We start from the raw sequence: 1,145,890 nt of genomic DNA, 5'->3' as shown, positions 1-1,145,890 counted from the left end.
GCCAACCCTAGGGACCCTGGAGGGGATGGACCGAAGACAGTGACCAAGCCATTTGTCTCGTGCCTTCCCTCTCCAGCCTTCCACAAACCTTGGGCAGGGACACTACTCCTACCCCCTGGCTAAGACCACTCCATGGACCCAACCTCCATGACTTGATCTCACTTCCCTTTAAACTCTATTCTAGTTGTAGCCTTCACAGCCTCCTGCAGCAAGGAGTTCCGCAGGTTAACTATTTGCTTTGGGAAGAAGAACAACTTTCTCTTACTAGTTTGAAGCCTGCTACCCATTCCTTTCCTTTGGTGTCCTCTAGTCCTTCTTTATGGGAACTCAGGAAGAACTTTTCTGAATGCACCCTCTCCACCCAACCCCTGCTTTTAGAGACCTCTATCCTGTCCCCCCTCTGTCTCCTCTTTTCTAAGCTGAACAGTCCCAGTCTCTGTAGCCTTTCTTCATCTGGGACCTGTTCCCAACCCCTGATCATGTTAGTTGCCCTCCCTTCTCCCAGCCTTTCTCTTCCCCTCTCCCACCTCCTTTTCCCAGTCTCCCCCAGTTTTTTTCAATAAAGACAGAGTCAATGTTGGAAGAAACGTTATCTTTATTTTGTACATCAATAAGAAGGGGGGCTAGGGAAGGGTAAGTGGAAGGAGGTGAGGGAGGAATGGGGTACGAGCCCCCGATGGGGAGGACTGGGCTGGCTCTGCGGGCTTCTGGGGGTGGAAGCTCTCCTGCAGCCCCCCGATTGCCCCCTCTCCCCAGATGGCAGCCTGCGGCAAGTGCAGCCGGGCTGATGGTCGAGTGGTGTGATGTGCCCAGTGTGGGTACTACGGGCACTCCAAGCCAGAACTTCTTTGCAAGCGGGGCACCCCTTAAAACTGTGTGTCCGGGGTGGGGGTCGGGACCCTTTAAGCGCAGCCCGCAGCTAGCCTGAGACAGCATCTCCATGCTCTAAGTCCTCCTCTTATGCCCTGCCGGCACTGCTTCCGGCCATCCTTAAGCCCTGTTCAGGGTCCACTCAATGTGGACTTGCTAGTTCGAATTAGCAAAATGCTAATTCGAACTAGTTTTTAGTTCTAGACGCGTTAGTTCGAATTAGCTTAGTTCGAATTAACTAATTCGAACTAAGTTAGTTCGAACTAACTTTGTAGTGTAGACGTACCCTGTTATACAGACAAAGAAAAGCATATATAGCTTTTTCGGCAAGTCATGCTAGAATAAATAATAAATAAAATAATAATAATAATAATTAATAATAGGTAACACTAGAGAAAGCATACTGCAACTGCCCACAAAACGTTGCTGACACAAGCTTCTCAAGTAGTAACAACACTTCTGACTGTCTCATCAAACATATTCTTGGTTTCAACCTTTCTTGTTGACTTGAATTCTGCTGAAGTAATTCTATTCTGTCTTGACCCTGCACTACACCAGTGGTTCTCAATTGCTGGGCTGCGGCCTGCTGCCAGGCTGCGGACCTCTAGCTGTTGGCCATGATGATGGGGGCCAAGGCAGGGATACACCATACACCGCATCTCCTCTCCCACTGCAGCTGTTGAGAGAGGCATGTCCTGCCCTGTCTCTCAGCCAACCAGTGCTGGGCAGAGGCGAGGTCTCCTCAAGGGCATGGAAGAGCAATTCTCTGCGTGGTAGAGGGATGCATGGAACCTGGCATAGCAGCCTTAGAGCAGCCGCGACCTGGGCAGAAGCACTCAGTTGATGGCTGGGAAGCAATACAGGGCTAGGTGAGGGGGGCAGGTCAGGCACCCAGGACTCGGGAGGCAGGGTTAGTGCTGGGGACTCCGGGGGTAGAGGGATCTAAGAGGCAAGGGGCTGACGCTGGGGGCTTCTGCGGGAGGGGCTAGTACTGAGGAGCTCTAAGGGATGGGGGGGCTCTAAGAGGTGGTGGGGTGACACTGGGGAACACTGGGGTGTCTGGGGTGGGGAGCTGGCACTGTGGGTTTCTAGGGGCAGGACTAGAAGTTGGGGGCTATGTGGGCAAGGTTAGCACTGGGGAGCTCTGGGGATGGGGCAAATATTGGGGGCTGGCACTGAGGAGGACTCTTGGGGAGTTGGGTGAAGTGGGGCTCTGGAAACAGGAGGCTGGCAATTGGGGGTCTGATGTGGGATAATGGAGGGCTAAAGGGATAGGGTTTAAGGCTGGCACTGGGGGTCTCTGGTGGCCAGGGCTTTTGGCGGACCAGCAACATTTTATTTGCATATTCGCATGTGCATTATTTGCATAACAAATATGAAATATGAAAATAAAATATTACACATCCACCACAAGTTTGTGAATGGGTTTGCGAGCCCCTAGTGTAAAAAAGAGAACCACTGCACTATACAATGGAATGGACACTTGAACTGCAGCTTTGTATATACAGTGCTACATATGCTGGAGGACTGCCCAAATAACACATTCAGAGTCCCTAAGGTCACATTGTGATGAAATTTCGTTGTGATTTACCTGATTTTATACCTTAGACATAAGCAAAATAGCTAAATAAGATCTATTTGTACAAAGCAGTTTAGATGAGGGCAAAAATATCTTCTGCGGAAATTTGAGCTGATGTACTATAACTGAGAGAATTTGTATAAAAACAACTTACTAGGCTAGAGATAATGTTCTTACTTTGTTGAAACATGCTAGAATCATACAGGCGTACACTTTCTAAATTATGCGTGCTGCCTGAATATTTCCTGTGCATAACCTGGTCGTGAGCCCTGACAGTCTTTTCCTGCAATGCCAGAAGCCTGATATTAATACATTTCAACTAGTAATTGTAACTCCACAGAAAATGTAAAACTATCCCCAATGTAATACAGATTGTACCTCCCTGTTCTGGCACTCTTGGAACCTCACAGGTCCTGGATCAGAGATTTTGCTGGACCAGGGGAGGTCATTTCTGGCCCCCCTGACACTGACCTCCTGCAGCCCTGGCCCAATTACTGGCTTCCCAGCCAGCTTTGCTCCCCTTGCTTGCCTCACTGCCCTGTAAGCCAATGCTTAAGTGACCGATTGCCCCGCCGCCTCTGCGTGTACAAGCTCTCACTGCAGTTCCCAGAAGCCCCACCACTTCAGTGCGCACCAAGCTCCCATTGCAGTGCCCAGCTCCCGCTGCTCTGCTAGGAAGCCCCATTGCTGCACATTGGTCTCCCGCTGCCTTGCCAGCCTGCAGGGCTTCCATGAGCTAACTCTCCACTGGGACTCTCTGGTCCTGTAACATCCATGTTCCTTCTGGACCATAAATGTTGCTGGACTAGAGAATCCCGGTTAAGAGAGTTTCAACCTGTAGTACGAGAGCTGTAAATTTTAGTTCCAATTGCCATAGAAATGGGAGCCTAGCTTTGTACAAAACAGCCGAGGGAGACTGGGAAAGTACATTAGAGCCTTTCTGAATTAATCAGAAAAGAGATTTTATTCTAGAAGAGTAGGGGTTGGGGACAGGGAACCCAATGGTTAGGCAGATCGTCAGTAGATTTTCAACAATCCAAAGGACTCAGAGAAAGCCTCTAAATCAATCTCTGTGGCACTAAAGAGAGAAGTACTGTCAAGTAGATTTGGTGGCTGAGAGAAAGGATCCATATTCTCTTTCAATTGCTGAGAAAAAATCAAGGAAAGCTGTAAGCCAAAGTCAAGACAAATACGCTTATTAGGAAAAAAGAATTGTCTCATCCTGTTCTTCTGAAAAATGTCAGGAAGAAGGAAATCCTGAGAAACTGAATATCATTTGTCAGAAATCCAGTGAGAGCCTGTTGGGGTGCATCTACACTGCACCGTAGGTCAAAATAAGATATGCAATTTGAGCTATGCAAATTGCGTGTCTTATTTCAATGTTATTTTAAAATAGTTTATTTTGGAATTTGGTGCTGTCTACACAGCGCTTCTTTTGAAATAACCTGCTATTCAGAAACATCCCTTACCCCTTGTGGAATGAGCTTTACAGGGACATCAGAATAGCGAGCCAGTTATATTTCAAAATAACAGGCACATTCCAAAGATGCAGAATAGCTATTTTGGGATACCTACAGCATCCCAAAATAGAACTGCAGTGCTGAAGTAGCCTTGTTGTTTTTTGTTCATTCTCTTCAACACCATCACTGTCGCCTCGTTTGTGGTAATTCCCTGCACTGTCCAGAAACTAGGACACATATGTGTACTTAAGAATTAGGATTTTGCCACTGAGTATTCAGCATTCTGAGCTATCCCATAAAGTATGCTGAGAGTTAGCCCTGGAATAAAGAAAAATCATTCATTGAAGGGCCTTGGGAGAATCTGTTAAGTCCATCTACGCTGCTTTTCTTTATCTAGCCTTTTACTACAATCTCCTATTTCAGTTTACCCTATTGCCTTGTTAGTTCAAATAAAAGCATTCCAGGGTGGATGGCCCACCCCCTGTGTTTTGACTATCCAGTTTTGAGTATTCATTATTTCCTGTATAAGCATTGCTCTGATTAATGCTTAACTGGTAGCACATTACTGTGCTCTGGGTTTCTCTGTAAAGTTTTCTTGGGGTGAGGAAGTAAAGCCTATGTACATGGTAAGGAGGCAGCTTCCCCTGGTGGAGGCACTGAACATTCTAAAACCTGATATTAGATTTATCCTCCAAGGGAATCGATCCTAGTAAAACATGTCTCCTGCTAAAAGCCGTGTCCCAGGTGACACAACCCTGGCCAAGAGGAAACTAAATGGAGTCCTTCTGAGTGGGCTCTACAATAGAGGCTCAGACTACATGCATACAGCAAATAAATGAATAATACATAATAACAAATAAATTAATTATAGCAATAATGAAAATAAAACCAGTAGAAGGAACAGCAATTGCTACCATGGGTAAAGAGCAGAGTAAAAGGTAGTTAGAGGCAAAACGGCACTGTATAAAAGTTGAAAGTCAAATACTAGTTAGGAAAATAGAAAGGGGTATAAACTCCTTTAAGCCATGGGCAAAAGTATAATAATGCAAACCAAGAAAGAATCTGAAGAGCATATAATTAAAGAAAAAGAAACTGAGAGAAAACAGTTTTATGTTCATCAGTGTTGTGGAGTTGAAGTCTGAACCTGGCAGCATCACTCAGTTGTGAGAGTCAATGGCTGGGGGTAACGGAACTTGAGCCCACCCTGTTCCTCCAGATATCAACCCAGGATGCTGTGAATAATAGCTCAAACAGGCCTTCTGTATGTTCCCTGGGACACTTCCTACTATGGTTTTTGCTTCACCAGTGTTGCCCCTAATCTGTTTCTGGATTCCCCCTGGAGTTCTCTCTGATTATGCCCTGGAGGGTCTTCCTCTGTCAGCAGAAAATGTTTTTTATGGGGTGACGGGATCAAGGTGGTTGGCAATGAGGCTTGGTGTCAGCCATTTTATAACTTTGCTGAAAGAGCTGGCAGCACACAACTGCTCTCCTTCTCTGTCTACCCAGGGTGTGCTGAGCTGTTCTCTTTTGAGCCATGCTTCCAAAGTGATTAGACCCAGCAGGTGTGGGTGGATGGTCTTTCTGGACTCAGATATGTTCTTTAATATTAGCATGGGGCTCATACACCCCAACACAATCAGAAGCAGAAAGACTGCTATTCAGTGGAGCCACTAGATAATCAGTGTTCTAAAGGAGCACTCAAGGCAGACAAGAGCATTGTGGAGAAATTAAATTAATTTGCTTCATCTTCATGCCAGAAGATGTGGGGAAGTATTGCATGCATGAGCCATTCTATTTAGGTGAGAGATTTAAGAAACTGTCCAAGACTGATGTGTCAATACTGGTAGTAACCAATGCTCCCTCTAAGCTGCGTAGCAGCACAGTTTCACAAATGATTAAACAGACCTGCCCAGTCAGAGGCTCAGGGCTCTGTGCATGGAGATGTGCATGGATGTGCTGCAGCACATCTTAAAGGGAGTACTGATAGTAACCCAAGAGTTCTGAAGGAATTCAAATGGGAGGTTACAGAACTACTGTGGGAGGTTACAGAACAACCTATCATTTAAATCAGCTTCTGTAGCAGATAACTAGAAGGTAATGAACATAATGCCGATTAAAAAAAAAAAAGACTTCAGGGGCAATCCTGGCAGTTACAGGTCAATAAGCCTAACTTCAGAACGAAGCAAACTGGTTGAAACTATAGCAAATAACAAAATTATAAGACACATAGACATTAAAGGTTGGGGACAGATCATCACTGTTTTTGTAAATGGAAATCATGCTTCAACAACCTATTAGAATTTTTTGAGGGTGTCATCAAGCATGTGGACAAGGCTTATCCAATGGTTATAATTTACTTAGACTTCCGGAAAGTCTTTGACAAGGTCCCTCATACAAAGGCTCAGTAACTGCTTAAAAGAAAGAATAGGAACAAATTGTCTGTTTTTACAATGGAGGGAGATATATCAACATATTCATAAACTGATATGGGAAAAGAGGTTGAACAGTGAAGTGGCAACATTTGCAGATGATACAAATTTATTCAAAATAGTTGTATCCAAAGATGCATGAGAAGAGTCACGAAGGTTTTCGTAAAATGGAGTGACAGTCCAACACAATGGCATATTAAATTCAATGTTAATAAGTGCAAAATGATGTACATTGGAAAAAATAGTTCCAACTATGCAGACAAAATGATAGGGTCTAAATTAACTGTTTATAATGTTTGATAAAATCATCCAGTTCCTGTTGCCACTGCTAACAGTGTATCAAGGCCTAGTGGAAAGGGTAAAAATTCCTAGTAAGTAAGAAAATAACATAGGCATTAAATTTCTTTATGAAATCCAGAAAAATGTTCCTTTCTCTGATTGTTACTTGTATATGCTTATTAATGAGGCTCAAGCTATCTCCATTTGTAAAGAACTTCCAAACTGATGAAGTTTTCCTGGTGTGTTTTCTTTAAAGGTAACATTTACTCCCAACCGATCCTGATTCTCTACTCACAAGAGTAAGGAATACCATGGTGTTGGAAGTTCTCCAAAATATGCACTAGGGCCTGAAGATAATGAATCTTGCATAAAGAAATAAAATAAAGAGGCCAGGGGAGGGAGAAGGATAACAAAGGTAAATAGGAGTAAAACTCCCTGAAAATGGAAGACATGCAAGTAAGCACTTTACTGCACTCTGTGGAGCCTCTGTTTCACTGGAGAATTTAATGTGTGCCTATGGACTCTTCCATTGCCCCACTGACCTGGATTTAAGTTTTTTTTGTATCCTTGCTAAAAAAGTAAGGCCAAAACTAAACCAGGTAGAAGGGATGTACCAGCTAGAATGGGGAAGGTTACTAACCATTATTTGCCTTATTTCGGCCTATTAATATGATATTCGCTTTAGTTAAATAATAGTTTTTATGTTATCCTTATTTTTCTTTAATATAGATTTGAACCTTACCCGGAATGTATGGTATAAATCTGCTAACATGACAGTTATGAACGTTTCAATCTCTTTGTGCAATCTCAAGCAAAGGGAGATTTTTTAGACCACAGTTTCTGTACAGCTTCCCACCCTTTCTGTGTGGTATAGGAACAGCATCCAAAAAGTCATCAGGCACCCATAATGAATATTCATAAGATACCCAAAGATTTCTTCCAATCAAAGATGGTATCCTCAGAAATCTTAGGGTGTTAGGCCCAGTTATGGAAAAGGTGTGGTATATCCGGAATGCTTTAGCGCCCAAAAGGGGTATTTAGGCCTCGTGATTTGGGAGATCGAGGCTGCAAATCTGGCGCATAGCTGAAGAAGCAGACTGTCCTGGGGTGTGTGTGTATAAAGTCAGAGAAAACTTAGGACTTATCTCTATTTCTCTCTTTTGTAACGGCTTGTTTTTCCTTTCTTGCTTAAGTCTGCTTTTAGGAATCCTACTAACATTTACTCCCAGGTCTTCCAGGAGAAGGGAAGCCACCCTTCTCCATCCAACCTTGGGATCCTTGTATGCGTAGGAATTACTATTACTATTGTTATTATTATTATTATTACTCTTTGTACACTTAGATAAGTTTGGAGTTAATTATGTTAATGACATCTTGGGAAGGAATTCAAGGATTTGCATTCTTTCTATTATTTCTTCTGCAGTGATCCTGATCATTATTCCATTATCAATAAAACTGTTTTCCATTTCATTTCCTAAATTAAAGTGTGATTGCTGTCCGTTGCCTGTTGACCCTCAAGAGGGGGAGCCTTGTGGTTTCACGGAACGGTAATCTGGGATAGAGGACGAACTTAGATCTTTTTTGATCAGATTGGCGAGCCTTACCCATCCAAATTTTACAAAACGCCTTCCCAGGCTACAATGTCTCAATCTATAATTTGGGAAATACATTCACATCACATTCAAACTGAGCACAAAGGTCAGACAAACCTGACACCATTCCATCTGCTCAAAAGGGTGATGAGTTTTAGAGGCTATTGTAGCAAGATGAGGTCCTAAAAACAGAAGCCCATACATCACAGGCCTGGTGTGAGGCCTGAAGCCTAGTTAATAATGGTCAAGACTTTGTTAATATAAAGCAAAATTAAGCAATGAGGCAGAGGAAGGCCCTGCTGATTGAACTTAGAGAGAACAGGGCACATATTGCAGAAACGCTTATACCTAAGAGGTTCTAGGACACAGGCACAGCCATAAACACATTCCAAAGGGATGGTAACAGAACAAGTGTTAAGAAATATCTTGGTACCAACAAGCTCTCCACAGATAACAGAGATGTAATGACACAGGTTCAAGACAGGGTCTAAAATGACAGCATGATGGATAGTGATATTTCGATGGAACCCCCTTGTATCAAAATATTACCATCTATCATGCTGTCATTTTAAACCCTGTCCTGAATCTGTGTCAGTAACATCAGAGGGTGGTAACTTGATATATCAGAAGTGATGTGTAACTTGTCCCAGGGAGGTTAAGATAGTACTTTGTTTGTCAATAAACCTGGCCTGATGCCTTTTTCCCTTATCTATATTGTGGTCTTTGGAGGTTCTCTTGGAATCTGCTGACACATCTGTAAAAATTGGGAAAACCCTTTGAAATATGTTCTCTGCTGATCCAAACAAGTACAGATCCATTGACTTTAATGGCATTTCACATATTTATATCTGCAAAACATGTATTCCATTGGTTCAAAAGGGGTGATAAAGCTGAATGTGGCAATAAAGAAATCAAAGGTAAGTTATCATTTTTCATAACTATTGTGATGTCTATAGCACTCTGAAGCAAAAAGGTGAGTGAGACACTGAATTACAAGTGTAACAACCAAAAATGTTGTCACATTTTATCTTGATCTGTTGGCAGGAACAAAACGTTTTCACAGTGAACAATATGTTTACATTAAAAGAAATTTTGTACCAGTTGAATGTGCTTGTAGCAAGATGTCTTTTAATGTTCTTAATAAAACAATTGCTCAATTAAGTTCAAAATCTTTTACTCTTACTCATGCAGAATACTTTGCTCCCTGAGTAGTTCCACTAAAATCAACAGTGAAGTCAATGGGATTCATCACAAATTATTTCTAGTCAATGTGAGTAAGGGTGGCAGAATCTGATCCATAGTGCACATATATAAAAGTTGATGTGGGTCAGAATTTTTTTGCTGTAACAGAGAAAGAATGGACTCAATGTTTTTGCATTCCAGAAAGCCATTCTATACTAGCACCAGGAGATCTACAAAGCCAATTAGAAGGAAAGCACCTTATTGCAATACTAGATGAGAAAGATATCGGTAAGTGAAACTGGGTGAGCAAACATATCTGCTATGTACATGTAAAATTCCAGGAGGGCATGAGTGGTTTTTCAGATTACCATTTCAGATTAAACCAGTGAGTGAAATATTTTAGAAAAAGAATAATGAGACACATGGTGATATTCTGGGAGAAGATATAATTGATGAGATGTAATTGATGATAGGATTATTGTTGCAGCTGATGAGGCTGAGCATCATAACAATTTGAGAAAGGTAATGCAGAGAGCAAGCGATTAAAAAGTTAATCTTAACAAATACAAAATACAGTAGATAAAAGGGGAGATAAATATGTGAGTCCTATATTGACTTTAGTGTGATTAGACCTGATATAGCAAAAGTCACCATGATATATTGAGGGAGTGCATTATGAGGTGTAAGAGAGGTTCTTACAAAGAAATATTTAGTGTAGAACACAATAATCTTCGTGGAATAGACAGGAAATATTGCACTATAACTTTTGGAAATAAGGAATGCAATGTTTGCCATCTGGAGAACCTCTCAAGTGTTCCCTGGTGCAGATAATTTAATGTCCTCTATTGCTCAGAGCGGCAGTTAGTTTACCTTTTGAGTTCCATGTAAAATGCTTGGATTCTGAAAAATGCTATTCCTTTACTCACAAAGTAAAAACAACATTGCTGTTTGTGCTGCTTGCATGCTGTAGTTGATACTTAACTCTGACTTCAGGGACATACAGTTTTGAGTTCAGTTCCCTATAAACTTCAACTCACACTTGATAATGCTCTTCATTTCAGTACTATTGGTGCTACATTGCTTGAGAGACTATTGTTCAGGAAAGAGGTCCCTTACAGCATGTCTACACTGCAGCGTTATTTCAAAATAACTAATGTTATTTCAAAATAATAATGTGAGCATCTACACAGAAAGCCCATTACTGAGAAATAATTTCAAAATAACAGGCTTCTTATTCTGGAATAATAAAACCTAATTTTATGAGGAATAACACCTATTCTGAAATAATTATTTTGAAATAGGGTGTGTAGATAGCGCAGCTGTGGTTATTTCAAATAAGTGGCCTCCACAGCTGCCCTGGTGGCCACTCTGTCCATACCCATCAGAACTCGATAGTTTCCCTTCCCCTGCAGCCTTTAAAAGTGCAGCTACAGGGGAAACTGTGTGTGATATGATGCGAGCCCTGCTAATACTGTGCTACACTGCAGTGCCCTGCACTGCATTCCCTGCTGTCATGACAGACCCCAGCACTCCCACTGAGTCCCCCAAGGCTGCAAGTGATCCAGCAGCCAGCTCCCAAGCCCCTGCCAAGAGACGGAAGAGGAGAGCGCCATCCTGGTCTGGGGTGGAGATCCTAGATCTCATTGAGATTTGGGGAGAGGTGGCAAACCTCCAGGATCTCCACACCAGGTTCAGGAATGTGGACATCTTTGGCTGGATGGCTGACAGCCTGGATCAGAAGGGCCACAGAAGCACCCAGGAGCAGGTGTGCATGTAAGTCAGGGAGATGAGGCAGGCCAATACCAAGACCAGGGAGCAGAGCTCCCACTTTGAAGCAGCACCCCCAGTCATGCCAGTATTATGAACAGCTCCACTGCATCCTGGGAGGGGAGTCAGTCCCTTCCCACCCTTGTTCTGGACTCTGGGCTGGAGACACCCATCGTCAGCCTCCTGGAGAGTAGAGCCATGGGCTACGAAGATGAGGAGGTAGAGGAGGAGGCCAGCACTGACACCATGCCTGCCAGTGAGGAGCTGGTCCTCAGCCTGGAGCTGGAACCCCACTCCCAGAATGTAACCCAGGGGTCGAATAAGGCTGGGGAAGGCCCACCAGGTGAGTTCCATTACTCTCCCTAGGCACACATGGGGGCCGGTGGCAGGCAGCGAGGGGCTGCACACTCTTTGCCTGGCCTTCTTGGCCTGGGGATTGCACATCAGCCTGAGCACGCAGGTGCACATGGACCTCCAGTCCAGAGCACACAGCCACAATGAGGCTGCCACATAGGAACTGTGAGCTCCTGCTGACAGGGTTCCTTCACAGGCCTACCTTATTCCCTTCCCCATGGTGGGACACCTTCCCACTACAAGCCACCACTAAGGAGGATGGGGTCATGGACACACAGCACAGGCTTGTGCCCACACTCCTGGGGCAGCATCTGCTCCTGGGAAAATACAGCGAGGCAGAGGACACTGAGCCCCTGCCAGGGAAGTCTGCCTGGATCAAGGAAAGGGAGGGGACCCCAGTACTATCCTCCCTGGCGAGTGACATCTGCCACTTACACATATATTCCCCAACATCCTCCCCACACTTTTCTCCAGAGGACAGGGATATAAGGCATCTCCGTGTGGGACGCCAGTGCCAGACATGGTGTGAGAGTGGTATGGAGGGAAGCCGAGCCGTCCCATCACCTCCATCCCACTCACAGGCTCCTGGCCTGACCAACAGCTTCTCAGGCCTGCTTGTCCCTGGGATGATGGGGTAGTAATGCTCCCCTGGGACGTCCATGCCCCTGCAGGACAGTGTGTGCTGTCTAGGCCATGGATGGTCTCGCTCGAGGCACATCACCATTGTCTGAACCAACCTTTGTGAGGCTAGTGTGGAAGGTAGTGGATGCACCTCATTCACTGCTGATATGTGTGGCTTCACTGGCCCTCCCCGCAGTTGGGGAATCCAGTGGCAGCAGAGCCAGCAATGATGGGGTCTGTGTTGCCCAGGATGACAACCCTGCACAGCAGGATGGCGTTGATGGTCCTTACCACCTGTGACAGGATACAAACACAGAGGGTTGCCAGAGCCCTCCGGAGTTCTCTGAGCCCACGCCGCTTCCCACAGTAGGAGCAACCCCAACTTATTTCATCCCCGGCAGGGCTTTGTGAGGGAAGGAATGCAAAATCTCCAGGGTGGGAGAGTCCATCCCACCCTTCCCTAGGGAATTCCATTCCAGTACTTCATCACCCTCCTAGGGCAATAGCACAAGAGCGCCAAACCTGCAGGAGCACGGTGTCCAGCTCCTGGAGGGAGATAGAGTGGGTGTCCCATTGCTGGAGGGCAGGAGGAGCCACTTGTACAGCTCCAGGAAGGTGTCCTTCTGCATGCAGAAGTTCTGGAGCTGCTGCTAGTCTCCCCACTGCTCTATGACAATTCAGTCCCACTAGTCTGTATTGGTGTCCTGTCATAGTGTGCAGAGAAAGACGAGAGGGATTGTGCTGTATGAGCAGCACATGGAGAGAGGTAAGGAGCTGCAGCTCCTGTTCCTGCAGTGCCACATGGGCAGCCTGCAGTAATTGCACCAGGAGGTGCAGCAGGAGGCCTAAGAGCCAGCAAGTGCTTTGCAGTAGGTCTGGCTCCATGACAGAAGTGCTGTGGTCAGGGCCGGCCCTACCATGAGGCAAACTGAGGCGGCCGCCTCAGGTGCCAGACTGGGGGGGGGGGGGGAATACCACAAGGACCCAGAGTGTATAAAATTCTGTCTGCTGCTGTTGCATATGTATTCTCTCTGCTCTAGATGCACAGAGATGGTGGAGTGCTGTGCTGGAGGAAGGAGGGCACAAGGGACCTTTCAAAGTTCTGGCCCGAGAGAGGGGGCATGGGAGCATCATTTGAGCTCCCTTCCTCAGGTGCCAAAATGTTGTGGGCCGGCCCTGGCTGTGATGTCTGCAAGGGCAACCAGAGCACATGGTGAGATATGTTTGCTGTCTCTCGAGGAGGTAGGCAAAGGTGAAGAGCCTGAGACATAGGTGTAGAGGACAACCCCTTTAATCACAAGTCTTAGATAATCTCAGGCAGCAGCTACAGAAAGTGACTGCTATACTGATTCCCTTCCCAAAGTGCTTCGGGGGGCTTTAAATGTGAACCAGCTTCCAATCAGTGTGGACATGGTATTTCGATAGGGATCTGTAGTGTGGATGCGCTATTTCAAAATAGCTATTTCAGGAGTTTTTATTCTGAAATAACTTATTTTCAAAGAAGTGCATAGTGTAGATGTACCCATAGAGCAATCTACACTACCACTGTTTATTCAGTACTATGCAAAAGATTTTGTGATATCAGAGTATGAAAATACCATGTGTTAGATCACCACTAGCTTAACATGCCCACACAAAGGCTATGGGGTCCACAGGTCCTCCCTTACTGTCCTGTATGAGCTTTCTAATGCCACAGGTTACTGGATGGGAGAGCAGACTTCACAGACATGTTACTTCTGCCTACAATGCAGGTCAGGGTTGGGGAGGGGACACAATATAATACTAGATTCTGTTCAAACAAAAAGAAATCCTGTAAGACTTAAAATTGTGTTACTAAACTGTGCTATCTCAGAGATCTTTTCTATTTCCATTTAAAGTATTGTTTTACTTTGCTTTATTCATAAACACACTCTGAAATTCTGTTTAAGTTATATACGTTTTCTGCATAGTTTTAATACATTTTCCTATTAATCTGTGACAAAGCATGAAATTTAATATTTTCACCATGACAAACCCATGAAATTTATCAGCCTAGCCTGTGCTCTGCATGGAGAACATTTTATAATCTATGGCTGTTAGAAGCAAAGGAATCAAAAATAAATAAACAAACATGCAGAATTTTCCTCTCCAGGGTGTTTTATTAATCACTTTTGTGGAATGTAAGCTTTACATTATTCACAAAGCCATCATAGGCTGTAACCACAGTCTTTGTCATGCTACTGTATAGAGTTAGTATTCACCTTAATAGTGAGCAACTAATTCTGAATGACAATTCAGGAATTAAAGAGAAATAATTCTTTGATTATTTTATGTTACATAGAGTCAGCATGGAAGTCTTCACCACCCAGACCATTCTGATTGTTAAGTTGCCATAAGAACTGTAATGCTACTTTTGACCAGCAACATTATATTATGACCTAGCCTCTTACTCATAGAATCATTTTTTTCCAGCTTTGAACATTCAAAAATAATGAACCAAGCTAGAAAAATCACAAGATTGACTTAAAATCATGAGACTTTTAAAATTAAATTAAAAATTAGTATTATTTATTTTATTTGCCTTCTGGGATTTGAGATTCTAGGGGACAATATGGTCAAGTTTGTTTCACTTGAAAGTTGCAATTTTCGATTAAACACTTCAAGATTGGGAGTGTTAAGGGATGGAGAAGTAACTTATGTTGTAGTATCTAGAGTTCCTTAAGAAATATGAACTTGTGGCTAGGTAAGTGATGTAGAGTGGATGGTTTTGGTTTGTGGAACATCAGGGTACTTTCTATAGGGAACAGGAAAGGAGGCTATATATTTTGGATGTAGAACCAATCTCCTCTATGAAAGGCTGTCTATTGTAGTCAGGAGGGAGTTAAACTAATTACAAAAGGGAAGGGTGAAATATGGGAAGATATGAGCACTCCTCACAAAATAGAAATGTTGAAAACAAAATAATTTAAGGAACCAAAGGACATGAAGAGAAGAAACTCTGTAGCCCCCTATACATCAATGATAGGAGCATGGGTTAAAAAGAGGAGAAATTACAATTGCTCATTTATGAGCATAAATTTGATCCAGTTGGTATTACTGAAACATAGTAGGATGATTTTCATGAGTGGAAAGTTAAAATCAATGGTTATAACCTATTTAGGAATAATCAAGTGGGCAAAAGAGGAAGTAAAGTAGCATTCAAAATGACTTTATTTCCTCCCAGTCACTGATACATCAGAAAACAATTATTCTGAATGCTAATGGATGTGTATCCCAACAGGTAAAGCACAAGATGAGATGTTAGTTGTGGTATGCTATACGCTACCAAATCATGCTTAGGAGAAGGATGCCTATCTATATTGTGGGGGATAAAAAACTGCTTATCATGGGGGACTACAATTTGAATAACAAAACTGGAGGTGTCATTTAGCCAGTAATAAAGCATTCCTGGTGTTTTTAAATACTATAAATGAAAATGTCTTAAGTCAAAATGTGTTGCATCCAGCACTGTATTAGATGTTATTTTGACAGATAAAAGAAAACTGATCACAGTACTAAAAATAATAGTAATTCAGATACAAATGATCTTGACTTGATCATGTTTATAATCTTCAGAGGGGTAGCTGAGTTACAGGAAAAACTTTAAAAAACAACAAATAGTCTAGTAGCTCCTTAAAGACTAACAAAACATGTAGATGGTTTTGTGGACAAAATCCATTTCTTCAGATAACATGTTTATAATGTGCAAAAAGAATAAGGTGCAGAGCAATACGCTCTCTCTCTCTCTCTCTCTCTCTCTCTCTCTCTCTCTCTCTCTCACACACACACACACACACACACATGAAATGGGTGGTTTAAACGATCCATTTTCAGAAACAGTCATGACTATATAATTATAAAGTATGTAAATGATACCAAGATGGGAGAAGTTGCAAGTTCTTTGGAGGACAGGGTCAAAATTCAAAATGATCTGGACAAACTAGAGAAATGGTCTGAAGTAAACAGGATGAAGGTTAATAAAGACAAATGCAAAGTACTTCACTTAGGAAGGAACAATCAGTTTTGTACATACAGAATGGGAAGTCATTGTCTAGAAAGGAATATTGCTGAAAGGGATTTAGGGGTCATATTGGACCACAAGTTAAACACGAGTCAACAGTGTGACAATGTTGCAAAAAAGTAAACATGATTCTGGGATGCATTAATAGGCATGTTGTGAGCAAGACACAAGAAGTCATTCTTCCGCTCTACTCTGCACTGATTAGGACTCAATTGGTGTATTGTGTCCAGTTCTGGGCACCGCATTTCAAGAAAGATGAGGAGAAATTGGAGACGCTCCAGAGAAGAGCAACAAGAATGTTTAAAGGTCTAGAAAATATGAGCTATGAGGGAAGACTGAAAGAACTGGGATTGTTTAGTTTAGAAAAGAGAAAACAGAGGAGACGTGATAGCAGTTTTCAAGTATCTAAAAGGGGGTTATAAGAAGGAGTGAGAAAAATTGTTCTTCTTGGCCTCTGAGGATAGGACAAGAAGCAATGGGTTTAAATTGCAGCAAGGGAGGTTTAGGTTAGACACCAGGAAAATCTTCCTAACTGTCATGGTGGTTAAATACTGAAATAAATTGCTTTGGGGAGGGGGAGGGGGGGCATTGTGGAATCTCCATCACTGGAGATATTTAAGAGCAGGTTGGATAGATGTGTCTCAGGGATGATCTAGACATTACTTGGTCCTGCCGTGAGGGCAGGGGACTGGACAAAATGACTTGTTGAGGTTCCTTCCAAATCTAGAGTTCCATGATAAGCAATGGAAGAAAGGGGAAGCTGATCATCTTGAATATAAATCAGAAGCGAGGCACTGTAGAAGATTGATAAGAGAAAAAAAAGCATGCAAGGATAAATTTATTGCAAATTTGGTTGACAAAAGCAATAGTGTTAACCATGCCCCCATTCCACCCTTTTCCTCAAGCCCTTCCATCACCACGCTCTTCCCTCCCCCTGCTATGCCCCTCCCTGCCTCTTTTCACCCTTGCTATGCTGTGCCCCACCGCTATACCTCCCCCCCCCCCCAAGTCTCCTTCCCCAAGTGATGGGGCCTAGAGGACTAGTAAGGTGCCTGGCACCAGCAGCAAGGAGTGGGCCCTCCTGCACTCACTAGCGGTGACAGGATGTAGAACATCCCAGCTCTAGCAGACTTTGTTCTCCTGGCTCATCAATCCACATCAATCCACTTCCAACTGCCAGTGAGAACAGGGGGGGCAGATCCAACCATTTTTCTGAGCCCCTTTCCTGAGCCCAGGAATCCTGCTGCCAGCACCAGGCCTCCCTTAATGCTCTGGACCATATTGTTTGGGGGAGGGGACTTGGAGGAAGGGATGGGACTGCTCCCCCACTCACTGGGAGCCAGCGCAGTGGAGCAGGCTGGGGCTGGGGCTAGGTCTAGGTCATTTTGTTTCCTGCCACTGCTGATGAGTGTGGAGGCAGGCCTGACCCCTGTTGTCGACATCAGGACCCCACTAATTCCACAGGCTGTGTTGCTGAGGGGAGGGGGATTAAGGAAAAGGGCAGAATAGGAGTGGGGAGGAGTTGATCAGAGGTAGGACAGATATAGGGCCTGGGATGGGTGTGGGGGAGGTTGTCCCGAGTCCCACATCCCTTAGGGATAGCCCTGCCCTTGGAAGAGATGGGTGCTTGGAGCCTTCTTCCATTGCTCGCTCCATGGAGGCATCCAAAGCAGCTGACTGCACCAGCATGTAATGCTTTGTTGTGGCATATATCAAGCCCTGCCTCACAACCTTGCAGATGTGAGTGATAGGGACATCCCTTAGGGATGCTATTGAGGTTGCCCTGACTCTCATGTGTGTGCTCTCACATGCTGTCAAGTGTGACTTTGTTCAGCTTACAGCAAAGTATTATGCAGCCTGAAATTCACTGTGACAGCCTCTGACTGGAGATGTCCTTACCCTTTTTATGCTTTCCACAAATGAGACAAACAGTCTTGGTGACATCTGGACTAGCCTAGTACAATATCTCTTAACCTTTCCAGAATACTATACCCTTACAGGAGTCTGATATGTCTTAAATCCCCCCAAGTTTCACCTCACTTAAAAACTACTTGCCTACAAAATCAGCCATAAAAATACAGAAGTATCACAGCACACTATTACTGACAAATTGCTTCCTTTCTCACTTTCACCATATAATTATAAAATAAATCAATTGGAATATAAATATTGTACTTACAGTTCAGTGAACAGTATCTCAGCAGTATAAACAAGTATGAATGAAAGGCTGTATGAAATGTTTGTTTGCACAGACTTTGCTAGTTCTTCTTATGTAGCCCATTGTAAAACCAGATAACTATCTAGGGGTATGTCTACACTACAAAGTTAATTTGAACGAACAGCCGTTAGTTTGAATTAACTTAAATAGGCGCTACACATAGAAACCGCTAGTTCAAACTTAATTTGAACTAGCGGAGCGCTTAATTCGAACTAGGTAAACCTCATTCTATGAGGACTAACTCCTAGTTTGAATTAAGTAGTTCAAATTAAGGGCTGTGTAGCCACTTAATTCAAACTAGTGGGAGGCTAGCCCTTTCCAGCTTTGCCCTGGTGGCCACTTGGGGCACAACCAGGGAAATTCTTCTGCCCCCCTCCCGGCCCCGGAGCCCTTAAAGGGGCATGGTCTGGCTACAGTGCCCGTGCCAGGTACAAGCCTTCCAGCACCCAGCCAGCAGACCCTGCACCTGGCATGGCATGAGCCAGACACCCGCTACCACCCAGCCCTCCGCCTCTTCCTGGGACCAGGTTGGCGGCTACCAGGAGCCTGCCTGGGGCCACAAGAGGTGGGCACCCGCCTGGTCTAGTGCAGAGATTGTGGACCTCATCCAGGTTTGGGGGGAGGCCTCCAACGTCCACGACCTCTGCACTAGGCACAGGAAAGTGGCTGTCTAGGGCAGGATAGCTGCCAGCCTGGCCACCAAAAGCCACATGCAAAGCCAGGAGCAGGTTTGAATGAAAATCAAGGTGGTCCAGTGAGACCCCCGACCCTGAGCCCTGAGCTTAGAACATAAGAACATAAGAATGGCCGTACTGGGTCAGGCCAAAGATCCATCTAGCCCAGTAGCCTGTCTGCTGATAGCGGCCAACACTAGGTACCCTGGAGAGGATGGACCAAAGACACTGACCAAGCCATTTGTCTCGTGCCATCCATCTCCAGCCTTCCACAAACAGAGGCCAGGGACACCATTCCAACCCCCTGGCTAATACCACTCCATGGACCCAACCTCCATGACTTTATCTAACTTCTCTTTAAACTCTGTTATAGTTCTAGCCTTCACAGCCTCCTGTGGCAAGGAGTTCCACAGTTTGACTATTTGCTTTGTGAAGAAGAACTTTCTTTTATTAGTTTGAAGCCTGCTACCCATTCATTTCATTTGGTGTCCTCTAGTCCTTATATTATGGGAACTAATGAAGAACTGTTCTTTATGCACCCTCTCCATACCACTCATGATTTTATAGACCTCTATCATATCCCCCTCAGTCTCCTCTTTTCTAAGCTGAAAAGTCCCAGTCTCTTTAGCCTGTCTTCATATGGGACCTGTTCCAAACCCCTGATCATTTTAGTCGCCCTTTTTGGAACCCTTTCCAAGGCCAAAACATCTTTTCTGGGGTGAGGAGATCACATCTGTACACAGTACTGAAGATATGGCGTACCATAGTTTGATACTTCCCCTCCTCCTTCTTCCCCTGGCTTCCCCCTTCCACCTCCCTCCTCCCAGGTTTCCCCCTCCCCTCTCCCACCTCCTTCTCCCAGTCTCCCCAGAGGCTAATCCCCTCCCCCCACCCTCCAGTTTTGTTAAATAAAGAGAGTTTCCATTTTTGAACATGTGTCCTTTAGTTTGTACATCAGGAAGGGGGGCTAGGGAGCGGTAAGTGGAAGAAGGTGAGGGAGGAATGGGGTACGAGCCCCCGATGGGGAGGACTGGGGTGGCTCTGCGGGCTCCTTGGGGTGGAAGCACTCCTGCAGCCCCCCGATTAACCCCCTTGGATGGCAGCCTGCGGCAAGTGCAGCCGGTCTGATGGCCGAGTGCTGTGATGTGCTGAGTGTGGGCACTCAGGGCCCTCCAAGCCAGGACTGCTTTGCTGTCCCTCATCGAGGTAGACAAGAAAGCGGGGAACCCTGAGAACTGTCTGACCGTGATGGGGGTCAGGTCCCTTTAAGCACAGCCCTCGGTTAGCCTGAGACAGCAGCTCCACGCTCTAAGTCCTAACCTGGTGCCCTGCCGGCACTGCTTCCGGCCAGCTTTAACTTCGGTTCAGGGTCCACTCAATGTGGACATGCTTGTTCAAATTAGCAAAACGTTAATTCGAACTAGTTTTTAGGTCTAGATGCACTAGTTCGAATTACCTTAGTTCGAATTAACTAATTCAAATTAAGTTAGTTTGAATTAGTTCTGTAGTGTAGACATACCCACAGTGAGTTGATGCACCCCCTGGAAGACCGTTGCATACCCCCAGAAGTGGAAAGTGAAAACCACATTCCCAGTACTCTGCAAGTAGGAGGTGATGACATCTCAACTGTTCAGAATGGCCAGAGTATCCACTGAGGAAGACCTTTCTAGATCTGACGTCCACCCAAATACCATACTGTCGGGTACAGTGTGGATGGCTCAGGATGACAAGTCTTCCCCTCCTCAGTCAGGAAGTTGCAGGAGAGGTCAGGAGCAAGGAGGCTGGGCCAGCACGGGGTACCAGAAAGTCAAAGTCTTCCAGGCATTATGAGACTAACCTGTGCCCCATCCTGCTTGATCTTTCTCAGGACTCTTGGAAACTCAAGGATGGGGAGGACCACACATCTCAAGGCTCTCAACCATCAAATCAGGAAAACATGCTCCCATGTACTGGGAATCAACCCAGCCTAGGGACAGAATGCCTGCCAACTTTTCTTCACATTTGAAGCAAAAACATCTGTGGTTGGGTGACCCCAATTCCAAAACATCACCACTTGCATGGTTAGGCTATGAAGCTTCCACTCATAATCCCCAGAGAAGCACCCACTGAAGAATTGACCAGGGTAGGTGTATGGCAGTCATGGCAACCTACCAGTGGGTAGGAAGTGCACCAGTTTCAGGAGGTGATGGCAGCCATGCAGAACTACAAGGACCTCACTCCCCCTGCCTATTGATATAAACCTGCTTGCTTGGAAAATGGGGGTATAGCAACTGATACCTGCCAGATTATACAGACTGGTTTGAGGACAGCCTCATTAACTGTCAGCACTTTATTCATGATCATACTGTGTAGGATGGCCAGCAGTTTAGTCAGGGCTTCCTGGACCTCTTCCAGGGGCAATAAGTCAGCACTGCTCTTCATCTTCCTCAGATGAGGTAGTGATTCCAGATTATCATCATTCTCTGATGACCTTTCATGACATACTGAAAGGGTGGCATAGGCCCACCACATTCCCCTGCAAGAGGTTCAGAGGACAGTACTGGGTGTTGACTTGTTGTCAAGTACAGACTTCCAGATAGCCCGGTATTATTCCGTTCCAGAACCTAGTGCCAAATAGTAGGCTGGTACTTGAGTGGGAAGACTACACAGTGCTTCTTTCCTCACCGTCTGGGCAGCCAGTACTACCTGGATGATTACTGATCATGCTGACTTCAGCAGGGCTTCAGGAGGTGCTGAAATGCTGCCTCTAGTCCCAGAGGTCATCAAGCTCTTGTCCTTACCTGATATCCCAGAACTTCTTTCTTTAGTGTAACCCAGACTCACCGCCTCCTTTCGCCCTGCAAGGTTGGAGCACCAGCAATGGCTTCCTGCTGAGGCAGAGGGAGGGCCTCATGGGCTATCTCCAGCTTGAGAAGAAAGGAAGCAGCTCCTCACACTGCTGCTGCTCCTCTCTCCATCTGGGAGAAGGGCAGTGCAGGAAATTTCTCACCTGGCGGCTTTCTCCGCTGCTCCCATTGGCCAGAATCACAGCCAATGGGAGCAGCGATGGGCAGTACCTGGGAATTGTGAGATGCACAGAGCCATATGAGTGACCCCCATGCCCAGACCCCACATCTCCATCCCCGTCATGCATCCCCTTCCTGCTGAGATCCCTCCACTCCTTCACTCCTGCATCTTTCCTCCTTCATCCCAGACCACCCATACCCAGCCCGCTGTTACACTAAGAATCTAAATGGTTAACCAGTTAGCCTCACCCTAGATGGTGAGGCCTACAGGATCTGGTTCAATGGTAGGGGCTGGAGGCCCTCCCGCCACAGCAGGTTACATACTGGCTCCCTGGCAGCAGGGCCTGCAGGGACTTCTGGACTTGCTCCCGGAGAGCCATCTGCAGAGCCCACAGTGAAGCCTCCTCTGGAGTGGGCCCAGTAACCCTTTCCAGCCCCACTCCAAAGGAGGCTTTGCTGGAGGCTCTGCAGTATAAAGCAGAGCCTCCAGCTAAGATTTTTAGCAATTACATGGTTACATTTTTAAACAAATGTTTACATCCCTATCCTGTATACAACTTCCCAGACAGACCCCCACACCCAGACTACTTTTGCAACCTATTACCTGGCCAGACCTTGCACCCCCACCCTCTACTGCACCCTTTCTGTCATCATAGGTGGTTGGCTGTGATCCGTGAAAAGATCTGTGTTGAGAGTGTGGTCTGCAAGCCACTGACTTATTCCTTCAGGGCAGAGCATAAGGAGCAATTGGGAAGATATTCCTAAGAAGAAATTATTTTATCTCAGTGGCATAGAGTGCATTCACAACCTGAAATGGACTACATGTGCACAGGGACAAGCACACAAAACAGAAAGTCCAAGTACTCTGAGATTCATAAAAATCACAAGAGTTGACAACACTATCATATTTTAAATATGTTATAAACCGGCATTTTAAAAAAATCTTTACACTGCAACAACCTCTCTCTGTATGGTGATGATCTTGGACCTCGATTTCTACACTGACATCTATATTAGCCTTCCAAAATCCTTGTTTCAGCTACTGAAACCATGTAATTTCACTAATATTTGCTTTTGATTGCTATTAATTTTATCTCTGATCAGTTTTTTGTGCTGATTCTTCCTACATTTCCCTTTTCATTGCTCCCTTACTTCCTAAAAATGCATGTAAATCTGTGAAAGATGATTTGAGCCAAGATCTCAGTTTCTGGAATTTGTTTACAATTTGAGCTATGACCATCTTTAGGGTTGCATGGCCAGTAAAGGATGCAAAAAGCAGACTGGGTGTGGGGGTCAGGATAAATATATTTAAAAAGAAATTTGTACAACTATGTCTGTTGAGGTAAAGATTTTTTTTCTGTAGAGGAAACACTAATATTTCTTTATTTCAACATATTATTTTACAGTGTTGCAATTTCTTATGTTTATTAATTGAATATAAGCAGAGTTAAATGGAAAACGGAGAAAAATATTTGAAAGTGATTCATAGACAGATAGACAGACAGACAGACTGAAGGCATATGGTTACTATAGTTTCCAAGTATTTGATAAAGCAAACCACTTGCTCATATAATTCACTTTAAGGTCAATGAGACTTTAACATGTGCTAAAGTGTTTTGCTCAGTAGGGGTAGGATAATTTACATGCTTAAATTTAAACATGTACTTAAGTGCTTTACTGAATCAGGGACTAAAAAGGATGTAAAAAAAGAGAATGATGACGAGCTACAGTGATTCCAAATTACAGAACACGGATATGATTTCTTCATGTAGTTATCTATTTAGTCCTGTAAAAGCAATCTTGTGTATTTAACCTGGCAATGCTGCTATTACTCTGTCAAGTGCTGTAGAAATTATGTCTACAACATTGATCTGAACCACATTTTTCAAGGCACAGCTAAATGTAATCCAATTGAAGAACAATTCTACCAAGCAAAAAACTAAAACTGTATAAAAAGACATGACCTTGACTTGCCTCGTTAGCAGTCACTCCAAGAGTAGATCTGTATTGTAGAAGTTTAAAATACTTGTGGTTGATGTTAGTCAGGAAGAAACATATGTTAAATAATCAAAATTTTATTAGAGTATTGTTTAAATTTGTTTTAAGATGGGAGAATGCATATTATTTAAGGGTATGTCTACACTACAGCGTTATTTCAAAATAAGCTATTTCAAAATAGTTAATTCGAAATAGCATATTTCAAAATAACGCGTCTATACACAAAATGCATTTCGAAATAGCGTTTTGCTATTTTGAAATAGTGTGTCCACACAGAGTGGACGCTGAGTCGCATTTAAGGCCGGCCAGAACCAGGTCCGGCAGGGTATCAGGTCAGGAGTTACTTTGTGTGGCTTCTTCCTGAGGCTATCTGAGGCCTGTGCTTAAAGGGACCACCCCTGGACAGCCAGTTCTCAGGTTTCTCTGCTCACTTGCCTACCTCAATGAAGGACAGCAAAGCATTTTGTCTCTGCGTGCTCTGATTGTCCTCACTCGGGACACCACAGCACTCTGCAACATGGAGCCAGAGCAGCCGTTTGGCACTCTGGTGCTTCTTGTGGATGTGTTGCTGAGAGCCTGGGGTTACTGCAAAGGCTGGTCCACAGCCTGGAGCACTGGGTGCAGGAAGACCTCCAGCTACGGCGGGAGAGCTTGCGAGAGCTGCATGACCAGGCCATGCCATCTGCAACCACCTGCAGACCCTGGTGCAGAGATTGCTGCCTGCTGCCACTCCAGCCCCTGCTGCTGCTCCAGCCCTCGTGGCTGCCCCAGCTATTGCACCACCTCTCACTCCTGCTCCACCTCCTGCTTCTTTCTCCCCTTTGTCCCCCCTCCATACGTGCTCCCCCCGGGGGACGCCAAGGCCCCCGCACACGAAGTGCTGGGAGGCAGGTGGGCTGGCAAGACCCCCAACACTGAGCTTCTCCTCTCCCTTCCTCCCCTTGCCTCCCCCTTCCAGCTCCCTGCTCCCAGTTTTCCCCCTCCCCTCTCCCACCCTCATCCCCCCCATCCCAGTTATGGTCAGTAAAAAAAGGATTTTTTTTGCAACACGTGTTTTTATTTGTCATCAGAAAGGGGGGTTAGGGAGGGGAAAGTGGAAGGACATGAGGGTGGCATAAGGCACAAGGTCTCAATGGGGCACACCAGGGAGACTTCACTCCTCCGTCTGGAAGCTATCCCACAGGGCCTCCCAGATGCCGGTAGCCCCCCCGATGGGCCTCCCAGCTGGCAGCTATGTGGAGCCGCATGTACAGGCCAACCAAGCGGTCGGCCTTTACCATCCAGCCTGGCAGGAAAGCCTCCCCCTTCCGCTCACACAAATTGTGCAGCACACTGCCACCACATTCGGAATATTCCTCTTGGAGAGGTCGAGGCAGGTGAGGAGGCATCTAAATCGGGCCTTTAGCTGGCTAAACACCCCCTCCACCAGAATGCGGGCCCTGCTGAGCCTAGCATTAAAGGGCTGCTGGCAGGCTTTGAGGTGTCCCGTGTAGGGCTTCACGAGCCAGAGTTGTAGTGGGGAGGGCACATACCCCACCAGGCACACAGGCATGTCCACGTTCCCAACCCTGATGTGGCAGTCGGGGAAGAAAGTCCCGGTGTGCAGCCTCTGGCACATGGAGGAGTTGCAGTAAACCTATGCATTGTGTGCTTTGTCGGACCAGCCCATGTTAATGTCCACGAACTGGCCCCAGTGGTCAGACACAGCCTGCAGGATGACCAAGAAGTATCCCTTCTGGTTGATGTACAGGGAGGCCTGGTGTTCTGGGACACGGATGGGGATGTGCGTCCCATCGATTGCCCCCCTGAAGTTGGGGAAGCCCAGGGCACCAAACCCCCGATGACTGCTTCCACCTCAGTGAGGCGGATGACTCTGCGGAGCAACACTCTGTTGATGGTCTTGAACACCTGCAGAGGGACACACAAAACCACCAATAGTCACTGGGGTGCCAGGGTGGCTGAGAGAGCTCCTTCCCCGCCACTGCCCCATGCCCCCTCCCCAGGAGCAACCCCCCCTGCAATCCTGGCCACCGTGGGCAGTCTGCAATGCGGCTGGGACAGAACAAACCCTCCCGTGGAGGGGACTTGCACCACCTCCCCCTCTTTCCCCTAGGGCAGCCCATCCCCTCCTCGTACCCCCTACCCCCGCCATAGTGGCCGGAAACTGCCATACTTGCATGAGTACTGCTCTGATGGTAGATTTCCCCATGCCAAACTGGTTCGCCACGGATCAGTAGCTATCCGGCGTGGAGACCTTCCAGAGGGCGATGGCCACATGCTTCTGGAGGGTAATGGTGGGCTTCATGTGCATGTCCCGTCACTGCAGAGCAGGGGTGAGCCACTCACAGAGCTCGAGGAAAGTGTCCTTCTTCATCCTGAAGTTCTGAGTCCACTGTTGTTCTCCCCAATGCTCCAGGACAATGTGATCCCACCAGTCGCTGCTGGTGTCCAGACACCAGATGCAGCAGGGCACGCTGGCGTCCAGCCGCTGCTCTTCAATGGCCCCCAGGGGGGTCCAGAAGAGGACCTGGGGGATGGGCTGCCACAGAAGTTGACAGGAAGTCTCCAGCACTTGCTGCCAGGCTTGCAGCAAGATATCCAAAATGAGCACCAGAGTGCCCAGAGGCACTCCATGGTGCCGAATGCTGTGGTATTCCTAGTCAGGGCAACCAATACAATAAGAGGGGAAAAAATGCTTTGCTGTCCCTCAGCAAGGTAGGCAAGCAAGCAGGAAAACCTGAGAACCACCTGTCCGGGGGGGGGGGGGTCCCTTTAAGCACAAGCCTCACACAGCAGCCACGCAAAGCAACTATTGACCTGATGCCCTGCTGGAACTGCTTTCAGCTGTCCTTAAATGCGATTCAGCGTCCAATCAGTGTGTATGCACTATTTTGAAATAGCAAAATTGACTATTTCAAAATAATGCTGTAGTGTAGGTTATACTAACCTTAGGTAATGCTCCTAAAGAATTCAGAGGGAAGTTTTCCTGGTCAAGAATCAGGCTCTTAAATGATTTCAAAGGGACTTACTTAAGTTGATAAGAAAAACATTCACAAAGAAGAGCAGATTCTGCAAAATCTTATGACTATGCTTAACTCCTATTGGCGTTAGTGGAAATAGTCACATGCTTAAAGTAAAATTAAGCATGTGCATAAATCTCTGCAGGATTAGAGATAAAAGTGAGGCAGGATGAAATATTTAAAGACATTTAGTTGTTGCTCTCTGCTCAGTGTTGAAGTGCCTCACAGACACAGATCCTTAAATGTGTTTATATGCCTAATTCCCCTGGGAAAATCTTTAAGGATCCACACTAAAGTGACATAGATGTCTATATCCCGTTTTCAAAAATGTCTTAGACAATTAGGAGCCTAAGTCAATTAAGGCTGGCAATGATGAAAGTAGCAATACCTAAATACCTTTAAAAATCTGAGTTTTGGTTTTTATTCTGCATAGTGCAAAGGTTTTCCAACTGCACCACAGTTTGCATACACACATCATTGACATGGGTAATATTCAGCTCAGGTGAGTCATCTGGTTATCAGTGAGGTTCTGCTTGAACCTAATTTTCCAGCTGGGAGGAGGCATAAAAAGTCTACTGATTTACCCAAGGTCACACATTGTATTGGTTGGTCAGAATCAACTGGAATAGAACCCTCTTGGGATTTTACAGGTCTTTTCTATTACCGCTGGAGTGCCAAACTTGGCGGGCAATAAACACAGGACAACAAACTAAAAATTTAATATGAACATTTCTTTAGACCTCGTAATGTTAAAGAAAATTTAATATGTATTTTTCTTTATCTTAAATGGACCATATAAACAAATCTGAAAGGGTATGTCTACATTACAAAGTTAATTCGAACTAACAGCCGTTAGTTTGAATTAACTTTCATACACATACAACTTTCATACACATACAAACTGCTAGTTTGAACTTAATTCGAACTAGCGGAGCGCTTAATTTGAACTAGGTAAACCTCATTCTACGACGATGAATCCCTAGTTCGAATTAAGTAGTTCGAATTAAGGGCTGTGTACCACTCTGGGCCAACCCAGGGAAACTCTTCTGCCCCCCTCCTGGCCCTGAGCTTAGAACATAAGAACATAAGAATGGCCGTACTGGGTCAGACCAAAGGTCCATCTAACCCAGTAGTCTGTCTGCCGACAGTGGCCAACACCAGCTACCCCGGAGAGGATGGACCGAAGATAATAACCAAGCCATTTATCTCGTGCCATCCATCTCCAGCCTTCTACAAACAGAGGCCAGGGACACCATTCCAACCCCCTGGCAAATACCACTCCATGGACCCAACCTCCATGACTTTATCTAACTTCTCTTTAAACTCTGTTATAGTTCTAGCCTTCACAGCCTCCTGCGGCAAGGAGTTCCACAGGTTGACTATTTGCTTTGTGAAGAAGAACTTTCTTTTATTAGTTTGAAGCCTGCTACCCATTCATTTCATTTGGTGTCCTCTAGTTCTTATATTATGGGAACTAATGAAGAACTTTTCTTTATGCACCCTCTCCATACCACTCATGATTTTATAGACCTCTATCATATCCCCCCCTTAGCTGAAAAGTCCCAGTCTCTTTAGCCTCTCTTCATATGGGACCTGTTCCAAACCCCTAATCATTTTAGTTGCCCTTTTTGGAACCCTTTTCAATGCCAAATCATCCTTTTGTGAGGTGAGGAGACCACATCCGTACACAGTACTGAAGTACTGAACATACCATAGTTTTATACTTCCCCTCCTCCTCCTTCTTCCCCTGGCTTCTTCCTTCCAGCTCCCTCCTCCCAGGTTTCCCCCTCCCCTCTCCCACACTCTCTCTTCCCCTCTCCCACCTCCTTTTCCCAGTCTCCCCAGAGGTTAATCCCTCCCACCCCCAGTTTTGTTAAATAAAGAGTTTCTATTTTTGAACACGTGTCCTTTATTTTTTACATCAGGAAGGGGGGATAGAGAGGGGTAAATGGAAGGTGGTGAGGGAGGAATGAGGTACGAGCCCCCGATGGGTGGGACTGGGGTGGCTCTGCGGGCTCCTCGGGGTGGAAGCACTCCTGCAGCCCCCCCGATTGACCCCCTTGGATGGCAGCCTGCGGCAAGTGCAGCCAGGGTGATGGCCGAGTGCTGTGATGTGCTGAGTGTAGGCACTCAGGGCACTGCAAGACAGAACTGTTTTTCTGTCCCTCACTGAGGAAGACAAGCAAACGGGGAACCCTGAGAACTGTCTGTCCGGGGTGGGGGTCGGGTCCCTTTAAGCACAGCCCTCGGCTAGCCTGAGGCAGCAGCTCCATACTCTAAATCCTAACCTGATGCCCTGCCAGCACTGGTTCTGGCCAGCCTTAATTTCGGTTCAGGGTCCACTCAATGTGGACATGCTAGTTCGAATTAGCAAAACACTAATTCGAATTAGTTTTTAGGTCTAGAAGCACTAGTTCGAATTAGCTTAGTTCAAATTAACTAATTCAAATTAAGTTAGTTCTAATTATTGCTGTAGTGTAGACATACCCAAAAGGACCATATAAACAAATTCCTCTCAAATTATAATAAGATATTAATAATACATACCTACCAAGTGTTATGTATTTTTCATCTCGAGAAATCCTGAAATTTCTTACTGATAAAGAATTGAAATGCAAATTGCATAAGGATGAGTGAGGTGCCTCTGGGGTTAAATCCAGCAGGTGTTTATAACTGCAGAGTCAAACTACATTATATATTAAGATAGGAAATGGAGGGCACTTAATTTTTATTATTTTTGAGAATGATCAAAGTGTTAGAACTGGACCAAAGACTTTCAGCTAGCATATAAAAATTAGAATAGATTCATTATTCCAAAGGAGCTAGACTGGTTTACATGAGCTGAGAATCAACTCTATGGTCTCTACCCCAAGATACTAATAATTTTAGAGCCTGTTCCTCCATAATGCTAAGTCCCCACATTTACTCCACTCTGTTCTCCTCCCACTAATGACCTTTTATCAAGTGTTTCTACAGCACCATCAGTACACTTGGTCTATTATTGTAAGCACTGAGCTTTAAGAAAATATTCTGGACACAGACCTCTTGAATAACAAGGCTCATTAAAAAGAAGCAGCTTTGTTGCTAGGAGACTATAACCACAGGGTATCAGGATATTAGGTTCTCATTTTAAATAAGCAATGTTGATTAATTAACATACTTTTGAACACACTGTTTAAATATCAAAGAACTAAGGTCAATGACCAGGTAAAATTGTATGTTGAGATTTCAGTGCTATGAGTAACAATTTTTAAGACAAACCCAACCAAATTATGTCACAAAAACTAAATGACCACAAAGGCTATTAAATGGTCTTGTTTAGAAATACATGAACTCATAGATCAGAAATACACAAGTTATTCCAGCTTCATGGCTAAAGAAGATATAAACAGTCAATGTCACAAAGATTAAAGTTTTAAGTAGCATTTTTGAGGTACTGAGACAAGCTAAGGCTACTGGACAGCTGACTATTCCTGTTACTTTTATATTGCTACATAATGACCTGATCAAATAGTTGATTAAGCCCCAAACCAATGTGGAGAGATTTTATATAAGGACCAGGAAATTTCAACATTGACAACTCTATAGAATAATGATGTCACTGCCAAAAATTTTAGTCTGAGAAGGAACACAGAGCTTGGCAAATTAGTCAAAGAGGATGTAACTATGCAAACAGAGGGGCCTTACCCAAGTTTTGCAAATGCAATTTGACCATGCATTTTTCAAAGCAGGGAATCCCATAAAAGGATTTTCAAAACAGATGCCTATTGGTTGCTGAAACCACAGAAAATTGGAAAGGAGAGCAAACATGGTCCAAGATATGCTCAGTTATGTATGAATCTGAGTATCTTGGAACATCGCAGTACCGATGTGCAGTTACAAAAAGGAAATTTTAAAAGCATAAAAATAAGACCACACAGTCTCTTATATATATAGTAGCCCAATGTCTGTGACTCTGTAATGCTGAAACACTGGCTGTTCCCTCTGGGGGGCACTGTTGCCTTCCGCCGTGGTGCTCAGTTGACTTCTGCACCACTCAGCCGGGCCGCTGAGTAGAAGCAAGTGGCACAAGCGGCCGTTTGGGCCTGATGCTCCCCATGGAGCACCCCCATGCAGACTCCAAATGGCCACTTGTGCCACTTGCTCCTGTGCGGTGGTCTGGCTGAGCAGCGCAGAAGTCAGCTGAGCGCCACAGCGAGAGGCAACAGTGCTGCCCAGAGGGAACAGCCAGGGGGTGGGGCCTGTACGAGTATGTGTCTCTGATGTCAGGCCCCACCGGATTCAAAAGGAGGAAAGCAGAGCAGACACATATGACGTGGAGGAGACAGAGAGGAGAACAGAGGAGGCGGAGGACAGCGAGAGAGAGAGAGAGTGAGAGAGATGCAGCAGGAGGAGGAGAAGAGAATCACAGAGTGAGAGGAGGGAGAGGGAGAAGAGAAAGAGAGAGAGAAGGAGAGAGAGGCCGAAGGCAGACAAGATCTGAGAGAGAGAGAGAGAGAGAGAGGGCGAGGCCGTAGGAGGAGAAGAGAGAGAGAGGCCATTTGCACCGCTTGCTCCCGCGCAGCAGCCCGGCTGAGAGGTTCAGAAGTCAGCCAAGCACCATGGTGGGAGGCAAAGGGGGGCAGGGCAGTGACGTACAGGCCCAGGGGGTGGAGCCTGGATGAGCGTGCATCCCTGACAGAGACAGAGGAGAGTGGAGAGAGAGTGAAAGACAGGAGGGGGAGAAGAGAGAGAGAGGGAGCGGAGAGAGAGTGAGAGGCAGGAGGGGGAGAAGAGAAAGAGAGAGATGGAGAAAGAGGCAGAAGGCAGAGGAGAGTTGAGAGAGAGGGGGAGGCAGTAGGAGGAGGAGAGAGAGACACGGAGCAAGAGACCGGAGGCTCAGGAGAGAAGACCGACATGGAGAAGAGACCTGAAAATCCCTTCTTATGGCAGGCTAATTGGCTAGTTGGACTATAAAAATATGGTTCATTATATACAACTCATAGTTTGATTGGCCAATATCAGCTTTTGAAAAAGGAATCAGTCGGCATACTGCTATTAAAATCTGAACAATATCCCTATTTTCCCAAAGAAAAAATAACAACAAACCCCTTCAGAGAGCATAACTGGAGCGGTTGAGAGAAGGACTGTTGGAGCTATTATTTGGCTGCTAATAACAACAAATGAACATTTTACCAATTCTCTGTTTTTAAGACCCCAAAGAAAAGATCATAGCAGCAGACTATGGCTTAAATAACACCTCAATCTGATCTCAAGTTCCTATCTATCTTAAGAAATCAGACCATGTGAAACTGTGCTAAAGAATGTACATACTCATAAATAATCAGCAAAGTCAAATTTATATACATGTACTTTCTTACTCAAGTAAAAAATGGCTAGTTAATTACTTCTCAGGCTGGCCATACCTGATTGAAAAGGCCAGACAATGGTTCAGTTACATACAATTTATATTTGTTTTTTCACTAACAAGTTTCACCTCAGCTGTCTAGAAATAATGCAGTAATTAAGTGGCTAAAATCATGGAAACTGTACTTTTTATTCCTCTAGTTCAGCATATCTAGGCACTGTATGAACGTAGACTGTCATTGCCTCAAAGACCTCAGGGTCTAAGTAATATGAAGCATATGAAGCTGTGCTTACATGCAACAAAAAGACAATTGATAAGCATGCACACATAAGACGCCTCTACACTGCAGGGCTTACCTCAAAATAAGCTACATAAATTGAGCTACATCAATTACATAGCTTATTTCTAAATATCTTATTTTGAAATAGAGTACTCTTCCTCTTTTCCCATACTTCTTGTACAAGAGGGTTACAGAACTCAAAATAAGAAGTCCTCCAGGATTTTGACACTATTTTGAAAGAATTGCCTGCTGTGTAAACATGGAATAATTTATTTTGGAATAGCACTAGTTATTTCAAAATAGCGTTGCAGTGTAGATGTACCCTTAGGGCTTGTCTAGACTATGCGGAAGATTCGAAAGAGGATATTCTTCTTCTGATCTTACTTTCGAAAGTGGAACTTTTGAAAGTGAAAGTAGTCAGGACGTGGCTTTTTCAGCAACACCCCTTTTTCAAAAAGCCGCATAAAACTCATTTTTTGAGGAAAAGTAGCTTTTCGAAAAAGGGGGAGGAGGATTGCTGAAAGAGCCACGTCCCAACTACTTTCACTTGAGATTGGAAGAAGATATGCAATTCCTGCAGAATTTGCATATCCTCTTTCGAATCTTCCATGTAGTCTAGACATAGTCTATGTGTACATCAAACTATAGATGTTTCGAATAACATATGATTTATCATGTCACTTGAAACTAACAGATTCTTAAAAAAAGAGAGATGCCTGAGAGTGAATTTTCATTATAAGTTAAAAAGTCTTTTCTTGTTTATATATTTAAGCTATCATAAGGCACATAGTAAAGTAAGAGTAAAGTTACAATAAATTATTCCATCGGGTACAGATGCCTTATTGTTCTTTATCTGTCAGATGGTTTCTTCACCTTGCCAATGTTGGATGGCAAGGAATTAAGGATCTCATATAGCCTTTATGATATTGTCCTGATATCTATTCTCCCATCAGAGAGTGGAACTGAATCTGGAACTCTCACATCTTAGGTGAGTGCTTCAGCTACTCCATTAGAGGTTATAAGGAAGGCCATACCAATGATACCACCTCCTCTGACTGGGCTCCAGTCTGGTAGGCAACTTCAAGGCATGTGCACTTGTGATAGGTATCTGGATGCCTAGAATGAGGCATTGTGTGTATGCTCAGAGACAGAAACTTAGATGCCTAGAGAACATTTATAGCAACATTTTAGAGCTGAGTGAGTTTAAGAATATACGGAGTTAGATGATTTGTGGTGATTTTGTGGATTTCAGTGGTGTCTAAGGGCAAGGTTACATTTTAAATGCTGCAGGGATGCATCTATGGTGCCTTAACAAAAATGCTACTGTGCCAGCAGGAAAGCCTCTTCTCTCCCATGTGTATAGTCATTCCACAGGAGAAGCTCTCCTGCCAAAATAGCACTGTCCACACCCAGAGTTAACTCAGTATAACTATATTACTCAGGGGTGTGACATAAGTGTACCAATGTAAATCTGGGATATAGATGCCTATGTCCTTTTATGGATCTGGGCTAATAATACTTACCTTCTTTCTACAATGCTTTGAGCTGAATCCATGAAAAGTGCTATATGAGAGCTAAGTATCATTACTATTATTATTACTATAGGAATTAAATATTTATATCTCTAACTTTCAAGTTATATTTGATTGAACTGTTAGTTACAGCCCCATTCTCTCAATGGGTATAAAATTTGATTAGCAAATTGATTGGGAGGTGTATTAAGGATCCAAAATTCCATGCTGGTAATACCTCCCAATAAGAGAGTTAGAATCAGTGTATTATGGTGTGAAATGACCTTGATTTATTTCTTGTTAAAAAGAATAAAACACATAATATCTTTTGTTCAATTCCTTCATTTAAACTTTATGAATATTATATATAACAGACTGATGGCCAAAATCTGACACCCAGGTCTCCTTGCTCTGAAGAAGTCAACTAATCCAAACCTACTATCCATGAAACATTTATTAATTTCCTGCCATGGAAGCACAGATATTGTGACCAATATTATTTTGGGAGAGACAGAGCCCAGATTTTACTCAGTCCCCATCCCATCCCACCAACCTGCAAAAAGAGAAGAAGTAATAGCTCCAAACTTGCTTCATCATCTTTGCTGCAAACTAATATGGGTAGCCTATACCAAAGACCAATGGTCTCTTATTCCCTGAAGGATGTAAGAGACTGATGACAATCCTATGTATTTTATATTTGTCTCCATACATGGTCTCATGTAATCAAGCAGAACTTGACTTTTGATGTCATGTATTCATGTGTTCATTAATCATTGTTATTCAGGTATCAACAGTGGGTTCGACACAACAAAAAGCATATGATAACATGTACTTTTTGCTAATAAATTGGACATGCTGTGGGTGATGACATCTGGCTGAATAATGATAAAGAATAAAATATGGCCATTAAAGTACTACTGATTTGAGGCCTAGTGTGCAATCAGGACAATAGTGAAGGACAGCAGAACAAAAATAATTTACACTGAATAAGAAGGGAACAAAGTAAAGCAAGTTCCACAAAGACACTATGCAAATTGCCTCATTACTATAAAACTAAAAAGGAAGGAGCAGAAATGCCTGAAACTTGTAAAGAACTAACAATAAAGTTAAGTGATGCAGAACAATCAGACAAAGTGAAAATTTTATTAGGACTCTTTAATATGAATATTCATATAGAATGAGAATTATATGTTATTTTATTAACAGTCTAGATCATTTTAGACAGCTATCAGCAGCCCACTCTGAATGTCAGGTGGGTAATAAAAGCAAAATAATGTATGTATTCCAAATTTTGGATTTTAGAGATCTCACTGATCAAAGGTGAATATTAAAATAAAACCATAACAATAAATAATCATAATAAATTATTTGTATTAAAGTAACACCTAATAGCTCTATTTGTATTTGACTCTCATTGTGCTAGGCACTGTATAGAACAGTGATATTCAGACCGCAGTGGTTCAAATGCCTAATTAGCAAGCAACATTAGCCAAAAAAGTCATAGTAGAGTGAATTCATTGTTTCTTTTATTTTCTCTCTATATATATTGGTCTCACACCAAAATGACTAACCAAGTATTATTATTTTGTCAATGACAACTGATGAACAACATAATAAAAGCATCTTGATTGGTCAATAACTTAGAATGGTTAATAATTAAATCACTCAATGTTTTAATACCATGTGCTGCAAAGAGCTGCAGGAGCACATTTGCTGTTCGCAAGCCTCAGCTTGAGTTTCAGAGAAGTAGATTGTGGGTATCAAGAGACAGTTCTTGCCCCAAAGAGCTTACAGACAAAATAGAGAAGAGAGAAAAGAAACTGAAGGGGAAATAGAGGTGAAGGCCCAGATCCTCAAAGGCATGTAGGCAAAAAAGTGCTTGTCTAAATGGGTTAAAGAGCATACTCATGAAAGGATCCAAGATTTTACAAACATTAATTAAAACTCACAGGTTCCCTGCAAAGTAGTTAACCAATCACCACAAATAAACAAGAGTGAATAATCAAATGAAATGGCTTACAAACAAATTACCAGCTGAAATACATTCTGGTGTTATATATAGTTTTCAATAAACATTAAAACAATGAGCAAATGTGCAGAAATCAAACAGTGTTCACAGAATATTTGTGAAACCTCCCCTTCCTAAAAATTATGCATACATATCAAAATAAATTATTAACTGTAAATGATTCATAATCTACAGGGAACATTTTGGTCTTTGGAGAATATTCTGGTAGTTGAGATTTTGATTTTTGGCTATTTCAATGGCACTATGAAGTTCCCTTTTCAAAAACTAAAAAGACTCAAAAATTAAAAGGACATTGATTGCCAGAACTGAGCCATATACCACCTAGTTTTGTACTTTATAAAAAGAGTCAGGGAATGTTGGAAATTGTGAGTAGCTAATTAGGATTATATTTTATGAACTAAATTGACAATGCTGTAAAAATCCCAAAACACTGGAATATTTTATATTCCTGAAATATATTTATTCAATTGTTTCTGAAATTTATTTAGTCATTTTGGGGGCTTTTATCCCATTGTGCATCTCCTGTTATAACTTGTCTGAACATTTAAATAATCCTCTCCTGAAGAGCTTGCTTTATGTGTAAGCAAAGTGCTCTTTAATATAAAAAATTGCATTGTTTACAGATGACCACTAATGAGAAGAAGCAGTTGCAGAACACAGAAATAAACAAAAAAGTGAATTAACTTTCAAATGAAAAAGAGCTAAAGCTGAATATGTATTTCAGGCCCTTGTGAATGCAGGCTCCCCCACCCTCCACGTAAAGGAATTCTGTGCGCTATGGCAGGAAGCATAAATAAGAAATAGAAGAGCAGGAATATGGAAAAGGAAAATAATGATGTATGGAGGAACAGGGAGAGAGAAAAAAACAAAATGGCACAAAAGCAGAGACAGAAAAAATGACTAATAAGAACAGACACTAGAATACATTAAAATAAAAGTGACAAGCAAATGGACATCAATGGCTCATTTCACCATTATGTTACTCCAATGTTATGACAGGATAACCACATTGATTTCAGTGGAGATTCAACTATGCCCATCTGCAGAAATGAAATAGTGATTCAGGTCCTAAAAATCAGAAAGCAGCAGAAAGAGCACTAGAGATGAAAAAAATACATCAAGGGTAAGATGTGAAAAGGAAACAGAATAAAGAAGAGGAGGAGGGACAAGAAACAAATACAGGGAGAGAAGGATCAAATTCTGTTTTCCTTAGATTCACATATCACACCAGTCCCTATGATATTTGAGCACAGTCCAGAGGTGCATTGAGGAATGTGACTAGCATCTGTTGCATCTGGTTCTCTTTCTTTATTGCTCTTATCTAGGGGAAACCGTGTATGGATTTTTAAAAATTAATTTTAGCAAAACAGACAGTACTACCTATTCTTTGTTAGTGAATTAACAATGCAGAAGTGTGTCTGGGTCATGGAAGAGAAATAGGGGAATTGTGTTTTTTCTTAGATCATGCAGAAATTCATTACACTCTCCTGAGCTGCCTTTCAAGAAACTTCTGTCAGTTGTGTTAGTTTCACTATGCCAGAGAAGACCTCTTTTTCGTGCAGTACCCCCTGACATGAAGTGGTTTTATAGGATTTACAGTTTGGATCAGTGGCAGTAAGCAACCTCACTATAGAAATTGCTCCAGCACACCTTGTATTCCATGTTTGAATCTTTAAGGGCCAGGGACTCCAAAAGACTTATATACCTGAAAGCTGAAAAGGAGTTTGGTGGTGTTATGCACAACACCACCTCACCTAACATTTAGGCTTCTGTAAAGATCAATGAAATCCAGAAAATCTAAGTTAGATGCCTAAGCTTGTATAGAATGAACAGGGAGAAATACTTGTTGGACTGAGACCTATAAAATACATCATTCTAGGCAGGAAGCTGCTTGAGCTAGCCAATGGGAGATGCTAAGCACTACATCTTTTACAGAGATATTCAACTAAATGTCTGAGAGTTAGGAGGTGCTTAGTTCTGCTCATCATTTTGAAGCCTTTTTGAAGTTAGGCATTTTATGTCATTTTTCAAGGAAGAGTAAATGATGCTGTTTTAGTCTGTTGGCTAGAGCACTTGCCTGAGATGCGGAAGACCACATTTTAATTCCCCTTCTCTACCCAAGATAGAATCATGATTTGAAGAAGGGTCACCCAGCTCTCAGGAAAGAGCTGTAACCACTGAGCTATGGGACATTTTGATGTGGGGTTCTCTCTAAGGCTAGGTTTACACTACACTCTTTTATCAGAAAAATCTATGCAAATTGTGCTCCACAATTTGCGTAGCTTTTTCTGATTGCTTTAACAGAAGAGGCTTTTTGGCCATTTGGCCCCATCCTTGTAGAAAGAAGTAATAGGGCTCCCCAAAAGAGCATGTTTGCTCTTCCACACAAAAAAAAAAAAAAAAAAAAAAGCGGAAGAACAAACACATTCCCTGCACGTGGCTGAGTTTTTCCAGGATACCAGAGGTATCCTGGAAAAAAACACCAGTCTAGATGTATCGTAAGAGTCATGTCAAAGCTATTCCACTGTTAGTGAATAACAAGAGTGGTTGGAACATGTGGACTAGACCCTGGTTATCCCACTTCCTGGATGGATGCTATAACCACTGGGTTAGAAAGTCATTCTCTTAGGGTATGTCTACACTAGCCCCCTAGTTCGATCTAGGGAGGCTAATGAGGGTGACCGAAATTGCAAATGAAGCATGGGATTTAAATATCCCGTGCTTCATTAGCATGTTCCCGGCCGGTCGCCATTTTAGAAATTGACTAGCCCGAAGTAACTACCCGCGTCTGCACGTGGCAGTGAAACGGGATTCCAAATTAAAGCCCTAACTCGAATTAGCTGGTAAACCTAATTGCAGGAGGAATACCAGCTAATTCGAGTTAGGGATTTATTTAGGAATCCTGTTTCACTGCCGCGTGTAGATGCGGGCAGTTACTTCGGGCTAGTCAATTTCTAAAATGGCGACTGGCTGGGAACATGCAAATCAAGCATGGGATATTTAAAGATTGCATGTGCCCTTTTTTTCACATAGCATTGAGCTGGAAGCTTATGTTAAGTTGCTTCACTATTATCACCTATAAATAATTTACATTGTTTTCTAGAGTGCAGTTTCCAAACCTTCAAGCATGACCTGCAATTTTTTCCTTTCCAGTATGGCCTTGCATTTGATTGTATTAAAACAAATTTGATTGAATGGGATTACCTTATTAAAAGACCTAGATCACTCTATATGGATGTCCAGCCTTCATCTTTAGTTATAATTCTCCACCAATATTAATGTTATCAATACATGTTGTCAATAGTTATTTTTATTTACTTCATGACCATTGATGAAAATGTTGAATAGCATCAGGAATGCTACTGGAAACACTTCCATTTAATGATATTTCCCCACTGAGGGATACTTTTTCAGATCTGTCAGTTAGCCTCATTTTCATCCATTTAATATGTCCTCTATTGATTTGGCATAGTGCTAATTTTTAAAATAAGAATGTTGTGCAGTTCTAAGTCAACTGCCTGAGAAAAGTCTAAGTATATTACGTCTGTGCAGTTACCCTTATCAACCTAATTTATAATCTCCTGAAAGAATGAAATCAAGTTTTGTTTTATGAGACCTATTTTTCATAAAACCTTATTGACAGGCATTAAATATCCTTTAATTATTAATTGAATCCCATAGCCGCTGTTCTACTATTTTGCCTAGAATTTATAGCAAACTAAGGGTATGTGGTACTTTAAAGACTAAGGGTATGTCTACACTAGCCCCCTAGTTCAAAGTAGGGTGACTAATGTAGGCATTCGAAGTTGCAAATGAAGCCCGGGATTTAAATATCCCGGGCTTTATTTGCATCTTCCCGTCCGGGCGCCATTTTTAAATTCCCTTAGTCCAAACTAACTGCCTGCGGCTACACACGGCAGTTAAAAGGTAATTCCAACTAAGTCCTTAGTTTGAATTACCTATTACTCCTCCTAGAATGAGGTGTAACAGGTAATTCAACCTAAGGACTTAGTTCAGATTAACTTCTGACTGCTGCGTGTAGCCGCGGGCAGTTAGTTCGGACTAAGGGGATTTAAAAATGGCTCCCGGATGGGAAGATGCAAATAAAGCCCAGGATATTTAAATCCCGGGCTTCATTTGCAACTTTGAATGTCTACATTAGCCTCCCTAGTTCGAACTAGGGTGGTAGGCTGTGTCTAGACTGCAGGCTTCTTTCGAAAGAGCCTCTTTCGAAAGCATCTTTCGAAAGAGGCTCTTTCGAAAGAGCGCGTCTAGACTACAATGCGCGGATCGAAAGATCGATCCGCTATTTCGAAAAAGAGCGTCCAGACTGCCGGACGCTCTTTCGAAATTGAAAGCCACCCGGAACTGCTTCTGCCAGGGCATGGGGGCAGCATTTCCTTCCGGGTGCTGCCTGCCTGCCCTTTGCAGAGTCGCGTGGTGAGAGGGACACTCCTGAACACCCGTTGCTCTGCTCCTGCAGCTGCCTTTGCTGTCCCTTGAGGAATTTTGCAAGGCATTGCAGTGCTGCTTTGGAGTGCTCAGCTTCCTGGGACACCCCAGCAGCTTTTTTCTTTTGAGGTTTTTCTGCTTGCAGACCCTTATTTGTGGCATGGAGCCAGAGCTGCCCCTGGGCAGGCGAGGGCCCCACACCACCATACTGCAGCTGTTGCTGCATCTTCGTGAGACAATCATGAGGCTCCTTCCCGAGCTGGACCCAGACCAGAGGGACGAGGGGTTCCCCCGTCCGGCAGCCACACTGCCCTTGCCTCCGAACTTTTTCGTGGACAGGCGTGTTTGGAGGTTTGACACCAGCTCTGAATGGTGGGACCGGCTCGTGATGGAGATCTGGGATGACCAAGACTGGCTACGGAACTTCCGCATGAGAAAGACCACTTTCCAGGAGCTCTGTACCTGGCTTGCCCCTGCTCTGCAACGGCAAGACACCCACCTGCGGCCCGCCATCCCCCTGGAAAAGAGGGTCGCCATTGCCCTCTGGAAGCTGGCAACCCCCGACAGCTACCGCTCCGTGGGACACCAATTTGGCGTGGGGAGATCTACTGTCGGGGCCGTCTTGATGGAGGTAAGTCATTGTCTGGGGACAGTCACAGTTTGGGGTGGGGGGAAGGGAGACTGTCAGGAAGGGCCAAGTGGAGTGGGAGTGGGAGTGGGAGGGAGCTCCTCCACTCACCCTGAATTGGGGGGCGGGGGGGGGGTTCTGAGGAGGGGATTCCCGGGCTGTTTGTTTGAGAGGGAAGGTGGGCGGTGGGTTCTCCTCCTAAGACATAAGGCACCCCTTCTAACACTTTGTTGTCTGTCTCGTTCTGCAGGTGGTGAGGGCCATCAATTCGGAGCTGCTCAACAGGCTCATCTGTCTACCGGATCTGGACAGCGTCATGGCCGGCTTTGCTGCCCTCGGCTTCCCCAATTGCGGAGGAGCGCTCGATGGGACACACATTGCCATCCGTGCACCGCCCCATCGAGCAGCCCAATTCATCAATCGAAAGGGCTACTTTTCTATGGTCCTCCAGGCCCTGGTCGACCATCGTGGACAGTTTTCAGACATTTGTGTTGGGTGGTCAGGGCGGGCACACGATGCCCGCATCTTCAGGAACTCGTACCTGTACCGGAGGCTTCAGGCAGGAACTTTTTTCCCCCATCGCCAGTTTGCGGTTGGGGATGTGCACATGCCGGTGTGCATAGTGGCTGATGCCGCCTATCCCCTGATGCCGTGGCTGATGAAGCCCTACACCGGCCAGGTGGATGCGAGCAAGGAGCAGTTTAATGCTCGCCTTAACCGGGCTCGCAACCAGGTGGAATGTGCGTTTGGCCGTTTAAAGGGCAGATTCCGGTGCTTGCTCACACTCCTCGACATGGGGGAGACCAACATCCCCGAGGTGGTGGCCGCGTGTTGCGTCCTCCATAACCTCGTGGAGAGGAAAGGGGAGGCCTTCCTACCAGGGTGGGGGAGAGCTGCTGATGCCCAGGAGAGGCTCTTTGCCCAGCCCCGGACAGCTGCCATCCGCCAGGCTCACCGGTCTGCAGTTGGCATCCGGGAGGCCCTCCGGGACCAATTCTCCAGTGGAGGCCACTGAGTGCACTGAGGGGCTTCTGCCTGGGGACTGGGCCCTGGCCCCCAATAGAAGCTTCACTGCACAACCCATCTCCTGACCCAGTTTGGACACATCACTTACACCAGGGTGTGTTTCAAAATAAAATGTTCTCTTTACTTATTTATAATTTTGTACATATAATCCAACAATGTGGCAAAATAACAAAAATTTTCTTCATTTTTGTTGTTGCCAAACTATATACAATAAACAAACAGTGCCTTTAACCCTTTGTTTGTGCTTTAACTGGGGTGATGGGGGTGATTGAAACCTGGAGGGGGGAAGGGGATCAGGTTGAACGGGGCTTGGCAGATTTCCCTTTCCTGGCTGGGCCTCGTGTTTGGGGTGCTCCCCGGCTACGGGATCGGGTGATGCACCTGTCGGTTGGCTGGCTGCTGGGGGGCTCTTGGGACGTGGAAGCCTGGGGGAGAGGAGGGCCAGGGGGAGAGAGGGGCTGGGGAGCTGGGGGGGCTGGGGGAGAGGGAGGTCCAAGGGGGGAAAGGGCTGCTGTTGTGGAAGGGGGGTTTGGTGGGGTGGGGTCATGGGGTGCTGGAGGAGCAGGACCAGGCACAGCAGCAGGCAAGCCGCTGACCTCCCTCAGGGTGGCGTACAGCACCGTGCGCTGCAGGACCAGCTCATTCATGAGCTGATCACGCCACCTCTCCTCTGCCTCCGCCCTCTGGAGCAGGATGGCGTTCTGCTGCTGCACAGCCTCGACGTGCTGCCGGAGGATGTCGGCGTAGACACGCCTGTGTCTGCGGCTCCCATGTCTCCGAGGTGGAGATGGAGATGGAGGTGGGGCTGGGGTGCTGCGGCCCTCTTCCACGGCTGGTCCGGCTGTGGAGGAAAAGAAGAAGACACAATCAGTCCTATAAACTGGACTCTGTAGCACTTACAATACTAACAGGATGGTTTATTAGGGGATGAGCTTTCCAGGGCCAGACCCACTTCCTCAGATCAGAGTAACACGGCTACATTTCTATCACAATCAGTCATGTGTGCAACAGCTGTCCAAAAGGGCATGCCCTCTCCCTTGAGACAGGGGAAGCAGACATTCTGAAGGTCACACTGTGTGTGTGTGTGTGTGTGTGTGTGTGTGTGTGTGTGTGTGTGTGAGAGACCTGGGCATCAGCATGAGCATGACAGGTTTCCCTTGTGCATCACCCACTGTGCACCCACCCACCTACCTTCCCCTCCCCCCCCCGGGTGTGACACAAACTCACTGTACTCACCTGCTGCTTCCTCTCCCGTGCCAGATGACGCCTGGGAGGCCTCAGAGGTCTGGGTGACTGGCTCCAGGGTGAGGGTCGCCGTCTCCTCGGTGTCCTCCTCCTCTGGGCCCATGTCCCCGTCTCCAGACTGCTGTAGCTCCCGCTCTGGAGCGTCCACCACGGGGTCTGCCAATCCAGACTGGACGAACAGCCGTGGTGTGCGTGCTTCTGCACTGCCACCCAGGATCTGGTCCAGCTCTGAGTAGTAGGGGCAGTAGTGGGGGGCTGCCCCAGACCGGGAGCTCTCCTCCCTGGCTTTGGCGTAGCCCTGCCGCAGCTCCTTCACTTTGGAGTGCACCTGGTCCTGTGTGCGGGGGTAGTGGCCCTTCTGGGCCAGGGCTTCAGCCATGCGGCCATAAATTTCGGCATTTCGCCGCCGGCTTTTGAGGGCCTGTAAGGCCTCCTCCTCTCCCCACAGCTCCAGCAGGCTCTTTATCTCTGCGCCGGACCAGGATGGTGCCCGGCGCTTGGAGCCCTTGGCTGGGTCCCCAGAAGGCTCGGAGGAAGGGCCAGGACGCTCTTGGGGCTGTGACATGCTGCAGCAAGGTCGCCGTGTGCTCTGGCTCCTTGTCTGCAACAAGTGGCTGTGAGGGTGCGCCTGTCCCTTTAAGGAATGGCTGCAGCCAGGAACCACAGACGTGCAACCCATGGCCCAGATTGTCCACCAGGGCTTGTTCCTGGAGGCCAATAATTTCGAAAGAAAGGGCTCCCCCCGTCCAGACTCACGTTCTTTCGACGGATCTCCCTCGAAAAAGGCGTTCTTCCTCGTGAAACGAGGTTTACCGCCGTCGAAAGAAAAGCCGCGTTCTTTCGATTTAATTTCGAAAGAACGCGGCTTGAGTCTGGACGCAGGGGAAGTTCTTTCAAAAAAAGGCTACTTTTTTCGAAAGAACCCCTGAGTGTGGACACGGCCGTAATGTAGGCAACCGGAGTTGCAAATGAAGCCCGGGATTTGAATTTCCCGGGCTTCATTTGCATCTTGCCGGGCGCAGCCATTTTTAAATGTCCGCTAGTGTGGACTCCGTGCCGCGCAGCTACACGTGGCATGGACTAGGTAGTCCGGACTAGGCTTCCTATTCCGAACTACCATTACTCCTTGTGAAATGTGGAGTAACAGTAGTTCGGAATAGGAAGCCCAGTCTGAACTACCTAGTCCGTGCCGCGTGTAGATGCACGGCACGGAGTCCACACTAGCGGACATTTAAAAATGGCGGCACCCGGCAAGATGCAAATGAAGCCCAGGAAATTCAAATCCCGGGCTTCATTTGCAACTCCGGTTGCCTACATTACCACCCTAGTTCGAACTAAGGGGGTAGTGTAGACATACCCATAGATTTATTTAGGCATAAACTTTTGTGGGTAAAAACCAATTTGGTATTAGGATTTTCCTCCATGTTAATTTTGTTCATCATTTTCCTCAGCTTTGGGAAATCAGCCATTGTAATCCACCAATTATATGTATTATTGGTTAGGACAGTCATCTTTTTTCCCCATACTGAATGTATACAAGGTATGATAACCAGTCTTTAGGCAACCATCACCTTCTAATCCAGTGGTCACCAACCAGGGATCTACCAGTACATCTTGGAGCTTCTGACAGGTGAGCCTGACTGGTTTGGCCAGGAAGCTATCAAGTGCTGGCACTTCAGTTACCCTGCCACCCACTGTCATACTGCTCCTGCCCTCTGCCTTGGAGCTGCACCCCTTAGAGCCTCCTGCTTGCTGTGCAGAGTGTGGTAGGGAGAAGGGGGAAGGGTGCCAGGGTGTCCCTCCTCCCCCTACTCCTGTACATTATCTCCACACAGAGAGAAGGGGATGGCGGGAGCTTGGCAATGCAAATCTCTGTCACTCTCACATACTGTGTGTCTCTGTCATTCTCACAAACACATGCTGACCTTCCCTCTCATCTCGCGACCCAACACATATGGGAGGAAGGTTGTTGTTGTTACTTCTTTTAACTGCTTGCAACGTGTGTTATTATTTGGTTTTTGACTGTCTGTGCACTTCAGAATGTTCATTTTTCTCTTATGCTTAAATTTAATTCTTTGAGTAGTGAGTTCTAAAATGCCTAACCTGTTGTGGCTGGAGTAATTTTCCCTCTGGTAATTGCTGTTCCTGGACATGGTTGGCATGTCTCCACAGCCCCTGAGAAAGGCAGAGCAGGGGGTCTCTACACACTGTACTTGCCTGCTGACACCACTCCTGCAGCTCCCATTGATCAATAATGAGGAACTGTGGCCAGTAGAAGCTGTGGGGTCAGTGCCAGTAAATGAGGGACAGCAAATGGAGCCATTGCTGTACATGTCAGCTGCTTTCAGGAGTGGTGCAGGGTTGGGGCAGAAGTAAGTCTGCCTTAACCCCACTGCTCCACCACCCAGAAGCCGTCTCAGTTAAACGGTGCCCAGCCAGAACCCCTGAACCCCTGTCCCAGCCCTGAACCTCCTATATCCAATCTCCAGACCCAGACATGAGTCCCCCTGCACCCAAACTCCTTCCCAGAGCTTGCACCCTGAAACCCCTCCTGGACCCCAATCCTCCACCCTGGGCTAAGCCCAGAGCCCCTCCCACACTCTAAACCCTTGGCCTAAGACCAGAACCTGCACCACAACTCGTACCCCATTTTGGTGAAAGTCAGTGAGGATGGGGGAGGAAGGGGGATGGAGTGAGCAGGGTGATGCCTTGGAGAAGGGGTGGAGCAAGGTGGGGCCTCAGAGAAGGGGTGGGAAGAAAGTGGGGCAAGGGTATTTGGGTCTGAGATAGATCTTACATTGCACTTGAATTGAAAAACTGATCTTGTGCTTAAAAAGATTGGAGACCACTGTTCTAATCCAATGGTTAATTCATAATATGTAGCAGGATCCATGACTCTGAGTGACATTACCAATGTTTTCTACAGGTCCTTTTGCAGTAGTGCCTCCAACACAAGCTTGTACCTTTCTGTCCTTAAATGGGTATTTCCTGTGTTGCCAAATTCTGTGTTCCAGGAATAATAAAATACACTGTATATAATATATATACTGTATTTAATATATACACTGTATATAATATATTTTGCTATCAATTTCATAGGTAAATTATTCTATGTATGTTCTCTTCCTAGGATCTTGGAAGGTAGCTTAATTTCTATATGGCTTCAAACATAGACAGCATAAGTTGTGAGAAGTCTTGAATATGCTTTAACGAACAAAAAATATTTCTAGTTAGTTATTCAGATTATTACAAATACACAGTATAGTGTTATACAATTTCATAAGCACTTAGTGTGTGTATGTGTATATAGGATTCCTACAAATTATATTTCACCTGCTATTGTTCCATACACATGGTATATACCTTACATGCATAGATTGGTTTCTGAGGGTATACCTATACTGCAATTAGACACCCATTCCTGGCCCATTCTATTCTACTCAGGTTTGCAGAGCAATATTCAGGTGGCTACACCACAACTAAACAGCCCCTTAGCCAGAGCTCTATGAGCCCGAGTCAGCTGGCTTGGGGCAGCTGTGGGTGTTTAATTACAATATTGGCATACCCCTAGAAAATATTATCTAAGAAAATCCCCTTGCTGTGAAATAGAATTATTGGACAGTGGTAATGTTGTCTCCTTCCCCAGCAAAGGTTTTGATCTGCAGCTGATTCCCTTTCCTTCACACAACATCAACCAATCTTCTGTGTTTAAGGGATTGAATTCACAGGGAGACCCAAGCTGTTGTAGCAAAGCTTAGGGGTTACCTTGAGCAACATGTTATGAAGGGCTCATTAGACCTCAAAATAGCTGCTGTCCTTAATGAGTATTCAAAATTGTGTGGGCTCCATAAGTATAAATTCACTGATTAAACTGAAAACATGCTAGGATGTTCTGTATTTGAGCACTGTAGGAAGGGAAAGCTGATTACACCTTGGGGTTGCTGTTGCTTTCCCCAAAATGTTTGCCTCCATCCTCACTGACTGCTTTGCTTTTCAAAAAGAGTATGAGATAAAGTGCTATCTGAACAGTAATTAGTACAGCTGGAAATGATTGCACAGGTAATTACAGGGCTCCCAGCAAAAGCCAGTGTTCTCAAAGGCATAATATGGATGAAAAAAATTGGGAAAATGTTTACAGTCTTTACCATTATTTACAAATTCTTACTACAGTATTTGGGGAGATACAAAACACAAAATGAGCCTCCCTTATGCTAAAACTTTGACAATGTCCTGTTTACATCAACAGGAAAAAAACAATGGAATGTTTGTTATGAAATAGGATTTGACTGTACTCTCCAGAAGTCTTCTGATTCTTTCATGGAATAAGATGCCTTAAATTGCCTTTGAATGCCAGTCGGTCTTGGAGTTGCTTTTTTGTTTTAGAATTGCTTTCCCTCCTGTTATGTATTGAAACTTGTCTCAACACAGTGTAGGTCAATATAGTGCTATATTTTTTTCCCCCTCAGAACACACTCTACTCCCTGGGAAGAGAGGTGAGGCAAAGTGTAGGCACTGGTATTGATGCTGATGTTGGTCTTTGCTGCAAAAAGGGACATGCAGAGCTGTTAAAGCTGGTATAGATGTCATTAATTCCCTACAGGCCACCAGGAATCTGCTAGTTTTATGGGGACAGTCCTTGAAGCCTTTTCATGAGGGCGATAAGTCTATCTTGGGCAGTTATCTATGGTGTCATCATTATGGATATTTCCTCCTTCTGCCCTTTTACTTAGGAATGGGTAAAATCTGGGTCATGCTGATTTTATATATATATTACTGTTTTTTTCCCAATGCCAGAGATGAAATAATCTCAGTATACATGTACACTACTCATTTCAAGAGGGATAATGTAACCTAATATTTACATTCAACATTACTCAGACATTAGCATCTGGGAATATAGTCAGCCAGCATTCATTTTCTCTTTGAAATCCAGCAAAAATGCTAATATGGTTTTTCAGTTCTACATCTGTCTACATTTGTCCCTTTAAATATCTATCTATCTGTTTTGATGATGTGAATACCAATTCAATAAATGCCCTTAGCTATTTAGTCATAGTCATGGACCAGAGAAATATGAGCTCTCAGAATCATCACACAGCTAGTCTGTTTACTCCATTCAATTAGACACAATAACAGAAAATTGGTTATGCTTGAAATCTGAGAGCAAGAAAATAAATAACTAATTATCATAGCAATGTTTTTTCTTAGATAGCTAACACATACACCTCTAATGTGTTTCATTTTAAACAGGTCATTTTTATACAGTGCACCACTGAAACTTGTCTCTTATGAATTATTAACTTTTGTGTAAACATAGTTACAAAGAAAGCTGCTGAGAACAGACTTTTTTTAGCATATGCACATCTACACACACTGTATGCTACCATCCTCAAGGGATGTTAAGAATGACCAGGGTTATTGCATCCCTGTTGAAGGCCACTAGCTAATCAACCCATATTAACACAGAAGGTAATTGAGTTCCCTGTGTTCAGAGACAGCTCCTTGCACAAACACATTAGTCACGGAGGTGTCATCAATAATGAAATTTAGACACAGGATGAAAGCCTTCAAATTAGAAGTGTGTCACATAGGACCTCCAGACTATTTTTATAGCTTCCCTCCAGGAGCTCATCTTACTTTCTGTAATCAGCACCAGAACTATTCACTTGTTCCCTCTTAAGCTTTATCTCTACAAAGTGAAGGTGACAATGAAACACTCTTTTGTGAGATCCTTTTGGCAGCATTCCCACAATACCTGCTGGACTGTTTTGATCCCTTTCCATATGTCCACAATTTAAGCAGCACTACAACTCTCTCTCTCTCTCTGAATTGTATCAGACTGCACTGCAGGGCACAATCCTATGTCACCTGAGTTTGGAAGTAATCTTTTCAGGCTATTTCAATTTTCACATTAAAGAGCCTGCTGCCTGAAACTTGATGATTACAGGTTTGTAAGGACAGGATCAAACAGAAGACGATGCTAGCAGGGAGTCCAAGTGAGAACATTATTCCGCAGAGATAGCTGGTTTCTTTAAATAAATTCAGAGTCATCTGCAGCAACATTGATCTAAGTATGGCCTTGCAGTTAAATATTACTGCAGATCCATTCCAGCCAATTTCTTGTGTGTAACTACACACTGGAAAATAATTTATGAGACTGCTATTTTTATCATTATCTCTTTGTACCTTTTGATTATTAAGTACAGAAGTTGAAGAGTTAAGAAAAGCTTTGCAATGTATAAACAGTTACCTCTATAATAACGTAAGCAACACAACTACCAATTATTTTGTCTGTTGATTAAATACTATAAACATTGATTTAGTAGTTCCAAGAATCAATTGCTCTTTCAAAGCAATTAATTTTTATAAACAGATAACAACTGCCTTTTTGCCTGAAATCTGTCAAATGTTCTTTGCTCACATTACATCTTAGCTCACATTACTAGTTGCTAATACAGTAATTCATTAGCAATGAAACACTCTGTCACATCAGCACACATCCAAACCAGATAGTAAAGATGAACTCTTTTGTGCATTGATTTGCTGTTCACTGAAAAAATAATATACTTAAAGCACCATTATTAATACCTCCAACATATTAATAAATAGGGTTTGTGACATACAAATATGAAATGCATTAAAATGTGATATTTGCCTTATGAAGAGTGGGCAGGCTTATATTCCTTAATTCTCAAAGGGTATGTCTACACTACAGCCTTATTTCGAAATATCTTATTTCAAAATAGTTATTTCTAAATAGCTTATTTCAAAATAATGCATCTACACACAAAATGCATTTCAAAATAGCATTTTGCTATTTCGACATAGAGCGTCCACACTGAGTGGACTCTGAATCGCATTTAAGGCTGGCCGGAACCAATTCCGGCAGGACACCGGGTCAGGACTTACTGTCTGAGGCTGCTGCCTGAGGCTAACTGAGGTCTGTACTTAAAGGGTCCCCCTACCCCCCGGACAGCCAGTTCTCAGGTTTCTCTGCTTGCTTGTCTACCTCGATGAGGGACAGCAAAGCATTTGTGTCTCTGCGTGCTCTGGTTGCCCTCACTTGGGACACCACAACACTCTGCAACATGGAGCCAGAGCTTCCCCGGGCACTCTGGTGCTTCTCTTGGATGCGTTGCTGAGAGCCTGGCTGCACTTGCTGCAGGCTGCCATCTGGGAGGTCCATCGGGAGACTGTCAGTATCCAGGAGGCCCTGCAAGAGAGCTTCCACCCTGAGAAGCACTAAGAGCCACCCTGGTCTGCCCCACTGGGGGCTTGTGCCTCATTCTTCCCTCATATCCTTCTACTTACCCCTCCCTAGCCCCCCTTCCTGATGTAAAATAAAACGCACGTATTTTCATAATCACAAACTCTATTTAACAAAACCGGGGGTGGGGGAGGGAATGAAACTCTAGTGAGACTGGGGAAAGGAGGCAGGAGAGAAGAGGCGAGAGGGTGGGAGAGAGGAGAGGGAAACCTGGGAGGAGGGAGCTGGAAGGGGGAAGCAAGGGGGAGAAGAGGGAGGGTAAATTCAGGACCTAGGGTTGGGGGTCTCGCCAGGCCAACTTGATTTTCATGTGAACCTGCTCCTGGGTTCACATGTGGCCTTTGGTGGCCAGGCTGGCAGCTATCCTGCCATACATGGCCGCGTTCCTCCATCTAGTGCAGAGATCATGGATGTTGAGGGAATCCCCCCCCAAACCTGAATAAGGTCCATGATTTCCACCCTGGACCAGGAAGGCGCCCACCTTCTCCAGGATCTGGCAGGCTCCTGGGAGCTGGAAGACTGCTTCTAGGGAGTGGTGGAGGGCTGGCTGCCAATGGCTTGCTGGCTAATGTTTTGGAGCCACTGAATCAGGGAAAGTGACTGCTGGCTCTGGACTGGCAGGCTTGGAGCTGGCACAGGTACTGTGGCCAGAGTCTACCCCTTTAAGGGCTCTGGAGAGAAGGGAGGAGGTAGAGAGAGTGGCTACTATGGCACCCTGGGAAGGCTGTAGGCCCCCTATTTCAAAATAAGTTTCTGCACAGCACTTATTTTGAATTAGCTATTTCTAATTTAGTGTTATTCCTCGTAGAATGAGGTTTACCAAATTTAAAATAAGCACTCCCCTATTTTGAATTAATTTCAAAATAGCGGTTTGGCTGTGTAGACACTAGAAAAGTTATTTCAAAATAATGGCAGCACCAGAAATATTTAAGGATGCCAATGCTAAAGTCAAATATGCAACTGTTTTAGAACCAGTTTGTATCCCTGGCAATATGGCTATGTGGGGTGCGGTAAGGAAGTAGAACACCATATACCTCATTTCCATTTGTTGTCTTCCTGGGCCTTTTGATAAGTGGGAATTATACACTTGCTACTCCTCCCCTTAAAACAGCTGGGCAAGAAGAGGCGTGGAGCGGGCAGAGCCTGGGCTCACTAACATGTCAGCTAAAACAGGTGTACGGGCACATGGGGAAAGTAAGAAGGGCCAATAGTATATTGCTATCCTCTCCTTGGGAGTAAGGAAGTGTTGGAGCACCAAAAGAATCATGCCGCTCCAACACTCCTCATATGGGATTGAATTACAGTCTAAACCTTAGTTATGAAGAGTAAGATTCTGACATACTTTCTATTCTGCTCTGTTCAATGTATGTTCCTTTACTACCCTCACCTCTATAAAAGCTGATCCCATTCCAGCAGTACATTCAGTAATGTGACTAACATCTGTCACATATTTATTCTCTTGTCCATAGGACTGAAGGATTTGAATTAGCCAGTGATGCTAAAGGGAAATACAGGCGTGCTCTGTAACAGTTCATCTTTTCTGAATGCTGATGGCTTCATGCTTAGGCTTATCGCATTGCTGTAAACCAGCTGTGGCCATGATCCGCAACTTCAGCTACAGGTTGGACCTCTCTGTTTTGGCACCCTTGGGACCTAACTGGACCCAGATGAGGGATTTTGCCGGACCAGGGGAGGTATTTCTGAACCCTCTGCTATAGCTCCTCCCAGTGCTAGACTAGTCGCAGGCCTTGCTGCCCTGCCGGTCCCTGCCCCTTATGTGCCATGCAAGGCAACCCCGCTTACAGCACGCCGGGGTCCCGCCTCACCGAGCAGCCCAGCTGGGGCACACTGAGCAACATAGCTGAGTAGTTCTGCTGCGGTGCACCACTTTTGGCCCCTCCAGGAAGCTCTGCTGCGGCATGCCTGGGGCTTGCTGAGCAACCCTGTTGTGGTGTGCTGGGCTCCCAACCCCACCAGGCAGCCCTGTTGGGGCACGCTGGCTTCTCAGCTGTGGAGATCTAAGCCCCTGACCTTGCTGGCAGCAAGCTGCCAGCAGCCTGCAACCCTGCCAGTCTGCAGTAGGCACCAGCACTCCACTGGGATTCTCATGTCCTGGAACATCCATGGTTCAGTTCCGGGTCACAGAGGTTCAACCTATACAAAAACTGCGTAGCTGGAGTTGATGTACCCTAAATCAAATTTCTTCAGTGTTCCCACAATTGGAGGTCAATAGCAGAAATTCTCCCATCAACTCCCCTTACTCCTTGCAACACCATGAAGTACCAGGGTTGAGAGGGACACCATCAGAGTTAATTTAGGAAGTCCATCAATTTAGGAGGTCCTTACTAGACCCATTAAATCAAATCCTGGAAGATCACTTTCCAGAGCTTTGATCTTCCCATAAGTATAAACCAGGCCTGAGAAGTGAAAAAGGAGTGAGTAACTGAGGACAGGTGCACAGAATGGAATGGTGTCTACCTGTTAACTGGAGATGGCAGAGCATGTAACTTGAAGATGCTGCTTTGTGAGAGCTTAGTGTCAAAGGAATCCAGAAGCAATCCCAAACTACTGACTGCACTGACCAATTGTAAGCATAGATCTTCAACAAAAGGAGACTATGCTATGTATGCAAACTTATCAAAAAGCTTTCCACTGCTCACCAACACCACCTGTGTCTTGTTAAGCTCCAGCTTAATCACTCCTGAATAATCCCACTAATTTCTCAGTGTCAGTAAAGAAGGCTAAAACGGCCATAAATAATTATGAAGGAAAAAGTTATCACTTGACCTTAGGCAAATGGGCAAGAACCCACTCCACTGCCCTCACAGATCACAGGTATGGGCTGTTGTCTGTCGGGGAAAGCAGACTGCAAAACAGTGCTGCTCCCCTAATAAGCAGTAGCAGAGAAAGGAGATGTCAGTGGGCAGAGCCATATTTCAGATTGCCCAAGGGACTGACCAGCACAGCTGAACTGTCCTGAGTGGGACCATATGCTGCAATATTTACAGGATTGCAGCAACTTAATTTCCATTAGATGTCAGGGGAGACCAGAGAAGGAATAATGCATCTCTGATCCATGATCTCTTCACAGAGCTGCTGCTGGAGAAGAATAGTTACAAGACACCAAATGCACAGGGTTGAAATTTGGACTTATTGTGCCCCTATTATGGGGATACTGTATTTTTTTATTACATAGATTCTGCTGATCAACATTAAAGAAATAGCCACTCTTTAGCAAAGATGACTAGATGGAGTCTGGGACTTGCCAGCCACCTCCTGGGAGCCATGCAGAGTTAGGGCAGGTAAGGAGTATCCGTCTGCCCTAGCTCCAGGTCCCCAATGCACCACCAACCAAACATTTAACAGTCGGCCAGTGGTGCTGACTGCAGTCACCAGAATCCCTTTCTAGCCAGGCATTCCAGTCAAAATCCAGATGCTTGGCTACCCCAGTCCTTCCTATGATAGCTATGTGACCTTGGAGGAAAACTGCAGAGAGGAATCAGCCCGAGATTCTACTTTCAAAGGGCAGAAGCAGCCAAAGAAGAGACTTTTAGGTACTCAGAGAACTTTCTATAGTTTCAACTGGACTCTCTGTGCCCTGCAGCAAATGGCTTTATGCTGCAACCCTTCCTTTCTCTCTTTCCCCTCAAGGTCTCGGATTCCTTCCCTTTTTTTTTCAATTTACCTTACCCGCTACTGACTAACCCTCTGTCCCCCAAAAAATAATGGAACTAGCATCACATTTGCTGCCATCACATTTTTCATTTTAATAGTGTTTCAGGGCAGTTCTTATGTATTATTCTGTGCTTGTAGAGCATCTAGTACAATGGAGGCCCATTCTTGATTAATCCTTAGACTATAGAGCAATTAGCACGATTAATAGGAATAATGTATTAAGTTTGTATTACAGATAGTTAAGGTTACCCACTTCCCATTGTAAGGCTGTGTTTTCAGTTGCTTATGAATTTACAACATTTAAATGGTTCAGGCTGAAATTTTCAAAATTGGGCATCTACCTCACAATAAATTAATTTTGAATTTTTCAGAAGAAATGGTTCAGCTGTTTCTAAGAATGAAATGGGGAAAATACATTGTTTTTCTCATGTTGAGAAATTAATCATATGGATTTTTGTAGTATGTCTAGCATTGCCATACTCTGGAGGACGGACTTGAAATTTCACTAGGGGGCACTTTGGCATCAGCCTAAATTTGATAAAGTTACAATCTTTTCAAAAATTCATTTAATTCATGCTAAGTTAGATACTTGTTAGCATTTGGCAGCTAAATTCTGCAATGATTCCATCTGAATAGAACAATTATATCAAAGTATCAGCTATATCAGCACCTATTATACATTTAAGATCTGCAATTTATGTGAAGATTCAGGATTCAAACTAGGAAAGTGAAAGTTTCATAGTTTATTGTGAGTCTACTTGAGGTCAAAGACACGTATGTTCTGTAGGCATAGGCCTTACTCAGAAAAAAAAATATTGGACCAGTTCCCTGCAAGCATTTGGGTAAGATACGTGGCATGATATTGCTGTGCAAAGACTATGGTCTCTAAATATTAAAATTGTCCACAGAGGATTTAAGGCTGGTCAGATGCTCAGGTTAAACCGAGCCCAAAAGGCCTCTATTTCAGTGAGTCTAGAAGCAAGACGTTATCTCAGACTAGATAGATGCAAGTAGGCAGTGATCACACCTACTTCAACACTTGATGAGGTAGCACACTGCACACTTAATCTGTAATATTGTTTGATGTTGGCTTTGGCCTTCTTCTACTGGTTTCCCTTCCTTCCTTTTTGTTTTTGTTTTGGTATCTTATATCTTATTTGATCACTTCTGGAGTACTTTTATCAGATCAGTTTTGCTTTGTTGCATCCCTCTTTAAAATGATTTAAATTTGAATTATGATGGATTAGAAACAATAAGACTGTGGGGTTTTATATGCCTACCATTAGCTGCCATTCCATGACCTTCTTTTACCAGATTTTCTAAGGGATCACATCTGCTCACTGTGGAGGTGATAAAGATGAAAAAGACATCAAAATCTCCTGACTCCAACTGTTTACAGAAGGCATAAAAAGCTGAAATATTTGGACTAAGCATTCCTGTCATGTCTTGCTCTTCTATTCTCAAATAGAGATGATCCAAAGACTGTGATATTAGGAACAGGATCAGCAGATTGGCAAAAAACAATGAGAAAAGACAGAATCTAATGGCAGCTGGATGACAGAGGTGGAGGTGTCTTGTGAAGACCCCAGGGAAGAAGTAGAATTTGATCCAGAATATTTGTTTCCTGTGGAGTCCATGTGCATGCCATTCCACCATGCAGCAGGTATAGAAAACTCAAAGCTACAGCATGACGGATCTGATTAGTAGATATTAGGGAGACATGCAGTGAAATGTGTTGATCTGCATGTAACATAGCTTGGCAGAAAACTTTGAAATATTTTATAGCACATTTTTATTGTAGTCTAGTACTACTACTATCCCAGCAGGCCCCTTTGATCACATATCATGCAGGACAGAGCTGTCACTTTGTAAATGTAGGAAAAAAAGAAAATCTGCTTGTACTACTGTTACTTTAGGATTTGTTCCAGATTATTTCCCCATAATATATTACTTATCACAAGATCAACAATTGTTCAAATACAGCAGTCTTCACAGCTCCTTCAGTGGCCAAATGAATTTCTATCTTTTATGGTTTAAGATTATATTGATTGCAAAGCCACCTACATTCTTTTTTTTCTGAGCAGAATAAAATAAATGTATGACTCTATTGATCTATCAAGTAGCTCCTTTTAATGTGTTTATTATTATTATATTTAGATCATATGAAATATTTCTTTGCAGTACAAAATAAATATTTTCCTAGGATACAAGTTATATTGTAAACATGTTAAATATTGCCATTGATGAATCCAATTTTTGTAAATAAGTAAATATGTGGAAGTATTAGTTTTCATAATTTTATAAATGAAAATAGATATTTAAAGTCAATAATTTCCTTCATTTCTTATGGGGAACATTTCTATATCTACAAAAGTGACGAGGAGTCCTGTGGCACCTTATAGACTAACTGAAGTGTAGGAGCATAAGCTTTCGTGGGCAAAGACCCACTTCGTCAGATGCATGTAGTGGAAATTTCCAGAGGCAGGAATAAATATGCAGGCCAGGATCAGGCTGGAGATGACCTGGTCATCTCCAGCCTGATCCTGGCCTGCATATTTATTCCTGCCTCTGGAAATTTCCACTACATGCATCTGACGAAGTGGGTCTTTGCCCACGAAAGCTTATGCTCCTACACTTCAGTTAGTCTATAAGGTGCCACAGGACTCCTCGTCACTTTTGCAGATTCAGACTAACACGGCTACCCCTCTGATATTTCTATATCTAGAGGTGAAAGGTAATGTAATATGAGAGGATTTCCACAATTCAAAACCTGACAATTCCACGAACTGTGAGGACTTAATTAAGAAAATGAGGCAAACAATTATGGAATGAAAATATATACAAAAGTTGTATGCAGTCTTCCTGGAACACACTTTATCCATTCCAGTTTGCTAGAACTGGATGAAGTATTTGTACAAAATGTTCCATTTTTAGTTTCTCTGAAAAATGTAGAAGGTCAACCAAAACATTTTGCTAACTTGTATCAATGTGATTGAATTGTTTTGGTCAAAGCCAAATAAACAAAAGAAACTATTCTGAAAAAGTCAAAATGTTTTTATTGAAGTGCTCACTGTGGGAGCTCAAAAAGAGGATTAGAAAAATGGTTCTGGTGGTACTTTCATTCAGCAAGGAGGAAAAGGAGCCCTGAGGTAAGGGTGAAAAGAAAGAGGCTACATGGGAAAAGTCCAGTGAAAGCAGGAGCAAATTGAAGGAAACAATAGGTGTCTGATGTGTGTAGGATCGCTGGGCGGAAGCTCTTTGTAGACACTACTGAAAAATACTAAATACTATTACCAAATGACAATTCGCCCTTATTGTCAATCCTGTTATGGTTACTCCTGATCTTTTGTATTGCACATAGTGTCTCTCATCCCACCTAGTCTGAATCTGATGCTGCATTCTACCATCTTTGTATGTTAGAAAGCCAGATTCTTACTGTTGTAACCCAATTCCATCCCACTCATTTGAACTGGATTGCTCTATTTCTGTATAAGTCAAATTTACATAATTAGACCTGTGAATTTTACTTAATAGAAGCTCTAAATTCTTACCCAAATCCACTACAGGATCTCTGGGGACGTTACTTTGGTAAAAGGGAAATTGTTTGAAATGTATTCCTTAAAAGAATTCTTCCAGCTCTTATCGAGATGTTATACATGTATTAGACACAAGAAATTCACTTAGCCATTCACAACGAATACATGCATAGATTCTTGGGGTTACTTTTGGAAGACTCAACTTATATTTTGTTGTAAACTATGATGAAACAATGATAGCAAATTCAGCTATAGATTTATAAAAGTACCAAATACCTTTTCATATTCTTCACTATTAGAACAGATTCTTTTTTACTATAAAAGTTGTACATTTGAAAGCATACATTTGTTGTTCTGTTTGAACCTCAAATCCTTTTAAATCTGTAAACTTTCACAATCTAGGTAGAAGTCATTTCACTATGACTGTGTCTAGACTGCAGGGTTTTTTTAAAAAATGGCCTTTTTTGAAAAAACTATACCTGCATCTAGACTACCACCATGTTCTGTTGACAGTAAATTGAAAGAACACAGTGGTTTTGTTGACAGTGGTAAACCTCGTTTTACAAGGAATAACACCGTTTTCAACAGAGATCTGTCAAAAAAAGGCGTGTGTGGATGCAGGGAGCTAGTTGAAAAAAAAAAGGCCTCCAGGAAGAAACCCTGGTGGACAGTCTAGCCTTTACATGTTGAGCACCTCTGTGGTTCCTGGCCGCAGCCTCTTAAAGGCACAGGCACCCAGAGAGGCATTGCCGTCAGGAAGCCAGCCAGAGCACCTGTGCTGGCCATGCTAGCCATGTCCCCGCCTCAAGGCCCCCTTGGCCCTTCTCAGAACAGAGAGGAGAACTCACCCAGGGGCACCAAAAGGTGGGCACCAGCCTGGTCTGGCCCAGAAATAAAAAACCTCCTGGAGCTCTGGTCCCATTAAGAGGCCCTGCAGTCGTGCCACAGAGGATAAGGGATCTTTCGGAAAAGGCTTTATTTTCTGAAAGATCCGCGTCTAGACAGGCACTTTTTTCTGGCAAAGCTCCATGCCGAAAGCAGCAGCCATTTTTATGCTAATGAAGCGGGGGAGATTTAAATCCCCGCTTCATTAGCAATTGCGATATGTCTAATTTGCATCCCTTTTACGAAAAAAGGGGATGAAATCTAGACGTAGCCAGTGAAAAGAAAAAAAACAGAAAATAAACGGCTGTGGTGTCCGAGGAAGCAGGGCAACCAGAGCAAGCACGGCAGCAGCTTTGCTTTCCCTCTAGGAGGTAGGCAAGCCAGAAGCAGGAGTAGAGCAACGGCTATCCAGGGGGATTCTTTTAAGCACACGTCTCTGCAAAGGGCAGGCATCAGTACCTGGAAATAAAGGCTGCCCCCATGTCCTGCCAGAAGCATTTCGGGGTGCCTTTGTTTTTGAAAGAGCGTCCAGCAGTCTGGATGCTCTTTTTCAAAAAAGTGGATCAATTTTTCGATCCGCGTAATGCAATCTAGACGTTCTTTTCCGACAGAGGCTTTTCCGAAAGATACTTTTGAAAAAGCCTCTGTCGAAAAAGGCGTGCAGTCTAGACGTAGCCTATGAGAAATATAGATATAGATATACACACAAACTTGTTAGCATTTATACTTAGAGATCTAACAAAGCTACTCCTATAAATTGTGGGGGGGGGGGGGTATTTTTTCCATTAATATTAGTAAGCAAGAAAATGAGCTAGAGCAAAATTTAGTTTTAAAGGAGGCACAATGCAGCCTGTAGACAGGAAGTAATTCTGAGTTGTGAAGTGGTTTTTGTTACCATTACTGTTGTCATGCTAAAAAGCAAAGTGAGGTCGTAAGTGACTCTACCAGTATAGGAGTCCAACATGATTGTACAAATATATCTTTATCCAGGTGTATATACTAATTAAGAACTTTACTGTGTAAATATTAATGTTTAATGAAAAATGGTCAATGTTCTTCATTAAACAGCCTACTCCTTATTTCAGATCTGTGATCTTATTTCAGATCTGTGATCTCAGCACATCTTTTGATAATATCAAATGGTATTTAGAACACCTCCGGCTGTGTCTAGACTGGCAATTTTTTCCGCAAAAGCAGCTGCTTTTGTGGAAAAACTTGCCAGCTGTCTACACTGTCTGCTTGAATTTCCGCAAGAACACTCACAATCTCATGTAAGCTTGTCAGTGTTCTTGCGGAAATACTATGCTGCTCCTGTTTGGGCAAAAGCTCTCTTGCGCAAATGTTTTTGCGCAAGAGGGCCAGTATAGACAACGCGGTATTGTTTTGCGCAAAAAAGCCCCGATCGTGAAAATGGCGATCGGGGCTTTCTTGTGCAAAACCGCGTCTAGATTGGCACGGACGCTTTTCCGTGCCAATCTAGACGCTCTTTTCCTCGAATGCTTTTAACGGAAAAACTTTTCTGTTAAAAGCCTTTGCGGAAAATCATGCCAGTCTAGATGTAGCCCCTCAAGTAAATGCTAGTAGTTCCAGCACACTCTGTTCTCCTTTTTCCTATCCCAGCTTTTTGAGGCATTTGCCAGGTTCTGGCAGCATCATAATTCTCCACTATTAAATGATCAAAGACTGAACTCCTACTGCTGGTGGTTGTAGTACTGATTTATCCATTCTAACTAGCCTTCCGCTTACCTGAGATCATAACTTGACTCCCAAGATCAGGATGGTCTCCCCTACACTAACCTCTTTTTCCCCCCTTCCTATCTCCTTTCTTCATCTAGGACATAATTGCTTTAGTTTAACTTCATGACCAATTTTAATTACTAAAATTCCTTTCTGTACTGTCTTCCATCAAATGACCATTCTTTGTATTTTGAGAGATCCACAATGTTTTGTTCCTGCATAAATTGTTGTAATAACTATGTACAGTGTTTTGTTTCACATTATATAGACTTCCGATAATCCAGAACCTTTGGGACCTAGGTAGTGCCAGTTTATTGGATATGCCGGACTATCAGAAGGTACTATAAGATGGTTATATATCTATCTATATATATATATACTGTATATATACTGTATATAAAGTGTTCTTAACGCTTTTTATTGTAGCACAAGCACTGTCCAGCATCACACAATGCCAGTGGTAGACTGACTCAGTCCTTTCCAGTTTCGCTCAGTTCAGCTGCTACCGCTGCTGCCTTGTGACTAGACTACGTGGAACAATATTCTTCTGATAGCACCATGGCTTAGCAACCAAGTAAAAGAAGTAGTGATAGATAAAAAGACATCTTTTAAACAGGGGAAGTCAAATCCTAGTGAGGAAAATAGAAAGGAGCATAAACCTAGTCAAATTAAATGTAAAAATATAATAAGAAAAAACAAAAAGGAGTCTGAAGAACAGCTAGCCAAAAACTCAAAAAGTAATAGCAAAATATTTTTTAAGTACATCAGAAGCAGGAGGCCTCCTAAACAACGAGTGAGGCCCTTGGATGATTGAGATGCTAAAAGAGCACTCAAAGATGATTAAGTCATTGTGGAGAAGCTAAATGAATTCTTTGCTTCTGTCTTCATGACTAAGGATATTGGGCAGATTCCCAAACCTGAGCCATTCTTTTTGGGTGACAAATCTGAGGAATTGTCCCAGACTGGGGTATCAGAGAAGGATTTGGAATACATTTGTAAACTTAGCAGTAACAAGTCACCTGGACCAGATGGCATTCACCCAAGAGTTCTGACAGAACTCAACTGTGAAATTGTGGAACTATTAAGCGTGGTTTATAAGCTGATGCCAATATTTAAAAAGAGCTCTAGAGGTTATCCTGGCAATTACAGACCGGTAAATTTAACATTGAGTGTCTTTATCTCACTGTAAGTTTGGCTTGCCAAAACTTGAGTAGTAGTTGTCATTTTATGTCAGAATGCTTTGTGATTTGTCATCAACTGGTGGCCATCTCGTGAGGCTGTATTCCAGTAATGGTCTCACTAGTGCCATATACATATAGGGGTATACAACATCTCCTTACTTCTACGTATGATTCCCTTTCTTATTAATCCAATGACCACATTTACAGTCTTAACCTCTATATCACACTATGAACTCACAGAAATGTGGTGACTAACATTGATTTTTGTCCATAATAGAGGATGATTTTGGCCAAAATTCACGTTGGCTATAACTGCATATCTCCATTAGATGCTTTCAAATACACAGTAGTCAATCAAAGAACATATCAGTTTTAAAATTAGCCTTTATGAGAAAGAAAACGAGAAAGAAAGCAAGAAAGAAAGCAAGAAAGAAGGAAGTTTTTTATTTAAAATATTTTAGACTGATAAATAGATTTAACACATTAAAGGCTAGTGCAGATTATTATGAAGATTTTTTTTAAAGCACTAATTGAAAACAGATGAGACATAATACTTCTGACTTTCTCATTATAAAAAAATTAATTCTGGCTTCATTTTACCATATTCAGCTATATTGGTTACATAATGACAATGAACTTCTGGGGGTGGCTTAATGAGTCAGATTTCTATCAGGGAAACATTGAATTAAAACATGATTAATGGCAATTTCAACATATCTCACAAAGATACTGAGACAGTCCTGTAATTTTGTCTGTGCTTACTGAAATTTAGGAACATCATTTTACTTTACAACATGAATCTCTGTAATAGGGCAGCTGCCCTGTACTGGCCCTTTAAGAGTCAAACCCCAGCCTGGAGCAGGCCCGGGGAGTTCAGCCCAGCTGGGCGGCATTGGCCAATTAAGGCCCAGCTGGGAGCCATAAAAGGGGAGGGCTGCTTCAGAGAAGGGAGTGTGGGCCTGGCTGCTGGGGGAGCAGGATGCTCCCTGGAGCTAGGGCAGGGCTAGAGAGTCAAGGCTGGGCCAGGGGCGCTCGGACAGACAAACTGCCAGCCTGCTAGGCCTGAAGTAAGGCCTGCCGGAGAGACACCAACCCCCGGAAGGGGGGGGGGGGCTCAGAGCGAGTGACTTGGGCACTGCCGGAGGGCAGTGTGGCGAAGAGAGCGATGTGACTGGAGGATTCCAGAGTTGAAACCCCACGTGAGCGGAGGCCCCGTGCGGGCGGAATGGACTGATTCTGGGGACAGACGACGGACCCCCGCTATGGTGGTGAGTGACCCCCTCACAATCTCCTTAACTAATTAATATTAGGAGACAGGATTTCCTACAAAGACGAACAAGACATGCCAACTACTGCCTGCATCATTGGGTTGGATGTTACTTGTAATACAAAAATATTTCCACTTTACCTATTTTGTCTTATGTTGTTCCTGCAAAAGATGAGTCTCCTTAGTCCCATAAAAGTAAAGTGCTTGTCCATGGGCCTCCCATGTCAAGCCAGATCCATTTGCTATTTCTACATTTTAACTTGGTGGCCTTTGGAAGTTCAGTCTTAGACAAAGATTGCCCCTGGCTGTCTCTAAACCAGCAAACTCCTAAATTAAACTATTACCCAGATGTGATCTCCTTCTCTTTGCTTCCACTAGTGCTTCAATGTTCACCTCATGTGAAGACCTGATATGTGAATTATGAAATCCAGAACAGCCATGAAACCCAATACGCACAATGTGGTACAAGATCTAGCCCTAACTAGACCCAATACAAAATTGTTTTTTAAGAAATAACTAGATAACAAAGGCCTTTTTTCAGGTTCTATTTCTTTCGCTAAAACAAGAAAGACGCTAAATTAAACACGATATGACAATTTATGCTACATTTTCCTTTCATTTTGTACAGACATACTAATGTTAGCAGCTTCATTCAAATGCTATAAGCCCAATTCTGTATTTGTGTCAACCAAATCAGTAACATATGCATAATTGTTACTTACAGTTCTGTGTGTTAAAGTGATTTGACTGTCTGCTTGTATTTGCGATATTGCTCCCATTCAGCTTTGGCATGTTCTGTTACTAAGTCTTCCACAGGCACTTGAGGTATGCCCAGCTTCTCAGCAAACTGGTTAGCACCTCTTCCAGTGAGCATCACATGAGGTGTCTAAAATAAATCAGAGAATGAAACAGAATAATAAAAATAACCTTTGCTGATATTAACTGCATGATATATAAACTTATTGTTACATTTAAAGTATCTGTTCCTTTCATGCACAGAGGACCTAATTAGAATCACAGTCCCATTTTGGTAGGTGTTATGTAAACATATTTCAAGAGACAGACCATCATGTAAAGAGTTTATAATCTAATCAAAGTTCTGAATGTTTAAAAAGATTCGTAGGCTGATGTCTTGAAAGTTGCCTCAGGAGTTTGGATTTCCAGGAATAAATGTATCTCAGTGTTAAGGATTGAAATACTGTCTAATTTGTTTTGGGGCCTACAACAAGGCAAATTTTAATCACCCACTTAATTTCCTCTATGATAAATTATACATGATATCAATGATAAAGAAACAATAATTTCAGTCCACCACTTTTTATTTCTCCCCTTTCCCATTTGAATCTCATTGTCTAAATTTCCCCATTTCTATTTACAAATTTTCCTTGTCTTCATTTTTTTTGTTTCTTCTCTCATTTTTTTTCTTCTTGTCCTTAAGTGCAGGGTCAGTATGATAAGTATCATGGTTTTAATTACTACTCTCATTATTAAATTGTGCTTGCTGCATTTCTGAGAACAAAGGATATAGCATTCCTACTCTCTATTTGTATAAAGTGTTTCTCCATAGAATACAAGAGAAAGCTGTTAAAACCCCCTTTTTAAAATATGGAAGGAAATCCCATCTTCTCAATGGCCTTCTGCAGAACTAGTGTTATTCTACTCACTAGTGCTGGGTAATGGAGCAGGATGTGGGTACCCTACACAGAGGGTCCACATTCCAGGTGCATTACAGATCCAATCTCTGTGGTGACTTTCTGCATGTCCTATACATCAGGGATATGAGCAAGAAGACTGAAAGGGTACAACTACAGCAGTATTTCTCAGACTGTGGGTTGGAATGCCAAAGTGGGTCAGAAACCTATTTTAATGGGGTCACCATAGCTGGCAATGCAAAGACATAGCCGCACCACCTGGCACCAAAAGTCAAAGCCTAAGGGCATTAGTATTAGGCAGCAGGGCTCAGGTTACAGTCCCTGTGCCTGGGACTGAAGCCCTTGGGTTTCAGTTATGAACTGCCCTCCCCCACAGTGATGGGAGTCAGACAAGCTCAGGTGTAAGTCCCCCTGCTGGGATCATGTAGTAATTTTTGTTGCCAGAAGGGGATCATGATGCAAAGAAGTTGGAGAACTCCTGATGTACAGCAATTTGTTCTAACTAACTAGGCTGTAATAAAGCCGAGAAGGCACGAAGCATTTTCCAAACTCAAAGGAAAGATAGGCATGGTCCCTTGTGGGGAGTGACTCCACTTTTAATGGCTAACCTGAGGAAAAATGGAGAATTTGAGCCTGAAGGAGGAGCAGGAAGAATCTGAACTATTATTTGCGTAAGTTAGGTCAGAAGAGACATACAAAAAGTCAAGTTGCAATGTGCTGCAAGTGATGACAATGCAATTGTAACAGCTGTACCTTGGGATTTCCTTAATGTGGTCCTTTATATTAGTAGTAATGTTTTTACATTGGAGTCAGTATCATTACTCTAAAGATAAAGATATTTGTGCCTCTCCATCACCGGCATCCTTTATTTGGATCTGAAGACAATTCATTAGGGCAGATGGTTCCTGTACCAGGGAAAAATGTTTTCCATTTCAATTCATGTTTTGTCATGTCATTTCTCTTGTATTTTATTTTCATATTTATTTCACAAGGAATAATTCCAAAGAATCTCTTTACTATCTTGTGATAGACAGATTCATTTTTGTTGGAGAAGTAAAAGCATTAGAGTTCCGCTAACAAACCCTATGTTTGATAGCATCAGTTCTGCTAACAAATCCAATATTTTGACAGGGTTTTTTAAAAGTCCTTTATATTATTGCAATATAAAAGTATAGTATTTAGACTTCAGGGCTGTGTCTACATTGGCACCCTTTTCCGGAAAAGGATGCTAATGAGACAAGTCAGAATTGCAAATGCCGCGGGGGGATTTAAATATCCCCCGCAGCATTTGCATGAACATTGCTGCCGCTTTTTTCTGGCTCAGGGCTTTGACGGAGAAAAGCGCTAGACTAGACGGGATCTTTCGGAAAATAAAGCCTTTTCCGGAAGATCCCTTATTCCTCTTAAAATCAGGAATAAGGGATCTTCCGGAAAAGGCTTTATTTTCTGAAAGATCCTGTCTAGACTGGCGCTTTTCTCCGTCAAAGCCCCAAGCCGGAAAAAAGCGGCAGCCATGTTCATGCAAATGCCGCGGGGAAAATTTAAATCCCCGGGGCATTTGCAATTCCGACTGGTCTCATTAGCATCCCTTTTCCGGAAAAGGGTGCCAATGTAGACACAGCCCAGGAGTTTCTTCCACTATACTATGGCTCAATAACATTAACTTTATATTTATATAAACTAATTGTATTCTGAATACTTAGATTACATCAAGGCATGTCTAGATGATATCAACATATGCAAGGGTCACTTCTTATGACAAAACAACACCCCAATATGTTACCATGTACAGCATACACTACAGATACACAATAATTAGAACTAGGACCTCTGGTCATAAGAATATAAGAATGGCTGTTCTGGGTCAGACCAAAGGTCCATCTATCCCACTATCTTGTCTTCCAACAGTGGGCAATGCCAGATGCTTCAGAAGGAATGAACAGAACATGTCATCATCAAGTGATCCATCCTGTCACATATTCCTAGCACTGACAAACAGAGACAAGGGGCACCATCCCTACCCATCCTGGCTGTTAGCCACTGATGGACCTTTCATCCATCGATTTATTTATTTCTTTATTTTGGAGGATGGGGATTGGGCGATGTGAAAGTAAGTGAAATCTGCAAGGCACAGATTAACTCTACACAATACTATGTAAAAATCACTACCTTAGAAGTAAAAAACAAATCTACCACAATGTGAAATTGATCTAGACACTAACTATTTGCAATGAAAGTATTATGTATGTGAAGGAAAATCTGCCTATATGTTTGTACTAGTGTACCTGCACAGAAATCAACAGGTGTACTAATATAGTGGGGAACAGAATGTGACTCACAGAGAATGCTAATGAACACTGTATATTTATCATATTGTAGTGGAATGTAGTATTACTGTTGAAAGGTTCATCTTTGTTCAAGATATATGAAAATGGAAAGAATGGAATTGTAATCCTAGGAGTAGGGAACTGTGTGAAGAAGAGAGGGATTTGTGGTGAGTTATTCCCAATTGTGGAACATAAATGTGTTTTTATGTCAAGAGCATTTAGATAATATAGGTGGGAACCCTTATTTAGCATTTATGTAACTATAAAGGAATTCCTACTGATATTACTGGATATGTTCTTGTTAGGTTCACTGACCACTTATACATGAATGGTGAATATAAGAGCCAGCCTGCAACCTTTGGAGTATGCCACCAAATGGCTCCTGGTCCATTGTGCTGCTGTGCTCTACCCTGAGGACCTGTTCATCCTCTTCCCTCTGAGGCCCCACCCTCACTTCACCTCTTCCCATCTCTGGTCCACCTACATGGGGGGCCTCATGAGAAGGGCATAGTCAGCTTCAGTGAAGGGGGCCAAGCAAGGCTGATGGTGGACATGGGCGGGGATTCAGTGGGAGAATGCTGAGTGGGACTAGGCCTTTGGGTGAGGCCACGGTCCAGGCACTCCAATTTTTCCAAATGGAGGAGTCATGTGACACTGCTGCACTTATATAAGAGTGGTGATGCTTGTCCTAGCCACAAGTGTTGAAGTATTAGAATTAGTTTAATTAAAATTCATTTTGGTTGGAAATATGAATGAAGAACATTGTTCCACAATATCAGTTTTTCTTGTTTCTCAGTTCATTCCATAAAATATATATTTTAATTGAAGAAATATTTTGCAAGAGGTTTGCAGGTTTAGATAGGAAAATGAAATCTGTAAATATTAAAAGAAGCAAACAAAAAGTATCATTGTTCTGTGTTGATAAAAAGCTAAATTTTAGTGAATATACATGTTCAATTGATTCCAATATTAGAGGACAAGTCTTATTTAACTTCAGAAGAGATGATGTTAAAAAAAAGTATACTTTAATGCTATACTATTGATCAGTCTAAAAGATACTGTTTCTGACTTGTGTCTATCCTATAAAATAATTGCATAACAAGCTACTCATATTTTGTAAAATCCTGCTGGAGGAACGCTAACATCCATTATGATAAAGGCCCCAAATGTCATTCTTAACACAAATGTATTAGAGATTTGACATGTAGCACCACAGCCCCAATATGCTAACCAATGAGCCTGACAGAGAAGTGATTAACGACCTCAACCCACCTATTATACAACACAATCCATAACCTCTGAGCCAAATCCATGTTTAAACTTGTGTATGTAGAACTATACATGAATTTTCTTACTCAAACAACTTCCCATGAGAGTATGCATCAGATTTAATATAAGTTGCAGAACTTACTTATCAAAACCACTCAGTCTAATATTTATAAGACTTTTGCTGATGTAGGTTCAAAGGTACTATGGATTTTTAACAGTCTGCTTTAGAAATACAAGCTCATATTTCTTGGAAATATGCTTGAATATTTCTTGTACAAAAATAATATGTAAAAGTAAAATGCAGTTAGTATTATAAAATAATCATGCAGTACAATGGAAATCCTCTTTTTTGTTACATGACATGAACCTGGACATTTTACTGTATGTTTATACTCAAAGAAAAAGCATGAATGTTCAAACATTTAATTCAAATTTCATTTAAACGGAATGATCTCTCAACTGTCCATAGATGCTAAAATTGGAAGACCATTGGAAGACTCCTAAAGCATCCAGACCATCTCCTGCCAATTTTCCAGTGTTTTATTCAAAGTGTTAAGGTTTCTCTTGGCTCAGGGAATATTCTACAGCCTAATGCATCTCGCTGAAAGAAAGATGCTCTAGTATTAGTATTAGTATAATTTTCCACTACAGTAGCAAATAGGAAGGCACATTACTTATAGAAGAAAATGACAGTGCCTGCCCAGAAGAGCTTACAATCTAAGGACAGGAATAAAAAACTCTCTATGACAGGTAATAGGACCTCTCTTGTTTTTGTGAATCCTAATACTCATACTGAATTAAATGTGTCATTGAGGTGCCCAAGAAATTCAGGCAATGGTCTTGCTAGAACATTATGGAATGTTAAACAAATATGTCTACAAAGCAAAACTATGTACATTTATTATACAAAAATTATACTTGTTATGCATTTTTAAATCCTATATTTTATCAGTATCAGAAATGAGTTAACATGCTAAAATTACTAAAATAACTACTTTCATACACTATCATCATCAATAAAAATAATATGCTTTGATATTAATATAATTAGAGCAAAGTTCATGAATAATAAAATATGGTAATGCAATAAATAGAGCTTTCAGGAAATGTTGACATTGCTTTACATGGTTTAGAGCTTTGCTATGTTTCAGGAACTATTTTAATTTCTCTCCTAGGACAGAAGTAGAATGGCAATGAGAAGAGTAACACAGCAACCTTGTTGTTCTGGATGTTCATGCTGTGTCACCAAGTTGGATCCATTTCAAACAGACACTCTATTGCTGTTTGAGGAATGTATATTGCTCTGCAACACAGAGGATTGTGTTAATGCTCAAGCATAAATTTTAACATTTTGGGCATATTTTATATAGTACTCACATTTCACAGTTCTGAAATGTATATTTGATGTCAAAGGGTTTGTTTTAGCCATGGTTTGCTTTTTCAAATGTATGCTGGTACTATTTTCCAATACAAGGCAGCCAATTCCATCTGACATTAATTATTAGGCAATGAGTTTGTGCCTAGACAATGTAAAGCATATTGGTTTTGCAGGTAAGTGTTCGCAGATGTCCTACATCGTGTGCTGCCCAGACAGAGTATGATAGGGTGTCTTCTCTTTGCATATTCCTTTCACTTCATATCACAGAACAACTAGGGCATATGAAGGGCAGCGAGTGAAGATAATTGGGGTGAAATTTGCATAATTCATAGCCTTGTCATGTTAAATACTCTACAGCAGCTATTTTCCAGTAACACCTGCTTCAGTTTAGAAGCTTCAGCTGTGTGCATCACATGAACAGTTAGGAAAGGAACACTGTGAGTGCAGGGGGCCAATGAGAACATAGATGAAGAATGGTAGAACAATACCACGGTTAGCTCTGGATGGGTACACAGGCACAGCCAATCAGGACATATATCCAACAGGGGTCAGAATATATCCAACAGGGGTCAGAAGAAAGAAACTATTCTGCCAATGAAAAGCTAACTCATTGATAATCTAACTAGCATTAAGATAACTTGAGAGAATGTCAGAGAATCCAGACACATTCTAAGCAACAGACCGCTCCATAAACTACAAAATTAAGGGATGATACATAACACCCACAGACTGAAGTTTAAAGGCAGCAGAATAAACTGAGTTGTATCCCTAGGAAGATCACAAAAAACACAATGGGGGTAACCATACTAGAACTCTCTGCTATACAATACAATAACCCTCAAGTGGTTGGTCATTTGTAGGCTCTTTTCATAACCTATGATTGTGGACAGTGACTGTCTAAAGCCTTGATCGTTTTTTGTTGTTGTTGTTATACCACCGCTATGCGTTGATACTCAGTGATGCATAGCTATGATCTGTTCCTCAGGGATTCAAAGAAATCATTTAAGTAAATAAATGAATGAAAAAATATGCATGTGGGAGGAAAAAATCCCCTATTTCCCCTACCCCCATTTCACATAGTGACTATAAGGATTTATCATTTCTAAATATGAGTATGCCTTTGCATCTGAAGTTTGAAATTCTTTCCAGCCTTCCTCCCTCAATAAGTTTCCCTTCTGCACCCCATTTCCTTTTTCTCATTCTCTACTTTGAAATCCTACCATTGGAGATATGTTGATACTGCAGAGTTTTCCGGAAAAACAGAACATAGGGGTTTTTCTGACAGTGGTAAACCTCTTTCTATGAGGAAGAAGCCTTTTTCCAAAAGAGCTCTTTTAGATAAAGGCATGTATGGACGGGGAAGAAATTTTTTTTTTAAAGAAGAAGCCTCCAGGAAAAAGCACAGGTACCCTAGTAGTCATTCCGTCCATAGTAATCACAACTTAAATGCAAAATAGCGTCCAATGAATGCGGACACTAGCTTTCAAAAAAGCAGATCGCTTTTTTGATGCACTTTTTTTGCTGTGTGGATGGCTCTCTTTTGAAAGAACTATTTCTGGAAGACTTTTCCGAAAAAGCTTCTTCCTAAAGAAGCCTGCAGTCTAGACATAGCCAAGCTAAATTACTATTACAGAATAGAAAGAAGCAATGGGTAGTGGAGAAAAAATGAAAGAGATATTAGAAACAGCCAGGGGCTCATTGATTTGTGTTCCTAGAGTTCAAAACCAGATAGGAACATTGAATCATCAAGTCTGACCTCTTCTATATCACCAGCCAGAAAGGCACCCAGTCTTGATCTGAAAACATCAAGAGATGGAGAATCCACCACTCGTCTTGGTAGTTGGTTCCAATGGTTAATCACTCTCTGTTCAAAATCAGTGCCTAATTTCAATTTTTTATTTGTCTGCCTTCAGCTTCCCAAACTTTAGTGATGGTATGCCTTTTTTATGCAAGATTAAAGAGCCATTAATACCTAGTATATTATCCCTGTGAAGGTACTTGTACACTATACAAAACACCTCTCATTCTAACCTTTGATATACTAAACTGTTAGGATATGTAAAAACTAATAGGGACCTGGGATAGTGGTAAGGAGTTCAGCCACAGTAGGTATTATCCTTGAACATGCTCATTCCCTTTGTTTTTGCAGCCTGGAAAAATAGATAAATATGAAGCTGCTCTTCTCAATACCCTCACTGGTTCTGTGTAAATATTTCAGGGTTACATCTCTTGTAATCTCTGTAACCTGATGATTCAGAAAGTTTGTAGCACAGAAAAGTGTTGATTTAATTAGAAATTTGCTGAAGAGTAATTAGGGGAGGGTAGAATAATATTCATCACCTGCTTATTAATATTCATTTTATGAGAGTTAACATTACTAAATAAGGTTTTAGGAAAAGTAGTGATAGGCATGTGCATTAACATACTAAAATAGATAAAAGGGTTTAATTGGTGCCAATTATGTTGCCATCCGGATGTTGTATTGAATGTCTGAGGTAAATGTGCGTGGGTAATAAAGCAGGTCCGTTTACCCCATCTGCTCCTGGGTCACCTGTTTCCTCTCTAACATAAACTGATTAAGCTCTTTAAATTTTCCACTGTCAGACCATTTCTCCAGCCCTCAATTGATTTTTTTCTACACCTTCTCCAATTTTTCCACATGCTTTTCAAAATATGGATACCAGAATTATAGGCAGCTAAGCAGCATCCCAATGACACCTAATACTGGTCCATCAGGAACACAAGAAACATCCCCACTCAATGATTCCCCCAATGAGAATTACTGTTGGAGAGTGCATGTACAACACTGATATTGTAGAATGCTAATTTTTTAAATCAGAATTTCATGCAGTACTAAGTCAAACTCTTTACAAAAGTATAAATTGTAATGCAGATAAGTGATTCCAACTACACAGATGACCTGAGTAATTCTACAAATGAATAGAAGGGCTAGTGGTATAGTAAGGAATACAAAGAAAGAGCTGAACATAATGCTCAATAGACACAATATTACTGTTTAGGCTTAAACACAACTATCATGTTCTGTTTAAGTGTGCATGATAGGTTCTCACTGCCTGGCTCTTATGAAAATAAAGTTCATAAGTAGCTGCACAGGGGGAAAATGGTAAGTGTACAGCTGGTAATAGATACTTGCAAGGCTCTGTAATGTCTTGCAATTACAATGCATGTACTATATTAACTCAGTGTCCATATGTCTTTGTAAATGTTATTTTGGTATTCCATGGGAATTACTCAAAATGAAGAAAAGCAGAAATGTAAAGCAGCAATATTTGTGTCTGGGTCATTAATACTGTAAAGCAGCCAAGATGCAGTGTGTTAGCAGCCTTTTGTAATTGATGTAACATAAAACAAACACCATATGTTCATGACACCAGAGTCTATGTTTCTTTTATATAATGGATACATTCCATGAGGCAGCCTGATAGTTAATTCCAAAGAAGGTAATGAACTAGCAATGCCACTAATGTTTCTAGATGAAGTTGCCACACAACAAACTAAGCACTCAGGTGACATAGGGTATGTTTACACTTCCTCTCTAGTCTGAACTAGGGATACAAATGTAGCATACCAAAGTTGCTAATGAAGCGCATGATTTTAATATCCCACGCTTGATTAGCATATTCGCGTCTGGATGCCATTTTAAAAATCCACTAGTCCGAATTAACTTGCCGCATGTAGACGCGGTATTCCAAAAGAAACCCCTTCCCTCAGATTAACTGTTACTCCTCATTGCTTCAATCCTTATCTGCTTCCTTTTAACTATCCAATCTTCAGATGCTTATAGATTGCCAGTTCTGCCTACTTGTTTTTCCCTTTGATATTTTCATGCCCTCTGCTCTTTGTTTCCCACCCCCTCTTTTCTTTTCCTTCCCGCCTCTCCCTTCTCCCCTATTTATTTTGTGTCTGCACATCCTAATCTCAAAACTCCAGTCATCTGAAGAAGTGGGCTGTGCCCATGAAAGCTCATGATACCATCTACATGATATGTTAGTCTATAAAATGCTACCAGACCATATGTTGTTTTTAAGTTAATTCAAAAGATAGTCGCCAAACAAATGCAGTTTACAATTTGACATAGATTTCTAATTTCCTTCATAAAATAAACTGTAGAGTTTTAGCCAGTAATTTCTCAATCAAAGCTGGAATCTTATTGTATTTTTCTTAGCCATTAATTAAGCTCACTAAAAATGTAGAATGTAATTTCTCGCCTGAATTTGTCTAGTTTTATCTTACAGCCACTGGATCTCATTACGTCTTTGTCTGATAGATTAAAAAAATCATCTGCTGCAATTTTCTTCTTGTGTAGGTACTTATTAACTATGAGCAACTAACATCTTAACCTTCTCTCTGATAAGGTACATAAGAGCTTCTTAAGTCTTTCACTGTAAGATAGGTTTTCCACGCCTGTCAATAATAGCATTCTTGTGACTCTCTATTCAAAGGATATGAACAATTGGAATGAGGACACCAGATCTGGACACAGTATAACAGGAGTGATCTCACCAATGTGATATGTGGAGATAATACTTTTTTCCTACTTCTGTTTCATATTCCTCTTTTTATATATCCAAGGATTACATTATTCTTCTTACATGCAGCTTCACAGTTGAGCTCCTGTTTACTTGATTATCCATGACGACCCCTAAGGCCATTCCAGAGTCATTGCTTTCCAAAATACAGTCTTTCTTCCTATGTGACCTACATTTTTTGTTTCTAGATGTGAAAGTTGAAATTTTTCTGTATTAAAACAAATACTTATTTGTGTGTGCTCAACTTACTAAGCTATAAGAACATAAGAATGGCCATACTGGGTCAGACCAAAGGTCCATCTAGCCCAGTATCCTGTCTGCTGACAGTGGGCAGTGCCAGGTGCCCCAGAGGGGGTGGACAGAAGACAATGATCGAGCAATTTGTCTCCTGCCATCCTTCTCCAGCTTTTGACAAACAGAGGCCAGGGGCACCATTCCTAATCCCCTGGCTAATAGCCTTTTATGGACCTAACCTCCATGAATTTATCTAGCTCTTTTTAAAATGCTGTTATAGTCCTAACCATCACAGCCTCCTCTGGCAAGGAGTTCCACAGGTTGACTGTGTGCTGTGTGAAAAAGAACTTTCTTTTATTAGTTTTAAACCTGCTACCCATTACTTTTATTTGGTGTTCTCTAGTTCTTATACTATGGGAACAAGTAAATAACTTTTCTTTATTCACCCTCTCCACACCACTCATGATTTTATATACCTCTATCATATCCCCCCTCAGTCTCCTCTTTCTAAACTGAAAAGACCCAGTGTCTTTAGCCTCTCCTCATATGGGACCCATTCCAAACCCCTAATCATTTTAGTTGCTCTTTTATGAACCTTTTCTAATGCCAAAATATCATTTTTGAGGTGAGGAGACCACATCTGTACACAGTATTCAAAAATGTAGGTATACTATAGTTTTATATACAGGCAGTAAGATATTCTATGTCTTATTTTCTATCCCATTTTTAATAATCCCTAGCATCCTATTTGCTTTTTTGACTGCCTCTGCACACTGTGTGGATGTTTTCAGAGAACTATCCACGATAACTCCAAGATCTCTTTCCTGATTAGTTGTAGCTAAATTAGCCCCCATCATATGTGAGAGTACAAGCTGTGATGTGAGTGTGTGTGTGCTTGACTGTTTGAATTTTACAGTTTGAAGTGTGAATTGAGAGTCTGATTCCAGGTGAGTGCTAGCAGTTTCAGTTTCAGCTTCTGTGGCAGTTGGAACTGAGAGCCTGCCATTGTTCCTTTGATTGCCTCTGATTAGCCTCAGGCTCAGCCTTCCCCTGTGTGACTCAGAAGGGGGCAGGCCTGACCTAGGCAAGCAGGCTTTAAAAAGCCAGAGCAGTGCGACCAGGGGACTGCAGACAGGGGAGTTGAAGAGGGAGTTGAGCAGAGGGAGTGACTGATGGTGATGAAGACCCGAAGCGCTTGTGCCAGTACTTCTCCTGTCTCCTCCACCTGTGCCTGTATCCAGATAGAGAACCTGAGCATGGATGCCTCTACCCAGGTCCTGGTGTGGTCTTGCAGTATTTGTGGCTTGCAATTCCCACTGACTGATATCCAGGCTGGGGGAGACAACCATTGTGAAAGGTGCCTGCTGGTGGTATCTCTCAGGCAGCAGGTGGGAGAGCTACAGGAGGAGGTGGCCAGGCTGAGGAGCAGGAAGAACTGGAATTCCTAACAAATAAATACAACTATGACATCATTGGTATTACAGAAACCTGGTGGGATGGGACGCATGATTGGAATGTTGGTATGGAAGGGTACGGCTTGCTCAGGAAGGACAGACAGGGAAAAAAGGGAGGAGGGGTTGCCTTGTATATTTAAAATGTACACACTTGGACTGAAGTGGAGATGAACGTAGGACATAGCTGTGTAGAGAGTCTCTGGGTTAAGCTAAAAGGGGTAAAAAATGAGGGTGATGTCATGTTAGGAGTCTACTACAGGCCACCTAGCCAGGTGGAAGAGGTGGATGAGGCCTTTTTTAAACAATTAACAATACTATCCAAAGCCCAAGATTTGGTGATGATGGGGGACTTCAACTATCCAGACATATGTTGGGAAACTAACACAGCGGGGCACAGGCTATCCAATAAGTTTCTGGACTGCATTGGAGACAACTTTCTGTTTCAGAAGGTTGAAAAAGCTACCAGAGGAGAAGCTGTTCTGGATTTGATTTTAACAAATAGGGAGGAACTAGTTGAGAACTTGAAAGTGGAAGACAGTATGGGGGACAGTGATCATGAAATAATAGAGTTCATGATCTTAAGGAAAGGTAGAAGGGAGACCAGCACAATTGAGGTAATGGATTTCAGGAAGGCAGATTTTGATAAGCTCAGAGAACTTGTAGGTAAGGTCCCATGGGAAGCAAGACTGAAGGGAAAAACAACTGAGGAGAGTTGGAAGTATTTCAAAGGGAAATTGTTAAGGGCCCAAAAGCAAACAATTCCGCTGTGTAGGAAAGATAGAAAATACGGCAAAAGACCAGCTTGGCTTAACAAGGAAATCTTGCATGATCTCAAAATAAAAAAGGAGTCCTATAAAAAATGGAAACTAGGACAAATAACAAAGGATGAATATAGGCAAGCAACACGGGAATGCAGGGGCAAGATTAGAAAGGCAAAGGCACAAAAAGAGATCAAACTAGCTACAGGCATAAAGGGAAAAAAAGAAGACCTTTTATAAATACATTAGAAGCAAGAGGAAGACCAAGGACAGGGTAGGCCCACTGCTCAGTGAGGAGGGAGAAGCAGTAACAGGAAACTTGGAAATGGCGGAGATGCTCAATGACTTCCTTGTTTCGGTCTTCACTGAGAAGTCTGGAGGTGTGCCTAACATAGTGAATACAAGCAAAAAGAGGGTAAATTTAGAAGATAGGATACACAAAGAACAAGTTAAAAATCATTTAGGAAAGTTAGATGTCAGCAAGTCACCAGGTCCTGATGAAATGCATCCCAGGATACTCAAGGAGCTGATAGAGGAGGTATCTGAGCCTTTAGCTATGATCTTTGAAAAATCATGGAAGACAGGGGAGATTCCAGAAGACTGGAAAAGGGCAAATATTGTGCCCATCTATAAAAAGGGGAATAAAAACAACCCAGGAAACTACAGACCGGTCAGTTTAACGTCTGTCCCAGGGAAGATAATGGAGCAGGTAATTAAGGAAATCATATGCAAACACTTGGAAGGTAATAAAGTGATAGGGAATAGCCAGCATGGGTTTGTGAAGAACAAGTCATGCCAAACTAATCTGATAGCTTTCTTTGATAGGATAACGAGCCTTGTGGATAAGGGAGAAGCGGTGGATATCATATACCTAGACTTTAGTAAGGCATTTGATACGGTATCTCATGATATTCTTATTGATAAACTAGGCAAACTTAACTTAGATAGGGCCACGATAAGGTGGATGTATAATTGGCTGGATAACCGTAGTCAGAGAGTTGTTGTTAACGGTGCTAAATCCTGCTGGAAAGGGATAACAAGTGGAGTTCCGCAAGGGTCTGTTTTGGGACCCATACTGTTCAATATCTTCATCAATGATGTAGATATTGGGATAGAGAGTACACTTATTAAGTTTGCAGATGATACCAAACTGGGTGGGGTTGCAACTTCTTTGGAGGATAGGGACATAATTCAAAATGACCTTAGCAAGTTAGAGAAATGGTCAGAGGTAAACAGGATGAAGTTTAATAAAGAGAAATGCAAAGTGCTCCACTTAGGAAGGAACAATCAGTTCCATACATACAAGATGGGAAGCGACTGTCTAGGAAGGAGCATGGCGGAAAGGAATCTAGGGGTCATAGTGGACCACAAGTTGAATATGAGTCAACAGTGTGATGCTGCTGCAAAAAAAGCAAATATGATTCTAGGTTGTATCAACAGGTGTGTTGTAAGCAAAACTCGTGAAGTCATTCTGCCGCTCTACTCTGCACTAGTTAGGCCTCAGCTGGAGTACTGTGTCCAGTTCTGGGCGCCACATTTCAAGAAAGATGTGGAGAAATTGGAAAGGGTACAGAGAAGAGCGACAAGAATGATTAAAGGTCTAGAGAACATGACCTATGAAGCCAGGCTTCATGAACTGGGCTTGTTTAGTTTGGAAAAAAGAAGATTAAGGGGGGACATGATAGCGGTTTTCAAATATCTAAAAGGGTGTCACAAGGAGGAAGGAGAAAATTTGTTCCTCTTGGTTTCTGAGGACAGGACAAGGAGTAATGGGCTTAAAGTGCAGCAAGGGAGGTTTAGATTGGACATTAGGAAAAAAATTCCTAACTGTCAGGGTGGTCAAATATTGGAATAAATTGCCAAGGGAGGTGGTGGAATCTCCCTCTGTGGAGATATTTAAGAACAGGTTAGATAGACATCTGTCAGGGATGGTGTAGACAGAGCTTAGTCCTGCCTTGAGGGTGGGGGGCTGGACTCGATGACCTCTTGAGGTTCCTTCCAGTCCTATGATTCTATGATATTGTATGTATAGTTGGGGTTATTTTTTCCAATGTGCATTACTTTACACTTATCCACATTAAATTTCATTTGCCATTTTGTTGCCCAATCACTCAGTTTGGTGAGATCTTTTTGAAGTTCTTTACAGTCTGCTTTGGTCTTGACTATCTTGAACAGTTTAGTATTGTCCGCAAACTTTGCCACCTCACTACTTGCCCCTTTCTCTAGATCATTTATGAATAAGTTGATTAGGATTGGTCCTAGGACTAACCCTTGGGGAACGCCACTAGTTACACCTCTCCATTCTGAAAATTTACCATTTATTCCTACCCTTTGTCTCCTGTCTTTTAACCAGTTTTCAATCCATGAAAGGATCTACCCTCTTATCCCATGACAGCCTAATTTACATAGGAGCCTTTGGTGAGGGACCTTGTCAAAGGCTTTTTGTAAATCTAAGTACACTATATCTACTGGATCCCCCTTGTCCACATGTTTGTTAACCCCTTCAAAGAGCTTGAATAGATTATAAAACATGATTTGCTTTTACAGAAACCATGTTGACTTTTGCCCAACAAATTATGTTCTTCTACGTGCCTAACAATTTTATTCTAACTATTGCTTCAACTAATTTGCCTGGTACTGATGTCTGACTTACTGGTCTGTAATTGCCAGGGTTGCCTCTAGAGCCCTTTTTAAATATTAGCGTTACGTTAGCTGTCTTCCAGTCCTTGGGTACAGAAGCTGATTTAAAGGATAGGTTACAAATCATAGTTAATAGTTCCTCAATTTCACATTTGAGTTCTTTCAGAACCTTTGAGTGAATGCCATCCGATCCCAGTGATGTGTTACCGTTAAGTTTTTCATTTTTTTCCAAATCTCCTCCAATGACACTTCAATCTGGGACAGTTCCTCAGAATCATCACCCATAAAAAATGGTGCAGGTTTGGGAATCTCCCTAACATCCTCAGCCGTGAAGACTGAAGCAAAGAAATAACTTAGTCTCTCCACAATGGCTTTATCGTCCTTGCTCCTTTTGTATCTTGATGTTCCAGGGGCCCCATTGTTTTTTTAGCAGGTTTCCTGCTTCTAATGTACTTAAAAACATTTTGCTATTACTTTTTGAGTTTTTGGCTACCTGTTCCCCAAAATCTTTTTTGGCTTTTCTTATTACATTTTTACACTTAATTTGGCAGTGTTTATGTTCGCTTTTTATTAATCTCACTAGGATTAGACTTCCACTTTTTATATCTCACTGCTTCTTTTACATGGTTGTTAAGCCATGGTGTCTCTTTTTTAGGTCTCTTGCTATGTTTTTTAATTTGGGGTATACATTTAAGTTGGGCCTCTATTGTGGTGTCTTTAAAAAGTTTCCATTCAGCTTGCAGGGATTTTACTCTAGTCACTGTACCTTTTAATTTCTGTTTAACTAACCTTCTCATTTTTGCATAATTCCCCCTTTTGAAATTAAATGCCAGAGTGTTGGACTGCAGGTATTCTTCCTACCACAGTAATGTTAAATGTTATTATATTATGGTCACTATTCCCAAGAGGTCATGTAATAGTTACCTCCTGGACCAGATCCTGCGCTCCACTCAGTACTAAATTGAGAATTGTCTCTCCCCTTGTGGGTTCCTGCACCAGCTGCTCCAAGAAGCAGTCATTTAAGGCATCGAGAAATTTTCTCTCTGTATCTCATCCTGAGGTGACATGTACCCAGTCAATATGGGGATAATTGAAATCCCCCATTATTATTGAGTTTTTTATTTTGATAGCCTCTCTAATCTAATCTAATAAAGAGAAGCTAAATAATTTCATGGAGGTTAGGTCCATAAAAGGCTATTAGCCAGGGGATAGAAATGGTGTCAAATATAAACTCCTTTTTGGATTAAGCTACTATAATTACAACGCCATGAAACTTTATATTTAAAATGCTGAAATCATGACATTCATTTTTTAAAATCCTATAACCATGAAACTGACCAAAATGGATTGTGAATTTGGTAGGGTCCTAATTATAAGGGAGTAAAATGATATGCTAGTTAAACAACATCCATGAATTCCTGCCTTTTTTCTGGTATGGACAGAAAATAATTGTTCTCCAACTCCAACTTCTTTCCCTGTTGAGATTTAAGTTCTACTCTAGGAAGATATTTTTTAATTAATTATTTAAATAATTAATAAAATGGTCTGCAAATATTTAGAATTATGTTGAAATTTTGGCAACATATAACTGAGTGTCCTAAGGGAGAAAACAAAACTCTAAAATGAGCAGGTGTGAGATGAGGTGTAATAAATATACATTTAATACTAACATTATATATGGGTATTAATCTTAATAGCATTAAAGAAGTCTGCAGCAGCCCAGTAAGAGTGCTAACTATTAATGCTATATGGAGGCAATAGGGAATTTACAGCATCTATGTTTTAGAAACAGAAAATTTCTGACCTAATGATTTCCACAGGCATTACTCCAATTTATGAAGCTTGGTTTATCCAGTCAGACAACTGAAACCATAATGAGTGGCCTAACACGTGACAAATCACAAAAACCAATTACCAAATTTGGAATACTCACTACCAATAATTCACAAAAATCCACAATTGTAAAAATTATTCAGCTCAGAACTACACATAACAAAAACATTGATAAAAATCATGATTGATTCACAATTAATGAATGTTAGAGGGCCAAATCTGCCAGACTGTTCACAAGGTATAATCTGACCAGCTTTTCTAGAAACAGTATTACATCTCAGGAAGCAAGTATTGTTCCCTTCCTAACATTTACTGAACGCACAGTATAAACACTTTAGTATGTTCATTCACCATCTAATTCAAGATTCTGCAGGCTATAATCAGAAACAAAACCAACCAAACAAATAAAATAAACCAACCAATCAAACACCTAACAGTGTCTAGCTTTCTGCCATTATCTTTAGGGAAATCTGTCTGGTGCACACTCTATACTCTAATATAAAATTATTATTGGTTCCTGTCAGGATCTTAGCAACTCAGTGAGTTCCACACTGCTGTGCCTGCAAGAAACTGTACATTCAACTGATAGGATCCATCCATCCATCTAATATTCTACACAGCATCTGAGGCTAAGATATGAAGCATTATAATAGAAAGATTAAAATACCAGTTCTCACAAATGTTCCATATTAAAAAGACTCTAATATCTTGTGATTCTACACTATAGCAAGGTGCAAGGCTGCATTAGATCAGTAATTTAACAAAACACTAAAATTCAATGACAGAGAAATTACTTTCTGACCATTACTCTTAATTATGTCTCTAACTATCAATTTAAATGACAGCTACTAATGTATCATTTAAAACTAACAGCTGAGCCAGTGTTTCTCAATTATTCTAGAGATTAATATTTCCTATGGGCACTACCAATAAGGGAAAAAAACCTTATTCTCAATATCTTAGTAGTAGAGTTGAAAGAATAATCAGACCAAACAATTATGAAGACAAAAGCTTGGCATATCTTTATTATGTCAATAAAACATTCAATGCCTCTAATCTTTGTCTTTCAGTACTTTAGCATGTAAGCCAATTACTAGAAAAACAATTGCAACTAAGATATTAACACACAGGTGTCCCACACTAGAACTGATCTTCTCTTTGAAATAAATCACAAGAGATACGGTCTCACTTACATACTGTCTCAGTATTGCTTAACATCTTCATTAATGACCTGGATGTAGGAATAGCAAGCAGATTGATCAAATATGCAATTGAACCAAAGCTGGAGGAGCTGGAATTGAAAACACTTTGGAAGACACTTAAAATTCAAAGGGATCTTTATAAATTGGAGAACTGGGCTATAGATGACAAACTGAAATTCAGCAAAGAAAAATTTAAGATGCTACGCTTACAGAAGAAACAAATATACAAATGCAGAATGGGGGATAACTGGCTTGGCAGCAGAATTGCTGAGAAGGCTCTGGGAGTTGTGGTGTAATGCAACCTTCATATGAGCCAGCAATGCAATGTGGTTGCAAAAACATGTAGGCTATGTCTACATTGGTGCTCCTTGCGCAAGAACTTCTTGCACAGGGTTCTTGTGCAAGGAGTCCTGCACAAGAACACATCCACACTGCCATGTGTGAGATGTGCTTTTGCGCAAGCGCGCCCATAGCAGTGTGGATGCATGCCAGGGATTCTTGTGCAATAAAACTCTATAGCTAAAATAGCTTTCTTGCACAAGAGAGCATCCACACTTGTGCTTCTTGCACAAGAGCTACGCTCTTTTCTTACAAGTGGAAGCTGTCTTGGCAAGAGCTCTTCCTTAAGAGTGCTTACACTTGTAAGAAAAGAGCGTAGTTCTTGCGCAAGGAGCCGTCTCTTACCACGCCATACTGTACATCTTCTTGCGCAGGAGCAGGTGGGCAGTGTGGATGCACTATGGATTATTGTGCAAGAACAGCCGTTCTTGCGCAAGAAGCCGCAAGTGTAGACATAGCCGTAGAGAAACTAGAAAGTGGCAAGCGACAAAGATGATCAAAGGGATGAAATGCAATCCTATGAGCAAAGACTGATGGAACTAAGTACATTTATCTTGGAAAAGAGGAAATTCGGTGGGGTATGATAGTGACCTTCAAATACTGGAAAGGCTTCCATAAAAAGATGGAGAAATTTTATTTCCTTTGGCACAAAGGGCAAGGGTTTGTCTACACAGCACCCTAAACTTAAAATAAGATATGCAATCTGCGCTATGCAAATTGCGTATTTTATCTCAAATCAATTTATAAATAGCTTATTTTGAAATTTGCTGTGTTTACATAACATTTTATTTTGAAATTTGGTGCTATTTCAAGCAATTCCTTAGTCCTCAGGCAACAAGGTTTTCTGGGATGGAGAAATAGAGCACCTGTTAATTCAAAAAATATTTTGAAATAATGGGTGGCTTGTGTAGATGCAGGGTAGCTATTTTGGGATACCAGAGGTATCCTGAAATAACCAGGCAGAATAGACGTATCCCAGGACAAGAGGCAATGGGTTCAAAATACAGCATAGCTGATTTAGGAAGCTATAATCTTCTTAGAATGATATAATTCAGTGTAATAAAAATATAAAAGAGAAAATATGCGAATATCATTCATTTTGTGGGAGAAAATATGGATGTAACATTTCACTTTAAAATTATATTTGCAGCAGATTTGTGTTATGAATAAAAAGTGTTAGCGCTCCCAAAACAATGAAACAAAATATAATTTAAAAACTCTACATTGTTATATGAGTAAGAGCATGATACAATCTCTAAAGGTGTGGTTCAGCAAAAATTAGTTATGCCTTTCCAGGTCAAGCAAACTGAAAAAAGCAGATGCTATCTATGCAGGAAGTCAACAAACTAGGGCTAGCTATTTGGAAGGACAAAAAAATTATTAAAATCCCAGAAGGCATGGTAGAGACCTATAAAGTAGCTGGAAGAAGGAATGTGAAAGAGGATATATAAAGAGAGATGCTTGTTTCACTGATACTCAAGGCAGTTTTGCTAACAGTATCAGGCTATATAAGGGTGCGTCTACACAGCAGTGCTAGTTTGAAATAAACTACACAAGTTGAGCTATGCAAATTGCATAGCTTTTTCAAGCTTATTTTGAGATATTCTATTATGAAATTTGGTCTAATTTCAAAATAGACCGCTATTCTGACAAGTCCCTTAATCCTCGTGGAATGAGGTTTACTGAGAAGTCGGAATAGGAAGCCTGTTATTTTGATTACATTTTGAAATAACAGGCATGCTATTAAGATGCCTAAAACATTATTTCAGGATACCAGACCCTGAAATAGCACGTACCCTGTCTAGACATACCCTAACAGAGCTCATTCTGAAAAAATATTCCCAAATTTCACAGGATGTTAAACTTATATCCTGATTCTTGAATACTTATTCGTGCTCAGAGCCCCATTGACTTTACTGGACTATCACGACAGGGTTTTAGAACCAAGTTCTTAGTAAATCAGGACAAATATAATGACATATGTGGAAAAATTTAGAAAAATATTTTGCCTTTAGACTTCTGGGGTGTGTCTAGACTACAGGGTTTTGCCTACAAAAGTTGGCATTTGTCGACAAAACCATACCTGCATCTACACTACCGCCAAGTTGACAGAACATGGAAGTTTTGTTGACAGCGGTAAACCTCGTTTTATGAAGAACAACGCCTTTGCCGACAGAGATCTGTCAACAAAAGGATGTGTGTGGATGCAGGGTGCCAGTTCTGTCGAAAAAAAAGGCCTCCAGGAAGAAGCGATGATGGACACGCCTGCCAGAGCTTTCAACTCTATTGTTCCTGCCTGAACCCATCTTTAAAAGGCACAGGCACCCAGGAGTAGCCTTGTGGCAGCAAGCCAGCTCCAACCAGGACCCTGACTACTTAGCTCTTCCTGGTAGAGCCATTCAGAGCCATTTTCCAGGGACAAGCCCCCCCGAGACCTCCTTGGCCCTTCCAGGGACACATCACCTCAGCAAGCCAGGGGTACCAAACACCAGGAACCCTCCTGGTCTGGGCCCGAGATCAAAGCCCTCTTGGAGCTCTGGTCTAAGGAGGAGTCTCTTCAGGCCCCACAATCCAGGAGGAGGAACGTGAACATTTATGCCAGACTGGCTGATGGCCTTGCAAAGCAAGACCACCCCCATCTTGCACATTTGACCAGATCAGAGCCAAGGTGAAGGATTGCGGCAGGGGTATGTTAAGGCCCATGATTGCAGCTCCTGCTCTGGGGAAACAGCACATGATTGTGCCTATTATGAGGACCTGGACCGGATCCTGGGGGCAGAGGAACCCCTGCCTCCTGAGAGGGTTGTGGAGTCTGGGTTGGAGACCCCTGTGCAGCAGCTGCCGCAACTCCAGGGTGAGATCCCAGAGGACCAGCAGCTCCAAGAGAAGGAGGAGGAGGACACCAGCACAGTGACCCTGACACAGGAGCCTGATACCCAGACACAGGAGGCTCCCAGACAACTTCGGACACCGGGGAGGGAACATCAGGTGAGTGCTGTGAGAGTCCAATACACACAGAGCAGGACAGGTGGGAGCAAAGTGGATGGTGCAATGCTGACCACAGCCGAGGGGGTACACACATGGCTGGCTTCAAGGAGGGCTGTCCTACCCGTGCACCTGCATGGCTGTGAGGCACCACCTGCTCCTGATGCCAGGTGCAGACATGGGTTGGGGATGCTGGGATTGACACACAGCTACAGGCCTCTCAGCAACCTGTGGGAAGCCCATCTGTGGCCTGACATTTGTCTGTGCTGCTTGACCAAGGGTTGTGTGTGAGGGGGGGCAGGATGGTAGCCTGCACACCTTCTGGGCTCCAGGGAGGCCGTGGCTTCTGGCCAGGCCACACCAATTCTTACTGACACCCACATGAGCATCTCCTCATGTGAGCATGCATGATTGATGACTTTTCCTTCTTGTCCTCCCTAGCTGGACCAGCTGACCAGCAGGGTAGCGCCACACCTTTCCCACAACCCAGATGGCTGCAGGGAACCCATTGGCACTGGTACACATATTTGGACCTGCTTCGTCAGCACATCTAGGTCCTGCAAGGGATGCAGGATGCAATGAACCAAAGGATGCAGGCAGAGGCAGAGTGGCACAGGCGCTTGCTGGTCAAGTTAGTCCAGCAGCGCACTGATATTTGCACTGGTATCCGGGAGGCCATGACCTTCCCTGGTCCTGTGCCTGGTCCTGCTCCTCCTGCTCAGCCTGCCCCTTCTCATCCCCTGCCCCCCCCCAGGAACGTGGAACGAGGTGTACAGATAGATCGGAATGGCTACGTAGTTCGAACTATCTAGCCCGTGCCGCGTGTAGCCGCGCAGCACGGGGTTCGCACTAGCCGGCTTTTAAAAATGGCGGAGCCGGCTTTATGCTAATGAAGCCCGGGAAATTCAAATCCCGGGCTTCATTAGCAAGTTCGGTATGCATATATTACCCCGCTAGTTCGAACTAGCGGGGTAGTGTAGACATACCCAATGTGAGCCTGGGGAGGGGGGCGGGGTTGGGGAGGAAGGCACTGGGGACATGGGGAAATCCTACATTTGGAAGGCCCTGGGAAAACTCATCGGCCTCCTTGAGAGAATTACTCCCTGAGGACTTCCCGAAACCCCAGCAGGTGGGCTTGCCAGATGGCAGCTTTCCAGGGCTGCTCAATGTGCCTCCCCTCCACATCAGCCCGTGTTCCCCACGCTGAGAGGAAGGCCTCCCCTTTTCTCTCCACTAGGTTGTGCAGCACACAGCATGCAGCAACCACATGGGGATGTTGTGTTCCCCCATGTCCAGCCGAGTGAGCAGGCATCTAAATCTGCCCTTCAGACGACCAAAGGCGCACTCCACCTGGAAGCGAGCCTGATTCAGGCAGAATTTAAAGAGTTCCTTGCTCACTTGCAGGTGTCTTGTGAATGGCTTCATGAGCTAGGGCATAAGGGGGTACGCTGAGTGGGCCATGATGCATGTAGGCATCCCTGACTGCATAGTTTAGCTGCGGGAAGAGTGCCCCAGCCTGCAACCTGTGGTACAGGTGGAATAGGCGGACATCGTGTGCCCAGCCTGACCACCGGACACAAATGTCTGTGAATTGTCCCCTGTGGTCAACCAGGGCCTGCAGCACCATCGAAAAGTAGCCTCTTCTCTTAATATACTGTGCTGCTCGATGGGGTGGTTTACAGATCGGGATGTGAGTCCCATCGAGTGCTCCATCGCAGTTCGGAAAACCCAGCCCCGCAAATCCAGCCAAGATGGTATCCAGGTCTTTGAAGCGGACAGTCCTGTGAAGCAGCTCTGAGCTGATGGCCGTCATCACCTGCAGAAAGGGACAAATACGAACACACATAACATGATATTAGAGGAGATGTGTGAGCTGATGAGAGGTGCTCCTCCTCCCCTCCCAGGCCCAAGAGCCACCTCTCAGGTGACCCCCCCTGTGCCCTCCGTACCACTGCAGGGTGAGGCCAAGCAGGCTTCTACCTCTCCTACCTCAACCCCCATACCCTGTGCCCAGTCCTGACCATCCCCCTTATCCGCCTGCCCCTGTCCCCATGGACTGTCTCCCAAGAGTGGCTTACCTCCATCAAGACAGCCCTGACAGTAGACCTTCCCACACCAAACCGATGTCCCATGGAGCAGTAGTTGTCAGGGGTGGCCAACTTCCACAGAGCAATAGCGATGTGCTTCTCCAGGGGGATGACGTGCCGCAAGCGGATATCCTGGCATTGCAGGTCAGGGGTGAGCCAGGCACAGAGCTCCTGAAAGGTGGACTTCTGTATCCAGAAGTTTTGGAGCCACTGGTCGTAGTCTCACTGCTCCATAACAAGCCAGTCCAACCAGTCTGAACTGATGTCCAGCCTCCAAACTCACCTCTCCAGGAATAAGTTCAGTGGCAAGGGAAGTGGGGCTGCAGCCCAAGTGAGGATCTCAAAGCTGGGCTCTGAATCCAGCTCTGCCACAACCATCATGATGATCTTATGAAGATGCAGCAGAACTTCCATCATCACAGTATGGTGCCATCACCTACCCAGGGGCAGCTCAGGCTCCATGGCCAAAATCACAGTGAAAAGCACAAAAACAAACCTGAAAACAAAGTTCTGTGGTGTCTAAGGAAGCAGGGCAACTAGAGCAAGAACTGCAGCAGCTTTGCTTTCCCTCTAGGTGGTAGGCAAGCCAGAAGCAGGAGCAGAGGAACGGTTGTCCAGGGGGATCCCTTTAAACACGAGTCTCTGCAAAGGGCAGGCAGCAACACCTGGAAATAAAGGCTGCACCCATGCCCTGCCAGAGGCACTTCGAGGTGCCTTCTTTTTTCAACAGAGCATCCAGCAGTCTGGATGCTCTTTTTCAAAAAAGCAGATCTATTTTTTGATCCACAGAATGTAATCTAGATGCTCTTTTTCGACAGAGGCTTTGTTGACAGTATCTGTCGAAAAAGGCATGCGGTCTAGGCATACCCCTGGATTTTTCAAATCTGAAAATGATGATTTTACAGACAAATGCATTACAAAAAGCACATTTCTGTTGAAATTATGTTTTGACAATTTTCTGACCAACCCTATTATTTCACTTTTTTCAATTGTTCCAAATGTTCTTGGAACATCATAGAAACAAAAGATGTGTCTTTGCTCTATGGCCATTATGATGAATAGAAGGGGTAATGCCCTTTTCTGGACATTCCAGACATTGAGTTAACTAAAGTATTTTCACAGTGCTTAACTCTTGAAAGCTAAATCTAATTTTCTTGCCTGTCAGGGTTAACTCCATAAAGAATAGGTGCTAGAGAGTCTCCAGGAACAGCTAAACACCCTAATTTTTTATGTATAGTTGGGATTATGTTTTTCAAAAATCAATTACTTTGAATTTATCAATATTAAAATTAACCTGTCATTTTGTTACCCAGTCACCTAGTTTTGTGATAATTCTGGGGAAGCAGAAAGTAGATTGGCATGATACCAGGAGAAGCCATGGAAACAGTGTCAGTTTTTTAATTGGATGCAGTCACCTTCATTTTCTTATCTTTGTGTGAGCAGAAGAGAGCCTAGGAGACATGAGTTAAGCCAGAAAACAGACATGGAGGTTTCAGCAACGTCCATGCCTAGGGAAAGTCTAAATCTTGAAAGTACAGATGTGTGAGTAGAACAGGGAATGTTTCATCAAACACAATCAAGTTATTTTCTTTATTTTGGGTTTGTTTAACTTCTCTGTGCTAGAACATGTAACTACCTACCCCTTTGTGATAGGTTGCACTCCCTCCGCACTGAACAGGAGGGGGTTAACTCCATCTTGGGTGCAGAGGAGACCACACCTCCTTTAACTATTGGGCATGCTCAGGCTGCACTGCTATAAAAGAGAGCAGCTTGGCTCAGTTGGGGCTGGCAGCCAGAGGGCGAGGACATGCCTGGCCAGCTTCCTACAAGTCCCACCAACGGCCCAAATGCTAAGACGCTACCATGCAGGACGGAGACCCGATGCATCTAGAGACCATGAGGGTTCAGAAGCAGGGGGAATTAACCAGATCCCAGAGGAAGATGGGGAGACAGAGATCCACCAGTGCAGAGAGTCATTGGAAGCAAGAAGTAGCCCAAGGATGGCAACGGCCACAGAGTGAATGAGACACCATCGGAGAGTCAGTGTATTGAGGCAGGAATTTCCCCACTGACTCAGGGTATGTCTACACTACAACGCTAATTCGAACTAACTTAGTTCGAATTAGTTAATTCGAACTAAGCTAATTTGAACTAACGCATCTGGAACTAAAAACTAGTTCGAATTAGCGTTTTGCTAATTCGAACTAGCTCGTCCACATTAAGTGGACCCTGAACCGGGGTTAAGGATGGCTGGAAGCAGTGCCGGCAGGGCATCAGAGGAGGACTTAGAGCGTGGAGATGCTGTCTCAGGCTAGCGGAGGGCTGTGCTTAAAGGGTCCCGACCCCCACCCCAGACAGACAGTTCTCAGACAGCACATCACAACACTCGGCCATCAGACCGGCTGCACTTGCCGCAGGCTGCCATTTGGGGAGAGGGAGCAATTGGGGGGCTGCAGGAGAGCTTCCACCCCCAGAAGCCCGCAGAGCCAGCCCAGTCCTCCCCATCAGGGGCGCGTATCCCATTCCTCCCTCACCTCCTTCCATTTACCCTTCCCTAGCCCCTCTTCTTGATGTACAAAATAAAGGACAATTGTGTTCAAAAATGGAATCTGTCTTTATTGAACAAAACTGGGGGAGACTGGGAAAAGGAGGTGGGAGAGGGGAAGAGAGAGGCTGGGAGAGGGGAGGGCAACTACAATGATCAGGGGTTGGGAACAGGTCCCATATGAAGAGAGGCTAAAGAAACTGGGACTTTTCAGCTTAGAAAAGAGGAGACGGAAGGGGGACAGGATAGAGGTCTCTAAAAGCAGGAGTTGGGTGGAGAGGGTGCATACAGAAAAGTTCTTCATTAGTTCCCATAAAGAAGGACTAGAGGACACCAAAGGAATGGAATGGGTAGCAGGCTTCAAACTAGTAACAGAAAGTTGTTCTTCACAAAGCAAAGAGTCAACCTGTGGAACTCCTTGCTGCAGGAGGCTGTGAAGGCTACAACTAGAACAGAGTTTAAAGGGAAGTGAGATCAAGTCATGGAGGTTGGGTCCATGGAGTGCTATTAGCCAGGGGGTAGGAGTGGTGTCCCTGCCCAAGGTTTGTGGAAGGCTGGAGAGGGATGGCACGAGACAAATGGCTTGGTCACTGTCTTCGGTCCATCCCCTCCAGGGTCCCTAGGGTTGGCCGCTGTTGGCAGACAGGCTACTGGGCTAGATGGACCTTTGGTCTGACCCAGGCCGGCCATTGTAAGCTCAGGGCTCAGGGTCTGTGGTCTCAGTGGACCACTTTGATTTTCATGCACACTTGCTCCTGGGGGGCCAGGCTGGCAGCTCTCCTGCCCTAGCCGGCCACTTTCCTGTGCCTAGTGCGGTGGTCGTGTATGAGGTCCACGATGTCCGCACTAGCCCAGGCGGGTGCCCGCCTCTTGCGGTCCCGGGCAAGCTCCCAGGAGCCGCCAGCCTGGTCCCGGGAAGAGGGGGAGGGCTGGGGGGCATCGGGTGGGTGGCTCGATCCGTGCCAGGTGCAGGGTCTGCTGGCTGGGTGCTGGCAGGCTTGCACCTGGCACGGGCACCGTAGCCAGCCCGTGCCCCTTTAAGGGGTCCGGGGCCGGGAGGGGGGCATACGAGTTTCCCTGGTGTTGGCCAGAGTGGCCACCAGGGAAACCTGGGGAGGGCTAGCCTCCCACTAGTTCGAATTAAGGGGCTACACACCCCTTAATTCGAACTAGCTAGTTCGAACTAGGCTTAATCCTCGTGGAATGAGGATTACCTAGTTTGAACTAAGCGCTCCGTTAGTTCGAATTAAATTCGAACTAACGGAGCGCTAGTGTAGCGCCTATGAAAGTTAGTTTGAACTAACGTCCGTTAGTTCGAACTAACTTTATAGTGTAGACATACCCTCAGTGGCTAGAGCGAGCCACTAACAGGGCCCTGGGCTGGGGTCCAGTGGAGTGGGAGGGCCTGGATCCCCCTGCCAGGGGATGTAAAACTTTCCTCCAATGTATTATCCCTTAAAACAGACTTGGACCATTGGGTCATATTAGGACTATGGACTAATGCTGCCTTTCTAATAGGGGTGGGTTATATCCCTTGGCCATTGGGTCATATTGAGACTACTGAACTGTGCTGTCCTGCTAATTGAGGCAATTTACAGACTTCGACCATTGGGTCAAGTTGGGAATACTGAATTGGGCTGCCCTGTCAATAAGGGTTAGATGTAGATTGGGACCCAGGGGCTAGAGGACAAGAGTAATCAGACTCAGGTGTGCAAGATTGGAGGCACCAGCTGGGGGAAAAAAGGAGTGAATGCAGGCATGACAAGGGTGAGGTGGACACACACCCCAACTTGGATGAGGGCCTTACCTCAGTTGTGTGACACCCTTATACTGTAACTTCTAAACTGAATGCCGGGAAGCAATTCTCTGTATTTTAATCCTTTTTTTCTTAGTTGCTCTGTAACATCTGTAATCAAGTAATGTTTCACCAAGTGTGTTTTCTTTTTTTGCTAATAAAGATCACCCTTTTTAAAAGTATGTTCTGATTCCAGTGTCCTTTAAGGCAGGAAGTTCTGTATGGACATGCCTACAACTGCAAGCCAACTATTAAAAGTAATTACAGTTTTTCAGGTTCTCTCCAAAGGGAGGGTTAAAGAGCTTGAGGGTAGCCAAGAAGAAGGAATTCCTAAATGCACCTTCCTGGGTTCTCATGTGGGTTTTTTGCATTTAGATTGTGGCAGAAATACCATCCATGATCAGGTAATCTGTGACCTTAGGGAGTTTTTAAACACAAGGCTTTAGTGGCAAGGTAATTTAATGTCTCTTGCAGGCTCCCCACCTTCTGGACACAGAGTGCCGGAGTTGGGAATAGCCTTGAAAACTCTTTTTTTGCTTTTTTTCTCTAATATGTCTCTCAATTAAGACAGGTTGCTGGACCATACATGAAAGAGGTACAGAAACTTGCCCCAAAACTATGCAATGACCGATTTGATTAAAAAAAAATCTTGTGAAAGTATCCACTTATTTATGTTTCCTGAAAACAAAATATCATATTTCTATGAACTAAATATTTAAAGTTACTATATTTTCAATCATAATTCCCATTTAGATCAGATGACCAGCAGTTGGTCAAATGTACATTCCTAACAGTGGTCTTTGTTGCATTCCTAAACTGACCAAGAAATGAGTGACTATGAAACACTTCTTCCACAGTAACTCCATTTAACTTATTGCATTTCTAACTGGCTCCTGTTTCCCTGAATGTTTAATCCAAATAATAGGATTCTGCCAAAAAAAAAAAAAAAAAAAAAACGGAAAAATGAAAGCTGCCCTTAAACTACAAATGTAACATTTTAAATTAAAACTTAATTTTTCACTCCAGTAGGTTAGGTAGAGAAACATTGTTTCCTCTGGGAATGGATGGTTTCCTAGGCAAAGCTTCTACAACTGAATCAGTTTTGGGAACAAAGCTCCAACACTTGATTTCTCTCCTTTTATATATGGTTTCCCATACTTGTTTTTCCAGACCAGGAAGAACTACTAAAGTGTGGTTTGTTCTTAGTATGTCAGGGTATGTCTACACTAGAAAGTTAGTTCGAACTAACGGACGTTAGTTCGAACTAACTTTCCTATGCGCTACACTAGCGCTCCGCTAGTTCGAATTTGAATCGAACTAGCGGAGCGCTTAGTTCGAACTAGGTAAACCTCATTTTACGAGGACTAACGCCTAGTTCGAACTAGCTAGTTCGAACTAAGGGCTGTGTAGCCCTTTAGTTCGAACTAGTGGGAGGCTAGCCCTCCCCAGGTTTCCCTGGTGGCCACTCTGGCCAACACCAGGGAAACTCTATGCCCCCCTCCCGGCCCCGGACCCCTTAAAGGGGCACGGGCTGGCTACGGTGCCCGTGCCAGGTGCAAGCCTGCCAGCACCCAGCTAGCAGACCCTGCACCTGGCACGGCACAGAGCCACCCACCCGATGCCCCCCAGCCCACCCCCTCTTGCCGGGACCAGGCTGGCGGCTCCCGGGAGCTTGCCCTGGACCGCAAGAGGCGGGCACCTTCCTGGGCTAGTGCGGACATCGTGGACCTCGTCCACGATCTCCGCACTAGGCACAGGAAAGTGGCTGTCTAGGGCAGGAGAGCTGCCAGCCTGGCCACCCAGGACCAGGTGTGCATGAAAATCAAGGGGGTCCACTGAGACCCCCGACACTGAGCCCTGAGCTTACAATGGCCGTCCTGGGTCAGACCAAAGGTCCATCTAGCCCAGTAGCCTGTCTGCCCACAGCGGCCAACCCTAGGGACCCTGGAGGGGATGGACCGAAGACAATGACCAAGCCATTTGTCTCGTGCCATCCCTCTCCAGCCTTCCACAAACTTTGGGCAGGGACACCACTCCTACCCTCTGGCTAATAGGACTCCATGGACCCAACCTCCATGACTTGATCTCACTTCCCTTTAAACTCTGTTCTAGTTGTAGCCTTCACAGCCTCCTGCAGCAAGGAGTTCCACAGGTTAACTATTTGCTTTGTCAAGAACAACTTTCTCTTACTAGTTTCAAGCCTGCTACCCATTCCTTTCCTTTGGTGTCCTCTAGTCCTTCTTTATGGGAACTCAGGAAGAACTTTTCTGAATGCACCCTCTCCACCCAACCCCTGCTTTTAGAGACCTCTATCCTGTCCCCCCTCCGTCTCCTCTTTTCTAAGCTGAACAGTCCCAGTCTCTGTAGCCTCTCTTCATCTGGGACCTGTTCCCAACCCCTGATCATGTTAGTTGCCCTCCCCTCTCCCAGCCTTTCTCTTCCCCTCTCCCACCTCCTTTTCCCAGTCTCCCCCAGTTTTGTTCAATAAAGACAGAGTCAATGTTGGAAGAAACGTTATCTTTATTTTGTACATCAATAAGAAGGGGGGCTAGGGAAGGGCAAGTGGAAGGAGGTGAGGGAGGAATGGGGTACGAGCCCCCGATGGGGAGGACTGGGCTGGCTCTGCGGGCTTCTGGGGGTGGAAGCTCTCCTGCAGCCCCCCAATTACTCCCTCTCCCCAGATGGCAGCCTGCGGCAAGTGCAGCCGGGCTGATGGCCGAGTGGTGTGATGTGCCCAGTGTGGGCACTCAGGGCACTCCAAGCCAGAACTTCTTTGCAAGCGGGGCACCCCTTAGAACTGTGTGTCCGGGGTGGGGGTCGGGACCCTTTAAGCGCAGCCCTCGGCTAGCCTGAGACAGTATCTCCATGCTCTAAGTCCTCCTTTTATGCCCTGCCGGCACTGCTTCCGGCCATCATTAAGCCCTGTTCAGAGTCCACTCAATGTGGACTTACTAGTTCGAACTAGCAAAACGCTAGTTCGAACTAGTTTTTAGTTCTAGATGCGTTAGTTCGAACTAGCTTAGTTCGAATTAACTAATTCGAACTAAGTTAGTTCGAACTAGCGCTGTAGTGTAGACGTACCCTCACAAACAAAATTTATTAACTTTTCTAGATTTTAAGGTGTCAGAAGTAAAACCTGAACACCCAATTTATTAGAGAGTTATGCTATCAGAAGGGAATGATTTTAGGGATGACTCTTCAAAGGAAGAAAATTAACACTTTCCTCCTTCATTCTAGGAGAAGAAAATAGAATTTGTGTGTTTTTGTTTTCTTTGCTTGTACCTCATTGGGCTTGAATTAGACAAATGCTCGCTGTGTTCATGTACATCAGAGGGCATAAGCAATGAATCTAGTATGTGAGAAAGGAAGGGCTCTTGGGAATTACTTTGGGCTAGTCTCTACCTAAAACTTAGGTTGACCTAGTTACATCACTCAGGAGTGTGAAAACTTCACACCAAGGATGCGTCTACACTGCACCCTTACCTCAAAAAAAGCTATGCAATTTGCACTATGCAAATTGTGTAGCTTATTTTGAGGTAATTTCAAAATAAAACACTATTCTGAAACATCCCTTAATCGTCATGGAATGAGGTTTACAGAGACATCAGAATATTTCACAATAACAGGTGCACTCAAAAGACCTGGAATAACTATTTCAGGAATATTCTGGTAGCCCGAAATAGCACCACAGTGTAGACATTGACTGGGAATCATATTTCAGCCAAAGTAAAGCCCAGAGTTGACTCTGCTATGTCAATGGAAGAATTTTTCCATCAAACTAGCTACCACTCTTGGAGGGGTGGATTAGCTACAAGAATGGAAAAACTCCTTTCATTGCTGCAGCAAGTATCTACACTATGATGCTTCAGTGGCACAGTTGCAGCAACACAGCTGTGCCTCTGGATTGCAGACACAGCCTTTGAGAACAAGCATCAGCCACAACTTCTTAAAACAAAGTTTTAAGTCCCATGAGTAGCCCTATGGAAGGATAGGGACTGAATCTAAAAATGGAGCCACCCTTTCCTAGAGTTTCCTACATTTTCTGATTTGATCCTTGCTTCAAACCAGCTACATTTCACTTGCTCTTTCCATCACAAAATATACAATATGCTGTGAGTAATCTTACGTCTGTGAGTAATTGTCTTTGTCTGTGCTGCCAATCAGTACAAAACCCGCTGTTGATTAAAAAGAACACCAAAGAGCAAGTTAAGCACTTCTTTCTGTTTTTCTTTATTTAAGTTTTCCGTGACATTATCCTTATGAGTGAAAACTCACACAGGACAGAGAGGTCATCTAGATTTTGTCTAAGAAGAATGCAATCTAGAGTGTTAGGTGTGAAGGACAAACTGAGCTTTTGATTGGCAGGAATCTACAGCTTTTGTAATTGGTCCATTTACCAATTGTCACTCACCTAGCAGGATGAAAATTCTATTAGTGTGGATTACTGTAGCTATATAAGCATAGACAGCTAAAGTAACTTCTAGATTAGAATGGGGTTATCATGGATTTGTGGGGGTTTTTTATTGCTAGAGTCTTAGAGGGAAAAATGAATGTCAAATTCTGGCAGGTGCTAATGGTGGATCCCTGAAAACACAAGAGCACTGGCAAGAGCGCAGTGGAAAGTCAGTTATCCCTATCATGGCACATGAAAATAATGTAGGCTATATCTACACAGCAAGCAGTTATTTCCTCATAAAGTCAAAATGATGTTGAGATTAAGACTTCTTACTCCGACTCTGGTAACCCCCATTTTATGAGGAGTAAAGGAAGTCAGAGAAAGAGTGCTCTTTCTCAGGCTTCATGCTATATAGACAGTGCTAAATGCCGAATTAAACTATTTTGACTTTAGCTACACAATTGATGTAGCTCAAGTTGCGTAGCTTATTTTGGCTTTAGCCCTGCTGTGTAGACGTGCCCCTAGAGAGTTTACAAAAGTTTGGGGGTATGGACTAGAAGCAAGGAAGCATAGTCCACATCCTTATTTATTTATGCTCCCTGTTTTGGTGTTAGTCTTTATGTAAATGACCCTGCACTGATTATCCTTACTTTTCATAATGGCCTGCTTGTATATATGCGTTTAGTGGGGTGAAGAAGTTCGGATGAATCATTAATCATTTCAGCATCAAAGCACTCCTATTAGCTTTTTCTCAGGATAACACTATTTATGCTTCTTTGGTTGTGACTGGTGTTTCCTTTTTCATCTTCTCTGCTGGTTTTTCTCACAAACTCAGTTCTAATCCAATTAGACCACTGTTTGATCCACCAGCCCTAGGGAAACCCTTGGGTCACACAGTTCAGCTTCTACTCAAGCCTTGACATGTCTCTGCATTTTGGATAGTACTCCTATTAGTTCAACTACCTGGATACACAAAAGAACTTAATGACTTCTTTACATTTACCCTTCATGTGAGAGATTTTTATACCCACCAACTTCAATGAAGTTTGGTCCAACCTGTAACAAAAATGCTCTAAAGTTTTATGGGACCAGTCTTTTCAATGTAACATTGACCAAAAAACAGTGGTCAAAACTTCTTTGGGGCATGTCTGCACAGAATTTTAGAACCCACTGGAGCGAGCCTCCCAGCCTGGAATGATAGTAAGGTGGGGAGCTCATATTAGCGCTCTGAAAATATCTGTATAGACAGTGCTTTCAAGCTGCAGCTCAAGCTAGAGCTCAGATTCTGAAACATAGGGAGGATTTGGGGATTAGAGCCACAGTTCCAGCCTAAATGTCAATGTCAAAGCACTGTCCATACAGCTCCAAAATGCTATGCAGACAGACCCTGTCAAGATAAAACAAGTATTTCAGAGAAATTACATTAGACCTCTGCACATTGAAACGTTTGTGGATTTCACAGATTTTTCTGTGTGTGTGACTAGCTAGGGATATGGTTTTCCATATTTATCTTCTATGTCAAATATAACAAGTAACTTTCCCCTATGTGTTTACTGTGGTTTTTCTCAAGTGGCTACACATCAGAAAATACTCAAGGTATTTATTTCAGCAATAAATTATAGCCAATAAATTGGTTCCTGGCATTCATCCTTCAGATATCAGAACTTCAGCCTCACTGTCCAACATTAAACCATCTATCATTATTATTGAGTCAAGTAAAGGCAGGATTCTGTAACTTCAATATTCTGTAACAGATTGTGGATATTAACAGCATTATAGAAATATGTAATTCATATTAGTTTGTTCCATTTTATTGGAAATAGGCCACACATTGGAATAATGAATCCATACCTACCCTTCCTATCTCGAGGACACATTCTGTAAATCAACTCCAGTTCTGCTTTTCATGGAGTTGCCACACTGAAGAGAGGTGAAATATAATCACAGAGATCGGTACTATTTGGATAATGGAATATCGGCAATTCTGCTCATAAGGTTTGGTGTGCCCCTCAAACAAATAATTTCTTCAAAATCTTGGATATCGAGAGAGTGGCTCTGAGGTCAGAATTAAGGTTTAAGACCAGCTGCTAAAGTACGGTGTTTATGCAACACATGGTCACAGATTTTGTCTACAAAATCAGTTGAATGATTATTTCACCAGAAAATAGTTTTTTTTTCTAATTTTCCTCTCCCCCATTTGCTGTTTTTAGGTGTACAAGCACACAAAGAAACCAGAAGATGGAGAGTTCATGCTGTCACAGAGTCTTCAGCTAAATTTTTAATTCCTGCTGCAGCTGTTACAAGTTTGTTTTGCAAAATGAATTTCTCTGGAAGATTCCAGGCTTTCCACTGGATAATTCTGGTGTGACTCGGGAGTGGAAACAGCAATTTTTTCCCCACCAAGCCCATTTACCCTCTGTACATTGTGCCTTGCATCAGAGCTGGAGTATGTACCTCCTGTGCATCTAGAAACCTGCACTACTTCCCTTAGACAGTGCAAATGCACAGGTGTGTGTGCCAGTGGAGCCTCCACAACAAGAGATGATGGGGCAAAATTTGTCCTTTAATACACATTAAACTTTAAAGCAAGAATTCTTGCTTAAAGTTCAGCTCAAGCAAATGATGGCCCCTATATGTGCAATCAGTTAGGTATCGACACAATCACTTATGGTCTCAATATTAAGTTTCTCAGAGAAGTTATCTTAGATCTTAAAAAGCAACAGGATGTGAGTAAATAAACTTCTTTTTCATTCTTATGTCAGACTTCTTCACCAGAATGCAGATTTTATCAAAACACAATCTTTCGTGTTGGCAGCTGTCTCTAAAGAGTCAGCACAGTAGCCTTCCACTAATGTTACCATTTCCTTCTGGAATGGGTTTCTTGTGGATTCATGATCAGTACTTCAATGAGAACTAGATAAGACCAGCACAGATAGGACCTGTCAAGTAGCCAGAGAAAGCCAGCACTCTGAAAAGACACTGTGGATATTGTAAAGGAGAGGCTCTTCATAACAACCAGTTCAGCACTGAAGGCCAGAGGGAGGGATGAGTGGGAGAACCACAATATGCCAAAGTCTGTGCTCCAGAGATGTGCTGATTTCTTAAATTATTTTTAGCTATTTGAGTTAGAGTGAAGCTTCATGGCTACAGATGCACAAAGGCTGAGGAGATTTTACAGATCAGCAGTTGGGGAACTGAATTTTTAATTAATGAAAGCTCTATTTTCTTTTTTCTCCTCCATTTGTTCAATTTTAGTACTTAAAGGGAGGAAAGGCAGAATTATTCAATAAAGTGACTAACTGGCTACAAGACAGAGCTGGAGTCTGACTGTATAATGTGGCAATGAGATCTGTCTTTGCTGTTTTGAGAGAAAGCAGCATACCTATGTAAATTGCCAGTACCCTCCTAATACCCCATGCAAAATCCAAATGTTTATCTTTCGATCAGCCCTTGTACATATAAACAGAATTTCCTAGTGTCCATATATAATTCGCAAGCTAAAATCATATTTCAGAATCTCACTATGTAACAACATATTTTAACTGCATTTGGGAAGAGAAAGCAGAATGGGTATCAATTTTTAAAGAGAAAAGATAAAAAATAAAGGAAACAAACTGACTATACAAAGGCTGCATGAAAAGCACTTGAAGACAATTCACACCCAGTTCTGATCTTCTGGGTTCACTTTTTCAGAAAGTTAAGATGGAGCACTCAAAATTATTTATGGTGGGCAATTTGTGAAATTTATTTGGGAAATAATTATTTTGCCCTTCATGCAAATTAAATAAAACCACTATGTTTTTGTTCAAAAGCTGAATTATAATTAAAAAAAAAACTCAGGGGAATTTTTAAGATGAAATGAGCAAACAAAATATAATCTCAGCAGTGCAGTTTGTACTTTTTAATTACACTTCAAAAAATGTATAACAAGGCTCTTAGTCTTTGCTAGCAGTAGTTGTACAATAAGACCAATTCGTTCAACATATTTTTAAATCTAAAATTTGATGACATATTTTTAGAAAATAATATTTTAGTGATGATTTGCCATTTTGGCAAGTGGAAAATGGTGTCCAAATCTGAATTATTAGTAGGACAATGAAACTTTACATATTAAAGTGCTTATTAATACTATTTTTCTTTGTCAGAACAGGCTAGCTTCAGATTACTATTACAGAGTATAGGGGCAATAAAGTCTGATAGGGTAATTGATCAGAAGCTGATGAATTTTTAATCTAAATCAATCTATTTTATCTATCAGTCCATTGATAGGCCAAGGTCTTCCATTGTAGGCTACACAGGTGCCTCTAGTAATACATCCTTATTTCAGTTTTCAGGTTTAACATGTCCAGGATGAATATAGCATGACATGCTCTGAAGTACTCTAGCTTTTTCTTTAGTTCCCTACACAGCAGATAAGCTGCAAAATTATCCACATTAATTTCTTGGTAATAGCTTGGCAATTAGATTTTTAAGCTTCAGCACTACATGAACAATCAAACAGAACATTCTGTATTAAAACTGAATGCCACATTGCCAAATAAAGGAAACAAAAGCCTCTTAAGATTTATGAAATATTACTCTATGTTAATGTGTCTGGGAGAGAAAGTGCACACATTTCTTAAAATGAAAACAGAAACAACTGGTAAAAGACCATTCACCAAAATTATATTTTAAAAATCTAGGCTAGATCCCAAGTTTGTATAAATTCTCATACTCCACACAAAGAACTCCAAGAAGATACCAGTTTACACAAGTCATGGTTCTGACCCCCTCTATGTTATTTGAAGTTTCAAATTAATAAGTCCCTTAGAGTAAATGCATAAACTATTTGGCCTTATTGCTGTTATTTTATACTATGTAGATTGATTCTTCACTGCTATTCAATGTGTTGAAGCTTAGATCAACTTTGTTACATTAAAATCTATTTTTCTATATTTAAACAATAACAAAATGTATACAAGTTTCAGTGATTAGTAATACATCTCACTTGTCCTTTACGTGGCTTGTAAATAACTGATCTTATTGCTATAATTCTTTTCAAAGAATACAGAGTTTCATAATGTTATGGGAAATAACAGGCTTTTAATATCTTTTTGTTTTCTAATTACTCCCACAATGTTTACTCACTGATTTTTTTCTACTCACTGAATGGTCCATTAGAGGAACACCTACATTAAAAGAGAGGACTGTAATTTTTCCCGGTGTTTCCAGAAACATTTTTCTACCTCACTCGCCTTCCATTCACTTTTTTCTCATTCTTCGGGGCTATATCCTTCTTGACAAAAAAAACAAAAAACAAAAAACAAAAAAAAACCACCAGATTTGAGCCCAGAGAGTTGAAAATGTTCTCCTGTATTCATGAATCCTGTAGGTTTTCATTAAACTTTGAGCCTTGTATGTTTTCTTAAAAATATACATCCAGGGTTCAATTTTGGCTTTGCATCCCAACCAAAGATAAGGGTTGTACAACACCTTGGACCAGTCTAACTTGTGACTTCAACTTAAAATATCTCTCTGTTTCTTTCTGCTTCTTCCAGCTGTAAGTATACTGTACCTGGTCTTCACCCAGCACAGTATACTTTCCCCAGAATGCTAATGCAGCAGTGGTGGTTGGTATTCTATCAAATGGAATAAAAAGCTCCACCCATTCTCCACCTTCTTCTTTCCATCTGTATAAGGAGGACCACACAGAGGTTCCCAGAGCCTGCTTCTACTACAATGCTGATAACTCTTATGTCCCACAGACAGACAATCACCTACAGGATCTTTACATAGCATTCCTAAAACTGAAATACCCACCTGGAGAAGTGAAAAAACAAATTGAAAGAGACAAAGAAGTACCCAGACATGAACTACTTCAAGACAGACCCAAAAGAGAAAATAACAGAACTCCACTTGTTATTACCTATAGTCCACAACTCAGACCCCTCCAGCACATTATACACAAACTACAACATGATTCCTCACTCTCAGAGGCCTTGGGAGAAAAGCCCATTTTTGCTTACAGACAACCCCCCAACCTGAAATGAATTCTTTCCGGTAACCATGCCACTCAACCACATCATAAGCATCCAGGAACCCGGCCCTGCAATCAAACGCGATGTCAACTCTGCCCACTTATCTATACTAGCGAATTCATCACTGGAGCCAACAATATAAGCTACCAAATCAAAAGGTCATTTGACTGCACATCCAGTAATTTGATCTATGCCATCAAATGCCAGCAATGCCCCACTGCTATATATATTGGACAAACTGGACAGTCTCTGCAGGAAAGAATCAATGGACACAAATCCGATATACATAAATGAAACATACAGAAACCTATTGGAGAACACTTTAACCTTCCTAATACCTGTTTAAAAGATCTTCAAGTAGCTGTCTTGTCACAAACCAGTTCTACTAGCCAGATATACAGAGAAACATTGGAATTAGCGTTCATCTGCAAATTCAATTCACATGCTAATGGACTCAGTTGTGATGAAGTTTGGTTGGGGCACTACAAACTGAACAGCCGATGAAAGTGCAAACAGCTCTTTGTGTAGACTCCTATGTCAGGAAGGATACTGTCAATTGATTTTCATTCTTATCTGCTTCATTTTAACTACTCAATCTTCAGATACTTAAACAAAATACAGGACTATGTAGCACTTTAAAGACTAACAAGATGGTTTATTAGATGATGAGCTTTCGTGGGTCTGGTCCACGAAAGCTCATCATCTAATAAACCATCTTTTTAGTCTTTAAAGTGCTACATAGTCCTGTATTTTGTTTCAGCTACACTAGACTAACACGGCTACATTTCTATCACTATTCAGATACTTACTGATTCCCTCTAGCTCCTTGTCTCCCTCCCACCTTCCCTTCCCCGCTCCTATTTATTTTGGGTCTGCACATCCTAAGCACATAACTCTGGTCATCTGAAGAAGTGGGCTGTGCCCACGAAAGCTCATGATATCATCTACATGTTTTGTTAGTCTATAAAGTGCTACCAGACCATTTGTTGTTGTTTTTTCTGTACAGACTAACTCGGCTACCACCTGAAACTCTTATGTAGATAGCCATCTTTAGGTGGAATATAATTTGGCTTATAACTAGGAGTTCTATACTGGGCAGAGGGAAAGACTGTATTTGAGCTAATATGCTTGAAATGTAAGCCTTTTACATGTCTTTAAAATTTCCAAGAATTGTTGTCACAGAAAGGATGGCTGCCAGGGAACCTGAAGAGTTAACTTCGGTTTGCCAGTCTCAATACCAGCCAAGGTTCTGCTGAAATGATGTCCTAGACAAACAGAAGGATGAAATATGAAGGACTTAAGACTATCAAACATATGAAATTTAACTAAATATTCTCCCTTTTTCTCACTGTCTTTCACCTCTTATATTTATCTCCTTTAGCTTAACCCCAGAATGAATCACTGTTAATAGTTGATGATAAATGGTTTGAATGATCCAAGGGTTTTCTAGCAAAATTATGATAGGGTTTAGAGAGAGAGAGAGAGAGAGAGTTGGGTTGTAAGTTTCCCAGAGTGGGTAAAAATCTGATTTTTTTAACATCAGAATAACAGATTTATAGGTTCCAAAGTCAGAAGGGGCCACTATGATCATCCACTCACCTCCCCTTGTCTCCCCCCAAAATATTCCTAGAGCCTAGAAAAAGCAGCACATAAGTTTACAGACAGTTTCTGTGGTTTTGACCTTGTAAGATTTCCATCACAGGAGCAAAAGACTTCCTCAGCAGAAACCTATGGACTTCAATAGGGCATCTTATTGCACGTGGGGTCACCCACTTAGGACAGCTTGCAGGATTGAGGCCACTATCTAATTTATATTGTAAAATGTGTCCACTTAACATGTTAGAGAAGATAAAAATGTCCTCATGGGGGAGGATGGCAAATCCTGTTCAAAAGCGAAGGGTCACTCTGCCTAGCAGCAACAACCCGATGTTGAACATTTGAGGAGGAGGGATAAGGGGCCACCACATTTTTTTCAGAGAAGAACAGATGCTAGTTGTGGCAATGACCTTTACCCTAACTTCTATGATGGGGGTGGGGGAACTCCAGTATGACAGGGGCTTTTTTCAGCATTTTCGGGACAACATTGGTTCTTTAGAGGGGGTAGTTCTGAAATCACTGGTGCATTGTTGGAGGCCAGAATCAGAACTCGCAGATTGCTGCTAGAATTAGTCTCTTCCAGTGTGAGAGAGGTTCAGGTGATTTGGTGGTACTTGCACTTTTTCTGCATCTCGAGGACAGGTCACATGGGGCATGCTGGAAAGCAATTTGCTTGTTATAGGCTTTCTTGACATGTTTGCTGAGAGCACGGAGCAGAGGAGACCAAAAAGGATTGCATACTGGGGATAGATATATTTTTCTTCCCTTTATACTTCCTCTGTTGCTTGGACCTGTTATACCTGTGGACTCTGGGTGGTTTCATAAGATCTGTAAAAGTAGCCTGGACAGGCATCTAGCAAAGTGTAGTAGGTTCTCTTCTGAGCAGCCTTCTTCTGAGCAACAGGGTGACTGGTAAGATCTTTTTATATTTTGAAAACTAATAAGAAAAACCTGTACAAATTTAAAAGGATGGGAGGAAATGGGAGACATTTTTACTTTTTGATCATCAATGTGTAAAGAATCTGATGTGTTTTCTTCAAACTTTATTTTATGAAAATAAGATTTTTTCTTCTGATCTGTTCTATGCCAGATTATGACCAGACCATTTTTTTTGTAGACTATGAAAACAGAGGTATTTAATGAAAATGCTGGCAGCCCTTTAACTACAGAGATGCAAATGGTACTCTGTAATTATAATTATGGTTGCTTTTTTTATAAGCTACTTTTATGGAAAGCTGAATTAAAATTAAAAATAATGTCCTTAAGTATCATATTTTACTTGCACTTGAGCTATAACAATATACTTTCCAAACTTAGAAATAGAACAGCCACCAGAACTACACTCATTTTATTTGAGCAGTGATACTAGTTTCATTTATTTCTAGTAAAAACCTTTCTTTGTTTATTTTATAATTGTTTTTATCTTTTAAGTGTATGAACAATATTTTCTCTTAAATACCATCTCTAACTATCTCATTTAAAAGGAAAGTTAAAGAAAATTGTCTATCAAATCATTCTACAATAATGTTTATATCTGATGTGTGAGCTATGACATTAGCTTATGGAGTCACTCAAAAGAAGCAAATTGTTATCCAAAGTGCTTTCTTTGTGCAGTGTTACAAGTAATTCTGGGTAATTAGTACAGTAATGAACAACTTTAATTATAATTATAAAAAATGTCTGGGGAACTATATTACTTGAGGGTTGGGGTGAGGCTGCAGCACACGGTATTTTGAAGCAAGTCTTTGTATAGGTAGCTTTCTTTTACATCAACTACCTCATATGTATTTTTCTATAAATAAATTATTATAAAAGACATTATATAAATAATTCCTTTCCCATTATGGCACTTCTGTTTTTTAATGTTTCCCTATTCCTCTCACTGTGTAATAAATCAATCCTTCATATTATCTTATTTTTTAGATTACTCACAATCTACAGGTATATATTTTCCAATATTTACCAATACAGTAATTCATATAAAAGATACAGTATGTAATCTGAAATAAGAAAAATTAATTTCAATAACTCAGTATACTATAGAATGAAACCTCTGAGAACACACAGGATTATTATCTTACGATAGTAATGGGAGGTTAAGATCCTTTGTGACATCCTTATACAAAACCTAGGCTTTTTGAAAGAAACAAATTAGAGAGGGAAACGTAAGAATCAAATTTCAATTTAAAAATTATATCTAGCAGGTAGGAAAGGAAAATAAATAGAAGATGCTTTATGAACACACACAGGGACATGATTCTTTCCCCAAAGCACTTTCAGTCTAAACTGAAATTGTTAAAATAAAGTGTGACCAACAAAGAGGAAAGAAAGGTAGAAGTGAGGATGAGGAAAATGAAAACAGGACCATGTGACTGCATTGGTTTGCTATTAAACATTTGATCATCATCACGGCCTCAGTTTTGGAGCAAGCTAAAAGCTGGTGCTGTCACTTATCTAATGTAGTTCCTCAGGATACCAGGATGTTGACAGGGGACAGGGTTCAAGCATTTGCCTAGGATCTCCACATTAACATTAGAGTCATTCATCATCTTCCACTTGGATCATATGGTCATCATTCTTTGCCACACCAGCTCCCTTTCTTTTACTTGGAAGTCAGTGCCTGGAGGGAATTGTTCTAAAGGAACTGGGTTTTCAAGATCATTGGGCTTTTTCCCCGTCATTTTGCTACTATGTAGCCTTCCACAAAGGTATTTTGAGGTAAAGGATATTCAGAGACAAAGTTCTTTCTGGACTTCAGCATCTTGAGTGGTGGCATGTGTCCATGAAGTAGATATCCTGGATCATTCACTTATTTTTGTTTCTCCTTGTACTGAAGGATTCAACCCCTGCAGGGATAGTGATGCAACCCCTACAAGGCAGTAAGCGGCTGTATGGGAGTCAGTTTCAAAGATCCCAAGAAGAACTTACAGGTTGTATTGAATTCAATATCAATTAAATGGGAATGGCTTGAGCTAGGACATACTAGAACATGCTAGTACACAGTTGAGTATCAAGGGTGAGACTGATTGCTCGAAGTGTTCCAGGGTCAACCCTCATTTTATGTGGGCTAGGTTCTAGCATACACAATTCCTGGAATTCACTTTTGTCAGCTTCTTTATGTGCTCTTTGAGGGTGTGTCTAGACTACAGGGTTTTGTTGACAAAAGTGGACTTTTGTTGACAAAACTATACCTGCGTCCACACTGCCTTTGAGTTATGTCGACATAAGAGTTCTGTCGATAGAAGGCATTATTGCATCTACACTGTCCTTTGCGTCCACACTGTTATGTCGACAAAGCAGCTTGCTTTGTCAACAGAACTGGATGTATTCTAGACACTCTTTGTCGACAGAAGCTTTGTCGACAGTATCTGTCGACAAAACTTCTGTCGAAAAAACCCTGTAGTCTAGACATACCCTGAATGTCAGCATTCAGCCTAATGTGAACTCAAGGTAAACCTGATCTTAATAGTTCTCAGGGATTGTATCATCTTATGATATCTGGAATTTTCACTTGGCCTGATGGTGTTTCAGGTGAAAGGCATGCTCGTGTTTTTTTCTAGAAATTTTATTCTGGAACCACATGCGATGATGTTTTCCAAGTATTTTCAGGGAACCACTTAGAATGCACTTAATGTGCTCAGATCTTTCTGACTAGATGGTGCTGTAAAGGTCATCTGCATAAATGAATCTTCATACATCAGGGAATTCTAGCTGATCATTTTTGTAGACATTAAATAACAAGTGTGATAACACTGAACCTTGTTTATAGAATCTGTGACTGCTGTGACCTCTGTGACTACATTGTAGCCTTAGTCATAAGCAGCTGGTAGATCAACAAAGACAGCCTCTATCATTTTGCAGATAGAGAAACTTTGATGTTTTGAGATGGTTTTATAACTCAGCATCAGAATGAATGGGAAGGACCAAAATAGGGTTGGTCATCAGTCAGTTGCTCTTCCGCTACTGGTTCTAGTCTACACATGATCTGCTCACATAACTTGTATGTTGAGAAAAGGATGTTGGATGGTAAGTCTTTGGAGAATTATGGTTTTTATACTGTCTGAGAAGTGAAACTACTTTGGCCTGTCTCCATAGCCTGGTAGTCTGTGTTGTCTCTATGTAAGAAGTAAAGATGTTAAAGAGACAATTCTGCTCTTGTGAGAAAATGCAGTAATCATTCACCCTTTAATTCAGTTGCTTTTCCACATTTCAGAATTTTCATGGTTATTGTCATGTTTCTCAGAGTTAAGTTGTTCATTGTGCATTTTGCTATGTGAGAAGTAGACAACATTCCTGTTTAACTTGTGTCACTTCCCATTTTGCTTTGTGACTGATTTGCCATTTAGGGTAATTGGTGTCCAGTTTGGCTCTGTGAGATTACAGCAATGAGTTTGGGGTTTTGTCCCTCTGGGTTCAGCTTGCAAACGTTAGTTCATGATTTAGTTTGCTATTACAACACAGGTCTGGTGTTTCCGCATCTCCCTCCAATGGCCACAATTCTCCTTTTCAGTTTCTCTCATAAGTATTTTCCTGACTGCAATGGTTTCTTCACAAAAAAGATCCATCTCAAACATTTCTGAACTTTTTTTAGATTATTGGCTGGTGTGTTCTGAAAGTATATATAATTTCCTATGGGACTCTGGAATATACTTTGGGATAGAGTTCCCTGCTAGGGAGACAAATTCACCTTAGACAGAGTAAGTTTATAGGTGATTAATATAATTCAGAGGTAAAGCCTTCCTAGTCAGCTTTTTAAAAATTTAGTCTTAGCAGATTTTTTTCCCCTTGGCCTGTATTATAATTTCCAATGGCACTTGCATTGGTCTATGCTTTGACCTTGGAATTGCTGCCATGACCTCCTTTCTTGAAGTTGCCTATATTTTGAAGGATAACAAAGTCTAGCTTGGGATTCTACTCTTTGTTCATTGTGTGCTTTGGAAGGTGTTTGGGTTATTGAAGTCATAGAGCAAAATCAAGTTGTTTGTTCCTGCCCACTTCTCAGATTCTTCCTTATTGTTGTCATTGTTAGAGGTATCCCAGATGGTATTGTGACCACTGAAGTCTCTAAGACAAAGCATTGTTTTTTTCTGACAGGAGAAAGTTGGATGGCCCTGCACATTGTTCAGCTGGTGGCGTGTCAATGAAAACTATTATATGATTAAATTCAAGATCCATTGTACTAGTGTGTTGCGTAGCAATGTTTTTCACCAATCTTTTCTCTTGGATCGCCGAATTACGTGGATCCAACTTATGTCGGATCCGTACTTACGAACGGGGCTTTTCTTGCCCCGGAGGATGCGGTCGGTGGGACCGCCCAGACGCACCACGGTCCTGCCACCCACGTCCTCTGGGGCAAGAAAAGCTGCTCCGCGTTTCTCTGGTCTGCTGCCTCCCCTCCCCCCAGCAGACCAAGGAGACGCGGAGCAAAGCCGCGGAGGACCCAGGCGGCGGGACCACCCAGACACACCGTGGTTCCGCTGCCCGCATCCTCCGGGGTGAGAAAAGCTGCTCTGCGTCTCCCTGGTCTGCTGGGCCCCCCCCCCCCAGCAGACTGGGGAGACGCGGAGCAAAGCCGCGGAGGACGCGGGCGGCGGGACCGCCCAGATGCCCCCAGCAGACCAGGGAGACGCGGAGCAAAGCTGCGGAGGACGTGGGCGGCGGAAACGCGGCGCGTCTCGGTCCCGCCGCCTGCATTTCATTGGTCTGCTGGGGGGGTGCAGCTAGTGACCCCCCCCCAGCAGACCAGGATTTTATTGTGAATTCCTGTGGTAGAGCAGCTGGGGCGCTGCCGGTTGGTCCCGCAGCACTGCTCCTCGGCACTTCTGGACCAACCCGGCAGCACCCCAGCTGCTCTGCCCCAGGCTTCCTGATTCAGCCACTGCTGGTCAGTTTCAGCAGCGACTGAATCAGGACGCCTGGGGCAGAGTAGCTGGGGTGCTGCTGGGTTGGTCCAGTAGTGCCGCTCCTTGGCACTACTGGACCAACCCAGCAGCACCCCAGCTGCTCTGCCCCAGGCATCCCCAAGTCAGCCGCTGCTGAAACTGACCAACGGCTGACTACTAGAAGCCCAAGGCAGACTTGCTCTGCCCCGGGCTTCCTGGAAGCAGCTGCTGATCAGTTTCAGCAGCAGCTGACTTGGGGACACCTGGGGTAGAGCAGCTGGGGTGCTGCTGGATTGGTCCCCACAGCGCAGAGGTACGGTGCTGCGGGGACCTACCCAGCAGCGCCCCAGCTGCTCTGTCCCAGGCGTCCAGATTCAGCTGCTGTTGAAACTGATCAGCGGCTGATTCCAGGAAGCCCGGGGCAGAGAAACTCTGCCTCGGGCTTCCTGTAGTCAGCCGCTGGTCACTTTCAGCAGCGGCTGAATCTGGACACCAGTTCTGACTTATGTACAAATTCAACTTAAGAACAAACCTACAGTCCCTATCTTGTATGTAACCCGGGGACTGTCTGTACTGTGTTGACACAAAAGTTGCTGTTTATGTTCACAAAAATGTATATGCCAGGGATGTTTGGGCCTGCTTTCTCTGTGTCTCTTGTAAGCATGATATATTCTTTCATGCAAGACAGAACATTAGCCTTCTTCTCTGCAAAGAATCCTTCATGTTGAAAGTGATTATTTTAGGTGCCCTTTATGATGACTTCTACTTCTATTGCTATCACAGTCTTATTTGGTCTCCCATCATTAGCTGTAATGGAGAATTAACAAGGAGCATGAAGTGATCGTATCTGACACAATTATTTGATGTAGGCAGATAGGTAATTTCCTTAACTGTTGCACAACTTAGTCATGAGCTGGCTGATTTTGTAGTTTTCACTGCAAAAGTGAGTCTGCCGGAGGAATTTGAAGGAAATACAAGTAATGTCTTGAATGGATTACTTCCATAAATAAGGGGCACTATGGAAGAGAGCATTAATAGTGCTCATTTGGTAATATTAACAAATCAAAAAAGAAAAATTTCACGGAAGGCCAAGCCTGATCCCACTGAGGTCAACAGAAAATTTTCCATTGACCTCAGTGGGCTCAAGATTCGGCCTTTAATTGGTGTAAAAGTCATTTAAAAATGAAATTATTAATGTTAAAATAATATAACTTTCATAAGAAACACCTTACACATTTCACTAATTTGTCTTGGTGGCAAATGACAGACAATAGATGTGATTAAGTTGTTTATTCAACTTAACATTTTTCTCCCTGATCTCTTTAAATTTTCTGGATCATTTTTAACAATCATGTAATCTTTTTTGTCCCCTTGTCAAGAAACATTAGCACTAAAACCACACAGAGGAAGAAAATAAAAGTCCCTTACCTTTTCCAAGACTGAACAAGCAAATGTCACTGGATTAGAAATGTTCCTGATGCAGGAGACTGCGCCAGCAGCGAGAGTTTTTCCATTCATGATGATTGCATCAAGTTCCACATAACCATCAGCATTCAGTACAGCACCATGACCTGCAGGAAACCATTCCATTTGTAAAAGGTCAAACATTTGTAGCCTTAAGCTTCTGAAATGAAGCAGAGAAAACAATTTCAGAGCTATTTACTACCCTGTTCTCTGACAGCTTTTGTCCTGCCTTCCTGTAAGAGATATTTGCTTTTATAGTCACAATCCTTTAAGTAAATATGATGCTTGTGGCTACAAAAAAAGCATTTGATTGTTTTCTTTGAGTCATAAAGCTTTTATCTTGTTTCTAAAATCATAAAGCCTGCTAGGCATTGCATTTTTTCCCCAGTGCTACTGACTGATGTCTCTTCTCAACTTTTCAGGTAGGCAGATAAGAGTATACATGATCATAAAGTAACTCTAATGTAGGAAGAGATTTGTAATATTGAGGGAAACATGATTATTTTACAGACAAAGCAACACTGATTGCTATTGTTAAGTTTCAACATTTTGCATTTCTAATATATTTGTAAGCTATCTGCTTTGCGGCATTTGAAAGAGAGTACATTCAGAGCCCCTTCAGCATTGTTTAAACACAGAATGAAACACAGAACTACACATAATCATTAGCATTCTCAAACAGACTATTATGGGTGTAAATAATTCTATCTCGATAGGAAAAATAAGGATTCAAAGTCTGTGAAAAGCAAAATGAATAGTAAAATGGTGCCTTAGTAAAATTCCCACATAGATATGATTAGTAAATGAAGAAATTCTGAGAAGTGAGGATTGGTTTAGAAAGATTATCATTTTCAATTGAGCTATAACCATTAACATGTATAGAGATTTTGATCAACCTAAATGAAGCAATGGGCATTTTTTCCCATTTTGGAAAACCATGAAACAATTGTTAATCTTTGCTTATGGCAAACCTGGATTGGAATATCAAGGGGTTTTTTTATTCAAAAGACAAGATGGTAGAGTTAATATCTTTCACAAGACCAATTTCTGTTGGTGAGAGATACAATCTTTGAAACATACCGAGAACTCTTCTTCAAGCCTGGGAAGAGTATATACACTTTCCCAGTATATTTGTGTCTCTCACCAACAGAAGTTCGTCCAATGAAAGATATTAACTCACCTGCCTTCTCTTCTTAATATCCAGTGCCTGATATAGCTACAACAAAAAAATGTCAGAACTGAGTAGTCGTGGCAGGATGTGCTAGCAATGCTTGCAGAGAAGATACAAAAAATATGCTATGTGCCTACACTATAAGTCACTAGCTTAAGTAGTCAAATTCACCCCCAAAATTATTACAATTCTGAAGCAACTTCTAGATTATCCAGCAACACTTTTCTTGCAAACATTTCCACTAATGTTTCTCATTGCTCTTCTTTGAAAGCGTCCCTAAAGCACCATCAGTTTTATGACTCTATAAATCTGTGAAAAGGCTTACAGTGAAATAACGGTCATCTGCTTCTAAATTAAAATACTATCATAACACAGGGGCTACTATCTATAAACTTGTAACTCCTATAAGTAAAACATTAAATGGAGAAACAAATCCTTCCCAGACTTGATATATATGGCATAGCTGTGCAGCTACAAAAGGACTTCAATGTAACTACAAAACAAAAATAAAACACAAAAGTTAAGGACAAAGTACAACTGATGCTGTTTATTTGGGTTATTGTTATTCTATGTATGTTCACGATAGCCTAGCGCATTACAGGCATTAAAATCAGCAACTGTTTCTAGCAATTAGCACAAACCAGGCACCTATCTCAGTGATGGGATACCCTAAGTGTAAGGATAAAAATTACAAAAAAAAAACAAAGGAAACAAATGTAACTTGACTTGTATTTGTGTCCTTAAAAACAATATTCACCAAACTTGGACTTGGGTATTAGGGAGGAAATTCCAGGACTCAAGTTGCTCCAATGAGAACTCTTTAATCCCTAATCCGGGATTGCAGCACCAAGGACAGAGCAAGAACTTCAAGATGTCATGAAACTCTCACATTGGAAAGAAATGAACTCTCGAGCCCTAATTCAAAAGACAATACTCATGCTAAGTAGTGCTTTAAGAATCCAATCATTATGGGTAAAAATTGAGGAAGGGACTGAAAATAGCTGAGACTGAGAGTCTGTTTAAACATCTGAATGCTAACACACCTTGATTAGAGCTAGTCAAGAATTTTCCAACAGAACAGTTTTGTGTAGGAAAATTCTAATTTGCTGAATCAAAGCTTTCCATTCTTTAGATCCTGTCTAAACCTTTGGTGGAATCCAGCAGATAGACTAGTCTGTTTCCTGCTGCTCTCCCAGCTCCTTGCCTGGCAGTTCTCCAGAGTACTAAGTTCCCCAGACTACCCAAGAAGCTGGGCATCTGGCTACCTTACTGGACAGTTCCTCAGCTGTCTGTCTTAAGATGGGTGGGATGCCTAACCTAGTCAGAGGTGGATAGTTTCATAGATGGGCAGAATCCCTACGTAGCAGGCTACTTAGGTAACACTTACTCAGCTTGCCAACTTCCTGGGCCTTCTGGCTTCCCAGGTTCCCTGGCTTCTCAAGAAATAGGATCCCTGGGCTGCTTGCTTAACAAGCAGGCAAGGTACATGCCAGGACTCATCAGATGGTGAGCTGTCCAGGTAGCCAAGTTGGCTATTGATACAGAAAATGTTGAAAAATTATATTTCAGTTCTTCTGAAACTAATTTTTTTCAAACATGTCATTCCATGGGAAAAATATATATTTCTTAGTTTTCTTTCCAATATGGAAAGACAAACATGCAAAATTTTCACTGGAGAAAAATTCTGCTTCATATATAATTCTAATAATGTGCTGCCGTTGGATACAAATTGTTGTCTTGTATCCCTAACTATGAATGTACACGAGCGTGGATTCACAAAGATCTCCAAAACTCATGTCAGAGTTTTGACTATTCCAGGTGCTCTTACATCTTCCCATTTCTTTTACCACATTCACTTTGGTTGATGTAGATACTTCTTTTTTTTATCTTGGTGAATAATGATCACATGGAATGGAAGAAATTGGGGAGAGGCTCGTCGCCATGGTTAAAAAAAAGCATAGGGCCAACTCTCCATTCAAATGAAGCCACTTTGGTGATTTCTATGCTGCACTGTAAACCCAGGTCTGTGGGGTCAGGACTTGAGAATTCAATGTTTCTAAACACACACCTGAATATCTATGCTGCATTGCAAATCTGGACTTTCATTTCCTGGATTCAGCTCTCTTTCTGACTCAGGTATGCAGCTACAACTGTGTCCATGCTGCACAATTATAAGATTTATATTCAAGTCACAGAGGGATTTGGGCTCTGAACTATCCTCCAAGCATGGTCCCAACACCTGGTCCTGCATGCAAGCTGATTGAAATCAGACTTGTGTGTGTGTGGATGAAGGGGGATTTGAGATCAAACCTGAATCAGAACCTGAGCTTAAAGTGCAGTGTAGACATACCCTTTAAGACACAGAGCCAGTGCAAAGTGGGCATACTCTGTCACCAGCAAAGACTTCTCCCTGAATAGATGAACTCTGCACTGGACAGTGGAAGAGCTGCTTCCTGCACTAGACCTTCAGCTGCTCTAACTATTGTCACAGCTATGTGGTACCATTTTGTGGAGATATGCTCTCCCCCCACCCTCCATTCCCATATTGCTGAGCAGAGCTCTGAATTTAGGACAAATTCATCCTCACGGAAAGGTAAGAAAAAAGGCTGGTGGACAACCACAAAGAGAAGGACATGAACCAGAGTTCAAAGGTTGCTGGAGAAAGAAATTCAGTAGCTTCATTTTGTTTTAATATATGGGATTTTTCTAACCTTTTCCTTGTCCCTGTAATGGTGATTGGAAATTAAATTAAAACCTGGTTATCCAGAATATCTAGAACTTTTTATGATGGCAAATGGAAATCTTTACAGTGAGGACCAAATTATTGCATTAAAACAAGTAAGAGGTTTGGAAGAAATGTATGAAAGTGCATGTAGGTTTTGCAGTTTACATATAGAAAAGGAATTTAGCAATTCATTGTACAGCGTTTGATCTTGTACACGTGTGCTTTAGATGAGTGTGCATTTTTATCATGTTTGTGGATGTCTCAAGCATAGGAAAATACCCACTAGTTTTGCTTATCTCTGCAGTTCCCTCATAGTATGATCTTGGAAAATATTATATTCTTGTATCTCTAACCCTTTTCTAAGCCAGCTTCTTTGATTGCTTCCTCCCTTTCCAAAATACTGAAATTGTTCTTCTATGCATAGTAAATTGCCTTTTTGGCTTTCCTACCTCAGATGCCTCCTTTTCATCCATCCTGGCCTTGGTGTGACCTTGCTTTTAAAACAGTTAAGCAGGACATTCCTAACCTGGCACTGTTTACTGAATTTTTCAGGAATTTCTGTGTTCTGGTTTCATTTTTGTATCTCCAGTCATTGTTGTTGGTGGGGTTTTGTGTGTGTGTGTGTGTGTGTGTGTGTGTGTGTGTGTGTGTGTGATTGTTATTAAATATTCCTCTGTCATGTTACAATAGTGCCTCAAGTGTTTATTCTTTGGTAATTTCTTCTTCTCCACTTCTCTGTATGAAATCTAAGGATGTAGCATTTCATACAATCTCCTTTAGATACCAAACACCATGTATCAGAGTGGATCAATTCTGATTATTTCAGAAAGAACCGAAATCATGAACCATCAAGACGTATGTGCCTAATTTACACAATCAGGTTATTTTGTTGTCCATTTTGTGTTTCTCCTCCTGCTCCCAATTTTATCTGCTAAGACACTGCAGCAATACCTTAGTCAAACACATGCTCTTTTGGCTTGTGACCATGTCTTTACTTGTCTGGCAGGCATCCAGAAGATTTCTGGCGATTTGAAAAGACAAAAAATAATAGTAATCTTGGAAGACATATATAATTTGAACCACAGCTCCTAGAATATAAGGAAACTATTCCATTTCAAGAGAAGTTGCTGAGGCTGGATCAGTTTTCAGTGCCTGGACTCAAATGAGCATGTGCGATAGATGCTCTATTTAGATTAGTTGGAGAGCTGACTCTAGTTGTACCTGTGTCTCCACGAGAGCTTCCAATTAACACATGTTAACACCTGCGATTAACGCAGGGCAGAATTAACGTATTAAAAAATTAATGCATGATAATCACTGGCATTTTACGAGGAGCCCGGGATCAGCTGTGCAGCACTGTCCCTTTGAAACATCACCATGGCATTTCAAAGGGGCAGCGCTGCCGAAGCACAGGATCAGCTGTTCGGCGCTGCCCCTTTGAAATGCTGCGGTGGCATTTCAAAGGGGCAGCATTGCACAGCTGATCCTGGGCTCACTGTGGCATTTCAAAGGGACAGTGCCACAGGAAGCCTGGGATCAGCTGTGCGGCACTGCCCCTTTGAAACGCCACCGCAGCATTTCAAAGGGGCAGTACAATGCGGAGTCTGGGGTCAGCAGGGGTCCCCAGCTGACCCCAGCCTCAGTACAGTGATGCACCTTTGAAACTGCCACGGTGTTTCAAAGTGGCAGCTCTGCGTGGAGCCTGAGATCAGCACTATATACCTTGCATTCTGTGTTGTAATTGAAATCAATATGTTTGAAGATGTAGAAAACATCTTAAATATTTAAATAGATAGTATTCTTATTATTGTTTAACAGTGCGATTAATCGTGATTAATTTTTTTAATCGCTTGACAGCTCTAGTGTCCAATTCTGAATTTCAGTTGATCCAAACCCAAAATGTCTTGTTGTCAGAACAAGGAAAAAAATCTTCTTTCAAAGGCAAATTTAGAAATGGTGTGAGCAGTACAGTTAAACTCTGGTCAACAGGCTTGCACCCATTTATACAAGGTCTGAACATGGTCTCCAGTGAATAAGATTTTCCTTTGATTCACCCTCTAGTTTTCTGACCTTATCTGTTTTTATTTTCCAGATTGCTCTGTGTACTCTCCCAAAAACATGCTTCTTTCTGTTTTCCCTTCTCAGCTCCTCTCAGTTGGTGGTATGTTCTTCTTTTATGCTGCTTTATCATCTGGAACAGCCTCTCTGTGCTTAATTAACTCCCTGACTTTTTCAAAATCCTATTTCAAGACATCTCCTCTCTGGCCTCTAACATCTGACCTTTGCAATAAAAATCAAACTTAGTCCCTGAGCCTCTGAGTTTCCTTGTGTTCGATCACTCTCCTTGAATGTATCCAGTGCATTCCTCTATTTTCTTACATTTGGAAATTTTGCTCAGCTGTATAGTGTGGCTATATGTAATATACATTGTTTTTTGATACATTCATAGACTGCATTGAGATATAAAACTAACATTATCTATGGATAGTGTTACGCAAAGATAAAGTTCATTTTATATTATGACATGTCATATTATATCAAATTTGCAACTATTATTCTATTCTGATGGTTCAAAACTTATTCCTTATTTTCATTTAGAAAGTGTGCCATGTTTTCTTCTATATTTTTGATAATTAAATTGAACAGCACCAAACTCTGAAAGAAAATATTATATTTGTCAAGATGATCTATCAAATAGAAATATTCTGTAAGATTTTCAAATAGAACATCTGTTTCCAAATACAAGACCCCACCAAACTGCTTAATTATCTATATATTTGACACTTGTTCAGAGAAAATGAAGGGAGTTGGTTTTTTACCATATTTTGAAGCTTCATACTGGCTCTGTCAAATCCCTTTTTGAGAAGAACTATATATTCTGAGTAATAATTCCCAGATATTCTTGTTGTATTGAATATATTTTCTGAAAAGATTACTTTTCACCTATCACCATTTTAATACTGCCTCACAACAAATCATGCAACAACAAAATAGAAAGATTAATATATATTTTTATCACAAACTCTTTTAATAACAAGTATTGCATGACTGCTCCCATGATCCCTGTGTCCATATTACTTGTTACAATGGATTTATCACCTTGTATATTTTTCGATTAATACAGTACAAGTAGAATATACAAGCTCAAATCTAAAATTCACTGGAAACTGACACAAATCTCTCAGTGCCATCTAAATCCCATTTGTTTAGACAGAAAAGAAATCATCCATTTTTTTTTGTACTGTGCCATTCCCTGAAAAACATGTCTATGGATTAAAATTGGAAAGAGAATCTATGGAATTGAAAGTCACAAAATTCAAATCCAGACTTCAAAATACCTCCAATACCACTTTTGTTTTGAGTTTTTAGTTCATGTGGACATCAGGATTAAGGTTTTTTTTAATATCGAGGAGGAAAATTTAAAGGTGGAATTAATAAAATGGAAAAAAGTTAGTTTGCTTACTCTGATTAACTAGTAGCCATATACAGTAATTATTAAGATATGATTTTAACTACCAATTCTATAATAATATAGGGTGAATCAGGATTACTCTTTTTTCAATTGTCTACATATTCTTTAGTTATTTCTAAAATGATAGGCTTCATATTTTAAAGTGAATAATGGAACTACAATAGGCATTACATTAAAGGACTGATCACAAAACAATTTCCAAAATTTTCATGTAACATTTTACAAAATCACTGGGAACTACCAAAAATGCTTTATGCCAAGAAACATGATCAAACTCTTTCCCCTTCCCATCAGATTGTTCTTAAAGTTCCTACAAATCAAGCTTACTACTGTGCTTCACTGCTCAGTGTGGCTTCAGATTAATCTGCAGTGTGTCAATAAATCATAAACTCTTTTATTCATGCTCAAAGTGCATTCAATCAATTTTACCCACTGCTGAGCTTCTGGTGTTATCAAATGTCTGATCTATCTTTGTGAATTTACTAAATAATTTAGGAAGATGATATTGACTGATTAGACATTAGTTTGAAGTTCACAGAATCTATAGTGATATTAAAATATTTCTAGTTGACAAAACTCCTTCAATTGTTAGAATTATATGACTCACGCTTCATTTGCTTTTCTGTAGTATAAAAGTTTCTTCTTAACTGAAACATTTTCCTTCCATGGAAAACCACTTTGCTAACAGCATGTCTTGGTGATATAGCTAACCTTTAGTCATTCTGTTTTCCTATGGAAACAGTACTTGATCCTCTGGTAAAAAGAGGCAGACATTTCTTCTCTGGGGTTTATTACTCTGTTACAGACATGATGCTTGTTGAAACATAGATCACCAGGTTACCCATGATAAGCTGGTACAGGAAGTCAGGGATACACATAAATATAGATATAAAAGACAGTGAACTAGTTCAAAGGCAGGTGATGATCTACCTAATTATACTCAGGGGCTGTGTCTAGACTGGCAAGTTTTTCCGCAAAAGCAAGTGCTTTTGCAGAAAAACTTGCCAGCTGTCTACACTGGCCGCTTGAATTTCTGCAATAACAATGACTTCCTACTGTCTGAAATCAGTGCTTCTTGCGGAAATACTATGCTGCTCCCGTTCGGGCAAACGGGCCAGTGTAGACAGCTCAGATTTGTTTTGCGCAAAAAAGCCCCAATCATGAAAATGGCTATTGGGGCTTTTTTGCGCAAAAGTGCGTCTAGATTGGCACGGATGCTTTTTCGCAAAAAGTGCTTTTGCGGAAAAGCATCCATGCCAATCTAGATGCTCTTTTCCACAAATGCTTTTAACGGAAAACTTTTCCATTAAAAGCATTTGCGGAAAATCATGCCAGTCTAGACGTAGCCAGGATGTAAAATCCCATTTAATTAGTTAACTGTTTAAACATGGTCTAGCTCCCACTGGTTAATTATAACCATTAATATCCCTAATCTATACTTACCGAAGATTCTATGCTACATAGATTCTTTAACAAACATCATAGTAAATATCTGAGCACCTTCCAGGCATCCATTAAGCAATGAGACTAACATCTGTCACATTCATCCTCTTATCAAGGGAGATACATTATTTTCCTTATAGTATTTGGTTAAGATAGCAATGTATTTTAATTTATGTTCAGGGTGTTATGTGTTTATGCTAGAGAAGGCTAGGGTGAGGATATGTGTCTGGCATTTGAAAATGGAAGGAGAGGTTTGTGATGGTCCTTAATTCTTCTTGGAGTACATTGAATAGTCTCAGACTGGCTTTGAGAAAACTCTGTTTACTGAACAGATAATCTTTATCTTTATCCTTGTTGTACAAAGTTCTAATGTGTCCAAAAAACAGAATTGCCAACCATATTTCCTGATCCTAGAGCTTTGGGGAATCTTTTAGATAGGTTGGACCAGGCTATTGAACACTTCAAAGATAAAGACTGGGATCTTGAACTTGATTCTGCATTCTATGAAAATCAGAATAGAGAATAGAGGACAAATCTGATGTGCTTACAGTAGCTTGTGTTGATTAGAAAACCAACTAGTACAGTCCACAGCAGTGTGAGTTTCCAAAGGCTCCATACTGGGGGTGTATAGCACTGATACTATAGCACTGATGTAATCCAAAGAGGAAATGACAAAGGTGCATATAACTGAGGTCTGGTTAGATCAGCGCTGTGCAAAATATGGCCCACGGGCCAGATCCAACCTGTCAAGCCACCATATCTGGCCTGTGGACATAGTGGAGAACCCCAGGCAGGGTATCTGCTCGCCCCACCCACACGTTGCTCAGAAAAGAGGCTTCTGGGTCATTTTTCTTTCACAACTGTGATCCTGAAAGGGAAGGGGGGACATTGACTTCATGAGCTGCCCCCACCCTCAGTGCAGTCCCATTGGCCGGTAGTTATTCACACATGCACATGGCCCTTATAACCTCTGCAAAGGCAGGGCAGGCAGGAAGGCTGCCTCAGAAACTTGCTTGGCTGGTGGCTGGGAGTCACCCAGGTAAGTCTTTCAGCCAGAGCCTGCCTCTGACACTCTAGCCCCTGAACCATTCAGGATTGGACAAAAAATTGGAAAAATCGTTCAACATAAAGCAGCCTCCTCCCTTGCAAGGAGGAAAGACACTGACAAGAGAGAGTTCCCCAGATTGGAAAGCTAATCAGGTGTTTAGCCAAAGGTGTTCAGGTGAAGGAAACTGGCAAAAGTCTTGCAGCTGCCTTTTCCAGTGCAAGAAGTCTGAGAAACAAATACCAGTTTCAGGAAGAAGGCTAAGCGGAAGGCTTTCTCCTGCTTGAAGGGAGAAAGTCAGGCTATTCAAAGACAAGGCCTGAGACATAAATCCAGCCCGAGCGAGAGATCTGAATGGCAACTTCTATTTGGAGAAGGGAGATATCAGTGGATCTAAAGGTAAAGAACATAGGGAATGCTCACAGTACAATCCCAACTGGTAGAGAAATGTGGTATAAGTGATCTGAGACAATGCAGCTTCATAGCTGGCCATGATGCATGCCACAGAGTCAAATGAGTCCAGGCCACCTTAGAGGAAGATCCCTGACACCATCTTGCCTTCCTTAAGCACTATGAACTCAAGACATTCTTGGAATTTAGCTAACAAATGCCATTGAATTAAAGACCTATTGGTTGAGCACTGCTTGTTAATTAGTAATGTAAAGCTAGAGCTCTCTGGTCAAGTAGATTTTTCAGCTGAAAGGGTCCAGCTTGTTAGCCTGCCTTGACTTTGGGACAGGACCTGACTGACCTTGCCACTACTTGTAGTTCACTGCATCCATAACTAATGTTCCTGGCTGAAGTTGTGTAAAATGGTGTTTGCACTCTTTCTGTGGCACAAAATATCTCCTTTCCACACTTTTGGCCATGGCAGATATGGAGGCTGGGGTCTTCCATAACATCTCTGTGGTGTTTCATATGATCTTTAAAAGGGACACAGTCACCCTGGAAGGACCCTCCATGTCAAGAATGTCCACCATTGGGTCTGAATCTTCTGTCACCTCCTCAGACTAGAGATGTAAGTTTTGTGCCACCCTCTTATAAAGGTTCTGGTGTACCCTATTGTCCATCACTGAGAGTGTAGTGATGGAGGATGTCCGGGCCACCACCTCATCAGATGAAGACGACAATGAGAGCCTTGGAACTGAGTTCTCCTGCTCTTCAGGCCACCTGAGGATGGTTTGGATATGTCTGCTCTATGCAGGGCAGACTTTGACATTGGCACCACATGGGTTGCTGGGTCAAGAGCTGCACCCACTTGTGCAGACCCAGGCTTCTTGTCATGTGGGAGGTTTTCTAGTGCTCTAAGAGAATGACATGACTTAAGGAGCAACATGAGGTGCAGCTGCATCCTTGAAACCTTGCCCTTGAACCTGATCATAGGTCCAAAGGGTCTAAAAAGGTCACTGGACCAGCCCCTGACAAAGCAGAGGTTTGTATACCACTATTGCTAGCACATCCCATGATCTGCAGTACCAGGACTAGTGGCAAGACCAAGACCAGTACCGACTACATGAAGAGATTGACAACTGATCACTGAAGTTCCATGAGTAGTGTGAGCCAGACCATGGAGGAGCAGAGCTCAACAGTGCCAAGGAATAGATGATGGACTGCGGTGATGGGCAGTGATGCCATAGCATCATTAGCTTGCCCCAGCTCTGAAGTTCAGGTGACATAGTGAGGCCTTGTGTTGTCACCTGGGCTGTGTCCAGACTCCATGCCTCCGTCGACGGAGGCATGTAGATTAGCCAGCTCGGAAGAGGGAAATGAAGCCGCGATTAAAATAATCGCGGCTTCATTTAAATTTAAATGGCTGCCCCGATCTGCCGATCAGCTGTTTGTCGGCAGATCGGGAGAGTCTGGACGCGATGCCCCGACAAAGAAGCCTTTCTTCATCGACACAGGTAAACCTGGTTTCACGAGGCTTACCTGTGTCGATGAAGAAAGGCTTCTTTGTCGGGGCATCGCGTCCAGACTCTCCCGATCTGCCGACAAACAGCTGATCGGCAGATCGGGGCAGCCATTTAAATTTAAATGAAGCCGCGATTATTTTAATCGCGGCTTCATTTCCCTCTTCCGATCTGGCTAATCTACATGCCTCCGTCGACGGAGGCATGGAGTCTGGACACAGCCTTGGACTGCTCCTGGTTCTTGTGCCTGGCAGGCCAGGGACTGTGCCATCATGGCAACTAGTTCTGTGCAGCCTCAAAGGTATCAGGCATGAGGAGCAGGTCATTTTTATCTTCCAGTTCCTGCCGAGTCAGGGAGTCCACAGGCACTGTACTCAACAGAGCCCCTGGTAGGGCTGGTGTTAATAGTACCAGGATCCGAGGGCTAGGTTATGTGTGTCCTAGCATAGGATGTATCCTGCTCATATCCCTGTGTGGTTTCCTGATGGGGGACCAATCCCTGTCCACCTTCTTTTTCTTATGTGGGACTGTGAATGATGCTGCATGCCCAAACCAGTTTGTGAGCCAAGAAGTGGTGTTGGTGTTTTCTGGAGGAGTCTTTCTTTGGTGTCAAGATATCTCACAAGGAAGCTGGTGCACTGAACACTTCTCTCACCAGTGCTGCCTCTGGTGCCGAATGAAGGCAAAGAGCTGCCTTCATTAAAAGGATTTTGAGGCAATAATTCTGCTCCTTCTTAACCCTCTTGCAAATGAGGGTGTTTAACTGTTTTATGGCCATCTCCCAGGCTCTTAAGGCATGAAACATGTGGATTGCCCTTGGGCATAGTCTTCCTGCAGCATGCTCAGAACTTAAACCCTTGAGACTGAGGCATACCCCATTCAGGGAAGCTTGAGGGAACTTCCTCAATGTGACAACTATTACTATAACTATGCTACAACTTTAAGAACTATTTACAACTGACAGTAAGAAGGAACTAAGCAGACCATTGGTCTGCAATCCTATATATACCACCATGAAGATGCCACTCAAGGGGTACTACAGTTGATATGTACTACTAGGAGAAATGCCTTGAAATGACAGTGCACACAGCACACACACACCTATTAGAAACAACACAATCAAGCACGGAAAGAAGTTATGTGTCTCTTTATGAGATAAAGAGCCAGGGAGTGACTTTTTTCTGCTGCAGACTAGGTCATAATGGTGGCAATCCCACCCACAGTTAACTGGAAGAGAGGAGCTTTTGCCTTGACCAGGTAGAGAAGCACCCACAAGTGATGAAATTCTGGGTTTGGTCAGGATCTGTGATGAACACACTGCTAATCGCTTCTTTCCTGGGAAGCTAACAAGGAATTTTTCCCTCATTGCCAGATTTTTCTAAGGCAAAGTGTGGTTTATTTTCATCTTTGCTTACAGCAGATTTGGGAGGAGCTATGCAAAAGTGGGGTAGATATCCATTTCAGGTAGTGAGGGGATAGAGTTATCAGATAATATGTCTTGATAAAGGATTTAAAAGAGTAGAAATAGGAGGGTGGATTTGGGGCCTCCTTTGACTGCTGTGGCAGGGAGCCAATTCTACACTTAACCTTCATTTGAGGTGTGGGATGGTGAAGAACCAACAGCAGGATGGCTGGGAACCAAAACTGGTAAAGGACAGAGTTAACAGAAGTGTGCCTGTACTGTACTCTTTTAGCTGTGAGGTACTCCCAGACATTGAAAAATAAAGTTGTGGCCTAATAAAAGCACATTCAGTGTCTCCAGTCCTCCTTCCTACATAGCCAGACAAAGAGGAGTTGGTAGATAGGTTAGGAGAGAGAAAAGGGGAGTGAAATGATTTATTTTGAACTGGGAAAACATCAGTGCAGTCAAATACAGAGGGAAAAAGTCAAAGGAAAGCGATAACAGAGAAAGGATGAGTAGAGAGCAAATGAAGTTAGGGGGCATGTGGAGGAAGTTGTTCACATAAAGAAATGGTAGAGTCTCTCCTCAACATCAATTTAATAGCAGGATACGGTAATGAGTTTTTATAATTCTAAGACTTCATTACTATTTCAAGACATACTAAAGAACATTTCTTAGTGTAATATGAAGTATCATAAATAATGTAAACTAAACTAGTTTTTTAGATTAAAAGTTTGGTTGATAACAGTAATAGTGTTGCTAAATATATTTAACCTTCTTTAAGGCATTTAACTTTATAGTGCATAACACTTTGATTAAAAAAATAGAAAGATTTAAAATTAACGTGGCGTGTATTTGATGGATTAAAAATGATAAATAGGTATCAAATATAATTGTAAGAACATAAGAACATAAGAACGGCCATACTGGGTCAGACCAAAGGTCGATCTAGTCTAGTATGCTATCTGCCAACAGTGGTCAATACCTCATAGGGAGGGAACACAACAGGTAATCCTCACATGATCCCTCTCCTGTCACCCATTTCCAGACAAACAGAAGCTAGGGACACCATTCCTACCCATCCTGGCTAAAAGCCATTGATGGACCTAATCTCCATCAATCTATCTAGCTCTTTTTTGAACCCTGTTAAAGTATTGGTCTTCACCATATCCTCCGGCAAGAAGTTCCACTCCTTGTAAATGGGGAATCATCATTGAATGGCTTGTTTCTAGTAAGGTCCCATAGGGACCAGTTCTTGGCCCTATATTATTTATCATTTTCATTAATGACCTGGAAGAAAACATAAAATCATCGCTAAAAGTATGCAGATAATACAATAAAATAGGGAAGTGGTATATTATGAAAAGGACTGTTCAATGATACAGAGCTATTGCTTAGTAAACTGGGCATGAGCACAAAATATGAATGTTAATATGGCTAAATGTAAACGAATGCCTTGGGAACAAACATACTTCCAGGCATGGGCGGCCCGTGAGCATAGGCCAACTCAGCCGTCGCCTAGGGTGCCATCTTCAACGGGGCGTCCAGGGCGCTCAATGATGATGTCATGGCCATTGACGGCCGTGCAGATGGGGGTGCCGATTGCACGTTCCGCATGGGGCACCAGCTGCCTCAGCCCGCCTCAGGCCGCCACTGCTTCCAGGATAGGAGGGTCATTCTGGGAAGCAGCAGTACTGAAAATATTTGGAGGTTATACTGAATAAGCCACTGACCATGTGGACAAAAGAGATAATACAATCCTTGAATGCATATACAAGAAAATCTCAACTAGGAGTAGAGAGGTTACTTTATCTCTATTTGACATTGATGAGACCACTGCTATAATACCATGTCTGGATCTAGAGTCCTCAGTTCAACAAGATGTTGATCAATTACAGAGGGTGCAGAGAAGAGCCACGAAAATGATTAAAGGATTAGAAAGCTGCCTTATAGTGATAGCTGTAAGAAGCTCAATCTATTTATCTTAACAAAGACAAGAATAAGGGTGATTTGATTATAGTCAGTAAGTACCTTCATGAGGAACAAATATTTAGTATTTAGCTCTTCAGTCTACAGAGAAGAGTATAACAAAATTCATTGGGTGGAAATTGAAGCTATATAAATTCATTCTGGCATTTTTAACTGTGATTATAATGAATCATTTAAACAATTTTAAAATGTTGTGGTGGATTCTCCACAACTGGCAATTTTTAAATCAAGACTGGATTAATCTTGGAGAAGCTTAATGGCCAGTGCTAGATACGTTAGGCTAGATGGTCACAACGGTCTCTTTAGGCCTTGGAATCTATGAATACACTTCAAACAAATGAACAAAGTATGTCCTGCAATTAACTATCCTTGCTATTTCTTGTGCTTCTTTAGTTTCCCAGAAGTTTATAAGTTTCAGTAGTTTTCCATGTATATTCTAGTCACTACTAGGAATCCAAAGAGAATGTGTTCAAAGTTGTTAAAAGAAAGAGGGAGAAAAATTAATCTCCTTAACATCTGAGGACAGGAAAAGAAGCTTAAATTGTAGCATGGGTGGTTTAGGTTGGACATTAGGAAAAAGCTTCCTGTCAGGGTGGTTAACTACTGGAATAAATTGCTTAGAGAGTCTGTGGAATTTCCATTACTGGAAAATTTTAAGAACAGGTTTGACAAACACCCATCAGGGATAGTCTAGATAATACTCAGTCCTGCTATTAGGGCACTGGACTAAATGACCTCTCAAGGTCTTTTCCAGTCTTAGGATTCTCTAAAGGCTAATCCTCATTCAGCACTATGCTGGGGCATTTCTACAGTACCAACTCAGCGAAAGAGTGCCACCTACTGATCCACCAAAAGTGCTTTCTTTAAAGCTTTGTGTTTTTCTTGGAGGTCTCTCCTTCTGCTATTACCCCAGCCTGACAAGAACAAGTGACATTCATAGTGCTGAGTTTAATATTAAATTGTAAATAATTCTGATCAGTTGAGTATCTCACTTGAAAATCTCCAAATGGGGAAAAATTAAGAAGAAGCTACAAAGTAATATGGTCAGAATGAATGGACTGGCTCATCTTCATAAAAGTGATGATCATTAAAATGTATAAAAATTATTTGATAAGCAAGCAAAAGCAAAGTAAAACTCTCTTCTCCCCTTATTCACATTCACATCCCATGCTCATGTATGATTATACTAATCTCAACTGTATTTTATTGTCATTAGACTTAGAAAGCCATTTGAACTAAATGAGTTGCCTTCAGCAGAAAGATGGTATGAGAAGAGTGGTGAGTAATTGGGATGTTAGATAGCATGTAATTGAATAGTTGTGTAACTGCATGAAATTTTAGTGGTTACACGACTACTAGATAGTCGAAAGAGTGCGGTCGGCAGCCAGTGCACTCCTGGTTCCACTCCTGGGGAGCCTCCTGACACCCTGCACTGCTTCCTCTCTATGAGGGGAGTCAGTTTAAAAAGGAGAGCTCGGACCCTCCTAGGGACAGGGGCTGCTGCCACACAGCCTCTGTTCATGGGGAGCTCAAGCTCATGGAGGAGGGGGGAAGGAGGTATAGCTCAGTGGTTTGACCCTTGGCCTGCTAAACCCAGGGTTGTGAGTCAATCCTTGTGGAGGCCATTACGGGTATGTCTACACTGCCACCCTAGTTAGAACTAGGGTGGCTAATGTAGGCATTTGAAGTTGCAAATGAAGCCTGGGATTTAAATATCCCGGGCTTCATTTGCATCTTGCTGGGTGCCGCCATTTTTAAATCCCCCTTAGTGAGGACTCTGTGCCTGTGGCTACACACGGCATGGAGTAGGTAGTTCGAATTAAGGTTCAAATTAGGCTCTCTAATTTGAACTACCAGTACACCTCGTTCCATTAAGACCAGGCTTATCAGGCTTAGTCATCTACATGTTGACATCCCTACCTAGCAAGCATGTATCATGTGCGCACACTCTCCATCCTGATGTAACCCCCAAGGAGATTACCTAGATTCCTGGGGTTCTGCCTGCTGGCAGCTCAGGAAGAAGCACACTGTCCCTGGTAGGGAGGAAGAGCCAAGGCAAACTCAGAGTCTGCCCAGCAATCAATAGGGAGTGAGATGCACCTCCCGGGGAGTTCAGGAGAGGGGAGAAGCCATTTTTTAGAGTGAGTCTGGAGCTAGCCAAGACAAGGGCAGAGCTGGCTGTGTGGGTAGCTGGTAAACCCCAGGTCTGCATGCAGGGTTTCTCCTGAGAACTGGCCTCTAGGGACCCAAAAGCAAGATCCCTCAGCTGGGCTTTTCCTTTCTCCACTCCTGATTCCCAGTTTGTAGAGTCTGCTGGGGAACTTCCGCAGCCAGGCTGAGTTAGCCCTCCAGCTCCCTAGGTGAGACCAGTCACCACATGGTCAGCTTTGCTCTGTCTGCTAGTTCAGGGCTTCTGCCTGCTCTGTGTATGTCTGGACACTGGGCTAGGAGACTACAGTTTGGATTTCAGTACAGTTGTGTAATCTGCACCTTGAGCCTTACACCCCTTTGTGGTGAGGGGAATTCCTGAGACCAAAGCAGCCTGATTCCTGCCTGAAGAGGATTCTTGCTAGCAGAGATCAGCCCCTCTGCAGTGACTGAGGAGTCCAGAGTCATCTCTGAACCTGAGGATCATTCATGGAGTTTGTGAGTGCACGATCTCTTAGTTAGTCAGTCAGGAAATTTGTTTTGGGGACCCCTACTCCCTGAACTGTGCCCTCAAGCCAGAGAGTAAGGGTTTGGGGATTTTATAACCTGCTGCATATTAAACCTGTGGAGGGATTTACCACCATATCCTGCTTGTGAGTCCTTTGGGCTGTACTGAACCCAGTCAACCACACTGCTAAACCACTGCAGAGAAGAGTTTTGTGGTCATAGGTCATCAAGGGCCCCAACAAAGTACGCGTACCAAGAGGACACTAATCTTACATTTTCTACATCAAGTCACGTGACTGGGGCAAGTCAAACATATTAGCAGCGTGGGCACCGGTGAACCTAAAAATAGTGTTTTACTCTGTTATGTTATATTTGTCTCCTGTTTAATATAATTATTATGTTGAATATATTGTATGTGTTTGTGTTATTTCTTGGAAGTCTCCAACTATCTGGCAAGTAAGTGGGGATTACCCTGTGGTTAGAATTTTCCTCCCAAGTAGCCCTGGTGACCCTGCCAGGAAGGAATGTGGAGGGGGTGGGGGTGGAGGCACTGCCAAATTAATTCACAGGAAAAAATAAAGAGGATACACCCTGCGAGTGGGTGGCGGGATCCAGAAGAACCCAGACCTGTATATCAAAACCTGTAAGTAGATTGGCATTAGAGAAGGTAACCGGGTGCAGAGGGGCGCTACACTGATAACCAAACTGGTTCAGCAAATCTCCAATTTAGTTCACAGTACCAATCAATTTGTTCCTTTCTGATTTTTCTTAACAAAGAACTACCTACTGATGGATTTTTCATTCACTGAATATAAATCTGCCATATTTTTTACTATTGCATTTTGGCAAGGAACACAGCATGAATTGTTCATTGACTAAGAGCAATGTTTTGTCTCAGAGTACAATACAATCCTATATTGTTACCCTCAGTACAGTAGCTTCATCATTCCAATCAGCTCTTTCACTCCTATAAATCCCCACTTCTAAGACAAACACATCCACACCTTGGTTGACTGTTTTGTACAGGTTCATTTCCATCACTGTACCATTTATGTTATGAAAATTTCTCTTGTCTACCATTATGGACACAAAGGTTCAGACAAGATACTTATTTTGCCTGCTAAAAACATTGTTGAATAAACTATTCAAAGAGCATGTCCCAAATCCAACACTAACTCGGGAATTTACAGTATCTAAGGATATATATTTGATTTACTTACTGTTGCTCATGTCCTTCAGGGCAGGGCCTGAAGACATGGGGGGTGCAGGAGTCATGGCAGGGGTTTGGGGATGTGGGAAGTTTGGTGCTGGGAGTGTGGTGGTGCAGGAGTCAAGGATTTGAGGATGTGGGGGGTGCCGGAGCCAGCAGGGGCTGAGCTGCCTGGGCAGCAGTTCCCCAGGGCTGGCCACATTGGGGACCACAGTGGCCAGGTATCAGCTTCCTCTGGTTGGCTATGGCAGGGGCTGCTGTGCCTGGGAGGTGGCTTCCCAGAGCTGGCAATGATGGAGACCATGCTGGCTGGGGAGTAGGTGCCTGGAGCTGGCCGCTGAAATGGCCAGGCTGGCTTCTGTCCCTCCCCACTTCCTGCCCAATCAAACCCTGACCTTGTTTTAAGTTATGCTAGAAGGAAGTTGTATACAGAATTTGGTGGTCCTGGGTATTACTGATTAGTAGGAGTTCTTGAACAAACAGACAGACAGACAGGCCCACTCGCTCGCTCACTCACCGACAAACTTTCTCAAATAAACAGTAGACTAAAAAAGAAAAAATCCTATTTATTCCAGTACTTAAAATTACCATTGTTTCTACTATTATATTCCACCAGAAAGTTTACCTGACGTTGTTCAGGTCCTTAACTCAAATGTTTGTTTTTCTTCATTTAAAACATTGCTCTGAGGTGGGGTTGGAGAGGAGAGGTTCAGTATGCAGGCTGTCCCGGGGATAAAGGACTACCCCAGACCTCTCTCACTGCAGCAGGTGGAGCGAGGTAAGAAGTACCTGTCCATAGCTCCAGTGGGCACAGCCAGGAGAGCGGTGCATATCCCCTAGCTGGGGCAGGTCTAGGTCCCTCTGCCTCCAGTGCTCCCAAGCCATTTTCCCCTTGCTCCCAGATGAAGGGGACAGCCAGCAGTGTTCTCATATGAATTTGGAGGGGGGGGAGCTTCACCTCACTACCCTACCTAAAAGGTGCACAAGGGGTGGGAAATATGCAGGCTTTCCTGGGGAGAGAGGACTACCCCAGTCCCCTCTTACTGCAGGAGCTTGGGGCCTGGTGAGAAGTTCCTCTCCATGAATGCTGCAGCTCTAGCAGGCACAGCAAGGGAGAGGTACTTGTCCCCTGGCTGGGGCAGGTCCAAATTCATCTTCCCCCTGCACTCTCCAGCCAGAGTGAGGAATGAAGCAAACTGTGCACCTTCCCTTCACTCCCTGATGAAGGGAAACAGCCTGCAATGTTCCCATATGATTCAGGGAAGTGGACTTCAGCCCCTCCTGCAAACCTGCCTTGGAGCCTCAGGACTGGGCAGTCCTGGATGGTCCCTTTCACTTTCCTGGTGATTCTGTCTCTTTTCTGTATGGTTTTATGACAATTCATCCCATTCCAGGCACATTCCCTTTTCCTGGCACAACCGACCACTGGCCTTGCCGCTAATTGAACTAATTGGCCTCTGGGAGGCCTCCCGCATCTCTGCAAAGTGCATCCTGGGGCTCTGAATCAGAGGAAGGCTCCATTAATGTGGATGCACTACCACAGGCTACATTTGATTCTTCCTGATAGGGCGTGTCTAGACTACATGGCTCCATCAATGGAGCCATGTAAATGAGTGTACTTGGCAAAGGGAAATGAAGCAGCGATTTATGCCTCATGAAACGAGGCTTACAGGATCTGATGACAAATGGTTCTGGGGTCGGCTGATCCCTGTCTAGACTACCGCGCTGTGCCGACAAACAGCTGATTAGCACAGTGCGGCGGCTATTTTTATGTAAATGAAACAGCGATTATTTAAATCACTGCTTCATTTCCCTTTGCTGAGTACAGTCATCTACATGGAGCCATCGACAGAGCCATGTAGTCTAGACACACCCATGGTGAGGACACAGAACTTTGAATTTGTAAAATCGGATGTCCAGAAGTCAAACTAAGTAAATTTGAAATAATTGCCTAGTGTAGACATGGAGTAACTAAAGCAATCAGGCAGGCACTAAAAAGCTCTGAAGTTTGATTTTATGTATGTATTTATGTTTTATATATGTATTTAGGGACACGAGAGCAGCTTTCAGACTTAATTAAAGGTCCAGTAAAATCTGTTCTACAAAAATGATGGTTATCTGCATGTGTTCCACAAATGTGTTGAAAAAATATCTAGAAGGAGAGTGGTTTGAACAAAAACAGTTAAAATCATGGAGAAAGGAAATAAATGCTATCAACAGAAAAAAACATGATATTGGGGAATATTTAGAGTATAAATAAAATATCAAGCTTTGTAGTATTATCATGTGCTCTTAAGTAGCTGAAGCTATGTTGTTATTAAAGTGTTGTCCACTCTGATGTGTTTTTACACATGTCAAATCAGAGATCTAAAAGAACAACATCATGTGGATTTCTGACATTCTCTGAATAAGTTTGGATCTACGAACCACTGAATGGATTATGAAGAGATATAAAAAGTTTATCTTCACTGACAATATTTTAATCCAATATTGATTGTTATTTAAAGGAAAATTGTATTCATTTTCTGCAGACCAGAATCTTGACATTTAAGATGGAAAGAAACTTTTCAATGCATGAAAATAAAGAAATTCCTGGCAATTAATTGTGCATATTCTCTAAATTTTCCGGGATAATAAATTGGATGCCAATTAAAAAAATTGCATGTGAGGAAAGAAACAAATTACTTATCCAGTTCTAGAAAGGGTTGCATCATTTTGTAGCATGGACCAATCCTATAAGGGTATGTCTACACTGCAAAGTTATTTTGAAATAACAGCCCTTATTTCAAAATAACTTTCCCAGCATATATACAGCCAAACTGCTATTTTGAAATAAATTATTCGGAGTGCTTATTTTGAATTTGGTAAACCTCATTCTATGAGGAATAATGCCAAATTCAAAATAGCTATTTTGAAATAAGTGCTGTGTAGACACTTATTTCAAAATAGGGGTCCTCCAGCCTTCCCAGGGAGCCCTAGTGGCCACTCCAGAATCAACCAAGAACACTCTTTTCTCTCCTCCTCCCTGGAGCCCTTAAAGGGATAGACTCTGGCCACAGTGACTGTGCCAGATCCAAGCCTGCCAGCCCAGAGCCAGCAGTCACTGCCCTGACCCAGTGGCCCCACAACATGAGCCAGTAAGCCACTGGCAGCCAGCCCTCTGACACTCCACAGGAGCAGTCTGCCAGTTCCCAGGAGCCTGCCAGGGCCCAGAGAAGGCAGGCGCCTTCCTGGTCCAGGGTGGAGATCATTGACTTTATTCGGTTTGGGGGGTATGCCCCCAACATCCATGATCTCCACACTAGATGGAGCAATGCAGCTCTCTATGGCAGGATAGCAGCCAGCCTGGCCACTAAAGGCTACATGTGAACTCAGGAGCAGGTTTGCATAAAAATCAAGTTGGTCCAGCGAGACCTCCACCCCCGAGGCCTGAGCTTCTCCTCCCCCTTCTTCCCCTTGCTTTCCCCTTCCAGCTAACTCCTCCCAGGTTTCCCCCTCACTTCTCCCACCCTCTCTTCTCCCCTCTCCCACCTCCTTTCACCAGTCTCACCAGAGTTTCATTCTCCCCTCCCCCAGTTTTGTTAAATAAAGAGAGTTTGTGTTCATGAAAATACATGCATTTTATTTTACATCAGGAAGGGGGGGTTTGGGAGGGTGTAAGTGGAAGGACATGAGGGAGGAATGAGGCACAAGCCCCCAGTGGGGCAGAACAGGATGGCTCTTAGTGCTCCTCAGGGTGGAAGCTCTCCCGCAGGGCCTCCTGGATACTGACAGCCCCCTGATGGACCTCCTAGATGGCAGCCTGCAGAAAGTGCAGCCAGGCTCACAGCAACATGTCCAAGAGAAGCACCAGAGTGCTCAGGGGGCAGCTCTGGCTCCATGTTGCCGAGTGCTGTGGTGTCCCAAGTGAGGGCAACCAGAGCACGCAGAGACAAAATGCTTTGCTGTCCCTCATCAAGGTAGACAAGCAAGCAAGGAAACCTGAGAACTGGCTCTCCGGGAGGGTCCCTTTAAGCACAGACCTCAGATAGCTTCAGGCAGCAGCCCCACACAGTAAGTCCTGACTTGGTGCCCTACTGGAACTGGTTCCGGCCAGCCTTAAATGCGATTCACAGTCCACTCAGTGGGGACGCACTATTTCAAAATAGCAAAATGAAATAAGGTATTTTGAAATAACGCTGTAGTGTAGACATACCCTAAGATTCAATGAAAGGCAGCTCACATATCTTCACATATCTCACATATCTGGTTGTGGTACTGTATGATTCCTAAAATTGGCATCTTGCAATAAATCACTTCACTTAATTGATTAAAGGCACTAATGAGCAGGAATTCCACGTTTCTGTGATAAAATCCCAAAAAATATTCAAATAAAAAACCAACATTTTTTATTGTTTATGATTAAAATTAAATATGACAGGAGATCCCATATCTGTCGGCTGCCAACTGGAGCCCCATCTACTTGGGACTGAAGCATTAATATCCCATATTCCTGTGTGCACACTGGAGACACAGGGTTCTACCTTATATGATGATATATTTTACAAAATGTAAAAATTAAAGATTCTCTGTAAAAGCACAAATTCTATGTTTGTCTGCAGCAAAAGTTTTTCTAGGATGCCTGCTTATGACACATGTACCAAACATACATTAGTTTAAAATGCAATTGTCTGGCTAATCATATAGTCAATACAATTTGTCGATAATCACTGTTGTGCAGGGCTGCAGAAGAGGTAGCTCTAGGAGCTGGCTCCAGAGCCACCCACACTGCTGCTCTGCATTTTAAATGCAGTAAGAGCTGCTGGGATTTTACTACAAGTTGGGTCAGCGCAGTCCTGAGGCTGAGAGATGCACATAGTCAAAATGCAAAATCTCGATATAGTGGATATTCTGCCATCCTTTCAATAGGCAAGCTTCTGCAAAGACATCACTAATTTTCACAATATACAAATACATCACTATTTTTTCCCCAAAAGGATAGCATCTACCGGTAAATAGAATGTGTTTCGATGTAACAAGCTATGAAATTAGAAAAAACAGAAGTGGTGAAGGACAGGAGGATTGTTTATAAATTGAAGAATTTTCAAAATTTTTCCATGAGACTCAAGAACTTTTTAACCCATTCTTGATTAAATTTGTATCCAGTTTCCATTCATTGCTATTTTTTCCAAATGCACAAACATTTTTTTCCTTTTGCACACCTTAATCAAATATTTGATCACAAGAAATATGCATTTTAAGAACTATTTCCCAGGAAATTAACTATAATTCTTCTAAGTCCTGTGGGAGAAAAATGCAACAGTTTACAATGTAATTAAATCCTAGAACAGGATTTTATTTAAAGTGCTATGCTAATCTGAAATGACCCTGAAGAACACTGCATGTTCTTTTTAATCAGATCTGCAGTCTGCGAATATCCAATTATTCCTGCTTATTTAGAAAAAATGGTTTTACTCCTTTTTATTGCCTTTACCTGTCATTTAAAAAGGACTGAGCTTATTCTATTCTTTTCTTTCACATCATCATCCTTTTTTTTACATTGTTTCTAATTTTTTAATACCGGGTCAATCAGTGTTTGCATTCACTAAATGCAGTAAGAAAGCATAGGTTACATAATGACAAGAAAATGATGTAAGAAAAGGCATAAACTGGCTTCTGTTCCTTTATTAAACATAGAATGATAGAATACTAGAAGTGGAAAGAACCTCGAGAGGTCATCAAGCCCACAGCAGGACCAGCACCATCTAGATCATCCCTGATAGATGTCTATCCAACCTGCACTTAAATATCTACAGTGATAGAGATTCTACAACTTCCTCAGGCAATTTATTCCAGGGTTTAGGAAGTTTTTCCTAATGTCCAGCTTAAACCTCCTTTGCCACAATTTAAGCCCATTGCTTCTTGTCCTATCATCAGAGGCCAACGAGTACACTTTTTCTCCTTTCTCCTTGTAACACCCTTTCAGATACTCGAAAACTGCTATCATGTTCCCTCTCAGGCCACGTCTACACTACAGGCTTTTTGCACAAGAAGATTTTTGTGGAAGAGACCTTCTGCAAAAACTTCTTGTGCAAAAGCACGTCCACACCTCAAAAGAACATCGCACAAAAGAGCATCCACACTGCATAGATACTCTTGATCAAGAAAGCTCTAATTGCCACTAACCGAATGGCTATCAGAGCACCTGTTGAGCATTCACACACACTTTTTTGCGCAAGTACTCTTGAGCAAAAAGGAGTTAATCCTCATATAAAGAGGTATATCTATATTGCAAAAAGTCCTCTGTTCTGCCATTCTACTGTAAATTTTCTTGCACAAAAATGCACTTGAGGTGTGGACACTCCGTGGGTTTTTGCGAAAAATGGTCATTTTTGCACAAAAACCCTTTAGCTTAGACATAGCCTCAGTCTTCTTCTTTCCAAACTAAACAAGCCCAATTCTTTCAGTCTTCCTTCGTAGCTCGTTCTCTAGACTTTTAATCATTCTTGTTGCTCTTCTCTGGATCCTCTCCAGTTTCTAACACATCTTTCTTGAAACGTGGTGCCCAGAACTGGACACCATACTCCAACTGAAGCCTAATCAGGCAGAACAGAGTGGAAGAATGACTTGTGTCTTGCTCACAACACTCCTGTTAATGCATCTCAGAATCACGTTTGCTTTTTTTGCAACAGTGTCACACTGTTGACACATTTATCTTGTGGTCCACTATGACCCCTAGGTCCCTTCCTAGACCCTTTGTATGTATGAAACTGATTGTTCCTTCCTAAGTGGAGTACTTTGCATTTTTCCTTATTAAGCTTCATCCCATTTACCTCAGACCATTTTTCCAGTTTGTCCAGATCATTTTGAATTATGACCCTATCCTCCAAAGCATTTGCAACTCCTCCCAACTTGGTATCATCTGAAAACTTAATAAGCGTACCTCTGTGGAACTCTACTTATTATGCCCTTCCAGCATGATTGTGAACCGTTAATAACTACTCTCTGAGAATGATTATCCAGCCAGTTATGCACGTACTTTATAGTAGTCCCATCTAGGTTGCATTTCCCTAGCTCTTTCAAAATTACCTCAAAATAAGCTATGCAATTTGCATAGCACAAATTGTATAGCTTATTTTGAGATAAGAGTGCAGTGTAGATACACCCTTAGAGTAATACATATGACATCCATCAGTTTTTCACCATCATCTCTGTTCTCCTGCCCACTTACTAAATTCGCCTGGAGATGACTAGTCCCATTTTCACAATATACACCAAATATTCATATAGCTCTTAAATTTCATGAATACAGGCAGTCCCTGGGTTACATGGATCCGACTTACATCGGATCCCTACTTACAAACGGGGTGAGGCAACCCCGCACTAGCTGCTTCTCCCCAGCAGACCAGGGAGACGCGAAGCTAGCGCCCCCCCCTCCACCCCGCGGAGACCAGGGAGATGCAGAGCGGCTTTTCTCAGCAGACACCTCAGCTTGAGAATAAAGGACTGAGGGAAGTGAGGTGTGGGAGAATAAAACTGAGCTCTGGAGAAATGTTTGGCTAGAGTTTCCCCTACAATATGTACCAGTACCGACTTACATACAAATTCAACTTAAGAACAAACCTACAGTCCCTATCTTGTACGTAACCCGGGGACTGCCCGTATGCCATTAAGCAATGTTAGACAGTGACTGTCATTTATTTTGGACTTGTTCTTAATACAAAGAGTTTCCACGTGTAAAGTGAGTTTTGAGTAATTAAATTAGTTATCTGAAGTCTCTTATAAAGCAGCACTATGGTTACAGTTGTGTTGACACTTGTTTCTCAACCCCTATTTTCCATTTATTAAACTTTCTCAAAAATATTTGTAAGTGTGAAAGTGCCCAAGAGAAGTGTTAGCCTCTTCACAAGACAGCCTGAAAGACAATATGCATTTATTTTTATTGTTATTGTTGAAATAGCTCTTCAAAGTTAACATCTTTATCTTTAGTAGCAGAGTTGATTCCTCCTAGTTCAGAAGTGATGCTATTTTGAGGCACTAGTATAAAGAGCTTGTAGAACATTTATTCAGCTATTTTGGAGGACCACATACTTAGTGAAGTTTGGTACACTGTCTAGCAAAAGATTTTTTATTTTTATTTTCCTTCAATTTGCTTCAGAATCATGTGTTTCAAAACATGAAATAAAAGTTCTATGTTAATATTAAGTCTGGGAAATTAAATCTAAATAAGTTAGAAAATTCTAACTTAAGGGTCCAGATTAATCAGTAATGTAAATCCATTTATTTAGGTACTTTTACTCCAGGGATGAATTTATCCCAAGTTCTTTCTACTGTGTTTTCTTGCTCATTAGTATGTATAGTTATCTGGATCATTGATATGCAGTGAGATGTATCTCTTAATATGGAAATTAATTATGTAAGTTCATGGCACTTTGGTCCATCAATAGCTATTAGCCAAGATAATTAGGGATGTAACCCCAAACTCTGGGTGTTCTTCAGCCTCTGATCACAAGTTACTGGTATGGAAATAGGGGAAGGATCACTTGATAATTGCGCTGATCTGTTCATTCTCTCTGCAGCACGTGGTACCAGCTAGTGTTGGGAGAAAAGATACTGGCCTAGATGGATCATTGGGCTAAGCCAGTATAACCATTCTCAGATATTTACTGTAGCATAGTTAAAAATGTTTTGGGAATTTTAAACACAAGCCAGAAGTTTCAAAAGTTAAATTTGTACAACCTCAACATTAGTTTCCTTTGCTTAATAACCTTAAGGTGCTAGACCCCAATCCAAAGTCCATTGAAGGCAATGGAAGGAATCTCATTGACGCTAAAGGGATTTAGATCTACCACTATTCCAAAAAAAAAGAGAGAGAGAAAGACAAAAATAGGAAAAGAAATGCTAAACAATGAACTCCTTAGATGAATGCACCTGCTGCATCCCCATAGAGACTTTTCCATTTGCATATTAGCTTTTTTATACAAATATCATACATATTTTATTTTAGTCACAAAAAACATATTCTGACCTTGAATGGTGGTAAATTACTTCCACTGAAGATGGCAGGAGTAGCACATGCAAGTGTGAGGATGAAATTTGGCCCTAAGTATCAATTTCAATTCCTTAATTTTATTCTTGTCTTTGTGCATTACCTTAGGAGCCATACCACTAAATTTAATATTTGAGTAAAATATATGGCAATATATTCCTTTTCCTCTTAATGTTTTATATTTCATTAAGTGTGTTATTAAATGTGACCTCCCAGCTTTATTTAGGGGCTTTTTTCCTATTTTTTTAATAACTGTATCCCATTTTTATTCCACAAAGAAATGGAATGTTTTTATTACTGTCCTTTTGTAAGCAGATGACTTAGAATATTTTAATAGCTGAACCTATAACTACATTCAGCATCTTTATATAAATGAATCAAAATCATTGCATAAATGTTTGTGACTATCTTAGCATTTAATGTCCTATAAAAAAGAACTAGTTACTTTTCCTGAATTTCATCTTAAACTATGGCCTTCGTTTAACATTTCACACTTAATTTGAAGCATTGGTTTAAAGTGACATTATTTAGAGGCCAAATATGACCTATTTTAATACTGTGATACTCTGCTCTGATTGGCAGTATCATCTGGAGTTTCAATTTCCACTTAAAAGAAGTCCCTCATGGCATTACAAACACATTAAAATAATCAAAAGCCAACAGTTACCACGGTGATGTGACACAGAACATAATTTAGATGTTTCTTTAACTGCTCCACAGCAACATGTCTCTAACCCCCAGACTGAATACAGTTCTCCTGACATCAGTGGTCATGCTTTCACCTAGACAGTTAATTAAATAGAAGTGAGACATTTTAAAAGAAGTGCCAAATCATTGGAGTTTGAAATGGTATACAGATTTTTCAAGGCTGGTAGATGCAGTCTCGGAGGTTGGTGCTCAGGTGTCCAAAAAAAAAAAAAACCACCCCAAAACAACAACCTGAGACCAGGAGACATTTAAAAAGGATGGGGCAAAATTCTACTCTCTCCCAGTCAGCCTAGACAGAAGTTAGGGTCATGAGGCCCACCTTTGAGGCTAGAATGGTTAGATGACTGGGTGAGTGAAGATCGGATCGGCTAGGTGAATCAAAAAGCAGGTTACAAGCCCACTTAAGAAGTGCACACTGAAAGGAAGAATTCACTCCCAAAAGGGGGACTGTGAAATCCTGAATATAAGGGGAGAGTTGGCCTGCCAGGGAAGTCAGACCATGAACTGATAAGGTGAGCTGACAGACTCACCTGGTCCTTGGGCAAGGTGGAGGGGATGGCTTCAAGTCTCCAAAAGGGACCAGATCTCAACACTGCTCGGATGATGTTACCCTCCTCCCAGTCCTCAGGACTAACAGGTGTACATTGCACCTACTAAAGCCAATCCTCAGTACTGCCTGGAGCATACCACGTAAGGCTCTGACAGCAATTTAAAGGATGGGGTGGCAGTGGCTGAGAGCCCTGGACTCTTTAGAATTGTCAGATGCCATGGCAGTTGTCCCCTTTGTCCCCCATCAGCGTGAATACACTACATAGGGATAGGAGAAGCAAGAGTGGAAAAGAGAGTCAGGTTATCCAAGTGGAAGCTCATGCTATAGCTATTTCCACCATTCATGGGATGCTTTGTGGAAGCTCAGCTTAGCTAAGAGAGAGTCCTGTGTGTCCAGCAGAAGTAAAGTGGGATTGTTGATTCAAAATCATCACTCTCAGTGGCATGCTCCCCTCTCATGGTATAACCCATGCTTACTGAGTGTGACCCTCAGACTCCCACTAGTGGTTGAAGCACACAGAGGTTGATGAGCGTGCAGCTTTTCAGGTAGCAGAGCTGGGTCTGTCAGCTCAGGCAGCAAAAGCCCATGCTTTAAGATCCACGGTTCTCTGGTTTCAACCTCACTAATGACTTACAAGGAGCACACATATGGGGTTTTGGGAGGATGCCCATACAGACACAATATGGATCACTGCGCCATATTGAACATCATGCACTCTGACTTCTGAACCACAAAGTGATGAGTTTTATAGTTTAGCAAAAAAAAATTAAAAACTCCTAGATCCAGTCTCTACTACCAAAGACCAACTCAAGGTATCAGATTCCAAACATATTGAAATATATGAACCAATGTCATTGTAAAGTACTGCAGAGCTAAACTAGATAAGCAATAATTCAAAATCCAGTTTTCACTTCTATCTTCTGATCGATTAATCAACCAGTTGTTAGATAATCTGAAAATGGGCCTCTTTTCCTGGAAATTTTTGCTAAAGTTTTGCAAACGTTCAGAGAAAATGCAGACAAGTTTTTCTAGTGAAACTCTCCAAGTCCTAATAGCTTTTAAATCAAACATATAAAAACATATATTCACCATAAAATATTGATTATTTTAATAATTAAAAGAGTCATTAATTAAAAACAGAGAAGTTAAAGAGAGGTAATGAAAATAAATCACAACATAAAATAAACTTTTGTATGCAATCATGCTGAACAAATACTCTGAGATCTGCAGATTTAGCTCAATCACAGCAATGATTTATGCATACTGGCCTAACAAGTGTTTGTTCATTTGACTCTAATAAAGATATCCAGATCAATATCCTGTAATGCAAAAGTTCTTAGATGCATGGTTTACCTCAGATATTTGGAGTCTTAGATTTGTGATAGCTTATAAAAAAGGCAATGATGCCTAGACACAAATTAATTGAAATAGTGATTTAGGAAGTGTTTAGTCTGATACAGTACAATATTTGCATGTTAAAAGAAAAATAGATCTACGCTTCTTTGCAAAAATTGGGTACATTAATTCATTCTCAACCTAAACAAAAATGAGATCCTTTATTTGACTGAGCTAGATTCAAAAGGAGGAGGGGCTTATCTCTATTATCAGCTCTTCTGTAGTGCAGAAGGCATCATATCAGATTTTGGTAGTGGGGCCAATCTGTGCATCCCATAATGGGGGGCGGCGGCAGGAAGAAAAGAGTGAGAGCATGGGGGGGAGGAGGGTGGACTGAGGACTAAGGATATTAAGTAACAATTAACTGACTAGGCAATAGGCACTTCCACATTCCTCCTTTGAAATGTACAAGAGCCCACACACTGGAGATCTTGTACATTTCAAAGGAGGAATGCAGAACTCAGTGGGCAACCCAGGGTCAGCGGGAAGTCCCACTGACTCTGGGCTGCATGTGGTGTGCCAGCTTTGAAATGTACAAGAGTCCCTAGCAGGAGCACATTTCAAAGCAGCAGCACGGCATGTAGCCCGTGGTCAGTGGGGGATTCCCCCGCCGACCGTGGCTTCCACACAGCATTTCCCCAGAACCTGGGGTCAGTTGGGGACTCCCCAGCTGATCCCAGTTCCTTGGAAATGCCACACTGGAGACCAGGATCAGCTGGGGAGTCCCCAGCTAACCCTTGGTTTCATGCGTGGCAGTGCCGCACAGCTGAGCCACGGATCAGCTGTGCAGCGCTGCCCCTTTGAATGACGCCTTGGCATTTCAAAGGGACAGCTGCACAGCTGATACCTGGCTCAGCTGTGTGGCGCTGTCCCTTTCAAATGCCAAGGAGACATTTCAAAGGGGTAGTGCCACACAGCTGATCCCGGGCTCTGCTGTGCGGTGCTGCCACTTTGAAGTACCCTCTCCCCCCCAAAATTTGCTGCCTCTATCTGATAGATTAGAGGCAGCAAGGGGGGAAATTGACTAGTCGACTAGCCGATAAGCATTTGCTTATTGGATAGTTGACTATTCAACTAGTCCTTAACATCCCTACTGAGGACAGAGGCTTCAGCAGTGTTACTGTGTATGTTCAGTACAAACCAAGCACCAAGTGGAGGAAGGAATCAATCCCATCTTTCTACCCACTCCCTCGCCCAACACACATATCACCTCTATCCAGTGGCTACTAAGACACTGGAAAACTCTACTTTTTTTGGCCGACAACTTAGCAGTTAGCTTACAGGAGCACTGTATCTAATTCCTATATAAAATAAATAAAATTAAATAAATATTTGATCCATACAGCTCTAATACTAATGTATTCTGTCGCCTTGTGGCAAGTCACTTAAAGGACACTGGTTAGCCTTAAAATTGGAATGTATATTCGTACTTTGTTACTAACTCTGTGGAGAGACACAGACCTCATCAGGACTCCTGAAATCTATCTCAGCTCTCAAAGTAGAGTGGCGTCTGCTGGGTTATAGCAAGGGAGCAGATACATTTCAACTCTATAGAAGAACATTAGAAAGCCCATCCTTGGTCAGACTAGTGGACCTTCCAATAGTGGCCAATGCCTGGTGCTTCAGAAGTAATAAACAGAAAAGGCAATCATCATGATCCATCTTCTGTCACCCATTCCCAGCTTCTGCCAAACAGAGGCTAGAGACACCATTCTTGCTCATTCTAGCTAGTAGCCATTGATGCCCTATCTTCCTCAGGGCTGCCTGTTACTATAGGCGGACTTGGCCGCCGCCTAGGGTGCCGCCTTCAACGGGGTGCCCGGGGTGCCCGATGATGACGTCAGTCCATTGACGGCCTTGCAGGTGGGGGCGCCGATCCCGCATTCTGTCGGGGGCGCCAGCTGCCACAGCCCGCCTCAGACCACTCCTGATCTTCTTTGACCTTATTTTGTTCTTATTGGAACCCTAATATGGTTTGGGCCTTTCCATCATCTCCTGGCAAAGAGTTCCACAAGTTGACTGTGAAAAAAATAATTTAGTTATTTTTAAATCTGCTACCTGCACATTTAATTGGGTCAGCTTCATGTGTTATGTTAGTGAAGGAATGAATAACATTTCCTTATTCTATTTTTCCATACCATTCATGATTTTCTAGACCTCTAACATATCCCCCTGTCCTTTAGTCATTACTTTCCAAGATGAAAAGTCTTAGCCTTTTAAATCTCTCCTCATATGGAAGCTTTTCCTTACTACTAATCATTTCTGTTGCTCTTTCTGTATCTTTTCCAAATCCAATATATATTCCTTTCATAATGATTCTGAATATTCTGTTAGCTTTTTAGTTTTTAGACCTCATCATTTTTGTATCTATAGTTAGGATTATATTTTTCTATGTGCATTATTTTACACTTATCAACACTGAATTCCAGCAGTGACCCAAATGTAAATCCCAGCAGCACATCACTCATTCCTATTCTCCCCCCCCCCCATCTTTTAAGTGGAGTACCTAGCAATGTTTTCATGATGATGTAATGATCCTTTAATTATTGGAAAGCCCAGCCTTTTGTTATTCTTAATCATCCTACCTCCCTCTTTTTGTAACAAACTCCCTGCCCAAAAGGCAAAGCTGCAAGCAGCTCAAACTCTGTTGAAGTTAAGACCTGCCTCTGGAGTCAAGGCATGCAACCTTAAACAGACCTCAAGTATGAAATCCAGGGGTTTAATCTTTGGGAGATGGCGGGGGCACGGCTACTCCTCCAGCCCTCCATAAATGGCACCTTTGCTGTAATGCTAGTTTTTTATTATGTTATAATGGACCATAGTGGAGAAGTTTATGAATGGTTTCACTTAGGGTTTACAGGAAGTCTCCCTGATTTTTTGAAAATTGAACATTTCAGAGGGTTCTGATCTGCTTTTTATTCATTGCAACTTTTAAAATGTTTTGATGTATCAGATGTTTGAGTATGAGGCAATAATTTAAGTCTTATTAGGGACTTGAAATAACATATTGGGGACCACATCTTCCAGTTGGTATTATGTATGTAGATTTTATGTCTCTAGATTATACAATTTGCAACAGAGCACGGATAAAACGTTTGGCATGTAAATAATTTGTATGTAAAAATTTGTTCCTGGAACTGAATATCTACTGAATCTCTGCTGTTTGCCAAAGCACAAAGTTAGCCAAGGAATGAAATGTGAACTGCATTGTATAATTTCAGATAGAATAACCGGAAGTATGTGTGCCCTTCATACCCAGCCACTGTTGCAAAACAAGCCAAAAAATGAAGCCAGTCCCATTTCAAACCAAGCCCAAAATGAGTTCCATCCATTTTTGCTTGGTAATGCCTGGCAACAAACCAGGATCCAGCCAATAAGAGTACAGAGCCAGAGCTTGGGGCAGAGGCAGCCTATGGAGCTGAACTTGCTGCTGGCCACTTCCAGGGTGCACTACAATTCACTGTGCCAGGACAGGCAGGAAACCTGCCCTACCATGCCACTGTATCACTGACCAGGAGCTGCCAGAGGTAAGCCTGTGCCCCAAAAATCTCCCTCTCCACCCTAAGCCCCCCAACCCAGAAACCCCTCTTGCACCCCAACTTCCTCATCCCTGTTCCTGTCCCATAGTCTTAACTCTCAAATAGAGCCTTTACCCCCATACCCAACTCCTATGCCCAAGCCCAGAGTCCTTGCCCACATACTGAACCCCTTTGTTCCCTTTCCCCACCAGCCTGCACTCCAAACCCCTCATCTTCCACCCCAGAGCCCACATCCCCAGGCAGTCTTCTCCCCCACACCTTCAACCCTTCTTCCCTGCGGCTCCATCCTGGAGCCTGCACTTTAGTCAAAAGATAAAAGTATGCAGGGTCATGGTCATCACCAGTTTTCTGCAACTGAGTCTCAAGAAAAAAAGTGGACTTTGTGCAGTGCGTTATATATTTGCTATTCTCTTTAGGGTCTTGTTCCTGCTTTCATTGAAGTAAATGTTTGCTATTCAACAGAACTGGCCTGAGACTAAAGTTTGTATATCTAAGGATGGATGAAATATATATATATATATATATATATATATATGGTGTATATAGCTAACTATTTCTATGCTAAACTGCTAGTGCTTAGTGCATCAGAATTTTACCTACCATGAAGAGAAACTGTGAGAGCCACCTACAGTGTTGCATGAGGTCCAGTGAGAGCCCTGAACTTTCCAACTGTTTATTTCCCTTCTTTCTCCTATCCCCAGAATACCTACTTAACTTGTTTACACTCATATGGTTCTATGCAATCTTCCCCACAGCCTCCCTGAGAGCATACATCTATGAAAATGACTAGTCTTCCAAAGTCATCTGGAAACCCTTTCTATTCAGACAAATCTTCCTATTGCTCTCTGTGGGACTTCTGGCTGCTGTCCCCTCTCTCAGCACAGCAGACCTTTTTTGACACCTTCAAAACTTCTGGCCTCACTAATATTTTGTGACAATGAGTTTCACAGGTTAGTTAGCTAGTGTATTAGTTTTATCACTTTCTATAATTCTATAAATTCATTAATGTAAATAATCTATAGGCTGATGTGGCCTCATAAAAATAAATCTTCTTCCTGTAGGATGTGGTGAATATGGCAAACATTTTTAAATGTGTTCAACCAAACTCATTCCAGCTGTGTTCAAATCTCTTTTCTGATCCATTATGTAGCTATTCTAGCTAATTCTGTTACTATCAGGCATCTTCACCAAAATAGCTACTTTTAAGTGACTACTGAGGAGTATCTATGGAAAACTAATTCAAAATTGTGAGCACATATGCTGAAAAGCTGATTACATATGCATTCACTTTCTTTTATGTAACCTATATTATATTATTGTTTGGTATAAATTACTAAGCAAACTAAACGAAACAAAGTGCCTGTGAGCAAGCTATAACAAATTACAGCTGGAATAATGAACAGCCTCCATGAGGCAAATACTCTCTGCTTTTGTAGGTAATTTTGTGGTGAAAATGAATGATATCTCTTGAAATGAGATTCAATTGACTTCATAGGTTTTAAATTTGGCACTTAAATGGCCTAGTAACTATGACACTTATGACAGGAATGGATCTTTTTGAGAAATCTGAATTTCCTATATATTCTAAAATGTTTGCACATGCAAGTAGTCTCTATTTTTGTGTCATTTTATTTAATGCCTTATTGGGGTTAACATTTCACGGACAGTTGAGCTCTAATGTGATACCTAGCATGTTTTAATTTCAAATTTAAATTCAATTTAATTTAAATGTAAAGATTTTTAAATTTCACCGCATCTTCACTTAGGTCATCATGTATCTGGTTTTCTGCAATTAGGGCATCATTGAGATACGTGATCATCTATTCCCTCCAATTTGTTTGCTTCCTTCTTGTGGAACGCTTTTTCTGGGACAAAAAAGAGGAACAGTATGACTTCCTTTACTTAGAGATACATACTGAGGAAAAAAACAATGTGTCTAAAAGGCTAAGGTTTTAGTTCCAACAATCATCTATTTATTTATTTCAGAGTTGGGAATAGAAAGTATTCTCATTATCCAGTTCCTTTTATAACTAGGTATAATCTCAGAGAATCATTTATTTTTCTTCTGCCACCTTTGGCTGCACAAATCACCATGCATTATAGCTTCTGCAGAACTCAATCTCTGGATACCAAGAGAATTTTCCTGGCTGGAGTAATAAATGGGGTTACCTCGGGGTTTGAACAAATGTGATGTGTGTCCTTAATGCAACCAATTTAATCAAACACATGATTGAGTTCTTCCAGTATATTATTTTCATTTAGCTCACGAGTCTCCATTATACGTTTGATCAGTTTTAATTCTTCACAAACTTTAATCCATAATAGAGGCTGAGGCTCCACATTCACCATCACAAAATAAAATAATTTCATGGCACATTTGTTCACAGAGCCCTTAAAATCATACCAGACTTACTAACTATTACCACAATACCTGAAATATTTCCTTAAGCTTCCCTCTACATATCAGAGGAAACGCTTTGGATGTTGCAAATTCTTAGTTGTCTAAATCAAAAACACAGAGTTGCCACTGTCCACTCCATTGTGCCCCAGCTTCTAATAATCTCTTTCTAAAAATTAGCTAACTTTACATGTAATAATCTATTTATTTCTGATTTTCTGGTATACTCCTTGGCAGTATATGGGCTTGGGATCACATGTCAAGTATAATGGACAGGATCTCCATTCAGTAAGCAAGAAACTTAACATTTACAGTTGAAGATCTAGATTTCTACCCCAGAGTTCTGTTTTGTAGTTTACTGAATCAAGAAGGTTGAAGTGAATTTACAGACAACATTCTAATTTTGAGTTCACTTAATTTTTAAAAGAGCTGTTCTCCTTTCCATCCAGCTCAACTGACAGCAGCTTAGGACAATTGGTTTAATTATGTTCACTTAAAAATTAACAATAACTGAGGCACTAAAAATGGGATTTGTTCTGGGGGCAAGAGCAACACCTGAAGCCTTCTTTTTCTCCCCTCTGGGAGTACAGTTTTGAAAGAGAAACAGCCTGGCAGCCACTTTTCTGAGGGTGTGTCTAGACTACATGGTTTTGTCAACAAAAGTGGACTTTTGTCGACAAAACTAAACCTGCGTCTACACTACCGCTGAGTTCTGTCGACATAATGTCGACAGAACTTAGCAGTTTTGTCGACGCTGGTAAACCTCATTTTACGAGGAATAGCGCCTTTTGTCCACAGAGTTCTGTTGACAGAAGGCGTTATTGCATCTAAACTGTCCTTTGGCGTCTACACAGCTATGTCGACAAAGCAGTTTGCTTTGTCGACAGAACTGAATGTAGTCTAGACGCTCTTTGTCGACAGAAGCTTTGTCAACAGTATCTGTCAACAAAAGCCTGTAGTCTAGACGTACTCTGAGTGGTGTGCGAGGCTGTGGGACAAGCAGAGGAGCCAGCCTGGGGCTCTCTGCTGCATCTGCAGGCTGTATTCCAGTGGCTTGGTGGGCCAGATGCAGCAAGCAGGCCATATTTTGCCCAGGGCTGGACTAGAGGGTCCATATTTTGCCTTTGGTAGAGGGTCCCCTCCGTGGTTCCTTGAATCCAAAACCTTGTGAGTAAAATCACTCTATAGCAGAGCTGGGCAAGAGCCTGTCAGCAGGCCAAATCCAACCCACCTAGCTCTTTTATCCAGCCCACAAACCAGTAATCAATTATAACAACCCCCTCTTCTCCACAACTAGAAATTTAGTTTATACAAAAAGACTGTATTCCACTCTGATCATTTGTGCAACTGACACCCAAGTATCACCCATTTTGCCCAGTGGGAGATCCACTGGAGACTGGGATTTATGTGGTTCTAAATTCATACCCTTATTACTGAGACAAATAATTATTCTTTTCTTTGAATAAGAAAACCCCTTCTATCTTTCTGAGAGGATATGAACTATGACTATCCAGGGGGGATAAATCCAGATCAGCATCCCTAAAAACCTCATTTTATGAGGAAGAAGGGATGTTCCAAAAAAGGGTTTTTTTTCCCAACATTTGGCCCAGTGTAGACAGGCCAAATGTCAGAAAATCCTCTTCCGAAAAAAGAAGCAGAAAAAACTACGCATAGCTTTTTCTGGAAGAGCAGTGCAGTGTAAACATAGCCTGAGACAAGTAACTCTGGGTATGTCTACACTACCACCCTAGTTTGAACTAGGGTGGTTAATGTAGTCAACCGAAGTTGTAAATGAAGCGCGTGATTTAAATATCCCGGGCTTCATTTGTATCTTGCCGGGCGCCGCCCTTTTTAAATCCCCGGTAGTTCAGACTCCGTGCCCGCGGTTACACGCGGCACGGAGTAGGTGGTTTGAATTAGGCTTTCTAATTCGAACTACCGTTACTCCTTGTGGAATGAGGTGTAATGGTAGTTCGAATTAGAAATCCTAATTCGAACTACCTACTCAGTGCCGCGTGTAGCCACTGGCACGGAGTCCGAACTACCAGGGATTTAAAAATGGCGGTGCCTGGCAAGATGCAAATGAAGCTCGGGATATTTGAATCCCGGGCTTCATTTGCAACTTTGGTTGACTACATTAACCACCCTAGTTCGAACTAGGGTGGTAGTGTAGACATACCCTATGTAAGTAACAGACAATGAGAGTATATAGGACAAACTAGAGGAGCAGCTGAATGTTATAGGAGCACAGAAGTGCCAAATATCTGTAAAGTCTAGGAAATGAACTAAGAAACTGTGAAAGCACCGAACTGTCCCTAATTAGACTACTAAATCTATTGTGCCAAATATCACCTTCAAAGATGCTGTTGGCAGTGCTGTACCCTGTTTAAATTCACTCAAAATATTTCTTGGTTTTCCTTTTTATATTTAAGTATATAGTTGGATCTCTTGACAAGAAATTACTCAATTGAAAAGCTGACTACAAAATAAAGATATTTACTTTCAGTAAGACGGCTGATATTGTATTGCTTTCTATGAAAGAGCAGAATTCTAGATATAGTATGGCATTTATTTTTTTCAGTCTCCAAAGTTAACCTCAAGCCATTCTCCCAATGACAATTTCCTACCTACAAAGTGAACTAAGTGATAAAAGAAGAAACAGTAATTTAACAGAGCAATAAAAGAAATAGCTTACTGATTTTAGAGGGTATGTCAAAACATGCATGATGTATTATCTTCAAAACCTGATCTCAGTTGCCAATCAATTACTTAAAGTATTATTTCTGCTAATCAAATTGGTTCTTGCCCTGTTTCAACTAAATGTAAGGAAAAGAGAAGGAAGTGCTGATTCTAGATACCAGCCTTAACAACTAAAGATATGTCTATTCTGTGAGCTAAAGTCAAGTTAAGCTATGCAACCTCAGCTACTTTAATTGTATAGCTGAAGTCGAAATAGCTTAATTTGGCTTTTGGCGCTGTCTCCACAGCAGGAAGTTGAAGGAAGAATAGTCTTCCTTCGACTTCACTTATTCCTCATGAAATAAGAATTAGAGAAATCGGAGTAAAAAGCTTGCTGTGTAGGGTCACAATCTGTTATTTTGAAATAACATGAGTTATTTTTAAATAAGTGTGCAATGTAGACATAGCCTAAGTGTTCAGTATTCAGTGTACATATTCTTAAAAAGTCAGCACGTTTTAAACAAATAAATTTTGCATCCAAGCATTAATTCACATTTATCATGTGAATTATACCACACATTCAAACATATTCATACCATACTTTATGAAAACCAGCTTCATACAAGACTTGAAGTAAAAAGTAAACCTATGCATGATCTGCATTAATATGTGCTGTAGTTAGCAACTCACAAAAAAAATACTCTTTTGAACCATTGCTGCAAAAATTTCATATGGAGAATCCCAAATCTTCAGAACTTCAATTCTTCAGCTCAGACACAGTGTTTATCGGCACTACCCCCAGAGCCACCACTTCAGTAGGGCAAATCAGGAAACCTCTCTGAGCCCTGTGCTTTGGGGGAGGCCCAAGCATCAACATCATGGTGTTGGATGTGATATTTAGCACACACCAATCAGGGTGTATGTGTGTCGCTCGGGGATTTGGGGATCCTGTGGGCTAATTGCAGCTGGAGGATTCCAAGGACCAGTGGAAATCCATGGGGATCCTGGCAATGGTTCTTGGGTTCACCCGACAGCATTGGAGGCAGCAGTGATTGTCCCTGAGTGGGTTCCATGGCTGGTTGTCCCACAAGTCAGAGGGGATTCCTGAGTAGTTGCAGGATCAATGGCAGGAGGTGGCACCGGGATAGAGTGGGAGAATCCCATTGGCTGGGACCTCCCAATCCCACCTCACAGAGATCAGTGCTGTGACCCAACCCACTAGCAGCAAGGTTGCTGGAAGGCTCCCCCACTCTGAGGGTATGTCTACACTACCCCGCTAGTTCGAACTAGCGGGGTAATGTATGCATACCGCACTTGCTAATGAAGCCCGGGATTTGAATTTCCCGGGCTTCATTAGCATAAGCGGGGAGCCGCCATTTCTAAATCCCCACTGCTTCGAACCCCGTGCAGCGCGGCTACACGGGGCTCGAACTAGGTAGTTCGGACTAGGTGCCTATTCCGAACTACCGTTACTCCTCGTGAAACGAGGTGTACCGGTAGTTCGGAGTAGGCACCCTAGTCCGAACTACTTAGTTCGAGCCCCGTGTAGCCGCGCTGCACGGGGTTCGAAGCAGCGGGGATTTAAAAATGGCGGCTTCCCGCTTATGCTAATGAAGCCCGGGAAATTCAAATCCCGGGCTTCATTAGCAAGTGCGGTATGCATACATTACCCTCCTAGTTCGAACTAGGAGGGTAGTGTAGACATACCCTGAGAGCTTGTGAGAGGCCTCTTTGCAGCTGGTTATTTCTGTGTTGAGCAGCTAGTTGGTCCAATCCCACAGGCATGAAGAACAGCTTGGACATCAGCCCCAATCTAGAGAGTCCATGCACAGCTCTGTCCTGGGGCGCGGCTTTCCCACAGTGAGTTTTTTAATAACTGAACTTTGTTATAATTTTACATAAGAACTACAATGTAATATAACTACATTGTAATCAGCTGGGCACTATCAATATTTATGCTGCTGATGCCGTGGAATTCACTATACTCAGATTTCACCTGTATAAAAAAATTAAGGTGGACCCATACAAGCTGGTTTGTTCAAGGGTCCCTTCTCCAGGGATGACCTATATCATCTGAGAACAATCAACACTTTCCAAAATCAAGCTGATCAAAACAGGGCTTTCTAAAAAACTAAATTAGCTATTATAAGACACAGAAGTTGACAGTTTTCAGATACTTTTAAAAAAATTGGAACATATTTTTTGAGATCGAACAAGAGAGAGGTTGGCGAGGGGAGAGAGACGATTACAAAAGGGAAACAAAGGAAAGAAAAAGTATGAATAGCAGAAATGGAGCCAAAATGTCAAAGAAAGATGACAGAATAAGGAGACATGCAGAAACACTGGACAAAATGGTAAGAGTGGACAAAATCTGGGTGAGGGAAGAAAAAGCAAACAGCACTGACAACCCTAAACATTCTAAACCAGGGGTAAGGTTCTAGTTCACCATGACAGTGTCTTAAAAAACATCATGAACATTTTGTACTTGCATTTGGGTTTTGAGCCTTTAGGACAGAGTTTCTCAAAGTGGGCCATGGGCTCACTCTGAGAAAGCTGCTAACAGGCTGCTCCAGGTTGTTTACTTACCAGCTCCACAGCTATGAGCCTTGTGGCTCCCGTTGGCTGTGGTTCACCATTTGCAGCCACGGGGAGTGGTGGGAAGCAGCAGCCCAGGCCATATCACTTCCCACATTTCCCCTTGGCTGCAAATGGTAAACCAGAGCCAATGGGTGTGTCTAGACTACATGGCTCCGTCGACAGAGCCATGTAAAGTAGTTTACTCATAGTCAGTGAAGCGGGGATTTAAATAATCCCCGCTTCATTAAAATAAAAATGGCGACTGCGCTGTGCTGACAATCAGCTGATCCAGCACATCACGGCAGTCTAGATGCGGCGCAGTCCACAAGGGAAGCCTTTGTCGACCACTCCTGTAAGCCTCGTGAAAGACTTCCCTTGTTGACCGTGTCGCATCTAGACTACTGCGCTGTGCCAGATCAGCTGATTGTCGGCACAGTGTAGCGGCCATTTTTATTTTAATGAAGTGGGGATCATTTAAATCCCCGATTCACTGACTATGTCAAGTAAACTACTTTACATGGCTCCGTCGATGGAGCCATGTAGTCTAGACACATCCAGTAGGAGCTGCAAAGCTGCGGAGCTGGTAATTAAACAAACCGGAGCATCCTGTTAGCAGCTTTCTCAAAATGGGCCAAACATCGCTTTAGGGTTTACATCTCTGAGCTTTTCTCTACCACCATGTTCTCTAGAAACTTTCTTAAAAAGAAAGGATTAAAGCTGATATTTTCACATACTAACATGACTCCAAGATCTAGTGCTTTCAGAAAAAAAAATATCACTATCTATTTTGACTTTATTACAATTTTCAATATAAAGGAAGGTATAGATAGAAATAAATGGAGAATAATGGCAAGAAAGATGGAATGAATAATTTGAAAAGACATGCTCCCAGAAATTAAGATGTGTGTCTACTTTATTCACACAGAGTTTAATTAATTGGGGCCCAGGGACCTCTGGGTTCAAGCTTGCACAGAAGGGTGCAGAAGAGTTCCTGATATCCCCTGGATTCGGTATTTGTAAACTAGTTCCAGGTGTCTAATGGATGTCTTTCACACGTCTCATCATAATCACTATGACATGTATGTATGGAGAATAACTGAACACTATGTTCTTAGGGTTTGTGACTTGGGGCTGGTCACCAGAAGACGATAAACAAGTTTCTGCCAGGCACAAGATGTTTATCAGTCTATCTATGTGTAAAATGAGCATGGTCCATGGGTAAAGGTAGAGCTGAGGGAGACAAGTCCACAACCCTCCCAGCACTGCCCCTTCTGCCCAGGCTCTACCCCCATCATGGGGAGATGAGGCAGCACATGGCCTGACCCTCCCCAGCCTGAAGCATGAGGAGAGCAGGTGGCGCATGGCCTCAGCCTTCCCAGCCCCAGAGCACAGGGAAGGTGGGGATGGGGGATGGAACTGAATATTGTATGTTTCACAATGAATGTCTAGTTACAGTCTGAGTAAAACACCGATAGAGTGTTTGCAAAGTCTTTAGGGGAGATTCTAGACAGGAAAACAAGCAGAAATTACCTTTTTTGCAAGGGAAGACTATGGCTTTTTGGACTATAACTTAGGGAAAGAGACAAACTCTAGATCTTTCTATTGAGGAAGCAAGAAGACAAGTTCAGCTTGTCTCTTGAATAGAAAACACAGCCAGTTGTGGCTGTAATACCCGGGATGGCTTTTATATGAGCTTTCACTCTATATGACATGGCAATGACTTGGTAGTAGTGAAGGTTCTAATATTCATGCTAGGTTTCAGTTTGATATGTAGCTCTTTCTTTCCAATTTTTCTGCTTGCTATCATTTGAATCTCTGTTGTCTGTTAAATAAACCTAGATTTATTTGTAGAGAAAGCAAGTATAAGTGCTGTGTGTTAAACAGAGCTGTGTATTCCAGCATAACTGGTAAACTGTGCTGTTTTGTTCTTTTGGAAACAAAGGAGCTGGGAATTCTGTGAGTGTCCAGCACATCAGGGGGTAGGCATGCCAAGATTTGAAAGACTTGGGCGGAGTAAGGAGGGGTGTTGATGTGTGACTACCGTTCATCTGTAAAAATAAAACAGTGCCTGTGGAAGCCTGGAAGGCAGAGCTTATGTTTCCGGGGAACTGACCTACAAGAAGCTCAGACAAGTAGTCCCCTGCATGGATACAAAATTGTTATGTGTGGATGCAGATATGCACAGATATAAAACTAATATTCACGGAGCTCCAGGACTCTACTTAAAGTACTGCAGCAATGAAAGCAGCAGCATGTCAGGCTGCTTGCTCTCAGGAGCCAGACCCCAGTCAGGGCGGCTCCTCTGGGGTGGCTGTACTATCCCCATCCCCTCTCACTGGGATGGGAACTAGGCTTCTCAGCAGCTCTTCTTGGTCACGTTAGGGAAGGGCCAGAGTGGTACAACCACATCAGAGGAGCTGCCCTGGCTCAGCACTTATTCCTGAGAACAGCAGCATGACTTGCTGTGGCTTTCGCCCCAGGGTTCTTGGTATAGGCCTGCAGCTGCATGAATATCTGTTTTATATCTTCGGATAGACATTTTGTATCTGCACCAGGCTCCATGGGCTAGGGATGTGAAAGTGTAACTGTGTATGTGGATAACCAAGGAGCCTGGGATCCTTGGTTAACATTCAGGCTGTGTCTAGACTACATGCCTCTGTCGTCAGAGGCATGTAGATTAGACACATAGGCAAAGGTAAATGAAGCCGTGATTTAAATGATCGTGGCTTCATTTACATTTACATGGCTGCCGTGCTGAGCCGACAAACAGCTGATCAGCTGTTTGTCCACTCAGCGCGCTAGTCTGGACGCTCCCCTGCCGACATCAAAGCCCTTTGTCGGCAGCCCCGTTATTCCTCGTGGGATGAGGTTTACCGGGGCTGCCAACAAAGGGCTTTGATATCGGCAGGGGAGCGTTCAGACTAGTGCGCTGAGTGGACAAACAGCTGATCAGCTGTTTGTCGGCTCAGCGCGGCAGCCATGTAAATGTAAATGAAGCCGCGATCATTTAAATCGTGGCTTCATTTGCCTTTGCCAAAACAACAAATCTACATGGCTCCGTCGACAGAAGCATGTAGTTTAGACGTACCCTCATAGTTACACGCAGGCTCCCAGTACAAACAGCTTAAAAGCTGGCTCCCAGTATACACCAGCTCCTCTGATATGGGATGGTGGGCTGGTGGGAGCCAGTGCACAAGGCTCCTGGGAAGCCAACTGCTGCTCCATGTGTTACCGTGTAACCGATTAAATTTTCAATAGTTACACAGTTATTTAATTACATGCATTTTGACATCCCTACTACAGACAAGGGTCCCTCACACTAAAAGCAGGTGGTAGTGTGGTGCCTCAGAACCCTGCATCCCCCTGGGAAGCACCACAGTAATGGGAGTTGTTTAAAGATTTACTAACCTGTACGGTTTCTTGTTTTGTGGGCTGATGTTATTAAGAACTCTGATTCAATAGATGAAATCTTGAAATTGAATTGTAAAATAATCAATCAGAAAAAACACCAAGAAGCCTCAAATATTTTTCAGTGCCCTTGCTAAAAATCAAGAGGCTATCTGGTAAAGTGAAACCTTACCTATAGATCTCACAACCACCCACACGAGAGTAAATATTTGTTTTTTAAAATAGCAATTACTGAACAGCATGAAGAAGAAACATAGCAACCAGCACTGAATCAGCTCCATGGGAAACCTGTGTAAATAAGGATCTTTGGTGGGCAGCTGGAATAACACTTAAGAAGTAGCATAAAAGATAAACACAAAGTAGAACTCTTGGGGAAACCTTGTAGAAATATGTAAACCAAGATGATTTAAAGTATTTTTAAAGCCAATGGACCCAGCTTGTCAGTAGGTAGGGGTGAACCTGTAATGAGAGAGCTATGTACCTGTAATGAATGATCTAGAAACCAACTGTCTCTTAGCTAAGGCCATAGAACAGACTTCGCTCTCCTTCATCAGTGGTCTCCTGTCTGCTGGGTCACATATCTAAGAGTTTACTACTAATTTATAAAAAGTTACTACAAACCTGCATCAAACACGGTATCATTTTCTAAGGCTTTCACTGCAATTTCTACAGCCTTCACTGAACTTCCTCCTCTTTCTAGTAGTGCAAAGCCACTCTTCACTGCATTTTTCACTCCCAGAATGCTTCGTTCAGCAAAATCATCTGGTATTGCCCAAGCTCCACCATGGACTACAAGAACAGGTTTTGTTCCCATCTTATCAGATTGCCAAAGATGATGTATCTGTTGAAACAAGTGGATCAGTTTCAATTTAATGTTAATGTTGCACATCAGAAAAACATTCAGGAACCTTAACAAATTAATCTGTTAGGTCTCAAATCCTGCTTTCTCTGTATGGCTACGTCTAGACTGCAAGCCTCTTTTAAAAGAGGCTTTTTTGAAAGATACTTTTGAAAAAGCCTCTTTTGAAAAAGAACGTCTAGACTGCAACCAGTACTTTTGAAAAAGCAAGCCACTTTTTCAAAAGAGAGCACCTAGGCAGTCTGGATGCTCTCTTTCGAAAAAGCAGTTTGCATTACATAGCGCCTTTTTTTGAAAGAACACTTTTGAAAAACGTGTTCTTCCTTGTAAAACAAGGTTTTTAATGGTAAAAAACCCTGCAGTGTTCTTTTGATTTACTTTCGAAAGAACGTGGCACCAGTCTAGATATAGGGGAAGTTTTTTTTTTTTGTTTTTCGAAAAAAGGCCACTTTTTTTCAAAAAAACCTTGTAGTCTAGACACACCCACTGTGTTCACATGGATGTAGAGTTCGACCCTCAAGGATCTACTTACAGAATCAGGCATAGTTTCTGAACAGTTCCTTGTAGTATTACTATATATTTTATAAATGTACATCTGTCTATCTGTCTGTGCAGCTCTAAGTGTAAGTCCTTTTCTTCAAGAACTCCTCTTAAATAATAAGAGCTAGGGCCACCACATTTGGTATACAGCATCCTCTTATCATAAATTAAAGCAAGGTAAGGGTTTGGTTTTGCTAGGATAATGGGATGCTTATGGAATTAAATTATTTCTCATAAAATGGAAAGGGAGGAGTCTGGTAAGAGGGACTTATACTGAAGCATGACCACAGGGGGGCAGCAAGGGGCCAGAGTTCGGGACAAGGACAATTATAAACCATTGTGCCAGCAGGAGGCAGTGGTGAAGAAAGGGACAACTATATACTATATATTTCAGAGAGTTTGCGTGTCTGTCTGTCACTCAACTGGGAGAGCTGCACTCCTCTCTCGGCAGGGCCCATCATCAGTCACTTCTCACTTGGCCCCAAGCTTCTGTGGTGAGAGAGGGTTGGGTTTGTTCTCTCTCCCCAGGGCAGCCTGCATTTTGAACACCTCATCCCCACCTCCACCCCAGAACAATGATTTAAATGAAGAAAAACAAAACTTATTTGAGTGAAGGACCCAAGCAATGCTGGATAAATATTCTAGTATATGTATAAAATCTTAATGTTTATCTCCCCACCCCTACCCCACTTCTTCTGTTTTTAGGCTATTAAATAGATTTCACAGAAAGCTCTGAGTAAGCAGACCCTTTCTTTGAGGGTGGGAGAGGCTCCTTAGAGGATTAAGGCTAACATAATTACAGAATTATTAACATATTAAACTATCTTTCTGTGATCAAACTTCTGTTGACAGGCAAAATTGGAACAAGCATGCCTTTGAAATTCAAATACAAGGTTTCACATAATTTTAATATTAACAGAGATTTTTTTAAAAGAATTACATAATAAAAACCCAAGACAAAATTTCATGTGAAATACATCTCCATTTTTCAATAGAGGAAATTCTAACACAATCTTTGAAAATATTACTTTATTGGCTAAGCTGAAAGCTCTGGTTAAGAGCTGAATCCCTTTGGTTAAGAACTTAACACTTTCCATTATAAACTCCTGATCTCAGTTGAACTTTGCCATAATTTAACTCTTTAGACCCATGTTTTCTATCATTGCTTTCTGCTTAATGTTGGATTCTTTTGGTGCTTCAGTGAAGACATGGCAGATATTTCTGATAAAGAGCTTAGAGGGAAATAAGTAGTTTTCCCAACACTAAGTATGTTCCTAAATATTTCTTTGAAGAATTCTATTTCCTGCAGGCTTTTGAATAGAAATTAGAAATTTTGATGGGGCTACACAGGTCAAAATGTTGCCTTATGTTATCCCCATGAAAATCCACACATATTTGAATTATAAACCTCTACAAACTGCTATTTCACATACACAGGCAAACTTAACCCTGGCATTACCTAAATTTTGAAGGCTTGTCCTTGCAAGCCTAACATTCTTGTAACGTTGTCTGGCAGTCAGATGAGGAAGTGAGGGTACGTCTACACTACAGCGCTAATTTGAACTAACTTAGTTCGAATTAGTTAATTCAAACTAAGCTAATTCGAACTAACGCGTCTAGAACTAAAAACTAGTTCGAATTAGCGTTTTCCTAATTCGAACTAGCATGTCCACATTGAGTGGACCCTGAACAGGGCTTAAGGATGGCCGGAAGCAGTGCCGGCAGGGCATCAGAGGAGGACTTAGAGCGTGGAGATGCTGTCTCAGGCTAGCCGAGGGCTGCGCTAAAAGGGACCCGACCCCCACCCCGGACAGACAGTTCTCAGGGGTGCCCCGCTTGAAAACCAGTCCTGGCTTGGAGTGCCCTGAGTGCCCACACTGGGCACATCACACCACTCGGCCATCAGCCCGGCTGCACTTGCCGCAGGCTGCCATCTGGGGAGAGAGGGCAATTGAGGGGCTGCAGGAGAGCTTCCACCCCCAGAAGCCCACAGAGCCAGCCCAGTCCTCCCCATCGGGGGCTCATACCCCATTCCCCCCTCACCTCCTTCCACTTACCCTTCCCTAGCCCCTTTTCTTGATGTACAAAATAAAGGACAATTGTGTTCAAAAATTGAATTTGTCTTTATTGAACAAAACTGGGGGAGACTGGGAAAAGGAGGTGGGAGAGGGGAAGAGAAAGGCTGGGAGAAGGGAGGTCAACTAACATGATCAGGGGTTGGGAACAGGTCCCAGATGAAGAGAGGCTACAGAGACTGGGACTTCTCAGCTTAGAAAAGAGGAGATGGAGGGGGGACAGGATAGAGGTCTCTAAAAGCAGGGGTTGGGTGGAGAGGGTGCATACAGAAAAGTTCTTCATGAGTTCCCATAAAGGAGGACTAGAGGACACCAAAGGAAAGGAATGGGTAGCAGGCTTCAAACTAGTAAGAGAAAGTTGTTCTTCTTCCCAAAGCAAATAGTTAACCTGTGGAACTCCTTGCTGCAGGAGGCTGTGAAGGCTACAACTAGAACAGAGTTTAAAGGGAAGTGAGATCAAGTCATGGAGGTTGGGTCCATGGAGTGGTATTAGCCAGGGGGTAGGAGTGGTGTCCCTGCCCAAGGACTGTGGAAGGCTGGAGAGGGATGGCACGAGACAAATGGCTTGGTCACTGTCTCCGGTCCATCCCCTCCAGGGTCCCTAGGGTTGGCCGCTGTCAGCAGACAGTCTACTGGGCTAGATGGACCTGTGCTCTGACCCAGGACGGCCATTGTAAGCTCAGGGCTCAGGGTCGGGGGTCTCAGTGGACCCCCTTGATTTTCATGCACACCTGCTCCTGGGTGGCCAGGCTAGCAGTTCTCCTGCCCTAGACGGCCATTTTCCTGTGCCTAGTGAGGAGATCGTGGACAAGGTCCACGATGTCCGCACTAGCCCAGGAAGGTGCCCGCCTCTTGCGGTCCAGGGCAAGCTCCCGGGAGCCGCCAGCCTGGTCCCGGGAAGAGGGGGTGGGCTGGGGGACATCGGGTGGGTGGCTCTGTGCCGTGCCAGGTGCAGGGTCTGCTGGCTGGGTGCTGGCAGGCTTGCACCTGGCACGGGCACCGTAGCCAGCCCGTGCCCCTTTAAGGGGTCCGGGGCCGGGAGGGGGGCATACGAGTTTCCCTGGTGTTGGCCAAAGTGGCCACCAGGGAAACCTGGGGAGGGCTAGCCTCCCACTAGTTCGAATTAAGGGGCTACACACCCCTTAATTCGAACTAGCTAGTTCGAACTAGGCTTAATCCTCGTAAAATGAGGTTTTCCTAGTTCGAACTAAGCGCTCCGCTAGTTCGATTTAAATTCGAACTAGCAGAGCGCTAGTGTAGCGCCTATGAAAGTTAGTTCGAACTAACGTCTGTTAGTTCGAACTAACATTGTAGTGTAGACATACCCTAACAGAGACAAGCTAGCCTCGCTGGAGTCTGTTAAAACTAGTCGGCAAATTGAATATTCCTGGCCACATAACAACATTGAGTTTATTAGAGAGACAACTTGCTTTAGCAGCCTGTATACCTTGCCTTGGGATCACATGGTTGGGTCCTTACCTGTGGGCTGAACTCTGGTTAAATAGTGTAGTACAAAGCTAGGAGGTCATTGGCTCTGATGTTTTATCACACTTGCTAGCTCCCAGGTAATTCTGTGATAACTCATACAAGTGTTTTAGTCCAGTGTTTCCCAACCTTTTTGATACCGGAGACCAGCAAACCCATTCACAAACTTTTGGAGGAACAGCAACATTTTATTTGCATAGTCATCCTGCAAAGAATGAATATGTAAATATGCAAATGAAACATTACCAGTATGCTAAAAGCCCAGTTCCCAATCACTGGGCCCCAGAGCTCCCAGAGCCAGCCCTAACCCCTAAAGCCCTCCACTCTTCCACTATCCCCCAGCGCTAGTCAGTGACCCCAGAGTCCCCTGTGCCCAACTCCCACAGTCCAGCCTCCCACCCTCAGAGCACCCCAGTGCCAGCCCCCTGCCCCTTAGAGACCTCCCAACACCAGATGTCCAGTACCAGGCTCCTGTTTCCAGTTGGGAGTCCCACTGTACCCAATACCTCCAGAGCTTCCCCCAGTGCCATCACCCAAAATTAGTCCCATCCCTCGAGCCTCCCAGTGCCAGCCCTGCCCCCTGAACCCATCCCCCCACTACTAGCTCAGCCTCCACAGCCCCCCCGGCACTAGCCTCACCCCTGGAGCCCCCAGTGTTGCCCCGCTCCCCTCACCTAGTCCTGCATGTGTCACAGTGGCTGTAGAGGCCAGGGTTAGGGTACACCACCCAGTCCCTCCCCTCCCACTGTGGCTGTTGGGAGAGGTGTGTTCTGCCCCTGCCTGTCAGCCAACCAGCACCAAGCAGGAGCAATGTCTCCTCCAGTTGCAGAAGAGCAGTTCCCTGTGCAGCAGGAAGGCTGAGCAGTACGGGGTCTCCTCCTGCTTCCCTGCATGGAAGGAATTCCTTACTGCACTGCTGAAAGGCGGGGTAGGACATACCTCTCCCACCAGCCTTGGTGAGAAAGGTGTACCCCAACCCGCAGAGCACTCTCTGCAGCCAGAGGTCCTGGCCTGGCAGTGGGCCATGGCCCAGTGATTGGGAACTGCTATTTTAGAGCACTTAGAAGAGTCCAGTTTTAAACAGAAAGCTGGTCTTAATTCTAAACTACGAGGCTGTGTCTAGACTACATCCCTTTGTCTGCAGAGGGATGCAAATTAGACACTTTGAAAGTGCAAATGAAGTGGGGATTTAAATATCCCGTGCTTCAATTACATAATAGCATCATGGTGCTTTTTTGAACAAGTGCCATTTTGAAAGTAAAACTGCGATCTAGATGTGGTTCTTTCGAAAATGGCAGGCTTTTTCAAAAGATCACGTACTTCTCATTTTTTGAGGAGTACAGGATCTTTTGAAAAAGCCTGATGTTTTCAAAATAACTGTGTTTAGACCACGGTTTTACTTTTTAAATGGTGCTTGTTCAAAAGAGCACCATGACGCAATTATGCAAGTGAAGTGCGGGATATTTAAATCCCCGCTTCATATGCACTTTTGAAGTGCCTTATTTACCCTACTGGTGCATCTATACTTCACAGCAGGTCACACAGTATGCATATCTTATTTCAATGCTTATTTTGAAGTTTGGCGCTGTCTACACAGCACTTATTTCAAAATAAATTGCTATTCCAAAATGTCCCTTACTCCTCATGGAATAAGGTTTACAGGGACATCAGAATAGAGAGCTCATATTTTGAAATAACGGATGCACTCAAGAGTCGTGGAATACTTCCAATATCCTGAAATAGCACTGCATTATAGATGTAGCCTAACAAAACTGGCAGGCAAGCCACTATTATTTAAGTATTTAAATTTATTTCATCACCATCATACTGGCATGTTTTCATAGAATATAATGAAGCTCAATAATAACAGGAAATACTACTGATTAATTAGATGGTACTTCCATTTAACAGAATGGCATGCTGGTAATTAAATAGTATATTTGGTTTTGAGGACCATTAAAACTAGTAGTGCTTTGTTCTTTCTTAGAAGGCCCTTGCCGATGCCTGTTTTCCTGGCTCTTTACCTGCCTTTACTGATACTTCAACTGTTTCCTAACTTTCAATATGACAAGGTTTCATAGCAACTTGGAGAAGCAACTGTATTTCTCAATTGCATTTTAGCTCAATGGGGGAAAGTAATTTTCAACTTTTTTGTTCATGAAACACTTTTGTTTCCTTTAACTCTTTAGGATCCTGTTCAGTATTCCTTACACACTATTTATTGTTGATTTTAATGGGAATTTTGGGTGATAAACCAAGCACTTTTTAGTGAGCCAGCAAGTAAAGAAAATGAAATAGTTATAATATTAAATATAAAATGGCATCTTTTAAATTATAGTGAATTATGCTAAATCAGTTTGAAAAAAAAATGTGTTCTATTTAAGTGTATCCTACATTGGTTTTAAAACATGTTTACAACCCTTTAAAATAGAGTTTCCAACAACAAAGCTTAGGTAAATTACAGTTATCACAATGTTCCACAATATTTAGAAGGCTTGAAGAGAAGAAGAATTTTAAAAGAACAGCTAATGTTTGTAGTGGAAGTGGGACACAGTCATCACAGCACAATATTTATTAGCGGCATGAAAAATGGAATGGAGAAAGAAGTGATTATAGAGTTGGCACTTCTATTTACATAGATGTGGTTACAACCCTTTAATTATATTTATTTCCAAGCAATTTATGTCAAATGCTTTACAACAGAGAAGATCTTTTTTTTTTTCTCTGCAGTACAGCTGTACCTTTCATATGAGGGCCAGACAAAGTGAGTCAAAACTTTCTTTAGGAAAAATTTAGTCACTTTTAATGTATTTCAGAAATGGATCTTAGATGTAGTTGATAGCTATGATTACATCTTCAATTTTGTTACTAACCTGATGTGTTAAAATGCTGGACCAGCCACTTCAGCAGTTGTCTACTTTCTTTGGCTTTTACAAGTGTTACATCATAATTGTAGTGCATGAACTAAATTAGACATCCTCCCTGGAGCCCTAATCCATCCACACTTGTAAGTGCATGCTTAACTTCAAGCATATAAATAGTCCAACTGATGTTGAAAATTAATCATATAATTTTAAATGGTTTGCTGAATCAGGACCTTTTTAGGATACTATGAAAAGTTTCCCTTATTTTCATTACATCCAAATCAAAGCTTACTGAATTCCCCTAAAGCAGAGAATTCCCCTATAGCAATACCACTTCTTATAGCCAAATCAATTTCAATATAGCAGTCTGAGAAGAAAAAGCAGTCAGTACTAGTTTTATCTCTTACAAAAGTTTTACAATTAAAATACTATGCAAGCAGGGGCTGAATTACTGCTTGCTATCAGCCAGCTAAAAGGAGAGAGCTGCCCTGCGGGGTGGGTATGCTCACTCCAAGGCTATGTCTACACTGGCGGGTTGTTGCGCCAGAGATATGCAAATGAGGCTAAGCGTGGAATATCGCCAAGCCTCATTTGCATACCTAATGAGCTGCCATTTTTGTGGAAGAGGCTCTTGCGCTATAAGGAGCTGTCTACACTGCCCCTTCTTGCACAAGAAAAACCCTCTTGCGCAATGTGTTATTCCTGAAAATAATCAGCATAGCGGCATTGCGCAAGAGGGTTTTTCTTGCGCAAGAAGGGGCAGTGTAGACAGCTCCTTCTGGCGCAAGAGCCTCTTCTGCAAAAATGGTGGCTCATTAGGAATGCAAATGAGGCTCAGCGATATTCTGTGCTTAGTCTCATTTGCATATCTTTGGCGCAAGATCGCGCCAGTGTAGACATAGCCGAATTGTTTAGCTCTGCAAGATAATTAACTGTTAACTGTTGATATGTAAATACAGCTCATGCCAGGAGGGGGAAGGAATCCAAGGTGTGGTTATGTAAATCCAATTTAGCCAGGGCTGATGGAGGATCAGTGTTGGGATGGAATGTGATGTATTGTAACTAATTTGAGGCTATTGTGGGGGAGTCACAAATCATGCTACCCCTAAAGGTGGGAACTGTAAAATATGACACCAGTGCTTGCAGGAGAGACACCATCATTGTAAGAGGTCTCAGGGGAACAAGCCTCGCCCTTTCCAGAGTTGAGTGAACTGAGCTGGGGGGAAGGGTTTAAAGGCTTGAGTCAGCCTCCTTCACACCTGCCAGGCGTGAGCTATAAGACTGGCTTGACCTGCTTCTTTCCCCCTTGTTTTAAGGCTAGACCTAAAGCAGACTCCATCATGAGGAGTCTTTTTGCTAGTCCAGTGGAAGCTGGAATCTTTTGCCAACCTAAGTGGTGGCTCAAGAGTTGAAATCACTAAGGGTATGTCTACACTACCCCGCTAGTTCGAACTAGCGGGGTAATGTATGCATACCGCACTTGCTAATGAAGCCCGGGATTTGAATTTCCCGGGCTTCATTAGCATAAGCGGGGAGCCGCCATTTTTAAATCCCCGCTGCTTCGAACCCCGTGTAGCGCGGCTACACGGGGCTCGAACTAGGTAGTTCGGACTAGGGTGCCTATTCCGAACTACCGGTACACCTCGTTTCACGAGGAGTACCGGTAGTTCGGAATAGGACCCTAGTCCGAACTACCTAGTTCGAGCCCCGTGTAGCCGCGCTACACGGGGTTCGAAGCAGCGGGGATTTAAAAATGGCGGCTCCCCGCTTATGCTAATGAAGCCCGGGAAATTCAAATCCCGGGCTTCATTAGCAAGTGCGGTATGCATACATTACCCCGCTAGTTCGAACTAGCGGGGTAGTGTAGACATACCCTAAGAGCTGAAGTCACTGATTTGGTCTGGAGCCAGACCCATTGCACCTGGCGGGATTAACCAGCGGGTGGCCAGTAGGAGCAGTGCAAGTGGGCAGCGGAGAGGCTGGCGGGAGCAACTGGCAGGTGGCCAGCAAAGTGGCTGGCGGGATCGACCGGTGGGCAGCCAGGGCAACACATAGGTGGCATCACATCAGGCTCTATGAAGGCAGTCATCAGGATGATGTGTCTGGGTCCGCACTGACTGGACAGAGCTGTAAGTGGGGCGTTTGAAGTGGGGTACAGTGAAAGTTTGGGTAAGTGAATAGAACCCTTATCTGGTTGGATTAGTGAGCCTGAGAGGAAAAATACATTGCTCAGTCCATTTGAGCTGGGACGGTTACTCGTGGGAAATTATGAACTCTGTTCATGGTATTTCCCCAAGTTAATGCCATGTCACTTCTCTCTCTCTCTTTCATAAAAAGTGTCTTTTCTACATTCAGACTCTGTGCTTGCGAGTGGGGAAGCATTGCCTGTCAGAGGCACCCAGGGGTGTGTGAATTTCCCAGGCTACTGGGTGGGAGCTCAAGCTAGTTCTTTGTGAGATGGACCCCTAGGGTGTGTCTAGACTACAGAGTTTTGTTGACAAAAGTGGACTTTTGTCGACAAAACTATACCTGCGTCCACACTACCGCTGGGTTCTGTCGACATAACGTCGACAGAACTCAGCAGTTTTGTCAACGTATGTAAACCTCATTTTACGAGGCATAACACCTTCTGTCGACAGAGTTTCTGTCGACAGAAGGTGTTATTGAATGGAAACTGTTCTTTGCGTCCAGACTACCATGTCGACAAAAGCAGCTTGCTTTGTCGACAGAACTCAATGTAGTCTGGACGCGCTTTGTCGACAGAAGTTTTGTCGACAGTATCTGTCGACAAAACTTCTGTCGACAGAAGCCTGTAGTCTAGACGTACCCCTAGATATTGAACCTGGCCTTGGTTGCTGTTGGCCCTATCTGGCAGAAGGGTTACACATATTTTTAAGGAGCATTTGGTATATACAGTATCGTAATTTACTATGTTTATAAACTTCACAGCATATGGCTAACGTGCAGAAAGAATCAAGCAACACTCAGGAGCTTGTGATCTATTATGTACACACACGAAGCAATATGAACTAGGCACAGTATGGAAGACTAAACAGGACATTAGACACAGAGAAGTAAGGCTTCTAAAAGTGCTAAGAAGTTGCTTGTTTTCCCTCTGTTCTGGGAGCATCACACTTCACACAGCCCAGGCTCCAGCCTGAGCCTGAATGTCTACACCACAGTTAAATAGCTCTATAGCCCAATGTCTGGGAGCCTGAATTAGTGGGCAGTGCAGACATATCCTTAGAGGCATGGAAGGAAGAATAAAGCAGGAAGAGCAAGAAGAGAATATAATTAGCAATAGTGCAGGGCCCGAGAAGAAAGTGCTAGAAGAATAATGACAAGATGTAGGTAGGGACCCAGGTCTGTAATCTAAAAACTATATATTCTATTAGTCTAACTATTATTCTGACTCTTACTTTGATAAATTGAAACAGCTTCCCTTTTGTTGGGGTTACCAACTCTTGAAAGATGGCATTGCAATCTAAATGATTCACTCTAGATCTACAAGAAGCCTTCCTATTAGGACAACCATTCACAACCCAAATTTGGAGGAAACCTCTATTTCCTTAAAGAGAAAAGTAGAAATTTCTAATATGAATTTCAGAACCCCACTTTTATGGATCTAATCCCAGCCCATAAATTTCAGAGGGCATGTTGTATTCTGAGTTATGCTGCTAGAGAAAACACAAATTTTGATTTGATAGTCAAATGAAGGATCATATATTTAAATGCTGTCATCACAATGGTGAATATATGATTAGAATGTATATTTATACAGAATTTTGTGCACTTTATAATTCATAGCATGTGACATAACAGACAGAGCAGTGGTCATAACAGGATTTTTACTTGACTGCTGGTCCTTTTCTGATGTATTTTATCACATCATATATTTATGATAGCCATTGGGTGATGACTTTTCTACTGAGTCCTATATATATGTTTCAAATTTTGCATGATCTGTGAAGTTAAATGCACCCAAAAATCCAAAACACCAGACCAAATGAAATTTGTACTGCATAAACAGTCTCACTTTTTTATTCAAATTATATTAAAAACTACATAAAAAGAACATTAAGGTTGCAAAATCAAGCATTAAAAAGCAAGGGAATGCTAGGATTGAGGCAATCTTAATTCATCCTTCCTTTCTGAAAATTCATCATGATACAGCCTTTTATGACATGATCGTATACTATTTTTTCCATAGTACTTCATTCAACATACAGGACACAGTATGATCGGAGAATGAATGAAAGAAAGTGGCGTTTTTTGAATCAGAACAATTGAAATTTGGGAAAGTTATAAGAAACTGAAAACAGATGCTTATAATGTGAAGAGTTGGACAATCTTAAATTTAGGTGGCATTGCCAATTCTGCTTGGAATAAACTCTCAGGAGTTTCATATGCAGAAAATGGAAAGGCAGACAAACCAGTCTGTACAGACTTCTTGCATTCAGATCATCAATAGTAACATGCTGAAGCCTACTTACACCCACCATATGTCTTTCTATTGATCTTTGCGTGAGTTGCAGCTTTAATTCTTCTGTTAGTGTCGTGTTCCAGGTTTCACAGCCATAGAACTCTGGGCCCAATTCATGAATGAAAATTTTCTGTAAGATGTAACAGTGGGATCTACCCATTTAAGGACCAGGAGACTGGGAAGCATCCAATCCTATCCTAAAGAGGAGTCCAGCAGGCTAGGAATCACCTGACCTAGCTAGGCAAAATGTGTTTGGGTCTGATGATATTAGTTAGGAGTATAGAGGAGAACATTCCTCTCGAAACACAACCGAGAACTATATAGTGGACACACATACGGTGAATAGAGATTTGGCCAAGAAGGTTCTGAAGAACTAGAGGCACAACTGAGTATGAGAATGATATTATTGTCCTATGTTGTCTCTGTATAGTTTCTTTCTGCGATAATAAACAGAGAGCCCTAGAACAAAGGCTATGAATGGATTTGTGTATATCTAATTATCTTTCCTAGGCTGTGATGGAGTCCACCTTTCTACCCAGGTGTTATACTTGTCATCAAACACCTGCCAATACTTGTCAATTTACAATCACAATTTCCTGTTTTTAAAATATTTGGTATCACATTACTGTGGGAAAAACACAAATAAATGGGGAAAGTGGATTAAACTCCCAATCTTGCAGTCTATAAGAGTAGTAATTACTTCAACTGGGTGTAAACTTCCAGTTGAATGTGCAGAGGAAGAAGACACAAAGCACAATTATCCGAACAAACAAATGGAGAAGGAGAACAAAAAAGTGTTTTTTTTCTGATATTTTTGATATTGCTTTTAGTTTTGATAATAGTTTTATTTATACTAATAGGAGATAACCAGTATTATTTCTGTTTTTTAAAGGTTAAATATATTCTAAACTGATGATGGCAGCAGGTGCACAGCTAATACTGATGGGATTTTTATAACCACAGTTGGCAATGTTATAAAGGATTTATATTTTATATTTTTAAGTAGTGTTAGACTTTGAATTTCCGCTAAATATCAGCCATATTTGGCTGATAGTTTCATAGAGTTTTACAGCATGCTAGGAGTTACTTGCATTGTGTTACCTGCATACTTTTCAGCTTAAATTACTTTTCTTTATTTTGAGATGGAGAAAAGTTTTTATCTCTAGGCCTTTGAACTGATAGAAAATTAACAATGCATAAGAGAATTTGTGCATGGCCAGCTATTGCAGTCTATCACTATCTTCCCATTCGCTTGCACCAATGCATCATTCCAAACTATCTGATTCTTCTGTATACTCATGTAGGAAAGAGCGAGTGAGCTTGGAGCACTGGGCATGATATAAGAGCTGAGGCCTGAACCATACTTAACAAAGTCAGGTGATAGCATGAATCAAAGTCAAGCCATGTATTAAAGAAGATGTTTACAAGCTTTACTGTCAAATATATGAACTTGGCAAGGGTACTGCTAGTGTTGCTATCACACAGGTACTCGTAAGAAGGAACAGGGTAGATGTGTGAACACACACCTGCCCTATCACACCATATAAGTGGGTTTGACAGAAGTGACGATCGGGAATGTTTCTCCTGAGACACCTGGAGCAAGATAGAAGGGACACTAACAAGCAGATGCAATGGAACATGTAAGTAGTTTGTCTCAGTCTATAAATGTTGGTGTATCTAACACTTTGTGTGGCCTACGGGACAGCAGAGACTTCTGATTGCTCACTGAGCCACTTCTTGCCACTGGATACTTATGTAGCAGCATACCTGTAACCACAGATCCAGAGAATGGGGACTATGCTTGAAGGGCAATAAACCTAGCCCAGGGCATTTGTCACTGAAGAGTGCCTGTGGTCTTCTTTTTCCTGGGTAGCACACGAGGCACTCTACACCTCATGCATGTTGAAAAGTAATAGAGAGGTAGCCGTGTTAGTCTGATCTTGGTAAAACAAAAGAAAAAAATATGTAGCACTTTAAAGACTAACAAGATAGTTTATTAGGTGACGAGCTTTCGTGGGGCAGACCCACTTCCTCAGATCATATTGGTCATGCCAATTCACTTTCAGATTATGATCTGAGGAAGTGGGTCTGCCCCACGAAAACTCATCACCTAATAAACTATCTTGTTAGTCTTTAAAGTGCTACATATTTTTTCCTTTTGTTCTACACCCCATATTCAACATGGCTGTATATTTGGTATGTTTGTACAAAGTATACCTTTGAAGGTACCATTCTAAAAGTTTTAATTTGTTGTTTTCTTAACATCCTGTTAAGCTGTATATGCTAAGATCGTACAAGAAGTTATTAAGTTATGCTATGTACCGCCTACTGAAATATGCTGTCAGGTTAGCAATGCCCACATATAGCCTTCAAGGCAGAGGGATAGCTCAGTAGCTTGAGCAGTAGCTTGCTAAACCCAGGTTTGTGAGTTTAATCCTTAAGAGGGCCGTTTAGGGATCTGGGACAAATCAGTCAGGAATGGTACTTGAGGGCAGGGGACTGGACTAGATGACCTCTCAAGGTCCCTTCTAGCTCTATCAGTTACGTGTCTATATGAAGGTACAACAGTAAAAAGGCCAAACAATGTTGTTGACCTATTGAGGATATGCACATGTTCACAAGAATTACCCCAGGATACAACAGAAACCTCTGAGGCAGCCCTGCACAAGTGGGGACTCTTTGGCTGTGTCTACACTGGTACGATCTTGTGCAAAATCTTGCTGCCTGTCTACACTGTTCTTGTGCAAGTAAACTGACATTTTAATGTATAAAATCAGGGCTTCTTGTGCCAGAACTCTGATGCTCTGACTCAGGAATAAGCCCTCTTGTGCAAGAGCTCCTCACAGAAGAGGCCAGTGTAGACAGGCAACATGAATTTATTGCACAAGAAAGCCCTATGTTAAAATAGCCATCTGAGCTTTCTTGCGCAAGAGAGCATCTACACTGGCATGGATGCTCTTGCGCAAAAGCACATGCCAGTGTAGATGCTCTCTTCTGGAAGAGTTTTTGCAGAAAAACTCTTCTGCAAAAAAGTTTTTGTGTGAGAACGCGACAGTGTAGACATAGCCTTTGACTTGGGTCACAGCAAATTATCGTTCTAGCAGGTTAGAAAAATACACAAAATAGGAAAGTGAGATCATGGCAGGGCCTCTGATCTAGTATGTAAGACTTAGATTGTGATTTTGTTTATTTCTTAAGTAACCTTTTATCTGATTGCTGTTACTTATGATCACTTCAAATCTACCTTTCCATAGTTAGTAAACCTTTTTTATATTTTTTACCAAAAAGAGGAGGATTTGCTTGAAGTTTATGAGGAGTCTACTCTATTGGACTATCCTCTCCACATCAACATTTTTAAGCATAAAAACCGCCTTTTTTACACTAATGTCTTATGCCTGGCCTTAAATTGCAGGTTTTCAGGACAGACTACATTTATGTTTGTACCATCCTAATTATGAGATCAATAATTTCAGGCCAATATACTTACGAAAAATCTATAACCTACAACAACATGTTGTAATGAACACTTGCTGTGCAGTGATTAGTCCAACTTGAATTACCTGAAGTCCCATGGTGGGAGGGGAACAGCAGGGCCAACAGCCACCATAGGCCTGGAGGCAAAGTGCAGTGTAGGGGCTGGCTTCGTGCTCTTGGAAGGGCAGGGCCTCAGGCAGTCAGCCCTTAGCAGTATCCAGACTGCTTCGCTCCCCTCACACCATTCAGCTCGTGGAGCTATGCAAAGCGTCCAATGCAGCACTTTGGTGACAATACAAAGGGACTCAGAGCTCCAACCACTGTCCCTGCCACAATAGCAGCTGGGAGCTCCAGGCCCCTTTGAATTGCTTGGACCTGGGACAACTGCCCCTTTTGTTCCTTCTGTTGATGGGCTTGGAGGGAACAGAGGAAATACAAGGGAGAAGCCCAGATCCATTATCTTAGTTAATACTGCAAATGAGGGCTGCATCATAACACCCTGATCCCAAGGGTAGATTGGAGGAGAGCTACCCTCTGTGACTTACCTGGGGTCAGGAACCCCAAGGGTGAGTAGCAGGTGGTGCAGCTGTTGTTCAGCCCGGCTGTAGCAGAGGACCAAGAGAAAGCTGCCTGTTCGCTGGCAGTGCTCAGGGGCACAGAACTAAGAGTGACTAAGGGGAGAAGCTCAGTTATAAGTAACACTGCAGCTGCAATAAAAGAAGCAGTGGGCAATGAGCCAACCAAAGCCGGTAACGGCTGCTGCAAATCTGGGAAAAGAGCCTAGAGGAGGAGTGTTGTATGTTAAAGGAGTGGATGAGCTCACCAGAACCAATGAGACAGCAGCACAGCACAAAAGGCAGCTACAGGCTCCAGCCACAGCTCAGAAAAGCTTCTTGCCCATTTCTAGGCTAACAGCTCAAAGAATTACAATAAGAAATGCTCTCTGTGAACCACTTAAAGAGATAGAAATCCATACAAGACTGCTACCACCATGGATACTAGAAATCCATCTCTAGTGTTGGTATTGCAGATATGTATGACATAGTACACAAAAATAATATAACCCCTGGACTATTCTCTCAGGAAGGTGCTTTGCATAAAATAGCACTGATAAAAGGGCAAAGGACCCAGCTCAGGCAAGAAGTAATCACAAGCAGAGGAGAAAGCTAATATTATTTCCTCCAAGTCTATTTTTTTCTCTGACTATAATCACCAAATAAATTTTGATATACAAGCTAGAGGAACAGGCGTGAGCTAATGTGATAGAAAAGACATATCCCTGATTATATAATACAAAATGATAATACTTTTCAAAAGCACACTTACCTTCAAGTCACAGAATCAGCACTAACTCATACAGTCCTTAATAGACTCCTGAACACAAGAAATGTGAGTAAAATGCAGTAAGGATAAATTTTAATCCAAGACTTCCAAATCCAAAGCTGAACACTATCCTTTCTCCATGTATTTCTGAACTATTATCAAAGCTTGGTAAATGTATAACTACAGCTCAGACAATTAAAATTAAGTTGTCTAAGTTGTCCGCCTCTGAGTTAAAAGTCCTCAAAGAACTTTCATGACATTAATTATTAACATTGCTTATTTACAAAATGCTGCAGACAGTCAACTTTTAGAAACAGCAAGTCTCTGCAGACCATTAGAATACCACAATTCCTATAACTAAATGAAAATGGCTGTCCTATTTATTCTTAGTATTTCCAGGATAGGTTTAATTGCCAGAACTCTACATTGAGGGAGAACAGAAGGAGCCTTATCGATCTTGTCTAACCTGCTCCTGCCTGTTTCCTTATCCTTTCCTTGATGCATTTCCCATAAGGTTACCAGTTTAGTTTGGGTATAACCTGGAATTTTCATCTAGGACATAATCTCTAATTAAAGGTTAATCTTTAATTCCTGGAGATTACAGAAAAATCCGGTAGGACCCTCATCCCCCAACAACCTCGAAATCCTTACTTCTTACAGCAGGATTCTACTACTTCTCTCCACTGCTGGGTCTTCATGGGCGGTTTGGGATGGATTTATTTAAATACAAATTGTAATGATCTTTGGGTTCATTAAAAACAAACCAATGAATGAGTAAGGAATAAAATTTTAATAAAACAAGCTGGAGAGTGTCTCTGGTGAACGGCAGCATAGAGCTCTATGGTGTTCTCAACCCCCATCTCCAGGGCAAATCTACAAATTCCTATTTTCATAATACTGTCTTGTATAAGGGAACATCTCCAAATTATAATCTTCTACAAATTTATCTCTACATTTTCCATCTTAAAGAAAAACAAATTAACATATACAGGCAGTCCCCGGGTTACGTACAAGATAGGGACTGTAGGTTTGTTCTTAAGTTGAATTTGTATGTAAGTCGGAACTGGTACATATTATAAGGGAAACTCTAGCCAAACATTTCTCCAGAGCTCAGTTTTATTCTCCCACACCTCACTTCCCTCAGTCCTTTATTCTCAAGCTAAGCTGTCTGCTGAGAAAAGCCGCTCCACGTCTCCCTGGTCTGCTGGGAGGGGGGCGCTAGCTTCGCGTCTCCCTGGTCTGCTGGGGGGAAGCAGCTAGTGCGGGGTTGCCTCACCCCGTTTGTAAGTAGGGATCCGATGTAAGTCGGATCCATGTAACCTGGGGACTGCCTGTACGTACGACTAACACCTATCTACTGACACATGCAATACCTTCTCTACCCATGAAGCACATCACTCTTGAGTGAGTCTTTGTCATTCACTTTTTTCAGATACCCTTTCTCCAGACATAATACCAACTCTCTCTGAGGTTTAATCTGCTCAGGAGGTTTAATCTGCTCCTCTGATCTTCTCAACCTTGCATTAGTATCTGAGTTGTTCTCTTGTTCCTTGATAATTTCTCCTTTGAGTGTTGATAATAAATGATCAGTCAGTTGGAAATTGCCAGACATGTCTACTGTCAATGTGTTAGAACTTTTGGGGATTACACATAGATGCCTTCCATTACATCAAAATATGTCACCTTAGTCTGTGTGGACTACTTAAGCCCTTGGCTGCAGCTGTTTTTTAATGGTCCTCTTGGACTTCAGTATTAGAGGTATGATTCCTCCAGCACGCTCTATCATCCTAAGAGATGGGAGATCACACATCCTTTTGTCAAAATAATATTTCTGCTTCTGCTGATTTTTTTCTTTTATATGGTTGCATTGTTGTAAGATTTCAGCAGGTTATTAGAAATTGGTGAATTAAACCTGTACCTTCTTCTCATTACCAGCTGAGCTTCAGAAAAGCCATTTTCTGGAAGTGAACTATAGTACACCAATAAACGTTTATATAAATAACCTCCAGTGTCAAAAGTATTTCATAAGGTTCTTTACTGTCCATATATGCCTTTCCACAAATCCATCTGATTGGAGGTAATTTGGTCTTGATGTTTTATGATTAAAATCTCAACCTTTAGCAGATTGCCTAAAATCTACACTGGAACATTGCAGCCCATTATTGTTAAAGACTTCATCTGGGATTTCATGTTTGGAGAAGATTCCGTTCCTGCCAATTATCATTGACTTACTACTAGCACTGTACAATGTGCAAATTTCTGGATACAGAGAATAGCACAGTGTGACTACTAAACATTCCATTGATTGCCAGGCAAATAAGTCAGTGCCTACCTTTTCATAAGGCCTTTGTAGAACTGGGTGATGACTTTTCCTGTTGGCATGGCTTATATTTCAAGCATGAAAAACAGTTTTGATCTGCAGCCAGTAAGTACCTCTCATGCTTATTGTTTGCACTTCTCAATTCCTAAATGACCCTCATGGATCTTCTGTAGCATTTCTTTTCAGAGGCTCATTGGAATTACAACCTTACTTGAAAATCACCCCATCTATCATAGTAAGTTCATGTCTGAACTTCCAATAGCTCTTATACTTCGATAGAAACTCCTTATTTTTTTAGGTCACCCTTTAATTACTACTTCTTTAAGGATTTCCAATGATTCATCTTTCTCCATTTCCTAGCCCCACCTAGCCCCAACCCCAGCCCTGCCCCACCCCCACTACGGATGTTCCGTCCCGTACAGAAGCCAAGCCATCTCCCCATTCCCCCACACCTTGGGGAGGCAAAGCAGTGTGCCCCACGCACCTCCCACCAACATGGGCAATGGAGGAGGGTGCACACACCCCAGCCTCCCCAGCCCTGGAGCATGGGAAGAGCAGGTGGCTTGTGGCGCCAGCCTCCCCAGCCCTGGAGCACAAGGAGGGAGGGCAGCGCGTGGCTTCAGCCTCCCCAGCCAGAAGCAACACTTCACCCCCAGAATGCCAGGTTGATGAATTGGGAAGGCTATTTACCCCCACCTATTATACCAGATGCCCTTTCATTTCCTCTCTTATTTGTTGCAGTTTCCTGTTTGCTATAGGAATTGACTTAATAATCAGAGCTACATCGACTTGCATTTCTGTCTCTAAAGCAGGGCTGGGGAACCTTTTTTTTGGGGGGGGGGCAGGGGCCACTGGCACACAGAAAAATCAGTGGGGGGCTGACAAGCAACCCCCCCAAAACACAAAAATCAAACAAAAACCCCCTCGCTGATGTGACCCTTCACACACCAGAGCCTGGGGGGGACCCAGGCTAGATTTTGTGTGCTCCAGCCATGTGGTAGGATAGTGGGGAGGCTGGAGCACCAGTGTGATCTCCCAAATGCTGGGTCGGGGACCCCTGAGCCTCAATGGCTGGATCGAGGCAAGCTGGGGGCTGCAACCAGCCCCTCAAGCCTTAGGTTCCCCGCCCCTGCTCTAAAGTCTTTTTGGTTTCATGGAAGCCAATGCACTGGAAAGTGCATCAGCAATGAACATGAATTTATTGGGCATGTAGGTGACAAACAAATCACAGTTTTGCAGTTTTATTGTATTTTTTTAAATCTTTAAGATACAGTCATTTAAGCAGTTTGCTAAATAACTCTATCTGAGGTCTGTAATCTGTATTAACTTTCACTATCTGTCCATAAATGTACTGATTGAATATCTCCTAGGCAGATATTATTCCTAAAAGCTTCTTCTCAAGTTATGTGTATCTGGTGGCCTCCATCAGTGATTTGTATGGATTTATATACTAGTGGTTGCCAACAATCCTCATGCTTCTGTAAGATCACTGTACCTAACACAAAAGTATCTACTGAAACTTTAATAGGACTTTCTGGTACATTGAATGTTATTGCTAGTTCTTGGATCAGTTGTTGTTTTAAACCTTAGACTCATAGAATCCTAGGGATGGATGAGACCTCAGCAGGTCATCGAGTCCAACCCCTTGCCCAAAGCAGGACGAACCCTAATTAAATTATCCCAGCCAGGGCTTTGTCAAGATGGGACTTAAAATCTTCTAGGATAGAGATTCCACCACCTCCGTAGGTAATCCATTCCAGTGCTTCACCACTCTCCTAGTGACATAGATTTGCTGCAACTTGAGTCCATTCCTTCTCATTCTGTCTTCTGTCACTACTGAGAATATCCTCTCTCCATCCTCTTTGGAACCTTCCTTCTGGTAAAGGGTGCTTTCAAATCCCCCCTTACTCCTCTCTTTTGTAGGCTAAATAAGCCCAAATCCCTCATCCGCTCCTCATAAGTCATGTGCTCCAGACCCCTAATAATTTTTGTTGTCCTCTGCTGGACTTTCTACAATCTGTCCACATCCTTTCTATAATGCGGGGCCCAGAATTGGATGCAATTCTACAGATTTTTTCTTATGATTCCTCCTGTTCTGCACCCCAAAACCATACATATTTAATCTTTGAGTTCTCAAAAATGCTATTTTGGTACATAGATTAGTATGTTTTTTTCAAGATAATTAACCATTCCTTTACACCTTTCTTGGAAATCATGTCCACAACAAAAGTCAACTCTGTAACCCATAAAACACATTTCACCATACAGGTTGGACATTCCTGGTCCAACACTCTTGGGACCTGAGCAGCCCCACATGAAGGAATTTGCTGGTGGTACGCAAGCTCCCATTGGTTTTCCTTACTCCTTGTGCTGGAGGGAGATGCCCTCAGCATTTGATTTATGGGTCTATAATAAACCCGCTAAATTGCACACCAGAAGATCGACCTCCAGAGCATCAGTCTTCCAGTAAATATAGATGTGCCCAAATATTTTCTTTTGAATGATCTTTTCTTGTGTTTAAGCTAAAATGCGAGTAACCTCTGCCTCCAGATTTGTCCATTCTGAGTTTGTGGCAAATAAAGTACATGAATGCATGCACACAAAATTGTATAAGATGTCTATACTTTGACAACAATGAAAACATGCGCTCTTATATTTTGAATTTGCTGTGCAGCTCTGTAGGTGGATTATGCTAATAAAATCCTGATGTTCAAAAACTTGCATTTCAAAAGGATTAGAAAATAATTTATAGTAGTGTTCCTGATTGGCTGTTCAGTTACTATAAAATACAGCTGAGCACATGTTGTAACTGGTAAATCTCTAGATTGACTGGTTATAAAGCAAAGCAGAAAATAAACCTGTCTTATTAAAACTATGGTTTCATTCATATGTATGTATTTACCTTAAAGTCTGAATAGTCTACATTTTTGCTGTTCAGTATAATGAACCACTTCATATAACCTCTGCAGACTGATGAGCTGCTTTTATGAAAGACTGGGCCAATTAACTAAACCATCATAGTCATAATTATTATCACAGGCACAGTAGAGAACCATTAACTTCACGAAGTCAGAGTAACACCCCAACACTCATTCCTACAGCCCACAAAAGACAAAGATCCAAAATATAGTATTTTCTCTATATAGACCAAGCAAGAATACGTCTTAGCAGAACATTAATTATGATTAACCAAGACTATAAACTACACAGGTTTCATGGTTATATAAAACGTTCAAAATGCAAAACAAACCTGCATTTCTTTCAGATATTATCTTCCATAAACTTTAAGGCACACATAGTTAATGTCCTTTCATTAGCACTGCTCCTATGGTACATTCTGCATCCTAATATCTTCTGCACCAGTCTGTCCGGAACAGATTATAGTACAGTGATAATGTTCTAACATTTAACCTTAACTGTTACTTGGCTGTATGGATGTTTTCATATGACTAGATTTGAATCAGATGTAAATGCAACAATTCCATCTGTAACAGACACCCCATAATCTTGTTCCAATAAAGTTAATATTATTTGAATGCCAATTTCATTCATTTTCACTGGAAAAGTTCTAAAGATTATCAATTCTCAGAAATAATAATCAATCATGTATATGATAAAATTAATCTTACATCCTTTGAAACTGCAGAAGTCTTAGGTGAATAAAGTGGTGCATTTATATTAATTGATTTTGAACATCATAAATGAGCAAACAAGAAAACGGAAATTGCTTATACAATCATAGGACTGGAAGAAACCTTGACAGGTCATCTAACTCAATCTCCTAAACTCATGGAAGGATCAAGTATTATCTATATCTTCCCTGACAGGTACATCCCTTAGTCTAACCTGCCCTTAAAAATCTCCTGAACTTTTCTTAATGTCCAGACTAAACTTCCAACTTTTCTATTCTCTCTTTGTGTAGAACGTTACATATTTCTAATCATTTTATATTGTCTTGAGTTCATACTCTGAAAAAATAGTATGTTATCACACAATTAAGTCAATATTATAATACATAATTCATTAGGGGATGGCCCAGAGCAGTAGTTTCAGCTTACTGGAAAGCTGTAATATGATCATCTGCCACCAGTCCCAACAGAAAAAAAATGAGTAAAAAACCCTTTTCTGCATCAGAATAGTTATCTAAAGCCTGCTGTGATGCGTTGAATTAAGTCAGTGATTGCAGGATGAGTTCTCTACATTGAGAATGCTACTGGACAAAATATGTTGACAACTTTATTGGCAATGTCAGTTCTGACTACTGTGCTTCCATATACAATTTTCTTATTATGTTGTGTTGGCCAAGCTTTATGATGTGATATTTCTATCAAATGTTTTCTCAGATAATCTCTGGTAGAAATTACCCTGGGGTTACACTTTGTGACATTTGTGTGTGAGTGTGTGTGTGTGTGTGTGGGAGGGTAGGTTCAGCATGAAGGAAAAATGTGTTTCAGATAATACAGATATTCCTTCTACTTAAGACATCGATAAGTGTGTTTTTCATATAACAGAATTACTAGCAAGAAAGGTCTATATTTTGAAGCCAGAATAGGCCCTTTGAATTAATACTGAAAAAATAAACACACTAAATCTAACACATATATGGGACTAGCTGTTGTTTGAACACTGACAATGTCTTTCTCAAGTGCTGATGTATAAACCTCAGTTGAAGCCATATTCGCAAACAAAGTCTAGCCAAAACAAAGGTTATAATCTGGTAGAGTGTCTGCTGACCTAACAGTGTGCAGAGATCTGCCAGTTTGGGGATTTTCTTTTCTTAAAGGGCAGCATCTGGATGATCCAAACTATGGATTTTAAAATAGGAAAATTTCAGGAGGCCAGCCTTCCAAGTGGGTAAATATTCCCCTTACTAGATATACTGTTAAAAGGTAACTATTTAATGGTATTGTAGGAATTCTCCTACACAAAAAATAAATAAACAAATAGCTAATGACACTATAAAAACAAAAAAGAACCAAAGAAATATTTCTTCCCTTGTGACCTACAGACTGAAATGTAAGTCTTTCTAGCACAAGTGAACTGAACATTGATATTTTTCAGTAAAATGTACACATAATAATAATATTGCTGTTTCTTTAAATAAATGTTGACTTAATAACAGCTTAATTTGGAAAAGGGGCTGTATATAAAAACTTAAAGGCAGGAAAGAAAATGCTTAGAAATTAAAAAGGAATAATATGAGTTACTAACTAATCTTCCTGGGATATTTTATGTCCAAAACCAGGTTATTTCTAGACTACAATGATCTATCAGGAAAAGGTATGCAAAATGTGCTCCACAATTTGTGAACCTTTTTCAGTTAATTTTGTCAGAAGAGGCTTTTCCAAAATTTGGCCCATATACATTGGGCCAAATTTTGGAAAATCCTCCTGTTTTGGAAGAGCCCTTCTTCCTCGTGGAAGGAGGAAGACAGGGCTTCCAAAAGAATGCATCTGCTTTTCCGCAAAAAAAAGCAGAAGAGCAGACACTTTCCCTGAACGTGGCGGAGTTTTTCCAGGAAACCCTGTAGTCTAGACGTAGTCCCAATGAGGTTACACCTTTAAGAATGATACATTTGGTCTATGGTTTTTATTTTTTGATGATAGTTCATTACAGTACAACAAATTTCAAATAAGGATTTTATGGACACAGGCAGCTTAAACAAATTCTTTGTTAGCTCCTTTCATGCTAAGCAAATCACATACTCTGTTTAATAATAATTGCATAGAGTGTAAAATGAATATCAACACTTTTAATGAAGGTAGATTAGAAAATATAATGGAAGACCAGATATACTCTTGCTAGAAGCAGTCACTATATATTTTAAGAGGATCTCAAGCAAAGTTGTGCACTTGGATACAAAAATCACTCAACTGTTAACTGTCAGAAATGCCAGTACTATCTTAAAATTATCTTATTTGAAGAAAAGAGACACAAGGAAAGTAGCTTGGGACTGCAGCAGTCATTACATAAAACCTTATCACAGGATGTGGTCCAGAGATAAACAAGGTCAGACTAACATACCATCTGCTCACCAAACATCATATTGATGCTTTATTCTGTGTCTTTTACAATTATTTTGTTTCATGTTATTAAAACAGCAGAAAAAAGCCATTAGAAAACATGTTTGCTTGCTTAATTGTTACATTAAATAATAAAACTGAAAAAGTGCAAATATATTATGCTCTGTGCACAACAATTCAAATTTAAATTGTTTTTACAGCTGTGTTACCCCACACGTCAGTTATGTGCTCTTTAAATGACAATGAATAATGGTTTTGCTGCACTTGTTTGGAAATAACCATTCTGAACATGGTTACCTTGTTGACTTTGGCTGAGGACTGTGGAATTACCTTGGAGAGATGGACTATTATGGTTTTCTGCCAAACCTGTAAAACACTGTAATTGAAGTAGTTGAAGCTACAGAGAGTTTAGTAGAACTCTCTATTTGAGACCATTCTGTGAAGAGGCATCGTTTGGTTAAAAATCATGGCTTGTGTCTCATTACACTAAAGTGCTTTTCACAATTAAGGCCTAGTCTACCTTACAAACATACTCCCATCAATCTAACATATGCAACTTCAGCTATGCTATTAGCATAGCTGACCTCAACGTATTTACTGCAGTATCTTCCACTCCGTAAGGTCTTCCACTTCTCATCTGGGTGGAGTACCTGAGTCAATGGGAGAGCACTCAGAGGTTGATGTATTGCATTTAATCAGATTAGTGGATTGATTGTTACAATGTTGATACGCTGTATAGTGTAGACAAGCCCACAGGCAGTGTTAAGGGTCCCTAAAATGGATGTAAATAGTATTTAGTATACAGGAGAATCAACTCCTCTTTTAAATGGATGAATTCTATTATATCTTAGCATATTAAATCAAATAATTTAAAAAATCCAATTTGCACTTTCCAAGTTAGCTCTAATTCTGCCTTCACTGAAAAGATTCCAGCTCTTATTGATTTAACTGGGAGTCACCATGGATAGGGAAGGCAGAATTAGATCTAATTAGAATTAAAATAAGAGCTGCAGTCTTTTCCGCAAAGGAAGAATTAGACCCATCAAGTCCAGTCCCCTGCACTCATGGCAGGACCAAGCAACAGCTAGACTATCCTTGACAGCTGATATAACCTGCTCTTCAAAAATTTCAAATGAAGGAGATTCCACATCCTTCCTAGGCAATTTATTCCAGTGGTTAACCACTCTGACAGTTAGAAACTTTTTATGCGATATGGTGTTGCGTTACATATCAAATTTATTCTGCTTTAAAAATGATTTTTTTCTTTTTAAACTGACAGTCACCAACTCTCTTATTCACCCTTCCCCCACTCCTATAGAGTAGAATGGCTCTATCTCGAATGGCAGCTATCTAGAATGAAATTAGGAAGTAACTGAGAATTTTGGCATTAGCTTCGACTGAGAGAAAATTTCACCCTGTGCCTTTATATAATGTCAGTGGTATTTGTACAAGAATCACATTCTAAAGATAATAGTTCTCATTCTCCATACACATTCAACTTTAAAACACTAAAGTCAATTTACATGATTAAAGTTATACACGTGATAAGGTACCTTGACAAATCAGCACCCAGATCATGAGTAACTCAGTTAAAACCTGTGGCATTACATCCATCAAAAAAAAAAGTAAGTGAAAGGAAAATTATATCGTCTCTGATAGCCGAAAAGTGCTTGCTGATTCTCTATTGTAGGAGATAGAAATCCCCAACTTGACTTTCAGAAACCAAGGTAAGGCTGAAGATCTGTCAGACAGAAGAAGCATCTTTTTATGTGTGCATGATGTAAGCGTAGTGTAGAAATAAAAAAGAGATGAATAGAAAAGCCTTCAACATCATTTTTACAAAGCTCATTTTAAGGTAAAGTCATTCTTAAAGCTGATTATTGAAGTTGGTCCTGTGTATTAGGCAGAATTCTCCAAGGCAGCATCCTTTCCGACTATTAGGAGGAATCGATACCCATAAATTTAGCTTGCTTGTTTCTATTACAAAGTGCTACTCATTCCACTGTCACCAGACTCATTGAGAGTAGAGTTCATTTTTGGGTGAATTTAGGACTCCTATCATTGGGAAACTGGGTATTTGGTGATGAATAGAACTCTATCTAACCAAAGGATTTCAGATACCAAGACACATTGCTTAGGCCTGCAGTTACACCTTGGAAAAGAGAAACAAAATGGCCTGTATATTTTCCTTCAAGAAATTACAGATTACTGGCAATCCCATTGCATGTCATACAAATTAAAATCTGCTGCCTTGCAGTACCAGCATTTGTGAAACCTAGCTGCTCTAGACTTGAAACATTTATACAGAGGCCAGTTTATCATTTAAAGGACTTTTTTGTGAATCAACCTTAATCCCAAATCTCATGAGCTGTGCTGTATATTGAAACAAATCTGATTCCACTGAATACTGGTAAGGACATTGAGAGCTCTAGTTCCCACTTCCTTATAAAATGGTCAGTACTGGTAGCCAGTTTGCCTGATAGGTAGGAATAAATGCTGCTAACAGCTTTAGACAGTAACATTTTCAGAAAGCCCCAAGGGTTGAGTGGTCCCGTGCTGCAAATACATCCAAACGTGTTGCAGAGCATGCCCAAATTGAAGGTATTGCATTTCTTCTTTGATCTAGTAGGAGAGTTTCCCTCAGTCAAGGAAAGGATATCAAGGAATTATTTTCCATTTATGAATTATCTCAAAATCCCTTATTTTAGTTTAATTTTTAGAACACTGCTGTGGGCAACTGAATTTTTGGAGCTAGACCAAATTGAAATCTGAGTATACAAACAGCCAACATTTAAAGTGTAGCAACTACCTGATACTAGGTTTTTCTAGTAGACAAAACAGTTACAGATTTCTCCTTAGACTATTACTTTTATGTTCCTAGGAAAGAGCACTCCCAAGTATTTGATATCCATCTCTTCTAGTGAAAGGTGTTATCTAAAGGTGCATCTATACTGCACTCTTAGTTCAAAAGAAGCTACTCAATTTGAGCTACGCAAAAAAATGGCAGTGTAGACATAGCCTGAGAGCCAAGCTGTATTTCAACTGAGCATAAAATTCAGTTGGATAGCAAGTTAGGGCCAAAGTCTTAACCATTTTCATCTTGCCTAGTCATCATTTCAAAGCTGTTTAATAAGGAATCAAGCCACATTTATTCTCTTCCACTAGTTGAGGAAGTTGCAGGGTTTGGTTGAATTCCTCAAGTAATTGATCATCGGGGTGTCTTTCTCTAAATATAAGCACTTGTAAATGTTGGAGAATTGTTCACTAATACTTTTATGATCATTAAGTATCTGACCTTAAGTAGCGGGAACGGAGGAAATTTTAGCTTTTGTGAGTTCATTCTAAGTCTCGGTGCTATTTTTTCCCATCGTTAAAGATGAATTCCCAGTGTGTCTTGTTTAGTCTAAACAAAGAAAATTCAGCCTGTGCTGAAGTTACTTTATTAATTTCATATCTTAAGACTTTATCTAAAGATGGTGAATCAGTATAGCTGAGGTCCTGTTCTTGAGCTTTTGCATTAGATTCATCAGCTCAGCCTGCTTGGCTCTCCTTTTTTGAGAAGAATACGATATTATCCTGCCCCTTAATTATTCCTGGAAAGTGTCCCATCTATTAACTTGGGATAGCAACAGAAACTCAAACAAAAATTTTATTTCTTTTTCCACAAACTTTTTAAATTGTGCATCTTACAGTGAATAATTTAATCTCCATTTTATGTTAGTTTCCCATTTTTGAGAAAGTGAGAGCTTTAATACCAGTCACTTATTTTGTAAACCACATAGCTCACCAAACTACCAGCTATTCTTGGATCAGTTCTTTTATGGTATGTTGAATGCAGGGATGAGAAAAGATTGTAGTTTCTACTTATAGGATCCTTTTAAACCCAGTTCCTCCCATAGTGATCTGTTTAGTGGACAATTGACATCCATTGGGCATGTTTGATCTATCCAAAAGCAGTTCTAACAGCTGGTTGAAGTCCCCCAGTATAATCAAAATTTCCAGGGAGGAGTCAGTTAATTTAGAAAATAATTGATTGTAAAAGGATTGTAAATACAGCCTCTCCCCGACTTATGAACTGGTTACGGACCAAACAGTTGGTTTGTAACTCGGTTTGTTCGTAAGTCGGACCCCATAGAGTTACATGTGATTGTGCTGTTTGTAAGCATGGATCGCGTTCGTAACTCAGGGTCCGCCATTTATGACAGCTTCGGTCGTAAATGCGAACGGTCATAAGACGACCGTTCGCAACTCGGGGACCGGCTATACTCAGTTTTGCTCAGAGCCTGGAAGCGTACAAGAGTGTATGTAATATATTGATTATATAACTTTAAGAAATAGCAATCTTCCCACTGTGTCTTTATCAATTGACAGAATTCGTGTGTTTGTTTTTTATTGAACAGGATTGTTGGCCAAGTAATTACTAAAATCATCATCAATCCAGTCTTTTTTAAGCTTTCCAGCCTCAGACTTAATGAGATGTATTTCCTGTAGGATATTGTATCAGCTTTCAGCTTAATGGAGATTCATGTTTTCCATTTTTACAAAATTACCAATTCCTTTTATATTCCAGAAAACAACTGTAAGTATCACAGGCACTCACGGGGTTGACATTCCAACAAGCATCTCCTGCTGGACCTGCTGAGACCCAAGGATATGGGTAGGATGAGGAGTCTAGGCTCACTCTCTGGATCATCATCTTGTCATGATGAGTGCATGTGCATTCCAATGAAACTGAGAGCAGTGCCATAGGGAGTCTTGTACTTCCGGTAGGGTCACCCATGGCAGCAAGGTCAAGAGGGAGGGATTTTAGGAAGAATGATTGTAAAAGTCCTCAACGGCAGAACAGGTGGAGGACAGCAAGGGTAATGCTACAACAACTGTGAAGGAAGATGAAGGCTGTAGTGACAGGAGACTCCTAATTGTTGTAGATTCCATGGCATTAGACCCGGGCCCTCTATCTGCCAAGGATCATGTGGTGGCTGCAGTGCAACATTCCCCTCATGTTAAAAGAAGTCATGCACAAGCATCTTCCTATGCACTATTCTCTTAAGCTTATGCCCTATGGCGAATGGCGATGGGAGCAGCATTGTGAAATCCGGAAGCTTTTAGTCATGGACCAGCATGTAGGTGGTGGACATGTGTATCAGTTGTTCCGTTTTAAGGTCCAAGGTGGTGGAAAGGTCTCGCAGCTGCATCCATGACTGAGCAACCCTATTTAGGATCTCCTCTGCTCACCCAGTATCAGGCAAGAGCTAGAAAAGGTACTAGCACCTGCACCTTCTGCGATAAGATCTGTGGCTCCAGCATCAGACTGGTCAGCCAACTACAGATCCACAAATAGGAGGGTAACAGGAAGAGGTCATACTTGTTATTGAGTGTCTGCTGAGAGGAGTCCAGGTTAATGGGCATGTAGTGGAATTAATAAAGAGTTAGTACTTAACCTATTGTCATTCTAAGGGCATGTCTACACAGCAGCATTATTTAGGAATAATGTCCATTATTCCAAAATAACTTTATAGGTGTGTACACAGCAAGCCTGTTATTCAAAATAATTTTGAAATAATGGGTGTCTTATTACGGATTCTGCCACTCTAATTCTATGTTGAATAACGGCTATTCCAGAATAGCTATTTCTGAATATGGCATGGTTAGACAGGGCAGCTGTAGTTATCTTGAAATAAAGGGCCTCCAGGAAATCCCACAGGTGCCCAGCTGGCTCTCTCTTGGCTCAGAGATGAGGGCAAAGCTTAGAATCATAGAATCATAGAATAATAGGACTGGAAGGGACCTCGAGAGGTCATCGAGTCCAGCCCCCCGCCCTCAAGGCAGGACCAAGCTCCGTCTACACCATCCCTGACAGTGTCTCCAGGGTTAACTGACCTTTTCTTTGTGCTACACAGCGGAACCAGCTGCGAGAGGGGTGCACTCAACACCTCTCCTGGCTGCCTCCTGACCCCATGTGACCCATCGGCAAGGAGACCACACAAGGACCTCCAGAGGGAGCATATAGCCACCCTGTGAGCCCTGCAGTGCTGTGTGGAGCAGCACAACTGCAGAATGGAGGAGGACCAGTAGTTGCTCCATGAGACCTGGCAGGAGAAGAGGGAGCAGGGACGGATCATTTATGCTGCTCTACAGGCAGTGATTGCCACCAAGGTGCCCACTCCTGGTGCCACTCCCATGCCAGCTCCTTCCTCAGCTCCTGCCCTTCCTATTTCTTCCCCAGCCCATCCCCTTGGCCACCTAGGGCCTTGCACCTGAGGCAGTGTTTCCATCAGAGCCAGGTGCCACTCCCAGCCCCAGCCCTGAGCCTCTTCACTCTCCTCTTCCCCCTTCCAACTTTCTCCAAGGTTCTTTCCTCAGTCCCTCCCCAGTTACACTGACCCCAATTAAAAACAGTTTATTTTTTTGAAAACAAACAGTGTAGTATATTGTCTCTGCAGGGGAGGGGGATGGAGTGAAGGGAGGGATTTGGGAGAACAAGCAATGCACAGGCCCCTTGTGGGGAGGCCCAGGGGACAGTGTTTCTGGTGTGCTTGTGTTAAACTTTCCCTCAAGGCCTCCTGGATGTGCACAGCCCCCCGACTGGCCTACAGGATGGTAGCCGTGCATGGCTTCTCAAAGAGCCTGCAGATCCGGTCAGCCTCTGCCCCCAGCCCTGGGAGGAATATCTCCCCACTGCTTTCACAAATATGGTGAAGGACACAACACAGTGCCACTACTGGGGGATGTTCCACTCCCCGACATGCAGGTAGCTGAGTCAATGGAACCTCCCCTTCAGACATCCAAAAGTGCCCTTCACCACAATGTGGGCCCTGCTGAGCCTGGAATTAAAGCACTCCTTGCTTTGGTCCAGGCATCCAGTGTAGGGCTTCATTAGCCAGGGCAGCAAAGGGTAGACTGTGTCCCCTATAATACAGACCAGCATGTTCATATTCTTCATCCTGATGGTGCAGTTATGGAAAAAACTGCCAGCGTGCAGCTTCTGGAAGAGGCTGGAATGGCAGAAGATGAGGACGTCATGTGCCTTCCCCAATCACCCGATGTAGATGTACAAGAACTGCCCGTGGCTGTCCATGACAGCCTGCAGGTTGATATATTTGGCTGCCCAGTGGTCAGTGGCCTGGATGTGGATGTGGGTGCCATCAATAGCCCCCTCCACAGTTGGGGAATCCCATGGCAACAAAGCCAGCCATGATGGGGTCCACATCTCCCAGGTTGATGATACTGTATTGCAGAATGGTGTTGATGGCCTGCACCATCTGTGGAAGGAGACAAACAAACAGAGTCACAGGGGTGTCAGGGCCCTCAAGAGGTTCATAAGCTTCCCCCCTCCCCACCCCACACACACCAGGAGCAACCTTCTACTTACCCCATCCTTCATCAGGGCTTTGTGAAGCCAGGACTGAAAAAACTTCTCAGGGAAGGGACTTCCTCCACCACCACTTGTTCCCTAAGGAATCCCATTCCAGAAGTTCTCCCCCCTCCTGAAACAAGAGCCTGAGATTGCCATATCTGCATGAGCATGACCCTGATGGCCAATCTCCTCATGCTGAACTGGTTCCTAACAGACTGGTAGGTGTCCAGTGTGGGGAGCTTCCAGCTCCAGAATGGTGTCCTTCCACATGTGGAAATTCTTGAGCCACTGCTGGTAGCTCCAAAGCTTTATGACAAGCGGTTCCACCACTTGGAACTGGTGTCCAGATGCCAGAAGCAGCAGTACACAATGTACACAGAAAGGTGGGTGAGGTTGTACTGCATGAGCAGTGCCCACAGAGAAAGGAGGAAGTTCCCCGCTATGAGCTGGAAGTTGCGTTCCTGCAGGGCCTGGAAGGCTCCTTTCACAAAATGTTGCAGGAGGTGCAGCACAATCTGTAAAAGCAATTGACTGCTGGGAAGATGGTCCGGCTCCATGGCTAGAAAGCTGAGATGTCCTCAAGGGCATGATAGAAGACCCTAGACCTGGGAGCTGATTGACTGAATGCTGGGGGACCTGATTCATTCACAAATTCTATTCAAACCAGGGCTGGGCAAAATGAAGCCCCGGGACCGGATGTGGCCTGCCTAACACTTTGATCTGGGCTGCAGACTGCAGCTGGCTCCTTTTTATATCTAGCTGCCTGTGCCACCAAACTTCCAGGATACTATTTAAATGGCTCCTGGCTCCCAGTCATGGCATTACTCCAGAAGAGATTGGAGCTGTGAGCCCTTTAATAGCTGCAGCAACCACAGGTGGCTGCCAGGCAACATGGTAGTGGTGGGCCTGGGAGCTGAGAGCCTTTTGATATGTTTTTAATTCAAAGCCTCAGACCCCAGACAATTCTGGGGGATGCTAGTACCTTGCTCCGCCCCAGGCCCTGCTGCTTCCAGAGCCATGTACCAAAATTCATTTAGTGGGTCTCCTGAAAAAATTATTGCCCACCCCTGAATTAAACCTAGCACAGGGCAGGTCAGTAAGTTGTTTATCATTGTGTTAACAATGCTTAGGACTGCATCCTTTGAGACCTTGCCAGTCTCCTGATATCCAGTTTGTCCTCCAGCTTATCTTGGACTCTGCTCTACCAATAACCTGACCCATCATGCCTCTGGACACCAGACTATCAGTTTTGTCCTGTGGCCTGTCATGGATTCTGACCTGAGCTGGCCTGACCCCTGCTCTGACCACTAGATCAGACTGCCCTTGTCCTGGCCACAACAATATGGTCCTCTGCCAGCCATCTGTTTAAAGGCCCATAAGAACTGAAACATTCCCCTGAGCATGTCCCCTGATATTTATTCTCCACAACTAAAATGGAATATATTAAAGTCACTGTAAGTAAGGCAATGAGACAGCAAACTAATTATTCAAAAAATAAATCAATGACCATCATTAGAAAGGGACTCAGAAAATGGAGACTGAGAGATGACCAACCCCAGTTCATATAGCTTGTTAGGCAAATCAGTCATGTACCCCCTTCCCTGCTATTCAAGTGAAAAGATAGAATGTAGTCACAGTCTTCTCTGAAGCCAGGCTGATCTGGGTTCTTGATCAGAGGGATGTGGTGTATGGATTTAAGACTGTGAATAGCTAATAATTCCATTTGGATTTAAATACTTAGCAAGAAAATTTAAAAAAACGGACTTGGATTTCAATATTCTCAGGGAGCTCTCATTAGGAACAGCATATGTTACAGCAGAGTCTTGCACGCTTAAGTGGGGTCAACCTGTGAACACAGAACCACTGCTACAGTGTTCAGTAACAGTTCTATTAGATAAAGGGAGATCCCCCGGGCAACTAACCAACCTGATGGGACTTCCTGCATAGTGGGAGGATTGCAATGAGTGTTAAGTGTTAAGTCCCAAGTTTATGATGGAATTTCAACAGAAACAAATGGTAGGAGATGACGGAGAACCACGTGATCCCCATTAAGCAAGATGGTTAAATTGGAGGTGTGCAAAGCTGAGGTGGTACAGCTCCCTTCCTTTATCTCCAGTGACAACAACTCAGCAAAATAATTGTTCAATATAGAGGCAAAAAAGTTTGCAGACGCTAAGGAGGTGGGCAGCCTGTTTGACTGTAAAAAATAGCTGGGAAGGCTATAAAGTATGCCAGTCCATTCTCCTTGTTCAACTTCCTTGCCATTTTGAACAGGCTTTTTAAAAAAAAATCAGCTTCATTCTCATTATACTTGAGAAATATCAGTATTGTATGCCCATTCCTGCTCATGTTTCATTTTTGTAATATTTTAAAAAAGACAGATTCACTCATTTTTGTGGGCTTGGGCATTAGCTGACATTCTTAAACACAACATGTACCAGCCTGCCAGTTGCTCAGGAACCTGACCATTCCCAGATTATTTCTCTTAGGCAGGCCTTTCATATCATTGATCTTTTCTTGGATCAGACTCTATTTCTGGTCTTCAGTGATCCTAACGAAACCCATATATGGTAGATATTCTAATTTCTGCCTTCCAAGTCCTGGAAGATATCGCCTGCAAACTGACTGGATATACAGCAGCCATATAGGCAATTACAATAATATCCTCTGTTTTCTTATTCAGGACTTTCTCCTTTGGTATCTGTTTTATAGACCTGCTCCAGGCCAGTCAGGGCCTTCTCCTGGGGTGGTACCTGGCACAGGACTACATTTTCATAGCATGTGGAGAGTCTGGGGGGAAGCAGTATGTGTCCATAGAATCATAAAATCCTAGGGTTGGAATCAGAAAATCCTAGGATCCTCAGGAAGTCATCGAGGTCAGCCCCTTGCTCAAAGCAGGACAACAGCAGGTCTAAAATCAGCTCCATCTGCTCCTACTAAGATGTCAAAGGGCATGATGAAACACCCAGAGATTTAAAACAAACAAACAAACAAACAAACAAAAACAAAACAAAGGCCTTAATATAGTGGAAGTGGGTGGATTTTAGTGGAGCTAAGCAGGAGCTGTAAGGCTAGGCTGACATCTACCAATGCTGGCTCAGGGAATTCCAGAGGGGAGGGTATTTTGAGGGTGAGAGTACAGCAACAGAGTGACGAGTGGAGAGGAAGAAAAAAGATATTACTGATCTGTGGGCTATTTTTAGCAATAACAGGAAGGGAGTGAAGGAGATGATGTCTGAGGTCTGGCTGGAGGGAGGCAAAGCTATGAGTTCCTGGAGAAGGAAATGCATGATATCTTCAGGAGTAATAGTCAAGAAAGGTGGTCTCGCAGCACTTAAACTATGAATGAAGGCAGTAGTTGCCAGTGCTTCAAATGGTCTGAAGAATGTATGTGTGTGGGAGCATCTCCCATCCTCCATTATCATTTATTTCCTCGAATCAGGCCTGCTGCCCTGGTTTCACCTGTGCTCTGTCTGAAGCTTCTAGGCCTCTTCTCCCCTTTCCTGTAGCAGGGTCCCAGCTAGGGATGTAATAGTATAGCCAGTTAACTGATAAGCAAAAGCGTATAGGTTAATGGTATAGATTACACGCATTTTCCCGCTTGCCTCTGCCAGTTAATTTTTTAGCAGGATGGCCATCAGCCTGAATCAATCCTGGCTTGCTCTGGATCTAGGACCTACCCCCTGCTTCTGCTCTTCATTTAAACTGCATTAGGAGCCAGGTGGTTAGGCAGCATAGCTCAGTTCTGGCTTGTGCCGGGTCTGGGAGCTCAGATCTCACCTGGACATGGGCTGCTGCCACCCTGCACTGCTGCCTATCACAGGCAGCAACACAGGATGACAGGCAGCTGGTTCACAAGAGGATCTGTTTTTTAAACTGGCTCCCCTTGTGGACCAGCTCCTGCCTGGAACTCTGTGCTTCTGTCTCTGATATAATGGCAGGGGGCTTCTTGGGAGTGGGGCCAGAGCTCGATGCCTCAGGAACTATAGAATAGTTGACTAACCAATAAGAATTCATGAGGTGACTCGAATATTCAATTAACCAATATTTAACCTAGTCTCCAGAGAAGGGAAGGAGCATAATTACATAAGAGCAATCCTATTGCTCATGGGGGAGAGCAAATTGAATATCTCTGACTTCGTGAACTCTCTCTGGGTATGTATGTCTACACTACAAAGTTAATTCGAACTAAAGGACGTTAGTTCGAATTGACTTTGATAGTCGCTACACTAGCACTCCGCTAGTTTGAACTTAAATCGAACTAGCGGAGCGCTTAGTTCGAACTAGGTAAACCTTATTCTACGAGGACTAAGCCTAGTTCGAACTTACTAGTTCAAATTAAGGGGTGTGTAGCCCCTTAATTCGAACTAGTGGGAGGCTAGCCCTCCCCAGCTTGCCCTGGTGGCCACTCTGGGCACCTCCAGGGAAACTCTATTGCCCCCCTCCCGGCCCCGGACCCCTTAAAGGGGCACGGGCTGGCTACTGTGCCCGTGCCAGGTGCAAGCCTGCCAGCACCCAGCTACCAGACCCTGCACCTGGCACGGCTCGAGCCAGCCACCTGATGCCCCCCAGCCCTCCCCCTCTTCCCAGGACCAGGCTCGCGGCTCCCGGGAGCATGCCCGGAACCACAAGAGGCGGGCACCCACTTGGTCTAGTGCGGACATCATGGACCTCATCCACGACCTCCGCACTAGGTACAGGAAAGTGGCCATCTAGGGCAGGAGAGCTGCCAGCCTCGCCACCCAGGAGTAGGTGTGCATGAAAATCAAGGTGGTCCACTGAGACCCCCGACCCTGAGCCCTGAGCTTAGAATGGCCGTACTGGGTCAGACCAAAGGTCCATCTAGCCCAGTAGCCTGTCTGCCGACAGCGGCCAACCTAGGGACCCTGGAGGGGATGGACCGAAGACAGTGACCAAGCCATTTGTCTTGTGCCATCCCTCTCCAGCCTGCCACAAACTTTGGGCAGGGACACCACTCCTACCCCCTGGCTAATACCACTCCATGGACCCAACGTCCATGAATTGATCTCACTTCTCTTTAAACTCTGTTCTAGTTCTAGCCTTCACAGCCTCCTGCAGAAAGGAGTTCCACAGGTTGACTCTTTGCTTTGTGAAGAACAACTTTCTGTTACTAGTTTGAAGCCTGCTACCCATTCCTTTCCTTTGGTTTCCTCTAGTCCTTCTATTATGGGAACTAATGAAGAACTTTTCTTTATGCACCCTCTCCACCCCACTCATGCTTTTATAGACTTCTATCCTATCCCCGATCAGTCTCCTCTTTTCTAAACTGAAAAGTTCCAGTCACTTTAGCCTCTCTTCATATGGGACCTGTTCCAAACCTCTGATCATTTTAGTTGCCCTCCCCTCTCCCACCCTCTCTCTTTCCCTCTCCCACCTCCTTTTCCCAGTCTCCCCGAGTTTTGTTCAATAAAGAGAGATTCTATTTTTGACCACACGTTTTCTTTATTTTGTACATCAGGAAGGGGGCCTAGGGAAGGGTAAGTGGAAGGAGGTGAGGGAGGAATGGGGTACGAACCCCCGATGGGGAGGACTGGGCTGGCTCTGTGGGCTTCTGGGGTTGGAAGCTCTCCTGCAGCCCCCCGATTGACCTCCCCCCGGATGGCAGCCTGTGGCAAGTGCAGCCGGGCTGATGGCCGAGTGCTGTGATGTGCCGTGTGTGGGCATTCAGGGCACTCCAAGCCAGGACTGCTTTGCAAGCGGGGAACCCCTGAGAACTGTCTGTCCAGGATGGGGGTCGGGTCCCTTTAAGCACAGTTCTCGGCTATTCTGAGACACCAGCTCCATGCTCTAAGTCCTAATCTGATGCCCTGCTTCCGGTCATTCTTAACCTCGGTTCAGGGTCCACTCAATGTGGACATGCTAGTTCAAATTAGCAAAATGCTAATTCAAACTAGTTTTTAGGTCTAGATGCACTAGTTCGAATTATCTTAATTCAAATTAACTAATTTGAATTAAGTTAGTTCGAATTAGTGCTGTAGTGTAGACATACCCTAAAGGAACATTACTTAGGTTGCAAAGTGCTCAGAGCACTGAGAAGTTAAAACATGGCAAAATTAAGTCTGTGCTACCTTAATTCAGCTCCCTGTGTATATGTCATATAATACTGTCTTTAATGATGCAGCAGTATTTTTTCCACAGTAGCATGCATCACTAGTGCACAGAATAGTTGCACAAGTGGGCAAATTAAAAGTTGTACAGGCAGCTGTAAATCTGTCATTTCCTAACTTTTGAGTGCTTGATTCAGAAGCCTATATATTTTTCTTTTAATATTGGGGAGATTATGTATGTGCATGTGTGCGTGTGTGCATTTGATGGGTCAGGACCCTCTTCGATCCCACTAAGCTTGCTTCCACTAATAGCCTGGGCACCCTTGTAACACTACCTTGTTGAGCCCAGCTCTCCAGCCTGCTTCAACTGAGATACATGGACAGTCATGCCCCCAAGGCTGTAGACACAAGCAGGACAATGTGAGAGATCTCTTCCCACTTCTCAAATACATGGCCCCTCTGTGAGCTGAATTCTGCATTCATTCTATGATTTATAGAGATCTATGTATTATAAGCTCATGAAATTTGCCCTCTTTCTCAATGCAAAGAGAGATTTGCAAAGGCTCTTTTCTCCACCAAGTAGTAGTTACTGGGAGTATTACTAACCAAAAGTACATAAGATACAATTTAAGTGGTCATAAAAAGACTGCACAAAGAACAAAGTAGGTTACTAAACAAAATAGAATGCACGAGCTAAGCCTGAAGAAACTAGCTATATGTAACATCATACCCTAAAAGTTGTTCTAATAATCATCTTCACAGACCAGACATCCTTCCAACTTGGGCCCAGTCCCTTTCCCCAGTTCAGTCTTAGTTGTTTCCAGATGTCATCTTGGTTGGAGTAGCAAGGGAGAACTGATTACTAGGATTACCTCATTCCCCTTCCTTAAATAGGATTTGCATAAGGTAGGAATTCTTTGTCTTCCAGTTATGGTATATTCCCATCACAATGTATATGTGATATAAATAAATAGAGATCTTGACTTGGATTGTGTGAAATATCTCAAATTTAGCTTGGGGAGCTCAGTCACTATCTCTTTATATTTACTTAGGAGTTGAGAAGTTGTGCAAACTGCAAAAGCAATTAGCAAATTTCACTGAACACACTCCTTTAGCAGGCTCCAAGACTACTTGCTTCCTGCTGCCCGTTGCAAGTTTTCTGGAAGAAATGAGGTGTTAGACCAAGCCTACTCTCATTATGAGATCCTGGTGTGAGTTGCCCCAGACTACAGCAAATGGAACTAAGAGATAGCTTAGGGCAATAGCAGCTATGACATCTTCTCAATTATCTATCCACTAGAAGGGAGAGATTATTACACACTAAGTAATTCCAAGTTTCTAGTGACTAAACAAGCTAATAGAGTTTTGATCTGGAAGGTGCATGTCCTATTCTCAATTCATGCATGAGGTTAAGGAAAATTTTTCAGCTGGTAATATATGGCAGAATTTACCTGTCAGGTAATCATATATACATTTCTGAATAATATATAAAGGCAGAAAAGTAGCTTCAGATAATCAATGATTTAATACATAAATACAGACGTAAATTCCTCTGTTTGTTTTGATTATAATCTTTTGTCCTACATTATTTATACTGTTAATACATACCTATTAGCCTTAGTTTTTGAAATATTCTCTCATTTTAATCAGTCTTTTTCTGCTATTTTTTTTTTGTCTTGTGAATTTTTGAATCCACCTATTTTGGTTGATTCTGTCCATGCCTGAGATTATATTCTTGTTACTTCAAAATCTTATACTTCTGTTAAATTCTGCTTTCCAATGCAGATTTCAAGTCCCACTTTAAGTGAATTCCTAGCCTGGCAGTTTCTTCTGTCGTACTTATTTCTTATTCTCTTTGCCTCCCATATGTCCTCAGATCTTGCCCCATTATACTGTATAGTTAGTTCTTGTGACTATTTACTGGTGTTTAACTCTCAGACTTGCTGCACATTTGTTTAGAAGAAGGTAGTCAATCTTTCCCATGGCATCTATTTCTACAGCATAGAAGCGTTTAAAACAGATCCCCTACCAAGTGTTATCTTAATCAGAAAGGTAGCACTGCAGGGATTGCTTTCAGCTAACAGGTCCCACTGTGGAGCATGTCACTTTGAGTCTTTAATGTATTGCTCCTAATTTTACAGAAATCTAAAAGTTGGGAGATTAACTAATCATTTCAAATGTTAGAAATTTCAGATTTTTGATAATTTTATGAGTATTGTACTGTATACATTTCAAATACTGAAAAAAAATTATGCTGTTTAACTGCATTCAGGTATGGAAATTAATTAAGGGTTACTGTTAATGTCAACAATTGCAAAACGACAGTCCATGTAATGTGAAAATGATGGCAAGTTTATGTAAAACTTGTACTTTCTTGAAATATATAAACAGAAACTTCCTGAAAAGTGAAAGTAACATGACATCATTTCCATTTAATAGGATGGATGAGTGGAAAATATCCATGAAATGTTACCTGAGTAAATAGCCCATCTAACTTCCCAGTATTTATACTCTAGTGTTTAATACATGTTTAAAGTAGAGCTAGTTGACATTTTTTATTAATATGTCCACTGGAAAATACCATTTCATCAAAATAATTTTTGATTATATTCATTTGCAAATTTCTTGTGAACTTTCAAAACAAAAAATATCATTTTGGAAAAAAATTGAAATTGTGTTTAAAAGTATTAATTTTATGACTTCATGGCACATTAGTACAAAGAATAGTATTGGATTCATTAAACAAATTTAGTCATGTTGATGTACACTGTGTCTCTATGTCTAATTTTTAAGATCTTCAAATCCACGTGATTCATGAAACCTGAATTCAGTACCTAGATTCTCTGGACAATTAGAGCATCACAGAAGGAAATTCCCAAAAGCTGTCATAGCTGATAGGGAAGTATCAAAGAGGGAGGGGGGCTTAAATTATGTCCCTCTCAGGGAGTTCAGTGTCTCCAAGCAGCCTGGACTGATTTAGAATCCTAATCAGAGCTTAGCAGCAAGCTCTTTCTTGGAGTTAGGCACCTGTACTTTAAATGAGGTGTGGTGGGAGGAGAATGGATCTCTTTCATAAGTTTTAGCCCAAATTTAGCCCAAATTTTTAGCCCAAGGGTTAGGATTCTGAGAGAGATCCCAGTTTCAAGTGCCCTATCCACCAAATGGGAGAAGAGATTTCAACCAAGATATGCCACATCTCAAATGAGTGATGTAACCACAGCAGGGATGGGCAAAATATAATCTGTGGGCTGCATCCAGTCTATCACACCACTGGATCAGGCCAGTGAGAGCTTCAGCTAGCACCCTGCCTGTCCCGCCTCTGATCGGCGCTCAGTGAATATAGCTGCTGTGGGGCCATGTGCATCTCTGAATTCTGAGAGTGTTGGGAGGGGGCATAGGCATCTCACGCTGTTCCCACCCCCAGTAGCTCCCATTGGCTGGTTTCCTGCCAATAGCACCTGCCTGTTTGCAAAACAAGCAGTATGAAAAGTGCCCTCCTCCCTCATTCTCCGGGTTCATGGTGTTTGTAGTAGCAAATATGGACGCTGTTGTGAACAGCTACAGGGGGTATGGAAGGCAGGGACCCGAGTTAAGGAACCTTGTGGGCTGCAACCCAGGTAAGGACTCTCAGCCTCTGGCACCCCAGCCCCTCCCTCTCCCTACCTTCTGCCCCTCTCTTGGATCCCTACCCCATGTAACCCAAACTTTCTGCACCCCTGCTCCAGCCCACATACATCTCCCCAGACATTGCATCCTGCAATGAGGAGTAATGGTAGTCTGAATTAGGGGCTTTAGTTCAAACTACCTCGCCCATGTAGCCATGTGCAGGGAGTCCAAACTACCGGGCATTTAAAAATGGCGGTGCCCAGGAACATGCAAATAATGCCCGGGATATTTTAATCCTGGGCTTCATTTGCAAGTTTGAATGACTACATTAGCCATCCTAGTTCGAACTAGAGTGCTCTTGGAGTGCTCCTCCACCCCCTTGGAGTGCTCCCCCACCCCCACACCAAAAATTATTTCCTATTCCTGAACTACAGAGTATAGGATATTTGGATGTGTGTCTTCCTCACTCTCTTTGGTTGAAATTTCTCTGTTAATTATGAAAGAGTCGTTGGGGAAAAGAGAAAGAGAGAGCGCACACAGGTATGATAGTGAACCTGTAAACTGGTGTTTTGTGCACTTATCTGGGAACTGACAGACCCAGAATACAGTGCTATGTTTTTAACATTATGTATCCACTGTGAATCCTAACGTCTTTTCTACAGTGTCACCACACACAAGTTTCTTCGTGGATATAACCTTTGGTGTCCTATAATCTATTATGTCCTATTAAAATGTATAAAATATGTGACATGGCTACCACTGGCATGTCATAACAATGTAAAATTACAATGAAATTACAAAGAATATTAAAAAAACAGGTTTTTTAAAAATTTGATTTTTTTTCAAAATAAAAATCTAATTGTGAAATTTCCATTTTTTGGGAAAATTTGAACATATTTGTTTCAGAATAAAAACAAAATGTTGACCTGTCCCACGAAACAAATTCTTAGCTTAGAAAGCAACGGACATAAGAATGAGGGTTAGCAACAAATCTAGAGAAAAGCATCTTGTGACAGATGAAAAAGCAAAGTACAGAACTGAAAAGCAAAACTGAGGCTTGATTTTGCTCCCATTAAATGCAATGGAATCTTTTATTTTGATTTTAGTGAGTGTACAACCATTGTTTTCGTATGAATATAAAGTAGTGTAATTGTTCTGGCATTGATTAGTCTATTTTATGTTTGCTATGATACTTTTTAGAGCAAACTTAAAAATGAGTTCATCTCTTGTTCAAGTAAAATAATTTCATGTAGGAATGTTTTTAAAAAATCAACAAACATTGAATGATAAGCCTGAAAATGATATGTTTTGTTGGAATCTTGTCTAGATCACACCATGACACAGTGATTTCATACAAATATTTTGTCTTTTGAAAAACGCAAGTATTCTAATGAAACAGGAAAATGATCCAGCCAGTTCTTCAGTGATGTATCACCCCATTCATCACTCGCTTTCTCCTTGCATGATGTATGATGCCACCTAATATTAATGCTGCTTCTTTCTTTACTTCTATAGTGGAAATATAAAATTAGACTGAGGAACACTGAAAAATGTATATATTGTTTGTTAAAATATGTAGTGAAGACTTCAAGGGGATGTAGTCTTAATAATGCATTAAGTCAGTATACCTGAGTACTAGGACACCTCATAGTGCTGAGATGCACTCTTTTCATAAATAGAACTGGAATACTTAATTTGTGTAGCGTTATGAAATATGTTGCTTATGTGGTAGTTAAATAAAAGGAAAATAGCATCTTTAAATATGGATGGCTACTACCAGTTCATGATACTCTGTCACACCAAGTACCTTCTGCTCAGCCAATATTCCAGAAATAAAAAAAAACACAATTTCATATTTTTATTTTTCCCTAGTAACAAAGTTTGAAGCACAAATGTTTATTGACATGCACAAAGAAAATTTTGTAGCAGCGGCATTTGGATTCCAGACAAATAATTGTATGATTTCCTTAATAACGTGTAAGTTAATGGTGCTGTTTATTTAATATTTTGAAAACACATAAAACCCATTTGGGAGGAAAAAAAGGAAACTGCAGCTGGCAAGACCTCTGCCTGCTACTATTCATTAAGGGTATGTCTACACTACAAAGTTAATTCGAACTAACAGACGTTAGTTCGAATTAACTTTCATAGTTCGAATTAACTTTCATAGGCGCTAAACAGGCAAACCACTAGTTCGAACTTAATTCGAACTAGTGGAGCACTTAATTCGAACTAGGTAAACTTAATTCTAGGAGGACTAATGCCTAGTTCGAATTAAGCAGTTCAAATTAAGGGCTGTGTAGCCACATAATTCGAACTAGTGGGAGGCTAGCCCTTCCCAGCTTGCCCTGGTGGAAACTCTGGGCACCACCAGGGAAACTTGTCTGCCCCCTCCTGGCCCCGGAGCCCTTAAAGGGGCACGGTCTGGCTACGGTGCCTGTGCCAGGTGCAAGCCTGCCAGCACCCAGCCGGCAAACCCTGCACCTGGCACGGCACGAACCAGCCACCCGCTGCCACCCAGCCCTCTGCTTCTTCCCGGGACCAGGCTGGCGGCGGGCGCCCACCAGGTCTAGTGCGGAGATTGTGGACCTCATCCACGACCTCCACACTAGGCACAGGAAAGTGGCCGTCTAGGGCAGGAGAACTGCTAGCCTGGCCACCCAGGAGCAGGTTTGCATGAAAATCAGGGTGGTCCAGTGAGACCCCCGACTCTGAGCCCTGAGCTTAGAATGGCCATATTGGGTCAGACCAAAGGTCCATCTAGCCCAGTAGCCTGTCTGCCGACAGCGGCCAACACTAGGGACCCTGGAGGGGTTGGACCGAAACAATGACCAAGCCATTTGTCTCATGCCATCCATCTCCAGCCTTCCACAAACAGAGGCCAGGGACACCATTTCTACCCCCTGGCTAATAGCACTCCATGGACCCAACCTCCATGACTTTATCTAACTTCTCTTTAAACTCTGTTCTAGTTCTAGCCTTCACCGCCTACTGCAGCAAGGAGTTCCACAGGTTGACTATTTGCTTTGTGAAGAAGAACTTTCTGGTATTAGTTTGAAGCCTGCTACCCATTCATTTCATTTGGTGTCCTCTAGTCCTTCTATTATGGGAACTAATAAAGAACTTTTCTTTATGCACCCTCTCCACACCATTCATGTTTTTATAGACCTCTATCATATCCCCCCTTCGTCTCCTCTTTTCTAAGCTGAGAAGTCCCAGTCTCTTTAGCCTCTCTTCATATGGGACCTGTTCCAAACCCCTGATCATTTTAGTTGCCCTCCCCTTTCCCAACCTCTCTCTTTCCCTCTCCCATCTCCTTTTTCCAGTCTCCCCGAGTTTTGTTCAATAAAGAGAGTTTCTATTTTTGAACACACGTGTCCTTTATTTTGTACATCAGGAAGGGGGGCTAGGGAAGGATAAGTGGAAGGGGGTGAGGGAGGAATGGGGTACGAGCCCCCAATGGGGAGGACTGGGGTGGCTCTGTGGGCTCCTCGGGGTGGAAGCTCCTCTGTAGCCCCCCCGATTAGCCCCCCTACCCGGATGGCAACCTGCGGCAAGTGCAGCTGGGCTGATGGCCGAGTCCTGTGATATGCCGAGTATGGGCATTCAGGGCACTCCAAGCCACGACTGCTTTGCTGTCCCTCATCAAGTTAGACAAGAGAGCGGGGAACCCCTGAGAACTGTCTGTCCGGGGTGGGGGACAGTTAAGCACAGCCCTCGGCTAGCCTGAGACAGCAGCTCCACGCTCTAAGTCCTATTCTGATGCCCTGCCGGCACTGCTTCCGGTCATCCTTAACCTCGGTTCAGGGTCCACTCAATGTGGACATGCTAGTTCGAATTAGCAAAACGCTAATTCGAACTAATTTTTAGGTCTAGATGCACTAGTTCGAATTAGCTTGGTTCGAATTAACTAATTCGAATTAAGTTAGTTCGAATTAGTGCTGTAGTGTAGACATACCCTGAGGGAGTAGAAATGAGGACAAAGTTTGAGTCTGTACTAAAATGCAGTTTACCTAGGCTGTGATGCTGAAGCTGAATTGCAGCAATTTAGTTACTGCAAGCCTTTGATTCTGTAGTTTTGGTTGGTTAATCCATGAACAAATATATAGTATTCAGTAATTACTATTTATATCTATTACAATTGCTTCAGGAGCCTGCAGTGATCAATAACCTTCTAACCTGCACCTTTTTAAGTAAATATTCCTTTCAACTCTTGTAAAAATAATGTAAGTAATAGGTAGATGAAGGAGGGCTTGAAAGCCAAAATCAGTACTAAATAAAAATATTAAACAGAAGGCATTTAGGATATCAAATCTGATAAATTATCTTGTTTCTATCCATGTTATAATACATTCATTTTCTATTTATTTGTAGGGGGTTTATAAAAATACCACAAAGCACACTTAGTCATAAGCTCCATGTGCCCTTTACACATCACAGATAATACCCCAATTTAACTGGAGTGAAGTAGCACAACTGAGTATAATCCTTCAGGCAGTGTAAAGCTCTAATCCCCTTCCTCTCCCATAATGAGCCATTAACAAAGTATATTCAACCTGTATTGATCAAAAATTATTCTTTTTCAGTGCACAATAGTATAGCTGAATATTTCCTTTTCTAAATTGCAGGGTTATAGTGTATGAGGTTGGTTGGTGTCATAGTAGATATGCCATTTTGCTACGAAGACCTAGGTCACATTTGCAATAATAATGAGCACTTAGTACTAAGTTTCATTACTTAGGTTCTTAGTCCCTTATCTTTTGAAAATGATACTTAAGCTCCTATATTACTTGGGTGCTTCTGAAAATTTTACTTTCCATTTTTAAAAAGAATTGAAGAAGTGGTAATTATGGGGCCAAATGATGCCAGTAGATACACCATGTATCTCTGTGTAAGTCAGTGAGATTTATATTCCTAGGTTTAAATTTAAGCTAATGATATTTAGATAGCCAAGGGTAATGATTCATTTACATTAACTTTGTAGTACAGTTTAACAATCTCCAAAGAGGGGCTCTGGTACAGAAACATCCGTGGGCCGGCACGGATGTTACAGGACCAGAGAGTCCTGGTGAAGGGCCAATATCAGAGAGCTCTGCAGGGATGGCAGGGTAGCCCGCTGTCAAAGAGAGCTACCAGTGAAGCTGCTCAGTGTGCAGCAGCAGAGCTGGGAGACTCAGTGCATGGCTGTCTGGTGGATCTGCAAGCAACAGCAGTGGCAGAACTGGCGGCAGTGGCCCAGTGGGGCCTAGAGCCACAGCACATAGCTGCCCAATTGGGCTGGAAGACCCAGTGCATGGCTGTATGCCTGGAGCTGCAATAGCAGTGATTGCCAAGCAGGACTGGCAGGGCAGCAGGTTGGCAACAGATAGAGAGTGAGCTGGGAGGCCGATGGGTCAGGCCAGAGCTGGGGGGTGGCAGCATTGCAGGGGGCCCAGAAATGACCTCCCTTGGTCTCACAAAATCCCTCATCCAGGACCAGTCAGGTCCCAAGGGTGCGGGACCAGGGAGGTCCAACCCGTATTTTAAATGTACTTGCTTTATTTAAAAGATTTTTTAAAAGGCTCTAAAATGTGAAATGTCTCCTTTTGTCACAGCAGGCCAGTCTACAAAAGCATATATAGATCCCAATTCATGAGTAACCTTATATATTTGTACTCAACGGGACTACTCACACTTATATAGTTATGCATGTCCATTTGACGGACTGAAGGGATAGTTTCCACACTGTTTATTGAAACCATTATTTCCAGAGTTCAGATAAGATTCTCTTTGATAATGTTAGCACTCAACGATGCTTTAAAATTAATAAAAAGGGCTATGTATTAAAATTGTGTAAATCAACTTTGATCTGCCCCCCAAAACCTCAACTTCAAATATATTAGCCCTGGAAGAGATACAAAAACTGACCATAATCCAAAAGTAGGCATTTCTTAACAAAGAAAGCAAACCTCCAAATCTAACTGTACAAATTGTATGATTATTTTAATCCATTTAGTTCTTAACAATGTATAGCACAGGGTCAGCCTATATTCAGTTGTTTAACAGCTATATAGAGCCTTTATTGTACATATGCTATTTCCTTTGACAGAGTTGTTTGCAGATTAAGGGCAGCATATGACCCAAAGAACTAATATTAATGATCTTGGAATAGTCTTTTCTCTTTTGAATATCTTTAGCTCTAAATAATACTTTTCGCTGTCATTTTGTAACCAAATCTATAATATGATTTACAGCTTACCTAAAATCAGATAATGCTATAATTATCTAATCTTGCTTAGTCAAAACCAAAATATTTAGATTTTTTGTGATGGGTGTGGGGGGAGGGAGAGAGAAATTCTGAGTATTCAACAATGCTAAAACCCAAAAGGCATATGTAACTCTGGAAACCTGTACATCTGGAATACATTTTTTAGTTACTGACAGATACATGACATTAATTATTTTCAGTCCTGCTAAATCAAGTATAGGAGGAAGGATGGAAATGCAAATTGATCAAGTTGCAAAGTATTTCATATTTTTTAAAAAAATCAACCTTTGTCATTTCTCCATTCTGTGTCTCCCACCCAGTGAATCAAATCCAATGTATTTTAGGTGTTTAGGTATTTTTTCCTCTGAAATATTGTGCTTGAATAGAACTTAAACAATTAGAAATGTCACTTTGTACAGGTGGAACCTTGTTAATCAATAGATCTTTCTGCTCCTTTTTATTCCATTTAACAGTGTGGAGCCAACCCAACTAAGAAAGTCTTAGCTCTGTATGTTTCTCCCTTATGCACTGATGCATTCATTTACTAAGGAACAGATTGTCACAATCCTTATTTGGGCCATGCAGGAGATGTGGAGGAGTAAAATTAGTTCTCTGCCCCAGACTGCTTAGTTTGTGAGAGGAGAGCAGAAGTTCTTTGCTGGAGTCTCTCAGTTGTGAAGCAATGGCCAGAGAGAGTGTGGAATCTGGGGATAATTGAGCCCCGGTTCCCTTTTCCTTCTATTTGATAGCTAGCTTAACTGGCTGGGAGTAAGCTGCTCTGTGGAAAGAAATGAAACAACTTACTCCCGGTCACAGAACATGAGGTGAACAGGTGAAATGTAATCCTATGAGTCACAATTTGTTCTCTGGTCTACTCCTGAGGCAGTGCAGCTATGTGCTGTCCCTTATATTAAGGTTGATTGTAACTCTACTGTCTAAATCTAAATTGTTGGTTGCCCTTTCATAGATTTTTATAGGGTTACACTGATGTCACTGAGAGCATAATTTGGCCTGCAGAACCATCATTGTAACAATGAGACAAAGAAACCAGATTTACTCTGAGGTTCCAGGTTGAGTTTTCAGGGCTGGCAGCAATACGAACTCTCTTATTCATTGTAAACAACACATTCAATACAGATTCTCTTGCAAGCAATACACCCAGAATCTCCCCTCCCCCATGTTATATTTAAAGGACCTTTACAAAGCTGAGGCATGTGTTAACATGCTGGATTCTGAGAGAGGTGTAACTTTCAGCTACTGGTGTAATAATCCTTTTATACTCTAAATATTTCATACTGATTAATGGGCAAACACTTATCTTGGACAAGCTAAACTTGGGCATATTCTCGGTGTAGCCTTGATCAAGTGCTGACAAGCTTGGAGAAGGCAAATATTAATGTGAATTCAGTAATTTAATGGCTGCTAAGGTTTTCCATCGAATTTTTGGCACTGTTTATAACAAGAGGTACTTTATGCATAATGAGAAGTTCTATTGAACTAATACCATTTCAACAGTTTTTTTTTAAAGGAACATGGAAATATGTCATGAAAAGGTGTCATAGCACTGGTTATAGTGGTGTTTTTTTCTCTTTTCAAAAGATGAAAAGCTGAATGTCAGAAGGATCAATAGAACTACTTACATAATTGTTTGCAGGAAACATTTATTAAGTTTCTTGAACAGCAGGAGAAACAAATTATATTTCTAAAATCCAAGATTTCTTCTACTCTTGCTCTAGCTCCACTGGTAACTTTCTTATGTTATAACAATTATTCTGATAATCTGGCTTCTTTGTTATTCATGAAAACCATCATCTGGTGTGTTTTTATTTTACAATATGAGCAGATGATCATATCCCTGGGAAATTTGTCATAGGCAGCAAGATGGAACAAAACAGTGCACTCCATGCTTTCCACCTACTGTTCTCTAGAAGCTTTGGAAATAGAGCATTGCAGTTATACTGAGCTTCAGGAAAGATGCTACAGAAGATTATTATATGTTAAGGTCCTAGGGGACTCAAGTAAAAATTTGTAGTGCAGAAAATCTGCTTCACAATTATGTTCTTGTTACTATTTTAATTTGTTGGACTGTGACTTAACACAATTAACCTGATGAATGACTGGATGGTCTGATTTTTTTTAATTGGCATTAAGCACACTCAGAAACTTTGAAAGTCAGTCCCTAGGAATCTCATGTTGGCCATTCAGAAATTATGGTACAGTACTCAGAATTAGTGGCCCCCTACTGGAAATGTTGACCTTAACATTTCTGATAAGTATCAAATTATTAACTAAAAATATGATACTGGTTCATAGGATAGTTGTGAGGCCATGTAATATTTGACTCCTAATATAAAAGGAACCATGCAACTCCCATAAAAAGCACTATGTAAGTGTAAAGTATTACAACTGCTTAATCTAAAAACATTGAAGGCACCAATCCTGTGAACTGCTACACATGGGCAGACCTTACACCAATGCTGAACATTCTAAAGAATCCGATCAGAAGTTCAGAGTTCAAATTGTGTGACCGTAACCTTTAATTTGTTTTTCAAGTCCTATCGTCAATGTGCCACCAAAACAATAATTAAATAAAGCTCCAGTACACTTTTTTTCAGGTTTGATTGTGGCTATCTTGTGATCACTAAAATCAATAGTACTGTGATCACCATGAACGTGAGTTTTATAAGCATTTCAGTGGATTTTAGGATATTATAACAGTCAGCAGTAAAAAAAAAAATTGATATAAAAACCATCCACAAGAAGAAATGAAAACATCTATTGCTCACTAATCACATTGCTATTTAGTGCTGCAGACTAGAAAGATAATTTCTAATGTATCATGTTGCTAAAATGAAATGGTGGCATACTTAGATACATATGTGTGTGTGTAGAGATCTATTTAAGATATGTAATGAGTGATTGAGATATTCTTAACTTAATGAGGTAAAAATAGAACCATTATTTTCAGCAAACAGGAAAGTAAGTTTGGGCATGACTACACTAGAACATTATTATAAAATAATTTATTTTGAAATAATAACTCCAGAAATAATGATTTCAAAAGAGCAAGAGGCAGGCCCCTGAACATGGCACAAACAGGGCTGAGTGCAAAACACTAATTGGGAATAGGCTCAAGTGCAGAACAATAATTGGTACCGGTCATAAGTTGAAATCACATGGTACCACCAGCTCATTAAAAAAGACTTTGGTACCCCCTCCTCACAGAGACAGACCCAGGTTTGGGAAAGGGTCTAAAATGACAGCATGATGGATAGAGATGATCTAATCAAACCATGAGGACAGGATGATGGGTGGTAACTCAGTAGCGTCAGAGGTGGTGTCCTGACAACGTCAGAGGGTGGCAACTGATACATGAGCAGTAAGGTGTGATTTGTTTGTACCTGTCTATAAAGTTTGTTCTGAGAAGTAGTAAATAACTTTCATTTATTTTCTCCACACCTGTCACTATTATGTGGACCTTGATCATATCCCTCCAAAGGGGGCAGTGGAAATTTCCCAGTGTTTGAGTCATTCCATTGTGGAAGTACATGTGCGTAGTGGTTCGGTAGAGTCTACTGACAACTGTTACTGTTCTTTGCTTAACAATAAACCTGGTCTGGCGCCTTCGATCCTTATCTGGTTTGTGATCTTTGGGGGCTCTCTCAGGGTCTGCTGTGGTCATTGGGCCCACATCATCGAGCACACACATAAGCAGCCTTCTGGTTATCATCATCAACAGAGCCAGAGACATGTGAGGACACCATGGCAGTAAATCCTCCTAACTACACGTGCTACCTTGACTAAAAGCCCCAGGAAGCATGGGGAAGTAATTACTTTGAATGTCTCTGGGGAGTAGTTATTTCGAAATAGCAGCAATGGAGCATCCATACTACCTTTATTTTGAAATAATTATTTTGAAATAAGTGTTATTTCTCGTGGAAAGCAGGAGTTATTATTTTGAAATAACCAGCCCATTATTTCAAAATAACAGACTTGGTAGTGTAGATGCTCTGCTTGTTGTTTCAAAATAAGGGAAGTTATTCGAAATAACTCCCCTGTGTAGACCAGGTCTTTGGTATCTACTATTTTAATATTAGATCATATTTGACTTTGGAATAGAATATGATCATTTAAAAATACTGATTAACACTATCCAGTAGGAGATGATACAAGACATAAGGTCAATTAGAAAAATAGTGCAACCTTATAATTTATGTAGCTATGTTCATTAACTAAAACAAACTTTAAAAATCTGGTGTTAAAACTTCAATGTGAAAAATTAACGGAAAGAATCTTACAAGTACTAAAATTGTTATTTTTCTCACAATTTCAGAAGATAACATCTGTTAATATGCAACTGATTATTAATAAGAAATAAACTAAAGAGAAAGCTAAATATGTTATTAGTATGTTATAAGTCAATAATATATTGAAAATGGATAAGAATTACAGTAAGAGACACTGAAAGCAAGCAAACTAAAATGACCACATTAGCATTCTGCTGGCACTAATAAATTGGCGACATTATCCATAAACACTCAATACTGGTTAAAGTTGTGGAATGAGATTCTGAAAGATAACTCTACTTTCATAAATTTTTATGGTGTCATGAAACAATGATATCATTCTAGCTCAAAACCCTTGCTTTAAAGGGGATTTATTTCTGTGGAGAATGGAGATGACCTTGATATTTTCTGCAAGATTTTGTGATGGTTAAACTGTTTTTCCTGTCTACATATGTAGTCTCATGGAAAATGACAAAAGTAGAAAACATGAGGCAGCTAAAGACTAAATGAGGCTTATTTATAGGATATAGCATGGCCTTTTCCATCAGTAGGTTTTAGATGGATGTAGAAATGTTGTCGGGTTTCCTTGAACAGATTCTTGGCAATGTATAAAAACATATTATTCATTGTAGTAAAGCTATGTATCTGGACTGTAACTGTCTCAGAGTTGGATTTGCTGCTGACTTTCATAGTAATTTCCCCAGGTGCAGAAAGGATGTGAAATACTGGCAAATAAGAATGTTGGCATTGTTCATCCAGTTTGAACAAATATAGATGAGTACTCGAGAGGCAAGTAGTAAAGAATGAGGTCTTCTACATAGATTACAGACCCCGCCCCACAAACCCCAAAGTTTTAACACTCATTCAGCGCAGCTAATGACAGTTCTACACATGGAATTATTCAGGAATAATTAATCAGACATCAGTATTCCTGAATAACTTCACGGGAGGACATGCTATTCTGGACATAAGAAAACACTCTTACCACATGGTGAGTTATTCAGGAATATCTTTAAATCCACAAAATATCTTAGGGTACGTCTAGACTACAGGGTTTTGTCGACAGAAGTTTTGTTGACAGATACTGTCGACAAAGCTTCTGTCGACAAAGAGCGTCTACACTACATTCAGTTCTGTTGACAAAGCAAACTGCTTTGTCGACATAACAGTGTGGACGCAAAGGACAGTTTAGATGCAATAATGCCTTCTGTCGACAGAACTCTGTCGACAAAAGGTGTTATTCCTCATAAAATTAGGTTTATCAGCGTCGACAAAACTGCTGAGTTCTGTCGACATTATGTCGACAGAACTCAGCGGTAGTGTAGACGCAGGTTTAGTTTTGTCGACAAAAGTCCACTTTTATCGACAAAACCCTGTAGTCTAGACACACCCTTAATGTGAATTAACTTTTGAGTTTAGACATCTAGACCCATTTTTAACATAAACTTACTTTTCTGGCAGCTTTAAATAAAACTCTGGTAAAAATTGTTCCAGTTCCTAGAGTCTTGTCTATGCTGGGCACCCTCAACGTTTAACACCAGTTCATTTGAATTGTTGTGGAAATTATGAATAAATTTCCTCAGTGCAGGCACAAGGGCAGCTCCTCAGCTGCTGTAAAGTGTCATAGCTCCAGTGACTTCAGTGGCTTCTAAGCCTCAAATTCTCATACGCTCTGGTCCTGCAAAGAACTATAGCTATGTTTAATTTTACACACAAGTAGTCTTCTAATGGGACTTCCATTCATAATTAAGCAGACTCATTACTGTGTGCAGGATCGAAACCTTAGCTTTCCTCTCTCTCTCTTTCAAATAGATGTAATGTATTCCTTCTGCAAACCTTTGTTTCCACTACAACAAAGAGAAACTTGTCTTTATATCTGGTAATAAATAATGAGCAATATAGAAGGATATGTTAGAGATGCATACAGTAAGAATGCTGTAATGTGGTTGAGCAAGACATTCCTTGTAAGCTACTCATTTCATGAACGTAAAACTTTTTTCAAAGACTCATCCCTGGGTTCTTGTTTATTCCGAGGCCAAAGACACACTTTATTTTATTTAACATTTAGCAAGTTTCTCTTCTTAACTGTAAGAATGTGAGAGGAACCTGTGATGTCCTTCATAAAGTAATTTTTCACATTCATTTTATACTATGTGGATAATTCAAAATAATTTAAAAAAATCAGAAAAGTTTGTCTTGTTTGGTGTCATTTAGTTTAGAAATACAGTTAAGTAGCTGTAAACCTGTTCCAGGCATGCACAACTCATGCAATTTAACTAAAACTAATGATATGCCAGGGCACAGATATCCAGATTTAGACATATTTGTGTCTGTAGCTATACAAAGTGAAGCTAATGCATGTGCATTCATTTAAGTAGTTATGCAAATAACAAATATTAATAATGTGTGATTTGTGATACACATGTGAGAACACTCATATATATGCAATCTTTTTCTGAATGTTTGTTCAATCATAATTCCTAAATTATCTTCTTTTTTTAATCCAAGAAATGAAATGGGAAGGGGGAAAAGGAAGAATGGGGAAAGCAGTAATGTGACTATTATCCGAAATGCATAGGAATTAAATAGCTCAAAGAAAAGGTTCTTCTGGCAGCTATAACTTGTTTATTTAATGAGTAGTCCTATGGAACCTTAGCCTTGATAACTTCCTTATTTCACAATAACAAGTGGAGCATCCACACAACCAAGCCTGTTATTTCAAAATAACAGGCTGCTTATTTGGAAATAATAATTCCTGCTTTCCATGAGGAATAATGCTTATTTCAAAAAAGTTATTTCAAAATAGTAGTCATGTGGATGCTCCACTGGTGCTATTTAGAAATAACTACTCCCCAGAGTTATTCAAAGTAATTGCTCCTCAGTGTTCCTGGTGCTCTAAGTCAACGTAGCATGTCCACATTAAGGCAGCCTGCCTTGGACTAATTTAAAGACTTCCCTGTAGTGTGGACACATTATTTCAAAATAGCTATTTTGGGAGTTATTCTTTTGAAATAATCTGTCGGCAGTAAAAAAAAAATATACAGAATCATGAGCTTTCATGGGCAATACCCACTTTTTTAGAAGTGTCTCCAACTTCCAGTTCATCTGAAGAAGTATGTTTTGCCCACAAAATCTCATGATACTAGATAAATAGATATTTGTTAGTCTCTAAGGGCATGTCAACACTAGGAAATTATTTTGAAATAAGTTATTACTACTTGTAGCTGCTTCATGAGGCTAGTTGAGACTTGTGCTTAAAAGGGCTCCTCTGTACAGTCGCATCTCCCACGCAACTTCTCCACTTCCTACCCCCTTGTGCAACACCACACTCACGCTGTGTGCTCTGGTTGCCCTTGTGGATACCACAGCACTGACAACATGGAGCTGGAGCTGCTGCAAAGCAGTGCCAGGCTCATGGGCCTCATGCTGCACCTCATGGTGCACTTAATCCAGACTGCCCATGTGGTGCTTCAGGACTACAACAAGCAGCCCAGACCTGGGAACATCTTCACCAAGGACCTAGCATTCATGATGCACTAAATTCACCTCCATCCCCTGCACATCATCGAACATCGCTTCTGGCAGAGGGAGACAAGTTCCAACTGGTGAAATGACCAGCAGTGACTCCAGAACTTCCGCGTGTGGAAAGCCACCTTCCTGGAGCTCTGAAAGTGGCTATCCCCTGCCGTCAGGTGACAGGACACCTGCATGTCATTTGCCATCTTCCCCTGGAAGCTCAGCATGCTGGATAGCTACTGCTCCAGGGGGAACCAATTTGGCATGGGGAGATTGACCATCAGGGCTGTGCTCATGCAGGTTTGACTATTTTACTTTTTCCCTCATTTTTTTTAAAGTTACAGACTAACATGGCTATCCCTCTGAGATGAATGAATCAAAGTTAGCATTCTGCATTGTAGTACAAGATAATGTATTTGCATAAAGAAACTGGTTCACGTTGTATAATAAGGTGCATAATACAGTATACTGATCCTTTATGGAAGATTGTAGGTGAAACAAACCCTGTTCCTGGATTTAGACTAGTCACAGATTTCTGGAAGTTGTCATACGCAGATCTGACAAGAACGATAGGCCTCAACAAAGAATTTTGGGAAGGGAAATTGTATTTAAATCACCCCCTGCCTTAGAGCGCGTATAGCTTCAGGGGTCTTTAATGGAAACTATTTTTTTATTTTGTTTTTTACCTTTTATATAAATTATCAACCAGACTAGAAGTCTGTTGTTTATGTATGGAAAACAGCAGGAATGGTAGGATAAAGTCTCTAAAAACATTCTGCAAAAAATGCTTTTTCTCAACCCGTTCTTTGAAATATTTTCATATGGATTGGGAGGGATGATGTCTCTTTCTTGGATGCTTTGTTCCCACCCTCTGTCACTGATGGACAGAGCTGAAAGTCAGCACTAATTGAAATCCCTGGAAAAAAAATAGACGGAAGAATTAGTCCTCTACCCCCTGATAAGTCATTTGAAGTTAAAAACAAGCATCTGAGGGCAGATCGTAATAAAAGTGTTGGGTCAATTCTACAAACATTCATGTACCTGGATTTTATTTGTTTTATATCAAAATTTGATCCATTCCCATTTTAGGAGAATTCAGGGGTTCAAGGAAAATAATTGCACAGTTTTTAATTGCTTCAATAGCAAAACAAAATAAAGGTTTTATGAACAAGAAATAGAGTATTACATTTCATATATCTTTAGGTCCATTAAAAATACTTGCATAGTCCTTTATTATGCTTAAAAGAAACACACAGGATCTTTTTCAGGGGGATAAGGCAACACACCACATTTATTGATAATATAACAAAGTAGCATATGCATTTACACACACATGCACACACACACATTACTGATGGAATAGTTACCAGTCTGTTGCTTGGCCCAACCTATTGGCCAGATAGATCGGGTGTGAAGAGGAGCCGGGTTCTTGTCAGTCCAGACTAATGCTCCACTTGGCAGGATAAAGAACCATACAACACACCCCATCCTTTATAGGATTTTCCTTCCATGCATTTTGCCTTGTCCAGCCTTAATCAGTCACTCAGCATCACAATCAATCTTCCTACAATATATGCTTATTGGGAACAAGTTGATCTCACAGTCATTTGATATCCATATGTTGATGACCCCTCGGGGGTGTTGTCCTTCTGGCAAAAGTTGTTATTGGTTCCCTATCAAGGGGTGTTTGCCATTAGCTTCGGGGATTTCAATCTGCCCCAGTCCAATCTCTATCTTCAAAGTGTTTAGCTTAATTGATGACTGATTTCCTGGCTCCTCCGCTGACCATTTGGGCATGCAATAACCTTCACACTTATCTCTTCTCAAACATTCTTTCTCTCATTCACACAAGCAATATATTTAACATAAATGTAGCATGGGACAGAAGAGGGTCCTTCTAGTCACCTTTAACAAGGTTACAAGGTTTTTCAACATGCGAACATCCTTCTCTCTATTACAAGGTTTTATGTAACACTAACATCACTATGCATTACAATGTTCCATCTCTTCACTTCAATATGCTAACATCAAACAGAGCTGGAGCTAAGTTAACAAAGCTGCCTGGTCCGTTTGAGACCTACATTTTATATGTAGGTTAAGTTTAATCTAAACCTTTGGCTATAACATACATTCATTATAACTAACTGACTTATTATTTACAAAATTCGAGGGCTACATTGTCCCCCCTTTTGACCCCTCAAGAACAATTATTGAGTGGTCACATTCTTAAATATTTTGTAACTGTTTCATGGCAATATATTAAGACAGTGCATAAGCTTGTGGTTTCAATTTAACATACATTCTTTTGATCCAACAACACATATAACACATAATGATAAACATAGTCACCTAGAATATATAAGCACCTAGAATAAGAAGAAAGATGTTGTGCTATGAACAAGTACTTATTGGTAGAACCGTGCACAGATACAAAATATGTATCCATATCTGTATCTGCAAAAATGAGCTGCAGATATCTGCATCCATATTTGTGGATGTGGATTCTGGCAGATATAAAGCAGATATCCATGGATTTTCAGGGCTCTAGGTATTGGTGCAAACTGTACTGCCTTAGAAATGTTATCTGAAATACAGTGTACTTCACTGATAATCTCTTACATACCACTCTAGAGTACAACACCCCATATTGGAGCCAAGAGGCTGTTCTTCTGGAAGCAATTGTACCTGATAAGTTTGGCTTCTCCTTTCAACCTCATAAATGTGTTTTTGAAAGGCATCTATAACTGTAGTGTCTAGGCAACAAACATGTCAGCTCATTAACATAAAATTCTTTGTTTGATTTTATGTCTCCATCTTCACCCCATGTGGTGGAATTCAATGCATACCACTGATGCACTCTACATAAAAGCTCCACATGTTGTGAAGTATGTGGCATAATCTTAAGGCTGCTTGCATCTTGACAATGTGAGGCTCTATGATCTTAACAAGTAGTTATTTCAGCTACCTGTCAAGCTCATCAAAATATATTCCTGTAAGATGTTACCACAATGAGTAACTGATACAAAGGAAGCATTATTTTCTGAGACTAAGTAGAGGAAGGGATTTTTATTTCTCATTTAATTCAAGATTCTACAGTCACAGGAAGCTTAATAAGGAACAGATTGAAGGGATATCCACTGTTCTAACCACAGCTGCTGTTATACCATGATACATATTGCATCAGAAATGAAAATGCTCTCAATTTCTGCTGTTCATGTTTGACGAAAGTGCCTCCTTTGATATATCTGTCATAGTCTTATTTTTATGGTCACATGTCTTATTAGTCCAATCACCTTTGGACTTTACAGGACAAACAAGGCTGTTTACAAGTTAAATTGATCACCCAGTTGTTAAGGCTTCCCAGCGAGAGTAATAGCTCTCTTTATCACATTTAAAACCATAAACAGTCTCATACTTTGTATTTTTAACCATACATACAAGATTGATACATGCAACAAAATAAGGGTCAACATGTTCAGCAGATTGTAATATTAAAATTGATTGGTTACATGTGTATTTTGTTTAAAGCTTCTTTGAGTTATGCATATTTATATTATAAGTCAAACTTCATAAAGCATGAGGGAAAACCTCACAAACGTATTTAAAACCCCATTCCCATTACACCCTCCCCCCGCAATGGCATACTAAATGAAGCCAGTTTTAAGAGTTCATGTACAGAATAGTGTATTCTGCTTTGCTTATTTAACTTTCATGTTTAAGAAATGACTTTTATGTCTAGCAATATTTGAAATGGCACTTTGGTATATTTGTGGTATAATTCACACATTGGGTGCTGCTTTATATTTTTCCCCACTCTGATTGTGTCCCTGTGTGCCTGTGCCTAACCTCCTCATGGTCTCTCTTCTTCACCACAAACCACTTTTTTATATTTCTTTTTCATTTAGAGAAAGAGACAGAGAAATCTAATCTTTGAATATTTGGCCTCTATTGATATTGAACAGGCCTCCAATGGTGAAGTGCCTCTTACTTTTCAATGTGGGTCTGCTCTAACCAATGCTAAGTTAGGTTTACCTATTGTTGTACATGCCGAAGGATAAAAATTGGAAGAAGGGAGGAGTAGGACACTGGAGAGTTTTCAGAACTGAGTCACATCACAAAGTACCCCTTTCCGAAATTTCTTTTAATAAAAGATTTCAGTCTTTCTGATGCATATTGTCATCCCTATGAGGGGAGGATGAGGTATTTGAGCTTAGTTAGTCTGCAGGGCTGTCTCTACACTGGGCCACTTATTCTGGAAAAGCAGCCGCTTTTTAAAAAGCCATTTGAAAAAGCGCCATTTAAAAAGCTATTTTTAAAGCAGCTGCTTTTCCGGAATAACTTGCCAGCTGTCTACACTGGCCGCTTGCTTTTCCGGAAAAGCAATGACCATCTACTGTAAAATTGTCAGTGTTTTTCCGGAAAAACTATGCTGCTCCCGTTCGGGCAAAAGTCCTTTTCCAGAAAAACAGTTCTGGAAAAGGGCCAGTGTAGACAGCACAGTAGTCTTTTCCGCAAAAAAGCCCCGATCGCGAAAATGACGATCGGGGCTTTTTTCCGGAGAAGCATCGGACGCCCACAGACGTTTTTCTGGAAAAAGTGCTTTTCCGGAAAAGCATCCTGCCAATGTAGACGCGCATTTTCCGGAAATACAAATAACGGAAAACTGTTCCGTTTTAAGCATTTCCGGAAAAGGGTGCCAGTGTAGATGTAGCCCAGAAGTGAAGAGTGAGTGAGATTTGATAGCAGTCTTCAAACTTCCTGAAGGGAGGTTCCATAGAGGATGGAGAGAGACTGTTCTCAATAATGACGGATGGCGGAACAAGGAGCAATGGTCTCAAGTTACAGTGGGGGAGGTCTAGGTTGGGGTATGACTACACTGCCATCCTAGTTCGAACTAGGGTGGCTAATGTAGTGATGGAAATGTAGCTGTGTTAGTCTGGTGTAGCTGAAACAAAATACAGGACTATGTAGCACTTTAAAGACTAACAAGATGGTTTATTAGATTATGAGCTTTCATGGGCCAGACCACGAAAGCTCGTCATCTAATAAACCATCTTGTTAGTCTTTAAAGTGCTACATAGTCCTGTATTTTGGTGGCTAATGTAGGCATTCAAAGTTGCAAATGAAGCCCGGGATTTAAGTATCCCGGGCTTCATTTGCATCTTGCCGGGTGCCGCCATTTTTAAATCCCCCTTAGTGCGGACTCCGTGCCCGTGGCTACATGCGGCACCAAGTAGGTAGTTTGAATTAAGATCTCTAATTCGAACTACCGTTACTCCTTGTGAATCCCAGGCTTCATTTGCAACTTCGAATGCCTACATTAGCCACCCTAGTTCGAACTAGGGTGGCAGTATAGACATACCCTTGGATATTAGGAAAAACAATTTCGCTAGGAGGGTGGTGAAGTACAGGCAGTCCCCGGATTACGTACTACATAGGGACTGTAGGTTTGTTCTTAAGTTGAATCTGTATGTAAGTCGGAACTGGTGTCCAGATTCAGCCACTGCTGAAACTGACCGCCAGTTCTGACTTACGTACAGATTCAACTTAAGAACCCCAAGTCAGCTGCTACTGAAACTGATCAGCTGCTGATTCCAGGAAGCCCGGGGCAGAGCAACTGTGCCTCGGGCTTCCTGTAGTCAGCGCTGGTCAGTTTCAGCAACGGCTGACTTGGGGACGCCTGGGGCAGAGCAGCTGGGATGCTGCTGGGTTGCTCCAGTAGCGCCGCTCCTCGGCGCTACTGGACCAACCCAGCAGCATCCCAGCTGCTCTGCCCCAGACGTCCTGATTCAGCCACTGCTGAAACTGACCAGCAGCGGCTGAATCAGGACAACTGGGGCAGAGCAGCTGGGGTGCTGCCGGGTTGGTCCAGTAGTGCCCAGAGCGGCGCTGCGGGACTAACCGGCAGCGCCCCAGCTGCTCTGCCCCATGGTCCACAACAAAAGCCAGGTCTGCTGGGGGGGGGGGGCACACTAGCTGCGCCCCCCCCACCAGCAGACCAGGGACACGGGGAGCAAAGCCGCAGCAGCGGGGTGCCTCGCCACTGAGGCTTTGCTCTGGCGCGGGACCCACCGCCGCCGCGGCTTTGCTCCCGGTGCCCCTGGTCTGCTGGAGATGGTCCCCAGAAGACCAGGGGCACCAGGAGCAAATCCGCAGCCATGGCGGGGTTCCACACTTCTGAGGCTTTGCCAGAGCAAAGCCTCAGAAGCGGGGGAACCCGCCGCTGCTGCGGCTTTGCTCACAGTGCCCCTGGACTGCTGGAGACGGTCCCCAGCAGACCAGGGGCACCGGGAGCAGCTTTTCTCGCCCCGGAGGTCAAGGTGGCTGACCGCTGCCTTCGAGTTCCGGGGCAAGAAAGCCCCGTTCGTAAGTGCGGATCCGACATAAGTCGGATCCGCATAAGTCGGGGACTGCCTGTACTGGAATGGGTTATCTAGAGAGGTGGTAGAGTCTCCATCCCTAGAGGTTTTAAGTCTGAGCTTGACAAAGCCCTGTTTGGGATGTTTAATTAGGTTTGGTCCTGCTTTGGGCAGGGGGCTGGATTTGATGATCTCCTGAGGTTTCTTCCAGCCCCATGATTCTATGATTCTAAAAGAATTGTCTTTGTGTCTTAACAGAAACTAAGTTGATAAATATATTTATTTTATAATATGGATTACTGTGACAGGCCGGTCAAAGGAGAAATGGATTCTACAAGCCTAAGTGGAGTATAAATACCTCTGAGCTACATTATTTGAAAATTGAAGTATGAATAACTTCCCACCCTTTTAAGAAAGAGACACCAGATAATTGGAGATGATGATCTGTAAATCATTTACTTAATTTTCTTTCTTACAAAGCTGTTCTAAAAAGATGCTAATTTCTAAGCAATATTGAAGCCGTGGTACATGGAATTATTTTTCTGTGAAATCACTATATTGGCTGGACAACAACAAATGGAGACTACTGTCAGTGAGATTTTTCCTCTCTACACAACAAAGGAAAAAATGTAATTCTTCTGGAACTAAATTATTGTTTTTCCTATAATTAAAATCTCCAAAAGTGTCGCCTTCTTGTATCTTCCAACAGAACCATGAGTTTGGGTTTTGTTACTTCCTTAACTGAGTGGCAATATGTCCAGATCCATATACATTCAGGATGCGTCTAGACCACAAGGTTTTTTCGAAAAAAGTGGCCTTTTTTCTAAAAAACTTCCCCTGCATCTAGACTGCTGCCACGTTCTTTCAAAAGTAAATTGAAAGAATGTGGCCGCTTTTTCGACTGTGGAAAACCTCATTTTATGAGGAAGAACGCCTTTTTTCAAAAGTGCTCTTTCAAAAAAAGGCACTATACACTAACTGTACTTTTTCGAAGGAGAGCATCCAGACTGCCTGGTTGCTCTCTTTTGGAAAAGTGGCTTGCTTTTTTGAAAGTAATGGTTGTAGTCTACTTACTATTTTTTGAAAGAGGCTTGCAGTCTTGACGAAGCCACCTAGAAAATGGAATTATTCATCTGAAAATTACAAGAAACTGCTTGATAACAATGAGAAAACAGTTAAAAGTACTCTATTCCCCACTCACAAACACAGAATAACAAGGTCCAATTGCATATGTAAATACATGGATCAGTTAGTAATTATACAGGAGTAAAGGCTCAATTTAAACATAATAATTTGGCTATGTAGATAAACATATAGATGTAAGATTCTGTGATAATTCATATAGCAAATAGTTTAACTTCAGAGCAATTACAATATAGCTACCATGTATTTAATGTGCCAGAATTGTAAATATATTAAGTATGAGACTAAAGAATAATTACTTAATTCAGGCATTAAATTAAGCTTCTGGTTATTTGATTATCAGTAATTACACATAAAAAATTAGAATGGCACTGCATCTATGCTGTAATATATCTTTATCACTTAGAAATGACAAGTGAAAAAAATTAATACATTTACTCCTCTTGAGAAATGCTTCGTTGAGTGAGAAGTAGGCTAAAGTGGTAAGAACACAAAAGGCAGATCATCTGTCTCACCCACAGACAGGTCATGGATAGAGGCACATTGACAATTCTGATTGCAAATGATCATGAGATAAAGTCAAGAATGCCTAAGTAGATAACAGATGCATTTCCTCTCTATGTTTGATCAGTTAACTTGTATTTCAGAGTCATGAAGCACCGGCGTGCATAGGGAATGTTTAATTTTTATTTAAACTACAGGAAAAGAATCCAGAGAAAGCCATGTAACAGTGAAATCTGCTTGGCATGCAGCATATATTTCCTGCAGCTCTCTCAAGCTGGGCTTTTGCACAATTCAGTCTCTAGCCTGATAAAACAGATGTAGAATAGACTATTAGTAGCAACAATGTGCCAATTTAAATTGTTCCAGACATTTCTAGCCAATAAGATCACAGCAAATTACATGGATGACATCCTATTTCATGGATAGATACTGAGATAACTAATCCTTTACTGGATTAGAGAGATGCTTTGCATAATTTTTTAACAAGCCTCATGGAAATCTGTCTGTTTTCAATTCTGTCTCATTGACACTATTCTCTTGTAATGTGTCAAATGGACACTGGAGAAAATTATGCATCTTATTTGTTGGATTTGTCCAATTAAAGTTTAAGTAGAAAGAGGATATGTTAAAAATTTGGCTTCGAAATCACTCAGCAGTCGTCAAAACCAAGGAAACTCAGTCATGCACCACAAATCAAATGTAGGGCTTTGCTTAATTAAATCCTAATGTATTAATGTTTAGCAGCCTGTTGGTTTATTACAGGATAAAAATCTATATTCAAAAACTAGTATTTTCCAAGGCATTTTTAATTTTTTTTTCTAAAAAACCATCTTGTTGATACAGTTTTAAAAGCAAAAAGAAATATGCTTGTACTGTGCTGCTGTTCAAGTAGCAATGCATAAATGGGGAAAATGTACTTAACTGAATGCGGTGTTGTATTATTTATTACTATCATTGTAGTAATTGTGACTGCCCCTTAAGAGAACTATATGGCACCACTTTGTATTCTACTACCTAGTAGTGATGTCTGTAGTCATATACATCACTATGCAGCAGAGTGTTATATTGTTGCAAACTGTTCTATGCAAGGCAGAAAATAAGTGTGTGTAATCTTAAAAGAATGCACTATTGTGTAACTTCTAAAAACAGCTTCTTTACTGGACTTTGGAAAAACCAATCTCTCTGCTAGCCTCTTCACCATCTGCCTAGTGCTCCCACCTTTCTGGTCACTGCTTGCCTCCTCATCCTCATCCCTGCCCACCTGCAGCTCTCCTCCTCACCCCCTCCCACCTGCCACTCACTTCGGGTATGTCTACACTAGCCCACTAGATCGATCAAGGGAGGCTAATGAGGGTGACCAGAATTGTAAATCAAGCCTGGAATTTAAATATCCCATGCTTGATTTGCATGTTCCCGGCCAGTTGCCATTTTAGAAATTGACTAGCCTGAAGTAACTGCCCGCGTCTACATGCAGCAGTGAAATGGGCTTCCGATTTAAAGCCCTAAATTGAATTAGGTGGTATTCCTCCTGCAATGAGCTTGGCATGTGACACTTGCTGATAGCAGTTGGAGTTTTGTATGTGTAAGGTGTCAAAGGGTGTTAGAATGAAGGTCTTCTATATGGATTTTTATCATAGGGTATGTGTACACAGCAACATTATTTCAAAATAACTAGCATTATTTTGAAATAACTTAGTCAACATCTATACAGCAGGCAGTTATTTTGAAATAATGTAAAAATACTGTCAAGCTGGAGGGCTTCTTACTCCGACTCCTGTAACCCTCATTGTACAAGGAGTAAGGGAAGTCAGAGGAAGAGTGCTCTATTTTGAAATAAGTGCTGTGTAGATGCTCCCATTTGAAATAAGCTATTTCAAAATAAGCTACAGTGGTTCTCAAACTTTGTGATACCACGACCCCCCTCCAAGTCCCGGGAGGTTTGGACCCACAGTTTGAGAAACGTGGAGCTACACAATTGACATTGCTCAATTTGCGTATCATATTTCAAGTTAAGCCCTTCTGTGTAGACGCACCCTTGGAGAAGACTGTCATAAATTACTGGGTTCTAGATGCAAAGATTTAAGATCTATTTTGAACAAACTTTGATTTGTCCTTTCTAAATCAGAGCTAGGTTAGTCAGTAATCATTTGGATAATTCAGCTTCAAAGTTTTGTATTTTTGGTCATTTTGTACAGATTGAACCACACTAGTACTGCACACTCTGGTCCAGCAACACCTGTGATCCAGCATGATTTTAGTTAGCTGGATGTCCACTTATCATGGGTGTGACCAAGTTTCCCATAGTCCCATGAAGTTTGTTTACAGCCATTAGTCCTAGCTCTCAGTGCTCTGTGCAGTTGTTTAGCTGTAATATACCCCTAAATGTCTTATAAGAGCCCAGCAAGCAGTGGGAGTGTTGGCAATGCAGCTAGACAATATTGACTTCCCGTGGTTTGGCAAATTCTCTGGTTCAGCACCAGTCCAGGTCCCGACGATGCCAGCCTAGAGAGGTTCAACTTTTAATCATTTCTTAGACCCTGATCTTGCATTGACTCTTGTGCACACAGACCCTTAAAAGGCAGTGAAACCCCACTGAGGAGATTGTGGTCACGTACAAACGCAGGAATCCACCTGAGGTAAGCTCATTGCAGATCTAGGGAAACCAAATCTCTGTATTCACAAAAATGCTAACAGAACCATAGAGTTTTACATTTTATTTTTCTCTTTTCCCTAAATGAAATGCTTAGTTTTCTTCTAGTACATTTAAATTTGACTAAGTTGAAGGTGAACTTTCAGGTACAAGCTCCACAAGCAATATTTCTGGAGCAGCACAGTGTAGTTACAAGTGTGTGCAAGGAATCTGTGCATTTTTACTCTAGACATCACCCAGAGTGAAGGATAACTTTAAGATATGGAAAGATAATGCTAGGTTTTGTATTTAACACTATTTAAACCCAAAAATCAGGAAGAGTGCAAAATTTTAAAAACATTTTTCAGCTCCAAAAATTAAGCCTTATTTCTTCTTGTAGTTTTAGTGTGTCCTAGTTCTCTTTCATGCAAACTATCATTTGACCATCTTTAACAAAAGGTAGCCATGTTTGTTCATAAAGGTTAAAAATGAGGGAGTTTTCATGTCCTTGGATGTAAGATTATTGCTGTTGTGGGTTGAATTTGATTATGTAACACGGTGTTTATGCCTCATAAACCAACTTTTATTTTGACATAATGTGCCTGGAATTTGTCAGTGGATGCACTTTAAAAAGAACTGTCTTAATCAATGAGTTTAAACCTCCCCTAAGACCTTCATACCACCTTAGAACTGTCACATAGCTTCTTTTTTTTCAGAGTTATAGAATAGCTGCAGGCCATTTTTTAGCTTTCACGGTAATTTCTGTGTTTTGCAAGTTGGTGATTTTGATGCAGTCAACTTTGAATCTTGCTCTGTTTTCATTAATTCTTTCAAGTGTGTTGATGCCATCAAGTCACAGCATAGTGTTATTTACCATTCTATTGTTAATATACATTTCTTATGCTGCAGTCCTTGAAATTTTATTGCAGTTTTGTCATGAGTTACTGGCAGGCAGGACAGTGAGTCAGGAGGGATCATATTATTCTGAAGGTTCCACAGTTAAAGTAGCATTTTACCCTGGGTGTTAAAATGGGTTCGCATTCTGTCAAAAGAATGGTGGAAAAAAAGACAGGCAGACATTACATTATTTTTTTACCTAATCATGAATTACAGAAATAAGGCACTTCAGGGCCTTCATTACTGTCCTCTGTTCATATAACCTCATTTATACTGTGAAACAAAAGGCTGAAGGCCATTCATGCAAGATGTGCAAATTATAGAACATTACTGCATACACTGGAATGCATTTTTGCTATTATAGAATGATTCTATATTGTTTTACAGCAAGTAGGAAATACACTGACAAAAATCTGTTAAAAATTCGAAGTCAATATTCTGCCAGCTAGGGTTATGATGAGGTCATACCTATGGGAAGGCAGTATTTCAGTCACACAACTGTGATTCACTATCAGCAAATCAGATTACTTACCTCCTAATTCCATTTTATAGTAAGACTTAATAGTACATTCTGCAAATGAACATCTTGGAGGCATTATAAGTAGGTTTTTTTCTGTCTCCAAACAGCAAAGATATATATCAATGGACCAATAAAACATACTTTGGTGTTTGTTTGTTCACCAATTTTAGTGAACCTAAAAGAACATTCTAAATTTGCTTACTTGATTCATGTTTTTTCTTCTTCAGATAACATCTTTAACAGATGTAGAATAGAATATTAGAGGAAACAAAAGGCCAGCTTTAGTTTTTCCTTTTAAAAAAACAAAAAGAAACTGAGATTTTCAAAAACTGTCCAATGCTCCTTACATTTGTGAATGTGTGATATTATATACTTTAATGCATGTTGATATTATGCATATGGATGTGATGTCTAGAGAACATCACAAAAAAACCCTACTTTCTCCAAATCATATGATTTATAGCCCAGAAAAAAATGGATTTGTTTCTCAGTTTAAAAATAAAACTGGAAATTCATTCTTTGCTTCTGAAAGAGTTTTTAACTTAAATATGACCATATTTTATCTTAATTAACCACTAAAATTGCTCTGTTCATTGCCTGTCTGTGTACAGAACTCTGTTGACCTGTCATACTCTGGGATACTCACATAAAATGGCCTGTCTACAGTTAAACTTGCTCATAGTATTTCAAATCACTCTAACTGCACAGTGTCTGCCTATCTCCCCCGAGAAATCTTTGTAGTAGCAGAACCAGAAAAAAACAAAAAAACCCAGAAAACCAAAAAAATGCCCACGTTTTCCAAAGAGGTGTCTGTGATTTGGATTTGCTCCAGAGTTGGCCAAGAGATTTTTGACATGAATTCACTTTGACTACTTTTCTATTTATAACAATCTAAGAATGCGAGAGAACATTACATACAGATTGTATCTTTATGTTCCTATTCTGTGTCCTATGACTAATTTACTTATTTAGCTATTTTGTTGCTATATCTATATTTTTTGAGAAAAGAGCAAATGTATGTTTTGTGTGGATATACATTGCTCCCCAGTTAAAAATCCTGATGTGAAAGCTTGGCTTCAGTGAAGTCAATGGAAATCACTTCTGCTGTCTGCAATGGATTTGTTCTGCCACCAAATACAATGCACTATAATTACAGTGTTTCTATGAGCTACATATGCTCTTTGTATGAAAGACTTCAGCAGTGTTACTTTGGGACATGATTAAGGCCCTTTACTCCAGCATTAGACATAGAAGCAGTAAACTGCAGTCTTCTAACTTTATCATTCATGTTTATAAAAATTTTGGATTCAATTAGAAAAATTCTTAGAAGTTTAAATCTGTGATGTTTACCATGAGCTCCTTGTTAGGAGCTAGCTGATGCCTAGCCCTTGAACAACCACAGGGGAAAGTAAAGATATCCCTGTTATTTGGGGCATATAGTCCAGCCCCAATTACAGCCCTGGATGTTTCCTTCTGATAGCTATTAGATGTGGATAGCTCAAGTGTCTTATGCAGACCACTGAGGTGGGTTCCATGTTCATGAAACTGTGCATGAAAGTATGTTGTTCCACATAAAAGAATGTCACAACCCCCCATCCATCCACCTAATTCTGAAGCTCAGTGACTCCTGGTCCTTTCCATAGCCCTCTGGACAATATATCTGTTCACCACTCCTGAAGTGTGCATGCAGATAACATGACTTAGCCTTAGGATAGGCCAAATAAATGCATTTTGTTTTACATTTCTGTAGATTATAGGGATCTACTCTTGCACTTTTTATTCTGTTGAAATTCAATGTGATTTTCCTTACATATGGACTGTAGCATCTGGGCCCAAATTATTTCAGACTCCATTTTGCCAACCTTTCCTGCTTGGAAAATAACTATATCCTACCAGCAGGACCCACTGGAGCTTTCAGCTGTTCGTACTATGCAACAATCATCTATTTAGTCTTGGTGACTGTGGCCTTCTAAACTGTGATTGTATTTTCTGCCATCAGAGTAATTTCCTCATTTTAACTCTTCTTTGTTATAAAAGTGATCTGTGAGGCACAATAGTAGCTGTACCTATTTTTGTGGTTTGTTTTGTTTTATCTCGCTGCAGCATTAACAGTTTTATTTTTTGTGCAGTATTATCATTCCAGACACAATTGTTTGAAAATGTTGAACATGAAACATTAAAATTGTTGGGTATTTTTTTTCTAAAATTCCACCCCTTATAGGGGAAGATAATAATTTTGCAAATGTTCTGTAGCACTCCTATTTTTCTGTAATTTTGCATCCTGGCTGTGTAACTATGCTTTTAAAATATTTATAAGCATTCTTCAGTGGAATATGACTGGGAAAAGAAAGGAGCTATAAGGCAGTGGTGAGGATAAGCTATACTTGTACTTTCATTTGTATATTTTAAAAGAAATAAAGAAATGGTGTGAAGTGTATGTTTATATCTTCTTCATTTTGGATGAATAGTAGGGTATTTTTGTGTCTGAAATTAGCTCACAGGGACACAATTGAAATATTGAGCCAGACTTTATTCAAGGGACACTTTTTAGTAGTCTTTATTTTTTACTCTTGAATGCGACTATTCCTATTCACAAATGCTTTTTTGTTAAGATGTGGGTACATCAATGAATATGAAGAGTAGAAAGAATTTGTTGTCTGTCACAGTCTCAGTGCACATAGATTATGGCTTAAATATCTCTGTTTTGAGATGCTATTTTTAACCTTCTCTTTATTTGAATTAATGTTTCTGTGTTAAGCTACAATGGGCTCAGCTCCTGTTGCTACAATTTCTAAATCAATAGGATGAAAGTTACCTTTTATGATCCTCTCAGATTGGGAGACTCTTAGGGGTACGTGAAAAATATACACAGTGACCAGAAACACTTTTACAAGTAAACAGTCTTGTTTCTATTAAATATATATATTACCCTCACCCACATATCTCCCAAGCTGAGAGAACAAAGCAATAGCCAATACTCACATTTATTCATACTCACATCTCCAAAGGTATTCTAGAGATTGGTGGATTGTACAACAGGTGAGCTCTCTTGTGGGAGGCCTGGGGGGAGTTGCCTGCTGAGGTCTTCCCACTTCTACCCAACCAAAGAAACATTTTTATGTTGTTATTCTGACCACACCTAATACCTCATCATAATTGTAAGGATTCCATCCCCTTTTTTCCTAATTTGTATTTCTGCACCCAATACATTTTGGTGTGGCACATTTTCTATAGATTGTTCATCTTCTCTTAGTTTCCCTTCTCCTTATTAGCATCTTATCAACATTTGTGTCACTCTACTTCCAGGGTAACCTGTGGTCAGAACAGACTCTTCTATGATATTAGAATCAATTGTTTTGTAGTCTATTGTCATGTATATTTCCATAAAATTGCCTATTGGCACATCTTTTGCAGTAATCTCATGGTGTTGTTGCCATAGGGTCAGTGTGAGATCATTGACTCTTATCAAGTCTTCTTAAGCCTGCAGCCTAATATGACTAAGCTATGTGGAGGACTCAGTTTGTTGGCCTTACATTACTGTCTTTTTTTTTTTTGCATTTGTAATATTGCTATACTTCCATCCTACTTTTCTATTAATCACACATTGATTACATGTAAATTAACATGTGAGTTAACTACAACAACTGAATGATCAAATGAACTAATTTGCTACAAAGTACAACTTTTACATACACCACGGTAATAAAATTGGGGAGTAGACTCCAGATCAGAGACCATACACAAACTAAAAATACTACTGGTTTTCCATAGGACTATCTACATAAGTGTTCAACAGTGTATATAAGGGATCTGCATTCTAGCCCTATGTGAATGCTATTGGAGCTGAGGTCTGATAGCAGCATTGCATATTGTGACAGATGCAGACCAGTTGGCTGCTGTACATGAATGGAGGGCAAGTATGCTAGGCTCTGTGTAAACAGTTATCTCTTCCCTGAGTATAATGCAGCATAATCAGGCTGGCACCTGAGTCCAATTAAGAGCTTGTCTTATTCCCTATCCTTTTTTTTTATGATTCCTAACATTACTTTTTTTGACCGATACTGCACACTGAGTGGATGTTTTCAGAGAAGTATCCACGACTCCAAGAACTCTCTCTTGAGTGGTAATAGCTATTTTAGTCCCCACCATTTTGTACATATAGTTGGGATTATGTTTTCCAACATGCATTGCTTTGCATTTGTCAAAATTGAAATTCATCTGTCATTTTGTTGCCCAGTCACCTAGTTCTGTGAGATCTTTTTGAAGCTCTTCACAATCTGCTTTGAACGAAACTATCTAGAGCAATTTAGTATCATCTGCACATTTTGCTGCCTCTCTGTTTACCCCATTTTCCAGATTATTTATGAATATGTTGAATAGAACTGGTATCAGTACATACCCCTGCAGAAGACCACTAGTTACCTCTCTCCTCTGAAAACTGACCATTTATTCCTATCTTTTGTTTCCTATTTTTAACCAGTTATCAGTTTGAAAACACCTTTCCTCTTAATTCATGACAGCTTACTTTGCTTGTTATAGTTACCTGTCTGTAGCTCACACCAATCTAATGATCAGTTAGATTGGGCCTGAGTGGAGGAGCTGGTTTCTGTCGGTTCCATGGCAAAACACTTCATCTCTCTAGTACAGTTGTCTCCAACCTTTTTAAGCACGAGATCACTTTTTGAATTAAAGTGCAATCCAAGATCTACCTCAAATATAAATATCCTTGTCCAGCCTCCTTCCCGCCCCTTCTCTAAGACCCTGCCCCAACTCACTCCATCCTCCCTCTTTCGCCCATTCTCACTCACTTTCATCAGGCTGGGGCAGAGGGCTAGGGTTCAGGCTCTGGTCTTAGATTAAGTGATTTGGAGTGTGAGAGGGGATCTGAGATGAGCCTGTGGCAGGTAGTTGGGATGTCAAAGGGAGTTCAAGGTGTAGGCTCTGGGATGGCATTTGGACACAGAGGGCTTGGGTTACAGGAGGGAGTTCATGACTGGTGTAGGAGTTAGGGATGTGGGCTCCAGCTGGGCACTGTTTACCTCAGTGGTAAACAGTGGCTCCTGAATGGTGGTGCAGTGGCCTAAGCCAGGCTCACCTGTGTACTGGCCGTAGACCATTCCCTAAAGCAGCCAGCAAACTCCATCCCAAGTCTGGTTCTGCCCCCTCTCTGCTTTGTGGAGAAAAGATACATAGTGAGAGGAGGCACCTTGACATCAGCCCTACTCTCCCTCCCCTGCCCTGTACAGAAAGCAAAGACTCCCTAGGGAGAAAGGCACTCCAAGGCTAAGTGCAGGAGGTGAGCAGCAGTGGGGGGAGAGACAGCTGAAATGCTGGCACTTGCGAGCCTCTTGGCCAAACCAGTCAGGATCACCTGTCTGAGGTTCCAAGATCTACCAGTAGATTCCTATGCACTGGTTGGTGACCACTGTTCTAGTATTTCATAGCCATTCAAGTATATGGTTCTTGCTGTGTCATGCTGCAATCAATTATTGCTTGATGAGTTTTAACTTAAGGTTGTTTCCATCATCATTCTTCATCAGCATTTCAGATGACTGTCTCTGAGAGCTGCTTCAGACAGGTTTTGGTGAGGTTTGTTGTTTGTCCTTAGGGAGTGTCTGTGATAACTTCAGTGTCATCAGTTTGCCCCTTGTTCAGCATCAGGTAAAAGGGATACATCTGATAATCATGTGGTGCCTCCAAGTCTCTCGCTCCTTCCTTGACCATCTGGATGTAGTGATGGCCTTCATATTTATCTCTTATCGTGCATTCATTCTTCACTCACACAAACAAGAACCACACCACTTCATTATAACACTAGAAGGACAGGACAGTACATGAGTATGAGATAAGTACTACTGGATTCCTACATCACCCAAAAGGAAACAAATTAGTAACCTAGAAACACACAGAGAGACCATAATATGTCAAGAATTTTTCCGGTCTTTTCCTGCCTCAACACTGAGTGTGCATTGGTAGCTTACCCAATGCAAGTCTACCAACTGCACTAGGCCATACCTTTCTACTAATCACAAAGGGTGGCTGGCAGCAGGGTCATCCCTACTGGCACTTGTACCTGGTGCTGCCCACTATCAGTACCGACTCTGGCGAGGAGCTGAAACTGGGGGGGAAAGGAGTTGCCAACTATCCCAGACCAAACAGACCATCTGGCCCAGGAAAGTTGGCAACCTGGAGCAGGGCAGGGAGGGAGGAGGGGCCAGAGGAATAGCATGCATCCATGCAGCCAGCCAGAGAGAAATGGTACTTTTAAGAAAGAAATGCTACTTCTCTCTAGCTACCCACAATGTGGCTGTCCCCTGCTCAGTCCTCCAACCCATGAGTGCCATTGACTTCTGCCTGATGAGTGGGGGCTGGATACTGAGCCCGGGGTGAGGGGATGTGGATGAGGTGCGGGGAAGCCAGAGAATAGAACATGGGCAGTTCAGCAAGCACTGATGGGGGCTGGGCAGCCATGGGCTGGGGCTGGAGACAGCTGGAGCCCATAGTCAGCATTTCGCTGCTGAGGGAGCCATGGAATTTGAGGGAAATCTGGTCTCCCAAATTCTGAGGTGCACTACCCAGCTGCATGTTTTGCCTATTGGTAGAGATGGCCCTGATTGGCAGGATACAATAAGGCACATTACATAGTACTTATTAACTTCATTGTACTTATTCTATTCTTATACAAGAATTAAAATACTACAATTTGGCTGCAAATTGTTGAGGGGAGAAGAAGCCTTAGGATCAAGAGCTGAACTTCGTAAGGAGACAGGGAAGGTATTGGGGGTGGGTCTGGTTGGGGGAGACATGGGGCTGCTTTGGGGAGTAGAGGGAAGTGGTTCAGAAGGATAGAGGCTGATTTGAGAGGTGGGGACTCTGGTGGGAAGGCAGGCTAAGATATGGAGTAGCTTGGGGGGAAGGGAAATTTTGGAGTGGAGTGAGCCATTGCAGTCTGTAGGGTAACAGGGGGAGAAGATATGGGATGTAGATATTGGGTGGTTCGAAAGTAAAAAAAAACTAGTAGAAACACTGTGAAAGCTCCTTTCTGTCTTCTAAACGCAACTAGAGGGGTGAGCTCCCTTCATGTGTATTTGAGATAGAAGCTGAGTCTTGATGGCTCAGGCTTCAGGAAAAAGTAAAATCTCTACTGTCTCCTAATCCTCCCTCCCTTTACCTTGTGGTCTCCCTTCTTCCGCCATTGATTGTATGTGGCCCATGATTGATTATTTCTGTAGGTCGATGGCCATAGGGATTGAGAAGCAACAAAGCTTCCCCACACCTGCCCTAGAGATTTCAAATACAGGGATTAGAGGAGTTGCTTCTAAAGGGTGATAGTTTTGTTGACCTTGCAAGGACTCAAAGGCATTCTGTCTTTGGCTTAAAGAGTTCAGTTGGAATTTTTGAGCAAGGAAACTGCCTGTGTGCTGTCCATTCCTACTTCTTCTCAAGGAAACAGAACTTTCTGTGCACTTTTGTGTGTGTGTGGGGGGGAACCCAAGTCTATATCAAGAATATATTACCAGTGTCAACAATTCCTCATCCACACAACTACTAGCCCACAAGGCCTTGGACTGTGGATTTCTGTTTGGCTCAAAGTGCAAAATTTCCCTTTAAAGATGGTCAGAAAAATCAGGCTAGGTTTTCTCAAATGATGTGAAGCCTGGTGCTAAGCATGCTGTCTCTACATGAGTGGCAGACATTGATCATGTTGGCTCAAGACGGCATTGGCAGTAAGGTCTGAGGGTATGTCTACACTACAAAATTAATTCGAACTAACGGACGTTAGTTCAAATTAACTTTGATAGGTGCTCCGCTAGTGCTCCACTAGTTCGAACTTAATTAGAACTAGCGGAGCGCTTAGTTCGAACTAGGTAAACCTCATTGTACGAGGACTAACGCCTAGTTCGAAATTAATAGTTCGAATTAAGGGCTGTGTAGCCCCTTAATTAAAACTAGTGGGAGGCTAGCCCTCCCCAGCTTTCCCTAGTGGCCACTCTGGCAAACACCAGGGAAACTCTATTGCCCCCCTCCCGGCCCCGGACCCCTTAAAGGGGCACGGGCTGACTATGATGTCCGTGCCAGGTGCAAGCCTGCCAGCACCCAGCTAGCAGACCCTGCACCTGGCATGGCTCGAGCCAGCCACCCGATGCCCCCTAGCTCTCCCCCTCTTCCTGGGCCCAGGCTGGAGGCTCCTGGGAGCTTCCCCAGGACCGCAAGAGGCGGGCACCCATCTGGTCTAGTTCAGACATTGTGGACCTCGTCCATGACCTCCTCACTAGGCACAGGAAAGTGGCCGTCTAGGGCAGGAGAGCTGCCAGCCTGGCCACCCAGGAGCAGGTTTGCATGAAAATCAAGGTGGTCCACTGAGACCCCCGACCCTGAGCCCTGAGCTTAGAATGGCCGTACTGGGTCAGACCAAAGGTCCATCTAGCCCAGTAGCCTGTCTGCCGACAGCGGCCAACCCTAGGGACCCTGGAGGGGATGGACCGAAGACAGTGACCAAGCCATTTGTCTCGTGCCATCCCTCTCCAGCCTTCCACAAACTTTGGGCAGGGACACCACTCCTACCCCCTGGCTAATACCACTCCATGGACCTAACTTCCATGAATTGATCTCACTTCTCTTTAACCTCTGTTCTAGTTCTAGCCTTCACAGCCTCCTGCAGCAAGGAGTTCCACAGGTTGACTCTTTGCTTTGTGAAGAAGAACTTTCTGTTGTTAGTTTGAAGCCTGCTACCCATTCCTTTCCTTTGGTGTCCTATAGTCCTTCTATTATGGGAACTAATGAAGAACTTTTCTGGATGCACCCTCTCCACCCCACTCATGCTTTTAGAGACCTCTATCATATCCCCCCTCCATCTCCTCTTTTCTAAGCTGAAAAGTCCCAGTCTCTTTAGCCTCTCTTCATATGGGACCTGTTCCAAACCCCTGATCATTGTAGTTACCCTCCCCTCTCCCACCCTCTCTCTTCCCCTCTCCCACCTCCTTTTCCCAGTCTCCCCCAGTTTTGTTCAATAAAGAGAGATTCTATTTTTGAACACAATTGTCCTTTATTTTGTACATCAGGAAGGGGGTCTAGGGAGGAGTAAGTGGAAGGAGGTGAGGGAGGAATGGGGTACGATCCCCCGATGGGGAGAACTGGGCTGGCTCTGAGGGCTCCTTGGGGTGGAAACTCTCCTGAAGCTCCTTGATTGACCCCCCCACTCCGGATGGCAGCCTGCGGCAAGTGCAGCCGGTCTGATGGCCGAGTGCTGTGATGTGCCCAGTGTGGGTACTCCAGGCAATCCAAGCCAGGACTGCTTTGCAAGCGGGACACCCCTGAGAACTGTCTCTCCGGGGTCTGGGTTGGGTCCCTTTAAGCACAGCCCTCAGCTAGCCTGAGGCAGCAGATCCACGCTCTAAGTCCTCATCTGATGCCCTGCCGGCACTGCTTCCGGCCATCCTTAACCCCGGTTCAGGGTCCACTTAATATGGACATGCTAGTTCGAATTAGCAAAACACTAATTCTAACTAGTTTTTTAGTCTGGATCCATTAGTTTGAATTAGCTTAGTTTGAATTAACTAAGCTAACTCGGCTAACCTTGTGAGGAGGGCTTTAAACTAGGTTTGTCGGGGGCAGGTGAGCAAAGCCCACAGGTAAGTGCTGCATGTGCGGGACTGGGAGATGGGTTGGAAATGGGGGGGACTACAGCCTATAATGGCAAGGAGAAAGGAGGGTCAGGGCACAACAGGGAGGCAAGATCAAATCAGTATCTTAGATGCCTATATACAAATGCGAGAAGTATGGGTAATAAGCAGGAAGAACTGGAATTGCTAACCAATAAATACAACTATGATATCATTGGTATTACAGAAACCTGGTGGGATGGGACGCATGATTGGAATGTTGGTATGGAAGGGTACGGCTTGCTCAGGAAGGACAGACAGGGAAAAAAGGGAGGAGGGGTTGCCTTGTATATTAAAAATGTACACACTTGGACTGAAGTGGAGATGAATGTAGGAGATAGCTGTGTAGAGAGTCTCTGGGTTAAGCTAAAAGGGGTAAAAAACGAGGGTGATATCATGCTAGGAGTCTACTACAGGCCACCTAGCCAGGTGGAAGAAGTGGATGAGGCCTTTTTTAAACAATTAACAAAACTATCCAAAGCCCAAGATTTGGTGGTGATGGGGGACTTCAACTATCCAGACATATGTTGGGAAACTAACACAGCGAGGCACAGGCTATCCAATAAGTTTCTGGACTGCATTGGAGACAACTTTCTGTTTCAGAAGGTTGAAAAAGCTACCAGAGGAGAAGCTGTTCTGGATTTGGTTTTAACAAATAGGGAGGAACTAGTTGAGAACTTGAAAGTGGAAGACAGTATAGGGGACAGTGATCACGAAATAATAGAGTTCATGATCTTAAGGAAAGGTAGAAGGGAGACCAGCACAATTGAGGTAATGGATTTCAGGAAGGCAGATTTTGATAAGCTCAGAGAACTTGTAGGTAAGGTCTCATGGGAAGCAAGACTGAAGGGAAAAACAACTGAGGAGAGTTGGAAGTATTTCAAAGGGACGTTGTTAAGGGCCCAAAAGCAAACAATTCCGCTGTGTAGGAAAGATAGAAAATACGGCAAAAGACCAACTTGGCTTAACAAGGAGATCTTGCACGATCTCAAAATAAAAAAGGAGTCCTATAAAAAATGGAAACTAGGACAACTAACAAAGGATGAATATAGGCAAGCAACACGGGAATGCAGGGGCAAGATTAGAAAGGCAAAGGCACAAAATGAGATCAAACTAGCTACAGGCATAAAGGGAAACAAGAAGACCTTTTATAAATACATTAAAAGCAAGAGGAAGACCAAGGACAGGGTAGGTCCACTGCTTAGTGAGGAGGGAGAAGCAGTAACAGGAAACTTGGAAATGGCGGAGATGCTCAATGACTTCTTTGTTTCGGTCTTCACCAAGAAGTCTGGAGATGTGCCTAACGTAGTGAATACAAGCAGAGAGAGGGTAAGTTTAGAAGATAGGATACACAAAGAACAAGTTAAAAATCACTTAGGAAAGTTAGATGTCAGCAAGTCACCAGGTCCTGATGAAATGCATCCCAGGATACTCAAGGAGCTGATAGAGGAGGTATCTGAGCCTTTATCTATGGTCTTTGAAAAATCATGGCAGACAGGGGAGATTCCAGAAGACTGGAAAAGGGCAAATATTGTGCCCATCTATAAAAAGGGGAATAAGAACAACCCAGGAAACTATAGACCGGTCAGTTTAATGTCTGTCCCAGGGAAGATAATGGAGCAGGTAATTAAGGAAATCATATGCAAACACTTGGAAGGTAATAAAGTGATAGGGAATAGCCAGCATGGGTTTGTGAAGAACAAGTCATGCCAAACTAATCTGATAGCTTTCTTTGATAAGATAACGAGCCTTGTGGATAAGGGAGAAGCGGTGGATGTCATATACCTAGACTTTAGTAAGGCATTTGATACGGTCTCGCATTATATTCTTATTGATAAACTAGGCAAAGATAACTTAGATAGGGCCACGATAAGGTGGGTGCATAATTGGCTGGATAACCATAGTCAGAGAGTTGTTGTTAACGGTTCTAAATCCTGCTGGAAAGGGATAACAAGTGGAGTTCCTCAAGGGTCTGTTTTGGGACCCGTACTGTTCAATATCTTCATCAATGATGTAGATATTGGGATAGAGAGTACGCTTATTAAGTTTGCAGATGATACCAAACTGGGTGGGGTTGCAACTTCTTTGGAGGATAGGGACATAATTCAAAATGACCTTAGCAAGTTAGAGAAATGGTCAGAGATAAACAGGATGAGGTTTAATAAAGAGAAATGCAAAGTGCTCCACTTAGGAAGGAACAATCAGTTCCATACATACAAGATGGGAAGCGACTGTCTAGGAAGGAGCATGGCAGAAAGGGATCTAGGGGTCATAGTGGACCACAAGTTGAATATGAGTCAACAGTGTGATGCTGTTGCAAAAAAAGCAAATATGCTTCTAGGTTGTATCAACAGCTGTGTTGTAAGCAAAACTAGTGAAGTCATTCTGCCGCTCTACCCTGCACTAGTTAGGCCTCTGCTGGAGTACTGTGTCCAGTTCTGGGCGCCACGTTTCAAGAAAGATGTGGAGAAATTGGAAAGGGTACAGAGAAGAGCGACAAGAATGATTAAAGGTCTAGAGAACATGACCTATGAAGCCAGGCTTCATTAACTGGGCTTGTTTAGTTTGGAAAAAAGAAGATTAAGGGGGGACATGATAGCGGTTTTCAAATATGTAAAAGGGTGTCACAAGGAGGAAGGAGAAAATTTGTTCATCTTGGTTTCTGAGGACAGGACAAGGAGTAATGGGCTTAAAGTGCAGCAGGGGAGGTTTAGATTGGACATTAGGAAAAAATTCCTAACTGTCAGGGTGGTCAAATATTGGAATAAATTGCCAAGGGAGGTGGTGGAATCTCCCTCTCTGGAGATATTTAAGAACAGGTTAGATAGACATCTGTCAGGGATGGTGTAGATGGAGCTTGGTCCTGCCTTGAGGGCGGGGGACTGGACTCGATGACCTCTTGAGGTCCCTTCCAGTCCTATGAGTCTATGATTCTATGAATTAGCGCTGTAGTGTAGACATGCCCTGAGATCTTTGCATAATAGCTCAGTACTCTGCATTCAATTATCATCTTGCAGTTTGTACAGACTTAAAATGGAATGGAGCAGGCCAATATTTTAGCATGTTTAGGCTTCATTTGGCATGAGTTGTTTTGACCAGTTAAGCAGCAGCCCATAGCTAACTGATTTTTTAATGAACATAACTTACTCTGGTTTTGGAAAGGTCATGAAAAGGGGCAAATTAAACTTATAGTACAAAGTGGTGAAGGGGTGTAAAGATATAAAGCTATACTCTTTGGCATGCTGCTATTCTGAATCACTGCTCTTTTGAGTCTGATATTTGTAGTTTATTGCCAGAAAACAGTCAAAAATAGTCTTGCACTTCTTGGGAGTTCTTTGTGTTTATGAAAATAAGGGAATTCAAGATTTAACTTGGCTACTGTTGGAATCATTTAATATTCTGTAGTTGCGTCCAAACTGTTAAATTTTTTCTAGTGGTTTCAAAAGATCATGCAATAGTCCATTCTTTCTATTATATAAACATTAAATAACATGCATTTCTTTACTAGAATGGTTTCATGAAACTTATTTGTTTCATACCCACTCATTTTCCACCTCTTATTCAACAGGAATTATAATGCCAAATTTTGCTTAGAACAAAGAAACCTAGCAAAATTAGAAACAAGAATCACATTCTGTTCTGATATAATTCTATCAAAGCCAATGTAGTTATTCCAATAGAGAATTTGACCCATGGAAACACCATAATAAATACGGAGTCAACATTGCAAATACAGTCTCTTAAATCTCAGAAGAGGAAAAGCATATTTATAAATGAGAGGGAAAAAGCTGGAAAATAATAGAAACATTGTTAGATAATGGACAGCAGTTGGTGACACTGGACAGCAAATATACTCTTAGGCTACGTCTACACTGGCCCCTTTTCCGGAAGGGGCATGTAAATTTCACCAGTCGTCGTAGGGAAATCCGCGGGGGATTTAAATATCCCCCGCGGCATTTAAATAAAAATGTCCGCCGCTTTTTTCCGGCTTTTAAAAAAGCCGGAAAAGAGCGTCTACACTGGCCCCGATCCTCTGGAAAAAGTGCCCTCCAGAAAAGGGCACTTTTTCCGGAGGATCGGGGCCAGTGTAGACGCTCTTTTCCGGCTTTTTTAAAAGCCGGAAAAAAGCGGCGGACATTTTTATTTAAATGCCGCGGGGGATATTTAAATCCCCCGCGGATTTCCCTACGACGACTGCTGAAATTTACATGCCCCTTCCGGAAAAGGGGCCAGTGTAGACGTAGCCCTATTGTCTGATGAAATGTGGTTGTAGAAAAGACCAAGACCAGTTTAAGGCTACACATGCATGAGTATCAAGAAATGATACAGGAAAATAACCTCTCATCTGTACAATTCAAGTGCTACCACATCTAGATTACTGAGATAAGGGAAGTGGTGTTTGCTCTAGATATCTGTGTCATTTCCATGCTTACCCATTCTTCTTACCCATAAATAAAAAACATTAAGCAAGAAGCAAATTAAATATGTAGGTATTAAATTAGGAGGAATTGCACAAACCAGACAAGCCAGAATTCATATCAAGTTTCTTGAGAGATTAGAAAATTGGCAGATTGTAAAACTCAGATTCATATTGGAAACATACCAGCTAACACAGCAACTTAATGCAATGGAAATATCTGAAAATAAGTAGACATGTAGGGGTTTAGCAAATCAGATAGAGCAGAAACAATATCCAACAGCATTTTGGCCTTCTGGCAGAAAGAAGTAACTGGTTTGGGGTTTTCTCTAGTAAGTAGTACAGTAGTATCAAAGAACTTCTCTAGTAAATGAAATCTGCCTGACAGCATGCCTGGAATTAAGACTCTTCCTTTATTTAGGCATAGTGCAACCACATCTGGAATAATGAATTCAGTTCTGGAAAATATGTTACCATAAATGGCAACAAACTGGAAGGAAGTCAGAGGAAAACAACTAAAACAGTTGGTAGAAAGACTGCATTTATTTATTACAGGCAGCTATCTGTTTCCTATTGCCACGCTACCTATGCATACTTCATAGTTCTGAGAGTAAAAAAGAAAGAATATGGTCCTAGTCTGTCAGAATTTATGCACTGTGTGTTGTCAGCCCCGGTGAAGTCAGTATGTAAACTTTAACATGTGCATGTCTTGACTGCATCAGGACAGAAGAAAGCTGAGCATCTCCATTTAGGTCACAGATGTTTATGGTGGGTGGAAGCAGTAGTATCTTAGCAGTTCAAATGTAATTGACAAGATATTAACACTAATGAGGGAAGAGAATAATTTAGGCTAGTACCAAGGGACACACATAGTAATATTAAAATGAAATTAAGAAATGAACAATTTAAACCTAATATCAGGAAGCCAACCCTGGATGCGAGATATATTAGGCTGTAAAATAGTCACCCCAAAAAGTTGCAGGAGTTTGTGAACTTAAAAATTATCCTAATATCAAAAAACAGAGATAAGCATTTCTTCATTTACATGAATACAATCTACTACCTAGGGCAGATGCTAACATTATTACATAATTAATTTGTTGGTTTAAAAAAACCTAGATCAATACACACAAATAGTAAATATAATAATGTATAATCATAGTTCTCTTTTCTTTGCTACTTATTGAGTTTTCTGGTGCATAGGTAAAAGCAATAAAATAATGCCTAATGATGCATTCAAATTGTTAATGCATTTTAATGCACTGCCTAAATACAGATTTATCTACATAGTAGAGCCATGCTCACTATCCAGGGGCTTGTCTTTAATGAACAAATTTATCTGGATGATGATCTGCAATGATATGTTTGACTACTCAAGTAACTCTTTGAATGTTTCTTCTCAGTTTGCATTTCAAACATGATCAGTTATGACGCATCCCTCTGCAGAGCACAGGATCTCTGTGCTGTTTTATACCAACTGGTTGTTACAGAGAAGTCAGCTATATGGCCCTATGCAGTACTCATTTGGGGTATGTCTACACTACAGCACTAATTCAAACTAACTTTAATTCGAATTAGTTAATTCGAACGAAGCTAATTCGAATTAGCGCATCTAGACTTAAAAACTAATTCGAATTAGTGTTTTGCTAATTCGAACTAGGACGTCCACACTGATTGGACACTGGGTCACATTTAAGGGCAGCTGAAACCGGTTCCGGCAGGGCATCAGGTCAGTAATTGCTTTCTGTGGCTGCTGTCTGAGGCTATCTGAGGCTTTTGCTTAAAGGGACCCCCCTGGACAGCCGGTTCTCAGCTTTTCTGCTTGCTTGCCTACCTTGCAGAGGGACAGCAAAGTGTTTTTCTCTCCGCCTGCCTGTGTCAGTGCTTCCCACTGCGGACGCTGCTGCAGTTGGCAACATGGAGCCAGAGCTCACCATGAGCATGCCTCTGGCACATGGAGGAGTTCCGGAACATCCTGGCGTCGTGTGCCTTGCCGGACCAGCCCACATTAATGTCGGTGAACTGGTCCCAGTGGTCACACACGGCCTGCAGGAGGATGGAGAAGTACCCCTGGCAGTATCTCCTGCACAGCTTTCCGGATCCGAACGGCCCCCCGCTGGGCCTCCCGGATGGCGGCAGTGCGGGGCTGTGCGTACTGGCTAGCCATGCGGTCAGCCTCAGCCATCCAGGCTGGCAGGAAAGCCTCCCCCTTCCGCTCACACAAATTGTGCAGCACACAACGTGCTGCCACCACGGGAGGGATATTGTGTTTGGCGAGGTCAAGGCGGGTGAGGAAGCACCTAAATCTGGCTTTCTGGTGTCCGAAGGCCCCCTCGACCACGATGAGGGTCCTGGTGAGCCTGGCATTGAAGGCCTTGTGGAGGGGTTGAGATGCCTTGTGTACGGCTTCATCAGCAAGGGCTGTAGGAAATAGGCCGCATCTCCCACCAGGCACACGAGCATGTCCACGTCCCTGACCCTGATGTGGCAGTTGGGGAAGAAGGTCCAGGGCCCCTGCATGACACCCAGCTGCTGCCCCATGGTGGGCAAGGCCCAGGCGCATGGTACCTGGGCTCCCTCTCCCTCCACGCCCCACATACACATAAGGGGAGCATGATGGCACTCATATGTGGAGCCCTCCCCAGCCTTGGATGACGCAGCCGATGTGCTCTGTGGGGTTCCTCAGGGGTCCTGGGTCCTGGGCAGGCTCCCTGCAGGCTCCTGGCTCTCAGCGTCCTCCTTCTCCGTGTCCAGGACGGATCCCTCTGCCCCAGGGTTGACCACCACCTGGGGGGCATGGACGGCGTGAGCACCCAGGATGCGGTCCAGGGCCTCAAAGTGGGGGCAGGCCTCCGGGTTGGCCCTTGGCTGGGAGGCCCTAGAGTAGGACTGCTGCAGGTCCTTGACCATACAGCGGACCTGCTTCCGGGTTTGCATGTGTCCTCTGGTGGCCAGGCTGTCAGCCATGCGGCTGTAGATGGCCGCGTTCCTGTGGCTAGTGCGGAGATTGTGGACATTGGAGGCTTCCCTCTAAACCTCGATGAAGTCCACAATCTCCACACTAAACCAGGCGGGCGCCCGCCTCTTGCAGCCCCGGGCAGGCTCCTGTGAGCCGCCAGCCTGGTCCTGGGAAGAGTGGGAGGGCTGGGTGGCAGGGGGTGGCTGGCTCATCCCGTGCCAGGTGCAGGGTCTGCTGGCTGGGTGCTGGCAGGCTTGCAACTGGCACAAGCAGTGTAGCCAGACCGTGGCCCTTTAAGGGCACCAAGGCCGGGAGGGGGGCAGAAGAGTTTCCCTGGTTATGCCCAGAGTGGCCACCAGGGCAAGCTGGGAAGGGCTAGCCTCCAACTAGTTCGAATTAAGTGTCTACACAGCCCTTAGTCCAAACTACTTAATTCGAACTAGGCATTAGTCCTCGTAGAATGAGGTTTACCTAGTTTGAATTAAGCGCTCCGCTAGTTTGAATTAAGTTCGAACTAGCGATTTGCATGTATAGACGCTATTAAAGTTAATTCAGACTAATGGCTGTTAGTTCAAATTAACTTTGTAGGGTAGACATACCTTTGTTGACATATTAGTTTAGCAGGAATTAATTGCTTGCATAAGGCTGTTGAGTAAGTTGTGCACGCTCATTATGGCAATTGTGGCCTATTTTAACATCACTATAGAAAAGGTGAATGTGATCCTCTGCTCAGAGAAACCCTTGGGAAGACAAAGGGAGTCAAGTCTCTAGAAAGGTTTAGGATGAAAGCTTAAATTAAAGAGTATCTTCTGTCTGAGTTATGGATACAGCCAAAGCCTAGTACGAAGGGATAGGTATGACCTTATCTCACAGGGCAGGTTATCACTGGCCCTAATAGACTTCAATAAGATCTACCCCCATCCCAGGCCCCTGTGTGGATGCAGTAGGGATCTGTTACAATGAAGCACTGAAGCATGTACTTAATGTTTAATCACTCAGGGTATGTCTACACTACCACCCTAGTTCGAACTAGGGTGGTAATGTAGGCAACCGGAGTTGCAAATGAAGCCCGGGATTTGAATTTCCTGGGCTTCATTTGCATAAAGCCGGGCGCCACCATTTTTAAATGTCCTTTGACTTCCCTTACTCCTTGTGAAATGAGGGTTACCATGAGTCAGAGTCAGAAGCCCTCCAGCTCGACATTCTTTCAAAATAAAAGCTTGTAGCGTAGTATAGACATGTACTATGTTATTTCAGAATAACATCATTTATTCTGAAATAATGCTACTGTGTAGACATAGCCTATGTAGTCCCACTGGAGTCAGTGGATAACTTACATAGAATCACAGATATGTGAAGCTGGAAGGGACCTTGAGAGGTCATTTATTCCATCCTCCTGCACTGAGGCAGAACCCATACATGCTTAAAATGGAGCACCTGCTAAAATACTTTGCTATAATAGGACTTCAAGCTTCGAGCATCCCAAATCCTGGTGTGAGAAGGCAAGCAGGGGCTACATGCTTGACACTCTGTGATATGCTCCAGGGTACATCTAGATATTGAACAGCTGTGTCCCCTCACTTTCCCAACCTGAGGTGCCTTTTACTGTGATGAGAGAGCAACCACTCCTGGTCTGAGCACACAAAGCCTCTAGAATATAAGGGCTCCCAGCTATAATGTATGGCTGTGTCTAGACTGGCAAGTTTTTCCGGAAGATCATCTGCTTTTCTGGAAAAACTTGCCAGCTGTCTACACTGGCCGCTTGAATTTCCGGAAAAGCACTGACGATCTACTGTAAAATCATCAGTACTTTTCCGGAAAAACTATGCTGCTCCCGTTCAGGCAAAAGACTTTTTCCGAAAGCCTTTGCGCAAAAGGGCCTGTGTAGACAGCATAGTAATGTTTTCTGCAAAAAAGCCCCAAACGCGAAAATGGCGATCGGGGCTTTTTTGCGGAAAAGCACGTCTAGATTGGCCACGGACGCTTTTCCGCAAAAAGCGCTTTTCCGGAAAAGCATCCTGCCAATCTAGACGTGCTTTTCCAAAAATGCTTTTAATAGAAAAGTTTTCCGTTAAAAGCATTTCCAGAAAATCATGCCAGTGTAGACGTAGCCCACGAGTTCTATGGCCATCCACTCTTGAATTATGCGGCAACAACATCAACAAATTCCTAATCAAAGGCTTCCTCCACCCCAGAAGTACGCATCTGGTACTGCACAGCTGTCTCCTAGAAAATAAAAGTTAATATAAAATCTATCATTTTATTAATAAAAAATGATATCATACAAATAGCTTCCCAAACACTTCAAGTATGCTGGTCTAGATAAAACAATGAAACCAGAATTACTTTTTTACACCAAACAAGATTTTTTAAATGATCACAATTAACGAGGCAAAAAAAGTCAGAACTGACTACAAAGAAATACAAGGTACAACACAATTAACACCTAACTTGATAAGCCTCATGAATTCAAAGCAAAAGTAGCTCTCACCAGAGACAGGTTTGCTGGAGCTTTACTAGATATCATTTCCTTAAACATCTCCAATCACTGAGCTATCAAAAAAAAAAATCTCTGGCTGATGCAAGCCCTTACTTTGTCTTACAGTCACTGACTGAATTCTTTTCAAACAAGATTCTCCCATGGTCCAATGCTCCATTCAGCTGCGGTTCAAGAGAGAGGAAGTCTGTAGGAAACATGTTGCTGTTTCTTTGCCAAAATGTAAATTTCTCACTCTCACTCTATTTCCTGCCAAAGAATGGCCATTTAAACAGGGCTTTGGACTGTTGATTTCATTGGAACCCAGCTGAGGCATGATGTGGCATTTTGGCCCTGAGGAATTGGTATGGGGCTACTTGCTGAGATTTAGAATGTCTTAATACCATAATATAGTAGAATCTTATAACTTTATATACAATATTGACACAGATTTCAGCAGAACAATAAAGGTGAATAAATCATTAGTTATCAGATGATAACTTTACAAGTCACAATTTGTACAAAATGTATCATAGTCTGGAAAAGGGGATCAACATAGGAATACAGATTGTCATACACTTCCCCCTCTCCTTCAATTTGCAAGTGGGAGTGCTATGAAAAGGAACAAAGACTGTGTTGAGCTTTGTCTTGGACATGCCCAACATGCTGGTCCATGAGTTCACCTGGCACAAAGAAAATGTCACCCTTTTCTAGGCTTCAATAGCTCTCTTCATCCTTATGTAAGTAGGGATCGGGGAAGAACTGTGGCTGTCCTGTGTTCAGGACCGTATGGATCAGTCTAACTCAATGTGTGTTCCTTATTTGTGCAAGCAGGGGCTGACCTGATGCTTGCTACCAGCCAGCTAAAAGAAAAGAGCTGTCCTGGGCGTGGGTGTGCCCACTACAATTGTTTAGCTCTGCAAGATAATTAACTGTTAACTGTTGATATGTAAATACAGCTCATGCCAGGAGGGGGAGGGGATATGAGGTGTGGCTATGTAAATCCAATTCAGCCTGGGCTGATGGAGGATCGGTGTTGGAATGGAATGTGATGTATTGTAAATAATTTGGGGCTGTTGTGGGGGTCACTAATCATGCTACCCCTATATGTGGCAACTGTAAAACATGACACCAGTGCTTGCACGAGAGACTCCATCATTGTAAGAGGTCTCTGAGGAAAAAGCCTCCCTCCTTCCAGCGTTGAGTGAACTAAGCTGGGGAGAAGTGTTAAAGGGCTTGAGTTAGCATGCTTCCCACCTGCTAAGTGTGAGCTGTAAGACTGGCCCAACCTGCCCTTTTCCCCTTTTCTTTAGGTCTGTCCTTAAAGCAGACTCCATGAGAAGTCTTTTTTGCTAGTCCAGTGGAAGCTGGAATCCTTTACCAGTCTAGGTGGTGGCTAAAGAGTTTAAATTACTGGTTTGGCTGGGAGCCAGACCCATTGCAGCCAGCAAAGTGGTGTAGCCTGTCCGGAAGGAGCAGCGGCATGCGACCAGCAGCACGGTGTGGCTGGTAGGAGTGACAGCAGGGGAGGAGTGGAGGCAGGTGACCAGCAGCACGGTGCGGCTGGTAGGAGTAGCAGCAGGCGACCAGCTGCGTGGTGCGGCTGGTAGGAGCAGTGATAGGCAACCAGTGGCATGGTGCAGCTGGTAGGAGCGGCAGCAGGCGACCAGCGGAGCGTCCGGTGGAGTGGAACGAGACAGCTGGTGGAGCGTGGTGGAGTGGCTCACGTTAAAGACTGCAGCAGAACCCTACGGAGAGGTGGGGCCGTCGGCCTCAGACCGTGTAAGGTGCCCCCTATCTATCCCCCTGCCCCCAGTTCTACCCAGGTTGAGAGGTAAAACCCAGCTGGTAAACTTTTGGACTCTGGGCAGCACTGAACAGGGACAGACTTTTGGGGTGTCAGACTTTGGGACTTTGGGTGATTCTTGGCTGGGGTGGTGGGGGCTTTACTCATGTTTGGGCTATGAATTCTGTTTGTGATTTTTTCCCATGTTAATGCCGTATGACTTCTCTCTCTGTTTCATTAAATGTTTCTTTCCTATACTCAGACTCTGTGCTTGCAAGTGGGGAAGCATTGCCTCTCAGAGGTACCCAGGGGAAGCATTGCCTCTCAGAAGTAACCTGTGAATTTCCCAGGTTACTGGGTGGAGGCTCGAGCCGGTTCTGTGTGAGATGGACCCCTAGATATTGAACTCGGCCCTAGTTGCTGCCAGGCCTACCTGGCAGAAGGGTTGCATTTGGAGCAAGGTGGGAATGCTATCCTCTTCAAGACTTTCAATGGAAACGTGAACAATTGTCAGTCATGACAGGTAATTGATCTAGACACATGGACTTAGCTGGCAGATATGCTTTAAGACAAATTAAGTACTATTTTACTTTCAAACATTGGTATCCTTTCCTCCCTTATTTGTTTAAGGATTATTTTTACCTCTTTCATCTGTCTGCAAAAACATTTTATTCTATTTCTTAGTAAATAATTTATTCTCTTTCATTGTGATCAGATCTCTTTGGCCAATTGCGAAGAGTAAGTGGGGTTTTTTTTTTATAAAAGTACTTTTCAACTTTAAAATGTTTCTTTAATAGTCAAGACTACAGTAAAAACATCCTAGTTAGAGAAGTAGCACTGGCAGTCCTCATTGAAAGTTAATGTCCTTGCTTGGTGTAAAAAAAGTGGTTTTGATTTAAATATGTTTACAGCAGTTGGGGAAAAAACTGTCTAATGAGCAATGGCCTTCCTGTTCATTTTAATTTCACATAGGAGAAATGACTCTTATTTGTTACTTCTAGTCACTTTAACTGAGCACTACTTAATAACAATCCATATATAATTTAGTGTAGCTTGGATGTCTCAAGATGTTAATAAAGGAGCCACAACTTTTCAGTTACAGGTGCTTATTTCACATCCTACCCAGGTATTTCTGATGGAAATTGGGCAAGCCACATGAAATGTGGTGGTGTTGTTTTGAGCCCAGTTCTGGGTAGACAGTGTCAAAGAATGCTCATCATATTCATCATTCTTCATGACACTCTGAAAGAAGTTAAGGATGGGCTAGTGTCTTACTTAAGAGGCTGGGCCAGCCAGACTCTGCTCTCAGGTTCGGAGGGTAACCAAGAAGACACAAATCGCTTAATGTGAATAAATGCAAAGTTTATTAGATATTACAGGTATTATAAAAAAGTAAAGGCAAGAGAAGGCCTACAACATTCCTTTGGCTTGCTGGGGACTCTGACGCAGAAAAGGATGGACTCCTGAGCCAGGTCCAAAAGGCACCTCTGTAGTTTCAGGTCCTTTGGGAAGTCCAAAGGGCATTGCCAACATTAAACAATATAAAGCCTGGACGCAAAATTCTAGAAGCAGCAACTAACTATGTGCAGAGGGAAAAAATCAAAAACAAACACCTGCCTCTGTAAGAAGATTCCCACAGATAGGCTTGCTTACCCCGAAGCTTATCTAAACTATGTGGTAAGCTCAGCTACACTGGGGCATGGCCTATCTTTCTAACAAGCTAGCTAGCTGGGAATATTCCTTGTTAACAGCAGGCCAAAGCCTGTTTTCTAGTTTGTAGACATGAGAACTGTGAAGATTTTCTAACTCCTCGAAATACAATGGTCTTCCAGTTTTCCTACCACAACAGCTAGGAATAAAGAACAAACTATGTCTAGAGAGATGCTTTTTAGGAAGGATGAGTGATATGTATGGCTCAGTCCTGAAAGCATTCAGGGAAATACTCAACTCTAAGCACATGTACATAGGTCACTCCTGATACAGTAGTACTGGAAAAATGCACCACCCGCTTCTACCAATTTCTACCAAAATTGTAATGGCTAAACAGGGTGACTCCACAGGTCTCTTGCCCTCTGATTGGCCTTCCTTGTACTCTCCTCCCTCAGCAGGCACCAGTCACCCCTGCATGTGTATTTTCCCACTGAAGTCAAAGTTAAATACCTACTTAAATTGCTTGCTGGATCAAAGCCACAGTGTTCTATGCCCTGCAGAATAAATCCAGATTAAGAAGATAAAAGCTACAATAAAAAAAAGGATTTAAAAAAGGATTTTCAGTCACCTGAGAGCATAATAAAAATATCCATAGGATGCTCCTGGCAGCACTGCAAATACATTTGGCATGAATTCCCAACAATGAGTCACTCTCATACCGATACATGACAAATATGAAATATTATTTTGCTTTTAAATATCCCTGACATCTAAAGTCCTCAGAGTGTTAAAAAAACACTAAGCCTCACACTTCATTATTCACATTTTACAGATGAGGAAACTGAGATGCAGAGGTTAAGTACCTTGTCTATGTTAGTTGTAGAGGAACAAATCATACAGGTATCCTGATTCCCAGTCCAGTAGTTTATCTATTAGATCTCACTCCCTCCTCCTAAAGATAGCCAAAAACATTCTGTGCTTTCCTTCTAGAATAAAGACTCCATTGTCGTATCTATATATAGTTTTCATATGTTTGGGGTATATTATAAATGTAGATAAACTGATCATTTTGAATAGATATTGAAAATATGCATGCATGTTTTACCTTTGGTGTGTCAATGAAGGACCAACCATTTTTTAAAATATAGTTTTTTTCCTGAATTTTCCTTCAGGACATTTTAAACTGGGTCATTTCGGAAACCTGCTCAGATTCTGAGCCAGAAGATTCCTGGAGAGAGAGAATGGTTTCTCAAAGACTTTGTATATAGTAGCTCCCCTGCAGTGATTAATATCTGAAGTTTATAGAAGTATTATTTCAATTTTCCCCTTAAAATGCGTATCGAGCATTTTTGCCAGCACATATTCTTCTTTGTCAAACATTTCACTTATTGTAGGCTTTGCAGACAGCTTGAGAGCTATGTCTCTTGCCAGCATTTGTGCAGCGGTGTGCTTTTGATCATCAGAAGGGGGCTGGATTTGCTCCAGCGCAATGCAAAGATCCTGTGTACTTTACCTGATTTGTAACATTATGTAGTGAAGTTAAAAGATACATCCTATGAGGCCAAAAGGACAAGAGAAACAACCAAAATTCCAGAACTAGTGATTAATATAATATCCCTGTGACCTCTTTTTTTTATTTGGCAAGTTCCTCAGGGTATGTCTACACTACAAAGTTAGTTTGAACTAACGTCCATTAGTTCGAACTAACTTTAATAGGCGCTACACTAGAGTTCCGTTAGTTCGAATTTAATTCGAACTAACGGAGCGCTTAGTTCGAACTAGGTAATCCTCATTCCACGAGGATTAAGCCTAGTTCGAACTTGCTAGTTCAAATTAAGGGCTGTGTAGACCCTTAATTCGAACTAGTGAGAGGCTAGCCCTTCCCAGCTTGCCCTGGTGGCCACTCTGGCCAACACTAGGGAAACTCTACTGCCCCCCTTCCGGCCCCGGAGCCCTTAAAGGGCCATGGGCTGGCTACACAGTTTGTGCCAGTTGCAAGGCTGCCAGCACCTGTGCCAGCAAACCCAGCAGCTGACACCCCATGAGCCAGCTACCCGATGACACCCAGCCCTTCCCCTCTTCCCGGGACCAGCCTGGCGGCTCCCAGGACCCTGCCCGGGGACGCAAGAGGCGGGCGCCCGCGTGGTCTAGTGCAGAGATCGTGGACCTCATCGAGGTTTGGGGGGAAGCCTCCAATGTCCACGATCTCCGCACTAGCCACAGGAACGTGGCAGTCTACGGCCCCATGGCTGCCAGCCTGGCTGCCAGGGGCCACCAGCGCAGCCGGAAGCAGGTGCGCTGGAAAATCAAGGGCCTGCGGCAGTCCTACTCCCGGGCCTGCCTGCCAGGGGCCGACCCGGAGGCGTGCCCCCACTTCCAGGCTCTGGACCGCCTCCTGGGGGCTCATGCCGTCCCTGTCCCCCGGGACGTGATAGACCCCGGGGCAGAGGGACCGCTCCCAGAGACGGAGGAGGAGGAGGAGGAGGAGAAGGAGGAGGGACCCGAGAGCCAGGAGCCTGCCAGCAGCCTGCCCAGGACCCGGGACTCCCGAGGCACCCCACAGAGCTGCTCGCCTGTGTCATCCGAGGCCGGGGAGGCGTCCACCTGTGAGTACCATCATGCTCCCCTTATGTGTACAGGGGGCTGGGGCGAGAGGGAGCCCAGGGACCGTGCGCCTGGGCCTTGCCCACCACGGAGCAGCAGCTGGGGATCCTGCAGGGGCCCTGGCCTTGCAGAGGGGAGCTGGGTTTCACACACCTGGGCCCCTGGGGTAATTGACCGCTGTTCTTGTTTCACCACAGCCGCAGCACCTGGGACTGTAGGGCGCACCACCCCGCCTGCAGCAGCCGCCCGCGCCCAGGCCAGCAGGAGAGCCAGGAACCAGGAGGAGTACCAGAGGCGGCACCTCCGGTTCCTGGAGCAACAGCTCCGCATCCAGGAGCATTGGGTCCAGGAGGACCTGAGGCTGCGCCGGAGGAGCTTGGAGGCACTGGAGGAGCAGGGCTGTGCCCTGCAAGGCCACCTCCAGAGCCTGCTCGACCGCTTCCCAATTCCTCCTGCTCCCTCTGCTCCTGCTCCTGCTCCCCCTGCTTCCCCTGCTCCCTCTCCTGCTCTCCCTGCTCCCCCTCATACTCCTCCTGCTCCCGCTCCCGCTTTCTCCACACCCCCCATCCCTCCTGCCCCACTCTCCACAACCATTCCCCACCGACACCCCCAGACCCACAGTGTTGCGAGACAGGAGAGGCAGCCAGACCCCCACCCCTGAGCTTTCCTTTCCCTTCCCCCCTTTTCTCCCCTTCCAGCTCCCTCGTCCCAGGTTTCCCCCTCCCCTCTCCTACTCTCCTTCCTCCCTCCCTCCCCCCACCCCAGTTATGTTAAATAAAAAGACATTTTTGTTTGAAAAACAGGTGTCTTTATTTGACAGTAGGTAGGGAGGGGAAAGCGGAAGGGCATAGGGTGGAAGAAGGCCCCAGTGGGGCATGCAGGGAGAGGTCAGTCCTCCTCCTCCACCAGGAAGTTGTCTCACAGGGCTTCCCGGATCCGGACGGCCCCCCGCTGGGCTTCCCGGACGGCGGCGGTGCGGGGCTGACCGTAGTGTCCAGCCATGCGGTCAGCCTCAGCCATCCAGGCTGGCAGGAAAGCCTTCCCCTTTCTCTCACATAAATTGTGGAACACACAACTTGCTGCCACCACGGGAGGGATGTTGTGCTCGGCCAGGTCCAGACGGATGAGGAGGCATCGAAAGTGGGCTTTCAGTTGCCCGAAGGCCCCCTCAACCACAATGTGGGCCCTGGTCACCCTGGCATTGAAGGCCTGGCGGGAGGGATTGAGGTGCCCCGTGTAGGGCTTCATAAGCCATGGCTGAAGTGGGTAGGCGGCATCCCCCACCAGGCACACGGGCATGTCCACGTCCCCGACCCTGAAGTGGCGGTCGGGGAAGAAGGTCCCGTCCTGCAGCTGCTGGCACACAGAGGAGTTGCGGTACACCCGGGCGTCGTGTGCTTTGCCGGACCAGCCCACATTAATGTCCGTGAACTGTCCCCGGTGGTCACACACGGCCTGTAGGAGGATGGAGAAGTTCCGCTTGTGGTTCATGTAACGGGACCCCTGGTGTTCCGGGGCACGGATGGGGATGTGCGTCCCGTCGATGGCCCCCTCCCCGCAGTTGGGGAAGCCGAGGGCGCCGAATCCCCGGATGACGGCGTCTGGGTCAGCGAGGCGGACCACCCTGCGAAGCAGCACCCGGTTGATGGCCTTGACCACCTGCGGAGAGGGACACAGCAAAGCGCCAATCAGTGGGGCGCCCGGGTAGCTGGGAGCATTCGTACCCTGGCAGTGCCCCGCACCCCACTCCCGGAAGCAACCCCCCCTGGCAGCGTGTAGTATGGCCGGGACAGACCGACCCCTCCGGTGTGGGGCGCTTTCGCCTCCTCCCTCCCCCCCTTTGTCCCTGGGGCGGCCCATCCCCTCCTTGCAGCCCCTCTCCCCCACCGGCACAGTGGCCGACGAGTGCCATACCTGCATGAGCACTGCTCCGACGGTGGATCTCCCCATGCTTAACTGGTTCCCGACGGATCGGTAGCTGTCCGGCGTGGAGAGCTTCCAGAGGGCGATGGCCACCCACTTCTGGAGGGGGATGGCGGGCCTCATGCGAGTGTCCCTTCTACGCAGGGCAGGGGCGAGCCACTCGCGGAGCTCCAGGAAGGTGTCCCTCCTCATCCTGAAGTTCTGGGTCCACTGTTGGTCTTCGCAGCGCTCCAGGACGATGCGGTCCCACCAGTCGGTGCTGGTGTCCAGACGCCAGATACGGCGGGGCACGCCGGTGCCGGAGAGCCGCCGCGGCTCCTCCACGGCTCCCAGGGCAGCCAGGTGGAGAGGGGCTGACGTGCACCAGGAGGTGCCAGGCAGCCTCGATCCATTGCTGGCAGGCTTGCAGCAGCAAGTCCAGAACGTGCACCAGAAGGTGCAGGGCGAGCTCTGGCTCCATGTTGCCACCTGCGGCGGCGTCCCTGAAGGGAAGCACCGACACACACGGGCGCAGAGACCAATGCTTTGCTGTCCCTCGGCGAGGTTGGCAAGCAAGCAGGAAAAGCTGAGAACCGGCTGTCCGGGGGGGTCCCTTTAAGCACGAGCCTCAGATAGCCTCAGACAGCTGCCACACAATGCAACTACTGACCTGATGCCCTGCCAGAACCGGTTTCAGCCGCCCTTAAATGCGCCCCTGCGTCCAATCAGTGTGGACGCGCTAGTTCGAATTAGCAAAATGCTAATTCGAACTAGTTTTTAGTTCTAGATGCGTTAGTTCGAATTAGCTCAATTCGAATTAACTAATTCGAACTAAGTTAGTTAGAATTAGTGCTGTAGTGTAGATGTACCCTCAGTGCTTGGTCTACCGTGACAATTTTCAGGATACCCTGGATTGTGAGTCAAAGAATGTTTGTCATATTCATAATTTTTCATGACAGTCTGAAAGAAGTTAAGAATGGGCTAGGAATAAAGAGCAAACCATGTCAAGGAGGGATGAATGATATGTATGACTCAATCCTGCAAGCAGTTAACAAATACTCAACTTTAAGCACATGTACATAAGGCTATGGATTTAGATTAAGGGTGGGGAACCTCAGGCCTGGAGCCCGATCTGGCCCCTGGCTTGCTCTGGGCTCCCCCACAGGCATTGGGAGCCCATGCTGGTGCTCCAATCCCTGCTGCCACAGAGTTGGAGCACATAAATTCTACTGGCCTGGGCTTCCCTAGGCTCTGCTGTGGGATATGAATGTGAAGAGTGTCTTCCTTCTTTTCAGTCAAGAGCCATGTCAGTGAGGGTTTGTTTGTTTTGTTTTGTTTTGTTTTGTTTTGTTTCTCACTTGTGTGTGGCCCCTGACTGATTTTTCTGTGGGTCAGCAAACCCCAACCCAAAAAAGGTTCTCCACCCCAATCTAGATGGTGCTTGGTCCTGCCATAAGGGCAGGGGACTGGACTTGATGACCTCTTGAGGTCTTTTCCAGTTCTAGACGTCTATACAGGCAGTCCCCGGGTTACGTACAAGATAGGGACTGTAGGTTCGTTCTTAAGTTGAATTTGTATGTAAGTTGGAACTGGTACATATTGTAGGGGAAACTCTAGCCAAACATTTCTCCAGAGCTCAGTTTTATTCTCCCACACCTCACTTCCCTCAGTCCTTTATTCTCAAGCTGAGGTGTCTGCTGAGAAAAGCCGCTCCGCGTCTCCCTGGTCTGCTGGGGGGGGGGGGGGTGCTAGCTTCGCGTCTCCCTGGTCTGCTGGGGGGAAGCAGCTAGTGAGGGGTTGCCTCACCCCATTTGTAGGTAGGGATCTGATGTAAGTCGGATCCATGTAACCCGGGGACTGCCTGTAATATGATTTTATGATTGTTACTCCCAACCTCCCAACTCCAGAGAGAGACAAGATTTTCTGGTGTTTAACTGGGTATCAGTTCCCTGATACCTCCAGTCATTGAGCTACCCAAAAAATCTCCTCTGCATGATGCAAACCTTTATTTTCACTTGCAGATTAACAATAGGTCCCAGTCCCTGAGACTCTAAAGAATTTCCCCGCTGTTGTAACCCATTATACACTGAACGCTTATGGCAATGTCAAATGTTGTCCCCAAAGGAATAGTTTACACATCAGCTTGAATGATTCAGCTCCTTGTACAATGCCACAGCACCAAGATATATTTATAGTGAAGATAATCAGAAGTTAATTAACAGATATCAAGATTCAAGAAACAGAGTAAGGATAATGAAAACAGAAGGGTTACATTAATAAATGAAATTAATACATTTACTATAGGAGGCTAAAATCAACAAGTTAACTTCCTGTCCACAGCAGTCTTATCTCACCCAAAGGCTTTTTCAGCATTTCTAGCCAAGGCTGGTTGTAATCCCATTTTCGTAAGTGCAGTATCCATTAACTTTCTAGGTACGGGATAACAGGTGCTTTCCTTGTCCCCCACTTATAATTCACTGAATATTTGAAGTGCACTTCCAGATAAGCCTTTTTATTCACTAATGTTCTTCTCTTCCTGTTAAATTTCACAATACTTATCTATGCTTAGCTTACACTGTTGAATGTGAATGAGATAATACTCAAAATACACTTCAACAGATGGCTAAACATCTCTGGTCTGGCAGGAAACCAATTTTTCACTCCTGCTGCTGGGCATTTTCACCTTGATACAAAACCATGAGACCATATTTCCAGTCTCTACACACATATCTTTATACAATAGCAGTACATACATTTTCCAGCAATGTTCAAAACCAGCATGATATCAGCTTTCCTTGATAACCTTGCATGACAATCTTGTGTGAATCAGGATATTATCCAGAACCAGGATATTATAACCGTCACCTTCCAGTTGGCAATGGGTATGTGCATGTGCATGTGCATAAGCTCACAGAACAGTTAGCATCATAAATCACAAGAGGAACCTCAATGTATTTATATGTAATGAATTAAACATAAGAGCATGAAAATTCAGAGAACCATCTAGAACTGGTTGTATGTATCTTGCTAATAAGGAAAATTGTTTCATGCCCCCACCACCGCAAGTTAAAAAAGCTCACCACACTGAGGAACGGTGAAAGGCATTAAGAGTTCAAATTCAGCTTGCTGCGTTATTTTATGGTGTTTTAATGACACCTTGGTGATTAGTAGTGCAAAACACTTTGTGGACTGTACTGGGTTGGAGAAGAGGGAGAAGGAGCTGAACAACCTGGAAATAACAGCAGCAACATATTAGGCAATGTTTGTCTCTGTAGCAATAGAGCATAAGAAAACTAATCTGCTGTTTCTGAGTGTCATTAAATGGAAAGAGAGTACACAAAGAACATCTGTTCTTAGAAGCCACTTGATAAAATAACCTCACACTTGTTTGAGAGAAAAATTTGCATAGCTAACAGGCCATAAGCAATGTAATATGAGGAAGGAAGTGGGAGGGACTATGTAAGCAATACTGAGAGTAAATCATAAACAAGGTATATACTCTATTGAGTATCCTAATATCTAATCTCAGAGGGGTAGGTGTGTTAGTCTGTATCTGTAAAAACAACAAGGGATCCTGTGGCAACTTAAAGACTAACAGATTTATTTGAACATAAGCCCATATGTATGGGCATGTCCATGCACCTGACAACATGGTTTTTACCCATGAAAGCTTATGCCCAAATAATCCCTGAGGGTATGTCTACACTACAATGTTAGTTCGAACTAACGGACGTTAGTTCGAACTAACATTCATAGCCGCTACACTAGCGCTCCGCTAGTTCAAATTTGAATCGAACTAGCGGAGCGCTTAGTTCGAACTAGGAAAACCTCATTTTACGAGGATTAAGCCTAGTTCGAACTTACGGTTCGAATTAAGGGGTGTGTAGCCCCTTAATTCGAACTAGTGGGAGGCTAGCCCTCTAATTCGCTAATTCGAACTAGTTTTTAGTTCTAGACGCGTTAGTTCGAATTAGCTAAGTTATTTCGAATTAGCGCTGTAGTGTAGACATACCCTGAGTCTTTAAGGTGCCACAGGACCCATTGGTGTTTCAACATACAATGTTCCTTTGCTGTATACAGCAGCAAAGGCAAGATGGTATGCAGACAGAGTTCCCTGTTGAACTTGCATGAGACTATTATAGAGATATTTAAAAGAGCAGCAAAAGCAGGTAGAAACATTTTTTAGCTTGGACTCATTTGTAGAGGGTTTCTTGGAATTCATAAAAAATGCATAGCACACTGTCTTTTCTACCAAGGGAGATGCATAATTTTAAAACCCTTGGTCACAATCGCTTATAGAATGAAACAGATGCATCTTACCACTTACATGTGGATGGATGAATGCATGTGCTTTACTATACATTATCATGTTTCTATTCATCTCAGGAAAGGCAATAATTCCTTTTCTAGTGATTATAGTCTATTAATATTTGCGTAAAGTTCTCAGATTCCTTGTTAGAAGGTACTACAGAAATGCTAAGTGGTTTTTTTTGGGAACAAATACTTAGTTCTGCATTTAAAAAAAAATCTCACTTAGCAATGCATTGTATATTTTGCAGAAGTTTCATGTGGAAATCACTGAATGTCATATTAAATTTTCTTTCACTTGTATTTATTTGAAGGGAAGGGGATTAATCAATTTTGTGTTTTGTAATGGGCCAAATGTGTTGCATATACTCACCAAGATTAATGCGTACCAATTTGCCATATATTGGACTTTTGATTGTATTCTTTATGATGATTTCATAAAAAAAAAATCTGAAAAACATGTAGGCCATGCAAATCATGATCATTTCAATCACTTTTTTTTTTATTCTGCAGGAATGTCAGGTAAACAATACAAAATAAGCAGACACAAGATGAGAACTTCAAAGTTAATATATTTGCTTTTGACCCCATTAATACCTGTTTTCATTAAATACTGACTAATATTAGTATTTTAAGCATGTCACTTGATATTATTCATATTACTTTAAGATTAACGTGGGGCTTGCATTATAAAACCATTTCCTTATTGAAATAACTTTCGGGGAAAAAATTCTCATATAGGACTGAAAATTTCAATGCATGATCTCCACATAGAAATTGTTTTGTTCATGTGTGTCTTTTTTTTTGTTTGTTTGTTATTTCTTTACAATTTAGAACATTTCTTTCAGCTGTTTGAATTACAAAATGCATTCCCTTTCAACACAATGACATTTTTTCTGCAATCCAATAACAAAAATGACCTAGCCCTCAATAAGTTTCCAAACCTTAGTGAAGAAATATTTGCTAGCTTTGGAGATAAGGGAGGGAATTAAAAATCAGAAAGTGTAAGTAATTACTAAATCCATTTTGAACCCCATCACTTTTCTGATAATCCAGTGTCTCAGTTGCAGGTTAGATAAGTTACATTTGCTGATATTTCACTGAAATACTCCTTGTAATTCGCCAAAAACTGGAAATCACATATCAATTTATCTTTTGTTACTTCCCTCATATATTGCTTTTCCATCAGCGCTGTATCCAAGATGTATTCAGTAGAGACTTTAAGACCTTTTGAGAGGGGCACTGAACAGAAGTAAGAGGTGAGAGGACAAAGGTGTTAGCTAGATTGTGCCTCTGATTTTCTGGCCTTTTTTTAAAAAAGGTTAGTTCAGTAACTTAGTTTGTTGGAACTGGGTCATTTCAGGAACTTGCTTAGATTTTAAAACCCCACTTGAGTTGTCCTGGGAAGTGACATGCTTTGCTCAAGGGGAAATGTAGTAGTTGAAAGAGCATTTTAAAGTGAGTCTTAATGATACTGAAGTGCATTTGTTGTTTGTATATGATAGGTGTAAATCAGCATCCACAATACTGTTGTGGACTGCTTATCTTCTGCAGAACTATTAATTGTGTGTGGGGGGGGGGAATTGCTATTATGTATCTGTGTGCATAAAAATATATCCTGTGGCAATTGTTTGTACATAATGATTTTAAGCACTTAATTGGTGTGACTAGAGGAGCTCAGGGCCTTCCGATCAAAACCTGAGTTACCGTATGGAAGTTACCGTATGGGGAAACCTGCGAAGTGAAAGTAAGGGTTCTGCCAGAATGCACTCCCTCTCTCTTAAAGAGACAGCCTTTTTCTTTTCTTTGCTTGACAAGTTTTACCCTGGGAACCCTAGGGGTTCCTTAAATTTTTTTTAAGCTGAAAAGGGTTCCATGACCAAATAAAATTGGGAAACACTGCAATATGGGTTCCACACACCAGAGAACAAATTAAGGTAACAGTGCTGGACTTTCAAGCAATCATAACAGTGCCCATTTGCTGTTTGTTTTGAAATCCTAGATTCAAGGTCACCATACTTACTTTACTCCCAGTGTGTGCATCTGCGTTCATATGCAACAGACAGACATCCTTTCAGATAAAGTTGCCAGTTTAATCAAAGATTTTTAGTAAGAAGGCTGATAATATCCCCATCTAGCAACATCTGTTCCTGTTACTTATCCTTTATTTATGTAGCTCAAAGCATGAAAAGATCCCTCTTCATAAACATCAGAAAAAAAAAGTAGTTTTATTCTCATACTAAGCACTATAAGCTACGCCAACACTGTAGCCTTCTTCTGGAAAAGATTATGCAAATGAGGAAGAACGGCTCTTGCCCAAGAGGGGAGTTTTGCGCAAAAAAGGAGCTGTCTACACATCTCCTTTTTGTGCAAAAGCCTCTTGCACAAAAGTGGCTGCTAATTAATTATGCAAATGAAGCACAGCAATATTCCACACCATGCTTTATCTGCATAAGCTTTTTCCAGAAGAAGGCTACAGTGTAGCCATAGCCTAAGAGACCAAAATGCAGTCAGAAATCAAAAACTACTGCCCTCGGTGTGCTTCTATTAGTATGATTTAATCAGTTCAATTTGACTAATTAATCCTCTACAAAATTGAAAAACAATGAATAGTCTAGCAGCACCTCAAAAACTAACAAAACATGTAGATGGTATCATGAGCTTTGTGGATACATTAACATTGTAGAACCCCGGAAATTATGGTTCACTTGGGAAAATTCCTTTTTTATAATCCCACTTTTCTAATTTTTAACTCTGTTTTTCTTTGGATTTTTCCCTCTTTTATGAATCACCCCACTTGGATTATAATAATTAAGTGTAAATGTGGTGAGATTTGCCCAGAAATATATGAAGGAAAATTAACTGCTGTGAATGGTAGAGGAACAAGGATATGAATTATCATCCATATTCCCTGAAATATTATTGCATCACCAAAAAGCTTGATTAAAAAGAAAAAGAAAGAGTTCAAAAGGCTTGAAATGAAAGTAATTCAGTGAGTAACAGGTCAAAAAATGAATATTTGGCCAGCAACCAATTGCATGTGAATATTTATTACAGCCAAGTAAAGGACTCCGCAGCATATCCGAAATCCGCAAGGGAGCCACATTATCTGTTTTGGCCAACTCAGCATGTAATTGCAGCCTGATATGCTTTGTATTTGGTGATTCCCCTCCTCCCCATGCATGGAAGCAATTTGCATTTGTCTCCTGCTGAAAGTAAATCCATTATTGCTTAATGCGATATATATCTATTATTAAGAATAATTATTTAAGATCCTTTTTATTAAGATATTTATCTTATTATCTTAAATATCCTGTTACATTTTGAAAGTATAATACAGTTCTTAAAAAGGTATCTGATACATGCCCAAAGCTCTTTAAGCAAGAGCCTTAGTTATCCTGAATAACATGTTGCAATTTTTCTTTAGTGTGAATTTATAATTATCCACATTTGTACAGAGGTGCCTGAAGGGCCAATCAAGAAAGGGGCCTGGTATGCTCAGCACTGTTCAAACAAATACTAGCAGGCAGTCCCTGCCCTGAACAGTTTACAGTCTAAATAGGCAGGACAGACACAGTAAGGAATTATCTGACTTCTGCCAATGCAAAAATTACCTTGGTAGGTCTTGGAATAATTTTACAAATGTGTATGAATAGGTGTAAGATGCCAATGACAACCCATACTCTGTAGCTGTGCTCCACATATCTCATCACTCTGTGGAGCTCTGTCGCTCCTGAGTGCCAGAGCAGGACAGCATTGAGGTACAGGATTCTTGTTTTTCAGTGCAAACAGAAAGGCAGCTCAAGAGGTAACAGTTTGCTGGTTTTGTGCCAGTTTGTAAATTATTTAGCCTAGCTGGTCTCGGCATGGGTATGTACCACAACAGTCAGCACCAGTGGCGATAATGGCATTACACAAAACTCCCACTGCTGCCTTTGTCCCCAAGGAAATTGCTCTGTGGCTTTCCTCCTGATAACTGCAACAAAGAACTGGTACAGCAAGTAAAGTACACTGTCTGATTTCAGTGATATTATCAGTGGTCTGCTGGAATTCCCAGCCACGGTGGCTAGGCTTTTTAGAACTATGATAAATTTCACATCTACTAGAATATGGATCCTATGAGTCTGGCTCTTTTCAACTCCTCATTGAATGTAGGAACATCAGAATGGCCATCCTGGGTCATACTCAAGGTCTATCTAGCCCAGCATCATGTCTTTGCCCCTGAGGGGAAAGTTATGGATCATTCACTGACGCTTTCACTTTTGCTTATACCTCTGGAACACCTTCACCTTTCCATGCCCATCCATGCCTTGGATATTCAATGCTCTAATTAAGTAAAGTTAAATCTTCCTCACTTTAATCTGCCTCTGATGGACTAATTGCTGCTCACTTTTCTCTGCTCAGTCCCTGTCTGCCACCAATTCCTCAAGGTCATTCCAAATGCCTCCTTTCACACGTCTTGCCTCGCAAAAGAATTGCTCTCTCTCGCAAGTGTAAGTGGTGCATGTGGTGTTTCTTAGCCACTCTGGCATAGATATGTGGTGACTCAGAGGCTTAGATGCTGACTGGAGACCTGGGGCCAGATTCCCTGATCTGCCATAAAAGGTCTCAGCGTGCCAGCAAGGGAATGGTTTTGTGCCACCTGGCTGTCCCCTGTTTCTGAAGTCTGCCAGTGGTCCAGGAGACACTTTGCTGGACAATTTCCCCAGAACTGCAGATGTTCCATCCTTGCCCACCCTCTCTAGTTTGCTTTGGAATGTTCTCTGTATTGTGTTGAGGGTTGGGAGAAAGGGAGAAAGCTGAGTCTCCATTAAACAAAGGTAATCTTCTGCTGCTGACTTAAGGCTACTAAATGCCCCTCTGTGCTGTGCCAGCTGTACAGAGAGGATTTTTGAGTAGTTGAGGAACTGATCCATTCTCAATATGCGACTGCCAGTATCACTCCAAGACTGTATGACCCAAGCTGGCCTAATCATGCTCCCTTTAATTCTAAAAAATCAGTGATATGAGTTCAGTTGCGTACCCATCAACTATTTGTAGAGCCCTATGCAATGCACTTTTATCTTATTTTGAAATTATTTCAAAATAACTTATTTTAAAATTTGGCGTGTCTACACATTTCAAAATAATGCACTCTTTCGTGCCATCCCTTATCCCTCGTGCAACGAGGTTTACCGTGATGGCGAAATAACATGCCCATTATTTCAAAAAATATTTCAAAATAACGGGCAGCTTGTGTAGACATGGGGTAGCTATTTTGGGATGCTTCTGGTATCCCAAAATAGCCATGCAGTATAGATGTACCCTTACTTCAGTATAAAATAAATATACCTTAATTTAGAGAGCAATCTATTAGATACATTTTTAAAACTTAAGAGATGCACAATAGGAGATATTGAGAGTTAGTAGTCTGAGCAAACAAATTAATAGAATGCTACTTTTAGAATGCTAATTTTAGAATGCTAATTTTATACATTCTTATTTCAAGACAGATTTATTTACAGGCTAGCAAAGCAACATAGCCTGTAAACTGCAAACTCTTGGCTTTAGGATGTGGTTCATTCAGCCGATCCCAAAGAGACCACTCTCTATCCAATTTCACTCCAAATGCTTACATTTACTCCAAGTGCTAAACTTCCAAGTAATCATGAGATGCCTAATTTAGAAATAATGGGCTACACATTACAATAATTCAGTGACATTTGTGCTAGTTGAATTCTAAATTGGACTAATGGAATTATTTATTTGTATGAAAAATGATAGTGTGAATTTCTAATTGTAAAATAAAGATTTAAAATGTAATATTTTAATTACTTTTCATTTCCCACAACATGCAGCGGATCTAACTTATTTGTATGGCCCTAACATCCTCTACACCTTACTGAAAGTTAGATGGAATTTTATCTGTTTGTATTAAGTTCATAATCTGACTTCAGTTTTAAGCACTAAGTTCAGAACTTCCTCTTTTATCATACTTCCTTCCCCCTCCATTATCTTATTATAATGTAGAAAGATTAGAAAGATCCAACTCTGAAGTAAACTTTTCAAACTTGTCAAGCTCCAGTGTGATGCAGAAGGCAGGGAGGATAAACATTCCTCTCCTTCTCTTGCCTTCAGGACCCATTCTGGCAGGTGTGCTCGGAGCATGCTTGCTGAATTAGGTCTCACTAAAAAAATACAGCTGGAGGAGGCAATATGCCCCCTATAAGTTTTATTTCAGTGTTTAGAGAACTCATCTTGGAAACCTGCATACAATTCAGTCCCCTGCCACCTTCCCTGCCTTCTGCCTGTTGTTGTTGTTCGTCCATCGTATTTGAAGAGGACCTTGACATCTAACGGGTTGTGGACTGTCCACGGTGTGTCCGCAAATGGCTGATAAGGCCGATACGGGCATGGAATGTTCTGCCACATGTCGGGCTGACATGTGTGGGCACCATCTTGGAAACCTGCATACAATTCAGTCCCCTGCCACCTTCCCTGCCTTCTGCCTGTAGGGGAGAAAGACATGGTTAAAGAACTCTCCCGAGAGGTGAGAAATCCCTGCTCAAATCCTAAATCCCTTCATAGGTCCAAGCTTGAGAGGCATGATATTTTTAATGTCCCATTTCATGTGTGTGAATGGCACTTTATAGACAAGGGCCCGTATCATCAGAGGTATTTAGCCACCGAGCTCGCATTGATTCCATTGATCTGTAAGGATCCAGACCAAGATCCCGGCTGCAAGATTATATGCAAATTTAAATTGATTAGCTAATGGAGGGATTATCAGATGGTGAAGAGAGGATGAAAAGGAAGAACCAAAACAATGAATAAGAAAATATGCCCCATGAAAACATGTATTTATGGAAGTCTGATAGTATGTGTATTTTCAGAGCTCCTACTATAAGATGGGCATGAGTGTGCATGTGTGCACATGCCAATATCGTTAGACTATTAAGATAATATATTAATTTTCAATATCTTCTATCTAGCATTCTTTTCTGAGTTTAGACTTCTTACTGTATTTTTAAACTAACCCAAGCAGCAGATGTGTCAAATCAAGTAGTGAAATACAATTGGATGAAATTGATACAGTAAAACCTAAAATCTATTACTGGTGTATTTTCTTTTAGATGTTTTCTGCATTATCCTTTCTGTGAGAATGCAACAGCAATTGTGAAGGGTGGCTGAAGACTAGATTCATTCCTAACCTTAGTTAGAACCATTGACCTAATCTTTTTCTAGTATTCTTTCTTTCACTGTCATTTTCAAACATAAGACATAGATCAGGGCATTAGGTCAGACACTTATATAGAAGAGAGAAGTCTTTTCAGCATCTCCTTTTTGAGCTAACCATAATTGTAATAGGAATATCCAATAATTCTTAAATAGTTCCCATTACCATTTGGGAGGGCTACAAACTTCATTTAAAAATATATCTTAATTCACATCAATTTTCACTGTTTTTTCTTGGGACCCAAACTGTTTATTAGTAAAACTACTTCTAAAAATATGGCCTGGCTAAATACTATGGTACAGTTCTTCAACTGAGCTCTGATAATCATAAAGATATTTAAATACTATTTTAAAAGATTAAATAAAAAATGAGTTGTGAAAAATTCTTGTGCCTTTAGATATCCATATATTAACAAATATTTGCTCAGGGGTAGTGATGCTCAGATTAAAAGCCCAAGATTGCATGAGTCCTGCATGTTCTGAATTGTCTGCTGTAAGTAAAACTTTGAAAATATATTATGAGCTCTGATATTTTTATGTAAGAGACAGCAAGATCATCTTGATCTGTATTAATGATCCAGTCCTTAATAAATGAAGATAAACAACTACATACTTGAAATTGTTTCTGTGTAAAATCTCAGGGTTTTGTTGTTGTTTTTTTGAAAAAAATAGTGTGTTAATAGTTTAATTAAGGGATGATGCATTTGCCTAATTCTCTTGCCAGGAACGACTACTTCCAATAAAAAGGTTTCTTATCTATTTTAAACATAGTGGTGTTCCAAATTGTTGCATTTTTTATTTGTTCAGTCTCCTACACTTGATGTCGATGTTTTAGCACTGGGGTGAGGAACCTTTTTTGGATCCGGGGCCACTGACCCACAGACAAATCAGTTGGCGGCCACACACAAGTGAGAAGCAAAAGAAAATAAAAAACAAACCCTCATTGACATGGCCCCCAACTGAGAAGGAGAAACATACCCTCTACAGTCTCCTTGCATACTAGAGCCTAGGATCAGAGCATTAGCACAGGCTTTCTAATGCTGGGAGCTGGATCCAGGCAAGCAGGGGGACACATTTGCCCCCCCAGGCTGTTGGTTCCCCTCTACTGTTCTAGCACCTCAGGCAATCAGCAGCTCAATAGAACTTATAAGATTCTAATACGTTTTGTGGTTGCATGAATAATGAGGCTTTTATGCTGACAAAACTTACCAACAACTTCGTAGTTTCACTTTGCTGCCACCTGCAGTCACGCATGGGCCACAGAAAGCTCCCTACTGGTCACTGACAAATGCATATTTTCAAACCATTGGGAAGTACTTCTGAAAACTGAAGCTACTCATTCTACCAGACACTTTACCTTTCTGTTACTTAATCTTGATGCTCTTGTGCTTCCGCTTACTGATAAAGGAATTGACTTTCAGAGTTTAATGAGGTCTACTAACCTTCTGGCTCCTGTGGATGTAGGAGACTAAACTGGTCAGAAAACCTTCACATTCCAGATTGGATAGGCAAAGGCTAAATTAGCAGAGCAGGAAATACATTAAGCCTGTTACCTTGCTGGAGCACAAAAGAAGTACAAGCCAATTGTGAGAGGCTGCAGTGGCAGTACAGTGGCTAGAATGGAGAAAGCCTCATCCAATGGGATACTTTTCACCTTACTTTAATCCTACTTGACCTAGAAACCATGCTTTTGATGGTCACTTTGTGTAAAGGACTTTCAGTTCCCTCTAAAGGAAGAAAGGGTTCAAAAACTTTTTTAAAAAACTTGTTGCTCTTTCTTTGTCAGGGGCAAAAGAAGAAAAGTAATTTTCCTCAGTATGGAGCAAGGAGGAAGTAGTCTCAGGGGGTACGTCTACACTACAACGTTAATTCGAACTAACTTAGTTCGAATTAGTTAATTCGAACTAAGCTAATTCAAACTAACGGATCCAGACTAAAAAACTAGTTCGAATTAGCGTTTTGCTAATTCGAACTAGCATGTCCACATTAAGTGGACCCTGAACCAGGCTTAAGGATGGCCAGAAGCAGTGCCGGCAGGGCATCAGAGGAGGACTTAGAGCGTGGAGATGCTGTCTCAGGCTAGCCGAGGGCTGTGCTTAAAGGGTCCCGTACCCCACCCTGGACAGACAGTTCTCAGGGGTGCCCCGCTTGCAAAGCAGTCCTGGCTTGGATTGTCCGAAGTACCCACATTGGGCACATCACAGCACTCGGCCATCATCCCGGCTGCACTTACCGCAGGCTGCCATCTGGGGAGAGGGGGCAATTGGGGGGCTGCAGGAGAGCTTCCACCCCAAGAAGCCCGCAGAGCCAGCCCAGTCCTCCCCATCGCGGGCGCGTACCCCATTCCTCCCTCACCTCCTTCCATTTACTCTTCCCTAGCCCCTCTTCTTGATGTACAAAACAAAGGACAATTGTGTTCAAAAATGGAATCTGTCTTTATTGAACAAAGCTGGGGGAGACTGGGAAAAGGAAGTGTGAGAGGGGAAGAGAGGCTGGGAGAAGGGAGGGCAACTAAAATGATCAGGGGTTGGGAACAGGTCCCATATGAAGAGAGGCTAAAGAGACTGGGACTTTTCAGCTTAGAAAAGAGGAGACGGAGGGGGGATATGATAGAGGTCTCTAAAAGCAGGAGTTGGGTGGAGAGGGTGCATACAGAAAAGTTCTTCATTAGTTCCCATAAAGAAGGACTAGAGGACACCAAAGGAAAGGAATGGGTAGCAGGCTTCAAACTAGTAACAGAAAGTTGTTCTTCACAAAGCAAAGAGTCAACCTGTGGAACTCCTTGCTGCAGGAGGCTGTGAAGGCTAGAACTAGAACAGAGTTTAAAGGGAAGTGAGATCAAGTCATGGAGGTTGGGTCCATGGAGTGGTATTAGCCAGGGGGTAGGAGTGGTGTCCCTGCCCGAGGTTTGTGGAAGGCTGGAGAGGGATGGCATGAAACAAATGGCGTGGTCACTGTCTTCGGTCCATCCCCTCCAGGGTCCCTAGGGTTGGCCGCTATCGGCAGACAGGCTACTGGGCTAGATGGACCTTTGGTCTGACCCAGGATGGCCATTGTAAGCTCAGGGCTCAGGGTCGGGGGTCTCAGTGGACCACCTTGATTTTCATGCACACCTGCTCCTGGGTGGCCAAGCTGGCAGCTCTCCTGCCCTAGCCGGCCACTTTCCTGTGCCTAGTGCAGAGGTTGTGGACGAGGTCCACGATGTCCGCACTAGCCCAGGCGGGTGCCCGCCTCTTGCGGTCCCGGGCAAGCTCCCGGGAGCCACCAGCCTGGTCCTGGGAAGACGGGGAGGGCTGGGGGGCATCGGGTGGGTGGCTCGATCCGTGCCAGGTGCAGGGTCTGCTGGCTGGGTGCTGGCAGGCTTGCACCTGGCAAGGGCACCGTAGCCAGCCCGTGCCCCTTTAACGGGTCCGGGGCCGGGAGGGGGGCAGTAGAGTTTCCCTGGTGTTGGCCAGAGTGGTTCGAACTAACTTTGTAGTGAAGACATACTCAGAAAGTCTAGAGAGTCTGTAGAAAGAACCCAGACGGTTGTTGTGGTATCAGGGCCTGACACTGGAAGAATATGGTTGGTTTCCCTTTTCCAATCCCTTATGTGCTGTAGTACTGTAACAATGGGAGATCACCTGAGGACACAGCTGTTCTGAGTATCTCCAGTGCCTACTGATTTCATTTGTGTTCTTCTTCTTCAGTTATTTGTCCCCCCTGTAACTTACTCTTGCATCCTATTCCAACCAAAGTGGGGTTTTTTATAACATCCCCAGCTTCACAGGTAGCTTATTTATGGCATAGGATTTCCTAGGAGCTCCCTTCCTCTGAGGGGCTGCAGTTTACAAGGGGCCTTATCTTGTGCTAAGAGGTACTCCCTGGCATAGGCAGAACAAATGAAGTGTTTCTTGTTCCTCTGCTTATTGTCACTGAGTGAAAGGGGAGCAGTGCGTGCCAATCATCTTCTCCCTTAAACTCCTCCTCCTGCATTGTGGTCCCAGCTGATTAGCAGGGGTGCTGCTGAGCAACTTCAGCAGGGAAAGAGATGGAAGAGCTGCTGGAAAGAGCACTTCTGAATCAGATACTAGCGGCAGACAAAACAGTGACTGGCGAAGTGGCACCTCATGCGGCTTCCCTTAAGCAACAGATTTGGCTGGGGGTCTTTTAGACAGATAGTAGCTATTGAGTAGGAGCACTTCAAAATTTAAACAGTGATTACTGCAGTACAGTGATTACTGGCTCAGTGTGGGAACTTAATCCATGCCTGTGCTCCCAGTAATAGCAATAAATTAATGAAGAAGAGTACCATGGAATTGAGGCATTCTGGTGCAAGATACAATACAGTAGGATTTAGATTTTAAATGTGTTTTTTGTTATTATTGTTATTGGTACCAATGTAAACTGCAGGTTTAGATCAGAATGAATTATCTTGCATATGGAAATTTGGACTTCTGGGCCAGGTAGTTCTTGGCTATTTATGATTGGATGGGTATAGGGCCCTCATTTCAGTCCAGCAAATCTTACAAAATGTGTCTAACCTCTTCCCCAAAGATTATTATAGATAGTTGATGTGTGACAATCTAAAATAAAGTGAAACTTGAGCTGTGTCATTGCATTATATACTGTGTCTTGTTCATAGGCCTGTTTTTAGTAGCTAGATTACTTAGTAAACCAATGGAAAAACTGTTCAGTTGTACTTAGTATTGGACCATAGGGCCTGAGAGGGCTATAAGAAATCACTAGCCTATTGGGCACATTTTTATTGGAATGATAAAAGAGAATTAAGTTGCTATTTCACCATTATAAAATGAATTTTTTAAAAAGGGACACAGTTTTGAATAGACCATGGTGAACAGAATCTCATTCATCTCTATTACTCCTTAATCTAACAGAGAAAATCATGTTGGTGTCTTGGTTGTACTAGCAGCCATATCTATTAGCATCTAGTCAGTGAGTCAGAACAGTGAAAGTTAGGCCCCAAGGTTCCAAAGTGTTTAATGTACGGTAACAAGAGAAATGTAGTCGTTTTTCCTGAAGCAAAATCATTTTGGTGTGTTAAACATGCACTCCCACTCATCTCCACTGAATGCCTTCTAGGCATTAGGAGACAAAGCACCCACAGAAGTGGCGGAAATGGCATCAAACTAGGTGATTTTTGCAGAGTCCTGAAATTAACTGTCCCTAATCTGGCTTTTTAGAACCTTACTTGCTAATGGGGTGTCGAATCTGGAGTTACATGCTCATGACTCATGCTAAGCTGTTTGGTATGATAGTACCAAAATTATCATCTTTGACAAGTCTAGAAAGCCTTACTTCCACAAACTCCCTTTTGACTTGAGAATATGATTCTATTCACAACAGAAGTGATTCCATAAGTCTCACAAAAATTGGATCATTGTGATTTTGCTCATAACATTAAGTCCCCCAGATATTTACTGTTTTTTTACTGATAATTTACTTTGGAAGAGATAAAAAATAAGACACAATTAGACACGTGTATTTGATGTAAAGTTCAAATGTAAGTGACATCAGAGTCTGGAGGTTCCCCCTTTCCCAGCCCCCATATTGGCCTGATCTTGCACCCAGTGAAGATGAGAGCAACACTTCCATTATCTTCAATAGTTGTACAACTGGAGTTTGTAATTGTTCCAATGTTACCGTTTCTTCATTTGTGACCTGCTGATCTACTTACAGTCTTTAGTTCATTTAACGCTGGCCTAAAGAAATGTTTTCACTTTTTCTATGTAAAATAATGACTAGTCCTGCATGCACTTATTACTAAGCATGGAAACTATTTTTTTACAAGCAGTTTCACTTAAATCAATAGGAACAATCACAAAAATAAGCCATGCACAGTATTGTGTTTGCAGGATAGTGTCCATATTTTATGTATTCTATCTAGGGAAGATTTTTTCAGTGCTGTCTGTAGATTAGAGGAACAAATTCAATCAACAATAGGAGGAGTCATCTCTTTTGATGCATAATTCATTGTATAAATTATTGTGTTGATTATGTATTACAAAAAAGAGTTAGAGAATAAGACAGAGAATATCTTATTGCATCTAAATAAAATCATGGTACCCCCACATCTTGAATACTGCATACAGATGTGGTCACCTCATCTCAAAAAAAAGATACATTAGCATTGGAAAAGGTTTGGAGAAAGGCAACAAAAATAATATGGGGTTTGGAACAGGACCCATATGAAGAGAGATTAAGAAGACTTGGACTTTTTAGCTTAGAAAAGAGGAGACTAAGGGAGGATATGATAGCGTTCTATACAATCATGTCTGGTGTGGAAAAAGTGAATACGGAAAAGTTATTTACTTCTTCCCATAATAAAAGAACTAGGGGTCACCAAATGAAATTAATAGGTAGCAGGTTTAAAACAAATAAAAGGAAGGTTGTCTTCATGCAGCACACAGTCAACCTGTGGAACTACTTACCAGAGCATGTTGTGAAGACTAGGGCTATAACAGAGTTAAAGAGCTGGATAGATTAATGGAGGTTAGGGCCATCAATGGCTATTAGCCAGGATGGGTAAGAGTGGTGTCCTTAGCCTCTGTTTATCTGGACATGGATAACAGGAGAGTGATCATTGCTGTGTTCACTCCCTCTGGGGCATCTGGCATTGGCCACTGTTGGCAGACAGAACACTGGGCTGGAGGGACCTTTGGTCTGATCCAGTATGGTCCATGTTCTTATGTGTACTTTTTCAGTGTCACACAGTAGCAAATAAAACCAGAGGCTTTTTATAGAATACCTTTTAAAGAGAAATTTAAATGTTGACCAGAAAAAAAGTATTTGTAAGATGTCAACAAAAAATTCACAAAGGTTTGGATGGCTGTAATCTTTATTTTAAATACATATTTTCAGTAGGATTACAGGAATCAGTAAGGGAGAGAAAGCATAGCACAATAATTGATGACAATGCTGCCAGCACTGCCTTACCTGAAAATTGTGGTCCACAGTAAAAAAAAATAACAGAGTATCACACTGAATGTGTTGGCCTGGCACCCCCTTGACAGGTATGATGTAGGAATATAACTGCTGAATGTACCTGCTTCCAGCTAATAGCAAATCACCATAGCAACTATAGTCCTAGGAATTTTGTCGTAACACTAGCTGTTCAAATTGACTTGCAAGGTATTTTTAAAAGAAATATATCTTATAAACATGAGTTGTTTGTCAGTGCAGGCTGTGTTAGATCTTAATTTATATTTTCCCTTTAGGATATTTAGAGAAACTGGTCACCAAAGTGAGAAATGTGATTTCATACTTCTATTCTGTATTCTATTCATCAGGTATATATTTCATTAGTTGACAGCAGTCTACACTTTGGGTTGACATGACTATCAGCTTTAGCATCTGCTGTGCACTTGCTGTGCCTATGACTATTAGATGCAATGGAATAATTTAGTTTCATTGTTTCCATTGGAGTACGTGGCTTGTGTTCAACGAAAATGGATCTTAATCAACATTTCTGATCCACAGTTTATTCCACCTTCTCATGATAATATAACTAATATATAGCTAAAATGGAATCAAATGATTGCACTACAGTTTAAAACACTGTAAAACTGGTGAAGAGGTTCACTGATATCAGAAGAACATTTTGGTAATATTTCTATAGAAGTATTGGATGTGTTATATTGGAAGTGTGGGAGAAGAGGTCATTTTTTATACCAATGGCTTCATTAACACTCTAATGAAAGACTGTTTTGGAACTATGAGCAAATGCATTAGCAATGTGTAATGTTGAAATTAATGTAAGTGTGCAATCACCCAATCACAGAAATGTAGGACTGAAAACAATATTGAGTCATCAGGTCCAGTTCCTGGCACTCATGCAGGACAATGTAAACCTAGACTATTGCGGACACGTGTTTGGAGCCTTTGAGAAATGATAGGATAATAGGTTTCACAAGCTCCCTTGGAAACCTATTCCAATGTTTCACTACCTTCAAGGTTAAAAATATTTTCCTAATACCTTACCTAAATCTCCCTCACAACAAATTATTCCCTTTATTTTTATCCTGACTTCAGTGGATGCAAGAATGCAGTCCTCTTATAGCAGTCCTTAACAAATTTAAAGACTGTTATCAGGTCTCCCCTCTTGTCCTCTTTTCTCGAAACTGAACATATCCACTTTTTAAATCTTTCAAGTCATGATTTCTAAAACTGTCATCATTTTTGTTGCTCTGCACTGGACTCTCTCTATTTTGACGGCATCTTTCCTAACCTGTAGTGCCCAAAACTAGACAAAATACTGAGGCTTCACCAGTGTCGAATAGAATGAGACAATTTCCTCCTGTGTCATACATACAGCACTCCCATTGATACATTCCAGAATATGAACGTTTCTCACAACTGATGGCTACTGATGGCTTCTGTTGAACTGGCCATCCATTATAACCACTAGATACTTAACCAGGAGTGCTATTATCTCACCAATTAGTCCCCATTTGGTAGATATTTATTTGATTTTTCCTTCCTTGATTTTTTCTACTCTAGTCTCTACTGAATTTTTATCTCCATTGAAATGATTTCAGACCAATTCTCCAATTTGTCAAGATCATATTGAATTCTAGTCCTGACCTCCAAAGTGCTTAGAACCAGTTCAGAGTTATCTGCAAATTTTATAAACATATTCTCTATTTGATTATGCCTTCACAGTTTGAAAGGAACTATTGATAAATACTCTTTTGTAAAGTATTGCAACAAGTAAAATAACTTCATCTAGATTGCATTTTTCTAATTTTGTCATGACACTATCATGTGGCAGTACATCAGAAACATATTAAAATTAAGATACCTCACCTGCTGTTCACTGTTATCCACTGGCTAGTAACCCTGCCCAAGAAGAAACTTAAGTTTGTTTGTCATGATTTATTCTTGACAAATCCATGCTGCCTTTTAGATGATTACAAACTGATTGTTCAAAAATTTGTTCTCTTATCTCCCACATATTTGAAGTAAGTCTCACTGATATATAATTTGCAGGGTTCTCTTCCTCCTCCCCCCGTTTCCTAAGACAGGTATATTTGCTTTTCTCCTATCTTTTAGGACCTTACCTGGATTCCATGAGTTTCAAAGATAATTGCTAACTGTTGAAAGCTTCTGGCAGTTAATTTCTTACATACCCGGATATGAATGTCATTAGGCCCAGCTGGTCTGAGTAGATCTAAATATTCTTTAACCTGTTCTTTTCCTAATTTGACTTGTTCTTTCCTATTGCTGTTAATTGTGTTAAGTATGTGGTCACTATAGTTCTTTTAAGTGAAGACTAAAGCAAAATGGTCATTAAACATCTCAGGTTTCTTCACATAATAAGTTATTAGCTCTCCTGCTAATAACTTACCATATATTGTAAATCACAACTAGCATAAGTAACTCTTGTTTTCATAAAACCTTAAGGTGCTCTAAGTCTTTGTCTACACTTGTGTGTGGTGCAACGCAGGGCTGGAGAGTGAGGAGGGAGTAACTATGCTTCCAGCCCCATTAGCCCCAGACCAGTTCCACTTCCAATACCATTCAGCCCCCAGTCCTGCCCTGCCTCCAGGCTCTTCTTTGCTCTCTCACATTTTCCCTGTCCCCAGCCACTGTTGTACTCCACATCCTGCCTCTTCTCCTATTGATCTCTGTCCTCATTCCGTCTCTGACCCCAGATTAGCTCTGCATTTTCTAGTCCCAGCTTCTCCCCCACCCCAGTTCCACCCACAGCTTCTCCTTCAGCCCAGGTTCAGCTGCTGAGTATTTGGAAAACCATGGGAGGGTGGGCGGGCAAAGCCCGCCCACCTTCTAAAAGCCCCTCCCCAGCCTCAGCTGCTGAGTAAACCTTAGCTGCATAGTAATGCAGACAGATTCTATTATTGGGATTAATGGGAGGGGCATGACAGAAAAAACCCCCAAGTACTATTGCCATTGGTAACAAATCACATTTCTAATTTTCACCACACAAAAGATTTTTCAACGTGTTAAAACTATTGTATTGTTACAACTGCTTGATATGTTGTTTTCAGCTTTCTTTTTTTAAAGGAACTCTTTAAAGCACACTATTTAACCACAACATATTTCATATCATTGCATTTGTCAATCACAATTTGATTGGTATGCATAAAGTAATTATACCTCTCATCATAATGGATATTGTGCAGCTCCTTTATGATTTTTTTTTTTGCACAAAACCCTGCACTTTAAAGGAGTTTTCAAATGTACATATTACTTAAATTGCATGGCTTTTTGTTCAGTTGCAGTTTTGAAATGAATGCAAGCAAAGAATGCACACAATGTCCTTGCAATAGTGAATGTGCAGTACTAGCTGTCTAGGAAAGGGCATTTTAATATACAAATCTTCATGTAATGTATAATTCCTTCAGTTTGTTCTCTGTTGCTGCATGTACCAGTTGTGCAGGTCAGGGTAGGAAGGTACCACAGTACTTATAATTCTCCACTATTTTTCTTTCACCTTCCTAAAATTGTGCAAGCATTGTTACTTTTCAGATAATAAGCACAATTGAAATTCTTACTGCATATTGGGCTAAACTGATAGCTGGCTATTAGCCATGTTCTAGTAGTTTCCATTTGTTCTACTGACATCATAGTTGAAAAGCAAGCTGCATGTTTCTTTTAGAACACTTTGTTTCAATAAAGCGGCTCTGCTAACAAATGAGTGTGAAAATCAGGGCTAACTCTGATAATTTGTTCTGTTTTGAAGCTTTGCTCCCTTTCTACAGTAGATGGGAGAACAAATTGAGCTGTTAATTGCAATAGTAAGATTGGTGTATGATGTACATAGTGTATCAGATCTCCTAATTTCTCTGAGTAGCTATGTTCACTAAATGACGGGTGATTGTCTCAGTTATTCAGATACTAGTTAGATAATAACTATTTTATTAAAGTGTTTTATTTGTAAGTGCCAAAATCTTGAGTTTCATTCACATGGAGAGTTTAGGGGGAAAAGAAAAAGTGACATACTTCAGGACAGAAATTAAGTTGCAAAGATCACAACATGACAAGCACTAAGAATAGCTTATAAATATTGGAGGGAAAAGGAGAGATTCTTTTACATTTAACATTTAGATGTTCTGCAATACTGTCATGAATATTGTTAGCGTGAAGCATAGGGAAATTGTACTGGTCATATAATAAAAGTCTGATTGGGTGTCATCTCTGCAGTAGAAAGGAATCTTTGTAATGCTTATTTCATTGTGTAAATACTAACTACTCTGATCAGCAGGATACAAATACCTAGACCAAGGGTCTGTATCCTATGGCTCTCGAGCCAAATATGGCACAATATTGGAACCATACTTTTGTCACTCCCAAAATGCATGCAACTTTTTTAATTAAAATGAAAAATTAATTCAAAATTTTAGAAATGCATAATTACTCATGTTGCTTGAATGCATGCATAAAGATGAATTTGAACAGTTATGATGTAAACCCTCGAAGAAATATGCAAAAAGATGCAGCAGCAGAAGTCCATTAAATAAGTTTTGTGAGTACAATGTTTCATTTATGCTATTATTAATCATCCTGTCAATTATCAATATTATTAAGTTATATATTTTCAGTCATGCAAATGGGCATTCTTATACAGCTTTTTGTTGGCCACTTGTTCTGAAATGTAATATAATTTTGCTTTTCTGTTTGAAAAGGCTGCTGACCCCTGACCTAGATAGACCAATTACATAAACATGACAACAATATTCTTGTTAAGGGCTCAGTTCATAAGGGGGACTTAACTACCTATGTTCAATATTTAGATGTCAATGACATTCACAAAACGCAGCTCAGATGTGGCCTAACTCTGTAGCTAAGTTTCTGCTGGTGAACACATGCAAAACCACCTACGTCCTAACACCAGTGACCTGCTTAGCACAAGCACCCACCAAAGCGCTGGTAGGATTCACAAAATAGTTGTTTCCTTACATAGCTTGTCAGTGGGGCCCAGTGTAGTGAGCATGTTCTGATTGTGCCCTCCTCCAAAAGACAGTGGAGGAGGAGGTTTGCTTAACCTAAATAGTGTGATTTAAACTATCAGTTTGTAAGTGGAGCATAATAGGGAATATAAGGAACAGCCAGTATTGATTTGACAAGACCAGTTCATGACAAGCCAATCTTAAAAATGCACAGTCAAACAAATATCTGTGACCAAGGACTTTCACACAATCTAGTCACAAATTTTTAATTTAGAAAACTAGATTATTGTGAAATGTATGAAATATGCTACCCCTATTCTGCGCAAGGCCCTGTCTGTGCCAGGAATACTGAGCCAGCCCCTCCCTACCTTACTCAAGGGCCTGGCAATTCTGTCACTCCCCCTGAGCATAGTTGTCCTGAGTACTAAACAATCTAGACTCCATGAGTATGTACTGAAAAGCAGCTAGCAGGTGCTGCTGCTCACTGCTGCCTATGCTACTGAGGCTACACTAGTGATTTTAGCACAATAGCTTGATGAGAGCTAGCACAAATGTAGTTCCCTTATTAAAAGGGCCTCTGACTTTTTCAGGGAGGATCTTTTGTGCTGCAATCTAGCCCAAGAGACTACAACTCCCATGAGCCATTGAGGAAAAATGAGGAAGTGGGGCTTGTCCACGCATGTTGGGAGAGGAGCTCTCCATTTTGGGACAGAAGAGCCAGGCTGCTATGGAGGAGCCTTTGTCCAGTCCAGGAGCTGTTGTTTTGCAGCCAAAGCCTGGGACTGAGTGCCTGTGGGGCTTGGATCTATCAGACTGCTTCAGAAGCTGCTGATTGCCTCTACAGGGGAAAGACTCTGGCTGTGCCTGTGGCTGAGAAGAAACCCTGCACACAGGTGAAAGCTGTAAGTAACTCACTGGGCTCTTTGGGAAAGTGCTGTCTGGTACAGACCTCAGAGATATAGATTAATTCTGGGTCCAAAGAGGGGCAGAGTGACCAGCCCAGTGAACCAGTGCTGCTGGCATTTGGTGGAGCCTGTTCCAGTGGCAGAGAGATTTTGCAGATGGCTGTTCAGCTTGGACTAACACACACAGGACCTGCACAGTGCTGTCTCCACTCCAGCTACAGACCTTCAAGAGCGCCCCCGCAAGCAAATGCCTAGAACTCTGACCCCAGATTGGTCAGAGTCCTAGGCACACTCTGGGGTGGTATAAATGGTGGCAGTGCAAATGCCAGATAGATAAGTTCCTATTATTTCTGTGTACTTTAATTGATTTTCTCCACTGTTAACCTGTTTCTTTAAGTTAAGTGAAGGTGTATTAATTCTGTGTTATCAATTGAATGTATATTATTTATAATTGTTGTTCTGGGGTTAGAGCCAGATTACTGCTGGAATAACTTATTCCTGGAGGCTCCCAAAGCACACCATTAAGTGTGTACAAGGCCAGCCAGGTAGAGCCACCACCATTGTATATTCTTAGGGAGCATGGGACTGCAGCAAGGGGGTGGGCAGGGAATCCCCAACTAAACAACATCACCATTGGGATACTCAGGATATACTTTTATGTTAAAAACATCAGATGCCCAGGCACATGTGAGTGTGACCTGCTCCCACGTAACCCAGGGAGGTAAAAGGAGGCTACACAAGTATATCTGCTTGAGCTGGGAATCACACATCTGGCTCCAAGGGTAGACTTAGGGTATGTCTAGACTAAAGAGGTATCCTGGAAAAGGTCTGCCATGTCCAAGGAACGTGTTTGATTTTCCGAAAAAAAATCGTTAAAGTGGATACGTTTTGTCAGCATTCTTGTAAACCTCATTTCATGAGGAAGAGGGGATGTTCCAAAAGAGGTTTTTTTTCTGACATTTGGCCCCTTGTAGACGGGCCAAATTTCGGAAAAGCCTTTCTGAAGAAAAGCTGAGAAAGATATGCAAATTGCTTTTTCCGACGTTTCTGTGTAGTGTAAACATAGCCTTAGACTTAACATGCATTTGAGGGAAAATTGTATATAGTCAGTTTTGGTATAGTGTTTTCCCTGTACAATCATTTTTCCCAGTTCTGCAGAGTGAGGCCAACAGCAAGACCTTTCTTCCTGTGTGGAATTGTATTGATTTAACAGAAATTCTGAATAAATACAAAGGTCCATCTGCAGGCAGAACTCTGCTGTGTAAGAGCCATAGATTCCTATTCTGGAAGCAATGGCCTATATGCTGAACTTTTATAAGCTAGTAGTCTCAATGAATTCAGCTTTCAAGTATAACGTATGAATGAAGTTAAGAATGCATATGAGAGTTTGCAAGGTTAGAACTTTATTCAGTTATCTCTTTCTGGAAGAATGACAGCAAATAGCAATAGTAACAAAAGAACCATTTTATGAAACAGTAAAATGTGATTGTAAAAGCCACAAATATTGTCAGAGAGACTCAGAGCTGCTGGAGTCCCTGAAACTAATAATCTTTTTAATTGACTAGATGTCAAATGTATGGTGTCCTTTCAGTATATGCAATATATCAAGTATATATTATATACATTGATCGGCTTGGTGGGCAATAAGATATATTTGAGAGAGGTTGATACATTTCTTGAAGCCAAAGCTTCGGAGCAATACATATAATTAAAGGAACCAATTTTATCAGAAGGCATTTTTGGTTGGTTTACTATTACTGTACTGTTGGCATTCAGAAGTTGTGGGAAGTGGTTAATTACCCTTGATTACTGCTTTTGGCCTCAGCTCAGCCATTGGGAAGAGAGTTCTTGGAGAAAACCAGACACAAGGATTTTTTTCTCACATGGTACAGGTAGTTCTCTTGGATGAAGGGAGATGCACCACAAGGAGTCCCCTTCTTTCCTTCCTTATCTCCCCAGCTCCTGCTCTTTCAACTCCTTGTTATCCCAAGACTTTCTTCCCAAGTTCCTTCTCAGTGCAAGAGTAACGCATTTTTGTTGCCATTTAGCCACAAGGTTAAAGCAAACTTAAAGCAAAAGTAGCTCTTTGCTAAATTGATTAATTTTTTTTCTGGGCTTTTCATTATATTTTCTAATGGAGAAAATAAATTAAAATGCAGCATTATATAAGCTTGTACACTCAACAGTCTGTCAACCCCAAAATTAAGGTTGAATACATTTTTCAAATGCATTATGATAACCTGTGATCACCTAATAAAAGACTATCCCAGTATAATACATGCAAAATGGCAGAGTGAAGATTGTATGCTCAACTCTGACATTCATATTTTGTGGCTTTTCATTGCTTATCTGTTTCAACTTTGACATTGCATTAGTTTTGGACTTGATACCTTTCAGATTTGGTCTATTGGACAAGAAGCTGTGTCAAAGCAATTAGGTGTTTCTGTGTTTAAGTATCGATGAGGTGTGTGCCTAATCATGAATTAAGTGGTTAATGGAAAAATGGTGCAGAGTTGTATTCTGTATATGGTTTGTCTTCCTTCTTCTCTTAATGTTTGAGGACTGCATAAGCACTCCCCAAAATGGGTAGGCTTATCCAAATCTTAGATACTGCAAAAGTAGGCTCTTTCAAAAATATCCGGTACTTTTGTTTGGGCCAGAATTAAACAAAAGGGAAAATCTGTTCCAATCAGGCTATTTCAGTCCCAGTAGAAAATTAAAACCACATCACAGGAAAAGTTACAAATACTGATTTTGGAAAAGAGAGAAATTAACTGAATAGGTACACTCGGGACTGGTAAGGTGATCAGGGGAATGGAAAGCCTATCTTACTGGAGGAGAGTCGGTGCGTCTACACTACATGCTTATTTCAAAATAAGCTCTTCCGGAAAAGTTATTTTGAAATAGCACATCTACACTACAGGGAAGGCTTAAAATTAATCCGAGTCAGGTCTGATCCAAAACTCACTGAAAAGTCCATAGGAAGCCTTGAATGCAGTTTGGATCTGGACCTTGGTTAGGAGAAATTAATGAGTTCAACCTATTTAAGCTAGTTTAAAACATTTCATAACACTTTTGTTGCAGATAAAAGAACATTTTTATTTAATCATGGGATCTTTTGATTCCTGGCATTTATTGTTATTAATTCAGATTTTTCCACCCTACCGCCTACCATCTCCTACTGATCAGACAACATTTTGTTGTGACAAACAACAGTGCCACATATTCAAAAGCAGCATGGCATAATGGAGCAAGAACAATTATTTATGTATCTTCCACTGAAATGAAAGGGGCATCTGTACAGTCTTCATAGTCTTTGGCCTCTGACTCTTTCTCGGAGGTGGCAGTGTAAGGGTCTGTGCGATAGATTGCAATTCATGGTGTATGTTCATGTATAAGTGTTGTAGGTACTTTATTTTATCCCGTGCTATCAATGTATGATCTGTGTACCTATGTGGGAATATCTTTACCTGTGAATAACAATGATGGGGAAATAGAGTATATAGTTTGACTTCTGTAATAGTAGGAACATATAATAATTTAAAACTAAAACATTGTTCTGTGATTGAAAATGTGGTTAATATTACTTGATTACTGGTCTCAGTTGTAGAACAAGATGACTATGGATATTAGGGTAATTGCAAAATTAGGAGGTTATACATTCAAGGCACATCTACATAACAGGACAAAAGTTGAATTAAGCTACGCAACTTCAGTTATGTCAATTTCATAGCTGAAATCAAAATAGCTTAATTGGGCTTTTGGCACTGTCTACGCAGCAGGAAGTCTAAGAAAGAAGACTCTTCCTTTGACTTCCCTTACTCCTCGTGAAATGAGGGTTACAGGGGTCAGAGTAAGAAGATCTCTAGCTTTCCATTATTTCAAAATAATGGCTTTCTATGTAGACATGGCCTCAGAGTGCTTGAGAATCACGTCTATCACATTTCTCTCTTTTCCAAAATCTGTACAGGTAAACAGGGCTTGCATTCTAAAAACTGCAAATCTGGATATTCTGATCTCTGATAATTAGTTTAATGGGAATATTAGTGAACGAACTCTGTATATTTAGAAATTAAGATCATTATGTGCAACCCCTTTATTCGGCATTGGTGAGGCCACATCTGGAGTATTGTGTCCAGTTTTGGGGCCCCCACCACAGAAAGGATGTGGATCCTTTAGAAAGAGTCCAGTGGAGGGCAACCAAAATGATTAGGGGGCTGAAGCACATCACCTATGAGGAGCGGCTGAGGGATTTGGGCTTATTTAGTCTGCAGAAGAAAAGAGTGAAGGGAAATTTGATAGCAGCCTTCAACTTCCTGAAGGGAGGTTCCAAAGATGATGGAGAGAGGCTGTTCTCAGTAGCGACAGATGGCAGAACAAGGAGCACTGGTCTCAAGTTACAGTGGGGGAGGTCTGGGCTGGATATAAGGAAAAACTATTTCACTAGGAGGGTGGTGAAGTACTGGAATGGGTTACCTACGGAGGTGGTGGAATCTCCCTCCCTAGAGGTTTTTAAGTCTTGGCTTGACAAAGCCCTGGCTGGGATGATTTATTTGGGATTGGTCGTGCCTTGTGCAGGGGGCTGGACTTGATGACCTCCTGAGGTCTCTTCTAGCCCTATGATTCTATCTGCAGTCAATGGTCAGGAAGGGATTCCTTTTCCTTCTTCTCCCAACGTGTACCGGGTTTTTGTCTGTTGTTGTTGTTGTTTTTGCTAACTCCTTCCTCTGAAGCACAAGAGATAGCCACAGATAGAGATGGGACATTGCATGGATTCTTTCTCTCAGGTGGTTGGCCAACTGTTTCTTGCTGTCATCTGAGGGCCTAATTAATTACCATATGTGGGCTGGGAAGAAATTTCCCCTGGTTAGATTGGCAGTGAGCTTGTTTTTTTTCTCTCCCTTCTACATCATGGAGTGTGACTCATTAGCAAAATCATTGTTACACAATTCAATGAATGAATTCCTTGCTACTGGACATTGGTGCTCCTCGGTTTCCTCCCATTCTCTACATGTGGTACATAATAATGTTGTCCATTATGGGCTGCAGTATTTTGGTTTAATTTCAGCTTTTGGGGTTAGTGTGGCCTGTTATATACAAAAGGTCAGACTAGATGATCTGGTGCTAATACCTCATGATTCTCTGTACGCTTTGCTGCTATGGAACATGTAGGAAAACAAATTAGTCTGTGCTATTATTTAAGATTTCTTGTGTGAATTGATTAAATAAAATAAAAATGAAATAAAAAGACATATTTTGCTAACAGAATTATCCACTGACTTTGGTGGGAATTTTATGTGCTTATGTGAAGTAGAATTTGGCCCAGAAGCTGAATGTTTATTATTTTAGAGCTGTCCAAGAGTAAATCTAAATTTCATATCTATTTGTGTGGAAATTGGTGTGTTGGGAGAAGGACAGCTGGTTGGTTTACTTTTTATTCTGTTTTGGAAGAGAAATTTAGAAGCTTGCCGCCTTTCTTCACTGATGTGTACCTTAGTTGTGTTTTCTGAGCTGTATGTACAGTCATATCTACTTAATTCAAGTTTGATGTACAATATTTCTGAAAAGTTAGAAACTTTCATATTTTCAATTAAACTCTGTCAAAACCACACACAAGTCTCTGAAAATCACTCACATTATAAAAAAGGCTGAGATACATACTGGGTGAATAATAACAAACTAGGACTGTTTTGTTTTGTTTCATGAGAGTTTGAAGAGCAACATATATATATATATATATATATATATATATATCTTCTAATCTCAGAGGCTATGTCTAGACAGCAGAGTTATATCGGGGAAAAAATATGTAAATTGCGAACCTCAATATGTGTATCTTTTTCTGCATGGGGCCAAATTTTGGAAAAACCTCCTCTTTCAGAACATTCCTTATACCATGAGGAGTAGAGGGGTGCCAAAAGAACGCGTCCGTTTTTTCAGAAACTGTTCTGAAAAAGTGGACGCATTCCTTGGATGTGGTATAGCTTTTGGGATACCGGCTCTGTGTGTGTGTGTGTGTGTGTGTGTGTGTGTGTGTGTGTGTGTGTGTGTACCGCCCTCCGACTCCCCCAGCCCCAGGCTGTGTGTATCCCGGAAAAGCTCTGCATTGTAGACATAGCCAGACACAGATATGCATTTTCCATAGACTCCAATGTGAGTTATACAAGAGCTTCTAAGGGCCCAGTTTACCTCATAGACTCCGTTGTTAATGGACTAATGCAGTTTCTGGGAATCCAGAACAGCTGCTTGTTTCACTGGCAATGGTGGGAGCTAGAGAAGCTGGTGCAGAATGGAGCTCTAATTTTACAATTAGAAATTATTCTATCCTGAGATACAGATGTGCCATTTTCATCCCTCTCATGTTGAATAAAATACGCAGAGCTTGAGTTTTGGAAATCTCTCTCTCTATAAGGTTTGCAATACCAGTCTTGAGTGTGTGAAGCTTTTTCTCCTGGGACCCATTGAAATTAATGGAACTTGCAAGTGTGCAATTGACAGGATGATCAGGCCCTTGTAATTTAAACCTATAGCCTCTTCCACCCTAAGGGGAATCATTTTTAAAAGCCTTTCTAGCTAAAAGGAAACCTGTGCTATCTATCAGGCATAGAAGAACTTAGCTATTCCAGCACAACTGGGATGCTGTGTATACAGTAATTATATTACATTCATTTTTAATTAGAAGTCTTCTTGCAGCCTTCTGCTCCTTGAAAAATTATACTTTCCCCCTGCCTTTTCTGCCTGCTGCCTGACACACTTCCTCCCCTGACTCCCATCACTTTTTTCTTACTGTCTCCTGAACACAATGTGAACCCTATAATATTAGGGGTCTTCCCTTATGTCCTTGTCAGTGCAGTCATGAATGGCTGTAGAATGTAGATTTTTAAATCCTTAACAGAGGGATCATGTTTTAAAGCAAAGTCTAAAACAAGTATAGTAAGCACTATACTTTTATATACTAGCTTATGCTGTCTCTGGGGGGTAAAAATCAATCCTAAATTTCTTTAGGAAGAACTACAGAAATGTAAATTACTGAGATCTAATTTGCTCCCATTACCTTAGTTCAGTTCTAACACTTAGAATATATAGCTTCTAGAACTAATTAGTACTGGATGATTTACATATTCAGAAGATAACCCATACTACTCTTTTTCACTCAATTAATACAAAATAAATGATCCTGAAGATATTTAAATAAGGTTCTGGATTTGAAATTTTTGCCCTCTTTAAATATTTATAATGTGATCTAGGGAGTAAGACATACCATTTTCTCTTTACTCAGTAATAAATATTTATAGAAATATCAATATCTAAAAAAACCTGGAGTAATTAAAACATAATAAAGTTTGATATAAAGGTTCTACTCTAATAAAATTTGCAAGATTCAGTTTTATGTTACAACAAGAAATAAATGTGTATATGCAAAATTATCATTCTCCATTATGGGGGGGGGGGGGGGCATTTGAAAACAGCTAAGACAAGACTAGAAATGTAAACTAGTTAAGAAGAAAAATATTGTCCCTTTTATATTAATTATATTAGTTATCAATCCAGCAAAGTGCTTAAGCACATGCTTAATATTAAGCACTTTTGTCTGCTTTAAATTTTCACAGTCATCTTGTTCATGGGGCAGAATATAAATTGTAAATTTGGTAGTTTATAATAAATACTGAATCATATAGAAATACTGAGTAATTATAAGCTCAATATTGAAGTACTCTTAATAATGATTTAATGCAAATATAAGGGAGATGCTATAGTTGTACAGCATATAAAATAATGAAGAGAACTCTCAGGCATTTCTGTTTATTCTTCCTATTTAATGATGTCAAGACTTAAATTTAATAAACTTAAAAGGGTTGAGAGAAGAGGGTACATACTTGAATTTTCACTGATAGATAAGAGTAATGAAATAGGTATCTGACATTAAAAAATCTTTGGTCTCTGAAATGGAAGATGTCTTTACTACAGTTGCCATGTTTTTTGACATGCTGAATATGCATACCATCCTACAATTAGCTAAGTAATGGCATGCCTACACAGCAGAGCTAAAGCTGAAATAAGCTACTCAACTTGAGCTATGTCAATTGCATAGTTTGTCAAAATAACGTATCTCAGCTTTTGGCGTTGTCTACACAGCAGGAAGTCTGAGGAAGAGCACTCTTCCTCAGACTTCTCTTACTCATCGTAAAATGAGGGTTACAGGAGTTGGGGTAAAAAGTCCTCCAGCTCAACATTATTTTGACATTGTTGAAATACCTGCTTGTAGTGTAGATACAGACTATTATTTTGGAATAACATCAGTTCTGTGTAGATGTACCCTAATTTAGAGATATCACTTCTGCTTTGCTAGTGGACATGTAGCTAGATATCATCAAAGTAATTTCTGAAAATATAAGTACACATAATCACTTTTTGTGCTCATTTGATCTCTTATTTTTTTAAAAAATATATTTTTCCAAATGTTGGGTAATACAGATTGAACCTCTTTAATCTGGTGAGCTCTGCTCTGACAACATCTGTGGTCTGATGTGATTTTGGGTTAGATGTCCATGAGTGTAGCCAAGTTTCCCATGGTCCCATAAAGTTTGGTTGCAACCACCAGTCCTTATTCTCAGTGTTCTGTGCTGTTATTTAGCCCTAATTTATCTGTAAATGTATTCCAAGAGCTCACTGAAAAAAATGTAATGTAAAACCATTCATATTTGTATTCACAAAAGTGACAGAATAATCTGAGATGTAAAATCAAAGAAATGTTTTATATTTATTGTACAGTAGAACTTACCTAACACTAATTTGTAATAAATTAACTTAGTTTTTTATTGCTTATCTTACTGTGCTATAGAAGTCTTATTGCTGTGTATTGAAGGATTGCTAGAAAAACAAGCAAGATAAGATTTCTCCCTTTATCTGATTGTCAGAGAGAGAGAGAATCAGAAGTATCCAAAATAAAATATTTTTCTCCTTCACTGAAAATCTTAATAATTTTAAAAGGGGATATTATTTCATTTAATCATTTTAATACTAATCTGAAATAACAAATCATTCTCCTTAGTATAGATTTCTACCACTTAGTCATTTTCTCACCTCCACTATGCTGCAAAGCAGATGGCTATTTGTAAAATTCATATAGAGTGAGCAAAAATAGTGGTGATTTAAGTATTTCTGTGTTCCCACATATTGTACTATTCTACAGTTTCATTAGCCAAAGTCAGGAAAGATATAATTTGTTATAGTAAGTTGCATCAAAGGGGTGTTATTAATTACCTTAAATTTTCATTTGGTGAAAAAAGGACCAATTATGGTCTCTGTCAGAAATATAGAAAAAAGAATCAGATGAGCCATTCTACAACCTACATATTACTGACAGCAAGATTATTGCAGGTGGTGTAATATGTGCATTTTTACACACAGAAATAAAAGTGTCTGCTTGTCTCTCAAAGGTCACTTGACTAAAGAAGGGTTTTGGCTAAAGGGCCAGACAGGAACCCCCTGCCACATCTATCTTGTTTGCCCCTCTAAAATGCCTCAGAGTACACAGGGCACAGAGAGCAATAAAATCAGCATATCCTTTGATGCCTTGACAGATGTCCCGGATATGCTGGTCATCGTGACCCTGGACAACTGTAAACATAGATAAGAGGGCTATCAAGTCAGTCGTTGACCAAAAGGCTGCAGACACTGCCCTTGGCTAGCACCGATATTGATTCGATATTGAACCGTCCCGGGAGAGGAATCTCCCACTGAGTAAAGAATGTCCAGTACTCCCAATTTAGTTATCTCTCTCTTACAAGTGTAAATTACGTTCACAACTCCCTTGTAAAAACTGGCGTCACAAAGACGAACCAGCACAATTTGGCACCTTAGATAAGAAAGAGAATATGTGACCCTATGTGGGTATAAGGATGGGCCTAGCAGCACACTCATTTTGAGCATCAATCTACCATCTACCTGCTGGTCGGGTTATGTGATTGACTCCCGAGGTCCACACGGGGACACCCAGCCTCATCTTCGTTTTTCCGAGGAATTGAGTGACTGATCCTGGCCTGACACGGTGGAATCGAGAGACGCCCAAGGTGGTAAAAATTGTACCTGTATGTGTCCTTTTGTCTTAGTGCACACATAGAATTAGAGCTCTATAAAGATTAAGCTGTCCCTTGGTACCGTTATTTTATCTTCTTTTTTCTTTGTAACTATTTTAAAACCTGTATTTGCTAGCAGTTAAGAAGTAGAACAATAGCCACTGTAATTGTATGTTTTATAGGTTTCTTAATAAACTTGTAACTGTTTAAGCTTTAACCTGTCTCCTTCTGTTGCTGTAACAGAACCAGACACAATTAAAAGAATCACAGCCGGTCAGGGGTAAACACAGTAAGAGCTAAGTGTCGAGTCATGTCGCCTCCACGGAGAAAACGCTTGGAGCACCCATCAGCCTCTCTGGCTGCCCGCTACGAAGGGACTTTTGTCCTAGCAGTCAAAGACTCGGGTGTATTACGGCTCACAGACCACTTGCTAGCCCAGCCACCAACTGACAATTTGATATTAGAGTTTATGGTAACAGATATATCTCATGTTGATATTTAAGTTAGAATATATTATTAAGACTGCATTAATAATATCTCTCTTCTGTTTTGTGATGAGTAAATAAAGATGTATTGCCAGCTTTTAAAAAAATATTTAGGCACCTCAAGATGCAGATATGTGTCTAGTTGGGTTTTCAAAAAAAGATCTGAAATCAATGGGAGTTAGGTACTTAAACACTTTTGAAAATATCACTAGGTTTCTATCTTTAAAAATCAGACATTTTTCTAATAATTGGCCCAGCAAATTTACTGTAATTGTGAAGACAACTATGTAAAGTGAATGAAAGTTCATAAAATGTCTCCAAAACCTATCATACAAACGTTGATGGAAAAAGTGTCAAAAAGGAGAAGAGAAAGATTGAATTAATATGAACAAATAGGATTTTACAATATCACTGGAGGACTGTGTTATGATTATGATTGGTAAAGAAGAAAAGTGGTTTACTGTCAAACTGGTAGGGGGTATCTCAAAATGGTCTGCAGGAGTTAATTTTTGATATTCAATACTTTCATTAATGACTTGGATAATGGAGTGGAGAATATGTCTATAAAATTTGCAGATGACAACAAGCTGACAGGGATTGCAAGTATTTTAGTGGACAGTATAATAATTCAAAACCAATCTGACAAACTGGAGAATTGGTCTGAATTCAAAATGGTGAATTTCAATAAAGATGAGTACTTCACTTAGGAAGGAGACATCAAATATACAGCTGCAAAATGGGGACTTACTGGCTAGATGGTTTTATTGTCAAAAAGTACCTGGCGGCCATAGCAGATCATAAATTGAATATGAGTCCACAATATAATGAAGTTACAAGAAGGCTAATATTCTATGGTATGTTTGTAGGGCTGCAGCATAAAATCACCCTTTTAATAAACTATATCTACAAATATGACAGTATGCATGTAACCTCATGAATTGTGGCCCAATTTTTATGAATGGGATTTGAAATAATTTGTTGGTAATCTTTTCAGAATTTTGTTTGGTGAATCTGTTTTTACAACTTTTTAAACCTTTTTTTAATACATTGTAACTGAAACCCCATTTTAAACTTTGTATTGCCTTAACTCTCTTTAAAGTTAAGTGCATGTATATGTAAAAGTATAAATGCACATATATGTAAAGGAATCAATCCCTGAAGCCAGCCTGTCTGGTGGCCAGCTGCCAGCACCACTTTGATGGCTGAAGAACAATGCTAGTGAGCCCTGCAAGAGAACCCACCCAAGAAAGAGAAAAACAAAAAACAAAAACTTCATCAAGAAAAAAAGATCCATGTCCCATCATGGTCACATGGTGTCCTGGGGCAGAGGGACAGTACAAGATCTATGAACTAAAACATGTAAAAAGATGGGTACAAAGCTATAGAATTGGGTCTTGTCAACATCAGAGCAGCTGATGTTAGGTCTTGTCAACATCAGACCAACAGAAGCCTGGCTTCTTACTTCCCCCATCTAACTCACATAGCCAGTGAGTTAATGGGAGCAACAAATTGGTAACTAAGTAATGACAAGACAGAGTGTGTGGTGTGTGTGTGTATGAGTACATGAGTATAGTATATATAATAGTGTATTACCAATAAATGTGGTGTTTTGCCTTATCCCCCTTGAGAAAATCCTGTGCAATTCTTTAAAGTACAACATATTAACAAGAGTATTGTATGTAAGACATAGGAGGTAATTGTTCCATTCTGCTCTGCATTTATGAGGCCTCAGCAGGACTACCAAGTCCAATTTTTGTCTCTATACTTTTGGAAAGATTTAGATAATTTTGAGATATTTCAGAGAAGAGCAACAAAAAATGATAAAAGGTTTAGAAAATCTGACCTTGAAGGAAAAGTTAAAAACTGGGGATGGGAACCTGTTAACAGATTTAAAATATAGTGATGATAGTTATAAAGATAACAGTGATCATTTTTGCATGTCCATTTAAGGTAGGACTATGAGTGACTTAATTTGCAGTCCATGTGCAGATGGAAATTTCTTAGATATTAGGAAAATAGAATGATAATAGTAACTAAACTCTGTAATGGGCTTCCAAAAGAAGCTGTGGAATTCTAATCATTAGAGGCTGGTGAGAACAGTTTCAATAAATACCAGAACGGGATAGTCTAGGACAGGGGTGGCCAACCCATTACAGAAGAAGAGCTCCAAAATAATGGTGGATACAACGCAAAGAGCTGAAGGGAAAAAAGTTGTTGAGCAAAAAAAAAAAAAAAAATATCCGGACGCTGCCCTTTTGCCCTTTTAAGAGCAGGGCAGGCATTGCCCTTTTAACAGTGGCCATTTTGCGTGGCCATTTTGAAGGATGCACAGGATGCCCCGGTGAGCCACGGGATGGCTAAATTTATTTAGTCCTGTCTCAGTGAAGGAGACTGGACTTGATGACTTTATTACCCAAGGTTTTCAAAAAACCCAACTTAAATAATTCACTCCTGGCAGTGTAAAGAATAAATCAACAGAAACTCAGGCTATGTCTACACTACAAAGGTTTTTTTGGAAAAACAGCCATTTCTCCGAAAAACTTCACTGATGTCCACACTGCAATCGCTTTCTTTCAAAAAAAAAATTGAAAGAACCGAGGGTTTTTTCTGACATTGATAAACCTCTTTCTACAAGGAAGAAGCCTTTTTCCAAAAGAGCTCTTACAGAAAAAGGCATGTGTGGATGGGGAAGAGGGAGTTCTGAGGAAAGAGGAAAATGCACAGGTCCTCTGGTGGCCACTCCATCCATAGTAATCACAGCTTAAATGCGAGATAGCATCCACACTGAATGGATGGTATCTTTCGAAAAAGCAGATTGCTTTTTTGATGTGCTTTGTCAGTGTGGACACTGTCTTTTGGAAGAAGGTCTTTTTGGAAGATCTCTTCCAGAAAAGCTTCTTCCAAAAGAAGCCTGCAGTCTAGATGTAGCCTCAGTGATTTTTCTCTGATCTAGGATCAAATGCAAGTAAGCATGCTCTTAACTAATGCTACAGTTTATTAGATTTAAGCGCACATAGACATAAGCAGCACTAGTTTTTAAAACATTCCAGATAGTGACCTAAACCATGGAATGGTATTGAGTAATTAACACCAGATTTGCAGAGCCTAGTTGTTCACCTCCTGGGGAGAAAAGTTGTCAGGAAAAACATCTCTCAAAATGCCTTCAGAGGACTGCTACAAAGTACACTTCATTACTTAATCTTTTATAACTCACTTCTATAAAACACACAGGACGTAATGACTCCTACTGGATCATCACTTTCTAATTTTCAGTAAACTTGTAATATCAGTGGAAGCTAGATTCAAGTTTTTCCAACCACCAAGATGTTAAGTCTCAATTGTTTTCTGATCTGTCACTTCTCCCATTCTGATTAGCAGAAACTGCCAGCTAGATATGACTTGTCTTCTGAAAGCCTGTCTCCAAATTAATTTAACTTAACTTAATCATAACTATGTAGTGTACCAGTTTGTTAGTTCAGATTGCAATTAACTTGATCACATTCTGGGCTATACACACCTCTTAAGTCCAGGGCAACTCCCTGAGGTCCCTTTCAGACCAACATTTCGATAAATGTCTAAGGGGAAATATTAGCCAACAACTGCTTGGTGTGTCATCTATTTCTTTCATTACCATTTTCTTCAGCACTGGGGGAAAATACAGAGAACTCACGGATCTGCCAGAGAACTGAGACTGAATTTTGCCCCAACAATTCATTAAACCTGCATTTCTGAAACTGTGGATCCCGACCCCTCAGGAGGTTGTGAGCAACTTAGAGGGGGGTCGCAATATCACAAAGTTTGAGAAGCCCTGCATTAGACAATGCAACTGGCTTTCTATCATATTTAACGAATAAGACTGATCAGCAGAGATGCAGGCCTGCTTTTTCCAGGCAGCAGGTGGATGTTCCACAAAAGAGAATGCAAGAAAATCTTTCTGGTAAGAAGGATTATAGTTCAGGGCATAGTTGTGTGATGATCCTTAATTCTTGCCATGGGCCTGGTATCTGTAGAACTGGCAGGTGGGTTTGCATAAATATGTATAAACAATTTCAGTAAACGATAATAATGTTTCATTGCTTTCTTGGAAGAATCATGGCACAAAAGATTAACACATCCCGAGTGTACAGAGCAAAAATACATGAAATAAGATGTAACCCAAAACACGTTTCAGAACTGGTGAGTTGCTATTTGAGTGGAATAAAATATGGGTATGGCTATAGCTAGTATTCTACTACCTGCCTTTAGGTATAAAGTTTATACTACAGGGATTTTGGAAAAATGAATGACAAGAATGTCTGAAGAAAATGTAACTTATTTACATTTGTCCTGGGTTTGCCTCAGCAGCTGCTGTCTGTTGCTTTAGCAGCTTGGTTTCATCTAAGTGACAGGCTGTCAGAAATCAAGTTTATTTCTACTGGCTTTTTATTTCTTTGTTCTTCCATTTGTGGCTTACCATTTTAAGGAGAGGAGTACTTATATTTCTTTGCCAGAAGTTATTGTAACAAGATAGCTTGAGTCTAGCTCCTTGATATGTCTAAACTGCAAGATTCTTTCGCAAGAAGCTTCTCCGGAAGAGATCTTCCGGAAAGCTTATTTTGAAAGAGAGCCTCCACACAGCAAAAGCTCAATGAAAAAGTGATGCACTTTTTCAAAAGATAGCCTCCACATTGATTGGACGCTATCTTGCATTTAAGTTGTGATTGGTATGGACGGAGTGACCACCAGGGCACAAGTGTTATTTTCTGGAGGCCTCTTCTTTAGAAAGAACTTCCTCTTCTGCATCCACACACACCTTTTTCTTAAAAAGTTTTTTTAGAAAAAGGCTTCTACCTCATTGAAATAGGTTTATTGCTGTTGGAAAAAAACCCTCCATTATTTTGACTTTCTGTTTAAAAAATGCAATAGCATTGTGGACGTAAGTATTGTTTTTTCCAGAAAAAACGGCCATTTTCTTGGAAAAATGTTACAGTATAGACATACCCTCAATCCCCATGTCTAGTCAAGGTGTTTCTAGTTCCACCAATGAAGAAAATGAGACAGCACCTGGAGGCTACAAAGGATCCTGGAGGCAGGAGATGGGAGCTACCAGAGATAAAGGGTGATTCCTGGGAGAAGGTTGGAGGCAGGAGAGCAAAAAGAGGGGTTTGCTAATGTGAAGAGAGTGAAGGCTGAAAGCAACACTGGGAGGCACCTGCTGGTACTAAGCTGGTTAGCAAGATCCAAGGTTCAGAGAGGGTTGAGGAAAGGAAAGAGCAATGGAGGGGCTTAAATACTAATTTCTCCTTGCTGGAGAGCTGCACACTTGGAGGATGCTTCCACCAGAAAGGCTATGGGAGTTCTTTCTAGGCAGAGTGGAATTGAATCCTAGAAGCATGGGTAGCACATGGAAGACGATGGGAAAGGGTAAGGCTCCAAAAAAGGCTGGTCATGCAGGGGGTAAATTGCATGGATGAAAACCAGGTCACTTCCCTATGCAGGTACATCAGCACACCACCTTTGGAGTGTCAATGCTCCCTACAAGCACAGGTGCCATTTGTGCCCAGACCCTGGTTCTGGCCTGAGGTCCCACCCCTTCATGGAATATACAGATGGAAACAGAATTGAGGTACAACTTGCAGGGTGACCCTGCAGCCATGAGAGGAGCCTTGGAGGAGGACACTTGTTTACTGTTCTCATTTAAGGTTGGGTTTGTTTATTTAGGACAAAAATCTGTCATAAAGTAATCAAAATGCCTGGACATCTCTGCTTCTCTGTTCCCAATCTATTACCTGTCAGAGAGTGCATGGATTTATTGGAGAAGTGAGGGGGAAAGTGAGATTTTCTTGGAGTGTTTAGGGGAAATACTTTGGTATAAAGATGTATTTGTTGGGTCTTTTTACCTGACATTAGGACACTGGTAGGCTACGTCTAGACTAGCATGATTTTCCGCAAATGCTTTTAACTGAAAAGTTTTTCCATTAAAAGCATTTGCGGAAAAGGGCGTCTAGATTGGCACGGATACTTTTCCGCAAAAGCACTTTTTGTGGAAAAGCGTCCGTGCCAATCTAAACGCGGTTTTGCGCAAGAAAGCCCCGATCGCCATTTTCACGATTGGGGCTTTTTTGCACAAAACAGTTTTTAGCTGCCTACATGGCCCTCTTGTGCAAAAACATTTCCGGAAAAGGGCTTTTGCCCAAACGGGAACGTCAAAGCATTTGTGCAAGAAGCACTGATTTTGGACAGTAGAATGTCAGTGCTTTTGCGCAAAATCAAGTGGCCGGTGTAGATAGCTGGCAAGTTTTTGCACAAAAGTGGCCGCTTTTGCGGAAAAACTTGCCAGTTTAGACGCAGCCGTACTGTAAGTATAATCTGTTCTGCAAGCTGTCTTCAAGAGTCACCCAAAGTAACTGAACTGCTAGCCCATCTATGTGGTTTGGCAGGGGCCAATAGAGCTGCATTAGTTGATTTTTACATTTAATTTGGACAAATCCCAAAGGATTTGCTTCCCTCTGACAGCACGTAGCAAACGGTGTTACCTTAACATGACCTCCCTCGTGGCTAGATATTGCACTGTACATCTTTTTTTCTCATTTCCCCCACTATCCTTTAGCCTCTTCCAGCAATTGCAATGGCTGGATCCGACAGTCAGACCATTCTTTAGAGTCCAGCCTTTTCCAGAGTTACAGGGTCCTTTACCAAAGTCCTACAGTAATATATATACAAATACCAAACTTTCAGCCTAGCCAGTCAGCTCTTCCTCAAAGGCACACCTTGACTACTGCAGTCTTTCCCACACCTCATCCATAGCTCCTGTATCCCCAAGAGCCCAACCATCAAGGTGCTAGCACATGGCTCCCCTCATTCAGGGTATGTCTACACTGTCATCCTACTTCGAACTGCAAGGAAGTTTAATGGTAATTTGAATTAGGAGCTTTAATTTGAACTACCTAGTCTGTGCCGCGTGTAGCCGCGGGCAGGTAGTTCAAACTATGGGGCATTTAAAAATGGCAGCGCCTGGGAACATGCAAATGAAGCCCAGGATATTTAAATCCTGGGCTTCATTTGCAAGTTCGAATGCCTACATTAGCCACCCTAGTTCGAACTAGGGTGGCAGTGTAGACATACCCTTAGAGGCTCAGACTGCAGCTCATCAAGTTTCCTGCCTCCGGTCAGGCTTCCAGCTCCACCTAAGAGTAATCTGTCTGCTTCCCAGAGAAAAAGCAAGAGCCCTTCCTGTCTCCCTCACTGATTAACTTACTCAGCTCTTTATGAAAATCTTTTACCTCTTCCCCAGCAGGGTCTGATAACCAAGGCCCTGTCTATACACTGAGCAAGGATTGTGATTTTTCCACCCCTGCCCGAGTATGCATATGTCACTAGTTCTCACCGAGCTAGCATGAGTATAATTAGTGGAGCAATCATGATAGCTCCAGCAGAGGCTGAGCTGAGCTGTGAAGAGTATAAGCGCACCTGAAACCAACTCAGATATGCCTCTAATGCTGCTACCATAGCTACTCTGCTATTTATATTCATGCTAGCTTGATGAGCCGGGAATCATGCCTCTCCCTAATAATGTAGATGTAGCTCCAAATTGAGCAACCTGATCTGCAGCTGATCAAGAACAGTTGGGAAAGGGTAACTGATCTGCCATAGATTGAACCCTTAAAGACCAGCCAGCATTGATACAACCCTTATGTAGAGTCCTACAGACATCAGTTCCATCTCTCTCTCCCTTTATTCAATGTCCGTGTTGGACAACCAGGGGGAATTGTGAGATGCTATTGGTTTAAGTTGCATAGCTACTGTATACATTTACTTTTTTTCAGATTCAGGAAGTGCCATCATCCAGCTGGTAAAGTATCTGAAAGGAATAAATACTTGGATGAAAAAAACCAGTTGACCTGGGCAAAATGCAGGAAAGCTTGAGAAGTCTCTGTTAGAGGGAACAAGATAGCAATGATTACCTGCCTTTGGGCTGTTAAAATGGAGGACAGTCTCAAAGTCCTACTTGACTTCTTGCTACTATTGGATGATAGAATAGCAGTGGTTCCCAGAGGTGATTTCTATACCTCCCCCCACCAAATATTTTCACACCATAAAAACTGTCCCTTCTCTTTCTAGACACAAGCATCCCCATAACAGAGTGTGGGTATGTCTAGACTACAGGCTTCTGTTGACAAAGAGTGTCTAGACTGCATTACGCGGATTGAAAAAGCAATCCGTTTTGTCGACAAAGAGCGTCCCGACTGCCGGACACTCTCTCGACAAAAGAAGGCACCCGGAAGCATTTCTGGCAGGGCCTGGGGGCAGCATGTACTTCTTGGTGCTCCTGCCTGCCCTTTGCAGAGACGCGTGCTTAAAGGGACCCCCTGGACAGCGGTTGGTCTGCTTCTGCAGCTGCCTTGGTTACCTTCTAGAGGGACAGCAAAGGTTTTGCAGTGCCAGCTGTGAATGCCCTGCTTCCTGGGACACCACAGCAGTTTGGGGTTTTTTTTGGAGGTTTTTCTGATTTAGATTCCTTTTTTTTTGCCATGGAGCCAGAGCTGCCCCTGGGCAGGCGATAGCCCCACTCCATATTGCTTCAAGTGCTGCTGCAACTCCATGAGACCTTCATGCTGTTAATGCCCGGTCCGGATTCTGAACCCAGCCTGGAGCCCCTCCTTCAGGATGCAGCAACACTGTTCTTGCCACTGAACTTTTTCCATGAGAGGTGATTTTGGAGGCTGGAGACAAGTACAAACTGGTGCTCATAATGGAGCAGTGGGATAACCAGGCTTGGCTCCAAAACTTCAGGATGCGAAAGTCCGCTTTCCAGGAGCTCTGTACCTCGATTCCCCCACCCTGCAACCATAGGACACCCACCTGCACCCTGCCATCCCACTGGAGAAGAGGGTATCTATTGCCCTCTGGAAGCTGGCCACTCCTGACAGCTACCAGTCAGTGGGACACCAGTTTGGTATGGGGAGATCTAGTGTTGGTGCCGTGTTTGATGGAAGTAAGTCCCTCTGCGGGGGGTAGCGACAATCCATGAGGGGTAAGGGGACTGTAAAGGGTGGAGGGGCAATGGAGGGGAGGTGGTGGAGGGCTCCTGGTCTCACTCTACCCTACTGCTGGGAGCAATTGCTGGGGGATCTTGGGGGGGAAGCAGAGGGGGGTACCTCCCAAGGACTTGGGCAACCCCTCTAACTTCCTATTCTGTGTGTTTGTATGTGTCTATTTCTGCAGGTGGTGAGGGCCATCAACTCGGAGCTGCTCAACAGGAATGTCCGCCTCGGAGACCTAGACACCATAATGGCCCCCCAAACTGCGGGGGAGCGCTCGATATAACTCACGTTCCCATCCATGCACCCCCCCATCAAGCAGCCCATTATATTAACAGAAAAGGGTACTTCTCTATTGTGCTGCAGTCCCTGGTTTACCACCGTGGACTATTCACAAACATTTGTGTGGGGTCAGGCACATAATGCTTGGATCTTCCTCAATTCACTCTTTTACTAAAGGCTGCAGGCTGGAACCTTCTTCCCCCAATGAAACTTTGCTGTTAGGAACGTGGAAATGCTAGTCTGCATTGTGGCCAATGCAGCGTACACCCTCATGCCCTGGCTCATGAAGCTATACACTGGGCATCTGAATACTGGGCATCTGAACCTGAGCAGGGAACTCATTAATCCTCACCTGACACAGGCGCGTTTACAGGTGGAATGTGCATTTGGCTGGCTGAAGGGAAGGTTTAGGTGCCTGTTCACTCGCCTCAACATGGGGGAATGCTACATCCTCCACAACCTGGTGGAGAGCAAAGGGGAGGTCTTCCTCCCAGGCTGGGGGGCAGTGGCTGAAGTGGAGGGGAGGCGGTTTGTGCAGCCTTGGACAGCTGCCGTTCGCCAAGCCCATCAGGCGGGAGTTCGCATCCGGGAGGCTCTGAGTAAACGCTTCTCAGCTGGAGCCCAATGACTTTCCCCAAGGTCTCCCCAATGGGGCCAGTGGGCCTGGGCCCCCTCATCCCAAAACCTTTCCTCCCACAAGCCATCCCTGCACCAGCCTCCAGCCAGTTAAGACACACACACCATGTTAAATCTCAAAAATATGTTTATTAACAATTAACATTTAAATAAATAACTGTTTGTAAAAAATAGAACTGTTCAACATGTAATCAAAAATAAACTGTTTTGTAAACTCTTCAACTGTTTTTAAAACTGGGGGAGAAAGAGGGATGTCAACCTGGAGGGGGGAGGGAGGGCAGGCTGCTTACATATGATGGTGGTATCGCCTGGGCCGCAAACTTTTGCCAACTTGGGACCATGGACCCTGCCGTCCTCGGGGTCAAGTTGGGGCTGTGCCAGTGGGGGGGGGGGGAGGGGAGAGGCTGCAGATGGCTCTGGGGGGAGGGAGGGCAGGGGCTGAGGGACAGGAAGGGGGGGTACAGGGGGCCGGAGCTGGATGAGCAAGAGGAGTCCCCAGGGGGAGAGGACCTGGAACTAACAGGGGCTCTCAGACAGTGGCACACATAGCGCTCCACTGGGGGAGGAAATTCTCCAGGAGACGATTGTGCCACTGAGCCTCCTCCCTTGTCTTTTCTGCCATGTTGTCCTCCATTCTCTCCATGGCCTCAACATATCTCCTCAGGAGGTCGTCGTAGACCCGCCAATGCCTGAGGGTGCCGTGGGACCGGGTGGGTGGTGGCACGGATGTTGCCTGGCCATCAGCAGCAGCAGGTCCGGCTGTGGAGGAGAAGAGGGAGAACTGATCAGTGTCAGAAATTCACACATTGTCCCTGCTTGGGCTCAGTGAATAAGTCCTTACAACAAGGGATGGGAATGTTGCTACTGCAAGGTCATGTCTGGCCCTGCCAGCTGCCCCAGCCTCACAGGGGCCCCATTGTGGCGAGGGCACCATCCGCTTCCACTCCCTACATCTTCCCCCTCCACCATAGCCGTACAGACCAAGGAAGTGTGCAGCCACAGTGGGTCACAAGACATAGGACAGGGGCCTGGAGCACCTTGGGTCTCCCAGGGCCCCCATCCACATACCCTCTGCCTGCCCACCTGCTTGCACATACACAGAGAGATGCAAGCTGTCCAGGAAAACCAAGACGTGCAGATTGCTCTGCAACCTCTCTGCTCCCACCTCCCCCATTCTGTGTCTGTGACCCTGACTGCACTCATCTGATGTTCCCTTGTCAGCATCAGAGGATGCCTGCAATCCCTCTTCAGTCTGAGGGACAGGCTGCAGGATCAGGGTCACTGTGGTTTCAGTGGTCTCTTCCTCGTCTTTTCCTGGAACCAGCTCCTCTGTGTCTGGTGTCCCCTTCTGGCAGTGATGCACCGGTGTGTGCAAGCCCGTCTGCACTAGCACTGGGGCAGACAGTGGTTCCCGGCCACCCGGGATGTAGCTGAGCTCCTGATAATAGGCGCAGTGCACTGGTGCTGCACCTGAGGTGGAGATGCGCTCATGGGTCTTGACGTAGACCTGCCTGAGCTCCTTTACTTTGGCCCAGACTTGCTGTAATGTCCTGGGTGGTGCCCTTTTTGTGCCAGCCTCTGAGCCATGCAGCCATATATGTCCGCATTTCTGTACCGGGTGTGCAGGGTCTGGAGAGCTTCCTCCTCCACCCAAAGTTTGAGCAGGGTCAGGACCTCTGACCCTGACCAGGCTGGAGGTCTCTTTTTTCCTTGAGAGGGCACCTTTGATGGCTCCTTCGAAGGTCCTTGGGGGCCTCGGGGATCTTGGGCTTTGCACATGGCCACGTGGCAGGGAGGCAGAGAGATCTGCGAGCTGACAGTCTTGGTCTGTGTCCAGTTTCCTGTCAGAATGGCTTTCCAGGGTGTCTGTGCCTTTAAAACATGGCTACAGACAGGAACAATAGAGGTTTTTCCTGAAGATGGACTGTCCAGCAGGGGTTTTCCTTGGAGGTCTTTTTTTGTTGACCAAAAAAAAAAAAAAACCCACCTGTGTCCACACTGCCCTTTTGTCAACAGAACTCTGTTGACAAAAGTGGTATTCCTCATAAAATTAGATTTACCGCTGTCAACAAAACTGCCGCATGCTGTTAACTTACTGTCGACAGAACGCGGCCGTAGTGTAGACGCAGGTATAGTTTTGTCAAAACCCTGTAGTCTAGACTCACCCATTATGTCTGTCTCCTCCAGACATGACAACTGCATTTACTCAAACAGGAGTTCTGTGGAGGTCATGAGGAAATGCCAGCTGGTCCAATGTGCAGGAACTTCTCTCCAGTAACAGATGAGCTCGTATGACAACAGTATTCCATGATGCACTGAATTGAAGATTGGCTCTGGGGTACTGTACCTCATCTTCAGAGATCAGCTACTCTCTCCAAACCACACCATAAATCCTATCATTATCAGGTTCTTTAGCACAGCAGGCATAGTTCTTGGGTGCTAAAAACAGTTTTGAGTGGATGGTGTGTGGTTTTTGGCCCTTTCCTACCACTGAAGCTCATGATAAATTTGTTTTTTGTCTTCTCATTTGAGTCTGTTTAGGTTTTGGTACCATACCCATTCCTTAGGTATCTGAATACTTCTTCCATTTCAAAATCAAGACATGCATCTAGCTGTGAAAAGGAATCTTTTTTCCTCATTTATATATCTTCCACCTCTAATAACACATGGGAATATGACCCAAGCAAAAGAGAATCAGCCAATAATCAAATAGCAGTTATATTTCTACCTCTTCAATTTGGTGCTTTTATGACAGGTACATTAAGGCAATGTAGATAGGGACAGAATGTAATGTGAACTGCTACAAAGTCACCTTTACAGATACATTTCCTTGTATAAAAGTACTTTAGTGCCTTTATGTTTGGGGATTTTGTGATGTCAGTTATAAATTAAATGAAATGAAACAAAAAATAGGCTGACTACTAATACAAAAAATCCAAAATGCTTTAGGAGCTATTAGATTTTGTAAGTCTCCCAAAGGGAGGCATAGAAGCACGGTTACTTTAGACACTTAAAAGTAGACATTACAAAATGCTAAAAAATTTATTGTATAAAAGAACACGTCCCCTTCCCTGCTTGGTATAAAAATGGACTAGATTACCTATTAGGTTTTTTCCCCATTTTTATTGCTTGTGATTTATCTCATATAATTTTTTGGCTAAAGGAAATGAGGGTTATGTAAAGCTCACTGTAATTAAGTTGCTCTGAACTGGTGAACTAGTTCATCAAGAGATAAAATAACCACAAAATAAAATGCATTCAGCTCCAAAGTACTTTAGCTATGTTATAAAGTAGAGCAAGAATGCTGTTAAATTAAAATATTTCCTTGAATAAATTTTATCTGTGTGCATACAGTCTGATACTGTTCATTTTGATATCCTTCATTCAGCCTTGTGGCCATTCCTTCTTTTTTTTTAATCTCTTTACTGTCGATTGTCATTTTTTACTTTTGGCGCTGCATTTATGAAGAATGGCCACTAGAGTGCTTCAGGTATCCATTCAAGTACCTTCAGTCACTTTATCAGCTGTAGAGAAACAGTCATACATTGTGTATAGGAAGCTGATTTCCTCCTAACTATATATGTATATACAAATAGTTTATGACAGCTGAGTATTAGTTAAGCTAGATAATACCTGAAATCAGTGGGAATGGGAGAGGGGAGGGAGGAGAAGCGGGATTGGTCACTTCATTCACTGGGATGGCTGGAAACTATAGTGAATTAGAAGAAGGATAAAAGACATCATCATGCCATTGTGATGAATCAAGATTGAGAAATAAGCATTTTGTAATCGCTATGTGCTCTCTATAACTATTGATACACTTATAAATATTTTATGTTAAGTGTTTTATTTGTTAGCTACTGTCAAGGCATGGAAGACTGTGCAAATAATGGGGCAGCAATACTGAATGGCCATTCAGAGATGACTCATGTAATATGTTCCTTGTTTTGAAATGAAATGTTAGGCACTTAGATACCATGACTGTTAGCCCATCATCCATTTCTGAATAAGTAAAAATAAAACACACTGTAGAACCTTACCAAATAGTCTGCCCACATGAAAATCCTGTTCCTCTTGAAGACAGTCATAAATCTTGCACTCACTTCTGAGGGGCAGATTTCCAGGTGTTTAGTTTAAGGGGAATAAATCCATAATATGATGTGGCTGTGCAATGTGTTAAACCAGAGGAGGTGATATACAGGTTTCCAGAAGTAGTCCCAAGTTGACTCCGCACTGAACAGTGGCTAACCTTTGGAACAAGAAAACTTATGGTGTATCTTCCTTCCCTGTGCACGTCCCTCTTTCCTTTGTAAAGAACATACCTGGTTCACAGCTAGAAAAAGACACCAAATTCCTTTCACCTTGAAGGCAGCTTTAGGGGTGTCTTTCTGAGAGCAGTGAGCTTTACTATATCTCCGTATCTCATTAGAAATAGGGAGGAGGCAGAACTGGTTAGTAATCCTATGTCAAGACCAAACAAATGCTGTGGAAAAGTGAAGATGTGGTACTATGCTTCCTCATTCTGTTGGAGTTTATCTCCTGCATTGTCTTGTCCCACTGCTCATTGCAGTGCAAATTTCATGAGAAAAGGTAGGCTGGGACAGAGATGGGTTGTAAGGCAAGTGACAAAGATGTTCCTGTCACCAGTTTGCCTGGGCTGTGTCCAGACTCAGGGGTTTTTTCGAAAAAAGTAGCCTTTTTTCGAAAAAAATTCACCTGCGTCTAGACTGCAGCCGCGTTCTTTCGAAATTAAATCGAAAGAATGCGGCTTTTCTTTCGACGGTGGTAAACCTAATTCCACGAGGAAGAACGCCTTCTTTCGAAAGTGCTCTTTCAAAAGAAGGCGTTCTTGACAGCAAACAGGCTTTTTAGAAAGAGAGCATCCAGACTCACTGGGTGCTTTCTTTCGAAAAAGTGGCTTGCTTTTTCGAAATTCCGCCTGCAGTCTAGACGCAATCTTTCGAAAGAGGCTCTTTCGAAAGAGGCTTGCAGTCTAGACATAGCCCTGGTTTGAATGACTGTACAAGAGCTATTTTTTTAAAATCTCTAGCTAACTTAAGACAAGGCAAGGATGCTACTGAAGGGGGAACAGAGAGGAGACCCAGGGAAGCTTTGTAACACTGGAACTATTGCTGTGGTGAAGAGAAAAAGGTAACTGCTCCAAGTTTGTTTGGGGGATTCTATCAGTTACAGCACTTCAAAAGGAAAAGCAGGAGGGAAAAACAGTCCTTTCACCATTTCTTAACCTAACTCGGTGAGAAGAGCTGGCATTGCAAAGCATCTCTGCAAAAGTAAACGGAAATCCTTGTAAGCTCCTTGTAAGATGAGGAGGCTCAAGGTTACTGTAGCTGAGACTATCTGCAAACAGAAAAGAGGAAAAGAAAAGGAAACTGAAACAACAACAATCTCCAACATGCACATGCCGCCTTTGCAGCCAGGAAAAAAGAAAAGAGTCAGAAAGGAGAGAGAGCCATTTCAGTGCAGGTATGGAAAGTCTGTGATTGTGTTGCCATTCTACTTGGTCTGCTGTTAAATTCCTTTCTAGTTCACACCTCTGTATCCTATGTTAGCAGTGTCAAACTGGGTTGTAAAGTTAATGAAGAATGTGGTTTTAAGGTATTTGATCTTTAACATATCTTCTAAGGATCTTTATGTGCCAGGAATTCTGAATCAAATTGATATGTCTTTTATCAAACTTTCAATCTTTTACAACCTTTGACACTTTTACAAAGCTGAGTGTGTATGCCAAAATCAAGGACAACTCTTGGAAAGTTCTAGAATTCATGAATTAATACAGGATTTACCTCATCTCCCACCTGGAATTAATCCATGGAGACCTGAGAAATGTTGGCACACAAAGTAAACCAGATTATCAAATTCTCTCTCAGATAGATGTTGTGAAGGAGTGAGGGCCTGCTCCCTTGTTTCTTGCAACCACACTGGGCCACACGGCCTCCCAGCCGTCCTCTTATAGGGTTTTTCTTTTACTTTAAGGTTCTCTAACCTACCAAGGTCCAAATCAGTATCTGTGTCATGGGCTTTACACCCGCCAGTAGTAGCCAGGGTAAGGGGACCTGGACCTGCCCACTCTCACAAGTCTCAGGCCAGGGCCCTAAGGACAGGTTCAGTTAGGCTCCTGTCTGGCTGGCGGGGCTTCCTGCCATAACACACCAGCGCATGGGCTGCTAGAGAGAAAGCCCCACCATGGACTACTTCTTACCCCAGTGTAAGTGCACAACAGGGTGGGTCGTTACTTCCTCACCGCTGCCATGTTTGACCAGGCAGTCAACGGGCTGCTTCTACCCGGTTTCTTCCCTCACGCTATACCACCACCTCTCCTTCTTTCACCTCTCTGTCCCCTCTTCCCTTGCTCCCAGTGCCACCTCTCTTCGTTCCCCCTGCGTTCCTTTCCCCTTCTCGCCATCCCCTTTTGTATTTCCCGCCGGCCTGCCGGCGCCGGCCCCTCCCTGCCATGCACGTCCAGCATGTCCCCAAGGCCCCGCCCCCCTACATCATGCTTGGCACGCCGTTGATGCAGCCGAGGTGCATACTTCCCTGCCACAGTACCGCTCAGCCCTCCCACTTTGTAAGAACACGCCGCACAGGTGGCAAGATGCTGTGCACCACGGTACCCATGAAACACGCAGATTGGGGTGTGCTGGGTGTCGGGAGAGTCCATTCTGCCTCCATAGGGTGAGTCTGCCCATCATCCCCGGGGAACGAGGTGTGCAGAGTGCGGGGAGAGTCCGCCTCGTGCCGGCGGGGTGGGTTAGCCCCATCACAGATGTATTCAAAACAATTGTCTACTTAAATATCACAGTAACAACCGACTCAAATATTTACTATTAGAATTTGGTGAGTGGTTAGTTCCATATTTCTGGGCAGAAAAAAAAACCCATTATTGACAAATCACTTAACATCCTAGGGAGCTGGCTCAGGCCCCGAACCTTGTCATGGTATGTGCACAGGTGGATGTCTTATGTACAGACAATCATTCTGAAGTCGGTATAGGGATCTGGGTCTATGGATTCCATTGCAGGGCGAGGGTTTAAATGAGGGCCAACTCACTGATTGTTTCATTGAATAAAGTTTGGCTAACGTGGCTAATTGAAATTCTATTCCATATTGTTGTATGCCTCTGCCCTAAACTCTAATCAATCCTCCCAATGGGAAGACTCCTTTGTTAGGCAACCTGAAAATCAGAGCTGTACGACTACAAAGTTAGAAAAGGCAGGCGGGAGGGGGGAGAGGGAGAATAGAGTAGCAAGAATGTTCAGAGTACAGTCTCATTTAAAAAAATAAAACACCACACCTCAACCAGGACCAGGCTTCACTGAATTTGTATTCTGTACACTGGACAAGGAAATGTGAGTTCAACCATTCACGAAAAATATTTACTTTTGTGAAATGTCATATTATGCAAATATATGGCTTTGCCCGGCTATCGCTTTAAGCTCCTGGCCAATCTGCTGTCCTGAAGGATGGAGCAGTATTCAGAGAAATCTATTTGTCCTCAGTTAAACATTTAAACTGTGCTATGCCCATGTTAGTGGACTGGGCAAGCTTATACTGAAGTATTATGGGAGGGAGAACTGAAAAGTGCAGGGCTTAGCCATCAGCAGTTTGGATTGTAACTTCATGCATTTTTTAAATCAAATGCCTTTTAAATGCCTTGGCACAAAACTGCAGGTTAAACTTTTCTTGTCCAGCACTCTCTGGTCTGGCATTATCCGTGGCATGATATTAGTTAGCTAGATGTCCACTTACCATGGGTGTGGCTAAGTTTCCTATAGTCCCATAAAGTTTATTTATAGCTACCAGTTCTGGCTCTCAATGTTCTGTGCTGTTATTTAGCCAGGGCGGTTGGTAATGTAGGCAAGGGAAAGTACAGCCTTCTCAAAACTGATTACATGCTTGACTGCCTAAGGCTGGAGCTGCCACCGCAGAAGGCTAGGGATGTGGTGTGGCAGCCAGCTTCCCCCAGCCGCTGGGAAAGGCTGGGGCCATGGCCTGGCAGCCTGGCTTCCCCTGGCTCCAGGGGAGGGATGGGGTTACGTCATGGAAGCCTGATTTCCCTGGGCTGCAGGGGAGGGATGGGGCTGCATCATGGAAGCCTGATTTCCCTGGGCTGCCAGGGAGAGATGGGTCCAGGGCTGCAGCATGGCAGCCCTAGCTCTCCATGTGACCAGGGAGAATAGGACTAGGGGTGGGTGGAGCTTTGCTCCAGGTATAGGGCCTCAGGTGGAAGGGGAAGGTCAGAGACTTGACTTCTCCAACTGGACTTTCATCCGCTGCCTAAGTATTTAGCTGTAATTTACCCTTAAATGTCTTCAAAGAGCCCAGTAAGCAGTGGAAGTGTTGGCAATGCTGCTAGACAATATTGACCTCCCGTGGTTTGGCAAATTCTCTGATTCAGCACCAGTAAGGTCCAAGGGTGCTGAATTAGAGAGGTTCAACCTGTATTTTCCTCTGTGCGTTTGGAAGAGTTTGGATTTGAGATTCGTAGCCCCCTGAAAAAAGCAGAATCTAGCTCAGATTTGTTTACTTTTAATGGTATCTGTTTGAGCAAGCTTCTGGTTATATGTATTGGGCAAGATAAAGCTAACCCTGAAGAGTAACAGATAGCTTATTTGTTACCTTACTCCGAATAGGAGAAAAAACAACTTCCTCAGCAAAGGTGAAATTCTCCCCTGTGCAGAGGCCTCTGCACTACTTAAGCTCTCAAAATAGGGCTCATGTGGTGCACTGAGCTTGTGACTGACTCTCTACACAGGAAAAAAATTTCCCCTAATCACAGTAGCACAATATTTGCAGAAGGAATTGCAAGGAGGCAAACTGTTGCATGAACTGAGAAGGTGCCTTGCAAAAAGAGAAATACCATGAGGCAGTTTTGAATTGTGAGATGGCTGGATATAAGACATCCAAATGAGAACTGGCAGGTATTAGAGTCAAAACTGAAATGGAACTTATGGGGCTACAATTCTGGGGCATTTTTTTCCTGAAGAGGCAGGAGGAGAAGGTAATTGAAAAATCAGCAATCACCCTCATACTGATGAGTCACAAATCAGCCCCTCTATTCCAGAACTCAGATTTTTGTCTAAACTAAAATCTTAGCCACTCATAGATGTTTAACCATCAGCTCAGGATCAACCTGGCTATAACAGAGCTCTCAATCTTTCCCCCAACCCCTCCCCACTCCTCTTTTCTCAAGCCTGATGGACAGACCACCTTCCTGCCTGTCATTCCAGGCCTGTAAACTGGGCATCATCTTCATCTTGGACATGTCTCTCTTGGTTTCACATCCAGGCTATGTGTGAAATTGCAAGATTCTTTCCACATAACATGTCTTAGGCATGGCCATTCCTATCTTCTATACAGCTAATACTTTTGTCCATCTTATGTCTCAGTTAATGCAACATCTTTTTCTCTGCTCTTGACAAATACATTCAAGCTCTGTTCTTACCCATTCAAAATGCTGCTAAAAAGATAATTTTTGTAGTCCACTGCTTGACCATGGCTGTACTCTGTCTATCTCTATTGGTTTTCCTCATTTCTAGTGCATCAAACATAAGCTGCTTGTCTTCGCTTTCCCCACAGTGGCTACCATTTTCCATTCATCATTGAAATGTAATTTCCTGCCTTCAATCAGGTGGTGATGCCAACTTCCTTCACTCCTTGTTAAGTTTCAGGAAGACCTCCTCATGCTTGGGAGGAACTCCCTGTAAACATTCACAAAGCTACCACATTATCCATCTTCAAGTCTCTCCTTAAAACTTTCCTTTGCTGTGATGCCTACAAAAAGTAAAACATAAAAATGATACTACTGGTGTGCTGAGACCACTGCCTGTCTTGCTGCCCAGTAATGTCTCATTGTCTTTTTGTACAAATAATAAAGAGTAATGAGCATAATATCTGTATGTGCAGATATAACTATATTTTCTGGGCAAAGAAATGGTCAGTTTCTGAGACCAAAAATGCGCAATTAAGCATTAGCATGGTGAATACAAAACTACATTGGCTTTGAAAAATGTGCATCATTCATCAAGTTAAATAATACCAGCTATGCCGTCAGCTTGGCAGAGCTAATACTTCACCCCATGTGGTGGTGAGATACATACAATGATGTCATCTTTGGATGCCAAAAGTGTTGAGTAATTTGTATCAGGGGAGTATATTGAGCCTAAAAGAGTTTGTTTTTTAAACTAATGGGGTTCAACATTGTGTGGTCCTGAAGATGTAAGTGTGATGATTAGCTGCTACAACAGCAGGTTCATCTTTTGTTTTTATTCTAGACTATGAAAGAAACAAGAGCCAGGATTCTGTCAAACATCGATAGCTGTAATACAGTAATTACAGAGAAGGCCTATTAGAGCATTCACCAGCATCTAGCCTGTTAGCATCTTGTACACAAATAATTGATTTGGTCATGGGTTGGCTCCCATTGAAGCCAGCTCAGCTGGGGAAGGATTTTAGTATTTGTCTCATGTGGGTGATTGGAGTGAGCTATTTTGTTTATTCATTTGGGAAGAGGCAGATTTGTATGCACACAGATGCCCCAAATGAGGAGGAAAATATTTTCCATAACTTTTAAAAATATATAAACAAAACACTGAATGAATAATCAGGACACCATGAGAAAAGAATTAAGAGTGAGGTAAAATCTAAGTACTGAAAGCCTTCAGGTATTAGAATAGCTTATTGTGGGAGATGGCCTTTTCTTTTTTGTCAGTTTTCCTATTGGTTTTTAATGAGATTAAATTTGTAGACCTAGGCCAAGAGTTTAACTAAAGTTACTTTATTCTATGAACATTGATCATTTATACTCCAGTCATATGGGAAGAAACATTCAGTTGGAGTCTTCTCGCAGACTCTGTACTTTATTCTACAACCAAATATGTCAATTTAAAAAGTATTTTTAGCACTTCTCATTGTGGAGATTAGCCTTTACCATGGGAAATAATGCATAGTACAACCTGAGGACCCCCATTTTGATTTAAAAATGTTCAGGGATCCCCCATCCTGCCACTTCCTCAAGAACTCACCCTGCCTGAACCCTTCTCAGAGGCCATGCCTCCACTTGCTCTATCCCTCCTCCTTCTATTGCTCACTTTCCCCCAGCCTCTGTCACTCTCGTGAGGCTGGGACAGGAAGTTAGGGTGCAGAACTGGAGTGGAGACTTTGACTGTGGTTGTAGTCTCTGGGAGGAGAATGGGGATGCAGGAGATGTTTGGAATGCAGGAGGACTCTAGGCTAGGACAAGAGATTGGGGTGTTGGGGAAGGGTGTGAGCTCCAGGAGGGAGTTTGGGTGAAAGATGGGACTCTGGGCTGGGAAAGTTGGAGTACAGGAAGGGGTTAGCACCACTAGGTCCCTGCAGCTCCTAGGCATGTGGGCAGCCACTGAGGCTCGGTGTGCTATCCTTCCACCTGCAGGTATCATCGGACAGCTCCTATTAGCTGCAGTTCCAGTCAATGGGAGCTGCAGAACCAGCACTCAGGCAGGACAGTGTACAAAGCTTCCCTGGCTACTCATGTGCCAAGTGACTCCAGGTGCCATGTGAACCAGGGCAGATAGGGGACTTGCCTTAGCCCTGGGCTCCTGCTGCTCTGTCAGGGTTCATCTACACTGCACCATAGCTCAAAATAAGGTATGCAATTTGAGCTACATAAATTGCATATCTTATTTCTAACTTATTTCAAAATAACCCGCTATTCTGAAACATTCCTTACTCCTCGTGGAATGAGATTTACAGGGATGTCAGAACAGCGAGCCCAAAATAACGGGCTTGCTGTTAAAAAACAGGATAGCTATTTTGAGATACTCCGGTGTCCCAAAATAACATTGCTATGTAGACAAAGCCTCAAAAATTGGACACCTAGAATCTCTACCAGTGCCTCTACTTTCCTTCATTCAAAATGATGATCCACCTGACATTATTATATATGTCATGTCTCATCTCAGTGTAAAGATTGTTTAAGAAGTTTAGTAGCACTCAGATGAGTTTTTTAATTTTAACTTTTGGGGTTTTTTTAAGTTTTCAAATGAAAATATGATTGTAATCTAGCCAATAAAGTGTTCATTGTTGTGCTGTCTTGAATGTGGATTTCCTGCTTAGAAAGGCACAAGATTGAATGACGATATCCTGAACTAAACTCTGATCCATCCTTAGCCTTTTCCGGCTTCCATCTAGTCCCTCACTATTTTTCTATCATCCTGCTCCTAGAGTTGTTACTGTACCAACAGGCCTCATCTAATTTTAACAAGTTCAACATCCTCCAATTATTTTCCATGATTTCATTCCTGAACTAATTATATTTGATACAGCCTGTTTGATTTTATACTGCCCCCATTTCCATAATATTCCACGAGGAGTAACGGTAGTTCGGAATAGGAAGCCTAGTCCGAACTACCTAGTTCATGCTGCGTGTAGCCGAGGGGCATGGAGTCCGAACTAGCGGACAATTTAAAATGGCGGCACCCGGCAACATGCAAATGAAGCCCGGGAAATTCAAATCCCAGGCTTCATTTGCAACTCTGGTTGACTACATTAACCACCCTAGTTCGAACTAGGGTGGTAGTGTAGACACACCCTAGGAGTTTTAAAAGTCTGCCTTAGGTCACTAGACCATTTATGTTGATTTTCAATAAATTGTGAACACTTCAGAAGTTCCAAAAACATAAGAACATAAGAATGGCCATACTGGGTCAGACCAATCCAGCCCAGTATCCTGTCTGCCAACAGTGGAGACAGTAATGTTAATACAAATCAACAAGGTCTTTGGAAAATGGATCTTACCAAGCTAACTTTCTTAAGCTATTTTGTAATCTCATCAGAAAAGTAAAGATAATAGCACTGATTAAGTATATTTAGACTTGTGTAATCTTTTTGACTTGATTCCATATGATGTTTTGATTAAAAAACTAGAGTGATATAAAATTAACATGGCAACGTCTACACTGGCCCATTTTTCGGAAGGGGCATGCTAATTTTGAAAGTGGGAATAGGGAAATCCGCGGGGGATTTAAATATCCCCCGTGGATTTAAATAAACATGTCTGCCGCTTTTTTTCCGGCTTGGGGAAAAGCCGGAAAAAAAGCGTCTAGACTGGCCCGATCCTCCGGAATAAAGCCCTATTCCGGAGGATCTCTTATTCCTACTTTGAATAAGAATAAGAGATCCTCCGGAATAGGGCTTTATTCCGGAGGATCGGGCCAGTCTAGATGCTTTTTTTCCGGCTTTTCCCCAAGCCGGAAAAAAAGCGGCGGACATGTTTATTTAAATCCGCGGGGGATATTTAAATCCCCCGTGGATTTCCATATTCCCACTTTCAAAATTAGCATGCCCCTTCCGAAAAAGGGGCCAGTGTAGACGTAGCCTTAATGTATTAAAAACTGGCTAACAGGTTTCAAAATGTAACTGTAAATGAGGAATTATCACTGAGTAAATTTGATTCCAAGGCGGTCTTGCAGGGATCATGTCTTGGTTCTATTCTATTAAACATTTCTATCAATGACTATAGTGGGGTACCTGGTCCCACACCGTTCGACCCTGGGGTTGAGACCTCCACCCACAGGCCCTGAGGCCTAGTCTTTTCCAAACAGGCCCTGAGGCCTAGTCACTCATGCACAGGACCTGAGGCCTAGTCCTTTAAGAACAGGCCCTGAGGCCTAGTCTCTCACATGATCTGCTCCTAGTCCGGGATCTGGGAAGAAGGGGTAGGGAGGCCTGACCCCCCCTCTCCACCGGGCCCCACCCCAGGGCCCTATCACCCACCACTGGCTCGGCGGGGAGTTCTCCCCAAACCGCACTGAGCCTGCCAGGGCTTTTCCTGCTCCCCGCCCTGGGTTGCTTCCTACCTCATCCCCCTGGCTGGTGGAGGGCCCACCTGTAGACGCGGGGTTGGTGGCAGTAGCAGCGTTGGCAGACCCAGTGTCTGGTGGAGCAGCAACTGGTGAGGCAACCTTGTCTAGGGGGCTGCACGTCGTAGCCGGTGGTGTAGTCAAGCTCGACCTGGGGATGGTAGTGGCAGGGTCAACTGGTCCGATGCCTCTCGTTCCAGCTGCTGTGGTTGTAGCTCTGGTGGTTGGGCAGTAGCTCCTTTTCCTCTGGAGGTCAGTCTCAACTGGGCTGCTCTGCAGGCTTTTATACCAGGGCTGCACTAGGATCATGCCCAGCAGGGCTGTGGGGGAGGGGCGTAGTCCACCTAATAGGCAGGCTCCCCTCCTCGTTGTTCAGTGCAGGGTTGGCAGGCCCCATCACAATGACCTAGAAGAACACCTAAAATAATAATGCATAAAGTTGCATATGACACAAATATTGCGGGAGTGGTAATTAATGACAGGTCACTGACATGAAGAAATCTATAAACTAGACTCAGGCAAACAATATGCATTTTAATGTCACTAAAAGTAATTATATACCCCCACGAAGCAGGAATGTAGGCAGTTAGGGATGAGGCACTCTATCTTGGGAAACAGCGACTCTGGGGAAAAAAAAGATTTGGGGGTTGTGTTGAATAATCAACTGAACTTTGATCGTTATGCTTAAACGAAGCACACAAGATCTTTTATGGGGAAAAAGCAGTACACCGCATTTATTGAGAATACAACAGTTGCATATGCTTTTCAATCACTCATACAAACAAACATCATGCATACACAGTCCCGCCACGATGTTATAGTTACCAGTCCAGTCTGTATCAATCTAGTGGCCATCCAGATAGATCACAGAGGGAGAACCAGGCTCTGTCGGTCGATTGATCCAATGCTCCTGAAGTTATTGGCAAGACGAACCAAAAGTTCCACATCAACGCATCCTGCTTTTATAATCCTTTTCTCTGTTGAAATCAATGTATTCGCGGTATCATTCTGTGACCGGAGTGTTATCTTGTTGATGTCAATCATTCCCAAACATCTCTTGAAGGCTCATCCTGTCCTGGATTGTTAATCAGTTGTTTTTAGGGGTGCCCGCCTTCCACCTTTAGAGCCATCCAATCTGATCCATTCTTGACTGTGTGTATGCACTGACGGTTTCTCTGCTCTCCGCAGTCTCTTTTACAGTTTGTCTTCACCCCACATTCTCCCCCTTCTCTCTTGACCATCTGGCTCTAATGATGACCTTCACACCGTATCTCATTCATACAAACAGTCTCTCATACAGAATCCTTCAAAGGTAAACAATACTGTTTTATATTAAGAAGAAGCAAAATCAAAACAATTCATATCGAAGGTCCGGGCCTTCGATATTTCTAATCTCATTAACATAGACACAATATGAGATCCTGTCTCTTTACTTATCAAGTATCAGAGGGGTAGCCGTGTTAGTCTGAATCTGCAAAAGCGGTGAGGAGTCCTGTGGCACCTTATAGACTAACCGAAGTGTTGGAGCATAAGCTTTCGTGGGCAAAGATCCACTTTGTCAGATGTGAGTCTCTTTACTCACTAAAACTTTAGAACAAGGAAATATATACTTTACTAAAGGATTTGACTTACTACAGTCTTAAATATGTTTATATGTGATCTTACATTACTACATTATTAAACCTAAAATACAAATATAAAAAAGAATAAAACTTTCAATCCTAAAAATCTCCCAGGATAATTCTATGGCCAGAAAAGTTAATGGGAGTCTGGGATATTCAAGATTCTCCTATTAGTGTGAGAGCAGAATGGTTATATCTCACGAGACGTTGGGATTGCTGCAAGCGCTGCTGGAATACTGTGTCCAAGTCAGGTGTCCACAACTCAAGAAGGATTTTGATAAACTGGATGGGTTTTAGAGAAGAGCTACAAGAATGATTAAAAGATGAGAATACATGCCTTCCTGTGATAGAACTCCCTGAGGAATAATTTAGGTGGGATCACTCCTGCTTTGAGCAGGGGGTTGGACTAGATGATTTCCTTAGGTCTCTTCCAACCCTAATCTTCTATGATTCTACCTAAATTGTGTAAAGAAAAGTTTACATGAATTGTGACTTAATTACAGTATTTATGTACCTACACTGGGAACAAATATTTAATAAAGGGAACTTCAATTTAGTAAAGAAAGATATAACAAAATCCAGTGCTTGGACATTGAAACTAGACAAATTTAGCCTGGAAACAGGCATACATTTTAATGTTAAGAGTAATTAACCAATTTACTAAGGGTTGTAATGAATTCTTCTTTATTGGCCATTTCATTTCAAACTTTGTAGGTTTTGTAAAATCTATGTTTTAAGGAATTACTTTAGGAAAGCTCTATGGGCTCTGTTGTTCAGGGGGTCACATTGGATTAACATAATGGTCCCTTCTGCCCTTGGAATGTATGAAGTTATTTCACAACAGTACCGGTAATAAAAATTGGAAAAAGAATGACATCAGCATAGTCTTCAATTGCCATTGCAGCTTCCTACCTCTGAAAGGTAGTTGGTGATCCTGGTCCCAAGAGAGCAATACATTTAATTACCTTCTTAATGCTTACTTCTAATCATGTGCTTAAAAACTTTGTGATCCTGGGACCTACAGAAAAAAAGGATTGCAAATAGAACAACTGCAATATTTTTGTCCTGTTGTTGGATATGTGATCTTTCCCCATTCTGAGACATGCTAAGAAGCTCTTTGCTCCAAAGAAGAAATAGATTTCCATTATCTCTTACATTTGAACTATCTCACCCATTACCAAGATAGTTTCCCCAATTATCACCTCTAATACCATTAACTCACAAACATCCCACTCTCCCTACCTCTAATATCATCAATTCACAGACACTTACCTTCCTTCCCCCCCCCCCCGCATCCCCCTCCTGTTCTGCAATGTGATTTGTCCTTTTCATATTTGTTCATTTTTTTTAATTGTGTCCTTTGGTATATATGGTTGTGACTACTTTCTTCCACTATTTGATCTGAGGAAGTGGGTCTGGCCCACGAAAGCTCATCATCTAATAAACCATCTTGTTAGTCTTTAAAGTGCTACATTGTCCTGCATTTTGCTTCAGCTACCCCAGACTAACACGGCTACATCTCTATCACTCTTCTGACCTAGTGAGTGGAAATGAGGTGTTTCAGCTACTCCCTAGAGATGTTACCCACACAACTTTCTCTATCCTTTTCACACTTCAGGGACACACACCTTTACCCAATTCCTAGGGCTCAAGGTACAACTCTATTAATTTGAACAACCAGCCCTACCCAATTCCTAGGGCTCAGAACGTAACTTTCTGTGTGTCTGCAGGATCTTTTGCTACACAGTAATATTCTTTATTTATTGACAATTACCAGGCAAGTAGAATATCCATGCTAAGTATAGACTGTCATGCTCACCAAGCCTGCTAAAGAAAAGCAGACTTCCCGTGTTGGCCAGGCAAGATAAATCTCTCTAGGTCTTAGCTGCTGTATATCGTGGTCACACAGAGGAGCTCTGGCAGCTCTGGTTTTAGGCTGTGTCTTAGAAGTGAGTTCTTCCTCCAGGTCTTCCCTCCTTCTTCTAGATGTTCTTTTCTTCCTTTTCTTCTTCCCTTTTTCTGCTGGTCGTCTTCTTGGACCCCAGTTTATATAATGAAATTTGAGTCCTGCTTAGCTATACCTGAACCAATTATTTTAGTATAATTTTACTAACCAATCATAGCATACTGTAATAAAATTACCTAACCAATCATACCCACTAAATGACTCTAAACACGGTAATCATTAGTCAATTGCTTTCTAATAGATATTATGGTAGAAGTGGATCTTTAGAGATATCAGTGAAGAAAGAGAAATCTACTGAGTGAATCACAAGCAGGTGACTAATATGCCATGCATTTGCTTATGTAATTTAGAATGTATGTATGAAGACTGAAATTCTGTAGCACTAATCTCGGTAACGGAGAATGTTATGCTAGCAGTGTTTTAATGATAATAAAATGCTGATCTGCTGAATAAAAAAATGGCTAGAGAACAATAAGTTTCTTTTCAGATGTGTCTGACATAAATAAGTTTCATTGAACTGCAAACTTTGCAGCCTCCTTTTATTCAATTTATTCCTGGGACCAGCTGGAGGCAACGCATCTTTGTGGAATTTTGTAAAACTAGTTACTGCACTTGCAAATGCAGTCACTGTTTCTACAAGTGATGTATGTTTATTTGACATCAGGACCATTCTCCTAACAGGCTACTGTTGTAAGTGTATGATGAAATATTTCTAAATAATTAAATAATTAATCATCATAATTAATCATTTACAATATTTTAGACTATGATTTGATGGGGTATTTGGGGTATTTGACAGAATGTGGTGTTTTATATATATATATATATATATATATATATATATATATATATATATATATATATATATATATATATATATATTCAAAATCAGTTCAATTAGCGTAGTTTGGTGTTGGTTACCCCCACTAACAAAGGGTATGTAGATACAAATGGTCCTGCACAATTCCAGCACTTTCTGTATAACTTAAGCTTTCTGCAACACATGTGTTTCAATGAAACTTTGAATTGAGTTATCAAATTAGAGGTTTTTTATTCATGTATTAATAGAGCTAATAATCTTTTTTTTAACTCATGGCCCATGGGCCATCTACAGCCGGAGAATTTTCCTAATCTGGCTTGGGAGTCCTGGCAGCTCAGGAGGTGTTCATTTGCATCTTGCTGGGCGCTGCCATTTTTAAATGTCCTCTGGTTCGGACTCCGTGCCCGCGGCTACACGCAGCACGGACTAGGTAATTCGGATTAGGCTTCCTATTCTGAACTACCATTACTCCTCATGGAAATTCAAATCCCGGGCTTCATTTGCAACTTCGGTTACCTACATTAACCACCCTAGTTCGAACTAGGGTGGTAGTGTAGCCATACCCATACAGAGTAAGAATACCCCCCCCCCCATGGGTGCAGCAGTGATATGGCTGCTCCCCTCAAAATCCAGTAACGTGACACTTGCTCCATTATTTTTCCTGGCACCGAAGTTAAACTGACTGGTCTGTAGTTCGTGGGTTGTTCTTATTTCCCTTTATATAGATGGGCACTATATTTGCCCTTTTCCCGTGTTCTGGAATCTCTCCTGTTTTCCATCATTTTCCAAAGACGATACCTCGTCTAATAGCTCCCTGATTAAATGCATTCTAGGATGCATTTCATCAGGCCCTGGTGACTTGCGGACATCTAACTTTTGTAGGTGATTTTTTCCTTTTTCCTTTTTTATTTTATCTTCTAAATCTACCCCCTTTCTATTAACATTCACTATGTTAAGCATTCCTTCATCAGACTTCTCGGTGAAGACCGAAACAAAGAAGTCTTTAAGCATCTCTGCCATTTTCAAGTTTCTTGTTACTGTTTCCCCCTCCTCACTGAGCAATGTCCTTGGTCTTCCTCTTGCTTCTAATATATTTATAGAATGTCTTCTTGTTTCCCTCTATTCCTGTAGCTAGTTTGAGCTCATTTTGCGCCTTTGCCTTTCTAATCTTGCCCCTGCATTCTTGTATCATTTGCCTATATTCATCCTTTGTAATTTGTCCTAGTTTCCATTTTTTATATGACTCCTTTTTTATTTTTAGATCATGCAAGATCTCGTGGTTAAGCCAAGTCGATCTTTTGCCATATTTTCTATCTTTCCTGTGCAGTGGAATAGCTCTCTTTTGGGCCCTTAATAATGTCCCTTTGAAAAACTGCCAACTCTCTTCAGTTGTTTTACCCATCAGTCTTGCCTCCCATGGGATCTTACCTACCAGCTCTCTGAGCTTACCAGAATCTGCTTTCCTGAAATCCATTGCCTCTAATTTGCTGTTCTACAAATGAAAATTAATGGGTAGCAGGTTTAAAACTAATAAAATAAAGTTCTTCTTCACACAGCATGTAGTCAACCTGTGGAACTCCTTGCCAGAAGAGGCTGTGAAGGCTAGGACTATAAGGGTATGTCTACACTACCCCGCTAGTTCAAACTAGCGGGGTAATGTAGGCATACCGCACTTGCAAATGAAGCCCGGGATTTGAATTTCCCAGGCTTCATTTGCATAAGCGGGGAGCCGCCATTTTTAAAACCCCGCTGGTTTGAACCCCATGCAGCGCGGCTACATGGGGCACGAACTAGGTAGTTCGAACTAGGCTTCCTAGTTCAAACTACCTAGTTCGTGCCCTGTGTAGCAGCGCTGCACGGGGTTCGAACCAGCGGGGTTTTAAAAATGGTGGCGCCCGGCTTATGCAAATGAAGCCCGGGAAATTCAAATCCCGGGCTTCATTTGCAAGTGCGGTATGCCTACATTACCCTCCTAGTTCGAACTAGGAGGGTAGTGTAGACATACCCTAACAGAGTTTAAAAAGAGCCTAGATAATTTCATGGAGGTTAGGTCCATAAAAGGCTATTAGCCAGGGGATAAAATGGTGTCCTTGGCCCTTGTTTGTCAGAGGCTGGAGAGAGATGGAAGGAGACAAATTGCTTGATCATTGTCTTCGGTCCACCGTCTCGGGGGCACCTGGTGCTGGCCACTGTCGGTAGACAGGATACTGGGCTAGAAGGACCTTTGGCCTGACCCAGTACGGCCGTTCTTATGTTCTTATGTTCCCTTCTATCATACCTTAGAATCACAAACTCTATGATTTCATGATCACTTTCACCCAAGCTGCCTTCCACTGAGAACTGGAAAGATATAAATAGAGACTGAGAACTGTGTGAAAGATTACCCCACAAGGTGTGTGTCTCATTTTTAATATCTTGGACTGTGGAGAAGTGAAAACTGATGCAGGGCTGCTGGAGAACCATCCCATGCTGTGAGGAGGAACACAGTTATAGGGCTTTAGTTTCACTGGTTTGGGGTTCTCAGTATTCAAGCATCACTCAGGGCTCATGGAACTTTGCCTCCATAATGCACAATTATTATTGAAATAGAGGGCACTCAGAACCTATTTTTTGGAGATAAAAGTTCCCTTTTCACCTCTGTTTCTGTTTCTGTGCTCATATCCTTGACACCTATCTCACAGTTGTGCCCCAAAGCATTTAGCAAACAAAGCAAAGGTAGGTGTTTGGCTGCCTAAGTGGCATGTGGGGCTTGAACTGGCAGGCATTCTCAGAGGCTGCCTATTGGACTGAGACCATAAGAACCTGAGAACAGCCAAACTGGGTCAGACCTAAGGTCCATCTAGCCCAGTATCCTGTCTGCCAACTGTGGCCAATTCCAGATGCCCCAGAGGGAAGGAACACAATAGGTAATCCGCACTGATTCCTCTCCTCCCACCCATGTAGAGACAAAGACCTGTTAAAAATCTGTCAGGAGGAGGAAGTGTTCTGCTCTTTATCTTAGAAATCTTTGTGGCTGGAGCCCTCCCCTGAGGTATGAAAGATATGGGTTCAATTTCCCTTTCCTTCCCTGACTGAGTTAGAAGAAGGGCACTCAAATCCTGCCTCCTCAGAGAGGACTCTGACCATGGAGCTCTGGGATATTCCATAGTGCTGCCTCAGTCTCTTTCATTATTTATTGAGTGGAACGGCTTCAACGGGGGAGTAGTTGGAGTAGGGGTCTGGCCCATCTGAGAGATGAGTTGTTCTAATCACTACACTACAGGGTTATTGTCTTTCTGGCTCGATGACTGTATATAATTACTTAAATAGTCATTGGGCCATGGAGCAGTGGGGCAGGGGTGGATCTTAGGCATCTTATCCCTTCCTAGCTTGCTGGCTTACATGGATTATGTTCTAAGGCACTTCTTTCTCCCCATTCATTGTAGAGAGCCCCTATCTTGGCTTTGTTGATTGCTGTGTTATTCCTTTGATTTTTCTAGGCAACTAAAAGGTACATGCCATGACACACAACATTCCAATGCCTAAGTCCTTTTGCAGATCTTTAAGTGACTGCCCAAGACCATGCAGGAAGTTTATGGTAGAGTAGAAAGTTGAGCCAAGATCTGCCATGTCGTAAGCTAGTTTCTTAGCCGCCAATCCGTCCATCCTCTCTTGCACTGTGGAATACAAGGGTTGGAGAGCTCATTTATCTATGAAATTCACCCCATGCAGACTTTCAGCGCAAAGCTGATGTTCCACATAATTCTCACTTAAGTCCTGTTTAAAAGCTTTAAGTGAAACTTACATAGTCTATTTGGCCTTCTGCCTGACTCTGCCGAGGGTTGAAGTTTCTTATATGAAAGCACTGGTCTTCTTACTCTTCTACTCTGGCTGTACATATCTTAATTTTATGCAGTTTTCTGTTTTACCTTCCATATCTCAATGATCTTTCTTCCCTTGCTGGTTAGGGCTGGCAATACCTGCCCGACTAAGATTTGTGAAGCTCAGATAACTAAAAAAATGTATGGCAGTGTTATGGCTTGTTCTGTAACTATTACATATTCTGCAGACAGTGGAAAAGAAGAGAAAACTTATCTGGTTGGCACATTCAGGCTTGCATATCTTGCTTGTAATTCAGACCTATGAATTCCTGCTAAAACACTCTATACTTGTTTACAGCATTTTCTGTATGATGCTAGCTAATTGGTATCATCAGTAAGGCACATAACAATTACTTACAGTTTCTGTCTGTTGATTTCAGTGGAAACAGAAGCTGTTCATGCTGAGGTTTTACTGTTGGTTGTCAAAATATAGCACATTATTAAAAGAAAGAAGGTTAATTATGCATTCTTTTGAATCAGGTGCTTAGAATAGTTAGACCTGTAGTTTGCAGACATAGTCCAATAAAAGTAATATTATATCACAGTAGGAAATTACCTTGTAAAGTTCCTTGTTATTTTTGTTTTTTATGTAAGTCTGATGCCAGTCTAAGAAATTACCAAATAATAAAATGATTGAATTTACAGACTTGAAACTGGTTTTCCGCTTCTAACAATTAAAATTGAAATGTTTAGGAAAAAAGATGAATGTCCATCAGCTCTGTTTTGTGGGGTATATTCAATAGCATCCCACCCTAGAATAAGGAAGTAATTTTCTCTCTTTTTCTACTTTTCTAATGGAACATCATGTAGAATATGCATTCAGTACTGAACCTTGAAATAACAGAAAAATGTACATCCAGGGGAGGAGATTAAAAAATGGATGTATAAAGAGAACATTAAGGCTACGTCTACACTGGCCCCTTTTCCGGAAGGGGCATGTAAATTTCATGAGTCGTAGTAGGGAAATCCGCGGGGGATTTAAATATCCCCCGCGGCATTTAAATAAAAATGTCCGCCGCTTTTTTCCGGCTTTTAAAAAAGCCGGAAAAGAGCGTCTACACTGGCCCCGATCCTCCGGAAAAAGCGCCCTTTTCCGGAGGCTCTTATTCCTACTTCAAAGTAGGAAATTTACATGCCCCTTCCGGAAAAGGGGCCAGTGTAGACGTAGCCTAAAAGTTAGAAATAAGTATATCAGTGGCTTGGATAATTTATGATTAATGCTAAAACCCTTGGATACTCAAAATATCATGGATTTTGAATAGCAACTGTGCCAGAATAGGGACTGCAGGATTACTGAGGAAAACAGGAGTCTATTTTCACCCCCCAAATCCAGCAGAAGTTTCTGGGAAGTGCAGTTTCCAGGAACTCTGAAAAACAGGCCTTAAATTTCTAATGTTTGAAGGTGGTAAATATTGTGGCAGAAAGGAATTGTTAACTAACTTGGATCATAACTAGGAGTAACAGGACTAAAGTAAAACAAGCCAAATTTGACATGGAATGTCAAAAAATAACAGTCTAACAGTACTGTAGTCTGCCTATAGTAATATTCAAGGGAATGATTGCTATTCCTTTTCGTAACTTGCCATTTTTTCACCTGCCTTTAGTCTTGCCAATCTTTTACAAGACTAGATTGTAAACACTAGAGAACATATTGTAAAGAACAACTCTGAGCTGACAAAAATGGGCAAGATGATTTGTAAATCCCCAGATGTGTAAGATATTCTGTATAGTAACCTGCTCTTCTTGTGTGAAGTCCCATCAAAGTCCAGCCATGTATAGGATCAGAGCTTTAATTTATTCTCTGCCTAACTTTGATGATGCTCTGAATTACAGTTAAAGGACCTGAGGCTGCATACTGTATGTTCTGTTGTCTGTGTCATCAGATTCTTCTCTCGTTTGTTACTTGGGGCAAACTCTCCCTCATCTGATTGGTGGTTTACTTCCCACGAAAGCTCATCATCTAATAAACCATCTTGTTAGTCTTTAAAGTGCTACATAGACCTGTATTTTATTTTGAAATAGTTAATTCAAAATAAGATATTTTGAAATAACACGTCTACACACAAAATGCATTTTGAAATAGCGCTTTGATATTTCAAAATAGCACATCCACACTGATTGGATGCTGAATCGCATTTAAGGGCAGCTGAAACTGGTTTCAGCAGGGCATCAGGTCAGCAGTTGCTTTGTGGTTTCTTGCTCCGCTGTAGGGGGTATCCACACCCCTCCCACCCAGTCGGTACCATTGTTACTGATGGGCGGTGAGGGATCCCACCACGTCACAGGCCTGAATACGGGGGGATCAATGATGTGCGTCCAATACAAATGTGCTGTCGCAGTATGCACACAGAAACCACTCCACAGGAACCACAAAAATGCAGTGGTGACCGTCATGGGTTTGTCGCTATGGATCGGCAGCAGTCCCTTCATTCTTGAGTTGAATCTCTTGCGCTGATGGCTTACCAATCCTGGCTGGCTTAACAAATTGCACAGGAAGCCAATAGGGACCTGAGGGAAGAGAAACACATGCATACCCACGTCCCCACGTGATTAATGGTACGGGACCTTGCCACTGTCCGGATTCCAGGTGTCTGTAGTAAACTTGTGGCCGCTCAGGCCATGCAGAGTCTTGCCCAAAGTAGCGCTGTGCTGCCGTGAAAGACAAATCAGAAAGATTTAAAAAGTTTAACATATACATAGCTTTGTCCAAATGCTCCTGTGGGGTCATTCCCACTGGACTCCCCCTTTTTTGTTTATCAAGAAGGGTCTTGAGAGTGCGGTGCGTGCGTTCAACAATCGCCTGGCCCGTGGGGGAGTGTGGAATGCCTGTGGTGTGGCTTACACCCCAATCCTGCAAAAAGGACTGAACTTTGTGGGAGATATAAGCGGGACCATTATCAGTTTTAACAGAAACTGGAACACCCATAACAGCAAAACAATGTAACCAATGCCGAACAACATCACGAGCCTTTTCTCCCACATGGGCAGTAGCAACAATAAGGTGGGAAAAGGTATCAACAGTAACATGTACATAGCGCAATCTGCCAAATTCGGAAAAATGGGTCACATCAGACCGCCAAAGTTCATTGGCCCGTAGGCCTCGCGGGTTAACACCGCTAGGTACCAGAATGGCGGATAGACGCTGGCAATCCGGACAGGCGCGAACTATATCTTGCGCCTGCTGTTTAGTAAGGGAAAATTGCTGAGCTAATGATCTAGCATTCTGGTGAAAAAAATCATGTGAAAGTCGTGCTTATCATAACACATTTGAACCATATAGGTTATAACTGCTAGATATTAAAAACAAGATTAAGCATAAGCGCAACATGAATTGTTTGTCTAGCCTCATGCTGGCTGTTCTTCAGGACTTCGTAGTTTGCTTCACCTATCGCTGGCAGGTTTTTCTGGGCTGCAGCTGGTACCTTGGCCTTGGTCTCTCAGGTTTGTCTGCTTTTGGGCCTGGATTGCCGGTACCAAGCCTGCGTTGATCTCTGTCTACTTCTGGACCTGGGTCTCCGGTACCAGGTCTGCAGTGATCCTTGTTGGGGCAAACCTCTGTAGGCGCTGGAACCAGTTGGCAGTGAGAGGCATGAATCCAAGTGGGCAATCCCTTGCACTTTACAGCAGTATGTGTGGTCAGAAGGAAGTGGTAGGGACCCTTTCACCTGGGTTCCAGGGCAGTCTTTCATTGGTGAACTTTCACGCAAACCCAGTCTCCTGGTTGTAGTTTATGGCGCGGCTCAGTCGGGTCCTCCTGGAAGGCGTCCTTAACCTGTGAATGATAAGACTATACACACCTCATAAGTTCCTGACAATACTTGACTAGGCTTCTTTTAACAAGTATGGCATCAGCCAGGTTAATTTTGGGTTGCTTAACAATTTCATAGGTCGGCCACATGCAATTTCATGTGGACTGAGTCCAGTTTTCCGATTAGGAGTGGCTCTCATGCTCATTAGGGCAATCGGGAGTGCTTCTACCCATGTGTCAGCTGATGGTCAGGGCAGTGTGTTTGTGTGTGCTGAGAAAAGGTTTAACGTCCGTGACTTTACTGGTAGGACCGGGGTCCCATCGCAGAGGGCATCCAGAGTGCACACAGGCCAGAGTTCTGACATATTTTAGCAAGTTTGTTCTCTAAAATCCTGTTTCATCTTTTTACTGCTTCTGCGCTCTCCAGGTGTTGCGCACAGTGCAGTGCTTGTCTGGTAGAGTAGTGCTTTGCCAGTTTTTGAACAATTTGTCCAGTAAAGTAGGTACCTTTATCACTGGAGATCACAAGACGTATTCCCCATGATGGGATGTAATGATTTAGAAGTTTCTTTGCCACTGTGATGGCATGTTTTCCTGCAGGGATAAGCTTCTACTCATCTCAAAAACAAGCAAACAATCACCAGCACATTATTTTAAAAAAATGACATTTAGGCAATTGAATAAAGTCCATTTGTAAATTCAGAAATGGTCCCAAAGGCGGAGGTCTGGTTGCCGGGACTGTCTTTACAGGTTTACCCACATTGTAGGCTTGGCAGACAGGGCAAGCCAAACAGTAATCTTTGACTGCTTGGGAGAATTTGGGAGCAAACCAATTTTGTTTTATGTTTGCCAACATGCGATAATCCAGGGAGCACGGAGGCAAGGTGAGGTAGCAAGACCACTGGGGCAACAATGTGGCCAACAGAGCTGCACCAGTAGTGCTCTGGGTGCAAAGTGCACCCTGCCAGTCTCCACTCCTGCTTTCCCGATTCTGGGGCTTGGTCTTGCAGGAGGGCCAGTTCCGAAAGAGATGGCAAAGGAGCTGGCGATCGTAGGAGAGAAGGGAAAAACAGCAGGTAGAGGAGCAGATTTCACTACATTCCAGACAGTACAAACTGCATAGCCTGCTATTAAAACTCCACTAGAATTATAAAAGCAAAAAAACCATCTATGTAAAGCACAAAGTTAAGATTATTCAAGGGACTTAAATTATTCTTTCATTAAAACAACAATATTGTACACACAACGTTTGAAATACATATATCACAAACAAGACACACAAGACAAATCTGGACAGAACACAGAACACAAACTTATTATGTCATGACACAGAACCATGGTTTTTTGTTGTTGTTGTTTTTCTTCAGCTGGCACCAGCGCTTTCTGATGATCTGAAAGACAAGAAAACATTTCTACCCACATTGGGGTGGTGCATTATATTTTAGAACACTTTTTCTTTACAGATTTTTGCTACTTTTTGATCAGCCTGCTGTTACCCAATGGTATGCTTTTATTTTGAACACCAGCTTGAGAGGGTTTGAATAAATTACTTTATTGTTTAATTATTAAGTTAAAGGTGGCATGCCTCAGTTTCCCTCTTGTACTGCAGACCAGGCTTTTTTTACTGCCACAGAAACTCTCTTAGAACAAGGTGCTTGCTAATTACTATTCCAGCAAGCAAAAAGGTTTTCTTTTCCTGAAAAGAATCACATGCAATGTCACAGGCTTACTTATGGGGGACAGTGCCTCCCCCCTTCCAGAACAGACAGGCAGTTTGCAGACACACACAACCTTGGGTCTGAAAGCAAGCCAAGAGTGCTATCAACTCAGCCTTGAAAAGAAACACAGTGAAGTTTCAGAGTTTGGATTCTTAAAACAATAATTAGTTTCCTTGGAAGACACATTTAACCCTTAGGGTTCAGGTTTTACAAATTTATCAATTCTGAAAGAGTATTTGCCTTGTTACGCAGGGGGTCCAAAGCCTTCCTGCAGTCTATATTAGCGTTTTCAATAGCCAATTGAAACAGCAACAGGTACTGAACCTCCTCTGAGTCTACTTATCGTTGTATGGCGGTTTGGAGCCTATCCAAAAATTACACGGCCCTGGCGGACCGTAGCAAAAGATGTGTCCCTTTGGCCCGCATCAGGGACCTGTCATAAGGCTCGAAGGGTCAGCGATGTGGCTTGCGTAAATACCAAGCGATTCATCTGAGCCTGAGCATGGGGAGTAGCATATTGGCCCTGCCCTATGCGTTCATCTATGCCAACGTTTACCCCATTGGTAATATTATCCATAACTTGCGACATAACATCGTCACAATACTCGGTGTCCCAAACTGCATACTGCGCCGGGCTAAGTAGCAGGCGTAATAGCGTGCGACAATCATGCAGGGCCATAACACATGACTCCGAAATAGCCACAACCAAATTCATCGTATAAGAAGGCTGTAATCCATAATCCTTCACAGATTTGCACAACTCTTTTACAAGTTCATATGGCAAAGCCTCATGTCGGGCGGGCCGTTGGGGCGCATATACAATTGGAAAAGCCTGTAGAAGCTGCACATCTTCTCGCCGAAGAGCCTCACGTCGGCATTCAGATAAAACCCCTGCCTGTTCATTATGCGAGGGTGCCGCCAAGGGGGGCCCATATGGAGTGACCGTGTGGCTTGCGGACCTGTATGAAGAAGCGGGAGCTAATGCTGGGGCAAAAGGCGGAGGGGCTACAATCGAGGACTGAGAAACAGCTTGTAGCCTCTGAGTCTGTAAAATTTGCTCCGCCATCGGTGCAGATGCCGCCAGGGCCTTGACGGGCTCAAGCAGCGGGTACGAGTCAGACCCTACGCCGACCGCCGCTGTCCCTGTGTCAAAGGAGTCCTCGGGCCCACCGTCCTCAGATTCACTGTCCTCAGGGCTGAGGCACAAGTCATCAGGCTCCGGGGAGACCGGGACCGTGGCGTACACTGGCTCACAATCCTCCCCGGGGGGTTTTGGGGGAGGGGACGAGGGATCCTCTGGGTCCTGATATAGCCTGGGATCAAGTGTTGCTGACGCTTCCTTCAGGACCCGCTCGGTGGGATGCAATGCCCGTATGGCTGTATAAACAGTTCGCCACATTACTATGATCCCTTTTGGGAGGGATAATGCAAGATGTTCAGAGGTTCTCAATTCCTTGCCCACCTTCTCCCAGAAGGTCAAATCATAAGAACCCCCTTCTGGGAACCACGGGCAATGGTCTCGTATCCAAACCAACAGCTGAACCAGCTGTACAGGGGGAACCTTAAACCCCTGTTCCTTCACAATGCGCTGCAAGATCTCAAGCTGCAGTTTTTGCTCTTTCGTGGCAGACTGCCCCATTCTGTTACTCTGTCCGCGGCTGCTCACCTGTTCGTCCTGCGAATGGTGATGTCAGTAATTTCGGGAGCTCCTCTCAACAACTTATCCTCCGTCCAGCCGCGGGTACACCACCGGTTTGAATCACTCATTCAGTTCAAGCCCTGTATCGGGCGCCATTTGTGGTGTATGAAGGCACGGACTCCGGCCGGTGCAAGCACGAAATCATTTTATTGCAAGATCACAACTACCTTTATACTCTTAAAAGTTTACAAACTGCTTTTTCCCAGTCCCAAACACAGCACTCTCGAAGGTCATTGACTCAGGCAGATGTTGTTATTGTTGGCTCAGGACTCTTGCTTGGTTTCGTCCTTGGGACGCTCTGTCATGCGGCCAAAGCACTATGCTTGCTGATTCTCTACATTAGTTAATTCGAACTAAGCTAATTCGAACTAACGCATCTAGAACTAAAAGCTAGTTCGAATTAGCATTTTGCTAATTCGAACTAGCATGTCCACATTAAGTGGACCCTGAACCGGGATTAAGGATGGCCGGAAGCAGTGCCAGCAGGGCATCAGATGAGGATTTAGAGTGTGGAGATACTGCCTCAGGCTAGCTGAGGTCTGTGCTTAAAGGGACCCGACCCCCACCCCGGACAGACAGTTCTCAGGGGTGCCCCGCTTGCAAAGCAGTCCTGGCTTGGAGTGCCCTGAGTGCCCACACTGGGCACATCACAGAGCTCGGCCATCAGACCGACTGTACTTGCCGCAGGCTGCCATCTAGGGAGAGAGGGCAATTGGAGGGCTGCAGGAGAGCTTCCACCCCCAGAAGCCCGCAGAGCCAGCCCAGTCCTCCCCATCGGGGGCTCGTACCCCATTCCTCCCTCACCTCCTTCCACTTACCCTTCCCTAGCCCCCCTTCCTGATGTACAAAAAAAAGAAAACGTGTGGTCAAAAATGGAATCTGTCTTTATTGAACAAAACTGGGGGAGACTGGGAAAAGGAGGTGGGAGAGGGGAAGAGAGAGGCTGGGAGAGGGGAGGGCAACTACAATGATCAGAGGTTTGGAACAGGTCCCATATGAAGAGAGGCTAAAGAGACTGGGACTTTTCAGTTTAGAAAAGAGGAGACTGAGGGGGGATAGGATAGAGGTCTATAAAAGCATGAGTGGGGTGGAGAGGGTACATCAAGAAAATTTCTTCATTAGTTCCCATAATAGAAGAACTAGAGGACACCAAAGGAAAGGAATGGGTAGCAGGCTTCAAACTAGTAACAGAAAGTTGTTCTTCACACAGCAAAGAGTCAACCTGTGGAACTCCTTGCAGCAGGAGGCTGTGAAGGCTACAACTACAACAGAGTTTACAGGGACGTGAGATCAAGTCATGGAGTTTGGGTCCATGGAGTGGTATTAGCCAGGGGGTAGGAGTGGTGTCCCTGCCCAAGGTTTGTGGAAGGTTGGAGAGGGATGGCATGAGACAAATGGCTTGGTCACTGTCGTCGGTCAATCCCCTCCAGGGTCCCTAGAGTTGGCTGCTGTCGGCAGACAGTCTACAGGGCTAGATGGACCTTTGGTCTGACCCAGGACGGCCATTGTAAGCTCAGGGTCGGGGGGTCTCAGTGGACCACCTTGATTTTCATGCACACCTCATAGACTCATAGACTCGTAGGGTATGTCTACACTACCCGGCTAGTTCGAACTAGCGGGGTAAGGTAGGCATACCGCACTTGCAAATGAAGCCCGGGATTTGAATTTCCCGGGCTTCATTTGCATAAGCGGGGCTCCGCCATTTTTAAACCCCCGCTCGTTCGAACCCTGTGCCGCGCGGCTACACGGGGCATGAACTAGGTAGTTCGAACTAGGCTTCCTAGTTCGAACTACCATTACTCCTCGTGGAATGAGGAGTAACGGTAGTTCGAACTAGGAAGCCTAGTTCGAACTACCTAGTTCGTGCCCCGTGTAGCCGCGCGGCACAGTGTTCGAACGAGCGGGGTTTTAAAAATGGCAGAGCCCCGCTTATGCAAATGAAGCCCAGGAAATTCAAATCCCGGGCTTCATTTGTAAGTGCGGTATGCCTACATTACCCTCCTAGTTCGAACTAGGAGGGTAGTGTAGACATACCCATAGACTTTAAGGTCAGAAGGGACCATTATGATCATCTAGCCTGATCCCCTGCACAGTGCATGCCACAAAATCTCACCCACCCCTCCTAGAATAATCCTCTCACCTATATCTCAGATATTGAAGCCTTCAAATACTTTGAAGACCCCAAGATGTAGAGAATCCTCTAGCTGTGATCTGTACCCCATGCTACAGAGGAAGGCGAAAAACCTCCAGGGCCTCTGCCAATCTACCCTGGAGGAAAATTCCTTCCCAACCCCAAATATGGCGATCAGCTAAACCCTGAGCATGTGGGCAAGACTCATCAGCCAGACACCCAGAAAGTTCTCTATAGTAACTCCTATCATCCCTCCATTGACCTATTTCCCACTGATAATGAATGGTCAATTAGTTACCAAGATCATGTTATCTCATCAAACCATCCCCTTCATAAACCCATCTAGTTTAATCTTGAAACCAGATAGATCTTTTGCCCCCACTACTTCCCTTGGAAGGCCGTTCCAGAACTTCATTCCTCTAATGGTTAGAAACCTTCATCTAATCTCAAGTCTAAACTTCCTACTAGGCAGCTTATATCCATTTGTTCTTGTGTCCACATTGGTATTAAACTTAAATAATTCCTCTCCCTCCCTGGTATTTATCCCTCTAATATATTTAAAAAGTGCAATCATGTCCCCCCTCAGCCTTCTTTAGGTTAAAGTAAACAAGCCAAGCTCCTTGAGTCTCCTTTCATAAGTCAGGTTTTCCATTCCTCGGATCATCCCAGTGGCCCTTCTTTGTACCTGTTCCAGTTTGAATTCATCCTTCTTAAACATGGGAGATGAGAACTGCACACAGTATTCCAAACGGGGTCTCACCAATGCCTTGTATAATGGCACTAACACCTCCTTATCCCTACTGGAAATACCTCGCCTAATACATCCCAAGATCATATTAGCCTTTTTCACGGCCATGTCACAATGGCGGCTCATAGTCATTCTATAATCAACCAGGACTCCGAGGTCCTTCTCCTCCTCCGTTACTTCCAACTGATGTGTCCCCAGCTTATAACTAAAATTCTTGTTATTAATCCCTAAATGCATAACCTTACACTTCTCACTATTAAATTTCATCCTATTGCTATCACTCCAATTTACAAGATCATCCAGATCTTCCTGTATGATATCCCGATCCTTTTCTGAATTGGCAATAGCTCCCAACTTTGTGTCATCTGCAAATTTTATTAGGACACTTCCAGTTTTGGTGCCAAGATCAGCAATAAAAAGATTAAATAAAATTGGCCCCAAAACTGATCCCTGAGGAACTCTGCTAGTAACCTTCCTCCAACCTGACAGTTTACCTTTCAGTATGACTCGCTGTAGTCTCCCCTTTAACCAGTTGCTTATCCACCTCTCAACTTTCATATTAATCCCTATCTTTTCCAATTTAACCAATAAATCCCCATGTGGTACTGTATCAAATGCTTTACTAAAGTCGAGGTAGATTAGATCCACTGCATTTCCTTTATCTAAAAAATCTGTTACTTTCTCAAAAAAGGAGATCGGGTTGGTTTGGCACGATCTACCTTTTGTAAAACCATTTTGTAATTTGTCCCAATTGCCATTAGCCTCAATGGTCTCTAACAACTTTCTCCTTCAAAATTTTTTCCAGGATCTTACATACTACAGATGTCAAACTAACAGGCCTATAGTTACCCGGGTCGCTTTTTTTCCCTTTATTAAAAATCGGAACTATATTAGCAATTCTCCAGTCAAAGGGTACAACCCCTGAGTTTAGAGATTTATTAAAAATTTTTGCGAATGGACTTGCAAGTTCATGTCCCAGTTCCTTTAATATTCTTGGATGAAGACCATCTGGGCCCCCCGATTTACTCCCATTAAGCGGTTCAAGTTTGGCTTTCACCTCGGATATGGTAATATATACCTCCTTATCTTCAGTCCCATTTGTTAACTTACCTGCCCTAGACGGCCACTTTCCTGTGCCTAGTGCGGAGGTCGTGGACGAGGTCCACAATGTCCGCACTAGACCAGACGGGTGCCCGCCTCTTGCGGTCCCAGGCAAGCTCCCGGGAGCCGCCAGCCTGGTCCCGGGAAGAGGGAGAGGGCTGGGGGGCATCGGGTGGGTGGCTCGAGCCATGCCAGGTGCAGGGTCTGCTGGCTGGGTGCTGGCAGGCTTGCACCTGGCACGGGCACCGTAGCCAGCCCGTGCCCCTTTAAGGAGTCTGGGGCCGGGAGGGGGGCAATAGAGTTTCCCTGGTGTTGGCCAGAGTGGCCACCAGGGAAAGCTGGGGAGGGCTAGCCTCCCGCTAGTTCAAATTAAGGGGCTACACACCCCTTAATTCGAACTAGTAAATTCGAACTAGGATTAGTCCTCGTAGAATGAGGTTTACCTAGTTCGAACTAAGCGCTCTGCTAGTTCGAATTAAGTTCGAACTAGCGGAGCGCTAGTGTAGCACCTATCAAAATTAATTCGAACTAACATCCATTAGTTCGAATTAACTTTGTAGTGTAGACATACCCTTAGTTATATGGTTGACATGCCTGTATAAAAGAAACATGAAAAGGAGCATTAAAGATGCAAATTAGGATATATAATAGTTCCTTCAATAATACAATAGTCTAACATTGTCATTCTATATGAGATTCTCGTGAAAATAAAAAGAATTTGTTCTATAATATAAAATATGGACATCTTACAATTGCTCAATATAACACGATTAAACATTTTATTTGATAAAATGAGTGCTCTCTAAAGGGATACTTCAAAAGTAGCAACTAACTAAGAAGCACTTCACAAGAAATCAATCAAAGTTTATTCATTCTATTGCAAATGTTCATATGGATAAATCATACAAGGAGTTAAGTAAAGCAAAGTGGTTGAAAGTTTAAATGGTCTCAGCTTAAAATTGCAGGTCCCACCTAACTTTCTTCCAGAAGTTCTCAACAATTAAGTGCATTTGAGAATGTTGAATTGTTTGTACAGGCAGGATCTCCCCTAGTCTGGCATCCCGGGGACGTGAGTGGTCCCGATTCATGGAGTTTGCCAGATTGTGGAAGTAAAGGCTCGCCTTCTGGCTGTAGTCCTGCTACCCACCAGCCCCGCTGCCTCCAGCCCTACTGGGGCTGTGCTCCTCGCCTGGGTCTGGGGCCACAATCCTGGCTACTCTTCCACCTGTGTCAGTCCCCAGACTATGCTCCCTAGCTGAGCTAGTCCCTGGCTGTGTTCCCTGCTCTGCCATCCCAGCCACTGGCCCAGGCCACTTTGTTGGTCCCCACCGGCCAGAGCTGTGCCAGCCCTGCTCCCTCTGCCCTGGGTGGGGTTGCATTCTCTTCTGTGCTCCCTCCCACCAGCACCACTGTGTCAGCCTCGCTACCACTGGGCCTACAATTCTCATCACCAGCTGAACCCCTGAACTTAGCCTGTTGGGGCTCTCTGGTCCAGCAATATGCATTGTCCTGCCAGTCCACAGATGTTGCTAGACCAGAGAGTCCCAGATTTTAGAGGGTAGTATAATATCTGAGCATACTTTTTGTGTAAGAGAAAGTAAGGCCCTTAATGAAATGAACTTCCCATTTTCCCCCTTGAATCATCTTATTTCCTAACTGAAGCTCAATTCACTTAGGGTATGTCTACACTACAAAGTTAGTTCGAACTAACGGATGTTAGTTCGAACTAACTTTCCTAGGCGCTACACTAGCGCTCCGTTAGTTCGAACTTAATTCGAACTAATGGAGCACTTAGTTCGAACTAGGTAAACCTCATTTTACGAGGACTAACGCCTAGTTCGAACTAGCTAGTTCGAACTAAGGGCTGTGTAGCCCTTTAGTTCGAACTAGTGGGAGGCTAAGGCTTCCCAGGTTTCCCTGGTGGCCACTCTGGCCAACACCAGGGAAACTCTATTGCCCCCCTCCCGGCCCCGGAGCCCTTAAAGGGCCACGGGCTAGCTACTCACTTTGTGCCAGTTGCAAGGCTGCAAGCACCCGTGCCTGCACAGCCTGCACCTGCCACAGGATGAGCCAGCCATCCGAGGGCTCCCAGCCCTCCACTGCTCTCCAGGACCAGCCTGGCGGCTCCCGGGAGCCTACCCGGGGGCGCAAAAGGCAGGCGCCCGCCTGGTCAAGTGCGGAGATCGTGGACCTCATCGAGGTTTGGGGGGAAGCCTCCAATGTCCACGATCTCCGCACTAGCCACTGGAACGCGGCCGTCTACGGACACATGGCTGCCAGCCTGGCCGCCAGGGGCCACCAGTGCAGCCGGGAGCAGGTGCGCTGCAAAATAAAGGACTTGCGGCAGTCCTACTCCCGGGCTTGCCTGCCAGGGGCCGACCCGGAGGCCTGCCCCCACTTCCATGCCCTGGACCGCATCCTGGGGCCTCATGCCGTCCCTGCCCCCCGGGACGTGATTGACCCCGGGGCAGAGGGACCGCTCCTGGAGACGGAGGAGGAGGAAGAGGGCTCTGAGAGCCAGGAGCCTGCCGCCAGCCTGCCCAGGACCCGGGACCCCCGAGGCACGCCACAGACCCGCTTGCCTGCATCGTCAGAGGCCGGGGAGGCGTCCACCTGTGAGTACCCTCGTGTTCCCCTTATGTGTACGGGGGGCTGGGGCGAGAGGGAGCCCCGGGACCATGCGCCTGGGCCTTGCCCACCACGGAGCAGCAGCTAGGGATCCTGCAGGGGCCCTGGCCTTGCAGAGGGGAGCTGGGTTTCACACACCTGGGCCCCTGGGGAAATTGACCGCTGGTCTTCTTGCACCACAGCTGCAGCACCTGGGCCTGCAGGGCGCACCACACCGCCTGCAGCAGCCGCCCGCGCCCAGGCAAGCAGGACAGCCAGGAACCAGGAGGACTACCAGAGGCGGCACCTCCGGTTCCTGGACCGACAGCTCCGTCTCCAGGACCACTGGGTCCAGGAGGACCTCAGGCTGCGCCGGAGGAGTCTGGAGGCCCTGGAGGAGCAGGGCCATGCCCTGCGGGGCCACCTCCAGAGCCTGCTGGACCGCTTTCCATTTCCTCCTCCCCCTGCTCCTCCTCTTGCTCCCCCTCTTGCTCCCCCTGCTCCCCCTGCTTCCCCTGCTCCCCCTGCTTCCCCTGCTTCCGCTCCTGCTTCTTCCACACCCCCTGTCCCCTCTGCCCCCCCCTCCACAACCATTCCCCACCGACGCCCCCGGACCCGCAGTGTGGCGAGACGGGAGAGGCAGCCGGACTCCCACCTCTGAGCTTTCCTTTCCCTTCCTCCCTTCCCTCCCCTCCCCTTCCAGCTCCCTCGTCCCAGGTTTCCCCCTCCCTTCTCCCACCTTCATTCCTCCCTCCCCCCACCCCAGTTCTGTGAAATAAACAGATGTTTATGTTTGAATAACAGGTGTCTTTATTTGACAGTAGGTAGGGAGGGGAAAGGGGAAGGGGGGGGTAGAGTGGAAGAAGGCCCCGGTGGGGCATGCAGGGAGAGGTCAGTCCTCCTCCTCCTCCACCTGGAAGCTCTCCCGCAGGGCTTCCCGGATCCAGATGGCCCCCCGCTGGGCTTCCCGGACGGCGGCGGTGCGGGGCTGACCGTAGTGTCCAGCCATGCGGTCAGCCTCAGCCATCCAGGCTAGCAGGAAAGCCTCCCCCTTCCGCTCACACAAATTGTGGAGCACACAACATGCCGCCACCACGGCTCGGTGGCCGACGAGCGCCGTACCTGCATGAGCACTGCTCCGACGGTGGATCTCCCCACGCCGAACTGGTTCCCGATGGATCGGTAGCTGTCCGGCGTGGAGAGCTTCCATAGGGCGATGGCCACCCGCTTCTGGAGGGGGATGGCGGGTCTCATGCGAGTGTCCCTTCTTTGCAGGGCAGGGGCGAGCCACTCGCAGAGCTCCAGGAAGGTGTCCCTCCTCATCCTAAAGTTCTGGGTCCACTGTCGGTCCTCCCAGAGCTCCAGGACGATGCGGTCCCACCAGTCGCTGCTGGTGTCCAGATGCCAGACGCGGCGGGGCACGCCGGTGCTGGGGCACCGCCACGGCTCCTCCACGGCCCCCAGGGCGGCCAGGCGGAGAGGCAGGGGGCTGACGTGCACCAGGTGGTGCCAGGCAGCCTCGAGCCATTGCTGGCAGGCTTGCAGCAGCAAGTCCAGAACGTGCACCAGAAGGTGCAGGGCAAGCCGTGGCTCCATATTGCCACCTGCGGCGGTCCCCCCCGAAGGGAAGCACCGACACAGACGGGCACAGAGACCGACGCTTTGCTGTCCCTCGGTGAGGTTGGCAAGCAAGCAGGAAAAGCTGAGAACCGGCTGTCCAGGGGGGTCCCTTTAAGCACGAGCCTCAGATAGCCTCAGACAGCAGCCACACAAAGCAACTGCTGACCTGATGCCCTGCCAGAACCGGTTTCAGCTGCCCTTAAATGCCCCCTTGCGTCCAATCAGTGTGGACGCGCTAGTTCGAACTAGCAAAACGCTAGTTCGAACTAGTTTTTAGTTCTAGATGCGTTAGTTCGAATTAGCTTAGTTCGAATTAACTAATTCGAACTAAGTTAGTTCGAACTAGCGCTGTAGTGTAGACGTACCCTTATGTAGGGAGAGTGACCGTATGGCCCCATTAGAGACAATGTGAGTGTTGTCATTGGCTTCAATGGTATCAGGATTTCACCAGCAGTGAGTGGTTTATAGAATAGGCTTAAGCATCAATTAGGTCTCCTTTAGGGTTTGTTAATAGAGATTTCCCTTGATATTTCAGAGGCAGCTTTAACAATCTTTACATGAATGTAATTTGCTGTCTAATGTCTAAGGGTATGTCTACACCAATACCACAAGAGTAGCACAGCTGCAACTGTGCTACTGAAGTCTAGACTCAACAGTATGGGAGTTCTTCCACTACAGTAGTAAATCCACCTCTCTCAAGACAGTACCAAACTGAAGAATTCTTCTGCCTGTCTAGCAGTGTCTACACTAGGTTTAGGCCAATTTAACAACTTCTCTATCAAGAAAGTGAACTGTTCACACCCCTAAGTAGTACTTGCTTAAGCAACCTTTGTAATGTAGACCAGTGCTATGTACACTAGAGGTATCTAATGGGTGGAATGCCGCCTTCTGGTGATTGATCCACAAAGCTATAAACATTATGCAAATAAAAAAGCTTCCTTGTTAGCTCACCAAGTGGAAACAAAGGCATGGGCTACATTAAAAAATTAGGTCAACCCAACTATGTCACTCAATGTATGAAAAAGCCCACTTCCCCTAAACACTGTTAAACCAATCTAATCTCATTATAGCCAGGACGACATCAAAAGAATACTTCTTCCATCAAACTTGTATACATGTCTTAAGGAGGTGAAGAACCTATGTCAGTGGGAGAACTCCTCCCATCACTGTAGTTTCTATGCTGAAGAATTACAGGGGTACATTTGCAGCTGTTCTGCTATAGCATTTGAAGTGTAGACAAGCCCAGAGTCAGTGTCAATAAATTTTAGCAGCCCTATAAAAGACTCTGTAAATGCTAAACTCCAGGGGTTGAAGGGTGCGAGGGGGGTTGTATAGAAGCAGTAGGCAGATCAAGTTCAGTCTTTCATTCCTAAAGAAGCCTTCAGGGAATCAAATTTGTATGTGTATTTGGTTCAATACTAAAGCCAGACGTAATTTTTCTATTTGTTATTAAAAGAATAGAATGTTTCTCATTTCCTTTTCCACACTGTTTACAACTAACTTCAAAAGTTTCATGTGACTGGGTTTCATATATATTATATTAAGTTTGGGACAAGATGGTAATTATTTGATTCATATACTAATTCAAAGTAGGCAGCTCACTATGAAGTTAATCTTCCAAGGTACAGATTAATCCTGGGTTTTGTGACACACCTGGGAGTATAGTATGACTGCTATCTATATTTCTGTATTTCTGCATTTCTGCTTGAATTGTAAGAGTATATTCATATTGATTTGCAACAGTCAAAACCATGGTAACATATCAGTGTTCACTCTTTTGTATGAAACAATTACATTTAGAAATAATCTTTTGAGAAAACTAGAAGGCATTCGGTTGAATTCATCTGAGTGTAATGTGCTGTGCTAATGAAAAAAAGAGCTAGAGTCACAAAGGAACTTAAGCGTGGTGATGCTAAGCATTGCTACGCAGAACTTTCCTGCATCACAAAAAGGCTGGGATTTGCAAAGCCTAAATTTCGAGCTTAGGCCTGGATACCCTGAATGGTGGAGATAGGTACCTCAGAATAGGATGTACAAAAGGCAGCATGCTAGGGGGTGCTTCACCTAAAGTTGCCAATGGGAGATTGGTAGGAGAGGATTTCTCTTAAGCCATGTCCCTCTCAAGAGTCTGGTACTTCCCTGCAGTCCAGAATCTGCTTGAGTTTTCAGCTGCAAACCTTTTCTGAATTAGATGCCTACATGGAGGGGGGAAGCCAGTGGGGGAAGGAGCTCCCTCTTAACTTTTAGTCCAATGGCTAGGCTACTAACCTGGGATGTGAGATACTTTCCTGCTTCAAAGCCCCTCCCCCGCACCTGACGGAGAGATAAAACTGTCTCTCAGGTGAGTGCTCTAACCACTAGACTTTGGGATATTATCTCTCATTGAAGGTGTTATACTATGGATTAATGAATCATTGGAATCTTCATTGTCACAGGTAGATCTTCTGAGGAAAAATCTAACAATCTCTTTTCTTATTGCTCTACTTGTGCTTTCGAGCCACAAAAATATAGGAGGATACTTCTTGTCAAAAGAATGTCCCTATCACAGCTGACAAAAACTAGATCATTATAGGTTTCAGTTATGACCTAGAAAATCTTTATTGTGTGTGTTACATCATTTTATATTGCATACCCAGCATTTCACATAATCTGGCTGAACCTAAATAACCCTTAATGCTTCAGGGCTGTCATTTAGCCCCATTTCCAGACTAAATGACTGATCAAATAAATGGCATATCGGGAAATACCCACTAAGTTCCCAGAGACTTAGGATGCCATTTCCTGTACATACTTACTGTATTATCGTACAGAATTCAACATAGAACAAGTTATATTGTTATCGCTAAGAAACAAGAGCTCAGATCACAGAGAGATTTGATTTGCATTCCCAAAGCTACAGCAATTTCCAAAGCCTTTCTCCTAAGAAACCAACATAAATCATTTAGCAAAGAGTGTGAACTTTAATAAGCAAATTTTAAGTCTTCATAAATACCATAACTGAATTTCAAAATGGCAAAGATTTGATTTTAGTCACACAAATTTTATGGTTGCATCCCCATTACCATATTGGAGTGCCTTGCCTTGCAGGAGTATATGGGTTGAGAATTAAAACAAATCTTTTCTTTCTACCCTTGAGATAGCTATGCTCAGTCATTTTATTGTTCTTTTCATACTGGATATATTACTTGTGGCTAAAGTTATGCCATGGGTTTGTCAGTGGTAGTCAGTGGCTGATTGCCTAGTCTTCCAAGTTTTTCATGGGACTTGAACTTCAAATAGCCAAGATTATTCTATTCACATCTCTGTCTGCAATGCTGCTTCAATATGAAGAGTCTCATGGCCCTTAGAGATTTATTAGGGCATAAGCTTTCAGGTTGGGGGGCTCTCTGTTTCATCAGCAGCCACACACCACACTGGAGAAACACGTATCCAGGAACCTATCCCTGCAACAAACCCTGTTACCAACTCTGTCCACGCGACACCATCACAGCACCTACCCACATAAGCCACACTACCAGGGGGCGCATCCACCTTCACATACAGTCACATGATATACATCAAGGGCCAGCAATGCCCCTCTGGCATGTGTATTGGCCAAATCAGACAGTCTCTGTGCCAAAGGATAAATGGTCACAAATGAGACATCAAGAAAAGTAATATATTTAAACCTAAAGGGGAACAATTTAACCTCCCTGGACATTCAGTAACGGATTTAAAAGTAGCCATCCTTCTGTAAAAAAAATTTAGAACTCTATTATAAAGGAAAATAGCTGAATTGCAATTCATTTGCAAATTCAATCCAATCCAATTAGACTTGAATAAAGATTGAAATTGGTTAACGTACTACATAGGAAACTTACCCTACCTCGAAATTCACATCTCTCCATCAGCTGTAGTGAATGAGCCACATCAACACTGACTTGATTAGCCCAATTAAAATTGGTCCTACACTTGATTAGTAACTTCTTTCTTTTGCTGTACATATATATATTCATAATCACACAAATTCAGCTGATGATTTGGTTTTACTCCCAAAAGCATATGCCTTAATAAATCTGTCAGTCTCTAAGGTGCCACAGGACTCCCTGTTGTATTTGCAGACACAAAGTAATAAGGATACTTCTCTGAGACTCAATACCATTAGTTCAGCTTAAAATCTTTACTAGATATTTTAATTTGTACATATTTGAGGAACATCAATGTAAACCTAGGTAGATATTGATATCCCTCAAGTATGTATAGGTAAACTAAAACTTTTAAAATATTTAAGTTGACTTAATTATCTACCATGTATACAACTTTTTATGGATTTTATTCTTCATATATACTTTTACGTGCATTAAATGGATTTGAAAGACTTAGCTTTAACAGCCCTGACATCTAAAGTCTCTAGTCATAAACAATGGAAAGATTTACAGGTGTCTTCCACTGCACCATCTGTGTGTCTCAACCACGAAAGAAGGATAAGCAGCAGTATTCAATCTCCTTGATCATTTGGCGGACAGATTTTTCTAAAGCTATGTAGGCAATCATGCAGATGTACACCTAGTGGATGCTCAAACGCTGGTTTTCAAGTCCCTTTAGTCACATAGTTGCATCCTTAGATGCCTAAATATTTTTTTTTAAATCTGATCCTAAATCCTATATCACTCTACTGTGAAAGTCATATAAGGACAAGATAACAATTAATGCTAACTGTATTATTCTTTAGTGTGAACATCTGTACATTTGGAAGTGTGAATCACTAATCCCAGAAGCTACTCCAGTCTCCAGTAATGCAGTTGAAAGCTTGGATGTGATGAAAAAAAGGTGAAGGCCCAAGGTCGCACAATGATTTAAATAATTTTTGCAGGTATATATAGCTTCTTTTGCTATCTCTGTTATAACTGCAAGGTGTATAATAAATGGCAATGAGTTGATAGAAAAATGTAAAAATCTGAGGCCCCTTTTTCTCCTGAGGCCCGAGCCAAACGGCCCTTCTGCCCACCTCCCCCAATACGGTCTGGTGCACTCTGCATCTTCTAGGTGGATACACATCATTAACCACCACCAATGGCATCTTTGATTATTTGTTAATTTCAGCAGAGAAGCCATAAATTGTAATGCTACTGTCTAATTTTCTGAACAGTCAGAGGCAATTTGTATTCCATAGATGGATTATTTTCTTTTTGGTGCTCCAATTCAACAGAATTCAGTATTGACATTAATGGTATCAGGCTGACTTGCATCAGTTGAGGTCTCACTTATGTTCAAATTTAAAATAATCAAAAAGAACCAAATGCATGTCAATACCTTCATAGTTTTTAGCAAACCACTGAGGCTTCAATGCACACAAAGTAAGGGTATTGAAAATACTATCATACTTTATAAGTCCTTGTACAGTCCTTCATATTATGTACATAATACAGATGCAGTTGTTGCCGGTGTATTACAGGAGAATTTTCCCTGAAGCATGTTGGTCATTCTTCGATACTTCTACCCCAAAATTTCACTCTCAGTCATTGGTGATAGTTCAGAGAGGAATCCGGATAATTTATGCAGAAAAAGTAAAGTCAATTTAAATCTTATTGCTATAGGTCATAGTTCCTACTCAAAGGCTAGAATAACATGCATGACTACTATATTGTTTTATAGCTGAATCATCACTCGTAGCTTGATTGTGTGAATTATATCTATTTTTTCCGTTCTTCTTCTACTTATAATCATGTATCTTTGCCATAGTATTCTTTAACAGGGACTGGCTGGCTGAGATTAGTGTTGTTTTATTGCAATGTGCAGTGAAACATTTGCAGTAAGTTAAAAAACCAGCAAAGTACTGATATGTCCCAAGGCAAATGAATACATAAAGTATTTTATAAACATATAGCACTTCTCTCTTGAGGCAGATAGGATTTTCATACAAACGATGTATGTGTTCTTTTTAATTACCATACCCTAAATCTTCACAGATTGCTCCATTAACTATTCCCTGCCCCAAACACTTCATTAATAGTGAGGTAAGATTAACTGACACCTTTCCAGAACATTGTGTGAACTAACTAAACCTCTAAAAAATAAGAAATGAAGGGAGTGGAGGGAGTCTCAGACTCTGTACTCAGACAGCTAGAGGAGAGAGACAGAGCAGTAAAGAAAGGTTTGAAGCCAAAATTTGAGGTGGCCCATTCCTCTCAAAGGTATGGTTTCTGACTACTCAAATGCTCCATAAAGATGATGAATGTAGTATGATACAATAATTGTGAAGGGATGAATTAATCCATCCCTCTCCATGGACCTCAGCCCACTGTGGAATACTAATTTTCAATACAATCACACTATCTATATGAGTTTTTAGAGCAAACTGAATATTGCAATCAGCTTCTTGTTTGGGGGTAATCTGAAGAATCCCTTGGCTATAGGATTTCAAATTATCATCAAGAAATATCCCTAAGCACTTGTTTTGGCATGCCAATATTCAAGAGGATCTCACTATCTATATGCATTTTAAAGCACTTTGAAGATTAAAATTAACTCACAAACGGGTAGGGTACAAAGATCATGAACTGCTTACATAAATTACCCCACATTTGCAACACAAACTATCCTAACCCCTCTTTTGGCACACTAGTTTCAAAGCAATCTCCCTGTGCCTATTAATTACTAAATATCTCCTTATTGGAAGTCCAGGGTCTGATGGACTCTTTCACCAAATGCCTCCACCTTGCCCCACTAAATCAATCGCTGACCCTAATGTGGCACAGCACCATTATGCCATCATTACAGTCAGAGTTTCCCCATGATTCTCATTTAACAGGGTAAAAATGGTTGGTAAATTTTGTCTTTTAGATTACAGAATAATTTTAAAATGTTTATAAGAGGATTTTTGAGGGGGAAATCATTTGAGTTATTATGAGCCTTTAAAAATATCACATGGTTAATTTGCCTAATGTTATATTTCTTCTGTCTCCTTTTTCTAAGTAAACACTTCACTTTGTGGAATGATAAGTAATTAGTCCTGGGATAGAAAGAAGGTCCTCACACAGATAATATAAGAGAAAAAAGGGGGAAAATGGTCAGTTTTCACAATGGACCAAGGGAAATTGAAGGCTGCCCATAGAATCTGTCCTGCAAACGATGCTGTTGAATAAATTATGTGGAAAAGGTAGTGAACAGTGAGACAGCAAAAATTGCAGATAAATGCAAGATAGTTTAGTCCAAAACAAATTGCAAATAGTTACAAAATGATCTCTCAAAACTGGGGTGAGCAACAAAATAATAAATATAATTCAGAGTTGATAAATGCAAAGTAATGCATATTAGAAAATTAAATCCAAACTCAACATATAAAATGATGGGGTCTAAATTAGCTATTACCACTCAAGACAGAGGTATTGGAATAATTGTTGCTAGTTCTCCGTAAACATTCGCTGAATGTTTAGTGGCAATCAAAAAAGTTAACTATGTTACAAAAGGGATAGATGAAAATACACAAAATATCATATTACAACTATATAAACACATGGTATCCCCACACATTAAATACTGTGTGCACTTCTGGTCACTCCATCTAAAAAAAGATACATTAGAAGTGGAAAAGATACAAGAATTGGAGAAAGACATTGAAAACAAACAGCAGATGCAACAACTTACACGTGAGGAAGCAATTCAAAAGACTGGGACTGTTCAACTTAGAAAAGAGATGACTTAGATGGTGTATAAAATCACAAATTATGTGGAGAATGGGAATACGGAAGTGTTATTTACCTCTTCACACAACGTAAGAACTAAGGGTGCATCTATACAGCACCTTAAAATCAAAATAAGATATGCAATTTGCACTATGCAAATTGTGTATCTTACCTAGAATCTATTTTGAAATCTTTAGCTTAGATATGAGAAACGTTGTTTCAAAGTGAATGAAGAAGCCAAAACAATCCCCCCAAGAGAGAGGATGGAAAAAGAGAAAGAATTTCTGGAAATAAGAGGCTCAGGGACAGAAAGAACATGGGGTTGCCTTCCTGGCCATCTTGACTCATGATGATGGTACAGAGTACACTTATTGGCTGCGTCTAGACTGGCAAGTTTTTCCGCAAAAGCAGCTGCTTTTGCAGAAAAACTTACCAGCTGTCTACACTGGCCGCTTGAGTTTGTGCAAGAACACTGACGATCTAATGTAAGATTGTCAGTGTTCTTGCGCAAATACTATGCTGCTCCTGTTCAGGAAAAAGCCCTCTTGCGCAAATGTATTTGCGCAAGAGGGCCAGTGTAGACAGCTAAAAAGTGTTTTGCGCAAAAAAGTCCCGATGGCAAAAATGGCAATCGGGACTTTCTTGCGCAAAACCGCATCTAGATTGGCATGGACACTTTTTCGCAAAAAGTGCTTTTGCGCAAAAGCATTCGTGCCAATCTAGACGCTCTTTTCCGCAAATGCTTTTAACGGAAAAGTTTTTCCGTTAAAAGCATTTGTGGAAAATCATGCCAGTCTAAGACGCAACCATTATGTTTGCAGATGATGCCAACTCTGAGGGGTTACAAGTGCTTTGGAGGACAGGGTCAAAATTCAAAATCATCTGGACAAACTGGAGAAATAGTCCGAGGTAAATAGGACAAAGCTTAAGGACAAATGCAAATTACTCCACTTAGGAAGAGACAATCAGTTTCACACATACAGAGTGGGAAGCAATTGTCTAGTAAGGATATTGCAGAAAGCGATCTAGGGGTCATAGTGGACCTCAAGCTAAATACGTGTCAACAGTGTGCCAATGTTGCACAAAAAGCAAACTTGTTTCTGGAATGTATTAACAATAGTGTTGTGAGTACGACATAAGAAGTCATTCTTCTGCTCTACTCTGTGCTGATTAGGCCTCAGTTGGAGCATTGTGTCCAGTTCTGAGTACCACTTTTCAAGAAAAATGTGGAAAAATTGGAAAAGGTCCAGAGAAGAGCAACAAAAATGATTAAAGGTCTAGAAAACATGACCTATGAGGGAAGACTAAAAGAACTGGGCTTGTTTAGTTTAGAAAAGAGAAGACTTAGAGGAGACATGATAGCAGTTTTCAAGGATCTAAAAGGGTCTTACATGGAGAAAGGAGAAAAATTGTTCAATTTAGCCTCTGAAGATAGGACAAGAAGCAATGGACTTAAACTGCAGCAAGGGAGGTTTAGGTTGAACATTAGGAAAAACTTCCTAACTGTCAGAGTGGCTAAACATTGTAATAAATTGTCTTTGGGGGTTGTGGAAATCACTAGAGATATTTAAGAACAGGTTAGACATACACCTGTAAGGGATGAGGTATATAGTGCTGGTCCTGCCATGAGGGCAGGGGACGGGACTCGATGACCTCTCGAGGTCTCTTCCAGTTCTAGTGTTCTATGATTCTATGATAGCTTGGCATTGCTGTGCAACCCAGCCTACTGAGTCCATGCATGTGTAAGGGGTTATCTTTTGAGTGCTGATTAACTGATCCTCTCAGATGTGCTTAGGTAGTGGGTATGTTCATCTGATTCTAGGGTGGGAAGAACCCACTCCTAAGAAACCTAGATCCTGAAGGATAGCTTCATTGGGAGGGAATTTGCAGAAGGCAGGAGTGAAGCTCCATATGAGAACACAAGTAACACAAACAGCACACGGATAGAATTATCAACCTCCTTCTAAAAGAGTAACCCTAAAAAATGAACACACTCCAAAATAGTGGGAAAATCTGGTAACTGTGCGTGCAAAAAACAAACTGTAAGAACAGTCACATTTTATTACTTTTAATACATATCTACACTACCTGCTGGATTCATGGGCAACAATCAATAGAGCAGCGTTTGAATTATCATGTCTAGTACAGACACAATAGCTTGGCCATGAAGCGCTTTCCCATTGACCAGAATGAGAAACATAGACAGAGTCAATAGGAAAGTATTTGCCATCAACTCACCATGATGAAGACACCATGGTAGATAGAACTAAGTTCATCGACCTCAGCTACGCTATTCATGGAGTTGAAGCTGCATTACTTAGATTGATGGTCACTGTAATGTAGATTAGGCCTTATTTTCCATATCTCAGCTATCCCAACTCAAATAACTTCAAATTTACACCACTGACTCTATCGCAGATCCCTGTGAATTAATGCAAATTTCAAGAGAGTCTGAGTAAGCATATGGTTTTTAGCATACTTAAAGTATTGGCTATTGAACAGGGAGCTTTGGTCTCAAATTTAACTATTAGTACTGTCCCACTATAATCTAAATGTAAATATAAACAGAAATATCTCCTCAAATCAGACTCTTGTGAAATTTAGGCAGAAGTGACCTCAATGGCAATAGTTAATGTTGCTCTGTTTATATGTTCCAGTATAAAACACTATTTTCAGTTGCTTATAATTTTTTCATTCAAACAATTTGGATTATAATTATTTCCACTGGGTATCTGACTACAGCTGAATTTTTTGAAAATTGCAGGAAAAGCAGTTCAGCCATTGCCAAAAATTAGATGAGGTAAAAGACATTGTACAGGCTTCCCCTGACTTGTGATGCGATCAGTTCCTGGCATAGTGTTGCAAGTTGTGGGAGTTGTAACTCAAACCCGCATTTATGATAGTCATAAATGTGGGCGGGGGACATAAGTTGCATGGTTTCGGCCCCTTCCCCACTTTAAAAAGTGGCTGTAAGTGAGAGGGGTCGCAACTCGGGCTGTCGTAAGGTGGTTGTTTGCTGTATTACCAATGCTAATAAATCCATAGAATCATTTTTCTTAAAGGTCTAACACTTTCACATTTTGGAGCAGTGATTTGAAATTTGACAGTGGTACTCCTAACATTAATGGCTATCATTATGAAAATCCATCCTTGTATGGCCAGGGTACTAAACAGTTATAAGGTTGCACAAGCAACCTTAATTCTGAAATTTTGTAATTTTGAGTACTTATTTTGCCCCCATAACAAATTACAATAATAGAAATTTATGTAATATAATAAAGAAGACTTTCCCAAAATAAATATGAATTCAATGGTTTTTTTACATCCCTCCGATGCCAATATCAGGACATGTTCTTTCTTCCATTCTTCATTTGTGTTTTCTATCTGCTGTGTTGAGCTCAAATATTCTGCCCTCTCTAGTAAAGGTTCTTCAAAAGGTTTCTTCTGGACTCCCTCATTTCCTTACATTAGCTGGCTTTTACTTGACAGCTTCATGTGAGAATCTGTCTCTTGGCATAAAGCATACCTGTTCTACATATGTTCAGTGCTTTCTTCCAAGTCTAGTGGAGATTAGTTGGTGTGGAAGCATTTCCAACCAACAGATCTTTCAAGGGTATTTGTTTTAGAATATATCTATTTTTCTGTCTAACTCTCAGTTCTTTCAGGCGTAATTTAGCACTGAAATTATTTGAATTGAAAAATTCCATTTTGCTTGTTCTTGGATGGTGAATCTTTGATTTTCATGCATTGTTGAATTAAATGAATATAGTGTATGCCTTTTCTGTCCTTTGTCACATTCTTCTTGAGATCTTTCTTCATCAATATGGGTGTGTCTAAACTACATGGCTCCATCGATGGAGCCATGTAGATTAGGCTGATCGGCAAAGGGAAATGAAGCCGCAATTTAAATAATTGTGGCTTCATTTAAATTTAAATGGCTGCCGCGCTGAGCTGACAAACAGCTGATCAGCTGTTTGTCGGCTCAGCGCGCTAGTCTGGATGCTCCCGCACTGACCTGAAAGCCCTTTATCAACCTCCGCATGATGCCTCGTAGGATGAGATTTACCGGGGAGGTCAATAAAGGGCTTTCATGTCGGCAGGGGAGCTTCCAGACTGCCCCGATCTGCCGATAGACAGCTGATCGGCAGAGCAGGGCAGCCATTTAAATTTAAATGAAGCCGCGATTATTTAAATCGCGGCTTCATTTCCCTTTGCCAATCAGCCCCATCTACATGGCTCCATTGATGGAGCCATGTAGTCTAGACGTACCCTATGATATGCACTTATTAGATCAACCTCATTCAGGGCCAATTTCTTCCCTCCATGTGCAGTCCAAATTCCTGCTGAAGTTGGTGGAAATGTTGCCTGTGTGGGATGTATGTGATGTGGAGTATTGTGTATGTTTAATTTTGCATCTTACTATACTGTTTTCACCTAACTACTTAGGCCACATTCCTTCAATGATTATGGGCTCTGCTCAATGAAGCTCATTACAGAACTGGTGACTTTGTGTGTTCCTTACAGCAGGAACCTGTTAATTTTTGTACAGATTTCCCACTGTTCAGACCCAGATACACTTACATTACTAAAATAATTATAGTGGCACAAAGTCTACTCTGAAATTGGGAAATTTTTTCAGTGGAGTCACTTTGAATGAAGAGAAGAATTTGGCCCAGTGTAATTACTATGCAGGTATTTAAAATTATATAACTAATACCAATATTTGACATTTCAAAGTAATTTTGAGAACAAAAAAAAATAGCTAAAATAGCTTTTCTGGTTTTAATTTTTACCAGTTACAAAATTAGAAAATCCAACATTTTATTTCCTTTAATCCTCATCCAACTTTTTGTCTTTCAAAAAAGCCCACAAACTTCATTGATACCACATAGGAGGAAAGAAAGTGGGACCTTTAGGCTATGTCTAGACTGCAGGCTTCTTTCAGAAGAAGCTTTTCCGGAAAAGATCTTCTGAAAAAACTTCTTCCAAAAGAAAGTGTCTACACAGAAAAAGCGCATCGAAAAAGTGATCAGCCTTTTTGAAAGATCACGTCCAGATTGAATGGACGCTATCTCACATTTAAGCTGTGATTACTATGAATGGAGTGGCCAACCAGGGCACCTGTGCTTTTTTCTCTTTCTTCTTCTTTTGAAAGAACTCCCTCTTCCCCATCCACACACACCTTTTTCTGAAGAGCTCTTTTGGAAAAAGGCTTCTTCCTCATAAAAATATTGCAAAAATCCCTCTATTCTTTCAGTTTTCTTTTGAAATAATGGATTGCAATGTGGATGTAATTGAGTTTTCTGAAAAACTGCCTTTTTTTTCCCAAAAAACTGTACTGTAGACATACCCCTCATTAGGGATGGGCATTTGTTTTTGTTCATACAGTAGAAGATCACATTTTCTCAGAAGACCTTTGATACTGAAGTCAATGAGTTTACTCAGGTTGATTAAGCAAGTTCTAAAGTATATTGCTGAATTAGAACCTCTAGGAGGCACAAAATCACAACCTATATTATCACTCATTGAAAAACTGGTGCTAAATTGGTAAACCTCTTGGTTGCATGGGATCAGAGATTCTAATTGTTCATGAAACCCAGATTATACATGAACCCAGAATTTCTGAGTTTTTTAAAATATTTCTGTATTATGTCCCCAAAGCAATCTATTTCAATTTTTCATTCATTACACATTTTAGAAATGCTGCAGTTAATCTAATCCATTTTTTCTAAAGTGATTTATAGTGTACCCCATGCAGAGAAACTAATGTTTTGCTGACTCATAAGATTCCCAGAAAGAGATTTTTCCCCTTTAGAACAACAATTCAAGTCTAGCAAAGTCCACAAGTGTCACATTAGTCCTGACTTGGTGATGGCTACATGCAATTTACAAAACTGAAAAAGAGCAGAAGAACTGAGGAGTGAAGCTAATCTGAATAATGCAGTTTCTCTCATCTTCAGAAGTATTTGCATGGGTCATTGAACACACTATATTAAAATAACATACACTGCAGCTGATTTTACTGTAATTAACTGAAAGGCACATAGTTTTAAGTCCAAGGTATGTGGAGATATTCTCTGAACTTTTGCATGCCCAATAGACCAATTCCATTTTGGTAGTATCAGCTGATTAAAGTTGAGGAGAGGGCATATTTTTATTTCAGAATTGTGTGTGTGTGTGTGTGTGTGTGTGTGTGTGTTTGTGTTTGTGTTTGTATTCTTTTCAAATAAATACATACATGCATATTTAGTATATAATTAATTCATCCATGAGAATAGTAAAATGTTTTATGACATTTGTAAATACCACTTGTGGTTCAAAAATATAAATAACTAGGATAATAATGTTAGGTTAAAATGATACACCAGAAATATTCATGACATAACTAAACTCAGTACGGAAATGTATTTGATTGAACCTGTAAAGGAAAAGACTCTGAAATAAATCCTGTCACCAATTAAAAGACAAGCTTTCCTTTTGTATTGTCCAGACAGACTGTCACCATGTTCTAATCAATCTTGGTTAGTCAAAGCATACAACAAAACTATTGATTTGTATTCATTCTCCTACAAATAGTGTCTAGATTCCAGCATTAATAGATAGTTCTGTTGCATGCTTTTGACTGATTACTGTGAAAAGTAAGAATATTTAACACTAAGATACAGAATATTTTATTGTATCTGCAGTTAACCAGGCATAAAAATAAAAAAGGTCCATGTTATGGTATACTGATTCGTTAATGTGATTATTATATTCTTTTACACATTACTAATTAGCGTTCAGAGTACCTCATTTGAAAGCAACATGCATGGAAAGACTTCTAACACCATTATATGTCACTGCTAATTTATCTAAAATGACTGAGGATTTTTTACACTATATTTTATTTAAATAAAGAAAATTTAGTTTTAACTAAACCACAGATTAAAAGAACTTTGAAAACAGAGTAGCTAGATTAGGTGTTTCACTAGTTGAGCTTTTGCTGTAACATCCACTCAACATCTACACAACATGTTTCTACACACAATGACACACTTCCATAAGAAACTCCCTTCTGCCCCCTACACTTAAAGAGATACACCACCTTCAACAGCCGAATCTCTCCCACTGTATAACCCAGACTTTAGCTTTGTGGTTGCCTAACTTCAGGATCACTAGTAAATATTGAAGCATGCACAAATGTTATGTGTGTGGCATGTTATGTGTTTGTGAAGGAAGTAGGAGGTCATAATTAAGGTTTTGCTTGCACTGAAAGGAAGACTAATGTGTTGCAACTGTATGGGGTTCAGAAGTAAAACCACAGTCTTTCATAGCTATCATAATTCACCTAAAATACTAAAAGCCATTTAGGAGTCTGGAGACAATATTCAACCTATTTAAGCAGTGTCTCAGGACAATTTTTTCTGTTTGGTATAATAGGGCTAATCAAAGGCAAAAAAATGAGAGTTTTCATTGCTCATCCATATCAATATATATATCTCCTCTTCTGGAAACTGTTGGCTTTCAACCCAGGCAACATAGGTGATCTATGAGGCCACACACAATCTTAAATAAGAAGCAAACAATAAGAATATTCAGGACCAATAGCTCTAGACATTTTCTTCTATAACAACCTATTCAAAGGCTGTTAGGCATATTCTTCTGTTCTTTTTATGGTGCTTCTAAACATTCCAATTTTTAAGATTTGCTTCTAAAATAATCTTTTCATACCTCCTGAAGATTCAAAGTTTCATCTTTAGAATAAAAACATCTCTATCACGCTGGAATCTGCTGTATTACTAGTTGCAGAAAAAATGCTGTTAATATGAAAGAAATTAAAAGCATGTAGGCATGGGGATGGGAAATTAATAATTAAATTGAACGAACAAGCTATGCATATTACTAAACAATGTAGGGTTCATTTGTTATTTACATGTAATGGGGTTTACTTCTTAAAGAGACAAAATACTTCACCAATGATTATATCTGTTGTGCTTTGACCAATAAGATATGAAAATCCAGGTTTATTAGTCACTCATACATCTACTGTGCAATAATACTGTCAGTTTAATACAAATGATCATTGCCAAAGGGGAGAAAGGAGCTAGCCACAAGTCTGTCTGGGGCTATGTCTATACTACCAAGTTATTTCAAAATACGTAATTTCAAAATAATAACTCCCGAAATAACTATTTCAAAATAAGCTTATACTTCTTCACAAAAAGGAGTTATTATTTTGAAATAGCAAGCTCATTATTTCAAAATAACTGGCTTCCAAGCATGGACACTTGCCTTGTTATTTTGAAATAAGGGGAGTTATTTCAAAATAACTCCCCAGTGTAGATATGCCCACCAAATGCTTCAAAACAGTAATTGTACCAGCACTCTGGTCACTGGATTAAAAATTATATCACTCTGGAGTAACCTTGAGGGGTAGATCTGTTCCCAACTGATATATATTGGATATGGGTGGGAGAAAACATCAAGGCCATTAGCCCAGAAAGTTGAAAGGTCACAAGAAGGAAGTGCTTTGGGGGAAATAGAGAGATTGGTAACATAGTAGATAAATTGCTGAAGTTCCTCAACCACAAAATAAGTCTCTATGAAGTTTATGACTAGAAAAGAGATGGTAGTGAGGCAGTCTCCAGTCACACAATCCCTTTCTACAAGGTAGCATTCCTATGAGGTGCTTAGCACCTTAAACTCCCATTGAGATTGAAATCAGTAGGAGTTGAGCATGCTAATTACTTTTCATGAGTCACCCAATACCTTGCATAAATGGGCCACTGCAAAAAAGATGTTGGAGCTTCTTACTTGAAATATTCCATAAGAACAAAATGATTGCCTTCCAAGCAGAATGAAATGAGAAGGGGAAGAATCATCAAATAAATCAAGTGAGTCATTAACAACTCACAGAAAGACAGTTTAAGTAATGTCTTGAACTTCCTATAGATGGAACATTAGGTCTAATTTTTTAAATGTCTAGCAGGGATGGGGAACCTTTTTTCTACCAGGGGCCACTGACCATTGAAAAATCAGTTGCAGGCCACACACAGCCTCATGAGGGGCACAGAGACTTGGGGCTTCCCCTACACCGGGGGGGGGGGGAGGGGCAGAGAAGAAATTAGGGGTTCAGAATGTGGGAGGAACTCTGGATTGTGGGATATAGCTGAAGGGTTTGGCGCTTGGAAGGGGCTCAAAGCCAGGGCAGGTGGCTGGGGTGCAGGTCCAAGATCTGGGAGGGAGTTAAGGTGTGCGAATGGGTTCTGAGGTGTAGAATGGGGTGCAAGGATTTGGGATGCAGGATGGGGTTCAGTGTACAGACTCCATCTAGGTGGCTCTTACCTTCGGAGACTCTTGGGTGGCAGTGCAGTGGTGCTACGGCAGGCTCTCTGCCTGTTGTTGCTCCACATTGCTCCCTGAAGCAACTGGCATGTCTAACTCTCAGGTGGAGGCATTACCAGTTAGCTCTGAATGGTGCATGTTGCCAGTGCCCATAGGTACCAGCCCCACAGCTTTGGCCATAGTTCCTGGTCAATGGGAGCTGCAAACCTAACACTAGGGGGGAAAGGCACTACACAGAGCTTCCCTGATCATCCTTGCATCTAGGGGCCACAGGAACAAGCTCTGGGGTTCCATCCCACAGCGCAGAGACTTTCCAGATGAAATAACTCACCAGTTGGATCTGGCCCACAGGCGGTAGGTTCTTTACTTCTGTCTTATGGAGTACAAATTCCAATGAGCATGTGGCTTGATTATCACATATGTGTACATGTACAAATAAGCTTTTTGTAATTCAGAGGATGTGAACATGTATCAGAATTCAAGTGTGCTTACACTTTGGCACAAATTGAAAATCTCTCAATTTCTGGCCTACAAATGTCCCAATTTACCAAGTATACCTGCCAGTATTAATATTTTATTTCCTTGGGTGTCTCAGTCATAGTGTGAGTTGTGGTTTAGACACCTTTGTTTCCTTTTTATCCCCCCATCCCCTCATTAGGTAGCAATCCTAGCTTCCTCCAGCATCTCAAGGGAGGAACCACGTTTCAACCAGTGTAGAATTGAAGATTCTGGGTAGCAAAGCCTCTTATTTTCCAATCATGGCAACATGTTAGGCCTCCAATTGTCTTTGGCACTTGTGACAGCAGCTAATTAATGTGACTCAAAATGAAGCATTATTTATCCATTCATTCTCCCAAAAGTACACAGAAATCTGAGTCAAGGAGAAAAGTAGTGAAGAACTAGTTGTATATTTTCTTTCAAGGTTTGGTAAATTCCCTTCAGTCTACTTACCCCCATATCTAATCTGTGGGAAACTGACAGCCTTGCTGTATTCTCTTCTTCCTGTCCTGTCATCTCAGCAGCTTCGACTTGGACAGCTGCTCATACCCAGTGCCCCTTCTTCCTTGAGCCAACATCTTTAAGGTTTTAGTATCTGCTTTGATCCTGGGTTTGGGTCTAGGAAGAATTAAACATAGTCAATCTCACTGGATCAAGACAGGTGTGATTTCTCAATTAATAGCTTCTGTATGATATTCTCAAGGACATATGCTATCCTCTTGACTGTACCTTATCTCTGTCATTGTTTCATTTCCTGTTTGCTTCCCCTGGAACAGTCTTCTTTGATTTAACTCCTTGCAGTCAGGCAGGTTTATTGCAAATAAGCAAAATGAGATTCACTTGATATAAAAATAATGAATCCCTTCTTTCTCCACAATATCTTAACCTATGTCTCTACTGCTGCTTTTTATGGGAAAAATGTATGCAAATTGCACTCCGCAATTTGCATACTTTTTCTGAAAGTTTTGTCAGAAGAGACTTTTCCGAAATTTAGCCTATCTACACTACGCCAAATTTCAGAAAAACCTCCTCTTTCAGAAGAGCCCTTCTTCCCTGTGGTAAGAGGAAGACAGGGCTTCCAAAAGACCACGTCTGCTTTTCTGCAAAAAATGTTGGAAGAGCAGACACATTCCCTGGATGTGGCAGAGTTTTTCCGGGATATCTCCAGTATCGTGAAAAAAACTCTGTAGTCTTGACATAGCCTTAGACACATAATATTATGGGTAAAATCTTGGCTCCCATTGACTTCAATAGGGATAGGATTTAACTGTAGTGGTTGTGAGAAAGGGTTTAAATACACTAAGAGCATGGACATTCCTATTTAACATATGGAGGAATTATTTTTATTTAAAACAAAAAGAATCAGAGTGTGTGGAATCATCCTGTTAACTCAAAGTTCCACTAGTTCTGTTGGAGGAAATGTTATAATTTCCACCTGATTACTCTTTCCATTTTACACATATAAGTAGTCCCAGAAATGTAATTTCCACATTAGAGATCAGGAATGTGATTAACAATCATTAAGTAAAAAAAAAAAACCCACCTAAATTACATTTATAGCTAAACACAAATTATAGTTTTATTTAGAACATGATAGGTGACAATCTTTTTAGGAATAACTTAATTACTGAATTAGAGCACAACACTATCAAGAGATACATTTTAATTACACAGACATCTATCAAGGGGTTCTTTAAAACAATCTGATTATTAACAGGCCAAGCAAGTGAGTATGCATTAACTGTAGCCTTTTTGTTGGTCAAAGAAAAGAAAGTATAATAGAGAAGTAGATAAAGGGGTAATTTTCTCATGAGAACAACAAAATCAGAATTAACAGAAGTATATTAAATTATTTTAAATAAAGTAGAAAAAGGAAAAAAGAATAGATGCTTGTCGTTTTCCCGTTAAATTATAGTTTTCAGACTTCTACAACTTACAAATCTTTTTATGATGCATCTGAACCCAATGAAAATGAATTTCAAGCAAGGAAATTGTGGGAAACAAATTACTTCATCATCTTCCTGTACCATAATTTTCTGCCATTGCAAGTTATTTTGGATGACAGTAAGATCCAAAGGTATCAGGTGAGGTTGAGGAAATATGGATTTGGTGATAACCCATTAAGAACTTAATTTTTGCTTTCTCTGCAGTGGAAACTCCTCTTCAAATTCTCACTCTTTAGAGATTGTGAATACATGGGCTGTGTCTAGACTGGCCAGTTTTTCCGCAAAAGCAGCCGCTTTTCCGGAAAAAACTTGCTAGCTGTCTACACTGGCCACTTGAATTTCCACAAAAGCACTGACTTCCTACTGTAAGAAATCAGTGCTTTTTGCGGAAATACTATGCTGCTCCCTTTCGGGCAAAAGTCCTTTTGCACAAAACTTTTGCACAAATGGGCCAGTGTAGACAGCTCAGATTTGTTTTCTGCAAAAAAGCCTCGATCGCGAAAATGGCGATCAGGACTTTTTTGCGGAAAAGCGTGTCTAGATTGGCACGGATGCAAAGTGCTTTTGAGGAAAAGCGTCCGTGCCAATCGAGACGCTCTTTTCTGAAAATGCTTTTAACGGAAAACTTTTCCGTTAAAAGCATTTTCGGAAAATCATGCCAGTCTAGATGTAGCCATGGTGTTTTAGATAAGATAACACTAAATAGTGTGACATTTGAGTCTAAATATTAAGAGAATGGCCACGTGATCCTTACTCATATGATAGTTCAATTGAGGTCTATGTAATCACAAGAATAAGGAAGAACTAACCAGCATATATGTATCTCATCCATCCTTCCCACTAGCCCCTTCAGTCCAGTAAAATCTCCCCACAAGCATGAGCAATGTTTGCACAGGTGAACATAATGCTTCAAGTATAGATAGATAACAAGCAAGGCTACAATCCTACAAAGATTGAAGCACAAGTTAACTTTGTTTGCATAAATAGCATTCATGGTTCTTCACTTCCAATTATCTACTCATGTAAACAAAGTGAGCCTTGATACTACACATGCCACAACTTATAAAAATAGGGAAGACTAATTGGAAATGCAAAAACTTATAGAAGTAACTTTTCTCAGTCAGAATGAGTCTTCAAGCCCACAGAATTGTGATAAATCCTTTCTACAATACGCAGAAAATGTCTTCACTTTTACATTTCTAGAAAAGCACTCAGATGGAACCAGACTTCACTACATACTTTTGTAAGGCCCCAATGTTTACTCCTTTGTTTAAAATGACATCAAGTCTCTGATGTGTTGACACTTAAGACACTTCATTTTGGTCCCTTTATTTTTTTCTCCAAAAGTTACTTTCATTTTAATTTGACTATTTTTGTATGTATCTCATCCATCCTTCCCACCACAACTTATAGCCCTATAGATCTCTATTTCGAGGGGATAGGCTTATTATTTTGTTTTGTATTCCAAGTACCTTAATGGGGGAGAGAAGACTTCATAAGGCTTAGAAGATTTTTATTAGAAACATTTTATAAAGATGTAAGCAGGGGCTGAACTGCTGCTTACTATCAGCCAGCTAAAAGGAGAGAGCTGCCCTGGGGTGAGTGTGCCCACTACAATTGTTTAGCTCTGCAAGATAATTAACTGTTAACTGTTGATATGTAAATATAGCTCATGCCAGGATGGGGAGGAAATACGAGGTATAGCTATGTAAATCCCATTTAGCCAGGGCTGATGGAGTATCAGTGTTGGAATGCAATGTGGTATATTGTAAATAATTTGGCGCTGTTGTGGGGTCACAAATCATGCTACCTCAAAATGTGGGAATTGTAAAACATGTCACCAGTGCTTGCAGGAGAGACACCACCATTATTGTAAAAGGTGTCTGAGGAACAAGCCTCCCTGCTTCCAGAGTTGAGTGAGCTGAGCTGGGGGGAAGAGTTAAAGGGCTTGAGTCAGCCTGCTTCACACCTGCCAGGTGTGAGCTGTAAGACTGGCCCAACCTGTCCCTTTCCCCCTTTGTTTTAAGGACAGAGCTAAAGCAGACTCCATGAGGAGTCTTTTTGCTAGTCCAGTGGAAGCTGGACTCCTTTGCCAGTCCAGGTGGTGGCTGAAGAGTTGAAATCACTGGTTTGGCTGGGAGTGAGACACATAGCAGCCAGCGAAGCGGCGGTGGCCAGTAAAGTGGCTGGTGGGAATCAATGGCTGGTGGCGTGGCATGGCTGGTAGGAGCGGCGGCAGGTGAGGAGCGATGACCAGTGGCGTGGAGCGGCGACCAGCAGTGTGGAGTGGTGGTAGGCAAGGAGCAGCAGCAGGTGAGGAGCAGCGACCAGTGGTGTGAAGTGGTGGTAGGCGAGGAGGGGTGACCAGCAGCATGGAGCGGTGACCAGCGGCACGATGCAGCTGATAGGAGTGGTGGCAGGCGACCCATGGAGCATCCGGTGGCGTGGAATGAGGCAGCTGGTGAAGCATAATGGAGTGGCTCGTAAGGTGACCCCAATCTATTCCTCCATCCCCGTTTCTACCCAGGTTGGGAGGTAAAACCCTGCGGGTGAACTTTTGGACTCTGGGTGACACTGACCAGGGACAGAGATTTTTGGGGTGTTGGACTTTGGGACTTCAGGTGATTCTTGGCTGGGGGGGGCCTAGCTCATGTTTGGGCTATGAACTCTGTGGTATTTTCCCAAGTTAATGCCGTATGATGTCTCTCTCTGTTTCATTAAATGTTTCTTTCCTACACTCAGACTCAGAGTGGGGAATCATTACCTCTCAGAGGCACCCAGGGGTGTGTGAATTTCCCAGGTTACTGGGTGAGAGCTCAAGCCTGTTCTGTGTGAGATGGACCCCAAGATATTGAACCTGGCCCTGGTTGCTGCCAGGCCTACCCGGCAGAAAGGTTACAAAATACAACAATAATTCTATTGCACATTGTCTATGTGTTTGCAAAACTTAATTAAAAACATACCCATTGGGATAGCAAATGTTCTTCTACATTAAATACAACCACATATATCTATTTTATATTTCCTTTTATTTTGTGTCAGTCTAGTGTGCCAAAATGGATCAAGTCAAATATAACGCAAGCCAGCTTGGTCAAAACTTCCCTACACAACTTATTTGGCCAATTATATTTTTTGTGACAAGATTCTCAGCTGGTGTTAAACCCATGAATCCATGCTTATTTATGTCAGATGAGGGGCTGGTGTCTATTCTTGCAGAAGCTAATTATTTCGATATGTGTGGTGTTTTAGTAATAATGACCTCTGTCCACCATGAAAAGAATGAAAATTTGTGCATTATGCTATGAAGGGAAGAGGTGGATTCACCACTTCTTGTTGTCTTTGGATCAAGATTGGTGATCTTTCTAGTTGGTATGCTTCAGTCAAACACTAGTTACTGTGCTCAGTATATGGGTAACTGGATGAAATTCTTTGGCCTGTGTTGTACAGGAAGTCAGATTAGGTAACATAAAGATCCACATTGGCCTCAAAATCAGTGACACTGAAAATTAGTCTATCAAAACTGCTCATTTATTACTAACTTATTTAAAAAGGAAATGTGTAATATTTCTGCTTTTCACAGAAAATTATTTTTAAACCGCTTATAGTAACTGTCAAAAAAAGAGGAGGTGAATAATGGAAACACTGGTACTTTGCATCAGTGAACATCCTTTAAAAATACAAAAAAGTGAGAAGCCAGTTCTAAGCACTACTAATTTACCACCTATGCTCCACAGACGGACTTCAATTTACAAGGGGTCAAGGTGATATAACCTTATTCCTCTTGCAATTAAAGATTATAGGATATACATACTTAATATGTGGAAATTATTTCAGGTCACAACATATTTGGAACAAATTTAATAAATGCAAATTATCTGAATATTTGAAACCTTCCAAATGTTGACCTCAATGTAACTAGATCAATAGTATTCAAGGGGAGGCCATCACTCTGTTTTGCCTCTAGGCCAGATTTTTCATTTCTTGCCAGTTCAGAATCTGTCAATCAGTACAGGGTTTGGCCTTAATAGAGCTACCTTGATGAAGGTGTAAACAAGAATAAATGGTAACATTACTTAAATGTATAGGAAATGTTCTCATAGCCCTTCACAACTATCTGTACTTCATTTATAGACATCTTTTGAATAACTTAGGGCATGTCTAGACTACATGGCTCCGTCGATGGAGCCATGTAGATTAGGGTTGTAGGCAAAGGGAAATGAAGCGGTGATTTAAATAATTGCTGCTGCATTTAAATTAAAATGGCTGCTGTGCTGTGCCGATCAGCTGTTTGGTGGCATAGCTTCCTCACTTTATAACTAAACCCAGTCACTTCAGCTCCACAGGAGTAAATAATCTAATGATTTAACATAGGTGAAAAATCTTTGTTAACTTCAGATTTTGATAGGTTCTGTAAAGAAATTTGTGATACCACATATGAAGTGTACTGTATAAGCACAGGAAAAACAAGTGGGAATATCTTTTGATGTATTCTTTCTGGGATTTCCCCGTTTAATTTGAATAAAAATGAGTTTGAGATAAAAGGAGACTATTGTAGCCTTTAATATAACGGACTATTTTTGGTTGGTTACAACTACATGGTAAATTTTTATTTAAAAATTAAATGGGTTAGCATGGGTTCAGGACATAAAATCAAAATGAGATTGTATTAGATGAAGGGAAAGGAATGAGAAAAAGAATTAGAGAATCAAATCAAAGAGATTCTTGTGATTTTCCTCTTTTTATACCCATCAGGCTAACAAAGAAAACTTGGATTTGGACACTGGAGCCATTTAGACTTATAGAGAAACTGTAAGCATCTTTTTTTTCCATCTGTACATTTCTGCAAAATGTCCAGGAAAAAAAGAGTTAAGTGGTGTTAAAGTTAGACAAATGGAACCTGGTAGGCCACAGGCTCACTTTGGGAAAGTTGCTAGAGGGCTTGCACCACTTTTTTTTTGCCTTTAGCCATGAAGCCTTGCAGCTCCCATTGGCTCTGGTTCGCTGTTTCAAGCCAAGGAGAGCCATGGAAAGCTTTCCCTTGTCTGGAAAATGCAAACTGGAGCCAATGGAAGCTACGAGGTTTTGTGGCTATGGACTCTTTAGGTAAACAAGGTAGCATGGGCCCTCTAGCAACTTTCCCAAATTTGGCCCCAGGCCCACTTGAGAAACAATGAGCTAGACCTTAAACTGGAGGTGGAGCAAAGGGAACACAGATAAGAGGGCATGATTTGGGGCCCATCCAGGTCTTATATTCCACTGCATATGTCTGGAGATGTCTGGTACATGTTTTCAAACTGCCTGAAGTTTTTATAGAATGGTGGGGTGAGGAGGCACTTCTGGAAACAGTTTAAGAATTTATGATATGAGACCATCAGGTAATGCCTGGTCTAAAGCCCCAGTCATAGAATCATAGAATACTAGAAGTGGAAGGGATCTTGAGAAGTCATCAAGTCAAGTCCCCTGTCCTCACAGCAGGACCAAGCACTGTCTAGACCATCCCTGATAGATGTTTATCTAACCTGCTAATACATATCTTCAATGATGGAGATCCCACAATGTTCCTAGGCAATTTATTCTAGTGCTTAACCACCCTGACAGTTAGGAAGTTTTTCCTAATGTCCAACCAATCCTCCGTTGCTGCAATTTAAGCCCATTGCTTCTTGACCTATCATCAAAATTAAGGAGAGTAATTTTTCTCCTTCCAACTTGTAACACCATTTTAGGTATTTGAAAGCTGCTATCATGTCCATTCTCAGTCTTCTCTTTTTGAAACTCAGTTCTTTCAATCATCCCTCATAGATCATGTTTTCTAGAACTTTAATTATTTTTGTTGCTTGTCTCTGGAGCCTCTCCAATTTCTTCATCTTTTCTGAAATGTGTTGCCCAGAACTGGACATACTCCATCTGAGGCTAATCAGTGCACAGTAGAGTGGAAAAATGACTTTTTGTCCTTGCTCACAACATTCCTTTTAATGCATCCCAGACTGATTTTTTTTCAACAGTGTCTAGAAATATATTTTGACTAATGTATTTGTTGACTAATATTTACCTTGTGGTCCACTATGATCCCTAGATCCCTTTCTGTAGTACTCCTTCCTATACAGTCACTTCCCATTTTGTATGCATAAGACTGATTGTTCCTTCCTAAATGGAGTACTTTGCATTTGTCCTTATTGAACTTCATCCTATCTACCTCAAACATTTCTCCAGTTTGTCCAGATCATTTTGAGTTATGACCCTATCCTTCAAAACACTTCCAACTCTTCCTGGCTTGTTATCATCTGCAAACTTTATAAGCATATCCTCTATACCATTATATAGATTGTTGATGAAGATATTGAACAAAACCAGTTCCCAAACTGATCCCTGAAGAATTCCACTTGAAATGCTCTTCCTGTATGACTGTGAACCATTGGCTTATGAACTCACTTTATAGTAGTCCCATTTAGGTTTTTTCCTCCATTTATTGATAAGGTCAATGCTTTTCTAAAGTACAGATATACCTCATCTAATGATTTCCCCATATCCACAGGCTTGTTATTCCATCAAAAAAAGCTATGGGTATGTCTACACTAGCCCCCTAGTTTGAACTAGGGAGGCTAATGTAGGCATTCGAAGTTGCAAATCAAGCCCGGGATTTAAATATCCCATGCTTGGTTTGTATCTTCCCAGCCGGTTGCCATTGTTGAAATTTACAAGTCTGGACTAACGGCCCACGTCTATACGTGGCAGGGACCCGGCAGTTCAAAATAAAGCCCTAGTTCCAACTACCTGTTATTCCTCCTGGAATGAGGTTTAACAGGTAGTTCGAACTAGGGCTTTATTTCGAACTACTGGGTCCCTGCCATGTGTAGACGTGGGCAGTTAGTTTGGACTTGTAAATTTCAAAAATGGCAACCGGCCAGGAAGATGCAAATAAAGAATGGGATATTTAAATCCCGGGCTTGATTTGCAACTTCGAATGCCTACATTAGCCTCCCTAGTTTGAACTAGGGGGCTAGTGTAGACATACCCTACCAGATTAGTTTGATATGATTCTTCTTCACAGGTCCATGCTGACTGTTATATATCACCATATTAACTTCCAGAGGTTTGCAGATGGATTCCTTAATTATTTGCTCCATTATCTTTCTTGGCATAGAAGTTAAGCTGACTGATCTGTAGTTTCCTGGGTTGTCCTTATTTCCCTTTTTATAGATGGGCACTATATTTGCCCTTTCCCTTCTGCTATCTCTCCTGTCTTACATGACTTTTTAAAGATGATAGCTAATGATGCTGATATCTCTTCAATTAGCTCTTTTAGTATTTCAGGATGCATTTCATCAGGCCCTGGTGACTTGAAGACATAAGAACATAAGAACACAAGAACGGCCGTACTGGGCCAGACCAAAGGTCCATCTAGCCCAGTATCCTGTCTGCCAACAGTGGCCAGCACCAGGTGCCCCAGAGAGGGTGGACCGAAGACAATGATCAAGCGATTTGTCTCCTGCCATCCCTTTCCAGCCTCTGACAGACAGAGGCCAAGGACACCGTTTTATCCCCTGGTTAATAGCCTTTTATGGACCTAACCTCCATGAAATTATCTAGCTTCTCTTTAAACTCTATTATAGTCCTAGCCTTCACAGCCTCCTCTGGCAAGGAGTTCCACAGGTTGACTACACGCTGTGTGAAGAAGAACTTTCTTTTATTAATTTTAAACCTGCTCCCCCTTAATTTCATTTAGTGTCCTCTAGTTCTTCTATTTAGGGAACTAATAAATAACTTTTCTTTATCGGCCCTCTCCACACCACTCATGATTTTATATACCTCTATCATATCCCTCCTCAGTTTCCTCTTTTCTAAACTGAAAAGTCTCAGTCACTTTAACCTCTCTTCATATGGGACCCGTTCCAAACCCCTAAACATTTTAGTTGCCCTTTTCTGAACCCTTTCCAAGGCCAAAATATCTTTTTTGAGGTGAGGAGACCACATCTGTACACAGTATTCAAGATGTGGGCGTACCATAGTTTTATACAGGGGCAGTAAGATATTCTGGGTCTTATTTTCTATCCCTTTCCTAATAATTCCTAGCATCTTATTTGCCTTTTTGACCGCCGCTGCACACTGTGTGGAAGTTTTCAGAGAACTGTCCACAATAACTCCAAGATCTCTTTCCTGATTTAGAAAAGACACCTAACTTTTCTAAGTAATTTTATCATGTTCTTTTCCTATTTTAACTCTGAACCTTCCCCCTTTTCACTAGTATTCACTAGTTAGAAATCCAGTCATCACCAACCTTCTTGGTAAAAAATGAAAAAAAAAATGCATTGAGCACCTGTGCCATTTCCATATTTTCTGTTACTGTTTGTACTAAAAGTTTGCTTGGATAAGGTGACATTTAAGATAAAAAGTACCAATATTTTGATATTTTAAAGTGTATATATATACACTTTTGACATTTATTTTAATGAAGCCTTTCAAAAATATTTTGGAAAAGCTGAAAAGTTGTAAGTGGCACTGTTAGTGTGGTGAGCAGAATGCATCCATGTGTTTGTGGACGTGGACCAATTAATTCAAAAGTGCTAAATAGATGAAGTTCACTGCATTTATAAATAAATACCTCAAGTTGATGTCATGGACAGATAGCATAACTACAATATAATACAATAAGAGATGAACAAAGAAAACTTTAATAGTAGAATACACAAAAGTATGTTGGCATAATCCTTCATAACTAACAAACCTATTATATTTTAAAATCCATCAAATCTTGTATTTTTGTATGTCTGAAAAGCAAATGAAATTGTGAACTTTTAATTACAATTAAGTATCTGATGTTATTGTTACCCTGGGAAGTATCATTACTCTGTAGACTTCCCACAACAATTAATTTACACTTCCTATGCATATATAATCTCTATTTTATCTCAATCGGCCCTTGAAAGGTAAATTTTTGCAAGATACTTACTACAATTACTATTTCCAACAAGGGGGAAATTCATCTTCTGTACTTAAGGAACTAGTAGAAGCAATATCTAAACTATTAGCATTTATCTTTGAGGACTCATGAAGGATACACGAGGTCCTAGAGATCTGGATAAATGCAAGCATAACTGCCTATTTTTAGGAAAAAAAGAACAAAGATAATATGTGGAAATGTAGTCCAGTCAGCTTAATTTTGATATCTGAAATGATACTTGAACCAATTATTAAACAATCAGTTTAGATGCATCTAGAGGATAATAAGCTTATATTGACAGTCAATATGGAGTGGACAAGAAAACATCATGCCAAATCAAATTAATTATTTAACATCAAAACTTGTATAGAGGATAGAGGGCAGACTGTAGATATGATATATCTTGATTTTAGTAAGGCTTTTCACATAGCCCCATATTGCATTCTTGTAAGCAAACTAAGGTAACATGGTCTATATGAAATTACTATGGAGTAGGTACCGAATTGGTTGAAAGATCATAATCCGAATATTAATAATTTGATGTCAAACTGGAACATATTATCTGAGATTTGTCCTGCTCATCAATATTTTCATTAATGACTTGTATAATGTAAAGCTGGTATGTGGGAGGACGGGATTAGAATTAATATTTGGAAAATTGTTCTGAAATCAACATATTAAATTCTTTAAAGTACAAAACACTGAAGAAGGAAAAATCAAGTGCACAGCTATAAAATGGGGAAGTACTGCTGTAAAGGATCAGAGGGTTATAATGGAATCAAGCTGAACACGAATCAAGTATGTGATGCAGCAGCAAAAAAAGGCAGATATGAGTTTGGGGTTTATTAACATTAAGAGTGTCCCATAAGTGAGGTATGGGAAGCAACTGTTCTTTTCTACATGGCACTGGTGAGACTTCATAAGAAGCACTGTGTGGCCACCATACTTTAGGGAAAAATGTGGAGAAATTGGAGAGCATCCAGAAGAGAGAAACAAAAAAGATAGAAGACTTAAGAGTACCTGATCTGTGAGGAAAGATTTACTTGCCTATAGTTAGTCTTGAGGGGAAAAAAAACTGATGGGGACCCTGATAACAGTCTTCAAATATGTTAAGGGCTCTTATAAAGAGGCACGGATCAGTTGTTCTCATCTCCACTGAAAGTAGGTCAAGAAGAAATGGTCCTAATCTGAATCAATGGAGAATTCATTCTGATAAGTGGCTTTCAATCTTTTCAGACTTCTACATCTCTTTTCAAGAGTCTGATTTGTTTTGTGTAGCCCCAAATTTCACCTAATTTAAAAGCTACTTGCTTACAAAATTTAACATAAACATATGAAAATGTCACAGCATATTATTACTGAAATATTGCTTACTTTCTTTTTTTACCATATAATTATAAAAAAATCAATTGCAATATAAAATTGTACTTACATTTCAGTGTATGGCTTATAGAGCAGTATAAATATTTCATTGTATTAAATGTTAGTTTGTACTGACTTCTAGTGTTTTTTATGTAATCTGTTGTAAAACTAGGCAAATATCTTGGGGCATGCCTACACTGCATGCTTATTTTAGAATAAGCTAATTCGGAGAAAATACTCCAAAATGGCTTATTTTGAAATAGCACGTCTACTCAGTAAGGCTATGTCTAGACTACAAGCCTCTTTCGAAAGAGAGTGTCTAGACTGCAACCACTTCTTTTGAAAAAGCAAGCCACTTTTTCGAAAGAGAGCCCCCAGGCAGTCTGGATGCTCTCTTTTGAAAAAGCCCTGTTTGCATTCAAGAAAGCCTTTTTTTGAAAGAACACTTTTGAAAAAGGTGTTCTTTCTTGTAAAATGAGGTTTACCATGGTTGAAAAAATGCCATATTCTTTTGATTTAATTTCAAAAGAACTTAGCGGCAGTCTAGACACAGGGGATTTTTTTTAGAAAAAAAACAATTAAAAAAACCTGATAGTATAGACATACCCTAAATGACAATCAAAATAGCACCAAGTTATTTTGAAACAGAGCATCCACACTCCTTGTGTGTGAATCATATTTAGGGACACCCAGAAGCACTTCAGGCAGGGCATCAGGACAGCGCTCTCTTCCTGAATTTGCTGCCTGAGGTTATCTGAGGCTGGAGCTTGAAGGAACTCCCTTGTACAGCTGTGTCTCAGGCTCTTCTCCTTTGCCCCCTCCTGGAGGGACAGCAAAGCCTTTGCTTTGCCTGCTGTCATTGCTCTTGTGGACACCTTAGCACTCTAGCTATGGAGCTGGGCCTGCCTTCCAACCGTTGACAGCTCTTATATACCTTAGTGGACTTTCTGCATCAATATCTGCGGGCTGCCTTCGTGGCCCTGCAGGAACAAGACTCCCAGCTCATTGTGAGGCAATTCCTCATCTCTCTCTGGGCACCACTCATGCAGCTCAACTCCACCTGCCCTCCCTTGCACATTGTGCACTGCCACTTCTGGTGACTGGACTCCAGACATACTGGTGGGACCAGCTCATCCTGGAGTGGTGGGATGACCAACAGTGGCTCCGGAATTTCCGTATGTGGAAGGACACTTTCTGGAGCTCTGAGAGTGGCACGCCCCTGCCCTCCACCGATGGGACAGCCACATGAGACCTGCCATTCTGCTCCAAAAATGGGTTGCCATTGCAATCTGGAAGCTCACCACGCCACACAGCTACCAATCCATCAGGAACCAATTCAGCATGGGAAGATTGACCGTAGGGTCTGTAGTCATGCAGGTATGGTGCTCTCATGCTATTGTCCCAGGAGGGTGGTGAACTGAACTGCTGGAGTGGGGTTCTGTAGGCAAAGGGGGGTAGAGGTGGGGGGGGGGGGTGGAAGCCCCCTCCAGGGGAGGTTTTTCAGTCACAACTTCACAAAGCCCTGATGGGGATTGGGGCAAGTCGGGGTTGTTCCTGGTGTGTTGGGGGCAAAGAGAGGGGACTCAGAGGGGACTCAGGGACTTCTCAAAGGCCCTGGCAACCCTGTGATTCTCTGTCTCCTTCTAAAGGTGGTGAGGGCCATCAAAACCATCCTGCTGCACAGAGTCATTAACCTGGGCGAAATCATCATCATTGCCCTTCATGCCCACTGCCATCTAGGGCAGCAACAAAGGTTGCTTCTATCTGTCTCTGGCCAGCCTTTCAATAGTGTCCCAAGTGTGATTCATGCTCTTCATTTCTACTTTAGCAGTCTGGTGCCATGTTGTCTTCGGTCATCCTTGTTTTCGCTTCCCTTCAGGAGTCCAGTGCACATCAATCTTTGTGATGGAGTTTCCATCTTTCCTGAACACATGCCTAATCCATCTCCAGAGTCTTCTCATAGTAATGGTAGCCATGTCATCTTGTTTGCACCATGCACGCAGGTCCTGATTTGAAATTATTCTTGGCCAAAAAATACAGAGGATCCTCCGTGGCCAGTTTACCAACATCGGGTGGTCAGAAAAGGTGCATGACACATGTATTTTCCAAAACTCCAGCCTGTTCCAGAAGCTGCACACTGGCACTCTTTTCCCTGACCGCATCATCAGGGTTGATGATGTGGACATGCTGTTCTGTATTGTAGGGGACACAGTCTATCCTCTGCTCCCCTGGCTCATGAAGCCCTACATCAGACACATTGACCCCACCAAGGAACGTTATAATGCCAAGCTCAGCAGGGCCCATTCTGTTGCTGAGGATGCCTTGAGCATCTTAAGGGGAGGTTCCATTACCTTCTCACCCAGCTATAGTTCAGCTAAAGAAATGTCACCAAAGTGATGGTGGCTTGTTGTGTCCTTCACAATATTTGTGAAAGCAAGGGGGAAATGTTCCTGCCAGGGTAGAGAGCAAATGCTGACTGGATTGTCAGTGCCTTTAAGCAGCCATACATGGCTGCTATGCAGCAGGCCCATCAGAGGGCTGTGCATATATGGAAGGCCCTAAGGGAGTTTCACATGAGGACCCCAGTAACACTCTCCCCTGGACCTCCCCAAAAGGGGCCTGTGCATTGCAGCTCTTTAACTTTCCTCCCACATGCCTCCCTTCCCTTTCCCCCCTCTCTTTTCCCATCTCCTCCCCTGAACAGACAATAAACCACACTTTTTTTGGAAACAATAGACTCTTTTTTTATTGGGGGTAAATGTAACTGGGGAGGGAATGGGAAAAGAACCTTGGGGTGGAGAGGAGGGAAGTGGAAGGGGGAGAGGAGGAAGAGGGAGATGGGAGAGGAAAGAGGGGACAGGAGAAGCTCAGAGCTGGGCTGGGAGTGGTGCCTGCTTTGGGTGGTGTCACCTCCTTGTGTGCTGGACCCTGCAGGGGACTAGGGGGAGAAGCTGGAGGGATAGGAGCTGGTGCAGGAGCTGCCACGAGGTGGTCAATGACCATATAGAAGACCACGAAGATGGATTGGCCCTGCTGCAGCAGCTCCCACCACATGTTGCAGTGTAGCTGGAGGTCCTCCTCCAGTCTCTGGTTCTGTTGGTCCATGGAGTGCTGCAGGGCTTGCAGAGCACAATATGCTCCCCCTAGAGGTCCTCATGAGCTCTTCCATGATGGCAGGTCATGTAGGGTCAGGAGCATGGCTCAGGAGATCTCAACCGCTCCCCTCTTGCAGCTGGTTCAGTTGTGGAGAACAAAGAGAATGGCAGTCATCCTGGGAAACACCATGCATGAAGTCTAGCCCTCATCTCTGAGCTGAGACTTAAAAGGCCTTGGGTCTGATGAAGGCCATGTGCTTTGAGCAAGGTCACCTGAGGCCTAAGCAGTTGCCCCTTTCCTGCAGGGGCACATGTCCGAGCAGGGAGCCTCACTACCCACACATCCTGGGGACAGGCATGTATGGGAAGGTGCTGGCCAGATAGGAGTCTGCGGGCAGGAGGGGGGCTACGGGGTGGCTTTTTCTTTTTGACATCCACAACATTTTTCCATTGTATCTAACATCTGTAAAACAAAGCCCAGATTATAATATTACTACTCAACAAGCAGTTGACCTTAGTGAGACAACTCATTGTGTACAAAATTTTTCAACATGAAAAATAGTGTCTAAATCTGGCCCTAAATTTTAACCCTGCCCCCATCCAAATCTGTTATCATGGAGTTCAAAGCACTGTAGAATTATTTCCAATAAACAACTGTAAGATATTGTACTTAATTCCCTTACCAGAAAAACTAATGGCCCAACATTCCTACCACCATGTGGTTGTTGAAACTGTAATTCAACACACCTCTCAGAATAAAACAAATGTATTCGCTCTGCCTTGGTCTACACTAGGGAATTATTTCAGAATAACCCCCTTTATTTTGAAATAACAAGCAAAGCGGCCACACTACCAAGTCCATTATTTTGAAATAATGTGCTGGTGATTTTGAAATTCATACTCCTGCTTTGCTTGGGGAATAACACTTATTTCAAAATTGTTATTTTGAAATAATGTTAGTGTGGCTGCTCCTGTGCTGCTAATTTAAAATAACTGGCCTCCAAAGGACTCTCACAACTGCACTTTTGGCTACTCTAGCCATACTTGCCAACTCCACTGCTCCCCTTCTGCAGAGTTTTTAAAGCAGGAAGCTGCAGAAAAAGGTCTTGTGGTACAAGGAGAGCTATTTTGATTTTGTTATTTGGGAAGTAATTTTGATTTTATTTATTTCAAAATTATTTCCTAAAGGAGACATGCCCTCTGATACAAATGAAAAGCTACTAGATGACTTAAAATCACAGTGATGTCAATTTACTAAAAATACCTTGTTTGCGTTGTTGTCTGACCAAAGATGGAAACCTAATTAATTAATTGAATGGAAGAGGCAACTGAATTGATCCAATCCCCACTATATCTCTGTTGAAACAACCTTCTACTTCATGCCACAAGGAAAATGTTATCTCTAACACCCAACCTCCTTAGCGCAAAATATTTCAAATGCTATTGTACAAGCTATATGAGAATGTGACATCAGATAGGAAATAACGGACTCATACAGGACTGTTATTCCCAGAAATAACTAAAACACAACTGTAGTCTTTTTTTATGTCAGGGCAGTCAGCAAAAAATTGTGCCTAGCCCACACAGGAATTCTGTACAGCTTCACAATTCATTTTGCAAAATTGGTTGTAGGCTATGTGATAAAACCATTGAAATAGATATTGAAATTGGAATTAATCTAATTGTAAAATAGAATCTCTGATTTTACTTTTAGATGGTTGTTCTTGGATAAAATAGGTGACTAAAGCTTGGTAATCATGGAAAGTTATATTTGAGAGACCTGAGAGACAAGTGCTAAAAATCTCATTCTCACTAGATAAAAGTGATTATCTTGAATGTAACACACTGCTTCAATCAATATTTTGGGAGTTTTAAAATGCTAATACAATCTCTCTTTTCTCCAGCAAATAAACCTCAGTATTATGAGTATATTTAACAACATTTGCTGAGTTTTTTAATATCTTTATTGCTTTATTTATTGTTTAAGTTGGTCAGATAATATCTTTTCACAAACTTTCTAAAACTTTTGTTTGTCTTTCTTTGAAATTTCCCAAGCATCTCAGTTTGTTATGCACATCTCTAAGGCTATGTCTACACTCACGGCTTCTTGCGTGAGAAATATGCAAATGAGGCTAAGCGTGGAATATCGCCAAGCCTCATTTGCATATGGAATGAGCCTCCATTTTTGCAGAAGAGGATCTTGTGCCAGAAGGAGCTGTCTACACTGCCCATTCTTGCACAAGAAAAATCCTCTTGCGCAATGCCGTTACACTGATTACTTTTCAGGAAGAACGGCATTGTTCAAGAGGGTTTTTCTTGCATAAGAAGGGGCAGTGTAAATAGCTCCTTCTGGTGCAAGAGCCTCTTCTGCAAAAATGGTGGCTCATTAGGTATGCAAATGAGGCTTGGCAATATTCCACGCTTAGCCTCATTTGCAGATTTCTCACACAAGAAGCCATGAGTGTAGACATAGTTTCAGGGTGCATCTACACAGCACCCTTAGCTCGAAATTAGCTACTCAATTTGTGCTATACAAATTGCATAGCTTATCTCTAGTGTATTTCAAAATAGCTTATTTTGTAATTCGCCAAATTTCAAAGTAATTTGCTATTCCAAAATGCCCCTTAACCCTTGTGGAACAAGGGTTACCGGGACATCAGAATAAGCCACCTATTATTTCAAAATCTATTTAGAAATAACAGGCTGCTTCAATAGACGTGGAATAGCTATTTCAGGATAGTTCTGGTATCCCGAAATAGCTCCACAGTGTAGACACACCCTAAGAAGCCTATCATCATAATACAGTATGTAGCCACCACTGAATATTAGTTATACAGAATCAAATTCCTAAGAAAATTTAGCAACTTGTCTGTGTCTGGCAGGGAGGAGGGAAGTGAATGTTTTCTGAAAGTTTTAATACTACTTTTAATCTGAAAGATGAAAGATCAGGTGAGGGTCCTTTTCAGAAAATACTGAGCCAGTTGTCCTCTGAACGTGTAACTTGATCTTCATCAGCTATAATGTTTCTACCAAATATTATTGTCAAAGAACAGGACAGATAAATCAGTTTAATCAGCTAGGTAGGGCCTACCCATTTTGGGCTTTGAAGAAAAGGATCAGGAACTTGAACTGAAGCCAGATTTGCAAGTAGTAACTATTATAACCATAAAGAAGTGGCGTGATGCGCTACTGTCAGTCTATTCCATTTAGTACTTTGAAGTAGGAATAAGAGATCCTCCGGAATAGGGCTTTATTCCAGAGGATCGGGCCAGTCTAGATGCTTTTTTCCGGCTTTTCCCAAAGCCGGAAAAAAAGCGGCGGCCATGTTTATTTAAATCCCGCGGGGGATATTTAAATCCCCCGCGGATTTCCCTATTCCCACTTTCAAAATTAGCATGCCACTTCCGAAGAAGGGGCCAGTGTAGACGTAGCCGAAGGCAGTGGAATACTTTAGGTTGACTGTAGTTGAGACACAAATCTGTACGCTTTTATCAGTTTTGTTCAACATGGTACCTGAAACAATAAGTGCTTTAGCACTAATAGTTGAAATGGGATAAGTCAAGTTATGTTGTGAGTGCATCACTTTAGATTCATGGACAATATTGACTAAGGAGGATTGACAAAAGTATGAGCAACAAGGTAGACCAGGAAAGAAAAAAATATTCAAGAAAAAGATCAGCATGGAAAATACAAAAATTATGGCAAGGATAAGAAAAAGAAGTAAAGATTAAGCTATAAGAGAAAGAACTATACGAAATAGAAAAGTGTATCTTGGAGAACTAGTATAGAATAATAGGAATTGTTAAGATGACAAAGAAGAATCAGACTAGCTGCTACCGCATTCAGAAAACTCTGCAAGATCTGGAAGGCTAAAGACATTTTGATAAAAAGAAAAGTCAGTGTATATGAGACAACTGCTATGACACTACTGTTCTATGGGTCAGGACGCTGGAGTATGAAGAAAGATGATGAACAAAAGATTTTGACTGCAGAAACGAACTGGCAGAGGGAAATACTGAGATTTCAAGATTATAGAAAAGAAAAAATGAAGAGATAAAACAGCTTAGGCAAAAAATAACTAGAAGACTGCAATGGTTTGAACACCTGTCAAGAATGCATCTGGAAAGGATAGCTCACATAGTGCTATACAACAAGTGCAAACAACCAGAAACAACAGAAGACCAAAGAATGACAGAACAGAAAGCACTGAAGATAAACACAGCCATGAAGCTGGTACAAGATAGAAAGCAAGTGGTAGAAAGACTTCATTTGGACCCTTTGTCACTGATGAGCTGACAGATGGAAGTTGAAGACAGGAAGAAGATGGTTGGGACAGAGGGCTAGAACTCAAAAAACTGAAATAACTTCTATTCTGATTCATCTTCTGTCTTGCTGTTGAATGATTTTTTTATCCCTCTTTTAGGGATGAAGCTTAATTACCTTGGAATAGTTGTTGTAGATTTCTAGCGAAAAGAAAATAATTAGGAAATAGTATTCTTTCCAGAGTTCTTCCTTGCACAGAAGGCTCTCTCTCTCTCTCTCTCTCTCTCTCTCTCTCTCTCTCTCTCACACACACACACACACACACACCTGCTCAAATCCATTACCCTCTGTCTGACCAACGTGATTATTATCACTATTTCCTGGTCATAATTCTAATCTCTCTATGCCTTAACTTTAGAGGTGTACTTAAGTCACATGAGTCAAAGTGTATCAGGATGGCTTTGCCTTTTTGGGATGGAAGGCTGAGGCTATTCAACCCAGTTTTACTTAAGAAGCAAAACTGGGGTGAATGAAAGGATTGCTTTATAAAGAGGAAGCTTTAGGGTGTGAGTGACAGGAGAAGAAAATTAGGGCTAAAAGAACATCAACTAGAAAGTGTTGTAACTGATGGCTTTGTGAGGAGCAGATTAGGACAGAAGAAAACTTTGCATATCAGAGGAATTAGTTGACTGTTGTGGAAGAGACTTTATTTTGTAGACTGCGAGGACTGTCTGAATCTTTTTTTTAAACTAGATGTGGGTGGGCATGCTGTTAGCTGCAAGAAAGAAAGTGGGGCCTGCAAGAGGAGTCTAATGGAATAGGGTGTCTGTAAAGAAGCCCCAGCTGCCCATAAAGAAGTGCTCACAAAAATGACTTGCACAACACAAACATACCTGCCAGAAAAAGATCAAACTCCATCTTCTAGAGTTATGATGTTTCTTAATTAATAGCTAGAATTAAATAGCTAAAACAAAACCCAAAAACCAACCCCCCCCCAAAAAAACCCAGCTGCACACTATGATCTTCCACCCCAAAACTCTCAAATGTTTCATTAGTAAACAGATATGAATAAATATACAAATCTCTTTATAGAAACCATTTTATATACCCACCCTGTGAAGTATGCAGTTTAAAGCTAAACAGTAGACAGGCACATAAAGCATTGAGTATCCAAACGATGCCACTGTGCTCATAACAGCAAGGAATATGGCATTATGTAGGTTTAAATAGTTAGATAATAGGACTTAATTTGGGATTATGACTGTCATTCTCCCTTTGCAGTAGTTTGCAGAGGATCAGGTGGAAATGCTAGAAACCAGGAAAAAGCTACTTCAAGGATGAACAAACAAGGAACATGATTTGGTGACCCCTGTTCGTGGTGCGAAATAGAGAGAATTGTGTCAAAAATTAGATTGGCATCCTGTAAAGAAGACAATGGTGGAATCATCAGTGTGATGAAGAAAAAAAGAATGGACATTCATGATTGTTGTGTTTTTTCTGTGTTTTTAGCCTTTCTATTTTGTGGTCTAATTAATTTTGTTGAAGGATTTGTCTACCCTCTAATGGTGACTTACCATTTGGCTTTTGGGTTTTAAATATCAAAACTCGTTTGGTTTCATTTATGTTATGGATTGTTGCTTTTATGTGCCTTGCAGTGAAGTTATATTTCCATTAATTATGCCTATGATGGGTCATCCATTCAGTTATTTCAACATATTAAGCATTATAAATGTTAAATAGACTTGTACTGTAGATAATTTCATTTGATGCATGTTTTGGTATACTGGGAACTTGTGACATAGATCATATAAAATAAGTAACATTTATGTGATCCTGCATTCTTGTTCACATCTGGAACTTCCATTGAATTTCACTGGAGCTTTGGGCACACAAGAAATATAACAAATGTGAGAAGGCAATATATGTAGCACCCTTGTCACTGAGCTCTAGCACTGTGCAGAGAACAGGTTTAAGCGAAGGCAATCAACTTATTTTAGGGATTACTGATGCTTGGGTGGAGATTGTTGGATTAACGGGGAAACTGGTTCAGTGACTGAGAAGAAATAAAAGGGAGAAACTGGATGGAAGGAAAAAGTTCAGAGGATGAGCCGTGGGCTGAGCCATGAAGGCCATGTGGAAGTTGCTTTGTATTGACTGAGGTGCCCTGTGACATCAAGGAATATGGCATTAGTTGGTGTGGTGAGATCAGAAAAGTACCAAATAATGATGCACTTTTTAATGAGGGTGTTTTAGATCTGTGGTTTCATTGTTTAAGAAAATTAGGAGCAGATCCAAAGTCCACTGAAAACTATCGGTGTCCTTACAATGAATTCATTGGGTTTCAAATCAGGCCCTCTATAAACAAAGAGAGCAGATCCTGGTCTGGATTATATGAACCATTATTGAAGAATCAGGTTGGAGGCAGGGAGGATAAGCAAGGCACTTTACTCCTAACTATATTACAGTCCCACACCACCATATACAGTAAATGATCCAAATCTAGGAACAAAAAACGGAGGCAATGATTACAGGATGGGAGATTCTACAGAGGAGGCGGTGCTTCTGAAAACATATTGGGGTCATTGTTAGGGCCCTACCAAATGTATATGTCACTACCATGAAATCATCCCCTCCTCTATTCCCCCATAAAATCAGGTCTTTTTGTGTTTTTACCTTATACTATACAGATTTTATGCAGGAAACCAGCATTTCTCAATTTGGGTGTCCTGACCCAAAAGGGAGCTCTGGGGGGATACAATGTTACTTCACAGAGGTTGTGGTATTGCTACCCTTACTTCTGCACTGCCTTCAGAACTGGGTGACTGGAAAGCAGCAGCTGTAGGCCCGGAGTCTTGCTTTGAAGACAGCACCACAGAAGTAAGAGTGGCAGTACTGCAACCTCTCTAAAACAATCTTGCAACCATCTCCACAACTTTTTTGTGGATCAGGATTCAATTACAATGCTATGAAATTTCAGGTTTAAATTGCTGAAATCATGAAATTTACTATTTTTAAAATCCTTTGACCATGTAATGGACTGTAGAGCCCTAATCATGATAGATAATCATGAGCTCCCACTATAAAACAATGGTCAAAAGAGTTAAAGCAATCCTATGATGCATAAATGGGGGAATTTTGAATGTGAGCAGAGAAGTTATGTGTAGTTTTGTATTTGGCACTAGTGTGACTACTGATGGAGTACTGAGTCCATTTCTGGTGCCCACAATTCAAAAGGAATGTTGATAAATTTGGTAGGGTTCAGAGTAGAGACAAAAGAATGATTAAATAATTAGAATTCATCCCCTACAGTGGTAGATTAATCAGAATCAATTGTTTATTTTAACAAACAGAAGTTTAAGGGGAGATGTGATCACAGTCTTTAAGCACCTACATACGGAACAAATATTTAATCTATTTCTTTGATTTATTATAGCTCTTTAGTCAAGTAGAGAAAGGTATGACAAGACCCAGTGGCAGGAATTAGAAATTAGACAAATTCAGATTGGAAACAAGGTGTACATTTTAACTATAAGAATAACTAACCATCAGAACATTTTTTAAAGGTTCATAGTGGATTCTACATCACTGATCATTTTTAAATCTGGATTAAAATGTTGTCTAAAATATGTGATCTAGGAATTATTTTGGAAAAGAGGGTGAAGATTCACACAGCTGATGGGACATACCTAAAATCTCCCCCAATCTACAGTCAGCTCAGGAACCTGGGAAACAGACTATGGTCAATGGAAGTCTCAGTGTGGAATATCTCTAAGGGTATGTCTACACTACAATGTTAGTTCGAACTAACGGACGTTAGTTCGAACTAACATTCATAGGCGCTACACTAGCGCTCCGCTAGTTCGAATTTAAATCGAACTAGCGGAGCGTTTAGTTCGAACTAGGAAAACCTCATTTTACGAGGATTAAGCCTAGTTCGAACTTACTAGTTCGAATTAAGGGGTGTGTAGCCCCTTAATTCGAACTAGTGGGAGGCTAGCCCTCCCCAGGTTTCCCTGGTGGCCACTCTGGCCAACACCAGGGAAACTCGTCTGCCCCCCTCCCGGCCCCGGACCCCTTAAAGGGGCACGGGCTGGCTACGGTACCCGTGCCAGGTGCAAGCCTGCCAGCACCCAGCCAGCAGACCCTGCACCTGACACGGCACAGAGCCAGCCACCCGATGTCCCCCAGCCCACCCCCTCTTCCCGGGACCAGGTTGGTGGCTCCCGGGAGCTTGCCTGGTACCGCAAGAGGCGGGCACCTTCCTGGGCTAGTGCAGACATCGTGGACCTCGTCCACGATCTCCACACTAGGCACAGGAAAGTGGCCGGCTAGGGCAGGACAGCTGCCAGCCTGGCCACCCAGGAGCAGGTATGCATGAAAATCATGGGGGTCCACTGAGACCCCCGACCCTGAGCCCTGAGCTTACAATGGCCGTACTGGGTTATACCAAAGGTCCATCTAGCCCAGTAGCCTGTCTGCCGACAGCAGCCAACACTAGGGACCCTGGAGGGGATGGAACGAATACAGTGACCATGCCTTTTGTCTCGTGCCATCCCTCTCCAGTCTTCCACAAACTTTGGGCAGGGACACCACTCCTACCCCTGGCTAAGACTACTCCATGGATCCAACCTCCATGACTTGATCTCACTTCCCTTTAAACTCTGTTCTAGTTGTAGCCTTCACAGCCTCCTGCAGCAAGGAGTTCCACAGGTTAACTATTTGCTTTGTGAAGAACAACAACTTTCTCTTACTAGTTTCAAGCCTGCTACCCAGTCCTTTCCTTTGGTGTCCTCTACTCCTTCTTTATGGGAACTCAGGAAGAACTTTTCTGAATGCACCCTCTCCACCCAACCCCTGCTTTTAGAGACCTCTATCCTGTCCCTGCTCCATCTCCTCTTTTCTAAGCTGAACAGTCCCAGTCTCTGTAGCCTCTCTTCATATGGGACCTGTTCCCAACCCCTGATCATGTTAGTTGCCCTCCCCTCTCCCAGCCTTTCTCTTCCCCTCTCCCACCTCCTTTTCGCAGTCTCCCCCAGTTTTGTTCAATAAAGACAGAGTCAATGTTGGAAGAAACATTATCTTTATTTTGTACATCAGGAAGGGGGGCTAGGAAAAGGTAAGTGGAAGGAGGTGAGGGAGGAATGGGGTACGAGCCCCCGATGGAGAGGACTGGGCTGGCTCTGCGGGCTTCTGGGGGTGGAAGCTCTCCTGCAGCCCCCCAATTGCCCCCTCTTTCCCAGATGGCAGCCTGCTGCAAGTGCAGCCGGGCTGATGGCCGAGTGCTGTGATGTGCCCAGTGTGGGCACTCCGGGCACTCCAAGCCAGGACTGGTTTTCAAGCGGGGCACCCCTGAGAACTGTCTGTCCGGGGTGGGGGTCGGGTCCCTTTAAGCGCAGCCCTCGGCTAGCCTGAGACAGCATCTCCACGCTCTAAGTCCTCCTCTGATGCCCTGCCGGCACTGCTTCCGGCCATCTTTAAGCCCTGTTCAGGGTCCACTCAATGTGGACATGCTAGTTCGAATTAGCAAAACGCTAATTCGAACTAGTTTTTAGTTCTAGACGCGTTAGTTCGAACTAGCTTAGTTTGAATTAACTAATTCGAATTAAGTTAGTTCGAACTAACTCTGTAGTGTAGACATACCCTCACATACTTGTTCTTAAGTATCTAAGGTCCCAATCCTACTAATATGTCCATATACCTAGTAACCTAAATAGTCATACTGACTTTAATGTGAATAGAGACAAGGTGGGTGAGGTAACATCTTTTATTGAACCGACTTCTGATAGTGAGAAAAGTAATGTAACTACTCAGGCAAAAAACCTGTCTGCATAACTAGCCCATACATTTTCTGAAATGCGTAAGTGAGTGTACATTTTGTCCCTTAAAATTTGAAACCCAGAAATGGTGGCCATTGATTAAAAACTCTTTTTTTCTAATAATAATCAAATTCAGTAGCTAATGCTACTGCATATTCTCAGTGGACTTCTAGGATATTATTTATAATTATTAAAGTATGTAACCAGAAGCTTACAAGATATACAGATATATATACACCCACACCACTTTTTGGCTGCGTCTAGACTGGCATGTTTTTCCACAAAAGCAACTGCTTTTGTGGAAAAACTTGCCAGCTGTCTATACTGGCCGCTTGAATTTCCACAAGAACACTGATGATCTCATGTAAGATTGTCAGTGTTCTTGTGGAAATACTATGCTGCTCCCATTCAGGCAAAAGCCCTCTTGCGCAAATTCTTTTGTGCAAGAGGGCCAGTGTAGACAACACAGTATTGTTTTGCGCAAAAAAGCCCTGATTGCGAAAATAGCGATCGGGGCTTTCTTGCGCAAAACCGCCTCTAGATTGGCATGGACGCTTTTCCGCAAAAAGTGCTTTTGTGGAAAAGCTTCTGTGCCAATCTAGACGCTCTTTTCTGCAAATGCTTTTAACGGAAAAACTTTTCCGTTAAAATCATTTGCGGAAAATCATGCCAGTCTAGATGTAGCCTTTGAGTTCAAGACTTAAGGCAGTTGGCTAGGAAACCGAATAGAGAGGTATATGTGCCAAGGATCAATTTGTGTAATCACAGTTTTACTTTGGAGTAATGCTACTTGCTAAGAGTAAGTAGAAATATTTATTTCTCACCTTAATCATTAAAATTATTCTCTTTTTATACAGTTTCTTGCCATTCAGCTGCAAGTAGAAATTCCTCTTTTTACATATCTTTTTTACATTTTTTATATGAGAGTGTATAAAGAATTCACAATACTGACCCCTTATTGACCTCCCCACTCAAAAAAAAAAAGAAAAAGAAAAAACCCAAACAAACAAACAAAAAAACCAGGAGGGAAGATGGACACTTTTATGATTTAAATATATATTTTTTACATGTCTGCCACTGATAGGATATTATAACAATTTCCCAAGTGTGGATGGTATTTTAACATACCCTCCAGGACATTTTTGGAGAATGTTGGGGATAATTTCTTGGTACAAGTGTTCAAGGAACCGACCAGGGGCCGTGAGCAGCTTGACCTGATGCTCTCAAACAGGGAGGAGCTAGTAGGGGAAGTAGATGTGGGTGGCAACCTGGGTAGCCTCATTTTAGTTTTACAGGATTTTTCAAAAAAGCACCCTATTTTCAAAAGAACCACATCTAGACTGTGGTTTCAATTTTGAAATAGCAATTTTTTGAAAGAGTGCCATTATGTGATTATGCAAATGAAGCAAGTGATATTTAAATCTTGGCTTCATTTGCACTCTCGAAGTGCTTCATTTACATCCCTCTGTGCATAAAGGGATGTAGTCTAGACGTAGCCTTAGTGACAGATGACGTGGGAAAAGCTGAAGTACTCAATGCTTCTTTTGCCTCTGTCTTCACAGACAAGGTCAGATTCCAGACTACTTCACTATGCAACGTAGTATGAGAAGGAGGTGGGCACCCCTCGGTGGAGAAAAAACAGGTTAATAATTATTTAGAAAAGCTAGACATACACATATCCATGAGTCCAGATTTAATAAATTCAAGGGTACTGAGGGAGCTAGCAGATGTCATTGCAGAGCCTTTGGCCATTATCTTTGAAAACTTGTGGTGATTGGGAGAGGTCCCGGATGATTGGAAAAAAGCAAATGTAGTGCCCATCTTTAAAAAAGGGAAGAACGACAATCCAGTGAACTACAGACTCGTCAGCCATTTCTCAGTCCCTGGAAAAATCATGGAGGAGATCCTCAAGGAAACCATTTTGAAGCACTTGGAAGAGGAGAAGTGATCAGGAATAGTCAACATGGATTCTCTAAGGGCAAGTCATTCCTGATCAATCTGATTAGCTTCTACGATGAGATAACTGGCTCTATGCACACGTGGAAGTCAGTGGATGTGATATACCTTGATTTTAGCAAGGCTTTTGATACAGTCTCCCACAATATTCTTACCAGCAAGTTAAGGAAGTATGGATTGGATAAATAGATGGTAAGGTGGATAGAAAGCTGGCTAGACTGTCGGGCCCAACGAGTAGTGATCAATGGCTTGATGTGAGATCGGCGGTCAGTTTCAAGTGGAGTGCCCCAAGGATCGGTTCCAGGACTGGTTTTGTTCAACATCTTTATTATTGACCTGGATGATGGGATGGATTGCACCCTCAGCAAGTTTGCAGAGGACACTAAGCTAGGGGGAGAGGTAGATACATTGAAGGGCAGGGATAGGGTCCAGAGTGACCCTATACAAATTGGAGGATAGGTCCAAAAGAAATCTGATGAGATTCAACAAGGACAAGTGTAGAGTCCTTCATTTGGAATGGAAGAATCCCAAGCATTGTTACAGGCTGGGAACTGAGGGTATGTCTACACTACCCTGCTAGTTCGAACTAGCGGGGTAATGTATGCATACCGAACGTGCAAATGAAGCCCGGGATTTGAATTTCCCGGGCCTCATTTGCATAAGCCGGACGGCGCCATTTTTAAATGCCGGCTTGTTCGAACCCCGTGCCGCGCGGCTACACGCGGCACGGGGTTCGAACAAGCCGGCGTTTAAAAATGGCGCCGGCCGGCTTATGCAAATGAAGCCCGGGAAATTCAAATCCCGGGCTTCATTTGCACGTTCGATATGCATACATTACCCCGCTAGTTCGAACTAGCGGGGTAGTGTAGACATACCCTGAATGTCTAAGTAGCAGTTCTGCAAAAAAGGACCTGGGGATTACAGTGGATGAGAAGCTGGATTTGAGGCAACAGTGTGCTTTTGTAGCCACGAAGGCTAATGGCGTATTAGGGTCCATTAGAAGGAGCATTTCCAGCAGATCTAGAGAAGTGATTATTCCCCTTTATTCTGCACTGGTGGGGCCACATCTGCAGTGCTGTGTCCAGTTCTGCCCCCCCTTCCACTACAGAAAGAATATGGGTCCAGTGGAGGACAACCAAAATGATTAGGGGGCTGGAGCACAAGACCTATGAGGAGAGGCTGAGGGATTTTAGTTTATTTAGTCTGAAGAAGAGAAGAGTGAGGGGGGATTTGATAGAAGCCTTCAACTTCCTGAAGAGAGTTTCCAAAGAGGCTGGAGAGATGCCGTTCTCAGTAATGACGGATGGCAGAGCAAAGATCAATGGTCTCAAGTTACAGTGAGGAAGGTCTAGGATGGATATTAGGAAAAACTATTTCACTTGCAGGATGGTGAAGCACTGGAGTGGATTACCTAGGGAGGTGGTGGAATCTCCATCCCTGGTGGTTTTTAAGTCCCGACTTGCCAAAGCCCTGGCTGGGATGATTTAGTTAGGTTTCAACCTGTTTGGGCAGGGGGCTAGACTCAATGACCTCCTGAGGTCTCTTTCAGCCCTATGATTCTGTGATTCATCAATACAGGAGAGCAATAAGGTAGTAAATTGGTGCACTGGTGTTCAAATTATTAAACTATTGTCACTGATCTTTTAGAGCCCCTGCTTCTTTCATAGCTGTTTTGTTGTGATCTGTCCTTTATTAGACTTATTAAAAATAAAACAGAAAAATGCTTTGCCTGTTCTGAAACATCAAACCAAATACATGTAAAATATATGTTTTTATTTTAGTGGATATAGCAAACACTCAAGCTCCTAACTAGATAAGCAGTCATAACTCATGATTAAAATATCATCTGAAAAATGTATTTAATATCTGACAGACTTTCATGAAATATGTTTTAAATGAGATTTACTCTAAAATTTCCAGAAGACCCCAAGTGATTTAGCAGCTTAAGTATCATTGAAAGTTAATGTGACTTAAGCTGTCACATGCTTAAGTCACTTTTGAAAATGAAACGATGGATCATCTTATGCCTGGCCACTTTGCTGCAGAGAAATATGTATATAACCCTTTTCTGTACTCCCTATATGCAAGTGTTCTATGAATACAGTTCTTTCTATTGCACAAGTTCCTTAAATATATATACTCAAGTTTATTTTTTTGAAAATTGAAATTGTATTCAGAGAGGTATAAAAGTTCAAATGGTAACCATATCTAAGCTTTGGTTACCCTTCCATAAATTACATGTAAAAGGTAAAAATGGATGGCCAGCAAAACACAGCTAATCAGACTCCCAACAAAATTTACTCTGAAACAGCCCACTACCTATGTCACTCCTGCAGTGTGTCCTGAATACCAAATGACCAGGACTATTTCAGAGTGGGAAGAATTTAGGTTAGTGCTGAGTTCCCCTCTTTTACTATTCCTCCTTCTCTCTTGAACCAGAAGAATCCAGCATTAGCTTTTCCAGTGAATGTAGAGGTAACAGTGTGGCAGGAGTAGAAACATGGTCTCTCAGTAGGATAGGTCTAAGCCAACGTTAGTTAATTATATTTTGTTAAGGTCCAGACACCAGAGAAAAGAATAAAAACGATAATGATAATAAACGCAGGATTCATTCAAAAGCCTCTGGTATTATGGGTTTGGCCTGTGCTCCATCTATTTATCCTATTCTAAGCCATTTAAGGTCTTATATCTATATATATTGTGTGCCTTCATAGTTCAAATTTCTCGGTCATGGTTATTACAATGGCTCCTGAATCTGCTGGGATATGCTAATAGATTTACAGTTGTACTTTTACATTTGTGTCCTCTCTCACACCAAAACAGGATTAGTAGGTCCCTGGTGTTTGCCCACTTGATTGATAAAATATTCAAATGATAAAGCAAAAATAGAGAGCTATACCTAGAAACTGAACAAAAGAAGCAGGGCATAGCTAGGGGTGGAACTGAATGTGCTGTGGCCTGCCCGCCTGCTCCCCTGGCACTCTGTCCAAGGAGCAGCCAAGACTTACCCTTCCTGCTCGCTGCCCCCCATTCGTGACCACCCACCCGAAGTGAGGGTTCATCCAGGTGGGCCCTTCTGGCTGCTCTACTGAAAAGAAGATAGAAGAGAGCTGAGAAAATGTTCTTACAATGTAACCCCGGTTCAAATTGCCCCGGGAATCTTTGTCCATAAGTGAACATGCTTTGTCTGTAAGATCCATGGGCGTGGGGAAGGGAGGAGTGGGTAACTATAAACTCTAGACACTGTTTCCTGGAAATTCAACTCTCCTGGGAACAAAGCCCATTGTATTAGGCCTGTTGCAGCCCCTCTAACCGCATGGGAGCTTTAATTGTCGAAGGAGGAAGCTTCAAGCGCCGCTCTCAATGTAGCGTGGTCTTTTCCTTCCTCAGTGCGCCGCGGGACGTCTGCGGAGCCTCGGGCCGCTGTGCTCAGATGCCGCGGCCGTCCCGGCTCTGCCCATATTGCGCCGGCAGTCTCCGGGCAACTGCTCCGCCGTCACCTAGTCCCTCCCGCTCCGGGGCTCTGGCCAGTCCAAGCTGGCCCAGGCGAAGTAGCTCCTTGGCACCTGCAAAAAGTTCCTGGGAGAGGAGGGCGGCCGGGGGCAACCAATGGCTCAGTCAAATTTCCCGCCTCTCCTGTGACTCCACACCCCACCCCCTCCCGGGGTGCGGCTAAAGGGCAGGCACAGGGCTGCCGTACATCCTCTCTCCTCCCCCCTGCTGAGGTTGGCAGCCTTCCCCTGGCTCCCGCAGAGGCGCCCCGCCTACCCCGGCGGGCAGTGCCTACTCCGGACTTCAAGGGTGCGGGCTGAAGGGTGTGAGGGTGGCTCAGGGAGTCTCGCTCCTCCCAGCCCCCGCCCCCTTAGCCCCCGCTTCTGGCTGCTGCTGCCCCGGCGCCTGGCCCAGGCTGCTCCATCCTCCCGCTGCTTCAGCACCTCGGCCAGCGAGCGGAGCCCGCGCACCCCTCCCGCCGCCTCTGCCAGCTCCGTGCCCCGCCAGTCAGCGGGCGAGCTGGGGGGCCGGAGCCAGCAGCAGCTCACCGCCGCCTTGCGGGTCTCCGCCCTCCAGCGCGCAGCCACCAATGAGCGAGGTGGGGAGGTGGGGGGCCCCTTCTTCCCGCCTCTCTAGTTAAGGCCGCGGGGACCGGGCTGTAGCTCAGTAGAAGGGGCAGAGGCAGGCGCGGAGCCAGCGGGGGCTGAGGGGCAGCACAGGGCAGGGCACCTCCGCTGGAGTTGGGGCCAGCCGCCTGCCAGCGGAGCGGAGGGAGCCCAGGTGCGCGGAGCGGGGGCGGGAATTAGACCACAGCCAGAGGCGGCCAAGCCACCACGCCACTGCAGCCAAGCAGCACCTAGGACAGCGGCGGCCGGTCCCAAGTGCAGAGCGGCAGCGGTACTATGGAGCAGGAGAAATATTTGCCCGAGCTGATGGCAGAGAAGGACAGCCTGGACCCGTCCTTTGTTCATGCAATGCGCCTCCTGGCTGAAGGTAAGACTTCGCTCCTCCTGCCGGGTGTCTTGCCTCTTGAACGCTGCCTTGCTGTGCGCTTAGCTAGGGGACGTGTGCTGCCACGGACAAGCAGCCGGGATCCTTGCACCCAGGCAAGGCATTCCGCACCTTAGCACAGGCATGCAGATGGTCCTCCCCCTCCCCTTTCGGAGGGACCCCCAACCTGCCTGATGGGAGAGATGCCAGCAGAGATTCCTGAGATCTGCCATAGGGATGAGGAATGACTAATCGGCTCAGGCATCGCAGGCAGTGCCATGAGCAAGAAAGTGCGGCGTCCACAGAACTGTCCACTTCTGAAGTGGGAGAGCTGGGGAGGGAGGGTTCAAGTCAAATGTGATCCTCGAGAGCGAGTGTGTAAGAGCTATAGTCTGTATTTCGGCAGCCTTTCTCGAGTGCAGAGTTGCCCTATGAACTGGCCATTCACAGGTTTCTGTGGAAATGTTGAATACTAAAGAGGCAATCCGAATCTCATCGCTGACGATGAAACACTGTGGAAGATGTTATTCCCTCTCGTGTCTACTGTATAGGAAAATTATCAATGATCAGTTGCTTTGCAAAGTATGGATTGTGTTTTATATGTTTGTTGTATTAAGGCAGAGAACACAGTTAAATAGGGAGATGCATATTCCTCCCCCCCCCCCCCCCATTAACAATAGTTCTTGGAGCTTGTTCTCCAATAGCTCCTACTAGCCACTGTTTGGAGTAACTTACCAAATGTATTTATCAAATATCACTTATGCTAATTATATTTATATGTAGTAAATGTCTATATTTTATTTTTCATTGCTGGAAATGTCTGTCTTCTTATGATTTTTCACTAAAAGGATTTATTTCATTGAACAAACGGAATTGGATAGATTTTTTTTAGGTAGGGCTTTCATGGTTCCTGATTTTATTTACACAAAGACAGATGCTAGATTCTCGTTATGGTCATTACCTCTTGTTTTCCATCTTTAAGTATTATGTTTGGCTTTAGATGATAACAGCCAAATCTCCTACTATATCTATAATGCAGCATTTTGTCCTTTTCTGTTTTGTACATTCACTGGATAGGGCATATCAGTTTCATGACATCATTTCATTAGGGACTTGATGCATTTTTCTTATGATTGTACAGTAATATAAAGAATTGTCTTCATACAAATTTATTCTTCATATATCATTAGTGCTTGTGATATAACTACATTTTATGCATTTTGAGGCAGATATACTACTTAAGAAGGAAGTCTTCAAAAACTTTATCTTTCTTACAGCACTATGTAGTTATTGACTATAGGCCTTATTGTGCGGGACTTCTAGTACAGAAGAAGTACAATTAGATATACCCCCTTCTTGCTTTCTGTTGCTTTTTCTCACATATTTTGTTGATTCTTTAAAATATTGTCTAAATTGAATACAAATGAAAATGAAAATAGTGATAATGAAGCATAAATCAAGATTCTATATTAAAATCTGAAATGAAACTAAGACAAAAGCTTGTATTGAAATCATTGCAATATTCAAAATATATACTACTCTACAATCTAAGTGAATAATTTTCTAAAGTTTCATGTGCCTTTATGCACATTCATAAGAATTTAAAACTTTTTATGCTAGTACTTAAAGCAACCCTTAGCTCAGCAGCCTTCATATTGTCTTTCTTAAATACATGTTTTATTGATTGAGAATAAAGTTACTGAGTCTAGATTTTCACAGAGTGCTTCTGTCCGATAATGGGAAGTCCAGCATAAAAAGTGACACACATTTAATATACTTATAATACCTATCATACTGCTCTCACAAACAATCACAGTAGTTTTTACAGCAGGCATACTTACTAATTTGCAGATGATGAACCAAAATTCCTTATTGCTGAAAGGGGCATATTTATTGCACTCTGCAATTTGATCTTTTCCCAGCAGGGGGAAGTATCTACTGAAAGAGTGTGTGTGAGAGCTATCATACAAAGTAAATTACTGAAAGTGCGCCAAGTATAGTCAAATAAAGAAATGTAAGTGTTATTTCGGGGTCCGTAGTTCACGCAAACATCACATTTCAGCCAATTGGTGAGACTGACTAAATTAATAGTTAATTGGTTTCTTTTGAGTATAGCTGGGGTTAAGTCTATCTGAATATTTTAAAAGATAAAGCTAAGCTATCTCTGAAATTTTTAAAGAATGCTAATGTAGGATTCACACCAGATACCTGATATGAACCTTCAAAACACCATCTGTTTAGTTTTTTAGAGAGGTATTTTAGATTTTTGTATAAATGATTTGAAAAAATTTAAAGTATGTGTGCAACTAGTTAAAGCAGCAGAAATAAATGTATTTATTATCACTGGGTATAAATAAAAGTGTCATTGATTTTTCCTTTAGAAGGGAAGTGACTATAAAAGACACAAATTCTATCTGGATGCCTCACAGCTAGAACAACTTTAGATCATAGTAAAAGATTTTTTACACCACAGAGTTTCTATGGGATGTGTGTACTAGAGTTTTGGAATCAGATGCTGGATTTGGCTGTGTGAAAAATAATATAGAAAGCAACTACTATTTTTAAACACTAGTTATCATGCCTGTTGATTGGCAATAGATTTCAATTAAATATGCAGTACTGCTATATTCTCTTTTTTTTTCCTTCATAGTTGAGAACCGATGTCATTCACTCTGATTTGAAAGCACTGTGATTTTTTTTATGTCACTTGCTAAAACCTGGATGAGAGTAGACAAGCTTCTGTGGACTCCTTTGAAAGGCATATAAGAGATAAACATTCAATCTATGTAATTTCAGTTTAGAATAACTTATTGCATAATAAAGATAATTTTGTTTCTTCAAAAACTTTTCTAAAGAACACTATACATTTTTTCCAATGTTTATAATGTATATAAAATGTGACTATATGTTTCCCCTTAAGCTGTGTCTAGACTGCAGGGTTTTTTGAAAAAAGTAGCCTTTTTTTGAAAAAACTTCACCTGTGTCTAGACTACAGCCATGTTCTTTCGAAATTAAATCGAAAGAACACGGCTTTTCTTTCGACTGCAATACTCCTCATTTCACGAGGAAGAACACCTTTTTTTAAAAGTTCTCTTTCGAAAAAAGGCGTTCTTGAATGCAAACAGGGCTTTTTTAAAAGAGAGCATCCAGACTGCTTGGGTGCTCTCTTTCGAAAAAGCGGCTCACTTTTTTGAAAGAAGAGGTTGCAGTCTAGATGCTCTTTTTTGAAAGAAGCTTTTTCAAAAGTATCTTTCAAAAAAGCCTCTTTCAAAAGAGGCTTGCAGTCTAGATGTAGCCTTACTGTTTTGTGCCATAGGTAGGGAATGGGTTAATGTGTATGTAGTTAATCTCTAGGGATTGGCTAGGGTCAGTGCTAAAATAGAACTGCTTTTAACTTAGCAAGAATTGAGTGTAATCAGCAGCTAGTGAAAGTACAGAGCACTATTATTATACCGTTGGAATCCCAAACATTGTGGCAGGCACTGAAATTGTAAGAGACAATCCATGCATTAAATAATTGATATTATTTGGAGACAAAAGAAGTATTATCGTAGTTTTGGAGCTGTGACACAGGGGGTATATCTACACTACCACCCTAGTTCGAACTAAGGTGGTAATGTAGGCAACCGGAGTTGCAAATGAAGCCCAGGATTTGAATTTCCCAGGCTTCATTTGCATAAAGCCGGACGCCGCCATTTTTAAATGTCCACTAGGTAGTTCAGACTAAGCTTCCTAGTTTCACGAGGAGTCCGAACTACCTAGTCCATGCCGCGTGTAGCCGCGCGGCACGGAGTCCGCACTAGCGGACATTTAAAAATGGCGGCACCCGGCTTCATGCAAATGAAGCCCAGGAAATTCAAATCCCAGGCTTCATTTGCAACTCCGGTTGCCTATATTACCACTCTAGTTCGAACTCGGGTGGTAGTGTAGACATACCCAAAGCTATTAATAGACTTGCCCAAAATTACACAGGAAATATATAGCATAGTGCAGAATAGAACCAAGGTGCACTAATGCCCAGTTCAGTACTTCCACCAGAACACAATCCTCTCCTAGGATCAGTATTCTGCTCCTGTAGAGATGACTCCTGTATCAGACAATAAGGCATGCCTTATTTTAATTAATTAGCCATACCTACAAGAAGAGCAAATATTTAATAGTGGGTCCTTCACGTTCACAGAGAAAGGCATAACATGATTCAGTGTCTGGAAATTGAATCTAGGCAAATTCAGATTGAAAGTCAGGTGTACATTTTCAATAGTGAGAATAATTGACCATCAAAACAATTTTTCAGGGTCATTGTGGATTTCCCATCACTATCAGCTTTTAAATCAAGATTGGATGTTTGTGTAAAATATATGCATAAAGAGTTATTTGGGGGCCATTCTATGACTCATGAGCAAGAGGGTCAAAATAGTTGATCACAATAGTCTAGTCTAGCCTTGGAATATATGTATCATTATCACACTGTTTATGACAGTGAAACAATTAAAAATGTTTTATTAGAAAAATGAATGAAATATGAATATTCAGTTCTATTATAGTTTATTTAATATATTTTCCCAAATTCAAACATTTTATTAAAATATAATCTAATTAGTTTTAAATACAATGAAACCTATGCTAATTGTGGCTCCTTACCCTGATCTATCAGCCCCTGAAATCCTGAGAGAGTTTTCTTTATTAATTACCCTTGATTATTAGCCACCTATTATAAAAGTCAAGATGATAACAGCCTTTTTCATGGCTATTATTGATATATTGCACTGTAAATTGGTTGAAGTTTGCCTTTTTTACTGTTAAATAAGATACTACTGCTTCTAGTAATGCAATATTTTCCATTAGTATATAAGAATAATTAATACTTGTTTTTAACAAAGATCACCTTACTTACCAATAAAACAGTAAAAAAACCTGAGCTGCACGCTGCACCTTCCGTATACTATATTTGAATGAAAGTAGCAACAGGGTGTCATTGTGACAGGTGCTGCACAGACTCCAGAAACCTTCAGAGGGATAGTTGAGTTAGTCTGTAACTAGAAAAACTTAAAAAACAACTAATAGTCTAGCAGCACCTTAAACACTCACAAAACATGGAGATAGTATCATGAGCTTTCATGGTTATTTTGAAATAAGGGGCTTGAAAAGTCAAAATAATAACTCTTGCTTGTGAAGAGGAATGAGCTTAGTTTGAAATAGTTATTTGTGAGTTGTTATTTTGATTAACTTGCTTTGAATTTACCTGGTAGTGTAAACAAAGCCAAATTGAGCATATGATATAATTTACTGTATCGCTATGTCTATACTGTGCTGTTTTGCGCAAGAAATATGCAAATAAGGTGAAGCGTGGAATATTTTTGCACCTCATTTGCATACTTAATGAGTGGCCGCTTTTTGCACAAGAGGCTTTTGTGCAAAAAGGAGCTGTCTACACAGCTCCTTTCTGCGCAAAACCCCCCTCTTGCGCAAGAGCCATTCTTCCTGAAAAAAATGCAGAACGGCTCTTGCTCAAGAGGAGGTTTTTGCTCAAAAGCCTCTTGCGCAAAAAGTGGCCGCTCATTAGTTACACAAAGGAGACACAACTATATTCCATGCTTTGCCTCATTTGCATATTTCTTATGCAAAACAGCACAGTATAGACATAGCCTATGTGTTTTTTAAAAACTTTTGAGAATATGTATGAAAACACGTTTGTGTGAGTCATGATGTGTAAATGTAAGTGTCCTATAGGAACTTACAAGCTACTAACATTCCTTTTGCTTTTTTAAAAAACTTCTGGTTTACAACAGTATTACTATTTTTAGTAAGAGAGTGTCAGCAACTGGATGCTCAGATCATCAGTGTAGAGACAAATAAATACTGTCTGCAGATAACTCAAATATTGATTACTCTATGTATGTATGATTGTGAAAATGACTTACAAGATGTGATGTAAAAGACAGTTGCATGCTCACTTCTAACACAAAGAGCACAGAGACCCAAGGGAAGAAAATCTGGTCAAATAAAATATGCCTATCCCCAATGGACATTTCTAAATGATATAGTGAATATAGAATGATAATCCATGACAGTAAAGTTAGCTTCAGATTTTCAACTGACACCATGAAGTCAGTGTGGATAGAACAATACCCACTATATTAGTATCTGGCCATGATGCTTCTCAGGGTTATCCAGAGCTGTGAGGCACTTCACCGCCACCTTCCCTTAGTCGGAGGAAGCCTTGTCTTTGTCTGCTGTAGGTCATTTCTCTGAGGACATGTTTACACAGCAGCATTATTTTGGAATAACGTTAGTGCATGTCTACACAGCAAGCCTGTTATTTAAAAATAAATTCAAAATAATGGGCTACTTACACTGACTTTTGTAAAACACATTGTATGAGGAGTAAGGGAAGGTGGGGGAAGAGTGCTTCAAAATAAGTGCTGTGTAGACAACCACAAAAGTTGAAATAAGTTATTTCAACTTAAGCTGCGCAATTATCTTAGCTCAAGTTGAGTATCTTATTTCGAGTTTAGCTCTGCTTGGTAGACATGCCCTGACTTCACTGGCCATGAGCAACACTGTCTCTCAGCCTATCCAAGACTCACTTCTGCATAGATTAGTAATAGGCATATTCTGTCCCTCCAAACATCTCTCGGCTCTGGAGTATTCAATGACTGTTCCATTGGATGCTCACAGTTTTGCTGCTCCCAAAGAAACTGTGCACTCCAGATTATCAGTTCAACCTCACATTATTTATCTGATTAACACTTAGCACTAAGATATGTTACAGTGAAAATAAGCAACCGTTTATTTAACCAAGTAGAGAGAATAAAATGATAGCAAGTAGAAATGATTACTTATGGAATAAAATCAGAACCTGTGTTCTAGAAACTAGACTTAGTTGCCGATATGTTAACTGTATGCCTTGTAGAATGAAGCTCATCCCAGAACCCTTCCAGCATTTTTCTGTCAAGCCTAGCTCTAATCTATTTTTTTCATGAGTCAAAAGATTTTGCCAACTTGTTCTCTAGGTGCACAATCCTATTTGTCTCTTTGGAACCCTGGAAATAGCTACACAGTCCTTCTGTTCTTATTCATAAACCTTCCTGTGTTTCTACCTGTAGATTTCATGATCTCTTGTTGATTTTGCCATTTTTTTATCTAGTGACTCCATGTGCAAATAGACTTAGTTTGTGAGACACACAATACACAATGACCAATAAGAAATATAAATGTAGTATCTGCTACCCTCCTCTACACTGGCTGAATGGGGCTTGACACAGGTATGTCACTTACTGGTGACATGTCTTTAAGGTCAAAGTTTTAAAAAAATTGTTTGCAGTATAGATATGTAACTTCTTAAATATGATCTATCCATACATTGTACAATGCTTATGATGACCAGTGGGCTACTGTCTTTAGAGACCTTACATGCTAACTTTGGGTTAATTATTGTGCATATTGGTAATGCAGGGGATACTTGTAAAACTCTATGCCTCCTGTCCTCTCTGCCAGTTGGTGCAAAGAGGTCTCTGAGTTACATTGACCTCCATATAAATCTTGACTTAGGCAGATCTTAACTTTGCCCTGTAGCCCATTCAGATAAATTGGGCTCCATATGAGCTCACTCTCATTAAGCTGTTCAGAAGACCAGGACCATCCGTTCATCAAGTATGAAGTCACTCAATCATTCCACATCCCTTGAACCTCACTGCTATCATTGACACAAGCCTGTGGTAATTGCTGTAGCCACTGTCACAATTACTGACTCAGTGTATTTATATTTTGCCTTCTGCCAGATTAATGTACTATGTCGACTGTACAAGTAACCGTATTTTATTTTTGGACCCCTGGAAATTAATTTCCTTTTATATAACAAGGTGGTTTTGGATCATTAATATATATTTCTGATATGAATATTGGAGCAACAGTAAGGTCTATGCATGCAAATTACTTTCCCTTGTAATGTCTAATGATGTGAAGATCATATCCTCATCCAAGATGTGAAAGATTATCAGTTAATTCTGTGATTTACTTTAGTCAGGCCTTAGACACTTTTTTAATTCTTATTTAGTATTGTATAATAAACTATTAGCCTAATGATATCTGCAGTCATAGTAGCAATGATAATTTATTACCTAAAATTCGCTAAGTATAGTTTTAAATTAAGATGAGATCAATCTAAATGTTAAAGCAAACTCATACATTACTATAATATATAGTCACTTTTTCTGTTATTATGCTCCTTTTTCGTGTGTTTGTTATTTTGCTGATGTTTACATCAGGTGATAGGAGAACTGAGTTGACAGAGAAGGAAGTTTGTACTAATCCTCATTTGATTTGTTTTCCCTGGAAATACAGAATAAATAATTAGAAGATTGACTTAAGAAACTGTGTCAATTTTCCTTAGTATTCTAAAAGTTTTGTGTTCATTGCAAACAATGATTTTAGGTCTGTTTTTAACATTTTGACTCAGTTCATGACTGATCTAGGGTTTTTTTATTATTATTTCATTAAATGAAAAGAAAAAATAGAGGTAGTGCAAGCTGTAGACTAATATTATGTATTATTTCTAAAATGTAGCAATGTGCTAAGTGTTTTGGAACTAATTCTAAGTCTGTTGAAATCAGTGGGAGTTTTTCCTTCCTAACCTTTAATGGGATATGATCCAATCCCTATACAAATATCCTATGCTATTAGCTGAGGAAATTAATTATAATGGTTAGAATAATAAACACAGGAAGTATTTTATACTATAATATGGTTATTTTTAAGGGGATATATCCATTGGACTGCACAGCTATTAAAAACAGGAAGAACATTACCAAACATTGTATGCTTAGAAATGTAATGGTCTCAGAAAGCATTTTTGTCTTTTGCTGAACAATGCAAAGAGTGACCTAAACACTGTTGTTTTAGGGAGTACTAAGCAGTCTAAAACCCTTAAAGAACAACCCAGATGAAGGATTTATATGACTGAAAGGATTTATGACTCTGAAAAAGTTGTTAGGCCAATTTTTATGGTGATATTTAAAAAGAGAAAAAAATTGACCAAAACCGTTCTCTTTGAGGTCAAAAGCAGTTTTGAATTATATGATCTCTCATGTAAGAACATGTGTACTTTGAAACACAGTAAACTGTCTTTACAGAGAGGGGGAAATGTAGGCATAATATCTGAAGGCTTGATTCTAATACTCTTACATGAAGTAGTGCTTGATTTTGTGAGTGGTTTTATTTGAAATGAGTAATACCAACTAAAAGAATGAGGTGCCACTGAACTAGAGGAAGGTGATCAGAATCTGTTCTCATTGATTAAAAAGAAAAGGCATTTTCCATGCCATAGGCTTATCTGGACAGCCTCAATATCATGAGTGCTGACAGGTTTTCGGAATGAGACTGTTTCCCTTGGAATAAGAAAAATACTTTCATTTGCTGTGGAGGTTGTTTGAGTAAATTTTTTCCATACTGTGAATTTCTCCAGTACATTTATAGTACGAGCAGTTGCAAAGACCTTCCATTTCTCCTCCTTCAAATCATTATATAGGGTTGTTTTGGGGTTTTGCTTGTTGTATTTTGGGTGCATGTTAGAATGCCATCACAAGTTAGCATCAAATGCAAAAGAGAAAAACAGACTACAGAGTACAAAACCTAAAATAATTCTTCATTTCTAAGCTATTTAAAACCTGCATGATATTTAGAAATAGATCACTCTTGACCTGGAAGTGGCATATAACCAATGTATATCTCTGCAGTTATAGATCTCTTGTGCCTTTTGAGGGAAGGACCATCATTGTTCAACAGAAAGATCAATTTCTTGAATTGTGTATGTGTGATGAAAAGGTATATGTGTGTGTGTGTGTGTGGGGGGGGGGCTAACACTCACATTCCAGCCATTCAGTTAACTAACATATTTTTACAGTGGTTAACTTTTGAGACCTCACCTTAATGGTCTTGCCTGTAAGGGTTAAAACCATACAAAATGGGTCCTAGAGAATCCCCAGGAATAGTAGAGAAGTGAAAAGTGAGTTGGCAGGAGGCTAGGACAGTCAATGGAAACAGTGTGACTTTAGACTTGGTAGCAGTTACCTTCCTGTACCTGTTGTGTAACCAGTTCAGAGCTGGGATGACATGAAATAAGCATTAAGACAGGGAGAAAGGCACAGAATCCAATGACATCCATATCTAGGAAAGAACTAAATCCTGAAACTACAGATATGTAAGTCTAACAGAGAATATTTAGTCAGATGAAATCAGGTTATTTTCTTTATTTTTGGGTTTGTTGGACTTCTCTGTGTTGAGCTCATATAACTACCCTCTTACAGTCTAACTTTCCCAACTGAATCCCGGGGAAGCAATTCTGTGTGGTTTAATCCTTTTTTTCCCCAGTTGTTCTGAAAAACATAGCAACCAAGTAATGTTTCACTAAATATGTTTTCTTTTTTGTTGTTAATAAAAATCACACTTTTAAGTCCATGATGCTCCATGTGTCCTAGAAGGTGGGAGGTTCTGTGTTTATGTGCCTAAGACTGCAAAGCAAAACTAATAAAAAAACCTAGTTACAGTTTTCAAGCTCTCTTCAGAAGGAGAATTAAAAGAGCTTGAGGGTACTCCACAGGAAAGAATTCCCCAATTTAACTTTCTAGGTTCTCAAATGGGTTTTGCATTTGGGTTGTAGCAACGATATCAGTACAATGCCAGAGAATCTGTCACCTTGGGAAATTTTAATCTAAGTCTTTAGTGTCAAGGTATTTTAAAAGTCTCTTGCAAGGCTCCCCATTTTCTGCACTTGCAGTGCCAGAGTGGGGAACAGTCTTGACAACATTCATTCTTCCTTTAGGCAAAATATATCCTTCATCTATCAGATTTCAGAATCTCTTCTACCAAATGAGTCCATTCACTGGTCCATATATTTTGGCATTTCACCTCTAGCAGTGAACAACACTTGCTCCTGGGGAAGTCCGGGACATGCATGCGTAAGATAACGTACTTATCCTTCCTGACACCTGAGGAAATAAATTTAGGACTTGAGGCAAAGGATATGCTGATTTTTATGTTATAATCCATAAATGTGATGTTGTTGGATAATTTCACAACTAATCTTCATTAAAACACAAACACAGAATTTGTGATTTCTGCCCTACACTGAGCATACTGACTGGGTACCATACTACTTTTTAGAAAAATATAACATCTATTATATTAAAATGAAATTATCCCACCCAGTCCTCATGCTGAAGTCTAGGGAAAGACTTAGGCCTACGAATTTTGTCAACAAAACTTATATCAATACTCAAAAGTCAACAAAACAAAAATCACCAATGGAAGAGTGTTCACACTTGCTCCCTCTCGTTAATGGATCATGTACCTATTAGGATCATGAACACCATCATCAAAAGTGTGAACAATTCACTGTATGTGTGTGTATCCCACAGTGCAATGTTGTGGGAAGGCAGAGCTGATCCCGGTAGATCTTGAGGTTCCCCTCGAGTTCTCTCACAGCCTCCCCAGGTGCTGATAGTGGCATCATGAATAGCTCTGTGAGCAATCTGTGCTGAAGAATGTTCAAGCAACACACCAATCTGTCCCCCAGTCCGTGCAGCAGCAGTCTGCCTGCTGCAGTGTTCCTAGTGCAGGGCAGAACAGGAGCATTCCAATCATTTGCTCTTTGTTCCCCAAAGGGAGCAGCATGTTCAGATGTCAGATTCTTCCCAGATATTTGAAAGGGGAGGGTCACATATATGCAAGGCAGCAGAGATCAAAACACTGATAAAAGCGACCAGAGCAGGCATTGTGGGATACTGGGGGAAGCCAGTTCTGTGAATAGAACAGACAGCAGTGTCTACACTGTTTTTTTGTTGACAATAAATGGAAGTGAAAAAAAAAAGGATTTTCATAGATGTGGAAGTTTTTTGATGAGAAACCTGGGCACTTTTACTGTCAAAGGTCACATCGCAGAATTTATGCTCACTGTTTTGTAGCCAAAAGGCAGTTTTTGTTGACCAAAGTTGGAATTGTAGACAACGCCTTAATCTTCCAAACAAAGTGAGTGATTTTAACTCTAACAATTTTCAAAGCTCATTCCCTCTCTGGGGGTATGTCTACACTACCCCGCTAGTTCGAACTAGCGGGGTAATGTATGCATACCGCACTTGCTAATGAAGCCCGGGATTTGAATTTCCCGGGCTTCATTAGCATAAGCGGGGAGCCGCCATTTTTAAATCCCCGCTGCTTCGAACCCCGTGTAGCGCGGCTACACGGGGCTCGCACTAGGTAGTTCGGACTAGGGTCCTATTCCGAACTACCGTTACTCCTCGTGAAACGAGGAGTACCGGTAGTTCGGAATAGGCACCCTAGTCCGAACTACCTAGTGCGAGCCCCGTGTAGCCGCGCTACACGGGGTTCGAAGCAGCGGGGATTTAAAAATGGCGGCTCCCCGCTTATGCTAATGAAGCCCGGGAAATTCAAATCCCGGGCTTCATTAGCAAGTGCGGTATGCCTACATTACCCTCCTAGTTCGAACTAGGAGGGTAGTGTAGACATACCCTGGGTATGTCTACACTACCCTCCTAGTTCGAACTAGGAGGGTAATGTAGGCATACCGCACTTGCAAATGAAGCCCGGGAAATTCAAATCCCGGGCTTCATTTGCAAGTGCGGTATGCTTACATTACCCCGCTAGTTCAAACTAGCGGGGTAGTGTAGACATACCCTCTCTTAGTAAGAGCACCAATGGAGGAAGAGTTTACTGGATTCCCAAGGGCCCCTTCATCTACTCACTGATTCTATAGAGACATGAAAGTAAAAACATTTTTGAATGAAGAAAAAGGCACGGGGGAGAGTTACAAAAGTGTGTATAAGTAACATATGTATGTATCACAAAGACAAATCATGCTTAACATTGGAATTGAAAGGAGAGAAAGGAGACACATTTGAGTATATACATTCATCATTCTACCTTGTCCCTGATCTCTTTTTATGTCTTGGATTGGGCATATCCCATGGACACTACTGGACCATATAAGAGTAAGTAAGGAGGTAGCTAGCTTTCAGGCCTAAGGGTGAGGAATATATTGTAGCTGCCAGGGAACAGAACTGATTCTAGAATGCACACTTCAGGAGGTTGAATAAATCATGGCACTCCGTTGTCTAGCCAGAAAAATGGTAGCATGAGGTAAAATTTGAGCTGCAGAGCATAGGTAGAGGCCTTGACTGTATCCTTCATAATATGAAACACCTGGTCAAATGCTTTAACTCTTCTGCTATAAATTCCAGTCATAATAATCCTAGCTATTATGTCAATCATAGAATGATAAGACTGGAAGGGACCTTGAGAAGTCTTCTAGTCCACTCTCCTTCAGGACTAAGTATTTTCTAGACCATCTCTGACAGGCATTTGTCTAACTTGCTCTTAAAAATCTCCAATGATAGAGATTCCACAGCCTAACTATGCAATTTATTCCAGTCCTTAACCACCTTGATAGTTTGGAAGTTTCTTCCTAAAGTTCAACCTAAACTATCCTTGCTACAATTTAAGCTCTTATCTTATCCTCAGAAGTTAAAAAGAACAATTTTTCTCCCTCCTCCTTGAAATAAATGTTTATGTACTTGAAACTGTTATCATGTCCCCTATGTCTTTTCTTCTCTAGACTAAAGAAACCCATTTTTTCAATCTTTTCTCATAGGTCTTATCTCCTATATCTTTAATCATTTTTTTTTCTTTTCCATAACTCTCAATGGCTAATAGACAAAATGATCAGGATTCACAACCTGGGGCTGGATTGACTCTTCTGAGGGCCTGGGGCTACTAGATTTTGTGAGGCCCCTTTGGCTCTGGAGTGGGCTTAAAATTAGGGGATCGGTGTGTGGGAGAGGGCTGCGGGTTGAGGAAGCAGTGTGGCTGTGATTGCAGAAGCGGTGAGGGCTCCAATGGGGGGTGTAGTTTGGGAATGAGGCATTTAGCATACAAGGGTGGGGGGTGTCCAAGGTGCAGTCAAGAGATTTGGATTGTAGGAGGGGGCTAAGGGCAGGAGGTTGAGGTGGAGATGCAAGGTCTGGGCAGGAGTTTGCATGAGGAAGGGGGTTGGAAGTGCAAGATATGGGAGGGAGATAGAGTGTGGAAGGTGGGTGGGGCAGGGAGTTGCTGTATGAGGTTTTATCTGGGGCAGATTCTGTTTCATGGGGAGAACAGGTAGCTCGGTGAGGTCTGCACTCACCTGCAGACACCTTCCTATGCAGCTTCCATTGGCTGGGAATTGCAGCCAATGAGAGCTGCAGGGGGCAAAGCCTGCAGGTGAGGACAGCACCAGGACAGCTTTGCGGTGTGGTGATTGTCACAGAAATGAGGCTTCAGGACATGGGAGGGAGGAGTAACAGCGCGTGTGAAGCTGCCTCTATCCCACCAGGAAGAGGCCCTAAAGCCCCTTTCTTAATCTGGCCCTGAAGCAACCCCATGCTCTGTGTATCTCTATACCTCTGACAGCCAGATGCTGGAATTGGACCACAGGTAATGGATCATGTGATAACTGCCATGTTCTGTTAATGATCTTGAAAGCATTTGGCATTGGTCACTGTCAGAAGACACGATACTGGCCTAGATAAACCATTGGCCTGACCCAGTGTAACCATTCTTACCATTCTTACCATTCTTACCAGTGTAACCATTCTTACATTCCTAAGAAATTTGGAGCACCAAACTATATGAAATAAGTTGTATTTCTGCATTCCCTTTTGGTATTTTGGGTGCTAAATAAATTATGATAAAAGCTAAGAATAATTTTAACAGGCATTCCTCCATTTCAGTCTTCCTACTTCTTTTCAGCATAAAAAAGAAGGAATAATGTTGAATGTATAATATTTATTTTTCTGATGTAAGTGAAGCACATGAGAACTGACAAGCAATTTAGGCTCCCCCAGAGTATACACAATTATCTCTGTAATGTTGGTATTTTAAATTATTAAGGGTGATGAAATGACATTTTTAAAATTGGAAGGCTCATCCACCAAGTGGTTTGATCTGGATTTAGGTACAGATGCACAATGTGTACACATATGTTCATATATGTGCAATGTGTACTCGTCTCCCTTTTTCTGTTCAAAGGCTCTTGAAAGTTACTTTTATCCTGTGGTCAGGAGGCAATTTTTTTCCTACTCCTCCCCACTCACATTGTTTTCACTGTAGCATTTCACTGGTATTCAAATAGGCTGTTATTGATGACAAGTGACCTGGGTTTTGAATTTTTTAAATTTTGTTTTGTGTTGCTTCTTCTGAATTATTGTAAATATTACTGTTCGCAGGTTATTTTGCTATCCTCTGTCACCATGTATAAATCCAAATTGGGAGCAATTTGCAGAAACAGTCTGTGAGGAAAAAGTTAATGATCTATGGGGAAAGAATAAGGAGCCCTGAAAGTTATAATGTCAATAAGGATATTGGACAAAGAGGCAGGCAGGGTATACTTTGTGTCCCTAATTCTTATTCCAGAAGAATTGGTAAATGGACCATCGTATGGTAGTGTGTATACCCAATACCAATCTATGGAAGTATAAACCATCTCTTGCACAGTTAAAAACACTGTTGGTGCTTAAAAACTATGAATCATCCAAAATAATATATTTGAAGTAAGAAAACATTAACAGCAGAAGAGTGAGATTGTGACTGTTCTTTCATTTTCCCCCAAGTTATGACAGAGCATATTTCTAGTTAACTATTTGTTCCATTAACTCAAGTAGAGAGTTCCTGTAGTAAGAGAGGAAAGAGAAGTCTAATTAGAGAAAAAGCAGAGAGGAATGAGTTTGAAATACACCACAGACATTGAATTTAATAGAGTTCTGTAGCTATATCAAACCCAACAAATCTAGAGCTGGAGATGGAAATAGTTACAAACTAGCAGCAGTGCTCCATGTTTTTTTCCTCCTTCTTGGTCCATTCCCCTCCCTATTTCTCATAAACTTTAGTTATTTGGAAGATATTTTAGTAGGCATCAATGATAAATATTTTTAAAAGGGAGGTGTGTGTGAAAAGGAACAGAAAAATGAAAGAGAAGGAAAATAAAAAGTGAAGGAGAATGCAAGGGTGGGAGAAAAGGAATTAATATAAAAAAGAGGATGCAGATAATGACTCAAAGAAGAAGATAGAGTGAAATTTAACAGAGAATTGAATAAGAAATACAGGGAATTAGAGAAATATAAGAGGTGTAATAGATTCATTCACCCCCAGCTCAGGAAACTGGTGAAAGTCAGAAATTTTCAATCTTTCCATTATTTTACTTTAAAAGTTTAATAGGGAGTTCTGAAAACTTACAGTTAAGTCTTGATAATTAAAATAAATAGATAAAAGCAGCTGCTGATCATTTAAAATGAAATGCATTTATTTTAATATAAAATAAGGAAAGGTTCAAAGGCCTATTCCAACCTTCTGTAAACTTTCCATGAACAATTATGACTATGACATAGTATATTCGGCCGTGGATTAGGGGACATGTTATAGGTATCTGTACTATGCATATATATACCTATAATTAAACAATAATTACTTACACATACACCTTCCCACATAAAGATGCTGTTAAATCTGTGAAAATCAGACACACAAATCTTTCTGTTGCAGCAGAAATTATAAACCTTTTGAAATGGGTATGGTTAAACAAGTGACACTCACTGTATATGGATATTATATTTTAAAAGCTATTATGGTGATTTGCTTTATTCCTTAAATTCCTTTAATGTGTAAATTAGAATTCTTTAACCTTCACTGTAGCTTTTAGTTTCACAGTTTGAGATTGCGTCTTTTTTCCCTTAATGAACCCTTTCAATTTTTCATGAGAATATATTGGTATTATGAACAAATAGACCTGGGAAGGGACTTGTTCATTTATTGATATCAATAATCTTCATAACAAAGATCAAAAGTAGGGATGTAAACCAGTTAACCAGTAAGCCTCACCCTTAAGGTTGTGGGCCCAGCCCAGGCACATTGCAGGCTGGGGTTCTCTAACCCGCACCCCTCAGCAGCTTCAAGATTCACTCCTGGCACAGGAAGAGCTTAAATGAGCCCAAGGGAATGAGCTTGGGAGTACTGGAAGCGTCCAGAAGTGCAACTGGTGTTTGAAGTTGCAAGGGGATCAACCAGGATGAAAGCAACTTCAATTACTTACAGGTACTGTTGTATTGCAATTCCCCTTGGAGGTGTGTGGGAGTCTCAGGACAGGGAGTTGGGTTGGGGTGCAGGGTACAGGAGTCAGAGCAAGGGATTGGAGTATGTGTGTAGGGAGAATGCTGGGAGGGGAGTCTTGGGGATGGGGAAGTCATGGTCAGGGGCTTCAGGGATGGGGCAGTCCTAGTTACAGTTGGTGACCCCTGCCCTACACCTATCCTGTCCCCAGACAAAGGGAGCTGTGGCTATGGAGGCACTGCATGCAGACAACAACAGTGCTGTGCAAAGACCCCCTGATGTTCTCTTTCCCTTCCTCTCACGGGCTACATGCTGCAGGAATGGCACATGCCTGAGCTGCAGCCAGCCAGCATAGTGAGGGGACAGAAGAATAGACTGGAAATCCCACTGGGCACCCCTCTAGGTGCACCTCCACCTACAAAGCCCCAGGCTGGCCCCTTTCATGCCATGCATATGCCTGCTGCTTCCAGCTGTTATGGTGTGAGGCCAGCAGGACAGGCTGGGAGCCATCAGGAGCCCATCTGGGATTTTGCACCTCCACCTGCCGCAGAATGTCACCAGTGCTGGCTTCTTTCTTACCAGTGCAGTGCACCAGTATACATCAGTCTACATTCACCTTTGGGAGTGACCATAGTATTCCTAAGGCTATTATGAAAGCAGTGATAGAGATTCCTCATAACCTATTCTGACATATGTTTGAGAATTGGAACCTCACAAGAGACTATAAAGAATCCAACACTGTTCTACTGACAGACTAAGTGGATACTCGTTAGCCTGTGGCCACACCTGAAATTAAAGAGCCAAAGTAAAAAGTGGCCTGGGGGCAGTATAACTTGGGGTGGACCACAAGAAGTCCTGATGCCTCTCCAGGATACTGTGTCGGGGCATGATGGAGTGGGAAGACCTGAGTTTCCCTACCTTGTTCCCCTTTAACTCCTCCATGATAAAATCCAAAAAAGCGTGGAAGAGAGACTCAGGAGGAATTGGAGGCTGACACATATGACTTGGTCAAAGTCCAGAATGATCTTGGTCCAGAATGATCAGGCCAGAAAGAGCTGTGAAGTCACTGCTGGACAGCTGGCTATCAGCTCCCTAATGCACTGTATCACATATTATACTTCTCTTCTTCTCCTTCAAAACTCTCAATTCTTCTCCTTCACAACTCCTAAACATGGACCTTTCTTCCCATGTCCTTTTCAATCCTACAGTTCCACCAAATTATGCTAGTCTTGATGCCATCTCAGTTTTCTCTTCTCTTTCTTACCTCAAGTGTACTTTCCCTTGCTGCTCTGTTCATATGAATTACCATCCCAGTTTTCAAAATCTTCACAAGTCCTTAAAAATATGCACTTCTCATTACACCTTCAAGTAATTAGTTTTATGTTCATTTCTGGATTTCTTAGGCTATGTCTAAACTGCAGGCTTCTTTCAGAAGAAACTTTTCTGGAAGAGATCTGGCTAAGCAGATCAAAAAAGCAATCTGATTTTTCGAAAGAGTGTCCAGACTGATTGGACGGTACCTTGCATAAAAGGCCATCCGGAACCACTTCAGGCAGGGCTTTAGGTCATCAGTTGCTTCTGAGGGCTGGTGCCAGAGCCTAGCAGAGACACATGCTTAAAGGGACTTTAGTTTGGCATGGGAAAGTCCACCGTCAGGGCTCTCTTCATGGAGATAAGGTACTCTTGGGCTACAGTCCCTGCAGGGGGGGCAGCCCTTGAAAATGGTGACCCTTGGGAAAGGGAGGTAGAGAGAGGGGATGTGAGGGGTGGAGTGAGGGTTGGGGGGAAGCCTCATACTGGGCGGGTTGTGCCATCTTGCAGATGCCATTGTGCATCACTGGGGACGCAGTCTACGCCCTGCTGCTGTGGCTAATGAAACCAGCCACCTGGACTCCAACGGGGACCAATTTAATGCCCACCTGAACCAGGCCAGGATCCAGGTGGAGTGCACCTTTTGCCGCCTGAAGGCACGGTTCAGGTGCCTCCTGAAACTGAATGGACTTGGGGGAGCACAACATCCCCAAGATGGTGTTGGCATGTTGTGTCCTCCACAACATTGTGGAGAGGAAGGGGCAGGCCTTCCTCCTGGGGTGGGTGGCAGATGCCAGCTGCAAGGGGAGACCCTTCTCACAGCTGCAGACAGCTGCCATTCACCAGGCCCATCAAGCCAGGGTGTGCATCTGGGAGCACCCCAGTAATTCTCAGGGCCTCTCCTCTAGGGGCCTCTGGCTTGCTGCACTATCGCTTTCCCACCACAACCTCTCCATTCCTTAACCCCTTCATAATGACACCTGTTCGGTTTTAAACAAAATGAACTGTGTATTGATCTTTCAATAAAAAAAAGCTGGGGAGGGGGATTTGGGGCTCAAAACCTGGAGGGGAAGAGGGTTCATAACATGGTGGGGGAAGGGGGCTGGGAGTTGCATGGGGGGTTGTGCCACTTTGGGTGTGTTGGACTCGTTGGACTTGGGGTTGGGTGGGTCCTGGGACCACAGGGTGGTAGTCAGGAGGGGGGCTGCAGCAGAGTCAGGGATGGCAGGGGGAAGGGGCATGGGCATTGCTTGGAGAGGGGGCATGTGTATTACGTGGGGGGCAGGGGGAGGGGGAATGGGCATAGCAGAGGGGAAGGAGGGTGACAGGCGGGAGCAGTGACAGCAGCCAGGTGTGCCAACATATTGTGTATGATGGCACACATGCTATTGCACCGCTGCATGAGCTTGTCCCACACGCAGTTCCACCATCCTCTTTCATCCCAGATCTTTTGCACCAAGGTCTGCTGCATGTCGCACAGAACGCTGACATGCTGGCGCATAGAGTCTTCCTGGACCCTGGCATGTATTTGGGTCCCCCAGACTCTGGTGGCTGGCTGTGGTCGTGTGGCTCACCCCTCAGTCCCGGCTGGTCCGGCTGTGGAGAACAGAAAGAGGGACAAGCAGTTAGTCATCCATGCAGACACTGTCCCTGAGGCCATGCCCTCCTCTGTGAGCAGCAATCAAGAGTCCTCGGGGCAGAGGAGGGTGATGTCCATGTGTGGGCTGTACAGCAGGACCTTCCTCACCGGGGCCCTGAGGTGCCCAGGGGACCATGCTGCCTGCTCCCTTCCTTCCCCCCTGCCCCAGGGCACCTGTGTTATTTCCTGGAGACCTCTTCTTTAGAAAGAAAACCCTCTTCCCTGTCCACAGATGCCTTTTTCCAAAAGAGCTCTGTCAGAAAAAGGCTTCTTCCTTGTAGAAAGAGGATTACCAATGCCGGAAAAACCACTCTGGCCTTTCAATATTCTTTTGAAAGAACACGATTTAAGTGTGGACATAAATTAAGTTTTTTCAGAAAAGTGTAGTGTAAACATACCCAGAGTGTGTCTCATCTTCTACAGGTCTAAACTAAACTTGTTGGGGAAAGCATTCATATTCTATCTTTTTCTGTAGTACCAAGAACACTGTAGCTGTATCAATTTAATCCTGGTTTATTATTATTATTATAATTATAATTATAATTATTATTATTATTACTATTATTATTATTATTATATAAAACAAAAACAGAAATTTATTGTTCTTGTATATAGGCAAGATGTATCTGGACAAATAACTGAGTTTTAGCTATTAGCAGATTTGAATTGCAGTTATATGATTAATTTGTTGTAGACTTTATAAAACTTGTGTTGTGTTGTTAGAAGGATTTAAAACACCGTTAGAATAGAATTTCATACTTGTCTAGCTCAGTGCTTCCTGAACTGGTTGTGGACCTTTTATGGTCCATGTAATACTTGTGCTCTTCATTTCACCTTCATCAATAGATGCTTAGGGTCCTTTTTGTAAAGATTTGCTACAGGAAGTCCATTAATTAAATGGCAAATGGGAAGGCTGAAGATCATCAAAACTATCTCTCTAATAAGGCATGGTATGCACTATGGAAAAGCTGGTCACCTCTGCTGGTTATACCTTTTGTCCATAATCATATCTCTAAAGTGGAACACAATGATTTCATGTAGCAGAGTTTATACTATATTAAAATAGAATATAAATGGATCTGTCCCAAAGGCCTGATTCACTGCCTGAATTGTATAGTATATTGGTGGGAATGTGTGCCATCTAAGCTGATCCTTCGTCAGTACTTAGTGAACTTTGCACCTCCTATGACCACGAGAATGGCACCGATTAGGTCTTTGAACATCGTGCCTTTTGGTAAATGTAAGCCCTTATAAACATTTATATCTTTCTTCTGAATTGGAGTTATTGTTCTAACTAAAGCACAAACTACCACCACAATTAGAACTACATTTCTGACAGTCACCTTAGAGAGTTCAAGGAGTGAATGAAGTTGAAAATTCAACCTGTGGTATAAGGGCCTTGCCAACTCTCTTCAGTTGTTTCTCCTCTGCACTAGAAAGCAGAAAAAAAGAATGAAGGAAATGGAGTATGAAATATTGTTTAGGATTTTATTTTTTCTTTTGTTGATAGTCTAATATTGAATCTGAGAATTACAGAAAGAGAATGAGGCTTATGGATAGACTATTGTAATTCCACTATGAAAGCATCTGAAAAGAGAAAAAACTAACAATACTACTATGAACACAAAGCTAATCACAAGGGGAAACATGATGGTGCAATATATAGCTATTTGAATAATAATGGTTTCACTGAAGATGCACCATGCATTATTAAAATTAACTTTGCAATATCTATATTATCCTTTATTTTTGAAGGTTAAATTTATTACTCCAATGTTTACATGAACTGCATTATGACAAGGGTTGTCTCCAAATGCTTAGATTCCAAGGAAGGGAATTAAAAAAAAAGAATGAAGAGAGGAAATGACTGATGTATTTTCCCCCAAGGTATTCCTTTTTACTATTTATAGAAAAGTGACATGCTTTCTTCAGCATTCACTAAAGATCTCTTCCTAACTCTATTTAATTTCTGTGCAAAGCATTATGGGTATGTCTACACTACCACCCTAGTTCGAACTAGTGGACATTTAAAAATGGCGGTGCCCGGCGAGATGCAAATGAAGCCCGGGAAATTCAAATCCCGGGCTTCATTTGCAACTCCGGTTGCCTACATTACTACCCTAGTTCGAATTAGGATGGTAGTGTAGACATACCCTTAGCTAGCCTAGATTCTTAGGCTCAGTCAGGAGATGGAGACAGAAAGCATTGAAATGTTAACCCCCCATCTTTCATACTTAAAATGATTTGCCAGAGCCCACAGTGAACTCCTCTTCAAAATGTTATTTCCAAATATGTTTTTATATTTATATGAAAACTCGAATCTAGAAAGATTCCTAAATGTTGAAACACATGTTATGCATATTAGAGTTTTTGTTTAGCAGCTATGTTATGCGTAGGACAGGAGATAGAAATGGCAAGGGGCATTTAAATGATCAGACTATTACCAACCAAATACACTCTGAGCAGCCTGCTTAAGCTAACATTGAAGAGCTTTGAGAATTTAAATGGCTACCCATGGGTCTTATATCCTGGGTCTTAAAATTCAACCAAAAGGTGAAATTTCCAGCAGCAGTTTCTCCAGTTTTGTTCATTAGTTCATGAGTACTGACTCAAGGGAACTCAATCACTGAGTCAACAATGCAACCTCCTGTATTATCCTAGATTTTCATAACTAGCTCTGGTCCTATTAGAAGTGACGAGTTCATAGCACAAGAAGGAATAGTTGCAGGCTTCTTAAGGCATAAATTGATTCCAAGGCCAGAAAGGATCAGTGTGATCATCCAATCTTACTCAGGCCATAGAATTTCCCCACAATAATTCCTAAAGCAAATCTTTTAGAAACACATGCAATCTTGATTTAAAAGCTAGCAGTGAGGGAGAACCATGGGCCTTGGTACATTTTTCCAATGGGTAATTACAGTCATTATGGTTATTTCCAGTTTGAATTTATTTAGTTCCAACTTCTGATCATTGTATTGTGTTATACTTTTCTGTTTCCCCTGTTGATACTTTGCCCTGCTTCAGATGTAGGATAAAACCTGTTGAACCTATGAGAACCCAATCGTACTTGTGTATCTGAGTCATTATGTAGGCTTTAAATTAGCCTCAGGAAGATATCTCGAATGCCTTATGAAGCAGTGATTTTCCGGTGCTTCATAGGGCCTTCCACAGAGCCTCTCAGGCAACAGAATTGAAGGGTACAGTCTAAATATGCTCCTTTCAAAAGACAATTAAATTTGTAATGGGTCTCAAATAAAAGATGAAGAGCAAGTGCAGCATCCAGTGTAAATCACTCAGCAGTAAGGCCTGATTGTCCTGGGTGTTTCACAAGGAGAGGCTAGAGCTAAGGGCGTAGGACACATATAAAAACTTTTCTTGGAACAGAAAGCAGTAGCTGTGGTACTCAGTGTGTGGCCTTTCACCTTATAAAGTAGAATGCTGATTCCTTTATCCACTTTGCTGGTACCTTCTTGGTAGCCCAAGCCAAGTAGAGAAGACTATCATCTGTATTTAATTATGTAAACCAGACTGACTACCTACAGTTTTAATACCTAATAATTAAAATAGCCATTAATTTTAAAAGTAAATGCATAGATTAAAGGGAAAACAACTAGATGTACATCAAATTTGAATATTTTAATGTTAATGAATATTAATAGGTAATGATATTTTATTAGTCAAATTAGAATACTTGATTAACATCCTTTTTCCATTGTAATTTCCATTTCTTTCTTGCATGTATATAGAGAAAATGTTATAAATATATACAGGGCATTTTTTTGCTTACATATTTCCCTAATGCACCCCTTGATCTTGCTGACAAAAAACATTCTGACAGTTAATCCTTCATGTGAATGCTGAGCAGCGTGAATGTCCCGGACAGGTCCCTGATCTCTAAAAACTAAAACCTTTCTGATATTCAATTGTTTGAAGATTTGTAACCTTAAGGCACATCGATAGAAAAAATATGCTGGTTCAGGGACTCATCATGGTATTGTCCAGGTAGTGGTCTTATCTTGAATTTTGTATTTATCTCAAACATGGTATCAGAATTACCCCCACAAAGATTTCTCTAGGCCCATACCAGTGCATGAATGCTAATGAACCAATATTGTGATTAGGAGGCTGGAAATGCAAATTACTAAGTACTCTGAGGAGTAGAGCCACAAAGGGATTTAGATGTTGCAATGCCCATCTTTTAAGCCTGTTGCCTCCATGTGGAATCCAGAGCTCTGAGTAATTTATTAATTATTACTTATTATTTTTAATACCCTTGTACCTTGGAATTTCACTCATGGCCCACAGGATAGGTGCTATGCAACCACAGAACAAAAAAGACAGTCACTGCTCCAAAGAGCTTACAGTCTAAGTATTTGACAGGAGACAACCGATGGTTACAGACAGATCTGGAAATATAGTACTGTCTAATAAGACAGACAGAGGGTGGGGGAATGAGTATAACACAAAAACAGAGTAAACAATGTGGTGGTGGCAAGCATCAGTAATTATTGTGGCAAAATGGAAAGGAAAGGGCCAAGGGAGGCAGAGGCGGCAGGTTTGTATAATTTTTGATGGTGCCCCATTAGCCATGTCCCTTGACCCCCATTAACCAGGCCTCTGGAGGTAACACACTCGGGGCAAAATGGACACATGACCAGAAGTAAAAGGTGTCATGTCACCCCTCTCGAAGGACTTTTCCCACCATCCTCCTACCAACAGGGATTAGTTTGGCCCCTACCAAACCCCCCTCATGCAACTATCCTGCAATTGCATTAACCCAATGTGTGTGACATTAACTCGGGGGCAGAGAGACTGGGGGAAGTGTTCCCTCTAAGGCTACATCTACACTCGGAGCTTCTTGTGCAAGTACAGCTGTTCTTGCACAAGAACCCACAGAGTATCCACACGGTCCACCTCCTCTTGCGCAAGGAAATTTTCAGTACTGAGTGGTAAGAGAGGGTGTCTTGTGCAAGAGCTACGTTCTTTTCTAACAGGTGCTAGCTCTCTTGCGCAAGAGGGCAGTATGGATGCTCGCCAGGGATTTCTTGTGCAAGAAACCCCTATGGCTAAAATGGCCATCAGAGCTTTCTTGCACAAGAGAGCATCCATACTGCCATGGCTGCTCTTGAGCAAAAGCACAGCTTGCTCATGGCAGTGTGGATGTGTTCTTGCACAAGACTTTAGTGTAGACATAGCCTAAGAGTTTCTTCCCATGAGCAGAATGAATTTTGTGTTGTGCACCAGTACTGAATTCATGTGGCTTATTTGGATGTGCCACTATGACACCCAAGTTATTAATAAATATTTTATAAACCTTTACCTTTTCTCTCTGCTGCCATGTCTTCTCCCTTTGCTCCATCAGCTCCCCTGGTGCCTGCTGCCCCCAGCTCCTCACCCTCCTCTGCTGTCCTGACTCCTTCCCTTCTCACTGCCTTCAGCCCTCCTGCGACCTGACCCCTCCACCAGCCCTTTTATGCCCCCTGTGCCCACTCCTCCAGTAGCCCCACTCTGATCAGGTAAGCTACCCCTCCTCATCCCCTCTCCTAACACCTCCCTCTTCACACCTTCCCTGCCTCTCTCTGGTGCTGGTCCCTCCCCTGCAGGTGTCTGCCCTTCTGCTTCATCTCCAGAATCCTCTGGCACCTGCATCTTTCCTTACCCCTCCACCCTCCTGGTGCCTCCCCTTCCCTTACTGCCCCTGCCCCCTTTGCCCTCTTTTCCCCTGATGCCCCCCCTCACCACTCTCTGCCCCCATTCCCCTCCTGACCCTCTGTGCCCTCACACATGACTTGCTCCATCCCCACCTTTCTCATGCCCACCCCTTCTTTCAAGCCTTCTCCCAGTACCTCTCTCTCCTGCCCCCAATGCCCTTACCCTCTCCTCTCCCAGCATCACCCTGTTCCCTCCCACTGACCCCTCCCCCTCCGCACAAGCCCCTTCCTCTCCCACCCCTTCCCCTATTTCCCCCTCCCCTTCTGACCAAGCCCCTTCTTCTCTCACCACTTTCCCTTAGTTTCCCCCTTCCCCCCTCCCTTTTCTTCCCCTCCCACCCCTTCCTCCTAGTTTCCCCCTTCCCCACCTTACTTTACCTTCTGCCTTCCACTTTGTGGGGCCAGAGTCTGCGCTCAGGCCCCAGAAGTCCCCGGACTCCAAAGCCAGACCTAGGCTGCATGGCGCAATGCCACGCTGAGCAGTTTTAAAGTCCTGGGCTGTGACATCACATCACGCCCAGGCATCTCCCCACTCACCTGTAAACACTGCGCATGGCAGCAGCAGCCAGAAGCACGTGCCAGCAAGGGGGAGCTGGACTGAAAGCTGTGCAAGGCAGGGACAGTCTGGGACTGGGGGGGACACTCGGGAGCTGGGGTGGGAGGACGCACGGGGGGGGGGGGGCTGGCAGGTAGGGGCTGGGGCCTGCTCCAGGCAGAGCCGGGGGAGAGATCCAGCTCCAAATATTGGTGGAACAGGGCCCTGAATATTGCTGGAGCATGGGCACCACAAGCCCATATAACTCGCCGCCCATAGAGGGAGGAGGAGGGCAAGGTGGTAGGTGAAGAGTGAAGCTGAGGTGAAGAGATTGTGAGGGAAGGGAAGGATTGGAGCAAACAGTCAATCATCACGGGGTAGAAAAAAAATCATATAACATGCACCAGCATCCATTGGAATGTCCAGAGATTCCACATGTTTCTAGTCCTATCACCGTGGTCTTTGGCTGACGGCTCTCAAGTTCTCCCCTGAGAACTATGTGGCAAGAAGAGGGAAAGTACCCTCTGAACTAGTCCCCCCCGTGTCTGTGTGTCTTTTTCTGTACAGTTTTGGGATAGGGAGTGTTGGAGAGAGATCTCGCTACACTGTGAACTGGAGGAGCTGGACACCAAATAATATACTCCACAAAATCAGCACGCTGAGAGGGGATCTGCCTAAACTAATCAGTAGAAAGTGCTGAGGAGAGAAGTGTGCAGCCACCCTTTGCAGGAAGTTAGGCACAAAAGGTCTAAGGTGGAGATACCTCTCTCTGCTTGGGATACTTAGGGTGCGTCTAGACAGGACTCATCTGTCGAAATAAGCTATGCAATTTGTTCTCTGCAAATTGCGTAGCTTAATCCAAGTCTAGGTTGAAAGACCTTATTTTGCATAGCTTATTCCAAGCCTAGGTCAAAAGAGCCGTGTAGACAGTGCCAGATTTCAAAATAAGGCAGTATTCGGACAAATCCCTTAACCCTCATTGAATGAGGGTTACAGGGACACCAGAACAATGTGCCCGCTATTTTGGGACACAACGGGAGCATTTAAAGATGCAGCATTGCTATTTTGAGATACTTCCGGTAATGCATTTTCACCACATTTTTCCGAGAAATACAGAGAGAAGCCTTCCTAACTGCACAGATTTTACCATAATATTATGTTTTAGAGCGATAAGTCTGACAAATAGAGATGAAACAAGACTTTTTGTATCTGGTTGGATACAGTGTTAAAGGAATATTGGGGGGGGCTGCTTGCTATGCTCTCCAACACCTCTCTCTCTGGGGGAGCCCCAGCTTTCCCCCCAGCCACCAGGGAGGGCCAGACTCTCCCCACCCCTGCCATCCTGAGGCTAGGCCAGTCCCGGTTCTCTCCTCTCAGCTGCTGAGGAGGGCCAGGCTCCCCCTGCCACCCATCCAGAAGCTAGGCTAGCCCCAGCTCTCTCCCCCTGGCTGCCAAGGGAGGGCGGAGACCAAGCCCATGCCAGCCCTGGTTCTCCCCCACATCTCCCTCTGGCCATAGCAGAGGGCCTCTACCCCTTTTCCCCCTTACCCTGGCTGCACCAGCCCTGGCTCTCCCCAACCCTAGCCTGTGCCAGCCCTGGCTCTCTTTCCCCAGCCACTGAAGTGATGGGGGGGAAGGGGAGGAGGCTGGGCTGAGGTCTCATCAGGTCCTGCACTCTCCCCCTCGCCTCAGCTTCCAGGTAGGGGGAGAGGAGCAGGAAGAGGCTTCTCTAGGCCCTGTGCTCTCCTCCCCAGCTACTGGGGGAGGAGGGTTGGGCTTAGGCCTTGCCATCCCTGGCTCTCTCTGTCTGGCCTCTGGGCAAGGGGGGAAAGCCGTGGTGCATCAGCCCCCCCCCCCCCACCCAATAGGGGCTATTCTACTCTCTGAGAAGTTTGGGGAACATATTCATGCATTCTATTTATCATTGCCAATTGGGAATTATTACACCACTGGATATATCAAGATCAAATTTGGCTCCAGGTGCATGTATATTTTTCCTAGACTTTATCTTAGTCTTGTCCATTAATAATTAATGATTATGGCAATACTAATTAATGATTATGGCCAATGATTATGCATCAGTGTCTGTTTATGCCTTTTACTGATAATAAATCTGCTTTTTTTTAACCTCTGGTGAAATCATGTCACCGTCACGTTTTTGTAAGAAAACCTAATACCACTGGTAATCAACTTATGCATCTCAAAGCAGCTCATAATCTTTCCTGGGTTGATACTATATGGTCTAATGCTAATAATTTTTCTACCATCATCACTACCAACCTTTGCATCCATATCTCCCATTATCAGTATCATAGCGTGATTAGGAATCTCATATACAATGCTCTGCAACTGTTCTCTTTCTCGTCTGCTGCTTCTGTTGGCATGTAGCACCAGATCACAGTTATACATGCCTTATTTTTGGCAGAAGGAATCCTTGCCATGAAAATCTGCTCAGACTCCGCCAGTTTCTAGCTGTTCATTGAAGTAATTGGTCTTCTATAGTAATAGTTCTTTGAAAGCAACTGTGTTAAATTAAACAGACATCAGAAAACTGGAGGCAGTAATGATGAGAGTTCTTTGAAAAATAGCTGAAGTAAAGTAGAATGATTTTATGACAAATTAAGAGATTTGAAGAAGAGTACGATTTGAAATCAGCATTGGCTACAAAAACATTACAGCAGCAACACTTCAGAAGGCAAACGGATAATAGGATGCTAAAGAAAATAATTCAAACACATCAAAAATCAGTCCTGCCTAGAGGCAGAACTAGCAGTTGGATGGATGGATGTTGTATTCAGGACATGACCAGGGTGGACTTAATAGATGGACAAGCTGTGGACAGGAATGAATGGTGATGCTGTGCTGTTCCCTTTGTCTGCAAAGATGCTTCAGGATGGATAGAAGACATAGTTAAAAGGGGAGGAAGGATACAATTTGTACACTGTTCTGTGCATAGGGAATATTTTTATGGAAACCTTTACAAGGGCTCCACAGAGGGTGATTTTTTGTGTGTCACTTTTATGTTCTCTCAACCCTTTCCACCTGTGTGGTATAATGGTTAAGGCATCAGCCTCTGGATCCTGACATTGTGGGGTCAAGTCATGGTTTTAACCATGAATACTGGTGCTTGAGGGAAGACAGGTTTCATTACAGGAGTATGAGGAGGCAGGTGGAGATTCTGAAGGGGATGGTTGGTCATTCTCCAGCTGTTACACACACCTCTTCCCAAATGAGCTTTGTGCAGTCCCCTGGGGTTAGCCCCATCCTAATGTCACCCTGGGGAGTGCAGTGTGGTGGGTTCAAGTCCCACCCACCCTGGGAGTAGCCAGACAACCAACACAGATTGCCCCAGGGATGGAACTAGCTCCTGCATTAGGAAGGCAGGATAAGGGAGCCACTGAAGGTAGGGAGGTGGAGTGGGATCTACGGTGAACTCAGGGACAAGACAGGGATTTGCCTAAGGAGTGCAGGACAGTGGGTTTGATTCCTACCCACCCAGGCTGTGGTTAGACAGGTAACACCAGCTGCCCCTAAAAATAATACTTTATGATATTTTAAAACCATACTATCAGGGAATCATTGTATACGTGATGAAGTTTACAATGATTACAACTGAATCACACAAAATATGGTTACGAAACCATCTGCCTTTCGATTGTTACTTATACAACTGAGGGTATGTCTACACTACAGAGTTAGTTCAAACTAACTTTCATAGGCACTACACTAGCGCTCCGCTAGTTCGAATTTAATGCGAACTAACGGAGCGCTTAGTTCGAACAAGGTAAACCTCATTCCACAAGATTTAAGCCTAGTTCGAACATACTAGTTCGAATTAAGGGGTGTGTAGCCCCTTAATTCGAACTAGTGGGAGGCTAGCCCTCCCCGGCTTTCCCTGGTGGCCACTCTGGCCAACACCAGGGAAACTCGTCTGCCCCCCTCCCGGCCCCGAACCCCTTAAAGGGGCACGGGCTGGCTACGGTGCCCGTGCCAGGTGCAAGCCTGCCAGCACCCAGCCAGCACCCAGCCTGCACCTGTCACGGATCGAGCCACCCACCTGATGCCCCCCAGCCCTCCCCCTCTTCCCGGGACAAGGCTGGCGGCTCCCGGGAGCTTGCCCGGGACCGCAAGAGGCGGGCACCTTCCTGGGCTACTGCGGACATCGTGGACCTCGTCCATGATCTCTGCACTAGGCACAGAAAAGTGGCCGGCTAGGGCAGGAGAGCTGCCAGCCTGGCCACCCAGGAGCAGGTGTGCAAGAGAATCAAGGGGGTCCACTGAGACCCCCGACCCTGAGCCCTGAGCTTACAATGGACGTACTGGGTCAGATCAAAGGTCCATCTAGCCCAGTAGCCTGTCTGCCGACAGCAGCCAACCCTAGGGACCCTGGAGGGGATGGACCGAAGACAGTGACCAAGCCATTTGTCTCGTGCCATCCCTCTCCAGCCTTCCACAAACCTTGGGCAGGGACACCACTCCTACCCCCTGGCTAATAACACTCCATGGACCCAGCCTCCATGACTTGATCTCACTTCTCTTTAAACTCTGTTCTAGTTCTAGCCTTCACAGCCTCCTGCAGCAAGGAGTTCCACAGGTTGACTCTTGCTTTGTGAAGAACAACTTTCTCTTACTAGTTTGAAGCCTGCTACCCATTCCTTTCATTTGGTGTCCTCTAGTCCTTCTTTATGGGAACTAATGAAGAACTTTTCTGTATGCACCTTCTCCACCCCACTCATGCTTTTAGAGACCTCTATCCTGTCCCCCCTCCGTCTCCTCTTTTCTAAGCTGAAAAGTCCCAGTCTCTTTAGCCTCTCTTCATATGGGACCTGTTCCCAACCCCTCATCATTGTAGTTGCCCTCCCCTCTCCCACCCTCTCTCTCCCCCTCTCCCACCTCCTTTTCCCAGTCTCCCCCAGTTTTGTTCAATAAAGACAGATTCCATTTTGGAAGACACGTTATCTTTATTATGTATATCAAGAAGAGGGGCTAGAGAAGGGTAAGTGGAAGGAGGTGAGGGAGGAATGGGGCACGAGCCCCCGATGGGGAGGACTGGGCTGGCTCTGCGGGCTTCTGGGGGTGGAAGCTCTCCTGCATCCCCCCAATTACCTCCTCTCCCCAGATGGCAGCCTGTGTCAAGTGCAGCCGGGCTGATGGCCGAGTGCTGTGATGTACCCAGTGTGGGTAGTCCGGGCAATCCAAGCCAGGACTGCTTTGCAAGCGGGGCACCCCTGAGAACTGTCTGTCCAGGGTGGGGGTCGGGACCCTTTAAGCACAGCCCTCGGCTAGCCTGAGACAGCATCTCCACACTCTAAGTCCTCCTCTGATGCCCTGCCGGCACTGCTTCTGGCCATCCTTAACCCCAGTTCACTTAATGTGGACATGCTAGTTCGAACTAGTTTTTTAGTCTGAATCCGTTAGTTCGAACTAGTTTAGTTTGAATTGTAGTGTAGACATACCCTGAGAGAAGTATATTTCAACTTAAGTCAGCTGGAACCACTGGATTTAAACTCAGCTTTACTATAATGACTCAGCTTTGCCTTAGGGCTTTTAATTGTCTGTATTTATCCTGGCATTCGGAATACTATGATATTATCTGGAAGAAGGGTCACAATTATTAGATAGTTTCCCTTTGCCCTTTCCCAAGACTTGCATTCTCCTCAACAGTAGAGAGGCTATCAGACTTGAGAAGGGATGGCTCTACTGTGTCCCAAAAAGTCTCATCTATTTACCTCTTTGTCTTCCTTAGCTCCTTCAATTCAGCCACTCTGGTCTCAAGAGCCCATAAATGGTCTCTGAGAGGCCATGAATTATGCACCAGATTTACACAGTGTCATGTAGACTTGTATAGTCCCTGTTTTCTTAGGGTTTGTCTAGACTACACCTCTCTGTCAACAGAGAGATATATATAAGGCACTTTGAAATTGCTAATGAAGCAGGGATTTAGAAACATGACCGCCGCTTTTTTTCAAAACGGAGTAAGGGTTATTTTGAGGGAAGGATTTTATCTCTAAATAACCCATTTTTCTCTCGAAATAGTGCTATTCCACAGTAATTCCATAATGCAATTATGCAAATGAAACATGGGATATCTCAATCTCCACTTCATTTGCAATTTCAGGTGTCTGCATTTGCATTCCTCTCTCTTGAGAGTAATGAAGTGTAGACATACTGAGTGTCCTAAACCTGGTCTGTATCATCCAGTCCTAGCCAGAAGCTAGAACTGGATGATAGAGGATGTATCCACTTCATAAGCAACCTTGTTCTGTTCTCTCCAACTATAGTGGCATTGGACACTGTCAGAAGACAGGATACTTGGCTAGATGGACCACTGGTCTTACCCAGTGTGGCTGTTCTTATGTCAGATCCATACTCTATGTGTAACACCTTTTCTGGATTCTCATAACTTATTTCTACTTGCTCTTTCAGTGGACAGAGATGAGGTGAAGGGATATTTTCCTTACGACATTCAATAGCATTGCTGATTTTTCTAAGGTTATTCTGTAAGGGTATGTCTACACTGCACACTTATTTCAAAATAAACTATTCCAGAATAGTTATTCCAAAATAACTTATTTTGAAATAGCATGTCTATACTGCGGGGAAGCCTCAAAATTAATCCAAGGCATGCTTCCCTAATGTAAACATGCTATCTCGATTTAGATGCCCAGGAGACACGGGGCACGAATAACTTAGAATGGTCCTTGTGAGGGGCTATTTCAAAATAGCAGCAGTGGAGAGCATATGCATGCCTTTTTTCGCAATAGCTATTTCAGAATAGACATTATTCCTCATAGGGTGAGGTTTACAGATTTCGGAATAATCCATCCATTATTTCAAAATTATTTTGAAATAATGGAATGGCTGATAGATGCGTACATTGTTATTTCAAAATAACGCTAGTTATCATGAAATAATGGTGCAGTGTAGACACAGTCTAAGACATAGTGTTGTTTTAATAGAAAATGTCTTGTTGACACTGAAGTTAGGAGCAAGATAGTAGCAACAATATTGCAACTCTAAACTGGAGCTTTGTTTAGTTTCATAGAGCATACAGAGAGCTATTAGAATAGGGGCCATTTTAGTTGCTGGAACCATTAACTTCTCTCTTGGGATCTTCCTTTTTTATTGTGTATGACACTGAATTTTCTCCTAGATTTGTACTGTGCAATAGTAAAATGAAGAGAGACATGACATATATTGAGAGCACATACACATTGTGCGATAAGAATAGGAAACACTAAGCCATGTTTCTGATTTATGATGCAGTAAAATAAAATCCTTCACTACAATAAAATGTAATATTGTTTGCTGAGCTATAACATCCTTATTTCATAGACTTCAAGAACAGACAGTGTCAGTGATCTGAAGAAATCTTAAGGGATGTCTATGGTTGGTTGGGAGGAATGAAGGTCTGCTATCCCATCTTATGCAAATCCTTGCCTGGAGCAAAATTTTCCTTCTTCTTCTGACCCCCTTTCTTTCTCTGTCTAACCTCCCACTATTGCCAGTCCTTGCTTCAGTCAATGAAATAATAGGGGTTGGATATCTGAGAGATGCACCAGTTGCTGCAAACAAAGCAAAACAGTTATGGAGCCAAAAAGTAGGTCTCTGATTAGCCATGATGGGTAGGAATGGTGTCCCTAGCCTTGGTTTGCAAAGGCTGGAAATGGGTGACAGGCATGGGCAGTCGGTGAAGATTGGTGAAGCCATACCCCTTCCATTGAGGCCTCACCCCTCCACGGGAGCCAAGCTGCCTCCCTGCTCCTATCATCATGGCACCTGCTCCAGCCTCCTTGGCCTGGAGAACAGGGAGGATGGAAGGTGCAATTCTCCAGCCTCCCCAGCCCTGGAGCACAGGGAGTGGGGTGGGTTTGTGGCCCCAACCTCCATGGCCTGGCTCCGGCAGCTCCAGACTCTTAGGTCCCCCGGTGGCAGAGGAGGGGAGGGCCGGCAGTCCTGCCAGCATTGACCTTTTGCCCCCCCCCCCTCTCTGGCCACTGGGACAGGGAGGGCTGGCAGTCATATCCTCAACCTGTCTCAGCCTCTTGGCCCCCCACCTGTCCAGCGACTGAGGCCATACCAGTCCCTGGGAGTAGGTAAGCCCGTCTCTCTCCCCAGTTGCGGGAAGAGCTGGGGCCACACCAGACCTGGTCTTTCCTCTCCAACCCCAGCTGCTGGGGAGGGAAGGGCTTTGGGCCATGCCAGACTTCGCTGCTGGGGAGGGCTGGGGGCTATGCCAGCCCTGGCCTCTCAGATATGCCTCTTGGGTCCCTCACCCCATTCCTGATCACAAACAGACCTAGCCTCCCTACCTCTCAACCCCCTCCACCATCGCATATCTGGTCCCTTGGTACCCCTCCATCCTGGCCCAGGCCTCTCGCCCCTCCCCCCCATGTCCAGCCACAGCCAGCTCTGGCCTTCCCCCTTGGCCTCTCAGCCCTCCTTTCCCCAGTCACAGTCAGCCCCAGCCTCCAGGGCCCCTTGCTCCCACCCCAGTTGCAGCCAACCCTGGCCTCTCAGCTGCACTCCAGTCACTGCAGGAAGGCCAAGGTTAGCCCAGGGGATGAGGGCAGCTGCTCTTTGCTGTGCTCAGGGCCCTGACACTCCAGGGCACAGCAAGGAATTGCTGCCTCCAGCTGCCTTGGGCCAGGGCCAGGGCCAGGGCCAGGGCCAGGAGTTTCTGCCTACCTAGTGCTCCGGCCTTGGCTCTCCTCCCCCTGCAAGATAAGTGCACCAGCACCGGCTTTTTGTGGGTGAGGGGGAAGAGGAGAAAGTCCTGAGACTTGTCCCGGCGTGGAGTCGTGGGTCTTTCTCTCTTCTTCCCCCTCCTCCGCATTAAGCTGGTGCTGGTGTGCTAATCTTGCAGTGGGAGTGGGGGGAATCAAGGCGGGAGTGCTAGGCAAGCAGTGGCCTGAGCATTCCTGGCCCTGGTGCAAAGCAGCCGGAGGCAGCAGTTCCCCACTAAGTACTGAAGTGTCAGGGCCCCAAGTTCAGCAAGAAGCCACTGCCACTGCCTCCTGGCTCTCCTGCAGGGAGATGGAATCTGCCCAGGCTGGGCTGCCAGGTGGCTTTTCCATCCCGGAACATTGTCTGGGGCAGGGAGGCCATGCGAGGTGGAGCCTGTGGGATACTACAGTGACTTGATGACATCACTCTATCATCCCACAGGAAAAACGTTGTAGTTATATGTAGATAGATATCACCCTGAGAGATAACCCAATTTTAGTCAAAACATACAATCCTCCAATTCTGAGACTTTATCCTTCCTTCCTTCCCTGCCTGCCTCCTGAGAGTAGAATACTTTATTTGGCTGCTGACAAGAGCCAGGTTCTTTAAGTATATCTCTGCACCAGTAGGTCCTTCTCCAGATTTAGCTTAAAAATAGCTTTACGTTAAAATTAATACAGCCTGGAGCTGTATTAATCTCCAGCAATGATCACATTTACCAGCTGGGTGCTTGTTCCTGCTTGGCATAAGTGCCCTTCATATTCAGTATGTATTTTCCCCCAACAATATCTCTACTCCTGTATGTTGGAGTTCTTTCCCTGCAGGAAAGAGGCCAGCATTTCATCTCTAGAGTTTCATTTTAAAAATGTATTATATCTTTTAAGGCATGATGGGCTGCAGGCAGTGATTAAACTGCCACTCGCCAAGTCACATTTTGCTAATCATTTATACATTTAGGTCAGATCATAAAATTGCTACTGGAACTGCTTGCAGTTGGCAAAGGAAAGAAAATCAAATGCAATTATCTCTGTGACACCAATAAATATGGGCTCATGAACCTGAGCTTTCAAAGCATACCAACCATAAGCCCAAATTCATAGCAGTTGAGAAGATAATTGCATTTGAACAACAGTCAAAATGTCTGTTCTACTGTATTACAACCTGCAGTGATAAAGATTTGTTTGATCTGCAGTCTTTAAATGGCCAAAGCCTCCATACAAAAAATCAGCATTAAGTCTTCCAGGTAATGGAAAATTATAATTAGAAGATGAAATTGCAGGGAAAAAATTGAAATATGATTTTAAAACATGGCAGTTTTTAAAAATCTTAATAAAAATGGCACTTTTCTTTTGTAACCTCTCAGGTTCAATTTAAATAAAACATAACTTAAGAAAAATTGTTATTCTTCTAAGACATTTTTATAACTATTATCTAAATGCTGCATGTGCACTTAATTTAATCTTTAGTTCTGGTATATTCTTGACAGACCACTTATTTTAAGCAAAGTAATTAGATCACTGGGTTTATACATACATTGCATAATTTGTTTCCTTAGTGTCTTGTACTGAGTTCTATCCTATTACTTCACTTTAACTAAACTGATACACGAATTTTATCAATAGTTAAAAATAGCTTAGACTAATAGGCTCAATAGAATACATATGCCTTGTGACATCTAGTCAGAGATCCCTTTGCACTGACTGTGCACATTTAAACCAAGACATTTTCAAACAACTTTGATATTGTATACTAGGTAGAGAAGTACGTTGTTCATCTTAGGTATACTTTTTATTATTAAAAAGTGGAATATTTTTCAATGGGATTTGGAGAGTTGAAAATGTAAGTTAAATTTAAAATGTGTACTGTATGTTATAAAAACATAATTTTAAACAGTTTAGCTTACATATTTGATCTAAGTGAAAGTAAACCATATAATAGGCTGAGAAACTTAATTTTAGTACTGTGTGAAATTCTATAATTCTAGCTTTAACTGTATATGTTTGTATTATTAATCTTAAAGATCAATAAAGATAGATTGATTTGTTTGGGGAGCCCAGATGTCCTTTGAAAATGTGTCGTCCTGTAGCACCTTAGAGCCATATATATAATGAGCTTTCATGGGCAAAACACAACCCTTTTCTTCAGATGAGATTATCTAAAGAAATGTCTTTTGATTATGAAATTTCAAGTTTTGTTAGTCTCTAAGGTTCCATAAGACTACTCTGTATTTTTAGTGCTTAATGAGTGAGAGGTACCTAATATTGCAAGAAAGGTTCATCAGTCCTTCTAGCATGATGTCAGCATAAAATACAATTGCAGGAGCAGGCTTTAAGTCAAGAGTGGTCAAACTCACTTTTCCTTCAAGCCATATATGATTATTTTCTGAAGGCTGAGAGCCAGACATGTCTGCCAGGGTTCAGGGCTTCAGCCCTGCACTACTCTTGCTCTTGCTCTGCAGCAGATTGGTGGCACTAAAGAATTCTGCCCCATGGAAGGCACCTGCTGGGGCTTCAGCCACAAGTGCCAGTGCCTCCCATGGTGCTAGATTTCTGAAACCCCACAAATCTTGTTGGGCAGAAGACTTGAGCTCCCCCAAGTCTGATAGGCAGACAATAAGGGGGGGGAGCAATGGAGGGATCTATGACCAGCACTTTTATAGTTAAAGAGCTTAATGAAGCTCCTGCTTTAAGTAATTTGGCCACCCCTGCTTTAAGCATTTTTCTCTTGAACTGGTCATAATAAGACACAACATTTCCCCACCCTCACATAATAACATTAATACAAATTACAGCATAGCAGCTATGCCCGGGGCTTCCTGGAATCAGCCGCTGATCTGTTTCAGCAGCGGCTGACTTGGGGACCCCTGGGGCAGAGCAGCTGGGGTCCTGCCGGGTTGGTACCGCAGCGCTGAGGGGCGGTGCTGCGAGACCAACCCCACAGCACCCCAGCTGCTTTGCCCCAAGCATCTGTATTCAGCCTGCTGGTGAAACGGACGCTGCTGGTCAGTTTCAGCAGCGGCTGAATCCCGACGCCTAGAGCAGAGCAGCTGGGGTGCTGCCGGGTTGGTCCCGTAGCGCCGCCCCTCAGCGCTGCGGGACCAACCTGGCAGCACCCCAGCTGCTCTGCCCCAGGGGTCCCCAAGTCAGCTGCTGCTGAAACAGATCAGCGGCTGATTCCAGGAAGCCCGGGGCAGATCAGCTCTGCCCCAGGCTTCCTGGAATCAGCCGCTGATCTGTTTTAGCAGCAGCTGAATCGGGGACCCCTGGGGCAGAGCAGCTGGGGTCCTGCCAGGTTGGTCCCGCAGCACTGTCCTTTGGCACTGTGGGACCAACCCAGCACTCCAGCTGCTCTGCCCCAGGCATCCCCAAGAGCAGCTGGGGTGCTGCCGGGTTGGTCCCGTAGCCCCGAGGGGCAGCGCTACGAGACCAGCCCAGCAGCACCCCAGCTGCTCTGCTCCCTGCTTCCCCGATTCAGCTGCTGGTCAGTTTCAGCAGCAGCTGAATGGGGGAAGCCTGTCCAGCTGCCCCAGCACTTCCGGGTTCCTGATGGTGCCGGACCATCAGGAGTCCCGGAGCATTGGATGCCGGACTAATGGAGTTTTACTGTACATTGAACCAAATTCACTAGAGGGCTATCTGTGTACAGATTTCACATAGGCTTTGGTGGTAGTCCCAATGCAGTTTTTTCTGCTTAATTGGTAGTCCCAAAGTGGAATAATCATTTCCTCTTCCAGTTGAAATAATTTATACCCTAGTTCTGGTACTATGTGGAAACTAAAAGAAGGAAACAAAAAAACAAAGCAAAGCAAAACAAAACAAACAAAAAACAGGCAAATATTATAACTAAACAAGGATAAGTGCATGAATTAAACTAGCTCTCCTAAATACAGTGGTGTAGATACTGTAAATTGACATAGACTCTGACCACTATGCATAAAAGTAGACACAGAGGACTCCCCAAACTATGGACTTTAGAGTATATAAGCATTCAAAATATTGCATAGTTATAAAGGTGCTGCAGTTTTTGTACCCACACAGTCTGTCCCCAACCGTCTCACTATGGCTATGTCTACACTACATGCTTCCTGCACAAGAAGCCCTTTGCACAAGAGGTTTTGCACAACAGCTTCTTGAGCAAGAGCACGTCCACACCTCAAAGTACATCGCAAAAGCGATGTGCTTTTGCTCAAGAGAGCTTCCACACTGCATGGATGCTCTTGCGCAAGAAAGAGCCATCAGAGCACCTATGCTTTTTCCCACTCTGGAGCATCCACACTTGCCTTCTTGGACAATAGCTGTAGTGCTAAAAGCAGTTATGCCTCAGAAAAGGAGGTTTACCTATGGTGGAAAAAGCACTTTGTTCCGCTGTTTAACTGCCCATTTAATTGAGCAAGAGCTCATTTGATGTGTGGACGCGCCCCCGGTTTTTGTGCAAAAACCTTATAGTGTAGACATAGCCTATCTGTTTAGTTTTCCTGAAGGTTTGACAGTTGGCTTGTGACTTCCTCAAATGCCTTTGGTGGATTGCAGCTCATTTTCCCCATTATGTTTTCAGGGATTATTGCTAAACCGGGCTATGCATGGCTCCATGATGATAGTTAGTGGAGTCAGTAGACCTGCCTCCAACACATTCTCTGTCTTTCCTTCCTCACCTCCAAATACCTCACTTCCAAATCCTTTACTCACTAGTGAGCATAAGAGACTCCTTTGACAAACCAAATCAAAATGTTTCCGTTCCTCCAGAAAACCAGAAAAAATAGTGTCGCATTCGCCATGTAATCATCTAATCAATCCCATAGTCACTTATATTTGAACAGTACCACTAAAAACTGCCTTTAAATCTTAGTGTAAAAATTTCTGTGACTTGTTTTGACTGCACATTTTACTGACATGAAAAATTTCATATGAAACATTGTGTGTTTGCAAACTATAACAAAGGCACATTGTAAGTGTTTTTTATTATGGTTTAAATATTCAAAAATCTTAAAGATACAATTTTTTCCTATTTTGGAAAAGTTTTTCAAGATATATTCATGTAGCTTAGTGGTTGGGTTTATAATACTGACTAATTTCACAAATTTTACATCCAGTCTTTCATCATACCAAAGTAGAAATGTCTTCCTCAAACTAAAAAAAAAAAAGAGTAGCCCGGGGGCATCTTAGGGTATGTCTTCTATGGTATCCCCAAATAGCTACCCTGCATATATGAAAGCTGCCACTTATTTTGAAATATTTTTTTAAATAATGGGAGTGCTATTTCTGTATCCTGGTAAACTTTGTTGGCTCGAAATAGCAAGTTATTTTGAAATTTGGCACTATGTAGACATGCCAAATTTCAAAATAGCCTATTTCAAAATAGATTCAAAATATAATATGCAATTTGCATAGCACAATTTGTGTATCTTATTTCAAGTTTAGGGTGCTGTATAGATGCACCCATGGGGGTGTGTCTACACAGCAAAGTTATTTCAGAATAATGACTGTTATTCCAAAAGAAATATGCGAGCATCTACACAGCAATTCTGCTATTTCAAAATAGTTTTGAAATAACGGACAGCTTATTCCAACTATTGTAAACCTCATTCTACAAAGAATAACACCTATTCTGAAATATCTATTTAGAAAAAAGGCATATGTAGACGCTCCGTTGCTGCTATTACAAAATAGCCCCTCACCAGGGCCATCCTAAGTTATTCCTCCTGGAGCGCTAAATCAAGATAGCACGTCTGCATTAAGGAAGTCTGCATCGGATTAATTTGGAGGCTTTCCTGCAGTATAGACGTGTTATTTTGAAATAAGCTATTTCAGAATAACTATTCAGGAATAGCTTATTCCAAAATAACAGTAGCCCCATAGAGACTAATAAAATATATGGCATCATGAGCTTTCATGGGTATACCCCTCTTCATCAGATGAGCTGGAGTGGAAGTCTGGAAGTGCCCCGTTCTTAGCTTTAGATGTAAAAATGCAGTTCAAAAATGTATTCTTTTGATCTTTGGTTGAAGTCCGTATCTTATACACCTACAAACATCAGATTGAAAAGAATAAAAATCAGTTGTGGGGCCACATGCAAGTGAGAAGCAAAAAAAACCAAACCAAACCAAAACCAAAACCAAAAAACCCTCACAGATGTGGCCCCCAACTGATAAGCATAAAAAAGACACCTCACTCATGCAACTCAGGGGGTTCCTCTTCCCCATTTTGGGGTGGAGGAGTGGCAAGACTCATGGCTTTCCCTCAGGGCTGGATTAACCTTTCTGAGGTCCCAGGGATAGTAGATTTCAGGCACCCCCAGGCTCCAAGACAGGACCAAAAATGAGGGCTTCAGTGTGTGGGAGCAGGCTGCCAGGAAGTAGGCTGAGCCTTGGGATATAGGGTCTGAGCAGGAGGTAGGGTGTATGAGCAGGCTGGTGGTGCAGTGTTTGGGCAGGAGGGAAGGTACAGTAAGGGGCTGGGGTGGAGGGGCGGGGTGGGAGAGAGAGTGCAGGGGGAATTAGGGGTACAGGGTTTTGGCAAGAGGGTGCAGGAGTGGTTTGCAGGAAGGTGAAGGAGGGTGCAGGAGTGGGGTACGGCTGAGCTGGAGGAGGCATAGGATGGGATGCTTACATGCCTCAGCTTCTGCCAGGAGGGCACAAGTGGCTCCTCCTCACCATGCATGAATGGTGCAATGGGAGCAATTGGGGAGGTGGGGGTGGAGGGCAGGGAGACGGGGGAATGATGCCTGCAAGCAGCACAGGAGATAAGAGCTTCTTTACATGGCTATATCTGGTGCAAAGCTGCTTTCTTCCCTTTCCCACCCCCCGCCAGGCAGAGCCTGCAGGGAAGATGCTTAACGTGGCTTGCCTGGATCTGGCTTGTGAGGGTGAGGGCTTCCCTGTTCCATGAAGCAGAGTTAGCCACTGCTTGCACTACAGCCATGCAGGTGTGTGTGGGGGGAGGGGATAGGAGTGGAGGGGGCAGTCAGCTGCTCGGCTGGAGTGCCAGTGCCAGCTCTCCCCACTGTGGAAGAAGAGGGGAGACGCGAGCCTCACAGCCTGGATCAAGGCAGTTCCCATGGGCCATAGATTCCTCACCACTGGTTTAAATCATACAAAATAGTTGGCTACTCAGTCTCCTTTTGAAAATCTGCCATGAAAAAGCTTCAACAACCTCCCTAGGCAGTCTGTTCCATTGTCTTGCTGTTTTTGCAATTAAGGAAGTATTTCCTGAGATTTAATGTAAATCTGCTTTGCTGGCATTTGAATCTATTGCATCTTGTCCTGCTTCTGTGGTAAAAGAGAATAACACTGCTCCATATTTTTGTGGCAGCCTTTCAAGTATCTGAAGACCACTATCATATTCCCACTAATCTCCTCTTTTTCGAATATATCCAATTTCTTCAGCTTTTGCTTATATGGCTTGCCTTTAATCCCTTTGATCGTCTTTGTTATTCACCTCTGGGACTTTTCCATTTTTTCTACATGCCTTCTATTCCTTGGTGACCAAATCAGACACAGTGCTCCAACTGATACCTAACCAGCATAGAGTGGAGTAATATTATTGCCTCTCATTACCTGCATGCTATGCCTCTGTTGATGCAATCTAAAATTGCATTTGCTTTTTTTGTGTAATACCATCCATCGCTGGCTCATGTTGAAGCTTTGATCCACTACAACTCCTAGATCTTTTTCAGCAATGCTGCTGCCAATGTAGTCCCCTCCCCAATTCTGTATTTGTGCTTTTGGTTTTTCTTCTCTGCATGCTGCACTTTACATTCAACTTTTTTTTTGTTTCATATCATTCTCTGTAGCCCACCTCTCGAGTGTGTCAAGAGCCCTTTAAATTTTAGCTCTGTCCTCCAACATGTGGGCAGTACTCCTTAGATTTATGTCATTTGCAAACTTCGTAAGTATGCTTTCTTTACCTACATCTTAATAAAGATGTTAAACATCATTGGTCCCAGAACAGATTCCTGTAGAACCCCATTTGAGACCTTTCTTCAATCTGAAATCATTCCATTAATAGTTATTCTTTGCTTGTGGTTATTAACCAGTTCTGTAGACATTTAATTGTAGTTCTGTGAAGCCTACATTTCTCCAGCTTACTTATCAGACTTTCATGTGGGACTGTGTCAAAAGCCTTTCTGAAGTCCAGGTTTACTATGTTCACTGCATTCCCCCATTCACCAAATAAATTACCCTGTCAAAAAAGGAAATCAAGCTGGTTTGGTATGAACATATCTTCCTTAATGACATCTCATCGTTTCTTCAAAGGCCAGCTTGTCTGTCTTTTTTTTCCTCAATTTTGATCTGTTGGATTCTTATCCATATAGTTTTCAGTATGCATTTGATACGACCAACCATCTGAGTCCACAATCTTTGCTTCTTCTTGTTTGTCTGTTTCTTTGAGCATGGGGTCTTCCTAATGCTTCTATCACTCATTCATCTCACATTTGCTCATGGCTTTTTCTATATTGTCCAATACTCAATGTCATACGTTAAAAATGGCCAGACAATTATTTTACAGATTTTCCTTTTTAATTATAGTGGTTTCTTTCTGTCACATGCTACACTACATAGCTCTCTCCATTTGAGCTAAGCATTTATTATTCTAGCTCTAATTTTTTCCTCCATTTTCATGTATTCTGTAATTCAGATATTTTAAACTGCATTTTTTATATTGTTTGCCCTTTAGTTTCAAAGATACATCTTCGGAACTCACATCATTGAAATTATGTATCATAAACTTTGTTTTTCCTCTGCTTATTTTAAGTGTATAACTCTCCAAAACACATGTCCATTATCACAATCCTCTTTTAGACTATGTTTCTTTTCACTGCATAGAATTTACGCATTACTGACATCTACAAAATCCTTACTCAGCTCCAGCCTAAATCCCTAGGCACCTAAAATTCATAAGGTTTTTCCCACACTGAAATTAAACTGGTCAGTTGACCCAGCTTTGTGGGGCTTAGCCAATGGGACTTTTTATTGCAGGTTAGATGTTTGGGCTCAGCCTAGAGTAGTACTGGGCAATCCAGTGAGTGGGCTGCATGAGTGGTTGTCCTTCCTGTTAGGCGGCCATAAGATAGTCATAACTAAGACTGTCTCCCAGGACAAGGTAATTTTGTTAACTTTGCTTGAGTACCAAGAATTTGAGGAGGGGAGGGGTATCAATTGAACTATAGCAGCACTTTGATTGGATGCCGAGAGAGTTCATGGCTCTCACAGTCAATACTGCGTACAATGAACATGCACCTCACGTCATGTGTCTTTGCTTTATGTGCTTGTCAATTTAGTAATACTGGTAGCAGTAGAAAAAAATTATGTGGATGAAACCAGAGGAATCTGCTACTCTGTGGGGACCCGTCTAGACAAGATACTTTGTTTACTGTTGCTCACTGTGAGGGGGTCACTCACCACCGTAGCGGGGGTCCGTCATCTGTCCCCGGAATCAGTCCATTCTGCCCGCACAGGCCTCCGCTCACGTGGCGTTTCCCCTCTGGAATCTTCTAGTCGCGTTGCTCTCTTCGCCACACTGCCCTCCGGCAGTGCCCAAGTCACTCGCTCTGAGCCCCCCTTCCGGGGGATTGGTGTCTCCAGCAGGCCTGTCCGCAGGCCTAGCAGGCTGGCCGGCTGGCTGTCCGAGCGCCCTGGCCCAGCCTAACTCTCTAGCCCTGCCCTAGCTCCAGAGAGCGTCCTGCTCCCTCGGCAGCCAGGCTCACAGCCCTGCCGCAGGCCTAGCAGGCTGGCCGGTTGGCTGTCCAAGCATCCTGGCCCAGCCTGACTCTCTAGCCCTGCCCTAGCTCCAGAGAGCATCCTGCTCCCTCAGCAGCCAGGCTCACCCTGCCTTGGCTGAAGCAGCCCTGCCCTTTTATAGCCCCCAGCTGGGCCTTAATTGGCCAACGCCGCCCAGCTGGGCTGAACTCCCCGGGCCTGCTCCAGGCTGGGGTTTGGCTCTTAAGGGGCCAGTACAGGGCAGCTGCCCTGTTACACTCACCCAGAGTGTGCCGAATTTGCATATCTTCTTTCAAAAGCTGCAGGCAGTCTAGACATGCCCTGGGTGAGGAACAGTAAACAAAATATCTTGCAGGTCACACACAGGACCCCACTTGCCACCACTAGCCTAAAGACCAGGCACTGAAATCCAGTGAACAGGGAGAGGATAAAACTGACCTGGTGAAGGTGCATAATTCCAGCATATGACCCTGTGACTCCTAAATGGAGATAGGGGCCTCTCTCTGGCTGGGGCTTAGGTGCTTAAATCCCTTTGAGGAATGGGGGTTAGGCTGCACCCCTCAGAGCATTTCTTACTGGATTTCTTAGGAGGGTTGCCTGCACAGCATGCTGGCTTCTATGAACCCCATTCTTTGATGTCTAGGGTTGTGAAATCCACTTGGCAGTAAGGCATCTTGAAGTTAGATGCTGCAAAGCTTGGAATTATGGAATCTGATTCTCTCTTGTCAACCCCTTCATGCACCTTTAGGCTGTGTCTACATTGGTGCCATCTTGCTTCAAAGCGGCCGCTTTTATGCAAAAACATGCTGCCTGTCTACACTGACGGGGAGTTCTTGTGCAAGAATACTGACATTCTAAGTGTGAAATCAGTGCTTCTTGAACAATAAGTATGATGCTCAGGAATAAGCCCTCTTGCGCAACTGTTCTTGCTCAAGAGGCAGTGTAGACAGGCAAAATAATTTCTTCCGCAAGAAAGCCTGATGGTTAAAATGGCCATCAGAGCTTTCTTGCTCAAGACAGCGTCTACACTGGTACGGATGCTCTTGTGAAAAATCACATCTCTTGCACAAAGGCACATGCCAGTGTAGACGCTCTTTTGCGCAAATACTTTAACGCAAGAACTCTTGTGTTAAAGAGTATTTACGCAAGATCATGCCAATGTGGACGTAGCCTTAGAGCAGGGGTCTCCAAACTTTTCAGCCCGAGGGCCGCATTAACTATCAAACAGCAGTTCGGGGGCCGACTACACACTTGAGGTCCAAATAAAAAACAATCAAAACATGGATGTTGTTTTTAATTATTTATTTAATATTATTTTATTCAGTTATTATTTAATAACACATTCATACACTACACATGAACACCTGTATTAGTGTGAATGGTGAAATTGTTTCCTGGATGCCAAAATAGCAGACATTTCTGGCTTTAGATTTGTTGTCCCTAACATCAACAGTGACCTGAGATTATCATCGGACAAGTTTGTTCTCAAATTGTTCTTCACGTATTTCATTCTTGAAAATGTTTGTTCACACAGGTATGTTGTTCCAAAGATTGAAAGGTACCTTGATGCAAAAGTTTTGACATTAGGAAAGTCTTCCTTGGGCAAAAACTGGTAAAAACCCACCAGTCCTATTTTGAACTTGTCCCTAAGGAGGTCATTTGCTTGCAACTCAATGACTTCCAGCTGCAGTTCATCTGGGCAACTGGCCACATCTGCTTCAAATGGGTTTTGAAACAATCTCACTTCTTCTGCCTTTGAATCCAAAAAGGTCTCCACGGGCCGGATGAGAAGGCCTCGCGGGCCGCATCCGGCCCCCGGGCCGTAGTTTGGAGACCCCTGCCTTAGAGTATGATGGGAATATGTGACAGAGTAAAGGGTGCAAACTGGTGAGACTGGACTCTAATCATTCAGATATTAGTTCCACTTGAGCAGGTTTACAGGAGTTCTTGAGAAGGCTGACAGGCTGGCTGGCTGGCTGGAATACGGAGCCAATTGACCCAAAGCTGATAAAAAAGGAGAAAGGAAGTGCCGGGGAGAGAGCAGGGCTACTCGAGCTCAATTAAAAGGAGGCCTGAGGAAGGGAGCCCAACTGATCTGAGAGAGAGGGACAAAAAAAAATGTTGGTGCCTGAAACTAGATTGTTGCAAAAATAATAGAGGGAATGAAAAGAATATAGCAAAGGCACAACCACAAGACTCCATGCTGTTTCTGTGGAGAGAAGACAGGGAAAGAGCCATGCGCTGTGACAAAATATAAATCAATCTGAACAAAATAATTATAAAATGGCAAAAGTACTAATGCAAAATATACTATCTTTTAAAAAGAAGCAATTATTCCAAAACATAACATAATGCCTTTCTAACAAAAGAAGTCAAAGGAAATCCTAGGAATTACAGACAAGGGTGCTTCACCATTTAAGGGAAATTGATTGAAACTCTAATTAGAGACAGAATGGTAGACCGCTTGGATAAATATAATCTGATAGGGTCAAAGCGGCACAGTTTCTGTAAGAGAAAATTGTGTCTCTTCAGCATGTCAGAGTTCTTCTTTAAAAGTTAATAAAAGTAGATAAGGATGACCACTGGACATAATGTACTTGGATTTTCATAAAGCTTCTGATAAGCTTTCTCATATTAGACTACAAAGAAAATGAATAACCGCAGAGTAAGGGGCAAATTATAGATATGGGTTACCTTGATAGAAATCCGTCAGAGTGAATGTCTGCTTCTCTAAGTGGAAAGGCCAGCACTGGGGCCAGCATTATTTAACTATAAGGATTCTGAGGAGGAAGTTGGTAATGCTTTGTCAAAACTTTCTAATGTTTTAAATTGTAACTATTAAAAGCTGTGAAGATGGTGAGAAATATGGCAGGGCTGACACATAAGAATATTTGCAAAAACAATGATTTATTCATCTTAGGGAGAAGAAGATTAAGGATGTGCTCAGTTCAGATGTGATAGCTGTTAGATGCCTTTTAGCTCTCTCAAATGCACCTTTTAAAGGCGTGTCTACACAGCAATGCTTAACTTGAAATAAGCTACCCAAATTGAGCTACATCAATTGCATATCTTATTTCAAAATAGCTTATTTCAAAATTGGGAGTGTCTACACAGCACTTATTTTGAAATAGAGGACTCTTTCTCCAAGTTCCCTTATTCCTTATACAATGAGGGTTACAAAAGTCGGAGTAAGAAGTCCTCCAGCTTGATAGTATTTTGACATTATTTTGAAATAACTGCCAGCTATGTAGACGTGTACTAAGTTATTTTGAAATAATGTTTCTGTGTAGACATACCCTAAGTGACCAACATAATTTCCCATACCTCATCCAGGGTGCATCCATGTAACAAGGCTTAACTTGAAATAAGCTACACAAATTGAGCTACATCAATTGCATAGCTTATTTTGAAATAACTTATTTTGAAATTGGGAACGTCTACACAGCACTTATTTCGAAATAGAGCACTCTTCCTCCGACTTCCCATACTCCTTGTACAATGAGGGTTACAGGAGTCAGAGTGAGAAGTCCTCCAGCTTGTCAGTATTTTGACAATTTTTTGAAATAATGTTGCTGTGTAGACATACTCCCAGGGTGCAGTCACATGCGCTAGTCACTATCAGAATGGATATCTGGACTGCAAGGTCTCTTGTTTCCCACCCTTTCTAATAACAAAAGCCCTACTCAGTTTGGGCACCTGTAAAAATTTCCCTTCAGGATCCTGTGACAGCATGTTTGTAGTAAGCCAGAAACCACAGCTAGAAGCAAAACATTATTTATTCATTCTTCAGAGTTACAAAGCATGTAGCACAAAGGCTAAAACCAGTAAAAGGCCTATTCACATAGGTATTCCTTATTCCTTTGAACATTTTCAGAATTGATCTCTAAAACCTGAATTTGTGGATGCCAAACTTTGGATATCTAATTAAGATACCTGAATCCATATATAGATATCTAGCTTTTTGAAAAATAGCACCTAAAGTTCACTGTCTGCTAGGTTCTGCCAACATTTGAAAGACTGTGGCAAAAAGGTTTATTTTTATATCTTGAAATGGAATTTAGATTTTAAAGATCTTGGGAGGAAAATTGAGAAGAGTGCTTGTGTTTGTTTTCTGTACATAGTACTGATGGAATTTTATCACCACAATCTGTGATTCTGGTGACACACCACAAAGTTGGTCTCAATTGAGATATAGTTATAAGGTGAAAATATTATGTGCAAAATACTCTGAGGCCAATAACCTTGCTGTTCTGGAGACAGATCAGCAGAGGCTGCACAAAACTAGTGTTGTTGTGGCCATCATCCATTCATGGTATTATTGTGTAAGTCCAAAACACAAAATGAAGACTGACTCTGCTTTGAGGATCTTGCAAGCTAAAGCACAGACATAGAAAAGACCACATGAGCTAGAAAACCAATAGAAGAAACAATGGGAGAAGGAGAGGTGTTAGGTGATTTATTTAAAAAGCTTTTATGATGATGATGATGATGATGATGATGATGATGATGAGTAACATTGAAGAAATGAGATTTTAGGAAAGACTGAAATAAGGATAGGATTTGGCAATTTGGAGAGGTACTCCATATAAGAGGCAGCCTCAAAAAAGACTGTGGTAAGAGTAACAGGTAAATGGACAAAGGATTGTTTTTAGGGGAATGGACTTTGATGCGAAATGAAGCCTCACAAGATAGGGTTGTGAAGGGAGTTTAGAAAAAGAAGATGAAGTTTAAAGTTCACATAGATGTAACTTAGATGCATTATACTACAGCATTTGGCTTTACTTCTCCCAGAGAAAGGATGAGAAACAGTGGAGAGGAGAGATAGATTTTAGTTGCATATTCTGTCTCTGCACACATGCATAGTGCAGGACAGGGGTATTTAACTGCAAGGGCCCAGAAACATTCAGAAACGAGATATAGCTATTAGTAAATGTGTACAGTAGTACACATTTCTGTAACTATACAGGAAGTGGCCATTGTGGACAATACCTGGGCAAATCATCCCTAGTCACCCTCTGATAGCTGAGCCAATCAGAGCACATTAGGAAGATTGATAATACAGGAGTTAAAGATGGTCCTCCCAGCTCAGGAGCTGAATTATGAAGGACCAGGAGATATGTTTGTTGTAAGGGCTGGGTGTCAATCCATTTACCATTCAGAATACAGATCAGTGCCATTCCAGCTTTACTTACCAGGGAAGGCCTCCATTAGGATCATTGGACCCAAAGAGAGTATGTGGGGGTATGTCTACACTACAATGTTAGTTCGAACTAACGGACGTTAGTTCGAACTAACATTCATAGCCGCTACACTAGCGCTCCGCTAGTTCGAACTAGGAAAACCTCATTTTACGAGGATTAAGCCTAGTTTGAACTTACTAGTTCGAATTAAGGGGTGTGTAGCCCCTTAATTCGAACTAGTGGGAGGCTAGCCCTCCCCAGGTTTCCCTGGTGGCCACTCTGGCCAACACCAGGGAAACTCTATGCCCCCCTCCCGGCCAGGGACCCCTTAAAGGTGCAGACCCTGCACCTGGCACGGCACAGAGTCACCCACCCAATGTCCCCCAGCCCACCCTCTCTTCCCGGGACCAGGCTGGCGGCTCCCGGGAGCTTGCCCTGGACCGCAAGAGGCGGGCACCTTCCTGGGCTAGTGCGGACATCGTGGACTTCGTCCACGATCTCCGCACTAGGCACAGGAAAGTGGCCGGCTAGGGCAGGAGAGCTGCCAGCCTGGCCACACAGGAGCAGGTGTGCATGAAAATCAAGGGGATCCACTGAGACTCCCGACCCTGAGCCCTGAGCTTACAATGGCCGTCCTGGGTCAGACCAAAGGTCCATCTAGCCCAGTAGCCTGTCTGCCGACAGCGGCCAACCCTAGGGACCCTGGAGGGGATGGACCGAAGACAGTGACCAAGCCATTTGTCTCGTGCCATCCCTCTCCAGCCTTCCACAAACTTTGGGCAGGGACAGCACTCCTACCCCCTGGCTAAGACTACTCCATGGATCCAACCTCCATGACTTGATCTCACTTCCCTTTAAACTCTGTTCTAGTTGTAGCCTTCACAGCCTCCTGCAGCAAGGAGTTCCACAGGTTAACTATTTGCTTTCTCAAGAACAACAACTTTCTCTTACTAGTTTCAAGCCTGCTACCCAGTCCTTTCCTTTGGTGTCCTCTACTCCTTCTTTATGGGAACTCAGGAAGAACTTTTCTGAATGCACCCTCTCCACCCAACCCCTGCTTTTAGAGACCTCTATCCTGTCCCTGCTCCATCTCCTCTTTTCTAAGCTGAACAGTCCCAGTCTCTGTAGCCTCTCTTCATCTGGGACCTGTTCCCAACCCCTGATCATGTTAGTTGCCCTCCCCTCTCCCAGCCTTTCTCTTCCCCTCTCCCACCTCCTTTTCCCAGTCTCCCCCAGTTTTGTTCAATAAAGACAGAGTCAATGTTGGAAGAAACGTTATCTTTATTTTGTACATCAATAAGAAGGGGGGCTAGAGAAGGGTAAGTGGAAGGAGGTGAGGGAGGAATGGGGTACGAGCCCCCGATGGGGAGGACTGGGCTGGCTCTGCAGGCTTCTGGGGGTTGAAGCTCTCCTGCAGCCCCCCGATTGCCCCCTCTCCCCAGATGGCAGCCTGCGGCTAGTGCAGCCGGGCTGATGGCCGAGTGCTGTGATGTGCCCAGTGTGGGTACTCCGGGCAATCCAAGCCAGGACTGCTTTGCAAGCGGGGCACCCCTTAGAACTGTCTGTCCGGGGTGGGGGTCGGGACCCTTTAAGCGCAGCCCTTGGCTAGCCTGAGACAGCATCTCCACACTCTAAGTCCTCCTCTGATGCCCTTCCGGCACTGCTTCCAGCCATCCTTAAGCCCTGTTCAGGGTCCACTCAATGTGGACTTGCTAGTTCGAATTAGCAAAACGCTAATTCGAACTAGTTTTTAGTTCTAGACACATTAGTTCGAATTAGCTTAGTTCGAATTAACTAATTCGAACTAAGTTAGTTCGAATTAGCGCTGTAGTGTAGACATACCCTGGGAGAGGTAACTGGATGGAGAGGGGGAAGAGCAATTGTTATTCCTAGGGACTATAGAGCCTGTGCAACATACATTTAGCTATCAGCTAACTTTAGCTATCAGCACACGTCCATCATAATCATCCAGGAACCCACCCCTGCAATCAGCCCCAGTGCCAACTCTGTTCACACATCTACACAAGTGATTTAATCACTGGACCCAATCACATCAGCCACTACTAATGTGATCTATGTCATCAAATCCCAGATATCCAAAAAGCTAACTATACCAATTTCAGTTTGCTGCAGAAGTCACGCAAGAGCTGTTTCATGTACAATGTTCTATATAATATGAAAGGATTCCATGTTGATAACGCTAAGTTTTTATTAGAAGAACTGTTTGCAGAAAGGCTGCATCTGCAACTAGCATTACAGCCACTCTCAATTTGGCCTTCATGCCTGGTCAGTAGATATGCTCCCTGAGCTCATTTCATGCATGTCTCTATCCCCAGGTGTTAAGCATTTATCTGTTTCATGGTGTCAGTTCTTAAAACTGCTGGGATTACTGTCCGATATAAACATAATCACATCTTGTGCAATCATTTCATCCCTAAACTGATGCTTGGGGAGTATGGAGAACAACCTATAATAACTTGCTCTTTATAATCTGGCAGACCTGGAGTACAAATTGTTTTACTGAATGTACCAACACAATCCTGCCTGGTACTTCATTGGATTGCCCGGAGCTCCTACCAGAGATGTGAAAGTATTATTGTGTATGGGTAGACTCTTTTGCCTGTTCCACAGAATCACCTGGGAGAGATGTCTGCTCAGTGTATCTGCCATATGTTGCAACTTACCTTATCCTCATGTTAGAGTTTTGGAATTTTGGTAATATTGATTATAGTCATTTGGGCTCACTCAGCAATCGTTTCTTCATATTGCTTTCTAATGGCTTCTGATGAATTGGCATATCTACCTTGTGCCCAAAGGTGAAGTGATGGAATAAGTGAATTCCAAAGAGCAAAGCCAGTAACTCCTCTTATGTTTAAGTCTTCTGCAACTGCCTGAGCTCTACTAGTAAATGCTACTGACTTTGCATCAGTGCCACTTGCAGGCTGCCTTCAGAGACCTCACACTGTAGCACTAGAATGTCTGCAATGCTCAGCACTTTAGGACTGGTGCCTTTTCTTTCTCTTTCAGATGCCTATTTTTAGGTCTCTGCCCATTCCCACAATGCATTATGGAGTGCTCTGTTCAGTGGTTTTAAGATATCCTCAGTTTACCCAAGGGTTTTCTCACCAGTGTACTGCTGCTGACCCATTCGGTATGTCTAGACTGCATCCTTCTGTCGGCAGAGGGATTGCAAATGAGGCAGGGATTTAAATATCCTGGGCCTAATTTGCATTAAAATGGCTGTCACGTTTTGCCAACTCAGCACTTTGTTGGCAAAAAGCACTAGTCTAGAGGGGGATCTGTCAAGAAAGAAAGCCTTTTTCGACAGATCCTGTAAACCTTCTGCAGGAGGCATAAGAGATCTATTGGAAAAGGCTTTCTTTCTCAACAGATCCCCCTCTAGACTGCCACTTTTTGCTGACAAAGTGCTGAGTCAGCAAAACGCGGTGACCATTTTAATGCAAATGAGGCCCAGGATATTTAAATCCTTGCCTCATTTGCAATGTCAACCTGCCTAATCTGCATCCCTCTGCTGACAGAGGGATGCAGTCTAGACATACCCATTCTGTGCCCTATGGATGTAATGATGCCTCTTTGCAGGATGGCCAGTTCCTTCTTTAGTGGCCCTAGGAGAGCTGTTGTAGCTCTGTGTTTTGGTAGTTTCATGCTGTTGGGGTTCTATTTCCAACTTCAGTTTTCTCTCTAGGTGTTTCTCCTTGACCCATATTCTTTTTTCCATTAGAATGCTGGGCAGGGACAACTATGACTGTTCGCAATCTTTCATGCTGAGGATATTCTAATCCATGGCTTCCACTGCCCTGCTTCCTAGCAGTGAGTAGTGCTGCTTTCCATCAGCTACTATAATATCAAACTAGAAACATCTCTCATTTAATGGCTTTCTTATCAAGAGCCTTTATTTCTCTACTGGCCTCAGGCTGGTTATATTGCACAGCTTCAGCACCTGGACACATTTCTACAGTATAGTGTGGAGGCTTAACACTCTTGCAGGGATTATATTGCAACTAGATCCACAATCCATCTGGAATCAAATTGCTTAATGATCTAATATCATAATTGAAACTATGACAGGTTGGCTGGCAGCCTTCTTGTCTGAATATACCTTTTTGGATCTGCTAAAGTCACTCCTCAAATGTTTTTCTCTTCATTTAGAAGTCTCTGTGTCCTCAATAATTGCATATATTGCTGATTTTTTTTATTTCTCTTGAACTAGTACTCTTATTAAAAAGGCAGTCCTCTCAAGTTACTACTCATAATACAATATATAAAAGAGGGTGGTTGTGGTCAGGTAGATGAAGCTTTGGGACATACAGTGCTTCTTTTCCCCACATCTGTTTCCACTGTTGCCCAATGACAAGACATTTCTGCCCTTTGTGTTACTTTCCAGTGTGTGCATTGGACTGTGATGCTTGCATTCGTAGCCAGTCTTTTGTCTTGATTACTGGATTCTTTTGGCTTGAGCCTGTGCACTTACTCTGCCTTAATGATTGTCATTGTTTGATTCTTTTCCTGGACAGGTCATCTGTCCTGGATATTTGGAGGTGTTTCTCTAAGGTTAGATATGCTTCTTTCAAAAACCTTTCCTATAAAAAGGAATCCTGTCTCTAATACAGGAATCTTTAATTGTCTCCAGAATTGCATATAGTTGCCAGAGTTCTCAGCTCTGGAAAGTAAATACTTATTCTCCCTTCTGCTTCTTAGTTTCAAGGGGGAAAATCAATATAGTTTTAGTGTCTTTCTGTCTGGGGTCACAGTACTCAGCAGACACCTAAATCAGCTGTTCCAATATTTTAGACATTATGCATGGCAACCATGTCTGTCATGTCTGTCTCATAGCTAACCCTTTCCCCCCAGTGAAATAATGAAAATCTTTACCATCATTTTCTCATCTTTACACAACTGGCCATGCGGGAAATATAGACTCAATTTTTGCTTCCATCTGTATAGAAAAATCAGTCTTCTTATCTGTGTAGAAATTCAGCATTCCTTATGGCCTGAATTCCTTCATGGCACTTGTTTGTTATGTTTCTTGGTGCTACTTTGTTTGCCTGTTAATCACACATACTTTCTTTGTTATGGGTTTTAGTAACAATCAACCTATTTCATGTAATTTAGTCTGAGTAGTAACTTGAGAGGACTCTATGCTTGTAAAACTAAACTGCCTTTCTAATAACATTACTAGTTCAAGAGATCCTGCAACTTGCAAGGAACATTTTATATAGACGAAGTTCCTGTTATCATCTCCAAATTCTTTCTTTCTGGTCCTTCCCCCAAGTTTCATGCAGGTTGCTGTACAAACAGATATTTGATTCTTTGTTGCAAACAGAATAGATGGGGATGGGGAGAGGGAAGCATCTCTAGGATATCTTGAAGAGTCTAAAAAGCTGAAGCCATAAATAATTTTTTCTTGCTTAAGAGTACCTGAATGTACAATAATAAAAAAGAGTACTAAAAAGTCCCCAAAGAATCTAAACAGGCAACTGAAAGAACTCAATGGTATTATGCCAGAAAGGAATTTGGCATCTTGTGTTTATTCGTCATATCCTCGAGGAAGATTAATTGAGAGGAGAAAGCTCTCTAATGTTACTATCCTTGATTTTAGCTACCAGTAATGCAGAGATACATGGATGATAACCATGTATGGATAACCTCTTGACTACGTACCAGTCAAGAGGGATTATTTGGTTGTGGTGTAATTCATTAAATTTTCCATCTAAAAGACTACATTAAACTCCCTTGTTTGTGGTTGGCTTTTGGGGCAGCAAGAGCCTGCAATGACAAATTTTGGATCTGTGATAAGAAGCACTGCACAGATTTGTCTTGGTTACAATGCCGATTTGTGGTTTTCTCACATACTTGAAGGCTCCATAGATTTTCAAGACCTCCTCATAACACTCACATTGATATAACATTTACTGAAAAGGTATGTGTGGATTGAATTAAAGAGTAATATATGTCTCACTAATAATTACTGTATTATGATGAAGTTTGTGAAAATGAAAACGGTCTCTTAAGGAAAAGTGAACCTTATTCTGAGCCCTAGTAACAGTTGCTTCACAGGCTCTGAAAATATGGAAATTTTAGGTTGCTGAGTGAGTATATCTGTATACCAGTGCCGTAATTAGCTAATTTTGTGTCTGAGGCAAGAATGTGTATATATTCAAAGTAGTTATATTGTAGAAAAGGGGAAAATACATTAGTAGTAGTAGTAGTAGTAGTAGTAGTAGTAGTATTAATAATAATAATACAATGTTTATTTATTATAGTTATGAGATCTGCATATACAATCAATTAATACATATATATATATATATATAATTATGAAATATCACCACGTCAGGTACAATTAGGTATTTGTTTATAATTGTACTTTGCACACTTTTAATGAGGTAAATTCATCAATAACTGCATTAAAATTAATATTATTCACTACCTTGTGTTCTATTGATAAGATGGACACATTTGATAATCTCTCCTGACCTGTGGATGCTCAAAAGTAGTTCTTAATTAATTTTAGTTTACTAAAACTTCTTTCACAAGAAGTCACAGTCACTGCCTTGTCCCCTTGGTTTGTGTAGCACATTCAAAGCACTTGGCACAGGCAGCTCAGCAGCATGGGCTCCAGTTTTTGAAGGGGAAACCATGACTCCAACAGGCTAAGGGCCTGGACCCCGACCCATAGAACCCAGGGATCATAGCTCCCAGTCCCCCATCTCTAATCACATGCCTCTAAGATCTAGAGCCACTCCCCTGGCAGAGGTGAGACAAGACCCAGGAGTTCTGGCTCCCAGCCTGACACCCCCAGCTCACCCCCTGCACCCGCAGCTCACCCCCTGTGCAGGGCAATAGGAACCCCTTCTTCCCCAGCTCTGCACCCCATGCCTGGGAACTGTGCTAGGGCACCTTAAGGCAGCGCTTGGTGCCGCTGAGCTGGTGCCCAGCAACCTGCACCGCTCGGAAGCAGCTGACATGCTGGGCATTCACCAGGGCTGGTAACTATTGGATCGCAGAGAGGTAACGTGCAGCCTGACATGTAAACTACGGGTCAGCTGATGCTAATGGGCATAGGAGGGAAGCGGCGCTGTCTTAAAATAAGTAGCCGTCTTAAAATAATTAGTTTTCTATATTATTTTTCTGCGCCCCCTCAGCTATCCACCTGAGGTAAGTGCCTCACTCTCTTCGCCCTTGTTAGGGCCCTGCTGGACACACACACAGGCCTATCAGTGTTAAAGTCTGAAACGAAATGCTCGTGATGATCAAGAGAATCATCTCAATTATGGATACACCCTGGAGGAGATTTTCTCAAATATTTGTATGGAAATCAAATTGTCATCTTGTGAAAGAGACATTCTCACTCCAATATATTCCACATAAAATTTAAATACCAATGATCCTCAGATCAATATGCAAATGCAGCAGATAAAAATGACTGTACTCTCTCTCTCTTATTGACTCAGAGAGCTAAATGGAGACAGAAATCTGGCAACGTCTACACTGCCATGTTATTTCAAAATAAGTTATTTCAAAATAATAACTCCCAAAATAACTATTTTGAAATAATCTTATTCCTCTTCACAAGCAGGAGTTATTATATCAAAATAAGAAGCCCATTATTTTGAAATAATAGGCTTGGTAGAGTGGACATTTGCTTTGTTATTTTGAAATAACTCCCCAGTATAGACATGCCCTCTGTAAGCAGCCACTAATGTCAGTATGTAGGAACGTGGCAAAATACATATGCAGAGGCAGAAACATGGATGTCTACAGAACTTCTACTGAAAAAAAAATGTAAGTGCTGAGTGAGTTTAGGCACCTAGAAGAGATGCGTGCATTTCCCCTGGAATCTAAGACTGGGATTTAAGCATCTAACTTCTTTTGTGCATCAGCACCTTCATGTCTCAATTCTCCACCTGAAAAGTGGGGCTGCAAATACAGTTTCTATCATGTTTATTTAATTCTCTCATTACTTATCTGTAGGGCATCTATTACAATGAGGAGCTACTTTGATATATATAATAAATAATTATAACATTAATAGCATAACTGACATTAAATAAATAATATTGGTCAGTCCATGCCAGTGAAGATTCATATTGTAAAACTATTTGCAATGGGCTAGACTGAAATGGTAAAATAAAGGGGAACAGGTGCTGCTCAGTATTTCCAAGCAATGTATTTAGTCTCCTCTCATCTGTTCATTTTCTTTCACCTAACTGTTTTTATATCCTCTGTTGTTTATACAGACAATTTAGTACTGAATCTTATTTTGCATCTAGAAACTGAATTAATAAATTTGGTTACCAGCTTTTTAATGTGTTCTTTCACTTAGAATCTACGTGAAGACATAATGCATGTTTCACAAAATAAAATATTTGAAAATTTAGTGCCATTTTCATATTTATGAATTGTACGAAGTGTATATTTTATTCAAAACATAATGCTTACTTGCTACTAATATAAAATCATACATATGGCCAGATATTCACATGGTGCAAATTGCATAGCTCTATTGACCAGCTGAGGAACTGTCCCATCTACATTTCTTTGTTTTTATAATAAATTGCTATTGATGCCTGCTTTCAGTTTTTTATTAGCAGTGGCTTTAACATAAAATTTCAATGTTATAACTGAAATCTCTACCTGAAATATATATGCAGTTCACAGGTAAGCACAATTATTATGAAGAAGTTTAGTTTAGGAGAACCACAAGACTTCTTAACACTAAAGCACAAGAAGCATCTTTCTCATCACAAAGATCAAAATGATACCACATAATGCCTGGATGTATAATTTGAATAACTAAGATTAATATTTCTGAACTTGAAGATTATTTCTACTTTCTTCTATGCTGTTCCATAGAACTGAATTAATCTATATTCAGTATAGATTCTAGCAACAGATCTTTTAAAACCAGTTATATTTTCACTAATAGCAATGTACTACTAGTGATTAATGAAGATAAGAACTCTTACATAGAACTCTGTTTAAGAAAATGTTGGAACTATTCTCATTATATCCTACCTCAACATTTGTTGAAACTTTAGAATTATCCCATCTTTTATAATGGCACATTGAAAAATGAAAACATGAACCTATGGTTTGGTTCAGGGTTTGCTATTATGAGAATATGGCATCAGCTGGGCTTATAAACCTCATTTTTTGAGGAATAAGGGATCTTGCGCAAAAGGGTTTTTTTTTTCCAGCAAATGGCCCCGTCTACATGGGGCTTTTTAGTGGAAAAACCTCTTCTGCAAAAGGATTGGCAGAAAATATGCAAAGGAGAGTGCAATTTGCATATCTTCTACTGCAAAAAAATGGCAGCATAGACGTAGCCCAATAAAATAAACAAAACAATCACATTAACTCAGCTAGACAGAACTTTAGTGCTGTTATTGTGTTGCTGTAATTCTCATTCCTCCAACCCCATTTCTTCAATACCGTGTTTCACTATTTAATAGTCATATTGCGTTATGTCAGAAACTTCGATATGTAATTTCCTTGTGGGAAGAATAATATTTTTATTATGTTCTCGGAAGTATCCACCATAAAATCGTAGAATAGTTCATGCACTAGATCAGCAATGATCTGTATCCATTAGGACAGCTACGAAGGAAGGGACACTTGCGGTGTGTTTATACAGCAGCACTATTTTGGGATACTTCCAGTAACCCAAAATAGCTATTCTGTGTCTTTTAAACCAGTGTTTCTGAAAGTGTACTGCGGAAACACTTTCAGAAACACTTTAACTGTCTACCCCGGTTTCTTTCTGTACCGGCGCCGCGGTCATTGGCTCCGTTTTGTCCTTTTCAGCCAAAGGGAGCTTCCTGCAGCTCCCCTTGGCTGCAAAGGATGAAATGGAGCCAATGGGAGCCATGAGGCTCAGTGGTCACAGTGCCGGTACGTAAACAAACCAGGGTGGCCAGTTAAAATGTTTCTGAAAGTGTTTCTGTAGTACACTTTCAGAAAGGCTGGTTTAAACAAGTCTGTTATTTCAAAATAGTTTTTGAAATAATGCACTCACTCTTCCAATGTCCCTGTGAGCCTCATTCCATGAGGATTAAAAGAAGTTTTGGAATAATGCTCTATTTAGAAATTTGGTGCTATGTAAACAGTGCCAGATTTTGAAATAAGCTAGGGTATGTCTACACTAGCCCCCTAGTTCAAACTAGGGAGGCTAATCTAGGCATTCGAAGTTGCAAATGAAGCCGTGATTTAAATACATGAGGTGTAACAGTTAACTCGAACTAAGGACTTATTTCGAGTTAACGTTTGACTGCCACGTGTAGCCGCGGGCAGTTAGTTCGGACTAAGGGGATTTAAAAATGGTGCCCGGACAGGAAGATGCAAATAAAGCCCGGGATATTTAAATCCCGGTTTTCATTTGCAACTTCAAATGCCTACATTAGCCTCCCTAGTTTGAACTAGGGGGCTAGTGTAGACATACCCCTATTTTGAAATACACTCGAAATAAGCTACATAATTTGTGTAGCTCTAATTGCATATCTTATTTCAAGCTATGGGTGCAGTGTAGACACGTGCTTGGATATGAGAATGTCACTTTTCTTATTTGTAGTATCCAGGAGATATGTCAAAAAGAGAGGACAGAACCATCAGAGTGCCATAGTCTGGAATTTGTGTAATTGAACTAAAATGTAATATTGTACTAAGTGGCCGTGTGCATTTGGATGCAATATCAGGGCATCAGGCACGTGCATATGCTATGTCTGACTGCAACTCCTTGCAGTGATTAAGTAGCTCTTCAGCACTGGATAATGCTGTTTTTGATGTGTATTACCTGAGATTTAAAACAAAACAAAACAAAAACAAAAGCAAAACAAACAAACAAACCAGCAGTTTTTATTCATTCTGTCCCCTCAAGAAACTATAGCAAAAGATTTACTGTATATCACACTTTTTATTCTAAAAGCTTAACAAGAAAATGTTACAGTTTTTAATATATTATAATTTTTTAAATACAATTATAATTAGCAATGGATAAGCCTTATTGAAATTCATAGCCAGATCTAATTATTTTTAATTGAAATATGTGTAGAGATTAAAGTAAAATTTTTATGTTCTACACCCATTAGGGAACTATGAAATAATTTTGAAATAAGTAAATTCAAAATAATAACAAAATTGAAATAGCATGTCCCCACTATGGGGGAACATCAAAATTAGTCAGAATTATTTCAAAATAGTTCACCCACACTAACTAGAGCCTACCTTGGACTTAGAGGCCCCAGAAGCATTCTGGGGAGGGCATCAGAAGAGTAGACACTTCTTGTGGCTGTTTTGTCAGGCAAGCTGTGGCACTTACTTTTAGGGGCTCCTCTCTATGGCTCTGTCTCATATGCTACTCCTCCACTGCCTCCCCCCTCGTAGGACACAAAATAGATGCAGGTTCATGGGCCTCGTGCTGTGCCTCATGGCATAGTACTTCCACACTTCCCGCATGCTGCTCCAGCAGGATGAGGACCAGACCAGAGTACAGGCCCTCATGACTCAGGTTCTGGCACTCCTCCTGCTGCAAATGTCCCTCAATGCCCTGGACACCATGGCAGTGGTATGTCCTTCTCGTAGTGGGACACCAGTTTGGACTGGTGGGATCACACCATCCTGCAGCTATGGGATGACCAGCAGTGGCTCCAGAACTTCTGCATGCAGAAGACCACCTTTCTAGAGCTCTGTGAGTGGCTTGCCCCTGACTTCAGGCAACAGGACACCCAACTGAGACCCGCCATCCCCATGCAGAAGTATGTCACCATCTCCCTGTGAAAGCTTGCCTCACCAGACAGCAAATGCTCCACTGGAAACCAGTTCAGCGTGGGGAAATCCAGAGTCAGGGACATTCTCATACAAGTAGTGAAGGCCATCAACCAAGGCATGCTGCTATGGAAGGTCATCACTGTGAGCAATGTGGACACCATCGTGGACAGCTTTGCTACCATGGGCCCCAACTATGGGGAGGCCATAGATAGCACTCACATCCCCATCCTGGCTCCCAGACATTGCTTCATATTACATAAACAGAAAGGGTACTACTCCATGGTGATGCATGTCCTCTTAGATCACAAGGGGTGTTTCAAGGACATCAATATAAGATGGTCAGGGAAGGCGCATGATGCCCACATCTTCCAAAACTTGTGCCTGTTCCAAAAGACGCATGCCAGCACTTTTTTCCCTGACTGCATAATCTGAGACAATGAGGTGGACATGCCCAGCTGCATCCTGGGTGACACAGCCTAGTCCTTGCTCCTCTGGCTTATGAAGCCCTACAGAGGCATCCTGGATCCCACCAAAAATCACTTCAACGCCAGGCTGAACAGGTGCCACATGGTTGTGGAATGTGCATTTGGCCATTTAAAGGGGAAGTTTGGGAGTCTCTTCACCTGTCTGTACCACGGTGAGCTCAACATCCCCTTTGTTGCCTGATCTAAGATTATGTTTTAATTTCTAATGACCACCTTTAGGGTTGACAAGTTCTTTGTCCCAGGATCAGGCCCAGTATTCAATTATTCTATGTTTGGTAGGGTGATGTGAACAGTTGCAATACTTACGCTATAGAAACTCTTGTATATTTACAAATATAGTTTATTAATATAGTTAACACAGTCACAAACAGCCTGATTTCATAAGATAGGGAATGTACATCCATATATCCATACCATATACTTACATCATTCCTTCTAGAACAATCTTAGGTGTTAGCCCATCATCGTTCTCATTATCTTCACGTTCCCCATCATCACCAGGGGCCAACATTCTGGCCCTTCCAAGGACTACATCTTCTTCTCCCTATCTCCCCTAAGCTGGGGTCCCACTTTTATACTATGTGACGCTGATGCTGACATGTTTGATGCACATTCTATAGGAGATGTTTCTAGTGTTGAAGTGTCCTTTTCCTATAGGTCATGTATCATTGCTCTCAACTTCTTATCATATATGTCAATTTGTTACCATGGGCCTTTGTGGTCATCTATCACATCCTGTGTCCTGATTACTCAGCTCAGCCTGAACCAGTAATTTTGGGAAAAGCCCCATTTTGAAAAAAAAGTGGCGGTCGCCACTATGCAAATAAAGCATGGGATATTTAAATCCAGGCTTCATTTTCACTTTCAATACATCTAATTTATATCCCTCTGCTGATAGAGGGGTGTAATTTAGACGCACCCTTTGTTACAATCTAGAACAGCCTCCCCTAAGAAGTTTTCTCTACCTTCTGAAAAAAAAAGTAAACTTTTTAATTGCCATCACTCATTTTTACACTTTTCCATATAATAAATTGGCCTAAGGATTGCAAAGTTCCTTACAATTATACATCAATCAACAGCAATCTGTGGTAAGCAGTTTTCCCCCATTTTAGTCAAGAGGAAAATGAACACTCAAATGAATTGCCCATACAATCAGTTAGGGTATGTCTACACTACAGTGCTAATTCGAACTAACTTAGTTTGAATTAGTTAATTCGAACTAAGCTAATTCGAACTAACGCATCTAGAACTAAAAACTAGTTCGAATTAGCATTTTGCTAATTCGAACTAGCATGTCCACATTAAGTGGACCCTGAACCGGGCTTAAGGATGGCCGGAAGCAGTGCCGGCAGGGCATCAGAGGAGGACTTAGAGCGTGGAAATGCTGTGTCAGGCTACCCGAGGGCTGCGCTTAAAGGGTCCCGACCCCCACCCCGGACAGACAGTTCTAAGGGGTGCCCCGCTTGCAAAGCAGTCCTGGCTTGGATTGCCCGGAGTACCCACACTGGGCACATCACACCACTCGGCCATCAGCCCGGCTGCACTTGCCGCAGGCTGCCATCTGGGGAGAGGCGGCAATTGGGGGGCTGCAGGAGAGCTTCCACGCCCAGAAGCCCACAGAGCCAGCCCAGTCCTCCCCATTGGGGGCTCGTACCCCATTCCTCCCTCACATCCTTCCACTTACCCTTCCCTAGCCCCTCTTCTTGATGTACAAAATAAAGGACAATTGTGTTCAAAAATGGAATCTGTCTTTATTGAACAAAACTGGGGGAGATTGGGAAAAGGAGGTGAGAGAGGGGAAGAGAGAGGCTGGGAGAGGGGAGGGCAACTACAATGATCAGGGGTTGGGAACAGGTCCCATATGAAGAGAGGCTAAAGAGACTGGGACTTCTCAGCTTAGAAAAGAGGAGACGGAGGGGGGACAGGATAGAGGTCTCTAAAAGCAGGGGTTGGCTGGAGAGGGTGCATACAGAAAAGTTCTTCATGAGTTCCCATAAAGAAGGACTAGAGGACACCAAAGGAAAGGAATGGGTAGCAGGCTTCAAACTAGTAAGAGAAAGTTGTTCTTCACAAAGCAAAAAGTCAACCTGTGGAACTCCTTGCTGCAGGAGGTTGTGAAGGCTCGAACTGGAACAGAATTTAAAGGGACGTGAGATCAAGTCATGGAGGTTGGGTCCATGGAGTGCTATTAGCTAGGGGGTAGGAGTGGTGTCCCTGCCCAAGGTTTGTGGAAGGCTGGAGAGGGATGGCACGAGACAAATGGCTTGGTCACTGTCTTCAGTACATCCCCTCCACGGTCTCTAGGGTTGGCTGCTGTTGGCAGACAGGCTACTGGGCTAGATAGACCTTTGGTCTGACCCAGTACGGCCATTGTAAGCTCAGGGCTCAGGGTCGGGGGTCTCAGAGGACCCCCTTGATTTTCATGCACACCTGCTCCTGAGTGGCCAGGCTGGCAGCTCTCCTGCCCTAGCCGGCCACTTTCCTGTGCCTAGTGTGGAGATCGTGGACGAAGTCCACGATCTTCGCACTAGCCCAGGTGGGTGCCCGCCTCTTGCGGTCCTGAGCAAGCTCCCGGGAGCCGCCAACCTGGTCCCGGGAAGAGGGGGAGGGCTGGGGGGCATCGGGTGACTGGCTCGAGCCGTGCCAGGTGCAGGGTCTGCTGGCTGGGTGCTGGCAGGCTTTCACCTGGCACTGGCACCGTAGCCAGCCCGTGCCCCTTTAAGGGGTCCGGAGCCGGGAGGGGGGCAGACGAGTTTCCCTGGTGTTGGCCAGAGTGGCCACCAGGGAAACCTGGGGAGGGCTAGCCTCCCACTAGTTCGAATTAAGGGGCTACACACCCCTTAATTCGAACTAGCTAGTTCGAACTAGGCTTAATCCTCGTAAAATGAGGTTTTCCTAGTTCGAACGAAGCACTCCGCTAGTTCGAATTAAATTCGAACTAGCGGAGCGCTAGTGTAGCGCCTATTAAAGTTAGTTCGAACTAACGTCCATTAGTTCGAACTAACTTTGTAGTGTAGACATACCCTTACTGATAATGATGAGAGGAGAATCCAGATCACAGGAGTCCTGTGCTCAACCACTAAGACTTACTCCCTATATTGGGCCTATAAGCAACATCTTTTGCTAGTGAGCAGTCACCAGGTATATCATTCTGACATGCAATGTTGCATTTCCAAATACATCTTTAAATGTGCAGTGATTTTTCTTTAGTTTTCATTTAGACTTCCTTGTCATATCACTGAAATAGTAGCTCAGATTTACTTTATCTATGAAACTGTCACTCAAGGCAATGCTACATGCTTCAATTAAATCTCTTCTAAATCCTATTAGTGCCAAGAGGAAGTGTCTAGAGAAATCTGTTTTTTTAAATGCAAACAAAATGCAAGCAACCTATTCCAGAACAAATTACCCTGTGAAGTTTGATCATTGCAAAGATTGATCATGGGAAAGGTGTAATTTTTCAGAGTTTTATGAGGAGAAGGGGAGAGAGTAATCTTCAAAACTGTAGCATGAGATTAACCTTTTATCCTCCATTTACATCTTTTTAAGAGTCACTGCTTTGGGAGAAATATTATAGAGCTGATCCTTCATAAGAGAAATTAATAGGCGTTTAATCAAAGAACTAACTAGTTATCATAGATTTCAGTCAGAGGATTAGACTTTTAATACTACACAGGAAACATGTACAATGAACTCTACTCCCAGCACCATTGTGCTTTTCTTTATAGAGACAGTAAATACTAATATTATCTCTCTATATAACTTCATATTTATTACACATTAATTTTGCAGAATATAAACTTTGTCCATTACATAACCTATAACTAGCATAATATGAACATAAAAGCTGAATTTTTTACTCTGTCATATTCAGTTCCTTTTTCTAATACACTTAAATTTAGGCATTGAAAGAAGCAGTGTTCTGGAGGTACTCTGCAGTGTGCTGTTGCTATAGCTCACAGAGGACTATGGCATCTAAATTTAGTGCTGCACAACCTTGAAGCTTCCACTTTAAGAATGCAGCTACAGTAAGAAACACTTTAGTCCCAAACACTTGATATTTGAATATGGCCTTTTCTTTCTCCTTTTCATAGATTTGCTGTTTTTAAAGAATTGCCTACACAGTTAAATTATCTCAGGTTATTTACTTTGTTGTTTAAACTTTGGGGTTGTGGTTTTTTCCCGAGATGTGTACTTTTTAGAAGATTTTTGTTAATATTTTAATGGCATTGTATATCATACACATATAGTATCTCAAAAATTTATAAAATTTCATGCGTTCAGGTTTGCAGAAGTTTCTATACCAAACCTGTGAACTATTAGCATTCTGTTGACTTTCAAAACCTGTGAGTGCTCAGATATGTATGTGAGCTGAGTTTGGAAGGCAGATCTTAGCAAAACAAATACACTTTTCTTATTTTGTTTGCTCATCAAGTTGACTATGGAGCTAATTTAGGCCCTAGTCTTCAAAGATCAAGGTACAAGTTTAGCTTTCTGCATGGGAGTAATCCTGTTGATTTCACATACTACATGTATTATTTGATTGGCACTATTGAGGCATATACTTATATACTTTGATGAATTACTCTATCCATCTCACACTTAGTTTTCTAGTTCGTCAGGCTATATATCCATGAAAGCTTCACATGATTCTGAGGTGATATTTCCCTGGCATTAGGGAATTTCAAATGTCAAAAACTGTACTGCACGTCTGCCCATGCCTAACACTTCTCCAGGAAAGGAGTTACAGGTTCTTGCCGTCAGAATTGACACACAAGAAAGATATTAGTCTGATTTATAGGAAATGAATTTTTGGGTGTAACCTACCAAAAGGGAGCAGTTAATCCTTGACTGATGGACAATTGGAAAGAAAATCTAAAAATGTCTCTTGACCCTAACAGAAACTATCCCGGACAGACTCCTCTGTTATAGAATTTAATTAAGGAAAGCCAAACCAGGCTGCAGATTATCTATGATCAGTAATGATTAGTGCACACTGGTTCTCCCTGTAATGAGAGGAATTTGCATTTTATTTCAGAAAAGTTACCCTCTCTTGCCTTTCTCCCCACTCTATTGATGTTAGCATCAGAAGTCAGTTGCCTCATTCCATTTACTCCTCCTTTCCTCTTAAAGACAGATTGTATTTTTCAATATAAAAGAGTTGTAGGGGCTCATCACATCCTGATGATCTGAGGTCCTCTTAAGCTGTAGAAAGGTGTAATGTTGGTGGAGAACAGATTAACATAAAGATTCCCTATTCCTGAGTGACTGTAGCATTGAAATGATTTTTGTTTCCATTTTGTAGTTTCCATTCTGTAGTGATCAGCCTTCTTTTCACTCATTTGCAAACACGGGGGGACTTGGCTGGCCCTGAAAGCCCTGGATTTTTGGGTTTTTTTGACTGTCTAGGGATTTTTTGCATAGAATATATTTACTCTCTAGGGGTATGTCTACACTACCACCCTAGTTCGAACTAGGGTGGTTAATGTAGTCATACGAACTTGCAAATGAAGCCCGGGATTTGAATTTCCCGGGCTTCATTTGCATGTTGCCGGGCGCCGCCATTTTTAAATGTCCGCTAGTGCGGACTCCGTGCACGCAGCTACACGCGGCACGAACTAGATAGTTCGGACTAGGCTTCCTATTCCAAATTATCTGTACACCTCATTCCAGGGCCCTAGTCCATGAGGTGTACAGATAGTTCGGAATAGGAAGCCTAGTCCGAACTATCTAGTTCGTGCCGCATGTAGCCGCGGGCACGGAGTCCGCACTAGCGGACATTTAAAAATGGCAGCGCCCGGCAACATGCAAATGAAGCCCGGGAAAATCAAATCTCGGGCTTCATTTGCAAGTTTGTATGACTACATTAACCACCCTTGTTCGAAGTAGGGTGTTAGTGTAGACATACCCTAGAGTATCTTCAGATGTGAGTCCAGTAGGAAGCTGTGTAGGGTTTACACATTTTAACTAAATAATATATCTAATAATTAGGAGTATAGGTGCACATGTTTGGCAGTCCTTGGAGGTTGTAAGGTGTAGAAATCAGTTACTGGACTGTGATAAATGTGCTGTATTTTTAGCACCTATGATGGCAATTGTGTATTTATATTGATAATGAAATTAATAATTTTACTCTGATGTTTCTCAATATTAAGTATAGAATGGAAGAAAATGGCATATACTCTTGTGAGAAGAAACTGAAGTATTTTGTGATAACTCAGAAAGATATGTGCTGTATTGCTGAGGATTTGGTTACAGTCAAGGCTGACATTTATCATGACATTTATTGTACTGAGAGACATGCTATGAAATTTTGCAACCCCAGTGCAAATTGTTGTCTTATTGCTAAGATACAGCTATACTGTAGTATTTGTAGAGGTAGACAGATATTGTGATTGTGATGGCATAGATTTAAACAATTATTAAATAAACTGGCTGCTGTTGTTTATTCCTCATACCAGGAGCAGTTATGCCAGTGGCCTCCTTTATGAAAGAAATCCCAGGTAAACCCATACTGGAAAGGATAGATGTACATATACAGGTTAAACATAGGTTGTGTATGATTGAAATATAAAACACACATCTGCTGAAATCAGAAATGTAATTTGTTTTTTCTGGTGATGAACAATGAAACAATGCTTCACTCATAAATTGCATATAAATCTTTAAAAGGGTAGACTTTCTCTCTGAGCTTGTTGCAGGAAATGGTGTTATTTTACCTAGAATTACTGTCTCTGTGGGTGGAAAAGTGAAACTCTAGACAGATCTAATTTTCACAAATTCAAATCAGGGCTGATGGTCAAGAATAGCTAGCATATTCCTCATATGGATAATTTCAAATCATATGTTACAGTTTTTTTTATCAATTGTGTGTTTAAGAAATAATATATCCTCTGGTCTGGTCTGCTGTCCCAGTAAGATATTTATAGCTGGTATAGTGTACCAGAAAGACTGGAGCAGCTCTATCACTTCCAGTCCTTACAGGCAGACTCTCCTACACCTGTGTAGCAGCTCCACCAGAAGGCAGAGCTGGTGATATAGCTGCGCTGAAAGAGCTGCTAGCAGTCTGCTCCTTTTCCTGCTATGTTTCCTGGCAAAATAATAGAGTCCATCCTCTCCTTAAGTAAGAGGGGTGTATCATGGGGAAATGATGGGGAGAAGATGGGGGTACCTGACTGGGTGCATAGCAGGAAGGACTCACATGGAGGGTCATGTGCAAAGGACACATGGCCACGGACTAATAATAAAGGGTATGTCTACACAACAAAGTTAATTCGACCTAATGGACGTTAGTTCAAATTAACTTTGATTGGCGCTACACAAGCGCTCCGGTAGTTCGAACTTAATTCGAACTAGCGGAGCGCTTAGTTTGAACTAGGTAAACCTCATTCCACGAGGACTAAGCCTAGTTCGAACTTACTAGTTCGAATTAAGGGCTGTGTAGACCCTTAATTCAAACTAGTGGGAGGCTAGCCCTCCCCAGCTTTCCCTGGTGGCCACTCAGACCAACACCAGGGAAACTCTACTGCCCCCCTCCTGGCCCCAGACCCCTTAAAGGGGCACGGGCTGGCTACGGTACCCGTGCCAGGTGCAAGCCTGCCAACACCCAGCTAGCGGACCCTGCATCTGGCACGGCTCGAGCCAGCCACCCGATGCCCCCCAGCCCTCCCCCTCTTCCCGGGACCAGGCTGGCGGCTCCCGGGAGCTTGCCCGGGACCGCAAGAGGCGGGCACCCGCCTGGTCTAGTGCAGAAATCGAGGACCTCGTCCCCGACCTCCGCACTAGGCACAGGAAAGTGGCACGAGAGCTGCCAGCCTGGCCACCCAGGAGCAGGTGTGCATGAAAATCAAGGTGGTCCACTGAGACCCCCGACCCTGAGCCCTGAGCTTACAATGGCCGTACTGGGTCAGACCAAAGGTCCATCTAGCCCTGTAGCCTGTCTACCGATAGCGGCCAACCCTAGGGACCCTGGAGGGGATGGACCGAAGACAGTGACCAAGCCATTTGTCTCGTGCCATCCCTCTCCAGCCTTCCACAAACTTTGGGAAAGAACACCACTCCTACCCCCCGGCTAATACCACTCCATGGACCCAACCGCCATCACTTGATCTCACTTCCCTTTAAACTCAGTTCTAGTTCTAGCCTTCACAGCCTCCTGCAGCAAGGAGTTCCATAGGTTGACTCTTTGCTTTGTGAAGAACAACTTTCTGTTACCAGTTTGAAGCCTGCTACCCATTCCTTTCCTTTGGTGTCCTCTAGTCCTTCTATTATGGGAACTAATGAAGAACTTTTCTGTATGCACCCTCTCCACCCCACTCATGCTTTTATAGACCTCTATCCTATCCCCCCTCCATCTCCTCTTTTCTAAGCTGAAGAGTCCCAGTCTCTTTAGCCTCTCTTCATATGGGACCTGTTCCAAACCCCTCAGCATTGTAGTTGCCCTCCCCTCTCCCACCCTCTCTCTTCCCCTCTCCCACCTCCTTTTCCCAGTCTCCCCCAGTTTTGTTCAATAAAGAGAGATTCTATTTTTGACCACACGTTTTCTTTATTTTGTACATCAGGAAAGGGATTAGGGAAGGGTAAGTGGAAGGAGGTGGGGGAGGAATGGGGTACGAGCCCCTGATGGGGAGGACTGGGCTGGCTCTGCGGGCTTCTGGGGGTGGAAGCTCTCCTGCAGCCCCCCAATTGCCCCCTGTCCCCAGATGGCAGCCTGCAGCAAGTGCAGCCGGTCTGATGGCCGAGTGCTGTGATGTGCCCAGTGTGGGTACTCCGTGCAATCCAAGCCAGGACTGCTTTGCAAGTGGGGAACCCTGAGAACTGTCTGTCCGGGGTGGGGGTCTGGTCCCTTTAAGCACAGCCCTCGGCTAGACTGAGACAGCAGCTCCACGCTCTAAGTCCTCATCTGATTCCCTGTCGGCACTGCTTCCGGCCATCCTTAAGCCCGGTTCAGGGTCCACTTAATGTGGACATGCTAGTTCGAATTAGCAAAATGCTAATTCGAACCAGTTTTTTAGTCTGGAACCGTTAGTTCGAATTAGCTTAGTTCGAATTAACTAATTTGTACTAAGTTACTTCGAATTATCGCTGTAGTGTAGACATACCCAAATTGATTCCACTTGCACCACTGTGACTCATGCGTCGCTGGGGAATATGTGTAGTGGATTAATTGTTATAGGGACAGAAGTAAATTTTTGTACAGGGATTATACACGATAAGTTTAATATTTTTGTTTCCAACATAGAATAAATGTGCTCTGGTTTTCTAATAGCTATGAGAGACAGTGAGAAGCAGCTTGTTCCTGGCATTTTATGGATTTTTTGGCTCTACTTGACCAATATTTCTTATTCCTTATTCTGTGTTTTACCTAGTTTATTATAAAGAAAAGTGCTTTGGAGAAAAGTCCCTGCCTCATTAGCATTCACAAATCTCAGAAAGAACTTACTTTTTTAGCTTTTTTCCTAACAATAAATTGAATATCATAGTCTATATGAATCTCTAAGGGTATGTCTACACTACCCTCCTAGTTCGAACTAGGAGGGTAATGTAGGCATACCGCACTTGCAAATGAAGCCCGGGATTTGAATTTCCCGGGCTTCATTTGCATAAGCGGGGCGCCGCCATTTTTAAAACCCCGCTGGTTCGAACCCCGTGCAGCGCGGCTACACGGGGCACGAACTAGGTAGTTCGAACTAGGTAGTTCGAACTAGCCGCGCTGCACGGGGTTCGGACCAGCGGGGTTTTAAAAATGGCGGCGCCCCGCTTATGCAAATGAAGCCCGGGAAATTCAAATCCCGGGCTTCATTTGCAAGTGCGGTATGCCTACATTACCCTCCTAGTTCGAACTAGCGGGGTAGTGTAGACATACCCTAACAGTTTTGAAAAAATGACTGTAGAAATATTATTAGTTCATACATAGCAGAAAATACACATAATGGCTAATTTACCCAGTGAAACTTAGGGTATGTCCACACAGCAACATTATTTTGGAATAACAGACATTATTCCAAAATAACTTTGCGAGTATCTACACAGCAAGCCTGTTATTTTGAAATAATTTTGAAATAACAGATGGCTTATGTCAGATTCTGTAAACCATATTCTACAAGGAATAACGCCTATACTGAAATAGCTATTTCAGAATACGGCATGTGTAGACAGGGCGGCTGGAGTTATTTTGAAATAATTGGCCTTCTGCCCTTCCAATAGGCGCCCTGCTGGCTCCTCTGCCTACCATAATGAAAACTCCTCCTTGCCCTGGATCTCTTAAAGCTGCAACCACAAGGAAAAGGGCTTGTGGCAGACAGCAGGCCCAGTTTTTCCTCTGCCACATTGCAGCAGCCTGCATGGCTGTCACTGCTATGATGAGTCACCCTCGAACTCCTTCTGAGCCCTCCACGAGTCCAGCTGAGCAGGCAGCAGGCTCCTAGGATCCTGCCAGGGGACAGAAGAGATGCGTGCCTTCCTGGTCTGGTGCAGAGATCTTGGCCCTCCTTGAAGTCTGGGGCAAGGAGGCAAACTCCGGGATCTCTGCACTAGACGCAGGAATGCCAGCATCTATGGCTGGATGGCCGAGAATCTGGGGACCAAGGTCTACAACTGCACCCAAGAGCAGGTGCGAATGAAGGTGAAGAAGCTCCTTCAGGCCTATGCCCAGGCCAGGGAGTGCAGCTCCCACTCAAGGGTTGAACTCCACATCTGCCCCTACTATTGAGACCTGCACTCCATCTTAGTGGGAAAGTCAATCCCTTGCCTCCCGCCCCGGTAGTAAACTCAGGCTGGAGATGCCAGTCATCACCCTCCCCAGGGACATATATGCAGAGGAGGAGGAGAAAGAGGAGGTGGACGACGCCAGTGCCATCACCATGCTCACTCTGATGCTGGCACCCCATGCTCTGGATGTCTCCCAGGCATCATCTGAGACCTGGAAAAGCACAGGTGAGTGCCATTACCTGTCCTAGACACACAGGATGGAGATGGCAGGTGGCAAAGGGCTGGGGTGCACTCCTCACTCAGCCTTCTCGGCCTGGGGATCATGTAGCAGCCTGTGCATGTGGGTGCACATGGAGCACCAGTCTGGGGCTCACAGCCCCAGGAAGCTGCACCAGAGAATGCTTGTGCTATTGCTCACGGGATCTTGGGAGGCCTACCATACTCCTGACACTTGGGTAGGAATCCTGACACTAGAGTGGGACACCCTCCGGACACCCTCCCTACACAAGCCACCACTAACACGAAGCTGCTGACATGGACGCGCGCACACACACACACACACACACACACACACACACACAGAGGAGTGCTGCACATGGCACATGGGCATGCCAGCACACTTGGGGCAGCACCCACTTCTGGGGACAGCATGGTGAGGCACAGAAGCATCTGCCACTCACACATACCTCTCCCCCCCCAACACCCTGTCCCCCTCTCCTCCAGAGGGCAGGAATATAAGTCCTCCTCAGGGGACACTGCAACTGCTGGACCTGGTGTGTGTGTGGCACAGGGGGAAGCCCAGCCATCCCATGGTCTCCCTCCCACCCACAGGATCCTGGTCTGGCTGGCACCTTCCCATGCTTGCTTGTCCCTAGGACATGGGGGTAGTGAGGCTCCCCCTGGACATCTCGGCCCCTGTAGGAAAGAGCCAACTGCCTAGGCCACAGAGGGCCTTGCTCCAAGCACATCGCCCTCGTCTGATCTGAGTCCTTTCAGTCCCAGCTCACAGATGAGGGCAAGGCTTCAGGCACAGGGTCTCCAGGAATGACTGACCATATATCTGTTCTCCACAGCCAAGCGAGCTGTGAGAGGGGGACAATCAACATCACCCGGGGCAGCCTCCTGTCTCAGGGGGTATGTCTACACTACCCCACTAGTTCGAACTAGTGGGGTAATGTCTGCATACCGAACTTGCTAATGAAGCCCGGGATTTGAATTTCCCGGGCTTCATTAGCATAAAGCTGGCACCGCCATTTTTAAAAGCCGGCTAGTGCGAACCCCGTGCCGCGCGGCTACACGCGGCACGGGCTAGATAGTTCGAACTACATAGCCATTCCGAACTATCTATACGCCTCGTGGAACGAGGTGTACAGATAGTTCAGAATGGCTATGTAGGTCGAACTATCTAGCCCGTGCCGCGTGTAGCCGCGCGGCACGGGGTTCGCACTAGCCGGCTTTTAAAAATGGCGGTGCCAGCTTTATGCTAATGAAGCCCGGGAAATTCAAATCCCGGGCTTCATTAGCAAGTTCGGTATGCATACATTACCCCGCTAGGTCGAACTAGCGGGGTAGTGTAGACATACCCTGAGTGACCCTCTGGCACAGGAGAATCCAGGAGGTGTTCCAGTGGGAGCACATCTCTGTACTGTGAGTGCTGCAGCACACGCTTGACTAAGGAATGGAGAAGGACATCCAGCTGTGGCGAGAGACCTGGTGAGAGATGCTGGATCAAGGCTGCAGCATTTGTGCAGCTGTACAAGCACGTATCACTGGCATGGTGCTTGCTCCCACTGCCGCTCCTACCCCTGCTCCTGTCCCTCCTGCTTCTTCCCCTGGCCTCACCCTCATGTGGCTGCCGAGGTCCCTGCACTTGAGGGACCATGAGAGCCAGGTGCCACTCCCAGCCTCAGCCCTTAGCCTCTTCTCTTCCTTACCCCACTTTTCCCTCTACCCCCCCCCTCCAAGGTTCTTTCCCCAGTCGCTTCCCAAGTTACTTCTACCCCAAATTTAAAAAAGAGTTTCTTTTTTTCCAAAACAAAAAGTGTTGTTTATTGTTTTTACAGGAAGGGGGGAAGAGAGAGGTGTGGGAGAAAAAGCACAGAGTAGCAATTCACAGGCCCCTAGTGGGGAGGTCCAAGGGAGAGTGTCACTGGGGTCCTTGTGAGAAGCTCTCCCTCAGGGCCTCCTGGATGCGCACAGCCCCCCGATGGGCCTACTGGATGCATCCGTGCACAGCTGCTGGAAGGCCCTGCTGATCCAGAGGCTCTGCCTCCCACCCTAGCAGGAACATCTCCTCCTTTCACAAAAATTGTGAAGGACACAGCATGTGGCCACCAGCTGTGAGATGTTTCGTTCCCTGACATCTTGCCGGCTGAGAAGGCAATGGAACCACACCTTCAGATGCCTAAAGGCACCTTCTAACACCATGCGAGCCCTGCTGAGCCTGGCATTAAAGCATTACCTGGTGTGGTCAAGGTGTCTAGTGTAGGATTTCATTAGCCAGGGCTACAGACAGTAGGCTGCATCCCCTACAATGCACATTGGCATGTCCATGTCCCCGACCCAGATGGTATGGCCAGGGAAAAAAGTGCTAGTATGCGGCTTCTGGAAGATGTTGGAGTTGTGGAAGATGTGGGCATCATGCACCTTCCCTGATCCTGTGATATAGATGTCTGTGAACTGGCCATGGTCATCCATGACAGCCTGCAGGACAACCAAATACCCCTTCAGGTTGATGTATACAGATGTCCAGTGGTCTAGGGACTGGATGAGGATGCGGGTGCCGTCAATAGCACCCTTCAAGTTGGGGAAGCCCATGTCAGCAATGCTGGTGATGATGGAGTCCATGTTGCCAAGGTTGATGACCCTGTACAGCAGGATGCTGTTGATGGCCCTCACCACCTGTAGAAGAAGACAAACAAACAGAGAATCACAGGGTTGCCAGAGCCTCTGGGAGGTCCCTGAGCCCTACCAACTTTCCCGCACACACCAGGAGCAACCCTCTACTTACCCCATCCCCCAGCAGTGCTTTGTGAGGGTGGGACTGAAAAACTTCCTAGGGAGGTGGCTTCCACCGCCACCAACCCCACATTCCCTAGGGCTATGTCTAGACTGCAAGCCTCTTTCGAAAAAGAGCGTCTAGACTGCAAGCGGAACTTTCGAAAAAGCAAGCCGCTTTTTCGAAAGAGAGCACCCAGGCAGTCTGAATGCTCTCTTTCAAAAAAACCCTGTTTGCATTCAAGAAAGCCTTTTTTCGAAAGAGCACTTTCAAAAAAAGGCGTTCTTCCTCGTGAAATTAGGTTTACCGCCATCGAAAGACAAGCCGCGTTCTTTCGATTTAAATTCGAAAGAACGCGGCTGCAGTCTAGACGCAGGTGAAGTTTTTTCGAAAAAAAGGCTACTTTTTTTAAAAAAAAAACCCTGAGTCTGGACACAGCCTAGGTGTACCCCTTTCTAGTGCTTCACCATCCTTCTGGGACAATAGCCGAGAGCACCATACCTACATGACCAGAGCCCCAACAGTCGATCTCCCCCCACTAAACTGGTTCCTGATGGATCATTAGCTGTCTGGCATGGCAAGCTTCCAGATGGCAATGGTGACCCACTACTTGAGGGGGGAATGGTGGGTCACATGTGAGTGTCCCATCACCTGAGGGCAGGGGGTGAGCCACTTACACAGCTCCAGGAAGGTGTTCTTCCCCATACAGAAATTCTGGAGCCACTGCTGGTTGTCCCACAGCTCCTTAGCAATCCGGTCCCACCAGTTGGAACTGGTGTCCAGACACCAGAAGCGGTGGTTCATGGTGGGGTCCTGCTGCATGAGCTGTGCCCACCAAGAGATGATGAGGTTCTCGGCGATGAGCAGGGGGTTGTGTTCATGAAGGGCAAGGAAGGCAATCTGTAGATACTGAAGGAGGTAGGCAAAAGAGAGGAGCCTGAGATGTGGCTGTACGGAGGGTCCCCTTAAGTCCAAGCCTCAGATAGCCTCAGACAGCAGCTCCGGGAAGTGAGTTCTGTCCTGTTGCCCTGCCTGAAATACTTCTGGGTATCCTTACATGCAATTCAGTGTCCAGTGAAAGTGGATGCTCTATTTTAAAATAGCTCCGTGCTATTTCTAAGGGCATTTGCTGTGTAGACGTGCTATTTCAAAATAAACTATTTCCGAGTACTTCTTCTCGAAAAGCTTATTAAATAAGCATATAGTGTAGATGTACCCATAGAAATTAATATGTACCATATTCTTGACTTAGTAACTCATTAATTAATCAATGCCAGTTCTTGAAATCTCAGTACTTAATTGCAAAGTGTGTGTAGAAGATCATCACTGTGACTTTTAGTAATTTGCATTTAATGGGTGGCTTATTCTCTTCTGAGAGCACAGGTCACTCTCTTCGTCAAGGTGTAGAACTTCAGAAATACTAACTTCAGGGCATCATTTTGTGCTAGTTTTACTTTTGACTTAGAATACAGTAGTAATCAGAAAAAAACTGCTAATGCTTATAAAACCTGCGGCAAAGCTGCATTCTAGGTTTTAGTCAGAACATTATCAAAGCCTGAAGTGCTTATGTGGCCTACCTCTGGATTTATCCAGTACAACTAAATGGAGTAAAATGGAGTGATGGTATGAGGTTTTTTCTGACTATACGTCTAAGGAAAAACTAACAAATATCATCTTTAGAAACAACATTTTTTTAAAAGGAAAACAGTAGATTAACTTGAGTCTAAAATTCACTAGACATTTATGCTACTTAAAGCTATCAGACATATTGAACTTTAATACATGTTTCATGCTTGCTATTACGAAAATTAGTTTAGCTAATTAAAATATTTTTGTGATGAAATAATATGTTTCCTCATAGTTCATCTTGTCCTCATATTTGATGTTGTAGTGATGACCTAATGCTGAACTGTTGATGTTGTAGTGATGACCTAATGCTGAACATCTTAATAATTTCTTTAATGAAGAACCGTGTGATGTTGGAGTGTGAATTTAGGAATATTTTTATGACCTTTCCAAGCTACATTTATACATACAGTTTTAATGCAAATGTTAAATGTAATTGCAATATTAAATATTCACTTTGGGAGGTATCAACTGGCAACTCAAGGGAAAAAAATCTAATACTTAAATTTTAAAGAAAACTTATTTGAACATTTCTCATCATAGCCTCCCTTTGTAATTGCGTAAACGACATGATGAGCTTAATACCTAGGACCTTTAATTTTTATGCTGTAGTAACAGTCAAACATTGAAAAGATTATCAATGTGGAAGAAGGCACAGTAATTTTTTAAAGGTTTTAATGCTATTTTGGTCTGGAAATTAGTTTCTAATCTATTTGATATTTCAGTGCCTCTTATACTGAGTTATAATAAATGCCAGTCCTTGCTTTCCTCCTCTCTTCGATATGAAGTACCAAAAAGATTTGACATTTTTCCCACTTACTATTTGTTCTGATTCTAGAACTTATGGAAATGTTTCTTAAAAAGTATCAGAGTATTTGTGGATCATCACAAAACTGAAGATGGCTGAAAACAAAAACAACCTAGTTAGTAAAAATAATACTTATTCATTGTACAACTCTGTTGCTCTTTTCCAAGAATCACGTTTGTTTTGACAGTTTTCCAGGCTTTAGAACACAATTTTGGGCAGATTGGGGCTGTGTTCTCCCTGGAATATAAAATTAGATGGTTATCTTTGTTACCTCACTTTCCATTTAAGAAAGAAACACATAAAGGGTTTACTTGCTACTATCTGGATCTCAAAATAATTCCATCATTTAAGTGGGCATACTATATAGTATGAATGCTGTGGTCAGGCTATTAGGGTATGTCTACACTAGCCCCCTAGTTTGAATTAGGGAGGCTAATGAGGGTGACCAAAATTGCAAATGAAGCACGGGATTTAAATATCCCACGCTTCATTAGCATGTTCCCGGGCGGTCGCCATTTTGAAAATTGACTAGCCCAGAATAACTGCCTGCGTCTACACGTGGCAGGGAAAAGGGAGTTCGAAGTAAAGCTCTAACTCAAATTAGCTGTTATTCCTCCTGGAATGAGGTTTAACAGCTAATTTGAATTAAGGGCTTTACATATGTTTTTATGTGTTACTAAGACACTTTCGGAAGCTTGAAATATTTACCAACTTCTATATTTTTCCAGTGTAAAAGCAATGGTCTTTACCATGCATATGGAGTTAGAAATTGCCTATTTTATAAATATCATTTTATGTGTACACAATTATTAATCAATGGTGTTGGAATAACTCTGGGGAAAACACTATTTAGTATGTGTTGCTGCTGCAAAACCAGTTGAATGCACCTAAGATAAAAAGAACATCATATTATATTTGAGTAGGTCTGACATAACCTTGTCTATTTAAAAATGTCTAATAGCATCAAATTACATAATAGAACCCCCTTGATGGGATTATTGCTATCTTTAAAGTTTGGCACATTATTCAAGATCATTGTGAATCACAGCCATGTTTAGGATTCAGTGATCTCTAACTTTAAACTTTAAAACAAATCACATTTGGAGCTAAACAAAGTAGTTGTGTGTGGTTTTCTTTTTTAATTTCAGCTATAATTGCACTATTTTCCTGTTGAACAATCAGATCTGATTTGTTTGAAGGAAAATTTTAGGCATGTTGGATTTGCTGATTGATTTGTTAAAAACTAAATTAAAACAATACTATTATTGCACATTTTAAACCAATTAACATTTTCTCCTTCATAGTTTTCTGGTGTTAATTTTATGAAATCACATGATTATGAATAAATTATTGGATAAATAAGCAAACAATATGCATGAATAATATATATTTTGTGTAACTGGAACTGTCTGGTTTTCCAATACTGACTGACTGGCACCTTCCTGTCCACTGGTTTCTGTATTTTCATCCCCCGAAGATGCAGCCTCCTGCTTCTTCCTACCCTTGTGAGTACCTGAAACTTCTCACTCCCTTCTACGGGATGCATTGCAAAGCATTCTCTCCTTTTTCCCTTAAATGAGTGGTTACTTCTTTATCCTGCCTGTTGCTGCCTCACACACCATCCCTTTGAGTAAGCATTTATCATTTCTTACCCAGTGCTGCCCAACTGTTTTCCTATAGCTAGAAGGGGGAGCACCTATTTCCTGCCAGTTGGCAAAAGGGAGAGTAAAGCCCCATTAATCCCACATTCTGGAGCAAGCCACCTAATTTTTATGCCATCTTGTGGCCAGGTCCCTGGCAGCTGTGTAGCCTGGAGGCTAGGTTGCTGAGTGAACAGGTGAAAGAAGGGGCACTAGCTGGAGCTTCTCAATAGGTTTTCCCCTTTTTTCCCAGAGGGATGGGGTTGAGCCCCTTCTTGCTCCTCAGGCTGCTGAGTGGAAAGGCTCTGGCTTGTACCCTGAGGCTACTGAGCCAGGCTTCTACCTCTTTGCTAGTCGTCTCCCAAACTGAGCCAGGCTCTTTTATTTTCTCCTCTCTCCAGGCCTGGCAGCGGTTGCAGGTAAAGCGAGACAGGCCTAATTGGGCCTGAAGCTTTCTTTAATCCTAGGGATGCCCTAACACATGTCAATATTTAATCCAGCAGAAATTTAGAAATTAGTCATCATCCAACCCTTCTCAACCTGACTAAATCTTCCATTCCAGTCATGTGCACCTGAGTTTGCATGTTCTTGTAAAGAGAATGTATGTAGTTAGACCTGTGGGAGGATGCTACCATTAATAATGTTTCCTTATCATGTGTTACTTCCTCACCAGTTTCTCTTGATCTCCACACCTTTGATTCCTTGTCTGATCCATGTTCCCTCACAGTACAAAGTGGAGGACAGGAGCCTGAGATTCTATTCTCCAAAGCTTGCACTAATTAAAGTCTAACTCAGGTGAAACATTATTCCACCTCTTGGTGGGATAACTGATGCGTTTTTCTTGGCTGTGTAGTCATTAACCAGATGGTTGAATGCACATACTGTCATGCATACTTTTACTAATGAAAATGTCCCATTGCAAACACTGTCAATCAAGAAAATTATGTGGAACTGAGACACTCTTGGGAGAATTTTAATTCCATAAAATAAATTGGTATTTTGTGATGTATATAATCCCACTCCCATATGTTTCAAGCAAGAGATACAGTACACATTTTGCTCCAACCAGCATACTAAAATTTCAATTACTTTTAGCATGAGCAAATTCAAATATGCTGGGTATAAAAATTAATTTTAACAACAACCTTTACAAATTCTAAAATGAGCCAAATGACTAAAATCTTATACTACTTTTGATAATCACACAAGCTTTGAAATGGAGTTGTAACATTTTGTAAAATGTGTCTATGACAATATAACATGCCTTTGGCCAGTCCTGGGGGTACAGGTACCCTGACACCACCTATTCAAATAAAACCCACTCAGAGCAGGCTATCATGAGACAAAGTGTTCCAGAGGCCTAGGAGGGTCAAGAGGAAATATTGACAAAGTGAGAGCCATCAGTCTAGGTAAGAAGGCATGTCTACTTCTACCCCAGGTGCAGAGTTGGATGAGACTGGTAAGGAGGAGAAGCTGTTTCTCAGAGGTAGTCCAGAGTCCAGGGCTGCCTTGCATTCTAGCATGCTAATCAAGTGCTTGAGGTTGGAGTTTTGTTTGTTTAAAGACAATACGTTCAGGTATACAAAGCCAACACTTGGCAAGAAGGGGTTAAGGAATTATTTTGGGCCCAGCCAACTGCTCCACCACTTGTATCATAAGAGTTAACTGATTGCCCCCTCCTGTTTGTCATTTGGGAAGTCGTGCAATCTTCTACTGGGGCCTCCCCATTTAAGCTGTCAGAAGGGAGATGACCCTGAGTAATCCTTGACCTGATCCAGGAGATGCGGGAATTAAAACCTTGACGATCTGAGAGTGTCCTGCTATAGGCCAGGTGATCAGGTACTCCTTCTTCTCCCAAGTACAGAGTCTAAACTGCTGGCCAAGTGGCAGAGGCATTATGAAATTGTGCATCAAGTGGGGCCAGTCAATTATGAGTTTAGACAGACCTACAAATGGAAACTCATCCAAATCTATCACATCAAACTGCTGAAGGCATGGAAAGAACAAGAAAGCCTATTCAGTACACAGTATCTCCCTGAACCAGAACTGGGGTCCCAAGTGCCTTATTCCCTGTCTTCAGATGCTATATATTTGCTGGAACAACTAAAGCCTTGGTGAGGAGCCTCATGAAAGCCTTCTCAGTGGTATTCTCCTCCCAACCAGAAAGGACCCATCTTATGAGCCATCACCTTCAGACCAAGCCTGGACAGCTTGTTTGGGAGAACCCCTCTCCACTTTCCATGAGTCTGTAAAACATGTATTCTGGAACATGTTGGAGCCTGGTGTCAGTTAGGAATCCCACAATGCGTGGCAAAGCACTATCATATTAGTCCCAAAGCCATATGACATTGTCTGATTTTTGCATTGATTTCAGGAAATCAATGCAATCTCAATATTTGACACCTGCACCATTACCTACATGGATGAACTAATAGATTGGCTGGGTGATGCTCAGTATGAAACCATATTAAACTTCATGAAGGATTATTGGCAAATTTCACTCACACCAAACTCAGAAGAAGAAAACAACTATACCATTCCATTCAGCCTCTGCCAATCTTGAGTTATGCTCTTTGGACTCTATGGAGCATTCATGACATCCCAACACATTACTTTTCACTTTTTTCAGCCACATAACCGATATACTGTATAACCTACATGCTGTGACATATTTAGATGATGTAGTCATCTACAGCCCAACATGGAAAGAACATCTGGCAAAAAACATTGTCCAATCCCTATGGCAGGCTGGACTAACAGTGAACCCTGCAAAATGTAAAATAGGGAGAAAAGAAACCACCTAGCTATGATACATTTTTGGGGTAAGGCCTGATATGATCCCTTAAGGTATGTCTACACTAGCCCCCTAGTTCGAACTAGGGAGGCTAATATAGGCATTCAAAGTTGCAAATCAAGCCCACACTTGATTTATTTAAATATCCTGCACGTGATTTCCATCTCCTGGCCGGTCACCATTTTTGAAATGTACAAGTCCAGACTAACTGCCCACATCTACATGCGGCAGGGACCCGGTATTTTGAATTAAAGCCCCTAAATTGAACTACCTGTTAAACCTCCTTGCAGGCTTTGAATAGAAGCCTCCTTCAAAATGGCTTGGGACATAGCTAAATCAAAAAGACCTTTTATCGAAGGTGAATTGATGAAGCAGTGTTTCTTGAACTGCAGTGAATCACTTTTTTCAGAATTTAAAAACAAAGAGGATATAATTAATATCAAAACTGCAAGGCTGCATCTAGACTGGCATGATTTTGCAGAAATACTTTTAACAGAAAAGTTTTTCTGTTAAAAGTATTTCCTCAAAAGAGTGTCTAGATTGGCATGGATGCTTTTGCGCAAAAAGTGCTTTTGCGCAAAAGCATCCGTGCCCAGTATAGATGTGCTTTTGCTCAAGAAAGCTCTGACGGCCATTTTAGCCATCAGGCTTTCTTGCACAAAAAATTAAGGTGCCTGTCTACATTGGCCCTCTTGCGCAAGTATTCTTGAGCAAGAGGGCTTATCCCTGAGCGGGAGCGTCAAAGTATTTGCACAAAAAGCACTGAATTCTTACATTAGAACAAAATTTAATGTGGATAAGTGTAAAGTAATGCACATCGGGAAAAATAACCCCAACTATACTTACAGTATGATGGGGGCTAATTTGGCTACAAGAAATCAAGAAAAAGATCTTAGAGTTTTCATGTACAGTTCTCTGAAAACTTCCACACAGTGTGCAGCGGCAGTCAAAAAGGGAAATAGGATGCTAGGAATTATTAAGACAGGGAGAAAAAAAATAAGACCCAGAATATCTTACTGCCCCTGTATAAAACTATGGTACGCCCACATCTTGAATACTGTGTACAGATGTGGTCTCCTCACCTCAAAAAAGATATTTTGGCCTTGGAAAGGGTTCAGAAAAGGGCAACTAAAATGATTAGGGGTTTGGAACGGGTCCCATATGAAGAGAGGTTAAAGCGACTGAGACTTTTCAGTTTAGAAAAGAGGAAACTGAGGAGGGATATGATAGAGGTATATAAAATCATGAGTGGTGTAGAGAGGGCCGATAAAGAAAAGTTATTTATTAGTTCCCTAAATAGAAGAACTAGAGGACACCAAATGAAATTAATGGGGAGCAGGTTTAAAACTAATAAAAGAAAGTTCTTCTTCACACACCGTGTAGTCAACCTGTGGAACTCCTTGCCAGAGGAGGCTGTGAAGACTAGGACTATAATAGAGTTTAAAGAGAAACTAGATAATTTCATGGAGGTTAGGTCCATAAAAGGCTATTAGCCAGGGGATAAAATGGTGTCCTTGGCCTCTGTTTGTCAGAGGCTGGAGAGGAATGGCAGGAGACAAATCGCTTGATCCTTGTCTTCGGTCCACCCTCTCTGGGGCACCTGGTGCTGGCCACTGTCGGCAGACAGGCTACTGGGCTAGATGGACGTTTGGTCTGACCCAGTACGGCCGTTCTCATGTTCTTAGTGCTTTTGCACAAATTCAAGCAGCCAGTGTAGACAGCTGGCAAGTTTTTGCACAAAAGCGGCCACTTTTGCGCAAAATATTGCCAGTCTAGACGCCCCCCAAGTGTCTGATTCAAATGTAGTAAGATGAATTGAAAGCATTTCAGGGAATCAGTTTTCTAAATTGCTAAGACATTGAAAGCACTGAGTATTTCTGTCTAGCAATGTACACATCTACTGATCATTCAGACATATCTCGCCTCATAATCTAGGTGCATTTTTTCAATAGCAAAAAGTATGTCAAAGAAATGCTTACTCTGCTACCTTTGATGGGTCAAACTAGGGGAGAGGTCCAGGAAAAATGCATTGATTTGAAGAAGTTTCCTTTGGTAACAACAGATGGTTCTTCCTCCATGGTTGGAAAAGAGAAGGGGCTAATTCCTTTGCTAAAGAAAAATCCACAATTTCCAGATTTCTTTTCATACCATTGCATTCTCCACCAAGAACAGTTATGCAGCAAACTGAAGAGAGGATTTCTCAAGAGCACAATGGATAGAGTCAAAAAATTATCACCTTCATTGTTGCAAATGCCTTGAAACATAGAGAATTTTGAGCTTTAGTTGAGGAGTATGAAAAACAGTGTGGTGACTTAGCAGTGCTTGCAGAAGTTGGATCTCTGAGTTGAGACAAAGTATTATATTGGTTTATGGATCTACTGCCTGCTGTACGAGTATTTTTGGAGCAAAGGATCACCAGGATTTACTTAAAAAACAACAAATAGTAGCACCTTAAAAACTAACAAAACATGTAGATGGTATCATGAGCTTTCGTGAGTACAACCCACTTCTTCAGATGACCGGAGTGTTGGAAGTCCAGATCCAAGAATAACTAACAGAAGAAGGAAGCGGGGGAGAACAAAAAAAAAAGAGGGGAGGAAGAAAAAAGAGACAGTGAGTAGATAAGCTTCAGAGGGATAGCAGAGTTAGTCTATAATAGGAAAGACTTAAAAAACAACAAATCATCTTGTAGCACCTTAAAGATTAGTTACAAGAGGCTGATAAGAACCACTAGTTTGCACTTGGAAAGGAAGATGACCAACACCAGATTCTACACAGACATCAAGAACCATTAGTACCTTCATTGTTTGTTTGGTTGATAATGTGTGAGCCATCCAATATCATGATTTGTACCATTTGCATAAGATTTAAATTTGTGAATGAAGTTAAGTTCCAATCCTTCTCTATGTATTTGGCTTGTAAAATTGGTCTGAAACAAATCAGTGACTTGGAGATCCATGAATGAGTGCCCAGGAAGATTAAAGTGTCCTCCAACAGGTTTTTGTGTGTTACCTTTTCAAATATCTGATTTGTGTCCATTAATTCTTTCCGATAGAGATTGTCCAGTTTGGCCAATATACATTGCAATGGGGCATTGCTGGGATTTGATGGCATAGATCACATTAGTAGATTTGTAGTTAAATGAGCCTTTGATTTGGTGGCTGATGGCCTTGGGTCCAATGATGAAGTCACTGGTATAGATGTGTCTGCAGAGGTGGCACCGGGGCTGATTGCAGGGGTGGGTTCCTGGACGATTAGGTGTGTTGCATGGTTACTGGAAAGAAAGTGTTTGAGGTTAGGGGGTTGTCTGTAAGTGAGAATTTGGCTTTCCCCCAACGCCTTTGAGAGGGCGGGGTCATTTTCTAGGATAGGTTGTAGATTGTTGATAATGTGTTGGAGTGGTTAAAGTTGAAGACTGTAGGTGATGATAGTTGGAATTCTGTTGTTTTCTCTTCTGGGGTGGTCTTGAAGTAGTTCATGTCTGGGTACATTTTTGGCTCTGTCAATCTGTTTTTTCACTTAACCAGTTGGGTGTTTCAGTTTTAAGAATGTGCTATATAGATTGTTGTAGGTGTTTGTCTCCGTCTGTGGGATTGGAGCAAATCCAGGTGTATCTTAGGGCTTGGCTGTATACAATAGATTGGGAAATGTGTCTGGGATGGAAGCTAAAGGCATAAAGGTAAGTGTAGTCATCGGTAGGTTTCCAGTATATGGTGGTGCAAATTTGTCCATCATATATATAGTAGCCCATTGTCTGTGAGTCTGTAACGCTGACGTACACAGCCACGCCCCCTGGCTGTGTATGTCAGCACCCCGCCCCCCTTCCTCTCCCTCTGTGGTGGTTCGGTCAGCCCCACGGCCCCCTGGACATGCCTGCCACCAGCGCTGCTTCCCTTCCCGCTTCCTCCGCCCCCCCATCCTCCCCTCCAGCCCCACAGCCCCTATTCCTCCCCCAGCTCTGCTTCCCAACACCCTTCCGGCCAGCCCTGCCCCCTTCCCCTCCCTGCTTGGCGCCCGCCCCCCTTCCCCTCCCTCGGTGGCGCACTGTGGTGCTCTCACCATGCCCAGCTGAGCAGTGCTCAGCTGGGCCCCAGCGGGGGAGCAGGCGGCCCTTTGAGGTCTGCGCTCCTCACGCATGGGGAGCGCAGACCCCAAACGGCCACTTGCCGCCCTGGGCCCAGCTGAGCGGCGTTCAGCTGGACCCCAGCGGGGAAGCAAGCGGTGGCAAGCGGCCCCAAAGGGGCCACACAGCGCGCCACGGAAGGAGGGGAAGGGGGGCAGGGCACCACACAGGGAGGGGAAGGGGGCGGGACTGGCTGGAATGGGGGTGGGAAGCAGAGCTGGGAGGTGGATCGGGGGCTGTGGGGCTGGATGGGAGGAGGGGGCGGGAAGCAGACCTGGTGAGGGGGGTTCAGCACGGACCTCAAAAGGCCGCTTGCTGCCGCTTGTTCCCCCAGCGGGAGCAACGCTCAACAGGGCCCGGGGCGGTAAGCAGCTGCCACTCAGCTGGGCCTGGCGGGAGCGCCACTTAGCTGGGCCCAGCTGAGTGGCGCAGCATGCCATGGGGAGGAGGGAAGGGGGGCAGGGCGCCACGCAGGGAGGGGAAGGGGGGCAGAGCTGACCGCAGGTGGGGTGGGAAGCAGAGCTGGGGGGGATCGGGGTCTGTGGGGCTGGAGGGGTGAATGGGAGGGCCCAGAGGAAGGGGGGAGGGAAGCGGCACTGTTGAGAGGGTGGTGGGGGATGTCCGGGAGGGCTGTGGGGCTGGCCGGCAGGAAGAGGGGGCGGGAAGCAGAGCTGGGGGGCATCAGGGGCTATGGGGCTGGACAGGAGGAGGGGGCGGGAAGCAGACTTGGCGAGGGGGGCGTGTAGCCACTGGTCGCAGCCAGACCCCAAACGGACGCTTGCCGCCACTTGCTCCCCGGCTACGGCTCAGCAGAGTGGTGCTGGCACTGCGCCGCTCAGCTGAGCCCCAGTGGGACAGGAAGGGGGGCGGGGCAGTGATGTACACGGACAAGGGGCGGGGCCGTGTACATCATGGCCTCCCATTCCTCCTCCCGCCGTGGCTCTGAGTGACATGCCCCTCAGCCAGGCCGCCACGGGAAGGGAGGGGGGAGGTGATGTAGACATCCCCACCCCCTGGCCGTGTACGGCATCGCCCCACCTCTCCTCCCCCACAGTGGCCCAGCTGAGCACGCAACACTCGTCCGAGCCACCACGGAGGGAGGGGAAGGGGGCGGGGCGGTGACATACACGGCCAGGGGGTGGGGCCGTGTACGTCACCATCCTCTTCCCCTCCCACTGTGGCACTCAGCTGTGTGCTGCGCCCCTGAGCAGGGCTGCCGGAGAAGCCAGCAGCGCAAGGGGCTGTTTGGGCTCCCCTGGGGTGGGAGGGGAAGGGAGGGAAGTGATGTACACTGCTCCACCCCCTGGCTATGTTCGTCACCGCCCTGTCCCCCTCCCTCGTGGCAGCCCGGCTGAGCAGGCAGCACTCAACCAAGCGCCACGGCGGGAGGGAAGGGGAAGGGGGGCAATGAGAGACGGAGGGGAGAGAGAGGCAGGAGGAGGAGGAGAAGAGAAAGGGAGAATGAGAGGCAGGAGGGGGAGAAGAGAAAGAAAGAGATAGAGAGAGAGGCAGGAGGTGGAGGAGAGCTGGGGGGGGAGGCAGTAGGAGGAGAGAGAGCTCAGGAAGGAAGACCTGAAAATCCTGTCTTATGACAGGCTAATTGGCTAATCATTTCATAGTACTATAGCAGTGGTCCCCAATGGGCAACCATGGCGCCCGCCGGGGGATTTCTGTGCGCCCGCTGAAACATCTGGCCTGGCCCTGCCCCCGGCACGCGGCACATGCATGGTGCCAGCTCCAGGCATGGGACGCATGGGTAGCCCCTCCCCTGGGCGTGCGGCACATGCGCAGGGCCGGCCCGGGGCGTGTGGGCGGCCCCACCCCCAGCCCCAGGGCACATGTGCGGTGCCGGCCTGGGGCGCGTGGCTCGTGGGTGGCCCCGGGCGCGTGGCCCATGCGCGGTGCCAGCCTGGGGTGCGTTGCCGGCCCCTGCTCCGGGCGCACGGCACATGCGCAGTGCCGACCCCAGGCGCATGGCTTGTGGGTGGCCCCGCCCCCGGGTGCGCAACGCATGCGTGGCCCCGCCCCCGTGCGCCCGGCACTTGAGTGGCTCTGCCCCTGGGCGCCCGGCAGCCATGCAACGTTGGGGACCACTGTACTATAGTGTCAAGGAAGTGGATTTCTCGTGTGGACTGATCCAGGCTGAGGTTGATGGTGGTGTTTATTGTTGTGTTTAGATGAAGAGACATTCCTACTAAACATGGCTTTTCTCACTGATATGTCATGCCACTTAAATGCATTCAATCTGAAACTTCAAGGCAAAGAAAAAAACCTGCCTTCTCTGATGTGCAATGTTTCTGCATTTGAAGCAAAACTGGCCCTTTCTGCAGATGAGTTTCATGAGAAAGACTTAACTTACTTTCCCTTCCTCAACTTGCAAGTGACACAGTTGAGTGCACATGCATCTATCTATTTTGCCTGATTTTTTTACAGAGTACAATCTTATTTTCTTCTCGTTTTCTCGATGTCAAATCCCTGAAGACAGTTCTTGAATTTACTGAAAATCTATTTTCAGTTCAGATAAAGGCAGTCTCACCTTCAGCAGTGAGATTTGGTGTTGAGGAGGAATTTGAAGAAGAGATGACAGAACTGTAAAACAATAGTATTCTAAAAGCTAGGCATAAGGAAGATGACAGTGAAACATTTTGAAAGACCTATGTATAGGAAGACATGTACCCTATATTACTGAAATGTGCCCCAAAAAAGTGCTAATTTGCTTTGGGTCTACATATGTCTGTGTAAGTTCATTCTCCTCCATGGGAATCATCAAGGCAAAACTGCACACCTCTCTTACTGACGGACATCTGAACAACAGTCTCTGTGCAGTTACAGTGGAATATAAACCTGATGTGAAACAGCTGGTGAAAAGTTTGCAGACACAATCTTCACACTAATTGTACCTATACTCCAGTAAATTCCAGTACTGTATTGGCAGTTTTTGTTTGATTTGTTAAAATTGTGAAGTCAAAACAAAAAAGTAGTCAATATAATGGTTTTCTGCTGATATGCATTTTGATAGTTAAATTCCTGCATTGGCATTGTTCATTAAAAGTGCTGTTATATGCTTAGAAATCGGGTAAATATTGCCTTTTATTAACATCAGCAGAACTGACTTAAATGGGGCCTACGTGTTGTGTAGTCTTGCCTTAATCTTTGTATCCATGCCCATTAGTGTGAAAGAAGCTATTTGCATATATTTGCATGTATATGCAACCACGCTTAAGTTGCAGCCCCTGGCGTGTTCTGAGAGCATCATTGTGGCTCCCAAAGTTGAGTAGCCGTGGCATAGAGTATGCTTATTAAGTCTGCAGATGATGCCAAGCTGGGAGGGGTTGCAAGTGCTTTGGAGGATAGGGTCATAATTCAAAATGACCTGGACAAACTAGAAAAATAGTCTGAGATAAATAGGATGAACTTTAATGAGAACAAAAGTAAAGTATTCCACTTAGGAAGGAATAATCAGTTTCACACATCAAGATGGGAAGTGACTGTCTAGAAAGGAGCACTGAAGAAAGGAATCTAGGGGTCATTGTGGACCACAAGCTAAATATGAGTCAACAGTGTGACACAGCAAAAGCGACAAGGAGTCCCATAGCACCTTATAGATTAACAGATGTATTGGAGCATAGGCTTTCATGGGCAAAGATCCACTGTTGGAGTATGTCTACACATCAATGTTAATTCGAAATAACAGCCGTTATTTTGAATTAAAAGCCAAACCGCTATTTCGAAATAAATTTGAAATAGTGGAGCACTTATTTCAAATTTGGTAAACCTCATTCTACAAGAAATAATGCCAAATTTGAAATAGCTAATTCGAAATAAGTGCTGTGTAGACCCTTATTTCAAAATAGGGGGCCTCCAGCCTTCCCAGGGTGCCCTGGTGGCCACTCCAGCCTCAAACAAGAACACTCCTCTACCTCCCCTCCCTCTCCGGAGCCCTTAAATAGGTTGACTGTGGCCACACTGCCTGTGCCAGCTTCAAGCCTGCTGGCCCAGAGCCAGCAGCCACTGCCCCTGACCCAGTGGCCCCAAAACATGAGCCAGCAAGCCACTGGCAGCCAGCCCTCCACCACTCCCCAGGAGCAGTCTGCCAGCTCCCAGGAGCCTGCCAGTGCCTGGAGAAGGCTGGCATCTTCCTAGTCCAGGGTGGAGATCAGCGTGAACCTTACTTAGGCTTGGGGGGCATGCCCCCAATGTCCATGATTGCCACACTAGAGGGAGGAACGTGGCCATCTATGGCAGGATAGCTGCCAGCCTGGCCACCAAAGGCCACATGCGAACCCAGGAGCAGGTTAGCATGAAAATCAAGTTGGTCCAGCAAGAACCCACCCCTGAGCCCTGAGCTTCCCCTCCCCCTTCTTCCCCTTGATTCCCCCTTCCACCTCCCTCCTCCCAGGTTTCCCCCTCACCTCTCCCACCCTCTTTCCTCCCCTCTCCCACCTCCTTTCTCCAGTCTCACCAGTTTCATCTTCTCTCCTCCCCATTTTGTTAAATAAAGAGTTGTGTTCATGAAAATATGTATATTTTATTTGACATCAGGAAGGGGGGCTGGGAGGGTAAGTGGAACGATGTGGGGGAGGAATGAAACACAAGCCCCCAGTGGGGCAAACCAGGGAGGCTGTTAGTACTCCTCAGGGTGAAAGCTCTCCCACAGGGCCTCCTGAATACTGATAGCCCCCCCGATTGGCCTCCTGGATGGCAGCCTGCAAAAAGTGCAGCCAGGCTCACATCAACGCATTCACGAGAAGCACCAGAGTGCCCAGGGGCAGCTCCGGCTCCATGTTGCAGAATACTGTGATGTCCCAAGTACGGGCAACCAGAGCACACAGAGACACGAATGCTTTGCTGTCCCTCATCGAGGTAGGCAAGCAAACGGGGAAAGCTGAGACCCGGCTACCTGGGGTCTGGGTCCCTTTAAGCACAAGCCTCAGATATCCTCAATCAGAAGCCACACAAATAAACTCCTGACCTGATGCCCTACTGGACCTGGTTCCAGCCAGCCTTCAAGGTGATTCAGTGTCCACTCAGTGTGGATGCGCTATTTTGAAATAGCAAAATGCTATTTCGAAATGCATTTTATGTATAGATGTGTTATTCTGAAATAAGCTATTTCAAATTAACTATTTTGAAATAAGATATTTCGAAATAAGATATTTCGAAATAACACTGTAGTGTAGACATACCTTTGCAAAAAAAGCATACATGAGCATACTAGGATTAATCAATAGGAGTGTTGTGAGCAAGACATGAGAAATAATTCTTCCAATCTACTCTGCACTAATTAGGCCTCAGTTGGAGTACTGTGTCCAGTTCTGGGTGCCACATTTCAAGAAAGATGTGGCGAAATTGGAGGTCCAGAGAAAAGCAATAAAAATGATTAAAGGCCTATAAAAATGATCAATGAGGGAAGACTGAAAGAATTGGATTTGTTTAGTTTTAGAAAAGAGAAGACTGTGAGGGGACATGATATCAGTTTTCAAGTTATCTAAAAGGATGTTATAAGGAGGAGGGAGAAAAAATGTTATCCTTGACCTCTGATGATAGAACAAAAAGAAATGGACTTAAACTGCAGCAAAGGAGGTTTAGGTTTGACATTAGGGAAAACTGCCTAACCGTCAGGGTGGTTAAACATGGGAATTAGTTGCCTAAGGAGGTTGTGGAATCACCATCACTGGAGATATTTAAGAGGAGTTTGGATATACATCTATCAGGGATGATCTAGAGCAGTGTTTCTCAACCAGTGGTATGAGTACCCTCGGGGTACTCGAGAGAAGTCAGGGGGTATATCAACAACTGAAATTTGGAGAAAATTGAATTTTTGTTTTAAGTTATACAGCACTTTATTATTTTTATACTTTTTACACCCAAAAATTTCATCGCCCGCCTGGCTATGATTAAGTTGTTTAAACAAATGTGTTGCAATGATAGAAACAATTTTTGTGTGTCTTAAAAGTGTAGGTAGTGGGGGTACTTATAATTTTTTTAAAGAGGTACTTTATAAAAAAAGGTAGAGAAACACTGATCTAGATGGTGCTTGGTCCTGCCATGAGGTCAGGACACTGGAATTTATGACCTCTCAAGGTCCATTCCAGTTCTCATATTCTATGATTCCATAAAGCAGGAGGATTGCCTCATGCTTTATCTGAGCCTCCAATTGTTCCCATGAGCATGGGCCTACTCTATCATAGAAGGAGGGCTGGAACTAAAATGGCCCATATGCTTGTTCTAGTATTATGTCTACAACAATGACCCGTCTTCTCCTCTACCCAATTTTTATGTCATTTCCAAACTCTATCAGTCATAATTCCAAGTTTGCTTCTAGCTCATTGACAAAAAAGTTAAATAGTTAACAGTCAAGAACTGATCACAGCAGGAAACATATCTGCTAGATGATTCCCCATTAAAATTGCAATATGAAACCTCTCAGGTTTACGTTTTTTACTATGTACCATATTAATTTTATATCATTTTAGTTTTTTAATCAAAATGTCATGCAATATCAGTCTAAGTATATTACATCAGCCAAACTGTAATCTCAATAAAAAAGATATCAGGTTAGGTTGGAATGATATATTTTCCATAGACTTATGTCTAATCATCTGCATTAATTATATTTCCTTCATTTCATAAAGAATTAATCAAATCTGGTATCAACTGCTCCATTATCTTTCCAGGATTGATAACAGATTTATAGACTTATAATTACATGAATCCTCATATTTACCCTTTGTAAATGTTAGTCCTATGTTAGCTTTCTTTCAGCTTTCAGCAACTTTTCCAATGACCAAGGACTTACTGAAAATTAACATTAATGGTCCAGCCAGCTCCTTTGCCAGCCCTTTGAAAACTCCTGAATGCAAGTGTAACCCACAGAAATAGTGTGGTTCACTGTCCTATGCAGTGGCACTTAGACCACTTACAGCAAGGCTATGTCTACACTGCCCCTCTCTTGCGCAAAAACATATGCAAATGAGGCAAAGCGTGAACTATCGCCGCACCTCATTTACATAATTAATAAGGCTCCATTTTTGCACAAGAGGCTTTTGTGCAAAAAAGGAGCCATTTACACATCTCCTTTTTGTGCAAAAAAACATCTTGCACAAGAGCCGTTCTTCCACATTTTTTCCAGACAAACGGCTCTTGTGCAAGAGGGGGTGTTTGCACAAAAAGGAGCTGTGTAGATGGCTCCTTTTTGCGCAAAAGCCTCTTGTACAAAAACGGAGCCTCATTAATTATGCAAATGAGGCACAGCGATATTCCACATTTCACCTCAGTTGCATATGTTTTTGCGGAAAAGGCTATAGTGTAGACATAGCCCAAGAGATAAGAACAAAAGAGCTCTAAAGCCTAACCTGAGAGGGAGCTGGCTTTTTAGCTCAAGCGGTAGCGGCTCCTACACTAAGCTCTAGAGGTCCCAGGTTCAAATCCATCCAGTGGTGATTACACAGGTTATCCAGACCTGCTAATTTTAAAAGTATCTAACTTTAGTAGCTGCTGATTAATGTTCTCCTGAGAGAATAATGGAAATAAAAAATTGTTATCATATGATCTGACATGTTACCATATCATATGATAACATCATTTGTTTTCCCAAATGCAGAACAGAAATATTTATTGAATAACACTGCTTTTTCTAAAGTATTAATTCTAATTTTATCATTTTCATGTAGTAATGGAACCGTACCAGTCTTAGAATTCTTTTTGTTCATAATATACTGTAAAAAACTTCTTCTTGTCCCTAAGTCTGCTTGCTATAGATTTCACTTTCTGTCCGTTTGCTTCCCTTATCTATTTTCAACAGATTCTGGCTTCTAAGATATATATTCATTACTATCGACTTCCCATTCTTCCATGTTATATCTATATATCTGCCTTCACTTTGCCCCCTTAACCAGGTTAGGATTGTCATCAATGTAGACTTTTTCATCTATTGTATGAGAATGTCTTTTTGGTGTATAATAAAATGTGCATGAATAATTCCCAACTATCATTCACACTTTGCCAGTTACATTCTTCTTCCCAACTGATTTGACTCACGATTCTTTTCAGCTTCCTGAAGGTGACCATTTTAAAGCACCAAGGGAATGTATAGAAATGCATTTGTGCACACATGTACACATGAACACATGTGCGCGCACGCGCACACACACACACACACACCTTCAATGTTTCTGCCCTTAATTTCACCTATGTCTCTCTACTACTTTTGTTAGCAGTCAAGGTGGCATATCCAATGACCACTGAAAAAGAGTTCTTTGACATTCTTTTCCATTTTGTGCCTTATTTGCTATAGTCCATAAAGCATTACATCTTGTTTTACACATGCCTTTTTGTGTCTGGACCTCTACATGACAGTGAATGTATGTTGCCAGCAAATCAAGCAATAAATCTTGTGACCTTCATCTTTTTGTCTTTTTTGTTAAAGCACTGGACTGCAAGTATTAGTGAACCAGATATTGTTTCTATTTCTGCCACACATTTCCTCTATGACTGGAGGAAAGCTATTTAATCTCTCTCTGTGTGTCTGTCTGTCTCTCTCTCTCTCTTTCATTCTGAAGTCCCCATTTGTAAAATGGAGATATGTGCTTTTCCCTGCACCTTGTCTGTATTCAATTTAGCCCTGTCTAGACTGCATTGCTTTTCCGAGATATCTCCGGGTTGCTTTTCTGGGATACCTTCTGCTTTTCTGAAAAAATGTTTGAAAAAGCAGACATACTCTTTCGCCATCCCTGTAAACCTCATTCTATGAGGCATAAGGGATTTGTCAAAAGAGCACTTTTTTCTGAAATTTTGGAAAAGCCTCTTTCGAAAGTAAATCAGAAAAAGACACGCAATTTGACTACTGAAAATTGCATATCTTTTTCCGATTTATTACTGCAGTCTAGATGTAGCCTGAGATTGTAAGTCCTTTAAGGAAGGAACTCCTTGGTTACTAAAAAATGTAATATGCATAGTGCAATAGACTCTCAATATCTGATGGGGCCTCTAAGCATTAACATAACACAAAATCTTGGAAATGTTGGAAATAACTCATCCACAGTGAAGCAGTCATCCTGTTTTGAGTCTGATCTTCCCATTCAAATATAAATGTGCTTCATATAAAATTATTCATAGATATGCCATTATTCAGTATAAATTCAGACAAGATTAATTGAACAAATTCTGAAGTTGGCAGCTGAAACAAAGAGCACTGCACTAACATGTACATGTATATGACAAGTGATCATACAGAGAATCATGCAAGAGCCAGACTGCCAAAGTTTGCCTTAGCACTGAATATAAGATTTCCACTGCTCAGGTTGACTATGAAGAAAAGTACACAGATATTTGGGAGAGCTGCTAATGGATCACATCATTAGAGTGTCTTAGCTCAGAGGTTCTCAAACTAGGGGGTGAACCTTCAGAGAGGGAATGGAATGTATTGGATGTGGGGGTGAGAAGCCTTGTGGTGGGGACTTACTGTACATATTTTACCCACAGCAATAACTAACTAGCAATGACAATTCCTCTAGACATAACAGGTCCTCAGAAGGCACTGTGCATTTTGACAGATTTCTGTTAATCTTATGTAAAATAAGACAGTGTTGTTACTATCTGTATGTTAATCCATTTGCTATGACATAGTGTGCCCATTTAATTGTAAGTATGGATCACAATCACAGGTTTGCTTTTGCTTATTACAGTAGATCATTGGCTCCGTTTGAATCAATTCTGTACAGTATTAACTATTTTTTGAGCGTTTCATGTTGATTTTTTTTAAAAATCAGTATATGCAACTGTGTATGTGTATGTGGGGGGAAACTAAGACACAACAAATAAGGGGTGCAATCAAGTAAGTTTGTGATTCACTGTCTTAACACGTGTCAGAATACCGGACACATTAAAGCTGTTTTTCAGTTTATGGCTGGCTAAAGAATCACGTACTGCATTGTAAGTCTAACTAACCTCCACCATTTATGTTTAAATTATAGAGTTATATAATATTATGGAGTTGCCAGTCACAACTCTATGATTAAGGTCAAATTTTGAACTCAGCTTCTTTGTGATGTACGGTGAATTCACTGTACCATCTCCATTACAGCATGTACTCTTTGGGCACTGAATGAATTGTCTGAGAATAAAAAGCAAATCATCTGATTGGTTTGCTGTCTAAACTTAATTTAAAATGGACACATTTGGAAATTTAGCTTTGGTGTAAGAGCCTCTTCTCTGTCCTCACAAAAGATTTTAATAATGGAATAAAGCAGACTCTTCAAGCACTCTGTATGGTTAAAACTTATTGAAAGAAGGAAGAAATTATTAATGTAAATTGTTAACAACAGTTGTACACCACTATTGTTGTTATACTGAATATAGAGGTTAAAAGCCAAAGTCATTCTTCAGTAGAAGCATTTTAACATCAGATATAACTTAGCCAATTATTAGTCTTTGACATTCTCACATCCACACTAACTCCTATGCCCTCCTCAGATATGGCCACTTCCTTTGGTTCCCACTTTGCTGCTTTCTGGTGTCAGGACAGCTAAGGAGAAAGTAAGTAGGGGAGAGGGAGACCGAGGAGAAAGGGGATGTGGTAGGGATCATGGAAAGAGACTATAGATGAGGGAGAAGCAGAGGAAAGTTATGCCCATTGAAGGGGTCAGGTTAGAGACATTAGTGCTGTGCAAATAGATCTGAGTACAAAAACAGTCCCAGAGTGATGATGTCTCTGTGCTTTTTAAGAACTTTCCCCTGAGATCTGCCTCATCTTGCCAGATTTGCTGTTTCAGTAGCATGATGAGCTTTCAAGCACCGATGGCTTGCCCAGTGAAATTGAACTGTCCAACACAAAATGGTGTCTGTTGAAGAGATGCAGTCTCTCTAGCATAAAACTTTCTTTTCTCAATCCATTCCTGTTCACACATCCTGACCCTCTCACATAACTCCCTTCCCAAGCATCTCAAGCCTATACCACTCACACAGCCCTTCCTTTGTTTCTCATTTTTCCCTCTCCCTCTGACCATCCTGCTGCCCAGGGTACCTTCAGGGTTTCATAGACAGAGTTAAATTTATTATGTAGTGATACAAGGAGAAGATGTATGAAAACAAATGTGTTAAAAAAGAAAAATAATTTGGGTGGATAAGCCTTTAAAATTCCTTAATCATTAAATCATATAGCTATTACATGATATCGTTAAATGTCAGAGGCAAGTTTGTATTAGTGCCCTAACATGGCGTTTCCAGTTTCCAAACTGTGTGGACTACTTCTAATTTTAGCTTTCATTCTGACATTCTAGATTTTTTAAATGCTTGTTTTGCATGATGATTATAAAATTCTTATCACTTTTGTTACCCTTAAGTTACTCGAAACTGCTAAAAAAACATTTTTGGGACTAATGTCCACTGATTTTCATTATGTTTTATTATATTTACCATCAATCAAAATAAATTATTATTTTAATTGTGGAATGTATTTACATTTAATTTGATTTATTTAGTTAGCTCCTGTCATTTTTTCTGTGTGTATATAATTTGTATGTATAATTACATGATGATACAACTTTAAAAATAATTTTAAATAAGGTAAAAGAAAACATTTCTTTCTATTTCTTAACTGTATAGACCTGAGGTCATCCTACCCTTATTTTTCCAGACAAAGAATAAAACATACCCAACATTTAGTATCCTTGGCCTATGGTTCATCAATTGGTCATATTCGACAGGAAAAATATTTCAAAACATATTAATCTGTTCAACACTGCATTTATTCATTTTAAAAATGACACATTAATGTTTATAAGAAATATTTATGACATTCCACTGTAAAGAATTCATCAGAAGGCAATCAAGACAGATTAGTGGCTCAGAGGTACATTAAAATAGCTATGTAATTTATTTCAACCTTATCACTTATAAATATGAGTAAATGCATTTTTAATAAAACAGAAGACCTGCTGCCATTTAGAAAGAGAAACACATACAGTTGCTAAATTACATTCATAGAGGTTGCTCAATCTGATTGTCAGAACTGAGAAGAAAATTAAGAAGTGATCAAAGTTGTTGATTCTATGTTACAAAGCTAGCATAGACACTTCATTAATGATTTCTGTTTCTTATTATTTTGCAGACGGTATAGTTGAAATGCTTGCGAGATATGCATAATTTATAAACTAAGATGAAGTGGGCTTTGTCACTGATTTGACATTTCTTGCTAATACTTTGATACTAGATTTTAGTCTTAAAGAAACTGTTTCATATGAACCAAATAGATTTGTATTAAACTTGAGGTTTTAAAAATTGTATTTCATTTTATTAGAGTCTAGATACACAGGAAGACTCAATAGAAAGATCACATGGCACCTGAACCCCATAATCCCCATGATCCTAAGAACGGCCAGGAGACAAAGAAGCCTCCTGTGTAAGTAGAGTAGCCTAAGGACAGGTTCCAACTTGAACCAATCTTTATGGTCTACTACACTTTGAAGAAACACCTGAGCTTTGCTCCTAAGCATGTCTCTTTGGTCTAATATGCGCCGCACATGCCTAGATGGTTAAAGGGGAACATAAGAATGGCCATAGTGGATCACACCAAAGGTCCATTTAGCCCAATATCCTGTCTTCTCACTGACCAATTCCAGGTGCCTCAGAGAGAATTAACAGAACAGGTAATCATCAAGTGGTCCATTCCCTGTCACCCATTCCCAGCTTCTGTCAAACAGAGGCCAGGGACACCTTTCTTACCCATCCTGGCTAATAGCCATTGATGGACCTAGCCTCCATGTATTTATCCATCTCTTTTTAAAACCGTATTAAAGACATGGCCTTCACAGCATCCTCTGGCAAGGAGTTCACAGTCTGACCGTGCATTTCATTATGTGAAGAAATACTTCATTTTGTTTATTTTAAACCTGCTGTGTATTAGTTTAATGTGGTAACCTCTAGTTCTTGTGTTATGAGAGCAAGTAAATAATTTTTCCTTATTTAGTTTCTCCACACCGCACATGATTTTATAAACTTCTATTATATCCTCCCTTAGGGTACGTCTAGACTGCAAACTTTTTCCAAAAGAAGCTTTTTCGGAAGAGATCTTCCAAAAAAATCTTCTTTCAAAAAAGAGTGTCCACACTTCAAAAGCAGATTGAAAAAATAATCTGCTTTTTTGAAAGAGAGCGTCCACACTCATTGGATGCTCTCTCACATAAAAGGTCACCCAGAATCACTTCTGGCAGGGCATTAGGTCAGCAGTTACATCCAGGTGCTGTTGCCTAAGGCTATCTGAGATGGGTGCTTAAAGGGACTCCCCTAGACAGCTGTTTCTCAGGTTCTGCTGCTTACTTGCCTACCTCTGTGAGGGACAGCAAAGCTTTTGCAGTGTGTGCTTTGGTTGCCCAGCTTTCTTGGATGCCACAGTATTTTCTCTCTTTTTGTCATGGATCTAGAGCTGCCCTATTGCAGGCGATGGCCCCATACTGCCATGCTGCAGCTTCTGCAGCACTTTCAGCAGACCATCATGATGGTCTTGCCCCAGCTCGACTCAGAGCTCATCATTGAGAACCTCTGTCTGGATGTGGGAGCTATGCCCTTGCTCCCCTACCCCATGGTTGAAAGGCGATTTTGGAGGCTGGACACCAGTTCCAGCTGGTGGGACCGCCTCGTCATGAAGTGGTGGGATGACCAGCAGTGGCTCCAACACTTCCACATGCGGAAGGCCACCTTCCTGGAGCTGTGTGCCTGGCTTGTCCCTACCCACCAACAACAGGACACCCACCTGCGGCTCGCCATTCCTCTGGAGAAGAGGGTCGCAATTGCCATGTGGAAGTTCACCAGCCTGACAGCTACTCCTCGGTGGGGCACAAGTCGGGGTCGTCTTTATGCAGGTAAGGCACTCTCGGGGTACAGTCCCTGTGGGGGGGTGATGTCTGGAAAAGAGGTACCCTTGGAAAAGGGGAGTGGGACTGGGAGGTGGAGTCGGAATGGGGACAAGGTGGCCCTGGGGGGTGGGTTGTGCTGTTCCACCCTCACACAACCCTGCTGCTGGGGGGGCGGCCTCATGGAGGGGCCTCCTGGGGTCTTTGGGGGGGAGGGAAGGGGACGGGCACCTCCCAAGGGCACAGGCACCACCTCTCATTCTCTGTTTTGTGTGTTTCTATGTCTCCTTCTTCAGGGGGTGAGGGCCATCAACTATGTGCAGGATCATCCACCTCAGAGACCTGGACCCCATCATGGCGATTTTTGCTGCCCTTGGATTCCCGAACTGTGGACGAACAATCAATGGGACCCACATCCCAATCCACACACCACACCATCAAACGGCCCAGTTTATAAACAGGAAGAGCTACTTCTCCATAGTGCTGCAGGCCCTGGTCAACCACCAGGGACAGTCTTCAGACATTTTTGTAGGGTGGTCAGGCCAGGCACATGATGCCTGCATATTTAGGAATTCTAGTCTCTACCACAGGCTGGAACATTCTTCCCCCAGCGGGACTTTGCAGTTAGGGACATGCAGATGCCGACTTGTATTGTGGGTGACATGGCCTAAGCACATCCTGCCATGGCTCAAGTGCCTGATGACATGCCTTGATGTGGGGGAGCGCAACATCCCCGAGGTGGTCTCTGTATGTTGCGTGCTCCACAACCTGGTGGAGAACATAGAGGAGGCCTTGTTCCCGGGGTGGGAGACATAGGCTGGTGGTGAGGGGAGGCTGTTTGAACAGCACCGGACAGCTGCCATCAACCAGGCCCATCAGGCTGGGATGCGCATCCTGGAGGCCCTGAGGGAGAGGTTTGCTGAAGGAGCCCAGTAACTCTCCTCAAGGTGTCCCCACTAGGGGCTTGTGCCTTGCTCTCCCAATACCTTCCTTCATTCCCTGGACAATTAATAAAGACTCCAGTTTTTATTTCAAAATAAACTTTGTTTTTAGTTCTTTAAAATCAAAGTAAGAGCAGAGAGGGGCTCAGATCCTGGAGGGAGATGGGGGGCTTAGAACCTGGAGGGGGGCTGAGAACAAGGAGGGGGGTTCAGGGCTGGGAGTGTCGCATGGAGCACCTGCAAGTGCCACCTTGGGTCCGGGGACCTTGACAGACTTGGGGTTGGGTGTGTCCTGGGACAACAGGGGGCTGGGCAGGAGAGGGGAGGCTGCAGCATTGTCAGGGATGGCAGGGGGAGCAGGGGCAAAGGGACAGAGGTGAGGGGAGCAGGGGTGGAGGAAGGGATGGAGGGAGCAGGACCCGGGTATGCCATCACCTCCCGGATGGTGGCACACATGTTTTGCCCTGCTGCACCAGCTGGTCTCACACGTGATTGTGTCACTTGGCATCATTGCAGACCTTTTGGGTGAGTGTTCGCTGCATGTCTCTCAGTAGTGTGATGTGCTGCCGCATGAGGTCATGGTGGATCCGCCAGTGCTTGCGGCTCCCCCGGCTTCGGTCAGCTGTCTGGGCTGGTGTGGCTTGTCCATCAGCAATGGCTGGTCCAGCTATGGAGGACAAGAGGGAGAGGTGGTCAATCATCCCTGCAGACACTGTCCCTGAGGGCATGCTCTCCTCTGTGAGCAGCTAGCAACTGCTCTTGGAACAGGGGATGATGATGTCCCAAAAGCAAGGCCATGGCCCAGCCTCACAGGGGCCCTGAGGTGCCCTTGTGAGGGGACCATCCTACCCACTTTTCCCACCACCCATGGACAAGCAGGCTAGGGAAGTGTCCAGACAGAGTGGGCTCCCATGTGCAGGAGAGGGGCCTGGAGTGGCCTGGCCCTCCCTGGAGCCCACACACACACACACCTGTACCTGCCATTGCTGTCTGTGGGAGTGGGTGGTGCCTCGTGTGTGCACACATGGCCGTGTGTTATGTGCGACATTTGTCAGTCTCTGTGAGGTCATGCGTGCACCCTTGTGTCCAGTCTGCTTCCAGCAGTATATGACATGTGTGGGGCCTACCCCCAGTCTGTGAGCAGCAGTCCATGTGTGCTCCAGGACTGGCTCCTGAGACCACATGTTGCACATTGCCACTGCACATGCACGGCCAGCTGTACGCTGTCCAGGCTGAGCATGTTGCACCCTATCCCCTGTACTCCTGCCTCCCCCGCTCTGTATGTGTGCCAACCTGACAGTACTCACCTGATGTTCCCTCCCCGGTGTCAGATGCCTGAGAGATGTCCGGGGCCTGGAGTATCGACTTTAGGCTGAGGGTAACCACACTACTGGTGTCCTCGTTGTCCTGCAGCTGCTGCTGGTTATTGTTCTCCTCCTCCAGGAGCTCTGACCGGGTGACCATGGGTGTCTCCAACCCTGAGTCCACCAGTATGTGTGGGGAAAGGGCTTGCCCACCACCCAGAATCTGGTGGAGCTCGGTGTAATGAGGGAGGAGTGTGTCCTGCCCCAGAGCAGGAGCGCTCCCTGGCCCATGCATACCCTTATAGCAGCTCCTTGAACTTGCTGCTCACTTGGTCAAGCGTGCGGGGGTGGTGTCCTCTCTGAAGGAGAGCCTCGGCCATCCAGCCATAAATGTCCACATTTCTGCAGCGCAACTGGAGTTTCTAGAGGGACTCCTGCTAGCCCCAGAGCTCCAGGAGTGCCCGTATCTCAGCACCCAACCAGAATTTGGTGCCCCTGAGTGGGTCATGGGACCCCCCGGGCTGGCTCCCTGGAAAGGCCAGGGTGGGCTTGGGGGACTTGTGGCTGTGCCATGGCTGATTCTTGCTATGGCAGGGAGAGCTGCGTGGTCAGGGTGCTGCTCTGAGGCCGGTTTCCTGCCATAAGGCTTGCCACGGGTGCTTGCAGTTTCAAGACTTGGCTGGAGACAGAAATTATGGAGCTATAATTAGTGTGGGTGGAGTGTCCATCAGGGCCTCCTGGAGGCCTCTTTTTTCGAAAGAACTGCCTCTTCCATGTCCACCTGCACTTTTTTCTGAAAGAGCTCTTTCGGAAAAGGCATTATTCCTCATAAATTGAGGTTTACCAAATGATGGAAAAAACCCTACATTCTATTTTCTTTCGAAAGAATGCAGTTGCAGTGTGGATGTAGGTGACGTTTTTTCAAAAAAAGGTTGTTTTTCCGGAAAAACCCTGTAGTCTAGACACACCCCAAGTCTCCTCTTTTCTAAGGTGAAAAGTCCCTGTTTTATTAATCTCTCTTTATTTGGCACATGTTCCACACCCTTAATCAGTTTTATTATCCTTTTTGAACTTTTTCCAATGCCAAGCTATCTTTTTTGAGATAAGGCAACTACATCTGCATGCAGTGTTCAAGATGTGGGCATACCATGGATTTATATAAAGGTATTAAATATTCCCTGTCTTATTCGCTATCCCTTTTTAACAATTCATAACATTCTGCTTGTTTTTTGACTGTTGCTGCACATTGAGTGCATATTTTCAGAGAACTATCCACACTGACTCCAAGATCTCTCTCTTTAGTGATAAAACCTAATTTAGTCCCAACATTTTATATGTATAGTTGGGATTATTTTTTCCAATGTACATTACTTTAGAGTTATCAGCATTAAAATTAATCTGCCATTTTGTTGCCCAGTTACCTAGTAGATACCTTTGAAGTTCTTTATAGTCTGCTTTGGACTTAACTATCGTGAGCAATTTAGTATCACCTGCAAATTTTGCCACCTAACTGATTAACCCTTTCTTCAGATAATTTATGAATATGTTGAATAGGTTTGGCCCCAGGACACCTTTCTCCATTCTGAAAATCGATAATTTATTCCTAACCTTTGTTTCCTGTCTTTTAACCAGGTACAAACCCATGAGAGGACATGGACCTCCCTCTTATCACATGGTAACTTACTTTCCTTAAAAGTCTTTGGTGAGAGTCCTTGTCAAAGGCTTTCTGGAAATCTAAGTATACTATATCAGCAGTTCCCTATCACTGATCCACAGACTGGTGGTGGGCCGAAAATGGCACACTGCCAGGCCATGCCCCCAGCTGCTAATTATCTCTGCCTGCTGGGGAGCTCCGTTCTCTATAAGGTGCACACCTGTGCATGCACTAAAAATTCTCTTCCCATGGTGAGTGGTGCTGCAGGCTTCCCCATGTGCCTTGGCGGGAGCTGAGCTGCGGTGGGGCTTTTCCTGCTAGGGCAGCCTCATCATGGCTCTGGTTCCAGCTCTGGTACCAGCCACGCAGCCCAGCCAGCCAGGCTGTGTGGCAGGCACCTGTCACATGTCCTATCCATTGTAGGAAGTGTGTTTGGGACTAAGGAATGGAGCATGCTGGCCTTTATCGATATTACCAAAAAGGATCAGGTTGGAGGGCCTGAGAAGCCATGCTGGGTGTCTGTAATTTTCGCCCCTCTTCCGTCAGGGCCCAGCTTCCCCAGTGGGGTCTTCCCTGCCAGTTCCAGCCCTCATTATGTGTCTGGACTCTTTCCAAAATCCCAGGTCGCCGCAGCTGGCAGCATCGGTTGAAGTTATATAGGGGGAGCTGGTATCCTTGACTCAAATCAATGGGTGGCAGGGGGGCTAGTACCACCAGGATTTTGGGTGGGTGCCACGATCCTGAGACATGCGTGGGCTGAGTGACCCTACTCCTATAAGCCCCAACTGTTAAAGGGCTGGGGAGGAACTCTCGAGCCACCAGAAACATGCTCCTGCCCCTGTTGGTTGTGTGGCAGACACCTCTGATCTTGGACATGTATTGGGGGCTGGGCTATCACCAGGCCTGGCAGGGAAGGGGTGGGGTCTCCTCCCAGACATGGCTGCATGGTGGAAGGGCTGTGCGGAGTTTGGCATGGCAGCCTTAAAACAGCCATGACCCAGGCAGCAGCGCTCAGCTGGTAGCTGGGAGGCAGTGCAGGACTAGGTGAAGGGGATGGGGCAGGCAATGAGGGTTCTGTAGGTGGGGCTAGTGCTTAGGTGCTCTAAGGGTGCGGGGCTCTGAGAGTGGGGTACTGGCAATGCTTTGGAGGTGGAGTTAGGAGGGGGGCTATGAAAGCAGACACTGGCACTGGGGGGCTCGGGATGGGGATGATATTGGAGATGTGGGATTGGCTGCAGTGGGGGTTTGGAAACTGAAGGCTGACATTGGGTGGGGGTGGTTGGCTCTAAGGGGTCGGGGGCTGACACTGGAGGGCCTCTGAGTGCAGGAGGCTGGCACTAGGGGTGCAGAGGACTCTGGGGTCAGTGGCTGGTGCTGGGTATAGTGGGGCAGTGGGGGCTTTAGGGGTTAGGACTGGAACCTGGGGACTCTGGAGACTGGGACTTTTGGCAAACCGGTAACATTTCTTTGCATAATGAATATGCAAATATGAAAATAAAATGTTACCTGTCTGCCAAAAGCTTATGAATGGGTTTACCAGTCTCTGGTATTGAAAAGGTTGGGAACCACTGTACTATATTCACTGGATCCCCCTTGACCACATGCTTATTGATCCCCTTAAAGAATTCTATTAGATTTGTGAGACATGCTTTCCCTTTACAGAAACCATGTTGACTCATCCCCAATCATTTAAGTTCATCTATGTGTCTAACAATGCTGTTTTTAATGATAGTTTCAGCCTGGTATTGAGGTTAGACTTACTGGTCTGTAATTATGAGCTTTCATGGGCACAGCCCACTTCTTCAGATGACCAGAGTTTGACTGCCGTCATCTGAAGAAGTGGGCTGTGCCCACAAAAGCTCATGATACCATCTACATGTTTTGTTAGTCTATAAAGTGCTACCAGACCATTTGTTGTTTTTTAAGTTTAACCTGTACAGACTAACTCGGCTTCCCCCTGCAGCTTTTGGTCTGTAATTGTAAGGATTACCTCTAGAGACCTTTCGAAAAATTGGTGTCACATTAGCTATCCAATCATTTAGTACAGAAATTGATTTAAAGGATAGGTTACAAATTAATTAATAGTTCTGCAATTTCACATTTGAGTTCTTTCAGAACACTTGGGCACATGCCATCTGGTCCTGGTGACTTGTTAATGTTTAGTTTATCAATTTGTTCCAAAACTTCCTCTAATGATACCTCAATCTGAGACACTTCCTCAGATTTGTCACGTAAAAAGAATGGCTCATGTTTGGGAAGCTCCCTAACATCTTCAACCATTAAACTGATGAAAAAAAATCCATTTAGCTTCTCCTCAATGACCTTATTGTCTTTGAGTGCTCCTTTGGCATGTTGATAGTCCAACATGTTTGTTTAGCAGGCTCACTGCCTCTGATGTACTTTAAAAGATTGCTATTACTTATTGAGATTTTGGCTAGCTGTTCTTTAAAATAATTTTGGCCTTCCTAGTTATATTTTACACTTCATTTGACAGAGTGTATGCTTATTTCTATTTTCCTCAGTAGGTTTTAATTTCCACTATTTAAATGATGCCTTTTTAATCTTCCACTGCTTCTTTTGACTGGTTGTTAAGTCACAGTGGTTTTGCTGGGGTTTTTTTGGTTCTCCTAGGCTATGTCTACACTACACTGTAAAATCAAAATAAGATAAGCAATTTGTGTTGTGCAAATTGTGTTGTTTATTTCAAAATAAAGTGCTATTTCGAGGCATCTCATAACCCTCATAGAACTAGGATTACCAGGATGCCGAAATAGCATGTCCACTATATTTCATGCAGACGTGTTCAAAAGACACGGGGTAGCTATTTTGAGATACCTCTAGTATAGCAAAATAGCTTTGATGTGTAGGCATAGCCCTACTGTTTTTTAATTTAGGGTATATATTTAAGTTTAGCCTATATCACAGATTATGAAAAGTTCCCATGCATCTTTCAGGGATTTTACTTTTGGCACTGTACCTTTTAATATCTATTTAATTTTTGTGTAGTTCCCCTTTCTGAAATTAAGTGCCATAGGGTTGGGCTGCTGTGAAGTTTTTCCTGCTACAGGGATGTTAAATTTAATTATATTATTGCTAGTATTTCCAAGTAGTCAATCTTTATCTTGTCATCCCATCCTGAGGTGACATGTACCCAGTAGATATGGGGTTAGTTGTAATCCCTCATTATTATTGCTTTTTGTATTTTTACATCCTTTCTAATCTGCCTTAGCCTTTCACAGTCACTATCACCATCCTGCTATATTAATATTATTAGAGCATGGAATTACTAACTGTAAAGATTCTATGGAATAGTTTGGTTCATTTGATTCTATGCTTTTTCACATATAGTGCCATTTCCTCATCAGCAAAACCTGTTCTGTCCTTCCGATTTATTTTATACTCTGGTATTGCTGTGTCCTATTGATTATCCTCATTATACATAGTTTCTGTGATGCCTATTATATCAATATCCTCATTCAATACAAGGTAATCTAGTTAACCTATCTTATTATTTAGACTTCCAACATTTGTATTTAAACACTTTAAAAACTTGTTGCCATTTAGCTGTCTGACATTACAGGATGATTGAAGGGATTATTTTTCATTTGACTGCTTCTCAGTAGATCTTGCCCATCCTCTCCTATTTACTAGGACATGGAGAATCTCTATTAATACACAAGCGCCTTTAAGGGATGTCTCTTTCTGATCCATGTGCTCCTCCACACCTGTTGGTTTTTTCCCAACCCTTAATTTAAAAATGACTTTTTAAATTTTAAGTGCCATCAATCCGGTTCCATTTTGATTGAGGTAGAGCCCATTCTTCTTATATAGGCTCCTGTTTTCCCTAATGTTTGTCCATAAACTTTTCCTAATAAATCTACACTACTTCTGTCTACACCATCATCTCATCCATATATTGAGACCCCATAGTTCTGCCTATCTACCTGGCCCTGCACATGGACCTGGATGGTATAGCTGTAAACCAGCTGAAATCCCTTCATGAAGAAGAAATATTCAGCTGCCCATTTAAATCAGCTTTAAGACCACTTTGCATTGAAGCTAAGACACTTAATGCCTGCTGCAAATGGACTCTGTTGTGCACTCAGATCTGGTGCCAATATTCTGGCAGTAGATATTTGAGGTTTTCAGCCCTTTCTGAAAACCCCATATCTACTGGTTTGTTTGTCTGTTTGTTTGTGTTTGGTTTCTTTATCTGCTTTTGCCTGAAAGCAAAAGACTGATCAAGATGCTGAATGTAATTGTTGATCCATTTAATATTTAGCCCATTGCTTACAGGTATCTTAAAAAGACAGATTCTAATGATGGTTTTTGAAAGAGAAAGTCTGCCAGATACTTTAAAAATTGTCTTTGTAGTGACAGAATCAATACGGAAAAAATAGCATCATCCAGATTTTGAAGTCATTGCAGATAAATTCAAGTGATATAGCACACATATTGAATGGATGTGTCAGAACCAGTAACATCATCACAGTACTGCCCTTAGGAGTAGTCATAGTGCCAACTGGCAACTCTGGAAATTGAATCTTATTCAGTAGAAGGGTCCTGTTTATTTCAACAGCCTTAGTATGTAATAAAGCTACTACAAGGGAAGTAATTAACTTAACTACATTAAAGATTTGACTTAAGAAAATGTGGTTAACAGTAAGAGCACTTGTATGTCTATATATATCCATCAAATTTTATGTCACATATTCACACCAGGAAAAATCAGATTCAGTATAATATTTGTCTATCTTAACAGAATGCATAAATGAAGCTGGCAGCACTGGAGAAATGTATTTCCTGAATGTACTCACAGGAAATATTTTTGCCTAGCTGCATCCTCACATTTCATTGATTTCTACTGATGTTCTTTTGTAATTATTTGAAAATGGCTGTGCAAAAGAATAGGAAGTGAAAATTTAATAAATGTAGTAGGAATATCTTTAATCTCAAATGAAATTTAAGCATAATGTTCACGAACAGTTCGTCCACTTTTGAAATTTCATTATATGTTTATTCAAAAGAAAGCTGCCTTTATTGTACTATGAACAATCATCAACAGAGCATTAGGACTGCAATGTCAAACACTCAGGAAAAGTTCCTCTGTGCTTCTCTGAAGGCCAGGTATTTTATTACATATATTAAAAAATAACAAACCCACATCTAGCTGGTGTAAATCCGTGTAGGTCTATTGAAATCAATGGGGTTATGCTGATTTTCATTAGCCGAGGATCTTGCCCAGTAAGTCAAGGCTAAACTTTAATGAGAAAAGAGGAATTAAAAATACTAGGCAAGTATGCCATGGCTGATGTTTTCATATTTTATTTCTACTGCTTTTTTTTAAGTGAAGGAAAGGAAAGATCAAATTATTTAGCTTTTTCAATTTACAATTCTGCTACAGAGCTTCTTTAAGTTACATGCTATGGCACTAATGAGCCAAAATGCCCTTGTAAAGCTCCTTAGTCAAAAGATAAGTGACTTGATGACCTTGCAAGATTCATGTCTTGCTCTGAAGTTGTTATCCTTTCAGAAGTTACTCTTGCTGTAGCAGATGAGCTTGTAAACTCCTGTAACCAAACATCTGCACAGTTAACCACCTGTGCAGCACATCAGTCTTTAAGTGAGAAGTTAAATTTTTCATTTGCCTATGTTCCATTCTGCATTTTTCAAACTCAAAATGACTTAAATGTAAAACCATATTTTCCATTTTCCACAAAGCATATACTGTTTGTTATGGCCTATCTACATTTCTAATATAAATAAGAAGGTACAAAGTTCAGCTCTTTGAATTATCACTATGGAAAATGCAGTGAAGTGTTTGTTTTTCCTAATGGACAAAAAGGCATTGTTCTTCTAACTCTTGTAATAATTGAAGAGATTTTTGGCAGTCTTTCCAGAACATTTTGTCTTCAGCAATGAACAAGCATGGAAAAGTTCAGCCCTAAAAGACAACTTTCTATAAAGTTGTTAGCATGTTAAAATATGTATTAAAAAAACAAACCCTTTTTCTGCAACCTCCACTGTAGAGGTCACAGCTGGTACAACTGATGTAATTAACAGGTTATGAATGTTTGTATACTTGTCCTTAAAAAGAGCCCAATTCTTCTACTGAAGGATGTGACTGGCTTTAATTAACTTATACAGGAATTACTTGTATTCTGTAAAAAAGTTTCAGTGGCAGCCATGTTCATCTGTATCTGCAAAACTGACTCCTAACAGACTAATAGATTAATTAGTGGGGGAATACACTTCAAAATACTAGTTTTTCATGTAAATGTTACTGACTAGACAGAGAACGCTTTTTCTTATACAATGATTGCAACAAGGACAAGATGTTCTGTGCCAAATGCTACCTTGAAATAGATATTTTCAGTTTCAGTTGATTTAAATAGGAATCAGTACATATGTACCTGGGGACAGAATTTTACACTGTTGTAGCAATATCTTAAAAAGAGCTGAATAGCGTGAAGATCAGTGAGTAATGACAATTCAAAATTGGTAGCTCAAAAATGGTTACTCTTAATTGCCCCTTTTGTATATTAGTATAAATTAGTTGGATTTAGCTGAATGTACATTACAAAGACATGTTCATAATCTACAGTGAACTTGGCCTCATTTCAAATTGATAGGCGAAGTTTTAGTTCTAACAAATTAACTACATTAAAATGGTAAATATTAGATGATGGTATTATTTCCTACAAAAAATCAGACACGGTATGAAAAAGAGCTACCAGGAATAAAGAATGGACATAAACTTGGAGATGAAGGTATGATTCTCAGCCCAAGGAGAATATACTCTCACTAACTCTCATCAAACTAGCAAGCTAGCAATATAACGTAGCCATAGTAGCAAAAGCAGCTGGATTAGAACTTGTTCCCATCAGAGTCCCTAAGCACATATTTGGAAAAGCTAGCCCATACTTCTACTCAGGCTATGCAAGACTGTAGAGTTTTTCAGGGGTATCCCTGAAAAACTCTGCTGAGTCCAGGGAACGCATCTGCTTTTTCAGAATAGTTTCCAAAAAAGCAGGAACATTCTTTCGGTATCCCTATATTCCTCATTTTATGAGGAATAAGGGATGTTCTGAAAGAGGAGATTTTTCCAACATTTGGCGCCGTATAGATGGCCCAAATGTTGGAAAAGCCTTTTCTGTAAACTCAAAAAGATGGCAGTGTAGACATAGTGTCAAACTGCTGCAGCTAAATCCTGTTCTTAGTGTGCTAGTTTGATGAGAACTAGCATGTGTATGTCTCCTCAAGCTGTGAGACACCTGCTCAACTCCAGATGAAGCCATACATGTAGGTAGAGCTTTCTGTACAATGAAGAGGAGGTAAAGCCAAAATATATTGAGAAGTCTGGTAGATTATTAAGAAAAACCCTACAGTATTTCACTGCAAACTTTTGCTGGATTTTCATTACTTGATTGAGATATGATTGCCATTTTATTGTATACAGATTATTATATGGCTCCCATCACTGTGCTATCTGAGAGCCTTCTAGACAGGCAATTTAGTGATGGGACTAACTTTCTTGTGAGGTATTTCCCTTCTTCCTTCTTTTATCATGATTTCTCAGTGATTTTTCCCACAACTGATGACAAGTTTATTCCCGAATAATTCATTGCTACATCCAACGTCTGACAGCTGCAGTGTTCATGTTGATTTCATAGCTTATTTGTCTCTCAAAAGTAATTATTACAATAACTATTAAAATGTATACTAATCCTTCTTTCAAGTGACTCCTTTACATTTACATTTAAAACACAGCTACTGTAAATAGATAAAAAAAATCTTAGAGGGGTAGCCTTGTTAGTCTTTAACTTTAAAAACAAGTAGTCCTGTGGCACCTCAGGGCACATCTACATAGCAACATTCTTTTGAAATAACTCACATTATTTTGCAGTAACAAAGGGTACGTCTACACTACAACATTAATTAGAACTAACTTAGTTCGAATTAGTTAATTCGAACTAAGCTAATTCGAACTAACGGATCCAGACTAAAAAACTAGTTCGAATTAGCGTTTTGCTAATTCGAACTAGCATGTCCACATTAAGTGGACCCTGAACCAGGCTTAAGGATGGCCGGAAGCAGTGCCGGCAGGGCATCAGAGGAGGACTTAGAGCGTGGAGATGCTGTCTCAGGCTAGCCGAGGGCTATGCATAAAGGGTCCAGACCCCCACCCCGGACAGACAGTTCTCAGGGGTGTCCCGCTTGCAAAGCAGTCCTGGCTTGGATTGCCCGGAGTACCCACACTGGGCACATCACAGCACTCGTCCATCAGACCGGCTGCACTTGCCGCAGGCTGCCATCTGGGGAGAGGGGATAATTGGGGGGGCCGCAGGAGAGCTTCCACCCCCAGAAGCCCGCAGAGCCAGCCCAGTCCTCCCCATCAGGGGCGCATACCACATTCCTCCCTCACCTCCTTCCACTTACCCTTCCCTAGCCTCTCTTCTTGATGTACAAAATAAAGGACAATTGTGTTCAAAAATGGAATCTGTCTTTATTGAACAAAACTGGGGGAGACTGGGAAAAGGAGGTGGGAGAGGGGAAGAGAGAGGGTGGGAGAGGGGAGGGCAACTACAATGATGAGGGGTTGGGAACAGGTCCCATATGAAGAGAGGCTAAAGATACTGGGACTTTTCAGCTTAGAAAAGAGGAGACGGAGGGGGGACAGGATAGAGGTCTCTAAAAGCAGGAGTTGGGTGGAGAGGGTGCATACAGAAAAGTTCTTCATTAGTTCCCATAAAGAAGGACTAGAGGACACGAAAGGAAAGGAATGGGTAGCAGGCTTCAAACTAGTATCAGAAAGTTGTTCTTCACAAAGCAAAGAGTCAACCTGTGGAACTCCTTGCTGCAGGAGGCTGTGAAGGCTAGAACTAGAACAGAGTTTAAAGGGAAGTGAGATCAAGTCATGGAGGTTGGGTCCATGGAGTGCTATTAGCCAGGGGGTAGGAGTGGTGTCCCTGCCCAAGGTTTGTGGAAGGCTGGAGAGGGATGGCACGAGACAAATGGCTTGGTCACTGTCTTCGGTCCATCCCCTCCAGGGTTCCTAGGGTTGTCCGCTGTCGGCAGACAGGCTACTGGGCTATATGGACCTTTGGTCTGACCCAGGACAGCCATTGTAAGCTCAGGGCTCAGAGTCGGGGGTCTCAGTGGACCACCTTGATTTTCATGCACACCTGCTCCTGGATGGCCAGGCTGGCAGCTCTCCTGCTCTAACCGGCCACTTTCCTGTGCCTAGTGTGGAGGTCGTAGACGAGGTCCACGATGTCCGCACTAGCCCAGGCGGGTGCCCTCCTCTTGCGGTCCTGGTCAAGCTCCCGGGAGCCGCCAGCCTGGTCCCGGGAAGAGGGGAAGGGCTGAGGGGCATCGGGTGGGTGGCTCGATCCGTGCCAGGTGCAGGGTCTGCTGGCTGGGTGCTGGCAGGCTTGCACCTGGCACGGGCACTGTAGCCAGCCCGTGCTCCTTTAAGGGGTTCGGGGCCGGGAGGGGGGCAGACAAGTTTCCCTGGTGTTGGCCAGAGTGGCCACCAGGGAAAGCTGGGGAGGGCTAGCCTCCCACTAGTTCGAATTAAGGGGCTACACACCCCTTAATTCGAACTAGCTAGTTCGAACTAGGCTTAATCCTCGTAAAATGATGTTTTCCTAGTTCTAACTAAGCGCTCCGCTAGTTCGAATTAAATTCGAACTAGCGGAGCGCTAGTGTAGCGCCTATTAAAGTTAGTTCGAACTAACGTCTGTTAGTTCAAACTAACTTTGTAGTGTAGACATACCCAAAGTGAGCATCATAATTTTGAAATAATGGGTATCTTATTCCAACTTCTGCAACCCTCATTTTATGAGGAATAATGCCTATTCAAAATAGTTATTTTGAAATAGGACATGTGTAGACGGGGCAGCTGTGGTTATTTTGGAATAGGTAGTCTCTAGGGCTTCTCACAGGTGCTCTGGTGGCCACTCTGTCCACACTCCTCAGAACTCTATAGTTCCCCTTCCCCTGCAGCCCTTAAAGCCATAACCACAGGGGAAAGGCTTGTGGCACAAAGCAGACCCTGCTAGCACCGTTCCACACAGAAACATCAAACTCTGCCTTCCCTCCTGCCATGGCAGACCCCAGCATGCCTTCTGAGCCCTCCATGGAAGCCAGCAATGCTGCAAGCAGCTCCCAAGCCTCTGCCTGGGGGGCAGAGGAGGTGGGCCTCATTCTGGACTAATGTGGAGATCCTGGATCTCGTTGAGATCTGAGGAGATGAGGCTAACCTCCAGGATCTCTGCACCAGGTGTAGGAATGCCAGGATCAATGGCCAGATGGCTGACAGCCTGCACCATAGGGGCCACATGTACATCCAGGAGCAGGTGTGCATGAAAGTCAAGGAGGTTAGGCAGGCTTATACTAAGGCCAGGGGGCAGTACCCCAGATCTGACCAATGCATCATATCCTGGGAAGGAAGTCAGTTCTCCGGTTGTGTACTCTGGGCTGGAGATACTCATTGTCACCCTCCCAGAGGGTAGACCTGTGGCCAAGGAAGAAGAGGAGAAGGAGGAGGAGGAGGAACAGGTGAGTGAAGCCACAATAACTGCCAGCGCAGAGCTTAGCCAATTCCCGGAGCCAGTACCACTCTCCCAAGATAGCTCCCATGGATCAGATGAAGAAAGGGAAGACCCGTGAGGTGAGTTCCATTGCTTTCCCATGACACACACAGTGGGCGGTGGTGGGCAGTGAGGGGCTGTGCGCTCCTTGCTCAGCCTTCTTGGCCTGGGGATGGTGCAGCAGCCTGTGCACATGGGTGCATGTGGAACACCAGTCCAAAGCACTAAGCTGCAATGAAGCTGCCTCAGAGGACCCTTGTGCTCCTGCTCACAGGGTTTCTGGAGAGGCTTCCTTTACTCCCATCTCTGTGGTGGGACACGCTCTCACCACAAGCTACTACTAAGGCAGATGGGCTTAGGGACACACACACACACACACACTGCTCACTTCACACGGACATGCCCTCTCTTTCAGTGCAGCATGCATTCCCAAGCACGCATGGTGAAGCAGAGTACACCAAGCCCCTGCTAGGAGAGCCTTCTGGGAGGGGAAGAAAGTGGAGGAGACCCCAGTAACACCCTCCTCGGCAAGCAATGTGTGCCATTCACACACATCTCCCCCCAACAGCTTCCCACCCCCAGCTGTCAGAGATACAAGTCCTCTACCTGCAGGACGCTGCCGCTGCCAGAACCAGTATGTGTGAGTCATGGAGGGAAGCCAAGCTTCCCCATAGCCTCCCTCCTGCCCACAGGTTCCCAGCCTGGCTGGCACATTCCCATGTCTGCTTGTCCCTGGGATGTTGTGGCATCAGGGCTCTCCCCTAGGACATCTGTTCCCTGCTGAGTAGGCCACAGATGGCCTTGGTCCAAGCATGTCACCTTCGTCTGACCCGAGACCTTTTGGTGTTGTCTCAGAGATGAGGGCTAGGCTTCATGCACCCTGTCTCCTGGGATGACTGCCCTTCTCTTTGTTCTTCACAGCTGGACCAGCTGCAAGTGAGGTACCCCCAACGTCTTCTGCACCAACCTCCCATCCCTGGGGGAGTTGCCGCTGCAGATGAGCCTGTGAGGACCTGGAGTGGGAACACATTGCCTGCCTGCATGGCCTCCAGTGGTCTCTGGAGTGGCAGGATCAATGGTGGGAAGTGGACCAGGAGCTGCACCACAGCACCTGTTGGGAGATGGCCCTAGAGACCTGCAGCACATGTGCAACATACACAGCCACCATCGAGTGTGTGCTCACTGCCATTGAGTGATTCAGCAGCCACTCCCTGCTCCTGCTCCAGTTCCCACTCCTGCTCCCACTTCTGCTCCAGATTCCACTCCTGCTCCTGCCCCTGTGGCTTCTCCCCATAGCCTCCCCTCCCCCCATGGCTACCAAGGGCCCTGTAAAAGAGGCAGTGGAACCACTCAAAGCAGGTGCCAGTCCCAGCCCCATCCATGAGCCTCTCCTCCCCCTTCCTCCCTTTTTCCTGAGGGTAGGGGCAAGCAACTCACACAGCTCCAAGGTGTCCACATACAGAAAATTCTGGACCCACTACTGGTTGTCCCAATCCTCCATGATGATCTGGTGTTCAGTCACCAGAAGCGGCAGTGCACGGTGTAAAGCTGATAGAGGAGGTATCTGAACCTTTAGCTATGATCTTTGAAAAATCATGGCAGACAGGGGAGATTCCAGAAGACTGGAAAAGGGCAAATATTGTGCCCATCTATAAAAAGGGGAATAAGAACAACCCAGGAAACTATAGACCGGTCAGTTTAACGTCTGTCCCAGGGAAGATAATGGAGCAGGTAATTAAGGAAATCATATGCAAACACTTGGAAGGTAATAAAGTGATAGGGAATAGCCAGCATGGGTTTGTGAAGAACAAGTCATGCCAAACTAATCTGATAGCTTTCTTTGATAGGATAACGAGCCTTGTGGATAAGGGAGAAGCGGTGGATGTCATATACCTAGACTTTAGTAAGGCATTTGATACGGTCTCGCATGATATTCTTATTGATAAACTAGGCAAATCTAACTTAGATAGGGCCACGATAAGGTGGGTGCATAATTGGCTGGATAACCGTAGTCAGAGAGTTGTTGTTAACGGTTCTAAATCCTGCTGGAAAGGGATAACAAGAGGAGTTCCTCAAGGGTCTGTTTTGGGACCCGTACTGTTCAATATCTTCATCAATGATGTAGATATTGGGATAGAGAGTACGCTTATTAAGTTTGCAGATGATACCAAACTGGGTGGGGTTGCGACTTCTTTGGAGGATAGGGACATAATTCAAAATGACCTTAGCAAGTTAGAGAAATGGTCAGAGGTAAACAGGATGAGGTTTAATAAAGAGAAATGCAAAGTGCTCCACTTAGGAAGGAACAATCAGTTCCATACATACAAGATGGGAAGCGACTGTCTAGGAAGGAGCATGGCAGAAAGGGATCTAGAGGTCATAGTGGACCACAAGTTGAATATGAGTCAATAGTGTGATGCTGTTGCAAAAAAAGCAAATATGATTCTAGGTTGTATCAACAGGTGTGTTGTAAGCAAAACTCGTGAAGTCATTCTGCCGCTCTACTCTGCACTAGTTAGGCCTCAGCTGGAGTACTGTGTCCAGTTCTGGGCGCCACATTTCAAGAAAGATGTGGAGAAATTGGAAAGGGTACAGAGAAGAGCGATAAGAATGATTAAAGGTCTAGAGAACATGACCTATGAAGCCAGGCTTCATGAACTGGGCTTGTTTAGTTTGAAAAAAAGAAGATTAAGGGGGGACATGATAGTGGTTTTCAAATATCTAAAAGGGTGTCACAAGGAGGAAGGAGAAAATTTGTTCCTCTTGGTTTCTGAGGACAGGACAAGAAGCAATGGGCTTAAAGTGCAGCAGGGGAGGTTTAGATTGGACATTAGGAAAAAATTCCTAACTGTCAGGGCGGTCAAATATTGGAATAAATTGCCAAGGGAGGTGGTGGAATCTCCCTCTGTGGAGATATTTAAGAACAGGTTAGATAGACATCTGTCAGGGATGGTGTAGATGGAGCTTGGTCCTGCCTTGAGGGCGGGGGGCTGGACACGATGACCTCTCGAGGTCCCTTCCAGTCCTATTATTCTATGATTCTATGATTCTATGAAAGGGGAGAGTGGTAGGGGATGTGTTGCATGAGCAGCATGTGGAGAGAGGTGAGGAGGTGCCCTACAGGGAGCTGTGGGTCCAGATTCTGCAGTGCCACAAGGGTAGTCTGCAAAAACTGCACCAGAGGGTGCATCATGAGATTCAGGAGTTGGAAATTCTTTGGCAGGAGGCCCAGTTTCCTGGCAGAAGTGCTGAGGTGTCCGCAAGGGCAATCAGAGCAGGCAGTGAAAAGGTATGCAAAGGAGAGGAGCCTGAGTCATGATTACGGGGGGAGTGGTTCCTTTAAGCACAAGCCTCAGAGCCTCAGGAAGCAGCTCCAGGAAGTGACTGCTGTCCTGATACCCTGCCTGAAGTGCGTCCAGAGGGCTTTAAATGCAATTGAAGTTCCGATCAGTGTAGAAGCTCTATTTCAAAATAGCTCACCGCTATTAGCCAGGATAGGTAGGAATGGTGTCCCTAGCTTCTGTTTCTCTGGAGATAGTTCACAGGGGAGGGATCACATGAAGATTACCTGTTATGATCCCTCCCTCTGGGGCATCTGGCATTGGCCACTTTCAGCAGACAGGATACTCGACTAGATGGACCTTTGGTCTGACTCAGTATGGCCATTCTTATGTTCTCATTTCAATGGACATTTGTAGTGTAAATGCGCTATTTTGAAATAAGCTATTGTGCAATTTTTATTCCGAAATAGCTTATTCTGAAATAACACTACTATGTAGACAGACCCATAAAGACTAACCAAAATATACAGAATCATGAGCTTTTGTGGGCAAAATCCACTTCATCAGATCAATTCCACTCCAATTAAAGTGGATTTACCCACAAAAGCTCCTAATTCTATATATTTTGGTTAGCCACAGGGCCACTCATTGTTTGCAAATAGAAAACTTACTATTAGACAGAGGTTTCTCTGCTGCCACTAGTCCAAGAGATTATTATCTATTTAAATGTGCTATATTCTTGAATTTCCACTAAAGTTTATATGAACATGTATCATTCAGTATTCTGCTATAGTTCAATATGAATTCATAGTCATTTGTACTCAGTGAGAAATTCACATTCATCAACAGTCTCTGAGCAAAAATGCAAATTTTGACAATGACCCTAGGGCATGGTCTTCTCTGATGAAATGGTAAAAATGTATCAGAACATTCATGATCTATTCAAGAACATTTGCTATTATTCTCAAAGTCAGAAATTCTATTGCACCTGGGTGACCTTTTCTGTTTAAAATTCTCCCCAAACATGCACAGAAGGGAGTATATGCTGATGACATATTGGGTGTTAATGTGCCTTTTTTTTCTACTTCTTGTTCCCAACTATTCTGAAAGCACATTGTCTTATACACATTCATGATATACAACAAAGTTTTTAATGTATCATGCTTTCATAGCTGAAGGTTCTGAACATCATTGTTAATCATGTGTCAGAGCTATTTTTAGCCCATTATGTTGCCAGATTGAAGGAAGCAGGGGTGTTTATTAATAAATAAATAAATAAATACATCCTGGATCTAGATCATACTTAATCACTTATTTTGCCATAAGCATAGAGAAACAAGGAGAGTGAGATAATATCTTTTATTGTACCATCCTCTATTGGTGAGAGAAACAAGCTTTTAAGACACTAAGAACTCTTCTTCAGGTCTGGGGAAAATACTTTGAGCATCACAATTAAGTGAAAGGTGGAACATATTGTTTAGGGTAAGTAGATAGTACATAATACTAAGGGACCATTCAAGGTAGAAGAACTCATTAATCCTCTGCCTTTGTAAGACAAATGGAGAGGGTTAGTGAGTTAACGTTTGGTGAAAAAAATGATAAAATCAGTGCACTTGTTTAGTCCATGGTTTCTAGTGTGTGGCAGAATTATGAATTTAAGTTTCCAGGTTCATCTTTTGAAAGTGTTTCACAGGTTTCCCTTGAGGATGAGGTCTGATAAAGAGTGATTACTTTGGGAAAAGCATTCACCCACAGGTGGTAAAATGTTTTTGTCTGTTACCATTTTCCTGTGTGAATTGATATTGTATTATATTAAGATTACAGCAGATATACAAATATTCTAGAGGAAGGAAACAAAATATGAAAATAAAATGTGTGTAAAACATGAACAAAACCGAGTAACTATTATCTGTTTGAACTTGTCCATTTAAACTATTGTTGTCAGAAGGTGTGATTTTGTAGCCTTCCATATTTGAAACTTCAATTGAAAGATGGGAGAAAAATGATCTTCTCAGCAGCATTCTGAATGGAACATGTGACAGTGGCAGGCAATGAGTATTGCAATGCAACATTAATGTTTATCGGTTGGTAATGTTACTGAGACCTGATCCAGTGTGCACTGAATTCAATGGATAGCCTCCCATTAACTTTGATGGATTTTGTATCAGGCCTAGATGAATGTATAGTGTCACTACCTTGACCCCAAATGAATTGGGAGTAAGCACTGGCACAACTTCCCTCTCCCCTAGCACTGGAGGTCAGGAGAGAACTTTAAAACTGATCTTTTTTATCCATCACTATAGCAAAAACTCTCATTCAAATGTTCATCATCTCAAGTTTTGATTACAGCAATTAATGTCCTTCTCTCCTGTCCTTGACAAATATAATCCTGCTCTGCACATATCCACAAAGCATGCTGCTGCAAAAATAATTTTTCTTGCCATTACTTTGACAATGGCACCCCTCTCTTTGTTTCCCTCCATTATCTCCCTTTCTCTATTAGAAATCTAAGAGGCTTATCTTCACTTTTAAGTCCAAGTGAAGCCCTCAGCCTTCAGGATGCATGCCTGTGTATGCTTAGGTAAACAAAGCATCTGGCAACCCACTAGCGGCTAACCCTGATTAACCACGTCCTGCTGGTGCACCCAGAGGTTCCCCATCCCTGTTTAAGTCCCATCACAACCTATACCCAAATTCCCCCCCATCTATCATTTCTCAGACATTAGCTATACCTAACAGTTTAAAGCACAGCTGTGGTGCCGGGGCAATGTTTTAAAGTGTGAAAGTGTAGCCACGGCTTGAGCACTGGGAGAGAGTTCTCCCAGCACACTATGTAAACTGCCTTAGAGAGGGGAGTAGTTAACAGTGCTGGGAGTGTAACTTCCAGTACTGTAGCCTGGTTCACACTGATGCTTTACTTGCTGCATTCAGAGGGGTGTTTGTCCATGCCCCTGGGCCAGAAAGTTTCAGTGCTATGAAGTGCCAGTGTAGACTAGGTCTCAGTCAGCTCCTGCTCTGATTAGCACATGCCAGTTCTTTTGCCCACTTGTTTAATTTTCAAACAATCACCATCATGTTTTCATCCTTGCTGCTACCCCTCACACTTGAGAAGTATTCCTTGTTAACATCTGCAAAACTAACTCATTTTCCTCCATCAGATCCCTCCTTAGAACTGTCTTTTGCTGTGATGCCTGCAAAAAAGCCTTTAGGTTTCTGGTGTACTGAGACAATAACCTATCATTGCTTCCTTGTACTTCCCTATCTAATTGTATCTAGCTGTCTATCATACTACATATTTTAGAAATGTGTATGTGTCTGTCCAGCTGTCTCTCTGGAGTCCATTTTTTCAAGAACTTCTACTAAACAGTAAAAGTTATGCCCACCCAATTTGATATGTAGCTTCCTCTTATCATAACTTAAAGATCAATGTCTATCAGGGATGGTCTAGACAGTATTTGGTCCTGCCATGAGGGCAGGTGACTGGACTTGATGACCTCTCGAGGTTCCTTCCAGTCCTAGTATTCTATGATTCTATGATTCTATCAGGGTTTTTTTGTGCCAAGGCACTGAGATGTGTCTGGAATTTGATTGTTTCTTATAAAATGGAAAGGAAGGGGTCTGGTAGGAGGGAGTTATACTATAGAATAACCACAGGAGGCAGCAAGGGGCCAGAGATGAGAACCAAGACAGCTATACCGCCATTAGGTCAGCAGGAGGCAGTATAGAGAAAGGGATAGGTATCTACTGTATACAGGCAGTCCCCGGGTTACGTACAAGATAGGGACTGTAGGTTTGTTCTTAAGTTGAATTTGTATGTAAGTCAGAACTGGTACATATTGTACCCCAGGTGTCCCCGATTCAGCCGCTGCTGAAACTGACCAGCGGCTGACTACAGGAAGCCCGAGGCAGAACTGCTTTGCCCTGGGCTTCCTGGAATCAGCCGCTGATCAGTTTCAGCAGCAGCTGACTTGGGGACACCTGGGGTAGAGCAGCTGAGGTGCTGCCAGGTTGGTCCCCGCAGCACCGAGGTGCGGCGCTGTGGGGACCAACCTGGCAGCGCCCCAGCTGCTCTGTCCCAGGCGTCCAGATTCAGTGACCAGGGAGACGCGGAGCAGCTTTTCTCGCCACGGAGGACGCGGGCGGCAGGACCGCTGCAGTGCGTCTCGGCTGTCTGCTGGGGGGGGGGGGCGCAGCTAGTGCGGAGTTCCCTCACCCCGTTCGTAAGTAGGAATCCGACGTAAGTCGGATCCACGTAACCTGGGGACTGCCAGTATTTCAGAGAGTTTGTTTGTTTGTATGTCTGTATGACTATGTCTAGACTGCATTGCTTTTTCTGGATACTGGAGGTATCTGGAAAAAGCAACGCGACGTCCAAAAAACATGTCTGCTTTTTCAAAAAAAAAATTCAGAAGAACAGACATACTCTTTCACCATCCCTGTAAACCTCATTCTATGAGGAATAAGGGATGTCTCAAAAGAGCACTTTTTCCTAAATTTGGTGCCATGTAGATGCACCAAATTATGAAAAAGCTTTTTCACCAGCTGGGGGATATGCACCCCTGCCCCAGCTGTGCCTGCTGAAGCTGCAGCAGCCATGGACAGGCAATTATCACCTGGCTCCAAGTTGCTGCTGTAAGAGAGAGTAAGGGTTGTCCTCTCAATATGGGGCAGCTTGAACACTGAACTCCCTCATCCAAGGACCCATCCCAGAATAATGATTTAAATGAAAAAGAAAGCAAAACTTATTTGAGTTAAGGACCTGAGCAATACCAGGTAAATCTTCTAGATATCTTATAATTAAATAGTATGCCTTTGGTGAAGGGATATATTTTTTATTTTGTTGTTCTGTCTTTGTGTTTTGTTCTGTACTCCTGCTCCACAACTATGTCTTCTAGGTGTTATAGAATCATAGAACACTAGAACTAGAAGGGACCCTGAGAGGTCATTGACTCCAGTCCCCTGCCCTCATGGCAGGACCCAGTACCATCTAGACCATCCCTGATAGTATCTATCTAACTGCTCTTAAATATCTCCAGAGTAAAGTAATACAAATAATAAAAGCAACTGCTTCACAGAAAGCAGGTACAGAAAGAAGAGTGTCTTTGAGATAATGGGGATAAGGGGGCTGCTTATCCAGGGCCATAGCACCTCACTAAAAACTAAGTTCTGTTTACCCTTTTTACTTAAGAATAGCAAAGTAAGTTTAACATATTACAAATGTTGCTGATAATGACTGTTCTGTACATCCATTTCACCAGTATCCATTGCATCTGTATATAACCAGTGCTGGTAACAATACAAAAATTGTTCAAATATGCAATAAAAACTTTTATTTCTTATTCGTGCTAGCATTTAAAAACAGACACTAAAACAGAAACTTAAATTAAATTTTATAATGTTGAAAGGTCGATTGCATTTATAATTCAAAAGCAACACTGGAAAAGCTAAAATTAAAATAATGTACATATATTATTTACATAATTTGTTAGTATGGGAATTACACACACACACACACCCTCTATGTCTTATAATTAAATGGTATGCCTTTGGTGAAGGGATATATTTTTTGTTGTTGTTCTGTCTTTTTGTTTTGTTCTGTACTCCTGCTCCACAACTAGGTCTTCTAGGTTATAGAATCATAGAATCATAGAACACAAGAACTGATCTGAGTCTAAAACTCTTCATCACTGTGAATATTCTACTGTATATCACCTAAACGGAAAATTAGATACACATTGTGTGTGTGTGTATCTTACTATATATATTTTAGAAATGTGTATATGTGTATCACAGGCTATGTCTACACTATAGCCTTCTTCCACAAAAGCTTATGCAAATGAAGTGCAGAGTATAATATCGCTGCGCTTCATTTGCATAATTGAGTATTTTTTCAGGAAGAATGGCTCTTGCACCTGAGTGGGGTTTTGCACAACTAGGAGCCATCTACAGAGCTCCTTTTTGCGCAAAAGCCTCTTGTGCAAAAGTGGCTGCTAATTAATTATGCAAATGAAGCACAGTGATATTCCACTCCCCACATTATTTGAAAAAGCTTTTGCAGAAGAAGGCTACAGTGTAGATGTAGCCTAACATTTCCAACTTAGGGAATATTCTCACTGGTGAAGAGTTTTATACCCAGGTCATACATATGATTATGCTCATACAGGCTTACACTTGGATAAACTACACTGTCAGATCCACAACAAACTTAAGTTGTAAAGAAAGGATGATTCCAAATGAATCAGCTGTCCTATAAAGATCCACAGGTAATTGAAAGATTCATATATATCACCTAAAGAAATTTAACTTTTATTGAATAAACCTTGTATACATTTTTATTGCATAGAGAATGACATAACAGTTTATCCTGGAAATGAGCCTATCTGGTCCACATTGAGTTGGCATGAGACAGCGTGGGGAAACTTGGATTGCTGGTGTTATTATAGTTGTTGTTCAGTGGACAAAACTGTTTAGTTTCAAGAGCAGTCCATTGGGCACCATTCATAAAGACAATTTTTTTTCCATAAACAAAGTAGTTTTAGAATATCTCTAACTGATGCTTAGCCAGCAGTAAACCATTTTATACTACTCTTTAATTTAGGACTTTCATGGTAGGTGTTATCATGAAACTCCATGTGGAATGTGTTTGCTTGAAGAACTTTTGTCATATCACTATACACTTCTCCCACTGAATGCTGCCTTCTTTACAGTTTCATTCGTTTAACCATTCTGCATTGTTGATGTTTGACTGTGTTTTAGGAATTCCTCATTGCTGCCTCTTCAGAGTGTTGATACTTTAATAAAAGCAATATTCTGTATTACACAACATTTCTTTTGAGATCCTTAGTATTTGGGTTTTTTAACAGTCTCTATGCATTTCAGAAGAGAAGGATTCATGAAAGAAAATACCCCAAATACAGTATGTAATATAAAGAGATATCTGTTTAATTTCTATTACTTGACGGATATCCAACCTGTACACATTTCATATAGAGCCTTTTTTGAAGCAGTGGTGCTTAAGATATAGTCTGTAAGTTCATGGCATTATTTTTAGAACCTTCTTTGTCATTCATCACCAGTGTAAAGTGTGATGGGTCCTTTCTGTTTAGTTCTCCACTTGGCAGCTGTCTTGCAATATCTCCCTTTTAAAATCCTTGTCTTCATGCTTCCCAACTTTTTTAATTTCTCCAGATGGCTCATCTAACATGCATATTTTTCATTACAATATATGCCAGGGCAAGTTGTGTCCTGTGGAACATTTTCTCCACAGATTTGCTTCCTTTTTCCCTCCAATATATTAGAATTATTTGTAGGAGTCCATAAAAGAGGCTATGTCTACACTGCAGAGAAAATTGCAAACCAGAATTTGCGTATCTTTTCTGCTTTTCTTCTAAAAGAGGTTTATCTGACATTTGGTCCATCTATACGGGGCCAAATGTCAGAAAAAAAACCCTCTTTCGGAGCATTCCTTCTTCCTTATAGAACGCGGTTTACACAGATGCTGAAAAAAACACATCTGCTTTTCCAATTTTTTTTTTTTTTTGTTTGTAAAAGCAGACATGTTCCTTGGATGTGGCAGAGTTTTTCTGGGATAACTCTGGTATCCCAGAAAAGCTCTGCAGAGTAGACATAGCCAGTATGTTAAAGGAGACAAATGATAGCTATCAGGTTTTCCTTCCTGTATTTGGGCTTTCACCTGTAATGACCATAAAAAAATCCTTCACAAAAAGCTGGTAAGGAATGTATGTAATCGAGAAATGAGAGACCAAGTTATAACTAAGAAACAGAAAACAAATATTAGGACTATATCCTACTAATCAACTCTCATGAGAGGTGTTTAATGCATCCCTAAACTTCTATGCCAGCACTGGTGATTTCTTAATGAGTCCATTACTGTTGGACTCATTAAGAATAACCCCATAACCCCATTCCCTATCTCTTCCAAACTTCCAATATCCATGTCCCTACTTTCCAACTTCACACTGAATCTCATCTTGTACAGTAATTCCTTAGGATGAATCATGAGAAGTGGAATTCCTTGGGATGAATCATGAATCATGAGAAGTGGGTTTGTGAGTTTGTATATATGAATGTATAATATCCCTAATTCACATCATCTGTAGATATCTTGCTAGCTCTCAAAGTGCTTCACTTTCCTTTCTATGGCCAGCATTAAAAAAAAATGCCTCCACTAATAAAGAATAAGCAACACTTCAGATATTAGAGGACTGGAACAGGCCTGAAGAAAATAAATGCACAGAAGATTTCATTCCTCTTGCAAAGTACAAGTGTCCTTTCTTTTTTCTGATGTATTGTCCTTTTAATTATTTAGCTATTTTTCACTTACAGCCCTATTTTTCTTTCTACTTGTTCCGCTGCTTTAACAAAGCTATACTCCTCTCCAGGAGCCTCCTTTCAAGCGACTGCTGCTAACATGGATATTAATATTGATCTCAGACATTCAGATGGGGAGTCATTCAGATGTCCTGCATCTATAGGAAATAACACTCTCAGCCCTTGTCTACACTAAGGCGTTATTTCATAATAACCCCCTTAGGTCGAATTAATAAGTAGTGTCCACACTACCAAGCCCATTATTTCAAAATAACCAGCTGATTATTTTAAAATCTGTACTCCTGCTTTCCTCAGGGACTAACGCTAATTTTGAAATTGTTATTTCAAAATAGCATTAGTGTGGATGCTCTGCTGCTGCTAATTTGAAATAATTAACCTTCAGAGACCTCTCACAGCTGCTGTTCTGCCTGCTCTGGCCACACCCAGCATCTCCACTGCTCTCGTCCTCCTGCAGAACTTAAAATCAAAGCAGCAGGAAAAGACCTTTGCAAGCCCTGTGCCACATAGCAGCATTGAAGGGAGCCATAAGTGAAACCAGTGCTCCCTCAGAGTCTCTCATGGCTGCCAGCTTCTCCCTCGGCTGCCATTGGCTCGACTGGTGTGGAGATCTTTGACCTCATTTAGGTCTGGAGTGAGGAGACCAAGCTCCAGGATCTCCTCATCAGGAAGTGAACTGCAGATGTCTATGGACAGACCGCCACCAAACTGTCTGACAAAGGCCACAACTGGACCCCAGACCAAGTATGAATGATGGTCAAGGAGCTCTGACAGGCCTACAACTAAGCCAGGGGTCAGAGCAGATGCTCCAGGATGGCACTGCATACCTGCTGCTACTTCAAGCATCTTGATGCCACCCTGGAAGGGGGGCCAATCACCTCCTGCCCACCCCCTCATCATCATGGAGTCTCACCAGGACACACCCTGCATCAGCCACCAGGAGGGTGGAGTTGCTGATGAGGAAGAGCAGGAGGAAGAGGAGGCCAGCAAGGCGACTATGCCCACTAGCCAAGACCAGCTCCTCACCTTAGAGCCTGTCTCCTTCTCCCAGGATATCTTCCAAGCTTTGGACAAACCCAGGGAAGGCACTTCACATGAGTTCTATAACTTTCCTTATATATACATGGGGGCTGGTGGTGGGCTGCAAGGGACTGCACACTCCTTTTTCAGCCTCCTCACCCTGGGACCACAAAACAATCTGTCTGGAGCATTCAGTATGACGTTCTCACACAGGAACCCCTCGATCCTTCTCAGAAGGTTCCTGGAGAGGCCTGCCTTACTCTGGCCTCTGTGTTGGGACACCTTCCCACAACAAGCCACCACAAAGGAGTCTGGCGTCATGGAACCACACAGCAGTGCCACACATGGCACAGAGTCATGCCCGCACTCAAGCAGCATCTGCTACTGGTCAAGTGTGGCGAAGCGGAGGAGACTGATCCCATTCATGGGAACTTGATGGGGGAGTAAATAGGGGGTACCCAGTAATACTCTCTGGCAAGTGGCTTCTGTCACTCACACACATCTCCCCCAACACCCTCTCCCTCCTCCTCCAGTGGGCAGGGAAAGGAGTTCTTTGTCTGTGGGATGCTACCAATGCTGGACCTGGTATGTGTGAAACACATTAGGAAGCCAAGCCATCCCATTCCCTCTCCTAGCAACAGGCCCTTGGCCTGGCTGGCACCTTCCTCATGCAATGGGTGTAGCAATGCTGCCCTGGGATGTCTGTGCCCCTGCAGGAAAGTGCCTGCTGTCTAGGCAACAGATGGCCTTGTTCAAAGCACATTGCCATCATCTGAACTGAGACCTTTGGTGTCAGCTCAGAAATTTGGGCTAAGTTTTATACACAGTGGCTAAGTCTACACTGCAGGGTTTTTGCACAAGAAGTCTTTTGGGGAAGAATTCTTACGCAAAAGCTTCTTGCACAAAAGTGTGTCCAGACCTCAAAGCTCAACGCTTTTGCAATGTGTTTTTGCACAAGAGAACATCCACGCTGCATGGATGCTCTTGCACAAGAAAGCTCTGATAGCCATTCACAGAATGGCCATCAAAGCACCTGTATTTTTTTGGATAGTCTCTTTTAGCACAAGAAACCCCTGTGGAGCGTCCACACATGCCTTTTTGCGCAAGAGCTGTAGAGCAAAAAAGAGTTATGCCTCATAGAAAGAGGTATACCTACATCGCAAAAAGCTCTCTGTTCTGTTGATTGACTGTAGATTTTCTTGTGCAAAAACATGCTTGAAGTGTGGATGCTCTACAGGTTTTGCACAAAAACAGCTGTCTTTGCACAAAAACCTTGTTGTGTAGACATAGCCAGAGTCTCCTGAGATGACTGCCCTTTAAACTTTTTTTCACAGCTGGACCAGCTGTGAGCTTGGCACATTCCCCAGCTCCCATGCCATCTGCACAGCTCCATGGGATCCGATGCATGAGCAGATGGCCTGCCTGTAATCCCTCATATGGGGGCTTGAAGATGAGCACCTGGAGTGGGCCACTGACCGGGAGCAGAGTGGGACTAGCTGGCATGCCAGCATGAAACCACGCGCTCCTCCCTCATGTCAGTGATGGAGCGCATCACCTGAGTCCCCCTCCCTCCTCATCCTCTTTCCCTCATTACGGGTTCTTTCCCCAGTCCCTCTCCTGTGTATTTTCTGCCAATAAACAGTCCTGTTGTTTCAGAAAAAAAAGGCTTTATTATTTGCTCTGCAGGGAAGGATGGAAATTGGGAAGGGAGGGCAGGGGCAGGGAGCAGTGGGGGAGTAAAGGCACACAGAAGGAATGCATAGGCCCCTTGATTGGTCTTGGCTGCAACTGTTCCTCAAGGCTTCCCCGATGAGCACAGACCCTTGATGTGCTTTCCTGATGGCATTGGTGTCTGGATACTCATATTTTCTGGTCAGCAGTTCAGCTTCTGCCCCCCACCCTGGCAGAACAGTCACCCCCTTGCCCCTCAGGTTATGTAGCACATAACAAGCTGCCACCACAAAGGGGATGTGTCACTTACTGAGGTGCAGAGGGACGAGGAGACTCCAGAACCTCCCCTTTAATTGGCCAAACGCACACTCCACCACCATTCTGCACTTGCTGAGCCTGGCGTTGAAGTACTCCTTGGTGGCATCCAGGATGCCCGTGTAGGGGCTTCATGAGCCAGGGGAGCAAAGGGTAGTCTGTGTCACCCAGGATGTTGATGGGCATGTCCACCTTCCTGACTCTGATAGTGTGGTCAGGGTAAAAATGGTGGCGTGCATCTTTCAGAAAAGACAGGAGTGCCAAAAAATGCAGGCATTGTGCTCCTTCCCCAACCAGTAATTTCAAAATAATTCTGACTAATTTTGATGCTTCCTGATAGTGGGGACATGCTATTTTGATTTTGTAAAATTGATTGTTGATTTTACTTGTTTTGAAATAATTTCCTAATTTAAACATGCCCTCACAATGGTGACTGAAAATTTGACTTCTAACGGATTGAGATTGCTGGCTTTTTCCCAGAAAACTAATACTCTGGGCTTCTATCTTTGTAACTCTGTAGAAACTAAAAGATTAATCTGTATATTCTGCCAACTGTTTTCTGTGAGATGTGTATACAGAGAAACCTTTGTTATCCTGCACTCTGTTATCCAGAAAATTTTGTTAACCGGGATTGTCCCCAGTCATAATACTGTCACATCTTCAGGTGCACAGGGCTTGCTTGATAGTGATAGAAATGTAGCCGTGTTAGTCTGGGGTAGTTGAAGCAAAATGCAGGACAATGTAGCACTTTAAAGACTAACAAGATGGTTTATTAGATGATGAGCTTTCGTGGGCCAGACCCACTTCCTCAGATCAAATAGTGGAAGAAAGTAGTCACAACCATATATACCAAAGGATACAATTAAAAAAAATGAACAAATATGAAAAGGACAAATCACATTGCAGAACAGAAGGCGGATGCGGGGGGGCGGGAAGGGGGAGGAAGGAAGGTAAGTGTCTGTGAATTGCTGATATTAAAGGTAGGGAGAGTGGGATGTTGCTTGGTTTATCATGATTGGCTTAACAATTTTTTATTTAAGAAGTACTAATCATCTTTAACTCAAAATAGAAATGTGAGACCAACTGCCTCACATTACAAAACTACCAATATTAAAAACCTGAGTTTTTTAATTTTAATTGTTCAATAACTGGAATGCCCTAATACCCAAGCATGCTGGATAACACAGGTTTTACTGTATACAGTACTGTAGTTTTTATTTGCATATCTAAAATACCTGTTTATTTATCAAACTGTAAAGAACAAGTGTATTTTAGGGGAAAACATAGTTTGTTGAAAGGACTTTTTATTTAGTTTAGCATCAGATTAAAGTTCTTCTGTGGACTAGAACTAGAAATGATTGACTTGAAAAATAGAACTCTCCTGGAAATTTTTTCCTTCTTTAGAAATGAGCCTTTAGCATTCTCTAAGCCAAAGTGCTAATCTACCCATCTGAGAAATTTTTCAGTGTGTTTCAATCAATATAGGTTTGCCCAAGTTCCCTTTCTGCTCTGAACATTGTTAGAAACAGATTGACAGATGTTACTTTTGACCAGCTGCTAAGATTTGCAGAGACAGATGTGTAAGCAGATGAAAGGTAGTGAGTTTGAGAAATAAAATGCAGGCAATCTGAAAAATTTGTTTCAACATTTTCATTAGGGCTGTGTCCAGACTCAGGGTCTTTTTCGAAAAAAGTAGCCTTTTTTTGAAAAAACTTCACCTGCGTCTAGACTGCAGCCGCGTTCTTTCGAAATTAAATCGAAAGAACGCGGCTTTTCTTTCGACGGCGGTAAACCTCATTGCACGAGGAAGAACGCCTTTTTCGACGGAGATCCGTCGAAAATAAGTGTGTGGGGACGTGGGGAGGCCATTTTTTCGAAAATACTGGCCTCCAGGAAGAAGCCCTGGTGGACAATCTGGGGCATGGGTTGCATGTCTCTGGTTGCTGTCTGCAGCCATTTCTTAAAGGGACAGGAACCCTCACAGCCACTTGTTGCAGCAAAGGAACCAGAGCACACGGCTACTTAGGTGCAGCATGTCCCAGCCCCAAGACCCTCCTGGCCCTTCCAGAGAGTCTTCTGGGGACCCAGCCAGGGGCTCCAAATGCCGGGCACCATCATGGTCTGGGCCAGAGATCAAGACCCTTCTCGAGCTCTGGGGAGAGGAGGAGGCCTTACAAGCCCTCAAAAGCAGGCGGCGAAATGCGGACATTTATGGCTGCATGGCAGAGGCCCTGGCCCAGAAGGGACACTACCTCCGCACCCAGGACCAGGTGCGCTCCAAAGTTAAAGAGCTGCGCCAAGGATATGTCAAGGCCAGGGAGGAGAGCTCCCATTCTGGTGCAGCCTCCTACTACTGCCCTTACTACAGTGAGCTGGACCAGATCCTGGGTGGTGGTGGTGAAGCACGCACACCACGGCGTTTCGTCCAGTCAGGCTTGGCAGACCCTGTGGCGGACGCGCCAGAGCAGGACCCAGAGCACTCAGGAGACGGGGACATGGTGCCAGAGGAGGACAATGAGGAGACGGCGACCCTCACCCTGGAGCCAGTCACCCAGACCCCAGAGGCCTCCCAGGTGTCATCTGGCGCAGGAGATGAAGCAGCAGGTGAGTGCAGTGAGGTTGTGAAACACCGGGGGGGGGGGAGGTAGGTGGGTGCACAGTGGGTGATGCACAAGGGAAACCTGTCATGCTCAGGCTGATGCCCAGGTCACACACAGTGTTACCTTCAGAATGTCTGATTCCCCTGTCTCAAGGAGAGGGCATGCCCTTTTGGACAGCTGTTGCACACATGACTGATTGTGATAGAAACGTAGCCGTGTTACTCTGATCTGAGGAAGTGGGTCTGGCCCACGAAAGCTCATCCCCTAATAAACCATCCTGTTAGTATTTTAAGTGCTACAGAGTCCAGTTTTTTAGGACTGATTGTGTCTTCTTCTTTTCCTCCACAGCCGGACCAGCCGTGCAAGAGGGCCGCAGCACCCCAGCCCCACCTCCATCTCCATTTCGGGGACATGGGAGCCGCAGACACAGGCGTGTGTATGCGGACATCCTGAGGCAGCATGTGGAGGCCGTGCAGGAGCTCAACTCCATCCTGAGAGAGAGGGCGGAGGCAGAGGATCGGTGGCGTGACCGGCTGATGGAGGAGCTGGTCCAGCAGCGCACGTCCCTGAATGCCACTCTCAGGGAGGTCTGCGGCTTGCCTGCTCCTGTGCCTGGTCCTGCTCCTCCAGCACCCCATGACCCCGCCCCACCAAACCCCCCTTCCACAACAGCATCCCTTTCCCCCCTTGGACCTCCCTCTCCCCCAGCCCCCTCCAGTTCCCCAGCCCCTCTCTCCCCCTGGCCCTCCTCTCCCCCAGGCCTCCCCGTCCCAAGAGCACCCTATCCAGCCAACCGACAGGTGCACCACCCGATCCCGTGGCCATGGTGGACCCCGAACATGAGGCCCAGGCAGGAGACTGAGATCAGGCAAGCACCGTGCAACCTGATCCCCTTCCCCCCTCCAGGTTTCAAGTCCCCTTCCCCCCTCCAGGTTTCAAGCACCCCCATCACCCCAGTTAAATGACAAAGAAAGTGTTCAACAAAATGTTTATTGTACATAGTTTTTTCTACATTAAAAATGAACAAAAGCTTTTTTATGTTTGCAACAGTTATACTATTTTTGAGTGATATTTAAAAAAATAAAAAGGAACTTATTATTTTGAGACAAACCCTGGTGTTAATGATTTCTCCAAACAGGGTCAGCAGATGGGTTGTGGAGGGAAGCTTCTTTTGGGCCAGGGCCCAGTCCCCAGGCAGAAGCCCCTCAGTAGAGTCAGTGGCCTCCACTTGAGAATTGCTCCCGTAGGGCCTCCCGTATGCAAACAGCAGACCGGTGAGCCTGGCGGATGGCAGCTGTCCGGGACTGGGCAAAGTGCCTCTCCTGGCCATCAGCACCTCTACCCCACCCTGGTAGGAAGGCCTCCCCTTTCCTTTCCACCAGGTTATGGAGAACGCAACACGCAGCCACCACCTCAGGGATGTTGCTCTCCCCCATGTCTAGGCGTGTGAGCAAGCACCGGAATCTGCCTTTTAAACGTCCGAACACACATTCCACCTGGTTGCGAGCCCGGTTAAGGTGAGCATTAAACTGCTCCTTGCTCGCATCCAGGTGGCCGGTGTAGGGCTTCATCAGCCACGGCATCAGGGGGTAGGCCGCATCAGCCACTATGCACACCGGCATGTGCACATCCCCAACTGCAAAGTCGTGATGCGGGAAAAATGTTCCTGCCTGCAGCCTCCGGTAGAGGTACGAGTTCCTGAAGATGCGGGCATCATGTGCCCGCCCTGACTACCCAACACAAATGTCAGAAAACTGGCCACGATGGTCGACCAGGGCCTGGAGGACCATAGAAAAGTAGCCTTTTCTGTTAATGAATTGGGCTGCTCGATGGGGCGGTGCACGGATTGGAATGTGTGTCCCATCGAGCGCTCCTCCACAATTCGGGAAGCCGAGGGCAGCAAAGCCGGCCATGACGCTGTCCAGATCCGGTAGACAGATGAGCCTGTTGAGCAGCTCAGAATTGATGGCCCTCACCACCTGCAGAACGAGACAGACAACAAAGTGTTAGAAGGGGTGCCTTATGTCTTAGAGGAGAACCCACCACCCACCTTCCCTCTCAAACACCCCGGGAATCCCCTCCTCAGAACCCCCCCCCCAACAATTCAGGGTGAGTGGAGGAGCTCCCTCCCACTCCCACTCCACTATGCCCTTCTTGACAGTCTCCCTTCCCCCCACCCCAAACTGTGACTGTCCCCAGACAATGACTTAACTCCATCAGGATGGATCCAACAGTAGACCTGCCCACTCCAAATTGGTGTCCCACGGAGCGGTAGCTGTCAGGGGTTGCCAGCTTCCAGAGGGCAATGGCGACCCTCTTTTCCAGGGGGATAGCGGGCCGCAGGTGGGTGTCTTGCCGTTGCAGAGCAGGGGCGAGCCAGGTACACTGCTCCTGGAAAGTGGTCTTTCGCATACGGAAGTTGCGTAGCCACTCTTGGTCATCTCAGAGCTCCATCACGAGCCGGTCCCACCAGTCAGAGCTGGTGTCAAGCCTCCAAACACGCCTGTCCACAAAGAAGTTTGGAGGCAAGGGCAGTGCGGCTGCTTGATGGACGATCCCTTCGTACCTCTGGTCTGGGTCCAGATGGGGAAGTAGCCTCATGACTGTGTCATGCAGATGCAGCAACACTTGCAGTATGATGGCGTGGGGCCATCGCCTGCCCAGGGGCAGCTCTGGCTCCATGCCAAAAAAATGGGTCTAAAACAGAAAAACCTCCAAACAAAAATCCTGCTGGGGTGTCCCAGGAAGCTGAGAACTCCAAACCAGCACTGCAATGCCTTGCTTACCTCCTAGAGGGACAGCAAAGGCAGCTGCAGAAGCAGAGCAACGGGTGTTCAGGAGTGTCCCTTTAACCACGCCGCATCTCTGCAAAGGGCAGGCAGGCAGCAGCACCCGGAAGGAAATGCTGCCCCCATGCCCTGGAAGAAGTGGTTCCGGGTGGCTTTTAGTTTCGAAAGAGCATCCAGCAGTCAGGATGCTCTTTTTCGAAAAAGTGGATCGATTTTCCGATCCGCGTATTGTAGTCTAGACGTGCTCTTTCGAAAGAGGCTCTTTCGAAAGATACTTTCGAAAGAGCCTCTTTCGAAAGAGGCTTGCAGTCTAGACATAGCCTATGAGTTATATATTTTCTTGGTTATTAAATATTTCATGACATATAAGCTATTGTAATGTAAGCATTTTCATCGGGACATGGTTAATTGGGATGTTGATTTTCAAAGATGGCATTTCTCAAATCTGGGCAGCCTTACATATAATACTGCTGCTTCACCTGGGATGCTGGAAATAATGGATTGTTTGTTTTTCCAGACTCATTATTTAGCCTTAATGGTCAGGTTACTTATAATGATGAGGTATGAAAGCATGGAGCAAAGAGATAAAGGTATAGATGAAGTCCTCAGTGTTAACCTGCATCAAGTATAAAGATATTTTTCTTTGCTTTATAATTTCATGTAAGACAACAATTCCTTCTAAGATTTAAAATCAACAATTTATCTCCTGATAAACCCTGGTAGGGTAAAAAAAATCAAAATATGTTTGTAAGGCTGACCATTGTGTGTTCCAGTTTTGTGTGGTTATGTGGCTGCTTTATAGGTAAAAGTGTACAATTATAAAACTGATGAGAAATTGCTCTTGTAATCTTTCTCCATGTGCATGTGTATGTGTGTGTGTATATATATATATGTTATAATATATACAGTAGACTTCCGATAATCCAGCACTTTTGGGACCCAGGGGGTGCTGGATTATCGGATATGCTGGAGTATCAGGAGGGACTCCGGCAAGGGGGCTGTGATGGGTCTGGTGGGGTGGAGGTTGGTGGGGAATGGTGTTGCGTGGGGCGAACCCTCTGCCATTTTTGCAGGGAGAGGGGGGAAGCCCCACGCAGCCACCAGCGACAAGCCAGCTGGGGCTGCAAGCGGCAGCGGCAACTTGGGGAAGCCACGGGCAGAGCAGCTGGGGTGCTGCCTGGTTGGTCCCGCAGCGCCGCCCCTCATGCCACTGCTCAGCACCCGGCAGCACCCCAACTACTCTGCTCTGCAGCTTCCCCAAGTCTGCCGCTCATCAGTTTCAGCAGCAGCAGCAGTGGACTTTGGGAAGCAGTGCGGAGCAGAGCAGCTGGGCAATTGGAGCTGCTCCACGCCGCTTCCCCAAGTCTGCCGCTGGTCAGTTTCTGCAGCGGCAGCAGCGGACTTGAGGAAGCGGCGCGGAGCAGCTCCAATTGTCCGGCTGGCTGGAGCACTTCCAGGTTCCATTTGGTGCCAGGCTTATAGGGAGTGCCGGACCCACTGGATGCTGGACAATTGGAGTTTTCTGTATATATATGTATGAAAATTTAGTTTCTTATTCGTATTAAATAATTTTCTGTACTTTAAATTATCTTCCCTATGTTAAATAGATTTCTGTAATCCATTAGGACAAGGAATTGAAGTAGGGTGTTCAGCAAAACAGGACGACAATCTCCTTGCCATCAATACTTTTTAATTAAGCAGCCTAACCTCTGTAATAAAATCAAGTACTTCTAATGTAAGGTGCTCAACTGCAAAATAGCAAACGCCTATTAACAAACATGCAGGTATCTAAAAGGGTGTCATAAGGAGGAGGGAGAGAACTTATTCATCTTGGCCTCTGAGGATAGAACAAGAAGCAATGGGCTTAAACTCATAGGCTACGTCAACATTGGCCCCTATTCCGTAATAGGGATGCTAATGTAGCACTTGGGAACTTGCAAGTAGGAATAAGAGATCCTCCGGAATAGGGCTTTATTCCGGAGGATCGCGTCAGTCTGGACGCTTTTCTCCGGCTTATCTCCAAGCCGGAAAAAAGCGGCGGCCATGAAAATGCAAATGCCGCGGGGGATATTTAAATCCCCCACGGATTTGCCTATTCCCAAGTGCTACATTAGCATGCCTATTTCGTAATAGGCGGCCAGTGTAGACACAGCCATAGGGTAGTTAATGTAGGCAACCGAAGTTGCAAATGAAGCCCAGGATTTAAATATCCCAGGCTTCATTTGCATCTTGCCGGGCACCACCATTTTTAAGCCCCGGTAGTTTGGACTCCGTGCCCGCAGTTACAAAGGTTAGAAAGCCTAATTCGAACTACCTACTCTGTGCCGCGTGTAGCGAGGTGTACAGATAGTTAGGATTAGGAAGCCTAATCCGAACTATCTAGTCCGTGCCGCATGTAGCCACGCGGCACGGGGTTCACATTAGCCGGCTTTGAAAAATGGCGGCGCTGGCTTTATGCTAATGAAGCCCGGGAAATTCAAATCCCGGGCTTCATTAGCAAGTTCAGTATGCATACATTACCCCCCTAGTTCGAACTAGGGGGGTAGTGTAGACATACCCTAAGTGGCTTAGGAGGTTAAGTCCCATCCTTAAAATTTACTTAGGTGCTTAAGACCAGATTTGTAAATGTATTTAAAATGTATATTGAAATTATTGGGAGTTAGCCACCTAAATACCTTTCTTCAGGGTTTTGGAATCCTATGTCACACTGACTTTAAGAGAGACTTGGGTACAGCACTGCTTAAGTGCATATGAGTTTAATAGATTGTGTATAGAACTCATAGGTTGTGTCTACACTGGGCCACTTATTCCGGAAAATCAGCCGCTTTTCCGGAATAAGCTGCGAGCTGTCTACACTGGCCCTTGAATTTCCGGAAAAGCAACGATGCTCTACTGTACAAAATCAGCCACTATTCCAGAAAAACTATTCTGCTCCCATTCGGGCATAAGTCCTTATTCCGGAACACTGTTCCGGAAAAGGACCAGTGTAGACAGCCCAGTAGTCTTTTCCGGAAAAAAGCCCCAGTCGCGAAAATGGCGATCGGGGCTCTTTTCCGGAAAAGCGCGTCTACATTGGCCACAGACGCTTTTCCAGGAAAAGGGCTTTTCCGGAAAAGCAGCCTGCCAATGTAGACGCTCCTTTTCCGGAAAAACTGAAAACGGAATAGTATTCCATTTTAAGCATTTCCGGAAATTCATGCCAGTGTAGACACAGCCATAGGCTACATCTACACTGCACGGTTATTTCGGAATAAGCTATTCCAGAATAGTTATTCTGAAATAGCTTATTTCAAAATAGAACGTCTACACTGCAAGGAAGACTCAATATTAGTTTCCCTAATGGGCTACGTCTAGACTGGCCCCAAATTCCGGAAAAGGGATGCAAAGCAGGTAAGTCAGCATAGGGAAATCCGCGGGGGATATTTAAATATCCCCCGCGGATTTAAATAAACCTGTCCGCCGCTTTTTTTCCGGCTTGGGGAAAAGCCGGAAAAAAGCATCTAGACTGGCCCGATCATCCGGAATAAAGCCCTATTCCGGAGGATCTCTTATTCCTACTTCAAAGTAGGACAGGTTTATTTAAATCCGAGGGGATATTTAAATATCCCCCGCGGATTTCCCTATGCTGACTTACCTGCTTTGCATCCCTTTTCCGGAATTTGGAGCCAGTCTAGACGTAGCCATGTAGATGTGCTATTTTAATTTAGAGCCCCGGGAGGAATAACTTAGATTGGCTCTGGTGAGGGGCTATTTCAAAATAGCAATGGTGGAGTATCTTACAAATGCCTTATTTTGAAATAGCTATTTCAGAATAGGCATTATTCTTTGTAGAATGAGGTTTACAGAAGTCAGAATAAGCCATCCATTACTTTGAAATAATTTCAAAATAATGGAATTGCTGTGTACCTGCTCGCATAGTCATCCATTTTCTTAGATTGCATTAATTATTGAATATCCTTAATAGACACAAGCAAAGTGATGATTAACTTACCTTTTAAACCTTTTTAAATTTTGGTGCCCTAATGTTATACGTCAACATGTGTGATTATAGCAAAGTTGTAATTAACGAGAAGAAAGTGTGTGTGCATGTCAGGGGAAAATATGAAATTCATCATTTTCCATGAAAACCCTGCAAAAAAAGTATCTGAGGGTATGACTACACTGCAAAGTTAATTTGGAATAACAACCATTATTTTGAATTAACTTTAATAGTGTCTATACATGCAAACCGCTATTTTGAAATTAATTCGAAATAGCGGAGCACTTAATTTCAATCTGGTAAACCTCATTCTACAAGGAGTAATGCCAAATTCGTAATAGCTATTTTGAATTAAGTGCTGTGTAGACACTTAATTCGAAATAGGGGGCCTCCAGCCCTCCCCAGGGAGCCCTGGTGGCCATTCTGGGCACAACCAGGAAAACTTACTCTCCTCTCCCCCAGCCCCAGAGCCATTAAAGGGGTAGACTCTGGCCACAGTGCCTGTGCCAGCTTCAAGCCTGACAACCTAGAGCCAGCAGTGGCTCCAAAACATGAGCCAGCAAGCCACTGGCAGCCAGCCGTCTACCACTCCCAGGAGCAGTCTGCCAGCTCCCAGGAGCTTGACAGGGACTGGAGAAGGCAGGCACCTTTCTGGTCCAGGGTGGAGATCATGAACTTTATTCAGGTTTGGGGGGGATGCCCCCAACGTCCATGATCTCCACACTAGATGGAGGAATGTGGCTGTCTATAGCAGGATAGCTACCAGCCTGGCCACCAAAGGCCACATGCGAACCCAGGAGCAGGTTTGCATGAAAATCACGTTGGTCCGACGATACCCCCAACTCTGGACCCTGAGTTTCCCCTCCTCCTTCTTCACCTTGCTTCCCCCTTCCAGCTCTCTCTTCCCAGGTTTCCCCCTCCCCTCTCCCACTCTCTCTCTTCCCACCTCCTTTTCTCGGCCTCCCCAGAGGTTCACACCCCCCCCCATTTTGTTCAATAAACACAGTTTCTATTTTTGAACATACGTGTCTTTTCTTTGACATCAGGAAGGGGGGTTAGGGAGGGGTAAGTAGAAGGACGTGAGGGAGGAATGGGGCATGAGCCCCCAATGGGGAGAACCAGGGTGGCTCTGAGGGCTCCTTGGGATGGACGCTCTCCCGCAAGGCCTCCTGGATCTTGATAGCCCCCAATGGACCTCCTGGATGGCAGCCTGCAGCAAGTGCAGCCAGGCTGATGGCAACCCCACCACATGGGGAGGACCAGGGTGGCTCTGAGGGCTCCTTGGGATGGACGCTCTCCCGCAAGGCCTCCTGGATCTTGATAGCCCCCCAATGGACCTCCTGGATGGCAGCCTGCAGCAAGTGCAGCCAGGCTGATGGCAACCCCACCACATGAGATGCACTAGCATGCCCAGAGGCAGCTCTAGCTCCATGTGGCCGAGTGCTGTGGTGTCTCGAGTGTGGGCATGGAGGGCACTCCAAGACAGGACTGCTTTGCTGTCCCTCATTGACATAGACAAGCAAGCGGGGAACCCTGAGAACAGTCTGTCCGGGGGTAAGTGTAGGGTCCCTTTAAGAATGAAGCTCAGTTAGCCTCAGGTAGAAGCCCCACACACTAAGTCCTAACCTGATGCCCGGCTGGCACTGGTTCCGGCCAGCCTTCACTTCAGTTCAGGGTTCACTCAGTATGGAAGTGCTATTTCGAAATATCAAAATGCTATTTTGAAATAGGTTTTGTATGTAGCTGCATTAATTTGAATGAGCTTAAGTTAACTCAAATTAACGCTGTAGTGTAGACATACCCTGAGAGTATGTGAAATTATCTGTGTAGAAAGTCAATAGGCTATTGAATATTTTAGTCTATTTTAACTCCCCGGGACTCCTGTTGCCTTCTGTATTCATCACACATTCAAAAAACAGACAGACAAACAAACCCAAAATTTGAAACAAACCTAGGCTTGTGTAGCCACTTAAACAAAATATCTTGTATTACTTATGTTTTCATACAGTTTAGAAATCAGTATAGAAACTATGGGAGTATGCACCATGGATCTGATCCTGCAAGGTTCCTTCTTCATGGAGTTCATTAGCACTGGAGTTTATGTGTGTTTTTTAATGGAATTTATAAATGTTGACCTTAAGTTCTTTCTAATGTAAAGTGTTTATTTACTCCTTAAATTAAAATATTAATTTACCCAGAGGCAATTATCTGATTCCTCATATTCTAAGTAATATTTACACATCTAAAAAACTAGTAAATTAAAACATGCAACAACAATAACTACAATAATAATAACAACATATAAAATGTATGAATCTTCCAATATACACATTAATAATCTTTCATTATAATGAAAAATTATGTAATCTTTTGGCTGAATAATGAATTCCGTGTGTACTTTTCCAGTGATCCACTTCAAACTATGAGACCTGTATTTTACCACAATAAAGCCTAATGTGTATGTTGGTGATATATACATTAATAACAAGTGCAGTGAATGCTGAGAAATCAAGGTTGTTTAGAATGCTTACTAAACAATAAATCACTGTCTTACTAGGGTGGAAGAATTTATTCAATGAAGCAGTGAGAAGAGATAGGATACATTCAGTGCTATAAACAATGTAAATTCTTTTAGAAATATTGGCGCATTTCTAGATTTTGGCTTGAATTAATATTTCTGAGATTCTTGGACATAAATTAAAACTACTTCAAGTGCTCTTGGAAGCAGCATTTCCATGTGAAGAATTCTTTAGTGTGAATAAACAATAACTGTTTACCAGATCACTTCATATGAAATCTTTTAATGGAATTGTACAAATGGATATTGCAGCATTATGGATACCGCAGCATTATGGATATCATAATGTGGCTTCTTTAAAGCAAGTTATTGTTTTTTGCACTTTGTTTCAACTAAAAGGTAATTTGTTCATGCAATTTATTGGGTAATATGTCAGAATTATTCTTCCACATGCCTGGGGTAGATATTTACTTTACTTTATTTTAATATGAGCCATACTTCCATTAGTGTTATCTACTTGAACAATCACTTAATGAGAAACTTTCTCTGAAAACTAGCAAGTTAACATCCACCATTATCATTTTACAAGAAGCATTTTTACTTTCCATTTGGATCAATGCAAGGGCTGAATGCAGTACAGGGATTTTGGAGAAAAGGGTATAGTTTAGTAAACCACAATGTAGTGAAAAATAATATAAAAAAGAATGATTTCATGAGAGCTAAGTCGTATACTGGTACTATACTTTTTGCTTTTCTTCCCCTTTTGAAGATTGCTCACCAGTAAGGTTAATGATTTAATCATGAGATTTGTAGTTAAAGTTATGGACAGGTAATGGGCATTAAACAAAAATTCACTGCAATGAATTATACTAAAAATATGTGATTAGATCTTTGGAGGGAGCACACTGGAGACTGTGTAGGAAGCCACTGCCGGAAGATGTTGCGGGACACCGCTAGGGGAGCGCCCAGGTCCATCAGTACCAACTGTGGGGGTATGGACTATGACTGCTTTGGCTGGCTGCCCAAGGACTACTGCCTTGAATACAGACCAAGACTGCTCTAGCCAACCTGGTCCCTTGACAGGGAGGGGGGCACCAGAATAGAGGCAGGTGTGACTGTTCTGCAGGCCACTTAAGCATCTGGCCGCAGCTCCTTGGACAGCCTTGGGGTTAGCCACACTGATCACTGCAGAGGTCACAGAGGTCATGGAAAGTTATAGAATGTGTGACATCTGCAACCTCTCTGACAGACATGAAGCCCTACTCACCAGGCATGCTTAATTTTTTACAGACTACTGTCAGCCGATGGTCAGGGCAGTGCGTGTGTGTGTGTTATACACCCGAGTCTTCAACTGCTAGGACACGAGGTCCTGTTGCAGCGGGCAGCCTTAGGGGAGGTCGACGGGCACCCTAAGAAGTTTTACGTCCGTGTCTTTGACCACTAGTACTGGGGTTCCTTCGCAGCAGGCAGCCAACGGGAAGGCTGAGAGGACAGACACCCCAGAGTTTACAGGGAGAGCTTATTACACCTCAGATTTTTACTGCTAGGATATATGATCCCTTTGCAGCGGGCAGCCTAGGGAAGGCTGAGAGGTGCCCCTACGGATCTGCCCCCTGGAAGTGACATGATCCAAATGCCCAGCTCTGCCTGTATCTGTCCCTTATGACCGACTGGAGTTCTTTTAAATTGTGCTTGGTCCTGTTACAGCAACTGAAGGAGTCAAGTTCAAGCTAAAACAGTTACAGGTTTATTAAAGAAGCTTATAAATCATATGGTTACAATGGCTATTGCTCTATTTCTTAACTGCTAGCAAATATAGATCTTAAAAATGGTTACAAAGAAAATAAAGATAGAAAATAGAAATAATGGTACCAAGTGACAGCTTAATCTTTAAAGAGCTCTAAGTCTATGTGTACACTTAAGACAAAGGACACATCCAGGTATAATTTTTACCCCCTTCTGTGCCTCTCGACTCCAGCGTATCAGGCCAGGGCCAGTCCTTCAATTCCTAGGAAAGACGAATACGCGGTGGGCGTCCCCGTGGAACCTCGGGAGGCCAATCACCTAACCCAACCATCAGATAGATCCATGGTCACCAACCAGTAGATCTCAGGGGCTCCAAGAGTTGCTCTTGAGCCCCCTCTGAACTGCGCACCTGTGCAGTACATTTACATTACATTTCCTCATGTAATGTAGGCAGGGCTTCAAGGAAGGGGCGGGACAGTAGATCTTCTCCTGTTCTGAGACTTAAAAAGTGATCTTGGGTGTAAAAAGGTTGGAGACCACTGAGATAGATGGTAGATTGACACTCAGAGGAAGTGTGCTGCTGGACCTATCTTTATACCCGTAGGGGCCTGTATCCTCTTTCTTATCTAAAATGCCAAATTGTATTGGTCCGTCTTTGTGATGCTAGTTCTTACAAGGGAGTTTCAACTTAATTTACACTTGCAAGAGGGATAACTAAATTGTGAGTACTGGACATTCTTTACTGGGCAGGAGATTCCTCCCGCGGACAAGCGTGTCATCATATCAATATAGATGCCAGCCAAGGCAGTTCTCGCAGCCTCGAGGTCAACAATTGGAGTATCTCTGTTTACAGCCATCCAGGGTCACTGTGAGTTAGCATATCTGGGCCTCCTGTCAAGGCTTCAAAGACTATGCTGATTTTACTGCTCTGTGTGTGCCCTGTGTGCTCCAGGCATCTAAGAGGTGCAAGCAAACATGTTACAGGGGGGTTCCTATCTGGCTAAAACTACCTAGTATATTCTTGTCCATATGCTGCTCAGCACTTAAATTATGTAAATGATAGCAAACCTACATTAGAAGCAAAGGTCCTAATTCTGAGAGGAGATGGATGTCCTCAGCTCCCAGTGATTCCCCACAACTATCTGGTGTTATGGATGGGATATGGTCTATCATTAGCTTCTCCCTGCTGAGGTATATCTTGCCATCACGTTTCCAAATATGGCATACTTTTTGAGTTCAGGAACTGAAAAGAATCCAAGAGAGCACTTTTTAAGTATTTGTAGACTTCATTCACAGACTTTGAGAATAGATTTTTGATCAGATACCTGTAGCTTTCTTATGTGATAGCTAACTAAAAAACCCCAAATCTGCAATCCAAGCAAAACTTCACAATCATTCTTAGCCTCAGCATCTCATCATAGGCTCCATCATAGGAAATGTGAATACCATTTTCATTCTATAACATCTAAGCAAAGCTGGAAGCAGCAGAGCAAGTATTCATAAAGAAGGACCATAAAAAAAGAATAAATAGGAGCATCAAACTCTATTCCCACCCAGTCAGTTCCTCCCATCTCCTGCTCTGAGGAGTAAAATAGCAGACATCTTTGAATCAGCCTACTGATTCTAGCCATGGGGATGAATGAGCAGCTGCAAGGGAATGGCAAGGATTCCATTTTTTTAAAGGAATGTAATCTTACATTTGTGTTTCCAATTAATGACTTAAAAATAAAGAAAAAAAAACAAATTAAACTCAATCCTCATAGATAATGTAATTTAATTTAATTTAATTTAATTTAATAGAGTGTTGTAAGTGACACAATAAATGAAAAAATAAAAATGTTACATAGTATAAAATAGATAGGTAAACGGGCTTTAAAGACAGCCATAGACTCTATTTGTACTCACAGTTCAAATGAAATGATGTATTTATAGTTGATCAGTGCCAAATGAGGAGAATTAGAATAATTCATTCTCCAACTGTCCCTTGAGCATGGATGTGAGAACCTAGTCTAAAATTAGATTTTTATAATCAATTATAATAATACACATTAATTAATATAAAATCCATCTTGTTACCATTATTTCCTCTTTTTCATTGGCTATTTAACATTAAACATTAATTAGCATCAAATATTAATATTATATCTATCAAAATATTACCAATAACTATCAAAATATTAATATTATATCTAAAATACTTGTAAAAACCAGTTAGGACCAAAAGAGGTTCACAACATGACGTGTTTATGCCCAAATTTATCTCCAACTTACTACTGAATGATCTAACTTCATTTTACTTCACATTCCCACAATAATACATAAACATTTGCTTTTGTAATACATCAGGTTCCTAAAACATTTAAGCATAATTCAATAAGGTTTGTCAAGACTATTTTTAGGAAGTAGATTTTTGGGCCTATTTACATTTCAATAAAACATAAACCATGTAAATATAAACAAGCATAAACTCTATATGCTTTAGTACACGAGAATGTCCATACTGAGTGTGATTAATTGTCTATGTAATCTAGTATGCTGTCCTCTGGAAACCATTGCTAGTGCTTCCAAGAGAATGAACAGGTAGTCATCAAGTTTCAGGGGGTAACCGAGTTAGTCTGTTAGGTTGTGTTTAGACTACAGGGTTTTGTCGACAAAAGTGGACTTTTGTTGACAAAACTATACCTGCGTCTACACTGCCACTGAGTTCTGGCGACATAATGTCAGAACTCAGCAGTGTTGTCAATGGCTGTAAACCTCATTCTACAAGGAATAACGCCTTTTGTCAACAGAGTTCTGTCGACAGAAGGCATTATTGCATCTACACTGTCCTTTGCGTCTACATTGTCATGTCGACAGAACTGGATGTAGTCTAGATGCTCTTTGTTGACAGAAGCTTTGTTGACAGTATCTGTCGACAAAACTTTTGTCAACAAAAGCCTGTAGTCTAGATGTACCCTTATAGAAAAAAACAACAAATGGTCCGGTAGCACTTTATAGACTAACAAAACATGTAGATGGTATCGTGAGCTTCCGTGGACACAGCACACTTCTTCAGATGACCGGAGTTATGAGTTTGGGATGTGAACACTGTAAATCAATAGGAGAGGGGAAGGGGGGGACAATAAGAGAGGGGGGTGGGAGATAGAGAATCAGTAATTATCTGGAGAATGGGTACTTAAACCTAAGCAGATAAAAATAAAAGTCAATAGATAGATCCCCATTGCAGGAAGGATACTACTCAGAGAGCTGTTAGCACCTTCAATGCTTGTTAAATTGGTAATGTCCTAACCAACCTTCATCACAATTGAGTCAATTAGCATGTGAATTGAATTTGCGGATGAACTCTAATTCCAAGGCTTCGCTGTGGATCTGGCTTGTAGAGCTGTTTTGTGACAAGAAAGCTACTTGGAGTTATGTCATAGTATGATTTGGAAGGTTAAAATGTTCATCAATTTCTGTACATTTCCATTACATATATCTGATTTGTGTCCATTGATTCTTTTCCGCAGAGACTGTCCAGTTTGTCCAATATATCAGTGGGGCACTGCTGGCATTTGATGGCATAGATCAAATTACTGGATGTGCAGTCAAATGACCTTTTGATTTTTTGTCTTATGTTGTTTGTTCCAGTGATGAATTCGCCAGTATAGATATGTGGGCAGAGTTGGCATCTCTTTTGGTTGCATGGCTGTGTTCCTGGAGGCTTATGATATGGTTGTGTGGCCTCTGAGAGTGAGGGATCATTTTCCAAGATGTGTTGTAGTTTGTGTATAATGAGTTGGAGGAGTCTGAGTTGTGGACTGTAGGTTACAAGAAGAGGAGTTCTGTTATTTTCTATTTTGGGTCTGTCTTGAAGTAGTTCATGTCTGGGTACTATTTTGGCTCTGTCAATTTGTTTTTTCACTTTTAGTTTTAGGAATGCTCTGTAAAGATCCTGTAGATGATTGTCTCTGTCTGTGGGGTCGGAGCAAATCCGGTTGTATGGTAGGGCTTGGCTGTATACAGTCACCTGAGATATGTGTCTGGGATGGAAGCTGAAAGCATGAAGGTAAGTGTAGCAGTTGGTGGGTTTCCGATATAGGATGGTGGAAATTTGTCCATTATTTAACTGTACTGTAGTGTCCAGGAAGTGGATTTCTTGTGTGGACTGATCCAGGCTGAAGTTGATAGTAGGGTGGAAGTAATTGAAATCCTTGTGGAATGCTTCAAGAGTCTCTTTTCTGTGGGTCCATATGATGAAGATGTCATCGATGTAGCATAAGTAAAGCTGGGGTGTTAAGGGGCGAGAGCTGAGTCTTTATGGCTGATCTTGAACAATATTTCCTCAGCACCCATTCTCCAAATACTTACTGATGTTCTGTCTCCCACCCCCCTCCTTTATCGTTCCCATTCCCCTCTCCTATTTATTTTGAGTGTTCACATCCCAAACTCATAACTCCGGTCATCTGAAGAAGTGGGCTGTGCCCACGAAAGCTCATGATACCATTTACATGTTTTGTTAGTCTATAAAGTGCTACCAGACCATTTGTTATTTTTTAAAGTAGTCATCAAGTGAGCCTTCATGAGTATAATTTTGCATTCCTACTTTATTATGGTCTTGGCCTTCCAGCATTCTCTGGCAAAATTCCACAGTTTGACTCTGCGTTGTGTGAAGAAATACTTCCTTCTGTTTGTTTTGTTTGTATATTTGAAGCCTGCTGCCTATTCATTTCATTTTGATGACCCCCAGTTCTTGTGATATGAGTAGGAATAAACACTTGCTACTTTACTGTCTCCACACCAGGGCTACCTCTACACTGGCCCCTTCTTCAGAAGGGGCATGCTAATTTTGAAAGTGGGAATAGGGAAATCCACAAGGGATTTAAATATCCCCCGCGGGATTTAAATAAACATGTCCGCCACTTTTTTCCCGGCTTGGGAAAAGCCAGAAAAAAGCGTCTAGACTGGCCCGATCCTTCAAAATAAAGCCCTACTTCAAAGTAGGAATAAGAGATCCTCCGGAATAGGGCTTTATTCTGGAGGATCGGGCCAGTCTAGACGCTTTTTTCTGGCTTTTCCCCAAGCCGGAAAAAAAGTGGCAGACATGTTTATTTAAATCCCGCGGGGGATATTTAAATCTCCCGTGGATTTCCCTATTCCCACTTTCAAAATTAGCATGCCCCTTCCGAAGAAGGGGCCAGTGTAGACATAGCCCCAGTAGTGTTATAGACTTCTATCATGTCCCTCCTCTTCCCAAGCAGAAAAGTCTCAGTATTATTAATCTCTCCTAATAAGGAAGATGTTCCGTATCTCTAATAATTTTTGTTGCCCTTTTTTGTATCTTTTCCAATTCCAATATATATCTCTATATATATTTTAGGTGATGTGATTCCTAATATTCATAGAATCATAGAATCATAGGGTTGGAAGAGACTTGAGGAGGTCATTGAGGTCCAATCCCTATTAACTTGGGGTATGTCTACACTGCCACCCTAGTTCGAACTAGGGTGGCTAATTTAGGTATTCGAACTTGCAAATGAAGCCAAGGATTTAAACATCCCAGGCTTCATTTGCATGTTCCCGGGCGCCGCCATTTTTAAATGCCCCATAGTTCGAACTCCCTGCCTGTGGCTACATGTGTGGATACCTAGTCCATGCTGCTTGTAGCCACGGGCTGGTAGTTCAAACTACGGGGCATTTAAAAATGGCGGCGCCCGGGAACATGCAAATGAAGCCTGGGATATTTAAATCTCAGGCTTCATTTGCAAGTTCGAATGCCTACATTAGCCTCCTTAGTTCAAACTAGGGTGGCAGTGTAGACATACCCTTGTTTGACTGTTGCTGCACAATGAGTGAACATTTTCACAGGACTACCATACTGAATCTAAGCTCATTTTCTTGAGTGGTTACAGCTAATTTAGACACCATCATTTTTTATTTATAGTTGGGATTTTGTTTTCCAATATGTATTACTTTATATTTATCAACAGTGAATTTCATCTGCCATTTTGTTGCCTAGTCACGCAGCATGGTGAGACCCCCTTTTAACTCTTCAAAGTCTGCTTTGGACTTTTCTTGAATAGTTTTTTATCATCCACAAATTTGGCTACCTCACATGTTACCAAATTTACCTGTTACTTCAGGGTATGCTCATTTATTAAAATTATTCTTCTGAGTCTGGGGAGGCAGGGTAGTTGATAATTCTTTCCCTCCCAATGGAGCTATCCTTCAGGATCTAAGTTCCCCAGGATTGGATTCTTTCTACCCTAGAACTGGATGGATACACTCACAGCCATTACCAGAGCACCTATAAGAGGACCAGGTTAATCAACACTCACAAGCTGACCCCTTATATGTGCCTGGATTCAGTAGTCTGGGTTGCACAGGAATGTGAGGCTGTGAACTTCTTGTGCCCTTAGACTGAGTGGGCTGAATTAAACAGCACTTTAAGATGCCACCCTAATATACCCTCAAGTTTAGCACCTCCCTATCCCCACTTTTACACCACAACTATTCTTCTAGTAATCCATTTGATGAGCACTCTTCAGAGGATTTTTGGGAGCTACAGGGGTCTTTAGATTAGGTACAAGGAGTGTTGTTGCAGAATGTATGAGGCTAAAACAATATCCCCAAGGGCGGTGCCGGGCAGGGCAGCAGTGATAAAAAAAAAGAGAGAAAAGCAATCAGTTTCACCTTGAAAGTTAGTTATATCTAGGTAGTAATCATATAAAGGGAGCCAAACAAAATAAACAGATACAATATTAAATCTAACTTAAATCTGATTCAAACATTAGGGCTAGCAAAACATAACTGATTAAATGATTACATAGGGCAAAGTCAGGAGGCTATGCTGAGAGAGATCTCACCAGCCCATGAAGCTTTAATTGATTGAGGTTCTCAGCTGGTGGTGGTAGTTGCGGGTCCAGAATATTAGCATCAGGCTGAGCAGAGCCCCCAGCATGATCTGTGAAGAGAAGATGAAGTCCTAATGGAATGGATGCAGAATTTAGATCCAGCATCATAACATCATAACACTTTACTTGAGTGTAGATAGAGGTTTTGAAGGGAAATGATTCAAGAGGAACACTAGGTTGGTTTATAGGTAAACAGATGTTTCCAGAGAGTTTTCCAAAGTTTTGTTTAGGCTAGGCAATATAAATTGATCATTCCTGGCGTGGTGTTCCTTCCAGGTAGTTTATAATGCAATTAAGCAGTTTCAGTATTTTGGATACAAATAAAGGATTTATTACTAAGATTGGTCTGATAATTACTGATCAGGGTGTAGGCATCGGGAGCAAAGATTTCCCATTAAGCAATGCTTTCCTGCTTTCTATGACACTGAGTTCAGTGGGCTTCTTGCTTTAGAATCTCTTTTCTCCATTCTATATGCTAATGGAGATATCTTTCTTTCCCGTCTTTTATGCAAATGAGGCTAGGGATGTTTCCTTAATTGTATCACCCTTGTCTGAATTGTATCACCCTTCCCCTGCCTTATCATTGATTGTTTTATCAGTAGTGATTCAAGCAAAGGCTGGGAGGGGAGAGTCTTGCTGATCCAGGAGATGACCTCCCCTCTTATCCCATGGCAGCTTACTTTGCGTAAGAGCATTTGGTGAGAGATCTTGTGAAAAGCTTTCTGAAAATCTAAGTACACTAAATCCACTGCATCACTCTTGTCCACATGCTTGTTGACTCTTTCAAGGAGTCTGGTGAAGAATGATTTCTCTTGACAAATACCATGTTGACTCTTTCCTGACAAATTATTTTCATCCATGTCTCCAAAAATTCTGTCCTTTACTATCATTTCAACCCGTTTGTTTGATGTTCAAGTTTGGTTTACCAGCCTGAAATTGCTAAGATTCCTTCTGGAGACTTTATTATTTTTTTTTTTTAAGAAAAAACATTTGGTGTTGGATTAGCTATTCTCCAGTCATGTGGTGCAAAAGCTGATCTAAATAACAGATTACATGTCACAATTAGCAGTTCTGCAATTTCAAATTTGAGTTCCTTCAAAACTTTTGAATGAATCCCTGGTTCTTGTGACTTATTCCTGTTTAATTGATCAGTTTGTTCCAAAACTTCCTCTAATGATATCTCAACTTGGCACTGTTCCTCTGATTTAGCACCTAAAAAGTATGGCTCATATTTGGGAATCTCCCTCACCTCTTCTTCCACCATGAAGACTGATGCAAAGAATTCATTTAGTTTCTCCGTAATGGACTTATTTTCCTGGAGTGCTTCTTTAGCATCTCAATTATCTAGTCGTCCCACTAGTTATTTAGTAGGCTTCCTGCTTCCTGATTTTTGTTTTACTTTTAGAGGTTTTGGCTTGTGGTTCTCCAACTTCTTTTTCAGCTTTCCTAACTCTATTTTTTACATTTCATTTGCCGGAGTTTATGCTCATTTCTATTTTCCACAATAGGGTTTAACTGGGAGGGAGAGGCTGCTCTTGCACCCTCCCTGGATCGCTTCCTAGCAGTTCTGCTGGGGCATCGTCCCACATAGCAACTGGGTTTCCTGGTTCCCCGATGGTGGCTTCTCCCTGGGGCTCTGGTGGGGCCAGGTGTCAGCAGTCTCCTGAACCTTCAGTTCCTGCTGTCAGGGTCACTGGCTGTTGCAGCTCTGGAGCTCTGGCTAGAGGACCTTCCCCATTGCTAGTTAGTCCAGAATGAGCTGCTCTCTTGCCTTTTATGCTGCCCCAGCACTTGGAGCATGCCCAGTCTGTTTGAAGGAATGGGACTTCCTCAGCCCATTGGGTTTTTACCCCTCCTGCTCTAGTGCAGGACATGCCTTTTTGCCTCAAACCGATTCCTTTACATTGTTGTTTAGCCACGGTGGCAAATTTTTATCCTCTTACTATTTTTTTTACATTTTTTAAAATTTATCTAGTATTATATAGTCCTTTAAATGTGTCCATGCAGCTTGTGCAGATTTTACTTTGGTACTTTGTAGGGCTGTCAATTGACCTATGTTAACGTTTGTAATTAATGAAAGACAGGATTAATGCGTTATTTTTTTAAATCACAGGCATTTATGCTGCATTGCCCCTTTGAAATGCCAAATGATCCCTGGCTCCACTGTTGCAAAGCCCTTTTGAAGCACCGGAGTCCCCAGCTGATCCCCGGCTCTTAATGTGCTGCCCCTTTAAAGCGCCAAAACAGCACTTCAAAGGGGCAGCGCGAATATAGCCGGTGATCAGCTGGAGTGCCCAGATGATCCCCTGCTCTGGGTTGCAGAGCCCCTTCGAAGCACTGCTCTGGTGCTTCAAAGGAGTTTTTCAATAGTGGAATGAGGGATCAGTTGGAGTCCCCAGCTGATCCCAGGCTCCTAATGTGCTGCCCCTTGGAAACACCACCACGGCGCTTCTAAGGGGCAGCACTGTATGGATTCCAGGGTCAGCGGGGGACTCCAACTGATCCCGGGCTCCATGCAGCGCTGCCCTGTTAAAATGCCACTGCAGTGTTTCAAAGGGGAGACACATGTGATTAATCACGTGATTAATTGCAATTATATTTTTAATTGCTTGACAGCCCTAGTACCTTGTTTTTAATTTTTTAAAACAAACTTCTTCATTTTTAAGTAATCTTCCTTTCTGAAATTAAATGCTACTGTGGAGGCATCTTTGATTCTCTCCCTCCACTCCTATATTCACCTCTTGGGCTCCACCCAAGAAAGGCAATGCATGAGAAGCCTGACAGTGGGTGCCTTTGCTGGACCATAAATGGGTGTACAGGTGCAATTGTCCTGAACTGTGGCACACATGAGCGAGTTGCCAAAGAGGTGCTCTGACGGACTTTAGAGCATCCTATTAAGAAACTCAGTACTCTCCTCTACTTTTCAGCATCTGGGAAAGAGCACTGGATACTTCTCCAAGGCACTATCTATGGGCTTTATTTGTTTCACCCTCTCAAATCTTGATCTTTCATATTTAGCAATGCAATTGTTAGTAGGTGTATGCCTCTGGTAAGGGAAGATCTAGTAAACTTTTTAAGCACTGTATTTCTTTTTATATGTCCAGATGCAAAATATCTTCCTGTTTTCTGCATATCTCTTTATGCTAGAAGCATGACAAGCATACCAAAATGCAAATAGAACTAAACAAAATGGAAAGTATTGTATCCATTGTAAGTAGATCTTAGATATCATAAAGATTACAATGTTCAGCTTCAGTATTTTCATTACAGCCTAATCTAGCCAGACACTTAAGATTATGTTTAAGTTTCTTGCTGTATCAAACTTAGGGCTGTGGATGGTAGAGGAATTCCAGTTGACAATGAACTCTTTTTTCCCTCAATCATCAGATTCAAAGTTGTCCAAGCCTAGAGAGAACTGGGGAAACATTTACACAAGATAAATACATCCTTGTCAGATAAAAGAAACATTGAATTGAATATAATAAATATTAGCATCTTTCAAACTTGCCTTTTATCTAGCTGGAAGCATATTCATGAAGCTTTCTAAGATGCTCTAGAGGGATTCATTAAAGTCCATCTGGCTAGTAAACAATAAAATACAATTCTGCCAATACAACAGTTGTGACATTAAGCCTTCATCGTAGTCCATGCAGAATTTCTCCCCAATAAGGGATATGTACAACTTCAAAGACACTTTACAAGAATGTCAGTCTTTAAAATTTTACCCTGTGGCTCTCTTTGGAAGAATGTCATGAAAGGCATATTTAATGTATGATATAAATTCTCAGACTTTTTATAGCAACATTCTCCCAAAAACAATCAAGATTTTTAATATCTTTTAGTTAGCATTACTATGAATCCTTGACTAACTCAAGGAGCAGCAATAGAAATGTAGCCGTGTTAGTCTGGTGTAGCTGAAGCAAAATACAGGACTATGTAGCACTTTAAAGACTACAACCATCTTGTCCTGTATTTTGCTTCAAGGAGCAGCATTTTACTGGGTCACCACTCCCACTTGCTATCAATTCCAAATCTTTTCTGTATATTTCAAACTCTAGTGCTGTAATCAAATGAATGTTATTATTATTAACTAGGTGACAAAGGCCCCATCAATGTCTTTCACTTATCCTTTGACTAACTTAATCACAAGCTGCCATTATTTCAGATGGCCATATTTAGCATAAATCTATGAAATATGGAATAGTTTATTGTGAATCTTGTGGGCAAATTTATGTCCGGGAAGCATAGTCTTTGAGGTGGTGATGATATTCTTAAATGTAACAAGGATAGCTCTTTCTACTTGTAACTATCTCTAGTTATTTAACATTATTAATATCCCCAAAAAGAATTGAATCTACCACTGATCTAACTATAAATTGAGATTAAAGACTCACATAAAAACTATTATAATCTGAAGGTAATATAGCTTCTTGATCCCAGCACTAAGAGACTCAATTGATGTTAACACTGTGACATTCAATTCCTTATTATAATGATTTTATAATATTACAATATTAACATGTTGGTGCATGCTTACTTGTTTGTTTAGCTCCCCCGCCCCTCCCAAGATTGTGATTCACCATTTTGAGGAATTCATTGATTTATTCCCTGGTTGTTCTTATTTTCTTCCTCTGCTAGAACCACCTTGCTTCCTTAATAATCTTCACCAGCATTTATTGAATTTGGAATCTGAATATTCTTCAGGGTGTTTGTATCTTCCCCTCTTTATGTCTTTTTTTCTGCTTTCTTTTTCTTTTAATGAGCTTCTATCTTAAACTCTTTAAAGTAGGTAGCAGCGGTTTGTCTGTATAGTTTAAATTTTGTTTGATTTCAAAACAATGGCTAAAATATTTTCCTTACGGTTATCTAATATTGCTCTGGGAAGTAATTGAATGAAGTTTGAAGTGCTTCAAATGAGTCATGCACTATTTATTCAGAGTTCAGACAGCCTTTTCGTTTTGCTCTTTCTTAGAGAGCATATTTCATTTTCATTTGGAAGCTAATTGGTTTTAAGGACAGACTTGTCAGGGCCATTTGCCTGTATCCTATATAACTCAGCATCAATTTTTATTTTTTTTCAGTGTGAATGGATCAGCTAATACATCATTCGCACCACAATAAATATATCTAATAAGCAAGCAATGAAACACAATCTGAGTTTTTCCCTATTTGTATCCTTTTTTGTGCATCTGGAAAAAAACCTAAGATTTTCCATGTGTCTTACAGTTTTTTGGTCTACGATGAGGTTAAGTTACCCAAATGTGACTCTTGTGTGGTAAGCTCTGTTATGAACTTTAATGTACAAATATATAAACTTAAAAAACAACAAATACTCTGGTAGCACTTTGTAGACTTTGTTAGTCTACAAAGTGCTACCAGACTATTTGTTGTTTTTAAGTTTATCCTATACAGACTAACGCGACTACCCCTGAAACTTCCGGTCAAATATATGTTACTGATAAACTAAAGGCCAGATGATAGCCACCTTAGACATGTTTAATCAGTAGAGTCATTTGCAATGTAAAGCACCACTCAGTGTGAGAGAGTGTGGCACAGATTAGCTGATAGTCTTTTGTCTTATGTAAATGAATGTCAAATATTATTCCTTACAAAATGCTGTTAAATTGTAACACTTACTTAAGGAACAGCTTTCTTACACTGAGTCATTTTGAGTCTTCTGATTCTCTAATTCTATGTTAAATACAAAGCTATTTGGTTTCATTTTTCAGGTTTACTTTTGCATATTTTATAATAGATTTTATACATTTCAATCTTACGATATCAAGTAAATGTTACAGTTTTCTTATTGGAAATGTAATGTTTGTAATTGTTTAGAACTTTTCTATTTCTGTGTAAATAAGAGTGTATTATAAATTTTGCTAAGGATACAGAAATTGTTACATTGTGTTGCTTTTTATTATTCAGGGTATATCTTTGACTGTTTGAGAAAGCAAACTTGTATGATGAATGACTCAAGTATAATTATTTAACTGTTTAGAATGTCAGATAATTCAAAATAAGCATATTTTTTATGAACTTAAGTATCTTGGAATTTAGAATGATAATCTGCATGTTTTAATAATCATCACTATTGATGTATAAACATGTCCTTACATATTATATTATATTATATTATATTATATTATATTATATTATATTATATTATATTATATTATATTATATTATATTAGAACCCCAATTTTGCAGTTGAATTTGTATGAGCAGACCCTTCTATCACCACAGGGCTACAATGATCGATGAGGGTAGTCTATACTGCACACTTATTTCAGAATAAGATATTTCAAAATAGCTTATTTCAGAATAATGTGTCTACACAGGAAATGCCCATCAAAATAGCACCGAGATATTTCAAAATAAAGCATCCACACTCATTGGATGTTGAATCACTCAGAAGCACTTTGGACATTGATTAATTCACGACAATTACTAAGCCCAGAATATGGTACATATTTATTCCTATGGGTACATCTACACTGCACATTTATTTTAGAATAAGCTATTCTGGAAGAAGTACTCAGAAATAGTTTATTTTGAAATAGCACGTCTACGCAGCAAATGCCCATAGATATAGCACTGAACTATTTTGAAATAGAGCATCCACATTCATTGGACACTGAATCGCATTTAAGGCCACCCAGAAGCACTTCAGGCAGGGCATCAGGACAGCACTCTCTTCCTGGAGCTGCTGCCTGAGGCTCGAGCTTAAAGGGACCCTGTACATCATGTCTCAGGCTCCTCTCCTTTGCCAACCTCTTTGAGGGACAGCAGAACCTTCTCACTGCCTGTAGTGGTTACCCTTGCGGACACCACAGCATTCCCAGCATGGATCTAATTCCAAGCAGTCAACGGCTCTTTGACCCCCATGCCACACCTCCTGCTGCAGTTTCTGCAGGAACAGGACCCCCAGCTCATAGTGGGGCACCTTCTCTCCCCTCTCCACCTCCTCTTCTCTCTCTTCCATGACCCCTCCTGCCCTTCCCTGCACACCATGCACCACTGCTGGTGGCGACTGGACACCTGCTCCAACTGGTGGGACCAGATCATCATGGAGTGGTGGGACAACCGGCAGTGGCTCCAGAATTTCTGCATGAAGAAAGACACTTTCATGGAGCTCTACAGTGGCTTGCTCCTGCTCTCATGTGATGAGACACACACACGCAACCCACCATTCCCCTCCTGAAGCAGGTCACCATTGTTATCTGGAAGTTCACCATTCTGGACAGCGACTGCTCCATCAGGAGCCACTTTGGCATAGGGAGATTGACTTTTGTGGTCATGCCGGTATGGTACTCTTGTGCTATTGTCCTAGGAGGGTGGGGAACTGCTTGAATGGGGTTCCCTAGGGAAGGCTGGGGGAGTGGTGGAGACTGCTTTCCTGGAAGGGTTTTCAGTCCTGCCTTCACAAAGCCCATGTGGGAGATGGGATAAGTAGGGGGTTAGTTCTGGTGTGTACATGGGGGTAAGGGGAGGGTTGAGGTTGGGGACCTCCCAAGGGCAGTGGAAACCCTGTGATTCTCTGTCTCCTTTTACAGGTAGTGATGGCCATCAACACCATCCTGCTGCACTGGCTTGTCATCCTGGGTGATGTGGATCCCATTGTCACCAGATTTCCCACCAAGGGCTTCCCCAACTGTAGGGTGACCATTGACAGCACTCACACGCTATCTGGGCCCCTGACCACTGGGCATCCAAATACATCAATCAGAAGGGGTATTTTTACATGGTCCTGCAGGCCATCATGGACCAACGTGGCCACTTCATGAATATCTAAGTCAGGTGGTCAGAGAAGGCACATAATGCCCATATCTTCTGTAACTCCAGCCTCTACAAAAAGATGCACACAAGTACTTTTTTCTTCATCCACTCCATGAGGGTTGGAGACATGGACAAGCTGACGTGCATAGTGGAGGATGCAGCATACCCTTTGCTCCTCTGGCTGGTGAAGCTCTACACTGGACACTTAGACCAAAGCAAAGAACATTTCAATGCCAGGCTCAGCGGGACCCAAATGGTAGTAGAGTGTGTCTTTGGACATCTGAAAAGGAGTTTCTGTTGTCTCTTCACCTGCCTTGACCTCAATGAGCAAAATGTCCCCCAAGAGTTGGCTGCCTGTTGTGTCCTGAACAATATATGTGAAAATAAGGGGGAGATGTTCCTGCCAGGGTGGGGGTAGAGGGGTGAAGGCCAAGCAGCTCGAAAGGGCCTTTGAGCAGTCTGCCATCCGGCAAGCCCATCAGGGGTCTGTGTGCATGCAAAAGGCCCTGAGGAAGAGTATCACAGAAGGAGCTCAGTGACACTCTCCCCTAGGCCTCCCCACAAGGGGCCTGTGCATTGCCCCAGTGTGCATTTTCTCCCCCACCCCTCCCTTCCTCGACCATCCCTTCTCACTCTTTGGCTGTTGACACAATAAAGCAGAACTTTTGTTTTTGAACCAAAAAACTCTATTTTTTGTTTAATTAGGGGTAATTGTAACTAGTGAAAGAACATGGAAGGAGGAAGGAGGGGAAAAGAAGGGGGAGGAGGGGAGAGACTCAGAGATAGGGCTAGGACTGGCACCTGCCTCAGGTAGTGCCACCATCTCATGTGCAGGGCCCTCAGAAGCCACAAGGTATAGGAGGAGAAGATGGAGGGGCAGAAGCTGGAGCAGGAGTGGCCAGTAGGCTGTCCATGGCAGTGGTGTAAGTCGCACACAAGGTCTGCACCTGTTGCAAGATCTGCTACCAAGTGGTATGATGCAGTTCCATATCCGCCTTCAAAGACCATTGCATACAGGGCAGCAATGTGCTCCCATTCCAAGTCCTCTTGGGTTCGTCTGTGACGGCAGGTCCCATGGGTTTGGGAGGTTGGTGTGTGAGGGGTAGCAGGCACCTCACTGTCCAACTGTGAAGGACAAAGAGATGGGCAGTCATCCCACAAGACAGGGTGCCTGAAGCCTAACTCTTCTCTCAGAGCTGACATCATAAGGTCTTGGGTTAGACAAAGGTGATGTGCTTGGAGCAAGGCTGCCAGTGGCCTAGAGAGCAGGCCCCTTCTACAGGGGCATGGACATCCTGAGGGGAGCCTTGTTACCCCCATGTCCTGGGGACAAAGCACTCATGGAAATGTGTTGGTCCGTCCAGGAGCCTGCAGGCGGGAGAGGGACCATGCAGCACCTCAGCTTGCCTTTGTGCCATGCACACTTCAGGATTGGCAGTGGTAGCATCCCAGAGGGAAAGGTCTTGTACCCCTGCCTGCTTTAGGAGGCAGGTGAGGGTATGGGGGAACTGTTTGTGAGCAGCAGATGCTGCTTGCCAGGAAGGGTGCTGCCCCCTCCCCTGTCCTCCTGATAGGGTCCCCTGGCAAGGGACTGGTGTCTTCTGTCTCACCATGCTGGCCAATGAGTGCATGCTGCCCCGGGGGTGCAGACATGCCCATGTGCCATGTGCGGCACTGCTGTGTGTGTATATGTGACCCCATCCTTCCTAGTGGTGGTGTGTGGTGGGAAGGTGTTTCACCATGGGGTTCAGAGGAAGGCAAGCCTCTACAGAACCCCTGTGTGCAGGAGCTCAAGATTCCTGAGAGACTGCCTCAATGCGGCTGTCTGCTCTGGACTGCTGCTCCATGTGCAGCGATGTGCACAGGCTGCTATCTGATCTCAAGGCTGAGAAGGCCGGGCTAGGAGTGTGCAGCCCCTCACCACCCACCGTCCAGGGAAAGTAATGGAACTCTCCTGATGGTCCTTCCTCAGCCTGTTCTGCAGCTTTAAGGGCTGCAGGGGAAGGGGGACTAGAGAGTTCTGATGAGTGTGGACGGAGTAGCCAGCAGAGCACCTGTGGGAAGCCCTGGAAGCCACTTATTTAAAAATAACCATAACTGTGCAGTCTACACACACCCTATTTTGAAATAACTGTTTCAGAATAGGCATTATTCTTCATAAAATGAGGATTACTGATGTCAAAATAAGGTACCCATAATTTTAAAATTATTTTGAAATAACAGGCTTGCTGTGTAGACACTCACTTTGTTATTTTGAAATAATGCTGCTGTGTAGACATGCCCTGAGAAAGTACATTGGCACATGAGATTACTTGCATAAAGTCAGTTACAGAATTTGGGGCAATGTACTCAGCACTGTGCAAGATAAAAAGATAAAGTCGGTCTCAGGTTTTAAGAGATTATAATGTAAAAAGATGGATAGGATGTGCCAGACATCAACACATACATAAAAAGCCTGACCAAAATTCTGTACTCGTGTGTTTCCATACACAAACTTTTGGATGCTAAGTTCCTTTTAAAATATACTTCTAAAAAGACCAAAGAGAATAAATTTGACTTTTTAAATATATTTTAGAGGATTATAATCATTACAAACCCTTTGTCTTTGCATATATGATATATAGTTTCCTCACTAACCGTTTCCATTAAGTGTTTGCCTATTTTTTAACCAGATCCTTCCATTTTAGTCATTAGTGAAGTGTTCCTGTGCATCAGTTCATTTAAGAGATATGTGGTACATTTAAGCTGTGTTTTCTTGGCTGTTGTGATCTTTCAGTTCTGGTGGCATTGAACCAGAATTACGCATATCTTTTGTTTATTCCAGATTGGATTGTTATGATATATTCTCTATAGAGTTACATTTGAAGATTACTACGGGGAAACTGTATCTAGTGTAGAATGCAGTGGAACAGCTGCTTGCGGGGGTACATTTGCGGAGAGCGCATGAAACCTCTGCTTCATTTGCACTGGTTTCAAGTTCTTTTTTGAGTGTAATTCAACTGTCCCACTTACCTAAAAGTTTTATATGTAGAACACCAGAAAAAGGTCTTCTAACACTAGATACACATTGCTATTTGTATTACTAGATGCATGCAAGAACGGGGGGAGGAGGGGTGAAGTACTGTTCACAGAAGAAATGAAAATTTATCCCATTTGGAAATAGGCCATTCTTGAAAATAGCCTCATTACTTATGAGCAAGCTATGGTTTTTTTTTTTAATGAAGAAATGCCACCACTTTCAATTCCATATAAGAAACTGAAAATCTAGTTCTCCAAGAAGAAGCAAGGTAAGTGCTCACATAATTCCTCTAAATAGGAAGCAAATGGTGACAGCTCAGGGAGGTGTTTGTAGATTCCATTTTATGGTATGTTGGACAGGCTGACAAGAAGAACATTATTTTTTGATGAGTTTTGACATGACTCTAAGTATAGCAAGGGGATGTTTTTACTGTGGGATGCCTAATTTTAATAGAAAAACTATATTCATGACACAAGTTTTGTAATAGATGTCAAGTACAGTAAAGTGAACTATAATTAACATCATTTTATTGGCACTGTAAAAGTAAAGCAGATAGTTTAAAGAGAAAGAGCAAGAACCACTTTCTCTCTCAGGTGTATTTTTTTCCCATTCTGCAATGTATCAATCAGATAAAGGAGGAAGGTAATTTCCTCCCCTGTGAAATTCATTGAGGGGAGGAGGTATGTGCCATAGAATTTTATATCTTGATGCTTTCTCATATATGATTATACATATATAATTTCTCTTTGAAAAAATATGCCTTCTAAAAATGTAAAGGATTTCTCTAATACAGTAACTCTTCTTTGGTTTTGATCTGACCCCTGATGTGACTGTGATGTGTGTTCTCTCTTCCAATTAAGAGAGATAAGATAAATGTGTTTTATACAGAAGGAAAGTGTAAGGGAACTATATGTGTAGCTGATGAAAGGCAAGAATGAAGTGTGCTTGAAGAGTGACAGGTACTGTAGGAGGTAATTGAAAAGCTATCTGTCTTCTTGCTTTAATTTAGTTAGCTTGGAGGAAAAGTGTGTGGAAAATGTGTAAAGTTCACCTCAAGAGCTGCTTTCTTTCCTTTTTTCCCTTTCTTATAGGATCAGTGTTGGTGAAAACGTTCCACTGAATTACTCATTTTTCTTCTTATTGGATCAATAGTGATGCTCATTGACCTGTCCTCTTAGCTCTTCTCAAATCCCATAGTACCTCTGGCTTTTAGGAATATAAATTCTAATGGTTGTTCTGATAAAAAAAAATTAAAAAATTGTTTTAAAAATTAAAGTTGTGGAGTTTATTTTCATAACGTATATTGCACTAAAGGCGGCGTTTCTGTTGTTAATGGGTTTTCTGGGTTTGATAGGAAATGTGCATTAGAGAGGGATTTTTTTTAAGTGAGTGAGCACAAAAGTTTGTGCTGCTTTCTTCCCTCCATTTTACATTATGTTTTAGTTGAAACATGAATATATTACATCTACTCTGAGCACTAGCATATTTTCTCCTTCTTTATTCTAATTCCAGTATTCTCAACATTTTAGTAGCCCTCCACAGTGTCAAGCAGTTGCTCATAAAAGGTCTGATACAGTGCCAATGGGAGTCTCTCCACTGACTCCAGTGTTTGAAAATTTTTCTAAGTGCTTATGCCTAATTCCTAAGTGGTCCGTAGGCTTTATGTTGGCTATCTGCTTTTGGCTAAATTTCACCATAAAGAAAGGATATTTCACAGCCAACTGTGAGGTCTAGTATCAGGGATTTAGCTGACATAAGAGGACAAAAGTGATTTCGGGATCCAAACCTAATCACTGGGTACAACAGCATAATCTGCCCTTTAGTGAAGGGACAAAATGCAACCCTTTGAGCTCTGTGACTCGTCCTTCTAGCTACATAAAAGGCACTAGTGGGCCCTTTGCAGTGGTGGAAAATTAAAGAGTACTGGGGAATTTCATAAAATGTTCTGATAAACCCCTAAAATAAGTAATGGGCATGGGAAAAAAGTTTTTTTAAGTAATTGTTTAAATTTACATACTACTGTACATAATACAGTGTACAGAAAAAGAGATTTCTCTACTAAATAGTGTGTAGGGTGTGTTTGGTCTTTTGTGTAAACCAAAATACACCAGAATTCCCTATTCAGTGAACCAGGACAGAAGGAAAGCCATATCTATAATAAAGAATATTTTGTAAAAAATCTCTGATACTTTATATTCTTGAATTTTTACAGACCTGAGGTTGAAATCCAGGCCCCATTGAAATGAAGGGAGTTTTGTCATTAGCCTCAATGGGAGCAGGATTTCACACTGGTATTGATGGTTATAAATGAACCAAAATGTTCCATAGAATCTCTATGGATAGTAGTTCCATGTTCCAATAATATAAATATAGCATTTGGGATACATTCTCGACCACCTGATCAGGACAGTGATAGTGACTATGAAATGCTAAGGGAGATTAGAGAGGCTATCAAATTAAAAAAGCCTCAATAATAGTGGGGGATTTCAACTATCCCCATAGTGACTGGGTATACATCACCTCAGTATGGGATGCAGAGATAAAATTTCTTGACACCTTAAATGACTGCCTCTTGGAGCAGCTGGTTCTGGAATCCACAAGGGGAGAGGCAGTTCTTGATTTAGTCCTAAGTAGAGCACAAAATCTGGTTTTAGAGGTAAATATAGCTGGACCACTTGGAAATAGTGACCATAATATAATAAAATTTTAACATCCCTGTGGTGGGAAAACCCCTTAGCAGCCTAGCACTGTTTCATTTAATTTCAGAAAGGGGGACTACACAAAAATGAGAAAGCTAGTTAACAAGAAATTAAAAGGTACAGTGACAAAAATAAAATCTCTGCAAGCTGCCTGGAAACTTTTCAAAGACACAGTAATAGAGGCTGAACTTAAATGTATACCCCAAATTAGAAAACACAGTAAGAGAACCAAAAAAAGTACCACTGTGGCTTAACAACCAGGTAAGCAAAGTAGTGACAGATAAAAAGGTATCTTTTAAAAAGAGGAAGTCAAATCCTAGTGAGGAAAATAAAAAGCACCATAAACTTTGTCAAATAAGTATAAAAATATAATAAGAAAAGCCAAAAAGGAGTTTGAAGAACAGCTAGCCAAAAACTCAAAAAATAATAGCAAAATGTTTTTTAAGTACATCAGAAGCAGGAAGCCAGCTAAACAACAAGTGGGACCCTTGGACGATTGATATGCTAAAGGAGCACTCAAAGATGATAAAGTCATTGTGGAGAAGCTAAATGAATTCTTTACTTCGGTCTTCATGGCTGAGGATATTGGGAAGATTCCCAACCTGAGCCATTCTTTTTGGGTGACAAATCTGAGGAATTGTTCCAGATTGAGGTGTCATTAGAGGAGGTTTTGGAAAAAATTGCTAAACTTAACAGTAGCAAGACACTGGGACCAGATGGCATTCACCCAAGAGTTCTGAAAGAATTCAAATGTGAAATTGCGGAACTATTAACTGTGGTTTGTAACCTATCCTTTAAATCAGCTTCCATACCTATTGATTGGAAGATAGCTAACAAGAGGACAATATTTTAAAAGGGCTCTAGAGGTCATCCTGGCAATTATAGACTGTAAGTCTAACATCAGTACTGGGCAACTTAGTTGAATCTAAAGTGAAGAATAAAATTGTCAGACACACGGATGAATATAATTTGTTGGGGGAAAGTCAACATGGTTTCTGTAAAAAGAAATCATGCCATTACTAATCTGCTAGAGTTCTTTGATGGTGACGACAAACAGGTGGATAAGGGGGATACAGTGGATATAGTATACTTAGATTTTCAGAAAGCCTTTGACAAGGTCCCTCACCAAAAGCTCTTAAGTAAAGTAAGTTGTCATGGAATAAGAGCGAAGGTCATTTTTTGGATTAATAACAGGAAACAAAGGCTAGAAATAAATGGAAATTTTTCCAGGTGGAGAGAGGTAAGCAGTGGGACCCCCCAAGGGTCTGTCTTGGGACCCATCCTATTAAACTTATTTATAAATGATCTGGAGAAAGGGGTAAAGAAGGAGCTGGCAAAATTTGCAGATGATACCAAACTGCTCAAAATAGTTAAGACCAAAGAAGACTGTGAAGAGCTTCAAAAAGATCTCACCAAATTTAGTGATTGGGCAACAAAATGGCAAATGAAATTTAATGTTGCTAAATGTAAAGTAATGCACACTGGAAAAAATAATCCCAACTATATACACAATATGATGGGGACTAATTTGGCTACAACTACACAAGAGAGAGATCTTGGAATCATTGTGGATAGTTCTCTGAAAACACCCACTCAGTGTGCAGCGGCAGTCAAAAAAGCAAATAGAATGTTAGAAGTCATTAAATAAAGTGATAGAGATGCAGCTGTGTTAGTCTGGTCTAGCTGAAACAAAAGACAGAACTATGTAGCACTTTAAAGACTAACAAGATGGTTTATTAGGTGATGAGCATTACAAAGATAGCTTCCCCAGTTATCACCCCTAATGTCATTACCTCACAGACACTAACCTTCCCCTCTCACCCCCATTCTGTTCTAAAATTTGATTTGTTAATTTCACATGCGTTCATTTTTTTGATTGTATCACTTTGGTATATATGGTTGTGCTGATTTTCTTCCACATATTGATCTGAGGAAGTGGGTCTGGCCCATGAAAACTCATCACTTAATAAACCATCTTGTTAGTCTTTAAAGTGCTACATACTTCTGTCTTTTGTTTCATTAAAAAAAGGATAGAGAATAAGTCTAAGGTCTGACACTGGGTTCCCAAAGTACAAAATACGCCACACAGGTATCTGTCAAACACAAAGTGGTTTATTTCCTGACAGCTAACAGCTGTGCCCCATAACTGGAAGAACAACATAACAAAGAAACAGCATTTCTTACGTCCCTTCCTGCAAGCCTGGGACCCTGGGTAGGCTGCGGACAAAGTGGGAGGTTGTCTCAGCTTCTGAGGCGCTAGTACCCAAAGACCATCGGTGAGGTTTGATTTGCTAGAATCTGAGGCAGCCTTAAATACAGTTTTCCTGCCTTGTTTGGCAGTTTGGAAATTTCCAGGGGTTACTCATTACATGCTGATGTAGGGCTTAGCTGTTAGTTATTGATCTGGTTCTGTTCTGGATCTACTTGTGATTTGGCCCTGTGTATGTGATCACTATGTTAGGGGAAACTGAATTGTTTATGTGTTCTCGCCCTTATCTATAATTCATTCTTGCTACAATGGCATATGTTCCCAAAGACTTGCTTCTGGCTCATCAGATATAGGGAAAAGGGAAAAGGGGGCGGGGGGGGGGGGGAGAATGCAGGCCTCACCACCACTAAACTAGCACGTACAAAGTTCTTCTGCAATTGACCACTACATTCCACCCCTGGGTGGTGTGGTATGCATTCTACCCCAATATATCCCTTGTAGGGTGTCAGTTGTTCCAGGATGACCTGGTGTTTTACTTGCTGAGCCAGTAGTGTCATACGGAAAGCCAGATGCCTAACATAACAGGCTAACATACTAGTAATAATACAAATAGCTACAAAATCCAATAATACCATAACAATAGGCTGGATGAGATTATATGGAGACTGGATGCTTTTTCATTAGCAAGGGCTCCCTCATAAAGTTGCTTGGTCCAAGGTCCCGACTGAGTACTGGCAGCAAGTTTAAAACAAACAAAAGGAAGTTTTTCTTTACTCAGCACACAGTCTGTCCCACCCCAATGGCCCCCTCCCTCAAAGGGTCCTCCTGGGGAGGCAAGTCAACATTGTATATTGCTAACGCTGTTGAAAGCATTGCAGGGCATTTTGGGAAGTGTCAAAGGTGTGAGCGTGGAATGAACGAAGGATTCCTTTGCAGGTTGTGAGAGGCCAAAGACGGGGAAGACAAAGAGAGCAGAGAATTAGTTAACTCCACACTCTGACTAGGCCCAAAGATAAGATGCTGCCTCCAGCCAGCTCAAGGCCACAGCACACATCTGACTCTCGGCTGCCAGCCATAACAAAGACAGATTCAACAGAACAAATCTGTAGAGCCAGCCCATAACAAGCAAGAAAAGCTAAGGCCAGGACAGAGGAAAGCAAAGAGAACAACAGAGTCTAGCTTGTGTGTTTGGGAAAGTCAAGGAGACCACAGAAAGCAGTTTGGACTGGCACAAAGAGCACCAGGAACAGAGGTCATGGAATGGAACACTCCCAAAGGAGCCCAGGACTTAAAACCCTCCTGAGATCTGGAGCAATTTGGAGATCACAGCAGACCCTGGACAACCTGTGCACACAGGACCGAACTCCTGTCCACCCTTCCCTCTCTTCTTCTGCCGTTACACTCAGGCCTGGCCAGCCTTAGGTAGTGTGTGTCTGAGTATGAAAGTGGGCTAGGATTCGGGGCACTAACGCTTTCTTCCTTCCTCTGAGTGACATGGGAAGCACCCATCACTCTCCACTGTTATTTTATTATTTTATCAATAAAGCTTTAAAACTTAGACACTTGGTGTGTTCCATCATCTCCTCCCTTAACAATCCTGTGGCTTCAGCCTGATCACCTGACACCTCAGGCAGATTGGTAACAAAGATCTGTCACAGTTTTGGTGGCAAATACGGGAGGGAGGGAGCTCTGTGGAGTGCACCAACTGTTCTGCCCTTGGTATTTCATGTTTGCTCTGTCCAGCACTGTTAGCATTTCCTGTTGAGGATTTTCTGATTACAGGTGTGCCCCACCCTCAGTCGTAGCATGGCTGAGAACTGGAGAGGGGTTTAGCATTCCTTTCTCCACCCCGGTTGACAAGGGAAGGGTGCAGGTGGGATGACCCCCCGGTCATAGGAGCGCTGGGCAATAGGAGGTGGGCTTAGAGACCCTCACTCCACGCAAGAGATATCCTCGGTGCATGCACCCACAGTTGTAGTAACGCTGAGCACAAAAGAAGAACTTAGGGTTTCTCGCTCTGCCCCGGGAGGGGTTTTGTATTTGGTGTATGAACTCTCGGTGGTAGTAGGCCGAGTAATATAGAGGGAGGCTTAGCATCTCTCCCTCTGGCCCAGTGGGGTAACTGTGGAAGCCCCGATGCAGGCATGAGCTACGTGAAATTTCAACTGATTAAAAGATCTTAAGAGTTGTACTAAGGGATCATGACATCATGTTCAGGAAACAGAAGGATACAGCTGCAGACTCGGGAATCCTGCAGTCGTGGGCAATGGCATCAATGACAGGTTCCAGACCGGACATACGGGAATTAGGGAGCATGGACATGGTAATCCGGCTGCCCGGTCAGCTGGCATCACGAGAGGCCGGTGAACCTGATGCCCGAGCCATGGAGGAGTCAGCAAAGAGGGACGGGACGCTGCTGCCTCTTTCAAAGGGGAGTGAAGACCTCTCCTGGCTGGAAAGGCCTCTCACCAAGGCAGGATACAATCCCTGGGGTTCTATGGCAGAGCTTCAGAAAAGAGTGCAGACTTGGCAGGATTTTTTAGACCTGTATGCCGAGTATGAAAAGCTGAAGGGTAAAAACCTAAGGGCAGCTGTGGGATTAATTTGGACTGCAGCGGCCATGTTGTATCAAATGTTGTTGATACAGAAAGAGGAGTTGGGGAGAAGGGATGAGGTGTGTACCCGACAGTTAGTGGAATTTGAGCAACTGAAAGCACAAATTACTAACCAGGCAGCAACCCAAGCCTATACCCAGGACAAGTTGCAGGCCCTGAGACAGGACTTTTAGGTGAAAAAAGTGGAACACACCCGCCTGGAAGCACTAGCTAAGCAAGTGCCGGTCCTTCAGAGACTCGTCAAAGATTTGACCATCTGTGTTCAGCGTACACCACAACGGCAGTGTACTCACCATGAAAAGGAAATTGAGCAGTTAAAATGACCGTATGTTCGGTCCACGTGGAGGATGATTCGGGTGACCCATATGAGGGCTTTGATTTCTCCTTTTGCAAGGATCCCAAAGGTGTGTGGATTCCTGTTGCATGCCCATAGTGGCCCTCGTTAAGAGGTCCACTGAACCACTTCAGGAGGGGGCCTGGGTCCAGACTCAGCATGTTACAGCCAGAATTCAGAGTCCACAGGGCCCGGAGGACATCTTTATGCTAGCTCGCAAGCTTGGCCCCTTCAAAACGGAAAAGGCCATCACCTAGCTCCTTTCCCTCTGGATCCTAACCGTTGTGATTTAATTATTGAGAACCCACGGCAAAAGTTAGAGTTCGCCAATAAGCAAGTGGCTGCAGTTGCTTCTGGGGAGTGGGACAACATCCCTGAGTAGGAAAATGATCCAGAGGAAATTTAAAAGGGGATAAACGTAAAGAGGCTAGAATTTACAAGTAATATAACATGACTAAAACAGCATTCCACAATACTAGATTCCTAAATAAATAAAAGAAACAGAAAAATAGAGGAAACAACATAGACTGTCAAGCACTAGATAGTTGCTCTGCAGGCAGAGTAACAGGCTGTCCAGGCATATGATTTGCCCCCTTGAACAAGTAAAGGAGGAAAATGGGAAATTAAACAAGAAAACTGTTAAAAACCTGGAAAAGAAATGAAGAACTGTCCCCTGTTGTAAACAACAGCCTGCAAGCACTTTTACAGTGTGCCTGAAAAGTGCGGACAGAAATAAAAAGGTGGCCTTGGCAAATTTAAAAGATTAAATGGGGTCCACTGCATTGCAACCACAATCATAGAAAGATCAAGCCCAAAAGAATTAATGTTAGTGTTTCTGTTCTTCTGTCTTATAAAATCTTAAAAGTAATGACAAATAAGACTACAATTGCTAGTAAAACAAACTGGGCACATTGGTGCAAAAATTCAGGAAAAACCCTTTATGAAAAGGAGAAAAGGTACACTATATCTTTGGAACAAATATTGCAAAAGTTTAAGCACAGCCCATGGTCCAACAATACTTAGTATATTATGCAGACCTTTTAAGCAAATTGGTGAAATATTTATTGGTTTACAAACCCTTAATCTTAATAAAATGTTTTATATATACTGCGGTTGTTTGGCTGTTATGAAAAATCTGTACTGAGGAGTTTAAAAATGTTTATTTATCTGACTGCAGAAATAAACATTTGAACTTACCCAATGAAAGGAACCAGAAGATGTGGAGGCTAACTGAAAAGTCCACCCTTCTTACTAAATTAGTAATGGACAAATCTGTGCCCCTGGGAAGGAGCCATTTAGCAGGAAAAGTGGAATCATATACAGACAGATAAGAAGGGGAGAAAAAAAGCATGTGAAAGTGTGTAAGGAGTTTGGGGCCCTGTGTGGGCATAATAGAAGGAATAAGGGAAAGCAGTAATACAGGCATTGGAAAGTTAAATTACTGGGAATGAGGGAAGTTTTCATTTAAAGAACAAAGCAAGTAATTAAGGGTATGCAAGATGAAAAGTTAACTCTGTGAGGTGTATAAGGAATTAAGCAATCATTGTAATGTGTTAGAAGAAAAACTGCTTTAAAACTCCTTGTCTCTTTGAGGCCTCTTTCCAAAGCAATGTGTAAAGAATCAATCTAATTTAAATAGGGAAAAATAAGGAATTCTACTGAAACCTAATTGGTTAAATGCATAAAAGGAAATAAAATCTATGCATTGTAAATTTGTAAATCTGTTTTGTAGGTTTCAAATATATTAATTTGGTTTTGTTTTAAATAATTCCCTTTCATTTAAAGTTTCAAACTGACAAGACATTTTTTTGTCAGACAGATAACTGGTGTTGCTTGTCTTCTGGCATTTAACCCTTCAGGTAGCTCAATGCTTTTTAAGGTTCAAAGTCTTGTTACAGGCCAAGTTGCAGCTAATATTTGGGACAGTAAAAACTCCAAAATGAGGATAGATTCTGGATTTCTGATGGCTGGCAGCCAAGAGACAGATGTGTGCTGTGGCATTGAGCTGTCTGGAGGCAGTGTCTTATCTTTGGGCCTAGTCAGAGTATGGAGTTAACTCGTTCTCTGCTCTCTTTGTCTTCCCCCCTTTTGGTCTTTCACAACCTGCAAAGGAATCCTTCATTCATTCCACACTCACACCTTTGACCCTTCCCAAAATGCCCTGCAATGCTTGCAACAGTGTTAGCAATATACAATGCTGACCTGCTTTCCCAGGGGGACCCTTTGAGGAAAGGTGCCATTGAGGTGTCACAGTCCCCCCCCTTGGCCCCGAATCAACATTGCAACATCTCTTGAAAGTAGGAATAAGAGATCCTCCGGAAAAGGGCTTTATTCCAGAGGATCGCGCCAGTCTAGACGCTCTTTTCCGGCTTTTCCCCAAGCCGGAAAAAAAGCGGTGGCCATGTTTATTTAAATCCCGCGGGGGATATTTAAATCCCCTGCGGATTTCCCTATTCTGACTTGCCTGCTTTGCATGCCTCTTCCGTAGAAGGGGCCAGTCTAGACGTAGCCCACATGTTTAACTCTTTTAGTTTTTTCTTATATATTGATTCTTCCAGACCTTACCCCTCCTCCCCCCATCCTCCTAAATCCTCTCAGGAGTTTGTGTATCGTTATGGTAATGAAAAATCCTCAAATTGAATATTCCTTGTATGGTTGCATTAGAACTATGTATAAAAAGACCTATTTACCAACCCACTCTAGAATTCATTGGCTGTTTTGGTTACCATACATTGCTGTGTAAACTCATGCCTAATTAACTGTCCACTATCATTCATACTGTGTCAGCCATGCAGCTTTCATGAGTTCTCCCTCCCATTTAATATTGAGTATCACATTTGTTTCCCCTAGGCATATTAGGTTGCATTTTTTTTCAAATTGGAACTCATTTTATTTCTTTTGGTATAGACTAAATTAATCTCTCCAAGTCAATTTCCACTATTTCCTTGTCTTGAGTAATTTGTGTAATTTGTGTGTTTCAAATTTAGTATCATCTGAAAAATTAAATTACTACTGTTTCCTTTCCTTCCTATTTTAGTTCTGTTCTATGCTGGTTTTTCTAAAGTACCTATCTCTGTGACATTTAAGTGCTGATCAGTAATGAACATTTTAAGTAAGGCTGGACCTAGAGTAGTCAATGTTAAAAGATAAACATTTATCCACAGTCACTGAAAATTTGTGATATCTTTAGACACTCATCTGTCCAGCTGCTTGCAAAATTGTTTTATGTACATTTCTAATTATTGTACCCTTTCCACTGATCTCTGCTTGTCTGCCTCTGCTATGTGATAACAAGGTTCCCAGATTCAAGGATTGCCTCTTCTGTAATACTTGCTTTGAAAGCACCAGTAAGGCATCTAGGGTGTTACATTAACAACTATAATAATTATATTGTTAGAAGTATTGAATTTGTAATTGTGACCTTTGATATCAGTGAGCTCTGTCACTAGATTTATCCCCTAAAAATTATGCATTTCAGTTTATCATTAACCATTGCTGAGAGTGTTACAAGTGATGAACCAGAGGTTCAAAGATTGTCTAGGGGTGGCTTTTTTGTGGCAAAGGACTGGGGCTGCGAAGGAGGAAAGCCCGAGACCTATATGTACTTAACCAATTACAAACTTTATTGACTACAATTTGATTATATTATGTCTTTGATTTGTTTAAGACAACATAGCATGCAAATAAACCATATATTAAAGAATATTAGTTTGCCTATTCACTTAACAACCCCTCAATTCTACTCCTAGTCCTTATTTAGATCTAAGTGTGGTACCATTATACAATATGGTTAATACAATACAACTAACTATTGCTAAGCTGACAAATAATATATTAAGCAATACTTACAAGCCCAGTAACAATTATGATGCACAGACACAAAACAACACGTAGCATGCTCTGGATTCGTATACCCTTTCATGATTTGGTAGGTGGAAGGCGGCCTTGTGTGATCAACCCCTCAGCCAGGCTGAATGATACGTGCCTTCTATCTTGATACAGAACCTCCCCGAGCTTAGGGCTCAGGGTGCTTTATACTATAATTTTGACATCCGGTGCCATATTAGGGTTCAGCTTTAGTTGATACTATGATTTGATATCCGGTACCATGTTAGGGTTCCTTCCTGTTTGATATGACGTCTGCCTCAAGGCATTGTGGTCAGTGCCTGATGCAGACATGACTGGCACACATGAAAGCTAGCTATGTTTTTTCTTTTCCTGTTCCAGATGCTTGTTAACTGGTGTTTTATGACAGCTCATTTCCCTTATTCCTATCTTGTCCTGTTTTTAGTGCTCATTAACCTAACTTTTTTCCCTACTCTTATCTTCCTGGCTTGAGTGCTTGCCAAGTTCAATTCCGTTTACTGATAACTGTGCTGAGCACCCGAGGGAATTCAAGCTCTGTCTCTGTATCCGCCTCAGTGGCCTGTGTTTTTCTTGTGAGGGGCTTTTGTGTGGCAGTATGGGCAATACGCGCGAGGCCGTGGTCAAAAGGACTTGCTACATGACAACAAGTTCTGAATATATGTGACACTGTTCATAACTAAGGGTACATCTACACAGCAGGGCTAAAGTTGAATTAAGCTATGCAACTTTAGCTATATCAATAGCGTAGCTTAAGTCGAAATAGCTTAACTCGGCTTTTGGCACTATCTACACAGCAGGAAGTTGAAGGAAGAACACTCTTCCTTCAACTTCCCTTACTCCTCATGAAATGAGGGTTACAGGAGTCAGAGTAAGAAGTCCTTCAGCTCGCCATTATTTCAAAATAATGGCTTGCTATGTCGAAACACTCTTTGTTATTTCAGAACAACGTTAGTTATTTTGAAATAATGCTGCTGTGTAGTGTAAGTGAATTTGAATACGTTTTGAAGATGATTTTGTCAAACTCTTATGGTATGTCTACACTAACCCCCTAGTTCGAACTAGGGTAGCTAATGTAGGCATTCGAGCTTGCAAATGAAGCCCAGGATTTAAATATCCCGGGCTTCATTTGCATGTTCCCGGGCAGGCACTATTTTTAAATCCCCTTAGTTTGAACTGACTGCCCACAGCTACACGCGGCAGCAGAAGTTAATCTGAACTAAGTCCTTGGTTTGTATTAACTGTTACACCTCATTACAGGAGGAGTAATTCATTTGAAAGTTTGAATACCTACATTAGCCACCCTATTTCGAACTAGGAGGCTAGTTTAGACATACCCTTATATACTTCTAAATGTAATTATTTCCTGGTATACTGAACGATGTCACCTAACAGCCCTGATCTTAATTCAGACTAGATATTATAGAGTGTAACATTATATAGTGTAACAGTTGGACCTGTTACTTGATTTAATTTTTTCTATCAAATAAATAAAGAAGGAGACGGGGAATCAATCAATTTTTGCTTGAAAATAGTTTAAGAAGCCTTTTTAGTGAAAAATAATTGTTGGTCTTGAACTGCTAACTGCTAACCACAGTAAAATAATATGTAGCTAATTAACCCCAATTTTCAAGAGATCTAAATTAAAAAGCAAACAGAATGTTTTATAATGGCATGATCATGATCTATTCAAACTATTTGTTTTAACAGCAGCCACTTTACAAAGATCTATTCAATCATGATCTATTCAAACTATTTGTTTTAACAGCAGCCACTTTACAAAAATATACATGGACAAATGTATGCAAACAGACATAAGAAAGTGATTTCATTTGGAAAAGTGACCTAAGCTTCATTTATGACCAGCATGAAAATGAGACTTGCATAGGAAGTATCAGTAGAATAATGACAAAACAGTTCTTTCATTCTTGAATGTTTTCACTTTAGGGTAAAGAATTGCAAACTGAATCTTACTGACTTTGGTAGGTCACATTTACATAGGTCCTTTAAGCACAGCCAAAGTGTTTTTCTTCTCAAATTTGGTCTACTAAATGGAATCTTTAGTAAAGGTTTAAAGGTGGGGTTTTCATAAATGTTCAATATTGTCCTATTTCAGCCCCACATTGAAAAAACTGCCCTGTATCTTCAAGTATGTGTGCGGGGAAATGGTTTTTTTGGGTGGGGACATGAAAACTGCTGCAAAAAGGGGCAGCATGGTCACTGAAAGTGCTTTTGCGGAAAAGCGTCCTTGCCAATCTAGATGCTCTTTTCCGCAAATGCTTTTAATGGAAAACTTTTCCGTTAAAAGCATTTGCGGAAAATCATGCCAGTCTAGACGTAGCCTAGGGGTATGTCTAGACTGCAGGGTTTTTTGGAAAAAAGTGGCCTTTTTTCAAAAAAACTTCCCCTGAATCTAGACTGCTGCTGCATTCTTTCGTAAATTGAAAGAACGTGGCAGTTTTTCTCAACTGCAGAAAACCTCATTTTATGTGGAAGAACGCATTTTTTTGAAAGTGTTCTTTCAAAAAAAGGCGCTATGTAATGTAAACTGTGCTTTTTCAAAAGAGAACATCCAGACTGCCTGGGTGCTCTTTCAAAAAAGCGGCTTGCTTTTTTGAAAGTAGTGGTCGTAGTCTAGAAGCTCTTTTTCAAAAGAGGCTTTTTCAAAAGCCTCTTTCAAAATAGCCTCTTTCAAAAGAGGCTTGTAGTCTAGATTTAGTCTTGCTGTGGACATTACTCTACCATCACCTATTTTATGGGAACTGGGGAAGAATTGTTCCCTTACCACCAATATGGCTTGGATACAGTTGGGGATTTGTTCACATACAGTGAGTTCAGGAATGGTGTTATTCATTCTTGGCATGGTGGACAGGAGGCCATTTGTCACAACTCATTATTTAAATTAAGGGCAGATGTCCAATGCAGATACTCCATAGGAAAGCTATACAGTGATTGAATAAGTGTCTTGGAAAATTATTTTTTAAAAGATGTTAATTAAAGGAATGAATGGGGAGCAGTTAGAGTCTTCTATCCTTGGAAAAACAGGAATTCAAGCTCCCATTCTTATTGACCACATTAACTCTTCTATGAGGGGGAGCGGTGAGTGGAAGGTCCCGACAATGGATTTGCTGAAGAAACTTGGATGTGAATTGATGGGGATCTGGTAAAAGCTACCCTGATAATTATGGAATAAACAGTGGGTTACCTGTTGTCTGCCAGGTAGTCCACGACATCTAATAATAAAATTGCAGCATGATTTATCCCAGTGTTTCTCAATCGTTTTTTATAAAGTACCTCTTTTTCAAAAAAAATTTAGAAGTACCCCCCTTTTTTTTAAAAAAAAATATTAGAAGTAGCCCCAGTACCTACAGTTTGCAGACACACACAGTTGTTTTCTACCATTGCAAAACATTTGTTTAAACAACTTAATTGTAGCCGGGTGGGCAATAAATTTTTTGGGTGTAAAAAGTACAAAAATAATAAAACATTGTAAAAATTAATACAAAAATTCAGTTTGCTCCAAATTTCAGTTGTGTTGATGTACCCCCCCAGACTTCTCTCAAGCACCCCTAAGGATACTTGTACCACTGGTTGAGAAACACTGATTTAGCCCATGCCAAATGTCTTCTATCCTTCCTTTAGCATAGCCAGATAATCAGTCCAATTATATTATATATTATTATGTCAAGTAGAGTTGCTGAAGATGACAAATATATTTTTGTTAATTTTTTTTCAGAAATTGAAAAATTTCAGGGTTCTGATGGAAAAAAGGAAGATGAAGAAAAGAAATACCTTGATGTCATCAGCAACAAAAACATAAAGCTGTCAGAAAGAGTACTGATCCCTGTTAAACAGTATCCCAAGGTACTGTAACTATAATTTAATATACCACTATTGTGTAGACAGGAGGGAGAGTTCAGTGGTTTGAGCATTGGCCTACTAAACGCAGGATTGTAAGTTCAATCCTTGTGGAGGCCATTTGGGGCAAAAATTTGTCAGGAATGATATTTGATCCTGCTGCAAAGGCAGGAGACTGGACTTCATGACCTTGCAAGGTCCCTTCCAGTTCTAGGAGCTAAGCAATCTCCTTAAATTTATACTGTTAGACTATGTCTAGACTACATCCCTTTTTCATAAAAGGGATGTAAATTAGACGTATCACAATTGCTAATGAAGCGGGGATTTAAATCTCCCCACTTCATTAGCATAAAAATGGCTGCCGCTTTTTTCGGCAAGGAAAATAAAGCCTTTTCCGAAAGATCCCTTATCCCTTAGAGGGATAAGGGATCTTTCGGAAAAGGCTTTATTTTCCGCAAGATCAGCGTCTAGACTGGTGCTTTTTTCCAGCAAAGCTCCTTGCTGAAAAAAAGCGGCAGCCATTTTTATGCTAATGAAGCAGGGGAGATTTAAATCCCCGCTTCATTAGCAATTGCGATACGTCTAATTTACATCCCTTTTATGAAAAAGGGATGTAGTCTAGACATAGCCTTAGTTTTTCACAGCAGAGAAGTGGAAAAATCACGCGCTTAATTATTTTGTTCCTTGACTTTAGAAAAAATATGTGTGGCTTCAGGATACTTAAACATCAGGGTGACAATTTCATTCCTATATTTTCCTGAATTAGCCAGTCTTGTTCAAACTTTAACTTGTGGCCGTAATCAAAGCCATTGAAATCAGCTGAAGGCTTTGGATCAGGACCTTAATGACACAAAAGTTTTATTCATTTGCCATGCAAGTTTCTCCTTAATAAAGACTGCAGGATTTGTCCTTCTTGTTGTATAAACTTAATGACCTAATTAAGAATAGAATATTATTTCACAGCAAGAACATAAAGGCATGCCCAATAATTGTGAAAAGTCAGCTCAAGTGCACTGCAGTTTCTCAGTTTGTTATATTACTAATGGAATAATTGTTAGATAACTATGGAAAGAATATACGTGCTTTCCTGAAAATGCAATTGTCTTTGGCCACAGCTTCTTCTCATTTAATGGTTGGGTCTCTTTGCCATTACATGTCACGATAAATGAAAATTTATGTCATGAAAATCCCACAGCTATTGTGAGTCATAAGTGAAGGTTCATAAATGCCTCTCCATAGCTCTGTATAATAAAGATCCAAGACACATTGTTGTATTTTTACATAAAATAAGAGAATTTAGTTTTCTTTGTATAGCTTTATATTTTACATAAACAGTTGTTCTATCAGTATTCAACCTGAAATGGTAAACATCTCAATTTGTCTCTAGAGCATTTTTTCTTGCTAATTTATTATCACGTGGCATTTGGTTCAACATTAGCCTTGATTACACTCTCAGTTTCTTAGTTTTATATTTTCATCAGTAATAGCAATAAATTACAATGGGTAAAAAGCCTATCAAACAAAATGGAACATGTAAAAAAAAATTGAGATTCAATGATTCAAGATGACATTTACCTCCTAAATAGTGAATATAAAACTGAGATAATGTAATCATTCAAATGGTAAAGACCTTAGAAATACACACAGTGGTATAAAGAACTACTTTTTTGCTTCATAGCCTGGGGCACTTTGCCTAGATTTGTAACATTTTTTTAAATGCTGTAGGTCACCTGAAATTTTTAATAAGAATATAGTAATGCTGTATCTCCATAAAAGCTATTTGCTGATATTCTGATTATTCAGAATACTATTTAATGGGGATGGAAGAATGGAAGACAAACTATTTAATAGATAAATGCAATAATCTATTCAAATACAGTACCTAGGTATGATTATATTAACCTTCATTTGCTTTAATTAGCTTGTTATATTAGTGAGAAATGTAAGTCATAAAACATTTCTGAATGCTTTGAACAGTAAAACAAATTATCTGTACTGTCTGTAAGGAATTTTATTTCATTAATATAAAATGAACTCAAGAAAATTTCTTCTATTGATTTCTGCCAACATTAACTTTGTAATGCATAGTTTCATCTTCATATATTTTGCTTCTGTCTGTTATTCTCTTCCTAGAAATGTAAGATTTGCCATTTTGGATTAGACTATTGGTCAGTTTGATTCAGTGTCCTTTCTTTGATGGTAACCATCATCAATTACATTTGGGAAAAGTGAAACTTTTCCAGTGGTTGACAGCCAGTCTCTAATGATGTACATGGAGAGTGGAAGATATTTTTTTCAGACACCCAGACTAGATTTCAGTCTACAAAATGAAACTTTAGAATTGATTACATAACAAGAATTTGGAATGATATCCACAGCAGAAGCCAAGAAATTTCAAGATGCTTTGGGAAGAACCAAGTATGCATTAAACCGGTCAATTTTTCAGAACTAGGGGGCACCAAATGAAATTAACAGGTAGCATATTTAAAACAAACAAATGGAAGTTTGTCTTCATGCAGCGCATGGTTGGCCTCTGGAACTCCTTACCAGAGGGTGTTGTGAAGAACAGGACTTTAACAGGGTTCAAAAATGAATTAGATAAATTCATGGAGGTTAAGTCCATCAATGACTATTAGCCACGCTGGAAGGAATGGTGTCCCTAATCTCTGTTTGTTAGAGGCTGAAAATGAATGATAGGAGAGGGCTCACTTGATGATTACCTATTTCTGTTCACTTCTGCTGGGACATCTGGCATTGGCCACTGTTGGAAGACAGGATACTGGACCAGATGGACCTTTGGTTTAACCCAGTATGGCCGTTCTTATACTCTTATGCTTCAGGGGGTAGCCAAGTTAGCCATCCTTAACTTCGGTTCAGGGTCCACTCAATGTGGACATGCTAGTTCAAATTAGCGAAACGCTATTTCGAACTAGTTTTTACATCTAGATGCACTAGTTCAAATTTGCTTAGTTCGAATTAACTAATTCGAACTAAGTTAGTTCGAATTAGTGCTGTAGTGTAGACATACCCTTACTCTTCCCATCTGCAGGCACACACACACAACTCCCTGTCCTCCTAGTAATAAAACTGTGACAATTTGCCAGAGTTAGCTCTCGGTGGGCCGCTATATTCACCTGCACCTCTACAGGTACCAGCCATTGCAGATCCTATTGACTGGAAACAGCGATCCACAGCCAACAGGAGCTGTGTTCCCCTTACTTGTGGAGGTACTGGTAAATACAGACACAGCCATGTGGGGGCCTGTCAGAGAGTAACCCTGGCAGACTGGATCTGGAATGGGCCAGTATTTGTCCACCCCGGTCCTAGAATGTAGGTGTTGTGACAAGCTAAGAGGAAGATGCCATTTGGCCTCTTTGCTCTAGCTGTCTATATAATTGTTATAAGATGTGGTAGTTCAGTACCTATGTTTTATTCTTAAAACAGAGGCAATACATAGTCAAAGCACACAAGTCTTTATATGAATTATACTTCAATTCTTTATTTTTATTGTACAAATAAGTCTCACCAATATATATGTACTGGAAAGACCAGGTTTATTTGATACCATTGGCCAAGTGTTCTCAAACCATTTTGCAATATAGACCATATTTATTACAGACATTATCCCCATGGCTACATGCACATATGTTTAATAGAATAAGGGATTAAAGCAGAGATAGTCCCTTTGGGTACAAGAATGTTTTCCCCTAACTTCCATTTGTATGCATTTTCTTCAAATACATTACAGATCCAGTTTCCCATACATAAGCAATCATTTCTTTTTATGCTTTATTTGTAAGAAAGACAAAAACTTCCATTTGAAATAACAAAAAATTCATCTCACTGTGCAATTTTTCTAATTAGTATATTACTGCAATTGCTTTGTTAAATGAAGCACATCACATAAATCTACTCTGTCCATAATACAGATTTTTTTTCCCATTCAGTAGCAGTTAATTTTTATGTCAATTCCTTTTTCCCATTTTGCTATAGCTTACATATTAGAAGTATAGCATTTGAGCCTTGCTTTGTACCATATAAGATTTGAAAATTTGGCCATGTACATAGTGCACAGTATCAACCACAAGATTGTTCAATTTGTGAAAGTTCCAGGCCCCATTCGAGAGAGTAGAATTTTTTTCCATTCACTTCAGTAATCCTAGATTTCATCCTTCTGTGGAAACTGGATTTTTTCATTGCTTTTGTTTTGTGCAAGCAGTGATTTATAAAATGTGTGAACAAGCTAGTGGAAAATGTATGGTAAGTATAAACAATTTCTTGCCTTTAATATTACATTTATTGTGTATTCTTTCACTATACTAAATAATGTTTGCATTTCTCACATTTCATAAACCCATACATTCACAGTCACTCACCAGAGCAATAACATTTATTCTGAAGGCTGGGGTTCCCTGCCCCTGTTCTGTCACAACTCCACTAGAGAATATGGTGGACTTTTTTATTTCCTTGGCATCCTCTTTCTTTTCTATGTTAATCCCCTGGGATCCTGACCAGCTTTCACTGCAATTTTTGTCATGTTAATTATCTTCAGATGATTTGCATGTTTGGAACCCTTTTTAAGTTAGTGAGTTAAGGGAGCAATAGGCAGTGATTGGTTGTTTGTGAAAGGATATTAGAATTGCAAAGGAAACAGAGTGTGAGGTAGAAATATTGCTGTAACCAAAAAAGAACTGAGGCCTTTGTTGACATACATGGCAGCATGAGAGTTTGGAATGTCTCTCAAGCAAGGAAAAGTGCCCAGAGAATGGATGAAGATTTACATTTGTTATAAAAGAGAAGCTAAAAAGCTATTATAGAATGGGGACTTCAACTTTTACCTTTTAAGGAGTAAAAAGTTTACACATTTTGAAAAATATTGGAAATTAGGCAATTGCCAACATGGATCTGAAGAAAAGGTCTTGTTTAGCTAAACTGAGTTTTTCAGAAACATAGTCCAATATGAAAGAGGGGACAGTGGTATATTTAGTTCCACTGTGTTTCATTACAATGGGGGTGCTGACTAAATTATTTCAATAAAAGTTTCTTTATTATATACCCAAAAGATTTGAATTCATACTATTTATTGATAGTGGGAGTTTCTGAATTGGCAACTTTTTCATACAGGTCTCATTTTTAGTTTTGTTTTAGTTTACTTTCATATTCACTTTAATATTTACTTAGCACCTTTGGCATGAATCACAGCATAAATATTAGGAAAAAAAATCAGTGTGGTCAGCTTTTTAATTTTTTTTCATAAAGCTCTAGCTGATGAATTCATGTGATTGCATGAGAATTTCAGCTTTCATTTTAAAAAATGGTCCTTGTGACTACAAAGAAAAGCCTGGAAATATGACCCCAAAGGCTATCGTATCATGGAACATTTGAGAAGCTTTATACTGTATTTTTTTAAAAGAGAGGCAGAGTGGCTAGACTCAAGATTATTGAATGCTTAAGTTTGAATGCTTAACTGAAAGGCACTGAAATTCTATCCCAAGTGGACATATGTTTAATACACTCGTTCTTAGGAAGGACTCGGAAGGAAAGGAGAGGGGTGGGACTGTTGAGTTAGATAACATAAAGGATGTTGCCTTATCACTTTTCTCTCTCACTATACTTAGACACTTGATTTTGGTCTTACAAGTTACTTGGACACCCCCTATCTTGGGAAAGATATTTAAAGGACTACCAAAATAATCAATGGAAAAAGAATCCATAATGCAGAGAAAAAACAACAGAGTATTCAGAGGTCTGCCAATTTTTTTTAAAGTAAGCTAATCAGAAAATGCAGATGTACATGACATTAAAAAAGAAATGAAATTTCACAATTAAAATTATGATTATTAATAATAATTTTATTTTCTGACAAGGTCTGTTAAGATCTTATCTTTCACTATTAATATTAATGGTAGCTCTAAAATTGCTAATGCACCACCATGTGTCCAATTATTATGACTCAAAATTATCAAATGGTTTCCATGATAGCATTATTTAGCTCCTTCCTTCCCACAATCAGCTGCAGGCTCAGGGACTTTTGCTCAGTGTCTGGAGAAGTTAATTAGACTGTTTAGGTTTTTAACATTTTTAACAGCATTTCTTTTTAAAATCAACTCCCATTGTACTAGCCAGCTTCTTTGGGGTGCTAACATTTTATTCTTTGCAGGTTCCTTTTAGAAATATACTTTAATCAAATTGTTCCTCATTGCAAAGAATGACAATGACTTCCAGATGAAGTTTTAGATCTATGATTCCCTTCGTTCCATTTTATTATGCAGAGCTGTATAAATCTTCAGCAGTGTAAGTTAAAAGACAGTCACATAATTAAAGTCTGGTAGAACAAAACCAGGCCCATCATTAGAGGGTTTTTTCTTGATGACAACATCATGCAAAAATTCTTCTTACAATAGTATAGATTTATTTTTTATATATATGCCTTCACCTCCACCTTTTATATCATGTTCCTCAAACTCATCTTCTTTACAATTACAAACTGGGGAGTTGAATTATAGTCAATTGATTCATAATGATATTCTATTTTTATGAATTTAGAATTTACCGCTACATTTCAAGACACACTTTAACAAGAATAACCGCTATTTCAAATTTTGTTGTGTCAGCACCAAAAGGCTCAAACTAAGTAGGGTCCTGTTGCACTGGCAACTGTACAAACATATAATAAACAACAGTCTCTGCTCCAACAAAAAAAATCATAGTTGGTGAATGAGACAAATAAGAAGGTTGGGTGGAAAAGACTCAACAGCAAATATAATAAATCATGCATAATTCTAGCTATTCCTGTATGAAGGTAATAGCTTTTCAGCATAATGGAAATTAAAATATCAATATCAAGAAAATTGCTATTTTCCTAAAGAAAATGAATGGACCTTTTCAGTACATCTGTGTTAATTCAGCTACCTTAAGAACATAAGAACATAAGAATGGCTATGACCAAAGTCCATCTTGCCTAGTATCCTGTCTTCCGACAGTGGCCAGTGCCAGGTGCTCCAGGGGGAATGAACATAACAGGTAATCATCAATGATCCATACACTGTCACCCATTCCCAGATTCTGACAAACAGAGAGAAGGGACACCTTTCCTGCCCATCCTGGCTAATAGCCATTGATGGACCTATCCTCTATGAATTTTGAACTCTGTTAAAGTTGTAGTCTTTGCAATGTCCTCTGGCAAGGAGTTCCACAGGTTGATTGTGCATTGTGTGAAGAAATACTTCCTTTTGTTTGTTTTAAACCTACTACCTATTAATTTCATTTGGTGACTCCTAGTTTTTGTGTTATAGGAACATATAAATAACTTTTCCTTATTTACTTTCTCTGCATCAGTCATGATTTTATAGATCTCTATCATATCCGCCCTTAGTCTCCTCTTTTTTAAGCTGAAAAGTCCCAGATTTATTTTCTGATCAGCTTAGTACAATAACACAAATGTGAGATTTTCTATATTTACCATAATAATGACTGTTATAAAGTCTAATGCATGCTCACATACACACAAATTCATCGTTTTATTTCAAACTGTGTTTTGAACAGAGGGGAAAAGGCCTCCACAAATAGGAAAACCTTGACAGGCATATTTCACTTTGCTCTTGTCCACATTTTCCCCAGCACAAAAAGACTGCCTTACATAGTCAATATAATGTTACATGTGAATTCTGATAGTTTAAAATATTGCGGTAATTTCTTGTAAAAGTTTATTCTAGCTACAAGCTAGGATATACTTCTGGGAAAATAGTATTAACTCAAAACAGTATTTCTGCCAAACAATATGCTGCCTAGCTAAGTAGTAGAAATATTAGACACCTTATGTTTAGCAACAGCGAATTGCACAATTGACCCTTTGAGATTCTCAGGAGGGAATGGGGGAGGGGGAGAGGCGGAAGAGATTACCATAATTTCTAACATAACCATTCTGGTATTGGTGCTGTTCCAGCAACTAAGATTATAAAGGAATCCTGATGTTTCTACATCTAGTCTTAGATAGAAATTTTAAATATATAGCCCCACAAATAATTTGGTATTACACAGAAAAATAATTTTGAGGTATGTGAATTCCAACTGTGGACTAAAGTGCTGCATTATTGGGAAAAGAGACTGTATAAATGGCATCACAGGGTTCCCTGTTTGTGTCCCAATGATTTCCATGTCAATGTGCTTGGTTTACAAATAAAATCGTATTGTTATTGTTGATATTTTTCTAATTATAACCCTGAATATTCATCCTGTGTTCTTAAGGTCAGGATTTTTATTTTATTTTATTTCATTTAACAACGAGGAAGGACATGTCTCATATCCTTTTCAAGAAAATTAAAAGGTATTAGCAAAATGTAGCCACAATTTTTGCAGCATTAAATTATTTTAAACTAGGAAAAACAACTCAGTACATTTTAAGGTACATTCACCTTCTTACATGATTGATTCATATCTAAAAGAAAGAAACAAGCTCTATAAACAGGTATATAAAAATAAGTACAAAAGTCCATTATCATTACACAGATAATGAGACAATAATGTATCTTTGATATGGAAGAGGCTTTTTCTTGTAAGGTAGCTTACTCATTTTTAGAACAGCAACTGAGAGATCATATTGTTTTTTAATGACATGTGAGTATGTTTTGCATAAAGACATACAGCAAAATATTTATTAAAGGAGGTATAATGCAGTTGAAGTAGGCTTTTACATTTGAAATTCTGCCAACATATAGAGTAAGAGATCTGTTCTTTCTTCTAAGCGTGGGGGAATTGCATGTATAACTTCCATTAATGATAATGTATTCTAATTGGGAAGTTTGAAATGGCACAGAAGCTTCAGACAATAATATAGAAGTTTTTATTCCAATTATTTCATAATGGAATACATTTCCTCTACAATATACAACCTTCATATTTGGGGGATTAGCAGAATACTAAAGAATATTATACTAATCTTCTCAGGAAGCTAAGTGGTTATATTCTATGTCTCATTGTGAGAAACTATACGGAACAGATATGCCATCAGCTTATGTGGATCTAGAATTTTTAGTAGCCTTTTATTAATTTGTTTTTAATGCCCAGACTCTAGTAATTGTAAAGCAAAACAGGTAGATACAGCATCTTTTCTCAATCATTAAGATTTACTTTTAATCCATATCAAATATGTTAAAATGAAGATGTGGTGCAGGACCATATATATTTGGAAATACAATTTAAAATTAAATTTTCAAAAAATATACCAAATGGGGGAGAATGTTCCAACCTTATGGATTATATTGTGCACTGCCATTGATGTCATGAGGCAATGAATATGATGTACTTAGGTCACAGCCTTTAAAAGCAAGTTGGATTATAGAAATGAATCCTATGATGTTCTAGTCTAGAATGGTCAAATGTACTACTAATTCATCTGAATGAGCTGATAATTTCCTGACAGTAATCTAGATATTGTACTTGTCACAAAACTATATTCAATTTTTTTCAAACTGAACGGACTTTTTCCTCCTTTGACATCTCAGAACAAAATCTGTTTTTTCCTTATATATGAGCCTGAAATTGACTACACAATAGTCATGTGTCCTTTTGGTCTGAGACCTATGTCATTTTGGTTTATCCAGCTTTGGCAGGGGGATATTATAAATTCTGAAAGTCAGTCATCAAATCAAATATTAACACATTTGCCAAGGCTCAATGTTGATCTCATTCTTTTAGTCCTAATTATTGCAACACATGACATAACACAACACATCACACTGTAATGTGAGACTTCAAGAGTACTTAAGCAAAAAGGATAAATCAAGGACATAGGCTTAAATGTACTCCTGTCAGTGTGAAATAGAAGAAAAGAGGGCTTGGTAGTCAGATCACTCTGAAAATGTCATCTTGAACAATTCAGAACTCATGCTTCATATGGGGGAAAGGTTTGAAACTGTGCACTAGGGGCAATGACATAGATATCAGATTGCAGAGTGAAAGCAACTGTGAAGAAAAACAGAGTATAATTCTGAGGAAACCCTGAATTGACCATAACACCAAATAGCACAATGATGAATGTGCGATAAAATCAACCAATTAACTAGTGATCACCTCGGCATATCTGATTTAGGCCTCATATTCTGCAGTTCTGTTCCCACTGTGATAGTGGTGGTCAGTAACCAAACACAGTCTCTTTAACACTGTTATTTATTTAGAAGAAAAGAATTTAAGAAAAAAAAATCTTAAAAAAATAAACCAGACCATAATCATTACCAGATGTGTAGCCATCTTCCACAAGGGAGCCTGGAAGAAATAGGTCCCTAGAGACTCTTTCACAGAATTTCCCTCTGTGTCAGGATGATTTCTTGTCAGAGCTCACTGATGCTTCCTGGGATGTCCCTGGCAAATCATCCCCCTTCACAAAAACCAAGTCACCATTTAACTATTGAAAGCCCTTTGATCAGATAACTCTGGGCACTGGCACAACAAGGTTTACAACAGGAAGGAGAGGGTGTCCTTGAAACCAATAGCTTGCATCAATTTTCCCTCACTGCTCTGGTAACATATAGTGAGCTTGCTATTCATTACTACAGATTATTAAATGGCAGTTCCACTTCTGGCTTAATGGTTGTGTCCCCTCTGGTGGGTGAAGATGCTGCATATCTGAGTCCTCTCCTAACCCCTTTTATCAAGCTAAGAATTCAAGCATATATAAAGCAAAATTTGGAAACTTCTCTACTCTGCAAAAACTACCCACAGCAGTGAGTCTGAGAGCCCTAATTTGCTGACTTGACCTTATGGACTCACATTGCAGCAATAAAAATAACTTTGTAGACATTCCTTATCAGGCTCCAAAGCCCAGAGAAGGCAAGTGTGTCTGCACTGCATTGTAAATCTGGGTCTATGGGATTTGTGAACTTGATGTTTCCAAACTCTCAAGTGTCCACCACTTACAATTGCTGAACCCAAGTCTTATAGAAATATAACTGCATTATACAGATCTTCTGACTCAGATCTGCAGCTTGAGCTTGGTCCACATACTGGAGCTGTAACCAAGTCACAGCAGGTCTCAGTTAGACCCATCCAAGTCCTCAGTGTTGTCTGATTTGTGCTAATGAAGGGGACTTGAACACAGACCTCAATGACAGCCTGGTCTTAATATAAGGTGTAGACATATACGTATGGTTCTGTTTCATCACAGATTCCTGTATGTGTGTCTACACATGGATAAAGGATTTGCAGTTGGCTCAAGTCATCTGACTTGGGCTATCCGGGTTTGAGGCTGAAAAATTGAGGTTTAGACCATCAGGCTTGGCTGCAATCCTAGATTGAAGTCTACAGAGCAATTTTTAGCCCTGTTGCCCAAGTTTGCAAGCCCAAGTCAACTGACTTAAGCTGGCTACAGCCACGATGTGGGTCTTTTATCCCCTTATGTAGATATGTTCTATGATGTTAACTTTTTACTTTGTTCTTAAGACTCCCCCACCCACACCCCAGCAGAGTAAAGTACTTAGAAAAGTGAGCTATAAAATTTCAAACTAAAAGTCAAGCTACTGTTTAAAAAATAGCAAATGTGTATGCAATCCCATAAAAATAGCCAAACTATGTAGAGTAGCATTATAAACCCTTCAAAGTGGGGTTTCATAATGTAAATGCTGACACAAACAGAATTCTAGAGGGGGGGTGTAATTATAATTAAGTTAGAGATAGTACAGATCATGTTTTAGTATTCCCTTAGGTTCATCAAGAGGAGATGATATATTTCTTTTAGGCATAACAACAATCTCCTTTTTTGAGCTTACAAGAGTCATATTAGCATAAAAAGGCAACATGACTTCCAGAGCACTTAACGTCATGTTTTTCATAATATTGTTAGAGAGAAGATGGGGGAGAGTGGAAGACACTGCTTTTAGTCTTCAAGTCTTTTTCTGGCCCTCCTAAGGAGTCATAGTTGGGGAGATCTCCACCTCCAGTGAAAACGCCTGGAGAATGGGACATAGAGAGTAGGAAATCTCCCTCGAGGTATTTCTTCGAGATTATTCTCTCATGGAAGGAGAGGCTTGACCCAATGTGGAACAGAAAGTTTGGCTCACATAATCACATTTTCTGCAAACAGGGTCATCTGCATGTTGATTTTGTTCTTGTGCACTGACCCTGCTGCATTTCCTCCACGTACCTACCTGGAATTCCCCTTTAAGGTGCTTTCTCCAGTGAATGGGGGCTCCACACAAAACTTATTATGACCTAGTGTTGCATGTTACATTCACTTTTTCATATCTGCAGTCTACCAAGGAGGAGGATGTACCTGACTGTCCGCTTGCTTGCAGGATTTGGATGTAGGAATTAAAGAAGAAATTCTGCTGAAGAGGTAGATGATCACTGTGTCACTGTACTGTAAGGAGAAAGTTTCCATGTGGAGGGTCTCCTATGTATGCTGATGTTGGTAGATTGCTCTTCCTCATTGAGACTTAGGTTATGTGTAGACTGCAGAGCTTTTCCAGGAGTTTTTCCAAGGAATGCATCTGCTTTTTCTGAACAGTTTCCAAAAAAGCGGGTACACTCTTTCAGCATCCCTGTATTCCTCTCAGTGAGAGGAATAAGGGATGTTCTGAAAGAGGAGGGTTTTCTGAAATTCGGCTCTGTGTAGGCTCCTGCATATCTTTTTCCGAAACCCCCCCCCCTCCAGTCTAGATGTAGCCTTAGAGATGAGTGACAAACTGCTGAAATTTTTATGGAAGCAAAATAAATTCCCACTGACTTCACTGAAAATTTTGCTTAGTAAAGGACTATGAATTTGGCATACAAAGACCTTTTAATATCAACTTATCCATTGCACGTATGTCCAAATTATTACCTCTATTATATATTCCAAGCTTTGCCTAGTTCATTATTAAATGAGGCAGATGGTGGGAATTCTTTTTTTCCTTCCTTTCTGAGGATGAATCCATAGACTATTGAAAGATATATTTGCTCCTAGATAATAACAATATAAACTATTATAGTTATAAGTGTGATGTGGTCTATTATAGTAATCAATATAGACCATAGTTTACTGAGTTTGTAATGCAAGTTTGCTGTTCACAATACACTGTGTACCGGGCTTCTTTCTAATTTTAATAAACAAGAAAGAAAAATAATAATTGGAAAGTTTTGTAAATTTGCTATATTTCATTTTTTAGTATTTTATGAAATATTTCAAAGGTCTGTAACAATCAGTTTATTCCTTGATGGAGCTTAACTTCAAGAGTCTATATTTCAGCAAAAATTCCCATATTAGTAACATTTGAAAATCTTCCAAATGGACCTATGCTATTTCAAGAACATGAGCACTTTTCAGAAAAATATCATTCTTGATTTTTGAAAATAATAAGCGTGTGGACAAATGACATGCACAATCAAATCTATCCCAACCAATGCAAATTTAACTTATACTCCAATAGGAGTAACTGATAAAAATAAAACATAACTAAACATAGCATAGAAGCAGACATTCAGTAATGATAAAATAACATTTTTGTAACATTTTCAACATTTCAGATACCCAAACATTTTGTTAGTTTGCCTCCCTTGTTTCAGTACTCACTCTTTTAATGGCTGATGCAAAACTCTACCGGAAAAAAAATGCCCACCAACTTTAAAGGGCTTTGTATCTGGACTAAAATTAAAGCAATACTCTCCTGCAGCAAAATTATGCTGTAAATAACCTCAGCCTAACTTTTGGTAAACATTTCATTGACAGTGGCTTGGTTACTTTCATATTACAGCTAGCAAGAAAGAAACTCCAAACAAACCACCTTTCATGGCATATATTCACTTCAAAGAGGTAACAAGAATATCTTTAAATAATGTATGACTTTTCTATGCTACTGCTATATAATGAGTACTGAAAATATCTATTTAGTTAGATGAGAAAGTGAATACTAATAATACAAAGTGTGTATGCAAGGCTTACTACAAAAAACAGAATGTATTAATTTGAGCTATGTTGAGGGGAAGGAGATTCCACATTTATTTTGGTGCTATCAGTTTGACTCTAAAATAGGACTGTATTTATTGAATAAAACTACTACAATTCTAAATACTGTAATCTATAATTATTAAAAAATAACTGATCACAAAGGAAGAACTTGAATTTCAAGTCCAACATGACATATGATAAAATTAGTATATGCCATATAGTTTTGTTATTTTAAAGACTAAAGACTCATTTATGCCACAAAGGCATAGCTCTGACTAAGGGCATGAGTGATGTTATAATGCTATAGAATGAATTGTGACTAAGGGTGTGTCTAGACTACATGCCTCCTTCGACGGAGGCATGTAGATTAGCCAGATCGGAAGAGGGAAATGAAGCCGCGATTAAAATAATCGCGGCTACATTTAAATTTAAATGGCTGCCCCGATCTGCCGATCAGCTGTTTGTCGGCAGATCGGGAGAGTCTGGACGCGATGCCCCGACAAAGAAGCCTTTCTTCATCGACACAGGTAAACCTGGTTTCACGAGGCTTACCTGTGTCGATGAAGAAAGGCTTCTTTGTCGGGGCATCGCGTCCAGACTCTCCCGATCTGCCGACAAACAGCTGATCGGCAGATCGGGGCAGCCATTTAAATTTAAATGAAGCCGCGATTATTTTAATCGCGGCTTCATTTCCCTCTTCCGAGCTGGCTAATCTACATGCCTCCGTCGAAGGAGGCATGTAGTCTAGACACACCCTTAGTGAATGTCCTTCCTGATGCTTCCTCATATGCTAGGACAGCACATTTTCCTAAATACAACAGTCTTGTCATTAGCTAGACAGTAATGATTATACTAGTCAAACAGTTAGGAAATCTGGGATCAATTGTATTTCATAGCTTTTTTTAATGATGATGTTAGGAAGACACTGAAGCCCTAAACCTCATTTATTAAGGGTACGTCTACACTGCATGGCTATTTTGGGATACTGGAGATATCCCAAAATAGGTACCTCATGTCTTCACAAGTCGCCTACTATTTCAAAATATATTTTGAAATAATGGGAATGTTATTTCAGCATCCCAGTAACCCTCATTCCACAAGGGTTAAGGAATGTCTCAAAATAGTGTTTTATTTTGAAATTTGGTGCTGTGTAGACATGCCAAATTTCAAAATAGCCTATTTCAAAATTCAATCAAAATAAGATATGCAATTTGCATAGCGCAAATCAAATATCTTATTTTTAGTTTAGGGTGCTGTGTAGATGCACTTTTATAACTCAAACTCCCCATATCAGTTGGAGATAGATACCTAAATAATGTTGAGAATCTGGACCTTAATTTCTTTATTCCTTAGAATGCCATCTGGTAAAGCACTTAATGGCACTTCCCAAATTTCATCCCAGTGTTCTGAGGATAAATATATTAAATACTAGGAGGTGCTCAAATAACACAATAATATAATAATAGAAGCTAGGAGTTGATCAGTATACAGTAGCACAGTATAACAAATGGAAAATCTTCCGTGATTCCACTGGATATCTTGAAGGTACTGCACTATTGGACCTAGTCATATCCTGCCCCTTTTAGTCTATACCTACATTTGGGGCTGATGGGTGTGTTTTCCAGCTTGCGCTAACTCATGTTAAAACTATGTATGTTAAAAATAGAAGGTAGACACTTCTTATTATCAGCAATCATGCATAGCTGGCTAAGTACCCATCGAGTATAGGAGGGTTCATATGCAGGGCAGTTATTTTTAGGATGCTATCTCAATTAGAGCTAGTGTGAGTATATCTCCGTGAATTACAAACCACACTGCTAACTCTGGTTGTAGATATAGGGGAGCAGAGGGATTATTCAACCCCTTTCGAGGGACAATACTAAAGGAGCAGCTTTCTTTCTAGACTTCTGTAAGATTTAAGGAAACTACATACATAATATTAATATGGATTTTAGTGTGTCCCAGAAAACAGATGCTGACGGAGATCAGAGCACCTTCTTTGAGTGCACTTTGCAAGGGTATAAAGTGTTGAGTCACATCTAGTTTTTTCTCTACCACTTGTGGTATATGTTGGGGAAACTTTATTTAGAACATACCTCCAATTCCGCGATTATTGGTTTGTTAGCATTTCAATTTAGCTATTTAATTAGTCTTGGGGAAAAGTTACATTAGCATGTAAATGGTCTATCTATCTCCCTGAGGTGAAGAATGTAAAAACACATACTTCTGTGACAAGCATATGTAGTTGCTTCATATGAAAATCCTTCAGGACATCTCCCAGCTTTGGGAAAATCCCCACAGAGACCTTTTGTGACAGCAATGAACAATACATGTCTAACATTTAACTTTTGCTCATAGGGAGCCCACAGTCCTAGATCTCTGAGGGCATACCTACATTGCATGGCTATTTCAGGATACCAGAGGTATCCTGAAATAGCTACCCCACGTCTATGCAAGCCGCATGTTATTTTGAAATATTTTTCGAAATAATGGGCATGCTATTTCACCATCCTAGTAAACCTTGTTGCAGGAAAGTTAAGGGATGGCTCAAAATAGCTCATTATTTCAAAATTTGAAACTGTGTAGATGCACCAAATTTCAAAATAAGCTATTTTGAAATAGATTTGAAATAAGACATACAATTTGTGTAGCACGAATTGTATATATTATTTTGAGTTTAGGGCGCTGTGTAGAAACACCCTCAGATGCCTTTCTCCTTCAAGGGATGGTTGGGCTGTTGAGTGCATTTGATTCATCCCTCCTGCTGCCCAAGATTCTGTGAAAGATGAAGTGGAACAAAGCCTGGTATGGCCAAGCAAACATGGTTCAGGAATCTTCATGATCTCTCTTTAGTTCTGTGAATCTCCTTACTCCAGATCTTTGATATTCTGTGATGGTTTTACACTTAATCCTGAATTCCCCCCACCCACCGGTGTGGATGTCTGCTGGTTGACATCGGTAGAGTTGGTCTGTTGTTGAGATATTCAGTAAATTCTTATTAGTAGCAAGAAAAAATCCACTATGTCTCTATATTTCCTATATGGGCATAACAGTGCTGAATTTTTTCCATGTATTTGAGAATTCAGGAGATCCTGGAGTACCCGCTGCATCAGAAGCACTGAGCTTACTTAGGGTTTGCCTAGCAGTCATTTATATGGTCCACACACCAACTGATCAATTCTTGATCTTCTCTCACTCCATGACAATAAGGCTCCCGGCAGAGGTCTTCAGATTTTATCTATTCATCAGAGATCTGGTCCTAGCATAGGACCTTATTCTGGTCCTGGCAAAACTGATGAATGCTCCCTTTGCAACTATGACTCTTTGCCTTAACTCTGGACATTATCAAAACCATTTGTTCTCCATAGACAGGACAAGGCATTTCCAGAAATTTCCCAGGCCACTTCTAGATTACACAGCAAATTGAAGGACAAGCTGTGTATGTGCAAAGAATATCAAATTGCACAATTCATCAGGTCATATCACAGGCTAATAGACAGGAAACACCCTAGAAAAGAACAAGTGCAGTGCACCTTGTTGACTTCTGTAGTGAACCTGGCAATCCAGGATATTTGCAGAGTAGTGACCTGGTTGTCCTCATACACACATTCACAAAGCATTACATGCTAATGCAAGGGGCCAAGGATTGTGCAAAATGTGGATGTTGTGGGTTAAAATTCATATTTGCACAGATTCTCTGTACTTGTCCCCAGTGGAGACTTCTGCTTAGGAGTCTCCAACTATGGAATACATACACAGACTACTACACAAAGAAGAAAATTAGGTTATTCCTCTATAATAATGGATGAGGTTTGAGATGCATAGTCCATATATATGTTACGCAACCCACCTGCTATCCTTGCTACTCTGGAGTCCTAATGTCATGGCCTATCATGAAGGTAAAGTAATGCCGTGTTGGAGCAGCATCAATTTTTTTGCTCTGGCAAAGTGCACCAGGAAAGGAAGGGCATATGAACCACTCCAGTGATACAGTTGACTAGAAAATTCTCCAATGCATGCTCACTAGATGTGCACTCACCAACTGCAGAACATGTAAATGGAATGAAAGAACATTACTTACCTACATAGGTGAGAAACTGTTTCTTCAAAAACAAAGCAGAAGTTTATACACCATCCCATGCTTCATATGGATTTATTTAAGAGTAGACTTTATAACATCTTCCCTGTTCCAATACCCAATGAAATCAGCAATTGTCATGAGCTTCAGGATAGGACCCTCAATTGATCAGCATTAAAGAAATTCTCTATTTTTTTCATGAAGCAGCTGAGCCATCTGTCATGTCTTAAACAAAAGACTCCCACACTCCCAGACTGTGCAGTCTCAATCAGCATGTACCTACAACAAGTGATTTACATCCTTATTACAGTGGTTGTTACTAAAATGTCAATTTTGATGTAGTTAAATGGATAAGATAGCCTTAACATTTGGCATTCTCCCACTGTAGGGCATTCTTAAGGATCACTGCAAACAATCAGGTTTCCATGTTTTTTTATCAAAGGCAACTGACATCATAGTTATCAAATTAAAAATATAATGCCAATGAAGTGGTAACACACTAAAATATTATTAACAAATATTTTAATTGAAAAATCATTCTAACAATAATAAAACATTTGTAATGAAACTGATTTTTCTTTGTACCCTAATTATCCAAATAAATTGGAGTAATTTGTAAACTATAATATAGACAATTACATTTTATTTGCAAAACAAAGCATGCAATTAAAAATCTGATCATTCTTAAACAATTTTGATTCCCGTACATTTTGTTTTCGCGTTGCTCTGTTCCTCTCTGTTCTGTTATTCTTGTTCCTTTTCTGATTCATCCAAAACAAAAATGGTAAAAATAATCTATTATAGGTTGTAGTAATAACAAATATATATTGATAGTATAAACATGCTACAAATACCTCCATATGAAATCATTACCCACTAACAGGTTTTAAGACTCTGCAGTTCATTTCAGATAACCATCAAAATGACTGTTAAATTATTCAGCCTTTCAGTCTGTAAAATTAAGGCTGGAAAACCTTCAAGGAACATTGTCTAAAGAGATTTCCCATACTTCAAGCTGGAGATACCCTGAGAACAGCCTCTCCTGCTGTCTTTTGGCTTTTCACTTCTGGTTGGAAGGCAGAGAGCTGTAAAAATGAAAGAATTTAACATGTTAAACAATATTTTAAAATGTCAATGTTCATTTCAGTTTTGGTGTTTTTTCTTCTTTTTGTTAGTTTAGTGTGCATCCTTAATACTAAGCAGTTGAAACAACAGACTGTGTGTGTCTTTTCTCTACAGAAAAAAAGACCCCAAGAGAACTAGTAATACCACCTTTAGTAAGACCACCTGGCTTCTTCTTGCTTATGTTAAAGTGAAACAGTGAGTCTTGAGATGGTGGTCTAGATATAGAGACTTTGAAGACTTGGCATATGCATGGCACCTCTTCTTCATTCCCTCCTACCTCTTCCTCATGATATGATGCATTGAAAACTTCACCATATGCAGGGTTGGATTAATAGTCTCAAAGGCCAAAGGGGGCTATTTGATCATCTAATCTGACTTTCTGGATAACAGGAGTCAAAAATGTTCCCCGGTCACTCATGTATTGAGCCTAATAATTTGTGTCTGACTAAAGCATGTCTCCCCAAAAAGAATTCCAGCCTTGAACTGAAGACAAGAACTGGCAAGTGCACCACTTCCTTTAGTAGTTTGTTTCAATGGCTGTTCATTCTCACTTTGGGTATGTCTACAGTAGCCCCCTAGTTCGAACTAGGGTGGCTAATGTAGGCATTCGAACTTGCAAATGAAGCCTGGGATTTAAATATCCCAGGCTTCATTTGCATGTTCCCGGGTGGGCGCCATTTTTAAATCCCCTTAGTTTGAACTGACTGCCCACGGCTACACGTGACATTCAGAAGTTAATCCAAAGGACTTAGTTCGGATTAACTTCTGACTGCCGCATGTAGCCATAGGCAGTCAACTCAAACTAAGGGAATTTAAAAATGTTGCCCGTCCGGGAACATGCAAATGAAGCCCGGGATATTTAAATCCCGGGCTTCATTTGCAAGTTTGAATGCCTACATTAGCCACCCTAGTTCGAATTAGGGGGCTAGTGTAGACATACCCTTTTACTTTATCCCTACCCCATTTCTGATTTGATTTGATTTGATTTGGGCTTTTTTTTAATATATAGCCATCTGTTCTTGTTATGCTTTTGTCTGCTAGATTAAAGCAATTAAGTATCCACTATTTTCTCCTCAACACATACACCCAGTGAAGTAAGTGTTGAAATTTCTTCTTAATAAATTAAATAGACTGAGATCTTTAAATCTCACTGTGAGGCTGTCTGCAGTGGTGACATCTGAAATCCCAGTTTCTAAATCCTGCTTGGTGCCAAGAGTCCCCAACTCTCCTGAGTTTAATGTACTGTCAATTGAAGGTACTCAGAAATTTACAGGACACCCATAGGCTCAGGCCCTGTTCTCCAAAGACCCACAGGGAAAAAGATCTGCAGATCACTGGATGATCCCAAAAAACTTATTAAACACACAGAATTATTCTAGACGCTCTTTTCCGCAAATGCTTTTAACGGAAAAACTTTTCCATTAAAAGCATTTGCGGAAAATCATGCCAGTCTAGACATAGCCAAATGGCTTGACTGTAGCTCTCCAATCCATCGTGACAAAGGGGCAGCATTGACACCAGATTGTAACTGTCAGAGTTTCCTGCTTCTCTTACTGCACAGGTAAACTAATCCATGATATGATGTGAAAAGCTCTTTTGCTAAAGTGAGTTACTTTCCACTCTGTGGCAATACTCATGTACTATTGATTGTCGCCAAGACTTTGTCTAGAGGAATGACAACACATGAACTGCTGCTCTCTCTACCTTGATTTCAATGATGCAGGTTGCCTGTGCCAAGGAACTCTTTGTTTCCATTTACTCTTTTGTTTAAGTGCACAAGAGGTCTTGTGATTGAGCCCAAAATTATTATCCTCATTCACTTTTTTCATGTGTGTTCTGCTACATTAAACATTTGTTTTGATTCTGTGCAAGAGGGACAGAAGCCTGATGTGCAGTAAAAATTCTAGAATGATTGTATTGTGACAGATGAATGGTCCATCTAGGTCTGTATCCTATCTGTGACAATGTCCAATGCCAGATGCTTCAGAGGGAATGAACAGAATAAGTAAATTCTGAATGTTTCAAACCATCAGTCATTCCCAACTTCTGGCAATTGGAGATTTAGGGACATCCAATACATGGGGTTATGTCTGTAACCATCTTGGTTCATAGCCATCTTGGTTCATAGCCATATCATCTATGAACTCATTTAATTTTTTAATTCGATTATACTTTTGGCCTTCACAACATCCCTTGCTAACTAATTCCACAGGCTGGCATTATGTGAAGTACTTCCTTCTGTTTGTTTTAAACCTTCTAGCTATTAATTGTATTTGATCCCTAGTTTTGTGTTATTTGAAGAGGTAAATAACCCCTATTTACTTTCTAATCACCATTAATGATTTTGAACATCCTCTTTGGAACCTGTTAATTACATAAAGGGGGGTTCCAAAGAGGAAAGAGACAAGCTGTTCAGAGTGGTAGCAGATCACAGAACAAGAAGCAATAGTCTCAAGTTGCAGTACAGGAGATCTAGGTCGTATAGCATGAAAAACTATTTCACTAGGGCTACATCTATTCTGTGGAGCTCTTTCAAGATACTTCCGGTATCCCACAATAGCTATTTTGAACAAGCCTTTATTTCAAAATATAATGGGCTCACTATTCTGACGTCCCTGTAAACCTCATTCCATGAAGAATAAGGGACATTTTGGAATAGTGCTCTATTTCAAAATTAACTTAAAATAAGCCACGCAATATGCGCTAGAATGGATTGTTTAGGGTTGTGGTGAAATATCCATCTTTATACCTTGTCTTTTTAAGGCAAGGCTTGACAAAGCCCTGGTTGGAATGATTTAGTTGTGGTTTGTCCTGCTTTGAGCAAGGGAGTTGGACTAGATGACCTGCTGAGGTCTCTTCCAACCCTAATCTTTTATGATTCTTATGATTTAAGATTCCTCTGCAGTATCCTCCCTTTGGTCATCTTTTAACTAATGTGAACAGTCTCAGGCTACGTCTAGACTGGCCACAAATTCCAGAAAAGGGATGCAAATCAGGTAAGTCAGCACAGGGAAATCTGCGGGGGATTTAAATATCCCCGCGGATTTAAATAAACATGTCCGCCGCTTTTTTTCCGGCTTGGGGAAAAGCCGAAAAAAAGCGTCTAGACTGGCGCGATCCTACGGAATAAAGCCCTTTTCCGGACAATCTCTTATTCCTACTTTCAAGAACTTTCAAGTAGGAATAAGAGATCCTCCGGAAAAGGGCTTTATTCCGGAGGATCGCGCCAGTCTAGACGCTTTTTTTCCAACTTTTCCCCAAGCCGGAAAAAAGCGGCGGACATGTTTATTTAAATCCATGGGGGATATTTAAATCCCCCGCGGATTTCCCTATGCTGACTTACCTGATTTGCATCCCTTTTCCGGAATTTGTGGCCAGTCTGGATGTAGCCTCAGTGTTTTGACACTGTACATATGGAAGCTGTCTCATATTACTAATAATTTTTGTTGTCCTCTGAACATTTTCAAACTAATATATTTGAGATGGGGCAATCAAAATAGCACACATTATTCAATTTATATAGTGGCACCAGATAAGTCTGGTGTTCAGCAAGGTTGTCTTCTGTCCCCCTTCTTTTTTCTTCTGGCTGTTGATTGGATTATGAGTGAAGTAAAAAGTAATGAGAGGAATGGAATCCAGTCAACCCTGTTTAAACAGCTAGAAAACCATGATTTTGCTGATGACCTAGCTCTTCTGTCACATAATCAACTTCAAATGCAAAATGAGGTTGAAAACAGTGAAGCTGGACAAGATTTCACAGCAGATGGAACTGAAGATCCACGAGGGGAAGACCAAGATCATGAAAGTGAATGCAGCAAATAACAGCAGTCTGAGAGGAACGACACTGGAGGAAGTTGATACCTTTACTTATTTAGGTAGTATTGTAAATAAAGTGGGAGGTACTGACAAAGATATTAAGAATACAGAAGGCAAGATTTTCTTTAATTATTTTGAGGAACATATGGAATTCAAAAGAGATCAAGCTACAGACCAAAATAAAGAACTTCAGCTCAAATGTAAAATCAGTACTTCTATATGACTCAGAATCATGGCGAACAAGGACAAACATAAAATGATTGCAGACTTTTATTAATAAATGCTTGCATAAGATCCTTGGCCTGAAGTGGTCTGACAAGGTTACAAACATTAGCTTATGGGAAAGAGCAGGGCAATGCCCAGTAGAGTAAGAGATTTTAAGAAGAAGATGGCATTGGATTGGCCATACACTGAGGAAGCCACCAACTAGCATTACCAGACAATCTCTATCCTGGAACCCACAGGGAAAAAGGGGAAGAGGAAGGCCAAAGAATAGTTGGAGAAGAGACCTGGATGTGAATGTGAGGAAAATGGGCAAAAGCTGGAGAGAATTAAAAAGGTGGCACAAGACAGAGAGGCTTGGAAAGAAATTGTTCATGGCCTATGCTCCCATAGGAGCTAAGGGCAAAGAAGAAGATGATATTTTCTGTTTTTATTATCTACCCCTTTCCTGTTAGTTCTTAACTTTCTGTTAGTTTTTTTTTTTTTTTGCTCCACACTGAGCAGATGTTTTCCACAGTGTTTCCAAGATCTATTTCTTGTGTGGTAACAGCTAATTTGGACTCCATCATTTTGTGAGTATAGTTGGGATTATTTGTTCCATGTGCATTACTTTGTACTTATCATCATTGAATTTTATCTGCCATTTTGGTACCTAGTCACCCAGTGTAATGACACCCCTTTATAACTCTTTGCAGTCAGCTATGGATTTATCTATTTTGTATTACATGAAAATATTGCAACCACAGTGATGACCCTATTTTCCAGATCATTTATGAATATGTTGAACACTGCTGATCCCTGTATGGATGCTTGGGGGACCGTATTTACCTCTCTCCATTGAGAAAACTTATGCCTATCCTTTGCTTCCTATCTTTTAAATACTGATCTATGAGAGGGCTTACCCTCTTTCCCCATGACTGCCTACTCTGCTTAACAGCCTTTGGTGTAGGACTTCATCTGGGACTTTTTAACAGTTGAAGTACACTATATCTATTGAATCACCATTGCCCTTGTTGACTCCTTCAAAATATTCTAATAGATTAGTGAGGCATGATTTCCTTTTACAAAAGTCATGTTGACTTATCCCCAATTATCTTGTTTATCTATGTGTCTGTTAATTTTGTTTTTCATTATATTTTTAATTTAATTTGCCTGTTACAGAAGTTAGGCTTCCTAGCTAGTAATTGTTAGGATCATCTCTGGAGCCTTTCATTTTTATAAAATTAACTTTACATTAGGCATCCTCCAGTCATCTGGTAAGATACTGATTTAAGTAATAAGTTGGAAAACAATTTCATATTTGAGTTTCTTCAAAACTCAGGTGAATACCATCTGGACCTGGTTACTTATTACAGTTTAATTGATCAGTTATTACCAAAATGTCCTCTACTGACATCTCAATCTGGGACTGTGGAAATCATCATCATATGCTTTGCACCTCAAAGATGGCCCCACTGCCTGTTTGAAAGGGGTTCCTGACTCTGATGTCCTTATTCTGTCTTTAATGTGAATTTTTGTGTCCTTATCTAGTTGCTCTTAAAATTATTTCTTGGCCTTCCTAATTCTACGTTTGTACCTGACTTCCAGATTTTATGCTCTTTTCTATTTTCTTCACTATGATTTGAACTTCCAAATTTTAAAGAGTGCCTTTTTTTCCTCTAACCACCTATTTTACGCCACTGTTCAGTTTGGATGACACTTTTTTAGTCCTCTTACAATTTTGATGAAGAAGAAGAAATAATTATTTGGAATACATATTTATTTTGAGCCTTGATTGTGATGCGTTTTTTTTTTAATCTTTGCAGCTTGCTGGTATTTCACTCTTTTTGAATGATTCATTTGATTTCTCTTCAAATAACTTCCACATATTTGTTTAGTTCTCCTTTTTTATGTGAAATGCCTTTGTGGCTAGTTTTTCTGGCACTTTTTCCCTCCAAGGATGCTAAATTTATGTACATTATGGCTGCTATCATGGGGTATTTCATCTATATTCACCTTTTGGATTAGAACTTATGCTCTGCTTAGAATTAAATCAAGAAATGTCTCTCCCCTTGTGGGTTCAAGAATGTGCTGCACCAAGAAGCATGTCAAGTGGTCAGTAGCATACTTCTGCTGTTACATTCTTTTTATTCCATTCATAGGGATCACGTGGTAGAATTAGATTTTTACTATATTTGACGCTATATATATATATATATATTTTTTACACATTTTGACAGTCTCCCACTAGCATGGTCAGTTCCATCATTCTCACTTAGGGTATGTCTGCACTGCCACTCTAGTTCAAACTAGGGTGGCTAATGTAGGCATTCAAAGTTGCAAATGAAGCCCGGGATTTAAATATCCCGGGCTTCATTTGCATCTTGCCGGGAGCCGCCATTTTTAAATCCCCGTTAGTGCAGACTCCGTGCCCACGGCTACACGCGGCACGGAATAAGTAGTTCAAATTAGGCTCCTAATTCGAACTACCGGTACACCTCTACGAGGAGTAACGGTAGTTCGAATTCTACGAGGAGTAATGGTACTCCGAATTAGAGAGCATAATTTGAACTACCTACTCCATGCCACGTGTAGCTGCGGGCACAGAGTCCGCACTAACGGGGATTTAAAAATGGTGGCGCCCGGAAAGATCCAAATGAAGCCCGGGATATTTAAATCCCGGGCTTCATTTGCAACTTCGAATGCCTACATTAGCCACCCTAGTTCGAACTAGGGTGGCAGTGTAGACATACCCTTATTTTGTACTCTCGTATTATCATGTCCCATTGATAACCCTTATTCCACCAAGTTTCTGTAATGCATATTATATCCATATCCTCCTTCAAGACTAGGAACTTTAGTTCACTCATCTAGTATTTAAATGTCTAGCATTTATACATAAGCACTTTCATATTTTGTAAATAATCAGTTCCTTACTCTTATGTGTTATATTTCAATGGAGCTGATTTATTTTTGACTGTTCCTCACTAGCTTTTACTTATACTTCACCAAACCTATCCTCTCCTCTTTGCTGAGATATAGGGTGTGTCTAGACTACAGGGTTTTGTCGACAAAGCAGTTTGCTTTGTTGACAGAACTGAATGTAGTCTAGACGCTCTTTGTCGACAGAAGCTTTGTCGACAGTATCTGTCGACAAAACTTCTGTCGACAAAACCTTGGAGTCTAGACGTACCCATAGAGTCCCCACTTTAGTAATTTCATCCATAAGGAAGATCTCTGCTCAAACCATGTACTCCTCACCATCTGTTGGTTTTCTCTCAGCTCTTAGTTTAAAATATCTTCTACAATCTTATTCTAAATTTTACATGGCAGCAATCTGGTTCCACTTTGATTTAGGCAGAACCTATACTTCTCCATCAAGAGACGTCCCTGGGGTGCTCCACATCAGGTATAGAGCATCCCAGTGCCTCTGGATGGAGTTTTGCTAGCAGTGCCTCAGTGGGGGCCGAATGGTGAAGTGAGAGAAAGCCCAACACTGACAAAGGTATATTGCTTTTGTGAGGCTGTGTATCATTTGGAGTTTTTACATATATCTTCTTGTGACTACTTATTTGTGAACAAGATCTTGTTACCATAATGCATTCAAAATTCCAGTTGATTGCACAAGACATTCCAGGTATGGAATGGCATGCAATATGCAATAAAGTTATTCACTTGAGACCAGACAGAAACAATGGGCTCTACGGAAATATCAGATACAGAATTCCATTACACTTGATTCTCAGTTGTAAGCAAATTTTGTTTTTATAAGTACCTTTGGGGTATTAAACAATTTCAAAACAACTACAATGACAGTTTAATTATGATACAAAATGATGAAAATCTACAGATATATGTACGTGAGAAGTAGAGCTGTTCTCTTTAACATTTTTCTTGTGAAGTTTTTTGAGATATGTTAAACTATTTGGCCTCAGTTAAGCAAATCCCTTAACTAGATGCTTAAGGGCTTTACTGATTAGAGATGAGATTATTCATGTGCTTAATCTAAACATGTTTAAAAGCTTTGCTCTGTTGAGGCCTTATTATATTATGGGTCTGATCCTGTTCCCAGTGAAATCAATGGGGAAAAAAAGCTTTCATTGACTCCAAGAGGAGCAGGATTGCACCTGAGACTGAAAGGGAGTGTGTGTCTGAAGCTCCAGACAGAGCTACAGCAAATGACTTCAGTCAGGGTGTGTCTAAACTACATGGCTCCATCGATGGAGCCATGTAGATTAGGCTGGTCAGCAAAGGGAAATGAAGCCACGATTTAAATAATCGTGGCTTCGTTTAAATTTAAATGGCTGCCGCGCTAGCCGACAAACAGCTAATCAGCTGTTTGTCGGCTCAGCGCGCAAGTCTGGACGCTTCCGCACCGACCTGAAAGCCCTTTATCAACCTCCCCATTATGCCTCATAGGATGAGGTTTACCAGGGAGGTCGATAAAGGGCTTTCATGTTGGCGCGATTATTTAAATCACAGCTTCATTTCCCTTTGCCAAACAAACAAATCTACATGGCTCCATTGACAGAGCCATGTAGTTTAGATATACCCTCAGTGAAAGAAGCAGTGGAGAACTTGCCTGAAACCTGGAAGGGAGAGCAGTCAAGACAGAAGCCTCAAGACAGAAGCCAGATGGAGAACTGTGCCAGGGAGGAATCATTGGAGAATGACAAACCAGAGCTGAGCCTAATACCACTATCCCAGAGCTGTGTGAAGCTGCAAGTACTGAAGCTTTTGTTTTCACATTGGGAATAAGGAAGGAGGATGTAGCTAGCTAAGTGGGGAGGTTGTTGCTCTGTGGAGGTTGCAGAGAGTAGCAGCAGAAGGTACTGGAGGGGTTTGTTGGGGAAAGCTTACTGGCACTGAAGACAATCAGGGTATGTCTACACTACCACCCTAGTTCGAACTAGGTGGTTAATGTAGGCAACCGGAGTTGCAAATGAAGCCCAGGATTTGAATTTCCCGGGCTTCATTTGCATCTCGCCGGGCGCCGTCATTTTTAAAGCCCTGCTAGTTCGGACTCCGTGCCCGCGGCTACACGCGGCACAGAGTAGGTAGTTTGGATTAGGCTTCCTATTCCGAACTACCGTTACTCCTCGTGGAACGAGGTGTACCGGTAGTTCGGAATAGGAAGCCTAATCCGAACTACCTACTCCATGCCGCATGTAGCCGCGGGCACGGAGTCCAAACTAGCGGGGCTTTAAAAAAGGCGGCGCCAGGCAAGATGCAAATGAAGCCCGGAAAATTCAAATCCTGGGCTTCATTTGCAACTTCGGTTGCCTACATTAACCACCCTAGTTCGAACTAGGGTGGTAGTGTAGACATACCCTCAGAAACACATATGACTCACTCCCAGACTGGAACTTTGCCCATGACTCCTGACCACTGAGTGCAGATGTAATTAGACTATGTACCAATAAGACTTTGGGGCCTTGTATTGAATGTAATACATATTTACCTTTCCTATATTCCTTATATTATTCTGGTGTGTGCGCATGTTCATTCCAGGGGATTATAAGAGGTGTCCCTCAGGTGAAAGGGACTTTCATTGACCCATTCCTCTATGTGCCTTTTATTTACCAGAGTTGCCTACAGAGCAGACTACATCTTGTTCAAGAGAGTGCAAAAGTGACAAACTGAATAGGGACCTTAATTGATAACACAGAATCATAGAACTAGAATCAGAGACCTCAGCAGGTCATCAAGTCCAGCCCCCCTGCCCAAAGCAGGACCAATCCCAGCTAAATCAACCTAGCCAGGGATTTGTCAAGCTGAGACTTAAAAACCTCTAGGGAGGGATATTCCACCACCACCCTAGGTAATCCATTCCAGTATTTCACCACCCTCCTAGTGAAATAGTTTTTCCTAATATCCAACCTAGATCTCCCCCACTGTAACTTGAGATCATTGCTCCTAGTTCTGCCATCTGTCACTACTGAGAACAGCATCTTTCTATCCTCTTTGGAGCCTCCCTTCAGGAAGTTAAAGGCTGCTATCAAATCTCCCCTCACTCTTGTCTTCTGCAGACTAAATAAACCAAATCCCTCAGCCTCTCCTCAGAGGTCATGTGCTTCAGTCCCCTAATCACTTTGGTTGCCCTCCGCTGGATCCTCTCCAATGCGTCCACATCCTTTCTGTAGTGGGGAGCCCAGAACTGCATGCAATACTCCAGATGTGGCCCCTCTAGTATTGAATAAGGGGAATAATCACTTTTCTAGATCTTTGGCAATGCCCCTCTTAGTGCAAACTAATATTCCATTCACCTACTTGGTTACAAGTGCACTCTGTTGACTCATATCTAGTTTCTCATCCACTGTAATCCTCAGGTCCTTTTCTGCTAAACTGCTACCTAGACAGTCAGTCCCGAGCCTGTAACAATGCTTGGGATTCTTCAGTCCCAAGTGCAGGACTCTATATTTGTCCTTGAACCTACCCATTGGGCCCGAAAGTCTAGCCAGCTTTCTATCCACCTTACCATCTATTTATCCAATCCATACTTCCTTAACTTGCTGGCAAGAATATTGTGGGAGACCGTATCAAAAGCTTTGCTAAAGTCAAGGTATATCATCACATCCACCAAATTTCCCATATCCACATAGCCAGTTACGTCATCATAGAAGCTAATCATATTGGTCAGGCATGACCAGCCCTTGGTGAATCCATGTTGACTGTTCCTGATCACTTTCTCCTCTTCCAAGTGCTTCAAAATGGATTCCTGTAGGACCCCCTCCATGATTTTTCCAGGGACTGAGGTAGGGCTGACTGGTCTGTAGTTCCCTGTATTGTCCTTCTTCCCTTTTTTAAAGATGGGCACTACATTTGCCTTTTTCCTATAATCTGGGATCGCTCAAGATCACCATGAGTTTTCAAAGATAATGGCCAAAGACTCTGCAATGACATTTGCCAACTCCTTCAGTACCCTTGGATGCATTAAATCAGGACCAATGGATTTGTGTATGTCTAGATTTTCTAAATAGTTCTTAACCTGTTCTTTCTCCACCAAGGGCTGCCTACCTCCTTCCCATACTGTGTTGCATAGTGTAGTAGTCTGGGAGCTGACCTTGTCTGTGAAGACAGAGGCAAAGAAAGCACTGAATACTTCAGCTTTTCCCACATCATCTGTCACTTAGTTATCTCCCTGATTCAGTAAGGGCCCCACACTCTCTCTGGTCACCCTCTGATGGCTAACATGCCTGTAGAAACCTTTCTTGTTACCCTTCACATCCCCTGCTAGCTGCAATTCCAATTGAGCTTTTGCCTTCCTCATTTCTCCCCTGCATTCTCGAGAAATATATGTATACTCCTCTCTAGTCATCTGTCCAAGTTTCCACTTCCTGTAAGCTTCTTTTTTGTGCTTAAGCTCACCAAGGATTTCCCCGGTAAGCCAGTCTGGTCACCTACCAAATTTGTTTTTCTTACTGCGCATTGGGATAGTTTCTTCCTGTGCCTTTAATAAGGCTTCTTTAAAATACTGCTAGCTCTCCTGGACTCCTTTCCCCTTCATGTTAGCATCCCAAGGGATCCTGCCCATCAGTTGTCTGAGGGAGTCAAAGTCTGCTCTTCTGAACTCCAGGGTGTGTATTTTGCTACTCTTCTTTCTTCCTATTGTCGGGACAACAAGCTCTGTCCAAAATCAGATACTAAGTTTTCTGATATTCCAGTTTCAGACACATCATCTGAACAGACTTACTTTTTGTCTGTCAGAGAACAATAAAGTATTTTCCCATCAGTCCAGTCATAGTATTCATGCAGTATTTGATCTATAGATAATTTCACTTTTGCAGAGTACTGCAGCAGATATAAAAAGCAACCGCATATTTTGCATAAAACTTTTAAAGTACCGCATGTTGAAAAGTATGTTTTATAGTATAAAACAAACTGTGTCCCTTTATCCCTTTATTCTGTCACCCACTGAATGATTCTTTCTGTGCCAAGACAAAGATTTAATTTAATAATAAATTGTAGACCCATTGCTGGAAATTCTGAAAATTCTTTAAAAAACAACAAATGGTCTGGTAGCACTTTATAGACTAACAAAACATGTAGATGGTATCATGAGCTTTCGTGGGCACAGCCCACTTCTTCAGATGACCGGAATTATGAGGGGGATATGAAAACTCGAAATAAATAGGAGAGTGAAAGGGGAGGGGAAAGGAAAGAATAAAGAAGGGGGGTGGGAGACAGAGCATCAGTAAGTATCTGGAGAATGGGTACTTAAACCTAAGCAGATAAAAATCAAAGTCAATAGATAGATTGCTAAGATTGCTAAGGTTAACTTGGCTACTCCCTGAAGCTCCTGAAAAGTCTTTAATATTGGAAAAGAGAGCAAAATAATTCAATGAGTCTAAAAAAGAAGAATTAAATTGAAATGTCTCCCCCTTCAGGTATTGAAGGTATAGGTTAGATATTGCAATTTTATATGCAAAAAATATAATTACCGTTGATTAAAACAGCCAGAAGTGCTTAAATGCTTTGGTTATCACTTTCTAAAATGACGCTCTTCCCTATCTCCTTGAAAATAAAAGCATTCTCATCACATTGTGACATTTTAACATACTTTTGGGCTAGTTTTGATTCAGAAATATCATACCTTTCCATCTGGGTTCTGGATGGCAGAAATACATGGGACCTGATTCACCCTAGTTTTATGCTCATTGGTATCCATTGAGTTCATGGTCTGTGGATTCAAACATGATTGATGTTACTGCAGAAGTTGATTTAGATAAAGCTATGGATTCATCAAACAGTCTATTGTCTTTAAAAGCAAGTACGGATTGAGTAAAAATTATGTAAAGCATAATCTCTTAGCATTTACTAATTATCCCTTAGGTCTTGTGAGAAGTTTTTCAATTGAGCATTTTTCTAATTGTGCTCCTTTCTTCTTCTTCTCGTATGAAGATACTAAGGTCAAAACTTTCAAAAGTGGCTTCTGTTTTTGGAAAATATTTTTTAAACAAAAATGACCTTTCTTTCCTTAGGTCAAAATCAATTTAAAGAATCACTCATTGATCTAGAAAAATATTTTAGAATTTTTCTAAAGAGACACATGTCTCTACAAGCCATGTTGAGTCAGCATTAATATAACCTTCCTAACAATTATTTTCACGCAAGATATAGAAATACAGTATGTCTTAAAAAGAAGTATTGTGTAGGTCTTAAAAATAAACCAAATGTAACTAGGAGAAGAAAAAAGGAGAGAAAGTATATCCAGGAAACACAAAAGCATCATACAGCAGCAGTAGTATGCAGTCCCAGGAGTCATTTCCTGTGGGCAGGATTTAGAATGTTAGCCCTGAGCACAAAAAATGCCAATGTTTATAATTTTGAAGCTTCAAGGATTTATTCTTTCAGGAGTGTGGTTTGGAAACTATGGAAGACTTCACATGAATCATTTATAATGAATTATTCTGGAAGCCACTTTGATTGGCAATTTTTAAATGAAATTTCCAACACAGAAAGTTTAAGGTCATCATTTGACATACATTCTGTTTTAATCCATAAAACAGTGAAATGTGGTTGTTATTGTATCCCATCTATAGGAATGTAGAGTGATTTTACCAGGCTTTGGAATAAATACATTTAAGATGATACACATTTTTCAGTCGAGTCTGACATCTAACTTCATGAATAAAAAAGACCCTATTAATCATGGGTGATAGAGTCAAATACATTGTATTTATCATTCTTGTAAGAGAATGAGTTGTCTCCTGTTAATGTTTTGAGATACAGCATAGTAATTACACAGTACAAATAAGTCAAAGCAGTAACGTACTGTGTTGTGCAATATGTAGTTACCTAGTGTACAAACTTCAACTTTTTTTTCTATTTTTATATTGATTTTTTACATTGGGTGGCATTTAGGTAGTAAATGTCACACTGATATTGTGTATGCAAATACAGTTCATTGTGTAGTATATAAGCAAACCAAGCTGAATAGATCTTTAACACTTACTGGTCAGCATGGTGCTTATTCATTTGTATTATTTACAAAATACAAAGAATGCAAGGTTTATGTGCCAAGGACATATTATACTTGAATTATCTAAACCAGTCATCAACAATTCACTTACAACATCATATTATTTATGCCAAAAGAAACAGTTAATAGTAATTTGGCATGTATAGCTGCCTGTATTTCATATGAATGAGTTTATTATCACTTAGTTGATAGCACAGTATTAAGGGTGTGTGATTGCTAAAGTGTTTAAGTATTGCAGAGATTGAATGCTTTAAACAGGACTACAGAGACTTTCACTTCCAGGTCACAGGTTTGAAAACGAACCTAGCAAAAAAGGTGACTGAAAGTCATTACCGCCTGGCAGCTGTTCAGTGGCCTATGTGAAATGATTTGATAGTTTTAGTCCATTTCCTAATGGGAAAATGTCTTTATCACAAAAACCAATGAAATAGAAATAGCAGGCATAATAAAATCCTTGGCAAGTGAATGAAATATTGTGAATGACAGTATGCTAGGTAAAGATTTAGCAAATGATTCTGTTGCCTAATCTTTAGATTGTGCATAATGATATAGATTACTTATGAATTTCCAGTTACAATTTTGAGGGTTGGTAGCTCCTTGTCCTAAGATTAGACCCACTATTTAAATTATTCCTTGGTTGGGTATGCAGATGTGTATAGTTGCAACACTCACACTATAGGAACTCTTATATATTTGCAAATATCTTTTATTAATACCTTTAGGACAATCACAAACACCCCAACTTAACATGATGGATAGGGAATATATATCTATATTTCATATATTCACACTATTCCTTTTAGAACTACCTGAAGTGTTATCCATCATCATCCTCATCACCATTACCTTCCGAATCATCACCAATGGCCATCATTCTGGCACCTCCCAGGAACTACATGTCCTTCTCCTACTGCCCTTAGATTGGTATTCCACTTTTATATGTTACATTGATGTTGTTATATATGATGCATATGCAGTTGGGGATGTTTCCCTTTCTCCTGATTTGTATTTTCTCCCCTTACTAATAGTGAAGTGTCTTTTTCCTATAGGTCTGTACATCATTGATCTCAACTTATCATAAAAGTCCATTTGTTTCCATGGCTCCTTTTGTGGTTAAATATCATAATTGTTATTTCTGTCCTACCTGGTTATTCAGTCTGGTCTTAACTGGTTATTTCGGGTTTTATCAAGTTATAATGTGCCTGTTAAGTTGGAAGTTATTCTTGGGAGCCCCCTATCCCATTAAATGTTGCTATATTATACCACTATCTATCTAGGTGAAAGTTCCTGAATATGTAAGCCAACTTTGCCTTAGCTCAATATACAGGATGTGGCCAGTAGGTTCTTTGCATTACAACTTATTTTAATATAAACCTATTTTAATCTATCATAATAATCTCATAATCAAACTATAAGAAAATGTAGGCAAAAAGGCAGGTTAGTCCTAAAGGTCACAAACATCAGGCAAAAAGAAGGCTCTTTTTGAATCTCTAAGTGTTCACTGTTCACTATAGAGCCACTGCCAGCAGCAGTGCAGAAGTAAGGATAGTGTGATATGCTGTTATCGCACTTTTGTACTACTACCAGCAGAGCTGGGCCCTCAGTCTGTAGCCACCACTCTCCATCAACCCAGATCTCAAGACAGCAGCACAGAAGTAAGAGTGGCATGGTATGGTATTGCCACCTTTACTTCTGCACCTCCATTGACAGCGTGCTACTTTCAGAGCTGAATGCTTGGTCAACAGCCACCATTTTCCACCTGCCCAACTCCGAAGGCAGTGCAGAATTAAGGGTGGCATTACTGTGACCTCCCTAAATTAACATTGTGACCATCCTGCAACTCCCTTTTGGAGCAGTGCCTCCAATTTACGAAACAATGGTCTCCCCGCACCTTTGAAATCTGTATGGTATAGGATAAAAGCACACAAAAGAGCAGATTCCACAGTCTGTAACAAGTTTTTGCATGACTGTGAATTTGGTAGGGCTCTAACTATAAAATACCCATGTTACTTTTATTATCATAAAACAGTGTTGGCCTCAAAAGCTCAGTTGTGGCCAGATAGTAGTAGTGGCTGTTCTTTTCCTTATTGTCCTTCTCTTCCAATGTTATTTGTATCAGTTGTGTTTTAGTTTGCTATCTCATACCTAGTGATTGCACTCCACACACTTTGGGGGAGTATGTACATAGATATACCAATCTGGAGTCCCTAGACATTTCATGTAGCTCTTTACCTTTCTTCCAGAAACAAGGCCCTGAATGTCACAGGGCACATCTGACATCTGGGTAATTTTTTTCTGGAAAGTTTAAAAACAATAATAAAATATGTCTTACAATTATGGTCACAGATCCTGTGCCCTGCTATGACCCCTTTGCACTATGCCTCCAGTTTATAGTGATTTTAATTCTACTAGAGCTATCAACAGTGGGGTAGCTCTCACACCACAATTACTTCCACCACATCTGGCTTGCATAGAAGACAGGGCCAATCTGTTCCTATCCCTGCTGATGTTTAGTTCAATGTAAGCCTCTGAACTCCATTGGCAACTGAAGCAAGTTAGAGGAACCCTCAGGCTTCTCTAACTTAACATAAGAACATAACATAAGAACATAAGAACGGCCATACTGGGTCAGACCAAAGGTCCATCTAGCCCAGTATCCTGTCTACCGACAGTGGCCAGCATCAGGTGCCCCAGAGAGGGTGGACCGAAGACAATGATCAAGCGATTTGTCTACTGCCATCCCTCTCCAGCCTCTGACAAACAGAGGCCAAGGACACCATTTTATCCCCTGGCTAATAGCCTTTTATGGACCTAACCTCCATGAATTTATCCAGCTTCTCTTTAAACTCTATTATAGTCCTAGCCTTCACAGCCTCCTCTGGCAAGGAGTTCCACAGGTTGACAACACGCTGTGTGAAGAAGAACTTTCTTTTATTAGTTTTAATTTGTGTACAAGCACTTTAAAAATTTGCCACTGGTTATTTGTCTGCCCTTCCCTGATGCATTGGATTCCTTTGTATGCGGTTGTTTGTCAGCTCTGGCCAATGGTTTGCCCTTTCCCCTCCTCTCTTTCCGACTACAGCTTAGAGAATCTCTATCAACGGATTCTCCTATAAGAGAAGTCTCTCTCCGATTTACGTGCATCTCCGCACCAATCGGCTTTCCCCCATCTCTTAGTTTAAAAACTGCTCTACGGCCTTATTAATGTTTAGTACCAGCAGTCTGGTTCCACCCTGGTTTAGGTGGAGCCCATCCTTCCTGTATAGGCTCCCCCTCTCCCAAAACTTACAGATGTTGACTAATTGATTTCACAGCCTACCCAAGATCAGGGGTTAGGAAAAGTGGCTTAATTAATCTTGTGTAGCCTCATGAACTATTCTATGCTTAGTTTAAAAATATTCTCATTGATTGCAGTGGACTTTAGATCTGTCTCTAAGGACCTCATTCAGCAAAGTATTTAAATGTATACTTAAGTCCATCCCTATTCAGAAAATCATTTAACTATGTACTTAAACACATTAAAATTAGACACTTGCATATAAGTTTTACTGAATAGGGATAGACTGCTGAACTTGGGCTTAAGGCCACTCTCTCTTAGGGTGTGTCTAGACTACTGAGTTTAGTCGACAAAAGTGGACTTTTGTTGACAAAACTATACCTGCGTCTACACTACCGCTGAGTTCTGTCGACATAACGTTGACGGAACTCAGCAGTTTTGTCGATGCTGGTAAACCTCATTTTACGAGGCATAACACCTTCTGTCGACAGAGTTCTGTCGACAGAAGGTGTTATTGCCTGTAGGGTTGCGTCTAGACTACAAGGTTTTGTCGACAAAGCAGCTTGCTTTGTCGACAGAACTGAGTGTGTCTAGAAGCGCTATGTCGACAGAAGTTTTGTCGACAGTATCTGTCGACAAAACCTCCGTCGACAAAACCCTGTAGTCTAGACGTACCCTTAGATTGCACCAACACTACAATGTTATTCATGCTGGCTTTCATCAAGCTAGCCTGCTAAAAACAGTATTGTAGCCGTGTTAGAATGGGCAATAGCAGTGACAGCACAGTAGAGTAGTCCTGAGTATATACATGTCTGAATGTTGCACTTACATACTGAAGATGGCTAGCTCAGGATGGTGCTGCTGATGTTACTGTGGCTACACTTCTGTTTTCAGTGTGAAGACCTGTGTGAGAGCTGTAAATTAGCCCCCTAGCTCATAGAATAGATGTAACCAAAGAAGAATGCTTTTCCATTTACTGGGTTAGCCCATTCTTTGGTAAGTTTTTGTATTGGGACATTCATTGATTGATTGGTTAGTTGGTAAGTTGGTTGATTGATTGGTTAGTTGACTGGTTGGTTGGTGCTTTGGCAGTATACAAAGTATTTGCCAAAAAGAACATTTTAAAAGTGAACAACTCTTTTTAATAATACCAGAGATGATCAATGATAAACTTGTATTTTTAAAAGCCTGCTGACACTGTCAATTTAGCAACCTCATGTTCTGCTGGATTAGGTCTTCTGGAAGCACCACTTTTTCTCAATAAGTGACAGAAACTCTATATCCATAACAAGATGAAGGAAGAATCATAGCATTGCCTGGATTAAAATTACACATAAAAACACAAGTTTAGAAAGTCTAAATTCCATTTGTTTAGGGCAATGGGGTGGGGAATTTGCTACTGCAGCAGTCAAACTGATATAGTTGATGGACTGAAGCTCTCTATTTGCCCTCAAGTTGTCCCCTGTAAAATTAATGCCCATGTTATTGTGCTCTGAAGAAGAACAGTGGTTATACTTTAATTCCATGCCATGTTCTTTTTCTGGGTCCTTAAAGGCACCCAAGCATGTCGGTGTCTTTTTCTTTTCTCTCACATTTGTAACAGGGCCCTCTGAAGCTGCAGCCTGTAAATCTGTGCTTTAAACTTTCTGGATAACAAGATATGCAAATATCAAAAGCTTTTGCTCTTTCCGTGGTCATTATTTTAAACTAGCTGTAAGGAAGACTTAGTCATGGGTTATGGAAACAGTCCTTCCTGACCCCAGCTTTACACCACTGTACACTACAACCTGCAGCAATCAATATGCATGGCAATAGGGCAGCTGTAAATGCAGAACTGAAAACAGTTAAACTTTGAAATATACTCAGAGATTTAGAAAGAAATGGATAGCTCAAATGTGACTCTTGAGCCACTGCATGTAGTGCAGAGGTGTTTATATGACTTTCTGTATAGTCCCAATCTGTACCTTTCCTCAATTTGATTAGTTTTGTGGTTTTACACAATCTTTTTTTCCCTGTTGAAGATATTAAAATTCTTTTTATGTTTTACTTTTTGCTCAACACTGAATCTGGAAAAATCACTGCCTGCCATCTCTCCACCCCAACCACAGCCAGACGAACAACTGAGATGTGGTCTGGCATGAACTCTCATCTCTTTTCACAAAGAGGAAGTGGCCTCAAAATACTACATATCACGCAATGACATTTCTGCATCTCCATGGAAACAGTGGCACCTGCGTATCTTCAGATGGCCATTGTTAAATAAGGCCATTGTATTTGATAAAATACAAAATGCTGAACAACAACAAAAATGGGGGCCGTAAGCTAGAATTTGTGATGTATACATATTTGAGCTCTTTTTTAAGTACCCATTGTGAGTTGAGTTTGTTTGGAACATACTCAGGCTTTCAAAATATACACACTGATTTTTACCTTATTTTTATAGGGTATGTCTACACAGCAAAGTTATTTCGAAATAAGAGCTGTTATTTTGAAATAACTTTACCAGCGTCTACACAGCCAAACCGCTATTTTGAAATTAAATTGAAATAGTGGAGGGCTTATTTCAAAATTGGTGAACCTCATTCCACAAGGAATAGCACCAATTTTGAAATTGCTATTTTGAAATAAGCGTTGTGAAGATACTTATTTCGGAATAGGGTGCCTCCAGCCCTTCCCAGGGTGCTCTGGTAGCCACTTTGGGAACAACCACAAAAACTCTTCTTCCTCCCCCTCTCCCCAGAGCCCTTAAAGGAGTAGACTGGGCCCACAGTGCCTGTGCCAACTCCAAGCCTGCCAGCCCAGAGCCAGCAGTCGCTGCACCTGACCCAGTGGCCCCAGCATGAGCCAGGCAGCCAGTGCCAGCCAGCCCTCCACCGCTCCCCAGGACCAGTCTGCCAGCTCCCAGGAACCTGCCAGGGGCCAGAAAAAGCGGGCGCCTGCCTGGTCCAGTGCAGAGATCAGGGACCTAATTCAGGTTTGGGGGGATGCCTCCAACGTCCATGATCTCCACACTAAATGGAGGAACACAACCGTCTATAGGCGGATGGCTGCCAGCCTGGCCACCAAAGGCCACATGAGGAGGAGGTTCGCATGAAGATAAAGGAGCTGCGGCAGGCGTATACCAGGGCCACAGGGGGCAGCTCCCAACCAGGGGCAGACCCAGACCCCTGACCCTGTTTTGATGCTGTGAACCACATCCTGGGGGTCAGGACAGTCCGTGCCCCCCAGGTGGTCATCAACCCTGGGGCAGAGCTTGCTGCCTCCTGCTGCTACAGCCCCTGCTGCCTCCCCAACTACCACTCCTCCTCCTACTCCTTTTCCCCTTCCCGCTTCTTCCTCTCCACCCTCCCCACACCCCCAGGGATGCTGAGACCCCTGCACCAATGGTGCTGGGAGACAGTTGGGCCAGCAAGACCTCCAACCCTGAGCCCTGAGCTTCTCCTTCTCCTTCCTCTCCTTGCCTCCACCTGCCAGCTCCCTCCTCCCAGGTTTCCCCCTCCCCTCTCCCACCCTCCCCTCTCCCACTTTCTTTCACCAGTGTCACCTCAGTTTCATACCCTCCACCCCAGTTTTGTTCAATAAAGAGGCTTTGTTATAATGAACACCTGTGTCTTTTATTGTACAGAGGGAAGGGGGGTTAGGGAAGGGTAAGTGGAAGGATGTGAGGGAGAAATGAGGCACAAGCCCCTGTGGGGCACAGCAGGGAGACTGTTACTACATGTAGAATGTGTTGCCAGAATCGCAGCAACACGTCCAGGAGAAGCACCAGAGTGCCCAGGGGCGGCTCCAGCTCCATGCTGCAGAATGCTGTGGTGTCCTGAGTGAGAGCAACCAGAGCACGCACAGAAAAAATGTTTTGCTGTCCTTTTGCGAGGTAGGCAAGCAAGCAAAGAAACCTTAGAATCAGCTGTCGGGTACGTGGAGGGGTCCCTTTAAGCACAGATCTCAGATAGCCTCAGGCAGCAGCCACACAAACTAACTCCTGACCTGATGTCCTGCCGGACCTGGTTCTGGCCAGCCTTAAATGCGATTCAGCATCCACTCAGTGTGGACATACTATTTTGAAATAGCAAAATGCTATTTTGAAATGCATTTTGCGTGTAGACACGTTATTTCAAAATAAGCTATTTCAGAATAACTATTTTGAAATTGGATATTTCAAAATAATGGTGTAGTGTAGACATACCCATACAGAATACATGAGCATTAATAAGACCAGGTCTAGCAATTTCTCATCTGCTAGTCCTTGAAATGATGTTGCCCAGGACTTCACAGACTAGTTTATTTTGTACTTTGTAATGTTATTGTTCTTCTTCAAGTGATTGCTCATGTGCATTCCAATTTAGGTGTGTGCATGCCATGTGCACAGTTGATGGGAAGATTTTCCCTAACTGGACACTGTAGGTCAGTTGGGGAGACCCCTAGAGTAGCACCAGTATGACTAGGGATATAGCACGCTGCTGATTACCCCCTCCCTCAGCTCCTCTTACTATCCATGACAGTTGTTGGAGCTAGAGTCTCTTGCCTCCAGCAAGCATGCTTTCCCTAATGACACTTGTAGTTGGCTTTTCTGAAGTGTTAAGTAGTGGTTAAGCTCATAGCAGGGACTCTGGTTTTGTTCTTCCCCCATGGGAGCAAGGGCATGCCTCAGCTCCCTGGCTTCAAGCAATGCAGACAGTGCATGAAGCTTATGCCTATGGGCAATCTGCATGACTCCTGCCCAAAGTGTTTGGGAGTGGCCCATTTTGCAGACAAGTGTAAGATCTGTAGAGCCTTTACATCAAGAACTAGAAGAGACAGAGAGTTCCCCATCCAGCATCACTGACTATGGGACCAGAATCTTTGGCCTCACTGAAGAGTTTGCCTTTGGCAAAAGGACTTTTGCCTGAACGGGAGCAGCATAGTATTTCTGCAAGAAACACTGATTTCTTACAGTAGGAAGTCAGTGCTTTTGCGGAAATTCAAGTGGCCAGTGTAGATAGCTGGCAAGATTTTCCAGAGAAGCGGCTGATTTTCCAGAAAAACTGGCCAGCCTAGACACAGCCATTACGAATTAGTGAAGGTGCCTCATCTGTCTGCCCATTCGACTCAGGTGTAGGCCTTATCAACAGCCTTTCTGGCACATGTTCCCATCCAAGACATTTGTCTAGTGGCCACATGGTCCTCTGTGTATGCATTTTCTTTCTACTATGCCATCCAATATCATGCTAGAGAGGATGCTGTATTTGGAAGGGCAGTGTTACATGCTGCAAATCAGTGATCTCTGACCCCTCCGCTGGATAGCTGCTTGGAAATCACCTAATTTGGAATGCACATGAGCAATGACTCCAAGAAGAAAAGACAGTTACATTTCATAATTGGTGTTCGAGATGTGTTACTCATGTCCATTCCAAAACCCTCCCACTCCCCTCTGTCAGAGTCACTTCCAGTAAGAAGGAACTGAGGGAGAGGGTGGTTGGCAGGGTGCTATATACCTAACCATACTGGTGCCACTCTAGGGAGTCTTCCCTGCCAACCTACGGTATCCAGCTAGGGAAAATCTTCCCTGCAACTGTGCACATGGCACGCTCATACCCAAGTTGAAATGGACATGAACAACACATCTTGAAGAACACTAGTTATGAATGGTAACTGTCTTTTGTTTCCATTGATTTTATCCATGGGACACATTTTAAAGGCATTTAGGCACCTGAAGTTGTGGATGGGTGTCTAGTGGGATTTTCAGAACCACTGAAGCAGGATAAGTAGCTAACTCACTTAGGCACACCAGAAAAATCGAGTTAGCTGCCCAGTTTAGTACTCTGCCCCTAAGCACCTATCTGTACCCTTAAACACTTCAATACCTTTGGAAATTGGCCCTATAGGCTTAAACCTACACCTTAAATATGCAGAAGCGGATCCTTAGCTGATACTAATTGGTGTAGCTCTACACAATTCAGAGGCCTATTTTAGACACATGATCAAATTTCACCCTGTTAGCCCATTGCCAATTACAAAGCTTCATAGAAACAAAACTGCCTAACTGATGTTGTCTTAGTCCTTGGCTACATCTACATTGGCATGATCTTGTGCAAGAACTCTTTTGTAGAAGAGTTCTTGTGCAAAAACTCTTCCAGAAGAGAGCGTCTACACTGGTATGTGCTTTTGCGCAAGAGCTGTGCTTTTGCGCAAGAGCATCCATGCCAGTGTAGATACACTCTTGCTCAAGAAAGCTCTGATGGCCATTTTAACCATAGGGTTTTCTTGCTCAAGAAATTCATGTTGCCTGTCTACACTGGCCTCTTGCACATGAACAGTTGCACAAGAGGGCTTATTCCTGAGTGGGAGCCTCAGAGTTCTTGTGCAAGAAGCCCTGATTTCATACATTAGAACATCAGTGTACTTGCACAAGAACTCACGGCCAGTGTAGACAGGTAGCAAGTTTTTGCACAAAAGTGGCTGCTTTGCGCAAGATCGCACCAATGTAGACACAGCCCTTTTGTACACATTATATAGTCTGCACAGGGTATGTATTTGCTGTCTGGCTCCCTCTAGCATTCTGTGATTCCCCCCTCCTCTGCCAAATGTGATGGGTTTGTGCTAGACCATTTTGTATTTTCTTAAGTGCCCTACTTTGTCTTTATTTATTTCTCCAGCTTTGAATAGCATGGTTTCCTGTCCAAGCAGTGTGAATCTTTGGAATCCATGCCTTCCATGAAGGTATTGTCGCAAGAGCTCCTCTAGCTCTTGGCTAGAAGGGCTTCAGACAAAACATTTCCCATCTTCCATGTCAGGGCAGTCAGCCTTCTCTTCAGACATGGGTTAGCCTGGTAGCCTGTCGGGGGGGGGGGGGGGGGGGGGGGGGGGGGGGGGAAGGAAAGAGCCCAGCCTCTCCTTCTAGAGTGCCTTACACCCATTCTGTTTCTTGCTCTGTAACTATGAATTTGGCGCTCTGCTCTGCTCTGCTCTGCTCTGCTTTCTTCCTCCCTCCACCTAACAGGGGAGACTTTTAACAGGTCTCTAGCAGGCCTGAAGTGGAGTCAGCTTGCCCTAACTGATCCAAATAAGCCCTGTCTCAGCTGATCCCTGAGACAGCTCCTTGTCAGCTGCTCCTAATTAGTCCACTCCTTGTTAACAAAGGAGTTGGCTTTTTCCCCCTCTTAGGGCTGCCTTTCTCCCACTCTATTACAGCCCTCTGACCTGACTTTGTCACAGTAAGTACATACAGATACTAATTCTGAATTTAACCATGATTCAGGTGTTATCTACTTTCATCCTTTCTAGTGCCACTTTTCTTGCCTGCATGTTTTCCTCAACAAAGGTGGAAGAATCTGGTTCTTCATTTTATTTTTCAGTAATATACTTTAAAGGGAGAAGGATGTGGATATTTAGTCTTTGATCTGGTAGTTTTTTGCATCTGGGTTCATAGATCTGTCCTCATGTAACCTGTTGAAGGCTCAAGACATGTATTTGTATACTAATAGATCTGTATAAGTTTATTCATATATATGTACACTACTTCTGCCAGCTCAAGCCAGCAGCAGCTAGGGCTGGGTCCAATATCTAGGGGTTCCTCTCCATGCATCTGTAGCCCAAGGTCCAGAGTGTTTCAGCAGCAGCCCTGGGAACTACAAGTTGTGGACTACAAACTGCAGCATGTTGGGAGAACTTCCTGGTTCCTGCCAGGTTGTGCCCTCTGCCCCCAGCAGGGTCTCAGCAAGGACTGTGCTAGAAGCAGCACACAGGCTGCATGCTGAGAGAAGGGGCTGCTGAACTGTTTTCCTGTTCTATGTTTTTTACAGAATAGAGCCTGTTCCTGGTGATTTGTCGGAGTGGGTCTGGTCTGAGGTGCACTCACACATACACAACACAGAGCACACCAAGCAGTCTCAGGCCTAGCCCTCCCCCCACAGTGGTGTAAGAAGTCACAAGCTTCCCTTATGCTGAATAACCTCCCACTGGGCTAGCCAACAGGAGGGGTTACACATCCAACACAGAACTGGCTCAAATCCCCACCCAGTAACTTGAAAAATTCATACACCACACCTGGGCAATGCTTCCCCACTTGCACAGAGATTGAGTGTAGAAAAGAAACTTGATAAAAATGGGATGGAAGTGACTTGGCATTAATTTGGGAAAACATCACAGAGTTCATAACCAAACCCATGAATAAAAGTTCCACCTAAAGTAGGTTGGGCAATGTCTTTTTCCTCTCTGGTTCTGAAGTCCAACAATGAAAATGTCCCCTTCACATGCTCAACCTTTCTTTGCACCCCACATATAGTTGCTGCCCTTAGTTAGGGCAGACCAAAATTCACAGGTGCATCTGCAGAGTTCACCTCCTATCCTGAGTGGGGGGGAAATATAGAAGCATCTTACTCAATCTGCTGGTCACCTGCCATCTGCCTGCTCACTGCTCTTAGCCTTCATCCTGCTGACCACTCATTATGCTTCTCTATTGCTGCCCCATTGCCTCCTCATCATGCAGCTACCAGTCTGCTGGCCCTCATCATGCCACCACTATTATGTTAAATGTTTGTGACATCTCTCTATCACCCACCTGTTGCCTCTCGGTCACCATCAGCTTCCATTCACTACTTGGCTGTAGCTTCCACCCATCAGTCTCAAATGATTTCAGCTCCCAGTGATTTCTACTCCCAGCAAGCAGAGTAGAAAAACACAACTCCAACACAATTAACATAAGAAGAGAGGCACCTAATGATGCCTGTTTAGCTCTGTTCTTTGAACAGTGGTGGTAGGGGGAACAGGCCAAACTAGTCTAAGCTGGGGAAGCTATATAGCCCTCCGACCAGAATAACTTTCCCTTACCTTCTTAAAGCTCTGAAAAGTCAAGCCTCTGCATTTGCAGGATTCTGTCTGCTAACTGATCCTCTTCATTTGGAACAATATAGCCCAGTCCTATTTTTCTGTATTCCCACAAAATTACAAACATTTGGTAATCATATCTTAGCTGTCCCTGCATTTAATACAAACATAGCTGGTGCTGGGTCATGAATTAAGTTGATTACAATGGGAAAAATACCACTTCATTGGCTAAATATCTAACACATTTAAGCAAAGCAGGAACAAATTGAATTCATATAGACACACCCAGGGCTCGTCTACACTGGCCCCTTTTCCGGAAGGGGCATGTAAATTTCATGAGTCGTCGTAGGGAAATCCGCGGGGGATTTAAATATCCCCCGCGGCATTTAAATAAAAATGTCCGCCGCTTTTTTCCGGCTTTTAAAAAAGCCGGAAAAGAGCGTCTAGACTGGCCCCGATCCTCCGGAAAAAGCGCCCTTTTCCGGAGGCTCTTATTCCTATTTCAAAGTAGGAATAAGAGCCTCCGGAAAAGGGCGCTTTTTCCGGAGGATCGGGGCCAGTCTAGACGCTCTTTTCCGGCTTTCTTAAAAGCCGGAAAAAAGCGGCGGACATTTTTATTTAAATGCCGCGGGGGATATTTAAATCCCCCACGGATTTCCCTACGACGACTCATGAAATTTACATGCCCCTTCCGGAAAAGGGGCCAGTGTAGACGTAGCCCCAAGGTTTATCTCCCATTCCCGCATGCTGCGATGGAAGCATTCCTTGAGATCCTTCTTAAATCCCTTTTGTCTTACTGAGCTGAGTTCAGGTGGTTTGTATTACATTAATATTTCATACATTCTCTGTTAGGAAACTATATCCTGCATTTTCTGATGCCTAGTCCCTTGGAGCTCATCCTTCAAATATATATGTTGTATGAATACTAGTGTGTGCGCGCACACACACACAAAGATTTACGCGGCATTGCCTCAGTTCCTTAACTCAATTACATTTTGGTTTTTTTTTTTCATTTAAATAAGCAGGGCTGGCCTTACCATGAGGCAAACTGAGGCGACTGCCAGATTGTGGCAGGTGTCAGACTTTCGGGGGTGAGAAGGTGCCACTAGGACCCAGAGTGTAGAAAATTGTGTCTCCTACTGGTACATCTGTATTCTCCCTGCTTTAGATGCACAGAGATGGTGGAGTGATGTGCTGGAGGAAGGAGGGCACAAGAGACATAACAGACAGGCAGGAGAAAAGGTGAGGGAGAATAACAGAAAGCTGCAGGGAGAGAGAGGAGGAGGAGCCTCTTATGTACCTCTCTAGCACTCCCAGGAGCCTGGACTGATTAACAACAGCTTCTCAAGGAGCTTCCTGTTTCCTGCTGCTTCCCTGAACCATTGACTGCCTGTTCTCCTCAAGTGGGAAGTAGTACAAACCAGTTGGGTCCTTAAGACACTGATATCTTCCCTCACTCAGGCCCTGCTACCAGCCTGCTTATTTGTCCCCTTCAACTGAGTGTTGAGAGCCTCTATAGCTGGCACAGAACAGCAGTCATGAATGAAAGAAGAAAACCCCCCTCTGGGGAAGCACTCAGAAAAAGAGAGAAAGCAAAAGAAGCTTTCCTATCTAAGCAGGAAGGAGCTCTCCTGAGATACATAGACACAAATGTTCACGGTGAGTCTTCTGGACCCAGTGAGGATGTGAGTGGTGAGGAGATGCCTGATCTTCCAGTTAGTCAAAGTGCAGGAGACCTAACAGATATTTAAATCCTGGGCTTCATTTGCAACTCCGGTTGCCCTCATTTGCCTACCTAGCTCGAACTACTGAGCTAGTGTAGACATACCTCAATAGACTCCAAGGTGTTGACCTTGATATATCTGGAGCAATGGAACAACTGAACAAAGCAAAGTCATACCTACAGTCTTACCGGTCAGATGAGGGATTTCAAAATGTTCTGAAGAGTGCACAGAAGTTGGCAGAGGAACTTCACACTGAAGCTATTTTCCCACCCATTCAAGAATACAAGAGTCACCAAAAAAGAAGACATTTTGATTATAAGGCACATGATAATCCCAAAAGAGACCCCAAACAACAATGCAAAGTTGAATTCTTTAACCAGGTGCTAGATTGTGCAATACAGTCAGTTGAAAAATGTTTCATGCAGCTCAAGGAACATAGCAGTATATTTGGGATATTGTATGATATTACAAAACTCCTCACTATACTTGAAGACCTACACCAGCAATGCAGGGCAACAGAGACGGTGTTGACACATGATGACATGCACAATATTGGTGCGAGTGGTTTAGATGATGATCTGAAAGCATTTCAAGATGCATTTCAGCAGGATCAACTCCAAAGGCTGTTCTGGAATATATGCACAAAAATAAGATGACCACCCTCTTTCCAAATGCTTTTGTTGTTCTGCACATACTTCTAACACTTCCTGTAACAGTTACCAGTGGAGAATGAAGCTTTTTCAAGCTGAAGTTAATAAAAATACATGTACGCTCCACAATGACACAGGAGAGGCTGGTTGGCCTTGCAACCATCTCAAAAAAGCATGAGCTGGCCCAGACTGTGGACCTTCAGGAAGCAGTTCAAATCTTTGCAACCAAGAAGGCATGGAAAGCACTTTGACTAATCAAATAGATAAAAATGCCAGTGTTTACTATGCAGAAAAGAAAGTTACATTTGCTGCTCAGGCGTTTGAAAGTTAAGTGTTACTTAAAATTTTTGAACAAGGCATTTTAAGATGTTAGTTCTCCTTTATTGGGGCAGGTAGCAGAGCAGTACCATGAGAGGAGTGGAACAGTAAGAAGGCAGAATTGAGATCTTTCAGAGTTTTGGCCCAAGCGAGGGAGATGGGGGCATCATTTGAGCTCCCCACCTCAGGTGCCAAAATGTTGTGAGCTGGCCCTGTAAATAAGAACGTAAGAATGATCATACTGAGTCAGACCAAAGGTCCATTTAGCCAAGTATCCTGTCTTCTGACTGGCCAATGCCAGATGCCCCAGATGGAGTGAGCAGAACAGATAATCATTAAATGATCTCTCTCCTGTCATCCATTTCCAGCCTCTGAGGAGGCTAGGGACACCAGTTGCTCTGGTGTGAGGCTGTGAATGAGTGGTTCAATATGCAGTAGGCAGGCTGCCTCAGAAAGAGAGGACTACTCGAGTCCTCTCTCACTGCAGCAGCTTGGGTCCAGTTGAGACACATGTCTCCATAGCCACTGCACCTCTGGGAAAAATGGATGGTGGAGCGGTGCATGTCCCTAACCCTAACTCTGACAAAGGGGAAATGGCCAGCAATGTTCCCGTATAAATGGGGGAAAGGATGTATATCTTGTCAGTGGAGGTCGCTGGGAGCGCAGTGGTCTACTCACACTCATGAACTTTGCAAAATCAAAACCTGTGTTATAGCTATCTAGTTTCAAAGCTCTGGCTCATTTTTCTTTACGTAAATATCTATCACCACTAAATTAATTAAAACCCTGCTTTTTATTCAGCGAGGGTACCTCTACACATTAGTGCATAGCTCAAAATAAGCTACACAATTTGAGCTATGCAAATTGCCTGGCTTATTTCGAGAGAGCCAACTTTGAAATTTGGTGTTCTAAATAGTGCAAATTTCAAAATAGACCACTGTTCAGATGAGTCCCTTTATTCTCGTGCAATGACGTTTATAGGACGTCAGGGAAAAAAAAGCCTGTTATTTCAAATATATTTTGAAATAACGGGCTTGCTGTTAAGACATGCAGGATGCTATTTTGGGATAATAGATGTTATCCTGAAACAGTGTCACGGTGTAGATACACCATGACAGAATAAACTGTGTAAATGTGAAATGAAAGTTAAGTATTCACTGTCAAAATGTCATTTTGTCTAGGAGTATTTTTAATTAAAGTTTCTTAAAAATATTAATAAAATTTAGTAAACTTAACTCTTGGAAAGATGGCAATTTGCAGTCATCCGGCCTAATATTTAGGTAGATATATAATTAGATGGCCGCTCTAGCCGGTAATGAGTGCTGTTGTTAAGGGTGCCATTTGATCTATATCAGTGTTTCTTAAATTATGTTCCATGGCACACCGGTGTGCCATGAGGCAGTCGGAGGTGTGCCACAGAGAACAACGGAGTTCAAAATGGCCACCCTTAAAGGGGCAGGCAACCTTTTTTGTTCAATAACTTTCGCCACAACTTTTTTTTTTTTCTCAACAAATCCTTGGTGTTCCTCATTTTAAAAAAAAATTATTTGGTGTTCCTCGGTCTTAAAAATTTTAAGAAACACTGATCTATATTGTAGCCTTGTTTTCACTTAGTCATTTTCTGTTCTTGAGAGGGGCTATTTTCTTCTCCTGGTTTTCGAATAATTCTTTAGTCCCTCTCCAAGGTGCATTAGAAGATTGCACAGAAGTCATGTGATTCTTTTATCCAAGTGAAGAAGTTCTTGTTAACAATGGTCCAGTGCCTTTAAGTGTGTATTACCTAAAGCTTACATATACTAATGGTCATGTTAAAATAGTGGATATTTCATAGAGGCGCTAGTATAGGATCTACAAGAAAACATATTTGTGGTTTCCAAATTGACCATTCATTCATTCATTCATACAGAAGTTTGGAAAATAGTGATTGATGTTCTCTCCTGCAAAGACTCATGCTTGTGCTTAACTTTTTGGCTATTTGTTGTTTTTTTAAATTTTTTATGGCCATGATTAGTCTTATTACATAAGACTTTCTTGGAGCAAATAATATATTTATGTAATGTTCTATTTGCATAGTTAATATTACAAAAATGTTGAAATGTAAAGGATGAAGTGACTCATAGGACATGCAAGCATACAAGCCTATAAGAAGATATTTTACATGTAATGTCTTTTTAAAAAAAATATGTTGCATAACGCTCACTATTTGTATTGTTACAGAATACATGCCAGATACACACAAAAAGACACCGTTAAAAAACAACCCTCTCCCCCTCCACAGAGATAATACATAGAATGAATAAATTAATATTGTAGTGGTCATTTATCTTCTTTTTATTGTTATCTTTAATGTTGCAGTCATATATGTAACTAGGCACACATTTTGCCTGTGTGCATCTCTCCCTCTATTATTTTTATAGTCTCTAAAATTAATTCAAAAAAGCTGTCAGGCTACGGAATAATATGCTGTTTCTTCTTATGTTATATGTTGAGAGGTTTATTCTGCTCTCTATACAATATGTTTCATAATTTCTGTCAGTGTATATATGAGCTAGGCACTCAGAGGAAGAAAGAACTAGACATCTATGCTGTTACAATATAATACCACTTACAGTCTGATTGCTGAACAGGAATTGTTGTTTTGAAACCTGAGTAAATTCTATTAAAGCAGTTTGCCTAAGGACATCCGTTTAAAAAAAGGGATTTATTTTAGAAAATTAGTGTGTGAGAGCAGGATTTATAACAAAATAAATAGGGGGGAGAGGGAGCAGAAATTGGAAACACATCATGCCAAATCATGAAGGAAGGATTGCTGTGGGGTTGCTTACTCTGATTTATTTTTTCACTAGTTAATCAGTATGGATTTACGGTTTTTTTTAACATAATTCCATGATGATTTAAAAAAAAAAAAAGTATGTTGTTTGTCAGAAATACTACATTCTCTGAGGACAAACAGTCAACTTCTGTTTGCTTGTATGTAAGGGATTATCTGGGGAAAAAAGCCTCAGAGAACTTAAAAGATTACAAGAATTCTTGGAAAGAGAAAATGTTACACTACTTGAGCAGGAGGTAATTTGTGAGAAGATATAAAGACAATTATATGTACATTTTAATACTGTCAGATCTTATTTATTTGTATATAAGATACATATATTTACACTGTTAAATAAGTGACAGATTTTCAAAACTTTTAATTATAACAAGATTTGTTATTACAGTGGACATAATAAGGGCCATATACTGCTCTTGAGCCACACCTGCAGTACACACTGATGTTTGCACAGGATGCGCTTCAATGGATTGAATATATGAAGACCTCCAGGGCTGTTGTCAGCTAAATATCACCTGCCCAGCTTTCTGGCCCACGGCAGAGGAAAAGGAAATATATGGTTATAGTGCGTGAGTAGAGAGGAGCTCATTTACATGAATTGCTCATTCACTGAACTTGTAGTCCTGGAGCTTTTTATTCATTTATATTAGGCCTATGAAGGAACAAAGGCTTGTTTGTTTGTTTGTTTGTTTGTTTGTTGGATTATTTTTCAAGATAGATTAGGCTACTGGGCAGAATCATATGAGGCTTTCATTCTAGAGACCTCTGTGAATTTAGCCTATTTTTGTTCCTTTCTTGATTAAATCAAAGAAAATATAAATAGTATTTTACATTGGTAAAAATCTTCTGGCTTTAAGCTTCAGTGTTAATCTGATGCTTTGGTTTAGAAATTTTTCTTGAACCTGTGTAATACTCTAATTTTAAAACTGGGACAATACCATTTTGATTTATTCACAAATTATTCGTTTGTAGACAATGAGTAGGCATGCTGTCATTCCTTTGGAAATTTTATCATGTATACTATTTGTTAATAAAGGATAACAAACAGCAGTAGAAGGATAGTTCTCTGCAATACTTAAGTATATCAATTTCCAGTGTCTTTTTCACTTAGATTATTTCCACTTCTTTTCCTGTCCCATTTGAGTTCCATAGGTCTGCCTTCCTTCAGGGAGAGGGGTTTCTGTTTGAATGGGTATTCTAATGGAGAGAAACTAAACAAACCCCCATCCCTGTTATGCTTTAAGGCGAGAAAACCACTTATGCAAGTTTCACTCCAGTTTTGGTCACTGAAGCATTTTACTGGTTCTGATTAGTCCCATAGAGTGAGAGCATCATCATCTTGTCAGTTCAGAAGAGTCATTAAAATGTGTGTAAGCTGTGGTGATGCATGAGCTAGGGATATGTAAATTCCCTGTTAGTGAGTGCATTCTTCATCCTGTCAATTTTCTGCTACCTACTGTTAACTCTGTAGGTAACTCATTGCAGCTGATGAAAATATATAAAACAGACTGCTTATAAAGGAGTACCACATGCAAGTGTTTATCGCTCACAATTAGGTTTCTTTATAAGACCTGATGTAAAACTGATTCCTCTCATTCTTGGGGGAGAACAAAGATAGAATGTAACTATCAAATTTGTGTGAAGCAGGTCTTCACCATCCTGTAATGTTCTGCAGAAATGGAGTCAGAAGAGCCTACACAATGATTCTTGAATAGGTGAATAGTCTGGTTTCCAAGTAATGCCACTTCTGTGCTGCTTTTGTTTGAGCAGCTGGTGTTCACTGAAAGTGGTTCCTAATCCAAGGTGACACTGGCCTGCACAATATTAGAGGGATGACTTTCACATACATTTGAACTACTCTTGAACAATAAATCCACTCTCACTGGCACAAACAGACTGCTGTAATTTCTACTACAAGCTGTCTTTTTCTTTGAACAAACATATTTACTATGGTAAATGCAGGACAAAACAATTCTTCATTTACATTCACTTCAGTTCCACAAGGACTTTCTGTCAGTATTCCAGGAAGTGGTACGTTCCACTAAAACTCAGCAGCAAAGGTTGGTTATGTGTAAAAATGTCTGACCACACTAAGCCTTGAACATTTAATTTTACCAACAATTAGCTCAGGCAGTATTCAGTGATTAGTTGCGTGATGTTGAAGTCCAAATCACTTTTTCCACATTGAATTATTTAATGTACCTCTCATTTTGCACACGAAGATGTTAATTGTGTATACTGTGAATACCGTAACTGATATTGTGGCAACTTTGCAATATTGTTTAAACTGTAAAATACCCACACACCAGCCTTCTACCTCTGCCTGATAAAAGTTAAGTCCCTTTGGTTATATTTTATCTCTATAAATTGCTGCTTTCACTGATGTCTTTGAAGTTATGGTTCATTCCCTGTCTGTGTGGACACTGGCAGAATGGATTAATCAAAGGGCTTTAGGAGCCATGGCCAGGGCCTTGGGCTAAAGGAGCCCTATTAAAAATATCTCCCAATAGCCCAAAATACAGTTATTTTTGAGGGGCCCCTTAGCCCAGGGTCCTGGGCTGTAGCCATTAAAACCCCTGTGTTCAGCCCTGCTTGGCAGGGGATGGCAATTGACCTTTGTGCACTGCCATTCCCCCTGCCCTGATAACCCAGGGCTGGAGACATGTCACTGTGAGCACTGGCAACCTATGCCCCTGCATTGTCCTCACCCCCAAAGCTCCCACTAGCTGGAAATCATGAAAATTGGGAGATGTGGGGTGCAGTGCCTACAGTGAAGGCAGCACTGATCCTGTGGTATCCCCTGCTTCCCTCACCAAAGGGGAGTTGCTCCAGGAAAGCTCCCTGAACTCCAACTCCTGCCCCTGCCCTGATCTTTCTTCTACACCGAAGCTCCCTCCCAGATACCCTGAGCCACCTAACTCCCACCCAGACCCTGCACCCAACCTCTTGCTCCAGCCCTGAGTCTCCCTGTACTCTAACTCCCACTCAGACTCCACCCCCACTCCCAATCTCCTGCCCTGAACCCCCTCCTGTTCCATAACTCCCTCCCAGACTTCACACATTAGCCCAGCTTCCTGTCCTGAGCCCTTTCCTGTACCCTAATTCTCTACCAGATCCTCCATCCCCACTCCTGAGCCCCTCCCTTTCCCAGACTCCATGCACCAACCCTGAGCCTCACCCCTCACTCCTCGGCACCCTAACTCCCACCTATACCTCCCATATTCCCATCTCCATCCCAACTTCCTGCTTTGAACCCCTATTCCTGTACACCAAACCTCTTGGCTCAACCTGGTACCTCCTCCTGCTCCCCAACTCATCTCTATTTCCACCCCAGTACCCACATCCCCAGTCAGAGCTCTCACTCTCTCTTGCACCCACCCTCCTGCCTCAACCTGCAGCCCCTTCCCACACACTGAATCCTTCATTTTTGCCCCATCCTTGAGCTTTGGGAGTTTCACAAAACCTAATAGTCCAGGGACCCTATAAGAATTAATCTGGCCCTGGACAGTGGTCTCAGATTCTGGACAATCTAACAGAAAGAAAAGTCTTTGTATCTTAACAAATAACGCTGCAACTTCCAATATATCATGCTCTGAAGTTTCCCATCCCTTCTCATCTACAAGCACAAGGAGTCCTTATTTCTTCTTGCTCCTGGATCTCACTTCCCAAGGAAGACTTCATGGAGTTTTAGAAACAGCTTGTTTTCTACTGCAGGCATTACATTCCATACTTTTGAACCCAGTGACAATCTATCCATATAGGATCTGCTCCAGGGTTCCTGCTTCAGTTGTGCAACCAGTTTTGAAGAAGGAAATAGATTGTGTGTGGTACTAGATAAGGCTAAATAAAAAAATTCTAGGTCATGGCACTGATTTTAGGCTTATTACTATTGAAAACAGGTTTTATTATCTAATTGTTTTCCTGTAGCAGTTCAGATAGTGGGGAGAGTCTATATGATCCTAGACTGAGACAAAACCCTCTGAATGATCAGCAATAACATTTCCCAAAGAATTTTGGAAATGGTAAATGAGGTCATTTTTCTTTACCTCAGGGATCAGTCCTTCTGCCTTTGTGGTCATTGGGGATATGTCTACACAGCAGTGTTATTTCGGAATAACTGACATTATTCCAAAATAACATAGTCTGTGTCTACAAGGCTAGCTGTTATTTCTACATAATGTCAAAATAATGTCAAGCTGGAGGACATCTTACTCTGACTCCTGTAACCCTCATTTTACATGGAGTAAGGGAAGTCAGAGGAAGAGTGCTCTTTCTTGGACTTCATGCTGTGTAGACAGTGCCAAAAGATGAAATAAGCTATTTCAATTTAAGCTACTCAGTTGACATAGAACAAGTTGCATAGCTTATTTTGGCTTTTGCCCTGCTACGTAGATGTGCCTTAGGAGTTTTCTAAATTAATACAGTCTTTAATAATGGAACAGGTCTTTAATAATGAGCATCTGTACATAACTCAAAGATGCTTTGAGCAAATAATCTCATGTAACCTATCAATCTTCATTTCATAATCCACCAAATATTATTTTGTTGTATCTATCGTTCTTGTGTCTAAAATTAGACTTATGAAGTATGATGATTTTAAATGTGTAAATGAAAGCCATCAAGAGTGATTCCACTGCTGGGAGGTCTCAGTGTCTGGGCAATCAAATGCAAATAGTCTTTTGTCTGTAAGTCTTAGCAGTGGCTGGTAGGGACTAGCCAGATGATTTCCCATGCAAAAAGGGAATCTTTAAAAACAATAGGAAAGTGGAATGCGGGGTCTTTGGCTAGCACACCCAGAGAAATGAACCAAAGGCTTCATAGAAAAGGAGACTTCCCTGGTTTGAAGGCTTATCAGGAAAATAAACAGTTTTAGGGTAAGTTTGTAATAAATTTGTACTGTGGAATAAGTGCTAGAAGAAGCGAAGCGTTTTCTGTTACTTTTAATTTGTACTCTACTTTGCTCTGCCTGTTCTCACTTATAACCACTTAAATCCGACCACTTGTACTTAATAAAATCACTTTTATTTTCTATCAAGCCAATTGTAAATAACTGTTACCTGGGGAGGCAATCAGTATGTACATTCCCCCTTTTGTTGCTAAAGGGGGCTTACCTAAATAAATAATTTGGGGTTCTGATCCCATTTTGGGAGTGGTATCCCAGGAAGCTGGGCCCTAAACTGCACTTTCCTTGGACCTGAAGAGATTCAGTGTCTGCACTGCTTCACAGGAGTGGTGGGGGAGGGGTGGGACATTGATCTCAGCTTGGTGCCTTGACTGGGAAAGACCAGTGGAGCTGGCCCAGCAGGAGTGGGTGGTGAGAAGCCCCAGAGAGCAGAAAGGCAAATGGCAGTGGCTTTGTCAGTACTCCAGGAGGCATCCTCAAGGGGTCTTCTGTGACTGCACCCCATCATAGTGGTGCAGCAAGTAGGGTCGAAAACTGTGCAGGATGCTCTGGTCATAATGTTCTCTCACTGAAAAGCTGAATGTCAGCCCTGTTTATATTTTAAATTCTGTATTTCATAATTAGGCTCAAATCACCACTGTGAATTCCTGGAAATATGTTCCTAAGTGTTATGTGATTCCCAGAAAGGACATCTTCATTAAAGTCAGTTTACACTGATATTGTCTCATTACACTCTAAATCAGAGGGATTTCCTAAGCTATTTTGCAGAAAAGAGTAGGTGTCCAGAGTTTGTATACTGCTGTTATTGCTTCCCTCCAAAAGAAGCAATTCAGGGTGAATTAAGCACTCAGACCCCTGAGTGGAGTGTGGAAACAGTGCTTATGATTCACTTAAATCCCACTTTACCTCAGCATAGGCCTTGTGCTAGCCCTTTACACCAACACTATTTCCCTCTAAGCTTGATGCAAGGGAATGTTGAGCACATGGGCTATTTCGTGTGTGGTTACTTAAAAAATGAATTGAAGTGCAGTAATGCAAGTAAACAACAAAAGGGGAAGGCACACCAGCTATGGGTGGGAGGGATGTGACTGACCTCCCCACATGCCTCCTGATGTAACTCCGCCCTGCTCCCAGCCCAGGACCCACCCTCTCTTCACCTCCTCAGCCCACTTCCCTGTGCTGTATGCAGAGATGCAGCATCTCAGTGGAAGTCCTGGGGGTTGCTGGCAAGAAGTCTTTCCAGTACACCATATTGGGTAAAATTAATTTGCTGGTGTGGCATACCACATTGGACAGGCCCACCTGCACCATGGCTGAAGTGTATCCTGTGAGTCCATACTTCCAAATTAAATCCTTAGCCCAGAAGCCCAGGAGGTTATGGTTTTTGTTTCTTTAGTCTCCAAATGCCTACGTTAGCGTGTCTGTCATTCACTCCTATGAAAAGTGTGTATCCTTCATGGATACGTATATCCAATACAAATTATTGTACCCAGTATATGAGAACAATAACAATTAATTTCTTCTTATTAATTTGGCCAATTAGTTTGGTTTCTCTGAATTTTTTTCATGTCTAAAAGTCAACTCCAGATAGGCACTTAAGGCTGTTAGTTTGGGGATCTTATGGGTTTTGCAGTTTGTTTATTATTATACTGAAGGTTTTCAAATGAAGATACTGAGCTAAGTAGCTCTCTGTATATAAAGAGTTGTTATACAAATTATGTTGCCTGTCTCTGTTGTTTAATCACTAAGAGTATGTCTACATTGCATTCCTCCTTAAAGAGAATAATGCAAATGCAGACAAGCAAAATTGCAAAAGAAGTGCGGATTTGAACTTCCTGTGCTTAATCTGCATAATCGCGGACTGCCACTTTTTCGAAATAGTGTCTTTTGAGAGAATAAATGCGGTCCCCATGGGGTTGTTTTGAGAAAAAAACCCTTCCTTCAAATAACCCTCAAAAAAATGAGGTCTAGGTCTAGACTACACCCTTTGTCGGTAGAGGGATATAATAAAGCACATTGAAAGTGCAAGTAAAGTGGGGATTAAAATATCCTGCACTTCATTTGCATAATCACGTTCTGGTGCTATTTCGAGCAAGCACCATTTCGAAACTGAAACCACGGTAGAGACGCGGTTCTGCTAATAATGGGGCGATTTTTGGAAAGATCCTGTATTCCTCATTTTTTTGGAGTACAGGATCTTTCAAAAATCACCCTGTTGTCAGCAGAACCTTGTCTAAACTGCCGTTTCAGTTTCAAAATGGCACTTGTTTGAAACAGCGCCAGAACGTGATTATTTAAATCCCTGCTTGATTTGCACTTTTGATGTGCTTTATTTACATCCTTCTGCTGACAGATGGTGGCAGTGTAGATCTAGCTGAGGAGTAAGGGTTATATCGAAGGAAGGGTTTTTTCTGGAAATAACCCCACGGGGACCACGTTTGTTTTCTTGAAAGACGGTATTTCAGCGAAGCAGTGGTTCACAATTATGAAACTGGAAATTCAAATCCATGCTTCATTTTCAATTTCACTTGTCTGCATTTGCATTACTCTCTCGAAGGAGGAATGCAATGTAGACATACCCTAAGAATCTGTATCCAAATATCTAATGATCTGTTCTGAAACAAGAATAAACCACAAGGTGTTGGCAGTTAGAAATGCACATGTCTTGCTTTAACATATTAAGGCACAAACAGATAATAAGTTAGAATTGTTCCATATATTTTCTTTAAAGATTATTACTTTTGAATATATTACTTAAAATTGTAGGATAGTCTTTCACATCTAATCTGTTGTCCAGTTTCATAAAGCTATTGCCATTGTAGAGTAGTGACCTGCTATACAAGTAATTTGTTTTCTAGGACTATGAAAATTGGTTTTCCTCTTATCCAAAATGATCCCCATGCACAAGTGTGTAGTATTACCAATGGCAGAGACTGGGCAATTAGCAGCTTTTTGACCATCTGCGTAATGAGATTATGTCAAAGTAATTCACCCATCATTATAACACCCTTTATTTTCTGTGTAATATGCTGATGGAACTAGTGTTTTTGTCCCTGAGTACTATACATTCTGTTACCATTTATTTGTTGCAGATTCCTCATGTTGTTAAACAAAAATAAATAAGTAATCATATATGCCTTTATTTTTATAAAGATATTATCGTTTTAATACTCCTTAAATGTTGAAAAATACAGCACATAAGTCATACTGATAAGTGTCTTCCTACCAGTATTTAATATTGTTCAGTCTAAGGAGATCCTCTGCAAAATAATAAGCACAGGCATGATGAGAATATGTAAAGAGTCATTTTAATGACAAATATATTCTGTGGGGTTTTGCCTCTGCTTGAATACTAATTTAATATAGCATAAGTGTTTAATTTCCAATTGTTTTGCTTAAAGACACCATTATATCATGTCACGTTATTTCACTGAATGTTTCATTTATTGCAGTCAGTCAGTATATTCTTCCCCATTTACAGGAAAATATAAACCTTTCCCAAAACATTTATGCTCTAAAGCCTTGATCCTATATTGTTAACCCATGATGGAACATATCTGCTCCTAATCAGAACTCCACTGATTCCATTGTGACTGCACATATGGCTAAGATTTAGCCCTGTGTATATTAGATTGCAGGAACAGGGGCTAAATCAGATACAGAAAATACTATTTACAAACATAATGCATTGTTTATTCTAACCTTTTAAAACAATAGCAGTTTTATATCAAGGACAGAGTTTACAGTTAAACAATAAAACAAAAAAATGGTCTTCTGCATGCCTTTCTATTCTCCCTCCCTCCCTCCCACATATTCGCTCACCCACTCAGAAAGAGAGAGGAAAAATATGGAAACTGTATGAACTATAAAACAAGAATTATAGACAGACGTGGTTGATACACCTATAGCTGAGGTTAACTAGCACCTCACAGTAGGAAAACCTGTTTCTAGTTGCGCACAATTTGGCAAAGTTGAATTCTTCCATTTCCCTGTCTTCCTTTGGCTCAATTATGAATGTTGCTGCTAAAAGTATTCAGCCATTTCCAAGCATGAAACTAGAGAAAAATAAAGTGTTTTGTTCATGTTAAAAATTCTCAGAACCGTTTCACTGAGAAATCTAATACTGTCATTAATTTTGGAGAAAATTCAAATTTATATTAGGTGTGGGAAGCTTGTTGCCCACGTCATGAAATCCTCCCAAATTTGGCCAAGCTATAAGCCTCTGAAAATATCAGTTTGTACCTGATAATAGAAGTTTCTTGAAGGTTGGCAGGACCATAATCTCTTCAGATTCCATCTACAATGAATATCTCTTCAGAGCTGCTACATGTCAGTGAAGCTGAACATACTCAATCCAAGTGTTCCTGGGGGCTGAGCAGGATATTTCCTGAGCTCTCAGTGACTCCCCCTCTAACATCCAGGCAATATGCAGGAGTCAATTTAACTTGAAGGCAGAGGGTTACTGAGGTAGGATTAAGAACATGGGAAGTGGAGAGAGGTACTGTGCAGTAAAGAGTAAGATAGGTCCAGGAAACAGAACGGTTTATAACCACTATGGAACTGTGCCTTCCAGAACATGGATATTTCTGTGCTATCTAGCAAATAGCTTTCAGACTGGCAATATGTGTGTTTTTTATCACCATCAAGTGGCTGGAACACATACGGTGGCAGAATGTGATTGCTGGTACACTATCAGCTCTAGTGGTGATCCACTATTTAAAAAGGATGTTGGTAAATTGGACAGAGTGATTTAAGGGTAAGAAATTATGGTATGCCTTATAGTGATAAAATCATAGAATCGTAGGGACCTGAAAGGGCCCTTGAGATTATCTAGTCCAATACTCTGCACTCATCGCAGGGCTAACTATTATCTAGACCATCCCTGAAATGTATTTGTCAAAAATGCTTTCAAAAATATCCAGTGATTGAGATTCCATAACCTCCCCAGGCAATTTATTCCTGTGCTTAACCACCTGCCAGTTAGGAATTTTGTCCTAATGGCCAACCTAAAATTACATTAGGCAGGAGGAGCTACAACTTAGGCCCTTTGCTCTTTGTCTTCTCCTCAGAAGTTAAGAACAATGTTTCTCCCTCCTCCTTGTAACAAACTTTTATGTTATAAGTGCCTACATAGGAATAAATAATTGAGGGTATGTCTACACTACCCCGCTAGTTCGAACTAGCGAGGTAGTGTAGACATACCGCATTTGCAAATGAAGCCCGGGATTTGAATTTCCCGGGCTTCATTTACATAAGCGGGGAGCCGCCATTTTTAAAACCCCGCTGGTTTGAACCCCGTGCAGCGCGGCTACACGGGGCATGAACTAGGTAGTTCGAACTAGGCTTCCTAGTTCGAACTACCGTTACTCCTCGTGAAATGAGGAGTAACCGTAGTTCGAACTAGGAAGCCTAGTTCGAACTACTTAGTTCATGCCCCGTGTAGCCGCGCTGCACGGGGTTCGAACCAGCGGGGTTTTAAAAATGGCGGCTCCCCGCTTATGCAAATGAAGCCCAGGAAATTCAAATCCCGGGCATCATTTGCAAGTGCGGTATGCCTACATTACCCTCCTAGTTCGAACTAGGAGGGTAGTGTAGACATACCCTGATAGCGGTCTCTTCAAGTTAGCAGACAAATGTATAAGATCCAACTGCTGGATGTTGAAGCTAGACAAATTGAATAAGGTGCACATTTTTTTTTCAGGAAATATAATTATCCTTTGGAACAATTTACCAAATGTTGTGGTAGATTCTCAATTCCAGACCACTTTTAAATCAAGTTTGGATATTTTTTAAAAGCTGTGTTATAGTTCAAACAAAAATTATATTGTGGAATTCCTATTGCCAGTGGTAGGCAGGAATTTGGATTAGGTAATCACAGAGGTCCTTTCTGGCCTTACAATCTATAACTCTAAAGATCCCAATTATCCTGGTAACTCATGTGGGAGAAGGTTATGGTGTCAGCCTAGACCAGATCTGTTTTCAAATCCCTTTACATGACTTGGGTTCATTAGGCCAGAAAGAGAGAAACTGGCTGTATAGTCCAAATATTCAAGATGAAGGAAAAGACAGGCTCAAGTTCCTCTTACATTCAATATATTTTTGGTGTTTACACACAGTGGAAGAGTATGAACTGGAGACATCTGAGAGAGTTCGACTTGAGGGTGCATTTACACTGCACCATTATTTAGAGATAACTAGTGTTATTCTGAAATAACTATGCGAGCATTTACACAGACGTTCTGTATTTTCGTAATGATTTTGAAATAAAGGATGGCTTATTCCAAAATCTGTAAACCTCATTCTATGAGGAATAAAGCCTATTCCAAAATAGCTATTTTGGAATAAAGTGTATGTAGATCTTCCACTGCTGCTATTTTGAAATAGAATGGCCCTGGTAAAAGGCTAAGTTCTTCCTCCCCAGTGCCTCCTGAGAGGTCTAAACTGAGATAGCATGCCTACATTAGGGAAGCCTGCCTCAGTCTAATTTTGAGGCTTCCCTGCAGTGTAGATGTGCTATTTCAGAATAAGCTATTTCTGAATAACTATTCCAGAATAGCTTATTTCAAAATAAGCATGCAGTGTAGATGTACCCTTAGAAAAGCAATTGGCTGGTAGTTGTACTCACATCTCTCCTATACCAGATGAGTGTTCTAAGTCACTACCCCAAATCAAGCAGAGTAGGGATTCAATCTGGGCCTCCTACATTCTGAATGAGCACCCTAGTTACTGGGCTTAGTCATTCCAGGACTTTCAGGAACACCAGCCAGGCCCTAAAATTTCCAACCTGTTTGTCCCCCACTATCCGTTGTGCAGGGTAGATATGCTAAGTTCATACCTAATGGATCAGGTCCTCACTTGAAAGAAGTCAGTAAATGTGTAGTTTGAGAGTTCAACTAAGACTTAGAAATGAGTTGTAATATAACAGGTGGTCTCAGGCTTCCACTATGTTGGTCAAATCAAGGCAAACTGCTTAGAAATTGTACTGCTCAAGACTGGGGTTCCTCCTCTATAAGGTACAAACAAGTCATACAGAGCACTTCAGCTGCCAATCTGTCCAGCTAGAACTCTCACATGGAATTGCCTTAAATACTCCGTCTTTACCTGTGCTACAACCAGCACCACATCTTACACAGATGAGAGGTTATGAAAACCAATCTCACCAAATCTGAAGAGATTGCCCCAATCCCAAAGGATCAGCTACAGTCACAGGTCAATTTATACCTCAGATTTTACCCTTCCACCTGAGGCCTCACCCCTTCTGGGGTTGTCTAGTGCCACTTCAAATATTTCTGAAGTGGCTCCCGGTCAAAAATTATTGCCCACCCCTGCTATAGCTGCTTATCCTGTCCTTGTCTTTTTGCCTAGTGATGCAGAATGTGTTGTTGCTATTGCAGCCTTAAGGATGTAGTAACTGCTCTGGAGCAGTTATTCTACTTTCTGGTCTCCAGTGAGGAATGTTTTTCTCATCCATAAATCACCTGCCCCATCCCCAACAGATCACCCCATCAGCTTCATATCCAGGATCCAATCTGGTAGATGTGCTTGTAGGCAATTGTTTGAAAATTCCTTTATGTAATGATTTACAACCTGCAAAGGTAGTAACAGGCAGTACCTCAGTCACCCTCCTTCATGAAGGCTTCCTACTCAGTAATGTAATTGAACTGGGAGAATAAGAGGACTCAGTTTACTTTGATGATCAGTATTAACCAAAATATAGCATCTTCCTTTTGGCCCAAGTATCCTCCTGAACTATAAAAGTATTAGAAAGTGCTGTTATGAGGGGCGGAGTAACCATGACAGACAGGTTGAATACACAGAAGGAAAGCAACAGCTATGATTTGTTTGGTTTGGTTTTATTAACAAGAAATTGTCCTGTAGCAGTTTTACAGCCCAGGTTGTTTGTTTTCAGTGTATTTTATTCTCTCAAGTGACATTTGGAATGTTTCCCCTGTAGTGTTCACAAGGCAGGTACTCTGTGTAACTGTGAAATAATCTGAACAAAGTGGAGCAGCCTCTGCAAAATGATTTATATATTCACACCATTGTCATTAAGAAATAACCATAAAGTGTTTGTGCAAATTATTCTGCTGTGATTGGCTAATAATGGATGTCAACAATCACTGTTAAGGGATTTGCACACAATAGTTATCAGGGAAAGATCTGTATAGAGAATATGCAGATCAGCTCTTCTCAGACAATTAGTGCAAGGATTTTTACATATATGGGGAAAATTCTACAGTTACACATCAATAACTGTACAGTGTCTCTGTGACCTTATTGGCTGAGACAATTCCATTTTACTATAACCAGAAAAAGGAGTTCATAATGGAAATGTCAAACAGTTCTACAGTGCCATTATAATTAAACTGAAAACCTGCTCCTACTGCATGGAAACAGTTTCCTCCTTTACTGAATTTCTATGGATGGATAAATATTTTTTTTTTCAAAGAAGATTGATTTTATAGTATACTATAAAATCATTCTCTCATAAATCCTGAAACCTGGTATTACCTGAAGAGCAGTAACCTTTATTTCACAATTTTATAACAGTGGGATATATGATTATTTTAATATGGACAACATGTTCATCATTCAGTAAATACCTAAACCAGTTGTGGTGAACCTCAGGCCCAGGGGTCGGATGTGGCCCTCGGCTTTCCTGGATCCAGCTGCTGAGGCTCCGTTCCCCCCCCCCAGTATTGGGGAGCCTGTGCGGGTGCTCCAGTCCCCCTGCTGCCTCCCTGTTGGGCTGGAGCAGACAAAATCTATTAGACTGGGGCCCCCTAGGCTCTGCTATGCAAGAGGAATGTGAAGAGTATCTTTCTCCTCATTCAGCGGCTAAAATGAGAGTATTTTTTCCACTTCTTACTTGTGTGCAGCCCGCCCCCCCCCCCACTGATCTTTCTTTGGGTCAGCAGCCCCCAACACAAAAACATTTTCCCCACCCCTGCTCTAGACTAATATTTTGGTCACCAAAAAGCAGTATAAAGGCTTCTGCAGCAATCCACTGTACAGTATTTCCTGCTTAATTTTTGAAGAATTAATCATAATCATAGCCGTAAAAATACAATTATACCACTGGATGGATTTTCATATGGTTAGGTGTCAATTTGTAAGAGTAACAAAAAATCAAAATATTTTATTATTCTAAATGTCCAAAATTTTGTACATGACTTTGGATATTTAAAGCTAGTTTCACCTAATGATACACTAAATCACCTAATGATACACTAAATCTTTTTAGTTCTAAGATGGCAGCATAAGTAATAATTGTCTGTTGACATTGCTGGGCAGAGTTTGAAAACCTAGGTTTAGTAGACTCTACAATACCAATTGCATCAAGGAAGAAACAAACATTTTGATAGTATCAGATTATGTCTCCTACTGAAAAAAATGTTCTGTAAAAAGGAATAGAGTAGTCCAGAGTGTGTTTCTAGGAGGTAAGCCTATAATAATATTTGATTGGAGGGTAAAAAGATGAAAGCAGTAGCTTTAAGTAACTGATGGCCTAATATAATTAATATTTCCATAGATGAGGCTATGAACCTTAATGAAGTGCTTCACTGATGAGTGAAGCTAACTACAGTTTAAAAGGGTGGGATTTCATTTCTTTAACACAAGTCAGAAGTAATAGAAGTACCTTGTGAATTTTTGTTTGATTTATATAACATGCAAGATGCTACACATTAAATATTTGTATTTCTTGAAGGCTGCCTAAAACACAACATTAATTTAAGCACATAAATTGTTTTCACCCTTAAGGCCACAATTCTCTATCATCACAGACCCCAGTGAGAAATCCATACTAACAAAGGTGTTTGCACTAGCAGTCTGGAGCCTAAAAATCTAGGAGGGACAGATAAAAAGAAAAAATATATTTTGTAAAATGATTTAAGTTGATTAGAAGACAGGCAGTTTGATTAGAAGACAGGCAGTTAATTGAACTGACCACCATAAATATTGAGATGATATTAGGGAGTGTTGTAAAATATTCACTATCCCAATTAAAATTTCCCAGAGGAATGAAAGTGTTGGATGCTTCTCCCTTCTATAGAATAAATATGCAGAATCTAGTGAATATTTTATTTATTTTGCAGTCTTTTGCTAAGCTCATTTTGATTTGATGTGTCTTGTTTCCCACCTGAGTTGAAATACATATATTCACCTATAATAAATAAGGATAGTCAGCTGTCACATTTTAAAAATAGAGTGGTACTTGAACTAAACCAGAAAGAATATTTGTGTCTGCTGTTTATCATGAAAAAAAATCTGGTGGACTACCCTTTTTTATTCTTGAGAATATGCCTGTATTATTATGAGCTTCCTTCAAAGAACAAACAAACAAGCAATTAGGCAGCCTTAATTAAGAGCAAAGTGTGAACACTGGGATTGGATTAGTTAAGAAAAAATTTAATCAACCATCTCAGCAGAAACAAAATATATACTTTCTGAAATAGCTGTCTTCAGGATTTGAATGGAGCTAGTAGCAGATTTCACTAAATTACAGTATTTTATGGATGAAATACCTTATTTTTTAACATAGAATTGCCTCATGGGAACATGATATCCTCTTACAAAAAATTAATATTGACATAACGCGTGCCTGAGGAAAAGGTGGAGGCATAGCTAAAGCATATGCTTGAGCTATTCTTAGCCAGTGTAATTACCCCTAGAGCGATCTGATACAAGTGGCACAAATTAGACCCATCTGTATAGAAGCTCTAAATTTTGCAGAAGGCATGTACAAACTAGGAAGAGATATGAGGGTATCTCAAAGATACCTTTACCTACATATTTTGTGTCTGCACCAGGAACAAAGAAACAGAATCTGTCCTTTGGAAATAGAGAACCCCTTGATTTTCTATAATTGTGATAGCTTTTCCTCAGTCTCACAAATAGAGCTTCATACACCAACGCCGTAAATTGCTCATGAAGTCTGCAGTGTCTTATGAGCCTAATGATATGTCCTTGTGCTGTGTAGTACTTTACTCTCTGAATTGTCTCATAGTAGACATATCAGGAACATGACACACCAAGGATGGAGGTGTAGTTTTTTTTCTGGGATGTTCTTTTAATAAATCTCTGTTACAGAAAGCTTTAGTATTTGTTTCCTGAGCATTCTTAAATAAATGCTTGGCAAAATGCTGACAAAAAAATCCAACAAACTACTGACTACTTTCAAGTTTCTTTGTGAGCTGGCTGGCAATTTTCATCACTGCACTGAGGGTTTGCTAGGAAATTTGAAATTCAGGTGTTAGCTGTGAGCAGGTACGCAAAGCCATCAAGCACTTACTCACAATTATCTGGTATCACTTCAATATTTATGTCACTAGTTTAAAGCACATGTAGCTCTTCAGCTGATTTTAAAACATAATGAAGTGCACTGGAACTTCATTACAGAATGAGACCACTCTTGATATTAAGAAAAAAAAGATTGTTACAATGAAGGAAGATATATAATAAAGAAGGAGTTTGAATTGCTTTAAACTCTTCTTTGATACTCTTGCTGTTCTGAAAATGAATCAATACCATAGAATAAACTACAAGAAAAGAACATAAGAAGAACATTAGAATGGCCATACTGGGTCAGACCAAAGGTCCATCCTGGCCAGTACTCTGTTTGCTGACAGTGGCCAATGCCAGGTTTCCCAGAGGGAGTGAGTAAACAGGTACTGATCAAGCAATCTCTCTCTGCCATCCATCTCCACCCTCTGACAAACAGAAGCTAGGGACACCATTCCTTACCCATACTGGCTAATAGCCAGTCATGAATTTATCTAGTTCTCTTTTAAACCCTGTTATAGTCCTAGCCTTCACAACCTCTTCAGGCAAGGAGTTCCACAGATTGACTATGCGCTGTGTGAAGAAGAACTTCCTTTTATTTGTTTTAAACCTGCTGCCCATTAGTTCCATTTGGTGGCCCTTAGTTCTTATATTATGGGAACAAGTAAATAACTTTTCCTTATTCACTTTCTCCACACCACTCATGATTTTATATCTTTCTATCATATCCCCCCTTGAGGTGTATCTAGACTACAGGGTTTTGTCGTCAAAAGTTGACTTTTGTTGACAGAACTATACCTGCGTCTACACTATCGTCGAGTTCTGTCGACATAACATTGAAAGAACTTGGCAGTTTTGTCGACAGCAGTAAACCTCATTCTATGAGGAATAACGCCTTTTGTTAACAGAGTTCTGTTGATAAAAGGTGTTATTGCATCTACACTATCCTTTGCGTCTACACTCTCATGTCAACAAAGCGGCTTGCTTTGTCAACAGAACTGGATGTAGTCTAGAAGCTCTTTGTCATCAGAAGCTTTGTTGACAGTATCTGTCAACAAAGCCTCTGTTGGCAAAAGACTGTAGTCTAGATGTTATCCTTAGTCTCCTCTTTTCCAAGCTGAAAAGTCCTACTCTTTTTACTCTCTTCATATAAGGGACCTGTTCCAAACCCGTAATCATTTTAGTTGCCCTTCTCTGAACCATTTTTAATGCCAGTATATCTTTTTTGAGATGAGGAGACTACATCTGTACGCAGTATTCAGGATGTGGACATACCATGGATTTATATAAGGGCAATAAGATATTCCCCATCTTATTCTCTATCCCTTTTTTAAATGATTCCTAACATCCTTTTTTGACTGCTGCTACACACTCCGTGGATATCTTCAGAGAACTATCCATGATGACTCCAAGGTTGGTCCCAGGACTCTTTCCTGATTAGTTGTAGATAAATTAGCCCCCATCATATTATATGTATAGTTGGGGTTATTATTTATTTCAATGTGCATTACTTTACATTTATCCACATTAAATTTCATTTGCCATTTTGTTGCTCAATCACTTAGTTTTGTGAGATATGTTTGAAGTTCTTCACAATCTGCTTTGGTCTTAACTACCTTGAGCAATTTAGTATCATTTGCAAACTTTGCCACCTCACCATTTACCCCTTTCGTTAGATCATTTATGAATTAGTTGAATAGGACTGGACCTAGGACTGATCCTTGGGGAACACCATTAGTTACACTTCTCCATTCTGAAAATTTACCATTTATTCCTACCCTTTCTTTTCTGTCTTTTAACCAGGTCTCAGTCCATGAAAGGATCTTCCCTCTTATTCTATGACATCTTAATTTACGTAAGAGCCTTTGGTGAGGGACCTTGTCAAAGGTTTTCTGAAAATCTAAGTACACTATATCTACTGGATCCCCCTTGTCCACATTTTTGACCCCTTCAAAGAACTCTAATAGATCAGTAAGACATGATTTCTTTTTACAGAAACCATGTTGACTTTTGCCCAACAAATTATGTTCTTCTATGTGTCTGACAACTCTATTCTTTACTATTGTTTCGACTAATTTGCCCGGTACTGGTATCAGACTTACTGGTCTATAATTGCTGGGATCGCCTCTAGAGCCCTTTTTAAATATTTGTGTTACATTAGCTATATTCCAGTCATTGGGTACAGAAGCTGATTTAAAGGATAGGTTACAAACCAGAGTTAATAGTTCTGCCATTTCACATTTGAGTTCTTTCAGAACTCTTGGGTGAATGCCATCTGGTCCCGGTGACTTGTTACTGTTAAGTTTATCAATTAATTTCAAAACCTCATCTAATGACACTTCAATCTGTGTCAAGTCCTCATATTTGTCACCTACAAAGGCCAGGTCAGGTTTGGGAACCTCCCTAACATCTTCAGTCGTGAAGACTGAAGCAAAGAATTCATTTAGTTTCTCCTCAATGACTTTATCGTCCTTACGTGCTCCTTTTGTATTTCGATCCTCCAGGGGCCCCACTGGTTGTTCAGTAGTTGTTTAGCAGGCTTCCTTCTTCTGATGTACTTCAAAAATATTTTGTTATTACCTTTTTGAGTTTTTGGCTAGCTGTTCTTCAAACACCTTTTAGGCTTTTCATATTACATTTTTACACTTAATTTGGCAGTGTTTATGCTCCTTTCTATTTACCTCACTTTAATTTGACTCCCACTTTTTAAAAGATGCCTTCTCTCACTGCTTCTTTTACATGTTTGTTAAGCCACAGTGGCTCTTTTTTAGTTCTTCTGCTATGTTTTTTAATTTGGGGTATACATTTAAGTTGGGCCTCTATTATGGTATCTTTGAAAAGTGTCCATGCAGCTTTCAGGGATTTTACTTTAGTCACTGTACCTTTTTAATTTCTGTTTAATTAACATCCTCATTTTTACATAGTTTTCCTTTTTAAAATTAAATTCCACAGTGTTAGGCTGCTGAGGTGTTCTTCCCACCACAGGAATTTAAATGTTATTATATTATGGTTACAGTTATAGTTGCCTCTTGGACCAGATCCTGTGTGCCATTCAGGATTAAATTGAGAATTACCTCTCCCCTTGTGGGTTCCTGTACCAGCTCCTCCAATAAACAATCATTTAAGGTATCAAGAAATTTTCTCTCTGCATCTCATCCTGAGGTAATATGTACTGAGTCAATATGGGGATAGTTGAAATCCCCCACTATTATTGAGTTCTTTATTTTGATAGCTTCTCTTATCTCCCATAGCATTTCATAGTCACTATTACTGTCTTGGTCAGGTGGTCGATAATTATGTTATATTTTATTAGAGCAGGGAATTAATATCCATAGAAATTCTATGGAACATGTTGATTCATTTAAGATTTTTATTTCATTTGATTCTAAATTTTCTTTCACGTATAGTGCCACTCCCCCACCTGTACAACCTGTTCTGTCCTTCCGATATATTTTGTACCCCGGAATGATTGTGTCCCATTGATTATCCTCACTCCCCCAGGTTTCTCTGATGCCTATTATATCAGTATCCTCCTTTCATGAGGCACTCTAGTTCACCCATCTTTTTTTTTTTTTTTAGACTTCTAGCATTTGTGTACAAGCACTTTAAAAACTTGTCACTGTTTATTTGTCTGCCCTTTTCGGATGTGTCAGATTCTTTTTTTATGTAAATGTTTTTTGTCTGATCTGGCCCATACTTTATGCTCTTCCATCCTCTCCTCCTGACTAAAACTTAGAGAATCTCTATCAATAGACTCTCGTCTAAGAGAGATCCACGTGCTCCCATGCACCAATTGGCTTTCCTCCATCTGGGTATGTCTACACTACAGCACTAATTCGAACTAACTTAATTCAAATTAACTAATTCGAACTAAGCTAATTCGAACTAGTGCATCTAGACCTAAAAACTAGTTCGAATTAGCGTTTTCCTAATTCGAACTAGCATGTCCACATTGAGTGGACCCTGAACAGAGGTTAAGGATGGCCGGAAGCAGAGCCGGCTGGGCATCAGATTAGGACTTAGAGCGTGGAGCTGCTGTCTCAGGCTAGCCGAGGGCTGTACTTAAAGGGTCCTGACCTCCACCCTGGACAGACAGTTCTCAGGGGTTCCCCACTCGCTCATCTAACTCGATGAGGGACAGCAAAGCAGTCCTGTATTGGAGTGCCCTGAATGCCCACACTCGGCACATCACAGCACTCGGCCATCAGACCGGCTGCACTTGCCGCAGGCTGCCATCCGGGGGGGTGTCAATCGGGGGGCTGCAGGAGAGGAGCCCGCAGAGCCACCCCAGTCCTCCCCATTGGGGGCTCGTACCCCATTCCTCCCTCACCTCCTTCCACTTACCCCTCCCTAGCCCCTCTTCCTGATGTACAAAATAAAGGAAACATGAGTTCAAAAATAGAAACTCTCTTTATTTAACAAAACTCGGGAAGACTGGGAAAAGGAGGTGGGAGAGGGGAAGAGAGAGGGTGGGAGAGGGGAAGGCAACTAAAATGATCAGGGGTTTGGAACAGGTCCCATATGAAGAGAGGCTAAAAAGACTGGGACTTCTCGGCTTAGAAAAGAGGAGACTGAGGGGGAATAGGATAGAGGTCTATAAAAGCATGAGTGGTGTGGAGAGGGTGCATACAGAAAAGTTCTTCATTAGTTCCCATAATAGAAGGACTAGAGGACACCAAATGAAATGAATGGGTAGCAGGCTTCAAACTAATAACAGACTGTTCTTCTTCACAAAGCAAATAGTCAACCTGTGGGACTCCTTGCTGCAGGAGGCTGAGAAGGCTAGAACTATAACAGAATTTAAAGAGAAGTTAGATAAATTCATGGAGGCTGGGTGCATGGAGTGCTATTAGCCAGGGGATAGAAATGGTGTCCCTGGCCTCTGTTTTGGAAGGCTGGAGATGGATGGCATGAGACAAATGGCTTGGTCATTGTCTTCGGTCCATCCCCTCCGGGGTAGCTGGTGTTGGCCGCTGTCTGCAGAAGGCTACTGGACTAGATGGACCTTTGGTCTGACCCAGTACAGCCATTCTAAGCTCAGGGCTCAGGGTCAGGGGTCTCACAGGACCACCTTAATTTTCATGCACACCTGCTCCTGGGTGGCCAGGCTGGCAGCTATCCTGCCCTAGATGACCGTTTTCCTGTGCCTAGTGTGGAGGTCATGGATGAGGTCCACGATGTCTGCACTAGACTAGGTGGGCGCCCGCCTCTTGCAGCCCCGGGAAGGCTCCTGGGAGAGGCGGAGGGCTGGGTGGCAGCAGGAAGAGGCGGAGGGCTGGGTGGCAGCAGGTGGCTGACTCATGCCGTGCCAGGTGCAGGGTCTGCTGGCTGGGTGCTGGCAGGCTTGCACCGGGCACGGTCACCGTAGCCAGCCCGTGCCCCTTTAAGGGGTCCGGAGCCGGAAGGGTGGCATACGAGTTTCACTGGTGGTGCCCAGAGTGGCCACCAGGGAAAGCTGGGGAGGACTAGCCTCCCACTAATTCGAATTAAGTGGCTACACAGCCCTTAATTCGAACTACTTAATTCGAACTAGGCATTAGTCCTCGTAGAATGAGGTTTACCTAGTTCAAATTAAGCGCTCCGCTAGTTTGAATTAAGTTCGAACTAGCGTTTAGCCTGTGTATCGCCTATCAAAGTTAATTCGAACTAACTTTTGTTAGTTCGAATTAACTTTGTGGTGTAGACATACCCTCTCAGTTTCAAATTTGCTCTGAGATCTTTTTAATGTTAAGTCCCAGCAGTCTGGATCCACTTTGGTTTAGGTGGAGCTCATCCCTCCTGTATAGACTCCCCGTATCCCAAAAGTTTCACCAGTTCCTTATAAATCTAAAGCCTTCTTCTCTATACCATCGTCTCATCCATGCATTGAGACTCAGAAGATCTGCCTGTCTACCTGGCTCTGCACATGGAACTGGAAGCATTTCTGAGAATGCCACCATAGAGGTCCTGGATTTCAGTCTCTTTCCTAGCAGCCTATATTTGGCCTCCAAGATGTCTGTGCTACCCTTTCCTATGTCTTTGGTACCACTACCATGTACCACTGCCACTGACTCCTCCCTAGCAATACACATAAGTCTGTCTAGATGCCTTGAGATCCACAACCTTTGCACCAGGCAGTCAAGTCACTATACGGTTCTCCTGGTCATCGCAAACCCAGCTATCTGTATTTCTAATGATCGCTAAAGAAAGCTTTTCCGATAGATCCCATATACCTTATGCCTTGTAAAATGAGGTATCTCTCGGAAAAGGCTTCATTTAGTGATAGATCAGCCTCTAGACTGCTGCTTTTCTCCAACAAAGCTCCGTGCCAGAAAAAAGCGGCAGCCATTTTATGCTAATGAAGCGTGGGATATTTAAATCCCTACTTCATTAGCAATTTGCCCAGCCTAATCTGCATCCCTTTGCCAGCACAGGGGTGCAGTCTAGACATACCCATAGAGCTGGAAGAGACCTCAGGAGGTCATCAAGTCCAGCCCCCTGCCCAAGGCAGGACCGATTTCAACTAAATAAACCCAGCCAGGGCTTTGTCAAGCCAAGACTTAAAAACCTCTAGGGATGGGAGTCCACCACCTCCCCAGTTCCTCTCCCTCCTCACAGTCCCCTTTAAAGACTTGCAAATGAGGTCACTCAGAAGCAAGATGGGGACTCTTTCATAGTGGCAGTATCCATGCCTTAAATATTTAACAAACTTGTAGCCCTTTATCCATGAGAAAAATAGAGTCCACCAAGACAATAGTGTGTAAAGTGATTGAAACACAGCAGAGAATGAGGCCCAAAACATTTTTTTTTCTAAATAGAAGGAAGCCTGATTTTTATCTCAGGTATCAAACTCCATTTCACTTAATCTCTAGGCTTTTTGAGTCAAGGGGTGAAATATTTTTATGTATTTAAAGACAAATTAATAATAGCTATATGTTCATAGAAATAAATACTAGCTCTTCTTACTTCTGTTAAATTGTTCTTCAGATAAAAAAAATTTGGCACAATTTCTATAGAAAATTAATGTAATGTACACAAGCATTGTGAGAGGGAAGTTACAAATGCTTTTTAAATGTTTATTTTTTATTTTATACTTTTTGATTGCATTGTGTTAAATCTTATAGGGAACCATCATTGATTAACAATCAGAAGCATTAATTTATGCTCTGAGATGCTGAAAATAAGCTACAGCTTTTGATTTTAGGACCATTCACTTTAAGATACATCAAAGAGGTCTAAATAAGTCAGGACAATGTTCACCTGAAATGTAAGCTCTCCATGAGATATGAACTGTCTTCTTTTGATATAACCATATGACTGACTAGTCTTTATCAGTATTAAAATAAACAAGATTTTATCATCTAGGGTGCATCTACACTGCACCGTTATTTCGAGATAACTAGTGTTATTTCAAAATAACAATGTGAGTGTCTACACAGCCATTCTGTTGTTTTGAAATAATTTTGAAATAATAGACAGCTTATTCTGAAATTTGTAAATCTCATTCAATGAGGAATAACGCCTATTCTGAAATAGCTATTTTGAAATAAGGTGTGTGTAGACACTCCACTGCTGCTATTTCAAAATAGCCCCTTACCAGAGCCATTCTAGGTTATTCCTCCCCAGTGCTTCCTGGGGTTTAGATCAAGATTGCACATCTTCATTAGGGTAGCATGCTTCGGACTAATTTTGAGGCTTCTCTGCAGTGTAAACATGCTATTTCGAAAAAAGCTATTTCAGAATAATTATTCTGGAATAGCTTATTTCGAAATAAGTGTGCACTGTAGATGTACCTCTATTCTCAGTTTATCTGAATAACAAAGCTGATTATTCACTACAAAGAAATGAAGTTCATGTTTCCAGAAAATATATATACATTTTCAAGAGCTCATAATTTTGTGCATATACAACATTACCATTCTCTTATAACAACATTTTCATTTTCTATTAACTTATTTTATAATGTCTTAAACAGCAAGACTTAAAATAGGATTTGTTCCAACAGCTATTTACCTTCAAGTTATGAATAGTTTTACTACATTACATGGATATAAAGCATTTTATTTCTATCTTGTACCTTTCATAATAATGATATACTGTGCTAAGAAAACACTGGATGAAATGTGTGCTTTCAATTCAGTTCAATAGATGTTTTCTGCTCAGGTCATTTTTTGAATTCTATTTTGCTGATGTTATAGTTGTTCTTGAGAACAGCAAGGAAAAAATGCCAATAGAAAAATGTAATGGAAAGTTTATATAGTGTTAGATATATTTTCTGGGCTGAGTGGTGGGAGTAAAAAACTTCACATAATGAAATGTGCTTTACCCCCAGTTAAACCGGAGGTAGGCACCATGCCTCTGGAAGCAGGAGAGAGAGAATGGCTGCTACTACCTTTTTTCTTTCCTTCCACACCTATCCTAATTCCCACCCTTACCACAACCTCCAGGAAGATAAGTGGTAATATAAATGCTACCCTTCCTAATTGCTAGTCTTATATATCGGGCACAATGGACAGTGCTGGTTTCTTCTGCCATTTCATCTCTTAGTTGTGCTGAGCTACCAACATTCTAACCTTTTGACAGCTGTATTAATATAATATACTTATCTTAACTTTTAAGACCCTTCATGACCAATTCCCATCCTACTTATCTCTCATTCAGTATAGAAAGTTTGACTTCAACCTCTGATGGGCTCAGGATTTGGGACTCCATCACCTACTTGTATTTTCAAACAAGGACTTTGGGATTTTTCTTATGCTGCCTCTCATGCTTGGGAGTAACTTCCCATAAACTAATTCACTACTTTCTTACAAATTCCTCCTTAAAACTCTCCTTTGTCATGATGCATACAAAACACTGGACAAAGTTTAGGATGCATGTTTGTTGAGACCACTGTCTCACATGCTGACCAATATTTAACAGATTGTTTCCTCATACTCTCGAGTCTGTGTGTCTTTATTCTTCTAGTGCCTCTTATATTATATAGTAAGATATTTGGGGCAAGCACCAAGGACAGTTGCACACTAAGATTCTCATGCTGTTAAAAAATATTGAGTGCCTTTTTGGATATGGTGCTCTGCCCCATGTAGTGACACTGATACCATGTAGAGATTCATAAATCTGCTACAGAGTTAACTAATACACATATGGCTTTTAGCTCATGCAGTAGAGACTCACACATTGGAGCTATGTCCATGCTACAGTGATCTATAGAAAAAGCGACACAAATTGCCCTCCACAATTTGCGTACCTTTTTCCGAAAGTTTTTTTGGAAGAGGCTTTTCTGAAATTTGGCCCATCTACACTGGGCCAAATTTCAGAAAAGCCTCCTCTTTTAGAAGAGCCATTCTTCCTTGTGGAAGGAATAAGACAGGGCTTCCGAAAGAGCACATCTGCCCCCCCCCCCAAAAAAAAGCGGAAGAGCAGATATGTTCTCTCAGAGTTTTTCTGAGAACTTCTGGTAAACCAGAAATGCCCCGTAGTATAGACATAGCCTTAGTGCAAGAGTCACAGGTTAAATTCTGCCTGTTGCCATGCATTGTTATGAGTTGGACTTAAGGGCCATCAATAACTTGAAAGAGGATCATACTAGTGTTTTTTCCCCTCTTGTAAAACCACTTGCTTAGTAACCAGTAAGACTGCACTGTAAGGGTATGTCTACACTACCACCCTATTTCGAACTAGGGTGGTAATGTAGGCAACCAGAGTTGCAAATGAAGCCCGGGATTTGAATTTCCCGGGCTTCATTTGCATCTCGCCGGGTGCCGTCATTTTTAAATGTCCGCTAGTGCGGACTCCGTGCCGCGCGGCTACACACGGCACGGACACGCGGCTACACGAAACGAGGAGTAACGGTAGTTTGGAATAGGAAGCCTAGTCAAAACTACCTAGTCCGTGCCACGTGTAGCCACGTGGCACGGAGTCTGTACTAGTGGACATTTAAAAATGGCAGCACCTGGCGAGATGCAAATGAAGCCCGGGAAATTCAAATCCCGAGCTTCATTTGCAACTCCGGTTGCCTACATTACCACCCTAGTTCGAACTAGGGTAGTAGTGTAGACGTACCCTAATTTATTAACAACTTTCTTTGTGAGATTCCTGTGACTTCCTCTGAATTACCAGAGAAACTCCTTTGTACAGCCTTCCCCATTTTACACCTATTACTGTTGAGCCTTTCATTGAATTTCTTATCATTTAGCTGTGAAAATCAAGATGAACCTATCCTTTAGTTTCAATTGCTAATAACAGAAGTGCCTATTTTTTTTCAATAAAATGTCATATTGCAGATTTTTTTAAAAAAATATGATATGGTGAATGTATAATAGCAATTAAAAAAAATCCTGACATATAATGGTTGGAGAAGTTATGACTGTTATAGCTAAGATTGCAAAATAGTTTCCATTGCAAGCCCTTATAAGTTTACGAAATATTCACAGTTAGGTCTTGGTTTCTGTCAAAAGATAATATTTGCTCTCTGATAGGCTACAACTAATTTAGGGCTTAATATTGCAAAAGAATGAACACTTTATGAAAAGTGGTATACGTGGCTTTAACTTCATTGTCAAGCAGAAATTGAGCATTCGGCGCTTCTCAGAAGGCACAAAATATTGCAGAATCAGCATTTAGAATCAGCATTGTGTATAAGTCATTCATAGAATTCATTCTGCATCTTGCAGCTGTCTATGCTGGATTCCATTTGACATTATATTGATTATTTACTGTTGGGTTTGTAGCTCCTCAAAATTCTCCTCCTCTTGATTAACATTAGCAGAAGGACCTTCTGCTAACAGGAGTCCCCAGAGACATTCTGACCTACTCAGCCAAAATAATCTGTGATCCCTTTGAAATAAAGGCCAGAATCAAAGATGTGCCATCTTTTCAAAGGATGCAGTGTGCACTTTCTTTTTAGATAAGGGAGTATGGAGATTTTATGCGTAAGAATTCAAAGTGTGATGGAAGGAAGAATGTTCCTTGTCTACCTTCATAGGGGTATCCCATGTTAGTACGTATCTGCAAAACCAAGGGGTACTGTGGCACCTTAAAGACTAACGGATTTATTAAGGCTGTTTCTTTTGTAAAAGAGTTTTGATTTTTTTTTTGTAGAAGGATGTCTGCTTTTAAATCCATTAGTGAATGTCCATGGAGGTGAAATTGTTCCCCTACAGGTTTATGTATGTTACCTTTCTTGACATCTGATTTCTGTCCACTTATCCTTTGGCACAGAGTCTGTCCAATGTGGCCAATATGATTGGCAGAGGGGCATTACTGGAACTTGATGGCATATATCACATAGGTGGATGTGCAGGTGCATGAGCACCTAACTATATGGCTTATGTGGTTAGGTCCTGTCATGATGTCACTTTAGATATGTGGACAGGATTGACAATGGAGTCAGAGATAGGTTATGGAGTAAGTGTTTCTGTTGTGTAATATGTGGCTCCTGGTGAGTATTTGCTTAGTTTGGGGGGCTGTCTGTAGGTGAAGACTGGCCCATCTGCCAAGGCCTGTGAGAGCGAGACATGTTTTTCCAAGATAGGTTAGGATCATAGAATCATAGGGCTGGAAGAGACCTCAGGAGGTCACCAAGTCCAGACCCTACCCAAAGCAAGACCAATCCCAACTTAATCATCCCAGCCATGGCTTTGTCAAGCCAAGACTTAAAAACCCACCACCTCCCTAGGTAACCTATTCTAGTACTTCACCACCCTCTTATTGAAAGTTTTTCCTAATATCTAACCTAGACCTCCCCCACTGTAACTTGAGACCATTGCTCCTTGTTCTGCCATCGATCACTACTGAGAACAGCCTCTCTCCATCCTCTTTGGAACCTCCCTTCAGGAAGCTGAAAACTGTTATCAAATTCCCCCTCACTCTTCTCTTCTGCCGACTAAATGAGCCCAAATCCCCCAGTCTCTCCTCATAGGTCAAGTGCTCCAGCCTCCTAATCATTTTGGTTGCCCTCTGCTAGACCCTCTCCAATGTGTCCACGTCCCTACTGTGGTGGGGAGCTCAGAACTGGATGTAATACTCCAGATGTGGCCTCACTAGAGCCGAATAAAGGGGAATAATCACGTCTCTGGATCTGCTGGCAATGCTCCTCCTAATGTACCCTAATATGCCATTAGCTTTATTGGCTACTAGGGCACACTGTTGACTCATATCCAACTTCTCATTCACTGTCCTTTTCTGCTGAAATCCCCAGGTCCTTTTCTGCTGAACTGCTACCTAGACAGTTGGTCCCCAGCCTGTAACAATGCTTGGGATTCTTCCATCCCAAGTGTAGTACTCTACACTTGTCCTTATTGAATCTCATAAAATTTCTTTTGGACCAATACTTTAATCTATCTAAGTCACTCTGGACCCTATCCCTTCCCTCCAATGTATCTGCCTCTTCCCCCTAGCTTGATGTCATCCACAAACTTGCTGAGGGTACAATCCATCCCCTCATTCAGGTCATTAATAAAAATGTTGAACAAAACCAGCCCTAGAACCGATCCTTGGGACACTCCACTGGAAACCAATCGCCAACTTGACATCGAGGCATTGATCATTACCCATTGGGCTCGACAATCTAGCCATCTTTCTATCCACCTTACCGTCCATTTATCCAATCCATATTTCCTTAACTTGCTGGCAAGAATATTGTGGGAGACCCTATAAAAAGCTTTGCCAAAGTCAAGCTATATCACATCCACTGACTTCTCCATGTCCACAGAGCCAGTTGCCTCATCATAGAAGCTAATCATATTGGTCGGGCATGACTTATCCTTGGTGAATCCATGTTGACTATTCCTGATCACTTTCCCCTCTTCCAAGTGCTTCAAATGGATTCCTTGTAGAATACCAATGATGCACTGGAGGGATTTTAGCAGGGGGCTAAAGGTGGTGTTCTATTATTACCTTTTCTGCATGTTAAAATGTCCCTCTTAATCCCTTCCTAGGTCTTGACCTCTTTTCTGTTAATGACAGGAGATTTGACCTCACATCCTGAGGTTACCATATTTCCTTTACAACCTCTAGAGAAGATTTACCAAGCACATTTAAAAAGGTTAATTTACTGCAATTATCTCATTTCCTTGAAACTATCATTTAATTCAATACATTTTAAAAAAATCATGATTTGGCTTCACAAAATCATGTTGGCTTGTTCCTATCATATATCTTCCAGCTACTGTGTAATCCATTTCAGCAATTTTTTTACACTTCATAGAGTTAACATTTACTGGTCCATGTAATTCCTGGGATTTGCTAGTGTGTGAGTGCACACGCAGATATGCGTGTGCACATGTGCTTTAACTAGATCATTATGCATTGGCTGTTTTTAAAGACAAATTATAGATTTGTGTTAGCATTCATACACCAATTCCTCCTGAACTCTTGGATGAGAGAACCTTTGGATTTAGTGATTTATTGAAAATTAATGTCTCAGTTTGCTCCTTGCTTTGGCACCTGCTGTTTGTATTTGTGTTTTATATTATGTTGGAGGCATTGGGTGGAGAGTGAGAATGGGGGAGGGGAGGGGGGGGGGAGTCTAAATATCCTTCTCCATCCAAAATTTTTAAAATATCTCTATTTAAAATGGTTCCCCTTCCCATTTATAGTTTTATGAAAGTGTTTGGAGCCAATCATGAAATAAGCTCTTTGGATTTAAGCTACGCAAGTGACATAGCTCAAATTGTGTAGCTTAATTTGAATTTAGACCTGCTGTGTAGATGTGCCCTTTGTTTGATTGTTCTGTTTGTTGCTCAAAATATCATTTGGTTCATTTTAGTGCAAGTGCTAGACACATCTATTTGGTTACCATCTGCATGTAGTTCAATGGAAAATTGTATCAAAACCCCAGGGATTTCTTGGAGTTTGAGTATCCTGGAAAGGAGAGAGCTTTTCAAGGATATTGTTGCATCTTGCTGTAGCTTTGCTACTGCTTTCAAGCCTTTCCAGTTGGAAGCTGCAATTAAAAGCTTTGTCTTTCCTAAGCCTGAAATAATTTGTACATAAAAGGGGAGCATTAATCTGGCATTTGGAGAGAGGAGCAGTCTACTGTGAGACTTTTTGAAATGATTACCATTCCTTATACTGGAATTTTACTTATGTTCTTTTCCTTTATTTGTTTCTTCCATTCTTCCTGCACCTGCTTCCTCATTTTCTGTTTCCTTTAAAAGAAAACTGTCTATTGTGCTCTTCCCATAAACCAGGAAGAAGTACAAAATAATAATGTTTTCACTAGGAAAATTATTAATTATAGGGTGAAATATGTTTTAAGTTATGGTATTTAAAATATATCAAATTTAGCTTTCACTTACAAGAGTGTAAGTCCTGAATAACTGCATTGAAATTGACAGTTACTTTGAATTTATAACTTAACTATGGGTGCTTATACACTGGAGGACTGAACACGAAATAAGTTACACAAACTGCGCTACGTCAATTGTGTATCTTATTTCAAAATAGGGAGAATCTACACAGAACTTATTTTGTTCGGGTACGTCTAGACTATAGGCTTTTGTTGACTGAAGTTTTATCGTCAGATACTGTGGACAAAGCTTCTTTCGACAAAGAGCGTCTAGACTAAAGGACAGTGTAGATGAAATAACGCCTTCTGTTGACAGAACTCCATTGACAAAAGGCGTTATTCCACATAAAATGAGGTTTACAGCCATCAACAAAACTGCTGCATTCTGTCGACGTTATGTCGACAGAAATTAGTGGCAGTGTAGACACAGGTATAGTTTTGTCAACAAAAGTCCACTTTTGTTGACAAAACCCTGTAATATAGACACACCCTTCCTCCGACTTCCTTTCCTCCTCGTACAATGAGGGTTACAGGAGTCGGAGTAAGAAGTCCTCCAGCTCAACAGTATTTTGACACTATTTTGAAATAACTGCCTGCTGTATAAACACGGACTAAGTTATTTTGAAATAGTGTTAGTTATTTCGAAGTAGTGTTGCAGTGTAGACGTACTCTAAGTGCTTTATTTGGCTCCACATTGATTTATACAATTCAAGTTAGCTAGTCAGTGCCATATGCTCAAGCAGATACACAAAGTATCTATGGAATTTGGGGCTCTTCCCTGACCCGTTTTACAGGAATCAAATCTCATTTTCTTGACAGAAAAACTATAGAGAAATCTGTGCCAAAGAACTTTTTGGAGATTTAGCCTGTTCCACTGTATGTGGTATTCTAGAATAGGGCAGAGTACTGCTCATATGCCAATGGGGTATTTTATATTTTGAAAATTGTACACTAATATCATCATGGGAAGCCCAGATGACACAGGACCAGCGAACTGTCTGTGGCTTAGTAATGCATATGTCACCATCAATCTCCTTGTCTCCATGTTTTCCTCAGCCAAGAATCCAGCACTTATAGCGTGTTCTGAAAAAATTCATTTTCTTGACCAATTGATAAGAAATCGGTCCATTGGCTCATCTTTAGAGAAGCATGTGAGATGGACGTACCTGCTTATTATCCTTTAAATTCTGTTTCCAGAGACATACATGACACTGCTTCAATCTGGATTACTGTCACGAGGAAGACTTCAAATGATTTGGAAGCTCTCCTTGGTTCCCCAAGTCTCCACCTTTGGCCTAGATTTTGCATGTGATATATTGGTTAAATCTGGTACAGAAATCAGAGCAGGATCTTTCCATTAATGTAGATAGTGTTTTTCAGTTCTGAAAAACAAAACCACAAACATTACTTATTTACAGAAACTTTGAGACTGCAGTGCTGGTAAATGAAAAAACATCTCATACGGATTCTTCTATATAATATGGATCTTCTATATAATAACTGATCCAGGAGTGTTTTTTCATGCATAACCGGATTAGATTTGCAGTTATAACTAAAAGGAAACTGAACTGATTAGCTGAGCTTGCTCATTTTAAAAGCAAGTGGGTCTCTCAGTAATTTGCTCATTGTGCTAAAATTGCTAATGATACAGCATAAGGTGAAAAAGCTGATTAAATGGATCCTATTTTTAAGAGAAAATAACTCAATATATTTTCCTTAAAGAAATACTATAAGGCATTCTTTTCTCTGGTTTATATTTTCCAGCAATAACGAGAAATTTGAGTTATAGGAAACCATTTTATGTACAGTGGACAGATATTTATGGTTCATAATAAATTGTCATTGCTGCTTAGTCTTTGATTTACAGTATTTGTTTTCAGATGTGCTGTACTACATTTTGCTAGGAAACACTGGCACATTGATTACTTTTAGTTTGCAGGTCAACTGAGACTGTGTTCTGCTTACAGAGAATTAAGACATTACAGTAAAGGTTTCTGAGATGGAGATCATTTTAAAATACAGGAGACTTATTTATCTATGTGCAAATCCACCAACAATGACACAAAAGCAAGTTCCCATTTAGTAGCAAATGAAAAAAATATTGATTGTCTCTGAAGTATGTCATTTGGCATTTTGCATCCGAGCACTTAAAAACCTTTTACATGAACAGAAGTAGAAACACAGAGTGCATTAAATGCATTTTTCTTCTTTAATGGCATATTTTCTTCCAGAACATTAGGGTATACAGTAGGCTAAGATTATGCAAATTAAGAATAATTATGACATTTAACACACATTCTTGTCATTTTTTCTTGCATACATATTGTAAATCCCTGCTATAAACAATTTTGAACCAGTTATTATCTTTTTGTTACAAGTGTTCATTTCTCCCACTCCTGTTATATTATGTAAGAATACATTAGTATGCTTTTGTATTGGTAATAATCAGTTATTCTTCACTGTGTAGCAACCTTACAGATAAATTATCACTGAGCTATTTTTCAGATAGCTGAAGCTGAAGGTTTATGATTATGTCTTAGAAGTTTATAAAGATAAGGTAAATAGCAAGATAGATATTAAATAAATAAAAATACAAAAACTTACGCTCGCTTTCCCAGCCCTTCCACCCAGTTAAATTGAATGGGTTTTGTTTTCAATACACATAATGCTTCTTAATGGGAAAGTAATAATGAAACATGGGAAATAGTATTAGTGACTGGAAATAAGCCATTTAGTAATGAATCATTTATTTCAATTCAATTGTGGATTGTATATACTGGGAAGAATATAAGAAACTTGAAGGCTGCTGACTTTACCTCAATTACTATTCATGGAAATCATATTTAGAAAGAAAAATAAGTAGCAAACTTGATAACTTCATGGATAATTTTTTAATTGGATACACAGAAAATAATTTTACTTTTGCATTTCCAATGCGTAAGCAAAGAAGAAATTGGAAAGACCCAATTTTGAGCACAGATACAGTACTCTTGTTTGTTCCACAAATATAGAATAATGAGAATTTGTAAGTTGAATAGTGCCTGAATGAAGAAAAATAAATAAATCATTAGGGGACATCTCTGCTTAATGATTCAGTGGGGGAAGGGATACCTCAGTGGTTTGAACATTGGCCTGCTAACCTGAGAGTTGTAAGTTCAATCCTTGTGGTGGCCATTTAGGGATTTGGGGCAAAAATTTGTCAGAGATGGTACTTGGTCCTTCTGTGACAGCAGGGGACTGGACTTAATGACCTTCAAGGTCCCTTCCAGTTCTAGGAGATAGGTGATCTCTGAAAGTGGGTCATGGTTTGACCAAAAATGGGATAGCACTACTCTACAACCTATTCATTTATCCTGATGGCTAAAAGAAATGGGAGGCAATTTTTTTTCATGGTACTTCTTTCTTTGTACCCATGGCAAAATAACAAACACACATTAACTTCCTCTACTGTTTATCCATAATAAATATTATGCAATCCCTCTTTCAGATATGGTAAACTGGATTTAAATGAAAAATATGTCATGCAATTACTATCAGTGACAGGAAAAGGTGCACATACAGAAAGCCTATTATTTTAAGGATTCTCCCCCAAGAAAAAATGTGTCCTCAAAGGCTCTCATTTGAATCTCTGAGTATAATCTCAGCACATTATGCAATATTGTTTTCATTATTCCTGTTTCAGACCACTATTTGTCTGAGAGAAAGCAGCAGAATGGAAATTATTTATTCCTAAAGTGAAAGGGTAGCAGCATTTTATGTCATATCTCAGAGTGAAGTGTGACATGTTCTCTGTTTGACTGACATGTAATTACTGGCTGTAACATGACTTGCATCTCATTGAAAATCATGCTACATGCCACTGGATGTTGTAAAATTAAATGCTTTTTCAGCCATTCTTGATTTCACTAAGCATGGTGACCAGAGGTTTGGGTTTTTGGTGAGTAGAGGGAAGTACATTGTCAAACTAGCTCTGTTTGAACTGCCAATTCAAATAAAAATATTGCAAATATGCTCATCGGACTATAACATCACAATATATTGAAGCTGTTTCACACCAGGAGAATTTTATATCACAACAAGGAGATCTTGCATGATCTCAAAATAAAAAAGGAGTCATATAAAAAATGGAAACTAGGACAAATAACAAAGGATGAATATAGGCAAGCAACATAGGAATGCAGGGGCAAGATTAGAAAGGCAAAGGCACAAAATGAGATCAAACTAGCTACAGGCATAAAGGGAAACAAGAAGACCTTTTATAAATACATTAAAAGCAAGAGGAAGACCAAGGACAGGGTAGGCCCACTGCTTAGTGCGGAGGGAGAAACAGTAACAGGAAACATGGAATGGCAGAGATGCTCAATGACTTCTTTGTTTCGGTCTTCACCGAGAAGTCTGGAGGTGTGCCTAACGTAGTGAATACAAGCAGAGAGAGGGTAAGTTTAGAAGATAGGATACACAAAGAACAAGTTAAAAATCACTTAGGAAAGTTAGATGTCAGCAAGTCACCAGGTCCTGATGAAATGCATCCCAGGATACTCAAGGAGCTGATAGAGGAGGTATCTGAGCCTTTAGCTATGATCTTTGAAAAATCATGGAAGACAAGGGAAATTCCAGAAGACTGGAAAAGGGCAAATATTGTGCCCATCTATAAAAAGGGGAATAAGAACAACCCAGGAAACTACAGACTGGTCAGTTTAACATCTGTTCCAGGGAAGATAATGGAGCAGGTAATTAAGGAAATCATATGCAAACACTTGGAAGGTAATAAAGTGATAGGGAATAGCCAGCATGGGTTTGTGAAGAACAAGTCATGCCAAACTAATCTGATAGCTTTCTTTGATAGGATAACGAGCCTTGTGGATAAGGGAGAAGCGGTGGATGTCATATACCTAGACTTTAGTAAGGCATTTGATACGGTCTCGCATGATATTTGTATTGATAAACTAGGCAAATCTAACTTAGATAGGGCCACGATAAGGTGGGTGCATAATTGGCTGGATAACCGTAGTCAGAGAGTTGTTGTTAACGATGCTAAATCCTGCTGGAAAGGGATAACAAGTGGAGTTCCGCAAGGGTCTGTTTTGGGACCCGTACTGTTCAATATCTTCATCAATGATGTAGATATTGGGATAGAGAGTACGCTTATTAATTTTGCAGATGATACCAAACTGGGTGGGGTTGCAACTTCTTTGGAGGATAGGGACATAATTCAAAATGACCTTAGCAAGTTAGAGAAATGGTCAGAGGTAAACAGGATGAGGTTTAATAAAGAGAAATGCAAACTGCTCCACCTTGGAAGGAACAATCAGTTCCATACATACAAGATGGGAAGCGACTGTCTAGGAAGGAGCATGGCGGAAAAGGATCTAAGGGTCATAGTGGACCACAAGTTGAATATGAGTCAACAGTGTGATGCTGTTGCAAAAAAAGCAAATATGATTCTAGGTTGTATCAACAGGTGTGTTGTAAGCAAAACTCATGAAGTCATTCTGCCGCTCTACTCTGCACTAGTTAGGCCTCAGCTGGAGTACTGTGTCCAGTTCTGGATGCCACATTTCAAGAAAGATGTGGAGAAATTGGAAAGGGTACAGAGAAGCGTGACAAGAATGATTAAAGGTCTAGAGAACATGACCTATGAAGCCAGGCTTCATGAACTGGGCTTGTTTAGTTTGGAAAAAAGAATATTAAGGGGGGGACATGATAGCGGTTTTCAAATATCTAAAAGGGTGTCACAAGGAGGAAGGAGAAAATTTGTTCCTCTTGGTTTCTGAGGACAGGACAATGAGTAAAGGGCTTCAAGTGCAGCAAGGGAGGGTTAGATTGTATGTTAGGAAAAAATTCCTAATTGTCAGGGTGGTCAAATATTGGAATAAATTGCCAAGGGAGGTGGTGGAATCTCCCTCCCTGGAGATATTTAAGAACAGGTTAGATAGACATCTGTCAGGGATGGTGTAGACGGAGCTTGGTCCTGCCTTGAGGGCGGGGGGCTGGACTCGATGACCTCTCGAGGTCCCTTCCAGTCCTATGATTCTATGAACATATGTATCTTGTGGCACATCAATGCTATGTCACAATATCAAACAAGAAGACTCTGCATTTTGGTAGCCCATCCTTAGAATATAAGCTAGCAGGTTGCTTCCCACTCAGTGAAACAATGATAATCACATGTAGGAGTGGCAGAGTAGGCTGTGTTGGTGGAGGAGTAGCACTATATGTGAAAGAAAGAAAGAAAGAATAAAGTCAAATATAGTAAAAATCTTAAAAGAACCAAACTGTTCCATGGAATTTCTGTAGATCAGTGTTCATCAACCAGTAGATTGGGATCTACTGGTAGATCTTTGAGCCTCTGACAGGTAATCCTGACTGGTGTGGCCAAGAGAATATCAAAGGACGGCAGGTCAGCTTCTCCTCCCCCTGCTGCTATGCATCTCCTGCCCTTTGCCTTGGAGCTGTCCCCTCAGCAGCCTCCTGCTTGCTGGGCAGGACACGGGAGGGAGATGTGGGGTGCTGATGTCAAGGTGCTCCCTCTCCCAGTCTGTATCCTATCTCCCCAGAGCAGAGAAGGGACACAACAGGACTTGGAATGGAGTTTTCTGAATACTTTTGGGAGTGGTGCAGGGCCAGGACAAGGGTGAACCTGCCTTAGCCCACTGCACCACTGCCCAGGAGCAACCTGAGATAAGCAGTGCGCAGCTGGAGCCCACATCCCGAACTCCTACCTCAGCCATGAACCCTTCCAGCACTCCAAGCCCCTGCTCTAACCCCAAGCACCTGTGTATCCAAACACCCTCCCAGAGCCTTCACCTAGAACCCCTTCTGGCACAGCAACTGCCTGCCCCAGGCTCAGCTCAGAGCTCCTCTCACACTCCAAATCTCTTAATCTAAGACCCAAGCCTGCCCCAGCCTGGTGAAAGTGAGGGAGGATGGGGGAAGGAGGGAGAATGGAGTGAGCATGGATGAGGCCTCGGTGAAGGGGTAAAAGGAATCCCGGCAAGGGTATTTGTTTTTGAGGTAGATCTTGGATTGCACTTAAATTCAAAAAGTGATCTTGTGCTTAAAAAGGTTGGAGATCACTGCTAAAAATTCTATGCCACAATAATAAAAGTATAGGAGTAGGAATATACTACCGATTACCTGATCAGGGTTGTGACAGTGACTCTGAAATACTCTGGGAGATTAAGGTGACTACAGAAAGAGAAAATGTAATAATAATGGGGAATTTCAACTATCCCCATGTTGACAGGATATATGTCAGCTAAGGATGGGATGCAGAGATCTAATTTCTAAATACCATTAATGACTGCTGCTTGGAACATCTAGTTCTGGAACCAATGAGGGAAGAGGTAATTCTTGGTTTATTCTGTATGCACAAGATATGGTCCAAGTAGTAACTATAGCTGAACCACTCAGGGTATGTCTACACTACCCCACTAGTTCGAACTAGCGGGGTAATGTAGGCATACCGCACTTGCAAATGAAGCTCGGGATTTGAATTTCCCGGGCTTCATTTGCATAAGCGGGGTGCCGCCATTTTTAAATCCCCGCTCGTTCGAACCCCGTGCCGCGTGGCTACACGCGGCACGAACTAGGTAGTTCGAACTAGGCTTCCTAGTTCGAACTACCGTTACTCCTCATTCCACAAGGAGTAACGGTAGTTCGAACTAGGAAGCCTAGTTCGAACTACCTAGTTCATGCCGCGTGTAGCCATGTGGCACGGGGTTCGAACGAGCAGGGATTTAAAAATGGCGGCGCCCCGCTTATGCAAATGAAGCCTGGGAAATTCAAATCCCGGGCTTCATTTTCAAGTGTGGTATGCCTACATTACCCTCCTAGTTTGAACTAGGAGGGTAGTGTAGACATACCCTTAGTCATGTCAATAATGTAATTACATTTAACATCCTTGTGGCAGAAAAATACCAAAGAAAAACACCACGGTAGCATGTAATATAAAAAGGGGAAATACAGAACAAAATAAGGTTAGTAAAAGGGAAATTAAAAGGAACAGTCACTAGTGTGTAATGCCTGCAAGCTGCATGGAACTTAAAAAAAACCACCACAGTAGAAGCTCAAACTAAATATACAGCCCAAATAAAAAAAAACGAGGACTAAAAATGCCATCATGTTTAAAGAGCAGAATAAAAGAGGCAGTTGGAAGCAAAAAGACATTTTTAAAAAGGGGAAGTCAAAACCTAATGAGGAAATAGAAAAGAGCATATACTCTAGCAAGTCTAGTGTAAACAGGCAGAGAACAACAGAATCTTAAGAGCAACTAGATAAAAACACAGATGCTAACAGCAAAAATATTTTAAGTACATCGAAAGCTGGAACCCTACCAAAAAAATCGGTGAGGCTAGTGGATGATCAATGTGGATGATCCGATTAAGTTATTCTTCTGTTGTTTTCTCTTCATTAATGGATAACAGGCTTTATTAAGTTGGGGTTATAATATGAAGGTTTTTACACAGCTGTGTTACAGTGTTTTCAGACTGTATTCATGTTCTAAGTTCATTAGACTTTGCAGGTAAATACCAAACCTGACTCTCTTGGGATTTGCGTATCCGTAATTTGCAGCTGATCTGAGTAAAAATCATATTTTATTTAAAGTTTAATGGTGGCATGTCTGATATTTGATTTATTTTGATTTAAGACATCTACGATGGGATATTATACTAGACTATTTATTAGCACTCTGACCCTTTGAAACTTAAGGTGTGTGTCAGAACTTTTCTCATAGTTGAGACGTTTAGTAAAAGGTTGCCTTATGAATGAATGTTTAAAGGGAGAAAAGGAATTAGGTATATAGAAAATGGGGAGAAGAAGAAATGGTCATATTGAAGTTGGCTGGATAATTGTGCATAGCAATGAAACACAATACCACTACCTCAAAGAATGAGAAAATGACTTGGAAAGTCCAAGTTAAAGCATTCTTTCCTAGTAACACATGGATAACTTCATATTTTTTTCCTTAAGACGCTTTTCAATGCTAGAGCTCAAGACTGATTCTGTTAAAAATGCATTTATATTACAAAGCCTAATGCTGCACATTTTACATAAATAGTATTTACTCATTCCACTGATTTTAATGGAATTGAATGTGACACAAAGGGCCACCAGGGCCAATAGTAATAGGGTTCACTGTGTTTTATCAGAAACTCCTATCTTGACCTTCAGGGGGTAGCCAAGTTAGTCTGTACAGGATAAATTTCAAAAACAATAAACGGTCTCATGCTACCATCTACGTATTTTGTTAGTCTATAAAGTGCTACCAGACCATTTATTGTTTTTAAAGTTTATCCTATCTTGACTTGACCCGACCCAAACCATCTAGTGTACTAGTGTCATTGTATTTAACCAGGAGGGATAGCATGTGAGGTCTGTACTGGAAGCTTAGATCTTCTTGATACTCATCACACTGCAAAATGTGTACATGGGTAACATTTTAGAACGTATGTAATTGTTAAAAACCATGCCGTATGATCTTGGAATAAAAGTGAGTTACCACAGAACTGTATGTGTCGGTGATGGCTCATTTAAGTGGAGGTGGTGTCACTCATCCCTGTCTAGCCAATAATGTAATGTACTACTCAATTGTCCATAAGTGTGACAACACAAAAAGTCAATGGAAAACCATCCAAAGATGACCTATTAACATCAAAACAACTTGAAGGTAAAATGTTATAAGAGATGGGCGATTGCCCTGTCTGGGAATAAAGAAAAATAGATTCATTTTATCACAGGGTAGAGAAAGACAGTCTGCATCTATTCACTGAGGAGACCTCTTGTTGAGCAGGGATTTTTCATGAAAGATGGGATTCTGGTGCCTGAAAAGTCATCCAGCTCTGCAAAAGACTGAACTTTGAGTGGGAGGGAACTACTGTATTAGACAGAAAAAGTAACTATTAGTAATCTTAGTCTCTAGTTCTCATTTATAAGTTTGTTTTGTATTGTAATCATTTCTTTTTTTTCTAGTGGAATCTCTATTTTTTCCTAATAACAAACCTTCTTTTGTTACATTTTAAGTGCTCACTAGTTCTGTGTGTTATATAGGATTGGTGATTTAAGATAAAACTGACATATGGCAATGCATTGATCCATTGGGAGCAGAGAATCTGGGATCCCTATGAGTAGCCAGTGTTCTCAAATCATAGGCAAATGCTTCAAGGGACTTGGAGCTGGGGTGCACCTATTGTTAACCAGCAAAGCAAAGTTCTGGTCTAGCGCAGATGTGAGTGCTTGATTGGCTGAAAGGTGTTAGGGAGCTGTGTCTAGCCACCAAGGGCAAGACTCCCTCTCACTTAATGTAAGCAGTGAGTAGGTAACTCAATGCCCCACTATCCATCACAGTGTGTAAGAGCTAATATAGGTGTTTACATAACATGGCATATGGTTCACTTGGGTCAGTGTAATTTATCTACTTAAATTTGCCTAAAGGAATCTGACTAAAGAGTAGGTTATGCTTCCTTTATGTAGAATTCTAGAAGATTAGGGTTAGAAGAGACCATAGGAAGTCATCTAATCCAACTTCCTGCTTGAAGCAGGACCAACCCTAACTAAATCATTCCAAATGGAGGGGAATAATAGAGTTCTGAATAGATGAGAATAATCACGTTCCTCAATCTTGCAGTGTTCCTGCTAATGCAGCCCAATATGCAATTAGCCTTCCTGTCAATAAGGGCATACTGAAAAGTTGTATCTGAAAATGTTTCTAACCTTGAAATAAGCATACATGTAAGAATAGGAACTGGCAGGATCCAAATTCCATATCTAACAAGTTGCAGTGGAAATTATACTTGTATATACAGTTTCCTAGCATGAGCACAAATATTGGCAAATATCGGACATCGTCATGTTTTATAAGAAAGGGCATGAAGAATAAGATTAAAGTTATTATCTGAGGCAAATATCTATGAACCCAGGTGCTTTGAATGAAGCTTAAAGAGATTTATGTTGTGTGACACTTAAATAAAATAATTCACTTTAACAAGACATATTTTCATCTGACTCTAATAATGAAAATACATGGTGGTTCTGATGGTGATTTTTTTGAAAGGAGATTAAATAGAAGAATATAGAAATGCATTTGACATGGAATAGTCATTGTGGGGAATTTTGAATGCAGAAACTACATCTATGGCAGAGTAAATCAGTGTTCCTTAATGCAATTTTGTTGCAGCTTAGAATATTGTTTGTTCCCAGCTCAGTTCAAGGTCGTTTATTATATACACAAAGTACAAACATTCCTAGATACTGAAATGTGTCAAAAATACCATGTTTTTTCATCTTGGAGATAAATAACGGAACATTCTGTCTTGTTTTGGTCATTCTGCTGTAATTTAATGTATCTGGTTAATTTTCTTTCAGTAAAAAATTGCCTCAATTTTTATCTGAAACATTCTGGTGAACTTGCAAAGAGTACTGGCAGCTTCCCTTTGTGCCTAAATTTCCTTACAAAGAGATTAATTTTGCTGATCACTCTGAACATTTTTAAAAGGCAGTTTCTTTTAATTTTTGTTGCAATGTCCATAAAATTTGTTGATGGAGAAATGCAAGGTGCCTGTCAGTGAATGACTGTCTGAGTGAGAGATACTGAACAAAGAATTTCATAATTAGAAGACCCTGAATTTCAACACACTGAATTGCTACAAGAAAAAATAACTGAAAGATGTATCTACCTTGCTGCTGGAAGCGAATCTCACAGCCCCAGCAAACAATATCACGCTATTACAACATGAGTACTTGGACATTGTGGCTTAGGGTGGATGTCAGACTCAAAAACCCATCTAGTCTCATAGGCTTCAGAGCATACACATTGCCATTTTTAGCATGATGTCTTCTGTCTCTCTAGCACACATCTGCACATAAGTTTATATGACTCACTTGTAACTTTAGAAGGTAGAGTGCATTGCAATATTTTGTATATAGTGGCCTCTTCAAGAAAATATTTTTTGGTAAATGCCAAGAATATGTGTGCTTATTTATATCAATGGATTCATAGCTGAATATTATTCTTATGGATTATTCCTCCCTCTCCCCTCCCATAATTTTAAGAGAAACTGGTGAGGAAGGTTTGGCCCCACAATCTATTAATCATTATCCCAAGTATGGAGCTACTCAGGTCTGGGTCATGCTTATGCTTTGCCACCATAGCCATGTTGATTAGGAGTTTGAAAAAATTGTCTTGTACATTTGGTTTACAGGGAGATTCCAGTTGTTTTTTTATTCTTTCCTCCCCTATGGAGTGTGACTGACCTTTCCCAGTCTAATTGCTTTTATCCTAATGACAAAACCAATAATCTCTGGGTAGAAAATGTGTCATCCATGATAGTGTACCTGAACTGAGAACTGTATCTTGTAACTGGTCTCTTGTTCAGAAAAAAAAAATCTTATTAGCTCTAAAAATTATACCTTTAATGTATTGTCCTTTCAGTGCTGGCAGGGTTTACAGACCCCTTCATATTCTATTATGAGGTTGTTTTCTGTACATCAAACAATTGAATACAGTCGTCTCAAAATCAGGTAAATATTAAGTTAAAATAGGATTGTTATTAAATGTAATTGAGGTATTCGGTAATGTTATTTTAGGGATAAACTCTATAATCCTCTTATACAATGAGAGCTAAATCCTACTCTTTGAAAGAAAGTTGTAAGTGAAAAATGCTGTGGTATCATTGCATGTTATTAGGGTAGCAGCATTTTTCTTCACTTTATGGCTATTATTGATGTTTATATGGCAAATCTTTTTTCCTGCACAATGTTTTCATCTCAGTCTATACAGTATCTAGCCATTTTGGCTCCATCTTATATTCGGCCTCTCATTTACCATGTACAATGTGCTTTGTTCTCCTTCCAAATATTGGTGTAGAATCATTGTTTTATCTTCCTCTTCTCAACCTTATCTAAAGCACAGTTCTATCATTTCTAGAAGACATGCTAGTGGCTACCAAAGTGCAACTCACTTAAAAGCTTTTAGCACTCAAATGAGTTTAAAAAATAATTTCTGCTTTGGTAATCTAATTTGTTAGTTAATCAAAATGGCAATTAGTGCATAATTTTAAGCAATCAACTTGCAAAATTTTTTAAAAAATTGACAAATATCGACAATTGTCTCAGGGTAATATACCCATTGGCAGTGTTCCCTGTAAGCTGTGCACTTGTGCATCCCCTCTGGAGAAATTCAAATGCTGCCCACCTGATTAGGATTGCACCCACAGTTAAGCTTTTTGTGTCCACTGGTGGAGCCCATGGATAATCAAAATCTGCACATGCTGGAATAGATAAGAGGGAACACTGACCACTGGGTACATTATCATCCTATGGCCAATTCAACTAACTGTTCTTCTCTTCAGAGTGGTATGACCTAATTGTCCGAGGGACTGTCCTTAGACTCGGGGCAGCATGGCTAAGTGTCCAGTGTCAATAGGACCACTCTTCCATGCAGGGAAGTATGACCTAGTGGCCTACCTCTGTAATGCGGCCCTGTAACTCCAGGCAATATGGTGCAATGGCCAAAGTTAGTAGGATGTAATAGAATTGCCCTTCCATTCAGGCAAGTATGGCCTAGAAGGCAGAGCCAGTAGGACCATCCTTGAGCTCAGGGCAGACTGACCTAGTAACCAAAGGATGTTGGGCCAAGATCCAGGGGTGGCAGCTGAGGTAAAGTGACCAGGGCTCTCCATACTCCACTGGGTCATAACCCAGGGTCCTATCAGTGATAAGCATTTATGCCACTGGATCAGCGGGAATTCTTTTGAAACATACTGCCTCAATTCCCAGTACTGCAAACAGTTTAATGTCTGTCTTCCTGCTTTGTAGTCTGCAGGTCCTCTCTGTTCCCCAAGGTAATTGGCAGATGAAGTTCATAACGGCTCCTTCCCTTCTTGGACTTCCACAGATAGCTGGATAGTGACCTGAGTCTCATCACACCTGGTTTCTGTGATTTGGGACTCTAACAGCTCTCAAACAAGACCTATAATGTATGTCTATTCTCCTTCCTACTCAGGGCAGACTGAGCTGAACTGCTCCTTTTTATACTGCGGTTTCAGGTGGAATATGTCCAACAGAAAAAGAGGGAGTGGCTTTCTCAGTCAATAGCATGGGGTTAACCCCTTCTACCCCAGTGTGAGACAGGTGTACCTTGTCACTACAATGAAAAAATCATATTATTTGTATGCACATTTCAAATAATGATTGATTCTTCACAAAGATACTGTATTTCCACATCAAGTGACATAGCATTAGATAGATAGATATACTAATATCAAGTAAGATGTTAATTTCCTTATTGAAGCAAATAATGTGATGTGAGGATCCCCCTTCAGCTCCTGTACTGCTATTGCTATTGTTATTGTACAGGGTATACAAGTGGGCAGTGACTAGGATGGGAATGGAGGTCTGCACCCATGAAATATGCTGTTCTTCATAGCTGAGCTAGCACACAGTTAGAAACAATCTTTTCAAGGGGTAGGATTGGTGTAGAATTTTGCTTCTTCCCCAACACCCGAGAGCAAGTGTGGAAACTGGGGACCAGACCATGTCACAATCTAGTTCAGTGTCTGCTCCTTGGGCAGTTAAACTATGAGCTGTCCATTAATTGTAGCTGGTGGCCATGGGCAAGTGAACAGAGGTATTCACCCTGGCTTCCAGCTTCCAGGGGTACCATAAACCTACTTTTTTTCCCCACTCAGCTGCTTCAGAATGAGGTGTGTGAGCATGTGTGTGGGGAGGAAACATTTTCTATTGTGGCTGGCAAAATGCCTATCTTCATGCCTGCTTTTGTTAATATAGCAGAGAGACATTTCACCTCCTAGCAATAGATCCATCATGAGTTTTTCCACATTCTCTTATTTTATACTGTACTTTACTAAGTATAATTTCCTGGTTGTCCAAAATTTAATGATCATTATTCTTGCTGTAAACGGAATACTAGTTTTAAAAATTTCTGTTAAAGCAGTTTTGACTTAGTTGGTGAAATCTTGTGCCCTTATTCAAGCAAAAATCCAATTTAAAAGTAATGGGAAATTGGAAGTGCTCCAGATCAGTTAGAATTTGTAACCCAGTAGGATTTCACTATCTGGCTTTGTGTTTTGGCTTTCAGGGCTAGATCCTGCAAGACGTTATGGAAAGTGTGTGACTTCAGGATGTGGAAAGTCTCATTAATAATACTAGAACCTTACTGAAGAGTTTGTGATTAAAGTGAGGTCAGTGCCTCATGAAAAACTATGAAAACGATAGATTTTGTTATTGCAATTGTTGCAGTAGTACAGGAAACTGATATCTAAAGAACTAAGTTACATGCATGTGTCTCCAATAATACAAAACAGGCTGGAAGTACACAGAAAATGCATTCCATAAAGTAAATGAAATGTTTTTGAAAGCTTTCTCTAAGCTTGTAGTATCTCTTTAGAGCTATGTTAATGAGTTTGCATGCGTCAGTCAAATTAAAATAATGCTTTGCTTTGATTATGTATGTGACCTGAATAATAAAATAAAAATGTGGGTAGAGTACTTTGAACATACAGATTGCTGCATAAGTTTTGCTGCAAGTATAACTATTATTAACAATGAAAAGCAAAAAAAAAGCACTGGAATAGGCTTGAATTAAATTATCGTTTTGCTATTTCTCCAATAATACTGTGTATGCTGAAAAATTAGAGTACTGCTCATGTATAGACCTAAGATAAAACATGATTTTGAAATCAAGCGTATATCAAACCTCCACTATTTTTCACTCCAACAAAACCAACCGCCCTCCCCCAAAAAAACAAAAAACCCACCTAGAGATAGAGACCAATACTGGCAAATTTCATCCCCTAAAAGTTTCTGAAAGTGAAAAATGTTATTGTGATGATAAATCCCAGATATAGCTATTGTTTGCATGGATGTATAAGGTGTCAGACCTCTGCTATTTTTTACTCCAATAATAACAACAACAAAACCCACCTAGAGATAAAGATCAATCCTGGCTAACCCCATTTTTAGACCCCAAAGTGGGTTGGAACCCCATTTTAATGGGGTCACCAGGATAGGCATTAGACTAGGTCTAGTTCTGGGCCAAAGTTGAAGCCAGAGCCCCACCACCTATGGTCAAAACTGAAGCCTAGGTGCTAAAGCCCTGGGAGGCAGAGTTCAGGCTTCAGTTTATAGACCCCCTTTCTGGGATTGAAGCCTTTGGACTTCGGCTTTGCCCCCTCCGTCCTGAGTGGTGGGGCTTAAGCTTTTGCTTTGGCCCTTCCAGACCAAACGGCAGGGATTATGTGGGCTCAGGCTTTGGTTCTTCTTCCCCCAGGATTGTGTAGTAATTTCAGTTGCAAAAAGGAGATCATAGTGCAATGAAGTCTGAGAACTTCTGGATAGAGAAATAGCTATTGGGATATACCTTGGGAAATGTGAATAAATTTACCTAAATAAAGATACATCAGAGGCTAAACACAATTATTTTTAAAGTGAAAATTTATTTTAATGCTAAAACTCATTTATATTCATTTATTTAAATGGCAAAACTTGTTACCAAATTCTGACAGAAAATAGCTAAAATGAAAGCTGAGAGAATACTATGTTATATCCATATGGACTTGTATTCTGGAAGATGTTTGTCTAGAATCACTGACCATCTGCTTCATGGAATTATGCCAAAAAAGCGTATTTTCACTGTAGATTTAGGTGTTTGAGGTGAACTAATAAATAACTAGGCAATTATTGCACCATCCTCTTCAAGTACATTGTAAATATGAGCTTCTAGCATTTCTGAAGACAAACATTGTATAATAAAATGTTTTCCATAAATAAATCTCTTTAGATATATTATGGCTTTAATTACTCTTATTTTCGTTGTTTGGACCTAATTCATCTCTGATGTAATTCAGTTGACTTAATAGAATTATAACAGGTATATATTTGGCCTGGGTCTTCCTGGAGTATTTCAGTTGGAGTGTATTTTCTTTTTCATGGGCTAAACCCTAATCATTGTTTAAAGTCCAAATGAAGAAAGCCCATGCAGAGAAGTGCTAAGGGCAGTGGCATTTTTCTTCTCAGAGCACAAGCACTGCACATAGTATTCAAGGTGTGGGCAGACCATGGCTTTGCATAGAGGCATTATGATATTTTCTGTCTTATTATCTATTCCTTTCCTAATTGTGAATAATATTTTGTTATCTTTTCTGACTGCAGTGGGGGAAAAAAGATGGGGGGAGACATGGTAGTGGAATTCTGGTACAGTAATTTGATTATTTGGAAATTTGGGGCAAAAGAACACATTAAAAACAATGAAATTATTTAATCTGTAAACATTGCTTACTGTAAAATGCATTTTTCTGGACTGTGTCCAAGACATTGGTTAAATTTGCCTGTATGGTTACTATGTGGTCAATGGAATGAAACATATTCAAATACTAATTTCCAGTATAGTGCTAGTCTTTAAAATTAATTGTGTGCATGTTAGGGTGTAACATTTCTTGGTAATTATTAGACAGTTCAGTATCTTTAAGCTTTTTCCTTAACAGTTCTTTTCTATTCAGACAGCAAATATAACTAATTTTTTTCTCCGCCTACTTGTGCACTAGTTTAAGATCAGCCATTATACCACTTGCAGAATTCCCTGAGCACCAGTCGACACCCTGAAAGGAGACAGTCACAACTTATCTTTCTGCACTGCCTTTTGAGATGCAGCTAGCCTAGGAGAAATTCATTCTGTGCTCACAAAGGCAGTATAGGAACCTCTTCTGAGTGCCCACTGTTACATCATCAGTCATCCTGCCTGCCATTGTGCTCCGCAGATAGGATAGCTACAGGGACTTGAGCTTGAGTGTGCTTTGACTTAATACACAGAATAAGCATAACTGTGTCTTGGAATGAGACAACAGAAATACCTATATTTTGTGAATACATATTAACATGGTAACGGAGCTAATCTAATTTGATGGATAAATATATTTAATTTGATGGATAAATAACAATATCTAGAAACTTCAGTGTTAGGTTTGAAACTGGTTTCTTACTCTTCCTTCTTCCTTATGTCACCAATATTTGTTTTGGCTTTATTTATTTTTATCTGAACATGAAATATAATAAAAGAAGACCTAACACAGGTTGTAGATCCCTTAACAAAGAAATATGAAAGGAATTCAAAGGCACAAATGCCCACAAGCAAACTAACTTCACAAAGAAGGCCAGTCCACAAAACTGAAATTCCTTAGCTTAGTACCTAGAGAAAAGACACACATTCCCCCTGAAGCCTCACACCTCCCCAGATGCCTGCTCAAATAGATGGACTTTGCAGTATATTCTAAAGGTCCACAATCAATTAGGGCTATTTCAAACCAATTAGAAAAGTGAATTCTAAAGTTGACATTCCTCATGAAGAGTAGCAGTCCTCTTTTCTGTATCCCCCAGGAGTGCCAGTCAGAGCACCTATCAGTTGTGGAATACAGTGTTGAGAAGAGGGAGAGCTGTCAGGTTTGCTAAGTGCTGTGGTCTGCTGCCAGTGTAGTGGAATGTGTCTTTATAAAATCTGGTATTGACATATTCCAAAAAAGAAATGTACTCATCTGGATCGGGGTGTGGTCCAGGTATTATGATTCCTGAGTAATATGTAATATAGGCCTTTGGGAATGTACTCTGTGTGCAATACTACATTACAATCAGAGGACCTTAGATTAGTAAATGGACTTTCATTACAAATGAAGAGTGCAGCTTTTCTGTTAGTACTTCAATGTATCTCTGGGGAAAAATTCAAGGTATGTAGTTCCTGTGACTAAAGTTAGGGGCTAAATTCTACTTCTAGTATAAACCATGAAACCTACTGAAAACAGCTAGACAGATTTAGCTGACAAGAGAGTTTGTCCATAAGTGTTTAATTTGGCTATGATACTAGTGATTATGTATTCAAGGGCCACACCACCTTTTTATATTCTTTGATAAAGACATTCATCCAGTGATTTACACAAGTACCTTTTATATGTCCAGCACTTAGATATTAAAGTACTAGACTGAGAGTCAAGCCACCTAGGTTCTATACTTGGGGTGGCTATAGACAATTTGTGATTTAGAGAAAACCACATATTTTGTGCATCATTTTTTCCTGTTATGTAGAATAGAGACAAGAATACCCACTGTCTCTTAGGTACACTATGAGGCTAAAATCTGTGATGCTCTGAGCTCTTATGGGATATGTTTATATCATCTTGTTAGGATCTGCTGAGCATTTGAGCCAGAATACACTTGGTTGCTCTTTCCTTTTTTCATGCTGTTTTTTCTATATTCCTTCCAACACTGCCCATTCTATCACTTCATTCTTTACTGGGATTACTATAAATTCCTTTTGCCCTATGGTAAAATACCAGAGTGATACAAGTCAGGTTGCTTTGTCATTTACATAATTTCATCTGACAAACTTGGAACTAGCTACTAACAAGCCACTGGTTAAGGCAGTCTGCCATTTTCCTGGTTATTTTACTACAAAACACGTGTGAAGGAAAAGTTATACCCAGGGTTCACTATACTAACTTCAGAAAGTTGCCCTTACATACATTATTGTGTTTCTGGGGTCAATTTTGTGTCTCTAGTAAGCATCCAAAGCATGGTACAAATAGAGAAGGCTCAGCAGGTACAGTTCTACTGTATAGAATGGGCACATCACAAGTTTGCAGGAGAGAAGAGATCCCCAGGTTTTTTCTCCCCTACAAACCTACACGGGGGGGAGCATAGGAAACAAGAACACTTTTGCTGCCTTTTGGCCTACAGAGGAAACTGCTTAAATTCTTCAACAGATCTCATGAATATCCTTAGTACACAACCTATTTACTTAGGGTTTAATCCCTGAACTTAATCATATCGTTTTTTAAAAGAAAAATATGTGTTCTGAAGTCTAATATTTTATTCTTCCCTTCCACAGTAAAATGCTTCCCAATATTTATATCTCTTTCTGAACACCATATCTTTAGTTCATCATTATCTAAAACCACCTATTTTATTCACTTTCTAGTTCAATTTTGTTGGAAAATTGCTTGGACCAAGAGGAAACTCTCTGAAGAGGTTACAGGAGGAGACAGGTGCCAAAATGTCTATCCTGGGCAAAGGTTCCATGAGGGATAAAGCTAAGGTATTGTATTTGAATTCTGATCTTAAATATCATCAAGTGTACATAAGGTTAGAGGAAATGGACTCTTTAAAGATTAATTTTACATTAAAATTTACTAATTAAATTGTAGTAAAAATATTCTTATGTCTATCTTCTGGTAAAAATATGTGAATTTTACTGCTATAACTTGGACATGCATAAATATGCTTGGTGTAGTTTTACTCTTGTTCTCTAGGCTGTTTAATATTTTTTCTGGGGAAGTTGCATTTTCCCCATTTGAATATTTATTAGAGAAGACATACAAAGAATTTCAACATCCTGGATGAAAATTTTTGAATAGCACTGAAAGGAACACACCATATGACACATGTTAACATCCTTGACATTTGGAATGTCCTCTTGGTCATACCACTTGTCTATAAGATGACTGTTTAGAAAACTAAAGAATTTTATTTAACTGAATGAAAAAATATGACTGTACACTATTGTGTACGTTTCATCATAGAGTCTGAACTATCAGATCTAGCTTCAACATGTGAATAGTAACTGTTCATTCCATTTATCTATATTTTACCTTAACTCATATTTTTAGTGGCGCTCTCTAGTGCTCTTTATTTCAATAGTTAAAATGACAGACTGACAAGAACCAGAATAAAATAAAAACTAACCAGCATTTTACTATTTTTATGAGTGACATTATTGGGTTTTAGTGACTCACTTTTTCCACATCACCAATCACACTGGTATTATGAGACCTTTTGCAAAATTAAGCAAATAAACAGAGATGAACCATTCAAGTTGTGAAATCATATTGTCTAGAATTTAAAGCCAAATTTCGCACATAAATATATTTCAATGTGCCATAGATTTCTTTAAGATCTTAATCACAGAAGCTCTTTAATTATTGAACAATTTCATTTTTATGGGTTTGGGTTTTTATGGTTTGATTACATCAAAGAGTTTATTTTCAGATACTGAAAAGTAGAATATGTTATAATCCTTGAGCCTACTTCCGGTACAGTCAAAAATTGCTCTCCGGATCATTAAATGCATATGCTGCTGAACTGGCAATAATATACATTTGTATTGTGTCTGCCAGCTCCTTTAATAGCTACCCATTCAGATTATTGCAGGAATGATCTGAACAGGGGCGTGTCAGAGGCCCATTATCCAATCAGGACGTGTTTGCACTTAAAAAGGCAGACTAAATCTTCTGATCCTTAGACCAGCCTCCTCACCTATCATGTCTCATGAATCAGATCTGACAATCCAAGATATACTGGATATTAATGTTTACTGCATTACACAAAAGCTAGGGCTGGATTCTATGAGTTGCTGAGCACTGTTGTGAATCAGAATTCAAGGTATTCTTGCTCCTTAGCAAACAAAATAGAATCTGTAGGTGATATGCCATTGGGGATGGACATTGTGGAAACTCAGTTCTATGAGACTGATGTAACAAATGAGGTTTCTAATTGTGGCAGTTCTGAAAAAAATCTCATAAGACAGGCCATTTTAAATAACTCAGTTTAACCTTATCATAGTGACTAACAAGAAAACAAAATCCCTAAGTAATAAGGAGGGAAGATTAAAAAAAATGTGAAACACATTCTTTGTTGTCATCAGGGTCCAGTGAAAGGAACGGGAAACAAATAATGGTGAATGTACAGCCAAAACAGTTCTCTCAGACAAGACGTGTTGGGGCAGATCCTGGAAAAAGTTAGGGAGATGTGACAGGGTGGACCAGGCTCTGAAGCCACCTGCTGGAGGCTTTCCTCAAAGGAGGATAGAGTATCTGTAGGAGGCACAGGCCAATCAGGGGCCAAGATGGACCTATAAAATGAGCTGCAGGACCAGAGTTATCTCAGTGTCCCTAGAGCCTGCAAAGTGTGCAGACCATAATGCTGGCTGGCTGAGACAGTGGCAGTACTATGGACAAATCATTCTGGAGGAATATAGTTTCCTTGAACAAGGCTTAATGAACTCCCCAAGGATCCCTCATGCAGTGACAATCTCCAAGTGGCTCCTATGCTACTACTTTCTCTTTTTCAATATTTAGTAATATGTGGCACAGCCTGGGTGCCATAACTGCTGCCTGCTCTCTGGCTGTTAGAACATGTTCTGAAGTTCCTAGGCACATATTTTAGAGAGGACATTCCTGCAGATTTACCCTTTCCAAATCGATGAGTGTCTATGACAAACTACTATTGAAATGATGGAGTTGTCAGGAAATATTTGGATTTTGCATGAAAGAGGAATGAAAAATTGGGAGGATTTGGCAGTGGGGAGATTTATGCAAACGAAGTAATGAATAAGAAGCAGGAAAAAAAACATATAAAGAAGGATGGGAATAACATTAGGAATTGGATTATAAAATTATGAGTCTACAAACAAAAGGCCACAGTGTGCCTGGCCCTGAGTAAGAAACCTCTTCCTTTGCGCCCATTCCCTTTTTGCACAATTACAGCCCATGAATTCAGAGAGCACAAGGAAGTAACAAGCATAGTGCCCAGATGGCGCTATTCAAAGTAAATGGGACTGTGACAATGCAAATCCTTATAATTGCAAATCCCAAAGAGTTGTAGCTTCTGCAGATTGAGCTCCACCCAGACCAATCTCAAGTTATGTCCTTAAGATGTTTTTGCTGGATGTCCTGTCTGTGTCTGTCACTAGCGATCTTACCATGCCACAGAAGCTTTTTGCACCCTTATGATCACCAGCCCTGTAGCAAGTACTAGAAAATGTGGGTAGAGAGAAATCCTGCTCCTTTCTATGAATTGCATAATAGAGTATAGCTGCACACCCCCAGTGCATCAGAAAGCATTGTGCCTCAAGTGGGCATACTGCCAGTAAAGATATCCCCTTCCCCAGACAATATATGCATGGTTCAGGACAAGTCCTTTTAAAGGGGGCAATAAGAAAAACTCAAGCTATAGAACGTAAGCAGCTTCAAAAGTACACTCTGTATTGTAGAAATGATGTACTGCCACGGGAAGGTGTGATGGGAATTGTGGAATACGTACCCAGAAGAGAGTGCTACTGCTACTGGAGAGCAGAACATTAACGTAAATGTGGGCAATAGTGCTTTCTCCTGATCAGAATGGCAAGAATGGTACACTTTTTGTGCTTAAACTGATTCCGCTGGCTTAATTAGCAGCAGTTCAATGTTCTGTGATAGACACAGCCTAAGGGGACAGAGCAGCATAGTTCTGGAGTAAAATAGTTCCAGTGAACACAAGAAGTTGAAATTACTACTGGAAGTAAGGAGGTAAGGTTTCTTTTAGACCCATTTTTTCCCTTACGCTAGTTACCTTCTGGTTTGAATGTTGACAGTACTCAAAACCACTACATTTCAAAATGTTAAATATATCTAAATAGTCTGTTTTAAACTGACTGCAAAAGGTGTTATCTAATATGATGGGTGCACCAGTGACCAGTATGAATTCTGTCCATCTAAAGGGAACACCCAGTTTCTAATGAGTTCTTGTAACAGATTGAAATAACGGGCTCTCCATCCTGAGAACTCTCATTATCTTGCTGACTCATAGGATGACATTATAGCTTGTCACTCCTATGTTGATATAGAATGATTTCACATGCAGATTCATTCATCAGAACGGATAGTGAAGAGATTAAACATAATTAGTAGGCAAGCGCTATTTAATTATGAAGAGAATCAATTGAGGGACAGCAATCCACATAAATTTTGTATGTGATTTTCAATAATATCCAAGTTAACAATTGCTTGAAACTTTATTTTTAGCACAGAGGAGCTAAATCTTCAAAGAATGCAAGCAATGATGTGCTATTAAATATACCTTTATATATTTAAATAAAGTTATTTTCATGTGTTCCATAACTGAGGACCCTCTTTTCTACACACTGCAACTCCTTTTGCTGAGTCTGATCCTTTCTAACAAATTACAGATCTGTCACCTATGGGTTAGAATAAGTAATCTATTTGAACAGAAGAATGGTTCCCTCTAGAGAGTTAAGTGAGACCTTTAGCCAGTGCTAAAGGGTTAGTCAGTCAGGTAAAGGACTTCTGGGTTAGTTTAGTGAAGGAATCCTTTCCCCATCATAAGGTGTTGCAGAAGAGAAGGGGAAGAGAAAAAATAGAGCAATTTTTGGGCTAGACTGAACCTTCCATGGTTCCTTGGTTCAATTTTTGTTTACAGAGTAACAGGCTTTTATAATAATAATTGTGTATAAGCAAAAAGTATTATTCATATTGTTTAACTGTTTTAGAACATGATAGGTGAGAGAACAGAATGGATATGAATAATACCAGATGTAAATGGATGGTATAGGAAGTTATAGGATCTACGTTACTCCAATGCTTACCAAAGTTGTCTACATTATTCTCAGAGGATAAGTAGCAAGAAATACCTAAACATATGATTATCTGACCTATATTCAAGAGATAATCATGTGGTAAAAATGACTTAAAGATCATCCTATTTTCCATTCCTTCCTCCTTGGGTAAAATGATTGAAAAGGTAGTTGAGAGTTAACTCCACAAATATCAAATATTTTGCCAGAAAGGTTTCCTTAAGGGTATATCTACATAGCAACATTATTTTAAAATAACTAGCATTATTCTGAAATAACTTAGTCCATGTCTACACAGCAGGCAGTTATTTTGAAATAATGTTGAAATACTGTTATGCTGGAGAACTTCTTACTCCAACGTCTGCAACCCTCATTGAATGAGGACTTAGAGACATCGGAGGAAGAATGCTCTATTTTGAAATAAGTGCTGTGTAATCGCTCCCAATTTTGAAATAAGCTATTTAAAAATAAACTTCGCAATTGGTATAGCTCAATTTGTGTAGCTTATTTTGAGTTAAACTCTGCAGTATAGAAGCACCCTATTTGATATGGTATGAAGACAGCACCAGTTCCATAACTGGACAGTTTCTTTAGGGCCATAGAAACAATAAAATATCCATGCTAACATTATTAGAACTGTCCTTGAATGCTTTATTATATAACCCTTAATTTTGTGTATGATAACAGGCACAATTGTAAGCTCCCTGGAGTAAGGACCACATTTGTTTGCATCCTGTAGCCTTGAACATATCATTGGCACTTAACAAATAAATAATGATAATGTTAAGAGGAGTGCAAATAAGTTCATGATAATAAGCACAATCTAGCACACAACCTATATGATATTTGACCACATAAAATATCTTTTATTTTTTATAAATATTGCATGGAATGAGGTTTCATAGAAATATGTGAGATTATCTACAGGGAGCATGAAATATGATTATACTTAGATAACACTATTTATAGCGACATACACAATGGGTGAAAGAGGACAGATGAGATTGCAGTCCCAGGTTAATAATAAAAGTGATGAATGAGGAATACAGAAAATAGTAAAAATGCAGGGGCCAGAGAGGAAAAGCGAGTATAAATGTGGTCAGAGAGTTTAAAGTGAGAAGGGACCACCAGATTATCTTGTCTGACATCCTGTACATGACAGGCCAGCAAACAACCCAGCACTCACCTAAGGCTGTTGGCAAATTTTCACGAGCAACAGAGCAGAAGGACAACTTTATTTTACAGCCATCACCTCTTGTATTATATGTTCAAATATATCTCAAGAGTATTCAAAGCTCTGGGTGGGCAATGTTTGCTGAAGAATTTTAAATCTAAATAAATAAATATAGCCAAAATACAGAGGTGAGAAAAGTTAAGTTACCAAGCAGTCCTCAGCACCTTAGAAATAGTCACAGATACTTCAAAATCTTTCACTTAAACCATGATTTTTCCTTCAGAAGGACCGATTTTGGAAGTCAATCTGTGGTTACTTAGATATAACAGAATTTGTCACATGGGCCAGTGTTCAGTCACTCATAGGTAATAGTTTAAATAGGAATGACAGTACATGAGTTAAATCTTCTGGACATTGTTGGGTTAACTGCCCTTTCAATACAAATTACTTTTTATTTAGACAAACTCTGTTGGCTCTAATTTGTATTTTGTAAACTTTTTAAAATTAATTTCATCCAGTGTTTAAATATTCATGCATTTTTTAAGTTGTTTAGAAAATGTTCCAGAACAATTTTATTTCATATTGGTAACCTTCTTTATTGCTAAGTCGAGCTGTCATTCTCAACTTAACATTACTTTGCTTATAATCCTTTTCTTTCTTTCTTTCTTTCTTTCTTTCTTTCTTTCTTTCTTTCTTTTTCTTTTCTTTTCTTTTCTTTTCTTTTCTTTTCTTTTCTTTTCTTTTCTTTTCTTTTCTTTTCTTTTCTTTTCTTTTCTTTCTTTCTTCCTCAGGCTATATCTACACTACAAAGAAAAGTTGGAAAAAAATACACAAATTGTGAAGTGCAATTGGCATGTCTTTTTCCGCTTTTCTTCCGAAAGAGGCTTTTTCAACATTTGGCCTGTGTACATAGGGCCAAATGTCAGGAAAAACCCCACTTTCAGAACATCCCTTTTTCCTCATAAAATGAGGTTTACAGAGATGCTGGCAAAGCACATCCACTTTTCCAACATTTTTTTCAAAAAAGTGTACATGTTCCATGGACACTGCAGAGTGTTTCCAGGATACCTCTGGTATTCCTGGGAAAGCTCTATAGTCTAGATGCACATACACCCATGCATCTCCGTTACTTTAATCTGCAGAATAAGCATGCAGTACAGTACAAAATTTCACCATAGAATCTACTTGTCCATCAGTGAAGTCTTTATCAGTTATTAAACTAACTTTTAATTGCTTTACTATTCAACTTTCAGGTACTCTTTAAATCATTTATTACAAATGGTGGCTTTTAATTAGAGAAGAGGCAAGTTGAGAAAAATATTTCATTTAACCTAATAGAAACAATACTTCCCACTCCACCACCAAGGATAGATATGACTCTATAAATAGAATAACTATAGCAGAGCAATAGAGTGAATGTGCTAGGCACCAAGGTGTCATATTGAACATAGAATCACAGAAATGTAGGGCTAACAGGGACCATGAAACATCACGTATCTGAGTGTCCCTTGTTCAGGCAAGACCAATAAATCTAGACCATCCCTGACATGTGTTTGTCCAAACTATGCCTAAAAGTCTCCAAATATGGGGATTCCACAACCTTGCTTGGATGCCTATGACAAAGCTTATCTACCTGTATAATTAGAATTTTTTTCCCTAATATCTAACCTAAATCTCCCTTGCTTAAGATTAAGTCCACTACTTCCTGTTCAACCTTCAGTGGACATAGAGAACAAGTGATCCCGGTCCTCTTTATCGACAGCCCTTATTGTATTTGAAGAATATTGTCAAGTCTAACCATGCTCATTCTTTTTAACTTTCCAACTCAAGCAGAAAATATTTTTTTTTACTCCTGTTCTCTGTATTACGACAGTTCTGATTGAGTGATTTGTCCACACCAGATGATCCACCTTTTTTCCTTGCCTCTTCAGCACATCATTTTCTCATATGTCATGTTAACCTGTTCTGCTTTCAGTATAATGCTGATCACTATACTGTGTATACAGCTCAGAAAACTCTAGAGGTACAAATATATGATTATCTCAGATGATCCTCTGTACCTTTGAGAGCTGTTTTCCGCAGGAAGTTCTGGTCCTAATCCAATAAAACTCTTATAAATGTGAGTAAAGTTAAATACATACTTAAGTGTTTTGCTGGATTAACATTGAATCCAAAGAGATAAATTGACTAAAACACATGAGCACGCACACACACACGTGCACACACACAAAAGCTGTGGCAGAGTTGGGAGCAGGATTCAGGACTGTTGTGTATCTGCACAGTGCCTTAACCACAAGATCATTCTTTCTTTTACTTTGGAACAATAGTTATATCTTTATACTACACCATCAGCAAAATGTTGTAATGCCTGAGTAGTAAATTTTCTCTGAGTATTCTGAAACCTACCAGTTTTCAAGAAAGACCACATACGAGAATTCCCCTCTCCAACAGGAGAGAAGAAAACCTATAAATACAGTCCAAAGAAGATGATGGTCTGAATATAACGCTATGACCCATTCCCAGATTTTATTGAAAGTTTAGATTCAGAGTGGGCATGCTGGTATGAGTTGAGACAGAATGGCTGTGTCTACATTGGCCCCTATTCCATAATAGGGATGCAAATGTAGCACTCTGGAATAGGCAAATCCGCGGGGGATTTAAATATCCCCCGCGGCATTTGCATCAACATGGCTGCCGCTTTTTTCCGGCTTGTAGATAAGCTCTTTTCCGGGGGATCTCTTATTCCTACTTGAAAGTAGGAATAAGAAAGTAGGAATAAGAGATCCTCCGGAAAAGAGCTTATTTTTCGGAGGATCGCGTCCAGACTGGCGCTTTTCTCCGGCTTATCTACAAGCCGGAAAAAAGCGGCAGCCATGTTGATGCAAATGCCGCGGGTGATATTTAAATCCCCCGCGGATTTGCCTATTCCAAAGTGCTACATTTGCATCCCTATTACGGAATAGGGGCCAATTTAGACACAGCAATATGTATGGTTATAATGACCTTGATTCTCCATGGCTTTGCAATTTCTATATTCATTTATACTGGTGCAAAGCAAATGTGAAATAAGTATGTAATTAGCAAATCAGAATGGTAGCATTTTATACCCACTTAGAACAGGTGTGACAACACAAATGCAAGGTAGTGGCATATCAGATGCAGTGGGCCTGGTTCTCTTCTCACACCATGTTTTTGCCAATTTAACTCCATTTACTTCAGTGGAGTTACTTAAAATTTGCACACACACACACACACACTATATATATATATATATATATATATATAAATGTGTGATAGGTTCAGTCATTCTCATGAGAAGATTTCTACTCTTATATTTGTAAATACAAGTTTGGATTAAAAGTATTTCTTAAAACTCAGACTTCCCCTATTTTATTTTTAAACTTCTTGGAGATATGATCTGGAATTTATTGAGATATGCCTGACATGCATTTTTTGGCCTCCAGTAAGACATTTCTGCTCCACTGAAATACTTTTTCTGTCATCTTCAATTATAAAGTTACTACAAGAAAGGAAGAGAGTGTGAGCTACTCGATTTAGAGAACTGGCTCATATCCAGAGGTTTCTATAGAGAATTCTGGAACGCGAAATATTGTTCACCTTTTCAAATTTACTGTGTTGATTTTCCCTACAGATTTAATTGTTATGGCATATTTAAAGTTACTATGATATAGCTATTATTATTTCAACAGACATACTCCCTTTTTATTTGCAACCATTGTATCCCAAGAGCAGGTTTTAGCTTCAGGAGCAGCATTAAGTCTTCGCTCTGCTTTCTATCTAGGAGTTGATTGAACTAATGTCCCAACCCAATTTTGTCACATTCTTTCCTGCTTAAATATGGCCACAATTTCTGGGGCCACTTCAGGCAAGTCCTCAAGACTACAAAAAACCCACTGCCCCCATCCACAAAAATTTAGAATGAATCACACTGATCAGGAAATGAAACTCTGATGCTCCATTCTCCTTTCAATGGGATTAATGGGGACTATTAGCATCCCCTCTCAAACATTGTTTGTCAAGGAAACAAACAACATTCCATGGGCAAAATGAGACCTCTGCTTCAGCGTCACTCTCATTTAGATTGTCAGAACCCAAATGATTGTTCTCTGTCCATCTTTCTGGCTCCTACTCTTACTTTGTATTAAAATGCCTGCTGAACAATCATTACAAAATATTTAAAGGTATATTTTAAAGGTTTCACTTAATATGTTTAAATTGATGATCTTACAGCCATTTCAACCTCTTCAACCACATTTTCAGAATTGTCTGTGAATGTGCAACTACGCTTATGGAATCTTTGGTATTTTTGAATGCTTTCCATGCTATCCCTTGTGTAACAAATTTCACAACGTACATGGCTAAACACCATTATTAAACAAATGGAATTTTTACATTCACTCAGATTTCCAGCTACACCCAATGTCCAGTGATACTTCTGAAAGAGGAACTAAGGTGAGACCACAAAAGGACAATCTGTTGCTTCTTATTTGGTCTTGTTTTTAGAACTGCACTTGAAGCAGCCAAACAGCTATTGTAAATTATGTAGAATTTCCATTGCCACTAGCAATCAGCATGCCAACCGGAAATTGCTAGAGCAAAGCAGAACACTGGTCATGATTAGTTCTCCACACCTTCCCAGCATTATTTCAATTTTTTCCTTCTGCTTTCAGGTGCATAGTAGATAGAGAAGAAGGTGTCTATGCTGGCAAGAATACTGTGGCACACCATAGCAATACTTTTGATAAAGTCGTGTCCACCACTTTCTCCATGTCCACAGAGCCAGTATTATCTCTTCATAGAGGCAATTAGGTTGGTCAGGTATGACTGCCCTTGGTGAATCCATGTTGACTATTCTGATTACGTTTCTCTCTTTCAAGTGTTTCAAAATGGATTCCTTGAGGACCTGCTCCATGACTTTTTCAGGGGCTGAGGTGAAGTTGACTGGTCTGTAATTCCCTGGATGCTCCCCTTCCCCTTTTTTAAAGATGAGTGAATGTTTGCCTTTTTCCAATCATTTGGGACCTCTCCCAATCACCAAGACTTTTCAAAGATAATTGCCAATGGTTCTGCAATCACATTAGCCAACTCTTTCAGCACCCTCAGATGCATTAGATCCAGCCCCGTGCACTTGTTCATGTCCAACTCTTCTAAATAGTTCTTAACTTTGTTCTTTCACTAGTGAGAGATGCTTACTTTCTTCTCATATTGTGCTGCCCTGTGTAGCAATCTGGGAACTCACCTTGCTGCGAAGACTGAGGCAAAAAAGCATTGAGTACTTCAGCTTTTTCCACATCATCTTTTACTGGATTGCCTTCCCTTGTTCTTCTTCGAGTGATGTCCCCGGGAGTGCTCCACTATAGGTGTCGGGCTCATCCCGGCACAGCAATCCGGAGAGTTTTCACCAGCAGTAGCCCCCTCTGGAAGACCACGCATGCGCAGAAGTGCCTCGCGCCGTTCGCACCTTTTCTGCGTTGAGCGGTCCGACGTGCCAGTTCCTCCTAACCGTCCACGGTCACAGACCGAGTTGGAACACGCTCCTCCTTTTCTGAGGAGAATTGAACTTAATACCAGTTACTGTTCCTTCCCAGTTAGCCCCTTCCTTATAGTATTAGTCAGTTTCTCTAGTTAGTTAGTTAGCCGTTTAAAAAAAAAGTTACTGTTACCATTGTTCATAGGTCCATAGGTCGTTGACCGACCTCTCAAGTGCCTTCTTTTCTTGAAGACCGGTGGATTAATCATGCCTAGATTCCCGGGCTTCAAGAAATGCGTCTTGTGAGCCGACCCTATGCCGGCCTCGGACGGCCACTCCCACTGAATTTGCTGCTTGGGAGAAGGCCACATCCCCCCAAAATGCGGTTACTGCTCGAAGTTGACCGCTTGGGCAAGACGGGACAGAGAAATGCACCTGAAGATGTTGCTCTTCAACAAGGCGATCCAACCCCCATCAGCTGAGCAATGGGAGGCTTCAGTCCCACATAGGTCTCAGGACGAAAAAAGCTCCACTCCGTCTAGGAGTATAAGTGCAGGAGAGGCACGGAGCTCATCGGGCTTCCCTCCCAGATAGGGAGCGGATAAGACAACTAAAGCCCGCAGCACATCAACGCCTAGTCCCGCGCTCTCTATAGCATCAGCACCGACAGTGCATCCAGAGTCGGCACCTTTATCTATGGCACTGAGCCTCCACACGGCACCGCACATGGACACGGCACTGTCTGCAGCACCGAGACTTCAGCTGGCACCGTAAAAGGAGCCGCCGGCTAGAGCGGAGTCTGCACCAACAGCTGGCGCCGCACCGAGAGCCAAGGTGGCACCGAGAGCTCAGCCAGCATCGAGACCACCCGTCCCCATTCAAGACATGGGGAATCACCTATACACCGTGGTGAAGAACCAACATCAACGCACCAACACAGCACTCTTGCACTGGCCTCCACGGAGCCGGTTTCTGAGGACCAACAATTCGGCACTTCAGGAGAAGACACAGCATCTCCATCCCCAACCTCGGTGCCTAGGTCACCATGCTTATCAAGGGATGTATCCGACTCTGCCTCGGTCATCTCCGTTCAGAGCAGCCCAGTCTCGAGGGCTCCCGCATCCAAGAGAATACCAACTAAGGCACGAAGGAAGACACACCATGTCCGCACACCTTCCTCCAGCCCTGGCAGAGCAGTCTCCTCCCCTGAGCCATCACTTTTACCTCCTCAAAAGGGGCGGCATTACTATGGCCATTCTCCCACTCGACGCTACTGGCAAGCGTCTGTTGACGATCTATTACCCCACCAAGTTACCGTCACGCATACTACTCAAGGTCTCCATCTCGCTATTCCCGTCGCTCATGATCTCCAAGATCACCCTCTCGTTGGCATTATTATCATCACAGGAGTGCCACCTCATATTCACTGGCATACTCACACCATGATTACCATCACCGGCGAGACACCTCACACTATTGTGACTGCTCACGCTCTTCTACAAGGCTTTCACCACTCTTGTCCCCAGAACGTCATCAATCATATTCACCACAACCAAGGACCGAAGAGGCCATCCCACCGGCGCAGCATCTTCCAACACCTACCAGCGACGGTTCAGTAACATCTGCCCCCCATGGCGACGTCCCTCAGTCCCCGGTGACAGACCAACAACCCACAGGTTCCCTGATGGACCTCTCCTCTTCCTCGCCAGATGATGCGGTTTTTAATGATGAGCCCTCTCTGGTGGATGACTATAAACAGTTTCATGAGCTTTTTAAAAGAGTCGCCTATTTCCAGAATTTACGTACCTCGGAAGCGCCCCAGAAGCAGCATGCACTCCTCAGGAATCTCCAACAATGCAACAAGTCAAAGCTGGCTCTTCCTTTCAATGCCGCAATTCTCGAAATCTCTAACGACTTCTGGCAGACTCCAGCATCCGTGCCCCCTACAAATAAGCACACGGACAAGAAATACTTTATTGATGCTAAGGATGTGGAATTTCTCTTCACTCATCCCACCCCCAATTCCATCGTCGTCAATGCTACCCAACAAAAGGTGAAGTCTGCACAATCGAGAAATTCGGCAGCGGACAAGGAAGTGAAGCGTCTAGACCTCCTCGGGAGGAAGGTCTATTCATCCCCTACGGCCACTCTGAGAATGGCCAACTATTCCGCCCAACTTGCTAACCACAATTTCAACAATTACTCTAAATTGGTTCCCTTGATGCAGCATTTACCAGAGTCCAAGAGAGATGTACTTAAATCTATTGTGCAGGAGGGTTACACAGCAGCCTGCAATGCTCTCCAGATCTCTCTGAATATTGCTGATTCGTCTTCCCACACTACAGTGACGTCTGTCATCATGCAATGTGCCACTTGGCTACACCTGGCCTAAAGACCTACATGCCTAAAGACCTACAACCCAAGGTGAAAGACCTCCCGTTCGACCTTGCCTCATTGTTTGCACAGAACACGGATCAAGTGTTCCATTCTGGAAAGGACTCCCAAACTACGTTAAGAACCCTCAAGATGTACACCCTACCTTTCAGGCTCAAGAGAGCATGGCCATACAACAGGCATAGGCCTTTTTCCTATGCCACTGAATGCTTTAGACTATATGACCAACACAAACAAAGGCAGCACCCTCAGCAATGGCACCAACAGCCTAATAAGACGCAGAACCAACAACAACCCCGACAGCAGGTTTGACGCCCTTGTTGAGGGACTGCGCACCATCCCGCTTTTGGAGCCATACCCGCGAGTAACCAAGCTGTTCCAGTATCGCTTGAGACCCTACTACTGCCGTTAGTTCGCCATCGCCATGGACCGTTGGGTCAGGGAGATCATCACCTCTGGTCTCACCATCTTTCGCCACCCTTCCCCCCTCCAACCCTCCATCCCCGTTCATTTTCAGGGACCCGTCTCACGACCTTCTACTGCAACAGGAGGTCACGTGCCTACTTCCCACCAGTGCAGTGGAGGAGGTTCCTTCCGACTTCAGAGGCAAAGGCTTCTATTCCCGGTACTTCCTCACGCGGAAGAAGTCCGGCTGGTGGAATTACCAACCTCTATCCACCATAAAGGCCCATTCCTGAGCTATGGGACCTTACCTTTGTATTGGACACTCTTACTAGTCCACCATTTGAACCACTGGCAACTTGTGACCTGCAGACCCTTACCATTAAAGTCACCTTTCTCCTGGCTATCACGTCAGCCCACCATGTTTCTGAACTTGCAGCACTTTCTGCCAATCCTCCATACACGTTATTCACCCAACAGGGTGTCACATTAAGATGTCACCCAGCCTTCTTGCCAAAAGCTAATTAGTCATTCCACGTCAATGAGCCCACGGTTTTTCCCTTTTTTTCTGAAACCACATGCTAGCCCCGAGGAGGCACGTTTGCATACATTAGACATCTTGCATTCTACTTAGACAGAACGCTCCCCTTTCGAAAGTCCTCACACCTACTACTATTGTTGGCAACCCGCTCTAAAGACCAAAAACTGTCGTCGCAGCACCTCTTCTCGTATATTGTGAATTGCATCACTTATTGCTACACCATTCGGGACAGGCCCCTGCCCTGTAGACCAAAAGTACACTCAACCAGGAGCATGTCTACTTCCACAGCATTCCTGAAGAACGTCCCGCTGCGAGACATATGCCACACGGCTACTTGGTCATCCTCGTCTACCTTTGTTAGGCATTATGCCCTTGATCGCTTCAAGGCTACAGACATATAGTCACTCAAGCAGTCCTCTCTTCTGTGCACAGATCATTCCAAAGCACGATGTCTCTGTTTGGGCTACTGCTTCCTACTCACCTATACTGGAACACGCACTGGGACATCACTCGAAGAAGAAGAAATTGTTACTCACCTTGTGCAGTAACATCTGTTCTTCGAGATGTGTCCCTGTGGGTGCTCCACGACCCGCCCTTCTCCCTGCTTCAGAACTCTTATGTTTTCTATATTTCAGATGTTCCGGCTAGGAGGAACTGGCACGTCTGACTGCTCAACGCAAAAAAGGTGCAAACGGCGCGAGGCACTTCTGCGCATGCGTGGTCCTCCAGAGGGGGCTACTGCTGATGAAAACTCTCTGGATTGCGGCGCCAGGATGAGCCCGACACCTATAGTGGAGCACCCATGGGGACACACATCTTGAAGAACAGATGTTACTGCACAAGGTGAGTAACAATTTCTTATCCTCCACATTCCTTGATAACTACAACTCAAATTGCAATTTGGCCTTCCTGATTTTACCCCTCCAAGCTTGAGCAATATATTTATACTCCTCCCTAGTCATTTGTCCAAATTTCCATGTCATGTAAGCTTCCTTTTTATGTTTAAGCTCTCTGGAGATTTCTCTAAGTCAAGCATTTGCTATTTCATCTGCACATTGGGATGGTTTGTTTCTGTGCCCTCAAGAAGGCTTAAAATACAACCAGTTTTCATGGATGCTTTCCCCCCTCATATTAGCCTGCCAGGGGATCCTGTCCATTAGTTCTTAGAAGCAAAAGAGCAAAATTCTGGTTCCATTCACGTAATACCAGCTCAATGAAATACATTGGTTTAAAACAAGCAAAAGTAAGTATTTCACAAAATGTACAGCTAACCTGTGGAACTTGATGACAGGGAATATTATGAAGGCCAACACTATTACTGGATGAAAAAAAAAAAGCATTAGATAAGTTCATGGAGCATAGGTCTATCAATGGATATTATCCAAAATGGTCAAAGATGCAACTGCATACTCTGATGTGACTAAATTCTGGCTACCAACTGCAAGGATTGAACAACAGAGGATGGATCTTTTGATAATTTCCCGGTTCTGTTCACTGGCTTTGAAGCATCCACAGTGATTAAGAATGGAGACAGCAAAGAGTATTGTGGGGGTGGCAAGAGGGAACAGAGATTAGGAGTTCTATTGAATTTCAGCTGACAGCTAACTATCCATAAAGAGATGTTAGAGTGGCAGGCTCAGACAATTCAGCTTAGACACAGGAAGACCAGTATGAGTTAGGTGCAGAGGCTCAATCACTGCTGGGCTGGAAGTCACAGAAATACTGAGGGATGGAGGGTTGATGGGTAGTGCTGAAAGAGAGAAGGTGGCTGTCAAAGGGGGGAACTCAACAGCAGAAATCAGAGAGCGAACAAGAGAAAGCAGGACTAGAGACTTGATGTGCCATAGGAATTAAGTTATCTGCACCACTTCAAATATTTTCTGCTAAATTGATTCATGAAGTAGTATAATATTTCCTTGTATCAATGGTGGCATTTTAAAAACTGAATAACAAAGAGCGCAACTGAACCTTCTCTGAAGAATTGCCAACACTAGGGTCGGTACTTTAGAAAATTGCATTGTTCTAAGGGGACACTCTTCAAAGAATTACAGCAGGCATTGAACAGATGCTGAAAGAGCCCTATTTTATTACTGGTGCAACACAGGGGTGATATTAAAAATCTTCATCTCCTCCCTCACATCTGATGTTTGAACAGACTTTAATATTTCACAGTTCTGTCAGCATAGTTGTGAGACTCACATTGCTATTTCCAAAAAAAAGACTTGCTACCTTTTTTTCATACTGATAAATTAATCTACTTCTATGTGGCCAAGTCCTGAGGTGGTTCTTCATTTTTTTCTCTGTGCTGAATAAGAACTGATGAAAGACCCGAAAATTGTCCTTTTATGGTTTTTGTGGAACTCTATGGTGTTTGCAGTATGAGAAATAGAATACACAGATTCTAATGCCAAAAGGGACCACTGTGATTTGACCTCCTGTAGAACAAAGGTCATAGACCTTCCCCAAAATGATTCGTAAAGTATAGTTTTTAGAAAAAAAATCAATCTTGATTTAAAATTTGTGAGTGATGGAGAATCCACTGTGACTCTTGGTAAATTATTCCCATGGTTAATTACTCTCACTGTTAAAAAATTATGTCTTATTTCCAATCTGAATTGATATAGCTTCAATATCAAGCCATTGTGTTCCACATTTTTTTTTAAGAGGAATAAGGGATCTTTCGGAAAAGGCTTTATTTTCCGAAAGATCCCCGTCTAGACTGGTGCTTTTCTCCAGCAAAGCCCCGAGCCAGAAAAAAGCGGCAGCCATTTTTATGCAAATGAAGCAGGGGGATTTAACTCCCCGCTTCATTTGCAATTGGGATGTGTCTAATTTGCATCCCTTTTACAGAAAAGGGATGCAGTCTAGACACAGTCATTGAGTGAAGCCAACATTTGGCATAAGTGTGGTACAATTCTTTACAAACATGAATTCACTAATTCAATGTCCTGATAGGTTCAAAGAATGGGATGTACTTATGAAGACAGAATTTCTAAAGGAGCATCAAAGAAAGCTTTTTGAGTGGCAAAAGGAGATTTTCAAAGCAGTGTCAGGATGCCCTTTAGAGAGAAAAAGTGATAGTGGCTTTCTAGAGTGTAAAACGCCCTTTATTTTTCATTTTGCGTATCTGTAATCATTCTATCTCAGTAAGACATTGGCTTGAAAATAGCTTCATAAATTACATGGCTATGTTTACAGTCATGAATTTTCACTGATTTTCTGTTGTATGTTGTAAACCCTGTTTTAATGCCCCAGATATACAAATAAAGCTACACATATCTGTTATGTAGTGACATATATGTTCTAAATTGATGATGAGGTCCCATATCAATTAGATCCAACTTTCCTCTAGTTTGCCTCACAATGGGACAAATTAAAATGCCAGATTCAGGCTCTCCTGAATTTCGAGCTTTGAAATCCAAATATGTTCTAAACAGATTCAAATTTCAGACCCCTTGAAATGGATGGGTGAGAGTCTCAGCTGGTGTAAACTGTCATGTACAGTTGGCTTTCATATCTACCATGGTCAATCTGTCACCTCCTACCAACATTAAATTTGTGGCTTTATTCAATCCACTGGTGAGTTTTCCCAATGACTTGAATAGGAGCAGGATCAAGGGCTCAATCAATGTGAGATTTTGGAGCAGGCCATAAGTTCTGCTATTTTTTAAAATCTGAAACAGTATCAGGAAAAGGGGGAGAAAACTGAGAGACAGAAAAAGCTTAAGTATATGAACTAGATGACTTAGAGCAATTTTGGGGACTGTAGATCTTCCTTGCTGATGGCTTTTCCCATCTGTACTTCTGCAGACTAGTGATTTATTTTCCAGAATATTTTATTTATCTGCATGGGGCACTATTAAGACTAGTTTTGATCTTGCTGGGTTTTGTTTTATGATTATTGTTCTTGCTGTTTTACATATAGATAAACACAGAAAAGACTGTTTTGAATTATTTGCAACAATTATGTTAAATCCCAGTTTTCCATGCATAATGTTATCTGTACTCCTGAGGACCATGATAAATACTTTTAATAATCTTTAATGGGTTACTGTTACAAGAAATTTTGTACTGCCACAATAGAGACAGAATTACATTACATTAAATTACAGTGCACACAATTAAATAGAATAATGAAAAAAATCAGACTTGAAACAACAGCTCTTAGGAGCCCTCTGAAATTCAATTCCTTGATAAACATAATAGAAAAAGCTGGTGAGTAGAATTTAGATAGCTAGGGTAGATATTACTGTGTTTGTAATATCTCCATCGGGGATTAATGTTCTCTTATTCAGGGACATTGATTAGCCTCTGGATTATTTTTCTGATTGATTACTGTTGTACTGTAGTGTCCCTTCTTCATATATCTAACCAGAATCAATATAACTTATAGCTATAACTTCATCTTGGCACAGTTATGGTGCAATCTGCAGTAATTTGTGGTTTCTCAATAACAGTTTTAAAGAAAATGTGCACAGCCTGTTACTTCTGCTTGTAGCCATACATTACTAGAAAAAAAATTAACTTCCTTGCATCTTCCCCGAAGAAGAGCAGTATCAATTTTACATACATTGTGATGTGATGTGATGTGATATGAGATTCTTTTCAAGGAAACTTGAGCACGAGCTTTAATCTTATTTTCAAGAAAGTAGTTAGAAAAGTGTGCAGCTTTCAACAGTCTTTCTTTTGAATATGACACTATGAATATAGCAAAAAAGAAAAAAACAATATTTTTTACCAATTAGACAACATTTAAATACTTTTTTTTTCTTTTCGATTATTTTTACTGGAGATAGGCTTGAATGAAATCCCTGGATCCAATATGAAATCAGAAATAGGAGTCATTAAGAACTCAAGTTCTAGTGCTGGACCAGCTGTTTACTTGCCTTATGGCTTTAGGAAAGTGACTTAATTTCCCTGCACCTTGGATTCACCATTCTTGAAAAGATTATAATAATACTTACTTACTACCTTGGAGGGTTTTGTGATAATACCCACAAACTGCTTTATAAAAGTTACATACTAGTAATACTAGTAAATCAAAATATTTGTGAAACTCAAGTCAAGTGGAATGTTATGGACAGCACTATTCTTTATACACTAGCCAATTAGACCATCATAAGACAGGATTTTCAGGTGTCTCCTCCATATCAGTCTTTTCTCCTGAGCCTCCAGTCTCTCGCTCTCTCTCTCTCTCCTCCCCCTCTCTCTCTAAGCTCTCCTCCGCCTTCTGCCTATCTCTCCGTCTCTCTCTTTCTCTTCTCCCCCTCCTGCCTCTCACTCTCTCTCCGCTCTCCTCTGTCTCCGTCAGGGATTCACTCTCCTCTAGGCCCTGCCCCCTGGCCGTCTACGTCACCGCTCTGTCCCCCTTTGCTTCCCACTGTGGGGCTCAACTGACTTCTGCACTGCTCAGCCAGGCTTTTGCAGGGGAGCAAGCAGAGCCAGCAGCCATTTGGGCTCCCCTGCGGTGGCCCGGCTGGGCGGTGCAGAAGTCAGCCGAGCGCCATGGCAGGAGGCGAAGGAGGATGTGAAGGGGGGCAGGGTGGTGACATACACGGCCAGGCCCTGCCTCCTGGCCATGTATGTCACCGCCCCGCCCCCTTCCCCTCCCACCAAGGCACTCTGCTGATTTCTGTGCTGCTCAGCCGGGCCGCCGCAGGAGAGCAAGCAGCGCAAGCGGCTATTTGGGCCCCACACTCCCCATGCAGCACAGGGGTGCTGCATGGGGACCACGGTGCCCAAATGGTAACTTGTGCTGTTTGCTCCCCCGTGGCGGCCCGGCTGAGCAATGCAAAAGTCAGCCGAACGCCAAGGCAGGAGGCAAAGAACATGACTCAGACAACAGCACTGCCCAGACGGAACAGCCAGGGAGGCAACAGCACCGCCCAGAGGGAACAGCCAGCATTTCAGGCAACAGCGCTGTCCAGAGGGAACAGCCAGCATTTCAGGCAACAGCGCTGTCCAGAGGGAACAGCCAGCATTTCGGCATTACAGACTCAGAGACCCTGGGCTACTATATATATGATTGCTGATTAAAGCTCCGGATCTCAACACTCTTGACCTTTAACAAAATCTATGTCTAGTTCCAAGTATTGATATTTGGGCCCATTTTTTTTCAAAACTTTTTTCATTGGCATAATATTTTATCCACACATAAGGTTAGTTCCTCAGCTGGTATAAATTCTTTGAGTTTGGAAAGGATGAATATGAGCAAGAAAGTCAAAGCTACATGCCAAAGACATTCTACTATAGAGCAGCATACTGTCTATTAAATGCATCTATCTTAGAGTATTCTGTCTTTCTCAGGACAAATTGTTCAGTGGCCTCTGAGTGTGGCCATCAACTCTTGCTGATTGTCACTTTTGCACTTATTCCTGAAATACTTAATTCACTTTAGAAAAAAAAACAACAAATAAATATGCACATATGCACATCCACATTGATGCAATTTATGTATTGCTAGCTAGTAAATCTGCTGTGAAAAGTGATGTTATCAAACATACAAGCATTACTTTTTACTGCAGTGTTAGCGAACCCAGCAAGCATGGGGACATATTAATCCATGGATGGGGTGTGGGGGGATACAGCAGGGTACAGGAGAGGCAGCAGTGGGCTGGAACCTGAATTCCTGCAGCTGGGGGATGGAGCCCAAAACTGCATGGCTGGAGCCTGGAACCCCACCACTCCAGGGCTGAAGCCCAAATCTCGAGCCCCATCACTCCTGGGAAAATGAGGAATTCACCAGCTGCTCCTCCAGTGTTGTGCAGAGCCTAACCTCTGCTGGTGGCCCCAGTAACAAACAGAAAGTGTATCCAGGAGCACCAGGGAAGAAGACAAGGCATTGCTTCCCCCCCCCCCCCCCCGCCACCACCCCCATTTCTACACACACAGTTACAGCCCAGGAGGCTGAAGCCCTAAGAAAAGCTCCTGGTGGCCACATGCAGCCACAGTAACTGCATTTAAGAAATGCTGACCTAGAGTGACTGCACAGTTGATCTCCATGTAATTCCAGTCCCTGGGGACATAGTTAGTATTGTCATTATTTTTTTCCCGATCAGCTGCCAATCTACCCAAACCTCTCCTCTTCCTACCACCCGTTCCTCTTGCCTAAATATATATTCGAGACATTCCTATTTAACTAGTTGAGATTATTAGAGTTTAAAGCTCTTAAGTTCCCCCCCAACACCTAAATCCTTTATATTATTTCTCTGTTCCTCCAAAGTGTTATGAACTTGAATATCATATTTAAAAATAATATAGAGGAGTGTTATGGTTAGGGTTCTTTATCTGAATATTGCCAGCAGAATATCTCTTCATACAACCATAATTTAAATACTGTACTTTTAGTAGCTTAGGTTTGACACAAATAACCAGAGATATTTGATATGTCTTTCTGAACAATGATAGTGCCAAGGAATTTAGAACAATGTGGGGCAACATGGAAAAATAAATTGAGACAGACACATTTCTGCAAAATATAGAGATTGTAGGATAATTTAAAATATTCAGTTTACTTTCTTGTGAATTTGCATATAAATTATGAAACAGAAATTGTTCTTTAGCAAATATCATATAATCAGCCTCTTAAAAATAACCATGACATAAAGATCGCTTTGTAAAGTTGCATTATTACTGACAGTAGATCTAGCAACAATAAATTAAACAATAAGCAAGTCTGCCTAATTAAAAAAAGGTACAACACCATTGCTGACATGTTTCCTATATACATGTATAATCTATGTTAGGAAAGAATTAAAATCAGAGATTTTTTTCTTCTAATACAATGCCAGCTCCTGTTTCTGTCTATTTTCATAACACTAGTCGTTTAAAAAAAAAAAAGTGCTGTCCACAGACTGACTTTAGCCACGATGTTTGGAACTGATTCCAAACTTCCCGATATTCAGGTGAGCTCTGATTAAAGGTTTTTCATTTGGGACCTTCTTTCCTACCTTTAACCAGCTCTTTTGGTGTCTCTTTTGCCCATCTCTGCTAAGTTTGGTATCTTTGTTTTGCTGCACATGAAAAATGCATAAATCTTCTGGTATATGTTGTTATGGATAAATGGACTTCTCCATTCTGGGTGCTTTTCAACTGTAATAATTGCACATGCTTGTGATATTGCTGTGGATAAAACCATCAGTAAACAATGAGGATGCCTCATGATACTACACAATTTCTTCTATTTTTCATTGCCCACCAGCACTATATTTTGTAATAGAGAAATATGTATTTCCTTATCTTAATATAGTTGCTGGATGTACTTCAACCTCTGCATGACTGTTATTTCTTGCTTCAGAAGAGGCCTGGAAATCAAAGTAACCTGGACTTGATACATCCTTAATGTATGCTATGACCTTTGGGTTTTGGTGTCCACTGTAGTTCAGTAGTGTTCCTAATTTTTTCAGTCTGGTTTGTTTTGTTCTGTTTGATTTTCATTCCTTGTTGTTTTCCAGTTTTTTGAGCATGGGCAAATATTTTGCCAAATGTCCAGTGGTATTCATTCAGGGACTGTTTTGTGTCTATGGCACACATAGTGGCTTTCAATTGGTATGTTATCTTCTTCACTGAGATTGAAAGCCCTTTGCTGATTTCTAATCAGTTGGCTTTAGCAGACTAGTTCTTTAAAAGAGAAAGCACTGTGCCAAGTTCTTATAAGCTGTCAGTGTTCATTTCCAGAATAAGACTGATAAAGTGGGCAATGTAAATCATACAGCCAGTGTTTGGAAACACTGCTAAATACTTTTTGCATGCCCATAGTAGTCTTGTTAGCAAGACCCAATAAAATTAAATGCCATGTCAATTAAAGCTGACACAGCAGTCATTCAGAATTGGTAGCAGCCACCGAGTCATTCTTCTGTGAACTTCTCTGTCACAACCACAGGATAAGCTGTCTGACAAAAGTTGTGCAAGAAGAGACAGCCCAATTTAATTCACACAGCTTGTAGTTTCATTGAGAAAGTTGAAATATTGCTGTTTAAAACTATGTTGCATATTGGGACATTGTGGTTCCTTCAAGCATTTCATGCTTTAAGATATAGAGATACAAAGTCACATTAGCTGAGGGAATCACTTCTCAGCTGCAATATCTGCACTAATATCTGTGGAAAAACTCATGAACAATCAGAGCTTGTTAAAAGTAAAATTATGTCATTTCAGAAAAACCTTAACATTGTTAAGATTTTGAAAATGCTGCAGAAAAAGAGGGTGGTGTTGTTGGTGATCAAAAATCATTGGGTTAGCTAAATTAAGTACAGTGATTTAAAGGCTTGTCTACACTATACAGAAGAGTGAAGTTGACGCACTTGATCTTCCAGGGTTCGAATTAGCGTGTTTAGTGAAGATACGCTAATTTACTCTGAGGGGATGCTACTGTTAGCATTGGTAGTCCTGCTTCTCATGAGGAACAAGGGAAGTCAATAGAAGCATTTGCTCCTGGCAATTTCCAATTGTGTGGACAGTGTCAAAACACAATTTAAGATACTTTGATTTCAGCTACATAATTAACATACATGGAATTGTGTATTTTAAATTGACTTTCCCCTTTAGAGTAAACCAGACATAAGTCACTACCACAACAATACAGTTCCAGAAGCAATGAGAGAAGTTGTATCTTTTGATTCCACTTGTGCCTAATCTGGTGAGCCTCAGTCACCCCAGGTAAGGCACTTGGATACTTTAAGCCTGACTTTTCCTATAAGTCAGATGGAGACAATTAATTTTACTCTATTGACAATCTGAGTATATACAGGATTCGAGATATCCTTCATCATCCATACTAGCCCCATTTCATGGAATAGAAAACTGAGGTTCAGAAACCTTAAGTAACTTGCTTATGGAACAATGGGAGTGCAAAGGATTGGGTTTATGCATAAAAACCTGCAGGTCTGGGGTGAAAATCTAATAGTAATTTGTTTAGTGGATTGGGACAGCTAGTGTCTCTTTGCATCACATTCCCTATAAAATAATATTGGTAAAGTGCTCTAAAAATGCTACATTTAATATGGCCAATGTGTGACAGAGGTAGGAATAGTATTCATAAACTCCTAGCTCACAGCCCTGTCATTGAACACCAAACCACCAACTTCCTTTGGCCGATTTAATATTTTTGTTTTTAAACAAACTTTCATGCTATTCATGTTTTGCCCAGCTGAAATCATGGGGAAAATAATAGCCAGTGATCAGAGAAGCATGCAGTCACAGCACCATCTGCTCAGCTCTGTGTATAGAACATCCAAATTTCTTGAACATTTGAAATAAAAATACCAAAAATATTCAAAAGAAAAAAAAAAAACCTGACCTGCTTTACTTCTAAACAAGTCTCTGATCTAAGACTGAAGGGAAAGCTACACACGTTCATACATACTGTCCAGCTAAGTAAAGAATAGGAATAGATAAATTCTATATACTTTTATGCCAGATCCTTCACCTGTGTACTCATACACAACAGCATCTCTCCCTCCCTCTCAAAAGAGATGGAGAGAGAAGTTAATTCACCTGGATAAGTACTGGACTTCTTTGCTATTTATGAGAAAGCATCATGTCAAGATATCCTGTAATTATATTACAGTTCATATCATAGTCATTCTTAATAACCCAAGGTGTCAAAGCCTTAAGAAATCCTCCGTGAGGCATCACGGTTATATAACACCATCATAATGCAGTGAGGGGCTGCCACAATAAGTCATAATAATAACATTTAGAGACCCAGTACAGAGAACCTTCACAACATTTTACATGATTCTACAATCCCACAATGACATTGGGGCCATAAAAAGAATCAAAAACAAAATCACAGTAGCATAGGGGAGTTGTCAGTGTAAGTCACCAGTGAAGATTATAACTATAATCTAAACTTTGTGAATCATTTTTAAATGAGATAAAGATTTGCCTGCATACTTACCCCTCAAATAGAGGGATTACAATCTTAATGTTCCAGTGAATGTGCTTTGAATGTCTCTTTTTTTTTTTTTTAAATTAAAGCTATAATCTGGTTATCCATTAACGATTCCAGTCTCTGTGGTTCTCTCTTAAATAAGATGTATTTTAAGACTATGTATTCACTGCAGAGCTATTTTGGGATACTAGAAGTATCCTGAAATAGCTATTCTACATCTTTTGAGTGAGCCTGTTATTTTGAAATTTAACAGTCTCGCTATTCTGACATCCCTGTAAACCTTGTTCCATGAGGGTTAAGGGATGTTTCAGAATAGTGCTTTATTTTGAAATTACCTTGAAATAAACTATGCAATTGTGCAGCACAAATTGTGTAGCTTATTTCGAGGTAAGGGTGCAGTGTAGATGCATCCTAAGACAGTGAACCCAAATTTTGACTCATTAAATAAAGGTCCCCCAAAATGTTGTATACGTGAACAGTCTGCTGTGTGTGGGGTTGCCAGATGGTTTCAACAAAAATACCAGAAGCACTTGATATTACATCACAATTTACATTACACCTTATTTAGAAAATACCAGACATTTATATTTTCTCAATTTATTTCCCGAACAGAGAGCTCAAATATTGGACTGTTCGATTCAAAACTGGACACCTGGCAACCATAGCTATGTGTTAGTTATTGAGTATGAGGATGCACACACATTCTGACCATGCACTCTTGCCCTATTCTTCTGTGCTTCTCTCAGATTCCTCTCCAGGAGAACATGCTCAGCAACCTCTCCTCAGATTTTAGGCAGAGACATACTTGGGGCAGAAGATATATAATCCATGCTTTTCCTCTCTATCTACCCATTTTCTTCACATCTCTCCGAGAGTAGTCCCAGGTGATTTCACCAGTTGCATGAATACTTTTTTCCATTTAGATTTTCTTATATTCTGTATTTTTTCCCACTCACTTTGGGAGCCATGACCGTAAATAACCTAACCATTGCAAAGGAACAGCTAAGAAGCGCAAAATGTGAGGATTAGTGCATTCACAGTTCTATACATTAACATATGAGAGTTCCCAGATCCATTACTACTACTGCAGCAGCAGCAGGCAGCCGGAGGCCCAGGCCCGTTAGAATCACTGTAGGAGTCCCGTGTGGTATGCCGCAGAGCCCTGCGCCAGAGGGGAGCCCGGCGCCATCAGGACAATTCTGAGGACTAGCTACCCCAGCCCCGCTCCTTCCACCTGAGGCCCTTCCCCTTCCGGGTGCTTGTATCTGCCCCCACCCTACTACCCAGGGGCCTGGAAAATCCTGTCTGCTCCCATGCCATCCATACCTTTCTACAGTAAGATTAGTAGCAGCAGGACAGAGGGGTAAGTAAACACTGAGGTTTGCCTTGCAGAGTTTCAGACTCATGCCTCTCTCAGAGAAAGGTAAGATTTTAGGGAGCTCCATCAGAGGCAGAGGGTGAGGGTATCATTGGATATCTGAAAGGTTAATGGAAAAGAGGCAAAAAATTAATAAATTTTGACTCTGTATCCTATCCCTTTTGTGTTAGCTTTCCAGTAATATTTGAGCAATCAAGTTTTATTAGCAAAAACATTTAGATAACATACAATTAAGTCGCAACCAGCAATATTTACACCCACCTTTAAGTTTGTGCGTGACAAAAATTCTTGTGTGCTCATCCAGTTGGAGAACAAAACAATACCACATGTGCAATCACATCTATGTAAGTAGATGCTAAGGCCAGAACAAACCATTCTGATCATCTGGCTTGGCTTTCTATATAGCATAACCCACAGGACTTTCCCAAAATCTTTATTTAAAAGTAACATACAATCGTGATTTTAAAATTGCAAGTGATGGAGAATCTACCCAAACCCCCAATAAATTGTTCAGTCATTATTTACTGGCTCTGTTAAGTTGTGTCTGCTAAGCATTAGTTGTTGCTACTACCCATGCCCAATCAACTGTGCAACTTTACATTCAGGAGGTGGATATCATATGCAATGTCTGGCTGCTATTTTGATGTCAAAGTAGAAGGTTTGGAACTAGGAGAGATTCAGTACAGAGTTCTGTATAGATCTGTGAGTTTGTCTCCAGTTGATTCTGGGTTCTGCAACTCTGGCTGCTTGCTTTGCCTAGCAGATCTGCTATATTGTAGAAACCATCCCACAGAGAGTATATGTCAGTGCAGGTATGTCTACACTGTGATAAAAAATCTCATGGCACTGAGTCTTATAGCCTGGGTCAGCTGACTCAATCTCATAGGGTTCAGGCTGCCGAGCTAAATAACACAGTATGATTGTTTGAGTTCAAGGCAGGAGCCCAGGATCTAAAACCCTCTCTCTCATTAGGTCTCCGAGTCCATCTACAGCTGGAAAATCTACACTGTAATTTTATAGCCCCACAACACAAACACCACAAGTTCAAATCAGCTGATGCAGGCAAACCATGGCCATGCCGCAGATCTTTTATCCTAGTGAAGACATATATAACTTCCAGAATCTGAGTCGAATTGTCACATAAAATTACTCCAGAGAATTCAGGGAGGCTCTGTTGTCATGTTATGATGTTTTTGAATCCTAAATGAAAGCATGATATAATTATTGTTTAATCCTATGAGAAGGTGGATTCAATTACTTCTGACTCAGTTATATAAAGATTTTGGAGTCCCACTCGGAAACAAGAAACTGGCATTCCTGGGGAGACAGTTTGGGCTGAATTTTGTTATGTATTTATATAGTATATCTTTGCACCAAATGTACACTGCATTCTAAACTGGATGGTTATCTCCATTTGCATATATGTATTTATTGGCCAGACCGAAGAAAGTAATTACACAATGGAATTTATAATGAATTAATTATTAGGATTAATAACACACGTATTCAGAATGGTACCTTCTGATTAATTTGCAATGCAGAGACATGTTTTTAAATGTTAATTTGAGGATCCAGATTTTATCTTTCTAATAAGATTAATCATGAACTTTGGTATGAACCTGTTTTTTTTTTGTTTTTTTTTTCTAACTTTTGGTGAGTGAGAAATAGCTTTTCTAGCCAAGTCACATACGCACATTTCATTATTATTTTGTAGCTTGTATGCTTTATTTTGTACATATTCATAGCTAATTAGGAAAAGGACTAAATTTACAGCTATTAGAGGATGTTATATGTTTTCAGTGTCATGATTTTTTATAAGGGGAAAACTACTTTTCTACAACACAGGTAACATGAATTGTAAAATCTACTGGTATTGCCTAGCATTGAAAATTTCAGCTTATTTTTTTCTGATTTGCCCCATGGTAAATAATGGAATGATGAGCAAATTAATAGCTACTGTATTTTCTTGTATTGTTTAAAGATGAAATATGTTTAAGCATGTGATGGTATGCAAGACCTCTTTATGCAGTGTATGGGGTGGATATGTCAACTTCAGTGCTGATCACTCTGAGAAGCATGAGAATAGAAATTTGATTTGAAGAGATAGTAAGCAATGCTCCAATCAATGAATATTATGTCTATAGACTCCTTCATTATTGAGGAATATTTGTTAATAATGTACACTGTATTTATAGTGATGCTGATCCCGTCACTGTTGAGAAATCCATAGAATGAAACAATGCTTTGAGTTACTAAAAAGTTTCAATGGTTTTGGATTCTTTAGGTGGCTCGTTTTTTATTGTGTTATTACTATGACACTTTTTGTCACCTGGAATTTGTACTTAAAGGTTTACTGTCAGGTTGAATATTCATTAAACATGATTCAGTCTAATATATTCTTTATTTGCCCTCAATGGACAAGTTAGTTTCTCTTTTGTTTATAGTTAGTCTTCAGGCAGTTTTACTTTCAGCTTCTCATGCATTAACATAATGTTGCAATGATTAGATTGAAATCAGTATAGGGAAAGGCTTATTATTTTTTCAAAAAACTTTCATTGGATAGTTTTAATACTCATAGTTACTTTTTCTTTTCATGTTGTCTTCTGTGAATGTTTATGTTTAAACGGCTTTACTTTGGGAGCAAATTGAATATAATAATGTCTTTGTTAAACCTGGAAAACTTCCTCCCTAGCATTACTTCCTTTGAATCCTAGAATGGTCTTCTGAACATTGTTTTAGTTTTATATGACATTAACAAACTCTTAACTTCATACCTGTCTGTTCACAGAGGAATGGAAAGAGAAAACACAATTTATGAACAATTCTTATTTTTTCCATCTACTATGGCAATGCGGGGGCCCTATATTTTATAATGATGCCTGAGTAAAATCTTAGGAATGTTTCTAGTATATGGACATCAACAACATTATCCAAAAATTATATGGCAGTGACAGTATTAATGGCTTGCCTTGTAAAAGGCGGAAAGCAAATTGCACTAGCCCAGCATATTGAAAGAATAAAAGAATCAAAGCCCCAATGATTGACTTATTTGGTTTATAAAGATACAAAGCTTGAACCGTCTTCATGAATAATCCTGTGACATGAGTGCCAGTCGCAGAGCTCAAATTCCAACTTATGAACAGTAAATATCTCTGATGAAAAGTTTGCAGTTAATTCATTAGGGCTGTGTCCAGACTCAGGGTTTTTTTCGAAAAAAGTAGCCTTTTTTCGAAAATACTTCCCCTGCGTCCAGACTCAAGCCGCGTTCTTTCGAAATTAATTCGAAAGAACGCGGCTTTTCTTTCGATGGCAGTAAACCTCAATTTACGAGGAAGAACGCCTTCTTTCGAAAGTTCCTCTTTTGAAAGAAGGCGTTCTTCAATGTAAATAGGGCGTCTTCGAAAGAGAGCATCCAGACTCACTGGATGCTTTCTTTCGAAAAAGCAAGCCGCTTTTTCGAAATTTCTCCATGCAGTCTAGACGCTCTCTTTCGAAAGAGGCTCTTTCGAAAGAAGCCTGCAGTCTAGACATAGCATAACTGAAATTTGCAAAATGAGGACAAATAATACTTCTTTTTTCGCTCCTTGGGAAAAAAATATTAATCAAGAAACCACAAAAGTAAACATACTTGTAAAAACCTCATCATTTGCAAACCATTCACAACAGAGAAAGGGATACATTTATCAATTAAATTCTTAATTTTAAATTGTTCCCCAATTTCTTCTTGACCTGAAGACCGACACTTAGGCTACGTCTACACTGCGGAGCTATTTTGGGATACCTCCGGTATCCCAGAATAGCTATTCCGCATCTTAAGAACAAGCCCGTTACATTAAAATATAATGGGCTTTCTATTTCAACGTCCCTGTAAACCTCCTTGCACGAGGGTTAAGGGACATTTCAGAATAGAGCTTTATTTTGAAATCTGGAGCTGTGTAGACAGCACACAATTTCAAAATAAGCTATTTCAAAATTATCTCAAAATAAGTTTCGCAATCTGCGTAGCACAAATTGCGTAGCTTATTTCAAGGTAAGGATGGTATGTAGACTTCAACACAGCGGCACTATTTTGGGATAACATCCTTTATCCTGAAATTGTGTTCTGTGTGTCTTAGCAGCACATGCATTATTTCGAAATACCTCCGAAATAATGGGCTTCTTATTCCTGCTTCCTGTAAACCTTGTTGCATGAGGATTGAGGAAGATGCTGGAATAGTGATTTTTTTTTTAAATAAACTATTTCAAAATAACCTACACAAGTTGCATAGCTCAAATTGCATAGCTTATTTTGAGGTACGCTCTACTCTGTAGACGTACCCTTACTGAGCCACAAGGACACTGGTTGCTGCAAGTGTTGTTGACACCAAAATTTCTGATACTGAACCACCTACACCTTCCTAGTCAGAAAATTCAGAAGTGGATGTAGTGACATGACAGCGCTTGAAGGAATAGGCTATTATTGCCAATAATTTTAGTTCATTGTTAATTTATTGTGTGATGTTAAGTTGAAAGATTATAAAAGCATAAAATTGATCAGTAGGTAGAAGGAATAATCAAGTATAAGTAAGACATAGTAAGACAAACTAAAATGCAAGAACCTGTAGGCTTAGACCTGCAAAATTTAGCTTAGCTATTTTAGTCCTTGAAGATTAGAAATAATAACATTAGTCAATGACTAAAATATAACCCAATGCTCTAAAAGGGGTACCAACTGGTAATATTTCAAAGGTCTAGCCAGAAAATTAAATTTTAAATTATAAAATATTGCAACAGCAAATATTGTCTCCAATATGTTGTGTCTTAACCACAGGATAAAGGTGATACATTAATGTTAATAAGAACCCATACAGCCTATAGATTTGGTGTCCATTATGTTTCTAGGGAACACAAACTAGTAAAAAAGAAAAGTTAATGCTTTCATCATGTAGCAGCAAAGGGTGTCCAAAAAAGGCAAATTAAGTTCCCTATGGAAAATTCCAGGAGGAGTCACCCCTATACTAACAACCAGGACATAAGCAAACCATCAGAACCTAACCCTATTGTTAAGGATGTAAATATAGGTATATTTGAAACCTGTGCATAGGTCTATATAGACTTTCTCTTGCTTAGGTATTTAAAACTTTAATTGTAAATTTAATAACACTTGTAAAACAGATTACACTGTGTAGTTGTAAATGTATGTGTTGTCACTTTCATTGGTCTTTATGGCTGTGTCTACACTGCACCCCTTTTCCGGAAAAGGGATGCAGATTAGACCAGTCGGAATTGCAAATCCGCGGGGGATTTAAATATCCCCCGCGGCATTTGCATTTACATGGCTGCCGCTTTTTTCCAGCTTGGGGATAAGCCAGAGAAAAGCGCCAGTCTAGACGTGATTCTCCGGAAAATAAGCCCTTTTCTGGAGGATTTCTTATTCCTACTTGAAATAGGAAGGAACAATCAGTTTCACACACACTGAATAGGAAGCGACTGTCTAGGAAGGAATACGGAAGAAGGGGATCTAGAGGTTATAGTGGACCACAAGCTAAATATGAGTCAACAATGTGACGCTGTTGCAAAAAAAGCCAACATGATTCTAGGATTCATTAACAGGTGTGTTATGAGCAAGACACGAGAAGTCATTCTTCCACTCTACTCTGAGCTGATTCGGTCTCAGTTGGAGTATTGTGTCTAGTTCTGGGCACCACATTTCTAGAAGGATGTGGAGAAATTGGAGAAGGTTCAGAGAAGAGCAACAAGAATGCTTAAAGGTCTAGAGAACATGACCTATGAAGGAAGACTGAAAGAATTGGGCTTATTTAGTTTGGAAAACAGAAGATTGAGGGAGGACATGATAGTGGTTTTCAGATATCTAAAAGGGTGTCACAAGGAGAAGGGTGAAAACATGTTCTTCCTGGCCTCTGAGGATAGAACACGAAGCAATGGGCTTAAACTGTAGCAAGGGAGGTTTAGCTTGGACATTAGGAAAAAGTTCCTAACAGTCAGGGTGGTTAAACACTGGAATAAATTGCCCAGGGAGGTTGTGGAATCTCCATCTCTGGAGATATTTAAGAGTAGGTTAGATAAATGTCTATCAGGTATGGTCTAGTCAATACTGGGTCCTGCCATGACGGCAGAGAACTGACTGGACTCTATGACCTCTCGAGGTCCCTTCCAGTCCTAGTATTCTATGATTCTATGATTGCTGTTGTCCCCCGGCTCCAGATTGCCATGGGTGGCTGGGGTTCTCCAGCCCCAGCATTGGCCTCATGATGCTGTGGATGGGCAGTTTTCCCCAGCTCTGTGCTGTCACACGTGGCTAGAGCTCTCCAAGCTCCAGCTTCACATTGCTGCAAGTGTCTGGGCTTCTTTAACCTTGTCCCTGCACTCCATGGGTATCTAAGTTCCCTGGCCGGTCACTGTTACGTGATGCCGGGCTTCTCCAGGCCCCCAGCCCCACGCTGCTGTGGGTGGCCAGATATCCCTGGTCCCACACTGCCACATGAGCCCCCTGCCCTGTGCTGCTGCAAATGGCTGGGATTCTTCAGCCCCCAGATTTGTGCGTTCTGGGGTCTGTGGCCCCGACCCCAGCACTGTTGTGAGGTTCCTCCAGCCCCACAGCCCCCAGGCCTAGCCTGATTATTATGAGTATCAGTATGGAGTTGCATACTGCCTGGCTGGTAGACACTTACACTGCTTGAGTGTGTCTACCAGCCAGACAGGGCACAACTACACAGTAGAGAGGAGGGCGGCAGGGCCAGGGTGGGATGGAATCCCTGGGGCCGGACTCACCCGTGCACCTCACTGGGACCGTGTGTGGGACAGGCAGCAACCCGGGGTCTGCGTGTGCCTGGGCCATCCCTGCTTCCTGCCGGACGGTTCTCCCCCAACCCTTCTCCGGCCAGCCCCGCTCCCCCACAATCCCCTCCCGGCCAGCCCTGCTTCCCGCCAGCCTTTCCCCCCCTTGCCCTTCCCCCCGACCTCCTCCCGGACAGCCCCACTCCCCTCCTGGCTGGTAACCCTAACTTCAGGATCTACATTCTTCTGCCAGATTTTATTCTGTAATATTGAAGGGCTAATGTGCACCTGCTGGCACATGAGGGTTTCCTCTGTGTGCCAAATAAAATGTTGTCTGCAATCGAGTGTGTTCCTTCCATACAAATCCACTCACGTCCCACACATGCAATCCCTCATCTCCATTTATGTGAGGAAAAAAAAGATTTTGTCGAGAAGCAATTAGGGTGGTTATACACACATACAATGTACCTGACATAAAGGCAAGGAAATAAAATCATTGCATATGCTCTGCTTTTCCCCTGCCCAGCACAAACCATGCCATTACCACAGCAATCATATATCAAAGACTACATAATGCAACCTCTGCCCTCTTTAGGGGTGCCAGTCTTCCATCAGCTCCTTTAAATACTTTTCTGCACACAACTTTTATGTAACTGTCCTGTCCTAATGATCACATTACCCCAAACATCCACAATCACTAGTAATGAAGGAGGGGGAGGGGGAATTATGCGGCAATAGGCTGTGGGCAAAACTGTGAAAAGAGGGCAGAGTTAAGGTTGTGATGCATACTCTATTGTCTACCATGATTCTCTTTCTTCTGTGCTTTTGTACTTTTTTGATAAATAAGGTAGTGGAGAAGTATAAAATGTTAATTAGGATTAGTTTGTTTTTTCATAAACACTTTTTAATACATCGTCCTGATTCTGCAAAGTTTTACATGAAGATTTTACTTTGCATTTAATCATTAGAATTATCCCTGGCAGGATCAGAAGTTGTGTTTGTATTGCACAATGGCTCCTGATTATGATGACAAATTCAGATATTTCCATAACACAAAATAATAAATAATTAATATTTCCATTTGTGGCCTTTTTCTTCCACATTGTAAAATACATGGAAAAACAATCTCTATTATGATAAAGATTAAAATTAATATAAGAAAGATGTTGGATGGTCTTGTCTAAACTGCATTATATGTGCATTAAACTGTTTTGCAGCATTTTATGGCTGTGCATTTCTTTTATTTTGTACTAGAAGATTTACCTGGAATATCATGGGTCCTTCAAGGCAGGTCCTGGGAGTGTGGAGGATGCAGTAACCTGGGCACCAGCTTGTGAATGTGGGGGGTTCAGAGCAGGGGGCTGGAGGTATGGGGAATTCAGGAGTCAGGGTGGGGAATGAGGAGGGGCAAGGGGCTGGAGTTGTAGGGGTGTAAGAGTCATGGTTGAGGGGTGAAGAGGGGTGCAGGGCAGTGCTGGAGTCAGGGTTGGTGTGCAAGGAGGGGCTCAGGGTAAGGGGTTGGAGGTGTGTGTAGGGTGCTGGAGTCAGGGTTGGGGCCTGAGACACGGGGGGCTGCAGGAGCCAGTAGCTCCCAAAGGATGGTTGCAGGGAGGGCCATGCTGTCCAGGCACCAGTTCCCTGAGCAGGTGGAGGCTGTGCTGCCCAGGTGGTAGCTCCCTGGGCCTGGACATGGTGGGGGCTACACTTACTGGGTGGTGGCTCCCTGGGACTGGCTGTGGTACAGGCTGCACTGGCTGAGCATCCAGTGGCTCCTGGGGACTAGCTATTGCAGGGGACACAGTTCCAGGGTAACAGATCCCTGGGGTTGGTTGCATCAGAGACCATGCTGGCCATGGAGTGGATAGGAAGCTTACTTCTACCCCTGCTGCCCCAATGGAGTTATAGCTATCTCAGTCCTCAATTCTGGCCCATTGCTCCCCCCCCCCCCCCCAGTCATTACACAGTATAACTTTCCCTGCTAACAGCTTCCTCCCTTTCCAAGTTATGCATAACAGTGGAATTACAAGTGCATCTCATTGTCTTAGAACTACCTGATCCTGACCTTGTTTTATGTTATGATTAGAGGAAGCTGCATACCAAATGTGGTGATCCTAGCTCTTAGTGCTTAGAAGGAGTTCTTGAACAAACAGATGGATGGACAAATTCTCTCAAATATATAGTAGGTTGCACAAAATTATTCCTTGATGCAGTACAACTGTTACTGTTCAATGCATTCATATTTATTACAATGATATGGACACTCACAATCTACTGTAAGTGATGTTTAGGTAGATCAAGAAATGCTAATTCTGTATTAATATTGCCACTAATTTTACCAAGTATTGAACTTCGAAAATTAAGAAAGAAAGAATTCATATTTTCTTTTCCTAGCAGTCTGTAGCATATGGAAGTTACTAATAACAGCATTAGTTATTCTGGTTAAAAGTCTTCTAGCAACTAGTCTAGATTTCTTGCTCCTTCTCATTAGGTGTGTGTGTTTAGCTAGGCTAACTCCACTGAGAATTCAGAAATATTAGACAACTGGGTTTTGGATCTTGGTTTTCATATGTTGAAATTCAATTCATTAACCATATTCACAAGGGATAGAGGAGCTGGATGTTGAAAGTGTCACTCTCAACTAAAATGAAATATTTTTCTCTGGACAGTTTCCAGGTTGCTATTGTTCTAGAGAGTCTGACAGCCATTGTTCTTCAATTCCAAATGCAAGCAACCCCTTGTTATAAACTTTGGTGTGCACTTTTGAAAAGTATAACAGGCTAATTAGATCTGCCTGAAGTAGTGCAGGCTTAAAAATATTGGATCCAATTTAACTGATCCATAGAACTTTCCTTTGTTTATAAGTTACTGATGCTGTTACAAAACCAGTAACAGTACTAGTACGAGCATTCCCTAACACAAGAAGCCTTGAAATGATGATTGTCAAAGAAACTTTGTTTTCTCACAAAATACTGTTCTTCTTTCAAGTATATATAGATATTAGCATTTCTCCTCACACCTTTACTGTAAAGCATTATCCTCAAGCTCTGATGAGATTGATAAGGATACAGTTTTGCAATTTAGACTACAATCCTCATGTAGGGACGTAAGAACTGTCCTAATGCTCCTGCATGGCCTGTGCAGTTCCACCTAGAGTGAGGAGGCTATATTTCTGCACCATGCTGAGTCATACAAGAACTGTCACAGCTGCTGCAGTAGGACAGCATTAAATTATTTTCTCCCTGGAGCAAGCTGAAGGCGGAGTGGAGATAGGGAAAGGAATTGTGACTCTGAGCTACAGTACTTCTTGGGACTACTCCAGCAGTGGAACACCTCATACACTAAAGGGCTATGCCTAGATCTATGATCTGTTGCTAAGCTTGGATCCACTAAGGGACTTGGGCATTACGATGCTCCGCTCTGCAACACCTAACCTCTATTAGGCACCTAGAACATGCATTTATTTATTTACGATATTTTTTAACCCACCTCTCTATTTAACATATTCGAAGAACAACAGTGAAATCCACAAAGCCTGAGTTAGTTGCCCGGGCACTCCATACAACGAATGGGAAGAGATAAAGTACCTAAGATTGTAATCCAAAAAAAGTCTATGTGCTAGAAAGGGAGCTATCTAACCTAGCCACTGGGAGATGGCAGTGAAAGAAGGGGTGAAGCTATTCTACAATAAATCAACAATGAGTTACTGGGCCAGAGAGAAAGCAAGCATGAGAAAGAATCAGTGTTGCCATGCGCAAGTGCCTTTATGAATCTAGCTTTTAGAGCCCGTGGCCATAAAAACTGCCATGGATCATGAAAATTCATAATAAAGTATAAGTTTGCTGTTCAACAAAGTATAGAGCAGTATTCCAAAATCCAGAATAAAGACTGAAAAGGTTTATTTTAAAAAGTTCATGGTTCTGTGCTGAGCCTCATTAATTATAAGTCACAAAAATGTGAATTTTATATCCCTAATAAAGAATTATATATTTCTTCCAGACTTCAGTCATCAGGCTCTGATTTTAATATAAATTATCAAATGTCAGACATGCCAAACTTCTGTAGGCAGGCTCTAGAATGATGCCTCCCATGCTCCTGCTTCAGGTTTTTCGTGCTGGTGCCTTTACAGAGGTATTTTGCCTGTTACGTGGAAAAAGTGATGGGGGAATGGGAATTAATTCCTATTTGGTTTTGTCTATGGTTGATGAAAATGCTGAAGCTGCTGATAGACCCACTTGCTGTTTGAAGTTCAACTTTCCAGAGTGTAAAATCTATACAGGCAGTCCCCGGGTTACGTACAAGATAGGGACTGTAGGTTTGTTCTTAAGTTGAATTTGTAAGTAAGTCGGAACTGGTACATATTGTAGGGGAAACTCTAGCCAAACATTTCTCCAGAGCTCAGTTTTATTCTCCCACACCTCACTTCCCTCAGTCCTTTATTCTCAAGCTGAGGTGTCTGCTGAGGAAAGCCGCTCCGCGTCTCCTTGGTCTGCTTGGGGGGGGGGGGTGCTAGCTTCGCGTCTCCCTGGTCTGCTGGGGGGAAGCAGCTAGTGCAGGGTTGCCTCACCCCATTTGTAAGTAGGGATCCGATGTAAGTCGGATCCATGTAACCCGGGGACTGCCTGTACAGTTAACTAGGTTGCCTTAAATTTTGGTGTGCCTCTTGGGAGCGTGGGTACAGTCAGTGATCCAAATTAGGAGGGAATCCAAGCAAGGAGATATTAAAATACAGCCCTCGAGAGGATAGTGGGTTATTTTTGCTCAGATAGAGATCAAACTAGGGCCCAAATCATTGCACCAGTCTCTAGTGCTTACACCACTGAGTGTGTTACACCAACCAAGGGTATGTCTACACTACCCCGCTAGTTCGAACTAGCGGGGTAATGTATGCATACCGCACTTGCTAATGAAGCCCGGGATTTGAATTTCCCGGGCTTCATTAGCATAAGCGGGGAGCCGCCATTTTTAAATCCCCGCTGCTTCGAACCCCGTGTAGCGCGGCTACACGGGGCTCGAACTAGGTAGTTCGGACTAGGGTGCCTATTCCGAACTACCGGTACACCTCGTTTCACGAGGAGTACCGGTAGTTCGGAATAGGACCCTAGTCCGAACTACCTAGTTCGAGCCCCGTGTAGCCGCGCTACACGGGGTTCGAAGCAGCGGGGATTTAAAAATGGCGGCTCCCCGCTTATGCTAATGAAGCCCGGGAAATTCAAATCCCGGGCTTCATTAGCAAGTGCGGTATGCATACATTACCCCGCTAGTTCGAACTAGCGGGGTAGTGTAGACATACCCCAAGTGAATAGCATCCACCAGCCCTTTTGGAGAAATTAACTTAAAGTTTTATTTGAAAATACCCTAGAGATATGTTAGCCCTGCTCTCTGTCCCACAGTATGAGAGCCAGGATCTGGGGGCCCTGACTTTTTATGGGATTCTGACTTCTCTGCCTGGCTCCTCCATGGAAACCAGTGCTGGAGGAGTTTGCCTTTCTGGGTAAGTCTGAGCCTCCTTACCACCCCCTCATGTATGGTTGGATAAGGGGCTATTTCATTTGGGGGTACACATGCCCCATTCTCTTCCCTGTGTATGCATGCCAAGATCTGGACAGCCTGGCTATGTATGGGGTCTGACACCCACCATATGCCCCATCATGTCAACCAGGTTCATGGAGGCTTGCCTTTCTTGCGGCATGTATAGACTTGCTTTCACTTTTGAAAGCATGAATTTGAATATTTTCTTCTGATCACTTTTTCGAAAGAGGCTTTTTCGAAAAAGAAAGTAATCTAGACGTGGTTCTTTCAAGAAAAAAACCCTTTTTTGAAAGAACCGTTCTTTCTAAAAAAAATGAGGTTTACATGAATTTGCATATCTTCTTTTGAAAGTGAAAGCAAGTCTAGAAATGCCCTTGATGGGAGAGGAGGTTTGAGCTCTTCTCCCAACCCCCCTCATGAGAGCTGCCGTATAGAGGTCCCATATCCCCGCAGCAGTGTCTAAACCATGCTCTCTACCCTCATGTGTAGAATGTGTGCAAGTTTGAGGGAGTCTCATCTCCCTTTGCAATCCCTGTGGGAGATATATTCTGTGGCAGCATTCCTTATGGGAGTGACGGGGAGGAGAGTAGCTGGGATTAGCCACACACACTCCCTCCAAATGTAATCTGAGCTAATGGGAGGCCTTATGCTTCTAAGAGGGTCTGAGCCCATCTCCCTGCCCTGTCTAATCCCCCATGTGAGCCAGGATCCCAAGAAGCCCAGGGAGTTTGGAAGAGGCATGCTTGGAACATGTATCAAGAACACACTGTTGACACGGTGGTGAGGTGCAGAGAACTGACACATATGATGTGTATCAGAAACTCTTCAGCTCAGTCCACAGTGACTGGGATTATAGGGGAGCCTTCTGGAGTGGAGTACGGGGGAACATTGTCTTTCTCTGAAGCATGGGCCCTGGGTCATTTGCTGGTTTCAACTAGTGTAAATGGTGGATTACCCATAACTTGACATCTTTGAATGATGATTCGAAAGGAGTGGATTGATGAGGTTCTGTCGCCCGAAATGTACAGGAGACAAGGCCAGAAGGATACGGTGGTCCCTTCTGCCCTTAAAATGTGAGTCTGTGGCACCTGCCTTTTGGCTTGCTCTTGGACTTCTGACCCCGACTTTGACCCATGTCTCTGAATCCTGATCTCTCACTGCCATGCTCTGACTACTAGGCATGACTGCTCAAACTAGGACTCTAAGGGGACTTTGTTTGTGGAGGTGAAGTTGTTATTCCAACAGACAAACTATTTCTCTGTGTGTGGGCTGCACCTAAGCTAGGAGGCTGTGCTGGCACAGCTATATCAATGTAGGCTCTGGAGTGCAGATGCATCCTCAGCTTTTATTGGAAAAGTGTTTCAAGTCCTCATGTATGCAGAGATAAAGCTGAAAACATGACCCGAGTGTATCCTCAAGTCTCAGAAAGCAAAATCACATAAAAAGTCCCAAAATGAATTATAGGTTGCATCTCTGAAAAATGGTACTCTCTGGTCAGGCAACAGCTGTGGTCCTCCCGGACCACAGATGTGCCTGGACCAGAGAGCCCCAGAGTCTAATGGCAAGATGGCCAGCAGCCCAGCCAGGGACAGTGAGACCAGAGGAGCCCCATAGTAGTGCTGAGGACAGGGAATGGAGAACACTGGCAGCCCATGGCAGTGTGGAGCCAGGGGGCTGGGAACCCCAGGCATCCATGGAAGCCCCAGGTCAGCAGCCATAGAAGCTTGGGTGACCATGGCTTTGCGGGGTTAGGCATTGGAGAAGCCCAGGTGCCCATGGCAGTGCAAGGTCAGGGGCCAGAGAAGCCCTGCCACCTGTTGCAGCCCATGGCGATGTGGAGCTAGAGAACTCCAACAGCCAGTGGTAGTGTGGGGTTTGAGGATGGAGATGCCTGACTACCCATGGCAGCACCGGAGTGGCGAAATCTGGCTGCACGCAGCAGCACGGGCCAGGGCTGGAGGACCCCGGCTGCCAAAGGCAGTCCGGGGCCACGGCTGGTAGCAGCAGAGCAAGCAGAGGTTAGGAGGGGCAGAGGCAGGAGGCTGGCTGGCTCAGGGCCTGTGGCAGGGGACACCTCCCCGATACAGAAAACTCTGTCGTTCAGAACCTGTCAGGAGCAACTAAAAAAGTTAATCCTATTGCAAGGTATTTAGCAGACTTCTGAAAGATCCTTTGGTTATGTCTGGAATGGATTTTAGGCCAGCCAGGAAAGCAAACAATTATGGAGTTTAGACACTCCTATGAGGGGCTTCATTGTCTAACAGGAAAATAATATATCAATTTTTTTAAAAATAATTGTCATAGTTTTACTACCAAGTAGCTTACATTTCAAAACAACAGTATATCAAGTCCAAAAAATTAGAGTTTCTTTGCTTAGAAAAATGCTGAAAGTCAAGGGCGGTGTCTTTCCATAATTTTAAAAATATTTTTTTGTTTAAGTATGAAATTTGTCACAATCATTCTTCTCCCAAAAACAGTTTGAGTATCAACAAATCAGCATTTTCCAACGAGAGATCCTTTAATCCAGCAATGCCCACTTGGTCCTGGACCTCAGGCTTTGCCCCATTGATACTTGGAACGTGATTCTATTACGGGTAATTTTCTATCTCGGTTACTGTATGCCTCTTTTTTAAAGCTTTCTCCATGACCCCGAAACTTTACCCTCTCCCTCAAAACAGCAGCCAAACACATAGGCAGTCAGCAAAGGAATTCTTTTTTAAAATAGTTGGTTTATTTTAAGATCATGCCCTGGCTTTACTAAGTAAAACCAACTGAAAGAAGCAGGAAAGAATCCCAAAGCATTTTCAATTACATATTGTTGCAAATAACTTTCATGCCTTCAAAAAATATATTTTCTTCATGAAACAGTCAAATACAATTTAAAAAATCAAATGTAATTCACAACACTGAAAATTGAAAAAAAGAATTAATTTATCTAATTGAAACATGCAACACCTTAAGCCTATATTTGTAAGATTATTACAAGAACGTTATGTTCACACTCTAAAAAAGATGTGAATAAACTGCAGAGTTCAAAAATGATCCGAGGACTGGAAAACAAGGCTTATGATGTAAGCAATGTAATCAGCTTTAGGAAGAGAAGGCTGGGAAGTGACTTAATCGGTGTGTATAGAGCATTACACAAGGAAAAAGAGATTTGATGGGGGAGCATGGGATAAAATTTTTCAACTGTGCTGGCAAAGGCATAACAAGATACAGTGCCTGGAAGTTGAAATGAAACAAATCCAACCTTGAAATAAGATGCATTTTCCCAGCAGTCTGATAACTGCTTCCTTGGGAGGTGATGAATTCACCATCACTTGGAGACTTTAAAATGAAATCTTCCTAAAACATATGCATTAATCTAGCTTCCAGGAGAAAGTCTACAGCTCAGAGAGTGGGGGAGGGTCAATCTGAATGTTGGTTTCCCCTGTCTGGTAGTCTATGAATCTGAGAGTTCCCTTCTTTCATGGGCCATGGAGAGGACAGGATTGCCTGCATTACCTTTAATAACACTTGGGCTGTGTCTAGACTGCATCCCTTTTCCGTAAAAGGGATGCAGTCTAGACACAGGCTTGCATTAAGGCAATGACTTTAGCCAGCCATCTACAGAGGTCAGGAGGGAATTTTTTCACAATGCACAATCGCTTAGATGTATTTTAGTAACCATGTGCTGGAGGGCTGGGGGGCACTTTGCACATAGGGACAGGAATGTGGCTTTCCACACCCATAAGTTCTAAAGCAACTAATGATCATTCCAGGTTTATACTACAATCTGATCCCATCACTTGATGCTCGTTTCATGAGCCCAGAAATGCTACTCCACAGTGTGCAGCTGGTCAGAGAAGACGTGCAGCAGCTGACCAATTTTCATGCACAGACCAGTTCACCTACCCATCTGCCATATTCTGAGTTTCCCTTCAGCTGTAGTAGTTGTCATGGTTCCAGTGATACAAAAGAATCAGGCACCGTGTTGCTGAAACAGAAAAGAGAGCTACACTGATCTATTCAACAATCATGCTCCTGACAGTGAAATAGCCAAGAGACAGAAAAAAAGTAGCTGATAGGAGAGACCAGAGGAAAGAGTGAGAAATTTAAAAGGTGGTCCAAAAAAGAGTCAATTATGGGATAGAACAGGGGAAGCCTAATCTGAACTAGCTACTCCGTGCCGCATGTAGCCGCGCGGCACGGGGTTTGAACTGCCGGCATTTAAAAATGGTGCCGGCCGGCTTCATGCAAATAAAGCCTGGTAAATTCAAATCCCAGGCTTCATTTGCAAGTGCGGTATGCCTACATTACCCTCCTAGTTTGAATTAGGAGGGTAGTGTAGACATACCCATAGGGATAGGTAGAAGAGAGACCAAATACAGGCTGCTAGGTAACAGATACAAATCCAGAACATCTATAGTAATATTCTCTGAAATGTCTCCTGATCCAGACACAAGGCCAGTTAGATAAAACTCAATGTGTGGATGTGGAGAAATTGGAGAGGGTCCAGAGAAGAGCAACAAGAATGATTAAAGGTCTAGAGAACATGACCTATGAAGGAAGGCTGAAATAACTGGGTTTGTTTAGTTTAGAAAAGAGAAGATTTAGGGGGGACATGATAGCAGTTTTCAGGTATCTAAAAGGGTGTCATGAGGAGGAGGGAGAAAACTTGTTCATCCTGGCCTCTAAGGCTAGAACAAGAAGCACTAGGCTTAAACTGCAGTTTAGCTTGGACATTAGGAAAAAGTTCCTAACTGTCAGGGTGGTTAAACACTGGAATAAATTGCCCAGGGAGGTTGTGGAATCCCCATCTCTGGAGATATTTAAGAGTAGGTTAGATAAATGTCTATCAGGGATGGTCTAGTCAGTACTTGGCCCTGCCATGATGACCTCTTGAGGTCCCTTCCACTCCTAGTATTCTATGATTCTATGAGACATTGGTGATGGTGGAGGGATTAAGGTGTTTTAGGAAGTGGAGTGCCTTTTGAAAAAAAAAGCCTATCCAGGAAGGATGGCTTCCATGAAAAGCAAAATAGAACAAGAATGCTGGCATGTAAAATTATAAAGGTCATAGAGGAGGTTTTAAACTATGGACAAGTAGAAAGCTAACAGGAATGGAAGAACACAAGGTTCAGATAAACATAACACATAGTAGATATGAATAATTAATGGAGATACTTAATGACCTAGTAAAGAGAAGATAGATTGATAAAGTGCAGGTAGGAACTAAAGACAAACAGTCAAATGAAGATGAGTCCTATTGGATTGCATCACTGGAAGACACACATCTACATATTGACAAATTTTATACGTTCTTATATATAAATGCTAGTAGTCTAAATACTCATATGGGTGAACTTGAGTGCCTAGTACAATGAGGATATTGACATAACAAGCATCACAATGAAATTATGATAATCAATGGGACTGAATAGGTTATATTAGTGCAGTGCCAATATATGTGAAAGAAAGCATACAATTAAATATGATAAAAATCTTAAATGAATCAATCTGTACATTAGTATCTCTATGGATATAAATTATATACTTGCATAATAAGAGTATAGCAGCAGTTATGTAGTACAGGCCACCTGATCAGGAGAGTGGTGGTGATTGTGAATGCTCAGGGAGATTAGAGAGCTTCAAAAAAAATCCACTAATCATAATGGGGGATTTTATCAATCCCTTGTTACAGGGCATCCAAACCCTACACTGGGTATTAAGGGGTTAAAGGAGGGCCCTGAACCCAGTTAGCCCACCCGTCCTGCCTTCAAAAACATGTTTCAGTTGGAGACATGGTTGAGAAAGGAACAACTTATCTCAGAAGGATGGAGAGGAGAACAGCTCCTGCCAAAATGAACTAGCAATGCCTCCATGAAGTACCAAGAATGAATGCTGAATTTCACTTAGGTTTCCTTCTCCTTTTTCTTCTTCCTTAGTCCCAACCAGAAATGGAAGGAAGCAGTGACCTAGAGAGGGTAACTCAGAGGGTCCCCTCTTGGGAGATAAAATACTGCCAATACCCTAAGACTCTGGGTATCCCGAAAACTCTCTGGAGTCTAGATGTACCCTAAGAAAACTAAGTAGTCAGTGGATAAGATGGAAGGTCCTCTTATATATCAGTAATGGGATATAAAGTAAGAAACGAAATGTAGGAACAAATGGTCAGATTTCATAATGGAAAGCAGTAAGTAGTGGGGTCCCTCCCGGATCAGTACTGAGAGAGGTGTTATTCAACAGATTCATAAATGATCTCGGGGAAAGGGTAAACAATGAGGTGGCAAAGTTTGCCAGTGATATAGAAATAATCAAGATTGTTAAGTCCAAGCTGAGTGCAAAGTGTTACGAGATTTCACAAACCTCAGTGACAGGGCAACAAAATGGCAGATGAAATTCAGTGTTGATGTGTGCAAAGTTATGCACATTGGAGAACATAATTCCAGCTATAGATAAAATGGTGGAATGATGGGGGTCTAAATTAGCTGCCTGTTACGACTCAAGAAAGAGATCTTGGAGTCATTATGGATAGTTCCTTGAAAATATCTGCTCAATGTGCAGAGGCAGTCAAGAAATCTAACAGAGTGTTAGAAACCTGTCAGGAATCACTCTTCTGGAAACCTAATAAGTGAAGTTGGCCATGATAGAAATTCTTTGATTGACTGCACCGCCTAACTGGCTGCAGGAATCAATAGACTGATACATAAGCTTAGCAAGAACAGACTGCTAGCTACTCAATGTTGATCCTTGCCTGCAATTATTCTTGATACTATTCCTTTCTTTAGCCCTAGCTTGCCCCTGCCTCCATGGCACCACTCTATCCTGTCCTTTGACTCTTAGCTCTGACCCTTTGCTATGCCTCCTGAGTGTGACTCTGGAAAACCCTTTGTTTTTGGCTTCTGACTACTGGTTCCAGCTCTTGTCTACACTTTCTGACTATGACTTTGGTTTCTGATGCATGGCTTTGACCTTTGCCTTTGCTCCAGGACACCGTCTTGGTTAAATTCAGCTCTAACTGATAGGCAAAATTGTCCATGGCTCAGTTTCAGGAAAATGCAACCTCATACCCTCAGTGTCCTTAAACCTCCTACACATCCAGAAGTTGAGACAAGACAATATTTGTCCTGTTCTGTTCATTTCCATTAAAGTGTCTGGCACTGGCTACTGTCAGAAGACAGGATACTAGGTGAGATTGGACCATTGGTCTAATTCCATATAGCTGTGCGTATGGTGCATTGCATTTGCAAAGGGAGCCAAATATGAATGTACTCTGCCAAGATAGCAGTCAGTAACTGTATAACAGCAGGATGTTTACCAGTAAGCATTTGTTGTGGAGCAAGTCCTATGGCAGAATCAGATTTAGGGAGCAATTGTGAAATACAACGTAATGTCTTGGACAGCTAACTAAAATCTAGTAATGAAAAGAATGTTACCAAATATGTTGCTTATCCTGCACCTCTTATGCAAAAAATAAAGAGAGAGAGGGAGAGAGAGAGAGAGAGAGAAAAACAGAATAATATCCTCTTTCTCCTACCAGTAATACGATGTAGAAGTAGACGATACCACTGGGAACTTTAATTAAGGGGACTGATTTCTACATAGAAACATCAAATCATCTCTGCAGTATATTTTTGTTTTCTATTTGGAAACCTGATCTTTGCTGTACCATCTGTAACTTAGTTAGAAAGAAAGTGTAAGCAGATATAGAGTTGCTGATAGTTTAGACATATCTCTCTTCAATCATATAAGAATCTGTCAGCCAACATTGGCTTTGAAATCACGAACTGCTTCTGAGTGTAATAAAAGTTCAGAATACTTTGCATGGTAAAAAAGCATATCTGAAACTGGTAATAGCACCATCTCAACAGTATGCCTGATAGCTTATTTTTTCTTCTCATTGTCTCCTCACTGTGGCACCAACAGTGTAACATCTCATAAAATGGTTCAATTTCCATGAAGATTGCTGCAATAAAAGCAGTTAACACAAATAAGCATTTGAAGGACAAAATGGATAGATACTATGTATCAGATTCATGCCAGTGCTATTGCCTTTATTCAGAATGGTTAAAATAATAGCTATAATCCTTTATAGAATTTCAAAAGTGGTGTTGAGACAGTCTTTTGATTTACCAACCATGGCTCCAATCTCTCCAATCTTTTCTCAGTGTTATGATTTCTTAAAGAAAATGTTCTAGTTTTATTTGGTTTTACAACTATAACACAGCCAGTTCTTGTCTTTCAGGTAATGTGTTTGTTAAATAATATATGAAATCAAGATCTCTCCTGGAAAAAAAATCACTTGACCATTTTTACTTCATGCAGTTCTTTTATCCTGTCTAGCAAATAGGCAAACCTCAGATCAGTTTTGAATTTGAAAATAGTGAGACCCAAATGGTTGTAGCATGAGCAACATCAAAAGCATGCCAGAATATAGAGGTAACTGACTGAGGTCAAAATGAGTAAGAAGTATGGAACTTTCAATTATTTGTTTCATTATTTTGATGGATAGCAAAACCTGTGTGTAGTATTTAGTAACTTACTATCTTTGTATAATTTCAGTGGGCATACTCATAGCAACACTTGTGACCTTAAACATCGCAATACAAGTGACAATGAAAATTATCCTGTTAGTTTTAAATGTTGATATTACAAATCTTTTCATTAGTGGCGTATTGTATCTTCTAAAAGCTTGAACTCTTCATTCCTTGAATATATTCAGTGGTAGTGTGATTGTGGGCTAGGTCTAGAAGCCCCCTGCTGGAGGCCTCACGGTCCGGCCCCACCCATCCTAGGAGAGGAGAGTGCAGCTATGTCTTCCTAGAAGGTGAGAGAGATTGCACTGGAAGCAGTCAAGCAAGAGTGGAGGCTGCAAGATGCCAGACAATCAGAGTATTTCAGGCTAGTATAATAAGATGTAGCGCCCCCTCTCCACCTGGTTACCTTCTTTTAGAGCCAATCTCCTTTCAGGTTCGGATGGATAGGTCTGGGTTCTTCTGGATCCCGCCACCTACTCAATTTTATTCTTTCTGATTGATGTACTTGGCGGTGCCTCCACCCCCCTCACTCCTTCCTAGCAGGGTTGCCAGGGCAGCTTGGGAGGAAAATTCTAGCCCAGGATAATCCCCAGTATTCGCCAGATAGTTGGAGACTCCCAGAAAATAACACAAACACATACACTATAATAAACACAATTATATTAAACAGGAGACAATTATAACAGAACAGGGTAAAACATCATTTTTAGGGTCACCAGTGCCCTGCAATTGTGAAGTTAGTGTCCCGTTGGTACGCGTACTTTGTTGGGGCCCTTGATGACTGTTGACCACACAATCCTTCTCTGCAGAGGTTTAGCAGTGGGGCTGACTAGGTCCAGTACAGCCCAAAGGACTCACACATGGGAGAAGGCAGTAAATCCCTCCACAGTTTAATAGGCTGCAGGTAATAAAATCCCCAAACAAATTCCCTGACTTACTAACTAAAAATTGGTGCACTCACACACTCCATGAATGAGCCTCAGGTTGAGAGATGACTCAGTCTCTGCAAAGGGGCTGCTCTCTTCTCACAGGGGTCCTCTTCAAGCAGGAACCAGGCTGCTTCGGTCCCAGAATTTCCCCTTACCGTGAAGGGGTGCAGGGCTCAAGATGCAGACCACACAACTGCACCAAAATTCAAAACTATAGCCTCCCAGGCCAGCCTCCAGACCCACACAGCAGGCAGCAGCCCTGAACTTGCTGCTAGAGCCCAGCTGACCATGCAGTGACCCTCTCACCCAGGGAGCTGGAGAGCCAACTCCGCCTGGCTGGGGAAGCCTCCCAGCAAACTCCACAACTGGGAATCAACAGTGGAGACATAAACCCAGCTGAGGGATCCTGCCTTCAGGTCCCTAGAGGCTAGCTCTCAGGGGGAACCCTGCATGCAGGCCTGGGGCTTACTAGCTCCCACACACTCAGTCCTCCCCTTTTCCTGGCTGGCTCCAGACTCCCCTCAACAATGGTCTCTCCTTCCCCCTGGGAGGGGCATCTCACTCCCCATGGGTTGCCGGGCAGACTCTGGCCCTGGTAGGGAGGGGGAGCCAAGGCAAACTCAGAGCCTCTCCCTGAGCTGCCAGCAGACAAAGCCCCAGGAATCCAAGCAATCTCCTTGGGGGTTACAAAGATTACAATGCAGCCCACAGTCAGTTCCTTGCTGGAGCTAGAGATGTGCATGTGCAAGTGTGCTGCTCTTGGCTAGCTAAAGAGAACTTCAGCATGATTGATAGCTCAGTGCTAGCAGTGAGATTGAGGAAGAGCTTCTGGGTCTTAAAATAAATGAACCCTGAAGTTAGGGTGAGGTATTGGTGAATGCTGGAGCTGTGGAGAAATGGCCCAGGACATGGAAAGCAGTTTTTCTAATGGTAGAATATAGTGCTCGGCTACTATTCTTAGGGTTCCAGTGCTGAGACCTGGAGGAGTGGGTGCATGTGGGTCCCCTCTATCAGACACTGGGGAAGTGGCCTACATTTAAACAATCATAATCCCTTCCCCTTCCAAAAGGGTTCTGACCTACATAATGGCACAGCTGCAGAGCTGGGGCTGGAAGTCTCAGAGGGCAAAACCATTGCCTCCAATTAGAAGCCCAGGGGATATGTCATGAAACCAGGGCCAGGGTTAACTAGACTTCAGAAGCACTCAACCAGAAGGGGTGTTTGTGAGTGGTGGATGCCATTCTCTTACAGGGAGGCATTTAAAGATTTGGGGTAAGCATTTCAAAAGAGCTTCCTGAGTCATTTTAGGAGCCTGAGACTCAGTGTAACTTGGGCTTTGAACTAGTTCAGGATTTTTAGGGAAGAAGTGGGGGAGAAGGAGCGGGCTTAGTCTTTAATATATTTCAAGATTTCTAGACACAAAAAAGAAAACAAATCTTATTACTTTGAAGCCCTAAGCAATGTAGAAAGTCTAACATAGAAAGGACTGCTATTCAGTTTTGTTTTATACTCATTTGTACTGGTCTTGAAAAGAAGCCAAAAGGATACTTCTGGTGCTAAATCACTAACTATTCACAAAGCAAATACATCATTTCCTTTTCAGCTGGAGGCAGGTCAGAATGCTTACTGGGAAAATCATTTCAATGAAGGGAAAATCTGTGACACACTGCTGGTGACATTGTGGCATTGATGTTAATTGATATAATCTGCATATTTTATGATTGTCTGAGATTTGGCTACTGTATAATGAAAGTTTTGCAATTCTCAGAATCTGTGTACAAGGCTATGTCTTTCTGAATAAATCCAGGAGTATAAAGGAGGTTGCAAGAAGGCTTTTAATTGCTAAGGATGATTTGGATGATAACTCTAAATACAAATTGAATATTAATTCTTAGTGAAGTAAAATTAGCTGATTCTTTGAAGACTGCTGATAGTTCTTTCCTGGAGAATACTGTTCTGTGTTTTGAACTGATCAAATTATTTTAGTGTTATAATTTAACATTTTCTGGGATTGCCTGCTATTATGTGTGTGATATATCAGGGGAGGTGCAACGCTGCTGAGGGTCAAATCAGGGTGCAGTGCTCAGAACCAGGTCTACTTACAGCCCAAGACAGAGGTTTTCCTCGATAAGACACCAAACTAGTCACACAGAGCACTTCAGCAGCCACCCTAACCAGCGAGAAGCCTCACAAGCAAATTCCCTTAGACACTCCAGCTTTACCTGTACTACAACCATCACCACACCTTATACAGGTGAGAGGTTATAAAACCGATCTCTCCAATTCTGAACAGGTTCTCCCAGTCCCAAAGGACCAGCCACCATCCCAGATCAATTTACACCTAAAAAAGATCACACTGTGCCAATCCTTTAGAATCTAACGTTTAAAAGTTTATTAATAAAAACGAAAGAAAAGGTTGAGAGCAGGATTGTTAAAGAAAGCACATTACATACATCAGTCACCACGTTCTTGATGCAGACTCTCAGTAGAGCTGTAACAAGCTGCTAGTTTAAAAGTTTCTGGTGCACATCCTATGTTAGGATGGGTAAACAAACCTTCTAGGCCCTCAGTCCTTACCAGTGGTACTTCTGGAGCAGAGGGCAGAAGTGAAGACAAGATGGAGGCACCCTCAGGATACTTTTATAACCTTGCCCATGAAGAGGGAAATCCACTGTTCTCCTGGTACCTCCCAGACTGGAGCTGATCATATGATCAAATGACCTGTCCATATCCTTCATGCAAGTAGCCATGATGTACTTGCTTGTCTGTAGGTTCCCAGATGCATTCCTCAGATGTATATGGGCAACCTTGAGAGCCTTTGTCCACTGAATAACCACTCCTCACAATTGGTGGTTTTGGCCTATTGCTGTTACCCAGAGAGAGAGATCATTTAAAATATAACTACAGAGCCCATATTTATAATTTTACATGTAAAAATCTTACAAGTATATGAGTAGTATACAAAGAATCAGCATAGCATAAGCTTTCATTAGACATTTCACTTGGCCCTCTTTGCACAGAATTTGGGGCAAACAAACAACATTCACAACACAATAATGTGACAATAGAGCCAATAGGCTCCTCCCTTTCTCGCTGCTCTCAAGAGCAGAGAGAAAACATAAAGAACCAATTAGATAAATGATTTTGATGTTTTCCGGGCATGACTCCTATTCATTTCACTCAGTCTAACTCTAACTTCTGTGCAGTAAGGAGTCCCAAGAAGAAAAGAGACCTGCAACCAGTGTGAATGGAGTGACCAGTGGCATGAATCATAGAATCATAGGACTGGAAGGGACCTTGAGAGGTCATCGAGTCCAGCCCCCCGCCCTCAAGGCAGGACCAAGCTCCGTCTACACCATCCCTGACAGATGTCTATCTAACCTGTTCTTAAATATCTCCAGGGAGGGAGATTCCACCACCTCCCTTGGCAATTTATTCCAATATTTGACCACCCTGACAATTAGGAATTTTTTCCTAATGTCCAATCTAAACCTCCCCTGCTGCACTTGAAGCCCATTACTCCTTGTCCTGTCCTCAGTAACCAAGAGGAACAAATTTTCTCCTTCCTCCTTGTGACACCCTTTTAGATATTTGAAAACCGCTATCATGTCCCCCCTTAATCTTCTTTTTTCCAAACTAAACAAGCCCAGTTCATGAAGCCTGGCTTCATAGGTCATGTTCTCTAAACCTTTAATCATTCTTGTCGCTCTTCTCTGTACCCTTTCCAATTTCTCCACATCTTTCTTGAAATGTGGCACCCAGAACTGGACACAGTACTCCAGCTGAAGCCTAACTAGTGCAGAGTAGAGCGGCAGAATGACTTCATGAGTTTTGCTTACAACACACCTGTTGATACAACCTAGAATCACATTTGCTTTTTTTTGCAACATCATCACACTGTTGACTCATATTCAACTTGTGGTCCACTATGACCCCTAGATCCCTTTCCGCCATGCTCCTTCCTAGACAGTCGCTTCCCATCTTGTATGTATGGAACTGATTGTTCCTTCCTAAGTGGAGCACTTTGCATTTCTCTTTATTAAACTTCATCCTGTTTACCTCTGACCATTTCTCTAACTTGCTAAGTTCATTTTGAATTATGTCCCTATCCTCCAAAGAAGTTGCAACCCCACTCAGTTTGGTATCATCTGCAAACTTAATAAGCGTACTCTCTATCCCAATATCTACATCATTGATGAAGATATTGAACAGTACGGGTCCCAAAACAGACCCTTGCGGAACTCCACTTGTTATCCCTTTCCAGCAGGATTTAGCACTATTAACAACAACTCTCTGACTATGGTTATCCAGCCAATTATGCACCCACCTTATGAACACAGGAGACCATGTAAAAAGGCCCAATATAGCTTTGTCTCAAAGAAATATCCATAGGTTTCATGTTTCCTATAACAGTTGTTTGCATCAGGATATCCTTTCCTATGAATTCTCTCTTCTCCCATTGTTGGGTCAGAGGGCGTGTATTTCTGATAATGCCTGAGGTGGAGTAGTTCTCAATACATATTAGGTTTTTGGCAAATTGCACAAAAAATATCATCTGTCTTTGGGCAAAGTGGCTTAGCATTTTTTTGGACCAGCTATAGTTTCCTTATAAATTTGGTGTGAGCATATTTGATATTAATCTTCAGCGCTTGGAACAACCCAAGCCTACCCACCACTCTACACCACATTGTCCCCCTGCTTCCTCTTAGATAAAAGAGTCTAAGTGGAACTAATCTAACCTCTTGCAATCTTTCTGTCAATACCACTTCCTCTTAGCATCTGTTGTCCATACCAGTTCTCCCTCTGTTCCCCTCCCCTCTTTTTTGGGGATGTGGAAAGAACTGCTGCTCTAACCCAAATGCTTTTTGGGAACTGTTCAGGAGCCACAGCAACAGCCCCCATACAAAGCAACAGGAGTACAAAGAGGTTTTGAAAATCTAGAGACCCTTGAAGTGTAGCTACTTTCATAGCAGCTCAGCTAAGCATTTGGTGCTCAGCCAGCAAGAAAGAGTGCAGAGAGAATCTATTCAATGCTGCCTCAAACTTTCTTCTTCTCACCTTCCCCTCCAGTCCACAACCAGACAAAAGTTAAGGAGAAAAATATGTTCTCATTTACGCCCCTGCCCCCGGGTAAAAGTTGGATGGTAATGTTCCCTATAATTATATCTAGATCTTATTTGAGTCTCATTTTGTGCAAAGTGCTATATTAGAAAATACTGGGAGGCTTAACTTGCATGGTTCAAACCTCAGGTTTGGTTCACCTATGAACACAGCAGTATGGATATTTATCTGAATTGCCCATATCTGGCCCTTGGACATGTTCTGAGAATGAACTTTCCAGTGAATCGGTAGAATTGGTAGAGTCATCACTCACTAGAAATTTCCTAAGCATACTGCAGAGTTTGCGTTCAGACTGATTTACAGATCATTGTGAACTATGAACAAACTGCAAAATTTATTTCCCCCTCATAAGACAGTGAGTTACCACTTTTATGTCAGTTCTTTGACAAATGTGTTTTTCAAACATTTTTTTTCAAATTTGGTATCTGGAAGCCAGATATAAAATTACAGTAACTAAAACTCATTTTGCAACATATTCATCTGGTAAATCCATACTGATAACTTATGAAGATACATCCAAGAATTGGCATTGATACCTGAATTTGTTCAGTAAATAAGCATGAAAATAGGTAGTTAGTTTTCCTAGGAAGGGGCTTAAAGAAAATTCAAACCTCTCCACCTATATGTGATATTGTATGCTTCATAAATAGTATGCAGAACCTAAGGGAAAAGATGTACATAACTAATGCTCATTAAATACTATTGTGAGATAGTAAAACTCTTTCCTTATATACCCTGAAGAAGGAACTGTTTATGAGTTCCCTCCTTCAGTAACTATGTGAAGAATTTTACTCATCTCTAATTATTTAAAACACATTTTTCTTCACATATTCGGAGATTTTGTGTGGTACTTCAGCTTGCCATTATTTCCTATATTCTGGTACTCTCGAAGATAATGTATCACCACTATTTGTTTACTGAATCAGGTAATGAGTACTGACAGCTGCTTAAGGCTTGGGTCATTCCAAAGTTGATATTGTAAAAGTTGATATTTTCATCATGTACATGCAAATAAATCAGCATTAGCAAAGACATGGCAGCCTTGGCTTTGACACTGTATGAAGACAAGACATCAGGAGTGTGGTTTAACTAGGCTGCAACTTTAAATAGCGCATTGGAAGCTATCTGCGGGAGGAGTACTGTCAGTTCCATAGCCCATTAATATGGTCTCACAAATGTTGTTGGGATCCCACTGCCCTCTCCTCATCTGAAGTTTAATGGGATGGGAGAATGGCATGGGATAATTCCTGGACCATTCTTTAGGAGCTTGAATTCCATTTCCCTGCTGAGGAATTTCTGATGGAACCAGACCCACTGTTGAATGATTTCATGTAGGGGCACCTGCTGAATTGTGACAATGAATTTTATAACCTAATCTACTCACTATATCCCTTGGATCCTTTGTGGAAAGTGAGGAAAAACAGCTTGCAGTGCCCAAACCAGTGTGGCAGTGAGGAATAATTACTTTCCTAGCCCCAAAAGGGCACTATCAGGATGTTCAAAGCAAAGCCAAAAAGACCTAGTCCTACTCTCATACCTAGATAGGGAAAGGTATTCTCCCAATGAAGAAAATATCCTTGGGCAAAGGGAAAGATTTATAAGTCTGCCCTTTGGAGGTGTGGAAGCAAACAGACTTACATTGCCCACTTCTGTCCAATCAGAAAGACAGACACACCCTTTTAAAGCCAAGAGCAGTCTGAGTCCTGCAGTATTGGGCAATTCTTAAAGAAGGCAGGGTAATCTTTCTCCTGATGACCCAGATAAAGCTTCTCACTGTGGCTGCAGTGCAGGATGAAGAAAATCTGATCACAAAAAGATGGATCAGGTGCACAGTAACTGAGAGTTAAACAGGATGATCAGTTCCAAGCTATGCATCTTGTTCCAGTCCTAGGTCCTTGATTGAAAGTTTTGCAACTTTCACATGGTTCATCAGAAACACAACAGTGTTGGTTGTTCAGTCATGCATGAAGGATAGAAGACTCACGGGCACAGAAGGATATAAAGCATCAAAAGCAGGCATGAACAGTATTTCTCTCTTGGGCCTCTCCATACTTTGCAGCTGATGTGACTCCAGAGTCCTTGATTGGAAACATAAACCATTAGAAAAATTTGTCATGTGTTGCCTCCTCACTGATTCAGGAATATAATGAGCAAAGTGCCTGAAGTGTTCCACTTCTTGCTACATGAGCCAGTTGTAGATGCTACATAAAACTCATTTGAATACTAATCAGTAAAAGTACTTTTTAAACAAATGTATAACATAGTAGGCAAATGTATTAGAAATGAGTATTTTTAAAAGATGGCTGCCTTAGGGTGTGTCTACACAGTAAGGCAAAAGTCAAATTAAGATACACAACTTCTGCTATGTCAATTATGCAGCTGAAGTCAAAATAGCTTAATTCGGCTTTTGGTGCTGTCTTCACAGCAGGAAGTCAAAGGAAGAACATTCTTTCTTTGACTTCCCTGAATCCTCGTAAAATGAGGGTCACAGGTGTTGGAGTAAGAAGCCCTCCGCTTGACATTATTTTGAAATAATGGCTTGCAGTGTAGATGCACATTTTATTATTTTGAAATAACATCAGTTATTCCAAAATAACACTGTTGTGTAGGCTTACCCCTTAAGTTCCGCTGAACGCAAGAGAAATGGAACAACAGGAGATAGTTTCTCTGCTTACAACCTCTGAGCTTCTTTCAGCCAGCAAGACATCATGCTTTGTTAGGGCTGTGTGCATAGCATCCTTCTGTTTCTATGTGCTTATCTCAATTTGTTCCTCACACCTATACCTTTGCTTCCCCAGAATGGTGCCAGAGAAGCCCCTGAATGACCTTTGGTTTAGTTTGGAGCCATTATTATTTCATAAATCAACTAAACTGCATCTGTTATCTTAAATGAAAGGTGGTAGTCACACCCACCAGCTTCAAAAAGATTTAATTCAACTTTTAATAATATTAAGGTTTCATTAGGGAAAAAAACATTCTGAATTTTGAGATGTTGCTAAAAATAGACACCAGTGGGTCTCCAGTTATTGGGATGCACATGTGTGTAGAGGAATGTGGTTCTCTGAATTCAGTTTTTTGAATGATTCTTTCAAACTTTTAAGCTTTCTGTGTTGAAAATACTGTTTCAGACAGCTTCAGTGGGGTAGCCGATTTAGTCTGTACAGGATAAACTTAAAAATCAACAAATTGTCTGGTAGCACTTTAAAGACTAACAAAACAAACTAACCAGCAAATGAGACAAATTAGAAATGTCTCTTTGTTGCTGCTTGAGAGCAATACTCTTTTCCTTTAAAGAGAGGTTTCTAATATCAAAACTCAGCCTCTCGTCAATTAGAACAAAATACAGGACTATGTAGCACTTTAAAGACTAACAAGATGGTTTATTAGATGATGAGCTTTCGTGGGCCAGACCCACTTCCTCAGATCAAATAGTGGAAGAATATAGTCACAACCATATATACCAAAGGATACAATTTAAAAAAATGTGCCAGTCAGAGCACAGCAGACTCATATGAAAAAAAGCTGTAGGGCTTGAGCAGCTCAATTCTTCCCTGGGGTCAGAGGGTAAGAAGGAGTGTTCTGTTCTCACCAAAGGTAGCTTGATGGGCTGCATTCGCTAACCCTGGGCATGTCTATACTGTGAAATTATTTCTAAATAACTTATTTTGAAAAAATAACTCCTGAAATAACTATTTTGAAATAGCATGTCTGCACTATATAGAAGCCTCGAAATTAATCTGAGGCAGGGTCCCTTAATGTAGACATGCTACTTCAACTTAGAGCCCTAGGAAGCTCTGAGAAGTACTTACTTTGAATGCCTCTGGGTAGTTTCTTCACAATATCAGCAGTGAAGTGTTCACATTACCACTATTTCAAAATTACTATCATATATATAGTAGCCCAATGCGTGTGACTCTGTAACACTGAAACGCTAGCTGTTCCCTCTGGGCAGCGCTGTTGCCTCCCACCGTGATGCTTGGCTGACTTCTGCACTGCTCAGCCGGGCCGCCGCGTTGGAGCAAGCGGAGCAAGCAGCCGTTTGGGGTCCACACTCCCCATGCAGCACAAAGGTGCTTTATGGGGAACACGGGGCCCAAATGGCCACTTGAGCCCCTGGCTTCCTCACGGCGGCCTGACTGAGTGGCACAGAAGTCAGCCGAGTGCCACGGCAGGAGGCAACAGCGCTGCCCAGAGGGAGCAGCCAGGGGGTGGGGCCTGGACAAGCATGCCTTTCTGACATCAGGAAAGGGTGCTGGATTCAAAAGAAGGAAAGCGGAGCAGACACAGAGGACATGGAGAAGACAGAGAGGAGAACAGAGGAGGCAGAGGACAGTGAGAGAGAGTGAGAGAGACGCAGCAGCAGGAGGAGAAGAGAAACAGAATGAGAGGTGGGAGTGGGAGAAGAGAAAGAGAGAGACGGAGAGAGAGGCAGGAGGCGGATGAGAGCTGAGAGGGCGAGGCAGTAGGAGGAGAAGAGAGATGCCGTTTGCGCCACTTGCTCCTGCGCAGCGGCCCAGCTGAGCGGCACAGAAGTCAGCCGAGCACCACAGCAGGAGGCGAAGGGGGGTGGAGCGGGGCAGTGAGGTACATGCCCAGGGGGTGGGGCCTGGACGAGCATGCATCCCTGTTGGAGACAGAGGAGAGCGAAGAGAGAGTGAGAGGCAGGAGGAGGAGGAGGAGGAGAAGAGAAAGAGAGAGACGGAGAGGCAAAAGGCGGAGGAGAGCTAAGGGGGGGGGAAGGCAGTAGGAGGAAGATAGAGAGAGAGAGAGATGGAACGAGAGACTGGAGGCTCAGGAGACAAGACCGACGTGGAGGAGAGACCTGAAAATCCCTTCTTATGGTGGGCTAATTGGCTAGTTTCAAAATATTTTTCGTGGAAAGCAGGAGTTATTATTTTGAAATAACTGGCTTGGTGTGGATGCTCAGCTTGTTATTTTGAAATAAGGAGAGTTATTTTGAAGTAACTATTTCTAAGTAACTCCCTAGAGTAGACCAGGGCCCTGATTACAAGAGGACCTGAGAACTCTGTCCCTCTGGTAATAGACGACGGTGGAGAGAACCAGGGAAGGTAGTAAATAAAGGAAGCAGCACATGGCTGCTGGTTGGGGTCTAGAGTAGTGGGTAGCCTTTGGTTTCCCTGGGGGAAATGGCTAAGCCCCAAGAAGGAGATATGGCTTATTTAAAAGCCCAAACAAAGAGCTAGAATGCAAAGGGCTTAGAAATAGGGCTGAAGACCCCGATAAGTACAAACAGAAAGTCTGAAATCCTGGTTACCACCCCATGAACAACCCTTTCCCTCAGAAGGAGACTAAATTGGAGAGATGATCTGGCTAGAGAGTTGGGACCATGAGACCCGCTCAAAACAAAGTATCCCCAGGGAGAAAACCTTGCCCTCAAGGCTACAACAGGACAGGGGAGGGCTTAGAGTTAGCCCAGGAGGAGATGAGAACTGAGCCCAGAGCCAGGGCTGAAAACAGTAGTCCTTTTTGGACCTTTGTTACTCTGGAAGAGGGTCATCCATTTGTCTTTTCACCATCTGACTTAGAGAGCTGACCAGAGAAGACCTATCAGATGAGGTGGGTAACCTACAGAGAGGGCTACCAGGAGAAAAGGAAGATTGCAGCACCACACCCAGATGTTATAAGACTCTCGTGAGAGGTCAGTGCACCTCAGTACCATTTAATAATGATAGACTTTCAGTAATCCTTTCATTTAAGGATGTCACCGCCCTGCCCCAATTGATCTTCTGAAAGACTAATACCTTGATCAACAAATTGAATAGAATTAATATTTTTTCATTAAATAATGTCACAGTTGTATTTGTATGTTCTATCTGCACCCTTCCTGTGTGCTAGAGTGCTGATTTAGAGGAATACATAGATTCAGATCAATCTAACTGGAAATTAGGTGCCTAAATTAAGAAATCTAAGTGCTTCTGAGATTCTCAGAACTACCGATTAGATTCCACCAAACTCTGGAAGGTCTCAAATCCCTTGGCTCCTAATTTTATTTCTGTAAACATTTCCTACGCACCTAAGTTTCTACTCTTGGGCATGCTTGCAAAGCTTTGGGGTAGGCATCCAGGTACCTAACTGATACATGAAGCCTAGCAGGATCCTCCAGCCAGGTGAAAATAGGCCTCATCTTAATCTTCTCACTTCTAGTTGCCAGTCTGGCAATTGTTCTATCCACTAGGCCCTGGAAGATTCTGATGTGGGTCATTCTCATTCTCTCCTGTAAACGCCATGCATACATATTTGCATTTGCATTGGGCCAGAGAGAGATTAAAGTATTCATCTGATGGAGAAACCCCTGTTCAAATTCCATATCTTCGTTAATGGAGGCAGGAATAAATCTGGGGTCTCCCTTCCACTTGGTGAGTTCCCTGCCCACTGGATTAAAGATTGTAGTGAAGTTCTTGTTGGCTATTTAATAGTTAGGTGTTAAGTTACCGTTCTTGCTAGAAATAGCTTAGTAATTTGACTCCATGACAGGGTTCAAAAGCAGGGGTACCTTCTTCCAGTCTAGATTTACATGCCTAACTCTGAGAGGGGCAAGCCTTAGGGAACATGTTTCTTGGCATCTGCTATAGGCTAGTTCATGTGGCTCCCTGTCTAGCATGCTGACTTTCATGGATTTCATTCTCAGATGCCCCTTTCACCCTAGGCTTTAAATAGGGAGCACAGATGCCTAACTCAGTGTATAGATTCCATGGGGTATCTAGGCACCTGTAAGTAAAGCACTGGAAAGCTTAGCATTGCAACACCTGAATCCCTTTGTTGATTTGAGCAATTGACTCTTATTCAGGAAAGCATCCTTAATAAGAAAGTATGGCTAAGCATTCACTTAATGTTAAGGGCATGTTTAAATCTCTCTCTATAAAATGGGATCTAAATAAGTGTTTTCCAGAACTGGAACCTCAAGCTGGTTAAGTCCTATTGTTAAGAATGAGCTTAATCTTTCTGCTGAATTGGGCCTTGGAAGTACAATTCACCCAAATGGAGTAGGGATCATGCTGCTTATACACTTCCCCTTGCTCATAGTCCCTGCCCAGGCTTCCCTGTTCCTTCTGCAATTCCCTCTGAAGTGATGCTGATTCCACACCATTTGCAGTGCATGACTGGTTTAATGCCAAAGGTCAGCCCCTTTTAACATACGGGACAGCTGTACATTCCAATTTATCTCGCTTTTGGCAACAAAAAGTTCATGAAGAGCATTAATTCAGACCTTTGAGAGTTTCAAAATGTTTTCTTTCAGGTAAGTCAACATACAGCTTAGTCAGGATGCCCCTTGTTAATCTCTTAGGCTGTGTCTACGCTGCATGCTTATTTTGAAATAATTCATGTTATTTCGAAATTAAAGAGTGCATGTCTACACAGCAAGCCTGTTATTTTGAAATTATTTCAAAATAACGGGCTTTTTACTCTGACTTCTCTAACCCTCATTTCATGAGAAGTAAGGGAAGTTGAAGGAAAAATGTTCTTCCTTCGACTTCCTGCTGTGTACGCAGTGCTAAAAGTTGAGTTAAAGTATTTTGACTTCAGCTACATAATTAACATACCTGAAGTTGTGTATCATAACTCATCTTTAGCCCGCAGTGTAGATGCACCCATACTGTTTCTGGGTATATGACTATGATAAGACCTGTGTTACATGTTCATACTTCGTTTTGGAAATAATTGTATCATTTCATAGTACAAGTAGTTTATACTTAAGAATGATGGGTATTGGGATATTGATAAAATCTATTTACATTTCTCTGGATATTTTAAATGCCAAACATGTTGTAAATTGTGTGTTATGATTACTTCAGCATATGCATTTTGGAAAAACTATTGTGTATTTCAAGTAATTCAGGTCTAATGTTTTTAGGTAGTATGTATTGGTTCTTGAAGACAAATTCTAGTTGTGATCCACAGACTCCCTCAATGCCAGCTGTCAAGGGAGTTCAAGAATATTCAGTTTCAGATACATACAGTACATCAAAGAATCTTATGTGAGTTCTTAAATGAAAGGCAAGGTACCACTGCTCATTTATATTGTTGGAAAAGGTATGTGCACAGCTCCTTCATAGGAAGTTGCATGTGTGTTTATATATACTGAAAATATGCTCTTGGGTTCTATATCACAGCAAAGGTGGAGGAACAGATTTCCTGTCAGACAAAAGACACGTATTTGTCTGTCTCTGACTATATGTAAATAAGGTACTGTAAACTAACACAATTGGGACACATTTACATATGAAGTCAAAAGATCTGAAGCCAGCGATGAAGTGCACACAGCAGGAAAAGAGAACTTTGTTTTGCAAAAGTCATCAAAGGTGTGCTGGACTATATTTGGGGAACTGAGAAGACATCCTGTCATCCTGTACCTATGAAGTAAATAGCCAATATATTTATATTCATGAAAATTAATCTGATCCAGCATTGGTTAAGGGTGCTGCAAAAAGTTATTGGTGATATAAGACTTCTTTAGAAGTGAGGTTAGCCTGAAACATTTAGTCTGTAGAAAGAGTATTATGAATTTATTTTATATGTTAGCTTTTTTGTTTCAATTATCTTTACACATTATTTACTGAATATTTGAAAATGATCATATTCTAGTTTTCCTTCTAAATATATCTGTGTTGAGGTATTGAGCAAGAAGCTGATTCTGAGTTGAATCATACAAGCTGATGTATGCTCTGGTCATTTGGGATAGCAGACCAGGTATTTCTGTGATGGTTCAGTTGATAAATGGCTGAACAGTGCAGAGGGGAACACTTCAAAGAGGTTTGGAATATAGGCATATGCATACTGTTAACTTGAAAGGCAAAATAAGGGCTGGCATCGCCTAGAGGAAAGTGCTTGGGTGGCTAATACTTTGTGGAGGTGTCAGGAACCTGCTGCTTATTTAATCACATATAGGTCTTACCCCATGCCTCCAGCATGAGAAACAAGATGATTCAGTTCTGGGTACCCACAAGCTATCACAATTATGTTTGAGGACAATGGAAGATTTTTTTTAACCTACAGGGTCTCCTAATACATCTAATGTAAAATGATGTCTCTGTTCATTACTACTGATTTCCAAAACTAATTCTGTTCATAAATAACTGGCAATGTCATTTATTGGTTTTGTACTGTTATTTAGCCGATTAGGAGTAACTTCTAGGTTTCTGTGGCAGTGCTTATGGTACTCATTGAGAGGAAAGTATTAAAAAGTTTGTTAAAGAAAAGAGAACTTGTCTTTTTTGATAAAAGTAATTATAGTTGACAGAGCTGGATAAATCTAATATAAGTGTCAAATCAGGTAGCATAATAATAGATTTGAAGTCACCGCCAGTCTTTCAGTTTAGTGTTTATACATATTTAAGTGTGTTGGAAAAATAATATATTCCACATGTTATCACTTAATGCTATGATTACAACATTATTATTGTACAAGATACAGTAGTACAAGCTATATACAGTAGTTTTTAACAACTAATACTTATAGCATTTGAATCATATTTTAATATATATGTATTGATCACTTACACAATTTATGATTTGATTCTAAGAGAATCAAAGTCAAGGTGAATTTCACAGTTCTTTATTGTGTAGGATGAAACTTGGTTTTCTTTTCAATGCTTGGAGGTTTCTCATCTATATAAACACATTTGCATTGGTGACTGAGAGAGAAGTCCATCTGGAGCTAAAATGGAACAAACACTTTTAGGGTGTGTCTAGACTACATGCCTCCGTCGATGGAAGCATGTAGATTAGACAGATAGGCAAAGGGAAATGAAGCCGCAATTTAAATAGTCGCAGCTTCATTTAAATTTACATGGCTGCCGCGCTGAGCCGACAAACAGCTGATCAGCTGTTTGTCGGCTCCGCGCGCTAGTCTGGACGCGCCACGCCGACCTGAAAGCCTTTTATCGACATCCCCATTATGCCTCGTAGGGAATGTCGATAAAGGGCTTTCATTTCAACAGGGGAGCGTCCAGGCTAGCACCCGGAGCCGACAAACAGCTGATCTGCTGTTTGTCGGCTCAGTGCGGCAGCCATGTAAATTTAAATGAAGCCGCGATTATTTAAATCGCGGCTTCATTTCCCTTTTTCGAATACACAAATGTACATGCCTCCGTTGAAGGAGGCATGTAGTTTAGACGTACCCTTAGTGTACTATATGCAGTATAATACTGAGTGAACTTCTCATACACAGTGTATTTATAAACAAGAATGTTGCAAAGCAAATATAGCAATGGTGTCCAATCTGCATATCTTTGGCCACTTGTGGTCTTTGAAGATCTAAATTGTGATTGGATTTATGATTGTTAATGAATTGAAAATACTTTATTTAAGACATTCCCTGCTCTTTCACTTTTAAACTGAAGTATTTGTATCAGCCCCATTGATATGAGGAGGAAGTAGGAGACAGACTGGCTGAGCTGCAGGGTCCCAAAGAGAGCAGGATGGGAGCTTTACCAGCTCTTCATGAGCCTGATATAGTGCCTAATGAAAAATAGCTCCCCTCTTCTACACAGACACTGAGGATAGCCAACTGGTTATGGATAGGGTGACCAAGCATCCTGCTTTGACTGGGACAATACCATTTTCTCAGCCCCTATCACTGAAGTCCCAACTTTTTTTTGGCAAAATGAGGCATTTGTCCCATTTACTCTTGCCAGCACACCATAAAAGTAGGAGTGCCCTTTGTGCTGGTGCACACAGAGGAACATTCAAGGAGGGCAAGCAGTGATGTTTTTGATGGGGTGAGCTGAGTTGGGACAGAAGCCTTGTCCATGTCTCTGCTATACTATGTCCCTCCAGTCTTGGAGCGATAGTTTGCAGAGTGAGCATGTGACACCACAATCAGAAGGCAGCATAGTCAAGGCCCTAATTCAAACTCTTCTTCAGCAAGGCCATGGAACCATGACTCATAAGCCCTGGGCCCCACTGGGCAAGCAGCTGGAAAGTGTCAAATATTACAATAATAATGGTGTAATTAGTATCTCTGGTGCTGCAGCAGCAACCATGCCATGCTTCCTCCTGCCCCAAGTAATCCCTGGAGCCTCCACCCTGGCCTCATGTCTTCCCCACGTCTGCCTTTCAGGGCCAGTCCCTGGACTACTTTCTAGGCCCCCATGACCCCAAACTAGTCACCTGTTTCTGCTGCAGCCTGGCAGGCATGCCATTTAGAAAGAGTGGTGGGGAAACACCTGCTACCTCTCTTAAGGTATGTCTACACTACAAAGTTAGTTCGAACTAAAGGACGTTAGTTCAAACTAACTTTCATAGGCGCTACACTAGCGCTCCGTTAGTTCGAATTTAATTGTCTGTCTGGGGTGGGGGTCGGGACCCTTTAAGCACAGCCCTTGGCTAGCCTGAGACAGCATCTCCACGCTCTAAGTCCTCCTCTGATGCCCTGCCGGCACTGCTTCCGGCCATCCTTAAGCCTGATTCAGGGTCCACTTAATGTGGCCACGCTAGTTCGAATTAGCAAAACGCTAATTCGAACTAGTTTTTAGTTCTAGATGCGTTAGTTTGAATTAGCTTAGTTCGAATTAACTAATTCAAACTAAGTTAGTTCGAATTAAGTTAGGTCGAATTAGCGCTGTGCTGTAGACGGACCCTTAGTTTTGTATCAACAGTGGAAAGTGACCACCTTGCATCCCCTTTGCTTACTCCTCTTCCCCCTCTCCTCTCCGGCTCTCTCCCTGTACCAAAATCTAAAATGGCAGCCCTATAATCCATCCTTCTCTATCTCCCTAGGATTCTTTTTTACAGCTTCCTTGGTCCGTCCTGTTACCTGGAGCCTCCGTGTTGCTCCTTTGCTATCCTGGCATGCTCTGCTAGTTGGAAATAGTCAATAGCTTCACCTCCTGGCTCCAAGCTCCAAAGTATATTTACCCTATTTTGCTGTCCAGATCCCAGCCCATACTCATTCCTTTTCCCTAACCTCCCAAACCCATCTCTGCTACTTGGCTCTATTGGGGGATGCAGAGAAATCCTTGTGGCAGGTAAGAAGAAACCATCAGGTGACTTAGGCCATCCCTGCATGCCTCATTTTTCGGTTTAGAAGAATATGGTCACCCTAGTTATGGCTCCCCGGTTCCCTGCTTCAGCCTAATTTAACCTAGGCTACACTAACTTGCTGTCCAGCATGCATGAGATCATACATCAGATGGCAAATGCAGGATATACCCTCATTCTCCCTCACACTCATGAGTGGATCTGGTTTCAAAAGGGGAGATCATTAAGAGCAGATTAGACAGCAGCCCTCTCCCTGCCTTCTCTCTTCCCTTGCTTTGCCTCTTCCCTTCCCTGAGCAATATGATCAGAAGAGCAGAGTGAGCTAGAGCTGCATTGCTTTGATTTCGCTGCTGCTTCCAGTGAATGAGGGGAGCTGCACCCTTGCTGTGGGTGCTAGGTACTTCTGCTAGTGCTCCTGCAGGCTGCTGGCTAACCCCTTGCCCCTTTCACTGATGGCATTCAGGCACATGACCCCTCATGCCCCTCCACGCAGTGTCCCTGTAGCCATGAATGTTAGAAGGTGCTTGGTTCTTCCATAAGGGCAGGGCACTGGACTTGAAGACTTCTTTAGGTTTCTTCCAGTTTTATGATTCTATATCTGAGACCTCACAAACTTTGCCAAAATGACATGCAGAGAGGTTAAATGTCTTGTCCAAAGGTATACAGGATGTCTATGGGAGAGCTAGGAATAAAATCAGATCTCCTGACTTCAAATCTATAGGTTTTACAACTGAAACATCCCATAATACCATGCAATTTTCACAAAAGCCATGTTTTGATGAAAACTTAGTAAATTATTCAAATTTCCATATCTTAAAATACTTCAGGCCATCCTAAAGTACGTGTAGCTGAAAAGCCTTTCTACAGTGAAGGTTCACACATCATTTCTGTCTCTCTAATGCAGTTTCTGCATTAGAGTTAACAATATTTCAATATTTCTGGAGTATTTAGCATTTTTCACTGTACTGATTACAATCTGTTGTAGATGATAATTATTCTGGTTTTATCACTCAAACACTCAAGTGATTTTTAAAACTTCAAGTGGCTCATATCAGATTTGTATTTCTCAAAGGATTTGAAAGTCTGCTTAGATTAGGCCCTTCTGTCAAATTAGCTAAATACTAAATCAATGCAAAATGAGTAGATTCTTATTTCTAAAAATAACCTCTTTCACAGGAAGAAGAACTAAGGAAAAGTGGGGAAGCCAAATATGCACACTTGAGTGACGAGCTTCATGTTCTAATTGAAGTATTTGCTCCACCTGGGGAAGCTTATTCACGTATGAGTCATGCCTTGGAAGAGATTAAAAAATTCCTTGTTCCAGTAAGTGTCTCATATTTGTTTTCTAATTGTCTCTAATTCTGCTACATTGAACTCACTCATTCTTGAAGATCCGACATGGTTCAGGAAACAATCTGACCTGCTGAAGATTCATCTTTTGAGATGCCAATCAATCCATTAATTGTTCCTTAAGTATCTTCTGTGTGGGCTTTTTCATGGCCATAGATCATGGACATCAGTGAAGAAATATGCTTCTGAAATACTTGAATATTGTATATTTATACTGGCATTGTTAGCATGTGATATATTTTATATGAATATTTTTCTACAACAGAATCTGAATTTACATGCCAAACTAAAAACACAAAATAATATATTCAGCAGAGTTTACATTAATAATTCTGAACAATTCCAATAATACTGCTATTTAGAAGACTAATTTTACCTCATGCTCAAATTTAGTAAACCATCGCTGTTCAGGAAAGCATGCCTGTATGTGTTTAAGTTCTTTCTGAAACAGGGTCCTGAAACTTCCAGAATATATATCTGCCCCAATCACTTTTCTAAACTGACCAGTTCCAATCTTTTTAATCTCATCTCATCTCATATAGAAGCTATTCCATACCTTTAATGACTTTTGTTGTCTTTGTGCCTATTCCAATTCTAATGAATCTTTTTTTAGAAAGGGTGACCAGAACTGCAGGCACTACTCAAGATTTGTGTAGTACCATTATATTTTCGGTTGTATCAATCCTGTCCTTAATGTTTCCTAAAATTCAACTTTTTTGACTGCTACTACATATTGAGTGGATGTGTTTAGAGACCTATGTGACTCCTAGACCTTTCTTGAGTAATAATAGCTAATGTAAACCACATCGTTTTGTATGTGTAGTCAGGATTATAGTCTCCAAAGTATCTTACTTTGCAATTAGCAATATTAATTTTGTTTTCCATTGTATTGCCTAGTCATCAAGTTTTAGGGTGAACATATTTCCATTTGCTGAATATGGGACACCTGGTAAAATTATTCTTATTCAAGAAAGTTCAATGGCAAACATTCAGAACTATACATTACAAACATTCTAATTAACAAAATTAAATAAATGCTGCATAGTTGGATCCTTTTTATTTACCTCCTTATCTTTAAGACATTATGGTTCACATGGGGATAGGTCATACACATACCTCTGTATACTTCTCTTGTGCTGGGGTGGAGGTGATCACAGATCAACCCAACCCTCTCCACTCTACATGCGTGGCTGGGCTTCTGAGGCAGACCCACCTCTCCTAGTACCTGTCACAGTGACTTCCCAAGGCAACTTCAGGGGAGGAAGGAGGAAATGTAAGATCACATCCCCCACCTCTGATTTATGCTAGAATGTGGCCAGCAGCAGACTTTTGGCACTGTTCAGCATGGAAGAGACAGGAGTGGCTTCTATCTATAGGGGAGGAGTAATTGGGGAAGGGAGACATGGTCTGTGTCTTTGCAGAGCTCATTCCTCCCTGTCATCATAGTGCCAAACAACAGCTAAATCCTCTAGGCTGCTTCTGGCCACTAACATAACCCAGATGCTGCCTGTCCTGAAGCGTAGGCAGGAATGGGTTAAACCCTAAAGATGCAGTGTGCACCAGGGCCCAGTGAACCTGACTGCAGGGGTTTCAGCAGCCACAGAGCCTGGCCACAGAGGTGACTCAGCAGTAGAGAGTGAATAGAGAATGAGTTCCATGCTCCTTGTCAGCAGACCCACGATTGGTGGGGGGAGGTAGAAGGGACATAGGCTGTGTCTAGACAGAGAGATGTAGATTAGGCACGTCAAAATTGCTAATGAAGCAGGGATTTAAATATCCCGTGCTTCATTAGCATAAACATGAGCACCACTTTTTTTCGAAACGGAGCTTTTTTTTTTTTAAAAAAAAATGGCAGTCTAAATGTGGATCTGTCGAAAATAAACCCTTTTTTGACAGATCCTGTAAACCTCATTTTTTGAGGAATACAGGATCTGTCGAAAAAGGTTTTTTTTTTCGACAGATCTGCAGCTAGATTGCCGGTTTTTTCCTAAAAAGCTCCATTTTGAAAAAAAGCAGCAGCCATGTTTATGCTAATAAAGTGCAGGATATTCAAATCCCTGTTTCATTAGCAGTTTCAACATGCTTTATTTGCATCCCTCTGTTGACAGAGGGAGGCAGTTTAGACGTAGCCAAAGAGAGCTAGGCTCTTGCCTGGTGGGCTGCTGTAGAGCCTGTAGGGGTGAGAACATGCTGGAAATTTTTTTCCCCCTCCACCACTCCAGAGCTTAGCTGAGGTCTGGAGAGGCTTCCTGTGCCAGTGCTGTGCAAGGCTTTGGCATATGCAGGGCTCTACTCCTTCTGCCCAGCACCCCAGGCTGGAGGGTCTTGGACTTTCCCAGGATGCCAACCCAGCCAGAGGCAGTGGAGAAAGGAGAGCTCTTTCCAGGCAGGCTATTAGTGACCGGAATGCTCCAAATAGGGTCTGGTTCTCCACACAGTGCTGGGGATAGAACACATGCCACTGGGGGGACATGGAGGAAAAGCAGGACTGGGGGTGTAAAGAGGCAAAGCAAGAGGAGCAGCATATGTAGGGCCAATGGGTGGGCAGCAGAGGCAACACATAACTGGCCAACACCAGCCACTGCAGCTCGCAGTTACTGCTGGCTAGAAATGGGAAGGGAGTGAGACTCTTCTGGCTTAGAGACATCAAGCTTCCGGGGCTGATGGATTAGCAGGGAAAGCGACTGGTCCCACGTGCTGTATCTTTGCCTCACCACCAGTCTTTTATACCCACTTTCATTGTCTGCCACTGGATCCACTTCACTCACTGCTGGTGAACAGGTGGCTGAAAAACAAGGATCCAGCCAGAAGCAGAACCTGCCAATATTGATGGTCAGGAAACAGAAAATATGGGACAATTTGCCTGTTTATAAGAAAAAATCAGGACACTTTCAGAAAGGCTTAAATAAAGGACTATCCCTTTAAAAATAGGACAACTGGTCACTCTAACCAGTTCAGGGAGATGTCTTTGTACCTCTTTTGTCAGCTATAGTTTTAATTATCTTGAGTAACTTTGTGTCCTCTGCAAATTTGTACACTTCATTATTTATCACCGTTTACAGATAAATTTTGTGTAAGTTGAACGGTACTGGTCCCCAAACAGATTGATGGTGGATGTCTGCTATTTACCTCTCCATTCTGAAAACTGAGCATTTATTTGTACACTTAGCAACTTAAAATATATGACACATATCCATGAGAAGACATTCTCTTTTACTCCATGACTGCTTATTTTGATTAAAGGTCTTTTGTGTAGGACCTTGTTAGTCTTTCTGAGTGCTACATCGCCTCGATAACTCTTGTCCATATGCTTCTTGATAACCTCAAAGAATGTTAATAGATTGATAAGGTATATTTTCCCTTTACAAATACCATGTTGACTCTTCCCCCCAACATATCATGTTACTCTGTGTCTGATAGTTCTGGTCTTTATGGTTTCAAAAAATTTGCTGTTGGCAATTGAATCATGATAAAATATTGCAGGGCAAATCAATTCAGCAACCAATTCCACGATCTCCGCACTAGGCACAGGAAAGTGGCCGGCTAGGGCAGGAGAGCTGCCAGCCTGGCCACCCAGGAGCAGGTGTGCATGAAAATCAAGGGGGTCCACTGAGACCCCCAACCCTGAGCCCTGAGCTTACAATGGCCGAACTGGGTCAGACCAAAGGTCCATCTAGCCCAGGAGCCTGTCTGCCGACAGCGGCCAACCCTAGGGACCCTGGAGGGGATGGACCGAAGACAGTGACCAAGCCATTTCTCTCGTGCCATCCCTCTCCAGCCTTCCACAAACCTTGGGCAGGGACACCACTCCTACCCCCTGGCTAAGACTACTCCATGGACCCAACCTCCATGACTTGATCTCACTTCCCTTTAAACTCTGTTCTAGTTGTAGCCTTCACAGCCTCCTGCAGCAAGGAGTTCCACAGGTTGACTATTTGCTTTGTGAAGAACAACAACTTTCTCTTACTAGTTTCAAGCCTGCTACCCAGTCCTTTCCTTTGGTGTCCTCTAGTCCTTCTTTATGGGAACTCATGAAGAACTTTTATGAATGCACCCTCTCCACCCAACCCCTGCTTTTAGAGACCTCTATCCTGTCCCCGCTCCATCTCCTCTTTTCTAAGTTGAACAGTCCCAGTCTATGTAGCCTCTCTTCATCTGGGACCTGTTCCCAACCCCTGATCATTGTAGTTGCCCTCCCCTCTCCCAGCCATTCTCTTCCCCTCTCCCACCTCCTTTTCCCAGTCTCCCCCAGTTTTGTTCAATAAAGACAGAGTCAATGTTGGAAGAAACATTATCTTTATTTTGTACATCAAGAAAAGGGGCTAGGGAAGGGTAAGTGGAAGGAGGTGAGGGAGGAATGGGGTACGATCCCCCGATTGGGAGGACTGGGCTGGCTCTGCGGGCTTCTGGGGGTGGAAGCTCTCCTGCAGCCCCCCAATTGCCCCCTTTCCCCAGATGGCAGCCTGTGGCAAGTGCAGCCGGTCTGATGGCCGAGTGCTGTGATGTGCCCAGTGTGGGCACTCCGGGCACTCCAAGCCAGGACTGGTTTTCAAGCAGGGCACCCCTGAGAACTGTCTGTCCGGGGTGGGGGTCGGGTCCCTTTAAGCGCTGTCCTCGGCTAGCCTGAGACAGCATCTCCACGCTCTAAGTCCTCCTCTGATGCCCTGCCGGCACTGCTTCCGGCCATCCTTAAGCTCTGTTCAGGGTCCACTTAATGTGGACATGCTAATTCGAATTAGCAAAATGCTAATTCGAACTAGTTTTTAGTTCTAGACGCGTTAGTTCGAATTAGCTTAGTTCGAATTAACTAATTCGAACTAAGTTAGTTCGAACTAACTCTGTAGTGTAGACGTACCCTCAGTGAGCACACAACTTAACTATGCTGTGTACAAACCTGTCTGGACCCCATAAGTAAGTACTTGGCATGGCTAAATTCTGGTGGTGCTACTCCTGCGACCTATGCTACTATGGCCACAGTGCTATGCAAACTTAGCCTCTCATCAAATCACGCTAGTGCAGGAATACGTACCAGTACTGTAAATCACACCACTAGCTCATAGTATAAGCCAAGCTGATCAGGCGACAGTACTGTGGAAAAACTAGTACATGATCTTGTAATTAGAAACAGTGTCACAATGCACAAGCAACTTTAATTCTGGCATTCCTAATTTCAGTGATTGATGTTTGTTTAACATAATGAGGGGGTGAGGAGTGAGACATTTACTACAGTAAAAGCCCTTTTATCCAGCATGCTGGAAGAACCGGAGTGGCGGTAAAATGAAGATGCCAGTTCATTAAGAGGGAAGGGTTTGGAGTGCATGGGGAGTGTGAGGAAGAGGGATGGGAGGGGCTGCTGGCATTGACTTTGGGAGGGGGCTTGGGTCTATCAGGGTTTTGGGGGGTATGATGGACAGAGCAGGTGCTTACTTCCAGCAGCTCCACAAGCAGCTTCCCATCCATGTCTTTCCTGGCGGAGGCACAGCCAGGTGGCCTGTTGCAAGCAGTTACACTGCCTCTGTCTGCAGGTCCCATCTGCCCCACCCCACCTCCAGCTCCAGTTGGCAATGGGCTGGGAGTCAGATTCGGCACTTTGGGATGAGGGATAGAGGCAGTATGCGTGCAGAGCTACCCAGTGGCTGCACCTCAGCTAACAATAGCAGAGAGCCTCTTGTGTAGGCTGCCAGAGGTGAGCATCCACCATCTGGTACCCTGATCTCCTTCCACACCCCAATCCTTAGCTCAAGCCCCTTCTTTATCTCAAATTCCTTCCCAGAGCATGCCCTGCAGTCTTTCCCTTGCCCCAAGCTCCTGTCAGCCCCACACCACCCATATTATAAACAGGACTGTCTGTGCAGATCAGGAATGTCAATTTATTGAGCTTGCTGATTGATGAAATGCCAAATAAAAGGGCTTTTACTGTATATAGAAGGGAAATACGAATACTTCCTTAACTATTGACCAGCTTCTACAATCCCTATTCACGTTGAGTAGTATCATACTTTGTAAGGGGTCTTATTGAAACAATAAAAATAAGCAACAAAGAATCTACTGTGATAATACTACTGCCTGCAGCTTTAATTAGCTTCCTTCTTTTTCTTGTATGTTATTGCTTCATCGTAATCTTAAATTGTGGTGACGATTGACCCGCCTATTTCAATCACCCATCCCATGCTCTCTCGCCATGCAACATATCTCTGTCCTAGAATAACACAGAAGGAGATGGAGTAGCATGGTGAGGATAAGATAAAACTTTGGTGGAACATTTTCTTAAATATTCAAATTCTACACAGCTTAACGTTATGTTCTGCAATTATTTATTGATAAGGAGTGTGATGCATTCTTGAGCACTACTATTGAAGGAGATATAAACAGGTTTGTCAGAAGGTTTAAAATCTGGTTTACAGTAGCAATAATCATGTCAACATGTAACACTACACATTATCACTTGGTTATTAGTTTTATCCTGTCTCTGCTTCATTTCAGATTTATAATAACCAACAAAGTAATTATTAACTGGATGGTTACAATCTATGTGCTCAGAAAGCTTGTACTAAATAATTTCCTCTTTGTTCCCTGTTTACCATATCTCTTTAATTTGTTTTATGATATTATGTTGATAAAATCTAAATAATTGTGGCACCAAATAGCTAGAATTCCATTATAGGATTTAAAGAAGAATCTTACCAATTTATTTATACTGAATTAGTGAACTGATAAAGAATGCAAATGAGTTTTCATCTTCCTTATGGCATTTTTACCTTAATTTTATTAAATTTAAGATGAGCATTGTCCTCAGAATGATTGACTGTTTGCATCACTAATGTGGAAAGATGTTTTGGTATTTTATCATAAACTTTTACATCGTATTTATGTAAGTGCAAAAGAAGAGAGAGAAAGCAAAATAATACAGATTAGATGTAGGGATAACAAAGCATTAAAATTATCTATTTATTGCCTGTTTCAAAATTAACAAACAGATGTGTGTTTCCTTTAATGGTTCTTTATTTTTATTTTCAACCTTGTCCAATTATAGTATTCAAACTTTCAGTAGCTAAGATTTCACTTCATATTCAAAATTAGAAAATGAATATTGGTACTGGATATTGCAAAAGCTAATTCCTGTTGAAGCCAACAAGAAGCACTGCTGCAGGTGGTGTTCTGGGACTCCATCCAATAGGAATTTTAAATGAATCATTGTACCATAAAGGTCTGCAACCTTCACGACTTTACTGATTGACAGAAGTATGGACCTGATTCAAGGACCATATATTACATTCATTTTGCAATTAACTAAGGACAGTATATGGCTCTGCAAGCCCTCTTATTGGTGTTCTTGTCTGGCCTTCTTCAAACCTCAAATAACAGGTAGATAAGGCTTATTTTGCAATTGCTCTCACACAGCTATGTTCTCATGTGTCAAATGGATAATGTCTTTGAATGACATCCAGAATATAAAAGAAATATTTCAATGGATTCACTTTTCTATCATGCCCCTTGTTTTTATGTGATCATACTGAAATCCAAGGTATCATTGGACTGTAGGAAAAGGTTGTATACAAATCATCTAAATATAACCTGAATGGGATCTTTGCCCCTTTTCAGACCTTGTATGCTGGGAAAGACAGCTGGGGCAGATTAAAGAGTTCCTTAAAAAGCTCCAGAGTGAATTTTTATCCCAACTGTAGTCATTGTGAAAACCCCCATAGATTTAATTAGGGCTAGGCCATCATCTCCCTGTTTCCAGCCAGAGGAGGATTCCATGGATGCAGAACATTAGGCAGACAACAAAAAGCTGCCTTCTGAAGTCTCTTCACCAAACCCTGAAATAGGTGATGTGACTGGAGAGCAGAAGGAGTGGACCTAGGATGGGGCAGCATCATAAAGTGCTTTGGAGATTCCAGGCTGCACTGCCAATTGTGAGGATGATAGGACCTGGACTAGTGTTCCCTCTAAGCTGCACAGCAGCACTGCTTAACAGGTGATTAATCAGACCCTCCCAGTCAGTCAGATCTGTGCACAGAGCCCTGAGCTGGAACACTGACCTGGACAGATCCCTCTCCCACGCTAGAGCTGTCTAATAATTAAGAAGAATGTTCCAGAACTGAGAGAATGCAAATTATCCTGTCTACAAATTAAGAAGCACAATACAAAAATTTACATCTCTTAAGTATAAAGGACATGATTTAACTTCCATTTGAGTTAAATCTGCTGTATCAGACCCAAAATAATATTTGTCATTTTATTTATTTTTTCTGCCAGTGTAATTTTCTTATGCACACAAATGTAGCCAAAGCTCAAGTTTCATTTTGAAATCAGCCATTTGAACATAATCCTATCATCCTCACACTGTCCTCTTGGTACACCATCTTTCCTTCCTGTAAGAAGAAAAACATGAAAGACATCTTACAAAACTCGTATGTATGCCAGTAGCATCATTTTAAGAAAGGGAAAGCTTAGTATAACATTAACTTTCTTTAGCATTTTTAGTGATATTTAGGGGACATATAGCAGCTGAGTTTTTGTGGCTGTCTACAAAGCAAGAGCAGGCACTTGCTGAATTTCATTGAGTTTTATGCACTTTGCTGTTAGCATTAAGCACTGTAGTATATGAGAAATATTTGGTTCTACTGAGGACTGTTACAACGCTAAAAGGCAAGGAGAAACCTCAAGAAAGTTCAGTCTATGCTTAGACATTTAAAGCTCTGTGCCATCTTCTATCCTACCTGTTAGTAGGCCTCACTGAGCTTCATCCAGATGCATTTTCAACTGCTGAGTAAGTCCACAGTAAATTTTTGTAGATATATGCATTTAGAAATCCTTATGGACAACACATACATTTGGGTTAGAATATAAAACAAGAAGTTGTACCACGTGAAAGTTGCAGCTATCGTCCTTATAAAAGTGCTGATATACACAACAAACTTTTTTTGACCTATTTCATTTTTACGTTCTTTGACAGAGAACAGAATCCATTCAGTTACTAGGGTCTCCACAGGAAAAATGAACAATTTATAGTAGTCCTTGAATGACGTGGAGAATATATTGGAAGCAGTGAATTTCAAGGTAATGAATCTGAATGGAATTTGTGAATAAGTCTTCAGGTAAAGAAAGAGAGACTGTAAAAGACTAGAAAAAAGTGACTAAACCAAGTAAATTAGATAAATAATAGATGGCAAGAGAATTTGGTGATTCAAATAAAGTCTAAAATTATCAGAATTTCAGGTGCTCTTTCTGGAAACAAGTAACAGCTCCCATAGCATTGAATATTTTTATGTATCCCAAACTTGGCTAATAACTAGCATATAACTCTATCAAGATAGACTAATGCTGCTGGAACTGTATACACAAGACTGCCAGCCAGGAAGAACTGACTAGGTTTGATTGAGACCTCATCTGATTAAAGACAGACCAGGCTGATAACCCAGCAAAAAACAGCCTCAATGTGTTTATTGTGATTCTTGCCAATGAAAACATATTGAGTCTTTTGCTGGTCCCGTTGCTTTTACAAGTGAATTTCACCTTCTATGCGAATAGTTCCCTTCCTTATTTCCAAGAAGCATACTCTGCCTCAGTGATGGAAATGAGAAATAGCAATAAATATTTACAAAATATTAAGAATCTTTGGATACATACAATGGCCTAAAATCATTCCCATCATTGTGCTCATTATGTCATGAATTCTGCACTTAGATCCATATGGGCAAATGCCAGTGTCTGTGCAAAAACCTAGAGAAGTCTCATTGAAACAAAGGTAGACAAAGTGTACTTTGAGAAATTTCTCTTGACTAAAAAGGCTGAGACAGAGACACCCATAAGAAAGTAATAAAGACCAAAGAAGAAAAAAGACATATATATAGTGCTTAGAATTTTAAGTTAATTGTCAACTCCAGGTAAAAACTCCAGGTAAAAACTCGAAAACATAGTACCGGTATTAATGATTTTGGCCATGGGTATGATTAAGTGCTTAAATATGGTGGCAATTGTTCATGCAGATATGGTAGGCAAGATTCACCAGAATTGGGTTCGGGAAGTAATTTTATACCAGGAAAGAATAGCAGTGGTGACTGGGGGATGGGTCAGGGTTCTCCTTCATTTGGAGCATAGCATGGGTCTCCCTTTGTTAGGATCCAAATTACAGCAAAGCCAGAAAGTCAGAAGATAAATAAGAATGAGACACTGTTAGCTGAGTACTTACGTGGGCCTATCAGCCACAATAGTCACTACATTTAAATTTAAATTTATTTAATACATAATTATTAGAAAATACTAACTACAATTATTATGTACTGCATTTTGTTGAATCCAATTTACTTCTTTTTCCTCAGTTCAGTAAATGCACGTGTAATCTAATTAAATTGGCAAACAATTGGTAAATGTTTTGTCATTTCTCCTTATACGTTTCCATTATAAATGATAGAATTCACATGACAAGACTATATAGACCTCATAAAAAAGCTTGATTGGCTTATAAATATTTGGTTGACTGCCTTTTTTTGATTAAGAGTCTGTTATGAAGTAGTAAATAGGACTAGTAACTATATATTTTTAATTTTTTTTTAGGCTGGCGTCAATACTTTCTCTGAATTAGGCTTCCCATTGAGTTCCCAAGTAACAATTCCCATTAAGAGGAATCTGTACCAGTACTGCTTTTCACAGCTTATTAGGTTTCTTTTCTTTATTAACATCAAATCTTATGGTTCAGTAAACAATTGAACGTAAAACAGTTCTGTCACTAACAGAAGAGTAAGAGTAATATTTTCTCACTATGGGTATGTCTACACTACCCCGCTAGTTCGAACTAGCGGGGTAATGTATGCATACCGCACTTGCTAATGAAGCCCGGGATTTGAATTTCCCGGGCTTCATTAGCATAAGCGGGGAGCCGCCATTTTTAAATCCCCGCTGCTTCGAACCCCGTGTAGCGCGGCTACACGGGGCTCGAACTAGGTAGTTCGGACTAGGGTGCCTATTCCGAACTACCGTTACTCCTCGTTTCACTCCTCGTGAAACGAGGAGTAACGGTAGTTCGGAATAGGCACCCCAGTCCGAACTACCTAGTTCGAGCCCCGTGTAGCCGCGCTACACGGGGTTCGAAGCAGCGGGGATTTAAAAATGGCGGCTCCCCGCTTATGCTAATGAAGCCCGGGAAATTCAAATCCCGGGCTTCATTAGCAAGTGCGGTATGCATACATTACCCCGCTAGTTCGAACTAGCGGGGTAGTGTAGACATACCCTATATGATTAAATTTATATGTTTAGAAAAATCCAGCATCACCAAGTTTCTGAAGAGTCCTGTGATGATAGCAAATTGAAGAGAGTTAACTTTTAAACATTGTTTAATGCCAAGATAAACAATTAAAGCAGCTTTGTTTATTGAACTCGCACTGGTATTTTTTTTTAGGGAAGTAAAGGACAAATTAGGGTCAGAGCATCATAGACCACTTTGACTGCTTGTGGGCATACCAATTAAGTGGAATTAACATCCCAATTAACCATTGTCCCTTGCCAGTTAAATCTCATTTGGTTTAATTCTGTTTCCTAGAACACATCCCGATTAACCACATTTCCTAATGAATTGTGTCCTGATTAAGTGAAGTGCATTGATACTATTGCCTGAACAGACAAAACTATTTTCATAAGATTTGTTTTTTGTTTAAATACTTTTCCAAATGTTTGGTTTCTGTTTATTGTTTTCTGCAAATAAAAGGACCACATTTGTTTTTGATTTTTTAAATGAGTACTGACAGTGAAATCAGTTGGGTCAGTCATATGAGTAATTCAAGGAGGATTTGCCCAAAAGATACCATTATCCAGATATACCAGAAGAAGGACCAGAGACATTTGATATGGATTTAATCAGGACACAACTTTATTATTAGATGTTTGGTACTACCCACTATCTGAACTGATGCTGAGCAATCACTCTAACTGATTTACCCTTCCTGTGAGTTGCTTGTACTCTGACTGTCCTTTGGGAATGGAGCAGCTTCTACCTCTTTTCCCCACTCTCATCGGGGATATTGGAACTATTTGTACAGTGGAGGTGCAGAGAGGCATTGAACCAAAGTGTAAATCTTGTATATGATGGAAACCACTTCAAGCCGGGGGGTATGGCAGCACCCTAAGCCAGAAAAACATAGGTATCCCAGAAAAACTCTGCCGCATCCAAGGAACGCGTCTGCTCTTCTGCTTTTTTTTTTTTTTTTTTTTTTTTTTTTTTTGCAGCAGAGTAGATGCACTCTTTTGGAAGCCCTGTCTTCCTCCTTCCATAAGGAAGAAGGGCTCTTCTGAAAGAGGAGGTTTTTCCAAAATTAGGCCCAGTGTAGACGGGCCAAATTTCGGAAAAGCCTCATCCGAAAAAGCTATTGGAAAAAGGTACTCTGTGGATTACCCTGATGGTTCATGTCCTGAAATTTGCTGACGCATGCCCTAATTGTTCACATAAAGACATAAGAAAATAATATTTGTTGTTTGAGGAACATAGCCAGAGGTAGAGAGATGAACAATCAGTATCTGTCATGTTTGATAGAGTAGCATAGCATTTAGTGTGTTACTGATGATTGCACTAATTACCCTTTTGTAGTGCTTTTCTTTAGATGAACTTACAATAGCAATCATATCTGACCAAATCCTGAGCATGGAGAGCTTAATGCTTAGAGTTGGCTGATGCTTCACCGTCAATATTGATATTCAATCATTGGCCCTTGAATAAAATCTTAAGTAGAAAATCCCTCAGCAGTAACTACAGAGCTTGAGACTTCACTTCTGCTAGTCATTTGCTATTGCAGAATGATGTCAGAGAGGGGAAAATGGAACCACCCTCCCAAGCTTCTGTGGTCCCTCTGTAATGGAAAACTAAGGTACAGGTTGAAGGGAGAAATGGTCTGGTGGAAGCAGGTTGAGGAGTTCATTAGAGTTTATATTGGGTGCCTATCCTGTGTTCAAGGTGCTCTTTTAAAGGTGAAGGCAACATTCAAAACATAAATTATAACTCCACAAGTATACAGTGTTCTAGCCATGTTACTCCTAGGATGGTAGAGATGCAAGGTTGATGGGGTAATATTTTGGACTGGACCAACTTCTGTAACTGAGAGAGACAAGGTTTGGAGCTTACGTAGAGCTAAGAAGAGGAAGGGGAAGAAGAACTATGTTTCAGTCATGACCAGTATTCCACCATGTTTCTGTTATTCTGTAACAGAGTCCCCACTCAGGCCCCTTGGTCCAGTAAACTGGCTGGTCCACAAATCAGTCAACAAGCCTTCTGGTACAGCCACCCATGCTTTTATTGTAAGTTCCCACCACCTTCTATTTACGAAGTTTACAGTCCAGACAGCCAGCTTTCTCTCTCTCCCTCTCTCTCTATCTCCCTTCCCCTCCCCCCCACACTCTGGCTCCTTACTACTTCTTCCCCCCTCTGGCTTCCTTCCTCTGCCTTATATAGCCCTCCTTCTGTGAGGCCCCTGCAGGCCTGGGCTTGCTCAGCTGTTTATCCTTAGCCAGGCTACCATAGCAGGCTTAGCCAGCAGTCTGTCACATATTCCTAGAACATGTATAGGTGTCAGGAGTCAAGAAGGACTTTTTCCTCCCAATTGACTAGATGTATTTTGAATGCATCTCCACCTTCCTCTGAAATGTTAAATTGGCCACAGATGGATGCTGGAAGGGTGAGCTGTGATCTGAAGTGGTACAAATAATTGTATTCCTTATATGCTTGGCTGATGTATCTTGCTCACAATTCAGTGCCCGATTTGGGATGTTAGGTGAAAACTACCGCAGTCAGGCGGTCACCGAGGTTTATTATTCAGACTTTTGAACCAAAAGCATGTCTTGTGAATACAATTAGTATTAAAGTAATGAATGGCAGGTTGTATAAAGCAATAATGATCATGATGGATTTAGCCTATGATATTCCAACTAATCTCTTATATTGTGGCATATATATATTGTGGCCAATTATACAACCATAATTTTTCTCCAGTCAGCTTTAAGCATTGTGTCTTATTTCTCTCTGGTAATGTGTATACACTATTTCAGTTTAGTTATTTATTGTCTAATTAGTTTATTACTACTAATCATAAATGCTGACCAGGCCACCTAACACTTACTAATTTTTTGCAAGTGTCCATTTTTTTCATAATATTTTTTTGACGGTGCAATTTGAATGCCCATTGTATTGGTAACTTCCTCTTATACATGTAGTATTCTCCAGCTTGGATATTTATGTTCAAAACATCTCCTTTATACAATCCAACAACTATAAGTAGTATTGAGCAAGTTCAGACAAGGACATATTAACAAGACAAGCAAAGACTAGGCCACAGACTGCTGACTTAGCATATGCTATATCCTGGCTTGTCCAAACTCATTCACTGTATACAATCCATACTTTGACACTTTTTCGCCATTGGTCGGGCAGGTATATTCCCCTAAGAAAGATCAGCAGGGAATTTATCTTCCGTTGCATAAAGTATCTATTCATAGTTCACCTCATTAATTCCCTGGTATTTCAGGGGCCTCACATGTTGGTAGGCCTTCACTCTCACCTGGTCTCAGCCCAGGTCACACAATAGTTAAGTTTCATGAGGACTGAAATGATTTAGTCATTTGGCTGAACTCAGAGATATCTGGGTAAAATTGGATGGTCTGTGAAATAAAGGAGGTGAGATGAATTAATGGTCCCTTCAGGCCTTAAACTCTATGAAACTATGAAAGGTGGGTCTTGCAGGATGCACAGGTTGACAAATCCAAGCTCTAACGGACATTAAAGATTAGTCAGACCAGCCTAATGAGATCTGTTTTGAAGGAAAAAGGCCTGTATATTCTTTACCCTCAGAATCAAGTTTTGGCCTATGAATCTTAAAATGTTACTTTTTTTAAAACTTAGTGAAGGAATGGTTTGTATAAATACAGTAGCCAACAACTTTCAATCATCAGGAAATGAACAGAATCTGGAAAGAATAATAGTTTATTCTGTCTCTTTGGGGTCATCTATAATTCAATATTTAGGCTTCCATAGCTGTTTTTATCTGATTAAAAGAGGAAGGAAAAAGTCATTGTCATGACTGCTCTCATAATTTTTACTGTGGGAGATACCTTTATTAAAAACATTAACAATAGATTGTACCATACAAAGCCCCTGATAACATTATAATTATCTCCAACCAACTGGGAAATGAGAGAGGTTGAAAGTGTTTCCCTACTGAAAAATTCCTCTGTCAGAATAAAATTTAGTTTTATGTCTCTTATGCTGTGACTTCCATGTTAGACTCACTTGGAGTACAATGGATAAGGCAATGTTTTTAAAAATGTATATGGAGTATTCTTTCAGCACTACCAGTTAACTTTAGATTTGCATTAAACATGCTGGTTTCAGTTTGTACAGGTTTTGATTAAACTCTCATCGATTTTTGGTTTACATTGTTTCACACCTTTGAAGTTTTACTTTGTTTCAAGTTAATTCAGTTCCATTCATAAAGTGTAAAGCTGAATGCAGTTTAATTGAACAAATATAACTATTAAACCCTGTGGCCTTCTCTGTCCATGTGACTGAGTTCTTTCCAGCTGAGCTCCTGGAAATTTCCTGTTCCGTTTGTGTCCTATCAATAGCAGATTGAATACTGGTCCTTTGACTCCAGTTCCACTGACCTTGATACATATTCAGGGGAGCTGACAGACTTGTCAGGGCCCTGGCCAAGGTAGGGGGTGAAACTCCATGCTCCCAGAACAGGCTGCGCTATAGGCACAAGGGCACAGAATCAGGAGCAGCCAATCTTCCCTGCCACCCAGACCCACACTACACCCCACCCCCAGCCCTTAGTGCCCTCCAGGGCAAACCGCCCGAGGTTCTGGGGCACGTTGTGTGGTGCTCTAGCAGCTATTTAAAGGACCTAGGGCTCTAGCTGCTGCCCCTGCTACACTAGTGGTGGGTGGTGGCTGGAAGCCCTAGACCCTTTGAATTGCCGGGCCCTGGGGCAATTTGCCTCCTTTGTGTCCCTTATCAACAGGTTTGTACATATTCAAATTCAAAATGGCAGGGGCAAACCTCTATGAAGAAGCAGCAAAATCTTATTAGGAATTTTTATTGTTTACATATTAATTGGTTTAGATTCTCACTTGCAATTATTGTCTTTGTAAGCAATACCAAAATAAGCAGACAAAAGATTTTGCTTCAACTTTTGTGCTGTCTAGATTTAAACTTTACATTGTTGATTAAAATTAACCCTTTTTTTCATTTGTATGTTACATTTTTCATGCATAAACCCAAGGCAATTATAGAGAAAATATATCATATTGTAGTATACAGTTGTTTTCATTGAGAAGCTGGTAATTTTTCTTTTCAACAGTAGCAAAATTCTTTAAGACAAATTCCTAAGTTTGCCTGGTGGCTGGAATTTTATTCTATCACAATAAATCTTGTATTAACATTTATTCACAGAGGAAATGACAAAGCTTTATGCCCAATCAGTTTGGTGAATACTCACAGAACTCTAATTTATCACACACAAATACTTAAGAAGCAAAAATTGGTACTTTTGCATTGTTGCAGACTTGGCCTAGGGAATCAGTAAAGGTATTCCTATTCAGAGTACAAGTAGCATTGGGAAAGGATATGTTGCAAATAGAACTAATCAGCAAATGGAAGGGACATTTTTCACATTTGTTTTTTGTTGAAATATAATTGCAGTAGAATTGTTCTGATTAGCACTAGCAAAGAGGGAGCCAGGTTTTATAGATGCAGTATAAGGTCTAGATTCTGCTACTTGTACTAAAGGTTGAACCTCTCTAGTCCAGAGCTCTCTGGTATGGACACATCTGTTGTCTGGCATAATTTTAGTTAGACATATGTCCACTTTTCAGGGTTGTGGACAAGTTTCCTGCGGTCCAATAAAGTTTATTTACAGCTACCAGTCCTAGCTTTCATTGTTCTGTGCTGTTATTTAGCTCTAATTTACCCCAAATGTCCACTAACAACCCAGTAAGCAGTGGAAGTGAGTGTTGGTAATGCTGCTAGACAAAATTGACCTCCCGTGGTCTTGAAAATTCTCTGGTTCAGAAGCAGTCAGATTCTAGGGTTGCCAGGAGTCCAGTTTTGAACTGGACAGTCCAGTATTTGAGCTTTCTGTCTGGGAAAGAAATTGAGAAAATACCGGACATGAGTATCGGTATGTAGTTGCGTACTGCCTGGCTGGTAGACACACTCACACTCCATAAGCATGTCTATCAGCCAGGCAGTATGCAACTATACAGTAGAGATGAGGGTGGCAGGGTCAGGGCGGGATAGAATCCCCAGGGCCGGATATACCCGTGTGCCCTGCCTGAACTGTGCGTGGGACGGGCAGCACCCCAGGACCTACGTGTGCCCGGGCCAGCCCCGCTCCTCTTCGCCAGCCCTGTTCCCCCTGACCCCCTCCTGGCTAGCTCTGCTCCCCGCCAGCCAGTTCCCCCTCGCCAGCCCTGCTCCCTATAACTCCCTCCTGGCTAGCCCCACTCCCCACCAGCTAGTTCCCCCTGGCCATCCCCACTCCCCCCAACCCCTTCCTGCCAACCCTTCTTTCCACCAGCCAGTTCCCCCCTCCTGATCTCCCCCAGCTAGCCCCACTCCCCCCAACCCCCTCCTGGCCAGCCCTGCTTCCTGCCAGCCAGTCCCCCCCCCCCATCTTCCCCAGCTAGCCCCGCTCCCCCCGACCCCTTCCGGCCAGCCCCGCTCCCCCCAAATCCCTTCTGGCCAGCCCTGATTCCCACCAGCTGGTTCCCCCCCCATCTCCGCCGGCAAGCCCCACTCCCCCTGACCTCCTCCCGGCCAGCTCCACTCCCCTCCTGGCCAGTCACCCTCACCCCCAACCCTACCCCATTCTGAGATCAAGTGTGTCCGGTATTTTTATGAAAGCATCTGGTAACCCTATCAGGTCCTGAGGGTGCCAGACCAGAGGTTCAACTTGTAATGCTAAGAACCTTACCCCACAAAAAGTTCCACTGATATCAATGAGACTATTCAAAGAGGAAATGAATATAATACTCAGTGGCAGTAAGGGTGACACAGTCTGGTGCTTACATGAGTAAAACAGTCTTAAGATTCTGAGATTGAGAAATTTCGTTTACTAAGGAATTGGTAACAGAAAAATTTCCCTTGACTTTAGTGGACGCCTGTTCAGGCCCCTATGTGTTTGTACAGGAACAACTAAAATTTAGGCCTGATTGGGGTTGGGTTGCTGGTTGAGAATAATAAAAATAAATATTTGACTTTCCACTTTAAATAATAAATCAGTTCTATATTTATTCCCTCTCAATATATCGAACTTATTGAATTTACAAGAAAAAAGTCATGTTTTAAAACTGCCGGTGCTGTATAATTTAAGTGGCAACAGAAAATTAAGCTGTATTTTTACACCTCACAGCAGCCCCAGCAGCATGGATTCTGTATTTAGAACCTGGCTGACAATTTTATGAGTAATTCATGAGGCAAAACAGAATTTAATTAATTCTCTCATAGCTAAGTTTGTTCAGCAGCATTAATGATTATAACAACTGGCACCGAAGTACCATATCATACCATTGATATGAAACAATAGGCAACCAGAGTCAAATTTTTAAAAATAATTTACACATATTGAATATACATCCCTTTACATATAGAATTTTAGTTGTTGTGCTTGCAAATAAGCATTTCAATATGGCAGTTAAATGTTCAAATGCTTTACCGTGCAAATGAAAAAGTTACCCTTTTAAAGAGGTGCATGTGTGACTTGTTGGATTGAGAACAACTCAAAGTGTGTCCCATTGTCAGCAGCTCTATTGGGTAAGAAGGTCTTACTTTTTCAGATATATTTCATATCAGTTAGCATTCTTCACTGTCTTACTGGAAGCTAGAGAACATCATTGGAAGATGCGTTCAGAGGTCTGGCTCCTGTGAGTGTTTCTTCTACCTGCCAAGTTCTGTGCTAATTGCAAACACTCCAGGGAAATAACAAGAAAAGCCCTTTAAAGAATAAAATACAATAGCCCAAATGGGAAGTTATGAAAGCATGTTACAGGAGTTCAAGCATTCAAGGAGAGCTTGGAAGAAACCTAGAGTTGAATGAAACTAGATTTTTGGATGAAACTAGATTTTTGTTGTATGACTAATATAACTCAAAAAGGACTGCTCAGCATGAAAAAGAACACAAACTGTAACTTTATGGGATTAGAGATGGGAAAGACCAATGGTGGTAATTTCCACTTTCTCTGTCAGCAAAGGATTGTTCCTGTGAAATAGATCAGTGTGCCTTTACAAAAAACAATTAGAAAAATCATTTGTAGAGTTAGAGGTGGAGTACTGAGATCTGGCAAGTAATCTTTGATGTCATCATTGATGTTAAGCAGCATAAAATGAATTGTTACTGTATTTTATTTCAATGTTAAGCATTATTTTGAATGATCATCAATAGTCAAGGTATAAGACATATCTCGATAAGTTATTTGCTGCGATTCCAAATGATGACAATCACTTTTGTGGGGAGGAGGGGCCTTGTGTGCTACATAGAAACATCAGTGGAATAGCCCTCAAAGCCTTATTTATAGCTGAAGGATTCAGCATAAGCACAGCAGAAGACAGATGTAAGGCTGCCTTTTGAGAGCCTAGTTGTGTGCTGCCACATGCCAGGGCAGGGTTCCATATTGCTATGCTGCAGGTATTCCAGTCAGTGATGTGGCCCATAGGGTAGTGCTGGGAATATGCTGAAACTTACAGCCCTCCAAGACAATTTTATGCTCATTGTTCAATGTGGCCTTATCCCTTATTCACAACATACAATTCAAACCTTTCCTTGAGTATAAAATAATGAATGTATTCATCAGCTTTCCTACATGTTGAACCTCTCTAGTCTGGCACCCTTGGGGCCTGACTGGTGCAACACCAGAGAATTTGCTGAACTACGTGAGGTCAATATTATCTATCTGCATTACCAACACTTCAACTGCTTATTGATGTCCTTACTGAGGACATTTACGGGTACATTGGAGCTAAATAACAGCATAGAGAACTGAAAGCCGTGACTGGTGGTTGTAAACAAACTTAATGGGACGGTGGAAAACTTGGCCACACCCATGATAAATGGACATCCAGCTAACTAAAATCATGTCGGACCACAAATATTGCCGAACTACAGAGTGCTGGATTAGAGAGATTCAACCTGCATTGGGTTTCATCACGGAAGCATATAAACATTAATTAATCAATCTTCACACTTGCTTTTGAGGTTACATGCTATTTTCCCAACTAAAATAAATGGGAATTGAGTCACAGGTATTAAGGTAAAAACTGTCCACTAATTTTGGGAGCCCAATTTTACCTATGTCCTTATTCAGAGAATTTACCATTGATACCACTTTGTTTACTCAGAGCACAGGTCCCATTGACTTCTGTGTGCAATTATGAGCACTCGGCTCTTCTGCAAATCAAATCCTAGATGTTTCATGTTGAGAACCCAGCAAATGAGTTGCACACAGTTAGGGCATGTCTAGACTATGTTTTTCTTACGAAAGAAGATATGCAAATTTGGCACAAATTTGCATATCTTCTTCTGATTGCTTTTTCGAAAGAGGTTTTTTTCAAAAAAGCAAGCAGTATAGACTTGGTTCTTTCAAAAAAAAACCCTTTTTCGAAAGAACGCTGTAAACCTAATTTTGAGGAAGAAGCATTCTTTCGAAAAAGATTTTTTTTCAAAAGAACCGTGTCTAGACTGCTTGCTGTTTTGAAAAAACCTCTTTCAAAAAAGCAGTGGGAAGAAGATATGCAAATTCGTGCCAAATTTCCATATCTTCTTTCAAAAGAAAAATGTAGTCTTGACATGCCCTTAGTGGCAGAGTTGTTCTTATCCATATGCAGAATATGCAGTTGCATAGGGCATCTGAAAATTTGGGGCATCACTGGGTCTTTATGTTCATCCACTTGCCTCTTCTTTTCTCTCTTCTGTGTCTTGGCTTCCTCTGAAGAGGATCTACTTAACTTAAAACTGAAAAAGCCTGTCAGACCAGAACACATGAAAGAAACATTCAAGGGGTAATGAAGTCACTTAATAGGCATTTGCCCAACCGCGTTGGGGACCACTGATCTAGGTAATGGTTTCTGCAATAGTATCAGAAAGTACTGGATTAAATCTATTTCTCAGTTACTTAACATTTAAAACAAACTGTTGAAGATATTCATAATAATTCAAATATTTCTCTCTCTCTCATTAAATATCTTTCTAGCATACATGATATTCTAGCATCCCAGACTCTTCAGTATGACTTCTGATACTTGCACCCAACTGAAAGCATTCTTGCCAATGTCTCCAATGACCTCCTTTTAGCCAAAACCCAGGTAAAACCCCAATCCAGGTTCTTAGCATCTGACTTTTTAATTACTTCAACATCTTTTGCTCGGTCCTTACTTGTTTACACCTTCAAGGCCCTTTCTATCTTAGCCCTGTCATTTATTTTATACTCCCATCTTCCTCACATGGGAATTGGAAGATTAAGTAAATCCAACACGCTGATGTGGAGTAGGCATCCAAATCATGAAACATCTGCAGGTTGAACCTCTCTGGTCTGGCAGCCTTGGGTCCGAAGTGGATCCAAACAAGGGAATTTGCCAGACCAGGCGAGCTCAGGCATCTGGGCTCTCTCCAGGCTCCCCTCCTGGTTGCTTCCCTCAGAGAAACCAGAGGCCTGATCTCTTCCATCCCACCTGTCTGACTTTGCTGCACCCAGCATGCTCACAGGGCTCTGCTCCCTGCTCCAAGCCCTGCGCCGGGTGGCAGCTGCTCCCAGGGTTCCCTGTGGGGGAATGGGGACAGGGTACACTGGGAGCAGCTGCTTCCATATGTGGGGCCGGGGAACCCCAGCTGTCACCATGTAAGGGGTCTGGATTGGGGAACCCCGAGAGCAGTTGCTGCTGTGCATGTGCCAGGATTGAGGAATCCCGGGAGCAGCTGGGGGAACAGCTGCTTCCGGGGTTTTCTACCCCCAGGTCACTGTCTCTGCAGGCTGCTGCCGACCACACCAGCTCTGCTTCCAGCCACTCTCAACCTCTGTGGGCAGAGTTCTCTCATCTACCAATGTCCATGATACTGCCAGACCATGCATGTTGCCGGACCAGGGAGTCCTGGACGAGAGAGGTTCAACCTGTAGTGAACTGCTGCAACTTAAGATCTTTCTCCTGAGAGACAGCCTTGATTCCATGTGGTTGGGAAGAACAGTGTAGATGACAAACTTGCATTTTGACCTTGATTGATTGCTTTTAACATTGATTTTAAGTTGACGTATTAAAAAGACTCTCATTCAGTACTGGCAAGTAAACTACTATCTCCAGCCAGACTATAACTAGTGGCCAATAACCAGCATATCCTTAGAATTTATGGGACCCTATGCAGTCCTGTTAAACTGGTGCCCTTATGCCCAGTAGCAGCTGGGAGAGGGACATAATTTTTTAGAGATGTGATTTTGTAAACATCAGGAACACACTAATGAAATATTTTTAAAACAATTTTTAAACTAAGATCCTGTCAACTAACACAGTAATGTGCGCCCGCCTACTGACCAAGGCCAGCCCGAGCCATTCTTGCGCCCTGGGCTCCAGGCGCCTGGCGCGTGTGCAGCCCCCGCCCCAGGCACGTGGCGCATGCGTGATGACGCTCTGGGCACGCGGCGCATGCCTGTATCTGTTCCCGGGTGCCCGGCAGCCCGAAAAGTTTGGGGACCAATGACCTAGATTAACTTCTCTGGAAAGATTACCAGCTATATAGTCATAGTTCTAAGTGACTGAAGTTTTCCTGTTGTAGTCAGTTATTAGGCTCTGAAGATCATTGGAACACTTTGGTCAGTTTTCCCAAAGAGTTTATTCATAACACATTAATTACAGTTTGGTTAAGTAGGGGTTGATAGACAACACTTTCTATGCTCAGTCTTCTAAAGCCATATGTTGAGACTACAAGTATTCTGCTGAAAAAAATTGCAAAAAAAAAAAAAATCTAAGAACATGTAGACCTATGCCATTACTTTATTTAAATTGTATACATTTTTTTTTACATGTTTAGACATTTGTGCAAACTTTTGGGTCTCCCCTTTAAAATGACTGCAAGGTTTACAGGTTCCCAGAAATTTCCCTTCACTTCTTTTTTTACCTGTCAAAATGCTGCTGGTAGCTGTGAGAACACTTCAGTGTGAAACTGATTCATATAAATGAATTATAGTAATGAGCTAGAAGGGTACCTAGTCTGCCCTGTCAGTGAAGGGTTGATACCTACAGTTTATTAGCCACTAATTGTTCAGTCAAATTTTAAATGGCAGATTACATCTCTTTAACCAATTCCATACCCATTAGATTGTTTAGAAAATGTTCTATCTGGACTGAATTGTCTTTTGTTTAGTTTAGTCTCATTTTTCTTAATACCCGCTTTTACCATCACGCCATTCTCCAAAAGTATAAAAATGTTGTGTATGTCCCTATATACCAATGGAAAATTTTTGACTTCGGAGGAACTGGAAATGATCAACACCTCTGATCAAAAGACTATTCTTATTTAGTTACCTACGGTAAATAGTTTTAAACTGTCCCAGATCTTATCACACACATTGCTATGATGAGCATCAGTTTTAGGAACCAAATTTTAGGCAATGCACTTTTACAAAACAACATCTGACCACAGCTCTTTACTTGAATTTTCAAGAATGCTAGATAATATAAAGGCAGATCTCTTGTGTTTAACACTCTAATTTTATAATTTTATAAAGAAACTGTAGATATTACTTTATAAAAGCCTATTCAGCCTTAACATCCATATTTCTTTTTCCTATTTCCATGTAGAAATAATGTCTACCAATATGCTAATTTCATTTCGGCAGGAAAGAAAGAGATCTCAACAGATGGCTGTCATAAACTCCATATTGCATTTTCAGAATTAGTGTATAAAGTTATGCAGCTTGGCACTGAGTACACAGTGTATTTTTTTTTCTCCATGTTCATGCCAAAAGAAATCTGACACAAAGAGTATTTTCAGGTTTTATTAAGTAACATCAGACCTGGTTAACCTGTGGTGGCTTGTACATAAATCTGTATGTTCAGAGTTTGATGAGAAAACCAATCAAATAGCACATAGCAATGACCTACTTGGTAACCAAATTAGAAATAGTGGAATACTGCCTTCCTATTCTTTTCTGCTACTGTGATGATGATGGGCCTGATGCTGAAATGATCCCCAATAGGGGACAACATCAGAAGACAGACTGAAAAAGGTACAATTAATTTATAATTAAATTTCATTATTTTTTAAATAAAACCATGATTATTTGTGGTCTGACTTGTGAATTTTTAAGTTTGGGGTTGGTAATGCTGGATATAGTGCTCTTCAAGGGGGAGGAAGAAATTATAAATGACACCAATTGGATTAACTTGGATTTCCCTTTCTATGAGGGATGGACAATAAGTGGCTCATGGCCTGGACGCACTTCTCCAGGGCTAGCCCCGGCAGGCTGACAGACACTTGATTCATCTGTGCATCTGCTGGTATGATTGCTCGCAGCTCTCAGTTGCCACAATTCACTGTTCCCGACCTGTGCCTCTTCCCACAACTTCCATTGGCTAGAAATGGTGAACCATGGCCAAAGGCAGTTGGTGTTGTGTTTCTAGACACACAGCACTGATCTACAAAAGTATCTGGCCACCTGTGATCTCTCTCCGCTGACTAGCTTGAATTGAATGAAGGGTCATTGCCTTTGGGAATTCACTCCATGTAGTGAGTTTCCTGTGTGCCTGGAGATCATTACTATCTTCAGCAATTTGTTTCCACTTTTCATCATCTGATTAGGGAGAAAAACCAATAATGGTTGTTCAGTGTTCAAAAAAGTGAGAGTGATTTCCTGTCAGCAACATGATTGTTCTCTCATGCCCTATTACCTTCACAGAGCTATATCTGGGAGGATAATAGTCTCTGCTGCCTAACTTACCTCCTACTAAATTGGGAATACCTACCACTTCCAACCTTTTTCCCCAATCTCCAGAAATATCTTCATTTAGTCTTAAAGAATCAACTCTATCAACTTCAAGTATGTCCAGACTGGAGCTGGGTAGTGTAATTTTCAGTTTGAGGAGTCGTGCCCATACTCAATGTCTGAAATGGATTGTTCCTTCCTAAAAGGAGTACTTTGCATTTGTCCTTATTAAACTCCATCCTATTTACCTTAGACCATTTCTCCAATTTGTCCAGATCATTTTGAATTATGACCCTATCCTCCAAAGCAGTTACAATCCCTCCCAGCTTGGTGTCATCTGCAAACTTAATAAGCGTACTGTCTATGTCAATATCTAAATCATTGTTGATGATATTGAACAGAACCAGAATAGTGGCCCCTAGTGGTCATAAATGCACATGGCTTGTCTCCATGACATAATATCAGCAGATTCTGAATTCCCAGTTGAATCATTACATAGCATCTCACATCTTATGGTGATATTAGATAACCTCAGGGAGTCTCACTTATAGCAGTCTTATATGGACTCAGATGGGAGCACTATATCTTTTCAATTTTGTCTATTTATTTGAGTGAAGCCTGGAACACTTGATGTTTCTTCAAATATCTGAACAGCTGTTCCAGAAATCCAGACTCTAGTGTGCATCAAGGGACTTCAAAATTCTTGTATCTAAGTAAGAGGTGTTGATTCAAAAGGTCATTCACATCATTCCGCTACTGCTCCCATTTGGAGATCATGCCCCATTCTACCAGGCTGAATTTTCTGCTCCTGATGGTGTTGTGATTCTGGAATGCAGTGAGTGGAATGTGATTCTGGAATGCAGGCGTGGAGAACCTTTTTTCGGTTGGGGACTGTTGACACACAGAAAAATCAGTCAGGGGACAAGCAAAAAACAAAACAAAACAAAAACCAACCCTCACTGACATGGCCCCAACTAACCCTGACGAAAGAGAAAAACAGTGCAGGCTCCCCAGTGCTGGGGGCGGGGGAACTGAGCCTTAGAGGCTGTATCCAGCCCCTGTGCCTGAGGTTCCCCACCCCTGATCTAAGGTATTACATCCCATACTAATCAACATCCTGTGTTGTAGTTACATGTTGGGTAGACCTCTTCAGCATTAGTGCCTGAGATATACTGTTGTTAGGTCCTCCTAGCTTTGATAAATCCCTTATCAGGAAGATATGGGGTAACATTTTCAAAGTGTCTATGTCACTCTTAAAAATAACAAATAGTTCTATGGCACCTTAGAGACAAACAAATATATAGAATCAGGAGCTTTCATGGGTAATGGGACTTACACTCCTAAGTCACAGATAATTAGGTAAACATCTCTTGAAGCTACTGGAGCTTGGCCCTTCGTGTAGATTGTCTTGCTTCATCTTTCATTTCTCTGGGTCTGGTTTAAAAAAATCCCATCTGCATTCATTTGGCTGCTTTTATCAATATGAAGTAACTACAAGTGGTCAATTGGTCCCACAACCTTTTGTTGCCAGATTCCTGCTGTGTTTGAGAGAGATGAACTTCCTCCAGGCCCATAGGCCCTACGCATTTATCATGATGCTTTGAGAGTTCCCCGTGAGCCACTGGTCTCCAGTGATTTCAGGGGTTTTGCACAAAAAGCCACATTTCTGGTAGTCAGTCATTTCAGGGTTGTGAAAAGCAAGCATTAGGTTTTCCTAACTGAAATTATCTGATGTCATTTTTTTCCTACAGATACTTTAAGGCTATGTCTACACTGGCAAGTTATTCCAGAAAATCAGCCGCTTTTCCGGAAAAACTTGCCAGCTGTCTACACTGGCCGCTTGAATTTCCGGAAAAGCACTGATGATCTAATGTAAAATCATCAGTGCTTTTCCAGAAAAACTATGCTGCTCCCGTTCTGGCAAAAGTCTTTTTCCGGAAAACTGTTCCAGAAAAGGGTCAGTGTAGACAGCACAGTAGTGTTTTCTGCAAAAAAGCCCCGATCGCGAAAATGACAATCGGGGCTTTTTTGCGGAAAAGCGCGTCTAGATTAGCCACGGATGCTTTTCCGGAAAAAGTGCTTTTCCGGAAAAGCGTCCTGCCAATCTAGACGTGCTTTTCTGAAAATGCTTTTAATGGAAAACTTTTCCGTTAAAAGCATTTCCGGAAAATCATGCCAGTATATGCGTAGCCTAAGAATCATAGATTACTTCCTTACAAACACAGAATGTATATGTAAATAAGCTACTCATATGGTCTGCATGGCTCCCCACCATTAGAGCCATTCATGTTAGGTACTGCTTCACATTTTTGGGGGAAGAGAGGTTGTTTGTTTGTTTTTTAAATGATAGTCAGACTCTTAAAATTTTGAGCTATCTACATCCACCCAACAGTCGGTTTTCTGTTAATTAAACAATTGACTCCTTAGCTATCAAAATAGGTTTTCATAGCTGTCTCAATGCGTCTCTTCATATTATGTGCAGTTACCTATACTGAGAATTATATTTAGAAGAACTAATTAATGTTTTTCCATGAAAAAGAAGGTTTCTTTTCAAGTCTGTATAGTCCCTGGCATTGATAAGACAATTTGTAGTTCTTTCTGCATATTTTATGTAGTATTGCAGCTTGTATTAAAAATTCTAGAAGGAATGTGCTATCATAATCTTAATACAGTATTGTTTCACAATGGAAGAAATCCATATTCACTCACCATCTTATTCTTTTGATATGGCTTAATGTTGAAAACACATGGTTATATAAAAGTTAACCAGTGATGTGCAGTTAGCTTTGGATTTTGCCACTTTTCTGTATTTTATTGATGTATTCCTCCAATAGTCAGGATTGTGTGTTTATGATGTATCTTTAAAGATTAGAAAACAATTTACCTTGAAATTGTGCTTTTTTTGAATTCAACATAAGTCTGCCAGCTACCTCCCCTCTAGTTTGTAGGCATCTCAGAGATGGTGTGTTTGGAAACTACTCACTGAGTACCTGTTGTAGGAATGGTTTCCTCAACAAAATTAGGTTTGTCAAGTTGGTCATATTCTGATTAAATATGTGTTGACAACTCTATACTGTAATGAGATAATGTTAGAAAAGCTTCCATGCTTAAAAGAAAATGTCTGACTTTTTCTCACACCATTCTGATGTATATGCGTTGGGCACTACAAAATTAACAGTCGATTTTGGTCAATTTCATGGTCATAGGATTTTTAAAATTGAAAACGTCATGATTTCTGGTATTTAAATCTGAAATTTCACAATGTTCTAATTTTCAGGATCCTGACCCAAAAAGAATTGTGGGTTATTCTAGAGGATGTTGCAGTACTGCCACCTTTACTTCAGTGCTGCTACTGGCTGTGGCGCTGCCTTCAGAGCTAGGCAACTAGCGAGAGGTGGCTGCTGGTTGGGAAAATGGTATAATATTGCCACCCTTACATCTGTTCTGCTGCATTCAGAGCTGGACCCTTGGTCAGCAGTCACAATGCTGCAGACACCCACCTCTGCCAGCAGTACAGATGTAAGAATGCCCTCCCCATAAATATCCTTGCAACACTATTACAGCTCTCTTTTCAGTCAGAAATCCCCAATTTGAGAAACACTGGTCTCCTCCCATGAAATCTGTGAGTATGTGGTAAAAACACATAAAAGATCAGATTTCTCAGTGAGAGACCAGATTTCACAGTCCGTGACATATTTTTCACTTCTGTGGATTTGGTAGGGCCCTTCATATGAGGTTGAAACATGATCAGTGGGGCCTTTAAGTGAGTTTCTATATATTCTGGAGTGTAAAAAACAAAATAAATCAAGCAAACAAATAAAAACCCTAGGGAATTTTCTCTATATTTCTTACTTTGAAGGCACAAAGCTATAAGACCCAGATGTCGGACTCTTGTTTGGTGACATATAAACTAGTCCTGGAAAGCAGTGACTTTGAAAAAGATTTGGGAGTTTTGGTAAATAATCAGCTGAATAAGAGCTGTCAGTGTAATGATGAGTCCAAAAGGGCTGATGTGATCCTTGGATGCAAAGATATCACTTTACAAAGGTTCTATGGCTTGTGTTACATGGGTGTTCAGATTAGACAATCACAATGGTGCCTTCTGACCTTGGCTTCTATGAATCATCAAAGAAGCAGGAATCAAAGACAGCAATATTTCCTTTTTCAATTGCATTCAGATGGTACCTCATTAGCCCTATAAATCAATATTTTAAAGGTTGAATAAAGAAGGGCAAAACTGAAGAGTATGTAAAAATATTCTTTGTTGAGGATGGAGATGTGAATAGACAACACCATAAACACTGTGGATTAAACCCTGCACTTTATACCATGATTTAGATCCATACTTCCAGTAACTTCATTAGTTTCACTGAAATTATACCAGGGATACATCTGATTCCATATTCTTCAAGGGCAAATCCTTCACAAATACATTTAGAGTTCCTCGTCTGCTTCAATTTCTTGGGGATGTAGTCTTATGCAATGTGTAAAAATTTCAAGTTGTAATTTTGTTTTGAATTGTATCATTGATTTTTTTGGTATGTTTTAGTTCACTCCCTCATCTTTTGTATAGTGTTGTGTTTGCAGATGGTAACCTTTTGCAAGCTATCAAAGTATAATTTGATACCCAATAGGGATGTCAGTGGTTAACCAGATAAGTAGTTAACCAGTAAGTATCACCCTTATTGGTTCATAATGGTTAACTGGTGGCCCAGCCTGGCTAAGCAACCTGCCATGTCACACATGGGGACACTCCAAAGGCTCACTCCAGCCTGGTCAGACCTGCCACACTACAGAATGGGTGGGGGGCTGCTCCAGCCTGTTTGGCCCCGTGCCTGCTCCTGTGTAAGTGGTTAACCATAACATTTAACCAGTTAACTAATTAAATAAGATTTTACATCCCTAATATCCAGTAATGGAAAAAATCAAGCTAGTTACTTGTACCGGGACATGGTATTGTTACCTGAGCTCAGGAGCAGGCTTTAGGATAGGAATTTACAAGTTCTAATCCAAGCTCTGCCATTGACTCAGTCTATTTATCCTTGATGATACTAATTCCATATATTGGCAGACATTAGTAAGAAGGTTGTATATCCATATAGCTCTGTAAATAGTGATAGTAATGATACCACAAGCCAGCTTGGGTAAGAACTATGAAGAATGACAAATGCATGGCTCTATTAAACTGAACTGACATCTTAAAATGTGTTTGTAACTCAAGGGCATAGGATTTGCTACATGTGGAATATTGACAGACCATTTATCCAGTGTATGGGGAAAACAGTTGTTGGATAGTGAACAGAAGAAAGCACTGGGCAGACACGGAATAGATTATCCTGTTACAATACAGCATTCTGAGGACACAGGGAGAGGGGAAAGATGGCTATGGTATTTGAAAAATGGAGGAGAAGATAAGTGACTCTTTAAAAAATACTAGACATAATACTGCAGTAGGTAATGTATATATTTGAGAGAGTTTGTGTGTCTGTCTGGCCATCCATCTGTCTGTGAATCCATTTGTTCAATAACTCCTCCTAAACACTAAAAGCTAGGACTACCAAATTAGGTATGCAGCTTCCTCTTGTCATAACTTAAAGCACAGTAAGGTTGGTTATTGTAGACGAATAAGATGTGCCTGGAATGGGATTGTTTCACATAAAACAGAAAGGGAGGTCTCGACTATATAATGATCACATGGGGTAGTAGGAGATATTGTTAGCCAGAAAAAACTAATGATTTTAAACTAAGCTGGCTATCAGGCCTGTCCCCAAACCCACATCTATCGTTAGGAACTATTAGGCCTTCCCCAAGGATTAGGACAATGAATAAGGTGAACTAACAAGGATTTATTAACAGTAAACATGGTGGCTATGTCTACACTGGCCCCTTTTCCGGAAGGGGCATGTAAATTTCACTAGTCGTCGTAGGGAAATCTGCGGGTGATTTAAATATCCCCCTGCGGCATTTAAATAAAAATGTCCGCCGCTTTTTTCCGGCTTTTAAAAAAGCCGGAAAAGAGCGTCTAGACTGGCCCCGATCCTCCGGAAAATGTGCCCTTTTCTGGAGGCTCTTATTCTTACTTTGAAGTGTTATTCTTTGAAGTAAGAATAAGAGCCTCCGGAAAAGGGCACTTTTTCCGGAGGATCGGGGCCAGTCTAGACGCTCTTTTCCGGCTTTTTTAAAAGCCGGAAAAAAGCAGCGGACATTCTTATTTAAATGCCGCGGGGGATATTTAAATCCCCCGCGGATTTCCCTACGACGACTAGTGAAATTTACATGCCCCTTCCGGAAAAGGGGCCAGTGTAGACGTAGCCGGTAAGTATAAACAGGAATGGTATAGGACCCCACAACAGAAACAAAATAAACAAGCTTGAATGCAACTCAGGTAAGCACAGAATAAGAACCCAGATGACTGGAGGAGGGTCACAGGGGATATTACCATCTCTCGCAGATGAGGACCTCACAGTGATGCCTGGCACCAGGTTTCAGACTTGGTCTCACTCGTCTGGAACTGCAGCAGGATAGAACAGCAAGATACTGCTATGGCTGGATCCTAACCTAACACCTAATGAACCCCTTTTCCCCTGCGCCGTTGTGGGTGCAAGTATGTCCTAATCAAGAAGGAGTGACGATGGATGTCACTTCTTGTGTGTGAGTGTGCCTCCCCTAACCCTAAACCTAATAAGCGTGGACTCTTGTGTACCCGTCTGAGCGACCCTGCACTCTGCCACTCAGATGGGCAGCCCTGGGCAAAGCCAGAGTCAGCCCTTAAGTATTCTGCTGTTACCAAGCAGACTATGGTCATGTGTCTGCAGGATTTCCCGCCAAAACACAGAAAGGGAGAGAAAAGGAGGAAGAAGAAGAATGGCCAAAATGGGGTCTATGTTGTTGTTGTGCTCTCAAATGGCATCTGTGTTCAAGATGGCATCTAAGAGAATTTTAATCCTTCAATCTGAGATGGAAATCAAGGACAACCATACTGTATAATGATCACATGGGGCAGCAAGGAGCCAGAGATGGGGACCAAACAGCTATAACTCCATTGGAGCAGCATGGCTAGTGGTGGAGAAAGGGACAGCTCTCTACTATATATTTGAGAGCATTTGTCTGTTTGTGTCTGTCTGTGTGTCTGTCTGTCCCCCAGCTGGGGGGTAAATGCACATCTCTCCCAGCTGTGCCCCCCTCAGCTGCAGCACCCATGGACAGGTGCTTCACACCTGGTCCCAAGCTGCTATGGTGAGAGAGGGTTCAGGTAGTCCTCTCTCCGCAGGGCAGTCTGCACACTGAACCCCTCATCTCTAGTCCCACCCTCTTGCAATGATTTAAATGAAGAAAAACAAATTAAAAATTGAATCAAAGACCCAAGCAATGCCAGGTATATCTTCTAATTATATATAGTAGTCGAGGGTATGGCTACACTAGCCACCCTAGTTCGAACTAGGGTGGCTAATGAAGTCATTTGAACTTGCAAATGAAGCCCGGGATTTAAATATCCTGGGCTTCATTTGCATGTTCCCAGGTGCTGCCATTTTTAAATGCCCGGTAGTTCGAAATACCTGCCCGTGGCTATACGCGGCACAGGTTAGGTAGTTCGAATTAACACTCCTGCAAGGAGGAGAAATAGTAGTTTGAATTAAGAGTAGCTCTTCCCTGCTCTCATCTCAGGTGAAAATTTAGCAGCTACCATTACTCCTCATTTCAGCAGTGTTAATTCGAACTACCTAGCCTGTGCCGCGTGTAGCTACAGGCAGGTATTTCGAACTACCGGGCATATAAAAATGGTGGCGCCTGGGAACATGCCAATGAAGCCCAGGATATTTAAATCCCAGGCTTCATTTGCAAGTTTGAATGACTACATTAGCCACTCTAGTTTGAACTAGGGTGGCTAGTGTAGCCATACCCCAAGTAAATGAAACCATGAATTCACAGTTTGGTGGCTCTTTTGGATAATGTTGATTGCTAATCTGGCTCCTCATCCACTGAGGTCTCAGTATCACTGGGCTAAATTATATTGTCACTTATACCAATGTATATGCAGAAGAATTACTTTAGTTAACAGAATAATTTTGGATTTGCAATGGTGAAAGTGAGAGGGAAATGTGGTCCTTGATCTGAAGGAGAGGGAAGGGCAAAGCTTATGCCTTAGCAATAATGTATCAAAACCTAAAGCGCTCATTACCATTTAGGGTGAAGAGAAAACCCTTTTAAGTTCAATGGGATTTAACAAGAGCTTAGGAACAGAAGAAAAAGCAAAGGGAGAAGAAACAGATGGCGTTGAAAATATCACAAGTGAATAAGCAAGACATAAAGAACAAAGTTGTTACAAAATTAAAAACTGTCAAATAAGTACCATGAGTAACAAAAATATATTCTGGTAGACTCAGACTCCACAAGCATCTTAATGTTCCACCAGGCTTATTACTGAAAAACACGCTTTGTCAAGATGTGATTGTTTTAGAGTGACTCCAGCAACATCTGCCATGCTATCCGCACTCTCTCCAGCAGCTATTTCTTGTCACCACCATCATCTGTCCTTAATTTTTGGGAGGTCCTATATGAAATCAGATCTGAAGGACTGCATGTAGTTGTCCTTGCTATACACATCTTGGGAGAGTATTTCATAGCCAGTTGTAGTAGGTAAATAGCTGCTAAAGTTTCACCTGAGATGAGAGCAGGGAAGAGTGTAGGTCCAGAACTACCATGCACTGTACATGAAAATTAAATAAAAATAGAACGTTGGCATCTAACACCTGGTGAACTACTGAACAGTTGGGACAGGTCCCAGTTCATCTCTTCCCTGCACTCCCCAGCCAGAATGAGGAATGCAACTTTTACCTTGTTCCCTGATGAAGAAAACAATCAACAATGTTCCCATAGGAATCAGGAGGGGGAGCTTCAGGTCTTCGCCCTCTCTCAAGGGCACCTGGAGGGTGGGAAACATAGCATTGAGACAGTCCTGGACAGGGGCCGATATACCCCCAGCCTTGCCCTTTCACTTGCCTGGTGATTGTCTCTTTTCTGTATGGTCTTGAGAAACAATCACATTCTGGGCACATCCTGTTTTCTGGCCCAGCCAAACCTTGACTTTGTGTTAAGTTATGACAAGAGAAAGCTGGATACCAGACTTGGATCCTAGTTCTTACCATTTAGGAGGAGTTCTTGAAGAAACTGATAGAGATGCACAGACAGACAGATGCACGCACAGACACACAAACAGATTAGCTTTGTCAAATATATAGTGGGAAAACATGTTAAAAGCATCCTCATTGGTTAATAATTAAATCACACAAATGTTTTAATATTATGTGCTGCAAAGAGCTGCAGAAGACACATTAAAGAACCACTTGTGGCTTGTGAGCCTCAGTCTAAGGGCTTGTCTCCAGTAATGGGGAATTACTGCTGTGGTGATCGAGCCTTAGCAGATGTAGAGGCAGCAGAATGGAAGGAGTAAGGTAACGTGGCAGGAGAGTGTTTCCCATTGAAGCAGCCTGAAATAGGCCTGGTGTTAAGTTGACCTAAGCTACATCATTGTCCACTTAGCTGGAATTGTGTCACTTAGATCTACTTAACCCTGAAGTAGAGATGTGCCCTCAGTATCACTGATTTAGCACATAGTTTCTAAGAGCTGTATCCAGTTTTGCTCTACAGGGACAGAACTCTCTTTGACCTTGGTATGCATAAACACACACACAAATCCCCTTAGGAAATGTATATTCTGCAGCTAGCCTTCTAGCCCAAGTAGATACACATGCACTAGTAGATACACTGCATTAAAAATAGCAATGTGGATATTGTGGCATGGGCTGGAGCTCAAGTTCTCAAATCAACACCCCCTCCCTAGGCTTGATCACAACAATATTCTGACCAACAAATAACTTCATGATTACAACCTCTTAATTTTGTTATAGCTTTTCAGAGTGTGACATGGTGGACTGTTTTAATGCCCTTTAAATAGTCATGACAACTGTATCTTTAAAAACAATATCAGCAAGTTGTTCCTGTTGTTGCATCATGCTTGGGTCTTTGGACTTGTAAAGCATTTTGCAGAGAAGAGAGTTTAATAAATAGTTTGCTCTTTAAGATATCTTAATTGCTGATGGACATCAGTATCACTGAACCAAACAAAAACAAAAACAAAAAACCTATTTCAAGAAGATCTGCAACTGTAGCAGAATAGTTTTTCTTTTGAAATGAGTTGGTACATTATCTAATTTTGTCACAATACTAGTTTAAGGAAGCATTTGGGGAAATTCTGGAAAATAAATTAGCCACATTGGGCTTGATTCTATTCATGTTGAAGTCCATGGATATTTTGACACAGACTAAAATGGGTGCAGAGCCTTTTAAGTTGTTAAGTGTGTTTTTTTAATTTGGTTTCATTTTTTGTTTGTTTTTTGTTTTGCATTTAGACATTCTCTTTGCTAAACATTGGTAAAAAGGAAGGAAAGAGATGACAGAAATGTCAACTGAGCATCTTGAGGATCAGCGATAACTTAAATAACTTGAATTTTGCTATTTAATGTAATGCCCACAGTTGATTATTTCAATACATTTCAAAACAGCCATTCTGATGAATGACAAGAAGAGTAAAGGTTTTTTTTAAGTTATAAAATTCTTAGTAAGAATTCAGACAGGATTCGAATAAAAATGAATTAAATATGACTTTGTTTATATTTTGCATCAAAATATGTCCATCAGCTAAATCAGTACATTGACCTATTATGCAGAACAGATACTTATGATCTACTAGGGTACGTCTAGACTACATGCCTCTGTGAAAGTTTTGTCCCTTTTTTCAGAGAATTCAAAATTCAAAATATTTTCACCAGGCTTAGTCCTGATTACAGTAGACTCACAATACTGTGCATGTGTAACCCACATACCTAATGTAGGTATGCGGGTTACACATGCACACATGCATGGAATCACACACATGTTTCCTGGCCCCAGAGATCATCTTGATTGCCCCTACAAAATAAAATGTGAACAAGGAGACTAGAGTGCAAGTGGCACAAGACTCACTGTAAAATCAATCATCAAAGCCAAAAAGAATCTGTGTAAATTCTTATAAACTGTGTGAATGCATTGACATCACAAAGGTTGTACAGGTACAAAATGAGAAAAGGATTCAGTTCAGATGTTATTTACACTACTGTATTTCAATATACCTTAACCCCTGGATGAATCATATGGTTTCTTTATGTTTCTGTATTTTGAAATATACTGTTTATTACAAATACAACAGACCTATGCAAGGCTTATGCTGTATGAGGAGGCTATGAATGTAGAAACAATGGCAACAGATAATGTTGTAGGATTTTAGGACATACTGTATAACCCTTCCCTTAAAACAAAAATAAATATTTTTTCCTGTAAAATACCCAGAAAACTATAGTATTCTCACTGGGATATCTATGGGATAATATGGAATCTTTGTGGTAAACAATTTATTTTGTCAGTTGAACATGGTGTCTGAGTAGTTGTAGAGATAATGTTTTTGCATCACTGTTGCAAGCCTATTTGAACTATAATAACTGTAACTATGGAGCCTTTGTAATGGATTTGTGAACTTTACCAACTAGTTGCCAAAATTCAAGAAAGAGAGTGATTATCTGTGCAGAAGCTGATGTGATAAATGCCTTTTCATTTGCTTCAGGTTAAATTTGGCATTTTAAATGTGATTGTAACAAGCTCTGCCAAGGTCACTTTATGGCTAGTGCTCAGTACATATGTACATCACATAAAAGTATTCAGTAATTTACACTGTACTGAATTTTAGTAATTCTGCCTTTGAAAGCTTTAAGTACCTTTTCTGTCAGGCTAACAGATTTTAAAGATATGTATGAATGAGCAATCAAGTCATGTTAGAGAGCTGGGATTTTGTGCAACAGTATCCCTAACCATAATATCACAGAGTAAACCAGTCAATTTTACTGTGTTTAAAACAAATCACGGCTAATGTATTACTATATACTTAAAATATTAGCTTGATTTACAAAGGATTGTAATATTGTAGAGAGCAAGACAGTTATTAGAAGTTAAGATGAATAAGGCATATTAGAGTAAGTCCTGTAATCCAGTGTTTTTCAATAGTTATTTATGAAGTACCCCTTTAAAAAAATTATAAGTACCCCCAGGACCTACAGTTTTCAGAAACACATTTTTTTTTCTACCATTGCAACACATTTGTTTAAACAACTTAATCGTAGCCGGGTGGGTGCTGAAATTTTTGGGTGTTAAAATTACAAAAATAATAATGTGCTGTAAAACTTAAAACAAAAATTCAGTTTTCTCCAAATTTCAGTTGTATTGACATACCCTCCAGACTTCTCTTGAGTACCTCTAAAGGTTCTCGTACCACTGGTTGAGAAACACTGATGAAATCCATGTCTCTGTCAATGTAGGGTTACTCCCTATGGTATATCCTCAGGGTCAGCCTAAGTTATTCTATTAAGATTTTCCACGGTCTAAACCTCCCTTATAGAAATTTCCTTAGAAATTAATTGTAATGAAACATGTAGATGCTATACACATGTTACAGTCCATTGAATTGAATAGTTTTGTCTACAATATAAATGATTTCGAGCTAACTTATAAAAGTATCAGGGATATAATTCTTCCTTCAGTTCTGTGGGATAGTAGAGATAATATTTTGTGTTAAATATTTTGTCTTCTATCTATAAACCCATTTCCTAGGGATATGTGCTGGCAGTATTGTTAATCGTGTTTACAATTGTAAAGCCCAATGTCCAATCAAGACTGGGGACCTGTTGTGCTGAATAGTATACAGGCACAGAGTAGTAGATGTTCACTCCCCTGAAGAGCTGGCATTTTAATTGAGCTAGGCAGACACATGTTGGGGGAAGTAATCTAGCACGCAATCATAATGAACAGAGTGATGTTAGCAACTGTCATGTTCATGGGTAGGATAAGCTAAAGAGAGGAGAGTCTAGAAGGTAAATCAGGAGAGCAAAGATGGTACGGGGCAAATGTGATGAACCTGTGAGTATGGGAAAGAGAGGGAGCTGGTGCAAACAACCAATCAGCATAGGGCAGAGAAAGTCTAATAAAGATATAGAAAGGTCTCTTTATGTCCAAACTCCCTGTTTAATTGCTACTGCCCCTTTTCTCACTGGCCGGAGTCTTCAGCTGACTCCTCTCTCCAGTTTCCCGTCCAGCGCTATATGGCAGTGGGAGCAGAGAGAGGATATCACCTGGGGCCTAGTGCCTCCAGAATGGGGGGGAGGGGGGAAACTCTCCTGCACTAATCTAGTCCAGAATATATCTGGGAGAGGAGTGCCCCAGCAAGGCTCTGTTTTCCCTCGAATGCAGCCTACCTGCCGTGACTGCTTTGAATATAATTGGTCTTCTGTAAGATGCTTGGTTTGATACCACATACTCTAACATTTACATGATACGCATTACATGGATTAAAGACTGGCCTACTGATAGGTCTCAAATGTAATGGTAAACAGGGAATTATTAGTGAGTGTGTGTGTTCCCAGTGGAGTTAGAGATCAGTTCTAACTTCACATTATTTAACATTTTTATGGATGACCTGAAAAAAACCATAAAATCATCACTGATAAAGTTTGCAGGTGAGACAAAGATTTGCAGACTAGTAAATTATGAAGACATTTCACTGGTACAGGGTGATCTGGATTGCTTGGTAAGTGTGTTTTATTATGGCCAAATGTAAAGTTATAAATCTAGGAGCAAAGAATGCAGGCTATGCTTACAGGAAGGGAAACTCCTGGGGAGCAGTAACTGAAAAAGTTATTGTGGATAATCAGCTGAATATGAGCTCTCAATGCAGTGTTTTGGCCAAAAAAAGGCTCATGCAGTCCTTGGATGCATAAAAAGAGGTAGTTATATAGAGCTTATATTACCTCTTTATTTGGCACTGATATGAACACTGTTGGAATACTTCATCCAACTCTTAAGTCCAGAGTTGAAAAAGGATGGTGATTAAACAGGAGCAGGTTCAGAAAAGAGCCATGAAAATGATTAAAGTTTGAAAAAAAAACCCATTAAATCAAAAGACTAAAAAATCTAAATGTATATATCTTACCAAAGAGAAGTCTAAGGGGTCACATTAGCACAATATATAAATAGATTTAATATATAAATATTTGGTAATGGGCTCCCAATCTGTGAGAAAGTATATAATAGTAGCTAGAATTCAAAGTTAGATAAATTCATACAAGAAATTATTTTTTTTATATTAAGATCATTAACCATTGTGGTGAATTCTCCATCACAAGATTTAATGTTCTAATAAAAGATGCCCAGGGAATTATTTTACGGGAAGTTCTATGGGCTGTGTAATACAAGAGGTCAGATTAGATGATCACACTTTGATCTTCTGGCCTTATTATCTGAGAGTGCATCTACACAGCTCCTGAAACTTGAAATAAGATACTCAATTTGCATGATGCAAATTGCATAGCTTATTTCAAATCTATTCAAAAATAGCTATTTCAGGATACCTCTAGTAGCCTGAAATAACTTTGCTGTGTAGACATACCCTGAATGAATTTGTATTTCTGATCATAATGGCTGGAGTATCTGAGGGTATGTCTACACTAGCCACCCTAGTTCGAACTAGGGTGGTTAATGTAGTCATACGGAGTTGTAAATGAAGCCCGGGATTTGAATTTCCCGGGCTTCATTTGCATGATGCCGGGTGGCGCCATTTTTAAATGTCCGCTAGTGCGGACTCCGTGCCTGCGGCTACACGTGGTACGAACTAGCTAGTTCGGACTAGGCTTCCTAATCCGAACTAGCTGTACACCTCATTCCAAATTTAAATCCCGGGCTTCATTTGCAACTCCGTATGACTACATTAACCACCCTAGTTCGAACTAGGGTGGTAGTGTAGACATACCCTGGCTGGCTTTATCCCAGCCTGTTCCACTGTTTCTGTCATATATATATATTGTATGCTTGTATTCTTGATTCTTTTCTGGGGGTTCAACTGTTAGGTTCCTGTCCATGGTGCCAAAATTCATCTGACACTCTCCCTTCTCACATCTCTGCCTACATCTCACATTTCCTCATGGGAACACCAAATGGACCCGATCGTTAGTTGGTGTAAAGGGATGTAACTCCATGAGTTCAGTGGAGCTAAACTTTCTATCACTTACAGCCTTGGTATCATCTTTGAATTATTTATTATTTAACCATCTGTTATTAATTTATTATATACTGAGTATCTATTAATTGCCTCCAAGAAACAACTACAGATAGCTCCCAGACCAGAAGAACATACTATGTAAAACTGACATGACACAAGTGAGTGTCATAAACATACAAATGAAGGGGACAAAAGGGAGACACAACAGTGACTGTCATAGATTCCAGTGGTTACTCAGGCCACTATTGTCTGGACCCCCCTGTTATCTTTAAGTAGTTCTTCCCCTTTGTGTTTTGTAATCATGATGGCATCTTTCCAACATGTAATGATTATACACCAGCCATGTCATCCTAAAAAGAGATTCCTAAGCACCTTAATCCAAACAAAGGAGTTAGATAAAGCAAAACAAGTTTATGAACTAGTGATAGACAGATTTTAAATGAGTACAAGTGTAGAGGCATATAAGTCAGGATTGGTTACAAAAGAAATAAGATAAAACCACACGGTATTGCCTAAATTAATTTAAAAGCAAACTGTTCCTCTCACCATAAAATGTAAGTGTTTACAGTTTGATTATGAGTTTTCCAATTATATCTCAAGGCATACTTTGTACAAAATATGTCATAACCATTTAAAGTATTGAACATGGTGTACAGAGGAAGATCGAGGAGATTTGATATCTTTGAGGTTCTTCTCCTCTTTTACCTCTTATGTGCTAGCAAGAGGGGCTGGGGGAAAGAGGAGCTCTGCAGCACCTCTAACCTTTACACTCTGGCCAGCAGCACAAGGATTGGACTGGGGAAAGAGGAACCGTGGAAGCTCTACCTTATAACCCAGCACAAGTATGCATTCTTTTCAAAATGAAAGACAATTCTGTGGCAATTTTACAGCTCCTTCATAATCTATAATACTTTATGGATATTGTAACTTGCAGAAAAGTATAAATTATCCATTCAGGTAGAGCTGCACATGGTATGCTGACGTTTGCAAACTCAGAGCTAATTTTGCAGGCTCTGTATATACAGACTATGTCTTTCACAAAAATGAGATGCTGAATGTAATTGAACAAGTGAAACTATTAAATCCTATGGGCTGCTCTTTCCATTTGTCTGAGTTGCTTCCACCTGGCTCCCTGTGTTCCCTGTTCCACTGGTGACTTCTCAATAGAAGTTCCTCCAGAGAACATTCGCCCTTCTATTCTAGTTTCATTAATCATGATATATTCCCTTATTTAAAAAAATATTCATACTAAAAACAAATAGTTGATACCCAGATCCCCACTCTTTGCAATTTCAGCCAAAGGTTGCTAGCACATAGCCAAGTTAGAATTTCATCTTTACCTCAGAGACTCAGTGGTTACATAGTCTTTGAGATAGGTCAGCCTTCACAACAGACAACCTATATCTGTCTTCCTGTCACCTGTGTTTGAATCTAGAAAGATCCTTCTTGTTTGGAGTGGTTTCTTCATGCTGCGATGGTCTCTGTAGGGTATCTCTTAGTGCTGTCTGCTGGTTTGTAAGTTCCTCCTGTTCCTTCAGATCATTTGACCTTCATATGACTTGGGTGCCACTGCTCCCCTCCTGATTCTTTTAGTCTTCTCCTGGTGTCTCTCTAATGCTCAGTCATTCCCAGGAGGCCAGTCTCCAGGAACAGTCTCTTTGTCACAGGATTAATGAACACAAATTAGATATTCAAAATGGTAAACCTGTTGGGGAACATTTTAACTTGTCCAGGCATTCATTAATGGAACTAAAAGTGACTATACTCTTACAAAGCAACTTCAAAAATCAGCTGGAGGGAGAAACTGTGGAACTTGCCTTCATATGCAAATTTGACACATTTGACCAAGGTTTGAACGAAGACTTGAACTGGTTGGGCTGTTATATTCAACACCCAAATTACATCAAAAGCTAATTATTAGGCACATACATCCCAATTTACTAGCCTTATTTAGCACAGACACTCTAATTGACAAAAAATTTTCTCCTTCCCATCTCGCTTTTTCTGGTAGGGTATGTCTACACAGCAGTATTATTTCAGAATAACAGATGTTATTCTGAAATAACTATGTGAGCATCTACACACAAGCAGTTATTTCGACATAATGTCGAAATAATGTCCAGCTGGAGGACTTCTTACTCTGATTCCTGTAACCCTCATTTTATGAGAGTTAAGGGAAGTTGAAGGAAGAGTTCTCTATGTTGAAATAAGTGCTGTGTAGACGTGCTCAAATTTGAAAGAAGCTATTTCAATTTAAGCTATGCAATTAGTGTGTCTCAAGTTGCGTAACTTATTCTGAGTTTAGCCCTGCTGGGTAGATGTACCCCTATTTATTTCTACCTCTGGACCTCTTGCTCCATTCATCTGAAGTAGTGGGTTGTGCCCATGAAAGCTCATGATGCTATCGACAGTTTTGTTCGTTTCCAAGGTGCTGCTGTACTATTCGTTGTTTTTTTAAGAAAGTGCTGGCTTTCTTCATTTGTTGTTCATCTCCTTTTGACAGTATCTCCATAGTCTGGCTGCATCAGGTTTCTTCTCATTAGTAGCTGGATTTGGGTTCTTTATCCCATCAATGCCTGAACCGGATTGTTTTGGCCATGCAACTTATCAAGGCTGTATTGGTCTCTACAAATAGTATGAGAACCCAAACTTCTGAGCTACTTGCATAATGGATCATGCAATGCCACAGGAATATTCTTTATGGGGTACATCTGCACAGCAGAGTTACTTTGGAATAACATCCCTTATTCCAAAATAATGTTAAGTGTTGTCTACACAAGAAGCCCATTATTTTTAAATAAATGCAAAATAATGGGCTTCTTATTCCAACTTCCTGTGAACCTCGTTGTACAAGGATTAAGGAAGTCAACGGAATAGCAATTTATTTCAATGTAAGTGCTGTGTAGACATCCCCAAATTTTGCAATAAGTTATTTCAAAATAAGCCATCAATTTGCAAGTTTAGCCCTGCTGTATGCACATACCCATGGTGAGCACACAGTTTCCACTGTGGGATTTACATCGAGTTGCAGCTTTCCTTTCTGGCTGTTTCTAGACTACACCTCTCTGTTAAAAATCTACATAATGTAATTGTTCTATCCAGTCAATAAAACTAAAGCAACCATATCATTTCAAGCCCAATTAGGACAACTTCCAGTGGTTGAAGCTATATTTTATTGTAATGTATTGCTTTGTGTGCACTCAGAACTTTTGGAGTACAAAATGTTTAAGGAGAGATTTTTTTTCTTTAACACTTTTACCTGTTGTAAAACATTATGTATGCTATTTTCCTATTGTATATATTAATTAATCAATATTTAAGTCACGGAGGACTTTATCTGGTAGATAATATTTGACTGAAGAAGCACTGAGTCCATTTCTTTGTCACAGGACCTAAATGCAACCAGCTGTTAGGAAATGTCAAATTCAAAAGTGAAGATATTTTAAAAATACTACATTCATTTTACTTCAAGTTGGATTGTTTGTTATAATAGATATCGCTTTCTGTTTAGACAATTCATCTTTTCTTTGTAGTTAAAGGCAAAATAAACCAGTGGGGAAACAGAACTCTATTGTGCTAATACATTTGAGAAATAAAATAATACAATAGTCAGATATTTGTCTTAGTAACCGGCATAAGAGATTGTTTCTCAGTTTTAAACTCTTAATGTGAATTATGCCCCTTGTACTGCTATAAGTGATTTCTTGTTCCTCATTTCTAATTACATTCTTCATATACAGTGATCGTTATTTCAAGGGTAGCATTTAACAAAAGCTGCCATATCATGATATTCAGGAAGCTATATCTGAGATATTAGTACATAAATCTTCTGTTAGACTAAGCAGGAACAAGGGCCAGGTTTAGTATTTACAAGTTCCTTTCCTTCTATTCAAGGGTGTGTCTAGACCTCAGGGTTTTTTCGAAAAAAAGTGGTATTTTTTTAGAAAAAAGTTCCCCTGTGTCTAGACTGCTGCTGCTTTCTTTCGATAGTAAATTGAAAGAACGTGGCAGTTTTTTCAATCGCGGAAAACCTCATTTTACGAGGAAGAATGCCTTTTTTCGAAAGTGCTCTTTCGAAAAAAGGCGCTATGTAATGCAAACTGTGCTTTTTCGAAAGAGAGCATCCAGACTGCTTGGGTGCTCTCTTTCGAAAAAATGGCTTGCTTTTTCAAAAGTACTTGTTGTAGTCTAGATGCTCTTTTTCGAAAGAGGCTTGCAGTCTAGACATAGCCCAAGAGAGAATCAGCTCAAGCCCCCATCCAGTGACTTAGGACAATTACACACCACACTATAGGAACCTTTAAAAGGCAATACTTCCTCTTTCACAGGCATAGTCAGGATGTAACAAAACCTTTAATAAAAGGAGAGAAGTAACTCAGCAATAATTTGGGGAAAACCAACTAAGTTCATAAATATAAGAACAGCCATACTGGGTTAGACCAAAGGTCCATTTAGCCCTGTATCCTGTTTTCCAACAGTGGCCAATGCCAGATGCCCCAGAGGGAGTGCACAGAATAGGTAATCATCAAATAATTCATCTCCTCCATGTCATCCGTATCGAGCCTGTGACAAAGAACGTCTAAGAACACCATTCCTACTCATCCTGGCTAATAGTCATTAACAGACCCAACCTCCATGAATTTATCTAGTTATTTTTTAACACTGTTAATGTCCTGGTCTTCACAACATCTTCTGGCAAGGAGTTCCACAGGTTGACTGTGTGCTGTGTAAAGAAAAACTTCCTTATGTTTGTTTTAAACCTGCTACCTATTAATTTCACTTGGAGACCCCTAGTTCTTATATTATGAGAACCTGTAAATAACTTTTCCTTATTCATTTTTTTCCACACCAGTCATGCTTTTAGAGACCTCTATCATATCCCCCCTTAGTATCCTCTTTTCTAAGCTGAAAATTCCCACTCTTTTTATTTTCCCGTCATAGCGGGACCATTCCAAACCTCTACTCATTTTGTTGACCTTTTCTGAACCTTTTCCATTTCCAATATATTGTTTTTGAGATGAGGAGACCACAACTGTACGCAGTATTCAGGATGTGGGTGTACCATGGATTTATACAGTAACAGTAAAATATTCTATTTTATTCTGTATCCTTTTTTAATGACTCCTAACATTCTATTTGCTTTTTTGACTGCTTGTCAGCCGATGGTCAGGGCAGTGTGTGTGTGTGTGTTATACCCAAGTCTTCAACTGCTGTGACGCAAGGTCCCGTCGCAGTGGGCAGCCTAGGAGGCTGAAGGGCGCCCTGAGAAGTTTAACATCTGTGTCTTTTGCTACTAGGACCAGAGTCCCATCATGGCGGGCAGCCAACAGGCTGACAGATGCCCCAGAGTTTATAGGAAGAGCTTATTACATCTCAGGTGTCAACTGCTAGGATACAGGATCCCTTCGCAGCAGGCAGTCTAGGGAAGACTGAGAGGTGCCCCAATGGATCTGTCCTCTGGAAGTGACACGATCCAAAACGGCCAAGCTCTTCCTATACCTGTCCCTTATGACCGGCTGAAGTTCTTATAAATTATGCTTGGTTCTGTTACAGCAACTGAAGGAGTCAGGTTAAAGCTTAAACAGTTACAGGTTTATTAAAGAAGCTTATAAATCATATGGTTACAGTGGCTATTGCTCTATTTCCTAACTGCTAGCAAATATAGATCTTAAAAATGGTTACAAAGAAAATAAAGATAGAAAATAGAAATAATGGTACCAAGTGACAGCTTAATCTTTAAAGAGCTCTAAGTCTATGTGTACACTTAAGACAAAGGACCACATCCAGGTACAATTTTTACCCCCTTCTGTGCCTCTCGACTCCAGCGGGTCAAGCCAGGGCCGGCCCCTTAATTCCTAGGAAAGACGAATACGAGGTGGGCATCCCCGTGGAACCTCGGGAGGTCAAACACCTAACCCGACCAGCAGATAGATGGTAGACTGACACTCAGATTAAATGTGCTGCTGGACCCATCTTTATACTCATAGGGGCCCGTATCCTCTTTCTTATCTAAGATGCCAAATTGTACTGGTCTGTTTTTGTGACGCCAGTTCTTACAAGCAAGATTAAACTTAATTTACACTTGCAATAGAGAGAACTAAATTGTGAGTACTGGACATTTTTTTACTGGGCGAGAGATTCCTCCTCCCCCGCGGACAGCTGTGTGTTCGTATCAATATGGATTTCAGTCAAGGGCACTCCTTGGCAGTCTCTTGGTCAGCAATTGGCGTATCTCTGTTTACAGCCATTCAGGGTCACAGCAGCCTGCATATCCAGGCCTTCTGTTCAAGGCTTACTGCTCTGTGTGCCCTGAGTGCTCCAGGCAAGCAAAAATGGATGTTACAGGGGGGTTCCTGTCTGGCTACACTGCTGCTATGCATTAAGTGGGTGTTTTCAGAAAACTAACCTACAATGACTCCAAGATCTCTCTCTTGAGTAGTTATACATAAATGAGTCCCCATCATTTTGTATCTATACTTGGGATTATTTTTTCCAATGTGCATTACTTTCAATTTATCAACATTAAATTTGTTTCCCATTTTGTTGCCCAATCAATTAGTTTTGTGAGATTTTTTTGAAGCTCTTCACAGTCTGCTTTTGTCTTAACTATCTTGAGCAGTTGGGTATCATCTGCAAATTTTGCCACCTCACTGTTTAACCCTTACTCCAGGTCATTTATAAATAGGTTGAATAGGATTGGTCCCAGTACAGACCCTTGAGGGACACTAGTTACTTCTCTCCATTGGGAAAACTTATCATTTATTCCTATACTTTGTTTCCTGTCTTTTAACCAATTATCAGTCCACGAGTGGACTTTTCCTCTTATCCCATGAAAACTTACTTTATGAAAGAACCATTGGTGAGGGACCTTGTCAAAGGATCTCTGGAAATCTAAATATGCTATGGCCACTGGATTCCCCCTTTCCACGTGCTTGTTGATCCCCTCAAAAAACCCTAGTAGTTTAATAAGGCATATTTCCCTTAACAGAAACCACAATGACTTTTCCCCAACAAATTATGTTCATTTATGTGTCTGACAATTTTATTCTTTACTATAGTTTCGACTAATTTGTCCGATACGGATGTTAGACTTTCCTTTCTGCAATTGCCAGGATTACCCCTAGAACCCTTTTTAAATATTGGCTTCATATTAACTATCTTCCAGTCATTAGGTTTAGAAGATGTTTTAAAGGATAGGTTACAAACCAGTTTATAGTCCCACAGTTTCACATATGAAAGAAGTCCAGGGTGAATGCCATCTGATCCCGGTGACTTGTTACTCTTAAGTTTATCGATTTATTCCTCTCTAATGACACCTCAATCTGGGACAATTCCTCAGATTTGTCACCTAGAATGAATCGCTCAGGTTTTGGAATCTTCCTAACATCCTCAGCCGTGAAGACCGAAGCAAAGAATTCATTTAGTTTTTCAAAAATGACCTTATTGTCTTTGAGTGGTCCTTTACCATCTCAATCGTCCAGTTGCCCCATTGATTGTTTAGCAGGCTTCCTGCTACTGATGTACTTAAAAAACATTTTGCCATTACTTTTTATGTTTTTGGCTACCAGTTCTTCAAACTCCTTTTTGGATTTCCTGATTATATTTTTACATGTAATTTGACAAAGTTTATGCTCCTTTCTATTTTCCTCACTGGGTTATAAGTTCCACTTTTTAAACAATGCCTATTTATCTCTCAGTACTTCTTTTACTTAGCTGTTCAGTGAAGGGGGCACTTTTTTGGTTCTCTCTGTTTTTTAATTTGGTGTACAGGCAGTCCCCGGGTTACGTGGGTCCGACTTAAGTCGGACCCCTAGTTACAAACCGGGGGGCGGGGCCCCTGCTAGTGCGGGATGCCTCCCCCACTGTTGCCGCCTTATGGTCACTATTTCCAAGATGTCCAGTTATACCTCTTGGATCAGATCCTGTGCTCCATCAGGAATAAATCAAGAATTGCCTCTCCCCGTGTGGGTTCCAGAACCAGCTGATCCAAGAAGCAGTCATTTAAAGTATCAAGAAATTTAATTTCTGCATCCCGTCCTGAGGTGGTGTGTATCTAGTCAATATGGGGATAGTTGAAATCCCCCACTATAATTGAGTTTTTTAGTTTGATAGCCTCTTTATTGTCCCTCAGCATTTCATAGTCACTGCCACTATCGCTATCCTGGTTAGGTGGTCAATAACATATCCCTACTGCAATATTCTTATTATTAGAGCATGGAATTACTATCCACAGAGACTCTATGGAACATTTTGGAACATTTCACATTTTTACTTAATTTTATTTTACATATTCTTTCACGTATATTACCACTACCCCACCAGCACTACCTGTTCTGTCCTTCTTATATATTTTGTACCCTGGTACGACTGTGTCTCATTGATTGTCCTTATTACATCAAGTTTTTGTGATGCCTATTACATCAATATCCTCCTTTAATATGGGGCACTCTAGTTCACCCATCTTAGTATTTAGATTTCTAGTGTTTATATATAAGCATTTTAAAAAATTGGCACTATTTATTTGTCTGCCACATCTTGATGTGTTACACCCATGGTCACCAACCCGTCGATTGCGATCGACTGGTCGATCAGGAGTGATTGACCAGTCGATCGTGAGGCATTTGAGGCCCTCCCACTTCCCTCCATCCCCCAAGAAGCCCCACTACCTACCTCCAGCAACAATAGAGGTAGTGCTGGCATCCTGCGGGGTAGAACGAAGTCCGGCAGCTGCACATCACTTCTGGGGTTTCAGGAAGTGCGCTGGCTGCTCCCCCTTCCCCAAACAGCTGGCGCGGTACCACAACCCAGGTCTGTGGCACGCTGTGGACTTGCTTCCCGGGGGAGGGGGTAGAAGTCCCCAGAGGAGGTGCATGCCAGGGCTACCCTGCTCTGGGGGAGGAGTTGAGTCCCAGGAGGAGGCACGCTCCAGGGCTTCCCTCCTCTGGGGGAGGGGGCAGCAGCAGAGTGGGGGTTATTTTGTTTATTGCACCCAATGTAACATGTATGATTACCTGCCCTATGGACAGGTGGCATATGAATGCATTCGATGCAAGGAGATTCTGGTCCGGAGAGACCATGTATGGGCTTTGGAGGTCAGGGTGGCGGAATTGGAGGAGCTAAGGGAAACAGGGAGGTGTATAGATGAGGCTTTCCAGGACACTATAGAACTGTCTGACTTCCAGTCAGACAAACTCAGTGCTGTTAGGGAAGGTGAAAAACTCAGGACAGAATGTTCAAATGGAGCAGAAGGAAACCATCTCAGGTGGGACCCTCCTTCCAGATGATGTCGTGATATCTTCTTGAACTGAGGATATCTCTCCAGGGGAGAGAACTCCAGTCATTAGGAAAAGGCTTTGGAAGACATGCCAGGTAAAGTTCTGGTGCCTGCAATTCACATAACAAAGATATCGACTCTTTGTTATATCTGACTCTAAAACAAGGAGACTGGTGATCCAAAACTAGCCAAAAATGATAATTTGGAGTAGGCAGTCCCATAATTCTGAGCAACTAGACAGGCGGGTAAGCCCATGCAAATGAGATCAGATCCTGAAGTCTTCTTCCACAGTTTTACCACTAGATGTCAGTGGAAAGCTCATTCAGACTCTGCTTACAGGTAAAAGGGATGTCTTAGTGTAGTAGGAATGATAAATTTCTGTATTGGTAAAGAGTTGTTCCAATCTTCAAACAAGTCAATAAATATTTGATTATTTTAATATTTTTAATGTTTTCTTGTGAGTTATTGCCTCCATATTCTTTTCATTTCTGTCTTTTGTTTTGTTGTTCTTTTAATTCTTTCCACCTATGGTACATCTTGAACTCTATCCTTGCTTCTGTTAGAGTTCCTGTGTGAAGCTAAATGAAACACTCAGTTAAGCCCTTTAATTTTTTCATGAGTGGTCACTAATTGTATGTTCCTTATTTTCTATATTGCACAGATACCTTCATTTTGATAGCTCCTAACTTCTGAGTACTTGACTTTGCAGCCTTAATCATGATCCTTTAATGTAGTATTTTATATAATATTGTAACAATTGAAAATTGTTTTCACCTTGATTTAGGTGTACTAAGCACTTTAAAGCATCTTAATCTCAACATGCTGCACATCAGTTACATGTAGTTTAATATGTATAGAAATTGTATTTATTTTGTGAGAGATATCTAGCCACATTTAAATTGTAACTGTAGTACCTTAATAAATAAGAGCAGATGTACATCTCAGAAATGATTTAGCATGAAATTTCCCTCAATGTATAACAAAATTAAAGCCAAATGTAGTTAAGAACCCCCAGAGGACTTTTTATGTAGCACAGTCCATGGCATTTAAAGATGAATGAATTCTGTCTGTGTGACACTACAGGTACTTCTGCTAGCAATTGGCCAACCAAATGGGATAAGACTTTCACCTTGTTTCAAAACACAATGCAGACTAAATCATACCACATTTGATGTTCTATTGTATATAAATAACTTTTCTTTCATCATCACTAATATTCATTTTTCCTGTTCTCCTGTGCATTTGATCTGGACAAATGATAGATGTGCAGTAGTAATACTGTACTACTAAAGTGTGGTAGTAATAATGGGTTCACCCTTATATAACATCTTTAGTTCCCTTATTTGACAACCAAATTAAAACCAGTGATCCTTGTTCACCATAGTATGCAATTGAAGCATCTGAATCTGCGAGGTTGCAATGGAGTACTTTAAAAAAACCCTATTAACATTTATTTGGAGAAAATACATAACTTATTCCTTAAAGTAAAAGATTCTCACATCACAGGTGGGTCTATAGCGAGCTTTTATTGAGCACTTCTCAGCAGTAGATCTCAAAGCATTTGACAAAGGAGAACAGTATTATTATTCCCATTTTACAGCCAGAGAAACTGAGGGACAGAAATAAATAAAGTAGTTTGTCTTAGATAACCTGACAAGATAGTGACAGAGGTGAGAATAGATTCCATAGCTCTTGAGTCAACCTCCATGGCTCTAGCCACTAATATAGAACATATCCCAATCAATTTGTTTTTGTAAATTCAAACTGGTAAAATGTTATTTCTGACTAGTCTCTGGCAGATGAACATGGGGTGTATTAGTTCTGCTTTTATGTCAGGCTTATTATTTGCATTAAATTATAAAGGATGTCATCCTTGGGTTAAAAATGTAGGTTTAACCATATTAATGTCTTAAATAGAGAAAAGTGATAGAGATGCAGCCGTGTTAGTCTGCTGTAGCTGAAACAAAAGACAGGACTATGCAGCACTTTAAAGACTAACAAGATGGTTTATTAGGTGAGGAGCTTTCGTGGGCCAGCCCCAGTGCCAATTTTCTTCCACAAATTGATCTGAGGAAGTGGGTCTGGCCCATGAAAGCTCATCACCTAATAAACCATCTTGTTAGTCTTTAAAGTGCTGCATAGTCCTGTCTTTTGTTTTAAATAGAGAAATGTCTTTATGCTAGTTCTGAGTCTAGTACAGTATATTAACTTTCAGTAAGTGTTTCAGTACTTTATCGTAATCCAGGAAATTCATTATCCAACATCTGTTTTAGAAGTCAGTGTGCAATATCAATGGTGATGACTCTACCATAGTTTCCGCTAGAGTAATATATTGAATTTTCCACATCAGCACTCCCTGTTAAATAGCAAGCAATTCAAATCATAGAGACATACACTATCCAAAGAGGGAGAATTATAATGTGACAAAGCAGAAGTTTCACACATAGAGCAGTTAAACTGGCATATCAGTTATCAGCAATGCAAGACAAAGACAAGCCTCCTCCTTTATGAAAAAGAAAGTCTTTTCCAAATGATTTTTGCAGAGTTCTATGAAAATCAGATTCTGTCATTCGACTTCTCAACAGGCTTCACATTTCCAGTATTATACTAACTATTTGATCTGCTTTGATAAATTTTTACTTAGATTGCAATTTACCTGTTGAATTGTCTAAAGAAGAGTTATGGAAGCACATACTATATACTGAAGATATGTACAATTAGAGCTGGTTGCAATTTTATTGTCAGAATGATTTTCTGACATAAAAAGTCCATTCACAAAACTGAAGTTTTCTGTGGAACAATTTCCACATTGCAAGAAAATACAGATTTTCCCCCAAGAGGACAATCAAAATGATAGCTCTCCGGCTTTCTTTGATTGGCTTTTCTTCAAGTAAAATTATCAAAAGCTTTCCAGGTTGGCTTCTGAGGCTGAGCACCCTGGCTCTTTGTCTTTAAATCTGCCTTTTTTCCCCTAACCCCAAGGTTTTTTTGTTTTCCATCAAATTCAGAGAAAAAGTAATTTGCTCGGAAAACACTAACCAACTTCTTTGCTTGTTGATATGTGCCCACCATTGTTGTATCTGAATTTAAACTGCATAAATAGCTTCACATGGCTATCCTTTTATGCAGTTCAGATAATCAGAAAGAACATTGAAATAAGTCAAAATTATATACTTTTAAGTGTGCCTGTGTGCATATTTGTATAAATATAACTTTAAAAAAATCACTTTTCATGTATTTGCAATTAGAAACCATTGGAAAAAATGATGTTCCATATAGAGAAAAGATTAGAAATAAAACACATTTTCAAAGGGGGGAAAGTCTTCATTTGTAGATTTAAAATGAATAATTTCATTCAGAGATGCACCGTTGCATAGAATTATGAGTTTTATAAATGCAAACTTCTCCATGCAAATGTGGGTTTTTTTGTTTGATTGTTTTCTATTTGTGGCTTCAGATTCATCTGCTATACTCTGTTTTGAAAACATGGCTGTAAATGTGTTGTCTTTTCTATGAAAAGTATCACAGAGACAAAAACCAAACAAACATTAGTGTGTATGTTTCACTGTGTGATTCTGAAATGTAACTTTTCATAGCAAGGAAGTATTAAACCAAAGAGAAACTTGAGTACTACAGAGATTAAATTTAAGTCTAAGAAAGTGGATATGAAGGTGTGGATAAGAATTAATTTATGTATGCAGGAAAGTGGGATGATAGTTGCAAAGAACCTGTTATATGGATCAATAGACTTCATCCCACATTTTGGCAGTGCTTAATTCATTACAGGGAATGAATAATTTCAATTGCAGGCTTTTATATTGATTATGTGTATGGCCGCAAAAATGTTTTTAATGGTCTAAAACTTCAGATATCCTTCAACACTGGAGGAAATGGGTTTAAATTCTAGTGATATTATTCATTAGTTTAAATAAGATTTCAACGTAAATTCTGACTGCTTTTACATCTGCCTTGAAACAAGAGCATATTAATGTGATTTCAAGTCAACTGCTATCCATTAACAAATGACTGCATTGGTAATTGTACCATAACTATCTGTGAGGCAGCAATAGCTCGATGGAACACTGCCTCTTGAGTTAAATAGCCTGTCTGCCTCTAGAAGACAGTAATAAACAGAGCTGTAGCCAAACTGAAAAATTAGGATTTGCACCTGTAACCCATCTATCAGGTTTGTGTAGCAAAAACAAAGTCTGGGTTCAGTCTATCTAGAGGTTCTATATATAAAACAGATAAATACATCTCTCACCAAGAACCTTATTCCTATTTCTGGGAAATTCAGATATAACATTTCTTGTTACCTTTCTAGGTCATGTTTGCCCACTCACAAACACAGCGGAGTTCTTGGGAGTGTGGAACCCCACTATATCTTTTATTTGGGGATCCAGGGAAAGAAAACAAACAGAAGAATACATTTATTGTTATTCTGGGGTTAAATTAAAACCTCAATGAAGCTGGTGGTGATGACTTCTGGTTTTCATCCAGGTTAAACATTAAAATCTATTATGAAATAGACAGTTGAAAAACATGAGCTACTGCCCAAAAGACAGGTCAAGTGAAAGTAAGTGCTGAACATTTCATTCAAAAAGGTTTTCCCGTGGTGTGACCAAGATTGTAGGGAGCTGGATATTTTTAATGGAGCTGTGTGTGAGAGAAAAGTAACAGAACCACTACAGAAGCAAACAGAAAAGGCAGCAAAGAAGCCCCAGAGATAGTTGCAGAAATGCTTGTAGCATGGCTCTTGGAAAAAACCAAAGAGAAAATGAACTTTATGGGTAGAGTTCTGGCTTTACAAAGTCTTGGACTGTGAGCAAAGAAACTATCTCCTACTGTTTGAATTTTACTATGTCCATGGAAATAGGAATTTATGTAAATAAAACAAAATTGCTTCAAAGAAATACCTGATATCATTAGTTATCTTACCCAACCCCACTCCTTCTGCCTGAGGTCCTGCCCCTTCTGGAAGTCCAGCAAAGTCTCTTATTAGCCCTGCCACTTCCTCCAAACTTAGGTCTCAGTAGCAGTTTGGAGAATCAAGGAGAAGAGAACCAGAGAGTGAATCATAGAATCATAGATTTGGAAGAGACTTCAGGAGGTCATCGAGTCCTGCCCCCTATCCAAAGCATTTTATCCAGGCCAGCTGACAGGGATGGAGATGCAAAGGGGGCTCCAAGGCCAAGTGATTCAAATGTGGCTGGGGCTCCTGGCTGCCATGGCTGCTAATGCAGCCACAGTAGTAGCCAGAGCCCCAGGACCTTTAAATTGCTACCAGCATGCTCTGGGTGGCATGCTTTCAGCAGTGATGAAGGGCTGTTGGGGGAGGTTACCCCAGCCCTACCCCTTTGACCCAAAACTCTGCTCTTTCCAAGAGCATGGAGCTGGGCCCTCCCCCACTTTGCCAGTGAGCCCAGCAATTCTGTCATCCCCTCCTTGATTTGATCACATACATCTAAGATAGCTTTGCAAACTTTTCAAGAATGACTAGAGCTAAAGATTGATAAGGAAATAAGTGAACAATACTGCTGCTAATGTGGACAGAGCATTATGAATGCTATTATGAACTCGAAGCTCTTATATCAGAAAGATCAACTGAAATGGAGAAAACAGTATGCTTGTGTTTTATTGATTTCCAGAAAGCATTTAACAGAATTTACCACTACAAACTCTACAACTTATTAAATTCAATAGGGATTGATTAATACAAACTCCAAGTAATAAAACAATTATACTGGAATCAAAAGGCAATTATTATAGGAGATGAAAATTAAAACCTAATAGAGATCCAGAGAGGAGTGAGACAAGGTTGTACAAAGTCACCAAATTTGATAAAACTAATGGAAGAAACAAGAGATGATATTAAAATGAATGGAAAATGGATGAATATTATTAGCTATGCAGATGACACTGTGCTGATGCTGATGACACCGTGCTGTTAGTTGATTTAGAAGAAGGTCTGATGAAGTTAGTGGAGATTTTATTTCTATATGGGAAAAATAGGTTCTAGAGTTGAAAGTGGACAAGATATTAACAGGGATGGTATGTAAAATCCTGGGGAAACATAGCACGCTCCAGTGAATGACACAGGCTTACATCAAGGAGAAATTATTGTTTTTTGGGAAACATTATAGAAGACAGAACAACAAATACATAAATCAGCAGTAGACCATCAAGAGGAAAAGAAACATTCTAGAAGGTTAAACATCTGATGAGAAGGGACACAAATCTGAAGACCTCTTATACTTATATTTATTGTCTGTTAAATAACAGCTGTGCAACATGTCCATTCAAACAATTAACAATAAATACATTTCAATTGTAAGTACAATTATGATGTTTAGATTTTCTATCTTAAGTGCTTATATGGTCTCATTATCACAGCTTCTGAGTGCTCCACAATCATCACTGTTCTTATACTTTCAAACCCCCTGTGAGGTAAGGAAAACCTATTATTCTACTTTTACAGGTGGGGGCTCAAAGTACAAATTGATGCCAAGTTACTTGCCCAAGATTTTACTGGAAATCTGTGGAGGAGTAGGATTCCATGAAACCCCAGGCTAGCATTCTAACCAATCAACCATTCTTCTTGTGTTTTCTAAGCTGGACAGATTCCCTGCAGTACTTAGTATATATGTGTATAACTCCTAAAGCATGTTGCTCAGAAGCTATCGCAAAGTATCAAGTAATGTTTATGTTCCTTTTACCCAGGGAAAACCTGCTTTTCTACTTTCGAAATAGAAACTTTAATATTCGATTTTTCCACTTATGTTTATATTCTATCATACTGTGTATACCAAGCAACGTATATCTAACCATCTTCCTAAGAAAATAAACTGGTGGTGTAAGGAGACAGGAATGAATTTAAAGAAAAATATATACTCCTTTATCAGAAACATCCTGAGCAAACTAGAGAGACCAGAACTAATTGTTTCATTCTGCATCTGTCCAAGAGTCTGCAGCTGTGTATCAAGAAAGCAAAAATTGCTACTGTGAACTATACTTCTGTCAGCCTGCAGACAGCAGTATTGTGCCATGTACCATGTAGGGGGTGTATCTTAAGACCATGGGTAGTATATCTTAAGACTTCATTACATAGGAGGGCCACATAAAGCTAAGAAAAGCCTTTTTAGGATCAAACAGATTCTACATTTAAAGATTTAAAGTTACCTGTACTGATGTATATTGTAAGTTCAGCTTGTTTCATATGTAATTAGATAGACAACACTATACATAGAAACCATCTATTTACATACTTGTGTAAACTAAAATGATGTAAACATGACAAAATACTAATGAATCAGCTTTTAGTATATTGTGTTGAAGCTGGCTGAAGATGTTATGAAATGCTCCGGTGGGCATGTATGGCCTCTGGGCCATAGGTGGAGGAGCATCCCACCTCAAATTAAATTGGAAGCTCAATCTAGTGAAGAATGCTGCAGTTGATTAATTAAGTGAAGTTTTTGTATATAAACATGTAACTTCAGTGTTGCAGATTCAAAACAGGATGCTTTTTCATTTCTGGACTTTAAGATTTTTGTGCTGACCCTTAAAGCGCCTAAGAGTCTATTTCTCTCTCCAAGCTATAATACCACGCTAGAGATCAGCAGGGGTGCTTGAAACAGATGAACATTAGCCCTCTATCAGACAGCCCCTAGAAGGACCCCTCAGTTTAGGAATTTACTTCACTTTTGCCTTTTGATGTAAAATCCTTTGACTTTGTTGACTCCAAAGGCATCTTATAAATTCTAGCTGAGCAGATATTTGGAGACATTGGGTAGGGCTTGTGGTACCTTAAGAGGCTTGAGAAATTTTGATATACTGTATAATACATTTTGCTGACAGTTGCAATGCTGATGATAGGCTGGGAACGAGCTGGGTTCTGTTTTGTAGTAGCTTTTATAATTGGTTTTTCAATTAATGGTAAGAGTGACTAAAACTTTACACAACGCGTTCTTTTATGCTACTTTATTTTAAACCAAATAAATAAACAAACACTTAGAATGAAAGAGAAAAAGGTAGAAAAGGTTAGCTGGGCCACCTACTTAAAATAAATCACATAATATGAGAACAAAGGGTACTTGAAAGTAAATAGCAACAAACTTACAGGTGATTAATGTCTGTAAGCCTCACAGCTGCAGAATATTTAAAAGCATATTTTAGAAAGTCCTTATATTTTCAGGGTTTTTTGGATCTTGCAAATTTTTCTATTAACCATTCATCATTTCTGGGAAAGTTGTCCGAGAAAAGCTGAAGGATATGGCAGTTGGGGATTTTTGCACATGGGGGTACCTGAGACAAAGTTTAGGATTGTGAGATAATCATATCAGCCACATTTTTGTGACAAAAAGATCAGCAGTGACATAATTAAGTATAATGACATTTAAATTGTCACCTTTAGTTTCTTGAAGTGTAGCTGAAAGCTCCTCTTTTTCACCAAGAGAAGATAATTGAATAAAAATATTACTTTACCTACTTTTATCTTTAGGTTTCAGCATTAGTAAGTACCCAACTGAAATGAAGGGGAGTATTTTTCACCTTTCAATGCTGTTGCTTCTATTTGCATTCTCAAAGGGTACAACTACACTGCATGGCTATTTTGGGAAATAGCTGCCCCACATCATAACAAGCCACCCATTATTTCAAAATATTTTTCAAAATAATGGGAGCGCTATTTCAGCATCCCTGTAAGATATGTAATTTGTATATCTTATCTTATTTCAGCTGCTGTGTTGACAACCCAAAGAGTCATCATTTTATCAGTGTAAACCCAGTTCATATTTAGATACTATGGTGAAAAATTTGCTGCAAATTCCTTAGCTATGGAATCTTGGGACACATAGGGACTTGCTTAAACTTGCCCATATTTTCATGCAGAACTACACTGGTATGTTGCATTTTTGATTTTGCTGAAATCAGTTCTGACTATAGTTGACCCAACTCTGTTTAAACATTTCTTAAGGTTTCCAGTATAGACTGCATAGATTTCTTATGATAGGTGTCACCAGATGGCTTTTTTTACGCATAGTCTTCCAAGCCCTTTCTCTGTGCATGTGTAACCCCTCCTGTTGGCTAGCCCAGTGTGAGGTTATTCAGCATAGGGGAAGCTTGTGACTTCTTACACCACTGTGGGGGGAGGGCTAGGCCTGAGGCTGCTTGGTGTGCGCTGCATTGTGTATGTGTGAGTGCACCTCAGACCAGACCCACTCCGACAAATCACCAGGAACAGGCTTTATTCTGTAAAAAAACATAGAACAGGAAAACAGTTCAGCAGCCCCTTCTCTCAGCATGCAGCCTGTGTGCTGCTTCTAGCACAGTCCTTGCTGAGACCCTGCTGGGGGCAGAGGGCACATCCTGGAAGGAACCAGGAAGTTCTCCCAACATGCCGCAGTTTGTAGTCTACAACTTGTAGTTCCCAGGGCTGCTGCTGAAACACACTGGACCTTGGGCTACACATGCAAATATGCTTTGATTCTTGAAAAAATGAGCTTCCACTGCTATGAGTTGCTGTTCTGTGTTGAGGAGCTGTGCCTTCTGGCTTGGTTTTTTATTAGAGTCAATTCTTGAGACAGTTGTTCCCTGGGAACCAGACACTGGTTCTTGGCTGAGATTCTCAGAAGAAGGGGTTGTCCAGAGAGCTGTTTGACCATCTAGTTTCAAGACTGTTGCATAGGTAAATAAAGCAAATTACACCAGACTCTATATCTCTGATTTCTCCTCTGCTGGGAGGCAGAATGCAAGACTCCAACATCTGTCACTGCTCAGCAATGGTCCTGGAAAAAAGGGTCACGTAGTGCTGAAATAAGAGGTATTATTATTTAGATGCCTGAATTTTTCTTTATCTTAGCTTCCCTTTCTACAAAGTCTACTTTGAAAAGTCCAGAACCCTCTGCTGCAACTGAAATAGAGCCCTCAGCTCTCAGCAGTGTTGGGGCTGGCATTGAACTTTCCTGGTTCAGAAATAGTCAGGTCCCAAGGGTGCTGCACCAAGGAGGCTCAACCTGTATTTCTGTGCATAGATGACTACTCTCAAACACATACCCCATGTAAGTTAACTCTGATTTCTTGCCTGGATTTTGTTCATTTGTTTACTGGAAAAGCCCATAAGAAAATATAAAGTCCAGTCTAATCTTTCCCATCAGGTTTTGCATCTCAGTCCACCATCAGGTTATTTCTGCCTCAAATCTAAAACCCTCCATCAAGGCAGCACATGTCAGAAGACTACATTCTCCTTTTCTGTGCTCCTGGAGAAGCTTCCCTCATTGGCTTGATACTGTCAGCTTTTGTCAGATGGAATGGTCTCCATCATTTTCAAAGCAAGACTATTAACTCCTGACACTGGCATTAGTACAGCCAATTAAAGCTTCCTTCCTTAGCTTTCTCAATCAAAATGTAAACAGCTGAAATTAGTCTGAATTGACCTTTCTAACAAGCATTATCTGTGGGGAGGAAAACAAAACCTTTGACTGATTTCTCATATTATTTTGGGTGGTGTAATTTCATTATGCAAAAGTCACTTTTCTCTTATGAAATTATTTACTTCAGTCCAAATAATTTTTACTGCACCAGCCAGCACCAATATTTGTGTTTGTTGGCACAGCTTTTTCTTACTTATCCTCAATTCCTGATTGGTTATTTCCCTTTCTTCTGTAAACTTTGCACCTCTACTTTAATTAATTTAAAGTATGTGTGTATATTTGAGAGAGAAAAGGAGTCATCAAGTGTACTAAAGAAAGAAGGAATATAGAATTGCTATAGGAAATGGCCTGGAAAAAGCAGACTACAGTGCAAATGCTGCAGTAACATTGGCAGACAAGACACTTGGGGTAAAATTTTCAAAAGCATATTCAGAGACTTAGGACCAGAATTTAAAAGGTATCAGAGAACATAAAGACTCTTTTAGATTCCTATTGGGATTTACAAAAGAAGCAAAGAGAGATAGGCACCTAAGTCCCATTAAAAGAAAGGAAGGAGTTGTTTTATAACAGTTATTTGTGTTTCATGTCTGTTGTTAGTTGTGTGATTTATATTTTACTTACTTAAAATAATTCCGTTCCTGACATAATTGGATTAACACTAAAAGACTTCACAGAAGTGTGTCTAGTGGAGGCATGAGAATAAAGAAATTGACTTTTGTGTGAGAAGTCAGAAATGAGAGCTGGAGAGCAAAAGTACAAGAAAAAGTTGGTTGAAGTCTGCTGGACTGCACTAATATTTTTAAAAAAGAAAATTGAATAGCATATCCTGGAAACGAATGAAAAACACATATAGTGAGTTGATTGCATACAGAGAAACTAGCATACATCATATTTTTAAGTTGTGATGTGCTGTGTCCACTTCATTGCTCCTCTAGCCAGAGCTCTGCTCAGTTTAATTTGTGTGTCTCTATGTCACACTATAATATCTGTTCCATTAACCATATTACATCCCTTGTTTTGATGTCCCAGTATCCTTCTGTCTTTTCCATAGGCTAAATCATTAAGGTATCTTCTCTGAGAAGTGCTGCAGTTTCAGTTTCAAGTTGTTTGGATCAATGCAGAAATTACTGAGTGAAATTCAGAGGCCTGTACTATGTAGGAGGTCATACCAGGAAACCAAAATAAACATTCCTGGCCTAACATTTTTAATTTTTCTCTTCTCCTCTTCCAGCTTTAATTTTCTCTCAAATGTCAGTTTTATCCCTTATCTCTGTAAGATGGAGTTAAGGACAATTAAGACTGGAAATAAGGTACACATTTGAAACAGTCAGATTTATTAAACATTGGCATAGATTAACAAAGGATATGATAATTTTCCTATCACTTGCCATTTTTAAAATAAGTCTGGATGTCATTGTGAAACATGCCCTGTACACAAGAAGTTGTGGGCTTTCTGCTGGAATTAATGAGTAAGATTCTGTGGCCTCTGTTATTCAGGAGGTCAGGCTAGATGATCCCTTCTGGCCTCAAAGGCTATTAATCTAACAATAGTGACAACATCTGGGAACTCCTTCCTCATCAGCCATCTGAAGAGCAGCCATCTGTGGAAGAGTAGTATTTTGGGCATTCTCAATGGCCACAAAAATACGTGTAATAAGTAAAGTGTTGCATTGATAGAAATGTCTACCTGTGGAGGTGCATATCCATGGATAGGCATCAGGATGAACAGATCCACAGGATTTTATTCCCAAGAGCCAGAGGGGCCAATGGAGAGGAGCTGGTCTCATTGTGTGGAATGGTAAAAGGTAAAACAGCAAAATGAAGACACTGGATTAGAAGAAGACAGACTTTAGTAAATTTAGGGAGCTGGTAGGTGAGGTCCCATGAGAAGCAAGATGAAAAGTAAAAACAACAGAAGTCCATTTCACTTTTCATCAAGAAGGTTGGCGATGATTGGATGACTAACACAATGAATGCTAGTGAAAGGGGCGTAGAGTCAGATGTTAATATAGGAAGGAACAAGTTAAAACTTACTTAGGAAAGCTAGATGTCTTCAAGTCATCAGGGTCTGATGAAATTCATCCTAGAATACTCATGGAACTGATTGAGGAGGTATCTGAGCCATTAGCTATTATCTCTGAAAAGTCATAGAAGATGGGAAAGATTCCAGAAGACTGGAAAAGGGCAAATGTAGCACTCATCTTTAAAAAGTAAAATAAAGGCAACCCAAGAAACTGCAGACCAGCCAACTTAATCTCTGTTTGATGAAAGATATTGGAGCAAATAATTAAGGAATCCATCTGTGACATATGGAAGATAGTAAGGTAATAAGTAACAGATAACATGGATTTGTGAAGAAATATCTCAAACTAATCTGATAGTTTTCTTTGAATAATGAACCTTGTGGAAAAGAAGGGAAGTGATAGATGTGGTATACCTAGATTTTAGTAAGGCATTTGATACAGTCTTCTATGACCTTCTTATCAATAAACTAGGGAAAAACTGCCTAGATGAGACTACTATAAGGTGGGTGCATAATTGGTTGGATAATCAACCTCAGAGAGTAGTTACCAATGGCTCGCAGTCATGCTGGAAAGGCATAACAAGTGGGGTTCCACTAGGATCAGTTCTGGGACCAGTTCTGTTCAATATCTTCATCAATGATTTAGACAATGTCAGAGAGAGTATTCATATAAAGCTTGTGGATGATACCAAGCTGTTTTGGAGGATAGGGTCATAATTCAAAATGATCTGGACAAACTGCAGAAATGCACTGAGGTAAATAGGTTGAAGTTCAGTAAAGACAAATGCAAAGTACTCCCCTTAGGAAGGGACAATCAGTTTCACAAATACAAAATTGGAAGTGACTGTCTAGGAAGGATTACTGTAGAAAGGAATCTAGGGGTCATAATGAACCACAAGTTCAGTATGAGCCAGCAGTGTGACACTGTTGCAAAAAAGTCAAGCATCATTCTGGGAGCATTAACAGGAGTGTTATGAGCAAGACATGAGAAGTTATTCTTCCATTCTAAGTTGATTAGTCCTCAAGTGGAGTATTATGTCCCAATTCTGGGCACTGCATTTCAGGAAAGATATGGAGATATTGAAGAAGGTCCAGAAAAAGAGCAACAAAAATGATTAAAGGTCTAGAAAACATAACTTTTGAAAGAAGAATGAAAAATGGGTTTATTTAGTTTGGAAAAGAAAAGACCGAGGGTATGTCTGCACATCACCATAATTTCGGAATATTGGTTTTTTTTGAAATAACAAAGTGCATGTCTACACATAAGGAATTATTTAGACATAATCTCAAAATAATGTCTAATTGGAGGACTTCTTACTCCAACTCTGTACTGAGGACAAGCTGTACTGAGGACAAGCCTTAGCAACTGGTGATTATCTTTGAAAATGCATGGAAGGTAGGAAAGATTCCAGAGGACTGAAAGAAAGCAAATATAGTGATAATCTATAAAAAAAAATAGAATTTGGACAACCAGGGGAATTACAAGCCAGTAAACTTAACTTCAGTCATTGGATGATTATGGAATAAATAACCAATCAATTTGCAACTACCTAGGTGATGATCAGATGATAAGTAACAGTCAACATGCATTTGTCAACCACAGATTATGTCACATCAATCACTCTCACTGATGGAGCAACATGGTTTATGGGCACCGAGGAAGTGGGCAGAGTGGTGTATCTTGACTTTAATAATTCTTTTAATATGATCTTGCATGACCGTTTCATAAACTAGGGAAACGTAGTCTAAATGGAGCTACTATAAGATAGGTGCATGACTGGTTAGAAAACTGTTCCCAGAGAATAGTTATCAGTAGTTTACAGTCAAGCTGGAAGTGCATATTGATTGGAGACCCACAGGGACCAATTCTGGGTCTGGTTCTGTTCGATAGCTTCATAAATGAATTAGATAATGGCATAGAAAGTACACTTAGAAAGCGTGTGGACAATAAACAGGGACAGGTTGCTAGTGCTTTGGAGAATAGGATAAAAATTTCAAATGATTTGAACAAACTGGAAAAATGGTTTGAAATAAATGAAATGAAAATCAATAAGGACAAATGTTATGTACTTTATTTATGAAGGAACAATCAATTTCACACATACAAAATGGGAAAAGAAGCTGGAGGTTATAATGGATCACAAGCTAACTATGAATGGTGAAATACTTGCAAAAACATTCTGGAAAACATGTTAACATTCTGGGAAGTGTCATCAGAATGGTTGTAAGACACAAGAAGTAGTTCTTCTATTCTACTTCATACACTGGCATCTTTTCCCTTGCTGCTGAGAACTATGATGCTGCCTCTTCCCTCCTTGGTGCTTGTAAAGTATGGTGTCCTGTGCTGATGATGCCAGGCATATTTAACTGTAAATGTTCAAAGAAAAAAACAACGTTCACACTGGAGTTAGTGCAGTCTGTGGCAAGCTGACAAATCCCCCAGCTGGTTTAGATTTGCTTGAACTCTGATGATAGGCATTTATAGGCAAAACCTCATCTTGGTCAAAATATGTTCTGATGGAGACTCAGAAATGCATAGGCTGTTTTGTGTGATTTTCATCCTTAAAGTTATCCCACACAAGCTTTTTTTATAGACAGCCATTAAGCAGGTAGACACTCATTTTTGTTAGTGATTTGTGTGAAGTGTCATATATTTATTAGTATGGGTTTTGCCTAGGGCTCTACCAAATTCATGGCTTTGAAAAACACATCACTGATCATGAAATCTGATCTCCCCCATGAAATCTAGTGTTTGTGTACTTTTACCCTATAGCAGAATTTTTCAAACTGGGGTCCTGACCAAAAAGGGGGCCACAGAGCTATTCCAGAGTGGTAGTGGTATTGCCACTCTTACTTCTGCACTGCCTTCAGAGAGAAGTAGCTGATGGTTGGACACCCAGATCAGGAGGTATTGCAACCGCTAGCAGTAATGTAAAAATGTAAAAATAAGTATTGGGGAACGTCACCTTTGGGATGAAGTCAGATGGGGTTTACATTTTTATATTTTGCTGTTTAAAAAATACATATTTCTGCTGTATTACAACACTGTGAAATCTAACATTTAATATCTGAACCCTTATGATGATGATTTTTTCCAAAAATGGATTTTGAATTTGGTAGGTCCATGTTTCTGCTCCATTCACCTATTTGGTGAAATGCTATATTTGTACTTAGCACAGCTGGATTGTATTCATGATTTTGAATATTTGTTGCAATTATTATCTGCTATAGGACTGTGTGTACCCAAACTATTTTACATATATGTGCTGACATTTATGATCAAGTGTGCTGAGGAATGTGGCCCTCACATGATGTGGCACTCAGAGAGGAAGATTTTTGGTAGAAGAATCATAATTTCTGGTGCTCTTCAGACTTTGCATCTAAATCCATCATTCCTGGCACCTGTGTTCTAGCAAAATAACGGGAATTAACTGGACCAATCAGGGAATAGGCATAGTGCCATCCTAACAGATGGGCATGAATGTAGGTAACCAAGAAACCAGGTACACACATTAAATATCCCTTCAGGGAGCTTAAGTCTTATCTGTCTACTTTGAATTTCTCTGTGTGTCATTAAGAGCATATGCTACCACAATTGGATATCCATACAAATTGGGCTAAAGCAGCTCCACAGTTCTGCTGAGCTTTGGTTTTTTTTTTGCTGGGGTTAGTTATCTTCAACCATAGAGATATGAGATATTGTATCTTGAGCCTTCAATTATTATTAAAGACATGGAGTATGACGTTTTATGACCCAGCTGATCTCTATTTCAAAAGAAACAAGTACAAATATGTATGTAGAAAAATCAAGTAAAAAAGTGATTTATTCTTATAAGCCTTTTATAAAATTTTCTACTATTTCTTTACTGTTTGCTATGTGAAAAGGAAATCCTATTCTGTCACAATATTTATTCTTTACAGCATGGAAAGACCATTCATCTCACGTTTTTAGTAACAGTGGAGTTGAATGTAACATTAGTGTGTCAATGGTACACCCTTAACACTTCTCAAAGAATTAGAATACTATAAAATGAATAAATATAAAATAATATACAAGTACTCACCAATCCACTAGTAGTACTGCACTGCAGCATAGTTGGTTTCTTAAAGCACTTAGGCTTATACTGGTAAAGTTTTCTGTACAGTTGGGATGCATCTACATTGCATCCTTATTTTGAAATAACTAGCGTTATTTCAAACTAACAATGTAAGCATCTACACAGCCATTCCATTATTTCAAAATAAATTTGAAATCATGGACAGCTTATTCCAAAAGCTGTAAATCTCATTCTATGAGAAATAGCACCTAGCCTGAAATAGCTGTTTTGAAATAAGGTTTATGTAGACGCTCTACTTTTGCTATTTCGAAAAAGCCCCTCACCAGAGCCATTCTAAGTTATTCCCAGTGTCTCCTGGGGGCTCTAAATTGAGATAGCATGTCTGTATTAAGGAAACCTGCCTTGTACTAATTTTGAGTCTTCCCTGAAATGTAGACATGCTATTTCAAAATATGCTATTTCAGAATAACTATTCTGGAATAGTGATAGAGATGCAGCCGTGTTAGTCTGGTCTAGCTGAAACAAAAGACAGAACTATGTAGCACTTTAAAGACTAACAAGATGGTTTATTAGGTGATGAGCTTTTGTGGGCCAGACCCACTTCCTCAGAATAGCTTATTTTGAAATAAGCATGCAGTGTAGACGTACCCTTGGTTATCTTAGGCTGTGTCTAGACTACATGCCTCTGTCGTCAGAGGCATGTAGATTAGACACATAGGCAAAGTCAAATGAAGCCGTGATTTAAATGATTGCGGCTTCATTTAAATTAACATGGCTGCCGTGCTGAGCCGACAAACAGCTGATTAGCTGTTTGTCCGCTCAGCGCGCTAGTCTGGACGCTCCCCTGTCGACATCAAAGCCCTTTGTCGGCAGCCCCGTTATTCCTCGTGGGATGAGGTTTACCGGGGCTGCCGACAAAGGGCTTTGATGTCGACAGGGGAGCGTCCAGACTAGCGTGCTGAGCGGACACACAGCTGATCAGCTGTTTGTCCGCTCAGCGCAGCAGCCGTGTAAATTTAAATGAAGCCACGATCATTTATATCGCGGCTTCATTTGACTTTGCCAAAACAACAAATCTACATGGCTCCGTCGACGGAGCCATGTAGTTTAGATGTACCCTCAGGCATTACATATGGGCAGCGCATGGCATACACCCAGATCATTAAATACACACTTAACACTAACACTGTACTGAACATAATTTAATCTTTTGTTGATTCAGAAGGCACTTCAGGATCTTGAAGTTCCTTGGAGTCATCATTATCAACATCAATCATCATTATAGATGTAGAAAGTGTAGAAGGTTTGGCTGAATAAGTAATGACCCTATGGCAAACCCTAGCAGCTGATTTTTTTAATAAATCCTCAACTTCAGCTTGCTTACTTGTCTTTTGCCTCTTTTGCATAAAAATAGAATGTAGAAAGTGCAGTTGCATAACATGCTCAGCAGTATAGTGGAATCCATTAGTAGATTGAAGACTCGTATTGGGAGGTATCAGAAATGCCAGTTACCAGTTTTCTTGTTGACAAAGAGCAGTCAAATACAGTTTTTACTGTAAAATAAATTTACCATCACCACGTATTCTAAGTCATCATTGCAGTGAATTGGACAATAGAGAGCTTTCATGTGCCAAATAAAGGATACATGAGATTGTAGCGACTCCAATACTCCAAATGTTGTAATTCTTATCTACAGGAGGCCCCAAGGCCACAGCTGGAGATAAAGGGAGTATTCTCTGTTAAGATACATGTGCAGATTAATTAAAAGTCTTATTCTTCAAAGAAATGCCTATGATGTCTGATCGCTACACATCTGAAGTGAATGAAACTTACCCAAAGATGATGGGACATGTAGAAGTGATACACTGAATTTATGATATCCTGAGAGTAGATCAAGTAGGTTTTAGATCAAACCGTAGACTCTGTGATAAGTGCTGGCACTCAACACCTACCTCAGGAATTGTTTCCGGTCCAGGCACAGACAAATGCAGTAATCCCAGATCCTGCTGCTACATATGACATAATCTGGCCTACCCTGCAAACAGCCATTTGTCCATAGCCACATCAATTAACTGGTATGAGCTATTGCTGAGAGGCCATCAACTGCATGTTGTTTGTTTTTGTCTTACAAATAACAGAACCGAGAAGTCCAAGAACATGGTCTGTCTCTCCACTCACTTCTAGCACTGACAGGTTTCAACCTTTTTTTCAAATGACCCTCCCTACACCACTGCAAAAAGTTTTATTTACATAGACATCTCTTTGGCAGGAGCAGGATTTCAGTCACATAGAAGTCCTGATGCTGACATGGAGATGACCCATTATTGTAAAAGATGGAGACTTAGACCTAATAACAAAAAGATTGTTTCCAGTTGTTTCCATCAATACCACATGAAGGCCTACAAACAGCTTAACATCTTCCCAAATGGACCCAGCTTGATCGTGATCAGATGCCTGAGTATCTATTTGTTACACTGAAATATACCTGGGCTTTCAAGGAACACTATGGGGCAAACCAACTTGGCCTACATACTGATTCTGTCCAACATCATCTCTCCTCCACCAGTTTTACTGCCATGTGGGGATAGTTCTTGCCCTGCCCCCAGAATTTCATACCAGAGGGCTGCTCGCATCACTCACCATAGCCACAGATGGAGCTCTTAACTGCAACACAGCAGGAATGTGACGTGATGATTTCTGTGCTGCTCCCAGTTTCTGCCTTTAGAGCAGGGGGTTTATAAACAGAAGCAGGGTGATTAAGATAACAGAAGTCTTGTTGTTAAATTGAGGATTGATATCTGTTCCTTATAGCGTTGCTGACTATTCCTGTTAAAATACAGGAAGCAACGGGGATGAATAAATGGCCATTTTTTATAATGGATAGAGGTAAATAGTGGTGCCCCTGAGAGTTTTTACGGGGACCAATCCTATTCAACATATTTATACATTATCTGGAAATAGGGGTTGTCATGTCCATGAGGGATGGCCAGCAGCTTGGGGACTAAGGAGTTAATGTGCCCTGTACCTAGACAGGTATCTGATCAGCCAGTGGTAAGGCAGGTAGGGATTTCAAACTGAGACAAAAGAGGGAAAAGTTAAAAATTCCTTTGTCTCAGTTTGAAATCCCTACTTGCCTAACCATTGGCTAATCAGATACCTGGCTAGGTACAGGGCACATAGTTAACAGGGGTAAACAATGAGGTAACAAAATCTGCAGATGAACAGAGCAGGCAATCATTGAGTGATCCATCCCTTGTCATCTACACCCATTCAATTTTTCAATTTACCTCAGACAAGCACGGTAGCATAGCCTCTTTACTATAAAAGTGCAACTTATAAATATAGATGTTTTGTTACATAACTATGCTCAAAAACTTTAGAGCCTATATGTCCACTCAGTATTACTTCTTGTTCAGCAAATTGCTAAGACAAATACGTTCATTTTCCTTATTGGAAATAATGCTGCCCACTTCTTACGCTATGTCTAGACCACGTTCTATTTTCAAAAGAGGATATGCAAATTCTATGGGAATTTGCATATCTTCTTCCTATCTCACTTTCAAAAGTGGATCTTTTGAAAGTGAAAGTAGTCTGGACACATTTTTTTGGAAAAAACTCCCCCTTTTTCCAAAAAACCTCTATTCCTTAAAAAATGAGATTTACGCATTTTTTTCAAAAAAGGGTTTTTCCCCAAAAAAACACGTTCTGACTACTTTCTGCTCTGCTTTCGAAAGTGAGATCAGAAGAAGATATGCAAATTTCTGTAGAATTTACATATCCTCTTTTGAAAATAGAACGTAGTTTAGATGTACCCTTATTTACAACATTACTCTCACAGCTACTAAATTGTTGAGATTCATACAATTGAATCAAGATGCAACTGAAATAATATATGATAAATTATATCAATATATATGTACACATAGTTTGGCTTATCCAGAGGAGCCCTGAAACTGTTAAAAGTTATTCTGGAAGCTGACAGGCCACAGTCATAGCCCATGAACATAGGGAGTAAAAATCCACCTTTCCCCTTTTCTCCTATTTCTGTGCTGAGCACAAGAACAAAATAATACAGAATTAGCCACTAAATGTGTATGTTGGCACTAAATGTATATATTGGCATGTTGCTCTCTAATGGCTGTATGAAACTGCAAAAATATTCTGTAGGTGAGAGGGTTTTTTTATTGCCTTGTGCAAAAGGGGTCTGTGGTTTTGGAAATATAAAACCAGATTTCTATTCCTGGCTCTGCAGGTGTTTGATTTATTGTGGAGAAGTGTCAGCCTCTTCACATTTAGGTCTGATTTTGTGATTTTGTTCCCTTTATACTTTATACTCTAGATTGCAATAATTCTCTTTCAAATTGATTAAAACCTCTATACTTAGGCTAGCTGTAAAACTAAACTATTGTTGCTTACTTGTAAATCCCTTTGAGATCTGGCTGGGAGGTACTAGTAGATTGATGTTTGCAGAATCAAGAGCTCTGAGCGCTCGATGAGTTTTACCAACATTTATAGTGAAAGTAGGCTGGACTGCACATGCATTCATGGCTAACTTAGTTGTATGGTGAACATGAATAATAGTATATGTCATCAGTCAGGCTTTCGGTGTTGTCCCAGTGGGTTCCTGACAGGTCCTCTACTCCATTGGTGATGATAAACTTTCGGATGCATGCATGCGTGTGCTCCCTCTATCTAAAGCATTAAACCCTGTGCACTTGGGTCAACACAGTAGACTTCTGAGAGCCCCAGAATTGACAGATTCAGGCAAGGATGAAACCAATCCAGTAGGTTTATTGCCAATGACATGAATTTATAGTTGTTAGCAGACCGACTCAATGCTAAGCCACTGTGCATTCTGTAAGCCTAGGTAATACCCCCACAAATAAAAGCACATAAAGCACCCCCATCCAGGGTCAGTCGGCACTCACTCTTTGTGGTACCCTTTTATAGACATGTACAAACAAGTTACATCACTTTTTTACCTGGTTGCCACCCTCTGTTACATAGTTATCACCCCTCACCTTGCAAAAGGGGGGCTTACTTACTACGCTTCATGCTATCAGCTTCATCCCGGTACTAAATCTAGGTCGGTACGTACATTAGTTTTTGGGGAGTGAGTTGATACCAAGACATTTCTTACTAAGTTGTGTACTCCCCTCTGGCTTACAATCGGTACCAAATGACTCCCTATGTCCTTCCATGCTTGACCTAACTTACACAATCATACAATTATCAATAGGACTTCTTTCTTGGCTGCCATGTTACTGAGCCAAAGTCTTGCTCCCTAGATTCCAGGCCTGTTGCTGTTTTTATGTTACAGGCCTTTATTCAGGCCTACTGACTCCATGTTACCAACTCTCAACTTACTACAGTATAGTAGGTACAAATGAATATAAGGGAGGTTTGGGGAGCTATGATCTCTCAATGTGCATGTTTCGAGATCTACTAAGGCAATTCTGTCAAATCTGCGGAGAGGTTTCGGTTGAGTTTCTGGTACATGCTTTGGTTGACTCTCATTTAATATAAAATGGTTCACACATCCTAAGGTGTGATGAGATTATCAAATATTTTATTTTGGTAGTTTTAGACAGCTGTGTTCCTATACTTCATGAGAGTGATTACTAAAGTCAGTGATCATGAACTCATGTCTTTTGCCTAATAATCCATTTTAGACATGTATGTGTCCTGATTTATAGAAGGACTGAGCTCTTCTGATGAATGTACTGGGATTTTCAGCACCTTTGAAAGTGAAGGTACCTGTGTCGAAGCCTAAGTATTTAGGTATTCGTGCTTAAGCAAATGTCCATCATTTGTAACATAACGGCAATGGTACTCTTAATATCATTCTTAGCCTGAAGACTGATTGGACATTAGTAATAGTGGACATCAATAACATGGATCGGTCAGAAAAATATATAGATTGAATCAGATTATCAGAGATGAGGTTTCATAATTAGTTAAAAAAAGAATAATAGTGGACAAAACACCTATCACTCAGGAGTATATTTTAATGTGGGAGAAAGGTTTTCTAAAATGCTCAAATGTAAATAGCTCATTATTCTTTATTCAGCATGGGTATATCTTATATGTAACATCTTGTGTTTCATTCTTGTATACACACTTGGGAGTAAGGGTATCTGAAGACTCATCAGTATAATAATTCATAAAATCTAGGCAGTGAACTCAGCTACAATTAAATATTCACCAGATACTCTATTGCTAGTTAGATTCATATAGTAGTTATGAAAGATTAATTCAGTGCTAAATTTCTATTTAATGAGGGAGTAGAAGTAAGCATCACAGTCTAAAATTACTGATTTCAGGTTTAGAAGATTACATTTTTATTATGCTTTGTAAAGGGCACATATGACAGATGATCTTCAGATAATTTATAACTTTTAAAATTGTTCTCTTTTAGGATATCTTTCCAAATGCTTTAGCTACAGATTTTGATACCAGTTGAGTTGAGGTGCTTTCCTTGTAAGAAATTATTTGCATAGTTATGTCTCTAGGAAGGGATATTTGTAAGTACTATCCCACTACACATCAGCCTCCCTTCCCCACTGTCTTTTGCATCCCTTCCATCCCAACTTGCATTCATTTTATAGAAGGTTAATTCATGGTTTTGCTTGAGACGCCTTAGCATAACAACGGCAATTCAGGAACAAGCCATAATGTTCAGGTTGGTGTCTTAATGTTGAAATAAAGTGTCATAAGCTCAAATAGTTAGCAAAACATATCTTAATGGACAATGGAAAATGTTACTTGTTGGTTGCTATGTACAGTACTACCATTTGAATGCAGGAGGTTGATCTAGCAGGATGCTTTGGTGCAATACCACTAATGACATGATGAAGGAACATTGCAAAAAGATCTGGGGCTTGGTATGACCTGCCAACCATTTTTTGAGTTAAATTTTAATAATACAGGTTGGCTCTCCCTCGTTTGGCACCCTAGGGACCTGTCCAGTCCCAAAAGATGGGATTTGCCACACCAGGGGAGGTCCCTCTCTCCTGGCCTATGCTAAACATCTACCCTCCTCCACCCTCCACTAGGGCTCCAGCCTGCCCTTCTGCTGCGTGGCCAGCTGTCACTCCTTGGTCCAGAGCTCTCCAGGTCCCACTGGCCCCACTTCTGTGGGGCCGGAGCTGCACTGCTGGGGCCGGAGCTAGAGCTCGGACTGTGAGGCCGGGGCAGAGGCTGCAAGGCCAGGGCCTGCGCTCCCTGACTGCTACTAGGACCAGAGCTGCATGGCCGCTGCTGGCCACCTGCTATTGCCCAGCTGCTGGGATCAAGTCTCCCTGCTGTGCTTCCCACCTCTCCCACCCGGGGCACACAGCTGAGTCACTGGCCCACACTGCCACACTCCTGCCAAGGTGGCCAGACCTCCCTATACCAGGTATCTGTGGTCCAGGAACATCTATGGTCTTGCCAAACCACGGATGTTGCTGGACCAGAGAGTCCTGGTGAAGGGAGGTACAATCTATATTAGTAAAAGTGAGTTTTCCTTTAAACCTTCCGTTAAAAGGTTTTATTAAAGTGCTACTCACAGGATATTTAGTGTTAGATTGTCCTGGACTACAATCTCATTCAAGGAAATAAGACTGTTCCTCCTGTCCTTAAGCAGACTATCTAGATTTGGGGTCCAAATTCTCAGTAATAGAAGCATGTCTTACTCCCTCCTTGGCATGTAGGGGGAATTATAGGGAAGGAGCAGAATCCTGGTTCTGTCTGTCTATCGGCTCATTTAGTGAAAGGGAGACTGATTATGTACACTCAGGATTACTGAATTAAAAAAAAAAACTCTGCTAAAAAGAAGTGCCACTTGTAGTATAGTCCATGTCATTCAGCCACCAGAGCAGGAATAATTACTACTGTGTTTTCTCATCCTCATGTACCAGTCAGTGCTATTATTCTTCACATCAGTTGCTTCCTTAAGGATGGAAAAACGGAAGCATTTAAATTCAAGAATCTTTTCTGTTTTGAAACAATTAATTTTTGCACACTCAATTGTTAGAAAGCCAGCAACAGCATTGGAGTCTTATACCCTTAGCAGCAGGCACAACAGTTAAATACAAAAGCAAGGGGGGGCAAGAGAAAAGGATTTCTGCTAGAAATGACGAAAATAAATGCTGTGGATTAAATACAAAATGTGTATGGATGGGCATGTTAAATAATATTGTATCCATAAAAACTGAAATTAATTTGAATTGCCTACTGAGCCAGAAAAAGCTAAGAAAGCTAGGAATACTGTGGAGTTGGTTCTCTATGATGCCGACTGAAAGGGTCTTCCTTTTATCATGAGATGCCTGTTTACTACTTAGCAGTGCCATTTCTGTGCTGTAAAGAGAGCTCAATTTCTCTCTCCTGGTAAAGAGATCTTCCTGGTAAGAAGATAGATGGGGCAGCATAAAGTCTGTTTTCATTTAGGAGAAAAGTAAAGCTATATGAAAATTTAGGTTCAACTTTAGATTCCACAACCACTGGTACGCATGATTAAATTATCCAATCTGGTACATCCAGTTCAATTTGCCAGGAAATAATGTCAAATGGAGTCTGGGGTTTGGAATAGATAGTAGTTCCTGCAGACAGGGTGGGGGGTTTTTAATGAATAATTAAGAAATACCCCAGAAATTATGTGAATGACTGGATTATAATGTCATTAGACTATTTGAAATCAGCACTATTGTATGTGAGCACTGTTTTGCACTTTGTCCTTCATATTCAGTAGCTCTCAAAAGACAGATTTGCAAATTGTGATTAGTAATGTATAAGTAACTTTCTTAACACATGTATGCCCATCACAATTTCTATGCACTATCACTTGTGCTCACAAGTATTAGAAGCTACAAACACAGTCCCCATTTTTATGTTTAAACCAAGCTCAAGTGGTTACTGCATATCATTTCAGCACACATATGGTAGAGCAAGAAAATTACAACAGAAATAATTTGAATATGCAAAGGATTATGTGACCACAGGGGTTGAGTTTAGGTTGACTTTCAAGTTAGGTCAAACTTAAATGCCAAAGCCTCAGTCAGTTCTGTCTTCTGTCTTTCAGGACTACAATGATGAAATCCGTCAGGAGCAATTGAGAGAATTGTCGTACTTGAATGGTTCTGAGGATTCAACACGTGGACGGGGCATTCGTGGAAGAGGAATCCGGGTACAACCTGCAGCTCCATCAAGGTGCTTTCTTATCTTATGCAGCCAGACATAGGAAACATAGCCTTTTGAAACATGCATAATATTTATAACCTGATTTTTGATATGGTCAGTAAGCAAAAATGTATTTTTTTGAACAACTTAAAAAAAACCTAGTAGTCCTGCGGCACCTTAGAGACTAACAAAAATACATGGTTGGTTCAGTCCCAAATTTTTGACCCAAAATTAACAGATGTTAGGGGCAGATCTCAGAGTCTAGCTGTATAAGTGAGGGTTTCAAATTCATGATCATGGGTGGAGCCAATTGCTGCCGCCACCAGTCACTAAACCCTGGTAATTCCTGAAGCAACTCCCTTGAGGGACAATGTGCAATGGGTGAGCAATGGCAAGCCAGTGGTGGAAGGGCCTGGACTTGGGGGAGATGTATGGACACGCCCTGCCTCCTGGCTGCTGGGACTCCTGGGCCGGATTGCAAAAATGCTCCAGCCATAGATGACTCATGGGCTGTGAGTTTGAGACCCCTGCTGTAGAGCCAGTGTATCTGTTTGGGGAAGAATTGTCCCAAGGTAAGGGATTTCTCCAATAGCAGTCTGTTTCACCTTCGCAAGCTGCATCGCTGGAGCTACTTCTGACCTGCTGAGTTCCAACTAACAGATAATACCCTGGGGTATTTGACAGCAGATGTAACTCAGAGCTATAATACTAGAGCATGCAGCCTGCTCCACACTGAGGAAATGGAAAAATTAAATTTGCACCCCTTCCAACTCTGCAGTGTAAGCTGTTTATCCATAATGGAAGATCAGAGCCATTTTCGTGGCAATGAAATGAATGCATTCGGTGCTACAGGCATTGTTAATTCCATAAAAGATAACATTATTCAATAAATAATATGTTGTTATACCAGATGTAGTATCAGTTCTAACTGGAGTAGCTAAACTTTGTGTCCTAGACATTGACTTGCAGAATCCTTCCAAGTACTACCTAATTCTCTGTATTTTCATGCTTTCACTATAACTATGAATCATTCTGATTAAAAATCCACTATATGTTTTAACTGGTATTGCTCCTTAAGACACACTTTTACTGTAAAGCCCACAAGGAATTTTCCATATAAAGCAATAATTTCACCCAGGTTGACCTCTAGATCTAAAGGATGGAGCTTAATATCAGGTTTTTTATTTAATTAAAAAGAAGCAAGCCAGCAAACAAACCTCAGCCTCCTTCATCCACCATATTTCAGACTAGTCTTCATTAATCTATTAATTTAATTTATGTTGTCCATATCCTCTGTTCCCCAAGATCCCCATACTCATTGTCCCCTTAAGTTCATTAGATCACATTTAATTATCCGTATTGTGCAGCACTTGGCCCACTCTTGGCCCAATGGCCCCCCTAAGTTCATTATATCACATTTAATTATCTATATTGTACAGCACTTGGCCTACTCTTGCACACTAAAAAATAGTAAATAATTCTGATTGTTTTTCCTCCAAGTCTTGTATTCATTAAGATCTTTCTTATCCAGTTCATAACACTAGAGTTGGGATAATGTCCCATTAAAGCAGACTGTTCCAATATTGCTTCTGTGTCCTGTATTATATAGAAACAACAGTATCATTTTTATGCAGGTTTTTTGCCACCAACACTGAAAATATTAACTCAACATATTAAGAACTTGCTTGTCGTATTCTTCTGACTTGATTCAAAGGTAGCAAAAAGGATGTGAATTTTCTGTTATTTTAAAGGATATTGCTAAATGGTTTAACTTGCAAAATTCACTTTTTCCCACTACTGCAATCAGGTGAGGGGTATTTTTCCATGCTTAAAAAGAACCATCCTGTCAAGAATTTTCTGAAATACAATCATTACTGTCTTTGCAAGATTTTTTACACTGTTACTACAAAGTCACACCAAGGAAACAGAAAGTTAATGAGCATATCCTGTTCCCTTACACAATTGATTCACAAACAAAGAAGTAAATAAAGCAGATCTATATTAGATTGACTTTATTTTACAAAGTAAAAGCTAACAGAAAGGGTAAGAACATTTTCAAACTTTTTTGCCCTCACCATCTCCTATTTGTCAGTGTTAATGGCTCATATTCTTCGTCTTCAAAGCACAGAGACAGTAAGACATAAGAATGGCAATACTGAGTCAGACCAATGATCCAGCATTCAGTCTTCCAACACTGGTCTTGCTTGTGTCCTCCTTCAGTGTCTCAAACCACCTTTTTACTGGTCTTCCTCATAGTTGTCCCATGATTATTAGATCTTATACTTTGACTAACATATCCATATCTTACCATCTCACATGACTCAACTATCTCAGGGGATACTGCCACAGCTTTTTTCATGATGGAAGCTATCTTCAGCATGGACTGTACCATTTCACTGCATAGCCTATCAGATATTAGCTTATGCAGACCTAAGTGATTTCATTTCAATGGTGTGAAGCAATTGTTTTTCTCTATTCTTCTTTGGCCAGCATTGTGACACATTCATCTTGGATGGCATAATCATTTTTAAGCCATGAAAAAAATATTTAAAACAATTAAAAATAAGAAATGAAAACTCTTTTAACATGTTGTCAATTTCTTGTCAGCAATAAAAACTAAAACACAAATGGCAAATTTAAAATCCTCAGCTATTATATATTAATGTAGTTCTGTTGACTATCAAGATCTGCTGCATGACTTCCTTTAACTAATTGGCATCCTGCAAATACCTGTTGTATTTTATAAGATAGTTTTTCAATGAATAAGTCTAACAATATTGCAAATAGCTGGTCTTCAAGTCACTTGGCAAAGCACACTAACGCAGAGTGTGTAATAGCAGCAACAGCAAGAACTTTTAGAAAAAAGGGCGCACATGAGACTTACACTTTTAGGATTACACATAGAGACTCAAATGAGATGTGACTTTTAAACATCTCACACTCTTCATCTACAGCAATTAGGGACACATTTTTCAAATGCAGATGCCTAGAGTTAGATGCCTAAATCCATATTTAGGGTTCAATCTAGTCCACACTAAAGTCAATTTAAAAGTCACCATTGACATCATTGGAGCTAGGTCAAGCCAGCTAAGCACTCTTACCCCACTTTTTTCAACCATAGAATGATCTATAATGATAACAATACTTGGCATTTGCTAAAAACTTTTCAACATTGAATAAATTAATTAACAGTGTAAGAAAATCAGGAAGAAATTGTGTCATACAAACCTAAAAGCTTTCTAGAGAATTTGTCTCAGGCAAAAAGGGTGAAATACAATAAGGACAATACAAAGTGCTCCACTTGTGATGGAGAAACCAGTTACACATACACAAAATAGGACATGACAGACTAGAAAGGAATACTATGGAAAGGGACCTGAGGATCATAGTGGATCACCAGCTAAATATGAATCAATATAGTTCTGCCACTGCAAAAAAAAAAAAAAAAAGCAAACATCATTCTGAGATGCATTAGTAGGTGCATTATAAGCAAAACATGAGAAATAATTCTTGCACTCAACTCTACACTGATGAAGCCTCAACTCGATTATTGTGCGCAGTGCTGGGTGTCACATTTCAGGAAATATGTGAACAAAGTGGAAAAAGCGCAGAGGAGATGAACAAAAATGAATACGTAGAAAACATGATCTATGAAGAAAGGTTGAAAAAATGGGTTTGTTTAGTTCGGAGAAAAGAGGAATGGGAAGACTAGTTACATATAAAAAATGGGAAATCACTGACTAGAAAAGAATACTGGGGAGAGAGACCTGGACCTACACTCCACCACAAGCAAAAGACTAGAGCAGCCAAATTATGGTTGATTGGACCCAGGTTTGTGTGCTGCAGGGTGCTTGCTGGAGCACTGTGTTTGGGGCCGGGTTAAACAATTCTTAACCCTAGAGATGGCAATCAGTGCAGATACTCAAGCCCTAAATTCTCAAATCCAGGGTTCACTGACTTGAGTTCCTGTAACCTGATGATTGTGTTGTAGTGTAGACATTCTCAACTTAAACCACAGTTTTCCAAAGCGATAAGGAGTCCTGTGGCACCTTATAGACTAACAGATGTACTGGAGCATAAGCTTTCATGGGCAAAGACCCACTTAGTCAGATGCATGTAGCGGAAATGTCCAGAGGCAGGTATAAATATGCAGGCCAGAATAAGGCTAGAGATAAGGCCTTGTTATTTGATCTGAGGAAGTGGGTCTGGCCCACGAAAACTCATCTCCTAATAAACCATCTTGTTAGTCTTTAAAGTGTTGCATAGTCCTGTCTTTTGTTTTTATGATAAGAGAATGAGAGCCTGTAAGAGTAGATAATAATTATGTCCTCACCTCAAGCATATGTCAGTATATTAATTTCTCATATTTGTTTCTCTTAGAGGACGTGGTGGTGCGATTCCTCCTCCACTACCTGGGAGAGGTGCCCAAACACCTAGAGGGACACCAGCAACACGTGGAGCACTTCCAGTTCCCCCTGTAGCAAGGGGAGTTCCCACCCCTCGAGCAAGGGGAACTCCAGCAGTCCCAGGTTACAGACCACCCCCTCCTCCAACACATGAGGCCTATGAAGAATATGTAAGTAAATATATGTTTTGCTAGTTGATATAAGCCAAAATTCTTTGGCAACTTGGAGGTACCTCTGTATTTGAGGATTCTGCGTAGGTCTAATAAATGCCTACTTTGAAACACATATCTTTCACTTGTTGATATACACTATGCATGCAAAACTGTGATTTAAAAGACTGGAATCATTTGATAATATCTTTTAATTTTACAAGTATTAGCTTTGGTTAGGAGTGGGCCGAGTTATCTCAATTATCTTTATATTTTCATGGTTCATATGTCTTTCAAATAGTTTAATATAAATGAATAGAGCTAGGGAAAATAATACAAAATTATTTCTTTAATATTTTCAAGAAAATTGGGTTCATGTTTTGGGAAGACTGATATGCAGTGTTGACCAGATATTTAATTTGACTTAGGAGTCAAATGCAGTCATTTGTCTTGTTGAGCTGCTTCTGCCTTTTTATAAGATTTTACATATATAAAAAAATTAGGAATTATTGACATTTTTAAAATGTGTGATGCTTGTTATACCACTCAAAATACGTGTGCTGATTTTCAGAAATATGAAAAAGAAATATAGTTGAAAATATAGCTGGGTGCATAACAAATATTTATTCCACAAAGCATATGAAAAATAAAAGACATTACTTTCTGTAAGTTAGTTCTTATATAATAGAAGGCTGCATTGTGGTGGAAAAAATGGCAATTTGTGTGTGCTTTTCAATGCTTTGAATTACTGTTCTTTCATCATATAGTTTATTGATTTTTATTTGTATTAAAAATAAGAGTTACGAGGAGGACAAATCTATTTTCAAATAATCAGCATGCAAACTAAGGTCATAATACATATTTAACAAGGTACTGAAAACAATTATACTGTAAACTTAAGGTCTTTAAAATGATCCTTGATAATGTTCCTTCCTGAAACTATCACTATAACAACAATCAATCAAAAAGAAGGAAAGTATTATCAAATACAATGTCTGATTTTTTTAAACTACAATAATTAAAAAATGGTTTATGTACATTCCCAACCCATGATAAGAAGTATCAGTAGGTGAAATGATAAGAAAATAGTTTATATGGAATTTAGAAAATAGAAAATCTCTAAAGTCAGACCATTTTATTATAACATAAGGTTTTGTAATCTCACGAAATTGTCTTTAAGGTGCCACTGGACTCTGTTCTTTTTTGCTGAAACAGACTAACATGGCTACCTCTGAAATCAGAGGCAGGAAATGCTGTCAAAATGGTTTACAAGCATATCAACAACATGCATTTGTAGAGTCTTGATATGCCACAGTCCATCAGTCATGATGAAAGACTATGGTATTGTTTTAAAAGTGAGAAATGAGTGTGTCCTAGTATTTGTACATATTCCACAGCGTGTGAGAGCATATCCAATGAACACACTGGAGAATTTTCTAGACAGCACTGTCTAATAGGGATAGGCATGTGTCCATCTTCTCCTTGTGCATTCTGGTGAGGATATAAAGGACAGAGTATGGGATCTAGAAAGAGAGGTAGGACCAAGCCAGAAGTCAGGATAATTGCACTATTTGAGTAGTATTTTCATTGGTCCTCTTTTTCCATCCAGCTTTCACCTATGGCTGCAAGTAGCTGCTTATTTGCTGCCAGGCTCACCAATAAGTGCACGGGGGTGGATGGAAGGATGGCAGTAAAGGGGGCAGTTTCCTCATAATACAAAAGGGCCTGGTTCTCTCAGCTGCTGCTGCCACTACCACAGAAGCAGAAGCTTCTGAAGCCTTTTAAATCACCACCAAAATGTGATGCAGCATGCTCTGGGTGGCTGTGAGGGCTGGCTGGGTGGGGCAGCGTGGTGCACTCTGGGCAGTGTGGAGGGCTGGCTGTTTCAGCCTCACCCCTTCTGCTCAAGGCCCCACCCCTTCCAGGAGTGCTGCACCACATCTCCCACCTTGCTCAGGAGCCTGGCAAGTTTGTCGGCTCCCCTGTTTGTAGCAGCAGCCACAACTCGGGACATTGCTTTCATTTGTGGGCTAAACCAATTAAAGGGTAACTGTGTCTTTTTCCAGCCTACTAAGTCCACTTTGTCCTTTTGGGTGAAGGGCAAGAAAAGCACTGCAACAAGATATTGTAAGATGCATAAGGCTTGACAAGGCACAACAGACATCAGTGGCTATCCACTGCAGTGATCTACAGCTTCAGCAACTGGGAGTGTGAGATTGCATCTAAGCAATGGTCTTTGCATTTAAAAATCTTTATGCACAGGCATTAATGCATCATTAAATAAGAAAATCCTGCTACAGTTGGAAAATGTTGAAGTGACAAGTGTAGCCTGTACATGATCTTTCTCTTCACAGACTTTGCAGCCACAAGAACTCAGGAGATGCCATGAGGTCACTGTAGATTATGAAAGACAGACATACTCTTTGATGAAAGCCAAATCCTGACTTTAGCTCTTGGGTCTTATGGCAGCTTGTGGGTTCATTAACCCACAGGCAAGGCTTTTCTTTCAGCAACTTCAGGCCTGGCAGTCCTTGATCTACTGCCCAGCCAAATACCATCTGGATAAGATGATGTTCCCTTCTTTCAGTCTTCTAGTCACTGGATTGGTGGAAGGAACCAAGCAGATGTCCAAAAAGAGACCCAGGCAATCCCAATTCATACTCAAGACCATACTAACAGAAGCCTCAGCCTTCAGGTGCAGTGGGGATCATATAAGCAATCTCATAGAGCAAGTCTTAAGCTCTAAAATGCAGAGGCCTTGCAATCATTCTAGAACTCAGACTGTATTCAAGGCATATGTGTCTTTCTTTCTGTACATTTTCAACAGACAATCCTGGTCACATCTGAAGAACCAAGGAGTGGGGGGGAATAAGGACAAATGGATATCCATGTACCAAGAGTCTGTCTAGCTATAGAACAGACATTATCCTGACACAGATCCATCTCCCATCTTCAGTCTATTAATTTGGTATCATTTCTATACTTACATATGACTGGGGCAACTAATTGATGTTGTAATGATCAGAGTGCTGGATCAGTTGCTGTTGCTCAGCAATCTGTCCCAACCTCTTACAATATTTTTCATAGTGTGACCCTGTTGCAGATGGCAAATAAAAACGAACTCTTCAGTTGAGTACTTCAGTTGTTCAGCATCATCTTTATTGATAAAACCTGTGAGAGAGGATTCCATTCCTGTCATTTTTTCATTAAGACAGCTAAGATTGCTTGGTCAAGTCTTCACTTTTTATCATCTGCCTGAAATATAATGGTAAAATTAACAATCTTACAATATTTTAAACCCAGGATGAGACTTGTGGAAGCTACTCATACTTGACTTTGTCACATTGTGAAAGGCATTTAACTATGAAGCTGCCTTTTATCTCCCCTGACTCAGAAGTCATGTAGGCTGTGGTATTAGTTGTGCTTCACTCAGCAGATGTTGGCTGTTCTTTATTGTGAAGAGCTATGATCAATCTCTTACTGACATCTAGAATGAGATTAGACTTGCTTCATCATTTTCCCCTACAAAAGCTAGAAGCATTGGCCAATTTCCATTTAAAAGCTGAATACATCCCTGACTTAAATGTATCCTAATGTATCTAAGTTTGATTTGAATTTCCATTATTGGACTAAACAGGAAAGAGTCTGCAATACGTAAAACCTGATTCAGTGCCCACTGAAGCCAGTGAAAATTTTTCCACTAACTTCAGTGTATGTTTGATCATGTCCTTAATGCACCATTTAAGCTGAAATGAAAGCACAACATTAATTTACTCTACCACATTTCCACTCTACTTAAGGATCAGATGGTGGAACATCAGACTCTCTTTTCAAACAATAAACATATCTCATGTAAGGCTCTTCACATGTACCTAACGAATGGATGAAAGCAATTTATTCCTTAGCATGGTCACCTACATGAGCTTCATTTGGACCAAACATGTCCAAGGTTAAAGAGTAGTTTTTGGTGTCAATATTAGCTGAACATTTCTCTTAATAACTTCAAAAGATAGAGCTTGTTTATCTTTTGGAGTGACTGTAAAATAGTTTTTCTCTGAAAGTCCTTAAAAAGAACCACAGGGAATGAGATAGGTTATGCTTTTAATGTCATGCTGTTCTTCCACTGTGATGCACATTTTAAACTAGTTAAAATGAAAGAAAGCAAATGTCACATTCAGCTGTTTACTCTAGTCTTTAATGGTTAATTATGTAGTTCAATAGTTTTCAAACAAACTGGAACAAATATACTACTGTTCATTCACTAGCAGCACAGGCAACAAATAGCCTAACAATAGGGGATACACTGTCGCATTTTAACATTTTTGAAAAGAATAGCTAATATTTTTATGTGACTGTGATTCTCAAACTCTGCTTGTGGAGGCTTTTACTTAATATTTAAATTAAAGCCTTTATGGTTTTGAAATAACTGTATGTCTCAAACTAGAGTGTGTCTAGAAACTGAGTATAAAGGTTTTTGCTTCATTAAATATTTCTGTCCAACCTAGTGCCTTAACCGATACTTTAAATTATTCTATTGATGCCTGACCTTGCCCACTTTTGAAGTAAATTGCAACATTCCCAATGGATTTTGTGAAAAGTGAGGCCAAGACAATTGAGGAGAAATATTTCAAATCATGTGAATGTAAAGATTGAACACAATTATACCTATGTGTGAATTTATTTTTACCAATTCTGGACTAAGGTGCTTAAAGAACATTTGTTTTCTGTGTCCATTCTGGCTGTTAAAAATGATGAAAAATCTGCTGAAACCAAAGATTGTTTGTATAAAGCTGAAATTTTAGATGAGGAAATCTGCATAGTTGACTAGCCTATTGATTAAATTTGATTGATTGGCTATTATCCCCAAGTCACTTAAAGAGCTAAACTATATTCAACTAATATCTGCTGTGATTGGAAAAATCAAAATGTATTTTACAGTAATAGCAATAAACAGCATCATGATTATATTATCAGGAAGACTATCAGTTGACTTTAGAAGAACATTATAAAAGATAGTTTTATGGAAGTATAGCGATTAAGCTAAAAATTTTGTTTGTTATAGTCATACTAGGAGAAAGGAAAATGTGGCTGACTGACATAAACAGATACATTCACATCAAACAAATGAACAAACAAGCACACTTAAAAATAGAATTAAGAAAGAAAGGAAATGTTCAACTTTCAGTGAGCCACCAGTGTCTAAGAACTTGCAGTTTTAGAGATTTATACTGCAATGTCCTGTTTTAGGATGAGATTCCAATTTCCTTATTACACAGAATACCTGTTAGGAGGTTCTGCTCACTTTTCTCATGGTTTTTGTCACATAGACGGAAAGCAGAAGACCAGAAGTCCAAAGTGCATGCAATGCAATGTTTATTGGAGTTAGTTTCAAGGAAGCCACAGCTCTCATGTTGCAGAGCCTTTTCCCAGTGTTCCCATTCTCTATTCCCCTCTTCTTCTTTGCATGCCCAAATATGCTTATAGTGCATGTTCCTTGTTCCAGTCCTTACAACTTATGGTCATGTTCTCTTCCTGAGGATTGTGAGTTAAGGGGCTTGATGCCACCTATTTTATATCTTATGGATAGGGCAAGGAATGTATTCTGGCCAAGGCCAGGCATTTCTTTGTCTTTTAGTGTTCCAAATATCTTTCCCTCCAATCCTACCTTACCCCTCCTAACTGGTTGCTTGACTTGAGAGAGAGCCAGGCAGCCTTCCAGTATATGCTTAAATATTATACTCCCACCATATCCTGTAACATTTTAGCTCTATCCCTTATCCCTTTTCATCCATCTGCTTGAGGGCAGATGTAACACACAGTGTCTTTGTTCACACATATTAGTAAGGATATATGGGTATCAAAAGTTAACCCCCAAATTCAATCCCAGGCTAACAATCACGCTCTTATGCTATTAATGTAATCCAACTGGGCTGCTCCTAGAGTAAGGTGTCAGTTAACTTGAATACATATGCCTGAATCCAAGGATCGGTTCTTCAGCCAGTTTTGTTCAACATCTTTATTAATGACCTGAATGAGGGAATGGATTTCACCCTCAGCAAGTTTGTGGATGACACTAAGATAAGAGGAGAGGGAGATAAGTCAGAGGGTAGGGATAGGGTCTAGAGTGACCTTGACGAATTGAAGGATTGGGCCAAAAGAAATCTGATGAGGTTCAACAAGAACAAGTGCAGAATCCTTCACTTGGGATGGAAGAATCCCAAGTATTGTTACAAGTCTGGGGACCAGCTGGCTAAGTGGCAGTTCAGCAGAAAAGGAGCTGGGGATTACAGTGGATGAGAACCTGGATATAAATCAACAGTGTGGCCTTGTAATGAAGAAGGCTAATGCCTATTACAGTGCATTAGTAAGAGCATTGCCAGCAGATCTAGAGAAGTGATTATTCTCCTTTATTCTTCACTGGTGAGGCTACATCTGGTGTATTGCATCCAGTTTGGGGCTCTCCAGTATAGAAAGGATATGGACGCATTAGAGAGCGTCCAGACGAGGATAACCAAAGTAATTAGGGGCTTGAAGCATATGACCTACGAGGAGAGGCTGAGGGATTTGGGTTTATTTAGTCTGCAGAATACAAGAGTGAGGGGGTATTTGATAGCAGCCTTAAACTTCCTGAAGGGAGGTTCCAAAGAGGTTGGAGAGAGGCTGTTCTCAGTAGTAATGGATGGTAGAACAAGGAGCAATGGTCTCAAGTTACAATGGGGGACATCTGGTTTGGAAATTAGGAAAAACTATTTCATTAGGAGGGTGGTGAAGCACTGGAATGGCTTACCTACAGAGATGGTAAAATCTCCACCCCTACAGTTTTTAAAGTTCTGGCTTGATAAAGTCCTGGCTGGAATGATTTAGTTAAGATTAATCCTGCTTTGGTCAGCAGGCTGGACTCGATGACCTCCTGAGATCTCCCAGCCCTGGGATTCTATGAGTCTATGAATCTTCACATTCATGAATTTGTCACAGACTTAATTTCCTTTTTCAAATAGACTTCTTTCAGTGAATTTCTTTGTTTGAGTCTAATGATTATTTGTAAGCATAACTTACAAATTATTATTCATAAAAAAATCTCCAGTCAAAACATCTCTCTATATATTTGTCTATGTGTCTGTCTGCATATCCATTTGTTCAAGAACTCCTCCTAAAGAGCATGGGTCACCAAATTTGATATGCAGCTTCTTCTACTTCTTCTAGTGTAAAACAAAGTCAGGGAAGCCCCAGGAAAGGGACTGTTTTCCATAACATGCAAAGGGAGGGGCTACTGCTTAGAGGGATGTGATATGAGAGTGCCTACTAGGGACAACAACCCACAGGAGAGAGTTAATCTGCAGAGTGACTACTGGGGGCAAAGGAATGGCCAGCAGAGCTGGAGCTCTGCCATCTAGACTGCCACCAGACTGGGTAAGTATCCCCCCTCCACCCCAAGCCTTTCCCCCCACCTGGCCATTGGCTGCACCACTGGAGGGGGGGAGAGAAAAGAACCCTCCCTCCTGGGAAATGTCTGATGTGGGGAGACAACAGGCCTCTGGTGGGCTGGTAAGATCTGGGAGGGAGACAGGCAGGCTGGAGAGGGCTGGGAAGAGGAGATAACAGTCCCCAGGTGGGTAGGGGGGCTCCTCCAGGGGGAAAGAATGAGCCTGTGGTCAGTGGGGGAACTGGGGGAGAGAGAAAATGTTCCCCTGAGGCCCTCCTCACCCCCCAACTCTCACTCTCATGCCCTCCCCAGGCCCTGCTCTGAAGGACCCAGGCAACACCAGCTAAGTCTGCTAATTATATAATAATAAAATGTCTACCTCCTGGCCACAAGAAAACAGAAATATTTTAGAAGTGAAAGTCTAACTGTTTCCACCCATATTTTTTTCAAAATGAATATCCTTCCTGAATGAGACATTAGATGCCATATTTTTAGCTCAAGGATTTCATTTTTTCTCCTGCCATGCAGAATTTAAAAGAAAATGCTGATACAGCCTTATAGATAGTGTTGCTATGCAAGTGCTAATACAGCAACAGCCTAATAAATATTTATATTCTTGTACAGAGATCTAAATGAAGGGTAACTCTCAACAGAATATTTGGCCTTCATTTAGCCCTTAAATATTCATACTATATGTCTTTATATACATAGAGATCCTGTATAAAAACATACATACTATCCTTTTACATAAATAATGTACCATTTGATGACCAAAACACAATAAAAATAGCTAATAAGGATGTTTTGAACAAAAATAGTTCTTCAATATCCTATAGTTTTCAAACAACTGATCACTTAGCAATTCACCAAATAGTAATTAGCCTTTATAGAAAGCTATTGGGGGGAGGGGGACTGTTAAATGCTATCACGATTTTGACCCAGCCACTTTTCCACTTTTTAAAATACAGTACTTAAGAAAGTTTAGATGGTCCAAAAATGTTCATTTCAAACTTTATCTGAACTTTGTTCAGGGAATTGTAATGCTATTGTGAACAAGCTTCAGGGAATTCTAATGCTGTTGTGAACAAGCTTTCTTTGGCGTGTTCCATTTGTGCATGATTTTAATAGGGATGAAAAATCATACAAATTGTGTTTCTTACAACATTTTGAATTTTTCATTCAGTTTTAGACCACGTGGAGGCATTGAAAAATGCTAACATAATTTTGAACTGTAAGAGTTTAAGGTGGTTTATTAGGTGTGGGGCAGACCCACTTCTTCCGATCATATTCTGAAAGTATATTCACTTTCACTTTCAAAATATGATATGAAAAAGTGGGTCTGTCCTACGAAAGTTTATCACTTAATAAACTATCTTGTTAGTCTTTAAAATGCTACATGACTGCTTTTTTTGTTTTACCATGATCAGACTAACACGACTACCTCTCTGTTACTTTTCAAGAGTTTATGGTCCATCCAGATTAATGCGCAGACACCAATAGTAGAACCTCATTAATTTAGTGATGAAGGAAACCCAGTGTAGAGTGCTAATGCTCACAGACTAGTGAATAGTAGCATCACCAGCCAGTTATCAGTCCCTTAGTCCTATTTCAGGTCGTTATAGAGTTCTACGGGAGGGAGTAGTCCCATCACAGGAGCTTTATGTCACCATCACCAGTCCTGATACCAGAACGTCAACAGAATCTTTTTGGCGTGTGCTTCAGTGAACTCCAAGGCTTTGTACACACTGCAGAGTTTTTGCTCAAGAAGCCTTTTGCGGAAGACTTATTGCGCAAAAGCGCGTCTAGACCTCAAAGCGCATCGCAAAATCAATGTGCTTTTGCACAAGAAAATGTCTACATTGCATTGACACTCTTTTTAAGAAAGTTCTGATGTCCATTCATGGAATGACCATCAGAGCACCTGTGCTTTCTGACATGGGTTTTTTGCACAAAACCCCCTCCGGAGCATCCACGCATGCCTTTTTGCACAAATGCTGTAGCACAAAAAGGAGTTATTCCTCATGGGGAGAAGAATAACTCTACCAGCAAAAGTCCTCTGTTCTGCTGATTTTCTTGTGCAAAAACATGCTTGAGGTGTGGACGCTCCAACGGTTTTTGCGCAAACCTCACCATAGCCCAAAATAAATGTCAATTTTCAGAGCAAGTTTGCAGTTCATTAAAGTGCAGTTTAAGTGAGGTTCTAGTATATTATACAATCACATTGCTACATATTTATTGTAGATTAACATATGCACTTCTCTAACACAGCATAAATTGGAGTTCAGAAATCCTAATGATTAGAGGATTTATTGCTCTTTAATAGAGCACTGTAAGTATATAGAAATCTAAGGAAATTGGATGTTTTATATATTAAAGTTTGTTTCCTTTTACAGTATGTCCTCATCATTTATAGATGTATGAGTATCTTTGGCACTGAATTTTGTTGATGATTTCTTGTCATCTAACAACTCTGGAAAAGCTTCTTATGTATCAAACACCATTTTAACCAATTACCAGTATATATTGAAGGGAATGGTGTTACAGAATGCACATTTACTTCATTGTTTGATTAAGGCAAGTGCTGACAGGCCTCTCAACCAATTGCCTCTAAAAATGAACATAATGGTCACTCAGGCTAATCAAAAGAGAGGAAAGAATATTTGGTCCAATAAAAGGCCTGATAACTATAGTATTTGTTCAGTAGTCACTTTTCTCCCTGAATAAATGCCATGCATTTGCCGCTGTGGGATTCAGTTGCATTTAAAAGATAGCCTTGTGTAACCGTGTGGTTCTCTGTGTGTATGCTGGCACGTAGGCCACTTAGGCTACGTCTACACTGCACAGTTATTTCAGAATAAGCTATTCCAGAGTAGTTATTCCAAAATAGCTTATTTTGAAATAGCACATCTACACTGCAGAGAAGCCTCAAAAGTAGTCCAAGGCAGGCCTTCCTTGATGTAGACAGGTTATCTCAATGTAGAGCCCCAGGAGGAATAACTTAGAATGGCTTCGGAGAGGGGCTATTTCAAAATAGCAACAGTGGAACATCTATACATGCCTTATTTCAAAATAGCTATTTTGGAATAGGCATTATTCTTCATAGAATCAGGTTTACCGAAGTTGGAATAAGCCATCCGTTATTTCAAAATTAGTTCGAAATAACAGAATTGCTGTGTAGATGCTTGCATAGTTATTTCAGAATAACCACTGCTATTCCAAAATAACTTTGGTGTGTAGATACACCCTTAGGGTATGTCTACATTAGCCCCCTAGATCGATCTAGGGAGGCTAATGAGGATGACCAGAATTGCAAATCAAGCCTGGGATTTAAATATCCCACGCTTGATTTGCATGTTCCCAGCTGGTCGGCATTTTAGAAATTGACTAGCCTGAAGTAACTGCCCGCGTCTACAAGCGGCAGTGAAAGGGGATTCTGATTTAAAGCCCTAAATCGAATTAGATGGTATTCATCCTGCAATGAGGTTTACCACCTAATTCGAATTAGGGGCTTTAAATCGAGCTAGTCAATTTCTAAAGTGGCGACCGGCTGAGAACATGAAAATCAAGCACGGGATATTTAAATCTCAGGCTTGATTTGCAATTCTGGTCACCCTCATTAGCCTCCCTAGATTGATCTAAGGGGCTAGTGTAGACATACCCTTAGAGTGAGAGATGAGAATGAGTGAATTCTACAGCCTAAACTGAGAGTCAGATGGCTTTATACCTCAAGCTGTAGAGGCTCTTGAACTAAGCTACAGAGAGCCTAGATTCGATTCTGCCTACAGGTAGTTACGCTAACACATAAAAAGATGGGTAAATTGCATTACTACTGTGAGTGCAGATATCCCTTTCACTGTGCCAACAGTATGGTAAAAATTTTCTGACATGCAAAACAGGCTTAAAGTTTCTAATATTGTTTGAATGTTCAGACTCACCATCTTTCCCCCAACACACACACACACACACACACACACACACACACACACACACACACACACACACACACACACACACACACACACACACACACACACACACCAGTGTTTGGGAGTCAAGATCTGTGAATATATCCATATATATTGACATAGATGTATGCACAGCTATCTGTCTTAATCTATGTCATATGTATGCTCTGATCCTACCCGTTATTCCATTTGGAAAGACCCTTATATGCCAACAATGTGGTATTATATGAGTAATATATGAGCTTGCATGCTCAGGGTTATAGAGTATCTTTTTCTCAAAAAAGCAGAAATATAAAGTATTTGAGAAAAATGTATGTTAAGGAATAAAAGGCTTCATCAAGAGAACTTTATTGGTTCTCCTATTCAGCTTTTGACAGTTATTTATATTTTCTGTTTATCAACCTTGTACCATTCCTACTGATGCATTTTTTCACTTTCAGACGATACTCAAAATGTTTGATACTTTACAAATATAGAGAAAGAGCAAAAAGTAGATTAGGCAATTTCGATTATGTATGTACTATATCCTCAGGTACAGAAGGAGCTAAGAGTTATTGCTGTTCTTTAAACTTGAATGTTTAAACTGCTCAGCCATTCTCCTGTGATTAGCTTTGATAGATTGGAACAGATTATTTTAATTCCAAGCCCCACCTGACTTTTTAATTGAACGGTAGGTCTGTGAGGCAGCACACTGTTAAACTGAGCATAGTTGCAGGTAGATACTAACAAAAAAATCTGTTTTCAAATGGAACTGTTCAATGGTAGTTGACAGAGGCCCTATGCAGGGTGAAAATCTTGCTAAATGATTAATGAGCTCAGCTCTTAATGTTTGTGTGTGTAACCAACAATTTAGAAAGCTATCTACTTTTGCTGGTGCTACCTAATTTTACTCAATAGGACAGAATAGCAACAGTATTTTATATTTTATATAGAAGCAAAGGGATGAAATTAAGACTGAGGATTAAGGATAAATACTATATATTTGAAAGAGAATGTTAGAAATCCCATCTCTTGGGGCTTTTAAATCCAAACTGCAAACCACTACAAGATGTTCAGGCAAGAACAATCCTGCATTTACAGGGAGAAGCACTGGATGATGCGGTGTATCTTTTTCAGTTTTATCTTCCACCATTCTATCACTCCCTGTTGCTTGTTGTAAAGTATTTGTGTCATTCCCGGAAATGTTGTAAACCCAATGTCAGATAACTAGTTTCATATGGTTTTCAAGTATGTTCATTTCTAAAATAATCTGAGCTGTTATATTTTACAAGGGCTTCAGATTTAGTGTATCTTTTAGAATTGCAGTAAAAATGTTGTGAAAATTGATCTTGTTATAAAACTTAGCACCTCAGATTTGACCTGAGGGCCTCTTAGCAACATGAGTAATCAGTAAAAGAGGAAGATTCAGGGTAATAGCTCTGAAGCAATGAAGGGGAAGACGAGAGAGGAAAAATATTTTTCCTCCACACAGAACTTCTTTCATCTGATAAGAAGATGCTTGTCCAGTATTTGAATAGATTCTACCCTCACTATGGCTAATATTGTTCAGACATGGCTAATATCATTTCAAATATATAGCATTTTGATGATAACTACAGGTTGTACCTCCCTTAACCAGGGCTTCCTGGTCTGGCAACATCCATGGTCCAAAGAGTCTAGAAACAGGAAGTTCTGGCGGTACGGCAAAAGCACTGTAGGAAGCATCAACAACTCAGCCGGGAGCCTTGTGTGTGTGTGGACAGGCAGCATGGTGGGGTGTTGTGACCCCAGGGAAGCTCCCTGTCCCCAGCGCCCGGGGAGCTCCAGCTTGGCAGCAGCCACGGAGCTCTGGCCCCAGTCCCATTCTGGCTCCAGCTCCAGCCCCAACTCCAGTGGCAGCCAGAAAGCTCCAGTCCCAGCTATAGAACCAAGTGGCTGAGGAGCTCTGGCTGTGGTGCTCTGGCCCTGACAGCAGCAGGGCCAGCAGCATCTGGAGAGCCGCAGGGGGCTGAGGCAGCAGCGGAGGCAGATTGGAGCCCTAGCATGGTGGCAGCACGGGCCATGAGTGGAGGGACCTTCCCTGGTCTGGCAAATCCCCTCATTCAGGATCAGTCAGGTCCTGAGGGTGCTGGACCAGAGAGGTCCAACATGTATCACTTTCTAAGTGAATGCAATCAGAGGAATTGTTCTACACTGGCTTCCATGGAAAACAGTTTTTCTCTATCCCCAGAAGAGGTACAGCAAAAATAATTTAATTTCATTATTACTAATATTCGGGTCCAATTCTTCAAAGTGCTAAGCACTGAAATAAATAAGAGGTGAAGACATTCAGAAATCACAAAATCAGACTAAGTTCCTAACAATGTTCTTCAGTGGCAGCCTTTAATTTTTGCATTGATTCAGTACTTGAACTCTTCTAGAATGGCAAATAAGGGTCTGTGATGAACACATTTGTCCATTAGCTAACTCTCACCAAATGGCTAATGATTTGAACATAGGTAACAGAACACATATACCTTGAATTCAATGGTTCCATAACCTATTATCACTCTTCTAAATTTTGTAGTCTCAAATTTTTATGTTTAGGACTTGCCCACACAGGAACATCCAGTAAAATTAATCTGAATTAACTAAAGGTGTGAATTTGAAGTGGATTAATTAAACTTCATTAAATCCGTCTGAAGATATTTTAATTCATATTAAAGTGGATTTAATTTGATTTATCTGATTTTTTTTGGAAATGAATTAAACTAAACTGAATTAAAGTCACATTAATGCTGAATGAGAATATTCACACACTGTACATCCCCTTTCACTTCAGAGTTTCAAACTTTGTCCAGTATACTGAGATCAAATTATTTTTGCAAATATATTCATTTTTTTCTCTTGTGCAAACTTTTATACATTATAATTGTGATAGTATTGTAAGTATTTAATATAATTTATTAATGGATAACATTGAATCCTCTAAATTTTGTGCTTCTTTTTTCGTTTAAACTTTGTTTTCTTTGTTCACTATAGTTTTCAGTTTAATATGGATTTTTTTCCTCATATTTTTGGAAATCTCACTAATACTTCTAAGAATAGCATATTGTTCTTCGAAAATTCAGTTTATATCTCCGTAAAAAAAAGAATATATTTTAGATCTATATAAGTCATCTGCATATTTTGAAAATAAATGGTTAGGCCCTAGTCCTGTATGGTATCGGCACTGTTGGATTGGTACACATACATAAAACCCTACTGACTTCAGTGGGCTCCATGAAAGTACAGCTACCTACTCAAATGCTACATAATGCAGGATAGGGGCTGTGATGGGAGAATGATGGATTTAAAAGAAAAGAAAAATCAAAGTCATTATTCTTTATTCAACCAATTATGTTACAATTTGTTAATAATAATTACCATCTGTCTGGTCAAAACTGATACTCACATATATAATAATAATATATACTCTCAATACAAAAATGTTCTCAACAATACATTTTTGCTAACTGCACATGTAGGTGGTTAAAATGTTTGCAAACCCAAATATATTTGTAAAGTTTTAAGTGTCTATAAAAGTTTATAATGTTTTGACTCAGTATGGTGACTAGAGAAAACTGGAAAATAAAGTCTCTAAAATGGGATATTAATATGGTAGTCTGAAAAACAATATTTCTGAGTACATGTAACAAAACTATATACAACTAAATACAAAGGAATACAGCTGTAATTTGATAGTCTGCCTGTCTGATTAGAAGCCAGCCACTGGTAATTTATCAGAAAGCTGGGCTTTAGAAAGACAATAATGAGAGTAACACAATAATTTAGCTCCTGTTTATACTTAAAATTTATCTAAGGTTTTAAAAATCAGAAGTCCTAATGTAAGGTAAAAGGAATGCCCACCTGAAGTTATGGTTGTGTGGTTTAGCCAAAGTATGGATCACCAAAGGGACTTAACCTTCAATGCAAGTGAAATCCTCCAAAAAACAGCCTCATATTATATATCTGGAAAAAATAATTAAAACTAAGCACTTCTGAAAACTAGATGTTGCCTCTGAATCTAGGAGTCAAGGGCAGGGGGAAGGGAGGATTACTGACCTCGACTATTTCACTGCTAATCTAATTCTGCTCAAAAGTCTTTTTGCACTTTCTTCCATGCCAACTTCTACAGCAGTAATACCTCCCCAGAGTTGGTCTGTAAAACCACTACTTGCTTCCCATTCAAATTTCTCTAGAATAATGACTATGTACACATACATTAAAACAGTAAGATATGTGTCTAACTATTCCAAGTGTCCTAGATGTATCTATGCCAAGTATCAGAGGTAATGACACCATTTACCACCTTCAATCTACAGCTTATTTCCATGTACAAATTTCCTTGGACATAATGAGTCAGTGATATGAGGGAGTCTGCACAGATGGCAGATTACTTGGCCCAGCTGCTACAGTTCTTCAAAGCTTGATTCAACACCGGTACAACTCAATACAAACTCTCCAAGCACAACCCACACACAAATCAATACAACCAGCACATACAGTAACCCCAAACATACAATAGTCCTCATCACATTAAATACATATTATTTACCACTCACACAAATCAAGACAAATCTCCCAGTACAACACCCACACACTCCCCAGCAGCCCTTATACTTGTCATAAAACAATAAATTAGTATTAAATACAAAACAGAACCAATAGCCAGCATGCAATGTCTTGCTTTTTTGTTATATGCATTCTTCCTCTCCTTTTATATATATTTCTAAAAAAATAAAAAAATAAGCACTTTGGCAAACAATTTTGTCTTTTTATGTGTCTGTGAAATGCCAGCAGGCAGAAACAAACCTGGGATCTCTGGAGCTTAGTGTATGAGACTCTACAACAGGGGTGGGAAACCTTTTGGATCGGGGCTGCTGTCCCACAGAAAAATCTCACTAAAAAAAACCCCAACAACAGCCTTGAGTAGGAATACTGAGGCAGCCAGTATTCTTATCAGCTTCATTTAGTGTGGACACTAACTGACAATTTCTTTCCCCTTTTCTTGTCTTCTTTTTTCTCCTCTTCCCTCTACCCTCTACTCTCTCTGTGCTATTTATTTGAAAACTGGACCCCTCACACTCCATTCATCTGAAGAAGTGGGTTGTGCCCACTAAGGTGCTGCAATACTATTTGTTGTTTTTAAGATTTAAGTTTTTCCAGGTACAAACTAACATGGCTACCCCTCTGAAACTTGAGAAGGAGAAAGATACTCCCCACTTTCTTCTCACATGCCAGAGCCTTAGGAGGCCCAGTCTAGTAGATTTTGTTTGCTCCAGCCCTGCAGGGGGGACAGCAGGAGCCCCAAGTCTCAGGTGCAGGGTTCCAAGCAAGCCAAGGGTTGTGTCTGGCCCCCAGTCCATATGTTCCCCATCCCTATCTACAGTTTGAGCTAAAAGCCAACTTCCTCAGAGCAAACTTATTCTTTCTGTCTGTAAGTGGTCAGTAGGTGGGACAGCACACCACACCTAGGGGTACGTCTAAACTACATGTCTCTGTCGTAAGGCATGTAGATTTGTTGTTTTGGCAAAGGCAAATGAAGCCGCGATTTAAATGATCGTGGCTTCATTTACATTTACATGGCTGCCGTGCTGAGCCGACAAACAGCTGATTAGCTGTTTGTCCGCTCAGCGCGCTAGTCTGAACACTCCCCTGTCGACATCAAAGCCCTTTGTCGGCAGCCCCGGAAAACCTCGTCCCACGAGGAATAATGGGGCTGCCCACAAAGGGCTTTGATGTCGACAGGGGAGCGTCCAGACTAGCGCGCTGAGCGGACAAACAGCTGACCAGCTGTTTGTCGGCTAAGCGCGGCAGCCATGTAAATTTAAATGAAGCCACGATCATTTAAATCGCGGCTTCATTTGACTTTGCCTATGTGTCTAATCTACATGCCTCTGACGACAGAGGCATGTAGTCTAGACACAGCCTAGGAGGCATATGGGTTATATCTGTACAGTATATTTTGAATGATACTATAATATAAATAATAGTAAAGGTTACTAACATGATTCTTCACTATAGTTAATAAGAAATTCATGTCTAAATGCATTTACATACATATCTTCAAAACTATAAGTATATGTGTTAAAATAAATGTCTATTCATCTATATGTCTATAATGAAGTAAAGTCTATATTCACTTCATATTCACTTAAATCGAGTCATTCCAGGGTTGAATTGGCCAAATTCATCAAATAGGTCAAGGACTTTAAATTGCCTTTACAAATAATTTCTGGGTGTCTTGTGAACAAAGTTCAAATTAATTATTTCCTTTCTATTCAAAGAATGTTTAAAAATTCTAAGCTATAAATATGGCTAAAATCATCTCTCTGAAACATTTTATCTGAACTCTTGTTAATGGAAATCTTAAACATAAAATTTGTTCAGTTTTCAAACATTTCCTACAACAAATATAATCAATAAAATGGATGATAGAAGTGACAGATATTCCACCTTAAGTAAAGCAAAATAAGCCACTACAAGATTCTTAAAGATCTGGATCCACTAGGGTTGCCAGATGATTTAACCAAAAATACCAAACACTGCCTCCTGGCAGGTATTTTCGCCTCCTGGCAGGGAAAAAAAATCAGAACATCTTTGCCAGGTGTCCAGTATTTTCTGAATTTTTTTACCAGACAGAAGGTGAAAATACCGGACACCTGGCAACCTTAGGATCCCATCACAGTGCGCTAGTTTCAGGAAACAGACAGATAATGTCAGACTGAGTTGAAAAGCTAATCTAGGAGATCTACTCTCCAAATGTGATCCATTCTTAGGCTAAAATTCTCAAAACACCTAAGGGCATGTCTACACAACAGCATTATTTCAAAATAACAAGGTGATCATCCACACAGCAAACCTGTTATTTCAAAATTATTTCAAAATAACAGGCTTCTTATTCCAGAATAATAAAACCTCATTTTATAAGGAATAACGCCTATTTCAAAATAGTTATTTTGAAATACTGGTAGAATGGCCCTCTCAAGGCCATTTAGACTAATTACACCCCAGTGCTCCCTGGAGCTCTAAATCGAGGTAGCATGTCCATATTAGGGGAGCCTGCCTCAGTCTAATTTCAAGGCTTTCCTGTAGTGTGGACGTGCAATTTTGAAATGGTTATTTTGGGAGATATTGTTCCGAAATAACTCATTTTGTAATATCCTTGTAGTGTAGACATAACCTAAGTGACTTAAACTTTATATTCCACTTTAAAAGTGATTTGGATACTTACAAGGCCAAATACCATTGATTTTCAGTAAGACATAGGTGCATAAGTGGCTGTCAGTACTGAACACGGAGCTTGGAATATTTTACATCTAAATATTAAATATCACAAAACTTTCTATAAAAATAGAAGTGAAATATAGGGCCAGAAGGAAAGCCTATGTCTACACTGCCCAGCAGTCCAGATTGTTGGGGCATGAAAAACTGTGCTATGCTTTAAATCCTGTGTGGACACTGCAGGTGCAAATTGAATGATCTATATTGGGCCTCTATTTAAATAGAAAATGTTGTGACAAAAATTCTAAATCTAATTATAAAAGAAGATTTTGTCTATTTGGAAAAGCCTACCATGTTCTTTGGAGGAAAACCTCATAAAAATTCCTAAGTAGGTAGTACCATCAGAGGGATTGAGATAAAATACTGCTCTGAACGAAATAGATTTTAAAGAGCTCAAGCTGTAGTTTTTCCCAGAACTCAGCCCAGCCACTGTAATGAGCAATTAATCTGTGGTATTCTTATGGCTAAGAATACCCTAAGTTTCCATTTTCTAATTATCAAAATTCATTCTTCTTTGATTATAACTCATATATATTCTGGCATCAGACATAAGCAGACAGATTACTTGATACTATCCAAGAAAATGCCTACAGTAAATTCTTCAGAATGGAAGTAACTAAGGAGGAATAAAATGAGTCATTTGTATATTATAACATCCCTACTTTGTTGACATTCTTTTTCTCCTTCCTCTAGCGGGGAAGATCTTGTTGTGAGTTTTTGGTAACATCATGTTCTTTCACACATTGTATTTGTTACCTCTGTGAGAGCATATGAATACTTTGTATTAAACCAATTAGCTGTTTAGTGGGTGTAGTAAGAATGTAGAACATTATCTTTGGCAGGAGCATAAGTTTAATTCTTGCCCAGGTATTTTCTTTCCTTCAAAATGATGCATTCGGACACATCATAATTTTGGTTTTTTGAAGAATGGTATTGATTTACTAAAAGTGCTGGTTAAACTTAATGTCAGTTGGAAAGTGCTTCTATAGAATTTTTTCTTTTCTTCTTGTATTATACTGACTTATTTGAATTTATGAAATAAGAATGAAAAAATTATGGATACTCTTCTAAATCAGAATTTCTAAATTCTGTATCTATTTACTTAAAATTGTATCTAAGTATCTATTTAAAAGTTATAAAAATATTTCCTGAAATTTCATAGGGCACACAAGGTCATAAAAGATCTTACCACTCATTACCCCTGTAGGCTGTATGCTCAGCTACAGAAATACTATAGTCATATACACCTAGATATTCAACACATTGTGTTTTTACAGTAAGCATTTTGCTCGTGTCTCTATTCCATCTTCTACACGGGGATTTAGAGGTGCAAGTTATGTAATACAGTGAAAATTCATGAACAAATCATTGCAGAGCTAAACCAGGACTCTGAAAAATGAGAGACATGAGTGTGCACAGCAGCACTTCTTAGTAAGCAAACTACATATTCAAAGAGCATTATTCTGCAGAGCTAGGACAAGCCTTCTCTCTAAACTTGCCCTCTGGTTGGGCTTCTAACACAACAACCCAAAATATAATGTGGCCCCTGAATCCTTACTAAAATAGTCTCAAAGTCCTTTGGCAGCTGGGAATATTGGGTCAGATTCCAAGCCCTCAGTAAAAAGCTGAAGGTGAACAGAATAGATCACATGTGTCTATGAAAGAAGTAGTAGAATAGAGGATTGAACTACTGTGAGGAAAGGAGCATCGGTGAAGTGCCTGTCATTGGTTGCAGCCCTCATCATCAAACTAGTGCCTCCTCCTGCTCTGGGTATTAATTTGAGGTTAATGCTCACATTCATGGTCTTCACACCAGCATTATGCCTCTGCTTCTGCCTAGGGCTTCTCTATAAGCTCCCAGAATTATTCTGTTCTATTTTCAACTCAGCCCTCTAGCTAGATCATCATTTGTGTTTCCCCCTTCTAGGAAAAGGAGCGAGGGTATCTCCATCCAACAGTCCAGCCAATTGGCCAGTATCAAATGGGGGGAAGGGGGAAGCCCATACCAGGTACAGTAGCAACCTCCTGCTCCTCCTCTGTAACCTCCTTCAGTATTGCTGTATTTCCATGTATCACATCCCCATGGCCCTAGCTACCTTCATCACCCTTACCTGAGGGCCCTCGGTGGCTCAGTCCTAGCAGCCTGCCAGGAACTCCCTCTTGCTCTCCAATCTTTGCTAGCAGCTGCGTTGTTTAAGGTACTTAGTTCTTTCAGCCCTCCTGTGGTTCAGGCCTTACCCACTGGGCTCCCAATAACAATTATCTCTACTCTGCCCTCAGCTCCTTTTCATCTGCCTGCCAGGCCTAGTTGACTATGCCTTCCAGCTCCTCCCTGATTGACTATGCGTCATGCTACCTCTCTGGGCATCTCCAGTGCATCTTCTGGGGCAGGCCACGATTGTCTCCTATTCCAGGAGTGGACAAGACAGCCTCCGTGGGCCAGACCTGGCCCACCAAACAGGTTAATCCAGCGTGTGGCTGCCCTGCCACTCCCCTCATCCCCAGGCAGGGATGAGGGAGTGTGTGAAATCTCCCCCTGCCTGCCTCGGGTGCCCAGCACCAGAGGGAACTGCTAGATGTTCAAAATGGCTAATGGTTCCCTCTAGGCACTGCATGCTCTTGGCAGGGTGGAGAAAGGGGGGGAGAGAGAGGGGCAAAGGGGGAGGGATGAGGGAAAAGACTTCACACATTCTGCCCCCCAGGCCAATCAGGGTCTGTAGATGGGGGTACATCGGAAGCCTCCTGGCCCCTCTCCTTCTGCCCAAGGCCCCACCTCTTCCAGGAAGCCTTTGATCACTTCAGAAGTTTGTGAAATGGCCCTCTTTCAAAAACTATTGCTCAGCCCTGTCCTATTCCTATGTGGGGTTAGACACCACATCACAGTTCCCTTTCCAAAAATGATGATAGAGACCAAGGAGGTCAATGTGCAGATGCTTGTTTTGTACACAATGGTACAGCTGCATTGGAATAAATGATCTGTAGCATGTCTGTGGCTAGCCCTGGTCAGATGACACAGGGCTTGGGCTGTGAGGAAAAAAATTGTAGTGTAGATGTTTGGGCTCATGCTGGAGCCTGACTCTTGTACCCTACCACCTCACAGAATTCTAAATCTCAGCCCCGAATCTGAGTCCATCCATCTACACAGCAATTTAACAACCTAACTCTATGAGTCTGAGACAGCTGACTTGGGCCTGCTGTGGATGTTTCACTGCTGTGCAGACAGACCCAAAACGTCTCTGGAGCGTAAGATGTAGACTGAATGATCATTCTCTCCTGGAGTGAGTTTCCTCAGGACCTAGATGCTTCCTTAACATGCAAGTTCTGCCCTCCTATCTTTAGTGACCCTGCTAGTATGGGCAAGTCACATTCCAATGAGACAAACAAGACAACTGAAATCTGCCAGTGACCAATATTTGATTGCCTGTATATTAATGCAATTCAGCTGTAATTACTTAATTGATCTATCATAATTGGTAAGACATTTCTTGAAATTTAAATTAGCAAGAGAAATACCTCTGAAGCAAGCCAAAATACAAACTGACTCATAAGATTATGATTGTTTATTCTTGAACAGATTCAAGTGCAAATAAATGTATAACAAGAGTTTGGTAAGCAGTTTGAAGGGGTCAAACAACTCAGGAGTTATACTCATTACAAAGGGAAAAATCAGATCATACAACTTTCAGGCAAGAGGTTTGTTAGACAAATCACAAATGTAGAGAGTATTCCTAAGCATGCCAATCATCCTATGAGTTGCCCTTGGGATTTACTCGAGAGAGCATGCCTTGTGTAAATGCAATGACATAATATTCTGTCAGTTCTAAAAGTCACAAAGTGAACATATATAGTTAACTGACTCACTCTTACAAAGATGGTCATGTCCGGATGTGACAATTATTTCTTTGCTCTACTGTTATATGATGTGATTGAACATGTCATGTTTTCTCAGTATGAGTAATAATCCCACTGTCAGTCATCTACAATATATTGTAAGAATTAACCTGTTTCTGTGTAATAGATAGAAAGGCAGACCTCACTGAAAGTAAAAGGGACTGTGCTCCTAAATCACTTTTCAACATCCTTCCCATAATCACCATCTCCCACAGGCCTGCACAACATATGGCCCGAGGGTGGGATGCCGGCAGATGCCAGCGTGACGTGGCATCGTGACATCACGGCCAGCGACTGCTGGATTCAAAAAGTCTCTGACAGCCCCACAAACTGGAAGGCAGAAGCCAGGCAGGGACGGGGAAGGGAGCAGGTCAGGAGAAGACATCAAGGGGCAGGGTGCAGAAGAGACAAATGCCATGGGGCCAAGTGGAGACATGGGGTTTTTTTTGTTTTTGTTTTTTTTTGCTCGACAAAATTTTTTAGCCTGCGTATTCAGTACAAAACAGCCCACAGCTGTTTTCTTTGGAGTAATATGGCCCTCGCTACTTTCCGAGTTGTGCAGGCCTGATCTACTATGCAGAGATCAAAAGAGTTTTGTTTCTCTTCAGTAATTACACAGTGAACTATTGTTATTATTTATTTACATTACCATGGCACTTAGAAACCCTAGTAATGGAACAGGACCCCATTGTCCTAGGTGCTGTACAAACCCAGAATAAAATGTTTTACCCCCTCCCCAAAGAGTTTACAATCTAAGTAACAGCCTATATTAACTCTGTTCTATTGCATCCAAGTCCTTATAATGCCATCATCACATAGCATCTGAACCCCTTCCGGTAATAATTTAAACAATTAGACTAACCTCTGGCACATGTTTTTCCCTCCTTCTGTTATGCTTTCCCTGGAGAAAGGAAAATTGTATGGGCTTTAGGGTCAGATTTTTTTATAGACTTTATTCTTAATTCCCCTGCACCACGATATGCTCAGATCAGAGAAAGAAAGGATGAAGTAGTACGCTTTCACTTTAGACAGCATGTGGTGAAAGTTTCTGATGGCTTCCTGTGGTAGCTTATTCTACAAACTCACGCCCAAATAATTGCACTGTGCCTAAGAAATGGAGTTTTAACTAGGCCTGTTAGATAGCATAATTGAATTGTCGTGTCACCATATGAAATTTTAACAGTTACACTCAATTTGATAGTTCCTGGGGGCAGCCACTGTGCTCCTGGCCCCACTCCTGGGGAGCCCCCATGCCATCCTGCCATCTATCAAAGGCAACAGAGTGAGGTGGCAGGTGGGAGCGGGTCTGCAAAGGGAGCCACTTTAAAAAATGGCTTCCCATGAAGACTGGTTCACTCCTGCTTCCCAGTGCTGCTGCCTTTGATACAGAGACAGCAGCACAGAGTGGCAGTGGCTTCTGTCCATGGAGAGCTTGGATCCCCCACAGACAAGGGCTGCTGCCATGGATCAGCCTCTGCAGTGGGTCCAGGCTTGCTGCGGCAGCCTTTCCTGCCTCTCCCTGTCCCCAAGCCTGCTGCCTCTTTCAGGCGGCACCATGGAGCTGGTGCTGGGGAGAACTGTTTTTTAAACCAGCTCCTGCCCAGCACTACTCCTGCCTGCCTTCGCTCTCCCCCCCACAGCCTTTGAAGGAGGCAGCAAAGTGGAGAGGCAGGCAGGTTCATGCAGCTGGCATGCACGGGGAGCCTACTTGTAAGACAGCTCCCTGCGCATATTGGCTTCTGCCTGCCCCCCTCATCCTTTGCATTGCTGCCTGTGTATCAGAGGCAGCAATACGGGGGGGGGGGGAGGGTAGGAGGCAGATGGATCCAGTGCTTGTGGGGAACTGGCTTTTAAGCCAGCTTCTCATAGGCACTGGCTTCTGCTCCCACCCCCCTTGCTGCCTGTGATACGGATTGCATGTAGTAATTGATAATCCCAGGTTTTTTGGTTAATTGTGTAGTTGTTTTCTGTTGACATCCCTAGTTTTAACCATGGTTCTCATGTGAGAACTTTAGGAGATCTTTGAGGCCTTTAGCACCTTGAAGATAAGGACTGAGCAGCTAGAGAGAGGAGGAGAGATTTGATGTGCTCACAATGGCCTAGGTTACTGAGGAGGCATGAGTTTTCTAACATTTGATGACTGTAGTTAGCCACTGACTGGGTTATCTGAGCTTGATCAGGTACTGAATCTTTGATATTGTGTGGTATTTGGCTAGAATCAAGAGATTCAAGGTAGGTTTCTTCAGTGCTGGTTCAATTATTTTGTATTTGAAGGAAGAACAAAATAATCCTTCAATGAATAAATCATTAGTTATTTCAGTAATGAACAGGATTAGTTGTTACATGATTTTTTTTTATCTGCCAGGAATGACGGCAGTCAGATGTAAAGATCTTGGATTGAATGTCCTTCACAGTGTCCAGTATTTTTTGGAAACAAAATGTACTTAATTCCAGAGATGTGGGTGGGTTACTTTGTGGGCAAGGATAAGCAGAACAGATCTGTGAAGTTTTAGAGGCTTTCTCAGGACAATAGGATGGTGCAGGGATCTGACATGCATTGGGCAGTCATGGTTACCAAAGCAGTTTACCACCACATGAGAGCTCCTTCGAGTGGGATCTGACTGCTTCTGTGGAGGTTCAGATGAAATTTCCCTTTGCCTATAATATAACCTTAGCATAGGCTGGGGAAATTCTTTGTGTTTCAATCTGTCTGTTTCATCTTTTCTTTTCTGGTAATGATAGTTGAAGGGTGTCACAGAACCAAGGAAATCTGTATGGGAGATGGGGAAATAGGTTGCTTGTGGGCCAGTGTGTCAATGATTGAGAGACAGAGTACAACAGTAATATTCACTAGATTCTCAATGGTGCAGCCTGTGAGCAGAACACCTTTGTCCTTTAGCAGGTTCCATATTCAGCTAGGTTATTCTCTCTGTACAGTAACTCTTGTCTTTTAAAATAATGATGGCTGCTGTTAAAATGGGTAGAGGTTAATAATCTAAAAATCAGAGCAGACTTTTCATTAGTCTTTCAATGAATTATATAGTTGATTTAACCACTTTTTTATTAGGCTGTTGATGAATTGTATTGTATATGCTGACCTATTGAGGGTATGTCAGTGTCAAACTATGAACTCCATTTTCTCAATGCCATTTCTTTTCAGAATCTCTGCTTTGTATTGTAACTTTCTTGCTGTATAAAGTACATTGCAATGGGGATTGCAATCAGTGCCAGATTTATGCACAAGCTAATAAGCTACAGTTTAGGGCCTCAGATTACAATAAAACAAACAAAAAACTCACCCCAAAAAACTAGTATTTAGTTGTATCCTCTCCTATATACTGGTATTTAAACAAATATAAAACTTTATGATTTCAATTTTCATTGTCCTTTCTGTTAGAATAATACATATTTTTGGTAATGCTATGGGGCTTCTCACACATGACATAGTTTAAGACCTCAGCATGTCTTAATCTGACTTGGTCTCAATATATTTTGTAGTGGGGCTTGGCAATTAAGTGAATGATGGTCTCTGAAAAGCTGGTACAAAAGAGTCCATGGCCATAAACCAGTGTCTCTCAATCAATGGCCGGACCATCTCTACATGAATGCTGGACTGAGAGGAAGAAACTGAAATTTTTCAATCTGGATAAAGAGGAAAAGAGGGTCACAGACTCTATTTGAGGGAGAGGCTAAGCTCTCTGCCCAAAAGAATGGTAAGTATCCCCATATGCAAGAAGACTCGGCAAAAGAGTCAGGAATGGCTGTCCAATAAAAACACTGATTTGGGACCCTAGAAGGGGCAGGATCAGATTCAGGGGGGAGTTCATTCAGAGGTGTCTTTTATTTTCCAAAGATTGTAACATTATTGTTATAGCTTAAACAACTGCCTTTGTTTAAGAGTAAAAGGGGCCTGTGGTTAAAAATTACCTTGCTAAGCCTGGCACGTTGCCCCTGAAGGAGTTAATTAGGATGCTCAGAGTGCCCACAACATGGTAGAACTCTGAAGAAATATGTATATGGAACTAGGGGTGTTGGGAAGACTGAGGCACTGTGTTTGAAGTCAAATGCAGCTTAGCTATGGAGTTCAACTGCCCAAGAAGAATGTCAGACATGGTGTTTGTACCTGGCAATGTGCCTGAGAAACCCAGTGATACAAACAGTGATTAATCACCACCCAGATCCAAGAGTCCTAGAAGAAATTGGAATCCATTTCCAAGAGACTCAAAATCCATTCAGAAAAGGAGAACAGAGCAGGGTTATAATATGTTATTGAGCTTGGTGTAGCAATCCTCAGAAAAATCGCAAATAATGTTACAATAATGGAAAAATAGCTAATTGGACTAGATAATGTAGAAGGTTATTGTCACAGAATATTACAGTATAGTGTGCTATTGCATTGACAAATAGGTAATAGGATATATAACCAGTTATGTTTGTAATAAATGTATGTCCAGTTCTTTCTACTCACTAATTTACTCAAATCTTTCTACAGTCTCTCAAGTATTTCTGCATATCAGTGCTTCCTTTGAGGCACATACTCCATATGTGAAGTCTGTCTAAGAAAACCCTGTTGACTATGTTTCATGGTGTATATACACTAAGCACAAAGCCTTATCTTATTGAGTAAATAATCCCAAATATGGATAACAATCTGCATGTATTTATGATCCATGTAGAGAAATGTGTAAGAGAAAGCAAAGAAGCATGTCTGGCGTATCTAAATCCTTGCTTCCTATAGGAAACTAAGATGGAGAGAAGAGTCATACAGCCGTGACTATTTTCTAAAATTTTCTGATAGTAAAAATATAAGGATAAGCATTGGTCCTCTCAACTCCCTTTAAATTCAGAAATCATCTACTATATATATGCTGCTGTTTCATACAACTTGCTGCCCTCTCTGGGATGCTGATGATTTTGAGATACTTGACCTGGATCTATTTTCAGTCTTGTTGACTATAGTGAAAAGCCATTTGTTGTTAGTAAGAAGAGTTTTATTGTACCATGATACCACATTCTCCATCCCACTGACCTTTTGTTTCACCTCATCAATCCTCCTTGAGATTTTTTCAGCTGTCATTCTAATTAGAGTTAGTGAACTTTTGTAGCTCATTTAGTCTTGGTACATTACATCTAAGTGTTGAGAGAGTAAGCATTTCAGATACAGGAGTCACCTATGAATCCCAGTGCAATATACATAGGTTGTGGTTTGCAGGCATCTTTGACACTGAATGAGTGTGGAATGAAAAAAAAAACGTATGCTCTTTTCAGCATAACACATAAGAGGCAGTCTCTTTTCAGCATAATATATAGAAAAGAAAACAGACACTTCTTGTAAAGAATTTAGAATGAGATAGAAAACAATAGTCAGGATGTTATTATTTGTATTTTGTTATTGAGGCTCCTTCTGACAAGGGAAGTGCTTTGTATATACATGGTCAGAGAGAGTCCCTTCCCTGAAGAGTTTAATTATTCCCATTCAATTAATCTGGAACAGAGGCTAGAGGGCAAACTTGTCTTTTCTAAAGACACACAGGAAGTTTGTAGAATTGAACCCAGAATTCTTGTGCCCCACCCCAGCATCTGAACCACAGGGCCACACATAAAATTAAACTAATTAAACAGCATGCTAATGGAGAAGTACATTTATCCTTAATCTATACAACAGGTTCATTTTAGTTAATTTTAAACTAGTATCAGTTTCTGGAAGCTATGTGTTAATGTACAGAACAAATGAAAGTGGGAGGAAAGTATTAAAATAATCCCTAAAATATTAAGCAACAGATTTAAAAACTAAGGGTCCGATCCTGCTAGGTGCTTGTCTCTGGAGTATCCTCCATTGACTTTCATTTTGTGTGAGAACGTTGGATTTAGTATGTAAAGGTAATCACTTCACAGACGTGAGTATCACCGCTGAATGGTTTATTTTGCTCATGTTTCAGTCAATAGTAAAACCAATACTTAAATGAATCCTTATCATATATATAGTAGCCCAGTGTCTGACTCTGTAACTCTGAAATGCTGGCTGTTCCCTCTGGGGGACGCTGTTGCCTACCTGGTTGTTTCCTCTGGGCAGCACAGTTGCCTAAGTCACATCCTTCGCTGGCCGCTGTGGCGCTCAGCTGACTTCTGTGCTGCTCAGCCGGGCCGCTGCAGGGGAGCCCAGAGGGCTGCTTGTGCCACTTGCTCCCCCACGGCGGCCCGGATGAGTGGCGCAGAAGTCAGCCGAGCACCACAGTGGGAGGCGAATGGGGGCGGGGCGGTGACGTGTGGTGTGACAGTGGCTCCAGGCCCCGCCCTCTGGCCATGAACATCACCGCCCCGCCCCCCTTCGCCTCCCACTGAGTTGCTCAGCTGACTTCTGCGCCACTCAGCCGGGCCGCCGCGGGGGAGCCCAAACGGCCACTTCCTCCCCCGCAGAAACCCAGCTGAGCGGCGCAGAAGTCAGCCAAGTGCCACAACGGGAGGCAAAGGGGGGGCGGGGCGCAGCCGGGCTGACATGCGGGAACAAGCGGGCACAAGCAACCATTTGGGCTCCACAGTCCCCCGAATGAGAGGCAGGAGGGGGAGGAGAAGAGAGAGAGAGAGATGGAGCAAGAGACTGGAGGCTCAGAAGAGAAGACCGACGTGGAGGAGAAACCTGAAAATCCCATCTTATGACAGGCTAATTCGCTAGTAATAACAGTAAAGGAGCAAAGGGTAGAAGATGGACAAATTCCTGTCTGAGTTCTGGAGTCTTTATGTGCTGAAGACAGAGAATAAAAGTCATTTTTATGAGCAACTCTTGCTCCTAAATACACTTTGGCATTCTATACAGACCTATAATGCATATCCTATTCAATCACCTAAACTACTTTTGCAGTGTAATCAGACTGAAAAACTACAGATGCAGTACATTAGATTATCTACAGCAGGACAGGACTGGAATCTTGCAGGAGATGACATGATAGAAACACATACTATTTCATTTTTTTGAGACAATATTGATTTTTCTGAGATAAATGGTTAGTTTTTTCTAAAGCTATAGATGTCAATTATATAGAAAGAAAAATTACAAATGCAAGAAAAATTCAGAACACTGAGTTTTTGCATTCCCGTAAATGATGGACTCATTTATAATTAGTATATTTTTGGAAATAAAAAGGGAAAGAATCAATACAAAATTACAGGTGGTGCCATTTTCTTACACTGAAAGGCATATCAATAGAATATATATTAGAGCAAGCACTGAGCCGCCTTTCTTCTTAAAATAAAATTGGTGCTTATATGTTCTATCAGTTTTAGAAAATAGGAATAACTTGGTACTAATGGGAGAGTGAGGGAAAGAAATAGTCAGAGGGGAACAAAGAAAGTAGAAGATGAAAGTGTACAAGGGAAGGAGAATATTGGCAAAGACATTTTAAGAGGAATTACTACTGAAAGGAGGAAGCAAAAGGAAAGAAAAATAGAGGAAATGGGGAGCCACATAGAAATTTCGGGAAATGGCAATTGCAAGGCCGGGATTTATTTTGATATAGGGAATATGTCTGGGTACAACTTATCAATGATGGCAGATGTTACAACAATAAAACAATTTTGTATCAGGGAATGTCTGCATGTTCATGTGAAATTATCATTTGCTTACAGCAGCTAGAATCAAACCAGTGACAATATTTGGTCATTCAAATTTAGATGGTTACCTAATCAGTGAACATCTAGGAGCCAGTGACTTGGCTAAAAGCTGAGTTAGTCCCTCCAGTTTCTCTGCAGAGAATGGAAGTGTAAAATCCCTAGCAGTAGAACAAAGAAACTAGGTATAGATAGAGGGACATATAAGCTTGTGGAACTCACATAATGACACAGGAAGAAATAAATTTAATTCTGAAGAACTAACCTGTAATCCCCAAGAGCTGGACTTAAACTATGGGGAAGCCTGAAGAGTAAGCGCTAGTTCCAAGAACCAGACAGATGGATAGAAGGACTTTAAACACAACAGTCTGGGGAACATCCAGTTGGATGCCAAGCATAAGAGTGTATGACAACCAGATAATAGATAGTATAGAAACATAATGGTGCAAAGAGAGAAGATTCAAAATAATGGGAAGGAGAGAGAGAACCAAGAGAGGGATCCAAAGCTAGGAGCAGGAAACAGAAAGAATGTGCAAAATCCTGAGAAGCATTAAGTACAGTCAACTCCCTGTGATTTTAATAGGAACTAAATGCACAGATGCCACAGCATTAGCCTCTAAGGGCATGGCTACATTATGGAGAAGATCGACCCTCTGGAGGTCAACCTTCTGGCATTTGATTTAGCGAGTCTAGTGTACTCTCCCAGAGCAAATTCTGAAGACAGCCACTGCCGGTGTCCAGTACTCCTCATTCTTTGAGGAATAAAGGAAGCGGACAGGAGCGCGTGCTCCATCAGCCTTCCACAATATAGATGCTGCTGTGGTTTGGCTTAAGGTAATCCAAATCCAGCTATGCATTTGTGTGTGGATGGCACACCTTAAACCAACCTGTCTGGTCTTGTGTAAACCAGACATGAGAGAGATGTTCATCATTTTGAATATACTAAAAAGATACATGCGTTCGTTCCTCTCTTTTTATACCTTGCAAGACACTACTGTCATTTCACTTCATTTGTATAAATAAGATTTTGAGTGACACCCACATAATTGGTCACCTTAAGTGCAGTCCCTCACTCTGTATATCTCCATTTTGTATTCTGAAGTTGCATGTCCCCAACCACGTGGTGTATACAGAGAATATCTTTATGGTCAAGGCCAGTTAGGGCACTATGTACTTTATGAGGTCAGTTTTTATATAATGGTCCACACAGTCATGTCTCCTTTCCCTTCAATATTTCTTTAATAACATTTGGAAAAAAAATACACGAAAGCTGAAAATTGTTCTTTGGTAAAATAAATGTCTCAAAGCAGCACACTATATAGGATATTTACATTTTTAAAATGCCCAGAAATATAGGCAAACTCTGGACCCGATATGGATGTTTGTACAGGTTTGACTGAGAACAGTAGTTGGCCAGTGATCTATAAAAGCAGATTATTTTAAAAATGAAATTAAGATAAATGAAATATTTATTGATTTATCTGCCAGCACAGTTCTAGAATAGAATTTCACATATGTCAGTACATTTCCTATAGTCTTTTAATAGCCTTTGTAATGCAATATAGTATTTTGATAAATGCTAACATTGTGTTATTAGCTTAAATAAAATGCCCATTTGTCTTTGTCTAGGGAAAGTTTAAACTGCTTAAAGTTTCAAGAAAAAAATCAGTCAAATACTTAAAATCCATACAATGGAACTAAAAACTTTTCATAAGGATATTATACGAAGCAAATAATAAATCAGCTTATTGTTTCATATGATTCAAATTCACTATATTTGTTTGGCTTATAATCATGAAGAAATTTAAATGTAAATATTGTATAATCATGGATGGTCATTACTGGTTCATCACAGAGTGTAAAAATCTTGTGTGCATGCTTAGCTTTCCATTTGTCAAGAATAGCACCCTTCCCTCTATAACTCTGGCATTTGTGAAATAAATATATTTTGCCTTGTTTTTCAAATCAATGCCATAAGCTTAACTTTTGGCTCTGAGGTGTGGGAGGCAACTCCTAGAAATTACTGGATTTAAAGACAGTTATTTGTTTTTTAAAGAAATGACAAATCTGTATAATTCTGGCAGATCCAGTGTCAGCTAGCAAGCAATGCTGACACAAAACCACAAACAGGCTATTTGCATAATCAAGTTAACCTGATTTGCCAAGTGTCTGAACATATTCGGAAAGGGTGAAAAAATCTCTTCTCTCTTCCTGAGATTGTTACTAGTTTTAGCAATAATGAATAAAAAAATTCCTTTAAATGTTTTTGGATAGGTGACAATCATATTTACTGGCTAATCCTTCAGTTATATAAGAGTTTCCTGTAGTTGACATTTTGATTTTGTCACTGTAGAATTATTTATTTTTAGAATATGCCTCTAATATTATTGTCCACTGTCCATCCATGTTAGGTCATTAGTACAAACCAACAACTAGCAGCACATACAACGGAGTAGCTGCAGTTCTCAAGGCAGATCTGAGCAGCTTATTTATTGTGATCAATTCTTATACTAAATCACAAGATTCACACATCAGTGCTATACTGTAAATTATATAAATTTGACCATGCCAAAAACCAAAAAGCCAACTGAGTCCAGAATGTAGTTATACATATTTCACAGTATGTTATGTTTGGTTATTTGTTTTAGTCTCCTTACTCCCATTGACTTCACAATAGTAGTTAGGAGCTTAACTACTTTAGGCTCATTTGTCAATCCTACGAGGCACCTATCTGATATTTAGGCTGTGTCAATCTGGCCCAATTATACCAATTGTTGAGGAAAGGGTAATTTTTAATGAAAAAATATTTCAGCTCCACTATTAATAGTGGACCTAGTAGAAACATATTCTGTATTTGTTAGGGCAAAAATAATTGAAAAAACTAGTGCTGTGATGATAAGTTTTAGAACAGTGTATTTCTTCTTTTTGATGAAGATGCTAAACCAAAAGACAGTTCTCTTTTTATATGAGTATGGCTAATGCACTTGTTTAGAAAAAGTTTTATGCAAATTTTACAGTGAGATTTTAAAAATTCAAAATGAATTTCTTCTTCCTAGATGCAATGTCATCCCACATGAGTTATCATTAAATTAAATACATTTTCTTGTCACAAAAAGCTGTAGTTTTTCAGGGATATGCAAAAATGGATCTAAATGCAGGCTTTCAGCATATATTAACTTAAAGTCAATTTCAGTGAAAATTTCTAAGTTTGATTGACTCAAATTATTTACTATACCTCTGTGTCTTCTTTCTGTGATACACTAGATTTATAGGCTGTTTTTTCTTTAGCTAGAATATTTATATTCTTTACTTATATTCTGTAAGATAAATACAAGATTTCCAGACTAAAGTTTAAATTGCATTTGCAAATCAATTTATCTTAGCATTTATTTTTTCAACTCCAGTTCCTAAATTGTATTCCAGGTGTTTGCAAAAGCACAAAATATGGAGAAAACTCCCCATGCAAAATGCAACATACTTTCCACTGCTTAGACCCTCCCATCAAAACTAAGAAACAGGTGTGAGCTGACTGAGGATTTTGAATGTATCAGCATACATGTCAATATACTAAGCATTCCACAGTGTCCCAGATCCTAAAAGACTTAAAACTCAGATCTTTATGAAGCTTGTCACATTTTTAGCTTGCAGATCATTATTTTGTTTTTCAAAAGTGATTGTTATGACATAAACTATCCTCTAGAGATCTGTAATAGCCCTGAATATCTGGGCCTTGTGTCCATATGTGCACTCAGGATATGTCTACACTATGTAGAAGATGAACCCTCCCTTCTAGTGTTAGATTTAGCAAGTCTAGTATTGACCCCCACCCCAATCGAACACTGAGGGCAACCCCAGCTGTTGTCCTGTGCTCTTCATTTTGCAAGGAGTAAGGGAAGCCGATGAGAGCACATACTCCAATCAGCCTCTCACACTGTAGATGCTGCAGTGACTTGGCTTAAGGTAAGCAGAATCTAGATATGAATTTTGTGTAGCTAGATGGCATACCTTAGGCTGAGCTGCCTGGGCCAGTGTAGTTAAGTATGGGATAAACGCAGTTAAGCACCATAACATTCCATCAAATGATATTGAGAAACAGTTTTTAGTTGGGATCACTCACCTCCAAGACACAATCACTCAATGGCCTTTGTCAAACCAAATGGCTAATATTCCAGAGGCACACAGGTATCTAAATATCTAGAACATAAGAATGGCCATACTGGATCAGACCAAAGATCCATCTAGCTCATTATCTATGTGTCTATGCCAGATGCCCCATAGAGAGTGAACAGAACAGGTAATCATCAAGTGATCCCTTTCCTGTCATCCATTTCCAGCTTCTGACAAACAGAGGCTAGGGACCCCCTGCCTTTCCATTCTGGCTAATAGCCATTGATGGACCTAACCTCCATGAATATATCTAGTTCTATCCTGAACCCTGTTAAAGTCCTGGTCCTTACATCCTCCTCTGGCAAAGAGTTCCATGACTATTTGTTGCATGAAGGAAAAACTTCCTTTTGTTTGTTTTAAACCTACTACCTATTAATTTCATTGGGTGACCCCTAGTTCTTACATTATGGGGAAAAGTAAATATTGTGGGGAAAATGTGACACCTGTCATGATTTTATAGACATCAATCATATTGTCCCCTTCATCTCCTTTTTTCTAAGATGAAAAGTCCCAGTCTTTTTAATTACTCTTCATATGGTACCCTTTCCAAATCCCTAATCAGGTTTTTTGCCCTTTTCTGAACCTTTTCTAATACAGATATATCTTTTTTGAGATAAGATGACCACATCTGTATGCATTATTCAAAATGTGAGTGTACCATAGCTTTATATAAAAGCAATAAGATGTTCTCTGTTTTATTCTCCATTCCCTTTTTTAAAGATTCCTAAAATTCTATTTGCTTTTTTGACTGCTGCTACACATTGAGTGGATGTTTTCAGAGAAATATCGACAGTGACTCCAACATTTCTTTCTTGAGTAGTTGTAGCTAAATTAGTACCCATCATTTTGTATGTATGGTTGGGATTTTTTTCCAATGTCCATTACTTTACATTTGTCAACATTAAATTTAATTTGCCATTTTGTTGCCCAATCACTTAGTTTGTGACATCTTTTTGAAGCTCTTCACAGTCTGCTTTGGTCTTAACTATCTTGAACAGCTTAGTATCATCTGAAAATTTTGCCACCTCACTGTTTACCCCTTTCTCGAGATCATTTATAAATATGTTGCATAGGATTGGTCCAGTACTGATCCTTGCAGAACACCACTAGTTACCTCTCTCTATTCTAAAAACTGACCCTTTATTCCTACCCTTTGTTTTCTGTCTTTTAACCAGTTATCAATTCATGAGAGGGCCTTCCCTCTTATTCCATGACACTTACTTTACTTAAGAGCCTTGGTGAGGGACCTTGTCAAAGGCTTCTAAGTACTTCTAAGGCTTCTAAAGCTTCTTGATTTGTCACCTAAAAAGAATGACTCAGGTTTGGGAATCTCCCTAGCATCCTCATCTGTGAAACTTCAAAACCTTCCTCTAATGACATGTCAATCTGTGACAATTCAGAGGAGGGACTTGGTAAAGAACCTGGAATGGAGGAAGGGAGCTCAGAGATGGGGCTGGAACTGGTGCTCCTGGGGATCATTGTAGGAGAAGCCATTGTACAGGCAGGGAGGTGACTGGTGGGCCATTCCATGCATGATTCCATGCACTCCATCACTGAGGCAAGGGTGGGGTGTATGTCATCATGCTGGCAGCTCTTCCCAGATGTCCTTTCTCTCCTCCCAGTCGGTGACCTGCTCCTGGCACTCTGACTGGAGTGCCTGGATGAGGGACTTCAGGAATGCCATCTGCTACCTCATCAGCTCCTCCCAGTTTCTTTTCTACCTGCAGATTCTGCTCAGTTGGGTAGATGGAATGGGATGTAGGGGATGCACCCAGCTCACAGCTGTCTAGCAGTGAAGAAAAGTTACAAGGGCAGTCATCAGAGGAGACCCTTTGTATGAAGCATAGCCTTTAATCTCTGAGCTGACACCGAACATCTGAATTCAGGTGATGGTAATGTAATTCAAGCAAAGCAAAATTTTTCGCCAAGAAAGCAGGCACTTTTCTGTAGGTGCACACACATCCCAGAGGAGCATTTCAACACCCACTGCCCGAGGACAAGCAGACATGGGAAAGTTCCAGCCAGGCTTAGAACCTGTGAGCAGGAGGGGGGAACAGGACAGCTTGGCTTTCTTCTATGTCCCGCACATGCCAGGTTCGGCACTGGTGTCATTCTGCAGGGAGAGAACTTCTATCCCTGCCTGTGGGAAAAGGGGAGAGGTTGGGAAAGGTGTGTGATTCAGCAGATGCCACTTTCCAGAGATCGGGAGTGAATGCTGACTGAGTACATGTATGACACTGGGCCATGTGCTGCACTGCGGTGTGGTTCCATGTTCCTAAACTATTAAGTGGTGGCTTGGCATAGGAAGTTGTCCTGCCACAGAGGCTGGAGTAAGGCAGGCCTCTCCAAGAACCTTGTGAGAAAGATTAAGTGGTCCCTGTGTGCTCCAGACTGGTGCTCCATGTGCACACACATGAACAAGCTGTTTTGCGACCCCCAGGTGGAGTAGACCAAGAGAGGAGCATGCAGCCCCTCATAGCCCATAGCCTAACCTCACTTGTAGATAGGGAAAGGTAGAGAACTCACCTCAAGTTCCCACCCCGGGTTTATCGGAAGCTTGGGAGTCATCCTGGGAGGGGCTGACCAGCTCCAAGTGAGGAGAAGTGCCTGGCTCTGGGGCATGTTTACCTGGCTGTCCTCTTCTTCCTCCTCCACATTGTTGTCCTACTCCTCCACCACTCTGCCCTCCTGTAGATTGATGCCAAGCCTGTCTTGGCTGGACTCTGACCACGGTGGGGGAGGTGACTAGTTCCCCTCCCAGGATGGCATCCAGCTGGTTGTAGTAGAGGCCGTTCTGAAGTGTTATCCCTGAGCTTCCACTCTACTCTCTGGTCTTGTGTTAGGCCTGGCAAAGTTCTTTTGTTTTGAGCCTGAAGTGTTCCAGGCTCCCACTGTACCCTTTTTTGGTCAGGCTGGCAGCAATCCTGCCATATATGTTGGCATTGGGCTTCTTGGTGAGGAGTTTCCGGAGGTTGGACTCCTTCCCCACACACCTTCAGGATCTCCACACTAGTCCAGGTGAGAGCTCTTCTGTGTCCCTGGGCAGCGAGGGCATGGGAGCAGCATAAGTGCTGGCATCCATCAGGTCCAAGGTAGCATTGGAGGCACTCATTCTTTGTGTCCTGGTCACTTGCACAGGCCACGTGGGACAAGCCCTCCTCCTCTTCCCAGGATTTTTACAGCTCAGCAGAAAGAGGAGAGCAGTGGAGACAAAGTGGCCAAAGTGGTCAGACCTGACAGCTGCGGAAGGCCTCAGGAGACCAGTTAGTTTGAATTAGCAACACCAGAGTGTCGACACTAGTATTATTTTGAATGAACAATTTCGGAATTAGCGTTATGACAGATGAAATACAGGAGTACAGAGTTCAAATTCAGAAGCCTGTTATTTTAAAATAATAGTCTTGGTAGTGTGGACACTACTTATAAACTTGGTGGCTCGGGTTATTTCAGAATAAGGTCCTAGTGTAGACCTGGGCTAGAAAAAAAAAACATCCTGACACTGACATGAAACAAAAGATAATACATTTTCCTATGTTAAAATTTTTAAATCTTAAGTCTAGGAGGGATCATTATGATCACCTTGCTTGACCCTTTGTATAATTCAGACCATTTTTCAACATCCTTTTTGAAGTGGCCAACTGAATTGGACACAGTATTTCAGTAATGGTCTCACTTAATGCCATTGAGAGTCATAATACTACCACTTTTCTCCTACTCAATATTCTAATCTGTTTAGTCATTCCAAAAATCACATAATCTTCCATACTTCCAGCATCACACTGGGAGCTCATGTTCCGTTGATTTTCCACAGTGACCCTTAAGTCCTTTTAGAGCCACTGCTTCTTCAAGATATAATTTGCCATCCTACATCATTTTTCACCTATATGTAGTATCTTGCATGTGTCTCTATTAAAACATACATTGTGCAGATGAGCCAAGTTTACTGAGTCATACAGTTGTTCACTAAAACTTATCATAACATTTTACAGTAACAAAGTCTATATGTCTTTGTGTGAACATTACAAACGGTACATACAGAACACATTATACACACATTTCTATATATGCAATTGCTTCTGCAATTAACTACATTTTTCATGCAAATACCTGTCAGATGCAAATTTGTGGTTTTACAGCAGTAACTTTGGTGCCTACCTTTGTTACATTGACCCAATAATTTTGGTGTACAGTGGTACAGCACAGAAAGTTTGGGAAGTTTTTCTTGTTGAATGTTTGAGCCTTTTTGCTAGGATGAAATCCACCTGTATGTAAAATGACACTAGTTTTCTGAGGCAAAGGTTTGAATGGTAGTTGATACTTCTTTAGTAATTTAAAATCCATTGTTAATGAATATGCTGAGTGAGCCATATTTTTAGACCCACTGCAGCACCTTTGAATCATCTTGGTAATGCAGAAAGGCCAAAAAAGCCAGTTTAATTGGTCTTATGAGGATTTAGCCAGTATAGAAGGAATTCCCAACTGGGGCAGAGGTGACTTAGTGTTTCTACTCTATGGACCCTTCCAGCTCCTTGTGCATGGTTCACGACTGGAGAAAATGAGTTTCATTGCACCTCTTATTTTTTCACCTCTGATTATTTGCTGTAAGCACCCTAGGGCTAAAGTCAACTCTGGTATTAATAAGCATATTTCTGCTGATCTTTGTGCTTTTTTCCTTTATAAAAACTAAGACTGTCATGTTGTTCCCACTTTTAGTGTTTAAGGGTACAAGAGTACTAAAACAATACTTGAATAGAAGTCTGTTTTATATTGCGCATTGTGCTAACCATTAACATGGTGGATTTTAAAATATTTGTAATCAGATCTGAGTATTTGATCTCTTCATATTTTGTGCAATATATCCCACAATTCCTACAATAATGTATTAAAGCTATATACTTACCGTTATAATCCATATATGTTCATGTTCACATGAATCACTAGAAATGGTTAATGTTTGGAGAGAGATACTTGAATAGGCTCGTTACATTAATAGTATGCCTCCTGTTAGTCATAGGTTGCAATTGTATTATCTGTAGCATATGCTGAAGCTTTTATGCAGCAACATCTTGAGTCATCTTCACCTATTGCACAGTTCTTTGTATTTCCTACTACATCAACAAGACACAGATTATACCAAAACAGCAGTTTTGGAGAGATAGAGGTGAAGTAAGCATAAGGCATATAAAATATATTGTTTTTATACAAGTACTTCAAATAGCCTTAGCTTATGATTTAGCATCTGTATTGCTATTATACAAGTTTTCGCTGTGACTGCAAAAAAAACACACACACCAAAAAACAAATCAAGCCATTATCTAATATATTTATATTTTAAATAACAAATGAAAACTCCAGTTGAGTTAATCATGTGGTTTAGTCGTAAATAAAATATATTGCACAAAATTAAAGCCTTTTTAGTCTTTTTCATCTGTGATTGATGGTTTGAATGGTAGCTGTTTGTATATGGATACCAGAAAAAAAATCAGCTAAAATTCTAGCTGTTCTAAGATTAAGTCCTATATCTGCTGATTTAGTAATTACGATGTTGAAATTTGAAATTCATAACCCTTCTTCCCTTCCCCCTCAGACACCTCTTTCCAGCACACAAAGTTCTAATCTTAAAAAGACTCTGTGTGGACATAAGGGTCATGTAGCACAGATTCCTGTGCAGGTGGAGGGCTAAGAAAGAATAAGAATGGCAAAAGGCTTATTCAGGTCACTTATTATCTGAAATTTTCTCAGGAAAGGACTACAGAATATTAGCTTGCATGGATTTTACAGAAATGTTCAAATACTGGATTAGAATAATAAAGATTTTAATTTCTTATTGACTACAGGGTTAAACTGAACAATTATCCTTCACTGACACTGTAGTGGCACTCTAAATTGTACCAGAAATCTTGAAACCAATTGTCTTTCTCTTGAATTGCACTATATCCATCCACTGTCAGATTTTTGAAAATGAAGATGTTCTGTGACAGTGATATAGCTTGATAATTACTTAGCTAAAGATTACTAAAGCTCGTGCTAGCATTCTAGATTCAAACAACAATATTTTCTCTGTAGAGTAAGTTTGTAGTGAACATTTGAATAGGGAGCTAGTTCAAGAAAATAAAATGTCACCGGATGCTTGAATCAGAGAAAATCACATTGTTATGACTAATTCGAATTCTAAACTATTCTAATTATCAATTATATGAATAAATGTATTGAAATTTTGCATGATTAATGATGGATCTTGAGTTAGTTTAATCAAACAGATATTAATTTTTGTGTTAGGTATCTTAATAATCAAGATCTGGATGAAAATGATTAAGAAAATTCAGTTTATTTATATCTCTTTTAAAACTATACTTATTATAAAGAAGCACATCTCTAATAAAATTAGTGAAATTACAGCAAAACTCAGCTTTGGTTTTTCTCTTCCACTGTTGCTGAATACATATGATCATATTCAGAAATATCCCAAAATTTTAAACCCAAATCCTGAAATTTTCTCCAAAATGACCAGAGTACAAAACTGAAAAGGTAAATATTGATTTGTTTCGAAACATACATTGAAATTATATTTTTCAATGTTTTAAAAGTATGAGTAAATAAATTACACATTTAACAGGCTCATCTATGAATCATCCATAATTTCAAGAGTTATTTTCCAGGATAAATAGTGAAAAGTAATTTGTAGGCTCTCAGGGTTTTTTAAAGCAGCTTTTGATTCTTGTGCTTTATTGTGTAATGAAAACATGCCTCACACAGCTAAAATCCTGGGTCCACTCAGAAAACCAGCAGTAATCAATTTGCTTTCCAGCACATGTATTACTGGGACACTGCATAGGTAGTGTCTATTACATATTGACCTTGTTTTGTGATAGGTGGCAGTACAGATTGTCATTGCAGCTTTGGAAGAAGGTATGCTTTAGGTTAGATTCAGCAGGAAAGTAATAAAAACACGATTTCAGATGTTATAGAAGCTAAGAGCAGACCGGATGAGGTAGGTTTTCTTTATATAGCTAAGAATACAAGGGACGGATATACTTCCTCAGTCATAAAGCTGAGAAAGACTCAGCAATGGTTTAGTATTGTTTAAAGCTCATAAACTACAACAATAAATCAGCAAATTAGTTAATGATTGCCTCTGGGTAGTGATACATGATGAAAAACAAATGAGAGAAGGTACTCATGCATTCCACTTTGTAGCTACTGGAAAAATTAAAGTTCCATCTTCATAAAAATACTGTTAGGAGGGTGTTATAAAGGGTTGTGCCCTGGTAACAGAACAATTACTGCTCCAAATGAGTGTATTTTAGAGTAAATGCCACTAGACTAAGTCTGCATATTGTTGCTAATAGTGGTAAATGATTCATGATGTAACCAGGAAAATGCAAGTACAATGGAAACAGAATACTGCATTTACTTGTCATTTTGAAATAATCCCAAATTTGAAAACTAAATTTTCACACTACTAAGCAATCAACTCTAAGCATATATCAGATCTTTTAAAAAAAATGAATTCAAGAAATGTACATGTATATTCCATGTTGTGTGCAATACATGTGGCATTCAATCAAGTAATAGTGTGTCATAATTATGACAAAAATCAGTTTGTCAATTATGAGAAGTATAATCTTAATTTATATGTCTTGATAATTAAAACCTTGAATCCCAATATAAGCATATTAAAGCAGTTATATCACCACACTCATTTATTATTATTGCATTTTGCAATAACGGGTGTGCTGTTAAGGCGTGGAAAATATTATTTCAGGATACCAGACATATCCCAAAATAGTACCGGAGTCTGGACATACCCTACATTAGTTAGGTAAACTGCTGGGACTACAGCTCCTAAGTGACTTAAGTGTCCTTGAGAATTGGATTTTATCACCAAAGTAACTTAGTCACTTCTGAAAACTTCATCCTGTTTAAACATACAACAAACTCTACCTCGAAGAACTTGCCATGTAATTTCTCCATTATTGTAAGAATGAGTTATTTTTAGATGCTTGCTTGTCACTATGCCCTGATGCACACTAGAGAAGTGATCCATTGCTAACAATGGATGTTAGCAAATAGTGCCACTGAATGTGAGTGAGCTAGACAGATAGGAAAAGACCAACCACGTTTAGCACAATGTTCCAAAAGCTATGTTAATACTTGGTCTTGGACTTAAATGTGCACATAACCAAAAACTGCTTTAGAGAGTATGGAAAAGAATAAAAATTCTACATACTAGAGAGTGGGAAGTTCATGTAGATGAAAATTTGCCATATCTGATGTGAGACCCCATACATACCATCAGGTGGTAGTAAAAGCTACTCAGGGCTCTCTGACCAAAATGAGGTAACTCCATTTCCACCATTACAATTGATCACAAGGAGTGACAAGTTGGAGGGAATCTGATGCACACCTTTGTCTATAGCTCACAGCTCTATAAACAAATTAGTAATCAGGGAGTCTCCAACTCTGTGTCATACAGCCATTTTATATTTCCTTTCAGGACTGACATCGATCTGGCATTCACCACAATTGTTAGCATAAGCTAAACTGTCATAAAGTTTCATTATTCTTTTAATTGCACTAGAGTATGATTTAAGGGCCCCAGTGTCTCTGGAGATCATTCAGACTAAGCTGTATATAGATATACATAGATTCAGTAAAAGACAGTCTGCCCAAAAGTGTTTATAAATTAAAAGATATCACACAAAAAAGTGGGGTAGAGAGAGAGAGGTGCTAGTGTGGTAACACTAGCTCATTTTGCATGGACTAGTTTTTTTGGCAGTTCGTAGAAGCACTAAGCCCGTCTGTAGTGGTGATCTCCGCTCACTACCTATTGCCACCTGAAGCAATATCAGAGAGCAATGTACTAAAGCCAGAATATTTAAGATGAGATTACCCCTTTGGCATTTTTAGGGATTATCATTGCAACCAATACTGCTACTATTTCTATTTATGGTGTCCACAACTGAAGAAGGATAAATTGGAAAGCATTAAGAGAAGAGCTACAGGAATGATTAAAGGATTGGAAAACATGCCTTATAATACAAGACACAAGTAGTCCAATTTATATCGCTTAATAAAAATATTTAATTATTTCTTGAGCACAGCCTATAAATCATGGGAAGAGATATTTGATAGTAGTTCTTCAGTCCAGCAGACTAAGGTACAACAAGATCTTATGGCTAGAAACTGAAGAAAAACAAATTCAAACAGGAAATAAGTCATAATTTTTAACAGGATAATTAACCATTGAAACAGCTTACAAAACTTGAGATGAATTTTTCACTGGCAGTTTTTAAATCAATATTAGATTTTTTTTCTAAAATGTATGTTTGCATTCAAATAGGAATTATTTGGGGGGAGTTCAGTGGCTTGTGCCATACAAGAGGTCAGACTAAATTTTAACAGTGATCACTCCTGGCCTTAGACTAATTTAATTATAAAAATTGACATATGACATGATCTTTGGAACAAAGAAATTGCCACTGCATAGTACAGCAGCTTTTTCAGGCAAGTAGTCACATAGTCTGTTTTAAACTGGACAGACCACTTTGTCTTTACACCTTGAAGTAACGAGCTTTAAAGCTTGGATTTTATTAGATTTTTTTAATGCAAGGCCACTGCTGGGAAAAGAGTGTTATCAAAGAACTGTTAAATTGTGTTTTTCCCCAGAATGAATACATTTTCTACAGAGACCACTTTTTGACCATATATACAATGTGTTTTATGGTTAAAAGAGAAATTGCTGATATTTTAACATTTTAATAAAACACAACCCCAAAAGCTGTCAACTGAGGTAATATGCACTGTGATGTAGTAGAGTCTTGGGAAATATGCTCTGAGACATTTCTGGTAATGAAACTAAATCACTGTTTTATATTAGTTTGTTTTATGAGATCAAGAGACACTGTATTTAACTATGTAAAAAATAGGAGCTCATGCAAAAATATCCTATCAAATAATATCAGTTACAAATCAAATCAAGAGTACTGACACAGGCAAAAAGTCAATGTATTGATATCTATATATTCACGGCTAATGCCATTCTCAGATATTAATATCAATGGCAACCTTTGCTAAATGTTCATCTTTAACTTGAAGTTAGTCACAACACAATCTGCAAATCCCTGTGAGATTCAGATAGTTATAGTACTGTTTGTAGTCATATGTATCCTCTCACCCATTGCCTTTTGCCCCATTGCATATGAATAGTGTTGTAATAATGTTTTGCTTTGGTTCATGGATATAATTTAGTGCAAATATGGTGATAATTATCTTAGCAACACTTTCAAGCAGTGTATTACAAATATGATTCATTATGACTCAATTTGAGGTAAAATACAATGAAAAAAAATAATAACTTACTACCTCTAAGCCTGATTCTTATTACTTACAAGGCCTTAAAACATGGGTATACATTAGGAATAACTATATTGAAATTACTGGTTTTTTAGCTCTGTAAAACTTACTTAAACAAAATGATAGTCTCTGGGACTACACCAACTTTTCTAAAATATTGAATATCAACTGGTTAATCCTTCCATCCCACCTGTGAGCTGGAAATAAACCTGCACTTTTACAGTGTTTTATATTTTCAAAGCACATTACAAGTGTAATTGATTTAAGTAAGTGAGAAAGGTAAATGAGTGCTATTATCCTAATTTAGCAAATGGGAAATCTGAGAGTAATGGAAAGAATTTGACTACAAAGTGATTTGACTACAGAGGAAATTGGGTGACAACCTTTTCCTTTGACCACATGGGCATCCTTTCACTTTCTCAGGCTTTGTTGAAACCTTTGTACACAGAAGTATGTACATAATGACCAGATGAGAAGAGGGCATAGCCAGTCTCTAATAAGCATTAATCACTTCCAAGCCTACTGAGATTTTCTTAACTAAAATCCGTTACTGAAAGCATTCATTTAAGTGTATACCTATGCCACATCTTTAAATTCCTTAGGTGTACAGGGGAAAAAGGGTCTGGGCAAAGGCAGAGAAGCCATGGCAGCATAATTCCTGAGGGATGCAGAATCCAACGATAGGATCATAAAACCATTGTCACCCTCAGATCTTTATCAACAGCACTATTACTTATTTGATTATTCCGCATTTTGTAGTTGTGCATTTGATATTTCGCCTCCTAAGTAAAGTCCTGTGTATTTGTCATTATTGAATTTCACTTTGTCGAATACAGACCAGTTTTTCCAGTTTGTCAAGGTCCTTTTGAATTTTAATCCTGTTCTCCAAAGTGTTTGCAACCTCTTCCAGCTTGATGTCATCCATGACTATTATTATACATGTACTTCCAATTTCAATTATCCAAGTCATTAATGAAAATATTGAGTTCCAAGGCTGACCCCTGGGAATCCCACCAGGTACACCCTCCCAGTTTGACAGCAAACCACCAATAACTATTCTTTGAGTATGGTCTTTGAACCAGTTGTGCAGCCATCTTATAGTAATTTAATTTAGATAGCATTTCCCTAGTTTTCCTCTGTGAATATCATGAGGAACCGTGTGAAAAGCCTTATTAAAATCAAGATGTACCACAGAAGTTGAAATTTCCTTGTTCATTTACAGTGCCACGAGACTCCTTTTTCACAAGGTATATTCGATTTTCTTTATAGATGTCAGAACACCAGGAAGTTGGAGGCGTCATAACTGCTTAGCCACACATATCAAGCCATCCCTGATAATGGCCTAAAATATTGTCCAGTTTAAAGTCTAAATTTAACTTTTTTCCTCTCCACCATGTGAACATACACTGTTTTTGTTTGGGGTTCATCCTCACAGTGATCATCATATTAGGGGGAAAAAAGTTTCACAGACTGACTTTTTTAAGAATTGTATATATTTTGCAAATAGATACAAAATTTTGTTTTACTGACACTGCAAGACTGATTCTTAAAGTCTGCTTCAATTTTGCTCCAGACATCTTTGTAAGACAATAGAGCAGAGATCATTTGAAAAGATTTTTTCTTCATGCAGACGCATGCTTTACAACACATAGGAATCACACTGTGTAAGGAGATGCCCCAACTGCCTCTTTATGGTAGCTTTAAATTCCCTGTGTGTTTATGGAGTGGTGTAAAGGGAACTTGGTGTAGAACAGGATCTATATTCACTATAAGCTACTATAAGACAAGAGGGGACTGTGTTTTATATACATGAGAAAAAATGTTAGCATTTTTGATTCTCACAACTATGGGTCTGTGATAAAACAGTTAATGCTAATTAAAAATCATTCTGAAGTCTTGTATAGGTACATACAAATTACCCAATTACCCTTAAGATTTAGATTACTGGGTGTTTAGGTAGTAACACATTGTGTTCCCTTCATGCACCTCTGAAGAGGGGTTCAGAAGCTTTTTTCAGTCTGGGGCCAATGACCCACAAAAAAATCAGTTACGGGCCATGCACATGCAAACTGTCTCCTACCTCCCAAAACCAAAAATATTCATAAATCATCTTCTTCCAAGTGAGAAGTGGGGGGTGGGCACTGAAGCTCGGGGCTTTCAAACACACACACCCGCAGTGGGGTAAGCTGGTGCTCATGCTCCAGCCCCGCAGGGAGAGCTCCAGAGTTTGGGACTTCCATCCAGTGGTGACTTACCATGGACTAGATCAAATTAAACCGAGTGCCGGATCTAGCCAGGCCATAGGTTCACCATCCCTGCTCTAAAACCTTAAGATTTTTGTAAGTCCCTGTGGCGGATTTACGGGTGCGAGCTCCTCGTGCCTCCCCCTTTTGGCTTCCCACCTGACTGGGAGGGGGGCTCCGTGGACCCACCGCCTTAGATCACTTTCCTCGTCCTGTACCCGGGGTTCATTTGCAGAGTCTGATTAGGGTGCGATCACCTCTCGGCCTCCGATGGCTGAGGGGGTTCGGCGTACCCTTAGTCCGGGCCCCCTCCTCCTGCCAGAGGGGGGGGCCGCAGCGTGGCCGTGGGGTTAGGCGGGGGGGAGTTCCTCTTGCGGTCCTGTCCACACTGGTCCCAGTTCTCGGGGGTCGCGGGGAGGATGGGGAGTGGGGGACCCGGGCTCTCCCTCACCACCGGGTCCCAGCCTGAGGCCCTAAGTGGAGCTTGGTGCCCAGATGTCGCCCTCCACGGTGGACGGGGTGGCAGCCCTCAACTCATCCACCCACGGGCGCCAAAAGGGCTCCTTCCACTCCCCGCTGACATGCCCCGGTGCCGGGGTGGGTCGGGGGTCACTCACCGAAGCCTCCGGGTCCATCCCAGCGCGAGTCGCCAACTGCCGGAGCCGTCCTTCCTGGTTGCCCGGGGGGGGGGCCGGGAACTTGGCACCCCTGGAAGCCAGGGCTACCACCTCCTCGTTCCCCCCCCCCCTCTAGTTGCCCGGCCGCCACCATTATCGGCACCGGGGAGTGACGTCCAGGCAGTAAGCCCCCTGGTGCCCTGGCTCCGGGATCACGGCGTCGGTCCGCGTGCCGCTTGTAGCGGCCGTTTTCCCCCGCGGGGGGGAGATCCCTTCCCCGCCGCCAGTGCGGACCCCGCCGGGTCCGTCACAGTCCCAAAGCATGGAAAACATTTTTTCCCTCTTCAGGTGTGTTTTTCTACAACCTCTTACTATGAGTGTTCTTTCTATGTTGTTGGAGCTAGTGGTATTAAAAAGAAAAAAATGTTCATTTCAGCTTTTTTTTTTTAAGACTGGAATAATAAACCAAATGTTTACAAAATCAAAAATACAAAATCAGTAGGGGGGAAATAAACTTCCATGTGGATATTAAAAAATTAAAATTTTATGAGAAGTTGGCTCTGTGTTTTTAAGTAAACATCTCATCATCTATTTATTTATTAGTGGTTAAAAGGAATTCAGAGTACAAGCTGCATATGCATATTATTTTTAATATCATTTACATACTAAGGAATGTAGTTCAGTTTACTAATAAGTAGAGATGTGCTGAATATCTGTTTTAAATACTGCAGACAAGTGGAAAGTACATTTTCATCAATATTTTGTGTGGACAGCAGGGTCCCATTTACAGTTTGATTAATTGTAGTCGAGCATCTCTTCTAAAATCCCTAGTGGTGAGAAAAACAGATGGGGTTTAAATATTTTTGGACTGCCTCTTTAGAAAACAAAACAAACTAGAAAAGAAATGTATTTGAGGGAAGTCTGTTCTCCACAATTACTCTGGATTAATGTAAACCTTTTTACCAAATACCCAACTTCCTTTGTTAAAATTCTCTTTTAAAATTTCTTTCATGAAACCTGCCTCCCTTTATTAATCTCCTGACTAGTATAGTCTGTCCATTCCTTGTGTTTTCAGTGTTATTGTTTATGATAATGCCTGGATGTTGCCATTTGCAGCATTCGTCATGATAGTAGTAACCTTTTCAGTAAAAGAACCTGAAAGGTTATAGAAGGAGACAGCATCACAGTAAATAGAAGACAACTAATGCTGAAGCAGTTATTTGTAGTGTGTATATTTCTCTTAACACACAAATAAACTAACAAAAGGGCTGACTGCAGTCAGGAATTACTAGTCAAAAATAAATGCAAATGGTATGAAGACAAGTTGCATATCCCAGTTAAGAGAAAAACTGGAAGAATATAATTTGTGTCTCTGCAATATCTATCTAATTTATGGGTAGGTATATAAGTGCTTAATTTTGACAACCAGAATCAGTTTGATATATTTAATATTCTATGTTTATTAGCATGGTAAATAACTGTTACAAAAAAAATTGCTAATCTCCATTGCTAATCTTCTTTTATGTTTTACAGTATTATCATAACATTTTGGATTGAAATCAAAGTATAGAATTATTTTCTTAAAGTCAGGAAGATAAGCATTCTACCTACATCTAACATTAACTGAAAAATTAATATAGCAAATGTATTTGTATAGTAAACAAAGACAGTAATTCTGCAGCCGTTTGTTTTTAACTATTGGTAACTTCAGAAATGTAGTCTTTGTGACAAATTTTACTGCATGAGTGATTTCATGAGTGACCCAGTGAGGCTCACAGGAATAATCAAAGATTAAGCTTTTAGGAAGATACTAGATATTCGTTAAAGGATATACATAACTGATTACATGGCAGGAATTTACTTACTCATTGTCAGTAAGGTTGTCAAAATCTGGCCCTATGATATTATTACTGTAGGTTCCTGGGTTTATTCCCAACATTGTGACCAATGGTCCTGGAATTTAAATTCTGCTGATATCTGAATGTGTAAAAATAAAAGAGAGGTAGTTAATAATCAGGAATCTTACTCATGTGTAATCCTATGGATGTCCTTTGGTAAGGACAAAATAAAAAATGAGTGGGAAGGGGACAGGGAAAAGAGAACTCTATGGGTACATCTACGCAGCAGGGCAAAAGTCGAATTAAGTCATGCAATTTGAGCTACATCAATTGCGTAACTTAAATCCAAATAACTTAACTTGCCTTTTCACGTGGTTTACACAGAAGTCGAAGGAAGAAAACTCTTCCTTTTACTTCTCTTACTCCTCATAAAATGGGAGTTGCAGGAGTCAGAGGAAGAAGTCCTCCAGCTCACCATTATTTCAAAATAATGGCTTGCAGTGTAGATGTGCTCTTTGTTATTTCAGAATAATGTCAGTTATTCCAAAATAATGCTGCTGTGTAGATGTATCCTATGAGGCCCCAATTCTGGAGTTGTTCCCAAATCATTCCATGGAGAATATGTGCGCTACATTTATAATTCAGAAGGATGCATTTCTGCTCCCCAAACCTGTAGGTCCCTCAGGAATCTTAGTGAGCAAGGTCTTTGTACCAGCTCTCCAGAACAGGTTGCTTCCTGACAGAGCAACGTTAGCAGTATAAGCTTGTCAAAAAAAATCCATATTCTGGATTCTGGAGAGTATGTGGTTCATGCAACATTTTCTGATGATTCATGAAGAGATGATTAGTCACATGGTGATGTTTCCTCATTCTCACTTCTAGCTGCAAGATTGAATTAAAAGACTATAAGAGTGTCCATATTGGATTAGAACAACGGTCCATCTATCCTACTATCTTGTCTTCTGATACTGGGCTGTGCCAGATACTTCAGAGGGGATGAACAGAAAAGGGCAATTACTGAATGATCCATCCACTCTTGTCCAGTCCCAGCTTCTGATAGTCAAAGGGTAGGAATAGATACTTTCCTAGTATTACTTTGTCATTACTTTGTCACGTACTAATTATTGCTGTCACAGAACTATTGGGGTGCATTATCTCTGACAAGGACTCTTTTAAATAATGCCCAGATTTTATGATGGTTAAGAACCCTTCCCATACTTAGTTGAAACTGAAATGGAATTTAAGTAGATGGGAGTTTGGTAATTTATAACAGAGTTGGTATTTTGACCAGACATTAGAATAAATAACCCAAGAGTTGCAGAAAATGCACTAGCATTTCAATAATGAAACACCAGATTTGTAAACATTTTAGGTGTCTGAATATGCAGATAGAAGCCTGGTGAGACTTAGTTGCCTATCCTCATCTTTAGGCACCTAAATACTTTTACAATTTAAGACCCCAAAGTCTGACTAACAGAAGGAACCAGGACCAGTTCAAGGCTCCCTACTGCTGTTCTGAGAAAATGATTCACTTTTGACTTAAAATGTCCCATTCCCTGAATCACCATCTTTTTTTTAATCACACCTAGATTTTCTTTGGAGCTTACCCTTCCAAATACTGCCTCAGTGCTATTTAGTTCCTGAGATTGGCATTATTCTGCATCAAAAGGTTGTTAAGGCTTCTGGCTGACAGACAACAAAGCCAAGTTTAAGATTATATGTTGAAGAGACATCACATTGAAAGCAAGCATTAGAACATGCTGTTCTGTTAAGATATTAGTGTGGAGGCAGCTTTTGGATTTCTGTGCCTTTCAAATAGCAGGAAGTGGGATAGTTGTAGAGATAAGAATCTGTGCCTGATTGTAATCTCAAATTCACACCACTATAAATCAGTAGTAACTCCAAAAAAGTCAATGAAATATCACATATACTGGTTATACACCAGTGCAACTTCACAGAATTTAAGCAAGTTGTTTCTGTTTGTGATCAGAATCAGGCCTCCTCTGTTCAAGAGAAATGATGTAATCTTACATTGTGTGGCAACTTTAGTAGCATATTATGTGCATGAATTGCGGTAGATAAAGAAGAAATACTGAGGTAAGAAAAGCCCTTGAGGGAAGGAGAGTGTATGTCTATAGCTATGCTTTATCTTGCACAGGGAAGAGAATTAATTCTTGCATATCTGAGGTAGGGGTGATCTGTTCCCCTCCCTCAAGATATATACAATTGTCCTGGAAACTAGGTCTATGGTGCATGCAGTTTCATAAGGAAGGGTGTTTGCTGAGATTACCACAGAATTTTCAAAAGTAAAACAGGATATTTTCTAGCAGGAATATAGTTCAATTTTCATACCAAAATGCCTGGCACTGTGCTTGTCCTTAGAGTGGTTTTTTGTATTCTTAATAGTCTTGTCCAAGAATCTTGAATGATTAATGAAAGCAGAGTATGTGCTGGGGTCTAGTTGAATTTTGGGTGGTATGTTGCCTGCAGACCAAATGTCATGCAAATTAGCATCTAATTGATTGATGTGCATATCATTAGAAAGATTTCTGAATAAGGGGCTATATGATAAAAGTTGGACATTCAGTTTTAAAAATAGCCTTCCAAAATGAAAGGATGAAGTAACATCTTCAAACCTATTTCAAATATATTAAAACATAGAGATTGAAACAATTGCCCATTTTAGAATTTAATCAGAAGCCAAAACTTTCAAAAGATTCCAGGAAGAAGAATACGGGTAATGGAAAAGTGTCACTCAGACTGGCAAGTAGTGCTAACAAATTGTCATGTCTTTGTCAAATAGTCATCACTCATTCTAGTGTCAAGTAAAGACCATACAAATTGTAATTTTATAGATCTTGAAAGATGTCTAATCCAAGCAATCTTCCTTGCTATTTTGTTATATAAATGTCTAATAAACTCAGTAAAATGTTGAAAAGACTACAAGTTCATAGAGAAGCCTAAGTAATGAAGCACTGTAAAAATGGGATTACTGATACAAAATTGTGGATTAGCATAAACCCTATTTACCCCTTCTTAATAAGGTATTATAAAGCAAGCAGGTTTATGTAATAGGATTTATTCTTATTTAATTTTCTTTTTAAAGCAAAGGTCCTGTTGACCCTAAGATATGTCAAACAAAAGCCAATTTGTGAAAGATATTTCACAGCAGATTCTTAAAGATCTCCTGTGATTAATGCTAGTACACAAATGCAACATAACTGTATACTAAATGTAGTTTAGACTTTAGAGTATGTGGTGAATCTCTGGCCGTGCCCCATGGGTCCTGTGCTTCTAAGTGTTTATTATATGCCTCAGAGTCTTGCTGTGACCTTCCATGCTGCCTCTTATCTTTTTCTAGAAGCCAGAGCCACGGCTTACTGAGCCATTCTCATCATTGGTAAAGTCAAAAGATTGGGGGAGACCCCTCTATAATCCTGGACCTACTTTTTCCAGGATCAGATTTTTTAGTCGTGTGGGGTAACCCAAGCCCACCCATTACTCCAGGTTCTGGGCCAGGGACTCTAGGTAGTGACAACTGATGGGCATTTTCCTATAGCCCCAATATAGCAGCCTTTTCCCTGGGCCACTTCCCCAAACGCTCCGCTAGTACCTTCTGCTTGGTACCCCAGTTCATCTTTCCTTTCTCAGGTCTCAGCAACACATTTCCTCCTCTCAGTCCTTTAGTCTTCTTCTTTCCCCCTCCCTTACCTGGAAGAAGCCTTTTAAATCAGCCCTTAATTGGCTGCAGGTGTCTGATTAGCCTGCTGCTTTAGGCAAGTTCTTAACTAGCCTTTGGTGCTGGTCTTGATGAAGTGGCATCAGTCTCTGGAAGTTCACTAAGGAAACTAAAAATCATTCATCCAGCCCGGCATGTCTGCCCTCCACCAAACTATTGAAGCCAGCTGCCCTCAGTCTGTCACAAGCTCTACACTGTCAATGAAGTTATCATGAAGATAAAACTATCACTAGGAAGAGGTATAATGTGTTTATTTATGAAAGGATAGTATTCCTTCTCTGGGCTGCTTTATTAGGATGTTTAACTTTAATTTTTATATCATGTTTCTTGTTAATGTACATTGCTCAGAGACAATGTTGAAAATAAATTAACTAATAAAATTACTATCGAAGTAATACAGATAGCAAGACACTATTACTCTAAAAATAAATAATCTTCCTGAATTTACTTGTTTTCAAGCTATGTTTAAGTTTCTTTTTCAACTTTTTTAACAATTTCTTTGTGGCTAGGTCTCCCTGGTGGTGGGGTGGCCTGGTGATTAGGTCCCAGAATTAGCCAGCAGAAAAGGGGTGCAGAATCCTGTCACTGGTGCCCTAGCCTAGAACTCCAGCCCACTATCGGTGTGTCTAGACTACGGAGTTTTTTTTAAAAAAGAGGTATTTTTTTTAAAAAAACTTCACCTGCATCTAGACTGCTGCCATGTCCTTTCAAAATTAAATTGAAAGAATGTGGCATTTTTTTCCAATATTGGTAAACTTACTTTTATGAGGAACAATGCCTTTTTTCGAAAGAACTCTTTCAAAAAAAGGTGTTCTTGACCGCAAAGAGGGCTTTTTCAAAAGAGAGTGTCCAGATTGCCTGGGTACTCTCTTTTGAAAAAACGGATCACTTTTTCGATAGTCTTGTGGTTGTCTAGATGATCTCTTTCGAAAGAGGCTTGTAGTCTAGACATACCCTATATAAGTGTAGTCCTTGAGTTTGGTGCTCCCATTGGGTGTAAGGATTAGTACTGTTGGGCTCTTCAACTCACTGAAGGACTCCTTGATTACCCCCAATGACAGCATCAACTGGAGTTCTTGTTTCACCACTTCTCTCAGTTTTTGAGGAAGGGGGCACATAAGTTATTTGTCCTAATAAGGTGGGTTTTTTTTAATGAATGGCTAAATTGGAGAGGAATTTTTAAATTTATTTCTGCCTATGATAATACAATTTTAATCTTGCTCATCAGCTCAATGGCATGAAAGTCTACCAAGTACACATCTGAGGTCAGTTGTGGTGTCTGGAGAAATAAATCCTCTTTGTCATAAGGGTAAATGCTGCCTTGGCTGAGAGAGCAGAGTTGCTAGTACATGCAAAACCTACAAAAGAATCGTTCAACTCCCAATGCTAGGAGACACAAAGAGAGATTTTCAAAAGTACTTAGTACAAATGCCACTCCCATTGTGACACATATATAGTCAGATTTTATTTTCTTTGGAAAAACCATCCAACCTTACAAAGTACTCTGTTTCAACTCCTGTGCATACTTATCTGGACTAGCAGTTGCTGCCAATTGCAGCATTCCTGCTAGCCTGCTTGCAAGCTAGACCCATCCTATAACTTGTAGATCTTTCAATGTATGTGATTGAGATTAGCTGCCCCCCACTAATCCATTAAAATGAATTTATTTCTCTGAAGATGCCTGATTTCTATAATTTTCTGGTGCAGCAGACTGGACATTTTGCAGTGCCTTCATTAAATTTTTAAAAACAGGTAATAAATCAAGTACATATGAAATTGTAATACACAATCAGTACATTACTTCTAGTCATTCCCTATTTGGATAACAAATTCCATTTACTTTATTCTTAGTTATGTCTACATTGGAGATTAAGGCTATCTCTGCACTACAAAGAGAAGTTGGAAAAAGAAACACAAATTGCGAATCGCAATATGTGTATTTTTTCTGCTTTTCTGTCAAAAGAGGCTTTTCTGAAATTGGTGTGACTAGAGTGCCAAATTTCAGAAAAAAAACCCTTCTCTTTTGTGCCATCTCTTCTTCCTCATGAAATGAGGTTTACAGGGATGGCAAAAGAACACATCCGCTTTTTCTGAAATTTTTCAGAAAAAGTGGATCTGTTCCTTACACACAGTATAGCTTTTCTGTGATACCTCTGGTATCCCGGTAAAGAGCTGCAGTCCAGACGTAGCCATAGTTGATCTACTTATACCTGAGGAATGCAAATAAATTTACCTAGATTTTAGATGCATATGTGCCCTTAGTTTACATAATTCTTAACTTTTTTACAGTCTACTCTGATCTTCACAAATACTCTGATCTTAGTTTACATAATTCTTAACTTTTTTACAGTCTACTCTGACCTTCACAAATACTCTGATCTTAACTTCATGTTGTAAGCAACTTTTGTTCCCTCATGACTCACCACTACCACTGCCACCACCATCTGCCTTCCCAGAACATTAATAGGTATATTTAGCACCACAGGACCTAGACTTTTGAGACACCATGCCATTAACCCAGGGTTTCCCAACCTATGGGTCAATATCCAAATATGGGTTGCCATTACATTTCAAAAGGGTCACCAAGTGTCTCTCCAGGTGGCTCTGCCCCCTTTCTTCCCCCCATTTTTGAATTGCCTTCCTGAATTCTTCTAGAATTGTCAAAATGGGTCCCCATCTGGAAAAGGTTGGGAACCACAGCATTAACCTTTTGCCATGATGAAAATTGATTATTTAATACTACTCTTTGCTTTCTTCCTCCAGCCCATTTTTGATCCATGACAATATTTTGCCTCCTACCTCATGACTACTTAGGTATTGTTTTTCCTTTTGTGTGGTACCCTTGTGGAAATCTAAAAATGTCAACTATTTCCACTTTAGCCACTATAGGGGCTGGTAAAAAGACTGGTATTTTTTAAGCTTAAAAAAGAGGAGAGTAAGGTGGGCAGGATATTGTATATGTCTATAAAATCATGACTGGTGTGGAGAAAATGAATAAGGAAAAGATACGTTATGGTGAAAAAATACATAAGAAATAGGGGTCACTCAATGAAATTAATAGGTAGCAGGTTTAAATCAAGAAAAAAGGAAGTACTTCTTCATGCAACACATGGTCAATCTGTGAAACTCCTTGCCTGAGGGTGTTGGGAAGAGCAAGACTTAAACAGGGTTAAAAAAACAGTTAGATAAATTAATGGAAGGTAGGTCCATCAGTGGCTATTAGCCAGGATAGGTAGGAATGCTGTCCCTAGCCTCTGTTAGAAGCTGGGAATGGGTGACAGGAGACAGATAATTTAATGATCATCTGTTCTGTTCATTCTGACTGAGACACCTGGAATTGGCTACATTTGAAAGACAGGATACTGGGCTAGATGGACCTTTGATCTGACCCAGGATGGCCATTCTTATGAACTACTTCATTGACAGGTTCAAACAATTCTTAAGTGATTAGCGAGATATGAGTTTACTCTGCATGATCCATAATGATTAGAATCTTTCATAGCATTATCCTTCAAATACTTTTTTATTCAGTTTTTAATATTATTTCAATCAATTTACCAGGCACACACATAAGATTTACTGGTCTATATTTACCAGAATTACTTTTAGAGCTGTACATATAACATTTTCTATCTTCCACGCCTCTGGAACTATAGATGTTTTTTAACGAGAGACTGTATATTTTTATAAATAGCTCAGTGACTCTATACTTCAGATCTTTCAGAACATTTGCAACTACCATCTGGACCTGATTATTTATAACTTTTACAATTATCAGTGTTTTCTAGCACCTCTTCTTCTCATACCTCAGTCTCAGAAAGTACCCCATCTTTATTACCAAAAAAAGAGGATTGTAAATACTGATACAAAGAAGTAATTTAGTTTCTCAGAAATGTCTTTTTCTTCTTTATTTAATCCCTGTATCCAGTAATTCTTTCATAGATCTTTTGCTTCTGACAGCCACACTGGTTTACTCCTTGCCTTCCTCTTTCTCTTTTAGTTGAGTGGTTCACATCCAATGATAGTACAGTAGACTTCCAATATTCTGGAACTATGGGATTTAGGTGGTGCCGGATTATCAAATATGCCGGACTATCAGGAGGTACTATAAGATGGTTATGTATATACTGCATACATTATATACTGTATATAAAATGTTCTTAACCCTATTTATTGTACATACTGTATACAGTATACTGTAATGTTTTAGTTTTTTTAAGCCTTTTTTACCCTTTTTGCTCAGTTCAGCTGCTGCCGCTGTTACCTTCCGATTCATTTTTTGCCGAAGCTTGCTCACTAGGCTCTTGCCATTTTGATGTCGGACTATCAGGAGTGCCGGACTATAGGATGCCGGACTATTGGAATTTTACTGTACTTTGTTTTCTTAGGTAGCATCCATTATGACCTCTGAGATTTCATTTCCTTAACTTTTAACCTTTTTTATTAAATTTCTCATATTATTGAAATCTTCCTTTTTAAAGTTTAGTGTCACAAACACTTTTTGGGAACCTATTTGCCCTGGGATGTTGAACTTAATTATGGCTGGGTCATTATTACTTTGGGTATGTCTATACAGTGCAGCTATTTTGGAATACTGGAAGTATCCTGAAATAGCTACCTTTGTCCTGTGCCATCATACTTTGTCCTGTGCCGTATTGTGCCATTACATTAATTTATATGTCGATAATCAAAGACTCAGATTAATATCATGTTGCTAGATTTTGTGTCTGATATCTCAATGTTGCACATTCAGTTTATTTTTCTAAATCAAGAGGCTGTTAGTATATTCCTATGGCATTCACATTCTTACAATTTGGGATTTGTATAGTTATAAATTCAGTCTGTAAGCCTCTCAACTTAGAATTTTTTTCTTGATAGATTCTATAGAATCCCTTATACACAGAGCTACTGCTTTTAAATTTACATTCTACTGTCTTTCATACTTTGTAACTTGCTATAGTATCCTATATTTGTCATTCTAGCATGTTTCCGTATTCCTTTTATATTGACATCTATGTCCACTGAAAATCTTTCTAATTCTCCTATTTTTGCTTTTAAACTTCTTTCATTGGTATTTATAAATGTATCTATTCTCTACCAGATGCCTCTTTATACTAAATTCTTTTATCTGACATCCTATTTACAAAATATACATCTATGATCCTGTATATCTTTTAGTTCAGTTATAATTTGCATCCTACTCTTTGCTAACTACACAGATACTGTTGTGTTACCAGCTTCCTTAATGGTTTTATTGGTTCTTCTTACGTAGTTGTAGTGGTCAATTGCGGAAGAACTTTGTACGTGTTAGTTTAGGGGTGGTGAGACCTGCATTCCTTCCCCCCTTTCCCTTTCCCCTGTATCTGATGAGCCAGAAGCAAGTCTTTGGGAACATATGCCATTTAAGATAAGCATTGTTGCCAGCATAGCAAGAACAAGCATAAGATAAGGTTAAGAACGCATAAACAACTCTGTTTACCCTAAAGTACTGATCACGTAAACAGGGCCAAAGGACAAGAAGAACCAGATCAGAACTAGATCGATAACTAACAGCTAAGCTTTACATCAGCACTAATGAGTAAATTTCCAAATTTCCAAACTGCCAAACAAGGCAGGAAAACTATATTTAAGGCTGCCTCAGAGACTAGCAAATCGGAGTTCGCCAATGGGCTGTGGATGCCAGCGCCTTGGAAACTACCCAGGGTCCCAGGCTTGCAGGAAGGGACGTAAGATATGCCGCTTCTTTGTTCTGTTATTCTTCCATTTATGGGGCACAGCTGTTAGCTGTCAAGAAATAAACTGTTTGTGCTTGACAGATACCTGTGTGGCGTCCTTTGTACTTTGGGAACCCAGTGTCGGACCTTAGACTTACTCTGGCCAGGTACAGTAGTCCTCAGTTTCTATTGGCTGTCTCACAGTTTTTAGTTTAAATACTCTCCCAAAGTAGGGAAAGAAATAAAGCTAATACACGTTACATAATATTGTGAATGACTAAATCTTACAAATTCTAATCATGTGCTCAGTAAATGGATGAAATAGGGTAAGAGGAGAGGAGTAGACCACACAGAAGCAAAGGGTAAAAACCTAGGGGGGATGTGTTTTTTAAAAGTGATTTGAAAGAGACCTGGAGATGAGGCCACTTGAAAATGAATGTAATTTTAGTTGTAAAGAATAATAACAAATAAGGTATAAGTGCAGAGGAAGCGATAAGGTAAGCAGCAAGTTATCAAGGGTGGCTAGAGAACAGCAGCTGTGAGGTGCATAGCATTGAAACATGAAGAGATTAAAAAGAAACACAGCTGTCTTGAGTAAAAAGTGAGTATGAGGCATTTCGACTCCATGTGGAACTATGTATGGAGATAGTGAAAGGATTCAAGGAATGGTATATTGCTTAAATTGATGGAATATTTATTAATAGGATTAACTCAATCCAATTTATATGTATGGCATATTGCTAAGATTAATTAATTAAACACATGTAGCAAAATATATATTGCCTATAATGTATGATGATGAATAAAATGATTAATCGATTTCACATTTAGTGTTCTAGCAAAGGAAGTTAATTTTAAATAAACAGTGAAAAAGACTTTAGTTTTCATCTTGTAAATTTACACAGATTCAGTTTTGGCACTTCATTCAAGTTGTTTGGGGTGGCTCAAAAAATCACCATCACTTTTTTTTTAATTGAAAATGGCCTGCTATACAGAATGAAATATTTCTTCTATCACCTGAATTCTGTGAGGGTGCATCTAGACAGCAGTGCAATTTTGGGATACTTTTGGTATCCCAAAACAGTATTTTCTGTGTCTTGACAGTGTGCCCATTATTCGAAATAACGGGTGTGTTATTTCAACGTCCCTGTAAACCTCGTTCCACAAGGATTAAGGAACGTTTTGGAATAGCACTCTATCAATATAATTAATGCAGATAAAAATGGGTCACAGAAAATAGATCTTATTAGCCTAACTTGATATCTTTTTTGTTTTATGAAATCACAAGTTTGGCTGATAACAGTAATAGTGTTGATATAATATGCTTAGATTTCTGAAAGGCATTTGAATTGGTACTGCATGCAACTTTGATTAAGATATAAAGATACAATATTAGCATAGCACACCACTGAATGCATTAACAGCTAGCTGACTGACAGGTCTTAAAATGTAATTGTGAACAGTGAATCATCATCAAGCAGGTGTGTTTCTAGTGGGGGTCCCATCCTTAGCTCTATGCTATTTAATTTTTTAATTATTGACCTGGAAGAAAACAAAAACATTTTGACTGATAAAAGAATGCAGACAACAAAATAATTGTTGGAGTGGACAAAGACAGATTATTGATACAGAGCTATCTTGCATGTTTGTAAAATGGACACAAGAGAACCATGTGCATTTTATTAAGACTACCTGCATATGTTAGCAAAGAATGTAGACCACAGTAACATGATCAAAGACTCTGTCCTGGGAAAGAGTAACTCTGAAAAAGATGTGGAGGTCATGAAGAATAGTCATGAAGGAAATGAGATTGGGTCTGTTCTGTTTCTTTGACTCAAGAGAAAGGCCCATATTTGCTAGATCCACACTACAGACTTTTCTTGGTATAGCTAAGTAGGGGTATGTCTACACTACAAATTTAGTTTGAACTAACTTTCATAGGTGCTACACTAGCGCTCCGTTAGTTCGAATTTAATTCGAACTAACGGAGTGCTTAGTTCGAACTAGGTAATCCTCATTCCACGAGGATTAAGCCTAGTTCGAACTTACTAGTTTGAATTAAGGGCTGTGTAAACCCTTAATTCGAACTAGTGGGAGGCTAGCCCTCCCCAGGTTTCCCTGGTAGCCACTCTGGCCAACACCAGGGAAACTCGTCTGCCCCCCTCCCGGCCCCAGACCCCTTAAAGGGGCACGGGCTGGCTACGGTGCCCGTGCCAGGTGCAAGCCTGCCAGCACCCAGCCAGCAGACCCTGCACCTGGCATGGCTCGAGCCACCCACCCGATGCCCCCCCAATCCTCCCCCTCTTCCCGGGACCAGGTTGGCGGCTCCCGGGAGCTTGCCCGGGACTGCAAGAGGCGGGCACCCGCCTGGGCTAGTGTGGACATTGTGGACCTCGTCCACGACCTCTGCACTAGGCACAGGAAAGTGGCCGGCTAGGGCAGGAGAGCTGCCAGTCTGGCCACCCAGGAGCAGGTGTGCATGAAAATCAAGGTGGTCCACTGAGACCCCCGACCCTGAGCCCTGAGCTTACAATGGTCGTCCTGGGTCAGACCAAAGGTCCATCTAGCCCAGTAGCCTGTCTGCTGACAGCGGCCAACCCTAAGGACCCTGGAGGGGATGGACCGAAGACAGTGACCAAGCCATTTGTCTTGTGCCATCCCTCTCCAGCCTTCCACAAACAGAGGGCAGGGACACCACTCCTACTCCCTGGCTAATACCACTCCATGGACCCAACCTCCATGACTTGATCTCACTTCCCTTTAAACTCTGTTCTAGTTCTAGCCTTCACAGTCTCCTGCAGCAAGGAGTTCCACAGGTTAACTCTTTGCTTTGTGAAGAAGAACAACTTTCTCTTACTAGTTTCAAGCCTGCTACCCATTCCTTTCCTTTGGTGTCCTCTAGTCCTTCTTTATGGGAACTAATGAAGAACTTTTCTGTTTACACCCTCTCCACCCCACTCTTGCTTTTAGAGATCTCTATCCTGTCCCCCCTCTGTCTCCTCTTTTCTAAGCTTAAAAGTCCCAGTCTCTTTAGCCTCTCTTCATATGGGACCTGTTCCCAACCCCTGATCATTTTAGTTGCCCTCCCCTCTCCCAGCCTCTCTCTTCCCCTCTTCCACCTCCTTTTCCCAGTCCCTCCCAGTTTTGTTCAATAAAGACAGATTCCATTTTTGAACACAATTGTCCTTTATTTTGTACATCAAGAAAAGAGGCTAGGGAAGGGTAAGTAGAAGGAGGTGAGGGAGGAATGGGGTACGTGCGCCCGATGGGGAGGACTGGGCTGGCTCTGTGGGCTCCTGGGGGTGGAAGCTCTCCTGCAGCCCCCCGATTGCCCCCTCTCCCCAGATGGCAGCCTGCGGCAAGTGCAGCCGGTCTGATGGCCGAGTGCTGTGATGTGCCCAGTGTGGGTACTCCGGGCAATCCAAGCCAGGACTGCTTTGCAAGCGGGGCACCCCTGAGAACTGTCTGTCCGGGGTGGGGGTCGGGACCCTTTAAGCACAGCCCTCGGCTAGCCTGAGACAGCATCTCCACGCTCTAAGTCCTCCTCTGATGCCCTGCCGGCACTGCTTCCAGCCATCCTTAAGCCTGGTTCAGGGTCCACTTAATGTGGACATGCTAGTTCGAATTATCAAAACGCGAAGTCGAACTAGTTTTTTAGTCTGGATCCATTAGTTCGAATTAGCTTAGTTCGAATTAACTAATTCGAACTAAGTTAGTTCGAATTAACGTTGTAGTGTAGACGTACCCTAGGTTAGAAACCACAAGTAGTCCTGTGATACTTAAGAGACTTACAAATATATATATAGTATCATGAGCTTTTGTGGGCAAAACCCACTTCATTATGTGAAGAGGGATCCATGACTAGCATAGGAGTAGCAGCAAAAAGCTTTCAGTATGGAAACTGTTATATTAACTAAACTGCACTTTGCCAACATAGCTTATTTTGTCAGGATGAAATGAGGGCTAGTGGGGTTGGGACCTAATTACTTCTGAGTACTATGCTACTATTATAGACTTGTCCTAGGTTTACTTGCAGAAAAGTGGAAAATTAAGTAAATCTAAACATTCATGTAGGCTAGGATGGGAAAAATATGGCCTGTGGGCCAGATCTGGCCCACCAAGATGCTAGATCTGGCACACAGGAGCCTCAGAACAGCTCCTGCCTGCTCTGCCCCTGTATGCTGCTCAGAGCAGCTTTCTGAATTCTCGGAGCCAGGGAAGGGACAGGCTTTGCATGCTGCCCTCACCAGCAGCATCAAACCTGAGCTCCAATTGGCTGGAAACTAGCCAACTCCTCCCCCTGGGCTCACAGCATTCAGAGCAACACACATGGCTTGCCTGGTTGAGGAACATGCTGGGTAGGCCTTTTGGCTGGGAGCTGTCCAGGTAAGTGCCTCCCAGCTGGAGCCTACCTCTTCCTCCCCCAACGGTCTCCCTCCCCCAACCCTCAGCCCCGCCTCCTGCTCCCTTACCCCACAGACATAACCCAAAACCTATGTACCCCTACACCTGTACCCATTCCTCCTCACAGATTCTGCACTTCCTTCTACACCCCTTTTCCAGGTCAGAATCCCATATCCCCTCCTGGGTCCTACACCCCCTCCTGCATCCTCATCTCTAGAATCCTCACACTCCCTCCCAGATCCTGCACCCTCCTGCACCCTAGTCTTCAGTTCAAAACCCCCTCCTTTACACAAGCTCCTTCCACACCCTAACCTGCACCCCAGTTCCTTACCTCAATCTTCCTTCTGCACCCAACCTCTATCCCAGACCCCACAGCTCCTCCATTAATATCAGGGATTAGTGGTCAAGCCCTTGACCACTTATATTCTTGGAGTGCCCACCCCGATGTAAGATGTTTGTTGTTTTAAAAATATTTTCTATAATTTTTGTTCAATTTCATAAATAAACCTACTTGTTTTAAGGAGGTTGTATATCACTAAACAGCTTTGGTCACAAGCACCCAGCAGAAAGAAATGCAGGTGTTCAGTCAGACCTATACACTAATAAACCATGGCATGACATAGGGCGTTGTACCCAAATCCTAGTACGAGAGTGGGAGACTTGTGAAATCTCACCTCGGGACAAAGAAGGGCATGAAAGCTAACATGCAAGGTAATGAACTGAAAGGCTCAGAGTAGCAAGCAATCCTGTAACAGCGAAACTTATGCTCCAGGACTTAAGCCAGTCTCTTAACTATTAGAGAGCGGGATAAGACCTTTTTTGGGGGGAAGTTAAATCATCCCACAGCTGCCTGCTGAAGGATTTTTACACCTTACTCTGAAGCATTTGGTATTAGTCACTGTCAGACACAGCACAATCGACTGGCTTAACCTTGGAGCTGATCCAGGGTAGGAATGCCTGTGTTCTATGCACTACTATTTTTGAGTGTTATCTCATTTTTCCATATTTGACTAAGTGTAGATTGCAAACTGTTTAGAGTAGGGACCATGTGTTTTTTCTAAATCCCTTTAAAGCACTAGGATAAGTCACTGTGCTTTATAAATATGTATAAGTAATAATAACTGCAGACAACATTTAAGGAATACTTTCCACTGAAAGCCTGATGTGGTCTTCTACTTTGCAAATACTGAATAAAAGGCTTTCAGATTCTCATTTATATGTGTGGTCTGTGGCCAGAAGGAAGGTTTTATTTTCAAAACAGATTTGGGTTTATTCAGAGAAGATGCTGTAAGGTAGGGGACAGGGGAAAAAATCATAGTTTTTAAAAACCCTTTTAGCAACATTCCATCCTTAAAACAATAGAGTGGGAGAAAGGAGAAGCTCTGATTTACTGATCTTCAGCTGGCATAAATTAGGCTGCTCTGAATCATACCAATTTAGGAAGAAAAAATGTTTCTAGCCCTTATGTTCGGTGGTGCATTGGCCATTGGGCCTTATGCCCTTGGCCCTAGTTGAATGGGCACTCCTATACCCAAATTCACTCTTCACACCCAGTGCTCCTGCCAGGGAGCAGGGGAAGCCCCTGGCAGGAGTGTGTCCAGGGAAAGCTGCAGATAGAAGGTTTTGGCACTTGCTCTGGCCCAGTGCCCACAAACCCCTAATCCATCACTGCCCGTGATTTCAAAGAAGAGCATGAGAAAAGGAGCCTAATCCTGAATGATGCAGTGGTATCTGCCAGTGTCTGCATAAAGCCTGAAACAATGGATCTGAGCAGTGTAACCTGTTGTAGGACTCTCACGGAGATACCAATGTTGAGGCCCACTGCTCTCCAGCTCTGTTTGTGACGGAATAAGAGTGTAATGAGCTTTACCTGCACACTCCAGCAGATTCTCTTTTCTGCTGGGGTGAACTCTGAAAAGGCCTTTCTTTTGCCTTGCTCTGAAAACACCGTTCATGCAGAAATGCTGCATCTTTTCCAATATGAATCTGAACCAGAATAACAAGCACAGCCATTATGAAATGTGTTTGAGGAGGGAAGGGGTCCTCTTCTTCTGCCCTTCTGTCTCTGAGATGGGCTCTGCGGCCAATACTCAGAATGGAACGAGAGGAGGATTCCTAGGCTACTGCTCCTGCCCTAGGGAATAGAAGGAGATCCTTTTGCTATCAACTCCCCAGTGACGATGAGACACAAGGACAGAGCTAGGAGATGTGCCATATTATGATGTGCTTGGGTCTTAGTTTCCTTTAATCTTCCTTCAGTAATATAAAGCAGCCATAATACAAGTTTAATTGGTTGGAGCCTATTGTGAGGAAATCCCTAGAGGCTGTGAACATATCATAGCTATTCTTCAAACCCCCAAATTTCAACCTGTAGTGTAGGGTTAATGGTTGGAGTAAAGGTATATATAAACACGTACTACCAAGCACAGTTCCCACTACTATGTATAGACAGCAGTCTATTTCTCACACTTAGCTCTATGCCCAGCCATGTCTGCAAGATTGGACCCTGCATATGTAATGAATATCATCCATAATGAATAGTTCAGCTGGCTCTTATGAAATTTAATTCACTCCAACTTTTAGCTCTAATACTTGAAATATTCAGTGCAGGCACTAGATCATCATTATGAGAGGAATTTAAATTTGTATCATTCTCCAGAACCCACCTTCTATGTCCATGGCCTCTGATTGGAAATGTATTCACACACACTCACCCTCCCTCTCTCTCTCTCTTGCTCACACACACACACACACACACACAGCCTTTATTCCCTTCAATTAAAGGTTCCAACTAGCACTAAAGTTGAAACATTTGTATAGGAAGAAACACAGATGTGGACACAAAAACAGTATTATAAAGACATCATACAATGGTCAAATGCAGGGGCTACAGCTTTATTTAAAACTTACCTACCTGAGGTAACCATCTGCAAGCAATCTGGCAGGCTTGCTTAAGTGCAGATTTCATCTGCTACACCCCAAACACTCTGCTGTATATGCATCTGAGACCGCCTCCACTGGGAGATGGACACTGTGGTAACTGACTGACCGCAGATAGCTCTCTTGTTGACTCAAGTAGTCCATAAGAATAAGAAGCACAAGGAATGTCGACAGGAGAGAAGCATAAGCTGTGTGGACTCCAGATACATTATTCACATAGTTGGAATAGGTAACACAGTTGTGATACTTATGTCTACTTAACTCTGTAGTGTAGACCTGCCTAAGGGCGAAGTCTCCCCTGCACTTTCAAAGCTGTCGAGAAACCTTGACTTGGAAGTTTGTCAGTTTTGTCAGATGAGGAAAAATCTCTTCCAGCCTCCAAAATTAGTGATCAGTACAGCACCAAGGATCACCAGAGATCTAGCAATTAGCTTAAAGATGGGTTTGGTGAGCCTGAAATAGGGAGCCCACACTGACTACTCTGTTTAAATGATATGAAGCCCCCCTCACCTTCCACCATCACCTTAAGAGAGCCAGTCCCCAACCCCAGCACCACCCTTCCACCACCTGCGGTGACAACATCAATGGATGAAAAAGATCCTGGAGCTTAGGCCTCAATTGCAGCATGTAAGAGTTCCCTTTCTTATTCATGCCCTGAGTTTAAGGGAAGACAGAGAAGCAACCCCCTCACATGCTGAAAGCAAAGCAGGGAGGCAGAGAGAGAGAGACAGAGAGAGACCTCTTGTGATATGTCTCCTTGTGAGATTCATAGGGTAAAAAACTTTCATCATAATAGTCTAATGAATAAATAATCTTTAAAAAGAAAACATCAGAAGACCCAGCTGTCATTCAGATTGTGCACAGAAATCAGAAAATCAAGAATCTAGTACTTTGATATTTGGCAGTGGCCATCTTCTGTTTTAGGGTCTCAAAGTGTGCTATACTCACAAGGCTATCCAATGACACTGTGAGGTAGGTATTATGGTACTATTAAGGTATGCTCATTTACAGGATAGTAAACTGACACACAAAGGAGTTCACAGTTTTGCTCAAAGCAGTGGTAGAAGAACTTAGGACTCTCAGCCATGTACAACTAACTATTTTGAAGGGTACATTGAAACAGCTGAATTTGTTTCTGCAGTGCAACAAAGTGAAGAAATCAAATTTTGCATTCACATTTCAACTTTCTGTCAGTGAGGGCAGCAATGGGCATATCCTTTTGGTTCTGGGTAACAATAAATATAACATGTCCAAAATACAAAAAAAATGAAGAGTGTTGAACATTCTGCCTGACTCTGAGTCCCAAAAGTGGAAAGAAACAGCTATTTTTATCACAGAAGCAATATGTTATGGCAATCCATCATAACAAACACATTGTAACATCTGACAATGTATTATGCCAGTTTCTTTGAAAACATTGCAAGGGTGATTAATTAATCTGTTTATGTTTCTTGGGGAAATGTATACTGATTGCCACTTATGAGACTGTATGTGTCCAGCAGAATGTTTAGGTTGAATGTAATTCAAAACCACTGAGCTACTTCAATTTTTCCGATTAAAAGCCAATATTGTGCTTCTTCTAGATAATAAAGAAGGAAACCCAAAATCAAAAGATAAATACAGTCTGACATTTTTGAGAATTTTAACCTATGTAACAAGAAGAACATAAAAAATACTGCTTTGGACAGTAGAAGTGTGTCAGCCTATAATGCCGAGCACCACATAGTTAGCCTTGAGCATATCAGTACTCTAATTGCAGGAAGACTGGCTCTTCACCGATGATTTAACACTTGATTTATTTCCTGTTCAGGTTGTTCAATAGAGCCAGAGTTAATTGGTTTTCCAAAGGAGTGTTAAAAAATATAAAGATCTAGCTTCATTAAGTGGAGGCTGTACTTATTATGCACCACTGAGTTGTAAGTCCATGTAAAGGTTAGTAAGGTGAGATTTCAGGGCTTTGCATACAAAACCACAGCCTTGACTTAGTCTCTTTTACTGACAAATAATAGCTAATTGCTGATAATTGTCCCCAGCTGCTTTGTGTATGTGTATGAAAGAGGAAATTGTGTGAGATGAAAATATATCTCCAACCCAAATATATGTAAGCAGGCTAATACATTGCAATTATTTGTAAGCATTGCTGTGATACTCATCAGCTATTATCTGAGTCTCTCTAAAAGAACTGCTATTTCTGTCTTCCATTCCAATTTATTTATTTTTATTTATGAAGTAGGAGAGCGGTTTTATTTAGTGTCTTCCCTCAGCTTAAAAAATTCTGTGCAGGTTCCTGCAATATCTTTGCAATCTAGTAGTGTATTGTATGTATTATTTCCATAATCAGCATTCTGTTTCTGTTCAGTAATATGCTTAATGTGATGCTTGACATAGTAAATTATAAATCTGGAAACAAAGAAATTGACAGGAATTGAGATGTTTGTGAATTTTTAAACAGGAAGCAAGAATAGTGCGAAATTACTTCCATGCAACATATGACTTTTCTGGAACAGCTAGTGTTTTCTTGGGGTTTTTTTGTTTTGTTTTGTTTTGATTTAATCCTGAAAGGCATCATCGTCAGTAGTTTTTAATAATATTTGTCTGATTGATTGTTTTTTAAATAAAACAGAAGAAGGGGATAAGAAACTTGCAAATATAACCTATGGGATTTCATCATTCTGGTAATTTTACTAAAGAGAATTGGGTTATCTCAGAGACAAATTTTGCCCATGGTTTAGAAGTCATGTGAATATGGATTTTACATTTTGTAAATCTTGAAAATTGTGTACGAGTAAGCAATAGTTCACGTTCCACTTACTTTCCAAGACTTTAACATTAAATTTTCATAGCAAAATAATGATTCATTTGGTTTTCATTTCACACTATGTTTTAGGAAAAAGTCAAATTTTCAAGCTAATTGTTGTCATGTGAATGGAAAGTGAATGGATGTAGTGATGCCTGCCTCCGTTTGCAAATAGCCTGAAATGTACAAGTATGAACTGCTCTTATTTTTTTCACTGGGATATTGAAGTGTCCAATGATCAGCATTGTTAACAGTTTCACTGCTGTTCAAAGTACATGGGAAAGAAAAAAGGCAATAGTACTATAGAGATCTGCATAAATTTACTGTTAGTGGCATCTCCTTGTGGTGTCACAAATGGACGTTCCTTGGAAGAATAAAACCATTCATTTTTCCTCCAACCCAAACAGGGGGAACAGATCTGTGTTGAATCCAAATTCTACCAAGGGGTCTGAGCATCCACATTGTACCCAGAGGGGCTCAGCAGGGCCTAGTCTCAGCAACACAGAGAGTCAAGTTCAGTGAAATTCACTTAGAATATGTATTCAGGTATTTTGAACACAGATACACTCCATTGGAAATGGCACCACTTGGTTTGGAGCTTGGTTTGTGGATACAACTTTAGAAAAGTGAAAAAATAACTTAATTCCTGTTCTATTCTTTGGCTACATCTGCACTGCAGGCTTCTTGTGCAAGAAGCTTTTTGTGGAAGAGAGCATACAGACTGCACGGACGCTCTCTCAAAAGGAAGCTCTGATTGCCATTCACAGAACAGCCACCAGAGAACCTGTGCTTTTTTTTGATTGGCACTTTTTGTGCAAAACCCCCATGTTGCCCATCCACACACACCTTTTTTGCACAAGAGCTCTTGCGCAAAAAGGAGTTATTCCTCATAGAAAGAGAAACCTCTCTGTTCTTTTTATTTACTGTAAATTTACTTTGCGCAAAAAAATGTTGTACAAAAACCCTGTAGTGTAGACGTAGCCTTACTGATTATTAGTTTCAAGGTGACTTCACCTGTAATGGCTCCTACTCTCGAATTTTGACTTCCAGCCTTCATCTCTGGAGGGAGATTTTTAAGGCTCCCCAGTTCCCTGCCTACCCTGTGGTATCCCTAGCAAGTCAGACTGCATAAAAGTCCAGTGTCAGCCCTTTACTTTCTCTCCCATGTATTGCTCATAATTGTGAGTTATTGTACAATTCTTCCTAAGCAAGTACATGGATGCTATGTCTACACTGCCTCTTTTTTGTGGAAAAGGCAATATAAATGAAGCGCTCATTAGCAACTTCTCATGCTTCTTTTCCATATTCTCTTCCGGTGCTTTTTGCAAAAGAGGTGTTTGTGCAAAAAAAGCTGTGTAGATGGGTCTGTTTTGCATAAAAAACCCTTTTGAGCGAGAACCCATATTTCTCAAAAAAGAGGCAGTGTAGTCGTAGTTATTCTTAAGATGGAAACATTATGGAGAACATATATTAAAGCAAGAACAATGAGAAGTCCTGTGGCACCTTATAGACTAACAGATTTATTGGAGCATACGCTTTTGTGGGCAAAGACTGACTTTGTCAAATGCATGCAGTGGAAATTCCAGAGGCAGGTATAAATACACAGGCATAAGAAAAGAGTTCCAATCAAGAGTAAGGTTAGAGATAATGAGGTCAATTCAGTCAGGGAGGATGAGGCCCACTTCTAGCAGCTGATGTGGAGGTGTGAATACCAAGAGAGGAGAAACTGCTTTTGTAGCTGGCTAGCTATTCACAGTCTTTGTGTAATCCTAAAATGATAGTATCAGATTTGCAGATGAATTGTAGCTCTGTAGTTTCTCTTTGAAGTCTGTTTTTAATTTTTAAATTTTTTTTGTTCCAGGATGGCTACTTTTAAATCTGCTACTGTATGTCCACAGAGATTAAAGTGTTCTCCTACAGGTTTTTGTGTATTGCCGTTCCTGATATCTGAATTGTCTGTTTATTCTTTTAAAAGTAGAGACAGTCCAGTTTGCCTGATATATATGGCAGAGGGGCATTGTTGGCACATGATTGCATATATTACATTGGTAGATGTGCAGGTGAATGAGTCCATAATGATGTGGCTGATGTGGTTAGGTCCTGTCATGGTGTCGCTGGTGTATATATGTGGGCAGAGTTGGCACCAAGTTTTCTTGCAGGGATTGGTTCCAGAGTTAGAGTTACTGTGGTGTGGTGTATAGTTGCTGGTGAGAATTTGCTTCAGGTTGACGGGATATCTGTGGGCGAAAACTGGCCTACCTTCTAAGGTCTCTGAAGGTATGTCTACACTACAGCGTTAATTCGAGTTAACTTAATTCGAAATAGTTCATTCGAATTAAGCTAATTCAACATAACGCATCTACACACAAAAACTATTTCAAAATAGTGTTTTGCTATTCAAAATAGTGTGTCCACACTGAGTGGACCCTGAACCAAAGTTAAGGCTGACTGGAACCAGTGCCAACAGGGCATCAGGTTAGGACTTAGTGTGTGGGGCTGCTGCCTGAGGCTAACTGAGCTCCATGCTTAAACGGACTCTACGCCCACCCCGGTCAGACAGTTCCTCAGGGTTCCGTGCTTGCTTGTCTACCACAATGATGGACAGCAAAGCAGTCCTGTCTTTGAGTGCCCTGAGTGCCCGCACTCAGGACACTACAGTACTCAGCCACATGGAGCCAAAACTGCCCCTGGGTACGCCGGTGCATCTCGTGGGGTCGTTGCCATCAGCCCAGCTGCACTTGCTGCAGCCTGCCAACCAGGATGTCCATCGGGGGGCTGTCAGGATCCAAGATCCTGCAGGAGAGTGTCCACCCCGAGGAGCCCTCAGAGCCTCCTCGGTCCTCCCCACCGGGGCTCGTGCCCCATTCCTCCCTCACATACTTCCACTTACCTCTCCCTAGCCCCCCTGGGGAGGGGGAATGAAACTCTGGGGAGACTGGGGAAAGGAGGTGGGAGACGGGAGAAGAGAGGGTGGGACAGGGGAATGGGAAAACCGGGAGGGGGGAGCTGGAAGGGGGAAGCAAGGGGAGAAAGGGGAAGGGGAAGCTCAGCGCTCGGGGTGGGGGTCTCGTTGGGCCATGTCTCCCAGCATGGTAGGTGTGGGGGCCTCGGTGTCCCCAGGGGAGATGGGGAGGAGGGTGTGGAAGTTGAGGTGGGGGGTGTGGAGATTGAAGAGGAGAGTGAGGAGGTTGAGGAGGGAGAGGTGGGAGGGGGCAGGAGTGGGAAGAGGAACAGTATCTGGGGGGGGCAGCAGGCACTGGGGCGGCACAGGGCAGCATGCTCTGCAGCAGGGCCTGCAGGTGCGGTGAGCACATGGCACGGTCCTGGGCAAGCTGCTCCCGGCAGACCTGCAGGTCCTCCTGCACCCAGCCCTCGATGGTGCGGTGCAGGGCTCGCAGGGCCCCCAGGTGCTGGTCCCGGTACTCCTTCTGCATGCTGGGGATCCGGAGGAGCCCTCGGGTGTGGGAGCATGTCCTAGGTGGGGTGGTACACCCTGCACGTGAAGCTGGTGCAACTGTGGAGAAAGAAGGTGAGTGGTCAGTTCTCCCTGGTGATGCAGTGGATGATGCCTAGCGTCCCCTGCGAGGTGAGGACGACTGTGCCCTGCACTGTCAGAGACGATGTGCTTGCATAGAGGCCATGGTCAGGATGTCTGGCTTTCCCTTGGAGTGGGAGCTGCCCCAAGACCGCACCCATGCCCCTGTGCTGTGTATAGTGCGGCCGAGGCCGGGAGTGGGGAGGGGGGGAGATGTCCCTTTCCTCTGTGTAGAGGGAGTGTGTGAAGGGAGGGCGTCCTGCTGGGTCCCACCCTGGGGTCAGGAGTGTGTCAAGTCTCTTCACACACGTGTGGCTATCGGGCCACAGCCCCTGTGTGGCACATAGCTGGAGCCACCTGCCCAAGAGTGGCACGGCATGTGCCCGCACGTGCACAGGTGGCTGCGTGATCCGTGGGAGGCATGGCCCACGTGTGCAGTCCCTGCCTGGTGTGGCTTCCACTGACAACCCTGCTGACTCCGGTGCCAGGACAGTTCGGGGGTCTCGCTGGCATGGCACCCTCCATGCTGGCCCTTCTGCTGTGCCTGGGTCAGGGCCCTCTGGTCATGACTCACTGCCCCCTAGGGTGGCATGGACCATCCCGCCCCCCAGGATGTGTTCGAGGGCAGGGAGGTAGGCTCAGGTGTCAGCCCCTGTTGCAGCACCACTCCCGGTGGCCCTGGCAAACCCCTGATGCAACTCTTTAATTTTCAGGAGCACCTGCTCCTGGGTACACCTGTGGCCTTTCTGGGCCATGGTAGCCACTATGCAGCCATAGACGGCCACATTCCTCTTCCTGGTGCAGAGATCATAGACATTGGAGACCTGCCCCCAAACCTCTATGAGGTCCATGATCTCCGCACCAGTCCAAGCAGGCATGTGCTGTCTATGGCCCCGGCTGGCCCCTGGGTTCTGGGGGAAAGGGCGGGGGATGGCTGGCTGGCACTGGATGCCTGGCTCATCCTGGGGCCACTGGGTAAGGGACAGAGACTGCTGGCAGGCCTCGCTCTGGCATGTGCCAAATGGCCAGAGTCTACCCCTTTAAGTGCTCCAGGGCTGTGGGAGAAGAGAGGAGTTTTCCTGGTTTGGCCCAGAGTGGCCACCAGGGGAAACTGGGAAGGGCTGGAGGCCAGCTAATTAGAATTAAGTGTTTACACGGCACTTATTTCAAATTTGGCGTTACTCCCCATAGAATGAGGTTTACCAAATTCAAATTAAGTGCTCTGCTATTTCAAATTAAATTCGAAATAGCGGTTTGCATGTAGAGATGCTATTGAAGTTAATAGCCACTGTTATTTTGAATTAACTTTGCAGTGTAGACATACCCTGAGAGTGGGGGATCATTGTCCAGGATGGGTTGTAGATCACTGATGATGAGAGGTTTTAACAGGGGACTGTAGGTGATGGCCAGTGGTGTTCTGTTATTTTCTTTGTTGGGCCTGACTTGTAGCAGGAGGCTTCTGGGTATACGTCTGGCTCTGCTGATCTGTTTCTCACTTCCTCAGGTGGGTATTGTAGATTCAAGAATGCTTGGTGTAGATCTTGTAGGTGTTTATCTCTGTCTGAGGGGTTTGAAGCAAATGCGCAGGGGCGGATATATGGCAGGGCGAACGGGGCGGCCACACCAGGCCCCGCGCTTCGGAAAGCCCCGCGCATGCGCCGTGGCAAAGGGGGGGCCCCACGGAATTATGCTGCCCAGGGCCCCGCAAAACTGTCATCTGCACCTGCAAATGCAGTTGTACTTTAGTGCTTGGCTATAAACGATGGATCATATGATGTGTCCAGGATGATAGCTGGAGGCATGTAGGTAGGCATAGCAGTCTGTAGGTTTTTGGTATAGGGTGGTGTTTAGGTGACCATCGCTTATTTGCACTGTAGTATTCAGGCAGTGGATCTCTTGTGTAGACTAGTCCAGGCTGAGGTTGATGGTGGGGTGGAAATTGAAATCATGGTGACATTTTTCCAGAGCCTCCTTTCCGTGGGTCCAGATGATGAAAATGTCATCAATGTAGCATAAGTAGAGGAGGGGTGCTAGTGGACGAGAGCTGAGGAAGTGTTGTTCCAGGTCGGCCATAAAAATGTTGGCATATTGAGGGGCCATGCGGTTGCCCATAGTGGTGCCACTGATTTGGAGGTATAAATTGTCCCCAAATCTGAAATAGTTGTATGTGAGGATAAAGTCACAGAGCTTGGCCACCAGTTGTACCATGGCATCATCAAGGATACTGTTCCTGACAGCCGGGAGTACTGGTGGCGTAGGGTCTGAATAGAGAGTCCACATATCCAGAAAGTCCTGCAGTGAGAATGCCAGTGCCTGAGATGATGGAGCGTCCAGGATTTCCAGGTTTATGGATCTTGGGTAGTAGATAGAATAACCCTGGTTGGGGTTCTAGGGGTGTGTCTGTGTAGATTTGTTCCTGTGCTTGTATAGCGAGTGTCTTGAGCAGACAGTGCAGTTTCTTAGTTCAGCCCCGTCACACCTATTCATGATGACAACAGCACCTCCGTTGTCAGCCTCTATGATTATGATATCAGAGTTGTTTCCGAGGCTGTGGATAGAATTGCGTTCTGCACGGCTGAGGTTGGGGCAAGTGATGCTGCTTTTCTACAATCTCTGCCTGTGCACGTCGGTGGAAGCATTCTATGCATATATCCAGTCTCTCATTTAGAATGAAGAATTCTTCTTCTTGTACTGTTGGTGGGAGGGTATCTGTCTGTCAGTGCCCTGTTCAGTGTTCTGTTGAAAGTATTCCTTGATAATTCCTGGAATTCAGATCGCTTTTTTGTTGCACTTTTGCTGTGTAGATCTCTTCTGGAAAAGCTTCGTCTGAAAGAAGCTTGCAGTCTAGACACAGCCCTAGTGACAAAGAGCGGCTCCACTGCTTGTCTTACAAAGGCATGGCTTTAGTGGCACAGTAGTGCCATTGTCAGATGCACAGTGTAGATATAGCCACAGTGTTTGCACTGTGCTCTCTATGGGCTTGTCTCTGGATGAACAGTGTGTGGGAAATTGTAGTGTAAATGTATACCACAGTAGTGAACTGCACACTGAGACTATGTCCACACTGCAATCACATTCTTTCAAAAAAATCAAAAGAATAGAGGGTTTTTTCTGACATTGGTAATCCTCTTTCTATGAGGAAGAAGCCTTTTTCCAAAAGAGCTCTTTCGGAAAAAGGCATGTGTGGACAGGGAAGAGTTCTTTCAGAAGAAGATGAAAGAGGAAAAAGCACAGGTGCCCTGGTGGCCACTCTGTCTGTAGTAATCACAGCTTAAATGTGAGAGAGCATCCATTCAGTCTGGACACTATCCTTTGAAAAAGCAGATCACTTTTTTGATGTGCTTTGGCAGTGTGGACACTCTCTTCCAGAAAAGCTTCTCCTGAAAGAAGACTGCAGTCTAGATGTCGCCTAACTCTTCTTGTGAATCTTCATGCTGTGCACTAAATGTTTGCTAATATGCTTTGATCTACTCCACCTTTAAATGGAAATATGTCAAAACACTGTGAGTAACTTGTAGTGAGCAGTGGTGTGGCGTAATCCTCATGGACTAGTTTGATGCTGCATGTCAGCAAACTGTTCATCTAGACACAGGGGTGCTGACAGTCTCTGCTGGGAGAGGAGGCCCTGAATCTGAGCTCCTGGAAAGGAAGGAGCCTCAGGTGGAAGGGGAGAGGCCAGGGACATCCAGCCCTCCGTGCCACTAGGAGCATGCCACACTGCCCCCCCCCCCTCCAGCCTTTAAAGCCACCCAGAATGCAGTGCACCAATGGTGATTTAAAGGGCCTGTAGCTCCAGCCAATACTACTGCTGCAGTAGCAGTGGCAGTGGCCAGGAGTCTTGGGCAGCTTTGAATCGCCAGGTCTCAGAGCAACTGTCCCCTTTACCAACTCCACCTTCTGTCAGCTGGTGTGTCTAGAAAGCCCTAAACACAGAAGAAGAGACAGGGCCTGTCTAGTATGGGGAATCTTTAACTCAAAAGTCAAACTTTGTCCAAAACTTCACTCCAAACCACTGTGATATTGTAAAGTTTTTTTATATACATAAATTCTAGTAAAGCCAGGAATTTATATTTGGGCAGAGAGGAAAAATTCACATGAACTAGGAATGAAGGTAATGACATTTTAATCACTCCAGTGCACATCTTCATCAGGCTATGAATAATGACATTACCTCATTGAAATGTTTTCTTTCATATGGCTTCTCAATAAATTTCTTGACCACCTGCATTATAGAGGAAAAATCCAAAAGGCGCAGTTTATGAATCAGTCACCCTTTTCCTATTATAAGTAATTCTAAGCCAACTTTTGGGTTGGCGATAGCCTATTATATTTACTCCCAACCTTTGAATGATTGAGGAGATGTTGTGTGTCATAAGAGAAGCTTGAGTGTGGTATGTCAGATAAGCTTCATCAAATTTTGTCAGACAATTTTTAGAGACTGACATTTGCTCAGCATACCATTTGAACTTGACGTTGGTTTGCAAGGGGTAATGAAAGGTTTTATCAAAATGCATTAGTTTAAGTATCAATAAAACATTGGCTTTGGATTTTTATTATTGATCAGCCTTAGACATATCCAAAACAAAGCTATATTTGAAGGTCATTTTTTTATCTTAAAAACACAGCAAACACCTTAGGAAAGTTGTCCTTGTTTAGTAACATCCTCACTTTGTGAGATTTGTTTTGTTAAATTCTGTTACATGAAAACTTATTCTAGGTTTCAGCTAACTAAATGTCAGAGTATACACCTGGGCAGCACACTAATTGGGGTAGCACATCTCATTAAAAATGCTGGATGCAGTAATAGCTTGCCTTCAGTTGCTGCTGCATTTAATGAGAGGCAGCACAACACAAGCCATATTACTTGCTTGACAATTTGTTCTATTGATTTATTATGCCTGTTTTACTGCTGTCTACATGAAAGGACTGCAAACCATTGGGCAGGTATTAGTGCTTTTTGACTTCTTATCTCTGTGAAGGTAGTAATATGAAGCTCACTACATATGCTGCAACATGACTAATTATTTACTCAGTTTTTCCTCCCCCCCCCCCCAAAAAAAGCTCAAGAGAATGAATCATTGTAAAATATCTGAAAAAATGTTTATTCATTAACCAAATGTCAGTAATATAGTAAAAGGGGGCAAGTTTCATTTTATACATGATTGCCCTGCCCAATATGTTATGATATTGTAGAAGTTAAGTTAGTGTGATATAGTTTCATTAACACTATGCATGTTCTGTATATGCAGTGGAAAGGAGGAAACATTTTAAAAAGTATTTTCTACAAGCTGTGCACTTGGGCAGCTACCCAGGAGAGACTCAAATGCCACCCAACTGATTAGCAGAGCACTGACAGCTGGCAGCAGCCTTCAGCATATGTTTCTACTGGTGGTGCACATTCACACAAAACTTGGTGCACATAACAAAATTATTTATTCTGCACAAAGATGGAAAAAATTAAAGGGAATGTTGCCCTGTGTAGTTACAATTTTTTCCCAGAGCAGTGTAAAATATACAGGTATATGTTGAAAGCATTGAGCTATCAAATAGAGGCCTTGCATATGCTATGAAATGTTTCAAGTACATTTAGTAGCAACAGCTCGTCTATAAAAGAAGGGCTATGAGAAGATGCTAGAATGAAATGGAATCATGGCAGAAGGAATAAGAGGGGCACTGAAGACAATGTAAGTACAATTACATTTCAAAGGAATGTAGGTCCAGTTGGTAACTAGAGCATCAAGAATTTGTGCCTGAAATTGTCCTGTATGTGCACACAAAAGGTCAATGATTCCAAAGCCCACTGAAATCAACAAAAAAGTTCCCATTGATTTATTTGGGCTTTGGATCAGGCCTCAGGGGAAGAAGCCAATACCAGCTGCCAGGTGTATAATTGCCTAAGAGTTTATCAAAGAGCAGCTTCATACCAGACTCTTATTTTGCAGCATAATTTTGACCAGTTCATTTAGCAGCAACATGATTCCTGTGCTTATTTAGGCGCCAAATTCAAAATGAGAGGAAGATGAACCAGGATAACATCATATAAATAACTTTTAACATCTAGGAAATAAATATATGAAGGCACATTACTTTACATACCTCCCAAAAGTATGTGACTTAATTCCTGCAGGTTGATATTTCATTCAGCATAACCATGAGAGAGGTGAGATCCAGCTGGGATGAGGGAATGAGATGGGAGGCTGCAGATGGAGGTGAGAGCCAGACTACAGAGATTCTGCTCCAAAAAAGCACTTTTTGGCTTACTCCAAGGCCTAAGTTTTTCATGTTAAAAATACCAAGAATAAACCATTGTTGAAGAGTGATTAGTGCCAAAACCTTTGCAGTTATTATGGTTTCTAGATTCTGGCTCATAAAGGAAAAAAGGGGGGCCAAAAAAGAACCCCAAACAGGTGCCATAATCAGTATCTGTATTTGAAAGGACATTATAGTATGTCTGGCACTGTGGTAAAAAGTCATTGGCTGCAATATAGATACCAAAATTATTACAAGTCTGCAGTGCAGAAACAAAATTTAAAATGCTTCTAGTAAAATCAGCAAAACCAGACTTGCCAAGGATTAATGACTCAAAATGCAACACAAAAAAGTTAGCTGCCAGATATTAGTGAGCAAGGAACAAAATGTTTGGCAAAGCCACTCATGGCCTCATACATTCCAGCTAAAAGGAAAAAAAAATAATTTCCCTCCTCTCTTCCCCTGTTCTTAGCTACTGTAACGAACACATCCTAGTCCCTCCTATTGTGAAACTGCAAAGTGGCCTCTGATAGGGAGGGATCATTTGAAAACTCATGACTTGTTGATCAGAAATATAATGGTAATATGCATGTGGAAACATTCTGTATGATTTATGAATGTAAGCTGAAATCTTGAGTGCTACAATTTAACCTTAGAGACTTCAACTCACAAGATGCATGTATAACCACCAGGCAGCTGTGAATACGAGACCTCAGCATAGGAACCTCAGAACCTCTAGAGCATGAGCTATAAAGCCAACTGACTCTCAGCTTAAGCTGTAGAGGTCCCTTGTTCTTATCTTTTGCTGTAAGTGGTCTAAGTGCCACCACATGGGACAGCAAATCACACTAGGGCTCCGTCTAGACTGCAGAGTTTTATCGGAAAAAGATATGCAAATTGCATATCTTTTTCCGCTTTTGGGGAAAAAGATTGTTTATTTGGTTTGGTTTTTTGGTTTATTGTTTATTTTGGGGTTGTTTGTTTATTTGGTTTGGGTTTTTTTTTTTTGGAAGAGGCTTTTCTGAAATTTGGCCCATCTACACGGGGCCAAAATTTGGAAATAAACCTTCTCGTTTGGAACATCCCTTATTCCTCTCACCGAGAGGAATACAGGGACATAAAAAGAACACTCCTGCTTTTTTGAAAACTGTTCCAAAAAAGAGGACACATTGGCTGGGCATGGCACAGCTTTTCCGGGATACTCCAGTATCCCAGACAAATTCTGCAGTCTAGAGATAGATTAGGTGTGTGGAAGACAGAAAGAAAGCTAGTTAGTTAGTTTTCCAGGGAGAGAATTCCATTTTGGAGAGGAGCTCAGGTTGCTTTTTGGTGGAGCTCTGTACATAGCAGTAACTGCTGCTAAACCAGAAGCTGCCTGCGGAAGTTTTGAACAAACAAGGAGCCTCAGAGGTGGTTGGTGGCTTTGCTGGAGCCAGGGCAGAGTCTGCTGCTGTGCAAAGAACTGACTGAGGTGTGCCTCCTGTGAAGGCAGAGTCAGTAACCATCACTCATGTTTGGGAAATACTTGCAAGGAAGGGGACATGGTGAGGACACTTTAAGGGGTGTCTGGATCTGAGAAGAGGTGTAGTGGTCTTGCTATGAGACCAAACCCAGGTTTGCTGACATTTGGTTAATATAACTCTCATTTTCAGAGGAGTGTGTACAGTTTGGAATGATCCAAAATTAAAATTAGTCTGCTCCTTGCTACCTCGGCTGGACTGATTCAGTGGACCTACAGAGTGCTGATTCCATCTACAAGATCTTCCAATGCCCCCATGAAAGTGTGTAGAATTCTGAAATCTAGAGGCTTATTCACACAGGGATATGGTACATGGTGGCAGTTTTAATGCAAGTTAGATAATTTTCAGTTACTACTGTAAACTGCATTTGTTAATTGATTTGTTGAACTGCTCCCTGCTGATTTAAGTTAGTAGTGACATTCTCTGTCTGTTATGCTATGTTTAAGTTCTTAAGTAAAGATGGGTTAACTTTAATCTAAATGTATATACAGTAGATGTTGTTTATAATTAGAAACCTGCATCTTAGTAAAAAAAAAAAAAAAAAAAAGGCACAAGTTCATCTTCCTCTACCAGATTCCCTGTCTTTGTTTCTCTGCTGGAAATGCTTTTCAAAGAGGGAATGAAAATATAAAACCCCTCCTCCCTCTATCCATCTCCCTCTTTCCACTTGAGAAGACATAAGAAGCAGCCAGCTACTGGACATAGGGGAAGAATTTCTGACCTGAAGAGTTTAGTCAGTAATGCTGTTAGAAGCACATAGTGAGAAACTTTATGTTAAAGCTAATATAGTTTAAATTAGGCAGTAGAAACCATTTTATCTTTATTTTTTTTGCTACCACTTCTGATTCTTATGCCTCATTGCCTATACTCACTTAAAATCTCTCTCACACTGTAGTTAATAAACTTGTTTTATTGTTTTATCTAATCCAGTGAGTTTAAGTTAAAATGTCTGGATAACTGCTTAAGGTAACAAATTGCATGTGTGCGTGTGCACGTGCACGTGTGTAACAATTGCCTTACAGTAATAACAGACTTAATATACTTGGAAAACCCAGGTCTGGGAATGTTTTCAGTTCATCCTGCAGTATAACCAAGCCTGGTGAAAGCCAGAGTGTAACCCAAGTATGATTGGCAGGCTGCAGTTATACACAGACACTCAGGATGTGACTTGCATGCTGCCAGGCTGTTTATGAGTGGCCCAGAAGAGAGATACTACAGACAACATATTGCAGGGCAGGGGTGATGCAGCCACCAATTGCTCTGGATTGCACTCTGGTATGTGACAAGTGACAAATGGTAATGTGATTTGCATATCTACCATGGTGCCCAGTTTCAGCTCCATGCCTTCCCAAAATTGATATGTGAGCTATTGACTCTGCCTATTTTCAGACATCTCTGCAATCTTTAAAATGGTGTGTCTAATACAAACCTGCCCCTATCAAAAGGGCAATGTTGTGTCCTTCCACTCATTAATTCTGAGAACTTCTTACTCCTCAGTCAGAATCTTTCTGTACTGTGAATGATCTACTGAGGGACATTATCCTGACCTTTCATGCCACACCATTGATCTGTGACTTGTGTAAAGACCTCATAACTATCACTGGTTGGGGATGGAGTGGTTGCTCATTTTCTGCCATCTCATCTAGCCATGTAATCTAATAACCTTCCCCTAGTGGGTATCTATTTATATCATCCAGTCAAGGGAGCAACAGTCAGCTGATACTCCAAGGGTCAAGGCTCTGACAGGCACTATATGATGCACAGATAAACCTCATTTAAGAACCCACAGTGCTTTTGCTGGCTATCATAGAAGGGCAGATTTAGGTGAAGTGTTGGAGTAGGAGTAATGACACTACTGTAACTGGCACTAACTATAACCACACTGTCCTGCTCTCATACAACATAGCAATGCTATTTGCTCACAAATCCATAATTGTACCAGTGCCAGGAATGTAAGTGGATTTCCCAAATATTTATTTGCACACTGCAGTGGTGTTTAGATCAGAAAGCCCTCTCATGAGCACTATCTGTGTTCTGGCTGGGTAAGATAATGAAGAAATTAGATAGCATACCCAAATTGCCTAAACCTATAAAGAATGCATCTCCACAATTGAAATTAAATAAGCCCTTAGCTCCTTCATTAATCAACAATGCAAATCTGAGCATGCTTTGCACATCCACCTTCAACCCCGTCAATTGATATGCAAATTTGCAGGTACAACACTTGATCTTTATGTGCTGAGAAGAAACAAATGGTGTATCAGAGTGGTAAATGGGAGAACATTAATTAAACTGTGGATATTGTCCTAATGTAGGCCCAAGGGTTTGCAGTGCTATCATTCAGGCAAAGGATACCTGAAATTTGTTGCAATAATTGAAACTGTCAGTTGATGTTAGCAAACATACAAAGTAGTCACGGGATCAGGTTTGGATAATGCCATTTCAGAGATGTCAATTACTTTTTTTTTCTTTTTTTGGTTGAGGGAATACATGGGGTCCTTCCAGAAAGAATATTTTAATTTAAAGGATTGTGGTACTTTATAATTGTTAATTATCTATATAATAAAATTCAAGGACTGCCTCTTATATACCTCTGAAGCCTAGAATGGCTGTTGAATTTGTGTGAAGGGTAAAAATCAGCTACAAACATAGTCAAGAGTTCTTTCTGTTCGATAGGTTCTGTCATCACTGGGTTACTGTTCAATTAAGTTCTCATCCATTTTGACTTTTCAAAACAGAGAGGGCTCAACCAATCACTGACCTTACTTGTTTGCACACAACATTTGCATTGGTTTTATGAGGGAGATTGCACAGATGATTGATTACTTATCCCAACTATTACATCAATACAATAGTAAGGGCTTTTAGCCACTATTAGGGTAAATATTAGGATGTGGTCCAAATCAGGATGAGGGGGATTATGCCTCTAAGGGCATGTCTACACTAGCCCCCTAGTTCGAACTAGGGAGGCTAATGTAGGCATTTGAAGTTGCAAATCAAGCTCGGGATTTAAATATCCCGCGTTTGATTTGCATCTTCCCGGCTGGTCACCATTTTTGAAATTTACAAGTCCAGACTAACTGCCGATGTCTACACGTGGCAGGGAACCGGTAGTTCGAATTAAAGCCCTAGTTCAAACTACCTGTTATTCTGTTGGAATGATGTTTAACAGGTAGTTCGAACTAGGGCTTTAAGTCCCTGCAGCGTGTAGACGCGGGCAGTTAGTCCAGACTTGTACATTTAAAAAATGGTGACCGGCCGGAAAGATGCAAATCAAGCGCAGGATATTTAAATCCTGGGCTTGATTTACAACTTTGAATGCTTACATTAGCCTCCCTAGTTCGAACTAGTGGGCTAGTATAGACATACCCTAAGAATTCACAATGTAAAGAACAAGCAGACAATGGAGTGATAGGAAATAGCCAAATGTATACAACCTTTATAGACATTTCCTTTATATTGCAAGTGCATGCATGAATATCAGCTTTCTTCAAGTGGCAAGGATATGTAGGCTAACTTCCTATAGGCTTTGTAGTAGAAGTATCTCAGGCTGTCTACACAGAAGCGTTATTTCAGAATAACATCAGTTATTCTGAAATAACATAGTCTGCGTCCACACAGCAAGCAGTTATTTCATCATAATGTCAAGCTGGAGGACTTCTTACTCCAAGTCCTGCAACCCTCATTGTACAAGAAGTAAGGTAAGTTAGAGGAAGAGTGCTCTTTCTTGGACTTCCTGCTGTGTAGACAGTGCCAAAAACCGAAATAAGCTATTTTGACTTAAGCTATGTAATTGACATAGCTCAAGCTGCACAGCTTATTTCAGCTTTAGCCCTGCTATGTAGACGTGCCATAAGACTCAGCCCAGATCTATACTTCCATCATATGTCTCTCATATAGCATGCACATGAAGTTTATTGGTACATATATTCACTCCACACTAAAGGTATATTATAGAATAGAAACTGTCAGTGTCAGACATAACGGTCCATTTCCAGCTTTCATGAGCATTGTGCTGTGATAAGGTTTTTAATTCAAAGAATTGAGGCATCTGGATTTCTTAAATGATTTGAACATGACACCCACTGCATTGCCACCACTCCTTCTGCTGCTGCTGTGCTTCTTGGGTGTCCACCTATAGCTTGGAAAGCAGTACGTAAAGGGTGCAAAGGAAAGTTTGCCCAGGGCACCTCAGACTTAAGTATCTAATATGTTTTTTCTTGTTTTCCATTTACCCCTCCCTCCAGTATTTGAGGGAGTGAATACAGCAGCCTGCAATCCTAAATTCAGGGCTGGGCAAGAGCCTATCAGCAGGTTGGATCCAGCCTGCCAAGCTTTTTCAGCTGGCCTGTGTAGCAACTTCTATCCCTGCCTCCTAAAGCACTGCCTGGGAGTCAGGAATCTGCAATCCCTTTCAACTGCTTCTATTTAAAGGGCTTGCACGTGCTGGCAGCTGCTTTCAATAGAAGCAATTGAAAGGGCTCAAAGTTTCTGACTCCACTACATTACCTGGGAGGCTTGGACCCTTTCACTTGTTTCTATTTAAAGGGCTTGTACCTTCTGGGCGGCTGCCAGGCAAACGTGGTAGCAGCTGACCGGCATGTGCAAGCCTTTTAAATAGCAGGAGCTAAAAGGACTCCCACCTTCCCAGCAGCTCCCAGACAACACATTAGTGGTAGGGCCGGGAGCTGGGAGCCCTTTCAACTGCTTCTGGTTAAAGGGCTCGCACCTTCCTGGCAGCTGCTAAGGGGCACGCCCTTTTAATAGCAGGAGTAGAAAGGTCTGGCAGCTTCACCTCCTCTCCCCACAACATCTTGTCTGGGAGCCATGAACCCTTCAACTTCTGCTATCTAAATGTCCTGCCCCTTCTGCCTCCAGCCCCAACCCTTCCACCCGAGGTTCCGCCCCTTCCAGGGTAGCCCATGACTACTTCAAAAAAATTGGAAGTGTCTCCCCTTCAGAACTTATTGCCCACCCCTGCCCTAGTTCCATCATACAGATTCATCAGATCATTGTGTGCCTGGAAAATATAAAAGTAAGGAGATACAGTATCCTTAATTATCTCATAACCTAAAGCCAGGATTTAGACCTAAATAATTAGTCTGGCTGAATATATATTTAATATTAACAAAATGCAATGTATTAAGTCTATACAGAGTCTATACGCACACAAGCATACTTCATTATATCTCCTGCTTCTGCTTGCTTATTGTTACTGGATAAATCCCTTAAATTAGGTCATGATGAAGCTCATCTCTGGTATTCTGCTCCCCCTAGCTGTGCAGAACTCCTATTAATATCAGTGGGAGTTCTGTCTATTGAGGGAAAGCAGGCTATAAGATCTGAGATCAATCATACAGATCTGAGAGAAAAGATTTTCCCTCAGCATGGAAAAGAATGCATAGTATTGTGTGTTGGGAGCTGTTTGCTTATACATTATACATTACCTTTATTCTTATAGTTAAGTTTTCATCCCAAAATTCAGATGCAGCACTACGCATTCATATTTTCAGTTCTAAATTAAGTTTTCCACTTGCTGTTTCCCTCTGTCTAACAGTATTATGTATACATTTTTTTTGCCTCAGGTTTGTAAGAATCAGTGAAAAACTGCATTATAGGAAACAACATTCTCTTTGAATAGGACACCTGCTGAGTTGATGAGATGCCTGTTGCGGAATATTTAGCATTGATTAAGGATCATACAGCATCCTAGAATTGTTTTAATACTAGGAAACACAACTAATCCTCGATAGTAGACTTGCAACAATTTCTGTAGAACCCAAATCTGACTTTCTGTGAGTTGAGATTAAAGTATGAATTATTATTCTTATATTTATAAGAATTACATTCTACTCTTAGATGCCAGTAGGTTTGGCCATGTGTTCCTGACCAATTATTGGACATGTGTTCCTGAAAAATTTTGTCCCAAAGCCCAGTGATTACATTAGAATCTTTACTTTATTTCCTTGAACTAAAACTTAGTGAAAGGAAGAGGCTGGTAGAGACCAGTAGCCGAAGAGTGGCAGTGAACAGAAAGATCAAGGAAAAAAGAGAGAAATGGAAGATTTAAAAAAAAATTAAAGGGAAAAAAGTGATGTCACAGCACTATGTAATATACTATAATAATATGCAATGTTTTTATCTTATTTATTTCTTCAGTCCCAGTAGCCAAGCCAGCTACTGATTCCAGTTGCAAAGGTCAAAACATAAAATGGCAGGAACAAATTGTGGAAAAAAAAATCTTTATCAGTCACTCAAATGGTAAACAAAATAAGTTACTCTTATATAGTGTCCTTAAAGGTCACTAGACTCGGGATGCAAAATGGAGTGAATTCCATTTTGGCACATGGAGCATTTAATTATGGCTACTGGTCAAATAGAAACAAAACAGACACTTTATTTTTTGTCCATCCCTTGGAAGGGGAGAGTTGGACACTGCCAACCGATTTGTTCCTACTACCATACTAAAACCTGAACCTGGATTGATAGGAATCAAATAAATCCATTGAATCTAACTGCCAAAAATGGGAGGTTTGATACAGGGTGGTGTTTGATACAGTTGTTAATATACAAGTATAGTTTACTAAGAATGAACCTAACTAATACTTCCTTAAGTATGGCTTCTAGCTTACCTTCTTAGAGATAGACAGTGACAGCCCTCCTCAATAACTGAAGCAAGGTCTCTCTGCTGAGTTGACTTAGCTATGAGGTAGACAGGTCCCTTCCACAAGTGACTGATCACAGCTCCTTAAATACACCGAAAAACTAAACAAGCAAAATTAGGTGAAAACCCAGAAATAGTGATGATTTATTTCTCCCTTCTACCTCATTGTTGTAATGTTATAACAATATATTTCTACAGTGTTAGACATTTGCCCCTTTTTTCTTAAATGAAATTTCAGGGATCAACCCCAATATTTCAGAGCATTTAAATTTTGACAGAATTGCATATTCCAATCGAATATAGTTCCAGTAAAAGATTCTCTGGCCAGCTCTAATTATGAGTAGAGATCTGCATGGATAAAAAAGTTTGTGTCGGCATCTGTATCCACATTGATATCCATGGCTGTGGATACTCACAGATACAAAGCGGATATCTGCAGATTTGCAGGGCTCTAATTATGAGACTGTTCATGTCCTCAAAAAATAAAATATAAATGAGGAGTGACAGAATGAAGAGTAATGGCCTCAAGTTGAAGTGGGGGAAATCTAGGTTGGATATTAGGAAAAACTATTTCACTAGGAGGATGGTGAAATACTGAAATGGGTTATCTAGGAAAGTGATGGAATCTCCATCCCTAGAGTTTTTTAAGTCCCAGGTTGACAAAGCCTGTCTGGGATGATTTAATTGGAAATGGTCCTGCTTTTAGCAGGGGGTTGGACTTGATGACCTCCTGAGATCTCTTCCAGACCTATGATTCTATACTTTAAATTATTATTCCAAATGCTGACTTCAACTTTCTATGTAGGTAGAAGAAGTGTAGCAGTGCTGTGTTGAGGGTTCTCCACTGGTATGCACCCTTTCCTCCTTTTATTGCTCTCATAGCAGCAATATACACACAGGTTATGGTGGGTGAGCAGAGGTAGATACAAAACCCTGTTTATTCCAGTGCATCATGTAAAATTATAACTGTATTGCCAGATTATGCAATGGAAGGTATATGTAACCAGGTTACTACAACTGATATGCTCCCTTTGTCATATAGTTAGATCAGGCCTGCTGGATATAGGTTTACATGAACATAATTTTTATGTTCCTTTCCATAAGTAGAAAGTTCAGCTGAACTGCTTTAAATAATCATAAACATAATAGAATTTATTTATGACTAGGAAGGAATCAAATTTTTTACATTTGTGTCCACTATCCCATGATATCACAAATATAGTAATAATCAAAAGTGGAAAAAAAATCCTTTAACCATTTGTTTTATGCAAAAAATCTGTCTGATTGTATGTATTGATTTGCAATGCCTTGGAACATTACATTACATAATGAAAATAATTTAAAAAAAAAATCTATAAAGCATCATCCAATAGAATAAACACTCAGTAAATCAAGGTGCAGATTGGCTATGCTGAATAAAACTGAGCATAAGAAGTATCCTGATTTGAGGGTGTTACATACAGATGTCCCTGCTGCATTCCAATAAGCAATCTATTTTCCCTCTTGCCTAAATATATTGGCTTGGGTTTGCACATGCCAGGGAAGACAGGTGTGCTAGGTGTCCACTTACAGAGGCAGACTACAAAAAAGATGAATTATCTCAGCTCTAATAAGATATCATAATAAACATCATGTTGAAGAAGGACATGAGACTAGAGGGCATCATGCCAATGGATAGCAATTTTGTGCCCAAGGGAAGAACAGGCAATGGGTGCCCACGCATATACAAGTCACATCCTTGCAGATACAATCTGCCTGACATTTGGGCAGTGCTGCGCATGCACTAGCTGGTGCCTTGCAAACTTCTGGCTGCACTGCTTGGCACACTCTGTCACTAATGCCTGTTCAGGGTTTTCATATGCCCACATGGTAGGCTTGCCAGTAGTCAAATCACACAACTCCAAAGACCCTGACACTTTTCCAAAGCCCCCACAGCTCACTCCATCCTCCCTTCTGTCCATCACTCATTTCCCCCCCCCCCACCCTCACTCACTTTCACCAGGCTGGGGCATAAGATTGGGGTACAGAAGTGGGTACAGGCTCTGGAAGAGAGTCAGAGGTGAGAGGGGGTGTGGGCTCAGGAAGGAAGTTTGGGTACAGGAGGGGTGCTGGGTTGGATTTGGGAGGGAATTTGTGACTAGGCTCTAGGCTGCAGCAGGGAGTTGGGGTATAGGAGGAGTTGAGGGGTGCATTTTCTGGAGGAAGTTTGGGTGTGAGGTCCAGGCACTTGGCTGAGTGAGGAGGTTGCGGTTCAGGAGTAGATGAGGGGTACAGTATCTGGGAAGGAGTTTGGGTATTTGGTCTGGACAGGGGCCTAGAGTAGAGGCGTGGCTGCTGAAAGCGACCCCTCAGGCATTGGTTTCTAGGCGGTGGGGGAGGGGATGGTCTCCACAAGTTCCTGCCCCCAAGGAACCACTCTTATAGCTCCCATTGGCACAATTCCTGGCCAATGAGAGCTACAGAGTCAGGACTTGGGGTGTGGGCAATGTGTGGAAATATATACACACCCCAGGCTGCAAGGACAGTGGCAATCTCTTTGGGGAGTGGGGCGAGGGAGAAGGTGGCAGGAAGCCTTCCTAAGCCCTGCTACTCTACTCATGGCAGCAGCCTGGGGCACAAAGATCCTTTCAAATTCCCTGTACCCCTATGCAGTTACCTCCTTTTCTCCCCCACATCGAGCCAGGATGGTAGCAAAGATGTCAGTGTGGGGGGAAAGACAAAGGTAGTAGTCAAGACCTTAGATGGCCATTTCATTAAAAACAAGTCTCCCAAAAAAGGGACTGTTTCTTAATACTATGATTAGTACTATGATATTGGACATCAGCTCAAGTTAGTTCAGCTCTGCCTAGAGAATCACCAGCATGCCTTTCTGCAATGCATGCATTTTTGCCTAAGAGAGACATCTATTGATCTATTGACATGTGTATTGATCTGCCCTGGTCATTTTTAGTTTATTATTTCTGAGAAGGCTAGCGCCAAAAATGTTATGGCTCTAGTTTCCAGTCCACTCTCACTTCATTGGCAAGGATAGAGATGACTGTTCTTAACAAGCAAGCTTATCATTTAATAACTCCAATATTAGCAAAAAAAAGTTGGGAAGAAATGTAGAAAGCATTTGGGTCCAAAAAAATGGCTTGAAAATGCCTGATATTTTGCTTGTAGTTGATACATTTGAACAAGGATACTAAGGGTGGGGGGGGGTTGTTTGTTTTTTTGTTTTTTTGCACTGCTGTACTGTAACTGAGAAGACTAATTAGAAGAGCTGTGAGCATGTTAGATTTGAAATAACCTTTAAACGCTGGGGAAAAAAACTACTGTTTAATTACTTGAACTAGCTGCTGCGTTTTAAGAGCAATTTTTCCATGCTCTCAGAAAACTGATTAATGCTGCTGGTTTGAGCATGGTATTTCAGGAAAATGAGAGTTTTTGTTTGATACAACACAATAAAATATAACACACTAGAATTTTTTCTTGGCATAGCTCAGGTCTTTAACTCAATTATTTTTTGTTGTTCTTCATTTAAATCATTGCTCTGGGGTGGGGCTGGGTATAAGAGGGTTTCAGTGTGCAGGCTGCCCCAGGGAGAGAGGACTACCTCAGTCCTCCCTCACCACAACTGCTTGTAGCCAGATGAGAAGCAGCTCTTCATGGCCAGCTTCAGTGGGCATAGTTGGAGGGAGTGGTGCATGTCCCACGGCTGGGTTAGGGCCAGGTTTGTCTTGCCCCTGTGCTTCCTGACAAAGGGGAACACAGCCAGCAATGTTCCCATATGAAGTGGGGGAGGGAGCCTCACTTCCCTCCTTCTCTCTGTCCTCCTTAAGTGGTATGTGGGAGTGGAAGGGTCAGGGTTGGGAGGCAGTCCCAAATGGGGAGGACATGCCCCCAGTCTGCCCTTTTCACCTGTGTGGTGATTCTGATTCTTTTCTCTTTGTTTGGGTTTTTTTAAGAAGCATTCCTATTCTGGTGCATCCCATTTTCCTGGGACAACCAAACCCTTATGTTGCTTTAAGTTATGGAAAGAGGTTACCGAATTTAGTCATCCTAACTCTTACCATTTAGGAGATGTTCTTGTACAAACATACAGCAGGCAGACAGACAGATAAGCGCTCTCAAATACATAGTGGATAACAACTAAGAACTATACCCAAAAAAGATACATATTTACAGGGCTTGCCGAGCAGCAGCGAGCCCTGCTCGCCAGCCACACGGTTCTGTGCTCTGCGCATGCACAGATCGTTCTGCGCATGCACAGATCGTTCTGCGCATGCACAGATTGCTCTGCACTGGTTCTTCTGGGGTATAATCTACTCACCATGGGTGAGTAGATTACATTGTTTGTTGAGCCCTGCATATTTACCTGTGTTGTACATCACCCTATTGAATTGGCTAAAAGCATGTATTTGGTATAAGGGCTGAAATACTTATTGATCTGGCAGATAATGTTTCCAATCTTTTGGAATTAGTCAAACTTTATTAGACTTGGATGTCTGTGTGGAAGCCTAAGGCTGGGCTGCTTTAAAGGAATTGTGTTGTTGGCTTCTGGGGACTCAGTAAGGTATCATAGTGTACGTCTACACTGCAACACTATTTTGAAATAACTAGCACTATTCCGAAGTAACTTAGTCCGAGTCTACACAGCAGGCAGTTATTTTGAAATAGTGTTAAAAGCTGTCAAGCTGGAGGACTTCTTACTCTGACTCCCGTAACTCTCATTATACAAGGAGTAAGGAAACTTGGAGGAAGAGTGCTCCATTTCAAAATAAGCGCTGTGTAGACACTCCCTATTTTGCAATAAGCTTTTTTTAATAAGGCTGTCTAAACCTTTTGAAAGAGGGATGTAAATTAGACAGATCAAAATTGCAAATGAAGCCGGGATTTGAATTTCCTGTTCTTCATTTGCATAATGGCAGCCACGTTTTCTTTCGAAAATGGGTATTTTGAAAGTGAAACTGCTGTCTAGATGCGATTCTTTAAAAAAAAAAACAAAATGAGGAGCACAGAATCTTTTGAAAAAGGTGTTTTTTTTTCTCAAAAGAACCACTTCTAGACAGCAGTTTCACTTTCGAAATACCCATTTTCGAAAGAAAGTGTGGCCACCATTATGCAAATGAAGTGTTTGAAATTCAAATCCCAGCTTCCTTGGAAATTTTGATCTGTTTAATTTACATTCCTCTTTCGAAAGTGGAATGTAGTTTAGACATGCCCTAAGATACGCAACTTACATAGCTTAATTTGCATAGCTTATTTCAAGTTAAGCCCTGCAGTCTAGATGCACCCATAGAGGCTGTTTTGTGCTAATTTGGTAAATTTAAGTATTAAAACAACCACCAGATTTTCAGTGTGGCTGCCCCATTTTTTGTAGTTCACCCTAATTAAATAACCTCAGCTGGCTTCCCTAGGACCCTGGTCACACACACCCTTATTTTTGTTTCCATTGCAAAATTATTCACTCTTAAATATGGTCTGTCCATATCAGATACTCACACTAGAAGACTTAGCTGGCATTGGCATGGGGCAGTTAAAACTGGAAGGGGAGGAGCCTGTGCCAGGACTGGTGAGGAGGGTGGCCCTGGACTGAGAAGGGGCTGAGAAGTGTCCACACAGGCGACCCACCAGCTTTCACTGTCCCTCTTCCCGCCCCAGTCTGGTGCTGGGGTAGAAGGCCAGGACACAAAGATTTGGGACAGGAGGGCCATTTAGCTGGGCTGGTGGCAAGCAAAGTGGCAGACCCTGTCCTCTGCTGGCCACTCACTTGGTGGTGTGGCTACCCCCAGTGTTCACTCTGCAGTATAGCTGTCCCATCCACTCACTTCCCCCAGTAGTGACTGTGTGTATAGCATCCCTCTACTCAGCCCCCTTCCTTTCGATGTAATGGAAAATAATCAAATTCGAGGCACATCCCATTTTCCTGGTATAACCAAACCCTAGCTTTGTTTTAGGATAAAAGAAAGCTGCATACAAAATTTGGTGGGCCTATGGCTTACCATTTAAGACAAGTTCTTGAACAATCAGACTTGCAGATAGACAGATGGACTCACAGACAGATGCAGATTTCTCTAATAGATAGAGAGATAGAGAGAGATACTGAACAGAGATAGATCTATCTATCTAGCTTTCTACCATATGCAAAATGCAAGATATGGTGTTAGTAGCAGGTTTACTGGAAGATGATTTCCATATATTTCTTCTGCATTAATGCTTCATCTACTTCTCTAATTTTAGTTTTGCTCCTGGTTTTGGAACATTTACAATGATAATAGGTATTTAATCTTAGTTTCTATGGCCTAAAAAGAAAGCCATAAGCTTCATAGACAGAGGATACAGCAGATTTTCCTTTATCCAACTTCTGCTTTACAAGTTTCAACCATCTCTGTATTACTAATTTCCCTGTAGTGTTCATCTATTTTTGTTTTGACTCATTCCCAGAACTGGAGAAAATATTGATTGTTTGACAACAATCTGTATAGGGTTTTTTTTTATTATTTTAAAAAAAGAAGCAAAAACATTTATTAAAGACACAAAAGCTGACTTGCGATCAATGGGAAATAACTAATGGGGTGTTTTTCTCTCACTAACTTTTGATGTAATTTAAACATCAAAAGCCACTACATGAATCAGCCTGCTAATTGGCCAGAGTGGTACAGACCACTATTACAGTTGTACTGGACTCCCTGTAGTCCAGAGAGGCAGTCAGGGACCTTGCTGGGAGCTCAGAGAGGTACGCGGGAACCTGGCTTTCTTTTCCTTTTCCTTCTCTCAGAAGATTCACCATCAGACTCTTGGAAGCCGAGAGGCAGAGGCAAAGGTCTACACCCTGTTCACTACTATCTTCTTTCTATTTTTCCTGGGAGCCTGCTAGCACATTTTTTTGCCTTCAGATGCAAAAATTAAGCAGATCTGAAATGCCATTATTGGGCAGTAGCACAACAGGTGTAGATAGGATGATGTAATGTGCTTACAATATATGCTATATGCAGATTCAGCAGGAATATTTCACTGCTCCTCTAAAGGCAACAGTTTTCTAATCAAAACATGTGTTGAAGATCTTCTTCTAAGGGATGCTATCTGCAGTTTCCCTTATCTTAAACATATGGGACAAAGCAATGAGTGACAATTTACAACAATTAGATAAAATTAAAGATTTTCTGTAGGAGACACTGATCATTTTCAATCTCAGTCCAGCAAGATACAGAATTCCAACAACTCCCAGAGTATGGCTACACTAGCCACCCTAGTTCGAACTAGGGTGGCTAGTGTAGCCATACCCCCATTGACTTTACCAGGAAGACTAGTGCGAAGAAGTCAGGACTTTGCTAGTTGAGGCCCTTTTTTTCTCACTAGTCATAATGACCATTTTTCTGCCAGGGCCAATATTTTTTTCTTTAAATACTTCCCTTCTTGTCTCTGAAATATTGATGCTTTGAGTGTGCTGTGGGAGTACATATGTACAACTTCCCCTATCCTGTCATTCATGGCAGGGTCAGTTATATATGGATAAATTTCTCCAGAAAGTTATTTAAGCCATGTATACACTACAGAGAAGGTTGAAGCTGCTGCAGTTGATCTTCCAAGGTTCAAATTAGCTGGTCTATGAAGACACACTAATTTGAACTGAGAGGAGCGCTCCGGTAGATGCTGGTAGTCCAGCTTCTATGAGGAGTAAAGGAGGTTGAAGGGAGAGTGTGTTTCAGTTGACCTCCTGCAGTGTGGACGGCACCAAAATTCGATTTAAGATACTTTGGCTCCAGCTATGCAATTAATGTAGCTTGAGTTGCGTATCTTCATTCAAACTTATCCCCAAGTGTAGACCTAGCCTTAGTGATTTGGTTTCAGAAAGCTTGTAGTAGTTGGAAATTACCTGCACCAAAAACAGCATCCAAGGGTAAAAAAGAAACTTGTGTTGGTAGATGAATTGTAAATTTGTCTGATTTTATTTTAAAATGGCATTTAACATAATTAGATCTTAAGCGGTCTATATTTGAGAACAAGAGGCCATTACATTTGCATAAAATATGCAAGATGCAGTGCAGAAACAAAATAGGGATATTTTTGACATAGTGCACAATTAAGTATCAGCTGTATACAAACAAACATGCACATAAACAATTATTTTACTTATGCTTTAAGGAAATATAGGGATCCTTGCTGAATGGCATTCATATGCACAAAAATACCATTAACATAGAATAAACTTAGAGTGTTCCAGCTTTAAATAAGTCACTCTGGAAATTCAGAATTTAGGTTGAAATGCCATGCTTCAGTGACTTCCCTGTGCTTGAAAAGGGGTGTAAAATAGTACTTCATTGCCTAAAAAAAGAAGGGTTTACCAGAAAACATTGATTCATCAAACCCAAAACATTACACGGAATGTAGCAGGTTCAACTAACTTTCCACAAAACTCATACAAGATTCCAATGGAAACCAGCCTGTCAGGCAGAGTTCCATGGAAACTTATCTGATTTCCTGACAGTGATCCTGGTGGCCTGCAGGAAGCCTGGGCATCCAGGGTACGCCTAGACTACAGGCTTTTGTCGACAGAAGTTTTGTCGACTGATATTGTCAACAAAGCTTCTGTCGACAAAGAGCGTCTAAACTACATTCAGTTCTGTCGACAAAGCAAGCTGCTTTGTCGACAAAACCCTGTAGTCTAGACACAACCCTAGATGCAATAACACCTTCTGTCGACAGAACTCTGTTGACAAAAGGTGTTATGCCTCGTAAAATGAGGTTTACCAGCGTCGACAAAACTGCTGAGTTCTGTCGACGTTATGTCGACAGAACTCAGCGGTAGTGTAGACGCAGGTATAGTTTTGTCGACAAAAGTCCACTTTTGTCGACAAAACTCTGTAGTCTAGACACACCCCCAGACTCCACAGCTATACCATGTGGACTGCAATGGCTGGGAAAGAAGCCAAGATTCTTGGAGTTTTCAGAGTAACTGCTATACTGGGAACCAGGCACCCTGGAAGCAGGGCTGTCAATGGGAGAGGAGGGACAAAAGAGATAGCTGCAGCAGGCAGAATGATTTAAAAGGCCTGGGATCTGAGCGACCACTGTCACAAATCAGGAATCACATCAGATGGAGTCCAGGTCCCTTTAAATCACCATCAGAATGCTAAGAGGCATAGGCCAAGTTGCACTTAAGAGTAGACTTCATTCCCCACACTTTTTGCCACTTTGCTACTAACAGCATTTAGGGGTGTCTATACCTTCTAGGGGCCCAGAACCAACCCTTCCTCCTTGCCCAGCAAGTCTGTGCAGCAGCCCTGCCTGGAAGCCCTGAGATTCTCAGCTTGAGACACAGCTTTCACTGCTCCTGAGTTCCATTTGCCCAGCTGGAGCTTGGGTTCTGAGGGGGGGGGACTGATTCTCTGGGACACCACAGGTTTCCCCCAACTTTAGGTGCATGCCTTATGTCTGGAGCAGCCAAAGGAGTCCCAGAGAGCTGTGCAGCTAAATGCTTTATTCTTTTTGGTAAAATTGAATACATTAGTTTGATTTTTCTTACATGGAAGTTTTCCAAATTTCCATTCCACTGAAATTTCAACATTTCTAGATTTTATTCTGAAATGGAATGAAAATATTCTTGAAATATCAGAATTTCCTACAGAATGAAGATTCTGTGTTTCAACCACCTCTTATTTGGCATCAACAGCAGCCTCTATAGCATTAGCTATAGAGGGCAGTTAGGGGTGTCTATACCAGACATAATTCTCTTTGGCTGTCTACACAGCAGTGCTATTTTGGAATAACATAACAAAGAGCACATCTACACAGCAAGCCATTATTTCAAAATAATGTCAAGCTGGAGGATCTCTTACTGCAACTCCTGTAACCCTCATTTCACAAGGAGTAAGGGAAGTCGAAAGAAGAGTGTTCTTCCTTCGATTTCCTGCTGTGTAGTCAGCACCAAAAGCTGAGTTTAGCTATTTCGACTTCAGCTACACAATTGACGTAGCTGAAGTTGCATAGCTTAATTTGACTATAGTCCTTGGCTGTGTCTAGACTGCATCCCTTTTCCATAAAAGGGATGCAAATTAGACACATCGCAATTGCAAATGAAGCGGGGATTTAAATCCCCCGCTTCATTTGCATAAACATGGCTGCCGCTTTTTTCCGGGCTCGGAGCTTTGCCGGAAAAAAAATGCCAGTCTAGACGGGGATCTTTCGGAAAATAAAGCCTTTTCCGAAAGATCCCTTATTCCTTTTTTTAAGAAATTCATACCTCATGAGCAATGCTGGTGTTGACCTGCAAGAGCTTAAACACACAACATATTTTCTGTACATTATTCTAGGTTTTCTTTTTTTTTCCTTTCTTAGTTGTCTGTCATCTGCTGGATTTATGCAAATATGTGATTGAAAGTTGAATGCTAGTATTCCTTTTCACCAAAGGGCAATGTTTAGACTTGTTGAGGTATTCTACAATCTGTTCAGTTCCAAAGCAAAATTTTAAAGTGAACTGAATTTTAAAGGAAATTTGTAGTAGATTATATAATATGTACCCAGTATTTTTAATTACTTTTGGTTCTTATCAAACTTATCTCATCTACTTGGATGAACTCAGAACTCAGAAGTAAATTGCCTATATAGAAAAGAGATATTCTGGTTCCCATGGTCAGCTGATCTGCAAAAACAGGAAATCAATTCTTGCACCAATATTTGGGAATTCACTTATCTTGCCATACAACTTTAACCACTACTCATCCACTTATCTTGCCATACAACTTTAACCACCGCTCACCCAAGACTTCCACCACATCTGCTGTCACTTAACCATTGTTCTTATTTTTTTAAAGGAGTTTTTCACCTTTTCTTCCATTATTTCAGGCTCAGATACCACATTATGCTCACATGTAGGCACCTCTATCCAAAAAGTGTTTGCCTCATTTAAGAAATTCCCAAAGTATTGTTTCTACCTCTCCTTCTTTTGTTTATGTATTACTACTAGCAGTCTTTCCTGGTCACCATCTACAAATTATGTTGAAATATCATCCTTCTTCCCTTTGCATTTCTATATTTGCAGTGCTGTAGATCTTTTCACAGCCAGCTTTGGGTCGTTTGCTAGCTCAGTGGACAGTCCAACTAGAGCAGGGGGGTAATATACTGGGTCAATCTGGACACTGCTGAGAGGGTCTTTTCAGAGCAAATTGCTCAAAACCAGGGCTACTTACAGCCTTAGGGGTTCTATTCTACAAGATACCAAACCAGTCACACAGAACATTCCGGTTTCCAATCTGGTCAGCAGGAAACCTCACCAGCAAAACCCCTTACACAGTGCAGTTTAGCCTGTACCAGAACCAGACCCAAACTTTATACAGGTGAGAGGTTATAAAACCCAATCTCAACAACTCTGAACAGGTTCACCCAGCCCCAAAGGACTAGCCCGGGTCAATTTATACCTCCAGTCTTACCCAAAAGAACACTCTGTGCCAATTCTTTAGAATCTAAAATTTAAAGGTTTATAAAGAAATGAAAGAAAAGGGTGAGAGTGAGATTGTTAAAGGGAATACATTATATACACCAATCACCAAGTTCTTGATGCAGGCTCCTAGCAGAGATGTAACAAACTGTTAGCTTAAAAATCTCAGGAATACATCCTATATCAGGATGGGTTAGCAAATCCTTGCTGGCTTTCTGTCCCTAGCAAGGATGCTTCTGGAATGAGGAGCAGGATTTAAGACAATATGGAGATGGCTTCATGGTACTTTTATATTTCTGGTGTCTCCCAAAGTGGTCACATGATCAAGTGTCCTGTCCATGTCTTTCATGCCAGTAGCCATGATGTACTGGCTGGTTTGTAGGTTTCCAGACACATTCCTCAGATGTGTATTGGCAACTCTGAGAGCCATTGTCCATGTTGCATCTCTAATTAGCATAACCACCTCACAATAGGTGGTTGAGCCCCATTGCTCCCTCCAAGACAGAGAACATTTAAAATACAAGGACAGAGCCCATATTCATAACTTTACATACAAAATGAATACAAGTATATGAGTAGCATGCATAGAATCAGCAGAACCTAAGCTTTCATTTGAAACCTCACATGGCCCACTTTGTACAGAATATGGACCAAGCACATACTGGTGGGTGCAACAGACATGGCACCTGTTCTAGATGGGGTTACTCTCCCCCTGGAAGAACAAGTACATAGCTTGGGAGTCCTCCTGGACCATTTTTTAACATTTGAAAATCAGATTTCTTCAGTGGCCAGGAGTGCCTTTGGGTAACTTCGTTTGATCCGCTAGCTGCGACCCTTCCTGAACAAGCATGACTTGGCCACAGTGATCCATGCTTTTGTTACATCCCGACTGGATTACTGTAATGCACTTTATGTATGGCTTCCTCTAAAGAGCCTTCAAAAACTTGAACTGGTCGAGAATGCAGCTGCTCGAGTTTTAACTAACACTAGTTATACGGAGCACATTATGCTAGTGCTTTGGCAGCTGCACTGGCTTCCGGTATGTTTCCGGGCATAATTTAAGGTTTTAGTTATGACCTATAAAGCCTTAAATGAGTTGGGTCCAGGGTATCTGAAGGACCGTCTTCTCCTATATGAACCTGCTCGGGGATTGAGGTCAGCTGGGGAGGCTTTGCTTTGTGTTTCTCCACTTGTGGAGATAAGATTAACATCTACATTGAACAGGGCATTCTCAGCTTTTGCTCCCATGGTATGGAATTCTCTTCCTTGGAATATTCGAATGGCGCCTACACTAGCGTTGTTTCGGCATCAGGCTAAAGCCACCCTTTTTATTCATGCTTTTATTAATGTTTGAGTTTGTATGTGTGTGTTCTTCCTCTCTATATGTTTTTAGCTGCTTATGTCCCTCTGGGGTATCATATTTTAAATTTTTATATATATTTGTATTGTGGGCTTTTTTGTAAGCCACCTTGAATATTTTAAATAGAAAGGCGGGGTAAAAATATTTAAAGAAATAATAAATAAAAACAGTTATCTGCCTGCTCACTTTAAAATCCAATAGGTGACAGGAGGTTTGCAAAGCGCGGGTGTGGAACGAGGTACACAAGGTGTACCAGTAGTTCGGAATAGGAAGCCTAGTTCGAACTACCTAGTTCGAGCCCCGTGTAGCCGCGCTGCATGGGGTTCGAACCAGCGGGGTTTTAAAAATGGCGGCTCCCCGCTTATGCAAATGAAGCCCAGGAAATTCAAATCCCGGGCTTCATTTGCAAGTGCGGTATGCCTACATTACCCCGCTAGTTCGAACTAGCGGGGTAGTGTAGACATACCCTGAGTAACTAAGTTGTAGAAAACAACAAGCTTGTATATGAGATACAGTACAGCTTTAGGTGTATGGAATAAAATCTCAGGTGTTGGGTCTGATAAATATATGCCACTGAGACAGGAAACCCAACTGTATAAGATGATGGTGCATTCCACATTACTGTATGGGGCTGAAGTATGGATGATAAAGAAATGGTGAATTCATTACACCGAAGTGTTTTGAGATTAGTTGTCTTCAAACTACAAAGAGAGTTACATAAAGATTCAGATTTCTAAGGAATGCATTAGGATGAAACATAAAATCAATGACATGGCTGACAGATTCCAGGAAGCAGTACATTGCTGGTTCAGACACATACAGAGCATGAATCAAGAATTCCTTCAGAGAAATAGTATGACAGGATATGGCAGTAAGAAAGAGAGGAAAGCAGTGATGGACCTAATAAAAGCTCAGAGTTCAGAGATAGCAAAATGGAGATACGTGGCAGAAGAATAGTTTGCAGTCTTAAGTGTGGCCCTTTGCAGTCATCTAGTGCTTGTAGCCCCAGATTTTGGGAAGGAATTCACTCTGCAAACTGTCAACTTGGAGTTAGGGTTCAGGGCCATCTTTTCACAAATGATAGGGAATGAGCAGCACCTGATCATATACCTCCCCAGAAATTTCTTCCCAAGGTGCAATGGCCATCATTATAAAGGAATGTCTGGTGGCTGAATGGGCCATGGAGACTCTGATATTACCTACTGAGGTAGCAGTTAACCCTGATGAAGGACCATAGCCTGATCTAGTGAATGCACAGAAATAATAAGAAGAATGCAAGTATGACTAGATGGTTCCTCTCCCTATAACCCTTCCACTTCTGGGTACAGCAAAAAGCCACAAGCCAAAATGGCAAAGCTGACAGTCTTTTGTGACTGCACTGCATTTTGTTCCAGGTAGCCCAACCCCGTGGTGTAGAGCAAGGGGGAGGGGACAGAGGAGATGTGATACAGCAGGACCAGAGATCAGCAGGAGTGTGGTAGACAGGAGATATGCCTTAGGATGATAAAGTCCTTAATCCCTGTGGATTTGGGAAAGGTTACTACAGGGTTACTACAGAGCACTTGGAGGCAATAAAGGCCCCACCTAAGACCTAAGAACAACCTACATCCTGTCTCTCACACACACAGAGACCACACACATGATATGTCTACTCTGCAGTGCTACTTCAGGATACTTCTTGTATCCCAAAATAGCTAATCTGTGTTTTTTTAACAAACCCATTATTTGGAAATATAACAGGTTCACTATTCCAATGTCCCTGTAAAGCTAATTTCATGAGGATTAAGAGACCTTTTAGAATAGTGGTTTATTTCAAAATTTGGTGCTGTGTAGACAGTTCCAAATTACAAAATAAGATATTTTGAAATTAACTTGATATAAGCTACACAATTTGCATAACTCAAATTGTGTAGCTTATTTCAAACTAAGGAAGGGTACAGTATAGACACACCCACACACACTTCAGTCAACCAGAGAGAGGGAAGGAGAGCTGACTAGAGTTTGGAGGAATATTGCTGTTGATCAGGAGACCAATGGAAAGGAAACTTTGCCCATGCAAAGCAGTGGGACTCCCCAGCACGGATGACTGAGGGAATCCTTCCTGACCCTGTCAAGGAGAAAGAGTCTGTAAAGTGGAAGGGGTTTGGATCTGGAGTAGAAGAGCAGACATGGGTCCCTTCCTACTCCTTTTCTTTCCCACTGGAGCATAAGTGGATCCCACAGCACCTAAGAATAAGGGCAAAAGTCAACACGCTGACCCTCCACACCAAGAAAAAGTACTGTCGATCATTTGCCACCACTTTCAAAATATAATCTGAAGAGCAGGTTTAGGATTTATATTTGGCCCTCAGTCCCCTTGCCACTTTTGTGCCTTTATATTTTTTTTAAAAATGTGCTTTATCCTGTTCTTAGTATCAAAAATCCACATAACTAAATGGGCAAGCTTACTCCAGAGGCAAACCAGGACACTGGCATTATACAAATGTCTGTCAGATGTACAAGTAAATAAACTAGAAAAAAGTTCTGTAATCTCTTTCACTTATAACAATCTTAAAATATTACTTGTACCAGTGGTAGGTAAAATACTTCCAATCTGTAGTGAGATTTATAAATTGCCTTTTAAACATTCTAAGCAGAGCCACCCAACAGTAATCATTTTTAAAGAAATGGTAATATAAAAGGGTTAGAGAGATTTGTGATCAGACCATACTAAGCAATTTGGGTGTGTCTAGACTACAGGTTTTTGTCAACAAAAGTGGACTTCTGTTGACAAAACTATACCTGCGTCTACACTACTGCCAAGTTCTGTTGACATAACATCGACAGAACTTGGAGGTTTTGTCGACGGCATTAAACCTCATTCTACGAGGAATAATGCCTTTTGTCGACAGAGTTCTGTCGACAGAAGGCATTATTGCATCTACACTGTCCTTTGCATCTACGCTCTCATGTCAACAAAGTGGTTTGCTTTGTCGATGAAACTGTATGTAGTCTAGACGCTCTTTGTCGACAGTATCTGTCGACAAAGCCTCTGTTGACAAAAGCCTGTAGTCTAGATGTACCCTTTGTGATTGTGAAGAATCAGACTGTCCTTTCTTAAGTTAAAAATTCTTCTTCTGTTTTTAAAGCTTATTAAATTTGAGGTCTTATTTTTGAACCCCAGAATTCTTAAGTCTTGTACAATGTGAAGGAAACAAGACTGTCATTTTACACAGAAACTGATTAATATTCAAACTATTTTAACCATAAGTGTACCTTCCAGCCTATATGTTGTACTTGAAAACAGTAAATAAATCTTTCCTGATTTCAATGAAGCAAGTAATTTCTTCTCCTCCGGCATAAAAATACTAAAGATAACAGTATGGATTGAAAATGTAGGACAATTTTAATATAAGTAATTTGCAGATGTTTGTACTGCTTTTATGGGCTAATTTATTTTCTGCAATTAAAGATTTGTTATCAGTAATTAAGTTGTGAGGGTTTTTTCCCTGTTTTTTGACAGGAAACAATTGTTGTTCATTTTAATGTCCATTTTTTCCCTTAATTTTTTTCATTGCTTTATGTTTGGTTCGCCATCACAGAAGGGGGAGATGTGCATGTGAAGGATCCCTTCAGTAGTACATGTAACTTCCATTCAGTAGAAAATGACTAATCATTGGTATCTTAGTATAAAAATAGGATTAGAAAAATATGCTGATATCTGCAGGATGAAATTGACTGTCACATTAAATATCAGGAAAGAATTATTCAGCACAAGTATATTTGCAGGAATTTTAGGGTGTGTGGGGTTTTTTTCAATTTTGTTGTCCTCTGAATCGAGTGAATGGTGATCATCTGTTAAAATCAGACAACTGTATCCCAAATAAAACATTTACTGAGATTAAAGACGGTGAGTATGGGTGAGACCACTGTCTTGCACAACATAATCTTCTTATATCAGAGCATGTGCACAATAGCCAGAAAGTAAATACTTTCTCTTGCAGTATTTTTCATCTTTAGTCTTCACTTTCTGTGAAGCCTATGGAGAAAGAGCATGAATGAGTGATCTGTGTGAAAGATGTGATGGTGACTGTACAAAAGCACTCAGAGTAATATAAGCAATATGTATCTTATACGAACTGCCTTGGGTCTATTTGCCTTCCAGGGGCATTGATTTAAATTATGTATAGCAGCAATACAATTTCATTATTATCATTAGAAGAAAGGACATGGAGAGATTACGAATAATGTGACATATTACAGTACCCCTTCTATCCAGGGTCCTTTTTGAAACATCCATGCATTCCAAAATGTTAAAATAATGTTTATAAAGGTAAATTGCTGTGTATTTTCTATCACATAAACTAATATAAACTAGCACGACAACAAGGTATAATGTACCATTAGGCTAATTCATAATAATAGAGCAGTTTAAAAAAGCCTGACTACAGTTAAAAAGAACCAGTTTTTTTGTCAGGATCTCTTATTTAAATGAATCATTGTATCAGAGTACAGGCTGCACCTCTCTAGTCCGGCACTCTCTGGTCCTCCAACATCCGTGGTCTGGCATGCTTTTAGTTAGCTGGATGTCTATTTATACTGGGTTAGGCCATGTTTGCCATGGTCCCATAAAGTTGGTTTACAGCCACAAGTGCTGGCTCTCAATGGTCTGTGCTGTTGTTAGCTCTAATTTAGCCCAAGAAGTATTCTAAGAGCCCAGTAAGCAATGGGAGTATTGGTAATGCTGCTAGACAATATTGATCTTTCATGGTCTGCCAAATTCTCTGATTCAGCACCGATCAGGTCTTGCAGGTGTTGCACTAGAGATGTTCAACCTGTAGTTAGAAATCACAAAGCTTATTATGTCATTCTTTCTGTTTTATGCATATTTGTTTCCTCTTTGTTTATTATGGCATTAAATGTCCCAATACTGTTGTTTCTCCACACTTCCTTTGAAAAATCATTCTTCTGTATAATAAATTTCACTATTAAGAATTTTATCTTAATATTTTACCTCAAATTATCCTTTTCTTAATTTTATCTGACTATTCTTAATTATTATAATCTGTAGTACCACCATAAACAAATCTTCCTTGGTCATTGAAATGCTTGTGGTCATTCATCATACACCAGCACTATTGATGGATTAATTGGTGTTTCCATATTTGGTGTTCCAAATTTGTATTTTATTGTATTACATTTCAGCAAGTTTCACTGTTACAAAGACATGCTTTAGTAAACATTTTCACTACATGTTGCCTGTGGGTGTGACAGAAAATGACAGTTGGCATCAAAATATAAATGTATGCAGTTCATCTGACAGCTACAAGATATTATAAGCATTTAGAATAGCATAGGGATTCTAAAAGAATACCAGCCATATGTGGTTGCTATGCTTCTGTCCAAACTGAAGAACACCCTTTTTTTTTTTTTTTAGATTTATATCTCCAGAAAACATAGATCCCATGTAGAATGTACTCCTTTTGTGCTTCACACATATCGATTGGATTCATTTCTGTTATAGAGCTTAACAGTATCACTAAATGAAAGCATAATTATCAGAAATTGGTCTTTTGTCGATTTCCCAATTTTTCTTGGCATTCTCTGTTTCATTGTTCAGTTGCCTCTCAGGAGAATATTTACTTTATTATCATTTTTCCTTGTAGTTTCCTGCCAATTCCTTGAAAGTGTTTCCTTCCACTAGCCATCATCCTTCTTCTTACAGAGATTGAGCTTTAGCCAGGTGCTTTTCACCAAAGTTCCTGTTTCATTACAATAGCTAGGAGATCACATAATCAATCCTAGAGAAAAGGAGAATGCTGGATAATGTTATCCTATGGGTTATATCTGATAGCGACCTTGCATGGTCTATTGGACAAGAGAGGTGACAAAACTGAATCCAGTGGAACTCTATAGGTGAGGTATGCTTAAGGAGAAGAGCAGTTACTGGGATCAAAGCAAGTCAGTTTCTAAGCTTTAAAAGTTCAACTCAGTGAAGTAGATCTGTCTAACATCCATGATGCCGCACAAACTACATTATTTTTAACAGTATTGGGTCTGAAGGAAATCCCACTTACCAACCTATGTGATTTTGAATAACAAAGCATGTCTGAGCTCAGGGATATATTTTCATTTTGATCTTTAGAGATTTTGTTGGGATAACATTAACACTGATAAGGATTACGTACACATAATCTTGTGTTACGAGAGTATTCCAACCCCCACAGATCTCAATGAGACACGGTTTATACTGGATTTAACATTTTTGGTAGGTTCCATACGATGTACTGTCAAAGATGGTTTTATTTTATATAATGGCATAAGACAAAAAAAGATTGAACATTGGATTGTTCTTAACAAAATATATGTATAAATTTCCTAAAATCCAGAGAAAGAAATCAATGGAACTAATCCGCCTCTGATATATCAATTCCAACTAATTGCAGATGTCACTTAAATATCTTATCTTTTCTAATGTTGAAATATCACATACAGTTTTAAAATATTTGGATCGTTTCCCATTCTATTTCCCATGTATATTGTGGGAATTCAAAATAGCTTACAATATTAGTGGGTGAAGTCAGAGACAACCATGGGCCCAATCCAAAGCTCAGTGAAGGCAGTGGAAGATTTTTCAGTGACTTCCATGGCGTTTGGGTCAGAACCAAAGTGCTTTCGAAAGTGCTGAGTATCTTAGCCCCTGTCTCCACCCCTGCTGTACCCCCACTCTCCCATTCTTTCCACAAGGCCCCACTTCTTCCTGACCCAATCTACCCCCTCCCCCATGTCCTTGCTCTTCTTCTCTCCACCTCCTAATCTCCTTCATGCCACAAAACAGCTGATTGTGGTGGGCAGGAGGCTTGGGAAGGAAGTAGGGATACACTAAAGTGTGCTGGGGGTGGTGAGAAACTGACAGGGGGCTGCTGTAACCCACCATTTTTTCCTCTGGGTTGTTTCAGCCCTGGAGCACACATGGAGCTGGCGACTATGATCAGGAAAGATATAAGGACTTAAAATTATTACAATTATCATACATATTGGTATGTAAAATCACAAACATTGCCATGAGAAACTTAACTCTTAGAACAAACTCAATCCCCATGTCATGATGTCTGAGATATTTATCTCACTGTGAAATACTGGGGTATCTAAGGTACCACAGTGTGGAAGGTGTAATTGTTGATACACCTTTTTTGCAAAGTATGTATTTATGTAAGAAATAGGAACAGGAATTACAAATCCTTGGCAGGTAAATATCAGAAACAAAATACTAATTAAAATAGTAAGTGTCTGTTTAAGAAGACATTATACCAGAACAGAGTCATCAGATCTTTCTATTTAACAGTGAGTTATATTATAACATGACCATCATTACAACACCTATGGTGTGTTGGTTTTTATCAATTTTATTAAATTGAGTGAAATGTGATTGATTGCACACATTAAATAGATAGGTATGTCTATTAAATGTTAATATTCAACAAAAATTGAACAGGGGTTCTAGCATATTGCAAGTGGATGTATTTTTAGTATTGCATAAAAGGACACCAAAATGTCTAAATGTCTATTTGTCCTCTATCTGTTTTGCTGGCTATGTAATTGACACCATTTAAAAAAATCCTCTGTGGTTAGACTATTATTCTTTTTTTCCAATGAGAACTATAAGCAGTCAAACAGCTGATAATTTTATGGCAAGTGCTTAAAAGAGATATTTTTGGTAAATTAATGTGACTTTTTTTAGTATTTTACAAAACATTAAACAGACAGTTTGGGACATTTCTTTAGATCCTTTTTTTCTAATCTATTTGCTAAATAACTCCTGCCATTTATATAATCTCTACTTTCTTTTCTGGGCTACCAAATCCATTGTTTTATTTAGTTTATTGGAACTGAACTGAATTCCCCTGATACCCTAAATGTACTTAGGTTATCTAACCAGTCAGATTCTTTTGACTATTATGTTGTCTCATTACAGAGAGACGCACAACAACTCTTCTAAAACTAGAATGATCCATTCATGTTCCCTTTGTTTTAGAAAGGAGAGATTTGATGGGTAGTACTAAGTGAAGTTCTGAAAATATTTCAAAAGCTTTGCATTGATCCAATTTTAAATGTAACCTGCATTCCTTCCATTAAACTTTTCTTGACTTATCATAAAACTAATTTTGGATACCATCAACGCTAGTCAAAATTTTCCTGTCATAATTTTCCACAGAAAACTGATTTTGACTAAACTTCTCTATATTCTGATTGGAAAATTCTAAATAAAAAATAATAATTTTGAATTGTTTCTAAATTAAAATGCCATTTTGTTTCAGTTTTTCAAAACCAAAATATTTTAAAATGAAATGAAGATTATCATTTTGTTTCATTTTGGCAAGTCATACTAAAACCTGAAATTTTGGGAATAGACATTTTTGAAAGAGCTTTTTTTTTAACATAAATATGCATTTTCCATGAAGTTTTAATGAGCACATACATTCAAAGAAAATTATTTTTAAAGTAACATATGCAAATATTCCTGTCTGAAGTACCTGTTTACTCATCCAGCATAGGAACAAAAAAAATGTTAATTTTCTGACTAATTATAAACTAAATAATAGAGATGAAAGAGTGAAATATTGAAGACTCTCAGAGAACTGTTCACAATAAATCCATATGGCTAAAATAATTGAAAAATGTTGCAACTATTTTCACTTAGTCTCCCCACAAATATTAAACAAGCAAAAATAGACTAAATCTTTCTGATAAATTATTCATTGTGAAGTATTCACTAAGGTCTCTGAGACAGATTGATAGACAGCAAGAGCATCACTAAGTGTATCTACTAACTTTTCCCATCTTCTTGCGATCTTATTTAGAATTCTATCTTCTCTCATTATAAATGTGTAATGCCAATGAGTGTCAGTGCAAATTAAGTGTGGGTGTCAAGGGGAGATAAGAAATGTTAGACATTTATGGAATTCAAAAAGGGTATGTCCTAACAGGCAAAAAGAGGATGTGTTTCAGCTGTGCCAACTCTGTCAAGGTAGCTTAACACAGTAGAATATGCAGCCCTGTTAATGTGCAGGCTAACACATTTGATGGTGTGATAGCTGGGCATGTTGTAGGTTATGAGGAGCTTTGTCAGGGCTTTTCAGTCACATTAAGTTAACTTGACTGAACTAACAAGATTGAAAACACCACCTTTTTAGCCCCCTCCCTCCAAGATGTTGTTAAAGTGCATTCTGAATAAATTTAGAACTTGCATTGCTAAGCACTAGAACTATGAGTAAAGTTCTCAGGTACTTAAAGAAAATTAAATGACAACTCTCTAGTTCCTAACCCTGGATCTTTGAAGGATTTCCTAATCCTAGAATTGCATACTTAGTCAAACATGCACAAAAGGCATGCTCCCCCTCTTATTAAAATCAATAGCAAAATCACCAGTGATGCTAATAAAAGCAGAAACTAGCCTTAGTAACATTTAGAACAGACATTGGTATTGTGATCAAAGTAGCTCTGAATTTCATTCTATGCTCAGACACAGATTTCCTGTATGATTTCAAGCACACTGTTTAACCTCTGTTTCATTTTCTCTATCTGTATGTTGGGGATAATGATATTTCTACTCCATGGGCTTGTTAGAAATCTTAACTCATTAACGTTGTAAGATATCTTTGAATATCTCAGTTGGAGGATGCTAATGAAGTAGAGACACTGTTATATTATCATTGCTAACATCCATTTAATTTTTAGAGAGGGGAAAATTTGTTTCTTGTCCTTTTTTGGAATGTAGTTGTACATTCACAGTTCCCTAGATCAACAGATAAGAGCTTAAGAACATATGTTCTTTGTAAATCTTATAAGACAAATTCTGGGAATATAGGAAGTATGACAAGAGGCCACCTTGGCTCAATCAAAAGATCTCCAGTGGTCTGAAAATCAAAATACAATCCTACCAAAAGAGGGAAGTGGGCCAAATTACAAAGGATGGTTATAAACAAATAACACAAATATATAGGGACAAAATTAGAGCGCCCAAGGCACAACATGAGATTAAAATAGTTGAAGACATATAAAGTAACAAAAAAATGTCTCCAATTCATTAAAAGCAAGAGGAAGACCAAGGACAGGTAGGAATTCCAGCCCTCCTATTCAATGTGGGGGGATTAGTGACAGAAAACATGGAAAGGGCAGAAATGTTAAATTACTATTTTGCTTTCACCGAAAAGGTTAAAAGCAATTGAATGCCTAACATACTGAATACAAGTGAAAATGAGGTAGGATCAGAGGCTAAACTAGGAAAAGAACAAGTTAAAATGTATTTGGTCAAGTTAGATGTCTTCATCTCATCAGGGAATGATGAAATATATCCTAGAATACTCAAGGAGCTGATTGAGGAGATAGCTGAGTGATTATTTAAAAAACTCATGGAATGTAGAAGAGATTCGAGAGGCCTGGTAAAGGTCAAATATAGTGCCTATCTATAAAAAGGAGAATATCAGAAAAAACTACTGTGTTTTATCCGATTATTGCATTTAGATAAAATATGAAGTGCTAGCAGATCGGTCCTGCACTTATTGATAGGTCTGTGTCTGGAGTAAGTTAAGTAAAGTGCAGAGGAAGTAGCAATTCCTCCTAAGCAGTAAGACCTAGGATCACCAAATTTGGTGTGTAACTTCCTCTTATCCTAACTTAAAGCAAGGTTAGGGTTTTGATGTGCCAGGAAAATGGCAGGTGCCTGCACTTCAGTTTTTTTCCATAATATGAAAAGGGAGGGAGCAGAGTGGAGGAACACTATACTCACAGTCACCACTGGGAACAGCGAGCACAGGGAACAACTATACTGCAGAGTGACCACTGGGGACAGCTGCACCACCAATGATGCAGCCAGCTGGGGTCATGGCTTCTCCTTCCCCCTCCATGAGTTGTGCTCAGGAACTGCTGTCAGGAGGCCTGTGCCCAGGAAGTGCTGACAGCAGGCCTGTGCAGACTCCCACACCTCTGACCTAGGCCCAGGGAACATCTGCAGGAGGCCTGCACAGCCCTTCCAGGTCACCCCCTCAGTCATGTGCTGGACCCTCCCCTCGAGCCCAGGCCAAGCCTGGGGAGCACCAGTGGGGAAGGCTTGTGTCCACCCTACCCTCCACCTCTGGTCCCAACCCAACCCAACCCACTGGTTAAGTCTTGTAGTTATCTATAAAATGGAGGTAATAGTACTTCCCTTCTTCACATGAGGAATGCTGTGATCATGAGAACATTAAAGATTGTAAGGTGCTCATATACTATGCCATGTAATGACATGGTAGAGAACTAACCTTCTTGAAAGGAGATAAACTGGTCACATTCCAGTTTAAATCATTAATACTACAGAAAGCATCTCCTTTCTCAGCCATGGAACCTGCATTGACATCAGTGCAGCTCCACAGACTACAGTTAATACCAGCTGAGGATCTGGCGCAATATCACCACTCATCTACTGTCCTCTTTATCTCTGAATTAGCCCATTCTAGAGTCACTTGCTAGAAAGAAAGTCCTGTATTATTAGCATGGGTTCAACAGCACTGAGGGAAAGTGTGCCAAGCATTAAAGAGGGAACAGACAACTGAAGAAAACTGAATTCAATCCTGTTCCTAGAAGAAAATTGTGTTTCTTCTGCCATTTGACATGATATTTACATATATATGGGTCTCTTCTTAATTAAACCATCAGCTTTCTTGCCATCCTTCAAGTAAAATTTTATGTTGTCCACTCTAATATTCAAAGACAGTGCTGGGATTCCACATCCCAGTGAGCAGGAACACCTTTTATCCTCCCACCTCGAAGAATTTCTGGCTCTCAATGGGTCAAAACTGAGGAGACCAATATTATTTTTAATTGCTGCAGTGATTTTTTTCAGACTATGTTGTCTGTCTGCTCTGATTTTAAGTGAAATGTGATTATATATGCATTCATCACTTCTGCTTTGGGTTCAGTTCTAAATGGAACCACAGTGGGGGGGGAAACACAATGCAATTGGCAAGTGTGACCAAAATTTAAAAGTCAAATATTGGGCTTTTGTTTCCACTAATGCAATTTATGATGTTTACTCTAACACTAATAAATAATTAGTCACATTACCATTAATTTGGTGATGTCTGAACAATACTTTGTAATAAGCAGTGCTTATAATTCTTAGCAAGATTCTAGCCTTAGAAATATAGACTACGAGAACCGGAAGGGACTTTGAGAGGTTATCAAGTCCAGTCCCCTGTCCTCAAGGCAGGACAAAGCACCATCTAAATCATCCCAGATAGATGTCTATCCAGCCTGCTCTTAAATATCTCCAATGATGGAGATTCCACAACATCCCAAGACAATTTATTCTAATGTATAACCACCCTGACAGTTAGGAAGTTTTTCCTAATGTCCAACCTAAAACTCCCTTGCTGCAATTTAAGCCCATTGCTTCTTGTCCTATCCTCAGAAGCCAAGGAGAACAATTTTTCTCCCTACTCCTTGTAAACACCGTTTTAGATACTTGAAAACTGCTATCATGTCCCCTCTCAGTCTTCTCTTTTCTAAACTAATAAAACCCAATTCTTTCAGTCTTTCTTCATAGGTCATGTGTTCTAGAACTTTAATAATTAATCAATCCCTTTGCTCTTTTCTGGACCTAATCAGCACAGAGTACAGTGGAAGAATTACTTCTCATGTCTTGCACACAACACTTCCGTTAATGCATCTCAAACTCTTTTTTTTTTTTTTTTTTTTTTTTTGCAGTTGTCAAACTGTTTACTCATATTTAGCTTGTGGTCCACTGTGACCTCTACATCCTTTTCTTCAGTACTCCTTCCTAGATTGTTGCTTCCTATTCTGTATGTGTGAGACTGATTGTTCCTTCCAAATGGATTGCTTTGCATATGTCCTTATTAAACTTCATCCTGTTTACCTCAGACCATTTCTCCAGTTTGTCCAGATCATTCTGAATTATGACCCTATCCTCCAAAGCACTTGCAAACCCTCACAGTTTGGTATCATCCACAAGCTTTATATGCATATTCTCTCTGCCATTGTCTAAATCTTTGATGGAGATATTGAACAGAACTGGTCCCCTAACTGACCCCTACAGAATCCTACTTGTTATGCACCTCCAGCATGACTGTGAACCATTAATAACTACTTTCTGAGATTATTTACCCAGACAGTTATGCACTCACCTTATAGTAGCCCCATCTAGGTTGTATTTCCCTGGTTTATTGATAAGAAAGTCATGTGAGACCATATCAAATGTTTTACTAAAGTGTAAGTATACCACATGCACTTTTTCCCCCTTATTCACAAAACTTGTTATCCTATTAAAGAAAGCTATCAAATTGGTTTGACATGACTTGTTCTTTACAAATTCATGCTGGCTGTTACTTATCACCTTTCTATCTTCCAGTGTTTGGAGATAATTTCCTTAATTATTTGCTCCATTATCTTTCCTGGCACAGAATTTAATCTGATTGGTCTATAATTTTCTGGGTTGTTCTTATTTCCCTTTTTATAAATGGGCACTATATTTGCCCTTTTCCAGTCTTCTGGAATCTCTCCTGACTTCCATGACTTTCCAAAGATGATGGATAATGGGCCAGATACCTCCTCTATCAGCTCCTTACAGAAAAATCTGTAAAGTAATAGGGTAAAAACACAACAAAGATCAATTTTCATGGCTGTGAATTTGGTCAGAGCCTAACTATAACCTGTCAATATCTGTGTGTCATGTACAATCATTGGTTCCTATTTAAGGAGTTGGCAATGAAGAACTACCTCTTTTTAAAGTGTTCACTTTGGGACCATAAAACATGTAAGAGATGTCCTCAAGCTTGCAACCATGGAATCATCTCCCTTCATATCTAGTCAGAGGGTGTGGGTGTGTGGGTGTGTGTGTGTGTAGATGGGTCTCTCCCCCATCATTTGTTGCTTGGTTAATACTGAGCATACTCACATGGACTGAATATGACTTCACATTGCTCCTCTCTACTCTCCCTCCTTCCCTCCACCGCACCCATTGGCAGGCACAGGTCATTTCTGCAGGAAGTGTTCAATTGCTCATTACATTTTTCTTTCTTTTGATGGTGAAAATGTTTGTACATGCTCATATTTCCCAGTCTGTGTTTTGTCCCCCTAAATATCACCACCAAAGCATGCATATTATCTTCTTTGTGCTAGTCTTGGAGGGCCTGATCCAAAACAATTTGAAGTGAATGGAAAGACTCCCACTGACTTCTCTGCTTTGAAGCAGGCCAGTTCTGAAGGACAAGCACTAATTTTATTTTTATGTCTTGTACATTGTTGGGGGCTAAGCAAAACAATAACCAGTAATAGTAAAGTACACAGATGTAAAATGTTAAAATAGTGCTTAGAAAAAAAATTAATCATTAACAAAACACTTTTGTTCTTTCAGCTCCATTAGGTTTGTTTTCTTTTCTTAAGTAGATTTGACTGAAACACATTGCTGTCTTGTGTAAAATAGATGTCTATATAAAAGGAGAGATGAAAATTGCATTAACAGAAAATAAACAAAGGCTAAAGTTAAAAATCTTTCATGATATAGAAAGAAAAATAACTGAAAGTACTATCGGGCACAACCTGGATGATAGAGGAGAAGGCTTCTTATGAAAGAATGTTTTTTTCCAGTTAGCTAAAAGAGACAACAAAAATGTTTTGTGTCTAGAAATGTATGATGTTACAAGTTTCTGCTCCTGTGTGTGTGTTTTTTCTCTTGAACGATTAATGAGGACTGACTTCTCATGCATGATTCAAAAATTAAACTATTGAAGACTGAAATAACATAACTCATTTTCAATGTCAAGTATGCAGCTAAAAGGGCCCTGGGATTAGGGAGATGGTTTGAGGAATGACAGTAAAATGTATTCATATACAAAATAAGAGATTGCAAGTGCATCAGTAAAAGAATGATTTTTGCAGTCTGAATTGTGCTTCAGCATCCATCACTGAACAACAATCTTTTTGAACAGTTTCTTTTTAGAAGGTAGTGAGGCTGTCTCATTTGATACTGTTCATCTAATATAGTTGTTAAAAAGAAGAGCTGAAAAAATGCCTTAACAGAGATTTTGAATGATGATGAACATCACTTTTTGGCTTCCACCATTTGTAAAGTCCATTGTCATTAACAACAGCCTCAAAACCTTCTGCATTCATATAGTATGAGGAAGCTAATGGGATGAAACTTTGAAAATACAAAAGAGCAAGATATGGAGGTGTTAAAAACATATATTAATCTACTACCTACAAAGCCAGAATGTCATAAACCATTCTTATAAGAACTTGACTCATTTTCTAGACTGTAAGCCATGCTTTCAAATAAATCAGCTGCATGATTACTGTTAGGCACAGCTGTGCTTAGATTTGTTATATTCCAGTAGAGTATCTCTCTCTCTAGTGAGTGCATGTATGTATGAATTAGAACATTTACCTAGTGTTGCTCAGGTCCTTGACTCAAGGGTTTTTTTGTTGTTGTTTTGAAAATAAAAGGAAAATGTACATGCTTCATTTAAAAGATGGTATGTTTCAAAAATAGTGTTATTTTTATTAAGTTAATTTTTATTTTGGATTTGGGGGGTTGGTCAGGGAGGGTAATATGGGTCACTTGCTTATATACCCTTAGGGCAGTATTTCTCAAACTTTTTTTTATAAAGTACCCCCTTTTTAAAAAAATTATAAGTATTCCCAGTACCTACAGTTTTCAGACACACAATTTTTTTTCTACCATTGTAACATGTTTGTTGAAACAATGTAATCATAGCTGGGTGGGCAATTTTAATTTTTAGGTGTAAAAAGTACAAAAAATAATAAAGCGCTGTAAAACTTAAAACAAAAATTCAGTTTTCTCCAAATTTCTGTTGTTGATTTACCCCTCAGACTTCTCCCGAGTACCCCATAGGTACTTGTACCACTGGTTGAAATACACTGCCTTCGGGCACTCTTTTGTGGTGGTCTGAAAAGTTTAATCTTTCCCCTTTTTCTGCTCACTGGATGGCATTAGGAGAGCTAATATGGACACAGGTGTTTTCAGTATATTGTTAACACACACAATTCCATACTTCTATTGCACTTAACTCAGCTCATACAGCTTCTCACCTGGTTCAGTGTCTGCCAGATGTGGAGGAACAGAGAAGATTTTGCTCGCTTTAACTAATTCCAGATAAAACTGAAATGATACTGGTCATGTGTGAAAGCAAGGTGAAGATATAGCAAGATTTCTCCACCTTTATTTGAATGTTAATATCCCCCATTTCTGACTTGTCAGAACCTGGGGGTGATGAAGGATCCTTCACTGCTTCTAAATAATCATGCAGCAGCATCCATACCCAGTTACAAGGTTATGATGGTTACTTTTGAGTCCCAGACTGGCTGCCATGAGCCATTAGTTTCCCATTTTGAAGCAGCACCTTAAAGGGTTTCAAAAATTAAATCTGGTGCAGACTTCAGTGACTTTGTAAGCAGAGTAACTCACCAACATCATAAGAAACCTCTGCTCTGTGGTCTGTACAGGCTTACTGGTGGAGTTTAATATGTTGGGTTTAACCAATAAAGTTCAAAAGGACACTTTAAAGTCTCTTCTGTCCTCATTCCATACCTCAGGGGAAGCACTTATGCTGGATATCCCTTTATAAAAGGTATGGGAGTAGAGTGTTAATGACCTATAGGGTATGGAGTCAGGCATGTTTGTTTACCAAGCCAGATGAAAAGGGAAGGTTTTAACTGGGTTGAGTCTGTGTAGAAGTAAGGAGTTTAATGATTTTTTTGTGGGGTGTCATAAGATTAGATGCTTCTTGATATTTTTATTTATGCACAGGGTACTGAAGGTTTTGGATAGGTTCCTCATTTTGATATTTGTATAAATCTAGATGAATAAGTAAACAGTACTGGAATGGTGTAAACACCAAGGAAATAAAAGACAGACATATTTAGTAGTAGGGGATGAAATTAAGAAAGTTATCCTGAAAGCAAGATCTATTAGTCTGTCTAATAGAGAATGGTGGAATCCCTACTGCTCAAAATACTTAAAACTAGATTAGACAAAGCCTTGGAAAGCGTGCTGGAAGAAATAATCTTACCCTGGCAAAGGGCTGATACATGTAATCTAATTATTTTCCCTCTCTAATCTGTGATCTCATACTCTAAATACCTAAATTATAGGCAATAATATTGATTTGAAGGCTCTGTCATGATTTTCAATCAATACAATTATATGATTTTCATTGTTTTGTTTGTCATTCTATTTCAGTCACAATTGAAAAGGTTTTTTTTTTAATTATATCTGACATTTAAGCAGTAAATCTAAAAGAATGAAAATAGTTGTTTTGTGAAGTTAATTCCTTTCACATAGCTTTCTATAGCAAGAAGAGATTTCTAAATTGGATCTGTTGCTTGAGTAGAGAAAAAAAGTGTATAGTGCTAGAAATATCTTTTCTAATCATCCATTGTCTGTGTCCATTGAAATATAATGTACAGATGCTTTCTTCTTTTTTCTTATACAGTAGAAAAAAGGCTGTTAGGATTCTGTGGTTTCCTTTTACACATGTGATTTGGTGCTATAAACAACAATGTACTATACATAGAACTAGAGTCTTGGAAAAACACACTAATTTTAGTGCTTAAGCACTGTATTGGGGGTTTCTATAAAATATGAGTGATGTCAAATGACTTAATAAACAATTAATATATAATATATATAACAGGTTAATATTTTGGAGCTAAAAAATCATTAGGGTGTCATTTGCTATGATTTCCTTACACAGGTTTCAAAATACTTCTTAGCATTAAATCCTGCAGGTGGATTCACTTGGATAGAATCCTGCACCCATACAAAGCCCAGTTATTTCAATGGAACCTCAATAGGTTAAGATGGGGGCATTATTTTTGGAGATCTTTTGGAAACAAGATATTCCAAAATAAAAAATGAAAGCTTGGAAAAAATAACTAGGATTTAATGGAAATAACACCAATATTAAAGCATAAATCTTTCATCTTCAGAATTCTGTGTTATGGTTCAGCCAGGTACCTAGGCACCATGATTGATTTTAAACATCTGAGTAGTAGTTGGCTTCAATGGAATAACGTACATGTTTAAAGTTATTCACCTGCTTAAACACTTGACTGGATCAGCGTCTTATATCCAGTTTACGTTCTAAGCAAAAATGTTCACTTTGCAAAAACAGGCACACATTTTAGATTAATTCATCATGCTTGATAATTTCGACTGTGGCCAACAGCTGGTAAGGCTGAAGTAAGGAAGATGGCTGAACAGTATAATAGACTGCACACCACCAGCACACACAGTGCCTAGATCAAACCAGTGCATTAGTTCCTCATGTTCAAGAGGACTGAATTAATTCAAAGCTTGGATGGAAGCAACCTTTATATTTGTATGTGTTTTCTAGGTAGATTTTCAAATCTAACCTGTCATAATGTGGTCCTGTGATCATATAAAAACAGTTATATATGATTTCATGTGTTACACATACACATACAAACTTACACAGATCCAGACAGACATCATCTTTCTATCCAATTGCAAAAAGATGGACATCATACTCAAATTAAAAAACTTACACATACATTGTTTCAGTAAACTGTTCCTATTGGACCTATTTGAAAATAACATAACATATCTACCGATTCAAGTAATAAAAAGAGAAGCTTTGCTTTTTTTCCCCCAACATCTTATACTAAAAATTGCTTTATGAAACTTCTTCAAAAGAAAAAAATAAGTCTTAAGATTTAAAAGTAGGGGTTTAAATAAGGAATGAAAGTCTTGTGCCAGGCCACTGAGAAGAATATGTCCTGTTCACTGAGAGAAAACACACCCCTTTTGCCAAGAGTAAAATTAAAATTGAAAATTGGTGTGTCAGAATTTAGTTTTCTACAAAATACTTGTGATAGCTAGCTAAAATAATAAAAGGGCAAAATATCTTTGAAAGAATGTAAATTTTGGAGGTAACAATCTGGCAAGGAGAAGCTGTTGTCATTAATGAGTAAAAAGAGGTTTGCATGCTGTTTTAAAAAGAACAATATGTGAAGGGTATGGAAAGACGGTTTAGAAAACTTGAACTATTATTCAGACATGCTTGTTGATTAAAAAAGAATCTTTTTTTTTGGTACTGTGTAACATTCTATTGATGTTCTTTAACATTTTTAGTGTTATACTCCACACTGTATAACTCAATGGCATCTGACTTTCCTGAGTATATCTGTGCTTTGGCAGGATCTATATAGCTGCAATTATATTGGAATACCAGTGTTATTGCAGTTGATATACAAATGATATCAGTAAAAAATTACTTGACTATTGAGATACCAAGATGTACTTTAATGTTTCTCTTATGCAACATTTAGGATGTTATGGCTGATCAGTTAAAACACAGTAAAATGAATATTATGTGAACAGGTAAAAAAAGTGTTTTGAGGAGATAGTCCTTACTTATGGTATGCACTTTGAAGTTTCCTACAGCTTATTATATAAGGATTCATCTACATAGCAGCATCATTTTGGAATAACTGACATTCCAAAATAACAAAGAGCGCCTACACTTAAAGTCTTTATTTAGAAATAATGTCGAGCTGGAGGATTTCTTACTCAGATTCCTGCAACCCTCATTTTACGAGGCGTAAGGAAAGTTGGAGGAAGAGTGTTCTTCCTTCGGCTTCCTGCTATGTGGAGAGCACCAAAAGCCAAAATATGATATTTCGACTTAAGCTACACAATTTACATAGCTGAAGTTGTGTAGCTTATTCCAACTTTAACCCTGCTGTGTAGATGTACCCCAAGTGTTCTGGACTCCAACACCTAGAAGTAAATTAAAATTGATCCAAAGGCCACAACCACTTACTTTTATTTTACAGTTCCTACACTTTCTTCCTATTTTTGTGTGTATCTGTTCCTGGGCAAGCAAGTCCTACCCTCTTGGGGGAAGGTGGGTGAGAAGCCACTGTGGCTTATTAGGGGGTGCTCAATCCCACATATGTACCAGTTTGGGTGAGGGGAGTGCTGTGCCTCCCCTCCCAACTGAACGCATGCCTCGTCCCAGGCTGTAACATCTGTGGCTTCAGTCAATAACAAGGCCCTCCTTCCATAGGACAATGTTGCCCAATGGCCAGAGTCAGTAACCCTGCTTTCCTCACGCAGGGCAAGATGGCCTAGCAGCCAGACTCAGATGCTCCTTTCCCACAAGGCAGCATGGCCTAGCAGCTGGAATCATTAGTAGTGCCCTTCCCTTTTCTCAGTGTGACTTAACTCCCAGAGATCATAATGACACCCCTCTGTCTCAGGGCAGCATAGCCTAATAGCAACATATAGCAAGTGTGTAACCACGCTTCTCTCACTGGGGTCAGTGTGACCTAATAGCCAAGGTAAATAACAACACTCCCTTCCTGCAGGGCAGCGTAGCCTAACAGCTAGAGGCACTAGCAACACTCTCTTCTCAACGAGCAGGGGGGTATTGTGGCCACAGTCAAAGAGTCAATAATTACACCTGTCCTACACAAAGCAGTCATGTCTAGTGGTCAGAGTCAATAACAATGCCCTCCTCCTGTGGGGTAGTGTGGCCCAGAGGCTGGAGTCCATAAAAATACCCTTCTCTTACAGGACAGGTAAGAGACAGGTAGCTTAGTGTCCAGAGTTAATAGGAACACCCTCCTCCCACAGGGCAGTGTGGCCTACTAGAAAGAGTCAATAACAATGGTGTAGCTCCCCATGAGGGTTGGTGAGGATAGGGTAGGAGGACCCTAGTCCACCCTCTCCACCAGTTCCCAACCCAGGGCCCTGTCAGTGGTAGAGTGGTCCACCACTAGCTCAATGGGGAATCCCACCCAAACATGTCAAGCTCCCAGGGTACAATTCACCATCTTGGGCTACTTCCTGCCAGTCTGTCTTGTGCAGTCTTCTTCAGCTCTTCCTTCTGGACTGGAGCTTCTCCTGCAGTTTCCCACTGACTGGCCTCCTCATTTTGGTCCATCTACAACTCCTCCTCAGGAGCTCTGACAGCACCTCCTTCCTCATAGGCAGTTATCCCTTACTGAGCTTCTCCATAGGCTTTATAGTTGACCTCTAACTGGAGCATGGCCAGCAGGGCTGTGCGGGTGGGCATTCTCAGCCAGGTATCTAGGGTTAACCCTCACAGCCCCAGTGAATGGTTGGTACTTCCCATCACAGTATCTATATTTAATGTTTATTATCTTAATTGTTTTTAAAGTGCTTAAGGTATATATCCACCGTATTCAGTTGCTCTTGACTTAGTCTCACTAATAATTAACTTATTAGGCATTTTTTGGATCACTTCTGTGGAAGACCTGCAGCACCCCCACATGCTGATGCCATCCAGTTATATGTTTTTCCTTAATCTGACCCAGCTGGTGCAGTTGAGAGATTTGATGTGGACATGGGTGAGGCTCAGCATTAGAAACATTGCAGTAATACACATAGGCTACATCTAGACTGGCATGATTTTCTGCAAATGCTTTTAAGAAAAAAGTTTTTCCGTTAAAAGCATTTGCGGAAAAGAGTGTCGAGATTGGCACAGACACTTTTGCACAAAAGCACCATTTTCGCCATCGGGGCTTTTTTTGCGCAAAACAGTTCTCAGTTGTCTACACTGGCCCTCTTGTGCAAAAGCAATGGGAGAGTCATTGTATTTGTGGAAGAACACTGATGATCATACATTAGATTATCAGTGTTCTTGCGCAAATTCAAGTGGCCAGTGTAGACAGCTGGCAAGTTTTTCCGCAAAAGCACCTGCTTTTGCGGAAAAACTTGCCAGTCTAGATGCAGCCATAGGTTGATGGAAGCAATAAAAATCAATGGTGGAAATTATATAAGCCCCCTTCTTTGTAGGAGTGTGGTCACTGTTAATTTGATTTGCAATAGGGTGAAATTAATCCACTATACATTTGAGACAGACTGTCTGTGAGCGAGTGAGTCTGTCTGTCTGTCCATCCATCTGTTTGTTCAAGAAGTGATAAAAGCTAGGACCACCAAATTTGGTATGCTGCTTTCCTTATCAAAACTTAAAGCAAGGTCAGGTTTTGGTTGTGTGAGTGGAGAGGCTTAATCTCTTCCCTTCCCCGCCCTCCCACCCATATGTACAGGGATGCAAAACCATACAGAAAAGAGACAAGAATCCCTGCACTAACCCTGAGCCCTCCACCCTCCAGGCTCCCTATAGACTGAAGCTCCTCTCCCACTCAATTTGTATGGGAACATTGCTGGCTGGTTCTCTTCCTCAGAGAGGGAGGGAAATGTGCACACTTTGCTCAATTTCTCAGTGTGGCTGGGGAATGCAGGGGACAGATGAATCAGGAACTGCCCCAGCCACAGGACACGCACCACTCCCACAACTGTGCCCACTGGAGCTGCAGTGACCATGAAGAGCCACTTCACACCTGGCCCCAAGCTTCTGCGATGAAAGAGGGGTGGAATAGTCCTCTCTCCCCTGAAAAGCCTGCCTACTGAACCCCCATCTTCATCCCCACCCCAGAGCAATGATATAAATGGAAGACAAATATTAATTGACTTAAGGACCTGAGCAGTGCTGGGGTAAATAAATCTTCTATATTTAGTAAAAATTATATATTTTAGATAAAAACCATTAAGGGTCTGAATCAAATCCCACTGACATCTGTTTCAAATACTATGGCTACGTCTACACTGGCATGATTTTCCAAAAATGCTTTTCATGGAAAAGTTTTCCGTTAAAAGCATTTTCGGAAAAGCACGTCTAGATTGGCAGGATGCTTTTCCGCAAAAGCACTTTTTGTGGAAAAGCGTCCGTGGCCAATCTAGATGCGGTTTTCCGCAAAAAATCCCCGATCTCCATTTTCGCGATCGGGGCTTTTTTTGCAGAAAACACGACTGTGCTGTTTACACTGGCCCTTTTGCGCAAAAGTCTTTCAGAAAAAGACTTTTGCCTAAACGGGAGCAGCTTTCTGGAAAAGCACTGATGATCTTACATGAGAACATCAGTGCTTTTCCGGAAATTCAAGCGGCCAGTGTAGACAGCTGGCAAGTTTTTCTGCAAAATCAGATGATTTTGCGGAAAAACTTGCGAGTCTAGACACAGCCTATGTGTTGAAAGGACTCCATGCATGTAAAATTAAACTGGCTCTTTAATAAGAGAACTGTTTACAGAGATGCTGAAAGCGCAGCTAACATCCCGACCAGGTGCTTCCAGACTGGATCACTGGTGCTTTCTTCACTGTTCCCTCCTGCAATGTGTGTTCCCCCCATGCAGGTTGCTACAAAGTCAGTTGGAATCTTTCTGCTGACTTCAGTGGTCTTTGGATCAAAAAGTCATTCACTTTATTGTCCTAATAACGGAGATTTCATGGGCAAACCCCACTTCTTTAGAAGTTGGGGAAAACTTCCTAATTGTCTGGGTGGTTAAACACTGTAATAAATTGCCTAGGGAGGTTGTAGAATCTCCAACAATGGCTTTCAGCCACCAGCCTATTGCCAGACCTCAGGACCATTTGTTGCCAGACCAGAGAGTCTCCGTTTAGAGAGTTGCAACCAGTAGAAACTATTATATTGTACTGAATTATTTGAAATGGTACCAGTAATGTTGTATACATGTGGTAAGAAGTGAGAAAATGTGTCCCAAAACAGCAAGAAGTAGAGAGAGAATAATTAACCAGGAATATTATTTTTGAATTCTTGGAGCTTTACACTTTTTATCCCTATTTTCCAGCTGTTCCATTTGAACCACCTGCACCATATTGATATACTATGAGCCTTTAGGGAGACTGCTCAAATCTGTAATTTGGACTTACAAAAGTGTCAAGTATTAACAACTGTTCTTTGCTCTACTGGTGCTAAGCATTGATCCACCTGAGGCATTACTGTAAAATCATTTGTTCCCTAACATTTCCTCTAATACAGTGGGCAACTGCACTGAGATGCTTTCCTTTGTCTGTTCTGTTTTATATAGGTTCTTATATTGCCCTCATCACTGTAATATCTTAGCACCTAAGAAATGCATTAAGCTCTGTAACTAATGTTTGTCACACACGGTTCATTTTTTTTCTCTCATCCTCTTCTGAAAGGAAGAATTGAGGAGCAATGTATATTTAGTTTTGATAAAGTTTTATATTTTTATTTATTTTCCCAGAGGGAGTTTAAACGTATATGTTGCTCTATGTCTATTTTAGAAAAGTAAGGTCAAGAAAAGCATGCCTTTCACTTGAAGTGCAAGGTGGTGAGGTTTGTGATAGTCTTCAACTGCTATCAGTTTGTTGTACAAACTTCTGCCTTCCCCTGAAAAAGTTCAGTCTTCTGGGCAGACAAGCTTTATCCTTACAATAGAAATTCGTGACAAATAGAAATGTCAGCCACAGTCTCCAATCCCATAGCCTTAGGTGGTCTTTTAGGCAAAGGCTATGTTTAGACTGCTCTGCTACATCCAAGGAATGCGTCCACTTTTCTGAAAAAAATGTCAGAAAAGTAGGCGCGTTTTTTGTTGTCCCTATAAACCTCATTTTATGAGGAAGAAGGGATATTCCAAAAGAGGGATTTTTTTTCCTAAATTTAGCTCCGTGTAGATGGGCCAAATTTCAGAAAAGCCTCTTTCAGAAGTAAATCGGGAAAAGAGACACAATTTGCGTACCGCAAAATTGTGTTTCTTTTTCTGATTTATCTTTTAGTGTAGACAAAGCCTAGGTCTACACTAGAGGATAGGTTCAAATTAAGATACACAACTCTAGCTACTTTAATTACATAGCTGGAGTCGAAGTATCTTAAATCACATTTTGGCACCATCCTCACAGGTTCCCTTCGACTTCCCTAACTCCTCATAGGAGCTGGACTACTGGTTCTGATGGGCGTGACCTCTCACTTCGAATTAGCATGTCTTCACTTGACCCACTAATTAGAACTCCGGAAGATCCACTATGACAGCTTCGGTCTTCCTGCAGTGTAGACAAGCCATTAGATATTCTTTTCTAGACCACTGAGCATCTGAAAATGAAAGGACCAAGACCCTGAACATGATTCATTGTTATATGGGAAGATAGAATAAGGAGAAAAGTACAGGTTTAATTTGTTTGTTGTAATCTGTTATGCTGAGAAGACACTTTGTAGCCTCTTCCTTCAAAATTATTCATTGAAATCAAGCAGATCACTAACAAGGGTCCAATATAAAATTATCTTCCCCTAGTTAATCCATTTCCTTCTTTTTTTGTCTATCTCTGGGGCTGTGTCTACACTGCAAAGAAGAGTCAGAAAAAGATACACAAATTGTGAATCAGTTTGCACATCTTTTTCCACTTTTCTACATGGGGCCAAATGTTGGAAAAAGCCCTCTTTCTGAACATCCTTTCTTCCTTTGTAAAACAAGGTTTACAATGATGCTGAAAGAAATGCATCTACTTTTCCATTTTTTTATTAGAAAAGCAGATACATTCCTGTAATTTAGACATACCTTGAATATAGAAACTTTTGCTCTGTGTGTAGAAAAAATGCTTTTTTTAACCTAAACCTCCAGATTTCTTGTTATACTTTAGACATTTTAGGCAGCAAATAACAACTTATAGGAAGATACAGTAATTTTAAGTTCTTTCTGTGTTGTGGCAACATTAAGGGTACGTCTAGACTGCACCCCTCTGTTGGCAGAGGGATGCAGATTAGGCTAGGCGAAATTGCTAATGAAGCGGGGATTTAAATATCCCACACTTCATTAGCATAAAATGGCCACCGCTTTTTTCCAGCACAGAGCTTTGTTGGAGAAAAGTGGTAGTTTAGAGGCTGATCTATCACTGAAGAAATCTTTTTCCGATAGATCCTGTACACCTCATTAACAATGAGGAAACAGAAGCCTCCACTACCTTTTCATCTGCCTCCAAGTTAAACAAACATTTTTGTTCTTATTCCAGGGCTGCTTCAGTGTCACAAGTTATTCTATATTTTTGTCTGTCAGTGCTGAGATAGCTTCGTTGTAGGGACTTCAGTGGTGTCCTGCCCAGGCAGGAATGAGTGTGTTTGCAGGTTCGTTGGTTCTGCAATCTGTTATAGCACTAAGAAGTCCTCTTGTTTAACAGATTGGTGTTGGTACTAAGCTTCTTCCCTCTTGTCTGGAGGCTTGCTCAGGCCCATTTTTCTGGAAGTTCCATTCTGTGGTGTTTTGCCCTCAAACGTAAGAGGAAGTAGAACTCAGAGGAGGTCTCTGTAAGAGGGGACCATGAGGTTTTCTTGGTGACTGTGTAAGTCCCTCAGTGTTGACTGTGGTGTGCTGGGGATGATAGAGCATGTTTCCCTATTATGTTTTCAGGCAAGAGGGACTCTGTAGGAAAATGCTATCATACTCAGGAATGAAAGAGCCAGCTTAAGGTAAGGGAGGGTGAGTTGAGTTTCATTGACTTAAGAAGCAGCCTGTTTCAGACTGTGTGTGTTTTGGGTTCTTGCGTATTATCATTCTAAAAATTCTAAAAAATAAAATACTGTTACATTACAGCCATCTAGCAAGAGTACTTCTATTTTTATCTATTTTCTCTGTATGTAGGTTGTGAAACTAACATTGATGAATTAACATCTTTTGTAAGGTATACCATTTCTCACCAGAGAAATCCAATGAAGGGCTCCTTCTAGTCTATAAGATATATCAAACTCAGCTGATTCAGATTTGTGTTCTGGGAATGCTTGGCTCAGAAGCTTATCTGAACAGCTCATAGGATGAGGGTTCTGCATTGGGATGTGGGGGTCACATTCTTCACTAGAAATCAATGCTTAGTTTTCAGGCTCTATGGGGTAATCTTTATGTCACTGGTGTTCCTCCTAGGATCATTAACCTCCCAGGTTTAATTTCAAAACTTAACTCTTACCATGGGAAATTTATTTCTATAACATGGATATTAGGAAAGTGTGGAGTTCACTTTGTATTTGGATAATACTAAGGTATTTAGGAAGTCACTAAAACTTTTTTATAATTGGAGATCTGAGTAAATGAAATACTATTTCCATGCAGAGCTACTCCAAAAGGATTATACACAATGGAACATATTGGGTAGCCTACCCATATTGAAAGGCATCATTCTCTTAAAAGTGATGTTTTATCCCCAGTGAGGTTTCCATTATAGAAATCTGCATAGCCGATATCTTGGAGCATTATATATACCTTCACTTATAGCTCCTCTCTTGACTTGATATCTATATCTGATGGTTAGTTTGAGAGAGTAGCTCTAAATTAATTACAGCTCGTCAGCCCACATTCCTGGGATTGAGGTTTTATACTCACACCTAGAATCCCATACAAGAAAAAGTATATCCAGTCACTTTCCAGTAAATTAGATGTTCACAAGTGTTGCCTCCATATATTCCCAACACCCATCCATCTTCCTCACTCTCCTTTGGACTTCTACTCTTATAGGATTCTGAGCTTTAGCAGAAGGAACTGAGACTTGTAGGGACCGCACATCCTATTAGAACCTTGGTTGTGAACATTTAGTGCTTTGTGGGGCAAAGCTTGTGTAGTCTCCAAGGTGCACTGTTTTTCTGGAAGGTTTCTGAAATAAATAGCGTTTCTTTCTTTCTTTCTTTCTTTCTTTCTTTCTTTCTTTCTTTCTTTAGAAAGACCATTATTGTGACTTCTTTCCCAGACCCAGACAACATTTTTTTTTTAAAAGAACCAAATGTTGTGGCTTTATAATCAATAAAATCAGACTTAGCAGTATTCCAAGATCAATATTTTTTCACCATTTTTTAAATTTCAGTAGTTATAATTCACCCATAGATAATTACAAAAGCTTTTGTAATATTGAATTCCTGAGAAAACAATTGTCTTCATTAGCATCTGTCAGTGTTCTAAATGAATCCAGTGGAGAAGCTGTTTCTTCAACAGTACACTGCATTTTATCAATGGATAAACTCAAGTCTCAAATTAATTAATTAATTAATTTTCTCTTACATCATATGTTCATGTATATACATTTAGGCATATCATTCCGGTCCAATAGACTGCTGTGTTCAAATATAGCATCAGTTCATTAACATATAATTTTTAACCTAATATGCTTCCTTATTTATCAATCTTCTAAATTAGGGTGTATTATTTTCCCCACAGGGATATGATGATGGATATGGAGGTGAATATGATGATCCAAGCTATGAGGCATATGATAGCAGTTATGCCACCCAAACACAGAGGTAAGCAATCATAATTGTAAATTATTGTTAAATGAGCTACTAGACCTAATCTTTGTTCTCCTAAGCTTTTGGCACAGCAGGCATCTCAACTCTTACTTTCTGACAGCAAACAATTCCTCAAAACACTGGATTTTTTAAAAATACTTATAATCTAAATTAACCAGAAAAATGCCAGCATTAACATGAGATTATTAAAATTAAGGAAAGAATGCAGAAAGAATACATTTCTAAAATAATTTTGAATTGTAGCCTAGTTTTAAAAACAATTCCAAGTTTTAAAAACAATTCCAATTCCTCTTCTTCTCCCTTGTCTCTCTCTGAATTTTTCTTTCTAAAATGAAAAGTCTTCAAGGCAGATACAATGCTTTCCTTCGTGTTTGTACAGCTCATACTACACTGTGAGCTCTACCAGAAAACAGTCATAAATAACAAACAATGATGGTGATAAGCCCTTCTGAGTAGTCAATATACAATGACATGGAAAATTGCAGGACTTTAGTCTGTAACCTTGAGTTTGGGGCAAACAAACTCTCTACTTTTAAGATAGTTTGATATGTTTATGAGCAGGATTATTTGATGGGTTTGGCTGTGATAGCATGGGACTGGACTCAATGATCCAGAAGATCTCTTTGTATCCCTGCACAGTGTTCCTACCTGAAATTTGATTGAGAAGTTTATTAAAAAAGATATTATTTAACTATAAAAAATAACTGTTCTGTGGTCAGCAAACACACTTAGCATTGACAGCCCTTTAATAGAAGGCCTGGGATGAATGATAATGTTAAAATGAGCCACTGTTACCTTATTGAACCATTCTCCAGTTGAAGGAAGAAAAAAAATACAAACCACATACCAGTCCATTGGAGATTTCAGTAATTGTAATTCACATCAAACAACCTCAGAGTTAATCAATTACCCAATTGGAAACCACTGAAACTAACTTGTTTTGTGCCAGCTATTCTTGTAAAAACATTAAGAAGCAATATTTTAGCACGGTGGTCCCCAAACTTTCATGTCACACCCCCCAACTCATCTTCACCCCTACCCCAAGCTGTGATAAGGAACCAGAAAAGGGAGCAGGGCCACAGCTCCTGAGGGATAAGAGGGCTGAGGCTAGAGCCAGATTTGTAGCTGGGCTATGGGCTGAGGAAAATGCCTTGACCACAGCTGGGGGCAGGGCCAGGAGCCAGAGTCTCAGTTAAGGCTAAGACAGGGGTGTGAGGCCATGACTGGGAGTGGATTCAGGGCTAGCAGCCAGGTCTATAGCTAGGTGCAGAACTGCAGCTAGGCTGGGAGCCAAGGCTGAAGGTGGGGACATGCCTGGAAGTGGAGTCATGGCTGGGAGTAGAGCTGTGACTGGAAGCAGGGACTGAAACTGGGGAGAGGCAGGAGCAGGGGTAGATGGTGCTCCTACCCCTCACATTCTGCAGGCCACTCTGCACCTCATAGAATGTTTTTCCAGGCCCTTCTATGGGAGTGCACTCCACCGTTCAGGGACTACGGCTTTAGCTTGAAGGACGATTAAGGCACCCAAGTTTGAAAATGTTAGTTATTTATTCTGTGAAGTTAATGACAATAATTTTCATGGGCTGGTGGTGAAATCATCTTTTATTAATAATGCAGCTTTAGAAAGGGTGACTGTTTATAATTTAATTGCAGAAACATTCCTAATCCTCTGCATGGTTGATAAACATCCTATGATACAGCTTGTCATCTTTTTTTCACTCAAAGTGCAGGGCAAAAACTCTTCTTGAACTGGCTGTTCAGAGGACACTATTAGTGGCAGTGAAGGAAAAAAGTCAGATTATGGAATGACAAACAAAAGCATAAAATGCAAAGACAAGATCTTTTACTTAATTAGCTGGATTTCCAGCACACAAAGAAACAAATTTTCATGTAAAGAGTTGTGCACTAATTGCTGGTCCAAAAATTAGCATGTTCATATCTGAGTACTTCACTGACGAAGATCCTTTTCAGAAACATCTTCAGAGCTAGAACTGCTATAGTGGTACTTGAAATGAATAAGAAGGCAATGTTTTTGGTAAGTATTTGTTGTAGAACCAGCAAGGATGTTAAAAGAACTTTGTAATATGTGAATGCATATCCTTTCATGTATATATATGTTAACCTCACTCAGAAGCAGTGATCTATTAGTTGCTATGTGTGGATAGGCAAATACAGCCCCTCTGCTCAAATGTACTCCACCTTTTTGAACAGTTCATCTCTAGCTACAGTAGCTCACTGTCACAGGAGAAATGTCCTTAGGTTTGAAATAATAATTAGTTAGAAATTACTATGCTGAGACAATTTTCTCTGTCACTGGCATTAACTTGTAGTTCCTTTGTATATTATAGACCTAGGCAATTGAACAACACACCCCTTAAATTGAGGAAAAAACCCACATTATATTAAAGATTTAACTGCTAGAGATGTTTTCTATCAAAAAGGATTTAAAAAGGAATCAAAATAACTATGTTAACTAAATTAATATTTATTAGCATAGGTCTAGCAGGCATTTTTTATAGTTGTGAGCTAGCAAGAAAAGGATTCAAAGGACGTATGTTTCTAAGCAACAAATAAATTGTTTGTTTCATTTTTTTTGTTTTGTATGTAAATATATGGCCACATGTAGCAATTCTCAGCTCTTATAGGGTGCATCTAGACTACATGGCTCTGTTGACGGAGCCATGTAAAGTAGTTTACTCGGCATAGTCAAAGATGCGGGGATTTAAATAATGCCCGCTTCATTAAAATAAAAATGGCCACTGCACTGTGCCGACAATCAGCTGATCTGGCACAACGCAGCAGTCTATACGCGGCACGGTCAACAAGAGAAGCCTTTGTCGACCACTCCGGTAAACCTCGTTTCACAAGGCATACCGGAGCGGTCAACAAAGGCTTCCTTTGTAGACTATGCCGAGTCTAGACTGCCGCGCTGTGCCGGATCAGCTGATTGTCGGCACAACCATGACTTCATTGTGATTACTCATATGAGATATAACTGTAATGTGTGACTAAATTTGTTGGATAGTGTAGATGAGGCATATCCCTTCTATGGGAAAATGGGGCACTAGATACAAATATGATTCTATGTTCCCACAGGGTATGTCTACACTAGCTCATTAGTTTGAGCTAGGTAGGGTAATTAGGGCAAGCGGAGTTGCAAATGAAGCCCGGGATTTAAATATCCCGGGCTTCATTTGCATGTTCCCGGGCACCGTCATTTTTAAATCCCCCTTAGTCCGAACTCCATGCCCACGGCTACACGCGGCACGGAATAGGTAGTTTGAATTAAAGATCCTAATTTGAAATACCGTTACTCCTCGTGGAATGAGGAGTAACGGTAGTTCGAATTAGGATCTTTAATTCAAACTACCTACTCTGTGCCGCGTATAGACGCGGACACGGAGTTCGGACTAAGGGGGATTTAAAAATGGCGGCACCTGGGAAAATGCAAATGAAGCCCGGGATATATAAATCCCAGACTTCGTTTGCAACTCCGCTTGCCCTAATTACCCTACCTAGCTCGAACTAATAAGCTAGTGTAGACGTACCCACAGTTACTTACTAGGTTTTAGTAAGGAAGGATTGCAAGTATGTCTGAAAATATACTCCGGATTTACATTTGGGCACTGTGTAATTGAAACAGATATCATGTTTGAAGGGGTTTGAAATGTGTAAATCTAATTCCCTCCCATTTTATACAAGTTCAGTGGCTTTGGTCCAGATTCTCGCTTCCGTTAAGAGGGTAGGGGATTGTCAGAGAGCAGATTGTGGCTAAAGTGATTCTCAGAGTAGATTTGAGCCCCAGCACTTCTTAGACCAGCCTGTTGACTGCTCTAACTTCCTTTGGATATCTATGATCTCCAGTCAGGTCACCACCTGAATATAGCCACAATACTACGTACTCTGGCTACACTCATGGCTGTGCACCACAGCTGAGTGGAGGGGTCATCATACAAGTCTGCTTTACTACCTGTGCATCTATTGAAAGCTCACACACATCAAGGAGTTGTTTGCTGGGCAAACCCAGCTGCTCTTCATATCTTTTCACCACTCAACCCCACTGACTTTTGAGGAATTCTCCTAATTATCACCAGCCTAAGAGGGAGAAGAATCTGATCCAATATCTGTTTTGAGCTGGAGCAGTTTTCAAATAAATTTTTAAGAAATATTAAACTTAAAAGTACTAGGTCAGATTCTCTGGCCTGCTCCAGCAGTACAAAGAGGCTAGAAACAAGTTACATCTTCCCAGCGGGTGTAGAACTAGTATAGCACCATGCTCTCTATTTCTATTTCACACCATGCTCTCTTTGCTGATGATGGGGAACATTTACTGGTGAATCTGGCATTTCTAGTTCTAAAACAATGGATGTTTCATTCATGAGGTGAGCAGCTGGTTTTGCATATATTTTGTGTATTGTGATCAAATTATATTAAGTGACATAAGTCTCTCCCTTCAGGACAGTTCTTAATAGGGATATCCAAGTCTTATTCTTTCAGATATTTTATTATGTCCACAGAAATGTATCTATATCTTTAGGTCTTTGGTGTCTAACATGCTAGCCACTAGCCACACGTGGTTAGATGGCCAATTGAATGTGGCTAGTTGGCTTGAACAATGTGACTATTTGACTGGTTGAGTGTGGCTAGTTCAATATAAAACTGGTTGGGCACCATGGCTTTAGATAATAATCTATCCAATGATTCTACACAGCCATGCATAATATTAACTTTTTCTTATAGAGCTCTCTTCTTATGTGTGTACCAATAAGAGAGAATTAGATAAAAATACGAATCAAATTAAAAAGAAAAGGAAAATATTTAAAAGAATATATTGAGAACAAAGACACGTGTCCATTCAGGGGAGTCAACAGCCTCCCATGGGTCCCTGGCAAGGTGGGGAGAGGGTGGCTTTGTGCTCCCACCTCAGGGCTTTGGGCCGAAGGGGCGGGACTGGGAGAAGCCAATCTTCAATGCTGCCCAGAGCGTGATGCCTCCTCGGTCCCAGAGCCACACAGTGCAGCACTCCAGCAGCAATTTATAGGGCCCAGGACTCTGGCTGCCTCAGTAGCAGTGGTGACAGCCAGGAATGCTAAGTCTCTTTAAATTGCTAGACTCTGGGGCAATTGCCTGCTTTGTCCCCATAATGGTGGGCCTGGGTCCACTTATCCTTCTAATCATTAAAAAAAAGAAGCAGCATAGCAATTACCATGTCACAAGGGATTTGGACTATGTTCTAGCTACGCAGCACATTCTTAGAGGAATACACTCATCAGTATTGTTTTATTTTTAATCTTAAACACTATCCTGTGACTCTCATTATAATGTCTGAGAGCATATTACAAAAATGAACACCAAAACTGTTGCCAAATCTACCTTGTCAGTCTTGCCTCTGGCATCCATGCCCATGGATGAAACAGATGCTCTCCAGCCTGCAGGCCAAAATGACAAAAAAAAGACATACTAATGAAGAAGTGTCTTGTGCTACATCAATAAGCCATACTACTGGCAGACTTCAGAGGGAATGAAAGTCAGAAGCAGGAGGGCCCCAGTCAGAATCCCCTGCTGTCATTCCCCAGGAGTTAACTCCCATGGAAGAGCACCAAGACCATTCAGCTATCACAGTTGCTACAGCAGTAGAGAAAATCTCTGTGCTAACCCGAAGTCACAGGCTATCCATGTCTATATAGATAATTACAACACAAATCATTTACTGTTTGCATTATCATATGGCCTTGTAGCGTTGGTCATGGACCGGGATCCCACTGTGCTCAGAGAACTGCATGGAGAACAAAAAAGACTGTCTCTGTCCTCAAAACTTTTACAATCCAAACACCTAAAAATGTATTTGGAGCTAGTGCAGAACACAGAACACAATAGTAGCTGAGAGCTCTCAGTTTTCCTATGTCAAGTACAGTATAGGTATCATTGGAAGGTAGCTATTGGCAAATTTTGTCTTTTTAATGATGTCCACTATAGAGGGGAAATCTTCTCATGGCTCATTAATCCATCAGTTCCCCAATGTCCTGATATTTTAACAGAAAGCTATTGTTTGGCTTCCTATTTACCTACTTACATATTCTTTTGGGAAAACCTGGCAAGCTGCTACAAGTTCTGGTGTTGCAGTTTCCTCTGCAGATATGAACAGATGTTTACTCCCTTGACCAAATGTCCTTTTCCCCTCCAGTCCTTAGATACAGTACTCAGAGGGCAACTCCCATGCAGCAAAACAGACAAACTTCATCACTGGATCCCCCTCCCACTTAAGGAGGAAAATGTCTCTTCATTTAATAAATGTAATCATCAGTTTTACCTGTTCTAGACACTAGGGCTACATCTACACTGGCCCCTTTTCCGGAAGGGGCATGTAAATTTCACCAGTCGTCGTAGGGAAATCCGCGGGGGATTTAAATATCCCCCGCGGCATTTAAATAAAAATGTCCGCCGCTTTTTTCCGGCTTTTAAAAAAGCCGGAAAAGAGCGTCTACACTGGCCCTGATCCTCCGGAAAAAGTGCCCTTTTCCGGAGGGTCTTATTCCTACTTTGAAGGGCACTTTTTCCGGAGGATCGGGGCCAGTGTAGACGCTCTTTTCCGGCTTTTTTAAAAGCCGGAAAAAAGCGGCGGACATTTTTATTTAAATGCCGCGGGGGATATTTAAATCCCCCGCGGATTCCCCTACGACGACTGGTGAAATTTACATGCCCCTTCCAGAAAAGGGGCCAGTGTAGACGTAGCCAATGAGTACAAAAGAAAACCTTGGGCTTCATTTTCTTTCTGTGCAAGTTCTTTATTCCTAAAGCCTGCTAAATAGAAATGAGGCAGAGGACTGACAAATTTAATTTCCTAGCAAATTATTGATGAGCAAATATTGTCAGAAGATGCTAAAAGACAAAGATAGAGAGTTGATGTCAAAACACTTTCAGTAATATTTGCATGTGTTAATGCTCCTGTGCATACTGTAAAGACTCAATAATTTGCATTCAGTTCTATGATTATTTTCAGTGTGACTACTAGCATGGTATAAAATACTATTTTATACTAGTTTCAAATTAAGGTACTGATGAGGAAAGCTGTCAATTCTGGTAAATAGTATTCTGAATAATTTCTTATTTCTTGAATAGAGTCCTTCTTTCTTGCATCCCCCAATGATACATATAGTGCTTTTTTTGTGATGGTACTGCCCGTAGTACCGGCACCTCCAGTCAGAGCTTACCTGGAAAGAACAAAGCTCAAAAACTTTTCCCCCGCAATACCGGCACTTTTGTCTTATCTCTGAATATTACAAGATAACAAAATATATAGCTAGATCTAATCCAGGCAACAGATGGGAGAGTGGCTCCATGGTTCTTTGTAAAATACCGTAGTCTCCATATTTTTTCTCTCTTTTACATGCTCTCCATTTTAACCAGCATGCATTGTTTTCATACTATGCTGTATTTCATTTTGGTTTTGTGCTTGTATCTGCCTGTTCATAAATAAAGATTTCCCTGCATTTTATTTTCAAACTGTTGAAATCAATCAAGGCAGTGAGCCTAAAAGATGACATTTTATGTATCTTCACTGCAATCCACTTACAGCATTCATCATCAGAAACTGTTTTCAAATGCCACTTCTCCTTTATTTGATTCAATGAGCAAAACTGAATCAAATTGTGCTGCTCTGAAGTAAAATAAAAAAGTTTGTCTTTTAAATCACTTGCATCCTTTAAAATTCTTGGAAGATTTTTTTTCCCATATGGATCTCCATTCTTGTGTCTGATATCCCACTAAAAAAATTGGAGCAGATTATACAGTTCTAGAAATTCTCTTTCTCTCTCTCTTGTGTGTATCATTGGATAGGGTTCATGAATCATTTGTCTGGCAAATTGTGTCTGTAGAATCCATCATTTTCTACAAAACTTCAGTGTTGGATCATTTTTTTTCCTGTTTTTGTCTTTGTGTATGTGCAGTTATCAGTGTCAGTGGTCACAGCATATAAATAGAAGTCAGGTTTTTATTCCAGACTATGCCACTTTTATACTGGTATAATTCCATTAAGATTGCTGAGTTGCTCTTGATTCATGTTATCATGAGATCAGAGTTTAGTATGCTTTAGGGCCAGAATGAAACATTGTTATTATCTAGGCATACTAGCAGTATAGGTTTTTACCCTCTGATTTCTGCAGTGGAGATAATTAGGGTGTGTCTAGACTACAGGGTTTTATCGACAAAAGTTGGCTTTTATTGACAAAACTATACCTGTGTCTACACTACTGCTGCGTTCTGTCGACAGTAAGTCAACAGAATGCAGCAGTTTTGTCCACAGCAGTAAACCTCATTTTACAAGGAATAATGCCTTTTTTCTAAAGTACAGGCAGTCCCAAGGTTACGTACAAGATAGGGACTGTAGGTTTGTTCTTAAGTTGAATTTGTATGTAAGTCGGAACTGGTACATATTGTTGGGGAAACTCTAGCCAAATATTTCTCCAGAGCTCAGTTTTATTCTCCCACACCTCACTTCCTTCAGTCCTTTATTCTCAAGCTGAGGTGTCTGCTGAGAAAAGCCGCTCCGCGTCTCCCTAGTCTGCTGGGGAGGGGGGGCACTAGCTTTGCGTCTCCCTGGTCTGCTGGGGGGAAGCAGCTAGTGCGGGGTTGCCTCACCCCGTTTGTAAGTAGGCATCCGATGTAAGTCGGATCCATGTAACCCGGGGACTGCCTGTACTCTTTCGAAAAAAACTCTATTGCATGCAAACTGCTTTTTCAAAAGAGAGCATCTAGACTCTCTTTTGAAAAAGCGGCTTGCTTTGTCGACAATACAGATCGTAGTCTAGATGCTCTTTTTCGATAGAGGCTTTGTCGATAGTATCTGTCGACAAAGCCTCTGTCGAAAAAGGTGTGCAGTCTAGACGTAGCCTTATTTCTCCCAGTTACACTTGTGAACACTGTCAAAGTGGAGCTCTCAAAATTAGATCCTCTGAGCCTCTTTTTCCCTTTGTATAAAATGGGATACTAACTAGAGCTAAGTGAATAACAAAATTGTTTTCACAGTTTTTACTGTATGTCCTTAGGCCATCTTCATTTTTTGTTGATTTTCTGGAAATAATCAGCAACCAAGTTTTATTAGAAAGCAAATGTTAGATTCATGTACACTCATCAAATCAGTGAACAGAATGATATGAAGGCAAATATCCTGCAAACACAAATGCACGTGCTTAATTTCAAATATGTGAATAATTCATCAACATTTTGTCTATATTGAGATAACTCACATGTTTAGCCTTAAGTTTGAAGGACTGAAGCTAAGTGATTAATCAGAACACTCACAATTAAACAACGCACCTCAAATTATTGAATACTGTACTGACTACTCAGACTGAAACATTTGCAATCAATTTATGATATAAAAATATCATATGTTACCTAGCACCTTGGAGCTGTGATCCTGATTGTAACCTTTGGTTGCTTCTGCAAAACAAATGATAATTAATAATAAAATGCATTTGAATAACAAATATATTCAAAAATATAATCCACAGGAGATAGTCCAGGAGCCGAAAAAGAGGTTATATTTGTCAAGTAATTTTGTCCCCTAAGGCAAAAATCCTACTTTGATAATACATTCAAACAAGAATCACTCCTGAATCTCATGCCACCAGCTTCAGTCCTTTTAGAAACTCTCCTGTATTTTAAGATGTTTGACTTTCTGACGCACCTCTAAGCTGACTCAAGACTCTGCCCAATAAGGATGCCCTAGTTTAATATATATCAGTGGCCCCAGCATATTCCTTCTTATCTGTATAGAAATTTTCAAATAAAAACTTTTTTATTAAAAGTTGGACTTTATTGAAAAGAGTTTTCACAAAATACTTGTAAATACAGTTTGGACCTCCCTGGTCCAGGACCCTCAGGACTGACCTTCCGGCTGCTCCCGCCCCACCAGCCCTGCTGCCCTGTCAATCCCTGCTCCCTTCCCTGCTAAGACAGGGAGTCCACCTCCCTGCACACCAGGCTCTTGGCTGCATCTGGCAGCCTTGCTGTCATGCACCAGCCAGCCCTGTTGCGGTATGCTGGTCACCTGGACACAGTGGGCTCCTGGCCCTGCCAAGCAGCCCCACTGGGTTATACCTAGCAGTCCCCGTGCAACACACCAGGCAGCCCAGCTGTGGGGGGGTGGAGCCCAGCCACCAGTCTTCTATCAGTACTCCTTGGTCCTGGCATATTCATGATCCTGCCAGACCATGGGTGTGGCTGGACCAGGGAGTCCTGGTTGACAGAGATTCAACCTGTATTATTTACAACAAAATTTAAAAATTAATTTAGTTTTTTAGTTTTATTTTTTTTCCTTTTCCCTTTGCTTCTCTGTTGTACTTTTTTGCCTTCTTTTCAGTAGCAAAATGGAAAAATGAAAAAAGAGAGAAAAGGAATAAGAAACAACACCCCCCCAAAAAAGTAAATATATATACATATATCCTCATTACCTTTTAAACCTCATTGCAGGAGGAATAACAGGTAGTTCGAACTAAGGCTTTATTTCGAACGCCCGTTTCACTGCTGCGTGTAGACGTGGGCAGTTACTTTGGGCTTGTAAATTTCAAAAATGGCACCCGACCAGGAAGATGCAAATCAAGCATGGGATATTTAAATCCCGGGCTTGATTTGCAATTCTGAATGCCTACATTTGCAGCCTTAGTTCGAATTAGGCTGCAAGTGTAGACATACCCTAACAGTGCAAAGCCTCAAGAACCACTGAGATTTAACCCCTTTTCTAAATGTCTGGGAGCACTGATATACTAAGCTTTTGATGATACATGAGCAATAGGAGATGCCCATGCAATTATACCTAGCCTAGCCATACCAGACTATCTCTCAGTGTTATTGGTTAACTGATGCAGGCCACAAACTTTCTCTTTTGCTGGGAGTCTTTTGCTGGCAGGAGATTGGCAAATAAAAAATTAATGAGGGCTTATGTCTGTAAATGAAGCAACGTGGGTAGAGATAAGAAACAAAAAATAATAATTTGAGGAGACACACAGAGAGATTAAGAAATTATGCATTTTGGATTTAGGATAGCAAAGTAAGCACTCATTGAGAGTCAGGGAACATTAACAGAAATGGTACATTTCACTGAAGCCAGGAAAGTAATTTAAAGTTCAGTACACATACTTTCTCTGGCTTTTATCAAAGTACCATTAAATACAGGTTTAACCTCTCTAATCCAGAACTCTCTCATCCAGAAACATCCATCATGAGGAATGATTTTAGTAAGATTGATGCCTACTTTTTATGGGTATGGCCACGTTTCCCACAGTCCCCTAAAGTTTGTTTTCAGCCACCAGTCCTAACTCACAGTGTTCCTTGCTGTTATTTACTATAATTTACCCCTAAATGTCCTTTAACAGCCCAGTAAACCGTGGAAGTGTTAATAATGTTGCTGAACAATATTGACCTCTTGTAGTCTAGAAAATTGTCTCATTCAGAATCGGTCAGGTCCCATGGGTGCTGGAGTAGAGAAATTGTAGCAGTTTGGCTACAGATGCATGACCTAGTTACCCAAATACAATCCCATCTAACCATATGGGCATATACTAGGACAGTTAGCTCATGTCACAACCTGTGAAGCCATGAAAACACTGCTATCTTTCGCAGGCCAGCATAACCAAATCTAGCATGTGTACAGCTAGCTAAACTGGAAACTACCTCCCACATTTGCAGTATAGATATACCCCCAAATTAAACCCAGACCCCAACATTAGAATCTGAATCTGCTTGAACTGAAGGCATTGGATAGCTCCTTCACTGATTGTGGTTACAAATCAGTCTGGACCACTGCATTACCTGATTTGGGAAGAAGCTGAATAGGACAAAACCCTCAAGTTAGACTACAAGTGCATCAAAAACTTTAAAAGCTGGGAAAGTTGGCTGCACAGCTCACACAAGTGGCATAAAAACTAGAGGTAAGAGTTTGGCAATATATTCAGAGAAGCAGAGTTATTACTCATCTTTGTAAAACTTTTTGAAGTCCGCTGATGCTAGGCAAGTGAAAGTATAATTGTATATTATGTCCAGAACTTTGACTCGTGTAAATGGTTGTAGCACAGTTGAAGTCACTGGAGCAATGTCATATTACACCAAATGAATATCTGTCCCATGTTATGTCTCCAGAAAAAAAAAGTCAGATTATGTTTCCATATTGTCAGTAGAACATTGAAGAATGACTTGGAAATGCACCCAGCTAACTTTCATTCTTTATGTTAAAACATTGAGTTATATGGGTGTTTAGAATTATCCATGGTCACTCTTATATTTTGCTATTTAATGTTTAATTGTAAATTTTATAAACTCACAATTGAGCATTTAAATTACAGATGGAAAACGTTTAAAAGTGCTTGTGACATGTCTCTCGTTGGTCTGGGCTCTATCTATACCTTGACTTCATCTAGCCATGAAAAGTACCAGCACATTGATAGAAAACTAGAAGTGAAGAATTTCACATTCCACTGAAACCATAAGTAAGATAATTTAACCAAAATGGAATATTAGACGTGGAGAGATTTACTTAGCTATACCTGAGAGAGGAAGTAAAGAAATTCAATAACAGGCTCTGAATTTTAGGACTTTTATTAAAACTAGTTAAAAAAACCAAGAAAGCACACCACAAGATAAGCTATCATTAATACTCTTAAACTAAACTTAGACTCACTCATTCATTCATCTTTAATTATTCTTCATGTGAAGTATGAAGTGAATACTTATTCCCACCCATTCTTAGATAGCCCAGTCTCTTGCCAGTGTTGTGGCTTGCTCTATATTAGGCCAGGCCAGGGAAGGTCTGAAATCATGACATTCTTCCAGCATGTGCTAGGCCCTCTGCAAGATCTCCATCCAGCTTTTGTTGGGTTCAATGCATAAAACAGGTGGGATGGTATGCACTCCAACATACAGAACAGATGTCTAAGTCACCCATACTGGTGTAGAGTAATTAGAGTAGATATTGAAGGCTGGTTACCCTTAACATCTGTAACATGATAAAATCACCATATGTGTTCAACAGATTGTTGCTGTTTCATGGATCTGGGATAGGTGCATTACTATGGTAGCTTTGGTTTAGGAGCCATTCCTGTAACACTGATGATTAAATATGGATTATCTGTTTGGAACATACCCTGAAAACCATTGGTGCTCCTACTCCCTTGTCATGTGTCTTGAACCAATACAACATTTCATGACAGGACTCTGCAAGACCCATTAGCATTAGTAGTTAGTTATTCAAGGCTATCATTATGATCAGAGCCCATGGTGAGGGTAGTGGCCATATTGGCCTTGGTGAATGTTCCTTGGCCCTGTCAAGCCCTCCTAAGGTGTTCTCCCATCTCCAAGTGTATTGTGATGACAAAACTTTCTCTCTACACATGACAACATCACCTTCATTACTGCTTATACACCAGTTAACCATACCAATGAGGAAGACACAGAACAACACGCATTAATCGTGTATAAATTCCTGGAGGATAAATCCAACAATGGCTAGGGCCAGGGAGGACAGGGATGATGTCCTTAGTCTCTTTCAGAAGCTGTAAATGGGTGACAGGAGATATTCTGTTCATTCCCTCTGGAGCATCTAGCATTGACAACTGTTGGAAGACAGGATACTGAGCTCGATGGAGCTTTGGTCTGACCCAGTATGGCCATTCTTATATTCTTATGTTCTTATGTTCATCAGCAGAGTATCCATTCATGACATTATTATTATGTAATCTAATGCCAATGTCAATGCCACAATGAGTGTTGATGTTCGAACAGCTTGGTTGGAAAGTATTGCATATTTTTATGGATGTAACCACAAACAATAATGGTGGTCAACTTCTCAAGCTTTGTATTGCAACCAGACTCCATGTTTCTGATGTGGATTTGCAGTGGAAGAATGCACATGCATCGATCTGATATGAGAGTGCCGGGAGAGCACCAGAAAATGATAGCATATTACAAACCTGATGTAGATATTGATGCTGTCATGGAGATACAAAGTGCATCCTCTAAGCCAAAGTATGTCCATGCTGCTTACATGATCAAGCATGGCAGCAGTTCCATTTTGGAATGGCTGACTCATATTATCAATAAAGAGTTGACGAGAAACTAAAAGAATACAGCCATCAAATCAAGGTCAAAGCAACAAGTTAGTCTACAGGCTGAATTGAAATTACCAAATTAATTAAAAGATCAGATTAATACAAAAAGCAAACAACCCTTATAAATGTTAAAAAGGGATCTAAGGATGTGCCAATCAAAAGCTTCCAATTTAAATTAAGTTCTTGAGTTTTGGCTAAGCCTTTACTTCCCCTCTTCCAGCAAAGATATTATAATGCAGGCCATAATAGAATGCTCTAATATGCAGAAGTTGCATAACTCTTAGGATTAACGAGGAGTAACAGTTAATTCAAACTAAGGGGTTTATCTTGGAATCCCGCTTCTCTGCCACATATAGATGCGGGTAGTTACTTCGGGCTAGTCAGTTTCCAAAATGGCGACTGGCCAGGATTATGCTAATCAAGCGCGGGATATTTAAATCCTGCACTTCATTAGCAACTTCGGTTGCCCTCATTAGCCTCCCTAGTTCAAAATAAGGGGCTAGTGTAGACGTACCCTTATTTAGCTGTTTAGACCTTCACACAAATCAAATGTGAGGTCTATTTTGGAGCCATGCAACTTAATTCAGTCCGGTTCAGATTAAGTAATCTTTAGCTAGCATTTACTAGGGAAAGGCCTAGTTACCCCAGAAACTTAAAAAACAAAATCAGTGTTTACATACCACAGAGATTGTAAGTTTGTGCCCTCCTCCCCAAAATATCAAAAACTCAGAACTTATGGTCAGTTTTAAGGAAGGTGACACAGCTTTACATAGGCAAAAAGGTCTTGAGATGACATTTTGTGATGATAAAAAATAACCGCTTAAAAAGATTTAGCTACAGCCAAACCCTCAATATGCATCTGTCAGGATAATTAAAAATAAATGTGAACATCTTATGATCAGACATCAACATTCTTTTTTACAAACAGGACAGTTTAGCATTTTTTTTAATTTAGGAAATAGGCCATAAGTCAAAAAGCTTATCTTTGAACATTTTCATCTTGACAGAGAAAAATTGCTTTAAAACATCCTAAAATGAGAACCCACTTAAGAAGCAAAAATAATGAAACCTTTATGAAAGTCAGTATTCCCAGTCTTCTCTCACAAGTAGGACCACTGAGGTTAACCCCGGATGATTGAAAATTAAGCCCATTGTGATTTGGAAGCCCTGTGGTTAAAATACTGTGCAGTATTAAAAATTTAGTAGTTATAGGTAAAAAATTGTTAACAAATTAATTATATCTGTTTTAGAAAATATATTACATTCTGCTTTCAGGTAGGTGTATGTACTTAAGAAAATTACACTTCATATTGCTTGAAGAGTAATGAAAGCTAATCACAGATAATAGTGCCTTGTTTCCAATTAAAAATACCAAGAAAACCTGTAGTTACTAGTAACCATAGTTACTAAATTATGGGATGTCAGAGAACTCTAAAATTAAATAACCAAATTTTGTTTATACTGAATTCATGTGCTTAATTATTTACTGTGATCTGCTACCAATGAACATAAAATGATCACATTATACTTATATATAGTGTAGTAATGTATTTGTAAAGCCATAAGAATATAAATCTAGTTTTTACAGTCCAGATTTTCTCAATATTATTTAGGTAATTATTATCCCTAGGTAATATGGAATGGGGAGGGGAAGAGCACAGGAGTCCCAGGCTGAGGAGGGGGTGTAACGTGGGTCAGTAACATCCCCATCCCCTTAACTGGTGTGCCCTTCTCCTCCTGTACCAGTAAGAACTTTTATTTACTTGTACCACTGAATCTGATCAATTATGATAATTATAAAATTATATATTTGGATGCAACATACATTTGTCATATGTACGGAGCCCTTTTCAGACAATTCCGTGGAGTTAATTGACAAAACTGATCAAGTGCACTCACAAATTTTAGGGGCTTTAGTTAATTCAGAAAAATATAATTGACATAAAATTCAATATACCTAAGTATAAGAATAAGATAAACACAGTGATGTTGTTTCCGGTGCTGTTTATAATTTGTCTTACATTACATACAATCTTATGGAAACCGTTATAAACAAAGAGAGAAGAAAAAGTAAGTGGGGCACATCAAAAGACTGATCTCAGGGCAGGCAATTCACTGTTCTAGAACTGGACAGACCTGAGAAAGCAAGAAAATATCCAACTTATGTATTAGTACACATAGACAGAGGTCACACTAGTTCATCTTTTCCCACATGCATCAGCAATAACAGCCCATGTTACTACATATGGGTTCTTCTAGCTAACTATATTTATACTTCCAATCAATGTGGTATAACTGCCTGTTAAAAATTTCAAAAAGTCCCAATTTTTTTTATATAAAATATTAAAAGCTTGTGGGTGTACCAGTTTGTGTTCAGTTGCCTGCTGGCAAAAAAATAGTTAAATTGGGATAATCATCTTAGTCCTACTTTTGTTCAGTTATGCTAACCACAAGCAACTTCTTATAAGTCTCATGTTACTAACCTTATTATTAGTGTTTTCCTACTAATTGTTTCAGCTTCAGTAACTTCAGATATTATTCCTATAAGCATGCTTAGCAAATGAATTGTATTTGATCTAAAACTATAAACCCTCCAAGATCAAGTCAGGGGAAGGTAAAGGAGAAGGAAAAGCGGTGGTGAAAAGGAATGGGGTTTGGTGGATGGGTTCAGACATGGGTTCAGACATGCCACTCCGGGCTGCTGGGTCTTCTGGGTCAGATTGTGAATGTGCTCTGGCCCGGAGATGACCTAAAGTCTGGGAGTTTGAAACCATCATAAGTGAAGCTAAAACTTACGGTACCTTTTGGGTACAGTCTATTAAAAATGCAATTGTATGTGGTGTTGCTGTATTGTATGTATATCTCTATTAAGAATGGAGATGATAATAAATTTCCTTAGTTATCAGTCTTTGAAACCCCCTGGGGAGACATTCATATGCTAGTTCAAACTGGACTCTTCAGAGGCCAGAGGATAAACATATTTTTGATTAAAAATTCCAATTATAGTCTAATCGAGGCCCCTTTCTGATCTTGTAAAATGAACAGGAACAGGGGTGACACATGGAGTGGGGGTCACAAAGGGTCATGTGGCCCACCCAACACTATGGAGAGACAGCAGAGCAGGCTGGGACAGAATCACTCATCTTTCCCCCAACTCTGCTGGTACATGAAGGGTAGCCCAACCCTGCAACCTGCAGAAGGCACCCTGATAGTCTCTCAGGCCACATAGCTTGTGGGAAGAGATTGGGGGAATAAGAGTGGGGGGTGGAGAGGGAGAGGAGTGGGGAAGGAGAAGAGCACAGTTGTGGGCTTGGCAGAAGGGGTGGAATGGGGGTGGGATGAAAAGAGGCAGATCCTGGGGTGAACTAGGGAGGGGAAAAGTCAATGCCTTCTGCCAGGCTGGAATGGCATGGGGAGAAGTCACCACCAGAGATGGGAGAGGTCATGTGGCTGGTGCCCCCTTTGTGTCCCTTCCCAGCAGTCACCACTGATCAGCACCCATGGTCGATGGAGGGAAGGACTGAAAGGACATGGCCTACTGAGGGCCCATAACAAGACTGTGTGCTTATTCTGAGCTGAAGCTCTGAGGAACTTATAACCACAAGGAAACCTTAGTGTGAGATATTACAAGACTGCACTTTGTTCTTGTGAGTTTATATCCCTAACCTTCTGCCACAACTTTGAAAAATGATTTGTATGTTTACACATTTTGGAACAATTTTATTTTGATATTAGTAGATAATAAATAAGAGTAAGACATATAGCATGTCCTATATAGCATATATCTTTTGACTGTGTTCCATAGCTGCAATAAGCCGCTAAGTTATGTTTGCATATAAAAGTAATAACAATTTAACTTTGGTTTACTATCTAAGCTTTTGTGTTGATTTCTTCTAATTATAGTAACATTTCTTGCTGTCTGAATCTGTTGCAGTGTGCCTGAATATTATGATTATGGTCATGGAACAAGTGAAGACGCTTATGACAGCTATGGTAAGGCCTATTCTATCTTTAGTAAAAGTGTGAAATCAAAAAACCAATCAGTCACTGACAACTCAAAAATTACTTCTACCTTCTTTTAGCTCTGCTTTTACAGAAGCCCAGACTAAATTGATCTGTGTAATTCTAGGGTGAGATTTGACTTATGGAACTAGGACCAGAAAATTGGACAGATCAATTTTGATCAAAATTTCAAAGGCAATTAATCACAGTCATAGATCATTTTTAACAGCAACAGTGAGCATGCTGATTAGCGCCTGAATATATTTCACAGTGTCAGTTGTCAGTCTTATTGATGCGTCAACAAACTCTTTCTCTCCTGTTGCCATATCCATTACCCCAAGCAATAAATATAACCTGGTCTAAAAGGTGTTTTTTATTATTCTTTGAATGATAGTGCCAATACCTGCAATTAAAATACAGAGTTCAAAAATACTTTTCTGCAAAATGGCATGTGATTTTAATGTTCTATGGGTCAGATCTTGCTCCAAATTTCTCAGTCACAGAATGCCTGCACATGCTGGACCTGGTTCTACTGCATCAGGAAAGAGGATATGGGGAGAAAGGACAGCTTTGCTCCAGAAGGGTTCCTTGTTCCCCATTGTACCTGATAAGTTGGTGGTAGTTCTGATTATGGCTGTTGATTAATCACAAAAAAAATCGCAATTAAAAAAATTAATTGTGATTAATCTCACTGTTAAACAATAGAATACCAACTGAAATGTATTAAGTATTTTTGGATGTTTCTCTACATGATTTTTATTACAACACAGAATGCTAAGTGTACAGTGCTCACTTTATATTATAATTTGTATTACAAATATTTGCACTGTAAAATGTAAAAAAAATGTGTTTTTTCAGTTCACCTCATCGATATACTGTAGTGCAATCTTCTCATAAAAGCATAACTTACAAATGTAAATTTTTTTGTTAATAACTGCACTCAAAACCAGTATATCAGAGCATACTAATCCACTTAGTCCTACTTCTTATTCTGTCAGTAAGTAAGACAAACAAAATTGGTTACAATTTGCAGGAGATAATATTGGCCACTTCTTGGCTACAATGACCCCTGAAACTTAGACCAAGATTTCACATGGCACTTTTGTAGCTGGTATTGCAAGGTACTCGCATGCCAGACATACTTAAACATTTGTAGGACCCTTCATGCTTCAGCCAGCATTCCAGAGGACATGCTTCCGTTAATTAATTTATTAAATAAATGTTTAAATAAACAGTGTCCTATTATTGTTAAACAGTGTAAGTAATTGTGATTAATTATTTTAATCAATTGACTGCCCTCCTTTTCATAGATCCAAAAATAAATATTTAGAGCAGAGAGATGGAGGAGGGGGACAGCTGCAGCCCTTCTCAGACTGCAGTAGTAGTACTGCTACATCTTTGATGTACCATGGTCACCTAGAAGAAGGGTTCATTCCACACTGTGCACTGCACTCTACTCTTCATGGCTCATTTACTTGAGCTGTGTTCCTGGTCCAGAATCAGACATTAAAATATAACTTTAGATGGTGCATTGAAATCCATTCCTTCTATTTCTGTTGTAGTAGGTTTTTTACACTTTTTTGGAAAATATGAGCCTGATGTCAGGGGGTTTATATCAGTATTGTTGCAATTAAGACAATAGAACTATAGTGATTCATACCAGGCAAGGGTGTGGCCCAACATGCTCAATGTATAACGTTTGCTGTATTATTATTATTAATTAACTATCATAATGTGTACAGTATTTTCCAAAACACACAGCAAGACAAGAGCCATTGGGAATGATGCTGCTAATGAAAGCTCCAAGCACATTGAAATTCTATTCATGCAGCTGTGAAGCAAGTTTTAGGGCAATGCAAAGTTGCAGTTTCCTTTGTGTTTGTACTAAAATCATGGTTTCTTAAGGGACATTGTCAGAATAATTGCTTTGAATAATCTGAAATAAAATTATTTTTGCATATCATCAGTATTTGTGATACAAGTATTTTATACAATGTGCAGTCAAGCACATTTTCAGTGCTAAACAAGTAATAATAATAATAGTGTATTCATATATATGTGTGTGCTTCAGTTAGCTTTGGATTTGTTTCTTTTGTGTATTTATTTGCTCTTACCATCTTGAGCAAGATGAATATAATCTCTTCCAAAAACACTGCTAAAGCCGTGGTGCCCTAACTGCGGGGAGGCGGGCATGGAGGTATGTCCAGGAGGGTGCAGCTAGGCTAGTCCCCGAGGGGGAACTGGGAGGAAGTTCCCTCCAACCTCACCGTGCCCCCAGCCCACCCCTGCCAGCTGTGACTCTACTCCCAGCTCCTCCATCCTCCCCAGTTTTGCCTCCAAATCTGTATTCAGCCCAAACTCTTCTGTTGGGCTAACTGTGCTTTAATGGAGAGGAACAATGGACAGATTCCATTACTAGTAAGGGGTGGGCACAACAAGAAGCATTTGGGTACCACTGAGCTAAAAGGTTGAGTAACTCAAAGAAGTATCATGTGAGCCCAGGATGGAGAGGCAGCTACTTCTGAGTTCTTAACCAGCTCTTAACACTGACTCTCTGCAGACTTGGGCAAGTGACTTACAACACTCTATGGCCATTCCCTCATCTGTAAAATGAGGGTGATAGTACTTGCTTTCCTATCCAGGGCATCAAAATGGATAATTAGATAAGGTTTGATATGCTGGTATAAATTAATGGCTTAAACCACAAAATACTGAGTGTTTTCACCTCCCACGCATTACCCAGCTGGAGGTGCTCAGCATTTGAGGAATGGATCCTAGATTTGGGAGCATAAACCAAGGAGACGGTGTCTTTTTACCTTTATACAGGTGTTTATTTTTGATAATGAACTTCATGCAAGTGAATTAATTTATGAATAAATGTTGTTTCCATGTGTACCCCTTGCTTTCCATAACTGCATAATTTTACATTATCCCCTCTACTACTCTTGCCCCTCAGGAAGGTGTCTGGCAAAACTATGAAGTTAATGCCTTGTTCTGTTATAATCATAGTACTGTAAAATATATGGCTTAAAATGGAGAAGAATAACCAGAATAACTATACCAAAGACTGTCATGATGCACTGGGAAAAGTTCTGCAACCTGTGCTCCTCCTTTCTTTCCCTTTGTGATTCTTGTTATTTTGTCCTAGGTTAAAGGGTAGCTTTAAAAATAAAAGCACTGAAACATGCTATGGAGGTACATCCTGTGCCTTTGAACCTTACTGATTATGTCTGAACTGCATAAACACTGATTTATAGCCCAGAGTTCTCTCTCTCAAGGTGGACTCATTAGAAAATTTGGGCTGTGTTCTCTGGGGATAGTTTCGTTAGCTGTTTGACAGTCCTGGATAGGAATCTGAAAAGTCAGTGCCCAGGACATTATGGCTGTGTCTAGACTGCAGGGGGTTTTTTTTGAAAAAAGTAGCCTTGAATGATTTAGAAAAAATGAATGATTTAGAAAAAACAGATTCAAAATTTCTGTTGTGTCTCATAATATTAGATAGTTTCCTTGATTTCCTACAGATTTCCCTCAAATCCTTTCATTCCTGGCATCACTTTAGCTGTCGCCAATGCAAATATACCGTCCACATGAGATTTGTAATTTCTTGTAAGGTTATGATTTTTAAACTCTATGAAATGTAAGAGCATTTTCAATTCAGATATAATGTCTACTCCAGGATGATATTAAAGTTAGTGTCATTTTGTCAAAGTCCTGTTTTAATTAAGTTATAATTCTTTGGAAAGTTCTGTGTTTCAACCTGTCATATCCTTTGTATTTAATGTATATCTCAAACCACTTGCACTTACATGTATTGTGCTAGTACAGCATAAATATATGTATCGCAAGAAAAGAGAATACTTTTAATTTATCTAAGGTCTTTCTATTTCTCCTATTATTCCTGAATTATACATTGCTTTTATATGACTGTGTAAAAATAAGTTAATCATGCCAACCATTCTTATCATATGTAGTATTTCACATCATGTAATTTAATGCTGGAATTGTACAATTTGAGAAACTAAGAAAAATGCCTCCATAATAGGGTGGTATATATAATGATAACACCTCTACATTATTTCAGGCATGAAAACAGTATCATTGAACATATCACATTGCATCAGCTCACATTAATAGAAAGCTCATTTCTTCTGGAAATAAGGTGTAGGGGAAACCACACCCAGACTGTTGCGACCATACTTATCTCAAAATAACACAGCTAATGTTGTAGCCTATCATTTCCTATAGGACAATTATGATTACTGACATTAAAATACGGTAACAACATGCTACAACATATTTTAGATTAGTTTACCAGATGTGTCATATTGTTAATGACAGATTTCCCGCTATTTATACAGGTCTGAAATCTTTACAAGTTCTAGATGACAGTCAAACTTAATTTTATGTTTTAATGAACCATTCTTATGTAACATCTGTAAAAAAAAAAAAGTTTTAACACAACAAAGGAAGTTACTTATGAATAAAAACTGGAGTTTCAATGCATATAACATCACCCAAATCCAGCCTTTTCTCAGTATTTGCAGTGAATACTTTATTCACTTTTTTTATTCCTGTTTGCAACTGATCCACAGACAAAACCTTTGATGTTTAAAAAAATATTTCCTGTTCTGAGTTCTTTAACTACAATTGCCAAAATGGTAATGAATAATTTTTCCTACTGTGAAGTACACCACAAGCTGTGATAGGCATGTCTAGGAATCTTGGATCTTGAAAGATTTGTTGTGCAAGTGTCCATCATTGCAGAATTGGAGATAAGTCTGCAAGGTTTTATTCTGTTGTTCTGGCAAGGTCTGGGGCCATTTTGAGTTGGTGTTTCCTGGTCTGTGAGGCTCTTGATTCTGATGATAAAATGGAAGATTGGGGGGTTGTTGGAAGGCAAAGAAGAGGGGGTTCAGGAAAGATTTCTTTCAGGATGAGATGCCAATTGAGTATAGTGAAGTACAATCCCAGTAAATCAGTTAACTGGTTAAACGTTAGGCTAACCTAATGTTTAATAGGGCTAAACTAACATTTAATTGGTTAACTGGCTGAGCAAGCTTAGGGTAGAGGACTACTCCAGGTTGGCTGGAGCAGCCCCCGTGTGGGGCTGGCTGCCAGTTCCCAGGCCCCACCAGCTCCCAGCATCCAGCCCCTACAGGAGCAGTTCTTGTCCATGGTGGCTCAGGCTCCCCAACGATAGAGGCTCCTCCAGACACCAGGAGCAACCCCTGCCTGTGGGGTACCTTGACCCGCAGCAGACAGAGACCGTCTCAGACGAGAGCAGCACCCGTCCTCAGCAGGCCGGACTCCCCGGGGACAGAGGTGCCCCTGGCAAGCAGGGAGTTGCTCCAGAGCCAACTGGTTACCAATTAGCCAGTTAAACTTTTATGTCCCTAATCGAGAATGTTTTTTAGTTATTTCATAATATTCCATTTGGGTTCAAATGTGGGATGGAAGGGAATATCTAAGGGTATGCAGTCGAGTTTTATTTCTGTATTGAGATAGGTTCTCCCAGAGCATTTGGATGGAATTCTGTGTAAACTCAAAAGCTTGTATTTCTCAACAACAATAATTGTTCCAATAAAAGATATTACCTCACCCACTAAGTCATTCAACTATCCTGGGACCAACACGGCTACAATACAGCATACAATCAAATTAAACCAATATCTTAATTACTATCATATACTTTTTAACTGTCTAAACACCAGAGTTTAATTTTATCTCTTCCAGACCTCCTGTTCTACAGTAATTGACCATGGAAGGATAAATCAGTACCCAAAACTGAGCAAGCAATATTGAGAAGATAAAAAAAAAAAAAAAAAAGCCAGCTCAGGTCTCCATTATTGCTGGTAATTAGCAATGAATAGAAGTGTAATTTTAATTAGAAAATTGCATCTTCATATGCAAATTAGGTGCAGTTAATACTTGTTCCTTTTATTGTAATACAGTTTTAATGCGTCTTAAAACAATCTGTCTGAATCACTTATATTTGATTACCTTTAGCGTTTGTGAAAAGGTTAGCCATGATTCTGGAAAATTCCATGACAAAATTTTGAAATGCTCTATTAAAAGTAAATAAGAACTTCTCCTATATGTATAATAAAAAGAGACTCGCAACAGCAAATATCTAATACCCTGAACTTTCTGGTCCTGGCCACTGCTGGAAGCAGGATGCTGGACTTGAAGGACCACGCATCTGATTCTTTGTGGCAAGTTCTATGCTCCTATGTTTCCTTTGGTACTGAATTGAAAATTAAAAGCAATAATTTTATTTAAATACTTTTCTCTTTGCTATGGGAGTATATACTTTGTCCGAGATCCTCAAAGATACTCAAGCATGTAGATAAATTTGAGGATTGCACTATAGCAGCTAATAATGGGACATGATTCATAAAATCCTAAGGATTAATATAAAGAAACTAAGGCTTCTTTTCAAGTAGACCATTCAACAAAACAAAAATCAAATTTCTGAATAAAAGTCAGGAAATGAAACAATAGGTCTAAAATATACCTATACTACCTAGTATACTAAGAGCTAACCACAAAATTATCCCTAACCATTTGTCTGAGCTGATAATAAATAAAAACAATGCAGCTAATAGATACAGGAAGCTTATTCAAAAACCAATGAACACAATGGATAAATGTAAATTGTCATTATTAGTGCCAAAATATTAATACTTAATTGTCAAATGATCACAAACCAAGGATGCTGGCAGCTGGTGATATTGACAGTTAATAGACTGGGCAACTACTGGCTGAGGCCAGAGACACAGACAGTGCAAGAAATAATGGACTCACTTGTACTCGGGCAGTTGCTGCAAGCCCTTTCAGAGAATATCCACATGTGGGTCATGCGCCACCAGCCTGACACAGTCTGACACCAAGGCAGAGGTTCCCTGGAGAGAAGGCCGACCCTACAGGGACATGGAAATGGAGGAAGCTGTAAGAGTCCCTTTCTGGAAAGGCCCAGAAAAGAAGGAAACTCCCTGAAGAGCACCTGTAGGGGCTGGCATAATGATCTGCTGACAATGCAGGAGGGCAGAGCATAGGAAGCAGGACTGCCTGGACAATATGGATTGTGGGTACTCTGGGTTCTGTGAGTTGACTCAGGTGGAAGTACCTGGTAAGAGGAAGAGTGTGCCCACTGTCCTGATGCAGGTGGGAAGAAAGACCTGGGAAGGGTTAATGGACTCTGCATCATCCCACTCGCTAGTGTGGAAGGAACTGGTGAGGCCACCCTGGATGGTCCCTGAAGCATAGATGATTCTAGAATGCATCTATGGGGACAAGAGGTCCTACCTAGTAGCACAGGTGCTGCTGGCAGTGAGGGGCAGATTCCAGTGGAAGTGGGTGGGGGTAGTGGACCAGCTACTGTACCCTGTGGTGGTAGGTCAGGACTTGGACCAGCCTGCCACAGAGAGTGAGAGCAGAGCCTAGGGTAAAGGCAAGAGATTTCCCCAGAGGGAGACAGAAGTGTAGACATTGTGCTATGGATGTGGGGAACTAGGGCACATAGCAGGGCAGTGTCCTAACCCCATGGAGACAGGTGGAATCTGTGCCTGGGGGTAATGGGTAGCCTTAGCCCTTCCCAAGAAGAGGAGGTGCAATTGGATCACTCCCCAGAAAAGGAGACATCAACCGTACTTGGGGAGATGAGGGAAACTGAGGCACAGATGGTAGTGGGGTGGGACCCTCACTCCCCAACGCAGGTGGAAGTGGTATCTGAGGAAAGGTCCCAACGGGGTGCATTTAGAGTGCAGACCTATGGAAAAAGCCTGAATTTTATGGGCCAGGCCCACTGTAATTTTTGTGGGGAGGAAATGAAGGAGCCTCCCAAGAAAGCCCCAAGGGAGTGCTTGGGCACAAGTGGGGATTCATCCCAAAGGGACCTCCTTATCAAGGACCAGAGTGGCCCAGGGAGGTGGAACTCCAGAGCAGGGTCCCCATGGATCACCCAGCCAAGAGACAGGGGCAGCTCCTCAAGGAAAAGGGGGTAAGCCACTCCCACGGTTAGAGAGTTGTAAGGACTGGCAGGCTGCCCTGTGCACTCAGCTGTAGAAGGCACTGAGGTGTCAGGGTAGGGGCCCCAGAGGGGCCGGGCAGGCCCGAATCTGGCAGTTCATAACAGGGGAGGTATGTGACAGACTGCTGGCTAAGCCAGAGCTCTGCCACTACAGCATGGCTGAAAAGACCAATTGGAGACAGCTGAGCAAGCCCAAGCCAGCAGGGCTAATGGAAGCAGCTGTGGGCCTCATTAGCCAGAGGTCTATATAAGGCAGCCAGAGGGGGATGTGAAGGGAGTGGAGCAAAGGGAGCAGCAAGGAGCTGGAGTGCGCATCCAAACCAGGAGGAGAGGCTGGCTGAGTTAGTTGCTAGAAAACCAAACTCTGCAAATAGAAGGTGGTGGGGAATTGGCACTGACGATAAAAGACACGGATGACTGCAGAAGGGTCTCCGGCTGATTTGTGGACAAAGAAGGTGTTCCAGGGCGAATGGCCTGAGCGAGGACCTTGCCACAGCATTTATCTGTGATATTCTTCCCCCCCAGTATTCTTTGAAAATCAAAACCTACAGGAGTAGAATTCCCCCCTTGATCAATCTTTTACAATCTGTTGGACCAAGGCTCTTATCTGTTAAATCTTGAGGTTTCCCAGATGGAAAAGATGCTGCAGTAGTTTAGCAACAAGCTTCCCTTATCAGGAAATATTTCCTGGAAGTGTCCTGTTCTTGGGCTCTCAGTCTAATCCCAGCTCTTCACCTGTGCAGGAAATAGGGATACATTCCAGGCAAAGTCATCTGAAAAGTAGAGCTTATTACTCTGCTGTGCAGGCCAATTCTCCTTTAGCACCCCCTCCCAACACACACCCACACCCATGTGGGGAACCTAGTTCAACAAATCTGACCAGGTCCATGAGACTAGGATTTACACTTCTGTAGCTTAACTTGTCTCAAGAAGTTTGGATCAGCGATAGGAAAGGAAAGGCATTAAGGGACAGGGGGGTAACCATCATTATAGCTAGGAAACTAAGGAAGCAGATGGGCTGTGTCTACACTGGCATGAATTTCCGGAACTGCTTAAAACGGAATACTATTCCGTTTTCAGTTTTTCCGGAAAAGGAGCGTCTACATTGGCAGGCTGCTTTTCCTGAAAAACCCTTTTTCCGGAAAAGTGTCTGTGGCCAATGTAGACGTGCTTTTCCGGAAAAGAGCCCCGATTGCCATTTTCGCGATCGGGGCTTTTTTCCGGAAAAGACTACTGGGCTGTCTACACTGGACCTTTTCCGGAACAGTGTTCCGGAATAAGGACTTACGCCCAAGCGGGAGCAGAATAGTTTTTCCGGAATAGCGGCTGATTTTGTACAGTTGAGCGTCGTTGCTTTTCCGGAAATTCAAGGCCCAGTGTAGACAGCTCGCAGCTTATTCCGGAAAAGCGGCTGATTTTCCGGAATAAGTGGCCCAGTGTAGACACAGCCATGGAGAAGAAGAGTTAGTATGTTTGGGAGAAGGGAATGGCACAGGATATAGAAAGAACAGCAGCAAAACGTGGAAGCATTTTGGTAATCTTGTGTCTGTCAGTTTCAGTTACTTTGCAATATGTAATATAAGTTATAGTCTAGAGAGCAAAAGATTCTTTTTTGAGAGGTAGCCATGCTAGTCTGTTTCAGGGAAAACAAAGAGTCCTGTGGCACCTTAAAGACTAACATATTTATTTGGTACAAGCTTTGGTTGGCTGGAGCTGACTTCATACATCTGACAAAATGGGTTCCAGCCTACAAAATTTTATGCCAAATAAATGTGTTAGTCTTTAAGTGCCATGAGATTCTTTGGGGTTTTTCTTGTTTGTTTTTTGTTTTAAGAAACATTATATTTAAAAAATTATGGATTTTAAATATTTTTGAACGGGCAGATTCTTCCTCTATACTGCATGAAACATATACCATAAATTCAGTTATAATCTCTTTTGTACGGGTATTAAAGTTGGAAAATTTACTGCAGAGTAGCAAATGAAAATTCTGTAAATCTCTATGCAATCTTAACTGTAGAGTTACAACTGACATCTCCATCTTAATCACAAGAGAAAAGTGATACATTTGGAAAGTAATAATAGCTTGCTACACAAGTTCTCTCTGGTTTAGGTAGTTTGTTGATGTGCAAACCTCAATAATTTTAGAGCACACAGGTATAGTGGTAACATGAACATTCAGAAGTTTAGATACAACTCCAGTTTATCTGTACTGTAGAAAGATTTCACTTTCATTCTTCTATCCCTCTCCTTCATTGCAATATCTCTGACTAGCTCTTTCTCTTCCAGAGCCTCTGCTCTGTAAATTTTCTATTCACTCCCTCCAATATATACTTCCACACTGTCCTTCAATAGCATCTTATCTCCTTGTGATCCTCAAAACATATCCCCAAGTGTTCTATGGCTCTTTGCTCACATTCCTTTTTCAGACTCTCTACCTTTGAGATTCTGTTGTGAAGATCATATTAGCCTCTCTCTGAATGCCATTTGGTCTTCTAGTCAAATTAGTTCCTCATTCTGGAATATACTATATACCAGAACACATGTAAAAGGACTAGGATCAAACCCCTAGGCTATGTCTAGACTACAGGGTTCTTTCAGACTAAGCTTTTCCGGAAGAGATCTTCCAAAAAACTTCTTCTGAAACAGAGCATCCACATTGCCAAAGTGCATCAAAAAGTGATCTGCTTTCTTGTAGTATCTATTCAGTGTGGACATTATCTTGCATTTAAGTTGTGATTACTATGGATGGGTTAGCCACCAGGGCACCTGTGCTTGTTCCTCTTTCCTCTTCTTTCGAAAGAACTCCCTCTTCCCTGTCCACACACACCTTTTTCCAGAAGAGCTCTTTTGAGAAAAGGCTTTTTCCTCTGAGAAAAAGGTTTACCAATATCAGAAAACCCCCTCTGTTTTTTCAATTTTTTTCAAAAGAATGCATTTGGAGTGTGGATGTAACTGGAGTTTTTTTGGAAAAATGGCCATTTTTCCAAAAAAAACTCTGCAGAGTAGACATACCCTTAGATTCTAGTAAATCTGGATTCAGATCCAGAATTCATGTCCTGTAGTGTTTAACTAAAGCTCATGCTATTTCTGGGAAAGAGGCATTCATGAGCTCCCATAGAAAAGAAGATTTTAAAAAGAGAACCAATCAGGGATGCAGTTAGGTGAATATGTGAAAGCTGTGGGAAAAATAAGTCACTTCAGCATTCTGCTTCTGTGCTCCCTATTTGATAACATATTGTTTTTAGCATTTTTCTGTATAAAAGTGAACCTAATAGTAACTAGGCAAAGCCATGTTTGCATTTTAATTACAGTAAAGAAAGAAATCACAAAAAGGGTCTCATTTTCAGTTGTGCTGTCATGCTATTATAAGAAGAAGAAATGACCTTCATGAATTAGAATGACCTATTCTGGAGGCTCAGATACAGCCTGCCCTGGCAAGACTGCAAAAGCATTTCCCCCATATGTAGCCACCCAGGCCAGGACCAGGCGCAAACACAATCCACATGTGAATCTAGAGGATGTAAGTACTGCTGCACTAGTGCCTGATTTATTCTCAATGAGATAAGAGGTCTGAGAGACCATGGCCATGATTATATCCAGCAGAGCTAGCTTGGCACATTGGCTGCCCCATCCAGAGGCACACCGTGCACTGGAGGGACGCTGAAGATAATGCTGGAAAAAATGCATAGCTTGTGGGGGTGCTTGGAGATTAACTTGATTGAGCACACTGTATTTTTTGAGGGACAATCTCTCCCTGAGCTTATCCAACACCAGGCTCCTATCAGTTACAGAATATGGCTATTGGTTTTCAGGCAGCTCTGCAGTACTGTGCACGGAATGATGTATTATCTTGTATATAAAACAACTGCTGATATGCAGCCCAACAAAATAAAATCTGTGCCAGTGGCTGGGTCTGTAATCCAAGTAGAATATTTTACCAGCATTATTCAGATATTTCTAGATACTAATCCCTGGATATATGCAGATTTTATCGTTTCTCACAGGCATTATTTTTATTTTTAATAATGAAATCCATAATTTAAATTGGAGGTTCCTTGTGGGACCTTGAAAATACCAACATAGCTTATTTTTGTTAACAGTCAGAAATACTCTGTTGCTTTAAAAATCACTTACTATCCAAAAGGAAAGTGGATGAGAATTACTCCAACACACAGAATTTCCCTATTGTATTTCCATCAGAGCAGCTTCACATGTCTCAAAACATAGATATGAGCCACCGTTGTTAATACCGTCTCTTTATACAGATTTCAAAGATAAACTATACTACAAATAAAATGAAAACACTGAGGCTATGTCTAGAGAGCAAACTTCTTTTGGAAGAAGCTTTTCCAGAAGAGATCTCCAGAAAAGTTTATTTAGAAAGAAAGCATCCACACAGCAAAAGCGCAATGAAAAAGCGATGTGCTTTTTTGAAAGATAGAGTCACGTTGATGGGACACTATGGGCATGTCTAGACTACATCCCACATTCGAAAGAGGGATATAAATTAGACAGGTTGAAATTGCAAATGAAGCTGGGATTTGAATTTTTCATGCTTCATTTGCATAATGGCGGCCACGCGTTCTTTCAAAAAAGGGCTTTTCAAAAGTGAAAACACCATCTAGACATGATTTTCGAGAAAAAACCCTTTTTTGAAAGATCCTGTACTCCTCATTTTTTTCCAAAAGAACCACGCCTAGATGGCGGTTTCACTTTCAAAAAGACCTTTTTTGAAAGAATGCATGGCCACCATTATGCAAATGAAGCACAGGAAATTCAAATCCTGGCTTCATTTGCAATTTCGATCTGTCTAATTTACATCCCTCTTTCGAAAGAGGGCTGTAGTCTAGACATGCCCATACTCGCATTTAAGCTGTGATTACTATGGGTGAAGTGGCCACCAGGGCACCAGTGCTTTTTCCTCTTTTCTCTTCTTTTGAAAGAGCTCCCTCTTCTGCATCCACATATGCCTTTCAAGTGCTCCCTGAAACTTAGTGTAGATAGACCATAACTGATGTATTTTGTGTGCTCTTTGTATGAGACCTGCATTGTATGTTGTGTTTTTCATATAGACCGACCATGTTTGTTATTTTGCAACTGACCCACATGAAAGAACACTGCACACTTGCTTACTGACTAAATGGTGAGCTCCTCTTGTGAGTCCCCAGATTTTTTAGGAGCAGGCACTGAAATTAGATCACGAGTTTGATTCATTTGAGGCTGGGCTAATTCCCAGATATTATTTGAGTATGTATGTTTCATATCCTTAGATTGGTGATCACATTCTATTTTACCGACAAAATATCTGATACCTATTGTCTTCCTTGATGGCAAACACAAAGCTATTGACTTGCTAGCCATTAAATGAAACAGTCACAGTGACCTACAATAAAGAAACCTCATTGTATTAACTCTGCTGCTGAAACACATTTAGTGCTCATGTAGGTGTGATATTAAAATGTATTCCGCATTTAGTACAACAGTTGGGGTGACATTGCAAGAGGAAATATTGTCTAGCAAAATGAGTTCAGAACCAGAAGTCAGGAATGAGTGAGTTTTAATGCTAGCTCTCCTTCTAATTCACTTTGTGATTTATAGCAAAGCTGTTTCCTATTCCCCACCTGTAAACTGAAGATAATGATGACGAAAATGCAAAGCTCGTGGTGTTGCTTGGTGGATTAATTTGATTGAGAGAAAAGGTGCTGCCCTTACTACAGTGAGCTTTACCTGTTGTCTCTGAAGGGCAGAAGAAAGGCATTTGGGTTGGAGTAAAGGAATGGGAGATAGAAAAAGAATCCTAGGTTGTGTCTACGCTGCACTGTTATTTCAAAATAACTAGCGTTATTCCTAAATAACAATGCAAAGGTCTACACGGCAATTCTGTTATTTTGAAATAATATTGAAATAACAGGTCGCTTCTTCTAATTTCTGTAAACCTCATTCCATGAGGAATAACTCCTCTTCTGAAATACTGATTTCAAAATAAGGCATGTGTAGATGCTCCACTGCTGCTATTTCAAAATAGCACTGCACCAGCACCATTCTAAGTTATTCTTTGCCAGTGCCTCTTGGGGCTCTCAATCAAGATAGTATGACTACATTAGGGAAGGCCTGAATCGGACTAAGGCTTCCTTGCAATGTAGTCGTGCTATTTCAAATGAATTATTTTGGAATAACTCTTTTGGAATAGCTTATTTTGAAATAAGCATGCAGTGTAGATGTACCCCTTGAATGAGATATGGAGTGGAAGGACACATATTCATAAAGAGGAGCCAAAACACTTAGGGTGATTCTTCCTCACTCAAAAATAAAATAAAATAAAATGACTGATACACAGCAAAACTGTAGTGGACTTGTCACCTAATGGAAATAGTGGAAGAATCTATCTTGTTTCCATCTTAAGGATACTACTATACTTAATGCTTTTCAGTGTGAGTAGTCCTTTTGGAATGGAAATTTAAAAAGGGTACTGCTTGGAGAAGGGAAAATGTAGGCTGCACATCAGGAAACCCATGCTGGTCTTCTCATGCAGGCATCTGCAAAATTATCTTCCAACACACAAGACACTGGTAAATGTATTTCATTTTTATGGGAATAGTGCAATCAGAGAGGAGTTCCTTTTCACCAGGTGCTGCACAACCATAAGGAAACGGACAGTCCTTATCTTACAATCTATAAGAGAACAGTTTTGCATTGGCAACACTAACCATTAAATGGTTTACCTGCTGCTCTCAAGTTCTAGATTTCCAGTTCCAGAGTTAAACTGAGAGGCTCGTGCTTTTATCCCCAAGGCAGTTGCTAATGTTGCTGCTGAAGTTCTAATGCTTGAGAAGGTTACTATGTAATATTTTGACATAACATGGATCAGTGAGTTAGTATAATGTCACCACGTAGGGCACGTCTGGACTACATTCCTCTTTTGAAAGAGGAATGTAAATGAAGCAAATCGAAAGTGCAAATGAAGCACGGATTTAAATATCCCATGCTTCATTTCCCTATTCGCATCCGAGCAGTTTTTTGAAACAGGGTTTTTCGAAAGTGAAAGTGCAGTCTAGATGGGGTTCTTATGAAAAAAAAACCCATTTTTGAAAGAACTCGTACTCCTTTTTCAGGAGTACGGGTTCTTTTGAAAAAAGGAGGGTTTTTTTTTCCAAAAGAACCCCATCTAGACTGCGCTTTCACTTTCGAAAAACCCTTTTTTGAAAAAGCGCTCGGACGCAAATATGCAAATGAAGCATGGGATATTTAAATCCGTGCTTCATTTGCACTTTCAATTTGCTTCATTTACATTCCTCTTTCAAAAGAGGAATGTAGTCTAGACATAGCCCTACTGTCTGGCTCTTTCTAGAAGAAAGAAAGAACTAACCACTACTGGAGCTCAGGTGGTTTCCAAGATGAAGATCTGGGTTTCTAGTTTTAGATTCCTTGTGTCACTTGCATGGAAAGGTTGTCTGTAGCATCTGACTTCCTAGGGATGACCTGTAAGCCTCTGGGAGCATATTAAGAGCAGTTATGACTCTGGGTCTGCTACTTGGTATTGCTCTTGGCATTGCCAATAGGCTACAGCTAAGATGTGACCACCACATTTCATTATTTTGATCTAGAAAACAAGAAAAATGGACGTTGTTCATTTTAATGTTATATAGAGCCTACCTGAGCTCCTGCTCTATTTGTGGATAGAGATGAGTTTCCCCTTCATGTGAACTAGTGAAACATTGACCATGTTCCCTTGAGGAGGCAAAAGGCAGGAGAGTAACTCTTGGTTGCCATGAGAAGATATAACCTGGAATGGAGCACAGAGCTGTGGTCTGCAAATTAGGACTTTGTTCTTCTCCAAAAATCTCATGTGGGTACAAAAAGCAGGATAATGTGGCTCTAGAAACACTAATTGCCAGCAAAAATAAACTAGCCATCTGGGTGATACAATGTGATGTTTATACTTTCTGAACTCTGGCTTGAGGACTGTAGATTTCTCTTCTGTATGAGGGAGAGAGCCTAAGGTGAGGGAATGTTATGATTTTGTTTTTGTATTGCACACCTAGTGTGCCTGTTGTCATTTTATCATTTTTAGTTATATAAATAAATTGCTTCTCCTTTTTTTCATCTAAATCTTACATCTCCCCAAGGCTTCCCTAGAAAAGCACTCACACTTCAGCAAAGGGTAATTGAAGCCGCAGCACAGTTAGAGCAAACTACCATTTTCAAAGGGTATAATGAAATAAACTGTAGAGTCTGCACTTTTAAATTCAGTATATGGGAAACTATTCCCCTTAGGGTATGAGAGACCTGAGGATTTAGGTTTATATCGTATTGTCTGCCGCTTCTGTAGCCCTCCAGGTGATAGCTTTCCACAGTAAACTTTGGTTTTGTGTGACCATAAAAACCTTGATAATCCACAAAAGAACATTCTGAATATTTCAGGTGGAGGAATGCATGGTAAATGGAATGCAACTCTAAGCCATTCCTTCTGAAAGAATAATATATTATGTGATATACTTTAGTGGTGTATTTTTCAAAAGCAAAAGCCATGTTTACCTTGTATTTCTTTTTCATAAGAAGGCATCTTTTTTATCTTCACTTTTGTTCCTATACTTTTTGTGTTTTCTTCTTCAGGAAATATACTTTCATTGCAAATTCCATGGCCTACATACTTGCTCTAGAGCGATCCAATTATTCACTTAGTAACCACAGAAGTCAAGGATGTTTTAAAAAATAAAAACAAGATTGCTTAGTTTGGTCAAACTAAATAGTTTCACATATTATTGCTCCTTCTGGGCCCTTTGAAATATAATTTACCTTTATGAATGCAGTATCTGTGCCATGATTAGATGTTCCGATTAATCAGCTGTGAAAATAATCAGTATCCTGACTTTTTATGAGAGATTGGATTTGTGTTTCAGAAATGCTTGTAGTCCCTAGCAATATAAAAACTCAATAATAGTTGTCTCATATTACTGAGATTAATATTTTATGAAATCTTATTTCATATTTAAAAAGATAGCAAGTGATTTCCACAATGGGCTCTGCATGCCATCCTTAAAAGACAGATGACTACAAACCACTCTTTCTGAACTGCAGGAATTATTTTTCTTTTTAAAACTGAAGTTAGGACAATTTATGGCATTGAAGGTATGTAGTGGTTCAGTTATAAAAGTATTAGACCCTATACATTTCTAATGGTTATCTTTTTTCGATGAAAGTTGGAAAACAGGAATACATTTCCTTTCCTTTACAATAGAAATATATTTCCTCATCCAGGGGACTGTAAACTGTCTTGCAAAGGAATTAAGTTGAACATCTGTTCAACCCTGGTGAAAGTGAGACAACCCACTTGACTTCAGTGGAGTTGCCCTCTTAAGAAAGTTGCATTATATGTTACATGAATCAACAGTTCATATATTGATTCATTAATACTGAAATTTCAAACACTTAACAGAATCATACTTCCTTTTTATAATTTTATCCCATATATTTTCTGGTTAAAAAAAGCTTTGTATTAAACGTTTCTTACACTTTCCTAATTTTTTGTAGCTGATTTAGTTTTCGAGCAAAAGAAAAAACGTGTAGGTCTTGTTTTTGTTCTCATCCTCATACAAAGTGGCACAATCTGGGAGCCAAATCATTCCAGTAGCTCTACTGATTTCAGATACATTTTAAATTCCTAAATTCTAGACTGTGACTTCCAGCACTACCCCAGGAGTAGCCCTGGAAGACATTTTGATTCATACTTGGCCCTCTGAGGTACAATTCTTCCTCTAGTTTCTCCTTATTCTAGTGGGTGGTCTACCCAGCAGTAGAGTGGTAAATAATGTAGCTGAAGTCGGCCTACCTTAAGCCGAGCTTGGTGCCGTCTTCACAGTGTGAGATTGGCAGGAGCAATGTTCCTGTTGGTTTCTCTTGCTCCTTGCAACTATGGGGAGTACTGGTGCTGACGGGAGAGGTCCTCAGTGTTCAATTTAGCAAGTCTTAACAAGCCCCACTAAATCAACTGTCAGAAGACATCCAGTGTGTAAGTATAGACATGGCCCAAGCTCTGTAGTGCTCTGTAGGTCTCCAATGCCAGCTAGCAGGACAAATCAACAGAAGAATCAGGTAAACGTCCTGTTACTTTGTACACTGTCAATCTTGACCAAGGAAATCCATTTTAAATGGTTGCCTTCTTAGGGAGACACATTTCACAAGATACATGAAAATAAAGTATTTTACTTATGTAAAGATGGGCAATAGTTAAATTTTAAATCTAACTGTTCCCCCATCAAAATTTATGAAATTGAATAGTCCAATCTGTACCATTACATTGACTGCCTTGTAAATGGAGAACGATAATGTCAATTTAGGCTAGAATAAAGGGTATGTATTTTAAGATACCACTCAGTAAATAATTCTAAAACTATACTACCATGCTCCTATGCTCTTTGACTCCTCTGCTCTTCACAATTTACCATTTCCTCACATTTTTTATGGAGCTTTCAAGGGTTTTTCTTAATTATGTCAACCCATCTTTTCTTTTTACTTCTTTGCAACCACCATTCACTTTCCCGTCAAACTTCTATCCATCATTTTTTCCAGGTATCCATTGTCTGGTGCAAGTTCAAATGTGCAAATTTTTCCCCAAAGCAAACACAAGAATATTTAACATTTATAATAGAACAGATAGTATTCTTCACAGTGTATCAGCACAGTGATCTTAGTAAAAAATCTGCGTTATCCACATTGTGTTTTGAAGTAGGGATATAAAATCCCAGTTAATCAGTTAACCAGTTAAATGTTTTGTTTATTAGTTAACAGCTTAAATGGTCCCAGGCAGGGAGAGGGTGCTGAAGTGGACTGGAGCACCCCTTACCGCAAGTGGGTGCTGCTCCAGCTGGACTGGAGTGCCGTTGTCCGCCATATGCTGCTCTGAACAGGCTGGGCTCCCCACTGATGAGGGCTGCTATGGCCAGGCTGGAACACCCCTGCCTGTGGAGCACAGCTCCTGCTGGGCCAGGCCCGCTACGGCTAGGGCTACTCCAACTGGGTTGAAACATTCCTCCCTCCTACAGCAGGTCCCTCCGGTGTGGAGCAGCACCCTGCCTGCATCAGGATGGGAGGAGGCTGCCCCAGCTCCGCCAGTTAACTGGTTAATCAATTAACCAATCACATCCCTACTTTGAAGGATAATGTTATATTTCTTATAAGCGAAAACTGCAGTATCTCATACAGAATAGAGTTGTAAACGTAAAGTTTCTAGAACTGTTTGATGTCATGCCCTCACCGCACTTAAGTGATGAAACCCTTTGTCCAGCTTGACAGAAAAGGGAAGTGCCAAAGGTAGCTTGGCCACCAGACTAGAAGAGAAGGGACTGTTTTCACCTTTAATCATAGCATTCTAGAACTGGAAGAAATCTCAAGAGGTCACTGAGTCCAGTTCCCTGCCATCTAAATCATCCCTGAGAGATGTCTATCCAGTCTGCTCTTAAATATCTCCGGTGGTGGAGATTCCATAACCTCCCTAGGCAATTTATTCCAGTATTTAACCACCCTGACAGTTAGGACGTTTTTCCTAATATCCAGTCTAAACATACCTTGCTGCAATTTAAGCCCATTGCTTCTTGTCCTATCCTCAGAAGCCAAGGAGAACAATTGTTCTCCCTCTTCCTTGCAACACCGTTTTAGATGCTTGAAAACTGCTACCATGTTCCCCTTCAGTCTTCTCTTTTCTAAACTAAACAAGCCTATTTCTTTCAGTCTTCTCTCATGTTTTCTAGACCATTAATCATTTTTGTTGCTCTTCTCTGCATCTTCTCCAATTTCTCCACATCTTCCTTGAAATGTCATGCCCAGAACTGGACACAATACTCCAACTGGGGCCTAATCAGCACAGAGAAGAATGACTTCTCATGTCTTGCTCACAGCACTCCTGTTAATGTATCCTGGAATCACGTTCACTTTTTTTTCAACAGTGTCACATTGTTGACTCATGTTCAAATTGTGTTCCTCTATGACCCCTAGATCTCGATCTGCAGTACTTCTTCCTCGACAACCACTTCCCATTCTGTATGTGTAAAACTGATTGTTCCTTCCTAAGTGGAGCAATTTGCACTTGTTTTTATTAAACTTCATCCTGTTTAGCTCAAACCATTTCTCTAGTTTCTCCAGATCATTTTGAATTTTGACCCTATCCTCCAAAGGACTTGCAACCCCTTCCAACTTGGTATCATCTGCAAACTTAATAAGCGTACTATCTATGCCATCATTTAAATCATTGATGAAGATATTGAACAGAACCAGTCCCAAAACAGACCTCTGTGGAATTCCACCCTTCAAGCATGACTGTAAACAGTTTCTAACTTATCTCTCAGAATGGTTATTCAGCCAGTTATGCACTCACCTTTTAGTAGCCCTATCTGGGTTGTATTTCCCTAGTTTATTGATAAGAAGGTCATGTGAGACTGGGTCAAATGCCTTACCAAAGTCTAGGGAAACTATGTCCACTTCTTCTACCTTATCCCCAAGGCTTGATATCCTATCAAAGAAAACAATCAAATTGGTTTGACATAATTTGTTCTTTACAAATCCATGTTGGGTGCTATCTATCATGTTATTATTTTCCAGATGTTTGCAGATGGATTCGGTAATTACTTGCTCCATTATCTTACCTGGCACAGAAGTTAAATTTACTGGTCTGTAGTTTCCTCGATTTTTCTTATTTCCCTTTTTATAGATAGGCACTATATTTTCCCTTTTCCAATCTTCTGGAATCTCTCCTGACTTTCATGATTTTTCAGACATGATGGCTAAAGGCTCAGATACCTCCTCAGTTCCTTGAGTAGTCTAGGATGCATTTCATCAGGCCCTGATGACTTGCAGACATCTAACTTTTCTAAGTAATTTTTAACTTTTTCTTTTTTTATTTTATCTTCTAAACCTATCCCATTTCTACTAAGGTTTCTTTCTCCCCAGAATAGTATTTTGCTTCATGGAAAAGTCATCTGAAGTTAGTTGGTGGGAGGAATTACCCCCTCCATCACAGGTAACAGGAAGAGCTGGGTAATTATACCTCTAGGGCCGGGACAACAAAATCTGTCTTTTGTCCAGCTGTACCATAGAAAATACAGGAGGCACTGGCTGTGGTTTTAGGAAGGCCACAACTTCATCCTTAAATATCTGGGACTAACTGGTAAATAAAAGGTTACAGAACAAGTTATTTTGTGATCATTCCCATACATTCATGGATCTGTCTGCCTTTCCAATTCAGATCCCAGTCAATCTTCTGCTGTAAATGTTTCTCCACTCCTTTAAAGAATGACACCTTTAAATCACTTGCTACTCCATTTTATCTGAACACCATACCCATTCCTTGGGAGGTACCTACACTAGATATCCACCACAAGCAGGTGCCAACATGTAGCATGGCTGAATTGCTGAGTGAAAGGTTTGTGATTACAGCTCTGGGCTTGGAGTCCTAGGTCATTTTTTTAACCACTGAAGCATACCTCTTTTTTTATTCTATTGGGCTATCATTTCTATGCCTGCTGCCTTAGGAAAGTTATCTTTCATACACATATGATTTACAATAATAGACCAACACAATCCTTGTACCAGTCTGCCAGTGTTTTGCCCATTAACATAGTTCTTTCTGAATGTTCTTCACTGTCATGAAAACAAAACTCACTCAGAAGTTGATGGGAATGCTGCCACACAACTAATAGTTAAGTTGTAGAACTCCTTCCCTTTATGCACTTTCCTCATTTCCAGATATTGTTCTTTCCATTATTTCCTTTCCCTCTTTCTGGTCCAAATGAAAGCAGAAAATCAAATGCATTTCAACCCCTGATCTTATTAATGTATCATGGGCAGAAAATGTTATTCCCTTTGATACTTTAGCTTGGAATTTTAGAATCTCAGCATAAAATAAGTTCTGAGCTGCTAGATTAATGCTATGTTTTTTCCAGATCTGACTACACTTCCAGTCAACTGCATAGTTATGCTTTGCTGAAAGAGAAAGGACGGGATATGCTAATCAATACTGCAAAATGCATAAGCACAAAGTCAAACCTTCTTAAGATTTTAGGAAGGACAAAGCAATGGATAACAAGACCACCCTCAGCCTGTGTATATTTAACACAAAATCAGCATCCTTTGGATCTTTGACAGTCATTATCACTGAAATCTTTACACTTTCCGATTTAGTCTTTTACAAAAAATGTTCTCTTCTTCTGTTTTTAGCACAAGAAGAATGGGCCACAACCCGTTCCAGCCTAAAGGCACCACCTCCAAGGTCAGCCCGAGGGGGTTACAGGGAACACCCCTATGGTAGATATTGAAGGTCCTCCTCATCTGTGACCTCAACTCAAAGACAATTAATAGCCTGTGGTCTCCACATAAACAGCAACAAGACAAGTAATAGTCCATTTCTTTTCTATCCTAGGGATTACTGCTCATGATTACCCTGTGTACTACTTGTATTTCCTATAACATTGGAGTGACATTGGCATTAGTATTATTTTATAACACGGACTTAAAAAAAACTTTGGCAAGCATTGTCTATAAACCATTTGAAGGATGGTGTTCTCTTGGTTTGTTATTCATTGTTGTGTGTAATTTTAAAAAAGAAAGCATGATGCTGTTACAGATCTTGAGTCTCTCTACATACTAGCTAAGGCTGAGTTTTTGTTTAGGGTTGCTAGAAGACTGTAATATGTTTTCTTTCTTTTGAACCAGACAGTAATCAAGATGTAGATAAGATGTTTTAACCTGTCTTTTTTAATATATGTTAGTTAGATTAAAATGTTTGATATTAAGTTTGTAAATTTAATTTTAAATGCTGTTTTAATGGGGTTGAAAACAAGCAGCTACTGTATGTATGTAGCTAACTGAATTTGTTCAGTGTTTTAACCTGTATTTGTTAAAAAAATCACATAAAGTTCCATGTGTAAGCTTCTCTAAATAGGAAACCATAATTTTGTCAAATATGTTTACCATAATTTGTCAATAAAGCTGAAACCTTTTGTAACAAACTAAATTTGGAATTACTTGTTTTCTAGCTTTAAATGCCTGCTTTATTTCTTTTTCAAGAGATGCCTAAAATGTTTTATATATAAAAATTACAAAAATGAACCCAAGCTTGTTTTAAGAATTTTGTGTAAGACTTTAAAAGTTGTATTAATAACTTATGGTTGTTAAATAATTTAAAAGTTAACAAACTAAACTGTTACATGAATCATGGTTAGTAAACACTAATGTATAACATGTTAATGGAAAAAATTGCTTTAGAACAATAAATGGATTTTAAACTATCCTCTAAGCTTGATCTTGCTAAACACAAACTCTGATTGACTTGTTTGTATTAGCATGTCTCTCGTGAGAATGTAATGGAGTTTAAAGAGGTAAGATTACCACTTACCACTGTTAGACTGTCTAAATGCTAGTTCTTCAACCTTTGAGTTTCCCCGCACATTTAAATATCCCATTCAACATGTAAGCATTGCATAGATTCACATACTTGTTTTCACTCAGAGGAGTGCGTTGACTGCATTTGCATAGTATATAACAATTTGTCTTGACAAACAAATCATCAGTGTCACTGCCCAGTTATTGCTATTCAACTTCAAAAACTTTATTTGTAATTTTCAGTGCTAAATATCACCGCCCTTGAAGGCAGTTTAGAGGGCTGATATTTCTTTTGAGACTATCAGACTTGATGGCTGATGATTATTAAGGAAATATGTCGCAGGACTCAAAGGATGACTAAACGTTAAACAGGTAACACTAATAGTAACTCTGTAATTTTGAGTATGCAACAGTAATGTTAAATATTCTCAGTTATTAAGTTACTGATAGTTAAAAAAGTAAACCTACCAAACCATAACAAATAGGTATATAGGCTCTTAAAACAACTAATTAACATTAACTAGTGGCAACAAAATTATTTTACAATATATAACCCTCAAGGTAATAAACAGAACTAAAATTAACAATAATAGTAATGCAACTCTTGCTAACAACAAATATATAACCTAAATTTTGATGAAAAAAAACCTGAAGACTTGATGCTAGGGATGGCAAAACTGTTAATCTTTTCAATACAGTTTTTTTGTTTACGGTGGCTTTTTGTCAATGTGATTGGTTTACTTTTTTGATGAGAACAAAGACAGGCCTATTGCTGTTCAGTTTGTGAACAAAATCTCTTGCAGCCGGAGTTGCATGCTAAGTTTTTTGACTGGTTCGTGAGCATATGTTCTGTCGTTTGAATCTAAAATGTTAAAATGGATTCAGTAGGTTACCTGTTGATTATACTGAGTTTGTTCTGTCTCACTATTTCAGGGACTCACAGGCAATGAACAGCTAAGCAACAGATGTACTGAGAAGTGTTCAGGTAAGCTGTGCCATACCTGATTGTTTTTAATTGTGTCTTTTTTACTCAGTGGAAATAATTGTAAATGTTTCTTCTGCATTTCTTTTTATTAATATTTTAAAGTAGAGGCTTAACAAAAATAATTCTTTCCAACTAGATTCACTTAAATAAAAGGCTGGTGATGATATAATTTCAAGGAAGGAATTTGTTGTTGTTTTGTGTGATACTTTCCTGTATGATGAGAGAATTATTTGATTGCTAAAAAAATGAATAGCAGCATATGGGATCTCTGCAAAGGGCGTTTCCATAACCTAGTGTTTTTAAAATAAACATGATACACTTTCTGATTTATTCCCTTAAGGACAGGAGCTCGTCTTTATGAAAAACAATGTGTACATTTTGGAAGTAAACAAGTCATCTGATCTACTCTGCCTTGTGAAAACACGGTACTGGCTTACAAATTGTTTTTCAAAATATTCACTTAACTTCTATGATAAAATAGAAAGTGTGCGGAAAGATATAAAGTTTTTTTCTGTTAGTTCTTTTACTTAGGAAGTATTCAAGTGTACTTTATAACAGCTGATATTAGTAAATAGCATTCAAGTTTTGAAATAGCATTCATCAACTTCCTGGTTATGATTGGTTTTCTCTGTATTTCTATGCAGTATGTTTTTAAAAGGCAAATACATATTTTGAATACAATAGAGTTAAATGGGCTTCAGATTTCTTTTTAGTGTTTACACTTAACAATAAATATCTCTGTGTTGGAGACATCAGATAAATTCTGCATCAGATCTTATTTTGTCAAACTATTTGCTACTTTTAACCCCACAAAACACAAACTACAAAAAATAAGGTGCCCATCAACGGCTTTCAACATAATATGTATATTGGTGATGAACTATTGTCTAACTGTTTCACAGTTTGGACTAAATCTGGGTCACTGAAATCCACATTAATTGTCCTATTGGTTTCAATGCATTAATTGCATTTAATTTTTATGCAAGTAAATCAATCAAGATTTGGCCTTTTTTACTAGATTACACTTCACAGGATATTTTCTATAATAAGAAATAAAGTGTTTCAGTCTTATGCACACTTATTAACCCGAGAAGTGGTCATTAAGGTTAATTGCATCCATTTTAAAGCCCTTTTATCATGTCAGAGTGGTGTAACACAAAGGGCATGCCCACACATAAACATTGTAGTCCCTTAATTATCTTTTATAGCAATACAACCCTTTAGTGTGAGGGAGATATATTGATATAAAGGTTCTTATACTAGTTTGCTTATTCTCCTACCAAAAGGAGAGTAGGCTATACTGGTATGAGGCATCTTTATACTGATACAACTGCATGAATACTGTAGGTTGTACCACATAACAATTATGGCAAAGAAATCAAATTCCTCATCAAAATATGTATTCATAAACTGTGTATAAAGATCAGGCCTCAATGTAACTGATATACATGCCCAAATAGTGCAAACTAAATTTCTCAGCAATAGATCAGATCCTTATGTGAGGCAAATTGGAATAGCCCTTTTGAATATGTGGCCTAATACATACAATATCATAGTAGCACAGTTTCATCTAATATTACTGTCTCAGAGCCCAATTTTGCAACCATTACTCATACTGAGTAACAGAGTTGCAAAATAAAATCCATAGGATATTGCTTTTTTGCATAATATTCTATTTGATTAAAAAAAACTATGTTACTTGGAAGGAAATAGAATAAGTCAGTAGGTACAAATATTTATGCAAATAGTTTGTTTATTTCTTTGAAGGAAAATATGAAAAAGTACCATGAGATCACAGGTATACATACCTTTCTTATTCATTATAATCACACAGACTATTTCTTCTAACATTCCCAATGTGTTTTACAGCCAGCAAATTTTATCTTCTTAATAAGGAATCAATCCTGTAACTAATTTATGAACTGTTACATGGGGCTATGTTCAGTCTAATTGTCATCCATCTTTAAAGCTTATGTGACAAGCTACTCTGCATTCCATATTAAAAATCCAGTGTGCATTAAGGTCAGTCATGATTTTACAGCTCTGAAATCAACAGCCATCATCCAAAAATATGTAGATGGTTTGCTGTTCAATTTTATTGACTGCAAAGTGCTAGTCAGCAAAAAAGCAAGTTTTAGAGAGCAGGATTCAAACCTTAATTAATTTTCTTCATAAAACCAAGGTAGTTTTGTTCACCAAAACAAAGCATAGTTAATACTCAGAGAAGCAAGAACAGAGATTCCATTACAATCATTAGAAGTCTATTTGTCAAATTTGACTTCTTGTTCAAAATTATTTCATTGTTGAAATAAATTAGTGCATTTTTATTCTGACTAGTTACATGAAAAATTCCATGTCACTCTAGACTTTTATTTTACAAAATTATGCAAAAGTATTCCTCCATCTATATGATATAAATCTGAACATTGTTTTTTATGATTTTCTCTTTTAACATAGAGCTCTTGGGTTTTTTCCCCCAAAATGCTCTTCTTTCATGATCTGCAGTAGCTAGAACTTGTTCTGGTTATATATATCTTTGTTGTATTGATTAGGAACTCTTTGGGTAGGGTAAATATAAGCAAGTATTAATTGCTTTGAACAGAGTCAGTGGGATTGATGCAAAGCTGTGATTACCAGTTATACAAGACTACAGTGGGAGCAGATTCACTCCTACAGGTTCAATTTGCACTCTTTTGTGCCTACAGAAATGGCTGATCTTGAGGGATGAATGATTCCAATGGTGGGAGGCAGCTTTAAAAATCAGTCCAGAGCACTATATGATCAGTCCTACTTCCTGGGATGAATCAGAATATCTTCTGGCCTGCGAAGGCAGGACTTACCACTTTGAGAGCTGCACCATTGTGTTCAGGTTCCTGATAAAGTAAAGGTTGCAGGAAAGTTGCATACCCGTGCCCTCCTCTTAGAGGAATTTCTGTCACCAGGCATTCAGGCTCCTGAGTTTTGCGCCATTGAAGTTAGAGATAAGTTTGATCATGTCCCCAGAGAAGCAACAATGTTAACATGGAAAATCAGAAAAGCTTATGTAATGGTATCCTTTCCATCAGGGCTCAAATTGCATCATTATAGTCTGAAATAGAATGAGAAATTTTTACATCTTCATAGTAATACATTCAGAAACTCAGGCAATATGGTATCTTGGACCTGAACCTTCAAGAAGCTTAGTGCCCTCTGCTAGTTTCTGGAGGGCATCTGGGTGTTTTTTATTTCAGTATATCCATAATGCTGTCACTTACATTATCAGACATTTCTCATTGTTTGTGTCCTATTCCTTCTATAATACAGGAACAATTCGCCCTATGCACTTGAATATGAACTAGTACAGCAGTACCGAAACTAGCAAAAAATGAGGGCAATTTTTTTCATTTGCATAAGCGGGGAGCCGCCATTTTTAAAACCCCGCTGGTTCGAACCCCATGCAGCGCGGCTACACGGGGCTCGAACTAGGTAGTTCAGACTAGGCTTCCTATTCTGAACTACCTAGTTCGAGCCCCGTGTAGCCGCGCTGCATGGGGTTCGAACCAGCGGGGTTTTAAAAATGGCGGCTCCCCGCTTATGCAAATGAAGCCCGGGAAATTCAAATCCCGGGCTTCATTTGCAAGTGCGGTATGCCTACATTACCCTCCTAGTTTGAACTAGGAGGGTAGTGTAGACATACCCTGAGTGACTTGCATAAAGGGGAACTCCTTATACAAGTCCTCCTACAAATATTGCCCAACCCCTTTACCTTATCTTTTTAATACAAATACTGCCCTCACCTAAAGCAATACAGTGAATGTTCTGGCAATGGAACAAGTTTGTATCTGTAGTTGATGGTGGTAGAAGTTGGGGGTCAACACTGCTCATTGATACCGCATGTGAGACAAAGCACTGAGCATCTAAAGTAGAGTTCGGCAAGTGAAATTGCTACTGTACAAAATTTCCTATATGCAGAGGGGACATGTCAGAGTCATGGTGGTTGTTGCAGCCTTGAAACTGCAGTATCTACTACAATGTGACTTTGCAACAGGGGGCAAAAGTTTCTTTCCCTTTCCAAAGCCTTTTCAGCAACACAAAGGCAAGTCAGAACAGCACGTGGGCTGAGGATCTTGGAATTAATATAACAATTTAGTTACCATAATTGAAGAACACTAGTACATTTTATGGGTCTATCCAGTTTAGAAGATTTGATATTTGTTCATAAGTACATTGAATTACTTTCAGAATTATAATCCAAATAAAGTTAAGGTTAAGAACAATGAAAGAAGTGTTTTGTTTTATTCAGTGGAAAAAATGAATTTGGCCCATGTGAGAGAAGTTTGCTTTCAAGATCAATCAATTATATATAATAATGGAATTGGTTGGTGGGGGTTGCATGTTGTCTTGCTAGTAGTATTCAAAAGGCTTGGAAGAGTTGAATAATACTACCGCAAAGTTATCAAATAATGGCAGGGTAAGAGACTGAAATTTAGAGGTAAAAGCATGAGAGAAAATATTTTGTTGAGATCTAAAAAGTGAATATAAATCAATAAGGCACAGAGTTTCTGGAGGTATTTCCATCTTTTATGCAGGTCACTAATTTTTAGTAGTACCTTTTTCATTATATCAAAACATAAATGTGAACTTTCTTGGTGCATAAATATTTGGTTTTGGGAGTAAGCATTTTGTTAATTTGTTTTAGTGCCTCGTGCTATACCTATTACAAAAATTAGAAACACATATATTACATATGCCATAAAACCTGTCATAAAAACAAAGATCCACGTTACCAAAACTGTTACCAGCAGCATTAGACAAAGTACATAACAGCTCCCTTTAACAAGCCAAACCAAAATAAAAACAGAAGACAATCGCCTGAATGCTAAACAGAAATTTGAGATTGCCTCTTTTTTCTGAAGTTTCTTGTGCTCTTGGAAATCTAAGAATGCCCTGCAATTTGCCATAAGAAATTAGAATCTAAGAATGGTGAGAAATAACATCCCTGCTAATATTTATAGTTTGGGATATGAAATTAGAAAAGGTGCTCATGTAACTATTTCAAATCAACAATGGTCCTGCACCTAAGAGACTATCCAAAAAATATAAAGATAGTTTCATGAGCTTTCATGGACACAACCCACTTCTGTTTGTTATCTGAAGAAGTGAGTTGTGCATAAGGATTTTGATAGTACCGTGAGCTTTCGTGGGTACAACCCAGTTCTGTTTGTCATCTGAAGAAGTGGGTTGTGCCCACAAAAGCTCATTATACTATCTATTTCCCCTAAGAGGCATAAGGATCTTGTGCAAAAAGGGGTTTTTGTGCAAAACAGCCACGACCACATTGCTTGTTTTTGCGCAAAAACCCCTTGAGCAAAAACGGATTGGAAAAGATTATGCAAATGAAGCATGAGAAAATGCTAATCCATGCTTCATTTGCATTGCCTCTTCCAGCAAAATGTGTAGTGTAGACATAGCCTTAGGGTTTTACAGATTTCCACAAAACCTGTCATTCACTAATTTACTATTTCATTTCATACCTAAAACCATTATTGTTATTAACTATGGGCCTGATTCAAAGCCCTTTGAAGTCAGTAGAAGTCTTCCCATTTTCTTCATTTGGCTTTGCATCTGGCACAGTATGTTAAATCTGTGTTTGGCTTAACAGTATGAAAAAACATACCGAGTCAGGGTTTCTTTCCAGAAGCAATTACAATAATAATTAGAAAATTTAACTTATTTTGGTTTTGAATATATTTATATTTTCTAATGAAGACTTATACTGTATAGTAACTGGATGATGAAGACAAGAATTGAGGATATCCAGAGTGGTATATAGATAGAATTTTATTAAAATTTTCCAAATCCTAGATGATCTGTAGCTGCCTAACTGATTTGCTATAATGTTGTTAAAAGTTTTCAAATCAATGAAACATGTATCTTACATTACCCCAAATCTATGAAAAAAATCTGTGTAGTCATAGAAAGGTCATGTTCTGAAATATAAAGAAACTACATGAATTTAAAAGTGAGAAGCAATAATTATTTTAGCTTTCATTTAGAACATATCACTATTGAAAAATCCATTTTGATTATATAAATATTAGTAATGGGGTGCTTAGCAGGAAGCACGAATGCTTCCTTTTCTAGAAGAGCAGAATCACCTTTTGAATCTAAATTCCATTGTATCAAAGAAAACAAACATCCTAAGAGTCAATAAGCATGAAAGTAATTTCATATTTCAATCTGTAAATCAGAAATCACATTTACAGAAAAAAGGTCAATTTCAGACCCAAGTTATCTTTAAATGAAGCAGGCATTCATGTGTTAAGAGGTAAAAATAGAAGTAAAGATGCTGCAAAAGGTGATTAAATAAAAAAATCTTGATTATTCATTGCTGATGATGTGGGAAAAGATGAAGTACTTAATGCTTTTTTTTTGCCTCTGTCTTCACAGACAGGATCAGCTCCCAGACTACTGCACTAGGCAACGCAGTATGGGAGGGAGATGGGCAGGCCTCGGTGGAGAAAGACCAGGTTAAGAACTATTTAGAAAAAGTAGACATACACAAATCCATGGGTCTGGATTTAATGCATCCAAGGGTACTGAGGGAGTTGGCAAATGTCATTGCAGAGCCTTTGGCCATTATCTTTGAAAACTCATGGCGATTGGGAGAGATCCCAGATGATTGGAAAAAGGCAAATGTAGTGCCCATCTTTAAAAAAGGGAAGAAGGACAATCCAGGGAACTTCAGACTGGTCAGCCTTACCTCAGATCCCAGAAAAATCATGGAAGGGTCCTGAAGGAATCCATTTTGAAGCACTTGGAAGAGGGAAATGTGACTAGGAATAGTCAACATGGATTCACCAAGGACAAGTTATACTTGATCAATCTGACTAGCTTCTATGACGAGTTAACTGGCTCTGTAGACATGGGGAGGTCAGAGGATGTGATATACCTTGACTTTAGGAAAGCTTTTGATATGGCCTCCCACAATATTCTTGCTAGCAACTGGCCTGTAAGGTAGATAAAAAGCTGGCTAGATTGTCGGGCCCAACGAGTAGTGATCAATGACTCAATGTCTGGTTGACAGTGGGTTTCAAGCGGAGTGCCCCAAGGACCGGTTCTAGGGCCAGTTTTGTTCAACATCTTCATTAATGACCTGGATGAGGGGATGGATTGCACCCTCAGAAAGTTTGCAGATGACACTAAGCTGGAGGAGAGGTAGATAAATTGGAGGGTAGGAATAGGGTCCAGAGTGACCTAGACAGATTAGAGGATTGGGACAAAAGAAGGCTGATGAGGTTCAACAAAGACAACTGCACATGAGATGGAAGAATCCAAAGAATTGTTACCGGCTGAGGACTGACTGGGTAGGTAGCAGTGTAGCAGAAAAGGACCTGGGGATTACAGTGAATGAGAAACTGGATATGAGTCAACTGTGTGGTAAAGAATAAAATTGTGAGGCATGTAGAAGAATATAATTTGTTGGACAAAAGTCAGCATGGTTTCTGTAAAGGGAAATCATGTCTTATTAATCTATTACAGTTCTTTGTAGGGGTTAACAAACATGCGGACAAGGGGGATCCAGTAGATATAGTATACTTAGATTTTCAGAAAGCCTTTGACAAAGTCCCTCACCAAAGGCTCTTGTGTAAATTACATTGCCATGGGATAAGAGGGAAGGTCCTTTCTTGGATTGAGAACTGGTTAAAAGACAGGAAACAAAGGGTACGAATAAATTGTAAATTTTCAGAATGGAGAGTGGTAACTAGTGGTGTCCCCCAAGAGTCAGTCCTGGGACCAATCCTTTTCAACTTATTCATAAATGATCTGGAGAAAGGGGTAAGCAGTGAGGTGGTAAAGTTTGCGGATGATACCAAACTGTTTAGGATAGTCAAGTCAGAAGCAGACTGTGAGGGACTCCAAAAAGATCTCACCAAACTGAGTGATTGGGCAACAAAATGGCGAATGAAATTTAAGTGTAAAGTAATGCACATCGGGAAAAATAACTCCAACTATACGTACAGTATGGTGTGGGCTAATTTGGCTACGACAAATCAGGGAAGAGATCTTGGAGTTATCGTGGACAGTTCTCTGAAAACTTCCACACAGTGTGCAGCGGCGGTCAAAAAGGCAAATAGGATGCTAGGAATTATTAAGAAAGGGATAGAAAATAAGACACAGAATATCTTGCTACCCCTATATAAAACTATGGTATGCCCACATCTTGAATACTGTGTACAGATGTGGTCTCGTCATCTCAAAAAAGATATTTTAGCCTTGGAAAGGGTTCAGAAAAGGGCAACTAAAATGATTAGGGGTTTGGAATGGGTCCCATATGAAGAGAGGTTAACGCAACTTTTTCAGTTTAGAAAAGAAGAGACTGGGGGGGGGGGGGATATGATAGAGGTATATAAAATCATGAGTGGTGTGGAGAGGGTGGATAAAGAAAATTTATTTATTAGTTCCCATAATAGAAGAACTAGAGGATACCAAATAAAATTAATGGGTAGCAGGTTTAAAACTAATAAAAGAAAGTTCTTCTTCACACAGCGTGTCGTCAACCTGTGGAACTCCTTGCCAGAGGAGGCTGTGAAGGCTAGGACTATAACAGAGTTTAAAGAGAAGCTAGATAATTTCATGGACGCTAGGTCCATAAAAGGCTATTAGCCAGGGGATAGAAATGGTGTCCCTGGCCTCTGTTTGTCAGAGGCTGGAGAAGGATGGCAGGAGACAAATTGCTTGATCATTGTCTTTGGTCCACCCTCTCTGGGGCACCTGGTGCTGGCCACTGTTGGAAGACAGGCTATTGGGCTAGATGGTTCTTTGGTCTGACCCAGTATGGCCGTTCTTATGTTCTTATGTGTGCCCTTGTAGCCAACAAGGCTAATGGCATATTAGGGTGCATTAGGAGAATCATTGCCAGCAGATCTAGAGAAGTGATTATTCCCCCTTTTTCGGCATTAGTAAGGCTACATCTGGAATATTGCATCCAATTCTGGACCCCCCCCCCCATTACAGAAAGGATGTGTATGCATTGGAGAGGGTCCAGTGGAGGGCAACCAAAATGATTCGAGGCTGGAGCATTTGATCTATGAGGGGAGGCTGAGGGATTTGGGCTTATTTAGTCTGCAGAAGAGAAGAATGAGGGGGGATTTGATAGCAGACTTCAACTTCCTAAAGGGAGGTTCCAAAGAGGATGGTGGAGGCTGTTCTCAGTAGCGACAGATGGCAGAACAAGGAGCAATGGTCTCAAATTCCAGTGAGGGAGGTCTAGGTTGGATATTAGGAAATATTATTTAATTAGGAGGATGGTGAAGTACTGGAATGGGTTTCCTAGGGAGGTGGTAGAAACTCCATCCATAGAGGTTTTTAAGTCTCAGCTTGACAAAGCCCTGGCTGGGATGATTTATTAGGGGTTGGTCCTGCTTTGGGCAGGGGCTGGACTCGATGACCTCCTAAGGTCTCTTCCAGCCATATGATTATATGAAGATTTGCTAAGATTCTATATAGGCACTTTCAGAAAATTTTGTTTTCCCTTAAAATATTTAAATTTACAATAAAGCAGATAGAATTTTCAAAGCATTTTAATATCATGCTGAAAGCAAATATCATTTTAAAATTAGTCTATATATATTATTCTGTTACCGCTCTAGAATGCTCTTAACTTAATCAAAGTACCTTGGTATTATTAAGGACAAATGTTGCAGACAACCTACAAATGAGGTTACGTGACTGTGTCATATCTGGCATGCTGTTCTGACTGTGTTAGCTGATGATAGATGGCTTATTTACTGGAGAACAGTGGCAACATTTGTTACCTTGCTTTACATTTTGGGGATTTCATATTGTGTCTCCACAGCAATCAGAGACTCGGAAAGCAAAACAGCTGAGCTGTACATTTTGTATTTCTTAGCAATCTGGGATTTTCCCTTTACTTCTGCAGAATAAATAGGCCAAAATGTAAAGACAAAAGAGTTTGTATCAGAGTGCAATGGATTCACTTGTTATTTTGTATTGATGCCAAATCAGTATTTCATTATATTTCTCTGTGGGTTTTATAACACTCTTATACTGCCACCAGTACAGTTGAAGGGGCACATGCAGTTTCTTTCGTCTGTACCTGTGGTGTTTCCCAAAGGAACATATTCCTCTATGTACCTACAGCAGCTGCAAAAGATAATCAAGGATATTCTCATTCAAATGAAGTGCTGATATTCACAGATAAAATATAGACCTAGGCAGAATATGGTAATAGTGTTTTAAATGGGTAGTTTGTTGCTTATTCTGTATGGCATTTTGAATATTATACAATTTTATGTCTGTGCTGGAGTACATAATGTAAAGCTATAAGCAAGCAAGAAGAATGCTCTATCAGTGTGTTTCTCAAACTGGGAGTCAAGACCAGTGTTCCTTCTACAATGGGTGGCAGCACAGCTTCACAGGTGATTACAGCCTCACCCAGTCAGTCAGCTTTGTGCATGGAGCCCAAAACCTCTGACTGGGCGGGGATGATTAATCACCTATGAAGCTGTGCTGCCATGCAGCTTAGAGGGAAGACTGGTAATGACCAAAACCAGGGTTGCAAGTCTATAATAGTGGAGTCACAGTATGGCCACCCTTACTTCTGCACTGCCTTCGGAGCTGCTCAGCTGGAATACAGCAGCTGCTGGCCATGCATCCAAGTGTTGAAAGGCAGAAGTAAGGGTGGCATAGTAGGGGTGGCCATTTTTAAGTGGGAAATCATCAAAAAAGTTTGGGAATCTGTGCTCTATCAGCTTGGATTCCATTTAGTAAAAGTTACCGGGTTGATGGGTCAAATGCTGACATCTTTATTCAATCACTGATCTCAGACAGTATGGAGCAGCACTGTCCCAGTTAGGTACAGGGAGAGCTTGCACTCTTGCCTGGAGGTTTAAACTGGAAGAGTGCACTCAGAGCCATCCATTAGGATGGGGCAGGTTACTGCAATCCTCAGTTCAATGTGTGTGTGTGAAGGAAATGACAACAAAGACTACAACTTGCCCCTGGTCATCCCTGCTATCTTCTGGGTGTTCTTAGTCTCTGGTTGGGAAGCAGTTTTTGTGCTCCCCGGTCAGTTTGCCATTGTGCTAGTCTCTGAAAGTCCATGCAAGTAGATGAGCTGTCTTAGATTCCTAAATTCTTAAAGTCTAAAAGGAGCCTCATGGAGGATAGATCCATTAATGGCTATTAGCTAGGATGGGAAGAAATGGAATCCCTAGCCTCTGTTTGTCAAAAGGTGGGAATTGGCAATAGAGGTGAGATCACTTGATGATTCCCCTTCTGTTCATTCCCTCTGAGGGCACCTGTCATTGGCCTCATGGCTGTTCTTATGTTCTGAGAATTGATGTGATCATCAAGTCTGAACTTCTGAATAGTGCAAGATATAGAATGTCTTATGTTCAGCTTTGCAAGAGCCATCAGATTTGAACCCCTGTTGTCCATCAAAGGTAAATGACACAATACTGTCTTATGTGGATGCTTTTTCTTCTTAGCTTGTAAAAAAAGCTCCTTTCAGACACCCAAGAAATATTAAATATGGGTACTAAGCCAACCTAACTCAAGTGTGTAATGCCTACCTGAATGGTAATTCCCCAAAACCCAGACGAGGAAATGCAGATGAGCAGAAGGCATTGCTATACCTGGAACAGTTGCTATGGAAGGGATATACTGCAAACCTGGGCCCCAACTTGGCGAGAACCGGCGCTACTGGAGCAACCCAGCAGCACCCCAGCTGCTCTGCCCCAGGCGTCCCCAAGTCAGCCGCTGCTGAAACTGACCAGGGGCTGACTACAGGAAGCCCGAGGCAGAGTTGCTCTGCCCCGGGCTTCCTGGAATCAGCCGCTGATCAGTTTCAGCAGCAGCTGACTTGGGGACGCCTGGGTTTCTTAAGTTGAATCCGTATGTAAGTCAGAACTGGCGTCCAGATTCAGCCGCTGTTGAAACTGATCAGTTTCAGCAGCGGCTGATGCCAGTTCCAACTTACATTCAGATTCAACTTAAGAACAAACCTACAGTCCCTATCTTGTACGTAACCCGGGGACTGCCTATACTCTTCAAGATCTGTGCTATGTATCTAATAATTCCAACACTGATAATGTCCCATTCAGATGTCAACGGTATATCAAGGGAAAGGCTTTCAGTTTTTTCAGTTGTCTTTTTTAAAAACCTAGAAATTATACACAAAAACATTGTTAAAAAGCAAATTATGAAAGTTGTGAAGTCAAGCACTCAAAAATTTGTAGCAGAAGATGGAATCTTCAGAAATGTTAGATGTTAAAATCAAAGCATCAACTGATTGCGAACTGCCGTCTTCCAAAAACTTACAACTTGGTCAAGTGTGATCATTTTCAAGGGGATGGAGGAAGATGTATTGACAGAGAGAAAGTGATGCAGGAAGAGAAAGGACTGTCCCAAGTTAAAGCAGTTGATGGCAAATTGGAGTCTATATTTGCTTCTGTCACCTAGTTCCTGTGTGATGCTAAATCATTAAAATCAGGCTTTTCACGGGCCATCACTATTTGTATATTTCTCATTTTTCTGTGTTCCTCACTTGAGATCCTGAAGTACTGAGCATTCACAATATCAACTGAAGTCAGCAGCAGCTGTATAAAGTGCTATACATACACAATGTGCATTATAATTCTAAGTAGTCTGAAAAACAGTTGCCTGAAATTGAGAACCCAAATGAATGGATATGGATATTTTGACTGCAGTCTCTCTGTGCCTCAAATCCCTACCTTCAAAATGGGCTACCAGCATCTCCACAACTCAAAGGAGTTTTGCAAAGATAAATTAATTGTTTGTGAAGCACTCCGATACTTTTGAGGGTGAGCTCCATAGAAAATCCCATGAGTAAAATAATCATGCCTTCAGAATGGGCTTTGAATAATATGCAGTAAATAAAACATAGTGCCTCAAATTTAACAAGAAGGATAAAACAACATATAGAACAGCCACTAAGTAACCGAGCCCTGTCTATCTCATTCACTGAATAAGCCCAGGGTCCAATGGAAAAAATGGCCTGGGATCATGCAATTCAGAAAATTACAGGTTAAAAAATAAATGTTGCAACCTCAATTGTGGCATTTCCTAACTTTTGAATGTTTGAATTTGCAATCTTCATAATGTTCTTGTAACATAGTTTTGTGTGTGTAACATTTATATTTAGTTTGCCTAACATGATCCATTATAAAAGTTTTGCCAACTATTTTTTTTTTTTTGAAAATCAGTAACAGCTTCCTAGTTTGCAGCAGAAATTTTCAATTTGTAGGGGGATTCCCCTGATATCACAGACATGCCATTCCCATTCTCTATGAAACTTTTTTTTCAGATTTAGGCAAGCGATGTGCTGTCAAAAATCACTATTACCTTTAGCTTCTAAAAGAAGCTAACTGTTAAAATCCCTTAATATTTCATCAGTATTAAGTATACCTTGCCCAGACATCATCTTCTCATCTGCTTCTCACTTCACCTCCCTCCCCCCAGCATGTATGTGCTCACATACATTCATACACACACACACACACACACACACACACAATTCCCTTTGACCTATAGACAGGAGCCCTGTGTTAAGATCCAGGAAACCATGAGATCAAATCTAATTACTTGTACTAACTGCTGTAAAGAAGAATGCATGCTTCACAGCCCTTACTATTATAAAAAGCTTCACATCATACTGAGAGATTACTCAAGTAAAGACAACAACCCAGTTTTTAACTCAGCTACTTAACTATGCTATTTTCAGAGTAAATCTGCTAAATATAAGTACTGAGCTGTGCTTCCTATAAACTGAGGATACTTGTGATTACATAATTAACTGTTTCGCTGTCTTATGTATCCTCCTCAAAAGGGTATTCCACATAAGGTAATTTATACCAAACTGTAAAGGACTGTATGAAGTGCTAAAGGCCTATAATTTTGCTTGATTGTGGATAAAGAGGAAAGAAGGAAGGAAGTATCACATAATAAAATATGCTGCTTATTAAAATGCTATGCTAAAAGAATATGATTGAGATTGCAGAGTCAAACATGCAAAATTAGGCAACATCAAAATTAAAGTTACTTGTGTACCCCTAATTTTGCTTCCATGTTCACATCCATTTTGATATAGTCTTTAATTACATGATTGTTTATCTTTTTTCCACTGAACCACTAAACCTTTCAGTGCATGGAATGGCTAAGGCTCATGGAATGAGACAGAGCTGAGTAGTAAATTACTTATAGTCTGTGGTTTCCTACCTCATTTGTTACTGAATATTTAAGGTGTATGGAGGATAAAATCAAAGAACTTCAGGAAGACAAAGGAAGATATTATGATTAATAAAGGTATATTCCACCAAGAGAGAACTGAGTTCCAGTCCTGTCTCTGTCATAAGCTTTGTAGCGATACTGGATGAATCATTTAAATCAAAATCTTCAGGGGGTAACCGAGTTAGTCTGTACAGGATAAAATTTAAAAAACAACAAATGGTCTGGTAGTACTTTACAGACTAACAAAACTTGTAGATGGTATCATGCGCTTTTGTGGGCACAGCCCACTTCTGTTAGTCTATAAAGTGCTACCAGACTATTTGTTGTTCTTTTAAGTTAAAGCAAAATGTTCACAAGAGGCCACTAATTGTGCAGTCATTTGCTGTGCACCCAACTTGAAACTCATGTCGTCTGCCTTTTAGAATTCTTGAACACCCTCTTCTGCACCTAAAGTATGAACTGTGAATGGTCAGCACCTTTGGAAGTAAGATAGTGTTGTCTGGAGGAATGAGAACAGGGTTGGGACTTGAAGTGTTTCAATTCTAACTGTAACTCACTGTGTGGTCTTGGGTAAGCTACTTATTGTTCAGTTTCTGCAGTCAATAGAGGTAAGGATGCTACTCATAGAAGTGTGGTGAAAAATGATTACATCCCATCTGTTTTCACAGTGTTTCACTACACAATGCTATTAAAAATGCTCACGACTAAAAACCAGACCCCTTTTGAGTCATATCTCTGAGATGTGATAAATTAGGGGGGAAATTTGCAAATGTTGACTGTCATCTTGTAAGAAGGCTTTTGACAGCATATAATGAGACAGTCTTTGGAGACAGTCTTTGGAAAATTATGGAATACCAACAAAAATAATTAGAATAATCAAGAATCTATATCATAATGCCAAATATGTATTCAGAGATGATGATATCAGCCAATGGTTTGCAGTGATGTCTAGTGTAAGGTAAGAATGTGCTTTGTCCCCACTATTGTTTGCACTGGTCATTGAGTACATCCTGAGGAAATAATCACAGAGGACAATAGAGAAATGTTTGGCTACACAATAAACATAATTGGATAATCTCATTTTTGCCAGTGACATTATCCTATTCATCATTTAATGAAAGAAAAGACCCACCATTTGAGAGCTATAATAAAAAAAACTGTTTTTTTTTATCCACAAGTGGAAGATAAGATATATGTTTATCACTGTCCCAAAAGTAACCATCAGATAGGATGAAGGAACAAAAGAAGTAGTAAGTCTCTTTACTTATCTAAGGAGAAAGATGTGCAATGACAGAGAGACCATGCTAGATGTCAAGAAACAAATACCAAAAGAAGCAAACAACTCTTTTAAAATTGATAAGATGTGGAACAGTAGCATAATTGGCACTACCAGAAAAATACAAAACACCAGCATCATTTCTGTCCTCCTTTATGGAGCAGTCATGGAAATCTGCAGCAGAAATTGATAAGACCAGTTTATTACTAAGTAAATGCCTGCGGAAGATTTTCAGAGCTCGCTAGAAAGGTCACTAAAAAGATATTCTTGCAGCATCAGAAATTCCACATAAAGCAAACCAATCTAAATTATCAAATATGATAAGAAGATGAAAATTGACATATTTAGGACACACATTAAGGATGCTACCAATATGACTTCCATGCTAAGTGATAACATGGATATCATCTGCAAAGAGAAAAAGAGGCTACCCTAAACAAACCCTATGTAGAACAATACAAAATCCAGATCCATTAATATGACATTAGTGGCCTAAACAGGCCAACACAAAACCAAATAAATGACAGAAACTGTCATTCCTGTCCATCTGAGGATTCAGAAGGATAAAGAAGTAAGAAGATGACTCCAATTCCTCATCTGTAAAAAAACAAACAAAAACCCCACCACTTTATTTCACAGGGTGTTGTGAAAATATATTTTTTAATGTCTGCAAGGTGTGAAACTATATCAACAAGCTATAAGGAAGTGAATAATTCCATGTTCTGTATAGCATTTGCATGGAATTTAGTACATAAGACTTGTAGTCAGACATTGAATGACGAGGACAAAGAACAATATTTGCACCTTCAGATCATTCAGGAAGTTGGATAAGTTGGATCTTGTGGGGAAAAAAATAAGTGATCTTGTGACTAAAGAGTGTATACACACAAAGAGGCATACACACAAGGGGATTTACTCAAAGTTGTATCAGTAACCTTAAATCTAGTATTTCCTAACTTCCCAGTGTTTGATCTTCGAACTTGAAGATTTTTTCTATTTAATATGCATATCTGCCATCATATGTGGTATAAAGATGTAAGTGTTAAGGTTTTCTTAGAATCATAGAAATGTATGGCTGGAAGGGACCTTGAGAATTCATCAAGTGCAGGCCCATGGACTTTAATTTGTAATCATTCAGTAACAGATCCTCAGAAGAAACAGGCTTTGGACTGAGCCAGTCATGTGGAGCCAAAGGACAGCATTTCCAACCTTAACCTTACATCAAGTAGCATGCAACATACACTTCTCCTTCTGGTACAGAAGAAAGACGGAAGTAGTGCAAATACCTTGATGTGCTCCCATAATTGGAGATGCCTGTGGAGAAGCCCTCAGCATAGAGAAACTCCCAGATCATCTGTGCTTCTTAAAATTACCTAACAGTGGGGTTACTGTATATTCAAGAGAATCAGCTCACACCATTTTGGTATGAAGTGTTTGGGTTTCTTTGAGCAAGATAGAGATGTGGAAGCTTTTAAACAGGAAAATAAAATAGCTTATAAAATGTAATGGAGAAAAAGACCAGTAGAGAAAATATGTTTTAAGAAATTCTTAAAAAAAACAAGAAAAGTTATTTTTGCCTTTTGTTACATGACAGTAAGGATGAGGTTATTTGTACAGTGAACCACATGGGACCTGCAATATGGTAACATCCTGGGATTTATGCATAGATTCCCTTTGACTTCACTGGGCTTTGGAGCTGGCCCCAACACCTCTAAAAAGCCCTTCATAGACCAACCTAACAACTCAAAACAAGCACATACAGTCTGTTGCCAGAAGTCAACAATGAAATATTCTCCTTTCATCAGCGCAATGAATTGTGGCAACTCAGGCATCTCTTGAGTCAGGCCTGGGTTCAGGGAGACATAAGAAAGAGATTCCAGATGGAAATGAGTTCAAGTGGAGTAGGGAGGAGATGTACAGGAACATGTACTCACCAAGCACTCAGAGGCTCCACCAGTATAATGGCTGGTTTGCTCTACACAGGGCATGCATCTCCTAAAGGTGATGGTCTATATGACCCAACATGATGGATCAGCCTGCTGTGTCTCCACTCTATTTGTCAAGGAGCAAGGGATAAAGTCTCTTCTATGCACTCTTAAGAGCTCCATAGCTGGTACCTTCACCCCTTTAATTCCATTGTTTCACAAAGTGTCCAGCAAGGCTCCTCAGCATACCTAAAAGCAATATGGCACCTTAAAGACTTAACAGATTTATTAGGTCATTAGCTTTCATGATCAAAACCCCATGACGTATTTTTATTTTACCCCACAAAGTGGGGTTTTGCCCGTGAAAGCATATGCCAAAATAAACCTGTTAGTCTTTAAGGTGCCACAGGTGTTTTTCACAGAAACCTCTCTGATACCAATCAGCATACTTAGCTGCTTTCATTTTCTGTGGCCTCCTAGGCAGTGCTAGGTTCCCTTTCCACCACTGCAGCAAACCTCCAGCCTCCTCTGGGCTCTCTGCCACAGGCATAGCTTGGGCCAAGATTAGGCCCATTGTAAACATTTTTGCGTATATCAAAATGAGTTCTGTAATTACAAGCAAGGATGTGATATCCTTACTTACAGTGAATTCCTACATTATTAGTAGGCCCACTGAAATCAATGGCATAATCTGTGGGGTAAAATAATACATGTGATGAAAGGTTTCATAATCTAGCCCTTATTTTTTCCTATGGCATTCAGTCAAATCTAGAACAGAGATAAATAGCCCACACCTGCAGCTTTTGCTCACACACCTACTCCTTACTGTTGTAAGTGTCCCTTGTAGTTCAGTGGGGCTAGTCTTGTGATACATTATTGTTTGAGGAAATCAGCATATGGTTGGGAGTCATGAGACCACGAGTTCTCATTCGGGCTTTCCAACTAACTGTGTGACCTTGCACAAGTCATTTTGCCTTTCTGTTTTCATTTCTCCTTCAGTAAAATTGGGGTGGTACTATTGGGGTGATACTATCTACCTGAGGAGTGCACATGTATGTATGTGGTTTGAACATATCAAGCTCTATAAAAATGCAATGTACTGTTTTATGGAGTGGGTATTACAGGATCTGGCCCCATTGTACTGAGTTAAAATTGTACATTATTTTACAATACAGAACTTTCTTTATAACCAGCTTTCTAGAAAACTTTTTTCTAAGCCAGAGCTAGTTTTTCTGTGATTTTCTGCCATTGCTACATAATGTTGCTAAGCACTGCCACACAGAGGGACAATTTACTACTGCTTTGAAGCAGTCTTGGCATTATTTTCTCCAGTTGCAAAGGGACATTTTTCTTATTGTTTTAGCATGTTTCCTAAAAGCTATGGTGGCAAAATAAATGGATACAATTTGCTAAGGCCTGATGTTGCGTATTGCTGGAAGCCGAGTGTTCAGCAGCTCACTCATTCGACAGTTTGTGACTATGCTTTTCAGTTATAATCAAATTTTAAATTACGTTGCTGGAAAATAGTGAGATTAAAAATAATCAACCTGATTAAATCTAAAACATATGAATGTTTAGAGTTGTTTACTAGGTCAGAAATAAAGGATTCCAGTTTGCAAAAAGCCATAGTTGGAACTACTATGATTATTGCAATCACTGAGATTAATTAACTGCAAATATATATTTAGGGTCCATGTCATTGTCCAGCCTATGCTGCTGTTCAAGAGCATTTGGGAACTAACAACCTAAAATGTCTGCTTATACATTCACATCAGACCTTTCTAGGCATGTTGGGATAATCAAGTGTGACATGGCTGGCACTCAACTCCTAGAGCTAGTCGTTAGGGTGAACATAAAGGGGTGTGTAGTTGGCAGACCATGGATCTGTGTTCCAGTATGTTTACCTTTACTCACAGCCAATGTAGAGAACAAAATACCAAATATTCAGAAGCCAAGGGGAGAGCCTAACTTCAGGCATTTATTTTTGAAATTCCACTCCCATGTAATTATATTTCCCTACCTTACAAAGGGGTTACGAGCATAAATCTTTTAAATATTGTGAGGCACTCAGATGCAGTGTTAATGGGGGCCAGTTAATTACCTAAGATACATAGAAGTACCTAAAATATCTCATCAATATTCTTAAACACAGCTGAATGGACTTCCTTGATTTCTCTAAATTTACTGGTATGTACTTCTGCAGTCACTAGGATAGATCCCAGAAGTGAGTCTGACCCAGTCCTGGAGCAGCTCCTGCAGGGGAAGAGAACATCTCTTTCCCCATCCCCACCAGGACTAGCAGTGGGAACCCTGTGCAAGATAGAAACCCCTTGCTGGGTACCAGATTTCATAGTCTATGACATATTTTTCACAGCTGTGAATTTAGTAGGACCCTAGCCATATATCTTAGTGGGTGTTCTGTATGCAGCTCATTGACATCCCACATCACATAGATTTGAATGGGCAGAAACTCCTGCTTATAAAAGAGGCATAAAGTATTAATTTAAAGGTCATATTTGACCTTTGGACTGTGCATTCAACCCTCATTCACGTCAGAGTCCCAAACGTATATGTTCTCCCCAAGCGATTTTTAACCTTTCTAGAGAGAACATCACTTTTATAGGCAGTCTGACATCACCCAAAAATGATTCTGATTAAGTGCAATTCCTCTCAACTATCTTTGCACTAATCAATCAGAGAAAATTGCAGCCCAAACATAAGAAATAATTTTTATCACTGACGCCTACAATGCAGATCACTGGAGGTTGTATTTTTATGTATGAGGACCCAAAGCTGAGAGGCCATCAAAAGATAAAAGTACCTTGGCCTTCCCAGAGTATTGGAATGTGTTCTTGTGAAGTCAGATGGCACTGATAGAGCAAGGCAGTGCTTCTTGAATTCTCCTGGCATGGTGGGACACTTTTACGGGGCTAGTTGCTGAAAGAATCAGTCACAAAGTCTAGACTCTACAGCATACAATTTAATACAGGGGGTTTCCATTAAAGAACTTGGCTTAACTAAGCTTACCACTGACTTTCTTCCTAGCAATGAGGTCAACTCACCCGTCAAGGACACAACATTGTATCCTGAAATGGATCTATTGCTTACTGCCTAGTCTTCAAACTGGGGCAGAGGTGAGCCAGAATATGAATACATATATAGTTACACACAACAACTGCGAGTAAAATACAAGCAACAATGTTAAAATATATTACTGTTGTTTTTTATTAAAGTGTCAAAAAATAACAAATCTGTCACCCTCCTAAAATGTTTCTCAATGTGCAGTAACACTGTAAATGCTTCCTTTATTCATTACAAATAGTAAAAGCACAGTGTTAAACTAATCAGATTCAGATCAGTTCAACTGCATAATTTTGGGTGAAGAGGTGCTTATGAAACAGAAAATGAACTTCAACTGGAAGGCTCATTGCCTTGTAATCAAAAGCAGTCAGCTTTAAACATCAGCCTGGCAGGTGATAAGTTTGTCATTTCTCAGCTACGCTCCTGGCGGGACATTGTCAAGAAGGCTTGACAGGCTTTAAACTTGCATTTTCCTGTTTATGAACTTCGTGTTGCTCTACAAAAATGACTGGGAGGTTGGGAGGAGAGCCACAATAATAGCAATTCTATTAAAATATATTTCTAGCAGTGGATGTCAAGCTAAGTTTATGGTGTGAAAATATGTGTAATTTCTGAAAAGAAATTCTCACCACTCCTCAAGTCTGTTCTTTCTTGTCTAATTGTGTCCAGCTACTGTGGGGGACTGAGAAATATTAATGATTAATTACCTAGGTGTCAGAGAAGTACAGGCTTGTAATACATCATTAGAAGCCAGAGATCAGGGAGTCTGAATTAAAATGGGAAGCTCTGGATGAATATATTACTGCTATATACAATTAACAGCACAAGCCAGAAATCATTTACTTTCATAATTTAGAACAATGGCAGCTCTCCAGTGAAAACATATTTACGGTAATTTTACACTGCTCTCTACAGGCTTTGTACAATAGGGAGGGAGATGAATTAATATGCATCAAAGCAGCAGGAGAGAAACCCGTCATTGAACTGTTCTTTTCTTTTTAATCAATCCAGCTTCTTGTACAAAGGAGGCAGAGTTATGAATAGGTGGAGAGCATCCAGATTATAGAGGGCAAATCAGCTTTAGAGGATTAGCCTCTGCAATGTAATGAACTGAGACTGAGCTATCTCTGGCCAGGTCTTCTCCATTTTAGCCCAGGTCAGATTGGCAGGTTCAGGTTAACCAAGCTGATGTTATACAAACCTTCTGTCTCTATAGGTCTGATTCCCTTTCCCTCTCACAATTAATCCTGCTGTCCTTGAAAACATGTTGAATGCTGATAAATGTCTCCCATTTCACATCTGCAAGTGTGGGATTGTATGGGAATTTGTAGTAATTTTTAATATTGGTTAGGGTCCCATTAAGCTTCAGAGGTTCTTAAATTGCTTCTTGGAGTTTATTTGTCAGATAACTCAGGGTATAAAAGTAGCACCATAAACATTAATTGAACAGCCATTAAGCAGTATCACTGTTTGTTTTTGGTAGATAGAGGACATAAAGCTTCACACCCTGTGGTGGAAAACAATTAGACCCAATGATGAACATGCTAGCAGACATACTATTACTAGATTTAACTTCACCAAATAGCAATCAGTTGTCATCAAAAGCATATGCAAGTAGTAGAAAGTCATATTTTTACTGTCATGTCAGAGCCTGTTGTAAATTTTGTAAAGTTCCTCATGCTTTATGCTAATGGCAAAGACTAATGGTAGTCATTATCCCCATTCATTCTCATAAAAAACTTCCTCAAGAGAGGCTGATCATAACTAGAATGCTGTTTAAAATTAAACTGTTTTTATAAAACACAGAATATAAAAACACTTAAATACAAGAGGTTGGCGGCCTAATTTATTTTGTTTTGAGTATGTTTGACATCTACAGCTGTTGTTAACTTTGCCATGCACTAACAGATACCTTTCTCAGCAATGTCTTTGTCATGTCATGTTTCAAAGGCTCTGCACATGGCAGGAGTTGGGGAGGAGCAGGGAGGGTAGGTAAGCTTCACAAAAGAAAACCAATGTCTGGAATAAATCTGACCCTGTCTCTTTGGAGGCTTAATATTTTTTAGCAAGGACACTGAATTTCCTCATCCATTTCTTATTTCAGTTATGAATTCTGCTTACTTGACAGGTACGGAGCACTTCATTATGTGCACGAAGAGAAATGCTTAAACAGATGATAGGATGATTTGCATCTGATAGGAGCTAAGTGGGACATTAAATTAATGCCAAACAAGTGAGTGCTCATTTTAGTTTTTGTTATAAATGGCTGCAATATAGCAATAAGGTGTTGACTCTCATGTGCTGACAGTGTCTGTATTTCTTATAAACTTGCCATATATTTAGTGATGGGACAAATTCCCACTCTGCATGATAAAATTAGCAGCAGATACATTAATAATTGAGGAAGCAACTCCTGAGAAATGCTGTAGTCCACCAACGATGTTAGTGACTAACTGGTTTTAAATGAAGGCTGCTGTCATACATATGTATTTACTTAAATCACAAGTTAAGAGCCACTGTGGTATCAAATCAATGTCTTGCTTTTAGGAGATCTCAAGTCACGTGCATAGTTGCATTTTCCCACTCCATGACCAGAATGCCTATGCTCATCTTGGCAGTGTGTTGGGTTGTTCTTCTGTGACTCTGTCTTCTAACTTATGATCAAACAAGATTTACCTGGTGTTGCTCAGGTCCTTAACTCAAATATGTTTTCTTTTTCTTAATTTAAATCACTGAAAAATGGGGGCTCAGGATGTGGGGTTCAGTATTCAGGCTGCCCTGGGGTGAGAGAGAACAACCGCTGCCCTCTATCACCACAGCAATCTGGTGACAGGTGAGAAGCACACATTCGGGAGAGGGCGTGCATGTGCCCTGTGCAGGGGAGAGATAGCCAGTCACACACACACACACACACACACACACACACACACACACACACACACACACACACACACACACAAATTCCCTCTAAATATATACAGTAGATAACTGTCCTTTTTTCACTCCTGCTCCCTATTTACCCAATGGGATTGTAGATGTCCCAGTCCCAATCTCTGGCCCCTTGCTGTCCCCCTGTCATCATTCTACAGTATAACTGTCTCTTCTCCTGCCTCCTCTCTTTCCATTTTTTGAGAAACAATTGAATTACAGGCACATCCCATTGTGCTGGCATGATCAAATCCTGACCTTGCTTTAAGTTATGATAAAAGGAAGCTGCATGCCAAATTTGGTGGTCCTAGCTTTTGCCATTTAGGAGGAGATGCCATTTGAATCTCTCCTGTGTGGTTACACAAACACACAGTAATGTTCACCAGTAATGATGGGAGGGAAAAGACAAAAATACCAGACAATTTGTACATTTTTTTAAAAGTAGGATCACCTGCAGGAGGGCTCACGTACAGGACTGTCCCTTTAAAAATGAACATCTGGTCACCCTACTTATACAGGGTGCACTAAAATACTAGTGAATGAGCCAGATTCCCAACTGATATAAACTGACTATAGCATTAATGCCAGTACAACATCTATTTCAATCAGTATAGAATTCAACCCAAAGTGAATTAGGATAGCAGGAATAGGGATTGTATTACTAGACTGACTGCACATATATGTCACTTCTGCTAAATATTCATGCAGACTATAGACTCTGAGTTGGCATTGCACAAATGGACTCAATCTATGTTGTTGTTTTGTAAACAATTGTCATCTTATTTTATAAATCTCAGTTACTAAATTACAGAGCATTTTAGTATGAAAAGCTGTCCCAGGGTTTTCTCCCACGCTTCATATGTGATTTGTCATCAGCTAAAAAAGCAGATAGTTCCAACCTGAGTTTTTGAATATTGTAATGTCATCTTATAACAGTGTGAATCAGTTGTAATAAGATTTGCTGAAGTGACATTATCTTTAAGACAATATACAGCACCATAAATGTAATTTTCCCCCTTTTTGTGTATGTTACTGTTGATCTTCACCAATATTATACTAGTGTGGTAGCTCAGTTTGGCTTTTGCTATTAATCTTACTCTGTTTCAGATATTGGATTTGAAATCTTTCTAGTACAAGAAACACTTGAACAGTTTTGTTGTCACTTGAAGTAGGAGATAAGTTCCAAAGATTCATATTCATATAATGAAGTAATGTCTCTATCTATTAGACATCCTTGAAACATCCTGAAAGAGACTCTGCTGAGGAAATAACAATAATTTTTTTCTCTGTGGTATCAGAACACTGATGCAGATGTTCAAGATCAGTGAATATCAGATGAAGAACTAAACACATTAAAATATATTTCATGTACAAGTGTTTCAAAATTACTGAACAAGATAAGCCTCACATTTTGCTGTATATTATTAAAACATGGAAAGTAAAACTGATTTTATTATTATTCTGCAATGAATAAATACATGGGTATATTTTCTACTTCATGGACATCATGCTATACATTCTGATAATGATGATGATGCAACAGAAGTCTATTCCCTATAATTATCTAATGTTTTGATTAACTGACTAGATAAATGAATAAGACTGCTGGATGATTTCACTGTTAACCACAGAGGTAAATATTTCTAAACATATACATAAGAAAGAGTGGGGGATAACTATAAAATATCCACATGCCATTTAAAAGGCCGTGTGCTTCACATAGTGAAACAGTGGAATTCAGTGTATTATTCCATTCAGTGTATTATTACAGTGGAATTTATGTTCTGAAGACCTTTCTGGTTATACAGTGAATATGATACAGCCTGGTAATTTGTGCATTGTTTTTAAGTGTGTGCCAGGCACTTTAGAAGCATCATCTTGAGTATTGTTATCCTCTGTGTCTGAAATAATTATCAGATTTGTTATCTCCAGGCAGTTGTCACTCCTGCAGAAGCAAACACAGATGTTTCTAAAGCCTTCCAGTGAGTGAACAGTGGCATTTATCCAAGCTTTGTAGGTCACTGGGGGTATCTCTATACAGCAGGGCAAAAGCTGAATTAAGCTATGCAACTTCAACTATGTCAATTGCATAGCTGAAGTCAAAATAGCTTAATTCATCTTTTGGCAGTGTCCACACAGCAGGAAGTCGAAGGAAGAACATTCTTTCTGCAACTTCTCTCACTCCTCATAAAATGAAGGTTATAGGAGTTTGATAAGAAGTCCTCCATCTCAACATTATTTCAAAATAATGGCTTGCTGTTTAGACACACACTTTGTTATTTTGAAATAACATCAGTTATTCTGAAATAATGCTGCTGTGTAGACATAACCTGCGTGTTCATAGCAACAAAACAAAACCCTTCTATGGTAATCATAATAATTAAGAATAAATTATTCTATATTTCTCTATTTGAGGACTTCCTAAACTACAAAATTGCTAAAATTACAATGATTTCTCTCACTTGGTGCTGTAATAAAATTTCAATATGTTCCATTTAAGTACAGTTATATTGTGAAAAGTGACTGTAAAAAAAGTATTAGGTTTATTGTCTTTCAGTGTCTCCAGTTCAGATTTAATCCAGCTAGAAATGAAAAGTTCAATTTCTAATTGCCAGCCTTGTAGCCTCTACCTAAAATCTGAAAATCAAGTTGTGTCCTTTGTGGCTTATATCTCAAGATCAATAGTGATGCTTCTGCAGGCCTGAAAATGCTTCCCCTTATGCTTGAGCACACCCTATTGACTCATATTTTGCCCTTAATCACACCTATGCCCTTGATTACACCTCATCAGTAAGTTGCTCAGGTTGCTCTGATCCTTTCATGGCAGAATTTGGATGTGCAACTGGTATCGAGTTGACATTTGTATTGATAATCTCTGTATCTCTCTGTGTTAGGGTTCTACTTAGTACCCCCAAGAATGGATTATGACTTATTCCCCTTCATGGGAGAAATATTTGGTTTACACTACAAAGTAAGGTTAGTTTAACTACATCACTCAGAGCTGTGAAAAAGGTCGTGTCTTGTGTTAAGCAAGTAAGGGGACCTAAGCTCCAGTGTAGACACTGTTAGGTGAATGAAATAATTCTTCTGTCCACCTAACTACTGCCTCCTGGAAAAGCACATTTACTACAGCAACAGAACCACTCCCTATCTCTGAATGTCAGTCTCAGGCAATACTATAGGATTGGGTTCTTCCCTATTGTTATACATGTGATTTTAAAAGGTCTCAAAGCCCGAAGACCTTATAGCTCAGAAGGAAAAGAAAGAATATATCGGGGATATATGCAAAGGGGCTATGTAGCTACCATTTCTATCCATACAGTAGCTTTAAATATTGGTAACCAAGTTAGAAAGAAGGGGTAGGGTTCCCTATCATAATCGTTCAGTGAGAGAGATCTCAAACCAACTAGAAGCTTCAACCTCAGCAGATACAAGAGCACTGGTATGCTAAGGAGGCAACAACTTCTGTTCAGCATTTGGATGCTGGTTTTGACTTTCCAAGCTGCTCTTCCATGATCCCCCAGATGGTGGCTGCAGGACTAACTATTAATTTCACAATTCACTAGGAATTCCTTGAAATATTTGATGATTGAAACTTGGACAAACACTTAGACCGGGGGTGGGGAGCCTTTAGCATGCTGACCACATGCAGTTCGCCAGGATTAGCCATTGACAGTCTTGTTCACATGAGCGTCTGCCACCATGGCCATTTGCAGCTCTTTGTTGTTGTGGTTCACCATTCCCAGGCACTGGGAGCTGTGGTATCATGAGCTGGGCCACAACTTCTCACGGCTCCTATTGGTTGGGAATGGCAAACTGCAGCCATTGGGAACAGTGCTGTTCCATGCTTGTGGACTTTCAGGTAAACAAAGCATCTGGTGGCCCACCAGCGACTAACCTTGATGAACTTCATGCAGCTAGAGTACCAGATTTTCCCCACTCCTGTTTTAACAACTATGTGGATCTGACCTAATACTATCTTCAGGTGGGAATTATTCAAGAAAAAATACATCAAATCAGAAACCTTTATTGGTGCTAGATGAGCTAGAGTGTCACATTTTCCTGTAGTTCCTGAGAATGCCAATTATCATATGTTAATCAGGAAATAATTATGGGAAAATAGACAATAAATACCAGCTGGAACAGCACGCCTTGTGTAACTATTTAAAGACTCTACATATATCAAAGAGTTTCCAACATCTAAGATTGGAATGCACTTTCAGAGAAAAAGTAAATAAGACTATTTTTAGAGAAAGATAAGACTATTTTAATGAACTCTGCATACAGACAAGTCATTAAAGGCTTGTACCAAGAGAGCATTAGGTGCCAGGGACTCTAAATTTGGCCCAACTAGGGAAATTATAAACAACCAAGATCTACTAGATACTGGGAATATCTAAATCTTTCTTCAGAAAATTACAGAGAGAGCGCAAATTGGTTGAGTCCAGTAACACCTTATGCAAATGAGAAATATAGATCCTATCTCAGTGTTGTCATCATGATGGCTTAATGGACAAAACATAATATTACAAGCCCATCCAAAGGTAGTGGTGGGAGGATTAACACTCACTGAATGAAGTGCAGCTTGATGTCCTGAGTACAAAAACTGTCAGAGTAGTAGGCTCTGGTGGATTCTATAATTTTCCAGAATACACAATAGGGAGTCCCAGACACTGGGATTCTATATATTTACGTGATGGGTTTTTGTTTTTGCTTGGTTCGTTGGTTGGGGTTTTTTTTTGCTTGTCACTAAACACCTTCTCTTTCAGCTGTGTGTTTTTTGAGATGAGCAGTAGGCTTTTCAAAAACACTCAGCATTGTTATAACTGCTTCCTTAGTGGTCAGTGGAAGTGCAGATATTGCTAACAAGCTGAAGACATGCCATTGAGCAATTAAACAGAAAATAATGAGACTATTAAGGTGACTCCTGCTGGTGTCTGGTACTCCTTCTTCTGCGAGGAGTAAGGAAAGCTGACGGGAGCTTGTCGGCCTCCTGCTATGTGGATGCCACCATGGCTTAGCTTAAGGTTAGCTGATTCCAGCTATGCATTTTGTGTAGCTGGAGTTGCGTATACTAAGCTGACCTGCCCGGTCTAGTATAGACCAGGCCTTATAATGCTATCTCATTATGTTGCTCAGGAGAAAGGATAGGGCAACATGGACAAAAGCAGACCATAGGCCAGATGCAGTTCATAAGAGTTAGCCCATAAGGCTGCCAGATGCTTTATTTACCTGAGCATTCACTGGTACAGTCATGTGGGTCTCCCAGTGGCTGCAGTTCACCGTTCCCAGGCAATGGGAGCTGTAGGATGTGGGACAGGACAGGCCACCAATCCCTACAATTCTCAGGTAAAAAACATGTCTGAAAGCCTGCCATGGACTAACCCTGGTCACCTGCATCCAGCCACATATTGACCACTTATGGGGTAGGATGTCCCCATTCCTACTATTTTGTTTACATTTTGAATCTTTCTTGTCCATTTAGCAGATATCCCCCCTGGATTATTCACAATGACGCCTTCTCCCAGGAGAGGTTTCAGTGAATTTAGAATCCAGGATTGTGTATGACAGTATGAGTATTAATCCTATCAACGTGAATGATTCGCTATTTGTCAAAATATAGTTTCAGCAACCCTTGTGCTGCACAGTTGCCTACTTCAGTAAGAGGACAGCAAAATGCTTCATAGGTGGCTGGATGTTTAGCCACTAGCTGAATGGAAGGTACCATGCAAAGTTTACTTTTCAAGCCCTATGTTGATTACCCACACAGATCGGGAAGGACTCCCTACAAACGTTTATCCCATTTCCCATACAGCACTGCACAACTGACTGACAGCATTATGAGACTTTTCAACTTCCTCTAATGCATCAGATAATGGCCACTCAAGAGGCAAGATGTTGGGCTAACTGGAAGAATGGTATATCACATCCTTTGTTCCTATGTTGTAGTTCTTGCCCCTCTCTGTCTCAGAAATTACTTTTGTTTTAAAATGTAGCTTACATTTGCAGCATTCCCATAGATCTGGAACACCAAACTTTTGAACAGAATGTAGTCATATGTCAGCCAGCTCTAGTGTGACGGTGCTGGGGTGAATGACACACTATAAATAAACTGAGTCATAGAGAAAAGAACACATGCTAAGAGAGGGTTCATGTGCTCAGAGGCAGCAGTAGTATGCTTCCATACATATTCATTGAAGTCTCTGTGGATCCTCACTGAAGTCAGTGAGGATTAAACATGATACATGCAATTAATGAAGGAACCGTCCAAATAAAAATGAACCAATTTCAAACATTTATTGAAACAAAATAAGGATCAATGTATTCATAAGTATCAATGGATGTCATTGAATGGTCAATATTTGCTAACAGCTATCTCAGTTGGTATCTCAGATACCACATAGTTCCCTATATTCAGAGGAATAACTAGGACCCTTATCAGTACTTGTTTGTAAATGTTGATGTGTTAATAGTGGCCACATAACACTTCCAAACTGAGTACATGCAGTCCCTGGGTTACGTACAAGATAGGGTCTGTAGGTTTGTACTTAAGTCGAATTTGTACTTAAGTCAGAACTGGCGTCCAGATTCAGCCGCTGCTGAAAATGACCAGCGGCTGACTACAGGAAGCCCGAGGCAGAGTTTCTCTGCCCCCGGCTTCCTGGAATCAGCTGCTGATCAGTTTCAACAGCAGCTGAATCTGGACTCCTGGGACAGAGCAGCTGGGGCGCTGCTGGGTAGGTCTCCGCAGTGCCACACCTCAGTGCGGGGACCAACCCGGCAGCACCCCAGCAGCTCTACCCCAAGTGTCCCCAAGTCAGCTGCTGCTGAAACTGATCAGCGGCTGATTCCAGGAAGCCCGGGGCAGAGCAACTCTGCCTCAGGCTTCCTGTAGTCAGCCGCTGGTCAGTTTCAGCAGCGGCTGACTTGGGGATGCCTGGGGCAGAGCAGCTGGGGTGCTGCCGGGTTGGTCCAGTAGCGCCGAGGAGTGGCGCTGCGGGACCAACCAGCAGCGCCCCAGCTGCTCTACCACAGGCGTCCGCAAGAAAAGCCTGGTCTGCTGGGGGGGGGGGCGCACTAGCTGAGCCCCCACCCAACAGACCATGGAGACGCGGGCGGCAGGACCGAGACGTGCCGCGGTGCCGCCACCCAGGTCCTCCGCGGCTTTGCTCCACGTCTCCTTGATCTGCTGGGGGGGGGGGGCAGCAGACCAGGGAGATGCGGAGCAAAACCGTGGAGGACACGGGCGGCGGGACCGCCCAGACGCGCCACGGTCCTGCCTGGGTCCTCCACGGCTTTGCTCCGCATCTCCCTGGTCTGCCGGGATTTGAATTTTCCGGGCTTCATTTGCATAAAGCCGGGCGCCGCCATTTTTAAATGTCCGCTAGTGCGGACTCCGTGCCGCAGGGCTACACGCGGCACGGACTAGGTAGTTCGGACTAGGCTTCCTAGTCTGAACTACTGTTACTCCTCTAGGAAGCCTAATCCGAACTACCTAGTCCGTGCTGCGTGTAGCCGTGCGGCACGGAGTCCGCACTAGCGGACATTTAAAAATGGCGGCACCTGGCTTTATGCAAATGAAGCCCAGGAAATTCAAATCCCAGGCTTCATTTGCAACTCCGGTTGCCTACATTACTACCCTAGTTTGAACCACTAGGGTCTCTACTGCTTCCGTTCCATTCCCGGGCTTGGTGTGCTGTTACATCTTTCCAAGAGAAGAGATTCCCTCTGGCTACCTGTCACATCAATTTATGCACTTTGAAGGGTCCTTTCTTGCCTTAAAAGTTAACAGGCTGGGTGTTTCTCATTCACACTTCATCACTCATTCCATAGGTTACATACATATTCATAATAATGAATATAGTTCATTCTGTTTAAGCAATCTGGCTTCTAAACAAGTGTCTGGCCTTATCGGCTTTGACATAACAGCTGATCAAATGTGGTCTGAGTAGCTTCCTAACAGGAACTATCTAAACCACATTTGCTTACCAGGAACTAGTCAAGCTGTAGCTTAGACAGCTAGAAATACAAGAGAATGGGGGAGGAATAGGGTTTTGTGTCCAGCCAGCCACACTCCAATGTGTGGGGGCTGTGTCCTGCTGGCTACAGTTTTGAAGTTGAACCTTGCTCCATTCAAATATCAGAGAAAGAATGATCATTGTACAATCAGATCTTGAAAACCCTGCTGACAGTGACATAGACTATCACAAGTGAATACCAAGTGATGGATATATGCCCCATCAGGCTATGTATACACTACGGGGTTTCACTCCAGGGAGTGTGTGTGCTCTTCTGCTTTTCTTTGCAGAAGAGCAGATATGCTCTTTCAGAAGCCCTGTCTCCCTCCTCCCATGAGGAAGAAGGGCTCATCTGAAAGAGGAGGCTTTTCCAAAATTTGGCCCAGTGTAGATGGGCCAAATTTCGGAAAAACCTCTTCTGAAAAAACTATTGGAAAAAGGTACGCAAAAAAAAATCAGTGTAGTGTAGACATAGCCCCAGTTAGCTTTTTTAGCCCTCCTACCACTTGTTTGACCAGCTTTATTACAAATATCATTACTATTACCGAAGAGCACTTTTCCTCTGGGAGCACTACAAAAAAAAAGTAAACTGCTTCTCAACTAAAAAAATCATAGTCATTCATATTTTTGCTCAGGCTTCCCAAGAATATTGAATTAGAAAACTGGCCAAGATGCCTGAAGACAAAACACCTACTTAGTTTGAAAAAAGTGACATGTCTAAACTACATGCCTCTGTCGCCAGAGGCATGTAGATTAGGCTACCAGGCATAGGAAAATGAAGCGGCGAGTTAAATAATCGCCGCTTCATTTAAAATTACATGGCTGCCACGCTGAGCCGATCAGCTGTTTGTCGGCTCAGCGCGGTAGTCTGGACGCGCAGGTGTCGACATCAAAGGCATTTGTCGATCACCCAGGTATGCCTCATCCCAGGAGGCATACCTGGGTGGTCGACAAATGCCTTTGATGTCGACACCTGCGCGTCCAGACTACCGCGCTGAGCCGACAAACAGCTGATCGGCTCAGCGTGGCAGCCATGTAATTTTAAATGAAGCGGCGATTATTTAACTCGCCGCTTCATTTTCCTATGCCTGGTAGCCTAATCTACATGCCTCTGGCGACAGAGGCATGTAGTCTAGACGTACCCTAAGACTGTTTTAAAAACCACAGAAAGAAATGTCAATGTTCAATTTACTACATGGGACTTATATTTTATAGATAATGTATTAATATCTCTATTCCCTGTTTAGTGCCTCAACTAATACTGGCATCCTTTCTGTTCCCAGAGGCAGGAAGGTAGTTCCCTGGACACTAACTTTTGGGGGATCCCAAATCCTCATCAATAATCTGAGACAGATCTCTCTGCTACTCAGGCTATGTCTACTACAGAGTTTTTCCAGGATACCTCCGGTAACCAGGAAAAACTTGGCAGCGCATCCAGGGAACATGTCGATTTTTTAAATCAGTTTCCGAAAAAGCAGACGTGTTCTTTCTGAAGCCCTGTTTTCTTTATTTTGTGAGGAATAAGGGCTCTTCTGAAAGGGGAGGCTTTTCCCACATTTGACCCCATGTAGACAGGCCAAATGTTGGAAAAGCCTCTTCTGAAAAAAGAATCAGAAAAAGGTACTCGAATTGTGGTTAATAATTTGCGTACCTTTTTCCAAAAAAGAACTGCAATGTAGACATACCCTCAGTGGTGCTTTGAGGGAATGAGCACCAAAAATGTTTTCTGGACAGCAAAACACTTGAAGCTACTCTGACTGTACTTTTCAGGAGTGAGGAAACTTTTTTCGGTTGGAGGCCACTGACTCTCAGAAAAATCAGTTTGGGACGACACACAAGTGAGCCACCCTCATTGATATGACCCCGGAAGTGAGAAGGAGAAAGCCACTTCCCACATTCCCCTCCTACAGCACAGCCTAGTAGATTTTGTGAGCTCCACCTCTGGGGTGGGGCAGCAGGGTGGTTGGAGTGCCAGTGTGGGCTCCCAAATGCTGGGGGGAGTCCTGAGGCTCGGGGGCTGGATTCAGGCCCCCAGGCCTGAGGTTTCCTACCCCTGTGTATAGTTTCACAACAACTTGTATAACAACCTTCTTTACAATTTCTGAGCTGTTCAGATAAAGTTTTCTATGAAAAACCCAATGTGCAGAAAGAGCTCAGTTATTCAAAAACAGGAGAGCGAAAGCTTGTCTTTGGAAAAGGACAGATTCCCCAAATAATGACATGAAGAAGTAAAGTATGAGAAATACTTTGAATGGAAATATGGCAAATAGCCCTGTGGCAAGATCGAGTACATTTTATAATATATATTACTATTCTTGGAACTTGAACAAAATAAAAAACACAGATAATAATAGGCTGACCAAAAATCAAGGTCCTTTAAAAGTAACAAATAAAGATTATGATAAGATTTTTTAATACTTGTTTGGAAAGTTCATGTATGTTGATAATGAAATAACGTGTTTTTTTTTAATTAGTCAGATCTTTTCTCACCAAGTAATCCCAGATGCTTCAATGGGCCTACTCAAAGCAGCAAAGATTGTAAGGTTAATCTCTAATGGTATGTCTAGACTACATTTTTTTTAAAAACTGCCCTTTTTTCAAAAAACTTCACCTGCATCCACACTGCAATCATGTTCTTTCAAAATTAAATTGAAAGAACGCAGGGGGGTTTTCAACATTGGTAAACCTCAAATTACAAGGAAGAATGCCTTTTTCAAAAGAGCTCTTTCGAAAAAAGGTGTCTATGGATGCAGAAAAGAAGAGGCAATCGAAAAAAAGCACAGGTGCCCTGGTGGCCATTCTGGGAATAGCAGTCAGGGCTTTCTTTTGAGAGAGCGTCCATGCAGTCTGGACACTCTCTTTTGAAAAATCAGGTCGATCCGGTTTTGAGATGTGGACGCTCTCTATCGAAAGAAGCTTTTTCCATCTAAACTGCACCACAGAATAGCTTCACAGGTGATTAATCAGCCCTGCCCAGTCAGAGGCTCAGGGCTCCATGCATGTAGCTGACAGACTAGGCGGGGCTGATTAATCGCCAGTGAAGCTGTGCTACCACCCAGTTTAGAGGGAACACTGATCCTTAACTCAATTAATTTTTTTGTTTGTTTTTTGGAAAATAAAATGAAAATGTACATGCCTCGTGTGAATCATTACGCTGAGGTGGGGCTGGAGATGAGGATACGCAGTTCAATACACAGGCTTCCACGGGGAGAGAGGAGTAAGCCAGCCCTCTCTCAGTGTAGCAGCTCATGGCCAAGTGAGAAGTGCCTCTCCATGGCCACTGTAACTCCATCAGACACAGTTGAGGGAAAGTTCATGTCCTGTGGCTGAGACAGGTCCAGATTTATTTGCAATCCTGTAATCCCATGCCAGAGTGAAGAATGCAGCGAAGTATGCACTTTCCCCTCGCTTCCTGACAAAGGGGAACAGCCAACAATATCCCAGTATGAATTGAGAGGGAGGTTCCCCCCCCGCTCTCCATAAAGGGCATCTGGGTGGTGGGGTGTTTGGCATTGGGGTAGACATGGATGGGGTGGGTGCCCCCAGCCAGCCCCATTCACCTGGTGGTGATTCTGTCTGTTTTCTATATGGTTTTATGAGAAGCAATCCCATGCCAGGCACATCCTATTTTCTTGGCACAACCAACTCCCTACCTTCCTTTAACTTAGGAGAAGAGGAAGCTGCATACCAAATTTGTTAGTCCTAGCTCTTACCATTTAGAAGGAGTTCTGGAACAAACAGACAGATGGACAAACTAAAATCTGCAAATATATAGTAGATTTTGTCAGTTTTGGCATTGTTTGTGGGACTCATGTTCTTTATACTGTACTGGAAACCCAATGCAGTTATTCACAAGAGTGAGTACAGAATACCCTCACCATTTGCAATGGATGCGTTCCCAGGAAATGCATGAAATTCACAAAAACTGAGAGTCGTGGCTCCCAGCCCCCGTGTTGAGTTTGGGTGCCATGGGGAACTCATCATGGCTCTTGGAAGCTCTGTGGGAACTCAGTACAGGGACTAAGAGATGCAGCAAGTTCCCCACAGCTCCTGACCCTACTGCTGTTCCCCATCCTGGGACAAGAGATCCACGAATATGCAGAACTTCAAATAGCGATTCTGCAAATCACAAGGGTCTACTGTATTCTGCATGGTAGTTTGTAGATTCAGGACCCTAGAGCCTGATCTGGATTCACTGAAGTCAATGCAAAGGCTGCTATCTACTTCAAATGGCTTGAGATCAAGCTATAGGGTTCTGAATCTGCAAACTCCAAGGCATACTATTTACTCTTGTGAATAGCTGCACATGAATAGCTACCAAATAGCATGTAGTTAAGATGCAGGTGAGAACTGAATAAATCATGAATTCACTAAAATTAAGATATCCCATAGTATTTTCTATAAATTACAGAAAATCTATTTTTTTAAAAAACATAGATTGCCCTGATCCAGCCAAGTGCTTAAGCACATGAATACCTGAGTATGAGAGTAGTCTGAGTAAAGTCAAAGGGATTGCACCCATGCATAAAGTTATACACGGGCTTGAGGATTTTGCTATATCTTCTTTTCTTACAGACCTGGAATTACAGTCCTCCAAACTCACAGCTCATGGTAGGCATGACACCATGGTTAGACACATACTAATTATGTTGTGCAAATCCACCAGTTCACATGTTCTGGGGCTTTGGCTATATGTTCCTTACATTTTATTCTTATACATTACAGCTACATCTAGACTGGCATGATTTTCCACAAATGCTTTTAATGGAAAAAATTTTCCATTAAAAGCATTTGCGGAAAAGAGAGTCTAGATTGGCACGGCCGCTTTTCCGTAAAAGCACTTTTTTTACCATTTTCGCGATCGGGGCTTTTTTGCGCAAAACCATACTGTGTTGTCTACACTGGCCCTCTTGCACAAAAGCATTTGTGAAAGAGGGCTTTTTCCTGAACAGGAGCAGCATAGCATTTCTGCAAGAACACTGACAATCTTACATGCGATCGTCAGTGTTCTTGTGGAAATCCAAGCGGCTAGTGTAGACAGCTGGCAAGTTTTTCCGCTGTGGAAAAACTTGCCAGTCTAGACACAGCCTACATGTTCCCAAGACAAAACATAGGATTCTGTTGGCTTGCATGGGTATAAGCAAGGGGAGGATTTGTCCACTTGCCCCCAATTAACCCCATAAATCAATTTTCAAAATGAAAAAGTATTTTAAAATAAATATAAGTAAACAAGTAGTTCAAACATGAACACTGATCTACTAATTGCATTCATAAACCCTGTCCGCATTTTTATGTGCATGGTCTGTCAGTTCATAAGCACAAATAGAATCCTGGAACCATTATTTCTATCCTGTAGAAAGGAAGGGTAAGGGTAATTTTAAAGTAATTTATTGTTATTCAATGGAATATATATTTATATTCCCCTTTATTTATATATATCCCCTTTCTTTTCTTTTCTATTCCCAGCCAAGAAATCTAAAATCCTAGGCAGCATGAAAAATACCTTCTATCTTAGCTGTAAAAGTAATCAATTTCCCTTTTCAGAATTCAGTGCAATTTTATGTGACATCCGTTTAACCCAGCAATAAAGCAAAATGGCTATCGCTATTGTTAAATAATGAGCTGTGTAAATTTCATTTGTTGGGCATGTATGCGGTGCTTTTAACACTGAAATAAACTTGTTTCTGGTGGTTATGATTTTTTATGTTCATAATTTGAAGTAATCCATGCACTATATTATCAGTTAGGAGAAATCCAGTTTTTGTGCACCTTTATTAAAACTTATAAGATCTAAGGAAATAATAACAAAACATATTTCATCATGAATCAAACCTTGAGGCTACAATTGATTTGGTTCACTGATTTTGTATTTATAGTTTCTACCATAGTACATTTTGATCCTTAATTGTATGATTTCACTTCCAAATATTTCATGTACTGCCTGATTTTTGTCATGTTGAGTTACTTTGTCCCCGCTGTATGAAAAAAAAGCTGAACTTCAGTATCTCTGAAAATGATGTAAAAGTAGATGGCAGTATGTATGTGTATTCGCATCACTACACATTGAATTGTGTTGTTGCAAATGGGAAATGGAATACATTTATGCATCACAAAGTTTTCCTTTTCATTGCATTTTAGAGATAAAGGCTTTTTTTAAATAAAGTTCATTCATTAAATACTGTGATATAAGTTGAACTTAATTTCTTCCATATATTTAGGTCCTGATTTTCAGAGGTAGTGAGTTTCCACAACTTACCTTGGCTGCATGTGTTTCAGCACTTCTGAAAATGAGGCCTTTAATTTTTTGCATAGTTTTCCGGGACAAATGAAGGCAAGACAGGGTTGTACATGCATCATAACAAAAGGTCCCTCCTGGATCTGCCACAGTGCTCTACACTAGAACCAGAGGCTCATCTACATCTCAGATGATGGTGGCTGGACTCTCTACCCCCTGAAGAATACCAGGGGTGCAGCAGCGAATACCTGCTTCCCTGTCTCTGGAGAAGCAGAGATAGATCCCATCATTGACTTAACAGAGAGAGTACACCTGATGCTTTTTATTTCTCCTGACATCTACAGAATCCTTGTTCATTTCTAGGGCAGAATTGATAGGGCTCCCTTTATCAGCATAGTATGGAGTTAACACCCCATTTAGCTTCATGGGGTAGTTCGTCTCTGAAACATTGTCTGTCTGAGTCTTAGACATCATTGCATGTCTATCTCAATGTCTTCAAGCTTTTTATCACCATAATTGCGGGCTTTTCATTTTTATTTTTAATGAAAGCAGAAATTCTGGCATAATAACCTAATTCTAGAACCAGTGGTCCTGGACACAGGCCTATTGTGTCCATAACTGATTATTACAGTCCTTATTAATTAAATGAGGCATATTCAGATTTAACAAAGTGGCATGATGAAATAGGGAAAGAGAGAAACAATTGAAGTCCTAGGTCAAGTGAATTCAGAACAAGTTACTTTAATGATCCTATCTGATAGACTATAGCCGCAAAGTGGTGTCTTGTTCAGGTGAGGAGGAAAGAAACTATAATGGAGCCTCTCAAACCCAATGCTTCGGTACTTCCATTTCTGTGGAACATCAAGCCTCTGCAGCTTAGCTGGACAGCCATAGGAGTTACTCCCTCATTTAAGCATGAGTTCATATCTCAACTTTTGGTTCTTAGCATGGAATCCGTTTTCACAACCAGAAAGAAATACATTAAAACATAGTTAGGAATAGGCAGGAGGAAAAAGCTCCTAATTTAATCTCTCCACCTTCATCCCCAACCCAAATGGGTGCTAGAGACAGGTTTCTTCCCTTCCTGGAGGTTCTAGTGGGCCATTCTGTGATGTTTTGGGATCATCCCAGACCACTCAGGTCTACTAGAACCACCGCGAAAGGAGCTTAGCTAAATTTCCTTATCTAATACAAGTTATCAATTGTGTCTGCATAGTTTCCCAGATTCCCTGTGCCCTAGCAGTATTTTGCAGAAAATACACTGCTTAGATGCTGGTCCTTAGTTTCTTGATCACCTTTATTTCATCTTTTTTCCTTTTAACAGACTTTGAAGAGCTTTTCCCCTGTCTTTCAGATGATGGTATTTCATGGTTACACTGAACAGGGCTGTTTTCCAAGGTTGGGGGTTTCTTTTCAGTTTCGGTGTCTTTCCATTAATGTTAATGGTACTTCATTTCTTTTCCTGGATTTAACAATGCTAGCAGCTTGCAATTAATTTTGTGTAAGCAACTAGCTGAAGAAATGTTCTTCCTTGCCTGATTACTTCACCCCCCCCTCCCCCATTGTGAGGTAATGTTGCAGTTGCATCCTAGTTACAATTACAATATTCTACACATATACATACAGTCTTAATATATATCCTAATGCCCCTCAAGTTCAGATCTTTACAAACTTTCATTAAAAATCTTATTTGCCATATATTTATACACAATAGCATTTCATACAACCAGCTCAGTTGCTTATTCTTTGAAGTTTAGACTAAGGATGTTACATATTGAGTAATTAACTAATTGAATAGTCGATGCATTTTTGCATCAACTATTCGATTAGTCAATAAGGCGGTGCTGCCCCTTTGAAATGCTGCCAGGGTGTTTCAAAGGGGCGGTGCCGCACAGCTGATCCCGGGCTCTGTGCGGTGCTGTCCCTTTGAAATGCTGCAGCAGCATTACAAAGGGGCAGCACCACACTATTGACTAATCGAATAGTCAATGCAAAAATGCATTGACTATTCAATTAGTGAATTATTCGATACTGCCGCTTTGAAGTACCCCTTCTTCCCCCCCTTGCTGGCTCTATTTGATAGAATAGTGATAGAGATGTAGCCGTGTTAGTCTGGGGTAGTTGAAGCAAAATGCAGGACAATGTAGCACTTTAAAGACTAACAAGATGGTTTATTAGATGATGAGCTTTCGTGGGCCAGACCCACTTCCTCAGATCAAATAGTGGAAGAAAATAGTCACAACCATATATACCAAAGGATACAATTTAAAAAAATGAACAAATATGAAAAGGACAAATCACATTGCAGAACAGAAGGGGGATGCGGGGGGGTGGGAAGGGGGAGGAAGGAAGGTAAGTGTCTGTGAATTGCTGATATTAAAGGTAGGGAGAGTGGGATGTTTGTGAGTTAATGGTATTACAGGTGATAATTGGGGAAACTGTCTTGGTAATGGGTGAGAAAGTTCAAAGTCTTGTTAAGTCCCTGGTGGTAAGTGTCGAATTTTAACATGAATGACAGTTCAGAGGATTCCCTTTCAAGTGCAGATGTAAAAGGTCTTTGTAGCAGAATGCAGGTGGCTAAGTCATTTAGAGAGTGTCCTTTCTGGTTAAAGTGGCAAGAAACTGTTTTCTCTTTGTGATCTTGTCTGATATCTGTTTTGTGGGCATTAATCCTTTGGCGAAGTGTCTGAGATGTTTGTCCAATGTACATAGCAGACGGACACTTTCGGCACATGATAGCGTAGATTATATTTCTGGATGCGCAGGAATATGTGTTCTTGATCTTATAACTCACTTGGTTAGGTCCAATAATGGTATCAGCAGAATGAATATGTGGACAAAGCTGGCAACGGGGTTTGTTGCAAGGGAAGGTACCAGGGTTGGTATTAGTGTGGTATGTCCTGTGGTGGTTGCTAAGAATCATCTTGAGGTTAGGTGGTTGTCTATAGGAGACTATGGGTCTGTCTCCCAGAGCCTCTTTGAGTATGGTATCCTGTTCCAATATAGGCTGTAGTTTATTGATGATGTGTTGGACAGGTTTAAGTTGGGGGTTGTAGGTGATGACAAGTGGTGTTCTATTGTTGGTTTTCTTGGGTCTGTCTTGAAGTAGATGGTTTCTAGGTATTCGTCTGGCTCTTTCAATTTGCTTTTTTGTTTCTCTGGGTGGGTAGTTGAGATTTATAAATGCTTGGTAGAGATCCTGAAGCTTCTGGTCTCTGTCAGTGGGGTTAGAGCAGATGCGGTTGTATCGAAGGGCTTGGCTATAGACGATGGATCGTGTGGTGTGTTCTGGATGGGAGCTGGATGCATGTAGGTAACTGTATGAGTCAGTGGGTTTTCTGTAGAGAGTGGTGTCTAATTTTCCATTGTTGATTTGTACGGTGGTGTCCAGGAAGTGGATCTCTCGTGTAGAATGGTCCAGGCTGAGGTTGATGGTGGGGTGTAGGTTGTTGAAATCTCTGTGGAATATCTCCAGTGTTTCTTGGCCATGTGTCCAGATCATAAAGATGTCATCGATGTACCGTAGGTAGAGGAGGGGTGAAAGGGGACGGGAGTTGAGGAAACGTTGTTCTAGGTCAGCCATAAAGATGTTAGCATACTGTGGGGCCATGCGTGTACCCATGGCTGTGCCGCTGATCTGGAGGTATAAGTTGTTCTCAAACCGGAAATAATTGTGGGTGAGAACAAAGTTACATAGGTCTGCTATCAGGTTGGCAGTAGTGTCCTCTGGGATAGTGTTTCTAATTGCTTGTAATCTATTTGATAGAGGCAGCAAGGGAAGGGGGAAGTGACTGGTTGACTATCCGAATGACTATTCCTTAAAATCCCTAGTTTAGACCTTTTTTTCTCCCCTTGGGTTGTCTGGACCCCAATGTTCTCCCTGTATTTTTGTAAGAAGTAAGTTTTAAACCCAGTCAACTATTTTGCTTATTTCTGACAGAAGAAGTAAGATCTCAGCAACAAATACCTCAATATGTTCAGCCATCAACTTTGCTAAGTATCATTTCAATGAGTTGTGTAAAACCCCATTCCCACATTATGATTAAAAGAAATTTTTGCATGTTTTCTAAGAGTCTTGCAATCTGAACGGCAAAATCTTAGTTATTGTTAAGTGAGGCCAGAGAAGATAAACCCTGGTACAGAGATTGTCGCAGAATAACAACCAACCAGAATATGTTTAATTGCCATCTGTCTGTAGATGCAAGAGCAAAGATTGGCTATCAAACTGTATATGGAATAATAGTATTTACTTTTTTCTATAGCACTTTCTATTCTTTTAAAATATAACCAATGGATAATCCCAGCCACGGTTACAGTACATTTTGGAAGTCTTTTAGGGATACTCATCTTGTACTTACTGAAAAATGTGATTACTAAATGAAGACTGCATTTGTGAAAAGAAAGAGACACAGAATAAAGTGTTTGATTTGATTCATTAATCTACTTCAGAAATTTAAAGCCATCCAAGTTTACTTAGCCATTGTGCAATTCATCTGTTTCAGAGTACTTTGATGGATGTAACTAGGCTAAGCAATAACCTGCAGGGATTGGAAGGCTCTCTTTATTTTTCTTTCTTCTCTTCTTAAAAATGCATTGCACCGAGATTGTGCTACTTTATCGCTTCCAAAATAGGAAATTTGCATAGAATAAAACTGTTCACTAGACTTCAGTGAGTAGTGAAAAATGTATTTGAAGACAAGCATGAGGCAACTGTAATAGAAAATTCACTTCTTGAGAAACCTGTTTGACATTTATCATCCAATCACAAAAAGTCAGTATGGAAAAGATCAGTTGGGTCACGGGTTACGTTCTAGTCCCTTGCAATAGAATCATTCCCAATAGTATGCTTTGCCCAGACTCATTTTAAATATTTCTAGGGAAAGGGATTTGCTGGTGTGAATGTGAGTGTGTGGGTCCTTGCTGAACAAACTTAAATACAGTTTCAAATCTCAGATTATATTCCTGATTTTGATGCTAATTATACAAACGGATCATTAGAATGTCCAGGCTCTAAATAAAAAATAGAATTTTCATGCCAAAGACTCAAATGCAATGCCAAGTTTCTAATCATAATATATATAATTAGCCTTGTTATTACAATGTTTAAATCAGCATCACAGACCTCTTGTGGTGTTTTAGAGATAGACTATCACTTCCTAAAAGGTAAACTAGCACTAATGAGTGCTATAGCTAGTGTTCATATTCTTTTATACTAGTTTTTAATCTGCCCCTCCTTTCAATTTTGAATCAGTCTGTACATACTCCCTACACACAGTCTATGCTAAATAGAATATAAAATGCTGAAGTCTGAGTGAGTTTAAAATTAGGAAAATGGTTTGCCCAGCACCGTTGTTAATAGAAGTCATGCACATAACTCCCCATGAAACATTTGGAAGTTGTAGTAAGTGACAGCAATCTCATTCTGATCAGAGGAAGAGCCATATGGCTCCATTATATGACTGGCTGGTTTTTATGGTAGCTCAGAAAAAAAACATTTATGATCTTTAAGTCTCTACAAATTATTTATGTAGATAGGGAAAAGTAGTAGTGCAGCTGTGTACGGCTTCAGAGTTTCAATTTTTTCCACTTAATTCCCTTATAGGACTCACATAAAGAGGATTACAATTTGATGAAGGTAAAAAGAAATAAAAGAAATCAGCTTGTTTTTTTCTCACACAAGACATCCATATAGCCCATGCTGATTACACCAGGAGAATTTCACTATTCAGTCTGAAGAACAAAATGTGGTAAGACTGAATTGACTGTAGGTCATGTCTCTAGAGCGCTTAACTTTCTGTTTCCCAAACCCAAGTATTAGGACTGAAGCTACATTAAGGTTATGTCTACACAGCAAAGTTATTTCAAAATAACAGCTGTTATTTCCAAATAACTTTCTTAGTGTCTACACAAGCTAACTGCTATTTTGAAATTAATTCAAAATAGCGGAGGGCTTATTTCAAAATTGGTAAACCTCATTCCATGAGGAATAGTGCTAATTTTGAAATTGCTATTTCAAAATAAGCTCTGTGTAGATGCTTATTTCAAAATAAGGGACCTCCAGCTCTGCCCAGGGTGCCCTGCTGGCCGCCCTGGCCACAAGGTAACTTCTGACCTGATGACCTGTCGGAATCAGTTCCGGCTGGTCTTAAATGCAATTCAGCGTCCAATCAATGTGGATGCGCTATTTTGAAATAGCAAAAAGCTATTTTGAAATGTGTGTAGACACCTTATTTCAAAATAAGATATTTTGAAATAACTGTTTCGAAATTAGATATTTCGAAATAGCGCTGTAGTGTAGACATACCCTAAGAGTGGGAACTACATGAACATAGGAACATGAGAATGGCCTTGGGTGAAGGTCCATCAAGCTCAGTATCCTGTCTTCTGACAGTAGCCATTGCTAGGTGCCCCCAGAGGGAATGAACAGTACAGGAATCAAGTGATTCCTCCTCTGTTACTCATTGCCAGCTTCTGACAAACAGAGGCAGCATTCCTACCCATCCTGGCTAATAGCCATTGATGGACCTATTCTCCATGAATTTATCTAGCTCTTTTTTGAACCCTGTTAAAGTCCTGGTGTTCACAATATACTGTGGCAAGGAGTTCCACAGGTCGGCTGTGTGCTGTGTGAAGAAAAGCTTCCTTTTGTTTGTTTTAAACCTGCTACCTATTAATTTCATTTAGTGGCCCCTAGATCTTATGTTATGAAAAAAAGTAAATAACTTTTTCTTATTTTCTTTCTTCACAACATTCATGATTTTATATGACCTCTAGCATATTTCCCTTTAGTCTCCTCTTTTCTAAGATGAGAAGTCCCAGTTTTATTAATCTCTCCTAATGTGGCAGCCATTTCAAACTCCTAATTATTTTTGTTGCCCTTTTCTGAACTTTTTCCAATGTCATGTATCTTTTTTGAGATGAGGCAACCACATCTGCATGCAGTAGTCAAAATGTGGGTGTACTATGGATTTATTCAGTGGCAATAAGATATGTTCTGTCTTAGTGTCTATCTCTTTTAACATTCTGTTTGCTTTTTTGACCGCTGCAGTACTTTGTGTGTTTTTTTTTTTTATCTCTCACTGCTTTTGTAAAGTGCTACATTGTCCTGCATTTTGCTTCAGCTACCCCAGACTAACACGGCTACATTTCTATCACTATTCTACATGCTTTTGTTACTTAGTTATTAAGCCATGGTGGTAATATCTAATTTAGGTAATAGCATCATTTTGTATGTATAGTTGGGATTATGCTTTCCAATATGCATTACTTTGCATTTATCAACATTAAAATTCATTTGCCATTTTGTTACCCAGTCTCCTAGTTTTGTGAGATTCTATTTAAGCTCTTCACAGTCTGCTTTGTTCTTAACTATCTTGAGCAGTTTAGTATTATCTGCAAATTTTGCTACCTCACTGTTTATCCCATTCTCAGATCATTTATGAATATTTTACATGTGATTGGTCCTAGTATGGACCTCTACGGGACACCACTAGTTACTTCTCTCCACTCTGAAAACTGAACATTTATTCTTGCCCTTTGTTTCCTGTCTTTTAAACAGTTATGAATCCATGAGAGGAGCTTCCCTTTTATCTCATGGCAGCTTACTTTGCTTAAGAACCTTTGCTGAGAGACCTTCTCAAAGGCTTTCTGGAAACCTAAGTACATTATATCTACTGTATCCCCCTTGTTCTCATGCTTGTTGACCTTCCCCTCCCCCCAAGAATTCTAGTAGATCAATGAGTCATGATTTCCCTGAATTTTCCCCCACAAATTTTCTTAATCTATGTATCTGACAGTTCTTTACTATAGTTTCAACCAATTTGCTTGATACTGAAGTTAGACTTACTATTATGTAATTGCCAGGATCACCTTTCTGAAAATTGATGCCACATTATCTGTCCTCCAGTCATTTGGTACAGAAGCTGCTTGAAAGGATGGGCTACAAACCACAGTGAGTAGTTCTGCATTTGAGTTCTTTCCGAACTCTTGGGTGAATGCCATCTGATCCTGGTGATTTGTTACTGTTTAGTTTATCAATTTATTCAGAACCTCCTCTAATCTGGGACAATTCCTCAGATTTGGGAATGGCTCAGGTTTGGGAATCTTCCTCACATCCTCTGTCACGAATACTGATACAAAGAATTCATTTAGTATCGCTGCAATTACCTTATCTTTCTTAAGTCCTCCTTTAGCAGCTTCATTATCCAGTTGCCCCACTGGTTGTTTAGCAGATTTCTTACTTCTGATGTTCTTAAATAATTTTGCAATTACATTTTGAGTTTTTGGCTAGCTGTTTTTCAAATTCCCCTTTGGCCTTCCTAACTGTATTTTTACATTCCATTTGACAGAGTTTATACTCATGCTATTTTCCTCACTGGGATTTAACTTATACTTTTAAACAATGTCTTTTTTATCTCTCACTGCTTCTTTTACTTGGTTGTTAAGCCAAGGTGTCACATTTTTGTTCTCTTACTCCATTTTTTAATTTGGGATACACATTTAAATTGAGCCTCTACTATGGTGTCTTTGAAAAGTTTCCTTCTATCTTTCAGGGGATTTACTTTTGCCACCTTAGCTTTTAATTTGTCTTTAACTAATCTCCTCATTTTTATGTAGTTCCCCATTCTGAAATTAAATGCCACATTGTTGGGCTGCTGTGGCGTTTTTCCCACCACAGGGATGTTACATTTAATTATATTATCTTCACTGTTTCCAAGTAGTGCAGCAATAGTCACCTCTTGGACCAGAGCCTGTGCTCCACTAAGAACTAAATCAAGAATTGTTGCTCCAAGAAGCAGTCATTTAAGGTATTAAGAAGCTTTATCTCTGCATCATTCCTCTGCTCTACTCTGTGCTGATTAGGCCTCAATTGGAGTATTGTGTCCAGTTCTGTGCATCACATTTCAATAAAGATGTGGAGAAATTGGAGAAGGTCCAGAGAAGAGCAATAAGAATGATTAAAGATCTAGAAAACCTGACCTATGAGAAAAGACTGAAAGAACTGTGCTTGTTTAGTTTAGAAAAGAGAAGACTGAGAGGGGACATGATAGCAGTTTTCAAGTACCTAAAAGAGTGTTACAAGGAGGAGGGAGAAAAATTGTTCTTCTTGGCCTCTGAGGATAGAACAAGAAGCAATGGGCTTAAACTGCAGCAAGGGAGGTTTAGGTTGGACATTAGGAAAAACTTCCTAATTGTCATGGTGGTTAAACACTAGAATAAATTGCCTAGGGAGGTAGTGGAACCTCCATCTCTGGAGATCATAGAATCATAGAGCTAGAAGAGACTTCAGAAGGTCATCAAGTTCAGCCCCCTAGGCAGGACCAATCCCAACTAAATCAACCCACCCAGGGCTTTGTCAAGCTAAGACTTAAACACCTCTAGGGATGGAGACTCCAATACTTCCCTAGGTAATCCATTCCAGTGCTTCACCACTCTCAGTGAAATAGATTTTCCTAATATCCAACCTGGACCTCTCCCATCACAACTTGAGACCATTGCTCCTTGTTCTGCCATCTGTCACTACTGAGAACAGCCTTTCTCTATCCTCTTCAGAAGCTCCCTTCAGGAAGTTGGAGGCTGCTTTCAAATCCCCCCTCACTCTTTGCTTCTGCAGACTAAACAGACCCAACTCCCTCAGCCTTTCCTCATAGGTCATATGCTCCAGCCCCCTAATTAAGATATTTAAGAGCAGGTTAGATAGACATCTATCAAGGATGGTCTAGATGGTGCATGGTCCTGCCATGAGGGCAGGGGACTTGACTCGATGACCTCTTCAGGTCTCTTCAAGTTCTAGTGTTCTATGATTCTGTGATTCCATTTCAAGGTGATGTGTTCCCAGTCAATATAGGTACATCAAGAGAATGTATGTCAGAAGGATTCTGTGCAAACCCATAGTCATTGATTTCCTTGATGATCCTAATCTTTGTCTAAAAATGAATCCAAGAGTCCTTGCCTTTCACTCTATTGGTGTGGTCATCCTTTATTGCAAATCACATGAAAGGAAGTAAATGTCTCTTTCATTGTCCACAGTTGTTTTTTGACCATAGCAATATACAATTTCCTGGTGTACATCTAGGTCTGATAAGAGGTAATAAAAATATTCTTACTGTGTGTATTTAACACACTTACACTGGATTCACAAGGGAAGTGTTCTGAAACTCAGTGTTGTCATGGGTAATTTTTAGGCACTTGGAAAATCACTAGTATTCACAAAGCCTGACTTAGACACTGGAGTGCCTTATACAATGAATGGAGGGAAATCAGTGTCTCCCAATGAGATTCATGAAATCCAGCATTCTAGGTGGTACCTGGCTTAAGTTAAGCAATTGGAGATGCTGAGCTGAGGGGTGGTTTTAAGTCTACATAGCCTTCAGTTCAGGATTCTCAGCTGCAAAGCCACTCTTGGTGGTAAGTAGTTATTCCATTTTAGAAAGAGGTTGGGAGAGAGCCTTCCCCATAACTTTTAGCCCATTGCAATATTGGAGAGCCCCAGTTCAAGGGGAGCAGCTGAAGGAGAAAAATTCCAGTTAAAATCCTGTCACCTCTAAGAGGAGTGCTTTAGCCATTGTGTTATGTGATAGAAGTGCAGCTTTTTCAGTCTGTGGCTTCCTCAGTCTCTTCTTATGAGGCGGAATAGGAGAGACTGAAGAAGCTCCACATCAGTAAATCTCTTAGCCCAATAGTTACATCATTCTCATGAGCTGTGGCATGTCATGAATCACATCCCTCCTTCTCTCTCAGGTGCACTGGATGTAGTTCACATCCCAAGTGAGTATCCTAACATAAGGCATAAAAATTGTGAGTGACATCATCCTTCTGCTCTGTCTGTTTTGTTTATGGATGGGGCTCAGTCTGCGAGACAAGGTCTGAGCATGGTTACTAGATTGGGGTCTGTAAACAAGTTAGGCAGAAGTCCTATCCTCCCTTTTTTGTGCATTAATCTGGGGCTGGAACTACTGGAGTCCTGCATGGAGCTGCATTGCGTAGGTCCAGAGACATAAACCTTGGTGCCAACAGAACTTTTACTAAAAAAAGGTAGGTGCTGAGTACGTGTATGCCTACAGCATTTGGCATCAGCCAAGCAAGAGTTTTGTAAATCACATAGGGATCTGATTTAGATGCCTATAGTGACTTGCATATTTAGTCTTTTTCCGAATTATGTCCCTACTACAAAACTGTGAATGGTAGTAAGTCATATATGAGAGAAAGCATTCTTGCTGTGTCTAGGGATATGATGCTGTCCTATTACCTTTGTTACTGCAAAATCAGTACTAATGTATTTCCACCAATAAGTACAAAACATGGAAATTTTTAAATTTTGCCATTCAGACTACATTTTCTTAAGTCGAAATACCTTAATTTAGCATTTGGTACAGTCTACACAGCAGGAAATCAAAGGAAGAATACTCTTCCTTCAACTTCCCTTATTCCTCACAAAATGAGGGTTACAGTAGTTGGAGTAAGAAGTCCTCTGACTCACCATTATTTCAAAATAACGGCTTTCAGTGTAGACACACTCTTTGTTATTTTGGAATAACGTCATTTGGGAATCTTGTATATATTCAGAGATTGTCTTAACTGCTTCATCTTGCAAAAGCAAGACATAATAAAAGTTGAAGTCAGTTTATATAAAGTAGATAATTTTGTCCTCATAAAACTTTTTATAATGGTATGGCTATAATTGTTATCAATCTGGCACAGGAAAGAATGCTAACAAGTTTATTAATACTAAGAAGATCTTAGGTGAGGTGAACGCATTATAAAAAGTGCCAGATTCTGCCACTTTATTCATGTTGAGTAGTACCTTACTATGTGAGTAGCTCCACTTCCTTCAGTGGTATGCTAGAAATTAGTGACTCCAAACAGGACTTAGGTTATGTCTACACTACAAAGTTAGTTCGAACTAACGGACGTTAGTTCGAACTAACTTTAATAGGCGCTACACTAGCGCTCCGCTAGTTCGAATTTAATTCGAACTAGCGGAGCGCTTAGTTCGAACTAGGAAAACCTCATTTTACGAGGATTAAGCCTAGTTCGAACTAGCTATTTCGAATTAAGGGGAGTGTAGCCCCTTAATTAGAACTAGTGGGAGGCTAGCCCTCCCCAGGTTTCCCTGGTGGCCATTCTGGCCAACACCAGGGAAACTCTTCTGCCCCCTCCCAGCCCCGGACCCCTTAAAGGGGCACGGGCTGGCTACGGTGCCCGTGCCAGGTGCAAGCCTGCCAGCACCCAGCCAGCAGATCCTGCACCTGGCATGGATCGAGCCAGCCACCTGATGCCCACCAGCCCTCCCCCTCTTCCTGGGACCAGGCTGGTGGGCTGGAGCTTGCCCGGGACTGCAAGAGGCGGGCACCCGCCTGGGCTAGTGTGGACATCATGGACCTCGTCCACGACCTCCGCACTAGGCACAGAAAAGTGGCCAGCTAGGGCAGGAGAGCTGCCAGCATGGCCACCCAAGAGCAGGTGTGCATGAATATCAAGGTGGTCCACTAAGACCCCCGACCCTGAGCCCTGAGCTTACAATGTCCGTCCTGGCTCAGACCAAAGGTCCATCTAGCCCAGTAGCCTGTCTGCCAACAGCGGCCAACCCTAGGGACCCTGGAGGGGATGGACCGAAGACAGTGACCAAGCCATTTGTCTCGTGCCATCCCTCTCCAGCCTTCCATAAACCTTGGGCAGGGACACCACTCCTACCCCCTGGCTAATAGCACTCCGTGTACCCAACCTCCATGACTTGATCTCACTTCCCTTTAAGCTCTGTTCTAGTTGTAGCCTTCACAGCCTCCTGCAGCAAGGAGTTCCACAGGTTGACTCTTTGCTTTGTGAAGAAGAACTTTCTGTTACTAATTTGGAGCCTGCTACCCATTCCTTTCCTTTGGTGTCCTCTAGTCCTTCTTTATAGGAACTAATGAAGAACTTTTCTGTATGCACCCTCTCCACCCCACTCATGCTTTTAGAGACCTCTATCCTGTTCCCCCTCTGTCTCCTCTTTTCTAAGCTGAGAAGTCCCAGTCTCTTTAGCCTGTCTTCATATGGGACCTGTTCCCAACCCCTGATTATTTAGTTGCCCTCCCCTCTCCCACCCTCTCTCTTCCCCTCTCCCACCTCCTTTTCCCAGTCTCCCGCAGTTTTGTTCAATAAAGACAGATTCCATTTTTGAACACAATTGTCCTTTATTTTGTACATCAAGAAGGGGGGCTAGGGAAGGGTAAGTGGAAGGAGGTGAGGGAAGAATGGGGTACGCGCCCCTGATGGGGAGGATTGGGCTGGCTCTGTGGGCTTCTGGGGGTGGAAGCTCTCCTGCAGCCCCCCAATTACCCTCTTTCCCCAGATGGCAGCCTGCAGCAAGTGCATCCGGTCTGATGGCTGAGTGCTGTGATGTGCCCAGTGTGGGCACTCCGGGCACTCCAAGCCAGGACTGCTTTGCAAGCGGGACACCCCTGAGAACTGTTTGTCCGGGGTGGGGGTTGGGACCCTTTAAGCACAGCCCTCGGCTAGCCTGAGACAGCATCTCCACGCTCTAAGTCCTCTTCTGATGCCCTGCCGGCACTGCTTCCAGCCATCCTTAAGCCCGGTTCAGGGTCCACTTAATGTGGACATGCTAGTTCGAATTAGCAAAACACTAATTCGAACTAGTTTTTTAGTCTGGATCCGTTAGTTCGAATTAGCTTAGTTCGAATTAACTAATTCGAACTAAGTTAGTTTGAATTAACGTTGTAGTGTTGACGTACCCTTAGGGATCATGGTAGATAACATATTGAACATGTGATCTAAGTTTAGTGCTGTAGTTAAGAAGGCAAATTTAATTCTTAGAACAAAATAGGAATGTCAAGTAGGAATAGATGGTATTACATATATAGCATTAGTACAACCATTACTAAATATAAACTCCCATTCTAGGGCCCACAATTCAAACAGGATTTAGAAAAATTGAAGAGTCTTCAGTAAATAGCTACAAAAATTACTAATGGTCACCTTATAGTGAAAGACTAATGCTCAGACAAGGCTGAGTTCTTGAGTCTGGAAGTACCTACATATAGAAGAAATTTTCGATAGTCGACAGCTCTTTAATCCAACAGAAAACGGCATACTGAGAACCAATGGTTAGGAGCTGAAGCTAGGCAAATTCAGACTAGAATTAAGACATAAAAAGGCCTATTGACGGTTAAAAGTTCAAATTCTCCCTGATTTGTAGGCCGTAAATTAAGCTTTCCAAAAGATATGCTATAAATAAAATACAAATTAGGGGCTTGATGCAGAAATTACTGGGACATCCTTTAATTTGTGTTATGCAGGAGGTGAGACTAGATAAATAATAGTCTTAAAATCTATGTATCTGAGGGTTTGTCTACATTTAAAATGCAAGAGCAGCTCAGCTGGGTTACTGCAGCACTTCATAGTACACACTACCTACATGGATGGAAGAGATTCTCCCTCTAGCACAAGCAGTCCACCTCCCTGAGAGGCAATAGGTAGGTCAAGAGAGGAATACTTCTATTGACTCAGCACGGTCTACCTGGGGATTTAGTTCAGCTTCAGAGTTATGCTCAGGTGTAGATTTTTCACACCCCCGACTGATCTAGTTAAACAGACCTAATTCTCTAGTATAGACCAACCTAAGAATCTATGAAGTTTTGTAAGGCTGGCAGCACTTGATCCTCAGTCATATGCACTCTTATCTTATCTTGAAATGCCTGCTTTGGGGCTTATGGTGCAATGTTTTTATTCCTCTTTCTCTAAAATATTTCTAAAGACACTGGAAATATGTAGCCTTTCAGACTACAGGTGCTATACCTTCAGGCAGATATAAGTTCTAAAGATATGCAGATTACAGTCTCTGAATTGTCATGATGATGTATTAAATATGTACCGCTTCAGCATTCTTGTTAGGCTCTGATGCAATAATGATGAAGTATCAAAATATTATTCTATTCTGTGTGTTGTACTACTTTGATCTTCCTTAGTATTCTGTATCTTAACTGCCTCTGGTTTCATTCTCTTTCCACAGGTTAATAAGATTGTAAAGTCAGAAGAAACATGATGACAAGCAAATCAAAACATCATTTTGAAAGGTCAAAATGGGACATTACATCCTTATTATCCCAAGAATACATGACTGTAGTATCACAGCACTATTTTTAAGTGAAAAAAGATTTTAATCAAGAGCTGAAAATGGTACAACTTTTTTTGTGAGAAAGAGTATAAGAAAACCGACATTGTACCCAATAAATCTCTTTATATTATAAACTTCCAGTTTGCATCCTTATTATATGCCAGTGACCTAAACTATAGCACAAGTCCATACTCATATAGTGCATGTGATCAGATTCTATACCTATGTACAGTGGATATCTTTTATAATTAAATATTTGCCATCTGAAATCACACAGGCCCTTTTTAGTTAATACATTTCATCTTTGTTTTACACTGATTCTTTCCTCAAGGTATGGAGACATTTTAGGGCAAAAGGAATTTACAGGGCACCTAGTAGCTTACTAACGAATTGATAAACATACGGAACATTCATGATATCATGTAGCAAATTTAGATATTTCACTTAAGAAGACTCTTCCTCTAAAAGTACAGGTCTGAGAAAACTAAAGCTAAGCTATGAACATTTCAAATGTTACATTTTTCAACACCTAAACACATTTTTAGGGTTCTTGTAGCCAAGACTACTTGTAATTATGGAGTCAATTATGTAATTAAAATTAAAGTGGGCATGTGAAAACCAGTAGTCTTGTTGATTAGTCAAAAGGTACTATGCTTATCCAGTTTCAGAGTGATAGCCATGTTAGTCTATATCTGAAAAAACTTTAAAAACTTTAAATAGTCCTGTAGCTCCTTAGGGTATGTCTACACTGCATTCCTCCTTCGAGAGAGGAAAGCAAATGCAGCTGAGGGAAATTGCAAATGAAGTATGGATTTGAATTTCCCATGCTTCATTTGCATAATCATGTTTGGACGCTTTTTTGAAATACTCTATTTCAAAAGAAAAAACGTAGTCTAGATGGGGTAATTTTTGAAAAATAAAAAAACCTTCTTTCAAAATAACCCTTAAACCTGGAGTAAGGGTTATTTCAAAATAAGGGTGTTTTTTTTCGAAATAACCTTGTCTAGACTGCATTTTTTCTTTAGAAATATGGTATTTCAAAAAAGCTCCCGGACGTGATTATGCAAATGAACCGCAGGAAATTCAGATCTGTGTTTCGTTTGCAGTTTTGCTCACCTGCATATACAATCCTCTCTCAAAAGAGGAATGCAGTGTAGACATACCCTTAGTGACTAACAAAAATACAGATGATATCATGAGCTTTCGTGGCACGAGCCACTTCTTCAGATGAATGTAGTTGTACTCAACTCCATTCATCTGAAGAAGTGGCTTGTGCCCACAAAACCTCATGATACCCTCTGTATTTTTGTTAGTCTCTAAGGGTATATCTGCACTACAGCGTTATTTCAAAATATCTAATTTGGAAGTAGTTAATTCAAAATAATTTATTTTGAAATACTCATCTACACACAAAGGCTGTGTCTAGACTGGCAAGTTTTTCCGCAAAAGCCGCTGCTTTTGAGGAAAAACTTGCCAGCTATCTACACTGGCCGCTTGAATTTCCACAAAAACACTGAATTCCTGCTGTCTGAAATCAGTGCTTCTTACGGAAATACTATGCTGCTCCTGTTTGGGCAAAAGTCCTTTTGCGCAAAGCTTTTGCGCAAAAGGGTCAGTGTAGACAGCTCAGATTTGTTTTGTGCAAAAAAGCCCCGATCATGAAAATGGCAATCGGGGCTTTTTTGCAGAAAAGCGCGTCTAGATTGGCATGGATGCTTTTCCACAAAAAGTGCTTTTGTGGAAAAGCGTCTGTGCCAATCTAGATGCGCTTTTCCGCAAATGCTTTTAATGGAAAACTTTTCTGTTAAAAGCATTTGCGGGAAATCATGCTAGTCTAGGCGTAGCCAAAATGCATTTTGAAATAGTATTTTTCTATTTTGAAATAGCGTGTCCACACTGAGTGATGTTGAATCGCATTTAAGGCTGGTTGGGACCAGTTCTAGCAGGGCTTCAGGTCAGAAGTTACCTTGTAGCCAAGGCGGCCAGCAGGGCACCATGGAAGCCTCCTATTTCGAAATAAGTGTCTACACCGCGCTTATTTCAAAATAAAAATTTCAAAATTGGCACTATTTCTCATGGAATGAGGTTTACCAATTTCAAAATAAGCCCTCCACTATTTCAAATTAATTTCAAAATAATGGAATGGCTGTGTATATTCTAAGAAAGTTATTTGGAAACAACAGCTGTTATTTCAAAATAACTTTGCTGTGTAGACATACCCTAAGGTGCTACAGGACTGTTCACTGTTTTTTTTTTAAGTTTTATGCTTATCCAATTTGATATTCAAGGCATTTAATACAATGTGTAGAATTACAAGCTAGGTATTAGCAATGTTTAAAAAGCTGTTATTCAAAAGCATTGCATTCTTTCAAACAACAACCAGCTTTTTAATATTGTTAATGCTGGTAGCATGGGAGGACCCTACACAAGATCTGTCAGGTAGAAATTAAGAGAAGATAAAGTGATGTTCTTATATAATTGTCAGGGAAATATCCCTGAAGAAATTCCTTCTTCGTGATACTTCAGTATGTTCCTGAGGAAAGCCATTTAGCTTTGGTGGCTTGAATGTGAAAGCACTAGCTAGGGCATGTCTACACGAGGAAATTATTTTGAAATAACTAAATTTGAAATAATAACTCCCACAATAACTATTTAAATCAGCTTTTTCCCTGAGGAATGTAGGAGAACAGATTTTTAAATAACCAGCCTATTATTTCAAAATAACAGGCTTGGTAGTGTGGACGTTCTGCTTATTATTTCAAAATAAGGAGGGTTATTTTGAAATAACTCCTAGTGTAGACCAGGGTCAGGAGATTTGGTGTTTCCCATATCTGGATTTTTAAGAGAACGACCTCCCTCCCTCGAGTAACTTGCTTTACCCTAGTCACGCAAGTTACATTTTCCTCTGATTGACCCACCATAATTCAAAGATAAAGAAGGGAGAGGTCAGGTGACCTGATCCAAAAACATTTCCAGGCCTTTTTCTTTTCCTTGGTTAATTTCCATTTCCACTAGAGACTACAAGTGCATTTGTCATCCTTTGTTTTCAGCAATAAAGTAGAATCGTTTTTCAGTGTAATCCTAATCCACAATATATTTTGAAAGTTCAAAGATTTTTGAAAAGTGCACACAAAAATTCCTAATGGTTGTTCATTTTATAATGCAGATAGAATTTAATGTTTTCTTATTGTTTAGAAAAATTCTGCAAGCTTCAGTTTAACGCATTGTGTCTGGTTCCTTGTAATAATATAACTTGTTAGTTATGAAACTAAAATTTCTGTACCGAGCCCTGTGCTGTTAATATGCTCTGACTGTTAATACAAAGATACAGGTATACAAACAGTACAAATAGTAAACACTATGCCTTCTTGTTTGTGGAGTTATTAAATCTATATAACACAAAATCCACTAACTTCCATCTTGCCTTTGAAAGTTTCACTAATATCTGATCACATATACACATGTTATGAAGAAATCATAGATGTCATTGTATTCTGTTTTGCTTAATATGGACAAATCAACATTAAAGCATATGAGTGAATAGAGAATTTCAGCTGCCAATTGAACATGGTGATTGCGCTTCACATACTTTATATTTCAAAAAATATTATTTGGCTGTATAGTCACATGGTAGACTGCAATGTTTTTAATGAAACCAGAACATGAAATAACTCTTTTGGTGTTTATACTCTTTTCAGCTTTGCCTTTGTAATTAGGTTGTTACAGGTGTCATTTGTAACATTACCCAAAATTCCCTGTGCTTTTCTAAGAAAAACTGTGGAGATGTATGGAGACCAGAGACATTTTATAAATGTCAGGATGATCTAGATGGTGTTTGGTCCTGCGATGTGTGCAGGGGAGGAGACTTCATGACTCTCGAGGTTATTTTCAGTTCTATGTTTCTATGATTGTTTAGTTACCTAATGCAAATGATAAGTTATTATGGTTTTGAAAACTCAGAATAGTCACAACTGCACCATCAAAAAATCCCAAGTATCAGAACCACATGATTTCTTATGAGCAGAACTCCTTAGTTCTACAGAGATGAAAAGAGGTGAGGGGAAAGTCTCATGTTAAAATAAGTGCAAGAATGAGGTAGAAGAGAAAAGCAAGTTGGTAGAAAGTGTTTGGTATGAGAGCAGACAAGTATAAGTTCCATGATGGAGCAAGCACATTTAGGCTACGTCTAGACTGGCAAGATTTAGCACAAATACGCTAAACGCAAGAGTTTTTGCGTTAGAGTATTTGAGTAAGAGAATGTCTATTCTGGCATGTGCCTTTGCGCAAAAGATTTGCTTTTGCACAAAAGCATCCCTGCCAGTGTAGACGCTCTCTTGCGCAAGAAAGTTCCGATGGCCATTTTAGCCATTGGGCTTTCTTGCGCAAGAAATTGATGTTACCTGTCTACACTGGCCTCTTGCGCAAGAACACTTGCGCAAGAGGACGTATCCCTGAGAGGGAGCGTCAGAGTATTTGTGCAAGAAGCACTGATTTCATACATTAGAACGTCAGTGTTCTTGCGCAAATACTCGCGGCCAGTGTAGACAGAAGGCAAGATTTTGCACAAAAGCGGCCACTTTTCCGCTAAATCTTGCCAACATAGATGTAGCCTAAGCTTATTAAAAACAAGGAAGGTCTTTTATTTTTTCTGTATTCTTAAATAAAGGAACCAATCTATAAAAGACTGATTTGCAAAGTCACACAAGTACACACTGCATAGTTGGCTACACTGAAAATATATTCCTTTGTGAACACAAATGTGGATTTGCATATGCACTTGGGTTCATGGCATATTTTGTAGGTTCAACAGACCATAAGGGCTCATAACTGAAGCCTGAGACAAAGGAGTGTGCCTACAATGTGTATATGACACACACAAAAATGCCAGTACATCCAGGGAACAGGGCTGACACCACAAAAATCTAGGTTTGGATGTGCTTTCATTTGTTTTGTATGTATCTCACACTACTCAGTTACTATTTTATGTATAAATAGACTATGATCTGGAAAATACACAAACTACCTAGGAAAGAAGAGCAGTTTCATTATTAAAGAGAGATAAACATAATTTGAGATGAGAAGACATTTTCAGAGATGGTATATTCTGTCTGATTTACCAGTGTGCACAGGCCTTAATACATCTTTCACCATTATTACCACCTGACAGCTTTTCAGCGTCCTTTGGGAAATACAATGGTGGTCACAGTCCAGTTCATAGTGGACAGGTGTCACCATCATAGAAATCACCACTCCAATTGGCACTAATTGGCATGCTAGTTGACATTCTTGACAGGAAGGCCAGTGATTGAATGAGCATGAAGACTGAATTTCAAGCTCCATTGAAGAGGGGATCTGGACCCAGACCTTCTCTCTCTCTCTCTCTCTGAAAGCAGTGGTAGTTCTGCAAGATATTTCAACTAATATAAGTTTGGGCCCATTGCCTTTTTATTTTCCATGCAAACTGCATGCCAGCCTCTCACACTGCTCTCATCATTGGGCTGCCTAGACAAAGCCCAACGCTGTCATCAATTACTCTAATTTTGATCTATGGAAATAGGTCAGTTTTGTTGGTTTCTCTGCCATCAGATGAAGCTGAGGGATGTTCTGCCTTCGTGTTCTTACCTTCTTTCCATTCTCTTTGGTCTCGTGGTTTTCTTCCCACCTACTTACTCAAAGCTTGGAAGGGGTGACCAGCAGCTGGAGTTGCAGACTCAGCTCCCAGCTCTATATTGGGGGGGAAGTAGGGATGGGGAAAATGAGAACACACTGGTGAACATGCTGAGGACCTTCCCTGGCCCTAACCATATCACAGCAGCTCTGATGGGTAGGCTTCCATAATATCCAGCCTCCTGGGGAAGGCAATCAATAAGAGGAGTTTTCCTTCAAAGATAGGAAGGAAAGGTTTGGTAGTCCTTCAAAGATAGACTGTCCATGTCCCATCTGCATAGAAGATTTCAGTCTTCAGGTCTAACAATGCATAATCAACCATGGGCACTAAATTCATTCAGAAAATAATTTAGCCAAAGAAGGTCAATCCGATAGCTTCGCTTTTCAGTACGTTGCATAGTACTGTACTCCCACACATCACTACTCTGCTCACGAATACATTCAGATTTGACAGTCATGTCCTGTAGATTTAAACCATAAAACAACAACTGAAGCTGTATAAGCGCACGTTGTAAATAACATTCACAATGCTATATATTTGCTGTCATTCATTTGTTCCTAAAGAACATGAGCGACGGGTTTAGCAACTAAAAGAGAAGATTAATTTAAACAACATTTTTGCAAGGAGGTGATGGGGAAAACAGCAACTTCTTATGCTGCCAAGGAAAAACTCAATTTTAAACCAATTCTATGCAGGGTAATTTATGGCATGCTCATTTTTTTCTTTCAATTTACAGATAGGTCTAAACTTATGGTGGCATGTAGAGTATAGACACTGTCTGTCCAGCTAGAGTGGATATAACTAGGAGTGTAGGTGGTGAGACACTGCTAAGGTGAGCAGAGTATGGCCATGCTATAATCTTAGAGTATATACCCTGCACAGCTTGCTATACACCCAAGCAGTGTCTTCCACATCTACATTGCTATTTTCAGCATTGTACCATTGCTGGAGCTTTCACTGATGCATGTCGCTATACAGTGCAGTGAGTGCAGATGCAGCCAGTTTTTCCCCGCAGTGACTAGCTTCACATGCACTACATGGCATCACAAGTGTAGACAAGGCCTATTTGTCAATAGAGTGCATATTTTCTAATGGTTTCAGAATTCAAGAGGCCTGAGTTCTTTTCTCAATTCTGTAATGCCTCCTGGGGTGGATAGGTATCTTTAGTAAGCAAAAGGTTTACATTTTGTAAAAGGGTAAGATCTTACAAATTGCTATATTGGCTCAGACCAAAGGTTCATCTAGCCCAGTATCCTGTCTCCAACGGTAGCCAGAACCAGAGTTTGACAGGAGAGTGTGTGGGACAGGGCAGGAGGCATGAGCCACTCAGTCTTCTTCAAACAGTCAGACCTTTAGAGTTGTCCTGTGAATGGGGGTTGCATCCCTCAAAATCCTAGCTAATAGAATAGTTCTATCCTCCATGAATTTATCTAGTTCTTTTATAAAAATCCAGTTGTACTTTGGGATCATAACAGCCCATAACATAAGTTCAACAGGTTAATTTTACATTGTGTGAATAAGTACTTCCTCTTGTTTGTATTAAACCTCATGCCTATTAATTTCACAAGATGATTCTGGGTTCTTGTAATAGCCACCATATCTATCCCTAGTCATCTTTTCTAAACTGACCAGCCCCAAGACCAGTCTATCATCATATGGAAGCCATGCCATATCTCAATCTTTTTTGTTGTTGCTCCTCTCTGAATTCTTACCAGATTCACCCTAGCATCTTTGAGATGGGGTTGCCAGAACTACACATGGTATTCACAGTGTGTGTAGGCCATGATTTTAGAAAGTCGTGTAATATTACTGGTTTCTGGGGTACCACTGAGAGGGTCAAATCATGGTGAATTGTTAAAGACAGGGCTATTCACAGCCAAGACTCTGGGGTCCTCTGCTGTAAGGCACACCAAACCAGTCACAAAGAGCAATTCTGTTTGCCACAGTGGCCAGCAAGAAGTCACACAAGCAACTCCTTTACACATTGAAGCTTCTCCTGCACCACAACCAGTATCCCTCTTTTCATAGATGAGAGGTTATGAAAAACCAATCTTACCAAATCCAAACAGGTTCTACTGATTCCAAAGGACCAGCCAAATTACCAGGTCAATTTATACTTCAGATTTTACCTAAAAGAGCATGCTGTGCTAATCCTTTAGAATCTAAACTCTAAGGCTGGGTCTACATTGGCAAGATTTCGCGCAAATATTTTTAATGCAAGAGTTTTTGCGTTAAAGTATTTGCACAAGAGAGCGTCTATGCTGGCATGTGCTTTTGTGCAAGAGATGTGCTTTTGCGCAAAAGCATCCGTGCCAGTGTAGACGCTCTCTTGCACAAGAAATTCATCTTGCCTGTCTACACTGGCCTCTTGCACAAGAACAGTTGTGCAAGAGGGCTTATTCCTGAGTGGGAGCATCATAGTTCTTGCGCAAGAGGCACTGATTTCACACATTAGAACGTCAGTGTTCTTGCACAAAAACTCCCCACCAGTGTAGACAGGCAGCATGTTTTTGCGCAAAATCATGCCAATGTAGACACAGATGTTGAGTATGTCTAGACTACATGCCTCTTCCGACAGAGGCATGTAAAATAGGATACCCAATGTAGATAATGAAGCAAGGATTTAAATATCCCCAGCTTCATTAAAATAAAAATGGCCACCATGCTGTGCCGGCTCAGCTGATCGTCGGCCTAACGCGCAAGTCAAGATGCAGATCGGTGGACAAGGGAAGCCTTTGTCGACCGCTCCCTTATGCCTTGTGAAACGCGGCGGCCATTTTTATTGTAATGAAGCCGGGGATATTTAAATCCCCATTTCATTGACTATGTCAGGTAGCCTATTTTACATGCCTCTGTTGGCAGAGGCATGTAGTCTAGACCAGCATTTCTCAAACTATGGGCCGCGGCTCAGTACCGGGCACGGGAAAAAAATATTGGGCCTCAGCGTGGCTGTGGGGAGGGGAGCAGAGCGGGGCAGACTGGGAGGAGGATGGGAGGAGGGGGAAATGGCTGCCGGGAAGCAGGGTTGGGGGCAGCGGGGCTGTCCCGCAGAGATCAGGACAGGCGGGCGGGTGGACGGCGAAAGCAGGGTTGGACGTAGTGGGGTTGTCCTGTAGAGATGGGGGAGGGCAGGCGGCGGAACCAGGGCTGGACAAGAGCTGGGGGAGCTGGCCGGGGGATATCAGGAGGTGGAGGATGGGAGAACCAGCTGCCAGAAGCAGGGCTGGACGGGGGCAGCAGGGCTGGTTGGGGAGATCAGGAGGGGGTGGAGCGGAACTGACCTGGGCACATGCAGACCCTACAGACCCTGGCAGACGAGTGAGTCTGGCCGAGGATTCCATTTTGCCCCCCTCCACATACCCTCCCTTGAGTAGTTGCGAACTGCCTGGCAGGTAGACACACTCAGACAGTGTGAGCACATCTACCAGCCAGGCAATCACAGCTAAGGACTGATACACCTAATTATAATAAAACTTACCTAATTCAAAAATACCAGGCATTTTATATGTCTGGTAATGTCTAAATTTCTTTCCCGGACAAAACCTTCAAATACTGGACTGTCCGGTACAAAACCAGACACCTGGCAACCCTACCCTTTCTTGCACCCTCCCGCCTAGCCAACCCCCAGTCTTCTCCTGCTCCTGCCTCCTGGAGTGCTCATGCGGCACCGGGTCCCCCAAGCCCTGGCCCAGGCTGAGTGGAGGATGCAGCTGGGTGAAACACTGAACATTTATTCATTTTTCATTCTTTTTTTAAATATGTGTTTACATTTTTGGGCTGCAAAAAACAGTACTGAAAAAAACGGGTTCTAACTAAAATAAAAAGTTGGGAAACCCTGATCTAGCCAGCTTTCTAGCCATATTACAGTCTATTTATCCAATCCATATTCCTTTAACTTGCTGGCAAGAATATTGTGGGTGACTGTATCAAAAGCTTTGCTAACGCTGGCACTGGGGGCTTTGGTAGGACCAGAAACAACTTATTTGAATATTCATCATTTGCTTAATGACTATGCAAATATGCAAATGAATGTTACCAGTCCTCCAAAACCTCGTCAATGAATTTACTGGTCCCCATGTCAAAAAGTTTGGGAACCCCTGGTCTAGACATATCCTAAAGGTTTATTAATAAAAGGAAAAAAGAAAAGGGTGAGAGTACAATTAGTAAAGAAATCAAATTATATAACCAATTACAAAGTTCTTGTAATTCCTACCCTGTTGTTTCTTATCCATGAGAGGACCTTTCCTGTCGCCCCCATGACTACTTAGTTTCCTTACGAGACTTTGATGAAGGGCCTCCCATGGATCACCCTGCTGAGACCCTCAGACACGCAGCTGTGCAGTCCATGCAGCTCTCTGCTCTGGAGGCAGGGGAAGGATTTGTGTGATCTCCCCACCCCCACCCAATCCTCAGCTCCTATTAGCTGGAAACAACAAATAGGACTCCTCCTCACAGCTCACCATCCAAACCCTCTGTACCCCCTTGTCCCAGGTCACAAGCCCCTCCCAGACCGTGTACCCCCTCCAATACCCCTTCCCCAGACCAGAATCCTCTCCTGCACCCAAACACCCTCCCAGACTCTGCACCCCATTGCCCTGGCCCGGTTACCACCCAAACTCTCTACAATCTGCACCTCCTTTTTCGGTTAGTTACATTAGCTGCCTTCTATTTACCTACTGCAGAGATAGGTTACAGTGATGGATTGCATACTACAGTTAATATTTCTGCAGTGTCCCTTCAGATCTCTTGGTGAAGACCACCTGTGCCTGCTGACTTATTACTGTTTAGTTTATTGATTTGTTCTAAAACCTCCTCTTCTAGACTTGTCAGTATGGGACAGTACTTCAGATTTTGAACCCCAAGAGTAGCTATGATGTAGGTATTTCCCTCAGAACCACTGCAGTGAAGATGATGGCAAATAATTCATTTACCTTTTCTGCAGTCACTTTGCCTTCCTCGTAAGTTCCCTTACACCTTGGTTGTCCAGTGACCACACTGCTTGTTTGGCAGCCTTCCTGTTTCTGGTGTACTTAAATTCTTATTGTTAATTCTTCTATGTTAAGAAAGTTGCTTCTCACATTCTTTCTTGGCCTACTGTTATGCTTATCCTTCTTATTATTCTCACTAGAATCTGACATCCAATTTTTAAATGATGATTTTTTTTTTTTCTTCTAATGGCTTCCATTACTCTGCTGCTTCAACCAACTGGTAATTTTTTGGTCAGCTTATTGTCTTTTCTCAATTGACATATATTTGTTCTAGTATTTTTATTTCCTGTGCTACTTATAGGCATTTAACTCTTGTGCAGCTTTAATTGCCAACAAGTGTCATCACTTTTATATAGTTCCTGTTTTAAAGCTAAATGTTAATGCAGGAAGTTTTTATTATCCCCCAAACAAGAATATTAAATGTAATTACATTGTGGTCATGATTATCACTCGTTCAGTGTGTCACCTCTGTTAAAACTAAATCATGAATTGGCTTTCCCCTTCTGGGTTCCAGGACTAGCTGTTCCAAGAAGAAGTTATTAACGGTATCTAGAGTTTTATTCCCAGTATCAGAACTCACTTTATCCAATGTAGGATAGTTTATATTTACCCAAAGTAGGATTGTTTAAAACACCCACTGATTTTCTACTTTTCTAGCCTCTTGAACCTCCCTTAGCAACAGTGCTGGGACCATTTCTAAGATGGGAGTGCTCAGCTGTGCCCCTCCCCTGCCTTGCTTTGTCCATGCCTCTCAACGTCCCAGATGGGGGCCTAAACCATAAGTGGCTGCAGAGGCCCAAACGTGGGGCTGATGGCCTTCAGAACCTTAGTTGGCAGTGGAACTCCCAGCAGTTTGGAGGAACCCTGAGGCTGAGAGCGGAACCTGCATGACCAGTGGCCAGAACCTACCCCTCCTTCCCTTTCCCCCACCCCAGGAGCTGGTAGCTGAAATCCTGGGCAGCAGCAGGATCCCCCCAGCTGTGGGCTAGTGTCTGGGACCCCAGTGTGGGGTGCAAAATCTGGTGGGTGCTGCACCCTTACTTCCCATGCCTACATCCCTTAAGCATTACGTAGTCATTCTCTCCAACCATTACATTACAAGCATTACACAATCATTATATCAGGTGATCAGTAGTATAACCCTAATGTTACCCTTTTAAATCTAGCATAGAACTTCTAGTCATAGAGATTCAATGGGACAGTTTGTTTCATGTCAGATGTTTACTTTTTTTGGCTCTGTCCAAATCAGTGTTTAAAATTAATTTTCCTTTAAATAACAGAAACAGAGACTGCTCTTCTAAGAATTACTTAACTTGTAAAGCTATGTAGACGTACAGATAAACCCAAACACAGATAAATGAGGTCATACTTTAGCTTTCTTAAATAAATAATAAAAGAAACAAAAATAAGTGTTAAATTTGGGTGCAGTTATCCTCAGCAGCTAGAGCACAGAAAGGTTACTGATGCTTGTTATTTCCACATTCTGAAATGAAATTTAGAGGAAGCAGCAGAGGAGTTTTGCTTCTGTGTGTTGTAGGCCATAATGTCTGAACTTGAAGAACACAATGCTGTTTGTATACAAGAAAGGGAGAAAAAGACAGAAAAGTGTATTGAAAGGGTAACTATAAATCGCAAAAAGGTGAAAAATGACAGTGAGTCTGATGATTATGTGCAGCCATCATTATAGCTGAAGTCTACCTCTTGAAAGAGAGAGAGAGAGAGAGAGAGAGAGAGAGAGAGGTTACATGTACAATTACAATGGCTTGTAAAAATATATTGGGCCTGATTCTGAACCACTTCCATTGATTTCATAACCAATGTAACATTATCAACACAAGGTGTAAATCAGACAAAATCAGTTCATGTGAAATTGAGATCAACACATACTCTTTTTTCTTCCTTCAAGGCTAATAATGAGCAATGGCTGATGCACTGTGTCCCCAAGACATCCTGGAAAAAGAATGTGTAATTGTTAGCCTAATGAGGAGAAGGAGGGAGGAAAATTGTTACATGTTTTCTCTCTAATTTAAAAGAAAGAGAATACACAGTGAGTTAATGTCTTCTAGCCTTTAACTACAACAGAATTCTTGTTAGGTAGAACTGAAAGAGAGAGAGTTTGTGTGTCTGTCTGTCTCTCTATCCATCCATGTGTGAGTCTGTTTGTTCAAGAACTCCTCCTAAACATGTAGAATAGTGATAGAGATGCAGCTGTGTTAGTATGGTCTAGCTGAAACAAAAGACAGAACTATGTAGCACTTTAAAGACTAGCAAGATGGTTTATTAGGTGATGAGCTTTAGGGTCTGGCTCATCACCTAATAAACCATCTTGCTAGTCTTTAAAGTGCTACATAGTTCTGTCTTTTGTTCTTCCTAAACAGTAAGAGCTAGGATCACCACATTTGGTAAACAGCTTCTTCTTACCATAACTTAAAGCAAGATAAAGGTTTGGTTGTGCCAGGACTATGGGATTTACCTGGATATGATTGTTTCTCATAAAACACAAAGGAAGGGGGCTGTTAGCAGGCACAGTTATCCTGCAGAATGACCACAGGAGGGTGGTGGACCAGTAAAAGAGTAGGCAGTGAGTGGGTGGAGTGACTCTGGCTGTTGTTGGCCACTGTACATAGGTAAGTTTCCCATGCTGGTGAGCCACCAGCCAGGCAGCACAAGCCCTTACCCTGACCAGCCCCAGGAATCCTGCACCTAGACAGCACAGTCCCTGCTGTCCTGGCCAGCCCGAGAGACGGTGCCCAGGTAGAACAGTCCTGGCCAGGTTTAGGGATCAACCACCCTCAAGGGATCCATTGGCTAGGTACTGAGCCATCAGCTGGCCAGAGCAGTCCCTCTTGGCCCAGTGAGCCCTGGGGGTCTGGCACCAAGGGAGCATGCCCTACTTGCCCCAGCCTGCCCCAGGGAGCTGCCAGCTAGGCAGCATGTTCTCAGCTGCACGGGCCAACCCGAGTGAAACATTAGCCCAGGGATCTGCCAGCTGGCTACTACCCAAGCCAACCTGGGGAGCTGCAGCCCAGACACCATGGGCCACGCTGCTCCTGGGGATCTGGCATTCTTGTGCACCTTTCACCCCCTGTCCTGGGCCTCCACACACCTCCCAACCCTATGCTCTGACTCCTGCACCCCCATCACCAGCCCTGAGCTCCCCACCTCCTGCCCTAACCCCTGTACCCCCCACCCCCTGGCCTGAGCCCTTCCTCACCCCCCAACCCTGACTCCTGCACACCCCAAAACCTCATCCCCCAGCCTGTGCTCCTCCTTAATGACATGAGCAACGCCAGGTAACTGTGCTAGTAGTAGTATAAAGGATCAATTCTAGTCCCATTGAAATCACCAACAGTACCCCCACTGACATTGGGCATATAGGTCCGAGGGGTGGACGGGGCTGAGAAAGAGTGACAAAGTGCATGCTTCCAAAGCAATATTTAGTAAATAGAATAGATTGGATGTCTCTAGAGAAATCTCTTTATATGCCAAAATCAAGTATTGTTTGCTATATGAGAGCCTTGTTCTGCCTTCTTAACTCACTTCCTGATAACACCCTGCTACAGGAGTATGTGTAGTGCTTTGTGCCAAGTTAGGCCTTGCTGAGTTAAAGCTTATGCAATTAAATAGCAGAAGGTGACAAAAGCCCTCTTGAAATGTTACATAAAACTGTTGATAAGATAAGTGAAATGTGAAGATGAAAAGGTTGGTAGAAAGTGGATGGGTTTAAATTGAAAGATCAGAACAGGCATTTTCAAGGCACTATGGTAAATTTCATCGAGCAATGTGCCATCATGTGAAGATGAGAGTAAGTGTCCATATATAAACTCCCCAGATACACCCTTTGATTGAAAGTTTCAGGGGCTAGCCAAGTTAGTCTGTACAGGATAAACTTAAAAAACAAAAAGTGGTCTGGTAGCACTGTATAGACTAACAAAACAGTTATGTGACCTCCAAGCATGATACCATCTACATGTTTTGTTAGTCTATAAAGTGCTACCAGACCAGTTTTTGTTTTTTAAGGTTACCCTTTGATTGGTTAATTATGATCCAGCCGGGTCATCACTCTTTTAAGGGCATTATTTTCTTTTTTCCCTTGGGTTCACAGGACAACTTGTCAGAAAGGTAAGCAGCAAGAGAAGAATATTTTTATTTTCTGTTAACCACCATGTCTGCCTTCACCTTCTCAGACCCCAGAATTTACCATCACACTGTTACCATTGCCCTTAGAGAGACTAAGAAGGATGCTGTACCTTTGACTTTTTTTAGCATCTAGATTGCAAGTGAGAAAGCTTCAGACAAACACATTTTCTATCATTCCTTGCTCTTTTTTTCTCTTCTTCCTGTGCGTATGTCTTATGAAACAGAATTAGACCAAAGCACTACCACCTGAAATGACTCTGCTGACAAGGATATTGTCAGTACCATGGGAAATATTATCTAAAAGGCTGTCAGGAAGGGCTTTAACAGACTTTGTAAGCTAAAAGGAATAAGGGAACTGCTAACATGAAATTTTACTTTTTAAGTTTCAAATACTTTAACTATTTTTCTTCTTTTATGAGTGTTAAATAAACAAGTAAATGTATTTCTGGTCGCTGTTTGCTATGGTGGGAGTAAACTAAACATAGTTCCATGGAAATCACAGACTATACTGTTAACTATGATAACTGTAAGAAGAGGGCTTTGTGAACACCTTCAACCTTTGAGCTGCACACACTTACTCAATAATAGATAAAATGCATTACACCGTATTGTGTAAAGGTTGACAGAACTAAGACATGAACAAATAATATGGGACTTACTGATATTTCACTACTCATATTTACCTAGGTTTTATGTGTTGTGTTTTCAATTAAGGCAAAATTGTCTAACATGCTTAAGTGACTTAGGAGCCTAATGTTCATTGACAGTACATGGGACTTAGGCATTTCTTACATTTTCATTCTGCACCTTCATTTCTTGCAGGGTGGAAGGGATAAATGCATTGATGCTCATTCTGAATAGTTACAGATGCTGAGCTTTCATGATGCATAGTTGCAAACACCTCTTGCAAGGTGGGAATGGCACCTTTGGTGAAATTTTCCTTTCTGGTCCATGTTGACTAATTCTTTTCTCTAATTAACTTCCACATCTGTCAAAATGGGGATAATTATACCTACCTACATCACAGAACTGTTGTGAAGAAAAAATTATTAATGAATGAAAGATGCTGTGGCAATGAAGGGCAACAGAAGAACCTAGCTAAATTGAGGTGATGGATCAGGTTTCAGCCACACAGTTTCTTTTAATATTAATCTATATTTGATGAGTTTTGGGGAGAATATGATTATATGTTTTGGGAAAAAAATGGGGGGGGACACTTAGAGGCTTTTATATTTTTGTTGCTTTACTTGTCTGATGTGAAATATCTCCATTTAATGTATTTAATGCTGTTGCTTAGTTACCATTATTACTGCAAGTTTTGTTAGGTTAGTTATTTGACAATTCTAAATGTACATTTATTTATTACTAAAGCTAAACAAGAAAACTTATAATGGGCATACTGTGGTAAAAATCACCATTTAACATTTTGGAATTGTGAATTACTATTTCTTTAAGATATAGTTATTCACAATTGACTTTTTTCCTATTATATTTATTACCATTATTGAATTTAAGAGGCAAACATATTTTTTACGAGGGGTATCATGTCACAACAGCTACCAAGCTGGGATGGGATTTACAAGGGGGATTTCAGCTAATCATTGCAGCAATTCACTTTTAGACACCCTGCTGCCAAGTGCAATTCACAGCCCTGCTTAGGTACCCAGGCTCTCTGTACAATGCATGAGGGGACAGAGCCCCTAAAAAAAGGGATTGACAGAAGCCTGAACACTGAGCTGGGAGCTGCGTAAGCAAGGCAATAGGAAATGCTAAGGTGAGGGGTGTGGCCTTTTCCCTACCACACAAAGGGAGTTAGGGGGCCTAACTCAGGGCCTAAGACATCCATTTCCCACCCCAACCCCCAAATGAGAGTCACAGCTGTGAACCGTCTTCTGGAGCTAGAAACCTAAGCCAGGTCATCTGTTTTTGAAAAAAAAGCCTGGAGGTGGTACCTCCCCCCCCCCACCCAACTTTTACCCACCTCTGATGTCTACCCTTCTTCCTCCCCCCACCAGTGTTTAGCTCAGTGCTTCATTCTCCTTCAAGTCCTTTGGAAAGGAACTGCAGAAGGGAAAAGAGTATGCCCATCCCTAATGGGTATGGCAGCACCATATGATAGGCAGATATTGAAGCTCAGGACCTTAGACATCATAATTTTTGGTGTGAACAGAGATATACCATTGTACAAAGAAAGTATATGAAGGGAGCATATGTCCCTTGTATAGGGAGATCTAATAAACAAGAAATACCCTGAAGAGAGTGGCAAACCTATCACTACTTTTTACTAAATTAACAGTAAAATCCCTATCAAATAAACTATGAGCTACTTATAAACTCTTTAAAAAGTAGCTAATAACTTGCTAGTAAGAGATATGGACATCTTAAGTTCATGCTGCATAACAGCTGACAAAAAACCCCTACAAAGTGGGGATTCTATTGACCCCCACTCTTATACCATTCTTCCTTAGGAAATAGGAGGGTGTGAGAGGTGCAGATTGAAGAGAATCTTTTCTTGTGTGCATGGGGTGCATATGTACTGAGAGTGGAGTCTGTGTGGACATCAAATAAAGGACAAAGTGGCATTCAGGTGCCTAGTCCCAATTTTGGATCCCACCTCATATCTCTGGACTGGTGCCATTTTCAATTGAATAAGAAATAATAGCTGTAAGTTGACTTTTTAATAGTTGCCATGACCACTGCATTTTGATATGAGAGCCTTTATATGGATCATTGTTTTCAGAGCTCATATAGAGATATAAAACAAACTCATTGCCCCAGCTCTGCTCCAACATTCCAACATAGCACCTTAGGACTGATTTCACACCAGCTGCTAATAGCTGAAAGGAGTGAAAAGTATCACCAAGGACTGATGTGATGCAGAAGCATCCTGCACACAGCCCTATACTGTAGCAATTTTGTGCTACTGTGCTACTGTGGGGTAGGGGCATGACTTAAGACACGGGGCCACGGACAGACTCTTGCATTCCAGTAATCCCCAGTTATTGAAACAGCCTTTGTAAGTTATTATAGTCAGTACAATTTAGAACAGCCCTTCAGTTAATATTGTTTAGGATCCACCAATACTAAGATGATTATGTCCTAGTTTCTTCACCTCTATTATGATTCCTGAACTAACCACAATTCCCACATGAACTATTGTGAGCTACTGCCTGCTCAGGGGCTTCCAAAAAAACCAACCGCTTAAGTGGTCAATCCATCAATTCAATATTTTAAAATTTTACTACTCTTAGATTGAGAATTATCTTTGCCAAGTTTTATCTCAGTAGGTCATCTAATAAACTCTCAAAAATAAGATTGGCACAACTACTGACACAGCTTAAGGAAGATGATATAAAATGAGAAATGTATTAAAAAATCCAATCCACAATAATAATCACAGACTTATATACTAAGCCAATCAGATCCACACTGTGATACACATCAGTTTATATTTAAGATTCCTTGGAAAACAGATTATGCCTATCCCTTAAGCGCACTTTTAAAACATGTGACTTGTTGGTCCAAAGAACTCTAACGTTTTTGAGATGGTATTTGAGTGATAAATAGCTGTGTAGCCAGCACTTGTTGTGCTTTATCTCCAGTGACAGCACATATTCTTTGACCACCAGAACTTTAATTAACGTGGGATACCTCAGCATATGCTTATGAAATATCACATTTTAGCTATTTTTGAAGAGATACATGTAAAAGTCAGTAATAAACTGGTGGATTTCATTTGCTCCAGAGATTTAGAATGAGAGAAAAAAACAAGCATCATACTCCAGCTTCATGATTCAGCAGTGAGCATAATACAGGAGTTTGCTTCTCCAGTTTGTATGTATAATCCAGAATGGTTTTACATCTACACCGATCATATTGTAGAAACCAAAGCCATTACTCATTTTCTGCCTGTCTTGCTACTGCTGCTGAATAGGCTAGTAAAATATTATGCAATTCTCCTTTTTGGTAGAGCTAAATCTTAAACAGAATAGCCCCCTTATTGTAGTAATGGTGGCAGCTATGATTTTATTTGAGAGCTATGGAAGTGAGTGTGAGAGAGAGAGAGATGAGGCGATGTGTGTGGGGGGGGGAGGGTGGTGAAGTAATTAAGTGAATTTAGTGTTTGCATGGGGTGCTGGATTTACAGTTTTATGACATCCCCTAAACAGCTGAGTAAGGGTAAGCTTCTCCTCCCTGTCCAGATATTGAGCTTCAGTCCGACCTTGAAGGAGCATCACAGAGGCTGAAAGGGTAGTTTAGGTTCTTTGCCTGTTTAAAACTGGGGATCTGAGCAAAAACCATCTATCAGTGTGCCACTTCTAATGGTGGCTTTTGGGATGTGGACATCCATCCATTATGAATTGCACTGATTTCATGCAGACCACCAAGCAACCATATGACAAAATTGACTGATTACTTACAACTGTCTGTTTTGAAGCCAAAACACTCAGTGAACGATTCTAAAGCTTGTTACCAATTCCATTTAACCATCAGTCCCTTTTTACATTAGCTGAGTTAAATCATTTTGTATAATAGCTAACTCTGGGCAAGTAAATACAATATAAGATGACAACTAAAGTGTAGTACTGTAGACCACTGCCTATCATTTTGACTGATATTGTCTCATTGTTTGAGTTTACCAGTTTCAATGCATTTCTTAGGAAGACACCCTATAGCAGCCTTGCATAAGGGTACACATTTGGTTTGGACACAGTTTCATGTTCCTGTTCTGTTTCAAAGCAGGAACATGAATACAGACCCACTGAGCACCCTGAGCAACAGGCTTTTGCCCATTGTGGGTGGGCATCTCTCATTTTTCATGAGAAGTTCTAGAAATTCTCATTTCATTCTTCATCAGAACAAAAACACATTTCAAAACCTCAGGATGTTTTGTTGAATGGAAATGCTGTTTTCCAACCAGTTGTTCTGTCCACATACTGCAACTACTGCACCTAAGCAGGTGAATCATCCTTAACACCCCTGCCTCCAGCAAGCAACTGGTCAGTTTTGTCCACAGCTCCTGTTAAATGAATCTGCTGAGCCCTGACTGGCTACTTCTTAGAAGCCTCTCTAGACAGCCTGGAAGACCCACCTCTACTGTTCTTTCTTAAGGCGCAGTGTGGTAGGATTATGAGGCCTCCAACCAGGGACTTCAAAAGGCCTGGTACACTTTATCAGATAGGGACTGTCTTTTTGTTCTGTTTGTACAACACCAAGAACAATAGGCTCTGAGCCATCCTTAGGACCCCTACATGATTACAAATAATCATCATCATCCTTAATAACACTAAGATTTTGTATCTGCTCCTGAATAACACTGATCTCCTTGAGCTTTCATTGAAGTCAAAATCAGGCATTTTGTTGCCATTACTGTACATTACTTTGTGGAGAATCTGAAATAGCATAGACTTTTCATGCTTCTGTCCCTGAAATTGTGAAAAACTGTTTTGAGTGTTCAGCATTAGAAGCACATTATTTCCTCTTTGCCTGTCCACAGCTAGTACATGAAGTAATGCATATACTTTTACTATCTATCCCTTCTTTTTTTCTCCTCTCTTTGTGTTTGGACCTTTGTAAAAACATATTATATGGGTGTGGATGATACAGTTTACGATAAAAATATACTGAACTATCTAGAGACAAGATAGGTGAGGCAGTATCTTTTATTGGACTAACTTTGGCTAGTAAAGGATACAAGCTTGCAAGCTCCACAGAATTATTCTTCAGGTCATTCTGTGGACTGTGAAGACTTGATTCTTCCACCAACCAAAGTTGATCCAATAAAAGACATTACCTCACCAGCTTTGTCTCTCTCATACCCTGGGATCAACAGAGCTACAGCAGTAAATGATCTAAACAGTTATTTCCAAAGTGCCTTCTGGAAACATTAAGATTTTATTGCCACACAGATGCATTCTCAGCCATATGTGAGCAGAGCAATAGTGACATTCAATTGTCAGGATAATCAGAGAAGTGCACAGCACTCCACATAGATAACGTACTATATCTCAGGGTGATTTTATTTTCCAGCTTGATCCTTTATATGTGTCAGTCTGAATTCATATTGGATATAAACTACTTTACGTAGTTTAGTAGAATTTAAATGTAATATGACATTAATACAGCATAAAGAAAAAATGCTAATACCATAAGACTTTCATGTTGCATCAGCACTGGGTAGCTATTCTTCTCAGTCATGGATCATTGTTAACAATGCCTGCAGTCTTTTGATGGTCCATCCTTTTTTTTTCTTCTGTTCATATGTGTTTATAGTATACTAAGTTTAGACCAGCCTGAATCAAACTCTATCAGATCCTCAGACCCTGAATTATCTTGGTGAATCAGAAGTGAAATGTGCAGACTTTCAAGCACACAATGAAACAATGCTTTATTTCTGATTTCTGAGTGCAATCTGGGAATTTTTCTTTGAGACTAGGACTGTCTGTTGTTTTCCAGTTTGCTGATGGTATTAGTTTTTGAGTCAGAGTTAGTTTAAAACAAAAGTGTCATGAAAATAAAAGGTTTCTAAAATCTCATTATTTCACTAAGAGTTTTTAGAACCTTGAAAAATTGACTGTTATAATTCGTTTCAGTTGAAGGACTGGTTGAATTGACATCAAAAGCATACAAATCTTGAATGACAGGGCACTTTATTTAAAGGTTTCATTAAAAAAATCATACATGCCTTGGAAGGGCTATATGACAACACGGGGGGGAAATCAATATTTTTTCAATCAATATTTGTTATTCTTTAGTAAAATTACATTCTGTACTTTACTTAGTGCCAGATTCTGCCACCATATTCATCCTGGGCTAGACTGTAGGTATTTCTACACTTTGAGCTAGATGTGTGATTTCCATCTCAGGTAGATATACCCACACTAACTCTGCTCAAACTAGACTGAAAAAAATATATCAGTATACCTGTCACCAAGCAAGCAGCAAGAATGTCCACCTGGCTGTGTGTGACCCAGTCAGGAACCCCAGGTACATACTTGGTGGCTAGCCTGACAAGTCACTTGCAACTACACTATTTTCAACATGTAGCTGTTTCCTGTGTTACAAGGACAAAGTTCATAGCAAATGGAAGTAAATTGCCATGTTATTCCAGGAGCATGCCAGGGAAAGAACTATTCCCCCTAAGAGCTGCAGCTCACACCCTGTTCCCTACCTTGCTCTAGTAGAGTAATAATTTATGGCTGGTCTAAAGCACTTGTCAAATATTACACCCCCAATCCATATTTCCTGATCACCCCCACTCCCCCATCTCCATGGGAGAGTAAACAAACGCACATCCCCTATTAGCCCTTGTACATCTGATATAAAGCTCTAAGTACCCCATAAAGGGGTTCTTACTGTCCCTTGTGCAGGTCCCCAGATAAAATCAAAGTTTACCCCCCCCCCATATACATAATTGTGCACCAGAGATCATATTGTGTAAAATGACTCCTGCCAGGTCTAGATTTTGTCACAAGGAAGCAGGCTATAGTAATGAATGATGTGTAGCTGGTTGGCAGCACAATTATCCAAGGGAAAGAACTGTGGTTCAGAAAAACCAATCCCACCCTTCTCCCCCACACACACCAACACACTTTCTCTAGTGGGCAGTAGTTTTCTTCAATAATTTCCCCTCAGTTTTGCCATCTGGCACATTGTGAGCAGCGCCACAATTCCAACTATACCCTGACCACCTGACCATGGCAGGAGAAGTGAGTGATCAGTGCCTGCTGAGATCCAAGTAACCCAGGAAGGGTGCAAAAGTTCTTTCTTCCCCTTAAGCCTTTATATAGCTGAGCAGTCCAGGCACAATCAACCCTTTGGTGATATAAGTATGCAAACCAATCAAAGATATTGATGCTGATAATACTTTCTTTGGTCACCTCACTGTGCTGCTGTAGAACTTAAGAGCTCGATCCAGAGAAGTGTTCAACTTTCAATCTGTTGAGGGTAGTTCAATAGTATTTAGGTGCCTAACTCTCATTGAAATCACTCATTTTTTAAGGATCTGAGATTTTGGCAGTGTTAAACATTTTACCCTCCTGGGAGTCAGTCAGTGCCTTCCTGGACTCAGTCCAAAGGCTGGACATCCAAAATACTAAGTATAAGCACTGTTGGCATTTACAATTAATCGTGAAATGGGACAAACAGCATTATTTGTATTGTTTCCAAAATCTATGTGGTCAAGAAGTCATGTAAAATGTTGCCTTCTCTTAACAACCAATGATAGTATGATGGATCCAAAGCTACTTTTGAAATACTTATCAAAGCCAACAGGCTGCTTTTTTATCTTTGAGCCTAAATTAAGGGAAAAAATGTCAGAAAGTGCCAGGAGGTCCAAACGACTATCAGTATGGCAGCCCTGCTTAGTGAAATGGTTCAGAACAAAGCCCTGTATGATCTGAAGAGCAACGGTCAACCTTTCCATCAATATATTAAGCCCCTTTTATCCTTCTCTGTCTTTCTTTTGAAATATCTGTGCTACCTAATTTCAGCAGAAAAGGTTCCTCATCGTCATCTCTGTTAAGGAAGACACAGCTTTAATGGGATGAAACCTGACAATACCCGTTGCAAATATTCCAGCCATATTTGATGTTCTGCATACAGCTCTTTCAGCCGTGCCCTGTCAAGGCATATAAATTCAACAGTCTTGGTAAACAAATGACCCAAAGGGAGCTGCTACCAGCAGCAGTATAAATATTCAAGACTCAAGTCAGCTGTAAAGTGATTATTTCTTTATCATGTCTTTACTATTTCTCCTCCTCCCAGTCTGTACCTTTGGTTAAAAATCCTTCCTTTAAGCAAAAGCCAAACTGTATGGAAACATTTCTCTGTGGGCTTGTGTATGTATGTACATGTGAATGTGGATCTGCTTTGTGTGCAGCAACAATATAGAAGCATCTTATGCAACTCACATGAAGGAAGGGGGGAAATCATCCATCTTCCCTTTTTCCTGATAAGAGCAGAAGATTTTTATTATCTTCCATGTTTCTTCTGAAAAGAAAGACCACAATTGATATGGTTCACACCTCCAAATCTTTTGCTCTTCTGTGTCTCTGCTTGGATATTAAATTTTTAAACATGAAAAAGTGTAGCTTAAAGCCACGTTCCTAGTAGTGATACAAGAGCATCACTGCTTCTGTAAAACCTAGGCATTCTGTGAACAGCCTTCCTGAATCAGAAGCAATTCATGGAGCTAGACATCAGAAGTGAAGGGATTTGTCCATTGCAGAATATACTTTATTTTTAAAGGTGTAAAATAAAATACAAAATTTTAAAAACAATTAACAAGCAATACATATTCAGCTCAATAATGCCCATGGAAAAAATACACAGGCAATGTGAGAAGCGGTTGATGAAATAAAGCAACAAATAATTTGTGGGATAAGGGATTTCTGGTGTTCGATATTTGAAGGAAAGGAGAAGGCACCTTGGATTACTGGGACATTTCTGGGTTTAAAGAGACCAGAGCCCTCCAGAAGACATGGATAAAACAGAAAGGATGGCCCAGTATGTAAGGGTATATCTAGACTACATGGCTCCGTTGATGGAGCCATGTAAACTAGTTTACCCGACATAGTCAATGAAGTAGGGATTTAAATAATCCACGCTTCATTAAAATAAAAATGACCACCGCGCTGTGCCGACAATCAGCTGATCCAGCACAGCACGGTAGTCTAGACGCGGATCGGTCAACAAGGGAAGCCTTTGTCGACCGCTCCTGTAAACCTTGTTTCACAAGGCATAAGGGAGCAGTCGACAAAAGCTTCCCTTGTCAACTGATCCATGTCTAGACTGCCACGCTGTGCCAGATCAGCTGATTGTTGGCACAGCGTGGTGGCCATTTTTATTTTAATGAAGCGGGGATTATTTAAATCCTTGCTTCACTGACTATGTCAAGTAATCTAGTTTACATGGCTCCGTCAACAGAGTCATGTAGTCTAGACATACCCTAAGACACTAACCTAGGAGTGGAAAGGCAGGGATTTAATGTCCTGCTTTATCATTTTTTCTTTGTGGCAGCAGGTTAAGTCACTCAGTGCCTCAATGCCCCATCCATAAATGGGGATGATTTTCCTTTCTATCTACAGTGGTCTTGTGGGCTGCTCAGATACTATGGTAATGGTGGCAGACCAGTGAAAATACCTGAGATAGATTTCAATTAATGTTTTCTTTAATATATTGTTTTCAGAATAATATTGGGGCTAATCATGAATGCACATATCCCAGAGAATTGAGGAACATTGTTTTCATTCCTGACTTCTGAAACTCAGAGCATGTGTACAGTGCCCCGCAGTTTGAACTAGAAAGGGATAAGAGTTTGCACCATCATGCTTTATCTGCATTTTCATGTGACCATTCACGTAATCATTGACCATACACACACACACACACACACACACAAGCTTTTCCTTCTACCTTACTCTGTTGAGACAAGAAAATCAGTCCATGATGTTTTCAATGCAGAAGGTCAATAAAAGATGACCATTACATCTTTTAACTGTTGTAATAATGATGATATCATCTTCAAATCCCTTTCTCCTACAATCTTCTTCCTGTCAATCCTTGACTGATAAAATGATGAAGTCAGTCACTTTACAGTTCCCTTCTGAGCAACTCTGACGGAACACTTTAAAGAATTTATTGTTGTAAACTATTAAATCATTCCTAATTTAGCAAAACAATTCTACTGTACACAATGTTTTCCCAAAATCTTAGATTTTAAAATGAATCAGTAACCAAATTCAGTTGATCGGTTTAAGAAAAAAATCTACAGTTGAGTATTCAAGATTAAACATAATTTTGATGCTGCATAAAATCTAGTGTTAACCAGAAATACACCCAAAAAGGAAATTTTGAATTTGGATCTACATGTCCTCAAAGTTCAGATATGTTCATATCAAGGCTTTGATTCTGGTCCATGTCTATTTTTAGCCAGCTTCAGCTCTATAGGGTCATGCAGATATTAAAGTTCAGACCACAACATTTGATAATATAAATAAACCCTAATTTAACATGAGATTACAATAAATACTTTTGATATATTCAAAACTCAGCATGCAAAGTAAATATTTAATAGATGCCACAAATGATTATGGATAAAAATTAAAAGGGCAGGGTGAAGGTGTAAGAAGGATTAATGCAGACTATTTTTAAGTATATGATTTGAGCTAAAGTGAACACAAAGGTTTTCATTTTAAAATGGAACGTTAGAAGTGCTACCTTTTTGGCATCACAGAATGAAATGAACCAACAAGAAATGCTGGAAAAAGGAAGCTTTCTGTTAGCACAGAACCGAGGAATTGCTTGGACTGAAAGGAGCATCTAACTAGTTGTCTGCTCCATCATGCTGCTTTGAGACAGGAACGATTTTGTTATCTTTAAGCGATCCCATTCACTGCCTTGAATTTGCTAAAAAAAGCAAATAAACAAAAGCATGGCAGCAAGTCTGAAAGCCCTGGTCAACTGACTTGGGCTTGTGGGACTCATTCTAGGTGGTTAAAACACAGTAGGTTAGATGCCCTTATTCAGGCTGGAGCCTGGACTCTGAGACCTAAAAAGGTGGAAGAAATCTAGGAGTCCAGGATTCCAGGCCAAGGAGGACTATCTACACTGCTACCTAGTGTGAGCCCCAAGCGTCTGAGTCAGTTCAGCCCGGGCTCTGAGACTCGCTGTCATGGGAGGTTTTATGGTAGTGTAGAGTGACACTGGTGACATGATGATGTGGAATGATCCATTAACATATCACTGCACCTAAATAGGGACCTAACCCTTTGGAGGAGAGACAGTATCTCACTCAGGCTCTGCCCGGGGGGGAGTGACAGCCTCCAAGCCCCCAGAATGTGCCTCAGGCAGAAGGGGTAGAGTCAGGCAGCCTGGCCTCAGTTCCACCTGGACTCTGGCAGCAATTTAAAGGGGACCAGGACTCTGGCCATAGCTGCTCCTGTTACTGCAGCAGTTTCAGTGGCCAAGAGCCCCAGGCCCCTTCACCATGCCTGGGCTCTGATCATGCAATTAGAAAAGTAAAAGGGGATCCCTGTGCCTATGTGGTTCTCTTTGCAAGAGCAGGGCCGTACATCTGGTAGTCCTTATAGCTGCCATATTCCTGAGAGTCTAACCTATTTTCTAAGTTTTTTATGAATGTGTGGAATCCACTATAATTCCAGATTCTTCTCTCTCTCATACTACAGATTGTGCTACCTTTAACCAGGATTCCCTGGTCTTGCAACAGCTGTGATCCAGCACAGACCATGGAGGTTCCTGGACCACAAAGCCCAGGAAGAGGGAGGTCTGGTAGCAGGGCAGGAACACAATAAGGGACACCAGCGACTCAGCCAGGAGCCCAGTGTATGGAAGGAGAGGTGAGAGGAGGGGAGGATGAATGGCATGGTGGGGAGTTCTGGCCTCAATGGAGCTCCCTGGCCCCAGCAATAGCGCTCCAGCCCAACAGTACCAGGGCCGGAGACAGCACCAGGGGCTGAGGTAGCAACGGTGGCAGGCTGGAGCCCTAGCTGGTCACAGTACAGCCATGAGGGGAGGGACCTTCCCTGGTCCAGCAAATACCCTCATTCAGGACCAATCATGTCCCAAGGGTACTGGACCAGCGAGGTCTAACCTGTACTCCCTATCCATTGAGTGATCTCAGATGACCTGGTCTAGGGCAACATTGTGTATTCAGCACATGCAATACTATGCGGGTGCATCTAGACTGGCAAGATTTTGTGCAAAAGCAGTTGCTTTTGTGCAAAAATTTGCCAGCTGTCTACACTGTCCGCTTGAATTTGCACAAGAACACTGATGTTGTAATGTAAGAATTCAGTGCTTCTTGCACAAATACTTGGACGCTCCCACTCAGGGATAAGCCCTCTTGTGCAAGAATACTTGCACAGGAGGGCCAGTGTAGACAGGCACCTTAATTTTTTGCGCAAGAAAGCCTGATGGCTAAAATGGCCATTGGAGCTTTCTTGCGCAAAAGCGCGTCTATACTGAGCACGGATGCTTTTGCGCAAAAGCACTTTTTGCGCAAAAGCATCTGTGCCAATCTAGACGCTCTTTTGCGGAAATACTTTTAACGGAAAAACTTTTCCATTAAAAGTATTTGCGCAAAATCATGCCAGTCTAGACGCAGCCTGAGTGTCTCCTCACTTGAACCTCTTATAATTATTTCAGCTTTATTTCTCCAAGTTCATACTGTATTTCAATTCTACTCTTTTCAACGTTTGTGATTCCTCCCTAATGTATAGGTCATTTGCTTAGCATATTGCCCACTTAAGGACAAAGTCTCACCTAGTGTGAATCAGAACAGATCCACTGTCACAACAATACAAGACCAGTGTCATTCTGGCTGCGTCATTCAGAATTACTCAAGGTACAAAAAGTATTTAGAGAAGCACAGAAGAAACCATTTTCTGTGCTCAGCTATGTGTTTTAGTGGTCTAATAAAGTCAAGGAATGATGCTACATATTTCTGAGCATTATCTACTGGCAGTTATCTAATAACTATTTATATCTATACAGACATAAAGCCCTATTGTAACATCTCTCAGAATAATTTCAGTTAACTAGACAATCCTTCAAATGACCAGGTAACATCACAGCTCTTCAGTTCATAGAATCATAGACTCATAGAATACTAGTACTGAAAGGGACCTCAAGAGGTCATCGAGTCTAGTCCCCTGCCCTCATGGCAGGACCCAGTACTGTCTATACCATCCCTAATAGACATTTATCTAACCTGCTCTTAAATATCTCCAGAGATGGAGATTCTACAACCTCCCTAGGCAATTTATTCCAGTGTTCAGCCACCCTGACAGTTAGGAAGTTTTTCCTAATGTCCAACCTAAACCTCCCTTGCTGCAGTTTGAGCCCATTGCTTCTTGTTGTATCCTCAGATACCAAGGAGAACAATTTTTTCCCCTCCTCATGTGGTTCCTCCTTGAGTCTCTTCTTCCTCTTGCCTTTTGGTCTCAGGGATTATGAGAGCCAGTCAATTTTCACACATAAATTTGGCAATGTTTACCATTTACAGTGCTCTGTGACAAAAGCCCTTGCATTCCAGGTGTGCAAGAACTTGGAGTATGTCTACTCCTACACAGAACTGAGTGGTGGTAGGAAGGTGGGCTATCCATTTGCCCACCACTCTACTTCAACCCTTCTAGTTTACCCAGCTTCTCATTCTGATAGTACTGTAAAAAGACATGAAATGAGCTCAGGATAGGAATTCAGTTAATCTCATCTGAAGCGTCTACCTCATTTTCACCTAACAATATGCATTAGAAATTTGACAGAGGGCTCTGTCAAATTGAACTATTGAACTCAGAGTGGCAAAAAGTCCATTCCCAGACTAGAGATTTAAATCATTTTCAAAGTTAATTTCCGGCTCCCAGATGGAGAACAAATCTAATCGAGTTTACTTCATTCTTCTCACAAACAGGCAAATGTTGTTTGCATACTCAAAAAGGAACGTGTCCTAGAAGGCAGCATGGAGGTGCACACCATAGCAGACAATGAAGATAATCCTGAATTTCATTGAGAATAGGGATTTGGGTAGGGGCTCTGGAACAATTTCTATAGTGGAGGCGATGAGTGTCATTGAACCAAACTGTAAGTTCTTTATATAATGGAAATCACTTCAAGCCAGGAGGTGCTGCAGCACACACCCACAAGGACATGCATATGCACCCATAATTTCAGCACCTAAAGATCTGGGTTTAACATGTTAGATCTTTTAGGTCTCCTGGTAAACCCTTTCTAAAAGGCCGTGTCCAGACTCAGGGTTTTTTTTGGGAAAAGTAGCCTTTTCCCGAAAAAACTTCCCCTGCGTCCAGACTCAAGCCGCGTTCTTTTGAAATTATTTCGAAAGAACGCGGCTTTTCTTTTGATGGCGGTAAACCTCGTTTCACGAGGAAGAACGCCTTCCTTCGAAAGTTCCTCTTTCGAAGGAAGGCGTTCTTCAATGTAAAGAGGCCGTCTTCGAAAGAGAGCATCCAGACTCGCTGGGTGCTCTCTTTCGAAAAAGCGGATTTCTCTTTCAAAAGATCCGCCTGCAGTCTAGACGCGATCTTTCGAAAGAGGCTCTTTCGAAAGATGCTTTCGAAAGAGCCTCTTTCGGAAGAAGCCTGCAGTCTAGACATAGCCAAAGTAAATTATGTACTGCTCATAAGTTAATAGAGCTCACTCTATATTGAAAATATTCCTTAAATGGAAGAAAAAAAAAACCTTCCTGGATCAGAGAAAACTGGCTATGTTGTTTAGTTGAACTCCTGGCCTCTTGAAGCCAATGGAAGTTTTACCACTGATTTCCATGGGGAGAGAATTTCACCCTTAGGCTCTAATCCTCTCTAGACTGGAATCAGCAACAAAACACCCGTTGACTTCAATGAGAATAAAATGAGGCTTTTAGAGTAATTAACTTTGTTTGTAGAAGCAGTAACAGAAGTGTTATTAGCAAGAACTTGCTATGTTTAAGATATAGCTTAAAATAAAATTGACTGAAACAATGTTTGACTCACTGAATTACAGTACTATCAAAAACAGGAAATAATAAGTGTTATATCTGAGATTCTATTTAAATCTGTGTTCTTGTGGTTCCATTGAAAAAGTCTCACAACTGCTGTCATTTAGACATGAGTTCCTAAGTCTCTCAATTGTGTTCTTTGTCAGTAACAAAAGTGTTCCCTGTGAATCAGCAGATGTATCATTAGGTCTGTTTGAGGCAGATTAACAATTACTGCATTTTTCTATTTCAGACTATCACAAGTGACTTTGCATTGCTCTCGTGGATATGCAGATATTATAGTTTAAAAGTGCTGAAAATACTTAAGTAGCCAATTTATCTCAGCTGTAATAGGCAAACAGTCATTAAAGTCCGTGCAAGTAAACCATATGTGCTTTGCTATGGGCTTAAATCCTAATTTGTATTTGACTTTTATTTCTGTGCTGTTTATTTGTGTTTTATAGGTAAGTAAATAAGCAAATTGCACAAGTGATTATTGAGGTCTTAGGCATCATGTTTGCTATCCCAGAAAAAAAAAACCTTCATCAAGTTGTCTTTAATGCTGAAAGAACATATCCATAGCTGAAGTATAAAAGTCCTAACCCAAATATTGTATATATACAAATATAACTTTACAAAGTCAAAAGTTTGAGAGTTAAAAGAAACCAGAACCTTTCCAAAACTATCAGTTCTCAGTTAACTCTGCCCCCTCAGTGCCCTTAGTCTTCCATCCTTATTTCTTTGTCTCCTTAATACAGACGTAGGAAAAGTTTGAGAGACTTTTTGGGAAGCTACAAAAGGTACAGCTAGTGGTCAGTAGACTCTCCTGTGTCGCTTCCTCAACCCAAAACTTAGGGAGAGAGATGGTTGGGGGAAACCACACAACCTTAATGATGGCCCTCCACCACCTGAGTATTGGTAGAGTCTCCAGCCCCAAATAAGCCTAGTATAGAAACTCCTTGATCCCTAATGGATGAGATTGGCTCCATGGCCACAAATGACCCCAAACTGTCTCTTCACAATCCTTGCGATTCCAAATAAGGTAGTCAATATTGGATAAATCAACACAAACTCACAGGGGTTAGGAGCAGGCCTGGCAAAATTCAAGGATTGCCTGGACACACATTGCAATGCTCCAAGATGATTATTTCCTAATGATCCCAAAGTTAATGGACAGTGGAGAGAAGCAACGTATGTGTAGGTTCTTCCCTTCTGTTGTCCTCAAGGGGCCCACAATACAAGATGAAATGTCCCCCATAAGTTTATTTTCCTCAGTTCTTCTTTGAGCAGTGTCCCATGGGTGCTCCACTGTAGGTGTTGGGCTTGTCCCAGCACCACAGATCAGAGAACTTTTCCAGCCATAATCTGCCGGACTGCGCATGCGCGAAGAGTGGCTCGTGCCTTTTTACACCGTTTGTGTGCACGCAGTCTGGCTCCCACCAGTTCCTCCTGACTGTCCTCGGATGTGGACGGACTAAAGCTTTCTCCTCAGACCCTGTCAGAGTGAGAGAAAGGAAGAACTCAGAGATATTAAATAGATTTAGTTTCTTACTTAATTCATTAGTAGTTACTTAGTTAATTAGTTATCTAGTCGAAGTCGTTGTAGTTTAAATTTTTTTTCCTCAGAAGTTAGCTGTTATTACATGTAAATAGTTTTACTATCAGGTTCATTACCCCATTTAAAAAAAAAAAAGAAGGGGCGAACATGCAGGGTTCGCCTGGTTTTAAAAAGTGCAGCTTGTGCCGTGAAGCAATGCCAACCTCTGACGGCCACGCTGTCTGTATCAGGTGCCTCAGTGAGGGACACATACCTCAGAAGTGTCCCCATAGCTCCAAACTTACCGCGAGAGCAAGGAGAGACAAAGACATAAGACACAGTGGGGCACAGACTATCCAATAAGTTCCTGGACTGCATTGGAGACAACTTTTTATTTCAGAAGAGTGAAAAAGCTACCAGGGGGGAAGATGTTCTAGATTTGATCCTAACAAATAGGGAGGAATTGGTTGAGAATTTGAAAGTGGAAGGCAGCTTGGGTGAAAGTGATCATGAAATCATAGAGTTCACAATTCTAAGGAAGGGTAGAAGGGAGAACAGCAAAATAGAGATGATGGATTTCAGGAAGGCGGATTTTGGTAAGCTCAGAGAGCTGATAGGTAAGGTCCCAAGGAATCAAGGAATCAATAAGGAATCAAGACTGAGAGGAAAACAACTGAGGAGAGTTGGCAGTTTTTCAAAGGGACATTTTTAAGGGCCCAAAAGCAAGCTATTCCGCTACATCAGGAAGATAGAAAATATGGCAAAAAACTGCCTTGGATTAACCACGAGATCTTGCATGATCTAAAAATAAAAAAGGAGTCCTATAAAAATGGAAAGTAGGACAAATTACAAAAGATGAATATAGGCAAACAACACAGGAATGCAGGGGCAAGATTAGAAAGGCAAAAGCACAAAATGAGCTCAAACTAGCTACAGAAATAAAGGGAAACAAGAAGACTTTTTATAAATACATTAGAAGCAAGAGGAAGACCAAGGACAAGGTAGGCCCACTGGTCAGTGAGGAGGGAGAAACAGTAACAGGAAACTTGGAAATGGCAGAGGTTTTTAATTACTTCTTTGTTTCAGTCTTCACCGAGAAGTCTGAAGGAATGCCTAACATAGTGAATGATATGGGAAAGGGGTAGGTTTAGACGACAAAATAAAAAAGAAGTTAAAAATCACCTAGAAAAGTTAGATGCCTGCATGTCACCAGGGCCTGATAAAGTGCATCCTAGAATACTCAAGGAGCTGATAGAGGAGGTATCTGAGCCTCTAGCTATCATCTTTGGAAAATCATGGGAGACAGGAGAGATTCCAGAAGACTGGAAAAGGGCAAATATAGTGCCAATTTATAAATAGGGAAATAAGAACAACCCAGGAAATTACAGACCAGTTAGTTTAACTTCTGTGCCAGGGAAGATAATGAAGCAAGTAATTAAGGAAATCATCTGTAAACACTTGAAAGGTGGCAAGGTGATAGGGAACAGCCAGCATGGATTTGTAAAGAACAAATCATGTCAAACCAATCAGATGACTTTCTTTGATAGGATAACGAATCTTGTGGATAAGGGAGAAGCAGTGGATGTGGTATACCTAGATTTACTAAGGCGTTTAATACTGTCTCGCATGATATTCTTATCAATAAACTAGGCAAATACAACTTAGATAGGGCTACTATAAGGTGGGTGCATAACTGGCTGGATAACCGTACTCAGAGAGTAGTTATTAATGGTTTTCAATCCTGCTGGAAAGGTATAACAAGTGGGGTTCCGCAGAGGACTGTTTTGGGACCAACTCTCTTCAATATCTTCATTAATGATTTAGATATTGGCATAGAAAATACGCTTATTAAGTTTGCAGATGATACGAAGCTGGGAGGGGTTACGACTGCTCTGGAGGATAGGGTCATAATTCAAAATGATCTGGACAAATTAGAGAAATGGTCTGAGGTAAATAGGAGGAAGTTTAATAAAGACAAATGCAAAGTGCTCCACTTAGGAAGGAACAATCAGTTTCACACATACAGAATGGGAAGCGACTGTCTAGGAAGGAGTACGGCAGAAAGGGATCTTGGGGTTATAGTGGACCACAAGCTGAATATGAGTCAGCATTGTGATGCTGTTCCAAAAAAAGCAAACATGATTCTGGGATGCATTAACAGGTGTGTTGTGATCAAGACACGAGAAGTCATTCTTCTGTTCTACTCTGCGCTGGTTAGGCCTCATTTAGGGTATGTCTAAACTACATGGCTCCGTCGACGGAGCCATGTAGATTTGTTGTTTTGGCAAAGTCAAATGAAGCCGCGATTTAAATGATCGCGGCTTCATTTAAATTTACATGGCTGCCGCGCTGAGCCGACAAACAGCTGATCGGCTGTTTGTCTGCTCAGCGCGCTAGTCTGGACGCTCCCCTGCCAACATCAAAGCCCTTTGTCGGCAGCCCCGGTAAACCTCGTCCCACGAGGAATAACGGGGCTGCCGACACAGGGCTTTGATGTCAGCAAGGGAGCGTCCAGACTAGCGCGCTGAGCGGACAAACAGCCGATCAGCTGTTTGTCGGCTCAGCGCGGCAGCCATGTAAATTTAAATGAAGCCGCGATCATTTAAATCGCGGCTTCATTTGACTTTGCCTATGTGTCTAATCTACATGCCTCTGACGACAGAGGCATGTAGTCTAGACACAGCCTTAGAGTATTGTGTCCAGTTCTGGGCACTGCGTTTCAAGAAAGATGTGGAGAAATTGGAGAAGGTCCAGAGAAGAGCAACAACAATGATTAAAGGTCTAGAGAACATGACCTATGAAGGAAGGCTGAAATAAATTGGTTTTGTTTAGTTTAGAAAAGAGAAGACTGAGGGGGGACATGATAGCAGTTTTCAGGTATCTAAAAGGGTGTCATAAGGAGGAGGGAGAAAATTTGTTCATCTTGGCCTCTGAGGATAGAACAAGAAGCAATGGGCTTAAACTGCAGCAAGGAAGGTTTAGATTGGACATTAGGAAAAATTTCCTAACTGTCGGGGTAGTCAAACTTTGGAATAAATTGCCCTGGGAAGTTGTGGAATCCCCATCTCTGGAGATATTTAAGAGTAGGTTAGATAAATGTCTATCAGGGATGGTCTAGACAGTATTTGGTCCTGCCATAGGGGCAGGGGACTGGACTCGATGACCTCTCAAGGTCCCTTCCTATCCTAGTATTCTATGATATGAGGATTAAAATGCTCCTCTTTGATAGGGCATTACAGCCACAAGATACTGCCGCTACCATTTCGTCAGCGGACCCCGTGGCCAAGCTGTCTCCGAAGAAGGCAAAGAGAAGATCATCGCCTTCTTGCTCTCTTCCCCCAATGCATGTTAGCGTGGGGGAAAAACCAGGCACCTCCGGCTCGCTAACTATGCGTGGCCCGCCTAAGGTGAAGCAAAGTCGCAGCACTTCGGCTCCACATCCCTCAGCTCTGCCTCACTCAGTGCCTAAAATACCATCAGTACCGAAGCCGCCCCCAGTGCCGATGCTGGACATGGCACCAAGAGTGGTCTCCATACTGTATCCAAGTGCGTCACCAGAGGCAATCTTGGCACCGACTGCCTTTACTGCACCGATCGCAGCTCGGCACCGAGGGAGGAACTAATAGGGGAAGTGAAGGTGGGTGACAACCTGGGAAGCAGTGATCATGAGATGGTAGATTTTAGGATCCTGACCAAAGGAAGAAAAGAGAGTAGTAAAATACACACCTTGGACTTCAAAAAAGCAGATTTTGATTCCCTCAGAGATCTGATGGGCAGAATCCCCTGGGATGCTAACATGAAGGGGAAAGGAGTCCAGGACAGCTGGCAGTATTTTAAAGAAGCCTTATTGAAGGCACAGAAAGAAACCATCCCGACGTGTAGGGAGAGGCAAACATGGTAGGAGACCAGATTGGCTTACAGGGGAAATCCTTGGTGAACTTAAGCACAAAAAGGAAACTTACAAAAAGTGGAAACTTGGACAAATGGCCAGGGAGGGGTTTAAATGGATAGCTCGAGAGTGCCGTGGGGTTATCAGGAAGGAGAAAGCGCAAATGGAATTGCGACTGACTAAGGATGTGAAGGATAACAAGAAAGGTTTCTACAGGCATGTTAACAAGAAGAAGGTGATCAGAGAGGGTGTGCAGCCCCTAATGGATGAAGGAGGCCTAGTGACAGATGATATGGGGAAAGCTGAAGTACTCAATGCTTTCTTTGCCTCTGTATTCACGGACAAGTTTGGCTCCTGGACTTGTGCGCTAAGTGACGCAAGATGGGATGAAGATGGATAACCCGTGGTGGGTAAAGAACAGGTTAGGAACTATTTAGAAAAGCTAAACGTACACAAATCCATGGGTCCTGTATAAATGCATCCAAGGGTACTGAGGGAGTTGGCAAATGTCATTGAGGAGCCTTTGGCCATTATCTTTGAAAAATTGTGGAGATCGGGAGAGATCCCACATGATTGAAAAAAGGCAAATGTAGTGCCCATCTTCAAAAGAGGGAAGAAGTACGATCTAGGGAACTATAGGCCGATCAGTCTTACCTCGGTTCCTGGAAAAATCATGGAAGGGATCCTTAAGGAATCCATTTTGAGGCACTTGGAAGAGAGGAAACTGATTAGGAATAGTCAGCATGGATTCACAAAGGGCAAGTCGTGCCTGACCAATCTGATTAGCTTCTATGATGAGGTAACTGGCTCTGTGGACGTGGGAAAGTCAGTGGATGTGATATATCTTCACTTTAGCAAGACTTTTGATACGGTCTCCCACAATATTCTTGCCAGCAAGTTAAGGGAATGTGGATTGGATAAATGGACGGTAAGATGGATAGAAAGATGGCTAGAAGGCCGGGCCCAGCGGGTAGTGATCAATGGCTCGATGTCAGGATGGCGGTGGGTTTCTAGCGGAGTGCCCCAAGGTTCAGTTCTAGGTCCGGTTTTGTTCAATATCTTTATTAATGACCTGGATAGGGGGATGGATTGCACCCTCAGCAAGTTTGTGGATGACACTAATCTAGGGGGAGGTAGATACGCTTGAGGGCAGAGATAGGGTCCAGAGTGACTTAGACAAATTGGAGGATTGGGCCACAAGAAATCTGATGAGGTTCAACAAGGACAAGTGCAGAGTCCTGCACTTGGGACGGAAGAATCCCAAGCATAGTTACAAGCTGGGAACCAACCAGTTAAGTAGTAGTTCTGCAGAAAAGGACCTGGGGGTTACAGTGGATGAGAAGCTGGATATGAGTCAACAGTGTGCTCTTGTAGCCAAGAAGGCTAATGGCATATTAGGTTGCATTAAGAGGAGCATTGCCAGCAGATCCAGAGATGTCATTATTCCCCTTTAATTCGGCTCTGGTGAGGCCACATCTGGAGTACTGTGTCCAGTTCTGGGCCCCCCACTACAAAAAGGATGTGGACGCATTGGAGAGGGTCCAGTGGAGGGCAACCAAAATGATTAGGGGGCTGGAGCATATGACTTATGAGGAGAGGCTGAGGGAGTTGGGTCTGATTAGTTTGCAGAAGCGAAGAGTGAGGGGGGATTTGATAGCAGCCTTCAACTTCCTGAAGGGAGCTTCCAAAGAGGACAGAGAGAGGCTGTTCTCAGTAGTGACAGATGGCAGAACAAGGAGCAATGGTCTCAAGTTGTGTTGGGAGACGTCCAGGTTGGATATTAGGAAAAACTATTTCACTAGGAGGGTAGTGAAGTACTGGAATGGGTTATCTAGGGAAGTAGTGGAGTCTCCATCCTTAGAGGTGTTTAAGTCTTGGCTTGACAAAGCCCTGGCCGGGTTGATTTAGTTGATTTAGATGACCTTCTGAGGTCTCTTCCAGCTCTATGGTTCTCTGATTCTATGAAACCGCCGACACCGATGAGCACCTCAGCACCAGCAGATTCCCGGGCACCGTATCACTCACCGGCACCGAGTGACTCGCCAGCACCGAGCAAAACTTCGGTACCGGAACACATGCCAGCACTGGAGGATGTTCCTCCACAACGTTCACCAGTCCCTCACAATGTGCCCAGCACCAAGGATAGAGTATGAAAAGTCTGCATGACCCTCTACCACAAAAACTTCTGCACAAAAGCATCCATGGCCAGTCTAGACGCAATTTTGCTCAAGAAAGCCCCGATTGCCATTTTAGCCATCGGGGCTTTTTTGTGCAAAACAGTACTGTGCTGTCTACACTGGCCCTCTTGTGCAAGTATTCTTGCGCAAGAGGGCTTTTTCCCAAGCGGGAGCGTGAAAGTATTTGCACAACAAGCACTGATTTTGTACATTACAAAGTCAGTGCTCTTGCACAAATTCAAGCAGCCAGTATAGACAGTTGGCAAGTTTTTGCGCAAACGCGGCTGCGTTTGCGCAAAATCTTGCCAGTCTAGACGCTCCCTGTATATAAATGAGACTGGAATCTTTCTGGATCTAGTACTATCTAACTTTATCTTGAGGTCATTGTTTGTCTTTGTTTCCTATGCATTATTAGTATTTGTCTGGCTCAGACTGGTTTGAGGAATATTTTACAGAACCTGATGTCTAATTATTATATTGCAATAATAGATTCAGAGTTTTCAACGTCAGAAGGAAACATTGTGATAATCTAGTCTGACCAGCGTGGGCTCCCCAAAGTTGGGGGGGAATCCCTGAGCCTTGGGGGCAGGATCCAGGCAAGCCAGGGGCTGTATCTAGCCCCCGGGCCTTCGCTTCCTTATTACTGTTTTAGAAAATCATCCCAGGATTTAAAAATTGTCAGTGATGGAGAATCTGCCACATTGCTTCAAAACTTGTTCCAATAGTTAATTATTCTCACTGTTAAAAATGTACACCTTGTTTCTAGTTTGATTAACTATTATTAAATAGATATTAAAATTAGTGCTGAATAAAAAACACATGATTAACAGTTTTTTCTCCATTTTTTAAAAAAGAAATCTCATCAGGAAGGATTGTGGTATTCTGCATGATCAGAAGCAAATTGTCTGTTTCTGATTGAGTTCCAAGAGTAATGTAGCATAATCACTTGATTATCTTTCCCTAAGAGACTCTGGTGACACTAATTCTAGTCTATTTGTTTAGTGGCAATAGTGGTTGGGCTTCATAAGCAGACGATAGTAACACTGAGTTCCTTCAGCCAGCTTCATAAACAGTCTTCTCCTAAGAAAGCTATTTCAACATGGAAATCAGAACATAAAAAGGAGAATTTTAGTAAATGTAGTAGATATTTTAGAAGGTGCCAATAGTGTTTCAAGTGGAAGAAAAATAGTACTGGCTTTAAAAGATGAATAAATGACAATGCATTTTTATGATTTGCAAGAAACATTAGGTTCTTCAAATCATGTGGCTCATTTCTTCCACTTCCTTATTTTGCTTTTCTACAGAAAAGAAAAGTTTGTTGCTGACATAGGTATAGGAACTAGGGCTGGCTTAAAGTGATGTCCAGGATTTAAAGAACGGAGAGAAGAGCACAGCTCCTTCTCAGGAAAGCAGCTTCCCTCCAGCCTCCTGGACTCTTTGGCTACGTCTAGACTGGCATGATTTTCTGGAAATGCTTTTAACGGAAAAGTTTTCAGTTAAAAGCTTTTTCGTAAAAGCGCGTCTAGATTGACCACGGATGCTTTTCCGCAAAAAATCCCTGATCGCCATTTTCGCGATCGGGGCTTTTTTGCGCAAAACAAATCTGAGTTGTCTATACTGGCCCTTTTGCACAAAAGTTTTGCTCAAAAGGGACTTTTGCCCAAACAGGAGCAGCATAGTATTTCCGCAAAAAGCACTGATTTTTTACAGTAGGAAGTCAGTGCTTTTGCGGAAATTCAAGCGGCCAGTGTAGACAGCTGGCAAGTTTTTCCAGAAAAGCAGCTGATTTTCCGGAAAAACTGGCCAGTCTAGACACAGCCTTTCAGTGAGAACTCCCTATTTTGTGTCAATCTACTTCAATAACTGTAAATACTGGAGCCTCAAGTGATTATCAGTACAATTAATTCACTCGTAAAGGAACTGCTCCTACTTCTTTTAAAATGAATGAAAAAAACTGCCATTGACTTCAATGGTCCCAACACAAGTCAACTACCATTGACTTCAATTGGTCCTAACACAAGCCTGCTAGCAGTTATAAGGATGCATCTGTGCAATTGCCTTTACTAAGTACAGTAAATTCTGTATTACTTGTATTGCATGGTAACATTTATTTCAAAGGCACAATTACATAGATTTTCATGGTGATTATAGAGGGTCATATAATGCTTTGACATAGTGATGAGGGTTTTTTTGAAAGGGAAGGGGAGGGGAGAGAAAAGGCCCAACAATGTGAATTGAACCATATTGTTCCAGAACTAGCCTCCATCAGTTAAAAAGAAAGAATCCTTTATGTTAATTGTCAGAATAGTATAGCTACACGTTAGTGGGGGGCAGGGAAGAAGTTACTAGAAACAAATTTAATATCGATTGACCTTCCATTCTTCAAGAAAAAAATCTTTTTTCATGTCAGCCCTGTTTTTCTGTTAGTGCAACGGGCTTAATCAATAATACATCCAAAGAGGTACAAGAGCTACAAGATGTACAATTTTTCCTCACTGCCACCACTTCCTCCCAGGAGAACCACTAATTAGACAGAATAGTGAAATTTTCAAGGATCATTAAACATACTGTGCAGTGCTGTAGAAAGTTGGTATTAAAATGAGAGCCATGGGCAAAGTGCCTGTGGCCTTTGTTAAGGTGCACTTACTGCTGGGAACCTATCCTGCAGAAAACAGTAAAACAAATGTAAAAAGCAGGTCCTAATGAAAAGATGTACGTTATTTCATTACAAAGGAAAAAACAACTATTTTAGCCCAGCAAGCATTGTGTATAAAATAGAGAAAAACAAGCCAAAAAAAAATGTTGTGTTGACTTTTCAGTGCATTTGTAAAAAACAACGAGGAGCAGACACCCTTGAACAAAAGTTGTCAGTTCACCTTCCTGAATTGAATGCTTTCCGTCAAAAATATTCCTTACAGCTGTGCTCTTTTGAAACCTGTAGAAGTAGAAGTATATGATTATGGAGACGACTTATATTTAATTTAAAACCTCTTGAGCCTCTAGATAGCTGAATTTACTGTAGAATCTGCTGAGCTAGCAGGGTGAAGAATAGTTTGCTAGACAGCTGAGGTCAAGATATAGGGGAAACAGACCCCATACACAAGCTTCCTTATTATGGTGAAAGTATGGAAAAGATTTAAGAAAAGAGATTGATAGAAGAGAGATGAGGTGGCTGAGGACCTCAAAAATAATTTCACAAGAAGTCTCAAATATTCTAAAGCCATGAATGTACTGTTCACACCAAATGCAAGATAAGTAAGTTCTGTGGCTTTCATCTCCTCTCAGTTTAACTATCACTGGTGCTTTGTTTGAAAAGCCATATACTAAATTCCATTTTCACCCCTTTACCTACCCCTCTCATTATGATGGTAGAGCAGTGTAATGCCCTAGCAAGGTGCTAGGGGAAAATTTCTTAACTGTACTTAGGTACCTAAAGAGGCACCTAGTAGGATTTTCATAGGCAGCTAAGCCCAGACCTTCAAAGACATTTAGGCATCTAACTCCCATTGATTTGATGGTTGGATACTCTTGAAAATCCCACTCTACTAGGCATGTAAATACTTTTAAAAAATCAGACGCTTACTGAGCTGTTGAACACTTTTACTTCCCAGTGGGAGTTCTGAGCTCTCTGCACCATGAAGGATCATTTTTTTCCAACAGTGGCTGACAACACTGTTAGTATGACTGGTCCTATAAATGCAGACACACACCAAGAGTGGAAAATTGCACCTTGCTTCTTAACTGAAAAAGCACTGAGAAAGGTCCATCCCATTGCACATGAAATGGACCCGGGTTCTTCTAGCTGGTAAACCCTATGGAGAATATCTGACACCCCTGTAGAATGAGATACACTTTGACTCCCAAAGAGAAGCCAACCTTGCAGCAACCCACAATATTATATTGCATGTTTCTGGAGGTAACAGGGGCCTGACACTGTATTCTGCCACCTCCTGGAGCCAAGTTACCCCATACTCTTAGTTGCCCCTGTCAGAATTCATCAAGTGGCAGCTATTCCCACCTTCTGGATAGTCTTCTTCTGTGTCTGTCTATCCATGTTCTTATATAGGTGCCCATTATTGATGTCATATGGACAATACCTCCCCAAATCTGTGAGAGTCTTTCATAGGAGGAAGCCACCTGTCTTGATTCCAACTCCTAGAACTGTAAGTGGGGAAATCATCCAAATTGTTACAGGAAAATACTCTTAATCAAAAGCAGGGTATAAACTTTTATCACAGTAGTTAGGAGTACCTGAACAAATATATAAAGTGCTAGGGGCTATGTGGCACCCTGCCTAGTATGCAGTTAGTATGAGATATCCAAGATGAGATATGGAGTAGTCTGTAGCCAGACACGAATTCCATCTTGTTTCCCGCCCCCCCAGAGAGCAAGAGAAAGGCAGTCAGCCTTTGATGCCCTGGGAACGCAGGTGTGCTGCCTGTCCCTGACTCTACCATAAACAGAAACCAGACAGTAAATGGGCTACCTGACGACCCGGGGCCTCCCGTCGCCCTGATGGCTAGTACCAGTAATAGACACGCCTGCACTGTCCCAGGAGAGGAATCTTCGCCCATCACATACCAGAGGTGCCCATTGTCTGCATTTTCCCAGGTGTGAATTATGCTTTGCACCCTTCGTGGGAAACTTGGCATTCAAAGCCATTTTTCCTAATTGGCCACTTGAGACCAGGAAGAAGCCTACGTGACCCAAGGGGTATAAAGAGGGGTTTAGTAGCCCACCCCATTTGAGCTCCAATCATCTACACCTGCTGGCAGGTATTGATTGTCTCCCGAGGTCTGTGGGACGCCCAACCTTGTCCTACTTCTTTCCGAGGGATTGAGAGAAAGATGCTGGCCATGCCAAGTCTGGAACGCAGGGGTGAGAATATATACCTGCTAGGTGTCTATTTGCATGCATTTAATAAGAGCTCAGAGAACAAAAGGGGTTTCATGGTACCTATAAGTGACTTATTAGTGTAATTTCTGTCCTGTCCTTTGTAGTGACTGTGTTATCTGTAACACAGTAGTAGCATTTAACAACTAAGTTTACCCTGTAACAATAAAATAGTAACTGTTTAAGCTTTAACATGACTCCTTCAGTTGCTGTAACAGAACCAAGCACAATTTTAAAAGAACTTCAGCCGGTCATAAGGGACAGATATAGGGAGAGCTTGGGCGTTTTGGATCGTGTCACTTCCAGGGGACAGATCCGTTGGGGCACCTCTCAGCCTCCCCAGGCTGCCTGCTGCGAAGGGATTTCTGTATCCTAGCAGCTAAAATCTGAGGTGTTATAAGCTCTCCCTGTAAACTTATTGGGGCGCCCATCAACGTCCTCCAGGTTGCCCACTGCAAGGGACCCCGGTCTCAGCAGTTGAAGTCTCGGGTGTATAGCACACACACACACACCACTCACTGCCCTGACCATCAGTTGGCAGAATTAGGGCACCCGTCAACCTCCTCCAGGTTGCCCGCTGCAAGGGACCCCGGTCTCAGCAGTTGAAGTCTCGGGTGTATAACACACACGCACACACTGCCCTGACCGTCGGCTGACATAGTCAGAGGGCAGGAGTTGGTGGCTGTGTGGATCCTGTTGTCAGAGGGTGGTGGAATTCCACTTTAAATCTCACATGTTCCAGACAAATTCATGTCAAAGCAGCTTGATTTAGTTTTCTATCCTCAGAGGCCAAGGAAAACAATGTTTCTGCCTCCTCCTTGTAACTCCCTTTTAGATACTTGAAAACCACTATCATGTCCCCTCTCAGTCTTCTCTTTTCTAAACTAAACAAGCCCAATTCTTTCAGTCTTTCCTCATAGATCTTATTTTCTAGGCCTTTAATCATTCTTTTGCTTTTTTCTGGACCTTCCCCAATTTCTCCACATCCTTCTTGAAATGTGGTGCCCAGAACAGGACACAATCTTCCAGCTGAGGCCTAATCAGCGTAGAGTAAAACAGAATAATGGCTTCTCATGTCTTGCTCACAACATTCCTGTTAATGCATCCCAGAATCATGTTTGCTTTTTTTTTCTTTCAAGAGTGTCACACTGTTGACTTACATTTAGCTTGTGGTCCACTATGATCCCTAGATCCCTTTCTGAAATTTTCTTAAAGATTTTTCTAAAAGAGATGTCTGTTTTAGGTCATACAACCTAAGCTGCATAGATATTCATCAATAACCATGGCCCTTTATTTTATTTTTCTTGTTAAAGATCTGCACTAAAAAGGCATTTACAGCTCTCACTAATTTCATCTCCCTCCTTGGTAATTAAGGAGCATATTAGTGTTTCTTACCTCCTTGTTAAATGTATAAAACCTTTTCTCGTTGTCCTTTCCCCTTTGATTTCCATTAATTCATTCTGATTTTCTGCTGATATCTTCTCCCTGAAAGTCATAATAGACTCCCTTACTTAGTTAGTCCCCTCTCATTTCCAGCATAGGTTCCCAGATGCTGGACTGGGCAATTGTTCCATAGACTCTTCTTTTGCAGAAAATGTGTTAGTCTTGTGCCCTAAATCTTCTGTGTTTAAGTATGCCACAGTTTGCTTCCAAATCCATAGGTTTTATGATGTCCTTCCAGGTCACCATGCTCAATTAGATTTCTTAGTTCTCCCCAGGTTTATTCATTTGAAACATGTCATCAGCTCTGACAGGGAGCCCTGTGAAGAAACATAATAATACATAGGATAATGCTATTTCCAAACAGCAGAGTGAATTAGTGATTGAGAGTGGAGAAAGACAGACATGAAGGAATTAAGTACCAGTGAATTAGTTATCATTATGAGTTGAGAGAGTCTGTTGAGAGAGTCTGCCTGGCACCAATAACTGATATCAGTGACTGGTGGCCTTTTGCCATGTCTTTGAGGAATTTGATTGTGCCAGCACTTATTCCTGGAAGGAAATGAGAAGCAAAACAGTAAGTCAATCTTAGGAGCCTGTGAAAAAGCAATAGTTCTGGATACATAGGCAGTTTGTTTTTATTTAATTGTGTATACATTTATTTCACTTTAAATGTAACTTTCATAAGGACAGTCTGGTGAAAGATGCATCACTTTAGGGAAGGTTTTATCAATAAAGTTTGGGAACAAAGAATGCCCTATTACACATAATATTTGTAATCATTGTGGTAAATGGAAATGTCCATAGACATTGAACATAAACTGCCAAGCTGCTAAAAGAGGCTTGAACAAATGTGGGCCAAAATCTCCATCACAAGTTTTAAGACTGGGATCTCAGAACTATGCATACAGGGAACACTGCCTAAAAGTCCATCTTGCAAAAAACAAAAACTTTAAATCACACTGGAGAAACTGGAAAACTCACAAGTGGATAATTCTGGAATTTTTACTTTCTCAATTAATTTAGAATTAAAATACCCTGGGAAAATACATTTGTCAAAGTGACAGTTGCATATGGCCTCTTAAAGTTGCTCCATATACTATATAGTAATATGTTCCTATTTTAATCTTTCAGTCAGCCAAAGTCTGTAATGCAATGAAACTCATTCATATTTTAATTTAGCTAAAGAGAATATAAACTTACTTTAATTGAAAACTTCCTGTATTGTTGTTTCATACATTTACAACAGCGGTTACATAGTTTATAGCTTGACAGGACATATTTCCAAAATAACCTGCTGTGAGTAATGAAAGTGAGTGCCATAGTTCAGCAACTGAATATCAAACACAGCCACAGGGGCTGATTTCTAAATTACTGTATGCAGTATGGTAGAGTTGTGGCTGGTGTAATAGCAGAGTATTGCTGCATCTGGCATAATACCAGAGGATCACTGCATTTGCATTTGGTGGGGTGGACAAAAAAATTCACTGTAAAACGTTTAGATTGTCATTGTCTCTCAGAGAGCTTGCAGAGAGTGATTTTGAACAGTTGCCCTCTACACAAAGGGTTCTGGAAAGTTCTCACCTAACATTCCTTCTGTTCACCAAATATGTGAGGATGATGGGTGGGGATGAGGACTGAGAAGTGTTGAACTGCAGTATCAAAAATATATAGAAGAGACTCATTCCTGTGTCATCATGTCTTCAAACCTCAAAGGAGCCATGTATTTACTTTGACTAGGGCTTTGAGAGGACCAAACTGACTGAATCTCTATCTAGAGCTGATGGAAGTGAAGATGGTAGATTGGGGAGGAAATAATCAGGGAGCATCACAGTAATTATCTGTCCCCTTGTTTGAGGTGGGTATGCCCACCTTTTTTATCAATGTTGGCAGACAGGAAGATCCCTTTTTGAGCCTCAACTGCTCCTGGATTCCCCGATGTAGTACCAAAGACTGTTTTGTGGCATTATCTTGCAGATCCCTGGAAAAAGACTGAAAATATCTTTTTTTTAAATGCAGAATGAATTCAACCTGTAAATCTAGCCCCAGATACAGGGAAAGTCATTGCCTGAACATTATGGGACATTATGAATAGCTCCTGTGGCAGATATTTGTTCCCTTTGAAGCATCTGTTCATTCGCTTTGAAGTGTCTGGCATTGCCCAGTGTTGGAATATAGGCCATGAACTTGCTGGACTATTGTCTGACCTAGTATGGCTACTCTTATGTTGATATGGAGTCTGACAGGGTCTGGCTTGATTTGTATGCATGGTTTCCTTGATTCTATGCATGGCATTGGTCCGAGTCCCAGCCATGAGTGAAAGTTAGAGCAGCCAAAGAGCTGCTCAGAAATGTGTCCAAGAGGAACAGTCCTATCAGTTCCATCTGCTAACTAAATATAACAGGAGCACCGAAGGCTTTGATCATATTTGTTTCCTTCCCCACCACATGTTCAAAACTCCCTTCCCATCCCAGTACACATTTTATTTTTGATTAGCTGCCCCTGTGCTGGGGGTGGAAAGAATAGTGAGGTAGAAACTAACTGTATGTTCTCTCACACTTGAGGAACCCAAAGATAAAATGCTATGGGCTAATCTCATCTCCCTTGCTTGAACTGTGTGATCCTGAAGTTTATATCTACTATTGCCTCCAAAAGCCAGATCCACAGAATGACAGCTGTGTCTGTAAAAGGTGTGATTTGGTGGAAGTCCATATCAGTTTGTGGAAGGGGATTAAAACAGAGTGAGGGAGATTTGTTTTGAACTATCTTTGTTAGATATGGTCTAGTATAAAGAAAGCTACTACTGAACTTGAGACAGGCTTTGTATGAGATGACTATGGAAACACCATTCTAAATACTATTAAACTATTAGTCACCACAGCAGTCACTAGAGCAGACTGCAAATTTTTAAAATAAAACATTTTTCCCCATCACAAAATGCCAATTTGTTAAAACTGCAACTGTTCCTGGGAAAGAGTTCAACAAATTTCCTATTTCCAAGAAAAGTTTTTAAAAAATGTTTTCAAATTGAAACAGCCAGATTTGATACTTTCTGAATGAAATTTTTTTATTTTTCATGTCAAAATAAGTTTTTACTTAGAAATATAAGATAACCAGCAGATTTACCCAGCATTACTCAGGTGCTTAACTCAATTAAATTGTTTTTAAAATAAAAGATAAATGTACATACTTTATTTAGATGATTGTATTTTTCAAAAATACAGTGTTATTTTTGTGAAGTTAATTTCTATTTAGGATTTCTTTAAAAAATAAATGTTTATTTAATTTTTAGTGAATTTTTTAAAATGGTAATTCCATCAAGTATATTTTTATTCATCCCTATAAATCCTTATCATTCATTATGTTTTGATAATAGGGGAGGAGGGTTAGCTTGCTTGAGCATTGGCTTGCTAAATCCAGTGTTGTGAGTTCAATCTTTGAAGGGGCCATCTGGAGCAAATCTGTCAGGGATGGTACTTGGTCCTGCCATGAGGGCAGGGGACTGGACTCAATGACCTCTCAAGGTCCCTTCCAGTTCCATGAGACATAATAATATATAGACAAAAATGAGCTAACATGATCAATGTGGTTTCCAATAACATTGTCTTCCAGTTTTCAAACTTTAAGCATTGATTTAGCTGTGCCAAAACAGAATACTACTCCAAATTTCTCCATTTTGCCTCTTTTCTGTAATGTTTATTGAGAAGCAATCCTATTTCAGGGTCATCCTGTTTCTCTGCTTCATCATGATTCAGTCTCTTTCAACATTCCCTCAATTACATCAATCTTGAGGATTGAATTTGATTTGGTGATTCTGTGTCTTTTCTGTATGGTTTTATGAAAAGCAATCCCATTCCAGGCACATCCCATGCTTTCCTGGCACAATCAAACCCTTACTTTGTTTTATATTATGATAAGAGGATGCTGTATACCAAATTTGGTGGTCCTAGCTCTTATAGTTTAGGAGTTCTCAATCAAACAGACAAACAGGAAAACTCTTTAAAATATATAGTAGATTTACAGTAAAAAATAAAAAGGCCAAAAGTAAAATAAACCATTTCAAATTTATCAATGTATAATTCACCCAATTTTTATAGAGATTATCAGTTTTGCAAAAAAAATTACTATTTTTATTCTTTCTTCTAATTTTGGATGGGAACATTTTTCAAAATTCTAAAAAAAAATTCTCATGGATGGAGAACCATTTCTAGCTCAGCTCTAGTAGTCACCATAGAAAAGTCAAAAATTCCCAGTGGTGTGTGCATTTACTAGAGTTTTCCCTACACTTCGAATAATACATTTTTATCATATGCATGTGTCAATTCCTAAAAAAAACAAAATCTGGTTTTGTAATGAAAACATTCACTTATTATATCAGCTCTGTCTTTGTTACATTGACCTCCTGGGAAGTGGCAGATTTACTTTGTTACATCTAGATGTTGTGGAACAAGAGGAGAAATAGATGTTTCTCAGCATTAAATGGTTGCATTTATTTTTGGAGGAAGGGCTAGATTTTGGCTTTTCAGAGATAAAGCAGTATATGGGGTGGTATAGAGCTACACTGATTCTGCAGCAGCTGTCACTGGGGTTCCATGAGTAGTCACACTGAGATTGCTCAAGGAAGACAGACTGCAAAGAATGGGGCAGGTGATCCCCCAAACTGGTGGTTATTCTAATAATTTGATTCACCAAACCAGTAATAAAACAGCTTCTATAATACCTCACTGGTTACCCAGAAGCCAAAAACACAGGTCCCATAAAGCAATCAGCCTTGGGCTCCCACTCAAACAGCCAAGTCAAATATGATGAGGATTACTAAGAATCTCATTCATCCTATATAAAGTTTTATCAATCCCAAAAAGGATTGAATACGTTATCCAACAGGACAATGAATATTTCACAGTTTACTCAAATAGATTCTTACAGTTAATCCTTGTTAACTAAACTAAGGTTTATTTTTTTAAAAAGAGTGTATTGGTTAAGAGATCATTATAAATACAGACATGAATAAAATTCCTATATCAGATACATAGCAGAGATAGGGTGTGTCGCATAAAAGCCTCCACCCGAGCTATTACTTGATTTTACACATGGATTTTCTGGGAATACACTAAAATGTAAAGTCCTGCCAACACATGACTTAGAGACTGACAGAAACCTCCTGCTGACTGCATTGCTGGGGGAGGGGGCAGTTGTCTTCTAAATCACTTCATTACTGATGATTTGTAAATGATTTTCTGAAGCTTTCTAATTGTTTCAGCTGCATTGCCTTTTAAACTCTGCAATTCCTTATCTTGATAAAACCAGTGATGGTTCTTGGTCCTGCCATGAGGGCAGGGGACTGGACTCAATGACCTTTCAAGGTCCCTTCCAGTTCTATGAGATAGGAGATATACCTATTTCTTGCAACTTTGTAACTCTCAGCAACTTTGCTTTATAAGTTCAGAAACTTACTGTAAACTTGGTGATTGTTGAGCCTTGCAACTTTGTAATCTTTGTAACTCTCAGGCAATCTCCATTAATTTAAAGTTACAAGCAAAATGACTATCTCCTAGAACTGGAAGGGACCTTGAAAGGTCATTGAGTCCAGTCCCCTACCTTTACAGTAGGACCAAGTACCATCCCTGACAAATTTTTGCCCCAAATGGCCTCCACAAAGATTGAACTCACAACTCTGAGTTTAGCAAGCCAATGCTCAAACCACTGAGCTATTCCTCTCCCACAACTTACTCTAAACTGCATTCTCCCCTGAGATATGTGTGTGTGTAGACTATTGCGTGTTTGCGATTGAAACTGGAAGGCTAAGCACATAGAGCCAGGTGATGAGTCATCAGACTAATTAAGGAGATACTCTGCTGCATCAAAGGAAGTCTGGGCATGCTCCCTGGTGATAAATGTGGATGAATCACAGGAGTTGTACAGAGGCAATAAAAGGAGAAAGCACATGGTAATAGTTCTCTTTCTGAGAAGCTCCTTTCTGTAGCCACTTTCTTTCCTGACTAGCTCCCCAGCCATGATCAGCAGATAGACCCTCCCAGTGCAACATGCCCTTGGCTCCTTCTGCAACCCATATGCCTGTGTAAGTGTGTGAGTGGCTGAGGGCAGGAATGAATGTGTGTGTGTGTGTCTGTGTGTGTTCCCCTTTAGTTTAAACCTTTAGTGTCAGCTCTATCCTCTTTAGTTTAACCATATAGTGCATATAGTGGAGTGTTAAATACTCATACAAATCCATACTAGTGTAACCCTGAATGGTTTCCAGTAGGAATTTTTTCGGTAACAGAGTAATTGCATAGCTTATTTTGAGTGTATTTAGAAATAGCTTATTTCATAATTTGGCTCTGCCAAAGACATTTATATTGGTATATTTACACTTCATATAAATGTTAACATCTCCTATTGATACTTGAATTAACGAAATACAGTGACAGACATGTTCAAACAGCCAGAAGAGTAAAATAGGGCCCTGGCTCCCAAACAAAAGAACATTCACTGCTGTTCAATAAGGGCCTGCATTTATTTTTCTAGATTTTATTTTGACTCCTCTAATAATCTTTTAAAAATATCGGGAGCCTTCTATTTCTCCTTCCTATCTTCTGTTGAAGAAGCCACCTGACCCTATGAAGTACGGACTCAGCAGCATTATTTTGGAATAACAGACGTTATTCTGAAATAACTATGTGAGCATCTACACAGCTAGCCTGTTATTTTGAAATAATTATTAGCAGCTTATTTCAGCATTTGTAAACCTCATTCCACGAGGAGTAACACCTCTTCCAAAATAGATATTTCAGAATAGCAGTAGTGTGGACACTCCACGGCTGTTATGTTAAAATAGCTTCTCCCCCAGGCCATTCAAAGTAATTAGTCCCTAGTGCTTCCTGGGGCTTTAAATGAGGTAGCACATCCACATTAGGGGAGCTTGCCTCAGACTCATTTCTATATATGCATCGGGGCCTTATGTGTCCTTATAGTTAGTAAACATGGTTATATGGAAATGAATTGTATCCAGGTTTTGTTTCTTCATATTTTTAGTGTTAGGGAGAGAGCAAAATCAGAACATCTCAAATCCATCATCATGCTACTAAAGCATTAACAACTTTGGACCTGTTCCTGAAATCTTTACTCAGGAAAAACCTCTACTGGCTTCAGTGAGAGACTTTCCTCAGAAAGAAGACAGGACCAAGCACCTTAGAAGCAAATAAGAATGACCGTTAGTGCTCTACAGCCTCTCTAGAAAGAAATAACTCTTCAGCTCAGCATGATATGAAGAAAACACAGAAAAGAGTTTGTTCACATCAGGATTGAGGAGCTAGTTACTTTTTATTTTAGAGGGACTCGGGTACCACAGTTATTAGCACAAGAGAACACACACCAAAACGTTGGAAAATTCCAGCCCCTCTCACTATGATAACTACACTATGAATACTACAAAAAAAGATTGCCATAAGGAAGTGGATGAAGGTGGTTCTTTGATCATAGTTTAAAATGTTTTGTTTGGGTTTTAGTTCATTCTGCTACCTTTCACCCACAGGAAACTAACTGTAAACAAAAGAATAGTTGTGGCCTTATTATGGAAAGTATTAAGGACAGAATCTAAGTAACTACTCTATAAGGGCAGGAGTCTGACCTTAAGTACAATGATGTACTGTATATTCCGGCGTACAAGACGACCTCTGAAGTTAAAAAACATCCCCCAAAAATTGGGGGTCGTCTTGTACGCCGGATGCCCCGCCGCCGGAGCCCCTCCGCGGCTTTGAAAGCCTCGGGGGAAGCCGGCGGTGGGGCATCCCAGGCGCGCATGGGCTGCCCCCCCGCCGGAGCCCCTCCGCGGCTTTGAAAGCCTCGGGGGAAGCCGGCGGCGGGGCATCCCAGGCGCGCATGGGCTGCCCCCCCTCCGGAGCCCCTCCGCGGCGGCGCGGAGGGGCTCCGGAGGGGGGGCAGCCCATGCGCGCCTGGGATGCCCCCCCGCCGGCTTCCCCCGAGGCTTTCAAAGCCGCGGAGGGGCTCCGGCGGGGGGGGCAGCCCAGGCGCTCCTGGCGGCTTTGCTCCCGGTGCCTCTGGTCTGCTGGGGACCATCTCCAGCAGACCAGGGACACCGGGAGCACAGGAGGCGTAGGGGCGCTGGGGTATAAGATGAAACCCTATCTTTTAATTAAAAAGATAGGGGGTCGTCTTATACGCCCAGTCGCCCTATACGCCGGAAAATACGGTAAATCCAGAGAATTTATCTGTGAAAAGTGCTTTAGTGTGAAAGCTAATGGTCTTCTGTACTGACCATCTGGTTCTCATTGCAGTTACACCGGTGTAATTGAGATCAGAACATGACCCATTGTATTTTTCCTTTTACTATTTTACAAGATTCTATTACTTGTAATCTTCAATTTTATCTGTCCCTCCACATGCCAGTCTGATATATGTGGGCTGACAAAGATGTATCTTTAGTTTTAGTCAAGGTTTTCCTTTAAAACACCTTGTCAGCGTAATGTGTATCTGTGTTTGATTATCTAATCTATGAGCAGATCAGTCCTCTCAGGAAAGAATGTTAACTTGCTCCCAAGAGAGCAGAGTGGTTGTTACATTGATATGTATCTGCCACCATCCCTCTCTTGCATCTTTGTGATTCTGCTGAAACAGATTAGGCAGATAATAGCAGATAACAGTACGAAACACTATCACAGTTTTCATCTGTGGATCTCAAAGCATTTCTCAAACATTAACTAATTAAGCCAAATAAGTCTATCAACACTTCACAGCTGGACAAACTGAAGCAGAGGAATGTTAAATGATTGGCCCAAGGTCATACAGCAAGGAACAGCAGACCCACACAAAAAAAACAAACTCAGAGCTAACTACCCATCATGTACTTTAACTACTATAGACCCTTCTTTCTTCAAAGGTGTAACTAATTTAATTGACAGACTCTGAAAGCTTGCCAGGCCTTCCAAATAATTCCTACAATTTATTTTTACTGTTAAGAATACAGTATTATGATATTTTAATGATAAACTGGAAAATCTTGATTTAACCCATTTAATACTTGAAAATTTACAAGTGGAAATGGCAGTACCTTGTTACAATGCTGCATGAATGTATGCTTAGTGTAAAGAAACTACAATGAGCTTCCCATGAGAACTCAACCAATGTCAACAGACAGATAGATAATTCACAGCTGAAAGTTTCTATGAACTCCAAATATCCAAAATGTATTCCATAATAGATTATTAAAATATTAGGTCTTGTAGATTAGAATTATTTTATATTAACTACGTCATTATTTACTCTTTAATTCAAGGCTAAATGTGATATCTGTATTTGTTGTATAGAAAAGCTCTCCGACTTGAATCAATATACTGTCTGTTGTCATAAGCACAACTTTGGGGAGTAAAAATTGCTTTCTCTTTTTGGCTGACTGAGTTCATGAGCTAGCCTGTCCACTGATTAAAAACCAGATCATGCTTTTCTTGGCATTTATCCAGTGACTGCGTGATATGAAAGGGTAAAGAAAGCACATATACCCTATCTCTGCAAAAGTAGACAGGCCAGTGAGTCACATATCTTGAGTGCCTGAGGCAAAAAAAAAAATGCTGTTCTCTTCTTCTTCTACTTACTTTCCATCTATAGTGTTCTGTGGAAATGCTGGACTTAAGGTATCAACCTGTATTAGTGACAGGGAAGAGACTGACAGTTTTATTCATCGTCAGATGCTTAAGTGCAGTACTGCAGACAGCATACAAAGACAGAAGTCTCTGAATCCTTTTTTATTACTTCTCACCTATTGTGCACACCACAAGTGCCACCTGGAAGACTAGGACCCAGTCCCAGCTGATTTGCATAAATATGAAAAGAAGCGTCACGGCTGAGACAAGGCCTTGGATTCAAGCAAAGCTGTTAAAGAGGAAAATTGTTTAGGCTAGTGCTTTTCCAGTAATGCCAACCATTCCTTTGTTCTGATTTACAGGATATGCAATCACTAAACAGCACAATAAGAGTCTAACAAATGTACTGAAAACATTACTTGATTAGTGCCCTTATTTTATTTTTATCATACTCTATACAAATCTCCTATTTTAATTGGGAGGTGGGTGAATCTCAAAAAAGCTCAAAGGATTGTTTTGGTTCAAATAAGCACCAGAAAGTGTGTATATAACTTAATCCAAACCTAGAACCTACCTACTCATCCTTATTCAATGAAGGCTCCGAGTGACTTTAACGGGTCTTGCATAATGACTGCAGGGTGAGGTGCATATTGTGATCAGATCTTCATTTAACTCAAACTATTTTAGCCTCCTGAGGTTACAGAATGAGAAAGAGGCTATGACAGACTTTTCTGGAGATGTTAAGGGAGGCAGGGGCCCAGTCAAAGTCAATATTCCTGCATGCCATCTGTGCCCCCTCTCCCAGTTTGGGGCTGTTCCCACCTAGCCCAATCAGGAGTGCTTTGTACCTTAAATAAAGTGAGAGAACTAAGGAAGAGACTGGATCATGGGCCCATATACTGTTCAGAGCTGTCTGGTTCTGAGGGTGACTAGATAGCAAGTGTGAAAGGAGAGAATGGAGGGAGTAGGGGGAGAATAATAGGTGCCCATATAAGAAAAAGTCCCAAACATCATGATTGTCCCTATAAAATTGGGACAGCTAGTTACCCTACTGGCCCCTGATGTACCAGCCTAAGGGATGATCCAGCCCTTGTCATTTGCTCTCCTTATAGCTCTGGGAGGGATTGTGCAACCCCTTTGGGATACAGAGGTTCTCTACCATCCCTGATCATATCCTGAGCCTCCAATGCATAATCTAATCTTTATATTGGAAATTGATTGTCCTTATATTAGAAACAAGTCTTTTTCTATGATGTTTGGGCACTCCCTGACTGTACATTATTTCAGATTCAGCTATGGCTAGCCTTTCCCACAGAATTACAGAGGAGGCAAGTTGTCATGAAAATGAAAAATACATTTGAAAGTAAAGGCTTCAGAACTTCTACTAACCTAAAACTCTGGGTAACATTTTGGGTTGGTTCTTGTTTTAACCAAACCAATTCACTCATCTCTATTTTCAGTGTTGCTGGTTGTGATATGTTCAGCAGCTCTCCTTGCTCCCAAATAAATAATTTGTGAGAAGATTGTGCAGGCTTCACTTTCATTTATACATTTTGCAAATCACTGATTTATAACAACAGTATCAGCCATTCATTTCCACAGATTTATGCATTTTAAGGTTAAAGGGACCATTTTGTTAATCTAACCCGGTGATCCCCAAAGTTTTTTGTCAGCACTCCCTCATACCGCCTGTTTACCTGGTCTGTGCCCCAACACCCAGGGCACCATGGTTCGGAGGTCAGAAAGGGAACATAGGTGTGATTGGGGCTGGAGCTGGGCCTGGGCTAACCCAAATCTTACTGTCCCTCTCCCCATCCAAATGTTTCGATGTGATCCCTGAGGGGGGCATACTGTGCATTTTGAAGCCTACTGATCTAATTTGATCTCCTGCATAACATAGGTGAGAGAATGTGACCCACTTGTTCCTGCCCTTGGCTCAATAACTTGTGGTGAAACGAGAGTATATATATAAGAAAAAAAAAAACCCACACTTTTCATTGAAAGACTCTAATTCCTAGAGAATTTACCACACCTCTTCGTGAACTATCTGAATGTTTAGTTACTTTCACTGTTACAAATTTACAACTTATTCCAGTTCTTGATCTCTGAACAGTACTCAACAATTTTGATAATCTTTTGAAATGGGAAGATTTTTTTTTCAAATCACAGTAAGTTGCTACTGTGAAGAGACCTTGACAATGATCTTAATAGTACTGAAAACCATGACCATGAATCAGGTCTTTGGGTCACGCCTACTTCATTATTTTTTCACACCACACACCACAAGGTCCATGCACATTCCTAAGTCTCTTTTTACTCAGGCAAATCTCTCACTGAAGTGACCTGAGTTTTTTTTTTCTTGAGTTAAACAAAATTAAAGTCTCATGATCTGAGCTACGGATGTGATTAGCCAAAGCAAGCCAAAACACCTCAAAATTGGATATGGCCTAGGATGTGCAGGTTTGCTATACAACTATACATTATAGAATCTCCAGATTTATCCAACTACTGTGAAAAAGATTTGTTTTACTGCCCTTGACATTAGATATTTATGAATAAAAGTGCTCCACTATTCCTATATTCATTATCCTACTTTATACACAGATGGCATAAGTCCATATTTTGAAATGGCACACTATTTCAAGCCATTCCTTAACCCTTGTGCAATGAGGTTTACCGGGATGGTGAAATAGAGCACCTGTTATTTTGAAAAATACTTTGAAATAATAGGAACCTTGTGTAGATGTGGGGGTAGCTATTTCAGGATACCTCTGGTGTCCAGAAATAGCTGTGCAGTGTAGACGTATCCTTAGAAATCACCTTTCCTGTCAGACTCAATATGCCCCCTGACTTAAAGACAGCTCCCCATATTCTCCTACACTGGACATTTCCTCATCAGCCCTGTGGAGGTAGTTTAAGATCCCTGATCTTAGGATTTGGCCCAAAGAGTTTTTTCAGTGGTATATATGCCTAACAGTATTTTCCCAATGCTACCCATTTTATCCGGAAATACCCATAATTCAGCCAAACACAGGCTTGAAAAATAGTTGCTTAGTTTGGACTCACCGGTCAAGAACAAGTGATGACAGTGAGTAGGCTACATGTGAAGAACATAACAAAAGGTAATGCTTACTCATGAGACAAAAGACTAGTTAAAAGGAAAAGATAACAGCATTGCAGTTAATGCATAATAACATGTGAAAGGAAAGAACATTGGCTCTTCCAACCTTAATTCTGTCACAACCTCAACAGCAGATAATGATTTTTCAGAACAAAATTGAGAAGTGTGTGGTCACTGTAGTAACTCACCATAATAAGAGCTTGATTTCTTTATCCCATGGGCACGACAAAGAAGCCTAATGCATTTTCCAGGATGACCTGAGAATATTTTCCTTGTCACTTTAACTTGGGTTAAAATATGATAAAGCAATTTTCCTAGAGAAAAGAAAAGACTAAAAGCCATGTAATTCAGTTCACAATGGATTTTACGGGCCTCAATGGAATTAATTATTGAGAATTTGCACATGTAGTAATTAATTTCATGCAATTCAGCACCATCTGCAGATGCATTATTTCCTTTCAAAGCTACTATAATTGATGTAAAACTGAAATTGTTAGGAGTTTTTTAGAAAGCAAAAGCCTCTGCTTCTTGTTTATGCCAAAACAATTAGATAAGGAAATTAAATATTATTTGAAAAAAATCAACTTTTTTTGCATAGTAGAAAATGGTTTCCAGTTCTTGGAAAGGAGACTCCTACAAACACAAAATTGTGAGGGATCTGAAACCGCTGTGACTTTAAAAACCCATTTAGAAAAGTTTATGACATTTGACATGAGTTGTTTAACCATCACAGGTTAAGTGTCATTCATTAAATCATCAATCATTTTTCCAGCCCCAAACAAAATGTATTTGTTATATAAAGTGAAATCCTGGCCCTCTTAAGGTCAGTGGCAAAACTACCCTGTATTATTTATATATAAGGAAGATAGATAAAAGCTGTCTATATTTTGACTATTTCTCTGTATGTTGCTTGTATTGGGACAGAAAGGAGAAGGAACTGAGAACACATGAACTATTTTTCTTGTATTTTGTATCTAGTGGCCATTCTATTTATCTACCCGAGTCAGGAAAAGCATTCCTATCCTGGAAGCACTTCCTTAAGCTGAAATCAACAGAAACTTAAGTGCACACCCACTGAAATTAAGACTCTTCTTCAATTAGGGCTTTGGAGTCTAAGGATACAGTACTGTGTAGCTCAAAATAAGCTACACAATTCGAACTATGCAAATAGACCGCTATTCTGACAAGTCTCTTGATCCTCATGGAACGAGGTTTATCAGGATATTGGAATAGCAAGCCCGTGATTTCGAATATATTTTGAAATAACGGGCTTATTGCTAAGACATGGACACGTCTTCATAGCACCTTAAACTCAAAATAAGATATGCAATTTGTGCTATGCAAATTGCATATCTTACTTTGATTGTATTTCAAAAGAGCTTATTTCAAAATTTTGCACATTTACACAGTGTAAAATTTCAAAATAGCGCACCATTTAGAGACATCCTTTAACTCTTGTGGAATGAGGGTTACAGGGTTGCCAGAATAGAGTGCCCATTATTTCAAATAATATTTTGAAATAACGGGTGAGTTTAAAAGACACGGTATCCCAAAATAGCCCCACTGTCTAGACATACCATTAGAGAGCATGCTGAGGGCAATAAGGCTTCCAAAAAGGACCATGTAATTACATTCCTCATAATGTTATGAGAATTGGCTATTTTTGTACTGTTTTCCACTATCCTTATAGTCACTGACAAGATACAGCTCAGGATGTATCCTGTCTGATGATTAAATCAGGAAATGGTACTAGGAGCAAACAAAAGCTCCTCACAAATCATTGTTTCGCCAGACAGATTATAATCTCTCAATCCTTCTTGGAGCTGCTACACATATACAAGCAACTCACCCCCATGAAACTTTTAATTTGAAGGGCTCTAGTTCAGTTTTTCTCACCTTTAAAAAAAGAAGAGAGAAGAAAAGACAAAAGAGAACAGAGAAAAAAGAAGAAAAAACAGAAAATCAAAGCAAAGCAGAAAAGAGAAAAAATATTCTGACTACTGAGCTTTGTCGTTTTTTGTGCATCAGTTTGAGCAAATGATTCAAACTTGCAACGGTCTTATATTTTGGTAAATGTATACTGTATAAATACATTTAATATATAGTTGGTTTGCATTGTATTTAGCTCTTCATAAACACATTAAATACTGCTGGCACAACATTGTGAGCTATCCATTTCAGATGTGACATTACTGTATTCCTGACTTTTAAATCAACGAATATTTCAGGTTACAAAATCTGAGTTTACATAATCAAATATTCTCTATCATGCAAAGCTAGTTGCTGTGCCACAGGAGATGATACACTGTGAGCTTGGAACTGCATTGTGGGTTGAATCCATTAACACATCTCACTCACACTTGTGAATCAGTAGAAGTTTGTCTGAGTAAGGAATGGATAAAACTAGAGTAAGCACCATGCAAGGGAATTGGGATTTGTCCTGGTATGGGGTAGTGTAGTAGATAGTATTATAAATAAAGTGCTCAGGGATTCTGAGATCCCCCTATACCAGTTCAAAGACTGAAGACTACTTCTGAGTATCACTTAGAACAGTGGTTCCCAACGGCAGGTCTGCAGACCAGTGCCATGCCACAAACTGCTGGCTGCTGGGCCATGGGCTGCCAGAGCTGAAGCTGGCTGTTCATGGTAGCTCTGGGGGCCGGAGTACACCCCAGACACATGAGCTGCTGCACAGCAGCTGGCTTCAGCTCCAGCAGCCACCACGTGATAGGCAGCTGCTGGAGCTGAAACTGGCTGCTGTGCAGTGGCTCTGGGGGCCTTTGGCAGACCACTAACAATGTATCTGCATAGTCATTATTTTCATGCTGAATATGCAAATATGCAAATAAAATGTTGCTGGTATGCCAACAGTTTGTAAATGGGTTTGCTGGTCCACAGTATCAAAAAGGTTGGAAACCACTGACTTACAGATGTCCTAATTTCATAGAGACAATGTAATGTAGCAGGGGGTCTAGTTGTACCACTGAAAGGGTCAAATCAGGGCAAACTGCTTAGAACCAGGGTTATTCACAGCCCAAGACTGGGGTCCTCATCTATAAAGTACCAAACCAGTCACAGAGAGCACTTCAGATGCCACTCTGGCCAACAAGAAGTCCCATACGCAATCCCCTTAGACACTGCAGCTTCACTTGTGCCACAACCAGCACCACACCTTACACAGGTGAGAGGTTGCAAAAACTAATCCCTCCAAATCTGAACAGGTTCTACCAATCCCAAAGGACCAGCCACAGTCCCAGAGCAATTTATGCCTTAGATCTTTCCCAAAAGATCAGGCTGTGCCAATCCTTTAGAATATAAAATCTGAAGGTTTATTAATAAAAAGAAAGAAAAGGTTGAGAGTAGAATTGTTAAAGAAAGCACATTACATACAACAATCACCAAGTTCTTGATGCAGACTCTTAGCAGAGATGTAATCAACGGCTATCTTAAATGTCTCTCATATACATTCTATGTTAGGATGGGCCAGCGCTCCCTGCTGGCTCTCTGTTTACCACAAGATGCTTCTGAGATTAAGAGCAAGAGTGGAGGAAACTCCAGGATCTTTTTTGTAACCCCAGGTCTCTTTGCCAATGTGAAGGGAAATCCATTGTTCTCTAGTGATGGTACCTCCCAAAATGAAGCTGATCACATGATCAACAAACCCGTTCATGTCCTTTTTATGCAAACAGCCCTGGGGTACCTGTTGGTCTGCAGGTTCCCAGCAGAATTCCTCAGGTGTTTATTGGCAACACTTAAGATCCTTTGTCCATGCAGCATAGCTATCACCTCTCATAATAGGTGGTTGGGGCCTGCTGCTGTCTCCCAGACAGAAAGCATTTAAAATACAATACAAGTACAGACCCCATATTCATAACTTTAGATATAAAAATCATTCATGTGTATGAATAGCACAAACAGAATCAGCAAAGCATAAGCTTTCATTTGGCCCACTTTGCACAGAATATGGGGCAAACACACAACAGTAGTTGCAACAATGATCTGCATTTTCCTACTAAACTCCAATAATGTGACCGACAGTCCAGATATCTGGGACTTTTTCTTTCAGAGGCACTTATAACCTCTCATCCCAATTTTTTATACTTGCCATCTATTCACTCTACACTACATAGTGAATCTATCATAAATGTTTAATATAAGCAGTCTAGAGTTGCTGTTTACTATATCTTTAAAAAAGAAAAAAAACATGAAAGCAGTAAAACTCAGAAAATAGAAGATTAATAAGATAATAAAATATGAAGCCACATAAAAATAAAGCATTGACCGTTCTGTACATGAAAAGTTTTGGGATTACAGAATGGGATGTGAGTGCATTAACACTTTTATGCACTTGCACTTAGCACTTTTATGTGGACCTTTAAAATACATCCCATACTATGTGGTTTAATTTGGTTTGAAAGTTCCATACATTGGGCATCCACAACATATCTGCAAGGGGGTTCTTTCATCTCTCCCAAGTGAACAGATGACAAAGAGGGTATATAGACTACGTAGATTTGGCTAATGTATTGCTGCCACCTTCTTCTACCTCTGTTTTTCTCCATTTAGAATTCTACTATCCCACCTTCAATCAAAAATACCTTCACAGGTCAGCACAAAATTATATCACCAGCCTCTTTGAAACATGGTGTAATTGTAACCAGACAACTTAAATATAAATATTCACATATGGCAATAGAATCTGTGTTCTCCCTGGAATAAACTCCTACTGTACATTAAATATCCTTTCCCACCAACTTTTGAAGCCTCCCATTCTTATGTATGATTTAAGAGTTTTCTTCAAGAAATGTATGAAAGCCACACGAGAGAAAAAAAGAAAATAACTATTTATCCAAAAAGTGGCCTGGGGAAGACGAGCTGTAGATAACATCATGAGCTATGACTGAGGCTCATGTGACATTTAACTGAAAAATATTTTATTACTCTGTTTTAAGCATGGCATGTGCCACAAACTAGCAGTGTCCTGGTACTGATTTAGAAAACAATTCTCCCAGCCAGATCCATGCACTGTAGGATGTGTTTTTTGTAGTAGGAAAATTAGCGGTAAAAGCAAAGCTTCCCTAATTACAGATAAAGATCTACAGCCAACCACAAATGTGAGGAACTCCAGGATGGACCATTTCCTATTTAGTGTTCAGTCTCCTGCATTAAGGACTTTGAGCTAGACTCTGGCTCCCATTCAAGTAGCATATACAGCCAGCAACAACTGGAAAAGGCCAGGACAGAATTCCCCCAAGACACAGTAGCACAGGGCTAATGATTTAAGCACTCTGGTACTGCACTCATCACTCTGGTGGTATGCCAGTTGTCCATGCTATAATGATGTAGAAGCAGCCAGTAGCCACCAAGGTAACTCTGAAGTAAGTTAAAGAAGTCTCAAGGACTGTGTTAATTAATAGTCAGACCAATTTTGGCTTCTGCAACAGTCAAGTATCTGAATACACAGATGATACAACACTTTTGTACTCACCAATTATCTTAGGCTACACTTTCTGAACTGGATCTCTCCAAACATGCAGTACAGAATTTAGCCATTCCTTTATAACATAAGAAACATCTTTTAATTGTTTTCACCATATTTCAAATCCACAATACAGAATAAATTCAATTCAACTTCAATTTAGAGGTCATGCATTTCAAACGATTCTGCATTTTGCCTCTAAGATAACTTACCTCTTTTCTCTTATGGAGCAATCAAGTAAAAATAAAGCTATGACTGTATAACACAAGTGCCTGGGAATAAAACCTTATGAAGATCACCTTCACGGCATTGCAAGGCATAAGCAATAGAGTCTGAAATTACTCCACACTGTTTCTCACATTGTGGCGTAATGTACTTTCATACAAGCTGTTAGGCTGGCTACAAATCCAGTACATATGGTGTAACATTTCCTAAAACTCCATTCACACATTTTTATAGAACTCAAAGTGAAGAGCCAAAAATGTCTAAAATATCAACGGAAAGGGATTGCACTATTCACAGTGTGGTTTTTGTGCATTGCAGCGCAGATTGTTTTGTTAAAGTGTCAAGCCAGCTAAGATGAACCTTGAGCTTACAGGGCTCAACTCTGATGTAATTCTGCAGGACCAGACTGTGTCACTTAAGCCGTGTGATTAGGATTGATCAGGAGCTGCATCACCTAGACACACAATGGTTTGTATGCACAATTCCTCTCCAAGTATTCAAAATCAAAGAGGAGGCAAAATGTACTACCGTCTTGCAGCCTGCTCTCCCCTCCATTACACATGGCCATCTCTGCAGCTGATATGGAAGTAGGGGGCAGGAGTAGAGCCACAGCCACACCACCTACTCACCCCCTTTCTGTAAATGTGTACCCTCTGGGGCACATGGAGGGGTGTAGACATTGTACTAGGGATGTAATAATGTAGTTGATTAACTGATTAACTGATAAGCAAAAGCTTATAGTTGAATGCTATAGACGACACACACTTTTCCCCCCACCCCCTTGCCAGTAAATTTTTTAGCAGGCTGGCCAGCAGCATGGCTCAGTTCTGACTCACACTGGGTCCTGGACCTACCCCCCGCTGCAGTTCTGCATTTAAAGTATATTAGGAGCCAGGCAGACAGGCAGGCAGCTCAGCTCAGTTCCAGTATCAGAGGCAGCATTGTAGGGTGACAGGCAGCCAGTCCACAAAGAAAGCTGGTTTTTAAACTGGCTCCCCTCGAGGATCAGCTCCCACCTGGCACACCATGCTGCTGCCTCTGATAGAGAGGCAGCAGTGCTAAGTGGCAGGGGGCTCCTCAGTGGCAGGCTGGCTCTTCACTGGCTGTTGGTCCCACCCCCGGGTACTATAGACTAGTAACCGATAAGAATTCAGGATGATTCAATTAACTGATATTTAACACCCCTACGTTGTATTCCCCTAAAATTAGGGACTAATTATTACTAGTCTGCAGAGCATAAAGTGGCAGGATGTCTCCAGGTACACTGGGTAAGTGTGCTCAGCTCCTACACAACATTTCTGAGATATAGTACACACTTCCTCTGTGCCAGCTGCAATCTGCCAGCCTGTGCACAAGAGCACTGTTCCCAACCGCACCTCATCCTATACTGGCATCCCTAATCTAGCACTCTCCCGGACTCAGCACTCAAGGAGCTAAATGATCAGAAACACAGCTGTGCCCCACCATACACACCTGTGTGTGTCTGTGGCCATGCACTATCAAACCCCTGTAATGTTAAAGGAATACACATGAGAAATAGAAGAGTCTAAACCTCTCTCTTTATGATGGAGTATGAATAAATAAGAGTGAGTGATTTATACTGCATTAACCACAGGAGAATTCAACTACTATAAACATCATGTACACTTGAAATTATAGTGACAATTTAAAGGTAATTGAAGGATGTTGTGTGTAAATGTGTCTATATATAACAGAAGGTCCATTTACCAAAAATTGCTGGGAATAAATAATGTGAGATACAATATCTTTTATACCAAAATGACACTCCAGAGGGAAAGGGAAAGTAGAAGCAGGATAATGTGACAGAAAAAGGCAGACAAAGGGCAGTGCAAAAATGCATGCAGAGAGGGACGGATAGTAAAAAAAAAAATAGGACAATGTGCTAAGGGAAAAAATGTAGGCTGCAGTAAGGAGAAATAAAGGTTGGAGGATATGATATTGGTAAAACAAATAGATTGAGTGAAAGGGATAGGTGTAATGGGGGAAGAAAAAAGTAAGAGACCATGAGACAGAGAAGAACTAGGTTGAAGGCTACAGTATAAAGGAAGATAATTAATATGATGGAGATAGCTATAAATAGTTCAGAGCTAAAGAGAAGGGAGGGGAGGACTGAAAGACCGAATTTCCTTTGGACTTTGTTACTCAGAGATTAAATTGAGTAAGATAAGATATTTGGTATCAGACTTAGAAAATATGGAAAATATTTTCACCACATTAAAGCACTCTATATAAGACATGTCTACACTAGGAAATTATTTCGAAATAACTCCCGAAATAACTATTTCAAATTAGCTTGTTCACACTACATGGAAGCCTCGAAATTAGTCTGAGGGTATGTCTACACTGCATCACTATTTCGGTACAGCAGAGGTGTCCCAAAATAGCTATCCCACATCTACAAGCCACTTGTTATTTTGAAATATTTTTCAAAATAATGGGTGCACTATTTCACCATCCTGCTAAACCTCATTTCACAAGGGAAAGGGATGGTTCAAAATAGTGCATTATTTTGAAATTTGGTGCTTGGAGCAAATAGCTTATCTTATTTTGAGTTTATCATGCTGTGTAGACGCACCCTTAATGTGGACACGCTACCTCAATTTAGAGCTCGGAAAACACTGGGGAGTGATTCCTTTAAATAACTCTGGGGAATAGTTATTTCAAAATAGCAGCAGTGGAGCGGCCACATTCAAAAATAACTATTTCGAAATAAGCTTTATTCCTTGCGGAAGCAGGAGTTATTATTTTGAAATAATGGCCTTGGTAGTATAGACAGTCTGCTTGTTATTTCAAAATAAGAAGAGATACTTTGAAATAACTCCTTAGTGTAGACTAGGACTTAAGAGTAATATAGTCAGTGGCAACAGATAAATCCTACTTGAGAAACTCTACTTGACTTTTCATTTTTCAATAGTCCTCTGGAGTTTGTTTTGATTGCCATACATTTTAATACTTCAGATTTGGTGACAATATTGGTGGAAGTACATTAAATATTAAAATAGATAGCTGTTAGCACTTTCTGTAAGTATAATAGACCACATACTTTTCTGAGACAGAAGTAATGTACTTAAAAATTTTCAGAATTCCTTTTTTCCCCAGACTTTTTTAAAATAAAATTGGCAAAACAGAAAATAGTTTCAAAAATAGCTCATGACTAATTCTTAGAGACAATATTTCCAGAACTAGATCCAGTATACTGGGGCAAGTTTCATAATCAAACTGTAGAATATATGGCTCCTAGATAACTGCAAGGCTATTTCAGGATACTGGAGGGTTAGGATTAAGAGAGGTATCCTAAAATAGCTACCCTGCATCTACACAAGCCACCCATTATTTCAAAACATTTTTTGAAATAATGGGCGCACTATTTCTCCATCTCAGTAAACCTCGTTGCACGAGGAATAAGGAATATCTCGAAATAGCATTGCAGTGTACACGTAGCCTCACAGGGTGAGATTCTGAGACCCTTATTCATTTGGAATAGTGCCTTACTCCCCGAGCAGTCTTTCTAAAATCAGTGGAACTACCAAGGTATGAATTAATACTCATCATGAATAAGGATTTCAGAGTCTGGCTCACACATATAACTTAGATATTTTATCACATTTCTTCTTTACTTGTGAGTGATCAATCCTAGCTGCAGTCCCTTAATTGTCCTCCCTCCTTCCTACATTGTAAATGAAATATTATCCTCTGTCTATATAAGGATTAATGGAATTTAGAATACAGTAGACTTCCGATAATCCAGCACCTTTGGGACCTAGGTGGTGCCGGATTATCAGATATGCCGGAGTATCGGGAGGTACTTTGGCAGGGGGTCTGCCAGGTCTACTGGGACCCGCACTGCGTCCGGGGGGTGGGCGGGAAACGGTGCGGCAAGGGGCGAACCCTCTGCCATTTTGCAGGAAGGCTGGGGAAGCTCTGTACTGCCACCGAGAGTTTCTGGGAGGGGAGCGGGCTTCCCACCCCGCAGACTGCTGTAGTAATTGCTGAGAGGGGGGTGAGGGGAGGTGCTGTGGGACCAACCCAGCAGCACCCCAGCTGCTCTACCCCACAGCTTTCCCAAGTCTGCCACTCGTCAGTTTCAGCTGCGGCAGCGGTGTACTTGGGGAAGCGGTGGAGCAGAGCAACTGGGGGGTTGCCGGGTTGGTCCCGCAGTGCCACCCCACACCTCCCTGCTCAGCGCCTGGCAGCATCCTAGCTGCTCTGCTCTGCCGCTTCCCTAAGTCTGCCGCTGCTGTTGCTGAAACTGACGAGCGGCGGACTTGGGAAAGCAGTGGAGCAGAGCAGCTAGGGTGCTGCCCAGTTGGTCCCGCAGTGCTACCCCCACCCCCCTGCTCAGGATAACTACTACAGTGGGGAGCGGGGAGCCTGGGGAGCCCACTCCCTTCCTGGAAACTCTTGGCGGCTACGCGGGACTTCCCCCACCTTCCTGCAAAACGGTGGAGGGTTCGCCCCTTGCCATGCCATTTCCCTCCCACCCCCTGGACGCAGTGCGGGTCCCGACAGACCAGTCACAGGGGTATAATCCCTTTCCCCTCTTTTTCCCTTCCCTTTCCCAGCCATAAGTGCCCATGGGGCTCACAGCAGCTTCAATTGTCTGGCTGGCCGGAGCACTTCCGGGTTCCCATTGGTGCCGGACTATCGGGGATGCTGGAGCACTGGATGCTGGGCAATTGGAGTTTTACTGTATAGAGAATTACATAGCTCCCATTTTTTACTGCAAGTTTAAGCTGTCCAAAGAATGCTGCATCTGGTCCTTATTGTATAGATTAAAGCCCTTGTCCAGGAACTAGTTTTACATAGAAATAACCTGCATTTTCTCAGTGCTGCATGGATTTCAATGTGGTTCTGAGCACATCCAGTTGTAGGACCAAGTCCCTATTTTCCCAAATACACTTGCCAAAGACACCCTTAATGAATGCCCTATGTTGAATCAAAAGCCTGTGTTTGAAACTCATGAAGCAAACACCTCAGGCTTGAATTTCTAAAGTGATTCTATGTGCCATCTGTACCAATCAGTGTCTGTTGAAGATATGAAAAGTTTTCTTCTATGCATGCTAAACATGGCTATGCAAGCAGCTGAGTTTCATGTAATCAGACAACTAATGGAGGAAATAAAAATAGAAAGTCAACAAAAGACTTCTCCTTGTTCAGTATGTACATTTCTGATGTACAAACATTAGTACAGGTTGAACTTCTGTAGTCAAGTACCCTTGGGATCTGACCGGTGCCGAACCAATACATTTGCCAGACCACAGGAGGTCAATATTTTCTGTCACCATTACCAACACTTTCACTGCTTACTAGGCTCTTAGAAGACATTTAGCGGTAAATTAGAACAAAATAACAAAACAGAACACTGAAAGCCAGGACCGGTGGCTATAAACAAACTTTTCAGGACCACTGGAAACTCGACCACACCCATGTTAGGTGAACATGCAAGCTAACCAAAATCATCCCAGATCACAGCTGTTGCTGGACCAAAAAGTGCCAAACTACAGAGGTTCAATTTGTAGCATAAAAAAAAATCCTAAAATACTTTAAGGCCTGCTTTTTTGAATCAGTAAGGCATATACTTTCTGTGAAAAATTTACAACTTCAGACTAACTGGTGATGATGGCAAAGAAATATGAGCACTGAAAACATTGTTTCCATCTGTCTTCATTCTTGAAAGATCTTCTCAGGATATGAGAAGCTGGATATGAGTCAACAGTGTGCCGTTGTAGACAAGAAGGCTAATGGCATATTAGGTTGCATTAAGAGGAGCATTGTCAGCAGATCCAGAGATGTCATTGTTCCCCTTTATTCGGCTCTGCTGAGGCCACATCTGGAGTATTGTGTCCAATTCTGGACCTCCCCCCCACCACCACTACAAAAAGGATGTAGACACATTGGAGAGGGTCCAGCAGAGGGCAACCAAAATGATTAGGGGGCAGGAGCATATGACCTATGAGGAGAGGCTGAGGTAGCTGGGTCTGTTTAGTTTGCAGAAGCGAAGAGTGAGGGGGGATTTGATAGCAGCCTTCAACTTCCTGAAGGGAGCTTCCAAAGAGGATGGAGAGAGGCTGTTCTCAGTAGTGACAGATGGCAGAACAAGGAGCAATGGTCTCAAGTTGTGGTGGGAGAGGTCCAGGTTGGATATTAGGAAAAACTATTTCACTAGGAGAGTGGTGAAGCACTGGAATGGGTTACCTAGGGAAGTAGTGGAGTCTCTTTCCCTAGCGGTGTTTAAGTCTCAGCTTGACAAAGTCTTGGCGGAGTTGATTTAGTTGGGATTGGTCCTGCCTAGAGCAGGGGGCTGGACCTGATGACCTTCTGAAGTCCTTTCCAGATCTATGGTTCTATGACACTATGATATGGCTCTGCTGAAGAAGCCGAATAAACTAGCTGCTCCAATAACAGTGTTCAATAGGTGGGCTCATGTTTAAAAGAAGTCAGATAAGGCAGGTTGAAATGTTTAGAAATACCAGTGGCTTTTTTACCAATATTTTGACTTGTAATTTTAAAATAAGGGATTTTATCATTAAAAGTTCATCAACTGCCCAACCCCTCCATTTATTTATTTATTTTACTGTTGATTGATTTATCTTCTTCAAGAAGGATTTTACCAGCTGTAAACGCAAAGGGAACTATGGACATGCAAATTGAACTCCACAGAGAAACGTGAGGGTGACTACACATTCCTAACACACCAAGAAGGCTTAAACAAGAACAGAGTTTCAGGTGGGTAGCGGAGGCAATAGCCATGAACTCCAGGCCATGGCTTGCTTTTCATCATGTTCTCCAGACTCTCAGGGAGTGAGGGAATAGTACTTGCATTCTGTCCATGCCTCTCACACCTGGCTAAGAATCCAGGGAATGGAAAGAAAAGCAAGCCATGTCCTGGAGCACATGGCTGCTGCCCCCCTACCCTCCCAAAACTCTGCCCTTGGGCTTAAATAGAACTAAAGGGAAAGACAACAGAAGGAAAGAAGAATTATAGACTATTACAAGACGGATTGTTTTAGCATACATTACAGATCAAAATTTATTCAGTGCTTAATCTGGATAAGAAATTGTGTTTGGTCAAAGTTTAGTTTCCAGGAGTCACGTACTGCTTTTTCAAGTGGAAAAAATGTCTTTGAGACTTCTAATGCTTTTGTCTTTTGTACAGGGAATTCTACTCTGCAGTTTATTTGCTTTTTGGCAATCAATAAAGTTATTTGTACAAAAGTCCCTTTGTGTTTGTCTAGTCTGGTACTTCCATTTATGTGAACAAAAACTAGGACATAAAGGAATTTTCACATTATCTATTTTACTTGTGGTATGAATCATGTGAGACAAATACACTCAGAGTTTAGGAAAAGTTCAGAACATATGCATGGAGTCATCTTAATGAATTTGTATATATTTTAGACAATCAGATAGAATAACCTTATCTAAATAAAGGTAATCCTCTGGGAATTAGATACATAGGGATACATACAGTGGAGAGTGTCTTACTATAACAACTATATTTAACGTTGCTTGATACTTCAAAATATACTTGCACTCTTCAGTCAGATTCTCACCAAACTTCTTCTGGTTTAAATCTATTTCCAATTATCGTTTAAGTTTTATGAAAGGGTGTAGCCAGACAGACCCCCCCCCCCCCCATATCATCCATCTTATTTACCTCTCTGAAGCATTCAGGGCAGAGAAGGAGCAATAAAATCAGCATAGTCTATGCTGGCTCATCTGATCCTGAGAAGCTGAAAACATAGATATGAGGAGAGAACGATTAAGGCAATAAGCTGTCCTCGAGGCTGCGAGAAGTACCCGGCTGGCACCCATGTTGATACGAACACACAGTCCCTGGAAGAGGAATATCCCACTGAGAAAAGAATGCCCAGTACTTCCAATTTAGTTATCTCTCTTACAAGTGTAAATTAAGTTCACAACTCCCTTGTAAGAACTGGTCTCACAAAAGACAGACCAGCACCATTTGGCATCACAGATAAGAAAGAGAAATACGTGACCCCATGGGTATAGAGATGGGTACAGCAGCACACTCACTTTTGAGTGTCATTCTACCCTCTACCTGCTGGTCAGGTTAGGTGTTTGACCTCCCGAGGTTCTATGGGGATGCCCACCTTGTATTTTCGTCTTTCCTAGGAATTGAGGGACCGGCCCTGGCCTGACACGCTGGAGTTGAAAGGCACAGAAGGGGGTAAAAATTGTACCTGGATGTGGTCCTCTGTCTTAAGTGTACGCAGACTAAGAGCTCTTTAAAGGTTAAGCTGTTACTTGGTACTATTATTTCTGTTTTTCCTATCTTTATCTTCTTTGAAACCATTTTTAAGATCTATATTTTGCTAGCAGTTAAGAAATAGAACAATAGCCATTGCAACCATATGATTTATAAGCTTCCTCAATAAACCTGTAACAGTTTAAGCTTTAACCTGACTCCTTCAGTTGCTGTAACAGAACCAGGCACAATTTAAAAGAACTTCAGCCAGTCTTAAGGGACAGATATAGGGAGAGTTTGGGCGTTTGGATTTGTGTCACTCCCAGGTGGCAGATCCGTTGGGGCACTTCTCAGCCTCCCCCTGGCTGCCTGCTGCGAAGGAATCACAGATTCTAGCAGCTAAAATCTGAAGTGTAATAAGCTCTCTCTGCAAACTTATTGGGGTGCTTGTCAACCTCCTCCAGGTTGCCTGCTGCAAGGGACCCCGGTCTCAGCAGTTGAAGTCTCGGGTGTATAGCACACACACACACACACCACTCACTGCCCTGACCGTTGGCTGACAAAAGGTCAACGTAATACTGAATTAGAAAATCGTTTTTTTCCACCAGTGGTTCACTGCACCATTCCTCCCTGAGTTTATGTAGGAGGGAGGAACAGTCCCTGCAGGAGTTCTATTATTCTTACACTTCCACACCTACCCTGGCCCCACTTTCTCCCTGACCCTTCCTACACCTTTTGGGGCATCTTGTATATGGAGAAAATATTCCCTGCATCCTGGGATATTAGTTTGCATGAAGATTAACTCTAAATGGCTATTACCCGCTCACATGTAAGTTTGGTCTTCTTGTGACAACTGCGTGCTCACAGTTTATATTGTTATCATATCACACCACAGATATCAAGTATAGAATGGTGGCATTAAATAGCAAGACAAATTTCCTTGTCGATATCATTATTCTACCACAGCATCCAAATCCTTTTATTAGAGAGAGTGAGCACACGCCTGTGGCCCCTTCACATTTCTTTCCCAATCTGAGGATGCGGGAGCATTTCATTTCCTACCAAATACTGATGAGATCAAAAGTGAGATTGCCCCAGGTAAATTTTTTTCAGGTAATTAGTTGATGTAATTAACTACATGGCTTGAATATCTGGATGTCAAATTTGTATGTATTTAGGAATATTTTGGTTCTTGACCAATTAGTTTTCTTATTGATAAAAGCTTATCAATGCAAACAGCAATAAAACAAAGGATGGGGTGATTTTAATTAATGTACATAGTAAAATGGGGAAAGGTGCCTTCATGTCTGGTATTCTCCACAAGAATAATTGGCTCATTAACCTTAACTGCATCAGCCACTTCTCATTATAAAGGTCAAATCACTGAACTGGTAGATTTCTGGGGAGCACACAATTTTACACAAAGGACAGCCACTTACTCATGCTGTAGAAATCCAGTGTTTAAAAAGGTTATTTGAAACTGAAGACAACAATAGCCACAAGCACAAATTAATAGAAAATGGTGTGAGAAGGACACAATGGAAGCAGAATCACCCATCCCTACATGGTGCAAATGGCAGAATAATGTTTTATGTTCAAAATATAGATTACTGCTAAAAAATTATGTATCAGGCAACCTTCCTTTTCCCCAGGTGATAGCTATTTCCTTGCAGAAAGCCTGCACAAAGCTCCCTGATGTGCAAGCCTCACAGTCATATTATTTTATTATTGTAGTTATACTTATTTGGATTACATTATTATTATTATTATTATTATTATTATTACACTTCCATACCTAGCCGGGCTCCACTTTCTCCCTGACTTTTCCTTCATCTTTAGGGGTATCTTGTATATGGAGAAAATATTCTTTGAATTCTGGGATATTTATTTGCATGAAGATTCACTCTAAATGGCTATTACTCTCTCACATGTAAGTTTGGCCTTCATGTGGCAACTGTGTACTCACAGTTTATATTGTTATCACATCACACCACAGATATCAAGTACAGAATGGCAGCATTATTTAGCACTACAAAGTTCCTTGTCAATATCATCCTAACAATCAAATCTTGACTGTGCTTGGCCCTGCATAGATATATAAGAAAAAGTCCCTGTCCCAAAGATTTTACCACCTTATATCAAGACACAAGAAGAGTAGGAGACAGATGGGGGCAGGAGCAAAGGCAGAATGATGAAGTGGTAGTGAGCCAAGCAAGAGTTGTACAGTAATTACTCGTTTAACATGTGCCCGCTTAACACATTTTCACAATAGCACAATTTTTTTTAGGGAACGTTTTTCAAATAAGACGACCGTCCCCAAAATAACATGAAAATAATCAAGTGGTGGACTATTTCGCGTGGCGGTATAAGTTGGTGAAAACAGTGGTAATACACATGAGCGGATGAACACACGTGGTGACAACACTCCTTTGCTCACTCGTGTTTATCTTTGTGTTTTAACAAACTGCGGCAACTTGTGTTGCTAGATATCTAATGTTGACGTTGATGACCCAGCACTAACAAAATATTGACTTCGCCACCACCACCTGAAACGTAACCCCCACCTTTTCCATTATTTTTAATGGGAAAATTGACCCCGTATAGCACGTTTTCGTTTAGCACAAACATTTTCAGAAACGCATCTATCGTCTGAAATGGGAAATTACTGTACTGTATTCATTCACCGCTAGGCTAGCCATGATACTACAAGGAGCATATTTTGTGATCTCTGAACCCACTGTACAACATGAGAAAGGGAACCAAAGATACTTCCGTAGATGGCAGCATCCAGAGTGGATCACTGGATCTGTATTAATGTGAAATTATCATCAAAAATCAGACCTATGATGGCTTCTACTGCAACAACTGCTGCATATTTCTTTATCTTGGCACAAGTGGGAAAGGTGTCATTCCCACTGAACTATCAGAGCCTTCAAAGTATAATGAAGCCTACAAGTCTATCTTGCCCCATGGGCTGCCCTAGCCTGAACTTAGGAATAGGGTCCAATTGGCCCCTAGTAGCTCCAGAGTAGATACATTGCTGCCCTCTTGGTTCCTAGATCATGCACAGCATAGATGCAGAAAAGAATTCATGCTTATGACTGAAGGCCAGGCCTGACAATGGGGGAGGGGCAAGCAAAGGGGACAGCTGCCCCAGGGTCTGGTATTTTAAAAGAGCCTGCGGCTGCCAGCCACAACTGCCACTATAGGAGCAATGACAGTGTCTGGAGCCCCAAGCTCTCTAAATTGCCACCAGAGCCCCATACATTAAGCACTGCCCAGAACTGAAGGTCTGTCTGGGGGATGTTAGGCTCATCCCTACCCTTTCTGCCTCAGGCTCTGCTCCTTCTGGAGCCCTGGACATGCCCCACCCCAGACCTCTCCCAGGACCCAGTAAAGTCTGTCTCCCTCCCTGTTGAAGGTAACCATGGAAGGCCCACAGGAATGTTGGGAACCACCTGCATAAGCCAAAAGCACTGCAGTGCATAAAAAAACAGAGACGTGAGAGACGTGTCACAGCTACATAAACATACACAAACTCCCCTTTCACAAGGTCACTATAGTCAGCATTCGCTTTACTGTCACTGTGGGGCCTTATCTGGCATTCCACCTGCCCAATATTCCTATACCTGAAACAAAATCAATCCAAAATTCATTCTAAACTTATTATTCACTTTCCCATGCTGCTTCTAAATTAGTGGTTTTGCTCCCCCTTTTTTTAAAGTTACCTTAACATCCTTCTATAGCTTCTATAGCATAAACAACTTGGAATGAATACAACTTTTCAAAATGCAATTTGATTGAAAGCCCAGACTCTACTGTTGGCCAGAAGAAGAGAAATGTCACAGATACAGTCATGCTACAAAGACTGATTGCTAGTCCAAAAACTTATCTTCAGACTCCAAGCTCCCTACTGTATTTCTCTGGAATGTGTCTGACTTCTTGTTTTTATTTATGTGTGTAGAGTCTTGCTCCCTGAGCTCCTTATTTTTGTGTTCATTTTACAGTCTGGTTTTTTTGCAGTGACGATGTAGAGCTTGACCCTCTCAGCTGAATTATAGTGTTTTCTTTGAAAGGTGTCCTGAAAATATTTTGTCTTGACTGAATGAAGGATCATTACATTGTTCAGGGCTTTGGTTTCAGCAGGAGACTGTGTGAGCAGTGAATCAGTAGAAGAATGCCTGAGTAGAAACTGAGGAAGAGCCTCAGCCCAGATCTATGCTGTAAAGTTACATTGGTATAACTACATTGCTTGCAGGCGTGAAAAATCCACACCCCTGAGCTACAGAGCTATACTGACCTTATTCATATCCATGTAGCTTCTATCCGTCAGAGAGGTGGATTAAGTAAACTCACAGGAGAAGCTCTCTCATCAGCATAGCACTGTCTTCACTGAAGCACTACAGCAGTAAAGTAGTACCGTTATAGTGTTGTAAGTAGATGAGCCTGAAAAATTTGGCTCACTGGCATAAGAGGCAGAACTAGTCATATGTTAGAGAAGTATTTGGCCAAGGAAGTTATAACAAGAAACTGTCAAATCTCCTGATATAGTTAAATGGATTGAGAGAGCTCCAGGAGCAGATGCATAGAAAGCTGTATGTTTTGACTGTTCTAATCCAAAAACAAAATTTCCAAAGGGACTTTGAGTTTCTCCATTTTTCGTTCCCAAATTAAAATGCCTTAAAGGTGCCTTAGCTTTTAGAAAGACCTGAGCACCCACCCTCTGAAAATCAAGATCTTTTAAGATGTCTGCATACCCCAAATCATTAGTCAATTGAAAACCTTGGCCTAGATCCCTTAATAGTACAAAGAGGATTACAAAATGTGACTCTGTCCATATAACACAGCTAACGCTGCCAACTGATACATCAAATCCCCAAAGGGCCTTGCATGGTTCCCTAAAAATATACATCGTATTTGGATTGATACATTTAGAGACCTTATACCTTATGTAATCAATGGAAATTTGCCTGAAAGCAGTGGGAACCTGTAAGTAAACAAAGGGTGCCTTAAAGCCACTGTAAAGTTGCCTGCGTAAAGACTGACTAAGCCCTCCATGATTTTCCTGAGAATTATTCTTCTACATAAACCTGTTCTATCAAGGAAGAAACCAAGGCCATGGAAAATCAGGAGCTCTCCCTACAACCTGTTTACTTCAGCCTAACAAATGTATATAAAACTACTTGAGATGGCCCAAAAACTGTGAAGTTTAACTCCTCAAGGCCAAAACTAATGATGTATAATAGTCACCCGGAGCTGTTGCTAGGAAGCACCTTATACTACAAAAGAAATAGTGACTTGCTTGCATCTATTATTTTACTACAGCTTTATTTAAAGTTACAATGTAAAGTGGCATACACGCAGAAGCATTTTCAAAGGGAGTTCTGGAAGAACACTCAAACACTCATTCTTTGATGCTCTAAAAACATTTGGGCTACGTCTACACTGGCCCCTTTTCCGGAAGGGGCATGTTAATTTCACGAGTCATAATAGGGAAATCCGCGGAGGATTTAAATATCCCCCGCGGCATTTAAATAAAAATGTCCACCGCTTTTTTCTGGCTTTTAGAAAAGCCGGAAAAGAGCGTCTACACTGGCCCCAATCCTTCGGAAAAAGCGCCCTTTTCCGGAGGATCTTATTCCTACTTTGAAGTATTCCCTATTATGATAGCTGAAATTAACATGCCCCTTCCGGAAAAGGGGCCAGTGTAGACGTAGCCTTGGACTTTTCAAAGCTGAGGATTATTCATGACAGAAGTTTGAATTTTCAGCTGCCTTTATGGGTAGTCAAGCTGTCCTGGGCTCTAGCTCTGGCAGCAAGCTTAACCACTGGGACTTTCAGAAGGCACCTGCCATGTGCTCAGTTATCCCAGGACACTGTTCCAAGTTCACAGCACTCAGAACTCAAACGGATTGAAGCAATAGCCAGTTAAAGTGCTCAGGTGGGTGCGGAAAAATCTTTTCTCCATGTTTAATACTCCTTAAGCCTGAGAATTGTTGCAGGAAAGGAATGTATTCCAGACAAAGGGCTACCTTGGCAATCTTTTGTGACGAACCAAGCAGCTCATAATAAAGGCTCATAGGGAAGGCTATGAGCACTTCTGAAAGTCTCGGTTGAGCAGCCAGCACAATCTGAAATATCCCACGCTCAGTATAGTCAGAGAAAAGACAAAAAGAGGCATCCTCTCACTTCAACAATTACAAAAATATTTTCATTAGAAATAGAGAATCACTAAATTGAATTTACAGACAGAGTCATTTGCAGCACAGAGCTTTAGGATTTGCATACTTTTTGAGGTCAGCCTCAAGCACTGTATCCCACACTTGGTCTGCAACTGGTGCACTGTCAACATAACATAAGAATGATCATAGTGGCTCAGACCAATAGTCCAACTAACCCAGTATCCTGTCTTCAAACAATTCCCAATTCTAGGTGCTTCAGAGGGAATTATCAGAGGGAAACTATTGAGGGATCTATCCCATCATCCAGTGCTTAGAGACACCCAGGGCATAGGGTTGCATCCCTGACCATTTTGACTAATAGACATTGATTGTCCTATCATCCATGGACTTCTCCTATGGAGAGATTTGGTATACAGATCCTTAAATGTGTGATGGAACTGTCCACTTGCTACACATATCCCCCTAGAGAACACAGCTGGGCTTGAGTGTGACTAACAAACTTATATGGAAATGCCATGAACACTCTCACATATGCATGTGAGGTGAGCAACAGATCCCTCACTCCATGCAAGCTTCATAAACCTTAGCACCACTCATGATCACTTGATCTCTGGCCCAAAAACTTGGAATGTCCGTCTGGTTGTGACTAACATTGTGAGTGTTTCCTAACTATTCAGTTTCCAACTGTCTTCTTCTATCAATGCAAATAAAAAAAGGTTAAAGCCTCTAGAAACTATTACCATAAGAAATGAAAAATGACCTTTTCTTTTACTGTTCTCAAGACATTTGATCATAACCTGCAAACAGCTAAACTGACTAAGTAAAATAAGGTTAAGAAAATAATAACTATATGTGGATATTGCTGGTTATCTCTTATTCTCCTTCTTTTGTATATGCAGCATGTTTAAAACAAACAAAAGGAAGTATTTCTTCACACAGCTCACAATAAACTTGTGGAACACTTCCAGAAGCTATTGTGAAGAAGACTATAACAGAGTTCAAAAAAGAACTAGATAAATTCATGGAGGATAGGTCTATCAATGGCTATGCGCCAAGATGGGCAGAGATGGTGTCCCTAATGTCTCTATCAGATGCTTGGAATGAGCAACAGGGAATGGATCACTTGGTGGATGTCTGTTCTGTTTGTTCCATCAGGGCACCTGGCATTGACCACTGCCAAAAGACAAGATGCTGAGCTAGGTGGACCTTTGGCTGACCCAGTATAGCCATTTTTATGTTCTTATTGGTTTGTAATAAACTATGATAGCATTCTATTATTTATGTATTTTTGTGGAAATGTCTTATTTCTTTATTTTTTTTACTGTTATAAACTGAAGGGTTTTTTTATTCTAGATGAATATGTGCCAATTCACATCTGTGTTTATGGCTCTCTTTCTTCAGATGAAGTGTATCTCCTCTGTCTCTCATACTAGTTTGCCGCAGCGGCAGTCCACTGGGAATTAAATATCTTTAAATTCACTGAATAATGTAGTTCAGTTTTGTAGTTCAGACAAAGATAGTGTCTCCCACTACAGCTATTTATACTTCTCTGGCTCAAGACACTGGTGACTGGAAGACAATGGTTACAGGTATCACAAGGGTATAAACATAATGCAAGTCATAGATTCGCAGCTGTGTTTTCTTACTTCTCTGAAAAAAGTATTGCAAGAGAATTAAATTCTGAGACTTTCATATTTGTAATTAGATTGACAAAGAAGAGAAAATAAATTATACAGTTTATGCAATCCACTTACATACCGCTATCCATTCTGTAAGTCAAAGGTAACACAATAATACAGTGTAACATTGATAAATAATAACTATACAATCGCACACATTTTATTAATCATGCCTTCCATTTGAATATTACTATAATATGTTTATCCATTAACCTGATCATTCACACTTGGTTGGAAAATACTGCAACACAGTACAAATGCAAAGCTAGAATTTCACATTGGAGTTGTTCACCAACATTTGTTAATGCATTTGTTCCTTTATAATGAGCATTCAATAGTAACTGAATACATGGTAAACAACATGTCCTTTAAATGGCTTGTCCAAATGAAAATGTGTCTGCCTAAAGCTCATCTATAATTGTTGGGCATCTGATAAATATTTAATAAATTCATGATTGAACTTTTAGTTGTTGTATTATTACAGGAGCCCTAGCAATAACTGCATGAATGTTTTCATATTGTAAATCTAGACTTCTTTATACACATAAAGAAGGAATTAGACCAATAAACATGCTACACATTGCACATTATGGTTAAAATGATATCTTCCTCAGACTTCAAGGTCATGAGGGGTTTTTTAAGATCACAGAAGGATATAAGTCAGCCTCTGAGCACTTCATTCAAGAGATCGGTTTCTGAAGGGTATTTGCAGAAAAGCACAGGTATTGTACTGACTTTCATTCTCAGTCAGATAAAATAGCTGTTAAATCTAGAAGCTATCATTATACCTGTAAATGTGGTCCTGTAAGGCAAAAGAGGGAAGTCTCTATTTTACTCTGTTATGGAGACTATCCAATAAACAAAGCCCCATGGAACAAAGAATTAAAACATAAGAGAGTGGGTCCCAGGCTGTGCTATGACAGAGACACTTGGATAACTGAATATGCCTAAGGCTTGGCATGAGAGTCTTAAAGTGTAGGCTGGTCACATTTCCACTCTTTCCTCAGCCAGAAGGCATCAAATGTAGTTTAGGATAGCTGGGATTTGTGGTTCTCCACAAGAAGGCATACTGAGAAGAAGGCAAGATATAAGCAGCTTAGTCTTTCATTCCAGAGGGGAGCCAAACTGTGCTTACTTTTTAGCTACCAGTCTCTGAGGAATGTCTTGAACATTAGCAAAAACATCTGCAAGGAGAGTCCTAGGAGGATCTGATCTTTATTACTAGACATATTCAGTTAGTTTAGGCTTTTCTATCAGACCTCTGAAGTGAGTCTGGGGTTTTCTCACACAATCAGAGACTAGTTTGCAAAAGTCCTGTTGATATGATGCTCTTAAAGTGCCTGTGCTAATGCTTTTTTTAGATTTATCAACAGGGAGTGTAGATCGGTGTTCATGTCACACTCCCCTGTCGTACCTCGCCCAAGATTGGGAGACTAATGATCCAACCAGTGGACCAAATTCCGTGATGAATCACATGCCGCAGAGGCACATTGTTCATACATTATGAAGAAGCTTAACAACATAGAATTCTCTGTCATGAGCATTAATAGGTAGAACAATCATTACAATTAGACCTTTAAAAGGTGCAACCTACACTAAAAAATGGTATTGCTTTAATTACGCCATTATATTTAAAGATATACCCCACTCCCTTCCATGGCCATAGTTATATTAGTTTAAAGGACCTTTATATTAGTATTGCTATTCCCATATGCAAAGAAGAATAAACTGTACTGGTATGAGGCACTTTATACTAGTATAGCTGTGACCATAATAAGACTTATACTGGTACAACCATATCACTAAAAGAAAAAAGAAAAAGAAAAATCTCACCATTAAGGGTATAATTATAGTGGTACAAAAATGACTGATTATGTGTAGGACACTCAAGGTGACTGGGCAAAGAGACATTGGCCTCCCTAAGGCCTGGTGTACCATAGGACTTTACTATGGTATAACTACAACCCTCAGAAGTGTGAAAAATCCACAGCCCTCAGGCTATGTCTACACTGCAGAGTTTTTTCAGAAAAACGACCATTTTTCCAAAAAAAACTTCGCTTATGTTCACACTGCAATGGTATTCTTTCAAAAAAAATTGAAACAACAGAGGTGTTTTTCCGACATTGGTAAACATCTTTGTATGAGGAAGAAGCCTTTTTCCAAAAGAGCTCTTTCTGAAAAAACATGTGTGGGCAGGGAAGAGGGAGTTTTTTCAAACGAAGAAGAAAAAGGAAAAAGCACAGGTGCCCTGGTGGCCATTCCATAGTAATCACAGCTTACATGCAAGTTAGCATCCATTCAGTGTGGAAGCTATCTTTCAAAAAAGCAGATGGCTTTTTTGATGCACTTTTGCTGTATAGATGCTCTTTCTTGGAAGAAGTTTTTTTGGAAGATCTCTTCCAGAAAAGCTTCTTCTGAAAGAAGCTTACAGTCTAGACATAGCCTCTGTGACATAGTTATACTAACGTAAGTCGTGGTATAGATAGTGCTATGTTGGTGGAACATCTCCAGCTACACAGCTACTGCCTCTTATAAAGATGGATTAATCTCACCAATGAAAGAAGTTCTCCTGTTGGTAATGGAATGTTTTCATTTGAGTACAGTGGTACAGCAGTGGGTCTGGCCCACGAAAGCTCATCATCTAATAAACCATCTTGTTAGTCTTTAAAGTGCTACATTGTCCTGCATTTTGCATCATTTTAAGCATTGACCTACACTAAAACTAGGAATATATATATTTAGTAAATGTGTTGGTTGACACATGCTAATTAAACATTTTTAACATCCCTTATCATCTAGTTGAGGCAAGACTAGTGGTGTTAAAATGTTTTACTTGTTCCCACTCAAACCTATTAGGCTAGGTCTACAGTGCAATAGTAAGTCGGAAAAAGAAATGAAATTTGTGGTACACAAATTGCGTATCTTTTTCCGCTTTACTGTTGAAAGAGGCTTTTCTGAAATACGGTGCCAAATTTCAGAAAAAAGTGCTCTTTCAACACATCTCTTATTCCTCATAAATCAAGGTTTACAGGGATGGCAAAAGAGCGTATCCACTTTTTTGAAAATTCTTCCGAGAAAGTGGCTGTGTTCATTGTACATTGCTTTTCGGGATTACCTCTGGTATCCTGGAAAAGCAGTGCAGTCTACACATAGCCCTGAAAACATAGTTTTAAACATCACTGTCTTTGTCTATACTAGGCACTAAATATGTTTAAAATTTGCTAAGTTGCACAGTAAGTAACACATTTGATAAACATACCTTATTTAACTAGTTTGTTAGCGGACAACTAATCACCTAAGCAAATCTACTCAAACTGCTATAGAATTATTTTATTAAAAACACAAATATGCAAAATTAAATGAGTAAACTCCATCCATACTGGTATTATCTCAATTGTACTTAAAGACTTTGGCTACATCTACACCGCAGGCTTCTTGCTCAAGAAGCCTTTTGCGCAAGAGTTTTTGGGCAAAAATTTCTTGCGCAAGAGCACGTCCACACCTCAAAGCGTAAAAGTGATGTGCTTTTACGCAAGAGAGCATTCACACTGCATGGACACTCCTGCTCAAGAAAGCTCAGATGCACCTGTGCTTTTTCCCACAAGGGTTTCTTGCGGAAGAAACGCCTCTGGAGCGTCCACACTTGCCTTTTTGCACAATGTTGTAGTGCAAAAGGGAATTATGCCTCTTAGAAGGAGGTTTACCTACACTGGCAAAAGACCTCTGTTCTGCCATTTTACTGCTGATTTACTTGCGCAAAAGCGCATTTGAGGTGTGCACGCTCTGCAGGTTTTTGCGCAAAAACCTTGCAGTGTAGACGTAGCCTTTAGGAACAAAGGTCTTTCTTTGAGGAACATCTGTGACCAGATTCATAGATTTGCCTAAATCCATACAATTTAAGGCCATAGAGTCACAGAAGTGTAGAACTGGAATGGACATCAGCCAGTCATTTGGGCCAGTCCTCTGATCTCAAGGATGGAGTAAGTAATAACTAAACCATTCCTGACAGATGTTTGTCAAACCTTAAAAATCTCCAATGACAGAGATTCCACATCCTCCCTAGCAATTTGTTCCAGTGCTTAACTACCCTGACGGGAATCTTTTCCTAATGTCCAACTTAAATCACTCGTGCTGCAATTTAAGACCATTGTTTCTTGTCGTATCCTCAGAGGTTAATGAATATATTTTTTCACCCTCCTTCTTGTAACAACCCTTTTATGTACTTGAAAACTGTCATCATGTCCCCTCTCAGTCTTTTCTTCTCCAAATTAAACAGACACAGTTTTTTTCAATCATTCCTCTTAGATTATGCTTTCTAGGTCTTTAATCATTTTTCTTATACTCTTCTCAAATGTCTCCAATTTTTCTACTTCTTACTTGAAATGAGGCACCCAGAACTGGACCCAATACTGCAGTTGATGTCTGATTAGCACAGAGTCAGAAATTATTTCTCATGTTCTGCTTACAATGCACTTGTTTATGCAAAAACCTCCAAACATCATTCTGGGTGGTTTATATTATTGTTACACTACTGACTCATACTCAGGTTATCATCCATTATAACCTTCAGATCCCTTTCCACAATACTCTTTCCTAGGCAGTCATTTCCTGTTTTCTATATATGGTATTGATTGTTCCTTCCTTAGTGGAGTACTTTGTGCTTGTCCTTATTGAATTTCACCCTATTTACTTTTACTCTGTGTCCAGATCATTTTACATTTTCATCCTATCATCCAAAGCACCTCCAAATTCAGTATTGCCTGAAAACTTTGTAAGTGTACTCTCTACGCCATTATTTAAATCATTTATGAAGGTATTGAACAGACCAGGCCCAGGTCTTATCCTATATGCTCTTCCAGCCTGACTGTGAACAACTGATAACTACTCTCTTGGAATGATTTTTAAATCAGTTTTGCACCCACTTATACTAGCTCCGCCTTGGTCATATTTTCCTAGTTTGGTTATGAGAAGATCATATGAAACAGCCTTCCTAAAATCAAGATATACCACAGCTACCGCTCCCTTCCTCCCATTCAATAGCCCGGTTGCCCTGCCAAAAAAAAAGCTATTAGATTGGCTTGACATGATCTGTTCTTGGCAAATCTGTTCTTGACAAATCACCTTATATCAACATAACTTCTACTTGAAATTTAAAACTTATATGCACTTACCTGCACAGGTTCCTGTATATGTCCATTTCCTATACAAGTAATTTATGGAGATTCTGCATTTTAAAATGTTACACATAAAATATATATAGCATATATTCTGCCTTGTGTTATAGCAAACACTGATATTACAGTACTCAGAAGTATAGTACATTTAAGTCACACCTAATAAATATAAATTTTATGAGCATCAAATGCACATACTAAGTTGTTCATTCTGTCTTGCCTTATCATATCACCTACATCCCAAGCGTCAGCTTACCTTAAAAAGGCTTAGCTATGATTTCTTTGAAAGAGGACATAATAAAGCACACATTAGAAGTGCTACAGTTTGCATATTTTTGAATTTATATCAGATGTTCTAAGACACTAAAGAAGAGAGAGAAATTCTCCAAGGCTTGCTATGAAAGATGTAAACAAAGCAGTTAATTACCACACATCACATGACACCAATCTGTTTACAAGGACAAAATAACTTAAAATTGACATGTTGAAAGAGAAGATTTGTGATACTGTATGTTTTTGCTATATTTAAAGAACATAAACCAATTATAAAGAGATGCCATTATCCTGGGAAGACTCTTGGGTCTATCCCTAGAAAATATAATATTATAAAATAATGACCTAAAATGGTTATGTCAGTGTTTTGAACATTTACAGAAAAATACTGTAATTGTTTTTATGAGGGATACCATCAGTATAACTTCTTTCAATGTCAGTGGCACTACAAATGCATAGTGACAGGAGAGTATTAAACTTTGGGTAAGTTTATATAATGTGTTTTTCCACACTAGAGAAGTGTAAATTCTTATGCACACTAGCATGTTGTATACTAACTAGTTCAAAGTTCCCCAGTATGGGTGTGTCTAGACTACAGGCTTTTTTTTTTTTTAAAAAGTGGCCTTTTTTCAAAAAAAACTCCCCCCCCCCCCCCCCAACCCCCATCTAGACTACCACCACATTCTGTAGACAGTAAATCGAAAGAATGTGGCGGTTTTGTTGACAGTGGTAAACCTCATTCTATGAGGAATAATGCCTTTTTTCAAAAGTCATCTTTCAAAAAAAGGTGCTATTGCATGAAAACAGGGCTTTTTCAAAAGAGAGCATCTAGACTCTCTTTCGAAAAAGCGAGCCACTTTTTCAAAAAAACGTCTTGTTGTCTACATAAAGAGGCTTGCAGTCTAGACGTGGCCTATGTGTCAGCATACTGCTATTTCACATAGTATTACACTAACAGGCAGTATTACACTAACATTTGCTGTGTGGCAACAGAGTTTATACAAGCCAGTTAGTGGACAATACCATAGCGTGCACTAGAATTTACATTCCTCCATCGTGAACTAATGCGTCAGGTAGACAAGCCTCTTGTGAGACATAAAGGGACAGATTTCAGAAGAAATGACAATCTCTGTGCCTGTGCATTTTTCCATATGTAACACATAAATTTTTGCATACCAAATAGTGATTGACACTAAGTTACTCACTTTTCACACACAATGCTGTTTGTATATGAAAACATCCATTTTCAAATGTACAAAAATGCACAAACGTAGGGTTACCAGGTGGCTTCAAAAAAAATAATGGACACACTTGATCTCAGATGGGGGTAGGGAGACTGGTTGGGAGGAGGAACCAGCTGGCAGGAAGACGGGCAGGTGGGGGAGGGAGGTTGGGGGCAGCGGGGCTGGCTGGGGGAGATGTGGGGGGACCAGCCAGTGGAAAGCAGGGCTGGCAGAGAGGTGGTTGGGGGAGCGGAGCTGGCTGGGGGGAGATCGGGAGGAGGATGGGGGAGAACCAGCTGGCGGGAAGCAGGGCTGGTCGGGGCAGCGGGGCTGGACAGGGGAGATTGGCGGGAGGGGGACCGGCAGGAGGGAAGTAGGCTGGGAGGCGGGTGGGGAGAGCAGGGCTGTCTGGGAGGTGAGCGGGGGGGAGAGAACTGGCTGGCGGGGAGTGGGACTGACCTGGGCACACGCAGATCCCAGGTTCTGCTCATCCCGCGCACGATCCCAATGAAACATGAGTGAGTCCAGCCCCGGGGATTCCCTCCCACCCCAGTCCCGCCCCTTGCGTAGTTGCATATTGACTGGCTGACAGACACACTCACGCAGCATGAGTGTGTCTACCAGCCAAGCAGTTCGCAACTATGTACTAATTAGAAAATTCCGGACATTTTATATGTCAGGTATTTTCTCAATTTGTTTCCCGGACAGAACCCTCAAATACTAGATCGTTCAGTTCAAAACCATACACCTGGCAACCCTACGACTTATGCAGAATAATTGGGGGTTCACATTTTGAGGCCAGGTCAAGATATCTCTAAAATTTGGCCTACAATGTGTTTTCCAATGTCCCTGTATAAATCAATTGCTGGAGTCAACCGAAATAGCTTGCAGGTGTTCCTACACATGATATAATTCTGCTTGGGTTATCCAAAAACATAAAAACTGTGAATCTCCATTCTCTTAACAGAGAATAAAAACTGGGAGATTCATATCTCTGTAGCTTTGCAGCTGTGACAAAGGCAATACCAGTAACATCAAGCACTCCACTGGTGCTAGAGAGGAAGTAAAGGTGGGTGTAGCAAAGGGTCATGGCCTCCCACAGAGACTGACAGTGAGGAGAACCAGAGACCTCCTGGAAGGCTGACGCCACCACATAAGAAGCAGAAGAGCAGGCTAGGAGAAGGAAGTATAAGAACTAGAATAAACCAAGGGAGACAGATGCTTCCAGCCCACTGCTGGAGCCAGAATCTGCAGATTTCTGCTGTCCTAAGGACACCTTCCAGGTACCAGGACTACCAGACATGCCCAACATGGAGGAGCTGCTGGCATTGCCATTTGGAATAGACCCTGTGGAAATGAAAGAAGACTCCGGGATTCAAGTACTCCCTGAGATGAGGGAAAGAAGCCCAGAGATAGCTGCATGTTGTCTGGCTGCAGTGTCACCCTAAACAGTTAGTATGTTGTTGCTGGTTTCTCTGTTGACTCAGTGGCAGATCACTCTGCCACTGTTAGGGCTCTGGGTTGGGGCACAGTAGAGTTGGGAGGGCCTGCTTCTGCCACCCTACATGTGGAATGGCAGTACTCCCCCTCCTTAGGTCAAAAGGCATGCATTTATTACACATTAAAGTCAAGATCACAGACTACGCTGTTGCTGCTACGACTGCCAGTGTCTCACAGACTGTATTGATGACTGGTAACCCTTGCTTGTGACCCATATACTGTTTGGTGGTCCACCCTGGCTTAGGGTCTGGGCTCTTGAACTATTTGCATTTCTACCCTGCCTAAGGATTGAAGCTAATGTCCCCCTTTACCCTGAGGCTATGTCTACACTGCAGGCTTTTACCAGCAGAGAGCATGCTAATGAAGCGCTCATTTAGCATTTGTCACACTGTCATTTGCATATTCTCTGCTGATGCTTTTGCGCAGAGGTTTTTGTACAAAAACAAGCAGTGTAGATGGGTCCGTTTTGCACAAAAACTCCCTTTTGCACAAGATCCGTATACCTCCTTTTTTGATTCATAAGGATCCTGTGCAAAAGGGAGGGTTTTTTGCTCAAAACGGACCCGTCTACACTGCTTGTTTTTGTGCAAAAACCACTTGGGCAAAAAGCATCGGCAGAGAATATGCAAATGACAGAACGACAAATGCTAATGAGCATTTCATTAGCATACTATCTGCTGGCAAAAGCCTGCAGTGTAGACATAGCCTGACTGTTGTTTCAAGAGCATTGCATCAAAGGGGCATAACCTCCCTCAGAGACTGACAGATAGGGAAAGCCATATGCACCCATGCACTTTCAGTGGGTATGAAGCACTATAACACTGACCCTCAGCTTCATCCTTTTGCATCACTCTAGCAGTTCAAATATACATACATCAGGATTACACTAATGTAGTGGAATCCCCATATTAATCAAAGGTAGTAAAGACGTCTCTATACCACTTGCTCATCCTTTCTTCAGTATGTGGGAGGGAGCAAGGTTCCGGGACAGGCTAAGAGCAGAACTGGCTTGGCTGGAGTGCAGTGCACACTAGTAGTCTCTGGCTAGTGGAGATACCTCTAAATGGTGACTGTTTTGTTGGTGTAATTTAGAGCAGCCCTTAGTGTGCTTAAAAGTATTTTATGTGCTACAAGGATGTCCAGATCAGTAGAAAAGATATCTATCCCATGCTCTTTCAAGGAAAACAATTATTTGAATGTAATAAATCTGAGCCTAAACCTTAAAGGCTGTTACTAATTAGTGTCATAACATTCGTAAATAAAATTTTGATTGGAAATATGTCCATATTTAATAAAAAATTGTGTAAAGTTTTGTTTTCAGAATCTAACTTAATAATGAAATATTTATTATCATTCATATTTATCCCAAAACAATATTCATTTAGTGTGCAGTTGAAAATCATTCCAATACATGTACTGAATAGAAAAATGTGTGTTGTTTTTCTTAAGTCACATGGGTTTGTTTTTCTTAAAAGGCAAAAATCCCATTCAGAAGTATATGTTATCACTTTCATAAAGTATTGCTTCCAATTATATCATATGAAAATTGTAAATAGTCACTTGCATCTTTTCGGGTAAATGGTTTGGATTAAAATACTTTTCTACTTTTGTAGCGGGTGGTATTGGGTAGAATTAATAGTTGATTAGTTGAAATACTAACATAAATTCCTACAAATACTCTAAGCCACAGCCATACATTGTATTTCAGCATAATCCAACTTGAATTTAGACTTTAGCAATGTGTCAAGTATAATATCATTTCCATAAGTAGTATTAGAAAAAGGATTTCTCAAGATTCTATAGACCAATAGGCTTATGTAGTTACAAACAAGACAGATATACAGAGTAACAAAAACAAGATGTAGCAAAATGTCTATTACTGATTCCTTGTTCTAATGCTCTTTCTGGGAGTATCATTTCTGGGGTTTTTTGGTTCATAGTTCTTCCTCAAAACCATATTAAAATATTCAATGTACTTTTTCATTCATAAAGTTTTAATAGAGGTTTATCTTAAACAATGTCAGCAAATTTTACTGATTATTCCCAGTTTCTTTATGTATAATTTCTATAAAACTGTGCTGTGTTAATAGAATCCTTTGTAGGCACACACAAACTATGAACAGTAGGTTTACTCACATATATATCATTGTTTACATGGGTGTTTTAAGTTTGAGAATTTATATCACATCACACTAAAATCTATGAGACTGGAAGGCTGGAATTACTCTCGACGGAGTGTTCACCTTTGTTACAACTGTACATGGAAATAATATGTACAATAAAGGAGTAGTTCAACTACTCAATGCTAATAGCCTCTATTTATATTTTTTTATTAGGCAGAGTCTGTAATATCTATACTGAAGTACTGATTATACTTCACAAGTGTCTTAGAAAGGCAGAAACACTGGAACCAAGGGAAGTGTTACTCAGTAAATAGAAGATAAACATTAAGATCATTAATTTGGTTGCAGGGGGAGATAAAGGAAACATTATGGACCCAGGTGGATCTCAACATTTCCTTGTCCGTAGAACAAATTTGCCCTCTCAGAAATTTCCATAAACTGGAAGGAGTATGAGATGTCAAGGAACAGCAAGACATCCTTTATAAAACTAGACAGGAAGACAGTGAGGACAGGCAAGAAGTCAAGACAGCTTAAGTGGTGAGGATGTGTCTAAGAGGTCTCACTTACTCTCAGAGTAAGGCTCTGACTACAAATTTCCAAACTTGATCAGAGCAGGTCAATGCTGCTTCAAATGGCTATTGTTTTATCTGTTTGACTGAATGTCTTTTTTATCTCATTGAATGCAGCATGTACATATGGAATTCCCTGTGGCCCCAGCTCCTATCAACAATCATGTTCTGCTGTTACATTAAAGAATTTCACACAAAACATGTTAAACAGCTTTCTTTCAGTTCTCTCTGACAAGGAAAGTAATGACTACGTTTAACGGACATTTTTCCCATTTATTTCTGTATTATAAGTACAGACTGTGAAGCCTTTCTTCTGACAAATATATTAACATCCTATTGCATAATATTCAGCCTGTTCATATTTTCTTTTATAAGGAGCTGTTGCATTCTGAAACATTCATTCAAGCTTCATTTTCCAGTCAGTCCACTTTAGTTTTATATAACATTCACACCCTACAATAAGAACACTGCTAGTCTCCTTTCATGCCTTGGTATGAACACTAATTACATATCTGACTGCTCAGATCATCGCTTAAGTATTCTTGTACTCAATTTAAGATCCCAAAGTATAGGGGCCTTTTGACTTCCTAAATGTGGCAATGACTGCCCAAATTTAGAAACTGTAAAAGGGGGAATGTAACACCCATATCTAAAAACTAGTCACCTGACTTATGGGATGCTTTACAGCAAGCTAACAGTCTCATATAAATAAATATGGCACTAATTTTATTGTCCTGGCTACCCAAATGAATGGTATGGTGCATCACAGGTTTTTGAAAACCTGTCAGTGTGCTGGGTGTCCCTGGAGCCTCAGCGAAAACTCTTCAGGTGCTTCTAATGATACTGACATAGAAGCCAGATTCAGTGCCATTAGAGGAAAGGACAGTAAAATGCTGTAAGAAGCAATCTAAGGTGTGTGGATTGTGTAACTGCCCTATAAGATCAGCCCTTTCCTGAAGATAAGAATGTCTTTGGAGCCTCACATGTTGGAGTTTGACTGTACCTCTGATGTACACAGAGCCAATTCTGGAAAAACCTGCTATTTCGAGCAATACCTTCTTCCTTGTAAAACAAGATTTATAGGGATGGTGAAAGAATTAGAACATGTCCGCTTTTCCAAAATTTTATCCTGGAAAAGCGCTGCAGTCTAGACATACCCTAAGATAAAAAGAGCCTTAGAGTACTATTTCTCTGAGGTTTCTCTTGATGTGGCTTTTTGGTATCCTGGAGTATATATTGTAGCTTGATTCTGGATTTCTTTATGGCTTCTTAGCAGCCTTTCAATTTTCTTTATCTAGCTCTTTAGTCCACTCTCTCTAAATGCACAAAGTATGAATTCAATGTGTTCCTGTATGAACTCTTCTTCAATTTATCTATCAATGAGTCATAGAAGCAGTATCTGCATAAATACCTAAGGGTATGTCTACACTAGCTCGTTAGTTCAAGCTAGGTAGGCAAATGAGGGCAACCGGAGTTGAGAATGAAGCCCGGGATTTAAATATCCCGGGCTTCATTTGCATGTTCCCGGGCACCACCATTTTTAAATCCCCCTTAGTCCAACTCTGTGCCCGCGGCTACATGTGTCACGGAGTAGGTAGTTCGAATTAGGATCTCTAATTCCATCTACCTACTCCATGCTGCGTGTAGCCGTGGGCACGGACTTTGGACTAAGGGGGATTTAAAAATGGTGACGCCTGGGAACATGCAAATGAAGCCCGGGATATTTAAATCCTGGGCTTCATTTGCAACTCCGGTTGCCCTCATTTGCCTACCTAGCTCGAACTAACGTAGACATACCCTAAATGTGTATAGGAAAATACTGGCTGTGTCTAGACTGGCAAGTTTTTCAGCAAAATCATCTGCTTTTGCGGAAAAACTTGCCAGCTGTCTACACTGGCCGCTTGAATTTCCGCAGGAACACTGACGTTCTCATGTAAGATCGTCAGTGTTCTTGCAGAAATACTGTGCTGCTCCCGTTTGGGCAAAAGCCCTCTTGCACAAATCATTTGCACAAGAGGGCCAGTGTAGACAGCACAATTCTGTTTTGTGCAAAAAAGCCCCAATGGCTAAAATGGTGATCGGGGCTTTTTTGCGCAAAAGCACGTCTAGATTGGCCATGGACGCTTTTCCGCAAAAAGTGCTTTTGCGGAAAAGCATCCGTGCCAATCTAGTTGCTCTTTTCCGAAAATGCTTTTAATGGAAAACTTTTCCATTAAAAGCATTTCTGGAAAATCATGCCAGTGTAGAAGTAGCCACTGAGTAAAATTTCAAAAGCTTATAGGCTACTTAGAAGCCTTTCAATGAGACGTAGACTCTAACCTTTAAAGTTATTTAGGCACTTAACTTCTATTGTTAATGAATGTTAGGTGCCCAAATGTCCTTGGGGATCTGGACCTCAGTGCCTAAGTCATTCTTGGAAATGGGACCTAGGCACTTCTGAAAATTCTAGCTATTATCTAAGAAGCATTCACTCAGATAACACAAAAAGAGAGAACATAAGCAAAATCTCCTCTCTTTTTCACAAGTGCAATCTGAATAAAGTCAAAACTTGCACTGTTATATGAAAGTGCAGAATTTGCCACACTTCCTAATAAAATATAAATAGAGGAAAGTCTCTAAATTATAATAATCTTGAAGATTTACCCAGTGTTGCTCAGGTCCTGAACTCATTTTTTGTTTTTTGGAAAATAAAATGAAAATGTACATGTTTGGTTTATATCATTATTCTGGGGTGGGGCAGGAGATGATGGGTTCATTATACAGGCTTCCCCACAGAGAGATGACTACCTTAGCCCTCTGTCAATGCAGCAGCTGTAAAAAGTTGCCTCTCCATGGCAGCTGCAGCTCCAGTGGGCACAGCTGGGGGATGGGTGCATGTCCCCTGATTCAAACAGGTATAGGTTCATCTGCCCCCTACTCTCCCCAACCAGTGTAAAGAATGCAACAAACTGCACTTCTTGCTCCTGGACAAAGGAGAATAGCTAGCAATGTTCCTGTATAAATTAGGGGGAGTTCAACCACCCCTTGCCTTCCCTAAAGGGCCCCTGGGGTGGGAGGGCACCGGTGGGCAGTCCCACTCAGCCCCTTTCATCTTCCTGGTAATTCTGTCTCATTTCTGTATAGTTTCTGAGAAGCAATCCCATTCCAGGCACATCCCTTTATCCTGGCACAAACAAACCCTTGCCTTGCTTTAAGTTATGATAAGAGGAAGCTGTATACCAGACAGGTTGGCCCTCACTCTTACTGTTTAGGAGGAGTTCTTGAATGGACAGACAGACAAATAACAAATATATACATATATTATCCTTAGAAATTAAAGTTTCTATCTCTGGTATCAGCTAGTATGATGTATAAACTTCAGTTAGATGATGGACACAGTAACAATTTTTTCTGAATAGTTTTGTTGATCAATTTAGAATTTATGAAAATAAGATGCAAATTGCACTGGTTAGCACCAAAGAGAGTGAGGGCAGACACTGTGACTCTAAAATATGTGAACAATGTACTTAATAGTGTTTTAATGACAAGAACAGTCTACTTATTAAGTACTGCACAATAAGGGAGATTATTGTTAGGATTTAAACAATTTCATCTGAGTTCACAGATCACCAGGCATCTATTGTGACCCATTCTCCCTATTTTTTCCTGGTAATTCTACATGACTCTAATATGATGTTATAATAGGTAGCATCAATAAGACTGAGTGAACACTGAAGACCTTGGGCTATGCATGCTTGATTTCTTTCTAAACTTTCATTGATTCAAGTTGATATTCAAATTCTGAGGCTAAGAATAGAGCAAGAACAGAGCTCTGATTTCTACAATAAAATTTCACTGCATGTGAATCAGCAACAATACAAAGTGACACACTGAGTCCTGGCTCCTGGATAGTTTTATGAACAATTAGGACAAAGGGAAAAATGAGGTAGCTTCCACAGTTTCTTTTGTTTTTTTAATATTTACACACTTTTAAAATTCCATATCATGTTTGCTTTACAATTACACCTTCTGGAGGAAGCAAACATGTGAAAACCTTCATAATCCCCATGGCTACTACCTGTCAGTGTTTGAGTTTAAGTCAGCTGTAAGTGCATCCCTTGAGCATTAGCAGAAGAACAACTTGATTTATGTATATTCCCCTGGATGTAAATGTCAGCCTTATCACTGAGGAGGACATATGGCAGCAAGTCTGGAAAGAGAAATCTATTTCATAATGAATTCAAATCTCCTACTGAGATTAGAACTTGGAGCACCACATGGCAGAGGTCAGTACGCAGAACAGACTATGTCAATGCACCCGCCAATTCCTGTTCCCTCCTGACAAAAATCAGTTTCTTAAACTTTCCTTTAAATTGCTGTTACAGAAATGCTGTTACAGAAATCTCCTGAAACAAACAGCAGAAACAAATGCAGTGCCAAGAAAATCTTTGCAAGCCGAAAATTAGTATTCACTTTGGACTAGATTTTATTTTTGCAAATTTCCCTGAGTAAGGGAGCAAGGAATAGCTTCAGCAAGCTGGGAATAGTTCAGAGAAGAAGTTGTAAGGCAGATGCACAAGGTCCTCCCTTGCCCCCCCCCCCCACCCTCCGTGCTCTAGGGGCAAATAATTAGAGATTTTTCCATATCAATAGCAGTTTAGCCCAGCCCCAATGATCTAGTCAGTACGACTGTCAGCACAGAGGAAAAGAAGAGATGGAGCTTTGGCTCCATCCACGCCCTGCCCAGATGTTTGCAGCAGACCTACATAGATTGCTCTGCTAATGATGCTACCCCCCTTCTTCCCTGTATACTGTTTTAAGGATATATGAAAGTCCTTCCCTTTCTCAGAGTCCTTATTTTCATTGTAGAATTCTGGGGAAAAAACCTTCCCTGGGAAAAAACATTATTCCAGTTTATATGACAATATTGGCAAATTCTTTGGCTAAATAGGATCTATCTTATCCATATTGATCATTATTTCATCTGTAAAAGTCCCTTCCCTGCCATGAGCCAAAACTTCAGATTTTGTGCCTGGTTCTTTGGCACAAAAGTAAGATATGCTAGCCTAGAATTGTAGAACCTTCTAAAGCTTCAGGGGATAGCCGAGTTAGTCTGTTACAGAAAAAAAACAACTAATAGTTTAGCAGCACCTTAGAGACTAACAAAACATGTAGATGGTATCACGAGCTTTCGTGGGCACAGCCCACTTCTTCAGATAACTCCAGTCATCTGAAGAAGTGGGCTGTGCCCATGAAAGCTCATGATACCACCTACATGTTTTGTTAGTCTATAAAGTGCTACCAGACCATTTGTCATTTTTTTAGAACTATCTAAACCATTCAATCAACCCAAACAAATTCAAATCAATATTGGCAGAAAGCAACCTAGTTATCTACTAGTCTGAGTAATTTTGCACACTGGTTCTGGTGCTAGTCAAAAATTCCATGTCAAGCAAATAGGAATGAACAAAAAAACAGGTTGGTTGGAAATTAGTTGCATGCTACTCTTCCAGAGATGCAGAAAGCATTTCGTGAACTTGTCTACTGGGAATTTCAGTAAACCACCCAAAGGAAATATGACAAGTTCATGGAAAATTTCAGCTAGAGACTTTTTGAGATTTGGTGACACTGAACCAGATTAAGGTAGATTTTGACAAAATAATTTGGTGGGGGGAAGGAGAAACCTTGGCATGTTTTTAAAATGAAATGTTTTGATTTTTTTTATTCATAATAAATTTTTCTTTTGAAATTTCCTTCATATTTAAAAATATTTTAAAATTGAAATGAAACATGTATTTTGGTGGAATCAAATAGTGTATTTGATTCAAAATATTTTGGTTTTACTTGTCATTTACATGAAAAAAATAAAACATTTATTTTGGATTGATCCAAAATTAATTTTTTAATTACTTTTATCTGTCAGTGAACTGAAAACTCGGTTGTTTGTACAGCATTACAACTAGTGCTAACCAGTCAAAAGGAATGTTAGTCAGCAGTCTACCTATACATGCCCACATCACCAATGTATGTATCTCTTTGTTCACTGTATCTACTATATTAATAGAATTTGAGGCTTCATTGGGCTTGCAACTGACTTCTCAAGAATTGATTTGTTCAGGTTTTTAGTTATACACTGGCATGATTTTCCGAAAATGCTTTTAACTGAAAACTTTTCCGTTAAAAGCATTTTCGGAAAAGTGCGTCTAGATTGGCAGGATACTTTTCCGCAAAAGCATCCGTGGCCAATCTAGACGCGCTTTTCCGCAAAAAAGCCCCAATCGCCATTTTCGCGATAGGGGCTTTTTTGCGGAAAAGAAATCTCTGCTATCTAAACTGGCCCTTTTGTGCAAAAGCCTTTCGGAAAAAGACTTTTGCCCGAACGGGAGCAGTATAGTTTTTCCGCAAAAGCACTGACAATCTTACATGAGATTGTCAGTGCTTTTGCAGAAATTCAAGCGGCCAGTGTAAACAGCTGGCACGTTTTTCTGCAATAGCAGATGATTTTGCGGAAAAACTTGCTAGTCTAGACACAGCCCAAGTGTTAGTGTTACATGGGTATGACATCATTAAGCCATATAATCAAATACAGAGAAAAAAAAATGTCCAGTCCTGAAATATGCTGACCAATTCTTGTGAGAAGTGGAGCACACTGTAGGCTGTGTCTACACTGGCATCCCTCCCGGAAAAAGGATGCTAATGTAGCACTTTGGAATAGGCAAATCTGCGGGGAATTTAAATATCCCCCGTGGTATTTGCATTAACATGGCTGCCGCTTTTTTCCGGCTTGGAGATAAGCCGGAGAAAAGCGCCAGTCTAGACGTTATTCTCCAAAAAATAAAGCCTTTTCCGGAGGATCTCTTATTCCTACTTTCCTACTTTCCCTGCGGATTTGCCTATTCCAAAGTGCTACATTAGCATCCCTTTTCCGGAAGGGATGCCAGTGTAGACACAGCCTGTAAGTATCCATTAACTTCATGTTTATAAGAAGTACATGAGATCTTTTTAGGGGAAAAAGCAATATGCCATGTCTATTGAGAATACAAAGTAAAAACCATTCACACACACGGCCTACCAGTGCTGTTATAGTTACCAATCTGTTCCTTGCATCAACTTTGTGGCCAATTAGGCTGAGGGGGGAGGAGGAGCCAGAATCTGTGGGTCTGGACTGATGCTGCAGATCTTGGCAGGACACAACCCCAATCTTTTATAGGAATTTCTTCTCATGAAAATTTATGGGTTTTGCTACATCATATAGTATCTGTCACTTTGTATCTTATGCTTCCGGGGTAGCCAAGTTAGTCTGTACAGGATAAACTTAAAAAACAACAGATAGTCTGGTAGCACTTTATAGACTAACAAAATATACACAGCCCACTTTTTCAGATGACCAGTGTTGGATGTCCAGAACTAAAATAAATAGCAGAGAAGTGGGAGAAAGGGGAAGAAGGGGAAAAATGGGAGGGGGGAAAGCTGAGCTGGAATGTAACAGGAAAAAAATAGTCATAAGCACCTAAAGACTGGATAGTCAAAAGAGGCAGATAAAAACCATTAGTAGGCAATAGAAAAGAGGAGTATGAATACCAGCAACTATACAGACAAAGAGTCATTGGCACTTCCATTGTTTGGTAGGTTGATAATGTCCCAGCCATCTGGTATCTTTATTTAATCCATTAGCATGAGTATCAAACTTGTGAATGAATTGTAGTTCAAGTCCTTCCCTATGTATTTGGCTTGTGAAATTGGTTTGTAACAAAACAGCCACTTGAAGATCTGTTAATGAATGCTCAAGCAGATTGAAGTATTCTCCAACAGGTTTTTGTATGTTCCCTTTACGGATATCTGATTTGTGTCCATTAATTCTTTCCCATGGGGACTGTCCCATTTGTCCAATATACATTGCAGTGGGGCACTGCTGGCATTTGATGACATAGATTACATTCCTGGATGTGCAGTTAAATGAACCTCTGATTTGGTGTCTTATGTGGTTGGTTCCAATAATGAATTTGCTTGTATAGATGTGTGGGCAGAGTTGGCATCAGGGCTGATTGCAGGGCTGGGTTCCTGGATGTTTATGATGTAGCTGTGTAGCATAGTTACCGGAGAGAATTTGTTTCAGGCTGGGGGGTTGTCTGTGAGCGAGAATAGGTCTTTCCCCCAAGGCCTCTGAGAGTGAGGGACCATTTTCAAGATAGGTTGTAGATTGTGGATATTTATCTGGATACTATTTTCATTGTCATTTGATATCCGTCTGATGATGATTTTTCTGGGGGTTGTTCCACCCTGGTTTTGATGGGATTTGTTATCTTCACACACTGGGAATTCTTGTTTCTAATTTATGGTCTCCAGTCTGCCCCTCATTCATCACCGAATACAATGGGCACATTCAATAGTTCCTTCAGGCCCTAAGTCTCCGACCCCACCTATGACCATCTGAATGCTGTGCTGGCCTTCAGACTAATCTCTTTTCAAACACTCAGATTCTTCACTCACACAAACAAAAATTTCATAATTACTTTTGTAAACACAGATCTAGTGCAAAATCTTCTAAGATAAATGTAACCATTACTATTACACATTATTCCATAATATAGAAAACATTCTTATGTCTTCAAAAAAGAAAACAATCCTAAGGGTAAAAGGGTGACCATAGTGAGTCACAAGAACCCTTCTGATCTGTTCTTGCCTTAACATTAATAATAAACACCTACAGCCTGCTCAATGCATTTTTACCAACAATATCAGACCATTCCTTTCTGCTAGTCAGAAAAAATGGCTGGTAAGGTACACTGAGACACATAACATTGTATAAGGCTACATTTTAGCTACATGGCTACATCTCCAGGGGCTTCCTCGAGCAAGTCACTTAATATCTCAGCTCTTTCTGTCAAATGAGCATACATACATAGTGCATTCCTTTTTAAAAAGACTATCATGAGAACAAATACATTGAAGATCGTGAGATGTTTAGATACTGCAGAGATGGGAGCCATAGAAATCAGAATTAGACCAACAGGTTTTTTGGGGTCTGCATATATAATACACAGTCTCCACTGAACACAATCATTTTTGGACTGTGCATTTGCATTACCCCCTGACAGCATAGCACACATGCATATTAACTACATCTCAGGTTTATTGCTTATAATTCCCTCTTAGAAATGTGAGTGTGGAATTTGCTTATAAAGTTGATTTTCCTTTTTTCTACTTGACAAAATCTTTGTATATGGCATAAGAGTTGTAAAACGGGTGAGATCTTTCATTTAAAAACCAAATATCTAGTAGCACTCAATGGCTGCAATGATCATTGGATTTGAGGGTGTTAGGTGACTCTGAGGATTTGGCCTTTCAGCACTCTGATAATTGCCCTTTGAAAAAAGAGTCACAGAAAACACCCAAATCTAGCCATCACAGTTTGCTTCAAGACTTTCATTTTTTCTGAATATATAATTTTCAATATTATTTTCATCCTTTTAGCTGACTTTCTGCATACCAGTAAGACACATTAGTATAAATAAACACAAAGATTTCTTTAAAGAGTTTTTTTTACCGTAAATCTGTTGTAGTTTCTCCTTCAGATTAAGATGACCACAATGAAGCATTAAAGTTGCTTAACTAAAGACTTCTGAGTCTTGAGCTGAAAGAAAAAAATATGTGGATATTTGCAGATACTTGTAAATACAGAAAAATAAAATTTAGCATTTAGGCCTACATTGTTGATAGCGTAATAAGGCAGTGTAACTTCTCCTCCAGGGAAATAATCCCCAGAAGCACTTCCATCTTTGCTAGCTAAACACCCACTCTATACAGTTGTTTACTGTAGTATGAACTACTCATACATCTGATTGGTAGATAACCTCTGGGAATTTTCTAATGTAAATACTCTACTAATGTCATTTGAATACATTAAAATAGATTATTTCAAAATAACAACTCTTTTGAAAATCAAATTTGTTTTGAAGTAAAACATTATCTGCATAACTGCCAATGTAATTAACCATTCTTTTTATAATCTGTTGATTTTCCAAAGTAACACACAAATATCCAGAATTAAAAGCAAAGCAAAGCAAATAGAATAAAAGTAACGTATCTCCTAAACTTTTTATTTGGAAAACATATATCCTACAACAACATTCCAAACAATACAGCTACATCTACACTGTGCTGTTTTGTGCAAGAAATATGCAAGTGAAGTCAAGCGTGGAATAGCGCCGTGCCTCATTTGCATAATTAATGAATGCCGCTTTTTGTGCTGCAGGGTTTTGCGCAAAATTGAGCCATCTACACAGCTCCTTTTTGCGCAAAAACCCCTCTTGCACAAGAGCTTTTCTTCCTGAAAAAAAAGCAGAAGAACGACTCTTGCGCAACAGGGGTTTTTTGCACAAAAAGCAGCCATTCATTAATTATGCAAATGAGGCATGGCGATAATCTCGCTTGACCTCACTTGCATATTTCATGCGCAAAACAGTGCAGTGTAGATGTAACCTGCATGTTAATAGCCATTTTTAATAAAATTTGTCACAAAAATCAAGTTAATGACTCCAATTTGGAATGAAAAATTAAGATTTTTTCCTTCTTCCTATAATGTCTGAAAGAATGGTAGGGCTAAGTCGTGCTTCATTTACAACAGTTTTACATGGATGTAGCTATCCTCCATGTAGGTCATTGGAATTACACTTGATTTACGGTGGTGTGAGTAAAAGACCCATATATCCTAAACCAGTAGTTGGAGTTATCCACACAGTCTGGAGTTATGCAGGTAACTGAAAAGCTATTGATTAATTGATATTTTATACTGGTGAGAACACAGTATGTCAAAATGCTCTCTCTTGTTCTAAACCATCCTAGATGAGATACACCGAACTGAAAAAGATTGAAGATTCTTAGATGGTGTAAATTGGCATAGCCAGTTATAAATCAATGTTCACTGTGCCCCTGGCTATCTTTCATAGAAGTGAAATCTCCATCACTGATGATCTCTAATATACAAGACCACTTTCCATTATAATTTTGTTCAATTATTTTTAAAGGCCACTGCTACCAGCTGGTTTTACTGTGGGTCTCTTGAGTGATTGCATAGAATAGAGCTGGTCAGAGAACAGACCAACATTTCAAGAACATTTGCCAAAACATTTGTTGTTTCTATTTTTTTAATCTTTCATTAAAATGTTCGGACAGGTTTATTTAGGATATTTTTCATTGTATTCACTCTGTCAATAGGCAAGTAGTTAGGCTTTTTCCATCAGAAGGATTTTTCAGCCCTGGAAAATTCAGTTTTGCCAGAATTTTTAAATTTGAAAACTTTAACCAGGTATAAAAAAGATCAAATGGCTCATCATCAATATAAGTGCCTATGCACTGGCAGGAAAGGGGACATGGATGGAAAATCTACACCTTAAAAAGAAAAAACTTGGGGTTCTCCTCCATCCAGACTTTTTGTCTCCTGACCCACAGCAAGGGGTGCTTCTCAAGGAAGGAAAAGTATTATTAAAAGGGAGGGCAGATGCCCAGATCATTCCTTCCTCTCTACCTATGGCCTCTATGACATCTAACAAACAAAGGAAGCAGCACTGCACTGGGGAGAAGGATCCAGCCTGATAGCAGTTAAGTCATGCTGAAACATGTGCTGAATTTACTCTACTTTGATAAGCTAGGCATTAGTTGTGTTTTACTCTTGTAACCAACTGTGACTTTTATGCCTCATTACTTATAGTCACTTAAAACCTTTTGTAGATTATGACTTGTTTTATTGTTTTAAGAGTTTGAGAAAACTCCATCTGGAATAACAAGATTTTATTAATAAAATGATGAATTTTACACATGTCTGGGGAAAATCTGGGATTGGGAGTTTGCTGGTGTTGTGCTGTAGTGCAATTCAAGAGTGGTTAACTGCAGCACTCATACTGTTTAACTCAGTGTTTCCCAATTTTATTTGGCCATGGAACCCTTTTCGGCTTAAAATAATTTCAAGGAACCCCTAGAGTTCCCAGGGTAAAATTTGGCAAGCAAAAAAAAAAAAAAAAAAAAAGCCCCGCCAGAATTGGTTGAGCAAAATACTCTGTCTCTTTAAGAGGGTGCGGGGCAATGCTGCATTCTCACGGAACCCTTACTTTTGCTTCGCGGAACCCCAGGGTTCCATGGAGCACCAGTTGGGAAACACTGGTCAAACTGATTGCTGCATCTCACTGGTACTGCAAGGAACCCTTGGCTATGCAAATACAAAACTAAAGCCCAGTCTTCTTGCTGCCATAATGTTGTACCAAATAAAAGCAAGCAGGATCTTATGAGGGGGATAAGGCAAAAAGCCACATTTATTGTAAAGATAATAATAAAAAATAAAGAAAAGATAGAAGCAAACAACATTGTTTAACTACTTATTCCTATCACTACTTAACCCTTATACACTTTTATATATATGTATATATAACCATTCATTCATACATCCATTCATTCAAGTTCTGTGTATAGTTACCAGCCTGGAAGTTGCTTGAGACAGAATACTGGCCAGGTACTCTGTACACAAGTGATGGTAGTGGGGAGCAAAGTCCTGATCAGATGCGCATCTGAAGCTCCTGGTAGGCTGGCAGCAGAACCTTGGACTCTGATTCCATAGTTTTTTAGTCCAGTTCTTATAGGAATTTGTTCCTATGCCAGTCTATGGAAATTGCTGCATAATGCTGATGTCTCCAGGGTGGCTGCCAGGTGCTCGTCAGTGATCTCATCGGGTGGACCTCCAGTACTTGGTTTTCTCCACTTGACACCTTTTGGTTGCACTGGCACCTGACGCCTTCTTCAGCCCTTTGTTGCTGTATTCTCAGGCTGGCACCTCTCAGAACCATTCATTCATCGTCCAAGCACTCTCTCATACATTCATACAGTATTTTGTATAATAATAAAAGTTGTAGTTACAAAAGTTTCTGGGTGGTATTGCTTAAAACATTCTCTGAGTGCTGAGTAAAGTTACAATGTTTTAAAGAGAACAGGTGTGAATTATGTAACAATGCCCTTAGTTAATTACAGGGCTTGGCTCCCATAGCAGAGTTAGTGGCTTGACAATGCATCCTTACAATGTATCTCTGCAATGTCAATTTCAAGCAGCCCCTTGCACAAGCTTGAGCATGCCCTGGAGCACAGAGAGGGGGAGGGGGGGCTGTTTCTGGCTACGTAGGATTATATTCTTAACAGTTAGGATTATATTCTTAACAGTTCTAAGTTACATGACCTAATACATTATATTCTAAAGGGACAATAATAATAATAAATCTAAACATTTAACAATCTTAACAAATAATAATAATAATAAGAAGAAGAATTAATAATAAATCTAAACACTTTAAGTTGTGGGGAACAAATTATGGGGAGTCACTTCCATTTGGAGGAATCATTTTCAATACATTAATATGTTATCCCTACAATAAGACTGAACACAAAAACAAATGAAATCAAGTTTCTGAACAGATTATGAATGTGGATTGTGCATTCAAGTTTTCAACACAGTAAATGGCATATGCAATAATTGAAAGTGATTGTTTCTCATTTTGTGACATCTTGACAGTATCACTTTACCATGCGAAGAAAGCAAGTTTCTGCCCATGTTGTAATTCTTATCTTGAAACTCCCCTTAATGGGATATCCGCTTACATGGTCTGTTTCTTCATGTAAAACAATCTGTTTAGTACTCCGGGACTCCTGAGACCCTGTAAACCATGGATTGAATTTTCTTTTCCTGTATTGCATTTCTGCCCTTTCAATTTATGTTCCTCTAAGAAGTACAGCTAAAGCTACATGTGTAGAGATTAAAGGCAGGTCTACTGTGGTTTACAGACATCAAAAGCCATGAGCAGTACGCGACTGGAGTAAATTGCATGGTACTGGCTTTTGTTAGGCTACAAAAGCTCCTCATTATCATTCCTGTTGTGAGTGCTCTCTGCTGCTTTCCTAGTGATTGTAGATGCCCATCAGAGGTGATAAATACTATCTCCCAAGAGAATACAAGTGCTATAATCCACACATGGGGGAGGAGAGACTCAGATGGGTAGATGCACTGAACTGTGAAAGCTATTGTTCCTGGAAGGTCACACGTTGCTTTTCCTGGTTAATTTTGATTTGCAGAAACAATTCTGCATGGTGTTCAAAAGACTGATTAAAAACACAATCTATATTTGCTGGCAAATTTAGTTTTCAAAATTTATCAACTGAAGCTGTCTGTAAAGGAAGGATTTTGTGTCATTGTTTAAGAGACCTAATCAATGCTAAGAAGCAGCTGTATTAATACAATTCCTTCATGTGTTGTTTATGTGTATGTGTCACATACTGAATTTATAAGATGCAGCAAAAGAGCTCTAGTCCCAGTTGATGGGTTTTTAAGATGCACTGAAGAATCAGCTGGCTGCCTAGAGTTCATTTACATCAGGGCTTTCAGCCTTTCTCCTACCATTGATCTGCACAACTGCAGATAGCACTTTTGAAGACATGACATGGACATTTTTACCAGCAGCATGTCAACCAACTGAGCTCTGGGCAAGACTGCTGAAACCTGAGGTCAAAGAACGCTAAAAATGAGATGCCCTGTATACTATATAGTATTTGGAGGGGTAGCCGAGTTAGTCTGTAACTAGAAAAATCTTTAAAAACAACTAATAGTCTTGCAGCACCTTAGAGACTAACAAAACATGTACAGTAAAACCTGTGTTATCTGGCACACTCGGGTTTTAGGGTGTTCTGGTTATCTAAAAATTCCAGTTATCTGAGGGCCCCCATCAACCTGGGAAAAGCTAATAAACAATAATAGTAAAACTCAAGTTTTTAATATTGGTAGTTTTCGAGTGTGAGGCAGTTGGTCTCAGATTTCTATTTTGAATTAAAGATGATTAGTACTTCTTAAATAAAAAATTGTTAAGCTAATCATGGTAAATCTGTGCACCTGAAGATGTGACAGTATTGTGGCTAGGGACAATGCCGGTTAACAAGGGTTTTTTGGTTAACAGAGTGCCAGATAACAAAGGTTTCACTGTAGATGGTATTATGAGCTTTTGTGGGCACAACCCACTTCTTCAGATGAGACTACTATACTCATCTATACTATAAAAATAGGGTGTACTGGCTAAAAATAGTATAGATGAGTATATGTATATATATATATATATATATATATATATATATACACATACACACACACACATTATACTATACTATACAGTACTTCCTCCATTGCTACAAGTGGTGAAGCTCTGTTTGTATTAGACCCATGGTTTGAAAACTGTTAGTTTGCAAAATTCTCTCTAACATTACATATTATGAATGATAGATGCCCTTCAGAGAAACAGATCTTTTAGTTTAAAAAGTTCTTTAGTTTAAAATTGTTAGTTTGATAATTCTTACTGTAACTATGCTTATATATGCAACAGTCTCCTTCAAAATAACATAATAAATAATAAATAATAAATAAATAATAATAATAATAATAATGTATGTTGTCTAAAAGCTTTGTCTACACTAGAAAGTTTTACCACTGTACCTGTACTTATAGGTAAAGTAGAATATGCTCCCTAGTCTAGAAGCAATTATAACAATATGAAGATGCTTTATTCTGGTATAATTATCCCCAAAGGGAAGTTAGCTATATAACAGCGTAACTGCATCCATAGTATGGTTTGCATAGTTGAACAGTAAAAGTTAGAAATGTTATTTTTTTAACCTTTTTCTAACAGTTATAAGTTTCACATGTAGAACAGGCCTAAATGTTATGCATTTATCTTTAATATCTTTTGATTTCTCTCCAGGTCCAATTCAAAGCTATCTACTGTCTTTCAGAATTTTCTATGGGTTCTCTTCAGTCACCTCAGATCCAACTAATCTCTCAATTGCTTCAGTCTGATACATTTCTGTTCATTCCCTTCAATTCACAAAAAGACTGCACTTCTGTTTATTCTGCCCCATCTCTTTAATTTTTCCCATACCTATTTAAATCACATTTGAAACCCTCCTTCCTCTGTCTCTGGATGGGTGGCCTTGTCTATAAAGCCTCCTATGATATTATGTAAACTATATAATGTTTTTTACAAGACAAATAATGATTTTTTTCCCTTCATATTTTTCATGGTTAGCTGAATCATTTTGGCAGCTCTTAGCTAAAAGGAGAATAAGGGAGCATTTCATGTTTCTACATCTAAAATTGTTTACAAATAAGTAAAGTAATAAATTACTATAATGTAATCATCATACCATGTTAGTAACATTTATCCTCCCCCCCAAAAAATACAATGACACTATAGCAGCAGATTATGTAATTATATGTCACTATCTCAGCCACAGTGCTTTTTCACACAGATGGCACTTTTGTAAGTAAGTGCCATTTTCTCAATACATCCTTTTTTAAAAAATGGAATAAGTAAAATATTTTTCCAAATAATTTATCTTTAAACTTATCAAAAGCTGTAAAGATATCATTTACAATACCATTTAGGTATTTGCAGTTGATTTTCAGTCTTTGAACACACAGAGATGTATTACATTGTTTTACTCTTTATATTCCAACAAATACTGCCCTTTTCAAACAATGGAGAAGCCGTTCTTAATCATTATGGGATTTTAATAGTTTATTTTAACTATTAATCCATTTGAGCTCATTCTTCAAAAAAATTAGTACATTCTACATAACAGTCTCACCAATAAGGCTAGTCAGCTAGTCAAAATTTTTCTGACCAATCTGTTTTTCGACAGAAACAATTTATTTGGTCAAAACCCCAATTTTCTCAAAAAGTATCCGCTTTCCATGGAACATTTTTACTTTCTTTAAAAAAAAAGTAAAAAGATTTTGATTGGAAACTGAATTTTTTTTTGCTAAAAGCCAAATATTTTATTCCAAAATACTGTTTGCTGGAGGGGGTACACAGAGAATGCTCAGGACAAATTCCAAAAATGGGGCAGATGATCCCAAAAACTGGTGGTTTATTCTAGTAATTTGATTTGCCAAACCAGCAAAAAAACAGTTTCTGCAATGACTTACAGGTTACCAAGAAGCTAAAATACAGTTCCACTTAAGCAATCCTACTTTTGCCTCCCATCCAATCAGACAGTTCTATTATGATGAGGATTACTTAAAATCTTAATCACTGTATATAAAGTTCTACCAATCCCACCAGATCAAACATTACCCAAATTCATGCTATTAACCAGGGGTGCCATTTCAGGTTTTGGTGGTGACCCATGCGTGCTGTGATGGGGGGAGGGGAGAGTTAAAATGGGGGGGGGCAACTGAGGACTGAGGTTTCAGCAGTGTTACTGAACATGCTCAGTACAAGCCAAGCATCAAATGCGAAGGGGGGGGGGACCAACCCCATTCTCCCTCTCCCACACTCACATCAGCTCTATCAAGGGGATACCAATGTACTGGAAAACTCTACTTGTTTCCACAGACAACTTAGCAGTTAGTTGACAGGAGAACTGAATCTAATTCCTATATAAAAGAAAGAAAATTAAATAAATATTAGACTCACTCAGCAATAAAACTAACATATTCTGATATCTTGTGGCAAGTGACTTAAAGGACACTGGTTAGCTTTAAAATTTGATTGTATATTCTTACTTTGTTATTAACTCTCTGGAGAAAGAGAGACCCCATCAGGACTCCTGGGCTCTCTTTCAACTCTGGAAGGGAAGTAGGATTTAGTGGGTTACAGATAGGAGTCAGATACATTTAAATCTGCTACCTAATAATTTTGTTTGGTGACCCCTAGTTCTTATGTTATGGGAGCAAGTAAATAACTTTTTCTTATTCATTTTCTCCATACCTAACATGATTGTATAGTCCTCTATTATATTCCCCCTTAGGCTGTGTCCAGACTCAGGGATTTTTTCGGGAAAAGTAGCCTTTTTCCAAAAAAACTTCACCTGCGTCTAGACTGCAGCCGCGTTCTTTCAAAATTAAATCGAAAGAACGCGGCTTTTCTTTCGACGGTGGTAAACCTCATTTCACGAGGAAGAACGCCTTCTTTCGAAAGTGCTTCTTGAAGGTGTTCTTGAATGTAAATAGGGCTTCTTCGAAAGAGAGCATCCAGACTCACTGGGTGCTTTCTTTCGAAAAAGCGGCTTGCTCTTTCGAAAGTTCCGCGTGCAGTCTAGACGCTCTCTTTCGAAAGAGGCTCTTTCGAAAGAGGCTTGCAGTCTAGACATAGCCTTAGTCTCCTCTTTTCTAAGCTGAAAAGTCCCAGTCTTTTTAATCTTTCCTCATATGGATGCTATTTCTTACCCCTATTCTGTTGCCCTTTCTGTACCTTTTCCAAATATAATATATCTTTTTAAATGGGTTGACTGGATCTGCATACAGTATTCAAGATGTGGGCTTACAATGACTTTATGTAGGGTCTTGTTGTATTTTGTCTCATTATCTATTGCTTTCCTAATGATTCCCAATATTCTGATAGCTTTTTTATTTTTAGACTGCCACTGCACATTGAACAGATGTTTTCAGGGGACTATCCACAATGATTCCAAGATCTCTTTCTTGTGCTAAGAACTATTTTGTATCTATAGTTAGGATTATATTTTTCCATGTGCGTTACTTTGCTCTTATCAACACTGAATTCCATCTGCCTTTGTGTTGCCCAGTCACCCAATTATGTGAAATCCCTTTGTAGCTTTTTTCAGACAGCTTTAGATTAGTTCCTGTTCACCCCTTTATCATAAACATTTGTACGTTTAACACTGTGGTTCAAATGCAAATCCCATCACACAACACTCATTCCTACTCTTTTTCCTCTCCTATCTTTTAAGTGGAATACCTGGCAATGTTTTCATGATAATCTAATGATCCTTCAATTACTGAAATGCCCAGCCTTTTGTTATTCTTAATCACAGACCTTCTTCTTTTTATAACAAAATCTCTGCAGCAAAGCTGCAAGCAGCTCAAACTCTGTTGCATGTAAGAACTGCCTCTGGAGTCAGGGCACATAGCTTTAACTAGATCTAAAGTATGAAATCCAGGGGGTTCAAACTCAGCATGGGGGAGTGTTTCTCAAAGTGGCCCATGGATGTACTCTGAAAAAGTTGCTGCAAAGGCCGCTCTGGTTTGTTTACTTACCAGCTCCACAGCCACAGAGCCGCGTCTCCCTTTGGTTGCAAACAGCAAACCACAACCAATGGGAGCCATGAGGCTCTGTGGCTGTGAAGCCAGTAAGTAAACAAATAAACAAGAGTGGCCTGGTAGCAGCTTTCAAAGGGTGCATCTACACTGCACCCAAAACTCAAAATAAGCTATGCAATTTGAGCTACCCAAATAGCATTGCTTATTTAAAGTCAGTTTCAAAATAGCTTATTTCGAAATTTGGCACTGTCTACACAGCACTTATTTTGAAATAAATTGCTCCTCCAAAACGTCCCTTACCCCTCATGGAATCAGGTTTACAGGGACTTGGGAATTATATTTTTAAATAACGGGCGCACTCAAAAGATATGGAGTAGCTATTTCCAGATATCTCAGATATCCTAAAATAGAACTGCAGTGTAGACGTAGCTTCAGAGTTGGTCTACAGACCACTTTGAGAAACACTGCTCTAGGAAATGTATAATTTCTTGGCAGCAGACATCACACCAGTGCCTTCCTAAATGAACTAATCTATATTTCCTATGTATACAGGTAACTAGTTGCATTGATTATCATAAGGCAATCAACTATTCAAAGATTCACAGGTAGTTTACAATAAACTAAAGAAATAAAGACAATGGTAATGTGAGTCTTACCCAGGAAAGCTCATGATACAATATATTTTTGTTAGTCTCTAAGTTGCCACAAGACTACTCGTTGTTTCATCTACTATGTTATGTTAATATTCTCTTTTGATCTCTGAATCAATAAACTGTACTAATGAAACATTGCAAGCAAGAAAGAAGTTTAGCATCTACTAATTAGATCACATTGTTAATCTTCTAACAAGATATAGGTAAACACAGACAAATTCAATTAGTATTTACCTTTAATTCTATAACAGTACAGAACTCTTATCCATTTAACATGTCTTTGATAACTATCTGCAAGGAATGGCCGTGATTACCATTTCAGTACTTTTGTAATATGTCCTTAAAATTTGATTTTGGGTCACAGTCTGCTATTTATTTAATCTTCTTTGGCTCAGTGTCACAGCCTCATTCTGCAGGTCCCTGTAGATGAGCCTCCCAAAGCAGATTATTAACATTCCCACCTAACAGAGCAGTAGAGGTTTATCTTGTAAAGACCCCTTAGAAGCTTTTATACCAGTAAGGATTGCCAGAGTGCAACACACTCCAAATAAACTTTTTTATGCCTTGGCATCTTTCCCCTCCCTCCAATCCCCTGACACATATTATGCAGGTTAAGGACAGGGCGGAGAAAATCTAACTACACTGGCAGTACACCACTCAGGAATTCCCTAACACTGGAAGAATTTTCAGGTGCCCACATATAATGTCTTTAAATTCCCTTTGCTCTGCTAGAGTAACACAAAAATATTCAACTGGGCTGAATGATTTAAAATGCAGCTACACAAGAATCACTCTATTCTAATTCCAGCACCAGATATGGAAATCTTTCTGCCTGGTTCTGAACTAGCTATTCCCTCTTAATTTCATGTTGTCTGGCTTCATATCTCCTTCTGCACCAAACTCAGATGCCTGGCCTCATTATAAAAGCTTTACATATATCTGTCCTAGCATACAAAAGCACCATGCACTTTGTTGGTGGCATATAAATAACAAATGCTAACACAAGTTGTGATTTACATTTTCTTTCAATACCCAAATTTGGTCCTTCAGGCTTTCACGTTTGTTTCCCCTAGCACTGTCTTTGGATATTTCTCCCACAACCCACCCCTGGTCCTCTTCCTGGAGCCAGTTAAAGGTACTGAGATCAAGAGGCCATGCCACTGTTCAGTTCCTGGAACAGGGACTTTAGGCAGTCCTTACCTGAACTACACTAAAAATTGCTACTAGAGCTCTCTGACACCATGTTACCTTCATGCTCGGAGTCAGGGTGGAGGCAGAATGGACTAGAAACTCCTGCTGAGCCCATTAGGGTGGCTTCTGCATGAGCAGATATAAACAAGCAGTTTGCTGAACCAGTGATGAGGCAGGGTCGCTGAGTCTCTCAGTGGGAGGGGTAAGCCTGACTAAGAGTACGTCTACACACCAGGACTAATGTCGAATTAAGCTACACACCTTCAGCTACATTAATTGTGTAGCTTAAGCTGAAATAGCTTAATTCAGCTCTTTGGAGCTGTCTACACAGCAGAAAGTTGAAGGAAGAACACTCTTCCTTCGACTTCCCTTACTCCTCGTGAAATTATTCCAGTCCTATTATTCTATGATTCTATGATTAAGCCTCACCCTCTGGTTCCTACTGGGCATGCTCCAGGTGTAGCACTAGTATAAGAGGGAGCAGCCTAGCTCAGTCTGGACTAGATGCCAGAAAGGGAGGATACATGCAGCAAGATCTAGTTTAGGAGCTGCTGAAGCCCAGAACTGCAGGAACCAGAGACACCAAGACTTAAGGAGTGCCCAGGTACCTGAGGATGCCACTTGGTGGTCAGAGCCCCTGGGATTAACACAACCTGAGTATACTAGAGATCCTGTGAAATCCAAGGTTATCTCTGAATGGACATATAACAGAAATGGATTCCTGAACGGGTACACTCAACCATTAAGTGCACTGATCATCATCATCATCCAGGAACCCACTCCTGCAATCAACCCCGATGTCAACTCTATCCATACCTTCATACAAGCGATATTATCACAGGACCTAACCAATTCAGCCACCACATCAGAAGCTCATTTAACTGCAAATCCATTAATGTGATGATCTATGCCAGCAATGCCCCTCTGCCATGTATATTGGCCAAATTGGACAGTCTCTTCAGGAAAGAATTAATGGACATAAATTAGATATCCAAAAAGCAAACATACAGAAACCTTCTGCTTGGTCCTGCCTTGAGGGCGGGGGGCTGGACTCAATGACCTCTTGAGGTCACTTCCAGTCCTATTATTCTATGATTCTATGAAATGACAGTTACCATGAGTCAGAGTAAGACATTCTCCAGCTCAACATTATTTTGGCATAAAGGCTTGTAGTGTAGATATGCATTTTGTTATTTCAGAACAATGTCAGTTATTCCAAAATAATGCTGCTGTGTTAATGTACCCTAAGAGACTAATTCCAGTTTTGAGCTTTGAGTTGGGACACACTGAGAAGGAGGAGGCCAGTAGAAAATGGTGTGAGTTGTCTGTCAGTCTCCTGTTCGTAGTTTGTCCTGTTCATGACTACAGCACCGCTTTTGTCAGCCTCTTTGATTGCAATATTAGAATTGTTTTTGAGGCTGTGGATATTGTTGCATTCTGCATGGCTGAGGTTGTGTTACATGCTGTTTGTTCACAATGTCACACAGATCTCACTGAGAAGGAAGTCTCTGATGAACTCGTCCGCCCCACAAAAGGGCTCTTTGCATTGTTGTAGAATCTAGTGCATGTGCCAGGCAGTTACAAACCTTCAGTGATCAACACCCAGAGCTCAGACTTGGTGCCAACTACTGAGTGCCATCCAAGACTTCCACAGAATGCCAGACCAGGTAGATAGAAGACCCTCCCCCACACAATGGAAAAGATGCAGTCAGGGGAAATCTTTGGTTGCTGTTGTTTAAGCTAACCAGCATTTACAATGGGGCAGCATGAATGTCCAGATTCCTCCTCTGTGCACATTCATCCTGAGAAGGTGATAAAGCAAGAGCTGGAGGTTCACAGAGTGAGTGTTAGGGGGAAATTTTTTTATTTACTCATTTTAGAACTTATTAGTTATTCATCCTTTCTTTCTCCAAATCCTAATTTCCTACTTCCAATAAAGTCCCCTTGTTTATATTGGGGTGTATCATTTCTTTCATGGGGTTTCTGTTGGTGAACTTTATTTCTTGTGGACTGAGTTTTATATTCCCCCCAGTAGTGATAGCATTATTCATTTTCCCCAAGCGGCAGTGCTCTTTGTACCTCGAACACAGTGAGAAGTCATCTTGAGTGGAAGCACCAGGTGTCACATAAATGAACTCAGGCTCCAACCCATGTGAGGAGAGGAGAGAAACCATTCCTTGTCACACTTGGAAGAAACTCAAGTCAAGAGAAGGACTACATTCAAATAATTTAAACTTGCTATATTCAGGTTAAGTGTTTGAAAATTGTTACAGTTCAACAGTATGCACAAAAGGTTGTGGAGCTTAATTGCTTCTTCCTAGCATGAGTATCTGGGCTGACATTTTAATTAGAATCACCTTACTAATCCTCCCCAAAACAGGAAGGTGACACTGTGCATACAGTATAATCAACGTGGACATGAGTTATGACTAGAAATTGTTTCTCAGACACATTGAAAAATTCTATGATTGAATCAACTTTCTTCAGATGTATCTAACCCTTCCCCGTATTGGTAGATCCTGCTTTTCATAATGCATCCAGAATCACGTTATTAGTCTACACTAAAGTTTGCAATAGTCCTTGGAGGATTGGAGAAGACAGTACTACTCATAATGTAGGGAAGAATAGTAAACTTTGATTGCTTTTTTTAGGCTCCAGTTGTGCCTTTCCGTGGGAGAATCCCTGTTAGACTGCATGGGAGGAACCATAGAACTGGGCCTTCATGATTTGTTAACCTCAGACAGTATTAAAACACACCATAGAGGATACATTTCAATTTTAAAATAGAAAAAGCTACTTGCATTTACTATTTGACTAACCTTTCTGAACTTTTTAAAATAAAAGTCAAGTGTGTGAAGATGTATTAATTCATCATTTCTGGGTGACAAAAAAAGAGAAGTAGGGCTAGGTCTGGAGCAGAATTTGGGTTGACTGATCAATACAATAATTATCCATGTTAAGATAAAGGTATCATTTGAGGATGAGTCACTTGTCCTTGCAAGTTTCCTTTAAAAAGCAATACATTTGAACATAAATATTTTATATTTTTTTACTTTTATAATACACACATGAAATCCACTGCTGAGAGGTTTTGATCTTGATTCCTGGAGAGCTATTTTCTGGAGCCTAA

General features: G+C 41.2%; 2 protein-coding genes and 1 long non-coding RNA gene across 4 annotated transcripts; 1 reads left to right on the top strand and 2 right to left on the bottom strand.

Moving 5' to 3' along the window:
• Positions 1-63,879: 63,879 nt before the first annotated feature.
• Positions 63,880-174,252, bottom strand: LOC102461237 (isoaspartyl peptidase/L-asparaginase-like). 2 transcript variants are annotated; one of them, XM_089777097.1, is made up of 4 exons: positions 173,967-174,252; positions 157,482-157,701; positions 111,521-111,663; positions 63,880-64,039 (listed from the first exon to the last, which is right to left on the bottom strand). In XM_089777097.1, exons 2-4 carry the CDS (start codon positions 157,672-157,674, stop codon positions 63,887-63,889), a joined length of 489 nt encoding a protein of 162 aa, XP_089633223.1. In that variant the 5' UTR covers positions 157,675-157,701; positions 173,967-174,252; the 3' UTR covers positions 63,880-63,886. The 2 variants fall into 2 exon arrangements, with proteins under 2 accessions (XP_089633223.1, XP_089633224.1); XM_089777098.1 differs by lacking the exon at positions 173,967-174,252 and adding an exon at positions 173,186-173,385.
• A 209,492-nt stretch (positions 174,253-383,744) lies between these two features.
• KHDRBS2 (KH RNA binding domain containing, signal transduction associated 2) lies at positions 383,745-978,357 on the top strand. Its single transcript, XM_014575134.4, has 9 exons — positions 383,745-384,579; positions 561,274-561,401; positions 662,556-662,672; positions 729,309-729,455; positions 804,410-804,537; positions 808,888-809,083; positions 936,848-936,930; positions 954,973-955,031; positions 977,281-978,357. The coding sequence occupies exons 1-9, from the start codon at positions 384,489-384,491 to the stop codon at positions 977,376-977,378; spliced, it is 1,047 nt and encodes a 348-aa protein (XP_014430620.1). The 5' UTR covers positions 383,745-384,488; the 3' UTR covers positions 977,379-978,357.
• Positions 579,833-582,360, bottom strand: LOC142827799 (uncharacterized). The gene is made up of 3 exons (XR_012902559.2): positions 582,221-582,360; positions 580,401-580,476; positions 579,833-580,152 (listed from the first exon to the last, which is right to left on the bottom strand). It is a non-coding gene; the product is annotated as an uncharacterized LOC142827799 (long non-coding RNA).
• Positions 978,358-1,145,890: the final 167,533 nt, after the last annotated feature.

Source organism: Pelodiscus sinensis, chromosome 3, assembly GCF_052426305.1.
Source record: "Pelodiscus sinensis isolate ZL-2025 chromosome 3, ASM5242630v1, whole genome shotgun sequence".
Taxonomy (NCBI): Eukaryota; Metazoa; Chordata; order Testudines; family Trionychidae; genus Pelodiscus; species Pelodiscus sinensis.
This window is presented reverse-complemented; position numbering and strand designations above follow the sequence as displayed.

What these genes read in the sequence shown, in the direction of transcription:
- LOC102461237 (XM_089777097.1), bottom strand. Translation starts at nt 157,674, where the DNA reads ATGGGAACAAAACCTGTTCTTGTAGTCCATGGTGGAGCTTGGGCAATA. An exon ending in TGATACCGTGTTTGATGCAG is followed by an intron (nt 111,664 to 157,481) that starts GTTTGTAGTAAC and finishes GGTTTCCTGCAG; the next exon opens with GTCATGGTGCTGTACTGAAT. An exon ending in CTTGTTCAGTCTTGGAAAAG is followed by an intron (nt 64,040 to 111,520) that starts GTAAGGGACTTT and finishes GATTTATTTTAG; the next exon opens with ACACCTCATGTGATGCTCAC.
- KHDRBS2 (XM_014575134.4), top strand. Translation starts at nt 384,489, where the DNA reads ATGGAGCAGGAGAAATATTTGCCCGAGCTGATGGCAGAGAAGGACAGC. An exon ending in TTAAAAAATTCCTTGTTCCA is followed by an intron (nt 729,456 to 804,409) that starts GTAAGTGTCTCA and finishes TCTGTCTTTCAG; the next exon opens with GACTACAATGATGAAATCCG. An exon ending in CAACCTGCAGCTCCATCAAG is followed by an intron (nt 804,538 to 808,887) that starts GTGCTTTCTTAT and finishes TGTTTCTCTTAG; the next exon opens with AGGACGTGGTGGTGCGATTC.